At 40.8% G+C, this 1,153,433-nt stretch overlaps 5 protein-coding genes, 7 long non-coding RNA genes, 1 other non-coding gene and 8 pseudogenes across 39 annotated transcripts, besides 70 other annotated features; 9 read left to right on the top strand and 12 right to left on the bottom strand.

Annotated features, from left to right (window-relative positions):
* Window positions 5,787-5,856: an enhancer, noted in NCBI's record as "active region_24897". NCBI's record gives its function as "activates an Ori minimal core promoter by ATAC-STARR-seq in GM12878 lymphoblastoid cells {active_cell/tissue: GM12878}" and the evidence as "EXISTENCE:reporter gene assay evidence [ECO:0000049][PMID:35858748]".
* Window positions 35,663-37,683, bottom strand: LOC105377928 (uncharacterized). The gene is made up of 3 exons (XR_942842.3): window positions 37,641-37,683; window positions 36,410-36,964; window positions 35,663-35,741 (listed from the first exon to the last, which is right to left on the bottom strand). It is a non-coding gene; the product is annotated as an uncharacterized LOC105377928 (long non-coding RNA).
* An 828-nt stretch (window positions 37,684-38,511) lies between these two features.
* LOC124901552 (uncharacterized) lies at window positions 38,512-38,592 on the top strand (annotated as a pseudogene).
* Window positions 72,669-72,718: an enhancer, noted in NCBI's record as "active region_24896". NCBI's record gives its function as "activates an Ori minimal core promoter by ATAC-STARR-seq in GM12878 lymphoblastoid cells {active_cell/tissue: GM12878}" and the evidence as "EXISTENCE:reporter gene assay evidence [ECO:0000049][PMID:35858748]".
* Window positions 74,349-74,408: an enhancer, noted in NCBI's record as "active region_24895". NCBI's record gives its function as "activates an Ori minimal core promoter by ATAC-STARR-seq in GM12878 lymphoblastoid cells {active_cell/tissue: GM12878}" and the evidence as "EXISTENCE:reporter gene assay evidence [ECO:0000049][PMID:35858748]".
* Window positions 114,586-115,346: an enhancer, noted in NCBI's record as "OCT4-NANOG hESC enhancer chr6:107252150-107252910 (GRCh37/hg19 assembly coordinates)". NCBI's record gives its function as "activates a minimal SCP1, AML or CMV promoter by ChIP-STARR-seq in naive and primed H9 embryonic stem cells {active_cell/tissue: H9 hESC(naive and primed)}" and the evidence as "EXISTENCE:reporter gene assay evidence [ECO:0000049][PMID:30033119]".
* Window positions 120,293-120,587: an enhancer, noted in NCBI's record as "tiled region #10433; K562 Activating non-DNase unmatched - State 9:DNaseU". NCBI's record gives its function as "activates a minimal TATA promoter and a strong SV40 promoter by Sharpr-MPRA in K562 cells {active_cell/tissue: K562}" and the evidence as "EXISTENCE:reporter gene assay evidence [ECO:0000049][PMID:27701403]".
* On the top strand, window positions 132,080-202,169 carry LINC02532 (long intergenic non-protein coding RNA 2532). Of its 3 annotated transcripts, NR_033557.2 has the most exons (7): window positions 132,080-132,362; window positions 179,851-179,920; window positions 184,203-184,323; window positions 185,544-185,639; window positions 194,232-194,279; window positions 194,961-195,054; window positions 201,379-202,169. It is a non-coding gene; the product is annotated as a long intergenic non-protein coding RNA 2532 (long non-coding RNA). The 3 variants fall into 3 exon arrangements; NR_147986.1 differs by lacking the exons at window positions 179,851-179,920; window positions 184,203-184,323; window positions 185,544-185,639; ... (1 more) ...; window positions 194,961-195,054; window positions 201,379-202,169 and adding exons at window positions 163,360-163,516; window positions 169,833-169,987; window positions 172,333-173,275; NR_147987.1 differs by lacking the exons at window positions 179,851-179,920; window positions 184,203-184,323; window positions 185,544-185,639; ... (1 more) ...; window positions 194,961-195,054; window positions 201,379-202,169 and adding exons at window positions 169,833-169,987; window positions 172,333-173,275.
* MIR587 (microRNA 587) lies at window positions 135,401-135,496 on the bottom strand. The gene has a single exon (NR_030314.1). It is a non-coding gene; the product is annotated as a microRNA 587 (primary transcript).
* Window positions 144,921-145,421: an enhancer, noted in NCBI's record as "H3K4me1 hESC enhancer chr6:107222075-107222575 (GRCh37/hg19 assembly coordinates)". NCBI's record gives its function as "activates a minimal SCP1, AML or CMV promoter by ChIP-STARR-seq in primed H9 embryonic stem cells {active_cell/tissue: H9 hESC(primed)}" and the evidence as "EXISTENCE:reporter gene assay evidence [ECO:0000049][PMID:30033119]".
* Window positions 155,637-155,686: an enhancer, noted in NCBI's record as "active region_24894". NCBI's record gives its function as "activates an Ori minimal core promoter by ATAC-STARR-seq in GM12878 lymphoblastoid cells {active_cell/tissue: GM12878}" and the evidence as "EXISTENCE:reporter gene assay evidence [ECO:0000049][PMID:35858748]".
* Window positions 170,349-171,274: an enhancer, noted in NCBI's record as "OCT4-NANOG hESC enhancer chr6:107196222-107197147 (GRCh37/hg19 assembly coordinates)". NCBI's record gives its function as "activates a minimal SCP1, AML or CMV promoter by ChIP-STARR-seq in naive and primed H9 embryonic stem cells {active_cell/tissue: H9 hESC(naive and primed)}" and the evidence as "EXISTENCE:reporter gene assay evidence [ECO:0000049][PMID:30033119]".
* Window positions 180,567-180,673, top strand: RNU6-117P (RNA, U6 small nuclear 117, pseudogene; annotated as a pseudogene).
* A 939-nt stretch (window positions 202,170-203,108) lies between the features above and the next one.
* LOC105377927 (uncharacterized) lies at window positions 203,109-216,729 on the bottom strand. Its single transcript, XR_942841.3, has 4 exons — window positions 216,620-216,729; window positions 216,371-216,530; window positions 205,534-205,677; window positions 203,109-203,386 (listed from the first exon to the last, which is right to left on the bottom strand). It is a non-coding gene; the product is annotated as an uncharacterized LOC105377927 (long non-coding RNA).
* A 2,897-nt stretch (window positions 216,730-219,626) lies between these two features.
* LINC02526 (long intergenic non-protein coding RNA 2526) lies at window positions 219,627-224,136 on the bottom strand. Its single transcript, NR_149100.1, has 3 exons — window positions 223,947-224,136; window positions 223,221-223,346; window positions 219,627-219,779 (listed from the first exon to the last, which is right to left on the bottom strand). It is a non-coding gene; the product is annotated as a long intergenic non-protein coding RNA 2526 (long non-coding RNA).
* A 27,067-nt stretch (window positions 224,137-251,203) lies between these two features.
* Window positions 251,204-290,043, bottom strand: QRSL1 (glutaminyl-tRNA amidotransferase subunit QRSL1). 2 transcript variants are annotated; one of them, XM_011535924.3, is made up of 12 exons: window positions 289,916-290,043; window positions 279,415-279,520; window positions 279,113-279,272; window positions 278,700-278,798; window positions 276,531-276,627; window positions 270,420-270,596; window positions 267,237-267,412; window positions 267,039-267,154; window positions 264,699-264,891; window positions 263,889-264,006; window positions 256,436-256,641; window positions 251,204-253,839 (listed from the first exon to the last, which is right to left on the bottom strand). In XM_011535924.3, the coding sequence occupies exons 4-12, from the start codon at window positions 278,707-278,709 to the stop codon at window positions 253,619-253,621; spliced, it is 1,314 nt and encodes a 437-aa protein (XP_011534226.1). In that variant the 5' UTR covers window positions 278,710-278,798; window positions 279,113-279,272; window positions 279,415-279,520; window positions 289,916-290,043; the 3' UTR covers window positions 251,204-253,618. The 2 variants fall into 2 exon arrangements, with proteins under 2 accessions (XP_011534226.1, NP_060762.3); NM_018292.5 differs by lacking the exon at window positions 279,415-279,520.
* On the bottom strand, window positions 276,662-277,201 carry RPL21P65 (ribosomal protein L21 pseudogene 65; annotated as a pseudogene).
* On the top strand, window positions 289,130-348,850 carry RTN4IP1 (reticulon 4 interacting protein 1). Of its 4 annotated transcripts, XM_011536192.3 has the most exons (10): window positions 289,130-289,294; window positions 289,535-289,778; window positions 296,652-296,803; window positions 298,128-298,196; window positions 300,295-300,419; window positions 316,699-316,747; window positions 327,321-327,457; window positions 331,759-331,942; window positions 336,201-336,293; window positions 347,518-348,047. In XM_011536192.3, the coding sequence occupies exons 2-10, from the start codon at window positions 289,745-289,747 to the stop codon at window positions 347,623-347,625; spliced, it is 951 nt and encodes a 316-aa protein (XP_011534494.1). In that variant the 5' UTR covers window positions 289,130-289,294; window positions 289,535-289,744; the 3' UTR covers window positions 347,626-348,047. The 4 variants fall into 4 exon arrangements, with proteins under 4 accessions (XP_011534494.1, NP_001305675.1, NP_116119.2 ...); NM_001318746.1 differs by lacking the exon at window positions 289,535-289,778 and having other exon boundaries at window positions 347,518-348,850; NM_032730.5 differs by lacking the exons at window positions 289,130-289,294; window positions 289,535-289,778 and adding an exon at window positions 290,123-290,873 and having other exon boundaries at window positions 347,518-348,850.
* Window positions 289,812-289,871: an enhancer, noted in NCBI's record as "active region_24893". NCBI's record gives its function as "activates an Ori minimal core promoter by ATAC-STARR-seq in GM12878 lymphoblastoid cells {active_cell/tissue: GM12878}" and the evidence as "EXISTENCE:reporter gene assay evidence [ECO:0000049][PMID:35858748]".
* Window positions 289,902-290,041: an enhancer, noted in NCBI's record as "active region_24892". NCBI's record gives its function as "activates an Ori minimal core promoter by ATAC-STARR-seq in GM12878 lymphoblastoid cells {active_cell/tissue: GM12878}" and the evidence as "EXISTENCE:reporter gene assay evidence [ECO:0000049][PMID:35858748]".
* Window positions 304,681-305,187: an enhancer, noted in NCBI's record as "OCT4-NANOG hESC enhancer chr6:107062309-107062815 (GRCh37/hg19 assembly coordinates)". NCBI's record gives its function as "activates a minimal SCP1, AML or CMV promoter by ChIP-STARR-seq in naive H9 embryonic stem cells {active_cell/tissue: H9 hESC(naive)}" and the evidence as "EXISTENCE:reporter gene assay evidence [ECO:0000049][PMID:30033119]".
* Window positions 305,695-306,202: an enhancer, noted in NCBI's record as "OCT4-NANOG hESC enhancer chr6:107061294-107061801 (GRCh37/hg19 assembly coordinates)". NCBI's record gives its function as "activates a minimal SCP1, AML or CMV promoter by ChIP-STARR-seq in naive H9 embryonic stem cells {active_cell/tissue: H9 hESC(naive)}" and the evidence as "EXISTENCE:reporter gene assay evidence [ECO:0000049][PMID:30033119]".
* Window positions 305,733-306,027: a silencer, noted in NCBI's record as "tiled region #441; HepG2 Repressive non-DNase unmatched - State 16:ElonW, and K562 Repressive non-DNase unmatched - State 23:Low". NCBI's record gives its function as "represses a minimal TATA promoter and a strong SV40 promoter by Sharpr-MPRA in HepG2 and K562 cells {active_cell/tissue: HepG2 | K562}" and the evidence as "EXISTENCE:reporter gene assay evidence [ECO:0000049][PMID:27701403]".
* RNU6-527P (RNA, U6 small nuclear 527, pseudogene) lies at window positions 311,802-311,905 on the bottom strand (annotated as a pseudogene).
* Window positions 333,576-334,270: an enhancer, noted in NCBI's record as "NANOG hESC enhancer chr6:107033226-107033920 (GRCh37/hg19 assembly coordinates)". NCBI's record gives its function as "activates a minimal SCP1, AML or CMV promoter by ChIP-STARR-seq in naive and primed H9 embryonic stem cells {active_cell/tissue: H9 hESC(naive and primed)}" and the evidence as "EXISTENCE:reporter gene assay evidence [ECO:0000049][PMID:30033119]".
* Window positions 338,140-338,340: a silencer, noted in NCBI's record as "peak6003 fragment used in MPRA reporter construct". NCBI's record gives its function as "represses an SCP1 promoter by STARR-seq MPRAs in K562 erythroleukemia cells {active_cell/tissue: K562}" and the evidence as "EXISTENCE:reporter gene assay evidence [ECO:0000049][PMID:32103011]".
* Window positions 343,796-344,316: an enhancer, noted in NCBI's record as "H3K27ac-H3K4me1 hESC enhancer chr6:107023180-107023700 (GRCh37/hg19 assembly coordinates)". NCBI's record gives its function as "activates a minimal SCP1, AML or CMV promoter by ChIP-STARR-seq in primed H9 embryonic stem cells {active_cell/tissue: H9 hESC(primed)}" and the evidence as "EXISTENCE:reporter gene assay evidence [ECO:0000049][PMID:30033119]".
* CRYBG1 (crystallin beta-gamma domain containing 1) lies at window positions 347,604-558,904 on the bottom strand. Of its 3 annotated transcripts, XM_047418270.1 has the most exons (23): window positions 558,540-558,904; window positions 521,383-521,460; window positions 467,789-467,927; window positions 406,582-408,191; window positions 398,168-400,490; window positions 394,441-394,488; window positions 394,235-394,353; window positions 392,151-392,316; window positions 389,306-389,445; window positions 380,092-380,218; window positions 378,000-378,035; window positions 376,024-376,181; window positions 374,924-375,050; window positions 374,688-374,833; window positions 367,643-367,769; window positions 367,405-367,437; window positions 366,054-366,166; window positions 363,724-363,853; window positions 360,996-361,135; window positions 358,695-358,818; window positions 358,121-358,279; window positions 355,695-355,857; window positions 347,604-351,149 (listed from the first exon to the last, which is right to left on the bottom strand). In XM_047418270.1, the coding sequence occupies exons 1-23, from the start codon at window positions 558,710-558,712 to the stop codon at window positions 351,055-351,057; spliced, it is 6,474 nt and encodes a 2,157-aa protein (XP_047274226.1). In that variant the 5' UTR covers window positions 558,713-558,904; the 3' UTR covers window positions 347,604-351,054. The 3 variants fall into 3 exon arrangements, with proteins under 3 accessions (XP_047274226.1, NP_001358171.1, NP_001615.2); NM_001371242.2 differs by lacking the exon at window positions 521,383-521,460; NM_001624.4 differs by lacking the exons at window positions 467,789-467,927; window positions 521,383-521,460; window positions 558,540-558,904 and having other exon boundaries at window positions 406,582-407,766.
* Window positions 398,655-398,704: an enhancer, noted in NCBI's record as "active region_24891". NCBI's record gives its function as "activates an Ori minimal core promoter by ATAC-STARR-seq in GM12878 lymphoblastoid cells {active_cell/tissue: GM12878}" and the evidence as "EXISTENCE:reporter gene assay evidence [ECO:0000049][PMID:35858748]".
* Window positions 399,157-400,356: an enhancer, noted in NCBI's record as "CDK7 strongly-dependent group 2 enhancer chr6:106967140-106968339 (GRCh37/hg19 assembly coordinates)". NCBI's record gives its function as "activates an origin of replication core promoter dependent on BRD2, BRD4, P300/CBP, MED14 and CDK7 cofactors, with strong dependence on CDK7, by STARR-seq in HCT116 cells {active_cell/tissue: HCT116}" and the evidence as "EXISTENCE:reporter gene assay evidence [ECO:0000049][PMID:35650434]".
* Window positions 399,445-399,934: an enhancer, noted in NCBI's record as "active region_24890". NCBI's record gives its function as "activates an Ori minimal core promoter by ATAC-STARR-seq in GM12878 lymphoblastoid cells {active_cell/tissue: GM12878}" and the evidence as "EXISTENCE:reporter gene assay evidence [ECO:0000049][PMID:35858748]".
* Window positions 406,797-407,066: a silencer, noted in NCBI's record as "silent region_17433". NCBI's record gives its function as "represses an Ori minimal core promoter by ATAC-STARR-seq in GM12878 lymphoblastoid cells {active_cell/tissue: GM12878}" and the evidence as "EXISTENCE:reporter gene assay evidence [ECO:0000049][PMID:35858748]".
* Window positions 407,187-407,346: an enhancer, noted in NCBI's record as "active region_24889". NCBI's record gives its function as "activates an Ori minimal core promoter by ATAC-STARR-seq in GM12878 lymphoblastoid cells {active_cell/tissue: GM12878}" and the evidence as "EXISTENCE:reporter gene assay evidence [ECO:0000049][PMID:35858748]".
* Window positions 407,357-407,426: an enhancer, noted in NCBI's record as "active region_24888". NCBI's record gives its function as "activates an Ori minimal core promoter by ATAC-STARR-seq in GM12878 lymphoblastoid cells {active_cell/tissue: GM12878}" and the evidence as "EXISTENCE:reporter gene assay evidence [ECO:0000049][PMID:35858748]".
* Window positions 407,478-408,436: an enhancer, noted in NCBI's record as "H3K27ac-H3K4me1 hESC enhancer chr6:106959060-106960018 (GRCh37/hg19 assembly coordinates)". NCBI's record gives its function as "activates a minimal SCP1, AML or CMV promoter by ChIP-STARR-seq in naive H9 embryonic stem cells {active_cell/tissue: H9 hESC(naive)}" and the evidence as "EXISTENCE:reporter gene assay evidence [ECO:0000049][PMID:30033119]".
* Window positions 409,164-409,769: an enhancer, noted in NCBI's record as "H3K4me1 hESC enhancer chr6:106957727-106958332 (GRCh37/hg19 assembly coordinates)". NCBI's record gives its function as "activates a minimal SCP1, AML or CMV promoter by ChIP-STARR-seq in naive H9 embryonic stem cells {active_cell/tissue: H9 hESC(naive)}" and the evidence as "EXISTENCE:reporter gene assay evidence [ECO:0000049][PMID:30033119]".
* Window positions 409,164-409,775: a biological region, named in NCBI's record as "H3K4me1 hESC enhancer GRCh37_chr6:106957727-106958332".
* Window positions 409,359-409,418: an enhancer, noted in NCBI's record as "active region_24887". NCBI's record gives its function as "activates an Ori minimal core promoter by ATAC-STARR-seq in GM12878 lymphoblastoid cells {active_cell/tissue: GM12878}" and the evidence as "EXISTENCE:reporter gene assay evidence [ECO:0000049][PMID:35858748]".
* Window positions 409,696-409,775: an enhancer, noted in NCBI's record as "active region_24886". NCBI's record gives its function as "activates an Ori minimal core promoter by ATAC-STARR-seq in GM12878 lymphoblastoid cells {active_cell/tissue: GM12878}" and the evidence as "EXISTENCE:reporter gene assay evidence [ECO:0000049][PMID:35858748]".
* Window positions 417,400-428,376, top strand: LOC101927405 (uncharacterized). Its single transcript, XR_245566.4, has 3 exons — window positions 417,400-417,706; window positions 418,607-418,705; window positions 428,290-428,376. It is a non-coding gene; the product is annotated as an uncharacterized LOC101927405 (long non-coding RNA).
* Window positions 458,066-458,715: an enhancer, noted in NCBI's record as "OCT4-NANOG hESC enhancer chr6:106908781-106909430 (GRCh37/hg19 assembly coordinates)". NCBI's record gives its function as "activates a minimal SCP1, AML or CMV promoter by ChIP-STARR-seq in naive H9 embryonic stem cells {active_cell/tissue: H9 hESC(naive)}" and the evidence as "EXISTENCE:reporter gene assay evidence [ECO:0000049][PMID:30033119]".
* Window positions 462,373-468,125, top strand: LOC105377924 (uncharacterized). The gene is made up of 2 exons (NR_134603.1): window positions 462,373-462,467; window positions 467,806-468,125. It is a non-coding gene; the product is annotated as an uncharacterized LOC105377924 (long non-coding RNA).
* Window positions 470,124-470,240, bottom strand: RNA5SP211 (RNA, 5S ribosomal pseudogene 211; annotated as a pseudogene).
* Window positions 471,250-471,751: an enhancer, noted in NCBI's record as "H3K27ac hESC enhancer chr6:106895745-106896246 (GRCh37/hg19 assembly coordinates)". NCBI's record gives its function as "activates a minimal SCP1, AML or CMV promoter by ChIP-STARR-seq in naive H9 embryonic stem cells {active_cell/tissue: H9 hESC(naive)}" and the evidence as "EXISTENCE:reporter gene assay evidence [ECO:0000049][PMID:30033119]".
* Window positions 558,032-558,898: an enhancer, noted in NCBI's record as "H3K4me1 hESC enhancer chr6:106808598-106809464 (GRCh37/hg19 assembly coordinates)". NCBI's record gives its function as "activates a minimal SCP1, AML or CMV promoter by ChIP-STARR-seq in primed H9 embryonic stem cells {active_cell/tissue: H9 hESC(primed)}" and the evidence as "EXISTENCE:reporter gene assay evidence [ECO:0000049][PMID:30033119]".
* Window positions 558,794-558,873: a silencer, noted in NCBI's record as "silent region_17432". NCBI's record gives its function as "represses an Ori minimal core promoter by ATAC-STARR-seq in GM12878 lymphoblastoid cells {active_cell/tissue: GM12878}" and the evidence as "EXISTENCE:reporter gene assay evidence [ECO:0000049][PMID:35858748]".
* Window positions 558,894-559,103: a silencer, noted in NCBI's record as "silent region_17431". NCBI's record gives its function as "represses an Ori minimal core promoter by ATAC-STARR-seq in GM12878 lymphoblastoid cells {active_cell/tissue: GM12878}" and the evidence as "EXISTENCE:reporter gene assay evidence [ECO:0000049][PMID:35858748]".
* Window positions 593,662-593,981: an enhancer, noted in NCBI's record as "active region_24885". NCBI's record gives its function as "activates an Ori minimal core promoter by ATAC-STARR-seq in GM12878 lymphoblastoid cells {active_cell/tissue: GM12878}" and the evidence as "EXISTENCE:reporter gene assay evidence [ECO:0000049][PMID:35858748]".
* On the top strand, window positions 593,861-735,145 carry ATG5 (autophagy related 5). 10 transcript variants are annotated; one of them, NM_001286108.2, is made up of 8 exons: window positions 593,861-594,095; window positions 603,355-603,520; window positions 611,130-611,257; window positions 626,515-626,593; window positions 639,798-639,960; window positions 671,381-671,471; window positions 717,532-717,649; window positions 732,945-735,145. In NM_001286108.2, exons 2-7 carry the CDS (start codon window positions 603,413-603,415, stop codon window positions 717,602-717,604), a joined length of 642 nt encoding a protein of 213 aa, NP_001273037.1. In that variant the 5' UTR covers window positions 593,861-594,095; window positions 603,355-603,412; the 3' UTR covers window positions 717,605-717,649; window positions 732,945-735,145. The 10 variants fall into 10 exon arrangements, 8 of the variants coding, with proteins under 8 accessions (NP_001273037.1, NP_004840.1, NP_001273036.1 ...); NM_004849.4 differs by having other exon boundaries at window positions 671,377-671,471; NM_001286106.2 differs by lacking the exon at window positions 593,861-594,095 and adding an exon at window positions 594,184-594,345 and having other exon boundaries at window positions 671,377-671,471.
* Window positions 594,002-594,051: an enhancer, noted in NCBI's record as "active region_24884". NCBI's record gives its function as "activates an Ori minimal core promoter by ATAC-STARR-seq in GM12878 lymphoblastoid cells {active_cell/tissue: GM12878}" and the evidence as "EXISTENCE:reporter gene assay evidence [ECO:0000049][PMID:35858748]".
* Window positions 595,699-596,199: an enhancer, noted in NCBI's record as "H3K27ac hESC enhancer chr6:106771297-106771797 (GRCh37/hg19 assembly coordinates)". NCBI's record gives its function as "activates a minimal SCP1, AML or CMV promoter by ChIP-STARR-seq in naive H9 embryonic stem cells {active_cell/tissue: H9 hESC(naive)}" and the evidence as "EXISTENCE:reporter gene assay evidence [ECO:0000049][PMID:30033119]".
* Window positions 596,200-596,700: an enhancer, noted in NCBI's record as "H3K27ac hESC enhancer chr6:106770796-106771296 (GRCh37/hg19 assembly coordinates)". NCBI's record gives its function as "activates a minimal SCP1, AML or CMV promoter by ChIP-STARR-seq in naive and primed H9 embryonic stem cells {active_cell/tissue: H9 hESC(naive and primed)}" and the evidence as "EXISTENCE:reporter gene assay evidence [ECO:0000049][PMID:30033119]".
* On the bottom strand, window positions 615,335-615,445 carry RNU6-344P (RNA, U6 small nuclear 344, pseudogene; annotated as a pseudogene).
* Window positions 635,910-636,208, top strand: RN7SL47P (RNA, 7SL, cytoplasmic 47, pseudogene; annotated as a pseudogene).
* Window positions 689,350-689,550: a silencer, noted in NCBI's record as "peak6001 fragment used in MPRA reporter construct". NCBI's record gives its function as "represses an SCP1 promoter by STARR-seq MPRAs in K562 erythroleukemia cells {active_cell/tissue: K562}" and the evidence as "EXISTENCE:reporter gene assay evidence [ECO:0000049][PMID:32103011]".
* Window positions 736,987-737,036: a silencer, noted in NCBI's record as "silent region_17430". NCBI's record gives its function as "represses an Ori minimal core promoter by ATAC-STARR-seq in GM12878 lymphoblastoid cells {active_cell/tissue: GM12878}" and the evidence as "EXISTENCE:reporter gene assay evidence [ECO:0000049][PMID:35858748]".
* Window positions 751,743-751,862: an enhancer, noted in NCBI's record as "active region_24883". NCBI's record gives its function as "activates an Ori minimal core promoter by ATAC-STARR-seq in GM12878 lymphoblastoid cells {active_cell/tissue: GM12878}" and the evidence as "EXISTENCE:reporter gene assay evidence [ECO:0000049][PMID:35858748]".
* Window positions 752,100-752,835: an enhancer, noted in NCBI's record as "OCT4-NANOG hESC enhancer chr6:106614661-106615396 (GRCh37/hg19 assembly coordinates)". NCBI's record gives its function as "activates a minimal SCP1, AML or CMV promoter by ChIP-STARR-seq in naive H9 embryonic stem cells {active_cell/tissue: H9 hESC(naive)}" and the evidence as "EXISTENCE:reporter gene assay evidence [ECO:0000049][PMID:30033119]".
* Window positions 754,659-755,118: an enhancer, noted in NCBI's record as "active region_24882". NCBI's record gives its function as "activates an Ori minimal core promoter by ATAC-STARR-seq in GM12878 lymphoblastoid cells {active_cell/tissue: GM12878}" and the evidence as "EXISTENCE:reporter gene assay evidence [ECO:0000049][PMID:35858748]".
* Window positions 754,659-755,569: a biological region, named in NCBI's record as "H3K27ac-H3K4me1 hESC enhancer GRCh37_chr6:106611927-106612773".
* Window positions 754,723-755,569: an enhancer, noted in NCBI's record as "H3K27ac-H3K4me1 hESC enhancer chr6:106611927-106612773 (GRCh37/hg19 assembly coordinates)". NCBI's record gives its function as "activates a minimal SCP1, AML or CMV promoter by ChIP-STARR-seq in primed H9 embryonic stem cells {active_cell/tissue: H9 hESC(primed)}" and the evidence as "EXISTENCE:reporter gene assay evidence [ECO:0000049][PMID:30033119]".
* Window positions 755,129-755,178: an enhancer, noted in NCBI's record as "active region_24881". NCBI's record gives its function as "activates an Ori minimal core promoter by ATAC-STARR-seq in GM12878 lymphoblastoid cells {active_cell/tissue: GM12878}" and the evidence as "EXISTENCE:reporter gene assay evidence [ECO:0000049][PMID:35858748]".
* Window positions 755,199-755,298: an enhancer, noted in NCBI's record as "active region_24880". NCBI's record gives its function as "activates an Ori minimal core promoter by ATAC-STARR-seq in GM12878 lymphoblastoid cells {active_cell/tissue: GM12878}" and the evidence as "EXISTENCE:reporter gene assay evidence [ECO:0000049][PMID:35858748]".
* Window positions 755,570-756,416: an enhancer, noted in NCBI's record as "H3K27ac-H3K4me1 hESC enhancer chr6:106611080-106611926 (GRCh37/hg19 assembly coordinates)". NCBI's record gives its function as "activates a minimal SCP1, AML or CMV promoter by ChIP-STARR-seq in primed H9 embryonic stem cells {active_cell/tissue: H9 hESC(primed)}" and the evidence as "EXISTENCE:reporter gene assay evidence [ECO:0000049][PMID:30033119]".
* Window positions 756,029-756,108: an enhancer, noted in NCBI's record as "active region_24879". NCBI's record gives its function as "activates an Ori minimal core promoter by ATAC-STARR-seq in GM12878 lymphoblastoid cells {active_cell/tissue: GM12878}" and the evidence as "EXISTENCE:reporter gene assay evidence [ECO:0000049][PMID:35858748]".
* Window positions 775,753-776,047: a silencer, noted in NCBI's record as "tiled region #9287; HepG2 Repressive non-DNase unmatched - State 22:ReprW, and K562 Repressive non-DNase unmatched - State 7:EnhWF". NCBI's record gives its function as "represses a minimal TATA promoter and a strong SV40 promoter by Sharpr-MPRA in HepG2 and K562 cells {active_cell/tissue: HepG2 | K562}" and the evidence as "EXISTENCE:reporter gene assay evidence [ECO:0000049][PMID:27701403]".
* Window positions 777,793-777,842: an enhancer, noted in NCBI's record as "active region_24878". NCBI's record gives its function as "activates an Ori minimal core promoter by ATAC-STARR-seq in GM12878 lymphoblastoid cells {active_cell/tissue: GM12878}" and the evidence as "EXISTENCE:reporter gene assay evidence [ECO:0000049][PMID:35858748]".
* Window positions 783,760-784,959: an enhancer, noted in NCBI's record as "BRD4-independent group 4 enhancer chr6:106582537-106583736 (GRCh37/hg19 assembly coordinates)". NCBI's record gives its function as "activates an origin of replication core promoter dependent on BRD2, P300/CBP, MED14 and CDK7 cofactors, and independent of BRD4, by STARR-seq in HCT116 cells {active_cell/tissue: HCT116}" and the evidence as "EXISTENCE:reporter gene assay evidence [ECO:0000049][PMID:35650434]".
* Window positions 783,760-785,339: a biological region, named in NCBI's record as "BRD4-independent group 4 enhancer GRCh37_chr6:106582537-106583736".
* Window positions 784,338-784,837: an enhancer, noted in NCBI's record as "H3K4me1 hESC enhancer chr6:106582659-106583158 (GRCh37/hg19 assembly coordinates)". NCBI's record gives its function as "activates a minimal SCP1, AML or CMV promoter by ChIP-STARR-seq in primed H9 embryonic stem cells {active_cell/tissue: H9 hESC(primed)}" and the evidence as "EXISTENCE:reporter gene assay evidence [ECO:0000049][PMID:30033119]".
* Window positions 784,838-785,339: an enhancer, noted in NCBI's record as "H3K4me1 hESC enhancer chr6:106582157-106582658 (GRCh37/hg19 assembly coordinates)". NCBI's record gives its function as "activates a minimal SCP1, AML or CMV promoter by ChIP-STARR-seq in primed H9 embryonic stem cells {active_cell/tissue: H9 hESC(primed)}" and the evidence as "EXISTENCE:reporter gene assay evidence [ECO:0000049][PMID:30033119]".
* PRDM1 (PR/SET domain 1) lies at window positions 809,683-926,931 on the bottom strand. Of its 9 annotated transcripts, XM_047419246.1 has the most exons (8): window positions 926,771-926,931; window positions 925,982-926,111; window positions 831,172-831,420; window positions 823,887-824,006; window positions 820,069-820,321; window positions 813,688-814,796; window positions 813,122-813,250; window positions 809,683-812,710 (listed from the first exon to the last, which is right to left on the bottom strand). In XM_047419246.1, the coding sequence occupies exons 3-8, from the start codon at window positions 831,352-831,354 to the stop codon at window positions 812,135-812,137; spliced, it is 2,370 nt and encodes a 789-aa protein (XP_047275202.1). In that variant the 5' UTR covers window positions 831,355-831,420; window positions 925,982-926,111; window positions 926,771-926,931; the 3' UTR covers window positions 809,683-812,134. The 9 variants fall into 9 exon arrangements, with proteins under 9 accessions (XP_047275202.1, XP_016866676.1, NP_001189.2 ...); XM_017011187.2 differs by lacking the exons at window positions 925,982-926,111; window positions 926,771-926,931 and adding an exon at window positions 872,830-872,958; NM_001198.4 differs by lacking the exons at window positions 925,982-926,111; window positions 926,771-926,931 and adding an exon at window positions 833,026-833,285.
* Window positions 813,419-814,132: an enhancer, noted in NCBI's record as "H3K4me1 hESC enhancer chr6:106553364-106554077 (GRCh37/hg19 assembly coordinates)". NCBI's record gives its function as "activates a minimal SCP1, AML or CMV promoter by ChIP-STARR-seq in primed H9 embryonic stem cells {active_cell/tissue: H9 hESC(primed)}" and the evidence as "EXISTENCE:reporter gene assay evidence [ECO:0000049][PMID:30033119]".
* Window positions 814,133-814,847: an enhancer, noted in NCBI's record as "H3K4me1 hESC enhancer chr6:106552649-106553363 (GRCh37/hg19 assembly coordinates)". NCBI's record gives its function as "activates a minimal SCP1, AML or CMV promoter by ChIP-STARR-seq in primed H9 embryonic stem cells {active_cell/tissue: H9 hESC(primed)}" and the evidence as "EXISTENCE:reporter gene assay evidence [ECO:0000049][PMID:30033119]".
* Window positions 820,254-821,453: an enhancer, noted in NCBI's record as "MED14-independent group 3 enhancer chr6:106546043-106547242 (GRCh37/hg19 assembly coordinates)". NCBI's record gives its function as "activates an origin of replication core promoter dependent on BRD2, BRD4, P300/CBP and CDK7 cofactors, and independent of MED14, by STARR-seq in HCT116 cells {active_cell/tissue: HCT116}" and the evidence as "EXISTENCE:reporter gene assay evidence [ECO:0000049][PMID:35650434]".
* Window positions 832,938-833,657: an enhancer, noted in NCBI's record as "NANOG-H3K27ac hESC enhancer chr6:106533839-106534558 (GRCh37/hg19 assembly coordinates)". NCBI's record gives its function as "activates a minimal SCP1, AML or CMV promoter by ChIP-STARR-seq in primed H9 embryonic stem cells {active_cell/tissue: H9 hESC(primed)}" and the evidence as "EXISTENCE:reporter gene assay evidence [ECO:0000049][PMID:30033119]".
* Window positions 834,835-834,904: an enhancer, noted in NCBI's record as "active region_24877". NCBI's record gives its function as "activates an Ori minimal core promoter by ATAC-STARR-seq in GM12878 lymphoblastoid cells {active_cell/tissue: GM12878}" and the evidence as "EXISTENCE:reporter gene assay evidence [ECO:0000049][PMID:35858748]".
* Window positions 838,545-839,091: an enhancer, noted in NCBI's record as "NANOG hESC enhancer chr6:106528405-106528951 (GRCh37/hg19 assembly coordinates)". NCBI's record gives its function as "activates a minimal SCP1, AML or CMV promoter by ChIP-STARR-seq in primed H9 embryonic stem cells {active_cell/tissue: H9 hESC(primed)}" and the evidence as "EXISTENCE:reporter gene assay evidence [ECO:0000049][PMID:30033119]".
* Window positions 855,177-855,687: an enhancer, noted in NCBI's record as "NANOG hESC enhancer chr6:106511809-106512319 (GRCh37/hg19 assembly coordinates)". NCBI's record gives its function as "activates a minimal SCP1, AML or CMV promoter by ChIP-STARR-seq in primed H9 embryonic stem cells {active_cell/tissue: H9 hESC(primed)}" and the evidence as "EXISTENCE:reporter gene assay evidence [ECO:0000049][PMID:30033119]".
* Window positions 904,032-904,748: an enhancer, noted in NCBI's record as "NANOG hESC enhancer chr6:106462748-106463464 (GRCh37/hg19 assembly coordinates)". NCBI's record gives its function as "activates a minimal SCP1, AML or CMV promoter by ChIP-STARR-seq in primed H9 embryonic stem cells {active_cell/tissue: H9 hESC(primed)}" and the evidence as "EXISTENCE:reporter gene assay evidence [ECO:0000049][PMID:30033119]".
* Window positions 924,239-924,771: an enhancer, noted in NCBI's record as "H3K27ac hESC enhancer chr6:106442725-106443257 (GRCh37/hg19 assembly coordinates)". NCBI's record gives its function as "activates a minimal SCP1, AML or CMV promoter by ChIP-STARR-seq in naive H9 embryonic stem cells {active_cell/tissue: H9 hESC(naive)}" and the evidence as "EXISTENCE:reporter gene assay evidence [ECO:0000049][PMID:30033119]".
* Window positions 925,841-926,375: an enhancer, noted in NCBI's record as "NANOG-H3K27ac-H3K4me1 hESC enhancer chr6:106441121-106441655 (GRCh37/hg19 assembly coordinates)". NCBI's record gives its function as "activates a minimal SCP1, AML or CMV promoter by ChIP-STARR-seq in primed H9 embryonic stem cells {active_cell/tissue: H9 hESC(primed)}" and the evidence as "EXISTENCE:reporter gene assay evidence [ECO:0000049][PMID:30033119]".
* Window positions 926,906-927,115: a silencer, noted in NCBI's record as "silent region_17429". NCBI's record gives its function as "represses an Ori minimal core promoter by ATAC-STARR-seq in GM12878 lymphoblastoid cells {active_cell/tissue: GM12878}" and the evidence as "EXISTENCE:reporter gene assay evidence [ECO:0000049][PMID:35858748]".
* RN7SKP211 (RN7SK pseudogene 211) lies at window positions 1,015,001-1,015,248 on the bottom strand (annotated as a pseudogene).
* LOC105377923 (uncharacterized) lies at window positions 1,026,524-1,089,856 on the top strand. Of its 2 annotated transcripts, none has more exons than XR_001744275.2 (3): window positions 1,026,524-1,026,595; window positions 1,034,468-1,034,595; window positions 1,089,428-1,089,856. It is a non-coding gene; the product is annotated as an uncharacterized LOC105377923 (long non-coding RNA). The 2 variants fall into 2 exon arrangements; XR_001744274.2 differs by lacking the exon at window positions 1,026,524-1,026,595 and adding an exon at window positions 1,026,636-1,026,803.
* Window positions 1,033,788-1,034,987: an enhancer, noted in NCBI's record as "BRD4-independent group 4 enhancer chr6:106332509-106333708 (GRCh37/hg19 assembly coordinates)". NCBI's record gives its function as "activates an origin of replication core promoter dependent on BRD2, P300/CBP, MED14 and CDK7 cofactors, and independent of BRD4, by STARR-seq in HCT116 cells {active_cell/tissue: HCT116}" and the evidence as "EXISTENCE:reporter gene assay evidence [ECO:0000049][PMID:35650434]".
* Window positions 1,049,296-1,049,797: an enhancer, noted in NCBI's record as "NANOG hESC enhancer chr6:106317699-106318200 (GRCh37/hg19 assembly coordinates)". NCBI's record gives its function as "activates a minimal SCP1, AML or CMV promoter by ChIP-STARR-seq in primed H9 embryonic stem cells {active_cell/tissue: H9 hESC(primed)}" and the evidence as "EXISTENCE:reporter gene assay evidence [ECO:0000049][PMID:30033119]".
* Window positions 1,066,090-1,066,591: an enhancer, noted in NCBI's record as "NANOG hESC enhancer chr6:106300905-106301406 (GRCh37/hg19 assembly coordinates)". NCBI's record gives its function as "activates a minimal SCP1, AML or CMV promoter by ChIP-STARR-seq in naive H9 embryonic stem cells {active_cell/tissue: H9 hESC(naive)}" and the evidence as "EXISTENCE:reporter gene assay evidence [ECO:0000049][PMID:30033119]".
* Window positions 1,068,420-1,068,620: a silencer, noted in NCBI's record as "peak5998 fragment used in MPRA reporter construct". NCBI's record gives its function as "represses an SCP1 promoter by STARR-seq MPRAs in K562 erythroleukemia cells {active_cell/tissue: K562}" and the evidence as "EXISTENCE:reporter gene assay evidence [ECO:0000049][PMID:32103011]".
* Window positions 1,094,540-1,094,740: a silencer, noted in NCBI's record as "peak5997 fragment used in MPRA reporter construct". NCBI's record gives its function as "represses an SCP1 promoter by STARR-seq MPRAs in K562 erythroleukemia cells {active_cell/tissue: K562}" and the evidence as "EXISTENCE:reporter gene assay evidence [ECO:0000049][PMID:32103011]".
* Window positions 1,138,921-1,139,121: a silencer, noted in NCBI's record as "peak5996 fragment used in MPRA reporter construct". NCBI's record gives its function as "represses an SCP1 promoter by STARR-seq MPRAs in K562 erythroleukemia cells {active_cell/tissue: K562}" and the evidence as "EXISTENCE:reporter gene assay evidence [ECO:0000049][PMID:32103011]".

Raw genomic sequence — 1,153,433 nt, 5'->3', positions numbered from 1 at the left:
CTTTGCTCTTTAAGCCATTGTATTGTTAGTCTCCATATAGTAGCTCAGCCTTTGCCCTAACTAATACAGGGTGATGACAGCAGTTGTCTTACCTACCTCATAAGATTTTTAAAAAAATCCAGATCCTGCACAACTTCATGGGATTTTTGTGAAGATCAGATGAAAGAAAATGGTTAAGGCTGTGCACAAATGCTATGATGCCATCTTTACTTGATTATCCAACATTAAAACATTGTCTGGACCTCAGTAGCCCTCTGTAAAATGGAGACACTGGATTCCATGATGCCTAGGATTGCTGTGCTCTTTTTCTGACAGGAAAGAAACTGCCTTGAGATAAAGAATTACATAAAAAATACAAAATGGCTAACAGATTTTGCTAATTACCACCGACCATGTCTGGATCATATTTGGGAACTAGCAGCCAATATAAACAGTGGGAAATGAGTGGCTATTGAAAGCAACTATCACATTAAACTTAATTTTATAACCATTTCTCAAGCTGGTGGCAATCCCTAACGTGTCCATGTGAACTACAATATGTTAAATGTCATTAATTGTTTAGACTTTGCCAGAAAGCCAGTCTAGGGTGACAGGATTTATGGTAGAAAATCCTGTAGTGGCACAAAATCCACTAAACCACATTAGTCAGGTGAGAAACAAGTATTACTCTCAGCTGATTCTTATTTTACAAAAAGATCTTCCATTTCCAAAGTACAATGTATATCAAGTCCTTATATTAAAAAAGGAAGGCTTCATAATAGAACAAGTCCACAACTGAAGTAGATGTGAGCAGACATTAAGAAAAAATAAAGAGGAAAGGAAAGAAAATGATTGATTACATTACATAGCCACGCATAGCCTTGGAGTTTTTGTGTAATTTTTTGTGGGATGAGAAAATGGAATCTTTCCTCTTCCTTCATATGGACAGAGGCAGGTCAGATGTGCCAGATGCAGTGGCTTAGAGGCCTCTGAAAAGAAATATTTTCACATCCCATGGACACTGCTTTCATTTGGTTGTCAAAACGTAGTGCTGGAAAGGAAAGCGATTAGTGGTTCCCATTAGGAAAAGTGATCCATTAGGAAAAACCTCAGGAGGCACTTCCAGGTTGGAAGAACGATGCCATGGACTGGAGTCAGCTGTGATGGAGTCTGGAATGGTAGGAAAGGACATTCTGGGGAAAAACAAAAACAAAAACATAAAACATGTGAAAATGTACAACATGCAGCAGCCAAGTGTAATGCAATAGAGTTTCCTTGGAAACACACACACCGACTCCTCTGAGCAAGCATGTTCCCAAGGCCACCTGTTTCCTTTTGACACTGGCAGCTGCTTCTCTCCGCAATGGCTTAAACAGAAAACCAACAGGAATTATTTTGGCAGGAAAATGGGATTATCTTAGGTGCTTAATGAGAGAAAAGATCTGAGCTTATTTGTAATAAGAAATAAATATTAATGGGTTGGGGCACATTTGGGAATTTTCATCATAGTAATAAATGTCAAAGAGAAATGTTTTTCCTTTATCATTAGACCTCAGACTAATTTACCCAAATACAAAGTTGTCTTTGCCCAATGAGAAAGAGAAAAATAAAACTAAATGAAGTGAATAATTAAACAGGGAGAAGAAAAACAAAATGAGACTGTATTTTACATATGGCTCATGAGGTTCTCTTTGGGCTGAAGAGGATTAACTGTTATGAGGATTTTATGCTGTGGGGAGTTGATGGAATGGATTTATGACAGATGAGGGAGATGGGGATGAATGTGCAGCTCATTCAGACACCTCCAGTTTCTCGTTCAACATTTTGCTAAAGATTAGGGGTAAGAGATCAAAGCAGAACCAAGTCCCACAGCTCTGTATGGAGAATTACAAAGCCTGGAACAAAATATGCTTACACTTAGTCCTGTTTGGAGTTGATTTGATTTGTATACATTTGAGTCCTTGTATTAGAGTTTTCCAACTCTAGTTTTCCATATGTATATATAGAATATATGCATATATAGAATATATGGTATATTCTATATTCTGTCTATATAATGTATATTCATATATAATATATAATATATTCATATATCACATATAATATATTCATATATAACACATTATATGCATATATTATATAGTCATATATAATATATTATCTATTATATACATATATTATATATAATATACCTATAATATATATTCCATATATACATATCACATATTATATATATTCTATTTATACATATCATATATATGTATTGTATAAAAAGATATTTATTATAAAGAATTAAGGAACTGGCTCAGGTGATTATGGAGGCTAAGAAATCCCGAAGATCTGTGGTCACAAGGTGGAGGCCCAGCAGAAACAATGGTATAGTTCTAGCCTGGGTCCGAAGGCCTGAGAACTAAGAGAGCAGATGTTGTAAGTTCCAGTCTGAGTGCAAGTCTGAAGGCAAAAGAGGATCAATGTCCCAGCTTAAAGATCATCAGGTAGAGAGAATGAACTCTCCCTTACTGTGCCTTTTGTTCTATTTAGGCTTTCAACAGGTTGGATGAGGCCCACCCATGTTGATAAGGGCAATTCGTTTTATTCATTTTACTAATTCAAATGTGGATGCCATCCAGAAACACCCTCACAGACACCCAGAATAATGTTTAACCAAACATCTGGGAATCCAGTGGCCAGAAAGATGATATATAAAAGTAACCATCACAGTCATATTATGCAAATGTTGAATTTAGTATCATTTTAAGAACTTAGTACATGCCCTAATGATCACACAGGACCTTCATTTCCCACCCACACTCCCAAATACTCCTTTATGAAATTAGTATCAAAGAGTGAGGCAGGAGGAAAAGAACTGGACATTTACCTCCTGCCTCAGGACAATTGTTCTCCCTGCCCTTTTCTTTTGTGTTACCATTTGTTTTTCACTCCGAGAGAGAGTGTGGAAAAGGAAAGAGAAGGAGGCAAGTATGAGGAAGAACTGTCAGATTCTATTTTACAAGTAGAAGAAAAATGAAAGGGACTCAGAGAAGACTGAGTGTTCTCCCCACTGGCTCAGATAATGCCATCCGCTGAGTACACACTGAGTACTTTTGTGTCACCAAGAACACAAATTTTTTTTTTTTTGAGATGGAGTCTCACTCTGTCGCCCAGGCTGGAGTACAGTGGTGCAATCTTGGCTCACTGCAAGCTCCGCCTCCTGGGTTCACGCCATTCTCCTGCCTCAGCCTCCCAAGTAGCTGGGACTAAGGCGCCCGCCATCACGCTCAGTTAATTTTTTTTTTTTTTTTGTATTTTTAGTAGAGACAGGGTTTCACCGTGTTAGCCAGGATGGTCTCGATCTCCTGACCTCGTGATCCACCCGCCTCAGCCTCCCAAAGTGCTGAGATTATAGGCATGAGCCACCACGCCCAGCCAGAACACAGACTTTATCCTCTGTTTTCTTCCAGTTGTTTTATAGTTGTAGCTTTTACATTTTGGTCTATGATCTATTTTAGTTATTTTTTTTTATATGGTTTGAGGTGAAAGTCCAGGTTTCTTTTTTCCCAAAGAATCATCCAATTATTCTAATACCACTTATTGACAAGATTATTCTTTCTCCATTGAATTAAACTGGCATCTTTGTTGAAAGTCAGTTAACCACATGCATTATCTGTGGTTCTATTTCTTTCTCTTTATTTGAGACAGGGTCTCACTCTCTTGCCCAGGCTGGACTCAAACTCCTGAGCTCAAGTGATCTTCCTGCCTTGACCTTCCAAAATGCTGGGATTACAGGCATGAGCCACTGTTCCTGGCCTATAATAAATCTTGAAATCAGGTCGTGTATAAGTCCTCTGACTATTCTTTTTCAAAATTGTTTGCCTATTCTATGTCGTTTGTATTTCCATATAAGTTTTAAAATTAGCTTGTCAAGTTCTACAAAAAATTTTCTGGAATTTTATTTGGGATTATTTTGAATCTATAGATCCATTTGGGAGGAATTGATATCTTCACAATATTGAGTCTTCCAATCCATGAACAAGGAATGTCTCTCCATATGTTTAGATCATTCTTAATTTCTCAAGGAAATGTTTTGAAGTTTTCAGTTTATATGTCTTGCATATACATTTTGTTAAATGTATCCATAAGTATTTCACATTTTTGAGGTTATTTTACTCTATTGTTTCTTAACTCATTTTCAAATTGTTCATTACTGTTCTATAGAAATACAGTTAATTTTTATGAATTAACCTTTTGTCTTTCATATTTGTTTTATTTACTAATAGGCACAGATTTTAAAAAATCAATCTCAAGACGTTCTACATTGATAATCATGTTATCTGTGATAAAGGCAGTGTTATTTTTTTTCTTTTCAATCTGGGTGCCTTTTATTTCTTTTTTCTTGCCTTATTTCACAGGCTAGGAACTCTGGTACAATGTTGAATAGAAGTGGTTAGAACGGACATTCTTGCTGACCTTCAGGAGAAAACATTTAGTCTTTCACCATTAACTATGATATTAATATTAATGATAAGTTTTTCTCAGATGTTCTTTGTCAAGTTGAGGAAGTTTATTTCTAGTCCTAGTTTGCTGAGAGATTTCATCATGAATGGGTGTTGAATTTTGTAAATGCTTTTTCAGCATCTATTTTTTCTTTTTATATATATATATATATATATAAATACATAAATACATATATATATATATATAAATACATAAATACATATATATTTTAAGAGACAGGGTCTCTCTATGTTGCCAGGGTGGCCTTGGACTCCTGGGTTCAACGATCCTCCTGCCTTGGCCTCTGAGAGTGCTGGAATTACAGGCGTGAGCCACCGCACCTGGACGTCAGCATCTATTAAGATGACCAGATGGGCCAAGCACAGTGGCTCACACCTGTAATCCCAGCACTTTGGGAGGCCGAGGCAGTCAGACTACCTGAGGTCAGGAGTTTGAGACCAGCCATGGTCAACGTGGTGAAACCACATCCCTACTAAAAATACAAAAAATTAGCCCGATGTGGTGGCAGGTGCTTGTAATCCCAGCTACTCAGGAGGCTGAGGCAGGAGAATCGCTTGAGTCCGGGAGGTGGAGGTTGCAGTGAGCCAAGATCGCACCATTGCATTCCAGCCTGGGCAACAAGAGTGAAGCTCCGTCTCAACAAAATAAAATAAAATAAAAAAGGCCGGGCGCTGTGACTCATGACTGTAATCCTAGCACTTTGGGAGGCTGAGGTGGACGGATCACAAGATCAGGAGATCGAGACCATCCTGGCCAACATGGTGAAACCCCATCTCTACTAAAAATACAAAAAATTAGCTGGGTGTGGTGGCGCATGCCTGTAGTCCCAGCTACTCAGGAGGCTGAGGCAGGAGAATCGCTTGAACCCAGGAGGTGGAGGTTGCAGTGAGTTGAGATCGTGCTACTGCACTCCAGCCTGGTGACAGGGCGAGACTCAAAAAAAAAAAAAAGATGACCAGATGGTCCCTCCTGTCATGAGCTTTCATTCTGTTGGTAAAGACAGACATCAAACAAATGAGAACAAAGAATGTGATGTGTGAAAGATAGAGAAGGCCCAGGGTGCTGAGAACCTAACAGGGGCCTAGTCCAGCCCAGGGCCAGAGAGGTCTTTTTCAGGAAGTGAAGTTTAAATTGAGACTGCAAGAGAAGTAGGAAACAGCTAGGTGAAAGGAGGTACAAAGCAAACAGGAGCTGAGGTCACAGGACCTGTGTTCCAAATCTGGCTCTGCCGCTTTCTAGTTAGGTGAGGAGGGGAGAGTTCCCACAGAAACTCTGAGTTACATCTTGAGTCATCCTCTTAGCATGTAAGAGACAACTTTGTGAACTTTCCTCTTGATGATAATGTGGAGGTGTCACTTTTTTTTTTCAACCACTCTGTGAGGTCCTATAAGTATCTTTTACTTTACCTCAGCAATTGTTTGTTTGTCTTCTAGTGAACAATGAGATTCGGGTAACGTATCTGATTTCTGTTCTGTCTCAGGCGCCTGGAAGTTCAGAGACAAATCTGAGCCTCTGTTTAGTGACAGAGTACGGCCTTATGCAAACACGTGTTCTAATTTTCTCCTGGTCATAACCTTTTAAAACATTTTGCATTTTTTTGACTTTATATTTTATTGAATATATTTCTTATATCCTATAGACTACTTAAATATTTTATGGAATAAAGTAGATTATAAACAAAAAATAGGTTATATAGAAATATACAAAACTGTAGAAGGGCATAAAAATAAAAACTTCAGAGAAACCACTCCCTTATTACTAAGTTTCTGGGTCACCTAACAGGCCCAGCTGCTTCTCCTTCCTTCTATGACAACTATGTGTCCTGTCCAAAGCTTCCTGACTCACCCTGTTCCTCAGGTTTTCCTTCTTCTTTCAGGCTGCCCCAGCCCATGATTAACTGTTGTTCCCAAAGCAAACACACAGATCCTTTTTGCTTTAGGCATTTTGAAAAGGTTGTGTTACTGGAAAGTATACTAGGAAGATAATAGAAGAAGCAAACATGAGGAAATTAAAAAGATTCCAGAAAGTTCCCAAGGCCTTACTTGTTCCTGGTCCCTGACTTATGCTTTCTCACTTTCTTTCAATATGGCACTTAGACGAGCCTTTTGAATTTCTGTTCAGCCTTTTCCTCCCACAGTATAACACTTAAAACTCTCTTCCTCATGGTGTGCACTTAGCCCCTTTAAAGGTTCATCTTCCACTCCAGAGGCCCATGAGGACAATCAAGGCCAGACAGTGGCTGCCTCCCATCTTCATAGTAACTTGCTTTTATGAAGACCTCAGGACTTGAGCAGCCCAAGAGGATTAAACCCCAGTGGGCATTTCCTTGCATTCTGTATCTCTTAATGTAATCTCTGTGACTCCCCAAGGTCAAGGCTCTACATCTTAGGTGCAAAATGATTGTGGTTTTGTTGTGATGGCCGCTGGAAGCTCTGCAGTCATCAAGGCAGCAGTGCTAGAACCTGGTAAGAGTGCCGAGGTGAGAGAGCGGGTGGGCAGGGAGGGTGATGCTGGCATTGCTGGGGCAGGCGAGCTGGGGCCTTCGTGCATGTTAGTATGGAGGGCTTCTTCTACCAAGTTTTCAGAGCCATGGGTGGAATGGTGTAGTTCCTGGGCTTCTGCCCTCACCTCCTGGAACTTGCTGAACCCCTCTTCCCTGGCCTGGGTCTCCCTCCCCAAACCAAACAGTGCATGGATATGGCTTCTTCTACTCAAAATCATCTTCAAAATTGCCTTGTGACCAGTCACTCCAGCCAAAGAAAGCAGATGGAGTCTTTCACTAGCAATTCTTTATAGGATCTTATGTTTACTCCATCTTTGGAACACTCAGTCTTTCCTGCCAGGTGCTAAATCCTCTTTATGTTGTGCAACACCCTAAATAAACAGTATATATGCCAATGGGAGTGAATTTCCAGAGGAATTCTGATTTTGTTATTCTTTCTTCATGCCATGTTTTGTTTTTAAAAGACATCAAATTTCCTTTCTTTGCTGACAAATTCCTATCTCTTACCTTTCATTTAACAATGGAACCAAAATGGGAAGCTTTGCCTCAGAAAGCCCTATGGGTAAAATTCTCAATACTGAGAAAAATAAAACCTAAGCCCCACCCCCACCCCCCCCCAAGTAACTGAATGAATCCCATCTTGGCCAAGGGGACTGCAAAGAAACCTTGAAACCTGAGTTCCTGGCCATGATGGGATGGGAGGTCTGACAGGTCAGACATGCCTCATTATACCCCCTCCCTTGATAACTGCCATTAGTCTTTCTTCCCTAAAGATTAAACAGAAACCAACCCTTTTGAAAGACTCCACTGTGGATATCAAACAACTCCCTGACACTGCCCCTCCCTTTTTGTGGTTTTGACACACTGATAAGCCTGCCTTCCTGATAAGAGACCACTGCCTGTGGAGTGGTCCTGGCCAGTCTACAGATGATGTGCACTGAATACCTTCATGTCCTCTGCTTCGCCTTTTGACATTAGAAGGCCCAAAACTCCATCCTTGGATCCATGAAGAGCATAAAGTTCAATTACACAGGGTTGTGTTTCTCCTTTTGTAACTATTCATGACTCGTCTTAAAGTTTATTCAATATGTATATTCGGTCACGCTGCTCAGCATAAATTCCTGTTCCCTTTACTCCTCCCTTGAAGTGCTGTTTCTGGCTTCTGACCAGAAGCTACACTTCCCAGCCTGTTAGAACGGCTACCTTGCAAACTGCAACCCTTTATGAGAAATAAAGTTCTCCTTTCCAAATTTATCAACCTCATGATTCTTCAGTTGACAGTGTGTTAAAATACCTACCAAGCAGTGCTGCACCAAATAGCTGTTGAATATTGAATCACTAAGAAGCAGCACGGATACCTTGGGCAAGCAGCAGCATCTGGCCTTGTTTACTTCCCTGAGCTGCAACTAGAGGGACGGGGCCTCCTAGGGGAGTGCAGTTCCTGGAGAGGCTTCTGTGAGTGCCCCATGTCATATTTGTGTTCTGGAGAAATTTGGCTAGAGTCAACACTCAGGAGGAAGTTTTAAGAACAAAGGGAAATGTGACAAAAGATCCATGGGTAGGTTTTCTTAGGAATCCAAAGAGGCCATTAAATAAAAGGCTGCTTCCTTTATTTTAGGCTACTGGTATATTTTTACACATAGAAAATGACAAAACAGAGTTGCAAAATATTCATTTAACCATAAACTTTCATACTTACAAACACAGTGTTTTGTGTTTAATTTCCTTTGACAATAATGTTGTGTGTATAATTCCATTTGACAGTAGTATTAAAAGCAGAACTACACGGATGGTGGGGTCAGGTTAAATCTGTACCCCCACTTTCCCACTTCTCCTCTCTCCACCCCCACCTCCTGTGGCTATCATCACCACGATAGGCTCTGGAGGGAGGGAATGAGGTTCGGTGAGGTTTGGTTGCCAGGAAACCACACTACGTATATGATCAGTCTCTGAGTTCTCTCCGTCTTTCTCACCCTATCTATGAAATTCTTCACAGAAATTTAGTTTTTTGAATAAGTAACATATTCACATAGTTCAAACATCAAAAAGTACAAAAGGCCATAAAACAAAAAGATTCTCTGCCACCTATCCATCATCATTTAGTTCCTATCCCCAACAAGTAACTACTGTTCTTTCTTTTTTCTTTTTTGTTAACAACTATTTTAGATCCAGTTCTATATTCTTTCTTTCTTGTTTGTCCTTTTAGATTTTTTTATGAATAAGTAATTCATAAAGACATATTTAATTCTCCCTCACTTTTTCTACATATGTGGCTGTCTGCCTTACCCACGTGGATGTTATGTGTTTTGGTATTTGTATGCATGATTTCTTGTACTGATTCTTTAAGACTCTGTTTATTCTTTTATTGCAGCTAAAGATTCTTTCATTGTAAGTATTTACTACAGTTGATCAAATCAGTTCCCTTTTGATAGACATTTAAGGTTTTCCCAATCTGGCTATTCTGGACACTGTCTCATAAATAACCCTATGCAATGTGTTATTTCCCATGTGTGAGCATATCTAGAATACATATTCCTAGGATCAAAGGACATATATATTTGTACCTTGGATAGTGCTAAATTGCTCCTCACAGAAATTGAACCAATTTATACTCCCACCAACAATGTATGAGATTGAGTTTTTGCAGATAAGTGAAAAATGCTATTTCCTTGTAATTTTAATTTTCATTTTCTTATAATGGGCTTTTAAAAATTTTTAAAGAGCTAGTCATTGTTTCTCTTTAATAAACCCCTTTTTAAATGTCTGTACATTTTTCTATTGGGTTGTTAATATTTCTTATTGATTTGATTTTTGCCAATCTGTCATTTATCTTCTTACTTTGTTCATAATTTTTTGGGGGGGGAGAATGCATGTTTTAGAATTTTTAAATTTTTATTTTTATTTATTTATTTATTTTTTATTTTTGGAGACAGAGTCTCACTCTGTCGCCTAAGCTGGAGTGCAGTGGCGCTATCTTGGCTCACTGCAACCTCTGCCTCCCAGGTTCAAGCAATTCTCTTGCCTTAGCCTCCCGAGTAGCTGGGATTACAGGTGCACGCCGCCACGCCTGACTAATTTTTATATTTTTAGTAGAAAGGGGATTTCACCATGTTGGGCAGGCTGGTCTTGAATTCCTGACCTCAAGTGATCCGCCTGTCTTGGCCTCCCAAAGTGCTGGGATTACAGGCATGAGCCACTATGCCTGGCCTAGAATTTCTAATTTTTTTATATAGTTAAATTTGTTAATCTTTTCTTTTAAGATTTTAGGGTTTTGTGCTGTAGTTAGAAAGATTTTTGGATTTTGTAGTTAGAAAGACCTAATCTTTTTTTTTTTTTTGAGACAGGGTCTTGCCCTGTCACCTAGGCTGGAGTGCAGTGTTGTGATCATGGCTCACTGCAGCCTTGACCTCCTGAGTTCAAGTGGTCCTCCTGCCTAAGTCTCAAGAGTTCCTGGGACCGTAGGTGTTAATTAAAAATAATTTTTTTTTTGTAGAGATGGGGTCTCGCCATATTGCCCAGGCTGGTCTTGATCTCTTGGCTTCAAGTGATCCTCCTGCCTCGGCCTCCCAAAGGACTGGGATTACAGGCGTGAGCCATTGTGCCCATCCTATCCTAACATTTTAATATACTAATTTTTTAATAATGTTTTTATTTAGATGGTATTTATCCTGCGTAAATTTATCTTGTGTAAATTCCATCTAAATGAATGGAATGAAATGGAACAGATGCCTATCCAGTTGTCCTGGTAGCTGGTAGCTGGCTAGTCTCTTTTTTTTCTAAAGCATGACCTAGTGGAGGACACTCCCTTATTAATTGTGGCAGTCTCATTTCTGAGTAACATGGGGCCTGACAAGGGAAAGCCCCAAGGCACTCCTCCTATTTGCCTAATCACAGAGAAGAGCTCCTCCCATACATTCACACCTTCCTGCCTCAGAGAGTCTCCTGTCCAGGGATGCGCTCCAGTGTTGGCCACTCACCCCCACCACGCTCTGGCTCTGGCTCTACACAGGGAGTGCAGCAGCTCAGAACCACCACACTCAGGGGTGGAATTAGGCTTTGGGCTTGAATAAATAATTAGAAATTGGCTGCTGAGAGACGTCCCTGATGATTGCTTGCTCTGGAATTTTTCTGGGTGGCACACAGAGTTTTATTACCCAATTAAAATACAGCAGATTAAGTAGTGCAAAAGGAAGCTGGAGTGGGCAATAAATCTGCTGTGGAATGGGCTGTGGAAGGCCCACCCCTAAAGGCATGAATTTATGGTTCAGGGAGAATTGAGAAAAAGAGTAATCTGGTTTTGCCAAAAGGAATCACTCGTCAAGCATATTCTTCAAGGGAGACTTGGGGAGGAGGGATGGGGTAGGGGGTGGGGGATGTTGGAGGCATTGATAAGTTTTTCCAAGTTTTGAGTGAAAGTCCTGGTTGAAAGGGAAATGGAGGATGAGTGAAGGCAGCCATAGGTAATGCGAAGAAGCTCTCCTGGTGAATGACAGCCTTTTGTAACATGCTGAACACTGAAATCAGTATTTGGGGCTTTGGCAGTGCCCACCATGGCCCATTGCTACATAACCTGAAAGATCAGGTCAAAGTGAGTTTTGAAATAGCTATGAAGTAAGCTGAGGCGGGATTAGAGTATTAACTACACAGTGGAATGTACTTTTCTTGATCTATCAGTTTCCTAGGGCTGTCATAACAAAGTGCTGTGACTGGGTGGCTTCCATAACAGAAATGTGTTGTCTCAGTGTTCTGGAGGTAGAAGCCTGAGATCAAGGTGTTGGCAGGGCTTGTTCCTTCTGTGGGCTGTGAGGGAAGGATCTGTTCCAGGCCTCTGTCCTTAGTGTGTGCATGGCCACCTTCTCCCTGTGTCTCCTCACGTCATCTTTCCTCTATGTATGCCAGAGTCTAAATATCATCTTTTTATAAGGAAATTGGTCATATTGGATTTGGGCCTGCTCTGATGACCTTGTTTTAACTTCTTACCTTTGTAAGGATACCATCTCTAAATCAGGTCACATTCTGAGGAACACAGGGTTAGAAGTTCAACACATAAATGTTTTTGGTGTGTGGGGCGGGGGTGGCCATAATTCAATTCACAACATTTGATTATCTTGAAAAATAGCAATTTTCTTCTACAAATATATAATATATATGTATTATATATGCACACTCATACTTTTTTTTATGGAGACAGGGTCTTGCTCTGTCACCAAGGCTGGAGTGCAGTGGCACGATCACAGCCCACTGCAGCCTCTGCCTCCCGGGTTCAAGCAATCCTCCCACCTCAGCCTCCTGAGTAGCTGGGACCACAGGCGTGCACCACCATACCTGGCTAATTTTATTTATTTATTTATTGTAGAGATGGGGTCTCCTTATGTGTTGCTCAGGCTGGTCTCAAACTCCTGGGCTCAAGTGATCCTCCCACCTCAACCTCCCAAAGTGCTTGGATTACAGATGTGAGCCAACACACCTGGCTTATACTTTCATACATAAAACACACACACACACACACACACACACACACACACACACACACACAGCACACAAAACACAAGCAAGCAGAATTAACTGCGCTGTTTGTAGGGCCACTCAGTGAAATGTATCCTGTGTTCTATCGTCGTTCCCTTCAGGTATTTTAAGTTCAAAGCTGAGAAAAGCTCAATTTTCTTATGTGTGCAGCGCCCCCCTCACAGACCACCCAGCCACAGAGCTTATTGATCCCTCTTTCTCACAGTTCTCACCGTGCTCATTTTCAGGGCTGGGTTTCGGCTCCTGGTGAGGCCCTGTAACTGCAGCATTAGGTACATTTGTTCCTGATTCACGGTGAAAGGGGTAAACATTGCTTGTTCTTACCTTGAGAGTGCAGAGGTAAACATTTCTCCCCAGAAAAGATGAAGAGACCCCTGAGGTTCCCCCTGGCTTTCCTTTCCACCTTGCCTACTGCTGCCAGACACTGTGTTGGAGTCCAGTTGCTTCGGCACTCAGACCTCCTGAAAGGAATTTATAAAACGTGTCCACACTTGAGTTTATCCCATATATCCAAGATTTTTGTTGAAACCATCCACTGCCCTCATCTGGCTTGGAGCTTGGGGCCTGCTGCATTTCCAGCCATCGAACAAAGAGAAGCACCAATGCTGTAGGAGTTGTCGTTGAATTGTGTCAACTTTAATGTCCTTGCCTTTGTCCTGCTGCAAAGCAGATTAATAATGAAGATAAAAGTCTGTGTGTCTGGTGCCCCGGAGCTTGACTCGGAGCCCCAGCTGGCATCTGTCATGGGGTAAGTCTAGCTCCTCACAGCCCAGCTCACAATGGCTGCTCCTGGCACTGGTAGGTCCCCGAGCCTTGAAGCCATCCTTGATTGCTTATTGGTATAAACCAATTATATTTATTTACTTATTTATTCATTCATCAAATACTTACTGCGCTGTTACACTGTGTTAGACACTCTTCCAAGTGATAGGAATAGAGTAGGGATCAAAACAGAGGTCACTGCCCTCATGCACTCACGAAGCTTACACTCTGGTTGGGCTAAACAATCAGCACCATTGATAAGGTGGTAAGTACTAAAAATAATAGAGCAGGGTAAGGGGGATCAGGAATGGGGGTTTTACAGGAGAGTGGCAATTATTTATTTATTTATTTATTTATTTTTGAGATGGAGTCTTGCTCTGTCACCCAGGCTGGAGTGCTGTGGCACGATCTCGGCTAACCACAACCTCCTCTGTCTCCCAGGTTCAAGTGATTTCTCTTGCCTCAGCCTCCCGAGTAGCTGGGATTACAGGGGCCCGCCACCACGCCAGGCTCATTCTTGTATTTTTGGTAGAGAGGGGGTTTCACCATGTTGGCCAGGCTGGTCTCAAACTCCTGGCCTCAAGTGATCCGCCTACCTTGGCTTCTCAATGTGCTGGGATTACAGGTGTGAGCCATCATGCCTGGCCGAGACAGTGGCAAATTTTTAAAGCAGTACATCTCATTAGGAAGGTGACATTTGAGCAGACTTGAAAGCGTAGGAGCAAAGGGAAACCTTCCCCATCACCCTCTGAAGGCTCATTGAAAATCACTGACAAAAGGCAGATTAATTGGAAAAAAGGCATACAAATTTATTTGATCATAGTTTTATGTGACATGGGAGTCTTCAGAACGAAGACCCAAAGATATGGGGAAACTGTCTATGTTTATTTATAGGTTCAAACAAAGTGTGGACAACTATGTAGAAATATGATTGAACAAAAAAAGTATGACCTAATGGTAATAGACTGGGTCGGGAAACAGAGCAAGGCTTGTCTGTTCAGATTATTCTTGGCCTCTTTGTGTAGCATTCCTGACTTTTGGGTATGGGGCAGGGCCCTCTCTGGAATAGGGGTCTTATGACCTACAGTCTAACAAGGTAGGTGAGATCATTTCTTTATGGCCAGTTTTTAAACAGAAAGGTGGGGGAGGTGTTAGAATGATATTTTTAGGTTTTATGGCTGGCTTTGGGAAAAGGGGTTCAGTCTCTATGACCTGCCTTGGGAAAGAAGGATTCTAGTTTCTTTGGCTGGCCTTGGGGAGGATGAGGGACCAGGGACAGGAGGGCAGCAGAAGGTTAGAGAGACTCTTGTTTCTGAGGGCTTCATTTTGGGGTATGATTTTCTGAGGCCCTACAAAGGAGAGGAGGAAGTTAGCCTTGAGGCTATTAAGGCTATTGAGCCTTAAGGCTACTAAGTCCCTAAGCTGGAGCATACTCAGTGAGGGTGTGAAAGACTGAGGAGGCCATTGTGGCCAAAGGGTAGTCATCCCAAAGGAGAGTAGTGAATGAAGCAAGATGGGTGGGGAAAGACATATCCTGCTAGGCTGTTAAAAGGATGTTGGCTTTTATCTTAAGAGAAAGGAACACTATTGCAGTGTTTTGAGCTTACGAGGAAAATGTGCTAACTTACTATTAGAAAGATCATTCTGGCTGCTGTATTGAGAATAGTAGGAAGGCAAAGGTGGATGCAGGGGGGGCAGGTTGGGAGGCCTAATATTACTATTACCCAAGACCATGGAGGCTCACATGGGGAGGAGCCCTGGTGGTGGTGAGAAGTGGTCAGATTCTGGATATATTTGCAAGGTAGGGCCTACAGGATTTCCTGATGAATTTGATGTTGGAATGAAGGCAGATGTCATGGAGAATATCACGGGTTTTGGCTTAAGTGTCTGGAAGGTTGAAGTTGTCATCGTCTGAGGAGGGGTGGCTGTGGGTAGAGCAGATTGTGGAGGAAGATCAGAAGTTCATTTGTGGACACAGTGAGTGGGAGACACACATCTGTTCTCATGAGAACCAAGCAGAGGTGTCTAGGTATGCTGTGTGACTTCAGCATTCAGTCCCGGAAAAAAATGTCACGTTTAAATAAGTGTGGTCCCAAAAGGCAAAGAAGATAGATAGACAGATAGATACATATGTGCTTATTTTCTTCATTTAGTTCTCTTCAGGTTGATAAAGAAGACTGTCATACTCCCTAGCAGCCCTTCTCAGGTCCCCGTTTTTTTGTTCCACAAGCTGTGTCATAACCCACACTTCCAGCTTCTTTTTGGCCACCATATTACCTCAAACACTCTCTCTCCAGCCTGAGTGTATTCGCTCCTAGCTGTGGGATCTCTTCAAGATGTGGCTTGACTAAATCTCTTTAAACTTGGAGGGTAGCAGAATATGCCACCCCAAAATATGCCATGTTGGCATAAGGATTATTTTGAGTTAAAAGCGATAGAAAAGATCCAGATACAAGAAAAGCTCTACACTCCCCCTATTTTCATAAAAGCAGGACATACATTTGGAAAGGTGCCCCACCTCCCCTCTCTCCCAGGAAAGACAGAAGTTATATACCGAAGACAATTCTAGACCTTTCAGCCGAGAGAGAGCACAGGAGAAATCTACATAACAAGCCTTACTAATTAGTCTTTATCTTTCATTAGTTCCCCCAGATATCTGCCTGTCCATAATTTTCCACCTTTAGAAACTCAAAAGTTCTTTTCCTTTGTCTTGTCCCTTCTCTAAACATGTATGGTTCTTTTGTTAAGATGCTGTCTAAACCCAAGTTCCAACCACCCCTTTGAGTTACTCATCACTGAGTTCTCCCATGTGTGTGTCCGATGCATGCATTTACATAACTTCTGTTTGGCTACTGTTGTTAATCTGTCTTTTGTCAGTCTAATTTATAAGCCCCCAGCTGGAGAACCCAGGAGGGTAGAGGAAAAACGGTTTTTTTCTTCCCTACAAACTCTTCCTCCTCCTTTGACTTCCTTTTCATATAAACTTCAGGAGGAACTGCGCAGAGTGGCCTCTCCTCAGAGGCTGGGTGTCGCTGGAAGGAAGGGAAGTTGGACCAGAAATTTTGGGATCCTCTTTGGTGAATGAAAGGAGCAGACAAGTTGATGAATACACCAATGTTAATACATTTTGTTTTGCTATATGCATACATGTAGATGAGTGGCGGCCTTTGATCTGTTGAGGCTCTCACCATGCCTGGGCCATCCCAGGTCACCACTATGGCCACTATCTGGATAAGATCAGGAGAAGTGTTCACAGAGTACCTAAGTGTAAACTATTTTACATGTTTGCACTTAAGAATAATACCTTTAAGCTCCCCCACCCCCACTTTCTACCAGTAATGAATAATCATTCTCACTAATTTGTCATTATTTAGATTCACAGAGTGAATTTCACGTATCCTCATAGAAGGCAAGGATGTGCCATCTGTTACCCATCAGAAAACAATTCACCACTGTATTAGGCCATTCTTGCATTGCTATAAAGAAATATCAGAGGCTGGATAATTTATAGTGAAAGAGGGTTATTTGGCTCATGGTTCTGCAGGCTTTCAGAAAGCATGGTGCTGGCATCTGCTCAGCTTCTAGGGAGGCCTCAGGAAACTTACAGTCATGGTGGAAGGCAAAGGTGGAGCAGGCATGTTGCATGAGGAAAGCAGGAGCAAGCAAGTGAAAGTGAGGGGCAGGTGCCACACACTTTTAAATGATCAGATCTCATGAGAACTCACTATCACAAAAACAAAACCAAGCCATGGGGGATCTACCCCCATGATCCAAACACCTCCAACCAGGACCCACCTGTAGCATTGGGAATTACAATTCAATATGAAATTTGGGTGGGGCAAAATAGCCAAACTATATCATTCTGTCCCTGGCCCCTCTCAAATTGCATGTTTTTCTTACATTGTAAAATCCAATCATGCCTTCCCAATAATCCCTGAAAGTTGTAACTCATTCCAGCATTAACTTAAAAGTCCAAAGTTTCACCTGAGACAAGGCAAATCTCTTCTACTCATGAGCCTGTAAAATGAAAAAACAAGTTGGTTACTTCCAAGATACAATGGGAGTATAAGCATTGGGCAAACATTTCCATTTTAAAAGGGAAAAATTGGCTAAAAGAGAGGGGCTACATGCCCCAAACAAATTTAAAACCCAGCAGTGTAGTCATTAAATCTTAAAGCTCCAAAATAATCTCCTTTGTCCTACATCCAGGGCATACTGATAAGAAGGGTGGGCTCCCAAGGCCTTGGACAGCTCTACCACTGTGGCTTTTCAGGGTTTAGCCCCTAAAGCTGCTCTCAAAGGCTGGAGAGGAGTGCTCGTGGCTATTCCACGCACAGGGTGCAAGCTGTCAGTGACTCTACATTCTGAAGTCTAGAGGACGATGGCCCCCTTCTCATAGCTCCACTAGGAAGTGCACCAGTGGGAAATCTGTGTGGGGCCCCCAACCCCACATTTCCCCTCTGCACTGCTGTGGTAGAGGCTCTCTGTGAGAGCTCCACCTCTGCAGTGGGCTTCTGCCTGAACACCCAGGCATTTCTATACATCCTCTGAAATCTAGGCAGAGGCTGCCAAGAATCCACCACTTTGTATTATGTGTACCTGTAGGCTGAACACCACATGGAAGCCACCAAGGCCTATGGCTTGTGCCCTCCAAAGTAGCAGCCTGAGCTGTAACTTGGCCCCTTTGAGCCCTAGCTTGAGGGGTGTGACCTGGATATGGGGAGCAGTGTCCCAAGGCTGCACAGGGCAGTAGAACTCTGGGTCTGGCCCACACAACCATTCAGCCCTCTTAGACCCTAGGGCCTGTGATTGGAGGGGCTGTCATGAAGATTTCTGAAATGCCTTTGAGGCCTTTTCCCCATTGTCTTGGATATTAGCACTTGGATCCCTTTTAGTTATGCAAGTATCTCTAGCAAGTGGTTGTTCCACAGCCTGCTTGAATTCCCCTCATAAAAAAGCTTGTTTTTCTTTGCCACATGGCTATGCTGCAAATTTTCCAAACTTTCATGCTCTGCTGCCTGTTTAAATAGAAGTTCCAACTTTAAGTCATTGCTTGGCTCCTGCATCTGAAATTAGGTTGTTAGAAGCAGCCAGGCCGCATCTTGAACACTTTGTTGCTTTTCTTCTGCCAGATACCCTGGTTCATCACTCTTAGATTCAAACTTCCACAGATCCCTAGGGCACGAACAGAATGCAGCCAAGTCCTTCGCTAAGGTATGAAACATGTAACCTTTGCCCCAGTTCCCAATAATTTTATCATTTCCACCTGAGACCTCCTCAGCCTGGACTTCACTGTCCATTTCACTATCAGCATTTTGGTTATAACCATTTAATCAGTCTCTAAGGAGTTCCAAACTTTCCCTCATGTTCCTGTCTTCTTCTGAGCCCTCCACACTCTTCCAACCTCTACCTGTTACCCAGGTCCAAAGTTGCTTCCACATTTTCATGTATCTTTATAGTAATGCCCCATTCCTTGGTACCAATTTTCTGTGTTATGCTGTTCTTTCATTGTTATAAAGAAATACCTGAGACCTCCAGCACTGGGGATTACAATTCAACGTGAGATTTGGGTGAGGACAAATATCCAAACTATATCAACCACACATTTATTAAATATATTATTTGAGCCAGGCCCTGAAAGGACTAGATGAACTGGACACATGGTCTCAGCTCTCCAGGGGGAGGGAGCAGATAATTTCAGTATCCAATAGGAAGGCTATTGTAAGGGATCTGTTCCCCTAGCCAAACAGGGAACCAATGAGATTTACATGGAAATTTGCAACTAAAAAATATTACGAAAGGATAAGAAATTCTAAGTAAATTTATCAGGACATTGTCCAAAAAGGCTGTTCACTACTTCCAGCTGCCCCCTTTTCTGCTCTCAGGGTTCCATGTACCCACTAATTGTAATCATTTATAGTGGCTGTAGACTACATATGTGTCTTTGCTGCCCAAATTTAAATTTATATGTTAAAACCTAATCCCCACTGTGATGGTATTTGAAGGTGGGGCCTTAGGAAGAAGATTAGGTCATGTGGGCAGAGCACACATGAAAGGGATTAGTGTTCTTTTAAAAGAGACCCCCAGGCTGGGTGTGGTGGCTCATGCCTGTGATCCCAGCACTTTTGGAGGCTGAGGCAGGTAGATCACTTGAAGTCAGGAGTTCAAGACTAGCCTGGCCAATGTGGTGAAACTGTCTCTACTAAACCTACAGAAATTAGCTGGGCATGGTGGCGGATGCATTGCACTCCAACCTGGGTATCAGGATGAGACTCTGTCTCAATAAATAAGTAAATAAATAAATAAATTAAAGAGACCCCCGAGAGGTCCCTTGCCCCTTTGTCCATGTGAGAAACTAACAGTGAGAAGTCGGCCCTCCATCTATGAACTAGGAAGTGAGCCCTCACCAGACACTGAATCTGGTGCCTTGATCTTGGACTTCTCAGCCTCTAGAACTGTGAGCAATAACTTTCTGTTGTCCATTGGCTGCCTGCTCTATGGCAGTCTGTTACAGCAGCCTGGACGGACTGAGGCAGCGACCTGCTTGCTTCAGAGTGGAAAGATGGCCTGTCTTGTACACCAGGGCTTCTCCAGGACACCAGCAGATCAGGAATTGGGTGACCTGTTGATTGGATGGACAGGTGGGAGGATGAGACCTTTATTAACAGAAACTATGCTATCTGTTGAGTATATCTGTAAGTTTTAAAAGTACTGTAAGATCACTACTGAGAGTTTTCTTTCTTATTCAACTCTTTTAAAACTTAGTTTAGTGAGGGATTTTTTTTTTCCCAATGGGACCACATTATTTATTTTATAGTGAGAGTTGATAGGAAATAAGTTCTGTATCAGAGAAATATTCCTTATAGCTATTTTTTGGGAAAAAGTATTGTGTCAAACTAGGGCTACTCTATTTTCACATTGATCCAAAGACACGCATAACATTTTTAAAAGAGAAAGGTAATTTCTGTATTTTTATTTTAAACATTTTATTTAACAAGGTAATTGTATTTTTAATTTATGAATATTATATAACTCATGTAGGAATTAAAAAAGAAAACTATTTTGATGCATTTTCTTCCAATAATTTTTCTATGTCTAGATTTTGTTTTGCTTTTAACTATGCTCATTTTAAATACAATTCTTAAGTGTGAAGATTAAAACCCTGGAAACCAGCCTGATCACTCTCTAAAATGCCTTCTTAAGATTTTGAAAGATTTATCCAAAGAAAAAAGTTAGGCAATATAATTAAATGTGCATAGTAACTGGGTCGATTCATGGTGATAAAATCCTCCACACGGTGGGAATAAAGCCTAAAGTGATACTCAACAAATAGAACATAAACTTAGGGAGTTATGGCTGATACTAGGAGGTGAAGAAGAAACAAGAAGCCCCACTGGACCTCTTAAGTGTACCAAAAGTTAGAGCCACCCTCGTTAATCTGTGAGAATCGGCAAGATTCCCAGGTAGTTAAGGGAAGCATCCAGAGAAAAAGGTATGGTGGAAGAGTTAATGATGTCTTTGCATCAAATTAATATATAAAATGGAATTAAAATAAGTCTCCAAGACTGGCAGCCTTTATTTGAGTGTCAGCAAGAAGTCAGAGAGCCAAGAATCTAAATTATTCCCCAAATGAAGACACTCATCATGGAAAACAGACTGCTATACATTTGGTCGGGTCTGCACCTTCCTTTGTCAGCTGATGTTGAGAAAAATCCAGGTAGATGTATGATAGCAAATCTTCTGAAAAAGAAAGGAAAATTCCATTTTGGTGGCAATCATCTTTGGAGTCATCCCAAATGGACTTTATTAGGGACAGTTGATGATCCACACAAGACTGTTTCTTCAATTACAGCCTAACTATGGGCAACTCAGGTGGGTTCTAGAGTGGGTGCAGACGGTGATGTTAATGATTGGAGGTGGGGATACAAGGAAGTCACCTGAAAGTTCACCCTGGGCTCCTCTCCTAATTGGCTGTTATCACATGGGGGCTGCTTGCACTTGGTGTTCAGAGGTCTGAGCCTGCAGGAAATTTTCCTGGGTTCCACCAACTCTACCTCTGTTGACAGGTGTGGCCACTAGCCTTAATATTTGTGGCTATCTGTACTCATTCCTCCACTACCATAGAACTTGCTCATCTCCTTCTGCGAGGGAATGCAAACTTTATCCACCTCATAACTAAAAAAAAAAAAAAAAATTTCTATAGACTTCATGGCAAACATGTTCACAGAAAGCAGTTTTCTTCCTGATAAACAAAAACATTCTCCTAAATAACCATAACACAACCATCAACATCAGGAAATTAACACTGATAGGTTATGTTGGGAGAAAAATTTTTCCTCTAACGTCTTAGGTTTGGATCATGGGGGCCCCCACAAATTAACTAACAATAGACAGAAGAACCAGAGAAAAGTTTATTTACACATGTAGGAGTTTTCAGATGAAGCTAGAGAACAGCTAGAGAGAGGGGTGTGTATATCTACTTACTAGGAAGTAGTGTTTACAGCTTCAAAAGATGGAAGGTTTGGATGAGGCTTGTTTACACAATCCTCTGGAATGACCAGTGCTCAAGGTCAGTTCTCCTGGATTGTAGGTGCGGGAGGCGGAGGAGCTGTGGCATTTGACCTTCCTAAAGCTCTCATAAGGAAAGGCCAGATAAGATGTCTTTCTGCATTTGTTGTAGCTCAGATTTTTTTCACTTTGAAGAAATCTTCAGATCACTCAGGCGTGTTGTCGGTCCCCACAGTTACTGCCGTCTAATCCTGAGTCTCCGTTCAAGTTTTGCCAATTGCCTCAATAGCATCCTTTAGTGCAAAAGGATCCAATCTAGGATCGCTCATGGCAGTTAATTTCGGTTTTCTTCAATCGAGGAGTTCCTTTGTTTTGGACTTTCAGGATCTTGACACTTTTGAAGAGTACAGGCTTATTAAGGCAAAACTTAGTGTGTTTTCATTCATCTATTTGTTAATTCATTCATTCAGGATAGATATTAATTGATCATTTATTAATACTATATGCTGAGCCCGGTCAGGCATTGAGGTGTACAGTGTATGAGATGGAGGTGGGCTTTCCCTTAGGAGAGGCACCTAAAGCCTTTTTTTTTTTTTTTTTTTTTGAGATGAGGTCTCACTCTGTCACCCAAGCTGGAGTGCAGTGGTGCCATCTCGGCTCACTGCAGCCACTGTCTCCCTGGCTCAAGGTGTGGAGAACTCTTGCCTCAGCCTCCTGAGTAGCTGAGACTACAGATGCATGCCACCACACCCGGCTAATTTTTTTGCATTTTTAGTAGAGACGGTGTTTCACCATGTTGCCCAGGTTGGTCTTGGACTCCTGAGCTCAAGTGATCCACCACCCACCTCGGCCTCCCGAAGTGCTGGGCTTACAGGTGTGAGCCACTGCACCTAGCCCTCGAATCTTCTCTTTCTTTTCTTTTTTTTTTTTTTTTTTGAGACCAAGTCTTGCTCTGTCACCTAGGCTGTAGTGCAGTGGCATGATCTCAGCTCACTGCAACTTCCGCCTGCCGGGTTCAAGTGATTCTCCTGCCTCAACCTCCTGAGTAGCTGGGATTACAGGCACCCACCACCACACCTGGCTAATTTTTGTATTTTGAGTAGAGACGGGGTTGGTCTCAAACTCCTGACCTCAGGTGATCCACCCTTCTTGGCCTCCCAAAATGTTAGGATTATAGGCATGAGCCACCTCGCCCGGCCTCAAATCTTCTATAGTGTGTTCAGATATAGAATATCTAGGTTCAGTTTCCAGCTCTATTACCTACTTCATTAGGTCTTGGGCATGCTATTTAACCTTTCTATGCCTTACAAAAAGCGGGAAGGTGAATGAGAATACCCACCACACAAGATAGAGGTTTGTTTGGAATGAGTTAATACCAGCATCTCTTTTAAAATATCAGTACTCTATGTCTGAAAATTAGACATTTTGTGCTATTTGGCCTCTATTTCATGTTACTTTAAAAGAAAAAAATTATAATACATTACACATCAACCCCAAATCCCCAACCAAGTTTCTAAAGGACACTAAGACACCTGAAGGGAATCAGGATATGCCATCCCAAAGTATGCCATTTTCAGCATAAGAGTTATTTTGAGCTGAAGGAATTTCATTTCCTGAAATCTCTTCTCTGCCTAAAAGCAGAGCCTCCCAGAAGAACACAATTGTCATAAATCCCCTTTCCAGGAGCAACTCTAATCTTCCTTCTGTGGGCCAAGAAGTTGGTACCATACCTGGGCAGACATTGGTACAAACTATCATATCTCTCATCTATTCTAAGGGGCCACTTAGCTTTCAAAAAAGTCATTGTATTTCTATAAGTGCCCTTCTTTCTACCTCCCTCTTCTACAAACTCATTTGTTCTCCGAGGAGTATTCCCTGCTCCTCCCTATCCCCTATTAATATGTATATAAGCCCCAAATTCTAACTGCCTCTTTGAGTCATATTTTTCTGTGACCTCCCACATACTTACTTGAATAAAAATCGATCTCTTCTCTTGCTAATCTGTCTTTTGTGAGTTTAATTCGCAGGCCCCAATCAGTAAGCGTAAAAGGTTACAGAAGGCTGGGCAGGGTGGCTCATGCCTGTAATCCTAGCACTTCGGGAGGCCAAGAGGCAGATCACTTGAGCTCAGGAGTTTAAGACCAGCCTGGGCAACATAACGAAACCCTGTCTCTACAAAAAATATAAAAATTAGCCAGGTGCGGTGGCGTGTGCCTGTAGTCCCAGCTCCTCAGGAGGCTGAGGCAGGAGGACTGCTTGAGCCTGGGAGGTGGAGGCTGCCATGAGTTGAGATCATGCTACAGCACTCCAGCCTGGGTGACAGAGGGAGACCCTATCTTTAAAAAAAAAAAAGGCTATAGAAAGTGTTTTCCCCCACCCACACGCCTATGTATTAGAAACAATGATTACATTAGAATGTAAAATGTTTAAAACATTAAACATCAGAAAATTAAAACAGTTGCTTTATGTGTATTACCATATCTTCCATTGTAATCACTATTCTTATTTTTTTAATTCCTTATCCATAATTCTTTTCAAAGCTATCAACTTTTCTGGTACTCATTGTACAGCTCTAGGCAGAACAATGGCTCAAAATGGAAGGCACCAGGAAATGTTTTCAAGACAAGCACCTGTGCATAGCCTAGTATGACTCACGCTGAGCATGAGGCTCTGCAGTCACTCTTAGCAACAGCAGTATCTAAAGATTACAACATAACATGTGTGTTCCTCTGGTGACTTTTGGGATCATAGCTACTGTATAAACAAGTGAATTCTGTATCGAGAGATACATACATTCTATGAAGTTTGGGTATTAAAAGCAAAAGGTGTTTCTGGGAGATACTTGGCAGGCTATATTTGTGCTTAACACAGTATCTGGTGCAAAGAAAGTATTTGTTATTGCTGGGCATGGTGGCTTACACCTGTAATCCCAGCACTTTGGGAGGCCAAGGCAGGTGGATCACCTGAGGTCAGGAGTTCAAGATCAGCCTGGCCAACACAGTGAAACCCTGTCTCTACTAAAAATATAAAAAAATTAGCTAGGCGTGGTGGCTCGTGCCTGTAATCCCAGATACTTGGGAGGCTGAGGCAGGAGAATTGCTTGAGCCCGGGAGGTTGAGGTTGCAGTGAGCAGAGATCATACCATTGCACTTCAGCCTGGAGGACAGAGTGAGACTCTGTCACAAAAAACAAAGAAAGTATTCATTATTGTTATTTTACCTTTAGGAATATTACATTCCAGTGGGGAAGGTAAGCAAATAAACACAAGATGGATAAGATTATTGCAGATTAGTAAATTTTCATTTATTTATTTATTATTTTTTAAAATTTTACTTTAAGTTCTGGAATACATGTGCTGAACTTGCAGGTTTGTTACATAGATATACATGTGCCATTGTGGTCTGCTGCACCTATCAACCCGTCAACTAGATTTTAAGCCCTGCATGCATTAGGTATTTGTCCTAATTCTCTCCCTCCCCTTTCCTCCCACCCGCCGACAGGCCCCAGTGTGTGATGTTCCCCTCTCTGTGTCCATGCGTTCTCATTGTTCAATCCCACTTATGATGAGAACATGTGGTGTTTAGTTTTCTGTTCCTGTGTTGGTTTGCTGAGAATGATGGCTTCTAGCTTCATCCACGTCACTGCAAAGGACATGAACTCATTCTTTTTTATGGCTGCACAGACTGGTAAGTTTTCTGAAGAGATTGAATATCATGACAGAGAATAATGGGTAAGGGAACTTCTTCAGGTATGGTGGTCAGGATGACTGCCTTAGAGGGGTGACATCTAAATATAATCCTGAGGGATGAGAAGCTGGCCATGAGGGGAGACAGGACAAAGCATTTCAGACACAGGTAAGAATAAATACAGAGGCAAAGATGAGAGAAAGTTGCTGAGGGGACAGTGATTGGAAAGTGGGGAGCAGGGAAAACTCTGTGAGATGAGGCAAGAGAGATAGGCAGGGCCAGGTCATATGGAATATTGGAGACCACCATACAGAGTTTGGATTCCATTCTAGGTGCAATAAGAAACCATTTATAAATTTTATGTGGAAGCCTGATACGGTTTGGCTCTGTGTCCCCACCCAAACCTCATGTTGAATTGTAATCCTGTGTTGGGGGAGAGACTTGATGGGAGGTGATTGGATCAGGGAGGTGATTTCTAATGGTTTAGCATCATCTCCCTAGTATTGTCTCATGATTGAGCTCTCACGAGATCTGGTTGTTTAAAAGTGTATAGCACCCCACTCCACTTCACTCTGTCTTCCTCCTGCTCCGGCCATGTAGGACTTGCCAGCTTCCTCTTCACCTTCTGCCATGATTGTAAGTTTCCTGAGGCTTCCCTAGCCATGATTCCTGTACAGCCTGTGGAACTGTGAGCCAATCAAACCTCTTTCCTTATGAATTACCCAGTGTCAGGTAGTTCTTTATAGCAATGTGAGAACAGACAAAGCCTGAGCAACGTAGTGAGACCATGTCTCTATTTAAAAAAAAAAATAGCTGGTTTTGGTGGTATGCGCCAGTGGTCCCAGCTACTTGGGAGGCTGAGGTAGGAGGATTGTTTGAGCCCAGAAAGTTGGAGCTGCAGTGAGCTGTGATTTCTCCACTGCATTCTTGCCTGGGCAGCAGAGCAAGACCCTGTCTCAAAAACAAAACAAAACAAAACCAAACAACTAAAAATAATTTTAAGTGAAGAAATGACATGATCTGACTTATGTTTTTAGATCCCTTTTGTTGAGGAGATTGGACTAGCAGAGATTTCAAGTGAAAGCCAGGTGACCAGTTAATAGTATACTCCATTAACTCAGGAAAGAGATGAGGTGATATTGAAGATGGAGAGGAAAAGCCTGGAATGAAGATTATTTTGGAGGAAGAATTATTGGACCTGATATTGGGTGAAAGAAATGGATAAGTCAGGGACGATGCTCAGGTTTCTGGTTTTCATTACTGGGTAGATGATGGTGCCATCTATATAGAGAGGGAAGGATAGATATAAGGAAGTGTGCACAGGTATTTCTAAAGCCTGGACATGTACACACACACACGTAAATGGAGAATTATGTTTCTCATGTCTTTTGGGTGGTATCATTATTTATAGATGGGAGTGGGGCTGCAACATGTTGAGGTGGTTTTGAGGTTCTAACCCACATGGTACTAGAAAGGGCTGAATTCTGATTATTTGCTTCCACCCATTATAGTACATGATGAATTTTGCTCTGGTCTCTCTTTATAGTCCTTGTTGTGATACATGGCTTTTTGTTTATTTAGCCATCGTGGTTGGAAGCATGAGACTTGTGAGATATTCTGGCTCTATAAGCTGAATATCAGAGAGGTCTGATATTATTCCCCATTATGATATCTCCCATCATGACCTCATAGCTACAGTGTGTCTCTTATTGCATGTTTTAAAAAAATTATTTATTTATTTATTTATTTATTTATTTATTTATTTATTTATTTTTGAGATGGAGTATCGCACTGTTGCTGGGGCTGGAGTGCAGTGGTGTGATCTTGGCTCACTCCAACCTCCACCTACTGGGTCCAAGCAATTCTCCTGCCTCAGCCTCTCGGGTAGCTGGGAGGTGCCCGCCACCATGCCTGGCTAATTATTTGTATTTTTAGTAGAGACGGGGGTTTCACTATGTTGGTCAGGCTGGTCTCGAACTCCTGACCTTGTGATCTGCCCACCTTGGCCTCCCAAAGTGCTGGGATTACAGGTGTGAGTCACCTCACCCAGCCCTTATTGCATGTTAAACAGAGTAGTGGCAGATAAGAATAAATGACCTTTCCAAAGAGATTAAGTGTATGATACTTTGGGATGAATGGTCCACTGGGGGTTGTAGACCACTACTGAAGGGTAACAGAATATGACACCTTAGCCTAAGGATTATTTTTAGCTGAAGGCAATTAAGAGGAAACAAATATATGGAAAACTCTTTGCTCCCCCAGTTCACCTAAAAGCAGAACATAAATTCATAAAGATAGTCTCCCTTTCTTCTCTCCTAGGAAGGACAAAGGTTAATCACTAGAGGCAACTGTAGACCCTTATCAGCCCAGAGAAGTTGGTAAGGGATCAGAAGAAGCTATATAACTCAACTTACTAACTATCCCTTATCATCCATTAGTTTCCCCCACATATTAGTGTCCCACAATTTGTCATTCTAGAAGCTCAAAATCCCTTTCTTTGCCTTGCCAGTTCTGTACATACGTATTGTTTTTTTTTCTTTTCTTTTCTTTTTTTTTTTTTTTCTTGAGATGGAGTCTTGCTCTGTCGCCCAGGCTGGAGTGCAGTGGTGTGATCTTGGCTCACCGCAACCTCCACCTGCTGGGTTCAAGTGATTCTGCTGCCTCAGCCTCCCGAGTAGCTGGGATTACAGGTGTGCACCACCATGCCTGGCTAATTTTTGTTTGTATTTTTAGTAGAGACGGGGTTTTACCGTGTTAGCCAGGATGGCCTTGATCTCCTGACCTCGTGATCCACCCGCCTCAGCCTCCCAAAGTGCTGAGATTATAGGCGTGAGCCACCGCGCCCAGACCTGTTGTTTTGTTAAAATGCTGTATGTGTCCAAGTTCTAAACACTAAGTACTCATCTCTGAGTCCTCTCATGTATATATATGATGTGTTAATAAACTTTGTTTTTCTCTTGTTAGTCTGTCTTTTGTCAGTTTAATCTACAGGGTCCCAGCTGGAGAACTTAGGAGGGCTCTTTTTCCTCTTCTACACAGAAAGTTTACACAAAAGAGCACTAGCAACAGGGTAGTTATGATGTAGAGAGAACCGAGGAGTGGCTCACTTACTAGGTGTGCTAGCTTAGCCAGGTTAGTAGCTTCACTGACTGGCTTCTCCATCTGTGAAATATTTTTGGGGCGGCATGGAGGAGCAGAACAAGAATTAAATAAGAGTATAATAATAGAATATTCTAGGTTGTGTTACAGAGCTAAATAACTCTGAAATTCAGTGGCTTCAATGGCTTGGTACAACCAAAGTTGATTGATGCGTGGGCCAATGGGGATTCTCTTTCTGGAGACCCTGGGATCCAGGTTCCATCTTCTTGTGATGTAACCTCAATATGTGACCTCCAAGATTGTTGAGGAAAGCAAAGAGAGGATGAGGACTGCATGATATCTTTTTAATGTTCAGACCTGGGAGTGACTTATGTCATTTCCACCCATCCCCCACTAGCCAGTACTGAGTCACATGGCCTCAGTAAAACTGCAAGATGAGCTGGAAAATGTAGTTTCCCAAGTGCCCAGTAAGAGAAAAATAAAATGATTTTTGGTGAAATAATGATACTTCATCAAATGTATGTAAATGTATTTTATAAAATATTATCTCCAACTTTCTCTGATAATGATACTTCGAAATGACCAAAATGGGAAAAGAAGTTAGTAGGCAAAGAGTATAAATGAACCACAAGATGGATAGCCTCCCTCTGAACAATGGAAAAATAATTTTTCTTTCTAGAAGGCACAGAAAAGAGGCCTGTAGGGTGGAAGGTGGAGGATTGAGGGACTAAGAATTGGAATGAGATAAAATATTGTAGGGAAAGAAAAATGTTTCTTTTACCCTCTTGAGCCTGTGAATTAAAATGGCGAAAGACAGATTAACAGGAGACAAAGCATATAGATCTTATTTGATGTTAGTATTTTTACATGGCATGGGGGGCCTCATAGAAAAAAAGTGAAAACCCCCCAGAATTGGTTAGATTCAGGGGTTTATATACTATTTTAGCAAAGGGTGATACGTTTATATACTATTTTAGCAAAGGGTGATAAGTTGTGTGGAAGTCACTAGAAAAGAAAGAGGTTTGAGCTTCTGGGGCACTAAATTGTGGGAATGTGACTAGGAAATGTCTGGGGGAAACTAATGGAAGATAAGCTGTGTTTGTGCAGACTCACCTTGGCACCAACTTTTTATCTCTGGTGATAAGAATGTTCTCTTCCTAGTACTGGGAAGTTACTTTTCATGGGAAATGCATGTTCTGGTTTTAGGCAGAAAGAGGAAGGGCAAAGAGTACTTGTTTCTCAATTGCCTTCAGCTCAAAATAATCAAAAATAAAATAATAAAATAAAAATAAAATAAAATAAAAATAAAATTGTAATAAAAAATAAAATGCTAATAAAAAAAGACAAAGTGGTGTATTTTGGGATGGCACGTTCTGATCCCCTTCAATGTCTTAGTCGGTAAGGTTCACAATTGTGATGAAAGGCTGGAGAAGAAAGTTTTATGTCTGAACTAAAAGCAAATGCCATTTTTAAGAGCCAACAACTCTGTAGCCAACAGAAATGTAAAGTTTACAACATTCATCTGAAGGCAGGAAGTTCCAAACGAAGATCTTTTTTTTGCAAGTAAAAAGAAAGAACTATTGCTGGGAAGCATTTCCAAGTGAAATATTAAGGATGGAAAGTGGCAATAAATGGAGATTTGCAGGGTGACTTCTGCAAGTTAGAAAAATGAAGCAGTGTAAACAGTGTATTATCTTCTGTGATTTGAAGACATGGGTTTAAGCATTCTGGGCCCAGGGCTCTTCAGTAGGATGTGTCACCTTTCAAGATACAGCCATCTTGGCAATATGCCTTTAGGAAGGAGAAATCAGGGTCTATATATATAATATTATAATATATATAAATAAATGTTTATTTTAGCAAAATCAAAGTTTTACATGACACAGGAAACTTTAGAAATGAAAACCCAAAGCCCCAGGGAGAACTGTCTGTTTTTATGCTTAGGTTTCATGAAGAATAGACATCTTCATAGAAATGTGATTGGACAAAGGAGTGTGATCTAACTGTTATAAACTGAGGGCAGGGCAGCAAGGTCTGTCTGTTCAGGTTCTTCCTGACCTCTCTGTGTAGCTTTCCTTCCCCCTGGATATGGGGCAGGACCCCTCTGGAGTGAGGGCGTTAAGGGAGAAGGGAGAGAGTGACCTTTTCTAGGTTTTATGACTTGCTTTCGGGGAGAAAGGTTCTAGTTTCCATGACCCCTCCTTGGGGAAGAGAAATCATCTGGTTTCTATGACTTGCTTTGGGAGGATAAAGACAGGCAGAGGACAGGAGGACAGGAGAAGGTCAGAGAAACCTTGCTTCTGAGGCCTTCCAATCTTCTTTGGTTCCTAGTACTCAGCCCTCCAAAGCACCATACTTTTGTAACTGCCCAGTGGATTCACCTTGCCCACTGCCTAGACAGAACTGATTTATTAAGACACAGGAATTGCGATAGAGAGAGTAATTCACACAGAGCTGACTGTGCAGGAGACTGGAGTTTTGTTATTGTTCAAATCAGGCTCCCTGAGCATGCGGGGATCAGAGTTTTTAAGGATAATTTAGTGGGTGGGCGGCCAGTGAGTCAGGAGTGCTGATTGGTTGGGTCAGAGATGAGATCATAGGGAGTGGAAGCTGTCCTCTTGTGCTGAGTCAGTTCCTGGGTTGGGGCCACAAGACCAGATGAGCCAGTTTATCGATCTGGGTGGTGCCAGCTGATCCATCATGTGCAGGGCCTGCAAAATATTTCAAGCACTAATTTTTGGCTTTACGATAGTGATGTTATTCCCAGGAGCAATTTGGGGAGGGTCAGAATCTAGTAGCCTCCTGCTGCATGACTCCTAAACCATAATTTCTAATCTTTTGGCTAATTTGTTAGTTCTATCAAGGCAAGCCAGTCCCCAGGCAAAAAGGGGGTTTGTTTTGGGAAAGGGTTGTTATCATCTTTGTTTTAAAGTATAAACTAATCCCAGCATTTTGGGAGGCCAAGGCAGGGGCATCACTTGAGGTCAGGACATTGAGACCAGCCTGGCAAACATAGTGAAACCCCATCTCTACCAAAAATACAAAAGTTAGCCGGGCATGGTGGTGGGTGCCTGTAATCCCAGCTACTTGGGAGGCTGAGGCAGGAGAATTGCTTGAACCCTGGAGGCAGATGTTGCAGTGAGCCAAGATCGCACCACTGTACTCCAGCCTGGGTGACAGAGTGAGACTCTGTCTCAAAAAAAAAAAAAAAAAAAATTAAAAAAAAATATAAACTAATTTTCCCCAAAGTTAGTTTGGCCTATGGCCAGGAATGAATAAGGACGGTTTGGAGCACGCAAGATGGAGTTGGTTCGGTCAGATCTCTTTCACTGTCTCAGTTACAGTTTTGCAATGGCAGTTTTACTTTGGGGTATTGTTTTCTGAGCTCCAACAATGCAAGCATACTGTATAGTTTACTTTTTATAACGTTTACTGTTTGCCTTCTCCCGTTGGAATTCAAGCTCCATAAGGGCAGTGATTCTTTTGTTTTTTTTCCACTGATCTGTCCCAAGCTCTTAGTAGACTTACAAAGCATTCATTGAATGGAATCAAGCACACAAATTACTAACTAGCTCCTAATGGGTTAAGTGGCACAGAGGTTTGTTTTCCCCTAAAACAACTGCTGTGAACAGAGTTCTTGTGGAGCCAGGAAACCAAGATGAGGGGGAAATTAGTAGGAACATTTAACCGGTCTTTTTGCATTGCTGATTTTGTATTTCAAGTTATGATCAATGGTGTTAACATTAGTTAAACCATAATTTTTAGCTTCTAAAGTAATTTCTTTGAGGTGTTTTTCTTCCCTTTTAAAACAACTGAGCTCTGTAAAAAGCATAAGCTTCAGTTTCAACTTAACAGAAAAACCTTTAGGTAGAGATAAAATAGAAACCAGCACCTCCATTTGATCTTTCCCTGCCTGGTCTGTTTGAAGAGCGGCTGTGTTTGGACAATGGTGCGTAATGAGATCATTTCTGTTACTGCTTGTGAAGGACTTAGCTTTGCTGTGTTTTCCTTTGGGGTTTAAGAACCTGGACATTTTAGAATGCTTTTTAAAAATTAAATACAGAGTTTCAGTTGCTTTGATGGGGTTTAAAAGGGACAGCAAAAAAGGCCATTGAAGTAATTTTAGAGCTATACTTGAACAGCTACTGAATACTTGTGAAAACATAAATCCATATTAAAAGAGTCAACATTTTATACATAAACCATATTTTGACGGTTTTGTTGTGGTGGGGGTGGCGGTTGTTTTGAAACGTTACCTGTCCTCTAGAAGCACTAAACATTTTCTTTGAATGAATGCCCAAATGATCACCTTTGCCAGCTAGTCCAGGCATTTAGGGTGAAATGTGCATATGTTTAGCAACTCTTCACTTCCTCAGCATGAAAAAGAACACTTTTATCTTCTAAGTGTGGTTTACATTTTTGCATCCTTCAGGTGCATTCCAGAAGATTTGGGAGATATTGACTGAGAGATATGTGTTAGGCACAAGGGTCTAGTGCCTAAGGCTCTGAGTCCTTCTACCGCCCTGTTTTTCTGTTTTGGGCATAGCACACGGAGATGCAGCATTTAGACATTTAAGTGCCACTCTGTATTGGGCATTATATCAAAATTAATTGCATCACCAGGTCCTAGTCATCAATTTTAGTATATTCAAGCTCTGTGACTGTAGTGGGACATTTATTTATAATTTTGTTTCAAGTTGTAATTCTTTATCCAATAACACTGGTCGATTAGCCCCCTGCTGCTACTTGATTAGAATGTCAGCTGTAATAAATAGATCCTCCACTACGTAATTACTTTGCCCCAACAATCAGAATTTTAATGAGCAAATTGGTGAAAATGAGAATGAGATTTGTCATCGTAGGCTGAGCCTGATTATGTCGCCCACAGCTTTGGGTAGAATCACTCCCTTTTTCAACAATGTTAATGGGACTCTCATAAAAATATTCTATAACCTTGTGAACAGCAACCTTAAGGGGTTTTCCTTGAGGTGAGAGATCTGAAATTGGCCATTTGTGATGGTAGAAGTTACCTTGCATTCTAAATCTAATCAGATAAATTGTGCTGATTGCCTGAAACAGATGCCTTAGGCAGAAGTCTCAGAGCAGTACTTGAACCAACCTGCCTGTCATGCTAGAGGATTATTTCTGAAACGACTCTATCCCGTGTTTCTTTGAGTAACTCACTGCTGTGCAAATAGGAGCTGTGTTTTACGTTTGTGTTCTCAGCAATAAGAAAGAGCCCTACTTTGCTGGGTGGCTGACAGGCCTGGCGTGCTAGGTGGCTCATGACTCCCATGACAGAAAATTGTCAGTACATACTGGGAGAATTGTAAACAGGTTAACAGAAGGAAGGAGAAAACAAAGCAAAGTCAGATTAGCTTGAAAGGCAATTTAAAGGTTAAATTTTCACAGAAAAAAAAATTACAATCTTAAGCCCGGTAGAAAATTAGTATTTCCCGCCTGTAATCCCAGCACTTTGGGAGGCTGAGGCGGGCATATCACCTGAGGTCAGGAGTTCGAGACCAGCCGGACCAACATGGTGAAACTGTGTCTCTACTAAAAACACAAATTAGCCGGGCATGGTGGTGGGTGCCTGTAATCCCAGCTATTCAGTAGGCTGAGGCAGGAGAATCACTTGAACCTGGAAGGCAGCGGTTGCAGTGAGCTGAGATTGTGCCACTGTATTCTAGCCTGGGCGACAGAGTGAGACTCTGTTTCAAAAAAAAAAAAAAAAGAAAAAAGAAAATTAGTATTTTCCAATCCTGAAAGTTTCTAAAAATTTATCTTTCAGCAATTTCACATTTTATTGGTTAAATGGCAAAGAAGCCAGAACATGTGACAATTCAGTAGTATTTATTGTTCATAGAAACAAATGTTCTGTTTTAACAGATTTATCAGCTACCTGGAAGAAGTATCTAGTAACAGGGAAAGAAAACTCCGCAGGAGTTTCAGAAACCCTTCCTCCTTTAGCAACCATCATACTAAACATCATGCCACCAAAGTACATTTATTTAGCTTATGACAGAAATCGTGGGGGCAGATGATGAAAACAGTTAAGAATTGTTGACATCTGTCAATAAGGGGTCTTCTTCAGGACTCTATAATAACCTGACTGCACTGGGTCGTTCTACGGTTTTGGGTAATAATGGAATGGACCCCAGGATGTAGCTGGGACCTTCCATCTGGGATCCTTGAAGTCAGCTACAGGCCCATGTCGAGGTCGCCAGCAGCTGAGGCAGAGACAGAGAGAAAGAGAGAGAAAAAGAGACAGAGAGAAAGAGAGAGAGAGAAAGAGAGAGAGAAAGAGAAAGAGACAGAGAGAGAAAGAGAAAGAAGAGAGAGAAAGAGAAAAAAGGAGACAGAGAAAGAGAGAGAGATTTTGGAAGGGATATATTATTTTATATACAAATACAAAAGTGTTGATGTAGTCGTCGTAGGAAATATCAGATTTTTTGAACTCTTCTACATTTATTTATGGTTTTATTCTATTTTTATTTTGAATGACGTGGGTAGGGGATAGGAGGCAGCAATTTGCCCTCTAGATGAATCCTCATGGCTTTGCCCCACAAACTGATTATTGCTGATTTTATAGGGGCCACTCATTACAATGTAAGAGGGGCTATTTCCTTCTATTTTACTGTGCCTAATAGAGAGCGGTTCAAAAAGGCATGAGACTAAGCCAGCAACAAAATGCAATTCCTGAGACCTATATTTGGCAATAGTGAAAAGTCAACAAATGGGTAAAACCTACCCAATGGGTCTGTCCTGTTTCCACAGGGTAACCAGGGCAAACGTGAGACTGTACAGTTTACAACAAGATTGCAGGCTTCTCTTTTGGAATCACCACATCTTGGGTCTCCATTACCTTGAGTACTTTCTTGGTCTTTTTGAGCCTTCCCTGCTTATGTGCACACGTGATTGTTGTTAATGCTGCAACGCTGCCTCTTCTGGTAGTCTGGGATGTGTCAGATAACACCACCGATTTCTTTAATACAGTCCAGAGATGAGCCAATTTGGAAAATAATGAGCTAAATTGTAAGATGTAGTCATATCCCTTCTTAATTCTCTTAGATTTGATTTATTAATCCTTTTTGCATGCAGTATTTATGGGCTGATGAGGACCAGCTGGGCCAGCAGCTTCTCAGCCACAGGTTTCTCAGGCCCTGTGAATGAAGAAAATGGGCAACTGAGCAGTACTACACCCACCCTTGTGCTTGGAGCTCTCTCTGAGAGTTTAAAATCTGCTTACAGTTTCCATATTCTTACATGATGTTTGTTGGGACTCAGAAAATGATATCTTAAAGGCCTCAGAAGTAAAAGTTTTTCTCTGACCTTTTCCTGACCTCCTGTTTCTGGCTCCTCACTTTCCCCTAAGGCCAGCCATGGAAAGTAGAATTCCTCTTCCCCAAGGGGGGTCATAGAAACCAGAACTCCTTTTCCCCCAAAACCAGCCATAAGACCAAAAAATATTACTCTAATTCCGCCTCCCACCTTTTTGTATAAAAACTGGCCATAAAGAAATTATTTCGGCCAGATGCAGTGGCTCACGCCTATAATCCCAGCACTTCGGGAGGCCAAGGCGGGAGAATGGCTTGAAGTCAGGAGTTCAAGTCCAGCCTGGGTAACATAGTGACATTCTGTTCTTAAAAAAAACCAAATAAAAATTAGCAGGAGACTGAGGCAGGATGATTGTCTGAGCCCAGGCATTCGAGGTTGCCGTGAGCTACGTGCTTGTGCCATTGCACTCCAGCCTGGGCAACACAGCAAGATCCTGTCTCAAAAAAAAAAAAAAAAAAAAAAAAAAGAAAGAGAAAGAAATGATCTGACTTACCTTGTTTGACTGTAGGTTATAAAAACTCTATTCCAGAGAGGGTCCTGCCCATACCCAGAAGGCAGAAATCCTGGACAGAGGCCAAGAAGAACCTGAAAAGAGGTTTTGCTGGGTTTCCCCACTGAGTCTATTACCATTAGCTCATATCCTTTTTGCCCAATCATATTTCTACACATCTGTCCATGCTTTGTGGAACCTAAGCATAAAAGCAAACAGTTTCCCCTGTGTCTCTGGGTTTTCATTCTGAAGGCTCCCATGTCACATAAAACCATGATAAATAAATTCTATGCCTTTTCTCTGATTAATCTGATTTTTGTCAGTGATTTTCAGGGAAGTCTTCCCCTTTGCCCCTGTGTGTTTCATTCTAGGCTTTGCAGAGGTTGGAGCACTTCTATTTCCTGGGCCCAGTGCCATAGCTGTTAGTAATCGATTCTCTTTAGAACTGGAATTGTCAGGTTGTTTCAGGACTCTGGTTTGCTTGATTTCCTTCCTAGGACACTTGAGAGTTTTGATACAGAGGCTTCCTTTTCTCCAGTTTTCAGAAATAGAGAAGACCTTTCCAAGGAAACAGGGAGGAAAAAGGATAGAGAAGGCATTTAATTTAGAAGGATAAAATAGATCTTTCATCCATCAAAACACAAAATTACAACAAATGTAGTTTAATGATCTCAGTTGGCTTTATTGCTGTAAACCAAAAATAAAATTCTAAGCCCCCCAACCATTTGACTGGACCCCTCCTCTCAGCCAAAGTTAACCTGTAAAATTTATTCCAAAGTTAGCCTGTAAAACTTATTCCAAAATTAACCTGTAAAACTTATTCCAAAGTTAACCTGTAAAACTAGTTTAGGCCATGATGGGAAGGGGGAGTTGGATATGCCTCATTACCATTAACATCAACACAGACCTTGAGACTGATAGAACAGGCTCTTTAAGTCTGATAAAAAATATTTACAATCTATTCTTTCTGAAGCCTGCTACCTGGAAGCTTCAACTGCATAAAACCTTGGTTTCCACAACCCCTTATCATAACCCAGATATTCCTTTTTAAATAAAATTCCAGATTTTTTTTTTTTGAGACTGAGTTTCATTCTTGTCACCCGGCTGGAGTGCAATGATGTGAACTTGGCTCACTGCAACCTCCACCTCCTGGGTTCAAGAGATTCTCCTGCCTCAGACTCTGGAGTAGCTGGGATTACAGACACCCACCAACACACACGGTTAATTTTTGTACCTTCAGAAGAGATGGGGTTTCACCATGTTGGCTAGGCTGGTCTCGAACTCCTGACCTCAGGTGATCCGTCCACCTTGGCATCCCAAAGTGCTGGGATTACAGGTGTGAGCTACTGCACCCTGCTTAAATTCCAGATCTGTAAGTAGTAACTGAATGAACTGCCAATCAGAAAGTCTTTGAATCTGCGTATGACCTGGGACTCCCCACTTCCAGTTGTCACACCTTTCTGGACTGAACCAATGTACATCTTATGTGTATTGATTGATGTCTTATGTCTCCTTGCAAATGTATAAAATCAAGCTGCAGACTGACCACCGTAGCCACATGTCATCAGGACCTCGTGAGGTGTGTCATAGGCACGTCCTTAACCTTGGCAAAATAAACTACTAAATTAATTGAGACTTGTCTCAGATACTTTTTGATTTATGTCGTGATTCTAGAATCGAGGAATACTTCATCCTACAAAACAGAGTAAGTGTTCCAATGAGCTGAACAGTGGGGGTTGGCTTTATAGACAGAAAAGGCTGAAGAAAGCAGATTGGTCATTTCAAAGTTACTTTCCTTGTAAGGCAGAGACAAGAAAACAAAACAACAATAGAAGGATAACGGTTTAGTTAGCATCAGGTTACTTTTGTCTACCCTTTGTGTGTAAAGATTAAAGCAGAGGGAACTTATGATCATTATCATGCCAATTAAAGATTGAAACTGGCCTGTTTTGAAAAATGACTGTTATCCCTCTCTCCTGATTTCTTGAAGGTCAGATAACAACTTAGTTTAGCAACTTGGAAACACTGCATGAGTGACTCCATTTTGATTTTTACTCTGGTCTGTTGGGACCTAGCACAGGAGCTTAGCCCAAAACAGTAGCCTTCTCCTTTCGTAGTTCATAAGTGTGATGACTGGATGTTCGTGCTTGTGTGTGCGATGTGCCTCACTCTAAACCTTTCTGACAGGAAAAAGGAAAAAGAAAAGAAAAGAAAAAACTGATAAAGAAGAAAGGAAAATAAAACAATAGCCTCCTATAATTTTATTTAACAAATAGAAAGACAGGCCATGGAATGGGATAAAATATTTGCATAACACAGATCTGATAAAGGACTGGTATCCAAAATGGGCAAAAGACCTAAAAAGATGCCTCGCCAAGGAAAATATAGGCATACCTTATTTTATTGCACTTCACTTTATTGTGCTTCACAGATACTGCATTTTTTCTTTTTTTCCAAATTTAAGGTTTGTGGCAACCCTGCATTGAGCAAGTCTATTGGGCCTCGATTTTCCAACAGCATGTGCTCACTTCATGTCTTTGTGTCTCATTTTGATAGTCTTTGCAATATTTCAAACTTTATTATTATATCTATTATGGTGATCTGCAGTGAGTGATCCTTGATGTTACTATTGTCATTGTTTGGGGTCCACAAACCACACTCATGTAAGATTCTAAACTTAATTGATAAATGTTGTGTGTGTGCTGACTCCTCCACCAACTGGCCCTTTCCGTCTCTCTTCCTCTCCTCATGCCTCCCTCTTCCCTGAGACACAACAACATTGAAATCAGACCAGTTAATAACCCTACAATAGCCTCTAAGTATTCAAGTTAAAGGAAAAATCACACATCTCTGGCTTTAAATCAAAAGCTAGAAATGATTATGCTTAGTGAGAAAGGCATGTCAAAAGCTGAGATAGGCCGAAAGCTAGACTTCTTACACCAAATGGTTAGCTAAGTTGTTAATGCAAAGGAAAAGTTCTTGAAAGAAATGAAAAGCACTACTCCAGTAAACTCACAAATAATAAGAGAGCTAAATAGCCTTCTTGCTGATATGGAGAAAGTTTGGTGGTCTGGATAGAAGATAAAACCAGCCACAGCATTCCCTCAAGGCAAAGCCTAATCTAGAGAAAGGCCCTAACTCTTTTCAAGTCTACGAAGGCTGAGCGAGATGAAGAAGCTGCAGAAGAAAAGTGGGAAGCTAAGAGATTAAAGGAGAGAAGCCAACTTTAAAACCTAAAAGTGCAAGGTGAAGCAGCAAGTGCTGATGGAGAAGCTACACTAAGTTATACAGAAAACCTAGCTAAGATAATTGATGAAGGTGGCTACATTAAACAGATGTTCAATGTAGACGAACAGTCTTCTGTTAGAAGAGGATGCCATCTATGACTCTCATAGCTAGAGAGAAATCAATGCCTGGCTTCAAAGCTTTAAAGGACAGGCTGACTCTCTTATTAGGGGCTAATCACTTTAATGTGGCTGGTCACTCTAAGTTGAAGCCAATGCTCATTGACCATTCTGAAAACCCTAGGGCCCTTAAGCATTATGCTAAATCTTTAGCTGGGCATGGTGGCACATGCCTGTAGTCCCAGCTACATGGGAGACTGAGGCAGGAGGATCATTTGAGCCTGGGAGATCAAGGTTGCAGTGAGCTATGATCATGCCACTGCACTCCAGACAGGGAGACAGAGTGAGACCCTGTCTCAATTAAAAAATAAAATAAAATAAAAAGAATCTTGCAAAATCGACTCTGCTTATATTCTATATATGAAACAACAAAGCCTGGATGATCACGCATCTGTTGACAGCATGGTTTGCTGAATGTTTAGGCCCAGTACCAAGATCTACTACTCAGAAAAAAAAATTCTTTTAAAATATTTCTGCTCATTGACAATGTACCTAGTCACCCAAGACCTATACAAGGAGATTAATGTTGTTTTACGCCTGCTAACACAACATCCATTCCACAACCCATGGATCACTGAGTAATTTTGATTGTCAAGTTTATTTAAGAAATACATTTAGTAAGGCTATCACTGCTACAGACAGTGATTCCTCTGATGGATCTGGGCAAAGTAAACTGAAAACCTTCTGGAAAGGATTCTTCATTCTAGATGCCATTAAGAAAATTCATGATTCATGGGAGGAGGTAAAAATATCCACATTAATGGGAGTTTGGAAGAAGGTGATTCCAGTCCTAAAGGATGACTTTGTGGGGTTCAAGACATCAGTGGAGGAAGTCACTGCAGATGGTGGTGGAAATGGCAGAGAACTAGAATTAGAAGTAGAGACTGAAGATATGATTGAATTGCTGCAATCTCATGAACAAATTTGAAGGAATGAGGAATTGCTTCTTATGGATGAACAAAGAAAGTGTTTTTTTTTTTTGGATGGAATCTACTCCTGGTAAAGATGATGTGACCATTGTTGAAATGACAACAAAGAACTTAGAATATTACATGATCGTAGGTGATAAAGCAGTAGCACAGTTGGAGAGGATGAAAGAAGTTCTATTGTGGGTAAAATGCTAACAGACAGCATTGCATGCTACAGAGAAATCTTTTGTGAAAGGAAGTGTCAATTGATGCGGCAAACTTCAGTTTTCTCTCATTTTTTAAAATGTCAGAGCCATTCTACCTTCTAGCAACCACCACCCTGATCAGTCAGCAACTACCAACATCGAGGCAAAACCCTACACCAGCAACAAAATTATGACTCACTGAAGTCTCAGATGATTGTTACCATTTTTAGCAATGTTTTTAAATTAAGGTATGTACTTTAAAAAGATATGTAGTTCTATTGCACACTTAATAGACACTTATAGTGTAAACATAACTTTTATATGTGCTAGGAGACCAAAAAATTCATGTGACTTGCTTTATGGAGATATTCACTTTATTGTGGTGGTTGGTACTGAACCCACAATATCTCTGAGGTATGCCTGTATACCAATGGCAAATAAACAAATGAAAAGATGTTCCACATCATTTGTCATCAGGGAAATGCATATCCAAACAACAATGGGATACTGCTATACCCTACTAGAATGGGTAAAATACAAAACACTAACAATGCCAAATGCTGGCAAGAATGTGGAGCAACAGAAACTCTCATTCATTACTGGCAGGAATGCAGAATGGTACAACCACTTTCGAAGACAGTTTGGCAGTTTCTTAAAAAGTAAACATTCTCTTACCAAAGATCCAGCAATTGTACTCTTTGGTACTCCAAGATGAATTAAAAACATGTCCCCACCAAAACCAGCACATACTTTATTCACTATTGCCAAAACTTGGAAGCAATCAAAGTGTTTTCTAATAGGTTAATGGGTAAACAAACTGTGGTACATCCATACAACAGAATATTAGTACTAAAAGGCAATAAGCTACTAAACCATGAAAAGACATGGATGAACCTTAAATGCATATTGCTAGGTAAAAGAAGCCAATCTGAAAGGCTATATCTACATACTGTATCATTTTAATGATTAATATATAACATTGTGGAAAAGGCCAAATTATGGAGATAATAAAAAGAACAGTGGTTTCTAGGAGTTTGATGGAAGGGAAGAAGGGAAGGATGAATAGTTTGAACATGGGATTTTTAGGGCAGTGACATGATTTGGATCTGTGTCCCCACCCAAATCTCATGTTCAACTGTAATCCCCTATGCTAGAAGTGGGGCCTGCTTGGGGGTAATTAGATCATGGGGGCGGATTTCTCCCTCAGTGCTGCTCTCATCATAGTGAGTGCGTGCTCACGAGATCTGGTTGTTTAAAACCATCTGGTGTAGCACCTCCTGCCTCTCTCTGTATTGCTCCTTCTCTGGCCATGTGAAATGCTGCTCTCCCTTTACCTTCTACCATGATTGTAAGTTTCCTAAGTCCTCCTCAGAAGCAGAATCCACAATGCTTCCTGTACAGCCTGGAGAACTGCTAGCCAATTAAACTTCTTTCCTTTATAAATTACCAGTCTCAGGTATTTCTTTATAGCAATGTGAGAATGGACTAATACAGAAAATTGAAACCAAGGAGTGGAGCATTGCTGTAAAGATACCTGAAAATGTGGAAGTGACTTTGGAATTGGATAATGGATAGAGGTCAGAAGAGTGTGGAGGGCTCAGAAGAAGAGAGGAATATGAGGGAAAATTTGGAATTTCCTAGAGACTTGTTGAATAGTTGTGACCAAAGTGCCGATAGTGATATGGACAGTGAAGTCCAGACTGAGGAGGGCTCAGGTGGAAATGAGGAACTTATTGGGAACTGGAGCAAAGGTCACATGTGTTATATCTTAGCAAAGGACTTGGAGGCATTGTGCCCCTGTCCTAGGGATCTGTGGAACTTGGAACTTGAGAATGATGATTTAGGGTACCTGGTGGAAGAAATTTCTAAGCAGCAAAGTGTTCAAGAATCAGCCTGGCTGCTTCTTTTTTGTTTGTTTGTTTGTTTTGAGATGGAGTCTTGCTCTGTTGCCCAGGCTGGAGTGCAGTGGCGCAATCTCGGCTCACTGCAAGCTCTGCCTCCCGGATTCATGCCATTCTCCTGCCTCAGCCTCCTGAGTAGCTGGGACTACAGGCACCCGCTACCACGTCTGGCTAATTTTTTGTATATTTAGTAGAGATGGGGTTTCACCATGTTGGCCAGGATGGTCTCGATCTCTTGACCTTGTGATCCACCCACCTCAGCCTCCCAAAGTGCTGGGATTACAGGCATGAGCCACCATGCCCAGCCAGCCTGGCTGCTTCTAACAACCCATACTCACATGTATGAGCAAATAAATGACCTGAAGCTGAAACTTATATTTAAAAGGGAAGCAGAGTGTAAAAGTTTGGAAAATTTGCAGCCTGGCCATATGGTATAAAAGAAAAACCCACTTTCAGGGGAGGAATTCAAGCAGGCTACTTGAATTGTATCTTAGAAATAACTAGAATAAATAACTTAGAAATTTGCATAATTAAAAAAAGAAATTTGCATAACTAAAAAGAAGGCAAATGCTGATAGCCAAGACAATGAGGGAAATGCCTCAAAAGTATTTCAGAGATCTTTGCTGCAGCCTCTCCCGTCACAGGCCCAGAGGCCTAGGAGAAAAGAATGGTTTCATGGGCCAGCCAGGCCCAGGGCCCTGCTGCACCGTGCAGCCTCAGGAGATGCAGCCCTGCATCCTAACTGCTCTAGCTCCAGATGTGCCTCAAGGACATGAAGCCCTGCATCCCAACTGCTCTAGCTCCGGATGGGCTCTAGGCCCAGGTACAGCTTAGTCATATGGTGCAAGCCATAAGCCTTGATGACTTCCACCTGGTGTTAAGCCTGTGAGTGCACAGAATACAAGACTTGAGGTTTGGGAGCCTCTGCCTAGATTTCAGAGGATGTATGGAAAAGGCTGGATGTCCAGGCAGAAGCCTGCTACAGGGGCAGAGCCCTCAAAGAGAATCTGTACGAGGGCAGTGCAGAGGGGAAATGTGGGGTTGGAGCCCCTGCACAGAGTTCCCAGTGGGACACTGCCTAGTGGAGCTGTGAGAAAAGGGCCATCATTCTCCAGACCCCAGAATGGTAGATTGACCAGCAGTTTGCAGCCTGCACCTGGAAAAATCACAAACGCTCAACACCAGCTCATGAGAGCAGCTGTAGGGGCTGAACCCTGCAAAGACCCAGGGGTGGAGCTGCCCAAGGCCTTGGGAGCCCATCCCTTATACCAGTGTGCCTTAGATGTGAGACATGCGGTCAAAGGAGATTATTTTGGAGCTTTAAGATTTAATGACTGCCCTGCTGGATTTTGGACTTCCATGGGGCCTATAGCCCCTTTCTTTTGTCCGATTTCTCCCTTTTGGAACAGGAGTATTTACCCAATGCCTGTACCCACATTGTATCTTAGAAATAACTAATTTATTTTTGATTTTACAGGCTCATGGGCAGACAGGACTAACCTTGTCTCAGATGAGACTTTGGACAGTGGACTTTGGAGTTAATGCTGGAATGAGTTAAAACTTTGAGGGACTCTTAGAAAGGCATAATTGTATTTTGCAGTGTAAGAGGAAAAGGAGATTTGGGAGGGGTTGGGGTGGGATGATATGGTTTGGATCTCTGTCCCCACCCACATCTCATGCTCAATTGTAATCCCCAATATTGGAGGTGGGGCCTGGTGGGAGGTGATTGGATCATGGGGGCAGATTTCCTCCTTAGTGCTGCTCTCATCACAGCGAGTGAGTGCTCGCGAGATCTGGCTGTTTAAAAGTGTGTGGCACCCTCCACCCTGCCCTTACTTCTTCTCTGGCCATGTGAAGTGCTGCTCTCTGCTTACCTTCCACTGGGATTGTAAGTTTCCTGAGGACTCCCCAGAAGCAGAAACTGCTATGTTTCCTGTAAAGCCAGCAGAACTGTGGGCCAATTAAACCTCTTTCTTTTATAAATTACCCAATCTCAGGTATTTCTTTATAGCAGTGGGAGAACAGGCTAACACAGGTAGTGAAACTATTCTGTATGACACTTGGATTAGTCCATTCTTGCACTGCTATAAAGAAATACCTGAGACTGGGTAATTTACAAAGAGAAGTTTAATTGGCTCATAATTCCTGCTGTACAGGAAGCACAGCAACTTCTGGAGAGGCCTCAGATAACTTTCAATCTTGGCAGAAAGCAAAGGGGAAGCAGGCACATTGGCAGAACAGAAGGAAGAGAATGGGAGGAGGGCCTACACACTTTTAAACAACCAGATCTCATGATAACTCTATTATGAGAACAGCACTAGGGGGATGATGCTAAACCATTAGAAACGGCCCCTGTGATCCAATCATCTCCCACCAGGCTCCACCTCCAGCATTAGGGATTACAATTCAGCATGAGATTTGGGTGGGGACATAGATCCAAACCACATCAATACTGTAATGGTGAATATATGCCATTCACCATTGTATGTATGTGTAAATTCATACATGTATAACACTAAGAGTGAACCCTAATGTGACCTATGGACTTTAGTTAATAATAATGTTTCACTATTGCCTTATCAATGATTACAAATGTCCCACACTAATGCACTAAGATGTTAACAATAAGGGAACTGGAAGGGGTCATGGGAGGGTTGCATGGGAACCCATAATTTCCACTCAGTTTTTCTGAAAAACTTTAAACTGCTCAAAACGTAAGTCTATTAATTAAAAGAAAACAAAAAGATCTGAAAAGAGTGTGGGAAGAAGGATGCCATGAGGGGAGACAGGGAAAGTATGACCAACACAAACATGAATCTTTCTAAGTAACCACATGACATATTTCTTTTTTTTTTTTTTAGACGGAGTGTCGCTCTGTTGCCCAGGCTGGAGTGCAGTGGCGTGATCTCGGCTCACTGCAAGCTCTGACTCCCGGGTTCACGCCATTCTCCTGCTTCAGCCTCCCAAGTAGCTAGGACTACTGGTGCCCACGACCACGCCTGGCTAATTTTTTTGTGTTTTTAGTAGAGACGGGGTTTCACCGTGTTAGCCAGGATGTTCTCGGTCTCCTGACCTTGCAAGCCGCCCGCCTTGGTCTCCCAAAGTGCTGGGATTACAGGCGTGAGCCACCACGCCCGGCCCCACATGGCATATTTCTGATGTGGTGTTTCCTAGCACCCAGGAGTCCAGCAGTTTAGTTTATATCATTAAACTTAAATGGATTTAAGTTACTGGTCAATTGAACAGCATTCTGGTGTTCACCATTTTAGAACTACTAATGGTATCACAGACTGCCCTCTAAGGGGGGTAGGGGAAGAAGAAAAGAAGTTTTCAACTGAGTTTATAGGCAAGGAATAGAAAAGCCCAGAAGCCTTTGTAGTTCATAGCACTTGAACAGCTCTTCAAATAAACCTTCTGAAGTTCTGGAGTTGTAGTTAGAGCTGTCAGACTTGAGCAACCTTGAAATAGAATGATTATGAGATTTAAGGTGGTGGTCTGTGCTGCATTCGCGATATTTATCCCACTCGTCTGTGTGCACGTGTGTATGTGTGTGTGTGTGCGTGTGTATGAGAGAGAGAGAGATGGGAGAGAGAGTGCCTGCCTGAGATCCAGAGAGACCAAAAGGAAGGATAGGTTATGTTCATCTTCACTAATTCCTTGAAGTGGCAGAGTCTTAACCTGACCTGGCTTTTCTTTTATATTTATTTGATGGAACTACCCATATCTCTTAATCAATATGTCTTTGTACTCATATTTTTTAAGGCCATTTCCTGCTTCTTCCCCTTTTCACAGTGCCATTTTTTTTTTTTTTTAAAGAAAATGCTGTTAATACATTCAAAATCTTTCCTCTGCTGCCATGTTGCAGTTACATTGCTTACTAATTTATTCTCCTCCTTCTTAATGGTATAGCTATCCTCTTCTGGATAAATGGAGTCTAATAACATTTCATCCTCTGCCATCTGGCTTATCACTGGCTTGGAGACACAGCTCTGGGATTTTAGGTAGCCTCAGTTTGAGATGACCCAAATATTGCAAGGGCAGTCAAAACAATAGACAGATCAATTTTCACAACTTTGTACCGGATAAGTTTAGAAGGCAACTGCTACTTTTTGAAGAACAGAAAACATGTGAATGTTGTCTCTTATGGAGAGCCAGAAGGCTAAGAGAGGATGTAGTTCTTGTCCCAGACAAATGTGTGATCTTGAGAAAAATTACTTAACTTGCCCAAGACTCAAAGGCTTTATATGTAAATTAAAGACTTTTTCCTGCTGAAAGGCAGAGGACTGGACCTTTGTTTCAACCAGATTTAAGGTTCTGTCAGTACTAGAATGTAAGAAACACTACCCACCTACACTGATAGATTTTAAACTTCTCCAAGGCAGAGTTGGGTCATATTTCCCTTGAATACCCCTACAGCTCATGGCACACTATTAGTCATCTTAACAGCCACCCTTTGCTGAACAATTTATGAGCCACGTACCTGCCTGGGGACTCAAACTTGTTCAGCAGTGGTTATTAGGAGAAGAGAAGGAAGGGAGTGGGCCACAGTGTGGGGCCTACAGCCTACCCAAGGGCCTCCAGCTCCTGAGAGCAGGCAGCTCTCCGGTGTTGGCATGCACTTCCCAGGATCTAAAGGAGAGATCTTTATCTCTTCTCAGGCCATGCACCGGCATATACACAGCTTCAGGGCAGAGACAGCTGGAAAAGTGTGTCCAGGGCAGAGGCAGCTGGAAAAAAAGTAAGTATTCATACTCCTTTTTTTTTTTTTTTTTTTTTTTTGAGACAGAGTCTCCCTTAGTTGCCGAGGCTGGACTGCGGTGGCACAATGCCGGCTCCCTCCCTCTGCCTTCCGGGTTCAAGCGATTCTCCTGCCTCAGCCTCCTGAGTAGCTGGGATTACAGGCATGTGCCACCACGCTCGGCTAATTTTTGTATTTTTAGTAGAGACGGAGTTTCATGTTGGCCAGGCTGGTCTTGAACTCCTGGCCTCAAGAGATCTGCCCGCCTTGGCCTCCCAAAGTGCTGTGATTACAAGCTCTATCCACTGAGCCTGGCCCATAAGTTTCTTCTAATACACAAACAAAGCTCAGCTGTTGGGCTGCACTGGGCTGCTTGGGTTGTGGATGGAGAAAAACATCAGAAAATTATCCAAATTAGGATGAAAAAGTTCAGTAAGAAGTGAGAGCAGAGGTGGAGAAGGCAAGAGTATGGGAGAAGATGAGAGGGACTTAGGGAAGCAGCTGTCTTCATGACAGGCCTAGGGGAGAAGATTTTCCAGCTAGGATTTGAGAGTGTTTCTCTGTGTGTTATAGGAGTGTAATTCCTCTTTCTGGGCTACAGCCCCCTGCCCTGAGACTTCCAGGAAATGTAAAATGACTCTTTAAGATGTTTTACATTCAGATTTTCTTTTTTCTGCCACCTGGTGCTAAAATGGGCCTAGGGAAGGCCCAGGCTTAGGTTGAACTGGCAGGAAAAGCTTTTCTCAATAACCAGAATCAAGTGGCTCTGCTGACAGCCCTCGGTTTTCAAAGGATCTTGCCAATGGGAAGGATTATGCATAGTGATAGGCAGAGTTAATATGTAGCAAAGTCTTGCAGATGGTTGGAAATGCAGGCCCAACAGATTCTTCCCTCATAAAAAGTGCCAACAGTTTCTTCCCTCATCTCTAATGAATGAGTAATTACAAAGCACCTTCCCATCCATTGTTCCACCTTTGTACCCACGATAACCTATTGAACTAGGCATGGTAAACTAATACAACTCCTACTTAGTAGACAATGTTCAGTGACCTGCCCAATTCACAGAGCTAAGAAGGGCCAGACCTGGGCAAGAATCCAGATCTTCTGACTCAATTTATCTTCATTTGTCTAGGCTCCTTGCCATCTCAGTCTGTCTACCGACAGTAGCACCCCTTCATTCTACCTCCCTGCACTCCCCTCCACCCCCTTGATCATCCCAGGCTTGAATATGGAAGTTGAGGTTTTAGGTCCAAGTGCAACAGAAAACATAATGGCTAAAAAGCCCAAGAGCCTTTTTGCATGTTGCATATATCTTAATGGGAGATATAGAGCTTTTTGTTATTAGTGGGACCTGGGCTCAGTAAATTTGGGGTGATATAACTTACCTATAAATTATAAAATCCAGGAAATAAACCACAAGATAAATACCTCACCCTTCTCCATGTGCCATGCCTTACAATCAACCTGTTGTGGGAAATAACTGGAAGTGAGGGATTAGTCCCCTGAATACATAGAACATTATCTTCTGTATTTTTATTTTTTAGAGACAGAGTCTGGCTCTGTCACCCAGGCTAGAGTGCAGTGGTGTGATCATAGTTCATTGTAACCTCAAACTCCTGGGCTCAACCATTCTTCCACCTCAGCTTCCTGAGTAGTTGGGACTACAGGCATGTGCCACCATGCCCGGCTACATTGAACATTATCTTGACAATGCTCCCTAACCATATAAAACAAAATACTTCAAAACCATCAAGGCATATTTGGAATTCTCCAAGCATACTCAAGGTAAGTATCTGCCTCAGGCCTGTTTAGTATTTCTATCAGCAGCTTGAAAAGTAATGTGAAAGGAATGTTCATAGATTGTTCATAAGGCCAAAGCTGAGAGAGATGGCTCATTTACTGTGTGTAGTTATGGGGAGGCAAAGCTGTAATGCCAGGAGGCCACATATTGAGCAGCTTCTGTGTTCATCCAAACATTTTCAGCTCTCAGGCCCTAGACCTGCTCATTTCCAAGCAGTTTCAACTTCTTGGATATCATGGCCACATCCTGGACCTTGCTATTACTCAGGACTGCTTCAGCTCATGCACTTCCAGCATCATGCTCTCTAAGCACAGTCTTTCAGCTCTTGTTTCTGACTCTCTATTTCACCTATTCTGAACGCATCCACTTCTTGTTGCTACCAACTTCCTTTCTTTCTACATTAGTGAGTCCCACCACTTCCTACCTAGCTTCAAGTCAGAAACTTGGATATTCCCCTCCTATTCCCCTTACTACCCCAGACTTGAATATTGAAGGAGTTCTGAATATACTACCTCACCCTTATGCCAATTTGTCATAAGGAGTGTTTTGCGCTGGAGGCAACTAAGAAGCAGCCAACGTAGGAAGAGCTTTTTGCCTTCCCCCTCTCTGTCTAAAAGCAGGACATAAATTTCCCTATGTGAAGGTGTTCCCCCTCCCCTTTCCCGTATCAGAGAAGAACAACCCTATCACTGCAGACAGAAAAATTGGCACTAAGATGGGACCGCACAAACAAACCTTACTAAAATAAAGCCCCAGCTGTCATTAGTTTCCCTCATATATTTACCTTTCAGCAATTCATCACCTCTAGAAGCCCAAACCCCCTTTCCTTCGTCTTGTCACTTCTTCACAACTTTATCACACTTTGTTAAAGTGGTATATAAACCCCTGGTCTAACTGCCTCTTTTGATCTTTTCTTTTTCTCCATGAAGACCTTTGCGCACCTAATAAAATTACACTATTTACATCAAATACAATTTGTAGCTAGGTATGGTGGCACGTACCTATAATCTTAGCTACTGGGGAGGGTGAGGTGGGAGGACTGAGGAGTTTGAGACCAGCCTGGGCAACATAGTGAGACCCTGTCTCTTAAAAAAGAAACACACACACACACACACACACACACACACACACACACACACACACACGTAAGCCATTTTTCTTGTTAATTTGTCTTTTCTCAGTTTAATTTATAGGTCCCACTCATTTAATATAAGAGGGTAGAGGAAAGTCCTTTTCCTTCCCTACAATATGAAATTTGAATTTATCAGATTTTTTGCTCCCTATATCAACTGCTTACCAGATTCTGTAGATAAGTCTATCCCCTATCCCTTGTTTCTATTCCCATAACTGCCCCCATGCCAACCGTTCCAATGTAATTGATGCACCTGCCAGGTCTGCTTGAGGATCTCACTAAAAGCCACCAGGAACATCTACATACTACTTTCAGAATCCCCTTGAGCTCCTTCCTGCTTTTTTGATTCCTCTGATCATCAGCCTTAATTGAGGCACTATATCTTCCACCCAACTTCTTGGAGTGGCCTTGGTATTCCTGGAGGGAAGAACATTGAACCCTCACTGGGCCTATCTAAGAATAAGTCTTTATCACATCTTGCAAAACTATGGCAAGCATTCTCAGACCTTCCTACCTGCCTCTTTTATTTCCTTTCTTTTCACCCAGGCTGGAGTGCAGTGGCATGATCATAGCTCACTGCATCCTCAAACTCCTGGGCCTAAGTGATCCTCCTACCTCACCCTACTAAGTAGCTGGGACTGCAGGCACACACCACCATGCCTGGCTAATTAAAAAAATTTGTTTTGTACAGATAGGGTCTCACTATGTTGCCCAGGCTGGTCTCAAAATCCTGGGCTGAAGCAATCCTTCTGCCTTGGCCTCCCAAAATGTCGGAATTACAGGCATGCACCACCACACCCAGCCTCTGGTTTTGATTACTTCACTCTCCTGCCTGAAACACTAGGAGATACTGAAGGTAGAGAAGCCAACTAAGTTGGAGCACCAAGTTCCACGTGTTGGGAATAATCAGAATAAAAAAAAAATCACAGAACAGGAGTCTGGCAATGGAGAGAGGAGTTTGAGTTAAAAAAAACATGGGAATCAAAACATTGCTGGAGTCAAGCCTCACAGGTGGGTCCACCTGGCTTCAAGGGCAGAGATGGCCTGAACCACTTGGAAATAGTAAGAAATGTTTTATTTTCCAGTATTTCTTTTACTTTTGGGACCTGTTTTGGAGAGGAATTGAGTGAATAAACAATGTGGGTCTCAGATAAAGAGCCATCTTGCACCCTGCCCCTCTCTGGGCTCAGCCTTCTTTGGAGGACCTATGAGAGAAATGGTTTTGTGATGTGTTGAGCTCGACAAGGCCTCAGTTGGTCTCCTAGCATTTCCATCACCACTTAAAAGAGGCATAGAAGACAGACAGATGAGGGATGTTGGGACTCAGAAACCAATATCCCAAAATATGTTCTCAAACTGATATTTCAAAATAAGTATGTTTACTTTGACATACTGAACTGATGAAGAATCCTCAAAGTCTCTCTAAGCCACCCCCCTCAACCCTCACCGACTCCCTCAAAGCGAGGCTAAAGTTCCTTTATCAGTCTAAAGTCTGTACCCACCAAAAAAAGAAACAAAAAACGAAAAACAAATTGTGTTTTTCTCCTCCTTCCTGTAACACCAAGAAGGTAACCACACCTAAACAGACGCTTTTACAGGATAGTGTCTGTCCCTTAGGCTCCACTCGAATTCCAAAGAGAACTATTTACATGTTAACTTGTGCCCCTGATCCATTAATCCTTTACTGCCTCTCAACAGAATTCCTCTTCTCCCACCTCCCATAACCTGTTTTGTCAGGATCCAAGGCCCCATTCTTTCTGTAACTTCAAGATGGCTATAAGCTTCTGACCCTCATTGAGTGGTGGATAACCACTCTGTGGTTCTCCCCATGTGCACGTTAATAAATCTGTATGCCTGTTCTCCAATTAATCTGCCTTCTTCTTCTTTTTTTTTCTTTGAGACAGTGACACAGGATCCTTTCGGTGCCACTTTGCCAGCCAGAAATCTCTGCAGCTGGTGGTGCCTCTGCCCGGGCTTCACTAGGGCCTGCTGGGGTTGTTCCGCCCCCTCAGCCTGGAGGGCTGCGCTCAGCTAGCACTACCCGCCTGGATCCCGCACCTGCCACAGCTCTGCGCTCAGCCCACAACTGGTCCGGGCATGCCGTGACCAGCTTCTACCTTGGGCACTGGTGTCTGGATGAGGGGGACATGGTGGCACCCCAAAGCTCGGAAATGCCAGCAACCGTGGAGCCCCAAGTGGTGTTACAGCTTTTGCTCAGGGATTCCCAAGGTCTGAGCCCCTGGAAGTGTTACAGCTCTCATTTGGTCCCGCCACCTGCAGCTCAGTAAGTGGGGACATGTGGCACCCAGCAGCTTTTTCTTCACCATTGTTCGGCAAGTGGGAGGGAGGGTTACAGTGTTACATCTCTTTTTGCACCCACTATTTGGCAGGTTCCAGGTTCTTGTCCCATGATCAAGAGGAATGAGATTCATGGACACTGGAGAGTGAGAAAGGCAGAGAATGGTTTTACTGAATGACAGAAAAGCTCTTGACACAAGAGGGGACCCAAAGTGGGTAGCCCTCAGTGTGAGAGGGGGCCCCAAAGTGTGTAGCCATCAGTGAAGCTGAGTCCAGGGTTTTTATGGGGTCAGAACGGGGGTGTGAGTGCTGACTGGTCCATGGGCAGCCCCTGGAAAAAGCACCATTCCATTGGCTAAAAGGCATCAAGGAAGTTGTCACTCTGGTTGCGGACTCTACCCAGAACTGGCAACTTCGTTTTCAGCTTCAGGCTGTCTTTGGCTTGAAGATTAGGTTTCACCAGAGACCTGTCCCTGTCTGCTTAGGAATTTGTCTGCCTCCTGCCACTGTCAACAGGGTCTTGCTCCGTGACCCAGGCTAGAGTGCAGTGGCACAATCACAGCTCACTGCAGCCTTGACCTCCAGGCTCAAGCCATCCTCCCACCTCAGCCTCCTGCATAGCTGGGACTATGGGTGTGTGCAACCACACCTGGCTAATTTTTTGTAGAGATGGGGTTTCTCCCAGGCTGATCTCCAACTCCTGGGCTCAAGTTATCTGCCTGCCTCAGCCTCCCAAAGTGCTGGAATTACAGGTGTGAGCCACCCTGCCCGATCAAATCTACCTTTTGTAAGTTGATTTTTCAGCAAAATTTCAGAGGGCAAAGGGGAAGTTTTTCCCTTGTTCCCTACAGGAGAGGGGAAGAAGAAAGGATCCTAGATCTGAAAAGCCCTGTGGAAGCTGAGGAATAGAAGGATGGCTCAGCAGGTGCCAGAACCAGCCTATAAATGAGGACCAGGGCTGATGGCCCTCTCAGTAGAAGCAAGCATGCACAGATGACAGTGAGGTTCCGAGACCTCCTTCTCAATGCCTCTGGAAATACCCTGGAACCTAGACACAATCCCTCAGAAAGGGCAAGGGGAACCCAAAATGACTAAAATTAAGTTTCTGCCTCATCATAGGAATGGGGGCATCCCTACTAAAAATTAAATTAAGACCTCAAAAAACAAAGAACATTTTACTCTTTTGTTGTGGATAGAGCTTTATACTCACCCCAGTAACAATTAATTGACTGGCAATAAACTCCCACAGGGCAGCAACTGTGTATTACTTTCTTCATATGCCCAGCCCCCAGTGTAGTCCTGACTAGTGTCCTGACTTTTTCGCCATTTGAGAGAACTACCTTTCTTCCTATCTGTGTGTACTCTGGGCTGGTCTGACCACACCTGAGGTGCTGTATGTCCAGTTCTGAGCACCTTATTTTTAGAGGCTAAGAACATGGAGAGTGTTCAGAAAAGGGTAGTTAAGATATTGAGAGGTTATGAACATTTCCAACCCACACTTGTCCCTTGACCTCCAGAAACTGATATCCAACTGTCTTCTGGACAACTGATTTTGAATATCCTGCAGTTTCCTCCAACCTAAGATGTACAAAAATTAACTTATCACTTTCTCCCTAAGCCTGCTCCTCTCCTGAGTTCTTGTCTCGGTCAATGACTCTACCCTCCGCTTAGTAGCTCAGGCAGAACTCTGAGCATCATCCTGGATGCCTTGCTTTTGCATAGAGTTTACAATTGCACAGTAATAATAATTTAATCATCAAGGGTAATTTTCTGTGAGTCCTTATTATGTGCAGGTACCATTTTAAGAGCTTTATATGTATTAACCCATTTAATCCCTCAAGACCATTCTATGAGGTCATGTTATTATCCCCATTTGAAGGATGAAAAAAATCAAAGTCAAGAGAGATTAAATAATTCAAAGGCACACAGCTAGTGGGTGGTCGAGATGGGAATAGAATCTACACAGTACAACTCTATATCCCATGCTCTGTCTTCAGTCCTCATCGCCATTTTGTTGCACATGTACCAGAAAGGTTTTTCCTTATCTTTTCTCCTGTAATGTTGAAATTCACAGAGCTGAGATTTCCTTGTTTATTGTTATATCCCCAAGTGACTGGTCCAAAGTAGGTTCCTAATAAGTAGATGAATATATATATATGTATATTCCCCCCCACAAATTCAGTGATAGCCGCAGCAGCGGCCACTGCCAAGATGCTGGCTGCAGTGGGGAAGCAGGCTTAGGTCTCCCACTCGATGGAGCAAGCAGGAACCTCTCCCTCCCTGGGTGCCTCTGCAGCTGCCCTGCTGTGGCTCCAGACCCAGGCATCTCTGTGCTCTTTGGGGCCCAGGAAGGCCCCCCTGTCCCCTAAAGGCTTGGAGTGCCTGTTCCTGCTGCCTGGCTTCTCCCCACTGCTGGCGCTTGCTCTGATCTTGGAGGCATGGCCAGGGCTGCATGCTCCATGGAGCTGATGGGAGCTGGGGATAAGTGGGAGCCCTGCCACTTCCGAGTTGGTGGGGCAGGAGCTCCCCGCAGGTGCAGCCACACCTGCTCAAGCCCAGCTGTGGACTCAGGCATCTTCGTGCTCTGGGAGGCCCGGGAAGGCCTCCCTGCCCACCTCAGGCTCAGAAGTGCCTGCTCCTGCTGCCTGGCCTCTCCCTTCTCCTGACCCACTCTGATTGTGGAGCAAGGTTGGGCCAAACCTGGGTGCTGCCGCAACCCCACTGGGTGGGCACACACTTGGGGCAGCACTGACATGCCAGCCCTCTGTTTCCTCAACCCCCTCTGGTCTTTGGGTACTGACAAGCATGGGAGAGAAGTCGAGGTGGGGCTGAAGGCAGCTCAGCGCAGGCCTGCAGGCGCTTCTTGGCATAAACAGCCTGGGCACCATGAATGGTGGCAGGAGGCAGACAGGCTCCTGGGCAGGAGGAGTAGATCCCCAGTTGTATTAGTCTGTTTTCAGGCTGCTGATAAAGACACACCCAAGATTGGGCAATTTACAAAATAAAAGGTTTATTGGACTTACAGTTCCACATGGCTGGGGAGGCCTCACAATCATGGCGGAAGGTGAAAGGCACATCTCACATGGCGGCAGACAAGAGCAAAGAGCTTGTGTAGGGAAACTCCCGTTTTTAAAACCATCAGATCTCATGAAACTTATTCACTATCATGAGAACAGCATGGGAAAGACCTGCCCCCATGATTCAATTACCTCCCACCAGGTCCCTCTCATATCCAGGTCACACTGATGCAAGAGGTGGGCTCCCATGGCTTTGAGCAGCTCTGCCCCTGTGGCTTTGCAGGGTACCCCCTCCCTCTTGGCTGCTTTCATCAGCTAGTGTTGAGTGTCTGTGGCTTTTCCAGGCACATGGTGCAAGCTGTTGGTGGATCTGCCATCCTGGAGTCTGGAGGACAGTGGCTGTCTTCTCACAGTAGGGACTCTTGTGTGGGGGCTCCAACCCCATATTTCCCTTCTGCACTGCCCTAGAAGAGGTTCTCCATGAAAGCCCTGCCCCTGCAGCGAACTTTTGCCTGGGCATCCAGGCGTTTCCATACATCTTCTGAAATCTAGGCAGAGGGTCCCAAACCTCAATTCTTGACTTTTGTGCATCCACAGGCTCAACAGCATCTGGAAGCTGCCAAGGCTTGGGGCTTGAACCCTCTGAAGCCACAGCCCAAGCCCTATGTTGGCCCCTTTCAGCCTCACCTGGAGTGGCTGGGACACAGGGCACCAATTCCCTAGTCTTCACACAGCACAGGGACCCTGGGCCTGGCCCACGAAGCCACTTTTTCCTCCTAGGCCTCCAGGCCTGTGATGGGAGGGGCCGCTGTGAAGACCTCTGACATGCCTTGAAGACATTTTCCCCATTGCCTTGGGGATTAATGTTCGGCTCCTTGTTACTGCAAATTTCTGCAGCCGGCTTGAATTTCACCTGAGAAAATGGGATTTTCTTTTCTGTTGCATTGCCAGGCTGCAAAATTTCTGAACTTTTATGCTCTGTTTCCCTTTTAAAACTGAATGCCTTTAACAGCACCAAAGTCATCTCTCGAATGCTTTGCTTCTTAGAAATTTCTTCTGCCAGATACCCTAAATCATCTCTCTCAAGTTCAAATTTCCACATATCTCTAGGGCAAGGGCAAAATGCTGCCAGTCTCTTTGCTAAAACGTAACAAGGTCATCTTTGCTCCAGGTCCCAACAAGTTTCTAATCTCCATCTGAGACTACCTCAGCCTGGACCTTATTGTCCATATTGCTATTAGGATTTTTGTCAAAGCTATTCAACAAATCTCTAGGAAGTTCCAAACTTTCCCACATTTTCCTGTCTTCTTCTGAGCCCTCTAAACTGTTTCAACCTCTGCCTGTTACCCAGTTCCAAAGCTGCTTCCACATTTTTGGGTATCTTATCAGCAGCACCCCACTCTACTGGTACCAATTTACTGTATTAGTCTGTTTTTATGCTACTAATAAAGACATACCCAAGACTGGGCAATTTACAAAAGAAAGAGGCATATTGGATTTACAGTTCCACCTGGCTGGGGAGGCCTCACAATCATGGCGGAAGGTGAAAGGCACATCTCACATGGCAGCAGACAAGAGAAGAGAGCTTGTGCAGTGAAACTCCCTATTTATATATTTATTTATTTTTGTGATGGAGTTTCTCTCTTGTTGCCCAGGCTGGAGTGCAATGGTGCAATCTTGGCTCACCGCAACCTCTGCCTCCCGGGTTCAAGTAATTCTCCTACCTCAGCCTCCCAAGTAGCTGGGATTACAGGCATGCGCCACCACGCCTGGCTAATTTTGTATTTTTAGTAGAGATGGGGTTTCTCCATGTTGGTCAGGCTGGTCTTGAACTCCTGACCTCAGGTGATCTGCATGCCTTGGCCTCCCAAAGTGCTGGGATTACAGGCGTGACCCACTGCCCCTGACCTTGGAAACTCCCATTTTTAAAACTATCAGATCTCATGAGACTTATTCACAGTCATGAGAACAACACAGGAAAGACCTGCCCTCAAGATTCAATTACCTTCCACCAGGTCCCTCCCACAACATGTGGGAATTCAAGATGAGATCTGGAGGCCGGGCACAGTGGCTCACACCTGTAATACCAGCACTTTGGAAGACTGAGGTGGGCAGATCACCTGAGTTCAGGAGTTCTATACCAGTCTGACCAACATGGTGAAACCCCGTCTCTAATAAAAATACAAAAAATTATCTGGGTGAGGTGGCAGGTCCCTGTAATCCTAGCTACTCAGGAGGCTGAGGCAGGAGAATTGCTTGAACCCTGGAGGAAGAGGTTACAGTGAGCCAAGATTGTACCATTGCACTCCAGCCTGAGCGACAGAGCGAGATTCCATCTAAAAAAAAAACAAAAAAGATGAGATTTGGGTGGGGGCACAGCCAAACCATATCATCAGTGAAGCCCCACCTTCAGGCTTCAGTGAAGCCTGGAGGCCAGGCTGCCAGTCCTGGGGAATGGAGGGGGATCTCTTGGTGCTTTTTCTGGGGCCTGGCCATGGCTGCCCACGGGACCAATCAGCATGGTTTTGAAGACCATAAAAACCCTGGACTCAGCCAGAGCAGGCGAGACGTCAGGATGACTAGCTGCAGAGAGGAGCTATCCTCTTCAGGGCCTCCCCTCTGCTGAAAGCAGGAGATGTCAGGTTGACCAGCTGCAGAAAGGAGCTACCCTCTCCAGGGCCTCCTTTCTGCTGAGAGCTGTAGACAACAGGATAAGCAGCTGCAGAGAGGAGCTACCTTCTCTGCTGAGAGCTGAATACTCATCAGGTTGACCTGCTGCAGAGAAGACTACCCTACTGCAGGTTTCCCCTGAGCTGTTGTAATGCTCAATAAAGCTCCTCTTTGTCTTGTTCGCCCTCCACTTGTCTGCATACCTCATTCTTCCTGGACACGGGAAAAGAACTTTGGCAAAAGTGCCACTAGCACTTTTTTCCAGCCAGAGAAGCAACACCCCAAAGATCCCATAACATCAGGAACCTGATTAATAAATATACGATGATTGAATAAATGTTTGAAACAATGTCACAGGAAGACAATCAAGGAATCTCCTAGTATAATTGAATTGTATAGCAGGGCAGGAAGAGTTTTTCTAGTCCTGAGGATTTTGGCCTGGAGAAAAGAAGATTTAGGGAGGACAGAAAAAGTGTCTGCAAGCATTTGAAAAGCTGCCATGTAGAGGAAGGGAGGCATGTTTTCTGGTGCTCCTGAGCAATGAACCTCAACAACAGTTTGGGAAAGGTGGCAGGAGACAATGTGTGTAGTTGGAAAAAGTTGCAGAGCAACTTACAAAAAAGAAAATGCACAAATCTTTTTGTCTAGTGGGAGTTGGTGGGTGTCAGAGTGAAAATGGCACAGTTTGGTAAGGTGGGAAAAACTCTGAGTCATAGGAAGGCTAGTGTTGGTTGACAATAAGGAAGTATATTCCATCCTCCAGGGAAGAGGGTCACTCAACACAACAGAGACTGCATTTTTTTTTCCTGGTTTTGGACAGAGTCCCATGTAGGGTTGTGAGATTGGATCAAAGGTCTCTGAAACCCCTTTATGCTTTCAGAGCCAGATCTGTCTTCTCTGATCACTCTGTCTCTCCCTTACCTCCAGTTCTCTCTCCAGAGTCAGTCGATCTCTTGTTTCTGGGCCTCTGAAGTCCTTCCCCTGTTTAGATGACATGGCCACTGATCATGGGTGCTGGGTCATCTAAAAGCAAAACACGGCCTTGAAAAAAAGACTGCACTATTAAACATAAAAATCACCTTTTTGAAGAAAAGATAAAACAGATATAACTTGGATAAACTATCATAGTATCATATTTGACAAGTGTGTACTCACATTTTTATAGATATGTTGTACTTTAGAGTTTATAACATGGCCACTGATCATGGGTGCCACTCAGCTCTCCCTTCTGGCCATAGACGTTCACCTTTCCCCAGCTCCAGCTGCAGTGGTGTTGACTGTGGCCGAAGGCTCATGGCTGGGCTCACAGCTGAGTCCCTCTCCAGAATTTGCCTCTGTGGAAGGAAGCTGCCTCACTCAACCCAAACTTTCTCCCCTCCACCAAGGGCAGCTCTCATCCAATGACAGATCTATGCTGGAGGAAGAAAAGCCCCTTGCCTCCATTTGGGACATTTCCACAGGGTCTTCATATGGGTTCTGAACCCACTGTTGCCAACTGCATCACCATTCAACTTCTCCCTCTGCCTAGTTTGGCTTCTCTCCCTCCCTCCCCAATATGTGTAGTTCCTGGGAGCAAGACTCAACATTATTCCTTTCTAATGGTGCCTTAGCAAAGTACCACAAGCTGGGTGCCTTAAAACAACAGAAACATTATAGTACAGTTCTGGAGGTTAGAAGTCTCAAATCAAGTCACTGGCAGGGCCATGCTCTCTCTGAAGGCTCTGGGGGAGAATCTTCTCCATGCCTGTCTACCAGCTTCTCATGTTTCCAGCAAGCCTTGGTGTTCCTTGGCTTGTAGATTCATCACTCTAACCTCTGCCTGCATTGTCACATGATGTCCCCTATGTATATGTGTCTGTATCCACATTTCCTTCTTATAAGGATATCAGTCAGCCCACCCTAACCTGGTATGAATGCATCTTAAGTACATCTGCAAAGAGTTTGTTTCCAAATAAGGCCACAGTCACAGGGATGGGAGTTAGGACTTCAACCTCTTACCAGAAAGAAGGGAACTGTAGCCACCCAACAGGTTCACCTCGCCCACGGCCTAGACAAAACTGAATTGTCAAAACAAGGAAATTGCAATAGAGAAAGAGTAATTCATGCAGAGGTGACTGTGCAGGAGACTGGAGTTTTATTCTTTCTCAAATCAGTTTCCTGGAGCACTCAAGGATCAGAGCTTTTAAGGATAATTTGCTGGGTCGTGGGGCCAGTGAGTCGGGAGTGCTGATTGGTTGGGTCAGAGATGAAGTCATAGGGAGTGGAAGCTGTCTTCTTGTGCTGAGTCAGTTCCTGGGTGAGGGCCACAAGACCAGATGAGCTAGTTTATCAATGTGGGTGGTGCCAGATGATCCATCATGTTTAGAGTCTGCAAAATATCTCAAGCACTGACCTTAGGCTTTACAATAGTGATGTTATGCCAAGGAGCAATTTGAGGTGGGTCAGACTCCAGACTCTTGTAACCGCCAGCTGTATGACTCCTAAACCATAATTTCTCATCTTTTGGATAATTTGTTAGTCCTACCAAGGCAGTCTAGTCCCCAGGCAGGAAGGGGGTTTGTTTTGGGAAAAGGCTGTTATTGTCTTTGTTTTAAAGTTTAACTATAAACTAAGTTCCTCCCAAAGTTAGTTCAGCCTATGCCCAGGAGTGAACATGGACAGCTTGGAAGTTAGAAACAAGATGAAGTTGTTTAGGTTAGATCTCTTTCACTGTCTCAGTTATAATTTTGCAATGGCAGTTTCAGGATCCTTGGTTTTTAGTCTTACTTGGAAGAAAGAATTCTGCCAAGCAACTAATTTACTCAAAAAAAGAGAATTTACTGAAGGAAAATAGAGAGCAGAGAGTTTATTTAGAGAGCCAGGACACTCTGAAAGATAAGCCCGAGCAGGCTGCTGAAAGAGAGTGGGCCAGCAGCAGCCCGAGAACTCTGCGCTGGGTTTTTATGATGTTGATTTTTTTTTTCTTGGCGTTCCCACCTCTGTCTTAAGTCTCTGCCTTTTTTCTTTGTCTAATTTTCCTGCTTCTGCCTTAAGTCCCTACCTTTTTCATACCTAGTTCCCACCCCAGGCTTGTGGGACCCTCCCTTACTAATGGTGCACACGTGTGGGTTCCGTGTTGAATATGGATTCTACCTAATGGCTGCATTGCTCATTACTGCCACTCAAGGAATGTTGTACAGTGGTCAAATCTTATTGTGCCTGCATTTCTCTTCGGAATTTCTCCTTTGCCCTATTAGCATGTAGCTAGCGACAATGTGACAGGTGAACTGCAGAGTGAGCAATTACTGGGGTCTTAAGAGGCGTTCCTTTCTGCCAAGGTATTTTCCCTCCTCTCTGCTCACATCTCACATGCAGGTTTTGGGTGATCTCTGGGGTGTGAGATTTTCCAGGCCTCCCTTTTCTCAGGGGCTGCCCCACCTGCTCATGTCTAGCTATCTGCCTACTTTAACAAATCTATCTTTTGAGAGGGTACCATTCAACCCACAACACCAACAAATTATCTATTTGCAGATCTCCCTCTCAGAATCTGTTTTCCAGGAAATCTGATCTATGACACCACTCAAACCCTAGTTTTCTTGTGATTCTGGATTCTAGACCCACAGCCATGACTAACCTTTAGCCTGGAGGCTAAAGGAACTCCATCTTGGATGCTAATCTCCCATGTTGACTTTTTTTTTTTTTTTTTTTTGAGACACAGTCTCTCTCTGTTGCCCAGGCTGGAGTGCAGTGGCATGATATCTGCTCACTGCAACCTCTGCCTCCCAGGTTCAAGTGATTCTTCTGCCTCAGCCTCCCAAGTAGCTGGGACTATAGGCACGCGCCACCAGGCCCAGCTAATTTTTGTATTTTTAGTAGAGACGGGGTTTCACCATGTTGGCCAGGATGGTCTCGATCTCTTGACCTCATGATCTGCCTGCCTCAGCCTCCCAAAGTGCTGGGATTACAGGCGTGAACCACCGCACCTGGCCAGCTCATTTTTTTTTTTAAATCATAAAGGTAATTCATATTCATTAAAGGGAATTTAGAAAATAGAAAAGACCAGGTAGAAAAGAAGTCTTAATAATTTTGAGTATAGAATCCCTAGAAAATGGATATGCTGCAATTTATATAACCACTTATCTGTTGTTGGTCATTTAGGTTGTTTCTGTTTTTTCACTATTATGATGCTGCTGTGAATATCATTGTGCCGAAAAGGTTTTTTCTACATTTAGAATTTCGTTAAGATTGATGTCCACAAGTGTTAAAGGATATGAAGTTTGTCCCCCCAAAGTAACATTTTTTCTCATTATAAAATAGTACATGATTATTGCGCACACTGGGGGAAGGGGGGTGGACTTTCTTTTTATTTCCAGAAGCTGCCTTCAAGTTCTTTCGTGCCTCAGGGCCTTTGCACTAACATCTTTCAGACGTAGCTGCCACCTCCTCAGAGAGGTTTTCCTTGACCTGAAATTCAGAGGCACCAGTCAACTCTGTCTATCAAATTATTCTATTTAAAATTTCTTGGAATGATCAGCTTCTGAATTTTTTCTTGCTTATTTGGCTATTTTCTGTCTCTCCACGAGGCAACAAGAACCTATAGGGTCTGTCTTATGCAAAATCATAGCCTCAGCACCTGGCACTGTGCCTAGCATATAGTAGCTGCTTCATAAACGTTTGCAGAATGAATGACCTTTGGGTCACAGGTCCACCGGCGACTCACCAGGGGTTTGTGCCCCTTCCTTCTTTCCTTCTCAGTGGAGTTTGAAGCACTTACGGGTGTCAAGGAAGCAAGTCTTATCGCCCCTTTCCACCTTCTATGAGTTTTCTTTGGCCACTCAGAAGCTGACTCACTGTGGCTATAGGAGAAATAATACTGGATTTTCAGAATTTCACCCAGTGAAAAAGAAATGTAGAATATGAAGACTTGTTCAAGGTATTAGGTTGGTGCGAGTTTACTGACAAACTCAGTCAGTGTATGCTTTAAGATTGATTAAAAGTTTATTTGTAATTTTAATTAAAGGTTACCTAGTATTTTCCAGCAAGGTTTGGAGCTGGGGTCATTAATAAACAGGCTTTGTCTTTATTGATGCTTTGGTCAACACCTTTCCAGGTGTGCAGAATGATTTTTGGTCCAATTACACTAAAAATAAGAATTCTGAATTCAGCTATGACTATTTATGCTGTACTCAGTCTGTTCAAAGATAAATACTAAATGAGGTAAAGACTCAATTTTAACTGCTTAATAAATCTTTAAGTAGTATAATGGTATAATATTTACTAAAAGTGGCAAATATTGATGAGTGGTAAAGTAAATATTACTTAGATTAGCAGTATAGCTAGGCAGTCATGAGTTGAATAAAACAGACGGTGACTGCAGAAAGATTGAAGAGTACACAAGAAGACATTTAATAAACCTCCAACCTGAAAATTGACATCCATTGATTTTTTTATTAAAAATATATTTAGAGGGTTGGGTTTCATCCCTGGTTTTCTTTATCAGAAGGAGGACTTCAGGAAGGTTGTAGTGAAAATATCAATTTCCTTTCAAAATCCTCTAAGTGATAGTATCAGATAGGATAACTCTAATTTAGTACTTGTATAAAGTTTATAAAGTTATGTGACTCTCTTATACCCATATCTGGGGTCCCTTAATAGAAACCTTGTTTCCTTATTCAAAGTGTTCAGAGGAGTTTAGTACTAGGACTATTTTAAGAAATAACTCGGCTGAACATTGGAAAGTCAAATTGACTGCTGCTGTCATCAAAGATGAAGCTTGGCTGAAATCTCAGCATTTTGTTTGCCTTGAGATTTCATGAATTATGCCCACACTTGGCATAGTATCACAAACACACTAAGCATGCAAGAATACTTGTTGAATGAATAAAAGGTTTTATATCCACTCTGTATTGACGTCTGGCATATGGAATCATGCCATATTTTAAGGTTTTCATTTTGTAAACCGTTGCCATCCAGATTCTTCTCCGCCAGAGCCCTGTATTTGGTTGTGCTGGTCTACTTACTGCTTCTGAGGCATTATGCACACTCCCCCTCTGCTCCTTTGATCACACTGGACGCTCTTCCTATTTTCTTCTCTCTGTTTGCCTCAGTCTTATCCCCCTTCCAACATGGTAGGTCAAGCCTGAGATCTAATGAAACCCTCCTCAGCCCACAGTGATTTATACTCTTTATCCCTCCTTTGTTGCTTTTTCATTCCCTCACTGGCCTCCTTTTATGAATCAGAAGAATCACGTACCACCAATGTCAATCCAGCTTCTAATAATCCAGGAACACCTGCAAAGACTGGCTGTATTAATGTCCTAGGGAGGCTATAACAATGTACCACCACAAACCGGGCTTGTGGGATGGGAGCCCAGTTTGGGGTGGGAGGGGGCTTAACCAGAAGCAATTTATTGTCTCATAGCTCTGGAGACTGGAAGTCAGATCAAGGTGTTGGCAGGGTTGGTTCCTTCTGAGGGTTGTGAGGGGGAATCTGTTCTGTGTCTCACTCCTTACTTCTGGTGCTGGCCATCTCTGGCATTCCTTGGCTTGTGGAGAGATGGTCACCGCACTGGCTGTCTTCATCTTCACAGGGTGTTCTCCCTCCCTGTGTGCATGTTTGTCTCTGTGTCCAAATTTCCTCTTTTTAAACAGACACCAGTCATATTGGCCTAGGGCCCAATCTAATGACCTCATTTTCCAATTAGGTCTGTAAAGACTCTATTTTCCAATTAGGCCTGTAAAGACCCTAATTAGGTCGCATTTGAACTACTGGAGGTTAGGATTTCAGTATATCTTTTTTGGGAGTAGACAATTTGACCCATGACAGTGGCCCATGCAAGAAGGAGCTTCATTGCAAATTTATCCTGGTCCATCAAAGCCTTTGTTCTTGTGGTTTTTGGTTTGGGGCTCAAAGGTGAAACACTGTAGGTTTCTCTCTCTATGGCTCCTTCGTACCTATTGCCTGTGCTGCCCTGACAATGGTTTCATGTTTCAGCTGCTTTAGAGGATGAAAACCTACAGCATTAGGATGACCTTCCTGGGGCCCCAAAAGTGATTTTGCGTGCAAAATATTAATTTTATTTACAAAGATTACATTATTTATCATTAAAAATCTTTAATTGTAAAGATTTTAAGATGTTATAAGGTAACATCTTAGTTTTATTTATGAAGATTAACCACTATTAGTTGTTAGGCCATAGAATATAAATGCTAAGAGTGTGGGCTCTAGACAGCCCAGATTCAAATCCCTGCTCTGCCTCTTACTAGATGTGCAACCTCAGGCAAACTTCGTAAACTCCCTGTGCCTCAGTATCTCCATCTATGCAATGGAGATAATGCAAGCCCTAGCTTCATAAAACCGTTGTGCAGATTAAAAGATTGAGTACACATAAAGCTCATAGCACAATGTCTGGCACAGTGCTCAACAAACGGTAGCTACTGGCATACGCACCTTCTATATGTCCCTGCCTGTGCTCAGTGCTAGGTCTACAGAGGTGAAGACACAGTTTCTGTCCTTCCAGAGCTTGAATTATCAAGAATTTATAAATATATGGATTAAAAAACACTACAAAGTCCAGGCGCGGTGGCTCACGCCTACAATCCCAGCACTCAGAGAGGCCGAGGCAGTTGGATTGCTTGAGCTCTGGAGTTTGAGACCAGCCTGGTCAACATGGTGAAACCCTGTCGCTACAAAAAATATTTAAAAATTAGCTGGATATGGTGGTGCACACCTGTAGTCTCAGCTACTTGGGAGGCTGAGGCAGGAGGGTTGCTTGAGCCTGGGAAGCAGAGATTGCAGTGAGTTGAGATCGCACCACTGCACTCCAGCCTGGGTGACAGAGTGAGAGCCTGTCTCAGAAAACAGAACTAAACAACAACAACAACAACAACTACAAAAGCCAGAGCCATGTCAGGGAAGCACACAGAATGAAAACCTGCCTGTGTGGTCTACCAAGTGAGGTGGAGGCAAGGGTACATCACTCTTTCTAGAAACTTGGCAATGAAGAAAGAGAGATATGACTTCATTATTGGAAGAGGAAGAGTAGAGAAAGAATTCTTAAATCTATAATTTTCATTTAACATAGGGTCTGTATCTTTATATATTTATAGTCCCCCAAATATTAACAGGTTGAATTCAACATGGGTTAAATAGGTTGGGAATTGGGAATGCAATTTTTCACAAAACTGCCTTCCATAGCAAATGGAGAAACCCCACCAAAACCTACTTAACCTACATTGTATCTGTGGGGCAAGATAGTGCCAGTCTTACTGTAGAATCTCCCTCAGTGTGAAGCTCACTGGTATGTAGAATCTGTCACCAGAGAAGACCCATTACTTATTTCCATAAGGATCCTTAAGAGTATCATTATGGGGAATACCAAGCACAAACAGAACCCTTTACAGGTAGACTCATTCACTGTGCTGAACTCAATGTCATATAGAGTCTGCCAACATTTTCCTATAAGAAAATAACCTCTCAGCATTCCAACCAGCTGTTGACTGGAGCACATCTCCAACTCCTAGGTTCCAAGTGTTGCTTCCATGGACTTGTGTCCCTGGTGGGATTGTGCCTTCACAATGAGGAAGAGGAATGTAATTGCCCAACAGGTTCTTCTTGCCCATTGCACAGACAAAACCAATTCGCTGACACCATGGTAGTGCAGTAGAGAAAGAGTTTAATTAATGTGGAGCTAGCCAACTGGAAAGACTGGAGTTATTACTCAAATCAGTCTCTCTGAGAACTCAGAGGCTAGGGTTTTTATGGACAATTTGATGGGCAGGGGGCTAGAGAATGGGTGCTGCTGACTGGTTGGGGATGAAATCATACAGGTGTGGAAAATGGTCTTTATGCACTGAGTCTGCCTCTGGGTGAGGGCCACAGAACTTGTTGAGTCATGAATCACTGGTCCAAATGGGGTCAGCTGGTTGCCAGAATGCAAAAGTCTGAAAACCATCTCAAAGACCAACCTTAGGTCCTACAACAGTGATATTACCTATAGGAGCAACTGGGGAAGTCACAGATTTTGTGACCTCTGGCTGCAGGACTTCTGAGCAGTAAGGGATGATAGAAATCATGCCTACATTTTAGTAGAATTCAGACTCTTCCCACAGTTAGCTTTGCAAAGGTAGCTTCAGTCTCTGAACGAGGAGGGGATTAGTTTTTCTGTTTTTTTTTTCTTTTTTTGAGACGGAGTCTTACTCTGTCACCCAGGCTGGAGTGCAGTGGTGCAATCTCGGCTCACTGCAACCTCTGCCTCCCGGGTTCAAGCGATTCTCCTGCCTCAACCTCCTGAGTAGCTGGGATCACAGGCACCCGCCATTATGCTCCACTAATTTTTGTATTTTTTAGTAGAGACGGGGTTTCACCATAAAGGCCAGGCTGGTCTCAAACTCCTGACCTCAGGTGATCCACTTGCATCAGCCTCTCAAAGTGCTGGGATTACAAGCATGAGCCACCACACCTGGCCAAGGGAATTAGTTTTATGGAAGGACTATTAGCATCCTTGCTTCAAAGTTAAACTATAAACAAAATTCCTCCCATGGTTAGCCTGGCTTATGCCCAGGAATGAGCAAGGATAGCCAGCCTGTGAAGCAAGATGGAGTCAGCCATGCTAGATTCCTCTGACTGTCACAATCTTTGCAAAAGTAGTTTTAGGAATGAAAGTGCAACATGAGAAGACAAGAGGATGACGGAAGCAGGATTGATGTGTGTGTGTGTGTGTGTGTGTGTGTGTGTGTATATACATATATATATATATATATGTATATATATACACATACACATTTTATTTTAGACAGAGCCTTGCTTTTGTTGCCCAGGCTGCAGTGCAATGGCATGATCTTGGCTCACTGCAACTTCTCCTCCCTGGTTCAAGTGACTCTCCTGTCTCAGCCTCCCGAGTACCGAGTAGCTGGGATTACAGGCACGCGCCACGATGCCCGGCGAATTTTTTGTATTTTTTTTGAGATGGAGTCTCACTCTGTCACCCAGGTTGGAGTGCAGTGGTGCGATCTCGGCTCACTGCAAGCTCCACCTCCTGGGTTCAGGCCATTTTCCTGCCTCAGCCTCCCGAGTAGCTGGGACTACAGGCACCCACCACCACACCTGGCCAGTTTTTTTGTATTTTTAGTAGAGACGGGGTTTCACCACATTAGCCAGGATGGTCTCAATCTCCTGACCTTGTGATCCGCCCGCCTTGGCCTCCCAAAGTGCTGGGATTTCAGGCGTGAGCCACTGCGCCTGGCCCAAATTTTTTGTATTTTTAGTAGAGACGGAGTTTCACCATGTTGGCAGGCTGGTCTTGAACTCCTGATCTCAGGTGATCTACTGGCCTCGGCCTCCCAAAGTGCTGAGACTACAGACGTGAGTCACTGTGCCCAGCTTGATGTATATATTTTTAAATTATTATTATTGTTATTGTTTGAGACAGAATCTTACTATGTTGCCCAGGATGGTCTTGAACTCCTGACCACAAGTGATATTCCTGCCTCAGCCTCCCAAAGTACTAGGTCTCCCTCTCTTGCTCAGGCTGACATGCAGTGGCACGATCATAGCTCAGTGCAGCCTCACACTCTTGGGTTCTGGCAATCCTCCCACCTCAGCCTTCCAAATAGCTGAGACTACAGGCATGTGTCACCAGACTGGTTATTTTTAAAAATTTTTTGTAGAGACAGGGTCTTGCTATGTTGCTTAGGCTGGTCTTAAACTCCTGGGCTCAAGACATCTTCCCACCATGGCTTTCTCAAAGTGCTGGGATTACAGGCATGAGCCACTGCAACCAGTCAGGACTGACAAGGTTTGAAAATTTTATGTGCTTTGCACTTTGACTCTCATGATAATCTGGAGAAGTGGTTCTTATTTTACCATTTTTAACAACGAAGAAACTGAGGCATGGCTGCAAAATATTGGCCAATTGTAGATCCACTTACCAAAATAATAATACCTTATAATGAAAGCATTACAATTAGTGGTGTAAGGGAGCCAGCTCAATGCAGCTCACAAGACCTGACTGTGGTATCAGTTCCCAATCTGCATCTGGTGACATCATGTTGACAGCTTGAAATTGGCCACCATGAGAGCATTTACACCATGGAAATAGACACGTTACAAATGCTTTTTCTTCATAGAACCAATTGTTAAATGTCTGCTGGCACACTATTCGCTACCATCTAAATGCGGGGTGCAATGTTAATTAAATCTAATTGCTTATTGAAGAGATGGTGGCAACCCAGTTGGAGGCAGAGGGGCAGTGGGGATGGTGCAGAATTCCAATGGCCTGGGTTAGACAATGCTATCTAAGTCCGTCATTTGTAACTGCTAGGGGTGTAATTTCCTCTTTCATCTCCACTTCCTTCCCACTTTCCCCACATGCAGCTCAAGCTTATGGTGTGAGATGTGTGACTTCCTTAAGATAGGATCGAGAAAGTAGGCTGTTTGGGAAGCAGACTGGTGATCTGTTCTATGGAGAAGCTAAAGGGGTAGCCTGCTTAGAGACTGACAGCCATGGTCTCCATTAGAAAGGACTGAGTGGGACCTTTGTCCCAGGAAGAGACTAAACAAGGAATTAATATGTTCTCTCCATTTGGGGTCTAGACCTACAAAGGTTATTTATTTATTTATTATACCCAATTCTCTTACAAAAAGAGAAACTTCAGTCTCTCTTCTGCTGGATTCTGGATGCTGAAGAGTCTGTTGTTTTCTAGAAGGTGAGGAGGTGGATGATGATTTGTTAAGAGCCTTCTGTCCTCGCCAGCCCCGCTGCCTTGCTCTAGTCTAAACCTAGGAGTTCAGGTCAGACAGAAACAGCTTCAAGACTTATCTGTCCAGCAGCTCTGAGGGCAGAGAGCAGTCTGAATTGAGTTAGGAGGAAGCTGTGGGTTGCCATCACCAACAGTTTTCAGGTCTTTTGCAAAAGACTTAACTCTACCGTGCTTTCCAAAGACTTTAGTGTACTGTACATATTGTAACTTATGCAATAGCCTCTTCTTATGATCACTATTAACACAAGTGACTTCACTTATGGCCTTTTCTCTGGGCATGTGTGCTATTTATTGCTTTTTAATTGGGGAATTAGGATATGCTTTAAAATGCCAAGATTAAAAATTGGGGAAAGATATAGAGAAAATTGTCAGCAATGGACACTTATGGGATATTGGTCTAGAAATTCAATATGTTTTATATATTTGTACATTTCTAGATACTGTCAATATTATCTTTTCCCTTTCCTTTATTTCCTGGGTTAGTCATTTTAATACTGCAGCTAGTGTCTGGGAAGCCACCATTCAAAATAAAAGCTAAGATCTTTAAAATAATTTACATTTAACTACTTGGTTCCCTCACTCCTGCCTCATCCTCTGTCCACCCATGATCATCTTCCTCCTGAATTCCATGTTCCTCATACCCTTGCTTTCCTTTTTATAGAGTTTTATTGCACATATTCCTAAAAAGTGTATACTTTTATTGTAGTTATTCTAAATGTTGTGAAAAAGGTGTGGATAATATTGTATGTAATCTTTTGGCACTTTAGTTTTTAGTTACCATTTATTAAACTAATGAGATTTATCCAATTGTTTGGTTCATTCATTTTGCCTGCCATCTAAATGTTTTACCAAAAGTCTTTTGTACATTTTAATAACAAATAGTTTAGATTTTAAAAAGTAATGTAATTGTCGGAAGGAATATCACGTGTATTAGCAAATTTAAAAATAAGATTTGTATATTGCTTTGGTGGGAAGTAATATTGCCCCTCTCCTGTTAATGCCCAAATTTTCAAATCCTGAATTTTTGATGCCCAGTTGTATTAGTCTATTCTCATGCTGCTAGGAAGAAATATCCAAGACTGGGTAATTTATAAAGGAAAGAGGTTTAATTGACTCACAGTTCCACATGGCTGGGAAGGCCTCAGGAAATTTACAATCATGGCAGAAGGGGAAGCAAACATGTCCTTCTTCACATGGTTGCAAGAGAAAGAAATGCTGAGCGAAGTGGGGAAAAGCCCCTTATAAAACCATCAGATCTAATGAGAACTCACTCACTATCAGAAGAACAGCATGGGGGAACCGCTCCCATGATCTGATCCCTTCCCATGAGGTCCCTCCCACAACACGTGGGGATTACAATCTGGATTACAATTCAAGATGAGATTTGGGTAGGGAAACAGAGCCAGACCATATCACCTGTGTTAACACTTTAATGCGCTCCCTTTCCTCTTTGCTTTCTAATCAAGAAGTCAAGCTTAATGTAGGTATTTATGTAAAGTGTAACATACCAGAAATAACTTGAAGGGTAGTATAACAACATTCTGCATGATTTGTATAAAGTTTACATTTTAAAGCTACCAAGGAACCTTTCAACTTTCTATTTGATTATACTTTGCAAAACATTATACAGCTTAGAACAACTGAGCACCCAGTATTTTCTCTCACCTTAATCTACCATGGTCCTCCAACTCCCAACTAAAACTGTACTAATACATTAGGTCATTAAAATTTCTAAATCATCTTAACTCTTTTATTTGCCATTTTAAATATTTGTGTTTAGTAAGGTATACACATCTTCATTTGTAATTCAAAACGGCATTTTACAGAGTGCTTAAGCAAATCAGTGCTGAAAAAAATTTTCCTTATATCTATGGTAACCTGTGGAGAACTGTGTGAAAGGACTCTCTGGGGCCTCTAGGCTTTCCCAGAAACCCAGTTACTTTAGGTTGGCTGTCCTCGTCACCTCTGCCCAGGAAAGGCCCGAGGCCTGACTAGGCCCCCAAGGAGCCAGCCCCCTCCCGAGGCACCTCCCTCCCAAGGAGACACATCCACGTGGCATGGAAACTTTTCGGTAAACACTCAAAAGTGAGAGCTGGTTCCCTTACCTTGGAGGGGACATTCAGGGATGGTAAGAGATAAGACGTTTCTAGGAAGAAAAGAAAGGGGAAGTGAGAAGATAAAAGTCTTCACATAAGAGGCAAATGAGAAAAGCATTTTCTGCCAAATTGTGAAAAGTGAAAGAAATGAAAGCAAGCTTGCTTTGGAGACAGAAATAAACACTAGGCAAAAAGAAACAACTTTTCCATAAAGCGTTTTGTAACAGTTAGGAAAAACTCAAAGGTAATCCATGATATTGGTCCAGGGATGCCTAGAACAAGGTCTGCTTAGGTGACTGGAAAAGACACTTGCCCCTGTGAAGAAATTTCAGAGGTACCAGGAAAGTTCCCTGACCCCCAAATGCCTCAACTGTTTGGTTCATGACCCGCACAAAGGCCTGAGGCTGAGAGGCTTGTGGGATAGAGACCCAGCTTGCTCTCCACTAGTTAACCTGTGTCCTACGGCTGCTTTCAGCAGGAGGAGGGGGGACACCTGTGTCAAGTGCTGTGTGTGCCCAGATGAGGCCTCTTTCTAATCTCTGCAAAGCTCTCCAATTCCAGAAAGACAATTCATAAAGAATGGGTCATCCCACCCATTTATTCTGGGCAGAACCACGAGACCAGGTTGCTGAAGGGGATCTTGAATCTACTCTGCAATTTTGCCCAGGGTGGGCCTGGAGCAGAGAAATGAGGAGAGAAGTTAAGCAATGGAAGCAAGAGCAGCTGGGGCCTGCCAGGACTGAGCTGAGGATGTTCATGATTGGCTTCCATTTGGAACTCAGCAAATGACTGAGGCTGCCCATGGCTTACCATTGAGAGAAGGCCACACCAAGGCCTGGGAACAGCCAGCTATGGGCAGATCAGGCCAGCACCTCCTAAACCAGCCTGTACCTCCACTTCTCTGTGCTGATTTTCCTTCTACTCTCTCTAATGCTTATTAAAGTTTCCCCAAGACTCTACCAGTTCCACTTATCAGAGCAACAGTGGGTATTGGGTCATGGTGGAGGCAAGGGGACACAGGATGAATTGAGGCTTGTAGGTACTGCTGGCTTTCCCTACTTGCAGAAGTTCCTCTGGAAATCATCATTATCATTATTATTTTTGTTCTTTTTTTTTTTTTTTTTTTGGAGAAAGGGTTTTGCTCTGTAGCCCAGGCTGGAGTGCAGTGCTGCAAACATGGCTCACTGCAGGCTTGACCTTCTGGGCTCAAGGGATCCTCCTGCCTTAGCCTCCCAAGTAGCTGGGACCACAGTTGTCAGCCACTATACCTGGCTAATTTCTTTGATTTTTGTAGACGGGGTCTTGCCGTATTGCTCAGGCTGGCCTCCATCTCCTGGGCTCAGGCAATCCTCCTGAGGCCTTGTCCTCCCAAAGTGCTGGGATTACAGGCACTTTTTATTAAGGGAGAGGCTATTTCAGCTCTCTTTTCAGACTGGAGAATGCCTTTTTCAGGGCTTTTTGATGGTGCTGTGCCACTGAATACTTCCAACTTGGAATAATCGTTGAGTGATGACTTTCCTCAAAGGTTTAAGAAAAACTACATTAAAATAAATAAGCAGGCCATGTGCAGTGGCTCATGCCTATAAATCCCATCACTTTGGGAAGCCAAGGTGGGAGGATCGCTTGAGCCCAGGAGTTCAAGACCAGCCTGGGCAAAAAAGCAAGACTTTTTCTCCTCACAAAATTTAAAAATTAGCCAGATGTGGTGGCACTCACCTATAGTACTAGCTACCTGGGAGGCTGAGGCAGGAAGATGGCTTGAACCCAGGAGTTCAAGGCTGCAGTGAGCTGTGATCATGACACTGCACTGCAGCCTGGGCAACGGAGCAAGACCCCGCCTCAAACAAAACAAACAAAACAACAAAAAAAACAAAAACTGGTTGGGAATGCCTACAATATTAGAAATACAGGAGTTATTATTTCTAGGTTCCTGGGTTGTAAGGCTTTCAATTTTTTTTCTACATGCTTTTCTTCATTTTCTAAAATGTAAATTAAAGATGTTTCCAATTCACTTTTCTGTCAGATTAAAACCCCAAGTTTTGCCTTTAAGGTTTCATTTCTAGAAGTGGTTCAGAATATAATGCTGAAGTTAGCTCAGTTACAGTAACTGGGGATTTCCTCTAGTCTCTGGCTGTTCATGTGGAAGTTGTGTTGTCATTTCTTTCCTTTTCTTTTCTTTTCTTAAGCCATCACAGTGACACCTGGCTATCTTGGCAAAGAAGAATAACAGGACAACTATTGTCTATCAAGAATTTTAGCCAGGATTTCCCCAGTCTGCTCCTCATTTTTGTGATTTTGTTGGTTCCTTTGATGAGAACTTTTTCTTGAGGTTTTAGGCAGACTTAATTTAAAGCATTGATCTCATCACACTTTTTTAGCTTCTGGTTAAAAATAGAACATCTCACGTAATTTCCAAGGAAAATCAGTTCTGTCAAATCTCATTGCTAATTCATAAAGGGCATTTGACTGTTCAAATAGAAGAGTATGGGAATCCAATGGATATTTCCGAAGTTACCATTTTTTAAAGGAATTTAACACCCCATCTTGGTCAGCCATGTGGATCTGAATCAGTTAAATTTAATCCAATGGAGATAAATTTGATTTTGCATGAATTAGAGCAGCATTTGCAAAAAAGCTCTTGACAGAATGTTTTATTCATATTCAGTACCAGCATCTTTTGCTTTTCTTTTAAGGTTGGTAAGAAAAGGATTTCAATCACACATTGTAGGCAAATGTCTTATGTGCTTTAATGTGTAAGGAGCATAAGTTGTTATTATGATAATGTTAATAAGACTTTTCATGTAGTACATTTTGGTTGACATTTAATCCCAATTGAGAAAAACCTAAAATTAATTTTTGTAAGAAACAAGACCAGAGTGGCTCATCAGGCTTAGAAGTGGGACTAATGGTACTATAATCAGACTGATGAGCTGTTAAATATCTGATGTGAAAACCATATCATGAAATGATAGGAAAGAATCTGCACAAAAGTCCTTTTGAATTTGCTCCTTGTCCTTTATTTTGCAGTTTGTTCAAAAGGCTTATTACCTCGGCTTCAAAACACAGATCCAAGATACTTACCAGCTGGTAACTTTTATTTGTTAATCAACTCAGCTTTCCTCAGAAAGATCCAAAGGGAGGGGAAAAATCATTTTTTTTTTACCACCTATTCGTCCAGGGTAAGATATTGCTGGTTCTATTTGGGTAAATGGATGAGCCACAAGCCTGGTTGCCCAGGACAATGATGCTAAATTGGGGGGCTGAAGATCTCGCTGACTTGGATGATGTACAATTAATTTTCAAGTCTGTTTTTGGTTAAATTGTTGCTTATATGGGATGTGGCACAGAGACAGGGCAAAAATGGGATTGTGAATCTTGGCAGGGTAGGATAGGTTTGAGAATTAATTTTTCACTTAGGTTAAATTCCTCCCATCATCCCTGGGCCGGTAAAGCCTGTGCCTGTGTCCTTGTCAGCGCATTTAGTCCTCAGGATCTGTACGGGTTCCACGGAGATCATGCAGGACATAAAACGCTAATTCAATTTTTGCTTTTCTTGCTTAAGAGGCGGAAGTTAGAGCTAGGTATTTTATGGAAGGATTTCTTGAAATTCTATGAGAGACGATCTAAAAATCTCTAAGACTATCCAAACCCAGGAAAAGTTGGTCAATGTCATCAATTTGATGACACTGATGAGGTCCACAGCCATGTACTCACTGCTCCAGTCTTTGTTTAAGAACAAGGTATTGAAGTAAAGTGTTGTATCCTCAGATTTAAGTTGTAAAAGGATACTGAGGAAGAAAAAATCAAGAAACTCAACTTCATTAAAAAAAATTGTTTGCTCTGTGAAAGACACTGTCAAGAGAATAAAAAGATAAGCCATACACAGGGAGAAAATATTTGCAAAACACATATCTGTTAAAGGACTGTTATCCAAACTATACAAAGAACTCTTAAAACTCAACAAAAAGAAAACAAACAATTTGATTAAAAAATAGGTTCAGACCTAAACAGACACCTCATCAAAGAAGTATACAGATGACAAACATAGGAAAAGAAACTCCACATCATGTGTCATTAGGAAATTACAAACTAAAACGACTATGAGATATCAACACACACCTGTTAGAATGGCCAAAATCCAGAACACTGACAACACCAAACGATGGCAAGGATGTGGAGCAAAAGGAACTCTTGTACACTGCTGGTGGGAATGCAAAACGGTCTAGCCACTTTGTAAGACATTTTGGCAGCTTCTTACAAAAGTAAATCTTCTCTTACCGTACAACCCAGCAATCATGCTGTTTGGTATTTACCCAAAGAAATGAAAAACTTACGTCTCCATAAAAACTTGCAGATAAATATTTATAGCAATCTTATTCATAATTGCCAAAACTAGGAAACAACCAACATGTCCTTCAGCTGATAAATGAATAAATAAATTGTGGTACATGCAGACAATGACATGTTATTTAGTACCAAAAAGAACTGAGCTGTCAGGCCATAAAAAGACACGGAAGAAACTTAAATGCATATTACTAAGTAAAAGAAGCCAATATGAACAGACAACACACTGTACGATTAACTATATGACGTTCTGGAAAAGGCAAAACTATGTAGACAGTAAAAAGATCAGTGGTTGCCAGGGGTTAGGTAGGAAGAATGGAGGAATTAACTGGCAGAGAACAGAGCATTTTTAGGGCAGTGAAATGCCTCTGTATGATACTATGATGGTGAATACATGTCATTACGCATTTTCTCAAACCCGTAGAATGTACAACACCAGGAGTGAAACCTAATGTGAACTGTAGACTCTGGCCGGGCGCGGTGGCTCACGCCTGTAATCCCAGCACTTTGGGAGGCCGAGGCGGGTGGATCATGAGGTCAGGAGTTCGAGACCAGCCTGGCCAAGATGGTGAAACTCTGTCTCTACTAAAAATACAAAAATTAGCTGGGCGTGGGGGCACATGCCTGTAGTCCCAGCTACTTGGGAGGCTGAGGCAGAAGAATCGCTTGAACCCGGGAGGCAGAGGTTGCGGTGAGCCGAGATCATGACATTGCACTCCAGTCTGGGTGACAAGAGCAAAACTCCATCAAAAAACAAACAAAAACAAAAACAACAACAAAAAAAACCCTATAGACTTTGGTGATGATTTGATGATGATTTGTCAATGTAGATTCATCAGCTTTAATAAATGTACCATTCTGGTGGGGAAATGTTGATAAGGGGAGAGGCTCTGCAAGTGTGGGGAAGAGGGTATGTGGGAAATCTCTGTATGAAAAAAAAAAAAAGGATACTGAGGAGTAGGGTAACAAGGTACAAAGCTATCTAAACTATCCAGGCTCAATGTTTGGATGTGGAATTTGAGGCTGAAGATGGTGGAAGCAGTAGGTAGGGATCAGAGGTGGACTCAGACAAGAAGCAGGGTTGTCAAGGGAGTATAAACATAGGAAAGTCTAACTCAGAGGAGAATTTTTTGTATGTTTGTACATGCAAAATGTACATGCTGTAAACATCCAATGATGCTCGTGGCATGATAACTGATATTGCTCTTATTTGGGGAGTGGGAGAAAGGCATAGTTTAATTATATGTAATTAAACCAGGTAATTTCCATTCTCCTCTGCCCCCACCTTCCCAGCATAAAGGGCACAATTTAACCCAGAATTTTTATTTTATTTTATTCTATTCTATTAAATTAATTAATTAATTTTTTGAAACAGGGTCCTGCAGTGTTGCCAAGGCTGGAGTGCAGTGGTGCCTTCTCAGCTCACTACAACCTCCATCTCCTGGGCTCAAGCAATCCTCCTGCCTCAGCATTCTGAGTAGCTGGGACTACAAGCGTGCGTCACCATGCCCAGCTAGTTTTTTGTATGTTTTGTAGAGATGGGGTTTCACCATGTTGCCCAGGCTGGTCTTGAACTCCTGAGCTCAAGTGACCTGCCCACCTTGGCCTCCCAAAGTGCTGGGATTACAGTCGTGAGCCACCGTGCCCCATCTGAATGCAGAATTTTGAAAAGTGATTTAATGCACTGAAAATAATATCAACATCCATTGGCTGGACAGTGGGACCCCTGAGAATATTGCTCAGTCACCCACAGTCACTGGGGGCTAGAGTCGGAGATTTATCTCGTTCTCGTCACCTTGAACCTCTCTAAATGCTCCATGCTGGTGCATTTCTTAGCAAGAAACCTGCTGCATCCTAAGCTTCTCCAGCCTCCTGGAAGGGGAATCCCTCCCGTGAATACAGCCCAATTGCCCCCACTCCCCCCGCCCCCAGACCCACCTCCTCATCTGGGTTCTCACTTAGCCTGCTAGGTTGGTAAGCTCAAGAGGCTGCCTCATTCTACAAGGTGGAATTTTCACCTTGAAAGTCCTTCATTTTCTAGAGGCTCGTTCAAGACAGAGATGAAGAATCCCAGCAAAGATGCGGGTGTCTCTGGTTCTGACCTCACTGGCTGACCTTGAGTCTTTCACCACTCCCAGCTCCCTGCCAACCTACCAGGACAATCTTTCACACTGCCCTTCTGGCCCCCAACTCATACCACAACCTGAAGGGCAGGTCAGCAAAGGAACTTTACAATCATCCCTGCAAAAATAGGGGAGAGGAGCTGGTAGACAAGTCCACAGGGATGGCCTTCAGCAGAGACCGGAAGCTCTGGGTAGAGAATCTGAGACAATCTCGTCTGGTCAAACCCTCCTCCCCATGCATGGAGTATAATGACTCAATGTGGATTTTTAAAAATGTTTTAGGTTCCGGTGTGGTGGCTCATGCCTATAATCCCAGTACTTTGGGAGGCTGGGGCAGGAGGATTCTTTCAGCACAGGAGTTCGAGACCGTCTTTGGCAACATGGTGAGACCCTTTCTCTACAAAACGTTAAAATAAAATAAAGTAAAAATAAAAATGTTTTTGGCCAGGAGTTGTGGCTCACACCTGTAATCCAACAATTTGGGAGGCCAGAGCAGGGATCATTTGAGGCCAGGAGTTTGAGACCTCCTTGAGCAACATAGGGAGACTCTGTCTTTAGTTTAAAGAAATGTTTTAAAAACACTTAAAGAAAATAAGCCTAGGTGTGGTGGCTCATGCCTGTAGTCCCAGCACTCTGGGAGGCCAATGTGGGAGGATTGCTTGAGCCTAGGAGTTCTAGACCAGCCTGGGCAACATGGTGAGGCCCCTTCTCTACAAAAAATACAAAAATTTGGCTGGGCTCAGTAGCTCATGCCTGTAATCCCAGTACTTTGGGAGGCCGAGGTGGGCGGATCCTTTGAGCCCAGGAAGTCGAGACTGCAGTGAGCTATGATTGAGCCACTGCATTCTAGCCTGGGTGACAGAGTGAGACTCTTTCTCAAAAAAAAAAAAAAAAGGAAAAAAAAAAGAAAAAAGAAAAAGAAAATAAATATAGGCATACCTTGTTTCATTGCACCTAACTTTATTGCACTTTACAGAAACTGCATTTTTTACAGATTGAAGGTTTGTGGCAACCCTACATCAAGCAAGTCTATCAGAGTTAAAAAAAAAAAACTAACGCAATGTTAAACACATGTAAAATAATACATTTAGTCTGGGTGCAGTGGCTGATGCCTGGGATCTCAGCACTTTGGGAGGCTGAGGTGGGAGGATCGCTTGGGCAACATAGAAAGACCCCGTCACTATTTTTTTTTATTTTTAAATTAAAAAATACATTTATATACATATAACTCAAAGAAGATTAAACATTTTTTATTTGACAATGTCTCCTGTGTAATTTAACATACCAAATAAGACTAATATATCTCTCTTGGACTTCCAAGGGCCCGTCTGTTGAATGTCAAAAAACTAGTTTGAGGCTAAAAAAACACTTAATTTAGAATACGAAATTTGATCTTGGGAAGGCTGTTAAGTGTAACAAAAGTTTAAAACACTTGATTAAAATAGAATCACAGATCACTGTAAAATAAAAGTCATTCATTTAGCCAAGTGATTACTAGAAGACGTCAGAAAATAAAAACCATTACTCTTTGATAGAGGGAAGACTCAATTTTCCAAACAAAAGATCTAATAAAGACAGCAGGAAGCAAACTCTCTTCCTTTTTTTTTCTTTCAGTTTACTCAAAAGGTGAACCAAAGTCTTTTATTGTCTCTTGTTAATATTACATAAAAATCTTATTCAAAAAAGAAAACCAAATTCTACCTCTGTATCAGTTATATTATTAACACTAAACAATTTCATTAAAACCTTATAAACAAATCTATCATATCCATCTAATCACAATTAGCTTTACCACACAATGTAAGATTTCTATAAACATTCTATAACCACTTATAAAATATTTCCCCTCGCTTTCTTTCCCCTGACTTTCTGTATCCATTCAGTTTATCTAGCTCATTTTTCCATTCTTTTATTTCTTCTGAAACAACTTTCAAATAACTTGTAAACTACACAAAATCACTTTTTAAAATAAAAACATATTCTCATACTTCATAATTTCCTTGATAAAACATGTCGTACTTTCCTTATATACTCTGTATACAGAATTATTTCCATTTTTATCTCATTTTACTAGTCAGAATTTTAATTATTAGTAACCTTAATTCATAGTGAAAACCTAAGAAGTAAGCAAGTTTTAACTGTCAGTCACATAATAACAATTTATGAATACACATTTTATGATTTTTAGAAACATAGGCTTTCTAATGGAACAATTTTTAAATGTGGAACAGAACATATTTACTAACAGATTTAACTATCTTTTGTTTTTCCAAAATAAAAAGCCTGCTGGGGGCTGTGGCTCATGCCTATAATCCCAGCATTTTGGGAGACCAAGGCAGGCAGATGACTTGAGGTCAGGAGCTTGAGACCAGCCTGGCTAACACGGTGAAACCCCATCTCTACTAAAAATACAAAAATTAGCCGGGCATGGTGGCATGTGCCTGTATTCCCAGCTATTCGGGAGGCTGAGGCAGGAGAATTGCTTGAACACGGGAGGTGGAGGTTGCAGTGAGCTGAGATCATGCCACTGTACTCCAGCACTCCAGCCTGGGTGACAGAGCAAAACTCTGTCTCACACACACACACAAAAGCCAAAAATATGTAAGCTTAAACCCATATTTAGTAATTAATAGCTTAACATTAGATCTTATTGGAAATAACCTAGAAATGAATATCCATCATTTAATTTTGCTTGGCAAAATTCTAAGCATATAGCTACCAAAAAGATTTGAGAAACCTTTTTAAGCAAACATATTAGAAAACATGATTATTATTAAAAAGTTCATTTTAAAACTTTTATCTCATGTACATCTATTTTATTTTAACAATTTAAATTTTATTTAATTTTAACAATTATGTTTGGAAGATTTTATGAGACATTGGACAAATCTAGCCATTATCTCAAGTTAAATCCTCTATTAACCATTTTATATTACTGTATGTTAGGCAAGTATCACAAAAGCAGAAACTTTAAAGTTAAATACACATATATTTTGCTAATAGCACAGAAGACAGAGTTATTTTTATTAAAGCAAACATATGGCCGGGCCTGGTGTCTCACAACTGTAATGCCAGCACTTTGAGAGACCAAGATGGGAAGATTACTTGAGCCCAGGAGTTCAAGACCAGCCTGGGCAACATAGTGAGACCCTGTCTCCACACACACACACACACACACACAATAATAATTAAAAAAAAAAAAAGCCAGGTGGTGGTACATGCCTGCAGTCCCAGCTACTTGGGAGGCTGAGGTAGGAGGATCCCTTGAGCCTGGGAGGTCGAGGCTACAGTGAGCCATGATCGAGACACTGCACTCCAGCTTGGGTGACAGAGAAAGACTCTGTCTCAAAAAAATTAACAAACAAACCAATCCAACAATATTAAACTAGTCTTATAAATCAAAAGACTTATTCAAGTCTTATGAACTTGAAAAACATTTGGGCTTATTTATTTATTTAATGAATGAGTACTCATTTATCTTTAAGTTAATTGGAACCATGTAGACAATATACAAATATATATAGACATATATATACATGTAGACACATCATATAACATATATGTCTATATGTATGCATCTAAAGGCCAAAGAGATCAAGGAGTTGAATGCAAAAGAGAGTAAAGCTTTAGACTTGAGAGAAATCTGTACACTTAGAATTCTTGGGGATCCATCAGGAAAGACAGAGCTTCCTCTCAAAAAGAGGAGTCTGTGGCATGTTTGCTGTTTTTCTCAAGTGGTTCCAGGGCATCTTCTCTGACCACAATGGAATAAAACTAGAAATCAATAACAAGAGGAATTTTGGAAGCTGTACAAATACATGGAAATTAAACAATATGCTCCTGACTAACCGTGGGTCAATGAAGAAATTAAGAAGAAAATTGAAAAATGTTTTGAAACAAATGATAATGGAAACACAACTATCAAAACCTATGGGATACAGCAAAAGCATTACTAAGAGGGAATTTTAGAGCTATAAGTGCCTACAACAAAAAAGAAGAAAAACTTCAAATGAACAACCTAACAATGCATCTCAAAGAACTAGAAAAGCAAGAGAAACTAAACCCAAAATTAGTTGAAGAAAAGAAATAATAAAGATCAGAGCAGAAATAAATGAAATAGAAATGAAGAAAACAATATAAAAGATCAATGAAATGACAAGTTGGCTTTTTAAAAAGATAAACAAAATTGACATTTAGCCAGACTGAGCAAAAGAGAGGGAAGACCAAAATAAATAAAAGCAGAAATGAAAAAGGAGACACTAAAACTGATATTACAGAAATTCAAAGGATCATTAGTGGCTACTATGAGCAACTATATGCCAATAAATTGGAAAATCTAGAAGAAATGGGTAAATGCCTAGACACATACAACCTACCAAGACTGAACCATGAAGAAATTCAAAACCTGAACAGATCAAAAACAAGTAATGAGATTAAAATCATAACAAAAAGTCTTGCAGCAAAGCCTGTGACCTGATGGCCCCACTGCTGAATCCTACCAAACCTTTAAAGAATGAATACCAATCCTACCCAAACTCTTCTGAAAAATAGAGGAGGAGGAAATACTTCCAAACTCATTCTATGAGGCCAGTATTATCCTGATGCCAAAACCAGACAAAGACAAATCAAAAAAAGAAAACTACAGGCTGTTATCCCTGATGAATATTCATACAAAAATCTTCAACAAAACGCTAGCAAACCAAATTCAATAACATATTAAAAAGAACATTCATGATGACCAAGTGGGATTTATCCCTGGGAAGCAAGGATGGTTCAACATATGCAAATCAATCAATGTGGTACATCATATCAACAGAATGGAGGACAAAAACCACATGATCCTTTCAACTGATTCTGAAAAAGCGTTTGATAAAATTTAACATCTTCTTGATTAAAAAAAAACCCTAAAAAAATCTGAGTACAGAAAGAACATATCTCAATAGAAGCCATAAATGACAGACCCACAGCTAATTTCTTGCTGAATGGGGAAAAACTGAAAGCCTTTCCTTTAAGACCTGGAACACGACAAGGATGCCCACTGTCACCCACTGTTACTCAACATAGTACTGGAAGTCCTAGCTAGAGCAATCAGACAAAAGAAAGAAATAAAGGGCATCCAAATTGGAAAGGAAGAAGTCAAATTATCCTTGTTTGCAGATGATATAATCTTACATTTGGAAAAACCTAAGGACTCCACCAAAAAAACTATTAGAACTAATAAACAAATTCAGTAAAGTTGCAGGATACAAAATAAACATACAAAAATCCATAGCATTTCTCTATGCCAACAGTGAACAATCTGAAAAAAAATCAAGAAAAGAGTCTCATTTACAATACCTATAAATAAAATTAAATACCTAGGAATTAACTTAACCAAAGAAGTGAAAGACCTCTGCAATGAAAACAGTAAATCACTGATGAAAGAAATTGAAGAGGACACACAAAAAAGAAAAGATATTCCATGTTCATGGATTGGAAGAATCAATATTGTTAAAATGTCCATACCACCCAAAGCAATCTACAGATTGAATGCAATCCCTGTCAAAATACCAGTGACTTTCTTCACTGAAATAGAAAAAACAACCCTAAAATTTATTCTAAATTACAAACGCCCAGAAGAGCCAAAGCTATCCTGAGCAAAAAGAACAAAACTGGAGGAATCCCAGTACCTGACTTCAAATTATACCACAGAGCATAATAATCAAAACAAAATAGTCCTGGCATAAAAACAGAGACACAGGCCAATGGAACAGAATAGAGAACCCAAAAATAAATCCATACATCTACAGTGAACTGATTTTTGACAAAGTTTCCAAAAATATACATTGGGGGAAAGGACGGTCTCTTCAATAAATGACGTTGCAGCTGGGTGTGGTGGCTCATGCCTGTAATCTCAGCACTTTGGGAGGCTGAGGCGGGCAGATCACTTGAGGTCAGGAGTTCAAGACCAGACTGGCCAACATGGAAAAACCCCATCTGTACTGAAAATATAAAAATTAGCTAGGCAGGGGTGGTGCACGCCTGTAGTCCCAGCTACTTGGGAGGCTGAGGCAGGAGCATCATTTGAACCCGGGAGGCGGAGGTTGCAGACTCCATCTCAAAAAAAAAATGATGCTAGGAAAACTGGATATCTATATGCAGAAGAATGAAATTAGACCCCTGTCTCTCACTATATGCAAAAATTAAATCCAAATGGATTAAAGGCCTAGATCTAAGACCTCAAACCGTGAAACTATTAATACTAAAAGAAAACATTGGGGAAACCCTCTAGGATACTGGACTAGGCAAAGATTTATTGAGTAATTCCTCCAAAGCACAGATAACCAAACCAAAAATGAACAGATGGGATTACATCAAGTTAAAAAGCTTCTGCACAGCAAAGGAAACAATCAACAAAGTGAAGAGACAACCCACAGAATGAGAGAAAATATTTGCAAGTTCCTTGTCTGACAAGAGATTAATAACCAGAATATATAAGGAGCTCAAATAACTTAGAAAAAAATGTAATAATTTGATTAAAATGTACAAAAGATTTGAATAGATATTTCTCAAAAGAAGACATACAAATGGCAAGCAGGTATATGAAAAGGTGCTCAACATCATTGATTATCAGAGAAATGTAAATAAAAACTACAATTAAATATTATCTCACCCCAGTTAAAATTTACATTCCCACCAACGGTGTACAGTTTTTTTTCCCACATCCTCACCAACATTTGTTGGTGATACCCCATTCTCCATGATGTGATTATTGCGCCTTTCATGCCTGTATCAAAAAATCTCATGTACCCCATAAAGATATATATCTGCTGTGCACCCACAAAAACTAAAAATAAATAAAATAAAACACATAGAAATAAAGTAAAAAGTGAACGTTTCCATTCCCTTTCTTTTTCATTCACCCTTGTCTTATTCCCGGAGGGAAATACTGCTGGCAGTTGAAATGAGTCCTTTCAGGGTTTTTTCTACGTAATATGAATGAATAGCAATTAGGTCTTTTCATGCTAGATTGTTATAACCACAAAATGGAATCCAGAAGCTTCTTGGACAACCAGAATATGCCACTGAATTATTAATAGCAAAGCCTGTAGATGTTGAGGCTCCGTTCTTTTCATTTTTTTCTGTCACTTCTCTATTCTATCTGAAAATGTAAAGTGCTAACAAATATGTGTATAGCGAATCTTCACTTGCTCTGAAACTCACACGTATCAAAATTCATAGCATTTAATGATCTCCTTTCCTCCTCCACAATTCCATCTGTATCTGTGCAGCCCTCTGTTTAAATGAACTCTTAGCCAAGATCATCAATATAAAGCTCTGGGTTTCTAATTTCAGCCTGCTTTGTGTGTTAGATGTGTACTTCTGTACACTTAAAAAAAATCCTAATTATTGAAAACAAGCAAACAGGTAGTAATCGTTCCCATGCTCCAAATTCCCAAAACTTCTTGTGAAATAACTGCTTTGAGAACTTCCTGATTTTGTTGCTTCAGGGTAGAAACAGCCATAACCTGGATTTTTTGCATTCTATACCCATTCCTTGGTCATGCAGGCTGCATCCAAGGTCCTCAGAAGAAGCCTGTTCCCGTTATCAAGAGATAGACTCAGCATTTCCTTTTTTCCAAGGGTCAAATTCCCTGCAGAGACCACATGCTTGTGTCTCAGTGTCTAGCATCTTGGCTGAAATGGGAACCTTATTAAGATTGGGGTGGCCATCTTAATGTACTGTTTCTTTCAAAGGAAAGACACGGGAAGGTGGGAGATTGCTGGTTTCATGAGAAATTTTTGAAGCGGCTTTTGAAAATGATGACAACACAAACAAGAGGCTTCCTTCTGCAGTCCTGATCTGAGGCCGCCAGAACAAAGCAAAGTCAAGGAACCCTTGGGGCATGAGCTTCAACTGGGAGATCTCATCAAAGATTCCATCGGAATTGAGAAATAAACCTTGGAAAGAGGCTCCAAGCCTCTTCTAGAATCTCAGTTATTATTATTGCTGAAGAAACCTTAGAGATTTTCTAGTGTAACTCTGATATTCCATAGGTAAGAAAGGGAAGACCCCAAGATGGGAGAAGACTTGTCAAAAGTCATGTTAACTGGAGCAAGAGCCCACAGCTCTTGCTTTCTATCCTGGTTGATTGGCTGCCTGTCTATTTATGATGCTTTCAAGTTCCTTCTCCTTTGAGTTTTTGCTTCAAGATTGGTGAAGGAAGTTGTATACATTGCTTCTCTTACATTAGTAACCATGCTCATTTTTGAGGTGATGTTTTGATTAGGAGTTTTATTTGTGGCTGCCAAATAGTACCTGGAGCCCCGCTAGGTTGGTGGTGTGGAGTGCCGACTAGGAGGAACACATGGGCACCTGAGGTGACTGCGCATTCAGAGGGAGGAGACCTAACCAGGAACACAGACGTGAATGTTAACACGTTCCTCGGAAGAGGTCAGCTTCACATCTGGGGGCACACGGCTGTTGTAGTGTGTGCAGTGTCTCAGGTTATAGGGTCCAATGTTGATGCTGTCTTAGAGCTGTGGCAAAGCCTATCAGAACTTGCTTTAGGCTGGGTGCTGTGGTTCACGTATGTGATCCCAGAACTTTGGGAGGCCGAGGTGGGTGGATCACTTGAGGTCAGGAGCTCTAGACCAGCCTGGCCAACATGATGAAACCCCCATCTCTAGTAAACATACAAAAAATTAGCCGGGCATGGTGGCACGTGCCTGTAATCCCAGGTACTCAGGAGGCTGAGGCAGGAGAATCACCTGAACCAGGGAGGCAGAAGTTGCAGTGAGCCAAGATCATGCCACTGCACTTCAGCCTGGGCGACAGAGCGAGACTCCGTCTCAAAAAACAAACAAACAAACAAATGAACAAACAAACAACTTGCTTCAAATCAGTGGGGGATACATAATTCAATAAATGGTGTTGGTTTAAATGACTATTCCATTGAAAAAAGTGTATCACTGATTTTTTTCCACCAGGCATGGTGGCTCATGCCTGTAATCCCAGCACATTGGGAGGCAGACGCGGGCAGCTTGCTTGAGCCCGGGAGTTCGAGGCCAGCCTGGGTAATGTGGTGAAAGTCTGTCTCTACAAAAAATACAAAAATTAGCAGGGCATGGTGACACATGCCTGTGGTCCCAGCTACTCAGGAGGCTGTGATGAGAGGATTGCTTGAGCCCAGGTATTTGAGGCTGCAGAATGAGCCATGATCATGCCACTGTACTCCAGCCTGGGTGACAGAGTGAGACCCTGTCTCAAAAACAAACAAAGAAGTATCATTTTTTTGTTTCTTATATCAAAATAAATTCCAATTGGATCACAAACTTAAGTGTGTCAAAAAACAAAATTACAATGAACTTAAAGATCTCGGCTGACTTTATTGCAATTCTAAACTCAAGCAACTCTTCTTTCCATAAACTAGAAAAAGTGTTCCAATGAGCTGAATAGAGGAGGTTGATTTTACAGACAGAAAAGGGCTGAAAAAAGCAGAAGCAAAGAACAAAACATAGATTGGTCATTTCAAAATTACTTTTCTTGTGGGGCAGGAACAGAAAAACAGAACAATAGAGAAATAACCGATTGGTTAACATTAGATTACTTCAGGTTACCTTTTGTTTTTTGGTAAGGATTAAAGCAGAGGGAACTTCATTATCCTGATTTCTTAGAAGGTCAGAGAACAACTCAGTTTCGGTTTAGTGATGTGGAACCTGAGCACAAGTGGCACCATTTTGATTTTTAGTCTGATTGGTTGGGGCCTATTAGAGGAGCTTAGTCCAAAACAATGGTCTCTGTGAAAGTTGCAGCTACTAGGGTGAAATCACCTCTGTGAGACCCAGACAAAATAGGGTCAGGAAGGCCCAAAGGAGAGTAGGCTCATATCCTACATGTCTGAGATAAGAACTATTTCCAAGGCCTTTCTAACCTTTTCATATTCTTCATGCATCTCCTGCTTTGATAAGGACTGCATTAACTCAGATGTCCCCAAAAGAGCACTCTCCCAGTGACTGCAACAACTGTGGCTTTGAATCTTTGGAACCAATCAATTCTGTTTCTAATCAGCATATGTAAATCTCTTTTTGCTAATTAAAGCTCCCTTTACTCTTCCCTCATCAAATGCACTGGTGGCTTGCCATTTCATGTGTTATGGATTATAACCCTTATTTCTACTCCTGAGAAAACCCCACATATTTAAAGATAATTTTCTCTAGTGTCTTTTGTGAGGTTGATACCTCTTACGGTTTTTATTTAACAAGGGTAAGATAGTTAAATGATTTTTTAAAATACTAGAAATAAACATGAAATAATTCCATATAATTTGATTATCTCAGTGGATCCTGACTTTCTTAGTCCATCTATGACAAAATTAGAAGCAGCAAAAGAAAAGACCAATAAGTTTAACTACGTAAAATATTTAGATTTCTGCATAGCAAAGAATTACCACAGAGATATTCAAAATACAAATAATTTTTTTTTTTTGAGACAGAGTCTTACTCTGTTGCCCAGGCTGCAGTGCAGTGGCGTGATCTTGGCTCACTGTAACCTCCACCTCTCAGGTTCAAGCGATCCTCCTGCCTCAGCCTCCCTAGTAGCTGGGACTACAGGTGTGTGCCACCATGCTGGGCTAATTTTTGTATATTTAGTAGAGACAGGGTTTCACCATGTTGGCCAAGCTGGTCTCCATCTCCTGACCTCAGGTGAACCACCCACCTTGGCCTCCCACAATGCTGGGATTACAGGTGTGAGCCACCATGCCTGGCACAAAATACAAATAAAAATCTAAGGAATATATTTTATACACATTATCAACTAAAGAATGATAAGGTTCATAAATTTGGAAAGGAGAGCTTCATTTCTCCTAAAGGTTTGCAGCTTGCAGTGTGGCCATTCTGACAGGCTGGGAAGCGTAGCCTCCGGTCAGAAGCCAGTAACAGGCACTTCATGGGAGGGGTAACAGGAATAGGAATTTATGCTGAGTGAGGTGGCTGGATATACATAATTAATAAGCTATCAGAGGAGTCATAAATATTTATTAAAGGAGAAACATGCACATGTGCAACTGAGCTTCGTGCCTCCTCATGGATCTGAGGGTGGGGTTTCTGGCCCTCTGACTTCAACAGGTGAAGTAGAGGACATGAAGGCCCTTTGTGTGCAGCCCCTGTAGACTGGCCAGAATCACTCCTTGGTCAGTGGTATCTTATCAGGAGAGAATGCTGGTCAGTTGTGTTGAGACCGCAAAAAGGGAGAGGCAGCATCAGGCAGTTGATTGATATCAGTTGCGGAGCCAGTCTTTCAAAAGGGCTGGTTTCTGTTTAACACTTAGGGAAGAAGCCTAATGGTGGTTGGCGAGGGAGAGAGTAGAATGAGTTGTTCTGATCTCCCACCCCATCATGGCTGGGAACTCGGTTTTCAAGGTTTCTCTGGTGTCCCAATGGCCAAGAGGGATCCATTCAGTTGGTTGAGGGGCTTAGGATTTTATTTTTATTTCTCCACCCTCTCACATGTACACACACATAAACTCATATGTATAGGAGACAGAGCTAATTTACTGAATATATTTTTAAAAGTTTTGCAATTCAATAAGAAAAGGACCTACAACGCAACAGGAAAAAGAACAGGGCAAAGAACAACTAGAGACAGAGAGATGATTTATAAGCATAAGGAGAAAATGGCCAGTCACATGAATAATTAAATAAATGCTAATTAAAACTTACCAGCAGGATAATATTTTTCACGTATTAGATTGTCAAAGATCACAGTTTTTATAATAAGCACTTTAGGCAAGGCCGCAGGGGAAGAGGCACTCTTAAACACAGTTGGGAGAGGTATAAGTTAGTGCAAGCTCTTTGGAAGGAAAATCGGCAATATTGACAAAAATTTAAATTTCAAATACATGTTGACCTAACGCTTTCTTTTTATGGAATTATTCTAAGAGATTTATGTACAAGGATGTTCATGCAGCAATGTTTGTTTCATAGAAATTGGAAATCACCTAAATGATTTTCAATATTGAGTTGGCTAAATAAATTATGCACTCCTCCTCCCCTCATAAGGAAATACTGCAGGATGTAGACATATACTTTGTGACAGGACATCTGCACAGGGATAGTCATGGAAGCATGTTTGTAAGTAGCAAGAGATGGAGGGACAACCCCAGTGTCCTTCAATGGGGGTCTGGTTAATTGGACTGTGGAATGAATTCGCAGTAATGGGGAGCAGCTGCCAAGATATGGTGCTGGAGGCAGATGATGGCAGGTATACGATGCAATGCTATTTGTGTGGCAAACACGGAGACATGTATATGTCTGCATGTTCTTTGACCACTCTCTTGGTCCACTTGGGAGGCTATAACAAAATACCAGAAACTAAGTGGCTTATAAACAACAGAAATTTATTTCTCAGAATTCTGGAGGTCACGAAGTCCAAGATCAAGGGGCCAACAGATCTGATGTCGGGTGATGGCCTGTTTCCTGCTTCATAGATGCCACCTTGACACTGGGTCCTCATATGGTCGAAGTGGCTAGCTAGCACTTTTGGGTCCCTTTTATAAGGGCACTAATCTCAATCATGAGAGGTCCACCCTCATGACCTAATCATTTCTCAAAGGGCCCATTTCCCAACACTATCATTACTTAGGGCTTTGGTTAGAATTTCAACATATGAATTTTGGGGGCATACATGCATTCAGATGATAGCAACCACGTTGGAGGGAAATCACAGGAAGAGGGTGACTGTGCCTGTCTCAGGAGAGAGGGCTACAGAACAGGGTAGAAGATCTGCTTTTCATTGTGTACTTATTTGTTCCTTTTAAATTTAGTGACGTATAATATGCATTACCTATTCAAAATAATGTATTAATTAATTTGTTAAAAAAAAAAAAAAAAAGCAAGGTGGCCGGACACTGTGGCTCACACCTGTAATCCCAGCACTTTGGGAGGCCGAGGTAGATGGATCACCTGAGGTCAGGAGTTCAAGACCAGACTGGCCAACATGGCAAAACCCTGTCTCTACTAAAAATACAAAAATTAGCTGGGCATGGTGGCAGGTGCCTGTAATCCCAGCTACTCGGGAGACTGAGGCAGAGAGAATTGCTTAAAACCCAGGAGGCAGAGGTTGCAGTGAACTGAGATCGTGCCACTGTACTTCAGCCCTGGACCATAGAGCGAAACTCCATCTCAAAAAAAAAAAAAAAAAAAAAAAAAGCAAGGTGTGGAATGATGTTTATTATATGGTCTTAGTACAAATTAGATGAGATATATGAAGTATATGCATACATACATATAAAGATTTTTCTGGAAGATGATACAAAATAATTAATAATGGTTGTATCTTGGGCAGTGGACTGGGGAATTGGGTGAGAAAAATTTCTTTTTGTTGTACACTGTTTTGTCTTGTTTGAATTTTTTTTTTACTTTATGAGAAAACTAGTTGCCTTTACAAAGAGTAATAGTACACTCAGACACTACACTTATTGGACTAATAGTCCAAATATATAGTATTCAATGAAAAAAGGAGTTGTGAAAGCACACGTGTGGTTGCTGCCTCAGGACCTTTGCACTTGCTTCCATAGATTTCCATATCTGGCTACTTACTGTCATCTGGCTTTCAGCCTAAACGTTACCTCTTTAGACAGGTTCATCATCCTTTCCTTAGTAATCCCCAAGTCACTCCTCAACTCATTTCCTTATTTAACTTACAAAAAAAATTGAGACAAGGTCTCGCTCTGTCACCTACACTGGAGTGCAGTGGTGCAATCATAGTTTGCTGCAGTCTCAAACTCCTGGGCTCAAGCGATCCTCCCACCTCAGCCTATCTAATTTTTAAAAATTTTTTGTAGGAATGGGTCTGCTATGTTGCTCAGGCTGGTCTTGAACTCTTGAGCTGAAGTGATCCTCTCACGTTGGCCTCCCAAAGCACTGGCATGGGCACCACACCCAGCCTTACCTTTCTTTAAAGTGCTTATAACCCTACCTGCTGATTCTTTCTCCTTCCTTCTGTCCCTCCCTCCCTCCCTCCCTCCTTCCTTCCTTGCTTCCTCCCTCCCTTCCTGCCTGCCTCCCTCCCCCCTCCCTCCCTTCCTTCCTCTCTTTTCTTTCCTTCTTTCTTTCTCTTTCTTTTTTCTTTCTTTCTTCTCTCTCTTTCTTTCTCTCTCTTTTTGCCTTACTTGAATGTGAGCCTCAGTAGGCAAGACTTTATAGTCTGTTACTACTGTACATAATAGAGAGGTGCTTAAGTGATGGGAGGAATAAATAGAATTATCCCATTTTTATAAACATTATTTTCTAATAACAGTGAATATAAGTATATGTAGACAAAAGTGAGAAAATGTACACCACATTGTTGATAACAGTTGTTAGTTGCCTATGAGGGATGGGAGGACAGGATGTATTACATTCTATTCTTTATGTTTCTATAATGTTGGGATTCTGAATAGTGAACATGTGTTGCTTTCATACGTTTATTTTAGTTTCAAAGCACATCTACCTACAAAGAGTGAGCAGGGTTTAAAGAGATAACGGTCTAGATACGCACTGCATATATATTAGCTAGTAGCCACATGTAGCTATTGAGCACTTGAAATGTGACTACTACAACCAATAAACTAAATTTCAAATTTAATTAGATTAAATTTGATAATTGATATCTAAATGCTTCATTCAGTTATTGGAACACTTCTAAATATGCTTGGAACAACTTGGGTGTGTGAATCTACCTTTTCAGGTATAAATTTCATAACATCTGTAGTCAGATCACGTTTTTCTTTTTTCTTTTCTGGTTTTTTTTTGAGACGGAGTCTTGCTCTGTCGCCCAGGCTGGAGTGCAGTGGCGCCATCTCGGCTCACTGCAAACTCCGCCCCCCGGGTTCACGCCATTCTCCTGCCTCAGCCACCCGAGTATCTGGCACTACAGGCGCCTGCCAAACACGCCCGGCTAATTTTTTGTATTTTTAGTAGAGACGGGGTTTCACTGTGTTAGCCAGGATGGTCTCGATCTCCTGACCTCGCAGATCACGTTTTTCTAATGAAAATGTAATGTCTAAATTGAGATGTATGGAAAATCTAAAATACACACTGGATTTCAAAGATTTAATACAAAAACGAATGTAAAATATTTCACTATTAATTGACATGATAACACTTTGGATAGATGGAGTTAAATAAAGGATGTTATTAAAATTAATTTCACCCATTTCTTAAAAATGTGCCTGCTAGAAAACTTTAAATCTCATGAGTGGCTCCCATTCTCTTTCTACTGGATGTTGCTGGTCTGGATGGTGGAGGAAGCTGGCAGAGGGAGAGGTTAGAGAAATGGAGTGGGAAAGGAAGGCTGACTACAGGGCAACCCCAGGCCTGGGGCTTTGGAATGTGTTGGATTGAGGCTCATCCCAAGGCCCTGCCCTCCAAATTCACAACTGCCAGAGAACCAGGAGCTTGTGAGGAGCCTGGGATTGACTCACCATGTGGCTTATGTATAAATGGCAAGGCACCTCCTTACCCCTCCTCCTGCCTTCACGTGGTGTTTCACTTGGCTGCTGGTGGATGAGTTGACTAGGCCGCCATTCTCTCCCCCACTCAGAAAGCAGTTCCCTGAGTGTAACCCAGCCTCCCTTCTCCAGGCTTGTGCTTTCTTGGCATGGAGCATTCAGAAGGTGAAGGAAATGGAACACTGATTACAATAGGTGGCTTTTTGCAGGGAGCAGAGGAACCATGTGGCCTCTACTAGGTTCATTGCTCCTCCAGGAGGCTGGGGGCCAAGGGCTAAGGACCTCATCAGAGCAGCCTCTTGGTCCCAGGACCCATTTTGGCTATTAAAAATTATTGCTGACCCCAGAGAGCTTCAGTTTATGTAGGTTCTATTGGTTGAGTTTTACCATATTAGAAATTGAAGCTGAGAAAATTTGAAAACACAAACACATTCCATCATTTGTCAGAGCACCGATGACATCAGAGCAGCATGGAGCCTCTGGAAAACTCCACTGGATACTAGTGAGAGACTAAGAGTTAAAAGAACAGGCCAGGTGTGGTGGCTCATGCCTGTAATCCCAGCACTTTGGGAGGCTGAGGCGGGCGGATCCTGAGGTCAGGAGTTCGAGACCAGTTTGACCAACATGGTGAAACCCCATCTCTACTAAAAATACAAAAATTAGCCAGGCATGGTGGCACGCACCTGTAATCCCAGCTACTGAGGAGGCTGAGGCAGGAGAATCACTTGAACCTGGGAGGCGGAGGTTGCAGTGAGCCGAGATCGCACCACTGCACTCTAGCCTGGGCGACAGAGCAAGACTCTGTCTCAAAAAAAAAAAAAAAAAAATTACAAATGACATCGTAGTATTCTTATGAAAGTAGTTTTGACCTTGCAATCTTCCTCCAGGGGTCCTTGGACCACACTTTCCGAAACTTTTAGAAACCCTGTTACAGATAATGAAATAGACAGTTGGCCACACTTTCAGAAACTTTTAGAAACCCTGTTACAGATAATGAAATAGACAGTTGATAGATTGTGACAAAACCAAGCACACAGACCTGGGCTCTTGACACCAAACCTGGGCCCTTTCTTTTAAAGCAGTCTGTGTCCCAGTGAAATGCTATCGCCTGGTGTCTCCTCTCCCCCTCCAGCCCCACCCCTCACTTCGCCAGCCTACCTACCTGGGCTGCCGTGCTTGTGTTTGACTGTAAATAGCCATTCAATCTTGGAATGTGTTTCACCCAGGCGCCTCATTTCCTGGCTTTGGAGGCAGGTATGTGATCACCTGGCTGAGCAGCGCTGACGGGATTTGTGGGAGCTGGCTTTAGAGCAGAGGCCACTTGGAAACGGGACTTTGGGCCTGAGACTCTTGAGAGGTTCTGCTTGGCAGCCTGGACAAGAAGTAGAGTTTAAGAAAAGCATCCTGCAGGGTTCACAGAAGGGCTCGGCCCCTGCCTATCACAAAGGCATGTAGTGGGTAGGGGCAGCGGGAGCCCAGCTAGGCTCCCTCAGCCTCTTGCTCTTACCTACCTTCAGCATCGCAGTTTCCACTGCAAGTTGGCAGCATTATAACTGGGGGAGAGGAAGCATCTCTAAAGTTCTGGACTACTGCTGAACTGACCCCCAGAACTACTCTTCCCCTACATAATGAGGGGGAAGTGCGTGGTGGCTCACACTTGGAAACCTAGCACTTTGGGAGACCAGGTGGGCAGATCTTTTGAGCCCAGGAGTTCGGGACCAGCCTGGACAACAGAAGGAGGCTCCATCTCTACAAACAATTTTTAAAAATTAGCTGAGAGTGGCGATGCATGTCTGTGGTCCCAGCTACTCAGGAGGCTAAGACAGGAGGATCACCTGAGCCTGAGAGGTCAAGGCTGCAGTGAGCTGTGATGGTGCCACTGCACTCCAGCCTGGGCAACAGAGTGAGACCCAGTCTCAAAAAAAAAAAAAAAAGTCTGGACTAAACTAAGTTTGGAGAAATGAGGCCCTAGTGAGGTGGGCTAGAAAGAAGCCTACCTTTGAATTTTACTCTGGGTACTTTGCACACGTTGGCTGACTTAAACCTCACAACACTGTGAGGTGGCTACTATCTCCGTTTTACAGCTGGGGTAATCGGGGCTCAGAGAGGTTAGCTCATCTGCCCATGGTCACACAGCTGCTAAGTTATGGAGCCACACTGTACTCCATCCGACTCAATGCCCACGAGCCCTCACCTAGAAGGCTCCTCCTGACTTTTGACTCCTTACCCCAACCAGTTTTGGAAGGAATCCTCCAGAGTTACCTAATCTCTTTGGAGATCTGACAGGTTAAAAAAAAATGTGATGGGTCAGGAGATGGGATTCATGGCTTTCTTTGAATTCTTGGTGAAGTTTTATTTGTAGGTAATTTTATACAATTTTTTTTTTTTTGAGATGGCGTCTCACTCTGTCACCCAGGCTGGAGTGGAGTGGCGTGATCTCTGCTCACTGCAACCTCGGCCTCCCGGGTTCAAGCAATTCTCCTGCCTCAGTCTCCTGAGTAGCTGGAACTACAGGCGCATGCCGCCACGCCTGGCTAATTTTTTGTATTTTAGTAGAGATGAGGTTTCACCATGTTGCCCAGGCTGGTCACGAACTCCTGAGCTCAGGCAATCCGCTCACCTCAGCCTCCCAAACTGTTGGGATTATAGGCGTGAGCCACTGTGCCCAGGCAATTTTATACAAAATTAATCTGACCCAGACTCATCACTCCCACCAGCACCTCTGGAGAACTAAGGAATTTAGTTCCTTACTAGATGTGGATACATTCAGGTCAGGGGCATGACTAAAAATGTTAAATTGACTGATCCTCAGGGTCTCTGGGACCATGTCTTGGCTCCAACTTGCTGTGTGACCTCAGCAAATCACTGATTCTGTGAATTTCAGTCAGTTCATCTGTAAAAAGGTTTGGACTGAGTTTATCTTCTTTTTTTTTTCCTTTTTGTGGAGAACGGAGTCTCGCTATATTGCCCAGGCAGGTCTCAAACTCCTGGGCTCAAGCTACCCTCCTGCCTCTGCCTCCCTGAGAGCTGGGATTATAGGCATGAGCCACAACGCCAGGCAGACTGAGTTTATTTTCTGCTTAAACAACAACAACAAAACTCCTGAATTAATTTTTTTTTTTTTTTGAGATGGAGTCTTGTTCTATCACCCAGGCTGGAGTACAGTGGTGCAATGTTGGCTCACCACAACCTCCTCCTCCTGGGTTCAAGCCATTCTCCTGCCTCAGCCTCCTGAGTAGCTGGGATTATAGGCGCATGCTAGCACGCCCGGCTAATTTTTGTATTTTGAGTAGAGATGGGGTTTCACCATGTTGGCCAGGCTGGTCTTGAACTCCTGACCTTGTGATCCACCTGCCTCTGCCTCCCAAAGTGCTGGGATTATAGGTTTGAGCCACCGTGCCTGGCCTGAATTAATTTTAAATTCCATATGAAAGCAGAAGTGAAGATCTGCCTTGGGCGAATCTGCCCCCCAACCTCCCCTCCCCACTTTTGGCAGATGAGAGCCACCCCTTCTGGCCTGACTTGCCTCCCTCTGTTGGCTTTTCTGGGTCAGATCACAAAAGCCAGAGCTATGGGTGCAGCCAATGTGCTGCGCACTTCTCTCCAGGGCTAGAAACTCTCATGAGCTGGTTTCAGGCACCAACTGCCTGGCAGAAGATGCGGTTGGGCAGGAGCAGACACAGATTAGGTTCATTTGAAAGAGTGGAAAGGGATATTCTGGGGAGGCGGGGAGAAGGGGGCAGGCCAGGAGAGGCCTCATTCACTGGGGGGCCGAAGCAGGAGGGTCAGGCCCCTGAAAAGACCCTGAGAGTTGGAGCTGACCTGGAGAAGAGATTGACAGAGAGATGTAGGTGTCCCTGGGCATTAAGAGGTCTCCCAGAGCTGCTTGTGGGAATTCCTCTTCTTTTCCAAGTAGACGGGTAGGTAGCACTGTTGATGGGTTTCCTGATTCAGTCACTCCCTGCTTCATTCCAGAGACGGTTATCAGTCCGCTGGGAATCAGCTAACGGGGCCGCGCTTGACTGTGGGAGTCAAGTTGACCTGGGCAAAACACTGGGTCATGCACTCCCCATATGTGTCCTCTGGGCCTCAGTTTCTCCACCTATAAAATCAAGCCCAAATGACATAGCTGGTCATGGAGCTCTAAAAACAAATGAGACATGGGAGGCCCTCATTATGTGGGGAAAGAGTAGTTCTGGGGGTCAGCTACTCACATGTATCCTCTTAAAAGGCAGACAACATGTCTCAGGAAATAGCGAGGAAAGGTTCCATTGGGGCTTTGTCTTGGAAAATAAAACTTTAGTTTCATGTTGTGTTTGTGTTACCCACCATGTGTTCTTGGGCTCTCCAGTTAACAGAAATTGACATGAGGCTGAAAGAGATTCCCAGACAAAGCTTCACTGGAGCTTATGCCTGGGCATAAGGGAGGCAGCAAGACAGAGAGAAAGAGAGAGAGAGAGAGAAGATTCCTTGACTGACTCCCCAGAAAGAGCCAGTATGGCTTTTTAATTAGGCACTATGCAGGAATTGACATCAGGGGTAGGGTATGTGTGGGCTGAGCTGGGCAAAGCACATGAGGGGTGGAGTTTGCAGAGCAGCATTATCTGGTTGTGATGATTATCTTGAGTAATGGACCACCTGGTGGTCTGGCCAGTGGCAACAAAGCTGTAAATCAGTTGTTCAGCATTTCTTCCAGAGATGGGACACTTCACAACCATGGTTATCTTCTAAGGCCAGTTCCTGGAATTCTTTAAGTAAAAGGCATGGTTAAACATTATGGTGGCAGTGATGTAGTGGTGTGGGGTTTGTGGTCAGCAGGAATGCTCTGTGGGGGGTGAGCTGAAGCCAAGTTCTGCCTCTCCTCTGCCTCATGCCACACTGAGACATTTTATCCTCCTTCTTCTTAAGGAAAAAGGGCAGCAGTCTAGTCTTCTGGAGCTACTTTCTGCTGAACAGGGTTGTCGTCCTCGCCCAACCCTAGAGGCCACAAAAATCTTTTGATTTAATGTTTTATAGGGGCTTGGCTCTTGCTGGGATGGGAGGGTTTGGAATCCTTGCACAACTATCAGCTTGACATGGAATGTTGAAGCCTGGAAGACACAAACTTTTATAACTGTCTGCATCCCTGTTGAATATAAGAAATAATTATTTAAAAATCAAATCCTATCCAGTGATAATTAATAAAACGCTAAAGCCCAGTTTAATAATGCTTATAAGAAGAGATCAGATGCCATTTGGAATTTAAGTGAATAGACTGGAAAACCAGTCTCCTGTTGTTTGAAATATAAGGCAAACAGACTTTTAATAAGTATTTCTATGGTAACAGAAGAAAAACAAACATTAATGGTGAGCATAATCTATCCAGATGTTAGACTCAAAGCATCTTTAGCTACAGAGAAGGAAGGTAGTGGTACTTGCACACATTCTTCTCAGCTATACCAACAGAAATAAGCTTAAGCTCATTGGACCTCGGGAAAAAGATAGTAGCAATCATATTATGCTGAAGTCAGAAAAATAGAAGAAAAATTTGAAAACATTACCTTGGAGACTTGTAACCTGGAAAGAATTTAAGATTCAATCCAACTTGTAGAAAATAATATTTGAAAACCTTCGAAAACAACAGACAAGACTGGAATCAAAAAACATGAGTACTCTAGCTTCTTTCTGAAATATAATTTTTCTTTCCCCAGTCCTCATTTTTATTAAAGACAAATCATAGTAGGACACACTTATTTGCAAAATAAGACTTAGTCTTAATATACTTGGGCTGATTATTTGCATAAAGTACAGCAAGAATAATTATAATTGTAAAGCGTTGTAAAGTTATCTTTTTTCTTTTTGAGACAGGGTCTTGCTCTGTTGTCCAGGCTGAAGTGCACTGATCCAATCAAGGCTCACTGCAGCCTTGACCTCCTGGGCTCAAGTGATTCTCCAGCCTCAGCCTCTGAGTGGCTGAGACTACAGATGCGCACCACCACACCCAGCTAATTTTTAAGTTTTTTGTAGAGACGGGGTCTCCCTACCCAGGCTGGTCTCAAACTCCTGGACCCAAGTGATCCTCCAGCTTCGGCTTCCCAAAGTATTGAGATTACAGGTGTGAGCCATTGCACCCAGCCCTATAATTTTTTTTTTTTAATTAGAGAGCAGATTAATGCTCCACAAAAACACTGTTATTTAGACACAGGGGCCCAGATTCTGGCCCAGCATCAGTGTGCTTTTTGTCTTAATGTTCAGTCCACAGAAAAACTAAATAATCCCCTTCAAATTGGCCAATTTGTTCACACATAGAAATTTCCTTACAAGATTAATATTTTACAAATCTTTTACAACTTTTTAAACCTTCAGTTTTATTCTCTTTTAACCTAAAACAATCTTTAAACCCTCTAAATTAGACAAAATTACTTTCTCTTAAAAGCAACCATATATATTTCCATGCCTTTTTACCAAAAACACATGATTTTTATTTTTAGATAATTACAATTATCTAAATTACAATTACAATACATAATTGTAATTATGTATCAGGTGCAGAGTCTAGGACACAGGACAGAACCACAGATAATGTCTGACTCTTTCTAGCATAGCTAGGGGACATGTCTAACTCCACATGTCCCCAGGCCTTCCTTAGAATCAAATGGCTCTAAAGCAGGCAAGTTGAACAATTGTCGAAAGTCAGAGAAGCAGTTCATGACTTTAAAGCATCTAGTAAAGACAGTATCTGATCGCTCTAATTTAGACCAAATGCCTAGATTTTGGTTTTCTTTTCTTTCTTTCTTTTTTGTCTTTTCTACCCTAATAGAAGCAGACATTGCAGAACGAATACCTAGATTTTGAAGACATTTTTATTTTATTTTATATTTATTTATTTATTTTGAGATGGAATTTCACTCCTGTTGCCCAGGCTGGAGTGCAATGGTGCTATCTCGGCTCACTGCAACCTCTGGCTCCCGGGTTCAAGAGGTTCTCCTGCCTCAGCCTCCCGAGTAGCTGGGATTACAGGTGCCTGCCACCATGCCCGGCTAACTTTTTGTATTTTTAGTAGAGATAGGATTTCACCATGTTGGCCAGGCTGGTCTTGAACTCCTGACCTCAGGTGATCCACCCGACTTGGCCTCCCAAAGTGCTGGGATTACAGGAGTGAGCCATCGAGCCCAGCCTATTTTATCTTATTAATAATCGTTAAAACTGTCTTTACCAAAGATTACTAACATCAAGTGAACTAAAAGACATTAAAGTTTTTAATTTTTTTGGCAAAATATTTTATTTGAGTACTTATTTTGCTTTAAGCCAATTAATTAGAGCTTTTATGTAAACTTCACACGCACAACACATATAAATACACAGACAGACAGATCTTCTCCTTCTATCATTTGCCAGTTTTTAAGCTTCTCTTTTTCGTTTGAGATCACCAGTCTCTTGATTACCTGTTCCCTGCCCTAAACAGTTGTCAGCTTGGCAACTCTAAACTTGGATTTTTAAAGGGACAACTCTGAGGTGAAACAAGGTGGAGAATTCATATTTTCTCCAACCAAGGAAAAATGCTGTGAGTAAAAGTTTAGTTAAGATGGCCAGGAAAAGCAACTACACTTACATATGGAGAGTTCCTTCTGCAACCTCCACCTCCTGGGTTCAAGCAATTCTCCTGCCTCAGCCTCCCGAATAGCTGGGACTACAGGCATGCACCACCATGCCCAGCTAATTTTTGTATTTTTAGTATAGATGGGGTTTCACCATGTTGGCCAGGATGGTCTCGATCCCTTGACCTGGTGATCCGCCCACCTTGCCCTCCCAAAGTGCTGGGATTACAGGTGAGCCACCTCACCCAGCCCAAGATGAAAATTTTTTAATTGGATTATTGGCTTTAGGGTGGAGCCTTTTAAGGAAAAAGGGCAAGAAAGTCAATTTCTAGGGCCTAATAAGCAAGCACAGCTGGAAGGTAAAACAGATCCCCAGGGATTAAAAATCCCAGTTTTACCTCGAATCCTGGGTCCCTGAAAAGAGGGAAACACTGCAAGAGGGAGACAGTGCAGTGCTTCTGAGAGCTGACAGCATGCTGGCAGTCCTCAGAGTCCTCGCTTGCTCTCGGCACCTCCCCTGCCTGGGCTCCCACTTTGGTGGCATTTGAGGAACCCTTCAGCCCCCCCCCACTGCACTGCGGGAGCCCTTTTCTGGGCTGGCCAAGGCTGGAGCCCACTCCGTCAGCTTGCAGGGAGGTGTGGAGGGAGAGGCACGAGCGGGAACCGGGACTGCGTGCAGCGCTTGCGGGCCAGCTGGAGTTCCGGGTGGGCGTGGGCTTGGTGGGCCCCGCACTCGGAGCAGCCAGCCAGCCCTGCTGGCCCCGGGCAATGGGGGACTTAGCACCCGGGCCAGTGGCTGCGGAGGGTGTACTGAGTCCCCCAGCAGTGCTGGCCCACCGGCGCTGAGCTCGATTTCTCGCCGGGCCTTAGCTGCCTTCCCGCGGGGCAGGGCTGGGGACCTGCAGCCCGCCATGCCTGAGCCTCCCACCCACTCCATGGGCTCCTGTGCGGCCCGAGCCTCCCCGACGAGCACCACCCCCTGCTCCACGGCGCCCAGTCCCATCGACCACCCAAGGGCTGAGGAATGCGAGCGCACGGCGCAGGACTGGCAAGCAGCTCCACCTGCAGCCCTGGTGCGGGATCCACTAGGTGAAGCCAGCTGGGCTCCTGAGTCTGGTGGGGACGTGGAGAGTCTTTATATCTAGCTCAGGGATTGTAAATACACCAATCAGCACCCTGTGTTTAGCTCAAGGTTTGTGAGTGCACAAATTGACACTCTGTATCTAGCTGCTCTGGTGAGGACGTGGAGAGTCTTTATATCTAGCTCACGGATTGTAAATACACCAATCAGCACCCTGTGTTTAGCTCAAGGTTTGTGAGTGCACAAATTGACACTCTGTATCTAGTTGCTCTGGTGGGGACCTGGAGAGTCTTTATATCTAGCTCACGGATTGTAAATACACCAATCAGCACCCTGTGTTTAGCTCAAGGTTTGTGAGTGCACAAATCGACACTCTGTATCTAGCTGCTCTGGTGAGGACGTGGAGAGTCTTTATGTCTAGCTCAGGGATTGTAAATACACCAGTCGGCACTCTGTATCTAGCTCAAGGTTTGTAAATACACCAGTCAGCACCCTGTGTTTAGCTCAAGGTTTGTGAATGCACCAATTGACACTCTGTATCTAGCTGCTCTGGTGGGGCCCTGGAGAAACTGTGTGTGGAAACTCTGTATCCAACTAATCTGATGGGGAGGTGGAGAACCTTTGTATCTAGCTCAGGGATTGTAAATGCACCAATCAGCGCCCTGACAAAACAGGCCACTCAGCTCTACCAATCAGCAGGATGTGGGTGGGGCCAGATAAGAGAATAAAAGCAGGCTGTCCAAGCCAGCATTGGCAACCCGGGTCCCCTTCCACACTGTGGAAGCTTTGTTTTTTCGGTCTTTGCAATAAAAGTTGCTACTGCTCACTCTTTGGGCCCACGCTGCTTTTATGAGCTGTAACACTCACCGCGAAGATCTGCAGCTTCACTCCTGAGCCCAGCAAGACCACGAGCCCACCGGGATGGAACAAACAACTCCAGACGCGCCACCTTAAGAGCTGTAACACTCACCGCGAGGGTCCGCGGCTTCATTCTTGAAGTCAGTGAGACCAAGAACCCACCAATTCCGGACACACTTCCATGGTGTAGCTCATTGCAAGGACTTTTCTCCCAGGCTGGTGGGCAATCCAGTGCCAATCAGCCCACTCTGTAGTCAGCCCATTCCCCATACCATACCTTCTTGGTGTCCAAGAGCATGCTTTTCTTATCTAAATGTGCAAAGAAAGGAGTATCACCCTCTAGTAATAACCGTTCACTTTAAGCAATCGTCATTAGCCATCCCTGAAAGTGTATTTCCTACGTAGCTATTACACATCAAGGCAAAAGTTTTCTCACAATGCAAAGTAATTTTGATGCCTCCAAAAGTAAAAAAGGTCAGGTAATGCAATGCAAAACAGAGCTAAGTCTGAGATTTTAAGAGGGATCTGTCCATATATAATTCTTGGGGTTCCACAAGAAAAAGGGACCTTTCTCCCACAATGGGGTCTGTGGCACCTCCTGTTTCTCCCAAGGAGTCTTAGGCCATCAGAAATTGCCTGAGGTCCTCTCTTGTGGGCATCAAAGGTGGCAAGAAGTCAGAAAGAAGTAAATAGAGAAACAATTCAGTGAACTGAGAAGAAAAAATACTTTTTTTTCCACAAAATAAGATCCAAGAAGAGAAAAAAACCATAAAGTCCTTTCAGAATTACGCTGACTTATATACAGAGCTCTTTAAAAAAATCTTTTAAAATCTTTTATTACCAGACTTTAGCTGGACAGACACCATTGCCTTTTAAGCCTTCCCCCACACCCCCGAAGGTATTTTCCAAGTGAAAGCAATAAGCCTTAACTAAGGTTATGACTTAACCATGGTTATACAAGTTGTCTCCAAAGAGATGGCAAGTGTTGTTACAAGATTTAGAATTGCCCCTAAGGTAGCTCGGAGAAAAGAATATTCAAGACAGGGAATCAGAAGCTGTCCATGGAGGGAAAAAGAATTAATATATTCTTTAATTTTTTGTATATGGTATAAGGAAGGGGTCCAGTTTCATTCTTCTGCATTTGGCTAGCCAGTTATCCCAGCACCATTTATTGAATAGGGAGTCCTTTTTCCATTGCCTGTTTTTGTCAACTTTATTGAAGATCAGATAGTTGTAGGTGTGCGGCCTTATTTCTGGGCTCTCTATTCTGTTCCATTGGTTTATGCGTCTATGTTTCTACAAGAACCATGCTGTTTTGGTTACTGTAGACCTGTAGTATAGTTTGAAGTCTGGTAGCATGATGTCTCCAGCTTTGTTCTTTTTGCTTAGGATTGCCTTAGTTATTTGGGCTTTTTTTGTGGTTCCATATGAATTTTTATTTATTTATTTATTTTGAGACAGGGTCTCACTCTATTGCCCAGGCTGGAGTACAGTGGTGCAATCTTGGCTCACTGCAGCCTTGAGCACCTGGTCTCAAGTGAGCCTCCCACCTTAGCCTCCCCAGTAGCTGGGACTAGAGGCACATGCCACCATGCCTGGCTAATTTTTGTGTTTTTTTTTTTTGTAGAGACAGAGTTTCACCATGTTGCCCATGCTGGTCTCAAACTCCTGAGCTCAAGAGATCTGCCTACCTTGGTCTCCCAAATTGCTGGGATTACGGGTGAGAGCCACAGTGCCCAGCCCAGTTCCATATGAATTTTAAAATAGTTTTTTCTATTCTGTGAAGAATGTCATTGGTAGTTTGATAGGAATTCCATTGACTCTATAAATTGCTTTGGGCAGTGTGGCCATTTTACCCATATTGATTCTTCCTATCCATGAGCATGGAATGTTTTTCCATTTGTTTGTGTCATCTCTGATTTCTTTGAGCAGTGTTTTACAGTTCTTTTAGAGATCTTTCACCTCCCTGGTTAGCAACATTCCTAATTATTTTATTCTTTTTGTAAAAATTGTGAATGGAATTGTGTTCTTGATTTGACTCAGCTTGACTGTTGGTGGTGGTGTATTGGAATGCTAGTGATTTTTGTACATTGATTTTTGTATCCTGAGACTTTGCTGAAGTTGTTAATCAAAGGAGCTTTTTGGCCAACACTATGGGGTTTTCCAGATGTAGGATCATGTCGCCTACAAACAGGGATAGTTTGACTTCCTTTCTTCCTACTTGGATGCCCTTTACTTCTTTCTCTTGCCTGATTGCCCTGGCCAGAACTTCCAATACTATGATGAATAGGAGTGGTGAGAGAGGGCATCCTTGTCTTGAACCAGTTTTCAAGGGGAATGTTTGCAGCTTTTGCCCATTTAGTGTGATGCTGGCTGTAGGTTTGTCATAGATGGCTCTTATTATTTTGAGGTATGTTCCTTCAATACCTAGTTTATTGAGAGTTTTTAATATAAAGAGGTGTTGAATTTTATTGAAAGCCTTTTCTGCATCCATTGAGATAATCATGTGTTTTTTTGTCTTTATTTCTGTTTATGTGATGAATCACATTTATTGATTTGTGTATGTTGAACCAACCTTGCATCCCAGAGATAAAGCCTACTTGATTGTGGTGGATAAGCTTTTTGATGTGCTGCTGGATTTGATTTGCCAGTATTTTGTTGAGGATTTTTGCATCAATGTTTACCAAGGATATTGGCCTGATGTTTTCCTTTTTTGTTGTGTCTCTGCCAGGTTTTGGTTTCAGGATAATGCTGGTCTCATAGAATGAGTTAGGGAGGAGTCCTCCCTCTTCAATTTTTTGGAATAGTATCAATAGGAATGATACCAACTCTTCTTTGTACATCTGGTAGAATTCAGCTGTGAATCCATCTGCTCCTGGACTTTTTTTGGTTGGTAGGCTATTTATTACTGCCTCAATTTTGGAGCTCATTATTGGTCTGTTTAGGGATTCAGTTTCTTCCTGCCTCACTGTTGGGAGGGTGTATGAGCCTAAGAATTTATCTACTTCCTCTAGATTTTCTAGTTTATGTGCATAGAGGTGTTCGTAATATTCTCTGATGGTTATTTGCACTTCTGTGGGGTCAGTGGTAATATTCTCTTTGTCACTTCTAATTGTGTTTATTTGGATCTTCTCTATTTTCTTCTTTATTAGTCTAGCTAGTGGTCTATTTTATTAACTTTTTCAAAAAACCTGGATTTGTCAATCTTTCAAATGTTTTTTTGTGTGTGTGTCTCTGTCTCCTTCAGTTCAGCTCTGATTTTGATTATTTATTGTCTTCTGCTAGCTTTGGGATTTGTTTGTTCTTGGTTCTCTAGTTCTTCTAGTTGTGATGTTAGGTTGTTAAATTGAGATCTTTGTAACTTTTTGATGTGAACATTTAGTGCTATAAATTTCTCTCCTAACACTGTCTTAGCTGTGTCCCAGAGATTCTGGCATGTTGTGTGTTTGTTCTCATTAGTTTCAAGAAACTTCTTGATTTCTGCCTCAATTTCATTATTTACCCCCAAAGTCATTCAGGAACAAGTTATTCAATTTATATGTAATTGTATGGTTTTGAGTGAATTTCTTAGTCTTGATTTCTAATTTGATTGCTCTGTGGTCTGACAGAGTGGTTGTTATGATTTCAGTACTTTTGCCTTTGCTGAGGAGTGTTTTGTGTCCATTTATGTGATTTATTTTAGCATATGTGCCATGCAACGATGAGAAGAATTTATCTTCTGTTGCTTTTGGGTGGAGACTTCTGTAGATGTCTATCAGGTTCCTTTGATCCTGATATGGTTTGGCTGTTTTCCCACCCAAATCTCAACTTGAATTGTATCTCCCAGAATTCCCACGTGTTGTGGGAGGGACCCAGCGGGAGGTAATTGAATCATGGGGGCAGGTCTTTCCCATGCTATTCTTGTGATAGTAAATAAGTCTCATGAGATCTTATGGGTTTATCAGGGGTTTCCACTTTTGCTTCCTCCTCATTTTCTCTTGCTGCCACCATGTAAGAAGTACCTTTTGCCTCCCACCATGATTCTGAGGCCTCCCCAGCCATGTGGAACTCTAAGTCCAATTAAACCTCTTTTTCTTCCCAATCTCAGGTATGTCTTTATCAGCAGTGTGAAAACGGACTAATACAGATCCAGTGCTGAGCTCAGGTCCTGAATATCTTTGTTAATTTTCTGTCTCAATGATCTAATATTGTCCGTGGGGTATTAAATTATCTCACTATTATTGTGTGGAAGTCTAAGTCTTTTTGAAGGTCTTTAAGAACTTGCTTTATGAATCTGGTGCTCCTGTGTTGGATGCGTATGTATTTAGGACAGTTAGATTTCTTTGTTGAATTTAACCCTTTACCATTATTAATGCCCCTCTTTGTCTTTTTAATTTTTGCTGGTTTAGTCTGCTTTGTCTAAAATTAGGATTGCAACTCCTGCTTTTTTCTGTTTTCCATTTACTTGGTAGATTTTACTCCATTCCATTATTTTGAGCCTATGTGTATCATTGCATGTGAGATGGGTCTCTTGAAGACAGCATACCAATGGGTCTTGGTTCTTTATCCAGCTTGCCACTCTGCCTTTTAACTGGGGCATTGTACCTTTTAATTAGCCCGTTTATATCCAAGGTTAGTATTGATATGTGTGGATTTGAGACTGTCATCATGATGTTAGCTGGTTATTATGCAAACTTATTTGTGTGATAGCTTTATAGTGTCACTGGTCTGTGTACTCAAGTGTATTTTTGTAGTGGCTGATAAGTCTTTCATTTCCATATTTAGCTTCCTTCATGAACTCTTGTAAGGCAGGTCTGGTGGTAACAAATTCCCTCAGCATTTGCTTATCTGAAAAGGATCTTAATTCTCCTTTGCTTCTGAAGTTTAGTTTGGCTAGATATAAAATTTGGGGTTGGAATTTTTTTTTAAGAATGTTGCATATTGACCTCCAATCTCTTCTGGTTTCTGCTGAAAGGTTCACTGCTAGTCTGATGGGCTTTCCTTTGTAGGTGACCTAATCTTTCTCTCTAGCTGCCTTTAATATTTTTTCTTTCATTTTGACCTTGGAGAATCTGATGATTATGTGTCTTGGCAATGTTCTTCTTGTGAAATGTTTTACTGGGGTTCTTTGCATTTTCTGAATTTGAATGCTGGCCTCTCTAGCTAAATTGGGGAAGTTCTCATTGATGATATCCTGAAATATGTTTTCTAAGCTGCTTATACTCTCCCCATCTCTTTCAGGGACACCAGTGTGTTGTATATTTGGTCTCTTTACATAATTCTATATTTCTTAGAGGTTTTATTTGTTCCTTTTCATTTTTTCTTTTTTTTTTTCTATTCAGTCTGACTGTCTTATTTCAGAAGGCCTGCCTTCAAGCTCTGAGATTTTTACCACTGCTTGGTCTATTCTGCTATTAATACTTCTGATTGCATTATGAAATTCTTGTATGTTTTTCAGCTGTATCAGGTTGGTTACATTCTTTTCCATACCAGCTATTTTTTCTGTCAGCTCCTGTATCATTTTATTGTGATTCTTAGCTTCCTTGGATTGGGTTTCAAGGTACTATTTTATCTAAGTGATCTTCATTCCTTTCCAAATTCTGAATTCTATTTCTGTCATTTCAGCTATTTCAGCCCAGTTAGACCCTTGCTGGAAAGGTGGTGTAGTCATTTGGAGGAAAAAAGGCACTCTGGCTTTTTGAGTTGTCAGAGTCCTTGTGTTAGTTCTTTCTCATATTTGTGTGCTAATGTTTCTTCAGTCTTTGAAGTTCAAGATAATTTTTAAGGCTAACCATGGCATTAGTATGCCTCTTTTTAAAATTTAAACTTTTAAAAAAATTGTTGAGAATAAGATATCTCTAAAGTCCCATTTCTTTTAATGGTGTTCTTAGTTCCTATAATGACTCATTCCAAAATCTTTTAAAGCCCAATGATAATTTTTTAGGTTTTAAAAATCATATAAGCAAGAGGTATTTCTAGAGAGAGGATAGAGGAGGCATCTCCATGACCCCCAAGAATTCACTCTCAGAAATGGGCATAAGATGGAAGAAGATGAAAAAGCCCCTAAGGCAATACTCACCCTATGGCTTGACACATTTGGACCAACAGTGTGCTGATGAGTCTCAGAATCCTGATCTTTTATGACCAGCCACCTGACATGACCCCAGAAATTCTCACTCTCTGGATGGCAAAGACCAAGGATACCTCACATGGTCATATCATGTTCCCAAGGACATGAAACAAGACAAGTCGGAAACCTCATCCAGTTTTTGTTTCAGAGACCTGCAGTAAAGCTTATAACTGACCAGTCTGCTGGGCAGCCTCAAATAGTGGGTTTATAGAAGTCCTAGGCCTGTGTTCTATCCTGTAGTACCCCTCTCCATGACAGAATGACACAGACAAATCCTTTTTCCCATTAATCAAAACTTTACAGAGGAGACAAACAATAATTTTCCTCATTCATTTAACTGGTTTGTGCAGAGAGACAGGCCAGAAGCCTGGCTGGTAAGAAATTCTTTTGCCAGCATGCCAGGAGTTTGGGTTTCCTTTCACTGAGTCACTGTGGTGACCCTGTTCACTGTGACATAGCTGTGGGGGCCAAGCCATGTTACCAAAAAAAAAGGAAAAAAAACACACAAAAAATCTTTTCCATTATGGAAACATAGGCAAAATCCTCTCAAATTACTCTGCTTAACATTATAGTTGCAGATTAACCATTTGAGCTCTAAACTTTTCTTATTGTACAATAAGAAACCAATATTGATGGTCACATTCAGGTGTCCTTGGTGCCTTCCTGAAGGCCAGCTGGGCATCCTCAGCACCCTGTCTGAGACAGTCTCCCCAAACTGACAGGACTACACATTCAGACAGACAGACTCCCTAAAACATTACAGGCCTCCCTTCCCCACCAGAAGTGAAAAAGGGAAGTGAAGTAATGATGGGTTTGGAATAGAGAGGGCCAGGGTGCCAGAGAGAGGAGAGAGAGAGAGGAAAAGAGAGAGGGACATTTTTTTTTTATGGTACTCAAAACCAAACCAACTTAGGCCAGAAGAGGGGTGTGATCCATTCCAATGCCCATAGGATTGATCAGACCCAATAGTCAACCATTTTAATCCATCCTGCAAGGATGTTATTCAGGCAGCCAAAAGCAGTAAGGATTTGGAGAAGAGAGGCAAAGCAACTGGGTGACAGAAAAGATAGAAGGGGAAAGGAGAAAAAGAGAGAGCAGGGGGAAAAGGGAAGGGAGGAAAGCATTTCCTGATGGAAAGGTGAGGAAGTCCAGGAGGCCGGAGAAAGACTCATGGTGACACTGAGTCAGTAGTTCAGGCAGCTGCTTGTCAGCTGCGAAGGGATCTTGTCCAGCAGTTCTCTCAGCTCACAAGTCTTCCCCTTGGGATGAGAAAGGCTCCATACATCCTGTGATCCTGGATGAGCCCCCAAAGAATATGTTATCCATTATGGGTTCTTGGGCTCTTAATGCAATAGAAATTTATGCCTGAACATAAAGGAGGCAGTGAGAGAGAGAGAGAGAGAGAGAGATTCCCTGACTGACTCCCCTGAAAAGAGCCAATCGGGCTTTTTTATTAGGCAAAGTGCAGGAATTGACATCAGGGGTAGGGTACGTGCGCTGAGCTGGGCAAAGCACATGAGGGGTGGGGTATGCAGGGCAGCATTATCTGTTTGTGATGATTATCTTCAGTAGTGGGCCACCTGGTGGTTTGGCTGGTGGCAACAAGGCTGTAAATCAATTGTTCAGCATTCCTTCCCAAGATGGGACACTCCACAGCCTTGGTTATCTTCTAAGTCCAGTTTCTGGATATTTTTTTTTCTTTTTGAGACAGGGTCTTGCTCTGTCACCCAGGCTGGAGGGCAGTGGTGTGAACATAGCTCACTGGAGCTTCAACCTCCTGGGCTCAAGCAATCCTCCCTTCCCTCCTGAGTAGCTGGGACCTCAGGTGTGCACCACCATGACCAGCTAATGTTTCTATTTGTAGAGACAGAGTCTCACTCTATTACCTAGGCTGGTCTCGAACTCCTGGGTTCAAGCAATCCTCCTGCCTTGGACTCCCAAGGTGCTTGGATTACAGGTGTTAGCCACTGTGCTTGGACATGGAATTCTTTAAGTAAAAGGCATGGTTGAACATTATGGCATCAGAGAGGTAGTGGTGTGGGTTTTGTGATCAGTGGCAATCCTCTAGTGGGAGTGAGCTGAAGCTAAGCCCAATCTCTCCTCTGTCTCATTTGGAAATAACTTCTTTCCCCAACTATTAAACTAAAATATGTTACAGTCACAACTTGCTCTGATTCTTTAAATAAACCAAAAATGTTGACTATTGGAGTTTTGTTTCTCCTGTAATAATTATTTTTTGGCAAATTCGTATAGGGGTATGGTACATTCTTTAACTGTGTGTTTGATTTCCACAGTACATTCATAAAAAGGTCATTTCTTTGCAAAAATATTCCAGAGCTTTATTAGTTTTCCCAAGGATTCAGCTCAATCCTTTGATATTCAAATGATGTCTTTTGAAGCACATATCTTGTCATCACCCTGGAATTTTCTCATCTCCAGTTGTTAACCGGTATAACTTTCCCAGATTCTCATTTGTCAATGGCTTCCAGTGTCTGATTTGAGCAATTTGCCAATAACACTTTCACCTACTTTATAAAAAATTTGTATTTCCCAAGATTTGCCATTATTTGCATTTGTGCATGTATACTATGCAAAACAGCTGACAAAGAGCATAACTCATTATTACTGAAGGGGTAATGGCTACTGTTAAAAGGGAGGAAGGGGTGGCAGAGTAGAGATGAAATAGAAAAGTGGTCAACTCCTTTAGTGAATATTTTTACGTTACACTGACTTTTGCTTTCTCTGGGTAATGTTATAACTGAAACTTAGGTAGGAATGCTCATATTGTGTCCGGAATTGGTGGGTTCTTGGTCTCACTAACTTCAAGAATGAAGCTGTGGACCCTTGCGGTGAGCGTTACAGCTCTTAAGGTGGCGCGTCTGGAGTTTGTTCCTTCTGATATTCGGATGTGTTCAGAGTTTCTTCCTTGTGGTGGGTTCGTGGTCTCGCTGGCTCAGGAGTGAAGCTGCAGACCTTCGTGGTGAGCGTTACAGCTCTTAAGGCGGCATGTCTGGAGTTGTTCACTCCTCCCGGTGGGCTCGTTGTCTCGCTGGCTTCAGGAGTGAAGCTGCAGACCTTTGTGGTGAGTGTTACAGCTCATAAAAGCAGTGTGGACCCAAAGAGTGAGCAGTAGCAAGATTTATTGCAAAGAGCAAAAGAACAAAGCTTCCACAGCGTGGAAGGGGACCCCAGCGGGTTGCCACTGCTGGCTCAGGCAGCCTGCTTTTATTCTCTTATCTGGTCCCACCCACATCCTGCTGATTGGTAGAGCCGAGTGGTCTGTTTTGACAGGGTGCTGATTGGTGCGTTTACAAACCTTGAGCTAGACACAGAGTGCTGATTGGTGTATTTACAATCCTTGAGCTAGACATAAAGGTTCTCTAAGGCCCCACCAGAGCAGCTAGATACAGAGTGTCAACTGGTGCACTCACAAACCCTGAGCTAGACACAGGGTGCTGATTGGTGTGTTTACAATCCCTGAGCTAGACATAAAGACTCTCCACCTCCCCACCAGACTCAGGAGTCCAGCTGGCTTCACCCAGTGGGTCCCGCACCGGGGCTGCAGGTGGAGCTGCCTGCCAGTCCTGCGCCATGCACTCGCACTCCTCAGCCCGTGGGCAGTTGATGGGACTGGGTGCCATGGAGCAGGGGGCGTCATTCGTGGGGGAGGCTCGGGCTGCACAGGAACCCGCGGAGGTGGGGGGAAGGCTCAGGCATGGCGGGCTGCAGTCCCTACGCCTGCCCCGCGGGAAGGCAGCTAAGGCCCGGTGAGAAATCGAGCACAGCGCCGGTGGGCTGGCACTGCTGGGGGACCCAGTACACCCTCAGCAGCCGTTGGCCCGGGTGCTAAGCGCCTCACTGCCCGGTGCAGGCCGGCCGCTCCGAGTGCAGGGTCCACCAAGCCCATGCCCACCCAGAACTCCAGCTGGCCCGCAAGAACTGCGTGCTGCCCCAGTTCCCGCTGGCGCCTCTCCCTCCACACCTCCCTGCAAGCTGAGGGAGCCGGCTCTGGCCTTGGCCGGCCCAGAAAGGGGCTCCCACAGTGCAGCGGCGGGCCAAAGGGCTCCTCAAGTGCCGCCAAAGTGGGAACCCAGGGAGAGGAGGCGCTGAGAGCAAGCGAGGGCTCTGAGGACTGCCAGCACGCTGTCACCTCTCAATATCATAAGGGCCATGAGAAGGTATCCAGTCAATAATTTAGATAAGGAAGAGTAAATAGGTTTCACCTAGTGTACCAACTCTGATTGGTTGATAGTAGCTGACTAAAGTATTATGTTGAGAAGGATGCTGAGGCTCTTTCTGGCCTTAACTAGGGAAGAGCACTATGATTGATTACTGATGCCTGTTGGAATGTTGAAGAGGTAAGTGACAGTCTCTGTGCTACATAGCTGACATAGCTTATAATATATATTCAGCAAGTGCCAATTTTTCTCTCTTATAATGTGGCAGCATTGAGAGGGATATAAAAATGGAAAAATATGATCATTTCTCAGAAGGAGTTCACAGTCTGAGGAAAGAGAAAGAAGCCAGAGTTGGTTGAATCATCTGGTGGTGACTGCTTGGCCGTTGGGCCAGCCAGATGGTCAAAAAGAAGCCTAGTGGTTACTGGGGACATATATGACATTTTTGTTGTGATGATGTTTGCATCTCTCTGCTGCCCTGCAGTTATGGAACTGTAGATATAAAACAAGGAAGTAGGATAAGGCAGAAATGTTACCTCTTGTGATAGCTCTGGAGTCAGACAGATTTGGGTTTAATTCTAGCCCCAATATTTATTGTGTGTTATTGGAAAAGTTGCTAAGTCTCTGTAGACCATAGTTTCCTCATCCACAAAATGGGCATAATTACAGCAGCTGCTACATTAGATTGTTTTAAGGGCTGTGTGTGTGCAGCAATTTCCTCCTTCCTAAAATGGGTATGGCTATTTCTCTCCCGGAAAAGAAGTGTGCCGTATAGTTAAGGTAATGCATGCAAAGTGCTAGGAGCTTGCCTGTCACCTAACCGTGGGGTCACCATGGAGCCACAGAGGGAATTTACAAATGCAAAAGAAGCTGATTGGCCACTGGGGTTAATGCTCAGGATTCTCGGCTCTGTCCTTCCTGTTTCTCTCCAGGAATGCGGTAGTTGTTCAAGCAATAATACTCCCATCTCCATTAATTATCTTAAAAGCTAATCAGAAGATACCAGGAAATGCAGCATTCTCTGCGTGCCTAACCTTTGCTGAACTCTTAAATGCTTTTGTTTGAGAGAAAGTTGTATTAACTCAAATCTATTCAGTCTTCCAGTTTCTACCTTCTCTGTTTCACCAGAGAGTATAATTATTCTCCAGCCTGGGAGGGAGCACTTGAAAAAAGCTGGGAGAGGGGGATGGGGAATAGGGAGACTGAGGGAGAGGGTTAGTTATTTAATAGTCTGAAAGTCAATGGAATGTTTGTTTTACCATCTCATTTTGAGATTTTTCTTGTTGACATGAAGAGTTAGATTTTTTGAGGATGAAACAACAAAATTATTTAGAAGCAAAGGAGAGCAAAGACTGAGCAGGCCACGATTTAGAATATTAGCAATGACTTTTGAAGTCAGAAGGGTAGTAAGATAAATGAAGGTAGTAAGATGACTGCCTTTGTAAATCTGGCTCACTTGCAATTCTGTCTTAAACTGTGAGAACATCAGTTATGCAGCAGAGTTGAAGGCACTGGAAGGGAGTAAGGCCTTGGGCCCATGGAAGCAATGGTATCAGGTTTAACTGTCTTCTGGGCTCTTGAGGCCAATAGACCTGGCACCTACCAGTCTGGGCTCTGCCACTTTCTAGTTGTATGACATTGAGCTATATCTCTCAAAGCTTTAGTCTCCTTGACATAATAATGGTGCTATTAGTCAAGCCAGGCTAAGCCATGCTGCTATATTTCCACTCAATAATGAATAATTAATTGTAAATTCATTCAGCATTTTAGAGTTTACTATCTGAATTTCAGGAAATAATCCAAACCAGGATTCAAGCACAGGTTTGTCTACTCAAAATCCCTTTGTTGTTGTATTACATCTCACTGATCTTACAGAGGAAGTCATAGGTACCATAAACAGCTGCTGCTCAACCAGACTGAAGGCAAAGTAATTATCTTGGATAGTTCTGGTGCAGCCTTTTTGGAAAAATAAACAAAAGAAAATTTACTTATGTGACATATCCTACCAAGCACAATTTCTGGAAAGTGCTCATTACCCTTTGCTAATTGGAAAAAAAAAATCATTTTTTTTTTTTACATTGCTTAGACTTATTTTGCATAATCTAGACTCATATGGGCCTTGGGCTTGTAAAGATAAAGGCTGAGAATGTATAAGAGCACCTAAGTGGGAGGGGCACCTGGGTTCTTTCGGTCATGCAGCAGAAGCCTGGCCCTCTTCCTCTGCACCCTGCATTACTATCTAAACCCTCTCACTGTGGCCACAGGGGCCATTGCCTAGTGAGTAGAAGTGGGCACTGATCTGGCTATAGTATTGCTAAGCCAGATCTTAGCTACCCAACCCTTCTCAGCTCTTCTTTTTGCCTAACCTGCTCCAAGGCAGTGCTTTTTAGACTTTAATGTTTGTGCAGAGCTTCCAGGGATCTCGTTAAAGTGCAGATTCTGATTCAGCAGGTCTGGATTTGGGTCTGAGATTCTGAAATTGTATCAGGCTCCTGGGAGGTGCCAATGCAGCTGGTCCTCAGACCACATTTTGATTACAAAATAACATTTATCAGCTTTTCAATCCAGAGCAAATGGAGCATCTTGAAGTCTTACAGTTCTAAAAGAGACTTTAAAAAAATAATAATATAATGGCGCCAGGTGTGGTGGCTTATGTCTATAATCCCAGCACTTTGGGAGGCTAAGGTGGGTGGATCACTTGAGCCCAGGAGTTTGAGATGGGCTCGAGTGGGCAACATGATGAAACCCTGTCTCTACAAAAAATACCAAAAATTAGGAGGGTGTGGTGGTACACACTTGTCCCAGTTACTCGGGAGGCTGAGGTGAGAGGATTGCTTGAGCCTGGGAAGTCAAGGCTGCAGTGAGCCGTGATTGCACCACTGCACTCCAGCCTGGGCAATAGAGCAAGACCCTGTCTTAAAAAAAAAATAATAATACAATAATGAATTCTACCAGCCATGCACAAATAATTTACTTAAATAGTCTACTCTTTAAAGATACTCTTCTCCTCAGAGAGTGTCAGTGTACTGTGTCCTGTGCAGTCAGAGTCAGCTGCCATGCCAGGATTTTTTGCTGGACTCTTTTACCCTGTGTTTTATTTCCACATGTGCTTATATCAGTTTTTGCCTAGTGCTTCAAATGTAGGTCTCTTAGAGAGCAGTGCCTCTAATCTGATCTCCACGTTAACCCTCGGCTGCTGATGGATGGAAAATGAGCCTGGCGGAGCACTATGAGATGAAGGGCTGGTATTCTTCTGTCTGCCACTCACCGTGAGCTCTGGCCTTGGCAGCTGCCTGCAGTTGTAAAGTCTGGCTCATGAAACCATGGTTTCCTGACCAGGTCCCCTTTCCTTCACACTGGAAACAAGCTTCATCCAGCACCTGACGGGGCAGGATCTATTCACAGCTTCCTCTATCTGGTTGCTTCTGTGAGGCCATGGGCTTCAGCTGACAGCAGGCGCTCTGGAACTTTAGCCCCCCGGGTTTTCCATATTTTTGTTTCCTTCCCAGCAGAAGGCAGGAGGGCTGGATCAAGCAACCACTGTCCTACTCCTGTCAGTCAGACATTAACATCCCTTCACAGGCTAGTATGAGAAGTTCTTTTACCCACGTCCCCTTGTCCCCTCCACTTCCCCCCAGCTGTGAATAGCTGAAAGGCAGCCAGAAGTTAGAAGCCCCTCACAGAGAAATCTGCAAGATTGCTTTATGGACGTTACCCAGGTGTTACTTTCTTACTGAGTCTCAGAGCTGTAATCAAATGCCTTCTGATGATATTCATCGTGCAGATTCGGGAAGCTTTGTGGGTCTCACTGGTATCCCACAAAGGGATGGTAAAGGAAGGGTATGAAATGAATGTGCCATTTGGTCTTTATCCCCCTTGCTCGCATCTGGGTGCCATGGCAACCACCTCACTCTGGAGAGGGGTCTACCAGGGGCCTTCCTATACGTCAGCCACAGCCTTGAAGGGCTGCTTCAGGGACAAGACAATTTTAAAAGAGTTTCCCATCAATCACCAAGACCTGTCATTTTCTTCTTCAAAATGCTTTTTGCATGCAGCTCCTCCCCCGCTTTGCCCGCTTGCTGGCATCTCGATCCAGCCCTCTCACCCGCACCCCCTCTTCCTGTGCCTTGAGGCCTGCGCTCCTTCTGCACATGCTTGTAAGAAAGAGCTCCCTAAAGCATTGCTCTCCTTGGGCCGTTCCTCCACTTGGAAATCTAAAATAGCTTCACATTGCCTTGGAGATCCAGCAAGAATACTCCTGCTTGTTTCCAGGCGCTCTGCAATCTGGTGTTCCCATTGTCATTCACTTCCCATCTCTTCAGTGGTGGCTTGGGTCAGCCTGCCTTCCCTGCTCTCCTCTCCTTGAGGCGGGAATTCCAGGCCCAGGGGTGTTTCCTCACCCCGGTTTTGTTCTTCAGATACTCTCAAAGCACCTTTTCCTTGTCCTTCCTAGTGCCCTGCACAGCTGTCATGAATGTATGGGTTTCATAGGATTTTGTTTATTGTCTGGCCTCCTCAACACACTGGAGCCCTCGGAGGGCAAGGACGCTGTATGAATCTGCTTAAGGCCACCATGACAAATTCCACAGACCAGGGGGCTTTAACAGTAGAAATTAATTTTCTTGCAGTTCTGGAGGTGGGTAGTCTCAGATCAAAGGCTCAAGAAGCACGTTTGGCTTCTCCTGAGGTCTCTCTCTTTGGCTTGCAGGTGGCCTTTTCTCTGGTGTCTCTTTGTGTCTCCAAATCTCCTCTTATGATCACACCAGTTAGATTGGGTTAGGGCCGACACTAAAGGCCTCATTTTAATTTCACTGCCTCTTTAAAGGCCTTATCTCCAAATGCAGTCACATTCTGAGGTACTGGGTGATTTGGGCTTCAACATATGAATTTTGAGGAGACATAATTCGGCCCATAAGAGGCTCAATCCTCTCTGGCTCATGTACCTGCAGCACAGGTACATGTCTGGACATGGAAGGTAGGACTCAGCACAGGTTTGTGCCCGGAATGATGCCTGTCTCTGAGGTGTCCTGCTCCTCACCCGCCAGTCCTTCCAGGCTCAGGTCCAGCCCTGCCCCACATGAAAGCCCTTCTTAAGCCCTGGGCGACTTTCTTCTCAGAATTTCTCCAGTTTGCACATATGCAGTCTCATCTTGCTAACTCTTTCAGGAGTTTTAGCTTTGACCCCTTAACTAGCATAGACCACTGGGCTGTTCCTCCCACAGATCAGCCAACAAAGGGGCTGCTCTCAAACAAACTCCCCTCCCCCACGTGAATGATGCTTTTTCCCTTTGGAAGGATCTGGATCCATCATTGATTAAAATCTTCACGAGGAGGTCTTTGAGGGAGGACGGCCAGTTCCAGGGAGTGGCCCCTCTCAAAATCACCTGGCCTTCCGGAGTGAGCTGGAATCGAAGCTGAGAGTTTGGGTACTTGAATCCACAAACTATTAGGTTGGTGCAAAAGTAAATGTGGTTTTTGCATTAAGAGCAATGGCAAAGATGGCAATTACTTCTGTACCAACTTAATATGTTTCTTTTGTCCTAGAAATAATCACAGACCAAGATGAGAAACACAATCTGCTCATCAGCCTTTCCCAAATAATGGATTGAAACATTTTACTAGCTCAAAGCATTTCAAATCTGTATGGAGATTTTGTTTGGTTTCTAACCATTATTCTCTTGCCAGGCTGGGGAGCAAGTCTTCTGAGATTTAAAGAGTTAAGACTGGTTATGTCTACACATCCCCGGATAACTTAATTATTGACCCAGCTTGTAAATCATTCATAGCTTTCCAGAGATATCTATATACTTCTGCTGGCAGCAAATGAAATCCTGGGCTATTTGTGGAATGGTGGTTGGGGTCAGGGAGAGTGTGAAAAATTAAGAATAACAACACTTCCTTTCCTTCCTGAACTTTAATTGCCCCTTTAAATAAAGCCAAGGCTTTCTTCCTTTGCCACCTTCTCAGAGCACCTCAGTTAACTGCCAAGAAGGCTCTGGTTTCACTTGCCATTCTCCATGTCATGCCACTCAAGGATACTAGGTGACTTTGGTTTCATTTAGGAGTGAAGTCGCTGGGATCAGCCGTCTTGCCTGGAGTCCCCCTGGGTTACAGCCAGGGCTTTAGGAATGCAACATCTTACATTTTAGGTAACTCTTCTAATCCTGTCCCTAAGGGGCTGGATAAGAAATGATGGCTTTCAGCTGGCCTGCCAGTGAGGCATCTAGGCGGGTTTGTGGTTAACCAAGGCCACACACCCAGTGAGCAACAAGATGGGGTTTAATGGTAGCTGTGTCTGGTGGGGGCCACACCTCTGTGGTGTCTGGTGTCAGCCAGGCCTGCGTACTTTCAAATCAGAGGAGAGGTCCGGTCAGGGTTCCCAGGCTGCAGGGTCAGGTCCAACGCCTGTGAAAACAGACACCCAAATAATCAAAGACCTGCATTCCTGTGTCTAAATAGCAGCTAATCCTCACTCCTTTGAAGGAGCAGAAACCACAGGTGACAGTGAAGCCGTCAGTAGAATCAGCCACCTGGTTTGTTTGTCCCCAAGTCCTATAGTTCTCGGAGCCCAAAGGAACCTTAATAGCGTCTCAGTCCATTTTACAGACAAGAAAAATACAGGGTCAGAACACTTTTATTGCAAATTAATACAACCTGGAAAAAGGCTATTTTATTCAAACCAGAAAAGAAATTAATGTCAAGAGACTTTTTTTTTTTTTTTTTGGAGTTTCGCTCTTGTCAGCCAGGCTGGAGTGCAGCGGCGCAATCTCGGCTCACCGCAACCTCTGTCTCCCGGGTTTAAGTGATTCTCCTGTCTCAGCTTCCCAAATAGCTGGGATTACAGGCGCCCGCCACCACACCTGGCTAATTTTTGTATTTTTAGTAGAGATGGGGTTTCACTATGTTGGCTGGTCTCAAACTCCTGAACTCAGGTGATCCACTCACTTCGGGCTCCCAAAGTGCTGGGATTACGGGCATGAGCCACGGTGTCCGGCCGCAAGAGACTTTTTAAGGTAAACAGTTGAATATTTTAAATGCCAAAAGCTGATGTCGTAATTTATTAAAGCCAGAGGCAAATCTTTCTCAACTTGTTCAGTCAACACAGTCCAGTTTCTAGTCAGTTTCAGCTGAGTGTGTCTGGAAGCACATTTTCCCTCTGGGGAAAACTACTGGCCTAGCTGGGCCGCTCCTTAGGGCTTTAGAGTTGTCTCTTTGTTTTCCTTGAATGTGTAGTGGCTCATTGGTGTGGGGTGGGGAGGAATTCAGACGAGGAGATCTGCAGGGGAATTTTCAATAAGCTTTGAGTGTTTTATAGGCATCCTTGCAGACCACACTATAAGATGTGGCTTTGTGACCACCCATCCCCTTACAGAGGCTTCTAAGAGGCTGAGATTTCAAAATCAAACTTCACAGGCAGGCGGACTCAAAGCCTCGCATCAACCAGCCACACACCACCTTTCTCAACAACCTCATTTTGCACCTTTGGAGAACATCTGTTAGAATCAAGCAAACCCTTTTCCCAAATTCTACTCTTGCTTGTTACCATTTCTGGCCAGTTGTTTTTACATGTTATTTTATTTAATATTCATAAAAATCCTACAAGGTAGGTTTTATCATCTCCAATTTTCATATGAGGAAACTCAAGCTCTGCACAGGTGAGCAGCTTTCTCAAGCTGCATAATTAGTAGCATCACCAGTGTTGTCTTCATTCCATGATGCCATTTAGCAAAGCACAGTACCCTATAATTTTTAAAAAGACTCTCTTGACCCTAGTGTAGAACTCTGTTTGGATAAACAGATGACCAGAGAATGTGGCTTGTATCAGGAGACTTCACACTGCAATTTTAGAGTCCTGTACCTGTAACCTGTGTGTGCGTATGTGTATACACATTACTATTGCCATTTCTTCTTCTCATCAGTTTCCCACCAGGATGAAGTCTTTGTCTGGCTTGAGGATGAAGTCTCTATCTGAAGGCTGCAGAGCTTTGTCTGTTTGCTGGGGAGAGCTGTGGGCCTTTGAAGTATACCTCTGTGCTGAATTGTTTTGGGGCAGGGGTAGGCTTGTGGGGTAAGGGGAGAATCTTGTTTACTCACACTCACAGTCCCAGAGACTGTGCATCTTGCCCTGGCTCAACCAGTTCACAGAGGCCTGGATGAGCTTTATGCAAGAGAGGTCTTTATGGAAACACAGACGAAAAAAGCTGCCTGAACACATGCCAGAAATGCCACTTCAGGCTGTTAGGTTCTTGCTCTTCTCTCTCTGTGCGCCTTTTTGGCTTTGAGTAATTTGAAGGGGCTCCAAACCCCAGTTCCTTACCAGGCCTCTTTCCCCCACCAGTTTCAATGCTTCTGCCAAACTGAAAAGGTGAGCCCAGCAACCCTCTTTCCTCAAGCAGTCCTGCTCCATCCCAGCTACATTCTAGGTCAGGACACTAAAAACCCACCCCAGAGTGGATGTACAAGAACAATATTTTACTCAACATTTTGGCTTTTTAAAATTAAACTTAGATGAAAACTGGCTTTACAGATGTTGGAACACTGGTGTGGCCCTAAGAGCTGGCTTAGTTGGGGTTTATGAGGCTTATATGAGATGATGTTTTCCCATGCCTGAGTTAGGGTGTAGTCTTTACATGAGGGAAAAAATTCTTCTATCTGACCGTGCTGCAAATGATCTAACACTAAGTCTATTGTTCACACTGTCAAAATTAAGAAATATAATTGTATTCATGTTGGGATTTATAATTTATTATTTTATTGTTATTTTTGTTTGTCACATTTATTAATTCAAGTTTTATGTTGCCTCATCTTAACTTTAAAATGTGCTGTTGCTGGGCACAGTGGCTCACGCCTGTAATCCCAGCACTTTGGGAGGCCAATGCGGGTGGATCATCTGAGGTCAGGAGTTCGAGACTAGCCTGGTCAACATGGTGAAACCCCGTCTCTACTAAAAATACAAAAAAAATTAGTGCGCCATGGTGCTGGGCGCCTGTAATCCTAGCTACTCTGGAGGCTGAGGCAGGAGAATCGCTTGAACCCTCCGCCGGGAGGTGGAGGTTGCAGTGAGCCAAGATTGCGCCATTGCACTCCAGCCCGGGCAACAAGAGTGAAACTCTGTCCCAAAAAGACAAACTAACAAAAAATAACAAAAAATGTCCTGTTTAATAACTCATACTTACTCTCTTACGATAAGGAAATCATACGTCAACCAACAAAAGATGGTTGAAAGGTGAGTTGTTGTTTTTTTTATTTTTGTTTTTTTAGGAATGTGTGGCCGTATATTCATTTGAGCCTCTGAATTGGGCTCCCTATCCCTGGTTTTGGTGTAAATTAAGTTCCCTTATCACTGTCTGGCAGAGAGGGAGCTAAATGGAATAAAGATGGGAATGTCTGCTGGCTTCCTCCCTTTCCCAGATAACCAAAAACTCACGCTATAATGGTCTGCCAAATTTCCTCCCTTCTTTCCTCTCCCAAAGAGGACGTGTTTTTATTCCCTTTTTAATCACGGGGAGAGAGGCAATATCAACGACTATAGTCAAAGGATAGACATAAGAGAGGAAGTAAAGAGAGGAAAATGCAAGTGCGGAGCTCAGCCTAGAGAAAGCCTTCGGGAAATTGTGATGAGGGACACCTCAGAACAAATGCAGCACATATGAGTGAAATGGGTGCAGAAGAAAGGGAAATTCATAAGTGTTGCTGTATGCTCTATGTTTGCCTTCTCTTTGTGGTTTCCCAGAATCTCAAAATAAATAATTTGAGTCTTTGAAATTCCTTCTTGTGTCAGGCTGTATTCCTTGACTACCATCTTGAGACTGAACTATTTGGATCCTGCCTTTATACAGGTTATACCCCAGAAATATTCCTGTGTCCCCGCTTTTCTGAGGCTTTCTACTTCGCCCCATTCAGAGGTACAATATTATATTTCATGGCATCAGGATTTGGCTATCCTGCAGTAGATCACAGTAATTTGGATGGGTCTACAATAAGTCTAGACACAGTTCACCTCAGGGGTCACTTAATTAACCTGATGAATCCAAGAGGAACTGTTTTATTACCATGAATGAGAAATTTTCCAATTGGAGTTTGTTTAAATAATGAGGACATGTGGAATATATTCTAATTGTATTGGCTAGCTAATATCTATTAGATGAGCTTCAAAATATTTCAGGTTTGGGGGCTCGGCATGGTGGCTCATGCCTGCAATCCCAGCACTTTGGGAGGCTGAGGCAGGTGGATCACCTGAGGTCAGGAGTTTGAGACCAGCCTGGCCAACATGGCAAAACCCTGTCTCTACCAAAAATACAAAAATTAGCCAGGCATGGTGGCACATGCCTGTAATCCCAGCTACTTGGGAGGCTGAGGCAGGAGAGTCGCTTGAACCTGGGAGGCGGAGGTTACAGTGAGCGGAGATCGTGCCACTGCACTCCAGCCCGGGCGACAGAGCAAGACTCCATCTCAAAAACAAACAAACAACCCCAAATATTTCAGGTTTGTTCCATCCTCCTGTCCAGAGAATCCTAAGAAGCCTACGCTTGTCTTGTAGAAATGTAGTTAGAATTGTCTTTTAGAGGGAACAGTGATTTTGCTGGTGGCCTTTCAAATTGAATTTTTTATTAGAAGAATCTCCAATGCCATAAGCTGTCAAAAAGATGTGGCAGCATGTTTATCTATAACAGACATATCTTCAGTCATTTTTTCTCTGTGTGTTTAACTCGAGAAGTTGTATTATTTATGACTTTCAAAAATGTATTCTTGGGCAATGTTCACAGCTCAGTCGCCAAGAACATTCGTGGAGTCCCAGAGAGGTGTTCTGCTTCCCTGAGCTGCCAAAGCCTCAGAGTTGGGACTTCTCTCCCAGCCTTGTGGAAATGGTATGCTCTTAATTTCGGGGCAACTTACTAACATTTCATGATCATCCAGTTTTTCCTTTCATCCTCTCATTCACTGTTCAGATGTTTGTCACCCCAGCAAGCGGTTTGTGAATGACAAGTCTTAAGTCATGGATAAACTGGAGGCTTATTTGTGGTGGTTATAGTTTCCCTACTTCTTTTTGGACAGGAGATAGAAATTTATCTGTATTTCCTAATGTTTTCTCTGCACTCTTTTAACGATATAACTGAATTTTGTCTGTGCAAGGCCTCATGCTCCAATTCTTTGGCTTTCTCCATTATCCCTAGCATTTCCCCCTCCTACTTTCCCAACTCATCTCCTGGGGTTATATATAGCTGGGGTTATATATAGCTAGGGTTATGTTACATTTTTACCAGTCCCTCCAAAGGTCACCTAATCCAGGAAGACTCCCCTGATGACCTTAGTTTGGGTTAAAGGGATTATGCTTTTTTCCAGACTTCTTCGATGCTTATTTTGTATTCTGTGTATAACTCACTTCCCCCACCAGGTTGCAGGCTCTAGAGAGTGGTGTCTGGATGTCACCTATTCTCTTTCTCACTGGGAAGCACCATCCAGGTAGTCAAACGCAGGCGGTGACTTTGGTAGGAGCTGGGGCTGCAAGGTCCAGCCAAGATCAAGGGAGGTGACAGGGCCTGAAGGATCAAGTGAAGCCAGAGTCCACAAGGAGGACAAAGGATCAAATGCCAGGGTGTATATGGGTAGATGTGAAATCCAGGGGGCCCAAAGGCAGGGATTTGAGTCAGGTCTTCAGAACTTAGAGTCTGGAGTTTGGGAAATAAAATAAAAGTGAAAGGAGATTGGGATCAAGGCTCTGGAGGGAGGAAGGAAAATGCCTCAGCAATTTTCTTGAACCATCCTCAGTGTGTTGGAGTCCAGTTGTGGGGTAATGCATAGGACAGAGAGGTAAACAATGCATAGTTGGTTGAATAAATAAATGCTTAGACATTTACAAAGATGCTTCCTATTTGAAGAATAGGCAGGATATTTGAGTGTAAGAATTGAAGGTCAAAGTCACCTAGGATTTGTTTTCCAGGGCAGAGAATATATATTTCTGTGCACCCCCAAAGGGTATTTTAATTTCTTACTCATCATTCACCCCTTCAATCAATATGCAGTTAAAACTTGATCTTCTGTTCAATCAACAAATACAAAATTCAGTTGGTTATAGTGCCTCTGAGAAGTAATCACTACATAATTCTGTATCATTCAGGGTTTGATCAAAGATGCAGAACCAGTGTAAGTGATATAGAATAATGGATGGCAGAGTCCTAGTTTTGCCATGAGGGAGCTGGGGGGAGGCGATCTATGCCCATCATTGCCCCTGTGGTGTCTACTGTTGACCTGAAGTCCTATGGGTCAGATAGAGAGACAGTTGGAATGGGAGCTGGGTGTGGATAAGAAGAAGGACAAACACGACACCACAAAGACGAAATGGAACCCACGAAGATAATTAGAAACCACGAAGACAGACCAACTGGAACCAGGTATCCCTCTCCCATCCACTCCAGCCTCAATTCTGCATGACCTGCTGGAGAAGCTGGAGCCCTTCGCCATGGAGCTGCACTATCACCTGGCCCAGGACTCAGAGAAACAGATGGAGGAGATCTGGCAGGAGCTGGAGGAGCTGTGGGTCTGGGCACACACACCACATCAGTGACAACGTTTGCCAGCTGCCACAGCACCTGCTGCCCTGCTGCTACATTCAGGGCATAGGAAATATGGCCACTGCTCCATGCCCACCTTCCAAGTCTGATGGAAAATATGTCTTGTCGCCAACCATAACCTAGAACTACACAGGGAAGGGAATTCTTGAAAACACAGGTTTTGTTAAGCTCAGTTGTCATGGTACAAAGCCACCACAGTCTATTCCTTGTAAACTTGGCATTCACACGCACTTCTTTTAACCATGTTTAACTTCCCAATAAAGACAATAGCAACATTATGCTTTTGCCTAACATGATGCAACTCTCCTTGCACTGCCTAAAACATGATATTCTCTTCTGCAAAGAGGTTTTAAGTCTCTCTATCTATCTTTGGGTGATGTTAATCCTCCTGTAGCCAAGTCACATTTCCCCTTTGCTATTCTGTAACTTAAATACTGAGATACAGGTTAATTACCATGAACACATCTTATGTTAGATGGTAGGTGACTAAGAGAAGGTAATTACCTTCTTTAGACAATCAAATATTTTTGACCAAAGCTAGACTCAGTAAAACTTTTATTTTGAATTAAATTATGAACCTACAAACCTGAGGACTTCTTTCCTGAGAGCTTAGGTTGGCTATTTCATCTGTTTTTAATGCTGTCAAATTTATCCTGAGAGGAGTCAGGCACCTCAGCCAAGCCTAAACTGTGATCCTGCAATGTAGCTTGGTCTATCTGATGAGCTTATATGTGGTGAACCCCCTGTGCATCTGTTTATCCAGGAAAACCAAAATTGTGCTGAAGAAGCTTTGAACAAGATCGCACCACTGCACTCCAGCCTGGGTGACAGAGCAGGACTCCATCTCAAAAAAAAAAAAAAAAAAAAAAAGAAGCTTTGAACAGAGGCCCCAGGGGGACACAGGTTTAGAGATTAGGAGGAAAGACAATGTCTGCCCAGCCCAGTCCCAGGGTTTGGATCTGACCTTCGAAAACAAGGCAACTGCAGTCAGAACGGGTAGGGGATGTATGGTTTGGGCAGATGCAATCTGCTTTGGGTCTCATGTGGCCAAATGCAACATAGAGCTGGGGAATGGGCAGTCTCCCCATTTCTTACAGAACATCCTGTGTAATTGACACACACTGTAGCTCCATTTGGCATACCTGACGTGTCTCAGCTTCGCGGGAACGTGGAGGTAGTATCCTGGGCAGGAGGGCACAGGCCTTTAGGAGATTGATGACAAAGGGGCAGCCCCTGGCCTCCCTGGTGGCTTGCAGGAAGCAACAACGTCAAACAGGCTGGAGTGGGAAAACATGTCTGAGATTTCTCTGAGACACTTCGTGGGGACTAAAAATAACCGGGGGGCAAGGATAAAGGAGGGGCAAGAAGGGAGGTGAGGAAGCACAAGGACCTCGGTGCTGATGGAACCGTTCTGTATCGTGATTGTGGTGGTGGTCACACGCATCTACACAGGCGATAAAATGGTACAGGGACACACACACACAAACACACACACAAATGACAGCATGCAAAACTGATGAACTCTGTGGGTTGCACCAGTATCAATGTTCTGATTTTGTACTGGATGTTAGCATTGAGGGAAACTAAAAGTACACAGGACATTAAGTCAAGGAAAAACAATAATAGTAATTATTATTTTAATTAGTTAATAATTTAATTAATAACTAAAAATATTAATTCTATTAATATTTACTGAAAGCTAACAATACGTTAGGTCCTTCACTTTTTTTTCCTGTTTAATCCTTACGACACTCTTATGAAATAGATGTTGGTATTACCTATTTTTATAGACAAGGAAATTGAGTCCAAGTCATGTGAAGGTCACTCAACTAGGCTGTCTGAGTCAGAGCCCGGACTTCTAACATTGAAGTCCTCAAGGAAAAGGTTTAGATTGCAGTGACATGGGGGATAGGGTGGAATACAAAATTCAGCACGAAGGACTTCTGAGCAGTTCTGTGCGGGAGTGAGTGGAGCTTGCTGGCCGGGTGAAGTGCTCCACAGTGGGGCAGTTCTCAGAGCAGACTGGACAGACACGATCTGTCACGGCCCTGTCTTTTGGTTCCAGGCTACATCCACCTCTTAAATGACTTGGGCTTTCTCATCTGTACAAAGGGGAAAATAAGTTTTATCTCATGGGTTGTTGATAGAATTGCAAGAGGTATAACAAAGGGTTCCAAACCTTCAGCCTCCTGGAAGTCACACTTTCTTTAATATCCACATCGAATGGCTCAAGCCTCCATCCGAAATTACATGGGGAATCGCATTTCCCCTCAGCATTTTCAAAGATTCCCCAGGGCCTTCGCATTTGCAGAGCCTGCCTTTCCCTCCCATTCCTGCTCAGACCCAATTCTCGGTTGCCCAGTGTGGTCTTGGGCCCAGTGTTTGCCCATCAAAGCCACTGTCCTCTCTCCACACTGCTTCCTCCGTGCCGGACTTTGCTCCCTCCTTTTATTCTCCAAGCAACACCTACATCTGTTCACAAATGTTATGGTGGGTAGTGCTGGCACATTTGGCTGACTTTCACTGAAGATTTGGGGTAGCAGAAGAAAATTACAGTTCTACCTAATGCAGCACAAAAACATGCCAAGTCACACTAGACAAACTCTTACAAATTTCTAACAGGTTGTTTTAAGTACCAAAACCTCCTTCCTTTTTCTCTGGAAAGCCCCTTCTCTCTTCAATAACCATCCTCTTTCTTCAAGTGCTAGGGCCAATTTGGCAACCCTCCATCATTTTATTATGCTGAGTAGTCCAGCTCTTTTTAATTTTTTTTCTGTCTTCCAGACCAGGTCCTGGGGACCACCCTTCCTAAAGCAAAAGGGGAGGGATGCATCCGTCATTTTCCTCTGTGCTTTGGCCTGTGTGACCATGGGACAGTTATAGAGCCATGGTGAGCCTCCATTTACTTGTCTGCTATTTACTTGTCTACTTTGGAAGTGGAGAGTAACAGTACTTAAACCCCAGGATTATTGTAAAGATACAGTGAACATAAATCACTTAGACTGCACCAGAGCTTAGTGTCTGTTTATTCGTATGATTTCTCTGACTTTCACAACTTCTGGAGACATCCAACCTTGTTTCTCCTCTTGTTAGATAGTGAGAGTTTCTGCTGTTCCTGTCCTCCTGGACAGAGGGAGGTAAGTACTGTCCATCAGGGCACATTCTTGAAGTCTTTGCCTCTGCTGCGGGTGGTCCCTTTTTTTGATGTAGACGGCAGGAAAGAGTCTCAGTGTCCTGAAAGTGACCAGGCCTAGCCCTGCCCAGGACAAGAAGGTAGAAAGTGGAGGCCACAGTTGCTGTGGTCTGTTGATGAAGTGTTTGAATTGTATATTGACCCCACAGGAAATTAGATCATAGACAGTCACATGGCCCTGGAGACTTGGAGTAAGAACTGATGAGGGAGGCTCAAATGTTTGATGCATGGTTTCCTTTGAGAACAACTGGGAGGGAGTGGAAGGAATGGAATGGCATAGAAGCAAGGAAATGGATTTTAACAGTAGGATTTAAAGTGTCTATGACTATTGAAGTGTGTTGTGGATGAGATTTGGTGCATATGAATAAATACAAAGAGATGCTGTTCAGGGCCTTATGTAAGCAAGAATGGAACAGAGGGAGAGGGAGAGCTCAGCAGCCTTGCTGAGGCAATGGAGGCATGTGCACCAGAGCCAGGGCCAAGTGTGGCAAAATCTACTAAAGGTTCTTCAGAGGCTAGCCCACAATAGGATGGCCCCTGAAGTCCAGTAAATCTTGGTGTTCCACTCACCCCCTCCCCTGATGCGAGGTGCAGCTCCCTCTTTCCCCAGGGGCCCTTCCTCTTGACTGCCTCCCCCAGGATAGGGGGATGGCTATGCCCTGCTGGTTCCTGACCTTCTCCTGCTCCGTTGGAGACCATTATGCTTAAGCATTGATTATCTGTGTCCAGTCAGTGTTTTGCAGCATTCCTGGTGCAAATGGCCTGCCTGTGTGCTGAAGTGGAAGGAAAGGGCTCTTAGGGGCACATTCTGTGGTCCAGGAGGACACAGAGCTGACCTTATCTCTAGCTATTGGCCATCTGTGTTCCCTGGAGCAACAGAACACCAGGTGCAGAGCCCCAACATGGGGATGGAGCTTGGAAACCTGGCTGGAAACAGAAATGGAGCTACCCTGTTAGGTGGGGGACTTGGGCAGGAGAGTGAAAAGGCTCCTGTTTCTAGTGGGCGGAGAGTCTGGGGGTAGGGGTCTGGGTTCTCTCAGATGGCCTGTAGAAGAAGGGAAGATGCTGCAGAGAGGAAAAAGCCCCCATAAGGGACCAGATGCTGCACCCCCAGGTCCTATTTGATTTAGGGAATGAAGGAGGGAGGAGAAAAGAAAGAAGAAGAGGGGGAAGGAAGCTGCAGACTACTTGTTCTGGGCTAGACGCCATGCTGGGCTCCAAGAAGAGGTACAAAACACTGCATGGCACCCAGCACGTACAAGTCCCTTGGTCAGTACAGCTGTTATCATTACGAGTGACGTTACTGCTTAATTCTAACAACACCACCATAAGGCAGGTATTATTATACTATCTCTATTTTGTGGATGACAAAATTGAGGTTCAGAAAAGAGAAGCAATTGGTGTAGGGGGTTGAAAATTGAAACACAGCGTATCTGACTCCAACGCCTGTGTGTCCAAGCCCTGTGATAGGGAAAGATGTAGGTGTTCCACAGTACCTGGCAAGGCAACAACTGGCGATGGTAAAGGGCCAGTATGGAGTGGGGTTGGGTGAGGGTAGGGGAGTTAGGGAGGGAAAGAAGCCCTCTCCCTTGAAAAGTTCCCCAGGGCTGGGCTGCCGTGCAAAGCCACTCGCCAGGAAGTATGGGACCAACGGAGGCCAGAGGCAAGACTCTCCTGGCTGCCCCACAGGCTTAGAGCTGGGAGGCAGGTGCTGCGTGCCAGCAGGAAGAGCAGCCACTAGAAGAGAGAGAAGTAGCCCTGGCACCTGGGGGAGCCATACCTGGGATGGACAAAGGTAGGCATGGCTGCTGAGCCTGCACTGAGTAGATGGTCCTGGATGCTCCGGCAGGTGTGGTGCGGCTTGGTTTCCAGCAATCTTGCTGGTGGGTGTTCAGCCACTGACTGTATGTGTATATCTTTGTCATTGTTGTTATCAGTATTATGGTGATGACTTTCTCTGACTTTTATGCATTTAGGCTAAAGGAACCTGGAAAAACACATGAATCAAAATAAAAGTTGATTCACCTTTCCAGGGCAGAGTTACAAGCGTCAAAACTCTCAGGCGAGATCTGCCAGTGACGTTCTGACCGCATGCCTCTCTGCAAGGAAAGTGGTATGTGTTGTTTTTTCCAGCAGTGGAAATACAAATGATTAACTCTGGAAACCATGGCTGTTTCACTGATAACTAATTTGTTTGCTGATAAATGATTACCCAGGAGCCAGAATAGAGACCCAAAAGTCAAACTGCAAAAATTATTAAGTTCCCTCTGTATGCAGAATATTGTGCAACATGGTTATGGGTACTACAGTGGATGTGAGTGTGTAGACCTTGTACAATAGAGCTTATAGGCTAATGAGAAGACAGGAAGAAACAACAGGAACACATATAGCTGGAATGCAGATGGGATCTGTGCTACTTACGCTAGCCATGGGATGATTAGAACAAGATAAGAGACATGAGGAAGACTTCTTCAAGGAGGTGCTCAAGCCATGTTTTGGAAAAGAGAACTCAAGGTCTGGCAGGGAGAAAGGAGCAAGGTAACCAGGGGAAGTCTTGGAGGAGAGCAAGATGATGCTGAAACTGCCCTCACTGTTGGTTTTAATGTTGTTCTTGTCTTACTGGTCGATTCAGAGCATTCACGGTGCAAGAGAGATAGGGACATTTGATTTAAGAAATAGAGCAGAATCTCCTCAAATTAAATCAGAATTTTTGATGGAGTAGAGGTCAGAGCTATGTTTTGGAAGTGTTTGGGAAATTGTTAGTTTTGTTCCCAGGATCTGATGCTTTTGTGGTTGAATATTCCATGTGAATGTTTTCTCTGCCCATGCAAATAGTAGGTCTCCCAGACAAATATCTCAGTGGTGCCAGCACTTCATTTTCCAAATGTAGGAGGATCTTTCTAATACTTCCTTTGTGGGGAACATGAAACTGTTGGAGGCTTGTAATCATATCTATATTTTAAAGAAAGATTTTTTTTATCAACAGGCTATATGGAAATATATTCAAAACTGTTAGTATTATGGTTGGATATTAATTTTGAAGTATTATATAGTTTTTTTCCTCCTGTATTTCTTTCTTAACCCTCTCACCTACTTCTCTTCTTGTTTTTATTATTTATTTATTTATTTATTTTGAGGCAGAGTCTCACTCTGTTGCCCAGGCTGGAGTGCAGTGGCATGGTCTCCACTCACTGCAACCTCCATCTCCCAGGTTCAAGTGATTCTCTTGCCTCAGCCTCCCAAGTATTTGGGGTTACAGGCATGTGCCACCACACCCAGCTAATGTTTGTATTTTTAGTAGAGACAGGGTTTTGCCATGTTCTCCAGGCTGGTCTCGAATCCCTGACCTCAGGTGATCCCCCCGCCTCGGCCTCCCAAAGTACTTCTTGCTTTTTTGAGCAAGGTTACTCTGTCCTCATTGTCTTAGTGAAGGGATAGTCAACAGGGGACAGAGATATAGAAGCCCATTTTCCTGGCTTTTGAGTTTTTAAAGCCCTTGTGTGTAAAGGAAGGACTCTGACTTATACAAGAGATTTAGGAGAATATGTGGTGCTCCACTTGAAGCTCCCTGTCTCCAGTATCTGGGGACTTGGTGTGGGGGAGGTGGGTCACAGAGAAAGTAAGAACTGTATATTCATTAGGGAATTCTTGAATGTGGTATTGTGTGTCCTGGGTGAATGGGAATGGAACCCACTGATTAGCTTGTCGACATTTCTGTAGACTAAGATTTGTACCTGCAACTGTCTAGTGCTAAATGGTAAATATTTTTCTTCCAGTTGATTTGCCTGGGGTTCTCATTAACTTTCTAGAAGATTTTGGATAGAACTCTTGGATATTTAATGTCACAAATTTTAGTTTTGATCTTGCCTCTTGGGCTCAATGTTGCATTCCTGTAACTCTCCAAATTACCGAAAAACAATTATTGGAATAACCCAAGTTTACATGAAAAGTAAACACAGCAAAGAGCTGGAAAAACAGCATGTGATGGGTCATGGCCAGATTTGCCCATGGAAAGCCCCTAAGTGGATGTAAGTAGAAAATTCTTAGGTCCTGTAACATAAGTGCAGATAAAGGGAAGTTGCTTAATATGGAGCACCAGCACAGAAAAGAAGAATGATTTTACGTAAACATTGTGCAGTAAGTCTCTTAGAACCCCAAACCTGGGGCATAGGCCTAGGGGATGTGGTTTATTGGGTTAAAGAAGGATTGTCTGAAACGGTGATATACATCATCCTAGGGGCTGGCATGCCCTTTCTGGAGGGGAGAGGAGCCTTTGTTCTGGGCTTCTGGAGTCTTGTAGATTCCTCATCCTGAGAGCTGCTGCCCACAGCCACCACCCCACGTAGGTGTATCCAGTTTAGAAACAAAAGGGGGACTCTGGCAGGCTGGCTGCTATGCTGTATTTGTGGTCATTATTACTATTATTATTATTATTATTATTTTTTTTTTTTTGAGATGGAGTTTCGCTTTTGTTGGCCCAGGCTAGAGTGCAATGGTGCGATCTCAGTTCATCGCAACCGCTGCCTCCTGGGTTCAAGCAATTCATCTGCCTCAGCCTCCTGAGTACCTGGGATTACAGGCATGCGCCACCACGCCCCGCCAATTTTGTATTTTTAGTAGAGACGAGGTTTCTCCATGTTGGTCAGGCTGGTCTCGAACTCCCAATCTCAAGTGATCTGCCCACCTCAGCCTCCCAAAGTGCTGGGATTATAGGCATGAGCCACTGCACCCGGCCTTGTGGTCATTATTTTTAAATACTGTAGTATAAGTAATGGAATATGTGTGTAAACCAATTAATCCTAATCTGCTTTTACTCTTTAGGGTTGATTAATTAATGGATAACACAAAAAAGTGAACTCTAGTCTGTGTCAACAACTGAGTTTCCTTTATTTGCACACAAAAGTGTTAAAAGTAATTGTTGATTTGGCAAACCAGCAGATTTTTTTTTGTTTGGTTAGGAGTAATCTAATGGGACTAATTGTCTTGTGTGAATAAGGGATAAAAATGATCAAGCCCAATAATTATGCCATCTGTGTAGGGCTGGGAGTCTAGAGCCCACTGGTGTGACATCTCCAAGGATAAGACCACTCTCCCCTTGCCCCCCACCATCTAACCATAGGAAACCAGTCTTTGCGTTTGCTTCAAAAACTTGTCTCCAACATTTGCAGGCTGGGGCAAGAGTGCAAATGGAGACCCACATAGCATATGTTTAAACATCTAAAAGCTATAAATCCAGCTAAGAAACCATAATATAGAACATACTCTATCCTCTTGCCTTGAAAAATATATATTCAGAGGGACCTAGAATATCAAGTTTGGATATAGAATTCTTCAACTCAGAGTTCCATCTGCTTGTCCCAGTGTCTCCGTTCTCTGTCTGCTCCCAGCTCCATCCCTCATCCCATATTAAAGACACCCCAGTCTGCATAGCCCATTCTTTATAAATGGCTGCCTGGTGGCCTAGGGATGAGGACAGCCATGAGACAGATGATCCTCAGGACTCAGACCCCCTGAAGAGGCCTGAAGTGAGTTCAGGGCCCTTGGGATCCTGGGCACCAAAGAGTGGTTTAGGTGGGATATGGGATGGGCTTTCCACTGGTGATGAGTCACAGGTGCAGACACATTCCCTGAGCCCTGTGACTCATCACCTATGGAAAGAGGGTGCATAGGAGGGGCAGAAAGAGACCTTTTAAAGGACAGCAACTCTCTCTTGCCTGGGTATTTCTGCTGTTTTTTTTGGGGGGAGCCGGAGGTTGCAAGGAGAGAGATAGAGAGAGAGAGAGAGAGAGACCTCTCCTCTTAGCAAGGTTTTAAAAGATTAATATAATCTGGTATCTAACAAAGATCCCTGCATTTGATGAAATGTGGTCTGAGCTGAGACTTGCATTTATTGCAACAGCTCCACTTGGTAGCAAGCTAATCAGGGTGGGGACCTACAGTCTCTACTTGTGTCCAACCACAGGAGGTGACTGATATTTTTTATGGTGAGATCATGGCTTACTGATGCAGAATCAAGCATGCCCCAAGAGTTCTGTTTGCATCTGTTCACCTCCTCACTGGACCTGACACATGCTGAATGATTAGTTGGGTGTAGTAAGAGCGTCTGTTTCTCCTTGCACATTTGAAAATGAAGTTCTCAAGTAGGTAGTGTAAAGTCATGAATCTAATTCATAGTTCCTCTCTCTCAGTCTACCATGCACCCTTCAGCAAGCACTCTCTTCCCACTGGTCTTTGAGCCTCATTCAGCCCCAGCTGGTGAGTTGAGGAAATAAGCCTAGGTGAATGTGAGCTCTGATAATCCAAGGGCTTTCAGAAAACCACAACAAGCCAGGAAAACTACCAAGTTTTCCATGGAGGCAGCAGGGAAAGGGAGGAGGAGGGTCTGAGTGTCTGCCAGATTCTAGACTCAACTTTGCTGAGGATTTACCCGTGAATTTGTACAAATCTCTTCCGTCTTTCTTTCTCAGTTTCATCTGTCTAAAATGATGAGTGTGAATTAAATGGCCTAAAGTCCCTCCTAGTGCCAAAACTCTTGGGTTATTTGGCTCTCATTGGCTACAGTGCCTTCTAATGTAAGCAAATGTAAAATTCCCTCTTCCCTCTTCAGCGCAAATGGACTTCATTCTCAAGGCACAATGGGGAGCCTGTATCCTGGAGGGCCCTAAGAAAGGAGCCAAGTCCATTGGCTGTGAGTCGACAGGGACAGGAGTCCTTCTACCAATCTCTGTGTGGCTGGCCCAGACCGCCTGCTCAGCCAGGCAGTGCTCCTGTAAAAGCAGAATAATTTTCATTCCCCTCACATTAGTTTAAGCGAGGATTCACTTTTGTGTCTGCATGTCAGTTGATACTCAGCGGATCGCGTGGTTTATAGCTGGACTGATATCGTTTAAATCTGGAACTCTTTTCCTCTGGCCTCAATAACCCAAGCGACTTGTATGCTTTTCCTCAGCTCCCTCCCTTTTCAGGAAAAGTGATAAAGAGGTCAAAGAGAACACAGTGAGAGGGGGAAGTTGCTGGAGCAAGCTTTCCCCAGCTGTAATGTTCTCTCAGACGTCAAGGTTGTACCCTGTTCTTAGAGGTTGTTCCAGATCTTAGATAGTCACTATGCCCAGAGGTAAATACAGCTGGGGCAGCAGCCAGAGGGAATGATCCTCCAGCTGCCCGCTGCTGTCCTTAAGTGTGGCTGTCATGAGACGCACAAGTTTGCAGGGAAGACTGAGTGCCTAGATTGCGGGAAGAAAGATAAAATTCCTCAGCCTTGTTTACGTCCTAAATTGGTAGTCTGACTTGGTGAGCTATAGATTATAAGGAGGTTGCTTTGCAGACTGTGAGGAGTCACCGAGCAGCTATTCAATGGCAGAGGTGAGCCTGGCATCGTGGTGGCCCCTTCTCATCCAGGGGCTCGCCCACCTTCCTCTCTTCCTCATGTCCACTTTGGTTCTCCTGCCTGATGCTCTTTCCCTCCCTCGGCCGCCTAGGTCAGCTCAGGCCCCACAAGTGTTTCTCATCATGACACCTCTCTTCCCTGGAACCCACCCCTACGTTCCTGCTTCCTGCCTGTGAGTATGTTAGGGTGCTGTCAGCAGGACTGTGGGGTGGAGATGCCTGACGCCTCTCACCTGAAGATAAGAGGTGAGCAGGCAAAGTGCCTGAGTCTGTCTGTTCTGCTATAGCAAAATACCTGAGACTATATTGGGGTAAATTTTTTTTTTTTTTTTTTTACTTTTGGATAAAATGTTTGTGTAATATCAAGAAAAAATGGCCCTGCAGTGATTTGTCTTTGGGGGAGGAGGGGGAACTTGCAGGGGAGAAAGATTGTGGTTCAGAAGAAAATTATAGTGTTAGATTAACCTTGGATTCCTGGGTAGCCAGGTGTTCAGCCATGGTATGGAGCTGCCCACAATGCCCCTCCTCAGCATGAAGCAGCCAAAAAGATTGATGACCAGATTCCTCATGATGGAGAACTGAATTAATCTGTTTTCTCGCTGCTGATAAAGACATACCTGAGACTGAGAAATTTACAAAAGAAAGAGGTTTAAGAGACTTACAGTTCCACATGACTGGGAGGCTTCACAATCATGGCAGAAGGCAAGGAGGAGCAAGTCATGTCTTACATGGATGGCAGCAGGCAAAGAGAGAGTTTGTGCAAGGGAACTCCTCTTTATAAAACCATCATATCTCATGAGGCTTATTCACTATCATGAGAACAGCACGGGAAAGACTTGCCCCCATGATTCAGTTACCTTCCACTGGGTCCCTTCCACAACATGTGGGAATTCAAGATGAGATTTGGGTGGGTACACAGCCAAACCATATCATTCTGCACCTGGCCCCTCCCAAATCTCATGTCCTCACATTTCAAAACCAATCATGTCTTTCCAGCAGTCCCCCAGAGTCTTAACTCAGTTCAACATTAACTGAAAAGTCCACAGTCCAAAGTCTTATCCAAGACAAGGCAAGTCTCTTCCACTTATGAGCCTGTAAAATCAAAAGCAAGTTAGTTACTTCCTAGACACAATAGGGTAAAGGCATTGGGTAAATAAAGCCATTCCAAATGGGAGAAATTGGCCACAACAAAGGGGCTACAGGCCCCATACAAGTCTGAAATCCAGCGGGGCAGTTAAAGCTTAAAGTTTCAAAATGATCTCCTTTGACTCCACATCTCACATCCAGGGCATGCTGATGCAAGTGGTGGGTTCCCATGGTCTTGGGCAGCTCCACCCCTGGGGCTTTGCAGGGTACAGCCTCCCTCCTGGCTGCCTTCATGGCTGGCATTGGGTGTCTGCAGCTTTTCCAAGCACACGATGCAAACTGTCAGTGCAGCTACCATTCTGGGGTCTGGAGGATGGTGGCCCTCTTCTCACAGCTCCACTAGGCAGTGCCCCAGTAGGGACTCTGTGTGGGGACTCTGACCCCACATTTCCCTTCTATACTGCCCTAGCAGAGGTTCTCCATGAGGGCCCCACCTCTGCAGCAAACTACTGCCTGGGAACCCAGACATTTCCATACATTTCCTGAAATCTAGGCAGAAGTTCCCAAACCTCTGTTCTTGACTTCTGTGCACTTGCAGACTCAATACCACATGGAAGTTGCCAAGGCTTGGGGCTTGCACCCTCTGAAGCCATGGCCCGAGCTGTACATTGGCCCCTTTTAGTCATGGCTGGAGCAGCTGGGACACAGGCACCAAGTCCCTAGAATGCACACAGCAGAAGGACCCTGGGCCCAGACCATGAAACCATTTTTTCCTCATAAACCTCCAGGCCTGTGATGGGAGGGGCTGCTGCAAAGGTCTCTAACATGCCCTGGAGACATTTTTCCCATTGCCTTGGGGATTAACATTCGGCTCCTTGTTACTTATGCAAATTTCTGCAGCTGGCTTGAATTTCTTCTCACAAAATGGAATTATCTTTTCTATCGCATTGTTAGGCTGCAAATTTTCCAAACTTTTATGCTGTGCTTCCCTTATAAAACTAAATGCCTTTAATGCTACCCAAGTCACCTCTTGAAAGCTTTGCTGCTTAGAAATTTCTTCCACCAGGTGCCCTAAATCATCTCTCTCAAGTTTAAAGTTCCACAAATCTCTAGGGCAGGGGCAAGATGCCACCAGTCTCTTTGCTAAAACATAGCAAGAGTCACCTTTGCTCCAATTCCCAACAAGTTCCTTATCTCCATCTGAGACCACCTCAGCCTGGATTTCCTGTCCATATCATCAGCATTTTGGAAAAAGCCATTCAACAAGTCTCTAGGGAGTTTCAGACTTTCCTATATTTTCCTGTCTTCTTCTCCATACTGTGCCGACCTCTGTCAAAGTTGCTTCCATATTTTTCCAAAGTTGCTTCTATATTTTTGGGTATCTTTTCAACAGATCCCCACTCTATTGGTACCAATTTACTGTATTAGTCTGTTCTCACACTGCAGATAAAACATACCTGAGACTGAGCAATTTGCAAAAGAAAGAGGCTTAATGGACTTACAGTTCCACATGGCTGGGGAGGCCTCATGATCATGGCAGAAGGCAAGGAGGAGCAAGTCATGTCTTACATGGATGGCAGCAGGCAAAGAAAGAGAACTTATGCAGGGGAACTCCTCTTTATATACCCATCAGATCTTGTGAGGCTTATTCACTATCATGAGAACAGCATGGGAAAGACTTGCCCCCATGATTCAGTTATATCCCACTGGGTCCCTCCTGCAACATGTGGGAATTCAAGATGAGAGGTGGGGACACAGCCAAACCATATCAAGGACTGATAAGTAGAAAGAGGGGTGGAGGACTAAAACCAGCCCAATTGTCCCATAGAACTGATGTTTTTGGTTTCTTTGAATAAACATAGAAATTGATCCTCCCAGTCTTAAAACTTGAGAAAGTTACATTTGTCTTATATGAGTTTCTTTCTCAGGAAACCAACCATCAACCCTCCCAGATAGTGGCAAGGAACTAAAACTTACCAGATCATAGCATCTGGACAGTGAGACACCAGAGCCCCTCACCTATCATGACTGCCTAACTGGCCACCTGCTTCTTGTTGACCAACTCCTCTTCCTTACCCCTCTTGAGCTCCTATTTTCCCACACATGGCTTCATTTCTTCCCTGCTATATAAACTCTTCATTTTAGTCAGTCGGGGAAATGGATTTGAGACTGATCTCCCATCTCCTGGGCTGTAGCACCCAATTAAAGCCTTCTTCCCTGGCAATACTCTTTGTCTCAGCGATTGGCTTTTTGTGTGGCAAGCAGCAGGACCTAGACTGAACCTCTGGCATTTTGGTAACAGACATGGGTATATTATGTGATGCTGAGGTTTAGGGTATGATTGATTCCATCACCCAGGTAGTGAGCATATTACCCAATGGTTAGTTTTTCAACCCTTGTGGTCTCCCTTCCTTCTCCCACTAGTAGTCCTCGGTGTCTATTGTTGCCATCTTTGTGTCCATGAGAACCCAACGTTTAGCTCCCACTTACAAGTGAGGACATCAGTATTTGGTTTTCTATTCCTGCATTAATTTGCTTAGGATGATGGACTCCAGCTGTATCCATGTTGCTGTAAAGGACATAATTTCATTCTTTTTTATGGTTGTGCAAATATCACTTACAATTTGTAAATGAAGAAAATGGGCTGGGTGTGGTGGCTCACACCTGTAATCCCAACACTTTGGGAGCCCGAGGCAGGAGGATCGCTTCAGCCCAAAAGTTTGAGACCAGTCTGGGCAACATAGTGAGACCCCATCTCTAAAATAAATAAATAAACTAATAATGATTCCATACTCTGTCATGACAATTTAACTTAGCTAGGTCATCTTACACTAAATATGGACAATTTTAATGGTTATCTTGTATAACATTACTCACTAGCAGTTGATGCAGGTGGAGAATATTTAGCTGAAAGACTTAAAAATGCTTTATTCTTGGCTACTGAAAGTGTGGTTCATGTATCAACAGCATCAGCATCACCTGAGAGTTGTTAAAGTGCAGACTCTCAGATCCTACTCAGACCTGACAAATCAAAATCTGCATCCTAACCAGATTCCCCAGGTGATTTGTAGGCACATTGAAGTTTGAAAAGCAAATTGGCCACCTATCAGAATGACCTGATATACTTTAAAATCTAGTTACCTGGGCTCCATTCCCAAAGTTTGTTTCAACAAGTTTGAAGCAGAGCCCAGTGAACTATGTATTTTTAAAAAATATCCTCCAAAACAGACAAGTTTGGGAACCATCACTCTAGCCCTTCCTCTCTATTCTGCTGATGAAGAAAATGAGGCACAGTGTGGTGAAATGATCTCATCAAATAACAGCAGGTTAAAATCCAGGCTGGGCACAGTGGAGGATCACTTGAGCCTAGGAGTTCGAGGCCAGCCTGAGCAACATGGCAAGACCCCCATCTCTATTAAAAAAAAAAAAAAGCCAGGCATGGTGGTGCACACCTGTGGTCCCAGCTACTTGGGAGGCTGAGGTGGAAAGATTGCTTGAGCCCAGAACGTTGAGGCTGCACTGAGCCATGTTCATATCACTGTACTCCAGCCTGGGCAACAGAGCAAGACCATCTCAAAATAAAATAAAGTAAAATACTATAAAATACAGATCCCCTGACTATTAGACCAATTTAGCCTACACACACACACACACACACACACACACACACACACACAATCATCTTATTATATACAGTTGAAAAGACTGTGCTTATGGAATTTGTTCCAAGAAACAGAAGGGATTTTGCTTGACACAAACTGGAGCTTGGCAGCAATATGAAGAAATTTGAGGACTTGAGACTGGTTCTCAAGAAGCGTACATTCAATGGGGCAAAGAAGATACTGGGCAATCCAATAAATAAAAACAAATATAAGGAAAGGAACTCATGAATGCCTTTGCCACTCCACACTCATCTGTGTTGGAATTGTTTCCTTCTCTACAATCCCACAGAATTTTGTTTCTGTTTCCCCTGTGGACTACTTCCAGCCTCCATATCAAAATTCTTTATGTGTTGAGCTTTGTGCCTGGCCCATGAGTAACAAAGTACCAAACTCTTTCTTAAAGACCTTTGTCACCAGCCTATCAGTGCTTTGCACATAGTAGGACCTTATCAAGAGCATTTGGGGAGAGGATGGAGTGGTATTCACATAGTCATATGATCAATTACTTATTGTTCAATATGTATGCTATGGACTAAATGTTTGTGCCCTCCCCCAGAATTTATATGTTGAAGTCCTAATTCCCAATATGATAATATTTGCAGTTGGGGCCTTTGGGAGGCATTTAGGTTTAGATTAGGTCATGAGAGGTGGGGGCCGTATGATGGGATTCATGTCCTTATAAGAAGAAGAGACCAGAGCCCCCTCTCTCTGCCATGTAAGGGCCCTGCAAGAAGGCAGTTATCTGCACACCAGGAAGAGGGCCCTCACCAGACAATGAATCTACTGGCACCCCCTTAGGCTTCTCAGCTTCCAGAATGGTGAGAAATAAATGTTTGTTGTTTAAGCCGCTCAGTCAGTGGTATTTTGCTATGGCAGTCCAAACAGACTAAGATAATATGCATTACACTGAACTAAGTGGTGAGTAGAATACCAAGTTTATAAAACTCAGTCCCACCCTAAGGATACTTGTGTGTGTGTGTGTGTGTGTGTGTGTGTGTGTGTGTGTGTGTGTGTTAGAGGCAGGGTCTTGCTATGTTGCCCAGGCTTGTCTCAAATTCCTGGGCTCAAATGATCCACCCGCCTCAATCTCCCAAAGTGCTGAGATTACAGGCATGAGCCACTGCTCCCAGCCCCTAAGGATACTTATAATCTAGTAGGCAGATGATTCATGGTCTCTTAAAAATATATTCAAGATTACAAGACAATAAGTAACAAGAGCCATTTGAAGGATATACACACAAGCAACTTTCCCAACCTATAAAACCCTTTTTATTTTTATTATTATTATTTTTTGAGAGAGAGTCTCGCTCTGTCCCCCAGGCTGGAGTGCAATGGCATGATCTCAGCTCACTGCAACCTCTGCCTCCCAGGTTCAAGCAATTCTCCAGCCTCAGCCTCCTGAGTAGCTGGGATTACAGGTACCCACCACCACATCTGGCTAATTTTTGTATTTTTAATAGGGACGGGGTTTCACCATGTTGGTCAGGCTGGTCTCGAACTCCTGACTTCAGGTGATCCACCCACCTGAGCCTCCCAAAGTACTGGGATTACAGGTGTGAAACACTGCACCTGGCTCAAAACCCTTTTTATAACAAATAATTTCAAATGGTCTCTTAGTTTTTCTGAACTGGAATTCATGAATAATATAGTTAACTTACATATGAACGACATAACTCACTCAAAATCAGTGTAATAAATTCCTTAACTCTGATATAAAGAAGAAATAAAATAAAAGCAATTTATAACAAAAAAAGTCTGAGGTCGGGAGTTCGAGACCAGCCTGACCAACATGGAGAAACCCCATCTCTACTAAAAATACAAAATTAGCCAGGCATGGTGGCACATCCCTGTAATCCCAGCTACTCAGGAGGTTGAGGCAGGAGAATCGCTTGAACCCAGGAGGCAGAGGTTGCAGTGAGCCGAGATCGCACCGTTGCGTTCCAGTCTGGGCAACAAGAGCAAGACTCTGTCTCAAAAAAAAAAAAAAAAAGTGTTTCAACATATAAATGTTCAGGCACATTTACACCAAAAACCACAATGAAGTAGTCAGATACAAAACTGCTATGACTGGGATAGCTACAAATGCAAACTAATAGAGATATATTGTCCCGGAGATTGCACTGGGAGCAGCGTGACTGTGGATAATGTGTGTTTCCAAAGCAGTGACTAAAGGTAAGGTTCTGAACGAAGCAAAGAACGCTTTTCCCTGAATTTTCACAAAAGTTGAGTTCCTAGAAATCTGGTGTGTATTAAAACTGTGCAAACAATACTTTGGGTATAAAAAGGGGGCTGGGTGTGGTGGCTCATGCCTGTAATCCCAGCACTTTGGGAGGCCGAGATGGGTGGATCACTTAAGGTCAGGAGTTTAAGACCAGCCTGGTGACCAACATGGTGAAACTCCATCTCTACTAAAAATATAAAAATTAGCTGGGTATGGTGGCGGGTGCCTGTGATCCCAGCTACTAGGGAGGTTGAGGCAGGCAAATTGTTTGAACTGGGGAGGCGGAGGTTGCAGTGAGCCAAGATCATGCCACTGCACTCCAGCCTGGGTGACAGAGCAGACTCCGTCTCAAAAACAAACAAACAAACAAAAAACTCTGTGTGCAAACAGGAATTAGGTTCCAGGCTCAAATAATTAAAAATAGATTTTTTCACCCACCAGACTGCCTGGCAGCTCTTTAGAAAGTTGTGTGACGTATGAACCAGTTCTTCCCTATATGAGAGTGTACCGTACATCGCAGGCTGTCCAGCATCGACCCCACTGATGGATGCTAGTAGTCCTCCCCGCCAGCACTCAACATTGTGACAGTCAAAAACATCCTCTCTACATTTTCAATGCCCCTGTTGGGGTAGCAGGACTCCCACTGAGAGACCCCAGTAGAGATGGTAAGTGGAGGCAGAGCAGCACCTCTCACACTTCCATGTGCCCTTGAATGCCCCCACGGATCTTGCTAACATGCAGATTTAGGATGTCTGGGGTGGAGCCTGAGAATCTGCATTTCTACCAGCTGTTCTTGGACCCAGGCTGGCGAGATCAGAGGAAGAAGAAATGACCTTGGGTTTAGGTAGCAAAGACTTCACAGAAAAGAAGGGAACATAAACAAGGTTTTGAAGAATACATGGAGGTGGAGCTGATGACATCCCACGAGGTGCAGGCTGCTGGGAGGCAGGCACACTGGACCAGCGGAGAGGGATCCGTACGTAGCAAACTGTGCCCATAGTGAGCAAACAGCCTTGAGCCAACAGCAACAGCACTGCTGGGCACAGAGGGTAAAAATAACAACTCCCTACTGGGGTTGAGTCTGCCAGACCCTGGCAAAGTTCATTTCTTTCAATAAATCCAGCAGCGTCCCCTTTGATAAATACTGTCAAAGCTGGAACATGTGATGCTAACAAAATATGGTTTTAATTTGGGGCCCACTGCGCTCATGGTTAAATACTGCATGTGTGTATACACAAGCAGACTCACAGCGGGCCAAGTTAATATGCCTGGGCTGAGAATGGCTAAACCCATAAGGATTCAGTTATACAGATTTTGCTGCTCTGAAAAGCAACCTAATCACCACCATCAATTCTAATGCTCTAAGACTTGTTAGGAACATGGAAGCTTTTAAAGTTCAGCCATTTGTGCATTTGCATCCAGTGCAGACGCAGGGGCACATTTGTTTTCCTGATATTTTATGCCTACTTTATTGTCATATGTTGTCTGACATTCTGAAGATAACATGCTGTTTTAATCAACAGCTCAACACTGCATTAAAACTTGATGGTCCATAGCTTTGTAGCAAAGGGAGGTGGGGAGGAAATGAGAATCAGAGTTTAGCAACAGACCGAGGCTTGTTCTGGTGGGATTAATTCCTGGGAACACAGAAACTCTCAGAGTTTTTGTTAGTCTGTGTGTGTCAGTTTTGGAACAGCCCAGGGAAAGAAGGAAACTGGCTAAACAAGTTTCAGTCTGGCCTCTGCGGTGGATGCTGCTGGTAACTGGACCTCCAGGCCATCATGAATAATGAAGAAGTCTGCTTCTTCAAGAGTGCAGGTCACAGCAACTGCACCGAGGCAACTGCCCAGCAAACCAAAGATTACAGCACCTGTCCAGTAATCTTATGGGGGAAACAAACAAAGCTGGGGAATGCAGTGAGCAGCAGGTGTCCTCAGGGCGGTAGGAGGGCAGAGAAAGTGAAGAAGCCAGGTGGGTAGTGGGAGTGGGAACCTACCCGAAGTTCCCCAGTGCAGGACGCAGAACAGTTGGCCCTTCCAGAGACCAGCTCCTCAGGAAGGCGAAACTCAGGGAAGGGAGCTGGTTGTTTCATGAAACAAGCAAGGATCAGAATAATTTCCTGAAAGGACTAGAGGTTTATCACATGCGGAATACCAGTATGAAGGGAGCTGCAGGAATTCTTCATTCCAGGAGGCACCTGCCCTGTTGCATTTTGAAATTGGCTAAAAATGTATTTCTATTTTATTATTATTTATTCGTAGTGACAGAAAAAGCCTGAGATCCTGTGAGCAGCGACTTCCCAGTTAGTCACTGGTCAGCTAGAGACTAAGGTAGAAAAGCTTGATGGGAATACTTAAATTTTGCATACCCATGTTTATTTTTTGTGGCAAAAGTGAAGCCTGTTTACTGGAGAAAAATATAAGTCCCTAAACAGTGCAGACATTGTTTAAAAATCAGGGAGAGTCCTCCTAGTCATGAGGGGAAGTCCTTCTTTAGGCTACTCAAAACTTCAAAGTAGAAGGTGCTTAGGAGCAACCAATGAGGATTGAGTGAATTAGGGATTCCCAAGGTATTTTCCACTGGTCTCTAGGGTCCTCTATGTTTTCCCTGGTGTTCCGGAAGGAGAGAGAAAAGGCAATTCTCCCTACCCTAAAAGCTGTTAGTTGGTTTGTAGCCTTGGGGGATGCTGGTCAGATGCTGCCTAAGCCGAGTGAACATTCAGGGCATGGCTGCACTTGGCACTGGCTTCTTTTTTCCTTGGATTGCTTCCTCACTAATGGAAAGGATTGAGAGGAGGGCCTGGCAATTTTATCTGGAAAAATAATTCAGATTTCTAATGGTATAGAGATTATGTACCATTAGAAAGGGCAGGGGAAAGGAGGATTTGTTCCTGCGTATTCATTACGGTGTTGAAATGCTCTAGGGACAAGAGGTCAGTGGGCATTGAACCCAAACCAAATTTAGCAATGGAATAAGCCTCTAATTGGGGCCTGGATTCCACATTAAAAGCTATTCTCCACCTGATACCTTTTAAAGATACCGCTGCAGTGTGTAAATTTCATGGATTTCTCTCATTGCAGGTCCCCAAGCATGCTAACCATGAAGCAGTGATATCGCACAGCACCTGCTTCCAGCAGCCCGGAGCCAAGGGGCAAAATGGAAAGAGTCAGCATTTCTCTTTTAGGTTCTCTGCCTCTCTAGTGTGTAAGCTTTTAACCCCCACTACGCGTCTTCGTTCCATTCTCCTCCAGTACCCATTTTAGTGAGCTTCTGTTGTTTCTGCCCCAGGATATCTCTAACAAAGAACCAAGATATTTATCAGGAGAACTTCTCCCACTCTCCTCTCAGTCCTTGGGGATCTGATGAAATGACACTTCTTGGACTGTGGGGTGGAGCATGTGAGTCACACCTGGGCCAATCATTTTATCCTATTTCGTGACCACATGACCAATTCAGGGATGGGAACATGACCCAGGTGGAACCTATGAGAGGCAGTGAGATCTTTCCAGGTACTTCCAGGAAAGAGGGTCTCACTTTTCCCTCTATAATGTACACCAGAGAAGGTGTGTGGCTGAAGCTGCTACCATCCTCTTGTGGCTACAGGAAGCTGGGATTAATTGTAACAACGCAATTGGCAGATCTGAAAGCTGAGAACAAAAAAGCAAAAAACCTGTGTTCTAATAACACTATATATGAGCCCTAAATCCAGCTATGCCTGGAGCCAGTCTTACTGTGGAATTTTTAACCTAAGCTGGTTGATAAATTATCTTTTCATTTAAGACAAAGTCATGGCAGATTTTTTGCCACTTGTGAGAAGAAGACAGATACACCCAAGAAGCTCCTGTTCTTTCTCATTAACCCATATTAAAACCCACTTTCGGGAAAGGATTCTCCATTCTAAATTATTAATAACTGATAATGCTTCAAAGTCAAAGTATGACTCCTTCAAGAAAGTTTTCAGCTTTCAGGATTTGTTCAGCAAATACTGAGCCCCTTCTGATGCAAATAGACATGGCAGTGTATGCTAGGAGGAGAGTGTAGCCAAGTTTTCCCATCAAACTCGGTATTTCAGTGCCTAATTTTGGCCATTCAGATAAGTTTCAACTTCTAGTAATGGCCAAGTAAATTATATCTAACTAAACCTTCTGCCAAAGACAGTGGTAAATTCTGGACCCAAAACACAATGATAACAACAAAACCTGTTTGAAGGTTCTTGAAACTGGCCAACATGGTTTGGTTCTGCAGACAAAAACTGAAGACATGACCCTTGAAAAAAGGAAATCACATATGGTGAGATACACATTTATCAGGTTTTCCTTCAGCAGCGCTATCCATTTCCTGCAGTGGACGGAGGTAGAGCTCAGCAGAAAGTGGCTGTTCTACTGAGTTAAAAAGTTAGAGGTTAGAATTTGGGGCTTCCACAGTAGCAGGAGATTGGGAAGGAGGGAATCTCGCAAAGGAGGGAGTCTCAGATGGGGAGCTCCCAAATCTGTGTACAAACTTCTCTGATTCCTAAACTGTGCATCTGGGTGAGGTTCAAGGAGCTGAGGGAAAAATAACAGCTGGAAGGCTAAAAAGGTGTTGTCTTGTGTTGAGCAGATGGTGCTTAGGGTTTAGTTCTCACCAAGTTAGAGGACTCTGGAGAACACCTAAAGCTTTCTACTGAGACTACAGAAGGAGTAATGACTACTCCCCAGGACTAAAGCCTATGTCCTAGGAATAAAGGCAAAACCAAGATAGGCCCACCCTGACAAAGCCTAAAACCAACTCTTCATAGCCGCATTATGCAATATAGTAACTTCTAGGCACACATGGCATTTCAAATTTAATTAAAACTAAGTAAAATTTAACATGTAGTTCCTCAGACACACTAGCCACATTTCAAATGTTCACAGACACATGTAGTTAATGGCTATGATACTGGACTGCACAGACTACAGAATATTTCTATCATCATGGAAGTTCTATTGAATGGCATTGCTCTATAGGATCAAGACTATGCTAGTAATTTAACTGCTTGATAGAACAAATGTCAAATTTCTTCTAAGGAAGATAGTAGACTCCAAAGTCTTTTTAATATCATCCAAAATGCTCAGCATACAATTTTTAAAAATTACTAATTGTGCAAAGAATCAGGAAAATGTAACCTACAGTGAAGAGAAACAACAGGTGATAAACATAGACTCACAAGTGACCCAGATGTTAGAATTACAAAAGACTTAATAACTATAATAAGTTAAAGAGTCTATAGGAAAATATATCTGTAGTAGCTGAAGAGATGGAAAATTTTAAGAGAGCTATGGAAACTTTAAAAAAGAACCGAATGGAAATCCTGAAACTGAAAGATACAATATCTGACATTGAAAATGCATTAGTTTGGAATTAACAGCATAATGAACACAACATAAAAAATCAGTGAGGCTGGATGCGGTGGCTCACGCCTGTAATTCCAGCACTTTGGGAGGCCGAGGTGGGCAGGTCACTTGAGGTCAGGAGTTCAAGACCAGGCTGGCCAACATGGTGAAACCCCATCTCTACTAAAAATACAAAAATTGACCTGGCGTGGTGGTGGGCACCTGTAATCCCAGCTACTCAGGAGGCCGAGGCAGGAGAATTGCTGGAGCCAAGTAGGCAGAAGTTGCATGTGCTGAGATCACGCCACTGCACTCCAGCCTGGGTGACAGAGCAAGACTCTGCCTCAAAAAGAAACATTAAAAAAAAATTAATAAATAAATAAGAAATCATCAGTGAACTTGAAGACCAGTCAACGGATATTATTTAATCAGAAAGAAAAAAAGATTAGAATAAAAAGAAGAATAGGGCCTAAAAATCCTGTGGGATAATATCAAGCAGTCTAACATATGTATATTTAGAGCTCCAGAAAGAGAAGAGAAACAGAATGAAGTAGAAAAAGTATTTGAAGAAATATTGACTGGAAAGCCAGGCACAGTGGCTCACACCTATAATCTCAGCACTTTGGGAAGCCAAGATGGAAGGATTACTTGAGCCCAGGAGTTCGGGACCAGCCTGGGCAACATAGCAAGACCCAGTCTCTACAAAAAAATTAAAAAATTAGACAGGCATGGTGGTGTGTACTTGTAGTCCCACCTACTCAGGAGACTGAGGCAGGAGGATCACTTGAGCCCAGGGGGTCAAGGCTGTAGTGAGCCGTGATTGTACCACTGCCCTCCAGCCTGGGTGATGAGTGAGATGCTGTCTCAAAAAAAAAAAAAAAAAAAAAAAAAGAAAGAAAGAAAGAAAGAAAAGAAATATTGACAGGAAAATCTTCCGGTTTGATCAAAAACAGTAACCTCAGCAAACTCCCAGTAGAATTATTTCAGCCATTTAGATGTCTCTGACCCAAAACCCAGCCCCACCCAACTCACTGACAAGACACAAGGTAATATACAGACCAAGAATTTCTGCAAGGATAATAGGGCCTGAGATGAGGGTACAGATATTCAGAGGCAGTGCCGACACTGAAAAAATTCCACAGGTTTCTTCTCAGAATCTTGCTGACTCCAGAAAACAAGTCTAGAGTATACTTTTCCTACTGAAGGATCTGACAGTCCTCTTTCAGGCCACCCTGAGACGGGCTCCATAATATTTTGAAAGTATTAGGTTGATTTGACTTTAGCTTCAATTCTACTTAAAGGAAAGATATATTTAGATAGAGAATAGATTTCTGGGAGCTAGAGAAAATGAGGCAAAAAAGAGCTAGAGTAAAGCTAACCCAAAACATAGATAGCCCCTTATCAAGAATCGGGTTGAGTGGAATGAAGAAAAAGTTGGCAGGATTTACCCCCACAATGATGCACACATTCTTGGTGGGGGCCCTTAGTTACATGGGTCAGGAACTAATAAGTCCCTGTGGCACTTTTGATGCTTTCTGTGGCAAGTAACAACAACAACAATCATCACAATCATAACAACTTATCAAACTGACTTAAACATAAGGAAATTTGTTATTTCACAAAACTGAAATTTTAGGACTAAACTCAGGACTTTTAAGTTGCACCTTGAATAGCTAAACAGAGTGTTGAGTTGCACACTTGTCTGGCTGAACAAATCAGGAGCTGGTTGATTCAGAAGCCCAATGATGCCAACACAGACCCATGTCTTTCCTTCCCTCTTCTGCTCTTCTTGTCAAAGGTTTCACCTTAAGGTCAGTTCCCTTCAAGTGTCAAGTATACATGTGCATACCTGGTCATATCTAGCAGGAGAAAGAGAAAACAAGAAAACTCTTCCCTTGATCAAGGAGTGTAAGTCCTTCGCTTTAGCCTGATTTAACCAAATTAAGTTGTACCTATAAGGAAAAAGGTAATTTGTCTTAGGTAGTAGCAATGAGATTTTAGAACTGATACTGGTTGGGTACCTTCAAGTCTGTGTTTCTATACAATTTCTTAACATGGGCCTCTGATATTAGGGAGATTCTGGAGTTACATATCTTGATAATTTAGGAGTAAATTTCCCTTAGCAACAGTTAATTATGCCTTAATTTATTTTGTGTTGCTAAAGAGCAAATGATGAACCCATTGAGTTGCTGTTGAAGCTTTGATTTGAATTTAGTAATTCCTGATTGCCTGTATCATGGGACTTTCTCTAGTATTAGACAATCTTCCAGTTCCTCAAATGAGGCATGTTCTATTAGGCAGCAACTGGTGTGTTTGAGACCATTTGTAAGTATTTTAGGTGATAGACAATAATACACATAGTGCCAATGATAAAGTCAATCCAGTCACAGGACCACCCAGAAAATATTGGGGACTCTAACAAAAGGAGCAACAAAATCCAAAACAATCATAACAAAAAATGAAAGAGGGAACACTGAATTTGATGAATTAAAAATTATGAGAAGATTTTTGTTGGAAATATTCAGATGGCAGTAACTTCTAATGTGACTAAGCTATCCTGTTGCATAGTGAAACCAGTTTGCTAAGTACCTTTTGTTTTGTTTTGTTTTGTTTGAGGCAATGTCTTACTCTGTCACCCAGACTGGAGTGCAGTGGTGCTACTACAGTTCACTGCAGTCTCAATCTCTCAAGCTCAAGCGAGCCTCCTGCCTTAGCCTCCTGAGTAGCTGGGACCACAGGCACATGCCACCACAGGCACATGCCACCACACCCAGGTCATTTTTAAAAATTTTTGGTAGAGATGAAGCCTCACTGTATTGCCTAGGCTAATCTCGAACTCCTGTGCTCAAGCAATCCTCCCACCTTGGCCTCCCAAAGTGCTGGGATTACAGGTGTGAGCCACTGCACCAGGCCCAAAGTACATTTTTCACACCTGATTGGATTTTGTTCTAGTTGGCCTATCCACTATGTGGTATGAGTATACTTCCTGGGTAATGAGAATGGCAAACACTTGTGATTACCTAGTTGTCAAGATGATTACTAATTCTAACCTAGCATTCTAATCTAGAGTTCGTTTCTAGATTAGAATTAGTAATCAAGTCACAGTGAAAGAAAAAAAGAGTTTCTGGGAAGGCAGAAGGAAAAATTGGTAAATTCACTTTTACTGTTTACATATTGACTTGTTTTTCTTAATGTTAACTGCAGAATTTGTTTCGTCATCCAAGGTGCAAATAAAAGTCCTGAGAGTTTAGTTCTATGTCATCTCTTTTATAAATAACAGATGTCAGTTATACTGCCATGCACCTGTTAACCTCGGAGGCACCCTCACTGCCCACTAACCCCCTCCTTGCTCTAGAGGTGCCGAGAATGGGTGAAAGCAGAGGGGGGATACCCAAGCCAAAGTGAAGCAGAGGTAAAATGGCATGGAGAAAATCACTGCAGGACAATACAAAGTCAAGGTCAAATGATGGGATGAGACAGAGACATAGAGAAAACCATCCAGAGAACACTGGCCTAAAGCAATCCTTGGTGGTGGTGATGGGGGTGGGCGGGGGGTTCTTTTGAAACCATGGTGTTTGGTAAACTAGGAAATAAAGAGATGAAGGTAAATATCATGCCAGCCTCAGCAAACAGCAGCTGGAACGAAAGAAACTCAAGGACAGCCCTGAGCATGGAGAAAATAGTGCTGGGTAGGCATTGTTCTCCAGAGCCAGAGCACACACACAGAGGCCACCACTGAAAGTGAAGGACAACTGGAGTTGGGAGTACGTGTGCATCTTTGAAAAAGGCATAGCGCTTTCTGGAGACAGACACTGATTTTGAAATCATTTTAATGGCAATTCTTTTCACAAGCTGTGACCCAAACATACTCAAGTTGAAGTATCACCTCTTTTTCCCTGGTTACTTCTGCTGCCTTGGCTTATCTCAGGAGACCTTGGTATCTCAACCCTGATATTTTCTCCTCCATCTCCTTGCCTGAATTAAAACTCTTCTTTACCCAGAGAGCACTGCTTTTCTTGCAGCCCTCTGGAGTCCTTTTCCACACCCTAGATATCCTAGATTAGGATGTGGATGTGGCTGCCCCCTCATTCCCTAATGCAGCCCCCAAGCATTCCTGTAAAAATGGCTGCTCCTCTGAAGTTCAGGTAGTGTTGTTCTTGTCCACTGGTCTCCGGAAACTCCCTCTTGTTCCCCAAGGACTTTCCCTTCTTGCTTCTAGTATTCCCTCACACCTCAACCCTGTCATCCTCCGGAGAAGCGTTACTGTACCCATGGATGACCTAGTCAACACTCTGGCCTCTCAATGCCTTCATCTACTTCACTACCTCCAGCACCCACCTCTCAGTGGCACCTGGATCTTGTTACCTCTTCCATCTCCTTCTCTGATGACAGCTCCCTCATTCCAGTCCACTTGCACACCTGCTCTGCATCTCACCACACAAGGTCCTTAGACCCTGGCCACTCTACTTTTCCTTATCCATTAACCCACTCTGCCCTTGTTTCTCTTTGAAGCCACATTAAACTCCACAGTCCATTATCTTAGTCACTGTCTTGCCAATACCCTAAACTTACTGGCCTATTTTTTCCTTTCATCACGTCCACCTGGGCGGGGGGTATCCTAGAAGAACTCAACAGCATACTTTCTTATTTATGTCTCTCCCTAGGCAGCAAAGTATGACTAGAGAGAAATATCCCAGCCTACAGCCTGCACCCAGTCACCACCTTCCCTGATTCTCAAACCTCCCTCACCCCTAGGGAATCTCACCGTCCTCCTCTTGTCCCTCACCCTTCTGTCTCTGAAACGACCATTTTAAACTTTCTCCACTTCTCAAAGCTTTGAGCCCCCATCTCATCGCTCACTCCAGTAGATGTCTTTGTTCTTACTTCACAGAGGAAATAGATGCGCTCTGGTAGCAATTACCTCACTTCCTGCCACCGGCTCCTATAAACCAACCTGCACCTCTGCGCCCATCCTTTGCTCTTCCCATCTGGCAAAATGGAACTGATGTCTCTCCTCCTACAAAGGTCAAGTCTCTTCTTATGCCATGGATTCCAGCCTTCTTAGGAAAGGTACATTATAAATCCTCCCCTTTTTCTATCTTTGAATTGTTCCTCTCTAATGGGCCCTTTTCATCAGCATCTAAACATGTTCCAGTCACTCCCATTCTAAAAAATTCTATTCCTGGACTCCAAATTTCCTGTTCAGTTCTACTGTTTTTCTCCTCCCCTTCACTCCTAAACTGATTGGAAGAGTTGTGCACAATCATTGTTTGCCCTTATTCATTGCCTGTTTACTTATCAGCCTTCTCCAACTGGCTTCCTTCCCTATTCCTCTATTAGAACTTTTTTTTGCTGAAGGACCCAGTGACCTCCATGGCCCGAAATCCCATGGGTACTCCTTGGTCTTTGTATTATATGACCTCTCAGCCTACTTCAACAAAGTTGACCCTCCCTTCTTTTGGAAAAAGCTATTTTTCTTGGTATCCAAACTACCACACTCTCCTGGAAGACACCCAGCTGTGTCTCTCTCTGGCTCTCTTTCTCTGTCCCTTTGCCAGCTTTTCCTCTTCTACCTGACCTTTACACATTGGAACTCCTCAGGTTCAACCTTAGATCCTCTTCTCCCACCCTAGCTGCTTAAATCATCTCAACCACCCATATTGCCTTGCCTCTATGCTGAGAGCTTTCAGATTTATACGACAGCCCAGAATTTCCTCCAATCTCCTGAGCCATGTAAGTACCTGCTTTGCACAAGCACCTCATACTAAGGTTGTTTAGAACATCACTGCCTTTCCTAATGTGTTTGAGATTTTTGCATTTTCCCTTCCAGATCCACTCTCTACCCAGGAGGCTGACATAGTTGACTACATCCACTGGCTCCCTTGCCTCTAGCTTTGCCCTGGGTATGGCCACTGGGGATCCCTGGCAGGAGACTGGAAATTAGGGAAAGGGTGAAGTCAAGGTGATTTTTCCCTCAGCGCTGTTTCTGTGAGGTTGCCACAGGCTGTCTGAGTCTCTGGACTGAAGGTCACTGCCTCTCTTTTCTTTATGCTCCACTGCTAGCTCTTGGTTATCACCCTCTCTCTTGGGATTTCCCTGTGCCCCATCTACACCACTGTAAACACCTCCCTCTTTCAATCATCCTAGTTTGAATGTACCACCTGTTTCTTGCTGGCAATGAGACTGATACAGTAACTGATACTAGAATTTTCACTAGGAAATAGAGCCTCAAAATGGGATTTGGGATTGGGTTGATCATGTATGAGGAGCTGAAATATAACCTTGTGGGAAGTGGGGGGGTTTGAAGGATAAACATGAATGCTAGTAATCTGCCTGCAGTAGCATTATGCACATTATCAGTGGTCATAGCATGGATGGAGAGTAAAGGGAGGGCAAGTATTTCAGAAAACCATCAAGCTGGGTTTTTCCTCTGCTCTCTCACCACAACACAACAATCAGTACAGAAGAAGACTTCTGTGACCAAATGTGGGAGGGGATGGGTTCCTCACATATCAGTAGTAGACAGCAGCTGGGTGTCTTCCAGTTAAATCTGACACTACCTGGAAATAGTGTCAGATCCCACAGGTTGAGGGCTCAGTCCCCAAGACTGCAACTTCCCTCCCATCTCCCCACATACTGGCCACAAGTCCTGACCTCCAAAACTTCTGAATAACTGGCTTCAAGTTGAGATTCCCAAGAACCCCCCTTTGGTTTCCATTAATTTGCTGGAATGGCTCACAGAACTCAGGGAAACAACACACTTACCAGTTTATTACAAAGGATATTATAAAGGATGCAGATGAGGAGATGTGTAGGGCAAGGTATGAGGGAAGGGACATGGAGCTTCTACGCCCTCCCTGGGCACACTGCCTTCCAGGAACCTTAATGTGTTCAGCTATCTGGAAGCTCTCCAAACTCTGTCCTCTCGGGTTGTTATGGAGGCTTCATTACGTAGGCATGATTGACAACTGTGTAGAAATGTGATTGGACAAAAAGTGCATTATCTAAACCCCACAAAGCCCATCTGTTTAGACTTTACTTGGCCTCTCTGTGTACCATTCCTTCCTCTAGGGTATGGGGCAGGACTCTCTCTGGAATGAAGGTTTTTTGACCCACAATCAGATTACAGTCCTGCCTTGGGCAGGTGAAAGAAGGAGAGGAGAAGGTCAGAGAGAGAGATTCTGTTTCCTGAGGTCTAAAGTGCCCCAACATTATAAAAGGACTATGGGAGTTAGGAGCCAGGAACTATGGATGAAAACCAACATCTGTATCATAATATCATAACAAGACACTGGGAGATGAAGTGACTGTGGCTGTTTTTGTTCATCTTTTGCTATCGTAACAGAACACCACAGACTAGGTAATTTAAAAAGAATAGAAGTGGCCGGGCGCAGTGGCTCACGCCTGTAATCCCCGCACTTTGGGAGGCCGAGGTGGACGGATCACAAGGTCAGGAGATTGAGACCATCCTGGCTAACACCGTGAAACCCCGTCTCTACTAAAAAATACAAAAAATTAGTCGGGTGTGGTGGCGGGCGCCTGTAGTCCCAGCTACTTGGGAGGCTGAGGCAGGAGAATGGCATGAACTCGGGAGGCGGAGCTTGCAGTGAGATAAGATCACGCCACTGCACTCCAGCCTGGGCGACAGAACGAGACTCCATCTCAAAAAAAAAAAAAAAAAGAAGAATAGAAGTTTATCTGGCTCATGGTTCTGGAGGCTGGGAAGTCCAAGATTGAAAGGGCTGCATCTGATGAAGGCCTTCTTTCTGTGTCATAACAAATTGGAAGGCATTAGAGGGCACCCAAGAGAGGGCAGGAGAAGAAACCAAATTTTCAAGATAACTAACCCACTTCTGTGATAACTGCATTAATCCATTCATTAGGTTGGGGCCCTCATGATCTAATTACCTCTTAAAAGTCTCACCTCTTAATACTGTCACAATGGCAATTAAATTACAACATGAGTTTTGGAGGGGACATTCAAACCATAGCAGTGACACTTCATTGTTCTGTCAAAAGTAGTGATTTTAAAGATTATGGAGCCAGCTGGCTATGTCTTATAGTTATGGAGAGCATATATAGACAAAAAGATAAATTAAGAGCTATAGCTATATATTGAAGAATACTTGTGTGTAGAGTCAAGCCTCTGTGGAAACCTTGAGGGGATCGCAGCAATCTATTGGTGTTGCACTTCACAGTCAAGCCCTGGGCCTCATTGCAAGGTTTGCAGAATTTCTGCAGTAATTAAAGGTTCAACCTTGCCAGGTCTCTAGTGCTAATGAAACGCACTAGTGGGACATAGATGAGGGTGAGAACTTTGAAACCTAAATTTCCCGAAGACCTCTTTCTGGAAAAAAATACTTTTCAGTGACTACACCTGGAACCGTTGCCTCAGGAAGTGATGCCTAGTCTCAGACCCACTCCCTCTCTTCTTTTTGCCTCTGGTTCTATAACAAGAATTAGATTCCAACATAGCCCACAAAAAGAGATATATAAGACCTGCTCCAGAGTGATAGAGACTATCCACTGAAAGAGTTACAAGATCTTGACAAATGGGAGCCAGAGGAGTACATGTAATGGGGAGGTTTCTGGGGGTGTTAGAACAAGGGGGAAACTATGTAAGGCTCTGTCAGGCTAAGTTTATGGACATGGGACATCATCTAGGATTCACAAGTTGCTCAAGCACCAGGAAGTTGTGTTTTTAGTCTGCTAGATTGGCTCAAAGCCTGGAGTCAATGATGGCCTATGGTTATTTGTGTTGAAATTGTATAACTTCAGTGAAACCGCCCACGTAATTTCCTGCCATAGATTTTTTTTTTTTTTTTTTTTGAGACAGGGTCTTTCTGTGTCACTCAGGCTGAAGGGCATTGGTGTAATCATAGCTCACTGTAGCCTCAAACTCTGGGCTCAAGGGAGCCTCCCACCTCAGCCTCCCGAGTAGCTGAGACTACAGGTGTGCACCACCATGCCTGGCTAATTTTTTATTTTTTGTAGAAACAAGGTCTTACTATATTGCTCACACTGGTCTCGAACTCCTGGACTCAAGGGATCCTCCTGCCTTGGCCTCCTAAGTGCGGGGATTACAGATATGAACCACCACGCCTGGCCTCTGTCCTAGATTGTATAGTGTAAGGAGACATACTCAGTAACTGTCTGAACCCCCATGTTGGTTCCGTGAGGACTATTATGGTAGGAAGGACCAAAAGAAAGCCCCAGATACTAGCCACCACTTCTCTGCCTCCACTCCCAAAAGAAAATCGAAGCAATATTGTATTTTTGTCGCCATTAGATAGCCCAAAAAGCATACCTTTCCAGCTTCCCTCTTACCTTCAACCCTTGATATACCTTCCTCAAACTCTTCATAGGATACTTTCCTGAGAGCCCTGTTCTGCCGCAGATTCCACTCCCCTGTCTACAGCCTTCTGCTGTCTTTACAGAAACTTGCCTCTCCCTGATCCCAGCTCGCTTGAGACACTGCTCATTATCCCATAATCTAGAGAGATTTGTAATCAACCATTATTGGCATATTTCGTTTATCCTTAAAATGAAAACATTTTTAGAAATCATGATAGAAAGACATGTTGTTGTAAACCATTGCAACAATACAGAATAATATAGAGCAAAAACTAAGTTTCTTTTCCCTTTCTCTTCTCCAGAGATAACCACCATTTTCTATTTATTTGCTCACATACAATCTGATATAGGGCTTTGTTTATTACAAATATAATCACACTCTGCTCCTATTTTTTTGTGAGATGTTTTTCTCATGCAACAGTATATCATAGACCTCATAGTATGTTATATAGATCCACCTTATATATGTTTCTTAAACTTTTTACTTTGAGGCAATGGTAGGATCACATGCAGTTGTAAGAAACGATTAGCACTGTATGATGATGTGTACCTGTAGTCCTAATGATGTAGGACAATTGCTTGAGACCAAGAGTTTGAATCCAGCCTAGGCAATGTAGAGAGACCCTTATACGTATTTTTAAAAAATGTTGCACAGAGATCCCCTGTTCCCTTTACCAATTTTCTCCCATGGTAATATCTTGCAAAATTATGGTACAATACCAAAACTAGGATATTGACATTGATACAATCCATCAATCTTCTTCAAACTTTCCCAGTTTTCTCTGTACTTATTTGTGTGTTAGTTCTATCCAATTGTATCCTGAGTGTGGGTTCATGTATCGACCATCATAGTCAAGATACAGAGCAGTTCCATCACCAGGAGAATTTGTCCTGTTATCCTTTTATGGCCACACCCTCTTCCGTCTTGCCCCTTCCCCACATCTCTAACCCCTGACAACCACTCATCTGTTCTCCATTTGTGTACTTTGGTCATTTCAGAAATGTTATATAAATGGGGCCAGGCATGGTGGCTCATGCCCATAATCCCAACACTTTGGGAGGCTGAGGCGTGTGGATCACTTGAGGCCAGGAGTTTGAGACCAGCCTGGCCAACATGGTGAAACCCCATCTCTATTAAAACTACAAAAATTAGCCAGGCATGGTGGTGTGTACCTGTAATCCCAGATACTTGGGAGACTGAGGCACAATAATCGCTTGAACCTGGGAGGCAGAGGTTGCAGGGAGCCAAGATCATGCCACTGCACTCCCGCCTGGGCAACAGAGTGAGGATCTGTCTCAAAAAAAAAAAACAACTATATAAATGGAATCATTTAGTTTGATTTGGTTTGTAGCCTTTTGGGATTGCTCTTTTCAGTCAGCATAACTTCTTGGGGATTCATCCAAGTTGGTATGTGTATCACCTTTTTATTGCTAAGTAGTATTCCACGATTTGGATATACCACAGTTTGTTTAACCAGCATTCAAGAACATCTGGATTGTTTTCAATCTTTGGCCATTATAAATAAAGTTGCTATGAATATTTATGTATAGTTTTTATGTGAACATAAGTTGTTGTTTTTTTTTTCCCCTGGGATAATTGCCCAAGGGTACAATTACTGGGATGTATAGTAATTGCATGTTTAGGGGAAAATGGTCATACGCATATTCTGCAGATGTAACTATAATGTAGGGCAATATTTTAGGAAAGTAAATTGGCAGTATTAAGCCAGGCATGGTGGCTCACGTCTTTCGTTTAGGAGGCCAAGGCAAGAGGGTCGCTCAAGCCCAGAAGTTTGAGACCAGCCTGGGCAATGCATTGAGACATTGTCTCTATAAAAAAAATTTTTAGCCAGGCATGGTGGCACCCCCCTATAGTCCCAGCTACTCAGGCATGGCAGTGTGGAGGGTGGGGAGCAGTGGGAAGATTGCTTGAGCCCAGGAAGTCGAGGATGTTGTGAGCCGTGATGGTGCCACAGCACTTCAGCCTGGGTGACAAAGTGAGACCCTCTCTAAAAAATAAAACAACAACAACAAAAAAACCTGGCAGTTTGTATCAATTTTTAAATTGCATATAAAGTTTAATTCAATTTTGCTGTTAGAAACCTATTTTATAGAAATATTTATGTATTTGCTAAGAAATATATGTACGAGGATGTTCATTGCAGCATCATTTGCACTAAAAAATTTTTAAACAACCAAAAGATTCATATAAAACTACATGCTACTGCTCTTTTTATTTTTATATTTATTTATTTATTATTTTTTGCCACTCAGCTGAGTGAAAACTGTCATCTTGTTTTAATTTGAAACTCCTGGCCGGGTGTGGTGGCTCACGTCTGTAATCCCAGCACTTTGGGAGGCCAAGGTGGGCGGATCACATGAGATCAGGAGTTAAGAGACCAGCTTGACCAACACGGGGAAATCCCATCTCAACTAGCTGGGCGTAGTGGTGCACGCCTGTAGTCCCAGCTACTTGAGAGGTTGAGGCGGGAGAATCACTTGAAGCTGGGAGGCAGAGGCTTCAGTGAGCCGAGATCGCGCCACTGCACTCTATCCAGCCTGGACAACAGAGCGAGACTTGTAAAAGAAAGAGAGAGAGAGAGAGAGACCGAGAGAGAAAGAAAGAAAGAAAAGAAACTCCTTCCGTAGGAGCTAGAATTACACCTTTTTTTCTATAAGACTTTTCGCTATTTGTATTTCTTCTGGACCTAATCATCATGTTCTCCGCACAAAACATTTGAGTGGTTGGCCTTCTATGGCCAACCATAACCATTTTACAGGCAGTTTTACACAGTTGTGGGTATTACCCTTTATCTGTTGTTCTGCTGCTTGATCTTTGCAACACAGAACTGTTAGATTTCTGTGTAATCACATCTGTCACATTTTCCTTTAAGTCTTCCTGTCGTGTTTGGGAAGAGCTTTTCTACTTCCCATCCTGGTTTTATTCTTATTTTATTAGAATTGGGCTATACATATTAGTTTGTAAGTTGCTTCAAATTCTTTTTGAAAGAAGCAAGGGATACATAGATCCTATAAATAAATAAAAATGCTTGTGAGACATGAGAAATCATTTTTATTTATTCATAACCATCACATTTCTTGAAAAATATAATTCTTGCTGTGCTGTATATATTTTCAAGTGATGCTGGAAGGAGTATTACATTATAACCTTAAAGGATTATGAACACCAAAGGGAAAGGTGCTGTTTAAACACATTGCTAATAATATGTTTACACATTTTGAAACTGCTCAAATTACATTCACGTGGATCAGCAGCATGACTTGTATGACTTGTGTTGGCTTCCTCTGAGAAGGACGGAGAGTGAGAGGAGTTCAGATTATTATTGCCTGAGAAGTTGGTTAGGCAAGGAAGTCATTTACCTTGCTGTGGACAGAATAAAGAACTCACCATCCAGCAATTTATAGTTGATCACAGTTGTGTTGCCTAGTGGTGGGGTGCAAAAGGATGCAACGTATTTGGTTAAAAGACAAGCACAAATATCAGAGTATTTAGTAAGATCCAAAATTTAAGTTGATTTAGCATTCACAACAAAAATGAAGTCATTTGGAAAAAACAAAAATGAACAAAGAAATAAAAATGGAGATTTAGTCCACATGTCGTGGGTTGATGTTTCCTTGAAAAGAGTGGTCAGAATTTTTGAGCCTAAAGCAACCACGTATTAAAGTAATTTAACTAATGTAGACATGTTATCCGCTTACCACAAAGAAAATAAATTATAGCGGGCTCTAGACTGATGGCTAAAAAGCCAATTCTCCTAAAATGGAAGGATATTGATGGTGCTCACATTATGTAATCGGTACAGTATGTCAGTCCTAGTGGTCTGGCTAACCAAGGAAGGCTCTGGTTTCAAATGAAAGCACATTTAGTAAAATTCGGTATAATTTTTTCCTAGAACTACTTTGCTCAATTATGGCAAGATAGATTCTACTAATCACAGGCTGCAGAGACTTGGAGATTGAGCATGGTTTTTTGGATTGAAATACTTTTTATTTTGTGTTTGGTCTTCTGCAGTGCCTTAGGGGAGATGTGTCAGAGAGACTAACGTGGTTTCTTTCTTCTTTTATTTAAGAATTTAAGTGATCATGGAACTGGAACAAACTTCAGTGCCCATTTAGTCAATTGCCTTCATTTTATAGAAGAGGAAATTGAAGAATAAAGGTTGTGATTTTCCTAAGGTCATGTAATGAGTTCATGACAAAGCCTGGATTATACTTAGGTCTTCTGATAACCAGACCAGTTTTCTTTCCTTTGTAGAAAAATGCATGCTCCAGAAGTCCAGGCTGACCCAATACCGGGTAACTCAGACATTTTCATAATTTTTCTAGATATAAAGCTATGTTGAGTTATTTCCATTGAACAATGGAAATACTCTTCCGGGTAAATAATGGATCCAAAAACTAGATGTCTGAACCATGTGGTTAAGGTTTTTGCTATTTTTTTTCTTTTCTAGAGTAGACTTTGAGTCTTTGCTTCAGATGCAGATCAAGATGTGGCAACCTGTTGTGGAGAACTGGGTCCCTTGAGCCTGTGCTGTCTCTTTTTTTCTGGTGGCTTTGTCATTTGGAACAATGCATAATGGGCTGGAGGCTGAGAAACTCTGAGCTGAGGTAGGAGTGCCACCTAAGAGTGGGAAAGGTTGCCTAAATGCTGAATGGAGCACTTTAAAAGTTAGAATTTGCTATTTTCTTTTCTCTTATCTTTTTTTTTTTTTTTTTTTTGAGAGATGGAGTCTTGCTTTGTTGCCCAGGCTGCAGTGCAGTGGCACCATCATGGCTCACCGCAGCCTTGGCCTCGTGGGCTCAAGCTATTCTATTTCAGCCTCCCAAGTAGCTGGGAATACAGGTATGTGCCACCACCCTTGGCTATTTTTTTTTCTTTTTTTCGTTCTTGTTGCCCAGGCTGGAGTGCAATGGTGCGATCTCGGCTCACTGCAACCTCTGCCTCCCGGGTTCAAGTGATTCTCCTGCCTTAGCCTCCCAAGTAGCTGGGATTACAGACATGCGCCACCATGCCTGGCTAATTTTTTTTTTTTTTTTTTTTTTTTTTTTTTAGTAGAGACAGGGGTTTCTCCATGTTCGTCAGGCTGGTCTTGAACTCCTGACCTCAGGTGATCTGCCAGCCTCGGCCTCCCAAAGTGCTGGGATTACAGGTGTGAGCTACCGCGCCCAGCCTACCCTTGGCTATTTTTAAAGTTTTTTGTAGAGATGAGGTTTCACTATGTTGCCTGGGCTGGTCTTGAATTCCTGGCCCCAAGTGATCCTCCTGCCTCAGCCTCCCAAAGTGCTGAGATCATGGGTATTTTGATTTATGTATTTTGAAACCCATAATTTTTGTCCTCAAGTCTCAGACGTTTGCTTAGGCCTTTAGAAGCTCACACCTGAAAAAGAGTGCCATACCTGGGCTGTGATCTTCACCCCGTTCCACAGTCTCCACCTCCCACCACCTCCACCCAGGATCCCCTCACACAGGTTGTACCACACTGCAAGGGGATCCTAGAGTGATTCAGATATGCCAAAAATGACAAATTGAGAAATTTTGTGTGACCAGGTGTGGTGGCTCACACCTGTAATCCCAGCACTTTGAGAGGCCGAAGCAGGTGGGTCACAAGGTCAGGAGATTAAGACCATCCTGGCCAACATGGTGAAACCCCGTCTCTGCTAAAAAGATACAAAAATTAGCCGGGCGTGGTGGCACGTGCCTGTAGTCCCAGCTACTCGGGAGGCTGAGGCAAGAGAATCACTTGAACCCAGGAGGCAGAGAGGTTGCAGGGAGCCGAGATCGTGCCACTGCACTCCAGCCTGGGCGTGACAGAGTGAGACTCCATCTAAAAAAAATTTTAAAAAAAAGAAGAAATTTTGTGTCACGCAGTGTCATCTTATTCAAGTCCATTTGAGAAGCGGTGAGCAAATTGGCTAGGCCTTTATTGTTGATGTCAAATTCTCTTTCCTTGCTCACCCTATAGGTCCAGGCCAGTTTCCTTTCATCCTCCCAAAGCTATTAACACGATAGTGTGAATTTGATGCTGTTGAAGGCAGGCCTGTAGTGAACATGTGGCATTTCTTTGGCTACTCAACATCCATTCCTCCTTCCTGATGGCATCTCATTTCTTTTGGGGAATTACTTATTCCCATGGATGCAGCCTTAATGGGGTATAAATCCAGGCACCTGCTCCCCACCATGGAAGATTGTGAAGTGGCCAGATTCTGCTTCCTCCAGCCCTGAGGGTGGGCATGCGGCCTAAGCTCAACCAAATCTGATAAACACTTCTGGATCTTTGAACCTCGAACAGGTGACACAAGGATGACAGGAACAGTTATCAGGGAAGCACACTGATCGACTGAGCTGCCTGCTCCTGGCCTTCTGGATCCTCCTCAGTTCCTGCTTATCTCTAGGCCAGGCTCTCAACTCTGTCAATTCTGTGGGTACACAAATATCCTTTCATACGTTCCCACTTGATCATGCTATCAGGTTGGAGCAAAAGTAATTTCGAGTTTTGCCATTAGAAGGAATGGCATTACTTCTAATGGCAAAACCCACAATTACTTTTGCACCAACCTAATAGCTCAAGCTAGTCTCTATTACTGGCAACCAAGCATCCTGGTCTGAGCTCCCTTTCTGACTGGATCATCAGACATGGGCCTGCAGTATTGTCTTAACACCCTACTGGGAGTATTATCCTAGAATTAGCCTAAATTAGCCCTTTTCTCCACTGGTGACACCCTCCCACCACCCCCAGAATTGGCTTTCTTTTAGTTGGTACTGATACAAGATAAAACATATTTCTCTAGCTTTCTAGCCCCACAGTTTCTCGTTATTAAGATGAAACAAAACAAAAACTCATCAGAATTCTACTTCCACATCTGTCATGGATAGGAGGCCTCTATTCTCCTGCCGATGAGCCCCAGCTCAGGAATTTACCTCTCGTAGCAAAAGTACTGCAAAATTTTCTCTGCCAGAATAGCTAAAATTGAAAAGACTGACCCAATGTGGAGTGACTGCAACTGTCACGCATTTGCTGGTGGGAATGCAAAAGGATATAATCACTTTGAAAATCTATTTGGTGGTTTTTAAAAAAGTTATGTACATGTCTACTCTATGAAACAAGAATCCCACCGCTAGGTATAGTCCAAGAAAAATTAGTGCATATGTTCACAAAACCTTGTACAAGAATGTTCCAACAGATTTATTCAAAATAGGAAACAGCTTTTTGCAAAACTGGAAATAACTCAAGTGTTTATCAACAGAAAAATGGATTAAGACATTGTAGTAAATACATACCATGGAATACTAAGCAATAATAGAGAAGGACAGATGACTGATATGTGCAACAACATGCATGAATCTCAAAAATATTATATTGAGTCAAAAAGTCTGGGCTCCACATGGCTCCATTTACATGAAGCTCAAGAATAGGCAAAACTATTCTAGGGTAACAGAAGTCAGAAAAGTGGTTATTTTTGGAGTAATATTGACCAGAAAGAGATGCAGGGGCACTGGAAATATATTTAATCTAGGTGGTAGTTACATGAGTATATACATATGTAAAATGTATTAAGCTGTACATTTAAGATTTGTAGACTATTGTATGTATGTTTTAGTTAAATGAAGAAGATTAAAAAATGGAAAAATGACTATATGAACATCAGCAGTTCTATAATTTCAATGTATTTTGTTAATTCTCCACCCAGTCAAATTAGATTTATACTCCAACCCCATTGGGAAGGTTTGAAACCTTCGGCACTTTCCCCTCCATTCTTCGTTTGCATAGAGGCATTAGGAAGCAAATCTTTTCCCTTCTGGGAGTGCTTTTATGTTCAAAGGAAGACCATCAGGAAAAAGTAATGATTAACACAAAGGAATGACTAGGTTAATGGTAGGCTTTCAGGCACCAGTAGAGGAGGTATTTTGGGTCAAGGGAAGGGCAAGAGAATCTTCTGGAGTATGCCACACTAAATGGATAGAAATGAGTAGTAAGCTCTTAGTAGGCGCTGGATCCACTGGTACAACCAACAGCCTTTGCTGTTTCACTCCTGTGATGGAAAAATCAACCTACTTGTTTCCAACGGACAGGAGGAAGGGTTTGTCTTCTGGGACCAGTATTTCCCCTTAAAGCTGGCAGTGAGGATGAGAGAATTACCTGGGGCACAGCAAGCAGCTTTCCCCACCCCTCCCCACTACCCCCCCGCCACCCCGTGTTCAGTATCAGAGCAGAGAGTAGGAAAAGGAGAGGTGAGCTCAGGAAACACTGACGTAGGGTGCAAGTGGAAAAGTACAGGAGAAAAGGAATACAGGGAAGCACCCGAGGGGGAGCAGGCAGGAGACACAGCAGAGGGATGGAGAGTCCAGCGGAAAGCACCATGAAAACAGACAGAGGTTAGGGTTACCTAATAGAGATTTGAATGAATTACACCATCACCCTATGACTCTCATCAAGGACCCTGGTGCTGACAGAGAAAGTCTTCTCTTTTATTGTCCAAATCCTGGCCACCCTTCAAGACCCATTTCAAATACCACCTCAGGCTCAGGAATAAGGATTTCTGGTATTTTGGCGGCATCCCTGGTTTGTAGGGATGAGGAAGAATTTGGTACCAGAAGTTGACAGACCTTGGCCTGAGTGGGTGCGAGTGGTCCAAGGTCCAGTCTTCAGGGCCCACAGCAATCTGTCCCCCTGCTGGGGCATAGAGGCAGGCAGTTCCAGCAGCAAACAGTAGCTGAAACAGTATGAAAGCTTTTGTCAGGGTGGTTCTGGGCGACCACTCCTTTAGAGCAGGAACCTGCCTAGGGGTATGAAACTAGGTTCAGGTGCCTGAGGTAAGATGCAGACAAGAGAAAGGCAGGGTGTCAGGGCCCCAGCCTGGGTCAGGAATGTGAGTCAGATCCCAGTCACGCAGGCCAAGTCAATCCACCAGTCATGGCTGAGGGAAGGCAGGAATTCTGTGGGTCTCCAGGTGTTAGAGGCCCAGTGGATGATGCTGCATCCATGAACTATCAAAAAACGCTTGATTCAGCCTGACCAGCTGCTAGATTGGCAAGGCTAAAGTCATTCTGGCCAGAGCTCAAGAACTAGGTGTGGCTTAGCTTGAGGGCAAATGGTGCTGTGAGCTGCAGCTGCTCCTGGTTGGGGAGGCAGGGGCTGGACCTCCTCCTGCCCTCCCCATGATACGTGTTGGCACCTCTCCTCACTTAGTCTACATGCTTTTACTGTAAACCACCTCCGCAGCACGAAGCACAGGGCCAGGCACACGCAGGAAATGAGAATTCAGTTGGATGGATGCAATTGCATGTAGCTCCTTGGCAGTGCAGGCCTCGGTGTGCGCTAAGCTCTGTAACCCAGCCCTTTCCCATCGTACTGATAGCACTGATCAGGACCCCTTTTCCTCTGTGTGCAGTAGAAGGTAGAAACAGCCACTCTCCATTCTTGCTGGGAGGTAGCCTGGGACCAGTAAAGAAATGGAGGACAGTACTTTATAATCCACATGTACCTTCCCCTGCCATCTTAGCGTCTATTCCTTCTGTCTTTTTGCCCCCAACATCAGCGGAAAAACTTAATCTGGTTGCCATGGAGACCAGCCACCGACTCTAGAGTGCCTGTTTATTAAAGATGAAAGTAATATATGCCTGGTTAATCTGAGCAGCTGTCAGAGAGAGATTCGGCTATTAGTAAATGAAGGCACTAATTTTGAGGCATGATCACTCATTTAAGAGAGAGAGAGACAGGCTCTGCTCCATCTTCTGAGTGGAGCTGGGTAGTGGGGATAAGATCTGCCCTAGGCAAGCATTTCTTGTTCAGGTTTTTATGTTTATTTTATGATGATTATGGTAACTGTACTTCTTTTTCCCCTTATTTCCTACTGAAAATATATAGCCTTTCAGTAGTGTGATAGATTAATTAGGCTTTGTGGGCAGGCCCAGGAAACCCAAGCCCTCCTATGACGTCGTTTCCTTTGGAAAATGCATTCTGGATTCCAAGCCACCTACTTACAAATGAGGTTGTCTGTTTATTCATTCAACAGTCTCCACCAGGTGTGTGAGAGGAAAAGAGGTGGTGCTGAGCCACACGGAGGACTTGATGTGTTTTCTGTGTGCTTAGACAGGTGGGGGAGAAGCCGTCACCTTCCAAGGGAGTCCATCAGTTAGCTGGGAATGGTGATGACTTGTGTGATCTTTAAAAAATCAGTCCATTTGTTTTTACTTTTTGTTCTTTTCATTTGTTCAATAGTAAAATCTGAGAGAAAATGTGAATTCTGAGATTCATTATATTGATTCACCAAGTACTTTCTAAATTCAGCTAAGTAGCCTGCGTTAATCCCTGCTGGGTTATGAAGGAGAGCACACTCCTTCCCCGCACTGCAGTGCGTTGGGACGAGCAAACCACCTGGGAGTGGTGCAGGGAGGCTGCTGGCAGCTGGCCCTCAAGTGCAGAAACAAGGTTCCAGTCCCAGTGATCTCGTCATAGTCCAGCCAAGTCTCTCACCCTTTCTGACCTCAGTTTCCTCAACTGAAAATGAAGGAAAGAGCAAGCTAATCTTTTCCAATTCAAAATATTCTTTTGTTCTTGAAGGAGACTGTCAGTGCAGAAAGGGCTCCTAACCTGGAACAGCTGGGCAAGGGTTAACCCTGGTATAGGTTACCGTTAAGCAAGTACATCCTGTGCCTCTGGTCAAAGATGTCTCAGGCCAAAGCAGGTACTTGTCTCTAGTTAGTCTCTCTGCATCAGCACCAGGCCTTCACCCTAGTCCATGAGAAGGAAGACATATGCAGCTAAGGAATAGGAAGTGGATATTGTCAGTGCCTTCAAGACATGATGCATCCAGAACCCGGATCAGCCAGGAGCTGCAGAAAAGAAGCTTCAGGGCAGCAGGCCTCAGAACTGCTGCTAGCCAGTCCCCTGAAGCATTTGTTTCTCACCCTCTTCGTGCCTAGGGCAAGTAGAGCTGCAGCTGTCTGGCGCCACTGTAATGCTGTCTCCTCCTCTGAGTGAGTTCATCCTGGAAACATTTTCTCCCATAAGACATGCACAGGTCTTACGTTTACATGTTTCACTGAAAGAAATTTGATTCCACTGCTGGGATGACAAGGTAGGTCATAAATGAACACTTTTTAAGCACATCTTTAAAAAAATAATTTATTCCAATTGTACAAAACAATAGGGGAAAGGAAATAATATTGATTTGTTTATCCATTCATTGGTTTAACAATTACCTATTGTAGGCACTTACTATGAGCCAGGGATGGTTCTAAGTATAAACCTGCCCTGGAGGATCACATATTAATTTTTCTTACAACCAGCTTTATTGAGGTATACTTGCTATACAATAAAATTCACTCATTTTAAGTGTAAAGTTTGATGCATTTTGACAAATGCACGGGGTAGTATAACCACTACTAGGATCAAGATAGAGAATATTTACATCACCCTGAAAAGATTGCTTGCACTGCTTGTAGTCAATCTCCTACCCTCCCCCCAGCTACTGGCAACCACTGATCTGCTTTCTGTCACTATAGTTTTGCCTTTTCTAACATGTCATATAAGAAGCATATATTTTAGCAGTGAATACAACCAAATGAGTAAATAGACATTTGCATTCCCAAGTGAGGCAAGAGCTTTGAAATGGGACATACAGGCTGTGCTATGGAAGCATGTAAGCTAAGTTGGAAAGAGGCTTCTAAGCTGAGATCTGAAGGGGCAGTAGCAGTTTTCTAGGCGAAGAGTGAGAGTAAAGAGTGTTCCATGCTGTGAGGCTACTATATGCAAAGGCCAAGAGGAGACAGACCGCAAGGCAGATTCATCTGGGACCTACAAGTTTTCACAGCTCAAGGATGGAGTAGGAGAGGGTAGGAGTGGTTAGTCAAGACTTTGAAGAGATAAACCAGTTCAAACAAAGAAGTTCTTTCTAAGCATTGTTTGACCTTTATTCCCAGTAGGGAGCTATGGAAGGATCTTCAGCAGAAAACTGATGGGTTCAGATTTGCATTTTAGAAGGATCACTCTCTTGCATGTAGGGAACAGATGGAGGGCAAGGCAGGAGGTAGGGCCCCCCATTAAGAGGCTGGTGCAGTGATCCAGATGAGAGATGCTCAGAGCCGCCACCAGGGGAGGGCAGGCAGTGAAAATGAAGAGAAGTGGATAAATATTTGAGAAATGTAGGAAGCAGCAGTAACAGGAATTAGTAACTAACTGGATAGCGGAGAGGATGCGAGAGAAAGGCCTCACGGAGGATTCTTTGGTTTCTAGCTTGGACACCTGGGTGGAAGATGGTGGCATCAATAAGATAGCAACTTCAGTGGAGCAGGGTTGGAGGGGTAGGGAGAAGAGACAATAGGTTCTGTTTTAGACATGTTGAATTTGGGGGTGTCTAAGAAAATGATGTCCAGCAGACAGTTGGGTGTTCAGGTCTCAGGAAAGAGCTCTCCACGGAGCTTATTCTTTTCTAGTCTCTGTAAACAAGCTTCCAGGCTCTTTCATAAAATTTCCTTGCAAAAAAATCAAAGGATTTGTCCTGTCAAGTGGAATGTTTTTCATATGAAGGGGATTGGCTTCTTGTGTAGTTTAGTCTAGAGAGATTTGTTTCCATGCTACAAACCTTTGAAAAACCGGGAAAAAAGTAGTGATGTCCAACTTTAGTGACATCTCCTCTTCTTCCTCAATACAATCAATCCATTGACATAATAATGTTGAATATCTTGCAGATGAGGAAAGAAAAATGGAGTCAAATGAGCACACCGAGGCCAACCAGATCTGAGCTTTCTAATCTTAAATTGCCTGGGGGTGTGGATGTTATGTGTCTACTGACATGGACAGATTGTGTATGGTTGCCTTTATAAAATGAAGCCCATAGAAATGTTTCAGTAAATACAGTCCTCCAAGTGAACTAAATGTCAAAGGAAAATCTTTTCCTTGCCATCCTCCTTTTCTCTTTTAAACGGAAAGATCCTAAAGAAGCTGTATTAGTGCCCTCAAGAGAAACAGAAGCAATAGGATATATAGATCTATATATTGGATCCTATATCTAGGAATAGGATATATAGATGTATATATCCTATATATAGATCTGTCCTATTGATCTATAGATCTATATAGATATATATCTTATATCAATATATAGGATATATAGAGAGGTACACACATAGGCCTGATGTATATACATAGGTCTGATGTCTGAGGCCAGAAGATAGATGCCCCAGCTCAAGAAGGGAGCACATTCACCCTTACTCTGCCTTTTGACGCTACTTGGGTTCTCCATGGATTAGATGGTGCTCACCCACATTGGTGAGGGCAGGTGTTCTTTATGCAGCTACCCTCATGACACACCCAGAAATAATGTTTTACCAGCTGTCTGGGCAAGCCCTTGGCCCAGTCAAATTGACACATAAAGGTAGCCATCATAGAAACTCATTTCAATGTTGTTTTGTTTTATTACAGGAAGACTGAAGAAACCTAATCCTAGGTGCTGCCACTGGGACAAACAAGAAGCACCAGACACAGTGCTGTTTTAGGGTGGGGCAGAATTATGCTGAGGGAAAAGTTATTATCACTCTTTAAGGCCAAGGAAACCACAATTTTTAAAGAAGCTTCTAGAAATTCTACCCAGTAGAAAATAAAGATAAACTTCTGTAAGGAATTTCATTCTTTTCAGAATTCGCAATCTGAAATGTAGAAGCCCATTCCTTCATGGTTCTCATAGATATTTAGTGTGACTGAGGGGTCAGTGGACTCATAGCACTCAGGCCAGGCTTCTCCTGAGTCCCTTTCTTTGGCACAGAGGGAGTGATTCACAGATCCTCTACCCCCAAAGGCATTGTTTCCTCATCTCAACAAGAATCCAGCACCCGTCATTTTATCAGCACACGTCACTAGCTTCTCAAGTGAGACTACTCTGAAGTGATCTGTGTTTGAAGAATGCCTTTCCCTTTCCCTTACGTAACTAAGAGGATGAAAAAGGACACTCACTCCCTATATGAAAGCTGTGTATTGTAAGCAGTCATCTTGCCTGGCTGAGAACTCTAGGATCTTTTTCTCTGCTCTCCTTTAGGCTGACACTCATAGCCAGACCTTCTGTTTATTAGCCCCCTGAATCTATTTGAAAATATTTTTGCTTTCATTATAATATAAGTCACATTCTTCTTGCATCTGCCGCTGCATTTTCCAAAAGGGTTATGTCAAGGGAAATTCAACACTCACTTTTCTCATTATTTGCTTACCAGCTTGCTCACTCATCAAAATACCAGAGTTATTTGATACTTCAGAAGATTATTTCCCCCTTTAGATGATGTGTCAAGGGAAGGGGAGCTGGCCCCAGTATCAGGTGACAGAATTTTCTTCGCATTTCTACTGTTGACTCAATAAATGCCCTTGGGCAAGTCATGGAGCCTCTTCATACTTTGGTCTCTAGGGATAAAATCTGCCAACCGCAGCATGTGTATTTGAACCTCAGTGTCCTCTGGAATAAAAATAGGAGGGGACCAGGTGTCCATGTGACCCCAAGCTGATGGGAAGAGGATGACCATAGGACTTCAAAATGTCCTTGAGCTGTAAATTCTGTAATAGGGTCAGGCCCACCAGTGGCCTTCAGGCATTTGTCCAGTGGTGTATGGATAAGTTCTAGCACTTGAGTTTTTTCAGCACAAAGGAGGCACTATGTCAACCTCCCACCCATGGGTATTCTGTTTGCTCTGTGTCCCCGCTTCTCTGCATTTCCCTGCCATATTACTCACCACTGGTCGTAATTACTTGCTTGATCACTTGTCTCCTGGTCTGTAAGCTGTTTGAGGGAGGGGAGCACATCTGCCCTATGCAACACTGTACCCTCAGTGTGGTACACAGGAGCACATGCCTGACATATGGAAGTTATGTGAGAAACATTTGTGAAGTGGACAAATTAATAATGCTGCCTGGACTCTATAGAAATCCCTTTTCTGCATCATTAAGGTTCCCAAGCCTGGCCAAGAAGTAGTGGGATCTGATTAGCCTCATCTCCTCATAACCCTACTTCCTATAATATTATAATGAAAGCAGATCTCAGCCCAAATGCTGGCACACATACATATTTATCAGTAAGAAGATCCAAAATCGTTCATGCAGCTGGTTCTGTAAGCTTGGCAAATTTCCAGCCCTCTGAACTTTTCAGTGCTTTGTCCACACTCTACATGAAAGGGCCTCTTAAGAGTGACAGGGCAGTATTCTAAAGACCAGATTTTAATTGCACCAGGTAACTGAATTGTCTGAATTCACAGCTGAACACAGGACAAGGTCAGAATCATATTTCTTATGCCATTTAGAAAGGTGACAAGTGAAGGGCTGGCCAAAATCTTACACCCAGCTTACGTAAGAGTAGAGACTGTCCCTAATGCTTTCCCCAGTCCACTTGTCTCGAACACCATTAGGTTCAATAGTAAAAGCCCATTTCTCACTTGCTTCATGTTAATTGACTGATCACTAATTTTACCAATAAGAAGCCATTTTTATTATTTATCATTATGATTTTTATCATTTTGTTAATTAGCCAAGCTTCTGCTGTTGACTCCAGATAAAGAGAGTTAAAGCACTTGGGGTGACCACCTAAGTAGATTTTTTCATGGTGAACAAATGGAAGCAACAGAAACAGCTCAGACTTTTGAAAAGTGATGAAAAAGGCCCATGATGCCCTGCTCCTTGAAAATGAAGAAGAGGATGACTTAGCCCTGCAGGGCTCTTTTCTTTGCATGTTCTTACCAACCCTCAGGGGAGATTCAGTCTACTAGCTGGCTTCCCCACGTGGACCTCACTCTGTGGCAAGTAACTGGGAGTAATTTACCTTCTGGGTTCTCTTACAACCCCCTTAGCTATGTAGGTGATTTCAGGCCCAAGGGGGAAGATATCAGATAAGCCAGAACATTTTGATTCTACTGACCGAGTTTCCTCACCTCCCTCCCTTTGTTTCTGATAAATACATACGTTAAGGTCAGCTGAAGAGTTGTCTGTGATAATTGCCCTGAATCCTCACTCACTCCTCTGAATTTCTGTCTTCTGTAGCCTCTTAGCCATGTTGCAGGTGAAGGTCTCAAGTCATTTGCACCACTAGGAATCGTTTGTGTTATTGTGACTGATATATGTCCTCAGAGTTGTATCAGTGTTGTCCCCTACACACACATGCACATACATGCACCACACAATATGCACGTTCTATAAGACAGAGCCTCTATTTTTGGTGTCTGCTTAGCCCTCCAGTTTCCCATTGGGATTAGTTGTTTTCTCCAAGCTTCAGACAACTTGGAGATCCTGCCTAACTTTGGTTGCTCTTCCTTGTCAGACTGGAACTTACCCTCAGTATGGTACAACCAATCACTGGCTCTCAGGGAACTCATCACCCTGAACTATGCCTGACAGGACAGGAGCACCATCATCTCGGACAAACACTGCCACTTTAAGTTCCAGCTCCCTTTCTAGCCTCAGGCATTTCAAGAAAATCACTTGTCTTCTCATTACAAGCAGTCAGAAAGAGCAGACAGTAAAATACAGATAAGACGGGCACAGAGGGAAGTGGGAGGAAAGTCTCTTGGGTAACTGCCAAACTTCACCCTCATACAATGGGCCCCAGTAAAACAGTGGGCCTTAATAAGCACATTCCTTTCCTTTCAGGTGCACTAAGATAGGAAGGCTAAAGGCAGATTGGGGGGATATGCCTGCAGCTACAGAAAGATGTATGGGAACAGACACACAACTCTCCCTCCCAAATAAGCACAACAGAGAGACACAGAAGCAGTCCAAGCCTCTGATAAACTCTCCCACCCTGAATCTTTAAAAACTCTTAGTCTGCAAGAGAGTGTGGCTTCTGACCTAACTCGATCAGAAGTCCCTCCCAGGTTTAAAATAAACCTGTTAACTGTTGAGCCACCCTTCGTGTTTCTCTCCTCTTTCTTTAATTCTTACAATGCCTTCCTGATGGCTGACTGCCAGGAAACCCCTTGGATACAATAGCCTGAAGCTGCTTACTCCCCTGGGTGTTGCCCTCCTGGCTACCCATGGAAGAGCAAGCCCTGTTGACAAGAGCTTCCCCCAGCTCTAATCCTACCTGGTTATGGTTTATTTTCTTTCCCCACCATCTGGGCAGTTATGTTGGCCCAAGGAATTTGACTCAGTATTATCATAGCATAGAGCTAATTTTATATGTATTTATTTCCATGGTAAACAAGTTATTCCCATTGTCTGTCATTCCCACTAAGCCTGCTAGGGACAGCCCAAAGGAGCAGCTCTAAGTGAGGATACTTTGCCCTGTATGACCCCGTCCCTAGAGCAGATTGGTTCATGGTTGACACCTAACAAAAAGACAGCCAATCGATAGGTTGGTCAGCAACTTTTCTCATAACCTGACGCATACATAAAAGCTGGGTTAAACGCCATTTCTACCTTGGAAATTTAACCAAAGAAAGGTCAAGAAAAAGCGAAAAGACTTGGGAGGATGCTTTGAAATGAAAAGATAAGAATTGGAGCTACAGTAGGTTGTAAGAAGCCCCGGTTGCAAAATATTGAAACTATGAGCAAGCTGTAGTGATGGTGGAGAGAAGAGTTTCAGGCCAAGGGAAAGAAGCAGCTCAGAGGAGACTGAGCTAGGCCAGTGGACATGGCCCCCTAACTCCTGCCACAGAGCCCTGGAGTCTCCTGGAGCCAGAGTGGCTCCTCAGTCCCAGGGCAGTGAGGCCTATCCCTTCCAATGCCTCTTCCTTCCTTCTGTGGAAGACCAACTCCATTGATGTTCCATGTTTATCTCCCTCCTGAGCTAACCTAGCTGAGTCTGCTCCTTACAATCAAGAAAACCCACCCACTTTACTGGATTCTCTCTGTGTGCAGCGATGGTGGCATATATCTTTGTAGCTTTTTGCCTCTAATATAATGCATTATAAGGGTAAGTGATGAGTTCTCAGTAAATGAATGTTGAATAAACGAATTTTTGAAAGCGCAAAGGAACAGACAAGTTCATACACTTACTGTTATGTTGTAAAGTCTTCAGTTTGGCTTTCTCAAAGTTGAACAAAAGATGGCTACATTCCTAGCGTCCCCCCAAGCCTTTTCCTAGTCCATGAGTTTAGAGATGGACTGCAAATTTTAAACAATACAAATCTAGAATCAGATTCAAAATCTCCTTCAAGAGGACAAACACTCTACTCCTATTCTCAATCCAGTTTTTTGAACTGATCAGCCCACACACGCACGCACACACACACACACACTCAAAATTATTTTAATATATGGACAGTCCTCAGTGTTTTTGTTTGTTTGTTTGTTTGTTTTTTGAGATGGAGTCTCACTCTGTCGCCCAGGCTGGAGTGCAGTGGCGCAATCTCGGCTCACTGCGAGCTCTCCCTCCCGGGTTCACGCCACTCTCCTGCCTCAGCTGGGACTACAGGTGCCCGCCACCACGCCCAGCTAATTTTTTTGTATTTTTAGTACAGACGGGGTTTCACCGTGTCAGCCTGGATGGTTTGGGTCTCCTGACCTCGTGATCCGCCCACCTCAGCCTCCCAAAGTGCTGGGATTACAGGCGTGAGCCACCGCACCTGGCCATCTTCAGTGTTTTTAATACCTGAGTTTGTGGTTCTAATTGTCTGATTGAGCTAAAAATTAACAAGAACTGGTTTGAGAACATCTTCCTGCTTGGAAGTTATTTCACCAATTCATTCTTTTATAACACTGTAAAAAAGTAACTTATTACAAGGTAGTAGTAACCTTTTCTTCCAAAGAAATATAAAAAATCAATTTGGTTATGAAGAGAACTTTTGAACTTGGAGTTACTGAAAATTATTTACCATCAGAGGAATATGTACTGGTCCTAAGAACAATGATAAAAGCCACAGTCCCTACTCTGGCAGCTGCTGGGCTGGTGGCAGAAGTTGTCTCATCTGCTTTTCCCCACCATTCTGGGAGCACTAGTAGCTTTGACTATACACAGCTATCAGAAGAGGGAGAGTTCAGCCTAGACCAGGGGTTGGTCCACAAACCTTTATGGCAAAGGGCCGAACAGTAAATATTTTAGGTTTTGTGGGCCCCATAGTCTCCACTGCAAGTACTCCACTGTGCTATGGTCACACAAAAGCAGTCATAGACAATATGTGAAGGAATGAGTATGACTATGTTCCAATAAAAGTTTACAGGTGCAGAAATTTGAATTTTATATAATTTTCATGTGTCCCAAACTATTATTCTTCTTTTCAGCCATTTAAAAACATAAAAACCATCCTTGCATTGTGAGCTGTATCAAATCAGAGGATGAGAACATGGACGCAGGTTTGGGGTCCCTGCTTCCTACCCTAGCTGAGTGCTGGGGGAACAGGCTGTAGAATAGATGCCTCAGGTCAACATGGGGGGCTCCCAGGGTGGAAAGACTAGGGTCTCCCTTCCCAAGGTGAGTTCTGGAGTGACTGTGAGCCCTAGTGAAGCTTCATGTCCCCCATGGTACCAGAGCAGCAGAGCAACGGTGGCCAAGGGGCCTGGACAGAATACCCTGGAGCCAGCTTTGTGACAGGCCCCTACAAATGATAAGGACAAAGAGTCAAAGTTCCTGAGCCTCCATTTCAAAGGAGAGAAGAAGATGATGATGGCTGGCCAGCAAATTCAGAGAAGACTGGGTTGGAAGGCGAGATCTGCCTGGACTCTACAACCAGAGGCCATTACAAGATGGTGTCCCCTTGGCCAATACAGCAGGGGAAACAGCTGATGCCCAAAGACCGCATGGTTTGGAGGAGGCTCTCCTCAGAGAAGAAGTGGCCTGCCTCCACTCCTCTGGGTTCCCTAGAGCTGGTGAGGGGTAGGAGAGGGGGTCTCATTGTCTGTTTGTGCTAGAGGTACAGGGAGGGTTGTACACAGAAAACACTCCAAACTCCTCCAATGCCAGAACTAAAATGGAGTGCATCTTAGAAGCAGTATCTACCTTTCATTAGAGAACATTTTAGTCCATAAACAAGGGATATTTAAAAGCCACACAAGGCTGGGTGCTATGGCTCACGCCTGTAATCCCAATGCTTTGGGAGGTCCAGGAGTTTAAGACCAGCCTGGGCAACGTAGCAAGACCCCATCTCTTAAAATAAAAGCCACACCCATCTCTTCCCACTGGACCAGGGGTCTTCCCAGACCAGCTGCAGGATGCCTGACCTCCCGAGGGGCTGCACATTCTGTTTGAGTCAGGGCATCTCCAGGCAACAGCAGGAAACCCAGCCAGCCTCTGTGCTCTGGACACTTCTTGTGTGGCAATGACTTTACTCTGGAGAGAGGTGGCCACACTGAAGTGCTCCCCCTTCTGTAGGTCAGCTTCCACGAACTAGAAGAGCTCTGTGAGTAGGGCTGTGGTCTCAGGAGGATTATTCCAGAATCCCCTCAAAGTATTTGTTTAAGTTTAGAAACAGTGAGGCCTGGAAATGATAAAATTGTCCACATTTGTCTGCCATTAATTCACTTTTATGAGAAGCAAAGCCTTTGGTTTCTTTAAGCCTCAATTTCTTTCTTTCTTTTTTTTTTTAATTTATTTTTTTGAGACAGAGTCTCGCTCTGTCACCCAGGCTGGAGTGCAGTGGCACAATCTCAGCTCACTGCAATTTCCGCCTCCTGGGTTCAAGCCATTTTCTTGCCTCAGCCTCCCAAAGTTCTGGGATCACAAGTGTGAGCCACTGTGCCCGGCCTATGCCTCAATTTCTTCCTGCCTTACTATAGGTACATCATATTTATTTAATTCCCTAAGTCCCTCCTCAACAGATTTTATTCTACTACTGAAATCCAGTCTGCAGAAACTAAAAGTTGTATAGTGGATATGAAATTTATATAACCACCATAGTTCAGTATCTCAGGGGTAAAAATAAAATGTGACTATTTATTTCCACAAAACTGAACCTATCAATTCAAGATAACTTTTGCTTTAAAACTCACGACTCCTTGAATCAATAGTCAATTTCTGGATCTTTCTCCTCCTCCTAGGTCCTCTTCTCCCTGAAGGCTGTCACAGTTCCTGTGCAGAGAGAGAGGGCACTGCAGCACCCAGGCGCTGGTGAGAGGGAGTTTCTGGCTCACACTATTCTCTGCCTTCCATTGGCATTGACTCAGCTGAAACTTGGCACATCTTGTCCTCTTAGTCATGCGCTGGCATCTACCACTTGTGCCCAAATCCACCATGGCCTCACGTCACCAGGCCCACATATTACCAGGTTCCTTTGGCTCTGCAAGCCTGTGGTGCTTGGGCACGCTTGGCTGCTTTTTCTTCCCCCTGCTGGGTATTGGGGGGGCTTCTGAGACACTGACTTCCTTGGCCTCTCACTCAGTCCTTGCCAGATGGGGGCTTCTCCTATACGCTTGCAGAGCCCCTGGTTCACACCCAGGGAAGCGAAGCATAGTTCCCTCTGCACTCAGTTCTTCTTTGACTAAAATGGGTTTTTGTTGCCCAGCCCCCAAACTCAAGCAAGGCCAATGGTAAGGACAGGACTTGGGACCCTCTCCAAGACATTCGTTAATATCTATTTCAATCTCTTCTCACAATTCTCTCCCCTCAGACATGCCAGGTCTTAGATGACATGACTTAAATTATAAAGATGTCAAATATCCCCAAATTAACTTATAAATCTAGTGCAATCCCAGTTAAAATCCTAGTTGTAATTTTTTTATAGATACTTGATATGTTTGTTCTAAAATGTATAGGAGTTCTCACTGTGGTAGCACCTATACTAAAACTGGAATCATACGGAGAAGATTAGCATGGCCTCTGTGCAAAAATGGCATGCAAATTTGTGAAGCATTCCATATTTTAAAAATAAATAAATAAAATGTATAGGAAAAAATAAGTTCCACAAGGAGCTAAATCAAATGGTAGAATAAAGAGGGGAAATTGCCCACCAGATAGCAAGACACCCTACAAAGTTGTTTTGAATGTGGGAGTGGAGTGGAATAGACGGTTCACAGGTAGCTCTGCATTTACTTGTGAATTTCATACAATGCCGAGTTGGCTCCACAGTTTAATTAGGGGGTGGATGGAGTGTTTAGTATATGGTGATGGAAAAATAGGCAGAGAAAGAAAGGATAGAGAAAATTAAAGTAGGATCCATATCTAACCCCACATACAAAGGAGATCTCCAACAGACAAGAGACCTAAAGGTGAAAGATAAGATCATAAAGTTAACAGGAGAAAAGTATTGCAACCTGGAAGGGGTAAAGAAATCCTTAAACAAGACTTCGAAAGTGCAAGCCACAAGGCAAATTGGTAGATCGGATTACACCAAAATTAAGGATTTCTGTGAACAAGTGACATCGCAGTTGAACTGAAGAGATGATGACAGTTTGGGAAGAGATTATGAGGTCTAAAAGTGACAAAGGGGATGAATATCTAGAATATACAAAGAACTCTGGATAGTACCCCAAAAGAAAAATGGGTGTCATATTCAGACAATTTACAATAACTCAAGGCTGTATAAGGCTGTAAGGCTATTACACAGCTATTAGCCTAGAGAATTTAGAGAGCTTGAGAATGCCAATGCTGGCAGAGGTGTGGGAATAAGATTTTCCTGCTGCTCGTGGAAGCACAGGTTGGAGAATGATCTGGCATTAGCTAATCAAATTAAGTGTCTATTCGGGGCATAGGTCTCTTAGAAATTCTCACACAGGTCCATTAAAGGGATATGTAGAAGCAGGGGTCAATCCAGGATTTGTGGGGCTTGAAGTTTATATAATTTGGGGAACTCTGTTATGATATTATGGTATAATAAATAATACATATTTGGTCTCTGCTGCTGGTTCCTGACACCTGGCTCCTAAAACCTTTGGAATCTCTAAAGGGATAAGTGTCTTTTTGTAAGCAGATGAGATGACTGGTGGCTGGGAGCTCCTAGATAGCTTTGGGATGGAAGCTGGTCACCAAAAGACCAAGGCATGATTAGGGAATTGGGACTTTCAGCTCTAGCCCCCAATGTCTAGGTTGGGGAGAAGGACCGAAAGTTCAGGTGATCACCGATGGCCAATGATTTAATCAGTTATGTCCATATAATGACTCCTCCATGAAAAAAAACAAAAGGACAGGGCTTGGATGAGCTTTTGGATTACAAAACATGTGGAGGTACCTGGAGGGCATGCTCAGAAAGGGCATGGGAACTTTGTGCCCCTCCCCACATACCTTGCCCTGTGTGTCTCCTCCATCTGGCTGTTCATCTGTATCCTTCATGATATCCTTTATAATAAATGGATAAACATAAGTAAAGTGTTTCCCTGAATTCTGTTTGCCACTCTGGCAAATAAATCAAACCCAAGGAGGGAGTTGTGGGAACCCCAATTTATAGCTGGTGGTCAGAAGCACAGGTCACAATCTGGGGCTTGTCATGGGCATCTGAAGTTGGGGGTAGGGGTAAACTTGTGGGACTGAGCCCTTAACCAGTGGGATCTGATACTATCACCAGGTAGACAGTGTCAGAATTAAACTGAATTAGAGGACACCCAGCTGGTGTCTGCTGGAGAATTGCTTGGTATGTGGGGAAATATCTCATCAAAGAAACGTTCTATGTTGTGAGAGCATAGGAGGAGAAAACAGTTTGTCTCTTTTTCCCCTCAGACCTGTTTAAGAAAAAGAACACAAATTATGAATACACAATTAGGTATGGAGCTTTGGAAGAAGCTTGTACAAGTGAGGAGCCCCAACAATGAAGCTTTATCAGCCTGTCTGTGGATTAGCCTCCATTTATGGGGAGGTTCTCGGCAATGTTGTATGCAGAGTGAGGAGTTGAAAGTTTTTAAGCCTGTTTGGTTATCACACCTCTTGGGCTCATTGGGATAGATAATTGATGATACTATCTCAGCACTCTCTTTAATACTAAAACATATACCTAAACTTAAAAAATTGTCCTCAAATAATGGGCACCCAGATAGCCAAACTGGCTCAGGTAATCTCCCATCACTAAGACTAAGGGCTGCTGGGTGTAAACATGCCAGACCCGTGGAGATAAGGTTAGGAAGTCCTCACGCCTCTGGCAAGGCAAGATCATTCAGTTATACTTGTTGAGAGAAAATATTTTGCAATACTTTCAAGTTTGTTTATATATTTTTAGACATGCCTGTCTACTAAGGAGAGTGTTTGAAAAAAGAAGCTCCATGAAATCTTCTGGATGGGCTGGGGCTTGCTCCACTCTGTGAACTGTGCCCCCAGGGCATGTGCTGAGTTCACCTGCCCCAGCCAGTTTTTTGGGAGGGGATCTCCAACCTATTTCTAATGAGGGGCAGTGAAAGCTGGAAACACTGGGCTTCCCTATGAAGTAAGGGACTCAGAGAAGAGGAAGAAGCTAAAGGAGCATTAGTCTCTCCTGAGTGGAGCTAGCTCTAGAGATGGCTACTGTAGGGGATCAGAATATGCCACCCTAAAATTTGTACTTTGGCGTAAGGATTATTTGAAGCTGAAGACAATTGAAAACAGTGGACACCAAAAAAACACTCTCCTCTCCTTCCCCCACCATTTGCCTAGAAGTAGGTTCAGATGCTTAATCACCAGACTTTTTTTTTTTTTTTAGCTCAGTGACAGCATGAGGGGAATCTATACCACAAACCTTACTAAGACAATCCTGACTTTCTATTAGTTTCCCTCATATATTTATCTTCCCACAGTTTTCTGCCCTTGTGTCTTAGTCTGTTTCCTGCTGCTATAACAGAAGCCACAGATTGCATAATTTGTAAAGAAAAGAGATTTATTTGGCTCATAGTTCTGGAGGCTGGGAAGTCCAAGGGCATGGCACCTGCATCTGTCAAGGCTCATTCCATGGTTAAAGAGAGGAAGGTGGAAGTGAGTCCATGAAACAGAGACAGAGGAAATCTGGCCAAACCCTTCCTTTTTATCAGGAACCCACTCTCAATAACTAACCTACTCTGTGATAACAGCATTAATCCATTCATGAGGGCCAAACTTTCATGACTTAATCACTCCTTAAAAGCTCCACCTCCTGCAATAAATTATTTTTAGAGATGGGGTCTTACTATGTTGCCTAGGCTGGTCTTGAACTCCTGGGCTCAAGTGATCCTCCCACCTCAGCCTCTCAAAGTGCTGGGATTACAGGCATGAGCCACCATGCCTGGCCCTGCAATAAATTTCAACGTGAATCTTGGAAAGGGCATTGAAACCATAGCACCTTGGAAGGCTAAAATCCTTTCCTTTGTCTCATCACTTCTCTACAAATTTATTGTTCTTCGTTAAGGTGTTATATAAGCCCCAACCTCTAACCATCCCTTTGACTTGCTCATCACTGAGTTTTTCTGTGAGTATGTGCATTGCATATGTTAATAAACTCTGTTTTTCTCTTGCTTTTTAGACTGCCTTTTGTCAGTCTCATTTGCAGGCCCCCAGCTGGAGAACCCAGGAGGAAGAGGAAAAAAGTTTTTTCCTCCTCTACACTCCCCATGCATGACTAAAGAGTAGGAGGAGTCAGCAAGGTATGTGACCCCAACTGCAAGCAGAAACAGCAATGAAAGGACTGATGATCAAACAGGGACCAAGCTACATTTCTGCAGCTATGGTCAGTGTGTATCTGGCTTGTTTGATGCCCAGAATGAATTGATTTTTGTCGATCTTCATCTATACAACAAAATTATCTTCAGTAATAATCATAAAAATGGAATAGATAATAACAATGTCCAGGAAAAAAAGAGTCAGTAAATTTTAAAAATTGAACTTCATATATACTGTTATGCCAGAAAAAAAGAAAAAAGAAGTGAAATAAATATTATAGTAAAATAAAAAGAAATAGATTAAATATTTTATAACATTAATACGACTTTTGAAAACAGGGAAGACTTAAACCTACATGTTTGTTGTAGTATGAGATGATAAAATTACAGTTTATAACAAATAATAATAAAGAAAATTTCAAACTAAAAATATATTATGGCTGGGCATGGTGGCTCACACCTGTAATCCCAGCACTTTGGGAGTGTGAGGTGGGCAGATCACCTGAGGTCAGGAGTTCAAGACCAGCCTGGCCAACATGGTGAAACCCCGTCTCTACTAAAAATACAAAAAGATTAGCTGGGCGTAGTAATGGGCGCCTGTAATCCCAGTTACTCAGGAGGCTGAGGCACGAGAATCTCTGGAACCTGGGAGGCAGAGGTTGCAGTGAGCTGAGATGGCACCATTGCACTCCAGCCTGGGCAACAAGAAAGAAACACCGTCTCAAAAAAAAAAAAAAGAACAAAAATACATACATACATACATACATACATACATATATATATATATATGCATTTAAAAATTGGTAAAAAATTTCATGTGTGAACTAAAATTTGTACTTGCAACCAAAAATGGGGGTGAACAGGGAGTGACTGCATAATGGGCATGGAATCTTCTTTGGGAATGATGAAAAGTTTTGGAACTAGACAGAGGTGATGGTTGTACAACATTGTGAATTTACTAAATGCCACGGAATGTACACTTTAAAACTGTTATTTTTATGTTCTATAAATTTCACCTCCATTCTAAAAAAGTTTAAAAAATACCATACCTTGAAGTGCATGCTCTGTTTCACTACTACATTTTTTAAAATACAAATAAAAACTACAAGTGGCTACGTGGAATGGCAGTATTGAAGCAACTGAAGTTCTATTTCTTTATCTTTACAATCATTGTTTTCTCTTTGTTTCAAATGCATTATGTAAAGGCAGACATATATAGTACCCAGGAGGTGGACAAACAACTGCCTTGGTGGAAACTCTGTCCTTTCTGGACTTATCCTGGTGCCACTGAGACTGTGCAGGTGAGTCTGTGTGTATTAGGAGACAGTATGACTAACAGGGAGTTCCAAAATTCGCTTTCATGTAGAGAACAATGCATATCAACGGATAAGTAATACAATTTGCTAATTTGAAGCATACATGTATTTAGCTAAAACTCACAGAAATTGTTTAGAATTTAAACCCAAAAACTACTTTGCGAGGAAGGTGTTTTATCACAGCCATTATGTAGAATTGCCCATTTGTGGGCAATTGCCAGTTCATAGGCTTTTCATAAAAAGTGAATTACCTTTTATTTGGTTTTATTATTGCTTATAAACCTCTACTGTCTGCACCTATAGCAAGCCATGTATCTGGCTCCCCTCCCACCTTCTCACCTTGGAACACCACCAGCTGTAGGCATCTACATGCAGCAGGAAGCATCACTGAGTAAGTTCGACTACACATCAAGGGTAGACACCACACTGTCCATCCAGCCTGCTCTGAACTGGCCCTGGGAAGGCGTGTCTGGAGAAGCTGTGTTGGAAGGATTAGAATAATACACATCTCCACACTTACCCACTCTGCATGGGCTGCCTGAGAAAACTGTGTACCAGAATGTGTTAAGAGTTGGAGAGGACAGATGCAGGTTTTAAGAGCCTGTTTTTTGTGCCCTCTTCAGGAAGATTAAGTGGATCCTCCTATAGAAAGGTGTATTCATGAAGGCTGCCTGCAGTGGACTGAGTGGTCATTCCACTTGGGGTCAAGATGGGGTTCATGACAAAGCATGTAACAGAGCACCAAGGAGGTGCCCTGGCCATATTGGATGGAGTTCAGGACAGAATCCAGTCCTGAACAAGGAGGAATGGAGTACCTGGTCAGTGCTCAAGACAAGAGTCTCATCCTTTTCTTTTCTTTACTTTTCTTTTTCTTTTTTTTTTTTTGAGACAGTCTCACTCTGTCATCCAGGCTGGAGTGTAATGGCGCGATCTCGGCTTACTGCAACCTCTGCCTCCCGGGCTCAAGCGATTCTCCTTCCTCAGCCTCTGGAGTAGCTGGGATTACAGGCGCCCACCACCATGCCTGGCTAATTATTATTATTTTTTTTTTGGTATTTTTAGTAGAGACAGGGTTTCACCATGTTGGTCAGGCTAGTTTCAAACTCCTGACCTCAAGTGATCTGCCTGCCTCGGCCTGCCAAAGTGCTGGGGTTATAGGCGTGAGTCACCGCGCCCTGCCAGCCCATCCTTATAACGTGCCCATCATGCCAACATGATGGCATGTTGTAAGTCCATGTTATGCGTGTGCCTGGTGTGTGTGTGTGTGTGTGTGTGTGTGTGTGTATGATGTGTTGGGGGTGTGGCATTGCTGCTTCAGCTCCCTAGGTTCACCCCAGTCTCAGAGCACCAGGTTAAAAACAACTCAAAAAATTCTAGCCACCATCTGCTGGAGCAGCTGAGGCTTCTGGTCATGGGCTCAGTCTGCAACAAAGGAGCAGCTGAGCAGAACTGGACCAAGTTACCAGCCCCTACAGAAGCAATGAATTCTGGCTCAGGAGCTGAGAGCTATTTACTGGTAACATTTTACCTGGTCTTACAATTGAAGTTCGCCTATCAGGTATAGAAAAGGAGAAAACCTCATGAGCCAATGTGGAAAAGAGACATTTTGTGGCCCCTTTGGGGAACTCTTGACTGTGGCATGGATTTATGGCCTGAAACGGTAGAAGAAGAACATAAAGGAGAAATTTGGCATCAGGTTGGCAAGAGTCTTGAATGCTTGCCACAGAGTTGGGGCAATGGGGAACAATAGAAGGTTTGTAAGCAGAATAAAGGGGGAATGAAGTGTTTTAGAGATACAACTCTGGAGGCAGTGAAAAGGAAGAACTGGGAAGGGGAGATGTTGATTGGAAGCATCAAGACCTGTTATGAAGGTGCCTGCAGAAGTCCTGGAATAGATAACAAGGGCCTGGGTTGGGGGTACAAGGATGAAAGGCCCAGACAGATCTCCACTAAACCTAGTGTGAAGCTAAACAGATCAACGCACTCATCAGATACAGCCATGGCAGGGACTATGGCAAGGGATAGACAAGCACTTCAGCCAGAGCATGATGGTCAGGGATGTCATATAGAAATGCTCCCTGAACTGCATTCTGAAGGATGATCCAGTGAGCCAGGCAGGAAGGCACCAGGCAGAGGGAGCAGCACGTGCAAAGGCACGGAGGCCCAGGAGAGCATGGGGCCTTTGACTTGCAAGAGATTTCCTGTGTGTGATTGCTATATGGGGTAGGTATGGGTAGGGGAGTGTCAGCAGGAGGCTGATTCACAAGGGGCTTGGTTGGTTTACTGTTGGTTTGTTTACCCATGCTGATTAGTTTACTAAGGGCAAAAAGGAGCCATTGAAAGTGAAGGTTGAAATATGGTTCTGGAGCCTACAAGACAAGGTGGGGCAGTAGATACAGGATGGAAGGTCTTTATATGTGAATCTGGTTTGGAATAGCTGGAAGAACACGCCCAGATTTCTTCTCTTTGTGCTCTATTCTTTAAATTGTATTTTATGTGGCAATCGATTTACTGGTACTTTTCCCCCAGTCTAGATAATTATTAACTGTATGGATTTTGCCAGTAAGAAATTAATCTGCTCTGTGGAGCAAATTGTTTGGACAGAACAACCTTCAAACTTTGTTTCTGCCCTGGCAGCCAGAAGGTTGCAATGTGAGCTGAATTTGGCCCTAAACTAAGTCCTGGTGGCTAATGAGCCATGAGCCAAGGCTGAGAAGTGGGGTGGCTTGTGCCCTGCAGTCGTGAGAAAAGGCACAGGGCAGCTCTACGTGGACTTGGGCTTAGCATCTCTGGGTTGCTCAGAGGGCAAAGTGTCCTGAGGGAGGTAAATTGTGGTAAAACAGTTTAAAAAGTGAGAGGAATGGGAGAGGTGAAGCTTAATTCCTGCTGGTTCCACGGTGATGCTATAATGCTTAGGAGTTGAAAAACGATTTCTCTAGCCCATAGGAACTCAAACTCACTGAAAGAGAAAAAACTTGGCATTGCTTTAGCAAAATTCAAGTAGATGCTACATTCCACTGGAATAATCTAGAATGCATGTGCTAGTTTCTTCTATACTGCAGGTCGCATTCTCTGGCAGGCCTGCTTCACTTGGCAGCAACACTTTTAAAGAGAAACGGCTACATCTCCAGGTTCTGTGCCCCGGGCTTGCAGAGAAAAGGAATAAAATTAAAACAGTATTTGAACTTTTAAAAATATTTAAATTGCTGGCTCATTTCAGACTGGCGTTTCTTAAAATAATGGTCTCTACTCACCAAGCCACTGCCAAGGGACCCACGGTGGCTGTCCTGTATCCTTGGGTTCAATTAGAAGAACTCTCCTTGCTCATCAAGGCTTTTCATAGCTGTCTTTCCCATTTATCCTCCACACCTGTGAACTTCTGTCATAAGTTCTAGTCCAGCCCATCATCTCGCTGGTTCCACTGGACACCAGGCACTATACTTACCTTTTCTTTTCTTTTCTTTCCTTTTCTTTTCTTTCTTTATTTTCTTTCTTTCTTTCTCTCTCTTTTTCTTTCTCTCTCTCCCTTCCTTCCCTCCTTCTTTCCTTCTTTTTTTTTTTTTTTGAGATGGGCCCTCACTCTGTTGCACAGGCTGGTCTCAAACTTCTGGGCTCAAGTGATCCTTCTGCCTCAGTCTCTTATGTAGCTGGGACCACAGGTCCAAAGGCATATGCCATCACATCTGGCTAACTTTTTGCTTTTGTGTAGAGACGGACTCTCACTTTGTTGCCCAGGCTGGTCTCGAACTTTCAAGCCATCCTCCCACCTCGGCTTCCCAAAGTGCTGGGATTGTAGGCGTGAGCCACCATGCTCTACCTGTACTTGCTTCTATTTTTGCATTCTGTTAGATTGTGTCCTTCATGACGTAAAGAATGCACACCCAGTAGAATGCATTTCTATTCTTGCATGCTACTTTGCATTCTTGTTTACAAAGCTTCCCCTAACTTCCTCCCTCCTTCTCCACCTGCTCAAATATGTCAATATTCAGACTTGGACCCAGCCCTTCTGTTGCTGACTGTTCTGGTGGCAGGCCCTTCTCCCTGCCAAACAGGACCTCAGTGCTGTTTAGGGGTCCAGCTCTCTCCAGCTAAGGGGAAGGTGACCTGGCCACAGCTCAAGATAATTTCCAACTTCTAAGTCAATTATCATGGTCCCATCCCCTGACCATGACTAGCTGGGGTGGGCAGGCTGGTTGGTTTGTAGAACATCCTTCAATTTCCAACTTCCAATTCAATTTGCCTGGTTGTTTCCTCATTCCTCGTGATTAGATTCAGCTTAAACAATTTGAGGTCGGAATATGAATAATCTCTTGATTAACCGAGAGGGTAACTGGTATTTATAATTCCTGAATCCTTTAAAGTGTGAGGAGAGCCATAGAATCCATGTCCTTGGGGACATCTTGTTTATTTTTATTTTTACTTTTATTTTAGGTTGGAGGGTACACATGCAGGCTTGTTACATACGTAAACTCGTGTCACGAGGGTTTGCGCTACTGGTTGTTTCGTCACCCAAGTATGGAGCCTAGTACCCAATAGTTATCTTTTCTGATCCTTTCCCTCCTTCCATGTTCTACCCTCAAATAAGCCCCAGTGTGTGTTGTTCCCCTCTACGTGTGCATGTGTTTTCATCATTTAGCTCCCATTTATAAGTGAGAATATGTGGTATTTGGTTTTCTGTTCCTGCATTAGTTTGCTAAGGATAATGACCTCCAGCTCCATCCATGTTCCTTCAAAAGACCTGATCTCATTCTTTTTTTGTAGCTTCATAGTATTCCATGCCGTGTGTATATGCACCACATTTTCTTTATCCAATCTGTCACTGATGGACATTTAGGTTGATTCTATGTCTTAGCTATTATAAATAGTGCTGCAACAAACTTTTGAGTGAGTATGTCTTTATGGCAGAATGATTTATATTCCTTTCGGTATACACCCAGTAATGAATGGGACTGCTGGGTTGAATGGTAGTTCTGTTTTTAGCTCTTTGATGAATGACCACACTGCTTTCCACAATGGCTGAACCAATTTACACTCCCACCAACAATGTATAAGCATTTGCTTTTCTCTGCAACCTTGCCAGCATGTTATTCTTTGACTTTTTAATAAAAACCTAACATTCCAACAGGTGTGAGATAGTATCTCATTGTGGTTTTGATTTGCATTTCTCTAATGACAATGATGTTGAGCTTTTTTTCATATACTTGTTGGTAGCATGTATGTCTTCTTTGGTAAAATGTCTGTTCATGTCCTCTGGGGGCATCTTTTTTATAAGCGAGTTTCTCAAATATATACCAGACATGGGAATCCTGTGATTTTGTGTTTCTCGTCCAAACTAGTGAAGCCACTTGCATTAAGAGAGGCCCTTACCTCTCCAGGCCCTTGGCAGTCCTGCATTATCCACACATTGCCCAACCCGGGGCCCCACAGTTAGGCCTGTGCTGCTGCCAGGGATTGCTGTGGGTGGAGATGGCAAGGGCCTGACAGATGCCTACGTTATTGCCACCACCCCCAGGGCAAGTTTCTCCAGGGATTCAGCAGAGGCTCAGCTTGTAGCCTCAAGGGCTCTCTGGCTCTACCTCCTTTCTGCCTGGAGGATCGTAGCCCTGGCCCTCAAAAGGCTGAATGTGGAGGGGAATGGGGCCAGGCACTTTTATAGTACATCACATAGGCACAGGATAAATGTTTTGAGGGAATCAGGAGTAAGGAGGTAGAAAGAGCTTTAGTGATAATTGACTGTTTTTCAGATCAATGCCATGAAATAATACAAACAGCAAGAGGATATCTCATTGTTATTATTTTGCTTACCAATATTCTAGAGCTTTAGGCAAAATTGCAAAGGAGCTATTATTTTTCTTTGGTGTCTTCAAGCCTCCCCTTCTAGTCCCTCACTATTGTCCTTCCTTAGACTTCTAGAGCTCAAAATGGCTTCTATCAGGAATTAGCTTCGGTTTCTTTGTTCACACCAAAGTGTATATGGCTAATAACATTTTAAAGTGTTACTTCTATGGAGATGTTGGCATTTTGCCAGGTTCAACAGCCAATAGAAGAAATGCAGCTTAAAATTCCTTGCATCTGCCAGATGGGGAAAATATGTGACTCTGTATATGGATCTCCCCTAAAATTCATTTATTTGTTCAATAAATATTTATTGAGGCCTATTATAGCAAAACCTTAGGGAAATAAGGAATGCATATTAAAGTACACAGAAAAGAATTTACGCGAATGGGCAAAATGAGGCAGGCAGTGTTACATGTCTTGTCTGAGATTACCAAATTTACTTCTGACAATCAATCCATAAATCACTCAAGAAACAGAGGAAATACTGGAGAACTGTTACTCAGTCTGTGATCTGCATTTATAGTGTAGTTTGGGTAGCAAGAATAATATGCATGAAGCAATTAGCCAGTTGTTATGGATTGAATGTGTCCCCCCAGCAAATTCCCATGTTGAAGCCTTGACTCCCAGTTTGATAGCATTTGAAGATGGGGCCTTTGGGAGGTAATTAGGGCTAGATGGGGTCATGAGGGTGGGCCCTTGTAGGGCATTAGGGCCCTCGTAAGAAGAGAAATCAGGCCGAGTGCAGTGGCTCACGCCTGTAATCCCAGCACTTTGGAGGCTGAGGCGGGCGGATCACCTGAGGTCAGGAGTTTGAGACCAGCCTGGCCAACATGGTGAAACCCCGTCTCTACTAAAAATACAAAAAAATTAGCTGGACGTGGTGGCGGGCAGGCGCCTGTAATCCCAGCTGCTTGGGAGGCTGAGGCAGGAGAATCTCTTGAACCCGGAGGCTGAGGTTGCAGTGAGCCGAGATCATGCCATTGCACTCCAGCCTAGGCAACAAGAGAGAAACTCCATCTCAAAAACAAAACAACACAAAACAAAAAAAGAAGAGAAATCAAAGCTTGTTCCCTGTCTCTCTCTCTCCACATGTGAGCACACAAAGAGGTCACGTGAACACACAATGAGAAGGAGGCTGCCTGCAAGTTAAGAGAAGAGGCCTCAGCATGAAACCTGCCTTACTGGCACTTTGGTCTTGAACTTCCCAGCCTCTAAAACTGTGAGAAATAAGTTTCTGTTGTTCAAGCCACCCAGTCTATGGTATTCTGTATGGCAGCCAGAATTAAGACACCAGTGAAGCAAGATAATCAGTAACTGGATACTTAACTGTGTGGTATAAAACATAGGGGCTTTAGTAGAGAAGAAAATTGGACTTTGTTGGGGACATCCTTACTACTTCTGCTCATGTATCATGCTTTAGCTTGTTTCTGTCTTTGGAGGAGGCTGCATATTTTTAAAATACCCCCAAAAGTACAAAGACTAATGTTATAGCCCCTGTGTTCTCATTATCCAGGCTTAATAAATGTTGGCCATTTTCCACTTTTGTTTCATATATAAGTTTCTACAAAATGACAACACCTTAGATAAAGCTGAAGTTCATGTTTCATTCTGCATCCCTTCCCCCAAGGGCTTCTTTTGCTCAATATGGGACTCATGAGAGTCATCGGTGTTGTGTGAGGCAGCTGTTTGTTGATTTTCTGGACCAAATAATGTTCCACCGTGTGACTGGACATACCTTAGTCTATCCATTCTACCACTGATGAGCATGTAAGCTGTTACTATTTTTAACTATTACAAATTATCTTGCTAACACATTTTTGTGCATGTCTTTTGGTGACCAAATGGACTCATTTCTCTCAGGTATGTATCTCAGAGTGAAACTGTTTTATCACAGTGTATGCTTTATATTTAGTGCTTTCCAATTCCTGATTAAGAAATCTTTGCCTGCTCCTAAGGATGTAAAATTATTCTCTTATGGCCTGGCTCAGTGGCTCATGCCTGTAATCCCAGCATTTTGGGAGGCCAAGGTGGGAGGATTGCTTGAGGCCAGGAGTTCAAGACCAGCCTGGGCAACATACTGAGACCCTCATCTCTACAAAAAAAAAAATTTGTTTAATTAGCTGAGCTTGGTGGTATGCACCTATAGTCCTAGCTACTCAGGAGGCTGAGGCAGGAGGATCGCTTGAGCCCAGGAATTCAGAGATGCAGTAAGCTATGATCATGCCACTGTATTACAGCCTGGGTGATAGGGTGAGACCCTGTCTCTAAAAAGATACATCTATTAAAAATAATATTATTTTATTTTATTTTATTTTATTTTATTATTATACTTTAAGTTTTAGGGTACATGTGCACATTGTGCAGGTTAGTTACATATGTATACATGTGCCATGCTGGTGCACTGCACCCACTAACTCGTCATCTAGCATTAGGTATATCTCCCAGTGCTATCCCTCCCCCCTCCCCCGACCCCACAACAGTCCCCAGAGTGTGATGTTCCCCTTCCTGTGTCCATGTGATCTCATTGTTCAATTCCCACCTATGAGTGAGAATATGCGGTGTTTGGTTTTTTGTTCTTGCGATAGTTTACTGAGAATGATGATTTCCAATTTCATCCATGTCCCTACAAAGGACATGAACTCATCATTTTTTATGGCTGCATAGTAAAAATACATTTTAAAAAATAATAAATTATTCTCTTATGTTATTGTCTAGAATCTTCATTATTTTACCTTTCAGATTTAGATCTACAATCCACCTGGAATTGATTTTTGTATATGGAGTGAGGTAGAGGTCAAGTTTTGCTTTTTCCCGTTTGACTGTCTTATTAACTTAACATCATTGATGTAAATGACCACTCTTTTCCTACTATGCTTCAGTGCCACCTTTGTCATAATCAAGTGTTCCTTCAAGTATGCATCTGCTTCTGACTCTCTCCCTTCTGTTCCTTTGAGCTATTTGTCCTGGGCCTTTACTGCACATCTCAGATTTGTCCCAACAAGGATTGAAGAAGCTGGGTTATTCATCCACCAATTCCTATTACTCATTGGTGAAAAGTTGCTCCTGGGGACATGAACTCCCTTGCACTTCTGCCGTGCTCTGGGAACAAGCCAGAAATAGTCCTATGACCAGGGAAAGTCTCCAGGATCTACTTCTCCACTTACACAATTGTTGGCAGCATCCAGTTCCTTGTAGTTATGGGACTGAGAGCTTCAGATTTTTGTTGATTGTTGGCCAGAGACCACCCTCAGCTCGCAGAGGACACCCCCAGTTCTTTGCCATTTAGGACTGCCCAACATGGCTACTTGCTTCCGCGTAGTCAGCAAGAGAAAGACTAGCATGGTGGGCACTACACTCCTATGGAATGTAATCACGTAATCATGTATACATAATCACATGTATCTTACCCACATGTATCCACATGTACCCACATCTTATCACATGTATCTTATTCCATTTGTGTCACAGGTCCCACACTTACAGGGAAAGCATCACCCGAAAGTGAGAATGCCTAGAGGCAGGAATCATGGAGGCTTCCTTAACCGTCTGTCTGCAACAGCAGGTATGTAAGCAATCTGTCAAGCTGTCAAGGTAACTGCCAGGGTGTGCCACATAGAGACTGGCAAGACACCGTCAGGGCCTGCTGTATGTCTGTATTCCAAACCCCTCTTGAATTTCAGACTCATATATACAATGGGCTATGAAACATCTCTTAGACAGCTAATAAGCATCTTGTTTTTGGCATGTCCCGAGCTAAACTAATCCACTCTTCCCCACCTCAGTAACAGAAAAAATCCATCACTCTTCCAGTTGTAAAAACCATGGAGGTGTCTTTGACTCCCCTCTTTGTCTCATAACTCTGTTGGTTCTGTTTTCAAGATAGATCCAGAAACAGAAACTGACCACTTTTTACCCCCTCTACAAACTGCCAACCTGGTGTAAACCACCATCATCTCTGGCCTGTTTCTGTACTCTAATCTCCTCTATAGTCAGTAGCCAGAGAGAATCTGTTTCAATAAAAGTCAGAAAATGGCAGTTCTCAGGTCAAAAATCCTCCAGTGGTTTCCCAAGTTCCTCAGAGTTCAAGCCAAAGATCTTCCATGCCTGCAAGCCCTACACGTCCCCAGCCCCAAGCCCTCTAGCCCATCCCCACCCTTCTCCCCTCTTCACTCTACTCCAGCCACACTGGTTGCCTTGCTGTTCCTTGACCATGCGGAGCACATTCCCACCTCAGGGGCTCTGCACTTGCCATTCCCTCTGCTGGAATACCCCTCACCCAGTGAACACAGGGTTCACTCTTTCAGCTCTTCCTGGTCTCTGATTAAATGCCCCCTTGTTGGCGAGGTCTTCCCTTTCCATCCAACATAGCACCAGACCCTATTCCCCTTACTCCGCTTTATTTCCCTCCATAGCAGTTATCACATAATGTGATATATTATGTATTTATTTCCTTTTTCTTTCTCTTCTTTGTGGAGATGGGGTCTTGCTATTTTGCCCAGGCTGGTCTCAAACTTTGGCCTCTTGCCTTGGCCTCCTGAAATGCTAGGATTACAGGTATGAGTCACCATGCCTGGCCTATATTTATTTTCTTACTTATTGTTTTTCTTCCCCTCCTAGAATGTGGGTTCCCTGAGGTTAAGGACTTCATCTCCTTTATTCACTACTGCATTCTCCAGATACAGCCTAGAGCAATACTTCACATGCAGGAGATGCTCAATGAGTAACTGTTGAAGGAATGGATGCTGTGTCCCAGAAGAGACCTTAGAGGTCGGACCTGGTCTGGTCTCAATTCAGAGAAGGACCAGGCTGTCATCACACATTAAGTGAGTGGTGGAGCTGGGACAAGAATCTAGGTCTCCTTTTTCTTGTCCACTGCTCTTCCCACTCTTCTCCGTTCTGTGCATAGGTGAAAGCTCAACACCATCAATTGATAATTAAGTAAAATAATGGGGAATAGGATTGAATGTGTTCCTGAAGGTTTTGCTAAATAAAACGATACTGCTCTTTTAATCTATGAATTGATTATCCAAAGCAAATGTCAACGGTGAGTAGAAGGCAGCAAGGCATGAGTTATTGTAACTGATAAAGCAGGGGTGGCGCAGTGCGGGGTTGGTGGGGAGGTGGTTTAAAATTGGCTAAACACACTCTCTGGTGTAGATATTTATAAGAATATTTATAAAGCTTACATAACCACTTCTAGATCATGGTTTCCTAATTAGGTTCTTTCAAATGCTGTCCATGCTGCCTAGAGTGATATTAAACTACACAGAGGTATATCATAGTGGTTATGCAGAATTATTTTATTTTATTATTATTTTTTTTTTTGAGATGGAGTCTCACTCTGTTGCCCAGGCTGGAGGGCAGTGGTGAGATCTCGGCTCACTGCAACCACCACCTCCCGGTTCAAGTGATTCTCCTGCCTCCGCCTCCCGATTAGCTGGGATCACAGGTGCTCGCCACAATACCCGGCTAATTTTTTGTATTTTTAGTAGAGACAGGGTTTCACCATGTTGGCCAGGCTGGTCTCGAACTCCTGACCTCAGGTAATCCACCAGCCTCGGCCTCCCAAAATGCTGGGATTACAGGTGTGAGCCACTGTGCCGGCCCAGAATTATTTTAAATTAGAGATATAACTTTCTGACATATCCTGCCTATACATTTGACATCTTTGTACAACATGGTAACTATAGTTAATAACAATGTATTGTATTGTATTCTGAAAATCACTAAGAGTAGATTTTAAGTGTTCTCACCACAAAAAAAATAAGTATGTGAGGCAATGCATATGATAATTAGCTTAGTTTAGCCATTTTACAATGTATACATATTTCAAAACATTATGTTATATATGATAAATATATACAGTTTTGTCAATTAAATATTAATTTTTTAAAATTAACCTCTTAAACCCCTCTATCATTCCAATCTATCATATTGCTGGAGAAATTGTGGAAATATGCAAATAAAATAACACAATTTTTGTTTTAGTTTGCCTACCATCTCAATGTCCAGCCATTACAGAAAATATATTTGAATAGCGTACAGAGAAAGGAAAGCACATGAAAACAAGGTGGCAAAAGAAATGACCTGGGGCCGGGCGCAGTGGCTCACGCCTGTAATCCCAGCATTTGGAAGGCTGAAGTCACTTGAAGTCAGTAGTTCAAGATCAGCCTGGCCAATAAGGTGAAACCCCATCTCTACTAAAAATACAAAAATTAGCTGGGCATTGTGGCACATGCCTGTAGTCCCAGCTACTAGGGAGGCTGAGGCAGAAGAATTGCTTGAACCCAGGAGGCAGAGGTTGCAGTGAGCTGAGATTGCGCCACTGCACTCCAGCCTGAGTGACAGAGCAAGACTCCATCTCAAAAAAAGAAAGAAAGAAAGAAATGATCTGGGAACCTAGGGAGTTGTTTTAGCTTAATTAAATTATTTTAGCAGAGCAGAGTTTACTAAAAAGCATGGTGAGGGATGGAACAAGGAAAGGGATGGAAGAAGATGTGGGTGGAGAGCATTCTTCTCTACATGCATTCTCTCTGCAAAAGGAGCCTAAGCCCCTTCACAGAAGAGAGATTTACTTTCTGGGCTTTGTAGGTTAGACACTGGCTTTATTAAGAGTGGCTCTTGGAGCCACTGCTCAGGTAAAGAACACAATGAAAGGGGCCATTGAGCAGAGCTGCTAGGACCAACCCTCCCCTGTTAATCAAAGGAACAAACTGAGTTATTTACCAGAGTCATTTACCTTGCAGACAACTCAGACCATTGTTCCCTGGGGCAGGATGATGACTCACTTGATCAATCACCTCCCCACCAACCCCGCACTGCGCCACCCCTGCTTTATCAGTTACAATAACTCATGCCTTGCTGCCTTCTACTCACCGTTGACATTTGCTTTGGATAATCAATTCATAGATTAAAAGAGCAGTATCGTTTTATTTAGCAAAACCTTCAGGAACACATTCAATCCTATTCCCCATTATTTTACTTAATTATCAATTGATGGTGTTGAGCTTTCACCTATGCACAGAACGGAGAAGAGTGGGAAGAGCAGTGGACAAGAAAAAGGAGACCTAGATTCTTGTCCCAGCTCCACCACTCACTTAATGTGTGATGACAGCCTGGTCCTTCTCTGAATTGAGACCAGACCAGGTCCGACCTCTAAGGTCTCTTCTGGGACACAGCATCCATTCCTTCAACAGTTACTCATTGAGCATCTCCTGCATGTGAAGTATTGCTCTAGGCTGTATCTGGAGAATGCAGTAGTGAATAAAGGAGATGAAGTCCTTAACCTCAGGGAACCCACATTCTAGGAGGGGAAGAAAAACAATAAGTAAGAAAATAAATATAGGCCAGGCATGGTGACTCATACCTGTAATCCTAGCATTTCAGGAGGCCAAGGCGAGGCCAAAGTTTGAGACCAGCCTGGGCAAAATAGCAAGACCCCATCTCCACAATTGGGGGGACTTAGAACCAAGACTAGAAGAAGGGTTCCATGATGATTCGGGGGCCTGCTTGCTAATAAAGCTTTGTAAGTTTGTCAGAAACTGGCCTAAGACTAGCTTTCATCATAATGAACCACCTGGGAGCAAGGATATATATATATATATGTGTGTGTGTATATATATATGTGTGTATATATATATATACATATATACACACACGTATATATGTGTATATATACACATATGTGTGTATACACACATACATGCATATGTGTGTATACACACATACATGCATATGTGTGTATACACACATACATGCATGTGTGTGTATACACACATACATGCATGTGTGTGTATACACACATACATGCATGTGTGTGTATACACACATACATGTATATGTGTGTGTATACACACATACATGTATATGTGTGTGTATACACACATACATGTATATGTGTGTATACACACATACATGTATATGTGTGTGTATACACATACATGTATATGTGTGTGTATACACATATGTATATGTATGTATACACACACATATGTATATGTATATATACACACACATATGTATATATACACACATATATACGTATGTGTGTGTGTGTGTATATATATATATATATATATTTTTTTTTTTTTTGAGACAGACCCTCACTCTGTCACCCAGGCTGGATTGCAGGGGCGCAATTTGGCTCACTGCAACATCCACCTCCCAGGTTGGAGTGATAAATTGGCTCAGGTCAATTTGCAACCCATATATTCAGCCATATATATATATATATATATATATATATATATATATATATATATATATTTTTTTTTTTTTTTTTTTTTTTTTTTTTTTTTTTTTGAGACAGAGTCTTGCTCTGTCACCCAGGCTGGAGTGCAGCAACACGATCTCTGCTCACTGTAGCCTCTGCTTCCTGTGTTCAAGCGATTCTTGTGCCTCAGCCTCCCGAGTGGTTGGGACTACAGGTGCATACCACCATACCCGGCTAATTTTTGTATTTTTAGTAGAGACGGGGTTTCACCATGTTGGTCAGGCTGGTCTCGAACTCCTGGCCTCCAGTGATCCATCCACCTCGGCTTCCCAAAGTGCTGGGATTATAAGCATGAGCCACCGTGCCCAGCTGTATATTTTATTTTTATTGTTCTTGATGAAGAGTAAAAAACGAATAAGCCCTAGTTGTTAGTGGAGAGTGGCAAGAGGTAAGATTTTCCTTCAAATTTGTCTTTCGATCCACTTAAGGATTCTAACGTTCTGGAATTCTTGATGCCTGTTGCTTCCCTCATCTGGGAACATGACAGACCCAAATGGTGGAACTTGGGTTTTCTCAGGTAATATTTATTTAGGAGAATCATTTCAATGGTAGTTGAAAGTCAGGCCTGGAGAGAATCTAAGCCAAATAATCAAAATATAATTTTCACCTGTGATTTTGGCATAGAGACCATGGGTACCTGAGGCCAGGATGGGGTTACAGAAGAAAGAGAATGAGAAGAACATCATCACAAAAAATGTTTCTCCTGGGCAAGTTATCCCCTGAGTAGAGAGGCTGGGGCATCCTTCTGCTGGAAGGGTTTGGGCTGATGAAAGCTGATTCCCAGAAAATAAGTGATGACCAATCAGGAGGGGTCAGGTTTCTAAGGGCCAGATGCAGGAGGGCGTCCTCACTTATAAGACTGAGGAAGTGGTGTACGTGCAGACTGACTTAGAAAATTTTACTGAGCCAGTCAGCTCCAAAACACAAAGAGATACACTTTTGCCCTTATACTTTTAGGGTGGGTAGGCCTCCCGCAAAGCACACACTTGGAGACCATGCCTCCAGCCATTCTGTCTTTTGGCCTGGTGTGTATATGAAGGAAGAGGCAGCTACAGGCAGGCTTTGTTTTCCTTTTTTCAGTTTGGAACATTTAGAAGCAGATAAATTGGCATAAAGCAAACATAATTACATGTTAACTTCAAAGAGGGAAAATATCACGTACATTAAATTCCGTAACCTGCCATGAAGGAAATTATTCATGTTGACCTAATTTTATTTCTGATCTACCTACCATAGTTTAGAATAAAAATGTTGGTTGATTTTATAACTCAATGCTTTTATTGGAAAACAAGGTTTTTAAGTGGCAATATACTTCTGAATAGAATATGCATTGTCCCAACAGTGTATTTTACAAGTAACTGATAGCTATGGATAATGAGTGGCCACTTTGGAAGGGCATTTAACATCTTCTTAAAAAGTAAAACTATAGGCTCATTCATTTTTGTCTTTATTTAATTTTTTATATTTTATTGTTATTATTATTCATTTATTATTATTAATCATGGTTTCTTTACCTTCTTGTTTTCATGCATTTACTCAATCAAGTATCTCAGTTTCTGGTTAGAGCAATATTATTTTCACTCTTTCATTAATTTCTGGTTTATTTTATTTTAGGTGCTAGAGATGACACTGCAGAGTAGAGAACAAAGGAATCTTAGTAATTGTTCAATCCAATCTCCACACTTTAAAGATGAAGAAACTGGTATTGAGAAAAATACACAGCTTATCCAAGGTTGCACTGCTGGTTGGTAGCTGAGATGAATTTAGAACCCACATCTGATGACTACACCATATTGCTCCCAGTTTTCCTGTCTGTTCCACATGTAAAAGTCTGACTCTTCACTTCTCCTTTGAGTATATAGACTTTTAACATTTTTGTATGTCAAGATGGACTTTTCCTCATACCCAGCCCCTGCCTTTTCTCCTCCCTTCATACCTTGCAGGATCTTTAACAGAATTTAAAAGGAGTTTTTTGTTTTGTTTTGATGTATCTAATAAAAGTCAAGGGAGGGAGAGGGCCAGTATAAGCAAGAGTACAGTTTCCTAGTTTGTAGATGCGGTAGTCTGAGGAATCAGAAACACACAAAGGTTTGGAGAACTGGTACATGCTCCCAGGTGGGAAGCCAGGACTCTTGGTAGGATCTTGAGGACAAGGCAAAGGACAATAAGAGAGCGAGGGGATCCTAGAGGTGGAATCAAGGAAGAGAAACTAGAGAGAGAAAAAGGAACTGGCTATCCATCCATGATGGATCCTGTGTGGACTGATGGGTGGCTTGGCATCATCCTTTAGTAGACTTCATGTGGTTGAATAATTGGCCAATGGAAGGAATTTCTTTTTTGGTAACAGACTCTGTGTGTACAGTTATGGGTCTTAATTTATAATAAAAGGTTACATTGAAAATTGAGCATATTGGCAACTTTGGGCTTTAATATTACTACTGTGCTATTTAGGTCCCAACCATCCTAGCTAATCTGGGCATTCTTGAAACAGCTCTCATTATTGGTATGTCAAACCGTCTCATAGGGCATGTACTTAACAAAAGTGGAGTGAAGGGTTCAGGATGCATAAATGGGGTGAAGCTCGTGGTATTCCATTCCTTTTTACTGAAGCCACTCCTACCAGCTGCCTTCTAGATTGTTCACCTTATATGAGCATGGTGCAGTATAGAAGTTGTAGACTTTGGCCTCAGACAGATCTAAATTCTAATCTCAGATCACTACTTCCTGGTTGAGGACAAGATTTCTTTAACCACCCCAAGTCCCAATTTTCTCATGTCTAAAATGGCAGAAATAATGTGTACTTTGCAGGGTTGTTGTGAGAGTTAAGTAATATGGGTAATGCACTTGGGACAGTGCTTCACACAAAATTGTCAGTAAATGGTGATCTTTCTTTTCCTGGCACTACAAAGCTGAGGAGAGGAGGGAGGGAGGGAGATGAATGTCTGGAGGAAGAAAGGGCAGGAGTTTCTTCATCTTTGAGTGAAGGAGCATTGAGGGTTAGCAGGGATATAGGAATAGTGAGTTGGCTGGGAAGAAAAAAAGGATTAAAAGAGGAAAAGAATAGGAAAAAAGAAGGATACCATGGAGAAAATGGGCAACGGCCCCAGAAAGAAGAGCAAGAATGGCAGTGATGGTGAGCATTGCTGGAATGATGGAAGGTTCTCCGGCCCCGGTGATGCGTGGGCACCACCGGAGAGCTTGTTAGAAATGCAGAGTCTCTGTCCCTCCCCAGACCCTCTGAATCATAATTTGCAATTTAATGAGAGGTCCCCAGGTGATTCCCATATCCATTAATTCTGCAGAGTTGATGTTTTCATCTGCGGTGGCGGGGGGCGGGGGGGGGGGGTGCGGTGGGGGTGCGGCAGGTGTTCAGCAGATTCAAATCAAGAGGAAGTCCCCAAGGGCTTTAGGTTATCTCTAAATTTATCAGGAAGACTTCCCATCGAAGTGGGTTGAGATCCAGGATGTGTCACTTTCCTTTGTATTCTGATCTGGCTGGTCTGGACAGAGGTTCTGCAAACCAGAGTCATGCTGTGGACTCAGGGATTCTTGGAACTTCTCGTCTGAATCCAAAGTAGCAGGTGTGAAGGAACAAGGAAGTGGAGTGGTGAACATTATTTGTCTATAGAGGAAACAGGAAGAGAATGGGGATTCTTCTTTTAGACACATCTGGCAAGTGAGGCAGTCATCCTGCACCGCACCCTCCTCCCTGCGCCTTCAGCTCCCGGTGCCCTACCTTTTCTCTGAGCAACAGAAGCACTTTTGTCTGCATTTAGGTTGCTCATCACTGGTGCATTGGAAAGAACACTGGGCTAATGCCTTCGGGCAAGCCACTTCACCACCCTGGCTCCAGTCTCCTCATATGCAAGAAGGGCTTAAAATTGTGATGGTAGGTGCCCAGGGTTTCCCAGTGCAGTGGGGACTGGAACTGTGGTCTTCTGGTGACTGTTTCTACCTTATGGTACTCTCAAGTCAGCAGGTAGCCAGGTGATAAAAGGGAAAGAAGCTGCTGGGTGTAAAATTAAAAAGCGGCCCTCCCCTGGGGCCAGCGGGAGCGCAGAAACAGTTGCTGTTCAGTCTTGCCACTTGTCAGCATGAGGGAATTTGGGCCCAGGATAGCCAGACAATCTTTTTTTCCAAGAAAAACTAGAAGTCCAGACTTTTCTGTTAGATTTTCTTAGTTTTTTTTAGAGACTCTGAATTCATTAAACACACACACACACACACACACACACACACACACACACACACACAAAATGAGAAAACCTGCTGCTCATACAAAACAAATCTGAGGGCAGAGTTTTGAAGACTGGCAGTGAATTCATTGAAAAAAACAAAAACAAAAACACAATGAAAAAACCTGCTGCTCATACAAAACAAATCTGAGGGCTGCAGCAGCTCACAGGATGCCAGTGTGTGACGTCTTTCCTAAGTCTTTTAAAAGAGAATTGACATTTTCATTAGACTTGAAATAGGTAAACAGGACAAAGACTCTGGAGTAGCTGCTTACCCCAGTATGGCAGGCCCTGGCAATGCCTCCCCCAGGGATATAAAAACATGGATTTCGCTGGTTGTGGTGGCTCACCCCTGTAATCCCAACACTCTGGGAGGCCTAGTCGGGTGGATCATCTGAGGTCAGGAGTTTGAGACCAGCCTGGCCAACACGGTGAAATCCCGTCTCTACTAAAAATACAAAAAAATTAGCCAGGCATGGTGGTGCACGCCTATAATCCCAGCTACTCAGGAGGCTGAGGCAGGAGAATCGCTTGTATCTGGGAGGCGAAGGTTGCAGTGACCCAAGATCGCGCAATTGCACTCCAGCCTGGGCAAGAGGAGCGAAACTCTGTCTCAAAAAAAACAAAAACAAAAACAAAATCACACATACATACGGATTTGCCCTTCTTGATGGACACAGTTTGAATAAAATATAGTTGCCATACCCTTTCCATTGCAACTAAACATAAAAATACAAGAATATTCAATAAGTCATACACTATGGGATGAAAAGAGCATGTCATAATTAGCTGATTAACCACTGTCATCCTCTTGTCATATGCTGATACATGAGTAATGTATGTTTGGATTATTGATTGCATCCAAGCTAGGATTCCTTTGTGGCATCAGCAGAAGGACACGGTGACCACAGAGGTCCACCTCAAGTTACTACCTTTTGTGAAGTGATAATGGGGTGCACAGCCAGGTGTAATTCAAGCACATCTTCCTACAGGCAGTGGGTGGTTATGGCTGCACTGCTGTCGCTGTATTGCTTGCAGCCTTAATGGGAATCTTTATTGAAACGGAAATCTAATTCCATTTAGGTTAATAATATGCTCACTCAATCTTCCTTCCCAGAACTAGCCTGATCTTTACACCTTCTGAGGGGAAACTGGCAGTGATTCCTCACTGCAGGTGGATATCTCATCAGATAAAGCAGGGTTAGGAAAAATTTACATTTTTACTCCAAGCCATTTTGGTTGCTTTTTTTCATAATGAAAGTGCAGTAACTCTCTCTTATCTCTGCATGCAGTGGTGGTAAAAATGTGTAGGACCACAGTAGTTGGCATTTGTCTCCCAGATAGGCCAGCCTGAAACTTGGGAGTGGAATGAGCTTGTATTCAAGCTGTTGTTAACCAGGACTGTAGCTATTCATTCCAGCTCTACTCTTTTCATCCAGGCTATTGCATGATCAATGGCTATGGGAATAACTTACAGGGCCAAAAGAGGGTTCTGGGAATGTGATAATTTGGATGCAATTTCTATCTTTCCCACCTCCGACTCCAAAAGTTCTTCCTTCTGGACTCAAACAGCTGCTAACTCCTGTGGATGGCTGGGTGCCAGTGAGGCCTCAGGCTTTGGTGGGTTCCAAGCATACAGAATTGTAAGCTTCCTTCTTCCAGTGGGCTGGGCAGGTGCCTAGAGAATAATGTCAAAGGTGAACAAGGGAAGACAGTCAATCCTGAGTGGAGAGGGGCTGTCAGGGCTAATGTCAACACAAGCCTAGTGTGACTGTGCTGGGTTTTCCTAGCTGAAGGGGCCAAGGAGGAGCTGAATGGGAGACTGAGTCCTCTACCTGGAAGCTGGGGCAGTGTGAGAAGTTTGGGGAGTTTCCTACAGGTGATTAGCAGGGGGCTGGCGGCTTCTACAATTCAGTCTGTGGGGACCTTCTGCCACCCATGGGGCTCCCGCCACTTAGAACACACAAGCCACCAAACCCTGAGACCTATGAGCCCACAGAAAAAAATAACAACCCATTTTAAAAAGGGCCAGCAGCCAGAGAGAGAGGAGAATCAGTTAGAAAAGCAGAACACACTCCCAGCAAGCTAAAGCTTGGAGAGGAGTGTCTGAGTCGGGGAGGGGTGGGGATAGGAGCTTAAATGAGAAAATAGCAACTTTTGGTGGGTGGAAGGAGAGGGAGAAATAAGATTCTAAGGGGCTAATGAGGGGAGGAGAGAGAAAGTAAAATGATCCTAAAGCTCTCATCTTGTTAGAGTGAAGGGATCAGGAGGAAGCAGAAGCATCTCAGTGGGGTAAAAGATGAGTATTGGTGAGGATAATAGTGTCTTGTTTTCAAATGCTGGTAGAGGAGTATGTGTCAGAATGCAACCAGGAAAGAATAATTTGTTCAGGCAAGCTAATATAAAGGAAAGAGAGAAAAAAACACTAAAAATAAATTACAGAAAAAGTAAGCTGGGGTGGGCATGGTGGCTCACGCCTGTAATCTTAGCACTTTGGGAGGCCGAGGCGGGTGGATCACTTGAGGTCAGGAGTTCCAGACCAAACTGGCCAACATGGTGAAACCCTATCTCTACTAAAAATACAAAATTAGCCGGGCGTGGTGGTGCATGCCTATAATCCTAGCTACTCAGGAGGCCGAGGCAGGAGAATCGCTTGAACCCAGGAGGCAGAGGTTGCAGTGAGCCGAGATCATGCTACTGCACTCCAGCCTGGGCGGCAGAGTGAGACCTTGTCTCAATTAAAAAAAAAATTAAAAAAAAAGTAAGTTGTAAGAAATAAAATCAAGTACTATATCAGTCACACACAAAATGTGAAGACTAAATTCTTTCTTTAAAAGACAAACTATTCCACTGGATTAAAAAAGCAAAACCTATTTATATAAGAAACACAATTAAAATATAGTAATAAAAAAGGCTGAAAATCAAAGAGTAGGCAAATGCAAACAAAAAGAAAGAAGTAGAAATGTTAATGCCTAGTGGAATTTTAGAAGAAAAGCACTACAAGGGGTGACTATGTAATGATAATATAAGAAATACTATCATTAAGGAAAATATAACAGTGAAAAGCCTTTAGGTACCAAACAATATAGAAGCCAAACCTAAAGCAAAAACAATCAGAAATGCAACAACAACCCAACAAAACTGTACAATGAAGGTGAGGGACTTCAACATATTCTCTCATAAGTGAACAGGTCTAATAGATAAACAATAATTAAGGACAGAAAGGAATTGACTAATATGATCAATAATATTGACTTAATGGCTATATGTAGACATTATATCCCTCAAATAGAGAGTATCATATTTTGCTGTGTTTATGAAACACGAAAAAGAATAAAAAATTCTGTATTTGATCATAAAGAAAATACATTTTTAAAAAGTGAGATCTAGCAGATCACATGATCACAATTCAATGAATTGAGACACAAATAATGTAATTAAAAGATTCTCAATGACATGGAAATTGAGAAATGTGCTACTAGATAGCAGGTGGATCAAAGAGAAAATTTAAAGGAAAATTACAAACTATAAAGCAAGGAAAAGAATAACTTATACCAAACCTATGGGACACAGTGGAGGTTTACTCAGAGGAACGTTTATAGCTTTATATTTTTTTAAGGAAGAAGATGAGAAATAAAGAAACTAAATATTCATCTTAAGATATTAGAAAAAGAGCAATAACCAAAAGGAAAAGGAAATTAACAAAGATAAAATCTTCATAGAAAGCAAACCAAAAAATATATATAGAGAAAGTATAAATCAAAACATGGCTCTTCAAAAAGACTAATAAGATAGATAAATTCCTCAAAAGCCTGATAAGAAAAAGGAGTAAGAAGAAAAATATGAAAGAATTAGAATGAGAAAGGAGATATCATTCAAATAAAGACTAACAAAATCATCAGAGACTACTATAAGAAACTTGGGGCAACAAGTATAAAAACCTAATGAAAATGAATGATTTTCTAGCAAAATATGAATTAACAAAATGAATCCACGGAAATGTGGGAAACTTGAACAGATTAATTATCATAGAAGAGATTGGAAATGCAACTAAAAAATCTACCATTGCAAAAAGAAGGCCAGGTGCGGTGGCTCATGATCGTAATCTCAGTACTTTGGGAGGCCAAGGTGGGCAGATCACTTGAGCCCAGGAGTTTGAGACCAGCCTGGACAACATGGTGAAACCCCATCTGTACAAAAAATACAAAAATTAGCTGTGCATGGTGGCGTGTACCTATGGTCCCAGCTACTCAGGGGGCTAAGGCGGGAGGATCGCTGGAGCCCGGGAAGTCAAAGCTGAGTGAGCTGTGATTGTGCCACTGCACCCCAGCCCGGGCTATAGAGTGAGACCCAGTCTTGAAGGGAAGGAAAGGGAAAAGGAAAGGGGAAAGGAAAGGGGAAGGGGAATGGGATGGGAAAGAAGAAGGGGCAGGGGAAGGGGACTGGATGACTTCATAGCCATGTTTTATCTAATCTTTAACACAGATAATTCCATGTTATTTAAATTACTCCAGGCCATAGAAAAGGATGAAAAGGTAACTACTTTGTGGGCCAGCAAATCTGTAATACAAAAGCCTGATAAAAGATATTAAAAGAATAGAAGATTATAAAGTAATCTTACTTATGAATGGATGCAAGTTTCTAAATGAAATACCAGCCACCACCTCTGGTTAAGCTTCATGTAGTGAACAGAAGTATTTGCTACTGTTCTTTCCCAAAATTCTGATAAAATGACAGTAAAATGATTTGAGAGGCATAAACTTGAAGGACAAAAAGAATAGGAGAGGAGGCAATAGCAACAAAATTTTGCAAGTTTGGAAACACATGTACAAGTGGTAACTGACTTAGCAGATCACAGAAAGCTGAAACCCAAGCCAGAAGTAAGTTTGCCCCCAGAAATGTTCAGGAACTGGAAGAATCAAGTACCTCTGAAAATGGGGGATCTAAGAGGAGTGGAAAAAACAGGAAAATTAATTTAAAATCTACGTAAGGAATAGTCTCCCAGGTCACTTCCCTTGCCTTACACAGGATGAAGGGCCCTCTACTTCCTGTTGATGCAAGACTCTCTGAAGAGGTTGAGCCAGAGGGATTCTGAACTCAGGGACACCAGGCACACTGAGGCAGGGATCCCATGCTGAAAATGGGGATTAGGAGATTAGTTACAGAAAAGTGAGACCGCTTGGCCCTAGTCTTCCTCTAGACTTTACCTCCCAGAATGCTAACAGTCACGCTTCTCCCTTCCAGGAGGGAAATTAGAGGGTTTCTCTTTGGGAACCTGACCAGCTAAGGAGAGAAGACTTAAAGATATTGACAGAAGCCCCCAGTGAAACAGATAGTGGTACAGAGCCCAATCAATGAACAGGTTCCACCTACATCCCTGAACAACTCCCAAATAGCCATTTAGTGCATCACTCTTAAATATGAACAGAAGTATTTGCTACTGTTAAGAAAGGACCACCAGACATGTGAGGAAATCTAACATGAAAGGCAGAGACCAAAAAAAAAAAAAAAAAAAAAAAAAAAAAAAAGAGACAGAGCCAGAGAGAGAAAGTGGCAGCAGAAGGAAGCTTTTATTTATTTATTTTGCTATGTTGCTCAGGCTGATCCTGGAACTCCTGGGCTCAAGCTATTCACCTGCCTCAGTCTCCCAAGTACTGGTGTTATAGGCGTAAGCCACCACTCCCAGACAGAAGGAAGCTTCTTAAAAGCCCTCAATCTCTCTAGAGAGAAAAGAGAAGGTATCCTATTCAAGAAACAAAAGAGGCTATTATAATGAAACATTTAGAGAACAATTGAGAGATCTTGGAGATTAAAAAAGGGACCACATAAAGGAACAATTCAATAGTAAAGTTAGAAGTTTTGTCAAATTGGCCAGAGGACGGTGGCTCATGCCTGTAATCCAAGCACTTTGGGAGGCCAAGGTGGGTGGATCACTTGAAGTCAGGAATTTGAGACCAGCCTGGCCAGCATGGTGAAACCCTGTCTCTACCAAAAATACAAAAATTAGCCAGGCATGGTGGTGTGCACCTGTAATCCCAGCTACTAGGGAGGCTGAGGCAGGAGAATTGCTTGAACCCAGGAGGTGGAGGTTGCAGTGAGCTGAGATTGTGCCACTGCACTCCAGTCTGGATGATAGAGCGAGAATCCATCTCAAAAAAAAAAAAGTGTCAAATTTAGCAAAGAAAAGTTCAGGACTCTCCATTTAATTTGAATTTTATAAAAACAACAAATAAGGCCGGACGCGGTGGCTCACACCTGTAATCCCAGCACTTTGGGAGGCCGAGATGGGTGGATCACGAGGTCAGGGGATTGAGACCATCCTGGCTAACACGGTGAAACCCAGTCTCTACTAAAAATACAAAAAATTAGCCAGGTGTGGTGGTGGGTGCCTGTAGTCCCAGCTGCTCGGGAGGCTGAGGCAGGAGAACGGTGTGAACCCAGGAGGCGGAGCTTGCAGTGAGCCGAGATCATGCCACTGTACTCCAACCTGGGCAACAGAGTGAGACTCCATCTCAAAAAATAAATAAATAAATAAATAAATAAAATAAAAATAATAACTTTTTTGTATAAGTGTGTCCCATGTAAGATTTAGTTCGTCTGAAATTCAAATTTGCCTAGGTATCCTGTGTTTTATCGGGTAACCCTAGTTGGAAGATGAAGTCTCCAAGAAAGCAGAGAGAGAGAGAGAGAAAGAAAGAGAGAGAGAGAAATAAAGAGAGAAAAGATAAAATCCAAAAATCAAATCAGTTGAGGAAGTCCAATATTTGAATGACAAAGAGTTCCAGAAAGGGAAAACAGAGGAAATAAAATTATCAAGGAAATTTCCCAGAACAGAGTGAGTGTCTACCCAGAACCAAGCATCAAGGACAAAAAATACCCAACACCAAAGCACATCATTGTGATATTGTAGATCACTGATGACAAAACAGTGAAAGATCAAGCCAACACAGAGGATGAGGAATGAGAATGGTAACATTTCTCTGTATAAATAATCTATCTATGTATATCTATCTATCTATACACATACAGACACACACATCAGTGGCTCATGCCTGTAATCCCAACTACTCAGGAGGCTAAGGCAGGAGGATTGCTTGAGCCTAGGAGTTTGAGGCTGCAGTGAGCTATGATCACACCACTGCACTCCAGCCTGGGGACAGAGTGAGAACCTGTCTCTAAATAAATAAGCTAAATTTTAAGAAATGATCAAATTGATGCTGAAAATATTTTAAATAAATTTTAGCAGACCTTTCTAATAAAATTTCTAAGAAGAAACTATATGTATAAAATATATGTCAGGTTTGTCAAAGATCAGATGGTTGTAGATGTGTGGTGTTATTTCTGAGGCCTCTGTTCTGTTCCATTGGTCTGTATGTCTGTTTTGGTACCAGTACCATGGTGTTTTGGTTACTGTAGCCTTGTAGTAGAGTTTGAAGTCAGGTAGCATGATGCCTCCAGCTTTGTTTTTTGGCTTAGGATTGTCTTAGCTATATGGGCTCTTTTTTGGTTCCATATGAAATTTAAAGTAGTTTTCTTCTAATTCTGTGAAGAAAGTCAATGATAGTTTGATGGGAATAGCATCGAATCTATAAATTACTTTGGGCAGTATGGCCATTTTCATGATATTGATTCTTCCTATCCATAAGCACAAAATGTTTTTCCATTCGTTTGTGTCTTTTATTTCCTTGAGCAATGGTGTGTAGTTCTCCTTGAAGATGTCCTTCACGTCCCTTGTAAGCTGTATTCCTAGGTATTTTATTCTCTTTGTGGCAATTGTGAATGGGAGTTCATTCATGATTTGGCTCTCTGTTTGTCTATTGTTGGTGTATAGGAATGTTTGTGATTTTTGCACATTGATTTTGTATCCTCAGACTTTGCTTAAGTTGCTTATCAGCTTAAGGAGTTTTTGGGCTGAGACGATGGGGTTTTCTAAATATAGAATCATATCATTTGCAAACAGAGTGAATAGGCAACTTACAGAATGGGAGAAAATTTTTGCAATCTACTCATCTGACAAAGGTCTAATATCCAGAATCTACAAGGAACTTAAACAAATTTACAAGAAAAAAACCAACCCCATCAAAAAGTGGGCAAAGGATATGAGCAGGCACTTCTCAAAAGAAGACATTTATGTGGCCAACAAACATATGAAAAAAACTCATCATACTGATCATTAGAGAAATGCAAATCAAAACCACAATGAGATACCATCTCACGCCAGTCAGAATGGTGATTATTAAAAAGTCAGGAAACAACAGATGTTGGCAAGGATTTGGAGAAATAGGAACACTTTTACACTCTTGGTGGGAATGTAAATTAGTTCAACCATTGTGGAAGACAGTGTGGTGTTTCCTCAAGGATCTAGAACCAGAAATACCATTTGACCCAGCAATCCCATTACTGGGTATATACCCAAAGAAATATAATCATTCTACTATAAAGACACATGCACACGTATGTTTATTGCAGCACTATTTACAATAGCAAAGACATGGAACCAACCCAAATGCCCATCACTGATAGACTGGATAAAGAAAATGTGATACATATCCACCATGGAATACTATGCAGCCATAAAAAAGTATGAGATCATGTCCTTTGCAGGGACATGGATGAAGCTAGAAGCCATCATCCTCAGCAACCTAACAAAGGAACAGAAAACCAAATACTGCATGTTCTCACTCATAAGTGGGAGTTGAAAAAAGAGAACACATGGACACAGGAAGGGGAACAACACACACGGGGAGCCTGTTGGGGGGTGGGGGCAAGGTGAAGGAGAACATTAGGAAAAATACCTAATGCATGTGGGGCTTAAAACCTACATGACAGGTTGATAGGTGCAGCAAACCACCATGGCACATATATACCTATGTATAGGTATATACAAACCTGCATATATATATACAAACCTGCACATTCTGCACATGTATCCTAGAACTTAAAGTAAAATAAAATAAAATAAAATAAAATAAAATAAAATATGTAAAAGACTACCAAAAAAAAGAACAAATATTATTCTAAATGGCAAAAGGAGGCTGGTAAGAGATTGTTCTAGAGAAGTAGCAGCCCCTGCATCATGAAGAAACTTTTCCTGTGAAGTTAAGAAATTTAGGCCATATCCTTCCTATATTTCCAAAAATGTGAAGGACCACTTGCATTAGAAGCACTTGGAGTCCCCAAAATTGACATTTTAAACAGAACCCCAGGTAATTCCATTTTGGGGTAATTTTGAGAATGCCAACTTATACCAACAGTAATTACCAGAAGGGTTTGAACTAAGGAGCAATAAATCAGATTTCCAGAGACCCTTCCTTTCCATTCTGCCTCCAGCCCACCCTTCCCCGAGTCAGTCCAATGCAGGACCAGCAGGGTTGTTTCATAAGTCAACTGCACCATTTCCTATGGAAAAGTTAGGCCACTTGGCCTCTCAATGCTGGAAAGGTTACTGGAAGTGGCCCTGGTTCCTGGAGCATCATGCTCCATCTGATTCACAGAACATAGCAAGATAACATCATCCTGGGACAGGGAAAGGAATAAATTCTGGGTCTTGTCTGAAAACCTGAAGCTGGTTTTGAAAGTTTATTGTTTGTTGTTTTTGTTTAAATTCCATAATAACAACAATCAAAATAGTTCTCCAAGGTGATCAGGACCATTTTTGCAAATGCTGGAGGAAGTAACCAGGGTAGAGGAAATCCTCTGGGTGGGTCTCAGAGCCTACCTGGAGTTGTTTTCATTCAGAATTTGGTGACATCAATCTAGGGAGGGAGATGGGCTGTCTCTAGAGATCCTGGTGAGTAACAACCATACAGAGCCAGAGAGCATCTCAGGAAACTTAAAATAACAGCAATAAGAACAAAGTGTCCTTCTCATAACGTGGTTCTCAAATGGGCGCACTGGTTCCATAGAACTTATGTTTATGGTTTCTTTTGAATAAACACAGAAATTGATCCTCCCAATCTTAAAACTTGAGAAACTTACATTTGTCTAACCTGAGTTCTTTTTTCTCAGGACACCAGCCATCAGGCCTCCCAGATAGAGTCAAGGAATGGAAACTTACCCAGTCACCACATCTGGGAAACACCAGACCCCTTGCCCATCATGATTGCCTAACTGCTGCCTGTGGATCAGCTCTTCTTCCTTATCCCCTCCCTCATTCCTGTTTTCCCACACTTAGTTGCATTTCTTCCCTGCTATATAGACTCCGAATTTTAGTCAGCTGAGGAGACAAATTTGAAACTGATCTTCCATTCTCCATCGCTGCAGCACCTGAATAAAGCCTTCTTCCCTGGCAATACTCAGTGATTGGCTTTCTGTGCAGCGAGCAACAGGACCTAGACCAAATCCCTGGCGTTTCAGTAACTACTCCATAGAGGGCAAAGGAAATGACTGAGTGACATAATGAAGCTTCCCCCTGCCTTTGAGAACAGAGAAACTCTAGGCAGTCGTTCTTAAAGTTTAGCACACGTCAGAATCACCCAGTGTTTTAAACACTGATAGCCAAGCCCCATTCCAGAGTTTCTGATTCTGTAGATCTGGGTGCAGCTTGAGAATCTGCATTTCTAACAAGTTCCCAGGTGATGCTGATGCTGATGCTTAAGGGGCCACACTGTGAGAATGACTGCTCCGTGGTAGGTAAAGGAAATCCTCTCATCAACATATTTTTTGCGTGGGCAATGGCCTCATTACCTTTCTGATGGAGAAAAACTAGGAATGTTGATGGGATGGATGCTGGGATCACGCTGAACATTCTTCCTTTTTTGTTTGTTTGTTTGTTTGTTTGTTTTTTTAGACAGAGTCTCATTCTGTGGCCCAGGCTGGAGTGCAGTGGTGCGATCTCGGCTCACTGCAACCTCCGCCTCCTGGGTTCAAGCAATTCTCCTGCCCCAGCCTCCCAAGTAGCTGGGACTACAGGTGTGCGCCACCATGCATTGCTAATTTTTGTATTTTTAATAGAGATGGGATTTCACCATGTTGGCCACACATGGTGAACTCCTGACCTCAGGTGATCCACCCACCTTGGCTCCCAAAGTGCTGGGATTACAGGCATGAGCCACCACGCCCAGGCTTGAACACTCCTCTTGAAGCCAAGAAACAGACTTGGGCCTACTTAATCAGATAATTATGCACCTGTTTCTATGAATCAAACCATAAACAACTGATGAGTGACTCATAATTATAGCTACCACTTATTAAGTGCTATCTATATGCCAGGCACATCATGCACATTTAATCGTCACAGCAGCCTGCTACCCCCTCCACACTAATCTTCCCGGGCATATTCCCACCCCAGGACCTTGGCATAGGATGGCCCCTAGACCTATGTAGAGGAAAATAAATGTCTTTCCTTCCCATCTTAGGTTCACAGCTGAGGCCCCTATAATAGAAGACAGATTAATAAGAGAAAAGTATAAAAATGTATTTAGTATAAGTTTTACATGGCATGGGAGACTTCATAAGAAAATGAAGACCCAAAGAAACAGGTAAACCCGTGTGTTTTTTATGCTTAGTTTGATGGAGAAGTATGATTGGACAAAGGAAATATGACCTAATGCTAATAAACTGGGGGAAACTTAGCAAGGGTTCTTTGCTCAAATTTTTCCGTGTGTCCCTGGGTCTTCAGAGATAAGGATGTCCCTTTCCTCTGCGTATAGGAAGGGTACCTCTTGAATGAGGGTCTTATGACCTGCTTCAGGGGAAAGTCAGAAAAATCCTTCCTAGGTTTAATTTGACCTGCTTCAGGCGAGGTCTTCTGCTTCTGCTGTTTTCTTTAATTCCAAGGTTCATACTTTGGGAAAATATGTCCTGAAATCCATCACCTGGAACGTGCTTCCCCAACACATCTCTCTCCGGCTCTTCTTTAAGGGTCTTGCAGATACCATTTTGTCAGAGAGGACTTCCCCTTCCCTGGCCACCCCATCTAGAATCTCAGCCCCACCCCTGTCGCCAACCCACCATCACTGCTTTATTCTCTCTCCGGAGCATTTATCGCTAACATTCTATATGTTTTGCTTGTTTATTATCTGTCTTCCTTATTAGCAGATAAGCACAAGGGCAAGCATTGTGTCTGGTACATAGAGTCTAGAACTCTTTAGTACGTAGTTAGAGGCAATACTTATTGATAGAAAGAACAAACTAAACCTTTAGAGAGCCAAGCCTTACTTGGCAAGGATGTGCAGAATTTGGTAACATGATGATTAGAACCCATCAGTTGAAAAAGCAACACATCTGACATTATTTCCTTGGTGGGAGCTGTTTAAATATGTGGGAAGAAAATATTAATAAGTAGAAATTAAAACAGAGAGGATGAGAAGTAGGGGATGAGGAAGAAGCAGGATGGGCTAAGAGGAAGTCTGGGCCATGGCACTACTTACTTTGGTCCTGGGGGCACTTCTCCCTGAGTCTCCTGTCAAGGGTGGCTCTGGGCAGGTAGGTATGTCACCCTGGCTCTTACTGGGGACAGAAAACAGCTGCTGTAGTTAGCAAGCCTGGAGAACCCTGTCCAGCCCAAATGCTGGAAAGCAGGGTTCATTTCTGAAATGACAAAGAACGGTTCATTGAAGGAGTAGCTTTCAAATAGCCAAACCAGCTAACTCTGGAGGGAGCTAGAACTAGGTTTTCACCCAGAAGTAGCAGCGGTTTGGCAGAATGGCGGCATTGAAGATGCAGGGTCAGAGTGAGGGGATTGTGCAGAAGCTAGCTGCGAGCCAGCCACCAGACAGACTCTTGAGGCAAAAGGAAGACTCTGAACCTATGATTTAACTGCGAAAACAGACTCTGGTTGGAAACACTGTCTGACAGAGCCCATGCCACGTGGAAAATATTAAACATTTCCTCTCTTGGCACCTGTTTCTAACAGACTGGAGTGTTGACTATTTTGCAACGATACATAAATTCGGTTTGTTAGTGAACTCCATGGAGAGTCCACATGCCCTGGCCAACGTGGCTTATCTCTTATTTAAACATGAAAAGAAAAGAAAGTGACTGAAAGATTGAGTTCACGGTGCTGTGCACACACAGGCAGGTGCTCTGTCATGCTTCACAGCACAGCACACAGGAAGCAAGAGAAGAAGGAACATAAAATACTGTAAAAAGCAACCAACAGACTTCACCCACAGTGATCAGCTGACCACCACTGGATTCATCTTAATTCCATAAACAGCAGTTGTAGAAATCAATTTAGAATACAAACTTACTCTTTAAATAAAAGCTAAGAAGTGAGAGTGATGATTGGGCTTACAATGGTTAAAGTCCCCAAATTGTAGAGTAGGTAATATGGCAAACCTTACTTCGTACTCCATCAAGAAATTGGTGAGGACCTAGTATGGGCTGCTGAGTAAAGACCGTATGTTGTGTGACAGTAGTCACAAAGCTAAGAGGCAGGCAGCTGCAGTCAGCCCAAAAGGGAGTAGCTATCAGGCTAAGGGCTCAGGCTAGGGTAGTGGAATTGTTAAGAGAGGTTACTCCACAATCAAAAAAGTTTAGGACATAACGGGTTAAACAAAGTTAAATGGGTCTCTTCTTTTATAGGCTAGGAATCTATAAGAGAAGATAACAGTACGGAGGGTTTCTCAAATATTTGACTGTAGCAGGTTTTTATTACAGAGCCCACGTTAGAAAAAACTGCTCTAAACTTCTTTATTTCATCTGCACCTACGTTGGGGAAGAAGGCTGTGGTCTCAGTGTGATTGTTTATAAGCAAACTTGGTTAGATTGGTAGGAAAAAGTTTGGTCACAACTAGATTAGTGAGTTTCTGAAATGGAAATTAAATTTCCTCAAGCCCTAAAACTGACTGTGACAAATGGTGACCTAGAGAGGATGCCCCTCCAGATGGGACTCAGGGTTGACCTTTTCTGGATATGCCTCACGCTGCAGGGCTTTAGACAAGACAAGATCTACCATCAGATACTAGTGTGTTTGTTTGTTTATTTGTTTTGTTTTTAAAGTGCTGTTTGCAACCTACCAAATTGATTTTATTAACCTTTAAGGGATTGCAATCTGTCATTTGAAAAACACTAAACTGTATCTAAACCTAAGCATATTGACATTCTTATACCCAGCCAGGCATGGTGGCTCATGCCTGTAATCCTAGCACTTTGGGAGGCTGAAGTGGGAGGATCACTTGAGCCCAGGAGCTTGAAACCAGCCTGGGAAACATAGGGAGACTTTGTCTCTACAAAAAAATTTAAACATTGGCCAATCATGGTGGTGCATGCCTGCAGTCCCAGCTATTCAAGAGGCTGAGGTGGCAGGATTGCGTGAGCCCAGGAGTTTGAGGCTGCAGTGAGCTGAGATCACACCACTGCACTCCAATCTGGGCGATAGAGCAAGAACTTGTCCCTAAAAAAAAAATTCTTAAATGCTTTTCCTCAAATAATTTGATGCTCGCTATTTTATGAGGTAAGAGAAGAGCAAAGGTGGGTTGGAGGAGCTTTAGTACCATGTCTTTCTTTCAGGAAAGGTAGTACCTAGGACCTTCTTCAGGCAATACAAGATCTGGACCAGACCCCTGGTTTTGAAAAAGAAGGGAGAACTGTGGTTAGAGTCGTTGCTAACATGTTGCTTTTAAATTTTAAATGTGATTTCATATTCTAATCTTATTCTGGAAGCAACTCACATCTATCTATTTCCTATGTTAGTTCTAATCAAGATCACAGATGAACTCCCAGATAACAGGATTGCTGTGGGTTTGGTCTGCAACACATTAGGTGGCTCTTAGGAGCAGGAAAAAGGAATATTTTTCTTTTCCATCTTGGATTAATGGCTGAGGCATTTATAACAAAAGACAGATTAACAAGAGAAAAGCATTAACATTTTCTGTGGCACAGCAGCCTTCAGGAATGAAGACCCAAAGAAAGGACTAAACCTGTGTATATTTTTTGTGTAAGTCATTGAAGAAGTGAATGCTTGTGGAGAAGTATGAATGGAAAAAGGGCATGTCCAATAGGAATTAACTGGGGAAAACTTAGTAAGGCCTGTTTGTTCAGATTCCTCTTTGTGTCCCTGTGTCTTCAGAAATAAGGAGCCTTCTTTGGTCTGGGTATGGGGAGGGCATCTCTGGAATGATGGCTTTATGACCTGCTTCAAGGGAGGTCATAAATACAGCAGGTAATTTGGCAAACCTTATTTCATATCTTCATCAACATTCAAGGGAGAAGGGCGAGGGGAAGGTGAGAGAGACCTTCCTGCTTCTGCCATTTTCTCCCATGCCAAGGTGCCATATTTGGGGCCAGTGTGTCCTGAACCCCATCACAGGCAATCACAGGGCAGGTAGGCTTATCTAAAGATGTTCTCTCCTTTCCCTCACAATTAGTGTCTTGATGTCAGCTCCTTGATACTGAGCCTGGCTGAGCTTCGGAAGAAAAGCAGACCCCCAGACCCAGGACCCCCATGGTCTCCTGCTGCATTGAGAAAGATTAATGGTTAAAAAATAGATGAAAAGATTCTCTTCATACCTTCCTACCATATCAGAGAGGCCTGAGCCTAAAAACCCTGGCCCCAACCCTGGGGTATGGTTTACAAGACCAGCCAGAGACCTTACCAGACCTCCTCATCCTCTGCTGTCCCAATGGCACTTCCAATGAATTTTTTTTTTAGCTAGCAATTGAATGTGATATTTTGCAAAGCACTGTGGTTTTTCAAACTTTATTTCAAGGGGTCTAGAAAATATTTTTATTTTCAGTTTTCTTTTTCCACTGTCTTTCTTCTCCGCTTGATTCACTTGATTTCCTTCTTAGTATTTTGTCCGTGAAATTCGTCAGTATTGTTCCTTGGATTAATATCTGAAATACAAAATGCAATCTTGTTTGGAAAATTAAAAGAAAACTATAAGTGTAGGTAATGGGGCTTGAGGAGCAGCGGGAGAGAAGAGGGGTAGCTGCAGGGGCTGGAGGGCCATAGTCCAGTGAGAATGGCAAATGATTTGATATAATTTCAAGACTAAAAAAATATAGATTTTTACCATCCTAAATCCATTTAACTGCTCAAATGATTATTGCTCCCCTGGTGTTTATAAAAAACATTGCAATGAAAGGAGACAGACTTACACAGACTTAAAGAGTTTTTAGAAACCATTAAACCCACTAAGTCTGTTTTTTTTTTTTTTTTTTCCCGATTGTTATGAATCCTAACTTAACCATTTCACTGTCTGCAGAAAAGGGACAGTGGCATTCTGTGGTCAAAGGGGTGGCTCTGGACACCACCTCTACATTCCTAGCTGTGCCAACAACTCTGTAGGTGATCAAGGGCAAGTCACCTCACCTTGCCAAGCCCGTTTCCTCCTTTTAAAATGGGAGGTCGGCCAGGCACGGTGGCTCATGCTTGTATCCCAGCACTTTGGGAGGCCGACGCGTGTGGATCACCTGAGGTCAGGAGTTCGAGACCAGCCTGGCCAACATGGTGAAACCCTGTCTCTACTAAAAATACAAAAATTAGCCGGGCATGGTGGCACACACCTGTAATCCCAGCTACTTGGGAGGCTGAGGCAGGAGAATTGCTTGGACCCGGGAGGCAGAGGCTGCAGTGAGCTGAGATCATGCCATTGCACTCTAGCCTGGGCAACAGAGCGAGATTTTGTCTCAAAAATAAATAAATAGGCTGGGCGCAGTGGTTCACACCTGTAATCCCAGCACTTTTGGAGGCCGAGCCCAGTGAATCACCTGAGGTTGGGAGTTTGAGACCAGCCTAACCAACACAGTGAAACCCCGTCTCTACTAAAAATAGAAAAAATTAGCCAGGCGTGGTGGCGCATGCCTGTAATCCCAGCTACTCGGGAGGCTGAGGCAGGAAAATCACTTGAACCTGGGAGGTGGAGAGCCAAGATCGCGCCACTGCACTCCAGCCTGCACAACAAGAGTGAAACTCCATCTCAAAAAAAAATAATAATAATAATAAATAAATAAATAAAAATAAAAAGTAAAATGGGGGATCATTCACAATTGTTCTCAGGGTATTGTCAGGATTAAATGAAACAATGTGTGATAAGCCCTCACTAAAAAGTCTGTCATATGGTGAATGCTCAATACATTTTATTTTGGAATGCTACATGAATAGAATTACTGCAAGTAAACCAAGATTCAGTCATTGGCAGAGAGTTGCATGAAAGCCCTGCAAGAGATGGAGATTGTAGGGGGAAAGTTCCCTGTAGGCCTTTTGCTCCATGTATTGAACACAGCAGATGTCAACCTGGAGTGATTTGCTCCCCAGGGGACATTTTCACACTAGTGTGTGTGTTGGTGGGAGTGGGAAGTGCTACTGGCATCTACTGGGTAGGGCCAGAGATGCTGCTTAACATCCTACATTGCACAGGACAGTCCCTGCAACAGAGTTATCTGGCCTCAAACGCCAACCGTGCAGAGGTGAGGACTAGCACAAGAGAACTAGCACAGTCCCTTTAGCCTCTTAGCTCCAGGAGTAATGCTTTCCTTTATGGCTAAAAAAAAAGTTGTAAATGGAGTTGAAACCTCCCTTGCAAAGATAATGACAATGAGAGAAGTCTAGCATGCCACCTCCATCTTGCTTCTAGACTCACAGGCTGGCTATCCTTGCTTAGTTGTGGGCACAGGCCAGGCTAACCACGGGAAGAATTTAGTTTATAATTTAACTTTGAAGCAAGGATGATAACAGTTCCTTCCTTAAACTGATCCCCTCCTTGTTCCGGGGCTGAAACCATCTTTGGTAAGACTAATGAAAGACCACAAGATTAGGATTATGAAGTTGAAACATTTCAAAATGATACAAAAATTGAATAGCCTTCTTGGTTTGGGGAGGGGGCGATGGCAGTATACAGAATACACTGACCTTGCCACTTTATGAGCAAAAGGTAGTTGTGGCTTACAAAAAAATGTTTCATAATATCCACAGGAAGTGAATAAAGATTCCCCTGCTGTCCCATTTGAATGCTATGCCACAGTTAGGAAGGTCAAAAAGTTTGATTATATGGCCACCTTTGTGGTAAGAATAGAGGTTCCAGTAAACTTCATAAAGTTGGTAGAAGTGGGTTCCATAAAATGTTTCAAAGTTGGAATGCCCCTCAGAGCACTGAAAATTTTGGTCATAGAGGGGAAACATCTGCAAGCACATGACTTTATGATGAGCATTATATTTTTCATGATCAGCATTATATTTTGAAGAGCTCCCCAACTGACCATGATATAATAACGATGTCTATCTTCAAAACACTTAGCACTAGAGAGAGACTTTAATGGAACCTGAAGACCTGTACAGCCAGAAAGAAATCTCCTTGACATCCACATGAGTGAAAAAGACAGCATGGAATAATGCTCAGTGTTGGGGAGAGCACTGATCCAGGAACCTGAAGATCCGACCAGCTTCTGACCGACTACATATGTGATCTCGGGCAGTCATCAAGCCCTTTAGTTCAGTCCCGTCAGTAAAATGAGGATGGATGTTGGCATCTGCTCTGTGTACCCCAGTGGGCTGTGAACATTTGCGAAAGCTTCACGAATCACTGACTAAACAACCAGTGTCTTACTATTCTTGTCAAAAGGTAATGAGAGTTAGAATCAAATTGTATCCTATTAAGGAAATATGTTTATAACCAAATTATTTCCTAAGAACTTCATGTTTCCTGGCATAGTCTTTCATTTCTCTCCTAACATAAAATCTGTCAGGAAATCTATGTTTCACTGGGTAGAAAGCTGCATATCCAGTAAACATATTTTATAATGTCTTATTTTATGGCCATCTCCTCTGGTCATCTAGACAGGATCTTTTGGAGGCGACCCTAGCCAGAAATCTTTTCATGGCAATGGAGAGAAACCCATCCAAGTTAGTACAAATGAAAGCTTGTTACAAAAACTAAATAGAAAGCAGCAGGTCATCTCACATGCATCCCAATCAAAGTAGAACCACTCTTCATATAAATCTCATCCCAAACCCACAAATGACAAAATCATCCCAGTCAATTCCCCCAAGCCCATATGACCTTACTGCTCCAGTACTCATCACTGATGTACTACAATTTCTTTCTTTTTTCTTTTTCTTTTTTTGAGATGTAGTCTTGCTCTGTCGCCCAGGCTGGAGTGCAGTGGCGCGATCTCAGCTCACTGCAACCTCCACCTCCTGGGTTCAAGCGATTCTCCTACCTCAGCTGCCTGAGTAGCTGGGATTACAGGCAGGCGCCATCATGCCTGGCTAATTTTTGTATTTTTAGTAGAGACAGGGTTTCACCATGTTGGTCAGGCTGGTCTGGAACTTCTCACCTCGTGATCCGCCCGCATCGGCTTCCCAAAGGGCTGGGTTTACAGGCATGAGCCACCACACCTGGCTGATATACTATAATTTCTGCATCTCTTAGTTTAACCTCTGTCCTTCCTTTATCTTCTTGCCTGCAAAACAGATGCCATTCTGTTGTCTCCACATCAGCTTCCTTTTTAGCACTTCAAGTTCAAAGTGCATATCACCAAAGCAATAGAGGGACAAGGACATTGGGAAGGGTACTTATACAGAACCACCTTTGGATAGGGTGCTTAACCGCTCAGTGCCGCAGTTTCCTCATCTGTAAAATAGGAATAACATTATTCCCAGCCACAGTGCCTGATCCATGATGCTCAGCATTGGCCATTGTCATTATTAATTTTAGGGATAGGTAAATGTATGAAACTGACCAAAAGCAGGCATAGAACTGCATAATCCAAACTACCAAATTCTAAAATAAGATGAGCTGTATTGAGCTTGTCAGGTACGTTTCCAATGTAGGTGACTTGGCCTCCGTCTTGAAGGAAGTGATGGAAATGACTTGGTGGAGAGAGGTGTTTTGGTTTTCAATGGCTATGTAACAACTCATCCCAAAATATAGTGGCTTAAAACAATAGTAATTATTTATTTACTCACAATTCTGCAATTGGGCAGGGCTTGGCAGGAATGGCTCACCTCTGCTGTACATGGCATCTATGAGCTGGACCATCCAAGGTGGACTTTTTACTTACATGATGGCATATCAGGTAACAGCTGGCCAGGCATCTCTTTCTGTGTGATCTCTCCACCTGGCTAGCTTGGGTTTTCTGTCATCATGACAGTCTCAGCATAGTCCGACTTCTTACAATGTGGCCAGCTTCCCCTAAATACAAGAGGAGAAGCTTCCTGATCTTGGTGCCTGGACTCAGGAGTCCCAGAAATAATTTTCACCACATTGTATGCATTGCTCAAAACAGTCACAGGGCCAGCCCAGCTTCAAGAGGAGAAGACTGTACAAGCGCATGAGTCTCAGGAGGTGTGGCTTACTGGGCTGCCCATGAAAGAGACGATGACAGGAGGTTAACACAGAAGCTTAGCTGCAGGAGATGGTACATGTGAAAATCAAAGCAAAGAAAACACACCAGGATCAGCCAAGATGAGCATGAGAATTGTGAAAAAGACTGCCCTGGCTGTTGTTTTGAGGGGTAGAAATAGAATCTGAGGGTTTATTCGAATCTAAGAGAGTTCTATCGTATCCCCTGTACTATAAGATTTAAAGGTTCAAACTATGAAGTAACAGAAACCCCCACAAGTGTCCCTGGAAGCCATTGTCTTTTGGGAATTTGAATGTCTTCTTTCAACTCTAGGTCAAATTTATCTGTTGAACTCCTGTCAGTTTTTTAAACTGGGAGGCTCAGGAGCAGATACCAAGAGTCATAAAGGCCCTGGGTCAGGCCTCTAATAGGAAGTTCATTTCCATGGTCTCATTTTTTTCTTTTACTGTCTAGTACAGTACTTTTCCTATATAGTCTTTCCCTCTATTTCTCTGTCTCCTGAAGCAGTAAAACCCTTAGTTTTCTATGGGCTGATTATCTTCCATAGGTATAGATCTAGAACACTTCCCAAGGAAACAGCTCTGGGCTTGATTGATCCAGGGTGCTGTTTGGGGAGCTGCTCTCTGCCCCATGGTGTGGGTGTATGGCGTGGGTATAGGGGAAGATCTGAGGTAGGTGAAGGGGTAAGGGGAGTGGTATTCAGTGTGACTGCTGATCTGGGGCTTGCAATGTATGCACCAGTGCTTCTTTCTCCTGGCCGAGAAATAGCGAGCTTAGGCCTGCCTCCAAGAGTCACTTCTCTCCCCTAGAGGGCTGGCGGAGCCTGATACCAGCAAGGCGTGCCCGCCACAGAGAAGGCATCACAGCTACATGTTAATTAACCAAGAGGACATGGTCCAACCTCACATCTCATTGTCAGAAAACGTTTTTACCAGAGGAAGCCATGCCAGGAGCCCAGCATTTGTGCTGAGCTGCGACCTGCCCTGCAGTTACAGCTGAGAGAAGGTCAAGTCTTCCTCTTCCTTAGCCCCTGCCTCCTCTTGTCTCTGCCTTCTAAGGGAACTACTGCCTCACTCCACTCCTGCCTCTTAGCCCTCCAGAGAGTCCATCCCCTCTCCTCCTTTCCTCATTCTAATCACCAAACATCTCTATGGTGCCTTCAGAATGTGAGATTTTTTTTTTTTAATGCATGCAGTTTTGTTTTAAAGCAGCGTTAGTCTTAGGGTTCATTAATTAAAACATCACACTTAACTGGACCATTAACTCATTCATGGCTAACTTCTCATGGCTAGATCCCCTGCACCCACTCTTTCTGCCAGTTCCTAGGACTGTTGAAACAGGAATGAGCTGTAAACAGGTTTGAGAACGGTGCAGGGAGTTTCAAGATTAGCTTTCCTTTTTCTGTTCATCAGAAGGAAAAGAAATTAGATTTTGGAGTCATTTGACAAGGGTTAGGAGGGGGGCAAGGAAACTGTTACTTAATTATTAATAATCTTTTTAGAAGTCCCATAGGTTTATTACTGAGGAAAACCCATGGGAGGTCATATTACCGCCCTGGCACAGAGGAGGAGTTCCATCCACAGCTGTTGAATGATGTGTGAATATCGCCCTGCAAGGAATCACTCCCCTGCTTGGTATTTTATATTTTGTTCCCTAAGTTTGTCCCTTAGGATTCTTCTTCCATCACAGACTGTATCAATGGAAACAAGAGATGAGTTTCTTAGAAACAGCTTCTGTCAACAGTCCCTCCACCTCCCTCCACCTCCTCTGCCACAAGTGGTGAGGCTGTAAACAGCTTTTATCAGAACACTGGCACTTGGAAAAATATAAAACCAATTAGGGAGCTGTGAAATGACTCAAGAGAGCATGACTGGAGAGCTAGAAGGAAGAATACACACACACCAGACAAGAGCCTTTAAGATGTAACCTTTGGGAAGACAGCGTTGATTGTAAATAGTCAAGCTCTAAGTTTAATCATTTGGTAGTTACTGAACTTCTTTGGACACATTTGTGTGTGTGTGTGTGTGTGTGTGTGTGTGTGTGTGTGTGTGTGCTTTGTAAGGTTGCTGGACTGAGGAGATTCATCCAGGGGACAGTCTAGATAGTTCTTCAGGGAAACGTTTTAGGTGTCCTTTTGCCTTGTGTATTAATCTGCTCAGGCTGCCAGAACAAAGTACCAAAGACTGCATGGCTTAAACAACAGAAATGTATTTTCTTGCGGTCCTGGAGGGTGGACATCCAAGATCAAGGTGCCAGCAGAGTTGGATTCCCCTCAGGTCTCTTTCCTTGGCTTGCACATGGCTGCTCTCCTGCTGCCTCTTCACACAGTTATCCCTCTTCGGGTGTGGACCCCTGGTGCCTCTCCCTCTTCTTACAAGGAAATCAGTCAGATTACATTAGGGCCCCACCCAATGACCTCATTCAACCTAATTACCTCTTTTTAAAAAATTAAAAACAAATAGAGGTGGGGTTTCACTATGCTGTCCAAGTTAGTCTTGAATTCCTGGGCCCAAGTGATCCTCCCACCTCGGCCTCCCAAAGTGCTGGGATTACAGGTGTGAGCCACTGTGCCCGGCCACCTAATTACCTCTTTAAAGGCCCTTTGACATACAAATTTTGGAAGGACATAATTTCTTTCACAACATCTTGTTTGCTTGCACTGGGTGACAAGTAACACCCTTTCTTCCCTGCACCCTCTCTTTCTGCCAGTTCCTAGGATTGTTGAAATAAGAATGGGCTGTAAACAGGTGAGGGAATTGTACAGGGAGCTTTCGTAGCTTTCCTTTTTCTGTTTGTCAGAAGGAAAAGAAATTAGATTTCAGAGTCATTTGACAAGGGGTGGGAGGGGACAAGGAAATAATTAATTATTAGTAATCTTTTCAGAAGTTCTGTAAATTTATTATAGAGGAAAACCCGTGGGAGGTCACATTACAGTGTTTTCATTTGAATCTAGGACAAAGAATGGGCTTGGTAGCTATAGTTTCTCTCCAAGTCTAGGAATGCATAACATTTGTAGGTTTTAGTCTCCAAGGGTGTTTTGTGTAGCAGTAGAAGCCAAATTCATTACAAAGGAGAGGCTGGAGCAAGTTGTCATGTGATGCCGCCGACTTGGTGAGTCAGGACTTGCCACCGAAGCCCAACTGCCTGGCAGTCCCCTGCCAGGATAAACTCCAGCAAAAACCCTTTAATGACCTGCAGAAACCAGATGGCAGGCTTTGCTTTTCAAAGGAAAGAGATCATGTCAGGACCTCTGGAATTAAAAGTCCAGATTATTTTAAAAGGACTGGATATAATACTATTTGTGCAAAAGATTTTTTTTCTATATTATGTAAGTTTTTCAAGGTGCATACGATTATTCAGTAGTCTAGAAGAATATACACTATAGAAACAGATCAACCATGTTTCCTCTGGATGGTGGGATTACAGGCTCCTTCTTTTAATTTACTTGCATTTTCTAATTTTTTAATAAAGAGGTTGATATTCTTAATAATAAAAAAAGGTTTTTTTCAAAGATAGGAGCATTTTCAATTTGTTATTTTAGTCTTTCATTTACTCTACTAGCACTTGACAGCATAGAAATATCACCTTTGTTCAATGCCACAGATTAAAATGTGTTTAACTACCAATGTCTTAGATGAGAGTGACTGGAAGTGATGACTTTAGTGTGGCTCTGGGAGACATATCTTCTGTATGGCTATGGTTACTGGAACTCTATGTTTCACGTCCAGGAGAAACAGGTAGGTCTTCTAATCTCTCTGAAGGAAGAAATTTCCTGATAGCTTAAAACCTGATTTAACCTTAGCCAACCAAGATACTTTATTTGAAATGCAATTATGTTTACTTGCTTTCTTTATGAGAATGGGAAATGACATCAGAAAGAAATGATATCGTATGTTTTTGCCTTTACTTTTACGTCAAGGACTACTGAAATCATTTAGTTTCAGAAGCATTTTATCTATAATAAACACCATCATGAATGCAGGCTTACATTTCCTTTTTAGGCTGCCTAAATACTTTTCTCTTCAAATAATAGCAAATGGAACTATTTACACAATTGAAGCAATTCTTTAATATTGAATATGTAAATTTATCAAGTTTTCCTTATATAGGTATTTCTACTGTGTTTTTGAGAACCATAGAGGTTTTTCATGGAAAAGGACACATCCAGAGATACTGGGAGAGTATGTGTATGATTTTCAACCAAAGACTTAGCTTTTAACAAGGATAATTTTCTTAACTATATAAAAACCCTTATTGACCAAAAATAAGAAAAAGCTTGAGTTAAAATAAGAAAAAAAATCTTAGGGAATACACTTAAAAACTGCTCCTCGGAGCTGGGCCCGGTGTCTCACGCCTGTAATCCCAGCACTTTGGGAGGCCAAGGAGGGCGGATCACAAGGTCAGGAGATCGAGACCATCCTGGCTAACACAGTGAAACCCCCGTCTCTACTAAAAATACAAAAAATTAGCCGGGTATGGTGGAGGATACCTGTAGTCCCAGCTATTCGGGAGGCTGAGGCAGGAGAATGGTGTGAACTCGGGAGGTGGAGCTTGCAGTGAGCCGAGATGGTGCCACTGCACTCCAGCCAGGGCAACAGAGCAAGACTCCGTCTCAAAAAAAAAAACAAAAAGCTGCTCCTCAAAACTTTATTTTAACTTATATTTCATACATTTGATTTCACAAAAACTCACTGAGCTTATTTTGCAGAGGTATGCAAAAGTCATTCTTGTTAGCACAGTGATTGATTCTTTTACTTAATTTATTTTCCTTCATAGGGAATATATTAATTTCCCAAGTCCACTGGAAAACTAGCAATGATAAAACTACATCATTTAGCTGGGCGTGGTAGCTCACGCCTGTAATCCCACCACTTTGGGAGGCCGAGGCTGGCGGATCACCTGAGGTCAGGAGTTCAAGACCAGCTTGACCAATATGGAGAAACCCCGTGTACTAAAAATACAAAAAATCAGCCGGGCATGGTGGCGCATGCCTGTAATCCCAGCTACTTGGGAGGCTGAGTCAGGATAATAATTTGAACCCGGGAGGCAGAGTTGCAGTGAGCCGAGATCATGCCATTGCACTCCAGCTTGGGCAACAAGAGCGAAACTCTGTCTCAAATAAATAAATAAATAAAATACGAAAAATTAGCTGAACGTGGTGGCAGGCGCCTATAAATCCCAGCTACTCGGGAGGCTGAGGCAGGAGAATCTCTTGAACCCCGGCGGTGGAGGTTGCAGTTAGCCAAGATCGTGCCATTTGCACTCCAGCCTGGACAGCAAAAGCGAAATTCTGTCTCAAAAACAAAAACAACACAACAACAAAAAAGAACGACATCATTTTAAAGCTGTTTTCTAGTCCAGAGCAATTTCTAATTAGACTTTGTAAAAAGTTTTATTTTATTTAAATAAATAAGTGGGTTTATTAATTTGTCAAGGACCTCACGAAAGTGTTATACTTTTAAATGAGGTGCCAGAATAAAAGACCAAAACACTTAATATGCCCAATGCATGTTCACTGTTGGCACACGGAGCTTTCAGAGAATGACGAGTCCATGGTGTGGAGGGAATGGAGTCTCTGGGTACACACGAAAGAGTTCCCATTCTGTATTCTTACACTTAGTTACTTACAAACCTCTTTAGTGATGGCCTGCTGGGTTCCTGTCTTAAGATTCAGTGTAAATGCAGCAAGTCCTATGTTATCTAGTCTCAGCTTAAGCCAACACCACTGACCAGAGCAACCAATGGGAAATGCTAATGACTCTTAGGCACGCGTGGTAAGTTTAAACATAATGTATGGTTCGTGACTAGCCTGGGCAGCATGGTGAAACCCCATCTCTACAAAAAATACGAAAATTATCCAGGCGTGGTGGTATGTGCCTGTAGTCCCAGCTACTTGGGGTGGTGTGGGGCTGAGGTGGGAGGATTACTTGAGCCCTGGAGGTTGAGGCTGCTATGAGCTGAGATCACACCACTGCACTCCAGCCTGGGTGGCAGAGTGAGACCCTGTCTCAGACAAATTTAATTTAATTTAATTAACAAAAAAACCCCAGGCCGGGCGCGGTGACTCACGCCTGTAATCCCAGCACTTTGGGAGGCCGAGGTGGGAGATTCACAAGGTCAGGACATTGAGACTATCCTGGCTAACACGGTGAAACCCCGGCTCTACTAAAAATACAAAAAAATTAGCCAGGCGTGGTGGCGGGCGCCTGTAGTCCCAGCTACTCGGGAGGCTGAGGCAGGAGAATGGCGTGAATCCGGGAGGCGGAGCTTGTAGTGAGCCGAGATGGTGCCACTACACTCCAGCCTGGGAGACACAGTGAGACGCCATCTCAATTAAAAAAAAAACAAACAAAAAAAACCCCACAAACCCATAATGTATGTACGTGCAGGAGCCAAATGTCCTTCATAAAAATTCTGTTCAGCCCCTGTGAAAATAAAAAAGTATTTTTACATTTCGACTGCGAATGTACTGTTGTAGCCTGCAGCTTTTATTTCTGCATTTTTATTTTAAAAAATTAACGGCTTACCTTCAGAGCAATTGTATGTTACATAAGACACAAAGTCCCTTTCTAGCCGACTCCACATGCTTTCTGTTTCACTCCTGGGTTAACACATTCTTCCTAACACTGAACATTTGTCTATGCCGGTGTTTGAGACAGGAATTGAAACACTTTTGCAAATATGAATTCACATGCCACCACAGGAGTTCTGGTTAAATGTGCCAGTTAGACAATTATGTTTACTATCACTCCCTCTGGAAACAACTCCTAAATGACATTAAATAATTTTAAAAGGCAATGTGATTTTAAAAGTCAGAAAAACAGAGAACAAAAGAAAAAAATGAAGTAGCATAAAAAACTAGAAGCTGGAAGTGTTTGCACTAAATGATTTAGGGCAAGGTTTCTCAACCTTGGTATTATTGACATTTTGAGCCATAGAATGTTTCACTGTAGATGGCATCTGTAGCAGCATTCCTGGTCTCTACCCACTAGATGCCAGTAGCACCCCTCCCTAGTTGTGACAACCAAAAATGCCTCCAGTTATTGCCAAATGTTCCTGAGGGTAAAATTCCGCTGGCTGAGAACCACTGATTTGGGAAATAAGAAAAATCAAAATGTATCCCCAGGAAAAGTCTAGAACCAGGCTTACTCTGGCCAAAGGATGCCTCACTCACCTCACCCCCAACCTCCCAAAATAAAAAGCTCAGGAGCTAGAGGCACCAGGCAGAAAACAGCACTGGTTAAAAATCTGTAAAAGAGTTAGGTTGAATGCTCTGTATGTCCTCTGCTTTAAAGATTCATTCTTTAAAGAGGCTGAATCTTGGGGACTCCAGGGTTGACGACACCAGGCACAGCTGAGGGTGAAAGTTCCATACAGAATGTGGGCATTATATAGGAATCTACTAAACAGGTGTGGGATCCTAGCTCTTTGCTCAACTCAGCTCTACGAACACTGGCATCTAGGTACCTATTTTCTAGGGAGGAGACTGGAAGATTCTTCTGATAAAAACTGACCGAGCCATAAACAGAAAAAAAATCGATTGTCACTCAAATTTAATGAATTGGCCTGGCCAGATCACTCTAAAACCCTAAAGTAAAATCTACCAGTCAATGACCTCTCCCTCTCTTCTCCATACATATCTTCTAATCACAGGCTTTTCAATGCCTCACTCCCATGCAAATAGACAGCCAAGAATGGCCAAGCATTTAAAGAAAGCCTCCAGCATGGAAAAGAAAAAAAGAAACAAGAAGGAACTTAGAGAAAACAGAAATATTGGGGAGCAGATGCAAAGTTCAAAAATGTTTTAAGTGAAGCTTCCCTTCTCAGATCTTGGTTTCCAAATACCAAGGCGGGCCCCCACTGGACTGGGGGCACAGAAATATCCTCTTGTGTCAGAAAATGTAAAAATGTGCAAAGAATGATGAGGCGGTAAGACAGAACATAGAAGCTAGCTTGAAGCGGTATCCCCTGGCCAAAGGGAGGACAATTTGAGCATAAAAATAAATAAGAGTATAGAATTGTAAACCTTGATTACAATAGAAATCCATGAATCCATGATTATATAAACAAATAAGAGAAAGGGAAAACACTTCCTTTCAGTAGAATGCCAGCTAATAATTGTAGAAGGAATAATGGAAATAGATAATTACCATTTGGCAGCCCAATCTGTGGTAGCTGATAGAGACGAGGTCATCAATGGATGCTAAGGCTGGTAGGTAGAAGTTTGGTGAGGAACAGGTGTTGGCATAATCTCAGAATATTTCTGCACAAAATAACCAACCAAATGCAAAGGGAGGACTGGTGACTTTACAGTCGAGAAAACTGGCAGACTCCAAATACGAGTGATCAAGGGAAATGTCACCAGTGGTGGGACGGGTTGGCCTTGTATTCCTGATGCGATGGGCTAAGAAAGAGCACAGAATCACTGTTGCAGTATTCCTTCCAAGAATCTATGGCTCTAGTCTGGCCATGGGTAAACACTGGACACACCCAGGTGGATGATCATCCTACAAAATGAAAGGCCTATACTTTTAAACTGAAAGAGGGTGGACTGGGCACGGTGGCTCACGCCTGTAATCCCAGCACTTTGGGAGGCTGAGGCGGGCAGATCACCTGAGGTCGGGAGTTTGAGACCAGCCTGACCAACATGGAGAAATGCTGTCTCTACTAAAAATACAAAAAATTAGCCAGGCATGGTGGCACCTGCCTGTAATCTCAGCTACTCGGGAGGCTGAGGCAGGAGAATTGCTTAAACCCGGGAGGCGAAGGTTACAGTGAGCAAAGATCGTGCCATCATACTCCAGCCTGGGCAACAAGTGTTGCCGTCTCAAAAAAAAAAAAAAAAAAAAAAAAAGATATGAGAGAGGGTGAAACGCTGCAGAATTGTTCTGGACCGACACATAAGTGCAATGTATGTTTTCATATGGGATTCCTATACCTTAAAAGAAAAAGAGGCATTGTTTGGACAGTTGGTGAAATTTAAATGGGGTCTAGCAAAGATATCACATCTGGCCCAACAGCTGCAATCAGGGCTACTTCTTAGTCCACAGTTACCCTTCAAATTGTTTTTGTTTGTTTGTTTACAGGTGACAAAATGGTGAATTAAATGGAGACATGATGGGGTTCACCACCCCTGTATTCTTTATGTTTTTAAGGGTGGCACTCATTTCTGCCAGACCCTCTGTGATGCAATATTGTTTTTGCTTTACTATTTTGCGTGTGTGTGTGTGTGTGTGTGTGTAAGAGGGTACCAATTTCAGAGCTTTACGCTTGGCTGTATTCACCCTGATAGCTCTTACCCCACTGGCCAAAGAAGCAGTGTGGGGTTGTGTTAATTGCCAGGAATGTCTATTCCAAACATACATTCAGAGACTAGGAAATGACTATGGATGAGTGTGCAGACCCAATGAATTCACTGTAAGCCACACCTGAACCATAACTCCATTTATTACCAGGCCCCTCATATATTCCCCACCATGACCAACTGCATATATATTTTTTAAGGGGCCTAGCAGAAACTGAAAATACAGGACCCCTTGTTAAAAAAATTATTAAGAATTTCAAGCGGGTAACAGTAGAGCATTAAACCAATAATTAAACCACACATAGAACCTTCTAAATGCAAAGTCCTGTGTGGCTGCACACGTCGTACATCCACAAGGATGGCCCTGGCACCCGCTCTAACAGGGTCCCATGATGGTGGTTCAGGTCTCTGGGTATTACTGTCAACCTGGAGTCTGTGTCCAGCGGTCCTCAGAATGTTTGGATAGTCCCCTTTCTCCAGTGTGAAGTTACCAAATTAAATGGTTATTCACCTCTCTGAGGAAGAATCGGGAAATCAATACTGTGAATACTTGTGCCTTCCTGGGCACCCAGCCTCTCTTTCTGTCTTTTGTTTTTTGTTTGTCTGTTTGTTTGTTTTTGAGATGGAGTCTCGCTCTGTCACCCAGGCTGGAGTGCAGGTGTGATCTCGGCTCACTGCAACCTCTGCCTCTCAGGTTCAAGTGATTCTCCTGCCTCGGCCTCCCAAGTAGCTGGGACTATAGGTGTGCCACCACGCTTGGTTAAGTTTTTGTATTTTTAGTAGAGATGGGGTTTCACTATGTTGGCCAGGCTGGTCTCAAATTCCTGACCTCAGGTGATCAACCCACCTTGGCCTCCCAAAGTGTTGAGATTACAGGTGTGAGCCACTGCACCTGGCCCCAGAATCTCTTTCAATTCATGGGTTCTGGGACCCAAAACTGGCTCAGTTCTGAAAACTGGGCAAGACATCCTGACTTTTCATTGGAATGACTGTCCTGAACCTCCATCCTTGATTTGTTTGTACAGATTATGTAGTACTCTTTTTGTCTCCTCATGTGTTTTTCCCTAAGCACATTATATTCGTTAACCATCTCCATACCTCTCTGCAGGTCAGGCCTCTTGGCTGCCACTCCACCCTGCCAGTCATTACAATAATTGCATCCACCTGGCTACTGATGGTTAAGTACTCCCACTTGGCCTCTATGGAGGGTGTTTGTAGGGGGAAGTGGGAACTGTCCTATCATCCTCATTGCTACACAGTGAGCCCAGTCCTGTAAAGACAGACTGTTACCCTCTTGAAATTCTTAATAATTTTTTTTTTTTTTGAGATGGAGTCTTGCTCTGTCGCCCAGGCTGGAGTGCAGTGGCGCGATCTCGGCTCACTGCAAGCTCCGCCTCCCGGGTTCACGCCATTCTCCTGCCTCAGCCTCCAGAGTAGTTGGGACTACAGGCGCCCGCCACCATGCCTGGCTAATTTTTTGTATTTTTAGTGGAGAAGGGGTTTCACCGTGTTAGCCAGAATGGTCTTGATCTCCTGACCTTGTGATCCGCCCGCCTCAGCCTCCCAAAGTGCTGGGATTACAGGCGTGAGCCACCGCGCCCGGCCAAAATTCTTAGTAATTTTTTTTAACAAGGGATCCTGGCCTGCAGAGAGGAGCTACCACTGAATCCTTAGAGCTGTTGGTGCCCTCTCCCCAGCTGTTCCTTATTCCCTTGGCGAACTGTGTAGACTCTGGACTCTCCCGCGGAGCATAGTCATCCATGCCTTACATGGCACATCTATTCTGTTCTAGCATGTCCACTTCTGTGAGCCTTGTGATCCATCTGCCAAGGCAATTCTGGCATTTCAGTCACACTTAGCATGGACCATTGCTTTTCCCTGGCTTCCTAACAGCATGTTTGCACCATCTTCTGGGGCCTTGCCAGAGTGTTGAATCCTGTATGCCAGAGTGGTGCTCTCAATAAACACTTTCTTATTCAAAATAACATTTTGCCTGCCTTGATCCAGCACCCTCGGACATCCTGCCCCATGTCTTCTCCCCTGGCTCCTGCCTGTACTTGCTGACCGGGTCCTACAATTCCTTTTGTGTCTAGTCCCTTTCCTCCCCAGCTGAGTTATGTGGTGACTTAGACCTAGGGATTGGCCTAGTGGCCAGGATAGGAAGTTGGGACGGATCTAGGGGGCACATGTTGTTATGCAGGGGAGCAACGTCTGCATTGTCTTCAAGAAGAGGGGAATAGTAGCCCATAATGGGGGACGGATGGACCTCAGTTCTGTAGGTGCCTCAACCCAGATGCCCCCGTCCTACTGTCAGGCTCCTATTTTTTGTCAGTCAGAGCCCTGACCTTGGCAGAGCAAACCTGCCTAGGTTGAGAGATTAACCTTTAAAGCTACCTTCATGAGAAGTTCTGAGCTTGGTCCTCAGCTTTCTCTGCACCCCTATGGCAGGAGAAAAGAGATTCATCATATGCTACCAAGGAGGCCTTCTGGCTGCCACTCTTAGCTTTTGAAAGTTGATTAATCACTCTTAGTCTTTTGTTTTCTTTTTCCAAAGCACTGGTTGAGCATAGCGATAGCCACCTTTACTGTCCTTGTGGTGATTATTTCCTCTACACTGCTCAAATGCCTGGTACAATGCACCAGCCAGTACATTTGCCACCACAAATGAAAGTGGAGGTTTTTTTTTGTTTTGTTTTTTGAGATGGAGTCTCGCTCTGTTGCCCAGGCTGGAGTGCAGTGGGGTGATCTCAGCTCACTGCAACCTCCGCCTCCTGGGTTCAAGCAATTCTTCTGCCTCAGACTCCAGAGTAGCTGGGATTACAGGCATGTGCCATCATGCCCAGCTAATTTGCTATTTTTGTATTTTTAGTAGAGACAGGATTTCGCCATGTTGGCCAGGCTGGTCTTGAACTTCCGACCTCAGGTGATCCACACCCCCTTGGCCTCCCAAAGTGCTAGGATTACAGGCGTGAGCCACCGTGCCTGTAAAAGTTTTAACAATTGCACTGTTGCCTTGTGCTGTCTGTGCCTCTCCCACAACTGGCAATGGAGTTCTCAATGCCAACCAGATGGCATGTGATCCAGCTCCAAAATCCCATCTTAGCATTGCTTTCTCAGACCATTTCTGGTACGAAATTATCACAGATTGGGTTGCTCAGTATGCAGACTCAGAGACGGACTGGCAGGCAGAGGCTGACTAGGGAGGACTCTAGGGATCAATCCCTGTGGGAGGGAAGGAAAGGCAGGGAAGGGGATTGGGTATTTTGCACCTAGTTGTTACATTATCATTTTCCTGGACAGGAAATTAAACTACCAATTCAGTGCTCAACACTGCAACCCTAGTGTCAGTGAAGACAGATGAATTGGGCAATTTGGATGTATTTAGAAGGGACTAGTTGTCTCTTTTTAAATAAGTAATGATAATGGTCTATTTAAAATTGTAGGCCGGTCACGGTGGCTCATGCCTGCAATCCCAGCATTTTGGGAGGCTAAGCGGGGAAGATCGCATGAGCCCAGGAGTTTAGGACCAGCTTGGGCAACATAGCCAGACTCCATCTTTACAATTTTTTTTTATTAAATTAGCTGGGTGTGGTGGCACATGCCTGTAGTAGCCTCTAGTCCCAGCTACTCAGGAGGCTGAGGCAGGAGGATTGCTGGAACCCAGGAGGTTGAGAGGTTGAGGCTGCAGTGATCTGTGATTGTGCCACTGCACTCCAGCCTAGGTGACAGAGTGAGACCCTGTCTCAAAAAAAAAAAAAAAAAAAGATAAAATGGTTTGGCAACTTTCAAATTGCTTTCATGTCTTCAGTTCTCATGGTAATTCTCCACTGTCAATGGAGCAGATGTTATTACCCCTGTTAGATGGATGAGGAAACTGAGGCTCACAGGGGCTGGGTTTTACCATGAAATCTGTTGACAAATGCTGGACAATAAATTTAATTATCAATAGATTTCCTTTATGTTTCAGTTGGTTGTCTTTAATTTTAAAACAACTGCTGATAAAAAAGAAATTTGCCAAGCATGGTCCCAGCACTTTGGGAGGCCATGGCGGGTGGATCACAAGGTCAGGAGAGCCAGACCATCCTGGCCAATATGGTGAAACCCCGTGTCTACCAGAAATACAAAAATTAGTGGGGCGTGGTGGCATGTGCCTCTAGTCCCAGCTACTTGGGAGGCTGAGGCAGGAGAATTGCTTGAACCCAAGAGGCGGAGGTTGCAGTGAGCTGAGATCGCACCATTGCACTCCAGCCTAGCGACGGAGCGAGACTCTGTCTCAAAAAAAGAAAAAGAAAAAAAAGAAATTGCCTAAATATTAAATTGTGCTACATAGCAGATATTTTTTCTACCCAAGGGTTTTCTATGGTAGTCTTTCACAGACAATAAGCTTGTTCTAGAATAATTTCTTCAAGTTTCAAGAACATCATGTCAATGCCCAGTAAAACTTTCTGTACCTTGTAAAAGATTTAAATTGTCTGAGCTGTCAAACAGCTAATCTTGGAATTAGACAATTCCATTTCTATTGGCAAATGAGACATAAGTTATGCTTGGTGTAAGTTTAGAAAATGTAAAGCAAAATAGAAGTGTTTTGGGAGGTGGAGGAGACTCCCAAGGCTTAGCAGTCTCTTTTTAAAAAACTGATAAGTAATATTTTACATATTTATGGGATACATGTGATATTTTTTTACATGCATAGAATGTGTAATGATCAAGTCAGGGTATTTGAGGTATCATCATTTTGAGTATTTATCATTTCTATGTGTTGGGAACAATTCAAGTCCTCTCTTTTAAGTTACTTCGAAATATACAATATATTGTTACTTACTATTGTCACTCTACTCAGCTGTTGAACAACAGAGAGTTTATCTTTTATCTAACTGTATGTTTTTACCCATTAACCTTCTTCTTTTCATCCCCCCTCCCACCTGCACACCCTTCCTGGTCTCTAGCGTCTATTATTCTATTCTCTCTACCTTTGTAAAATCAACTTTTTTAGCTCTCACATATGAGTGAGAACATGTGATATTTGCCTTTCTGTGCCTGGCTTATTTCACTTAATATAATGACCTCCAGTTCCATCCATGTTGCTGTAAATGATATGATTTTATTCATTTTTCATGGCTGAATAATAGTCCATTGTGTAGATATACATTTCGTTTATCCATTCGTCCACTATTGGACACAGGTTGACTCCGTATCTTTGCTGTTGTGAACAGTGCTTAGCAGCATCTTAACGGTGGCAGTTGCATACAGTGCCACTTGGCTCCAGTCTATGAAGCACTCTTCTGATTAGAATTCTCTGAGCTCATTCAGCACCTCATCATTTAGTCCATTTATATGTTTACATCATGGAATGACTAGAGACCACTGGCCCTTCACTTTTGCTGTAAAACAAAGTACTTGTTTTTGTTTGCTGTTAAGTCTTCTTTAAATAATATAAAATTACATTTGAGCAAGTACTTACTGAGGGTATTAATATTACGTTCCCATTACTAGCTAAACACTTATTAAGTAAATTGTTAAATCTGAATCTTCTAGACAAGAGTTTACTGCACTGAAGCCTGAAATTGCTGCACATAGACTTTTTGAAGCTCTTATGTAAAGAACTGAAATAAATCTGGGGCAGGTGATACTAAAGTAAGGGAGATACAATATTTTTATAAATTTCAGGCCTTGGTTTTTATAATAAATTATGTTTATTTTAAAACATTAACTCATATATGTGTGTGTGTATATATATAGAGAGAGAGTACAAATTCAATGGTGCAAAAGAGTCATCAGTAAAAACCAAGTCTCCTTCCACCCATCCCAAAGCTACTTAGTTTTCCCCTCCAGAGGAAACGAATTTCCTGTATTCCCTACATGGACAAGCCTCTATATAGATTCTACACACACGGCAGCTTACTACATATACTCTTCTACAATAATAAAGCTACTAGGTTTCTTTCCCAGTGGCAAAATCATCTTAAATGTAATGGACATATCATACTGTATTTAACCATTAAAGGACATTTAGATTGCTTCCAATCTTTTGCTATATGAAGCAATGCTGTAATATAGTTTTATCTTATGTTTAAATCTTTGCTATGCTGAAATTTATTTTGGAATAAGAAGTAAAATAGGGATACAAATTTATTTTTTTCTAGATAGCCACCAAGTTATCCTAACATGATTTATGGAATCATTAATCTTTTACTACTATTTTGAAAGGCATTCTTTTTTTTTTTGAGATGGAGTCTCATTGTGTCACCCAGGCTGGAGTGCAGTAGCATGATCTCGGCTCACTGCAACCTCCGCCTACTGGTTCAAGGGATTCTCCTGCCTCAGCCTCCTGAGTAGCTGGGACTACAGGTGTGTACCACCATGCCTGGCTAATTTTTGTATTTTTAGTACAGATGGAGTTTCACCATGTTGGCCAGGCTGGTCTTGAACTCCGGACCTCAGGCGATCCATCTGCCTCAGCCTCCTAAAGTGCTGGGATTACAGGTGTGAACCACCTCCCTTTATAAGCAAAATTTATAAATGTATTAGAGTAAATTTTTATTGTTTTATTTCTATTTGTAAATGCAGACATTTTAGTTATTATTGCCTTAAAATGTGTTTTGAATATCTGATAGGGCTGTTTCTCATGATTATTGTTTTTCCAAAAGAATAATCTGGGCTTTCCAAAAGAATTTCTGGGCTTTTATTACTTATTTTTTTCAATGTGGTCTGTGGAAAGTAGTTCCAGAATTTCTATTTCTCCCCAAATTTCAAGTGACTATTGAGGATTTGATATGTGGCTAGTGTCATTAATGAACCAAATTTTAAGTTAATTTAAATTGCTACATGAGGCTATAGGCTACTGTGTTGCACAGTGCAGTTCCAACAGATCTGTTTTTATATAGAAAAGGCTATTGGTTTCTGAACACTAATTTTGTACCCACTCACCTTACTCAAGTCTTCTATTATTTGTGATATCTTTTTAGTTGATTCTCTTGGGTTTTCCAGGTATGCAATTGTATAATCAGAGGTGATCATTTTACCTCTCTCCTTCCAATTAATATAACTTCTATTTATTTTTGTCTTTTAGTTTTATGGAAACAGTGGTGCATTGACAACATAAGTGGTGTGTGTGTGTGTGATGAAAGGTGGAAGAGAAGATGTGGATTTCAGACAAAGAAGATAGCAAGTGATCTATATGTAAATATTTTAGTATTATTTTTCTTTTTGATTCATAATGTTTACTTTTTAGATATGGTATAGGCATTTGATCAAACATTTCTACAACATCATGATCTGATCAAGAATATTTTGAAACTACATTTGTCTTTGGCCACTGTGAGAGTTTTCATAAAAAATAGCACATGATAATAACAAAAACGATAGTTTCAACTAATGTTTAAGTCACCTGCCTATAATGGTTGCAGTGCAATTTAGCTTATAGACTGATTTCAAAGTCAATTTTATAGTAGCCTTAATTAATCATCTAGCCAAAACAAAATAAAAAAACAACCCAGTGTACATTGAAACTCTTTGATATGCGATGCTAATTATCTCTCTTTCTCTAATAACATCTGAGTCACGATTATTAAGCCTTAGTATTATAAAAGTTCTACGTCAAGACAGCAACTTGGCCAGGTGCGGTGGCTCACACCTGTAGTTCCAGCAATTCAGGAGGCTGAGGCAGGGAGATCACTCGAGTCCAGGAATTTGAGACCAGCCTAGGCAATAGGGCAAAAAAAAAAAGAAAGAAAGAAAGAAAGAAAACCCATCTCTACGAAAAATACAAAAAGAAAAAAAAAAAATTAGCCAGGCGCATTAGCATGTGCCTGTAGTCCCAGCTACTTGGGAGGCTGAGGTGAGAGGATCACTTGAGCCCAGGAGGCAGAGGTTGCTGTGGGCTGAGATTGTACCACTGCACTCTCTAGTCTGGGTGACAGAGTGGGACACTTTTTTTTTTTCAAAAGACAGTAATTTGTCAAATTTTATATACGCAATATTAATTTATTATAAAGTTTATACCAGTTTGCGGAGGCCTCAAAGTTCAGCGTACATGGGAAATGGACACAACGTGAATGTCAAGGGTTTTGTGAACGTCCATGAAATAGAAACATAAGAAGCCATGGAATGGATTGAAAATGATAAACAACTATCAAATTTGGTGACTTAATCTAATCTCACATTATTTTATAGTGATCTTTCTGGACTGTGTTGAAGGTTTTGCCCCATAACACAGACTGTCTTTTTCTCTGTAAATTGTTACCCATTCAATGTAACTAAGTCCATGTTTCTTTTACCTTTTAGGGAAATGTTAATTTCCCAGGCATTTCACTTTTTTGGGCACTCAGGCACTTCTGGAGCACACAACATCTATATATGGATGGTGGGCTTTCCCAAAATGTAGTTGAAGTTGTCATGCATATGAGAAGAGTGACTGAGGATGCAACTGTGAAATCATTTCCAGGCCAATTTCTTCATGTTCTACCTGAAACCCTTTACCTCTCATTCAAGAAAGCGTTACTGAAAAACCAGGGGTTTGGTCCTGCTGCTTGCCACACAGAAAGCCAATGACTGAGACAATGAGTACTGCCAATGAGGAAGTCTTTAATCGGGTGTGGCAGCCAAGGAAGTGGGAGCTGAGTCTAAAATCCATCTACCTGACCAGCTAAAACTAGAGGTTTATATAGCAGCGAAGAAATCTAACAGTGTGTAAGAAAACAGGAACTAGGGAGGGGCAAGGAAGCAATCACAATGAATGAGGGGTCCTGAGGGGTCTGGCATCTCATTGTCTGGATATGGTGATCTGGAGAGTTTCAGTTCTTTGAAACTTTTTTTTGAGAGGCCTGAAGGTGGTTACTGAGAAAGGGACTCAGATAAAACAAATATAAGTTTCAAGCTTTAAGGCCAGAAGGGTCAATTTCTATGTTCATTTAAAAAAACAAACAAAAAAACCCCCCAAAAAACCCAAAACTATCTATGGTACTATTGGGTTGGTTTGAAAAGCAGACCAGTGAATGAAAAGTCGGAAAGACAGTGACTGGTAGATGCTCAGGATGGGCCATGTTATGCTTCACTAACATTCCACCCCAAAATTCAGCAGCTTAAAACAACAAAAGTGGAAAAAGTTTTTTTTTTTTTTTTGAGACGGAGTCTCGCTCTGTCGCCCAGGTGGGACTGCGGACTGCAGTGGCGCAATCTCGGCTCACTGCAAGCTCTGCTTCCCGGGTTCACGCCATTCTCCTGCCTCAGCCTCCCGAGTAGCTGGGACTACAGGCGCCCGCCACCGCGCCCGGCTAATTTTTTTTGTATTTTTAGTAGAGACGGGGTTTCACCTTGTTAGCCAGGATGGTCTCGATCTCCTGACCTCATGATCCACCTGCCTCGGCCTCCCAAAGTGCTGGGATTACAGGCGTGAGCCACGGCGCCCGGCCGAAAAAGTTTTATTTTTTGCTTGTGCTACCCATCCATTAGGTTGACAGAGCTCTCTGACACTTAAGTCACTCAGGGACTTGGGCTGATAGAGCGGCCACCATTTTGAACATTGCTGGAGGGAGAAGAAAACCCTAGAGGATATCAACCTAGCAAACTCTGGCCCAGATACATGACACTTCCACTTACGATGCATTGGTTGGAACTAAACACAAGATCCCACCTAACCATAAGAGGGTCTGAAACTGGAGAGAACTGGAAATATTTGACTAACAAAACTAATGATTACCATGATTCTATTGAAAATGTGTTGAGGCCGGGCATGGTGGCTCACGCCTGTAATCCCAGCACTTTGGGAGGCTGAGGCGGGTGGATCACGAGGCCAGGAGTTCAAGACCAGCCTGGCTAAGTTGGTAAAACCCGGTCTCTACTAAAAATACAAAAAAAAAAAAAAAAAAAAAATTACCTGGGCACGGAGGCAGGCACCTGTAATCCCAGCTACTCAGGAGGCCGAGGCAGGAGAATTGCTTGAACCCGGACAGCAAAGGTTGCAGTGAGCCGAGATCGCACCACTGCACTCCAGCCTGAGCGACAGAGTGAGACTCTGTCTCAAAAAAAAAAAAAAAAAAAAAGTGTTGAAAGAGCAGTTTTGGCTCAGAACAGAGATGACCTCAACAGAAATGGAAACAGTGTGAACAAGGCTGGATCACAGTGTTGGCTACTCTATGATTATTCACATTTCTCCTCCCTAAAACTGATTTTCAATTTAATTTAATTTAACAGACATTGAATACATGCTTTAGACTGCAAGACACTTGTTTATACAAAGGTAGGGCAATAGCAAAACTGTAGGTATCACTGTTTCTTTTGAATGTTATAATCAGGCTACTTTGGGGTCACCTTAAGAAAAACCAACAAAGCTTCAACAATGGCCCTAAATCAGACCTGAGTGTATAGAAGCATTTAGACTAGAATAATAGTGTGGACAGGTGCTGGGTTACGTGGTATTTTTAATAAAGGTTAGGTCCCTTCCTCATATCATTTGCTAACAATTATTACAGATAGATTTGATATATGATATCAAAGGCAAAAGTCACAAAAGTAAAAACAGATAAATTGGACTTCATTAAACTGAAAAACTTTCCCCTGACAGTGTGTGGCAAAAAAATAATAATACAAAAAAGGAACACTTTCCTGCTCCTAAGAAAAGCATTAAGAAAGTGAAAAGGCAACTCATGGAATGCGAGAAAACAATTATAAATCAGATACCATCTGATAAGGGGCTTGTATCTAAAAGATGTGTTTCTTTAAAAACCTTTTAAACTCAACAATAAAAAGACGAATAACTCAATTTAAAATGAGCAAAGGATTTGAATAGAAGTTTCTCCTCCAAAGAATATATATAAATGATCAGTAAGCAGATGAAAATATACTCAATATTATTAGTCATTAGAAAAATGCAAATCAAAACCACAATGAAATACACTTCACATCTACTGAGATGGCAAAAATCAAAAAGAGAAAACAAAAATTGTTGGCAAGGATGTGAAGAAACTGAAACCCTCATGCATTGCTGGTGGGAATGTAAAATGGTGCAGCCACCTTGGAAAAGAGTTTGGCAGTTCCTCAAAAAGTTAAATAGTTACCTATGATTCAGTCTGTTTCTGTTACTATAACTGAATACCACACACTGGGTAATTTACAAAGAAAAGAAATTTATTTCTTATAATTCTGGAGGCTGGGAAGTCCAAGATTGAGGGATCACATCTGGTGAGGCTCTTTTAGACAGTGAGGACTCTCCATAGAGTGCTGAGGTGGGACAGGGCATCACATGGTGAGAGGGCCAAACAGGTTTTTATAACAGATCCACTCTCATGAAAACTAACCCATTAATCCACTAATCTATGAGTGGGTTAATCTATTCATGAGGGCAGAATTCTCATGACTTACTCACTTCCCCAAGGTCCCACATCTCAACACTGCTGTGTTGAGGACCAAGTTTCTAACATGAACTTTTGGGGGAATACATTCACACCACAGCACTGAGCAGTCCCAGACCTATGTATATATTCATGCAAAATGAAAATATGTTCACAGAAACACTTGTACATGAATGCTTATAGCAGCATTATTCATAATGGCAACAAAGTGGGAACAACCCAAATGTTCATCAATTAATGATGAATAAACAAAATGTAATGTATCTACCCATCGGAATATTAGTCATAAAAAGCAATGAAATATTGATAAATGCTCCAACATAGATAGACCTTGAAAACATTGTACTGAGTGAAAGAAGCCTGATGCAAAAGGTCACATACTGTATGATTCCATTTGTATGAAATGTCCAAAACAGGCAAATCCAGAGAGACAGAAAGTAAATTAGTGGTTGCCAGGAGCTGGGAGGAGTGGAATGGGGAGTGATTATTAATAAGTACAGTTTCTTTGTTGAAATAATGAGAAAGTTCTGGAATCAAGTGGTGATGCCTGCATAACTGTGTGAAGTATAACACCAATTTTGTTGTTGTTGTTGAGACGGAGTCTTGCTCTGTTGCCCAGGCTGGAGTGCAGTGGTGTGATCTTGGCTCACTGCAACCTCCGCCTCCCGGGTTCAAGTGATTCTCCTGCCTCAGCCTCCTGAGTAGTTGGGATTACAGGCACCCGCCACTGCGCCTGACTAATTTTTGTATTTTTAGTAGAGACGGGGTTTCACCATCTTGGCCAGGCTGGTCTCGAACTCCTGACCTTGTGATCCACCCGCCTTGGCCTTCCAAAGTGTTGGGATTACAGGCGTGAGCCACAGTGCCCAGCCACACCAATTTTATTAATAAAATACATATAATTACATAAGCATATACAAATTATTTAAGCAAAACAAGCAGGAAGCTATTTTCATGGGATTGCTTCTGTACCCAGAGCTCTTAAATAAGCACACAGGGACTTAACTTGCAAACATTTTTTGTAACTTATTTAATTTAAATAAATAATAAAAAAAGGCCACACGCGGTGGCTTACGCCTGTAATCCCAGCACTTTGAGAGGCCAAGGTGGGTGGATCATCTCAGGTCAGGAGTTCAAGACCAGCCTGGCCAACATGGTGAAACCCTATCTCTGCCAAAAATACAAAAATTAGCTGGGCGTGGTGGCAGGTGCCTGTAGTCCCAGCTACTCGGGAGGCTGAGGCAGGAGAATCTCTTGAACCCAGGAGGTAGAGGTTGTGGTGAGCCAAGATCGCGCCACTGCACTCCAGCCTGGGCGACAAGAGGCAAAACTCAGCCTCAAAAAAAAAAAAAAAAAAAAAAGCCTCAGCCAATCACAAACAGCCAACCAACCAACTGGTTATATGGTTAGGGACCTCTCACCAGACCATACCCAAATAAGGCAAATGGCTCATCATATGACGCCCCAATAAGGAAAACATCTAGCTGTAGCCAATCAGATGATTTCTCTACTTTGCTTCTGTATTCAGCCTATAAAAGCTCACTGCTCATGCTACTACTTAGAGTTCTCAGAACCTCTTCTGGCTCCAAATGCTCTTGATTCATGAATCATTTTTTGCTTAGATGAACTCCAACATATTTATTTTGTCTAAAGTTTTTAACAATATACATACTAGATGGTGAGTTGACAAGTGATTTTTTTTCTCTTATAGTGCTTTTCTTTTTCTTACAGAGAACATGCATTACCTTTGTAATTAGAAAAATAAAACCTGTTAAAATAGGTGGTGGGTATGTGGGTGTTCACTGCTGTATATATGCATGATAGGGGTATATACATCTAAATTATCCAAAACTGGTTTCAAGTCATTAACATACAAACTAAAAGGAAGTGAGGCTGGAATTAAGTTTGAAGACTTAGAATAATGAAGGATATTCTAATTCTAATACAGTACTCTATCAAAACAATTCTATAGACAAGCATGTAAGAAAAATCTATTTCTTCTAAAATTATGTGCAAATTATCTTCTTAGTGGTAACGCTTCATTTCTCCGTGGAAATGGCCACTAGGATACCAGGTAATTGGTGCAGAATAATAAAATAATAAAACATCAGAAAAAAAGGAAACAAATATAAAGACTTCATTATTTATGCTCTGACTCCCAAAACGCCATCTTACTTAATTGCCTCTTTTTCCCCTGCCTGTTAGGCCTCTCATTTGGCTGTAGAATTCTCCAGTCCCTACAAATTATTGTTGCTTTCCCTTTTTATTTAATGTGAATGGTAATACCATTCTTCCAGCTGCGAACATTTCATAGGATAAAAATAACTTTTCTTTCCCTCCATTCTCCCCTATCCTCTAATCCAATTAAGGTCTACATTCTTCTAATTTTCACTTTCTAGTGCTTCACTTCTTTTACCATTAGCACCACCTTAATTCTGCACCAATTACCTGGCATCCAAGTGGCCATTTCCACGGAGAAATGAAGTGCTATCGCTAAGAAGATAATTTGCACATAATTTGAAAAAAAATAGATTTTTTTCTTACATGCTTGTCTATAGAACTGTTCTGATAGAGCACCGTATTAGAATTAGAATATCCTTGGTTATTCTAAGTCTTCAAACTCTGAATTCCAGCCTCACTTCCTTTTAGTTGGTATGTTAATTACTTGAAAGCAGTTTTGGATAATTTAGATGTATATGCCCCCATCATAGATAACAGAAAGATAAGTATTCTAAACTATGACTGGCCTCTATAGACAATTGGCCCTGCTAAGTGAACTATGGTAAAATTGCCGATTATAATTTTGGCAGATATCTGCCACCAACTTTATCATATTATTCATTGACCTGCAGGCCCATTTTGCAACTAACTTATTATGGAAGATTCACCAAGGAGTGAAGTTGCTTACAATTAGATGACTCATGGGTCCTTCGTTAACTTATTTTCCCTGAGGAATGTACTAATTGGCTGCTGGTAACATTTACCTTAAAATTTTCCCATGTTAAAGGAATTGCACTGAAGATACAGTTATTTTGGAGCCTCGATTATGTCTATATGTTAGAATGGAACTGCTTTTTATGAGGAAGAATTTGGTTCTGTCAAAAACACTTTCCCCATAGGAATATGGGTTGACCATTTTGGGGGAACCTTCATTCTTTTTGTTTGTTTGTTTGTTTGTTTGTTTGTTTGAGATGGAGTCTCGCTCTGTCGCCCAGGCTGGAGTGCAGTGGCGCGATCCCGGCTCACTGCAAGCTCCGTCTCCCGGATTCATGCCATTCTCCTGCCTCAGGAGCCCGCCACCACGCCAGGCTAATTTTTTGTATTTTTAGTAGACACGGGGTTTCACCGTGTTAGACAGGATGGTCTCGATCTCCTGACCTCGTGATCCGCCCGCCTTGGCCTCCCAAAATGCTGGGAATACAGGCGTGAGCCACCGCGCCCGGCCCGGAACCTCCATTCTTTAAAACGCCTGTCAGCCCTGTTCTTCATTTGGTTCACACGTCACGAAGACTTTCAGGTTTTCTATCACTGGAATGGCCAATTCTTTATCAAAAACTCATGGAAATTGCTTATTTTAATTTTTTTGAGACAAGGTCTCACTTTTTTGCTCAGGCTGAGGTGCAGTGGTGCGATCACGGCTCATTGTAACCTCCACCTCCCAGGCTCAAGCGATCTTGATTACACACGTGCACCACCACGCCCAGCTCATTTTCTGTATTTTTAGTAGAGACGGGGTTTCACCATGTTGCCCAGGCTGGTCTCAAACTCCTGGACTCAAGTGATCCACCCACTTCGGCCTTCCAAAGTGCTGGGATTATGGGCATGAGCCACCTCGCCAAGCCTCTGGAAATTGCTGTTTAAATACGTAGTCTAGTGGCCGGGCGCCGGTGGCGCATGGCTGTAATCCCAGCACTTTAGGAGGCCGAGGCGGGCGGATCACGACGTCAGGAGATTGAGACCATCCTGGCCAACATGGTGAAACCCCGTCTCTACCAAATATACAAAAATTAGCTGGGCGTGGTGGCGCGTGCCTGTAGTCCCAGCTACTCGGAGGCCGAGGCAGGAGAACTGCTTGAACCCGGGAGGCGGAGGTTGCAGTTAGCCGAGATTGCCGCCACTGCACTCCAGCCTGGCAACAGAGTAAGACTCCATAAAAAAAAAAAAAATGTAGTCTATCAGTTCTTCCAGATATTTTAAACTTCATTCTCAGGGGAGGCCAGATCATCAGGGAAATATATAGCTGGTCTCTGGTATAAGCTTTCAGTAAATTATAATTTGGCCACATGCCAAATTGTGGCGTCTGTAAGAGTTTACTGTGAGGCCTCTATAAGAAAATGACTGAAATTCATGATTGCATGCATTTATTTATAGCTACAAAATATTGCGTGCTTATTCTGTCAGGTATCATGCTATGTGCTTTCAGTGTGTCACTTAAATTTAATCCCTCCGACTACCCCAAGGAGTGGATATTATCCCTATTTTACAGGTCAGGATACTGAAACTCAAGACAAGTTACGCGGCTCGGAAATGGCAGCAACAAGATTCAATTCAGGGTTGTCTGATTTTTAAATCTGGTGGCCTTACCCCACTAGGAAAGCTAATTTCCCACCATATCATATACTACCCAATATTAAGCATCTATATAGATACCCTGACAAGCATTTTTTGTTTTTAATCTATTTCTGGTTTTATTCTTCTTCCTCACTTTTATTATCACTTCATGGATTTCCTCAACTATTTACTTTTATACAATTGTAATAATATATTTTTAATAAACTGCCTAAAATATTTTTGGGTTTATATTCTATTGAGGTACAAAGAAAAATAAATAAAAAAGCTCCTCCGAAATCCTGTAGTAATTACTTTTACTTAATGTTGCCTTTGGTTTTTTTTTCGTGTTATTTGCCTTTATTAAATTTTCAGGTTTATGTTCTAGTGTACACATTGCTTAAGTTATTAAATAACTGAGGAAAGCCTTCTATTTTAAACTTCCTCTGGGTCCTTCTAAACACAACGGATATGTCTTTTCCTAGGCTTGTGCCTTGGTACAGATAACCAGATGTTTGAAGAAAGGGAGGGGGACTGGGCACGGTGGCTCACTCCTGTCATCCCAGCACTTCGAGAGGCCAAGGTGGGCAGATGGCTTGCGCCCAGGAGTTCAGGACCAGCCTGGGCAACATGGCAGGACCCTGACTCTACAAAAAATTAAAAAAATTAGCTGGGCCTGGTGGTGCCACACTTGGGAGACTGAGGTGGGAGGATTGCCTGGACCCAGGAGGTCAAGGCTGCAGTGAGCAGGACTGTGCCACTGTACTCCAGCCAGGGTGAGGGCAAGACCCTGTCTCAAAAAAAAAAAAAAAAAAAAATAATAATAATAAAAGGGAGGGGGATTAAAAGTAGTTAATGAATGAAAATTTATAATAAGAGATATTTTTAAAGTTCCATTATTTTACTCCCCTGCTTTTTATTTATTATTTATTTTTTAATTTTTTGAGATGGAGTCTCACTCTGTCGCCCAGGCTGGAGTGCAGTGGTGCACTCTCGGCTCACTGCAAGCTCTGCCTCCCAGGTTCATGCCATTATCCTGCCTCAACCTCCTGAGTAGCTGAGACTACAGGCGCCTGCCACCGCGCCTGGCTAATTTTTTGTATTTTTAGTAGAGATGGGGTTTCACCATGTTAGCCAGGATGGTCTCGATTTCCTGACCTCGTGATCCGCCCGCCTCGGCCTCCGTAAGTGCTGGGATTACAGGCGTGAGCCACCGCGCCTGGCCTACTCCCCTGCTTTGAATCAAATAAGGTATGGCACACGGCTTGCTGAATCCCGAGGTCTACTTATTAGTACCTGCTTATTTCTTTTCACTATCCTTCAGATTCTGTTTAAAATCCTAAAGTTACTTATTTACATTAGGAGGTGCAGCTATTTCCTAATAGGAATAAGCACTTTTTTTTGTCATTTTGCAAGCTCCTCTTCTATACCATGCCATCTTTAATTTTAAACAGCCCAGTCTGATGTCATCACAGAGGACCCGGTGTCAGCCACTCAAAGGGAACATTCTGCCTCCTGGGTTTCAGGTGCTTTTTTTGGTAACGCTAAGTGTGGGCCAGCGTGGAACAGTGGTTTTCCCGCTTGCTCCTTTGGCTCTCTGTGGTGGCAGAGCACCATGTTTTATGATCACATCATTTTTTCACTCTGACACGTGTTCAAACTTTTGCTTTGGTTTGGGTCTTTCAGGTGTTATCAAGGAACTCATCTTACACGTGTAGACATCTTCACCTTTCAAAAACACTCTGTTCTGGAAGTTCTGTTGCTAATAATTTTAGAGTTTAATTAGCTGAGACAAAGAAAGTATTTGCCACTTAAATTCCCAGACAGTGACTTGGCAAAATGAGACCTACTAGATTAAGAGTAAAAATGAAGAGAAAAGAAAAACAAATTAGGTATCATTTCATGGTAGTTGGGTATCAGTATATGAGAACGGTAAATGTTTCACTTTTTAATTTCCAGATTCAAATTATTAGTGCAGCTCATGTAGAGATACAGGAACAAGAGATTTAATATTATTTGAAATAATATTGAATACTGAATAATATCATTGAATATATAATATTGAATATTATTATTTCGGCCAGGTGTGGTGGCTCACGTCTTTAATCTCAGCACTTTGGGAGGCTGAGGGAGGCAGATCACTTGAGCCCAGGAGTTTGAGACTAGCCTGGGCAACACAGGGAGAGCCCATCTCTCTCTCTCTCTCTTTTTTTTTAAATTCATTACATAAAAACAGATTGGGGCAACGGTTTGTTTATTTACTTGCTTTTGACATCATATTTGCTCCTTCAACTAAAATGGTTTCCTCCATCTAGGATGTTGTGGTGTCTGAGCAATTAAAAAACTTAAAACGGTTTCCTCTTGCTATAAAGTAATGCAATTTTCTCTCATGGATTTCTTCCTCTTTCAGGGATTCAGAGTCAAAATCTATAGGAATATTACTAAGCCTGGCACATAAGACTTTTATGTGAAGTTAATCAGGTTGAGTATTTGGGAGCGGGAGGATCTCAGAGAGGACAGAAAACTGTTTATGAAAACTAACAGGTGACGATGAAACATTCCAGTGGTTCTGCAGATGATTCTGACTCATTATTTTCTCTTCATGAACGTCATATTTAGAAAACAATTTTTTTTTACTAAACAAAGTGAATTTATTAAGTAACAATTCAGCTTTCATTTATCAACAATATGTAAGTGCTAGATTAAAATACCTGATCAATATGAGATGACAATGGTGTTCTAGTGAAGACACAGAAATCCAGTGATGAAGCCTTATCATGAGTAAATGGATGGTTTCCATTAGATTTTGTCAAATATTGAATACAGATATCCATTAATATCTCTGGGCTCGAGGGTCCCAAATAAAAAACACTCGTAAAGACAGTCAAGAGGAAAAGGAAACCATGAGATATAGAGAATCTGGGGTAAGGCAAGTTCTTGCCATGCGCATCCCCTCTTCTGCTTCATCAGCAAATTATCTGCATGTTTTTCAGAGTGTATGTTACTTGTGTATTTTGAACCTTTTTCACTAATACCATGCTCTGCTATCTACCAAGTTTCCAATCTGTGATGGTCTGTTAGGTTACAATAAATGTTTCGATGACATTAATGAGCTCATTTGTGATCAGTAAATAGGAGCATGAACTCAGTGTAACATGGAGTTGTTCTGGCTTCTAGGCATGGGCTCCGGAATAGCAGAAGTAAAATTGTAACTCTAAGGAGGAAAGGAAAGTTCTCAGTCATTTCAGCTCTTTCTTAGGGAAATAAAAGGAGTCCCTGCAAGTGGAGCTCCTCCCCAGAGAGGCATACCCCTGAGATTTGCATGATTCTGGGCCCTGACTGGTTGCATTTCCTCCTGTGCTCAAAGTTCCTCTTCCACCTGCTCTGCTCAGCGCTCAGAAGCCAATAATCGCACTCAATTGTTTCTGTGCATTTTTAACAACCCCTGAGGCGGCCTTCACCACATGATAAGTTGCCTGCCTAGGCTATCCAAGTTACCTCTAGAAGGACTATTCATGTTTTTGTTAGTGCTTTAGTTACACAGATGTACAATTTTTGAGAAGTTTATCCCTAATCTTATTTTTACTGTAAACTCTTTAATGAACATTATGGCAGAATGCATTGTCTTTGAGGAACAGGTATCTTGTGTTATTGTAGAAGTATTGTACACTTAGTGGATGCTTACTAAATGCTGACACGTTATTTATTATTAATTGTCACAGGAATTTTAAAAAGTAATTCCATGGAATGACTGTATTAACAAGAACCTAATTACAAGAATTGAGCAAGACCATTTGACTCTCTAGAATATAGAATCTCTGTACGTCATTTTATTTTATTTTATTTATTTATTTTGAGACACAGTCTTGCTTTGTCACCCAGGCTGGAGTGCAGTGCAGTGGCATGATCTCGGCTCACTGCAACCTCCACCTCCAGGGTTCAAGTGATTCTCCTGCCTCAGCCTCCTGAGTAGCTGGGACTACAGATGCCCGCCACTAAGCCTGGCTAATTTTTGTATTTTTAGTAGAGACGGGGTTTCACCATGTTGACCAGGCTGTTCTAGATCTTCTGACCTCATGATCCGCTCGCCTTGGCCTCCCAAAGTGCTGGGATTACAGGTGTGAGCCACTGCACCCAGCCTAAAAGTCATTTTAATTTGTAAGATATGTTTACTGTTTTAGAGAGACAGAGGCTAACTTTTCATTTTCAAGGACTGCTGAACAATCATCCATGAGTTCTTGAAGTTGAATAACAGGAAACTGTACTTGTTTTTCAAACCATTTGGCTACTGTAAGAAGCTGCTGGTCACAAAACGCACGTCCAATAAACTGCAGTCCTATTGGCAACCCTTGGTTTGAGAGTGCAACAGGGATACTCACTGCTGGCAATCCTGGGAAAAGAAGGAAACCCAGTAGGTGATTAATTCTCCACCCTAATTAGCAGAGACCTCTTCCACTTTCCAGTGCTAATAAGTACAATACAGGATAAGGTTTAAAAAACAACCAAAAATATTATGCTATATAATGCTTTTGTACTATGTTTTGTTTACTTAACAATATATCTTGGAAATCATTCTGTATCAGTTCACAGAAACCTTCTTCATTCATTTCTTATTGCTGTATAGTACTCCATTACTTGGTTTTACCATAATTGAGTAAACCAGTCTTCTGTGGTTGGGTATTTAGATTGTTTTCAATATTTAGCTATTTTATACAATGCCCCAGAGAATTACTTTGTGTATGTATTTTTTTGGTATTCTTGAAATCTTCTTAGATGAGGAGGAGATTGCTTCATCAAACGACAAATGCATATGTAATTAGATATTGCAAAATTCCCCTGCAAAGAAGTTGTACCATTTTGAACTTCCACCTATAGCCTTGCAGACAGAGTGTGTTGTTCAGTTTTTGAATTTTTGGCAATCCATTAGATGAGAAATTAGCTCAGGGTAGTTTTAATTCCAGGTTTGGGCAGAGAAAGTACAAAATCCCAGACCATCTTGTTATACAATAAAACAAGTTTTCAAAAATTAAAATGGGGACAGTTTTAAAGGATACATATAACTTGAAGGGGCTCTTATTGGCCAAATTTAAGGCAATTTGACCATCAAAAACAATACTGACAGTAATTGCTTATAATACATTGAATTAAAGAAAAAAAGGAAGGCTCTTCTTTAGAGAATACTGCTAGCTAATAAATGTAGAAGGAATGACAGATTTAGTAAAGCCAGAATTTTGTAATTCTCTAGCTAATATTTCAAGGATGATCAATGAATGCTAAAACTGGGTTCAAGATAATTGGAAAATAGGATATTCACATGGTCTCAAAATATTACTCCAGAAATTGCTTAAAAAAATGATAAAAGGAAAAATGTACCTTTTTATAAGGAAACATCTAGCAGTTACTTCCTTAGCGAAGTGATCAACTTGGTTTCCAAAAGTGAGACAAACTGATATTAACTGTTTCCTGACATGAAGATTATGTAGTACTTCTACCAAAAATGTTTAACTCAACCCAATCATGAGGAAGCAATCTGACAAATCCTGATTATGGATGGGACATCTTACAGCACAAGTGGACTGGGCTCTTAACATTTTTTAAGTGCTAAAGATAAGAACTGTTGAACCAGAGTTCTACATCCAGCAAAAATAACCTTTAAAAATCAAAGGGAAATCAACACATTCTCAAAAGGAAAGCTATGATAATTTTTCATCAGCAGACCTACCCTAAAAGAAAGGCTAAAGAAATTTCTCTAAACAGAAGTGACAAAATAAAGAATCTTGGTACTTCAGGAAGGAAGAATGAACACAGTAAGCAAAAGTATAGGTAAATGTAATAGACTTTCCTTTTCCTCTTAAGTTTTCTACATTATGTTTGATGATTGAAACAAAAATTATAGCATAGCCTGATGTGGTTTTAAAGAAAAAAGAGAGGTGGGGTGATTGTTCTAGATTTTAAAAAGATACCATAAACCAATGTAATATATCAGGAGGAAAGACAACTTATAAAAGACACTTTTGGTAGAACTGAGAAAATTTGAATATAAACCATATTTAAATTATTCTTCAATCATGTTAGTTTTCTTAGGTATGACAATGGAATTGTGGTTCTGTAGGAAAATTTATCCTTATAAGATTTGTACAAAAGAATTTAGGGGTGAAGTGTCATGACATCTGAAACTTTCAAATGATTCAGGTAAAAACAAAGTTGTTTGTGTGGTGAGTGTGGGTGTGTAGAAAGAGGAAGAGAAGGGCAAAGCAAATATAATGTTAACAAGATTACATCCAGGTGAAGGGCATATCAGCATTCATTATACCACTTTTTCAGCTTTTCTGTGGGTTTAAAATTTTTCAAAATAAAAGTTAAAAAAAACTACTAAGTGTGTTGTGTTTGTGTGTGTGTGGTGAGAGTGCATGCAAGTGTACGGATATGGTTTGGATCTGTCTCCCCACACAAATCTCATGTTGAATTGTAATCCCCAATGTTGAAGGTGGGGCCTAGTGGAAGGCAACTGGATCATGGGGACGGTTTCTCATAAACGGTTTAACACCATTCCCCTTGGTGCTGTTCTCGTGATAGTGAGTGAGTTATCACAAGACCTGGTTGTTTTAAAAGTGTGTAGCACCTTCCCCCTTTCTCTCTTGCTTGGGCTGGGCCATGTAAGACATGGCTACTTCTCCTTCACCTTCCACTGTGAATTTAAGTTTCCTGAGGCATTCGCAGAAGTGGAAGCTGCTCAGCTTCCTGTACAGCCCGCAGAACTGTGAGCCAATTAAACCTCTTTTTTAAATTAAATTATCCAGTCTCAGGTATTTCTTTATAGCAGTGTGAGAACAGACTAATACATGTACACACACACTCACTCCTAAGCATTCCAAAAGGATAGACTTTTGCTTTTCGGAAACCATCTAGCTAGAATCTTAAGTTGAAGACCAGGGTACCTGCCTAAGAATTTGAAGAAAATCAGAATGTTCCTGAGGAATCCTCACCTGCCATATTTACAGCTTGTGTAAAAATATCATCCTGGGCACTTCGGGTTCTGTTGTCCTCTTTGATGAACTCCAAGTATGGTACTGCCTCACTCAAGGTGGTGGGAGTTAGCAAGACATCTACTCCAGAGTTAAAAGCATTTACAAAGTCATTAGCAATGAGGCGTCTCACTTTCTGTGCTTTGACAAAATAATTTTCATAGTTTCTGTGGGAAAAAAGTAGGTGATGTTTTTAAGGATTTTTTGTATTTTTCTTTTAATCAATTATCTTACATTAGGCTTGATAAAGAACCATTGGATTTCCATTTTCTGGCTGAATAAAAAGTTTGGCTTGCCTGTGTAATGCCCATTCCCTTCCCCCTGGCTCCCCAGTGGTGGGGCGTATATGAGAGAGGAGTGTTTTTCTATCATAGACGCCATAGGGGAAAGTTTGGGGATGAAGCAGAGCTTAAAGGCATTTCAATTAAGTTAGAAAACTGAAACAGACTGTTGAGAAATCTTTGCCACTTTTCCCACCCCAAAACAGCCTGGGGCCTGACATCTTCTGCCCTGGGCCCCTTTCTCTTGATGTGGAAAGTCTGAATGCAGTATTTATAGACTTCTAAGGTTTTAAAATCCTGCATCAGGAAGAAAACCAGAAATACTGGTTGGTTAAATAAAGAGTTTAGGCATTGTTTAGGGAAAAAAAAAAAAAAAGAACCACTGGATTCTTGGCTTTTATGAGGAGGCACCATTAAGATTCTTAACATAAAAATGAATTCTCTTCCACTGTGTTGCCACTCTAAAAGTTTGTATATATAAATTAATCAATCCGAATTCAGAATTCACTAGTAGATGCAATTCTACACTTATAATCTCAAAATATTAATAACTCCAGGGCCATCATTAAACCAGAATATTCATTGGTGAGGAAAGTAAAGTACACAGCAACAAATGGCTTTCTAAAGGTTACTAAGATAGACAGCGGTAGACTATGCAGTATTTGAATTTTGTATTTTACGGATAGGTATAGCCCAGGGGTAGAAATGTGAAATTCAAGAATGCTTATTTTACTAAAAAGACTAAAGAAAAAGCCAGACATAGGAGTAACCATAAATCAATGATACAAAGAAAAGGAAAAAAAATCCTTTAGATTCTTCTGAAGCTGTTAGGAGAGGCTAGCAAGAACTGTTCTAGGCCGGGCGCAGTGGCTCACGCCTGTAATCCCAGCACTTTGGGAGGCCGAGGTGGGTGGATCACCTGCGGCTGAGAGTTTAAGACCAGCCTGACCAACATGGAGAAACCCCATCTCTACTAAAAATACCAAATTAGCCGGGCGTGGTGGCTCATGCCTGTAATCCCAGCTACTCAGGAGGCTGAGGCAGGAGCATTGCTTGAACCTGGGAGGCGGAGGTTGTAGTGAGCTGGGATCGCTCCATTGCACTCCAGCGTGGAGAGCTGGAAACAAGAGCGGAACTCCGTCTCAAAAAAAAAAAAAAAAAAAAAAAAAAAAAAAAAAAGAACTAACCATTCTTTTCCACAACAGTTTCCACAACAGTAAAAATGGATATACCTGCTCCAGTTTTACTGAGGGCCAAATAAAATACGATAAAAACGTGAAATATGTTTTACTCTAAAAGAGTGGTACAGAAATATCATAGGTCCTTACTCTTATTTGACCACCAGGTCTACAGAGAGACCAATGCAGGCATCACATATAATTTACACACTGACAACACCTAAGTGGTTTAAACACCATATTCCAAAACCTGAATTTTATAAAGAACAAATACTGGCTGGGCCTGGTGGCTCATGTTGTAATCTCAGCACTTTGGGAGGCCGAGGCGTCGGATCACAAGGTCAGGAGTTCGAGACCAGCTTGACCAACATGGTGAAATCCTGACTCTACTAAAAATACAAAAAAATTTAGCCGGGCATGGTGGTGGGCGCCTGTAGTCCCAGCTACTGGGGAGGCTGAGGCAGGAGGAGAATCTCTTGAACCCAGGAGGTGGAGGATGCAGTGAGCCAAGATCGCGCCACTGCACTCCAGCCTGGCGACAGAGCAAGACTCCGTCTCAAAAAAAAACAAAACAAAACAAAACAAATACTTGTTTTCTATTAAATTTCTTCCTACTTTAAATATGGCTCAGAAGAAGAACTGCTTCCATCCAAGATAGAGTAATGGAGATGGGATTTACCCTGTGCTATGGTTTGAATGCTTGTCCCCTCCAAAACTCATGCTGAAATTTAACTGCCACTGAAACAGTATTAAGAGATGGGGCCTTTAAGAGGTGATTGGGCCATAACAACTCCACTCTTGAGTGGGATTGGTGCCATTCTAAGAGGGAAAGTTCAGCCCCCCATGTGCTTTCCCTTTCTCTCCCTCTTTTTCTCCCCACCCTTGCTTTCTGCCATGTGTGGACATAGCAAGAAGGCCCTCACCAGGTGCTGGCTTCTCAATGTTGGACCTCCCACCCAGCCTCCAGAACTGTGAGCCAGTAAATCTCCGTTCATTATAAATCACCCAGTCTCAGGCATTCTGTTATAGCAGCAAAAATGAACTAAGACTGCTTCTCAGAATAGGGGATTAAAAAAAAAAAAAGAACTAAGACACTCTGCCTTCTTAAACAACTAGAAAACTGGACAAAATATATGAAATGACCATTTTCAGGCATTAGGCAACAGACATTCAGGAGAAAAAGTTGTGAGAGAAGAGAAACAAATGAAGTAAGCCAGGCCAGGTGTGGTCCCTCATGCCTGTGGGGTGGCTGGGGGTAGGATTCCTTGAGCCCAGGAGCTTGAGACCAGCCTGGGCAACACAGGGAGATCCTGTCTCTACAAAAAAAACTACAGTAGTCCTAGCTTCACGGGGGGGGTGGGGAGTGTTGAGGGTTGCTGAGAAGAGCTTGAGCCTGGGAGGTCGAGGCTGCCAGTGAGCCATGGTCATGCCAATGCACTCCGGCTTGGGTGACCAAGTGAGGCCCTGTCTCCAAAAAAAGAAAAGAAAAGAAAATGAGATATGCCCTTTGATTTCCCCAGCTTAATGCCTAGGGGCAGTTTTCAGGCCTCATTCCAGAGAGGAAGCTAAACAGTATGTGGGGTGGGGGGTAAGTTAAAGGGACAGAGATCTGAAGTTCAAGGAGGCAAAGGCAGCTAGAATTTGCAAAGCAGGGTGCTGAATAGAAGGGAGTGGCACAAAGAGAGAGCTCAACAGATCTGCAGGGAGATTCCTTGAGTCTCTGGCTGAGTACTGATCTATGAGTGCATGAGAAGAAATTCCCAAGGCTGGGGAAACAATCCCCAAAGAGCAGTGGACTGAACAATTCCTAGAGCTCAAACAGGGACGGAAATAAGTTTGTGTTTCGAACAGCCAAAGCGAAAGACTCAAATATATGCAGCATCAAAGCATCACCTCAAAGTAAAGTAAAATTAGCCCTGGAATAAAGGCTGCTTTGGATTTATCTTAACAAAGCTTTAAAAGAAGCCTTGAAAAGAGCCAACAAATTCCAAGCACCTTTATTGCATCCTGGGAAAAAGCCCAACACTGTTTAAAGGAATATAACAAAAGTCTAGCAAATGACAATGTAAAATTCACAATATACAGACATGAAAAGCAGCAAAAAATATGACCCATAACCAGAGAGGGAAAAAGCATTAATACACACAGATGCAAAAATGATGGAATACTGAGTAGATAAGAACATTAAAACAGTTACTATAAATATGTTTTTTTTTTTTTTTGGAGACAGAGTCTCACTCCGTCACCCAGGCTGGGGTGCAGTGGCACAATCTTGGGTTACTGCAACCTCTGCCTCCCAGGTTCAAGTGATTCTTGTACCTTGGCCTCCCGAGTAGCTGGAATTACAGGCATACGCCTTCCCACCCAGCTAATTTTTGTATTTTTAGTAGAGACAGGGTCTTGTCATGTTGGCCAGGCTGGTCTCGAACTCCTGACCTCAAGTTATCCACCCGCCTTGGCCTCCCAAAGTGCTGGGATTACAGGTGTGAGCCACCGCACGCAGCCTAAATATGTTCTATATGTTCAAGAAGGTAGAAGAAAATATAAAATAATGAAGAAATTGAAGGGATAAGAAGACCTACATGGAACTTCTAGAGAAAAAAATATAATGTATAAAAAATGTACTGGAAAGAATCAACATAACAGAAAAAAAGATCAGTGATTCTGAAAACAGTAATGGAAACTAGCCAAAAGGAAGCAGAGAAGGAAAAAAGACTGGGGGAAAAAAAAAGAATGTAGTGTCTGTGAGCTGTGGGACAACATCAGGCAGATTAATATACATGTGAAGAGAGTCCCAGACAGATGGAGGACAGAAAAAATATTTGAGGAAATAATAGCCAAAATGTTCCAAATTTGATTAAAACTATAACCCAACAGATCAAAGCTGCTTAACAAACCCCTATGCAGAAGAAGAAATATGCAGAGAACCACACCAAGGCACATCACAGTCAAATTCCTGAAAACCAATGATAAAAAGAAAATCTTAAAATCAGAGGAAAAAAAGATACATCATATACAGAGGAATGACCATAAGAATGACAACAGACTTCTCAGAAACTATGTAAGCCAGAAGACAATGGACAAAACCTTTAAAGTACAGAAAGAAGAAGCAACCTATACTTTTTTTTTTTAAAGAGATGGGCTCTCGCTCTGTCGCTCAGGCTTAAGTGCAGCGGTGCGATTATAGCTCAGTGCAGGCTCTCACTCCTGGGCTCAAGCAATCCTCCCACCTCAGCCTCCTGAGTAGCTGTAACTACAGGAGTGTACCCTGTGCCCAGCTTAACCTACATTTTTAAACCCAGAGAAAATATCTTTCAAAATTAAAAGCAAAATAAAGAGTTCTACATATAAACCAAAGCTGAAAGAATTCACTGCCAACAGGACTACAAGAAATATTAAAGAAAGTTCTTCAAGTAAAAACAAAATTATACCAGATGGAAATTTATATCTCTAGAGCAGAGAGAAAAGCACCAGAAATACTAAATATGTAGGTAAATATAAATGACACTATTTTTCTCATTTTAGATCTTTTTAAGAGAAAAATTACTATTTAAAGAAAAAAAAGCAGAAGAAAAGGTTAAAAGAAAAAAGAACAGATGGGACAAACAGAAGATAAATAGCAAAAGGTAGATATAAATGTGTTACATAAGTAAATATTTATGTCAATTAAAAATAAACTCTTCCTGGCTGGGCATGGTGGCTCACGCCTGTAATCCCAGCACTTTGGGAGGCTGAGGTGGGCGGATCACGAGGTCAGGAGTTTGAGACCAGCCTGGCCAATATGGTGAAACCCCATCTCTACTAAAAATACAAAAATTAGCTGTGTGTGGTGGCGTGTGCCTGTAGTCCCAGCTACTCAGGATGCTGAGGCAGAAGAATTGCTTGAACCCAGGAGGCAGGGTTGCAGTGAGCTGAGATCGTGCCATTGCACTCCAGCCTGGGTGACAGAGTGAGACTCTGTCTCAAAAATAAATAAATAAACTCTTCCTGGCACATAAGTTGACTTTTTAAAATAAAAAAAGTATTCCGAATCCCATTTTTCCTATCACTTTTGTCTACCCAAGTTGACCCAACTTGGCACTGACTCAGGAGCTAGGGATACCAGCAGTAATTTTAACTTCCTTTTATCAGAACCCCCAAATGGTGATCATGAGGAATGCTTTCTGACTTCTCTCCTTCAATTTCTTTTTATGCTGTTACATTGACCTATATAATTCATCAACTTGTGCCCTGAGATAAACAATATGGTTCTAATCAGTAATATTTGGCAAAAGTAATATCTTTAGCTTAATAAATGTTTTCACTTAGAAAATTATTTCCTTTTGTTTTCCTACTCCAAAGTCATTACAAGCATCTGGTCAATATGGTAACAGTCTTTTAATCTGGAACATAACCAAATAGTATTCTTTTTTTTTTTTTGAGATGGAGTTTCACTCTGTTGCCCAGGCTAGAGTGCAGTGGCACGATCTTGGCTCACTGCAACCTCTGCCTCCCGGGTTCAAGTGATTCTCCTGCCTCAGTCTCTCGAGTTGCTGGGATTGCAGGTGCCCACCACCACGCCCAGCTAATTTTTGTATTTTTAGTAGAGACAGGCTTTCATCATGTTGGCCAGCTGGTCTCGAACTCCTAACCTCAGGTGATCTGCCCACCTCGGCCTTCCAAAGTGCTAGGATTACAGGCATGAGCCACTGGGCCCGGCCTCAAATAGTATTCTTAGAAAAAGTAATCCTGTGGCCTGGCATGGTGGCTCATGCCTGTAACACCTGCACTTTGGAGGTTGAGATGGGTGGATTGCTCGAACCCAGGAGTTGGAGATCAGCCTGGGCAACATGGCAGGATCCCGTCTCTACAGAAAATACAAAAATTAGCTGGGCATGGTGGTGCAAGCTTGTAGTTCCAGCTACTAGGGAGGCTGAGGTGGGAGGATCACTTAAGCTCAAGAGGTCAAGGCTGCGGTGAGCTGCGATCACTTCACTGCACTACAGCCTGGGTGACAGAGTGAGACCCTGTCTCAAAAATAAAAAGTAATTCTAACTATCGGCCCTGAGAGGATACGCAGATGAATAAAATGCCTTCTGCCCTTGAGGGCATGGAGAAAAACTCCAAGAAGCTCTTCATTACAATAACCAATCTTGCTTTTTCACACTTCTCATGTCCTCTTAGACACACTTGGTGGTATAGAAGATGAAGCCTGTTCACAAGATCGTGAATAAACTCATAATGAAGACAATTGAAGGAGGAGTCATAGTCATTCTGAATTCTTTTTTAGAGTAAAGACATACATAATACAAGGAAAAACTAAGTTGATTCAATACATTTTTCAAGAGACAATACAACTCTCTGCTTAAGGCTCTAACAGCAATAAACCAATGTGGTAATACCCAAAGGACATTTAATGAGATTAAAATCCTTAATGGCTTCCTACTTACATTCATTCCTTGGTGTCCGTTGGGGGTTTGGTACCAAGACCCCTGTGGATACCAAAATCTGAGGATATTCAAGTCTCATATAAAATGGTGTAGTATTTGCATAAAACCTATGCACACCTCCTGCACGTTTAAAATTATCCCTAGATTACTTGTAACATCTAATACAATGTAAATGCGAGGTAAATAGTTGTTACACTGTATTGCTTTTTAATTTGTATTACTTTTTATTGTTGGGTGTTATTTTTTATTTTTTGAATATTTTTGATTTGTGTTTGGTTGAATCCAAGGTTGCAAAACCCACAGATATGGAGGACTGCCTGTAATCTGTACCAATCATTTAGCTAAAGTACCAACATTTCTTTTGTTTTTGAATACCAGGACCCAAAAGTGCCATAAACAGGTCTTTTCTAATTCAAATCATAAAGATTTTGTTTCTTTACTAAATACCTTGACTTATAAGACCTGATAAGAGACATGTTACTTGAGGTTTCAAGAATGAAGAAAATTCCTAAATGAGTTGTCTTACTCTTTTAATAAGAAAAAGTTTCCTGAGAGAATTCTTCCTCTCACCACATCATTAAACCCTTCTCGTCTGGTTGCAGCATACATGGCTTCAGTGGACACATCAATGTCACATCTGTGACCTGAAAACAAGAAAAGGGTAAACATTACTTGAAAGGAAGTAAAGTCAGTAAAGTTTTGGCTAAAATCAGGCCTAGATTCACTTTTTTTTTTTTTTTTTTTGAGATGGAGTCTCACTCTGTCACCTAGGCTGGAGTGCAGTGGTGTAATCTCGGCTCACTGCAAGTTCTGCCTCCCTTGTCAAGTGATTCTCCTGCCTCGGCCTCCTGAGTAGCTTAGATTACAGGTATGCGCCACCATGCCTGGCTTATTTAGATTCACATTTTTGTCACCAATACTAAAGTTTAGGGAGTTGCCCTTAATGGTTTCTTTTCCCCATCTGCCTTTTGACTGATGGACTGGTCATGGAGAGAGAAGAAAAGAAAAGAACCAAGAAAGAAACTCCAATTGTTCACTCCCTCATTCATTCATTCAAACATTTATTGAGCTCTACATTAGCGGGACTGAGCATATGACAACAAGATACTATCCCTTCGAGTTATTCACAGTCCTGAGAAGCAAACCAAACATACACAAATATTTATGACAAATAGTGTAAGTACAAGTCTAAAATGACAAAGGTAAAATGATTCACTGATGAACTTTTCTGAATCACTAACATTATCTCAAGCATTAACTTTTTTGTCACTAATAAGTGAACTTTTCAAATGTTTGCGACAACTACCTTAAAAATAAAATAACCCAGCCATCTTACCATATTGTAGCCCATCAAATCTTGCCATATTCGATGCCACTTCTGATGTGCACAATACATGGTAGCAGACAATTGAATAACTGGTGTGAGGAAGGGATACTTCAATTACTTTGGCCCCCTCAGACTCAAAGAGGTCAGCAGCTTTGGACCAAAGAGACTGTACTTCACTTGATAATTCCGGTACAAGATATTCCTTATAGCAAAAAGTCAAGATACAAAATTGGAACTGTATAGATTATTTTATAAAAATTTGTACTTCATCTGTATAGATGATTTTATAAAAATCTGTACTTCAGGACCTTTGGTAATACATTAGAAAATAGGATAAAATTGCTGGTAGGTAGCTAGAAAGACTAAATCCATTTCAGAGTGTTTATGGTATGACAAAGCACAGTACTAGATATTATGATCTGGATATAACAACATTAAAGATTGGAGATCTGGTTGGGGAAAATATTTGTTAAATGCTCATTATGTATCAGGAACCTAACAGCATATCAGCATATATCAGCATATATGTTAAATGCTCATGTATCAGGTACCCTGTTAGATGATTTTCTTTTTTTTTTTTTTGAGACGGAGTCTCACTCTGTCGCCCAGGCTGGAGTGCAGTGGCGCAATCTCAGCTCACTGCAGGCTCCGCCTCCTGGGTTCACGCCATTCTCCTGCCTTAGCCTTCCGAGTAGCTGGGACTACAGGCACCCACAGCCACGCCCGGCTAATTTTTTGTATTTTTTTTAGTAGAGACGGGGTTTCACTGTGTTAGGATGGTCTCGATCTCCTGACCTCGTGATCTGCCCGCCTCGGCCTCCCAAAGTGCTGGGATTACAGGCGTGAGCCACCGTGCCCAGCCTGTTAGATGATTTTCAAAGATTCTCTCTCATCTCATGCTTTTAACAAGCCTGTGATGTAGGTATTATAATCCTTCATTTTGTTAATGAAAAATCTTGACATAAGAAGTTATTTTCCTAATGTTAAATAGCAGGTAAGTAGAGGGTCTAGGATTTCAAACTGGGTCTGTTTTAAAGCCTATGCTCTCTATAAATAAATGCTTAAAAAGAATGCACAGATATTGCCTTCTTTTTTTTTTTTTTTTTTTGAGATAGGGTCTTGCTCTGTCACCTAGGGTGGAGTGCAGTGGTGCAATCATGGCTCACGGCAGTCTCAACCTCCTGGACTCAAGCAATCCTCCCCCCTCAGCCTCCCAAACAGCTAGGACCACAGGTGCACACCACCACACCCCACAATTTTTTTAAAACTTTTTGTAGACATAGGGCTCTGTATGTTGCCCAGGCTGGTCTCAAACTCCTGATCTCAAGCGATCCTCCTGCCTTGGCTTCCCAAGGTGCTGGGATTACAGGTGTACGCACCTGGCCTTACATATATTACCTTAATGGAAGATTTTAAATAAGGTAGTATTTCTCTATAGCAGTGGTCTTACCTGGGGGTTACTTTTGTCTCCTTTTCCCTAACCAGGAGACACTTGACAATGTCTGCAGACATTTTTGGTTGTGGGATTGTGGTTTTGGTGGTGGGGTACTACTTGCATGTAGGGGTAGAGGCCAGGGATGCTACTAAACATCTTACAATGCACAGGACAGTCTCCCACAACAAACAATTACCAGCCCCAAACACCAACAGTGCTGAGGTTGTGAAACTTCATTATTCTGCAGGGTAACTTATCTTCCTAAAAGATTTAAAGTATTAATATATTGCAATGCTTAATATTTTTAAAAGGTTAGTAATTTAACATTATAACATTCATGTATTCATTACTCAATTGCTACTGTAATAGATGCAGTAGTAATAATAATAACAGTAAAGATGTTAACATTTTTTGAGGCATTACTATGCAAGTTGTGGCTTTGGGCTAAAGTCCTTTCTTTACATTAGGGATGGGCAAACTATGGCCCATAGGCCAGATGTGACAAGCCAGCTGGTTTTTGAAAATAAAGTTTTATTGGAACAGAGACACACTTTTTCATTTACATATTGTCTGTGGCTGCTTTCTCACTATAATGGCAGTTAAGCAGTTATGATAAAGACTGCATGGTCCACAAAATCTAAAATATTTGCTATCTTGCCCATTACAGAAACAATTTACAGACTTAACATGACTGTCTAATTGATCCTCACAAACCTCTCTGAAGTCAGTATTTTTATTATTCCTATTTTACAGATGGGGAAATTGAGCTAAAAGAGATTAAGTCACATACTCAACTCACATGATTAATAAAAGTGGCAGAGCAGAGATTCAAACCCACCCAATCCGCCTCCCAAGTCTGTGCTCTCTATTGGACTTGACAGTATTTCTGTAAAGTAATGAAAGGAAAAAGTTACCTTTGGAATTCCTATACATAGTTTGCTCACATCTGCCAAACTGGGAAGCATGAATGGTTTATTAATAGGTTCATGTACTGTGGTAGAGTCCCTGGGGTCAGGTCCGGCCAGTGCACCTGTAAGGAGCAATACTTATGAATGACAGATATATTGTTTTATAGAGAAGCTGTTGCAAATGATATAGAATTATATAAATACCCAACACAATTGCTGCATCATCCACACATCTGGTTAAGATTCCTGGCACATCCATCGAATTCACCAGGGGAATGAGACCATGACGGGAAACTAAGCCATAGCTTGGTTTGAAACCAACAAGCCCACAGTGGGCAGCAGGATTTCTGGTCGATCCTCCTGTATCTGATCCTAAAGCCCTGGAATTTAAATGGAATTATCTTTAGAAGAATGATATATCTCTAATTATATTTGGAATCTACCCTTTCAATTGTATATTTTTAAACTGTATTTTCCTCTGATTACACAAAAGTAACACATGTTCATCTCAGAGAATTCATAAAGTACAGAAAACTTTAGGTACTCAATATTCCAATACCCAGAGGAAAACACTGTTAACATTTTGGCATATTAAGTTCAAGTCTTTTTAAAAATGCATTTTTTTCACCGTTGAGATAATTCTGTAATCATGAGTTTCCATCCCTTTTTTAACATTAGCTTTTTACTATGTCATTAAAATTCCTGAAAATGTAAAGTATATGTAATATTCCATCATATAAATTCGTGATTCCTGGTATTTTAAAGTCCATTCTCCTTTCAATATACATATAAATCTTGCACTTTCTTCTGATGTTGATATTGAAAACAAATCAAATTAATGGCAATTTTGCAGTATGCTTTTACAGACTAAATACGCCCCTCCTAGAAATTCAGATACAGCCCTTTGCTACCCACCCCATTTAGAATCATGGATTGAGATGTTTAATAATTTAAACTCTTACGTTGTTTCTAACTAGAATAACTATTTAATAAATAACTTTGTTATGAAAATCTCTGAACATAAATTTTTGCTTATGTGTGAGTACTTTTTAGGCTAGCTTCCAAGAAGTAGACTTAGTGCACATAAGTTTCTGATATATGCTGTCAAATTACTTGTCAGAAAGATTATGCCAATTTATATCCCTAGTTGCAGTGAGTCAGATTGTGTTTTAAAGTTTCAGTACCGTCACTGAGTACTAGTAATTTTTAAAATTGTTAGTGTGATAACCAAAAAGTTTTTATTAATGTGCATTTTAAATAATTTTGCACACTTATTTATACATGCATTACTCAACTACAAAGTGACTGTTCATTTCTTTACCCAGTTACCTACAGAGTTTGTGTTGTTCTTATTTTAAAAAAACAAAAAACGGACCTGGAGGACATTATGCTAAATGAAATAAGCCAGTCACAGAAAGACAAATACTACATGACACCACGTACATGAGATAACTAGAGTAATCAAATTCATAAGACACAAAGTAGAAGGTGGTTACCAGGGCTGGGAGAGGGTTGAAGGGTACACAGTTTTAGCGTTGCAAGATGAAAAGTGTTCTGAAGACTGATTGCATGTTTTTAATACTTTTGAACTGTACTTTTAAAAATGGTTAGGCTGGTACATTTTATGTTATGTGCATTTTACCACAATTAAAAAACCATTTCAGGAAAACAGAAGTTGTGCTGTAGAACAGTACATATCTACTATAAAAATTAAAATATTATATAACTATATGATGTATAAAGTAAGATTACTCTTAGAATCACAGCCCCCACAATAACCGTTACCAGTTCTGACATGCATTCATCCAGACATGCAGTACTTCCATGCAATGACTGACATATATACCTATGCAATTGTTACTTTTAACAGAAATGGGTTCTGCAACTTATTTTTCACTTAACAATTTATCTTGGTTATTTTTCCATGTCATTGCATAGTGCTCTAACTTATTCTTTTTAGTGGCTGCACAGTACTCCAGGAATCTTCCTATTTTAAAAGCTATTGTAAAAGAAACAAATCAAAAAGGGGTAAACAAATCAAAAAGGGGTAAACAAATCAAAAATAAGGAAACAAAAGCAGAACACTTTACAGTTTGAGATACATTCAATCTGAAGTTATTTTTGGTCTGTACTTCTGTTGCTTATATTTAAAGTGAAGCTTTGGACTGAACAATGCTCCTAACAATAACATGGCACTTGTGCCCTACAGAAAATGCAAATTAGATTTCCTTTCTTACAGTGTCAAGTTAAGCTACAAAATCAGACTGTTGCTTTCACAATTTTAAAAGATACATTTTCTTATTAGCATTCACTGACGGCTATGTAAAAGTAAAACTTACATTTCCATAGGAATTATGTGTCAAAATGCCATCTACTAAAAAGCACATTCAGAAAGATGAACACTAAGTGGGATGATGAGGACAGAAAAAAAGCACCTAATCCTGCAGTCCTAACTTGTCAGAACTCACATTAATATTAATGCAATGCTATAAAATTTCACAGAGATAAAATGAAATGGTTTTACTTGTTAATAAGATTTTAGGAAAACTGAAAAAAAATCTGTAGAACTCACATCTCCATAGCTCTAAAAAAATATAAATGATTTATGGATTGCAATGTGTGTGAAAGAACTTAGTTTTAATGGATAATTAAGGGGAGATAAAATACAAAACTATTACTAAAGAAACACATTCATTTTGATTAAATTGAGACTGATAAACACAGCAACAGCCATATTTACTTTCTTTTCTTTGGGTAGTTAAGAAATGCTTTACAAATGGAACTGAAAATATGATCAATGGATTCTTACCAAATACAAAGTATGATAGATAAACAGAATCAGCACCTAACAAGCTTGAAAAAACTTTACTTACTGATGTACATTTTTAATTGCAGATTCCTGAAAACACTATTTAAAATATCTTATTAATACATATTAGCATTTTTTCTTTTTTTTCAAAAGATTGATCTTGCTGAAGGATAAACATTACCAACAGTTTAGTTCAGCAGCACTCAACTAAAGCCATTGTATGTTAGTCCCTAAATATTTGTATAATCAGTGAGCACACACTCAAATTATTTAAAAATGAAATGCAATGAAGTTCATTTATGTTCGATGCTTTATTCTGCAAGATCCACAAAATCATATTTTAAGAGAACCAGATACTATGGAGAAAAATTTGTTATTTTAAAGTTAAAAGTATTAAATATACATAGTGTACTGTACAGTTGAGTGCAACTCAAGATATAATTTTGATATACCTTTGAGCACATATAGCTCACTAGAAAGAAAAATACCAGGATATGAACTACTCTATTGCTGGATACAGTTTATGACTGTTTGTATTTGGGTGGGTTTTAAAATACAGATAGAGAAAAGCATCTTACGCGTAGCATGTGAACGCCGATACAGCAGCTGCACTCCCACCTGAGCTTCCTCCAGTTATCAGCCAGTCTGAATCTTCATTCTCGCTGTGGGGATTCTGCTTCCTCTTTTCTCTATATTGTTTTGAATAACTCCAGGGGTTTTTAACTGGTCCAAATACACCATCTGTGCTCCCAGATCTGATGACGAAGTGAAGCAAGATACCTTAGTAAAACTTTCATTTTATGTGAAAATTTCATCTTCTGAGTATATTATTTGCTTCTGACACTCATTGAGCATTTAAGAACCCACTGTAGCTTGAATTGAAAAAGGTGGGAAGCCTGTTCAGATGTAGCTTTCATTAATTGACAGTTGCGGAGGATGGGAAGGAAGAGCATTTGTGGTAGAAAATAGACAAAGCTAATCTGCTAAGAAAAGATTTTGCCTCTTTTGATCATCCAATTCAACTGAAGATGATTTCCCTTGTGAATCAAGGTCTTCCAGCTGAAAAGGGTTACATTCAAACAGTTAAGAACTTCTGAACCAGAAGTTCTATGAAAAACATTACAAGTGGAATGCTAATAACTTAAATTTTTGAAATGATTTTATTCTCAGATAAATTGCAAAAATAAAAATAACATATAAAGCACTTTATACCCTTTACCCAGACATACCTACGGTCAACATTTTATCCCTTTGCTTTACTACTTGTGTGCTCTGTGTACGTTTGTACATATGTACATATATACACAAAGTATGATAGAAACTTAAGGGTATCTTAAGGGTAACTTACATGTATATCATAGCCCTTTATCCCTAAATACTTTAGTGTGTATTTCCTAACAATAAGGATATCACATTATACAGTCACAGTATAGTTATCAATCTCAGTAACATTAATATCAATACAATAATTTTTTTTTTCTTTTTTGAGACGAGTCTCGCTCTACTGGCAGTCTGGAGTGCAGTGGCGCGATCTCGGCTCACTGCAACCTCCGCCTCCCAGATTCAAGCAATTCTCCTGCCTCAGCCTCCCGAGTAGCTGGGACTACAGGTGCGTGCCATCACGCCGGGCTAATTTTTGTATTTTCAGTAGAGACGGGGTTTCACCACGTTGGCCAGGATGGTCTCAATCTCTTGACCTCGTAATCCACCCGCCTTGGCCTCCCAAAGTGCTGGGATTACAGGGGTGAGCCACCACGCCCGGCCTACAATACTTTTATCGAATCTACTGTATGTAATTCAATTCTGTCAACTGATTCAATAATGTACTTTGGCTGGGTGCAGTGGCTCACGCCTGTAATCCCAGCACTTTGGGAGGCCGAGGAGGGCGGAACACGAGGTCAGGAGATCGAGACCATCCTGGATAACACGGTGAAACCCCATCTCTACTAAAAATACAAAAAATTAGCCGGGCGTGGTGGCGGGCGCCTGTAGTCCCAGCTACTCGGGAGGCTGAGGCAGAAGAATGGTGTGAACCCGGGAGGCGGAGCTTGCAGTGAGCCGAGATCGCGCCACTGCACTCTAGCCTGGGTGACAGAGCGAGACTCCATCTCAAAAAAAAAAAAAAAAAAAGTACTTTATGGCATTTTATCTCCTTCCTGGATCAAATCTAGAGTCAGGTCTTCCATTTAATTATCATTGTCTCTCTCTTTTTTTTTTTTTTTTGAGACAGTCTCGCTCTATTGCCCAGGCTGGAGTGCAGTGGCATGATCTTGGCTCACTGCAAGCTCCGCCTCCCGGTTTCAAGTGATCCAGGTTCAAGCGATTCTCATGCCTCTCGAGTAGCTGGGACTACAGGCATCCACTACCATGCCTTGGCCTCCCAAAGTGCTGAGATTACAGGTGTGGGCCACTGTGCCCAAGCTCACTGTGATTTTAATTTTGAATTCCACTAATGATCAACGATATTAAGCATTGTTTCATGTGTTTGTCAACTATGTTTTAATCTCTGATGAAACGTCTTCTTAAATCTTTTGTTCATTTTTTAAAAATAGGGTTGCTTGTTTTCTTATTGAGGTGTGAAATGTTCTATGTATTTTGGATATCGGTTCTTTCTGAGATACATGTTTTGCAAATATTTTTCTCTCAGTCTGTGGCTTGCGTTTTCACTTTTTTAGTAGCATATTTCAAAGTACAGAAGTTCTTAATTTTAATGAAGTCTATTAATTTTTTTTTTTTTTTTTTTTTTTTTTTTGAGAAGGAGTCTTGCTCTGTCACCCAGGCTGGAGTGCAGTGGCGTGATTTCGGCTCACTGCAACCTCTGCCTCCCGGGTTCATGCCATTCTCCTGCCTCAGCCTCCTGAGTAGCGGGGACTACAGGCGCTCGCCACCACGCCCGGCTAATTTTTTGTATTTTTAGTAGAGACAGGGTTTCACTGTGTTAGCCAGGATGGTCTCAATCTCCTGACCTTGTGATCCACCTGCCTCGGCCTCCCAAAGTGCTGGGATTACAGGTGTGAGCCACCGTGCCCGGCCAAGTCTATCAATTTTTTAAGTGGATTTGTGCTTCATGTGTCCTATCTAAAAGAACTCTGACTAATTCAAGGTCACTAATACTTTTCCCTGTTTTTTTTAATTTTTTTTTTCTGTAGAGACAGGGCCTCACTATGTTGCCCAGGCTGATCTAGGACTCCTGGGCTCAAGCAATCCTACTGCCTCAGTTTCCCACAGTGCTGAGATAACAGGCATGAGCCACCAGGCCCAGCATCCCCTACATTTTCTTGAGTTTTATGATGTTAGGTTTTACTTTCTTTATCTCTTATCCTGGAAGATTTTCACAGCCCTTTTTTTGTTTTCATATGATATTTTAATAGAATGGTTCTCATTTTGGATTTATCTTTTGTTTCCCCATTATTAGAGTCAGCTTACACATTCTCAGCTGGAATATTACATAGGTGATATTGTATCCTCAGACAATTACATCTGGAGGCACATAACGTCCACTTCACCCTCACTGGTGATGTTAATTTTGATCAGCTGATGAAGGCAATTTCCTGAAAGCCTTTGTTCAAATATACTCTCATGGATTAGTTCATTCAACATATATATAATGAATTCCAAGATATACCACTCTGAACTATACACGCAAGGACTCTTGTTTCTATGAAACAGAGAACAATGACCAAGCAAATATTACAAATGTGACAAGTGTCATAAAAGGGTAAGTATAAAGTACTTTTGGTGAAAGACTGCTGTTCCCTAAGATCAAGATCAAGGCAAGGAAATCTGCTCTCACCACTTCTATTCAACATTGCACCTAAGGCCCTCACTGGTGCAGTAAGGCAAGAAGAAGAAATAAGACTAACTCTATTTGTAGACTACACAATTTGCTACATAAAATATTCCACAGAATCCACAAAGATCAACTAGAACTAATAAGCAAGCTTTAACAAGGTCATGGGATAAAAGGTCAATATAGAAAAATCAATTATGTTTCAATGTACTAGCAATAAACAATTAGAAACTGAAAAAAATACAATTTTCTATAGCATTAAGAAACATGGCTGGGGGCGGTGGCTCACGCCTATAATCCCAACACTTTGGGAGGACGAGGCGGGCGGATCACAAGGTCAGGAGTTTGAGACCAGCCTGGCCAATATGGTGAAACACTGTCTCTACTAAAAATACAAAAATTAGCCGGGCGTGGTGGCATGTGCCTGTAGTCCCAGCTACTCAGGAGGCTGAGGCAGGAGAATCTCTTGAACCCAGGAGGCAGAGGTTGCAGTGAGCCGAGATTGCACCATTGCACTCCAGTCTGGGTGACAGAGTGAGATTCTGTCTCAAAAAAAAAAAGAAAAGAAACATAAAACACACGAATAAATCAAATTATATGTACAATTTATATGCAGGAAATCATAAAAACATTCCAGAGTAAAACAAAATGTATGAGAAGACATGTATTATGATGCCGATTCTTTCCAAGTTGATCTATAAATTCAACACAATCACAATCAAAATCCCATTAAACTTGTTTGTAGAAATTAGCAAGCTTATTCTAAAACATATCAGAATATAACAGATCTAGATTATGTAAAATGATTTTGAAAAAGAAGAACAAAGTTAGAAGACTCTTACTACATAATTTCAAGGCTTACTATAAAGCTATAATAATCAAGATGGTGTGACACTGGAATAAACAGAGATGCAACAGAGTCCAGAAACAGACCTACTGAATGTGCTTGATTCTTGACAAAAAAACCTAAGATCATTCAACAAGAAAAGGATAATCTTTTTTATTATTAGTGCTGGAGTTAATGGACATCCATATGTTGAATAAATGGACTTTATTCATACTATATACGAAAATCTAATTCGAAGTGAATAACAGATCTAAATGTAAGAGCTAAGACTATAAAACTTCTAGGAAAAAATTCTTTGTGACCTTTGTTAGGTAAAGATTTCTTGGCCAGGCACGATGGCTCACGTCTATGATCCCAGCACTTTGGGAGACCAGGCGGGCAGATCACCTGAGGTCAGGAGTTTGAGACCAGCCTGGCCAACGCGGTGAAACCCCATCTCTACTAAAAATACAAAATTAGCTGGGCCCGGTGGTGCGTGCCTGTAATCCCAACTACTCGGGAGGCTGAGGCAGGAGAATCGCTTGAACCTGGGAGGCGGAGGTTGTAGTGAGCCGAGATCGTGCCATTGCACTCCAAGCACTCCAGCCTGAGCAACAAGAGCACAACTGTGCTTCAAAAAACAAAAAACAAACAAACAAACAAAAAAGATTTCTTAGGACACATGAATCATAAAAGAAAAAAATTCAGCCAGGTGAGGTGATGTGTGCTTGCAGTCCCAGCTGCTCGGAAGGATGAGGTCAGAGGATCACTTGATGCCAGGAGTTCAAGACCAGCCTGGGTAACACAGATAAACCCCATCTTTAAAAAATAAAGGAAAAAATGGGCCTGGCACAGTTGCTTTTGCCTCCCAACACTTTGCTGGACCAAGCTGGGAGCACAGTTTGAGTCCAGGAGTTTGAGATCAGCCTGGGAAACCCAGTGAGACCCTGTCTATATGAAAGGAAGAAAACAAAAGGAAAGAAAGAAAAGAAGGCCGGGCGTGGTGGCACATGCCTGTAATCCCAGCACTTTGAGAGGCCAAGGCAGGTGGATCATCTGAGGTCAGGAGTTCAAGAGCACCCTGGCCAACATGGCGACACCCAATCTCTACTAAAAATACAAAACTTAGCTGGGAATGGTGGGGCATGCCTGTAGTCCCAGCTACTTGGGAGGCTGAGTCAGGAGAATCGCTTGAAGCTGGGAGGCGGAGGCTGCAGCGAGCCGAGATCGCACCATTGCATTCCAGCGTGGATGACAAGAGCAAAACTCTGTCTCAAAAAAAAAAAAGAATGAAAAGAAGAGAAAAAAGAAAAAAATTGATAAACTGGACTTTATCAAAATTAAGAACTTTTACTCTTTGAAAGGCATGTTCAGAGAATAAAAAGATAAACCAGAGACTTGAAGAAAATATTTGCAAATCAGCACCTATCTGATAATGGATTTGAATCCAAAATATATGAAAGAATTCTTTTTTTTTTTTTTTGAGACAGAGTTGCACTCTTGTAGCCCAGGCTGGAGTGCAATGGCGCGATCTCGGCTCACTGCAACCTCCGCCTCCCGGGTTCAAGCGATTCTCCCGCCTCAGCCTCCCAAGTAGCTGGGATTACAGGCATGCGCCACCACACCCAGGCAATTTTTGTGTTTTTAGTAGAGACGGGGTTTCTCCATGTTGGTCAGGTTGGCCTCGAACTCCCTACCTCAGTTGATCCACCTGCCTCGGACTCCCAAAGTGCTGCGATTACAGTCATGAGCCAGAAAGGATTCTTACAACTCAATAATAAGATGACCCAATTTCAAAAAATGGGCACAGAATTTGAAAAGCTACTTCACTGATGAAGACATAGGGATGGCAAAATAAACACATGAAAAGATGTTTAACATTATTAGTCATCAGGGAAATACAAGCCAAAAGCAAAATTAGAGATGACTATATATCTATTAAACAACATAACATAATCTCACAGAGGGACTAAGAAACTGGCATTAGATCCTCAATCCTTTTAGGTAACTACATTTAGTGAAAATAAAGGCACAGACAGAAGAAACTCAAGAGAAGATTTCAATTTTACTTACCCCATAGCAAACTCATCTAAATTTGTTTTTCCCATTAGTAGAGCTCCCTGATCCAACAACTTCTGAACTACTGTAGCATTATAAGGTGGTATATAACCTGAAAAAAATTTAGTTACTATTATTTTTTTTACAGTCCAGAAGTCTTTTATTTGTTTATACCTATTATGCCATGAATTCACAGGGAATAGGCTCCAACAGCTCAGGAGCCTTCCCATTGGTTCTCACACAGTGCGCTTCTCTGGGTGGAGCAGGCTGGCACGTCAGTTGAACCCAGGTACCTTTCTCTTTGGCTTCCTTCTTTTCCTCATCATTTTCCTCAATGCGTTTCAGGAAGCTATCTCGGCTCTTACAGTACTTACTGTGCTCAATATGCACATTCATTCTCTTGGCAAGAATCTTGCCCTTGTTTGTTTACAACAATGCCAACAGCATGCTGGGGAACACTGTGTACTCTCCAGTTTTGCCATGGTAACACTTGTGGGGCATTCCTTTTTGAACAATACCCATTCCCTTGATGTCCACATCACCTTTCTTATAGGTTCACATGTACATGGCAAACAACTCCCTGTTTTGTAAAAGGCCTAGAAAACACATATTGGGTGCCTCTCCTCTTTCCCTTTGTGTTCATCATTTTGGTGAATTACTGGATGATGGTGGTTCCCGCCAAAAGGCCAGTTACCTTTTTATAGGAAACAAAACAGCGAACATGTAAATCATATGTAAGAAACAAGAGTCGGCGGGGCGGGGTGGCTCACGCCTGTAATCCCAAAACTTTGGGAGGCCAAGACAGGCGGATCACCTGAGGTTAGGAGTTCGAGACCAGCCTGGCCAATGTGGAGAAACACTGTCTCTACTAAAAATATAAAATTTAGCTGGGTCTGGTGGTGCATGCCTGTAATTTCAGCTACTTAGGAGGTGAGACAGGAGAATCACTTGAACCCAGGAGGTGGAAGTTGCAGTGACCCGAGATCGCACCACTGCACTCCACTCTGGGTGACAGAGCAAGACTCCGTCTTAAACAAACAAACAAACAAACAAAAAACAAAAAATCAAGAGTCTAAACTGCAATTAAGCAATTCATAGTGATATGTATTAATTATTCCTAATTTAAATAATCAGTTGTACTTCCTTCCAGTAATTTTTTTCTACTGCTAATGTATGTTTTCCAAAGATAGTCTGTGCCTTCACTATTTTTATAATCTAAAAACACTGACTTTACCAGTTAGTTCTACAAAATATTGCATGATAGTCAGAGATGTACCCAGTATTTTTGAAATAGTAAATCTCTATTTTGCTCATTGTACTTGATTTTTTCTTCTCATGTTATACCACACAGTAATTTTTATGTATTTCCAGTAGAAATAGATCTTTATTTTCAACTAAAATTTTCTCTAGCTATTGAAAAGCTCTAGCGTATATTCCAAAATAATTAACAACAGTCTGCATATTAGAGGAAGGTGGGGCATATTCCTCATAGAATATTATTTTTAGCGTCTAGTACTCTGAATAACCTTTTTTCTATTTCTGTTTCTTCCTAGGATCCAAATATCTTGATAAACCTGCTTTCTTTTGACCAAACTCTAAAGAATAAATCTAAGCATTGCCATACTGTGCTACAAGAGATAGAGGAATCAGGAAATAAAAAATAACTGGTCAGTAGATGTTAATGAATCCTCACGTCATCCACAGAAGGGTATTGATGATAGCCAGTTCATACTTATTCCCATGTTATCAATGAGCTGAAGGTAGAGGTTATACAGTACGTTTATGGTAATCAGTTTTTTTATTTCGTTTTTTAGAGATGAGGTCTCACTATGTTGCCCAGGCTGGACTCAAACTCCTGAGCTCAAGTGATTCTCCCACCTCAGCCTCCCAAGTAGCTGGGACTACAGGTATGCACCCAGTTGGTAATTAGTTATTGAACTGAGTCTTCCTAAATATTAATAGAATTTTTGAAAACTTCTGAGATAGCATTCATTAAGCTGGCTGACCTCTAAAGAAAAATTCTGCATTCTAAAAGAGCAAATAGTAAAAAAACATGATATTATATTCTAAATATTTCCTTCAAAGATATAATTAGTCTGAGATTATCTTGGTACTTTATTATCCTTAAAGCGAAAAATACCTATTTTTATAAAATTATCAATGCTCTGATCAGTTAAACTTTACCTTTCAGCATATTTGATGCACATGTTGTCTCAATGCCAGAAGTGCTGAAATTGTCTTTTACTGCAATAGGAATTCCATCTAAATCCCCAAGTGACTGTCCTGCATTAAAAAGCCAAAAGAGTGATAAAGGAGATAGTTTAAAATATAAAGATACATGAATACATGTTATTACAGTAACTACTAGTTTTTGGCAAAGATACTTCTTCAGAAAACAAATTTATGGCAGAAATTAATACAGTTGGACATTATGAAGCATCACATAGCCATTACCCTCATTTTTATTATCCTCATGGCAAGTTCTTTAAATAAGGCTATGGTTTATGTTTAAAGCTTCACTTGCCAAATGGAGACTGCTACAAACAATTAAACTTCTCTGGAGATATAACAATTAAGTATAGTTAAAAGCAATTTACCATTCTTATATCTCTTTTCTGATTCTTCAGCTTGTTTTAAGGCCACCTCTTCTGACACAGTAATGTAGGCATTTAGAAACTTGGTCTTCTTGATAAGAGAGAGACATTTTTGACAGAGCTCTGTTGGTGTAATTTGGCCTTGTTTCAGTGCCGCAGAAACCTATAGTGTATACAATTCAAAAACCTTTTACTGAGTCTGCAGAAGTTTCAATTGTTATATTGGTGGGGGTGGGGGGAGATGGAGTGGCTAAGTATAACATTTTAAAGTGAGGCTTGGGTTCAAAATCAAGAGAACCTATTACCTCTACACTTAGTGTAGTGGATGAAGGGTGATGCACTGATCAGCTTGAGGACAGGTGGAGGACATGACATTCTTCTCCTTAGCCAACTTTTGGTTTCAAAGTCAGGCTGTACAAACAACGGCAGTAAGTTAGGTAAACCATCCTGTCCAGGGGGAGTTGAGGCCCAGCATGGGTGAAGGATGGCTGAGGGCAGATTCTGTACAGAGGGTAGCTTAGCTGCAACACAGGCAGTCCAGAGAGAAAAAAAGAGAAGTGAACTGGACGAGGCATTGCAGGATTTTTATGGCTCTCTAAATAAGATCTTTATACCTATTGTGGAGTTCGAGTAAGAGACACTATGAATTAAGAGAAATGCTTATAAAATACGGGTTCAAAGGCAAAGTAAAAACAAACTTTTCTGAAATTCTGTCTTTAGGGAAGACATTGGGAAGGCTGGTAAAGAAGGAGTTAAAAAAAAACTGCACCGAAAGTGACTGGGAAGTAGTGAATACCAGTGTATATTGACAGGAAGTAGGGCCTAAGATGGAGTGATGAGTGTCTAATATTTCCTGTAGGAAGTAATAATAACATGTACTTACTAATCAGATAAAAGGGATGAATAACAATAAGTAAAAGATGACACCAAAACTTTGGAGATTTTATGAAAAGATAATTGAATTAGATGGGAGCTGAGAGAAAAGGAGAATAGGGGAAGGAATAGTATTTACCGAGTATTTTCCAAGAGCCAGGCACTGTTGCTTTACATGCATTATTACTTCATTTAACCCTTAAAACAACCACACTGGCCGGGCGCAGTGGCTCATGCCTGTAATCCCAGCACTTTGGGAGGCCAAGGCGGGTAGATCACAAGGTCAGGAGATGGAGACCATCCTGGCCAACATGGTGAAACTCTGTCTCTACTAAAAATACAAAAATTAGCCAGGTGTGGTGGCACGTGCCTGTAGTCCCAGCTACTTGGGAGGCTGAGGCAGGAGAATCACTTGAACCTGGGAGGCGGAGGTTGCAGTGAGCCAAGATCGCGCCACTGCACTCCAGCCTGGTGACAGAGCCAGACTCTGTCAAAAAAAAAAAAAAAAAAAAAAAAAAACAACAAAACACACAAATAACCACACAAGTTAGGTACTGTTTATCTCATTTGACAGATAAAGAAACTGAAGCTCAGAAACCTTGAGTGATTTGCCCAAAGTCACACAAATAGTAAAGGACAAGGTGACCTCATAATATACAGTCTTCACCATTTCTATCTCTACTCTATTGGAAGCTTAGTTTGTCCTCCAAGTTGACAGTGTTTTCACGTGTTCCATAAAGCAACAGAAGTTTGCATTTGAGGGGAAAATCTCCAAATGATCTGCTCTTAGCTACTGAGTAAATCATCAACGCAATGGCATTCTTGGGGCTGAGGGTTTTAAATGCAACAAGCAGTGGGAAGAGGTCATCAAGAGGATCCCTAATGCTCACCGACAAGAGGAAAAGGACTTCCATGGGGAGGCTGCAGGACTGCTGCAGGGATAAGGAGGGCAGCAAGGTCCGATTTAAGGAAGTGACTTTTATAGTAACAAGAAGAGAGAGTTCGTCTAATGGTTTGTATGAAAGGTAAACCCTTGGCCAGGCACAGTGGTTCGCGCCTGTAATCCCAGCACTTTGGGAGGCCGAGATGGACAGACCACCTGAGGTTGGGAGTTCAAGACCAGCCTGACCAACATGGAGAAACCCTATCTCTACTAAAAATACGAAATTAGCCAGGCGTGGTGGTGCATGCCTGTAATCCCAGCTACTCGGGAGACCGAGGCAGAAGAATCGCTTGAACCCGGGAGGCAGAGGTTGCGGTGAGGTGAGATCGTGCCAATGCACTCCAACCCGGGCAACAAAAGCGAAACTCTGTCTCAAAAAAGAAAAAAAAAGAAATGTAAACCCTCTAGAAGAAAGAAGCTAGAAGGAATAAAAGAGAGCAGTGCGTTTTAACATCATGTATATGGAATGGGAAGAACAAAGATGGTAGTAGGCTGGGTGGAAGAGAGTTAGAACTAACAAAAACCCAGAGCTAGAGAGACAAATATACGTAGGCAGGCCCATCCCATGGCTAAGTTGTAACAATGAGGAAAACTGCATTTGCCACTTTCTCTCCTTCCTTGACTCCTCTCAAGTCCCCTAATGCCTACAATCCTCAAGCTGCTTCCAGACTGGTATAAGGATAAAAGCTAAGGTGTTACAATTGTGGTTGAACAGCAAGAAATAAGATTGTCTAGGATATTCACTTTAAATGGTGCCGATTTGCATTAAGACCATTTTTAGGAACTCTAGATTTGAGAAAAAAAATCAATAAGGGAAGTGGAGAAGAGAAGTGAAAACAAAGATGCTAATCAGCTAAATGGACTGAGCATAAGAAGCAGGAAACATAAATCACATATACAGTTCCCCAGGACAAAACTGCAGGTGTCAAATCTGAATATAAAACGAAGTTAACTTTTAAGTTTTCGTTAAAAGAAAAAAAATTCTCTCTCTGGCACATCTTTTCTCTAATGGAAACTAGGTCTTCCCTGGCAGCCGCTGCTTCTCCTGTTTAGTGCCTACCTACCACATACCACAGAGTCCAGAGTGGGAGAGGGGAAAGATGATCTCCTTGTTCCTCAATGCTTCTCTTCCCTCTTCTCTCAAACATTCCGCTCACCCAAAGCACATGCCTTGGGAGATGACACCACGCTCCCCAGTATGCTGACCTATAGCCTTCCTGGTACTACTTTTCATTCATTGACAATTTTGCTGGCTAGCACACTGTCATCTTTGTTACTATTGCTCCTATCCTCTCCCTTGTTCACATCATATTTCAAGTCCATGTACACCAACATCTGATTTTTCAGTTCTTTGATCTCACTTTGCACAAGCTTTTCCTTCACCTCACCCCAGTTGCCAACTCTCCTGGTCACTGTCTAGACTATATACATCATTACTAACATCCGTTTGATCTCCAAAATGTCAACTCCAGCCATCCCATGTCTCCAGCCCTTCAGCTCACTTACTTTACTATCCACACAGCCAGCAGAAAATCGGACCTTAGTTCCACAACCACAGGAAATGAATTCTGCCAGAAACCAACGAGGTCGAGAGGGCTGGAGCTCCAGATGGAACTCTAGCCCTAGCAACACCTTGCAGTGCAACTGCAGCACATGGATTTCAGCCTTGTGAGACCCTGAGTAGAGGACCCAGCTACTCCATGCCCTGACTTCTGACCCAGAAAACTGTGAGATCCTGAGATTATGTTATTTTAAGCCACAAAGTTTATAGTAATTTTTTATGCAGCCATAGACAACTAATATACCTCCTTAGAAAAATTTTAAAATCTTGCTCAGGAACCACTCTTCTTAGAAAGTAAAGGAAGGGAAAAATGCAAATACATATAATTTAGTAATTTTGTCCCTGTAACAAAATTAATGTTAATAATAGCTAGTACTTAGTTCTAGACATTGTCCTCAGTGCTTAATATATCATTTAATCTTTACATCCACACTGAGAAGCTATTATTATCTCCATTTACAGATAAAAAAACTGAAGTTCCTACCTGAGGTCACATAGCTAAAAAGCAGTAGAGCTGGCTGGGCGCGGTGGCTCATGCCTGTAATCCCAGCACTTTGGGAGGCCAAGGCGGGCAGATTACAAGGTCAAGAGATCAGGACCATCCTGGCCAACACGGTGAAACCCCGTCTCTACTAAAAATACAAAAATTAGCTGGGCGTGGTGGCGTGCATCTGTAGTTCCAGCTACTTGGGAGGCTAAGGCAGGAGAATCGCTTGAACCCGGGAGGCAGATGTTGCAGTGAGCCAAAATTGTGCCACTGTATTCCAGCCTGGAGACAGAGCGAGACTCCGTCTTAAAAAAAAAAAAAAAAAAAAAGTAGCAGAGCTGGGATTCAACCGAGGACTCATCTTGTTTCCAAAACTCATGCTCTGAACTACTTACTATACTACAGGGTGAGTATCCCTTATCCAAAATGCTTGGGACAAGAAGTGTTTAGATTTCGGATATTTTCAGACTTTGGAGTACTCTATGTGCACTATATACTTTCCAGTTGAGCATCCCTAACCCAAAAATCTCCAGTCTAAAATGCTCCAGTGAGCATCTCCTTTGAACACACCCTTTGAAAATCATGTTGGTGCTCAAAAAGTTTTGGATTTTGGAGCATTTCAGATTTTCAGATTAGGGATGTTCAACCTGTATAATTATTCTCTATGCAAGACATTTTGGCATTTATTTCTCTGTAATGAAGTGGAGACATTTTAATTAACTTAACAGACAGCATTAGAGGTACACTTAGGAAAAGAACTGTCTTTTTTTTTTTTTTGAAATGGAGTCTCGCTCTGTTGCCCAGGCTGGAGTGCAGTGGTGCGATCTCGGCTCACTGCAACCTTGGCCTCCCGGGTTCAAGCGATTCTCCTGCCTCAGCCTCCTGAGTAGCTGGGATTACAGGCGTGTGCCACCACCTGGATAATTTTTGTATTTTTAGTAGAGACGGGGTTTCACCATGTTGGTCAGGCTGGTCTTGAACTCCTGACCTCGTGATCTGCCCGCCTCAGCCTTCCAAAATGCTGGGATTATAGGCGAGAGCCACTGTGCCTAGCCAGAAAAGAATGGTCTTTAAAAAAAGTTTGCCTTGGTAAGTGCTGAAGGTACAGGAGAGCTCTTGAGGGCTGAGTGTTCCAGTGATGGGTACTCATCCTCTCTTTAACACAGTCCATTCATGCTTTTGCCTTCTTGCTTCTTGAAACTGCGTATCAAGATCACCAGCAAGCTCCACATAGCTAAACCCACTGGTCAGCACCAGCCCTCATTTTATAGTACTCCTTAGTAGCATTCAACACAAGTGACCACTCCCTCCTTGAAACACTTCTTCTCTGTGTTCAGGACACCATGCCATCCTGGTTTTCCTCCTGTCTCACTGGGCATTCTTTCAAGTCTCTTTTGCTGGCTTTACTTCCTATTGTTGACCTCCAAAATGTTGGAATTTTAGGTCTTCTTCTATTTTTACACTCAACTTCCCAGGTAATCTCATCTGGCCCTATAGCTTTAATTATCTTCTACACTCTGGCCAATGTATATCCTCTTACCTAGCCTCTTTTCTGAGCTCTGAACTCTTGTATCTAGTTGCTTAACTGATATCTTCACTTGGATATCTAGGAGGCATCTAAAAATTAACACATCCAGAACAAAACTCTTGATAACCTTCCCCTTCCAAACATGTTCCCTTTAAGGTTTTCCCATCTTGATGTCACATTTCCCCAACTGCCCTAGCCCAAAACCTAAGTATCCTCCTTGATTCTTCTCTTTTCCTCAAACCCCATATCCAAAACATCTGCAAACCCTGACTTAAAAAACAATATCCACTCCCATTATCTCGCCAATGCAACAGGCTTCTAATTGGTCTTCATGCTTTCTTGCTTTTTTTTTTTGAGACAGGGCCTTGCTCTGTTGCCAAACCTGGAGTGCACGGATGTGATCTCGCCTCACTGCAGCCTCAACCTCCGAGGCTCAAGTGATCCTCCCACCTCAGCCTCCTGAGCAGCTGGGACTAAAGGCATGCACCACCATGCCCAGCTAATTTTTGTATTTTTTGTAAAGACAGGGTTCGCCACATTGCCTAGGCTGGTCTTGAACTCCTGAGCTCAGACAATCAGCCTGCCTCAGCTTCCGAAAGTGTTGGGTTTAAAGGCGTGAGCCATTGCACCCGGTCAGTCTTTGTGCTTTATTACTTGCTTTTCTAAAGATCATGGTCCCTTAAGAGTCATCTGAAGGAGCTTTTAAAATTTTAACTCAGATCATGTCCACAGATTCAAAACTTTCCAGAAGATTCCCATTACACTTGGAATAAAATCCATACTCCCTACTGTGGCCTCAAAGGTTCTCCACAATTTGGCTCCTACCTGTCTCCCTAACCTCTTCTCTCATTGCTCTCCTCATTCACTTCTCTCCAGGCATATTGGCCCTTTTGCTATTCCTTGAACATGTTAAGCTTGCTCTTGTTTTAGGGTCTTTGTACTTACTGTTCCATCTGCCTGGAACACTATTCTCTCAGATCTGCCCAGTGTTCCCCCTTCATGCCCTTCTGGTCTCTATTAAGTATTATTCACTCAATCAGAGAAATCTTCCCTGACCACTCTAGCTAAAATGTCCAGCTCCCCCAACTAGTTCTCATACTATGATCTACTTAATTTTTCTCCATAGTACTCATACTACCTGAAATTATATCATTTACTTTTTTTTTTTTTTAAAGTGTTTAATGGCTGCGTTTCCACACAAAAAAGTTAGGTTTCAGGAAGCAGGAGCTTCTGTCCGTCTTTAATGCTACCCCCCAGTACTTGGAACACAGAGGTACTCACTAAATGTTAGTTGAATGAATAACAGTTGTTTAAAATTTAGAATCGATTTCCCTATAGAACAATGATTAGTTTTTCTAAAGTTGAAGCTCCAAGAAGCCAAATGAATATATCATTCTTTAAACTTTAGGATTAATAATATTAGCCTGGTGCCTCACTCCTAGAAACACTGGGATCATGCCACAAAAGACAAAGGTAAAAGTGAGATTTCCTCCCCCTTTCTGAATGTACTTGGGTAAAATTTACAAATGGGAATTTTACCTATTTGGCATTTTACCTCCTTTTTGTGCCTATTCCCAGGACTCCTGTTACCATAAGCTTCCACTCACATCCCCCAAATTGCTGCCATCATTTCCAGCCCTTCTCCCTAATTCCCCGCAAATTTCCCCCTCTTCAACTGATTATCTCAATTAAGGTATTATGAAGAAATTTGAACTGTTATAATTTACAACAATGGGTGGAAAAATTGTTCAACCTTCCCAGGCATCTGTACATATTTAAAAGAGAATTAAATTAAAAGATAATTTGTATGAATTAATTAATCTCTAATTGGTAGAATTTAGGGCAACAGTACAGTGATGTGGAAAAAATACAAAGTAGACAGAAGGTAGTTTTAGAGCTGGGGAAATAACCACCAAATATTTTGCATGCTAGGCATTAATCAGTATTTGTTAAAGGAGTGATAAAGTAAAAGCAATCATGCCAAGGCAACCTCTGGATTTTCCCCTGGGTCAGCTCTCCTAAATAGTTCTTTTCTCCCCCCATGCGGCAAAAGTTGTTTTTCACAATGGCTAACTCAATGACACCAGAGAGAAGTAGCACTAAAAAAGGTAGCACTTAAGGAGCTATGACAGTTGTCAAAATCAAAATAGAGTGACTTGTGTTAAAATCCTGACAAATGGAGCCAAGGAAGGTCAAGAAGAGAGGGTTCTCACGCATGAATGCCTGATAAGAAGAACTATCACACTCCAGCTGACAAGGGATTGATAACCGAAGTATATAAGGAGTTCAAACAACTCAACAGGAAAAAATCCAATAATCAAATTAAAAATGGGCAAAAGATTGGAATAGACATTTCTCAAAAGAAAGACATATAAATGGCAAACTGGTATATGAAAATGTGCTCAACATCACTGATCATCAGAGAATTGCAAATCAAAACTACAATGAGATATCATCTCACTCCAGTTAAAATAGCTTCTATCCAAAAGACAGGCAATAATGAATGCTGGTGAGGATGGAGAAAAGTTGGATGAAATGTAAATTACTACAGCCACTATGGAGAATAGTATGGAGGTGCCTTAAAAACCTAAAAATAGAACTACTGGTTGGGCACAGTGGCTCACACCTGTAATCCTAGCACTTTGGGAGGCTGAGGGAGGAGGATTGCTTGAAGCCAAGAATTCAAGACCAACCTGGCCAACATAGTGAGACCCCATCTCTAAAAAAAAAATAATTAAAAATAAATAAATAAAAATAGAACTACCATACGATCCAGCAATCCCACTGCTACGTATATATGCACCTAAAAGAAAGAAAATCAACATAGCAAAGACATATCTGCTCTCTCATGTTTATTGCAGCACTATTCACAATAGCCAAGATTTGAAAGCAAGCTAAGTATCTACCAACAGATGAATGGATAGAGAAAATGTCCTACATGTACACAATGGAGTACTATTCAGCCATAAAAAGAACGAGAGCTTGTCAATTGCAACAACATGGATGGAACTGGAGGGCATTATGTTAAGTGAAATAAGCCAGGCACAGAAAGACAAACTTCCCATGTTCTCACCTATTTGTGGGAGCTAAAAATGAAAACAATTGACCTCGTGGAGGTAGAGTAGAATGATGGTTACTAGAGGCCTGAAAGGGTAGTAGTAGGGGTGGGAAGTGGGGATGGGTAATGGGTACAAAATATAGTTAGACAGAATGAATAAGATACAGTATTTGATAGCACAGCAGGTGATTACAGTCAACAATAGTTTATTGTACGTTTAAAAATAACTAAAAGAGTATAACTGGAACGTTTGTAACACAAAGAAATGATAAATGCTTGAGGTGATGGATACACCATTTACTCTGATGTGATTATTATGCATTGTATGCCTGTATCAAAATATCTCATGTGCCCCATAAATACATACACCTACTATGTACCCATTAAAATTTTTTTTTAAAAACAATCATAAGACTGCAAAAAACACAACCTTGCACAAAGGCCATTGCAACCTTCCACACACACGAGTACTTCTGTAAGAATGTCTGTCCAGCAACTGGCCATCCAACCTTGGACTGATGCCACCTTTGTGACTGATCCTTGTGGCCAAGGATAACTGATTCAAAATAATTTAAGTAATCCTTCTCATTCTGTCTTTAAAAACATCCCTTGCCTCAACCTTCTTGAATAGGCACATAGTTTACAATATTACACATATTCCCATTGCATTGCTACTCCAAAATAAATATTTTCTTTAGAGTCTCTTTCTGTTACTTAGATTGACAGTGGAAAAGGCAGAAAAAGGAAATAACATATTTTTATAGGTTGTATTTAATTTTAAAACAAGTTTTGGGTGTTGTCTGTTTATTTATTTTTATTTTATTTATTTATTTTTTGAGACGGAGTCTTGCTCTGCCGCCCAGGCTGGAGTGCAGTGGCGTGATCTTGGCTCACTGCAAGCTCCGCCTCCCGGGTTCACGCCATTCTCCTGCCTCAGCCTCCCGAGTAGCTGGGACTACAGGCGCCCGCCACTACGCCCGGCTAATTTTTTGTATATTTAGTAGAAATGGGGTTTCACCGTGTTAGCCAGGATGGTCTCGATCTCCTGACCTCGTGATCCACCCGCCTCGGCCTCCCAAAGTGCTGGGATTACAGGCGTGAGCCACCGCGCCGGGCATATTTATTTTTTAAAGAACAAATTTGATTCGACGCAATTTAAAATGATAACATAATAATGTATTTTGGGGGAAGAACTATTATTTAAAGCCTGTGGATTTCAATTTCTCATTATATATTACAGCTATCTATAATTATAATTCCACGCTGCCAGCTGGGAAACAAACAAAACGACAACTTCTAGGGTGGAATAAAAAGGAAGATGGAAGGCAGTTTAGGTCATCAGCGCCTACTTCTTACCAGAAATCACCTGGAGCCTCCATTAAACCATACTCCCGAACTTACCACACAGCTCTAATTAAGTCTAGAGTGGGGCATAGTTTTAGTTTCAACAGGTGCTTTATGTGACTCTGATAGCAATGGGCCTGCAGACAGTTCTAAGGTTGAGTGACGTGAACCAGGAAGCAAAAAGACCCGAATTAAAGCTATAACAGCAGAAATAACGTAAGAGGGCAGATTCCAGCCATATCTGCAAGATAGAATGAAGAGGGCTTAGTGATTTATTGGATATGAAAGATGAGGAAGAATCTAAAGGCAAATGAGATAATAGTTGTGCCATTAAAAAGAGTCTATTAAGAATTCAGAAATACCAGAGCTTTTTTAAGACGGGGGTTGAGAGGTAAGTCCTGTTACAATGATTACTTCAACACCGATTAAAGTGAATTTGAGGGTGCTTATGTGACATTTAGAAGAACTGCCCAGAAAGCATTCACAAATACAGTCTAGAATTCAAACACGACGTCCAGGACATGGAGACACGGGTTAGGAAATCACTGGTATCTTAGTGGTAGGTAAATCCTAGAGAACGAATTCTTTGAAAAAAGCCAAAAATTACTCATTTGAATTTTGCAAACTACAGTTTCGCCGGGCTTCTTAGCGACAACTGCAGCTAAGTGTCGGGGACAGAAGAGAGACTGAAGTGGCCCCGCAAGCCCCCTTTGGCAAAGCCCACTCCGAGACCATCCGGATCCCGACCTACACCAGAGCAAATGTCTAATGGTGAGAAGCCGCTTCACCACCCTACAGATCCGCGGTGCAGAGATTTCCCTGCTAAGGTCCTAACTCCTGAATGGGTACGGCGAGTACACCCGAAGAATCGAAAGGTACTTATCCCCCACTCAGTTCTAGAGGAAGCAGCGAGGTGGGCCAAGATGCGTGGTAAGGCCCAGGGACTCTTTGTCAACGAAGTCCGTTAAACTTTCCGCCCTCCCGGGGGCCTCAGCGGGCCAATTCCACTCACTTCTCGGAGGCTCCGGCCCAGCATGGTCCTCGTGCCCAGCCTGCCACCACAGGAGCCAGGCAAGGGGGAAAAAGAGGTCACCGGTCGCTAGTGATGTTACATGGGCGCAGCCATCTTTAATTGTCACTGAGCCCTTCAACACCGAGTACTTGGATTGGTTGAATTGCAGCCCGAGGAAATGATCTTTGTAGGCGATTGGTTGGCGCCGCAAAGCCATCCCGGCGGCTAAGGAGAGCGGGCAGGCAAGGAGATTCCGGGCCAGGGTCGCGGCGGCAGTCGGCAAGCGTTCGATTCTCTGGCGTTGGATCGCGAGCGGTGTCTGCTTGTCCCGCCGAGGGCTCCCAGGACAGGGCAGGGATCTAGGGGGTTTGCGCACCTGCTTTTTAATGCCCCGCCCCCCCTTTTTTTTTTAAAGTGGAGGGGGTGAAAGTGAGGGAGGAGAATGGACAGAATACTGACTGGAACGTTAATTCGAGCATTTCATATGCGAAGAGCGGAATAACAGTTCCGTATTCTTCTTTCAGTTTCTCCATTAGATTAGCTTCATTTTCGAATGCTCCGTTTTGCATGCTTAATTTTGAAACTAGCCCGTGGTTTGGCAGAATTTGACTGAATTCAGGGGTGAGAGTTTGATCCAGTCCAAGTGTATTTGAATTTGAGCACGCAGTTCAACCAGTGTTTACAATGGAATTTCTGAAGACTTGTGTACTTAGAAGAAATGCATGCACTGCGGTTTGCTTCTGGAGAAGCAAAGTTGTCCAAAAGCCTTCAGTTAGAAGGATTAGTACTACCTCTCCTAGGAGCACTGTCATGCCTGCTTGGGTGATAGATAAATATGGGAAGAATGAAGTGCTTCGATTCACTCAGAACATGATGATGCCTATCATACACTATCCAAATGAAGTCATTGTCAAAGTTCACGCTGCCAGTGTAAATCCTATAGACGTTAATATGAGAAGTAAGTTTTCAAAAGACATTGTTACCTTTTTTAAAAAAATCACTTTCATAAGGTATGCCGTTTTAAAAAATTGACTACGCTTCTTTGGTTTACATAAATGAATCATTTAGGTTTTTAACAATACCTCTGCAAATATTTCCAAAATTTTTGAAATTGCAATGGCCAGGGAATCCTTCTGGCCATTTGTATTGACAAAATATAAGCTTGATTGTTTTCATGCGTCCTTAAATATGTAAGTTCAGACTTGAGAACTGTGTCTGTAGCTAACTTTTTTTTTTTTGAGACTGAGTCTCACTCTGTCACCCAGGCTAGAGTGCGGTGGCCTGATCTCAGCTCACTGCAACCTCCGCATCCTGGGTTCAAGCAATTTCTCCTGCCTCAGCCTCCCGAGTAGCTGGGATTACAGGCGCATGCCACCACACCGGGCTAATTTTTTGTATTTTTAGTAGAGATGGGGTTTCACTATGTTGGTCAGGCTGGTCTCGAACTCCTGACCTCAGGCGATCCTCTGCCTCCGCCCCCTAAGTGCTGGGATTACAGACGAGCCATTGCGCCCTGCCTATGTTTGTAGCTAAATTTCTGTCCAGGGAACTTTGTGGTATTCTGAGATCCGTCACAGGCTTCGGAAGTATAGTTGTTTCCTAGTCAGTTTAGAATTTATGGGGTTTTTTGTTTGTTTTTGAGACAGAGTCTCACTCTATCGGCAGGCTGGAGTGCAAGGGCGCTTTCCTGGCTCACTGCAACCTCCGCCTTCCGGGTTCAAGCGATTCTCCTGCTTCAGCCTCCCAAGTAGCTGGGACTACAGACATGCGCCGCCACACCCAGCTAATTTTTGTATTTTTATAGAAACGGGAGTTTCACTGTGTTGGTGGGAGGCTGAGGCAGGAGAATCGCTTGAATCCGGAAGGCGGAGGTTGCAGTGAGCCAAGAACGCGCCCTTGCACTCCAGCCTGCCGATAGAGTGAGACTCCATCTCAAAAAAAAAAAAAAAAAAAAAAAAAAAAGCATTGAAATGACTTTACTGTGATTGTCTCATGAAGTCTACGTTTGTATTCTTTGTTTTGAAGTAGTAATTGCTACTACCAGTTGGGCATGCCGTTTTCCTTTATTCTTTTTATATTAGGCTTGAAGAGAATTCAGTTTTTTATAAGATATGTCTTTTAGTGGTAAGTTTTACTCAATGATCAGCATGTTTTTTCATCTCCTTTGATTGTAAGTTCTTTCAAGATTGATCCCATGCTTTGTCAACCTGTTTCAGTGCTTCACATACGCAGTTGTCATTCAGTCACTATTTCTATGCCTTTTTATATTTTTGTTCTGACTTAAGATAACAAACTTAAATTAGCAGTATTTTATCTATGAGTAATTTTTACATTTTGTCTTCGTTTAGGTCTGTTAGCTTTTTATTTCTTTAAATGCACATGCGTAATTCATGCCGTGTACATTTTCATTTAAACAGAATGGCTGTATCTAGACTTTTCTTGGCTGCTGTTTAATAATATAACACTGTAAAACATTTTACTTTTATATAGTATTCTTGAAACATCTTAGTTTTTTATGACTTGAATGGGTAATATTATTCGCAAGTTATCCTCTTTTTTTTTTTCTCCTACCTTTTGAGGATATTTATTGTCATTGCAGAAGATATCTGAAACAGTAGCTTGGGGAAATAAAATAATGAGTAGAAGACTGTAAACTGTAGGAAGCAGTTATTTCCCTTGGCAAGAAAGCAAGAGACATGTCTATTTTATTTGAAAGATGAAGGCTGGCTGTTTTTCTGGAGACGGCCACTACTGTTGGACGTAAAATAATAAATCATAGAAATGGCTAAAGAAATGAAGAATTTTTACATGGGGAAAAAATGCAGCCAACAGCATCATACCAACAAAGTTTGGTGTCTTTAGATGGGATTAAAGTCTTTAAACTGATGACAGATTTAGGATTTTTCAAATTGGCCCAACTCTCTGAACAAGTCAAGGTGTCAACCCCTGTCAATAGGATGGAACACTTAAGGGCCCCATTCAGTCATCCGTGTCACCAAACAGGTTCTCAATTACTAACTGCCAGCTGACTACATTCTGGGTTCAGGGGCTTGTTAGATAGTAACAGTGAGCCAAGGCTACTCAGTTGATGTATTAGCATTATCAGGGGACCAAGAAAACTAAAAACAACCTTGGGCTGCAGGCTCTGTATCTCAAAGAGGACTGAAACCTTTCTGCAGCTCTTAAACAGCAGCTAAAGTTTGACACGACTAAATGTCCACTTCTGTTGTTCAAACCACATAGAAGTTTCAGTGAATAATTGTTTAATTATCTTTAGCAGTGGAAAAGGAATGTAAGGCAGGAAAAGTGAAGCACATGACTTTTGTGAATATTACAAGTGAAGTTGTTTTTTTTTTCCCTGACAGAGTATAATCCTGACTCCCCAGATGGCAAATGTTGTAATGTTGGTATAATGGCCATCAGCTTAGATTTTCTGGGACTTTCCCACCTTTCAAACACTTTATCCCATGTGTCTTGATTTTTTATTAGTAACACAACTCATGCAAGCTACCCACCTGTCAGCATCTCTCTCGGTATCTTCTACCTTCCCTCCTGCTGTATGGATTAGCTGTCACTGCTTTCACATAAGGCCAGCCCTCGGCTTGTGTTTCTGATCCCATCCCCCTCACCTACTCTGGGATATCATTCCGGCAGGTGTCTCCTGCATCATCAGTCTTTTCTTTTCTACTGGATCATCTCCATTAGTATACAGACTTGCTGTTATTTCTCCTTTCTTAAGAAGAAGGAAAAGGCTGGGCACAGTGGCTCACACCTGTAATTCCAGCACTTTGGGAGGCCGAGGCAGGTGGATCACCTGAGATCAGGAGTTCGAGACCATCCTGATCAACATGGAGAAACCCCGTCTCTACTAAAAATTAGCCAGGCGTGGTGGCGCATGCCTGTAATCCCAGCTACTCAGGAGGCTGAGACAGCAGAATCGCTTGAACCCGGGAGGCGGAAGTTGCAGTGAGCCGAGATCACGCCATTGCACTCCAGCCTGGGCAACAGAGCAAGACTCTGTCTCAAAAAAAAAAAAAAAAAAAAGAAAAAAAAGAAAAAAGCCACTCAAAAGTCCTCTGTCCATCCCAGTTCCCACTTCGAGCTACTGCTCCATTTCTCTGCTCCCTTTGCAACAAAACTGTTTTAAAGAGAGTTCAGTCTTCTCATGTCTCCAGTCCCTTATTTCCCATTCTCTCAAAAGTGCACTACACAGCAGTTGCTCCTGGCAGGGTTACCAAAGGTCTGTTAGATCCAGGCTTGTTTGTTTGTTTTAAAGCCTCTTAGCATCTTTGGACCTTATTTGAAAACCTGTCTCCCGTCAGCAGCATTGAATGTCTTTAAACTGCCGCCTTAGTCTCCTTTGCTGCTTTCTCCTCATCCCTAAGATCTAATGGATTGCCCACAGGAGTGGGTGCGGGGCAAGGGGAGACGTACAGAGTGGGTTAGTGACTGTGGAGCATGCGTTGTGGGGCAGGGAGTGAGTGGTACATGACACTGGAGAGGTAGGCAGGGTGCCTATCATGGAAAGCCTCACATGGCAGACAGGTTCTCAAAAAAAGGTCAAGCAGAAGAGAGAATAACAGATACTTTTGGGTCTGAGAAAAGTCACGTTGTATATGGAAGCCATGTAATAAATTACTCTGGATTATTATAGAGTAGCAAATTTACTTGAACCAAAAAATTAAAAGAATGTTTTCAGTTTTATTTAGCTGATATTTATATAAGTATTCTTTTTCTTTTTCTTTTTCTTTTTCTTTTTTTTTTTTTTTTGAGACAGAGCTTTGCTTTGTCACCTGGGCTGGAGTGCAGTGGTGTGATCATGGCTCACTGCAGTCTCAAACTCCTGGGCTCAAGCAATCCTCCTGCCTCAGCCTCCTGAGTAGCTGGGATTACAGGCATGTACCACTATGCCTGGCTAATTTTTAAAATTTTTAGTAGAGATGAGCTCTAGGCTGGTTTTGAACTCCTGAACTCAAGCAATCCTCCCACCTTGGTCTCCCAAAGTCCTGGGATTACAGATGTGAGCCACCACACCTGGCCTGTAAATAGTCTTAAAAATAAAAAGATATGGGCCAGGTGTGGTGGCTCACGCCTGTAATCCCAGCACTTTGGGAGGCAAGGTGGGTGGATCGCTTGAGCCTAGGAGTTTGAGACCAGCCTGGCCAACATGATGAATCCCTGTTTCTACAAAATTAGCCAGACGTGGCGCACACCTGTAATCCCAACTACTCCAGAGGTTGAGGCATGAGAATGGCTTGAACCCAGGAAGTGGAGGTTGTAGTGAGCCAAGATCACATCACTGCATTTGGGCAACAGAGTGAGGCTTCATCTCTTAAAAAAATAAATAAAATAGGCCGGGTGCAGTGGCTTACACCTGTAATCCCAGCACTTTGGGAGGCCGAGGCGGGCGGATCACGAGGTAGGGAGATTGAGACCATCTTGGCCAACATGGTGAAATCCCATCTCTACTAAAAATACAAAAATTAGGTGGCTGTGGTGGTGTGTGCCTGTAGTCCCAGCTACTCGGGAGGCTGAGGCAGGAGAATCACTTGAACCCTGGAGGCAGAGGTTGCAATGAGCCAAGATCATGCCACTGCACTCCAGCCTCATGACAGAGCGAGACCCTGTCTCAAAAAAATAAATAAAAAGATGTGAAATAAAACAACTTGATTTTACACATCAGAACAGATGCAGCCAAGAGGCTTTTTATCACTCAGGAATTTATTCCAATTTATTTCAAAGATGTTGTTCTAGAAACATGTTTAAGGATGTGGGGATCATTACTGGTAAACTGTTGTCAGCATCAAGTACTTTATATTCTTGCCTTATTTATATATTGACTTCAAACAGCTTAAACATTTGTCTTCACCAGACCTGGCACCAAATATTCTGTTGTTTAAAAAGTTTGTGAATGAGTACGTTAATAAAGACATGAATACGTTAATAAAGACATCATCTTCAAAGAACAAAGCAAAACTGTATAAAAGATAATACTAAAAGTTCTGAAGACAGTTTCAAAATTTGAATTTCAAAAATATTTTGAACAATGGTGGCTTTAGTTTAATAAGTGATTATCACTTTCCAAGTAAATTTTTTTTAAAGAAAATCTTTTTATGCTTTCCCATGTAATGGCAAAAAATTATAAGGTTGATTACTTTTTTAAAAAACTTTTAAGTTGAGAGGTACAAGTGCAGGTTTGTTACATAGGTGAGCTTGTGTCATGGGGGTTTGTTCTACAGAGTATTTCATCTCCCAAGTATTAAGTCTCATACCCACTAGTTATTTTTCTTGATCCTCTTCCTCTTCCCACCCTCCACCCTCTGAAAAACCCCAGTGTGTGTTGTTCCCCTCTATGTGTCCATGTGTTCTCATCATTTAGCTCCCACTTTAGTTTTCTGTTCCTGTGTTAATTTGCTAAGGATAATGGCCCCCAGTTCCATCCATATCCTTGGAAAGGACATGATCTCGTTCCTTTTTATGGCTGCATAGTATTCCATGGTGTGTATGTACCACAGTTTTTTTATCCAGTCTATCATTGATGGGTAGTTAGGTTGAGTCCATGTCTTTGCTGTTGTGAATAGTGTTGCAGTGAACATACACTTATGTGTCTTTGTAATGGAATGATTTATAATCTACATCTTGAAGACCTAAAATTGTACTGGACTATAACCCTGTAGTAGTTTTAAAAGCATTTCATACTTACATTTGGAGGAAACAGATAAATTGTATTTTACAGGTGGTTATGGAGCTACAGCTTTAAATATGAAGCGTGATCCTTTACACGTGAAAATCAAAGGAGAAGAATTTCCTCTGACTCTGGGTCGGGATGTCTCTGGCGTGGTGATGGAATGTGGGCTTGATGTGAAATACTTCAAGCCTGGAGATGAGGTGAGTTAGGGAATGCCACTATTCCTGCGGGGATCCAACCCACAGACCCTGATCCAGCGACGGATGAGAGACGCACACTGACACAGATACTTTGCCTGTCAGTGCAGCTAAGGGGCTTCTGCTCCCTGAATCTGCAGCATCTGCCCCCTAAACTGACAAAGTTTGCATTTATTTAGTACAGATTAAATGACGTAGGTCTCGAGTAAACACCACTAGAGGGTAATTAACATTGCCGACCGTGCCCTGCCTCTGCAGCAGTAGAGAGCAATCATGCATCCATGAAAGATCAAAGATTGGTCTTAGGACCACTTGAGTAAACAAACTATTTAGATAAACTCCCCCACATTCCCTAGTTATTTGCTCTATTGCTATCAACTCAAGGTAAAGAGAATTAGGCTGCTTTCAGCCAAATGTTTTACTAAAGCTGTGCAACACCCCCGGCCTTCCAAGTAGGTTTGTGTCTACTTCCTATAACTATCTTTATAATTTTTCCTCTTACAATTTTTCCCACCACCCTGACTGAACTCCCACATATTCCTTTACTAAATGTGCAAATTTCATTCTGTTTCAGAAGTATATTCTATGCTGTTGAACTTTTTTCTTCTTTTCAACAAATATACTGAGCTTTGACTAGAACCATCACTTTTTTGGTTCTGTTGTTACATTTTTTCACAAACAATTCCAAAATATCTTGACTGTACCTGAGTTTGTGTTTTCTAAGTTTAGTACTTAAGAAATGCAAGACTTTAAAATATATAGAATTAGGGTATTTTTTTTTTCCTTGAAAGGGCCTTTAAATGACAATTTCTGCCTTATGGATGAGATGGCTTTAAAATAGCTTAAGTTTGGTATAATCACCTGTCACTTGTCACTTTGAACTTTTGTACCAAGAAATGATAGTTCATAATCATAGCTAACACTGTTCTGGTTGCTTTTTATAAAATAAGTCATCTAATCCCTCTGAGGTAGATAAAGTTAGGCCCAGTTTACAGATGAGGAAGCCAAGCTATAAAGAGGTCTCATAGCTAATAAGTGGTGGAGCCAGGACTCAGACCCCAGAGATTGTGGTCTTATTGGGACTCGAAGTAGTCAGTAAATGCAGCAGGATATGCTGGCATCTGCTTCCAGCGTGGTTTGACTTGATAAATCTAGAATCATACTAAGTAATAAATTTATATCATGAAAATAACACTCCTGCTTGGTGTAGTGCTGACTTCTGTGTTTTTCACAGCACAGGGTATATATTAGGGAACACTTTCTTGCTTAGCTTCGGTCAAAAAATATCTGTGTTTCTAATGAAGCTGTCTGTCTGTGTGTGTTTCAGGTCTGGGCTGCAGTTCCTCCTTGGAAACAAGGCACTCTTTCAGAGTTTGTTGTAGTCAGTGGGAATGAGGTAACTTACCAACTCTGCTGAAATGCATTAGAAAGTTTAAACAAAGACTGGCAAATATCTGAAATAACTGGTGTTTTTCAGATCTAGTTTATGTTTGATGGGGCAGTTTATAAAAAGATAATATAGAATATAGGAATTTTTGAGAGATTAAAAAAGTATTTGATGCCATTCAGTAACACTGCCTGCTAACGTAGCTGTTTTTCTCTCATAGAGCAGGGATTTGGAATGAGACCTAGAACCCTGCTGTGTTGCTTGGTTTTACCCTAGATAAATAGTTGAAAACAGATATAGGCAGTAGAGAGGATGGATTAGTCATCAGTGGAGACATGGAAATATCCAGCGGTTTTGAATAACTTTAAAAACAGGAGTCTAATCAAATACAGTCAGGAGACCAACAAATTGAATAGAGAGAAAGGGGTTAACATTGAGGAAATTGGCTACAGAAGGGAGGGCAGGAAGGGGGAAAAGGTTATTACTGAGATTAGAGAAAACCTAGAAAGATTTCCTTTCCAGAAAATGAGAGTAAAGGAAACAGCTGATCTCAAAAACTAATTAGGACGTGTTTTTGAGAGTTCAAGGTTTATTTGGATTTACTTCACGACTAATGGGAATATTGATGTGGTCTTTTTATAAACAATGAAGTAGTTATATCTGATAATGTAGCCTACATAACATTACTGAACATCTGTGAGGCAGGTAGAGCTATTCTATACAATATTTATTAGGATAATCTTGGAGTAGGGTATGCATATTGCTTACCCTACTCCAAGATATGCAACAGATAGAGCTATGCAATATTTATTAAGGATAATCTTGGAGTAAGATATGCAACAAACATGAACTGGAATGATTTTATAGATTTATCTGTGAAAATACAGTTGACCCCTGAACAATGCAGGAGTTGGTGCACCTACCCCTGTGAGGTAGAAAATGCACCTACATCTTTTGACTCCCCTAAAACTTAACTGCTAATAGCCTACTGTTGCCCAGAAGCCTTACCGATAACATAAAAAGCCAACTAAGGCTGGGTGCAGTGGCTCACACCTGTAATCCCAGCATTTTGGGAGGCCGAGGTGCGTGGATCACAAGGTCAGGAGTTCGAGACCAGCCTGGCCAATATGGTAAAACCCTGTCTCTGCTAAAAATACAAAAATTAGCCGGGCATGGTGTTGGGCGCCTGTAGTCCCAGCTACTTGGGAGGCTGAGGCAGGAGAATCGCTTAAACCTGGGAGGCGGAGGTTGCAGTGAGCAGAGGTTGCAGTGAGCTGAGATTGCATCACTGCACTCCAGCCTGGGTGACAGAGCAAGACTCCATCTCAAAAAAGTCAACTAACACATATTTTATATGTTATGTATATTATATACTGTATTCTTAGAATAAAGGAAGCTAGAATATGTTATGTATATTATATACTGTATTCTTATAATAAGGGAAGCTAGAATATGTTATGTATATTATATACTGTATCCTTACAATAAAGGAAGCTAGAAAAAATGTTATTAAGAAAATCATAGGCCAGGCGCGGTGGCTTACGCCTGTAATCCCAGCACTTTGGGAGGCCGAGGCGGGCGGATCACGAGGTCAGGAGATCGAGACCATCTTGGCTAACACGGTGAAACCCTGTCTCTACTGAAAATACAAAAAATTAGCTGGGCGCAGTGGCGGGCGCCTGTAGTCCCAGCTACTCAGGAGGCTGAGGCAGGAGAATGGTGTGAACCCGGGAGGCGGAGCTTGCAGTGAGCCGAGATCACGCCACTGCAGTCCAGCCTGGGCGACAGAGCAAGTCTCCGTCTCAAAAAAAAAAAAAAAAAAAAAAATGAAGAAAAGTATACTTACTATTCATTAAGTGGATCATCATAAAGATTTTCATCCTTGTTGTGTTCAAGTTACTAGAAAGAGGAGGAGTAGGAAGAAGAAGGGTTGGTTTTGCTGGTCTCAGAGGTGGCAGAGGCAGGAAATCCACGTATAAGTGGACTTGCACAATTCAAACCCCTGTTGTTCAAGGGTCAGCTGGATTCCTGTGAAGGTAAATGTGCTTAATTGTGTTCATAGGTTTGCAAGTCATTGCTTATTTTTGACTGTTGTCTTCAAATGTAGGTCTCTCACAAACCCAAATCACTCACTCATACTCAAGCTGCCTCTTTGCCATATGTGGCTCTCACAGCCTGGTCTGCTATAAACAAAGTTGGTGGCCTGAATGACAAGAATTGCACAGGAAAACGGTAAGTGTATCAGTCAGTGGCAGCATCTAAACCTCTTTTCTTTCCTTCTGTGAGTTCCTTGCAGTAGATTTGTCAGAGCTTTGAAATTTAGTATCATTTACACGAACAGAGCTGTACTAACATTTGAAAACAATTTCCAAAGCATTCTATTTGTGTCAGTTTGCACTTTCTTAGCTTCATTCTGTGGATTCTCAGCCCAATCACTTGGGAATTTTTTAACTGAGATGTGTGGATGGAATGGACTTTAGGAGTCAGAACCTTCTAAAATAATGCAAAATATTATATGTGATTCTCTAGGAAGAAGATCCATATCTTTTTTTTAATGAAATTCCTAAAAAGGTTAAGAATCATCCCATACAGTTTCTAAAGAATGATGTCAAGGTTAAGATGTTTTTTCCCTACCTCTCCCAGGAGTTATTCTCACACTTGCATATTTCTATAAAGGGACTGCACAACTATTGAATATTCTTAAGTTCTCTCAGTCTCAATGCCTAATATCCATTAGGTCAATTCTGATTCCCCAATGCCTTGAGCGTGTACTCATTTGGGTTAGCAGCAACATGGTGACCAGAAATGTCTCAGATGTACTTGAGTTTATATGTAGATTCTGTTGCTTTCCAGTTGGGTGACCCACTCACTCACTTTTTAATGAGTTTTGTTTTGAAGGTTAAATGAGGTAATGCACATTAAACTGGTGACACAGTTTATGGCACGTGGGAGGCACTCAGTAAATGGTGGCTACTGTTGTTAGCAAGGAGGTTGTGGTGTTCCTTGTATTTTAGAAAGTTGCCATCATAGAGAAAACTGATGATTTTGTTTTTTGTTGAGAAAACTAGATACTAAGAACCGTTTAACAATTGTAAGGAAGGAAGGAGCTGTAGGTCAAACTATAATAAATTAAAATAACCTAGTTTTTTTTATTACTAAGGATTGTGTTGGTAACATAACTGAAGTCTGTGTGATTCTGTTCTATTGTTATGAAACATTGCACTTTACATTTAATGTGTTCGGTGATAGAGCATTAAATTTTATGAAAGTTTAATAGCTGTATTTTTGAAAACTTATGAAAGCTATACATCTAGTGAGGTACTACCCTTCCTTATCTTAGAATTCAAGGTAAATATTTATTCTAAAGGTCAACCCTGTTTACTTTTTAAGCTATTGTGGCTTATCTTTCTTGAAGTTGCCATTTTGGTCAACACTTTGTTTAAATTAAATTAGTTTTGACCACATAGATTTTTCTAATGGTTTCTCTTAGTTAATAACCTTGCAAAAACCTTATTGAAGATTTTTAGACCTGTATTGTAATTGTAGACTCTGCAACAGCATTGGTTTTATTGTTTTGTTTTTTCCTTTAAAAACATTATGTTTTCTATGCCTGCATGACTATATGTGCACTATTGTTAGAGAGCTCTCATTTCTTTTACTGGTTCAGGGCTCTGTGGACTTACTTTTAATATACTGTAAAAAACAATTTAGAAGATAAGAAAAAATTTAAAAATTTAGAGACAAAGATCTGTCTCTTCTTAGAGACATTGGTGTGAGTCCTCAGTTTGTTGTTGGCTTTGTGGGTAATTCTTTGGTACTCTGTTATCTTCTGTTTAAGCAACAATGGCCTGGAACTGGGAAGTTGGAGCCCTGGGTCCTGTTCTGCCATTAACTAACCAGGTGACCACATGCTATATATTTATGGTCTCTTTGTGGTTTCCTCTGAGTTTATGAGTATAGGACAGTGTAGGTTTTGAGGAGAGCTTTGAGAAATGGAAAGTTTTAGACCTTATTAGGTGATGATATCTTGTATTGAGTTGGGTCTGTTTATTGATTTAGCCAATGTTAACCAATCTAGAGTGAAACCCATTGCAAAGAGTCTCAACAATTCACATCATGGACTTCTGCTGCATTCACATGTTGTGATCTGTAGGACACATTTGTCCTGAGTGACTCAGTGAGCACAGTGAGACCTTGCTGTCTTAGTCTGTTCAGGCTATTATCACAAAATACCATAAACTGGTAGCTTAAAAACAAGAGAAATTTATTTCTCACAGTTGTGGAGGCTGGGAAGCCTGAGATCAAGGTGACATCAGGTTTTGTGTCTGGTGAGGACCAACTTTCTGGTTCTTTAACAGTGCTTTCTCGCTTGTCCTCATATTCTGGAAGGGGTGAGGATATCTCTGGGGTCTCTCTCTCTTATAAGAGCACAAATCCCATTCATGAGGGTTCCGCTTGCATGACCTAATCACCCCACCTCCTAATACCATCACCCTGGGGGTTAGGATTTCAACATACGAATTTTGGTGGGACACAAACATTACAAACATTCAGACCATAGCACTTGGTACTTGCTGCTCTCAGAAATTTCGGTTTACTGAAATTACCACACATGGGTTATAATAATGGCCTACCTCTTTTAACTGCTTATTTGTGAGAGTCACATGAGAGATGTGAGCACCTTAAAATACTGTAAAAATACTTTTAATGAAGAAATTCTATAATGAGATTTTATTGTACCTAAACTCAGAAGTTCCAGTGTCCAAAGTGGATTTTCCATTTGACTATTCATTGTGATTGATGGAGCATATTTTGGCTTCAATATGCTAAGCAATAACTGTTCTTTTTCTGTTAGCTATTAGCTATTGGCATTAAGGCATGCCTTAGTCTGCACAAAGCACATCAGTATTTGTTATCAAAGATGAATCATCTTTTTTTTCTAATCAGTTAATTAAAAAAAAACAAAATTAACAATGACAAAAACACCTATCAGCACCTTGGAAGATTTTATAGGATTTCTTTATAACAAACAGCTTATTTGAAATTAGGACAAATCTTTCTAAGGGTTCAATGATGTTTACCTTTTTCCCCCTTTGTTCTGTAGTTACTTTTCTGCAGCAGCTGAGTATCAGTGAACCAAGGAAATAGTTTATTCTTGATGTCATATAATACTGTCATTTTGTCCACACATTGATATCATTAGAAAATGTCAAGTGAGGCCAGGCGCGGCGGCTCATGCCTGTAATCCCAGCACTTTGGGAGGCCGAGGTGGGTGGATCAAGAGGTCAGGAGATCGAGACTATCCTGGCCAACATGGTGAAACCCCGTCGCTACTAAAAATACAAAAATTAGCTGGACGTGTTGGCACACACATGTAGTTCAAGCTACTCGGGAGCCTGAGGCAGGAGGATCATTTGAACCACAGAGTTGGAGGTTGTAGTGAGCTGAGATTGCGCAACGGTACTCCAGCCTGGTGACAGAGCAAGACTCCATCTCAAAACAAAAAAAAAGAAAAAGAAAATGTCAAGTGAAAATTATTTTCTTTTTATCAGCCCATCTATAGTTTCTTCATGATTTGTTCAGTAGGAACACATAGATAACTTAGGGCTCTCAAGATAAGTAGAAATTTTTTTAAAAAGTTGTTACAACCGGATATTTTTTGAATATGTTAAGATTTGATGGTTTTATTTATTGGTAGTGTCATTGGTGCACTTGAATATTTCATGCTCTGCCTGAAATTCATGTCTTGCCGGGAAAGTTGTACTTCATTCTGTTTGACAGAAGTATTAAAAGGTGTTAGGTGTAGTGTTGCGTGCCTGTAGTCCCAGCTACTCGGGAGGCTGAGGCAGGAGGATTGCTTGAACACGGGAGGCGGAGGTTACAGTGAGCTGAGATCATGCCACTGCACTCCATCCTGGGCAACAGAGTTAGGAATTGAACTATTCCTCCTCCACAAAATAAATTTCACTTTTAAATTGTGTATACTTGCAACTCAATGAAGTGAATTTAGGAATACTTTTTTTTTGATATTAGGTTTTATGGCAGTAAAATTTTGTCATGTAAGTGTAAATTAGGTGTCTGATTAATTCTGATATAGAATTATAGAATTAGGCCCAGAGTTAAAAACATTGGGTTTATTCCCTACCGATATGCTTATATTAAAATTAAAATGACAGCCTTCTTCTTTCAAATGCATTCTAAGGCCTTTTCTTCACCCCACCACCACCTGTTTCTTCCCACTCCCCAAGCCCATTACCCTTTTGGACTTTAAGTTTTCATTTGCACCTGACTGGGTTGTATTGTTAGGGGGGTAAGGGGAAGTAGAAAGAAACCCCAGCTGTTTTCTTGCATAAACAAAGTATGGGGTTGAGGAGGCAAGGAGAGTGAGAGTGGAGGCTCTGGCTTGGTCAGTGTGATGGAAATGAATCTTCCTTTGCTTCAGGTCTATTTTCCAGGGAGTCCTGGGTGGGGGGGTGGGGGCTGTGGGCACTTGAAAGAATAGCAGAAACCTCACTCCTGGAAATTTGTGTTTTATACAATAGCTTTCTAAGTGACTAGGTTAACTATCTCGTGAGGTTACAAGTCATTTACTCTTCAATGGACTGTAATCTAGCTTCTAGCCTTGCCTTTCAATTGCATCTGCCCTCACTGGGGTCGTAGCTAACTTAAGTGACTTAAGTTGCCAAGCCCAAAGACATTTTTCAGTTCTTATTTTAATTTGATCTCTCTGAAGTAGCTGGCATTGTTGAACACTTCCTAAATACTTACTTTTCGTATGGTTTCAGGGACATTAAGACTTTTAAGTTTTCTTTTTTTGTTGTTGACCATTTCTTGTCATTTTTAGAAGCCCCCACTTCTTCCTCCAGCCCTTTAAATGTGCTGTTTTCCCAGTATTCCACTCTATTCTTCCTTTTTGTTTCCCAGGGTTATCTCATCTACTCCCAGCTTCTACTTATAGTTTGGTAACTTACAGATCTGTATTTCTAACTCTGTCCTCTTACTGAGTTCCAGTCAGATGTTCTCTTTATATCTCAAACTCAACTTGAGCAAAACAACACTTACCAACTACCACCCCAACTCTTCCTCTGTAATCCTAATGTCAGTTAATTGTGGTTTACCCTAAGTCAAAACCTGACATTGTTCATAAACCCTGCTCTTTCACCTTCCTCAGCACTACTCATTATTGTTCGTGTCATGTAAAATATAAGATTGTTGCCAAATTTGGAACAATGTCTTCCAAGTTCCTTTTATATGCCAGCTATAAGATTTGTGAACCCAAAATATCTGAGACAGGTCTCAGTCAATTTAGAAAGTTTATTTTGGCAAGGTTAAGGACACGCCTGTGACACAGCCTCCGGATGACATGCACCCAAGGTGGTCAGGGTGCAACTTGCTTTTATATATTTTTGGAAGACAATACATCCATCAATACACATAAGATTTACATTGGTCTGATCTTGAAGGGTGAGACCTCTTGAAGAGGGGTGGGCTTCCAAGTGATAGGTAGATTTAAAAATTTTCCGATTGGCAGTTGGTTGAAAGATTTATTATAAGTGAAATGGAATGTCTGGGTTAAGATAAGGGGTTGTAGAGACCTAGGTTTTGTCATGCAGATGAAGCCTCCAAGTAGCCAGCTTTAGAGAGAATAGACTGTAAATGTTTCCTATCAGATTCAAGTTCTGTGTTGATGTTAATGCTGCAGGGGTATAATGAGGCCTGCAACCTCCTCTCTCATCATGAGCAGAACTAGATTTTCAGGGAACTCTGGAATGTCCTTGGCCAAGAAGAGGAGTCCATTCAGATGGCTGGGGCCTTAGAATTTTATTTTTGGTTTACAGATTTCAAGGCATTTCACGTTTTCTTGTGTAGTGAATAAGCCTAAAATACTGTTGTATTTTAATGAACAATCCTGATTAGTTTGTTGTTAACCTCTTCCATATAGTGTTGTCTTGTAAATTCTTACATTTTTTTAATTGGAGGAATTTTCCACAGACTAGCTTCTGGCTTTGTACATTTCAAACCTTGTTTAACTTTCTTTCTCCTTCACTACTCACATGACCCTGTGCTGGGTGCAGTGATACACAGCTTTAAGAAAATGTCATGTGGCTTAGGTGAGTTGACTTAATGAGAGGTAGGAAGAAATTCCTGGAAGGCATTTCTTAAACTAGGACAGCTAGGGATAACTTAACTTTACACAGAAGTGACTACGAACCACATCAGTATTTTCCACTAAACCCCAAACAAGTATATTTCCAATCAACTTCCCTTTAGCTAGATCTAGTATCACCTGAGAAAAAAGCAAGACTGATGAGTAAGAGTGAAAAAAGACCAATCTTAACTGATTGTGGTTAGCATATCTTTTACAAATTTTACAAAAACATGTCTGTTACATATAAAGTTTCGGCGCCACAAAAGAAATAGCACTTGAATATAAAATTTTCTTTTTAATTCTCAGCAAGGCCAGTTACTTCTATATAGAAGGGTGCGCCCTTACAGATGGAACAATGGCGAGCGCATGTTTGGACAAGGGAGGGGAAGGGGTTCTTATCCCTGATGCACGTGGCCCCTGCTACTCTGTCATTCCCCTATTGGCTAGGGTTAGCCCACACAGACTAAACTAATTCTGATTGGCTAATTTAAAGAGAATGATGGGGTGAGTGCTTTGGCGGGAGTCAGGGCAGAGCAGGTAGCAGGTAATCGGAATGAGTTATGGTGGAGCAGGTGATGGAATGAGTTAGGGTAGAGCAGGTGATTGGAATGAGTCAGGGTGGAGCAGGTAATTGTAAAAGGTTGCTTTATGAGGAAGTTTAAAAGTAGAAGGCAAAGAATTGAACATACTGACATATTAATTATTTGAAAAGAAATTTAGAACTCGTATCTAACATGTCTATGCAAAATATTGCTAGGGTTCCTCTCTGGGCCTTGTGTAAGTGAAGGGCTTCGGCTTCATTGGCTCCATGGTAAATCCTCTGACCTCACTACTTCTCTCTGTCTTATGCCCTATTGTCACCCATCACAAGCTTTTTTTTTTTTTTTTTTTTTTTTTTTTGACGGAGTCTTGCTCTGTCGCCCAGGTTGGTGTGCAGTGGTGTAATCTCGGTTCACTGCAACCTCCACCTCCCAGGTTCAAACGATTCTCCTGCATCAGCCTCCCGAGTAGCTGGGATTATAGGTGCCCGCCACCATGCCTGGCTAATTTTTATATTTTTAGTAGAGATGGGGTTTCACCATGTTGGCCAGGCTGGTCTCGAACACCTGACCTCAGGTGATCCACCTGCCTTGGCCTCCCAAAGTCCTGGGATTACAGGCGTGAGCCACCATGCCCTGCCCATCACAAGCATTTTTCCCTCTATCTGCTTCTGTATAAGATTGAAGGAACCAGTGATTTGGGATGGTTCCCACTGCCTATCCCATTTGGGGGGATACATTCCCAGTACCCCTGGTTGAAATTCTGAATACACTTCGGATAACAAAGCCATTGTTATCCTGTGTATAAAGTTCTTCGTCGATTATGGGTTAACTAAGTCTTCATAAATGGCTTACCCTGGCCACCTTACCAAGATATATAAATAGCTTTGTTTTCTTGGGAAAATGTGTTTAACTTTCTAAACATTTAATTCACACACAAACTCTTCTGTAAATTGGGGGATGTCAACATGCATTACAGAGGCTTAGAAGAAGAGGACACATAAATCTAGGCTATCTTGGTCTCCTTTGATTGATTTGTTTTGTAGCTATATTTTTCCACTTATTCAGATTAAGTTTCTCACTCACTTTAAGACAATAAACCTGGCGTATTATGCTAAGACACTTTGCTATCTTTTATCTGTTTTCCCCGTGATTTAAAAGTCATGTGTGTTTCAGAACCTCCACAAGGCTGAGAAAAAAAGTAGTTTGTGGAGGTGAAAGATGAGATACATTTTCAGCATAATCCTTATTTCTTAAAACCATTTGTTTCTACTGATGGTCGATTTCACCATATTTAAATCATCTTTGTTCATAAGTCATTAGGATTTAATAGATGACACTCTAATCTTATAATGTGGCTTTTTTCACTATAAATCTGGGGCAATTTTGAAGGCCATATATGTCTGTTTCAAAGGTGGAGAAACAAAATATAAGCTTAAATTAGATGGAAAGCACCTGTTCTTTTTCATTGACTCCCAGAGTACACTTCTGTCATCATCATTTTGTAGGTGACAGATCTGAGGGCCAGGGATTCCATTAGAGAGAGAGTTGAAACCTGAACCCGTGACTCTAGATACCCAGCCCTGGCATTCAGAGATTTTTGGGATCAAGTCAGAATATAGAAACTTGAAGATGATTTTCTACTTCTGGATGTCTTGCTGTTTTGTAGCATGTTTCGTGTTTTTGTTTTTTTTTTTGTAAGGCAGCTAAGGGGGTTGGCGCCCTACCTCATAAGATTACAATACTGAAAACTGTGATTGTAGAGGGCTTAGGTGCCCAAATGCCAAATAAAAAGTGACTCAGTCATGGAAAAGAAGCCAACATTGCTTCAGTGCCTTAATGTATGTTTAGGGAGAATTCAGAGATTAGGCAAAAAGGACAGAGCAAGTTAGATTTTAGGGTTTAAGAATGCCTAAGTAATGTAATACTGATTCATATTTTCTCCATATTTAAAAAATATCTGTCACTAGTACAATCCCTTCTGACTTCCAAAGAAGCTCTATATGTGTACTTAAGAAGTAATAGAGGCATGCAATTAAAAACCTTGGCGATTTTGAATAACAGTGCTTTTTTCAAGTAGAGTATTTCTGTACACACTTTATATAAACCAACAAATACAGCACACGTTTCTTCACTATCACAAATAGGCTTCTACTTCAGTGAGATTCGAATATATAGTGTGGCCATTACAGCAAGCTAGGTAAAAAGTATTCCCACTGTGTAGGACTTAAGTGAAGGGCCATTGGGAGGTCAGCAACAGCAGTTGCTTCCCTTTGCATTGAACGTGCTGTGAAGAATACAACAAGAATAATTAGTTGAGCCACAAGACTTCAGACTTTAGAAGACCGACCGGCTTATTGTTGGCTTGAAAATTTATTTTGCCGCCGGGTGCGGTGGCTCACACCTGTAATCCCAGCACTTTGGGAGGCTGAGGTGGGCGGATTGCCTGAGGTCAGGAGTTCGAGACCAGCCTGGCCAACATGGTGAAACCCCATCTCTACTAAATATACAAAAAAATTAGCCAGGTGTGGTGGTGGGCGCCTGTAGTCCCAGCTACTCAGGAGGCTGAGTCAGGAGAATCCCTTGAACACGGGAGGCGGAGGTTGCAGTGAGCTGAGATAGCACCATTGCACTCCAGCCTGGGCGACGGAGTGAGACTCCGTCTCAAAAAAAAAAAATTTATTTTGCCTACTCTCTTTTTGGGGACTTTGAAGAAAGATATGGTTGAAACCTGCACAAAATGTGGAGTTTACAGGACCAGAAAACGATGTGTCCTCAGGGCTCCTTTACAAGCTAACAGCGCTTCATTCATTGGACCTGCTCCTTGCTGCTTTTGCACTTGGGGTCGCCATCAGGTGGCAACACAAAGAATTGAAGCTGCTATTGCAGAACCACTCTTGCTAAGCCCTGCTGTGAAACACAGTTTTGCTTTTTTATTTGAGGGAATGAAGTTGCTTTGGATCAAGAGTTATAGGGAAGAGATGAACTGACAATAATGAGGTCGGAGATGTATTTGGCAGTTGGATCCTGAAGTAGCCATTATATTTAGTATCCAGCATTCACAGAGAGAGAATTAGAAATTATTTTCAAGCTTTTCTTTACTGGAAGAAACTTGAATGCAGTCTTTCAAGTAGCCAGGCGATCCCCTCACTTGAGGTAGTAGCAGTTGTTGCCTTGATTGTAGGACATAATGGTGATTGGATGATTTCTTTTTTTAGAGACAAGGTCTCACTCTGTCACCCAGGCTAGAGTACAGTGGCACAATCATTGCTCACTGCAGCCTCAAACTCCTGGGCTCAAGCCATCCTTCCACCTCAGCACCACCATACCTAGATAATTTATTTTTTATTTTTCGTAGAGATGTGATCTCATGATGTTGCCCAGGCTGATCTTCAACTCCTGGGCTCAAGCAATCCTCCCGCCTCAGCCTCCCAAAGTGCCGGATTACAGGCGTAAGCCACCATGTCTGGCCATGGATGATTTTGAAAGTCAAGAAACTTTGATCAGGCATCTGCTACATCCAGGGCACTGTGGCCAATGCAGGGCATAATATGAAGTCTCTGACCTTAAGAGCTTGCAGAATAAGTTGGGAAGTAGGATGTGTGGCATAGATAACAGGTTCCAGGCTATGTTAAGGGTATTGTAGAGGAAAACTGGGACTTGGTCCTTCAAGGGAAAGGAGACCTCAGCAGGTAATTATAGCATTCTAGAGCCTGGAGGAATGGACCAGTGTGTGTGCAATGTAGGGGGAAGAATTAGGGGAACAGAGTCTCAGAGGAAGAGTTCCATTCAGGAAATAGTGAGAGGAAAAGTTGGAGAGTGCAGGTAATATATTGTGAGGAACTTAAATGAGAATTTGACTAGCAACACTTCTATAAGAATGGACAAAAGTAAGAGGGTGAAATATTTCATGGGGGAATTAATTTTTGAATGTATTTTTGAAGCACTTTTCATACTTTTTTCCCTCATTTAGGAAGACTAAAGCTATGTTTGAATTGTCAGGGCAAAAGGTACTTTACCTCTGCCCTCTGAAGGTTCTATAACTGAGTCTGCTGAAATCAACTGATAATAGATTAATAGGAGAAAAGTTATACACATTATTTATTTCCTTTTAATGTTAGTTGATATGTAATGTACACATTTATGGGGCATAGTGTGATATTTCAATACATGGATACCATGTGTAATGATCAAATCAGAACAATCAGCATATCCTTCAAGTCAAACATTGATTATTTCTTTGTGTTGGGAACATTAAAAATCCTCTCTTTTAGTTTTTTGAAAGTATACAATAAATTATTATTAACTATATTCACCTTGTAGTGCTATAGAGTACTAGAACTTATTCTTCCTATCTAGCTGTAATTTTGTATTTGTTAACCAACCTCACCCTGTTCTTCCCTCCCTGCTACCCTTCCTGGCGACTGATAAACCACAGTTCTACTCACTGCTTCTGTGACTTCAACCTTGTCTAGCTCCCCCTTGAGTGAAAACGTGGTATTTATCTTCTTGTGCCTGACTTATTTCACTTAACATAATGTCCTCCAGGCTCATCCCTGTTGCCACAAATGACAGAATATCATTCTTTCTTTTTTATGGCTGAATAGTATTACCTTGTGTATACATACCACATTTTCTTTACCTGTTTATCTGTTAATGGACATTTAAGTTGATTCCATATCTTGGCTATTGCAAATAGTGTTGTATTAAACATGGGAGTGCAGATATCTCTTTGATATGACTGATTCTCCTTCCTCTGGATAAATACTCAGTAGTAGGATTGCTGGATCTTACGATAGTTTTACTTTTAGGGAAAACTTCATACCGTTTTCCATATTGGCTATACTAACTTATATTCCCACCAAAGGTGTATAAGAGTCCCCTTTTCTCTGCATCTTTTCCAATATTTATTTTTTTTTGTCTTTTTTCTATATGGAACACTTCACAAATTTGCATGTCATTCTTGCTCAGGGACCATGCTAATCTTTGTGTCATTCCAATTTTAGTATATGTGCTGCCTAAGTAAGCCCTGTTTTTTGTCTTTTTGGTAATAACCATTCTAACTAGGGTGAGAGATCTCATTGTGGTTTGAATTTGCATTTCCCTGATTATTAGTGATGTACAGCATATTTTGCCTATGCTTGATCATTTTTCTCTTTTTGAGAAATGTCTGTTCAGATCCTTTGCACGTTTTTAATTGGATTACTAGTTTTTTTGTTGTTGTTGAGTTTTTTGAGTTCCTTATATATTCTGGGTAGTAGTCCCTTGTTGGTTGTAGAGTTTGAATATACTTTCTCCCATTCTACAGGTTGTCTCTTCATTGGTTGTTTCATTTGCTGTACAGAGTTTTTTAGTTTGATATAGTCCTATTTATTAATGTTTTTGCTGCCTGTGCTTTTGAAGTCTTACCTATATCATTTTTGCCCGTATTCCCATATGCTTTCTTCTAATAGTTTTTTTTTGGGTCTTATGTTTAAGTCTTTAATTCATTTTGAGTTGGTTTTTATATATGGTGAGAGATGGGCATCTAGTTTCCATTTTTCTGCATATGGATATCCAATTTTCCCAGCACCATTTATTGAAGAAATTATCCTCTCACCAACATCAATTCTTGTTGCCTTTGTCATAAATCAGTTGGCTATAAATAGGTTGATTTATTTCTGGGTTCTTTATTCTGTTCCATTGGTCTATGTATCTGTTTTTATACCAGTACCATGTTGTTTTGGTTACTGTAGCTTTGTGGTATAGTTTGAAGTCAGGTAGGGTGATGCCTCCTGCTGTTTTATTTTTGTGCATATTGTTTTGGTTATTCAAGGTCTTTTGTGGTTCCATGCAAATTTTAGGATTTAAAAAATTTCTGTGAAGAATGTCATTGATATTTTGATAAGGCTTGAATTAAGTCTGTAGATTGCTTTGGGTGGTTTGTTCATTTTAACAACATTTATTTTTCCAATCCATGAGCATAGGATGTCCATTTTTTTGTGTTCTTTTCTATTTATTTATTTAATTTATATGTATGTTTTTGAGATAGGCTGGTCTTGAACTCCTGAGCTCAAGCGATCCTCCCCCACTTGGCATCCCAAAGTGCTGGGATTAGAGGTGTGAGCCACCGTGCCTAGCCCTCTTTGATTTCTTTTATCAGTGTTTCTAGTTTTCATTATATAAATCTTTCACCTCCTTGGTTAAATTTATTCCTAAGTGGTTTTTTTGTAGCTATTGTAAATGAAATTGATTTCTTTTTCAGCTAGTTCATTGTTGGTATATAGAAATGCCACTGATTTTTAAATTTTTATTTATATTTGTTTATTTAAAAAAATTTCTTTTTGGAGACAGAGTGTTGCTCTGTAACCCAGGCTGGAGGGCAGTGGCACGATCTTAGCTCACTGCAACCTCCGCCTTCCTGGGCTCAAGTGATCCTTCCACCTCAGCCTCCCAAATAGCTAGGACTACAAGCGTGTGCCACTGTGCCCAGCTAATTTTTGTATTTAGTAGAGATAGGTTTTGCTGTGTTGGCCAGGCTGGTCTTGAACTCCTGGACTCAAGCGATCTGCCTGCCTCAGCCTCCTGAAGTGTTGGGATTACAGGCGTGAGCCACTGCTCCTGGCTGCTACGGATTTTTGTATGTTGATTTTGTGCTACTTTAATGAGTTTGTTTATCAATTCTAAGAGGTTTTTGGTGGTCTTTTGTTTTTTCTATATGTAAGATCATGTCATCTGCAAAGAGGGACAATTTGACATCCTCTTTTCCAATTTGGATGCCTTTTATTTCTTTCTCTTGCTTAATTGCTCTGGCTAGTACTTCCAGTACTTTTTCCTGTAGATGTATCTATTGTGTTGTTTGAGTAGAGTGCTTTGGCTTTGTTCCTGGGTGAGCGCAGTAGTGTAGTCTCTGTATGATTTCTTTTTTTTTTTTTTTTTTTTTTTTTTTTGGGACAGAGTCTTGCTCTGTCGCCCAGGCTGGAGTGCAGTGGCGCGATCTCAGCTCACTGCAACCTCTGCCTCCCGGGTTCATGCTATTCTCCTGCCTCAGCCTCCCGAGTAGCTGGGACTACAGGCACCTGCCACCATGCCTGGCTAATTTTTTTGTATTTTTTTTAGTAGAGACAGGATTTCACCATGTTAGCCAGGATGGTCTCGATCTCCTGACCTCGTGATCTGCCCACCTCGGCCTCCCAAAGTGCTGGGATTACAGGCATGAGCCACTGCACCCAGCATCTTTGTATGATTTCTTTGGCTGTAATCACTATCAATCGTGTCAGTAATTCCTCAGTGGCTTACGCTGTAGTTTGTGGAGGCTGTTAGGCACTTTTTTTTTTTTTTTGAGACAGGGTCTCGCTCTGTTGCCAGGCTGGAGTGCAGTGGTGCCATCTCAGCTCACTGCAACCTCCACCTCTTGGGTTCAAACGATTCTCATGCCTCAGCCTCCTGGGACTACAGGAGTGTGCCACCGTGCCCAGCTAATTTTTGTATTTTTAATAGAGACGGGGTTTCACTATGTTGGCCAGGATGTTCTCGATCTCTTGCCCTCATGATCTGCCTGCCTCGGCTTCCCAATGTGCTGGGATTACAGGCATGAGCTACCGCGCTTGGCCTGTTGGGCACTTTTGTTGGACATAGGGGTGCCAGGCAGTCTGGTTCTCAGGTCACTAGGTGACACATACAGCTACATGGCATTCCTGCTGCTGGTGTGGATGGCAGGCTTTGGGTGGACTAGTCCTCAGCACTGTGGTCATTGTGCATGAGGGCCAGCAGTGGTAGTTGTGGGCCCCAGGTGAACTGGTCCTCTAGTCTCTGCACTGCATGCATGGCAGTGTGGCAGCTCTACTACTGGAGGGGTGGGGTCACTGTCAGTGTTGGTGGCAGCAGACCTGGGCAGGTAATAAGGTGCAGGTGCATGGAAGTCACACAAGGTACAAACCTCAAAGAAGGGCCAAATGGGTGATGCCTACATACCCTCTTCATAGGGTGGAGGGAAGGGGAGTATGTAGGCAATTTTAGAGGAAGAGCAAATTATTTTGAGGGGAGATGAATGGGCCCAAAGAACAGACAGTAGCCTAGGACAAAATTCATCTGGGCTGTGTGTGTGGCACCTACTCTAGTCTTCTTTCATGTGAGTTAATCTTCTGTGTTTGGTGAGATTATAGGGAGGGGGCCCAAGAAAATAGCATTCCTTCTGAGGGAACTTCAGAGAAATCGTCCCTTTGCACTTCAGGAGAGACAAAGGGAAGGGATGAGAGACCGTGGCCGGGATGGTGAGAGAAGGTCAGAGAGACCTTCGTTCTGAGGCTGCTTCTTTACTTCAAAGTACTCAGCATGTCAAAGTGACATACTCTGGGGTATTGTTTTCTGAACCCTAACAGGATCTTTAAAATTTCTTCTAGTCTTTATAATTTTGGAAATTATAAATCCTTCTAGAAGGAACACAATTTGGAAGGAGACTTGGCTTAATTACATTTAATGGTTTTAATTTCAAAGGGAACAACTGGCTCAAAAATTTTAGTAGTAACTGTTAAGCTATAAATAAGGGTGACAAACAGCCTTCTATGATTTGGGCAAGATAGAAAAAAATGAAATGAAACTAGGGTGAAGGTTATAGATAGAATGCGTGTTCCAAGATTTGGTGTACTTACTAGAGATAGGTGGCAAAATTCCCTGCACTTTCCAGCAGCCAAGGCAGTAGGGACCCACACTAGCAGTTACTCAATTTACGGTGATGTTAAATAGGACAGATACTGCCACCACTTAGTGTTCAGAAAAGTGTTTTTTTTGTAGGCCGTCATAAAGAGAATTCTCATGAATTCTGTCAACAATATCCCCTTAGCTAATACAGTATCAGATATCAAACAATCACTTTTTATAATGTCCCTCAGCCTCAATCAGTAGCATGACACCAAAGTACAGTACAAACAATTTTCTGGGACTTGAAACCATCCAGTCCAAGTAGGCAGTTCTCTGAAGCTCTACCTTAATTTAAGAATAAAATGTAAGAGCATGGAAAGCAGTTTTTTGACTGGTGATTCTCTTTTGGATTGCACACTTCTTTGGGAAATAGATGATAGGTCTAGATTCCTTTCCTTGTCAATAAGCATATGCATCATCGCACAAATTTTACATGTTATTTTAGGAAATTCACAATTTCAGAGAGTTCATAATCCCTTACCCTACCCCTCACCCCTTCACCCTTGTCCCGCCCCACCCTCCTGCCCTGACTGATCCAGGCTCAGCACCCTGGTCTTCAAGGCTATTGTGAGTTAACATGGTAAGAACATGCAGTATGAGGATGGTTGTGCTGGTTTGACAGATTCCTCTGCTTTAACAGGAAGCCACATCGAGGATGGGAATTGATTTTCATTTATGAAAGTTGATGAACTTGACATCTCTGAACAAAAGATGTTTATTTCGCTTTGGTGAGAATGTAGTCAGGAATGTGATTTTTCTTAGAGAACAGCTAAGCATAACAAATTAAAAAGGGCCCCAAATCTCCCTCTCATAGAGGAAGCTCTAACAATTTTAGCCTAGAAAAATTATAAGGCAGATATTACAAAGGACCATCTGAGCTATCTTAAACCAACAAATTATTGGTATTTTCGGTATTTGATATTCTTGGTACAGAGCTCATAGAATGTCTTTATTTTAAGCAACTGCAGTTTCTTGGTGAACCTAAAATAAAAATCCTTGTGTAATATATCTTGGGAAGCTGAATAACTTTATTTTCTTTTAGAATTATTTATCATCTTATCATCAACCAGTTATTTGTTGAAAACGTTTATCCAGTTATATCTGCTTTAGATTCTCGTTAATTGTGGTTTCCTTTGCATTTCAGTGTTCTAATCTTAGGCGCTTCAGGCGGAGTTGGTACTTTTGCTATACAGGTAAAACCATTTTTTAATCTTGTGAATAGGAGGATTTTGTTTGCATGAATTTATAAATTAAGATACATTATTTCTCCTTAAAAGCTGAGAGAAAGGTAGGTCTGGTAAATGTACTGTAATTTCAGCTTGTTCTGTAAGAGGAAAATATTCTTTTTTTATTAGAAAAAATTATTTTTTAGAGATGGAGTCTTGCTGTGTCACCCAGGCTGGAGTGCAGTGGCACAATCATAGCTCACTGTAAGGAAAATATTCTAATGTAGAAGGAAGCATTAAGCTTTCTAGTAGTTTAATATGAGTGGGTGTGTGGATGTCCTTGATAACAGACGTAGGAAAGCTTTTAAGAAGGAAGACCATGGGCAGTGCAGGTAGATGGAAGTTAGCAATTTAATAGGAAACAGCCAATGTCAAAAACCAATACTAGTTTCCAAGCAGAATTTTTGCAGGCTAAAAAGCCTGCAAAATGTAGAAATTGGTAAGCTGATTCTAAAATTTATATAGAAATACAGTAGCCAAAATACCGTTAAGATGGCAATACTCCCCTGAAGTGATTTATAGATTCAGTACAATCCCTATCAAAATGCAACTGCTTTTTTTTTGCTTTTCATAAATGGACAAGTTGACCCCAAAATGCATGTGGAATCACAGGGGACCCCAAATAGCCAAACAATCTTAAAAAAGAATAAAGTTGGAGGACTCACACTTGCTGATTTCAAACTTACTACAGAGCTACAGTAATCAAAACATAAGGGTGAACTTATAGATCAATGGAATAGAATTGAGCATCCAGAAATAAACCCATACCTCTGTGGTCAATTGATCCTGACAAGAATGGCAAGACCATTAAATGGAGAAAATAATAGTTCCTTCAACAAATACTGCTGGAACAACTAGATATCCACATGCAAAAGAATGAAGTTGAGCCCCTACCTCACATCATATTAAAAAAAGAAAAACAACCCTCAAGGTCAGGCATGGTGGTTCACACCTATTATCCCTACACTTTGGGAGGCAAAGGTGGGTGGATCACTTGAGGTCGGGAGTTCAAGAACAGCCTGGCCAACATGGTGAAACCCTGTCTCTACTAAAAATACAAAAATTAGTTGGACATGGTGGCATGTGTCTGTAATTCCAGTTACTCAGGAGGCTGAGGCAGGAGAATTGCTTGAACCTGGAAGGCGGAGGTTTCAGTAAGCCTAGATCACGCCACTGCACTCCAGCCTGGGTGATGAGTGCAACTCTGTCTCAAAAAACAAAAACAAAAACAAAAAACTCAAAATGGATCAAAGATCTAAACATAAGAGCTAAAACTGTAAAACTCTTAGAAGAGTAGGCAGGGAAAGGGAAAAAAAGAGTCTTGGAAGGAAACATAAGACAAAATCTTCATGATTGTAGATTTGGCAACAGATTTTTAGATATGACACCCAAAGCACAAGCAACCAAAGAAAAAAATTCATCAAAATTAAAAAAACTTTTGTATGTCAAAGGGCACTATCAAGAAAATGAAAAGACAACCCACAGAATGGAAGAAAATATTTCCATATCATTTTCTGGTAAGAGTCTAGTATCCAGAATATATAAAGAACTCTTATAACTCAACAACAAAAAGACAGCACAGTATTTAATTAGCAAAGAACTTGAATTGACATTTCTCCGAAGAATATATACAAGTGGCCAGTAAGTCCATGTAAGGATGGTCAATATCTTTATTTATTAGAGAAATGCAAATCCAAACCACAGTGAGATACTGTGTCTTACAATAAAAAGCAAACACAGAAAATAAAAAATGTTAGCAAAGATGTAAATAAATTAGAACACTCATACATTGCTGGTGGGAAGTTAAAATGGTGCAGACATTGTGGGAGAGTTTCTTGGGTCCTCAAAATGTTAAACATAGAATTACCATATGACCCAGCAATTCCATTCTTAGGTATATACCCAAGAGAAATGAAAACATATATTTAAGCCTAATCTTATTCATGAATATTCATAGCAGTATTATTCATAATAGTGAAAAAAAGTGGAAATAACTATCAGTTGATGAATGGATAAACAAAATGTGGTATAGACATATAATGGAATATTATATATCTATATTATATATCAGCCATAAAAAGGAATAAAATATTGATGATGATACAGCATGGATGAATCTTCAAAACATGCTAAGTGAGAAAAATCCAGAAACAAAAGGTCCTACATATTGTATGATTCCATTTATATCGTATGTTTAGAATAGGCAAATCCACAGAGACAGAAAGCAGATTAGTGGTTGTCAGGGGCTGGGGGTAGATGGAGAAGGGAGTGGGGAATGACTACGTAATGAGTGTGAGGCTTATTCTTGGGGCACTTAAAATATTCTGGAATTAGTGGTGATGGTTGCACAACATTGTGAGTGTACTAGAGACTACTGTATACTTTAAATACTTTAAAATTGTGAAAATGGTGATATATATGAATTTTACCTCAAATAAAACAAAACAAACCAAAAGTTCCCCAAGCCTCCAGAAACATGATGGGGCCCAGTGACTGCTCCTGTTGTGGTCAGATGTGTAACTGACTGGCTCCTAGAAGAGGGAGCTTGATTAAGACTCTCTCAGGATGAGGGGAGAGATTCTTTTCCCCAGTAGGGGCCAGCGAGTAGCCTCAGAGGCTCTGCCACATTACTTTCCAGGAGGGAGGTTTGGGTGTTATAGACCACCCCAGACCCAGCTTAGACTTTTTGAGAACCCAGATGGTGCTGGAGGCTTCCTGTCTGTCTGCTGACTGAACTAGGTGAAGGAGGCGAGGATTCCTGGGATGCACACTTTAACTTCTTTTAACTCATCATTTGATAATCAGAATCCAATCCAGAGGCTCAGTAAATATGAGTTGAATACATAAATAAATAGAAGAAAGGAAAAGAGGGAGAGAGGCAAAAAGAAAAGAGAAATATCATACACAGTTGGTTAGAGTATAAATTGATACAGCCACTTAAGAAAACCATTTGGCATCTACTAAATGTCAATATAAATTGTAAAATTTCTAAAAAAAAAAAAAAGGACAGCACAAGAATTCCTATTTTAGGATTATAACCTATAGATAGATATACAAGTATGTTTACCAAAAGATATGTACCAGAATTTCAGAGCAGGGCTATTCCTGTTAAAATTCCCCAACTAGAAAAACCCAAATGTCCATCAACAGTAAAATGAGTAAGTAAATTGTGGTATATTCTTACATTGGAATATTATGCAGTCATGAAAAAACTATAATTGCACACAGTGAAGTGGATGAATACCACAACCGAGTGTTGAGTAAAAGAAATCAGATGCAAAAGTACATCCTATATCGTTCCATTTAATGACATTCAAGAACAAGTGAAACTAAGCAGTGGTGTTTAAGGGTGGTGTCTACTTAGTAAAACTTCTTAAAAAAAAAAAAAAGCAAAAAGGGTTACACTAAAGGTCCAGTTAGTAGTTACTTTTTAAGGGAGTTGAGGAGGTTTTAATTGGGAGGCTTAGGGACACAGGTGGTATTCTAATTCTTAATTTTGAATAGTGGTTATAATAATATTTGCTTTGTAATAATTTGTTAAGCTGTATATTTATATTCTGTATGCTTTTATTTGTATTATATTTTACAACAAAAAATTTTAATAAAATTAAAAAGTAATAGAAAAGCATCAAGGTTAAATCCCATACAAAGCTATTATAAGGAAAGGGAAAATAAGGTATAGAATAACATGCCCTATAATAAAAGCACATCAGAATACATGCCTACAGAACAGCCTGAAATGTCACCTACTATTTCAAAGCAAGTTAAAAGACATTAAAAATATAATACAAGATGTGAAAAAAACAAAATAAATCAGAATAGGAAAAAATCAGGAAAAAAGTAAAACTAAATGAAAAAATCATTTAGTAATAGAAGACTAAACTAAGAGGAACTCAATAGCAAGTAAACACAACACATAATGCTCCTTAATAGAAACAAAATGCATGGATCCCTTCCTTACACCTTATACAAAAATCAATTCAAGATGGATTAAAGATTTAAACGTTAGACCTAAAACCATAAAAACCCTAGAAGAAAACCTAGGCATTACCATTCAGGACATAGGCATGGGCAAGGACTTCATGTCCAAAACACCAAAAGCAATGGCAACAAAAGACAAAATTGACAAATGGGATCTAATTAAACTAAAGAGCTTCTGCACAGCAAAAGAAACTACCATCAGAGTGAACAGGCAGCCTACAACGTGGGAGAAAATTTTCGCAACCTACTCATCTGACAAAGGGCTAATATCCAGAATCTACAATGAACTCAAACAAATTTACAAGGAAAAAACAAACAACCCCATCAAAAAGTGGGCGAAGGACATGAACAGACACTTCTCAAAAGAAGACATTTATGCAGCCAAAAAACACATGAAAAAATGCTCATCATCACTGGCCATCAGAGAAATGCAAATCAAAACCACTATGAGATATCATCTCACACCAGTTAGAATGGCAATCATTAAAAAGTCAGGAAACAACAGGTGCTGGAGAAGATGTGGAGAAATAGGAACACTTTTACACTGTTGGTGGGACTGTAAACTAGTTCAACCATCGTGGAAGTCAGTGTGGCGATTCCTCAGGGATCTAGAGCTAGAAATACCATTTGACCCAGCCATCCCATTACTGGGTATATACCCAAATGACTATAAATCATGCTACTATAAAGACACATGCACACGTATGTTTATTGCGGCATTATTCACAATAGCAAAGACTTGGAACCAACCCAAATGTCCAACAATGATAGACTGGATTAAGAAAATTTGGCACATATACACCATGGAATACTATGCAGCCATAAAAAATGATGAGTTCATGCCCTTTGTAGGGACATGGATGAAATTGGAAATCATCATTCTCAGTAAACTATCGCAAGAACAGAAAACCAAACACCGCATATTCTCACTCATAGGTGGGAATTGAACAATGAGATCACATGGACACAGGAAGGGGAATATCACACTCTGGGGACTGTGGTGGGGTGCGGGGAGCGGGGAGGGATAGCGTTGGGAGATATACCTAATGCTAGATGACGAGTTAGTGGGTGCAGCGCACCAGAATGGCACATGTATACATATGTAACTAACCTGCACAATGTGCACATGTACCCTAAAACTTAAAGTATAATTAAAAAAAAAAAAAAAGAAACAAAATGCAGAAAAAAATTCAAATTACAAAAGAAACAAAAAGATAGGCTGGGCACAGTGGCTCACCCTGTAATCCCAGCACTTTGCTAGGCTGAGGAGGGCAGATTGCTTGAGCTCAGCGATTCAGGACCAGCCTGGGCAACATGGCAAAACCTCGTCTCTACAAAAAATACAAAAATTAGCTGGGCATGGTGGCTCATACCTGTAATCCCAGCTATGGAGAGGCTGAGGTGTGAGGATCACTTGAGCCCAGGAGGTCGAGGCTGCAGTGAGCTGTGATCACACCACTGCACTTCAGCCTGGACAGAGTGAGACCTATCTCAAAAAAACAGAAAAAGATAAAAACAGAGTCAAGAGAAAGTATCAAATATTGATGACAGGCAAGGAAAATTGATATATGGATACTAGGAGTCCTCGAAGGGGAAAACCAAAGCAAGGGAATTGAACCCATATTAAAACAATAATTAAAGAAACTTTCCTACTGTCCTGAAATTAAATGATTTGAAATTACATATTGAATAGACACATCACTTTTCTAAGGACATGGACCCAGACTGAGCAACACTAAGGAAAATTACTAATAAAAATGTGGAGAAAAATTATAGTGAAATTACTGGCCTTTAAAGAAAAAAGAAATAAGATCCTTTGGAAATCTAGACAAAATAGCACATGTGCTACTTATGTGTCCATATAAGAAAAAAGATGACGTGACTTATAAGAGAAATAAAATTAGACTATCATGAGACTTTTTGGCAGTAACACTTTTGGCAGAAAAAAATGGAGTAACATATTTAAGATACTCAAGGAAGAGTGCGCCAAGAATCTTTTATACAACAAAACAGGCCTTCAGGTATCATGGACACATACAGACTGTTATCAACATGAAGAACGTGGGGAATATTGTTCTTCTGATCCTTTTCTGAGGAATCTACTAGATAATGAGCTTCTGACTAGGAATGACTATGAAGACATTTTAAGGACTAGTGGTAAATGTTCAACACAATTACCTGTAGAACAAAACTAAATGAGGGCTTAGAAGGAGAGAGTGTAGGAACAGCCATATGTTCTGATAAGGTAAATACAGTGCAATAGTTGTCATTATTTTTGAGACAGTGTGTTGCTCTGTCATCCAGGCTGAGATGCAGTGACATGATCACAGCTCACTGCAACCTCAACCTCCTGGGCTCAATGATCCTCTCACCCCAAACTCCTGAGTAGGTAGAACTACAGGCACATGCCACCATGCCCAGCTAATTTTTTCACGTTTTTGTAGCGATGGGGTCTTGCTGTGTTGCCTGGGCTGGTCTCAAATTCCTGGCCTCAAGCAACCTTCCTGCCTCAGCCTCCCAAAGTGCTGGGATTTTGTAGTCTCAAATTAGAATTGGAAGTATCAATATGAACTCAAGAGATATTTTGTGTATGTGTGTATGTAAAGCCATCACTTGAAATATCATTTCTCACTGAAACAAGGCAGGGCTTCTTAGAGAAGTAGCTGATTTCAGATCTAGAGCACAAATATAAAGAATTAACCTGGAGTATATTAAATAGCAAGGAAGATATCAAAGACTAGTCAGGTCATGTCAAAAGACTCAAGAGCTAACTTGAAGAAATGCCCAAAGATGTAACAGTTTGAGCTTCAGTAATAATAATGACCATTACAATGGGTTGAAACCTTTTAAATATATTTAAATCCATGAGTTCATGATACTTTTTTCAAAAGAGGTCACTTTTGGAATTTGATAGGGAACCAATTTATTATCTTATAAACTGATAAAGAAAAACAGTTAAGCATTTGTCTTGCCTTTCCTACATTAACTGTATAATTGAGCAGACAAAATAATATGTGAGGGGCAGTGATATGAGGGGCAGTGTTATTTTGTGAAAGTATTCAGGCTGGACGCGTTGGCTCATGCCTGTAATCTCAGCACTTTGGGATGCCAAGGCGGGCAGATCACCTCAGGTCAAGGGTTCCAGACCAGCCTGGCCAACATGGCGAAACCCCTTCTCTAATAAAAATACAAGAATTAGCCGGGCGTGGTGGTGGGCACCTGTAATCTCAGCTACTCGGGAGGCTGAGGCAGGAGAATTGCTTGAACCTAGGAGGCAGAGGTTGCAGTGGGCAGAGATCACGCCACTGCACTCTAGCCTGGGACAGAGCGAGACTGTCCCCCACAAAAAAAAAAAAAAAGAAAGAAAGTATTCCAACTACTTAAATAAAAGAAGTAGAATTAGAAGATCACTATTTCGCAACCACCAATAAGCAGATATGGGTATTAAGCATTGACAGCTGCTAAGATAATAAAGAGAGCCTCAAGCAGACATGATGTGCCTCCTCTAGTTTTGCCAGACACTGTCCATAGTTTTGCTAAAGGGATTGAAATGGAATCAGATCTAGTCTCCAGATCCATCTGCCGAGTTGCAGAAAATACAGAGGACAGAGCGACGTGTGGAACTGTCCCGTGGGTGTGCAGTTAGAAATTCCAGACTGTGGGAAACTCCACAGATCAAATGGCCTAGATTCTTCCATAGATAAATTATAGGAAAGCAAAGGGATAGAACAGGAGCCTATGATTTAAAAGAGACTTAAGGCCGGGCACAGTGGCTCACACCTGTAATCCCAGCATTTTGGGAGGCCAAGGCGGGTGGATCACGTGAGCTCAGGAGTTCAAGACCAGCCTGGCCAACCTGGTGAAATCCCATATCTACTAAAAATACAAAAATTAGCCAGGCGTGGTGTGACGTGCCTGTAGTGCCAGCTACTCGGGAGGCTGAGGGCAGGAGAATCACCTGAACCTGGGAGGTGGAGGTTGCAGTGAGCCGAGATCATGCCACTGCACTCTAGCCTGGGCAACAGAGTGAGACTGTCTCAAATAAAAAACCAAAACAACCCAAAAATAAATAATAAAAAAAGAGATTTAAAAGATACCACGTTTTAAGAATGCACAAGACTATAGTGTCTAGAGACTGCATTGTTGGGTGATAAACTTTTTGAAATGCAAGGAGGTGATTACTATAAAAATCAGAATAATTATTTTGGGAAAGGGTAGGAGGGGCTTCTGTGGTTTGGGGCACATGGGAGAATTTTTGGCATAGCTTCCAGTGTGCTGCTGCTTTATCTGGGTGGTGTTCACCCTATAGCTGTTTTCTTTCTTTCTTTCTTTTTTTGTTTTTTGTTTTTTGAGACAGAATCTCACTCTGTCACCCAGGCTGGAGTGCAGTGGTACGACCTTGGCTTACTGCAACCTCCACCCCCGCCGGCTCAAGCGATCCTCCCACTTCAGCCTCCTGAGTAGCTGGGACCACAGGCATGCATCACCAGGCCCAGCTACTTTTTTGTATTTTTAGTAGAGACGGGGTTTCACTACGTTGCCTAGGCAGGTCTCAGACTCCTGAGCTCAAGTGATCCATCCATTTCAGCCTCCCAAAGTGCTGCGATTACAGGTATGAGCCACCACACCCCGTCTATAGGTGTTTTCTATAGTTGTGTTTTATATTACATGAAAAATTTTTATTAAGTAAAACTGTTTTTAAAACATTTTCATAATGTTCAAAGATAATAAATAGCTCTAAATGGGAAAGGAAAAACTAGAAATTTGAGGGGAAAAACCAGAAATTTGAGGAAAAAAACCTGTTTCAACATGTGACAGATTCTTCCTGAGGATTTAATACTGTTTAAAGAAAAACATGTATTAAATGTGGGTGCTTAGAACATACTTTTCTTTTTCCTCAATAGTTTCTTTTTTAATATAGGTATAGAGAAAGGATGGTCACAATGAGCTATTCATCTTGGATTATATTCTTCACATATTTGAATTTGATTTGGGACTTGCTGTGAAAAGCAACGTATCATTACACTCAAGTGTCTCTGTTTGCAGCCCATAAACAATAAATTGTATATCATATCACTCCTAAATATTTCAATTCCCCACAGATTTTCAGGATATATAAGTCTTTGGTCAATGTTGCTTTTTAAAAGTGAGAAATTGGGTAAGATTATGAATAAGTTAAAAACCCTTTATTTACATTTTGTATTTAACAGAAATTTACTAAGCACCTTTGTGTGCCATGGAGTAGGGATTCAATAGTGAACCAGACAAACACAGATCCCTTGTATTCTAGTGAGCCTTTATATCTTATATTAAGGAAGTTCAGGAAATTGATACTTAGGACAAGATTGAGAAAACAAGTGATCTCTTATGATCTATAATTATCTGCACAAAAATTTCTTAGTAATCTTCAAGTGGCTATTCTCAAATTAGCTGAAAATAGCCCCCTTTTAAGTCTATGAAATTAACATTATAGAAAAGAATTTTAGCAATTTTGGAGCAGAATGCTTTCTGGATACTTAATTCTGAATAACATTAGAATTTAGCTCTCCTTTTAATTTAAATCTAGTTATTCTTTATTATTTTAAAATATAAGGCATCTGCATTTTAAAACCTGGGTAACATTTATTTAGGTTTTCTTACTCCAAGGGAGAGGACCTGATCCAAGTTTTTAAGAAAAAATGATTATAGTTTCTTCCCCTTCTTTTTAAGAGAACCTTTTCATATGTTACCTATTACTTAATAGCTCATTACTTTGACACGCTTTCTGATTCAATATTGTGTTAACACTTATTAGAGATGCAAATGAAGATATGTGGCATTTTAATGTTCTGTATACATTTTAAATAGTCATTTTTCTGAAGACATACTATTTTTGGGCCATTTAACTTTGCTATCCTTGAAAGTGCTAAATTTGAGGCTTTTTTTTTTTTGAGATGAAGTCTCACTCTTGTACCCCAGGCTGGAGTGCGATGGCACGATCTTGGCTCACTGCAACCTCTGCCTCCGGGGTTCAAGCGATTCTCCTGCCTTGGCCACCCAAGTAGCTGGGATTACAGGTGCCCGCCCGCTACCATGTCCAGCTAATTTTTTATATTTTTAGTAGAGACGGGGTTTCACCATGTTGGCCAGGCTGGTCTCGAACTCCTGACCTCAGGTGATCCACCTGTCTCGGCCTCCCAAAGTGCTGGGATTACAGGCGTGAGCCACCGCACTTGGCAAATTTGAGGCTTTCAACTCCTGTCTTTTCTGTTACTGTTGAGGCACTGAGTCCCTCTCTAAGTGGATTAGTTATAACTTCATGACAATAAGGTGGCTGGCTGTCTCATGTAGGGAAAATGAGATCTCTTTCTTGGGATTTTCTTACTGAACAAAAGTTTGACCATTTTTACTAGTCTCTGACAGATGGCTTCCTATAGTTCTGGTTAAGATGACGTACTTAAAGTTCTCTAGAGATTAGTCTGATATATGTATACATGGTGCCAATGATTTTTTTTTCAATGCAGTCAGTTTTTCTAATCTCTCCCTTTTTTATTCTTTTTTTCTTTTTGGTGGGGGGCAGGTAATGAAAGCATGGGATGCTCATGTGACAGCAGTTTGCTCCCAAGATGCCAGTGAACTTGTAAGGAAGCTTGGTGCAGACGATGTAATTGATTACAAATCTGGAAGTGTGGAAGAGCAGTTGAAATCCTTAAAACCGTATGTATTAGAACAATGTTCACACTGGGAGTGGGAACAAGGACAGTTGATTATGCAGGTCTGAGATGGCTTGGTGGCTTTACAATCATGTTGGAATCTTGAGAAGGATCTATGAAAACATTCCATGTCACTAGAAGTTACTTAGGTTGGCTTCTGTTTTAATTCCAGATGTTAATACAACACAGTAACAGCATGTGGATAGGCACTGAGGAAGTTATTTTGCTTACATGGTCTTTGCTAATTTTTAAGTTAGCATGCTGGTTTGTAAGAGGCCTGAAGACAAAATTGGAAATGTGTTCCCTTCTGTGGCATCTGTCACCACAGGAAGAATATAGAGTAGTTCATGAAATACATGATTAGCCCAAAACATACTTTCGTGTTTTGGCTTAAAAAAGGCTTAAGAGAAACAGTGTAAGTCTAAATCTTGGTAATGGGAGCACTGTGGATGTTCCCAGTGTGTCTGAATGCCAGGCTGTGGTTTGGCCTGAGGTACCAAGCAGGAATGCATTCAGGAATTCTCTTGGGTCATGTTGATTCTGACTGTGACTCCAGCTTATTCATCTGACCTTTATCCAGCCAAGACCAAGCTGAAGCTGAGAGCAGAAATGAGGAGTATTTGGAAAGCTATTTTACTGCTTCTGTTTAAAAGGTTTTCCCTTTTTTGATTAGTTTTCAGAAGTCAACTACTCTTGACCACATTGAGTAGAAGTATATTTTTAAAGAGAAAGAAAAAAGAAAAAAAAGGGAGTCCTTATCTGACACCGCCCAGCCTTTCTCAGCCAGTGCCACCAACTTCTAGCAGTAGTTTGGTGGTGCACCCAGCAGCAGCCAGCCAACTCATCATTCCTTCAACTGTTCAGGGAGCTTCTACTCTTGCCAGGCAGGGTTCCAAACACCAGCTACAGTGGTGAACCAGACAAATGCCCACTTTCATGGAGCTTACATTCTTGTTTGGGCGGTTTTAGTGGTAGGTGCTCTGAAAAAAAATGAAAGGGAATAGATAGGGAGGAGGCTGTTATAAATAGCAAGGTTAAAGAATGCCTCACTGAGGAAGCAACATTTGAGTGGAGGCTTTAGTGAGCAAGTCAAATGAATGGGATTTGTGTGTTTGTGTGTTGCTCCCTGCTGTATCCCTCCAGCTGGAAGAGTGTAGTAGCATGTAGTAGGTGCTTAATAATATTTATTTAATTATTGAGGGAATCTAGGAGAACAATTGTTCCAGCTGGAAAGAACAGCAACCTAAAGCTCCCATGTCCGGAACATGCCTGGCATGTTTAAGGACTAACATTGTCCCTTTCAGAGATTTTGTCAGCTACCGTCTTGTCTGTGTGTCAGGGCCTAAGCCTCTTTGGGCGCCTTGAGAGTGACGACATGACAGGTCTCTGAGATCTGGCTTCTAGAAAGCAGTAGTTTAGGTTGATCTTGTATCTTTTTTTTTTTTTTTTTTTTGAGATGGATTCTCACTCTGTCGCCCAGGCTGGAGTGCAGTGGCACGATCTTGGCTCACTGCAACCTCTGCCTTCCGGTTTCAAGTGATTTTCCTGCCTCAGCCCCCCAAGTAGCTGGGATTACAGGTGTGCGCCACCACGCCTGGCTAATTTTTGTATTTTTAGTAGAGATGGGGTTTCACCATGTTGGCCAGGCTGGTCTCGAACTCCTGACCCCGTGATCCACCTGTCTCGGCCTTGCAAAGTGCTGGGATTACAGGCGTGAACCACCGCGCCCAGCCCGATCTTGTATCTTCTGATGCTTCTAGGAATAGCAACATGATACTGGGGCCAAGTTCTACCCATTCCCCTCTATCTACCTTAAGGGGTTTTGTTTTGTTTTTTTGTATTTGTTTTTGTTTGAGATGAAGTCTCACTCTGTTGCCCAGGCTGGAGTGCAATGGCGTGATCTTGGCACAACCTCTGCCTCCTGGATTCAAGTGATTCTTGTGCCTCAGCCTCCTGAGTAGCTGGGATTACAGGCACCCACCATCACACCCGGCTAATTTTTCAATTTTTTTTTTGTGGAGATAGTTTCACCATGTTGGCCGGGCTGGTCTTGAACCCCTGGCCTCAGGTGATCCGCCTTCCTTGGTCTCCCAAAGTGCTGGGATTACAGGCATGAGCCACTGCACCTGGCCTACCTTAAGTTTTATACATGTCTGGAATTTGTCACCAGAGAGTAGGAGAACTTGACAGACGGAAGGCTAGAGGACACTCAGTCTAGGCTCCCAAAGCGGTGCTATGCTTCCCTCCTTGGCATCTCTTCCTGGCAAGTGGTCTTGCTCCTTTCGCTTGTACTTTTCTAGTAGGGGGAACTTCGTGACTTATAAATGCATGCCGTTACTACTTCTTTTCTTTGATAGCTTTAGTTAAAATTGATCTTTGTAATTTCTGCCTGGAGTTTGACCTCTCAGTCTACCTAGGATAAATATGTTCCTCCTTCCAAATAGCAGCTTTTTAGGTATTTGAATCTTAGAGTTTTATAGCAAGAAGGGGCTTTGAAATCCTTCAGTCCAACCCTATGATGCTGTAGTTGAGAAAGTGAAGGGCAGAGGAGTTATGAGTTTTTGCATACTTGAGGTCATGCCACCAGTCATTTGTTGGGAGAGCTGGATCCACAACCTGGTCTCCAGATTTCTTTCTCAGACAATGCCTGTTCTATAATACCAGGCTGCCCTTAAGTTTTCTTTAAGTTAAGTATCCTCAGATTTGTTCATTCAAAACTTGGAAATGAAGTAGACACTTTTTTAGTGAAAAGAATGGTCATCTATTAAGGTCATCATGCTCCTGCATTTCATATCCTTAGATTTTAATTGCCTTTTTTCTTCTTCTTCTTCCTCTTCCTCTTCTTCCTCTTCCTCCTCCTCCTCCTCTTCTTCTTCTCTTTCTTCTTCTCCTTCTTCTTCTCCTTCTCCTCCTCCTTCTCCTCCTCCTCCCTCCCTCCTCCTCCCTCCTCCTCCCTCCTCCCCCTCCCTCCTCCTCCTCCCTCCTCCTCCTCCTCCACCGCCTCCTCCTCCTTCCTCTTCCTCTTCCTCTTCTTCTTCTTCCTCTTCTTCCTCTTCTTCTTCTGAGTTTCGCTCTTGTTGCCCAGGCTGGAGTGCAATGGCATGACCTCGGCTCACCACAACCTCTGCCTCCCGGGTTCAAGCGATTCTCCTGCCTCAGCCTCTTGAGTAGTTGGGATTACAGGCATGTGCCACCACATCTGGCTAATTTTGCAGTTTTAATAGAGACAGGGTTTCTCCATGTTGGTCAGGCTGGTCTCGAACTCCTGACCTCAGGTGATCCACCCGACTCGGCCTCCCAAAGTCCTGGGATTACAGGCATGAGCCACTGCACCCGGCCTTGCCCTTCTTTATTTTAGTTCTATAAGATACTCAAGATCCACAAAGTTGGCCAAAGTGGTTTTAGGAACTTTAATGTTTGACATCATCCAGATGAATTTGGGAGAAAAGATTTACCAAAAAGGAATTCATCAACTGATTTGCTCAGTTTATTTGCATGTATTCTCTATATAGATCTTTGTTTTCAAAATTATTTCAAAGCTTATTTTTATCCCTTTTCAATAGAATATAGTGATTACAGAAGTTTTAGTTTAGATGTAAGAAGTTGAATATCTGTCAGTTTCTGTGGATTCCATTATGGCTGAATTTTTTTGGCATGTTAGAACAGGCTGTTCATTTCTCCTTTTGCATTGTCCTGATGCTGTACCTGAAACCAAATGATAGAAAATTTCAGAAGGTGAAGAGGATGCTTCCATGAGCATTTCTGACTGTAAAGAGAATAAAAGCAAATCATTCTTGTAGGTGAAAATCTCATATTTTACTTTCAAGTATCCATGTGCACTAAAGAATACTTTATAGAGAATGGAAAGCTTTGCAGTTTTTTACAAAGCTTAATTAAGTCAGACTTTCTCAACCTTGGCAACCTTAGTTTCTCAACTATCGACATTTTGGGCTGGAAAATTTTTTAGCTTGTGAGGGGCTATTCTGTGCATTGTAGTGAGCCAAAACCACTCTCTTTTCAGAACTACTTGCTGAAGCCATTCTAAAGTACTAGAAAATGAAATGATTTTATGACAAAAATTAGTCACATTAAACTTACCTTGGAGAAAAGTCATAGATCCAGTGAATGAGTATGTCCTTCCATCTCCATCAAAGCAGCCACCCCTCTGCAGGATGGCGAGGTGCAGCACAGTTTAAGATTTGTCACTGAAATAAACCCTAAGCCAACTGGTACTGGAAGGGAAGGAGGATCAGAGTCCAGTGTAAAGCCTGACAACCATGTTTTGATTTGGTTCTTCCTCTCCAGATTTGATTTTATCCTTGATAATGTTGGCGGATCCACTGAAACATGGGCTCCAGATTTTCTCAAGAAATGGTCAGGAGCCACCTATGTGACTTTGGTGACTCCTTTCCTCCTGAACATGGACCGATTGGGCATAGCAGATGGCATGTTGCAGACAGGAGTCACTGTAGGTTCAAAGGCATTAAAGGTAGGAAGAAGGGTCTTGGTTGGTGACTGCAGGCAGCCTCCTGCTGCTAGAAATTGGTTTCCCACCTAGCCAGTTTCTCTTCTCTTGGAGGCCGCATAGCACGGTGGTTGCAAGCATGGACTCTGCAGTCACAGTGACTGGCTTCAAAATCTGACCTCTACTTAGTAGCTGTGTAACCCTGTGCAAGTTACTGAATGTCTCTAAGCCCCAATGTCTTCCCCTGTAAAATGAGGCTGTTAATAGATCTACCTTACTGCATTGTTGTAAGGATCAAATGAAGTAGTCCATATGGAGACATGGCATAATGCCTAGTACATAAAAAGCCCTTATTAAATGTTGCCTTTATTATTACTTATTGCCTCTCTTGATTACATCTGATGTACTGTCTGTGCTTCCTTCTTGTCTCTACCTGATGACCCTCTCTCTGTTTCATGTCTTAACACTTAAAGTCTCTTGTATATAAAGATGAAAACTTACAGCTGCTGTTTTCATTGTATTGGGATAGACCAGTGATTCCCAGACTGGGGCTTTCAGACATTTAGAGGTCTATGAGTAAAACAAGTTGTACTTTTACTTGAGTAAGCCTCCACTCATGCCTCTGCTGGGATTGTATCAACTTGTTCTAACACTGTGTATTCCGTGTAAATTTGAAACTCCAGCTATTAATGGCATGATGGGAGTTTCTGGGACTTGGTTAGTCAGCCTGACTCAGAAACAGGGCCACTTTTACCAGGGCTGTATGGAGCTCAAAACTGAATACATCTCACCCAAATTGCACACATCGGTGAGTGGCGGGCCTTGGAGACTAGGGCAGATGAGCCTCAGTTACAAGACTAATAGCAGAGCTTGAGCGTCTGCTCTCTACTTTACCTCGTAGCCTGTTGTCATCACAGTGGGGAGAGAGGCTTTTATAATTTCATGGGATAAACTGGTGGTAATTATAGATCATTGGTTTAAAATATGAATTGATGTTAAAATGGAATACATGATAGAAAAAATAAAGATAGGCTGGGCACGGTGTCTTATGCCTGTAATCCCATCATTTTGGGAGGTGGAGATGGGAGGATTGCTTAAGTCTGAGAAGTTTAAAACCAGCCTGGGCAACATAGTGAGAGCTTATCTCTACAAAACAATAAAAAAATTTGCCAGGTATGTTGGTGTATACCTGTAGTTCAGCTGCTCAGGAGGCTGAGGCCAGAGGATGGTTTGAGTCTGGGAGACAGAGGGTGTGAGCCATGATCGTGCCACTGTACTGCAGCCTGGGCAACAGAGGAAGACGTTGTCTCAAAAAAAAAACAAATTCTATTTTTTTAAATTAAGCAAAATACTTGAGACTCTGGAACAAGGCAGTAGAAAGTTCCTCAGTGGTAAAAAGGCTGTGAGTCGCTGTGTCAGTCCGACCAACGCTGACCCACGTTTGTGAGATGACTGGCTTGATAATTATCTTTAGCATTTTATTTATTCCAGATATTAATTTGGGACCTTTTATGGGGATGAAACTTAGGACTTTGGTCTCTTGAATTCTGTGTACTAAGTACTTAGAGGTCGTAACAAAGAGCTATGATGGAGGAGACCACGACTCAATTCTTATGAAATATTATGGGTAATAGAAATGAACAAACCAAGCGCTGCACTGTGGTGTTCTTTATTTTCATTTGATTCAGACAGTAGCCAGAAACAGTGTCCACAGGGTACTTTGTGGAGAAAGGGCTCTTAGCTGTCCCTTGTCTCTTCTTTCTCTTTCACAAAACCCAGATTTTCCAGTGCTTTAAAATGTAAGTTTAAGTTTTCTGTAAGATTTCAGTTTGTACTCCAGTGAGACCTCTTACAAGTTAACCTTCAGAGTTGTCCTCGGAGAGTAAAACAGGCACAGCTCTCTTCATTCTCTTTTCCTCCTACTTGAAAGATGATAGTGGTAATCTCATGTGAAAACCTTTTAAGTAGTTTTCAATGTCTTTCTGATTGTGCACGTAGTTAAAGCCTCATTGTCATGCTTCTGACTCTCCTACCTGCTTTGGTTTACTTTCTCTCCTATAGTGGCCTGGGTAGGGGGGGAATAACACAGACCTCTTATAGCAGAATATTAAAATTCTGCTATTACAGACCAAAAGTTTCACTTTACAGAGCCACATGCTGTGAAGAGTTACAGATGTGGCAGTTGTGACCATTTCTGTTCCTTCTTTAATACCCTAAACAATTACCAGAATGTTTTAATTGCAGTCTATGAAGCCAGACCTTAGGGAAAAGTATTTGAACAGATCTTCTGTGATTGTCATTTACTGGATCCACAGTAAGCTTGGGACATTCTCAGTGCTTCTGGCATTTAGCCACATAATTCTTCAAACAGCTTTTTTCTTTTTCTTGTTTTGTAGAGACAGAGTCTTGCTGTGTTGCCTAAGCTACTCTTGAACTCCTAGCCTCAAGCAATCCTCCCACCTTGGTCTCCCAAAGTGTTGGGATTATAGGTGTGAGCCAGTGTGCCTGGCCTCTTCTTTTTAAGTTAGTTGCATAAACCAGTGCATCTCAACATCTTTCATGCCATGACAGACATAGAAAATGATAGTATTTGAACAGCATGTAGAGGCTGCCTTGGGTAATAGAGATGAACAAACCAAGCCCTACTCCTCTAAGACCAGCCTATCTGGAGACTTCTACCAGCCCTGGCTTTGCCTGGCTATGCTGAGGGCTAAGGGGAGTCAATATCTCATCACACCAATTCTAGAGTAAGCTTGACTCTCTTTATATCTGTAGTCCTAGGGTAATTATTAATGATGAATCCTTTAGCTCTCACAGGTTTTCTGGGTTAGACGATAATCTATAGGGTCACTCACCCAGTAAGCCATCCTGGCACACCCAGTGGGAAGCTTTGCCTAGGCAACTGCTTAGTTTTTTCTTTCTTTCCACATTCTTAAACTGAATTGGTATTGTCTCAGTCTTTCCTCAGTAAGTTTCACTTTTAGCACTGGACAAGTATTGATAGAATACTTCCTATGTGTGAGGCATTTTGTATTCATTCTCATTTAATCCTTCCAACAATCCTGCAAGCTAGGTGGTGGTACCACCATTCTACAGGAAATGGGCTGAAAGAGGTAGCCTGACAAAAATAACATAACTAAAAAAAACAACAAAACAAAAATAATGCAACTAGTAAGTGCTGTTGTAGGGGGTTTCCATTGCATTTTTCAGCCTCACGCCATGGTAGTAGCTTATATCATACTGAGTGTAAGCTCAATGGCAAAGAAGTCTGAGCTCACCTCGCAGTTGTGGGTAGTTGTGGAGAGGGCAGCACTGTGGTACTGGCTGACCCTCTGCTACCTCACATTGCTCCCATCTGATGAAGGTTTGGTTGGGCAGGTCATTGAGGTATCATGGAGAACCTCAGCTCGTTTGCTGTTTCCGTAATGGCCTACCCTACCTTTGACATAAAGAATAACAATTACAGCCAGGCACAGTGGCTCACGCCTGTAATCCTAGCACTTTGGGAGGCTGAGGTGAGAGGATTGCTTGAGACCAGGAGTTCAAAACCAACCTGGGCAACATAGCAAGACCCTTTCTCAATTAAATAAACAAAGAATAACATTTATAAGTGGCAGTAGAGTGGTCATGAACCCTCTTGGTGTAAGATTTGTACTCATCTTCATTTGGAGGGTATTGCCCTGTAATAGATGAGATGGCTTTGTATTTGCCATAACCATAGGGAAAGATTCAGCCGTGATGTATAAGGAACTTTGCACTTTGTTTTCCCTTTAAAGCCACTTTATTCCTGTCAGAGCCAGAAAAAAAAATTGTGATTGGGCTTCTTGTCTAAGATCATATTTTGGTGACTTATTGTCCCCAAAACATTTTTGAATTTGGTGAAAACCTCTTTTCTAGTGCCTCTGGGCTTTATTCAAACCTTAGTAGGGAAAGCCTAGAGGTCTCAGCCCGATTCCTCATGGGGAGGAAACCCACTGTGGAAAACCATTTAGATGATCATTTTAAGGAAAGCTTTCCTGTGCTTACTTGTTCTTCAGTTACAGTTTAGAGAAGGAGCCTGAGTGACATGGATATGTCTTTGTTCAGTTATTTATTTATTAAACATTTATGGAGCATCCATTCTCTGTCAGTCATTGTGCCAAGGTGCTGTGCACACATTTTGTCAGCATGAAATGAGAAATCAGTTTGTTGTAGTCATCCAGAAAATGCTTTTCCCTAAATCTGCATTTAGTCAGATTTTATGTTTTTCTGTATTTGACATGTTTTGTTTTCTTCTTTTTAGCATTTCTGGAAAGGAGTCCATTATCGCTGGGCATTTTTCATGGCCAGTGGCCCATGTTTAGATGACATTGCAGAACTGGTGGATGCGGGAAAGGTACGTGCACCTGGAAACCTGGATTGGAAGCCTTTGTATTTCTACAGCACCTCCTGTAGACCTGCCCACTGAGCCTCGTTAGTAGGGACTCTACAGAGGTAGCCTGCTCACCTGACCTTGTGCTGCCTTACATGGCCAAGTTTACATGCTATGTCTTTGGTTCTGTCTCCATGGGAGGCATAGACACAGACTGCTCCATCTGCACAAGAGCTTCTCTCATCTAGTCAAACCGCCTTGGTTTAGTAGATGAAGAGGCGGGCCCAGGGAGGTTATAGGATTCCCCCAAAGACACTTGGTTAGGTCATAGCACAGCTGTGATCTACATTGGGCTGCTAATATTTTATCAGGTCCCCAGGTCTCCTGATTTCTAGGTGGGTATAATAAAATCAAGGGCAAATAAATAGTCCATCTGAGACAGTCAGTGGCCAGGGCTAGGGTGAGTGAGGATTGATGGGGATTTGGGTGAAGACAACTGGCTGGTGTACTCTGCCTACTAGTGTCTGTCCTGCCGTGGACTCTGTGGGAAAGGGGCTGTTGCTTATCATCTGGTCATCGTTTTTTGGATGTCAAAAGGTCTTTCAGGGATTCTGGGGATTGAAAGCCTCCTCAGCTGCCACCTGCTTATTTGGGTTTTTACATGGTCTAAACCACCTTGACATCCCATCTCTAGAGGAATAACCCAGAAGGTGGTATTCTGGTGCTGATATTTTTTATGTTATTGAGAGATTATATGGACTTATAGGATGGAGAACTTTTAGAGGGTTGTGTGAGATCATAGATAGGGTGATTCTCATTTTACAGGTGAAAAAGCCAACTTGCCAAGAAAAAGGGGCATGCTCAAACTTGCAGAAATGGAACCAAAACTCTTGTGCTTTTCCCTCTCCACCTTTCAGCTGTATTCTTAGTGCTTGAAGCTGATTTGAGACTTCAGCATACATTGTCTTATCTTTGTCACTTTGCAGTGGGCAGGGACTGGAGTTAGAGCAGGCTAGCATTAGCATTGTGTGAACCACTCTGAGACACTTGGACAGAGCCCCTGGAGGTGGGCTTTCTTATTCTGGCCCCTGCTCCTTGCTGGCATATTTCATCTTTCCGTTTCGATTTTGGAAAGGAATATTTTTGGGAACTAATGGCTGCTTTTTATGTATTTAAGGTTTTTCTTCTTTCACAGCCAAGGAACTATATAAGAGGATGGCCTGTTATTATTTCCCAAATATTTGGGTTCCAGGCTTATGTGTCTTTTCATGGACTTCTAAGTTTTGGTGTGTTCTGATAGGGACAGGGGCTCAGTGTTATTGTGACTGTGTAACTCCTCCTTTGTGGGGTTCTCCCACATCCCACAGGAATGCTTATTTTATTTCTAGGAAGAAGAGAATGAAGTATCATCAAGTAAGTGCTTCATGTGGTTGGAACCCTATTATTAGAGAGGTCTTTGTCCTCTAGAAGTCCACGATTGTGCTTGTCCTGCTATCTGCTCCAGGCTGTCCACATGCTTACCACTGCTCTTTTGTATTCAAAATATTGTGACTCTCTCTCTGCCTGGAAATTACTGTTTACCCAACAGAGATGAGAGGTGACTTGTATATATCTACCTATTACATTTGGCAGATAACTGGTAATGGCTAAAATAGGACATGATAAACAACAACAAAAAAAGATGTCCTTGAAGTATTCTCCAAGGAGGTTGAGTGAGCAAATGTGCCTTGTGCTTTGATTCTCCTCTCCTGCACAAGCTGTTTGGGCTTGGGAGTCATTTCTGGCAATGAGGGGTTCTGGGACTGTGAAGTTGGTATGTGGCACTGGATGCCTTGATGAGGCCAGCTCTCTTGTCGTGTCCTTGCTTCTGTGTGGATGTGAGAGGTCATTGCCTTTTTATCCTGGGAAATTAGAAGGAATGACACAGCAGATCTTACTTATGTGTTGTGTGGTTGGTAGAGATTTGTTAAATTGGAGGAGGACATTTAAATTCTTCCAAGCTTTGGCTGAGCGCTTCATGATTCTCATTAGCAGGTAACTGTTAGAAAAGCTACAGTTGTTTTTTGATCGTGAAAAGCTGTGAAACAACAGAGCCAACTCTTTTAAAATACTTGAACTTTGAAAAAATACATTCATAAGGTTCAAAAACCCTAAAGATGGAAAAAGTTATTTCAAGAAGTCTTCTTTTGACTGCTATATCTCAGTCACTGAGATTCTGCTTGTCAGATGCAACCAATATTACTAGTTTCTTGGGTATTCCAAAGATACTCTATCAAAACAGGAAAAATAATTTTTTTCCTCTCTCTCTCTTCTTTCTCTCCTAACAAAATGGATAACATACTGTGCTGCAACCTGCTTTTTTTTTTTTTTTAACAGCATATGTTCAAATTTGTTTTATGTCAGGATATAAAAGCTTTCTCATTCCTTTTTTGTTAACAGCTACATAGTATTTGTATGGGTGTACCATAATTTGTTTAATTTCAGTCTTTTGCAAACAGTGCTTCAGTGGATAACCCAATATTTATGTTTAGTACCTAATTGTATATATAACCATTTCTGTTTATGGAAATGGAATTGCTGAGTCAAAAGAGATATGCATTTATAATTTTGATCGTTTTTTTTTTTTTTTCTTTGAGACAGAGTCTTGCTCTGTCGCCGAGGCTGGAGTGCAGTGGTGTGATCTCAGCTCACTGCAACCTCCACTTCCCGGGTACAAGCGATTCTCCTGCCTCAGCCTCCTGAGTAGCTGGGATTACAGGTGCCCACCACCACACCTGGCTAATTTTTGTATTTTTAGTAGAGATGGGGTTTCGCCCTGTTGGCTGTACTGGTCTTGAACTCCTGACCTCAGATGATCCACCTGCCTTGGCCTCCCAAAGTGCTGGGATTACAGACATGAGCCACTGCACTTAGCCTTTAATAGATATTAAAATAGACAGCTTTTGAAAATCTAGTATATATATTTAGTGTCTGGAATTTATCTTGTGGCCTACCTTCTAGGCCCCTTCTCTCTTTACTTACCCATTATCTTACCCTCTGAACCATTTTACTTCATTAGAGACTTGTTTTTAAGAATGTGAAGAAGGTCTGGTTACTGGTCACTTGTGATTTAAACTATCTTTTTTTTTTTTTTTTTTTGAGACAGAGTCTTGCTCTGTCGCCCAGGCTGGAGTGCAGTGGCGCGATCTCAGCTCACTGCAAGCTCCGCCTCCCGGGTTCACACCATTCTCCTGCCTCAGCCTTCCAAGTAGCTGGGACTACAGGCGCCCGCCACCATGCCCGGCTAATTTTTTGTATCTTTAGTAGAGATGGGGTTTCACCGTGTTAGCCAGGATGGTTTCGATTTCCTGACCTCATGATCCACCCACTTCAGCCTCCCAAAGTGTTGGGATTACAGGCGTGAGCCACTGCGCCCGGCCTAAACTATCTTAATATCTGAGCTGGGCGTGGTGGCTCATGCCTGTGATCCCAGCTACTTAAAAGTTTGAGGTGGGAGGATCGCTTGGGCCCAGGAGTTCAAGACCAGCCTGGGCAACATAGGGCAATCCCATCTCAAGGAAAAAAAAAAAAGAATCTGGATTAATGAGTATTACTGATAGAGTCTAAATTCTGCTTGTTAGCCCTGCATGCCCCAGTAAAAATGGAGAAGCCACCGAGTTAATATCCACAATAATGAGCACTCTCTGTCAATCTGTTAATAGCATTGTCCTTCTACCTTCTTTATGAACAACAACCCTACCTTTGCTTTCTCCCAGTGCAGCACTCAGTAAATGTTTTGGTTTCCTGCCTTTAATGTGCTCACTATTGTCAGGCTCAAAAGTGAAGAGGAGCTGAAATTTCCTAAATATGTGGTGACCTCACAGTCTGTTTTTCCTGGAGATCCAGTCTTAGGCATTGTTTTCACATGACTGTCATCACGAAGCCTTATTGCAAGTCGTAGGACTCCATATTCATCCTATCTGGGCACAATTTCAGTTTGAATTTTAAGTTACCTAGTATTTTCATTATGTCTTAGATAAAGTGGTTGGCAAACTACAGCCTGTGGGCCACATTCAGTCTGAGGCCTGTTTTTGCACATCCTCTGAGCCAAGAATGGTTTTTACTTTTTTTTTTTTTTGAGATGTAGTCTTGCTCTGTCACCATGCTGGAGTGCAGTGGCACGATCTCGGCTCACTGCAACCTCCATCTCCTGGGTTCAAGCGATTCTTCTGCCTCAGCCTCCTGAGTAGCTGGGACTACAGGCGCCTGCCACCACGCCCGGCTAATTTTTTGCATTTTTAGTAGAGACAGGGTTTCACCATGTTGGCCAGGCTGGTCTCAATCTCTTGACCTCGTGATCCACCCACCTTGGCCTCCCAATGTGCTGGGATTACAGGCGTGAGCCACCACGCCCAGCTGGTTTTTATATTTTTAAAGATTTGTTAAAAAAAAAAAAAAGAAGAAGAAGAAGAACTTAGACCATGTGAAGCCTGCAAAGCCTAAGACATTCACTATTTAGGCCTTTACAGAAAAAGTTTGCCGATCCTTATCTTAAACTAGAAGTTAAATGTTTTTTAACTGAAACCCAGTCAGGCCAAGCTCCAGTTTACAGAATAGGCAGAGGAGGAGCTGCTCTGCTGGTGAAATGGTGGCAGGGAGTGACCTCCCCGACAAATGTTCTTTCCCCGCAGCTGCTCCACACAGCCAAGGAGCCCTGGGCTCTTGGACACTAGTTTGCAAACTGCTGTTCTGGGCATTCTCAAAAAGAATGATTTATAATTATCCCCTTAAGCGTACTGGGTTGGTACTGACGTGCCTCATGCCTACAGTTTATTGGCATTTTCTCCTAAGCACAAAAAACAGTTCCTGTTTTCATACTATTTAACACACTTACTTTTTGGTGGGAGGAGATATAGCAAAAATTCTATTCAGGTCACGCATATGCCATTGAATAGCATACTCACAGACTGGAAAGAGGAAAGCTTTGCACTTGTCTAGTTTACTGTCTTCATCCCTTTATCCCTCATCCTGCTGTGATGTCACATTTGAAGGGACAGAGGCCCTAAGAAATTAAATGATGTGTTCAAGGTCACATAGGCAGGGCCCAGGTCTCTTGACCCTTACGACAGTTCCTTCTACAGTCTTCATTGTTTTCTGCTTAAATAATCATCCAGACATTGTTACCTAGAGTTTGAGTTCTTGGTATTTTACTCTGTCATCTTGTATTTCTCAGTATCTTGCAGGACTGAGAGGAGGTGGTGGTGAGGCAGTCTTCAGATGATACCTGCTGCTAAGAAGGACTGTGTAACTGTGTTTTGAAGGAAAATATTTATACATATTTGCTTATATATGCATGCATTAGTTTCCTATTGCAGTAACAAATTACTATGAATGTGGTGGCTTAAGACAGCACAAATTTATTATCTTATAATAATAAGATTTTGGTCAGAAGTCCAAATGTATGGGCAGGGCTGCATTCCTCCTGGAAGCAGGCTATACGGGAGGATCTGTTTCCTTGCCTTCTCCAGCTTCTAGAGGCTGTACCTCCCTTGACTTGTGGCTACATCACTCCAACCTCTGCTTCTGTTAATCTTTGACCTCTAACCCTCCTGCCTTCCCCTTATAAGGACCCTGAGATTACACTGGGCCCACTTGGATAATCCAGGATAATCTCTGCATCTCAGGATCCTTAACTTAATCACACCAGCAAAGTCCTTTTGCCATGTAAGGTGCCATATTCACACATTTTGGGAATCAGGATGTGAACATCTTTGGGGGCCATTATTCTGCCTACCACAATGCATAAAATACTTCAAAAAGGTTATGAGAGCAACTAGAAACCTTGGTTGCTCCTGAGGTGGGAAACCAGATGGCTAGAAATCAAGTATGGGAGGAAGATCTTTTTTTTTTTTTTTTTTTTTTTTTGAGACAGGGTCTCACTTTGTCACCCAGGCTGGAGTGTAGTGGTGTGATCTCACCTCGCTGCAGCCTTGACCTCCTGGGCTGAAGTGATCCTCCCACCTCAGCCCCCCATATAGCACTACCCAGCACTACCTCTTGGACAGGAATGCCCCTGACCAGCTAAATTTTTTGTATTTTTTGTAGAGACAAGGTTTTGCCATGTTGCCCAAGCTGGTCTTGAACTCCTGAGCTCAGGCAATCTGCCTGCCTGGGCTTCCCAAAGTGCTAAGATTATAGGTGTGAGCCACTGCACACGGCCAGGAAGATATTTTTGAATGTTTATTGATACATGTATATTCTTCATCTAATTAGTAAGCCTTCTGATGTTAGGAGCTTAATGTTCACAGGTATATTCAAAATCTTAGATGCCAGCCAAGCATCTTGGTTGAACAGTGATATAGATTTCTCAGTTGATTTATTTTAGCCAGCATCAGAATAGTTCTTATGCACCATATTTGAGTTCAATTCAGAACACTTACTGAAGGCCCACTATCACTTACTTGACCCAGTAGATGGTGGAGAAATGTGTTGGTCACACTCAGTTACCTTTTGAGCAGCCTGTCCTCTAGAACTTTGTGCAGTGATAGAGATGTTCTCTGTCTGCAGTATTCACTTGGTGGCCACTAAGCCACTGAGCACTTGAAATGTAGCAAGTGCAACTTGAGAGACTGACTTTTTCATTTTATTTACTTACTTTTGATTAACGTAAATAGTCACGTGTCTAGAGGCTACCATATTGGACACTGCAGCTTTCGAGAAAAATGTAATGAGTTCTGAGGTAGGTGATTTCCCAGGTCCGTCTTGAATAGCTGGGCCCTCGTTTAGCAACGAAGTACATTCTAAACCTTAAGTTCTTTATTGCCACTGGATTTTGCTCCATAGAAAGAATGTAGTGATTAGGGACTGAATCCCTAGGACCACTGGAAGAGGGCTGCCTTGCCTGATGTGGCAAGTATCTCATGGATCCCATGGCCTCAATGCTTCTGAGGTTTTTCTGATGCTACTGAAATTGTTTCTATGAGGAAATTTATATGGGGTTTCTCCTCTCACCTTCTGGCTGTTGGAAGTGCATTTTTTAGGGGTACCTAGGGACAAGTCCTTGATGCTTTCCCAAATGGCACACTTACTCCCTTGGAGAGTTCCCCCATCTGCCATCCCCCTCCTGTCTCACCCCATCTTCCAGTTTTGAGTTTGCCATCTGGGGCAGGAAGTTTCCGAGAAACAGCAACTGAGAGCAAAATTCACCTCTTCCTTTTGTCTTCTTTTTGTCTAAAGGTAGACTGAGTTTAAGTCCCCTTCTTCCCCTTTACCCCAACCCAGGAAATACTGAACCTTTCACAGAGGTCAGGGGCATACCTGTCCAGGAGGTAGTGCTGGAACTGCGGTCCTGGTGCCTGTCCACAGGTGTGTGGATTTGGACTCAGACCAGGAGCCCTTAGGTCTTCCTTGGTGTTTGTCACCTGTCAGTGTCCCCTCACACACCTCACCCTCTGAGATCTGCAGCCTCTGTGCCTGGTGGAAGAAGAGGCCAAGGGTCTAGGAAAAGAAGTGGAATAGACTGTGACTTCCCAGATTACATCCATTCCATGCAGTAATGACATTAGGAGTCCTGGGTCCTTGTTTTGGCTCTGCTATTGACAGCTCTGACCTTGCACTTACCACTCAATCATTTGCACTTCAGTTTCCTAATCTATCAAAAGAGGCCCACTCGGATATGTTAACTCTACTGTTTTGTGATTCTCACTGGGAAAACGGGAATTGAGGGAAAACCTCTGCCTGCTGCCATGGCTGCCTAGACAGTGTCCTTCTCCACCAGCAGCTTCATGCTCTTGCAGTAGTGAGAGGTTTTCTGTACCGTCTTCCGAAGCCTCAAGTGTTAGAGAGGGTTTTTGCCTCAGCAGGAAGGAGGACTTGCCTAGCGTCTTGTAAGCAGCAATATTCCAAGGCCACATCCAGAGAGGTTAAGGTTCCCGTCGTCCCTACGTTCTCACAGAAGTGATGTCAGGCAGCGGGTGCCAAATCTTGGGGCTTGGCTTGGTTCAGCCTTTGTATCAGGGATGCGAGGCACAATCAGCACCCCACACATGAATCCAAGACTGAATGAGGGCTGCTGCTGTGAGCGTCCCTGGCCGGCTGTGAGCCTCGTGTGTCTGCGCAGTGGGAAGCATGGTGTTGAGCCTGCCCGCTTTATAACAGGGCTCCCTGTGCCAGGTGGACTATAGCAGCGTCATCACATAAACATCCCTACTTCACTGTGAGTAACCTTTCTTTCCCCCCTCTGTATTTTAACTCTGATCCCTTTGTCCTTAACAAACAAGTATTCTAGGCCTGATGTGAGGCTGTACATAGACACTGTCTCATTATCCAGTTAATCTCTGTTTGCTGTCACAGATTCAGCCAGCAGTGGCATTTGCCTGCCTTCAATTTGAAACCTTTTTTTCCATTGTCACTTACGGGAATTGCTGAATGACTCATTGTGCCGTGGTCAGCCCTCTCGGGTTATTTGCCACAATAGGCCTGACCAGCCAGATTAAAGTGGGCAGTAACTGTAAGCTGCCTGTGTCATCAGTTCAGGATCTGTGTCCCCGGTCAGAGCTCTAAATTGAACATTCAGTTCAGCCGGTTTTGGTTTAGTGCCTTAGGAGGCAGGCACTTTGTCAGTCTGTGGAATGGATGGGTATGTGCATGGTACAAGTTAGGGATTCCAGGAATAAGGCAAAGGGCTGGGTGAGTCCCACTTTAGGGTGCATACAGATCACTGGGGAAGCATTTTTCTGCCCCACCCCCTACAGGTTCTGATGTAGTTGTTCTAACAGGAGGCCTTGGACTCTGCATTTTAGGCATGCATTCAGGTGATTCCTTTTCCAGGTAAACAGCATCCTGAAAACAGCATCCCAGGGGCTTTGGAGGAGTGATAGGTTCAGGTTTCATGTGGGACATACAGGAAACAACTGGTTTTTTTTTTTTTGGAGACAGAGTCTCGCTCTGTTGCCCAGGCTGGAGTGCAGTGGCGCGATCTCAGTTCACTGCAACCTCCACCTCCCGGGTTCAAGTAATTCTCATGCCTCAGCCTCCCGAGTAGCTGGGATTACAGACACACACCACCACACCCAGCTAATTTTTGTATTTTTAGTGGAGATAGGTTTCACCATGTTGGCCAGGCTGTCTCAAACTCCTGACCTCAGGTGATTCGCCTGCCTCGGCTTCCCAAAGTGCTGGGATTACAGATGTGAGCCACTGCACTGGGCCGAGAAACATCAATGCATTCCATTCTGCAACATTAATGCAGTCCACCCTAAAGTGGGACTCACCACAGCCCTCTGCCTTATTCTTGGAGAGAATAGAAGACAAATAGGCTTCGTCTCACAAGCCAGCTCAGAGCAGTTAATAGTGGCTGCAGTGGTGAAGATTCTGAGGTCATGCTCAGCTTGTGGGGGATCAGCAATAGTGATGTCCTCCATAGGCGTGGATGGCACCCGTGTAGCACACATCTGTCATCTTGGTGGCCTGGACACAGGGTCGAGAGACCAGGTCCTCAGCTGGCACAAGGAAGGCAGGCCAACATGCAGGCTGTGATAAATCCTTACAGTCCTTGGCTACCTTTCCCTTCCTTTAAGGTTTTAGGGGTAGGTGTAGACAGCAGCAGATGCTATAGGAAAGGCTCAGTGCATAATGGTGATAGCAGATGATGGCATCAGATTGAATCCTGACTTGCTATTTATCAGAAGTGTGACATAGGGCAACTTATTTAACTCTGTTCCTTGATTTATTCATCTGTAAAATGGGAATAACAGTATTTACCCCAGAAAATGGTTATGGGGATTAAATGAGATGAAATCTCTAGAGCCCCTAAAACAGTGCCTGGCACATAGTGAGGCCAGTATGTGCCAGCTGTTGCTTTTATTATGAGCTTATTGTGATTTGTGGGTACAAAAGTATTTTCAGCTCTTTGGAGAAGGGAACTTTTGGAGTCTAAGATGCTCTTCTGGTGGCTTGGCTGTGAAATTCATCCAAGAGGAAGTTTCATCAGATGCATCTGAATGTCACGAAAACACTTCTTCCTCTTGTAAAAGGAAAGCGTAAAATGTATGAGTTGGCTTATGCCTTCTGATAACTTATGCCTGCCAGTGGAGCTATGGGAGGCAGGCCACTGAGATACCTGGTGGATAACTATTGATTTTTGCTTAAAGTTTTGAAAAGGAAGAATTCAGTTGGATTTTTGCATGGAGAGGATGTTACCTGGGACCTAGTTTCAGAAGGAGGTTGCTGGCATTACTGATAGTACAGTGAAAAGACCCAGCAGCATTGAAACATTTATGAGCTGGCTGGAATGACTTTCTTGTAAATTGTAACCGGCTGCACCGTTGTTTAGCAAAGCCTGCCAGGGCAGCTCCAGCCTGGGCCAAGTATTCTCGAAGCCCAGAAAGCTCACATGAGGTGCGTTTTTCCCACTTACCTTATTAGCTTTCACCTAAGTGACATTGATGAAGCTCCTACTGTATGTCTAGCATTATGCCTGGTGTTGTGGGGGATGCAAACAAAATGGCTTAGTCCCCTATCCCACAAGTACTTTATGCTCTGGTTGGGTAGATATGCCAAACACTTAACAAATTAAAAACAAAGAAAAAACAAAAAAAAAACTATTTCCATGCACTCTCTGTAAGGAGCCAAATGGATACATACAGCAAGGACCTTGGGATGTTCTCTTTGGTATTTACCACACAGCACAGAGTGGCTGAGATGTGTACTCAGCTGTAACAAGTACAGTCTGTGAGGAAGGCCACATGGTTCCTGTGGGAGTTGAAAGGGACAACACGTTGCAAACTGGGGCATGAGGACACACAGTGTGAGACCTGGGCGGGAAGGGCAGTGGAATTTTCAGAGAAGGATTTCTGGGCTTACTGACTCGTACCAGCAGAGGCATAAACATACCACGTGGAGAAAATGGCAGGTAGAGCGTTTTTGCAAAGCATGGAATCTGGATGAGGGCTGAGCTCAGGATGCTATTGGTCTTCGAATGCCGGAGTGGGAGCTGTTGAACGGTTCTAAGTAGGAGAGTGAAAGACCAGCATGGAGGAGAAGTAAGACTGGGCAGTGGGGTGGGAGGGGCCATAAAGAGAGAAGCAGCAGTGAGGCAGGAGTGGAGGCAGCATCATGGCCCTTGTGAGAGCCTGACCTGGGTCCACTGGAGAGACACTTGAGAGAGACTGTGGCTTGAGGGACACCGTCAAGAAACTAATTAGCAATGTCATCTGCCTTGAAAGATGTAGGCTTTTTTATCCACCGGTCAACCTCTTATGTTTTACAGATCCGGCCAGTTATTGAACAAACCTTTCCTTTTTCTAAAGTTCCAGAAGCCTTCCTGAAGGTGGAAAGAGGACACGCACGAGGAAAGACTGTAATTAATGTTGTTTAAATAAAAATGCAGTTTAGTGATTGTTGACGTTCTTATTTGGTGAGTGCCTGTGAGCCCAAATTTTTTTCTAGCCATCCCTTTCAAACATTTTTCCAGATTAGATTATACATTCCATGATACAAGCTTTAAAAAATAAACACACCATTTTGGCCAGTAATTGATATAAAAATATCAGCACTTGGATTTGTCTGTAGTCAGTAGAAATTCGAAGTTTTTTCAAGCTGTTCCTTCACACTGGCTTTGCAGGTTGTTGTGGCACCTTCTGTTTTACTAGCTTAAACTACTTTATTGTCTTTTTTGTTTTAGAGACAGGGTCTCGCTGTGTCACCCAGGCTGGAGTGCAGTGGCACAATCACAGCTCACTGCAGCCTTGACCTTAAGCGATTCTCCTGCTTCAGCCTCTCAAGTAGGTAGGACTACAGGTATGCATCACCACACCCAGCTAGTTTTTTTGTATTTTTAGTAGAGACAGTTTTGCCATGTTGCCCAGGCTGGTCTCAAACTCCTGGGCTTAAGTGATCCACCATGTCAGTCTCCCAAAGTTCTGGGATTACAGGCGTGAACCACCCTGCTGGGCCTGATCGTCTTAATGTACAATACTAAAACTTTCAGTGTATAGATGGATGTTGGCATGAAGAGATAATTTAAAGCTGGTTCCTTCTTGAATTCATCACTGAGCAGCTTTCTAACTGCCAAGGTTTCCTTTTTTGTTCCTCCACCATAATGTGGTCACCACAGCTCTTAAAGTTCTAAATCTCTTAGTGTCATATATAAAAATCTGCCTGGTGATTCATTTGTTTATGCTCTTAATATTGAAAGGTGAGAGCAGAGTTTCTAACTTTTTAAAACCCTTACATCTTGCATAAGGATTAGGCCTGTTTCGGCAATTGAAACATGCTTCTCTGAGGGCTTTTCCATGGAAATTGCAGCCTTCCAATGGAGCCCAAAGCTTGCCACTTTGATGTCAAATGTTTACATTTAGATATCTCTCCAATCAACCCATTGCAGTGTGCACTTCGAATATTCATTTACGGTAAGTGTTTTTACTTCCTAATATACTCATCCTCAGTATTGCACCTGATATGCTTGCTTGTAACTTTTGATGTAGACCTGTTTTGAGATTTCTGCTTGGTTTATTCCTGTTAGACACTCGTTTGGTAGCATGTATGTTAGATGTAGGCTTTTCTCTAAAATTGTTGGTCTGGTCTTACTACCGAGTTATTGCAAAAGAAAAAAAAATCTGATTTTCCAGGTGTAAATACCAGCTGCTCTTGACTTCCATCTGGAGCAGCCTCAGCTCTTTTCCTGGAGGGCTCCCAGGTGGTAGTGGGAGTAAAATACTTGAGCCAGGACCTCACTCATCCTCGTTTCCACTCAGAAACTATGGAGTTTGGAAAGAGAGTGGTCAGCAAATCTTTCTTGCTATTATACCAGCACCCCTCAAACCTGCTTCATCCTAATCAGACATTTGTTTCTAATCTGCTAGCTGACTCTCTTTGAAGGGTGAGATGAGGGCTACTGAATGGACTCTCAGATTTCATCAACATAGTTAACCAGAAGCAAGTTTATTTAAGAGATCAGTTCAGCACAGGCTACTGTAGAATGTCTTACCCCACCATATTGTAATGGTATGCACAAAAGGCCTAAAATCAGAGCTATATATCTAGGAACAAGACAGATATGTTGGATGCTGTTGTACATGCACCAATAATATTTTAAAACAAGACAAACTATTCCAGTGACCATAATTGCCTACCATAGACTCCAGAGAAGATCAGCATTTTAGAATTAGAAACACACTTGAATAGATGGAAAAGAAACAAGCTGTTCTACCTGTGACAAGAGCACCAGTATTGAGTGATGAGGACAAAAAGAGGAAGAATATATTCAAGGAAATGTTTAGCACTTTTGTTCAAAGCTAGAACCCACTGTTGGAAGAGCAGCGTATGGGCTGGTGTCTTGTCAGTTGTTAAGCAGTTTGTTTGCATTTTGAAATGCTTACTGCAGTTGAGGATTCCAAGATTGCTTGAAGATTGATTTGACTCCGGTCAAATCAAGACTTGACCAGCAACATCCCTAAAGGTCTCTTTTCCTTCACTTTCTGGGGATAATTAATTGCTGGTCATCCTCTTGAGCCTTTCACACCTCGTTTAGTGGCTATAGTGCCCCCAAGACCTGAGGCTGTCCACCAACAGCTATACCCTGAAGCATGGCTGCAGAACACTGCAGGGAAGGCAGCCCCATGCAGGCCATGTGTGGATGCAGGTGGATAGGAGGACAAGAAATTAGGCTAAAAAATCTGAGTTTAGCAAAAAAGTATGTAACATTGCTTCAGCACTTGTAGATGAGTAAGGATGGCTCATAAATTAGGTCATAATAGTGTTCCAGTAGCAGCTATAAGAAAGGCATTAAACAACCCTCATTTGTGACATTCTAGGGCAGCCCATGGATGAGTTAAAATAATTCAAATCCTGGCTGGGCGCAGTGGCTCAGGCCTGTAATCCCAGCATTTTGGGAGGCCGAGGCGAGTGAATTGCTTGAGCCCAGAGGTTCGAGATCAGCCTGGGCAACGTGATGAAACCCCATCTCTACAAAAAAAAAACAAAATTTGGCTGGGCTTGGTGATGTGTGCCTATAGTCCCAGCTACTTGGGAGGCTGAGGTGGGAGGATCACCTGAGCCTGGGGAGGTAGAGGCTGCAGTGAGCCGTGATTGTGCCACTGCACTCCAGCCTGAGATCCTGTCTCAAAAAATAATAACTCAAATCCTACTAACAAATGTTACCAGACTTTGACATTAAATTTTTAAAATGTATTAATTTTTAATATGAACTAAAGGAAAATAGTATTTTGTTTAGAGTTCCTTAAATGTGTGAATACCTAAGGCTTTCCCATTGTGCTATGCAGCATATTTAAAGGTTCCAGAAAGTGTTTAAGGCCAAGAACCAAAATTACAGGCCTAATAAAGTATTTCTTCTCAGATGCTAAACAGTTCTCTACCTTTCAAACTTAAGCCTTTGTCTTACCCTTTAAAGTGTAAGGGCTTTGTAGGTCCACAAAGTTGGTAAATTTGTTCCAGTTCTCTCCTGTCACTATCTTTGGAAATAATTTAAAATGTACACAGTCTTGAAATCTTGATATAACATTTTACAAAATCACCCAAAAGCTGCTAATTAGGCAACCTGTTTAAGCAGCTACCAAAAATGAAAGGCAAGAAATGAAAGGAGGACAAATTATTGGTTTAAAGCTATGATAGTCTTTTGAAACGATGAGTAAGTTCTCTGAGTCATGGCAGCATGATTTAAGGTTGAATTTAGAATCAATGAAGGAGGAGTCGATCCACTTTCCAGTCTGGTCTTCCATCAGCATTGTCCTTTTTAAGAAATAAGGTGGCTGGAAGGACCTCCAGAAGATTCTTCTTCCTTCTTTGTTCAGGTATATAGGACCATGGCTTCCCACACTTGTGTAAACTTCTCTTTGCTGACAGTGTTGAGGATAATGTGATTTTGATCATACTGTGTGCCCCCTAAAAGAAAGGAAAATAATAAAAGATGAATGTACCCATGGTGAAGGGTCTATAGCAGACACAATTCCCCTAACACCAGTACAGCAAAAGTAAGCAAGTAAACAAGGTGTAGAACTGCATGCCTCAAGGAGGCAAGGCAGGGAGGGAAGCCTGGGCCCCTGTGGGATGAGAGGGTCAACCTGCCATGGGTGAATCTGTCCAGATCCCACCATTGGGGCACCAGCACCTTCACACAGGACATCCCACCTCACGGGCTCCTTTTTCTACCCAGTTCTTAAGAGCTAGTCCACAGTCACTCTTACAATGTCTGAAATTCAAGGGAACTGGGAAAACCCGAGAGAAGGGAAAAGGAGTAAAGAGACTAACATATATTTGGTGGTGAGATGGTAGATTCGAGACACCAGCGAGGAAAGAGCAGGTAGTCCTGGCAGTGGTGGAAAGGTGGGAGGAATGGTTATCGAGGAACAGCACTTGCATGAACAATGAAAACGGGCTGTATTAGGTCAAAGGGGAGGTTTGGATGACACCCGGAAGTACATAAGGGGACGCGGTAGCATTGTCACTACTGGGGACTCAGTTGGTGGATAAAATTTCATAGCATTTAGGATGCTGAGTACCACAGTATTGTAAAACTATTATCATGAACTCTCTCCCTGTTACCAGAATGTTTGTAAGATTTTCCAAAGGTGCTTACTGGATGTTTCAGATACTTTAGTGCTAAAAACAGCCTCATGGCTTCTTTCTTTGGAGAAGTATCATTAACAAAAGGGTTATCTGATTTTTTTTTTTCCAGTGTAGAATAAAGATCCCTTCAGATGGCTTATCCTTTTTTTAGCATAAACCTCAGCACCAAGGATGTATCAACAAAGACCCCATCAAAGTAAAAATCTGTGCATTTTGATGCAGGGAGTGACTGGTATTGAAAGCATGCTTCCTCCTTGGATCAAGAAGAAATAAACATTCTTTTCACCTTTGAAGCATTTACAAAATATGAAAAAGGTTTGGGAATTTACACAATAAATCTAGGTATTATAGTTGAGGAAGGAAATCGTCTCTTCTCTTGTGAGACACTGATTTATCATCATTGGTAATCTACAGCCTCTACACAGCTAGATGTATGGCTAGATGTACTATAGAATACAAGGGTAAGGTGTTTTGGGCCTTTATGTGTAAGTTTGTAGCAGTAGGGAAAAAACTACCAGCAAACCCTACACTCTGCCGAGACAGAGACACACAGCATACTCCACTGAAATTTCAGGAAGTATTAAAGTCACAATGTCTCTTTTCATTCTTCATTATAGTATGTTAAAATACTTTTTGTATTTTAAGAGTATCTTTTGTATTTTAAAAGTAAAGTATCTTAAAATACTTTCATATAAATTCAACTAGAATCATGAAAACTAGAAAGTTCTTGAGAAATAATTTGATTCATTCTCTTGCCTTTGGAGAGTGTTTAAATTGTGCAGACTTCATGTTTTTTAAAGTGAACATGAATCAGCTTCCACTGTTGTTACAAGGTATGTGGTCTGGAATAATACATGAATGTCTACCAAAAGAACTCATTTCCCAAACACAAGAAGATGAGCTAGAAGACAGATGCATGATCTAATAATTCTTAGGGCAATTTTAATAGATAACAAATGGTTCAGTAGTTGTAGCTAATGGAAATCATGGTCTGCTAGTAAGTGCACCAACGAGAAGAGACGTGTTTATATTTTCCTTTGCATGGGGTGTGGGACGTGCGGCGCTGCTCTCTCATGTCCACAAGATGGCACCATTCTCCCAGTCTGAGAAAATTAAATTCAGTTTAACAAGGAATTAAAACTGTTGTAGCTAGCCGGGCGTGGTGGCAGGCACCTGTAATCCCAGCTACTCAGGAGGCTAAGGCAGGAGAATTGCTTGAACCCAGGAGGCGGAGGTTGCAGTGAGCCGAGATCGTGTCATTGCACTCCAGCCTGGACGACAGAGTGAGACTCCGTCTCAAAAAAAAAAAAAAAAAAAAAAAAAGACTGTTGTTGCTACCGTGCTAGATACTGAGATTTCACAAATATACGGGACATTATGCTTACTCAGCAGGCACTTGAGTAATTTATATAGTGTCATTTAGGAAGGGGCTCTGGAGCTTTAAAAAGAAGTCTTAAGAAACCTAGAGTCCCACGGTTCATGTCAGAGCCAAGACAAGGAGTGAGGTGTCCTTCCTTCTGGTCCGCTGCTAATGTAACAAGTCAGGGACATCCTGTGTGCCTAGCGCATCTAGAACGTAAACTGTCTGAAGCCAAGGAGGAGGCTTTTTTTTTTTTTTTTCACGCTGGTGCCCTCCGTGTCTAGCACCGAGCCTGGCACATAGTGTGTACCCCGTGAATACATGTTGAAAGAATAAGAGAAGAAAGCTCTAGCTAAGGATCATAGTGTTGTCCACCCTGGACATAGGAAGCAGATCACATTTGTAAAAAACAGGAAGGTTTGGTCAGATTTCCTTTGAGAACTACATACCCTACTTTCTCTAACATTGTGTCAAAAACTCCATTTTTTCCAATTGAGTCACATTTCTTTGGTGTCTCTGGAGATTTTGAAACTCTTGTCAACACTGAAGCACTCTAGTGCAATAAAGTTTATCAAAATAAGAATAAACAAAGATCTGCATAATTCTTAACTAGTTTGAACCTCAGGTTGATCATCTATAAAATGAGTATTTCACCTGTCTACATATTGACAAATCTGTTGTACCAAATGTAAGGTGAGGGAGCTGTACTATATGTTACTGTTTGGTTTCTGAATATTGCATTTATTTTCTTATATCCAAGGGTACTACTTGCATTTTATATGATCTTTGTGGTCTCCATCCAGCCTGTAGTTGCAGTGCTTAGTTTGTGTTCCCTAAGTGCCCCCTTTAATGAAGGCAAAGGCATTGTTTGCTTCTGAGCATCTTTCCAACTTCTCAGATTCTGTCTGATCCTAAGTCCATTGTTTTAAGTGGGTTGGCCAAGCTACCTACCTGGAGATCATTCAGAAGTGACAGCCACTTTTGCTCCCCATACAGTTACCAAAGCCCCTGATGAAAATGTCCAGATTCGTTCTCCATTATCCAGAAAAGTTGTTTTTTAAAAATCAGATTACAGCACTTTCTTGTCCCTACAACTTTTTTTTTTTTGAGACGAAGTCTTGCCCTGTCGCCTAGGCTGGAGTGCAGTGGCACAATCTCGGCTCAGTGCAACGTCCGCCTCCCGGGTTGACGCGATTCTCCTGCCTCAGCCTCCCAAATAGCTGGGACTACAGGCGCCCACCACCACACCCAGCTAATTTTTTTGTATTTTTTAGTAGAGACGGGGTTTCACCATGTTAGCCAGGATGGTCTCGATCTCCTGACCTCGTGATCCACCCACCAGGGCCTCCCAAAGTGCTGGGATTACAGGCGTGAGCCACGGCACCTGGCTCTTTACCCCTACATCATAAACTTTAATGACAGCATTGGCCTAAATCCCTGATTAAAGTAAAATTGAGTCATTTTGTAGTGATGATTTAAAATAGAGTATGTAATATACTCATAAAAATTTAAAAAAATTAATGGAGTATGTAGTATGGTTACATTATCACCAGTTCGCTACAAAACACAATTGTGCTGACTTTCCTGATAGGGAATAAAAAAGTGCCCATTAATTTAAAGCAGAATTACCCCAGATGACATGAACACACCATCTGCACCTGTCAATAGCAACACACTAGTTCACTGAGTTCCCACACAGAGGTTAGGTCATTCTTATGTTATTTTTAAATGACTATCAGTGGTTCTCCGGGTGTGGGCCTCAGACCAGCAGCATTGGCAACACCTGGGAACTTGTTAGAAAAGGAATTATCAGGCCCCACCCCAGACCTACAGACTCAGTCTCTGAGGATGTGGCCCCACAGTCTATTTTAACCCGCCCTCCAGGTGATTCTGATGCAAATAAAGTTTGAGGACAACCACGCTAAATTTATTCTCCCCCAAGCACCATCAGTTCACTCCCTATTAGCTTCATTGAACACATGTTGCATTGAAATCCTGTAGGCTGTGTTAATTCCTTTGAGATCTTAGATCTTTTCAATGAAAGGTCACGTGTATACATGAGAATCATCAACTCTACCGAACTAAGTGCAATCACGGCCTTTCAGCTTGTGATTTTTAGCCTAACACTATTATAATAAAATAAATGTTTGAAGTCAGCCTATGGCCAGATTCTGGTTCAGCAGTTACAGCTGTGAGATTGTGGCCAAACTGGCCAACCCCTTTGAGCTTCCGGGGTTTTGTTGTTGTTGTTGTTGTTGTTTTGTCTGTAAAACTGGGGAGAAAAGAGGGAGAGGGGATAATGTAGGCCTCATAGGGCGGCTGTGAAGATGACGGGACATGGTGTACTGAAAGTGGCTAGCACAGCAGCTGGCACACAGTAGGGGCTCTCTTACTGTTACTACTAATAATACATTCATCATTTTCAAAAGTTATGAATAGATTTTTCCTTAACTAAAAGACATACACATTACAATAAAGAAAATAAAGGAAGTGACCCTTACCTTTAATGTCTAAAACTAAATTTGGCTTCAACTTGCTGTAAATCCTGCCATCGGACTTCAAGCTCCAGAACTGGCTGTCAGCATTCTGGTCCAGGGCCAGGCCTAGCTTGGAGCCAGATGTTACCAGGCTGCCCACAATCGTCAGGCAGCAGTCTTCTGCTATCTGCTCAGTGGAAAAGACCAGATATCTTAAATATGTATCCAGCTGTAAGTCTCATAGCAATTATTTCTCTGGTTACATTGGGCTTTAAAATTATCTTAGTTCCTAGCTTCATTTACCCCACATGAGGCAGTTCAGCTCTTAGCCAACTAGAATCGGACAATAAATATTTATGCCATTTATTTCAGATGACACGAATGATGGGAAAATCTCAATGTTTGTGCATCGTCAGAGACTTCTGCCCTTTGCAAGACTATCTTACTAGTAGGGAAAGCCTCATAACATTAGAACTGCCCATCATATTTTTCCCTGTCATAAGTGACCATGATCCCAGGCAGGTTCTGTAGCTATATCTCCCTCTGACATCTCCACCTCTGCTTGGCCTGACCTTCCAGTATATGACTGCACCTCTAATTTTGTAGCACTGGGTGGCTAAAGGGCATTTTATCATTTTAAAACTCGGAATTGCATTTATTAGCATTTGTCTTTCCTTCATGAGAATTAAAATTTTCTAAACAGGCATGCTTTCCAGCTATGAAAACAGAAAAATGCAGACTCACTAGAGGGTGTTTTAATGCAAAGATTTTATGAGCCCTTCCCTGAAGTGAATCTACCCTTAATATATAAATAATGTATGGCAGTCATGTTCACATGCCATTAACAAAAATTACTGGCCAGGTACAGTGGCTCACAACTGTAATCCCAACTCTTTGGGAGGCCAAGGTGAGAGGATCACTTGTGAGACCCTATCTCTACAGAAAAGTTTTAAAAATTAGCCAGGTATAGTGGCATGCACTTGTGGGCCCCAGCTACTCAGGAGGCTGAGGTGGGAGGATCCCTTGAGCCCAGGAGGTCGAAGCTACAGTGAGCTGTGATTGCACCACTACACTCCAGCCTGGGCAACAGAGCTAGACTCTGTCTCAAACACAAAAACAAAACAATGTTGCTATAAAAATGCCTGTTAAAAGTGTATTATTGTAGGCCAGGCGCAGTGGCTTATGCCTGTAATCCCAGCACTTTGGGAGGCCAAGGCAGGTGGATCACGAGGTCAGGAGATCAAGACCATCCTGGCCAACATGGTGAAACCCCGTCTCTACTAAAAATACAAAAAAGTTAGCTGGGCGTGGTGGCACACGCCTGTAGTCCCAGCTACTCGAGAGGCTGAGGCAGGAGAATCGCGTGAACCCGGGAGGTACAGGTTGAAGTGAGCCGAGATAGTGCCACTGCACTCCAGCCTGGTGACAGAGCAAGACCCCGTCTAAAAAAAATTAAAGTATATTATTCTATATTGAGATGAAAGCACTGTGATAATCTAGGAGACTTTTTCTCATTGACCTATTGAATTCAAAGTTGTTAAATAACATCACTGAAATGTCTGTTAGAAATAACTGCTGAAAGACACCATTTTCTTGGATTAAGACAATTCAAAGGCAGAAAGCTTCTTTTCATGATTCCATATTACAACTACTTCTGTTCCTCCTGCTAGTTCTTCTATGCATGTCCAAACAGTACTTCTGTTTACTGAAAGAATTCCCCCTCCAGCACAACAGACCCAATTAACGAGTTGTACTCCTTTTCGCAAGGCTGTGTTCCTTCTGCTGACTCACGGGGCACCAGGTTTTTTTTGGTTTTTTGTTTTGTTTTGTTTTGTTTTTTTAAAGAAAATCAGGAGCCAACGGTCAAGCTCACAAAATCAAGGAGTAAAAAAGTTTTATCTACCATAGAAGCATGAGCTTCTTTCATAAAAATCTTACTACAGTCAGCTTTTAAGTGTCTGTTAATAGTAGGAATGATGCAGGAGGGACATGGGCCATTTTCTAATTTACAACGTATGACACTTAGGAAATGGACTGTGCAGCACACAGAGGGATCTCTTTACCCTTCATCCCGTTCTGTGGATTTCCCCAAAACAAACCAAGAGTGATTTTTGTTGACAGGGCTGGAGCTTATAGTTTGTTTCTGTAACAGTTACATTAAGGAAAAAGGGAAGAATAACACACTTCCTTTTTCTACTACTATATAAAAATCAAGCATAGAAATAAATATTCTATCTTGGATCAGTGCTATATTTACCTTTCATTTTAAGTTCCTAGACTGGTTCTATCAGAGCTAGGATATACTGTCATGAAAAAAACAAATTCATTTCTGAAAGTACTCCAGGAATTGTGAAATTGCATCTACTTGAAGAAAAGATCAAAAGCATATGAAAGGATGAGTCACCTCCTAGCAAAGCCATCACAGGCCCCCGTGGAATCCTAAAGCTCACCCTGCATTTGATACATCCTTCTTGATAGATCCAAATCTGATCATCGGCCCCGACATCCTCCATGACCTGTATCCTCAGAAGCTTCAGATCCTCTAAGTTTCCATTGGTTGACATGAATAACCCTGTTGCTTTGTTTCGAAGTCTGAAATAAATTCGCTTCTAGAAGACAAAACCCCCAGCAGTTGTTATACCAGATGTGCTGCTGGAAGCACTGAACAAGCATGAATATCAGGAAGAATCCAAAGTGAGATATGGATTAAGGGTAATTACCATACTCAAGAGTCTCAGAGGTTTTAAATTTTCTCAATGAGAAGAGTTTGACAAAATGTCAAAGCGCCTGAGGCAGGGTGCCTGCCTGTGGATAACTGCGTTTGATGTTCAGTTTGATGGCCTTCTGAAGCAGCCACACCTCTTAGCACCAGAAACTGAGCCCAGATTATTGGGGCAGGGAAGGAGTTTATAGGGTGAGGCCAGTTATAAACTTTGAATAAAAAAATTGGATAAAAAGTTGGATTGCATTTACAAAAAAATTTCAGAGAAGAGTCTATGCAGAGCATGGAGAGGAAGAAAATACCTGAACAAAAGGTCGTAGAGAACCTATTTGGCGACAGCCACTGAATTCATACCAATTAGGTACTTCTGCAGGTGACAATAGGAACTGTCGCCCTCTGTAACTGCCATATTCATAAGTAACCCATCTGAAAACAAAAATAACCACAGTAAGTGGCAATTTTCATTTGACAGTGGACCCCAATTACATTTATTTTTAGAATGCTTTCCATTTCTAGACTGAACTATATACTTTTAACATACATTGGGGGAAAAATGATCTTTTCTAGAACACTTAAAAGAAGTAATTTCTTGACAAATAGCAAATTTTTGTTACATGAGTACTTATGCCAAAAAGTTCCATTCTTGAAGAGAAATAGGTAAGTTTTTTCCTCCGTAAAGCAGTGAAATATTGTCTTTTAGTGGATTCCTCAGTTCTTCCTGGGAACTATTCATAAAATAGCTTCAGTTGTAATAATGGGTCTTTAAGTTGTTAATATTTCCAAAGCTCTTAGTAGGTGCTAAATAGGGTTAAATAAAAAGTTTTGTCTGCAGTGAGAGTAATCTTTGTTAAATCTAAAAAACTGCTAAGATACTCAGTTCCCTTCCGCTCAGATGCTACTGCTGCACACCTGAGGAAGTATGGGTTTAAGCGCAGACTGGCGTGGAAGCAGCCCAGCGCCCTCCTCTCTTGCATATTACATCAGGGAAGAATGCACTCTACTTTTAATCCTGGAACTTAAATCCTGGATAAAATTTTATCATTTTAGTCATCTTATCATAAAAACAAAATATTAAAACCTACTGCAAAAAAATCACCCATAATTCTACCACCCTAATATTCTATAATTTTTTTTTCCAGGTAGGTCTCACTCTGTTGCCCAGGCTGAAGGGCAGTGGCACGATCACAGCTCACTGCAGCCTCAACCTCCCAGACTCAAGTGATCTCCCACCTCAGCCTCCTGAGTAGCTGGGACTACAGGCGTGCACCACCACACCCGACTAATTTTTGTGTTTTCAATAGAGACAGGGTTTCAACATGTTGCCCAGGCTTGTCTGGAACTGCTGGGTTCCAGTGATCTGCCCACTTTGACCTCCCAAAGTGCTAGGGTTACAGACGTGAGTCACTGCGCCCAGCTTCTGTGATTTTTTTTATTTTCTTTTTTAGATGGAGTTTCACTCTTGTCACCCAGGCTGGAGTGCACTGGTGTGATCTCAGCTCACTGCAACCTCCACCTCCTGGGTTCAAGTGATTCTCCTGCCTCAGCCTCCTGAGTAGCTGGGATTACAGGGGCCCCACCACCACACCTGGCTAATTTTTGTATTTTTTAGTAGAGACAGGGTTTCACCACGTTGGCCAGGCTGGTCCTGAACTCCTGACCTCAGGTGATCCACCCGCTTTGCCCTCCCAAAGTGCTGGGATTACAGGCAGGAGCCACTGCACCCAGCCCGGCCTGATTATTTTTTAAATAGATGTAGTCCACCCCAACATCTGTTGTACACAGGTAGACCATACCTATTGTTTTTGTGAATAAAAGAAAAATACTTTCTTAAAAACATGTATTACATTGATGGTACTCATTCATTTTTATATCTTATTCAAAAGTATTCGAAGTTGAGGGGAAAAAAATCTTTCCAAGTTGACCTTTAATCATTTGTATAACATCTGCCAGTCATTCCCAGCTAAAGGAAAATCCCAACCCTGAGCTCCAAAATCAGAGGACTTGCTCTTTTTTAAAGGGATAAGTAAAGTCAGCTCTTTCTTACTTGCTAGACTATGAGAGGTGTTAAAGACAAAATCCTTACCTTAAATAAACTAAAAATCTGGATAATGAAATAAAAGATGCTTTACATATGACTTTTCCCAGTGGAAAAGTGTTCTACAAAGGTGCATAATTATTAACCCTTACAAAAAGAGAGGGTATATGTCAATTAGTTTAAGATAATATAAGAGAGGGAGAAATCTGATCAATTTTTTTTTTTTAAATTAAGATAGGGTCTTGCTTTGTCACTCAGACTGGAGTACAGTGGCGTGAACACGGCTCACTGCAGCCTCAACCTACTGTGCTCAAGTGATCCTTCGGCCTCAGCCTCCTACGTAGCTGGGGCCACAGGCATGTGCCACGACACCTGGCTAATTTTTAAATTTTTGGTAGAGATGGGGTCTCACTTTGTTGCCCAGGCTTTTCTTGAATCCCTGGATTCAAATGATCCTTCTACCTCGGCCTCCTAAAGTGTTGGGAATACAGGCGTGAGCCACTGTGCCCAGCCCAAACTTGATTTTTAAAATGATCTATTTTATTGAGTCAACAAGTAGGTAACTCACATGCCACCAATAACCTGAACAGAGCGTATTTGTGTGTTGAATCCCAGGGATCGGAGATTGACAGTTTCTGCATTAAGTTCAATCTTTTTTCCTTTGAAGTCTTCTCTTTCAAAGAGAATAATTGTTGGTTCAGAAAATTCCTGTTGAGGAACAAAAACAATGTTCTGTTATTCATCTTTGTTAATAATTCAAACTTATGTGAAAATCATCTTGTTACAAGGACAAAGCACAAAAAATCTGCTAGATTTGGCCTTTCCATAAACTCCTTTTCCAAGGGAGCCTGGATGTTTGTGTACTCCAAGCTAGAGAGAAAGCACAGAGGGGCAGTTAGTTTCTCCATTGCATAGGAAGGCAGGTAAATATAAATAGTTTGTAAAACAGGGGGAAAAAAAAAAGAGAAATGGGTATACGCTGGGAATATCAACACTTCTGATGGCATTTATTTTTGACTTAGCCATTTTCACTGGGACAAGGAGGGGCTGGAAAGTCATGGACATAATTGCCAAGGGTCAGAGGGCTGTGGCATCTGATGTTTAGTCACTTAGTGTACAGTGGTATTGCCTAATCAGGGAACCTTCCTCTTGTATGTATTTTCAAATGTCTTTTTTTTTTCTGTTCATCACTAAGACAATGATTCTGTGTACTCATGCTCCCAAACTTTCCTGTAGGAATCATTGTCAAGAGGAGAGAAAAAAAACAACAGGATGGAAGCTCTATGTTCAAACTGTCAATCATTTTAAAGAGGACAACAGCACAAACGTTCACTGTTCAGGAAAATGAAAAGTTGGCAGCTTATGCCTGTTTTTTCAAATTATAGACACTTTTGATTCTACATTAATCTCTAATGATAGTACTGCTAAGATCATAAATGATGCATTAAAAAGCATGTGGGAGGCCGGGCATGGTGGCTTACGCCTGTCATCCCAGCACTTTGGGAGGCCGAGGTGGACGGATCACTTGAGGTCAGGAGTTTGAGATCAGCCTGGCCAACAGGGTGAAACCCCATCTCTATTAAAAATACAAAAACAAACAAACAAACACAAAAAAATTAGCCGGGCATGGTGGTGCATGCTTGTAATCCCAGCTACTTTGGAGGCTGAGTGGGAGACTAGAGAATCACTTGAACCTGGGAGGCGGAGGTTGCAGTGAGTCAAGATCATGCCACTGCACTCCAGCCTGGGCAACTGAGTGAGACTCCATTTCAAAAAAAAAAAAAATAAAAGCATGTGGGGATTACAATTTTTTCCCTATCCTGCTTAAAGTTTGTGGAAAGGGTGCGGTACCTTACTGCTTCATTTATGTGGATGTGTCCTGACTGGTAAAAAGATTTTGTCCATCAGTAAACAGAGCATGTTAGTGTGTAGAAGTAGTTTGTGTGGTCTAGGAATTAGTTTATATAAAACATACATGGAGGAAAGAAGACAAAAATTATAGTAGTATTACTACTTTGCACTTTTATTGCACTTTTGAGATGGCAAGCCCAAAAATGTTCTAAACACTTTAGTATTAAAAAGCAATTAAATAATTTTGAAGTATTAAGTCACAAAGATATGTAGTCTTCATATGGGTAAAACATTCATTTCCTCACAATTAAAACATAAAAAGATGTCATCTATAGCCTCAGAGTGTTGTGAGCATATATGCCAAGTTCTGGTTGAGGGAAGGCATTGAAATTTTCAAATATATACTTGTAGGTAGCTTTTAGAATTCTAGGCAGAATAACAATCAAAGTCTTATTCATTACTTGTAAGCTAATGAATCTTACTACCTCATTTCATGTTTCTTTGTTACTATTTTCATGTCTCAGTAGCATTTTTGCTATTTAAACAGGCAGGCAGGGATGAGATGAAAACCAACTCACATACGTTCTTCCTACATTTAAAACTAAAATGAGCAATTACGTGTGTTTAAAGCTTTTTATGAGAAAGCAGTTACCAAAAACTAATAAAAATGTCAGAAACGACAGATACTTCCAGACTTTAATATCTCAACATGATCTTGCAGTTTTGTTCTATTGAATATTACTTCCACTACATCAAACTGAAAGACTTCTGTCCAAAAGAGGGCACTATAATCTGGATTAGCACATAGTGGCAAACTGGGAGAAGTCATTTGATTGCAAATCTCTAAAACACAGAATAATAATAGACTAAAAACCTATAAGGAATTTCTTCAATAATAACAACCAAAGGTAGAGGAAGCCAAATTGCAAAGGATACAATACACAATTCCTTGAATAGAAAATGCAAATTATAAATAAGAGATACCAGCCTCACTAATAGTGAAATACAAATTAACCCAATGACGACATACTGCTTTCTGCTCATTCTATCAAGTTGACAAAAATTAGAATGAGAGAATATTCAGTAATGGCAACAATGTGTACTGCTGGTGGGAGTCTCAAGTGGTGGGATCTGGCAGTACTGAATGAAACTGCCTGTTCTTACATGTGAAATCCAGTAATTCTACTCCTAATATATAGTCCAAGAGACTCCCACTCAGGTCCATAGGGATATGCATATGAGGATTAAGTGAGTAAAACAGGGTGGTGGAAAACGTGTACCAGTTAGAATCAATAAACTAGATGTACACAGAGCCAAATGGACAGTTCCATCTCCAAGCCCTTAACTAACTTTAAGAGCAGGTTCTACCGGCTGGTTACCTCACTCTGACCATCAGCTATATGAGGCATACATTTCTGCAACACTATTCACAATGACATACTTACAACATCTATAAAACGAAGAGACTTGAAAGTTGCTCCAGGCGGGCATCCCATTGCAGACAGACAAGGATAATGGCCTTCTTCCAACACGTATTGATTACCAGTGAAATTTTCTCCATCATATACAACCCAGCTACAATGGGAAAAACCACACACATGCACAGAATATGCAACTTGAGCACTCCTATTCAAGAAGTCTGATTTTTAGAGGTGGCCTGCTATAAAATAAACACAATGCTTCTGGCAAACAGAGTTCTTTCTTCAAAAATATTTGGATATATTTATTGCATTTCTGCTTGTGGCAAAATAATATTCATAATAAGTCAGTTAACTTTGCATTTGGGAAACAAACTTCTTTCTCCACGTTCTTTCTGACTTCCCCAGCCTCCAGCCTTCCTTGCTCTTCTCATGGGTGCCACCGTTTGCCCAGCCAGTGGAGCTTCAAGCCCTCAAGTCCTTTTTGAATAATCCTTCTTCAAGCTTTGTGACTAGTTAATCACCAAGGCCTATTGATTTGGTCTATTGATTTCCTTCCAAAATTTCTCGCACACTCCTCTATCCTCATTTCTAATACCTCTGCACTGGGCCAGGAGTCAAAATACTATATTGACTTAGACAAGTCACTTAGCCTCTCTGGTATCAACATTATTCATAAAATGGTGATTTGCCATGCTCCCCTAGAAGTTTGTGGGCCTTTTTTTTTTTTTTCCTTTTTTTCTTTTCTTTTGGTGGCGGGGGGACAGAATCTCGCTCTGTCACACAGGCTGGAGTGCAGTGGCATGATCTCGGCTCACTGCAACCTCTGCCTCCTGGGTTCAAGCAATTCTTCTGCCTCATCCTCCTGAGTAGCTGGGACTACAGGTGCATGCCACCACACCTGGCTAATTTTTGTATTTTTAGTAGAGACGGGGTTTCACCATATTGGCCAGACTGGTCTCGAAATCCTGACCTGGTGATCTGCCCACCTCGGCCTCCCAAAGTGCTGGGATTACAGGTGTGAGTCACCGTGCCTGGCCCTGTTGTTGTTGTTTTTAACCCAACAAATGCCTTTTGAGGATTATGTGTCAGGTACTTTTCTATTGCTGGGGATACAGCAGAGAACCAAAGTCCCTGCTCTCCTGAAGTTAATACTCTAGTGAGCTGAGACAGGTAATTTTAAACATGCACAGGACTGGAGGTAATAAATGAAGCAGGCAGGGGATAACGAGGAGTGGGGATGTGGTAGCAGTATGTCCAACAAACTAGGAAGCTTTACTATCCAACTATGTATTTGCCTTTTTTGTTTTTTCCTGAGACAGTCTTGCTCTGTTGCCCAGGCTAGAGTGCAGTGCTATGATCTCAACTTACTGCAACCTCTGCCTCCTGGGTTCACGCAATTCTCCTGCCTCAGCCTCCCAAGTAGCTGGGATTACAGGTGTGTCACCATGCCCGGCTAATTTTTGTATTTTTAGTAAAGACAGGGTTTTGCCATGATGGCCAGGCTGGTCTCGATCTCCTGACCTCAAGTGATCTGCCTGCCTTGGCTTCCCTAAGTGTTGGGATTACAGGCAGGAGCCACTGCACCCGGCCTCCATCTGTGTATTTGAATGCAAAGTCAGTGCTTTTTTGCTGTGCAATACTAAAGGACAGGATAGCATTATTTCAACCATAAAGAACCACGTGATTAAAGGCACTATTACTACTATTATTAAGAGACTTAAATCCTCAACACCTCTTGCACAGATTGCTCCAAGGCTTTCCTGACCGAGTTTCCCTGACCTTGGGCTCTCCCCTCTCCATGAAGCTTTTGTACAAGGATTGTTTCAGCATGAAACAATTGAGCCCATTGCCTTTGCCCTGGGTCTTGTGTTTCCTGTGGAAGCCATCTAAACTCAGTGTGCTCAGCTTTGCTTCTCCTCCCAGTACAAAGCCCTCCCAGCAAGCCGGACTGGTATGCTCCCTGATTCGCGTGTCCACCAGCTCCACTCCAGCGTGTACTTTCTACCTTCCTGTTAATGCAGAGTGCCGATCCTGTCCTTTGAACAATCCACCTTGGGAGGTACCTTGGATTAACTAGAGCCCAACTCTCCCTTTCTAGATGATGGGAAGACATACAGAGTAAAGAACCTGCTCTGAATTCCATTACACAATGAGATGATCTTCAGCTTCTCCAACCAACCTGAAGCCCGTGTCCTCTGGCGTCTGGTACTCAGATATCACGAAGCACGCCATTGGACTAAGATGGTGGTTTCGCATAGTGCCAAGCACCTAACAGGCATCACTATATACTTGCTGATGTGTGAATTCTGTTTTACTCCAGTGATTCAGCTCTGCCAGGCCTTTGTTTCACTTACCTGCCTCCTGAAACTCTGCAAGACTTGGTAGAAAATGAATCATCAATTTGACTTGTTGTTTCTTCAAAACTTTGACTGTGACCTTGAAACTGTGGTTCTGAAAACAAGTGAATCTTTGAAAAAGTAAACAGAAACACATAAAATTATTTTCCTAAACACATTAACTAATTTAGCCTTTGAAATGATGACCTAAACATGACCTGCTGACTTTTGTTACAGTAAACTGGTACGAATTTTAGAAATCCTTTAATTTTCCATGTCTACATTCATGATCAATTAGAAACATGTTAGCTGCGCCATTCGTGACTATTTATTTAATTCAGAGACATCAAAGTAAAATGCAACAACAAAGGTAACTTTCTATAGAACACCCTGTTGTGAAGCTGTGAGGTATTTTAAAGCTTTATTGTGGTCAGAAATCATTGTTCATCAGTTCTGACATTAACGACAAACAGTATTTTGGAAAGACATAGTGTAGTTTCCTTCCTTCTCAATGGAAGACACTTGCTGACTTATCGGAATCCTGTGAATGCCAATAAAGGAGGCTATAGTGGTGTTTGTTCCTCTATAATTATGGCTCTGTGAACACTTCCATTAAAAGGCCGAAATAACAAATGTACACCCCAGTTGATGTTAAGAATCAGCATTCAGAAAGCTTGAGTGAGACCATAAAAAATGTCTAGTGTCGACACAGCAAATATGAAAATTCATTTTACCATCACAATAACTAGATGCTATTGTTTGAAATATTAATCTCAATGTATTAATATAAACTGAGTCAATGTAATGATATAAAATTCAGCTTTATACAATAAGCATTTTATAAGAATTATTTAGACATGGGTCAGTACTGTCAATTAACCATTAAAGTAAACTTAAATCTTATTTTTTAAATACAATTATGCTTTCAGGCATAAAAATGAGTAAAACTAACAAAATGTCCCAAATGTCTGATTTTTTTTTTTTTTTTTTTTTTTTTTTTTTTGAGACAGAGTCTCTGTCACTCAGGCTGGAGTGCAGTGGTGCGATCTCGGCTCACTCCAACATCTGCCTCTTGGGGTTCAAGCAATTCTCCTGCCTCAGCTTCCTGAGTAGCTGAGCTTATAGACACAAGCCACCACACCCAGCTAATTTTTGTCTTTTTAGTAAAGACGGGGTTTCCCCATGTTGGTCAGGCTGGTCTTGAACTCCTGAGCTCAAGTGATCCACCTGCCTTGACCTCCCAAAGTGCTGGGATTACAGGCGTGAGCCACCACACCCGGCCCCAAATGTCTGACATTTGAAACATAAGTTCAGCTTTTCAATGGAAGGCCCTTTATATATTAATATAAAAGAATATTTTTAAAGTTACCTGATTTCGTCTCCTTGGGCCAGTGAAAGAATCCTAAAAATTTTTAAAGGAAGGAGAAAAGGAAATGAATAGAACAAACACATTGAAAAAGTTTTTTTCTTCTAGATTATTAGCAATTACTGCTAAAAATAAACTCAGAATATTTTCCATAGCAATTACTATTACATGAACCAGGAACACACATTAAGGAAATCCAGAATTCAGTTAAATATTCTCATACAAAAATATAACTCCTTACCAAACATATAGGTTGAACAGAAGAGATCTTACAATTTTTGCCTCCCCAGTCCTCAAAACTGGTATAAAATCCTTTATCCAGTATATACTGTTCTCCTGTGAAGTCAGGATTTTCATAGGCTACCCATCTAAGAAACAAAAGCAATCACTTGTTGGAGTTCATATTTTACATATAAAACGATCACATATTTGGATATCTATGTATCATACAGAAACTTTCATTTGTTTTGCCAATTGAAATTTTAATTTTTCTGATTCTCCATTAACCTTTAGAAGCAGATGGGTTTGTCTATAGGACAAATCAGAATGGTAAGCCAGCAGAGAAGAGGGAACATTTATACACTGCTGGTGGGAATGTAAATTAGTTTAGCTGCTGTGGAAAGCAGTTTGAAGATTTCTCAAAGAACTAAAGATAGAACTAGTATTCAACCCAGCAATCCCATTACTGGGATATACCCAGGGGAAAACGAATTATTCTACCAAAAAGATACTTGCACGTGTCTTGTTTACTGCCACACTATTCACAATATCAAGATGTGGAATCAACCTAGGTGTTCATTGATCAATGGTGGATTGGATAGAGAAAATGTGGTACATATAAACCATGGAATACTATACAGCCATAAAAAAGAATGAAATCAAGTCCTTTGCAGCAACTTGGATGCAACTGGAGGTCACTATCCTAAGCGAATTAACACAAACAGAAAATCAAATACCAAATATTTATGAGCAAGAACATATACTTATGAGCATGTTCTTGCCCATAAGTGGGAGCTAAACATTGGTCATGCATGGACATAAAGAAGAAAAAAAAATAGGCCCTGGGGACTACAAAAGGGGCCAGGAGGGAGGGGGGTTTGAAAAACTACCTGTTGCATGCTATGCTCAGGTTGACGGGTTCAACCGTACCCCAAACTTCAGGAAATCATGCAATATACCCATGTAACAAACCTGCACATGTACCCCCTGAATCTAAAATAAGAGTTGAAAAAAAACTTAATGCAAAAGAAATGGTAAGCGTAAGGGTATCTTGACATGAACTTTTTGGCGTTCTCGCTTATCAAATACTATTTCTTGAGAAAGCTACAAAGGCAATACTTCTCTGTGCTTTTTTTTTTCTAATTGTATTCTAAGGAAACAAAACAAACAGGACTTTCAAGAAGAACCTAGTTCTTTTAATAAGCAATCAATAAGTCCTTTCATTCTCAACCTTAAAATATTTTTGCAGAAAGATCTTAGGAAGCTGTGTCTATTACACAACAAACCACACTGAAAAAGAAGTTAACAGAAGAAATGCTTTTAAAAATGCAGAACAGAACTAAAATATTGTTTCCAACAGTGTTTCCAACATCACATAAATATGTAAAAATTAAATAAACAAAATTGAGCAAACTCATAGAAATACTAAAAATAAATCTCTTTTGGAATGTTTTTTTCTCTTTTAAGTGATCTACACCCAGAGGAAAATCAACAAAACCAATTTAATGATGCTATTTCCTATGCAAAGATAAAGTCTTTGAAAGGAAAAGGTTTTTCAGTTCTGTTATATTAAAGAGATACTTAATACCATTATATTGAAGACATTAAGTATCTTTTCAATTAATTCATCATTCTCATGATCCTCTCAAAGCTTAAAGGAATAATATCTATGTATGTATTATGTAGGGTGATCAGAACTTTGCAAAATGTTTCCACATCTGTTATCACATTTAATCTCCTAGGGAGGTATTGGTGTTCCCATTTTACAGATGGGAAAAACCTAAGACACAGTAAGTTAATTCATTTACCAGGTGCCAGGAACTAGACTGGCACTAGATATACAAAGATGAAAAAGACAAAATCTCTGTCCTCCAAAGCCCACAGATGGGTAAGCAGCATCACATGGAAGTATTTGTTGGTATTTGTTTTGAATGGGAAATGACTTGTCCAGGGTGACACAATCGACTATTGGCCAGAACGTGACTGAACCTACCTGTCCTGAGGCCCACCAGGCTCTCCTTGCTTTGTGACCCAACCTGCCATGTGCCCTGGAAAGTTCCCTTTCATTTACTGTTCTAGTAAACCATGCCTAAAACAGTCCACACACTTTATAATTAGAGCAGATTATGATTTTACTATCCAAAGGGCTGATTTAAACAAAAACTCAAGTACAGTAATTACTAGAATATGAACAGCCATCAAGGAAAAAAAGAACACTGCCAAAATCTCCAGTGAGAAGTAGCTAATAACAGCCAACATCTGTGCACTCACTCCCAGCCATCCAAATGGAGAAGCTGCTATATGCACCACTCAGTCTTTCAGGAAATACAGCCCCCTACCACCCCCCATCCCCCGATTTCAGAACCTCACTAGCAATTTTTAAAACCTGTTCTTTTTTATTTTTATTTATTTTTTATTTTTTTTAGTAGAGTCAGGATTTTACCATGTTGGCCAGGCTGGTCTCAAACTCCTGACTTCAAGTGATCCACCCACCTCAGCCTCCTAAAGTGCTAGGATTACAGGCGTGAGCACTGTTCCCGGCCTAAAAACCTATCCTTTATCACTGAGAGGTGAGGAGATAGGAGACCTGGCTCCACCTGTGGCCATGACATTAACTTTCAGATAACTTTGAAGAACTCACTTAACCTTTGTGAAAGTTTGTATTTTCAAGTGTAAGTAGGAGAGTGGGCCAAGGTCCCCGGGCTGACCAGGTGATGCTGTACAGCACACGGGTACCCGCATGTGCTGCCTCTGCCCACAGGGCCTCAGGCTTTACCCCCAGCATGAAAGGAAGCAACAGTAAAGCCAGAGCAGGGAGCACTGCTATGTGGGAGGAGTGTCTGCACATCAAGAAAATCTACATGACTGGATTAAGAAAATGTGGCACATATACACCATGGAATACTATGCAGCCATAAAAAATGATGAGTTCATGTCCTTTGTAGGGACATGGATGAAACTGGAAACCATCATTCTCAGCAAACGATCGCAAGGACAAAAAACCAAACACCGCATGTTCTCACTCATAGGTGGGAATTGAACAATGAGAACACATGGACACAGGAAGGGGAACATCACACACCGGGGACTGTTGTGGGGTGGGGGGAGGGGGGAGGGATAGCATTAGGAGATATACCTAATGCTAGATGACGAGTTAATGGGTGCAGCACACCAACATGGCACATGTATACATATGTAACTAACCTGCACGTTGTGCACATGTACCCTAAAACTTAAAGTATAATAATAATAAAATTTAAAAAAAAAGAAAATCTACGTTACAAACACTAGGACTTTAAAAAAACAACGAACAATTAAAGAAGTAGAGCCACATCAAAAAAAGGGTTCTCACCAGGGCTCCGAGTCTGTAACAAGTAGAGAGATAAGAGGGTTAAAGGCCTTTCTGTTTGACTTCAAGGTTTGGAGGGAAAAAAGACAGTGAGGTGGGAGGCTGAATGCCAAGGAGAGAGGACAGCCCTGGAAGCAGCTTTAGCCAGTACTCTGTTCTTTTTACTAACAAGTATGGGTACTGTATTTTCCTATGAAACTAAACTACTTGTAAGTAAATACCCAACACCCAGCTAAGCCTATCTCTAATTCACTGAAGCTGAAGCTGGAAAACAATTTATTAAGATGTTACTTGAACTGACAGTAGTGTTGTTTTCCCTCCAAGATACCTGATGAATCACCCATGAATGGGGGGAGTGGGGGAGGGGAGAAGCCGCAAAACCCAGATCTGAGATTCTCTGCTCTATGATCCGAGAGTCTACTTACAACTTACACTTGGGGCTCTTAAGAAAATCCCTCCCTGTCCTTGTCCAGATGTATTCTGTACACATGAATCAACACTCCTCTGTTTAAAGACTGGTGGGGAGACGGGGGAAAGGCATGTACACAAGTACTAGCAGGTCCCAGCCTGGTGGAATAATTGCTCAGAAGATAAGGGCAGCAGGGTAAACCTGCCCTTCCGTGGAAGGCCAAAGGAAAAAGAATTTAAAACAACAACACTTTTCGTTTTCATCTGAATACCAGAAATATTTCATTTTGCTCCTAGTTTTAAAAAACTAGCCCAGTTTCCACTATTTGAGCAAGAATATAGCATAGAACTAGAAACTGATAAGCAGGGAGTTTCTTTCGACATTTCCAGTAAGAATCAAATGCAGTTCCTAAAAACCTCAGTTGCTGGTTTCATGGGCATCCTTCCTGAAGGCTGTTCTCTGTTTCAGGACTAATGATGAGTTTACTGCCCAGGGGATGTATTACCCATGTGATGGTGAGCCTCCTGGGAGATACTTTCATGGAACAAGAACTTCAGAAGAGTTTTTTTCTGACAATGCATGCCATAATAAGAAATAAAGAACCAAGCTAAAATACTTAATTGCCAATAAAAATAAAGCCATTAAAATACAATAATTTTCCTTTGAAACTATTTAAAGTGAATAGGTAGTCCTCCTCCATCATCTTGGCTCATCTCAGCCTTCCTATCCTATCCCACAGGCCTAACTCCAATGCCACCTCCTCCACAAAGTCTTCCTTCCCTGTGTCCAGACTGGAAATTAATCTCTCTCTGCTGTGGATTCCCAGAGCATTTAATCTGTACCTCTTTTGTAGCAATAATTATGTTTTACATAAATACCGTAACTTCTTTGAGGACATAATACAATGCTTTGCACATAACAGACCGCAATAAATACTTGTCAAATGACAAATCGAACAAAATATGAGGAAGCACCTGGCCCTGGTAAATACAAAAGCCCTTCCATATGCAAAGAATTTCAAAGGAAGTGGTGTGTGTGTGTGTGTGTGTGTGTGTCCACGTATGTGTACGTAGCTCCCTTCAACTTCCCCCTTCTACCAAAACTTAACTGCTACAGCCAGAAAAAAGAAGCTTAAGCCAGGAAATGCAATTAGAAATGACTAAAAATAGAAACATATAATAGCAGCACTTTATAAAGGGAACTGATTTCAAGTAAGCAAGGCCTGGGTTAAAAAGGAAAGGAGATTGGCTCAAGGCACAATAATTCTACCTGTGTTAATAGCATCATCTACAAAATACCTAAGGGAATTCATTCTACCCAGCATCCTTTTGCTTCCTCTGCCAGGGTGGATGACTAGGCTCTGACTAATAGAACCAACACAACTGGTGAGTATCAAAATGTACAACTGTTTCACCAGACTAAGTTGGTCACTATGTTTTCCTCCTAAATAATTAGCTTTAAAGACAATCTAAAATACTGCAGAGCCCCAGCAACATTTCAGATAACTTGTACCTTATATTTCAGATGACTTCTGGCTTTTGCAAACAGGCTACTGATTCTAAAATGTTAGGGCTCCAGAATAGGACCCAAGAGTAGGCATTTCCTGCTGAGAATGGAATACCCGGAAATCACTGATACTCTGCCAAAATGGCACCACATGCAACGGCCTAGACAAGAACTTGTTGAACAAGGTTTTTTTTACTCTATTTACTAAGAGTAAAAGTTAAGCATGTTCATCAACTTTTAGTACATTGTACACACTTTTCAAATATCCAGGGCTATTGTGGGAGGCCCCATGAGATACAATGGGGTTGAGGCTAGGATGATTCAAATAGTCTATGTCACTATGACAACAAAAACCTAACACCAAACACTTTCAGCATAACCAATGTCACATTATTTCATGTAACTATTTGAGAATACTCTCACTTATAACAAATTAGAATAGACATTAGCCTGGATTACAAGAATAATTATGTAACTCCCTATAACAGCCATCTGCTGTTTTTGCCCATCTGGCATCTATCTCCCCACTCTTTCTGATGTCCCTGGGGAACCACCAACCCCATTCATATCTAAGTGGCTCCTATGGGATAGACCCTACATCTCAGCTCTGGAGATGGACACGTAGCCCAGACATGGCCGTCTCTGTGGCTACAGTGATTGGTTCAGGCATGTGCACATGACCCAAGCCTAGGAAAGCAAAGTCAAACATGGAACTTGTGAGAAAGAGAAGCTCTTTCCACTGCAAGAAATGAGCTGGGGCCAGGCATGGTGGCTCATGCCTGTAATCCCAGCACTTTGGGAGGCCAAGGCGGGTGGATCACCTGAGCTCAGGAGTTTGAGACCAGCCTGGGCAACATGGCAAAAACCTGTCTCTAAAAAAAAATACAAAAATTAGCCAGGCCTGGTGGCACACATCTGTGGTCCCAACTACTTGGGAGGCTGAAGCAGGAGGATCGCTTAAGCCCAGGAGGCAGAGGTTGCAGTGAGCTGAGATTTTGCCACTGCACTCCAGCCTGGGTGGCAGAGTGAAACTCTGCCTCAAAAAAAAAGAGTTAGGAGAACAAAAGCTGAATGTGGCCACAGGCCACCAAATGCAAAAGGCCTACCTAAAGTCAAGTTAACACAGAAAAAAGCCCAGTCAAGACACAGAGACTAAGTTCTGATAGTGTTTGATCCGCTGCATCTAGGCATGCCTGAAGCAAAATCTTCTCCAGGACTTTTTAGTTACTTAAGCCAGTAAGTTCCATTTTAATCCCTTGAGCCAATTTAGCTTGGCTTGCAGTCACTTCATCCCAAAGAATCTTGACTAAACATCTTTCAATAAAAACTTGCTTCACCACTAATAAAACAGTCAACTGCTAACTCCACGTACATAGAACAATTATTTTTATGTCAAACTAATAGTGAAGAAATATACTGGAACAGGTGTAGGACCACAGGAAAATCTACTGGGACTTTGACCCAGCCTCAGGTTTATGTTAGATTACTATTATTATTATTTGATCTCCATCATTTAAAAAATTCACTATCTTTCTGTGCAGAATGACAAGGGAAACAGATCTGTAGATTTCTATCATGATACCCAAAGCCTACCCCAAACGTAAAAAGAAGAGATGGTATGAGAACGATTTTTAAAGAGAGTTAACGAAAATATCATGACAGCAACTATTAAATGACTGATTTAATGTTAAGCTGTTGAGATATTTGTGTATTGAATGCCTACTCTGTGATAGACTCTTACCAGTTTAAAACAAACCAAGGTAAAACGCATGTTTAAAATTCCAACTGGATTATTTCACTTACACTCCACTCAGTACATTAATAGACTGTGTCTTCACTCCATATCCAGTCTCCTTTAAATTAGCAACAATTCCCAATACATCAATACTGGAACCTTTGGATCCAAAGTTTTTTTCACTGTACATTATCATGTGAGCATTTGAAAAATCCTATTGAGAAAAAAAATTCAAAATTCAAAGGCTAGCCATTTATTATCCAAAGAAGACCAAGTATTAGCCATTAGCTTGTCCTTTACTTACACCTAATATAGGTCGTAAAGACTGAAGCTCTCCATTGTAACCTCCCCAGGCTTTCCAGTCCCTGTATTCTCCTTCTTCTAGCAAATACTGATGACCGGTAAATCCAGGTTTCTCATATGCAACCCAACTGCAACATAAAGAACACGAGGAGTAGTCATTTCCAGACATGTTAACATTTTTTCAAGGTACATATCAATTTCATTGAAAAATACAAATAGTTATAAAGCTAGACATGACCTTCTGCTTTATTATCATTGGAATTCTTTAAAATTTAGGAGAATAACAGAATGGCCCCAAGAAAATAACCTAAGAGACATATATCAGAGTTGTATAAAAAAGGGAAGGGGAGCGTGTGTGTGAGTGGTGTGTATGTGTGTGTGTTTAATCAGGGCTGACTCAAAAGAACCTCAGCAAGCAAAACTGGATAAACTCACTTCAGATAGTAACAAAAATATTATGAATAGTTAGCGATTTACAAGAGCAACTTTAGTGTGCACTTCTATGGGAAATGTGCAAGATCTATAAGATGCAAAAATATAAAAATCAGAAAGCGAACTATCAAACTGTTCAATAGCTTGGAGCATAATTCTAATAAGCAAGGTTGTAGATTTGATCAACTTGAACAGGCCAATGTATCAGCCTTCCTTGACAGAGTTTCGCTCTTGTTGCCCAGGCTGGAGTGCAATGGTGCGATCTTGGCTCACCGCAGCCTTTGCCTCCTGAGTTCAAGCGATTCTCCTGCCTCAGCCTCCCAAGTAGCTGGGATCACAGGCATGTGACACCACGCTCAGCTAATTTTGTATTTTTTAGTAGACATGGGGTTTCCCCATGTTGGTCAGGCTGGTCTTGAACTCCTGACCTCAGGTGATCCGCCCGCCTTGGCCTCCCAAAGTGTTGGGATTACAGGTGTGAGCCACCACACCCAGCCTCAAACTGCTTTCTTAAATCCAGTCACTATAGGCTGAGGAGAATGTGGATATAACTGTCAAAATTCACCATACTATAGAATCAGGAATGTTGTTTTTAGGGGGGAAAGGGCACATTTATTACTTAATATTTCGGAAAAAAAAGAAATCCTAACAAGTCACCCATGTACTTACATGCCTCTTAGAACTTTCATAGACCCCACTGACGTAAACGGCAAATGATCGTCTCCAGTCGCCTCTTCTGTTTCACCTCCCTCCATGACAAAACTACACATTCCTGTTTCTAGTTCCACACATTTTCCTTCAAAGAAAGGCTTTTCATAAACAACTACCTACAATAGAAATGAGATATACCAGTAATCTGTAAGAAGTATCCCAACAGCTTAACATTAAATCAGTCATTTAATATCACTAAGTCCTGACACACAAATTAAAATTTTCTGACTGGGCGCGGTGGCTCACGCCTGTTATCCCAGCACTTTGCGAGGCTGAGGTAGGTGGATCACTTGAGGTCAGGAGTTCGAGACCAGCCTGGCCAATATGGTGAAACCCCGTCTCTGCTAAAAATACAAAAATTAGCTGGGCATAGTGATGCACACCTGTAATCTCAGCTACACAGGAGGCTGAGGCAGAACCGCTTGAACTCAGGAGGCAGAGGGTTAAGTGAGCCGAGATCACGTCACTGCACTCCAGCCTGGGTGACAGAGTGAAACTCTTGTCTCAATAAAATAAATAAAATAAAATAAAATTAAATTTAATTAAAATAAATAAAATAAAATAAAATAAAATAAAATGTTCTAATCATATTTTAAAAAATTAACTAGGCCAGGCACAGTGGCTCACACCTGTAATTCCAGCACTTTGGGAGGCCAAGGCAGGAGGATCACTTGAGCTCAGGAGTTTGAGACCAACCTGGGCAATATGGTGAAACCCCATCTCTGCTAAAAATACAAAAATTAGCTGGGCATAGTGATGCACACCTGTAATCTCAGCTACGCAGGAGGCTGAGGCAGAACCGCTTGAACTCAGGAGGCAGAGGGTTAAGTGAGCTGAGATCACGTCACTGCACTCCAACCTGGGTGACAGAGTGAAACTCTTGTCTCAAAATAAAATAAAATAAAATAAAATAAAATAAAATAAAATAAAATAAAATAAAATAAAATGTTCTAATCATATTTTAAAAAATTAACTAGGCCAGGCACAGTGGCTCACACCTGTAATTCCAGCACTTTGGGAGGCCAAGGCAGGAGGATCACTTGAGCTCAGGAGTTTGAGACCAACCTGGGCAATATGGTGAAACCTCATCTCTGCTAAAAAGAAAAAAAGTTGGGTGTAGTGGTACATGCCTATAGTCCCAGCTATTCAGGAGGCTGAGGCAAGAGGATGGCTTGAGCTGGAGAAATCGAGGCTTCAGTGAGCCGTGATGGTGCCACTGTATACCAGCCTGGGTGACAGAGCAAGGCCTGGTCTCCACAAAAAAAAAAAAAACCCTAAATAATGGCATCTGATAAGATAGTAAAAAGAAAAAAAAAAATCTGGCTTTTTTTTTTCCCTAATGTGGTATAGCCCAAAGCCATGGTTCCAAACAGTTTTAAAATAATTTATATACATATATATATAAAATAAATATATACACACACACATATATATGTATATATAAAACTGATATTTAGAACCACATAGAAGGAACCAGAGGATTCTAAAGTAGTGTTAAAATTGAAAATTGAAAAGTTATAGTGTGTGGCATCGATGTGGGAATTGGGAATAGCAGAAAGGGTATTTTGGAGTAGGGAAAGTTTGTCTTAAAAAAGTTTTTTCCTGGCTAATTGGCAAGCAGCAAGAAGCCCTGCAATTAGTAAATACAACTGCAAATTGTTAACTCAATATAACAATGACCCTTCTGAGCCATGGCTAAATGTACTCTTAGTGATAACCAGTGCCATTAGCATCATCTTCCACCCTGAAGGATGGCAAGTGTAAGTTGGCAACTTCCTTTGGCTGCATTTATGTGTGACAGAGGTTTAATATGAGAAGTCACATAAGCAATATCTTCATAGAGATGGAGTGGGAATAACATTAAGTACATATATATGTGTATATGTTTAAATAATTACATATACATACATACAAAAATACATATATATTTTTACCTTTGGATCTGTAGGGAATTCAACTTTACGGCCACCCTGAAAAAAACAACATAGTAAGAAAAATAGTTTTTCACTGATACATTACCATTTTATATTAGCCATAGCAGTTTACAGTAAAACATTGAATTTCAGTGTGACTATGTTCTGGTTTGTTTTAACTTACGTGAGATAGTTCTAAAATTACCAACAATACAGATGAAGACACGAGGAAGGCAGGCTAGAACGGAGCCTCGCACAAGCAGTCTATAAGCTGATCTGCGTTGTAGGAGTGTTTTTTGACCTAGCAAGTTTTTTTAACTTGGAAAATTTATCATAAAAATCCATACTTCTCTTGAAAAAGCAGTTCCAAGAGCTGACATCTCTGGACCCAGATTCTCCCAGGCCACTGTCTTCGGCTTCTGCATTTAACGATCCTGCCCTCAGTTCATCCTTCAGCTGGGCACAGGCCCGGGGTTGCCGTCTCTACCATTCCCTTCGGTTTAACTCTCAGCCATTTGTATTTGCTGCCTGGCCCCTGAAGGTATTTGATTTTGCAACCAGGGCTTACGAAACTATTATGTGTTGAAGTTCACATAATAAGATCTGGGGGACTCATGGAATAATTAGATAAACTGTTAAATAAAATTTAAAACATCCCAAAGGATGAGTCTATGAGGGGTTGTTATAAAATAGAAAGCTTTTTAAAAACAAAAAAACTCACTAAAATCAGAGAAATGGTATTACATTAAAAAGATATTGCACAAAAATATTAAATAGTTCAAGAGTTTAAATCAGCAATGGGAAAGTTGGATTTTTTTAAAATTAATATATCTTTAATAGCTTTTTAAAAAAAAGTACCACCAAGGATGCTCAAAGGCACCAAATGAACTATAATTATAAAAGAATGTGTTGGTTTCCTTAACTTTTATGAAAAAACAAGCAAAAAAAAAAAGGAAAAAGGAATGTGGCTGATATTATCAGCAAACCAGAGATTATACAACTAAGCACATGACCTTTTCAAAAGTAATCCTGTTTGAACACCATAGACTTTGGAGACTTTTCATCATCATTACAAACTGCTCCTAAAACCTGGATGAATTCTTTCATACATTCACAAAACTAACAAAACTTTGTTCTTTGAAAGTGAGTTTAATTTTAGAAACAAAAGCCCAAATCATTTGCATTAAGACCAGCAAACATACAGATAATTAAACCAAATACTTTGGAAGGATGGGTAAAATTAACATTAAAAAAATTGTCTTCCTAACTTTCTAATTTGTCTCAAACTGTCTCAGAAGACAACTGCGAAGTGCAGCTTCAAAAACATGTTTGTAATGGGAGCCTCATCTCACTGTGGGTATTTAGGGAACAACTTCCATGCTGCAGCACACACTGCGCTCAACACTGGGGACAAGACAGATGCGGCCTGCTTCCTCCCAAAGCTGACAGTCTAGCGGAAGAAACAAAGAACAAAGCAAGACACTGGGACAAGGGAGAGGAAGCACAAAGCTTCCACAGCAGATACTCAGGAGGACAACACTCATCTGGTCCAGCCCCAGAGACCCCCAAGACACCACCCACTCGTGTCACGGCAGCCGAGCCGGTCCTCAGCGTGCCCTGCTCTCTCTCAGGCTGCACCCTAGCTCACACAGTGCATTCACCGACAGCTCCATTTAAAAAATCATCCTGCTAATTTTTTAAGACTGAATTTAATTTAGCATGAAGCTTTCCTAATTATCCCTTTTCTGTCACATCACCCACAACTTGGAATTGTATGTATCTTTGTCCTGTTTTTCCACCAATGTTTAATTCTTCACTTTCCTCACTTGTTAAACCTACACTGCGCTGAAGCTTTGCGCACCCATCTGCAGCTCTGCAGGGCTGAGAATGCCTTAAAGACAAAGGACATAGTCTTACCTGCCTTTTTTTTTTTTTTTTTAATCTATAGCATCTAGCAAGTTATTCTTTCCATGATTTCTATTGAGCAATAGGTCCAATCTACTACAAATTTGTTTCTTAAAAGTCAGCTTTATTGCTTCAAAGTCACACCCTGTGAATTACCACGTCAAGCTGACAAAGAATCACCACAAGGACATTTGGATTTCATTTTTACCATTTTCAGAGGCCGCATGGATCCAATGTACGCTTCTTCTGTATCCCAGAAGGACAAGTCAGGGTATTCACCAGGTTCCAGGATGAAAGGAACACCCTGAAATCCAGGTTCTTCATAAATCAGCCACCTAAATAGCCACCATGGAAGGAAAGAAAGGGAGCCGACTCATCATTTGTTTCAGTTTTTCCTTCTGTCTGGTACCCAGGATGAGAGGAAAAGAACAGGAGAGGATACGGACCTACATAATGAATGGTTGGACTCAGGTGTTAGAATCACACTAGACTCAAGGAAAAATAAAGCCATTATATGCCCCTATTCTTGATCTTTTACTTTTCTCCTTGGCTGGCTTTGTCCCCTTATTTTAATTTGTATTATTAATTGCTCCAAAGTTCCATCTAATCATTTGTCATGGTGCCAAACATTAGTAACAGCTAACATCTCCCTAGAGCTTACAAGGAATGCCACTGAGAACTTCATCTAATCCTCACAACCATGCTATGAGGAAGAGAAGCTATTGTCCCCATTTTATAGATAAAGTTAAGTAAGTTGCCCAAGGCCACACAGCTATAAGTATGAAAGGCTGGAATGATTCAAGCCGATTCCAGAACCAGGTTCCTAATCAATTTTTTTTTTTTTTGACGGAGTCTTGTTCTGTCACCCAGGCTGGAGTACAGTGGCTTGCTCTCAGCTCACTGCAACCTCTGCCTCCTGGTTCAAGTGATTCTACTGCCTCAGCCTTCCAAGTAGCTGGGAGTACAGGCACACACCACCACATCCGACTAAGTTTTGCATTTTTTTTTTAGTAGAGGGGGTCTCACCATATTGGCCAGGCTGGTCTCAAACTCCTGGCCTCAGGTGATCCGCCCGCCTTGGCCTCCCAAAGGTGCTGGGATTACAGGTGTGAGCCACCATGCCCAGCCCTAATCATTTTTGTGATGGCAATTTTTCTCATTGCAGGAAGTGCATTGAACACAGTTTACTCTTTTCACAGTTACTCAGGATCATCACTGTGAGCATTATTTAATGCACAGTGGTGTCCTCAGGGGCTCTGAAGTTCTGTGGGGCTGCTTGTTCCCAGGCCACAAAGCTTTTTGAGTTCTTGGTTCTGATTGTTATGGCTTTTCAATACCACACCCTTCTATCAGCTTGTCAGCTGTCACTTCTGCTTCAGTTGGGGAACCAGCAGCCCCACCCTCCTCTAATGTGCCAGAAATCAGGAAACCAGAAAACCATGCCTACTAGCCCTGTCTCTAAACTTTACAAGGTCTTCTTGTAAACATCTTCGTTCCTGGGAAGGGTTCTGAGAAGGTGAGGATGCTGAAGAAGTGACTTTTCTATAAGAGAGGGGTTAATGTACCTGCTTCATAAACAAACATAGACTTCTTAGTGATCACTTACACTCATCAATTCGGTTAGTTTTGCTAAAATGTTTTAGCCGTGGTACTCCACCATGTTGTGTTCCCCAGAACACCATGCCAAGAAGAGAGTGGCTGTAAATGAAATCTTTTACCAACAAAACGGGTCTGACCCCTCCCTCTTTGCTTTTTTCTTCTTCCCAATTTTGGCCCAAGGCACATTTTTGGCGGTGGTTTTTGTGAAGATTCCGCTGGATAAACTGGTAACTTCTCTAGACTCTCTAATTATACAGAGATTTACAACCAGGCTCCTACTGATGATTTGACAACACACACATGAAAGAATGTTGGGAGGCCAGGTGTGGGATATGGGTAGGAGGTCAGAACTACAGTGTTAGAAGTCAGGATGATGGTTCCTGGGGAAGAGGGCGTGAGGACGCATGAAAGAAACGGGTTTCTGCGATGCTGGGAATGTTCTTTTTCTTGATCTGAATGGTGACTGCGCTTGTGTATTCACTTTGTGAAAATTCACTCAGCTTATATATTTAGGGTTTATGTACCTTTTTGTACAAATGTTATGCTTCAAAAAAAGTTACCTTAAGGAAAAAAAGAGGCTTATCTTTTAAATACTACTGTAATGCTTCTAAACCACAAGAAAACAGACGCTAAGAATAGGGTACTTTACACTTCCTTATGTTTAAAGCATGACAGCCAAGGATACGTTACATGTATTTTGGAGCTCAAAGCTATCACAGGCACAGTACCCATGGATTTTGTTCTCTAACAAAATAATGGCAGTTCTGTAACACATTATGGTATTAGGCTAACCAAGCAGGTCCCAAGTCTGACTTCTTTACAAGTGAACAGGTTTAATTTTTCAAAAACTGAATGTACGGCTCACGAGCAAGCGATCTGAGATTTTGAAATGATTCTTACCGAAGTACCCTTTTCATTAAGTCTTTCCTTCTATAGCTTGAGTTCAGAGGGGATTTATTCATCTAATACTAAACATTTCACTTCTGTTGAAGCATGTGGTTTAGTTGCATAACATTCATGGAAGGAAAGTCATTCTGGGTAGAGGGGAATTTGTGAAAAAACCGAAAACATGAATGAATGCATTTGAAAAGACTGCTGTTCTGAAAGTTCTCCCTTAGTAAATGAGTGCTGAAGGCCTGCTGGGTAATTCAAACAGACATTTATTAATGCTGGGTGGACTTTGAATTTGAAAACTCATATGCAGAGTATGATTCACTTTTTCTAAATTCTGTTCCAATAAGATACATTATTTATGAGGCCATCAGGAGAGGGGGAAACTATCTCCAGGCAGGGTTATTTCAGTTTCTAAAGGTAATCTTTTATTTTCCCATGTACTTGGGTCATAAGCTTTCGCCAATATAGATTAAAAAGTACAACTTTATTGTCGTACTTAACAAACAGTATGATTATAAAGCCCAAGCTTATTTTTTAAACAAACAAATGTATACCTACAAATGAATATTGTTAAAGTAATAACAATGGCCATCTATATGTTTATTTAAAATATTTGTCCAATTACTCTTTTAGAAATACCCTTTGAGTCACACAAGAAAAATCAGTCTTATCTTGTTCACTTGCTCTTAAACAAAAACAGCACTTCCAGATGGATCTTAAGTTGTGTTCCCTAGACATGGCTGTACATGAATATTGGCCATTCACAGAAACCAACTGGATACTTGAAAAATTAAATATGAAGGTACTGACTTTGAGGTTATTCACAAGAGAGGGGGCTATGAATGTCAAAGGGGAAAATGAACCTTTACAATGGAAAGATGGAGGAGGCACCACTTTAACCAAGCAATCAAACTTGGTATTGCTAAAGGGCAAGCTAGTTAGCACATGCCACCTGCTGTGATACAACATAAATATATGGCACTATCTATATGAAGTATCCGTGCCAAAACTGTTTGGCCTGAACCTAACCATACCTTAAGACCTAAGCCCTAGTAGATAGGAAATTCGGGCAACAGAAGAACATGCTAAATAGTAGCATGAGGGAACACTCAGACAAATCTAGAATGTGGCACACTCTCTAAGACAGCTGGCCTAAATCTTTTTAAAAGTTAGTGGCTCACGCCTGTAATCCCAGCACTTTGGGAGGCCGAGGCGGGTGGATCATGAGGTCAGGAGATCGAGACCATCCTGGCTAACAAGGTGAAACCCCGTCTCTACTAAAAATACAAAAAATTAGCCGGGCGCGGTGGCGGGCGCCTGTAGTCCCAGCTACTCGGGAGGCTGAGGCAGGAGAATGGCGTGAACCCGGGAAGCGGAGCTTGCAGTGAGCCGAGATTGCGCCACTGCAGTCCGCAGTCCGGCCTGGGCGACAGAGCGAGACTCCGTCTCAAAAAAAAAAAAAAAAAAAAAAAAAAAAAAAAAAAAAAGTTAGTGGCTTGGGAAACAAAGATGGGGTATTTTAGAGATCTTTAAAAAGAGACTTAAAAGAGACAGAACAATCAAACGCATTTATGTGAACCTTGATTGGATCCTGATTTGAAAATGCAAATCTATAAGAGACATTCCTGAAGCAATTGGGAAAATTTGGTGATGGACTATTGAACAGATATTATCATGGACACTTTGTGAATTTTCTCAAGTGTAATAATGATACTTATGCAGGGGAATACCATTAGAAAGAGAGTCAGGCTGAATCCTATGTGGAATGAAGGGTCATGATATCTCCAATGTACATTGAAGTGCTCAGAAAAATAACACAAATATGGTAAAATGATAACAATTATTGGGTCAAAGTGAATGGTACATTGGTGTTCACTGAACTATTCTTCCTACTTTTCTGTATGTTTGAAAACTTTTATAATAAAAAATTGGGCTCTGATATGGTATATTCCACAATGAAATATACAGTGACTATTACACAGCAATGAAAAAAATACATAGAGATGTACCCATCAATATGAGTAATCTTAGGAGTGTGGTTACATGTGTAACCACGGTGGGCAGCAATGTTGGTAATGGTCTAGGTTGTAAGTTGGATGGTGGGTCCACGGGGGATTGTTTTATTATTGGGCTTCATAGTTCACATATATACATATATTATTCTGTATATGTCAAATATTACACAGTACAAATGATCAAATAATGTTTGTCAATTAAAAAAGAAGTCCCTTGACTTTAGAACACCTGCATTCTAGTACACATTCTGCTAACAGCTAACCCTAGTCTGGAGAAAGTGACCAAAGCTTGTCTTCCTCAGTCAAATGATGGTGTTGGGCCAGATCATCTTTATACTCCCTTTGAAGTTCTAAACTTCTTTGCTTTTGTTCGTCATAAATATACCACCCCCCACTTCCACCCCTACACACACCCCGCCCCCAAAAAACCCAATATGCTTTCACCTCTGGGAGGATGGGTGCCAGGATTAGCCAGCTGCTTAAAAGAAAGATTTAAAAACAAATTACTCTCAACAGAATCTGAAAGGCAAGTTTAGTTAGAAATCACTCATTTCCTCAAACAAGAATTTGACCAGACAAGTAACACCCTTATTTTGTGTATGAGTAGAAGAGCTTAATCTAGAGTGAATGGGCCCTGGAATAAATCACCTAATGGATTCTTAAGGAGTTCCCTCTACAGCAAAGACTTCTTATCCCAGTTCAGGGGAACCAGTGCATCAACAGAAGCAAAATGAGCTTCAGTACTTACTATCAGTGACATCTTCTCAACCCCTTGAGACTTTCCTTTGAGATCTATAAAAGCACTAATGACCTGGTGTCTAAGCTCACCAACCAAGTTCAACGAGCCCAAACTTTGAATTAACATCTGAGGCAGTGTTCAACAGAAATGAACAGCCAGAAAAGAAGATGCTCACCATGACACAAACCTGTCATAAATTGTAAGCTGTGACAGGCTGGTAACTACCACCCAGGAGGCAAAGCTAAACTTACTGCAAAGGTAAGAAATATCATTTAAGGTAGATTAATGTGCTTCAACATAGCCAAGCCTGAGTCATGGCACCTTCCAGACACTGAGATTAAAATATGATAACAGATGCCTTTTTCATTCTTTTCTAAGGAAAGTGGTGTTTCTCAACCTGACACCAATTCTTTAAAAAAAAGTGTATAGACTTCTTTCATGTAAAAAAATTAAAGGCAGCAAGAGATGAAGGCATTTTCTTTTGCTTAGATTCCCACTTTTCTTCCCAGTCTCTAAATACAAAAGTGCCTTCTCTTCCCTTAACTACACCCACTCCCCTTTGGGACTGTGTCCTGTGCCTGGTTTAAATACATTCTCTTTGCCAGTGACTCCTAAATTTATGCCTCCAGCCTCTCCCCTGAACTCCAGCCTCACATAGTCACCTTCTTGCCCACTTACTTGAATTTGCAGTTGGCATCTCAGCCTTAACCTGTCCAAAACTGAGCTCCTGAATCTCACTCTCTCTCCTATCCTGCTCCTCCAAGTCTTTTTCGTCTCAATAAATGTTGGGGTTCCAAACCCTGGGCATGTCTTGGCCCCTCATACCCCACACACAATCTGTCAGAAATGCTGTTAGTTCTACCTTCAAAATGCATCCAAGATCTGACCATTTCCCACCACCACCATCGCACGTCTAAGCCACCATCTCTTCTTGGCTGTATGATTGCAAGTGCATCCTACGTGGTTTCTTGGCTTCCACCTTTGCCTCTTTACAGACTATTTTCTATACGAACAGACAGGCTGATCCTTCTATTAATAACACAAGTTAGATAAAAATTCGCCAATGATTCTCCATGCCACGTAGAGTAAATCTAAATCCTCCTCCCCAAGGCGTGAAAGGCCAGATGTGACCTGAGCCCTGTCTTATCCCTATCCTCCTACTTCACTCAGCTTCAGCCGCCTTGGCCTCTTAGCTATTGCCCAAGCATGCCCAGAAGGGCTTTTGCAAATGGTGTGCTTCCTCTCTGGGACAGGCTCCCTGCCCCTCTTCCCTCAGCTAGCTCCAGGGCAGACTCCCTCACTTCCTGCCGGTCCCTCCTTAAAATGTCACCAGAGTCCTTTACTAGCTACCCTATCTAAAATAGCAACATGCCTGCCCCTCTGTAATTTATGTTTCTTGTAGCCTTTGCCATCTGACACATTATATATGTATTTGTGTTGTTTATTCCTGCTAGACTGACAGCTCCAGGAGAATGGGGACATCATTTTATGTCTTCACTGCTGTATTCCCAGTGACTAGAAAAGCACCTGGCACATGGTAGATGCTTGATTAACAGATTTACTGAATATATTTAATACATCTCATAGACACTCTTTTGGGTTTATATTTGTTAAAGTCCCAATTTCTTGTCATATTTAGACAGGGTATGCAGAGGAAATAAAAGCCTTTCCTAATTTCTACTTCTAAACTAACCACCTTTAAAAATTTCAGAGCCTTTCAAGGACTACGGGGTACCAAATGATATAACTCAAAATGTACACAAAAAACAGTACATTTATTTAAAGAAGATATACAAATGGCCAAGAGGTATATGAAAAAATGTTCAACATCACTCAAGATCAGGGAAATGCAAATCAAAACCACAATGAGATACCACCTCACTCCAGTTAGAAAGGCTATTATCAAAAAGACACAATATAACAAGTATTGGTGAGGATGTGGAGCAAAGGGAACTCTTCCACACTATTGGTGGGAATATAAATTAGCACAGCCATTATGGAAAACAGTATAGAGGCTCCTCAAAAAATTAAAAATAGAACTCCTGTGTGATCTTGCAATCTCACTACTGAGTATATATCCAAAGGAAATGAAATCAAGTATGTCAAAGGATACCCGCACTTGCATGTTTCTTGCAGTGCTATTTGTAATAGCCAAGATACAGAATCAGCCTGAGTGTCCATCAACAGATGAATGAATAAAGAAAATGTGGTAAAAATATATAATAGAATAAGTTCTGGTGTTCTATTCCACAGTAGGGTAACTATGATTAACAATAATATATTTTATATTTCAAAATAGCTAGAAGAGAGGATTCTGAATGATCTTACCACAAAGAAATAATACGTGTTTGAGGTGATGGATTTGCTAACTTCCCTGATTTGATCATTATGCAATGTATACAGGTATCAAAACCTCACATTGTACCCCATAAATATGTGCAATTATTATGTGTCAATTAAAAATAATTTAAAAAGCAGTAAAATGTATACTATCCTTGGAAAATAACTTTATACATCAAGAGGAGATATTTAAATTAATATTGTTCTCTACACCCCAAATTCTGCCCTAGTAACTACACCTTTGTATATTGACGAACCATCACTATAGTCCTCCCTTGTTATTTTCTCACTCTTCTGGGAGAGGAAGGTTGTTTTCTGAGACGGGCTGCCATAGGGAAAGAATACCATCGGGCTTCTGGGGTGCTGGTAATGTTCCAGTTCTTGGCTCAAGTGGTGTCTACTTGGGTGCTCACTTTATTTGTTTAAGTGTACATTTACCTTCTGTGAACTTTTTTCTAGGTGTCTTATATTTCAAAATGTTAAAAGTAAATAAATAAATGAACAAACTGTCGTAAAGGAGGTACCTAACTCATACTTTCCTTTCCCTACAAAGCTCTGGATAAATTCTTGTCCATCCTCTACCTGAGTACTCCCTGCGATGAGAAACTCTTTACCTAACAAGGCAGCCCACTTCCATTTTAACTGTATTAACCATCAGAAAGTTCTTCCCTGGGTCAAGTCAAAATCCATCTCTCTAATTTCTACTGGTTTTTCCTGGGACCTCCTATGGAATAACAGAGAGCAAGTCTAATATCTCTTCTATATGACCACCTTCCAACTATTCAAGGATAGCTGCTACCAATTCTCAATAGCCACACTTCCTGTTAAGTTGCCTAGAAGTTTTTAGTTTCTCATTTCTGAGGATCAAAAATCAGATTCTATGATCTGTAATTTATCCTATTCCTACCTTTTACACAAGCAAATTATTTTTCTAAGATATGAACAATGGCAAACCAAGGCTTTTAGTAATAAATAGAATGCAAAAAGCATGATTAAGGAGTGCCTTATTGTTCACTGCAGAGATACTCCATACCACTTTAGGGACAGGCTGTAAACTTTTTTGACTGTATAAACCATTAGTAAAAACATTTGAGCATTCTCTGAATATATGAATATTTATAAATTATATACATTACCACTGAACTAATACATTATGCATATTAGAAAACATATACAAAAATAAAATCTTAAGAGGTGGAGACTTTAATCAAATAGAAAGAAGCTTTAGTGTTTTTTCCTGCATCTCAGTGAATGTCTTTCACATGCCTTGGGGCTTTGTGCTTCACTTTGGAGACCACATTCTTCAGTATTGCAGTCTATACTTTCTATCCTCATTTCTCCCCTATCTGAGGTATTCCCATTTCCTTCAAAATATTCTTGCTGTTTCCTGTGATTTGTGAAACCAACCTCCTAGGGGCTTTGAACCAGCATTGTGTGAAAATATTCAAGGAAGTACCATGTGTGTTGGCTTCCATCCCCCCCCAGAAATATCAGGGGCATGTGCTTTGAATTACCTCCTCTGAATCACCATGAAAATATAATCTGCTACTCAGCTTTGAATAAATCAGATTTCTCTGTGACAAGGAAAGCCTTACATTAAAAAATTCAATCCCCCCCCATTTCCTATAATAAATCGATACTGTTTTTAAGACAGATGAATCATAACATAGGTGCAAAAGAATCAGAATTTTACGTGCCTTATAAAAATATACCTTACAGTTAATAATTACTTAACAGGATGACAAATTAGAGTCAGAGTATCTTAAGTCCTCTTTTTCCAGTACTACACTCACAAAAAAACTTCATTAAAATTTGTTTGAAAAAAAAATACTTACGTGCCCCAATGTACTTTCATGGAACAAGTCTTCTGCATTACACCAAATCCCTGCATTTCTTCAGTATCATCAAAGTAGGAACTTAGGATTCCTAACCCTTCTGGTTCAGTAAATAAGTCAATGTGACTAACTCTGTAATCCTGAAAAAATATAGATGCATAGATAGTAAGAATTGCACCATGTATTTCACTCTCTAGTAAGCTCATTCTTCTTCTTCTTACAACTAATCAAAATGAGCTTTAAATTTACAAACACATTTCACAGAGCACCTGCCATTTTAGCCCTTTCCTGTTTTCATCCATGAATTAATAATACACCTATTTCGGGGCAGACACACTTGCTTTAGTTATATAACTCAGTGTTGCATTCAAGCAAAGATCATCAGAAATGTATTTTATTTGAGTTTTGGAATATATTTCTTTTTCTCATCCTCACTTGGTCCTCTTTGGTCTGGGGTTTTGGTTCCTTTGCTCTGATATAATTATCCAAGCACAGAGACTCTAGTCTGTAGAATGGCTGCTCTTGGAGTCTTCCTCAGCCACTGTTTTGTGTCCATAAGCCCTCTGTTGCTTTGTGGTAACTCTCCTTGACTGAGTAAACCTCTATGATATTGGTTTGATCTAAGTCGTAAAAGCAAAAGCACACATTCATAGTGATTTACAAATCTCTGTACTTTGGTCATTGTTCCATGCCCCGCATATCTGTGGTCCAAACAGTCTTCAAAAGGCCTCTTCTGGTCCAGTGCCTAAGCGTTAATGGAATATTTATTGAAACTCATCTATGCAGCTGAGTTGGGTGAACTGAGTGACAGAAGAAATATTAACACTTGAATAAGCTCAGATGAGGCTTTTCAAATATTATCAAAAGGAACAACTCTAATGAGCTAAAAAGGTAACCTTGAAAATATACGCTGTGACTTATGTTTTATGTTTCAAGAAACCATGCACACGATCTGTGAAGAAAATATAATCCATGACACACTGGGAGCCATGACATATCATAGCCCTTTAACATGACACCATTCAGAAAAATGTACCCCAAGGAAACAAATTAGAAAATTATAAATTACTGGCCGGGCACAGTGGCTCATGCCTGTAATCTCAGCCCTTTGGGAGGCCTAGGCGGGCAGATCACCTGAGGTCAGGCGTTCGAGAGCAGCCTGGCCAATATGGCAAAACCCCGTCTCTACTAAAAACACAAAAATTAGCCAGGTGTTGTGGCATGTGCCTGTAATCCCAGCTACTCTGGAGGCTGAGGCAGGAGGATCACTTGAACCCCTGGGAGGCAGAAGTTGCAGTGAGCTGAGATTGCACCACTGCACTCCAGCCTGGGCGACAGAGCAAGACTGTCTCAAAAAAAAAAAAAAGAAAATTATAAATTATTAAATGCACAAAAACATTCTCGTGGCATTACTTATAATAGTAAAAAACTAGAAACAACCTTAAGATTCACTGAAAGAAGAAATAATAAATAAATAATGGTACCTCATTTATGTACTAAACAATAAATAATGTATCATTTCAATGGAATATGATATTCAGCTAAACCCTAAACCTGTGGTAACATGAAAAGCATTTGCTACAGTAAGTCTGCTATTATCAGACAAAACAAGAGATCTCGTTTCCCTTCCCCATCTTCCTGAATGCACCCAAATCCTCACCCCACCAGATTCTGATACCTTCCCCAGTTGCCAATCACAAAGATGTTACCAAGGGGAGTGTGATTTTCAGGAAAGTGGTATAAAGAGAAAAAAAGGATTGAGAACCACAGTGTTAGGTGAGAAGGGTGGAACAGCATTGTACCTGTATTATGATTATTACTGCAGAAAAAGCAGACTAGAATATGGCCAACAAAGGGTAGAAAATTCAAAAAATAAAAGGGGAGGGGACACTTCATGATGGTGGGAATCAGATGATCTTTTTAAACATTGCTTTATTTCCAATATTATTTGAGCAGTAAATAAAAACTCTAGGCAAAATATTCCACTAATGAGGACATTTTGAAATAGGGTTTCTCAAGTCTTACTTAGTCTTCTCGTATTATATACTTAAAACAAATAAAAGATAAATCATTTAGCATACCAATTACCACCTAAGTTACTCAGAAATGTTGACTCAGGAAGTAAGCGATGCTTTCCTCTGCCAAAACTGTTACTCATCCTTACTCATTCTCATGTAAGAATGTTCCTTTTCTCTGTATTGCATCTTGACACTCGTCTCCATTAAAACTTGGGATTTTAATTTTCTACTTAGAAGACATCATTAATTGCATTTTTAAGGTAAAGAATCATCAAATCCTAAGAGCCACAAAGAAAGACTCTGACAACACTTTCCTCATCAAATAACAAGAAACCAAGAAATTTTACCTCACCCATAAAGTGGCCTCAAATAGAGTAAATAATATTTTGTTAAACCCACATGAAATCCCAGAGTTAATCAACCAAATTATTTTTGGATTATTTATTTTTCCAAAATAGAATTCCTATAAACCACTCAAAGTAATCAGAACTCATACAGCAAACAAAAACACTAAATAAATGAAAAACCTGTTCATAGAGGCAGAACTCATTTAAACCAAGTTACCAGGTAAAATATATTTGGAAGATGGGAATAGAAGGACAGGCATAAAAGATCTACCTAAAGGGTTTATTGTGAAAAATTATCTAACCAATTATGTTTCTTTTTAAATTATTTAAAGTGTACAAATACTTAAAATACAGAAAATATATCCATAAGGCACCAAATATGTTTCCCAATCACATATTTCGTAAAATGATCATTTCCCTTAAAGTAAGAATCCATAAATATTAGCTGAATAAATAAAATCCATATTTACCACAACCTACCTGAACCACATGTCTGATGGAACCAATCACCACTGGCTTATCAGACTCTGCTTCTTCGTGCCTTTCCAAAATGTCTTCTATACCCCAGAGACCAGAGAGTTCCAATTCTCCTTCTTCTAAGGGGATGGAGTGCCCTTCAAAATTTGGTTGCTCATACAAAATCCAACTAACAATAAAACACAGCAAAACCATTAGTCAGTCTTCGTGAGAGAGGTTTTGATTACTCAAATAACCTGGCTAATTGCCATTTTATATATATATATAGAATATTAGCAGCCAATTATCTAGCAATTAAAATAGCTTAAACTCTCCCTAACACTAATATTTTACTGGGTATAATTAAGCCTCTGATAACTCATGAACTATATCAGGATCTTAGAGAACTTTGGAGTTACCTATATGAATGCTATAGAGCTACTAATGTTCTAAGTAATTGCCAAGTGGTAGAGACTTATGATAATATGTCAGATAAATGGATGTTTACTGTACTAGGTTTTTTTTTTTTTGTCTCTTTTTTTTTTTTTTTTTTGGATACAGAGTCTTGCTCTGTTGCCCAGGCTAGAGTGCAGTGGTGCGATCTCGGCTCACTGCAACCTCCGCCTCCCTGGTTCAAGCAATTCTCCTGCCTCAGCTGCCCTAGTAGCTGGGATTACAGGAATGTGCCACCAAGCCTGGCTGATTTTTGTATTTTTAGTAGAGACTGAGTTTCCCCATGTTGGCCTGCTGATCTCGAACTCCTGGCCTCAAGTGATCTGCCCACCTCGGCCTCCCAACGTGCTGGAATTACAGGCATGAGCCACCATGTCTGGCCTTTTGTCTCCTTATATGTGTAGAAAACATTTCTCTTAGAGAGACTTTAACTTACATATTACAGTCATATCAATGAATATGTTGGCACAAAAGACTATAGATATGGTAATGGAAAGCATTTTAATAATATTCTTCCCAACAACAGCCAAACACTAAAGAAAAACCTCATGTCAATATATGGCAGTGTAAATGCTTATGCTTTCAAGAAAAAGAAGCCGACAAAAGTTGCAAAAGAAAGGAAAAAGTACTGTTCCATAAAAACAAAATTTGTGTAAAAAATTGCCACTATTATATATTGTATATTAGTGGCCAATTCTCTAGCAATTAAAATAGCATTTGTCTTCAAATTTAAGAATAAAAGCAAATCTTGTTTTTCTCATGACTATGTTGGATATATAGGAAAAAATATTAAAACACCTAAAAATCTAATAGGAAAGCTGCTGCATATTTAATCAAATGGAGACCAAAAGAAAAGCTTATGAATTTGTAAATCCATAAACATTCAGAGGTCTACCCTCTTTACTTCAAACAAGTTTACAAGTAGGCACCAAAAGATAACTATTATGCCAGATCAGCGATTTCTTTTTTTAAGCTGCCTTTCTCTACCCAACTTCCTGTGTATCTCCAAGAGGCAATGAAGCTGATAAAATGATTTCAGAAACTGTCAAAATATTTATTTTTTTCACCAGTTTCTTTACTTAGCCAAAACAATCTTTTGTGGAAATATTGGAAAGTAAATTAAATTTTAAGTTAGTGCTGCATTGAACTGTCATTAAAAAGTTAGAAAAATGCCTTTCTTTATAGATTATTTTTGTTTTACCTTATAGATTTTTTTTCCTTATTGTTTCTTTACTTTGCCTTTTCCTACGTGTTCTCAAGTTTCCTTATAGGTTTTTGAAAAGTCGTATCTGGCCTATCAACATAACTAGTGCAATTCTTATCAACCTCATTTAAAGGTCATCAACCAAGAGTATGTTATGGGCCCTGATATATGACTAGTCCAAAACAATATTATGGGGAAGCATGGGAAAAAGAAGCTTGTTCTACTGTATTGTTCTGATTTTTCTCCCATAAACATATATCACTGCTATAATCAGAAACATGATTTAAAATGACATTGTTAAGATATGAATCCCTTATCTTACCACGAGTAGTATTTCCTGTGCTTTTCATTGCTAAAGCCATAATTTTAAACTAGTAGTGAGGACTAAAAAGTTAATTAAGTATGTAAAACTCAAACACTTGACATCAGGAACTTAAAGTGCCATTCTTACCATCCTCTAACAACTTTTATGAGTATCACTGGAGAGAGGCTCCAAGAACTGCAATCCTGAATGTCACTGAAAACTTCAATGCACTTCTCAGAGACGTCGGGTTCACTATATATCACTACCTGCAAGAAAACGAAAGTGGTAGCACACTTTGTTGTACTCTGTCAGACCAAAATAGAATCAAGACTAGAAACAGAAAATAATCTTACCTTTCCAGGTCGGGGATTGAGTTTATTTTGGACACTTCCTCTAAGTGTCTGCAATCAGATGAACAAAAACACAACAAATAATTACAACTTCACATAACGATCCTCTTTTTCCACCCACGATCCTGTAGGTAGATCACACTTTTCCCACATTGTATCGATTTTGAAACCTCCACTCTAATGGATGCTAAAGTTGTATTAAAACTCTTTGAGTTTATGCTTTTAAATTGAGGTTTTTTCACCTCTAACTGAATTTGCCATTTCAATTTCTCCTAATTTAAATGTCTAGGCTATTTCCACCAATGCTAGAAAATTCAGGGCACATATGTTTCATGTCAGTTCACAGAATAGGAACTCAGCTAAGAGATTCTAATTCAAATAATATCAGTATCATCTCAAATAAAGATAAATTAGAATATATTAATCACTTACCTAGAAAGAGCTGAATCAATTTTGTGTTCATATACATACCCTATCTGAATCCATATAAATATTGTTTTCTCATAGTAAATCTACAATCATATAACAACCACTAGTCTAAATAGAAGTGTTTATGGTATATATGGTATATTTCATAATGTACATTGCACATAGTATATTTAATCCCCCTTTTTTTTCTTTTGAGATGGAGTCTGGCTCTGTCACCAGGCTGGAGTGCAGTGGCATCATCTTGGCTCACTGCAACCTCCGCCTGGGTTCAAGTGATTCTCCTGCCTCAGCCTCCCGAGTAGCTGGGACTACAGGCATGTGCCACCAGGCCCAGCTAATTTTTGTATTTTTCTTTTAGTAGAGATGGGGTTTCACCATGTTGGCTAGGATGGTCTCGATCTCTTGACCTCGTGATCCGCCTGCCTCAGCCTCCCAAAGTGCTGGGATTACAGGTGAGAGCCACCGTGCCCGGCCTAATCCCGCTTTTTTGATAGACAAAATACATTTCAATATGGCTCCAAAACTAATCATTTTCAAGACCATCTGACAAGACCAGTAAAACCAGAAATGCATAAGATAATAAAATAGTAATTATACATGTAAAAATATTACAAAACGTGAACTACTTTCAGTGCTGACCAGGATGCCTATTTTAGGAACTGCCTTTGCTCTGACTGCTCTTGCATCACACCAGAGTGTGATATGCCCAGAAGACCACAAAAGGCTGGGGCGCAGTGCCTCACACCTGTAATCCCAGCACTTTGGGAGGCTGAGGTGGGCAGATCACCTGAGGTCAGGAGTTCGAGACCAGCCTGGCCAACATGGCAAAACCCCGTCTCTACTAAAAATACATAAATTAGCTGGGCGTGGTGGCACTCACTTATAATCCCAGCTACTTGGGAGGCTGAGACATGAAAATCGCTTGAACCTGGAAGGCAGAGAGGTTGCAGTGAGCTGAGATCATGCCACTGCACTCCAGCTTGGGTGACAGAGCGAGATTCTGACTCTAAAAAAAAAAAAAAAGGCCATAAGGGCCCCCCTAGAGCCTTATCAGAAGCCAGATGGTATATACCTATTTATGTATATATACACATTAGAAGTAGATAAACTGAAGAAAAAGCCTAAAATTTAAAACAAAATTCAGGTAAAACCTTCATGATTGAATATACAATCAATAAAAGCCCAGGACCTAAAGAAAGACCATATTTTTTAATCATAAAAAGGCCTAGAAAAAGTATAAAGATTTTATTTTTCCTTTTTATGTCATTTGACTTGATTTTCATAGGGAAACTGTATATTCTGTTATCAACTTTGTCAGACTGTAGTTAAATAAGGAAAGCGATCTAAGAACAATTAAAAAGAACAAAGTAGTAATGAATGGGAAGTGGACCAGTGGAAATTTTGTGCTTGAGAGAAATAGTTAATATTTCTATTATATAACTATTAATAGAAATAGTTAGAATTTTATGATTTCTGAGTACCATAGGCTGATTCAGTCTTATTTGTTTATAGCAGTGGTTCTCAAAATGTGGTTCAGAGGCCACTGCGGGGGTCTCCAAGATACTTTCAGGTAGTCCATGGGGTCAAAACTATTTTCATAATAAGAAGAGGTCACCTGCCTTTTTCATCTCTGTCTCAAATGTCCAGCGGAGTACAAGGCTCCATGATGTGTGATGACATCGTTGCTCTGAGCACTGGTGCAGTGTGCACTTCTACTTTCTGGTGTTTTACAATTTTCTCAGCAATTATTTATAATATAATAAATTCTGATAGGCAGAACCCATACAAACAAAAGCTCGTTGGGGTTCTCAATCATTTTTAAACATAAAGGGTCCTAACACCAAACATCTGAAACCCAAACTTTATGAAAGTTTATGAAATCACATGAAAAAGGGATCTGCACCTCTGCTGGAAACCCAACCATATATTTTGAAAGAGCTTGCAACATCACATTCTCTGACAGGATTGTAGTAAAAGCCAATACAATACATTGAACCATGCTGCAGTACCCTGTACAGACGAGGAAAGGTGCAAGGTATTTTCTGCCTAGATAAACTGTGTTGGATTGAGGTCCACACTTGCCAGACAGCCGGGTTCACAGGATGGACCACCAGAATACAAACCCTACTCAGGTTTCTAGCCTGGCAGAGCTGATCACTAAACATATATTCCACCTTCCTCTCTCATAGTCCTTTCTCACCTTAAATAAGCTTGGTAACAAAAAGGCGCAATTCACATCAAAAACCGAGTAAAGTAAACATCTTCTGAAGTGAGATAAAAGAAGATGCAGAAATCAAAATTATTCCCCAAAATCATGTTTTGCTGTCTTCTCTCTAATATTTAAGAAAAGATCCAATGAAAACCAAAATTCTTTATTCCCCACAGCTTTGCAGGGTAAAAAAAATATTTCCCTAATGAAAACTAATTCCCAATAAAGACAAAATACTGTCTCAATTGCATAGGATAAACACCTATTGCTACTTATGGGAACAAAGAGTGAATCTCACAGAGAGAAGGATTAAGAAAAAGTTTCCCTGGCTGGGGACTTCCCAAATAGAGGAAGCTCCTTCACAAATCTTCAAAATTCTAAGTATAGCACTGAGCATTTTTACATAGAATAGGTAAGAAAAAGCAACTCATCTGTCTCTGAACTCTAAAAGCTTACCTATACCTTTCATAATACAACATATAAATTCACATGTGCCTTAAAAGATTTATTGCCAGCCAGTCAGGATGGCTCACACCTGTAATCGCAACACTCTGGGAGGCCGAGGCAGATGGATCACGAGGTCAGGAGTTCGAGACCAGCCCAGCCAATATGGTAAAACCCCCGTATTTGTATTTTCAGTCTTTACTAAAAATACAAAAATTAGCCAGGCGTGGTGGCACGCGCCTGCATTCCCTGCTACTAGGGAAGCCGAGGCAGAAGAATCGCTTGAACCCAGGAGGTGGAGGTTGCAGTGAGCTGAGATTGCACCACTGCACTCCAGCCTGGGCGACAGAGCGAGACTCTGTCTCAAAAAAAAAAAAAAAAAAAAAAAAAGATCATGTGCCTTAGAGCATTTGTAGCTTTATCTCCCTGCAAGACTACAGATGCCTTCAGTGAAGACTCTTAGTACATTTTTTTCTTGCACTCTAACGGTCCCTTGTACATTGCAGGTTTTCAAATATGTGATGAATGAATAAAAACTATAGCACATAAGCTTAACCATTTCTAAAAGAATAACATGAGTTGCTCATCATCCTTCTCTTCCCTTGCTTTAAAAATACCCCAAATAAATAATAACACATTGCTACTTACCATTGTGTCTGATAATGACATTCCAGAAAAAGAAATGCTTGGGTCATACCGGCTTGATTTGAAAAGACCCATGAAGTCGGTGTCACTGTTTGCACAGTTTGGCAAGTTTGATTTAATAACACTTTCAATATGATTAGCCTTTTCCATATCATCATTCTTCAGTTTTGACAATTCAGAAAATTTAGTTTCTGGCAAGTGTAGGTTGCTTCGTGAATCCAGATCTTCTTTGGTTTTCTCTTTTTGCGGGTATTTTTCCATGTGGCTTGGACTTTTCAAACTGGAGTGTGATGTACTTGACGAGTTGAAATTGAAGACCTTTAAGGAGTTGTCGGGCAGAAGATTTGACTGTTCTTTGTTCAAACCACAGGGCGGGGCACCCTCAGTCGTGGGCTGTGACACTGAAGACTGAGATAGGGAACCGTTCTGAGAAGTACTGAAAGCCGTGGTCATAGTGTTGACTGATGTCACAGAAGGAGAAAAGATTTTGTCTTGTGGTAAAGAAGATAACAAGCTTGAGAAAAGTGCACTTTTTTCTAGTCTCGATCTCTTAATGCCACCATTTGTGACGTCCCTGTTCTCTTTGTCATTGATTTCCGGCATCACCAGAGGCTCACTGTTCCCATTAGTGTTGGTGTGCAGGGACTTGAAGAGGACGCTCTGTTCAGCAGATGCACGTTTGGGTCTCAGTTTGGATTTTGTGTCAAGGTTCTGCATCAAATGTAAAGCCGGTGACATTTCTGGCTGACTTTCCTTCTTCTTCCCCAAACCAAAGGTAAACACTTTGGGATCAAACACCTTTTCTAAATGGTCTTCGTGAATAGGAGGCATGGCAAAGTGAGGAGCAGGAGAGTTTGGCATCCTGGCCTTCTTTCTTTTCATGGGCATACAAACTGCGCTATCCATCTGTTTTATAATTTCAGTGAATTTTTCCATATCAGAAGAAGAATCAAATACACTATCATCACTACCAGCAGAAATGTTCAAAAGGCTGGCAGGGCTATCCTGGCCATTTGTAACAGTCTGATCTGGCCTTTGAGGAGTGGCTAAGTGATTTCCGCTGCTGGGAGAGTTGGTGGGACTGGATTCAGCCATCAGGGGTGTTCTGCTGCCCTGACTTTGAGCCTGAATAGGCAGAGTTTTCTCTGATGCTGGCGGTATGACTTGTGGGCCAGATTTTGCCGCGAGCTCTGCTGTGCAATGAGAGTGTTCATTGCCCAGTACTTCCTCTTGTGGGGGAGCACAACTTGCAACGGAAACCACTTCAGGTTCATTACTGTGACAAGTTGGCAACTGCACTTCTCTAACTTCAGAGCTCTCTGGGATGACCTGGGAGCTCACATCCTGGGTGCTCTCCACGGGGAGCACGAAGGACCTGACCTGGACGAGGACTCTGGATGGACACTCACTTCCCACAGCTTCTGGACTACGCTCTGTGGACAAAGGAGGGGTTGTTTCTCCTCCAAGTTCTAAAAGTGGCATTTTCTCATTGTTCTGACGAGACACAGGCAAAACACATCCTTTATGGTTTTCTGACACTTTTAGATCAGTGCATGGGAAACTGCTTATGGGTGATTGAACACATGTGTCTTTGGGAACATCCCCAGGAGCGGGTGCAGACAGTGAAAGAGAAGGCCCAGGAGATGACTCAGCAGGGGACTGTGAGTCAGAAAATGTATGCTGTGGCTTTGGCATGGCCGTTGGAGGTAAATCTTTGGTATCCACAGTGGTGGGGATGTCTTGTGCTGTATCGGTTACATTTTCAAGTACAAGGCTTTTGCTGTCTGCAGCCTCTGAGTCCTCCTTCTCTAAGAGCTTATGATCCTTGACAGGAATCAGAGCAGAAGCCACTGGTTCTGAAAGGCAGCCAGCATCTGTTTGTACATCTGCTTTATCATCTTGGTTAGGCTGAGGACCAAGAGCTTGATTCTCAGAAGAGTCTCCATTCATTCCTCTGGTTGCTGGCAGAATCTCTTCTTCCGAGACGGTAACTTTGGTTTCTATAGCAGTTTCCTTAACCAGCACACCATTCTGGGGACTGTTTGGCATTACTTTCTTTTCAGGTTGCTCCATTTCTTTGGCTTTTTTGGCTAAATTCAGCTTTGCCCTCCCAACAAACGTTTTACTAGAGGCAGGAGTATTCCTTTGGCCTCGAATGTCAGTGTGTCTTGGGCTACTGTTTGTCCGTTTGTTTTCAAATAAGGAGATTTTGGTGGCAGTGTTGCCTTTGTGAACTGGCTGGCTAAATGGATTGTGCTCATTTCCCAAACTGTCAAGATTCTTAGGGGTTTTAAGATTTAGTTCCACATGTTTGGGCTTGGCAGGGCTGTGAGGAAAAAGCAGGAAGATAAAGTTATTGACCTAGTTTTAAAAAGTGAACACACAAACCAATTAATTATAAAACTATGAAAAGCCAACATCTCCCTGATATATAACATTTGGAGTGTGGTGTGTGTGTGTGTGTATGTGTGTGTGTGTGTGCGCACACATGTGTTTTTAAGACAAGGTCTTGCTCTGTCGCCAAGACTGGAGTACAGCAGTGTGATCATAGATTGCTGCAGCCTCGAACTCCTGGGCTCAGGCAATCCTCCTGCTTCAGCCTCCCAGGTAGCTGGGACTACAGGCACATATCACACACCCAACTAATTTTTTTATTTTTATTTTTTTGTAGAATGGGGTCTATGTCACCCAGGCTGGTCTCAAACTCCTGGCTTCAAGCAATCCTCCCATCTTGGCCTCCCCAAGTGCTGGGATTACAGGCATGAGCCACCATTCTCTGCCACATTTGTTTTTTAATGAAACTATTTTTAAATAGTCCTAAGTACACTACCAACTATTTTTAATGGGTGTTTTGCTTGCATATGAGGGATCGGAAGATTATATAGCCAAGAAACTCTAGGGATGAGGGATGAACTAATTTATTGAGTACGTAGCATGTATGCACAGTGCTTGGCACTAGAGTTGGAAGACATCTTAAGGCCTGAACAACATTAGAAGAAATTTAAATATTTAATGCATTCTCATGCTCCAACATCAATTATGTATTTTTATTTTAGCATAACTTTTTAAATATTATCTCAAAAGGATAGATTTTAAAAATTCATCTACTATTGACCGCTTTGGATATTTTATTCATCTCATCCTTCCCCCATAAGATTTTCTCTGATTATAAGTGTGTTCACTATAGCAACTTTGGATAATATTTAAAAATCACTGATAATCCTACCAGTCAGACAATATCCCTGTTAACATTTTTATATGTTTCTAATCTTTTTATATGCATAATTAAATATTTTGAATAGAATTGAGATTATTCTGTTCATATAATTTGATATCTTGCTTTTTCAAGAAATAAAATGACTTAACCTTATAGTTAACATTTTTCAGATTACCAAAAAATTTGTTTGAAAAGTTGTCTTAATGCTGCATGGAAGTCCATCATATGGATGTACCGTCATTTACTTATCAATTATGCAACTGTTGGTTTTGTCACCACTTCTTGGGCAAGAGAGTCTCCCCTCTCTCCGTCACATTTCTTGGGTATAATTACCCCCAGTGGAAATAATAAGTCTTTGAATGTACACAGTGCTTTCTTTCAGAGAAACAAAATGTGCTCTGTTTGGCATTCTCTGGCTCTGGTCCTGGCTTTTATGCTAATTATCTGTGTGAACCTGGTCAAGTTACTTTACCTCTCTGGACTCTAACTTCTTCATCTTTAAAAAAAATGAGATGGTTTAGAACAGAGTTGTTTTTATTTCCCCCAACTTATGGTTGAAGGAATCCCTGGGGTTCTCTTCAAGGGCTGCAGTTGGGGAAAGTAGGGATGAGGATGGGGCTGTCCACTCTCCTTTCAAGCAGAATCACTCCTAGTATCTGTTTTATTTATTGCTCCTATTTAAACTTTCTTAGAAGAAAGGATTCCAAAGCTTATATATATGTGTGTGTGTATATATATATATGTGTGTGTGTGTGTATATATATATGTGTGTGTGTATATATATATGTGTGTATATATATGTGTGTGTGTATATATATGTGTATATATGTGTGTGTGTATATATATATATGTGTGTATATGTGTGTGTGTATATATGTGTATATATATATGTGTGTGTATATATATATGTGTATATATATATGTGTGTGTGTGTGTATATATATATGTATATATATATTCCAGTACTTTGGGAGGTCAAGGAGGGAGGATTGCTTGAGCCAAGGGGTTCAAGACCAGCCTGGGCAACATACTGAGACCCAGTCTCTACAAAACAAACAAAAAAATTAGCCAGGTGAAGTGGTGCGTGCCTGTAGTCCCAGCTATTCCAAAGGCAGAGGTGGGAGATCACTTGAGTCCAGAAGATCAAGGCTGCAGTGAGCTATGGTCATGCCACTGCACTCCAGCTTGGGTGACAAAGTGAGACTCTGTCTCAAAAAAAAAAAAAAAAAAAAAGTCTAAACCATTAGTCCAGTGGTTTATAAAACGGGAGAGATAAAGCATAACCACTAACAATCAGTGATTGTCAAGCCCTTGACAAATGCTTCATCGGGCTTACTTAATTAATATACGACTTTATACATTCTATTTTTGGCTGAGGAAGTTGAAGTGTTGAGAAGTAACTCCCTGAGGTTATGCAGCTGATAAGTGACAGGGCCACAGTTTGAAGTGAGGTGCTCTGGCTTCAGATGCCATGCTCCCAACCACTATACTATTCTGGTTCCCCAGATAGGCTTGGACTATACCCGCCTGAATGAGCTCCTCTGGTTCTTTCCATCTTTATCATTTAAAGTCAGTGAATTATCATGAGATCCATAACATAACATAGACTTTAGAGGCCACTTTGATAATGAGAACACACAAGTGGAGACACTGAAATCCCATACTGCCTCTCCTTCATGGACTTGGCCTTCATGAAGCTTGAGCCTGGCTGGGTGTGGTGGCTCATGCTTGTAATCCCTACACTTTGGGAGGCCAAAGCGGGTGGATCACTTCAGGTCAGGAGTTCCAGACCAGCCTGGCCAACATGGTGAAACCCTGTCTCTACTAAAAATACAAAAATTAGCCAGGTGTGGTGGCACAGGCCTATAATCCCAGCTACTTGGGAGGCTGAGGCAGGAGAATTGCTTAAACCTGGGAGGTGGAGGTTGCAGTGAGCCAAGATTGTGCCACTACACTCCAGCCTGGGCGACAGAGTGAGACTCTGTCTAAAAAAAAAAAAAGAAGCTTGGGCCTAAGGAGCTTCTAGAAGGGACAGGCAGTATGACTGCTGGTGAGTCAACTTATCCTTCTGGATAAAATATTCTCTCCAAAAGCAGCACTGAGAATTCAGATTTTAATTTTTACAAATTTTACTTGATACTAAATTTGAGGCTGGGATCAGTGGCTGATGCCTGTAATCCTAGCACTTTGGGAGGCCGAGGCAGGTGGATCACTTGAACCCAGGAGTTTGAGACCAGCCCGGGGAACATGGCAAAATCCTGTCTCTAAAAAAATACAAAAATTAGCCAGACATGGTGGTGCGCCTGTAGTCCCTGCTACTAGGGAGGCTGAGGTGGGAGGATCACCTGAGCCGGGGGAGGTCGAGACTGCAGTGAGCCATGATCATGCCACTGCACTCCAGCCTGGGTAACAGAGTGAGATCCTGTCTCAAAAATAAATAAATAAATAAATAAATAAATAAATAAATAAATAAATAAATAAATTTGATCTCTGCTCATAAATTTCTCCCAGGCATTGCTTTCCCCAATATCTCCATAAGATACTTAGGCTCCCTTATTGCAGGCCCATACCTTAAATTTAAAAGGAAAATTAATTTATAAGCATTTCCTCAAAGATCAAATTATGAAACTAGTGAGATGATTAGAAATAGAGAGCTTCAATTTGCTATCAGTTAATGAGGGATGGTCACATACCAGAGAATATACTTTTTAAAAATTCTCACTAATCATTTCAAGGAAGGGTACTCAATTCAAACATCGAAGTATATCTTATGATGTAAATAGAAAACACTACAGGTTAGCCAACAGGCTACCTTAAGGACAGGAAACACGTATCTGCACATTAAAGATTTACACGAAGATCAGAATAAATTTTACAACCAAACTTTCTGTGCTATTAAGTTGTGCTACCAAGAGTTACTACAATTAACCTACTTCAGACTGATTAAAAGGAAGGCTCCTATAATTCATGTTGTAATGCCTTCATTATGAGACAGGGGAAAATAATTTGGAGTCCAAAAAGCCATAGTTATATTATAAGAGGAAAATTCTCCTTATTCTACATATACCATTTTAAGAATTTCAACATTCAGCACTTGGTAGAGAACTTGAAGTAATAATTTTTCTAACAGCATAAAGGAACATGCTACTTCAGTGTCATTTTTCAGGAAATACGAAATAGTTTTTCTTACTCTTCAGTCTCAAATTGTTTTAAAGAATAATCTGATTAACATCTTGCGATACGGTCATAGGAAGAATTAAAGGGTCTGAAAAAACCATCAGTCACAAAGAAATGGGTCAAAGGACTAGAAATACTTATTAATTTTTAAGTCAATAATTTGCCAAATGACCATGTGCAAGGCACTGCGCAAAACAAATACATTGAATGTCTGGTAAAGAAAATTTTTAGGTATAAATTAATCAGAACTGGGAAAGACATATTTGGTTTAGTTCTATTACAGAGAACAGCAAACGAAGAATTTCATTATAAGATCATCTTTCCTGTTTGTTTAGCCTACTATTTCACAGTGTAACATTTCTGGTTTTTCTACTGGTGTCTTCTAATTGGAAGACAGGTGAACCATCCTTCATAAGGTACACAGCAATGTTTCTCTAAGGCTCACATTTAGGAGGCTTTAGCATTCAATCACACTGGTCTTCTATAAATAATAGGCATCATTCACCCAGCTCATTTCTCTGATGCTACCTACCATCACAGAATAAATCACTGACTATATCAAAGGTCTCCAGGTTGGCAGTTGGTGAGGTAGTCAAGTTATTCATTACGCATACTTCCCTCTCAGAGTTCTCAGAGTTCTCCCAATCAGAACTCTCCTCCTCTTAAGCTTACTTATCCAAGAAATCAAATAGAATGAAAGAAACCATTAGGTTCAAGAATTATAATGATAATGTTGTTAAAATACCCACTCCTTGAACAAATATGTGAATGGAGGAAAAACTTAAGCACTTAATCATTATTCACCTGTGCTAAGTGGGAGTGGTGAGGGAGCAGAAGTGTGAGAAGGGAGGGTCTTATCAGTTTCATAGAGTACCTTCCCTATCCTGTCCACCTATACAAATTGCATTTATCATCAAGGCACAAGGCCCAGCTCCCCCAAAGCACCAGCAGTGATTTCTTGCTCGCTAGCACTTCCCCAGGATTTACAGATGGTAACATTCGTTTGGCAGTTTCATCAGATATCATCTTGTATTGTTATTTGATTTGTGTGCTTTTTGTGTGCCAGATGGGGCTATAAAAATTTCAGGGCAATATCCTGAGTCACAGTTGTAGGGTTTTTTTCCCCCACAGTGACTAGCACAATATCTTGCACAGAAAGTATTAAATAAATTACTTGTGAAATGAATAAACTTAACAGCAAGTAGTCACAGTTGTTTTGTGCTTTCATGCAGCACAAGGAGGAAGAAGCAACCAAGATACATAAATTAGGGACTTTTTGAAAAAGGCTTAGGCCAATAATGCACTAAGTTCCATAAAATGTTTTGGAATTATCTTAAACTCACACCTGTCACAGCTGCTTTCATGTAGCAAATAATCTTCCAGTAAGAACACTGATCTTTATTTCAGTAACTGAAAACTACTTTTCAGCCTGGGTCCAAAAGTATCACCAGACTCCCTAACATTATAAAGGGGAAGAAGCAACCAAGATACTTGTATTAGGAACTTTTCTTGTGTGTTTTTAAGCTTTTTGCCAATAAATGCACTGAGTGCCATAAAAGGTTCTGCAAATTCTCTTAAAACTCACACATGTCAAAGCTACTGGATCGTATTTAACATGTTACTGTTTGCTCCATATTTTGAAATTCACAGCACATGCATTTTAAGAACATCCCACCTTGGAACACCCTTGTACATTTTGAATAAAGAATAGAATCAGCTCATGTCAGGCCATGAGGTCTTATCTCTCATCTACATAAACGTTGAGCTTCAACGGATATCCTATTTTTACATTCGTTAAACTTAAATCTTGTGTTAAAAAGGGAATTAACTGAGGAGGCTGCCACAGGTGTCATCTTAAATCTTGACTGTGTAAACTGGCCCTTCACTATCTTAAGTTCAGCATGGAGGGGAAAGTTCAGTGACCAGACGTTTCTTCCACAATGCAGATACCCCGAGCCTCTCAGAGCGGACCCCCAGCACGTGTGCGGACAGCAACTCGGCCGGGACTTGCGCGGCTACTTACAGGGTCACTTTAGTGGTCACTGTCGACCTGCCCACGCCGAAATGGTTCCTGGGCTTCAAGCCGTCGGCGTCAGAAGCTCCAGGCGCTCCGGCCGCTCTGCCCAGCTCTCTGCTTCGACCTCCCTCTGCCCGGCCGTTGAAGTGGTTGGGGAGCGGGCCCCTCTTGTGCTCGGGCTTGATCTCCGGCAGCAGCGAGCTGCTCTTGACCGGGAGCTCGCGGGGGATGGCCCGCGCCGCCTCCTCCCCGCTCTCGGCCGCAGTGCCCTTGGTGACTGGGCTGGGATCGGGCACCCTCTTGGGTGGGGACTCCTTGGCGGGAGCCCGGGGGCCGCTGGCGGGCGGGGCGGGCACGGCCTCGAGGGCACGGCTCCTGCCCTTCCTCTTCGTGGGGGACGAAGCCGGGGGTGGCTGTTTGCTCCGGTCCGACTCCCCTCGGAGCTGCCCTTTGGTACCGGGGCTGGGCTTGGACTCTGGGCTCGCAGCGGAGGCAACGCCCCCGTCGAGGGCTGCCCGCGGAGATTTCACTTTCTTTTCCGCCGAGGCGTTATCGCTGGCCGCGTTTGGCGCCACCTCGTCGTCGAACACCGCGTCGTCCCTGGCAGCGCTCTCAGGGAGCTCGGCGTCCGCGCCGGGGGAGTCGGTGGATTTCTGCGACCCCCTCCGCCTCCCCGACCTACGGCCGCTGGACCTCTTCTCCATGTCGTCCCAGTCACCGCAATCTTCCGCTCTGGGAGTAATCACGACCGGCTCGTCCACTTGTGCCCCCTCAGTCTTACTCAAGTAGATGTCCAAAGTTAGCACCTTAGCAGGGTGGGCGTGACCCTTGGGGCGGGCTGTGCAGTCTGCCTGCGCGGAGCTGGCCGTGTGCGCTGCGCCCTCGGCCGGAGGCTCACCTGGCAAATCAGACGCGCCCTTGGGGGGCTGGCTGCGGGCGTTGCGGGGCCCCAGGGAGCCTTCTTCGGCACACACACTGGGGGCTCCGTTAGGGGCCTCGCCTAGTCCTCCCGCGGGCCGCTCCTGGGTGGGCGACCCTGGCGCACCCCTCACACCCAGGAAAGCCTCCTGTTCGTGGCCAGCACCTGGTGAAGCGTCCTCCCCCGGACTGCGGGCGGGCGTCTCTGCGTTCTCTTGCCTGGAGGAATTTCCCGGCGAGGAATGCAGCTGCTTGGCAGTGGTGGTGGCATCTGGGAAAGGCTCTCCCTCTGCCTCCAGAGGTTCTAATTGGGGTGAATCATTTTCATGGCACTGCTGCACAGCCACAGCCGCTGCACTGCTGCTCCAGCGAGGTGACAGCTCGGCGTCAGGGGGGGCTGCGGGGCCACCGCTCTCGGGGAGCTCGCCCTCTGCCTCTCGGGGATTCTCCCGCGGGGAGCCCTCCTCGCTTGTGTCCGTTTGCTTCAGTTGGCTGCTCTGAGATCTGCTCCTCTCACTCTCTCTCTCTGGGAGCTTAGGAGAGGCTACCACATCTTTGGGAGAGAGTGGTTTGGCATTTGATCTGGTGGGACTCTCTAACCCGTTTCTACTGTTTCTTCTCCTTCCTGCAGTGAATAGAGTGCCAAGTTTCCCCAAAACTGGCTTCCTTCTGTTGTCTTCTGGAGGTTGTGCTCTGGACTGAAAAATAAAAGGGATGAGGAGGGAACATATGAGAATCTGGTGTTTTTCCCCTTAGACGTACATTACAGAACCACCAGCCAAAATGATAACAGACCAGAGTTTCTAATTGAAAATGATAAAGTTATGTTTATGTTACATTCATTCCAACAAAATAAACTCTGGTTTTACTTTTGAATTTTGCTTAAACACCTTAAGTTTCTGGCAGTAGTCAGAATAGCATTTTCTTTGAATTATAATTCTTGTTTTTTAAAGGAAAATTTGAACGGTCCAAATAATCACATATACAAAATAAATAGTTCCTTGCCCTCTCTAGGTTTTTTACCTTCTTCCTCAATAAAGATGCAATTTATAAACAGCCGTGCATGTGACCATGGGGCAGCAGTAAACACACTAAAGTATCCTAAGGCGGACTTTTTCCCGAAACACCGCCCATTCTTTTTGTAGGAGGGAAGGAGGACGAAGAAAAAAAACCAGTCCTAGCAGCCTTCTCCTCCAGAACAGTAAGAAGCCACCTGGGTTCAACATCTAGTACTTGCAACATGAAAACCTTAAGCAAGCTCGGAGGAAGCAAGCACCTGGGCCCCGCCTTAGCCGGAGCTCCAATGGGAGGAGCGCGCGAGCGTTCAAACACCCGAGTGATCCCGCGGCTGCAGAGCGCATCGGAAAGGCTTTTGCCTGTGGGAGTTCCTACCATGTGAACACGGAGGAGTGCGTGGGGGTAGCGGGCGAGGTTGCAGGGGTGACCGCCTTTGCTCACCGCCCCCTAGAGCCGAGGAGGTGTGGCTGAAGGATGCGCTTGGGACTCTGCCTACTCCGCCCCGGGACCCGTTCCTCGCCACACGTGTGGTTCCGGGGTCGCACGGCTGGAGCCCCAGGGGCCGGCCCACCTATGCGAGGGTGCCGGGCCGCCTGCGAATGATCCGCAGCGCTCCCAGGAAGGGGGAAAACCTGGGCTTCTTATATCTCCTGGAGCAAAACGGCTAGCATCCAGTGCCCGCGCCAGAAGGCGGGAGGGAGCGCAGAACAAACCAATAAAAGCAAACCCGCCAATGGGCGCGGTGGCGCTCCGGGGTTTGCCAGAGTGGGGACTGGGTAGGTGCGGGGCATAGAGGTGGGCAGGAAGAGGAGGAGGCGAGCCTGGGAAAGCGGGGGAGCAGGGGCGGCGAGCCCAGCCTGGCTCCTAGGAGAGGGAAGTGTATTTGCGTAAGGACTCCTCTGAAACCAGGCCAAACGTGCGGCTACTGTATTTCTTAAGAATCAACTTTTAAACATTCAAAACCTAGGTGCTAGCTTGAGTCCTGGCGACGCAGGAAAGAGCCCCACCTTTCCTGGAAAAGGAACATTCAGGACAGTACCGACTACGGGGAGGTTCCCCAATCACCCTTTGAAGCTCCATTGCGTTTGAGTTACATGCAGCAAATGGACTTTGGCGATGGGAAATAGGAAAGATAACGCATGAAATTAACAGGTCAACAAGCATTTGTTGAGACAGTCCTGGTACTGTAACATAGTGTCACCCCGCTACAGCCCAGTAAGGTCATGCTGTTACCACACAGATGAGGAAAGGAAGCTCAGCCAGCCTATAAAGAGACACAAAATTGGGGTGGGGGGGAGAGGCGGTCAGAGCAGTAAAGTCAGAATTCAAATCCAAGTCGCCTCCTGCCCACCCCATGCTCCTTCCATTCAGCCACAGGGGCCCCTTTCAGAGGCCGCGGAGGTTCTGCCGCCACCCGAGAACCACAGTCGGCCCAGAGGAACAGACTACGGGTCACCCACCCCCCAGAGTCAGCTCCCGGGGAAGTGCGCATGAATCAGATTTGCTCTCAAGGTTCTAAGACTCTCCTGGTCTTAGAAGCGCCTGGTGGGCGCTTTGGGACTAGACAGCTGCTGCTGCTGCGATGAACCAATGGTGCAGCCGCTCGGAGCTCTTGTACCCGACGTCATACGATTTTAAAATCTAACCAGATTTTGATTAATCCGATTCTTCAATGGTTATATAAATAATATAGGAAGAATTCGAAGTATGATTTAAGGGAAAAAATTAAAATATTGTAACTTCCTAAGGAAACATTTGGATTATTTTACAAGTCAAAGGTATGACATGATTTTTAAATCATAATACATGTTTACTGAGCTATCCTTATGGGTCAGGCCCTTGTGATTCACACACTTTCATTTTATCTTCCCAACAGCTAGGTAGGTAGTCTTTTTTTAGTGCCCGTTTGTCCAAGGTCCCACCACAGGTAAAGTCTGACTCTGACATAGAGCTCTGTGTCTCTGCTGTCTGGACAGGCCTTCAAACGTATCTTGAAGTAGTAGCCAGGGAAAATAGGTTTGAGTCTTGGCTTAATTCCATTCCCTGTCAAAATAAACCAACTAAGTATATGTATTACTCTGTCCTGCCAATGATGTTGCAATCTGCTTTTCCCATGCAGCAGACGCTTGATCAGCAAGCAGTCCTCTCTATGCTTAGTATAGGCATTAAAACAATTTTTTTTTTTTTTTTTTTGGCTATTAGATGCTTTTTACAAAACTGGTTGCTTGCTCTTCAACTTGGCTCAACTACTTGACTCCTCCCCCCCTCAGAGGGGCAGCCTGTTTATCACCAGCCAGACTGCTGAATTTCCTAAAAATACATGAATGTTCATAGTGGCTTCATTCATTCATAATAGCTAAAAACTGGAAACAGCTCAAAGTCACCGGACATGGCTTGTGAACAGATAAACAAATTGTGGTACATCTACACAGCAGAGTATTATTCAGCAATAAAAAAGGAACAGACTTCTGAAACATGTAAGGATATGGATGCTAAATGCTTTTGCAGACTCCAAATGTTACATACTGTATGGTTACATTTATATGACATTCTAGACAGTGCAAATCTAATCTATAATGATAGAAAGTAGGTCGGTGGTTGCCTGAGGGTGGGGTCAGTGGGTGGTAAGTGGTGGTGGTGCAACAGGGAAGAGGCACAAAGGAACGTTGAGGGTTAAAGTTCTATATCTTGATTGTGGTGATGGTTACACATGAGTACTTATCTTTCAAAACTCATCAAACTGTACATTTAAGATGGGTATATATAAATGAAGTTAAGATACAATCTCTTTAAAACAGAGTTTTCCCCCTGGGAAATAAAGAATAGAAATGCACTGTGTGGCACAATCCATCTGTCTTGGGTGCACATTTCACAGGGTCTCACTGTATTGACCAGCCTGGTGTGCAGTGGCACGATCACAGCTCACTGCAGCCTCAACCTCCTAGGCTCAAGTGATCCTTCCACCTCAGCTTCCCAAGTAGCTGAGACTATAGGCATGTGCCACCATGCCCAGCTAATTTTTAACTTTTTTGTAGAGAGTTTCACCATGTTGCCCAGGCTGGTATCAAAGTCTTGGGCTTAAGTGATCCTTCTGCCTCAGCCTTCCAAAGCGCTGGGATGATAGATGTGAGCCACCGTACCCAGCCACGTTATGCAGTTCTTAATGAGGGATCTCGTGTCATTTCAAATGATAGACTCGTTGACAGGGGAATGCAGTCTTCTCCCACGGGACCAGGTCCCTGTGGATATCCAAGATCATATCTCCAAACAGGATCATCTGAGCAGGGCTCAGAATGCCCCATACCTCCTGAGTAAAGTCCTCAGTCACATCTTTGAGGAACACCCCTTCCTAAATGCGATACGTATTTCTTTTCAACCAGGAATTGTTTCTTTCCATTGTTCAGGGGGAAACTAAGGCAAATGGAGACAAAAAACTAGCTGGCCTGGGAGTTGTCAGAGAGGGACCTTCTTAGGTTTGAGCCTTTGGGTCTGGGGTCTTAAACCTAGGATGGGAAGCCACAGACCCACCACCTTTCCAGGCTTGATGATAATTTGCTAGGAAGGGGAGTGTTTTGCAAAGAGGCCATGAGTGACCATCAAGTTTCTTCATGCTTCCTCAGATTCCTCTGCCCCTGACTTTCCCACAGGCCTGGGCAGGGTCCTGAGGGTTCCCAGGCTGGGTGTTCTCAGAGCACATGCAATCCTGGGTCCTCCTTTGTATTTACCTTTTTACTGTGTATTTTCTGCCCACCTTACTTAAGGCAGCCTGCACACCTTACAGTGCAGAACCTGCACTTGGCACCCTTCCATCATCCATGTCCAACTGGGACGGAGCAGTCCACAACAGGACTATTGTAGAGGTGGCACATGGGTTGTGTGCTACGACCTGCTTTAGAGTGTTCTTGTTGGCTAATATGAAATGTGGCTCATTAGGGGCACATGTAACCATCCACGAGATCATATTCCAGCAGCGTGTAGAGGCCCAGGCAGCACTAGCTGCAGTGCTGTTAGGTGATTCTCAACCTTCGTGGTGTGGCAGCGCCTACTATATATACTACTATATATTCCTACTATTACCACTTAGTAAATGTTACCTTGTAACATTTGCTACCCATTAGTTAAGGAGATAATGTAAATGGTAGAGTTTTTTTGAAACTGTTCTGGTTCTGAAGCTGGCCGAATCATGAATTTTTCTTTTTTTCCTTGCTTAAATAAATTCTGCTAAATTTGACTATCTAAGGGTTTTTCCTTTTTATAGTAACTATGGGAACAAAACTAAGTTTTTAAATTTTAATACAATTATGGGTCATTGACATTTGTTTTATGTTTATAATCTGTTTATATCTTTAAGAAATCTAGACTGGGTGCAGTGGCTCACACCTGTAATCCCAGCATTTTGGGAGGCCGAGGTGGGTGGATCACCTGAGGTCAGGAGTTCGAGACCAGCCTGGCCAATGTGGTGAAACCCCGTCTCTACTAAAAATACAAAAATTAGCTGGGCATGGTGGTGGTTGCTTGTAATCCCAGCTACTCAGGAGGCTGAAGCAGAAGAATTGCTTCAATCCAGGAGGCGGAGGTTGCAGTGAACTGAGATCACATCATTGTACTCCAGCCTGGCTGACGAGCGAAACTCCATCTCAAAAAAAAAAAAAAAAAAAAAAAAAGTGACAAGAAATCTAATAACATTTTGAGTAAAGTGATGTTTCTTATAAAAAATAAATAAATAAGTTTTCCTATGTTTCCCACCTTTTCATTCCCCAGTGAATGTAAGCTCCTTGAGAACAGGAAAAATGTTCTGTTGCCTTTCCAACAGCTAGCATGGGGGACTGACAGCTAGAGGTGGACATAAAGTATTTGCTGCTACTAAAGAATTAGTAACATCCCTCCTGCCTTTCAAAAAAGGAGTTGTCAATGCTCTTGGAGACAACTAGAAACATTGTTCTAAACAAATCAGAATGAAAATCTTATCTGCCTAAAACTTAGTGTGGTCAAGACTTGGCAGCTTTATTCTGCCAGAGTGAGGATTCCACGTGTTGATGGAGCTACCGGTGCACAGGTTTACTGCAGCCTCTCAGCCCAAATCTGACTCAGGAAAGTGGAACAAAATCTTGTTACATGTACTCACCTGTGCATCCTTCTAAAATGTGGTCATCAATGTACAAAAGTAACTTTTTTTTTTAAACACGTGTGATTCCCTAAGAGCTCTCACTTTGTTGATTTCTGAAAGATACCTTAGCTTTTCAATTCAGCCACATGGGAATGAGTCAACTGGATATTACTGTAAATGATAGGATTGGCCATGTTACTTGTTCACAACATATGCATATGTGTGTTTGTGCTAGTGAGCAACTTTTTTTCCTGAGCAGTTTTTTTGTAAAAAAAAAAAAATAGCATGAGTTGTGTGGCTTAAAAATATAGGAATTTGAGCTACTTTACACTTCAACTTTAAAAGTTAAAATAGGGGTTAGAAAATTCTGTTCAATAGAAGCAAGAAAGACTTTAGACTCGTGACAGCTAACTAAAGAACGAAGATGGGGAATGGGGAAGGGGGAGAAAAAGGAGAAACACACACAGAAAAACAAGGCCAGGCATGGTGGTTCACGCCTGTAATCCCAGCACTTTGGGGAGCTGAGGCCAGCGGATCACTTAAGGTCAGGAGTTCAAGACCAGACTGGCCAAGATGGTGAAACTTGTCCTACTAAGAAATACAAAAATTGGGCCGGGTGCGGTGGCTCATGCCTGTAATTCCAGCACTTTGGGAAGCCAAGGTGGGCAGATCCTGAGGTCAAGAGATCGAGACCATCCTGGCTAACATGATGAAACCCCGTCTCTACTAAAAATACAAAAAATTAGCCGGGTGTGGTGGCACGTGCCTGTAGTCCCAGCTACTTGGGAGGCTGAGGCAAGAGAATTGCTTGAACCCGGGAGGCGGAGGTTGCAGTAAGCTGAGATGGTGCCACTGCACTCCAGTCTGGCAGAGCAAGACTCTGTCTCAAAAAAAAAAAAAAAAGTTAGCCAGGTGAGGTGGGGCATGCCTGTTGTCCTGTGCCGGAGGATCACTTGAACCCAGGAGGTAGAGGTTGCAGTAGCCAAGATTGCACCACTGCACTCCAGTCCATCTTAAAGAAAGACTTTTATGAGACATGATTCTTTTTTTTTTTTAATAACTTCCAGGATATTCATTCTGAAGACTTTTAGAATTAAAGTTAAAATTGTATTTTCCCATGATAAGTGTATGGCAGAATATCATCTCAGTATCAGAAACACCAGGCAGATGAAGTTAAGTTTAAGGGAGGATCCACATACAGATCCCTGATACCACAGACATTGATTTGGAATAGGCATTAAAAATAAATTAACTATCCTCCCCACCTTTCCGTTTGTGTTTTCCTTTCTGATATTGATTGGGATAATATATGTGGCCTGTTCTATACACACACACACATATACACACACACAAACACACACACGCACAGCAAAAAGAATAAAGAAATGTTCACATAAATGAACTCTGATCTATTAAGCACAGAAGCTTTTCATTTTAACTTTTAAAATATTTTCTATTATATATGATTCAGTTACCTAAGAGTATACTAGATATAATTTAGCTACTTCTTTATGATTCTGGAGACAGAACTATGAACCTCTGTTACTACATTTGTGCTACAATAGTGATTTCTTCCAGGGCTGTTAGAAGGAGTGAAGACTACGGCTTACACTAAATGACCCACAGACTGTAACACTGTCTGGTAGTAAGCAGATCTCTTATGAAAAGGTATATGAAACTGTGACATTTGGCCATTTTTGATCTACAGTCCAATTTCATATGATATAACCAATAATCCTTGAGGTTAGGGCTTCAGAACCTTCTTCTCCGATGTCACTGCTCCCAGTCTCCCGGGGTGGAATGTCTGCTTGCCCCATGCTGCTTCTAATATTTGTCACCACTTCTAGTGCCCACCTCATCTCTGATGCTATTTTTCTTTTTTTAAAAAAATCTTTTTTCTGTCATTTCAACATAATGTAACACATACCTCTCTACTTACACCTCAATGGTTGTGGTTTTTTTTTTTTTTTTTTTCTAATGCTGTCACTTCAGGCCAAACAATAATATCATCCTGTTGGGTACAATCAAAGGTATACTATTGGGTGAAAGAATAGTGACAGACTTTTTAACTTCCAGATTAACCTGTGTCCTGAAAAAGAGGTGTCACTGAATACAAAAGCCATCAATTATAAAAGTTAATTTATAATTTATAATTATAATTTCATTCTCCCAAAAAGCTTCTTTTAAAAAGCAGACTCCCAGTTTCGGGTTGGTATTGTCTTTAAGTCATTTATACTTTGACAGAGACAAAGTGAAACCTAATTGTTTCAAGCCATCGACACATGATCAATCAGAAAGGAAGATAAAAGATAAGATCATGGAATGTCTGAATTGTAGGATCATTTACTCATTCATTCCACTGATAATTATTGAGTGTCTACGTTGTGCCAGAATTTTCTCCGCACCTTAAAGAGGCAACCTGTGGCCTGTAGAATCGAATTATTTTTTCTAAGACATAAGTCAGGCTTTCTAAAAGGTAGCTCAGTATTTTTTCTTGTTAGAAATTATAATGTATCATTAGAAAAATAAGACTTTACTAGAATGATTAATGTGTCACTTTTATGAAGGCATGGCTTACATGCTTTCTCCTAGGCCATGCAGTACAGCAATGGATGTGATAGCATAAACAGCCAATGAGCCCTCTCTTGTGATGGAGCTCTGTCTTTAGAATCCAGGTAATTGTAGATAGAGTGTGCTGGATCTTTCCGTAGGCTCACCCTCCCTCAGCCTTGTCTGCGCCCCAGGCTCCCAGTTATGATGGAAGGTAGAAACTGACTTTCTTGTCCTTAGGATTTGGTTAGGTTCAGCCAGTGGGAGGCCCTGATTTCCCCCCTAATCTCTCCATCTCTTAGTTGGGCTCTGGGTTGGGTGTGGCTGGGTGTGACCAGGGCTTCTGCCAGGCAGCCCACTTCCGCCGCTGTTCTCTCTCCCCATATTCCCGAGCCGCTTTCCCCTCTTGCTCCTTCAGGCCTAAGATGGGAAAGGACCTCACCAGGTGCCAGATGGGAAGGCTTCATTAGCTATTGCTTGAGGTAGAATGAAGTTTTGTGGGGCATGAGGCATATGTTATTTTGAGAGTTTTCTTTAAGACAAAGAACACAAAATTCTGGCTTATAGATTTTAAGGAGAGGGCCTTGGAAGAGGCCATGTGAAAGAAGAACCCTGAAGCCTAAGGTTTTTTTTAGCCCTTCTTGGCTTCCTTAAAACCTCGCCCACACTTTGTAAATAGTCCTTCACTACTTTCCTTAATTACACAACTTGAGTGTGCTATATGTTTCCTGTGCTGGGATCCTGACTAATTCTACTGTGTGCCTAATTATGACTAACAAGTACCCCAGAAGGTTTCTCTACCTGTACTTTGAATAGTCTCCCCAACATTCTCTTTTTCTCACAAAGCTATCCGGCTGAATTAATTTGCTTTACAGTTGAGATGTATTATCCTAATTCGGCGATTTTTTTTCTTATGCATAATGTGTAATTAAAAGGAGATAGAGTAGTTTGAAATTTATAGCAAAAGTATTTCTTATTCTACCTCCTGGATTATATGCATATCCTGATTAACATAATCAAATTACTGACAAGTTAGTTCCTAACTAAAATTTAGCCAAACTGGAAAATGGAAATGTGTTCCTTGTGAAGTCATCAAATCAGTTCCTTTTTATTAACTTGTAACCCAGAAAGTACATTCCTTATGCAATTTAAAAAGAATGACTTGTGCAATAATTCATGTCAAAGATCAAGAATGGTTACTTTAAAGCACTTAAAAGCCACTGGTGAGTCTCAGAATCTAAGTACTAAAGAACCAAGGACTAAACTTCAGTTGGGTCATCCATGTATAAATGATATGATGCAGGAGATGGTGATTAAGTTGGGGGAAAGAGGGTGAAGCGGCCCTTGGAGACAACTAACACAGCCTGCCTGCCCCGACCAGGCACAGCTACAGCCAAGTCAGAGGCCCTGGGGCTGACTGGGACCCAGAAGAGAAATGAGAGCTGGAGAAGAGGAACAGACAAGCCTCTCCAACACAGCACGGACTCTAGCTAGGCTGGCTCTGAGACTTCTAGTGACCTTGAGACCTCATAACTTCAGGTCAGTTTAGCCATGTTTGTAAGTGTGGATTTAATAGTGGATTTATTTCTAGAAAATGGAACAATCTTTATCTTTCCAATTAATATACACTGCCCAGAAATGTCTTAGTTTCCTGTAGTTTCTAGTGAGAATTGTTGACTTTCTACCAACACTTTGCAAATTAAGAAGTAGATTTCACACTTCTATGATCAGAACTCAGGAATACTACTAAATGGGATCAAATCACTTATTCTCTCAAAAGTTGCACATCTATCATACAGGGTACTGAGAAATTCATGTGAAATGATACATGTGAACATCTTTTGAAAAGCACAAAGTAGCCTATGACAGTGATGGCTGGCTTTATTAACAGTGCGATATTTTGCTGATGTTTTGCTCAAGTTAAAATTATAGAAACTAAGTAAGTAACACAATGAATTTATGGTTCTCAACTGGTGAGAAGGAGATGAAAATAACAGCTTTATCAGATGTAGTTTCTAACAGAGCTAATTTGTCTGCAGAACTTGGCATATCATTGCTCATGAGCACTCATCTTTAATGTGTCATGGCTAGAATAAAGAAAACAATATAAGCCTACTCTTTTTTTAATCTCTTTTTTGCAGCTCATAAGGTATGGAGGATATGCAAACTATGCAGGGTGAACACTTTTGAATCACCCTATGTAAAACAGCACCCTCACTTTCTATGATCTATTCTCCTTTATTTTTCTTCATAGCACTTAACATTACCTGAACCATATTGCATATATATTTGTATATTTCTTTATTGCTGTGTCTGCTTACAGAACATAAGCTTCGTGAGGAACAAGAACGTTATTTTGTTCACCTGTGTCCCTACCTCTTCATCAATGCTTGGTACCAATAGGCACTTAAATATTTACCAAATGTACATATTTTCCAGAAATCCTTTATCCTCCAGCCTATCAACAATCAAGAGTCAGACAACAGTGTATCATGGAATGGACAGTGGTTTGGGGCAATCACCTATCACCGAACCTGAGTAAGCAACTTTCAGATAGAAACAAAGGCCTGTCTCTAGCCTTATTCTCTTTCTCAAATGACTCCCCAAAATCTAGTTTCTAAAATATTCCTCCTCTGGATTATTTTAAGGATAAACTGAAATGTTTGTAAAATGCCCAATACAATCTCTGGGGAAGAGAAGGGAAATGGAAAAGAAAACCATGAAATAAATACATATTTGACCCAAAAGCACAGGCAATAAAAGCACAAAGTAGACAAATGGGATTGTATCAAACTAAAAAGCTTCTGCACAGGAAGGGAAACAAAAGAGTAAAGAGAAAATCTATAGATTGGGAGAAAATATGTGCAAATCATACATTGGATAAGGGATTAATATCCAAAATATACAAGGAATTCAGACATCTCAACAGCAAAAACAATCTGATTTAAAAAATGGAAAAAGGATCTGAACTGGCATTTCATAAAAGAAGACATGCAAATAGCCAAGAGGTTTTTTTTTTTGTTTTTTTTTTTAGTGCTCAACATCACTGTTCATCAGGGAAATGAAAATGAAAATTATAATGAACTATCACTTCACACCTGTTAGAATGGCTGTGATCAAAAAGGTGAAAGATAAGTGTTGATGAGGATGTGGAGAATGGGAATTCTTATACACTGTTGGTGGGAATATAAATTAGTATAGCCATTATGGAAAATAGTGTGGAGGTTCCTCAATAAAACAAAAATAGAACTGCCAGCAATCCTGCTTCTGGGTACATACCCAAAAGAAATGAAATCAGTATGTTGAAGAGATATCTGGCCCCCTGTGTTCATTGCAGCATTATTCACAATAGCCAAGATATGGAATCAACCTAAGTGTCCACCAGTGGATGAATGGATAAAGCAAATGGGGTATATATGCACAGTGGACTATAATTCAGCCTTAAAAAAGAAGGAAATTCTGTCATTGGGAACACTATAGATGAACCTGGAGGACACTGTGCTAAGTGAAATAAGCCAGGCACAGAAGGATAAATAACACATGATCTCACTTATATTTAGATTCTTAAAAAGTCAAACTTACAGAAGTAGAGAGTAGAATAGTGGTTACCAGAGGCTGTGAGTTGGGGGAAGTTTGGAGAGATGTTGGTCAAAGGATATATGGTTTCAATTAGGAGCAATAAGTTTTCAAGATCTATTGCACAGCATGGTGACCATAGTTAATACTAATGTATTACATATTTTAAAATTGCTAAAAGGATAGATTTTAAATGTTCTCATTACAAAAAATAAGTATCTGAGGTGATGGATATGTTAATTTTCTGGATACAATAATTTCAATGTATACATCCATGTATACAACACAATGTATACAATTACAACGTATACAACAATGTATACATCAAAACATCACATTATACCCCATATATAAAATTATTTGTCAATTAAACATTTAAATTTAAATTTAAAAATTTTTAAGTAAAAAAACACACACAGGCTGGGTGCGGTGGCTCACTCCTGTAATCCCAACACTTTGGGAGGCTGAGGCAGGTGGATCACCTGAGGTCAGGAGTTCGAGACCAGCCTGGCCAACATGGTGAAACCTCATCTCTACTAAAAAAAAAAAAAAAAAAAATTAGCCGGGTGTGGTGGCCGGCACCTGTAATCCCAGCTACTTGGGAGGCTGAGGCAGGAGAATTGCTTGAACCCGGGAGGCGGAAGTTGCGGTGAGCTGAGATCACGCCACTGCACTCCAGCCTGGGAGACAGAGAGAGACTCCGTCTCAAAAAAGCAAAAAACAAACAAACAAACAAACAAACAAAAAACAAAAAACACACAAACAAAAAAAAATGCAAAAAAAATTTACATTTGAAAGTCAGAATATATGAATAACTACAATGAAAAATATATAAATTATCCTTAATTTTTTCATCCCAAAATATCATTGTTACTATTTTTTTTCTTGGCTTATTTTTCCCCAGGGCATTACACAGTATCATTTTGTATATGTTGTTTGGTATATTGTCCTTTCACTGAGTTCGTGCCAATAAATATACCTCTATATTTATTTTTTTTCTTTTTGAGACGGGTCTCACTTTTTTTGCCCAGGCTGGAGTGCAGTGGCATGATCTTGGCTCACTGCAACCTCTGCCTCCTGAGTTCAAGCAATCCTCCTGCCTCAGCCTTCTGAGTAGCTGGGATTACAGGTGCTCACCATCACGCCTGGCTAATTTTGTATTTTTAGTAGAGATGGTCATTCACCATGTTGGCCAGGCTGGTCTCAAACTCTTAACCTCAAGTTATCTGCCCACCTCAGCCTCCCAAACTGCTAGGATTACAGGTGTGACCGATATTAATATTTCTGATGGTCACATTGAATTCCATTATGCTGATATACCACAATTGCTACAGTTGTTCATTTATATTATTTTTAACGTATCACAGGCTGCAGAAAATGTATTCCTGGCTTATCTCTACCCATATCATTAATTATTTCCATAAGATACATTCCTAATGGGATTGGATCACAACCCCATTCGGGATTATGGCGTTCCGGATTGTGTCTTTAGGGACTGTGATCAAAACCTGATCAGAGAGACCAACAGGAGGAGACTTAACGGGTGGCAGCAATATTCTATTTCTTGAATTATGTCTAGTAATACAGGTGTTTGCTTTATAATTAGTCATTATTTGTATGTTCATACACTTTTCTAGTGTAAGCTATATTTTGCAAAACTAGGTAGCTTGCATTTCTTTGGTTTCTAATGGCATTGACTATGTTTTATATACCTATTGGCCTTTCAGTTTTTCCTCTTTTGTGATTTATTTCAGCTGACTTTTTTTTTTTTTTTTTTAAGACGGAGTCTCGCTCTGTAGCCCAGGCTGGAGTGCAGTGGTGTGATCTTGGCTCAATGCAACCTCTGCCTCCTGGGTTCAAGCGATTCTCATGCCTCAGCCTCCTAAGCAGCTGGGACTACAGGCGTGCGCCACCACGCCCAGCTATTTTTAATTTTTTTTTGTATTTGTAGTAGAGACAGGGTTTCACCATGTTGCCCAGGCCACTCTAGAACTCCTGAGCTTAGGCAATCTGCCCACCTCGGCCTCCCAAAGTGCTGGGATTACAGGCATGAGCCACTGCGCCCAGCCTCAGCTGACAGTTCTTAAGAACCTGCATGTGCCAAGTACTTTATAACAGTCATGTGAGGTGATAATTGTTATCTTCATTTCACATTTGAAAAAACTGCAGGGTGAAAAGGGATTTGCCAACGGTCACACATAGCTGGTGGGACTAGAAGATGCCTAGTAATGTTTGTGCTCTTTCTCTTCTTCTATTGCTTGTTCTGTTCCTTTGGGCTGTATTTGACTATCACATACACGCACACATGTGTGCACACACACGTAAACATGAACAGGGATGAACAAGGCAGGTCCCCTCAGACACAGAAAGAGCTGGAAGCAGAGCCTGCTACTAAGGGGTGCAGGGGGAAGGCCGACAGGTGTAAAAGACAGGAAATAGACCATGGAGACCAAGGAGTATGAGCCATGAAGGACAGTTCCAGGAGAGCCCAAAAAGCCACATCGAACTGCTGAACTTGGAAGCAGTTCACACTTCCTCTCGTTGGGGTGAATATATTCTATAAAATTATCCTTGTAAGGGTTTTCATGCAACATCGAATGTCTTTTCCCACTCAGTTTCTTTCTACCTTCAGGAAGACCGGCCTGATTTCCCCTCGTATGGAATTTGGTTTTATTCTTCACCCATTCCATTAGATTCTGTCTTGGGCTGGTGTCATGGGGGGTGGGGAGGGTGGCAGAGGTTAGGACTATATGTGTCAGGAGTGGGCTGATGGTGAGAAATTTCCTGCTCTTTCGGTTTTGAAAAGTGAAATATTTCATCACCCTCTTACTACAGTGTTCCTGGCAGGCAGCGGGAGCCTCAGATGCCTTCTCTCTGCCTTGGCTTGTGCCTCTGGATTGCGTTTTGCAAACACTGCTCCTGTACAGGCTTGGGGTGGACAAGCCTGTGCGCCAGGCTCTCCTGCCCTGCTCTAGTCCTGATTACACCTGGAGGCACAGGCAGCAGGTTCCTGCCCATTTCAACACTTCGAATGAAAATTAAAATGTCGTCTCACTAGCCACTACGCTGTTAGTACCTGCAGCACTTGCCATGTATCTTTATCTTGTATCACAGAGAAACTCAAGAGACAAACAACCTTCAAAATGATCAGCCTGGCCAAAATACCTCCTCCTGCCATTCTCACCAACCTAAGTTTACCTATCAATGTACATAGGCTATAGTTAATCTGCTTAGTAGATTTTTAGATATTTATAATTAGTCTCTAATAAGATGGTTGACCAAAATATCAGAAATTTCAATTAAACTTAAAATTATTTTTGAAGGTTCATAGTCATGACGCTCTTAAACCTAGATTAAAAAAAAAAATTGGCAAATTGTTTCAAAAAAGGTTTTAAGTCACGAGGTATTAATTCTGTTACGATTTCTAGGGGAAGATGAAGAGCTTATACCTTAGTGTAAAGATGATTTGTCAGTGTAGTTATTAAGCCATTGTGTCTAAAATATCAAATGATAAGGAAAGTGTTAAGTATTAAACTATTAACAAAGAAAAGGAAGGCTAATAACGCCCAACATTTAATCGGGGCTTTATACTTATGCCTCTATGACCAAACTGGTGAAGCAAAGTTTAATAGGTCTTATGTAAACTTCTTTTTCTTAAAAGTTTACAGGATTGTTATTTCTTATAATTTATTTTAATCCCAACCACTTCTTAAATAGCAGGGTTGTAAGAAGCCCAGTGTCTCCAATAAATTTTTGTGTCCAAATAAAATCTTGTTTGGGGAAAGTATGTGCAATACATAATAACTTGTTATGGGGACAGGCTGATGAGGGCAGAAGGCCGTCAACACCCACTGGGAACACATTTGAAAGATAACCTACATTTTAAAAGAATGTGTAGTAGAGTTCTAACTTTGCCTACCATTAAGAAAAATAAAAATCAATCCTTACTCTCAAAGCAATATTTCCCTACTAGTCTTTTTCCAAGGAGTTGAATATCACTTTGCCTTTGAAATTTGAAAAGGGGGCAGGGGGGAAAGTTGTTTTTTTTTTTTTTTTTTACTCAAGGAAAAAAAGGATTAAATAAGTTATTTATAGTACACTCAACAATGGGTCTATAAAATAGATGCTGTAAGAATGACTGATGGAACTAACTCAAATATATTCAATGAGAGTAGCTTGTTAATGATTACCTGTAATATTTTAAAGAACCTAGAAAAGCACAGACAGCAGCAGATCCTATACTGGACATTTTTATTTCTGCTTCGAGCCAAAGTATCCAAGGGTACTCAGCCCCCCCACTATATTCCATATATTCACAAATGCTTCAGATTTTTGAGCCCCCCCAAAACTACCAGATCTAGACAATAAATACATTGTGAAGTTACTTGATGTTATTAATAATACTATATAAGTCCAAAACAAAGTCTTAGGCAATGAAAAGGAAAAACTTCAGTTAGTTTCTTACCATAGTGTTGCTTCTTTTTTGTTTTCTATAGATACACCAAGAGAATATGGGAAGTAAAATGTAGCCGTGTGTGCATTACCATATCAATCTTCTTACTTCTCAAATTACCCTTGTCTCATCCTCCTCCTTCCAGCATACCCTGGTGAGCTCTCATCAGCTCACCTTCGGCAGTGCTGCTCTCTCCCAGAGCCAGAGCCGGCTCTCTCCCAGAGCTGAATGACAGACACTGACTGTTGATGTGAAAAGCACATTTAATAAGGGTGTGTTTGATTCAAGAGTTGAAAGTGTTAAAGAGGTGTGCCCTTTTTTGGGTGTGACACTGAACCAAAATTGCTGAAAAGACAACAGAGGAAGTAGTAGGTAGTTTGTAGAAAGTTGCCCTGCATACATTAAATTGCATGAAAAACCTGATTATAGGATTATAGGTAGATAGGAAGTAGGTAGAGAAAGAAGGATATATGGTACCTTTGATTTTCCTTCTCTGGTGAACAAGGTCAATTTTATTTAATGTTGTGTGTTTTGTTTTGCTTTATTTTAATTCCAGCTTTTATTTACTTACACTTTTTTAAAAAACAAAAATATACATTATACACTACAAACTACATCCCATGTGCCATTACAAAAATGTGTCCAAGCATGCAACATAATAATTGAAAAGGCAAAAATTATGCTCACCTCATAATACTTAAATAATGGACACCTAAATTTATCAATATAATTAGATAATTATAAGTTATCATAACATTTAGTCTATAGTTTCTACTTGCTATATGTCTTATCAGAAGTTTTCAGTACTTGATAGCAAGTTACATTCTTCCACAAAATAATGACACTACTATCAGACCTCTTAATTACTTAAGTCTTTGATGTACATCAAGAAAAAATGTTCTCCTCTTTCTTTCATCATGACCACCAGTACTAGAAACATATATTAAGCATCTGCTGGCTCATGTCAGCGTATTGTTGATGGTGAATATGCATTTGAAATGCTATTCATTTTTTTAAATTTAACTGTGGTAGAAAGCACAAAACGTAAAATGTACCATCTTAACCATTTTTAAAGTGTAGTGTTCTATAGTGTTAACTATATGTACATTGCTGTAGAATAGATCTCCAGAACTTTTTCATCTTGAAAATCTGAAATCTATAATCATCCAGAAACTCCCATTCTCCTCTGCCCACCCCCTGCCACCCCCAGCCTCTGGCAACCACAATTTTACTTTCTGACTCTGAGTTTGACTACTTTAGGTATCTCGTCTAAATGGAATCATACATTTGTTTTTGGTGACTAGCTTCTTTCATATAGCATAATGTTTTCAAGGTTATCTATGTTGTATGCATATGTATGCAGACTGACACATGCATATTTATCAGTACTTCATTCTTTTTATGGCTGAATAATATACCATTGTATGCATATACCACATATTCTTTTTTTTCCCCTTTAACTTATATTTTAACTTCCAGGGTATATGTGCAGGATGTGCAGGTTTGTTACATGGGTAAACGTATGCCATGGTGGTTAGCTGCACAGATCAACCCATCACCTAGGTATTAAGCCCAGCATCCATTAGCTATTCTTCCTGATTCTCTCCCTTCCCCTCCCCTGCTGACAGGCCCCAGTGTGTGTTGTTCCCCCACCACGTGTCCATGTGTTCTCATCCCACTTATAAGTGAGAACATGCGGTGTTTGGTTTTCTGTTCCTGCATTAGTTTGCTGAGGATAATGGCTTCCAGCTCTATCCATGTCCCTGCAAAGGACATGATCTCGTTCCTTTTATTACAGCACATATTCTTTATCCATTTATCTGTTGATGGACATTTGGTTTCTTTCCTTCTCTTGACTATTGTGAATAATGCTGCAGAGAACATGGGTGTGTAAATATCTCTTTGAGATCCTGCTCTCAATGCTTTTGGATATATACACCCTGAGACTGGTAGATTATATGGTAAGTCTAGTTTTAACTTTTTGAGGAATTGCCATACTCTTTCCTATAGTAGCTGCACCATTTTATATTCCCAGTAACAGTGCATAAGAGTTCCAGTTTCCCAACATCTTCACCAACTTATTATTTTTTGATAGTGGCCATCCTCATGGATGTGAGGTGATATCTTATTGTGATTTTAATTTGCATTTCTCTAATGATTAATAATGTTGAGCATCTTTTCTTATGCATGTTAGCCATTTATTTATCTTTGGAGAAATGTCATTCAAGTCTTTTGCCCATTTTTTAAAGATTGTTTCTGTTTTTCAGAAGGGTTATACAAAAAAGATAGTGATATCTAATTTTACAAAAATATTACAAAATCCCCCAGGCTTGGCAAGAAATGATTCATTTTTTCCTGATCTAAACTCTTCTGTAATTTTCTCTGTAAGTCTATGTAAAAGGATAAAAATAGAATAGATTAACAGGCTCTCCTAAAAGTAAAAAAAAAAAAAATTAAAAATAGAAAAAGGTTAATTTGTGAAAAGACTCAATGGTCATTTGCCTACCATGACTATATTTACAGAATGTCACACTCATGGTTACATGAGTGCTCCCGTATTTCATTTATTCATTCAACAAGCATTTATTGGTTGCCAGCTTTGCAGATTCAGGGATTAAAGGACAAGTCTCTTACATTAAGAACTCAGTTTGAGGTAAAAGGGAAGGAAGAAGGATGGATATGTGAAGACAATACAAGGGGATATTGTTATAATATTTAGAGGTATGTATATGATAAGTGCCATATGATAATAACTACCATATATGGATGGCCTGCGTAGAAGAAGCAGTGCTTTGTTGAGAAGGTGGCGTTTGAATAAATACTTAAAATACAAGCACCCTAGCTCTGGGTCGGTCCTTCCTTCCTTCCTTCCTTTCCTTCCTTCTTCCCTTCCTTCTTTCCTTCCTCTCTTCCTCCCTCCCTCCCTCTCCCACTTCCTTCCTTTCTTCAGAAGTATTATGGCTAATAGCAGATAAAACCCTTATAATCTAATACTAATCTAATTCTCTAACAATCATTCATATTATAAACATTTGTTTGGTACTATTACTTTATAAGTACTTGAAAACATAATATGAAAATAGGAATTCTTCTATTAACCCAACCTGCACAGAAAAGATATGAAACAATTAGTATCTTCTATACAGCACCTACCATGTACTCAGTATGGAATGGATAGACAACATACGACTTATTTTGACATCTAGAAGCTTATAGGCTTGTCTATAAAACAACCACTAATGTGCAGACAGACATATAATTAGTTGCTAAAGTATGTAGTTGAGATATGCGTAATGCTTTAAGAGTTCAAAGAGAAAGAGATTAGTGAGGGTGTGCAGTCAGAAGACCACAGGAAGAACACAGTACTAGCCTTAAAGGATGGATTTAATAAGATGAGGGCCAAGAAAAGGCATTCTGGGTGAGGGGAACAGACTGAGGAAAGGCAACCAAATGACACCAGGCACAGGGGTCGAACTGGAGTTATAAGGCACGAAGAAGATTGGTGGAATGAATATATGGGAGGTTGAATAAGTATGATTGATCTCGTTTGGGGAAAGCCTTGAGAGGCAAGTCAAGAAGCTTAGGTGTGATGTCATGGGAAATATGAAAACTTTTAAGGTTTCTGAGCGGGGAGGCGACATGATCTGCAGCAGTGTTGGAGAAAGGAAAGCATTGCAGCCCCTGGTGGGTCCAAGTGGATGAGGACCTAGAGTCAGCAGTTCAGACGTAAGGTGTTAAGAGGCCTGAAGTGACCACCACATATGGAAATGGAGGGAGGAAAAGAAAGAACCAAAGGAAAGCAGACACTGAGAGAGAGAGATGAATCCAAAGGAACTCCATGACGCAGAGTCTCGAGGCCTGGAAGAGCACTGGAGAGCTCCGTCGGAGGGTAGGGAGTCCAGCTTGGGTCATGTTGAACTTAGGGGAAGTTAATATTTCTCAGTGGAAATGGCCACAAACCATGTAGGTTTCACTCTCAAAGTTATGCCTCTATGCTCTATCTCAGCCCTAAGTCAGTCTCATAGTAGATCACAATTTGGTAGGAAAAAATATAAGCTCCAGTTTGTAAATGGCATTATTAACTCTGTTATAGGGCAATGTTCCCTGTAAAAGACAAAAGACACATCTACCTGCCTTCAGCCTCCATCAGCATTTTCCAGTTTTTGATCAGGAGTCAGTCCTTTTGCATGCAGCCTCCACACAGGTGGCTCATGCTGAGGAGCCTTTGTACTGAGACCTTCATTAATAAGCATACGCAATAACTGCTCTGACACGACTTGTGAGTATTTCATCATTTTGTTTAAATAAAGTGTTTGAAAAAAGGGTAATGCTTTGTGGTTATCATAATGAATGAAATAAATATAGCAAGCCTGTAGTTTTGTTTTTAAACAAACCAATGAAATTCTCTTGCAAGAGGAGGCTTCGTTAAATTAATATCACACAGCAATTAGAGGAAGACCTGCCAGTTTTAGTTACTTTCCAGCCTTAATCAAGATATTATACTATATCATGAGGACACATTTTTTTGAAGTACAAGTTGAAAAATGATCAAGTGCTCATCAAGAGCAACAGGCCTTTTCACAGAGTGTGAGAAAGGGAATGGGAATTTGGCACACCTTCTACTTTCTGCTCCCTTAGCCAAATTTGCCAGGGGTCAATTCTAGCTTGAGGACTTTCCTCACATGCTCATTCTTTCTGTGAATCTGTATTCCTGCTCCTGACTCTATGACTGAGTTCTGCAATGCACAGAGGTGGGGCTAAATGCAAAGGAAAGCAAAATTGCCAGCACCTGATGTTCCTCCCACATTTGCTAGCCCTGCCCTTCCATATCATATTGGAAAAAAATTCATATAAACATATTTCAGCTACGAGTCACAGATGATGTACATGTGGATAAATGTAGAGAAAGTGTTCATAGGGCCCTACAAATCTTCTGAGTGTAAAAAATATGACATTTCTGAAAGATATAATCTTTAATTCACTATCCTTTATTTTAATCTCCTCAATCTATTTTATTAGGTTTCGATTAGTTCCTCTTTCATAGCCTACCTGGTGAACTGCTCCCCCCTAAACTAAGCTACAGAATTTTCTTTCTGTCCTTATTCCTTTAGCAAACCTCATGCCAGGCAAGCCTGGCTTAAAGATGGTTATGCCACAGTTGTTGCTTCCCCAAAGGGGAAATGCAGGGGAAACAGCCTGCATTCACACCAGGGTGAAGGAGGGATTCTCCTGGCTCTTTTAAGAAGCCAACAGCATTACATCACTCCAGCTTTGTAGATATATTTCACTAAACAGTAGGTAGACATTCTGAGAGGGAAATGACAACTGTAATGTGGACTAAGGACTCCCCTCTTTGGTTGGCTTTTCATGCCCTGCTGGAGTCATGAGTCTCTCCGTAGAAGACAAATTCTTCCTATAGTTCTTTATGTTTCTTCACCTATGCACATTTTAGACATTTTAGGCATTTAATCTCTGTTTCTCCAGATATTAATGAACAAACTCAATGCATCATTTACAGAGGATAATTTTGTGTTCTTATTTCTGGATAAAATAAAATGAACAGAAACTACAACCAAACTAAAATGATTCACAATTATCAATGTTTTCATTTTCTTTCTTTTTTTTTTTTTTTTTTTTGGACACAGAGTCTGTCACCCAGGCTGGAGTGCAGTGGCACAATCTTGTTTCACTGCATCAACATCCTGAGTAGCTGGGATTACAGGTGCATACTACCGCCCCCGGCTAATTTTTTTTTTTTTTGTATTTTTAGTAGAGACAGGGTTTCACCATGTTGGCCAGGCTGGTCTCAAACTCCTGACCTCAGGTGATCCACCCTCCTCGGCCTCCCAAAGTGCTGGGATTACATAGGTGAGCCACTGTGCCTGGCCAATGTTTTCTTTTTCAATCTACCAAAAAAATGACAAGGGAATTATATCTTTTCCTATATATTATATAAAGACTTTTACATTAAAAATAGTAATTGATTTTTTTCTATTTTGAAGCAATTTTTGGTCTTGTGACACAATCAAATCAACATTTTATCAAGACCTTGGCCCACTGAGAGTGACATCAGCAAGATGGCCAACTAGAGTTGCCTGGCTTTCATCCCCCTAACCCAAAGAAACCAAAACAATGAATAAACGGCTATATTCTGACTGGAGTGACTGAGGAAGTTGCTGGATAGCACCAGGAAAACCACAAAACCCCTGTGGATCACAGAAGCCTAGGACAGCTCACTCCATAGAAAGGGGAGTAAGGAATCCTGCCTCTGCCACACTGTCTCCTTGCTGGGATCAGGTCAGAGCTGGAGAGACCTTTCTTATGAGAAAAAGTAAGCTGCAGACCCTTGGCAGTCTCCACACTGCCACAGACTCTAGTAGTCATTGCTGCAGGAAGGCCCTAAGTCCAGTGTGAACAGTTGCTGGGAGTCTAAACAGCTGCGTTTGCATTTCCCAGAGCAAGAACTCCCTTGACACCTCCCATCCCCAGGATCTAAGCCACTACAGCACAACACCATCTTGAAACTGGACCCATATTTGGAGTGTACACTGCCTTCCACCAATCCATCCCTGACACCTTGCTTTCATTACACTAAATTCCCACAGGTGCCTACAATACCAGTACCCCAGCTACCCAGAACCTAGGCCCAAAGGAACAACTGGGACACCCACGCCAAAATTCATGAGGCACCTTATCACCCAGGGACACAAGCCAACTGTGCAGCAGTGGGAAGTCCATGAGCAGATATCAGGCCCACAGGCACCCACCCCCCTGCCTGACAGTTGGCCTAAAGTCAGCCCACCCCACCAGAGAGAGCTGCGTATAGCCTCTGGCCTGCAAGCACCTGCCCCAGGATTGACAACTGGTAAGGTGGCACCACCCCACCATAGAAGGTTACCAGCAGCAGCTACCCACATGTGCCTGCCCTTGGCCTTATAGCCAGCCCCACCTCACCAGAGAGAGTTGTGCACAACTGTTGGACATTTACCCAACCCTGGTTTGACAGCCAGCTTGGAGATGGCCCTGCACCACAGGAAGGGATCTTGTGCAGCAACCAGGCCATTTATGTCTTCCCTGGCCTGAGAGCAAGCCTGGAGGGGACCCTACACCACTGGAGAGAATGCCCACTCAGCTGCCTAACCTATACGCATCTGACCCAGACCTGACAGATAGCACAGTGGTGACCATGCCATTAAGGAGAGCCCACCACATAATCTGCTGGCCTGCCACATCTGCACATGTCCAGCAAACAACCAGCTTAGTGCCCCTGACCCCTGCAAAACCATACCACCACAGTCATAGACTGCAGTCTGGGACACTGAGCTAATCACAGGCATTGCAGGTAAGGATCACAGCTGAAGAATCTTTATGAAGACCACACTACTGAGTCTACTCACCCAGAACCAAAGTCAATGCACCATTCCCAACCAACACCCTAGACCCAGGTATAGGAAAAAGCCTCTTCCTATAGAAGCCACTCCATAAAATTGGAAAAAGCCACTGTATTACCAGATGGACAGATATCAATGTAGGGACACAAGAAGAAAAAAGCAAGAAAAGATGACACCTCCCCCAAAACACAATAAGTCTCCATTAACAGATCCTCCCAAAAATGATATTTATGAAATCCCTGAAAAAGAATTCAAAATGATGATCTTAAGGAAACTCAGTGAAATATAAGAATACAGACAATTCAATGAAAGCAGGAAATCAATTCATAATCTGTATGAGAAATTCAACAAAAAGATAGATATCATAAAAAAGAACCAAACAGAAATCTTGGAGCTGAAGAATTCAATGAACAAAATACAGTGAATAAAAAATACAGTAAACGTGGCTTCTGTTGAGGAATAAATAAACAAAAATAAAAAATACCATTGAGAGCTTCAACAACAGACTAGAAAGAGAAATAAAAGAACTTCTCAGACAAGCAAAAACTGAGAGAACTCATCACCAGTAGACCAGGCTTACAAAAATTGCTTAAAGGAATTTTACAATAGGAAAACAAATGGGTGATAATTAATATCATAAAAACACATGGAAGTACAAAACTCACCAATATAGGTAAATCCATAACCATGCTCAGAATACCCCAGTGCTGTAATGGTACCATGTAAATTCTTCAATTTAAAGTCAAAAAGGTAAAAAACATCAATAGTTAAGTGGCTAAAGAACACATAAAAGATAAAGATGTAAATTAAGCAACCAAAATGCAAAAAGGTTGGGGAGGAGCCTAGAGTATTTGTATGGAACCAAAGTTAAGTTGTTAACAGCTTAAAATAGTCTATTATAATTACAAGACTTGTTTTGTTAACCCCACGGTAATCACACACACACAAATTTCAATAGATACACAAACAACAAAGAGAAAGGAAACAAAGGTTGGTACTACAGAAAACCACCAAGTCACAGAGGTAAACAACAAAAAGAGAAAGAAAAGAATAAACAATCTACAAAAAAACCAGAAATCAATTAACAAAATGGCAGGAGTAAGTCCTTACCTATCAATAACAACCTTGAATGTAAATGGATTAAATTCTCCAGTTAAAAGATATAGAGTGACTGAATGGATAAAAAACAAGACCCAACTATAAGAGATGAACCTCACCATTAAAGGCAAACATATACTGAAAATAAAAGGATGGAAAAAGATTCCATGCAAATGGAAACCAAAAGTGAACAAGAGTAGCCATACTTATATCAGATAAATTACACTTTAAGTCAAAAACTGTGAAAGGAGGGAAAGATCATTATATAATGATAAAGGGACTGAGTCAACAAGAAGCTGTAACTATTGTAAATATATATATATCCAATACCAGAGCAAATATATAAAGCAAAGATTATTAGCTCTAAAGGAGAGATTGCAATACAGTAATCATAGTGGGCTTCAACACTACACTTTCAACAACGGACAGACCATCTAGACAGAAAAATCAACAAACTATGTCATAGACCAAATTGACCTAACAGACACTTACAGAACATTCCATCCAATAGCTGCAAAATACACATTCTTCTCAACCACACATAGAATATTCTTCAGGATAGATCTTCACATGTAAAGCCACAAAACAGGCCTTGAAAAATTTAAGAAGATAGAATATCTTTTCAGACCACAATGATATAAAACTAGAAATTAAGAAGAAAAACTTTGGAAACCTCAAAAATACATGAAAATTAAATAATATGTTCTTTGATAATCAATGGGTCAATGAAGAAATTAAGAAGGAAATTTAAAAGTTTCTTGAGACAAATGAGGATGGAAGCAGATCAAAGCAAAACCTGTGGGACACAACGAAAGCAGTTCTAAAAGGGAAGTTCATAGCAACAAACACCTACAACAAAAAAGAGGAAAGATTTCTAATAAATAACCTAACCATGTACCCCAGTGAACTAGAAGAACAGAACAAAATAAACCCAAAATTGGTAGAAGAAAGGAAATGAAGGCAGCATTACCCTGATTCAAAAACCAGACAAAAACACTGCAAAAAAAGTAAACTGCAGGTCAGTATCCCTGATGAATGCACATGCAAAAATTCTCAACAAGGTATTTGCAAACCAAATTCAACAGCAATTAAAAATATCATCCACTATGATCAAGTGGATTCATCCCAGGGATGCAAGGATAGTTCAACATACACAAATCAATAAATGCAACACACCACATTAACAAAAAGACAAAAACCATTTCAAGAGATTTAGAAAAAGCAGTTGATAAATTTAACATCCCTTCATGATACAAACTCTTAACAAATTAGATATAGAAGGTATGTACTGCAACACAATAAAGGCCATATATTACAAACCCACAGTTGACATCATACTGAATGTATGAAACAGTGATCACAAATAAGACAAGGGTGCCTACTTTCACCACTCTTACTGAACATAATACTGGAAGTCCTAGCTAGAGCAATTAGACAAGAGAAAGAAATACATCTAAATTGGAAAGGAGGAAGCTAAATTGTCTTTGTTTACAGATGATGTGATCTTATATTTAGAAAACCCTAATGAATCCACCAAAAAAACCTGTTAGAACTAATTATCTAATTCAGTAAAGTCATGGAACACAAAATCAACATAGAAAAATCAGTAGCATTTCTATTTAATATATGCCAACAGCAAGCTATCTGGAAAAGAAATCAAGAAAACAATTCTGTTTATAATAGCTACAAAAAATTAAGATATCTAGGAATAAATTTAACCAAGGAAGTAAAATCTCTCCACTGAAAACTATAAAACTTTGATTAAAGAAATTGAAGAAGAACACAAATGGAAATGGAAAGCTATCTTCTGTCCATGGATTGGAAGAAATAATATTGTTAAAATGGGCATACTACCCAAAGCAATCTACAGATTTAATGCAATCACTATTAAAATACCAATGACATTCACAGAAATAGAAAAAGAAATCCCCCCCACCTTTTTTTTTAAATAGGGTCTTGCTCTTTTGCCCAGGCTGGGGTACAGTAGCTCCATCATAGCTCACTGCAGGCTTGAACTGCTGGTCTCAAGCAATCCTCCTACCTCAGCCTCCTGAGTGGCCGGAACCAGAGGAACATACCACCACATCCAGCTAATATTTTTTTTTTCCATATTGTAGAGATGGGATGTCACTACATTGCCTAGGCTGGACTCAAACTCTAGGGCTCAAGTGATCCTCCCGTCTTGGCTTCCCAAAGTTCTAGGATTACAGTTATGAGCCACCACACCCAGCCAGAAAAAAAAAATTCTACAATTCATATGGAACCACAAAAGAACCTGAGTAGCCAAAGTAATCCTGAGCAAGGAGGACAAAGCTGGGCCAGGTGCTGTGGCTCACACCTGTAATCCCCAGACTTTGGGAGGCTAAGGCAGGAAGATCGCTCAAGGCCAGGAGTTTGAGACCAGCCTGGGCAACATGGCAAGACCCTGTCTCTACAAAAAAGAAAAAAATTAGCTGGGTGTGGGTGGGCACATGCCTATAGCTCCAGTTACTCGGGAGGCTGAGGTTGGAGGATTGCTTGAGGCTGAGGCTGGAGGATTGCTTGAGCCTGAGAGTTTGAGGCTACAGGGAGCTATGATCACGCTACTGCACTCTAGCCTGGGTGGCAAAGTGACACCTTGCCTCTAAACAAACAAACAAAGAACAAAGCTGGAGGCATCGCACTACCTGACTTCAAAATACAATACAAGGCTATGGTAGACAAAATAGCATGGTATTGGCATAAAAAATGACACATAAACCAATGGAACAAAATATAGTGCCCCCCCAAAATTTGTGCACTTATAGCCAACTGATTCTCAATAAAGGTGACAAGAACACACATTTGGAAAAAGTCTCTTCAATAAATGGTGCTGGAAAAATTGAACAGCCACATACAGAAAAATGAGACTAGATTCCTACCTCTCACAATATGCAAAAATCAACTCAAAATGGATTAGAGACTTAAATGTAAAACCCAAAACTATGAACCTACTAGAAGAAAATGTAGAGGAAATGCTTTACATCAGGCTGGGCAGAGATTTTTTTAAATAAGATTTGTAAAATACAAAACTTAACAACCAATAAACAAATCACCTGATTTTAAAATGGGCAAAAGACCTTAATAGGCATTTCTCAAAAGAAGACATACAAATGGCCAACAGGTTTATGAAAAAATGTTCAACATTGCTATTCATCAGAGAAATAGAAATCAAAACCACAATGAGTTATCACCTTATTCCAGTTGGAATGGCTATCATCAAAAAGATAAAAGAAAACAAGTGTTGTCAAGAATGTGGAGAAAAGGGAACACTTACACCCTGTTGATGGGATTATAAATTAGTACAGCCACTATGGAAAACAATATAGAGATTCCTCAAAAAGTTAAAAATAGAACTACCATATGATCCAGCAATCCCATTGCTGGGTATGTATTCCAAAGGAAATGAAATTGGTATCTGCACTCCCATGTTTATTGTAGCACTATTCACAACAGCCAAAATATGGAATCAATTCAATTGTCCAACAATAAATAAGTAGATAAAGAAAATGTTTTATATATATATCTATATATATATACACACACACACACACACACACAATGGAATACTATGCAGGCATAAAAAGAATGAAATCCTGTCATTTGAGGCAATATGGATGGACCCAGAAGATATCATATTAAGTGAAATAAGCCAAGTGCCAGGACAAATATCACATGACCTCACTTATATGGGAATCTAAAACAAACAAACAAAGAAGAGTAGATAACATAGAAGCAGAGAGTAGAACAGTGGCTGACAGAGATTGGAGGATTGGAGGTGAATGGGAAGAGGCTGGTCAACAGGTACAAAGTGACAATTAGATAGAAAGAGTAAGTTCTGATTTTCTATAACATCACAGTAAGGTGATGTTAACAGTAAGGTACTGTATATTACAAAATAGCTAGAAGAGAGGCTTTTGAATGTTCTCACCACAAAGAAATGATAAATGCATGAGGTGATGAATATGCTAAATACTCTGATTTGATTAGTATACAGCATACATTGAAACATCAAATTATACCCCATAAATATGTACAATTACAAGATGTCAATTAAAAAAATTTAAAGACTGTTGGCCCAAAAATATTTGTGGTAGGAAGAATTCTTTTTTTATTTTTACTTTTTTATGATTATTATTTTTTGAGATGGAGTCTCGCTCTGTCGCCCAGGCTGCAGTGCAGTGGCACGATTTCAGCTCACTGCAACCTCTGTCTCCCCGGTTCATGCCATTCTACTGCCTCAGCCTCCCAAGTAGCTGGGAATACAGGTGCCCGCCACCACGCCCAGCTAATTTTTTGTATTTTTAGTAGAGACGGGGTTTCACGGTGTTAGCCAGGATGGTCTCGATCTCCTGACCTTGTGATTCACCCCCCTCGGCCTCCCAAAGTGCTGGGATTATAGGCGTGAGCCACCATGCCTGGCCAGAAGAATTCTAAGATGACTCCCAGATTCCTGCTCTCTGGTGTACTTTCCCTGTGTAATTCCATCCCTTTACAGGACCTGTGAATAGGATGGATGACACTCCCATAATCAGATTACATTCCACTGCAAAGGTGTAGGGATTTTTGCAGATGAAATTATTCCCTAATGAGTTGACTTGGAGTACTCAAAAGGGAGATTATCCTGAGTAGGCCTGACCTAATTAGGTGAGCCCTTTGAAAGAGGTGAAGATTTGAAGCATCACAGGTTGTCTCTCTCAATGGCCTTCAAGAAGCAAGTTGCTATGAGTTCTACAACTTCAAGGAGATGAATTCTGCCAACAACTACGTGAGGTTGGAAGAGGACCCCAAGCCTCAGATGAAACTGCAGCCCCAGCTGACACCTTGACTGAAGCCTTGCAAGACCCTGTGCAGAGGACACAGCGAAAGTACACTAGACAGCAGGAACCTGGGAGTGTATCACGCACATAAATACCTGACTGGGAGAGAACGTGTATCAGTCAGGTCCTGTAAGTAAGAAAGTACAGAAATGGGTTGATCTGATGACAGTCTAATAAAGGGGCAAACGTGTGCACAAGACTTGGGGAACCCCCATGAGTAGTATCCTATCCCAGGACTAATGGCAGGCATGAAGGACAGGGAGAGAGCAGCTCCCAGGACAGGTACAGAGAGGGCTGTGCTGCAAGGACCCTGATGGGCCTGAGGGATAGGCCGGCCTTCAGTGGCCCCACAGGGAGGGAACCAGGAGTATGAATACCCCAGCCTCATTTCCCTCCCTTTTTCTTATCTCCTGCCAGGACTTCCCTTTGTTTGACCCCCAACAGGAAGCCTGCCGATCAATGAGAGAGAACTGGTTGATGCAGTCCATCTAGGACACAGTAGGATGCAGAAGGGTGGAGAGGGACGGAAGAACAAACAGAGGGTCTCCAGGAGAGAAGGTAAAGATATCGAGAGGGCTTCTCCCTCTCTTTCAGAGAGAGGAGATGCAGATGAGATTAGGGAAAGGAAGGGCTGAGACCTCAGTCACCATGAAGACCAGCATGGGGTGGCAAGTGTACCTTATCTACCTCTCATGATTTAATTCTATGGCTGGTAAGGTTTGGTAGTTGTTCTCTTTATAAATTTAGTTTGTCAGAATGACAGTAAGCTAAACTTTCACCTCCATTGGAGCAGCCAATTTTTTCTTTTCTTAAGACAGAGTCTCGGCCGGGCGCGGTGGCTCACGCCTGTAATCCCAGCACTTTGGGAGGCCGAGGCGGGCGGATCACGAGGTCAAGAGATCGAGACCATCCCGGCTAAAACGGTGAAACCCCGTCTCTACTAAAAATACAAAAAAATTAGCCGGGCGTGGTGGCGGGCGCCTGTAGTCCCAGCTACTTGGGAGGCTGAGGCAGGAGAATGGCGTGAACCCGGGAGGCGGAGCTTGCAGTGAGCCGAGATCCCGCCACTGCACTCCAGCCTGGGCGACAGAGCGAGACTCCGTCTAAAAAAAAAAAAAAAAAAAAAAAAGACAGAGTCTCACTCTGTCACCCAGGCTGGAGTGCAGTGGCATGATCTCAGCTCACTGCAACCTCCGCCTCCCAGGTTCAAGCGCTTCTCATGTCTCAGCCTTCCAAGCAGCTGGATTACAGGCATGCACCACCCTTCCTGGCTAAGTTTTGTGCTTTTAGTAGAGACAGGGCTTTGTCATGTTGGCCAGGCTGGTCTCAAACTACTGGCCTCAAGTGATCCACCCGCCTCAGCCTCCCAACATGCTGGGATTATAGGCGTGAGCTACCATGCAGAGGTGCCAAATTTTTTTTTTTCTTTTTGAGATGGAGTCTTGCTCTGTCACCCAGGCTGGAGTGCAGTGGTGCGATCTCAGCTCACTGCAACCTCCGCCTCCCGGGTTCAAGTGATTCTCCTGCCTCAGCCTGCTAAGTAGCTGGGACTACAGGTGCATGCCACCATGCCTGGCTAAATTTTTTTTTTTTTTTTTCAGTAGAGAAAAAAATACCGTGTTAGCCTGGATGGTCTCAATCTCCTGACGTCGTGATCTGCCTGCCTCGGCCTCCCAAAGTGCTGGGATTACAGGTGTGAGCCACCGCGCCCGGCCCACAATTTCTTTTAATATCCAAATCCTCTAAACTTCAGGCTACAGTGTGCAATCCTAACTTAGTCACAGGGCCAGCCAGCATCACTTTTCCCTATCATACTGCATCACTTTTATGGCCTGCATCACTTTTCCCTATCATACTGTGCCTAACCAGAACCACATAGCACTGGGCTTATGAACTTCATACTTAAGTCTTGACAATCAGTTCTGCAATTAATGTCTCCCCTGGCATCATGTCACTGAGAAACAGACTGTATTTCTAGCAAAAATGGTGGTGGCCCCTATCTCACCCCACATACAAAAAATAACTCAAAATGGATCAGAGACCTAAATGGAGGAGCTAAAACTATAAATAAAACAGAAGAAAACAGAGTTTTAATCTTTGTGACTTTGAATTTAACAATGGCTTCTTATGACACCTAAAGTACAACCAACCTGAAAAAAAAATAGATAAGTTAGATTTCATCTAAATTAAAAACTTTTGTGCTTCTAAGGACACTTTCAAGAAAATGCAAAGAGAATCCACAGAATGGAGGAAAATATTTGCAAATCATATATCTGATAGGGGTCTAGCATACAGAACTTTTACAGTTCAGCAATTAAAATACAAATAACCCTAATTAAAAATAAGCAAATAATTTCAATAGACATTTCTCCAAAGAAGATATACAAATAGCCAACAAGCATATAAAAAGATGCTCAATATCCCTAATCATTACAGAAATGCAAATCAAAACCACAATGAGATACTATTTCACACCCACTAGGATGGCTAAAATAAAAAAGACAACGAGTGTTGGTGAGGATGTAGGGAAAAAGGAACCCTTATACATTACTGGTGGGATTGTTAAATGATGCAGTCGCTTTGGAAAACAGTTTGGCCATTTCTCAAAATGTTAAATGTAGAATTGCCATACGATCCAGTTTTATGAGCTAATGTTTGTGTCACTCCAAAATTCTTATATTGAAGGCTTAACTCCCAGTGGGATGCTGTTTGGAGGTGGGGCCTTTGGGAGGTAATTAGGTTTGGAATAGGTCATGAGGGTTGTGCCCTTGTGATGGGACTGTAAGAAATAAATATCTGTTGTATAAGCCACTCAGCCTATGGTATTTTGCCATAGCAGCCCAAGCTAAGACACCCAGAAATTCCATTCTTAAATGTATACTCAAGAGAATTGAAAATATATGTCCATACAAAAACTTGTACATAAATGTTCGTAGCAGAATTATTCATAACAGTCAAAAATGGAAACAACCCGCATGTTCATCAACTAATGAATAAAAGGTGGCATTTTTTGGCAATAAAAAGGAATAAAGTACTGATACATGCTACAACATGGAAGAACCTTGAAAATGTTATACTAAGTGAAAGAAGCCAGACGCAAAAAGCTACACATTGTATAATTCCACTCAGAACCAGTGGAAGCCCTGAGTTTCTTTTCCTGCAACTAGACGGTCCCAGCTGGGGGTGATGGACAGTGGCAGATCATCAGACATTAGATTCTCTTAAGGAGCATGCAATCTAGATCCCTTGCACACACAGTTCACAACAGGGTTTGTGCTCCTATGAGAATCTAATGCCGCCACTGATCTGACAGGAGGTGGAGCTCCGGTGGTAATGCAAGTGATGGGGAATGGCTGTAAATACAGATGAAGCTTTGCTTGCATGCCCATCGCTCACCTCCTGCTGTGCAGCCCAGTTCCTAACAGGTCATGGACTGGTATTGGTCTATGGTCCAGGGGTCGGGGGCCCCTGATCTATGGCTCTGTGGTTGGTTTTCAAAGTAGAAGGTATGTGGCACTTACATGTGTTGTATAAAAATGGTATGTTGGGATACAAAATACCTTCGATGTGGACACACTTTCCATTGATTTGTGTGCTGCCAAATGTCACACTGTCTTTAGCAGGTGTGTAAGAGGAACAACCCAAACCTTCAGGCATTGTCCCACATGACAATTACTTTCAGCATAAGATTTTATAATTCAGTATATGCATCAGTTTCTAGATTGTAGCTGTCATCAGTCTGAGCCCAAACCAGAGCTTAACTCGCTTTGATTACAAACATAATTGGAATTAAGGTTTACAAGAAGAGATAAGATAGATCTAATCTTCAAACAAAAGGATAATACATACACACTCATTATTTTCTTTTTAATTTTTGTGCACCCTCATTATTGAACAGCTTTGATGTGGTGCGCGGATATAACCCAACAGGGTTGAAGGATACGAGGGATTATCCTGAAATCTTCCAAACCCAAAGGAGCAGTGGTGGAAACCAACATCCCTCCCCTAGCTGATCTCACCCACTCACATCCCAGCTTAGGGGCACAGTCTGGCACTTGTACTGACATTTGGCTCCTTGCCAGGGAGAACAACAGCCGTGCCCTCCTCCTTTGTACAGGGACAGGAACTTCTGCTGAGCTTTTCTCTGCCCTGTGGCAATGGAACTGGCGCCTTGGCACATGCCTCCAAAGCAGTCACAGCTCCGTGCTCCAGATCTTTCCATGGTGTGAGATCCTTTACACAGGAAGAAAACCTTCACACCCACTTCTGATGAACCCCACAAAAATGGTTCCTTCTCAGACTGAGAAACAGAGAGATAATTCAGGAAAACCTGGGTAGAAAGTCATTTGCCAACAGGGCAAGAGTCTGAAAGAAGAGTATGGGGCCACGAACGGAACCGTTGTCCATGGGTCTCCTTTTTTTTCTTCTTTGGCTATTTGGTCACAGCTCAGATCACCAGGGGTAACTCAGAGAGAGATGTTTTGCTAGGAGTTTTCTAAGGCTCAAATACATGAAGTTTAATTTGAAATAGTAATAGATAATTCATTAACTATGGGCTGAAGACCAACCTCAGTTTGTTAACTAAGATGAAGTAGACTGAATAAAACTATACTTAAAAACCCTGATGCATTGCTTCAGCTAAGCATGAAATTTTAGTCCCAGCAGAATTTTCCCCCACTAAACATCCTTTAAATGGATATTAACTATCTACTGAAAGCACAAAGCAAACGTAAGAACCACTTCCTTCATGTCTCTAAACTTCCTCTTCTGCCTCTAAACCTCCTCTTTCTGTACTTTTCTGTAGAACATTCCTCCTTAAAAGTATGTACCCCATACAGACTAAATATTTAATATATTTATCTTTAGTAAAATGCAAATAGGATGAAACAATGATTAAAACAACGTCATCTTTGTGGCTTTGGAATTACAATGGGACGAATACCAAAACACATCACCAAAACAGCTGAACTGATCTTGAAAAAGAAATGTTGGGTTCACATAATTATGCCTACAGCTCTGTATGCTAGGATGCCTTCCTAAATATTTTCTGGGGGTCCAATAATAATAACAATACCAAATACTTATGGTAGGTGGTATTTTAAGTACTTTACATGTAATAAACACATGTATCCTCACAATGACCTGATGAGGTAGATGAGTAAACTGAAGCACAGCAAGGTTTAGCAACTAGTCCAAGGTCACACAGCTATCAAGTGGCAGTGCTAGGATTTGAACCTGAGCAGATATGACTTTAAAATCTATGCTTTAAACCAATTTGCCATAGTCTTTCTTAGTCTTTTCCAAGGTGTGTGTGGTTCTACACTGGGAACTGGTCTTACTTCATGTCCCTCATGGGCAGTTCCTAAAAAGTTCACAAAAAGAATATGATCTATTGAATTATATCTATAAGCTAACCTATTTTTAATAGTGATTCATGGGGAGGAGGAATATAATTCACATACCAAATGACCGAATAACCTTGATACAAAATCAGCATTAAAAAAATCTCCACCTCAAGTTTCCCACAATTAATCATAGATAAGCCTATAGCTGTGTCATTCCTTAGTGTCATAGCTGCCAGGAAATTTAACCAAAGAGTATGAGTCAAAGTGTATTTAGAAATCTATTCCATTAAATGGTCTTTTGGTGTTAGATCTAACTTATATAATTATAGAATGTTAGAGCTGAAAAGGGCCTTGACGTTTATAGAATTTAATCTCCTTAAGTGAGGCTGTGAATGAGTTGCCCCAGATCCTAGAGCCAGTCAGAAGGATCATCCCGAGAACAAACTCACAGACTGTCCAGTGCCCAGTGCCTTTCTCCACCATGCTGCTCACCCCACCCGTGTGACATCTTCATATTAAAAATAACATGTTCTTGTTACCTGGGGCTAAAGACATGTCCCTGTGCTCTGTACGGACAAGGTTAAGATAATTATATTCCACAGGTTGAATTTTGGAAATATACTTTATCTACTTCCATATGAGTTAGGTGGGGCTTATCTTTCTTCATTTAGAGAAGTAACATCATCAAACACTAGGAGGACATGAAATATGAATGTGGTAAATGGTAAATGTGTATTACTTTTTATCCTACTTACACAGGTACTCATTTTCTATTCTATTCTGTCTCATCATCTATCATTTGTTCACAGTGGAAATTGTTGGTGATATCTCTGAAAACCACTAGACGGAGTTTTAAGTTCTGTGACAGAGGAAACGTGTATCTCTTTAAAATGTCAGATCCTTGGCCTCTTCTCTGGTCCATGAGCTCAGGAATCCCCTGGTCTGCCTGCCTCTTGTTTCCCTCTGCCAGTTCATCTAAACAAAGCCATTTGTTTGTTCTGTCCAAATCACAGATTTAATCCTACCATCTGTATCTCAGATACCTTCAGTGACTATCCACTTTCTTCAGGATAAAGCCCCGACTCTCAAAGCCTTAAACAGAGACAGCACTATATATCTTTCAAGTCATCCTGCTTTTATGTACCCGCACAGACCGTCCACTCTAACTAAATTAGTATGTTCACAGTTCCCCAAACACACGTAGTGCTTGCCTGTCTCTTTATCTTTGCCCACATGACTTTTCCTTCCCAAATATCACCTCATCTGCCTGTGACAATCCAACTCTGATTCACACAGCAAAGCCCAGCCCAGGAGCCCTCCCTGACTACCTAAGCTTACTGAAATCCTTCTCTTAAAGCATTTATCACTGGTAACACTGATTTCATATTTGCTGTTCTGTTTTAACTTTTTCGTGTACATTTGTCTTACCCTCCCATTCGGTTTATACATTCATTTAGAGCAAGGGACATTTCTTAGGCTAAAAATCTGCCCTCTGTGGCTCAAACACATAAATAAGTAAGTAAGTTTCAGTTAGCTGATTATTTAGTTATCCCTCTCCTCCCCCATATTCTCCTTGAAGATCTGGCATTTGAAACATTCGGGTGATTTTTATATATTTATTCTGAACACCTAAAAGTTTATGGAATATATCTTTAGGTAGAATCTTTCACCTATAATTCATGGTTAAATTCAAAGACAACGTTACAGAGTATTTATCAAAAGGTTAAAAGAATTAAGAAACTAGGAACATGTGAGTCCAATCTTTTTTGTTTTGTTTTTAAAAAATCTACCTGTTTTCCCCCAACATTGGTGGCAAAAGGGAAATAAGAACATAAGTGGAAGCTCACATACCATATGTTTAAATATTTTAAAATTTCAAATCAAGTTAACAAACTCAGTGTGTTCTAATTTCTCGCCTTTAAAAATTTACCTTCAGAATGAACTGAAACTCAGGTTTGCCTCCTTCTCTGCCCTCCCTTGTCTCCATTCCACACTACAAGTGACCTCCTACGCCTGCCCATGGACAACTCAGCTTGCACATCCAAGCTCTGGACACATTCCCTGCACACAGCCTCCCCTTGGTCACCTCTCTTGCCTAAGAGACACATCATCCTCTGCCCTCAGAGGGATAGACCGGAAGTACACATAGGCCTTTTAAAAGCGAAGACACTCTTGCGTGGATCTAAGGGAGATATTGAATCTACTCTTTTTCACTTCTTCATATAAATTACCATATTTAAAATACTAAATAAAAAGTAAAACCTTTATGACTTAAAAAATCAATTAAGCCTTTAAAAGAAGTTTCTTCTGAAAGCACATAAAAAGGAGAAACATAACTATACAAATATGCAGGTTATTATACACTATAACAATTCCCAACAAAATACTGATTATTATTATTATATTTTAGAGACCAGGTCTTTCTCTGTCATGCAAGCTGAGGTGTAAGCACATGATCATAGCTCACTGTAGCCTCGAACTCTTGGCTTCAAGCCATCCTCCCATCTCAGCCTCCTGAATAGCACACACCACCATGCCCAGCAAAATGCTGACATTTTAACAGCAAGATGGTTTATAGTAAAAACACACTGGCAAAAGTGTAACAGTCAGTGTTGACAATATCTGAACATACAGTTTTGTAAAAGGACTACAGATACATTGTGTAATCAACAAGATAGTTTCTTTTGTTTTTCCAATCCTACTCTAAGTTAGCTTCTGAGTCATAGTTTAGTTTGCCATAGTTTGGCAAATGTAGTCATATTCTCCAACCTAAGCAAGTAGTGTTCTTCTTATAAAGACATAATCATATGTAAACTCTATGCACTGGATTCCGGTGAGTAAGTAAATACATGTTTATCTCAGTTTATGTAGGACAAGTCTATTTCATGGTTAGCTCAGATGACAACAGACCAACATGTCTTGAAATTACATGTCCAGAAAATTATGTCATGTGCCACAGAAGTAAGAAAACAATTGAGAAAGAAGACTTACTCTTATCCTCATAGTTTAGAGTTGGCATTAAGAGTAGATCAGGAATATTACCGTATTTAAAATTCTTGCCATTCAAGAAAGGAATGGCAAAACAGATCATCTAGGTCAGTGGTTAACATCCCTGGGGCACAGAATATTGTTAGTGGCATTCTCTCTATAGTGTATAATGTCTTTTGCCCCCCTGTTGTCTCCTGTCTTTTTGATTCACTGTGTTGTGTCCATCGCCTGGTTCTCTCTTTAAGAGTATCACTGTTTCTAGGCCCTCTCAGCTGAGGGAGCAAGGAAATATATCTGTGTATACTAACCACTGTATAGACCAATATATCTCAATATTTCTATATGTAACTATCTGCATCTACATTAAATTAAACATGAGTTCATACCGATGCTAGAACTGGCTTTTAATCCAATTATGGAGTGATGTGGGATGAAAGAGTTGGGAAGGTAGAGAGGAAACAGGATTGCCCAGAAGTTGGTAGCTGTTGAAACTGGATGATGTGGAAAGTCAAGTGGAGTGGGGTGGTGGTTTATATTCTATTCTCTCTATTTTGTGTATGTTTTAAAGTTTCTATAATAATTAAGAAGAAAAAGAATAGTTAAAATTGGAGAGGGCATCTTGGCCTCACTCCAAGCCCATTTTATTCCTCCTTTATAGAACAATCTAATGAGCACTGTTAGCTAATTTCTAAACACAATACTAATCACAACCTCAAGATTTGAAAAGGTACGTGCTGACAAAAGTAAGAAATGACAGGTAACAAGAGAGAAACTTTAGAAAAAGCCTATTAAAAATAACACAGAAATGATAATTTACTGTAATAACAGAATATACTTTCTTTTTTTTTTTTTTTTAATTTTGAGACAGAGTCTTATTCTGTTGCCCAGCCTGGAGTGCAGTGGCACAATCTTGGCTCACTGTAGCCTCCACCTCCCAGGCTCAAGTGATTCTCTCACTTCAGCTTCCCGAGTAGCTGGGACTACAGGCACGTGCCACCACACCTGGCTAATTTTTTTTTTTTTTTAATATTTTGTGGAAATGAAGTTTCGCCTTGTTGGCCAGGCTGGTTTCAAACTCCTGGACTCAAGCAATCTGCCCGCCTTGGCCTTCCAAAGTGCTGGGATTACAGGCATGAGCCACTGTGCCTGGCCAGAATATACTTTTCAATAAGCTCTCAATAAACATTACTATAATTCCATAAAAAGCTTTTTCTATAATAATAATAATGATCATGAATCATCAAGAAAAAGCTAAAAAATGTTTAGTGTACTGTTTTTTAAAAAATAGAAAAATAAACAAACACATCTTTAGATAGTTTTTATTCAAAATGGTAAACATTTTAAAGTGTTTAACCTATCAAGATAAACACTATGTCATCTATAAAACTCAGTTGTTTTGAATAACTCATTTCCCAAGGTTCTAGACAGCCAAGTGTTATACTTTATCTATAGACATCCAATTCTCCAAAATATTTAATTTATATTTCCATGAAAAACATACACTTTGTGTTCATGAGAGTCTCAGATTTAACTTAGGAAAAAAATTCAACCAAATCAGTTCCTACTCTAATAGCTTTGTGAAGAAAAAATACTATATGAAATTTATTTTTCTAAATTCTACTTCTGATTAAAAACATAAAGCAGAAACAGTTTATATTTGCAAAAATTTTAATAGGATACTGTGATATTTTTCTCTCTGCAAAAGGGAAGCTAAAGCCATATTCATATGCATAACGCTCAGAGAGTAAGTATGTTTTGCTGAAAAATATATCTCAATCAGTGAAGTTTTTACTGGTCAGCTCAATCTGTTGAAAGAAATGTTTCCATAGTTACTATTAAACTTATCTCCCTAAATAAGACCAAAGATGAGAGATAGGGGGTAAAATATTCTATCTTTTCCTTTTTGTCTATAGTATGCCAATAAATAAGACTCTTAATTTTCTTCTTCTTTTTTTTTTTTTAACTGTCTGGCATAAAGAATGCTTAATAGAGCTAAAACACCCTTTGGAGTGGGGCTGGGGGGTAGGGGTGGGGAGGCCTGGAGAACTGACATAGCCCAGAGGCTGCCACGTCACTTCCAGGATGACCCACACTCCACCTGTCACCTTGTTGTTAGTGCTGCAGCCTGCTTGGGAGAGTAACTTGTACTTAAAAAATTGTACCAAGCACTGTCCTAAAAGTATTCTTCTTGGAGGGTAATGTTTCAGAAATTAATCCCCAGCCACTTCTTTACCCATCTGATACAGAAAGGCTTCTGGGCTCATTTGAATAATTTATAGAGGAGACTAAAATAGATATGATCCCGAATAGGAGAAACCAGACCAGCATTAGCTATCAGCAGACTAGGCAGCTGCCTCTGAAATGCTTGCAAAGAAGACCCACACATTGGTGTACATGTGCTCTATTTTCATAGATCTTCACATCCTTGTGCTGGAGTACTTCCTTTACAGATAAAACTTGTCTGCTCTTTTCTTCTGAGATTTACCAGGAGCATCCTGGAAGGGAAGGCCAAGTTGCATGGTCAGCCTGCAGACTAGAATCATTCTCAAGAAACCAAGCTTGGGTAGCCTTTCTAAAGACCAGAAATCATGCAATGAATTTCCCTTCCATTTCACCATGCCATCCTCCTCATTGAGCTCCACAGTCCATCTCCTCCAGCCCTCAAACATGCCAAACAGACAGCAGTCTCCTTTCATGTAGAAAATTACAAGGGTGGGGCTGAAATACTGCAAGAACAATGTGTATTTGGGTTATTTCCACTTGGTTGTCTTCAATGATGTATTGACTCCACAGTGCAAAAAACCCAAGTTCAGGCTAAGAGTCAGAAATTCCAGGATTCTTTATTGAGCCCAGCCACACACTGCTTAGAGTCTAGGCACCAACACCCTTGATTTTCCTTGTTTGCAAAGCAGGGATAATGATACCTAACTCAGGGGCTCATGTAATTAATGACTGTACAGTGCCAACTCTAAAGATGCTTCATGGTACAGGCAGGCAATGTGGCCCTTTAAGAGTGATACACATTAATTATACTGTGTTAGAGCACAGGGCATCTGTGTCAATTACTTTGAGAAAGGCGGTCTAAGTAGATCTGCCTTACTTCATTTTTATGATTATATACTTGCTTTTGTGTTCCTGCTCTAGACTCATCTTTTTATAGTGCAGAAGTATTTATATATATAATTTTTTTTTTGAGATGAAGCCTTGCTCTGTCACCCAGGCTGGAATGCAGTGGTGCAATATTGGCTCACTGCAATCTCCACCTCCTGTGTTCAAGCAATTCCCTGCCTCAGCCTCCCAAGTAGCTGGGATTACAGGCACCCGCCATCACGCCCGGCTAATTTTTAATTTATATTTCTTTTCCTCCTTAGGTATAGCCAATTTTTTGTCAGTCCAATGAAGGAATGGTAGGCTGAGGGTTGTTCGTTTTGTTTTGTTTTGAGACAAGGTCTCCCTTTGTTGCCCAGGCTGGAGTGCAGTGGCGTGAACACAGCTCATTGCACCCTTGACCTCCTGGGGTTCAAGGGATCTTCCCTCCTCAGCCTCCCAAAGTGTTGGGATTACAGGAGTGAGCTACCACACCTGGCTCTGAGAATTATTTTAAATTCTTCTGGGTGTGTCACAGAACCTTGTGTTTACCAGCTTATTGCTGGGCAGACTGGAGAGGAGTGACTGCACCTACACCTCGGGGACCAAAGGGAGGAGGGAAGCGCCCTGTCCCCGAGGAAAAGTCAGGACTTGGCCTGGCAGCCTGAATGCTCAGCAGAGACACTGCACTCCCCACCCTCTACTCTGTCGGCACAAGTGACAGCCCCATAGCATAAATGAGATCTCCTACTCCTCTGCCTATAACTCTTCCAGGCCTTCCCATCACACTGAGTCTTCATGGGCCTTGGGGCAGAGTTGTCAAAGCTGTTGGTTACAAAACTGCTTCCTAACAAAAATAATGACTTTCTGTTATGTAAGATAGCTACAAAGAAAGTTCTTTTTTTTTCTTTTAATGCCATTAAGTGGGGCAGTGGATGGGAAGATTGTGGCACAAGGGAACAAAACAGGTTTTGGACTTGACTGCCCAGGGATGGTTAATATCAACGATTACAAAACTGTAGAAAAGAGAAGCAATGTTCTCTATTTACTGTGTCAACTGAAATCAATAAATCAAACCAAATCAAAAAATTGAACAAACTCCTGAATACCTACTAAGTATTAAGTAGTCCTTGAGAAATAAAATCATTAAGGAAATTAAGTTGAAAATAAAAGGTACAGAGAAAACATTTCTTCATTCAAGAAATATTTACCAAGCACCTAATATGTGCCAGACATAGTAGTAGGAATGGGGATAAAGCAATGAACAAAAGAGACAAAAATCTCTGCTTTGTGGAATTTATATTGTAGAAGAGAAAGACAACAAGCAAGCAGGAAAACATCGTACAGTAATATGTACTCTGCAAATAACTCATGTAGGTTGAGGCAGTCATGTCTGAGTGGCTTTTCTACAGAGGTGACTTTAAGCTAAGCTGTGACCAATAAGAAGGAATCAGTTCTGTGAGGACAGGGGCAAGTGCATTCTAGGCAGAGCCAATAGGTAATACCACATTCCTAAGGCAAGAAAGGGTTCTGTGTGTTCAAGTAACTGCTCCCATGTGGCTGAGGCAGAGTGAGGGGTGAGTGGTGGGGAGAGGGCCAGTGAGTTGGGCAGGGGCAGGAGCCAGGCCACGCAGGGCCTGTAAAACCACAGAGAAATGGAACGCTCTCTTCCAAGTGTGTGAAAGCACTGGGAAAGTTACATGCAGAGGAGTAGTTGGATCTGATTCATCCTGTAAAAAGATAAAAAGATGGCTGATCTGTGTACAAAGAAGCATAGGGAGTAAGAATACAAAAGAAGGGGGCAAGAAGACCAATTAGGAGACCCTTACAATGTCGTGTTTTGTCTTTAGATGGTTCTGGAATCACTACTTGCATATTATTGGGAAAAATAATGACAAATGATTTTTTGTGTGCATTTCATGTATCACATCTACATGTTTTCTGGGAGAGTAAAAATATGCCACTTTTAAATTTTATTATGATTTTTTGAGACAAAGTCTCACTCTATCACCCAGGCTGGAGTGCAATGGCACTATCATGGCTCACTGCAGCCTCCATCTAGTGGGTTCAATTGGTCTTCCTACCTCAGCCTCCCCAGTAGCTGAGACTACAGGCACACGCCATCATGCCCGGCTAATTCACATTTTTGTGGATTAGGAAATTTTAGATTGTGTTAAATAAGAAGATAGTCACGGCCAAATAGTACTTTGCACACATCTGGATTTTAGATTTATAGTGTTTAATTCATCCTGGGCCTTTGGACAGCCATCAATTTCCTGATGACTTCCCGCCAGCTTCTAAAACTGCCTAGTTTGTCCCATCTTAGTATGCAGCCCTTCCCTTAACTGTGCTACCCCTTTGACAGCCGTTAACCTTTCCCTTCCCAGGGTTTACCCCTCTTTCAACCTGTACGTAAAGCTCAGGCTCCTGCTCCAGTTCCTATTGCTTATCTTCCTCGACTCCCGAAACTGTCAAGAGCTGGACAGATTCAACAATATCCTTCTTCTTGCCAAATCCAAAATCCTCTTCATTAGCTATTTCTTTAATTTCCTCTTTTACTTTTTACTTTCTACTGGTGTGAGTATCATATTTGTCTTTTTTCAGTTTAATCATGTATTCCACTCTCACCATTTATTCAACACTTACAGATGACCCCCAGTTATGTGTGATTCTGTAAGACTCCCTCATTTAAGACACCCTCCCTGCCACTCTTTCTCTAAACCTACTTCAGGACCATAATCCCTGGTGAAAAGCTCACTGAGGCCAGAAGTACTTAAAAAGTAGGAATATTCAGATTTTGGAAATGTACTATATGCAAATATCATAATATGTCAATATTCCTGCAGCAAAAATGTATAACTGTTTACTCTTAGTGGGACAATTAAAGGCAATAAATTACCTCATATCAGTTCAGGTCAGATTTTGCTGGCAAATAAATTTTGATGTTAATTTACAAAAAAAAAAGTAAGAGAAAAAGCTTAGAAATTCTTCTCTTTCTAATTTGTTCTTATGATATTCTAAATATATTTCTCTGTACTGCTCTGTTAGTCTTAAAACTTTCTACCTGGTTTTCAAGTTACTACTTCAAAGTCAACATTTTCTTAAAAGAATAAATGGATTTGTCCTTGCAAGCAGGTTCCCTTTATGAAGAATTTATTTTCTCTTTCTTTCTCTCTTTTTGTTTTCTTTTCTTTTTTCTTTTCTTTGAGACAGGGTCTTACTCTGTTGCCCAGGCTGGAGTGCAATGGCCTGATCAGGGCTCACTGCAGCCTCAACTTTCTGGGCTCAAGCAATCCTCCTGCCTCAGCCTCCTGTGTAGCTGGGAACATAGGTACATACCACTACATCAGGCTAATTTTTTTAGTTTTTGGAGAGACAAGATCTCTCCAAAATCAGCATGTTGCTCATGCTGGTCTCGAATTCCTGAGTTCAAGCAATTCTCCTGCCTCAGCCTCCCAAAGTGCTGGGATTATAGACATAAGCCACCGTGCTCAGCCAAGAATTTCATCTGTTACCAGGAACACCATTTTTCTAGCTTCCTAAACTACTAAAATCTTTTTGTTCTATCCACTTTTGCTTCTACATGTAATTTATCATGAAATCTCTTGACTTCATCCCACTCAACAGCCTCTATCTTAATACAAGCCCATACTGTTTTAGCGGCCTCTCAGTCGGTTTCTGAGATTTCAGTTCCCATCTGCTTTCAAAGCTTTTTATTTCTCTATACCCAACTCCTCCATCATGTCAGAAATACTAATGCCATCTCTGAAATATTTCATTTATCACAAATATGTCTTTGCTCAAAATCTTACAGCAATTTCTTTGTCTGAATTTAAAGATTGGGCTCTACCCTACACTTATTCCTAAAAAAATTCTACTTCCTAAGGTTCCTTTCTGTACCATTCTCTGTAGCCAAACACATTCTACTTAACTTGTTCTCTTATGTCTTCAACTGATACCTTGATTCTGATACCTTTCCTAATTGTAAGACAGAAAGAACAACACAGTATTAAATGCAACTAAATACACTATCTTTTCCTTTATTCATAAATAAAATTAGTTTATTTTTCATTTCTAAAGGCTTGGTTTAGATTAAGTTGTCGGTAATGTATGTAACAAAGTTAGTTAATGTACTTCCAACAATTCCCTTTTCATTCCCTTCCATTTTTGCTGAAAGAAGAAACTCCCAAGACACCTCATTAACAGGCACGAAGTGAATAAATAAATAGCACATGTACCAAACATAAGGAACAAAGGATAAGCCACTGGCAGAATGTTAGCATTAAAATTGCAGAAGCACTAGGGACTTTCAGTGAGCTTTGAATGAATGTTGAGCACATGGGTACTTGAATCCCTCTCCTTATTTATATACTTTGACCTTCTGGTGCTCCTTTCTGTTTCTCCTGTAATCCACCTACTAATTCCTTCATTACTATTTATGCTGTGAAAACATGGCAGGCTGCACTTAGTACTTTGGGTGATAGCCATTGAATATTTACTCGTAACCTTGAAAATATTTGCTATTTCAAATATCCTTTTTTAAAGAATATGAAGGTAGAGAAGACAACTCATTTGCAAGATCAGCTAGCAACATAGGAAGGTCAGAATACTAGCTTGTTCAAATATCTGTGCCCCCAGTAATTTCAACTTGAATATCATTCTATTCAGTGACTTTACAAATGACTGGAAGGAAGGGATGAATCTAGATATTTAAGGTTGCTAATGCACAGATAGATAAGAATAAAATTCAAAACAATTCATTAAATTTGAGTGATTCTACAAACTAAAGAAAATCCAATAGGGATGGGCAACTTGCTCAGGTTTAAAGAGTAATTACAAGATATAAAAGACAAGCTGGCTAAGTAAAAATAGAGCAAAAAAAGACCTGTATTTGAGAGGGCAGGGTATAAATAACAAGTTAATGATAACAATGTGATACAGTTTCTTTTAAAAAGCAACATAATAATGAGATGAATTAATAAAACGGTTACATAAAATCTTAGATACTAGAGGTGGAAAAACATTATACATAATCTAGTCCAGTTGTTTTTAAGATTTTTTTCCAGCAGTACAACATTTTACTCCAAAGAAATCTACACGGATTCAGCGATCTGTCAAAACAGATAGAGATGAGCTTCTCTGAGTGAAGACATGGTATGGAGCTTGCAAGCCTGAGTTCCTCTCCCCTCAGCTTCCTCCTTCCTCCTGTTGCAGCCCTGAGGTACCTCAAAGGAATGCCTAGGGCTCCACAGAGCACTATCTAATCCAATTCCCATTCCCTCTTTTATAGATACAAAAGCTGATGCCCAGAAAGGATGAATGACTTAACCTAAGACATCACAGGCCGTCTGGAGAAGAGCTGAAATCGCAACTCTGGTCTTTTGGCCATATTCAGTGCTTTATACTTCAGTTTTACAGTCTTCTATATGCCAGGCACTGTAATAGGTGTCAATAAGATGTTAGTTCCCCGCCCTGGAGAGGCAAAAGGTCACGTGGAGAAGAGATGTAATTTCCGAATAATAATATGGATAAATTATTTGAGATATTACAAAATTCCATGAGAACATGGGAGATGTCAGACAATGCCAGCTGGGAATTAGGGGAACTTCGCAAATAAGATAATATTTAATCAGAGTTTTAAAGATGAATAAATATTGATCAGGTATATTTTTTGCATTCACAGATACTTACTGGATTACTATTGCCAGTTTAGATAAGTGCCATTTTAAAATAAAATAGAAAAGCAAAGAAGATGTTTTAAGGGTATTTTTTATTTTTATGATGCATATTGTCATTTTGTAAAATATCTGAACAAATTCAATATTTTGAATTAACATATATATTTTGGTGAAATATCACTTAATTCTCTAAACTCTTTGAAGTTAATTCTCGGAAGAAGTATTTTGATATTCTTTTTAGTTATTTAAGGCAAAGGTTATGAGCGAAAGCTAAGGGCAAAATCCTCTGCACTGGTTTTAATGGTACTGTCATCACTAGGGAAATGCTTTAAATTAGAAGTTATAGCATCAATGCTCAGAACAGTCCCTAATTCTCTCATTTTCTAAGTTGGAAATCTTCATTTTAAGATTCTAATGAAACAAAATCAAATAGGAAAAAGTTTCTCATTATTTAGGGATCTTATTCCATGAATAGCATGTTGACTTTCAGATTTTTTTTTTTTTTTTGAGACAAAGTCTCACTCTGTCGCCCAGGCTGAAATGCAGTGGCACAATCTTGGCTCACTGCAACCTCTGCCTCCCGGGTTCAAGCAATTCTCCTGCCTCAGCCTCCCAAGTAGCTGGGATTACAGGCGCGCACCAACATGCCCGGCTAATTTTTTGTATTTTTAGTAGAGATGGGTTTCATCATGTTGGTCAGGCTGGTCTTGAACTCCTGACCTTGTGATCCGCCCGCCTTGGCCTCCCAAAGTGCTGGGATGACAGGTGTGAGCCACTGCGCCTGGCCAACTTTTAGATTTCTAAGATCTTTGTTTGAAGTCAAGAAGAGCGTTCGATTAGACAGGCCCAGTGTCTACGGAGAAGACCCAGGTTGCCTTGCAGCTGCTCTTGCTGGTTGTGTTTGTCACATTGAGAGCTGTCCCACAACCACAAGTTGTCACAAAGGCTCTAAGCATTTAAATTACAGTTGTCCATTTGTCCTCCACTCACACATTTTGGTTTTTCCCCATGTTTTTCTGGGGATTTTCTTTCATGTGACTGGTTGAAAATTATTTAAAATATCTACTGGTAACTGATAATTAACCAATAATTAGCCATGGACATGAATCTACACACAGTGACTTTTTGGCCTCTCTGTAGCTGGTATTTGACTAAAGCTTCTAAAAGAGTCATTAGGCACAATGGCAGAGTGACATCAAAGGTCCACTAACAGAAAATGAGAGTAAAATCAGTAGTCATGGGAATAAACAGAATAATTAAAATACTAAATCCCTTTCCTGCAGTCTTAAATGCAAGAAACAACTAAAGGCTTTATCTGACTGATATGCTCAACAAACTGCCAACATCAAATGTTTTATTCCATCTCCAACTGTCACTTCAGCATTCAGATGTTTTTCAAAAGTGTGCTTCATACACACACATATCTATACACATACAAACACATATATTTAAAATCAATTACCTATTTCATTAAATTATGGGTTATATGATAATCAGCACCCTGAGAGGGAAAATAAAGAATAGATCATAAGTTTAAAGGGCATGCTTTTTCCTAGAACACATTACAAAACTAGGGTGACAAACATTCTACACATTCCATCCAATAGCTTCAAAGGCATCATGTGCAAAACAAAGCAAATGTATACTATTACAAGTAGAGAAGAGAAGGAAAAACAAGCATCAAAGGTGAGTTCAGGCTGGTGGTGATGGCCACCTCCCACTTTACAAAGTAGGACAGAAGTTGTTGTTTTTTTTTTTTTCTTTCCTGCCTCAGGTTTATTTGTACGAATAGCACAGGACAGAAGATTTAATACTAAAACAGCACACTGGCTTGTTTTGTTTTTTAGAGACAGGGTCTTTCTCTATCACCCAGGCTGGAGTGTACTGGTGCCATCCTAGCTGACTGCAACCTTGAACTCTCTGGCTCAAGAGATCCTCCCACCTGAGCCTCCCAAATAGCTAGGACTACAGGCATGGGCCACCTTACCTAGCTAATTTTAAAATTTTTTTGTAGAGATAGGGTCTTGCTTATTGCCCAGGCTGGTTTCAAACTCCTGGCCTCAAGCAATCCTCCCGCTTTGGTTTCCCAAACTGCTGGGATTACAGGTGTGAGCCACTGAGCCTGTCCACATTAGCTTTTACAAACAGGAATTGGGGATAATGAGTAAAGTCTGGGTTAAGATCTTGATTCGCCACTCAATCTTAAGACAACATCACCTGTCAAGTCCAGTATACACAAAGCAATTATGAGCTGTTGATGCAGAATCTTAAACTAATTATTCCACTTCTCAAAGCATCTTTGTGATTTATTACCATATGATTCAAATAAGAACTTGGTATGCTGCAAATGAGCCCAGCCCAAAGGAAAGTGGCTTTTGAGAGAATATAAAGTAGCTTGTTTCTTTCTCTAGCATTAGAGGTTCTGAAAAACTTGGTGTAAGGGCTAAGTCTCAGAGAACGTAACCCAGCAGGAACTACTTTTACTTACTTTGCTAGTTAAACTCTAACCAGCTGCAAAAACACTGTTTAAAACTCAGAAAAGGCCGGGCGCGGTGGCTCACGCCTGTAATCCCAGCACTTTGGGAGGCTGAGGTGGGCGGATCACGAGGTCAGGAGATCGAGACCACGGCGTAAACCCTGTCTCTACTAAAAATACAAAAAATTAGCTGGGCATGGTGGCGGGCGCCTGTAGTCCCAGCTACTCGGGAGGCTGAGGCGGGAGAATGGCGTGAACCCGGGAGGCGGAGCTTGCAGTGAGCCGAGATAGCGCCACTGCACTCCAGCCTGGGCGACAGAGCGAGACTCCGTCTCAAAACAAAACAAAACAAAACAAAAAAACAAAAAACAAACAAACAAAAAACTTCAGAAAAAAAAGAATAGCTAAATGAGTATCTTAATAGACAGTTGCCAGGATATTTTCAAATATATGAGACTGAAATACTTAGTTAGCCTTGCATAATATTAATACATGCTGATTGACAATCATCAATACTCAAACATCACTAAAGAAATATTGGACAAATCAATGCCTCAGAAGGATTTCCTCATCAAGGACTTACCTCAAGATCCCGGTCATAGTACCTGTTTCTGGGATTTTCATGTCGATTCCAGGAGTCAGGACGCCTATGCCGAGAGTCAATGTTCCTGCTGCGATTATTAGCACACCCATTGCACCTGCCACAGCCACACCCACAGCAGGTTGAACCCCCCATGGAGGCTCTGGATCGGATCAGCCTTCCTATTTTTCCCGAGAGAGAACAGGAAGTTTTGTAGGAGAGCTGGAGTGTCCGGAGCTACATGTGCACCCCAATATGGTGCCAATAGTCCCAAGTGAGTCACTGCAGCCAGTGGCCTTTTTTCTTGGCAATAGAAGGGAGTTCCCCCAGTGAGGGATTTCTGACCAAAACAAATATTCTATCACGATTAGGAAAGACCCTATAACAACTCAAAAGAAGACAAACCCCCAAGTTTTCATCTCTCCAGTCAAAATGATGATAAGATCCTCTCTCAATGGCCTCAGAAACACAAGTGAGCATCTCTGGCCAGTGACTCCTCTTTATTATGAGGATGATGTCACCAGAGCTTTAATTTTCTCCTGTACTACATTTGCTGGAAGGAACTCAGCTTGAAATGTAAGGATGTCAGAGAACAATAACAGTAATTACCACTTATATAAAGCTTTGTATTTGCCCCATGGTTTAGAATCATTAGCAATTCCTTACATGGGCAGCTGGTCAGGGTGATTACCACTCAAGTATTCCTGGAGGAAAGTCACCTGTCTTGATTAGAGATGGAAATAGGATCCCAAAGGATTTAACTTAAATGCTTTCAGTTCCTGATGCTTTAAATCAGAGGCAATTGTAAATATTTTTTCATGTTAAGAGCAAGAAATTTACTTTAACCAAAGGGATCAAAGGTCGGGCACGGTGGCTCACCCCTGTAATCCCAGCACTTTGGGAGGCTGAGGCAGGCATATCATGAGGTCAGGAGTTCAGGACCAGCCTAGCCAACATGGTGAAACCCTGTCTCTACTGAAAATACAAAAATTAGCTGGGCATGGTGGCAGGTGCCTGTAATTCCAGCTAATCTGGAGGCTGAAGCAAGAGAATCACTTGAACCTGGCAGGCAGAGGTTACAGTGAGCCAAGACCTAGCCTCTGCAATCCAGCCTGGGCAACAGAGTGAGACTGTCTCAAGAAAACAAAACAAAACAAAACAACAAAACAAAGGGATTGAAAGTCGCAGGAGCAGAACTGGAGTGAGTGAGAGGGAGGAGCATTTCAGTTACTCTTCTGAGACCTTCATCTAGTTTCATTGCATATGAGTGACCACAAAACATGATTTCAAAAGCCCCACTCCTGCTCCCCATCTCTGGATATCCTCTCTAGAGTAAGGGCAGGGCAGCGTTCTGGGTTTCTCATTACAATTTTTCCCCCTCACAATTCCCCACCCCCATAAACACACAACAAATTTAAACCCTGACTGGATAACAGCACACTAAGATATTTTCCAAAAAACTTACAAAGAAGATAAAAATGTCCCATATAAAAATATAATTTTGATCAGCTCTGAATACCAATGATTATCACTTTAGCACAATATCTTCAGCAAGGTAAACAACGCAATACAAAAATGAGCAAAGAATATGAAAGGATAATTCAGTGAAGAAATAATACAAGTGGCCAATAAGTGTACAAAAGAGCTCAGACTGGCTGGGCGCGGTGGCTCACGCCTGTAATCCCAGCACTTTGGGAGGCAGAGGCGGGCGGATCACGAGGTCAGGAGATCAAGACCATCCTGGCTAACATAGTGAAACCCCGTCTCTACTAAAAATACAAAAAAAAAAATTAGCCGGGCGTGGTGGCGGGCGCCTGTAGTCCCAGCTACTCGGGAGGCTGAGGCAGGAGAATGGCATGACCCCGGGAGGCAGAGCTTCCAGCCTGGGCGACTCTGTCTCAAAAAAACAAACAAACAAACAAACAAAAACAAAAGAGCTCAGACTCATTCTTAGTTGAAGAACTGCAAATTTAAACAATGAGGTACCAACAGGTTGGCAAAATGAAAATATTAGTATATATAACATTCATAAAGTGGTGGGAAAACAGACTTATTTACTGTTGGAAGTGTAAGTTGATAAACCTTTTTCAACGGACAATTTGATAGTATCTATTACATTTTTAAATATGCAAGCTTTTGATTCAGCAATTCCACTTCTAGGGAATTTATCCCGCAAAAATAACTGACCAAAAAAAGCATAGAGATGGTGTTGTTTATAAAAGAAAAAAAATGTAGAAGCAACTCAAATGTTCACAAATAAAGAGTGGTAAACTATGTGATAGTACATCCATCATATTCTACATATGGAACACTACTCAGCAATTCTAAAGAGGCATTTTTATAGAGACTGACATGGGAAGATGATCACAAAGATTTCTTAGTAAAAAAAAAAAAAAAACCCACAAATGGACTAACTCTGTTTAGTCCATTTAGACTTTTTTCTCTCCTTACCCTGAGAGGCATACCAAAATAGTTACCTCTCAGGGTGAGGAAAGAATTTAAGTCTTTATTTTATGAGTTTAGTATTCTTGGAATTTTTTTTTGCAGCAAGCTAATATAATATTTAGAAGAGAAATAACAAATATATTACCATGCTCTTCTTAAAAAAACACCCTACAACAGATAAAGCCTTCTAATTTGAGTTAATACAGGAAATGGACTGGCTGCTGTATATTTATATGTTTATTTATACATATGTAAATAAAGAGCACCCATAGTCAGTGCCTCAAAGAAGACAACACATTACTTGTGGTGGAAAGCAAAACACATCACTCACTGAGCTTTCCTGTTACATCCTGGTGACCATAATACCTTCAAATGGAAACATCACAAATAAATATAGATAACCTGGATTTTTCCAAAGCTGGCTATACATAGGCAACCAATCTTTTTCATACAATATAAGATATCTAGCTTTTATGAGATATAGTGTGCCATGAGATATAGTGTCCCAGTCTTTAATGCCATACTTAGGATACCAAAGCAACGTCCTCCAGCCTGGAGAATGCCCAACTTGTGAACCTGTGTGTGTACGGAAAGGCAGCTCTTGCTTGCTGCACTCAGTAATATCAGGTTTTTCTGGGGACAGTGAACTGCTTCCTATGCCACTGTGCTCTGTGTTCACCTGCATCTTGGCACCTCCACGTCCCATGTGCGGGAGGAGAAGGGTGGTATCATGCTCTGGAAACTACCTTATTCTCTTTCTGCTGCACGCAGCAGGCTTATGTGTTTGTATTTGGTGAGATTTCCTGCTCTACCTTCAAAAGCCTAAACAAAAGTAAAGTTCATACTAGAACTGAAATACTGTGCATTTGTTACAGCAGTATTTTCTACTTTTTAAAAAACTGTGAATATATGCATTTCATTCATGAAAAAAAATTTATAAATAATGTTCCAGTCATACAAATGCAGTCTGATCCTTAGGGCTTCCTAGTCTGACAAGGAAGGAGACTTGTAAATCAGTACAATAAGTACTGAGTTCAAGGTACATTCAAGGTAAGTGGCAACACAGGGGAAAATAAACAACTTTCCTGGGGCAGAGATCACAAAAAAGGAGCTGTTTGAGCAGGATCTTAAAGGACGAGTAGAAGACTGCAGCTGCATAAAAAATGGAAAAACTTTGTAGGCATGGGAAAGAGTCTGTGCAAAAAGAGTAGAATGGCCCAGTAAGGTAACTTGGAAACAACAGTAGCCTTCTGACAATGCAATCAGGATTGTTTGCATAGTTTACAGCACATCAGAAAATCATTAACAATTAGACATGGATACCTAAACCATTTCAATTTAACTTTAGTCACAATACAACTTAAACCACTCCTCCGTCTTCAGAAAATTTCTGCATAGGCAATACTTTCACATAGCTCAAAAATAAAAGTATTAAAAAGTACACAGTAAAAGGCTTGTGTTTCCTACATTTATTTCCCCCACCCTTATCACCTTACCACATGTAATTATTATTAGTTTTTAATGTATATTTCCATAGTTTATTAATGCATCTACATATATATGTATACACACACTATTCCCCCGTTTTGCACAAAATATAACATGCTATATACATTGCTCTCTATTTTCCATTTTTTCCCCTAAGTGTATTTGACCTGTTGGATCAGCACTGATAGAGCACATAGGGACTCCTACAAAGCAGACACTATGGAAAGGCAGAGAGATTTAAGCTAGGTACTAGATCTACCCATGTGGATAGAACAGGTTCCAGAGTGGGGTGGTGTGAAATGATGGCAAGATCTGACTGCTGATGAAAGCAGAAATTTGGGACAAGGTAGGTCCAAGGGCTCAGCAATCTCTAATCACACCAGATGGCACAAGTCATTTAAAATGACATCCCAATAGAAGTGCTGGGGTGTCCAGATGGATGACACTAGTAAGTCCTTTAAGTAAGTCACTATGGAGAAGTTCTAACCTTAGGTAGTGCTATGGTTTAAATATTTGTCCCCTACAAAACTCATGTGGAAATTTAAACCCCAGTGTGGCAATATTGAGAGGTGGGGCCTTTAAGAGGTGATTGGGTCATGAGGACTCTGCCCTTATGAATGGACTAATTCATTGATGGATTAATGAACTAATGAGTTAATGGGTTAATAAATTATCATGGGAGGGGAACCGGTGGCATTAAAAGAAAAGGCAGATAGACCTGAGCTAGCACATTAGCATGTTCGGTCACCTCTCCAAGTAATACTTTATACTGCCCTGGGACTCTGTAGAGAGTCCCTACCAGCAAGAAGGCTCTCACCAGATGTGGCCCCTCGACCTTGGATGTAGCCTCCAGAATTGTAAGAAATGAATTCCTTTTTCTTATAAATTAACCCATTTTAGATATTATTTAATAAGCAACAGAAAATAGACTAAAACAGTTAGTAAACCTCCTAATGGCAGGGTTGTGGGTTGGACTTCAAGATCTGGGGAGGTCTTACTTCTTGTAGGATGATTTGAGAACTGTGCTTGGTGAGATTAGCAGCCTAGGTGACTTGAGACACAATGTGGGTGCCCAGTGATAATGTTGATGTATTGTGTCCTAGGCCAGCCCAACAGTGGAGGAGTCACAAGATATGGCCCAGGGGATGGAGCAGGTTTGGGGTGAGGTCAATGAGTCTGAGGCCCCTTAAATACTTTATATTTTAGTTTTGGTTTAGTCTAAGAAACGAGGTGAGATTGGGTATTGGGCACTGAGAGAAACACCAGTGGACCTTTGTGGAACAGGCATAAAGAGAAAGAAGAGGAAATAACAGGAGTTAGAAGAGAAATGAAACAGAGGGATAGATCACCTCTCAAAGTGACCACCTACCTGGGAAACATGGAAAACAAAAGGATTAGAAAATGTTTTTTCCTCTCTGCTACCTCAACCAATGTTTGTTGAACTGAATTGCTCTGCTTATTGACTAAATTAGAATAACCAGGCTAGAAACTGGCAAACATACTACCTCTATAATTATAAGATTAACTGGGCAATGAAAAATGCTGTTAAGGCCAGGTGTAGTGGCTCATGCCTGTAATCCCAGCACTTTGGGAGGCTGAGGCAGGCAGATTATTTGAGGTTAGGAGTTCAAGACCAGCCTGGCCAATATGGTGAAACTCCATCACTACTAAAAATACAAAAAAAAAAAAAATAGCTGGGCATGGTAGCACATGTCTGTTATCCTAGCTAGTAGGGAGGCTGAGGCAGCAGAATTGTTTGAACCTGGGAGGCAGAGGTTGCAATAAGCCAAGATCACACCACTTCACTCCAGCCTGGGCGACAGAGTGAGACTCCGTCTCAAAAAACAAAAACAAAAACAAGCTGTCAAAAACAATAGTGGTTAGAACCACTGAGATAGTTGAGAATAAAGCAGATACTTCTTTGTTTTGGATGATTTGGGAGCATCACAATCTCAAGAGTGAGATTAAAGATTCACAGATGTTTCCTGAATGATGGGGCAGACAAGCATCACCAAGAACTAAGATTCAGACAAGTGACTTATAAAGGAGCAGCAGTGATTTAGCAATAGTCTATAGATTAGAGTTACTTTTGTTTTGAGGGGGAAGGAGAGGCTTAATTTTCTTCCTAAAAAGTACACACACAAACTTCTACACATGCACACACATGCACTAGTAGAAAATGGGAAACAGCAGCTTTATTCAGGCCACCAAGAAGGAAAAGATCCAAACGGTTAAAGCAAAAAACCTTTTTTTGCTTGAATTAATAAAATAATTACTGTTTATTCCATTTTACTTGTTTGAATGTGAGGCGAGAATAATTGAAAATATGACAATTTAATTTATAATCACTATAGTCACATATAATTTCTAGATGAAAATAAGTGATTAGAATTCAAGGAGGATTAAAATATTTTTATACTAGAAATCATTGAAATTCTCATTAAGGCAAGTACTCTCTTTGAAGATATTATATTTTAATTAATAATACATTACTCAATATTCTTGTTCCTTTTTTTTTTTAAAGAAACACTTTAATTCATAAAGGGTATCTCTTCATGTCCTGGAAATACCTCCTCATAGTGGAATCAAGACATTTGCACTTCCAAAATGAGTTAAGCAATAAATATAACATAATAAATATAAGTAGATATATGAAAATAAATACAAAAAACACATAATAATCTACAATGTTAATTCACTCTTATATGCAAAGAGTTATCCAATTCGTGTTTGTCACATAATACATGATATGTTTTTATTTAATGATACCACTTTCTTATGCTTTTCTCTCGTGAAAAAAATGGTCTGTTAGAAATATAAATATTTTAAATAAACATACCTTCTACGCTAAAGCCAACTAAATATTTAATGCAATTGTTTAAAGGAAAACTTGTTTTGTATAAATAAATATACAATCCCTGATGATTTTTCTAACTTAAGATTTAAATTCTAGCAATATTCTAATTTGTAGTTACACTTTTTCCTGTAGTTGTTGTATATGTAAATTTGAGAGGCAATATTGTATTTGTAACTATAAATCCGTATTTGTTTATACAAGCAGGTATAGTAAATGTCTTTTTCTTAAGGCTAGTCAAGTGAAGCAGTGGGAGTGGAGAAGGAACAAAGAAATCTGTAACTGGTTGTGATCAATTAGTTACAAACACCACTGCACTCGGACCAGCATGTTTTCTAATTTAATTGAAAGATTCAATACAATATTGTCTACTTTAAGAAATGTTGTTACAACGTGTTAAAAATAGTATACAAATACAATAACATAGAACATATGGAACAGTTATAAAAATGGGTAAATTCTGGTTGTTTTGGAAAATGTAAATTGCCTAGCTATAATGCAAATTAAAAATGTGAGCATTAGTTTGAGTAAATAGATATAATTTATTCTGCCTGGGAAAGAAGGTCATTGGTGGTCCTTGATATAACTCCCTCCGCAAACCTGCTGAATCTTGCAGGAAATGCTCAGGCTCACTGGGGAGAGTGGATTCAGAGAAGGGTAATTTGGAATGTATGGGAGGTGCCCCTGGCACCCTAGAACTCACTGTGAATATAAACTACCCAGAATCTAAATGGAGTCAACATTTGTTTCCCAGTAATATTGGCCAGGGAGGTGGTAGTGGGGTGTGTGTGTGGGTGGGTAGGTGGGGTCTTGCACTTCTGAGCTAATGGTTCAGTAAATCTCTCAGCCATGATCTCAAGAGACAGAGTTGAAAACACATCAGTGGGGAAGAGAAAGGCTGTTGTACTGCCTCTTGCCTCCTCCCGGCCCTGGTATGATATGCAGAGTGAGAAAGATTAAGACAGCCAGGGCCTAAGAGAGCAAGGGTGAAAAGAGAGAGGGGAGAAGGGATGATGGAGATGGGGAGAGAGGGAGACAACAGGCAGATGGTAAGTGGCTCCCAGAGCCAGTTCTTCTGTTGTAGAGATTTTGAGCCTCTCTGAGGTGGAGGGTGTGTTACAGTGAGTAGAGAGTAGAGACAGCGCCTGGCTGACCCCATTCCAGTGACACTTAGAGACAGGGTCGCCTGAACCACACTCTGCCTCTCCTTGCTCTCTCAAGTTCCTGCCCTTCTTCTCCCTGCTCCGGCTCCATCCCTACACTGGGATCCCAGTTCATCTGCGGCTTCAAGCCTCCGCCTCTCCCAGGTATACCAACTGGCCTCCTTCCTTCCCTGACATTTTTGGCTTGGCCTTGGGGCTGCTCCTGTGGGCAGCCCAATGCCCAGAGCTTTTTGCAAGGGAGGCCACAACAGACCCTTCCTTGCCACCTACCTCAAGGAACTTGTTTTTTGCCTCAATTCTGAACACTGCCACGAATTTTTTCCTGGACTTCAGCAGACATTATAGGATATGTAATTGCATTATGCTCAAATAATTATTTTTGTTTTATGTTATAAAAGGCATACTTACTGAAGGAAAAATATAGGAAACAACTTGAAACTCTGGCTAGGGCCAATGACTGGGTTTATCAGGGTTTTTTTTCCCCTAGTTAAAAATTATTTCTTATAAAGAGAAAAGAATAAAATGTGAAACCAACTTGAAAGTAAGTATAAAGTACGGTAAGCCAGTTTACTTAATTTTTTAAATTTAAATTTGGTTTTAAAATTCAATATCTTATAAAATGTTTTATATTTCTGGTACCCTTATTGATATTATGCTATTTTGAGTTACCAAGCATTCTGTATTGAATTTCACTACCTACTTTTGTCATGTTCTAATGAAATATAAAATATAAGCTAATAATCTCTTCATGTCCTTTTTACTGCTTTTCATCACTAAGTAAGCTTTAACATTTTTTAATTGTGGTAAAATACACATAACAAAATCTACCATCTTAACCATTTTTAACTATACAGAACTATGCAGATCAATATATTAACTACACTAACGGTAGTTTAAGTACATTCATATTGTTGTGCAGCCAATCTCCAGAACTCTTTCTATCTCATGCTAAGTAATTTTTTAAACCGTTAATATATGGTATTACTAAAGCAAATGTCTTTTGGGATGGAGGAGAGCATTTCTTTCATGACAAATATATTTCACTATTAACCCTCATTGATCTTATAATAAGTTATAACAAGAAATGTATTATACAACCTTCAGGCCTGGCAGCTAAACTAGCTCTCACTCACCCTGTGACTAAAGATATCATTCTACTTTCCCATCCTGCAGACAAGTAAGTGCATGAGTAATGTCTTTCTACAAGTGAAGGAATGCAGTTAACATGAGTACATTTCTCTATCTCCCACCTTGGAGAAAACTTTTCTTTTAAGGCAATATAATTAAGTCAGAACTTTCTGTACAAGCATCTAGATATTAAGAAGTAACTATTGATAAAATAACTGAAAATGCCTTACAGTAGAAAAAAGCATAAGTGCTTTTTATAGGAAAGAACAATTAATTCCAAATATTGACATCATATTAATCTGTATGCCTTTGCATTAAAGCCCAGTTTGTATAAAAGAAAAAAGGGCGCGCAAAAGGCACCTACAAGGAGGAAGACACCTGAAGGCAGCAAAAAGCAAAGAGTCAAGTTCATTTATTAAGCTCATTCTTTTTTTTTTTTTTTTTGAGACAGTCTCACTCTGTCACTCAGGCTGGAGTGCAGTGGCATGATCTCAGCTCCACCACAACCTCCACCTCCTGGGTTTAAGCGATTCTCCTGCCTCAGCCTCCTGAATACATGGGATTACAGGTGCCCGTCACCACACCCAGCTAATTTTTTTGTTTTTTTTTTTTTTTTTTTTTAGTAGAGTCTGGGTTTCATCATGTTGGTCAGGCTGGTCTCAAACTCCTGACCTCAAGTGATCCGCCTGCCTCTGCCTCCAAAAATGCTGGGATTACAGGCGTGAGCCACCAGGCCCGGCCAAGCTCATTCTTTATTATCATGGTGCTTTGATATATAATGTTATATATGATATATATAATAATTATATAAAAATAGATTACATAATAAATTATTATATTGTTAAATATAATTATATAGAAAATTACAGAATACATATTATATAACATATATTACATATGATATATATAATTTATGATATACAATATATACCATTACTTTTAAGTATGTGTTTCTTAGACAGGCTATCTTACAGTGCTTTAGCTCTTTAAAGGGTTTATTCTTGGGAGTCAAACATTAGAAATGAAGCATTACCTTTTTAAATATTCCAGACTCTAGAAGTAAGGAACCAAGCGCCTCACTGGTGGTGTGGAAGAACTGGGATTCCCCACAGTGCAGTGGAAATTCCTGGGAGTCTCGAACCACATATTTTCCATCGACTACATCCAAAGCTCTGCAAAGAACGGAACCACAGTCATGTCAATACACTATGAACAATGCCAAAATCTCAAGAAACCCAAAGGCATATTTCTCCATGTATTAATATATTTCCAGTCAGCCCAAATAATGAATCATTCTTCAAAACCTACACGGCGTTGTAGATAATTTGGCGCTCTCATAGCACATTTATAAATAAACCTGGATGACTTCACCCTGTGCCTAACTGAATTCTTTTAAATCCTATGCAGAAAACAAATTAGAGATAGATAGAGGTAGACAGAAACTAGATGGAGAGACAGATTTTGGCATGAAAGTAATCCAATTTCATTTTCCAGTTTCCTGGTTGTTCTATGTCGTGGCTTTTAAGAAATAACAAAAAGAAATTTGTAAGTTTCCTGAACACTGGAAATAAAGTGGGAACTGAATCCCAGTTAGAGAAACAATCTAGACTATGCCAGGAAATGGGAACTGTTCCTAGGATTATAATATTTATCAGATTCAAAAGGAATGGAAACTAATAAAGGCAGAAAGAATGTTTTACAGACTCTGATGGTTGCCTACCCCAAAGCCATTCCCTTTATCCAACCCTTCACTGTTCTCCCACCTCCCCCATACACACTGCCTTTGCTAATAATCCTAAATTTGTTCAGCAATTCATCCTCCATATGCCTCAGAGAAAGCTGCTCCCAGCCCCAGTAGTCAGTCGGGATTGCTCTAACCCTGGTGTCCAGTTTCCCTCACCAGTAACTGATTTAGGCAAATGCCCATATGTAACTGTCTTGCTTATGTTACCACATTGATTGATGTCTCCCTGACCCTCTAAAATGTTCATACTTTGCCCTGCTTCTCTGGCCCAGTCCTGACCAATGGGATGTGAGAGGCGTCTGCTGAAGAAATGGGGGAAAAGGTCTTCTACAAGAAGAGAAAGTTTCCCTTTCCTGCAGGCCAGTGTCATGCCTGCATGTGATGAATATGATAGAACATCTTGGGACCATGTGCAGGATTAGCCTAAGGAGACTAGATTGAGGAAAAAGCAGAGAGGAAATACCTATCTCTTGATTTCTTGAAATGAGAAGCAGAATTACCTATCTCTGGAGTTCTTGTTGTGTTAGATAATAAACGTCCTATTCTTCAAGCCATTTTGACTTGGGTGTTCCTTGCTGTCTGCAGTTGAGCATCATACCTGATCCAAGGTTTGGTAGATTTTGTAAGCACAGGAATAAAGATGCCAGAGCAGAATGACAGCTTTGAATGAAGAATGCCAGTAAAGTAGAAAGAGAACTAAAAATGCAAGACCTCAGCATTTCGCAACAGAAACGGAAGCTTTTGTGGGATTTCTACAATGTTGCAAGGATATAAAGAGGAATAGAGCAAAGTGTTAACACTTTAGAAGGGCAGGAAGATCTAATCAATATGGTAATATCAGCAAGGGAGATATAGATGGGCATAATTTGTGGAACTCTATTGTGTACTTTTTTTTTTTTTTTTTTGAGACAGAGTCTCACTCTGTCACCAGGCTGGAGTGCAGTGGCATGATCTCAGCTCACTGCAACCTCCACCTCCCGGGTTCAAGTGATGCTCCTGCCTCAGCAGCTGGGATTACAGGCATGTGCCACCACACCCAGCTAATTTTTTTGTATTTTTATTGGAGACAGGGTTTCACCATGTTAGCCAGGCTAATCTCGAACTCCTGACCTTAAGTGAGCCACCTGCCTCAGCCTCCCAAAGTGCCGGGATTACAGGCGTGAGCCACTGTGCCTGGCCCCTGTACATACTTTTTTAAAAAGTCACTATTGTTTGCATTATATAAAATGTAAAGGTACATTAGCAGCAATATATTTCTTTTTGTTTTTCCTTTAGTTTCATACTATGAAAGTAATACTTGTGTACAGTAAAGACAATATATTATGCCATATATAAACACATATAAAAATACATTTCTACCTGTGAGGCTAATATCTTCTTAGGAATTTAAATACAGTATTTTTGAAGGGAAAGAGAAACACATATAGCTCAGGAGAATTTAAGTAACAACTGAAAAATACCTTAAAGTTGAAATGCTGTCATCGTCTTACCATGAATGTGTCTTACATCAAGACCTATTTTTATTAATTGTTCCAGTACCCTAAGTTAGTGTTCACCTTGTCCTTCTGCTCACAAATATGCCAAAGAAGTAGCAAACAAGAGAAGACTCCTAGGACTTGAAAGCTTATTCCAACTGCTGTGGACTTACACATTGTCAGCCATTCAAGTACTAACCAGGCCCGACCCTGCTTAGCTTCTGACATCAGACAAGATCAGGTGCATTTAGGGTGGTGTGGCCATAGATTAGACTTACACATTGTGAAAAGTCAACCACAAATGTTAGGCAGTCTGCTCCCCTTAATAGTTTTCCTTTTTGGAAAAACATATGTGCCCATTGACTGACTCCAAGTGACAAGAGAGATAAAAGCAATCTACCTGTGCTTCCTAAGCTTTGTATTGTCGGAGACGGGCACTCCAAAAAAGACCTATCTCTTCTTCCTAGATACTTACGTATTACATAATTAAAAGCTGGCAAGTGTAGCCTTTTCTATGTATTTTGCTTGTGATACAATCCCTGCTTAAAACATAGGATCCTTTTGCCTGGAAATAACAGTCCAACTCACAGAAGCCTGATAAAAAACAAAATATATTATCACATATAAAACAAAAGGGGTAGACTGAGTTGGTTTAACTAGTGTATTCCTTTGCTACTGAATTTAGTCACTGCTACATTTCTAGCTGTCACATAGAGGTATGATAATTCCTTCCTGTGTAACTTGCTTAGAAGTGGGGGAAATCTCCTCTAGAAGCCACCTAGCAGGCTTCTTTTCATACCTGCACTAAACCGATCACTGGACCCAACCCTTTGAGGCTGAGACCTGAAGGACACTACTGTGCAGAAATTAGACACCTGAAGAAGCTGAGGTTCAATTAGGAAAAAAGGAGAAGGGAGAGGGTAGAAATGGATGTCGATGTGCATTCTATCCTCTCCCTAGCTTTGTCTTGAAATATGTTCCCCACACTTGCTACACTTTGGGAGAGGTAGAGATGACACATATTTAAGATGGAATTTGAGCTACCAGAGTAGGAACTTTCATAATTTGGGCCTTGTAGCGTGTTGAACCCTGTGAACCTGCCTGCTCTCCTGATTTGGGGGATAAACTAAGTCGACACAGTGTGCTATCCAAGAGTCAGTTCTCTATACTTGGGGTCATGATCTCCCAGATGGGAGGGTACACATGGCCCTGGGGGAAGGCTTAGTTTTTCAGTGGCTAGAGGAGGTGAGGACTATCACAGACAGTTCCAGGGACGGCCCTTGCTTCACCATCATTCTAAAACAGGAACTGCTGAGTGTGTGTGGTATACCCAATAACCTCTGCTTCCCCTTGAGAGGAGGAGAATGATGGGGTGTTGGCTAAATTCCCTTTCCTCGTGACCCAGATCCAGACAGTGCTGCTGTGCACCTGGCCATGGACGCCATGATTTCACAGTTTGCTCCAGGACTTGGTTGGAGGTGAGGCAAGGTCACAGGATGTGTGGGCTGAGTGGGCTTCGCAAACAGAACTCTGCTTCAGGGCAGCTTCTTGCCCAGCCCCGGAAACTCAGGCCGTCCCAGGAGCATGTTCTACTTCCTCTCTAGAGTCAGTCACAGGCCTTCTACTCCTAGCAAGCTTACTGGACAAGTTTGTCTCCTGAAACACAACCTTCACAATGTATTACACAGAAATAATACACTTGAAATCGTGCCAAGAGGTCTCTAAGACCTAAAGCAACTTTGTAACACTATCTAGCATTCATTCTTTCAGCATTTTCTAGATCTTCCATGACATGTCATATATCAAAGCACACAAAGGTGAACAATTCCACTCCCTGCCCTCAAGGATATTAAGGTCTAGTAGACATAGGGGCTTATCGAATGGGCAGAAATATTTTCAATTCCGAATAATGGTTACCTCTGGAACTACACATAGATAAGTCTCCCTAGCCTAAAAGCCAACCTTAATAAATGTTTGCAACAGGAAAGACCAATTGGAAAGTTTGTTAACTTTTCTTTTCCAAAGGGTAATGTTTTCATTATTATTATTTTAATTTTTGTGGGTACATAGTAGATATATATATATATATATATATATATTTATGAGGTACATGAGGTACAAGCATTCAAAGTGTAATAATCACATCATCAAGAATGGGGCATCCATCCCCTCAAGCATTTATCTTTTGTGTTACAAACAATCCAATTATATTCTTTTAGTTATTTTTAAGTGTACAATTACATTATTATCACTATAGTCACCCTGTTGTGCCATCAAATACTGAGTCTTATTCATTCTTTCTATTATTTTTGTACCCAAAGGGTTAATTTTAGTTTTACTCCTGATGAGTAGGGTGTAGGTGGTCATAACAGAGGCTAAGCTTGGCTCCCTGATGAGAAATTTATGTGCCAATGGAAGCACAGTTTCCTTTGTGAATAGTCACAACTGGTCATTTATTAACGACAATAACCTCTTGGGTAAATAACATAAAACAACCGCCAAATGCTATCATATTGGTCTGCAGTCTTAGCAGAGGATAATTTATTAACTTGCTAATTATACTCCTTTGTACCTCCCTTTTCTTTTTAGCACAGATGTTATACTGCCAGAGTGAAAGTTTCAGTGTTAAGTATGGTACTTGATTTTACTCAGACTTAGAAGTAAGTGGAACATTTGCCAATTCATTCAATTATGTTTCCTTTTTATTTGGCTTACTTTAAAAAACCAGATTGCCCCTCTCCCTGGAGATTAAGTTGGTAGCAAAATTAATAACGGCAAGACTGTTTTCCCTTTCCCAAGTTAAAAGAGCCGCATGGCTATTCTCAGACAAATCCCAGAATTGTGAGACCTAAAGCTTATATAAGAAGGGGGCGGGCCTCTTTAATAAAAAGAAAAGAGAATCTCTTACTTTCTCAAGATTGACAGTGCTAGGGCCTCTCCAAAGCCCTTGAAAGTGGCCCTGATAAATCTAGTTCGAGTTTTCCTAATGTTGGTCTACACCACCAAGTTGTTCCTTAAGCATTTAAATATGTGTAGCCTAATATAAGGCAAGTTAAATAAGTTTTTTAATAATTCTTGTTTTATAGTAATGTACATCCAAAATAATAAAATGTAGCATAAAAGTTTAGGTTTAACTATAGTTTATAAGTTATAAATTGATGCTGTACTGCCATCTATTGTCTATCCAAAGAATTATTACTGTGTTCAACTGAGCCTCAGAGTTGTGATTTCAAAGTTACCAAAAAGTGCTTCCACCTGCATTGAATTGAATTATTTCCTCAAGGGAACCTAAGACACCAGATACTAGAACCACTCTTCTGAATTAAGGCATTGGTTGTAACATGCATAAGTTTTCTGGCCACAAAGGAAGGAGAAAACTTAATTCACTAACAAATGGCACTAATAGTGTGCATGGTGTTTCTTTACTGCAACTGCTAAATGGTAGAGAGCAACCATTTACTGAGCAACCTCTTTCCTGCTAACATTAGACCCTGTATTAGATTACGGACACATACCATCAGATAATGCTAGACCTGAAAAAGTCCCTGGTGATTACCTGGTTCAGTCACTTTATTGCAGATTTGAAGAGACATTGTTCCTCAGAAACCATGTGACTGACTGACAGTGTTGTGCCTGCTGGTTACCCATGTACATGGTACTGGAAGCCCAGGCTCACAAAGAGGCATCTAATGACAGTGTGAGGATAGAGCCATGTAAATCTCTCCCATCTCCAGAAATAAAACAAAACCCCACAATCTATTTCCCTTGGAAAACCTAGAATTTTGGATTTACAGAATGGGTTTTTCCTTCAGAAGCAGTGTTGTCTTCAAATTTGTATTTTTTCTCAGCTGAATAAAGGATCAAATATAGCAATGTATACACACAGATTTCAGAGTCATACCAGCCTGGCCATTAGCTATATGATCTTGAGCTAGTTACTTCTTTAAGCCTCAGTTTCTTCATCTGCAAAATGGGAGTGATAAATTGTTAAGAGAATTAAATTAGGTAAAACTTGTAAAATGCTTAGCCTAGTACTGCCATATAGTAGGTTCTCAATAAGTATCAGCTATTGTAATTATGCATATGAATGTCAGTTGACATGTCCTGAATAATAATTTATAAGGAATTATATAGATGGTACTTTGAGCTAGCATATTTATCAGGCTCAGATATGAAAGGAGAATGTCTGGGTTGGAAGATCCCTTAGAGATAATCTAGTGACCCAACCATACCATTTTTCAGATGAGTTCATTGAGGCCCAGAGATATTCATTGTTCAAAGTCACACGGCTAATGACAGAGTTAGGAGTAGAGAACCCACCCAACTCCTCACTCAGAGACTAATTTTAAATTCTCAGTAGATGAGTTTCACGATCACAAAATTCCAAGTTGGATGGGGAAATGAAAATAATTTGCTATGCTCATTCGAGTTTTTAAAATACAAAGCATCCTCAAAGTTACAGGTATGTAAAGGATGCTACACCACTAACCCAAGTATTTCTTGTTGCCAATGGTAATAGAATGCAGAAACTCTGCCATCTAGTGGTTGCACAAGAATATCACTCCTCTACTCATCCTTTTTTGTCCAGTCAGCCTCTACTTCCTGATTGCATTCACCTTCCTGGGCACTTTGATGGTTTTTGTTTGTCTGTTTGTTTGTTTGTTTTGTTGGTTTTTGTAAAGACGGGGTCTCACTATGTTGCCTAAGCTGGTTTTGAACTCCTGGTCTCAAATGATTGTCTTGCCTCAGCCTCCCAAAGTGCCAGGATTACAGGTGTGAGCCACCAAGTCTTTCAAAATGGCAGCCTGAAGGCTGGGAGCCATCTCCCAATATGCTGTGTGGTGCAGAAATGTTTAAGTTCCCCCTCACACCTGACCAGTGGAATGCAAATCATCTCTCCAACAAAGGCTGGAAATGTTTGCCTTAATACTTCTATCTTGTGAAATCGAGGCTTTGGGTGCTACCGAGTCTGTGAAAGTTAAGCAAAATATCTCAGGACCACTAGTATGTTGATTTTGATGATTTCGGATCACTCCACATGATTAACGAACCATGAAACTCGCCCAGAACCAGGCTAGGTTCCACAAGGTTTGGCTTTATTAGCATTGGTCCCAGAGGAAGAAATGATTTCATTCTGGGCACAAGCAAAGAGAAGCCAAGGCCGAGGACCAAACAACCAGGAGAATTGTGCAAATCCCCAGGAGAACTGAGGAACCGAGGTCTGTGCCTCAAGGAACGGCTCGGTTTTATCAAGAGTATTGTGTTTCACGCGTGATTGCACATGCTCTGATTTAGAGAAGCTGAAGGTCATGGCATTTTTTTCAGCTTCTCTTTATAAGAGTCAAGTTGGACAAGTTTTGTTTTCAGTTGTCGAAATACAAAAGAAGATTTTTTTGATTGCTGGAATTTTCCTTTTAAGGCAATTCAAATTCTTATCATCTAATGGCAGAGAAGAGAAAATGTAGCTTTTATTTTGACAGTGTCAATACTCCCCAAAGAAAGACTAATGATCTTACTAAGCTCATGAATAACAAATTAATAATGCAAAAGAGGGTATTTTCAATTGTTAGCCTTTGTAGCACCAAACAAAGCTTCTGGTGATATTACCATGGAGCAGGCAAGGAGGAAAAAGCCTGGCAGAATATGGTTATATTAATGGATACAAAAATACAGTTAGATAGAATGAATAAGATCTAGTATTTCATAGCACAACAGGGTGACTACAGTCAACACTACTTTATTGTACATTAAAAAATAACTAAAAGAAAATAATTGGATTGTTTGTAACACAAAGGAAGGATAAATGCTTGAGGTGAAAGATACCCCATTTACCCTGATGCAATTATTACACATTATATGCCTGTATCAAAATATCTCATGTATTCTATAAATATATACACTTACTATGTACCCACAAAAACTAAAAATGAAAAAAAAATTATGTGGTTATAGGCACAAGGGTAGAGAAATAGTCCTAAAGTACCAGGGGCAACTCTGAGGAGTCATCTTTGAGCCCTCCTGCTCCAATCAATCCACCTCTGATCACTCATCAAGGGGTCCTTTGTCATCGCATTTGAACTTGCTTTGAGGGACACTATAAGATGCAGCCACGTAGAACTCTTGGTTGGACCTATTGCAGGGATGCCAAGAAGGATGTTAGGTACCATCTTACTTAATATCCTTTATATGGAGACTGAAGGGAAAGATTTCTCTCATTCTGAAATGCCAAGAAAAGCTTTTCTCTTTTTCACTCCTTGTCTTTTAGACAATGAGGTCCATGTACTTGATCATGAATCAATTTTAACAATTATATAAAACATTATGAATGTGTGTTTCTGTAAAGTAATTGTTTCTCTTATCACACTATCATTCTTTTAGTGTTCTGATCTGTATTTATTTGCATTGTCAATTGGATGCAAACTACTGTAAATCTTTTAGAGGAAGAAGTGACAGGGAGGCAGTTATAAATACAAGAAAACTGTTTCTTCCACCTCACCAGTATGACATCCATCTACTCTTGTGCATTCCAACCACTACTATCCTACTTCTAAACTTCATTATGTCTTCAGTTTAGTAAGATTCCAGTTATTCTCTGCTACTGAGTGTCTCCTGCAGCCTTTAACCTATTCTAACTTTACAAATAGATTGATCTTCCTGATGTACTGTCTGGTTTGAAAACCAACAGATAGCTCAGCACTGTCTACAGAATAAAGCCCTAACTTCATTGTCTGGTATTCAAGTGCTTTCACCTTCTGGACCCAGTCTAACTTTTCAAATGTAGCTCCCCTACACACCCTATATTCCAGGCAATTTTGTTATATTTTAGCTTACTTATCACTGATGGCTCTTTCTCTCATCTCATCTCTTTAAGGGGCTCCTGGGTATGAGTCCCTTTGTTTCTGCCGTGGCATATAATAACATCTGTCACATCACAGATGCTCTGTAAGAGTTTGCTGGCTGAGTGAATACAAAGCGCTTTCTGCAAAGGTGGTTTGATTCATGAAGATAGCAGCTGCTTGCAGAGCCTGTTGCTGTTTATGACTGTTTCAAATAATGTCAATATAAAGCTTTGGTTCAAAAGCACCTCCTCCTAACCACGATAGTTACATGCAAAACTGGTCTGTTGGTTATTATTTTCCAGAAGTCTGTGGTGATGGCACACACTTTGAAGTTAACTTTATAGCATCTTTAATATGCATCATCTGCCTATTTTGTTTACCTTTGCCCCACCTTAGCTCTCTAGTCCAAAACTCATGCCAGCAACAATTAGTAAGAGTCTCTTAAACTCTGGGGTCCCTAAACAACCTGGCACGAAACTCGTCTGCCTTAGTTAATCCTTCCAGGCACTCAAATAATTATCTTCATCAATCCTGAGCTTTGATGGCACTTACACTGCCGCAATCATCATTACTTCATGGCATTTCCAGAAGCAATAAAGTTTCAAGAGAAATTGTGTAACTCTTCCTTGTATCAAACATTTTTTAGCATTTATTGTATTTTCTGAACTCACAAACACCTACTTTTCTTATAGATCATATACTCTCAACTTTCTCACAGCTATAATTCAGAGGTTTCAAGGCTCTATTCAATATATTCTTTTATATGGTGGTCTATAAATCTTTATAAGAATTGAGTCTTTAAAGGTTACTTGCAAGACCTCTAAAACATTCCTACACATAATATGGTGCTTATAGTAAATGCCTTTTGATAATAATATAAAACTAAAAAAATCATTTTCAATATGAGAGAGATTTCCTTATATTTTTTAGTTTTTCAAAATAATTCTTATGGAGGTTCATTTTTTACATTAATTTTTATAACTGTCAGTTTCATCGTGTTCCACTTACTCAATTTCCAAGCACCTGCTAGTTGTCTGGTGATTAATACAAAATGATCAGTAATTAGTACATAATTCATAATTGTCTGAATCATATCTTTGGCTTCTCTCACTCACCTGCACCAGGTAGGTAAACTCCACAAGGGACCAAAGCTGCTTTAAGGCTTCCTAGACATATCCTTATGTAGCGACTAGAATTGTCATCAAATACCTAATGAATTAGTTCAATTAACTGGTGTTAATGTTTCAAAAGAGAACTCTAATTTAAAATCATTTCTCATGAAAAATCTTTATGTATTAGCAACACGTCAGGGATACAGTTTTGCTGACTGAAGACAATAGAATGGCTGTGAAGCTGAATCTGAGATGGACTGATATTTATCACCTCAGCTCTCATGAATAGAAATTCTCTAAGGTGCAGAGGCAAGCAGAGGGAAAAAGAGATTATCACAGTATCCCTGCTCTCCATCTATCCAAATAAAGTTGTCCTTGCAAAGATGCTAGTCACAAGCTCCAAATGTCAGCTTCAAATTCCCACCCTAAGGGTGTTCCAATACCACTCTAACCTCCTTCTCCCCTCCCTCCACCTCAGACTTCCAGCTGTGGTCAGACAGATTTGTTTGCCCTTCCCATACATACAACTTGCTTCATTATTTATATGTCTTTGCTTGGGTTTTCTATTAATGCTTTTGCCTCTCCTCTTTGTAATCTTTGGCTATCAAATTCCATCAAGTCTAATTTCAAAATTCACTTCCTCCAAGATTTCCCTGATTGTAATAAATCCTGTTTCATAAGCCCCTAAAAGTCAATTTCATGTAGCTGAAATATTACACTACAGCAAAAAGAAAAGGACATCGTTATAAATCACAGAATTGTTTCAATACTAGTTTTTAAAAAGAAAAAGAAAGCAATAAAATGGTGTGAGAAATAGTGTCTATTTTTCTCAAGTGTAGATTATTCTCTTTTTAAGAATAGGGATTATTGAGAAACATCAGTTTCATCAGAAAGAGATGGTGGGTGGAGAATTTTTCACAGGCTGTAACATGACTTTACAGAGCTTTTGTTGTTACCACATGTTGATGATTATTATTTCTAATTTCACATCAAGATTCATGGTTTTTCCCTTTCCGTCACACAAATGCATCACTAGCTTTACTTTTAGGCTTTACAGCCATCAACTGAGTGATAGTGATTAATAATGGAATGAAAGGGGAAACAAAGAATGGAAAGAAAAAAAGAAAGGGGCCGGGTGCAGTGGCTCACACCTGTAATCCCAGCACTTTGGGAGGCTGAGGCAGGTGGATCGCTTGAGATCAGGGGTTCGAGACCAGCCTGGGCAACATAGTGAAACCCTGCCTCTACCAAAAAAATACAAAAATTAGCTGGGCATGGTGGTGTGCGCCTACAGTCCCAGCTACTTGGGAGGTTGAGGCAGAAGACTTGCTTGAACCCAGGAGGTGGAGGTTGCAGTGAGCCAAGATCATGCCACTGCACTCCAGCCTGGGTGACAGAGAGAGACTCTGTCTCAAAAGAAAAAAAAAGAGAGAGAGAGAGAGAGAGAGAGAGGAAGAAAGGAAAGTGCTTCAAATAAGGTGAGGATGTGCTTTAAAGGAAGGAAAATTCTATATGTGGAAATAATGTAGCTGAGGGAGAGTAGAGGGCAGAAGAAGAGAGGCAGCACAGCAGGTGCACAGCCCTGGAAGGGGAAAGCCACCAGCCCCACGTCTTCCCTGGGCTGGGTGCTGGGACTGCCAGGCTTAACACAGGCTTCTTGTACAGCTCTTGACACAGAGAACTGAAGGATGTGCATAATGCAGGGGAGAGAAAGTAAGTGGTTTTGAACTTCGAGGTTCAACATTATGAAATACCATTTTTGTAGGTCAAAACCAGTCAAATATGGCAATTTCATATAGTTGCACCTAGTACTATTTAGTAAGTGTTCATCTAGGTTTTCCGGGAACATATATCAGTTTCTCAATTTAATCATAGGCTTTTTAGGAGCTAAGAACCATATCACCTTCTGTCTCTATAACCTGTACTCAGTGGGTATAAAACAAATGCTTTTTTTTTTTCAGTCAGGGATGATACAAAACAAGTTTTTTTCTTGTGCCACTGGTTGAGGCTTCCAGTACAGAGAGAGTTGAGTCACTAAACCACAAAGCATTCTGTCCCAAGAAAATATTTATTTTGTTTAACAATATTTTAAATTAGGGAGTGTTATCTCATCAGGTAGAATGATGAGGACTCTTGAGTCAACAATCTCTGCTCACAGGAGATTTTTATTCCTGCAGTCAAGACGAAGGTAGAAACTTTCACTTTGTGAAAATTGGGCACAATCTAACACAAAGAACCACTGTATTCATATTCTTCAGTTAAAATATCTTCATATTGTCTTTGTACCAAATTTTAAAGAATATTAACAATAATTCAAAAAGGAAACAAACTTATTTTTTATAAACTGAATAATGGTAGGACATATAAAGATGCTTCTAAAAATGAGAAATTCATAAAATTAAAAAGGAGATAATTAAATTTTATTAAAATTTTCTATTTCACACATTGTTTAAAAGGGAAGAATAAAGGCTATTGGTATTTTTCCCAGCTTTGATAGTTGCTTTTTACTGAAAAGGATCAAAATATTTTATTAGCAAAATTAATTTCCCAATCTGTCATCCGTTTTTTTCTTTAAAAGAAGAAAATCTTAGGTTTTCCTCACTTGGGAACCACTCAAAATATTTTTCTCTTTTTTTTTTTTTTTTCATTTTTTAAGTAAATTGATACCAGGTCTCACTATGTTTCCCAGGCTGGTTTCAAACTCCTGGGGTCAGGTGATCCTCCCACCTCAGCCTCCCAAAATTTTGGGATTACGGGCATGAGCCACTGCACCTGACCATATTTTTCTCTTGTTACCAAATTTAACAGTTACAATTTATGCTACTAGACTTTAAATATGAGAAAATCACATAACTGCAATTACTATTAACTCATTTATTTTTGAAAACCGAAAATATTTGACATCAAACCATTACATGAATCATTCCAATGGATTATTCATTTTGTCCTCTCACTTTCCTATCAATAGTTTATCTGTTTTACTAGTAGAAAAAGGAAGATATTGATCAACCGAAGAAATACCATGCAAAAACTTTGATTCTCTGCTTAAAATGTAAGCATGTTATGGGAAAGCAAACACATATGGATTATGGATTTACTATTTGCTTATAGACAGAGCCACACGCCTGTGACAATGCAGGAGGAGACTGGAGTGACGCAGTGGGAAGCCAACGAGAACACCAAGGATTGCCAGCAGCCATGGGAAGCTAGGAAGAGCAAGGAGGGATCCTTCCCTAGAGCCTTCAGAAGGAGCACGGTCCTGCTGAAACTTTGATTTTGGACTTCTAGCCCCCAGACTGTGAGAGAGAAAAAACTGTTAAGTGACCATGTTTACGGCAACTTGTTATAGCTACCCCAGGAAACTAATATACCACGCTACCCCAACGTGAATGTGCATTCTAAAAGACAGCTTGAGGAGAGGGCAACGTTTAACACAGAGATGAAATAACAGGTATTTCTGGCATCAGTAATAACTCAGAGGAAGAGATCTTTTTAGGGACGCTGGCCTTCAGAGTAGTTTTTAAATGAGGCTTGGCATGTGCCAGTCTCTTCCAGGGAGGTGTAGAATGGGCTGTCTCTTAGTAAAGCACTCTACTAAGCCCTGTGGAAGGAAGAAAGATAAATAAAAAGATGTACATGCCCTTTAAAGTCATCCAGGCACTCCAAAGACACCAAAAGTCCCAACATAAAAAGGTGCTGTCTCAGGAACTAAGAAACCTTGAAATAAAATCAAGAAGTACTGAGAGAGAATCTCTGAGCTAAAGAGAACTGTGTATCTCTATATCGTCCATTCCTTTAAATCCCAGCCAAGTTATACCATATCAAAGATAATTCCTGGTGGCTAAAGAATTAAATGCAGAAACATCAAATCATAAAGATTAGGAGCGTATTATGGCATATTAGAAGGGAAGGAAAACAACTTCCTACGATTAAAAGCAATGAGAGAAATAAAAAAGAAAGGCTAGGTGCAGTAGCTCATGCCTGTAATCCTAGGACTTTGGGAGGCCAAGGCAGGAGGATCAATTGAGCCCAAGAGTTCAAAACCGGCCTGGGCAACATAGCAACACCCTGTTTCTACGAAACAAACAAAAATCAGCTGAGTGTGATGGAGCTTGCCAGTAGTCCTAGCTACTCAGGAGGCTGGGGCAGGAGGATTGCTTGACCCCAGGAATTTGAGGTTACAGTGAGCAAACATTGTACCTCTGTACTCCAGCAGCCTGGGTGACAGAGTGAGATGCTATCTCTTAAAAAAAGAAGAAGAAAAAGAAAAGAAGAAGAAAAATATTGGTAGTTTTACTATGCAAAAATAAAAATTTCCATACATTAAAAAATTAAAGGCAATAACAAGCCAAGAAAATACTTTCAGCAAATATACCTGATGATTAGTTAAGAGCCATGCTAAAGAAACCATATAAATATATAAGAAAAATATTAGCAAACCCAATGAGATGAACAAGGGAAATGAAAAAAATAAAGCATTTGAAGAAATAAAGGGTTAATGAAAATATTTTCCCAACTTCAACTTCCCTATATGCAAATTAAAGTAACAATAGGATACAATTTTATTTGTTTTGTTTTTAGAGAAGTGGGTCTCTCTGTTGCCTAGGCTGGAGTGCTGTGGCTATTCATAGGTGCAATTATAGTACACTGCAGTCTCAAACGAATCTTGTGCCTCAGCCTCCCAAGTAGTTGGGACTACAGGTGTGCACCACTACACCTGGCTTGGGATACAATTTTAAAATTGATAATGTCCAATGGTTTAACATACTACTCGGGGGTGGGGGGGGTTATATTAATTGCTACAGTCTTTTAGTAAGCAATTTATTCATACTTATCAAGAGACTTAAAATGCTACTATACCTATCCCCTATAACTCTACTTTTAGGAAATGATTTGAAGGAAATAATTTTCAAAGCATTCAAAGATCTATTTATAATATGCTTATGGTAATATTATTTATGATAACAAAATTTGCAAAAAACCCATTCAGGTAATGACTAAGTAAATTATTGCATGTCCATATTATGGAATGCCATTTATCCTTTAAGTCATGGGGGCAAAGCTTGTGATATAATGGTAAGTAGAAAAGTAGAATAAGATTGCGGCCGGGCGCGTTGGCTCACGCCTTAATCTCAGCACTTTGGGAGGCCAAGGTGGGTGGATCACGAGGTCAGGAGATCGAGACCATCCTGGCTAACACGGTGAAACCCCGTCTCTACTAAAATTACAAAACAGTAGGGCGAGGTGGCGGCGCCTGTAGTCCCAGCAACTCGGGAGGCTGAGGCAGGAGAATGGAGTGAACCCGGGAGGCGGAGCCTGCAGTGGGCCGAGATCGCGCCGCTGCACTCCAGCCTAGGCAACAGAGCGAGACTCCGTCTCAAAAAAAAAAAAAAAAAAAAAGAGATTGCATGTCAACGATGTTACATATCTAAGAGCATACTGAAAGGAAATACACTAAAATCTGAACAGGAATTCTCTGGCTAGTTGGATCAGGACTGATTTCTGTTCTTTCTGTATTTTCCGAAATTGACATTCATTCTCTTATAATAAGAAAAACATTTAATAAAAATGTTTTAAAACTCCTAATAGGTTCCTCAGGGAAGCTTAAATAAAGATTTTGAGTGGCAGTAATAGAAGGTAAAACTCCGATGATGGAACAGACCTTTTTACATAATTTAATAAAATATTAATGCATAGATTTTGCCTGCCAGTCTCAATTTCTTTTTCCCAGTTTCTTAGGTCAATAATTCCCAATCTAGATCTTGGAATACTTCACTAATTTTTTCTTGGATGGTTTCCAAGACACGATTTGTTTTTAAAATTTGCAAGGGCTGGGCACCGTGGTTCACACCTGTAATCCCAGCACTTTGGGAGGCCAAAGTGCTTAAGGTCAAGAATTAGAGACCAGCCTGACCAACATAGTGAAACCCCATTTCTACGAAAAATACAAAAATTAGCTGGGCATGGTGGCAGACTGAGGCGGGAGAATCACTCAGACTCCTGGAGGTGGAGGTTGCAGTGGGCTAAGATCACGCCACTGCACTCCAGCCTGAGTGACAGCATGAGACTCCATCTCAAAAATAAATAAATATAATTAATTAATTAATTAAATTTGCAAGGAAAACAATACTGCAGAGAAATTCACCCTGTATGATGCAGCCAACATCTGTTTTGACACTTGTCAGATAATTAAAAAGCAGTCATTACAAATGATTGTAATGTAATTTTGTAGGTTGGGGACAGTGACTCATGTGTGTAATTCTAGAACTTTGGGAGGCCAAGGCAGGAGCATCATATCAGCCCAGGAGTTCAAGACCAACCTGGGCAACATAGTGAGGCCCTATTGCTACAAAAATTTAAAACATTAGTCAGGTGTGGCGGCCCCTGTAGTCCTGGCTACTTGGGAGGCTGAGGTGGGAGGAGGATGGCTTGAGCTGAGGAGTTTGAGGCTGTAGTAAGCTATGATCACACCATCCTGGTTGACAGAGGGAGACCTTGTCTCTAAAATAATAATAATAATAATGACTTTGTAGTGCTGGCAGCTAGATTGAGGAGTGGGACAGGAGAACACAGAAATTAACAGGAGAAGGTCTTTGTTTTGTTTTGTTTCCTGTTGTGCATCATTTCAAAATCATTTATTCTACCTAAACAGGGGACAGGGAACAAATAATGAAGGGGCACGCTGATTCCATTCATTGTTTGGTTTTTCAGTGATCTGTAACTCTTCATTTACCCTACAGCCTCTTTTTGTTATCCATACACATTTTGCAGAACAACTCAACAAATCCATAAACTGAAACTGGTAGAGACTTACAAGTAAATCTTTTCCCTTGCAAACTGATCCAGGATAAAATCTTCTGATTTATTATTCTCTAGTTTTTCTTTTACATCAGGGCTTAGCACACTAAGGCCTGCAGGCCAACTCTGGCACACCACCTGTTTTTGTAAATAGAGTTTTATTGGAAGAGCCACACAGCAATTGTAATACAGCCATGTCCATGGCTGCTTTACTGCTACAATGGGAGAAAGTTGAGCAGTTGCAATAGAGACTGTGTGGCTGACAGTGCCTAAAATACTTACTACCTAGACCTTTAGAGAGAAAGTTTGCCAACCTCTGTTTTAGGAGTCTAGAGGCTTGCTTGGCACAGTTTCTTCTTTTTGCACTTTTATAACCTTCATTGAAGAGGAATAAGCACTCCTAAAACTCTAATCAGTATTATCAGATAATTATATTACAACTCAAGGTCAAGTTTATCCAATCCTGGATAAACTTAAAGACAGGAAAAAATTGCCCACAGTCTTAAATGCAGTTCAAAATCTGAATAATCCTTAAATTTACTTAATTTTTTTGACTACTGTTGTAGCTATCCTCCAAAACATCCCACATGATCCTCACCTTCTGGTATTTACGCCCGTGTCCTCTCTTATACAGAAGTGGTGATACCTCACTTCCAAGACTAGGTAATAACAGTGTGTCCCTCTTTCTCCTTTCTCTCTCTTTCTTTCTCTCTCTTTCTGTCTCAATCTCTCTCTCTCTCTCTCTTTCTCTCTGATATATCATTTGCTCTGGGCCTCCAGCCAATAGCCATTGAGGAACTGAGGCCTTCTGATAACAGCCTCATGTGTGAACTTGGAAATGGATCTTCCAGTCCCAGTCAAACCTTTAGATGACTAGAGTCCTGGTTGACAGCTTGACGGCAACCTAAGAGAGAACCTGAGCTGCAACCAATCAGCTAAGCTGCTCCTAAATTCCCGATCTGCCCAAACTGAGAGATAATAAATGTTTGTTGTTTCAAGACACTAAATTTTGGGGTAATTTGTTACATGGCAATAGAAAATTCGTGTCTTTACCTCTGCCACTACTACTGCATATATATATTTATGTATGTATATGTATGTGTGTGTATGTTTATATATATATACATATATATATATACACATATATATATACATATATATGTATATATATATATATATTTCCCAGTTTCTAGCAATTAAAAGCAAACAAAAACTGTCAGATGCAATCTTTTCCTTCAAATGGACTGTAAATTAGATCTAGCCCAGGTCTCAAGCCCAGAAATATCATGAACTTCAAACCAACTGGAGACTTTCCTCTATACTATAACAATTCCAGTATCAGCCATTAAAGCAGGTTTCAATGACTCCACTCTTTTGCTATAGCGACACTAGTCAAAGAATTAAATCCCAGATAATATGGAGGCACTGGAATCAATAGAACATTCACCCCAGGAGGACTGATAACCCACGAGTACATATTGACAACCCAGATCCCAAAGCATAGGGAAACCAGAGCTCAAACTTCTCAGACTTCCAAACAGCTTCTAGTCTCCTTTCTCCTCCAGTTTGACCAGAAGAGGTGCACAGTATGAAGATTGTCTTATATTTGTGTAGCACTTTATACCTTGAAAAGCAGTGCTTTCATGTATATTATCTCTTTATCCTCACAGCAACCCTGACTTGCTGGTTTAAAATAAGAGTTGTTTTATTTTTTGTAAAAACAGAGAGCGATAATATTAGTGTAAGAACAGAAAATAGCGGCTGGGCATGGTGGCTCCTGCCTGTAATCCCAGCACTTTGGGAGGCCGAGGAGGGTGGATCATGAGGTCAGGAGTTTGAGACCAGCCTGACTAACATCGTGAAACCCCTTCTCTACTAAAAATATGAACAATTAGCTGGGTGTGGTGGCGCCTGCCTATAGTTCCAGCTACTCAGGAGTCTAAGGCAGGAGAATCGCCTGAACCCAGGAGACAGAGGTTGCAGTGAGCCGAGATGGCGTCACTGCACTCCAGCCTGGGCAACAGAGTGAGACTCTGTCTCAAAAAAAAAAAAAAAAAGAAAGAAAAGAAAAAGAAAATAGTATCTGATTATTTTTGTGACATATTAGGATGTTTTACAAAGAATGTGTAAAGCCCAGGGGTTTAATGGAGGGGCCTCAAAGGCCAAATCAAGGGTTAAGGAGGACAGGCGGAGGTGCACGTGGTGGGCACATTGCCAAGAGTCTACCAGAGAACTCCATTTTTTTGCACCTGTTTAGCAGAGCCCAGGTACACTTACCAGCATAACTCCTATGTTTCGGTTAGAGATTTGCACCCTTAACTCTCAATTGTTCAAGCCTTGCAATAACCTACTGATTTCCCTTGGAACATACTTAACTCCCTGGGGGGTAGGTACTGGGTCATCTTTCATCTTTGTACCTACCACAGCTTGTAGGACAATGAATTCACATGGAAGGCCCTCAACAGATGTCTGAGAAGGGATAGAAGGGAGGAAATGAGAAAGGGAGTGAAGAGCAGGTTAGAAGTACAATATGGTTTTCTTCAAACTATATAATCTTATTGTATTGCAAACTGTTTCAAACAAAGTTGTATAATTTCTCTTGATGGACCTCCTTCCATTGAAAATTTCTGAAGTGAGCAAAGTCATGCAGAAAGCATTAATGAAAGTACAAAGAAGGGTGGAAAACTCCTCTTCGCATTGACAGTGATTCATCTCCCAAGGAATCTAGGTTATGAGGTACAATTAAGAGTCGTTATTTGAATATTTCACTCTCAAAGAGCTTCAACAGACAAGAGGCATTTTGAAGACAGCAATGATTTTTGCCACGCTAGAATTAATATTCTGGTCATTAAGAACATAATCAGTTTTTAGATCATTGTTTTCACTAAAACAGGGTCCTACCCACAAGCACTTATAATCTGATGCCTAAGTAAACAATGTAAAGAAACCCCTCCATGTCAACATAGCCTTGTGGGTGGCAAATTCATCATGTCATTTGCATCTGATGACGATATCTGGTTCTGTGAAGCTAGAGTGGGCCCATATGAGATGTTAGCCTTGATAGAATTCCCAGGGAGCCAGCTGGCCCTCTGTAGGGTGGGTGCTGTAGGGTACGGAAACATTCCAAAGGGCCCCTTTGTCACTTCTGCAGGCAAGTCCCATGACAAACTACTTAGGGTGTTCAATAACAAAAATATAGCACACTACAAAACAGTGTGGCCATTTCTGTGTGTATTTTTCTCCCCTCATAGTGTAGTCTGTCCACCTACGGGTAGAATAATTAAGTCAATAAAACAGAACACAGTGATTTTTTTTCAGATTGGTGTATTTGTTTAACTGGAACAAGCAAGTTATTTGCCCATCTAGGTTTATAATCTCATCTTATTTTTTTTTCAACTTTTATTTTAGAACTGGGGGGCTTGAGCAGGCTTGTCCCAAAGGTATATCGCGTGATGCTGAATTATCTCCTTATCTTACAGTGTAACTCAGACATCATTCTCAAGATGGCTTAGAATCTAAATGCTTTAGTTTAGAAAGACTGTGTGAGGAAAGAATCTGCACTAAATGAAAGATTAAAGTGTCCAGCTAAGAATGTACTTATATCATACCTAAGCAGGTTGCTGACTATTTTGAGAGAGGTTTATTCCAAAGTGGGGTTTAGGAGACTACATGGCAGAGGACTAAATGAATTCATTTTTAGGAGGCTGTGGTAACTTGCCTCCAAAGACAGTCCCTACGCCGGGTGTGGTGGCTCAAGTCTGTAATCCCAGCACTTTGGGAGGCTGAGGCGGGTGGATCACTTGAGGTCAGGAGTTTGAGACCAGCCTGGCTGACATGGTGAAACCCCATCTCTACTAAAAACACAAAAATTAGCCAGGCATGGTGGTACACACCTGTAGTCCCAGCCACTCGGGAGGCTGAGGCATGAGAATCACTTGAACCCGGGAGGTGGTGGTTGCAGTGAGCCGAGATCACGCCACTGCACTGCAGCCTGGGTGACAGAGCGAGACTCCATCTCTAAACAAAAACAAAAACAAAGACAGTTCCGACAATTGCCCCCTCTCTGTACTGCATGCTGCTCTTCATGTTGAAGCATAGTTATTTTCCTCTCCTGAGCTGCTTGTAAGAGGTGCAGCTACCCGGCTACAGACGCCCCATGGAGAGGGAAAGGCCACGAGATAATATGGGAAGAAACTTTGAACCCAACAGACAACAAGAACTGAGGCCCCATACATGTGACCCCAGTGGAGTGGCTCAGCCAGCTGCCACTATTCAAGCCACCCTAGCTGACGCATCAGGCATGTGACTGTAGGAGCCATGTTACACGTTCCCACCTCAGAAAGTCCCAGATGCATGGAATCATTACAAACAATAAAGAATCATTATTTTAGTTCGCCAAATGTGGGGGTAGATGTTATGCAGCAATAGATAACCGAAGCAGGCTGAAGTCACATAGCCTTGTGCTAAAATCCTTTTTCTTTCTTTTTTTTTCTGTTTGAGACAGGTTCTTGCTCTGTTGCCCAGTCTGGAGTGTAGTGGCACCATCATGGCTTACTGCAGCCTCAGCCTCCCAAGTAGCTGGGATCACAGGCGTGAGCCACTGCATCCAGCTAATTTTTAAATTTTTTTGTAGAGATGGGGGTTTCGCTACGTTGCCTAGGCTGGTTTCAAACTCCTGGACTCAAGTGATCCTTCTGCCTTGGCCTCCCAAAGTGCTGGGAGTTATAAGCCTGAGCCACCATGCCCAGTCTAAAATCAATTTTTAATAAAAATATTATACTGGGTCATTTCTTATGAAAATCATCCATAGAAAATCCAGTTGTTCTAAGCATTTATTAGGAGAAACCTGAAATCTAAATATATTTTAGAAATGATGGATATATTCAAAGAGGATTTTTAAAAATAATATGTAATATATTTCTGAATTGATCTCTTACTATTTTAAATGAACAGGGCAGTAGGAGAGGACAAATAAAGAATCAACTCAATAGTACTAAGCACCTTGACAATTTTAGTTTAATAGTAATAACTACATTTTATCCAGTGATTGCTACAGCCCCAGCACTGTGCTAAGTATGCATTTTACATCTGTTACCTCATTTAATACTCACAACAAACCTGTGAGATAGGTGTTATTACTTGCATTTTATGCAGAGGAGGAAACTGAGACTAAAAGAGGTTAAGTAATGGGCCTACAGTCCACAGGAAGTTGTGGAGCTGGGATCTGAACCTGTCCGGCGTGATCTGAAAGCTGTTTAACTATTTACTGTACTATAAGGCCTCCACCTTTAATAATAAAATGGTTTCATCATTTGGTTACTTTCATGCTCAGAAAGGAATATATCCCACAGCAATAGCTAAAAATAAAAGCCATATTTTGGCCTAGAGTAAGTGACTTAAAGTATTTTGTATGCAATTTGGCATCCTTTTGCATTTAAACTATGGTGTTTGGCCAGTCTCATCTCATGCCACATAGTTCCTCTAGAATTATATATATATATATGGATGTGGGAGAAATTCCCACATACAGCATGGACATTTTCCTTTTGTTAGTTTATTTTATAGTCCCTAAAAGAGTATTTGTTTTATAAAAGGAAGAACTGAGGCACAACCATCTCATTCCAATGATTTATCCAGATCAACTCTCCCCCTACTCAAGCACATGTCATCCTTTCATTATTCAGAGAGGGCATAGCCCTGATTAGCAAGGCTAATAGGTGATATATTCCACATAGAGACGGAAAATAGAAGGAAATGAAAGGAAAATAATTTTGCCAAAGGTTAAAATGTTCAGGTCATCAACTCTGCCAGCCTTACAGATTAGTTTTATCCATTTCAAGGAGTCTAAAACACTGTAAAAATCTCCATAAAGAGAAGTTGTTCTAATACCAAGTGAACAGCAGCTTGGGTTGTTTCTAGAACTTCAATGAGCAATTTGCATTCTCAAAAGATCAAGGGAAAGGATACTCTGGTTTATCTGATAAAAAGTTGGAGAAGATGCCTCAACTGAGAACACCTGATCTCTTACTGCCACAAAGCTCCTTCACAGCCTCTTAGCTTTGCCAAATTGGGCTAGAATTTGGGGTGATGCTTTGATGCACAGAAATGACAATGAACTGAAGGACTGAAACACCTGCCTTATGCCAAATATTTTCTTTGTGTTCCTAGAGTAAAATAAGAATCTGATGTGGTATCAGAAGACCTTACATAAATGCCAACTCTGCCGTGTCTAACTGTATCACCTTAGGCAAGATACTTTCTCTCTCTGACTTTAAGATTCTTCACCTGTAGAATAAGGATGACCATACAACACAACACAGGGTTGTTAGAGGAATTAAATGGGATAGTACATGTGATTGCACTTTGTCAACTGCAAACCTCGTTACAAATTTTAATTCTTATAAGTTTCCCAGAAACATTTTACTATATATCACATGAGTATACTGCCTTCAACGTTCCAAAGAAAATATAGCAGATCTGAAAGTCTAAAGAAGTCAATTAAAAAAAAAGAAAAGTAAAATATACCAGATATTATTATCCATCATATTGGTTGTTTACATAAGACATAAAAAAGTGAGAAGAGTGGAGATAGTTAATTTTTAATGTCTGACCAATTTCTAATATACTATGTCCAATTCAATGGAAATATTCACTAATTCTTTCAACAAAAACATATTTTTGTGTGACTTACCACAGTGAATAAAATACCATCAGGGAGCTTACTTCTGAATGAGAGAGACACAGAATAAACACAAAAGAAAGCTAATATTAATTATAATGTCAGGTATTGATAAGTTCTACAAAGAAAAATGAAGTGGCTTCAGGCGATAAAGTGATGGAAGGTACTGTCTTAAGAGCAGATGAACAGAGGTCTCTCAGGAGGAAAATGTTTGAACAGAGACTTAAATAATGTGAGGGAGATGAGCCAAGCACACATCTGGGGAAGAGCATTACCATACAGAGGGAACAGCAAGCACAAAGGCTTGAGCTCGATGCGGTCCAGAAAGTGAAAAAGGCCAAGCGTGCCTGGGAGAGCTGCAAGAGGCAGACAGAGGCAGGAGGTGATGCAGTTTTAGGGACTAGGACATGAGCCAGGTAGTTCTGGATTTTATTCTGAGTGTAATGAGGAAGCACTGAAGGGTTTTGAGCAGGGGGAAAACACCATCACATTTAGGTTTTTCAAGAATCCCTCTGAGGAAAAAAATGTTTTTTAATTAAAAAAATAAAAGAATCTCTCTAATACATAGAGAACTGACTTCGGTGGAGACAGTAGGGCAGCGGGAGACAAAACAGGAAGACCACAAAGGCTGCTCTTTGAATAATCCAAGCTAGACATCACAGAAGAATGGACTAAGATGATAGCAGCTGGGAATGAGCTAAGAAGTGTGGTCAGATTCTAGACATATTTTAATGATAGAATGATACTGACAGAATGAAGGTGGGGTGTAAGAGGACGAAAGGTTTCCAGGATGATTCCAAGATTTGGGGGCCTGAAATACTGAATTATTTAGATTTACTGAGATAGGGAACAATCAGGAAGGAGCAGGTCTTGGGAGAGAATTAATCAATAGTTGGGTTTTAGACCTGTTATTTAATATATTACAAAAGCATATTAGACATTCAAGTCGAGAGGCTGGGAAGGCTGTTTGACACATGTGTCTGGGATGCAGACAGAGATGGATATTGGGGATATAAACGTGGAGTCAGAATCATACAGATGATCTAAAGCTGTAAGTCCAGAAAGCTCACCTAGAAAGTAAATGCAGAGAGAAAGGAGCTCCAAGAACTGAGCCCTGAGGCCCTTCCACATTTCAAAGTTGGGAAGAGGAGGAATAACCAGCAAAAGAGGCAAAAAGAGAGTTCATGGAGACAGGAGGAAAGTGAGAAGGGCCTAGTGTCATAGGACACCAGAGAAAAAAAAGGAAACCTGGAGGCGTTGCGAGATGTTGCTGATAATTTGAGTAAAATGAGGTCTAAGAATTAATTACTGAATTTGGCAGCATGGAAGTAAATGACAGCCCCTTAACCTGATGTTTCCTTCCATGTTGAAGGAATTCATTTAGGCAACTCTTAGTCCCTCTTCTCTCTCTGCCTCTGTGGAGACAGTGACTTCTCTGGTTCATAAATTTGGGTAGAATTAACGAGCATGCCTGGTGCATTCTTCCTCCTCTTAGGAGCCAGCTGCGTGCAGGGAACAGGCATTCTCCTCTGCTTCTCCAGGGGCAGACTCTGCCCACTGGGGACACCTGAGCTCTCCTAATCTGTCTAGAACCCAGGCAAGAAATAGTATTATTCTGATGTTGGCTGTGGGTTTGAAAAAAAGAAAAGAGTGTCATTAATTAGGCATCCATTTGAGACCTCAAGACCCTCATAGACTGTTTCAGAGGAGCCCAATTGGAGTGGGTTCCAATCAGAAAGGGGAAGAAAGTGGGATAAGAGGAAACGAAAATAGCAAGTATAAACACTCTTCTGTGGGTTTTTTCTCTGTAAAGAGGATCAGATAAATGAGTGGCTGTGGGGTCTAGGAAAGTGTGTGTGTGTGTTTAAGATATATGATGTTACAGCACATCTGTATGTTGATAGGAATGCCCCAGTAGAGAAAGGAAGAATAATGACTTGGGAAGGAGGGAACTTTGAGTAGGTGAGAGGGCATGGGGTCAGGAGCACGAGTGAAAGGCTTGACTTAGACATGAAGATGGACATCCATAACAATAGGAGAAAAGTTGAGGACACGGGTACAAATTAAGACAAGTTGGTGGTGGGTGTGGGATTCTATATGATATATTTAGTTTTCTCAGAATAAAAAGCAAGGGCATCAGCTGAGATGGGGAGTGATGTTTACAGTTTTGAGGAGAGATGAAGAGATGGGAGAATAAAAGATGTAAGGAAATACAGTAGGATTGCAAGGTCAGCACTTAGGGCCCATGCAGCATATGTGGTCATGAATTTAAAGTGAAACTGGCTGGGAGCGGTGGCTCACACCTGTAATCCCAGCACTTTGGGAGGCTGAGGCAGGTGGATCACCTGAGGTCCGGAGTTCAAGACCGGCCTGGCCAACTGGTGAAACCCTGTCTCTACTGAAAATATAAAAATTAGCCAGTAGCCAGGTGTGGTGGCACACACCTGTAATCCCAGCTACTCAGGAGGCTGAGGCAGGAGAATTGCTTGAACCTGGGAGGCGGAGGTTGCAGTGAGCCGAGATCACGCCATTGCACTCCAGCCTGAATGACAAGAGCGAAACTCTGTCTCATAAATAAATAAACAGATAAAGTGAAACCAGTCAACATAGCTGTGAACTTTTCTCCAGTCACATTGCGTTAGAAAGTGTATTTAGTTAGTGAACTGCATATGTCAGTATTGGAATTTTCCCAGATGACTGTAATAAGATAGGGGGTGAGGGAGCTGAGGCTGTATGCAAAGGCATGATGATAATGGACCAAAAACCCTACACTGAAGGGAGTTAACTGCAAGTATAGAATGTCAAGGAGTAGGATAAATTGAGGTTTTGGAGGTCATAAAATTGCTGGTAATGACAAGATAACAGTGAGTGTGGCGGAGGTGGGACAGGCAGCGAAACTGAGAAGCAAAGGTGCAAGGATGGGTCCTCTACTTGGATACTGAAATCACTTCCAACAGAGCTGGAAGGAGAGAGGGTGGCTCAGGTGTTACTCCTCATTGAATGAGGGGCAGCACTCAGGAGGACTAGAATGTAGCAAAGATGGCATGTATTCCCAAGGGGCTGAGGAAGTAGGCAGAATAAGGGTCTGGAAAGAGCCAGGAGGAGCAAGAAAAATACCTCTTTCTCCACTGGGTGACAGGTAGAGCTGAGAAAGGAAAGATGGTCAATGCTGGTGCTGACGAGGGAGGCAAGAAAGGTAACATCCTCAGGGGAGGTACAGGTTTTGCTCAGAGAAAGGAGGCACCTCAGAGAGTCTGCGGGATTTTTCTGATGATGCACTCCAAGTTCCAGAGGACACAGTGGAAGGACTTGAGGGTGAGGCAGAGGTGAGGAGTCTCCAGAAAGTATAGGGTGAAGATGCCAATGACAAGGAGTGCAGAGAGGCTGGACTTCTGTGGTGACGGGCAGACAGGACTGGTGGTGTTAGTCCTGATGGTCTCTTAAGAGGAGGTGGGTAGGCCGGGAACATTGGCTCATGCCTGTAATCTCAGCACTTTGGGAGGCTGAGGCAGGCGGATCGCCTGAGGTCAGGAGTTTGAGAGCAGCCTGGCAAACATGGTGAAACCCCGTCTCTACTAATAATACAAAAATTAGCTGGGCAAGGTGGTGGGTGCCTGTAATCTCAGCTACTCGGGAGGCTGAGGCAGGATAATCAGTTGAACCTGGGAGGCGGAGGTTGCAGTGAGCTGAGATTGCACCATTTCACTCCAGCCTGGGTGACAAGAGTAAAAATCATCTTAAAAAAAAGAGGTGGTGGGTAATCAGTTCTCACAGTAGCCTCCTTCTGGGGTTGGTCCTCCAGGCCATATGCAGTGGGAAGGGAGGATGAGTAAAATGGTCATGTCATGTAAGTAAAATGGTCTTGTGTAATCATTAGGTTTTTATTGAAATATACATTGTTAATAATGTTTGTATTTTTGTTTGAAAGCTTAGGAAAAGCCAATTGACTGATTATCCTTCAAAGAGGGTGCCAAATAGGAGAAAAAAATACATTTTATTGTGTTTTGTACTATGAGTTCCTAGAAACGTAGTTTGGATATGAAATTTTATAAACCAATTATTATGTATAGCTTGCTAGTTAAAAGAAGTTAAATTACTTCAAAAAGTGGAGACACTTTGTAATGCAAACAATCCTTTGCTTTGTTTCTAATATTTTGCCTTTTGCATATTAGGTTATCTTAAATCATGAGAGAGAGAGAAGGAAAGGAGGGAGAGGCTGGGCGCAGTGGCTCACACCTGTAATCCCAGCATTTTGGGAGGCCGAGGTGCGCAGATTGCTTGAGCCCAGGAGTTCGAGACCAGCCTGGGCAATGTGGCAAAGCCCCGTCTCTACAAAAAATACAAAAATTAGCCAGGCATGGTGGTGTGGGCCTGTAGTTCCAGCCACTGAGGGGCTGAGGCAGGAGGATCACTTGAACCCCGGAGACTGAGGCTGCAGTGAGCCGTGATCACACCATTGCACTCTAGCTTTGGTGACAGTGTGAGACCTTGTCTCAAAAAAAAAAAAAAAAAAAAAAAAAAAAGGGGAGGGAGAACTGAGGACTGGAGGGCTGGAGGAGAAGAGGAGATTTAAAAAGTAAAAGTGAATTAAATCCTTTAGTATTTAAAAAATAGTACCTCCACAGTTCAACTGGAAAAGTTCACTAGAGCCAAACTTATATCATTCTAGTGCTTCAATGCAGCTCTTGAACTGACATAAATAGCATAAATGTTATGCTTATATCTATAACACAGGTAAAAATGTTTCTGCTGCAGTTTTACATGGAAATTGCTCTACAGATCAAACTTTTTAATTTACAGAATTTAAGAAAGATAAAGGAATTTTTTTTTTTAATTCTGTGACTCTAGCCAATGCAAAGGAAGATTTTAAAGTTGAATGATTGAACTGTGGCCAGGAGGTAACTTAGCAAAATGTATTGGTTATGAAAGGTTTTATTGATAGCGAAAAAAAAAAAAAAAAAAAAAAACCAGCCAACTCTAGCACTTACTTTGATGAGGCAAGTTTCTTTTAGTCTGCAGGTAATATTAATCCTGCTACTATTTCAACCCAACTGTGATTCTCTGAAGTCAATTCATTATTTTCTGTAGATCAAGGGATCATTCATTAAAAGGTAAATGGATTCTTTCCATAACACCAAGAAGTAACTACATCAAGATAGCAAATTACCAAATGGTGGTCTGATATCCTCCAAGGCTTTGTGGAACTTATCTACGGGAGCAATTCACTTCCAGAGTATTTTAATCACTATCCATCTCTGAAGGCCTTTAAAAAGTAGCCACTTTTAATCTACTTCACTTCTAAAATGAAGCTCCTAAAAAGGGTGATAATGTGATTCACACTAGTTTTGGGCACCTAATCATGCTCCCATGGTGCCTTGTTGATAGCATTATCACTTCCTTATCCAGCTGTTGACTCAGTCCCCATTACTTGAAAAGAACCCCTTAAGGGCAGGAACCATCTTTCAACATCCCCCAAATAAACATTATGGAATGAGTGAGTAAATGAAGGCATGCAACATGAATTGTCCCAAGTCACAGTAGCAGAAGATGATGAAATATGTGTTTTAAAATTCTTGAACAAATAGGTCAGATGGGGTGGCCCACACCTATAATCCCAGCACTTTGGGAGGCTGGGAGGGGGGTGGATTACTTGAGGCCAGAAGTTCAATATCAGCCTGGGCAATATGGTGAAACACGCTCTCTAAAAAACAATACAAAAATTAGCTGGGCATGGTGGCTCAGGCCTGTGGTCCCAGCTACTCAGAGGCTGAGGTGGCAGGATCACCTGAGCTTGGGGAGGTCAAGACTGCAGTGAGACATGATGGTGCCACTGCATTCCAGCCTAGGTGACCAAGTGAGACCATGTCTCAAAAATAAATAAATAAATAAATAAATAACAAAACCCTATTGGGATTTTGATTAGAAAGGTATTAAACCAAGATCCCTGCACTCAAGAATTTAACAACTACTTGGTCATGTGAAGACTAAGTTCTAATAGGATTGTGGCCATAAAGGAAATATGTGTGGATAGGCTGCAGGAATCCAAAAGGGAGTCACCAATTCTAATGAGAAGAGGTCAGAAAAAACCCACAGACTGACATCAAGGCCCAGAACACTGAAAGAAAGCTGAATCTGGAGTTTATATGGTTTGGCTCTGTGTCCCCACCCAAATTTCATCTTGTAGCTCCCATGTGTTGTGGGAGGGACCTGGTGGGAGATGACTGAATCATGGAGGTGGGTCTTTCCCATGCTGTTCTCATGATAGTGAATGGGTCTCAGGAAATCTGATGGTTTTAAAAATGGGAGTTTCCTTGCACAAGCTCTTTTTTTTTGCCTGCTACCATCCACATAAGATGTGACTTGCTCCTCCTTGCCTTCCACCATGACTGTGAGGCTTCCCCAGCCAAGTGGAACTGTGAGTTCTCCATTAAATCTCTTTCCTTTGTAAATTGCCCAGTCTCAGGTTATGTCTTTATCAGCAGCGCAAAAATGGACTAATACAGCTGTGGATGCCAAAAATGGACAATGTGAGAGCAGAAAGAAACCACAGGAATGTTGAGATCCTAGCCCATAGATTAACAGGACAAGACTGAGTCACATCTGAGACAGGGTCCAAATGACATTCATGCAAAGCCCTCCCCTTTGGAGGGCCTCATGAAGAGACCCTACTCTCTAGGCTCAGCTCTAGTGGTACTAAAAGCCCTCCGAACCCAAATTCCTAAAGAGAGTATCCAGATAGGGACCTCAACCATCTTGAACTGAACATATATAAAACACTATGGTTTCTGCCACCCCATCTTCCCCACTGCCAAAAATGATTTTACATGAAGTTCTGTCAAGGGCATGGCAAGGGTAATGCATCACCCAGACTTGAAACCTTGGAACTGCTTTCCACTCTTCTATTCCCATGCCATTCACATCCAGCCAACTGCTGCCTCATCATGGTTCTCCCTCCATTCTTATGCTCATATCTGACTCTTACTTTCCACTGCCTTTGTTGCCTCTTAAATCCAGGATCTTATACCCTGAGGCCTAAATAGTAACAATCATCTCATCTGTTCACCTTCCTTGGCCTCAAGTGCACTGCACTCCAGATCTCCTAAGTGTGTTGATTGCCTCAGATTCTCAAAGTGGGATGGCTTCCTGTCCCCATTCCAGCACAGACCCATACCCTCAGGAATCCTCCCCACAATCGCAGGAAGCTCAGAGGTCTCTCCCATTTGAACAGGTCCAGGGTTCTTACTTTCCTCGCTGCTCTGTTGGCACATTTCACTCTTACCCTGACTCCTCTGGTATTTGGCATTATCAGCAATTGAGGCTCTACCCATACATGGAAGTACTAGAAAATAGAGGCTTACCAAAAATGTAACTTTACCAAAAAACACAACCTTTTTTTTCTAATTATTTTTTTTTAAGGCAAGTCAAGTGAAGCAGTAGGAGTGGGGAAGGAACAATGAAATCTGTAACTGGTTGTGATCAATTAGTTGTAAACACCACTGCACTCAGACCAGCCAGACACAACCATTTTGACAGAAATTTTTGCCAAAGGGATTATGTGCTTCTTTGCCCTCAGAGTATGTTGAAGGTACTTCATCTTTTCCTTCTGTGAAGAAAAATAGAATCTCAGGACCCCAAACTCACTATGCCAAAGGGAAGTTAAGCTTGGGAACTGAGGCATGCAAAATGTGCTTTGTTTTTGTTCCCAAACAGACAGATGTCATTTCACAACCTTGTGTCATGGCTTCATTTACTCTACTCCCTCTTTTCACATGTTTATCTTATGTAAAATGCAGACTTACTGAGCACAAGACAATGTGTAATTACTTTTTCCTCCATTCCTCTTTTTACATGTAAAATGTAGATTTACTGAGACTGATCAGAGCCTGCAAGAACGTAGCCATCTGCCTTATGACCCTCTCTTTTTTTCCCTCCAGATTGCTCTTTCCTCTTTAAATACTGAAGTTCCCAAAGCCCCGTTTAGAAAAAGCACAGGTCACCAATGCTCCTGTATGCTTATATTTTTTCCTGGGTGTGTCTTCAACCTTGGCTAAATAAACTTGTATTTGTTTTGAGACCTGCCTCAGTCACTTTTCAGTTTATACTTCAATACTTGGAGTGATATCAAAATGTACAAAATTACTGCATTGCACAGTCAGAGCCAGCTGGGAGGACTTCTGTGGGACTCATGCCTTGTTGTAAGTTGATGTTAAAGGTTTCTCATCTGCTAGATTCAGGAAGACCCACAGAGTAAATCAGAGAGCCAAGCTGATTAGATCAGTGACTTTATAGATACACAATTTGAAATCAATATCATCTGGCCTAGAGACAACTTCAGCTTTCTGTATGGAAAGGAATAGAGACTTCAAAAGAGTTATATTTGTCTGCTCAGATGATTTTTTTCCTGCCTCAAGATTCTTGATTATAAGTCAGAGTGGAGCTTGCTGGAGGCTATCTTTTGAGTGAGTGGCATAATAGAACATTTCTGTATTTAACTTCTCTGGTATGACCCCCTAATCACTTAAAAACTTGTAAGGAGGCCAGGTGGGGTGGCTCACGCCTGTAATCCCAGCACTTTGGTAGGCCAAGTTGGGAGGATTGCTTGAGCCCAAGAGTTTGAGACCAGCCTAGGCAACATAGTGAGACCCCATCTCTACAAAAAATTTTAACAATTCACCTGGCACAGTTGTGTGTGCCTGTAGTCCCAGCTACTCAGGGAGCTGAGGTAGGAAGACTGCTTGAGCCCAGGAGGTTGAAGCTGCAGTGAGCCGTGATCACACCATTGCACTCCAGCCTGGGTGACAGAGTGAGACCCTGTCTCAAAAACCAACAAGCAAAACTTGGAAGAGTTAGGTTTTATTCTTATATTTCTTTGTCTTTCTCATGGTGACATAGGAGTTAAAAAGAAGTTAGGCAGTTAGTAAGGGTACGAAAGTCCTTGGTAAGGTTTCCCTTTTAATGAAAAGCAGCCTCCAAATCATTTCTTTTCTAACAAAGAGCAGCCTGTAAAATTGAGCTGCAGACATAGATAAGCAAGGTGGAAGCTTGTACAGGTGAATGCCAGCAGCTGTTTCAATAGGAAAAATGCTACCTGGGAGCTAGGCATGTTCAACATGGCGGCTCCATCTTCCCTTTTCTTTGTCAACCATGTGTACAGTAAGGGGCAGACAACATGGCACTGGCCAGGAAAAAACCGATTTGCATAATAAAAGATTAGGGTAGGGTGGCCAGCTTATTCATGTACTATGTGAACATCATGCCTGGTCCAGCCAATCTTTAGGCCCTATGTAAATCAGACACTGCCTCCTCAAGCCAGTCTATAAAACCCCGTGCACTTTACCATGGGACCAGAAGACCCACTCGGGTGCCCCTCTCTGCAGGAGACAGAACTATTCTCTTTTCTCTGTCTTTCACTTATTAAACCTCTGCTCTTAACCTCATTCCACATGTGTGTCCATGTCCTTGATTTCCTTGGCATGAGGCAACAAACCTCGGATATTACCCCAGACGAATAACATTGCTTCAATGGTACAATGCTTACTCTATACATATAACAAATATCTACTGAATCTACAATTATGAACCTAAGTCATTGCCAAGACACCTGTCATGACGGCAAGTTAACAGGTTGGAAAAATAGTTGTAAGTTGATGGTGAGGTTGTTCAGGCTAAAACAATAGTGGAGTTTGAAAAGGAATTTAGAATTAAATTTTAGAGTTGTTAACAGTAAAGAACTGATAATGATAGCAACAAGAGTCAGCCAAATGCCTAGGCAGATAGGGGTGGGTCCCCGGTAAAACCCCACCTTCAAGCCAAAAAAACAGCCTGAAGCCTGAAAGATCAGACTGCTGGTCCCAGATGAAACCTGTGACACAGGGTGAGAACTTCTGTTCCTGTTTGCCTGCCCTTTCCCATTTGATTCTTTCTGAATAATGCCTTTTAACCAATTGAATGTTGCCTTTTCCAATACTAGCTATGGCCTGCCCTTCCCCTATTCTAAGCTCATAAAAGCTCCAGACTCAGCCACATTGGGGGGACTTTCCTGTCTTCAAGTAGGGGGACCACCCCTGTGTCCCCTCTCCACAGAAAGCTGTTTTGTCACTAGATGAAACTTCTGCTTTGCTCACTGTTTTATTGTCAGCATATCCTCATTCTTCTTGGATGCTGGACAAGAGCTCAGGACCCACTGAGTGCAGGTACACAGAAAGGCTGTCACACTGACCTTTTGCCCTCACCGGCAGAGAGTAGCCACTCCATGTGACAGGGCCAGGGGCCGACTGAGCTGCCAACACACTGCCATCCATTGAGCTGTGGACGGGGGAACTAAAAGAGCTCATTAGCACACTAACATCCCTTCTGGGGCTTCAGAGTTGCAGGCACCCTTGCCTGGGCAACAGCATGTTCCCCTCAAGGTGACACTCCTGGTCTGGCTGCAGGCCCCACATGGAGCTTACTCCTGTGTTGGCACCTGGAGTGGCCAGCTGGCTCCTGCACTCGCTCTCTCACATTCTCCCTCCCACAAGGGACTGAGTGTGGCAGGCCAAGTAGACAGGATGCACCTGCTGCGAGTCCAGCAAAGGGGCTGAGAGAAAATTCCTGTGTCAATAAGATATTCCTTTTATCCCTAACCTATGAAAGAAGATAAAGCGGAGAGCAAGGGTAAGTGCCTTGGTTATCTTTACAGAAACTAGACTTTAAGGGACATCCAAACCTTTATATCTACGGTGGTAATCTGTGGGGACAGAGTACTACCTTCCACGTTTCGTTCTTTTTGGTTTCTTTTCAACAAGGCTGGGAATAGGGTTAGTCAAGAGAGGCATGTAGGGTGCAAATGTAATACAGCCTTCACCCTCAGGCCACTTGCCTCAGGTCATTTGCACAACCTTGAGCGTTACATCTTATGCCCTAGATGCCTCTCTTGTCTCTCCCAGCTCAGCTGCCACATTTTCTTCCTCCCTCTTCGATAGCTTATCTGCCAGTCTGTAGCCCTGCTTTTTAAATTTTTTTAAATATAGAAATTAAATTTTAGTCAGACCCTGTCTTTTAAAAAAAAATAACTGAGCATGGTGGTACATGTCTGTAGTCTCAGCTACTCAGGAGGCTGAGGCAGGAGGATTGAGCCTGGGAGGTCAAGAGTGCAGTGAGCTGTAATTGTGCCAGTGCACTCCAGCCTGGGCAGCAGAGCAAGACCATATCTCAAAAAAAAAAAAAAAAAAAAAAAAGTAAATCCCATCATTGCCTTTGTTCTCAATTAATGTAAAAAAAACTCAATGTAAAACAATTCAAGAAACACAGAAATCAGCTGGAAAATAAAATCCCCATAATGTCACACCTAGAGATAACATATTTTTCAGTGACCCTTCCCATATGTTTTTCAACCAAAATGAGATTAGACTATACACTGTTCTTTTTAAAAAGTATTAACAGCATATCACAAGTGTCTTTTATGTCAACAAACACACAATGTGTATAATGAATACTACAATTTGTTTAGCAAATTCTTGACTGAAGGACTTTTAGGATGGTTCTAGTTTTTCACTTTTATAAATCACTGTGAGATAAACATTCATTCATTTATTCAAATATTTACACCTTTCCTCCTCATCTCAAAATTTCAGCCAAAGCTCTACATTGGAGAACATTGGGCAATATATTCTGAAGTAAGATATCGGAAAAATCTGTGCCAGAGGTACTAACATACAGCAGAACCAGCCTAGCAACTGTCAGGCCCCATTTTTAACCTCAGGCTTATATAAAATGAAACTAGAAATCTGAAAGACTGAAGAGTACCATCGAAGTAAAGCTCATGCTTGGGTGTCTCCCGTCTCCGATAGGGGGAACAGTGAATGCTTCTCTCCCTGCTGCTGTAAACCAAGTGAGGGAAGCCCCAAGAAAACCAAATACAGAAATTAGGAATACCTGCAAGAAGGAAAGACAGAACTTCCTCCCCATGCATGTTCATCACGCTATGGACTCTGGGCCCTGGAACTCCGTGGGTCCACAGTGGGAGTGGTATTGAGAGAGTTTGGCCAGTATGTTCTGGAATCTGGGGACAGAGATAGACACAGAGGGTAGTGCTGGCTTCCTGCCAGGAGAACTTTGAAAGCTGTGGGGCCAAGAAAGGGGGCAGCAGAGGGAACAGTCTTGGGTGGGGGGAACAGAGCAGATAAACTCTGCAGGAGTTTTCCAGATGGGCACCGCAAAGCTGGCAGGCTTATGCTTTCTTGATTGGGCTCCCCTAAGAGGACTGCTTGCTCGAGCAAGGGGAACTGGGCACTAAAAAAGAGGAATGGGGGGGACTGCCAGGCAGAGCTCAAGGAAGGCATCCGAAGAGGAGAAGCACATCGTTGCCCACATGAGGAAATGTTATAGGAGAAAAGTGCCTGTACCTCATCCCAAGAGAGAGACAGCCAGCATTTGAATGCCTGTCATATGTTCAGGTCAAGAGAAGCCAGTCAAAGTGCACCAACTAAGCAGAAAAACTTTTTTTTTTTTTGAGACAGGGTCTCACTCTGTCACCCAGGCTGGAGTGCAGTGGTATGATCATGGCTCACTGCAACCTCCGCCTCCCAGATTCAAGCAATCCTCCCATCTCAGTATCCTGAGTAGCTGGGTCTACAGGTATATACCACCATGCCTGGCTAATTTTCATTTTTTTTTTGTAGAGACGGGATTTTTCCACGTTACCCAGGCTTGTCTGAACTCCTAGGCTCAAGCGATCTGCCTGCCTCGGCCTCTCAAATTGCCGGGATTACAGGCATGAGCCTACTAAGTAGACCACCATGCCTGGCATACTAAGCAGAAGGACTTTTGTTCCATTTCCTGCAATTCCTCTCCTCCCTGCCCAACCTTGAGGGCAGAGGTAGAGAAAGAGCGCTGGAGATTACTTTTATATAAACAGACTTATTAAAGGCACTTTTTACACAGAATTACATAATCCACTATTATTTCTATGCAAAAGCAAAATAATGGCCACTTCCTGAAAACAAATACATCTAAAATGTATAAACATGTATCTTCATGAGAAACATATTATTTTATTCGAGTAAGAAGCTGAAATCACAAGACAGTCTTTGACATTCTGCCAGTTTTGACTTTGCATATTAATGACAACCACAAGTGAAAGCCTGGACTCAAAGATTGTAGGAGCAGGTAAAATCAGAGCTCCCATCTCTCACTTTGTCAGATTAAAGACACATTTATGTGAAAAAAAAGAAGAGGATTTCTTCAAAATCCTGCTAGTTGAATGCATTTGTATTATTTCTTTTGTTCTGAAGTTAATGAGGTCATCTTTAGCAGGGTTTGTGTCCCTGATGTAGCTTCTATCAGAAAAAAAGGGATTATAAATCTACTTTTAATTTTGAAGTCACATGGGTTGAAAAGTACCCTTCAAAGGAGTTTCATAGTGTTTCCAGGTGACTTTTGCCTGCAGAGAAAGTGATAAAAAGCCTGCCTCAACACCTCCTCCACTTCTGCAAAGTGCATATAGTTGTACTCCTCCAATTTCTTCTTCCACTCTCACCATGTTCCTCTCTGGTCCAGTTGCAGCATACTTAACATTGCCTGCAGTGTTTTGAATACTAAAGTTTGCATCATTGGTAAAGCCAAAAATATACACCAAGTAAGCCAAGACAAAAAATGACCACTCCCAGTCTACTCACTGAGTGGGCTCTTCTTATCTCTCTCTCAAACAGAAGGTGGACATTTTGAAGAACTCAAACTTGTCTTCTAGCATCATTGACCTCCTTTGTAGTAGAGAAAAACTTGATAGTCTGCCTCCAATTCTTGGGAGAACTTCTCAAAAAGGAGGTAATTCTAGGCTGTGGCTCTGCAGGAGTAGACAGCAGTAGACAAGGCTTCCTCTGGCCAAGGCCAATCCATGCTGATGCAAAAGTCAAGGAGCCATCTTCCTTGTGCAGCTTCTTTCTCCCAAAGGAGCAAACCAGATATGTTGCTAAGCATCAGAGGAGTTCTCCAGGTGCACAGAAGGTCAAGATTCACTTCCACTTGAAGCGTTGTTTGGAATGGTAATTTTTCACTCTTTCAAAGACAGCAGGAATCTTTGAAGTATCCAAAAGGGGCTCGCACAACAGAAATTCTTGTCAGGTGGAACCAGTTGCACTGGATGAAGGAAAACCAGGAGCTTGCTGTGCTGAGAGATGTCAGTAATTTCACTGAGTCGGATGCTAAAGGAAATGAAATAATTGTCCATTTCCTTAAAATCTGCTTTTAAAACTAGAAGAAACATCAGCAACTCTGGAATTAATGTAATATGACAGAGAGTCTGGTACAATTTGTTCCTTTGCAAGAAAACCTAAAACAGCCTGTAAAGTTTAGATCACACAGCTTTACCATCATCTGTCCAATTGTATGTGGTTTCTTTTACCCAGCAGGGCAATAAAAACTTTCAGAATGTTTAAAAACGAGGCTTTTGTGATGGAGCAAATCCAAATTTTGGTAGTTAAATCCTTCAAACATTCACCCTCTTCTCATGACAAAGATCTGCTTTGCCTGCAGTGAACATGTGTCCACTTTTTTTTTTTTGAGACAAAATCTCACCGTTGTCACCCAGGCTAGAGTGCAATGGTGCAATCTAGGCTCACTGCAACCGCTGCTTCCGAGGTTCAAGTGATTCTCCTGCCTCAGCCTCCCAGGTAGCTGGGATTACAGGTGCACACCACCACTCCAGGCTAATTTTTGTATGTTTAGTAGAGACAGGGTTTCACCATCTTGGCCAGACTGGTCTCAAACTCCTGACCTCAGGCGATCCACCCACCTCAGCCTCTCAAAGTGCTGGGATTACAGGTGTGAGCCACCATGCCTGGCCAACATCTGTCACTTTTGTTGTCCCAGAATTTCATTTCATCCACTTTTCTTCCAGTTACAGCACAGTGATTTTTCTTTGGGGAACCACTCCTACCTGCTCTGACTGTGTGATTCTGCTGGGACCAAACCAGTGCCCAGTGCCAGGGGTTGGCATAATCACTGTGGCCAGGAAGATGAAATATACTGATTTCACAAGCACAGACATGTAACCCAAACCAGGAAGTTTTCTTTCTGCAGGAATTGCTGGCTATGGGGGTGATGGAAGACTACAGTTGAGGAGGCCACTTCATGACAGAGGTTGGGAGCAGGGTTACCTGAGAATGTTGTTCTCACAGGAAAACAAAGCAGAAGATGACAAAATGAACCTCTGGACCCAGTCTTTCTTACAGCCAGAACCACCTCGAAATTTTCAGATATGTAATCCAAAAGCTCTTTTTTTTTTTTTTTTTTTTAAAGAATTTGTCTTGGATTTCTGTACTGACAGATGCCTGGGTAACCATGTCCAATGTTCAATTTACTTTCTGCTGGACAGATAGAAGGCTCTCCTGCAGCCTTTTCATCTTCAGGTGTCCGCTGGTAAGAAATCCGCCACACAAGAAAGCACTGACATTTGGAGCCTCATCAGGTTCAGAGTTGAAAGTGAAATAAAGGATAATAATCTTTGTCTTATTTTCTTTGTTTTAATGTTTCCCAACTTACGTTAGGACAATGTCAACAAAGACAGATGTCCCTAATAGTAATTGCAGGACATGTGTTTTCTCATTCCTATCAGTGACAAAGTACTCTAGACATCATAACCTGGCAACAATGACAAGCACACCACCCTTCAGTAACAATCCATGCCACCTTACACATGTGTGGGGTAAAACAGTAATGTAATAACATATGTTTTTCCTTAACAAAGTCAGATTTTTAAAGAAATAGAAAGGACTTTGGTTGAGATGATAAAATGAAGTATTCAAGAAGTCTCTCTGCTCTCCAAATACATAGAAAATCTGGATAAATTATAATAAAATATTTAAAATACATAATTACACTCAAAAGCAAGAAAGAGAATTTTAAAGTGGCAAAAGAAGAGGAAACTCAAGCCATCAGCATAAGCAGTGTGAGGCTGCCTGATGTAGTATTGGGAACAAATACATTCAATCAAGCTGGGTCTTTAATGTCAGCACCAGGGTGGTGCCCCACAGTGAGGAAGGTGAAACTGGGCTTCCTACACAAATGCCAGTGCTGAAAAAGCTGTCCTATCTGTGAATAACGATGTGATGGTTAATACCAGGTGTCAACTTGACTGGATTGAGAGAGGCCTAGATGGCTGGTGAAGCACTGTTTCTGGGTGTGTCTGTGAGAGGAGACTGACATTTCAGTCAGCCAACAGGGAGAAAAAGACCCACGCTCAATGCGGGTGGACACCATCCAATTGGCTGCCAGTCCGGCTAGAACAAAGCAGGTGAAAGAAGAGGGAGAAGCAGCTTGCTGGGACCTCTTGCTCTCTCTCTTTCTTCTTGTGCCAGATGCCTGCTTCCTCTCCTCCTGCCCTTGGACATCTGACTCCAGGTTCTTCAGACTTTGTACTCTGGGACTTGAATCAGCGGCCTCCCAGGGGCTCTCAGGCCTTTGGCAACAGACTGAAGGCTGCACTCTTGGCTTCCCTTGTTTTGAGGGTTTCAGATTGGACGGAGCCACTACCAGCTTCTCTCTCCCCAGCTTGTAGACAGCCTATTGTGGGACTTCACTGTGTAATCCAGTGAGCCAGTTCTCCCTAATAAACTCACTTTTATATATACATATATCCTATTGGTTCTGTCCCTCTGGAAAATCCTGACTAATAAAAAGGACTAGAAGAATTTCACCTGCTAGCCTGGTGACAAAGTGTGAAGAGTGACAAAAACAATAATTTAAAACTCAAGACCCAAAGTCTATGTAGATACAAATATGTGACTCTGAGCTAAGAAACTAAACTAATCAAAATTGCCGAGTCCTGAAGAAAACAGCAGGCAGAAGCTAAGCTGCCTCTAGGTTAACCCCTACAGAACAGGGTGCACATAGGACTCCCATGTAAATCAACCCCTGCTAAAGATAAGCTCGAATCAGACAAGTTTTCCCAATCAAAAGTAGGTCAATATTAGTCTAACATTTTATTATGGCCCCGAAAGCCAATTTCCTCTAGAAACCCAGCAGCTTGTGGTAGAAAGCATGTTTCAAATGCATTTTATTACCTTACTTCAGCATACCAGGTGCTTTCTGATCATGTACAAACATTACTTATTAACCACACTTTATCATTTTTTTAACCCAGTTCTTAAGATTAAAATCAATCTCCCAGGGGTTTTCTACCTTTAGCATTTTTATGATGAATACATTTTAAACTCTTTTTTTAAATTATTATACTTTAGGTTCTGGGATACATGTGCAGAACGTGCAGGTTTGTTACATAGGCATTATACATGTGCCATGGTGGTTTGCTGCACCCATCAACCCGTCATCTACATTAGGTATTTCTCCTAATGCTATCCCTCCCCTAGCCTCCCCACCCCACAACAGTCCCCAGTGTGTGATGTTTCCCTCCAGGTCCATGTGTTCTCATTGTTCAACTCCCACTTACGAGTGAGAATATGCGTGTTTGGTTTTCTGTTCCTGTGTCAGTTTGCTGAGAATCATGGTTTCCAGCTTCATCCATGTCCCTGCAAAAAACATGAACCCATCCTGCTTAGTATTCATGGTGTATATGTGGCATGTTTTCTTTATCCAGTCTATCATTGATGGGCATTGGGTTGGTTCCAAGTCTTTGCTATTGTGAATAGTGCTGCAATAAACATATGTGTGCATGTGTCTTTATAGTAAAATGATTTATAATCCTTTTGGTATATACCCAGTAATGGGATTGCTGGGTCAAATGGTATTTCTGGTTCAAGATCCTTGAGGAATCACCATACTGTCTTCCACAATGGTTGAACTAATTTACACTCCCACCAACTGTGTAAAAGTGTTCCTATTTCTCCACATCCTCTCCAGCATCTGTTGTTTCCTGACTCTTTAATGATCACCATTCTAACTGGCGTGAGATGGTATCTCATTGTGGGTTTGATTTGCATTTCTCTAATGACCAGTGATAATGAGCTTTTTTTCTTTCACATGTTTGTTGGCCACATAAATCTCTTATTTTGAGAAGTGTCTGTTCATATCCTTCACCCACTTTTTGATGGGGTTGTTTTTTTCTTGTGAATTTGTTTAAGTTCCTTTTAGATTCTGGATATTAGCCCTTTGTCAGATGGATAGATGGCAAAAATTTTCTCCCATTCTGTAGGTTGCCTGTTCACTCTGATGGTAGTATCTTTTGCTGTGCAGCAGTTCTTCAGTTTAATTAGAACCCATTTGTCAATTTTGGCTTTTGTTGCTATTGCTTTTGGTGTTTTAGTCATGAAGTCTTTGCCCATGCCTATGTCCCGATGGTATTGCCTAGGTTTTCTTCTGGGGTATCTATGGTTTTAGGTCTTACATTTAAGTCTTTAACCCATCTTGAGTTAATTTTTGTGTAAGGTGTAAGGAAGGGGTACAGATTCAGTTTTCTGCATATGGCTAGCCAGTTTTCCCAGCACCATTTATTAAATAGGGAATCCTTTCCCCATTGCTTGTTTTTGTCAGGTTTGTCAAAGATCAGATGGTTATAGATGTGAGGTGTTATTTCTGAGGCTTCTGTTCTGTTCCATTGGTCTATATATCTGTTTTGGTACCAGTACCATGGTGTTTTGGTTACTGTAGTCTTGTAGTATAGTTTGAAGTCAGGTAGCATGAAGCCTCCAGCTTTGTTTGTTTTGCTTAGGATTGTCTTGGCTACACGGGCTCTTTTTTTGGTTTTGTATGAAATTTAAAGTAGTTTTTTCTAATTCTGTGAAGAAAGTCAATGGTAACTTGATGGGAATAGCATTCAATCTATAAATTACTTTGGGAAGTATGGCCATTTTCACAATATTGATTCTTCCTATCCATGAGCGTGGAATGTTTTTCCATTTGTTTGTGCCCTCTCTTATTTCCTTGAGCAGTGGTTTGTAGTTCTCCTTGAAGAGGTCTTTCACATCCCTTGTAAGTTGTATTCATAGGTATTTTATTCTCTTTGTAGCAATTGTGAATGTGAGTTCACTCATGATCTGGCTCTCTGTTTGTCTACTATTGGTGTATAGGAATGCTTGTGATTTTTGCATTGATTTTGTATCCTGAGACTTTGCTGAAGTTGTTTATCAGCTTAAAAAGATTTTTGGGCTGAGACAATGGGGTTTTCTAAATATACAATCATGTCATTTGCAAACAGAGACGATTTGACTTCCCCTCTTCCTATTTGAATACACTTTATTTCTTTCTCTTGCCTGATTACCCTGGCCAGAACTTCCAACACTATGTTGAATAGGAGTGGTGGCAGAGGGCATCCCTGTCTTGTGCCAGTTTTCAAAGGGAATGCTTCCAGCTTTTGTCCATTCAGTATGATACTGGCTGTGGGTTTGTCATAAATAGCTCTTACTATTTTGAGATATGTTCCATCAATACCTAGTTTATTGAGAGTTTTTAGCATGAAAGGGTGTTGAATTTTATCTAAGGCCTTTTCTGCATCTATTGAGATAATCATGTGGTTTTTGTCATTGGTTCTGTTTATGTGATGGATTATGTTTATTGGTTTGCATATGCTGAAGCAGCCTTGCATCATCCCAGGGATGAAGCCAACTTGATCGTGGTGGATAAGCTTTTTGATGTGCTGCTGGATTCAGTTTGCCAGTATTTTCTTGAGGATTTTCACATCAATGTTCATCAGGGATATTGGCCTGAAATTTTCTTTTTTTGTGTCTCTGCCAGCTTTTGGTATCAGGATGATGCTGACCTCATAAAATGAGTTAGGGAGGAGTCCCTCTTTTTCTATTGATTGGAATAGTTTCAGAAGGAATGGTACCAGCTCCTCTTTGTACCTCTGGTAGAATTCGGCTGTGAATCTGCCTAGTCCTAGGCTTTTTTGGTTGGTAGGCTATTAATTGCTGCCTCAATTTCAGAACTTGTTATTGGTCTATTCAGGGATTCGACTTCTTCCTGGTTTAGTCTTGGTAGTGTGTTTGTGTCCAGGAATTTATCCATTTCTTCTAGATTTTCTAGTTAATTTGCATAGCAGTGTTTCTAATATTCTCTGACAGTAGTTTGTATTTCTGTGGGATCAGTGATGATACCCCTTCATCATTTTTTATTGTGTCTATTTGATTCTTCTCTTTTATCTTCTTTATTAGTCTGGCTAGCAGTCTATCTATTTTGTTAATCTTTTCAAAAAACCAGCTCCTGGATTCATTGATTTTCTGAAGGGTTTTTCCTGTCTCTATCTCCTTCAGTTCTGTTCTGATCTTAGTTATTTCTTGTCTTCTGCTAGCTTTTGAGTTTATTTGCCCTTGCTTTTCTGGTTCTTTTAATTGTGATGTTAGGGTGTTGATTTTAGATCTTTCTTGCTTTCTCTTGTGGGCATTTAGTGCTATAAATTTCCCTCTTGACACTGCTTTAGCTGTGTCCCAGAGATTCTGGTACATAGTGTCTTTGTTTTCATTGGTTTCAGAGAACTTATTTATTTCTGCCTTAATTTCATTATTTACCCAGTAGTCATTCAGGAGCAGGTTGTTCAGGTTCCATGTAGTTGTGTTTTTTAGAGTGAGTTTCTTAATCCTGAGTTCTAACTTGCACTGTGGTCTGAGAGACTGTTTGTTATGATTTCCATTCTTTTGCATTTGCTGAGGAGTGTTTTACTTCCAATTATGTGGTTAGTTTTAGAATAAGTGTGATGTGGTGCTGAGAAGAATGTATATTCTGTTGATTTGGGGTGGAGAGTTCTGTAGATGTCTATTAGGTCCAGAGCTGAGTTCGAGTCCTGAATATCCTTGTTAATTTTCTGTCTCGTTGATCTGTGTAATATTGACAGTGGGGTTTTAAAGTCTCCCACTATTATTGTATGGGAGTCAAAGTCTCTTTGTAGGTGTCTAAGAACTTGCTTTATGAATCTGGGTGCTCCTGTATTGGGTGCATATATATTTAGGATAGTTAGATCCTCTTATTGCATTGATCTCTTTACCATTATGTAGTGCTCTTTTTTGTCTTTTTTGATCTTTGTTGGCTTAAAGTTTGTTTTATCAGAGACTAGGATTGCAACCCCTGCTTTTTTTTTGCTTTCCATATTCTTGGTAAATATTCCTCCATCCCTTTATTTTGAGGCTATGTGTGTCTTTGCATGTGAGATGGGTCTCCTGAATACAGCACACTGATGGGTCTTGATTCTTTATTCAATTTGCCAGTCTGTGTCTTTTAACTGGGGGCACTTAGGCCATTTACATTTAAGGTTAATATTGTTATATGTGAATTTGATCCTGTCATTACAATGCTAGCTGGTTATTTTGCTGTTAGTTGATGCAGTTTCTTCATAGTGCCAATAGTCTTTACAATTTGGTATGTTTTTGCAGTGTCTGGTACTGGTTGTTCTTTTCCATATTTAGTGCTTCCTTCAGCTCTTATAAGGCAGGCCTGGTGGTGATAAAATATCTCGGCATTTGCTTGTCTGCAAAGGATTTTATTTCTCATTCACTTATGAAGCTTAGTTTGGCTGGATATGAAATTCTGGGTTGAAAATTCTTTTCTTCAAGAATGTTGAATATTGGCCTCCACTGTCCTCTGGCTTATAGGGTTTCTGCAGAGAGATCCACTGTTAGTCTGATGGGCTTCCCTTTGTTGGTAACCCGACCTTTCTCTCTGGCTGCCCTTAACATTTTTTCCTTCATTTCAACCTTGGTGAATCTGATGATTATGTGTCTTGGGGTTGCTGTTCTTGAGGAGTATCTTTGTGGTGTTCTCTGTATTTCCTGAATTTGAATGTTGGCCTGCCTTGCTAGGTTGGGGAAGTTCTCCTGGATAATATCCTGAAGAGTGTTTTAGTGTTTTCCAACTTGGTTCCATTCTCCTCATCACTTTCAGGTATACCAATCAAATGTACGTATGGTCTTTTCACATAGGCCCATACTTCTTGTAGGCTTTGTTCATTTCTTTTCATTTTTTTTCCCTCTAATCTTGTCTTCACACTTTATTTCATTAAGTCGATCTTCAATCTCTGATATCCTTTCTTCCACTTGATCGATTCGGCTATTTATACTTGTGTATGCTTCACGAAGTTCTCGCGTGTGTTTTTCAGCTCCATCAGGTTATTTATGTTCTTCTCTTAACTGGTTATTCTAGTTAACAATTCCTCTAACCTTTTTTCAAGGTTCTTAGCTTCCTTGCATTGGGTTAGAACATGCTCCTTTAGCTCAGAGGAGTTTGTTATTACCTGCCTTCTGAAGCCTACTTCTGTCAATTCGTCAAACTCATTCTCCATCCAGTTTTGTTCCCTTGCTGGCGAAGAGTTGTGATCCTTTGGAGGAGAAGAGCTGTCCTGGTTTTTGGAATTTTCAGCCTTTTTGCACTGATTTTTCCTCATCTTTGTGGATTTACCTACCTTTGCTCTTTGATGTTGGTGACCTTTGGATGGGGTTTTTGTGTGGACATCCTTTTTGATGACATTGATGCTACTCCTTTCTGTTTGTTAAGTTTCCTTCTAACAGTCAGGGCCTACTGCTGCACGTTTGCTGGAGGTCCACTTCAGACCCTGTTTGCCTGGGTATCACCAGTGGAGGCTGCAGAACAGCAAAGATTGCTGCCTGTTCCTTCTTCTGGAAGATTTGTCCCAGAGGGGCACCCGCCAGATGCCAGCCAGAGCTCTCCTGTATGAGGTGTCTGCTGACCCCTGCGGGAAGGTGTCTCCCTGTCAGGAGGCACGGGGGTCAGGGACCCACTTGAGGAGACAGTCTGTCCCTTAGCAGAGCTTGAGCACTGTGATAGGAGATCTGCTGCTCTCTTCAGAGCCAGCAGGCAGGAACGTTTAAGTCTGCTGAAGCTGCGCCCACAGCCGCCCCTTCCCCCAAGTGCTCTGTCCCAGGGAGATGGGAGTTTTATCTATAAGCCCCTGACTGGGGCTGCTGCCTTTCTTTCAGAGATGCCCTGCCCAGAGAGGAGGAATCTAGAGAGACAGTCCAGCTACAGTGGCTCTGCTGAGCTGCGGTGGGCTCCGCCTAGTTTGAACTTCCCAGCAGCTTTGTTTACACTGTGAGGGGAAAACTGCCTACTCATGCCTCAGCAATGGTGGACGCCCCTACCCCCACCAAGCTTGAGCATCCCAGGTTGACTTCAGACTGCTGTGCTGGCAGCGAGAATTTCAAGCCAGTGGTTCTTAGCTTGCTGGGCTCCATGGGGGTGGAATCTGCTGAGCTAGACCACTTGGCTCCCTGGTTTCAGTCCCCTTTCCAGGGGAGTGAACAGTTCTGTCTTACTGGCGTTCCAGACACCACTGGGGTATGAAAAAAAAAAAACTGCGGCTAGCTTGGTGTCTGCCCAAACAGCTGCCCAGTTTTGTGCTTGAAACCCAAGGTCCTGGTGGTGTAGGCACACGAAGGAATCTCCTGGTCTGTGGGTTGCGAAGACTGTGGAAAAAGTGTAGTACCTGGGCCAGAGTGCACCGTTCCTCACAGCACAGTCCCTCACAGCTTCCCTTGGGTTGGGGAGGGCGTTCCCCAACCCCTTGCGCTTCCTGGGTGAGGTGATGCCCCACACTGCTTCTGCTCACCCTCGGTGGGCCGCACCCACTCTCTAATCAGTCCCAGTGAGATAAGCCAGGTACCTCAGTTGGAAATGCAGAAATCACCCACCTTCTGTGTTGATCTCACTGAGAGCTGCAGACCGGAGCTGTTCCTATTTGGGCATCTTGCCAGCCCCCCACATTTCTAATTCTTACTCTCCCACTCTTTCAGCCAAGATATCAGTGAAGATATTATGTGACTGAGATTTGGATGTTCAGATAGAATATTTCTTTTTATGAAACAAATGAAATATTATGTTACTAGATTCCTGAAGAAATTCATACACCTCAATTTTAATTTTAATACCAAATCAATTAAATGATATTAGCAGCAGAACTCTTAGAATTCCAGCACAGAAATGTTTACATGCTGAAATGCTGTGTTGTCATTTTATAATCCTAATTAATTTTTCATGCACATGTATGAAACAGTGTAGTACAATGGGAAGATTGCCAGACCAGTGATGAGGAAGCCTGGAAGCCAGTCCTGGTCTGTCCTCTTCCTAGGCATCTAACCTCGCAGCAAGTCACCTCCCAACTTCACTTTCCAGATTTATAAGATGGTCATAACACCACCAAGCCAGTGTGCTCCATAGCTTGCTGTGAAAAGCACCAACAGCAGAGGCTGAAAGGAACCTAGGAAAGATCACAGATGTGTGAGAAATCTGGGCAGAGCCCTCTTCTGATAGGACTCCCATGTCCTCTGAGCAAGTTTACTTAACTTTGATACTTTTCAGCTGAATTCTAGAATGCCTAACATCCTTTCTACACTTCACATTCTCTCATGAGTTCCCCTTCTCAAATTCCTAGCATCTCTCTAGATTTCTGTTTTGCACATTGTTTTTAAGCTACCATGTTTTGACCTTTCTTAGATCACCTCAAGTTGCTATTTTTAATTATTTTAGGCACATAACCTTCATCATTAGGGTATCCATTCCTCATAGGAGTGTTTTTCACACCATACTTATGACTCATGAGTCATACTGATTTTGACCACTACTTTTTACAAATATCAAATAGGACAGAAAATAATGGAGCACATCACGCTTAGTAAGGCTACCCATTGTTCATAAAAAAGTATTTCAAGTGCGTGTGTGTATATGTGTGTTTTACTAGGTTACACTATAAAATGTGTTTCTTACTGTTGGTTACAATTAAAAAGGTAGAAAGTGGTGCTCCGCACTGTAGAACAAATCCAATTGCCATTCCCTTGCTTAGAATCCTTTAATGGTGACCCAATGAGAGGACAAAGCTCACTACCTTTAATGTGAACTACAGGGTCTTGCACAACCCATGATCCCACAACGCGGAATCATGTTATTCCACGCAGCCCCTTGCTCTCTGTGTTCCAGTCACAAGTGAACCTTTTATTTGTTTATTTATTTTTACTGAGACTGGGTCTTGCTCTGTCAGCCAGACTGGAGTGCAGTGGAACCATCATAGCTCACTGTAGCCTTGGGCTCAAGTAATCCTCCCACCTCAGCCTCCTGAGTAGCTGGGACTACAGGCACATGCTGCTGTGCCCAGTTTGTTTGTTTGTTTGTTTTTAAGAGAAGGCGTCTGGCTTTGTTGCCCAGGCTAGTCTCAAACTTCTGGCCTCAAGCAATCCTCCCCCGTCTTAGCCTCCCAAGGCGTGATTACAGGTGTGAGCCACTGCACCCAGCCAAAACCTTTTAAATTCCTCCTCAACAAACATCTTTTCATTAAGAAGCTGCTGTGCGTTAATGTTCTAGATACATGAGACGGTCCTGAGAACAAAACAGACCAGTTTCCTGCCCTCACAGAGCTTACATTTCAGTCCTTAAATCCAGCATGTGCCATGCCATCGGAGGTTGTGCTCATCACATGGCTGCATTCTTCCCCCACCCTCCCCTCACTCATCCTGCACACTGTTGAGCTAATTATCATTCCTTCAGGCCATAGATCAAGGGCTCGGTGGTCATTTCCTCAGGGTCACCCTTCCTGACATGTCTCCACCATTCTCTGAATGATCCGGAGTGACTCTTAAAGAATCATTCATCTAGGGTTTTTATGGTTTTAGGTCTAACGTTTAAATCTTTAATCCATCTTGAATTGATTTTTGTATAAGGTGTAAGGAAGGGATCCAGTTTCAGCTTTCTACATATGGCTAGCCAGTTTTCCCAGCACCATTTATTAAATAGGGAATCCTTTCCCCATTGCTTGTTTTTCTCAGGTTTGTCAAAGATCAGATAGTTGTAGATATGTGGCATTATTTCTGAGGGCTCTGTTCTGTTCCATTGATCTATATCTCTGTTTTGGTACCAGTACCATGCTGTTTTGGTTACTGTAGCCTTGTAGTATAGTTTGAAGTCAGGTAGTGTGATGCCTCCAGCTTTGTTCTTTTGGCTTAGGATTGACTTGGTGATGCGGGCTCTTTTTTGGTTCCATATGAACTTTAAAGTAGTTTTTTCCAATTCTGTGAAGAAAGTCATTGGTAGCTTGATGGGGATGGCATTGAATCCGTAAATTACCTTGGGCAGTATGGCCATTTTCACGATATTGATTCTTCCTACCCATGAGCATGGAATGTTCTTCCATTTGTTTGTGTCCTCTTTTATTTCCTTGAGCAGTGGTTTGTAGTTCTCCTTGAAGAGGTCCTTCACATCCCTTGTAAGTTGGATTCCTAGGTATTTTATTCTCTTTGAAGCAATTGTGAATGGGAGTTCACTCATGATTTGGCTCTCTGTTTGTCTGTTGTTGGTGTATAAGAATGCTTGTGATTTTTGTACATTGATTTTGTATCCTGAGACTTTGCTGACCCAGCCATCCCATTACTGGGTATATACCCAAAGGACTATAAATCATGCTGTTATAAAGACACATGCACACGTATGTTTATTGCGGCACTATTCACAATAGCAAAGACTTGGAACCAACCCAAATGTCCAACAATGATAGACTGGATTAAGAAAATGTGGCACATATACACCATGGAATACTATGCAGCCATAAAAAATGATGAGTTCATGTCCTTTGTAGGGACATGGATGAAATTGGAAACCATCATTCTCAGTAAACTATCGCAAGAACAAAAAACCAAACACCGCATATTCTCACTCATAGGTGGGAATTGAACAATGAGATCACTTGGACACAGGAAGGGGAATATCACACTCTGGGGACTGTGGTGGGGTCGGGGGAGGGGGGAGGGATAGCATTGGGAGATATACCTAATGCTAGATGACACGTTAGTGGGTGCAGCGCACCAGCATGGCACATGTATACATATGTAACTAACCTGCACAATGTGCACATGTACCCTAAAACTTAGAGTATAATAAAAAAAGAAAATTAAAAAAAAAAAAAAGAATCATTCAGCAAACAAGAAAATAAAGATATCACTAATAATAGAAAATATGACGAGAAATTCTCAGAATCTGAATGAAGGTTATACCCTCTCTGTAGTAGATAATCCGTACAAAATATAAGTAAAGTCCAAAGCATTCACCAGTCCTTACTTAAGAGTCACTCATTAAAAAATGAATCCAACTCTATTATTTGCTCTGTAGGTTGAAAACGGGTAAGAGGATCTTCATAATTTTAGATTTAGTATCAAGAAGAATGACAATCTTCCTTTTGCACTTCCTTTTATGTGAAAATTCAATTATGACCCAAAAGCCATTGGATGATGTAGGAGCTTGCAGGAGGAAATATAGTGTCTGCTGGACACTGTCTCATCAGAGCATAGCACACTAGGCCACTGACAGTATCTCAACTAGCTGGCAAGAAAGACGGCTCCCCAAAGCCCGTGCACTTTCATTGCTCTGGTCACATTGCTTTCTTTGCTTGAAATGCTCTTCCTCTTACCCTTCTCTACGATCTTGCACCTACTTTGCGACTTAGTTCACATGTGTCTTTTGTGAAACCTCTGACTTTCCTTTAAAGAACTGATCACCCTCCTCTCTGTCCCCATTGACACTGTAGGTGCTGTAATTTTCTTCTGGCATTATAAATAGTGTCTGTCTATCTCACTATATTATGAGGTCCAAGTAGGCAGGAATTGTATCATATTCATTTTTTCTTACTTCTGGTATAGTGCCTGATACTTACTAGGGTTTATTCTGTATACTATGAAGATTTACTGAATATTTATAGAGTCTCCCTTTAAAAGGCTGTTAAGTCATTCAGTTTCCTCCAACACCAAGGCAAATCTTTCCATAACACTTACAAATTTTCTGCCTAGTCTCTGACCAGGCTTCTGTTGTTTGTTTCTATTCCTATCCTTCTGAAATATTTTCTTCATCCATTGCTAAGATCCAATAAAGTAAAAGAAAAGATGAAGAAAACATAAGCACAATTACACTAATATTAAAGATAAAGAAAAAAGGGCATTGTCTCAAGTAAGATTTGACAATGTCTATCATTATATGTGCAAGTGAACATATTTAATTAATATTGCATCTTAAAGGGCAGATCTGGGTGGGGCATGGTGGCTCATGCCTGTCTTCTCAATACTTTGGAAGGCCAAGGTGGGAGCATTACTCGAGCCCAGGAGTTTGAGACCAGCCTGAGCAACATGGGGAGACCTTTTCTCTCTCTCTTTTTTTTTTTTTTTTTTTTTGAGATGGAGTCTCACTCTTGTCACCCAGGCTGGAGTGCAGTGCCACGAACTCAGCTCACTGCAAACTCTGCCTCTTGGGTTCAAGCGATTCTCCCACCTCAGCCTCCCGAGTAGCTGGGCTTCAGGTATGTGCCACCACGCCTGGCTAATTTTTATATTTTTAGTATAGACGGGGTTTCACCATGTTGGTCAGGCTGGTCTCAAACTCCTGACCTCAGGTGATCTGCCTGCCTTGGCTTCCCAAAGTGCTGGGATTACAGGTGTGAGCCACCGCACCCGGCCGGAGATATTTTCTCTACAAAAGGTAAAAGAATTAGCTGGGCATGGCGGTGCATGCCTACGGTCCCATCTACTCGGGAGGCTGAGGTGGCAGGATGCCTTGAGCCCAGGAGTTTGAGGCTACAGTAAGCTGTGTTCACACCACTGCACTCCAGGCTAGGTAACAGAGTGAGACCCTGTCTCAAGAAAAAAAAAAAAAGAAAGAAAAACTAAAAAAAAGGACCGATCGGAAAACCCAGACTGAAGTTATCACACAGAAAAGTTCTTACTAAGCCATAAGAGAATACTGCAAGTTTCCTTCACTAGGTCCATATGGCCTTTAACGTTTTTAACATACCTATGTCACGCATCCAGAAAGTTGTTCAAATGGATATTCTTGGCAAGTTCAACACTAACAGAGATGTGAACTAAGTTATTGACATTTAATGATTGGGATATAACAAGGGCATCAAATAAGTTATAAAGTAGTGAGTTATCTTTTTGCTGTAGAAAGTTAGAAGGGCAAACTAAAGCATGAGATAAATGATAACTTATATGATTAAAGGGTGGAAAGTTGAAATTTATTTTATGCAATTTGAAAAAACTGACTATACTGTTGGATTTAGTGGCTTATGTCAGGATTTTCTGCATACAAAATTAACAAAGGGCTGACCAAAAGGTTTTTCTGAGGTGAAGCAGTTTTGACAGGAAGTGGGATTCATCAGGCTTCTTCAATGGCTGAAATTAAATTGGAATTTTCAAGTACTGGTATATATTTGTTACCTTCTACTATGCAAAATAAACTGGCTCTCTGGGCAAACTTCCTCACTGAGAAGGTTTAATGGAAAGGTAAACTGTAGTTCTTAATAGCATGTTGGTTAAAAAGCACTTAAGGCATATTTCACCAGAGGACTACTTCCCAGCCTTCATTTATTTACTCGACAAATCTTTATGGGAAACATACTATGTGTCACATGTCATGTGAGGCATCAGGGATAAAAGGATGGCACTTGTCTTTAAGGAACTTAGGCTTTGGTGGAGAGAAACAGGCCTATAAACAAACATGAAAGAAAGCATTGTGGGAGTTGTGACAGAGGGACTAAGAAGATATGAAAAAGAGAAGAAGGGGGTTGATTTTGATTGGAGCAAACGAAAAAGATTTCATAGAAAAGATCACATTGAAAAGATAACATTCCAGCACTGAGAAGCTGGAGAAGGAAATGAATGAATAAGAGTTCAAGACAGCGTAGAGGTCAGAAAAAAGGCCTCCTAACAGAAGTGTTTGAATACTTGGGGGACCTTCTAGTTCAAAAGAATGTACTTCCTGTATATTTTATAGAATAGATTTTTGCTACCAATTACTGAATTGGCTTCTGGTTCACCGGTTGTTGGTTTATTGGATTTTATTATTTATTTATTTATTTATTTATTTTTTGAGACAAGGTCTGGCTCTGTCATCCAGGCTGGAGTACAGTAGCACGATCTCAGCCCACTGCAACCTCTGCCTCCCAGGCTGAAGCGATCTTCCCATCTCAGCCTCCTTGCCATGTTGCCCAGGTTGATCTTGAACTCATGAGCTCAAGCCATCCTCCCACCTTGGACTCCTAATGTGCTGGGATTACAGGCGTGAGCCAACGTACCTGGCCGGTTTGCTGGATTTTGAAATTGTTATTTTGTTCTCTCCATTTAGTATGCCCATGTCTGGTAGATCTGAGAACCTTTAAAAGCAGAGAAGACGGGCAAGGATTCAATCTATATATTGCACTTCAAAACTTCCTGGAGAAAAAAATGAAAGCAATTGTGTGTAATAGCTCAGTGAGAGCGATTTAGGTACTTATTGTGTCATATTTTGGTACTTAATGTATTTTGGTACTTATTGATAAACTATAAGATGAGTACCTCCCTTGATGACACTGAGGGCTAAAGAAGGTGGGGCCATATAAATTTGATACAGAGATAGTCAATATCCATAGTTTCCATTGACACTGAGATACTGCAGCTCAAATTCCCACATTTATGCCAGCAAAAGGTAAAAATATAGGATTTCCTGGAAGCGTACAGGGAATAGGTGACCATTATAGTTTATCTCTAACTAACATATCTCTATGTTAATCCTTGTTAGAAACATTCCAAATGCAGAGATTGTCACTCAGTAGTCATGGAGTTAGTGGTGATATGCCCCGCTGGTTTCACAGAGGCAGTAGCCTTCCACTGACCCTAAACCATTTCAGTCTGGGAATAATGTGCTGACTACTGAACTCTGTGTTCCTTGGTCACACCCTGCCCTTTATCAGAGATGAGGAGCTAAAGCTGAGGATTATAGAAAGATTATGCTGAAGCACTGAACTGAACCAAGCTCCTTAAAAGTGCCCAACCCATAAAGCTCCTAACCTCTTACTTCATGTTTGTCTTATTTGATGCAATTTCTAAAACAATGATTCCAAGTTCTCTTTGAGTCTATAGTCACACACATATTAAAAATAAAATGGTTTCAGTTATGCAGGATGAATAAGTTCTAGAGATCTAATTCATTATAATAAGCATGGTGACTATAATTAACAATACTATACTGCATACTTGAAGTTTGCTAAGACAGATCTTAGATGTTCTTACCACACACCAAAAAAGATAACTATGTGAGGTGATAAATATGTTTGATTGCGGTAATCATTTCACAATATATACTTGTATCAAAACACCATGTTGTGTATCTTAAGCATATATGCTTTTTATTTGCCAATTACACGTTAGTAAAGCTTGAGGAAAGAAAAAAGAATTGGTAAAAGACACTTGGAAAAATATAGCTCTTAATATTATGACTTCATGTAATTGTCACAGCAACTTTAGTTTAGATGTCTCTACATACCATGACGTAATCAATCAAAAACATCCATGTATTGGCTGGGCATGGTGGCTCATGCCTGTAATCCCAGCAATTTGGGAGGCCAAGGCGGGTGGATCACAAGGTCAGGAGTTCGAGATCAGCTTGGCCAACATGGTGAAACCTCGGCTCTACTAAAAATACAAAAATTAGCTGGGTGTGATGGTATGCACCTATAACCTCAGATATTTGGGAGGCTGAGGCAGGAGAATTGCTTGAACCTGGGAGGCAGAGGTTGCAGTGAGCAGAGATCATGCCACTGCACCCCAGCCTGGGCAACAGTGCAAGACTCCAAATTTCTATGTTTCAATAGCAGGTGTTGCCCTGAGGTCTTGTTTTTCTGGTAGAACAGGTCCTCAGAAAGTCCACAGTCTGTACATGTGGTCAAGAAGCAAAACCATTAAACTTGACCTCTCCTCTTACTCCATGCTAAGAGTGGTATGCCAGAGATTTTACGTGCTGGTTTTTCTATCTCTGGTGCTAAGTTTGTCATAAAGAATAAATGAGTCCTTGAAATGCTGGAAATGAAATTACATATTCCAGCAAAAGTTGTAGAATTCTCCTTTGCTAGAGGTTGGTGAAGTCATACATATAGATGATAATACTGTAATTCATGATGTTTATGAAAGAATTTGCTTTCCACTGAATTTATAAGTTCATTCAGTGTTTACACTGAAACAGTAGTCAAAATTCTATTTGGAAAGGATGCTGGGAGACTAATCAGTGGTTGATACTGTTTCACTATAAACACAAGAAATGTGAAATAAAACATAATAAATTAAAATTCATAGCTGAGTTCAAAGGAAAAAAAATTACCCTGGCATAAGAAATAAAATACTCAAAGCTAAGCAATGAGTATACAAGCTGGCACTTAGGCATCCTAGTAAAATAGCAGATCCAGAAATAAGCTCTTATATCTAGGGACTAGGACTTCAATGCCTATGAAGGGATCAGAGACATAGCCCTGGGATCATGAAAGGCAGAGAGCTGGAAATAAGACCCTTTCATACGGTTGGATCCAGGGATGGGTTATCTCCTCCATGAAAATGGAAGCGGAAACATGACCAATGCCTCAGCTAAGTGTTATCATTTGCCTAGGGCTTGTCATTTGCCTAGAGCTCAGGGTAGAGAAGAAATTCTCCAACAAAAAATAAAATGCCAAAGAGTGATTTAGACCCCAAATCTATATATATATATGTATATGGGGTCTGAATATATAGTATCTTTGTAATGTAATAATCACAAACTGAGGATTAATATAAAAATTGATCTCAAATAGATGGGACTCCTTCAGGGATGGCAAAATCACCACTTAAGGAAGCAAACCAAAAAATCCTATACTTCTGAAAATCCATAATCTCACTTTTAAATTATTCATGGTCCAAGTAGAAATCATAATTAAATTTGTAAAACAGAATTAAACAAAAATAATAATACTATATAACAAAATTAAAGGTAAGCAGATAAAGCAATATCTAGAAGATATAGCATTAAAATATATACATACATATTTATTTGAAAAACGAATATATGTTAAAAAAGGAAAAACTGAAAATTAATGAGCTAAGCATTCACTCAAAAAGCTACAAAAATAATGGCATAAATTCAAACAAATGAGGAGGAAGCAAATATAAAGATAAGATCAGAAATTAATAAAATAAAAAAGAATGAGAGGAAAAGTAAATGAAAAATATTAAGAATAGAGAAACCTAAGTATAAAAACTGAAGCAGTTTTTTATTTTTTTTATATTTTTAAAATTGTTTTTATAGAGAAGGAGTTTTACCATGTTGCCCAGACTGATCTCAAACTCCTGAGCTCAAGCGATCAGCCCACCTCAGCCTCTCAAAGTGCTGGGATTACAGGCATGAGCCACTGTGCCCAGCCTAGAAGCAGTTTTTTAAATAATAAAAATATTACATTAATACATTTGAAAATTGAAAGACGGTAGAAATTTTATAAAATATATATATATACATTTCCAGGTGTGGTGGCTTATGCCTGTAATCCCAGCTACTTGGGAGGCTGAGACAGGAGAATCACTTGAACCCGGGAGGCAGAGGTTGTAGTGAGCTGAGATTATACCACTGTACTCCAGCCTGGGTGATAGAACAAGACTGTCTCAAAAAAAAAAAAAAAATTCTGCTGTGTGCATTTAACACACTATTGTTAAAACCTCTCTAAGGCACTGCACTACCTACTAAAGGATATTCTTCTTTTCTTCTTTGAAAGATTAAGCCTGTCAAGCTTTCCTCAATGTTTGTGTTCTAACTTAACATCCACAAGCAGAAATTACATGGTTCATTTAACTCCAATGCACTATTATGAAACAAACTTAACATACTTGTTTAAAAACTGTGTTACCTTCAAAAACAAGCTTATATTTCAGAAACAACTTTTAGAATCACTTTATTCCTTTCTTGCTTAACAATGCTGGGAATAAAAGTCAATGTGCCCTCATGTTCGGTTTACTTAGAATTCAGCCTCTAAAACAATCCCTTAGTAACAACTTTAAGATAATGTCACAAGAACATTAGAGAAGCTTGGAGATGTGCAAGAAAAAGCATTTTTACAATAAATTCTCAAGTATATGTGATAAACGGAAATGAACATGACGCAGAAAATACAGACATTAATTAGACATTGAATGGGTCACGGAGCACTCACGAGTGTAAGACACTGTTGTATATGTATCATAAGAAAGGTAGAAAAATGAAATATGTTCCTTCAGAACCCTTGGAAAACCTAAGAATATAAGGGTAAAGAGGACAAGGATAAACGATGTAGAGACATTTATTAATAAGCTACATTCAGAAACTCCAAAGAAATATGATGTCAGGGCACCTGAATCAAGTGTACCTAAAGCTTTGCAGCCTAGATAAACTTTAAGTGCATGGATTAGAAGTGACAGACTATTCTAGGCTGTACTGAAATCCAGTATTGGCCGTATACCCTTTCATTCAATTTCTGATAAAAGTGCTATTGCTCAGTAGTCTAAAGGTAGGACAAGACAAAAAAGGAAGAGGAGGCCAGGGGTGGTGGCTCACACCTGTAATCCCAGCACTTTGGGAAGCCAAGGTGGGCGGATCACCTGAGGTCAGGAGTTCGAGACCAGCCTGGCTAACATGGCAAAACCCCATCTGTACTAAAAATACATAAATTAGCCAAGCATGGTGGCACATGGCTGTAGTCCCAGCTTGGAAGGCTGAAGCAGGAGAATTCCTTGAACCTGGGAGGCAGAGGTTGCAGTGAGCCAAGATCGTGCCACTGCATTCCAACCTAGGCAACAGAGCAAGACTCCTAAAAAAAAAAAAAAAAAGGAAGAGGAAACGAAGAAACAGAGTAAGGAGCTATTACACAGCCTTATGAATCCACAAATGGAAGACGTCAACAAAGAATCATACATCTTTAAAACTGAGAGCAGTGGTAATAGTCAAAATATTTAACAGAGGTATGGACTGTGCACCATCCAATCCCTGCCCATGCAGGGCTCAGACACTGCCTGGAAGTGCCCCCTGCAGTGCAAGCCCAAGGAAGTTCAGAGGAGTCTGGGAAGCCGGCTGTAGGAGGAATGCCCCAGGGAACTTATTTGCTCACCACTATGTTAGCGTTACAACCCTTTAACGATGGTGAGGCTGCACGGGTGCATACTGGTCAGTGCTAGGTGCCCTAATTATATGGGCTATAGAGAGCACGACAGCCATACTCCCTGGACCCCCTGTGCATCATTGATTCATGTTACCGGGCCTTCTCTTTTTAGAGAAAGGTACCACAGCTCCTCCATGTTCCATCTCAGAACTCTGATGAGCTAGCCCAATGTTTACAATTTAGAAACCAACAGCATGTTCTAGGACTAAAACAAGACTTATGGATAAACAAAATTCTAGTACAGAGATTTTATTGTTTTGAAATCTAAAAATTGTATTACCAGGTGCAGTGGCTCATGCCTGTAATCCCAGCACTTTGAGAGGCCAAGGTGAGCGGATCACTTGAGGTCAGGAGTTCGAGACCTGCCTGGCCAACATGGTGAAATCCCATCCCTACATAAAATACAAAAATTAGCCAAGTGTGGTGGCACGCACCTATAACCCTAGCTACTCGGGAGGCTGAGACAGGAGAATCACTTGAACCCAGAAGGCGGAGGTTGCAGTGAGCTGAGATCGTGCCACTGCACTCCAGCCACTCCAGCCTGTGCAATACAGCAAAACTCTGTCTCAAAAAAAAAATTATTTCTCTTTTAAATAACCAAAAATTCGAACAGTTCTTAGCACGGCTGTCCTTTGCACAATGGTAAAATTTATTCGTGGAAGATCTCATTGTCATAATCCCTTTACTTCCTTCTTGCTATTTTATATTACAGAGAAAAATTTAATCTTAGATAAACACATTGTTTAATTTAATTTTCAAAATTTCAAGATGGTATCAGTCCTATCAGATCTCCCTCCACCATCTCTTTCCTGTGTCCCCCACTCCCCTCTTAGCACTGTCCTTTTCCCTTCCTGATTCTCTTTTGCCTTCACTGGGCCTCCCTAAGTCCTACCTCTAGTCTGCTGCCTCTTTACTCTGATTCTTTATTTGTCTTGTTATTTTTCTGTCCTGACATAAGAAAGAGGATGAGAAATCAGACACTGAAGAGATAATAGATGAGGAGAGCGGGAGATTCCCATTTTCATTCGGTTGCCTTTTTCAAGATGATGGGGTAGCTTTCCTCTCTCACTATTGTGTATGTGGCAGGGGAGAAGCAGGCTTGGGGAGCAAAGGGCAATTTATATATTGAACAAGCCAAAGAAAAGATTGGGGTAAAAAACCCAACTTATTCCCCAAGCTCTCCCATCCCCCATTGTAACTCCCACAGCCACACAGATTCGCGGGGACTAAACCTCATCGCACTGAGAGCCTTCTTTGCATTTTCTAAGGGGTGATAATCAGCTAATATGATGAACTTATCTGAATCCTCACAGCTGCTCACGTTTTCCTGAGGGACGATTAACTCTCTTGCTTTCTGCCCCTTTTCAGGAAACGCGCACGCACACACACACACACACACACACACACACACACACACACACACGTTTTAAACAACAGGCTTTTGGAAACGACTCCACTTTTGTGATCTAGCCAGTGGGAGCACCTCTAATGACAAGAATTTGGAGCGCAAGAACGAAGCAAGTGTGGTGTGCTGGCAGAGCTGAGGGGAGCTCTGCCCCTTGGCTTCAGTATAGTTTATATCAGGCACCAAAGTCATTGTGTATTTCTTTCCCCTAGGCCCAGGGCCAGCAAAGCTCCCTCACTCTCCGCTCACTTCATGTGGCCAAAAAGCATTAGACAAATAAGGCAGTCCTTTAAGAAGATCCTGACATGTAATTCAAAAATGGAATATTTGCATATATATATACAAAATGCCTATAAATCAATAATGTAAAAAAAAAAGACTGATGGTCTGGTTTCTAAAATGGGCAAAATATTTGAACAGGTACAACAAAAGGATATCAAATGGCCAATAGATTTGTGAAAAGTTGTCCAACATCATTAGTCATTAGGAAAATAGAAATTAAAACCACAATGAGATACATTATCAACTAGCACTGTACATCAAAATAGCTAAAATTAAAAGAACTGGATGGACACGGTGGCTCACGCCTGTAATCCCAGCACTTTGGGAGGCCTAGGTGGGCAGATCACCTGAGGTCAGGAGATCAAGACCATCCTGGCCAACATGGTGAAACCCCATCTCTACTAAAATACAAAAATTAGCTGGGTGTGGTGGTGCATGCCTGTAATCTCAGCTACTTGGGAGGCTGAGCCACAAGAATTGACTGAACCTGGGAGGCAGAGGCAGCTCACTGGCTTGAACCAGTGAGCCGAGATCACGCCAGTGCACTCCAGCCTGGGTGACTGAGCGAGACTCCATCTCAAAAAAAAGAAAGAACTGACAAGCAACTGGAACTCTTCACTAACTGTTGGTAGGAGTGTACACTGATACAATCACTTCGGAAAACAGTCTGAAAGTATGTACTAAATGAAGCATATGTTTGCCCCATGTCCCAGCAATTCAAATTCTGAGTATATACCCAACAGAAATGAGTACATACTTATGTTCACCAAAAGACACACATGAAAATGTTCATAGGACCTTTTCTCATAATGCTGTAGTAAAAAACTAGAAATAACCCAAATATCCAATGGTAATAGCATGTATAAAATAAACTGTAACACAGTCATAAAATAAAATATTACATAGCAATAACTATTGCTATTCAAAATATGAATGACTCTCATGGACATAATATTGAGTGAAAGATGCCAGACACATATCATATGATTCCAATGAGATGAAAAGAAAAAGAACAAAATTAATCTACGGTGAATGGAAGTCAGAATGGTAGTTATTTTCATGACGGGGCGTAGGGGGAGTGCACAAGAGAGCCTTCTGGAGTAACAGTAATGTTTCATATTTTTATCTGGATTGTGGTTACATGTATATACACAAATGTAAAAATTAATTGATCTTTACACTTAATATTTTTATATTTTGCTCTATGTAAGATATACCACAATTAGAAGGGAAAGAAGGGAGAAGAAAAGAAAGAAAAGGGAGAGAGAGGAGGGAAGGGGAGGGGAGAGGAGATCAGATTTATTATAACATGTCACTGCTTTAGACAATGTGATTTAGTAAGGAAGTGCCAAAGAACCAATGGTAACTTTTGTAATCCTATTTCCTGCTTTGGTACTAAGTCCCTAAAACCAAGTAGTATTTCCAAACAATACGATATTTGTTCTTTGGTATTTCTGATCAGAACATAGTTTTCTTTACAGCTCCATTTTATAAATGATTCATCTTAATGCTATTTGTCCCTGAACAATAACAGGCTTCATGGATAAAATTAATTAAACTGTAAGCCTGGAACCTGGAAAAATAATGTTCAAAAAAATTAATTAAACTGTTTACCTAGACCTAGGGATTATTTCCAATTAAAATCAGCATAGGCATACAAAAACAACAATTTTTCCAAAGGTTTACACAAAAAGTATCCTTTGCCAAAAGGGTGAACAACGAAATATTTTCATAGCTATTATGAAATAAAGTTAATATTTCATATTAAGGGCTTAAGTTGTAGCAGCTGAAAAAAGTTAAAACATCACAATACAACAGAAACCTGCCTCTCACTATAGGAGTCGACTGAACCAAAACATATGCAAAAATATATAAAGTGATAAAAATATGCTTTTATATTATATATAAGTATATCCATAAAAGCAACTACCGAAAAAGACTCAACTATCTCTCCCACAGACAAAAGTACCCAGCTAACATATATAAGTTACTTCATATTTCTGCTCAGGAAAGAAAGCTCACACTTCATCTGTGAGACAGAGGTAAAAAATTGCTATTTTTCTAAAATGTGACTTGCAAAGACAAACTAAACAAATGAGATCAACACCTTGCTTTTTAATGCAACTGATCTGTTTATTTCATAGTATATTTTTGAAAGAATACATCAATTTTGACAAATTTTGGAACACTACTATGGTTGATTAAAAATTTTTAATTGGACATGTAGAATTGAATTCTGTAAAAGAAAACTAGTTTCACTCATAATCTTAAGAAAAAGCATAATGTTGTCCAACTCGAGCCAAATCAAGGGTGCCCAATTTAATTTTACCACTGAGTTCTTACAAATCAATTAAGAAAACACAAACACACCAATATTAAAATGGGAAAAGAACATTCCACAAAAGAATAAATACAAGTAAGTGGCCAATAAATATATACGGCAATTTTCTAATTCCCTAGTAATCAAACAAACAGAAATCATATAACAAAAAGCAATTTTTAATCTAAAAAAAAGATTTACAAAATGATAAAAAGTCACAGAGGAAACTATAAAGGAAGATTTGGGAAAGAAAATTTAATCCCAAGTGTCACTTCAGTACTGAGCTGAGGATAACTAGGTGAAAATAAACATAAACTAGACTCTGGCAATTAAAAAACTGGTGAAAATGGTACTGACTTTATGCCAGTGTCAATTTCTCTGCTTAGGCACAGTCTCTTTAGGTTTAAAAGTACAAAATAGTCCTAGCTATCATGATAAAGAATTCTGTTTGTCTTTTAAAGTAAATAATATTGTAAAAAGCACTGATCTTTCTCTCAGCTAGTCATCCCTCTGATATAAACCTAGTGATTTTACAAGATGGCGATAACCAAAATATTGTTTCTTATATGGTGGCATCTTATTCTAATCATCAGCAAAGTACATAAAAAGAAACAACTTGAGAAATAAACTTGCCAACTGGAACCTATAAAGTAAAAAGCATAATTCATAAGGTCATATGTCAGATGATATTTTTCTCTGCACAATGAGGAGTGATGCCAGAAATTATAATTCTACTCTAGAACTGAAGTATGTTCCCCTTTTTAAGAGGCTCCTGCTTAAAATGAAACTTTTTAACACACATAAAATTACATATTCAAAATATTATTAAACCATAAGAGCCTTTGCTCTTAAGTTGCTAATAATAAAGTTAGAAGGGGCAATTCAACAAAACATTTGCCAAAAATTTATAAAGAAGACAGTTTCTGGGCTGGGGGTAGAGGGAGGGGCAGGTGGAAAAGGGGATCAACTCTCTCCTTCCTTCTTTCCTTAAATTTATGAAATAAGTGCATGGCCAAAACACTTGATGTTAGCCCCAGGATAGTTCAGGACCTAGAAAATTTGGGAGGTGCCAAGATGAACATGGCAAGCCTATCTACACAGTGATTTTCAGACTTCTGAGGAAGTTTTTCAACATACATAGAAAAGAAGTGCACGTGATTTACCCCTCTACTATTGTGGCAGCAGGAGCTTGAAAAGGATTCGTAGCACAAGCCAGGTTCATGGTGAGGTGGCATAACTAGACATCCAAACAAGGATCTGCTCAGAGTCAAAGGGAGTGCCAGTAATAACTGTGGAGGGAAAACAGGCATAAACCAGGACACATGGCCTTCCTACCAATGCCCTAACCTGGCACACTCATGGCTCAATAAATGTTTTAAAGAGTAGCAGACAGGACCTGAAATAATTGCTCCAATGGAAGAATAAAAGGTCACTGATAATCTTTAGAGCACCTGAGAATTCACGAGTGACGTTCATGGATGATAATACATAGGAAAAAGCTATTTTTGAGTTATTTTTATGGGTCTTCATAATTTTGAGTTATTTTTATGGGTCTTCATAATTTTGTTACCATGAGAATCTAAAAAGCTCCTTTCTTGCACTATACCAAGCATAGAGTGCTAGAGACACCCCTCCCCACAACAAAATTTCCTACCCTCACTCAACCCAATTGAGTTAACCCGTTGTTAAACCTATCCATCTGGGGTTGAGCAGAATTGTACACAGCAATAGAAAAAACTTTGCATGGATAGCAAATGTCCTGTCGAGTATCTAAAACCCTTACTAGGGTGGAGGTGTGACAAGAATAAAAGTAATTAGTACCTGTTGAGCAAAAAAGAGACAGGGAGGTGACAGCAGGAGGGAGGAGCAATGGTGCCTGTAGGAATCGGCTGTGAGTATAGAGGGACGTACAGTCCTTTCATGCTTAAGACCCCATGAGGGGAGCGGAGTCTCTTCCATCTCTCCTGGGTGTGAAAGCAGGTTACAAGATTACCTTCCTCAGCTTCCTTTTCCCTCCTCACTTCTCCCAGTATTTGTATCACAAATTTTTTTCCATTCAGAGTTCAAAGATTTTCTAATTCCAGTGACAGTCTTACTATGGAAATTCTGATAATTCAATATGTTCCATAAATCCTTACAACTTCATACTGATATTTTATTAATTTGCACATCAGATCCTAGATTATGACCAATTGGCTTAGCCTTATTCCTTATTAACTTGGGTTCCACCTCTGGATATTTTCTTCCTTGTTTTACTATACTTTTAAATTATGCTACTTTGTTATATTTTATGTTCCATGGTAAATCCCTTGAAATCCTTACTAAAGATACAGTTACAAGAATAAAAGAAAAGAGAGTAGATGAAATACGAGCTATTGTCTCAATTTTACTTTAAGCAATGTCAAAATCAACCCTGTTTCCAAATCAACCCTGTCTCAACTCTGTCTCCTCTAGAGCAGGGGTCCCAAATCCTGGGGCCATGGACGGATAGTGGTCCAGGGCCTATTAAGAACCAGGCCACATAGCAGGAAGTGAATGACAGGCAAGTGAGCGAAGCTTCATCTGTTATTTACAGCCGATCTCCATCACTTGCATTACCACCTGAGCTCTGCCTCTTGATGGTATGTCTAGCGGTGGCATTCGATTCTCATAGGAGTGTGACCCCTATTGTGAACTGTACATACAAGGGATCTAGGCTGCATGCTCCTTATGAGAATCTAATGCCTGATGATCTGAGGTGGAGCTGGGGCAGTGATGCACGCACTGGGGAGCAGGTGCAAATACAGATTAACATTAGCAGAGAGGTCTGCACAGAGACCATAATACATCAATTGCTTGCAGACTCATATCAAAACCCTAACAGTGAGTGGCAAGTGACAATTAAGCTGCAACTGGTGGCAGGCTTTAAGTCAGAATCTGACACTTATTTTAGTCCACACACAGCCTATCCATTATTTTATTTACCACTTCTGTCCACACCTCTTTCCTGCACTACGCACTTGTCTCAGTCACAGTTTTGGTAAGCTCACAAGCCAACCTTAGCCAAAATTAGTAAAAAACAAATGTCACTGGAGAGCTTCTTTGAAAAACGGGGAAAGACCCAGTGATTAGACAGCAGAAGACTATAAGACTGCCAACAAAAAGAAAGCTGCATTTAAAAGAAAATACTGAGTCCTACTGAAGTTACAGGTTCATTGCAACAGGTTATTCACATTCTGTAAGCCCACTTTGTATAATATGTTGTGACTGGCTATCCAATGAAGCCATGAAACCTTCAAAACTGCTTCGCCACGTGGAGACCAAGTACCCTGCATTAAAAGATGAGCCTTTGGAGGTTTTTTGTTGTTGTTGTTGTTTTGTTTTGTTTTAATGTGAACACCAAGAACAGAAGCAGTTATTGAAGGCCATCACATCATCAAATGGGCCTGCACTGAGAGCATCATTCTTAGTGGCTAACTGCATTGCTAAAGCCAAGAAGCTCTTTACTATTGGTGAACAGTTGATCCTGCCTGCTGCTAAGAACGTTTGTCATGAATTTTTAAGAGAGGCTGTGGTTCAAAAGGTGGCATGTGTTCCTCTTTGGGCTAGCACCATAACTAGATGAACTGATGAATAGGATATTGAAACATAATTGTTAGAGAGGATTAATGAGTCACCGTGGTATGCAATTCAGGTTGACGAGTCTACCGACGTTTACAATGAAACAACAATTCTTGTTTTTGTGCGATATAGTTTTCAGGAGGATGTGCATGAAGATGTTATGTGCACTGTTATTACCAACCAACATCACATCTGCAGAACTATTCAAGTCTTTGAATGATTATGTATCAGGAAAACTGAATTGGTCATTTTGTGTCAGTATATGCATGGACAGAGTAGCTGCCATGACTGGATGGCTTTCTGGCTTCACTGCTCAGGTCAAAGAGATTGTTTCTGAATGTGAGGCTATGCACTGTGTTATCCAGTAGAGAAATGCTGGCTAGCCAAAAACTGTCACCTGAACTTAACAATGTCTTGCAGGATGTGATTAATATTATCAACCACCATTAAAGTACATGCCCTTAACCCATGTCTGTTTGAGCAGCTCTGAGAGGAGATGGATGCAGAGCACACACGTTTCTCTTATACACAGAAGTGAGATGGTTTTCTAAAGGTAGATCACTGGCCAGAGTTTTTGTTATGAGAGCTGTTTCAGGGATTTCTTTTAGAAAAATAGTCACCACTGGCAGCACATTTCAGTGACACAGAATCAGTGGCAAAACTTGCTTACTTGTGTGACATATTCAACCTGCTCAATGAACTCAATCTGTCACTTCATGGGAGAATGACAACTATGTTCAAGTCGGCAGATAAAGTGGCTGCATTCAAAGCCAAACTGGAATTATGGGAGTGATGAGTGAACATTGGGATTTCTGACATGTTTCAAACATTAGCAGAGATTTTGAAAGAGACTGCACCCCAAACACAAAAGACACCTGAACTGGGAAGAATGTATCTGTGACCCATTTGTGAATAAGCCAGGTGAATTGATGTTGTCTGAGTTAGAAGAGGATCACCTGCTTGAGATCACAAATTAGGGTGGCCTTAAAAGTATGTTTTACTTTTAAAACATACTTAACATACTTAAAAGTATGAGAAAACTTCAAATCTCCATACATTCTGGATGGAATCAAGCCAGAATATTCTGAGATTGCCACAAAAGCACTGAGAAGCATGCTTCCATTTCCAACATCCTATCTTTGTGAAGCAGGGTTTTCTTCAGTGACTGCAAGCAAAATGAGATTACGGAGTAGACTGGACATAAACAACGCAATTCGAGTGTCACTCTCTCCCATCACCCCCAGATGAGACCATCTAGGTGCAAGAAAACATGCTTAGGGCTCCCACTGATTCTACATTATGGTGAGTTGTATAACTATTTCATTATATATTACAATGTAGTAATAAGAGAGACAAAGTGCACAATAAGTGTAATGCACTTAAATCATCCTGAAACCATCCCCGTCCCCGTCTTCCCCCGGTCTATGGAAAAATCATCTTCCATGAAACTGGTCCCTGGTGCCAAAAAGGTTGGGGACCACTGCTCTAAAGAACAGGGCCTCAGTTACCGATGGGAAGTCCCCAGAAAGCCAGTAGGTCAAAGAGGAGTCTCTGTAGCCTTGTTTTGGGTCACAGTTTAAACTCATGCTATTTTCCATCCTAAACAAAGGTGACACTGACCTCACACCATCAGCAGTAAGTGCTCTGCAAGCTGCTCCTCAATAGAGGTGATGTGCTGTGCTGAGTTCACACCTGCTGTCACCTGGTACCTGCATGGCCAACACTACACATCTGCAGGAAGACTTGCTTTGTTAGAAATGCAGTTTATGAACAAGGAAGCTTCTTTTTTTCTCTCTGTGCAAAGCTGACTGGCCACACACAGGGTTGAGAACCACAATTATAACTTCCCTAGCCCCATGTACTAATCTCAAAAACTCACCAGCCCAGATAGTCATCAACGATGTGGTTCTAAGTAGTGTATTCACATTGGAACACTTAGGAGATTGCATATGAAAAACTGCAGGAGGAAGTTATCTATTGCAAACTTGCCAAATATGAGCAATAGATGTGGAAATAAAGAACTGATCAGAGGAAAAACATGTGTGACATATCATATGATACATTCATATGGGAGCCTTGTTAGCGATCTGTTCATACCAGCACTTTTTGTCTGTTTTGTTTCACAGTCTTTCAGGAACTAAAGTCCAGCCTTTCAAAACTATAAACTATTCTATTATTCTAGTCTGTGTAAATTTCATTTACACATTTACATTTATGAAAGGATTGAGACTTAATACATCTGCTGTATTTGATTCTATAGTAAAAGATTACTTATCATCACTTAAGCAAAGGATAAGTTTGGGACATGCATTTATGAACATTAAACTAGAGAAAGCTTGGTTCTGGCCCCAGCTTTGCCACTGAATAGCCTGGTGCCCTTGGCAAGTCCCTTTTGGGATTTCAGTTTCCTAATCCCAACTGGGCTAGATCCTTGGTTCTCAAACTTTAACGACTACTTATGGAGGTTAAGATGCAGACCTCAGATCTGTCAAATTTGAATTTCTAGAGGAACAGAAATCTGCTTTTTACACCTGAGTGATTTTGATTTGGATATTTAACACATTTTGAGAAATACTAGATGAGGTAATATCTTCATATACTTTTAAAAAAATCTTTAAAATTCTGGTTCCATGACTAGTTCAAGTTGAACTCACTACCTCCATTCTGGAAAAAGCTACCTCAAGAGTCTTTCTGCCCACTTGATTACTTACTTGCCTTTTGTGGATATAGAGACACACACAAAAAATTGCAGGATTTCCCATTAGCCCTACTTAGATATCAATAATTTTGTAGTAAGCAGATTACTTAATAATAATAAAGTCATGATGTTCTAATTACAATTGTCTTTTGCAATGTGTCTAACTCAAGGACAATGATTCATCAGGTAATGTTATAGTTAATCACAATTTTTTATAATAATCACAAGTGTATGGATTATCATCCAAAGCTAGCTTTTGCATGCCAATAGCACAGAAACTATTTCCAAACACTTGGCTTTTGATTCTGGCATAAATATTAAAAATAAAATCAAAATTATTACAAAAATATGAAAGAAAATTATAATTCTAACAGAGATTACATTCTTTTCCATTGTATAAAGAGCAATTGGTAGAAAATTTGATTTTTATTATTTTTATTTTATTCTTGGCCTTCCAAAGTGCTGGTATTACAGGCATGAGCCACCATGCTTGGCCAAAAAATTCATTTTTAGAAGCCAACTTTACCTAGAAAGCAATAGGGAGTTTTCACAAAACTGGTGACACTGAAGGAACAAAAATTTCAAAGTCCAGATGTTTCAAAATCTTTCAGGAATGATGCTAATAACTGGTTTGATTTCCCATAAAACCTAATAAAAATTTCTGTATCTCCTAATATTCTTTTACAACATACCAGAGAATTTCTTTCTCTATCAAAAGAAGAATTTCCACAAAATAAATCAGATTCCCCGTGTAGTTTTGCCCTTTGCATCAACAAAGTCCTCATGGATACTACTCCCCTTAAAGTGCTATGTCCTAGATGTAGCCAGCAATTAGGCCCTGCAATTTTGACTACTGACCACACGTGTACTGTCAACATGTTTTTTGCAATGCCCATGGCTGGCCTCCCAAATCTAAGGCTATTAAGAGCTCAGAAGCCTGCCCCTCCCTGGCTGTTGCATGCCTTTGTTTAGAGGTAGACAGGAAACTGACACAGCTGAGGAGGACTGTTCATTGCTTCCTGGTGTACTGCTTCAGTGTCTCTTAGAGGTGTTTCCTTCTAGAAGTGAGTGCATATCTATCTTCCCTTGGTGCACCATAGTCTAGCAGTTTAGATGTACTCTGGCTGTACCCCTGTAACTAGATTATGTCAGACATTGTCCATGCCCTGTCCATATCTCCTCAAGATAATATAGCCTGGGACAACTGGACTTCCAACCACCTGGGGGCTTTCTGGCTAGCAGGAGCACACATTGCCCAAAGCAGAAAGTACCAGAGAAACAGTGCCTGCAGGATCGGCCCTTAACCAATGACTGGCAGAACTTGGTGTTTTAATACTCCAGCTCCTCTCCCCAAAGACGGCATAGTTCTGAGTTCTGCAATGGTATCCAGAATTTCCCAAGAGGATCAACCTCTATTTACCAACAGTGGAAACTGGCATTATAATTTCCCCTTTACTGGCTGGCTTCTTACTCACTTCCCACAGGTATTTCCTAAATTACATCTATACTTACATCCTTGTCATAGAGTTTGCTTCTAGCTGAACTCACCTAAGATGCCAATCTCCTAGGTAACCTTCTCTCAGTAAAACTGTCTTTCACTGGATATGGTTTTTAGCACTTAGAATTCATGGTTGAAAGAACTGAGCTCCAAAGAGGTAAAATGCTTTACCTAAGGTAACACACCCAGGAAATGGCTGAACCGTGAGCAGAATTTAGGAATTTTGGCCACAAGACACTATGATTCAAACCTGTAAAGAAAGCAATATGCTATTTTATTAAGTCAACAGACACATTATGACTACAAAGAAGCCAGACACAAATTTTGTAAACTTTTTTGTCCCCTGAATTTTTGTCATTAGTTAAATTCTTCTATGCTGTATATAGGAGTGTCTGGATATACCTCAGTTTCTATGTTATGATCCTATGCTGAATTTGTAAAGTGATCATCAAACATATAGACACAAATGTATGTACATCTTAAGAGATTTCTTGAAATAGCATTTATGTAATCCACTCTTTCATGTTATGTGTCTAAAATAAACACATAATTTTTGCAGTTTTCCTCTTTCCCATTTGCAATCATCCAAGATGTTTAAGATTTCTACTCAGAAGGAGTTTGAAACATCTTGATTTTGATGACTCTACGTTTCATCAAGGGCACCCCCACTGAAAAGGGTGGAAATAACTATCACTGGAATGAATTCAATTTCCTTACACATTACACATTGCTGCTTATTGTACTTACATGACAAACTTTCCTGTAAAAATTATAAACTAACCTATGTAATTCAGAGACTTTAAGACCAGAACAAACCCTATGATAAAAGACTGAATTCACCCTTCCTATTATAAATGAGGAATCTAAGCCTCAAGAAAGTCAAGTGACATCACTGAATAAACATAGCTAATATTAGCAAAGATCCAAGTCTTTGGATTTCTGGTTTAGTTCTTTATTGTTATGATTACTCATCTTCTTTCTGAATTCATCTAAATTATTAGAACACAGAAGAATTTCCAAAGGTTGTCACAGAAACGGGTAACATCACCTAATCACACTCTCCTCTCTGTGCCAACCCATTAGAGTCATTTAGGTGGCTAGTCCATCAGCCCTCTGACCCACCACCAAGCTGTGATGCCTCAGAGAAGCTGGATTTCAGTTACTCTGGGTTCCTGTCCCACATCCAAGCCCTGAATTTTGGGTTCCAGAATCTCTTGGGAATTCAAATAGTAACCTTTTCAAATCACAAGTTCCCAAAGGAAATTACTCTAGAGATATTTGAAATTGCTCAATATTTAAATTTCCTAAATACATTGTGTTCAATGCTACTGAATTTCCACTTAAGAAAAAAACTGAAGCTGCATGTTGGGACCTGAATATGAACAGCTCTGATCAGAAAGGTGTCTTGTGGGGTGACAACTTCTGGGGTTTTTCTTTTTTGAAATTGCACAAGTCAGGGCAGTGTCTTTGGTTATCAAACTCTAAACATGGAAATGCCCTAGAGACGGTGTATTTCAAAAGAGCACAAAGTAAGTGAGAGTCAAACTAAGGATTCAATGGCCAGCCATTTGTTACTAACAACAATCCATTATTTTCTACATATAGAATTTATTATATTAAAATTGTAATGTTCACCTTAGTGTGATCTGTAATTAGAATGTAAAAATCATGGCTGAGCATGGTAGGCATGCCTGTAATCCCAGCATGTTGGGAGGCCAAGGCAGGAGGATTTTTTGAGGCCAGGAGTTGGAGACTAGGCCTCAAGCAATCCTCAAGCTGGGCAACACAGTGAGACCCCCATCTTTACAAAAATTGTTTTAAAAGTAGCCAGGCATGGTGGTGCACACCTGTAGTCCCAGCTACTCAGGAGGCTAAGGCGGGAGGATTGCTTGAGCCCAGGAATTAGAGGCTTCAGTGAGCTGTGATCGTATACTGCACTTCAGCCGGGATGACAGAGCAAGACCTCATCTCTTAAAGAAAAGAAAAGAGGCCAGGCACGGTGGCTCACGCCTGTAATCCCAGCACTTTGGGAGGCCGAGGCGGGTGGATCACAAGGTCAGGAGATCGAGACCATCCTGGCTAACCCGGTGAAACCCCGTCTCTACTAAAAATACAAAAAATTAGCCAGGCATGGTGGCAGGTGCCTGTAGTCCCAGCTACTTGGGAGACTGAGGCAGGAGAATGGCATGAACCCGGGAGGCAGAGATTGCTGTGAGCCAAGATCATGCCACTGCACTCCAGCCTGGGCAACAGAGAGAGACTCTGTCTCGAAAAAAAAAAGAAAAGAAAAGAAAGGAAAACAAAGGTTATTATTTTACTTTACTAATCAAATAAGTGTTTTCATTTACTCTCTTACTTCAACATCATTTTGTTCTATTTGTACTTATTTATTTATTTTTGAGACCAGAGTCTGGCTCTATCGCCCAGGCTGAAATGCAGTGGCGCGATCTCAACTCACTGCAACCTCTGCCTCCCGGGGTCAAGCAATTTGCATGCCTCAGTCTCAGCAAAGTAGCTGGGACTACAGGCGCCTGCCACCAAGCCTGGCTATTTTTTGTATTTTTAGTAGAGACGGGGTTTCACCGTTTTTTGGCCAGGTTGGTTTCGATCACCTCAGGTGATCCACCCACCTTGGCCTCCCAAAGTGCTAGGATTATAGGCATGAGCCACCACACCTGGCCAGCATCATTTTATTCCATTAATTTTAAGTTTTAAAAAAAGGGAAGAAGAAGAACAACAGGAGGAGGAGGAAGAAAAGACATTGCAATAAACCAGTAAAACTACAAAACACATTTTTCTCTTTCTATCTACTGTAGTGAAATACTTGTGGAGCTACAGTGGAAGAGGCATTAGCTAAAATTCTGAAGATACAGTTACAACTCTCATTAAACAATTTCATGCCTCAATTGTTTAATCTGTGAAATGGAGACAACCAAACCTAACTACCTCTGGAAATTATGTGGGAAGCCCATATGTGCTTCCTCTGAAATACGTAGTGTCTGTAAGAGAGGGCAACCTGGTAGCAGCAGCTAAAGAAGAAATATGGGTATGTGTGTCTAGGCACAGCAATCCCCACAGGCACTTGGGTGGTGCAAAACCGAGGTGAGTGGGCAACAGTGCCGAGGACCGAGCCCTGAGCAGTGGCAGTGATGGGATCTACAGGCCCCACACTTCCACCTTGCCACTTTGCACAGGGAAATGAATGGGAATGCCCCGTACCAGCTTCAGAACAGAATTTTGGAGATGTTTCAGAAATAAGTTGAGAAGCTGGAGAGGAATAGCTAGAGAGAAGATTAGAATGGACACAAGGTAGGGGAAAGTGAATCCTGCCCTTTGTCTACTCACCTGTGGGAAGACCACAGGAAGAGGGAAAAGAATGCTCAAGGCTTCCAGAAAAGAAGTGGTGAGAGCTGTGTGAGGGATGACCGGGGGGTGACAGGGCTCCCCTAAGCCTTAGGCCTCCCACTCCTCACCATGCTCTCATACATGGCTTCAAGGGAGCCACTCAACAGGCTGGTTAGGGAGCAGGGAGATTGGGATTCTCCCCATTTTATGGAAAAATACCCTGAAGCACAAAGAATTTAGGTGATTTGCTTAAAAGTCACCTAATTTGTAACTGAGAAATCTAAAATTAAAACCCAAGTCCTCTCATTTCTATACCAATAAATTTTTGTTTTTGTCTTTTCTGCCATCAATGGTCATTGGTAAATGATGGAAATTTTGTATACTGAATTTTAAGTAAATTATACTTATTTATACCTGTGGTAGGATACACTAAGAGTAATTCACATTTCTAAGAGCATGAAATATAATGTGAATATCTGATCAGCAAAGACATATTTAAAAATAGGTTAAAAATAGACAAAATTTATTTAAATCTTTGACAGACTGCAAATGAAAATATATATATATATATATATATATATAAAACCTTAGGACTTATGAGTTACACAGTGAGCCACAGAATAAGCCTTAATATTCTCTCAGTCAGAGATTCTGTCAGTGATAACCTGGTAATCACAGAAAACACTGACATTCTTCCATTACATTTATTGGATTTAAAAGGCCTGTGAAGTATTAACAGCCCCTAGTAAGTCTGATGACCGCTTTGGCATTTGTTTTTAAAAGTCATGACTCAGATCTAGAGCTGAAGCAAAACGGAATGAAGTTAACTTTTTGCTACATGCTTTGTGTCTCCTTTAAGTAAGAAAAGGTTATTGTTCATATAAGGGAGCATGCCAAAAACGTGGTATCCATTCAGCTCACAAAACCCTGAGAGTGCTTTCTACAAGGGAGCAACACAAGAATGAAGAAGGACTATCCAAGTGGAGATAGAGGACTGTATGTATGGATAGGCAAACTGCCCAGAAACGAGGAGGAAAAGCAGAAGGGAAATAGTCACGAAAGCCCAGGTTGAAAAGGGAAATGAAACAATTGAACTAATACTATCCAAATAAGACAAGAGAACTGGAAACATTTGGCAGGGAAGGTATCCTGCTTGCCTTTTAAGCACAGGTGTTCAATACAATGTTTATAAGAATTGATTGCTCCTTTTTCTCTGTTCCAGAAACAATTTGCTTATATTTCTGTAAGTGTCATTTAATTTAGTCTATGCCATTTTTCAGTAACATCAGCTCAGACCTGAACTAATTTAACTCCCTTACCTAATCCTGAACTGTCTTTTATCCTTCTGCAGTACAAAGCCCTAAACCTAAAATATAAAGAGCGTACCACTTGGATTCAGATGTCAGCCAGGTTCTCAGCAGAGAACCGATGGTACACACAAAGAGATAATTGAGAAGTGTTTAAATAACTGACTAGTTACAAGATGTGGACAGGTAAGGGAAAACCACTAAGGAATGGTAAGCAGACCAGGGCTCCCAATGGCAGGAAGCCTCTACTACCCCCTAAGCATAAAGGCAAGGGGAGGGAGTGAGTACTGGAACTGCCAAGATCTGAGCTATAGAAGAGGTTGACCCATCAGAACCTGTGGCCTTCTGCGAAGTAACAAAACCATTACCTAACTCCAGCCTGACCTCCCACTCCTGCCCTCTCCTCCAAAGCTTCCCACTGGCAGAACCTAACTGTTATAGAAGCCAGAGGACAAAGAGCTAGGTTCATGTAGTCATTAAATACAGCCTCTGAGCACAGAGGAGGGTGGAGAGTGGGTCTGGAAAAACAAATAGAGAATATCCAGAGACTGAGGTTCAAGATGTGGATAAAGGTTTTACACAGAGGGAAATGAGTAAGGAAATTATTTTACATGTTTTAATGAAGTAGGGAGAGGCTTATGATAAAATGTGAAATGAAAAACAAAACGAGATACAAAAGCCATCTAAATTACTCCCTCTATAATTTCATCTTTACTGCTAAGCTATATGAAAATGTGTACCAAAAAGGAACACAATGTTAACAGTGTTATCCATAAATAGTGAGGTTGTGAATTATTATAACTATAGCAGTCCTCCCTTATGCATGGTTGCAGTCACTCAGTCAACCGTGGTCCAAAAATGTTACATGCAATAAGATATTTTGACAGAGAGAGAGAGAAATACCATATTCATGTAATTTTTATTATAGTATATTGTTATAATTGTTCTTATCATTTACTATTGTTAATCTCTTACTGTGCCTAATTCATAAATTTAGCTTTATCATAGGTACATGTATATAGGAAAAAACATAGTATATAGAGGGTTCAGTGCTATCAGCAGTTTCAGAAATTCACAGGGGATCTTGGTATGTACACCCACAGGGGTGAAGGGGAACTACTCAATATGGTGAAGCCTCCAAAACAGCTAAGCCAAGTGTATCAAAAAGTAAATGTATCAAAAAATAAAACTGGAGTCTCAAACCATAAAAGAACAGTTACTTGAGAAGTTCACCGATCTGACCGTTTCCACACAACTGGACAGGACATTTAACAAGTGATGCTAACCAACTGAGCCTCTTTAAGGAAGATAAAGTGGTACCTTTGGGCCTGGAATCCGACTCATGAGATGAACACAAGAATAAATGGGGCATATTTCTCTATTACCTTCCACAGTTCACATCATACTTTTTCTCCCACCTCCACCCTAACCCCTGCCAATGCTCTCTTTTATTTATTTATTTATTTATTTATTTACTTACTTACTTACTTACTTACTTACTTACTTACTTAAAGACAGGGCCTCACTCTGTCTCCCAGGCTGCAGGGCAGTGGCTTAATCACAGCTCACTGCAGCTTTGAACTCCTGGGCTCAAGCAATCCTCCTGTCTCAGCCTTTCGAGTAGTTGGGACTACAGGCACATGCCACCACGCCTGGCTAATTTCAAAAATTTTTTTTATGGAGACAGGGTCTCACTATGTTGTCCAGGCTGGTCTCAAATTTTGGCCTCAAGTGATCCTCCTGCCTCAGCTTCCCCAAGGTGTTGCGATTATAGGCATAAGCCACCACGCCTGGCCACAGTGCTCTTTAAACAAGGTATATACAGAGGTCTGCATCATTATCTTTAGAAACTTTAACCATCAAAAAGGTTATGCCCCCCCCACCTCAATATGTCATTCAAAATAAAAACAATTCTAAACCCTACAACAAAATTTAATATCTGAAAATAACACAGAACTTTCAGGCGTATTTTGGCTTTTCTCTCTCTCATTCCTGCTTTGCTGATGTCGTAAGTACATGTTTAATTTACTAAGTAGGTAATCTAGAACTGAGTATATATATCAGTAAAGAACTTAGTGCTAGAATGTATGTATGTGTATATATGTATGAATGTGTCTATCTATATATACAAACATATATATCAATATGCATATCTTTACATTATAGATATAAATAGAACCATCCATTTAGAGAATTTATATACACTAACATCATCAAGTGTTCTCTGGAATTCCTTTAGCAGTAACAATTACACTCAAGAATTATAAATTCTTCATCCTCTGTGAGGATTAAGTTCTTTTATCTCTCAGCCTCTGTCTTGAGCATATTTGTTTGTTTTCAGCGAGACGTCTTGCTCTGTTGCCCAGGCTGGAGTGCAGTGGCACAATCATAGCTCACTGCAGCCTTGAACTTTTGGCCTCAAGCAACCCTCCCATCTCAGCCTCCCAAGTAGCTGGGACTACAGGTGCATGCCACCCTGCCCAGTTATTTTTATTTTTTTTATTTTGTAGAGACATAGTCTTCCTATGTTGGTCAGACTGGTCTCCAACTCCTGGCTTCAAGCAATCCTCCCACCTTAGCCTCACATTGTGCTGGGATTACAGGCATGAGCCACCGTGCCAGGCTGTCTTATGCATATTTGAATATCTCTTTTTTATTATAGCGGTAAGTGTAGCAACTTTTTATCATTTTAATGGTGAATATTGCAGCTTCTCTAGAAGATAGGGGAGTGAGACTCAATTTGCCAACCACAGAACTTGAACTGGTTTGCCAGCCCACACTCCAGGGCCTCACATACAGCAGGTGTCTATAAATGTTTGTTTAATAAATGAATTATACTAGTGCAGTTTCACTATCACAGTTACTTACCTTTCTGAGTGTGACAAACACAGTCACTGAAAACCATACATCAAGACCACTTTGGAGAGAAGTAGTAACATCTGCTCAGTTACAGTCACACATAAAAGAAGTAAACCAACCTTCTGCTTCAATTACCATTATCACTGGGTAATTGTTTTTAAAATTAGAGAAAGTCTATAATAAAAGAGAGTGGTTTAAGACAAAGTAGCAAATTTCCAGTTGTACTTTGGAAAATGAACAGTATTAATGACTATAATGATTTAGGCTTTAAGCCAACAACATGTAATCTAAATACCAGAGCATATAAATTTCCAGTCTGGTAAAATGGAAACAGAAAGTTACTCTTTTCTGTGACCTACTGACATAGAAGTTAGCTCTGTGTATATAATAATATTCATAGAAACTAATGAACATTCTTAAACATAATTTTAAAACTCACATACATGAAAATCAAAATAAAACTCAGTTTTGAGAGAAATGGGTACTAAAGACAAAGATTATTTACAAGGTTTTCATAATCCTTTTGCATCAAACTCTGTAGATCTACATCTTTCACGCCAACTGTATCGCCTACAAATTTGAAGTTTGGGTCACCAGCATTTTCTTTCCTCTTTTGGGGCTGTGACCTTTATGCAGAGTGAAAAATCCTCAACATTTGTCACCTTAGATTCCTTTACATACTCAGTGAATCACCCCAGTAGCAGGTACTAAGACTTTGTGGCTAGATTGGAAATCAGGTGCAACAGGTTTAGTTAACACTTCAGGAACTGAGTCACAGATTCTTCTTAGAATCATTTCAAGTCAGGGGTTCCCAGGAAAACAAGAATGCCCCATTAACTTTATAAGGCATATGAATTCTTTGTTCCTGGATACCCTTCTGTACAATGGGACCAAGTAGGGTGCATGTAATCAAAAGGAGGAAATGCTTCCCTGCTCAGGGAGACAGCTCTGAGAGTAAATGGGTACCTACATTTCTACGGGAAGCTTTATTCATTAGCTAGTTACCTCCCCTGTACACACACACACAGCCTCTACCAACTACTCGTTCAATGAGCTTTAGTTTTTTCATGCTGTGGTGAAAATATTTTGAGGTTTAGAGCCAGAAAGAAGTATTTCAAATACTGCTCTGTCATTTATTAGCTAAAATACTTCTTTCAGGTTCTGTCTTCTCAGTTATAAATATGAAGGTAGAAATACCTATTTGGCACAGCTACTATGAAGACTGAATGAGATACACTGATATGAAAGCAACTGTCACATAATAAGGAATTGTTCATGTCCCTTGTCTTATACACAATTGACAAAATGTCCTTATGTTTATTTAGTTTATAGGAGAGATTGAGAATTATCTGGCCAAAAAGAATCCTTTCCCTTCATTCCCGCATGCCACACCCATCTTTCTCAGTGAACGTGCTCAAACCCAACTGTTTTTATTAGGTTGGTGCAAAAGTAATTGCAGTTTTTGCCATTAAAAGTAATGACAAAAGGCCAGGCACGGTGGCTCACGCCTGTAATCCCAGCATTTTGGGAGGCCAAGGTGGGCAGATCACCTGAGGTCAGGAGTTTGAGAGCAGCCTGGCCAACATGGCCAAATCTGGTCTCTACTGAAAATACAAAAATTAGCTGGGTGTGATGGCACGTACCTGTAGTCCCAGCTACTCAGGAGGCTGAGGTGGGAGGATCACCTGAGCCCAGGGAGTCAAGGCTACAGTGAGTTGAGATTGTGCCACTGCACTCCAGCCTGAGCAACTGGAGACCCTATCTAAAAAAAAAAAGTAATGACAAAAACAAAGTAATGACAAAAACCTCAATTACTTTTGCACCAACTTATACGTTTGTTCTTTGTTGATCAGTTATGGAGTGGCATTAAGATATAAAATGGTGCTCCTCTTTGTTTAACTTCTGCTGGCTTTGTAAGTTAGTGGAATTGTAGCCAATGTATGCTTATACACAGAAAGGCAACCAGAAATCCTGCAGTGAGAAAGCAGATGCATAAATTCCTGAGGAGCGTCTCTGTAGGAAGAAACTACATGATGATGGAGACATCGCCTCTCTACATTGTCAACAGTTATCAGCTATTGTGACTGGTTGTTTCCTCATGGGCATACAAAAAAGCTTTTAATAAAAGTGGAACAACAGGAAAGGATACAATTAAGTGCCAGCAATGCACCTAGCTACTAAGACTTCTAGGCCAAAGTACTTGAAACCTTTTACAGGGTAACATTACGACAATCACAAAATGCAAATTAGTAAAGGTCAAAACTTTTGAGCAAATGCAGACATTCAGTCCTACTTTGCTTTTATCTTGAAAGAAATCCAAAATCTAGTTTTAGACAAGCTTGTTTAAACATGTATACTGATACACAGGAATACAAGTGCTCTTGTTTCAAACCCTACGTATGTTCCAATGAAGGACTCCTGATTGATAATTGAGTCCACTCCAGACAAAATTGTTTTGGATAGCCAATACAAAAGAGAATAGTTCGGTAATCCCACCCTTGCAGTAACTACATTTTCTTGTTTTGCTGATAATAACAACCACTTAGTTCATGGGAGCTAAATGGTGGGGAAGGAAGCCAACAGTGGGGAAAGAAGCAAGGCAGTAGAGCCAAGAGTGGCTGGCAAGGCCTGGGTGAGCCTCCTCTGCCCAGGCTTGAAAAGGGCCAGTTCTTAGGTTTGTAATGACATGCATGATAAAGGAGACATTGAATTTCAGTGTGAATGTCAACAGTTGCTTCAACTATCATACCTTTTACTAATAGCAGATGCAAAAACTCAAGCTGTGCTTTCATGAGATATTTATGAATCCATCAGTATTATGAAAACATTTAAGTGACAAATTATGAATACACTATATTACGTGTCACAGCACCAGCATTACTTCAAGCCTTGTAAAGGGAGTTCTTGCATAGGTACAATATCATACTGATAGGCTCTATCACTTTAAGTGACATTTTGTTGTTATAAAATATGGCTTGTGCAAGCTTTTTAAAAAATCATGAATTGAGTTATTTTTATTTTTGTTGGCTTTTTTTAGGTAGTAGGTGAGGTACTAATTATAGTAGAAACCCAGAAATTATCCAGTATGTCAATAACCAGACTATAGGTGCTGGCTGAATAACTAGTCACTCAATCTAGGGATCAGACAGTCTCATCGTTGTTAGTTTATGAAACTAAGGGAAGATTTCCAGGGGAATAGTCATCAGGAAGTCAGATGAGTCAGTTGGGCTCCTGTCAAAGGTGGGTACAGGCCAGGAGTGAAGGTATAGTACACAATGCAAGAGAACCCAAAAGAACAGCTAAGAAAAAATCAGAAAATCTGAGTTTTAGTCCTGCTTCCTCCACCTGCATTACCTTCCATGAACTTCAGTTTCCTTATCCTCAGAATGAGGGTATGGGCTTATTTCACAGAACCCTTATAAGCCTCAAGTGGGATAAAGTATCAGCAATGGTTTACAATCCTTGAAGTGTAAGGTCAATGTAAGGTGGAACCTGTATTCATTGCCAGGGAATCCTCAAGAATAAGTCAGGAGGTAAAACCAATGGATTCAAGCAGCAGGGCTTCTAGAGGCCTAAAGTTAGAGCAGCCAGGAGCAGCTTTCTGCAGCAACTGGTAAAGCAACTACTTGAGAAATTCTGCCATGCCTCTTTAGCATGGGCAGCAACTAGAGGGCCCCCCATCTACCACTTATCTCTGACCTTGCATTCTCCTGCCTGTGTCAGGGCAGAAGAAGGGGTACGAAGTAGGTCCACCTCTTGGTAATGCTTTTTTCTGACACAGCTTGGGCAGAAGCCCCAAACTCAGAATCTACACATGATACTTTCATTTATAATATATACTTTTGAATTTCTGTTTTAAAATCTTTTTTCATCTAAGATTTTAATGAACTTATATTTCTATTAATTAACATATTTCTTTCCACTATTTAACGTAGAAATTGTCTAGTACCAAAACTTAATTTATCATATGTATTTTAATTTCTACTTGTGAGATCTAGAGGCTAAATGAACTCATATAAGAATATAAAGAAAGCACCATTAACCACAGTGATTAACTTGCAGGGATTTACCTGCAGTGATTAACCACAAGGACTCAAGATCACCGGCTGGGGAATCCCAGCCTCACTCTTAATGAGCTCTGTGACTTTGACCAAATAATCATACCCCTCTGTGCCTGATTTTTCCTCAATATGGGACTAATAATAGTGCCTACCTCTGAGGAAAGTTATAAATTAACTGTAGTGGGTTAATATTTGTAAAGCACTTAGAACAGTGTCTGATACATAGTGCATATTGAATAAACTGCATCTCTCAATCAAATATTGATGGGAAACAATGTTTTCACAGACATGGTCTGAAGTTATTATAAAGCACATGCTTCCTCTATTTTCTTATCTTATATGCAGCATATATTATTTTGACCCTTGATCCTAATCATAAGATTAAAAAACGAATCCAAAGACTATCATGAGCTTATGCTACTACTTATAAACAAATTTGAAAAAAATTAAGAGGTGTACTCTGCATGGTGACTTTATGTAACTGTTGGCCAAATCTCATATTTGAGCTGTCGATATTACCTTTGGAATAAACCTAAATTCTAATGACTGAGACTCAGTTAGGGTTGCTAGCTTGAAATGGCACAAACAATAAACACAACCAGCAGCCAACTTTCTTCCCCACAGTATCTTTTGCCAAGCTTAACACCAACCTACTTTTACTCATTTAATTGCCATTTATGAGAAGGTAACAAACAAAAGGTACTTGTTAATTGTGTTTCTTTTTGTGTGTGTTAGCTATGGGTGCAACCTTTACTTGTCTATAACATGCCAGTGAGAGAGGTCGGGGACACTGCAAATGGATTCTGATTCTCTGCCCCATTTGTATGTCCTTGGGCCTCCTGGTACTTTGTCAAAATGTATGCTTTCATGAGATATTTATGAATCCATCAGTATTCTGAACACATTTAAATGACAAATCATGAATAAAATATATTATGTGTCACATTACTAGCATTACTTCAAGCTCTGTAAAGGGAGTTCTTGCATAGGTAACAATATATTGATAGGCTCCATCATTTTAAGTGACATTTTGTTGTTACAAATATGGTTCCTTCAAGCTTTAAATTTTTTTTGAAAACATGAATTAAGTTATGGTTGTTTATTTTTTTTTAAGTAGTAGGTGAGGTACTAATTATGGCAGAAACTCTTAAACTATTCAGTATCTCAGTAACCACACTATAGTATATACTGTATACTGGCTGAATAATTAGCAACTCAATCTAGGTCTCTGTTATGAGGGGTCATTGCTTCTCTTCCACTGAACGGAACAATCCAGAAGATGCACAGTGCTGTAAAGGCAGCACTAAGCAAGGGCTCACTCTCTAGAGGGAAGACTTCTCATATATTTGAATCTGTACAGGTATGTTGATGAGGCATTTGGGTTAGCCCAATGCAGCTATGTTTTAAGGCAACTGTAAATGAGCTAATGAGACTCATAAGCAATTCGCTGGTCATTCTTGCTAAGCTCCTCACAAGCATTAGACAGTCATACATCCTGTATCTTGAAAACTCACTTTGGGACAAGTTTTTCAAGGTAGACAGAAGAACACACCATTCAAGCTTCAAACGATCTTCTCATGTTGACCAGACACAGATTTTCAATACATAAATCACTTTTCTTCTGCATGGACATTCCTGAAACATAACTGACCCCTTAGCTGAACTCAAACTTTAAGACAGATGTGTGTGTGTGTGTGTGTATGTGTGTGTATGTATCTTTTTTAAGAGATGGGATCTCGCTATGTTGACCAGGTTGCTCTCAAACTCCTGGCCTCAAGTAAGTGATCCACCTGCCTCCACCTCCCAAAGTGCTGGGATTATAGGTGTGAGCCACCATGCCTGGCTCAGATATGTATTTTTAATGTTCATAGTAAGATATGTATTTTGAATGACTATTAGGAATTAGAAACTATTTCAATATCTAATATGTTTACTACATTGTTTTAATTGTGGACAAATACTACAGCAGCAACTCACTATCTCAGCTTACAAAAAAGATGTACTCATTTATTATTACGATTATTTTAGAGACAAGGTCTCACTCTGTCACCCAGGCTAGAGTGCAGTAGCATGATCATAACTCCTGGGCTCAAATGATCCTCCCACTTCAGCCTCCCCAGTAGCTGAGACCACAGGTGTGTGCCACCACACCTGGCTAATTTTTTTTTTTTTTTTTTGGATAAGCAGGGTCTGAGTTTGTTGCCTAGGCTGTCTTGAACTCCTAGGCTCAAGCAATCCTCCTGTCTCAGCATCCCAAAGTGCTGGGATTACAGGCATGAGCCACCATGCTGACCTAAAAATAAGATTTATAATCAAAAGCCATACATTCTGGCAAAACTATTAATGAAAAAGGGAGTATATATGTATTTGATTTTTTTTTTTTTTTTTTTTTAGACAGAGTCTGGCTCTGTTGCCAGGCTGGAGTACGGTGGCACAATCTTGGCTCACTGCAACCTCTGACTCCCTGGTTCAAGTGATTCTCCTGCCTCAACCTCCCAAGTAGACGGGATTACAGGCGTATGCCACCACGCCCAGCTAATCTTTGTATTTTTAGTAGAGACGGGGTTTCACCATGTTGACCAGGATGGTCTGGATCTCCTGACCTTGTGATCCGCCCACTTTGGCCTCCCAAAGTGCTGGGATTACAGGTGTGAGCCACCACACCTGGCCCAATATTTTTTTAAAAAAGAGCTAAAGAAGAAAAAAGAAGTGAACTCAAGTTTCGAAGGTCTTACTAAAGGTCCCCAAAAGGGTTTATGTCACTGCCACTTGATTATGGAGAGTAGATTGTGATGGAAAGTGTGGAAATAGAGGGGGGATAAAGTAATTCAATGACAGAGATAAGTGGCAAATGATTATCGTATGCTAAACTCAGACTCCAAAATCCCTTTGGGAAAAACTCCTGTAATGTCAAGTAGAAAGTTTAGCCTTGGCTTCCTCAGTGAGATATATTAAGACTTTTAAGGCACTGAGAGCGCATGAAGGGTCTCCCTTTTAGAGACCAACATGAACATCCAAATACTCAAAGGTACTTCAAAGCTTAACAGACCTGGTTACGACTTCTGGGCCTCTGAAGTTTTTACTCCACTCACAAAGTAACAATGTATGTATTAATACTACTACCATTACTATAAAGACAACAATAATTACAACTATCACTGCCAGTATTGCCCCTGCTACTGACCACCACCTTTCCTCTATCCAGCACTTGCTTTGAGCCAAGCCCTGTGCTGGGTGCTTTACATAGATAACATCCAATCCTCCTACAGCTCCATAAGAGAAGTGTAATTGCCTCCATTTTACAGGTGAAGAAACTGAGACTTAAAGAGGTTAAAAATCTATCCCAATGGCAGAGGCAGATTTGAAACTAAGTCTGCCCAACACCAAAGTCTACTATCCTTTGACTGTGGCATGCTTTCAGAGGTACTATTTACTGAGTTTCTGTTATCTGCCAGGTACTAGGCTAGTCATTTTTAAAAAATATATATTTATAACTCTCAAAAACAATGTTAAGAGATAGGTCACAGATCATACAACAGAAGTTATCGGGGTAAACTAACTTCCCAAGAAGCTCACAGCTAGTGGCAGACTTACTTTTAAATTACTGGTTTATCACTGGTGAAATAAAATAAACCTAAAAATTAAAACTCTTTCCTTTAGTATAAGGAAAATAAGAGGGAAAACTCAGTACTAACCAGTTTAAATCTAACATTACATAAAACAAAAATAGACTTACCTGGCTATGTTCTTTATGCTAGAAAATAATTAAACCTGTTTAGAGTTCTAAGCACCAAACCAGCCACAAAAGACTGGAAACTAGAATCAATTTTAAGTTACGAAGACTAACACTCTACAGTTCCAGAATGCTTTCAAATAACATTTTAAATGATTGTTCTTTTTCTGAAGAAAAAAGAAAAACGCTCCAGATAACAATAGTTTATCCTTACAACATTCTAGTGATATAAACAGGGAGTTAGTTGTTTTCTCTTTATAGAAGGGAAAGGTCCACTGAGTACAGAAAAACTAAGGGATTGTCTATAGTTCTGAAACTTGAGCCTGCTGGCCTTCACTCAGAGGTAGATCTCTGCCTGCCCAATGAGGATGCTCTGCCCTTGACACTGGCTACACTTTTCCTCCAACTGAAACAAGGCGAGCTGATTTTCACAGGATTATGAGACCCATCTACTGCTTGAATTTGGCTCTCCTGCAGGGAGCATTAATGCTTGTTTCTAGATGTGGAGTTCAATTCAGTTCAATGGTGATAATTTTTAATTCACTGCTTTTTTTAAAAAAAAATACAGGTTCTTAAACAAAGAACTCAATGGAAATAATTCACTGCTTTTGACCTTTAGCTAAGGACCCACTTCTAATCAAAATAACAAAAAGTATGGCCACATGTGGTGGCTCACACCCGTAATCCTAGCACTTGGGAGGCCAAGGCGGGAGGACTGCTTGAGCCTAGGAGTTTGAGACCAGCCTGGGCAACATAGTGAGACCCTGTCTCTATTTATGTTTTTTTTTTTTTGGTTTTGTTTCGTTTTGCTTTTTTTGAGACAGAGTCTCACTCTGTCACCCAGTCTGGGGTGCAATGGCACGATCTCAGATCACTGCAACCTCCACCTCCCAGGTTCAAGTGATTTTCCTGCATCAGCCTCCCAAGTAGCTATGATTACAGGCGTCCGCCACCACCCCTGGCTAATTTTTTGTATTTTTACATACATGGTTTCACCATGTTGGCCAGGCTGGTCTTGAACTCCTGACCTCAGGTGATCCACCCGCCTCCACCTCCTAAAGTGCTGGGATTACAGGTGTGGGCCACCACATGCAGCCTTTTTATGTTTTAATATTTTTACTATTTTTAATATTTAAAAAAACCAAAATAACACAAAGTGGCTTGAATAGATAAAAAGAAAGTACCACTTTCATTATATAGCAGAAAAACACACAAAATTCCTACTCCAAAGGAGGCATAAGCAAGAAACTAGTAAGAAAAAGAGAAACAACTCCCATTGGTTGAGCACATACTATGTGCCAACCACTGTTCTGAGCACTTGAAATGCATTAACTCGTTTATTTTTATAACAACTCTTATGATTCCCATTTTGTGAATGAGAAAATTGTGGCACAAAAATGTTAATAACTTTCCTAGGATGATAGGATTCAGTGTCATGGTAAGTATTAACAGAAGAACAAGAATTTAAATCCAAGTAGAGAATCCACATTCTGAGCACATTATTCACAAGACAGAGTATAATTTAAAATGTGGTAAATGACAGTGCCACTAGTGGCTGCTAAGTGGCCTGGCCACAGCTCGCCATGCTCATTCCACCACACCACTAGACCCTCTAATGGCAAGAGAATTATGGACTAGACAGGGGATGGGGCTGACTCAGGAGGGCAGCAACTCTATCTTTGTGAAAAATAACATCATATGACCATGTTTACCAAAACCAAGCTGAAAAAAAACTTTAAGAGTAAATTTTGGAAAGAGAAGTAGCCAAGTTCAAATTATTTCATATAAAGAAATAATTGATTAGAATGTCTATACCAAAAGCCACAAATATTTGCAGAATACGAAAATCTGACTTTAATAAACTTTAAATCATCTTTGGACTGGCAAGCTTTTCTTTCTTTTTTTTTTTATTTTTTGAGATGGAGTTTCACTCTTGTTGCCCAGGCTAGAGTGCGATGGCATGATCTTGGCTCACCACAACCTTCATCTCCTGGGTTCAAGGGATTCTCCTGTCTCAGCCTCCTGAGTAGCTGGGATTACAGGTGTGAGCCACCATGCCCAGCTAATTTTTTTGTACTTTTAGTAAAGATGAGGTTTCACTATGTTGGCCAAGCTGGTCTCAAACTCCTGACCTCAGGTGATCCACCTGCTTTGGCCTCCCAAAGTACTGGGATTAGAGGCGTGAGTGACCGCACCCGGCTGGACTGGTAAACTTTTCTAGGAAAAGATCTTCCTAGAGTTGGTTTTCCCCTATCCAAACCTATCTTTTCCATTTCTTCCATTAGACCTTTGCTTTGATGATGATGATGATGATGATGATGACCAGGATGCTTTTGCATTTACTGAGTTTCTACTTTGTGCTCAGAAGTGTGTTAAGGTTTTTGCACTTAATAACATAAACTTTCATTTAATATTCATGACAACCCTACAGAGTCAGCATCCTATTGTCTCCATATTACAGATGAGGAAATTGAGATTTTAAGAGGTGAAATAACTTGCCCAAGGTCACAAAGCTAGTAGATAAATTCATTTTTTTCTGACCTAAACACCCATAATATTAATCAAATAAGCAAATATGGGTGGCTACCTGACTGTCCCCTCCTTATTTAGAGACAAAAACCACAGTGAGTGCTGCACATTCCAGCCAAATTCCATCACTTCCAAGTCCTGGACAGAAATGAAGGGATATGGTCAGGAGGCTTAAGAGAGCCACACTGGGCAAACTGGCTTGAAATCTAAGGGTGCTTTTGCCACTCTCTTTAAACCAGAAAGAAGTACACTCTCTTAGAAGTAAATGAAATATTTATAAAGATGATCTAACTAGAAAAACATCCCAAAGACAGACTAGTACGTTTAGTTTTTCAGAACATTTATTAATACGAAGTTCATCACGGTTCTGAAGGAAAAAATGAAGTGTTTCAAGACTGCACTAAAATATAAAAAAACTCAAGGAGAGAAGCAAATCTCCTATTTTAATTTTTTTTTTTTTTTTTTTTTTTTGAGACGGAGTTTCGCTCTGTCGCCCAGGCTGGAGTGCAGTGGCGCGATCTCGACTCACTGCAAGCTCCGCCTCCCGGGTTCACGCCATTCTCCTGCCTCAGCCTCCCGTGTAGCTGGGACTACAGGCGCGCGCCACCATGCCCGGCTAATTTTTGTATTTTTAGTAGAGACGGGGTTTCACCGTGTTAGCCAGGATGGTCTCGATCTCCTGACCTCGTGATCCGCCCGTCTCGGCCTCCCAAAGTGCTGGGATTACAGGCGTGAGCCACCGCGCCCGGCCTCCTATTTTAAATTTTATACTAAAATGTATTTACATTTGAATAAATTACCTATAGCTGTGTATTATTATGTTTTGATAGACAGTAAATGATAAGACTAGATCTTAAAAGGAAAACCACGATGGAAATGTTTAAAATATTTACTGAGGTAATAGAAAAGAACTTCAATGTTGGGTACATTAAATACTGTATTTTGTTAGAAAGTATAATCTATAATTAGGCACAGTAAACGTTTGAATAGGTAATATATTTCTACTACAACTGATTACCAATGTGGATGATAAAATATGAGAGAAAAATAAAATGACTTCTTTCTTAGGTTTCCTACCCTTACCCACTCACACCTAGACCTCCCCGCTGCAACCACTTGCGCTTCTCAGGAAGTGCCACGCTCTTCTAAGTGCTGGTGATGTGCACAGTGCAGCCCCTGCCTGGAACTCGCTGCTCCTCCCTGTTTCTGCCTAAGCCACTTCACCTATCCTCCTCCAGGAAGCCTCCCTGATCCCCTCCTGTGTGCTGGCATCTATCATTGCATTTTTTGGTATCCACAAGAGACTAACAATTCTTTGATGACACAATTATTCCTGTCTCTCATTGTTTTTTATATCGCAGTACATGGCACTTAGCTAAGGTACTCAATACAATAAGTGAATGAAAATAGATCGTAAAATTGACTTTTTTTACAAATAAAAGGAGAGGCCGGGCGCGGTGGCTCATGCCTGTAATCCCAGCACTTTGGGAGGCCGAGGCGGGCGGATCATGAGGTCAGGAGATCGAGACCATCCTGTCTAACACGGTGAAACCCCGTTTCTACTAAAAATACAAAAAATTAGCCGGGCGTGGTGGCGGGCGCCTGTGGTCCCAGCTACTCGGGGGCTGAGGCAGGAGAATGGCGTGAACCCGGGAGGTGGAGCTTGCAGTGAGCCGGGATTGGGCCAGTGCACTCCAGCCTGGGTGACAGAGCAAGACTCCGTCTCAGAAAAAAAAAAAAAAAAAGAAAGAAAGAAATAAAAGGAAAACCATGTCTAAAATGCAAATTTTGCACAATTTTATTCTGGCCCTCATAGGGTGTATTTTAAAAACACATTTGGAAGGATTTACTGGACATTGTCAATTGTCCATCACTATAAATATTTCACACCTCTGAGCCATGTAAATACGCTGTTACTTCAAATTGATTATTATTCAACGAATGCATAAACTCTGATGCTATAGTTGAATAATTATACATATAGAATAAAACCACTTCAAAACCATGATAAAAATCAAAAAGCACAATGGTAACTACAGTTTTGATAACTAGGTGCTCTCTAGCTCTGCCACTGGCTCCAATGGGGAGAAGCCATTTATCCTTTGGTCTCAGTTCCTCCACCCATGAAATGGGGGTAACCATTCCTGCCACTTCCTCCTCCCTTCGTATGTTGCGAGGAGAATGGGGGTATAACATCTGTAAGAGCACAGATCTTACAGATATTCACAATAAAGAGCTTTACAATAAAGACACTAGCTCAAAAGCAGTGCCTAACCCCAAAGCAGAGTTCCCGCCATCATTTAGGACGGTAACAACCCTCACTCCCCGCCGCTCTGGTTAGCAGGCTGATGCGGGAGGCTCCTGCATGAAAACTTTGCAGTCATACTAAAGGCCACATGCGTGGGCACAAGTTCCTCTCGCCGGTGCTTGGTCTGAACCAAAAGCCGCGAGGAACCTCGTCAACCCCAGCGGCTACGATCGCTCCCCTCCGGACCCGGGTACCCTCCTGCGGACTGAAACAGACCCCGGGGCTTTCCCCTCCTCCAAGTGGGGTCAGGAGTCCAAGGGCTAGCGCAGCAGGAGAAGGAGGAGGAGGAGGAGGTGGGACTGGAGGGCTCGGGCGAGGAGCTCACCTGGCCTCTCCGGCAGGCGCCGGGAGCGGGTGCGGAACGAACACCCCACAGTCAGGCGGCGCCGGCTGCTGCTTCTTTTTGGAGCGCCAGAGGTGGAAGGTGGTGTGCTTCTTAGGGGGCCTGCACGGGCTGGGCTCCCCGGGGTCGCCCTGGGCTGGCGGGGACAGCGGCATCGTCTTGTCCTCCTCCCGCTCCGACTGCCGGGACGCGGTCCTCTCTGCCGCCCGGGCCCTATGGAAGAACACACCTGAGCGCCAGCTCGCCCGCCTTTCTCAGCGCGCCGTGGGACCCCGCCCCCTCGTCGCGGATGCGGGGGGACGGCCGCGGGTTGCAGAACCAGCACCCAGCGCAGCGCGAGCAGCACTGCAGCCCGAGCTGTTGGGGCGGAGGCGGGGACCCAGCCGCGGAAGAGCGCCCCCGCGCGGCGCGGGCGGCAAGGGGCGCTAGCCCAGGTGAGGCGCTCGCGCCGGGAGCCCCAGGTGAGGCAGACACGCCCCGGCTCCCCACCCCGGGGGCGCGCGGCGGCCGTGGGACAGCGACACCTACTGGATGCTCTGGGCACCGCGACTCCCGACACTGCATCCCAGGCTCTAAGATGGGACCCAGAGCCGGGTCGGGCTTCCACAGCGCCTGGGGTGCAGCGGCCATTGTCGCCTGCGGAGTTGTTGGCCGCTCTTGGCCTGTGACAGGCTGGCAGGGTGAGTCGCTGCTTAGCCACGAGCCCCGCCTGGAGAAGGATGGGAGAGGCACATCCCGGGGCTGGGCCGCCCAGCAATTAGGACTCTTCCACTCTGATCTCTGGGTGGCTTGGGCAATGTCATGTGCTGGTGGCTTCTGTTCCTGTTCGTGAACACGGGTGGCAACTCCGCCAACTCGTCTCCTCTCTCAAGAGTCTGAATAATTAATTTGTACTCACATCTCATAAAACACAAAAGGATTAAAAAAATTAAAAACGCCAGAAGGGAATTAGGCATATTCCCCAATTCCCCAAGAGCTTAATAGATCCCTCGCAGTAAATTAAATGCCAGTCCCACAAGGTATTTACATCATCTGCATTACTGTTGATGACTTTCTTGTCTTAACTTCACAGTCGTGGCTAAATAGCAAAGGAAATTAATACTTAAGCAAAGTAAGTAAACGAACAATTATTTTGGGCATCATTAGAGCAAAGAAAGTGCAAGAACTAAGCACTACTTAAAAATTCAATGCAGTACAAGATCCTCTTTCACGGTAATGTCTTTATTTTCCTCTTTGAAAACACAACTCATTCATTCGTTTATTCACTCATTCAAGGAACATTCATTTTTATTTGTTTTTATTTACATTTTTATCAAGATGTAATTTATAGACAGTAAAATGCACAAATCATAAGGGTAAAACTCAAATTTTTACATATTTATGTGGTTGGGGTGTGAAAAGTTTTTTAATGGAGAGTTGACATTGTCCTAGAAAATTCTTCCGTATGTGGCTTTTAAATGTATGATTATAGGCCAGGAGCGGTGGCTCACGCCTGTAATCCCAGCACTTTGGGAAGCCGAGGCAGGCAGATCACTTGAAGTCAGGAGTTTGAGACCAGCCTGGCCAACATGGTGAAACCCCTTCTCTACTAAAAATACAAAAAAAAAATTAGCTGGGCGTGGTGGTGGAGGTGCGCCTGTAATCCCAGGTACTCGGGAGGCCGAGACATGAGAATCGCTTGAACCCAGGAGGCAGAGGTTGCAGTGAGCCGAGATGGCGCCACTGCACTCCAGCCTGAGCAACAGGATGAGACTATGTCTCAAATAATAATAATAGGTAAATATATATGATTATAAAAATATAGAATACTTTCAAAACTTTAAAAATCTCCCTACTGTCCTCTTCCAGTACATTACCCCTCCCACCTGTAAAAGTTAACCATTATTTCATCCTCTTTTGCTGGAGATTAATTTGACCTTTTCTGGAATTTCATTTTAGTGGAAAATCACAATATGTACTCTGTTTCTGGTTTGCTTTGCTCAATATTAGTCGGTGAAAATCATCTATATTGTTGCTTATATTGTAGCAGTTTTTTGTCTTGTTTTGTTTGAGACAGGGTCTCACTCTGTCACTCAGGTAGGAGTACACTGTTACCATCACCTCTCACTGCACTCACTGCAGCCTTGACCACCTGAGCACAAGTGATCGTCCCACCTCAGCCTCCTGAGCAGCCAGGACTACAGGCACACACCACAGGACCGGGCTTTTTTTTTTTTTTTGGAGGGGGTACATTTGTAGAGACTGGGTTTTTCCATGTTGCCTAGGCTGGTCTCGAACTCCTGAGCTCAAGTGACTTGTCCGCCTCAGCCTCCCACCAAAGTGTTGAGATTACAGGGGTGAGCCCCTGCACCTGACCCATAGCAGTTTTTCATTTAAAAAAATTATTGTATACTGTTCCATGATATGAATATGCCACAATTCATTTATCCATTATTGTGGATGGACATTAGGTTGTTTCCAGTTTGGGGCTATTATGAATAAAATTGATATGAACCTTCTGAGATGTACACATTCATTTCTGTTGGATACTTATACCCGGAAGTTCAATCGTTGGGTAATACAATATGCATATGTTCAGCTTTAGTGAATTCTGCCAAAAAAGTTTCCCATTTATATTCTTTCTAGCATGTTTGAAATTTCCAGTTTTTCAATATCTTCATCAACACTTGATATTAACAATCCTTTTCATTGTGGCCATTCTGATGGGGATGTGGTGGTATCACATTGCAGTTTTAATTTATATTTCCTCAAGAAACAGTTATTGAACTTATTGAGTACTGTACTAATTATGTGCCAGGCCCTGACTTGGGGGAGGAGGCAATGACAGATGCATAGATTATATCATATATATATATATATATATATATATATATATATATATATATATATAAAATCATCTGATATATATATCATGTGATATACATATATATGTACACAAACACACATCAAAGGCTAAAAGAATCAGTGGTGGTATGTACAAGGTATTAGGGGAGTTTAGAAAAGTTACTAACTTAGCGTGGTAGTTTGGAAGGGAGGAAGGGGAGTGGTCAGTAAAGATTTACTATGAAGATGGCCCTTGGATTGAACCTTAAAGGGCAAAGGGAACAGTAAGAAAAGGCAAAGAAAAGGGAAAGGGAAGAAGGGAAAAGAGAAGAAAAGGGGGAAAAGGGACAAGAAGAAATCTTTATGCACACTCAAAAATATTTCTACGTTCAGTAACTTAGTCTTTCATTCCTGGCTTTTCCAAGCAGAATTTTTCACTCCACCCCTCCTTTGTGCCACCAGTGAATCAGAAACATATTTTTGTTATCACACCTTTCAGGTTGCATCAAACTGGTTTACATTTCTATATCTCCTATTAGCCTCAGAGAAACTTAAGAACATTTCTCATTTATTCTTATATTTTCCAGACGCAAATGTCCAGTAAGTAAAGTAAGTAATCAAATGAATTGGTGTACTCACTCAGTTGGACACCTAGGATGTTTCAGACAGGTCTTTTTTTCTCTTTTTTTTTTTAAGAGATGGGGTCTCTCTATGTTGCCCAGGCTGATCTTGAACTCCTGAGCTCAAGTGATCCTCCTGCCTCAGCCTCCCAAAGTGCTGGGATTACAGGCATGAGCCACCATGCCTGGTCTCAGACAGATTTTTTAAATTGTACACTTCATAAGAAAAAATCTTACAAGTCTCTTTTTCTCAATTATGTCCTCAATGACTAGCACAGCGTATGGCGCAGTGTAGGCACTCAACATGTATTTGTTATAAGAGTTAAGAAAGTAGAACTCTGCATAGAAGGATAAGACACAGTACCTGAGAGTAATGTAGTGGGAGAGACAGATACTTAAGAAAACATGAATAGTGAAACTTGGTAAGTGTCCTAACCAATGTGGGTCAGTTGTTGTTTTTCAGTCACTGCAAGAACGAATCCACTCAGACTTATTTAGGCAGTAAATTAACCTACCACGGGATTTTAGGTGGCCCATAGAATATTCGACAGAGCCAAACAGCAAGACTGAAGCCCAAGCATCCTCAACCACTCCAGGTAGCTGTTTTGACAAACACCACTCTTACCATCTCTCAGCACTATGGGCTACATGACAGCCACTCTGCCACTGGCCACCCCAAGGATCAAAGGCCTCTTCACACCCATCTTACCAGAAGATTAATTTCCTGCCTCACACCCATTACCAGCGCATGTATTGCTCACTTCAAGCAAAAAAGTTCCCTGCAGGTACATCTGATTAGAAGAGCCTAAGTTATTTAACTGTTTCCTAGCTACAAGGGAAATTTGGGATCTGGGGCTTCTACCTCAGAGAAATGGAATTCATGTGGCTAAAATTTGCCAAACATAATGGAGGTATTCAAAATAGGCAAGGCAGCCAAAAGTGTGAACAGTGGTGACTGCTGGAGGAATGGGCAAAGGGCTACGGGAACACAGAAGAAATGACTAACTCTTCTGATTGGCTCAAGGAAGTCATCAGCAGGGAGGTGACAGGTTTATGAGCTTAACTAATGCATAAGAATTTGCTAGATGAAGAAGAGAGGGTGGACAGTCCAGGAAGAGTAAACAACATGGGCTGAGGCCCAGGCTTGTGAAAGGACATGCATTGCTGGTGAGGAATAATCAGAAGCTCAGTGATGCTGGAGAAGAGAGGGATGGGGTGGGGCAAAGTGGCAGGAAGTGATTCTGGTAAAATCAGGTATAAATCATGCATAGATGATATATATCAAAGACTAAAAGAATCAGTGGAGATATGTACAAGGCTTTATGGGGGTTTAGAAAAATTACTAACTTAGTCTGTAGTTTGGAAACGAGGAAGGGGAGTGGTCAGTAAAGATTTACTGGATTGCTAAGCACTTGGTAAGTCATGCTTTTAAGGAGTTTGGACTCAGTTTTGTAGGCACCAGGGACCCAGCTTACATTATTAAGTAGAGGAGTGACACGAACAAACTTGGGTTTTATAAAAAGTACCCTGGATGGAGTGAACTAGGAAGAAACTAGGAGAGTGAAACTATTTGAGGGAGACCAGCTAAGAGGTTGGTGCAAGAGGTCAGGTAAGAGGTGATGGGATCCCCTACCAAGGCAGTGGGATAGGAATGGAGAGGAGGGGATGGACACAAGACACATGTAGAAGATGGAATCACCAGGACTTGTAGTGAGTGAAGAAGAAGCCATCAAAGATGACTATGAGGTTAGGTTTCCAGCTTAGCTAAATGGATGGAAGAAAAGCCATTAACTAAAAAACAGAAATATAGGAGAAAGAAAGATCAGGTTCTCTGGGCATGAAAATAAATTAAGTTTTAAACACATTGAGATATGGCGTCTATATAGGCAGAGAGGTCTAAGAACTCATTGAAAAATATGGTTCTAGAGATCATAGTTCAGGACTACATATGTAGATTTGGACATCATCACTGGATAGGTGGGAGTTGATGCCATGAAATTGGATGAAATCCCCCAGGGCAAATGTGCAGAATAAGAATAAAAAAGGAACAAAGATAAAATCCTGGGCAACAGGAACATTTAGGTGTCTTGCAAGTAAGGGAGAGCCTACATACAACAGAGGCTAGGTACAGCAGCTGGAGACGTAGAAGGGTATCTGGGCAGAGTATTAGCCCTTTGGCCAAGGTCATGTGATTTCTATGTTCAAGCTTTGTGCTCTGGCCGAGACCTCTATCTTATAATGCTTTTTTTTTTTTTTTTTTTTTTTTTTGAGACAGAGTCTCACTCTGTCTCCCAGGCTGGAGTGCAGTGGCGCGATCTCGGCTCACTGCAAGCTCCACCTCCCGGGTTCAAGTCATTCTCCTGCCTCAACCTCCAGAGTAGCTGGGACTATAGGCGCCCGCTACCACGCTTGGCTAATTTTTTGTATTTTTAGTAGAGACAGGGTTTCACCATGTTAGCCAGGATGGTCTCGATCTCCTTTTACTCCTCTCCCTCTATCTAGCAATCCGAGATCCATTTCAAAATTTCCCTTGCTTTTCCAAGAGGCCAACTTTCTCCAACCTGCACAGATTTTTTTTTCTTTCTCTAACCTTCTATTATAGTTTCTATCTGAATTTAAGTTGACATTGTGGTAGATTATTAAAATGTCCACAATATTTTTCCCATAAAGAAGCAAAGTTTATTTTTTCACTCGTTAATTCAGGGCTGGCCATGAGACTTACTCTGGCAAGTGAAGCATTAGCAAATGTAATGCAAACAGAACTTGAGAAATGCTTGTACCCCAGGCCTTACCTCTTTGCTTCCCTTGCAATCTTGCTGCCATGTGAATGTGCCTAGAGTAGGCAGCTGAATGAGGAGATCTGTGTGGCCAAGTCACCCCCCATCATCCTCAGCCAACAGAGCCAACAATCAGAAATAAGGGTGAGGCTAGCTGAGACCAGCCAGCCGCCAATGAAGCCACAAACTGGTTGCAGACACGTGAAAGAGCCCATTAGAGATCAGCTGAGACTGTCCCAGATGAGGACTTCCCAGCAGAATCATAAGCTATAGCAGTAGTGTTGTTTTAAGGCACCAGGATTTTGTTTTTGTCTAAAAATATTTGTTACCCACGGGAACATCACACTCTGGGGACTGTTGTGTGGTGGGGGGGAAGGGGGAGGGATAGCATTAGGAGATATACCTAATGCTAAATGACGAGTTAATGGGTGCAGCACACCAGCATGGCACATGTATACATATGTAACAAACCTGCACATTGTGCACATGTACCCTAAAACTTAAAGTATAATAATAATAAAAAAAAGAGACTAAAAAAAAATTGTTACCCACGAAACCAGGATAAAAATAATTAAAAAATAAATAAAATAAAAATTTAAATATTTGTTGAAAAAAAAATAATGACCTAGCATGAAGTCAACAAACAACCAAACCAATTCTGAGCACTTTTTGTATCTTAACCTCAGAGATATACAATGAATGGAAGCAATGAAAAATCTGAACTACTACATAAAGATTCAATTATGTTCAAGCTACTTAATAAGAAAATGCATCTTAGCCCAAATTAGCTGTAACATCTCTAATGAGATTATAGAAAAAAAAAAACACAAAAATCACTTCTAAGATGAAGTAGAAAAAAAAGGTGCAAAGTGTTTACCTGCATTAGGTGAATTAAAAATCTATTTAAAAATTATTAAATCATTTTGATAGATAGAACAGGGAATTCTTGAACTGGTCTTCACGTCAAAAACATTTCATAGTACTCTTATTATACTTTATTGGAAAGATACTATTCAATTAAGCCACTAAATTTTGAGGTGATTTGTTATATAACAATAGAAAACTGATACAGATACTAGAGGATTATTCTCTTTTACTATATTATTAAAGCAAAGTCATATTTTTGAAGTCTCCAAATTACAAATTAGCCATATTTTAAAGTCAATTGTTTGAAATGTAAAATACATTGTCTCATAGAAACAGATATATGTAGTGACTCTCTTCATTGACTAGTCCATAGAGTCATTTTAACATATAGTGAGTCCAAATTCCTTATTTGCTATACAGAGAAAAATATCAAGAAATATGCATAGACGTTGCCTTGCATCTGCTCCAGAATACCAACTTGTGTCTGTGTAAGGTAAAACTCCACAAGGGAGGGCAAAAAGCAAATAGCAGCCAGTTGGCTGAGTAATTCCCAGAGCTCACACAAGACTGGAAGATGGGCCGGGTGCGGTGGCTCACGCCTGTAATCCCAGCACTTTGGGAGGCCAAGGCGGGCGGATCACAAGGTCAGGAGATTGAGACCATCCTGGCTAACACAGTGAAACCCCGTCTCTACTAAAAATACCAAAAAATTAGCCAGGTGTGGTGACGGGCGACTGTAGTCCCAGCTACTCCGGAGGCTGAGACAGAAGAATGGCATGAACCCGGGAGGTGGAGCTTGCAGTGAGCTGAGATCGTGCCACTGCACTCCAGCCTGGGCAACAGAGCAAGACTCCGTCTCAAAAAAAAAAAAAAAGACTGGAAGATGTTCTGGGAGACTCTGACCAACAGGAGTAATGAGTCCACACTGAACACTGGGGAATTCAACAGAGACCACAGAGGGGTTACACAGTAGAGCGGCTAAACTAACCCAGAGCAAAGGGTTTGCTCTAAAAAAAAAGAAGTTTAAAAACAAGCCCCCAAAGCATCACATTGATCCATAAGTAGTTTAACAAAACAAACTTCAACATTCTACATGAAGATTGTTTAAAAGTAATTTAACTGCATCTCAGAAAAACAATCTAAAACTCTTTAAAGGAAGACAACAAAATCCAGCCCTCAACAAAATACAATGTACAATGTTCAGCATCCAATCAAAAATTACCCAACATATAAAAAGGGAGGAAAATGTGTCCCATAAGCAAAAGAAAAATCAGTCAATAGAAACTCACCCGGAAATGACAGATAATGGAACTAGCAGACAAGAACTTAAAACAATTATAAATATATTCAAGGACTTAAAGGAAAGCATGAACATAATGAGCAGAGAAAGTAAAGACATAAGTATAATTCAAGTAAAAACTTTAAAGGTGAAAAATATAATATTGGTAATAAAAAAATCACTATTGGATTAACAATAGATTATTCACTGCAGAAGAAATAATCAGCGAATCTGAAGAAATAGCAATAGAAACTCTACAGATAGTTTCTGGGTAAAAGAAAATATTTTTGAAAAGAAAGAAAAAGAGAGAGAATGAGAGAGAGGGTGTTGGGGGAGAAAGGAGGGAGGTGAGCAAGAGAGATTGAAAAAATCTGAAGAAACAATGGCAAAATTTTTACAAATTTAATACACAGCATAAATCCACAGATGCAGGAAGCACAGTGAATCACAAATAGAATAAACACAAAGAAAACCACCTCAGAATAATTTTTTGAAAACCAGTGATGAAAAGAAAAATTTTAAAGAAGGCAGAAAATAAAGATATTGTATGTGTAGGATAAAAGATAAGAATAAATACATTTTTTTTTTGCCAGAAACTAGGCAAGCTAGAAAATAATAGAACAACTTTAAAGTGCTTAAAGGAAAAAAAAAAAAAAGACAACCTATACCCAGTGAAAATATTCTGTGAAAATGAAGACAAAAATAAGGATGTATTTAATCAAACACAATCTAACAGAATGCATCACCAGTATCTCTCCCTGCACTACAAGATACCCAGCACTTTTTTTTTTTTTTTGAGACAGAGTCTTGCTCTGTTGCCCAGGCTGGAGTGCAGTGGCGTGATCTTGGCTCACTGCAACCTCTGCCTCCTGGGTTCAAGCAATTCTCTACCATGTCCAGCTAATTTTTGTATTTTTAGTAGAGACAGGGTTTCACCATGTTGGCTAGGCTGGTCTTGAACTCCTGACCTCGTGATCCACCTGCCTCAGCCTCTCAAAATGCTGGGATTACAGGTGTGAGCCACCGCGCCAGCCTACCTGGCACTTTATTAAAGGAAGTGCTTCTGGCAAAGGAAAGTGATGTCAAAAACTTGGGCCTACATGAAAAAATGAAAAGTGCCGCAAACGGCAAAAGCAGATGGTCCCTGATTTATGATGATTCAATTTACTGTTTTTAGCTTTACAATGGTGCAAAAGTGATAGGCATTCAGCAGAAACCACACTTCAAGAACCCATAAAACCATTCTGTTTTTCACTTTCAGTATAGTTTTCAATAAATTACATGAGATATTCAACATTTTATTATAAAATAGGCTTTTTGTTAGATGATTTTTGCCCAACTGTAGGCTAATGTAAGTGTTCTGAGCACTTTTAAGGTAGGCTAAACTAAGCTATGATGTTCAGTAGATAATGTGCCTTAAATGCTTTTTTGACTTACGATGGGTTTGTCAGGACATTACTCCATGATAAGTTGAGGAGCAGATGTATATGGGTGGCTACAAAGGACTTTTTTCTAATTTGCAAATTTTTTAAAAAGATAATTGACTGTTTAGCACATTGAGAGAATTATGTATAAAAGTAAAATAAGTAACAACACTAGCAAAGGAAGGGAAGTGGGAAATGGAAGGATACAAAACGAGAGAAAGAGAATTACTACAATGATCACCCAGATATGTGTCACTCCAACTCATCAGTTGTTAAAATCTTGCCACTTTAATGTTAAATCCTCTCTCTCTCCAACTCAGCATTAGTTTTGCTGAATTACCTGAAAGTAATATGCTGACATCAGGACACTTCACTCATAAATATCTCAATATGGGTCCACTCAAGTACAAGAATAATCTCCTATGCAAACATAAAACAATTACCACACTCAGAAAACTCAGTGTTGATACAGTGCCATCATCTAACATAAAGCCCATATTCAAATATTCCCAATTGCCCATAGATCACATGCTTTGAACTCAAAATTGAAAATCTCTCCCAGAAGGAAGCTCCCTATCTTTAAGATTACAGTTGTCCTTTGGTATTTGTGGGGATACCCCTTCAGATGCCGAAATCCACAGATGCTCAAGCCTCTGTTATAAAATGGTGTAGTGTTTGCATATAACCTATGCACATCCTCCTGTATACTTTAAATTATCTCTAGATTATTTATATTACCTAATACAATGTAAAAGTTATGTAAATAGTTGTTATGCTGCATCATTTAGGAACTAATGGCAATAAAAAGTTTGTACATGTTCAGTACAAGTGCATTCATTTTTTTTTTCAAATACTTTTTTATCTGTGGCTGGTTGAATCCACAGATGTGGCACCCATGGATATGGAGGGCCAGCTCTATATTTTTTACCTTCTTATCTGCACAACAAAAGGAAAATGCTTGGCTTACTCTCATCTCTCTGGAATTTCAGGTCAGCCATTCTTTTGTGTGAATGTTTCCAAGTCAGGAATCTATCTGTACTTATTTTTTGTTACTTTTAATATTTATTTATGTAATTCTTGGATTAAAACTCATCTTCATAAGTTTGGGGAGCTAAATGTTAAGAACTTATGAACACAAAGAAGAAAACAGGCCAGGCGGGGTGACTCACACCTGTAATCCCAGCACTTTGGGAGTCTGAGGTGGGCGGATCACTTGAGGTCAGGAGTTCAAGACCAGCTTGGCCAATATGGTGAAACCCCATCTCTACTAAAAATACAAAAATTAGCCAGGCATGGTGGCACACGCCTGTAATCCCAGCTATATGGAAGGCTGAGGCAGGAGAATCACTTGAACCAGGTGGCAGAATTTGCAGTAGCCGAGATCGCACCACTGTGCTACAGCCTGGGTGACAGAGTGAGACTCCGTCTCAAGAAAACCAAAGGAAACGACAGACACTGGGGTCTACTTAAGTGGGAGGGTGGGAGAAGGAGGAGGAGCAGAAAAGACAACTATTGTGTACTGGGCTTAATACCTGAGTGATGAAATAGTATGTACAACAAACCCCCGTGACATGTGTTTACCTATGTAACAAACCTTCATATGCATCCCCAAACCTAAAATAAAAGTTAAAGTAAATAAATATATAAATAGAAGCAAATGCCTCAGAACTCGTTTTTGTTTTGTTTTGTTTTGTTTTTAAAAAAAGAGCAGAGATTGTTTTTCCCTAACCCCAAATGTATTCTCAGAACCTAACAAGTGCTTGGCACATAATAGGTGTCTAATAAATGTTCGTGGAGTTAATGAATGGATAAAGTGTTTAAGTTGGGGAAATGCCTGTATCTACTTTATATATCTCTGCATCTCATAGAATTGGGCCTTCAATGGGAGTAAAATAGATCCTTATTAAGTAAAGGAATATTTCACACCATAGCTAGAACTACGCTTTGACTGTTCCTTTTGCACTTTTCTTCTACATTTTAGAAACAGAAGAGTAATATAGGGAATACTGGATTTGATCTTCAATTCACTGCATCGAACTGTAGAAATTTAGTAACTATAGGGGGAACTATTACTGTGACAATAGAGAAATTAGTTTTTCATAATATTAATACAGCCACATATCACTATCATATTATTCATTATGCACTTAGTGTCAAACCTGTACTAAGTACTTTACATGCATTTTTAAATTTTATTTTTTAAAGTCAGATTTATTGAGGTACATGTGACTTTCAGTGAAACTCATACTTTTTAGTATGTAGTTCTGTGCAGTTTAATAAGTACACGTAACTACCGTCACAATATAAAACATTTCCATTACCCCTCCCTGCAAATTCTCTTATGCTCTTTTTTTTTTTTTTTTGAGATAGAGTCTTGCTCTGTCACCAGGCTGGAGTGCAGTCGTGCGATCTCTGCTCACTGTAACCTCTGACTCCCTGGTTCAAGCCATTCTCCTGCCTTAGCCTCCTGAGTAGCTGGGATTACAGGCAGGTGTCATCACGCACAGCTAATTTTTTTTGTATTATTTGTAGAGACGGGGTTTCACCACGTTGGCCAGGATAGTCTCAATCTTCTGACCTCGTGATCCACCCACCTTGGTCTCCCAAAGTGCTGGGATTACAGGTGTGAGCCACTGCATCCAGCCTATACTCCTTTATATACACTATTTAGTCCTCCTAATTACCTTAGTAGACATTACTATTTATTATTTCCATGTTTTGGAGAGGAAAAACTGAGGCTAAGAGCAGTTCAGGGATCTATTGAGGGTTGTTGCATAGTAAATGGCAGAGCTTGGACTCCAAATCCTATGATCTAAGTACTTCACCATGCCAATAGTATTTTGTAGTACTGTATTTCATATGTTCAGAATTGCATTTCCCATTTTGTTACACATTGAGATGGTTAGGGAGTTGTGACAACAGGAGAAAATTAAAATGAATTTTTCAAAAATAGAATAAGGTAAATGAATTACAAGATAGATTATATGTCATATTAGAAGTGTACCCTCTCTATGTTACACAACATTAAAGCCAAGTAAAATTTTAGTTGATTGATATGGTAGTGAATATTTCAAAAGCTCGAGAATTTTAACTTTACTTCACAACCAAGAAACCCATTAGTCGCTTGACTGTAGAAATGTCCAAGGATAAGATGTGGGAATTAGCAGCTGCCTGACATGTCAGACCTAGGTGGTCACCATCCTCAAGTAGCTTACCATTGAGTTTCACAGATAAAACAAAGTCTTTTGTAGTTACTGTTTTGTTTAGAGTTCTGCCATGATGGTAGCCTTAGTTGGCCCCTGGTTCTGATTTGGTCTTCCCGATTTCCAGAAACCTCTCTACCGACTGTTGCTGAAAAAGCAGCAGAAGCCAGACAGGCAGCCTTACAGAGGTCATGTTATCTTTGCACAAAGTGAGCTTCTCTGCTGGTTCAAGCTGTAGGAAACAACGAATTATTCTAGTTAATTTCAAAAACCTAGTCTGTTTTAGAAATCTATGTTAACAACCCTAAAAACATGTATTTTATCAAAGAAGTTTTTAACACTGAGTGGAAAGACATTTCCATTGCACAATCTAAAGCCAAATAGATTGCTTTGAGCTAATCATGTGTGTTCAATACGCATCGTTTTACCTAGATGTTTGCTTATAGCTACATAATTTAGTTATTCTCCTATCTACATTCGGTTAAACCTCTATGGCCCCTGGTGATGATATTTTTACAAACATCATTGCCATTAGCCAATTCTGAGTCCCAGGAGACACATGCTAAAATTTTTCTTCTTATCATTCTTATCATTTCTTTGTGTTATTAATATTAATGCTTTAGCAAACAAGACTGCCTAGAGAGAGTGATTTATGAGCTAATTATAGACAGTCCTCACTATGTAAATAAGGCCTGTGTACATAGTTTAGGATTTCTCAAGATGGAGCCAATGTATTAGAAAAATCCTATATCATATTTATTTTAGTTTATTTAATAGTTGGAAATTTTTCCTTCAGTAGCAATTTTTTTTTTTTTAGCAAAGCAAGAGTGATCTAAAGACAAATACAGTAAATAAAGTAGATGATCCACCATACATATTTTTTTTCTGTGGGGGGAATAATTAGCTGAATTTATAAAGTAATGTGAATAGTTTCATTTGTGTATTTCTTTAACTGGCTTTAAAAGCAATTGCAAAAAGTTTTGTCGATGCCTTGAGTAATTACATTATTGTTCAACAAGCATGTGATCTCCTGGAGCTTCAACTTTGAAGGACAACATATTTTATGTTTAATTATGCTTGCTTAAAAATAAGTCACCTATCCTCAAAAAACTAAAAATAAAGCTACCATAGGATACAGCGGTCCCACTCCTAGGTATATATCCAAAAGAAAGGAAATCAGTATATCAAAGACATATCTGCACTCCCATGTTTATTGCAGTACTATTCACAATAACCAAGATTTAGAAGCAACCTAAGTATCCATCAACAGATGAGTGGATAAAGAAAATGTGGTACATGTACATAATGGAGTACTATTCAGTCATAAAACAGAATGAGATCATGTCAATTGCAACATGGATGGAAACAGAGGTCACTATGTTGAGTGAAATAAACCAGCCACAGTAAGACAAACATCACGTGTTCTCACCGATTTGTGGGAGCTAAAAAGACAACTGGACCCATGGAGATAGAGAGTAGAAGGATGGTTACCAAAGGCTGGGATAGGTAGTGGGGTTGCGGTGAGGCGGAAGTGGGAATGGTTAATGGGTACAAAAGTAGTTAGAAAGAATGAATAAGACCTAGTATTTGCTAGCACAGCAGGGTGACTATAGTAAATAATAATTTAATTGTACCTTTTAAAATAACTAAAAGTATAATTGGATTGTTCATAACACAAAGGATAAATGCTTGAAGGGATAGATACCACATTTACCTTGAGGTGATTATTATGCATTGCATGCCTTTATCAAAATATCTCATATAACTCATGAATATATACACCTACCGTGTACTCGCAAAAAATTAAAAAGTCATCTAACTTTAAAGGATATCATCCTAACTTTATATCCTAAAGTTCATTCAAGGCCTTAATTCAGGGATTCGCATGAGCTATAGAGAATTTACAGCCGGGCTCGGTGTGTAATCCCGGCACTTTGGGAGGCTGAGGCGGGTGGATCCCTTGAGGTTAGGAGTTCAAGACCAGCCTGGGCAACATGGTGAAACCCTATCTCTACAAAAACTACAAAAATTAGCCAGGCATGGTTGTGTGTGCCTGTAGTCACAGCTACCCGGGAGGCTGAGGTGGGAGCATCGCCCGAGCCCAGGAGGTTGAGGCTGCAGTGAGCCGTGAGTGTGCCAGTGTACTCCATCCTAGGTAACAGAGCAAGACACAGTCTCAAAGGAAAAAAAAAAAGAACTTGGCTGATTACTACTTTTTCAAGAGAAAAAGGAAAGAGAATTTACTGGCAATTAGGAGTTAACACTGAAAATTTTAATAAATACATCTTTCAGTTAATCAATAAGCATTGCCCAAGGTAGTGTTAAGTGCTTTATGTGGGACCAGAAACATTCTTCAGGAGGTTAAAATCTAGTTCGACACCTAAGACTAAGAAACATCAAATAATTAAGGGATAAAGTAAAGAAGTTGCTGCTGTAAATTTTTATCATTAGTTATTAGTTTACTAATCTAATACATAAAAACTAACAGTAAATTTTATTTTTGTCTTATGTCTTGGCCATACCTTAGTCCACTATTACTCCGCCTTCTTCCTAGCTTGGCCTAAATAACTATAGGACGACACTCATACCTGACACATTCAAATTGCTTGGATGCAGTCCTGTCCTGAAACTAAGATATACATCTACATACCACACAGGCTAAGCATTGACTACCTATGGTAAATTGAGAACATTATATAATTCTTCCAGATGAGTGAGGGCTTTGCAAGAGAGGATGTAATTATTATATGAAGAAATGAAAATAACACTCTCCTTTCTCATTTGCAATGCTTATTAAATTGTATGAATTACATGTTACCAGATTGTTTATTCATATTTGCTTTGTTCTGAAAAAGGATTTGAGACTGTTGAATGAAAATAGGTAACACATAAGCAACGAGCTGTGTGGGTTCTTTTCCCTACTCAGAAACATAGAATATAATTTCATATACTGTAGTAATGGCATAATAAAGTGGCTTAATAAGCAGCCAGTTTCAAACACTGCTTAACTGGCTAGTTATGGGTAATTTATGCATGGGATAATGCAGCCCATCAGTTGCTACATTTATTTAGCATCCAGAGGTTTTGCGTAAATGAATCAATCAATTCAATTTAAAAACTAGTATAATTTATTTCCTCCTACTTAATTGACATTGGCTCTGATGTACCCATTACCTCAATTATGGAATTCTAGATTCAAGTCCATAGTACTGGATCTTGGACAGACTGTCATTTTAAAATAGAATTAAATGAGCTCATGTACCAGACATGGCTAGTTGCCAATACTCATTCTCCCTTCTTCAAAACATTACCCTGATTCTGTTTGAGGTGAGAACACTCTCTAACTAAAAGTACTTGATTTCCCAGCTTGTTTTCCAGATAGAGGTAGTCATTTGGCACAATCACGACCAGTTAGATGTGGGTGAACATCTGTGGCGAGGATTTGCTTCCTTGAATGGAATGGTAAACCTTTGAGAGGAGGAAGTCCTTGGCCTCCATCCTTTCTGTCTTCTTTTCGTCTTCCTTCCTGAGACATGAATGTTATGCCAAAGAAGCCAAACCCATCTTATGGCCCAGAGGATTGCAGGGCAGGAAGAAAGAAGCATTTGGAACAATGACGCTACCATGGGGCCACTACCCAAGCCCTAGACTTCTTGTAATGTGAACAACAACTAAAAATCTAATTTTGGTTGAGTTTTCTGCCACCTGCTGTCAAATTTCAAATACTATAAAGGTGCCCAAAGTGGGTGCCAAAAAAATGTTAGCAATTATGTGAGAGATTCCTAAAGATCAGGAAATACTTTAGGAAAGCTTTAATTAATTAATTAATTAACATGAAAAAGGGGAGTAAGTCTAATAGCAGGGAGGTAAAAACAATGATGTTATTAATATTTATTATTATTTTTTTTTAATAGAGACATAGTCTTCCTGTGCTGCCCAGGCTGGTCTTGAAGTCCTGGGCTCAAGCAATCCTCCATGCTTGGCCTCCCAAACTGTTGGGATTACAGGCATGAGCCACCACACCCAGCCAATAGTTATTATTATGGTTAATTTTTTGAGTGCTTACCATACACCAGGCACTGTGTAATATTGTATATATATATAAATATAAATATGCATATAACATACAGCACATATATAAACAGATGTTTATTTGTTATGTATATATAACATATGTATAATTTATTACTATAACAATACTATAGGGTTGCAACTATTGTTACCCCATTTCATAGGTGAGAAGAATAAAGCTTAGGAAGGTTAAATAAATGTGGCTACAGGCGCATGCCACCACACCTGGCTAAATTTTTGTATTTTTAGTGGGGACAGGGTTTTGCCATGTTGGTCAGAGTGGTCTTGAACTCCTGACCTCAGGTGTTCCACCTCCCTTGGCCTCCCAAAGTACTGGGATTACAGGCATGAGCTGCCACGCCTGGTCAAAACATCCTGCTTTTTAAATGAAGTATCAGATTAAGACATGTAGGCAAAAAAGCAATGTAGCAGCAATGCATGAAGAATAGGTTTATCTGTTAATCCCTAAATAGCTGGTATTTGAGTATCAGGAACTACAGAGACATCTAGAGGGGAAGAGGAAAGGTCTGAAACCGTGGCCAAGAGACGCAAAGCTATGCACTGCCCCTCAGAACTTCATGATGGCAAAGAACAGTTTATTGTGTTGAACTTTTGTTTACACTGATGTGTATATATTAAAATAAGACGTATTTGTTAAAGTGTGGTGGTGGTCAGGAGAATACACTTCACAGATCTTTACTGAGTGAGAGTGATTGATTGAGGGCCCAGGGACTGAGCATGCTGGAGATTAGAGGGCAGTCCTATTCCATGGGACTCCTCTGACTGATGACTTTGGCTTGAGACATCTAAAAATTTCTTGTTGCACCTACCTTAGGCTAAACTGGCTTCTATCCACCTGCTCCTTTGCTCCACTGACAGCTGGCTTTCCCAGCCCCTCCTCTCTCCCTACATTTTCCTTTTCTTTTTCTTTTTCTTTTTTTTTTTTGAGACCAAGTCTTGCTCTGTTGCCCAAGCTGGAGTGCAATGGTGTGATCTTGGGTCATTGCAACCTCAGCCCCCCGGAGTTCAAGTGATTCTCCTGCCTCAGCCTCCTGAGTAGCTGGGATTACAGCATGTGCCGCCATGCCCGGCTAATTTTTGTATTTTTAGTAGAGGCAGGTTTTCACCATACTGGTCAGGCTGGTCTTGAACTCCTGACGTCAGTTGATCCGCCCGCCTCCACCTCCCAAAGTGCTGGGATTACAGGCTTGAGCCACAGAGCCTGGCCTTCTTTTTTTTTTTTTTTTTTCAGGGATGTCCCCATGTTCCCTGGGCCAGTCTCAAACTCCTGGGCTCAAGCGATCCTTCTGCCTCAGCCTCTCAAAGTGCTAGGATTACAGGCGTGAGCCACCATGCCTGACCCCCCTACATTTTCTATCACAGAGACTTCTCCTAGAGAAATATTTGTAAATTTAATCCTGTCCTGGAGTCTGCTTCTGGGAGGACCCAGACTAACATGAGTGATAAATGTCTTCTTAAGAAAATGCCTCCAGTCTAGACTGCTCCCTCAAACTCTAGATCTCTTTAGATGTTACCATAAAATTCCATAAGGATACTTTGCAGGTAATCCCCCACCTTTTTAATAGACTTAGTTTTTCTTTTTTCTTTTTTTTTTTTTTTTAGACTTAGTTTTTCTAGAGCATTCTTAGGGTCATAAGAAATTTGAATAGAAGGTACAGAGACTTCCCATATATCCTCTGCCCCCACACAGGTATAGCCCCCCACTAACAACATTGCCCACCAGAGTGACATTAACCAACTTTGAGCTCTAGGGAACACATGCTAAAAATTTTCTTCTTATCAGTTTTATAATTTCTTTGTATCATTAATATTAATACTTCAGCAAACAACAATGCTTAGAGACAGTGATTCATGGGCTAATTTTAGACAGTCCTCACTACATAAATAAGGCCTGTAGTTTACAACTGATGAACCTACATTTACACATCATTATCACACAGTGCCCATAGCTTACCATAGGGTTCACTCTTGATGTTGTACAGTCTAGGGGTTTGGATAACTTATAATGACATATATCCACCATTCTAGTGTCATGCAGAGTAGTTTCACTGCCCTAAGAGTCACTGGTGCTTTGCCTGTTCATCCCTCCCTCCCTTCAACCCCTGATTTTTTTTTTTTTTTGAGATGGAGTCTCACTGTGTTGCCCAGGCTGGAGTGCAGCCATGTGATCTCAGCTTACTGCAACCTCTGCCACCCAGATTCAAGTGATTCTCTGGCCTCAGCCTCCTATGTAGCTGGGATTACAGGTGCCCACCACCACACCCAGATAATTTTAGTATTTTTAGTAGAGACAGAGTTTTGCCACATTGGCCAGCCTGGTCTTGAACTCCCAACCTCAGGAGATCCAACAGCTTCAGCCTCCCAAAGTACTGGGATTACAGGCGTGAGCCACCACACAGGGCAATCACTTGTCTTTTAAGTGTCTTTATAGTTTTACCATTTCCAGAATGTTGTGTAGTTGGGACCATACAGTATGTAGCCTTTTTGGGCTGGCTTTTTTCACTTAGCAACATACATTTAAGTTTCATTAAATGTCTTTTCATGACTTGATGGCACATTTCTTTTTAGTGATGAATAATATTCTATTTGTCTGTATGTACCATAGTTTATCCGTTCACCCACTGAAGGATATCTTGGTTGCCTCCAAGTTTTGGTATTTGTGAATAAAGCTTCTACAAACATCCATATGGATAGAAGTTTTTGTATGAACACAAGTTTTCAACTCCTTTGTGTAAATACCAAGGAGCCCAATTGCAGGATCAGATGGGAAGATTGTGTTTAGTTTTGTAAGAAGCCACCAAATTGTGTTCCAAAGTGGCTGTACCATTTTGCATTCCCACCAGCAATGAATGAGACTTCCTGTTGCTCACATCCTTGCAGGCGTTTGGTGTTGCTAGTGGGTAATCTCGTTTTGGCATTGGTCTTGGTTAACAGCCTGAACACTAACACCTCAGCCGCCCTCACAAACTCACCCAATCAGTCACTAAAGTCCTTGATTATTCCTCTTGAACATTTCTTCTTTCCACCCTCTTCTTCATCCCACTGCCTTGCCTTTGTCATCATTTCCCAGTTGACTGTGGTAGTTTTTCAATTGCTCCCATTGCCTCCAGAGACATCGCCAGTCAAAACACACTTTATGTTAGCTGGGTGTGCTGGTTTGGGCCTGTAGTCACAGCTATCTGGGACAGTCCTAACTACATAAATAAGGCCTGTAGGTTACAATCGATGAACCTGCATTTACACATCTATCATGCAGTGTCCATAGCTTACTACAGGGTTCATTCTTGGTGTCGTACAGTCTAGGGGTTTGGATAAATTTCTAATGACATGTATCTACCATTCTAGTATCATGCATAGTCATTTTATGCCCTAAAAATCCTTGGTGCTTTCAGGGAGGCTTGCTGCCTCAGGAGCCTGAGGCAGGAGGATCATTTGAGTCCAAGGCTACAGTGAGCTATGATCGCACCACTGCACTCCAGCCTGGGTGACAGAACAAGACCCTGTCTATTAAACAAACAAACACTCACTACGGTCTGAGAAAACTTCCAAAACCACACATCTGGTCATATCATGCCTTTGATTGAGACTTTCCGTGGATCCCCTCTGGTTACAGTGTCTTTAGAACCTTTTTAACATGACCCACTGGAATAAAAACATTCCACATCAGGACTCAATAAACACATTCTTATTCAAGATATGCACGTGTATGCATAATATATATAACTAAAGTAAAAGTTTTATGAAACAAACTTACTCCTGCTACTTGTGATGCACTTTGATATTTTCTATGTTATTCTATTCTGTTCTGTTCTACAAAATTTTATTTAACACAAGAAATTATTGCAAACCACTAAATTAATCTTACAATCTAGTAACAGATTATAACTAATAGTTTGAAAAACCTAGAGGTCTGGAAGATGAAGTCCAAATTCCTTTCCTTGGCTTCTGATCCTTCTCTTGATGTAAGGTTGGACAATAATTCCAGCTTCATTCATCTCACCGGTAAAACCACTGAATGCCTGCTATATGTCAGTTACAATGTGGGGAATTAAACAGTGAGTAATGAATGGCTCAGTGCCAACCAGAAAAGACAGTGCAGCATTCTGTGGGACACAGACCAGCAAAAGTCTATTACTATTCAATGATAAAATGAAGGTAAATACTGTTAAGACAGCACATAATAAGGCGATATTCTTGGGGGAAGTAGAGAGAGCTTCCCGGAAGAAACCTCTAAAGTGACATCTAACAGCTAAGTAGGAATTAATCAGGAAAAAGGGGTGGTGAGAGGTATTGTCCCAGGCAGAAGAAGTAGCCTGTTTATTGGAGGCAAAAGAGGGCATAAGGTTGTACCAGAAGGGTGAGCTTTTTGAAGACTAAAAAGTGATTCATTGTGGCGAGAGACTCAGAGCTCCGGGAGGCATAGGGTAGGAGATGCAGATGGAGAGGTAAAGAACGCCCCCTGGAGGATATTGAAGGCCACACTTCTCTTCCAGGCTTTCAGATTGCATCCCAGGGAGTCCAAGACTCCACAGAGGGGCCTCGGGGACAGAGGGAGAGTATCAGATGAAGGCCAAGCAGGCCAGACTTTCCTTACCACCTTCAACCTAAGTAGCAGCGGCACAAGCATCGTGGCATTTTACATGGACCCGTTTTGAAGACAGTGAAGAAAATAGAGTGGAAGAAGGCAAGACTGACAGCTGTGCCAAACTGGAAGAGTGGCAGCAAGAGGGTAAGAGGACAGGAGCGGGCAGAACTTAAAGTCAGGATAAAGAAAAGACAGCACTGGGGATTTAATTTTGAACAAATCCTCATATTTTACACCTTCCGTGTCTTTGTGTATTTTGTTCCCTCTGCCTAGAGCAGGATTCTTGACCTTATTTAATTATTCATTTTTTTCTTTTGCAATGCATATCTTAGACTGTCTGGGAAATCTAAGAATAATGTATTTAAAGGCATCAACATACACATTGCTACAAAGAAACCCCAATATGTTAATATATAGTTATCAAAATATTAGGAACACAAAGTTGTGTTATATTGTTTCCTTGTTAATGCAATAAATAATAAGGTCTTACAGTGAGCCTTGTAACTACTGTAATTTCAAAGTAGTGAATAGTAAATATTTCAAGGATCTGAATCAACTGCAATGTGAGTTGAATATATCTGTGATTCTATTGGTGACAAGTTACAAATATTGCCAATACTACTCCAGTTTGTGGCCTGAATTTATAATGGAAGGAAATGCTAAATTTCGAACTGGAGGTTACTGAAAATAAAGATGAAACTATTTTCCCAACCAAATCTTCAAATCCTTGAATTGGAACCATGAACCCCTTGGTTACAGCCCTGGCTTAAAAGCCCTTTCCTTCCTTGTCTACCTGTTATATTCATTTAACTTCTAAGGTTTATCTTACATGTTGCTGCTAGTTATTCTTGAAGCTAGATTCTGATGGCAGTTGTATGTAGTTTAATTACAGCCTGTGAGGGACTGCTGCGGTCCTTTGTTTGCTTGTCAGTTCTCTCCCACACTGGAATGTGAGTTCCCTGAAGGCAGAAATTATTTCTGATGTACCTTAGTATCCTGAGTATTTTGCACAGCCTTGCATCAAAAAGCCAATTGAATTAATGGACACACTGTTCCATGAGAACACTAATCACTTTAAATTGCTGGGTAGGGGTTGGAGTGTGGAGAAAATGATACTTTACTTGTATCTCTCTTTCAGTAATACAGAAACTTCATGTTATAGTCAGTGGATGAAAAGAATGTAAGAAAACTGCCTAGAATAAGGCAGTAAACAAAATAAGGGTGCATAAATGGTGGATAGAAGTGTGTGACAAGTAGAGCATGAAAGAATCCCATTGAAAAAAGAGTAGATTTGGCTGGGTGTGGTGGCTCACACCTGTAATCTCAGCACTTTGGGAGGCTGAGACAGGAGGATGGCTTGAGTCCAGGAGGTTGAAGCTGCAGTAAGCCATAATTACGCCACTGCACTGCAGCCTGGGTGACAGAGTGATACCCTGTCTCAAGAAAAAAAAATAAACATAAAAAAAATGCTGCTCGTCCTTAACATTCAAAGACAGCCTTTAGAAACTTATCTCTGCCAATTCTAACAATTAATATATGTAGGCAAATTATCCCACAGAAAGATCCTCAGCGTAACAGTTGTTGATAAAAGTGTCTATTAAATTTTAATTAGTACGTTTTAAAGTAAAAAGAGAAATCATCTAAATGTCCCACTCTATAATTAAATGTGAATTAGATTTTAGAATATTTTATTTAAAAAACACATTGCACCCTGAAAAGACACGAGGAAACTTAAATGCATAGTACTATGTAAAAGAAACCAATCTGAAAAGGTTATATAATGCCTAATTCCAACTGTATGACATTCTGGAAAAGACAAAACTGTGGAGACAGTAAAATGATAACTGATTGCCAGGAGTTAGGAAAGAGAGAGGTATAAATAGGCAGAGCACAGAAGATTCTTAAGCAATGAAACTCCTCCATATGATACTACAATTGTGGATACATGTCATACATTTGTGAGAACCTATGCAACATACAACACCAAGTGTGAACCATAATGTAAGCTGTGGACTTCAGGTGATAATTTTGTGTAAACGCAGTTTCATTGATTGTAGTAAATGTACCATTCTGGTGCAGAATGTCAATTGTGGGGGTGGTTGTGTGCGTGTGGGTGGGGGGATATAGAGGATATATGGGAACTCTCTCTACTTTTTGTTCTATTTTGCTGTGGACCTAAAACTGCCTTAAAAAAATGAAGTTTATTAATAAAAAAAAAAACATGTTGCCCCCTCTTTCAAGTTTATTGTGTAAAAACTTAAAAGTGTGAATCATATTTTTGTAAAGAATCTATGGAGCGATGGGTTTTGATACATACAACATATAGCCTATATATAATATAGTAACCATTTAAAAACTATGAAAAGAAATGCTTTTTTAAAAGTGCCATTTTAGTCAAGACTTTTGCTCCTTCTGAGCTTTTATGACACTTTTTCCCTTGACCACTCCTGCCTTGTGCTTTGCTACATCTCTTGTATAATGCTCTGTTTCCCAGTTTAGGTTGTAAGCAATTCCAAGGCAGATCTGTGACTTAGATCCCTGTATATTTCCCCCCAGCCCTGGGGAAAGGACATTTCTAGCAGAATGAACATGGTAAGCAAAGGCACAGGGATGTGAGGACCGAGCTCAGAGAGAGACCAGGGAGCCAGACAGCTGACGAGAGAGGAGCTGGAAAAGTGGATTCGGGTTAGATTTGGATTTTGTTCTGTAGGCAGTGAAGATTTAGTTTTTATAAAAATAGGGCAGGGGCATAATCAGAACTGTGCTAAAGAAGATTACTCTGGCAGCAGGTTGTAAAATGGATTGGCACAGGGGAGGAGAGGCATACAGTCTAGTGAAGGACATAAAAACAGCAGCTCCTATTTATTGAGAGCTTACTATGTGCCAAGCACTGCGATAAACGTTTTATGTGCATCATTTCACTTAATCCTCACAAGTCCACGAGGCAGGTGCTATCATTTTCCTTATTTTAGCTTGAGGAAAATGGAAAAGTGGAGGCTTGGAAAAGTTACATAAGAGCTAAGTTCTTGTGCATGCGACCTGTTCAGTTGCACAAGGCCTGGCACCGGCTTTCATGCTCTGCTGTCTCCATCTTGAGATTCTTAATTTTTAAACAAAGGGCCCTCGTTTTCATTTTGCCCTGGGCATCAGAAATTATGTAGCCAGTCCTGGTTAACTCATTTGTCTGTGGCCATATAGGTAATAGATGTCAGAGCAAGAATTTAAGAGTTCATATCTCAACCACTCTGCTCTGCTGCACAAGCCGATGATCCAAATCAAACCAATGAGAGAATGTGAGGGAAAGGGGATGGATTTGAAAGAGAATATGAGGCTGGGCGCGATGGCTCACGCCTGTAATCCCAGCACTTTGGGAGGCCGAGGAGGGCGGATCACGAGGTCAGGAGTTTGAGACCATCCTGGCTAACACAGTGAAACCCCGTCTCTACTAAAAATACAAAAAAAAATTAGCCGGGCGTGGTGATGGGCGCCTGTAGTCCCAGCTACTTGGGAGGCTGAGGCAGGAGAATGGCATGAACCTGGGAGGTGGAGCTTGCAGTGAGCCAAGATCGCGCCACTGCACTCCAGCCTGGGCAACAGAGTGAGACTCTGTCTCAAAAAAAAAAAAAAAAAAAAAAAGAGAATGTGAGTTAATATTCACAAGGTTTAGAAGCCTTTTTTTTTTGGAAATTAAAATAATTTTGTTGTGAGAACGTTTTTAGGATTTCACAAGATCTTTTACAATAACCAGATGTTTCCTACTGGGAAACACTATCTTTACATCTTTTTTTTTTTTTTTTTTTTTTTTTTTTTTTTTTTTTTTTTTTTTTTTTTTTTAGCAGAGTCTAGCTCTGTTGCCCAGGCTGGAGTCCAGTGATGCGATCTCAGCTTACTGCAACCTCTGCCTCCAGGGTTCAAGCAATTCTCCTACCTCAGCCTCCTGAGTAGCTGGGATTACAGGCACACACCACAATGCCCAGCTAATTTGTTTATTTGTAGAGACAGGGTTTTGCCATGTTGGCCAGGCTGCTCTCAAACTCCTGACCTCATGTGATCCACCTGCCTGGGCCTCCCAAAGTGCTGGAATTACATGCGTGAGCCACCGCACCTGGCCTATCTTTACCTCATTGAGGGTGCTGTTGGCTGGCCTTGCTGGCTGGGGAGCTCTGAGCTTTACCTCTGGTAGACAGTGACACCTGTTGACAACAACGCATTATTGCAAGAATCTATTTTACTATTTTAGAAATCAGGCTATTTTTATTTTTACTTTTTTTTTTTAAAGACTTGTCCTTCAGTTTTACACTTCCCAGATTATTTTTCTTTCTGATGTTCATTGAAAAAAACAGACTGAAAAACTGCCTGGCTGATTCATCCTAGACTTTATTAAGAGTTTTTTTTGTTTTTTTTTTTAAGAGACAGTGTCCCACTCTGTTGCCCAGGGTGGAGTGCAGTGGTGCAATCATAGCTCACTGTAGCCACAGACTCCTGGGCTCAAGGAATCTTCCCACTTCGGCCTCCTGAGTATCTAGGATTACAGGCAGGCACCATCATGCCCAGCTAATTTTAAAAATGTTTTGTAGTGATGGGATCTCATTGTGTTGACAAGGCTGGTATCAAACTCCTGATCTCAAGCAATTCTTCTGCCTTGGCCTTTCAAAGTACTGGGACTACAAGCGTGAGCCACCATACTGAGCCTGGAGCTTTTTACAGAAAAAAATTCATATGGAAACAGTAAAAAAATCTGATACAAAGATTTTTTTAAGACAATATTAATTTATAGGATGAAAAATTAGAACACAAATCCATAATAGTTATGAGTGTAGGCCAGGCACGGTGGCTCACGCCTGTAATCGTAGTCCTTTGGGAGGCCAAGGCGGGCGGATCACCAGGTCAGGAGATCGAGACCATCCTGGCTAGCATGGTGAAACCCCGTCTCTACTAAAAATACAAAAAATTAGCTGGGTATGGTGGCGGGCGCATGTAGTCCCAGCTACTCCGGAGGCTGAGGCAGAAGAATGGCATGAACCCGGAAGGCGGAGCTTGCAGTGAGCCGAGATCGCGCCACTGCACTCCAGCCTGGGCGACAGAGCGAGACTCCGTCTCAAAAAAAAAAAAAAAAAATAGTTTTGAGTGTATACGTATCTCTAAATAATATTTGGCATATTTCTTTAATTTAACCCTGTGGAATCCATCTGTGTAGACAGGTAGAGAAGATTCAGTAACTGGAGTTATACATATAGTGTCTTATAACACGCTATTTTTCAATGGAACCCTACATTTTATCTGTAACGGTGATAGAATTGCATACGGTGTTGTAGAGTTCACACGGTAGTCACAGAAAAGCTGCTCCAAATTGTGATTTTTAAAATATATACCGGCGTACCTTCAAGATATTGAGGGTTTGGTTTCAGACCATTGCAATAAAATAAAGAGTGCTAAAAAGTAACACAATTCTTTTGGTTTTCCAATGCGTATAAAAATTAATGTTTATATTATAGGTACTATAAGGTAGTCTATTTAGAGTGCAATAGTATTGTCTAAAAAACAAATGTATATACCTTAATTTAAAAATGGTTTAGCCAGGGATGGTGGCTCACACCTGTAATCCCAACACTTTGGGAGTCTGAGGTGGGAGGATTGCTTGAATCCAGGAGTTCAAGACCAGCCTGAGCCACATAGCAAGACCCCATATCTACAAAAAAATTAAAAGTTAGCCAAGCATAGTGGCATGTCCTTGTGGTCCCAGCTACTTGGAAGGCTAAGGCAGGAGGATCGCTTGAGCCTGGGAGATCAAGGCTACAGTGAGCCATGATTATGCCACTGCACTCCAGCCTAGGCGACAGAGTGAGACCCTGTCTCAAAAAATATATATACTTTATTGCTAAAAATTGCTAACCATCATCTGAGCCTTCAGTAAGTGGTAATCTTTTTGCTGTTAGAGGGTCTTGCCTCAATGCTGATGGTTGCTGACTGATCTGGGTGGTGATTGCTGAAAGTTGGGGTGGCTGCAACAATTTCTTAAAATAAGACAATGAAGATTACCACAGTAATTGGCTCTTCATAAAAGATTTCTCTGTAGCATGTGATGCTGTTTGATAGCATTTTACTCACACTAGAACTTCTTTCAAAATTAGGGTCAATCCTTTCAAACTCTGTTGCTGCTTTATCAGCTAAGTTTATGGAATATTCTACATCCTTGGTTGTCATTTCAACGGTGTTCACAGTATCTTCACCAGGAGTAGATTCTATCTCAAGAAACCATTTTCTTTGTTCACCCATAAGATGTAGCTCCTCATCTGTTAAAATTTTACAATGAGATTGCAGTAATTCAGTCACATCTTCAGGCTCACTTCTAGTTACAGTTATTGCTATTTCTACCACATCTGCAGTGACTTCCTCCACTGAAGTCTTGAACCTCTCAAAGTCATACTTGATTATTGGAATCAATTTCTGCCAAACTCCTGTTAAGGTTGGCAACATTTTGACTTCCTCCTATGAATCACAAATGTTCATTTTTTTTTTTTTTTTGAGACAGGGTCTCACTCTGTCACCCAGGCTGCTGGAGTGCAGAGCACAGCTCACTACAGCCTCAACCACCCAGGCGTAAGTGATCCTCCCATCTTAGCCTCCCAAGTAGCTGGGACTACAGGCGCATGCCACCACACCTGGCTAACTTTTTTATTACTTATGGAGATAGTGTCTCATCATGTTGCCCAGGCTGGTCTCGAACTCCTGGGCTCAAGTGATACTCCTGCCTCAGCCTCCCAAATGCTGGGATTACAGGAGTGAGCCACTGCACCTGGCCCACAAATGTTCTTAATGGAATCTAGAATAACGAATCCTTTCCGGAATATTTTCAATTTATTTTGCCAGATCCATCAGAGGAATCACTATCTATGGCAGCTAATGCCTTAGAAAATGTATTTCTTAAACAATAAGACTTGAAAGTCAAAATTACTCCTTGATCCATAGGCTGAAGAATGAATGTTTTATTAGCAGGCATGAAAACAACATTAATCTCCTTGTACATTTCCATCAGAGCTCTTGGGTGACCAAGTACACTATCAATGAGCAATAATATTTTGAAGGACTCTTTTTTCCTGAGCAGTAGGTCTCAATAGTGGGGTTAAAATATTCAGTAAACCGTGCTATAAACAGGTGTGCTGTCATCCAGGATTTGTGTTCCATTTCTAGAGCATAAGCAGAATAGATTTAGCATAATTTGTAAGGGCCCTAGGATTTTCAGAATGGCAAATAAACATTGGCTTCAACTTAAAGTCACCAGCAGCATTAGCCTCTAACAAGAGCATCAGCCTGTTCTTTGAAGCCAGGCATTGACTTCTCCTCTCTAGCTATGGACATCCTAGATGGCATCCTCTTCTAATAGACGGCTGTTTTGTCTATATTGAAAATCTGTTGTTTAGTGTAGCCACCTTCATCAATGATTTTAGCTAGGTCTCCTGGGTAACTTGCTGCAGCTTCTACATTAGCACTTGCTGCATTACCTTGCACTTTCATGTTATGGAGATGGCTTCTTTCCTTAAACCTCATGAACCAACCTTTGCTAGCTTCCAGTGTTTCTTCTGCAGCTTCCACACCTCTCTCAGCTTTCACAGAATTGAAGAGAGTTAGGGCCTTGCTCTGGGTTAGGCTTTGGCTTAAGGGGATATCATGGCTGGCTCAATCTTCTATCCAGACCATTCAAACTTTCTCCATATTAGCAATAAGGCTGTTTTGCTTTCTTATCATTTGTGAGTTCACTGAGGTAGCACTTTTAATTTCCATCAAGAGCTTTTCTTTCACATTCATAACTTGGCTGTTTAGTCCAAGAGACCTGCTTTCGGCCTGTCCTGGCTTTTGATTTGCTTTCCTCACTAAGTTTAGTCATTACTAGCTTTTGACTTAAAGTGAGAGACGTGCATTTTTTTCTTTTTACCTGAACACTTAGAGGCCATTATAGGGTTATTAATTGGCCTAATTTCAATATTGTAGTGTCTCAGGGAATAGGGAGGCTAGAGGAGAGGGAAAGAGACGGGGAAGGGCCAGTGGGCTGAGCAGTCAGAACACACGTGTTTATCAGTTAAGTTCACCATCTTATATGGATGTGGTTCATACTGCCCCAAAACAATTACTGTAGTAACATCAAAGACCACTGATCACAGATCACCATAACAGATATAATAATAATGAAAATGTTTGAAATATTGGGAGAATTGCCAAAATGTGACAGAGACATGAAGTAAGCACATGCTGTTGGAAAAATGGCGCCAAAAGACTTGCCTGATGCAGGGTTGCCATAAACCTTCAATTTGTAAAAAACAGACTCTGCGAAGAGCAATAAGGTGAAGCACTATATAACGAGCTATGCCTCTGTTATGCTTCAGTGGTGGTCAGGCAGCAACACATTAGAAAGACCACACTTCGGAAGCAGCTGAAGTGTATTTAAATTTATTTATTTATTTATTTTTGAGACGGAGTCTCACTCTGTTGCCCAGGTTGGAGTGCAGTGGCACGATCTCGGCTCACTGCAACCTCCACCTCCCAGGTTCAAGTGATTCTCGTGCTTCAGTCTCCCAAGTAGCTGGGACTATAGGCGTGTACCACCACACCCCGCTAATTTTTTTGTATTTTTAGTACAGACGGGGTTTCACCATGCTGACCAGGCTGGTCTGAAACTCCTAACCTCAAGTGATCTGCCCACCTTGGCTTCCCAAGATGCTGGGATTACAGACATGAACCACCGTGCCCAGCCCAAATCCCATATATTTTAGATTTTGCTAATTGCATACATGAGATCCCATTTTTAACATTTATCATACTTTTGGGGAAGCCAAAAATAAAAACCCATCTCTGGTGTTCACTATGCTAATTAGCAAACCAAGCGATGTGGATCAAGATGGTGATACTAGGCGTCCTTGTGATATGTGCTCCTGAAGTGTGGTCTTTTTAATGTGTTGCTGCCTGACCATCATGGAAGCCTAGAATTCTCAGTTTGTGTGAGTAGAATCGAAGCTTATGTACTACTACCACATTCATAATATTACATTTTGTATGCTGAAGTAGGTTAATGTATGTTACAGCAATCATACAGGTTCTCCAGTTCCAGCAGGTGGAACTCCAGTTTGTAGCCTTTTTGTATAGGAATTCATGCCAGCTTTGTAGGAGTCTCCATTCTAGCAGGGGAGAGGTATCATTTGAGTAAGGATAAACGGATAGAGGAACAGAAGTGTGGTTGTGTTCTGGGAATGCACTGCAGAGTGTGCAGCCAAATGGAAGAAGTGATGCCTTTCCCCGTACAGATCCTAAAACTGACACTGAGACAGGATACGGTGATGGCGGAAAACTTTAACTGCTAGTGACTGCTGGAGACCCACTCTGCTAATGGCAGTGCATCTCAATTACTTTCAACGTGACTTGCTGATTTTCTCCCTCAGACATCGATGAAGTAACAAAGAAAACGACCACTTTCTACCTAAACTCTAAGCTATATGGAACAATTTAGATTATGAGGTGAAACTGATGGGAATCCTAGAAGAGAGCGCATGTTCAGCTTAGGTTACTTTGACAAACATTTAATAAATGCCAGGCATTATGCTGGGCATTGGTGATCAAAAAATTACCGAGGAAAGTATGAGGACCAACAAATCCAAATTGGGTGGGTCAGGAAATACTTTCCAAAACATGAATTGAGTCTTAAAAATGAGTGATGTGTGCCAAGTGAAGAAGAAAGAATGTGGTGATGGTGCTGGTGGGGGTAGTGTTCCGGGCAGCAGGGACAACAGCAACAAAGTCATAGAAGCATGGCATAGCCTTAGGGCTCAGAAGTCTTACAAAATATTGGATACTGTTGGATTTTTTGAAGCGCAAGGCAGGGAGAGCAGGGGAAGGAAGCTAGAAGGAAAGAAGAAATTAGCCATAAAAGACCTTGTTTACCATGCTAAGAAATTTGGAATTTGCCTAGAAGGAATCAATAAAAGGTGTTAAACAGAAGAGTGACATTGTTAGAATGCATTTTAGATAACATACACTGGTTGGATGCTGGGACAGGTAGAGCAGGACTGGAGGCAGGGAGATGGGGGGAAGCTATCCTAATAGTTCAGAAGTGATGAAGGTTAAAGGAAGCATTTTAATAGGATGGGAGAACATTTGAGCATATGTATAGGATGAAGGAAGAAACTAGTAGTAAGGGAAATCTGGGAGATGGGATAATTAGTTGGAGCAGTCAGAAGTGTTAGAGCTGAAGTATTAATAGAAGAATTAAATTAGGCTTAAATCATTCCTCTGAAACCAACAGGACAGAGATAAAAGAGAGCAGAATGGGACCTTGGGTCAGGAAGTAATAGCATGATAACAAGTGATGGTTAGGGTTCATGGAGGCAGTCAAGATAACTTACATTTTAGGAAAGTAGATTTAAATAAGTTTAGAATAAAGTTACGATCCCACAGTTTTGAGTCTTGCACTTTGTGAGGTGTGCAAAAATAAAAGCCAGACTTTACAACTACAAACTATTATAGTGAAAAGAAAAGAGAGCAATTTATTAACAAAGACTTCTTTGGAGTCTCTCCTTAGAAACCAGAATTTGGGAGGAGTTGTGTACTTGACTTTTGTTGAAAAGAGGACTTTATAAACAAGTTCGCACGAGTCAAAGGCTGCCTGAGAGTGCCGAGACCAGCTCGGTCGGGCAGACCCTAACCCAGCGGCGCTAGAGGAATTAAAGACACACACACAGAAATGAGCTGAGAGCCCCGAACAGAGATTTACCCACGTATTTATTAACAGCAAGCCAGTCATTAGCATTGTTTCTATAGCTATTAAATTAACTAAAAGTATCCCTTACGGGAAATGAAGGGATGGGCCGAATTAAAGGAATAGGTTGGGCTAGTTAACTGCATCAGGAGCATGTCCTTAAGGCACAAATCTCTCATGCTATTGTTTGTGGCTTAAGAATGCCTTTAAGCAGTTTTCCGCCCTGGGCGGGCCAGGTGTTCCTTGCCCTCATTCCGGTAAGCCCACAACCTTCCAGCGTGGGCTTTATGGCCATCGTGAACACGTCACAGTGCTGCAGAGATTTAGTTGATGGCCAGTTTTGGGGCCAGTTTATGGCCAGATTTTGGGGGTCTTGTTCCCAACAGAGAGTCACCCCCAATAAGCTAAAACTTGGAGGAAATGGTAAGGCCAACAAAAAGAGCTCTTTAAAAGTTATCTTCATAGAAAAAAAATTAAAAATTTGCAGTGCCACTGATTTGGAGAAAAGGCATAATGTTCACAAATGGAAATGACAGAGACGAAACATACAATTCCCTTTATTTCCAAATTTTTGCTCAAGGAGCATGATCATCATATAGAAACAAGTGTAACAACTATTTAATAGGAATGCTGATAACTGGACCATATCCAGAGGAGAGATATGGCATGTGAAGAATGGCTGAAAGAAATGACAATGTTTATCCCTGAGTGCATTACGGGGCACAAGAGCTACCTTTTCATATTGAAATGCTGTCTTTTAGAAGAAGAGTTAGTTATTTCTGTTGTATGTTGTAGATGGGTGAGGAAGAGAGAAGGACAAGGGGAGAAAGAAAGAAAATGGTCAATTTATAAAAATTACAGGAAGTTGAATTTTAAGTCAAATCAAGTAATCACCTTTCACCTATTGGGTTTCTTCATACATAGTTTCCCCCAAAACAATTTTTTTTTTTTTTTGAGACAGGGTCTCTCTCTGTTACCTAGACTGCAGTGATACAATCATAGCTCACTGCAACCTTGACCTCCTGGGCTCATGTAATCCTCCTTCCTCAACCACTGGAGTAGCTGGGACTGTAGGCGCATGCCACCATGCCCTCCTAATTTTTGTGTTTTTTGTAGAGATGTGGTCTTGCCATGTTGTGCAGGCTGGTCTTGAACTCCTGGGCTCAAGCTATCCTCTTACCTGGGCCTCCCAAAGTGCTGGGATTACAGGCATGAGCCACTGTGCCTGGTCCCAACATTTTGTTAGGAAATAATTTTGAACACACAGCAAAGCTGAACAAATTTTACAGTGAATACCCATTTACAATGAACCTAGATTCTACCATCTAGATTCTACCATTATATTTTACCATTATATTCTACCATTATATTTTACTATATTTGGTTAATCACATATTTATCCATCTATGCGCCCCTAAATCCATCTTATTTTTTAGATACATTTTAAAGGAAATTTTATATACTTTTGTCTGACACTGGGAAGGCAATGCACCTTAATCCCACAAGCTTTCTTACAGAGGCTAATAGCTGTTTACTGGGGACACTGTAGTGAGGATTTCTGCATTGAGTAGGTGAAGAGGACCATAACTGTGGCTTTCAAACTTTTCTGACTGCTACCCTTACTAAGAAATGTATTTCACATTCCTATCCAGTGTACACCACATACATACTGAAGTAAAAATTTTGGGACACAATATTTACCCTTTACATGTGTGAAGCATGCTGATATTTTCTATTTTATTTCATTTAAAAAGATGCTGGGCATGCTTCCCTAACTTGATTTAGATACCCACTAATGTACTGTAATTTACCATTTGAAAATCATTGTACTTAGTCCAACTCCAAGAAGATTTTTCTTTTTAAAAGAATCCTGTGGCTACTACTAGAATTTTCCTTATGTTCCCAATTATCAAGAACCTGTTTTGAGTCTCAGCACAGTACTTACTTAACATGCATGGCGTTAAGGCACGTGTAATTAAGAGAAAAACCTTAAATGCCTGCTAAGACTTCTGGATAGAGCCAATTCAAAGATTCTTTATTAGTAAGTTTACCAATTATTACTATTTTTTTTTTGAGACGGAGTCTCGCTCTTTCGCCCAGGCGGGACTGCGGTGGCCCTATCTTGGCTCACTGCAAGCTCCACCTCCCGGGTTCACGCCATTCTCCTGCCTCAGACTCTCCAGTAGCTGGGACTACAGAAGCCCGCCACCGCGCCCGGCTAATTTTTTTTGTATTTTTAGTAGAGACGGGGTTTCACCGTGTTAGCCATGATGGTCTCGATCTCCTGACCTCGTGATCCGCCCGCCTCGGCCTCCCAAGGTGCTGGGATTACAGGCGTGAGCCACCGCGCCCGGCCCCAATTATTTTTACAAAGAGTAAGATAAAGATATGTACTCTTGGATGGGTGGGAGGGTTCAGTGCTCATATAGTCTTCTGTTAAATTAGGTTATTAATGCCTGCGGTGGTTCCAACAAAGTAGAGAAGAAGATCAAATAAGAAAATGGATGGGAAAGTACTTTGAAAACTAATGTTTTATTAATACTGTTGTGTGATGCCAGGAAGAAAGGGATGTTGCGATCAAGCTCTAGGGAGGCAGTGTTTCAGTATTTTAAAAACTGTTTTTGTGGAACTGTTAAGTTAACCTCCCCAAGCCCCAATAACTACGCTTTGACGCAAGATTCTCAGAAGAGGGTAGAAGCTATGAACTTGGAGAGGTTTGGTCGCGAGTTCAAGCGTACTGCCCCGTTGGCGCATGCTCAAGAGCGACTCGGGCCTCCTTGCTGGGTTAGGCAGAACACGGAGGGCGGAGTTCGGACCACGTGGGGTCTCGTGACGTCATCTCCGGGCGCCGAGGGTGACTGGACTTGTGGTGCGCTGCCAGGGCTCCGCAGCGTTGCCGGTTGTATTCGCTGGATACCAGAGGGCGGAAGTGCAGCAGGGTTCAGCTCCGACCTCCGCGCCGGTGCTTTTTGCGGCTGCGCGGGCTTCCTGGAGTCCTGCTACCGCGTCCCCGCAGGACAGTGTGTCAGGCGGGCAGCTTGCCCCGCCGCCCCACCGGAGCGCGGAATCTGGGCGTCCCCACCAGTGCGGGGAGCCGGAAGGAGGAGCCATAGCTTGGAGTAGGGTACGTGTGTGTGTCCACCTTGTGTGAGGAAATTCCTAGAGGAGGAGGGCTGGGGAGGGGCCAGGTAGGTGTGGTAGGAAGGAGGGGTGAGTAGTTGCCTGGAGGAGCGCCCGCCCGGCCGCGATGGCGGGTGAAGGTGGTTCCTCCGGGCAAGGTGGAGTTGGCGAGACGCCGGCCCGGAGCCCTGGGGCCGGTTGGCGGGTGTGGCCTGCGGGGTCCCTCTTGGGGTACATGTCTGTTGCTTACTAAGGTAGGAAAGCGAGAGTCTAGTCGCAGGCTCTAGAGTTCAGTTCAGGACCTGAATTGTTTGTGGAACACAGTTATTTAAACCTTTATTGCACAGTGCAGTGTGAGTCTGTCCAAACTCGGTGGGTATGTCCTCCAAGCAATTTATCTATTTACGATATTCCCTGTCTCAATAACAATATTTAGTGCTACCAAAGACATTTTCTGTTGGCAAGACACTTTTACATACTTCATTTGTACTTTGGATTATTTTAAAATTATCCTGAACTTGAGGAACCTAGGAAACTATTGGTTCTAGATTTTTCTGAGGGGTGAGGAGGTACAGCCTGTCTTGAGCAATCAGAACCCGGAGACTTACCAGACAGTAGCTGAACTTCCAAAGCCTTCCAGAATTGGCTTGTTAAATTTCTGAGACCTTGAAACTGGATACTTGGCTCTGAACTGAACTATTTGTGATTTCCATAGAGGGAGTTTCTGGTTGAATTTTGAATTTGAAAATAACGATGTTGTGCTCAGGGTAGTAATTGAGAGGTATTTTACACCAGATTTAAGCCTGTGCTTTTATCTTCAAAGATATGCTACTTAAAATTGGGGGAAAGTGTACAGAATGGAACTGTATGGATATGGATTTTTAGAATAGTGCACACACCTCAAGTGTGTATTTATTTCATTAATTTCCCCCAAACTGAGTACCTCCTATGTGTTAGGCACTGGACAAAACAGTAAACAAAATAGTAAACAAAAGAATAAAAATCCCTGCCATCATGAAGTTCCACTTTGGGGATGGGGTGAGAAGACATTGATACAAAAATTAAGGTACAGTCTTTCCTGTCCCTCGGCATCTGTGGGAGATTGGTTCCAGGACCTCCCTTGGATACCAAAGTCCTCAAATGCTCAAGTCCCTGATATAAAATGGTGTAGTGTTTGCAGATAACCTATGCACATCCTCCTATCTTTAGTTCAACTCTGCATTATTTATAATGCGCAATACAACTTAAATGCTGTATAAATAGTTGTTATGGTGTATTGTTTAGGGAATAATGACAAAAAAGAGTCTATACATGTTCAGTACTGACTTTTTTTTCCTTCCCCGAATATTTTTTCATCCATGATTGGTTGAATACAAGGACGAAGAACCCATGGGTAGGAAGGGCCAACTGTGTACGTCAAGTGGCGGAAAGTGCTAGAGAAAAAAACCAAAGCAGTGCAGGGGTATAGGGAATGCCAAGAGATGGGAGTGGTGGCCATAGAAAAGATGATATTAACTTGGAGGCCTACGGGTGATAAAGAAGGGTGCCACTTGGAAGGAGCTGCCACTGAAGCCCTGAAGCAGGCGCATACTAGCTAGTTTGACTGGAAAATAATGAACAAGAGGGAAAGAAGTAGTGGATACTTAGGTGGAAATGGGGCCAAGTCATTTAGGAGCATGTGGGAATTTATAAGAACCTTAATTTGTACTTTGAATGAGTTGGGTTTTGAGTAAGCAGTGAGTTGATCTAACTTGTGTTTTAAAAGATCTGATTGCTATGTTGACTGTATGCAGCAGGTGCAGAAATAAGAGTTGTTAGTAGGCCATTGACTGCATTTATCCAGGTTAAAGGTCGAGGTGACTTGAATCAGGGTAGTAATAGTGGCGGTAGTGCGAAATGACCAGATTCTAGACTTTTGAGAGCAGTCAGGTAGAAGAAGGGTCAAGGACGACTCCAAGGGTTACGGACTGAGCAACTAAAGAATATAACTTGGCCGGGCGTGATGGCTCATGCTTGTAATACCATCTTTGAGAGAATCCCCAGCCTGGGCGACATAACGAGACCCTGTCTCTACAAAAAAATAAAAAATTAGCTGGGCATAGTGGCATGAGCCTGTAGTCCTGGCTACTTGGGAAGCTGAGATGGGAGGGGAGGATCACTTGACCCCCTTGAGCTCAAGGTTACAGTGACCCATGATCCTTCACTGTAGTCCATCCTGGGTGACAGCAAGACCCTGTCTCTTTAAAAAAAAAAAAAAAAAAAAAAAAAAGGACTTTTCCACTTAGCGAAACGGAAAAGACCACAGAGTGATAATGATAGGAGAACTTTTTGTTGGGAGGCCAAGGCGGGCGGATCACGAGGTCAGGAGACCGAGACCATCCTGGCTAACACGGTGAAACCCCGTCTCTACTAAAAATACAAAAAAACAAACAAACAAAAAAAACAAACCCGAGCCTGGTGGCAAGCGCTTGTAGTCCCAGCCACTGGGAGGCTGAAGCAGGAGAATGGCATGAACCCGGGAGGCAGAGCTTGCAGAGAGCCGAGATTGCGCCACTGCACTCCAGCCTGGGCGACAGAGCGAGACCCCGTCTCAAAATAAAATAAAATAAATGATAGGAGAGAGGAGGAAGGAAGATCTGAAATGGTTTTCCGTTTTGCATATGTTAAATTTCTAAATGGAAATGTCATATGTGGTGGTATATGTGAAGCCAGCCAGTTCAAAAGAGAAGTCTGGACAGAAGATAAAACTGTGGGAGTGTAAATGTATAAGTGTTATTTAAAACCATGTGAGAGATCTTCAAGGGAGTGGTTCAAGGACTGAGTCCTGGGGCATTTCAACATTTACAGTTTGGAGAGATTTACAAAATTTCCTCCCTCCCAGGGTGGGACTGTTGAGTAAAATTCCTCTTGAGAATCACTGATTCACAGTACCTGGATAGAAGGAAATAGAAAGCAAGGTCATTAGCTGAGAGAGAGGAGGAGGAGGAGGAAGAAGTGAACATTTGAGGGAGGAGAAGGTATAGAATAGTGATGTAGGAAAGTGGGAGAATAAATGGACTAGGGAAGAGTAGGAAACTAGTGTTTATGAATTTAAAGGAAGACCAGCCAGCATAGATTATAATTTTTTTTCTGTTTACACGCTTAGTTTAGTAAGTATTTGATATTTCTAGGTAGTTGGGGGTTTTGTCAGTGAAAATTACTTCAGGTAGTAGGTTAGTTTTTCTTGGTATGTAGTGTGAAAGAAACTATTATGCATTATATTGTTGTCACACCGTGCCATTTTCTGAATGACTGATTGGTTAACAGATGTTGTTGGTGGGCACCTACTCTGTCCCAGGCTCTGAACTAGATGCAGAAAATAGAAGTCAATAATAGCCCCTGCCCTCAAGAAACTTACTTCTAGTAGATTGCGTCACAGGTTGGAGTTTCTTTATTTCCAAGACAGTTCCTTGAAATTGGATGGTGATTGGATGGTGTAGTGTATGTAGGAGAGGGAAAATCTTTCTAAAATAACAAAATATGCCGAATTTAAAGTGCGACTATACTGATTTGGAGAGGAGTTTAGGGAGAAAATTTCTTAAGTAGCTAGATTCATATATTTATATATTTTTCCCCATTATTTAACAAAAATTTCAAAGCCTACTATGTGCTAACTGTACTAATATTGGTGATAAGAAGGTACTTATGACTAAATTTTGCTGTCAAAGAACTCCCAGTTCAATGTGGGGAGGGGCAGGAGACAGATAAGATAAACAGATAACTACATTGCATGATAGTGCATGCTATTAAAGAAGTAATTAGACTAGAGGCTGCATAGGGGAAAACTTCCCAAGGAGCTGATATTAAGCCGACACTTAAGAGGATTAAGAGTTGGCCAGGCGCGGTGGCTCACGCCTGTAATCCCAGCACTTTGGGAGGCCGAGGCAGGCGGATCATGAGGTCAGGAGATCGAGACCATCCTGGCTAACACGGTGAAATCCCGTCTCTACTAAAAATACAAAAAATTAGCTTGGCGCGGTGGCGGGCGCCTGTAGTCCCAGCTACTCGGGAGGCTGAGGCAGGAGAATGGCGTGAACCCGGGAGACGGAGCTTGCAGTGAGCCGAGATGGCGCCACTGCACTCCATCCTGAGCGACAGAGCGAGACTCCGTCTCAAAAAAAAAAAAAAGAGTTGACCCAGAGAGGATAAAAGAGTTGGCCAAAAGAGGAGGGAAAAAGTGTTCAAGCAGAGGGGCCATGGAAATATGAGGAAACTGTGTACTAAAAACATACATTGTTTATTGAGTGGTTACCAAATGTACTAAACACCTAACAGCCCTGTGAAAATTATAATTATCTTCATTTTACAAATATGAGAGTCAAAGAGGATGGGTTTGTTGTTCAAGACACGTAACTAATAGGTGGAAATCAGGGTTTAAACCCATGTCAGTCTGATTTCAAAGCCCCTTAACTATTTTATTGTATTTTGCATGCTGTCAGCATCTAAATCTTCCCTGCCCTTGTTCTTTATCCCTCATTTTTCATCAACTTCTCTTTCTTCCTTGGAAAGACTCATCTGTTTCTCACCAGTCCATGACTACCTCTCTAGGTCAGGCACTCATTACTTTTTGCCTTAGTTGCTGAAATTACTACCTGGCTAGCCTCTCTGACTCAAGGCTCTCCCTTCTGTGCACTGCTACCAGATAATTGTTTTTATTTTACCATTCTAAAACCGGTAGGCACTATAGGACTGGTGGATGAGATTGAGATTCCCCCTCAGTCTTCTGTTTGGTATGTTTCATGGTCTAGTCTCATTTTATTTACATTTATAGATTTGACATTAGAGGGATAATAATTGCTTGCATTTCCTAGCACTTACCATGTGTCCATTATTGTATCAAACACTTTATGGATTTTTTTTTTTTTCAGAACAGCCTTTTGACTTGGGTAATATTAATTCCACTTCACAAGTAAGGAAATTGAAGCTTAGTGAAGTAAAGTGACTTGCCTAAAGGTCACGTGTGATGTTAAGACAGGTTATGGTATCAGCTCTTTCATTATCTATTAATACTACTCTCAACCCAAAATTTCCTTAAAAGTTGGCATATATATTGCACCTGCCCACTTAATACCTTTATTGATGCTATTTTGGCCTGTTAGAATATTTGTCATCTTTTTGCCTGTCCATATTCTACCCATTCTTCAAGTTCCACATCTTTTAAAATTATTTGAACACTATAGGATGTATTAATATCTCCAACCCCTCCTCTTTCCCCTGCCCCATGAAAACTCTCACAGAGTAACATTTAATTATACCATGGACATAATGGATGTTTTGGAGTTGGGAGGGATGATGGCAATCAATATAGTATGATGGAAAGAATGTGAGATTAGAAACCTGAGTTAGGATGTGGCTTCTAATTTTGGCTCCGCCATTTATTAGCTACAAGATTTTAGAAAAATCATCTGACATCCTCATCTCAAATTTATCATTTGTAAAATGGGAACATATAGGCTTGTGTGTATCACATGTGAGGTAATGTAAAATGTATAGTGTTTCTGGAGTTACTTGATATTTAAAGTAGTATATAATCTACTGTTAACTAATTTTTATTATCTAATCTCACCTGCTTACCTCATTTTTTGGGATTCTGTTTGGTTCTGTAGTTTTATATTCATACACTGTCTTTCCAACAAATTCAAATTCAGTAAGCATTTTTTGAGCACCTACTGAATTCCAGATACCATTCCAAGTATCAGAGGTGAAAAGATGAATGAGATATGATCCTTCTCCCTAACGGAATCTATTACAGTCTGCTGGAGGAGACGTACAAATAAATACTATTGATAAAAACTTACAAGGGTAGAGGAAAAGTAGAGGTGCCAAGAGAAAACAAGGCGAGTTCTGCCTGAATCATGTGTAGAAGAAAGGTTATTTTGAGCTGGGTCCTAAAGCATGTTTAAGTTGAAAGATAAGGTAAAGAAGGCTGCTTTAGGGTAAGGGTACCACCAGCATGGGCAAAGGCACAGAAAGGACAGAAAGTGCATAGTATGTTTAGTAGATTTGGAGATTATACTTTGTTAATGATTGAGGTTTTTAAAAGTCCATTATTCTTCTTCTAGCACCTGCCACACAGCTAGGCATATCAAACGATTAAATATTTGACTCTAAATTGCATATTATTAGCAGTGTTTACTGCAAAATTTTTAGCTTTTTTATACCTATAATTACTACTTATGTTATATAATGCTTTTGATTATTATTAGTTTTTGAAGTCTTTAAATGTTGACTTTTAAACATTTTTGAGACATGTTCTTGTTCTGTAAATTATAATAGTAGATAACCTTTATAGTACATATTATATGATAGACATTGTTCAAGTGCTTTACATGTATTCATTTAATTCTTGTATCTAATGTGGTAAGTGCTGTTTTCCCATGTTACAGATGAGAAAACAGAAATAGAGAAGTTAAATGACTTACTTGAGGTTACACTGTAAGTGGTGGAGCTGGTTTTGGCTCCAGACAGTCTGGCTCCACATTTTACATTTCTAACTTCTACTGTATAGTGCTTCTCAAGAGTTAAATTTTGTTTTATTGCCTCTTTAAAAAAGTATTATTGAAAACTTAACATCCTTTAGTTTTATTCATGTATCCCCAATTTTTCTTACATATTTTTAAAGTTAAGTGTATTCACTGGAGACATGCTTTCTTATATAATTTATTATAGGTAAGCATTAATATTGAAAGATTAACATTTTAAGATCCTATAAATTTGGGTCTGTGTATTTTGAGGCAGTAAGCAGCCTTGTTTGCAGTTTTCATAAATCTGTTTTGCAGAGTTTGTTTGTTTTGCAACATTTGTATCAGCTCTACTACATTATACCTTTAGCTGCCTTGGCTGAGTTAGTTCTTCCCTTGAGGTCTTGCAAAAAATATACATGTAAGCAACAATGGTATATGGGAAATAAAGTACCAATTTATCTTTCACTAGTTTTTGTACTTAAAATCCTACTGTAGAACTTTGGTAAACTTTGCTGGAACGTAAGACTTTAAAACTCAAGCCTGTAGTTGGAGTCTTGAGGTGTTCTGCCTTCTAAGTCTATATTTGTATCTCTTTTGGGAAGGGACTCAGAAGCAGCATTGGTCATTCATTTTACTGTTCGTGACATGTGGAAGGGAGAAACAGAAGAGAATGTTATGGAAAGAAAGAGCAGGATGGTCAGGGTTCTCGTCTGGCAGCCTAGAGGGGAGAGAAGGGAGCCACACTCACATGCATGATGTTTTGGTTTATGATCATCCCTGCCTATTAATAAACATGTCAAGTGGTGTCCTGGAATCTGACCAATCAGATTACTATTCCTCCTTGAGAGGACAGTGCTTGAAGAGGAGGGAAGAGCAATTGTCTTGGATTATATTTTCTATCTGCTTCTTCTGAGAAGAAAAATAATATCAATAGTGACAATATAGTGACTTCAACTTTAAGCTTGTAATTAACTTTTATTAAATATTTTTAGTAGAGGAACTCTTCGTCTCAAATTATTTTTCTCTTCATCATCAAAAGGTGAATCTCAGTTGCAGCTGTTGACTAACTGGATGTATCATGGCTGCAGAAACAACTGCATACCACCTTTATATCAGATTCAATTTTAGATTTACTTATTTGTCATAACCTAGATTTCATTATTTTTTGCCACTAGTGAATTCACTTTAAAAAGAGCAAGCTATTAATGTAATCAGGACGTAGTGAGGTCTTTCCTATTTTCAGTGAGTTAATTTTGTGTCATTTGTAAACTTGGAAATTTTTTGCCAAATGCAGAAACTCAATAGTTTGAATTTGTAGCCTATCAGTGTGGAATGATATGAAGTTTACATGCATGTATATCATTCGCTTAAAGTAGTTGTTTTTATGGATATATTTTAATAAAAGTTAAAACACTAGTAGTATGCTGGAAAGAGCACTGGACTCAGTTTAATAACCAGAATTCTTGTTGCCTAGTACTTTTATGTTGGACATATTTTTTCCACCTCTTGCAGTTTACGTACCTGTAGATGACATTGCATCCAGTTGACCTCCAACTTTTTCTTTCTTTAACTAATTAATTTATACCATCTTAATGTCATTGGTCAGTGGAAGAGGAAAAAAAAGGGAAATAAGCTCCTTGAATAATTCAGTGTTAATAATTTATATTTGGCTAAACTCGTAAGATTATTTAGAGTGTTTTCATAGGCTACATTGTGATAGATTATGAATTAGCTGCCTATCAAAGATGAGAAATATTATTTGGATAAGTATATTGAATCTTAGTATCCAGGTGCCACATGTTGAGTTACTCTAAGTGTATATTATCAACAATATTTATTTCAGCATTTACTCATATCGTGTATTGTGATGTGTTATTCAGTTGCAGAATATTAGCATTGGAAGGCACTTGGATATTACAGAGGTCAAAAGCCATGTCCTTATGCCATACCTAGAATATTGTTTTGCAGATCTAGTGCTATATTTGTGGTATAGAGAATATTCTGAGAGATCCAAGTGGAAGCATTTACTGTTTCACTGGGGCCAGAGGGCTGTGAGCATGGTTTGCAGAGTAGGGATTTGAATAAGTGAGAGAGGAGCATACTAGGTAGGGGAATAGTAGGATACAGAGAAAGGTGTTCAGGGGGCCACTTTTGGTAGAGGGTTTACAAAAGGAAGTACAGTAATTAAAATGGAAGTATTGGTGGGATTAAATTGTAGAGAGGATGAAATTTAGAATGGGGAATGGGTTTATAGAAAGATTTTTTCCCCAATGTGAAAGAGATATTTTCTAAGATGGGAGAGTAGTTTTGCAGGAAGAGAGGAGAAACTATCTGGAGTAGGAAAAGGTGAATATATTGGACGGGGCAGGGGTAAATGCGAGAATGATCCTTTGGAGTTGGACTGTCAGGATTCACAGGGTATAGGTGAAGCTCCTCTTTAGGTAAGCAGTAGACTCTTCTGGGCTTGAAAGACTGATGCAGATACAGTTTCATTTTGACTGTGGTTCAGTACTTAAATATGCAATGAATATTACTGGCATATGTAATTTTGATCTGATTCCTTTACATAAGTAATAATTTTACATTTAGAATTTGTTGTACTCTTTTCTTTGAATTTATACTAAAGATTGGTGATCATCGTTTTTTTTTTTTGAAGTGGATAATCTTTATGGCATGGATTTTTTAAAATAATCTTTTGTTTTCTAGCAGGTTCATTCATCGTTGCAAGGATCTGACTAATGCTCTTCATTTTATTTTCAGTTTGGCTTTGGTTGAAATAAGAATTTAGCCTGTATGTACTGCTTTAACTCCTGGAAGAATGACAGATGACAAAGATGTGCTTCGAGATGTGTGGTTTGGACGAATTCCAACTTGTTTCACGCTATATCAGGATGAGATAACTGAAAGGGAAGCAGAACCATACTATGTAAGTACATTGATTGTGGCAAATGGGATATTTAACCTTGTCCATTTTTGTAAGAAAAAGCTGTAAGAACTTGGAGGCCATTATGTAACGTTTTAGATACAGCTAATTCATGCTTATTTTGGAAAAAAAATTAACACAGATAAGCATAAAGAAGGAAATAATCACCTCTAATGCTACCACTCAGAGGACAAAACCACTGTCAGCATGTTGTCATGATGCGTTCTGGACTTTGTTTTCCTTACATGTATGTGGGTATGTTAATGGAATCATCAGCTATGGTGCCTTCTTGACTTTCTTTTTCTTATGCATATATTCATATATAATAAATGTATGATAATGGAATAATAAGATGTGCTTTTTTAATAGGAAGAGATATTGAAAATAATAGGTTCAGATTGTATTCTTTTGTAGTTAGGAGATTCTAAGCAACTGTTTGTTAAAAGTGTTTTTATAGCTTAAAGAACATATAAACATGCACACATACACACACACGATACGTTCACTGAGCTATTGTATGTTATATGTGAGCTAATATGTAATATATATTTAATATATATTATAAATTGCACATAGACTTGCAGGTGTGAGTTAATGGATTATGTATTTTACAAACACTTTTCAAATGTCTTCTGATTTTGGTGTGCTTTGTTTCCCTTTTCTAAGTGCATGTATAATCCCAGTTTATGCCTCTGTCAGAGATGACATCCTGCCTGTTCACTGAATAGCCCATAATAGGCAAAGATATTCTCAATTGTCGTTACTGTTTTTTCTTTTTGTGTCTCAGGTATGCATTCTAGTGTTTACCTGGAGATGATGTGGAAAAGTAGAAGTGTATTTGTGATGAGGAAATGCTTCTTCTGTTTCACTTTAATGAAGTCTGCCCTTTGCTTTCCCCCTCATCTCTCTGAGAGGCAGTGCTGCTCCTCAGCCTGCTCCAGCTACGGAAAGTCAGATTACTGGAGGAAGCTACTTATTAAGGAGCCCATTCGCTCACTTTTTGGGTATAGGACTGTTTTTTTGTTTTTGTTTTCCTCTGTGCATCCTCAGCATCTGGCACAGGCTCCTCAAGTGGTACTACTCGGTGCATGAATGTTTCCCCAGGCTCATGTTGGGATTTTGTTTGAAATCATCTTTATGGGTTTTCTTACTAGAAATGATAGTTTTAGAGAAGTTCGGCAATCTTGTTACTGGTACTCAAGCTTATATACACGTGAGTAATCTTAACTTTGGAAATATCAACCGTTTTCTGTCTAGAAAAACATCCACAGTTAAAAACCAAGTATGGTCATAGTTTTATTTTTAGAAGAATTTCATTTGTTAGAGGTATTTTTTCTGTTCTTGTTCTGTAATATAGGTTAGGATACCATTTTTTTTTTCCAAACAAGTTTTTGCTGTTTTAATTACAACTTTTAACCTTCATTGGCTTTGTAATAGTATATAAGAGTATGTGAGAGTATAAGAGTATATTTGGCCAAATTGACAACAACTGAAAAATAATTTAAGTCTGTTTACTTTTATTTATTTATTTATTTATTATTTATTTTGAGACAGTCTCACCCTGTTGCCCAGGCTGGAGGGGGCAGTAGTGCCATCTCGGCTCACTGCAACCTCCCTCTCCTGGGTTCAAATGATTCTCATGCCTCAGCTTCCCAAGTAACTAGGATTATAGGCATGTGCCATCATGCTCGGTTAATTTTTAGATTTTTAGTAGAGACAGGGTTTCGCTATGTTGGCCAGGCTGGTCTCAAACTCCTGACCTTAAGTGATCTGCCCGCCTCGGCCTTCCAAAATGCCCGGATTACAGGCATGAGCTACTCCACCCAGCCTGTTTACTTTTAAATCAAACTCTAATGTTTGACATACTTCCTAAAGTTAGAGAAATTTCATGTAAAGAATACAGTATTTTTTCTTTATAGACCTGTTTAAATTGGAAAAGACTTGTGAGCACTAGAGCGTAAGTTGTTTTCTAGTGTTTCTAATCAAATTGAAAATGGCAAGAGTGTTTACAGTAACTGTAGGAGAAAGAGGATTGTCTTGTCTTATAGGTAATTGGTTTTTTCTTGAATTCTTCCTAATTCTTCACCCAGAGAAACCTCTTATACAGTCATGATTTGTGTTTTTGAAGACTGTTGGGTGACTGGCATATAATAAACATAAAACAAAAAACTGGAATTTAAAACCATATGGCACAATCCAAATTTTGCTATTTAAATATGTACATGCTTAAGTGTAAGTTAATACGTACAAGGAAGAAAATATATAAAACATCAGTGATGGCTAGTCTTAGAATTACAGATGAGGATTTTAGTGCCAATATAGCTGTAGTTCAGATAATATGTCCCTTGCTGTCAATTAAGCTTGAACATATTTTTAATATTAATAGTACATATATTCCTCTTTTCTGCATTTTGATTTGTTGCCTCTGTGCATAATCTTTCCGCCTATATCCTATATGTTTATCACTGAGCATTATGTTTTATTTTTCAGAGAATATTGGTAAGGAAATTTGTAGAAACTAGATAACTTTTCAATTTGTATTTTTTCGTTTATGTTCATTTAAACTGTTGCTTTTCATTTAGATTATCCAGTATAAAAACACATATACTCATTTGGATTGCTATTTTGTGACTTGTTTCTAGAGGAAATCATGATTGGACCCATGGTCATCAATGTCATGGACCCTTAACATTAGGCAGCGATCCGTTTATGTATCCTTAGTCAGGTGTCTGCCCTATTCCACTATGACTATGTCTCTGAGCCCTGACCTCTTCCTTCACTCTGAACAGGTGACCTCACTTCCTCTTTCATGAAGAAAAGAGAAATGATATGATAGGTGTGATAGGACCTCCCTTAACTTTCTGTCACCAAATCTGCAAAACCTATCTGCATCCCACACATTTACTTCTCTTTCCCTCCTGTTATAATGGAAGAAGTATTCTTCCTTCTAGGCAAGGCCCAGCCCTCTATCTTCTGCCTTCTCAGGAAGCTGGTGGTATCTGATCTTCTCCCACCTCCACCTCTGCCTTCTCTGTTTATTTTACTTTCAACTTCTTATCTGCTGGCTCCTTCACAGTTTTTAGTGTTGTCATAAATCCTTCCTATCCTGAAACAACAACCTTCTGTTGACCCCATCTCTCAACTTTGGCTTTTCCTCCATGGCTAGACTTCTTAAAAAGGTTGCTTATAGTCATTCTCTGCCTTCCACCTCCTACCAGTTAGTTTTCTGTAATCACATTTTCATACTATTCCAAGAAAACTGTTCTTGCCAAAGTCACTAATGGTATTTTTTTAGCCAAGCTCAGAGTCTGTTTGTTAATTTTCATTTGCTTTATCTCAGCAGTGTTTGATGTTGTTGGTTGCTTCTCCCATCTTGTGGCATTGTCCTGTTAGCCCTGCAGTGCTCAGTATCCTTGGTTTTGCTTTTGCCTGTCTGGTTTTTATGTGTGTGTGTGTGTGTGTGTGTGTGTGTGTGTGTGTAGTCTTTTTTGCCAGATCTTTCTCCTTTGTTTATTCCTTAATATTGGTATTTCTTAGGGCTCTGCTTTCTTTTTTTTCACTTCACTTTTTACCCCCTGGAGTTCTTGTCCATTTTTATGTCTTTGTCAAGCATTTATATCTTGACAATTCCCAATATTTTTCTCCAGAGCTCCAAACCTATATATTTGTCTGCTGGAGATCCTCACTTAGATGTCTTATAGGAGCTCAAACTATGTATGTTAGAAACTGGACTCATCAGCTTTCCCCCCAAAAAAATCTGGTCCTCTGCATTATTTTATTCCCTTCCTGTTTTGGCAAGAAGAACTACTCTTACTTGAAACCTGGGACTCATCGTTTGGTGCTTCCTTCCTTCTCTCTTATCCCAGATAGTCGGTAACTTACTCCAGAGACCTCAGTGTCTCTCAGACTTATCTGATCCCTTTCATCCCCCACTGCTACAGCCTAGACCAGACTACTGCTTAAAAACTGATCAGGCCAGGCACAGTGGCTCACGCCTGTAATCCCAGCACTTTGGGAGGCCAAGGTGGGTGGATCACCTGAGGTCAGGAGTTTGAGACCAGCCTGGCCAACATGGTGAAACCCATCTCTACTAAAAATACAAAAAATTAGCCCGGTGTGGTGGTGGACACCTGTAATCCCAGCTACCTGGGAGACTGAGGCAGGAGAATCACTTGAACCTGGGAGGTAGACGTTGCAGTGAGCCGAGATCTTGCCTTTGTACTCCAGCCTGGGTGAGAAGAGTGAAACTCCATCTCAAAAAAAAAAAAAAAGAAGGAGATCAAATTGCACAGTAGTAACCAGTTTCCTGCTTTTAGTTTTCCCTTCTTTCCATTTTCTAGTCTGCAGTTGGAGTGATCTTTTCAAATCACATGTCTGATCTTGTCACTTGCTTGCTTAAAACCTTTGTGGCTTTTCATCATTTTTAGGATCTTTCATTTAGTTTACAAGGTTCTCGATAATCTGGCTCCTGGCTTCCTCAGCACTATTCTGTCTTAACTCTGTACCTTCCTATCATATTCAGCATCTTAGACTTCACTCAAATGTGCCCATCTTTGTTTCTTTGTATTCATTCCATGCCTTTTGTCTTGCAGTGTCCCCTGTTTGGAAAAGGCAGAGGTATCTCCCATACCTACACACACCCAGACTTCCACACTCACCCATGTTCATTTCACTCCTATTTGTCTTTTGACTCTTTGCCTTAAGATACACTTCGTGTCAAGGCCTCCCGTGAAACTCAAGATCAGGTTAAATTCCTTTGCTACTTGCTCTTATAACATTCTTTACTTCCTCCCTGCATTAATCACATTTGTAATTTTGTTTTTTTGTATCTTTTTTGCTGTCTAACCTGTATGCTGTATAAGGGGAAGGACTCTTCTGTCTCTTTCAATGTTGTATCCTCATTGCCTAGTATGATGCTTTACACATTGGAGTGGAACAGAATTCTAGTATGTTTTACTTCTATTTTTGTCCTAGAAAGGTCTCTAATTTTAAAATTGAAAATTGTTGGACAGAATTGGACTTGGCATAAAGAATTAAAATTATGGGCAACTTTTTTGGAAACATAAGTATTCCATATAATTGCATAAAATATGTATTCTTTTAAGCTGTATAGATAAAAATGAATCACTTGTATCAGAGTCATGGAATACTTTATACTAGGGCTAAATGAGGAATAAGAGAATGATAGTTTCCATTGTAGCTGACAGTATTTCCAAATGTGGTTAATCTTATTCAAAGTAAAAGAACTAAAAGAACATTGAAGACATATGTTAAGTGAAATAAACCAGGCACTAAAGGACAAATATTATATGGTTCCACTTAAATAAGGTACCTAGAGTAGTCAAATTCATAGAGATAGAAAGTAAAATGGTGGTTACTGGGAGCTGGGGAAGCAGGGAATGGGGAGCTACTGTTTAATACGTACAGTTTCCATTTAGCATGATGAAAAAGTTCTGGAGATGGATAGTGAATGTATTTAGTATTACTAAACTGTACACTTAAAAATGGTTTAAATGGTAAATTTTATACTAGGTATATTTTACCACATTGAAAAAAAAAGAACTTAAACCAATGAAATACACCTAAGAAAAACAATGAGTAGTATATATAGTCTGCAGGTAAAAGACAAGAAGATGATGTCTTTTCATTGTTGTTTTCATTTTTATTTGTTTAAATATTTCCTAGGTAAATTGTATCTATATGTACTATAGAATAGTCATTCTTAAATCTTAGAGTGATTTCTTAGTGTTTCTATGGATATATTAGTTAAAGATTACTCCCACAGGCCAAACGGAACAGAAAATTGCAGCTACATTTCAGTGTGGATTCTGCCTTAAAAATGAGTATTCTTTTAAAATTACAGTTGTTGGCTCTGCCTCACTTAACCATTGGCATCTCTGACTCATTCAGCAAATATTTATTGTGTGCCTCCTTTAAAGCAGGCACTATTTTGGGCAGTGGAAATGTAGCATTGAACAAAACAGACAAAAATTCCTGTCTTAATTGAGGTTATAGTCTAATGTTCTTTTTTCCTTATTGTAAAAAATATTTTATTTCATAAAAATCATTTGTGAGTTCTTTAGCAATTTTGAGTGAAGCCAAGGCATGTAATACAACACTCTCCAAAATCAGGAGCTGATATATCCATACCCATTAGCTGTGGTGTTTCTTCCCTCCTACTGTCTCCATAAGTTAATATTGTTTTCTACAGAATAGATTACTATGTAATGCCCATTAATCATTTTTAAATTAAAGTTCAAGGTTTGCTAAAAGAGACCTTATTAGACTAATAGATTATACTTACATATTTTTGAAAACAGCTAGTTTGCGACGCTGTTTTGCTTTTTTAAAGAGACTTTAATGTCACATCTGTATTTGTCATTTCTGAAAGACTACACTGAATCTTTTCTCTGCCATTTATTTAAGAATAGCATGATATTGGCAAGTTATTTAAAACAGGGGCGATAATACTTCCTGTGGGGGAAAAACTGCTTTTTCTTATATTAAATAGTAAGAATTCCTTTTTCTTTCTTCACTAATCACAGTTATTTCTTTATAAAAGAATAACTTATATTCTGTTGAATGCATAATACTATTCAGCAGCTTGTTCATAGTATTTAGTTCCTTGTATTCCATACTGGAGCATGCCAACTATCTCCCTCCCATACCCCTGTATTCTGTAGCCCCTAGGATCAATGTCACGTTCTCCTACCTAGTTGGTTGGTACCTATTATCTTGGACTCCCATGATTAAATATAAATTCCTTCAACCAGAATATCTCTTTCTGTATATATTTGTCAGCTTAGTAGTTCTACTTGATTTATTAGTCAAAAGATATCACCTTGAATAAAAAGCATGAAAGATGATGCGGTTATAAAAGCAGCCAAAAGAATAACAAAGCAGTTTTATCAGCAAAAGAAATCAGACACTTAGGAAAGCAAGAAATGGCTAGAGTGTCTACTGCAAAGGAGGAAAACCATAAATTTTTGCCAAGCTCCTTCTTTTATCTACTTGTCGGTTCTTTATATAAATCATAATTGATTTTCCAAAACACTCCTGTTTTATTTTTGGGTACCTTTTCTGGGGAAAAAACACTGACCAGGTTCTTCATACTGTTTTTTTTTGAGGCTTTACCTAGCTCAGCATTCTCTCTCAGCCTTCAAAACATGATGGACTGGTTGAGAAGATTTGATTGATAAGTCAAAGTATACTTTAGAACTTGAGTTGATTATCTTCTTAGAACAGTTTAATTGACTCAGATGAATCATTTTAATTTTTAAGTTAAATTTTATAGAACCAATAAGTATCCTAAATAGTATGACATCTAATTACATTTTTATTTAGTGTTATAGGAAGATTGTAGATAGATTTGTGTTGATCATTCTGGGCATTTATGTGGTAAGCTGTGCTTAAAGTAATGGCCCCATAAGAAATATTAAAACATCTTAACCTTTAACCTTTGATCTTCTATAAAAAGCAGTAGACTTTGTGTGGGATATTCAAAATAATGCAAAGAACACGGCTGTTTTTCCTTAAAATTCAAAAACCTACTTAGTATTTTTTAAAAATAATAACTAGTAAATAAATACGGTTTTACAAATTTTCATTTCAGTTGCTTTTGCCAAGAGTAAGTTATTTGACGTTGGTAACTGACAAAGTGAAAAAGCACTTTCAGAAGGTTATGAGACAAGAAGACATTAGTGAGATATGGTTTGAATATGAAGGCACACCACTGAAATGGTGAGTGAATTTTTCTGCATTATTAAGCATTAAGTATATACTAGCTTTAAAAAGGTATAGTGCCCTGAAACAATTGTAAAAAAAGTCCTGCGAGGATAGAAGTCATTAGTCTAGCTCATACAATATGTGAAGTTTAGACTATTACTAGAATACGTTATTGAAAATATTTCTGCCTTCTGTTTGGATGCATGGATGACTGGACAGATTCATATATTTTTAGCAATAGATTTTTATATGGTACAATAAGAATATATTTGGTTATGGGCTATTTTCAGATATATTTAAAACTCCCTTATGAAAAGTCATCTCTTGACATTATTCAATTTTATTTCTGACACCAAAATATTTATAACATCTTTATATACATGATTACCTTAAGTGGCATTGTTCAAACTGATTGCCATATTTAGTTGACCACTGTGCCAGAAACACATCTTAACTAGGCTTGGTTTAGAGTATTTAAAATATATTGATTTCCTTTTTACGTGAAAAATAAATTTGATGTTTTGCATTTTTAAGAAGGGTATTGAACTGATAAGAACAGATACTACACGAATCCCAGCACTTTGGGAGGCCGAGGCTGGCGGATCACCTGGGGCCAGGAGTTCGAGACCAGCCTGACCAACATGGAGAAACCCCATCTCTACTAAAAATACAAAATTAGTTGGGCGTGGTGGCACATGCCTGTAATCCGGGCTATTTGGGAGGCTGAGGCAGGAGAAATGCTTGAACCTGGGAGGTGGAGGTTGCGGTGAGCTATCACAACATTCCACTCCAGCCTGGGCAATAAGAGTGAAACTCTGTCTCAAAAAAAAAAAAAAAAAAAAAGGGTATTGAAATCAAATCCTAAACCTGTGCTTATCCATGTACTAATGATGTTTTTTGGTGCTTCCTCTGTTATTGGGAGTTTTGTTCATTGTGCTTCCAAAAATATTTAATGAAACTGGAAATTACAGAGAGAAGAATGTAAAAAAAAAATAGTTGAAGGTATGCTGGATGTTAATGTTGAAATGCTATCATTTGGATACAGTTGAATGAAAAAAATACAGGCTAAGACAGATTTAAATGAAACATGAAAAATACAAATTGGTTAAAAATGGACTTGCTCTCTGAATCGGGGAATATTAAAATGAAGAGTTTTTGAAAGAGCTTTAGGACAGATGAAAGGAAGCTACTTAGGTGTTTAATAAATGCAGCTGATGTGAATCAAAGGACTATTTATTAGCAAGGAGAGAAATTTTGGAACTCACCTTGTGCTGATGAGATCCCAAGAATGAGTAGATTTTTCATAATGGATTACAAACATAACAAGGTTGTATTTTGGGTCCCGTCTCTAATCCTTTGAGATGGTTCTGGGAATTTATGACACAGTTGTCTTGTTATAGCATTCTTTCTTTAAATCAAAACAATACTGAGCTTCATGATCATGTATCAGACTCCTCTGATTCTTCTTGTGTAGTTCTAGACCTCACGCAGCATAGATAAGGCAATGCTTCCCATTTCTTTTTATTTCTCAGGAGAATTGGAGATTTTGGAATGGGAAGGCGACTTAAAGGAAGTGTAAACAGAGCAACAATTATTAAATAGAAGAGTAGAATGACAGGATGGACGGGGAAACAGTGTGGGAGAGTAGCAATGGGATGTATGTATGCACTTGACATTTCTAGCTATAGTTATTTACATTGTATTGCATTATATGTATTACAGATTATCTCAGAATTTTGTGTGACTAGCGGGGCTTTTCAGTTTTATTGTAAAGCAGGATTTCTCAATAGGGTCACTACTGACATTTTGAATTTGATAATTCTTTGTTGTGGTGGGCTACCCTGTACATTATAGGATGTTTAACAGCAGCTCTGGCCTCTTCCTACAAGTGCCAGTAGCACTTCCTCCAGTCTTGATTATCAAAAATGTTGCCAGATGTCCCTGAATGGAGGCAGAACCGCCCCCAGTTGAGGAACTCTGGAAAATTTGGGAAACCTCAATTTAGCTTGTAAAGTAAGTGATTGCTAAGTCATCATCTTTCAGCTGCTGTTTTATGCTGTCCCTCATGGTGGTTATTCTTGTATTCAATATGGCTTATATTTTATAGGTTTATGGGTAAATAGTGTTTGGACCCATTTCTCCTTGTCACTGCAAAACAATGATTTTGGCTTAAATATTATTATACCATGTTCTTACTTTGTCAGTATTTATCCCTTTGGAAAGTCTTTTATTAAAGAGTGGAGTTCTTTTCCCTTTTAGAGAGCTTATGTGAAAGTAATTATATTCAAGTATCTTTATGGTAGTTTTGGGGGTGTTAACTTTTTATGTGTTATATCACTTCCACAGTTATGTCATGCTGTAAGCTCATTGTAGCTATATGACTTTTGATGCATCTTTTCCTTTAGTGTTTTTAAGTACTCCATATATATGAGGCGTGAATAACTTCCAGAGCCATAAATGTAATCCAGGGCCTCTGGGCTTAGTCTTGATCTTTTCTCTCTTTGCTTCCAGTAATAGCAGTTTTCTCTCATGTTAAAAAATGTATCTTCCTGGAAATAGGCTATCAATATAAGAATATCTGGCATTTAAGTAGTGGGCTTCGCAAAATAGGATAGTTCTGTGAATTTCCATCAGTGGAGGAAAGCAGCTACCACTGAAGTGTTGGAAGACTTGGACTTTTGAGACCATACAAGTGTCTTAAGGATAGAGAAGCATTTATTTGAGTTGAATAATAACGTCCTTCCTATATTTATTCTTCGGAGTTTTAAATAAGTTCAGGTAGGAAAGGAAATTAGTCGCCAGTTGAGACAACTCATAAGTGAGGGAAGAAAGAACAGAAATTGATGTTTCTTCTCTCTTTATAACCTTGTCACTGATTCTGTCCCTGAATTCAATTAAGTTTGTCTTTTCATAAGGTGACAGTTCTCAATGACAAGAAAAAAAAACTAAAGTCCTTGACAAATCATGACTTTCATCATACTCAGTTGGGAAAAATATGACTTTATTTTCCTGTTGGTAGGACATAGATGAAGAGTACCGGGGGCTTTGTTTTTTAAACAAATGCTTGGTTTTAAAGATTTTTTAAAGAAATAGTACATATAGTAAAGTTAGTTATAGATAATAGCAGAATGGAGTATTCTTAAAACAAATTATTTTTCCTTTACTGTTAATTCTTTCTTACTATTCTTTGTTCATCTACTTGGCTAGCAGACTCTGTGTGAGAAGGGAAAAATAATCCCAAGCATATAATTAATGTGGAATAAAATTCATCTTTTTTTTTTTTTTTTGAGACGGAGTTTTGCTCTTGTCGCCCAGGCTGGAGTGCAATGGCATGATTTCGGCTCACTGCAACCTCCACCTCCCGGGTTCAAGTGATTCTCCTGCCTCAGCCTCCTGAGTAGCTGGAATTGCAGGCTTCCGCCACCACGCCAGCTAATTTTTGTATTTGTAGTAGAGACAGGGTTTCACCATATTGGCCAGGCTGGTCTTGAACTCCTGAGCTTAGGTGCTCCACCTGCCTGGGCCTCCCAAAGTGCTGGGATTACAGGTGTGAGCCACCGTGCCTGGCCAATTCATCTTTTTTGGAGTATGGTTTGAAGAGTTTTCAAACAATTGTGTACAGTTGTGTAGCTACTTACAAAATCAAGATAATAAGATATTTAATTTCACAAAATTCCCTGGTACTCCTTTACAGTTACCTCTTCCTTCCCCCAACTCACAGTAATTACTGATCTGATTTCCATCTCAGTTGTTTTACCTTTTTCAGAATGCCATATAAATGGGCTCATGTAGTATGTAGCCTTTCGTGTCTGAATTTTACCTCGAGTAATGTTTTTGAGACTCATCCTTTTTGCGTGTATCAGTGGTTTTTTCCTTTTTGTTGCTGAGTTGCTGAGTATCCCACTGTATGGTTATACCACAAATTGTTTATTCATTAACTGATGGACATTGGATTGTTTCCATTCTGGGACTATATTGAGAAAAGCTGCTGAAAACACCTAGAGGTCTTTCTGTGTCAAGCCACATATATTGTAAAAGATAAAAATTAATTTTGTTTTCTGAATGTTCCTTTATTTTTTATTTTTATAATTTAAAAAAATTTTACTGTGGAGCGCTTCACAAATTTGGGTGTCATCGTTGTGCAGGGCCATGCTAATCTCTGTATCGTTCTAATTTTAGTACATGTGCTGCCAAAACGAGCGTGAATGTTCATTTTTAGTATATGGAAAATGTTATTGATTTTTGTGTTCTGCAACCTTGCTGAACTCACACACTAGTTCTAGGTGTTTTTTTGGTAGATCCTTTGGGGTTTTCTATGTAAACAGTCTTGACATCTGCAAATAGAAATTATATAATTTTTCCAATCTGTAGGCCTTTTATTTCTTTTCTTCTTTTTTTTTTTTTCCTTATTGGAGTAGCTAGAACTTCTAGTACTGTGTTGGATAAGAGTGGTGAGAGTGGACATCTTCTGGTGTTCTTAATTTTATGGGGAATGTATTAGTCTTTCACAATTGTCATGAATAGATGTTGGATTTTGTCAGATGCCTTTTCTGTGCTAATTATATGATTGTATCACTTTTCTTCCTTAGCTGGTTGCTATAATAGATGACATTTATGGATTTTTGATGTTGGACCAACCTTGTATACATTTAATAAATCTTATTTGGTCACGGAATGTAATAAGTTTTATACATTGTTGGATTCAGTTTGCCAAATAATATTTCGTTGAGGATTTTTGTGTCTTATGTTCATAAGAGGGATTGTAGTTTTCTGTTTTTTCTATTGTCTGATTTAGCATTAGGGTTATACGGGCTTTATAAACTGAGTTCGAAAGTGTTCTGTTCTGATGTATTTTCTGGAAAAGGTCGTGTAAAAATGCTGTCAATTCTTTAAGTGTTTGATAGATATCTTTAGTGAAACCACTTGGGTCTGGAGATTTCTTTTTGGGGAGCATGTTAATTACCAATTCAATTTCTTTGATATATATAGATCTACTCAGCTTGCCTATTTCCTCTTCATTGAGTGTTGGTAGTTTATGGGTTTTGGGGAGTTGGTTTGTTTTTTCTAAGTTGTTAATTTATGAACATAGAGTTGTTTATAGTATTTCCTTGTCTGTGAATGACTTTAGGATCTGTAGTGTTGTCTTCATTTTTGTCAGCTTTGTTAGAGGTTTACCAATTTTACTTATTTTTTTGAAGAGCCAGTGTTGTGGTTCATGGATTTTTCTCTCCTTTTTAAAATTTCCAATTTTGTTGGTTTCTGTTTTTTGTTTTTAATAATCTTATTCCTTCTGCTCCTTTGGTTTTATTATTTTTTTCTAGTTTCTTGAAAAGGGACTTAGGTTATTTTTTTGAGCTCTTACCTTAATTTCTTTTTTAAATTGTAGTAAAATGCATGTAACAAAATTTACCATCTTAACCATGGTAGTGTTAATTACATTCACAATGTTGTACAAGCATTTAGTGTTACAAATATCTATTTCAGCCAGGCTTTAGTATAGACCATAAATTTTGATATGTTCTGTTTTTGTTTTCATTCGGGTCTGTGTATTTTTAAAATTTTCTTTTGAGGCTTTCTTTTGGAATCTTAGTTTTTTTTAGAAATGTGTTTAATTTCCACATTTAGTGGTTTTTCTGTTATCTTTTCATTATTGATTTCTAGTTTGATTCTATTGTAGTAAAAAAAGAGCTCACTGTAATTTTGGATCTTTTAAATTTGTTGATGTTCGTCTCCACTCTTGATTCCCTCATCATCTAGCCTCTAGATTGTGATTCTGGCTTCTAAGTATGCCTTAAACTCCCTGCTTTGTTTTTCGGGATTCAGGCCCATCTGATTTCTCACATGGATTGTTTTAGTGGCCTCTTAATTTGTCTTCCTGCTTTTAATACTATTACTTTTAGTTTATCTTCCCCAGTGCCATAATTTTTCTTTCTGAAATGCAGATCTAACATTGTTATTGTCCTCAAGAACCCTATTCTGACTTACCATCATCTACAGTATAAAGCCAAACACTAAAGCATGATGTGTGTGTAAAGGTTGTCCATGATCCCACTTCTTTCCAGGTCTTTCCAGGTGTACTAAGCTACTTGTTTTAATGAATGTGGGATAATGTTTTGGGCTTCCGTTTCTTTGCTCATCTAATTTGATAAATCTTTTTTGCTCTTTCCAGCATCCTTTGTTTTGGTTGTAATTAATTATTCATTCATATATTCCCTCCTGTAGCTCATACTTCTAACATCTAGCTTAACTATGACCTTTTTTGTGGTTCTTTTTAGCCCAAAGTGATCATTTCTACGTTTGTGCCATCTCTACACTACGTGTGTACTTCCTATATTCTTGTCATGTTATAACTGTGTATTGTAACATAATGGTTATTAAGGATGCTGACTCTGGAGTCAGAAACCAGATTTCAAATCCCAGCTTCATCACTTACTAGCGGTATAACCTTGGGCAAGTTATTTGACCTTTTTGTATCTCAGTTTTCTTGTCTGTAAAACAGCAATGATAATGGTACCTTGTACTTCGTAACTTTGTTTCAAGAATTAAGTGAGTTAATATGGGTTAAGTATCCTTTATCCAAAATGGTTGGGACCAGAGTCTTTCAGATTTCAGATTTTTTCAGATTTTGGAATGTTTGTATTATATACTTACAGTATTCCAAATCTGAAAATCTGAAATGCGAAATGCTTCAATAAGCAGCAGTTCCTTTGAGCATCATGTCAGTGTTAAAAAAGGTTCAGATTTTGGATCATTTTTCTTTGTACTTAAACCAGCAGCATATAGGAGGGGATAAGTAAATGTTTGTTCAGTGAATGAATGAATGAATGAATCTAAATTTGCCCCTTGCTTTTATTTGGAAAACCGAGACTCAAATAAGTAAGGTAACTTGTTCAAATAAGTTAGGACCCAGATTTTGAGAGTATCAGTTCAGGGCTCTTTTTACCACACCTGCTAACATTTTGTTTAAAAATTTTTCTCCCATCTTATCTGTTCTCTCTAATTGCTTATATCAATTTGTCCAAATTAGAATTAAAAAAATTTAAGAACAGTGGTATACTTATAATGAATACTCAATACATTTGTTGTTGTCGATTTGTAGAGAGCTTACAAGGAGGTTATGTCTGATTAGAGCTTTATCTTTGCATCTTTAGCTTTTAAAAATTACATGGGAAATGGAAAGTGCTGGCCTAACTCAAAATAGAGTCTCTTTCTTCAGACTGAGATGTTAGTCAGCAGAGGGTGCTCTAACATTGTATTTTAAGGGGTGAAGTTTCTTATTACCACAACTGGTGTTCACATTTTATATTTGTTAGTTTTATATTAGAATTATGTTAAGAGACCAGTTCTTGGTCCTTCCGAAGAATACTTTGTAAGTAAACCCTAATTTTGGTTTAGATCTTAGACCTTCAAGCACGAAATTTAGAACAAGCTTCTCATTTTGTCAACTGTAAAATAAATAACTTTAATGGGAAATTTTTCTCTGCAAATTGACTTTCAGGACAGGTGGTAAAAGGAAGAAGTTGAAATTACTTTTTGAATTGTAAAAAAAAATACATACTCTTGGGCTACATGATTTTGGTCAATGATGGACCGCATTTAGGATGGTGGTCCCAGAAGATGATAATCTGTATTTTTATAGTATCCTTTCTGTGTTTAGATGCATACATACTTATCATTGTGTTACAGTTGTCTAGAGTATTCAGTGTAGTAACATGATGTACAGGATTATAGCCTAGGAACATTAGGCTACACCATGTAGCCTAGGTACGTAGTAGGCTATGGCATCTAGGTTTGTGTAAGTACACTGTGATGTTTGAACAGCGAATGAAATTGCTTAACAATGCATTTCTCGGAACATATCCATGTTGTTAAATGTCCCATGGCTGTATTGATGTTGATCTTAAACATAGACATGATAGAATGACTCAGAATTTAATACTCTTTGTGATTTCAAAAGTAGATTTTAGCAAAATGCTTTAGTGAAAACCTGTGTATAATTTTTTAAAAAACATTTAACATTTTAATCATAAATGCTAACAGATTCTTCTGTCTTATTTCCAGTCTTTTTAAGGTTGTGAATTTCTGGAACTTAACCCATTTATGCAGGAGATTAAAATTTTTTGTGTGTGAAAAATCAGACCTTGTCAGTGACCTTGAACAGTTTACATAACTCCCACAAGCTTAGCGTTCCAATAATGGAAAACTAGGCATAAAGGAGTTAACAATGTATTCTGTAAACTAGATTTTTGAAATGTGACTTACATAGATTTTATATATGTGGTATCCCTTCATTATTTTTGAACTTTTTCATATATAAGAATGGGCTTAGAAAGCTGTGAAACACATTGCTACTCTATAGTTGTTTGTGTTTGTCCTACATATAGAGTAAGTCAGTATTCACAGCAATCATCAAATTACTTTGGTTTGCATTTGTAGTTACATGCTTGCAGTTACAATGAAATGTAATCCCGTTTCCAGTGAATCAGAATGCAGCAACTTTCCGAATAGGAGGCATTTATTTTAGTGACATGAACTTGGGCAGTAGTTCTCCAGTATGGGGAAAATTCTTTCAGTGCTGATTTTAGAATACTTGTATTAGTTTGCTATCTGAGTACAGATATTTATACTAGAATCATGTCCCTTCTGAGAATATCCATTATTGCTACACCATGTGCCAATGTGCACACATGCACAAACATACACACACACATAAATGGAGTAATGAATAAAAAACAAAAAGCAAAGAAATATTAAAATATATTCATTTCGAGAATTGAATATGGAAGACTAGAGCAATGTAAAGAAGAAAAAGAACAAAGTGTAAAAATAGACCTAATACTGTTCTTATGCAGTCATTTTCTATAGGGCAATACACTGAGTCTTTAGCTAGTTGGGTCCTCTTATTTACACAGAAAATACAGTTCTGGATAAGAGTTGGTGTTCTGTATCCATGGGTTCTGCATCCATGGATTCAACCAACCATGGATTGAAAATATTTGGGGGAAAAAAGCAATAACTAATAATAATACAACAATAAAAATGAAATCACAAAAAGTCCAATATGGTATAACAACTATTTACGTAGCACTTACATTGTAATAGGTATTATAAGTAATCTAGCAATAATTTAAAGTATACGGGAGAATGTGTGTAGGTTATATGCAAATACTATGCCATTTAATATAAGGGTTTAAGCATCTGCGAATTTTGGTATCCAGCTAGGTCCAGGAACCAATCCCCACACGTACCAAGGGTGGACCGTATTCCAGGTTCAAATCCTTACTACTTGCTTTTCTATTAAATTTAAGTTAGATGGTAGAAGTAGCAACATAATAGCCAATGGTTACGTTATGATTTACTTAGGGTATATGTGGTTTCTGTGTTGTGGGTTAGAAGGCTTCTCACAAAACTGTATATAATATCTGTTTAGAAGACTTGTACAAATTAGTACTTTTGAAATCCTTGATGTAAATCAGATTAAAGTGTAAGAGAAACTCAGTACCTTTAATTTTTGCCAGTTCTGTTTTCTTTTATAGATTGTGTTGAATATCAGTAGATTCATTAGAAATAAGCAATCTGGGAACCAGTGAATTCAGATAGCATATTTGTTTGGAATTAATATCTTTGCATGAAAATAATTCTAACATAAAAATTTGTATTGAACCGCATGTTAATTATGGAATTTGACAATAGAAATAAGTAAATGGTTATCTTACTCCTTCGTTTTTCTGGTTCATTTTTATTTTTAAAAAATCATAACAGGATGATTATTCATTTTTATAATATTTAGAATGTTTTTATGTTAATACTTTATTTATTTTTTTTATGGAGATGGAGTCTCCCTCTGTCGCCCAGGCTGGAGTGCAGTCGCACTATCTTGGCTCACTGCAACCTCCGCCTCCCGGGTTCAAGCAATTCTCCCACTTCAGCCTCCCAAGTAGCTGGGACTACAGGTGCATGCCACCACGCCCAGCTAATTTAAATTTAAATATAATTTTAAGGAAGCATATGTTTAAATTTATCTCCTAATTCTTAATATGCCAAGACAAAGGAGTTGTCGTCATTTACCATCTGGGACCAATGAAATTTAAAAAAAAATTTTAAGATTTTGACAGGCTAGCGCTGGGTGCAGTGGCCCATGACTGTAATCCCAGCACTTTGGGAGGCCGAGGCGGACAGATCATGAGGTCAGAAGTTCAAGACTAGCCTGGCCAACAGAAACCCCATCTCTACTAAAAATACAAACATTAGCCAGGTGTGGTGGTACGCGCCTGTAATCCCAGCTACTCGGGAGGCTGAGGCAGGAGAATCGCTTGAACCTGGGAGGCAGAGGTTGTAGTGAGCCAAGATCGCACAACTGCATTCCATCCTGGGCGACAGAACGAGACTCTGTCTCAAAAAAAAAAAAAAAAATAGATTTTGACAGGGTCTCCCTCTGTTGAGTACAGATCATGCCTGGCTAATTTTTTTTGTAGAGACAGGGTTTTGCCATGTTGCTCAGGCTAGTGTCGAACTCCTGGGCTCAAGCAATCCACCTGCCTCAGCCTTCCATAGTGCTAGGATTACAGGCATAAGCCACCATGCCCAGCCCCAATGAACTTTAAAATATATATGTGTGTGTGTGTGTGTGTGTGTGTGTGTGTGTGTGTGTGTGTGTGTGTTTAAGTCATTTTGCAAATAATTTAGAGAATTTAGAATAAAGGAATAGTGTATAACAACTTTATTAGAAATTTTAATACAGGTTTAAGTACAGCAAATTTACATTTTCATTTCATATTTTTCTAGTTTTAAAGGTATCTAAAATGGTCAACATCCCCTGAATGCAACTAATTGCTCATTAATTTTTATACATTCAAATATACCTCTGAGAGGTTCTAGTTTATTACTTCTGGCCCTTCTTGCATCTAATAGTGTTAATAATACTTGAAGAAATCTATAAACCCTTTGCCAGCTCATGATTTCATTATGAAATATTTTCTTTTTTATGTGAATCAACACCAATTAGACTGAGCAGCCCAGTACTTTTTTTCATTTCTATGTGATCTAATTCCTTCAGTCTTCTTTTTATATAAATAGAACTTTTGCATTTGCCTACTATCAAATAAATTTGTGTAAATAGCATAAAAGATGAAATAATATTGTCACATGTTCTTTTAGTAAAAAGAAATGGTCCAGGTTTTTGTCATAAAATATCATGTAATGAAGTTTTTTCTGTTGATGACTAAGCTGTTAAGATTACCATGTGTTCCTTTTTGTCTTTAGAAATATATTGTTCTTCTATTAGTTCTTGAGCTATGGAAAATTTAAGATATCATCTAAAGACTCAGAGTTTGAGATTTCACTTAAATGATCAATTTCACTATTGTCATTAAAGTCTAGAGTACTGCTGTCTCTCTTTGTATTTTGTCCTGATTTGTCTAATAATTGTGAAACATCTTCCTCTGTCAGTTTTTTTCTCTGCCATTGTTGGTAGAAAATGAGAAACTTGGAATTTTCAACTGTGTTAATGATAGCTAAAAACTGATTCCAGAATGGAGTCTGCTTGCTTTTTTCTTTTTTCTGAGACCAAGTCTCCCTCTGTTGCCTAGGCTGGAGTGCAGTGTTGCAGTCTTGGCTCACTGCAACCTCCACCTCCCAGGTTCAAGTAATTCACCTGTCTCAGCCTCCCGAGTAGCTAGGACTACAGACACATGCGACCACGCCCAGCTAATTTTTGTATTGTTAGTAGAGATGGGGTTTCACCTTATTGGTCAGCCTGGTCTTGAATTCCTAACCTCAGGTGAACCACCCGCCTCAGCCTCCCAAAGTGCTGGGATTACAGGCGTGAGCCACCACGCCCAGCCTGCATGCTTATTTTACACTTTATTGAAAGATGTTTCAATACTTTAGGCAACACATAAGAAAATGAAAGAAGGGTACATTCTTCTATCATCCTTCTAGGCATCATGTTATTTTTTCAAATTCTTACTGTTTTAGTGTCTTATTGGGAATAATTGACAAATAATGATGAAATAAGTTCTAGAGTGATGAAATAGTAAAATGTTTTGATACATAGGAAACAATAAGATCATTAAGACCCTAAAATATATCTTAGATTTATAAAAGTGTCCAGTAGCTCCATGTGGTAATTACTACATGGAGTAAGTTTTATCTTTTTTTTTTTAAAGTGAGTTTTTTCTGTTCTTTGGAATACCTTTAAGAATGAATAAAAGTCATGAAGTGTCAATCATTAAAATAGTTGGAACTGCTCAAAAAAGAAACTCAGAACCTAAAATTGGCTCCATTAGATCTTTATGTTGTACCTAGGGTTAGTCTGTGGACTTCTTCGATTTATGCATTCAGCAGTTGTTTATTATGTACTTTGTTCAAGCTTCTGTGTATTTATAATTTTCTCATTTTTAAAATATTTATAGTTTTCTCGTTTTTTAAATATTGAGGGTTAAAAAAATAATTTATGATTGAGTCTTATGTTTAACTTGTATTCTGATCCAGATATTTCCTTAAAGAGTTATTTGGGCTGGACATAGTGGCTCATGCCTATAATCTCATTACTTTGGGTGGCCAAGGTGGGAGTATTGCTTGAGTCCAGAAGTTTGAGACCAGCCTGGGCAACATAGTTGGACACTATCTCTATAAAAAATAAAATAATTAGCTGGGCATAGTGGCACATGTCTGTAGTCCCAGCCACTCAGGAGGCTGAGGTGGGAGGATCGCTTGAGCCCAGGAGGTCAAGATTGTAGTGAGCTCTGACTGCACCACTGCACTCCAGCCTAGGTTACAGAGTAAGACCCTGTCTCAAAAAAAAAAAAAAAAATTACTTGATTTTATATTATAGATTGCTTTAAGATATATTTGTTTTAGAATTTGCTTACAAATTCACAAAAGTGTTTCACACATTTGTTAATGGCAGGGAATATGTAAAACACTGGATTGCTAGTAATTTTATGTGATCTCGAGTGAATCTTATCTAATAGATTAGACTATTTTGCCTAGCGGAGTTCTTTGTGTTTTCAGTGCTGTTTAGAATTTGGAAAGCAATATGGTGTCACTTTTGAAATGTTAAGTCTTTTTAATGAAATCCAAGTGAATAAAACTTTAATTAAGTGCCTACATTCATCTTTAACCCTGTTGCAGATACCTAAGAGAGATATTCTAAAAAATAAATTGAAGACGTTAAAAGGTCTGTTTTGTAAAAGTATAAGGTATTATTTAGAGCTTGTTCAATTTTAATACTTTAGAGAGAAGGATCAGAATTGGATTAAATCTATAACTTGTCTATAGTACTATATATGTGTGTATATGTGTGTGTGTGTGTATGTATATTTTTTTTTAATTTTAGGTTTTGACTGAGGCGAGAGTTTTTCCTGGTTCCAGAATTTTCTTCAGTATTAGTTTCTGGATATGAAAGGATTGATTAGAGAGAAATTTAAGGGATATTATTAAGAGATATAATGCATATAAGACTAAAAGTACCCCCACTGCTTTATTTTTACCGACCGGGCGTTCATCCTAAATTCTTTTTTTTTTTTTTTTCTTGAGAAAAGGTCTCACTCTGTCGTCCAGGCTGGAGTGCAGTGGCACAGTCTTGGCTCACTGCAGCCTCTGCCTCTCGGGCTCAAGAGAGTCTCCCGCCTCAGCCTCCTGAGTAGCTAGGGCTGCAGGTGTGTGCCATCATGCCCAGCTAATTTTTTTTTTTTTTGTATTTTTGGGTAGAGACAGAGTTTCACCATGTCAGTCTCAGGTACTGGAACTGGTCTCGAACTCCTGACTTCAAGTCAAGTGATCCACCCACCTTGGCCCCCCAAAGTGTTGGGATTACAGGCTTGAGTTACAGTACCCAGCCCATCCTAAATTCCTACCAAATAAATACATGATCTCTAGAAACTGATGACTTTTCCATAATTCTATACAAGTAAGCAAGCATAAATTATATATACAATTATATATATAAACATATATCTATGTTTATATATATAAGCAAATGTGTACTGCTCCTTGCAGTGCAGGGCTATCCCATAAGCATCGTGCCCAGAGTAGCACAAGCATAAATAATATTAACTGATATTTGAATCTTGGTCAGAGTTACTCATTTTGAGATAAATTTGATGTGTTTTCAAATTTTGCAGCTCTTAAATCTAGGAGTAACTCATTAATAGATTATACAGATAAAGACAGGACTGTGTATAACACCAAGTAGTCTTCTTTTTGCCCTTGTTGTGAGTACAGGGTGAGCATCCCAAATCCCACAATTTGAAATCCAGAATCTAAGACTACAAAATCCAAAACATTTTGAGCACTGACGTGACACTCAAAGGAAGTGCTCATTCCAGCATTTCAGATTTTCAGATTTGTGATGCTCAAATGGTAAGAATATGATGCAAATATTCCAAAATTTGAAGAAAAAAAAAAAAGCTGAAATCTGAAACACTTCTCTAATCCCAAGCATTTTGGAAATGGGATACTCAACCTGTATTATTTAATTCTGATTAACCAAGTAAGCTAATTTACTTTAGATTTTTTAAAAGGATGACTTAAGGTTTGTCCATTGAAATCTACAACATTTGTATTAGTCATGTTTATTTATTGCTAAGTTATTTACTTCACTGTGGGTAATGGTTATATTAGGAAATGTTCTCTTATTTTGGAACTTATTTTTTTAAATTTAGAATTAGGTTTCAGAAGAATATTCAGTGGCTTGGGAAAATGTTGACATTATATTATGTGAAAAAAGTTATAGTACAGTTTGTAAAGGATAGTCCTAATCTGTATTTAGATATGTATGTGTAGGTAGAAGACTGGAAATGTATATGCTATAATGTTAATGGTAATAACCACAGAATAGGTGATTTGCATGCGTTTTAGTTGCTCATCTTGGTTCTTACAGTTTTTTAAAATTTTAAGTTCTAAAAGTAAAAAACATATTTAAATAAATTTACAAAAATCAACTGTCCTTTATGAATACAGGGATGACAATTAGATGCAACAGTACTGTGACATAACAGTTCACATGGCTGATAAAGAATGCCTTTGCCCACAATCCTATTGTGCATATTGAGGTTTCTATGGGAATGGAGTGGTTAGAAGGAAACCACCTGATGCCTGGAAAGTAGATCATACTAGCCTAGGCACGTAACTGTAGAATGTAGTCTTCCTGTGATTTGTGATTAAAGCCCCTGACATTTGGTGTTAAAATATGTGTTGGAAATTTATTTTGGCCTTGTAGTTATAACTTTAAATATTTATTTTCTCAAAATATACTGTTTCATTTTTAGGCATTATCCAATTGGTTTGCTATTTGATCTTCTTGCATCAAGTTCAGCTCTTCCTTGGAACATCACAGTACATTTTAAGGTATAGTAAATTGCATTTCTCCTTCGTCCCATTTGTGATACATAATAAATAGACTTCGAGTAGAATTTTCTTTTTAAGTGAAGTTATTTATTGCTTTTCCCCTGACACTGTTTTAGTTGCTAAGCTTCGATTAGTATTTGTCTATAAGATACTTTTCAATTTTTTCCTAACTCTTGGCAGAAACACTTAAACTTTTAATATATGAACTGCTTTTCTTTATTAGTGCTGAATACACTTTTTAAAATTTACGAGTTTTTGGGCCAGCCTTGGTGGCTCACGCCTGTAATCCCAGCACTTTGGGAGGCCGAGGTGAGCCCAGGATTTCAAGACCAGCCTGGGCAATGTAGTGAGACCCTGCCTCTATAAAAAATAAAATTTAAAGTTTTGAAAGTTGGTGTTAATTTTTAAAAGTCGGCTAGAAAAAACAAAAATCTTGCATGTAGATGTGGATATGGAAGTACAGAGGGGACAACCTAATACTGTTGAGTAATTCTAAGGCTATTTTGAATGAATTAAGAGAAGGGTTAGGAGATAGAATTCCAAAGATTTGATCTACCTCTGTTTTGAAAAATGTTCATTCCTGTAGTTTTTAAGACCAGACTGAATTTAGTGTGACCTAATTTTGTCTCATTATTTTATGAAGTGCTGGTCCCTCATTCCCTTAGCCACCTTGCTTCTGCTCTGTTCCCCTCCCCCAATTCACAAACACCATTTGGTTTTTGTGATTGGAAACACTTATATTAATTGATTACGAACAGTAATTCATTCTCAAATAGCAATGATTCCACCATGTCGGTCTCTTATATTAGTTGATCACGAACAGTGATTCATTCTCAAATAGCAATGATTTCACCATGTTGGTCTCAGGTGCTTGAACTGGTCTTGAACTCCTGACCTCAAGTCAAGTGATCCACCTGCCTTGGCCTCTCTCCAATACATTATTGGAGAGAGGCATGTAGAGTTTGAAAAAGTCATTTAGGTGTCTGAGTTTCTTTCCCATCGGGGTGTCCATTCATAGTTACTGCCCAAAGGTTGCTCATTCATTCTTCATGTGATGCTTTTCCTTCCTGTTTTACTGAATTTGAGTTTGTGGGTCATTAGAGCTTATTTCCGTGTACATTTATTATAATGTGCTTTGCACAATACCATGTTATTAAACACGTTAGTTACCAAAGAACAGTACAGATAGAGCACATAGTGTTGGTATGCATGAATTTCATTTACCATGTTACATGCAAAGCAAGGAATGCTTGCATATACAACAATTTAAGTTTAGAGAGGTGTGGAGATAAAACTACTTCAAACATATTAAGGGTAGGGGTGCTATATTGCCTAACGAGTCTTTTCTGTTAATGTTGGAAGGTAATTCCAATAATTAGATTTTTTTGTGTGTGAAAAATAAGCTCTAAAATACTTTGAAATCTAGATTAAAATATAGCTGTCTCCTTGTTTATTTATTCACTCATTCATTCATTCAACAAATATGGAGATCCTTCTGTGTGTCGGGTTCCTGAAACCCTTTCAATGGATTCATCAGGTCAAATCTGTTTCCATGATATAATAATATCAGGATGTTATTGGCCCTTCCCGTTGTGTTAACATTTACACTGATAATGCAACAACAATGGTGGTTAAAACTGTGGGTGCCTTAGCACAAAGCAGGGCATTGTACCTCACTGTACTAGTTGTCATTGTTTTCTTTATAACCACACACTTAGAGTAAAAAGAACACCAGTTTAAGACTTTTCTGGATGTAGTAGTACAAAGTATTAATTATTATTAATTTTGACTCTTAAGTACATGTCTTTTTAGTATCCTGTATGATGGAATGGGAAGTACACATAAAGCTCCTCTGTTGCATGCCAAATATGGTTGTCTTGAGGAAAAGCACTTGCGTAATTTTTTGGTTGCCAGCTGAACTGGCCACTTATTTTTATGAAACACCATTATTTTACTTGAAAGAATGATTGACAGACAAACTGTGGTTGTTGAGACTTTGTTATTTGTTAGACATTTTCTTGAAAAAGAATAAAGTGAACCTCTCACTGCAGGGAAAACAAGTGATAGTATTTGTTGTCAGTGGTAAAATTTCAACTTTTTAGTGAAAATTTGAATTTTGGAAAACATGATGCCACTGTAAACTTGAAAGCTTTATTCTTAAATAATTTTCTGATGAGATCGGTGGTTATTTTAACATCTGATGTTTTAAAAGTTTCATAGTGAAAGGGTCAACATTTGGAATGCGTAAATCAGTGAACATTTCCAGATGACCAGTGCTTGATGTTACAAGATCATGCATGTGTAAAAAGATCCATTCAAAGTGCAACATTAGAATAAGAAATCTTAATGTAACAGAGTAGAAAATGTTCACTGGTAATGTTTCAGATTCCACATTATTATTACAATAAACTGGATGGGCATGATACCTCACACCTGCAGTCCTGGCACATTGGGAGGCTGAGGCAGGAGGATTGCTTGAGCCCAGAAGTTTGAGACCAGCCTGGGCAACGTAGACCCCATCTCTACAAAAAGTTTAAAAATTAGCTGGGCGCAGTGGTGTGCACCTGTAGTCCTAGCTACTTGGGAGGCTGAGGCAGGAGGATCGCTTTAGCCCAGGAATTCGAGGCTGGAGTGAGCCATGATCAGACAACCGCACTTCATCCTGGGTGACAGGGCAAAACTCTCTCTAAAAATAAATGAACGAATGAAAGAATGAATGACAGGGCAGACTCTGTATCTAAAAATAAAATAAAATAAAATAAAATAAATAAAATAAAATAAAATAGATAAATAAAATAAAATATATAAAATAAATAAAATAAAATAAAATAAAATAAGCCAAGTATGGTGGCATGCACCTCTAGTCCCAGCTACTTGGGAAGCTGAAGTGGAAGGATCACTTGAGCCCAGGAGTTTGAGGTTACATTGAGCTGTACCACTCACAGTGATTGCACTCTATCCTGGGTGACAGAGTGAAACTCTGTCTCAAAATAATAATAATATAATAAACTGAACTTGTTAAATTTGGTGTAGTATTGAAGAATATCCACAAAGCCAAAAAGGCTATTAAAATACTTCTTTTAAACTACATATCTTTGTGAGCCTGAATTTTCTTTATATACTTCAACCAAAACAACATATTGTAGAATATTGAACATAGAAGCAAGTTTAAGGTAATCCATTGGTTGTCTATTAAGGCATTAAAGTTATTTGCAAAAATACAAATTAGTGCCAGTGTTCCTGTTTTTTTTGTTGTTGTTGTTCTGGGAAACATAGTTGATTTTTGTGGAAATACAATTTTAGTGTTAATGTATAGTGGTTTTATTCTTGGTATTTTTAAGTGAATTAATGTTTTTTTTAAATGTTTCAGCTCTAATTTCTAGTGTAAATATCAGTAATATAATCCACATAAATATAAACTCTTTGGGATCCTTAGTAGGTCATACATTTTCTTCCCAGTAGAAAAGTTTATTAGCAAATAGAAAAAAGAATCTTACAGTTAATAAGGAAATTACAGAGAACATTTAGAGTTTGTTCAAGCTATCAGTGTGTTTCTTTCAGCTGTTCTTACTTATTCTTATCCTGGCCTGTTAGAGGAAAGTTATTGCCCAGATTTTTTTTTTTTCTGTATATACTAAGTTCCATTCATTTAGGGGAGCATCAGGACCTAGGTTACTTCAAAGGTTGTCTTCACATGTTTAATTGATAGCTTGTACTGATTGATGTAGGCCTGCCTCTATTGTACTGCCTTATAGATTTTTGATTGATTATAATGAAACTGGGTAAGTGTTAATTTTCAGGCAGAAAATCAATGCTTTTAGTGAGGAAGTGGTTTTTAAAGTTTGTAGAAAATAGTTTATACATTCAACAGATTGGATGTATTGAGTAACAATTTTGTGTCACTTGGTGTCTCTGCATTTATCTTCTGTGGTGTTGTATTGAGTATGCCAGATAATGTTGATGTTTTAACCAGACTTCTTAGAATTTCTTTTACAATTGTTTTCAAAGGTTGTAATAGATTTTGATTAGATTTTTTTGTGCAATATCAAAGCTTCTAAGAGATCCTGTTGCCTCTGCCACACACACACACACATTTGGATCAGTAGTTCAGACTAAACTCTTCAAAAAAACACTGTTAAACAGTTTTCAAACAGACATATTTCCTCTAATTTTTAACTGACTTTGATGTTTGTGATTTGTATAGGTTTATAATGTTTATAATAAATGCATTTTAATGTCTACAATAGTGATTTTCAAACTTTAATGTGCTTTCAAGTTACCTGTGTCTCTTACTAAAGTGCAGTTTCTGATTCTGCAGCATTGGGTTGGATTCAGAGAGATTCTGCATTTCTTACAAGTGCATAGGTAATGCTATGATATTGTTCCACCAGACCACATGTTGATTAACAAGAGTTAGAGAACAATGAAGATCTAAAAGTTAATGGTAATTGTCTGTAGAACCAAAAGCTTTTAAGGGTGAATCAGAAAATTAATATTTTTATAGGCATTTTTGTATTTTCTATTTTCTGGGAGATAAATATAATTGTAGAGTGTTAATTGCTTTATAACATATAGATTTGGATGTATGTTTTGTTTACCAAAACAATGAAAATGGTACCTTCTTCAAGCTTTTCTCATTGGTTTTTAAGGACATTTTGATTCCTAAACTTGGTGAGACTACCAAGAAAATTATCTCATTTCTGTGTCCCCAGTTTTTTATATTAAAAAATTTAAACATATATTAGAAAAATTAATTGTGCGGCAGGGCAGTGACTCATGCCTGTAATCCCAGCACCTTGGGAGGTGAGGCAGGTGGATCTCTTGAGGTCAGGAGTTTGAGGCCTGCCTGGCCAACATGGTGAAACCCTGTCTCTACTAAAAATACAAAAATTAGCTGGGCATGGTGGTAGGTGCCTGTAATCTCAGCTTCTCGGGAGGCTGAGGCAGGAGAATCGCTTGAACCTGGGGGGCGGAGGTTGCAGTGAGCCGAGACCATGCCACTGCACTCCAGCCTGGGCAACAGAGTAGACTCCATCTAAAAAAAAAAAAAAAAGTTAATTGTGGTCCAGTGAATACTCATAATACCTTTCACTTGGATTTGCTGCTTTTTAACATTTTGCCACCTTTGCGTTTTCTCTCTGTATTTTTTTTCATTAATTCTATAGGCATGCTGCTTGCAAAGCGACATTACAGTTAAAAGATTACTTACAGTATGTAGATTTTTTAAAATTAAAAAAATTTTTTCTCTCTTTGTCCATGTTGAGAACAGTGCATGGAATTTTTAAAAAAGGAGTTAATGTGATTCAAAAGTTTAATGACATCAGGTGAAAATAGTGGGGTCTTTAAAATGCCCAGTTCTGTTGCAAATCCTAAATAAAGTTTAATAGAGTAAACAAATCCTATAAAACCTTGGTGTTTTTCTTTCTTCCTCTTGGTAACATGGTGCTGATTTGGTGCGTTTTGGTTTTGAGGAGAGGAGACATTTTAATTTTGAATGTTGACAGCAATGATTAAGGGTAAGAGCTCACATTTGTTAAGTAAAATAAGATCAACATTCAGATAAGTGCTTATGTGCTGAACTCTGCTGAATGCCAGAGATAACACAAGTTAGGTTTTTGAACCAACTGTCTTTCAAGCACAGCAGGCAAATCCTGTTTTGCTTACCATGCTTGAAAAAGCCCTGCATTGGTCCTGACTGTTCCTTGAGTATTTTTGTGTGACTGAGCAAGCTTCTTTTCTGATGGACAAGTTTTTTCTTGCTAGGCCAAGAGCCACTGTGTTTCTTTGAAGGAATTTATCATGTCCCTCCTCCTGTTATGTGTTGTTGACATAGGTCTGTGGTAGCTTTTCTTTCCTGAAGTTCTTGAGTGTATTTCATGGTCTCTCCTTTGCTTCTATCACTGCCTGCACTTCCCAGCTATAAATGTTGGTAGCTGTTTTATAGTATCTATCAATAGTATGTTGTATTAGTTATCTACTATTGTCTGACAAATTACCACCAGCTTAAAACAACATTTGTTCTCTGACAGTTTCTGTGGGTCAGGATTCTGGGCATAGCTTATACCTGGATCTTCTGCCTAGGTTATGAGGGTGCCATCAGGGTGTTGGCTGGGCTGCGTTCTTAACTGGAAGTTCAACTGAGGGAGAATCCACTTGTAGACTTAGTTTGCTGGCAGAATTCATATCCTATGGTTGTAGGATTGAGGGGCCTATCTTCTTGTTGGCTGTCAGTAATAAGCTGCATTGACCACCTAAAGACCATGTGAAGTTCTTGTCATGTGGACTTTCCCAACATGCCTACTTGCTTCAGGGCAACAAAGAAAGTCTAGAGGTAGTCTGGTAGTAAGACAGAATCTTACTGTATAACATGACTTAATCACTGGGGTAACATCCCATCACCTTTGCCGCATTCTTTGAGTTAGAAGCAAGTCACAGGTTCTGCCCACATGCAAGGGGGAAGGGATTATAGAAAGATAGGAATACCAGGTGGTGGAAATCATGGAGGGTCATGCAAACTTAGAACTTTATGAAGTAAGGCTTGTTTAGTCATTTATTCATCAGATATTTATTGATGTTAACATATACTTTTAGCCGTGACAGAGTAACTGGTATTTGAGTTTTCCTCTAGTCATCAACAATTAGAAAACAGGACCAAAAATATGAAATAGAGCTGTTTTTAGCACTGAACCTTAGAAAGGGAACAAACAAGGTGAGCCCCATGTGCTTTGGAACGGTTGCCTGACGGTGGTACGGAGAGTGGAGCTCAAGCAGAGCAAAGAAGTTCAGTTGAGCTGAGGATGCACAAATTGGAGTTCTGGGCTGCTGAAGTGGTTGGAACTTGCTAGGCAGGGTATCAGAGAAGGAGGAGCCAAAGTGTACGTGTATGTTCTCCCTGGGTGCTTGGCTGAGGCCTGGGTTGCACATGCATAGCTGATACTCTGCAAGGTCTAGTAGATAGTGGATGTTGTAGGGTTAAGAGTGGACAAAAGATACTGAACGTCTTATGATGCTGGGAAATGTTGGATTCCAGCTCATTCAAAGTGGAGAGACATCTGGCTACATACTAGGCAGTTACTTGAGATGCCAGAAAGGCCATGATTTTGGAGTAAGGATCATACATCAGAGCAGGAGTTGGCAAATGTGGTCCACTGACTGTTTTTGCATGGCCTGTGATATAAGAGTAGTTTTTACATTTTTAAGTGGTTAGAAAAAAATTTAAAAAAATATTTTGTGACGTGAAAATTGCATGAAATACAGATTTAGTGATGACCATAAATAAAGTTGCATTGAAATGCATCCACTCATGGAAATTCATATACATATTGTCTATGACTGCTTTGCGGCTACAACAGCCTAGTTGAGTATTTGGGATAGAGACTGTATGACCTGCACAGTGTTAAATATTTACTGTCTAATCCTTTACAGAAAGTTTGCCAATCTCTATTGCCAGTCTTTAACCCTAGAGTAAGAGTTGCTCTGGACCTGCCTTTTTAGGATTAAGGAGAGCTGCCAGTAAGTTAACTGCCAGCCAGAACAAAACTTAGCATCTTAAAGGAAGACAGTATAATCTAGAATCCTTACAACATATTCACAGTGTCCACCATACAATCAACAACTACTTGACTTGCAAATAAGCAAGAAAATATGGTCCATATCAAATAAAAAAAAATTTTACTCTCAATAGAAACTGACCTAAGAGAATCCACATCTTGGTACTACCGGAAAAATGAATTAAAGCAACTATTATAAATTCAGTAACTTAAAAAAACCACAAAATTGTAGAACTGCTTAGAAAAATATCTGAAATGAGGAATTTACTACATGGGCTTAACAGCAAATTAAAGATGGCAGAAGTAAGGTTCTTTGAACTCAAAGACAGATCGATAGAAGTTACCCAGTTTGGAGAATAGAGAGATGGAAATTGGTATAGAGGAAAAACAGAGCCTCTGGGATAATATCAGGCAGTCTGCATGTAATTGGATTCAAGGAGAGGAGAGAGAATGGGTCAGAAGAAATATTTTTAAGAAATAATGGTTACACTCCTCAGTGTCAAAGCTATAATAATCAAGACTGTGTGTGGGTTGCCTACAGAAAGGGAGAAAATATTTGCAAATCATATACTATCTAATAACAGTTTAATATACGGAATATGGAAATAACTTGATAATAAAAAGAAACCCAATTAAAAATTAGTCAAAGGATTCGAATAGACATTTCTGTAAAGTTCTATAAATGGCCAGTAAACACATGAAAAGATGTTCAGCATAACTGGTTTTTAGGGAAAAGCAAAAAAAAAAAACAAAAAAAACCCCACACAACGAGTTACCCCTTCACGCCCTCTAGATTGGTTATCATCAAAAAGATGATGTACAAGGCTGGGTGTGGTGGCTCATGCCTATAATCCCAGCACTTTGTGGGGATGAGGCAGTTGTATCACTTGAGCTCAGGATTTTGAGACCAGTGTGGTCAACATAACGAGAACTCATCTCTACTAAAATAATATTTTAAAAAATAGCCTGGTGTGGTGGCATGTGCCTATAGTCCCAGCTATTTGGAAGGCTGAGGTGTGAGGATCTCTTGAGCCTGGGAGGAGCAGTGATTCCTGATGGCATGTCTGCAACCCAGCCTGGGTGACAAGAGTGCAACCCTGTCTCCAAAAAAAAACAACAAAATACAGAAAACAGTAACACATGATGGAGAGGGTATAGGTTAATTAGACCCTTCACACGTTGCTGATGAGAATGTAAAATGGTGTAGCCTTTTTGGAAAGCAGTTTGGTATGTCATCAAATGATATACTTACCACATTACACAGCAGTTCTATTCCTAGTAATATTCCCAAGAGAACTGAATATGTAATTCTGATATGCAAAATAGGGAAATAACTTGCGTCCACACAAAAGCTTATACATGAATGTTCATAATAGGCAAAGTGGAAATAACCCAATGTCCATCAGCTGATGAATAAACAAAATACTGTATGTATCCTTACAATGGAGTATAATTTGGTCATGAAAAGGAGTGAATTACTGATAATATGCTACAACCTTGAAAATACCATGTTAAGTGAAAGAAGACACAAAAGACTGCACATTATATAATGCATTTATATTAATTGAATAAATAACTTTGTGCCAATAAATTTGACAGATGGACAAATTCAATGAAAACACAAGTCACCAAAACCGACATAAGAAATAACAGAAATGAATAGCTGTTGATAAGTAACTTTGATTTGTAATTTTAAAAGCCTCAGAGAGTAAAACACCCTGCACAGATCGTTTCATTGGTGAAGTCTATAAAATACCTAAGAACTAGTCGGGCGCGGTGGCACATGCCTGTTGTCCCAGCTACTCAGAAGACTGAGGTGGGAGGAACGCTTGAGCCCAGGAGTTCTGGGCCGTAGTGTGCTATGCCGATTGAATTTCCACACTAAGTTCAGCATCAATACGGTGACCTCCTGGGAGCAAGAGACCACCAGGTTACCTAAGGAAAGGTGAAACAGCCCAGGTCAGAAATGGAGCAGGTCAAAACTCCCGTGCTGATTAGTACTGGGAGTGCACCTGTGAGTAGCCACTGCACTCCAGCCTGGGCAGCATAATGAGACCCTGTCTCTAAAAATAAAAATAAAATAAAATATTTAAGAAATAATATTACAAACTTTACAAGCTTTGTTACTCTGTACAAACTTTTTCCAGAAATGAGACACTTGCCAACTTGTGTTAGAGGCCAGAATAACCCTGATACTGAAACCTGATAAAGACATTAAAAGAAAATTATAAGCCAGTATATTTCATGATCATGGATGCAAGAGCCTTCAACAGAGTACTAGCAAATTGAATCTCGTAATAATTAAAAAGGATGGTACACACCATGACTGAGTTGAGTTTATCCTAGGAGTACAAAATTGATTCAACATTCAAATCTCAATCCGTGTAGGCCAGGTGCAGTGGCTCATGCCCGTAATCCCAGTACTTTGGGAGGCTGAACCAGGAGGATTACTTGAACCCAGAAGTTCAAGACCAGCCTGGGCGACATAGGGAGACCTCATCTCTACAAAAAAAAATTAAAAAAATTAGCTGAGTGTGGTGGTGTACACCTGTGGTTCCAGCTACTCAGGAGGCTGAATTGGGAGGATCGCTTGGGCCCCAGAGGTTGAGGCTGCAATAAGGTGTGATTGTGCCACTGTGCTCCAGCCTGGGTGGCACAGTGAGACCCTCTCAAAATAAAAAAATCTCAATCCATGTAAATCACAGAATAAAATAGAAAAATCAATAGATACAGAAAAAGTCATTCATGGACAGAATTTAATACGTGTTTGTCATCAAAACTTATAGCAAGCTTAGGAATAGAAGGGAATTTACTTAATTTGACAAAGGATAGATATGAAAAGCCTACAGTTAAAGTCATGCTACATGATGGTTTATCGAATGTTTTACCAAACTAAGATCAGGAAAAAGGCAAGAATGTCTGCTCAGTGTAAGCACTTCCATAATGCATCGTATGTGTTCTTAACTTTGCTATTAAAAATTGTACAGTAAAAACCACAGGACTTTTGGAGGAAAGGGTTACTTCTGGGGCAAAGGGTTAGGGGCACAACATCCACAAACTTACACTGATAAAAAAACAGGAACCTAGTAAAAACCATACCACAGTTTTACACAGGTAAAATGTATGAGAAATGCATAAATACTACAATAAATATGGCATTTCATGTTGCAAAGACTGGAACTTTGCTTGCAGAAATGGACATAGAAGACTTGCGCCGTGACAGGTGAAGTGAAAGGAGGATTTTCTGGAATCGGACAAGAAATTGTAGCACCTGATGTAGATGAGTACAGCTCATAACATGAATTGAAGTAGCTGGTCCATTTTGGAGGTGTGCACATGTGTGCATTGTATGTTTTCCTAGCTGATTGGTTTAGCTAGGTGAAATTTTCTGTTCACCTAGCAATTCTTGTGAACAGTATTTACATATGCAACCATAAAATTCACATTATACTCAACTTGTTCTCTATTAGTTGCTTTTAAACAAATGCAAAAAAACTTAGTTCACAGAACATATATGAATTTACCAACAAACATGAAAAGGCACTCAACATCTTTAGTCATCATGGAAATGTAAATTAAAACCACAAAGAGACATTACATTACACTCACTAGAATGACTAAAATGAAAAAGATTGACAGTAGCAAGTTTGAGGACACGGAGTAACCAGAACTCTTATACATTGCTAGTGGGAGTGTAAAATTGTACATCATGTTGAAAAATAGTTTGGCAGTTTTTAAGTAAAGTTAGAACATACACTTACTCTATGACCCAGCATTTCTTTTTCCAGCTGTATACCCAAGAAAGATGAAGACGTGTCTATAAAAGACTTGTGTATTAATGTTCATAGCAGCTTTTTAAATAATAGCCAGTATCTAGAAACAATCCCAGTGTCTATTAACAAGTTTTTAGATAAACAGATTGTGGTGTATTCATTAAATGGCCTGCTACTCAGCAACAAAAAGGAATTAATTACTGATATGTGTAGTAACAGGAATGAATCTCAAAAATATGCTAAGTGAAAGATACTAAGTTACATAATACTGCAATTCTGTTTATATGAGATTTTATTACAGGCAAAACTAATCTGGTGTTATGTCATTATCAGTAATTCCTTGGGAAGGGAATGAGGGAACTGACTGCAAAGGGCACAGAGGAACTTTTGTGGGTGATGGTAATGCTGTATACTTGGGCTGACAGTTACTCATTGTCAAAACTCATTTAATTGTACTCTTGATTTCTGCATTTCACTGTATGTGAATCATAAGTTTGACTTTTAAAAAAGTTTATTGAGAGAGATGAGGAATGGTATCTTTAATCACTTTCAATTAATTCCTGCTTTCCATCAGTGTTTCATAGTCACTCAGGAGCTTCTTTCTTTATCTTTTCATTTCATTCTTTTTATGAAGGCTCCATGACAGGGTTAATTGAATGTTGTTTGTGAATACAGTAACCGGAGTAGGCTATAACTAAATGCTGTTTTTTTGCCATTTTTAGCTCCTTTTAAATTTATTAAAGGACATATAGGATAATAACTTTGTAAAATAATGTTTGAATATAATGATTATCTTAAATATTTAAGTCTTTGGAGGAAGTGATATTGTACAGTGGTTAAAATGTAGGACTTGAGTCAAATTAGCCTTAAATCCTAGCCCCATGACTATCAAGCTGAATGACACTTGCGACTTGAGACATTCCCTAAGCTTTAATTTTTTTATCTGTAAAATAGCAATAATAATAATGTTTACCTCAAGTGTTGTTAGGATTAAATAAGATAATCCATATAAAAAGTTTTAATACGGTGTCACAGTAAGTGTTCAGTAACTGTTAGCTGTTATTATCTTTTTTTCAGTGAAAAGTGCATCAGTCGTCTCATTTACCTAACTCCCTATATGTCCAATGATCATTGCTTTAGCTGCCTAAAAGAATCAGTGAAGTTATAGAATGTAAATTTAGCTATTTGACTTTAAAATCTACTTTTTTAACAGCTTTATTGAGGTCTAATTGACTTATAGTAAGCTTAACCTAGTCAAAGTGAATAAGTTTATGCCACAATTTATATGTTCATTTACCTGTTGATATTTAGATTTGTTTTCTGTTTGGGGCTGTTACAAATAAAACTATTGTGAACATTCATGTAGCAAGTCCTTAAATGGACATATGGACATAATACTTTTTTCTTTTCTTTCTTTTTTTTTTTTTTTTGACATAATACTTTCATTTCTCTTAGGTAAATGCCTAGTTGTGGAATGGCTGGGTCAGATGGTAGGTGTCTGTTTACTCTTCTTAAGAAACTACCAGACTTTTCCAAAGTGGTTATACTATTTTACATTTCTGTTAGTAGTGTGTGAGGGCTCCATTCCACATCTTTGCCAATATTGGTATGGTCAGTTGAAAAGCTATTTTTCAGATTATTACCCTTTGATGCCTTTTTTTCATGTTGTTATAAAACACATAAGAATTATTTGGGAAAAGTACAAAATGGGCCAAATAGCTAAAGATTTTTAAGTTAAATTTTAAAGTATTTTGGGTTATTTCAGTGCTAAGAGATAGTTTACTAGAAATATTGAAAAACTGGGGGATATAGTTCTCTTTTAAGAGGTTAATTTTGTAATGTGTGTATCCTGTTTTATATGTATATTTTTTCCTTTGATAGAGTTTTCCAGAAAAAGACCTTCTGCACTGTCCATCTAAGGATGCAATTGAAGCTCATTTTATGTCATGTATGAAAGAAGCTGATGCTTTAAAACATAAAAGTCAAGTAATCAATGAAATGCAGAAAAAAGATCACAAGCAACTCTGGATGGGATTGCAAAATGGTAAGTATAATAGTGTTTAATTTTAGAATACCACTTTATAAAATATGATACAGCCATAACCCTGTGAGTAGTTGATACATTTTAGAATTGGTGGTACAAGTTTAAATTGTAGCCTCTGTGCCCAGATTTGCACAGAAGCTACTTTTAGTCATCCCTTACATTCTGCTCTTTTGGTGTCCTCTGTTCATGGATTCTCTAGCATTAGACTGATTGCTCAGCCCCTAACATATGGCATATGTCATATAAACTTGGGTATAGCTTCTGAAGGAAATGCCATTACTCTAAGGATGTGGTCTTTATTCCTTAGTCATGACCCTTCTGTGGTCACAGTGGAAAATTCTGGGTATGTACAAAGATACCTCCACGTGTGGGGATTGAACTCCAACCTCTGCTTTCTCAGGACAGTAGACTTGCTTTGTGCTTCAATTCCCTTTCTCCTTGCTGTGGTTTAGAAAATACTCCCAAGGAAAAAGCTAAGTGGAATGTGGTGCTCATCTCTGTATCCCTCATATTTTGGAGAATGTAAATAACTCTGTGATCTTGCCTGCATTGATCACCCTCTAGTGCCTTCAAACAGTTATTTTATGTACAGATAGTCCTCCCTTTCCATGGTTCCAGTATGCATGAATTTCAGTTATCATGGTTTAGTTAAGTAACACCAGGTCCCCAACTGTATGGTTCAAATTTCAATTACTGTGGTATATTAACCGCAGATAATTACATAAAATGCAAACTTTATTGCTAGTTTAGTCCAGGAATCATTACATAACAACAGATGAGCTTATGATCGGTGATAAATTATGTCACTTCTTTCCATGTCTGTCAGTGATTGGCCTCTCTATGTCTGTTATTCATTTTACCCACAGATAGCAAAGCACATAGTCGTGTTGCCTCCTTGTCTCCAGCAATAAGCCCATGTAACATTTTATAAAAATGGATAATTGAAAAAAGGGAATTGGCCAAGAGAGATGTAAATCCAACAAAGAAACAAACTGATAATGTTGGGAATGAAATTTGAATAGAAAGAAATGGAGTTATGGAAGCAATAGCTGACTTTGGAAATGTTGACATGGCTGCCCTTCAAGAGACTAGATTATGCAGCCAGGGGAACTTACTGAGGAACTTATATGCAGTAAAGGTGAACTTATTGACATAAATAAGGAAAGTAGTTGTGACAAAAGGATGAAGATGTCCCAAAGGAAGTGATGCTATAAAAAATTTCATATTAAAGGAACTCTCAGATATTTTATGACATTGAAATACAAATAATAAAATATTAGAAGTTGATTAAAATGTAGAAAAATGACTTCAGTTCACCAAGGCATGGGAAAGATGCTTGCCCATAAGTTATATGTTGAGAAAGCAAGCACTCTTCAAACTATAGTTCTTAAGTTTTTACAAAGAAATAAAACATTTTTGGCTGGGTGTGGTGGCTCATTCCTGTAATCCCAGCATTCTTTAGGAGGCCCAACTGGGAGGATCACTTGAGGCTAGGAGTTGGAGACCAGCCTGGGCAACATAGCAAGACCTCATCACTGCAAAAAAATCTAAACATTAGCCAGGGCATGGTCGCATGTGCCGACAGTCCTAGGCAGGCTGAGGCAGGAGGATTGCTTGAGCCCAAGGAGTTCAAGGTTACAGTGAGCCATGATTGTGCCACCACACTCCACTCTGAGTGACAGAGTGAGACCCTGTCTCTAAAAAAAAATAATTAATAAAATTTAAAAATAAAACAGTTCTCAGTGTTTCTAATGTGTTAAATTATAAGTACTAAATAAATATTAGGATTTCTTTTAACTTGTTATTGTTCAGTATACATTTATTGTGGTGTTTTGTTTTGTTTTGTTGAGACGAAGTTTCACTCTGTCACCCAGGCTGGAATGCAGTGGCACAATCTCAGCTCACTGCATCCTTTGCCTTCCAGGTTCAAGCGATTATCATGTCTCAGCCTTCTGAGTAGCTGGGATTACAAGCATGTGCCAACATGCACAGCTAATTTTGTGTTTTTAGTAGAAACAGGGTTTTGCCATGTTGGCCAGGCTGGTCTCGAATTCCTGGCCTCAAGTGATCTGCCCGCCTTGGCCTCCCAAAGTGCTGGGATTATAGGCATGAGCTACCATGCTCAGCCTCTAGTGTATATTTATAACCAACGGTAAGAGTTTTTAATGTTTTGACAAAATTTTTTAAAGATTGTGGAACAATCGTAATTGTCCCCATTAGTTATTAAGATCACTTTGCTTAGTTTTAACTTGCATGATTACTTCTGCAGTCCCATCCTATGATGCAAAGTGAGGGCATGTCCTGTAATTCCTGTGTCTTCAACAGTGTTTTTGGCCAGGGAGTTAGTCCAGTAGATGTTCTTTCATGGCAATGACTAGAATAAAACAGAAGAAAACCTTCACCTGCCATAATTTTTAAAAACTGTGATCTAGTTTTAACTTTTGGACTATGCTATTACCACATCAAATGGGTGTTTGTAGGTATTTAGTATTTGTTAAACTTTCCTTTTACAAAATTAGGGCATTTCTGTGGTATCAAGAGCAAGTAAGGCATGCATTTTATGACAGTGTATACTGTAAATTACATTTTTTCATTTCTCATTTCTTTGTTTTAAAATTTTTAGATTTTACCTAGGTTACATGGAGTCACTCCTTAGTTTCATATTTATACATCTGGCATTTCTCAACTAGGTTATAAGCTTTGCAAAGTTAAGCACTAGGCCCCGTACCACATTTTTATTACTGAGTTCACAAATTCTTATTAAATGATTACAATAATTTACACCTCCTTAAGAAGGTGTAGTGCCTTGTTTCTTGCTGGTGATTTGAAGATTAAATGATATTTTAGGAGACTTGTAAATAAGAAGATAGCCTAAATAGAAAAAGATGAGGATCGTGTAAAGAGAGAAGGATTTGAGTTAACTTCACAATTGAAGTTAATAATTTAATTAGACAGTTAAGTAGGTGTTCTTAGAGTCTATTGTGAATGGCTGAGTCTGTTAAAAAGAACTCAGGGGTTCAGCAGAGGATTCTAAAACTGATTTAAATGTTTTATTTGGGGCATTGGAAGATTGGGTATGGAGGATAATGATTAAGTGTTAGAAGAACAACAAAGGCCTGGTTTTTAGTTTCAGGTCTTAGTAGTCCTTAGGTCAAGTCAACTGCTTTGAGCTTCAGTTTCTTTTTTTTTTTTTTTTGGAGACAGAGTCTCGCTCTGTCGCCCAGGCTGGAGTGCAGTGGCATGATCTCGGCTCACTGCAAGCTCCGCTTCCCGGGTTCACGCCATTCTCCTGCCTCAGCCTCCCGAATAGCTGGGACTACAGGTGGCTGCCACCGTGCCTGGCTAATTTTTTGTATTTTTAGTAGAGACGGGGTTTCACCATGTTAGCCAGGATGGTCTCGATCTCCTGACCTCGTGATCCACCCGCCTCGGCCTCCCAAAGTGCTGGGATTACAGGCGTGAGCCACCGCGCCCGGCCCAGTTTCTTAATCTATAAAACAAGAGAATATCTGTTAGGTTTGCTTCATTGATATCTGTAGAGGCCTTATGAAACACTAATACAGTTTGTGTGAAAGTATTTGAAAGGGAGTAAAGCGGTCTTGATGAAAAGAGTTAGTGAGAAGTCACTTTTAGATTCCAGGAGAGGGCTGGCAAATACGATCATGGGCCAGCCATCTGCTTTTGTAAATAAAGATTTACTGGAACCCGGCCACACTCATTCACTTATGTATTGTCGTTGGCTACTTTCGGTAGCAGAGTTAAATCATTATGAGGAGACTATGTGGCCCACAAGCCTAACATATTTATTGTCTGGCCTTTTAAGAAAATGCTTGTCAGCCCATAAAAGGTTGGTTAACCAAGCTACAGCTCATGTTTATCTTTGACCTGAAGTCTGACTCAAAATGTTACACATTCAGAACTGGGTATAACATAATGTAGCTGACTTAGTCTAATAACTGCATTTATTACAATTTTTTGGGGCATAAAATTACTTTTTTTCTATTTCTGCCTTGGCTCATATTGTTTCTTATGTGACTGTTGTAAAGTTTTCTTTATTAAATTTTATTAAATTAATTTTAAAGTGACGTTTGATTAAATCCAACTTAATAATGTTTGGTTAAAATATACTTTATTCCATTTTGTTTTTGGTTATAAATTATTTTTGTAGCTATTATGTTTGGTTTTATTTGTGATGATTATGAATAAGCTTACACTACTGTAATTGAGCTAACATACTTCTAAGACTGAGTAGTCTTGTGAGAGATCTCCACAGCAAAGTCTAATGAGAGGTATGCTGTGGATACTGGAGTCCTTGGTACTTTATTTTCTGTTTATTCAGAATGAGAATATTCATTTCGGAAATCTTTAGCTTGGTAAATGTTGCTTGTAGAAAATATATTTTGGAGTAAAATGCTGAATGTTAATTAATGTAAATGGGTAAAAGGTGGATGTTTTCTATTCTGTTTCTTTTATCAGGAATACTTTTTTCCCTTTAACTCCTACTGATGCTTTAATGCTCATCTCAGTTGTCACTTTCTATAAGAAGCTTTCCTTCTTTTATTGTTTTAGTCAACAGATATTTATTGAGCACCTTGTGTATATCTGACATTATGCTAGGGGCTAGTGATCATCCAGCACTGATGGGACAAACATGGCTCCTGTCTTCACAGAGCTTTATAGAAAAGTGGAGGCAGAACTGTTAATGCTTTCAACTTTCATGACCTTTTGTCCATTTAGGCATTTTTTTCTCTTGTATTTTATCACACTCTGGTATAGTTATATGGTTTATGTATTTTGCTGGCCTATCAGTTAGCCTGGTTGGGGTACATCTTACATTTTTGTATCCCCAGCACCTAGTGTGGTCTTTGGCAGAGAGTAGAGAAACTAAATATTAACTGCATGACTTCTTTATTTTATTCCTTTCTAATACTAACAGGAAATAATATTAACAATTTTTCATAAGTAGTTTCCTATTAAACTAAAGGAAGTGTCTTGTTTGAATTTATTTATGGAATTGGATTTTATGTAGAGTTTTTTCTTCCAAAAGAAGTTTTTATTAATTTGTGAAGTCAGAGATATTAAACCTTTCTGTTAGTGCAATTGTAAATTTCTCAATATTGTGACATAATAGATGGCACATTTATTTCATTTAGAACTGCACTTGTAGATTATAACAGCTAAACAACAGTTTAAACAATTTTTGAATACTTTCAAATGCTAATTTTAATTTCTCAGAACTCTGTGAAAGAGAAATAAGAAAAGCTTATGAAACCAAGAAAACTCATTTAGGACATACTGTGCCTTTCAGTGTTTTTTTTATGAGTTTTCATTTTATATATAAAAATATTTAACCTCTCTGTGAAATAAAGTTAATGGCCACAAGAAATAAAAGAAAGTAGCATTTTTATTTATGAGCAGTTGTTACTGCAAGTGCAGGCTATTACCTATTTAATATCAAGTTGTTTTTCTTATAAGCTAGTGATTTGAGGAAATCTATAAAAAATGTTTTTACCATGACTTAGTTTCTTGCTTTTCGGAGTATACAATCCCAAAAAGGCGGGGAGGGTTGGCATTAGATACGTTCTGTAGACCTGCAAATAAACGCAAGGTTTAACTGCTAATATGTTAAAAGTGTACAGTGTTTCTAAAATGTGGTTAGGCTTTTTCAACTAATTAATATTTTAGAGACAATAATTATTTGATAGTGTGCCATTTTAACTTAAAACTGGTTTTTAAGAGGAGATGGTGATTAGCTAATGGTAATTTTATAACAAGTCACGACATTTGGAAAATACTTTTGTTTGGTAGGTAACATAAAAGTTAAATGCAGCCGTTCCAGCTCTTTGGAGGTTTGTGTGATATAGACTGGTGGGTTGTCATTGCATTGCCTTGTTTTTACTACTTCTGCTTATAGTAGAATAAGTAGACTGAGAAATTATTGTTTTGAGATGGAGCACCAGACCTGATCTATTTATTTATTGCTGTGTCTCTTATCAGTTGTATGATCATGGCAGGTCACTTTTCTCTCTAAGCTGGACTTTTCTTTCTTTTCTTTTCTACCCCTTCCCCAATTCCCTTCCCTTCCCCTAGGTGATGTCTGTAAAGCTGGAGTTTTATTACAAATACGAAGGTGGTAATGCCTCATAAGACTCAAATTCAAGGATTGTAAAGCAATAATCACATACACCTTAATTCTGATGATAGATGTTTTCAGTTCATTTCAAAAGGACTTCCTGGGTGAATAATATTTATTGTTCTCCCATCCCCCTCCTTCTCGGTCTTTTTAAGCAGGACTTACTAGGTAGAAGGAAATAGATAACTTTCCAGAAATAACTGTGGTAACATAGAAAAACTACTAAAACAGAAACAAGAGTTTTTAGACTTGATGCAGCTACTACCTGTGTATCTATTTTGAGTCTTTAATTTCTGTGTTTTTTGTTACAGTGTCAGGTTCTGTTGTAGTTGCAGGTGGTGTAAAAGTAGATTCCTAAGTAGAACTGTAGGAGGCATAACTACTCTTCTTGAACCTTTTTTCTCATTGAAAGACTGATATTGGATAAGCTTCCTTTTTTACAGTCTTTAGCAAAATTCAGATTTTTATCAGTCTTTGGAACACTGAGATTACATTGTATAAATAAGAGCAAAGAAAATAGTAGAATGAATCTATATCGGTCACTCAGTCTCATCTGTTACCAGTATATGGCCAGCCTTGTTTCATCTATTATTTTTCATTCCTTGTCTGTGTGAGTTTTTGGAAATTTTTCTTTCTTCCATTGCCACAAATATTTCTCACAGATTTTATACTCTCATGTTTAATCAAGTCTTGGAAACAACATTCATTGTCTTTGATCTTCATGGCTGCAAATTCAGTCTTCATTATAGGAGAATCATGCCCGGACCGTAGTAGTGTGGATTAGCTAGCCAGTATAAGAACCTACTATGTGCCAGCCTCTGTGCTAAGCACAGGGGACGCTGGGGTAAATATGACAGGCACGATCCCTTCCCTCTGAATGTGTAGGGTAGCAGAGGAGCCAGGCATTAAACAGATCACTTTTACGTAATTGTTACATTTATAACTGGAGTTGTAGAGGAAGGAGGAAGGGCTAGAGAGAGTGGTGTGGTTGTGATGAAAGTTGTTTCAGGCTGAGGGAATGATCTGGGCTAGGTTCAGAAGCAAAGAGCCTACTAAGTTCTGAGAACTGACTAGAATGTGGTGATCAAGATCGAGAGTGGTAAGGAGGTCAAACTGGAAGTCAGGCAGAGACGCTGCCTGTTCAGGGCTTTGTAGGCCATTTTAACAATATTGAACTTAATCCCTGGCAGGAGGAACAGAGAGTGGGATGGTAGGAGACCAGTGAAACATTTTAAGCAGACCTATAACAGAATCAGATTTCCCTTTTTAAGACATCCCTTTGGCTGCAGTATGGTTAATGAATTAGAAAGAAGCAAATGGGAATTGAAAAGGACCAAGTGGGAGTCTATACCAGTGGTCATATCAGACCAGTGGTCTATACCAGTGGTGATATGTATTATGTGTCCTATGATGATGAGTGCCATGAGAGAAAAAGCAAAGGAAGATGAGAAAGGACTTTGTTGGGAAAGGGCGTTGTTATTTTAAATAGGATGGTCAGGGAAGTCCTCACTGATTGGATGACATTAAATGAAGACCTGAAGCAGTTTAGGAGATCATGCATATTTATCTGGGATTAAAAACTTCCTAGGCAGAGGGAACAGCAAGAGCAAAGGCACTAAAGTGGGAATATTCTAGGCACTTCCAGAGAACTAATCCTATGCATAGCTTTTAAAAGTGTAGATAAACACAGGTTTTTCTTCAAGGATACCCTTCTCTATTTCCCACCATTTTTTTTTTTAAAGCATTCTGTGTAGCAAAAATGGCACTTGTCTATATCTAGTTCTTGTGGGATGCAAAGCATTTTTTTGGCAGTTGGTTTTATGCTGTTTGCCATTAGCAATTATCATGTCTTGGATGAACCTCATTGGTTATGATATTGCCAGTACACAAAGCTTCGTTTATACTATTTTGAAAGCAATAAAGTGCTGAGAATATTGACCAATTAGAATTGGACCTGTTTACATTAAGGTGATTAGGGAAGACGTCTGATTATTTTCACAATCTAGCGGCTAGAGAGTCCAAGAGGAAGGTGCCTGCAATTCAGTGTCTGATGAGGGCCCTCTTCCTGATTCATAGCTATCTTCTCTTTGTGTCCTCACAGACTAAAACAGAGCTTTCTCTGGGGTCTGTTTTCTAAGGACAGTAATTCCATTTATGAGGACTCCGCCCTTATGACCTAATCAGCTCCCAAATGCCCCACCACTTTATCTATCATGTTGGAGGTTAGGATTTCAACATGAATTATAGGGGGATGTAAACATTCAGTCCACAATAGGTATGTTTTGAGAAGTCAAAAGAAGATAAGCATGTCTTAGGTGTAGTGACTGAGGAGGAAGTGTGGCCCGAGATGAGTTTGGAGAGATGAGAAAGAACCAAATTATCTAAGGCCTTGTAGGCCAAGGAAAACAATTTGGATTTTAAGCTATTGGAGGACTTTTAAGCAGGGGAGTGATGAGATGTAGAATATGATATAAGAGCTGTTCAATGTAGAATGGAATAGGAGTCCAGAATGAAAGTGGCTCTAGTAATAGTCTTAGGTATAAGAATATGGTGATATTTAGGGTGATGTTGGGAGAGATGGAGAAAAGTCAGTAAATTTGGGGCTTATTTTAGAGGTAGATTGGCAGAGCCTGTTGTTAGGCTGGATGTAGAGGATGGGTTAAAAACAAGGAAGGAATTATTCCTGGGTTATGATTTGGGCAGCTGCATGGAGAGTGGTGCTTTATACTGAGATATGAAATATTAGATAATGAGATGGGAAGTAAAGCCTATTTGAGAGGCCATCTTGGAGGCTAAAAGTTTGAGATGTCTAATGAGGCATTCATGTAGAGATACACTGAATTAGATTTTGCTAAAATTAAATATTGTGAGTGTGGGACAGCAGATGGAGAATGCATAATAGACTAGAATCTAATGCTGCAGCTTCTAGTTTCGTACTGTGTTTACTTTGCAAATTAGTATAGGAATTTTAGCTTCAGGAATATGGCAGTGAATGTGTCACAGTCATACAAAGCAATGAAATATGGAGCCACCTCATTTATGTTTGCTTTTTTTGTACATATAGCTGAGCTAATTAGGTCATTTTTGTTATTATTATTATTTGCCTGTAGTACGTTTTGCAGGAAGGTGAATAATTCCAACCTGAAACTCTGTGTGTGGCATTTAAGAATCTACAACTTCGTGAGAAAGTTGCTTAAAGCAAATTTGTAACCTGCTTGAGCATTCAATTAAGTTTTACTATGGAACAAACAAGCATTTTACTATATATATTATATATTTTAAATCAGTCTCTTGGTGTTCTTTCTGTAATTAAAAATAATGGTGAGATTTTTAGAGTTCATGCATTTGCATTTTAATATAAAGCAGTAAAAAATTTGCTAAGCTTCTGGAGAAGGATTGCTCCTGAAATTACTTGATTTAAGTGAATAAATTAACTTTGTAATAATTTGGACTATAGCCTTCTACAGTGTTTTGGGTAGACTTGGCAGTGAGTATCATGGATAATAAAACTTGGTGAAACATTTAGGCAGTTATTTCGCAGTGCAATACAGATTATACTAATGAGAGGTGACAGCGTGCTGGCAGTCCTCACAGCCCTTGCTCGCTCTCGGCGTCTCCTCTGCCTGGGCTCCTACTTTGGGGGCACTTGAGCCCTTCAGCCCACCGCTGCACTGTGGGAGCCCCTTTCTGGGCTGGCCAAGGCTGGAGCCGGCTCCCTCAGCATGCAGGGAGGTGTGGAGGGAGAGGCGCGAGCGGGAACCGGGGATGTGCGCGGCGCTTGCGGGCCAGCTGGAGTTCCGGGTGGGTGTGGGCTTGGCGGACCCCGCACTCGGAGCAGCCGGCCGGCCCTGCCGGCCCCGGGCAATGAGGGGCTTAGCACCCGGGCCAGCGGCTGCGGAGGGTGTACTGGGTCCCCCAGCAGTGACGGCCCACCGGCGCTGCACTCGATTTCTCACCTGGCCTTAGCTGCCTTCCCGCGGGGCAGGGCTCGGGACCTGCAGCCCGCCATGCCTGAGCCTCCCACCCCTTCCATGGGCTCCTGTGCGGCCAAGCCTCCCTGACGAGTGCCGCCCTCTGCTCCACGGCGCCCAGTCCCATCGACCACCCAAGGGCTGAGGAGTGCGGGGCACGGCGCGGGACTGGCAGGCAGCTCCACCAGCAGCCCCGGTGAAGCCAGCTGGGCTCCTGAGTCTGGTGGGGACGTGGAGAACCTTTATGTCTAGCTCAGGGGTTGTAAATACACCAATCAGCACTCTGTATCTAGCTCAAGGTTTGTAAACACACCAATCAGCACCCTGTGTCTAGCTCAGGGTTTGTGAATGCACCAATCGACACTCTGTAACTAGCTACTCTGGTGGGGACTTGGAGAACCTTTGTGTCGACACTTTGTATCTAGCTAATCTAGTGGGGATGTGGAGAACCTTTGTGTCTAGCTCAGGGATTGTAAACGCACCAATCAGAGAATGGAAAACTTTTATTTTATTTTACTTTAAGTTCTAGGATACATGTGCAGAAGGTGCAGGTTTGTTACATAGGTATGCATGTGCCATGGTGGTTTGCTGCACCTATCAACCCGTCATCTATGTTTTAAGCCTTGCATACATTAGGTATTTGTCCTAATGTTCCCCCTCTGCTTGCCCCCAACCCACCGACAGGCCCCCGTGTGTGTGATGTTCCTCTCCCTGTGTCCCATGTGTTCTTGTTGTTCAGCTCCCACTAATGAGTGAGAACATGTGGTGTTTGGTTTTCTGTTCCTGTGTTAGTTTGCCGAGGATAATGGCTTCTAGCTTCATTCATGTCTCTGCAGAGGATACAAAATCATTCTTTTTTATGGCTGCGTAGTATTCCATGGTATATATGTGACACATTTTCTCTATCCAGTCTAACATTGATGGGCATTTGGGTTGGTTCCAAGTCTTTGCTATTGTAAATAGTGCTGCAGTAAACATACATTTGCATGTGTCTTTATAGTAGAATGATTTATAATCCTTTGGGAATATACTCAGTAATGGGATTGCTGGGTCAAATGGTATTTCTGGCTGTAGATCCTTGAGGAATTGCCACACTGTTCCACAATGGTTGAACTAATTTACACTCGCACCAACAGTGTAAAAGTGTTCCTATTTCTCCACAACCTTGCCAGCATCTGTTGTTTCCTGACTTTTTAATAATCCCCATTCTAACTGGTGTAAGATAGTATCTCATTGTGGTTTTGATTTGCATTTCTCTAATGATCAGTGAAGATGAGCTTTTTTTCATGTTTGTTTGCCACATAAATGTCTTCTTTTGAGAAGTGCCTGCTCATATCCTTCGCCCACTTTTTGATGGGTTTCTTTTTTTCTTGTAAATTTGTTTAAGTTCCTTGTAGATTCTAGATATTAGACCTTTGTCTGATAGGTAGATTGCAGAAATTTTCTCCCATTCTGTAGGTTGCCTCTTCACTCTGATGATAGTTTCTTTTGCTGTGCAGAAGCTGTTTAGTCACTCTGATGATAGTTTCTTTTGCTGTGCAGAAGCTGTTTAGTTTGATTACATCCCATTTGTCAATTTTGGTTTTTGTTCCCATTGCTTTTGGTGTTTTAGTCATGAAGTCTTTTCCCATGCCTATGTCCTGAATGGTATTACCTATGTTTTCTTGTAGGGTTTTTATGGTTTTGGGCTTGACATTTAAGTCTTTTTATCCACCTTGAGTTCATTTTTGTATAAGGTGTAAGGAATAGGTCCAATTCCTGTTTTCTGCATATGGCTAGCCAGTTTTCCCAGAACCATTTATTAAATAGGAATCCTTTCCCCATTGCTTGTTTTTGTCTGGTTTGTCGAAGATCAGATGGTTGTAGATTTGTGGTGGTATTTCTGAGGTCTCTGTTCTGTTCCATTGGTCTATATATCTGTTTTGGTACCAGTACCATGCTGTTTTGGTTACTGTGGCCTTGTAATATAGTTTGAAGTCAGGTAGCATGATGCCTCCAGCTTCGTTCTTTTTGCTTAGGATTGTCTTGGCTATACAGGCTCTTTTTTGGTTCCATATGAAATTTAAAGTAGTTTTTTTGTAATTCTGCAAAGAAAGTCAATGGTAGCTTGATGGGAATAGCGTTGAATCTGTAAATTACTTTGGGCAGTATGGCCATTTTCATGATACTGATTCTTCCTATCCATGAGCATGGAATGTTTTTCCATTTGTTTGTGTCCTCTCATTTCCTTGAGCAGTGGTTTGTAGTTCTTGAAGAGGTCCTTCATGTCACTTGTAAGTTGGATTCCTAGGTATTTCATTGTCTTTGTAGCAATTGTGAATGGGAGTTCACTCATGATTTGACTCTCTGCTTCTTTGCTGTTGGTGTATAGGAATGCTTGTGATTTTTGCAAATAGATTTTGTATGCTGAGACTTTGCTGAAGTTTATTAACAGCTTAAGGAGTTTTTGGGCTGAGACGATGGGGTTTTCTAAGTATACAATCATGTCATCTGCAAACAGAGACAATTAGACTTCCTATTTGAATACCCTTTATTTTTTCTCTTGCCTGATTGCCCTGGCCAGAACTTCCAGTACTATGTTGAATAGGAGTGGTGAGAGAGGGCATCCTTGTCTTGTGGCCGTTTTCAAAGGGAATGCTTCCAGCTTTTGCCCATTCCGTATGATATTGACTATGGGTTTGTCATAAATAGCTCTTACTATTTTGAGATATGTTCCATCAATACCTAGCTTATTGAGAGTTTTTAGCATGAAGGGATGTTGAATTTTACCTAAGGCCTTTTCTGCATCTATTGAGAGAATCATGTGGTTTTTGTCATTGGTTCTGTTTATGTGATGGATTACATTTATTGATTTGTGTGTGTTGAATCAGCCTTGCATCCCAGGGATGAAGCCAACATGATCGTGGTGGATAAGCTTTTTGATGTGCTGCTGGATTCGGTTTGCCAGAATTTTCTTGAGGATTTTCACATTGATGTTCATCAGGGATATTGGCCTGAAATTTTCTTTTTTTGTTGTGTCTCTGCCAGGTTTTGGTATCATAAAATGAGTTAGGGCCTCATAAAATGAGTTAGGGAGGAGTCCCTCTTTTTCTATTGTTTGGAATAGTTTCAGAAGGAATGGTGGTACCAGTTCCTCTTTGTACCTGTGGTAGAATTCAGCTGTGAATCCGTCTGGTCCTGGACTTTTTTGGTTGGTAGGCTATTAATTACTGCCTCAATTTCAGAACTTGTTATTGTTCTAGTCAGGGATTCAACTTCTTCTGGTTTAGTCTTGGCAGTGTGTATGTGTCCAATAATTTATCCATTTCTTCTAGAATGTCTAGTTTATTTACATAGAGGTGTTTATAATATTCTCTGATGGTGGTTTGTATTTTTGTGAGATCAGTGATGATATCCCCTTTATCATTTTTTATTGTGTCTATTTGATTCTTCTCTCTTTTCTTCTTTATTAGTCTAGCTAGTGGTCTATTTTGTTAATCTTTTCAAAAAACCAGCTGCTGGATTCATTGATTTTTTTTTTTTGAGGGTTTTTCATGTCTCCATCTCCTTCAATTCTGCTCTGATCTTAATTATTCTTGTCTTGTGCTAGCTTTTGAATTTGTTTGCTCTTGCTTCTCTAATTCTTTTGATTGTGATGTTAGGGTGTCGATTTTAGATCTTTCGAGCTTTCTGATGTGGGCATTTAGTGCTATAAATTTCCCTCTTAGCACTGCTTTAGCTGTGTCTCAGAGATTCTGGTACGTTGTCTCTTTTTTCTCATTGATTTCAAAGCACTTCTTTATTTCTGCCTTAATTTCGTTATTTACCAAGTAGTTATTTAGGAGCGGTTTTCATGTAGTTGTACAGTTTTGAGTTAGTTTCTTCATCTTGAGTTCTAATTTGATTGCACTGTGGTCTGTGAGAGTGTTTATTATGATTTCCATTATTTTGCACTTGCAGAGGAGTGTTTTACTTTCAATTATGTGGTCGATTTTAGAATACACATGCTATGTGGTGCTGAGAAGAATGTGTATTCTGTTGATTTGGGATGGAGAGTTCTGTTGATGTCTATTAGGTCCACTTGGTCCAGAGCTGAGTTCAAGTCCTGAATATCCTTGTTAATTTTATGTCTCGTTGATCTGTGTAATATTGACAGTGGGGGGTTAAAATCCCCCACTATTATTGTGTGGGAGTTCAAGTCTCTTCGTAGATCTTGAAGAACTTGTTTTATGAATCTGGATGCTCCTGTATTGGGTGCACATATATTTAGGATAGTTAGCTCTTGTTGTTGCATTGATCCCTTTACCATTATGTCATGCCCTTCTTTGTCTTTTTTGATCTTTGTTGGTTTAAAGTCTGTTTTATCAGGGACTAGGATTGCAACCCCTGCTTTTTTTTTTTTTTTTTTTGCTTTCCATTTGCTTGGTAAATATTCCTCAATCTCTTTATTTTGAACCTATGTGTGTCTTTGCATGTGAGATGGGTCTCCTGAATACAGCACACTGATGGGTCTTGACGCTTTATCCAGTTTGCCAGTCTGTGTCTTTTAATTGGAGCATTTATCCCATTTACATTTAAGGTTAATATTGTTATGTGTGAATTTGATCCTGCCATCATGATACTAGCTGGTTTTTTTGCCCATTAGTTGATGCAGTTTTTTCATAGTGTTGGTCTTTATATTTTGGTGTGTTTTTTGCAGTGGCTGGTACTGGTTTTTCCTTTCTATATGTAGTGCTTCCTTCAGGAGCTCTTGTAGGGCAGGCCTGGTGATGACAAAATCCCTTAGCATTTGCTTGTCTCTAAAGGATTCTATTTCTCCTTCGCTTATGAAGCTTAGTTTGGCTGGATATGAAATTCTGGGTTGAAAATTCTTTTCTTTAAGAATGTTGAATATATTGGCTCCCACTGTCTTCTGGCTTGTAGGGTTTCTGCAGAGAGATCCGCTGTTAGTCTGATGGGCTTCCCCTTGTAGGAAACCTAACCTTTCTCTCTGGCTGCCCTTAACATTTTTTCCTTCATTTCAACCTTAGAGAATCTGATGATTATGTGTCTTGGGGTTGCTCTTCTTTAGGAGTATCTTAGTGGTGTTCTCTGTATTTCCTGAATTTGAATGTTGGCCTGTCTTGCTTGGTGGGGGAAGTTCTCCTGGATAATACCCCGAAGTGTGTTTTCCAACTTGGTTCCATTTTCCCCATCATTTTCAGGTACACCGATTGTAAGTTTGGTCTTTTCACATAGTCCCATATTTCTTGGAGGCTTCATTCGTTCCTTTTTATTCTTTTTTCTCTAATCTTGTGTTCATACTTTTTTTCAGTAAGTTGATCTTCAATCTCTGATATCCTTTCTTCCACTTGATCAGTTTGGCTATTGATACTTGTATATGCTTCACAAAGTTCTTGTGCTGTGTTTTTCAGCTCCATCAGGTCATTTGTGTTCCTCTCAAAACGGGTTATTCTAGTTAGCATTTCCTATAACCTTTTATCAAGATTCTTAGCTTCCTTGCATTGGGTTAGAACATGCTCCTTTAGCTCAGAAGAGTTTGTTATTACCCACCTTCTGAAGCCTTCTTCTGTCAATTCATCAACTTCATTCTTCATCCAGTTTTGTGCCCTTGCTGGAGAGGAATTGAGATCATTTGGAGAAGAGGCATTCTGGTTTTTTGAATCTTCAGCATTTTTGTGCTGTTTTTTTTTTTTTTTCCATCTTTGTGGATTTATCTACCTTTGATCTTGGAGGCTAATGACCTTTGGATGGAGTTTTTTTGTGGGGGTCCTTTATGTTGATGTTGATGTTGTATTTTCTTTTTGTTAGGGCCCCTCTTCTGCAGGTCTGCTGCAGTTTGCTGGAAGTCCACTCTAGACCCTGTTCGCCTGGGTATCACCAGTGGAGGCTGTAGAACAGCAAAGATTGCTGCCTGCTACTTCCTCTGGAAGCTTCGTCCCAGAGGGGCACCGGCCTGATGCCAGCCAGAGCTCTCTTGTTTGAGGTGTCTGCTGACCCCTGTTGGGAGGTCTCTCCCAGTCAGGAGGCATGGGGATCAGAGACCCACTTGAGGCAGTCGGTCCCTTAGCAGAGCTGGTGTTCTGTGCTGGGAGAATCCGTCTTGTCAGGATCAGCTCCTCTCTTCAGAGTCAGCAGGCAGGAATGATTAAATCCGCTGGAGCTGCACCCACAGCCGCCCCTTCCCCCAGGTGCTGTGTCCCAGGGAGATGGGGGTTTTGTCTGTTAGCCCATGAGTGGGGCCATTACCTTTCCTTCAGAGATGCCCTGCCCAATGAGGAGGAATCTAGAGAAGGACTCTGGCCACAGCCACTTTGTTGGACTGTGGTGAATTCCGCTCAGTCCAGACCTCCCAGACTCCTTAGCACTGTCAGAGGAAAACTGCCTAGTAAAGCCTCAGTAATGTCAGATGCCCCTCCCCGCACCAAGCTTGATCATTCCAGGTCGACTTTAGACTGCTGTGCTGGCAGTGAGAGTTTCAAGCCAGTGGTTCTTAGCTTGCTGGGCTCCGTAGGAGTGGGACCCACTGAGCGAGACCACTTGACTCTGTGGCTTCAGCACCCTTTCCAGGGGAATGAATGGTTCTGTCTCTCTGGGGTTCCAGGCGCCACTGAAGTACGAAAAAGACTCCTGCAGCTAGCTCGGTGTCTGCCCAAATGGCTGCCCAGTTTTGTGCTTGAAACCCAGGGCCCTGGTGGTGTAGGCTACATGAGGGAATCTCCTGATCTGCAGATTGCAGAAACCATGGGAAAAGTGTAGTAACCCAGCCGGGTAGCACAGTACCTCATGGCTTCCCTTGGCTGGGGGAGGGAGGCTCCCTGGCTTCTTGCACATCCTGGGTGAAGGAATGCCCCACCCTGCTTCTGGTCACCCTCCATGGGTTGGATCCACTGCCTAACCGGTCCCAACAAGATGACCTGGGTACCTCAGTTGGAAATGCAGAAATCACCTGCCGCCTTCTGTGTTTGTCTCGCTGGGAGCTGCAGACCGGAACTTTTCCTATTCAGCCATCTTATCAACTCGAGAATGGAAAACTTTTTAAGAACTTTATGATTTTCTTTAAGAGAATGGAAAACTTTAGATGTACTTACTTTTCTAATCCTTTTTTGTTTTGTCTGTTAGCTTCTTACCACCTTTCTGTAGATCAGTGTTTCCCAAAGTGTGCCAAAAGCATTAGTGTTACTTGGGAACTGATTAGAAATATACCCTAGACCGGCCGGGTGCAGTGGCTCATGCCTGTAATCCCAGCACTTTGGGAGGCCGAGGTGAGTGGATCACAAGGTCAGGAGTTCAAGACCAGCCTGACCAACGTGGTGAAACCCCATCTCTACTAAAAATATAAAAATTAGGCATGGCACACGCCTCTAATCCGAGCTACTCAGGAGGCTGAGGCAGGAGAATCACTTGAACCTGGGAGGCGGAGGTTGAAGTGAGTCGAGATGGTGCCACTGCACTCCAGCCTGGGTGACAGAGCGAGACTCTGCCCTAGATCAGCTGAATCAGAAACTCTGGGTAAGTCCCAGCAGCCTGTTTCAGCAAGTCTTCCAGAAGGTTTTGACTCACTAAAGTTTGGGAACCACTCCTGTGGAGCAGGGTTTCCCAACCTCTGCACTGTTGACTTTTTTGGACTGGATAATTCTTTGATGTGGCTGTGAGGGTTGGGGCTGTCCTGTGCATTGTGTAATCTTTAGCAGCACTTCTGGCCTCTACAGACTAGATGCCAGTAGCACACTGCCCGCTCCCCCGGTAATAATTGTTTCATTTTTTTCAACCCAACTTCTACATCCAGCCTAACAATAGGCTCTGTCAATACTACCTCCAAAATAAACCCCTATTTATTGACTTTTCATCTCTACCATTATCACCCTAATTACCACCATACTCTTAGGAGAACCACTACTCTAGAGGGAAATGATGTGGAGTTAATAGGTAAAACTGCTTCTCATTTAAAGTAGCAGTGACCACTTGTTGAGTGCATTTTAACTCATTCCAAGTTCTGTTCTGGGTACTTCACGTGAATTATCACTGCCATCACAACAGCTGTGCCAGATATGTTTCAAAGTTCACAGTGTGGGCTAACCCATTTATGAAGTTTCTCATCTATTCCAGCAATTCTTCCCTTGAGAACTAGTATGTCCTGTTGTCATAATGACTTATTTGGCTGCATGTGTAACTATATTCTTTTTTAAACAAAGGGATTTAGCTGGGATTGTAGGTGTGAACTGTTTTGCCTGGTGAACTATGTAAACTTCTCATTGCAAACTTAACCATAACTGTTTCTGGATGATGGTGATTATTTACTTTTTCTGAGGTGACTACTAAATGACAAATGAATCAATAGTATGCTGTCGTTGCAGTAAGACATTCTGCTTACATTTTTTGAAATAATGTGTGTTCTGTGTATTTTCCTTTCAGCTCTAGCTCACTTGATCTATCTCTGCATATTTTAACAACTCTTCTTTCCCACTCTTTAACTCTAATTTAAACTTGCCTAGTCTCTGTTCCATTCCTTTATTACCTTTCTAGGGTATGGATGGCTAGATACACATTTTAACTCAACAATCAGTAGTTAATGCTGGTTCATGTATTACGCATTTCCAGGTGTCACATGCTTTTAAACAAAAGCCTAGAAATCATTTGTATTGAGAATGTCAAGCCCCCACACCTGACCCCTGTGACATTTTATGTTCTTGAACTTGGCCTGTATAGACCAGTTCTGATTAGTGGCTATAGTGATGAATTCTGGCTGTTAAAATTCTGTATATTAATAATGTCATCTCCTGAATCAAGAAAGTCAGTGCAGTTCTGTTGCAGTGCTAGTTTCTTGTTACTCATTGGATACTGTTTCTCTTTTACTACTTTAGAAGCTATGTAACGTTCAGAATCCTTTTATGTGAAAATCACATTTAAGACTAAAACTATCTGTGCCACTGGTATTTTAATTAGCATTCAGAGAATTGCAAGGTTTTTACCCAAACACTGGAAAAAATAAGCAACTTATGAAAAAGAGGGGTAAAATGAACACGTTTGTTCATCTAAAATAAAGCATGTTTAGTCCTGATTATCGTCTTCAAAGTGCTTTTCTACTTAAGAAGCATTTCTTCGCACAGTATCCCTTTAGTATCCAGACTATGCTTAAGTTCCTGGAGCTCTTTTACATTTAGTGTATTTCTCTCTTTCCCGTTAGAAGGATATAAAAGTATCCCAAACAGCATTTCAAATTGGAGTTAATTTTCATAATTCTAATTGTAGTTAAATTTCAAATTCCAAGCCACACTCAGAATGTCAAGATTTTGTGGCTATTTTTTCTTTTTTAAAAAATTATACTTTAAGTTCTAGGGTACATGTGCACAACGTGCAGGTTTGTTACATAAGTATACATGTGCCATGTTGGTTTGCTGCACCCATAAACTTGTCATTTACATTGGATATTTCTCCTAATGCTATCCCTTCCCCCAGGCCCCCACCCACCGACAGGCCTCAGTGTGTGATGTTCCCTGCCCTGTGTCCAAGTGTCTGATTTTTCAGTTCCCCCCTATGAGTGAGAACATGCAGTGTCTGGTTTTCTGTGCTTGTGATAGTTTGCTGAGAATGATGGTTTCCAGCTTCATCCATGTCCCTGCAAAGGACATGAACACATCCTTTTTATGGCTGCATAGTATTCCATGGTTTATATGTGCCACATTGTCTTAATCCAGTCTATCATTGATAGACATTTGGGTTCCAACTCTTTGCTACCGTGAATAGTGCTTTTGCAACTATTTTTTCTTAAACTATCTTCTTGTTTTTGTTAATGCTTAGATTTTGTCCCACAGGTATTTTAACCTGCATGTACTTTTCATGTATTTAAAAGTCATTATTTTTATGTAAGATTTAAAAAACTCTATAACTCTTTTACATATTTTTTGAAAGATGAAAAAGGATTAATATTTGTCTACCTAGAATGTAAGAAAGGAGCAGAAGAGACAAGGTGATGAAGGGAAATATAGGAAGTGAGAAGAGAAGGAAAACAACTTCATGGACTTGTTGAAAGGGGAAATGCTTTACAATTATAATACAGCTCATTCTCACCAGTATTTTTAGCATTATTTATTTTCAGGTGTTAGTACTCAGTAGAGTAATGCAATTCAGATATCTGAGCTGTAAATGAAAAAATTTGAGAAACACTGGGAGGATAATTTCAAATTTTAATAACTTTATTCTTATTTTTACTGTTAGGATTCCTGGAAATCCTGATTGAAGTTTTGGACCTAACAGGATACACTATGTATATCACGTATCCCTAAAAGTTATGGGATACATTTAAAACAATAATATTTAGTCCACAATAAGCCAATTATAGGTAATAAAGTATAATTTGTAAAATTCTGGGTGGGCCATATGTTTTGAGAAATATATATAATTTTCAGCCAACTTGTTTTGCAGTGAATTAGTTGTTATATAACAGTTTTGAGGAAAATACTTCTTGAACAGTCCAGTAGCTAAAAGTTGAACTAAGATGAGATTTTTCAGTTTCACTCATTATTGTCCTTGTCTTCTTTTAAAGAATAGTTACTGAGTAATATTTTCAATTGATTATCACAATGCCTTTCTTCATGTACTCATTGAAGAATTATGGCTTAATGAACATGTTGAAACAAGTAATATTTATTTCTGTAGTAGCAGCTACTGCTAGCTGTGCTGTTCTGTCATCTCTAAATACTACAGGAGATGAGATTTGTTGAATTACTATACCAGATGTTACCATAATTTTTGAAGCATAGAACCCTGGAATTTTTGATAATATGAACATGCCATTCATTAATAGTTTCCCAGATCTCAGTCATAAGTTATCCTGAATTGGCTGAACATTGAATGTTAGCAAACAAGCTGTTTTATTTATAGAAATGTAACTAAAAATCTTCTGTGTCATGGTATCACCCACTAGCAGCTACTAGCCTGATGACCCTGGGCATGTCATGTAGCTGCTTTGAGCTGCAATTTTCTCCTCTCTACAATGAGGAGAGCTATATCAGTAAGTTGTGTGAAAATTAAACAATATAAAATCCTAGGGTTTTTTAAATTGCTAAATTCTTTACAAGTGTATAAGTTATTGATAAAAGTCATCACTGGTCCCACTGTAATGAGAACCAACAGCTTTTCCCTATTTCTCACTCTAGTATTGTTTGTTTTTAATAGCACTTTTGACTAGCCTTTTTTTTTTATTCAGGGCCTCCTTGCTCTGTCACCCAGGCTAAGATGCAGTGGTAAGGTCATGGCTCACTGCAGCCTTGACCTCCTGGGTTCAGGCAATCAGTCTTCCCATATCAGTCTCCCAAGTAGCTGGTACTACTGGCATACACCACCAATGCTTGGCTAATTTTTTTTTTTTGTTAGAGACGGGATCTACCTATGTTGTATTACTTGGTCATCTCTGCCGTTTGAGGAGATGGGGAGTGGGGGTGGGTGGGAAGGACTTGAGCCATCAAGCATTACAAGTGCAAAATAAAGGATTCATCAGACTTATTAGAAATTGTGATAACTTGTGTCAATTTGGCTTCCCCAACTACATGTTAAGTGAAAGGAACAATCTCTTGTGTACTTGTTTTATTTTGGTTTTTGCTTTTTAATTCTCTACAGCTCCTGTTACTCAATTAAGTGCATAATGGGAGCAAGGGGTTTGATAGATTTCACTCTACACAGGTCCTACAAAATAAAAACTTGTTTGAGCATGCTGTTTTTTCTATCTCCTGTTTTAATTAAACTCCAGATTCACAATATGAACTGTTTGCAAATTGGGAACTTCTTTATAGAGGTATTTTCCATGTAGCTACCATGTACAGATTAGGTAGATTTGAAATAGAATGGAGGAGCTTATTAGGCTTACTAAATTCCTGTGATATCCCAGGCCTAGAGTGATTCCTCACAAGAATTAGATAAATATTACCATCTTTGCAAATGAGGAAATGAGTTCACAGAACTACCAAGAGGTGGAACCAGAATTTGAACCTAGATCCCTGATTCTGAAGTGAATGTACAATCATGCTCTGCATTATGATGTTTCAGTCAACAGTGGACTGCATGTATGATAGTGGTCCCTTAAGATTATAATGGAACTGAAAAATTCTTATGGCCTAGTAACCTGATAGCCCTTGTACCATCATAGCACAATGCATTACTCATAGATTTGTGGTGATACTGTCATAAACAAATGTGCTGCCAGTTGGATAAATGTCTAGCACATATAATTATGTACAGTAATTGATAATGATAAACGACTATGTTACTATTTACTTTTTTCATTATTTTAGAGTGTTCACCTTCTACTTATTAGAAAAAGTTAGCTGTAAAATAGGAAGGTCCTTCAAGAGGTATTCTGGAAGGCATCGTTTTCATTGGAGATGACAGCTTCACTCATGTTATTGCCCCTAAAGACTTTGCAGTGGGACAAGATGTGGAGGTGGAAGACAGTGATATTGATGATCCTCCCACTTTGTAGGCCTAGGCTAATGTGTGTATTTGTGTCTTAGTTTTTAACAAAAAGTCTTAAGTTAAAAAAATAAATTTTTAAATAAGTTTCATAGAATAAGGATATAAAAAATGTTTTTATGCGGCTGTACGTGTTTGTTTTAAGCTAAGTGTTATTACAAAAGACTCAAAAGTTGAAAATGTTTATAAAGTGAAAAAGCTATAGTAAGCTTAAGTTAATTTTTAAATAAATTCAATGTAACTTAAATGTACAGTGTTTACAAAGTCTACAGTAGAGTATAGTAATGTCCTAGGCCTTCACATTCACTCATCACTCACTTGTTGACTCACCCAGAGTCAGCCCTGCAAGCTCCATTGATGGTACGTGCACTATACAGGGGTGCCTTTTAAAAATATTTTATATGGTATTTTTACTGTACCTTTTCCTGGTTTGCACATACCATATAGGTTTATAGCCTAGGAGCAATAGGTTATACCATATAGCCTAGTTGTGTAGTAATCTGTACTCTCTAGGTTTTCTAAGTACATTCTATGATGTTCGCATGATGAAATTGCCTGATGCATTTCTCAGAATCTATCCTCATCGTTAAATGAAGCATGACTATGTTTTTTGTTACATCTGGAGGTTGTTAACGCTGGCTATATATTAGAATCATCTGGGGAGCTTTCAAAAGTACAGATGCCAGGGAAATCAGGTAATTGGTCTGGAGTGGGTCCTGCACATTAGTATTTTTTAAAAGCTCTTCAGATGATCCTATCCTGGTGAGAAGCAAAAGTTAAGAAATGTTGCATTGCATACTGCATCTCCAGTGACCATTGGTGGCCCCTTTGTTTTGAAAGCTTGTGTTATTTGTCAGTGGATAATCATTAACAGATTAATAGTGTTTTCTACTTTACACTTTCTCTCCAGAAGCATAAAGGATTTGTATTAAAGAGAGAATTACCTACATAATAAATGTTGGAAAGATTACAGTGAACATAATGGGGGTATCTTTTTGTCAGTCTTTCAAAAATTAAAATATTTTTGTTTTTACCTTATGACTTTGGCTTGCTTTCTGAGTGAAGTAAAAATGAACTCAATTGCATATTAAATTTGTTTCTGGCCCTCTGCATCTAGGAAAGTAATAAACTAATTTCGGCCAAGAGAAATAACATTTTCTTAATATACAGTAGTTTTAAAAAGTAATAGAACAGGAGGTTATTGGTTATAAATCTATAGATGATTGTAACAGGAATACATTTAGATAATTAGTCCTGGCCTACCACTGTGCTGTAGCTCTGTAAATCTCTTTTTGACAAGCTGCTTTAAAGATTGTCATGGATGAAGGGAAAATGGGAGTATAGTTGAAGATCATTATTATTAGAAATTTTAATATAAGCACATAGAACAACAGAATAATTTGTTTTTTACATTATGAAATTTTTGAGTTTTGAATCTTTTTTATTACCTGGCTTAAAAATACATTTGAAATAAATTATTCTTAATTGGTTAGAATACGATAATTGAATCCTGTCTACTTAAAAATGAAGGCAGTTACTGGGATTGACTCTTGGAATACGTTTAAAGATGTTGTAACTTACAGTCATGGTTTATTGGCTGGTGATGTTGAAATTGGAATTTACAGTCTGCTTTTCTCAATACTTAATAAGATTAATTTTCTTTAAATTTCCAAGCAGTAGTTTTTAACGATTTACAGAGTTTTCATGAGGTAGCTAGTTTTTACTGACTCCATTTATAAAGCTATGCTGTAATAAGGTGTAGCAATTGTGAACCTCTCATCTTTTCAGATTAACAAGAACCCCTTCCCCCATCATGCTTATGTCCTCTCCCCTACTATATTAAGACATGTTAGAAGAAGAAGGGGTTGGAAAGGAATGGTTATCTAGGTCTTAAGCGATAGAGTTGGAACTCAGACTTGCTTGTCAAGACTGGAGGACTCCTCAGATGTTGGCCCAGATGTTCTTGGACCACCATTCTTATTCCCACCGTTACATGATATGGCTGGAGATGAATGCAGTGAAATTGATGGGAGGTAAATGGCAACTAAATTGTGCCCACAGGGTGAGAAGATAGAACCTTATATGGTGGTTGAAAAAGTTGGAGGAAGCAAAAGGGACATAGAGGGTATTTGGTTGTAAATATTGCAGCTATACTGTGTTAGGGCTTTTATTCTCCCAATTATGGCTAGCAAAGGCTGCTCAATTGCATAACTCCAACAGGCAACATTCACATAGAATTTGATGTGAGTGATGCAGACTCCCTGGCTCTGAGCCAGACTGAACAGTCCAGCAGTTCTGTAATGATGGGGTTTTGGCAGGGCCACTTTTCCATACTGGTCCTGACACTTCTTACCTGGTAGAATCTAGAAGCTCAGTGCCTTCTCTTGTTGAATCTGAGGCAGCCTAAAAGATAATGATAATAGGAAACACTTATGTAGCACTTAATTTGTGTCAGGCACAGTAAGTGTCTTGCTAAAACTCACACAACTATTAAATAAATGACAAAGCTGGGAAACAAACCCAGGCAGTGTGGCTCCAGACTGTCTACTTTTTCCACTATGCCACACTTTGTTTGCTATTCCCTTGTTTTTATTGTCTCCATTGCCTAGTCATTCATTTAGCTATTAGTGATTAACAAACATTCGTTGAGTATGTACTATGTGCATACTCATAGTACATTAACTTTCTAGGGCTGAAGTACGTAGAACTTTCTAGGGCTGAAGATAAAGTCTTTGCCCTCATGGGACTTACATTTTGGTTGAGGGAGAGCGACAGTACATACTTAAACATGTAAATTGCATAATTTGAAGTAACGATAAGTATTTAGAATAAAATAGAGTGATGGTATAGGGAATGATTGGAAAGTGGGACTGTCTTACCTAGGATTATGAAAGAAATCTTTCTGAGGGGGTAACACTATTGAGACTTGAATGATGAGAAGCAGTTATGTAAAGATTAGGAAAGTGGGGATTCTAGGCTGCTAAAACTGAAATGGGAGCAAGTTTGGTATTTACTAGGGACCGAAAAGAAAAATAGCATGACTTAGAGCTTAGTAAGTAAGGTAGGTAGTAACTTAGTAAGTTAGTAAGGTAGACAGTGAGATCTCAGAGAAATGCAGCAATAACTTTCCAAGGGGGTGGAATGGGCCTGGTAGGAATCTGCTTCTAGGGGAAGAGGTATTTTGTTACTCACATTATTTATGGTTGCCTGCATGTAGAGTTTGGTCAGGGAGCAGTCTGCCCCAGATGCAGGCAGTAAGGAGATGCAGTGGGTTGCATATTTTTAAAAATGATTTTAGTATATAACTTAAAATAACCATATCATTAATGTGCATCATAAAGCATTATGTTTTATGGCCCATTAGAAAATATTTGAAAATTTACTCGTTGATGATTTATACTTTAAAAGAGCTTTCTGGATGCTGTGCACAGGGGATAAACATAGGACAGTGACCAAGTAGGAGGCTATTGTGTTGGCTCAGAGAGGTGAAAGTGGTAGTGGTGAACACGGAGAGAAGTAATTGCAGTCTAAATATATATTGATTACTGTTCTTGATGCCAATTTTCTAAGACTGTGGCACTTACTTTGTAGGGTAAAGGAGTAAATGTCTTCTCTCAGTTAATTTTCAGACAGTTACTGTCCAGGTCACAATTGTCCAGGAATTTGGATTTTATTGCTTTTGTGATTCACTGAAACCACAGATTTCCCTGGGTAGAAACCTTCTGCCAAGATGTGTGTTTATGGACAGGATGAAGGATGAACTTCCTCCAGGACTGGCACTGCTCAGCCCTGACGCAGAGGCTAGCCCACTGGGCCCACCTACTTCTGTGTTCATGATGAATTTTCAAGGGCTGATTCTCTTAATTTGACCTGGCTCATAAGGCAGATGAGTTTGAAGATACAGGTCACTTACTGAAAACCTGCTTTTGGCAGCCTACCAGTAATTACTACTTGTTCATTTTTATTTTTCTCCTGTTTTGTCTTACAGAGATGTTTAACATATTACGTATGAAGAAATTAATTCATATGGGTCTATATTTGAATGTGTTTTCTGTTACATACCTTGAAAGCCTCTGATTAAAACAATACAATTATTACATGATCACTTGTAGTACTGATTTGAATAATACTGTTGACAGATGGAAAATTTTGTGAAGAGTGGGTTCCCTTCTGTAGTGATTTTCAGCCATTTGCTTTTCCTTCCAAAGACAAGCTTACAGTCTGTCTTCTATGTGCTGTCACAATCCGACATTTATTTGAAATGCTGTAACTCTGCTCTCCCTTGGCTTCTTAGATGTTAAAGACCAGGAGGTGAATAGTGTATGCATGTGGAGACCATTTCATCGGTTTCCTGCATGAGGGTCCTAGCCAGCTGAATTGAGCCTGAGTAGCAATCCCTACACTCTCCTTATATGTCCTCCATGTCTCCCGTGGGGGATTTTAGACATGTTATTTGTGGCATAAGAATTATTTTGCCTTGAGTTTTTACCTCTCGTAAAGCTTAAGTGGAAGAATAGGTAAATCCTTTAAAGTTATCACTTTTTCCTGCAGTTTGTCCATGTGAGTAACAAAGAATACAAATTAACTTGGTATCTTATGCATTTTAGAGAGCTCTGAAATTAAAAAAAAAATAACATTTTTTCCAGGTGTTTTAAAATTTGCAAGACCAATATAAAAGCTTAATTCAGCAGAGAGAGAGAGGAAAAATGGATGACCATCAGGATTTTTGAGGAATGGTATTTTTCATCTTTTTTTTTTTTAATTGATTGAATATTTCTGTAGAACAGTCCTTCAGTTTTATGCTTTTGATTTGATAGCCTTCTTAAATGTTAAGTTTTATAAAAAGAAACTAACATCAGTAATATTGCTTGTAGCTCTGGCGAGAAGTATATATATTATCTTCCTCCCAATGTGAATAAGCTAAGTGACTGCTAGTTTTAATTTTCTCCTACTTAGTCTTTGTTTTGTTTGGCTCTGCACGGTGGCTCATGCCTGTAATCCAGCACTTTGGGAGGCCAAGGCAGATGGATCACTTGAGGTCAGAAGTCCAAGACCAGCCTGGCCAACATGGTGAAATCCCGTCTCTACTAAAAATACAAAAATTAGCCGGGCGTGATGATGCATGCCTATAACCCCAGCTACTTGGGAGGCTGAGGTGGGAGAACCTCTTGAACCTGGGAGGTGGAGGTTGCAGTGAGCAGAGATCTCGCCACTGCACTCCAGCTGGGGTGACAGAGCGAGACTCTGTCTCTTTTTAAAAGGAACAAAAAAATCCATTGTGAAAGACACTTGGTTATTCCTTCAATCTCAACACTGATTTTCTCTCCTCCTTTTCTTTTCTTCTTTTCTTTTTCTTTCTTTCTTTTCTTTCTTTCTTTCTCTTTCTCTTTCTTTCTTTCTTTTTCTCTTTCTTTTTCTGTCTTTCTTTCTCTCCCCCTCCCCCTCCCTTCCTCCCTCCCTCCCTCTCTCTCTCTCTGATTAGGGTGTTTTTAGCTATTGCTGGGAAAATACCTTTTTAATATAAGAATATAGCGTTTCTATAAGAAGATTAAAGTTAATATCAATTAATACAGATTTTTTTTTTATCGTGTCTTCCTTTTAAACATAGTTGTATTTGGGCCTAATCAGTGGGTTAAGCAGGCTAAGTTTTATGTGAAGAATTAATAAACTCTGATAAAAGAGTGTCTATAAAATATAAGAAAACTATATATTTTACCTTAGGGCTGAGAGAGGAAGACCAAACTTGTAAGGGGTCCCACCTGCAAAGGCTAGGGCTCAGACTTCACTGGAGGAGGTATATTCAGCTCATTGAATTAGTAGAAAAGTTCCCTCTTCCCGCCAGGCCAGAGTTGGTATGTAGTACATTGGCAGTCAGGGCAACCTGGAATGCAGGTGATCAACAACATGTGGCATGGTTGTGCAGAGGGAGTGGCAGCTGGGTGGGAAACCACAGATGGGCAGCCCATGCAGGCCTCCAGAGCAAGCAAATTGAGATGTTGATAAGGGCAAGCGCCCATTAGTGTGCCTATGCAAGCAGGAAGCCTTTGGAGTGCTAGATTCTGTCTTGAGGGCTGGTTAACCCTGGGCCAGGCTCCTGCTGCCACCTTGCTGAGAGACTTGCGTATCTGGACATTGGGCAGAACCGTTTCTCCTACAACTTCTTTTAGCATTTTCTGCTGAGAAATCTTAAGATAGTTGTTGCAGTAGAGATGCTTAAAGGATTTGTGACCATATAGCGATGCATATATTGAAGGGTGAATTTGGAGAAGAGAGTCATACAATTGATAACTGGCACAATCATGTTTCTTTTTCCAGTTTACTTTTATGAGAAATTATGTTCATAGTGTTCTATCCATTCTTTGATTCAAGAGCACATACTATGCATGCACCATGCTAGGTGCTTGAGATTTCATGACAAGGCAGCAAAGTAAAATTTTAAGTATGCATGAAGAATCATTATATTTAGCTGTCACATTCTTGCTTGATACTTGATGGTAGAAAGACACTTTTTTAAGCATTGACAGAATAATTGCTTCATATGTGAGAGGACTATGTCAAAGTAGTATTCTTCACATTAAGATAAAGTTTCGTGGCAGCAACTGTTGAAGCAATTGGGGACTTTGAATCGGAAGACCAAGATTCTGGTCTTGGTTATTAATTAAACATATAATAATCTGGGCCTTAGTTATCATCTGTGAAATTGTGCTGGACTTACTGGATTCAGAATTTTCTCTCACACCATTTCTAATATACTGCGAGTCTTCCTTCACATTGGAGTTGAAGATTAGAGTAAGGAAGGCCTAAAGCCTGTCACAGTCTTTTAGGACAGGGGTGTAAGAAGAAATTTTTTAAAAATATACAGTTAGGATGGTTTAAGCAGAATCAATAGATTGCCAGTAGATTGGATTCAAACAGGTCTAGTAATAGAAAAATACCAAGCTGAACTGTAATTCTGGATGTATTTCCTTGCTTTATAGAGATAAGATTTTGATACAAATTTCTGAATATAAAATATTTTATTATAAGGTGGGATTCTGGGTGAGTTAAAAAAAAAGGAGTTGCTTAAAAAACAATGTACAGAACGGGAGAAAATATGTGAGTCATAGATAAGGGGTTTGTATTCAGAATTTATAAAGAACTCTTATAACTCAACAATAAAAAGACAACTGGTTTAAAAGGGAAAGTGATTTGATAGGCATTTCTGCAAAGATGCACAAATGGCCATTGAGCACATGAGAAGATGCTCAGCATAGTCATTAAGGAAATGCAAATCAAAACCACAATGAGATACTTCTTGATGCCTGCCAGAATGATTATAATTAAAAAGACCAGTAGTAGCAAGCATTGGCAAGGATGTGGACTAATTGGAATCCAAATACATTGCTGGTGGAAATGTAAGGTAGTACACTCACTTTGGAAAACAGTATGGCAGTTCCTCAAAACACAGTTACCATGTATCAGTTAAATAGAGTTACCTAATGACCCAGTAGTTCTACTCCTAGGTACATACCCAAGAGAACTGAAAACATATGTCCACACGAAAATGTGTTTACAAATGTTCATAGTAGCATTATTTATAATAGATAAAAAGCGGAAACTACTTAAATGTCAGTCAACTGAGAGAACAAAAATCTGGTAACTCCACATAATGGAATATTATTCAGCCGTAAAAGCAAATGAAGTTCTGATACATACTACAACATGAATGGACACCAAAAATATTATGCCAAGCGAAAAACCCAGATGCAAAAGAACCACATATTATATTACTTCATTTATATGAAATGTCTGGAATAGGCAAACTATAGAGATAGAAAGTAGTGATTTTTCAGGGGCTGGGGCAAGGGGGAGTGGGAAGTGACTATTAATAGTTACAGGTTTCTTTTTGGGATGCTGAAAATGTTCTGAACTCTGAATATACTGAAAACCACTAAGTTGTATACTTTAAAAGGGGTGAATTTTATGGTATGCAAATTATATCTCAAGTTGTTTATTTAAAAAATTTGAAATTGAAAAGTTTTTAAAAAGAGCTTAATTGGTCTGAGATTAAGCTGCAGTTGGCACTTCATAAGTGCCAGTTCCATGTTTCTTTCAAAGCTTTTTTAAAAAAATCTTTGGTATTTAATGTTTACTGTGTTCAGTATTTTGACTTTATTTTTATTTTTATTTTTGAGACGGAGTTTCGCTCTTGTTGCCCAGGCTGGAGTGCAATGGCGTGATCTCGGCTCACCACAACCTCTGTCTCCCAGGTTCAAGCAATTCTCCTGCCTCAGCCTCCCAAGTAGCTGGGAATACAGGCATGCACCACCACGCCTGGCTAATTTTGTATTTTTAATAGAGACGGGGTTTCTCCATGTTGGTCAGGCTGGTCAGGAACGCCTGACCTCAGGTGATCTGCCCGCCTCAGCCTCCTCCTAAAGTGCTGTGATTACAGGCGTGGGCCACTGCACCCTGCGACTTTATTTCTTTACACAACTTCTAGTTAACATTTAGGCTACTTGAAGCTGTACCTTTGTAGCTCAGCAATTAGAAGTAGTACCAGGAGAGTCAAGACATCTATCCTCTACCTGGTGTGTTTTTTGCCTTGATAACACAAGTAGTCGTATGTTTATATGTTTACAGTTTTTCTTATGAGAAAAAAATGGCTGTGCGAATATCTAGGGAGAGGATGCAATAATGTAGAAAAAAATTAATTTTATATTTGCTTTATGTTTATGGAAAGATAAGTTTAATAAAAATAAGAAAATATATGTGATGTCCTTTCAGAAACTTCTAGAGGGATATTTAAAACTTTCATCTCTTCATGTGAGGTATTCCATTATAATGTTGTTCATTTTTAATAACAAATAATTTATATCATTACAGACAGATTTGACCAGTTTTGGGCCATCAATCGGAAACTCATGGAATATCCTGCAGAAGAAAATGGATTTCGTTATATCCCCTTTAGAATATATCAGGTAGGAAATAACATTTTAAAAAACATCCATTTATGAAAGCCTCAGACATCTTAATTGAAGCACTCTAGTGTAGAACTCTTTGTCTGCATAGTAACTAAACGGTATTTATTAGGGGTTTTCCAAACTGTGTCTTTCAGTGGCAATCAAGTCAGATACCGCACTGAAATATTTGACTCATATGCATTTGGTACTCATTATTTGTAGATTTCATATTGGCAGATTCACATGCTTACTAAAATTTATGTGTAACCCCAAAGTCAGTACTTGGAGCACTTTTACGGTCATTCAGAGTGGTGAAAAATTGATTCACCTGATGCTCATTTCCCAGCAGAGGTTGATCAAAGCGAGGCTCTACCTTCTTGTCTCAGCTGTCATACTATAAACAAGCCTTCTTGTCACAGTGTATGTAGTGCCATGCTTTTACATTTTTGTGCTTTTTATTAGTGATTTTGCTGTTTAAAACAGACTCCAAATGTAGCACTGAAGTGCTCTTTTTAAACAGAAACACACATAGAACAAGGTTATGTATTGATCAGTTAATGAACATGTTGTGACCGAGGGCTCACGGAAACATAACCTTGTATTCCCCCAGGAGCGATGATTTCAGTGTTTGTGGTAACCTTATAGAACAGAACTACTGCAAATCACAAGAATTTACTAAGTCTGTTTGTTTTGGATGGTGAGTCTTCAGTGTTGTACCACAAAGTAGGCAATAGGCTCTTAAGTCTTTCTCACAGCATATTTGCATGAGGTAAAGAAACTCCATGTTTCTGTACTTTAAAAGTGCTGGCATAAATATTGACATTTAGCAAATATTAAATATTTTTTTAATGAATGGCATTCCAGGAAGTAAGTTACATACTATTAATGAGAAAAGCATTTAAGAACAAGAACCAGAAGCATAATGTCACAGGCTTAGACTCTAATCTAGTAGGACTTCCATTCAAACTCAGAGGTTTTGTCATAACTTTCTTTGTAGCCATTTTTAGTATCCCACAGTCTTTACCAATAGTTCCTTCTATAGTTATTTTAAAATCTTTTATAGAGCCATCACATAACTATGTGTTCAGAGAGGAAAGCAAATTGTCTAATTGAAAGTAAACATCTCAATATACTGGAAGAATGAAGAATATTTATTTAGTGTTGCAGGTATAATTTTCAAATAGTCCATATTTTTCATGAAGGCGGGGTTATTGTTAGGTTCATGCTTTGTGTCCAGGTTCTAGAAAAGTGCCCGGCATTTGAATTTCTAATTTATTAAATCATTTATCATTTGTCAATTTTATTTTAATTATTTATATTCTTTCTATTTTACCATGAGCTCCACAGTAACATGCCGTAAGGCATTCCCACAGCCCAGCAAAATATCTTACTTGTATAATTTAGTTGAAGAAAATATATCGCAGACTCTGAAGACATTTCACAAAGAGTCCGGAAACTGTTTTGAGATTTATACCTCTCAGCACTTATTTGGGTCAAGTTCTGGCATATATATTTATACAAGAGATTCTTTACTGTAACTTCTTTAAACTCCTGTAGGGAAAATGTATTATACTTAATTTAGGAATTATTATTGTCAGAATATAGTGCATGTGTACAGAGGAAAGGTTTTCCTTTTTGAATTTATTCTGTTTTAGGGGAAAATTGTCAGATTAATCCATACCTAGTGTTGTGTTATTATAATACAGATAAGTTTCAGAGAGAGAGAGAGAGAAAGGGTGTGTGTGTGTGTGTGTGTGTGTGTGTGTGTGTGTGTGAGAGAGAGAGAGAGAGAGAGACAGAGACAGAGAGAGAATGGTTTTTATAAAGTGCTATAATTAGATAGAAAGTGGGAGGGTAGAGAATTCTCAAAATTTGCTTGACAAAACCTGGCTGCCAGATGGGGACTCTCGGCAGAACCTCCTGCTTGATCTTTAATGTGTCAAGGCACTTGGGCAGTTTTTCCTTAAACAGAAAGCAACAAAGAGCCTAAGGACAATATAGGTTCTCATTTGACCTACATAACTTTCCTTTTGGCTTTATCTCAGTTCCATTTTGGTTTTTATTTGAATTTAATTAAAGTTTTAGAAGTGAGATATGAAAATGAATATAAAAATTAAGGAGTCCAGTTTTTGCTAATTTGCCATTTCCTGGCTTTTCCTATTTCCCTATTTGGTATTCAGTCTTCAACCATGGCCTTGACCAAAGGAGGATGGAACTCTATTTTTGTTTGCCTAATTGTGTGATCTAAAGGCAACATCAGATTTCTGTTGCTGACTTCTTTATATCTGATTAGTTTGTATGGTTGTGATATTCTGTTTGTTAAATGTAGCATTTATTTGTGCAGCATTTTGATTAACACCTTTCATTTCTTTAAAATACTAGATACAAATCTCTATAATATTTGAGCCCTTAAGTTACTAAGTAAATTTAAGGAAAATCTGAAAATCTAGATTCATTAATAAAGGGCATAATTTTTACTGAAATATTTATTTTACTTTGCAGAATCCTAATAGAATTTCTGCATAACCGGAGAGAGAGAGACAGAGTACTGAGCATGCTTGAGTGAGGCCCATCTTATCTTGTTGAAGCCTCAAAACCATCTTAGGAATAGGAATCATTATCTGATTTTACATGTGAGGAAACTGAGGCTAGGGAATTTTAAGTCACTTGCCTCAGTGAACAAATGAAAAATGGAAGAACTAGAATCCAGACCTAGGCCTGATTTATGAGCAAACTATGACTTTTGTTTGTAATCATTAAGTTTGTAGAATTTTCAGAACATAATTATCATGAAAAGTGAAGTCTGCCCTGACCAAATAAGTTGATAGGAGCCTAGAATACCTGTGACTGGTGGTATTCTTTGAAGATAAACTTTTGTAAAGATTGTCATCAAACTATTTATTTTTCATCTGTAATTCATTTATCATGAGCTCAAAATGACTATAGTCAGGTGACCGATTTTTAGTGGTAAAAGTTGAATTGGTCCAAAAGCCATCTAGAGATGTTGCAGACCAAAATGTGTCATTTCTGTCATTTACATAACAGTTTAGTTTGGTGTGTTAGTTTCAGGTTTGTGTTCCTGAAGTCCAGGTGCTTCATATTAGCCAGTATTCTAGAGATGACATTAAGTGCAGGAAATGTTACAGAATGTAACCAAAATGTTATTTAGCACTTGTAAACAGGTGGTGATTAATGAAGGCATTTGTCAAAAAGATTTGTAAAATGACTGTGAATTCCTTAGGCATTGGTATTTGAGATGTAAAATGAAAATTAAGCACATCATATCTGTTTTTCAAGAAGCAATAGATTGATAAATGTTATCCTGCCATTATACTTTGGGTAAGAAAAGTGTGTCTCATTGATTCATTCAACAAGTTTATTTACACACATATTTGCCTGCCATGCCCTGTGCTATGCACAAGGGATACAACTGATGATCGATATTATGTGTGACCCCTTAGAAGGTTATAGTCTAAAGGTGGAAAGAAACAAATCAACTAAGAATACAAATATAACATTGGAACTGTGATTGCTGTGAAGAAGAGACATACAGTGCAATAAAAACCTAATGCCCCAGGAAGAATTTGTTCTAGTTTGGGAGGAGAGAAGGCTACCTTGAGGAAATGTTGCATTCCCAGAGATTTGACAGATAGGTGAACTTAAGATAGGCAAAGAGTCATGAGAAGAGCTTTGTAGGCAAAGGGGGACGTTGTAAGTATAAGGACAACCTGTTTGTCTTGACCACAGAGTTTGGATAAGGCTGCAAAGGTAAAAGTCAGGCCATATTAACGAGTTTTCTCTGTATCCTGTAAAGAATGGGAGATCTTAAGAGATTTTTAATTATTTGAATATCCATTCATATTTATTCAACAAAGATCATTCAGTCATCTACTTTGTTCTACATGTTATTCTTAAGGTTATAAATAAATTTAGAGAATCTTCATAGAAACAACCTAGCAGTGTTATTTTTAGTTTTAAAAAAACAAGAAGCTGATAAAACAATGCTTGTTTTCTAATAAAGTTAAAATGAGACCAGCCTGGATACAACATAGTGAGACCCCACCTCTACAAAAAAATTTTTTTAAATGAGCCGGATGGGGTGGTAAGCACCTGTAGTCCCAGCTACTTGGGAGGCTGAGGTAGGAGAGTCACTTGTATTTGAGAGGTCAAGGTTGCAGTGAGCCATGATCATGCCACTACACTCAAGCCTGGGCATCAGAAACAGACCCTATCTTTAAAAAAAAAAAAAAAAAAAAAAAAAAAGGATGGTTCCTACTTATCTTTGTTTTATTTTTATATATTTTTTAATTTTATTTACTTACTTATTTATTTATTTTGAGATGAAGTCTTGCTCTGTCGCCCAGGCTGGAGTGCACTAGTGCAATCTCGGCTCACTGAAACCTCCGCCTCTTGGGTTCAGGCGATTTTCCTGCCTCAGCCTCCCGAGTAGCTAGGATTACAATTGCCCACCACCATGCCTGGCTAATTTTTGTATTTTTAGTAGAGACAGGGTTTCACCATATTGGTCAGGCTGGTCTAGAACTCCTGACCTCAGGTGAACCACCTGCCTCAGCCTCCCAAAGTGCTGGAATTACAAGTGTGAGCCACTGCGCCCAGCCTATTTTTTTTTTTTTTTTCCCCAGAGAGGGTCTTGCTCTGTCACCCAGGCTTGAGTGCAGTGATGTGATCTCAGCTCACTACAGCCTCTGCCTTCCCGGCTCAAGCGATCCACCCACTTCAGCCTTCCAAGTAACCAGGACTACAGGCATGTGCCATGCCTGGCTAATTTTTGTATTTCCTACTTGTCTTTGGAAGAAGTTGTTCATTAGTTACAAAAAAGTAAAATAAAGTAGAATTTGAACTTCGTTTTGTTTACTTTCATAATCCTCAGAATTCTGCTTCCTTTCCCATTGACGATTGAATGTAAAGTTGTTCATTTGTATCATTAAAGCGCCATTAATATTTTAATTCTTTTGGGAGGTTTACTGGCTATTTTGGTTAAGCAAATCTATTTAACTTCTATGTGCTAAAAATATTTAAGAATCTAGATACCGGTTTGGGGAGAGAAAAAGTACATTTTTGAAAATGGAAACTAGGATGTCAGGGATTAACTTGGCACCTTCTAAACTGAAGAAGGAGCCAAATTTTAGACTCTGTTTTGTTTCCAGAAATGTTGATTTCTGGATTTTGAAAAGTGAGGACAGTAGAAATATGTGGCAAATTATGGCCATGTTTGTTAGGATTCTTCCCCTCCAGGGTTTTAGCGATGTTGATAAGAAATTATAATTTTGCCTTTTCAGTTGTTTTCCATTTTAGTAGATATCTTGCAATAACATCTTACAGAAAAGTCAGGAACCATGAAAGAAGGACTTACTGGTTAGTAAACTGAATATTATTGCTTTTAATTTAGTTTTTCAGTCATTTCAAAAAGATACACAACATCATTTGTAATAAATTTTGAACTGCAGATATATCTCTAGCAGAATAGGATGTATTCTGTTTCCCAGGTGAATGTAAGTTGCTTGAGGTGTTTTTTTTGTTGTTGTTATTTATAGTATTTTTCCTTAATATTATTTTGTTTTAATTTTTAATCATGGTAAAATAAATGTAACATAAAATTTATAATCTTAACCATTTTCAGTAGTGTTAATTATGTTCACACTGTTGTACATTCATTCTCCAAAACTCTTTTCTTCTTGCAAAACAAACTCTATACCCATTAAACAACTCTCTGTTTCCCCATTCTACTTTATGGATTTGACATCCATAGGTACCTCATACAAGAGGAATCATACACTAATTGCCTTTTTGTGACAGGCTTATTTCGCATATCATGATGTCCTCATTGTTTATCTATATTGTATTATGTGTCAGAATGTCCTTTTTTTGGCTGGGTGTGGTGGCTCACACATGTAATCTCAGCACTTTGGGAAGCTGAGGCAGGCGGTTTGCTTGAGCCCAGGAGTTCGAGACCAGCCTTGACAACATGGTGAAACCCTGTCTTCTATAAATGTGTGTGTGTGTGTGTGAGTATGTGTGTATAGATATAGATAGATATAATTTCCACTTTTTAAAGGCTTAATAATATTCCATTGTATATACATACCACATTTTGCTTCTCCATTCATCTGCTGGAGTTGCTTCCACCTTTTGGCTATTGTGAATAATGCTGCCATGAACAGGGGTGTATTAGCATTCTCCAGAGAAACAGAACCATCATGGTGGTGGTGGTAGTGTGTGTGTGTGTTTGTGTAGAGAGAGATTTATTTTAATGAATTGGCTTTCCTGGTTTTGGCAGCTCTTCCTTGAGTCTGCAGCCTACCTCATCAGACCCTGGACTCACCAAGCCAGGGTGATGGGATGGGCTGTTGACTCAAGGAAGAGTTGCAGTTGAGTCCAAAGGCAGTCTGTTGCCTGAATTCTTTCTTGCTCAAGGGAGGTCAGTCTTTTTCTGTAAGACCTTCAACTGAGTAGATGAGGCCCACCTACATTGTGGATGGTAATCTGCTGTACTCAGAATCCACCAATTTAAATGTTAACCTCAGCCAAAAAACATATATATAGAAGCATCCAGAAGAATATTTGAACAAATATCTGGGTATTCTGGCCCAGTTGAATTGACATGTAAATGTTGAAATGGGTGTACACCCTGTTTTCAGTTATTTGGGGTATTTACCCAGAAATGCATATTCCTATCATAAGATAATTTTATTTTTATTTTCTTGAGGAATGGCCATACTGTTTTCCGTAGTAGCTGTACCACTTTACATTCCCACCAACAGTGCACAAAGGTTTCTGTTTTTCAGATCTTCACCAATATTTATTATTTTCTGTTCTTCATACTAGCCATCCTAATGCATGTGGGATGTAATCACTAATGAATAGTGCTCTGCATCTTTTCATGTGCTTGTTTATCATCCTTGAAGAAATGTCTATTCAAGTCCTTTGCCCATTTTTGAATTGGGTTTGGGTATTTTTGTTGATGAGTTGTAGGGTTTAATTTGTTCTTTTTGTTGAGACAGAGTCTCGTTCTGTCACCTGGACTGGAATGCTGTGGCATGATCTTGGCTCACTGCAATCTCTGTCTCCCAGGCTCAAGTGATTCTCCTGCCTCAGCCTCCTGAGTAGCTGGGACTACAGGTGCCCACCACCATGCCCGACTAATTTTTGTATTTTTTGTAGAGCCAGGGTTTTGCCATGTTGGCCAGGCTGGTCTCGAACTCCTGGCCTCAAGTGATCCGCCTGCTTTGGCCTCCCAAAGTGCTGGGATTACGGGCATGAGCCACCGCACCCAGCCTAATTTATTCTTTTTTAATGGCTGCATTATGTTTAATCTGTAGATGCACTGTAATTTGTTCAGTATTCACTATCAAGTTTTCTTTTTTTCTAGTTTTTACCATTATAAACAGTACTACAGTAAGCATATGTATTTTTTTTAAGGTATGGAATAGGTACCCAAAAATGAGTTTTTGCATCAAAAGGTAGAGATTAAAAAAAAAATTGCCAGCTTACTTTTCAAAAATGTATTAGTTTAAATTTTCACTAACAGTATATGAGAGCATGCTTCTCCCCTTACATCTCCACCAGCAATAGGGCATTATAACTCTGATTTTTAGTAGTATTGTGGGTATAGAGAGATATTTTTACTTTAACTAATAATTCTCTCACACTTAGTGAGTTTATAAATCTGTTTTATCTTTGTTGACCATTTGGACTTGGTTTTCTGTAAATTGCACTGTATTTTGTTTTGCCTATCTTTTCTTCTTAACTTTTTATTTTATAAAATAATTTTATAGATATTTTATATTATAATATCTATAAATATATTAAAGATATTTTATAAAATAATTTTTATAGATATTAAACTTTTACCGTCAAACACATTGCAAAATATAACTGTATAATTCATCTTGATTTTTATGATATCTATATAAAAAATATAAATATATATCAAATATGCCCTTCTTTTTCTTAGTAGTATGTGGATTTCTTTCTCTGTTAAAAAGGCCCCTTAGCCAGGCGTAGTGGCACACATCTCTCCCAGCTGTTTGGGATTCTGTGGTGGGAGCATTACTTGAACCTGGGAGGTTGAGGCTGCAGTGAGCCATGATCATGCCACTACAGTCCAGCCTGGTCAACAGAGCAAGACCCCGTCTCAAAAAAAAAAGAAGGTCCTTTCCCACAATGTGTTGTGTGAGATAGGTGTCTATGAGATAGCTGATCTTTTATTATATAAACTAAGGTTTGGCAAACTTTCTTCAAGGGCCAGATAGTAGATATTTTCAGCTTTGTAGACAAGATGGTCTCTGTTGAAACTGTGTGATTCTGTAACATGAAAATATTTATAGACAATTTGCAAATGATAGGCTTGGCTTTGTCCCAGTAAAACTTTATTTGCAAAAATAGGCAGAGGCCACAATTTGGCCAGTGGGCCATAGTTTACTCACTTCTTACTGTCCTTTTCCCACTGGATGAATATGCCACCCCTGGTTTATAGTAAAGTAGTTTGACTTACTGGAATCTAATTCTGGATTCTTTATTCATTACATCAGTATATGTATTTTCTTATCCTAGTAGTATTTTTATTTAATTTTAGCGTTCTGATATCTGTTGGAGCAATTCATTTGTCTCCTTTTTTCATACTTTTCATGGTTATTCTCAGTTATTAATTTTCCATGACTTTTAAAATCACTTATTCAGTTCCCCATAGTGTCCTGTCTGATTAGAGATGGAAATACATTAAATTTCGATTTAAATTTTGATATAATTCACTTTCTTATGATATTAAGTCTTCCCAGACAAGAACATGATATTTCTTTTTATTCAGATTTTGTTTTATGTTCTGCATAGATTTTAAGGTTTTCTTCAAATAGACCATTTTTCTTTTTATTTCCAGGTGTTTTGTAGATTTTGTTTTTCTTTATTTTGTTTCCATTTCTAGTTATTTATGGCATTGGAAAAACAAAAATCTCATCCTATTGTGTTTTTACAAACTTTTTTTTTTCTTGCTTTATTGCATTGCTATTATAGTATTGCATTACCAAGACTGTGCTGAATAATGATGGTTCTAGTAGACTTTTCTGTGTTTGTTTTCTGGTATTAATTGATACAGTTTAAGTGTTTCATCAGTTAGAATTATAGCCTAGTCTTTATCAGATCTAAGTGATTTCCTTCTAGCGTTTCTAATTAGAAATGATACTAAGTTATTTGCTAGTTTGATGAAGTTATTGGGTTCCCCCCCTCCACTTTTTTTTATGCTTTTAAATTTGGTACCTCTGTGTTTTCATTCCATAACGTTGACCTTCCCTTTTCCTAAAGCTCATTATCAGGTTATTAAAAAATACTACCCATTTTACTCATCAAGACCCTTTATTCTTTTACCCCTATTTCAAAGATACTTATTTAGCATTTGTATTTCATATCCCAGATATTTTCTCAGTATCAAAGGTATCAATACCTGGCAGGGCTCTTGGTCGAAGTCTCTTTGTTCCCTGGTCTTCTCTCTGTCTGCCTCAGGAATAGAAAGGATTCAGCCTTTTATTCAGCTTTTTCTGTTCGTATGCCTGCTAGTTCCTCCCAGAGAGGAAAACACTGTAGAGGTTCTAGCTTTCTCCATGTACACCCTTCCCCAACCCCAGGAGCTGCTTAGCTCAGGAGAGCTGGTGTGTTAATAGGAGATGGAATTTGGAGGAAAGGGGAGAGAGGGATGGGTTAGCTCCCAGAATCCCATCCAAGTATAGTTGTTAATATGTTCTTTTTCATTTAGAGATATATGTTACAGTAATATTTGGGGTAAGCTGTCTTTAATACTTAATTCACACCCTAGTTATGGCAGTAGCATGCTAGGATACATGTTGAGAATCTGTGCTTAAAAGTATGATTTGTTCACTTGAACCCTGGGAAGTGGAGGTGGAGATTGTGGTGAGCCAAGATCATGCCACTGTACTCCAGCCTGGGCTACAGAGCAAGACTCCGTCTCTAAAAAATAAAAGTAAATAAAAGTTTTAAAAATATGATTTGTATCTCATATGTAAAGACAAGAAAGTATAGAATGGATGCTTAGTGCTTAAAAGGACTTCACTTCTGATTCAAGTAAATATAACAGTTATAAGATAAATACTGGTATGTTAAAGACAGATCACTCAGGCATCTTTTTGTAATGATAGTAATCTAAGGTCAGTCTATGAAGTTAATTTCATTTCTTCCCAGAATACTTTAAATATTGATTAAATACCCAAGAAGAAGTCTTCTTTAGTAAATGTAGAGAAGCTAAGGCTCTGTACTGTGCTTATGTCTTTATGCTCCTCACAATGCCTCTCACAAAATAGGGACTGCATAAATATATAAACTATATGAACAAACTAAGGAAATCCTAACCAACTATATAAGCAGTGATTATTTGGGGCTCGTAATATGATGTACTATAATGTTCATATCATACATTTTATGGAATTCGGGACTGGATTTTCAATTAGGCAATAATTGTTATTTTCTACTATTGCTCTAAAATTGTACAACAAAGTATTATGGGATGTAGAGTGATTTTTAAAATCTGTATTATAGCACTTTATATCTTGTAAAATACCTTTATGCTACCTTGTTTGACTTTCATAACACTTCTGTGGGGTAGACAAGGCAAGTATTATTTTTTAAGTTGGAGGTCAATGACCAGACAAAGGACAGCCAGCCGGTAAGCAATGGAACAAGGACTAAAGTACAAATCTGCCTCAAAATAGTATATACTGCATGTGCATATTATAAAGAAATATCTTTTTTGCAAGAAGATGAATATGTTTATTGAGGTTTTAGCAGTTGCATATGAGATCTTTCATGGGCATAGTTTGGTTCAGTTAATGAAGATTTCATTGGAGCATTGTGTGATTTGAATTTTAAAGGATTAAAGAAATACAGCCCAACTTTCTTTCCTCTTATTGGGTTTAGTTTTGCTTTTATTTAAAATTTTCTTTTTATGTAATGTATTTCATTGTTAACTTTCAAATTATATTTTAAAATTAGTTGGAATCTTAATTATTTAAAAAATTAAATTTGCCTGATTTACCAAAGTAGAACAGTAGGGCTATTTCAGGTACAGTGGATGTGGAGTGGAACATAAAGATATGTTAATAATTTGAGAATTCTTCAAACCAGAGGCTCAAGAATTAGTTTTCTTAGATTTGTGGGTCTAAAAATTAATATATGTTTATATGTGTGTATAGATGTACATGCATGTAGATGTATGTGCATGCATACACATTAACATATTTATTGAGTTCATGCTTTGGGCAAGCACAGTTCTATGTGCTAGTGATACTCATTAGTGAAATAAGCACTGTGTTTGCTTTCATGGGGCATATAATAATAGACTAAGCAAACCAGACATACACAGAGTAAAACAACTTATACAAAAAATGTCTCCACTGTGTTTAATTTTTCATTCCAAGACTGTAGTTTATTCACTTGAGGGAAATAGGCTTACTACCTGAAACTCAGGAAAGCACCTTTAGTTACAAATTTAAGTTAACTATTTCACAAAAGATATAGGAATGGCTAATAAGCACATGAAAAGATACACGATATTGTTACTCATCAGGAAAATGAAAATAACAGTGAGATACTACTTCACGTTCCCTAGATTGGATAAATTAAAAAGGTTGACAGTACTAAAAAGATTAACAAAGTAGTAAAAAGGCTGTGGAGCAAATATAACTCTCATACATTATTAGTAGGAGTGTAAAATGGTACAAATCACTTTAGACAAGAGTTTACCAGTTTCTTTCAAAATTCAACATATGCTTACTTTCTGATCCAACAGTTCTAACAGCTCCACTCAAGAAAAATGAAAATATATGTCCGAGAAAACATTGTACAGAAGTGTTCATAGCAGAATTATTCATAATATCCATCATAATAGCTCAGATATCTGTCAACAGGTAAATGAATAAACAATTGCATTATATTCCTAAAACAGCATACTATTCAGGATTAAAAGGAATAATACATGCAATAATATGGATAAATGTCACAGAACATTACATTGAGTAAAAAGAACCAATACAAAGAGAACATACTCTATGATTCTGTTTTTAAGAAGTTCTAGAACAGACAAAACTAATATGTAGTGACAAAAAAATGATTCTTCTGAGGCCAAGGTCTGGGCCAGGTCAGGAGGGTGTAGTAGAGATGGACCCAACCAGTAAGGGACAAGAAGGAACTTTTAGGGCATGATGGAAATGCCCAATATCTTGTTGAAGGGGTCCTCTTGAAACTGTAACACTGTTACAGTTTGAACTGTATACTTAAAATGTATTCCTTTTATTGTATTAATTTATTCTTCAATTAAGCTATTTTTTTTTTGCAGTTGCAATATTTAATAGAGTGAAGACAGAGAGAGCTCCCATACAAAGGGAGGGGACCCAAAGAAGGTAGCCGTTGCCGGCTTGAATGCCTGGGTTTATATCCCGATCATTGTCCTTCCCGCTGTGCTCTCAGGCGATAGATGATTGGCTATTTTTTTACCTCCTGTTTTTGTCTAATTAGCATTTTAGTGAGCTCTCTTTACTACCTGATTGGTCGGGTGTGAGCTAAGTTGCAAGCCCAGTGTTTAAAGGTGGATGTGGTCACCTTCCCAGCTAGGCTTTGGGATTCTTAGTCGGCCTAGGAAATCCAGCTAATCCTGTCTCTCAGTCCCCCCACTCAACAGGAAAACCCAAGTGCTGTTGGGGAGGTTGGCTGACGACCAGTCTAACTGCTTCCTGCGGAATTGGGGCATAGTAGGGGTTGTGCAGTTGAGATTTCCTCGGGAGGGGTGCGTTCGATATCATTACAATTGGAGCATGGGCTAGTAGGCCGGTCCAGGGGTCCACGGTAGATCTTAGTCATGGACTTCATCTGGGGTTCCATTTGAAGAACGATTTGTAGCTTTACAACTTTGATTCTGGAAGAGACAAACTTAACAAGGAGGTTAAAGATACAGGGTCCAAAGAGGAGTATCAATATTAGAGCTGCTAGAGATCCTAAGAAGGGGAGAATCCAGGGCATCCATTGGCTGAGGAGGCCCCAGGGTCTGGTGTTTTTGAAGCTCCTCTGTTCTACGTTGTATTCAATCTCGAATTTCTTCAACTTTCTCTGTGACAATTCAGGATTGATTAACATAATAACAACATTCTTCCGCTAAAATAACATAATAACAACATTCTTCCCCTAAAAATAAACAGCTTCCCCCTCTTTCAGAGGTTAGCAAGTCTAAAGCTCTTCAATTTTGAAGGACTACTGATGCTAGGAAGTTAAGTTGATCTTGCAAGGTGACCAGGGAGTCGGCAACCCATTCCATGTCACCATTGAGTTCTTGAGATAGTTTGTAGTAGAACTGAGTAGAGGTTGTGGTACCGCCAATGCCAGAACCTAGTCCACCTAGCACTCCTGCTCCGATAACAAAAGGAAGAATGAGTACTCTTTTGTTGTGGGGCTTAGGTACAACATAATTGTATAAATCTTGTTCAGTGTAAATGGTCATGGGGGCACTAAGAATGAGAGGAAGCACATAGATTCTGAAGAGCCATTCAAACAACGATAGGCTAAGGTACCACAGACAAAAAATATTCCTGAGGGTAGGCAGACTATTCGTGTGGGAGGAGTTACCCACCTGATGCATTGGGAGTTGGTTGTGTCTACAGTATTGCTAAATTTTACACAGGTGAGGTTTGAGGTATGGGTTATTTCCAGATTGGAAACAAGAGGTCCTACTAAAACGGAAGTGGTGTTTATTTCTGTGCTGTAGTTGTTCCATTGTTCAGGTACAGGGATTGAAATGCATGGCCTGAAATACAGGGGGAGGCACATCCAACAGTTAGTAGGGTTTTGGGCCGAGACCTCATGGAGCCCAGTGAGGGTGGTATTAAATAGGCTTACCAGGCAAGTATGGGTATGGAGGGTTTCATGTAGTTTTAAGAGATCTAGTCCTTTGTAGGGGCTAGGGGTGCTATGTACCCGGGTCAGTTGGGAGGTTACTTCCTTTACATGTTTTTCTCTTGCCTGATCTTGAACTCCACCCCCCTCAGACATACCAGTATGGGTGAAGTAAGTCCGACAGACAGTGGCTCCAAGTCTTCCAGGACAACTAGGATTAATCATTTTCCCTGTCCAATAATGAGTATTTGCATGCATGCAAAGAGTGGCAGAGTTATAGCAGTTGTGGGGCATATGGGTGTGGGCAGTGAAGGTGGAGTTTCCTTTAGGTAAACTCCTATTTGATGGGGCATCAATATTTCTGGGAAGCCGCATTCTTCATAGAAACTCTTGGTAAGGGGAGCTGCTGGTTGTACAGCAGCATGGAGGGGGTGCAGTGAGAGTGAAAGGGGGTAAGAGAACAGTAAAGAGAAAAATATGATAAGGGAGGGCCATGGGGATTTACGATTTTAGTTACTTTCCTCACGGTTGTCTGACAGCCACAAGTCTCCTTTAGCAGTGAGTATGCCGTTCACGTTATGAGATGTCTACACAGATCTCTTCCTTGTATTATTTTAACTGCTTCAGATACTAAGACTGCTACTGCCGCCACTACCCATAAACAATGAGGCCAACCCTTTGCCACTACATCAATTTCCTTACTCAGGTATGCCATGGGTTGCAAGCTCATCGACCTGTGTAAGGACTCCTAGAGCTATTTCTGTTTTTTTCTGTGACATGTAAAGAAAAGTCTTGCCCCGTTGGCAAGCTAAACACTGGGGCTTGGGTTAGGGCCTTCTTTAGGGCCTGGAAAGCCGCTTCTGCTTCAGGTGTCCATCTTACTAAATGGGTATTGGCTTTCTGAGTTTCCTTAATTAGTGTATATAATGGTCTGGCTATTTCGCCGTACCTGGGAATCCATATTTGGCAGAAACCTGTTATGTCAAGGAATCCTCTTAGTTGCTTTAGGGTTTTGGGATGAGGATAAGCCAGAATAGGCACTGAGGGCCCTGGTGCCTTTGGATAATTTTAGCCCTAAGTATTTAACCTGCTGTGAGCAGAGCTGAGCCTTTGGTTTGGAAACCTTGTAGCCACAGGTAGCGAGAAAATTTAAGAGCACTTGGGTGACTTGATGGCACAAGGTTTCTGAACTGGCGGCTAAAAGTAAAAATCATCCACATACCAAAGGACAAGAGTGCCCAGGTATGAGAACCGGCTCAAGTCTTGGGCTAATGCCTGGCCAAATAGATGGGGGCTATCCCTGAACCCTTGGGGTGAAACAGTCCAGGTGAGTTGAGACATTGGGTTTGAAGGATCTTCAAAGGCAAATAAGAATTGAGAGTCAGGATGTACAGGGATGCAGAAAAAGGCATCCTTAAGGTCCAGGTCTGTAAACCACTCTGCTTCCTCTGGTATTTGGGAAAGCAGAATATAAGGGTTAGGTACAGCTAGGTATAGAGGGACAGTGACCTCATTGATAATCCTGAGATCTTGCACTAACCTCCACTGTCCACTGGGTTTCTGTACTCCTAAAGTTGGATTATTGTAGGGGCTATTGCATGCTTTTACTAGGCCTTGGGCTTTTAGGTCCTTAATCTTTTGGAGTCCTTGTTGAGCCTCGGGTCTAAGGGGGTACTGCCTTTGGTGGGGAAAGGAGGCAGAATCCTTTAGTTTAACTTGAACAGGACGGGCATTCTTTGCTCGTCCATATTGTCCTTCTGTTGCCCAGTCTTCAAGATTAATTCCTTCCTCAAGCAGGGGACAACAAACGGGTGTTCTCCTATGTTCAGGTGTATAATGGCCCCTGCTTTTGCTAGAATGTCTCTCCCTAACAAGGGAGTTGGGCTTTCAGGCATAATTAGAAAAGCATGTGAAAAGAGTGAAGTTCCCCAGTCACAACTTAGTGGCTGGGAGAAGTATCTAGTGACTGGCTGTCCTAGGACCCCTTGGATAGTGACAGCTCTGGAGGACCGTTGTCTGGGACAGGAAAATAAGACTGAGAAGGCCACACCAGTGTCCAGGAGACAGTTAGCCTCCTGGCCGTCAATGGTCAAGCATACCCAGGGCTCTGTGAGGGTGATGGCATGGGCTGGTGCTTGCCCCGGGCACTCTCAGTCCTGCTGCTGGATCATCTGGTTAGTGGCTTCTGACTCAGAGGACCTACGTCCCCTGGGGCAGTGGGCCTTACAGTGATTCCCTTGACACGAGGTGCATGGACGAGGGGGCGGCTTATTTCTATTTGGACAATCTTTTTTAAAGTGTCCTTGTAGACCGCACTGGAAGCAAACCCTATTAGGCATTTGATTTGCCTAGCTTTTCCCTTTTCCAGTGCCTCCAAAGTCCGCTTGCCTGAGGGCCATGACTAAAGCGGTGGCCTTTTTTTTATCCCATTTGTCCCATTCTGCCTGCTCATCCTGATCTCTATTATAAAAAACTGAGGTTGCCAAGTTCAATAGGGTTTCTAAGTTTTGTTCCGGGCCTAAGGCAGACTTTTGAAGTTTTTTCCTAATGTCTGTAGCTGACTGAGTGATAAACTTATCCTTTAAGATTAGTTGGCCTTCAGTAGAGTCAGTTGACAGAGAGAGGTATGCTTCCTCAATGCCTCCGTTAGTCACTCCAGAAAGGCGGTAGGATTTTCTTCCTTTCCCTGTGTTATAGTGGACATCATTGAATAACTCACAGGCTTCTTTCTAGTTTTCCTTAGTCCTTCTAGCACGCAAGTTAGCAAATGTCTGCGGCACCAATCTCCATGTTCTGATTCTGTGTCCCAGTGAGGGTCTACACTGGGAACTGCCTGCTGGCCTGTGGGGAATCGTTCTCTTTCCTCTGTTGTCGACCTATCATTGACCTGACTGAGATACCAGAGATCGCCAAACTCTCAGGCTGCAGTTACGGCGACACTTCTGTCATTTGGGGTTAGTGTCTGATTTAGCAGTAACATTATATCTCTCCATATCAGATCAAAGGATTGTCCTAAACCTTGTAAAACATCAATATAGCCATTAGGGTTATCTGAGAATTTACCTAGGTCTATTTTAATTTAAAGTCTGAGAGAGAAAAAGGTACGTGCACTCTGGCTGGGCCGAATTCTCCTCCCACCGCTTGGAGGGGGCATAATCGGGGAATATTGGCATTCTTTGGTTAGTTGTTTACCCCTTTGTCTATCTCCTTTTGGACCGTTTGGGTTGAAGGGGGGTCCTTATTATTTGGGGAAGGAGTCTGGGGGATGCTGGGGTAGGGAGGTAGACTCTGAGGGCTTCCTGTAGGGCATAAATCACACTTTTTACATAATTGCGAGTTGTCTCTTAATGAAAAGAAAGTTTGTACGTATGACACTTCACACCATTTGCCTTCTTTTCTACAAAAGAGGTCTAGCTGTAAGATGGTGTTATAATTTATGCTTCCCTCAGGATGCCAGGTTTCTCCCCCTTAAAGAGTATATCGTTGCCAGGCGGTACTGCAGAAGAATATGTCTTTTTTTTCTTAGCATCTGAGAGTCAAATTGGTCCCAATTCTCCAGAATACATCTTAGGGGTGTTTTTGCCTTGAGGGGAACGTTTCCTATCTGAAAAAAGAACATAGGGATGCCAGCACCACTAGTCATTTTCCGATGAGCATTAGTCCTAGAGCGTCCTCTATGGTCCTAATGCTTATTCCTTTCCGGGGTGTGTAACCACCCATGGACCTCTGCTTATCGGATTAGTTATGCTCACTGATGTAGCAGCCCTCACCCCTTTTCCCGCCTTTCTTGATCACAAAGAAAGGGGTCCGGGCTGCTGGATTCTAGTGGTCCTTTACCAGCGTGCCCAACATTGCCTTTGTGCTCAGGGGTGAGTCCTAGAGCTAGGCTGAGTTCCTGAGTATTTCATAACAACCCAGCTGCTCCATCAAGATGCATTCCCATAAACAACAGTTCTTAGGCAAATTCGTTTCAGAGAGGGTATAAGTAAGCTTTTGAGTCAGGATTGAGATAGTCTTTTTGATTCGGTAAGTACGTTAAGGCTTGGCTGAGTGCAAACAGCTCTGACATTTGAGGAGACCAATTATTAGGCAATTTTTCTAACTCTGCTTCCACAAGAGTCTCCCTATCAATTACTGAATACCCATTGTGGTTTTTTCCTCAGTCATTTGGGAGGAACCATCTATCATCCTGTCCTGAAGGGAGTTCCTCCTAGGTCTGGTCGGACCTTTGTATGGTAATTAAGATTTAAATCCCCTGTAAGGAAATCTGCAGGGTTAAGGGAATTATCAGTGGTTAGTGTTAAATTACCTTTTTCTGACAGAATAGCCCCATACTTTAATATTTTTGAGTTAATAAGCTACCTTTTTGCTTTTTTGACTTAGAATAATTCTGAACCGGTGAGGTGTGCTCACAATGAGGTTTCCTCTAAAAGTTACTTTTCTACTTTTTTCTGTTAGCAAAGCAGTTGCCGCTACAGATTGAATGCATTTGGGCCATCCGCAGGTCACTGGATGTTAAGGATTTTTGATAGGAAGGCTATGGGTTGTCAGTGGTCTTAGTGTTTTCAGGCTACGCCCTTGTTTACGCTGACAACAAGGTAGTATTGGAGTGTTATAGGGTCGCGGAGAAGACCTTCAATTATCAATTATAGGTTTTACATTTACCCTGGCTTTTAAAGGAATAGGGCACACTGTTTTTTTTTACTATTTCTATCTTTGTCTTTCTTTCTCTGACTCCCTGTTTGTCTCTCTGCCTCTTTCTCCTCTTTGTCTCTCTCCCTCTCCTCTCTGTCTCTCTCCCTGTCCTCCCTGTCTCTCTCTCTCTCCTCTCTGTCTCTCTCTCTCTCTGTCTCTGTCTGTCTCTCACTGTCTCTTTCTCTCTGTCTCTCTCTGTTTCCTCTCTTAGCCATTTACAAACTTGGGGCCCTGGCAAGGGTGGTGGGGAACAGGTCCCACATAACTGCCCATGTCTAGAGCTGTATACCTAAATCAGGAGGGACACCAGGGACAAGACTCCCTGGGTTTATAGCCTAGATGCCTAAGGGCGCAGCATAGAGCTTCCTTAGATCCCTTTGGAGATACAACTTGCTAGAGGAAATGAAAGTCTCAACCATTAGTACCTAGGAGGCAGGGATCAGAGGAAGTAGATTCAGAGGTAAGGAGAATTTTGGGGCTACACTTTCAAGAAAGTCGTGGTTGGGACCCAGGAGGTGTGGGACAGAAGGGAAGGTAGGAGCGCACGCATGGGCGACTGTTGAGTAGAGACTTCTGGCTGCGACATGATCTCAACCGGCTAATGCCGGGAGTTCGGGACGACAGCTTTCTGCCTCTAGTCAGCCCTTGGCTTCCCCAGGAAAATTGAAAGTGGAAGCTGGCTCCAGGCAGACCAAGGTTCCCAACCCAGAAGGGTTGAGGGTTGTTAGAAAGCCCTTCCCCAGATAGCCTCATACCTGAGTCTAAAGTCTGGCGGCCATGCTAATCGTTTTTAACCGGCCGACAGGTGCCCAGTATTTTCCTCCAATTCTAAGGGATAGGCCAGAGTAGCAAGCAAAAGTGGTCCAATATTACCGCTTTGGAGATCCCTTCATGGTTGCGGGTTCAGGTCCCTTTGTGGTCGCCAAATTGTTACCAGGGGGTCCTTGCTCCCAGAACTCCGAAGATGGTGGCGGGCTGCTTCTAAGATGATGGCAAGCCTCGTGTTCTCTGACCTGGGGTTCTTGGCCTCATGGATTCCAATAAATGGAATCTTGGGCCACGCGGTGAGTGTTATAGCTCTATTAGAAGCCACGGGTCACAGAAGAGAACCGTGGAACCCAGTGACTAGTGTTCAGCTCAATTAGGATGAACCCGGGCACTTAGCCGCGTAGGAACAATGGCAAGTCTTTAGCCCAGTCGGGATCGGCAATGGGCGTCTCACTGGATCAGGAGCACAACGGACACCCTGCTAGATCCAGAGGGATGGAAGTCAGTGGCAGGCCTGCGATGGCGGCAAACAGCAGTGGTGGATGGAGAGTGAAAGCTCAGCTCGAGCCGTAACAAACACGGACCAGAAGAGTGCAGTTGCAAGATTTAATAGAGTGAAAACAGAGCTCCCATACAAAGGGAGGGGACCCAAAGAGGGTAGCCCAATAAAGCTATTTTCTAATAACCAAATAGTTTATGGACTGGTGAAACTCCTGAAAGTTTTTTGTGGGATAATTGCACCCAAGCTGTAAAATAATCAGTTTAAGCCCCTCCTTGTTAGATTAGGTTCTTACGATATGCTTAGGTTCTGAGTTGTTTTATTTCCCTGTTTGTTTTACCTTAAGCTTTTTTACAATTCATTGCTGCCTGGTTTGAGTTGGTTCCTTATTCCTTCTCCTTCAAGTTGAATTACAACTAGTAATTGCTTGCCTAACTTTACCTGATAAGATTTTATATCCTGTTCTGTATTCTGTATTTCAGTCATCAGTTTGTGCTCATAGCTTGACAATAACCAGAACAGTGCAAGAACAGTTACAGTATTATGTGTAGTTATCAAACAAGGCTGTCTTAATTTTCTTACATTCCTAAATACTAAATTATTTTCTATGGTATTGATCTACAGTCTTAAGCACCTTCAGAGCTTCAAGGTACTGATCATTTCTTGAAGTGCAGTTTTTCTGCATGTAGTTTTTGGTTGACATTTTTTCTTTATAGAGACAGGGTCTCCACTGCAAGAGTGCAGTGGCACAGTCATAGCTCACTGCAGCCTCCAACTCCTGGGCTCAAGCGATCTTTCCACCTTAGCCGCCTGAGTAGCTGGGACTACAGGTCCACACCACCACATTCAGCCAATCTTTTTATTCTTTGTAGAGACAGAGCCTCTTTCTGCTGCCCAGGCTGGTCTTCAACTCCTTGCCTCAAGTGATCCTCCCACCTTGGCCACCCAAAATACTGAGATTACAGGTGTCCACCAGCATTCCAGGTCCCAGACATTCTACTTCTTTCAGTGCTTTGATTATGTCATCTGATTGCCTATTGACAACATCATTTCTGATGAGAAATTTGTTATTAATCTGAAGATGTTTTGTACATAAGTCCCTTGCCTGTTTTGAGAGTCTCTCTTTATATTTCAGTCATTTGATTATGATGTACCTAGGTGTGGATCGCTTTGATTTTATTCTTTTTAGTTTGTTTATCTTCTTGGATGTGTAGATTAATTTTTGGGGTCAAGTTCGGGAAGTTTAGGGCCATTATTTTTTCAGATACTCTGACCCTTTTTCTGCATCTTCTTCTGGGCCTCTCATTATATGTATATTGGTATGCCTGATGGTGTCTCTTGGGTCTCTGAGCCTCCTTTCCTTCCTTCCTTCCTTCTTCCCTCTCTTTCTCGCAATTGACCTATCTTTAGATTTGCTGATTCATTCTTCTGGCTGCCCAAATCAGCTGTTGAGCCCCTCAAGTTAATTCAGTTTTTGTGCTTTTCAACTCCAGAATTTTTGTTTGGTACTTTTTTGTAACTCCTATTTATCTCTATAATTTCTATTTCTGTTTGGGAATGATACATGCAACAACATGGATAAATCTCACACAACATTGTGTTGAGTAAAAAGAGCTGATATAAAGAGAATATACTCTATGATTCTGTTTTTAAGAAGTTCTAGACCAGACAGAACTAATCTGTAGTGACAAAAAGTGGTTCTTCTGAAGGATCAGAAATATTGTTCTGATACTTTCCTGTAGTTCTTTAGATAAACTTTTTTTTAGTTCTTTGCGCATATTTAAAATAACTCTCTTAAAGTCTTTGTCCAGTAAGTCCAGCATCTGGTCTTTTTCAGGGCCAGTTTCTGCTGCTTTTTCCCCCCAGTTTGTGGCTTATACTTGTTTCTTTGCATGTCTTTGTAATTTTGTTGTTGTTGAGACCTGAATATTTTATATAGTATAACAGAATAACTCTGGAAACCAGATGCTTCCCCCCTTTCCCAAGGTCTGTTTTTGTTGTTGCTGTTGCTTGTTTAGTTTCTTTCCTGAACTAATTCTTTCAGGTTTTTATTTTTTATCACACAGGCCCCTAAAGTTACTGCTTGGTGAGTTTAGTGATCATCTGATGATTAGAAGAGATTTTCTTGAATGCCTAGAACTAGAGTATCTTCCAATCTTTGCCAGGGGCCTATGTGTGAATGTTGGGGCATTGCCTTCAATGATACGGCAAGCAATTTATAACTGGATTTTACTTTCTTCTTGTACAGAGCCTCAGGGTTTCCCATAGGTGAGAGTTTAGGGCCTTCGTAGATGTTTTTTGAGCGTGTACACAGCTCTATACATGTGTATGGCTTTCTGGATTATCAGAAATATGTTAGAACTTTTCAGACCCCCTTTGGATTTCTTATTTCCCAGGTTTTTCTTTTAATTTTTTGGTTAGCTTGTTTGTCCCATCTGTTATTGCTATCTCATGGCAGATGTGATGTTTAACAATTGCCACTGATTTTCCACAAACTCTCCTGGTGATAAAATTGTTTGCACTGAGTGAGCTCTGAGTCAAGTCAAATAATGTCCTATGAGGGAGGTTTTTCTAGGGAACTGGCAGATCAAATAATGACAGTTTTCTGAGAGTGGGGCTTTTGAAAGATTTCAGAAAAAGTTCATTTTGAGAATTTTTGTGTTCTTGTTGCTTTTATGGAGGAGAGTATATTCAGGGTCCTCACTCTGCTATTACTGATGATATCACCACTTTAATGATTCAACCTCAAGTTTGGATAAATGGATTTTGTTGAAATTTGGGGAAGAGAATAAAAACTGAGGTGTTTTTTAAAGTTTTAAAAAATGTATTCTTTCTAATTATTTATAAAATATAAAAATTTCAACTCAGTATATTGCTTAAGAACATGAGTATTGCAATAGATGATCAGTGATTGCTTTCTGTAAAAGTTACATATCCTTGATTATTTTGGAAATTTTTATCTACATAGGTTTTCCGATAACCTTGAAAAATCTGAATGAATTGAATCTTTGACATGCATCAGTATAGCATGTGGTTAAGATTGAGAGCTTTTGATTTAGGCAGTTCTGAGTTTATATTCCAGGTAACTAGGTGATTTGGCTCGTTCACCTTACATCTCTGGGCCTCCATTTTATAATCTGTAAAATAGGGTTATTGTGAAAATTAGAGGTAATACCTTTAATAAACTATTGTGCCTGGCACATAATAAATTAAATTGCACACTATAGCTGGAATTATTAGATGTTATTGACTTAAATCATTATAATTTTGCTGTGAGTTATTTTAACAGCAATGATGATGGCTTGTCATGCCTCCTGTATTCTTTTGTTTTATGACCAGTGGAACATATCTGGTGAATAGCTCACTTTTTTAATTGATGTATTTCTGTGTTTTGTTTTGTTTTGTTTGTTTGTTTTTTGAGACAAGAGTTTCGCTCTTTTTGCCCAGCCTGGAGTGCAATGGTGCGATCTCAGCTCACTGCAACCTCCGCCTCCCGGGTTCAAGCGATTCTCCTACCTCAGCCTCCTGAGTAGCTGGGATTACAGGCATGCACCACCACACCTGGCTAATTTTGTATTAGTACAGACAGGGGAGACAGGGTTTCTCCATCTTTGTCAGGCTGGTCTTGAACTCCTGACCTCAGGTGATCCGCCCACCCAGGCCTCCCAAAGTGCTGGGATTACAGGCATGAGCCACCGCACCTGGCCGTATTTCTGGTCTTAACATAGTTCTTCTCTGTGAGGTTCTAACTGGTCCCACCAATCTACTTCCATTCACTACCAAATACATAATCTACTTCTTCTGTTTCAGTGTCCAGTTTCCTCTTTCTTTACTTTTCTTCAAGTTACCAGGTCAATACTTTGGAATAACTCTTTTGATCACTTTTGTTGAGTTGCAGTTCTAATGGACCAGAACTGTCTTCATTTATTCCCTTCTTGCCATTTGCACTGATTTAGCTCATGGGTCCTTTATCTTCTAGATGAACTATTTTAGTGGTTCTTAGATTTTTCTACCTGCTTTTTCTCCCTCCATTCTGTTGAGTTTTATACTGATATTAATTTGATGTTTCCTAAAATATAGCTAGACTGCAACCAAATAACACTGCATGCTATTCCCCTAAACATCTTTGATCTTTTATTATCTGACTCTGTTAACTCCTGGGAATAGCCTTGGCTCCCAGAGTGCTTCTAAAGTTACTTCAGATGTCACCTTCCTCAAGAAGTCTTCCTTGATTTCTTCACATATGCCCCAGCCCTTCATATCATATAGATGTTCTTTCTGCGAAGTCTGTTTTTGAAACATTTCCTTCTACCTTTTGTTTTGACAAATGTAACTGTGGAATATTAGAGCCATAGAGGCTGGAAGAATTAACTAATTTAACCTCCTCATTTTGGGAATAAGACAGCTTCCCCAAAACTGACTTGTACATTGTTTAGCTTATTGTTTGATGGCAGAGCCAACAGTAGAACTTGGATCTTAGATCTTCAGCCTTGTTCTTTTTCTATAGCAAACATAATATCATAGAGGATATCATGAGCTATTTTTAAATATTTCACCATGTATGTAGTTTCTCTGTAAGCAGTAAACTATTAATTCCTCAAGGACAAGGATTGTTTCATTTCTCTCTGTATCTCTATAGATGGTTCTCAGAGACTGTTTCCTCCTATAGTGAATGCGTGAATGATAATCATCTGCTTTAGCATTAATATTGTTAATGTAAAACTTGAATCATATTTCCTACTTACACACCTTTTAAAAGAAATAGGTAAATTGAGTCCTGTAGGGGGCAGCCCAACACAGCAAGTTTTGATTGCCCTAAGCTATCTACTACGCTGAGATTGAGACTTAGGCAATTTAGGCTTAAATTGCTTCCTATGTGGATTTTTGAAAACTGAAAACAACTATTAATTATAAGCTTATTTGGCAGATATGTTTTTCCCCTTCCTCCTCCAGCTTTATTGGAATAGTTTAAAATTACATTTCTATTTTCTAGGACTTCAGTTGCTTTTTCCAGCAGATATATTTTAAAACAATTGTCATGTTATAAGAGTAGGAACTATTTGATGCAGATGATTTGCCATTTTGTTTTTAAAACATAAGATGAGAGCAAAAGTTATGTATTAGAACTTTTTTAGGAAATGCTTTATTTGTTAACTTCAAAATAACAGATCATCTGATGGCAAATTATTTGAGTTATTTATAGCTGGGGAAATTAAAATATGCAAAGTGTTATCCCAAACTACTAAAGTTATTATTAAATGAAATCAACATTTTCTCATTATGAATTTATTTACTAAGCTAGGTCATTGTTTTATTCAATATTTTTAAGATTAAAAAATATTGCTGGTAATGAAAGTAAAGTTTAGATGAATAATAATAGCAGCTAACATTTATTGCGCTTTATTGAATACCAGGTACTGTTTTAAATTATTTTACATGTATTTATTTAATCCTTATTGTCCTCTGGGTTAAATGCTGTTACTGTCCCCTTTATATACCTGAGGTAATTGAGAAAAAGATTGGTCATTGAAACTTGCTCAGGGTTACCTACCTAGTAATTAGAAGAGCCAGGATTTGAATCCAGGGAGTCCAGTCTGGCTTTATAGCCTATGCTCTTAATCATTATTACCTTTCATATATTAAGTTCATTACTTTTATTTTTTATGCCTCTTCTGTCATAACTTTTTATGATTTGAGACTGTTCTCCAGTTTTCACACACATCAGGCTTCTTATTACTCTTCCTTTTCGGTTGCTTACTGCCCTCAGTCCATTTTCTTCTAATAAAGAAAGTGCATGCACAGAAAGTAAAAACATAATGTTCTCCCCTTAATATGAAGAGATTGAAACAGCTAAAATTCTGGAATTTTACAGAAAGTTATTTTCCTAATCATCAATTAGGAAATTTTTAGTGATCACATTAAAACATGAAGTCTCAAACTTAGGAATAAAATAACTTCAATTCCCATGCTCATGCATGTAGTATATGGGGTAATTTTAGAAGCCAAAATAGTTAATACCTCATTTTGAAAGATAGATTGTGAATGATGCAGTTTTAATTATTTCACTAAAAATGAGTTTTCTTTACCTCTCTCCACAAATAAATTCTTGGTTATAATAAGACACTTTAGGCCAGACGCAGTGGCTCACGCATGTAATCCTAGCACTTTGGGAGTTTGAGACCATCCTGGCCAAACTCATGGTTTAACGTGGTGAAACCCTGTCTCTACTGAAAATACAAAAATTAGCTGGGCAGGGTGACGCACACCTGTAATCCCAGCTACTCAGGAGGCTGAGGCACAAGGATTGCTTGAACCTGGAAGGCAGACATTGCAGTAAGCCATGATTGCACCACTGCACTCCAGCCTGGGCAACAGAGCAAGACTCTGTCTCAAAAAAAAATAATAATAAGACACTCATATTTTTATTATGCTAGCCTAATATATGTAAAAATTGACCTTACTGACTTACTATTTTCTTTCTCATCCTCACCTTTTTATGATTTCATCTCTCCTTAAGATGTCTTTGGGAATATAAGTAGATATAGTAAACATAAGTTGGACCTCAAGTGATCAGTTTTGATTTTTTTTTCTTTCTTTCTTTTTTTTTTTTTTTTTGAGACAGGGTCTCACTCTGTCACCCAGGGTGGAGTGCAGTGGCACGATCTCAGCTCACTGCAGCTTTGATCTCCCAGGCCCTGGTGATTCTCCTCCCTCAGCCTCTCTAGTAGCTGGGACTACAGGCGCACACCACCAGGCGCAGCTAATTTTTGTATTTTTTATAGAGATGGGGTTTCACCATGTTGCCCAGGTTGGTCTCGAATTCCTGGGCTCAAGTGATCCGCCCATCTTGGCCTCCCAAAGTGCTGGGACTACAGGTGTTAGCCACCGTACCCGGCCTCAGTTTTGACATTTGATAAAAGTTTAGGTTAAATGTGAGATGGCTTAAAATGTTATAACTGTTGAAAATAGAGCTGTTCTATAGCTAATTATTTGATAGTATTTATATCACAAATAAAATCTTAATGTACAGCTCTTAGAAGAAAATATTACAAAATGTAAGTCTACTGCCTGGTTTATATTATTTTTTAAAGGACCTCAGATTACAGTTGATGTTAGAATTTCTTGGAAGAATTGTCAACTCTGATAATATACGCCAGAGGTAGCCTATACCTTAGAATAGTTAGAACCTTGCTGCTGCTTTAATGATTGATTTCAGTCCTCCCATTTTTCATTGGTTGACATGGGCTTTAGTTTCCTAATTTACTGCTGGCATAATACATTCTTGGTAGTTGCAAACTTCAGCTTAGTTCCTGTCCAAAGAATGTTTATTTCTTCAACTTTACTATTGGATATTGGTTTCTTTATGTCATTAGTGCATTTTACTTTCAGTCCCTTTCCATCATAGAGAATGTCGGCATCCAGAATGATGCCCCTTAGGGTGATTATTGAGTCTGCTGACAATTTCATGGTGTAAGAAAATCTGCTTAATCACTTACCTATTTCCATAGTGAAAACTACCTTCTAATTTTTTTTTCTGTTCTTCTCATAAGTGATTTTCATGTAACATGCCAGAATACACAACACCTGTCTGTTAAGAACAGAATTACTAGGCTTTGATTCTTGGTAGTGGTTCCTTCTTTTGGGTAAATATGAGAGTTGCTTTTGGTCTAATTACTCATACTTTTAAAATAACTATTTGCTAATAATTTTAAGTAGGTAATATATAGGGTTATCATTAAGGAATATTAGAAGAAAAAATCAATTTAAAAATACAAAGACTAATGTCCTATCTTTATTTCTAACCTGAGCCTGGGTAATTTTGTTTGACATTTCATATCAGGATATCATACTCATTAATGAAGTATACGCCTCAGTTCTTGTGTGTGATGCCTGTTTTTTGGTTTTATTAAATTTTCAAGGTTTTTTGGGATTTTATATTATACTTTTGCTTTGCAGTGCATGCAGATTGTTTGTAATAATTAGTGCTAAGGAGATGATATAAGTACAGTTACGTATTGTTGTGTGCATTGATTATATTGATATTACATATTGATACAGATATTGACATATGCATACTTGAAACTCCTGAAATCTTTAGGCAAGTTGCTTCTTTTGCAGATTGCTTATGGTATATTAAAATGTAATTCTCAGCTTAGAAATATAATCTAGCATAAACATTCAGTTGTATCATCTGACTTTGATATCTTGGGAGCATTTTACAGAATATGTTCTGTCTTCAACAGTATGTACTTCTCAATGGTTAGCTTTTTAAAAAAAGGCTATCAATTTAAAGGAGGGTCAATATTGGTTCAGAGAACCACTGTTATATTGCTTGGAGGGGATAAGCAGGTTGGTAGAGGTCGCTTATCAATGGAATGGTGAGTTTGATTATAATTAAACAAGATTGGATACACATTTGGAAACCGTATTTGAGTAGACCATATGTCTATCTTGGGTGTAATCTTTTCATGAAAGTCACCTGTCTGCATGTATATGTTGTGACACAATTATGTGAACAACATAAAATTATACTAGTTGTGAAATAATGTGAATCCTGAATTCACTGAGTGATTTATATATAGCCATCTGTCGATACCTCTGGGTGATTAGTTCCAGGACCTCCCTGGGTTACCAAATTCTACTGATGTTTGAGAGTCTGATATAAAATGGTGTAGTATTTGCATATAACCTATGCATACCCTCTTGTATACTTTAAATTATCTGTAGATTACTTATAATATTTCATACACATGTACACACTGTGAAAATAGTTGTTATACTGTAGTTAGGGAATGATAACAAGAAAAAAAGCCTGTACATGTTTGGTACAAAAACATTTTCGACCCATGGTTAGTTGAATCTGCAGATGCAGAACCCCTGGATAGGGAGGGCTGACTGTGTTAGATGTGTGGCTGAGTTAATGTGCATGAAATTTGGAATAGCCAAACTAATGTATGTTATACTTATTTTTGAACTTCATTTAACCATGTTTTACATCATATTGAACTTTATAACATTTGCAAATAGAAATGACATGAAATATAGAAAATTGACGTATGTTAAGAAACAGCTTGTTTTCAGAGCTGAAGACCCGGAAATCCAATGTAGTACTTACTCTTAACATTTTGTCTAAATTTTCCAAGCATAGATAAGAGGAACATAGATTATTTCATAGTTATAAAACAAAAGAATTTATTCTGCTCGTTTAAAATTTGAAAGAAATAATATATTTCAATAGGCCTTTCTGTCCTTGTGTTCTTTCCTCCTTTTCTCTTTTCTTTCCTTCTTCCTTTTTTTCTTTACATTTTTCTCCCACTTTTCCTCCCTCATAGAATCCTTCCTTTTCTTTGCTTCAGTAATCTAAAAAGTATTTTTACTACATAGTAGAGCATTTCCTATTTTAATTTAAGTTTTGAAGTTTTCTTTTAAAAGCAAAGCTTTGCTAAAGGGAAAATACCTGTATTAACTTACATTTAAAGTTTTTTTCATTATGCCAAAGGTAATTATCTGTTACTTCTAAGAAGTAAGTCATATTCTGACTCTGCATACATGTTTAAAGTAACTTAGAATCAGCTTGGGACAATTCTGACGTCTGCTTATGTATTGCAGCATTCATACTCTTCACTAGGTGTTCATTTTAGCTGCGGATGCTTCATATAAAACAGGGTAGAGTGGCTTTCAAAGGATCTACACATCAAAGTGTAACTTGAACTCTGATTTTTACACTGCTTGAGGAATGCTTAATGGAGTAGAACTAACAAATTTACTTTTGGCCCAACCATTATTAGAGTTTTTAGTCCTTTTTACCTACATGCCTTTCTAAGCCATATCACATACAATTGAATAGTTTTGTTGCTTTAGAGTGTTTTTAAAATGTTCACGTTAAATATTGTGATTCATTTTTCCTTTAGTAAGGAAGATTTCATTTAACTATGATTTCTGGGGAATGAGGCTGCTGCTTTTGGAGCCTTAAATAAAATTATTTGAATAAAACACCATATTTTAAGTTAGAACACCACACTCTTGCACTCTTTTCTATAGTTTGGTTGATAGTTATTCATGAGGCCATGTTTATCATCTTTTAAGACCTGGTTCTGAAGAGGGATTTAAAATAAGTACAGTGATTATAGCTTGTAACTACAGTATACCCTCTTTTGCTAGTGAATTCTTTGACACAGAATGCTCCTTACTCAACCCCTTACCAAAGTCTCTTTTGCATTTCTCAGATGGATAAATTGTCACCTAAATTATACAAGAAGCACATTAATATTTGATGTATACTATTTTCTTAGAACCCTGTTTAATAATCATAAGTTAAGCCTGCTATATATTAAAATGTTTATACTATTTTAAAACTTCCATTGTGGAAAATAAGCATATAATTTGACTTGATGAATTGGTGGTATTATTATTATCTCAATCTGAAATACTGTTGGGATGTATCAGCCTACTTTGGATTCAATAGACCATTCTCTCTTCAGATATTGTATTCCAAAATTTTGAATTTTTTTGTGGAAATAGGTACTTACATTGTAAATAATAGTTAAGTTCCTAGGACAAGCCATATAAGTAATAGTGAAATAGAACTATAAACTCTGACCTGGATTTATAACATTGTTCTTTTGTAATGCCAGATTCTAATTCAGAAATCTATAAAAGGAAGAGTTCCCTTACTATGGCGTTTCTCTTCCCCATTCAGGTCACAGCAGTGTGGGTGGGAATCCAGAGGTTCCAAGCTAGTGAGGAAGAAAGTGAAGATGAGGAGTTCTTGGCTACCCTAACTGGTGGCGAGCGTTCTGGAAAAGCTCGCAAACAGTGGACGCAGTGAGTCCACAATGTGGGTAGCAATTTGTTAGTAAGGACATTTTTAATGGTCCCATATTTGATACTTTTATTTCATATTACTCCTTATAATGAAATTATGTATTTTAGTAAACCTTTTTAAACTAGCATATTGTAATTTCAAAACTTTTCAGCTTCATTTTCAGTATCAGAACATGAATATTAAATGAGTTTTGGTGAACAGTTAAGACAAAGTTATTTAAATTCCTACAGGTAACTTAAAATCACCATGATGCTATACAATTTTTAAGAAAAAAACTTGTAATTTTTCTGAATTGATAAGGTAGAAATGTATCTCTGATCTTTGTTGTTTTGGGGTTCTTGACTTTAATTTTTTTAAAATTTGTTTTTATGAAATATAATTTTTTTAAAAAACCCACAAAATGCATAAAACAAACATAAGGTATGATGCATAGGTATAAATCAAATACTGATGAAGTTAGCCATCATCCCAGAATGATTTCCCCTGCCACCCATATGATAACTTTTTTTTTTTTAATAACAGCTTACTTGAAGTATAATCTCAATACTACAGAGGTCACCCTTTTATTTATTTATTTGTTTATTTATTTAGAGACATGGTCTGTGTTGCCCAGGCTGGTGTGTATGGTGGCTATTTACAGGTATGATCATAGTGCAGTACAGCCTGGAACTCCTGGCTCAAGTGATCCTCTTGCCTCAGCTTCCCAAGTAGCTAGGACTATAGCCACTATGCTCAGCAAAGGTCACCTTTTAAAGCATGCTATTCATTGGTTTTAGGAGTCACTGAATTCTAAGTTACACAGAGTTGTGCAACCATTCCCGTGATAAAATTTCAGAACATTTTCATCACCCTAAAAAGAAACCCCATGCCCATTGGCAGTCACTTATATCATTCCCCCTCCCTCCAGCCCTTGGCAACTACTAATTTATTTCTCCCTTCTGGACATTTTATGTAATTAGCATCATGTAATATATGGCCTTTTGTGTCTGGTTTCTTTTGCTTGCATATTGTTTTTAAGGTTCATTCATTTTGTAGCATGTATCAATACATCATTCTTTTTATGGCCCAGTAATAGTTGTATGAAGATACCACATTTTGTTTATCAATTCACCAATTGATAGACATGTGGATTGTCTCCACTTTTTGGCTATTATGAATAAAAGCTGCAGTTAATATTTATGTACAAATGTTTTGGTGAACATATATTTTCATTTCTCTTGGGTAGATACTTAGGAGTAGAATTGCTGGGTTGCATGGTAATTCCACGTTTAAACCTTTGGGGTATTGTCAGACTGTTTTCCAAAGCATCTGCACCATTTTACATTTCTACCATCAGTGTATGAGGAGGGTTCCAATTTGTCCACATCCTTGCCAACGCTTATTTTCTATAGTTTTAATTACAGCAGTCTTAGTGGGTATGAAGGAGTATATCATTTTGGTTTTTGCTCTTTCCTAATGACCAGTGATGCTAAACATCTTTTCATGCATTTAACTAGCCATTCGTATTTCTTAGGAGAATTGTCTTCAGATCCTTTGCTCATTTTAAAATTGACTTCTTTAACTTTTTATTTATAAGTTTTACAAATTCTTTACATATTCTGAATAGTGGTCTCTTATCAGATATGGTTTGCAAATATTTTGTCCCATTCTGTGGGATTTATTTTCTTGATGATGTCATTTGAAGAACAAAAGTTTTTAACTTTGATGAAGTCCAGTTTGTCTGTTTTTTTCTTTGGTTGCTTGTATTTTTAGGTTGCCGTATGTAAGAAACCATTTCCTAATCCAAGGTCACGAAGGTTTCCTCTTATATTTTTTTTAAAGAATTTTATAGTTTTACTATGTTACCTTTTTAATATATTTTTAATAGTATTCAAGTGCTATGTTTTTAAAATTTGTTGATCAGATTACGTAAGTGGTGAAATCTGTAAAATATTTATCACTTGCCTTTATTTGCTACTTCTAAAAATTTCAAAAGAATTTTTATGAAATTTCCCTTTGATGTTACTTTAGTAGAATAAATTTTTAAAAATTATTTGTGTTAGAAACAAAATAATAAATATTCCCATGTTATAAACTTTAGCGTTCACCACAGAACCCATAGACCATTCCTTGAGGGGTGAGGGTAGGTGAGACTGTTTGAAGAGCTCCACTAGCTCCTAGCCCAGGTTTAGAATCACTTTTCCCTGGGTTAGACACTTAACTGGGCATCAAGAGAACAGAATTTCACTTTTGAGGTCAGCACAGCTGCTTTTACTCAGACATTTCTTCTTGCTATTTTGATTTCTTTGTTTATACTAATTAAAAGTGTTTCTTAATTATTTTATGTAAGTACACCAAAAGGATAAAACATGTTCATATGCAGAAGTGCCCTTTGATTCTTCAGAGGAAAATAGTTTATTAATTACATTCTTTTTGTATTAGTCTTTTTAGTGTGGCTTTGGGTAGAATTAGCAAAGATATTTTAAAGCTATTATATATAATGAAATTTAAACTATACTTCCCTTGGTATGATTTTTCAGATCTTTTGGGAGAAAATTTTAGAGAATTTACCTAATTATTACTAAGAATATCAATCCTAGCACTTTTATATGAAGCTTCTTTTTTGGCTAGTCTACTGATAAGTTCATATAAAAATTTAAAAGCAATACCATTTGTTCTGTAAATGGGCTTATAACAAGCATCAAATTGATCTCGATCCCAAGAAAGGGAAGTATTACTTCTCTGTACCACACGTTATTCAGTCAAAGGATACGAAGAGGAAACAAAGTGTTGCGCTTATTTGAAGAAAATTTGCCTCAAGTGTTTGTATGACAAAGTACATTTGGCACTGTCTAGACAGAATTATAATAAGTATAACAATTTAAATAAGACAAAACATAAACTCCAAACCAGATTGTGGATATAATTCTGATGGATGCTTTTATTTAATCATAGTATCAATTAAGAAACTTCTCCTTTGGAGATTAAGTGTCCCTGACTATAATAATGACAGCTTTTCAAATGTTAATTATTATTTTTTAGTGTTGTCAAGACTATTAAAAGTGGGCTTCAGACTCTCAACATAAGTACAGAAAGTGCTTATTTTCAACTCTCCTATTTCTCTACATAAAGGATAAAAGTAGTCTGATAAGTGCTACAGACTCCCACCCACTCCCCTCTCTGTTCCCCCTCTTTCTACCACCAAAAGACTGTTTACTGTAAAGCTCTAAAAGCATTCATTTGGAAATGGTCTGTTCTTTTTATTTAATGAGGTATTGTATATTGTGTACATTCTTAAGCTAATTTTAATGAATCTTCTTTTGAAAACCATGTGATGTAAAATTTGATATGCATGAATATATCTTAAGCCAAATATGCATGGGACAGTTGAAGCAGATATCATGTGTCATTGTTGGTAAAGTCTGGCAGCATATCCTGTGTAAACCCCTGTTTTCTTTTTCTTTGTGCCACATAATATTTATTCTCATTAACAAGACTTCAAAGGAAACTGAAGTTAGAATACCAGTTATTTTTTATTCTCTCTTAATGGGTTCTGTAACAACTAAATACTGTTACCTTTCTTGGTTCTACGTTTCACAATGGTTCAAGAGAGGAATGAAAAGAACTAGTCATTGTTAAGCACTTGTTACATTAGATATTTCATATATCTCATTTAATTATCACATCAATTGTTCAAAGATAAGTTTTCCTCATTTTTCAGATTCAGAAACAGTACTCCCAAAGGTTGATGTAATTTGCTCTAGATACACAGTACGTTGTTGGGAGTTGGGATTCCAACCAAACCTTTGTTATTTCCACTACATTTGACATTCCAAGCTCTATATGCTATGGCCTTTAGTCCACTTTTCTCTCCTTATCCACTGATTTCTCAGAAGTACCATTATATTCAGTCTGCCCTCTGAATACTCAAATGACTTTATCTCTTTCTCTATTTAAAAAAAAATATGTATTTCAAGCTGGAAGCTTGAAGACCTTCTATATTCCCTCCATTATTTTTATCTTCTTTTGAAATTCTCTACTGTTGTAATATTTTACTTTCTACCACAATTAGCATATTTTACTTTGTACCTACTGATATAGCTTCCAACTCTTAGAAAATGAAATTAACCAGTTAGGATTGTTTTGGTTTTGCTCTAAATGCCAGTAAGTCCAGAGTTAAAATTTGTGCTCAAGCTTTGTAATTTTTTTCATAGTGCTTTGTACATATTTCTGTTATCACATAACACTGTATTACAGTTGTTTGCATGTTATTTATCTTTGTATCCATTAGCATAGTGATACCCTGGTAAATGCATAGTAAATATGTAATGAATGAAGATTTCTGATAAAATTTATTCCTGCCTTCTGATCATTACTTAGAGATCCTGCACTTGGGTACTACTATTAAGATAATTCTATCCAGGCTACTTATATGTTAGTAGTAGTAGTCGTTGTTGTACCTATGCTTTTGTTAAACATAGGTAAAACCAAAGCTTTTTTAAAACATGGACAGGAAATAAAAACAATATTCTTTGTTGTAATTTGTTTATATCATTGTAGTGCCTATTACCACTATTACTCAACTAGCAGCTACTTGATTCTCTAAAGTAATGTACCATAGTATGCTTGGGGTTTTTTTGTTTTTGCTAAAGATCTATAAGAAAAGTTTTATTGCTATTCATCTTTGTCACCATTTCAGCAATGAAGCTTCACTAATATTTATTATGTAATATTTTCAAAAATAGTAAGTTCGGTTCATTATCTCAAAATTGTGTGTCAAGTGAAAATATACTGATTTGATGGCCCTAGTAATTGCCAATAGGGTTTTTTGAGTTTTGTTTTGTTTTGTTTAATATACGGAGTCTCGCTCTGGGCTCTCGCCCAGGCTGGAGTGCAGTGGGACGGTGTCAGCTCACTGCAACCTCCGCCTCACAGGATCAAGTGATTCTCCTGCCTCAGCCTCCCGAGTAGCTGGGATTACAAGCACCCGCCACAGCGCCCGGCTAATTTTTGTATTTTTGTTAGAGACGGGTTCACCATATTGGCCAGGCTGATCTCGAACTCCTGACCTCAGGTGATCCGCCCGCCTTGGCCTCCCAAAGTGCTGGAATTACAGGCATGAGCCTCTGCACCCAGCCATCCAATAGGGTTTTTAATTTTGGAAGGTAGCTTTTGGGCATGAACAAGCACACTCATAGTTAGTTGTGTTTTATTAGAGTTATAAATTGTAAAATCTAGTTTTTCTAAAATGCCTTTTCAGTTCAATTAATGCTACTTAGAAATTTAGTAATTGTTGTACAAAAATGAGAGCAGTCTTTTTCACTTCTTGATATTTCCAGAGTCCATCCCTTTTCTAGATTTAATTCTTAAATAACACATAGTACTACTTATATAGTTAGGCAAATCTAATTATATTCTTGATTAATCAATAAATGAACTTTGCTAATTCCAGTTATAGTTTAGTATAGCTGATTTTTTAAGCACCTGCAAATATAACAAGTGAAATCCTGTGATACACTTAAGCAACCCTTGTAAATCAAATAAATTTTACTTATAAATGTAGTAAATCACCATCCTGTTTCAAAAGACTTAAAAACAAAGCACACACACAAAGTAGCTGATGAATAAAAACTTGTTGCTATACCTTGAAAAATACAACATACATAAATTATCAATATAATATTTGTTTCTTCAGCTCAACCAAGAAGACTAGAATGTCCATCTAAGCCTCACTGGAGCAAATGATATTATGCATTCAGTTTACAGGGATTTGGGTCTTTGGGAGATCCTGAGCAGTCTCACTCTGTTGCCCAGGCTGGAGTGCAGTGACATGATCTCAGCTCACTGCAACCTTTGCCTCCCAGGTTCAAGTGATTCTCCTGCCTCAGCCTCCTGAGTAGCTGGGACTACAGATGCACGCCACCACTCCCGGCTAATTTTTTTTATTTTTAGTAGAGATGAGGTTTCGCCATGTTGGCCAGGCTGGCCTCGAACTCCCGACCTCATGATCCACCCGCCTCAGCCTCCCAAAGTGCTGGGATTACAGGCGTGAGCCACCACGCCCGGCCTGTCCAATCTCTTTTTAAATAAACTTGAGCCCCTTGTCATTGTTACATTCTGCCTGCTGTGTCCGTAGGAGACTCCCCCAGCACCTCCATCCGTGCTTGGCTTTTAATTAAGGCCATTTTAAGTTTTACAACCCAGTGCATTGTGCATCTACTGGGCATCTGTTAAGTTTCACCCCTTTGGTTATTTTATGTTTTTCTCTTTCATAGCTTTTTATCACTTTGTTTCAGTGAATAGAATCTCCTTTTACTCTGATGGCATTCTTCCTCCTCTTTATGGACATTGACTCCACAGTCAGTGAGCCAGATATATACCCTTCTAGCCATAAATGGTCATTTTTAATAAACCAACATTTCTAATAATTCTTAATGTATGTAAAACAATATGTATGACCAAAACAACAAAACTGACACTAGTAATAACATAGTAACAGGGTTGACTACAAGAATAGTATATGTTATTATAATCCTTATTTTTTTTGACAGCTCAATACAGAATACATATTAGAATTCAGTAGAGTTCTGTTGAGAGTCAAGTCACATTTAAAAAGAACAATTATAACACTCATTGAGAATTCACTGTGCTAGACATTGTTCTAAATACTTTATATGAATTAATTGTATAACCTTCACAAAAAAATCTATGAGGTATATACTGTTAATATCCTCATTTTATAGATGATACAATTGACACACAAGTAACACAAGAAGGTTTAAGTATTTGACTAGGGTCATATAGGTACTAATTGACAGAGCTGGGATTGGAACCATAAGCTGAATCCATCGTCATCAAGTGCCATCCAGAGCTAGAATATGTGTCTTCTGACTGGCTTTAAATATCATGCTCTTATTACTGTACCAGGCCATAAATTATTTGAAATACGAAGGGTCAGTTTTGGAAATAGATGTTTGTGACTAGGAAGTATGAAGAGTAAAAGACTCTAGAGCTTTTCTCACTATAACTGCCATTATTAGTATTTACTTAGACTACATTCATTTTTATACTTTTTAAAGGATTTTCATTATGTGCTTAGTGATTTTAATTCTGATTTTGGTTCTTATAAGATTTATACATTGTAATAATTACCTTTGCTCTGTTATAGTATATATTATCTGCCTTTTAAAGATCTCCAGTATTATAAACATTACTTTTGTTTTGAGCCTTAATTGACTGTTCTGGGTTTTTCAGCCAGGATGGAGAAAACATTTCATCAGGATCACCTAAGGGGCTTTTCCTGCTACCTGAGTCTTGAGTCCCCACCTTTCCTCACTCATTTGTGTTGAGAGTCACTGTCCAACCGAGCAACTGTTATTGATGTGAATTTTGTTATGGCCTTCAAGTGTGTTAGAGTAGGTTGAAAGGTTAAAAGTCATTGTTGTAGACTAGTGCTTCTCAAACTTTAAACATGAATCACTTGGAAATCTTGTTAAAATGCGGATTCCAATTCAGGAATTCCAATATGCAGCCTGAGAATCTACATTTTAATAAGATCCAGGTGATAACCAAAATGCTACAGGTCCTCAGAGAAAACTTTGATTAACAAAGCTCTAGACTAGTTGTTTTGAAATTTTGAAAAAAATTTTTATTTTGAGATAATTACAGATTCACATGCAATTGTAAGAAATAATACAGAAAGATCTACATACCCTTCATCTAGTTTCCCCCAATTCTAACATCTTGCATAATTACAGTACAGTATCACAACCAGGAAATTGTATTAATATAATCCACAAACCTTACTCAGATTTCCTTAGTTTTACATATACTGTGTGTGTGTATTTAGTTCTATGCAATCTTTATCACATATGTAAATTCACCCTATATTCAAAATATACCCGTTTCAACAGAAGGATCTCTTAGGCTACCCTTTTATAGCCACAGCCACCTACCTTACTGCATTTCTTCCCTAACCTCTGACAACTACTAATTTGTTTTCCATTTCTAAAATTTTTGTCATTTCACTAATGTTATATCAGTGGAGTCATGCAGTGTGTAACCTTTTGAGATTGACTTTTTTCACATAACATAACTCCCTTGAGATCTATCCAAGTTGTTGCATATACCAGTAGTTTGTTCCTTTTTATTGCTGAGTAGTATTCCGTGGGACAGACCTATTACAGTCAGTTTATAAGCATTCACCTGTTTTAATGGGTAGCCCTGGGATTGCTTTCTGTTTTTGACTCTCACGAATAAAACAGCTATGAACGTTCATGTATAAGTTTTTTGGAGAAGACATTTTTACTTCTGGGAATATTCAAGAGTATAATTACTTGGTCATATGGTAAGTGCATGTTTAGTTTTGTAAGAAACTGCCATACTCCTTTCCTGAGGGACTGTACTGTTTTGCATTTGTACCATCAGTGTGTGAAGGACTATTTTTCCACATGCGCACCAGCATTTGGTGTTACCACTAATTTTTATTTTGGATATTTTGGTAGGTGTGTAATGATATCACATTGTGGTTTTAATTTGCATTTCTTTAATGGCTAATGATGTGTGAGATATGTTTTCATATGCTTATTTGCCACCTATATATTCTCTTTGGTAAAATGTCTGTTCATGTCTTTTGCCCATTTTCTAATTGGATTATTTGCTTTTTTTAAAAACTGTTGAATTTTGGGAGTTCTTATATATTATAGACACAAGACCTTTCTCGGAAATATGGTTTGCAAATATTTTCTCCCAGCCTGCGGCTTATGTTTTCATTCTCTTCACAGGATCTTTTGCAGAACAAAAGCTTAGCTGTTGTTGTTGTTGTTTAATTTTAATTAAGTCTATTTATTAGTATTCCCTTTTATGGGTCATGCCTTTAGTGTTAAGTTCTAGGCTGATTTTGAAAGTAGTGTTAAAATGACTTTGCCCTTTTTTTTTTCCTTGCCATATAGAAAAACATTAAAACGTAAACTTCTGAATTTCATGATTCTGGACTTTTTAGCTTACAAACAACTGAAGAGTAAATGAATGAAATTAAAAGGAAATAAAACCTTGAGTGAACACAGTTTGCATAGTATTAAATTAGACTATGCATTACAGTGTTCTAAAACTAGTGGCCCTGGTGATGGTATGTTTTAAGTTACAAATTGTTATGTGTCAGAATTGTGTTGTGCATTTTATTATCTCAGAAACTATAATGTAGGTATTATCTCCATTTATACATATACATATGTGTTTACACAGATGTATATATACACATATGTGTTTACACAGATGTATATATACACATATGTATATATTCCTGTTTTGCAGTTGAAAAAACTGAGGTTCAGGAAAGATAGGTAGTTGTGTCCATGGTTCCATAATAAATGACAGAAACAGGACTTGAATCTAATACTCTTTTTTGAGACAGAGTCTTGCTCTGTTGCCCAGGCTAGAGTGCAGTGGCGCGATTTCGGCTCACTGCAACCTCCGCCCCCTGGGTTCAAGCAATTCTCCTGCCTCAGCCTCCCGAGTAGCTGGGATTACAGGCACGTGCCACCATGCCTGACTAGTTTTTGTATTTTTAGTAGAGATCAGGTTTCACTATATTGGCCAGGCTGGTCTCGGACTCCCGACCTCGTGATCCTCCCTCCTCGGCCTCCCAAAGTGCTGGAATTACAGGCATGAGCCACCACCCCCAGCCGAATCTAATACTCTTTAACAACTGGCTGGCATCTTTTGTTGCATCATGTAACTGTATATAACTCATAGGACTCAAACCTGATTTAAGTTTGTGATGATCGTGCCTGTTACTCTTAAAGTCCATACATTGTCTGATTTTCAGCTTATAGTAAATCATCATTTCTTGTTTTATCAACGTTAATGTTAATATTGGTTAACCTATTGGCTCTACTGGCTACATTTGAAATAGAGACTTTTTCTTTGCATTTCATTTCTTTCTTTCTTTCTTTTTTTTTTAAGAGATGAGGTCTCTCTGTGTTGCCCGGGTGAGTCTCAAACTCATGGGCTCAAGCTCTCCTCCCACCTCGGTCTCCTGAAGTGCTGGGATTACAGGCATGAGCCACCATTTACAATATAGCTGTAACACACATTATTTATAAGAATTCTAAGTTTTACACTTGAACTATTTAAGAAAATACATAAGGTTTCCTAAAATGTTTATAAGTTTCGTTTTTCTGCTTTTCTTCAATATATCTCTGAGCTATATCAACACTGTAAATTTCCCATATAAGAAAAAATGATTGCTGTATTGGTGAAGGCACATGAGTAGAGGAGAGATGGGAGCAGCCAGCCATTACCACCTCAGTTTTTCATTTCATTTGGTGTTAAGAAATGACTAACATACATTTGAAAAAGTAACAAGGACAGTTTCAAAGGTGACTTACATCATGTTATTTCTCATGAGAGTAATACTGTTTCTTGGAAGTTATTGAAATACTTTGCATATTTACAAATATGTGGCAAGATCAGGTATTGTGGTATATTCCTGTTTGCAGTGGCTTTCTTGTCTGTCAACCTAAGATTTAGATTGCATTGGATATTGTTAGTCTTGTCTAATTTTATATATACTAAATCAACGTTTACAGCATTCCTATTTGTGGAGATTTAAAAATATTTCTCAGTATAATTTAGTCTTCTTTGCAGAGCTCTAACATCGGGCTAATGAGAGCTGTTGAAAAGTTTGCAGGAATATGTCCTCCATTCCCATTGCCCTTAAGAACCTCTGTACTTGAATGCATGATCTCTCTATGGGAGCTTTTATTTTAAGGGTAATTGTCTTAGTCCATTCCATTTGGGCTGCTATACCAAAATATGTTAGAGTGTGTACTTTTTTTTTTTTTTTTTGAGACAGTTTCCCTCTTGTTGCCCAGGCTGGAGTTCAATGGCATGATCTTGATTCACTGCAACCTCTGCCTTCTGGGTTCAAGTGATTCTCCTGCCTCAGCCTCCTGAGTAGCTGGGATTACAGGCGCCCACAACTATGCCCAGCTAATTTTCTGTATTTTTAGTAGAGATGGGGTTTCACCATATTGGCCAGGCTGGTCTTGAACTCCTGACCTCAGGTGATCCACCACGCCCAGCCTAGACTGGGTAATTTATAAACAACAGAAAATTATTTCTCACAGTTCTGGAGGCTGGGAAGTCAGAGATCAAGGCTTCAACAGATTCGGTTTCTGGTGAGGGCTGCTCTCTGCTTCAGAGTTAGCACTGGTTGCTGCGCCCCCACCCCCACCCCCCCAACATGGCAGAAGGGGCAAAAGCCTTACAAGCTCCCTGGGGCCTCTTTTATAAGAGCATTGATCCCATTCTTGAGGACTCTGCCCTCATGACCTAATTACCTCTCAAAGGCTTCACCTCTTAATACTGCCATGATGAGGAATAGGTTTCAGCATGAATTTTGGAGGGACGCATTCAGATGATAGAAGTAACTAACTCCCCAAATTGAGTATTTTTTTGTCGTCCTGATTGACTTAGGTACTTAATTGCTATTTGCTAGCACACTAAATTTTTAAGAATAAGAATATTACGTTTTTAAAGGTACTGTATAATAAATATTAAACAGAAAATGTTCATCAGATTTTTGGTTGGGGTATATTGAGTTTTTGTGTTTTAAAATAAGATTTTCATTAAATGAGAAACAACACTTTGCTGAGCATTTTCTTGTTTTTACCATTCTACAGCGTTTAGCTACACTATGTAATAGCACTGGGGCTTTGTCCCCAGTAAGCAAATACCTCATCATAAAAGATTGTTGAAGGTTATACCTTTATAATACTTGCTCAGATTTGGGAAAGGGTGAAAAAAAAGATATATAAAAATAACAGGATATTTCTCCAATAGTGAGGTTAGAGAAGAATTTCTGTTTTTTAATATGTAACCAAGACTAGTTGGCCTTTCCTGTTTAGCATTTTTTTTCAGGTAATTTTTAATCTTTTAGTTTTAATTATTATGGATACATAATAGTTGCAATTATTTATGGGGTACATGTAATCTTTTGCTATAAGCATGCAATGTGTAATGATCAAATGAGGATATTCACCACCTCAAGCATTTATTATTTCTTTGTGTTAGAAATATTCCAGGTAATTTCATTATAGCAAAGCCACCTCACATTTCATACACTAATTAGGATATGAATGAGAGCTCCAAATTCTTGAAAAGATTCCTTTGACTTTGTTGTTTTCAGGTTGGACTGCGGGAGGTACCTTCTGACTTTTTTCTTTGAGTTGTGGGTACAGTCCTGCTGTCTTCCTTTTCCACTGCACCAGCTCCAGTTGTCTTCACATAAGCTTGCTGTATTCAGTCAGCCTCTCACCAGTCATTCTGGTTTTGGTTCATAACCAAGTCACCATACATAGCACTGCTTTCCATTAGTCGTCAGAAAAAGCCTTTCACCAACATTACTTCCTTTGCTAAAAAGCATTAAAAGCTTCTTCATGGCCTGAAGATCAAAAACCCTGAGTGAGGGATGGCTATTTTAAATTATCACTACAGTTCCCTATTCATTTCTTTTCTTCTCTGAACTCCTCAACCTTATTATCTTTACACAGTTAATCACTTGATTATGCATGATATTGTTCTTGGTTTCAACTTGTATGAGAAAGTATGGCTTTTTAAATTGAAGAATGTATTAGTCTGTTTTCACTCTGCTTTAAAGAAATATCTGAGACTGGATAATTTATAAAGGCAAAAGGTTTAATTGACTCACAGTTCCGTATGGCTTGTGGGGGCCTCAGGAAACTTAAAATCATGGCAGAAAGGGAAGCAGGCACCTTCACAAGCCAGCAGGAAAGAGAGATGAGAGTGCAGGAAAAACTGCCACTTTTAAAACCATCAGATCTCATGAGAATTCACTCAGTATCACGAGAACAACATGAGGAAAACCACCCCTATGACCCAATCACCTCCCTCCCTCGACACATGGGGATTACAGTCCCTCCCTAGACGGGTGGGGATTACAATTTGAGATGAGATTTGGATGGAAACACAGAGCCAAAACATATCAAAGGATATCAATCATATTTTTAAAAATAATCCCTAAAGAGTTCAAATAGTGAAGTGAATTAAATCATATTCAATGCATATTATCAAGATTTTTTAAAAATTACAATTTTCATACTTGTCACAAACACTCAAATATATTATTGGATTACTATTTTAAAATACTATGTATTCAGTGAATACATAAACATAGAATTAGGAAAGGCAGCTCACATGCTTACATGTTTATTTTTTCTACTTATTTTTATTTATTTTTTCATTTTGTATTATACTTTAAGTTCTGGAATACATGTGCAGAATGTGCAGGTTTGTTACATAGATATGCATGTGCCATGGTGGTTTGCTGCACCCATCAGCCCCTCATCTACGTTAGGTATTTCTCCTAATGCTATCCCTCCCCTAGCCCCCTACTCCCCGACAGGCCTTGGTGTGTGATGTTCCCCTGCCTGTGTCCATGTGTTCTCGTTGTTCAGCTCCCAGTTGTGAGTGAGAACATGAGGTGTTTGGTTTTCTGTTCCTGTGTTAGTTTGCTGAGAATGATAGTTTCCAGCTTCATCCATGTCTATTTCTTTTTAAACCAAATCTCTAACAGTTGTGTCAAATATGTTGAGGTATACCTCTGTCATTAAAAGACAAAAACAAAACCTTGTCGCTAATGCCTAAGTGTTTGAAGTCATATTCTTATAAAATATGAGGCAGCCTGGGCAACATAGTGAGACCCCCTTCTACAAAAAAGTAAAAAAATTAGCTGAGCATGGTGGCTCACACCTGTAGTCCCAGCTACTCTGGAGGCTTAGGTGGAGGATTGCAACTTGGGGGTTGCACCACTGCAATTCAACCTGGGTGACAGAGTGAAACCTTGTCTCAGGAAACAAGCAAACAAAAAATATGTATGTATGGCATTTCTCTGTTCTTGTTAAGTTTTAATGATTTTTCATCTCAGAAAGCTTAAAATTTACCATCTTAAAGTGAAATAACCGTTAAGAGGGAGAGAGGAGGTAAAAATGCTTTTATTCTCTTTAACATTTATTTATTTACTCTGTGGTTGGCAAAGTTGCTCATTTATTTCCACAACAAACTCAAGAGATATGGAATGTCCCAAATTAACAGATAAAGGAAACTGGGTACAAGATCATAGATCTTGCAAACAGTGGTGCTCTTCATAGACACTGGCTCATTTCAGAGCCTCTGTACTCTGTCATGATAAAGCCTCCATCATCACTAAGGAAATTTAGTAAATGAAACAATTTTAAGAGTAAAACAATGAGATTATTAGCAATAAATTACGATGTAGTGCTGCTAACAGTTTTTGTCAGATGAAATGGCTGGATCTGCTGTTTTGGAAATTGTGAAACCTATCGAAAAGTTGAAATAATGAAACTACTAAAATCATACACCCTCTACCTAGAATCACCATTAGTTAATATTTTTTTATTTTTGCTTTGTCTTCACACACACACACATTCTCTGTCTCTCTCTTTCTCTCTCTCTCTGTCTCTCTCTCAACCATTAGATGGTTAAGTTTTGGGGCCAGGAGCGGTTGGCTCACGCCTGTAACCCTAACACTCTGGGAGGCCGAAGCCGGCAGATTGCCTGAGCTCAGGAGTTTGAGACCAGCCTGGGCAACATGGTGAAACCCCATCTCTAGTAAAAATACAAAAAGTTAGCTGGACATGGTGGCGCACTCCTGTAGTCCCAGCTACTTGGGAGGCTGAGCCATGAGAATCACTTGAACCTGGAAAGTAGAGGTTGCAGTGAGCTGAGATCGCGCCACTGCACTCCAGCCGGGGTGGCAGAGCGAGACTCTGTCTCCAAAAAAAGAGAAAGAAGATTAAGTTTTGGATATCATGGCACTTCTTTCCTAAACACTTGAACAATGAATTTCTTAAAAATAAGGATTGTCCTTATTGTACCTAAGAAATTTGACATTAACTCAATAATATTATCAGTTGTCCATTCTGTATTTCCCCATTTATCCCAAAACTGTGTTTCATAGTTGGATTTCTAAAAAATGTCCTTCTTCAATTTAGTATTCAGCCATGGTTTATGTTTTGTATTTGCTTTGTTAGTCTCTTTAAGAGATACTGAGAAAAAATGCTTTTGTTGATATCTTTTTGTGTTGTTTGCTTTTTAATGTCTTTAAGTTTTTGAAGGGTCCCAGCCAATTATCTTTAGAATGTCCCACCCAACTTTGGATTTGTCTGTTTCCTCAGAATTAGATTTACCTGAATTTATCATGTTAAACATTTTTCACAGTGATACCACATCTGTGATGTTGTGTAATTATGCTAACACCGTATCAAAAGGCACCTAATGCCAACATAAAGTTTATGATATATAAATTTGTAATTGGCAGCAACAAAGACTTAATTGCTTGAATCATTTTTTCCTTTTTCAAATAGACAACGACTGAAAGACCTTTCATTCAGAAGCTGTTTCGTCCTGTGGCTGCAGATGGACAGTTGCACACACTAGGAGATCTCCTCAAAGAAGTTTGTCCTTCTGCTATTGATCCTGAAGGTAATACAATCAGCAACATTAAAACATTTCTTTCATTTTCTGTTACTGAAGTAAAATAAGCATTCCACATTTATAAACAACAGGTTATTTCAGGAAGATATTTTCATATCTTACAGCGAAAAGTCTTTTCAAACAGAAGCACCTAATATTTAATATATTATTTTGTAAATTATTGACTAACAAAATGATGACTCGACTGGCGAAATAAAATACAGTTTTTAAATCATCCTCTTAGTATATCTCTGGTACTCTGGTTTTTAATTTATGGATTCAGTTCTGATAAATACTACTTTTAATCTTGCATTTTGTTTATTAACTTTAAAGAAGTCAGAAATGGTAAAAATAATTTTCTCATTTTTGATATTTGAAAGTTGATAATACTGAAAAATGGATGAGTATTTTATTTGAATTTTCTACTACTTTCTACTTTTTCAGTTAACCTTTTTCTTTTAGGCTTTGACAATCTACAAGTTCGTTCAAAAACTTGACCTGTTTCATGGCGCTAATTTTGTAACTTAGGTTAAGGCTGTTTTCCTGCAAGCAAGGGACAAATTTTAAAATTTCTGAATTCTGTTTTTCTTTATTACAACATAAAGAACACCAAGAAAATGCAGAAAACAATAAAACTGCCCATAATCCATTAACTGATAGAGACCACTGTTGAGACACACACACACACACACACACACACACACATATACACTTGAATACTTGAGATATACATATGTGTATAATACATACACATTGGCCCTTCATATCCATGGGCTCCCCATCATGCCCACAGCAGATAAAAAACATTTGGGAAAGAAAATGGATGATTGTGTCTGTACTGAAGATAAACAGACTTTTTTTTCTTGTTATTATTCCCTAAGAATACAGTATAAGTATTTATATAGATTTACATTGCATTAAATATTACAAGTAATCTAGAGATGAATGATTTAAAGCACACATGTGCATAGGTTATATGCAAATATTATGCCATTCTATATAAGCGACTTGAGCCTGGGTGGATTTTGGTATCCTCAGGGATCCTTGAACCAATCCTTCATGAATACCAAGTGACCACATTGTGTGTGTGTGTGTGTAAAATGTCCTGCTGCTCTTGAATCCCAGCCCTATTAATGCTTACTAAACTATAGGGGAAATTTTCAGTGGCATATTACTGTATTGACATAAAAATTGCATAGAGTTGGTCGGGTGTGGTGGCTCACGCGTAATCCTAGCACTTTGGGAGGCCAAGGCGGGTGGATCACGAGGTCAGGAGATCGAGACCATCCTGGCTAACATGGTGAAACCCTGTCTCTACTAAAAAACACACAAAAAAAATCAGCTGGGCGTGGTGGCGGGGCGCCTGTAGTTCCAGCTACTTGGGAGGCTGAGGTAGGAGAATGACGTGAACCCACAAGGCGGAGCTTGCAGTGAGCCAAGATCATGCCACTGCACTCCAGCCTTGGTGACAGAGTGAGACTCCGTCTCAAAAAAAAAAAAAAATTGCAGAGTTGTATTTATTATATAATAGAAATTTTTTTTAAAAAACTTTAAATCCATGAAGGAAACAGGTAATGCATTAGTATATATGAAGGTAATACTTTAACAGATAATGCTTGTTTCTTACGAATGTATTCTGAATTGGAGGAATGCAGGATTACTTGCATGACATATACCACACAGTTCATGAAGCATTTTGCATCTAAGGAAATAGTTTGCCTAAGTAGTAGAATTAGGAACAGTGGGTTTGGTGGTAATGTTGTGGTATTCCAGCCTAAATGACTAAGCAAAGAATATGGAGCCCAAAATATGTGTCATTCAGCCTGAGAATATTGCAATTTTCCTTAGTCAAGTATGCTTGCTTATACTAGCATTCCTACATGTATGTAATGCTTTAAAAATGAACAGAGGTTCATTAGGAAGGGGAAGGGCACCTACAATAATACTGTCAGAACCAATGCCAGAAAGGATTGAAGGAAGAGACCACTGACTACCCAAATTATTAAAACTGAACAGGATTTAAGAGGTTATAAATACATTTTATAAAGTCTTCCTTGAACTTTACTAGCCTTTATAGTAAGGTTTCTGATGATGTCTTACACACATCCATGTATCTCTAGTGCTAGGGTAAATGTTTGCCAAACAATCCAGTTACTGAATTCTTTCTATCATTACCATGAAACATATTATTTACGATCATTAAATCTTGGAGCAATTAACATTAAGTTGATTATAATACTATCTTAGACTCCTAATCCATCTTTACTACTGTGTAATTTTAGCTTTCAATAAGAGTTTTAGTTAAATAATTTTTTTATAATTTAATGATTTTTTAGTAAATTTATAGAGTTGTGCAACCATCACCACAATTTGGTTTTTAGAACATTTCCATCTCCTTGTACTTACTTGTAGCTAATCTCTGCTCCACTGCCAGCTATAAACAACCACTGGTCTGTTTTCTGTCTCTATAATTTGCCTATTATATTTCACATAAATTGAACCATACAGCATATAGTCTTGTGCAACTGTTTTTTTCCACTTAACATTATGTATTTGAGTTGCATCCGTATTGAAGCAAGTGTCCATAGTTTGATTGGTGAATAATACTCCATTGGGTAGATACATCACATTTTGGTTCTCCCTGTACCAGCTGATGGGTGTTTGGACTGTTTCCAGCCTTTCACCTTTATAAACAGAGCTGCTAGGAACATTCAAATATGGGTCTTTCTGTGGACATTTGTTTTCATTTTTCTTGGGTAGCTTCCTAGGGGTGGAATGACAAGGTCATATAGTAAGTTTATTTTTTATTTTAAAAGAAACTACTGAGCTTTCCCAAAGTGGCTGTACCATTTTACAGTCTCACCAGCGGTGTATAAGGATTCCAGTTTCTCCACATCCTCAGTCACATGTATTGCCATCCTAGTGGTATCTCATGATGATTTTAATTCTCATTTTTCTAATGGCTAATGGTATTGAACATGTTTTCATGTGCTTATTATAATTTGTAGATCTCTTTGATGAAGTGTCTATTCAAATCCTTGTTTTTTTTCATGGATTGTTTCCTTATTACTCAGTTTTTAGCATTATTTATATATTCTGGATACAAGTTCTTTATCAGATACACAATTTGCAGATATTTTCTCCTAGTCTGTGACTTGCCTTCATTTTCTTTCTCTCTTTCTCACTCTCTCTCTTTTTTTTTTCCCAGACAGGGTCTCGCTCTGTCACCCAGGTTGGAGCGCAGTGGTGCAATCTTGGCTAACTGCAACCTCCACCTCCGGGTTCAAGTGATTCTCGTGACTCAGCCTCCCTAGTAGCTGGGATTACAGGTGCCTGCCACCATGCCTGGCTAATATTTGTGTTTTTAGTAGAGACAGGGTTTCACTGTGTTGGCCAGACTGGTCTCAAACTCCTGACCACAGGGGATTCATCCGCCTCAGCCTCCCAAAGTGCTGGCATTACAAGTGTGAGCTACCATGCCCAGCCTTGTCTTCATTTTCTTTTGAAGGATAAAAGCATTTAATTTTGGTGAATTCCTGTCTATCAAGTTTTTTTTAATGGATTGTGTTCAGTTAAATAACTAAAACTTTTTTTCTTATAGGCAATACATTTACATATTTTAAAAATCAAAGCATATATAAAGGAATTTAGTAAAAAGTCTCTTTCCTAACTACCTGTTCACCAAACTCTAACCTGGTTCCCCTTTCTAGAGACAACCAGTGTTGCCATTTTCCTGTATATCTTTAGAGATAGTTAAGTAAACTTTTTATTTTTGAACTCAGGCTACAGAAATTTTGCCTTAGTAACTCATAACTTCTGAGAAATTCCCAGAAATTCAAGAATAAGCTTACTTTTTTAGTTCATTTTCTCTGTTATAAGGGTGTTTGTTTTTGATCTATTTAATATCTATTTTTGTTTTTGAGGATTTTGGAATATAGATGAGTTATTTTCATTTGAAGTGTAATGAAGAGGTTAATCGTTTTTATTGCTGATAGAGATAAACCCCATAAACCTCTTACCTGTCCGTGGCAGCACTGGCTTTCAGTTACTCATTTCTCTGTATTGTGTTTTTTTCCCTTTTTGAGTACTTTGTAGTAGTACTTTAAAGAACATTAAAAACTAGATGCTGTGTTAGTCTGTTTGTGTTGCTATAAAGAAACACCTGAGGTTGGGTAATTTATAAAGAAAAAAGGTTTATTTAACTCACAGCTCTACTGCCTGGAGATTGGGCATCTCATGAGACCCTCAGGCTGCTTCTGCTCATGGTGGAAGCTGAAGGGAAGTTGGTGTGTGCGGTGGTCACATGGTGAGAGAGGAAGCCAGAGAGAGCAGGGTGGTGCCAGGCTTTTTATAATAACCAGCTCTTGTGGGAACTAAAACAGTGAGAACTCACTCCTCCACACCCAGGGAGGGCATGAATCTATTCATGAGGGATCCACCCCCGCCCCCCCCACCCCAACCCAAATACCTCCCATTAGGCCCCATTTCCAACTTTGGTGATAAAATTTCAACACGAGGTTTGGCGGGGACAAGCAACCACACTATAACAAATGATTTTATCAATTAGGAGTAAATGAAATTTAAGCCAGAGTTTAATATTTGAATAACTACCTTTTTTGAAAACAAAAGGCAGGGTCTCACTGTGTTGCCCAGGCTGGTCTTACATTTCTCACTCAAGTGATACTCCCACTTTAGCTTCACAAAGTACTGAGATTATAGGCATGAGCTACTGCACCCAGCCTCAAATGACTACCTTATTGCACTTTTCCTAGATTTTTTTCGACAATCTACTTTTTAAAATATGTTGTTTTAAACTTCCTTTTTTATAACATCCTTGACTATAGAATGAGAACACTGCAATGAAACCCAAAACTTTGGAAGTAATGTGTTCTGTAATGATCTGTCCCCTAACAGCAGCACAATTGTCACAGACACAAAATGATCCATATTTGCTAGTCCCAAGTTTATATAAGTGGGGGGTCTCCCTTGATACATTTGTGTTTTATCTGTAAAAACTAAAGTTAACAGTTGCTTTTTAATCCAGGAAAGAGGGCTTACTTGAAATTTTATATTGTTTATTTTGTTAATGGATTCATTTGTTCAATTCATTTTTATTTCATGGTTGCCAATTTCTAGTTTGTGGGTGTGGTTAAGGAGTGCCTAGAGTGGGAAGAAATTAGTTGGGTGTTAATACTGTATTTTACTTCTTTAAAGAATTGTATAACTGTAGAACTTTCAATCTACTTTTTTTTTTTTTTGAGACTGATTCTCACTCTGTTGCTCAGGCTGGAGTGCAGTGATGCCATCTCAGCTCACTGCAACCCCTGCCTCCCAGGTTCAAGCAATCTTGTGCTTCGGTCACGCAAGTAGCTGGGATTACAGGCATGTGCCACCATGCCTGGCTAATTTTTGTATATTTGGTAGAGACGGGGTTTCACCATGTTGGCCAGGCTGGTCTTGAACTCCTGGCCTCAAGTGATTCACCCACCTTGGCCTCCCAAAGTTCACTCTCTTAATTTTTGCATGATTGTGCCAAACGTCTCTTAACCACTTAATTGCAGAAATAGGTTTAGAACACAGGTCTCCATCTCCTGGTGGTCTTTTGGTTTTTCCACTTTACTATGCTGCCATTTGTTTTTGTTTTCTTTCTTTTTAACTTTTTGGTTTAGTTTAAAATAACATTCTGAAATACTTGCTTTTTCCTTACTCTTTATTTTACTTTCACAAATCTTAGTCTTCAATTTGTGTTTAGTATCTAATCTGCCTACATGCTCTTCTCTCTTAATAATATTTCTGATATGATCTTAGGAACCTGAGTGTCTACTGTTTTTATTTTGTTTGTTTTGTTATTTTAGTGTTCCTATATATAATCCTGACCACTCTTGTTGAATTTTTTAAATGGTGATTATGAACATCAGACACGTAAATGAAAAGCATTCAAGTGCTTTGAACTGACACTCTCAGAATACACCTTTATTCTGCTCTTATACCCAGGTTACAAGACAAGATTAACGTGACCCTACACAAGAAAGGCACACAAATTTGTGAAGCTGTTCTTTTAAAAGAGATTCTTTGTTCTGTTAAATTTCTAGGCTGCTCTACGTGTACATCCTTTTCTAGGGGATACACAGTGTGACTTCCCTTGTGGTTTTTTTTTTTTTTTTTTTTTTTTAGAGGGGAGCAGTGAGGCAGCGCAGCCACACAACCTAATCCACAAACCTTCCTTTTAGGTGATTTCAGGTGCTGTAGGTGAGTACATCTGTGTGACAGACTTCTCCCCATGCAAACTGTCAAATGCTTCTCTTGACTGCAGAACACACACTTCATTGAAATGACATAGATAATGCCTATTCTTTTCAGGTATTTTTGATGGTATCTTTCATACCAGGAGGAAGCCACATCTCTAACACATCTCAGTATCTTTTCTTTAGAAAAAAACTTTTATCTTTGCTTCTTCTTTTTATTACGTATTAAAAAAAATTGTCATTTAAAAATCTATGTAGAGTATCCAAAACATCGAGTCACTGTTTCAGTAAAAAACTGTTTACTGCCTGGTTCAGTTCACCTGTAGTATTGTCAGATGTGTCAAACATGAAGCATTTTGACACACCTGCATTCAACTTAAGTTGAAAGCGAAAGACTTTAAGATTGGGTGTGTATGGATAAGAACTTGCTGTCATCACATGATGAAAAGAGAAAGTACTTCATAAAAGTTATGTGGCACCATTGTCTTCTACTCCCTACAAGTGATTCAGTGATGAAAGAATTTTGTCTGATTTCATCATATGAAAGTCAAATGTACTAGTATTTATGAATACGTGCTTTAGGTCATTGTTCTTGTGGAGTAACTAATGATGAGCTGCTGCTTGTGGAGTAACTAATGATGAGCTCTTTTGTGTGTTCCTTTCTTTTTTTGTAAATGGCTAAGGGAATTAGTCAAGTTGGAGGTAACAGGAAATGACCAAAGGTGAGCTCAGGTAAATTGTTTTTGTCGTTTCAGCTGTAGTTAAAATGACTCAGAGATCTAAGCTTCTGTGCCAGACCTGAGTGAAATATTTTTTTCTTTGTACATTAAAAATAACACATCAAGAACATTTATTTTTACCTTGGAGAATACAAAACACCTATAAGCTTTACCCAATTATACTTCATTTCCCAGTCTTCTAATGTAATGTATAACAACGTGGTAAGCTAGGCGGGTGGATCACCTGAGGTCAGGAGTTAGAGACCAGCCTGACCAACATGGTGAAACCCCGTCTCTACTAAAAGTACAAAATTAGCTAGGCGTGGTGGTGCATGCCTGTAATCCCAGCTACTTGGGAGGCTGAGGCAGGAGAATTGGTTGAACCCAGGAGCCAGAGGTTGCAGTGACCTGGAATGCGCCATTGCAGTCTAGCCTGGGCACCAAGAGTGAAACTCCATCTCAAAAAAAAAAGAAAAAGAAAAAGAAAAGAAAAAATGGTATATTCACATTTTTTTCTCCTTTGCTGTATATGATTAGATTATGTTAATAAAGTGAATTAGTTGACAAGATAAATTTTTTTCAGACATGAAGCAGTTAGAAAAAGAAACATATAAATCTCATGCTGACCGTATAAAGCAGATACTTTTAAGTATTTGGACAAAATTGAAGCTTGTTAGTATCTCGTGATTTGAGATAATATTTGAGCAATAATCACATTTGTCAGTGTGATGGCACTGCCCCCGGAAGAATAGGCACTCAGTTTGCAAACTCATGCCACAGGAATAAAAAAAACTCCAATTCCCAAACCTCATCAGATTGCGGGTTTTACAATTTCAGTAATTCTTTAGATATTCATTTAGAATTTGAATTAGAAGGAACTAGTATCTCTGTACCTTCACGCTATTTGATTTGGGCAATAATAATGCTGATTATTTTCATTCTCCACTACTGGAAATGATGACATTACTGGACTGACAGAAGATGCTTCTGGTTTCTCCTTCTGAATTATTGTTATCTTAATCTCAAGAAGTTAAATGAATTAACCTGACTGTTCCCAAAATGAGAAACACACACTTGCACAACTATTTCATCTTTAGCACTAGAAAACAAAATTCTCTTACCAAAATAATAGTATATGCAGACAGTTAAAAACAAGTTATCTTTTCATTGAAACAGGTACTATGGGGCTTCATTCTGACCATATGTAAACAGTACAATTATTGTCTATATTTTAAATAAAGCAAGTAAGTTGAGCTATTCTGTAGTTCATACTTGACAAATATTAATGGACCCTATTACACCCAACTAGAATTACTGGGTCATTTTATGAAAGCAGATAAAATAATATTGTTTTCAAAGTTTATTTATGTATTTATTAATGAACAAGGTTTAATTTTTAACTTTTACCACATTTTTATCTTATTGTCAGGAAGCTTTTAATCAGTTTTAAAATGGCCTTACAATCACTTAATTTAATACACTTTGCTTTTTATAATTACAACTGATCATATGGGATTTTTTATATTATTTAAATTTTAGTTTATGTCCTCCTTACTAAGAAATACAGAGATTATAAGCAAAAGTCAATGAAAGAATTAATATGGACATGTTTTTAAATTGTTTAAAATGTTAAGAGTCAAAGCTCTGAAAATATAATAAAGATATAAAATGTATACATGGAAAGAGATATGTGGTATATCTGGTATTTGGTATATACTATGATATTGCATGTTCATTAAGACCTGTACTGCTAAGTGAGTATGCATCCGGAAGAAGTTAATGTAAGTATTTTTAAATGGGTTTGTATTTTTCTGATAAACAGCACTCTCCTTCTGTTTGTGATCATAGGATAAAAGCCCTGTAAGCTTGTATATGTTCATTTTTACTGCTACATCATGTAGTGTGCTCTTAAGATTGAGATCTCATTCCCCAGGAAGCATTTCTGTCCAAGATTAATTGCCCTTTTAAAATCAGCGTTTGATGTATTTCTTTGGCTATATCCTGGCTTGGTTTAACCCTCTTTGACCTGACCTCGCTGACTATTACCTCCGTGGCTGAGACAAAATCCTTCAGCATGATGTATGCACTTCACATTTCAGCCTGTGGTTTTTCATGTCGATGGATTCAATTAGTTGGTGTTTTACTAATGAACATATCAGAGGTTAAAGAATTTGTCAGACAGAACAAAATTGTTCAGGCTAGTGGTAATCAGAAAGCTCGTCGCTCTATTTTTTAAAACTTCTAGGCAGTATTAAGTATTTTTCAGAAATTTTACCTTCAGTATTACACATTCCAAGATAGCAAATCAAGTCATTTTCTGCTGAATTATAAAATATAAATATGAAGCTACAAAGCTGAACACAATGGTTATATCATTTGATCTTAGACTTCTACTCCATATTTAAAGTATGAGCTTTTAAAAAATTAATTAAACTGAAATTTTCTTGTTAAAAACATGTATGAATTTCCCTTAAAGATACATCATCCATTTCTTTAAGCCTCCTTTAAATATTAATAGTAAGAAGGAAACTCAAGCATCTCACTAGAATCTCAAGTCACCTGTTTTTAAAGACATTTATAGATCATATTCCTTGTTGAAATTGGCTTAGTTGAATAAGACCTAAAACCCAGATTGGGATGAGAAAGGTAATTAGTAGCCATTAGTAATAGAAATCTTTAGAACTCAAATTTATCACACAGTGCAAGTTCTCAAATGATATACTTAAAATGTATAACATAAAGATTTTGAAAGGTTTTTTTTTTTTACCTGAATGTTTTCATCTTTTTTAAAAAAAATAACCTTACCTAAAGTCTATTAAATGATATATCTGTAGTACACTAGGGCTCATTTGACTTATAGGTGATGTGCTCCACTTGAATATATGTGTTGAGAGCACTATTAAATAAACGTGAAGGTTTCTAATACTTAAGAATTTTTCTTAATGTCATTTAATTTGCATAATCATCGAGTCTGGGTTTTTGTTGTCTTTTAAAAAATACATTTATTAAAATTATATGCCATACTGCATAAAAATGGAACTGAATAATTCAGGAGGTATTACCATGAGGCCAAATTCTTACAGCCCTTTGTATGCCAATCACATAATTGAATCCATGGTTTTTATATATCTTTTGATATATCTAGTACTAAAAAAATGAACTTATTCTTATAACGTGTGTAGGAAGAGAATTACAATCGCTCTTTACTTTTTGTTACTAAATCATGACCTTTTTAAAATGATCTTCTGTCCTCACATACTTTATCAGTTACATTTTTGACACCATTATTTTTTATTAGAGAGTGAGCAGGAGAGAGGGGTGGAGAAGAGTCACTCGTGTTATTGAGTACCCTGTGTCCAAGTCCTGTGCTAGGGTCGCTGCTGAGTACTTTGCTTGGATATCCCATTTAATCCTTCATGTAACTGGAGATTAGAATTCTTTGTTCACACTGTAAGATGAGGAAACAGAAGTTTGAGTGAATTGCTTGAGAATTCAAAACTAATAAATTATGATGGTTTACACTCTGAAAGAAATATTTTGCTGTTTAGACGTAAAAGACCCAGATACTGGAACTGGGAGACGTGTTAGTGATCCTCTACTCTGGACCAGTTTGCAAACTGACCCACAGAGTTAAATGAGAAGCTATCATGGGTTATAAATCAGCAAGCAGAACTTAGGAGATGGTCTCAATCCCACATTAGCAAAAGCTGCCATATCTTTACCTGTGTTGTATATTGGGTTTCTACATAAAATTTTGTTTGTAGAAAAATTCTACACTGGTATGATCATAAGATTCATTCTAGGGAACATTTTTAAAAAAAGACTTTACCCCAGAAATTGATTCAGAAAGTCTGGAGAGGAGCTCAGCTCATATATATGTATATATTCTTTTAATTTCCCACATGATTCTAATGGTCAGCTAGATTTTCAAACCATACATCTATATAGGCATCTTCATTTTATATATAAAGAAACAGCTTCAAAGTGACGTGAGACCTGCTCAGAGCCCTTTGTTGCCAGAACTGGAATTCAAGTTGCCTAACCCCCAATTTGTCTTTCATTAGTACCTTGCTAACTAGTGGTGCATAATTGGCCCTCTCTCCTTTATGTCTCATTTATATTATTGTATATTGATAACAGTCATTGTATCTATGTCTATATGTAAGCATCATTTTTTAATATATACATAAGAAGTTACCATTATTTTAACTTTGTGATTTCCATTAATGACTTGTGTGGTTAATGTGATTTTTATTTTTTCTTCTTATTTTTTTTCTATATGTAATTCTTACCATTCTAATCATATAACCAAAATCTACTTGAATATGTTTTTCTTAAAACGTAACTTTTTTTTTATGTTCACTTTTAAGTAGATGCTGGTTTCTAAAAGTGCTTTGTGGACATTATACAAAATAATGAGATGTACTCTTCAAAATTGTAAAGGTTAAGAAATGTAGAAAAGGCTAAAAAACGGTTGCAGATTAAAAGAGAGTAGAGAGACATAAAAATTAAATGCAATATGTGCATCCTTGACATGACCTGAATGTATCCCCCAGAATTCACATGTTAGAAGCTTAATCCCCAATGCAGCAGTGTTGGGAGGTGAGGCTTTTTGGGGGGTGTTTAAGTCATGAGGGCTCTGCCCTCATGAATGGGTTAATGCTGGTATGAAAAGGATTTGCAAGAGTGGGTTCACTGTCTCTCACACTTCCACGTTCTTCCATATGAGAACACAGCAAGAAGCTCATACCAGGTGCCAGCACTTTGATCTTGGATTTTCCAGCCTCCAGAACTGTGAGAAATAAATGTTTGTCCTTTATAAATTATCCAATTATAGCATCACAGACAGACTAAGACAGTCCTGGACTGAATCCTAGATTGAAGAAAAATACATTATTGGGATAGTTGATAAATTTGAATATGGACTACAATGAATATTTTATTATTTTATATATCATGGTATATCAGTATTTTTTATTGTGATAACTATACTGTAGTTATGTAAAAGAATATCTTATATTAGAAATGGTACACTGTAAGTTTGAAATCATAACAAAAATTACTCTCTAAAAAGTGCCCTATATAAAGAAGTTCATATAGAACTAGTTCACTTGATTTTTCTCATATGTTTGCCTAACTTAAAGCTTCAAGCTAGCTTTTTTTAAAAACCTGAGTGGGAGAGGCATACAGTAACATTTTTCTCCTGAGTCATTTTCTTTGTAGTGACATTTCTCATTCTAAGTATTAAGGTCTAGATTCCCATTTTGAAACAAAAAGACATGTTTACCAAAAATATTGTTTACTTTAACAGTATCAGGTGTTTCCTTTGTACTGTAAGAAAAAGACATCTACTGATTTTTTTTTTTTTTTACTGTTTTATTATTAATTTTTTGTTTTTACACAGGGTCTCACTTGTTACCCATGCTGTAGTGCAGTGGTGCCATCACGGCTCACTGTAGCCTTGACCTCCTGGGCTCAGGCAATCCTCCCACCTCAGCCTCCCAAGTAGCTGGAACTACAGGCATGCACCACCACGCCCAGCTAAAGCTAATCTTTGTTTGGTTGAGTTTTTTTATTTTTTGTAGAGATGGGGTCTGTTGCCCAGGCTGGTCTCAAATTCCTGGGCTCAAGCGATCCTCCCACCTTGACCTCCCAAAGTGCTGGGATTACAGACATGAGCCACCACACCTGGCCTGTTTTCTTTTATTGGTTTTGATATTGCTAAAATGTCCTTCATACTTTGTTGTTATTTATGGTACCATGAATTAAGGATAGCATATACATTTGGCTTATCTGGAAACATTTTTTACTTTGTTGTTTTAATAACCAAAACAGTCTTTACGGGTAGAGTTATTCTCCATGGTAGGGCTAGCTATCAGAAAGCATTCCAAAAACATTAATTTTGACAGTATAATTCTACCAGCAACAATATTATGCCAGCTATGAGAATATTTATTATCTAATTACTGTATATGTCAGGTACCATGCTAGGCACTGGGGACAGAGTAACAAATAAGAGAGAAACTTCGGTTTGAAGTTTCTGCTGCCCTATTCTAAGAATCCCTCTGTTTAAAATTGTGTTATTGAGGCAAGTCAGAAAATAAACAAAATACATAAATGCCGGTGAGATATTTGGACATATGTAGGCAGTGACAAAATAATATATTTAAAACCTTAAACTGTTCTGTTGAGGGATATGACAGTCTTAGATTCTTTCCTTAGTTACTTAAATTTAGTTAGTGATGCTTTTATGTTAAAAATTAAAAGTGGCCCCAGCTTCTAAACCAGAGAATCAGTGCTACTTATTCAGGGTTTGGGTAAGGGGATTTATTAGGCTTGTTACACAGTGTTTGAATAGTGCTTTTGTCCTCCAGCTTCTGTTGTACAACTCATAAACTCCAGCAATCCTTTTGTAACATGGTTGGTCTTTTGCCTTTCAGATACACTGTGCATCATCAGTGGATTGTTTACCATATTGTATTTGCTCCCATGTTTAAATATTGCTTTAGATACAGTACTTTGGATATTGAGTTGTGACTTGTTTCTTCTGCTGTTTCATAGTATACAAAGGTGACTGGCTTAAGGAAAAACTTTAGAGATAAGGAACTTTTACTCTTACACCACTATTCTTTCATTTTTTGACTCAGTGCTAAGTAGGAGGAAGATTCTGAGAATATTAAAATATTTCAAAGAAATATAAGAATATGAAGAGAATTATACCGGAAATGTTTTCAAATATTCTAAGAAAGATTTAATACAGTAAAGCTTTAGCAAACTGGAACTTATAAGCAATGAATCATTCCAGATAGCTGAGGGTTTCTCCATTTCAATACCAATGTTTAAAAAATCTTCCCAAAGTACTGGTACTATGCTTTCTATAGTATTCTGTATATAGCTTAATATTTCATTATGAAAACAAATCATTATATTAACACTATGGTCACAACTGTGTCAAATTATGTATAGGTGCAACAAAGAAAAAATAAAGCATTTTTTTAGGTTAGTAGTATTATAAAGTGATACCTTTTTTCAAAATTGTTTTAAGCTATGGCACAGTGATTTGGGAGTTTGGAATGTTTTATTTGGTTATCTTTGGAATTGTTAGTATGTTAAAGTTTTTATTTTTCACATTCTTTTATCAACTGTAGTATTTTGTGTCCTCTGTTGACTGTCACCTGGGACTGTGCTGCCTCTAACAGGAAGTCTAAATATTTCTTTAAAAGGGTCTCTTGTTTCAGGTGCCAGCCAAGTCATTATCACCATACATCATCAGCTCATTTTGCCCAGACCTTAGAGCACTTACAGATTCAAAAGTCATTTTGAACAGAGCAGAAAGGAAAACGTAGGGTATTTCTCCTTTATAGAGTTGCTTGATTCCCTGTTTCCTTGTTGTCTTCTGTCACCAGGAAGCTGAGAGGTTTAGACATTGTATTTTGAAGAGAAGGTAAAGGAGACAAACCCAGAATTGTGCTAAAGGAATAACACAAAGTTTCTTGATGGTTCTATTTTTTTTTTCTTTTTCATTAGAGGAGTTTGGCTTTGCTTTCTTTGTTTTTCTATGACAAAAATCTTTATATTTACTTTAAAAGTTGTCAGTACAACACACCAAAATCATGAAAAACACAAAATCTTAAGTTTAATTTGGAATACAATTGAATTTAAAAGAAAGGTGTAAATTTCAGCCCCCTTTTAATTAGCAAGTGGATGTTAACAAAAATCAGTCAGGCTTTATGACTCTAAAACAGGAATCCCTGAGTCAGATTTGTAATCCCTTCTCATTAAAATTTTAACTGTTATTCAAATAGTATCTCTAAGACATTTTGATACATACTTGAATGCTTTACTGAAAACAACTAAAGCTCACCTGTGTCTTACTAAACATCTCAAATACTGATCTGATTCTTGATTTCTAGTCACATTTCTATTTTACATTTTCAAAATATGTATGGACCGACTTCATGTACTTGTCATTTTTAATAACCATATATTACAGTTTTTAATGTATAACTAAAATAAATTTTGGTCATTGGTACAATGGGCTGTTTTTGCCACTACAGTTTCATTAACGTCAATCTTAAGTAAGCACAGTAATTAAGAAAGAAGTAATACTTTCACATACAGCAACAGAATTTTTATCAGAATATATTGTAACCCTCAGGTTTCTGTTTTGGGTGATACATACTGCAACATTTGAACTTTCTCCATGTCCACATTTCCTGTTCAGGGGACAAAACATGTTTAAAATCCATTTAATGCACTAAGGATTCTCAAAAGGCACCAGATTATTTTTTCTTCAACTGTTTTGACTTTTATTGTTGTTGGGTTTCTTTCTTGGAATAGATGGGGAAAAAAAGAATCAAGTGATGATTCATGGAATTGAGCCAATGTTGGAAACACCTCTGCAGTGGCTGAGTGAACATCTGAGCTACCCGGATAATTTTCTTCATATTAGTATCATCCCACAGCCAACAGATTGAAGGATCAACTATTTGCCTGAACAGAATCATCCTTAAATGGGATTTATCAGAGCATGTCACCCTTTTGCTTCAATCAGGTTTGGTGGAGGCAACCTGACCAGAAACACTTCGCTGCTGCAAGCCAGACAGGAAAAAGATTCCATGTCAGATAAGGCAACTGGGCTGGTCTTACTTTGCATCACCTCTGCTTTCCTCCACTGCCATCATTAAACCTCAGCTGTGACATGAAAGACTTACCGGACCACTGAAGGTCTTCTGTAAAATATAATGAAGCTGAAACCTTTGGCCTAAGAAGAAAATGGAAGTATGTGCCACTCGATTTGTATTTCTGATTAACAAATAAACAGGGGTATTTCCTAAGGTGACCATGGTTGAACTTTAGCTCATGAAAGTGGAAACATTGGTTTAATTTTCAAGAGAATTAAGAAAGTAAAAGAGAAATTCTGTTATCAATAACTTGCAAGTAATTTTTTGTAAAAGATTGAATTACAGTAAACCCATCTTTCCTTAACGAAAATTTCCTATGTTTACAGTCTGTCTATTGGTATGCAATCTTGTAACTTTGATAATGAACAGTGAGAGATTTTTAAATAAAGCCTCTAAATATGTTTTGTCATTTAATAACATACAGTTTTGTCACTTTTCAAGTACTTTCTGACTCACATACAGTAGATCACTTTTTACTCTGTGTTACCATTTTGACTGGTCGTCATTGGCATGGGGTGGATATAGGGCATAGGATTACTTGTCTCAGAAGCTGTCATAGAATTTCTTGCTGCCAATTAAAAAACCTGTGTTCTTTACACACTACACGTATAAATATTGTAACTGTTCATCTTTGTTGTTTTATCACTGTAAGCCTGTCAAATCATAGTATCCTAAGCATCTGTAAATGCTAATTTTGCATTTTTGGAAAAACCCATTCCTTCCAAGCTAGTGTTTTTCATTGGCTCCAGGTCTAATTTTTCACTGTGGTCCCTGGCAGCCAGTCTTTTGAAGTTTAAAGATTACCTGTCTCTTGACTGCAGTACCTTTTCTTTAATTTTTACCAAAAATATCCAGAGGTTACTGGAGTTCTTATTCAATATAAGGAAAGTTTGCTGCACTTTATTACCAAGCCTCTGGGATTTTACCAGTCAAACATATTTGTGCATTACATTTCATTTCTTGTGAGCTAGCTGGCTGTCCATATTGAATGTTGACCCATTTGAGTACGCTAAAAGGCTTACAGTATCAGACACGATCATGGTTTTAGATCCCATAATAAAAATGAATGTTTTTCTTATAAAAAATTATACAAATGCTGAAGTGAGATTCTACTATTGTTCATTGCTTCCTTTTCTTTTTCCTTTTGCGATTTTCACTGATTAATAGCACATTTCTTCACAAAATTAGATAAAGTTGGTCAAAGACCAGATATTCTGGAATGGAAATTGTAAAGCTTAATCAAAAAGAATAGCCAGTACAGCATACAATCTCAGAAACTTAGAAGCAAGTAGAAAATAATTGGTTGATGTAAACGAAAGTGCCATTTTAGTAAAGGCAGGAAAAAAATAGCAATATTTGAGTTATGTAAGGATAAAAAATCCACTGACTTGTATTTTTGCACAAGAGGCTGGTCTGAATATGATTGTTCACATTAAGAGTGTTTATTCGTCGGTTCATTTTGGGGATTTTCCCCCTTGATGTTTTGACAGATTGAAGTGAGCTTTAGTGAGCAAAAGGATCAGAATGCAGGGAACACTAAGCTGTGATGAAGAAAGTGTGGTAAAAAGCCAGAGTAGTTTTATACAGACAAAACCAGTGTCAGGCCTTTGCAGTAGGCTTGAGTGAACTTCTGATCTAGATTTGAAAGTAAATTTTATGAAGACATTGCCCATTTTTACTTCCTCATTCATTATTGTACCAGCATCATAGCTTTATTACTCTAATCCCAGGTAAGTCAAGCCTACAATGCCCTAGAGGAAGAGTAAAACCAGAAATTCATGCTGGCTTAAATAATCTATTTTTGTTTCTTTTCATTTGAATATTTAAATTTTATGGTTTATTAAAAAATTAAATAAATGTTGTGTCCGTCTTTATTTAAAACAAGTTACCTGTTGATAAAATCATTAAAATTTCCTTAGTCACAAACTGTCATAAAAGTTTCTTGGAGAAATAGGATGGAGGGATATAGAAGAGAATATAAAAGAAAATTGGAGAAGACCCCCAATATGCCTATTTGACTAATAGTAAATAGTGACCTCCTAGGAAAATACAAATACATTTTTAAATATTGGCATTGTTAACTAGGAACGAGTAAATTCAGATTAAAGTAAGTCATTGTCCTTTATAATGTTGATTTTCATTCGGATGACCTAAATTATGACCATGGAATTCAACTCTAATTGCCATTTTAATAAAGGCAGAAAAAAATAGCAATATTTGAGTTATGTAAGGATAAAAAAATCCACTGACTTATATTTTTGCACAAGAGGCTGGTCTGAATATGATTGTTCACATTAAGAGTGTTTATTCTTCGTTTCAGTTTGGGGAGTTGAACTGATAAGCACCAGGATTTTCTTACAGATTTAGGGACCCGAAGTAACTTGTTTATAGTTTAAGTTGACTTATCAGTCTTTATAGGATGATGAGGTATAAACCGTATTCCAATCTGAGTGTGAGGTGAATTCGTTTAGTGTACTAGTCTTGTTACATTTAACACTGGAAACAAGCTAGGAGTTGATCATTATCTGAGAAAACAATATATAAGCTTTGACATTGTGTGACAGTAGTTTTTAATGGTTATCTTTCTACAGTATTTTTTAATAGGCTATTTGAGGTAACCTTTTCTTCAGTTTTTAGAAATTTGGTTTATGTGGGTCATGCCAGAGAATGACAGTCTCACTTTTATTTATCATACTATTGATATTTAGGTCTGAGGTAAGTTGGGTTTCCTGTTACATGTGCCAGCATGGTTGAAATACAAATGTAAAACCTTGGGGTATGATAGGAAAATCAAGTGTGACCATATTTAGGAATATTTGAACCTATTCATTGTCGATCAATGGATGGAGTCCATCAAAATACCTACTTGCCTGAGTTCTGTCATCCTCTTGTTTCCTAAATATATTTATCTCCTGGTCTGAAAATATTAAAAATTACAGTGATGGTAGAGAGGAAAGAAGAGAGGCATGCCTCTTTTCAGATCATTTGAGATTAAGCGAAAACTTGGACATTATAAAAATTTATTTACTATGTAGCTTTATTTGACAAAAGCATCTTTCACATTATCAATCATGAATTATAAATTTGATTCTTCATGCTTACGAGCAGATATAGTACTACTGTAAAATCTAGTAGGAACAATATAGTAACCATGGAGTGAAAGACTCAATTTTTAGGTCCTTTAGGTAGCTCTTTAAGTACTTAGGTTTTTAAGTGCAAAATCATTTTTATTAACTATGTTACTGTATTAGAATGATATATAGTGAGATAAAGACAAATTTGAAGATTGAGGGATGTCAGTACGCTTTGACGTATAAGTTGACTCCTATGAAAGTGATTAGTTTGGCTTTCCCTCTGTAGCTTTCTCACCTCCACATCTCAAGGATAAATAAAGTACAACCAGGCGTTTTCCATTTTTTCCCCCAGTTCTCAGTGGAGTATATAGCACACAGTTGGTGTTTAGCAAGTGTGGAAAAAAGGATTACTTAATAACTTTATAATGAGTGTTATATTTTTCTGGTAAGAATACCAGCTATAAAAATAGAACCTTGTCATTTAGAAATCAGTATACAAAGTGCACTTGGTTCGGCCTGGCATTAGTGATGAAGACTTGCTTACTCAAATCGACTACTTTCGGTAGGAACCACTGTGGACCAGATCCTTGCGTCAGTCCACATTCATTTTAGTTGCAGTGTAGACCGCAGCACATATCTTGTGTTTCAACATCACTCTAATTTAAGCAGCCCCTAAAGCTGGAGCTATTCTCACCAAGCATCTGGAGGTATTTGTTAATTCTGACCTTTTCATAAATGAGTGATTTGTGTCTTGCTTTTGCTTAGAACTTTACTTCTGAAAATAAGAGCTATTTAATTCAACATTTCCCAAACTTCCTTGACCATAGAATTTTTTTTTCTTTCCTAGTATCACAGCTTCCTATTGAACTCTAGCATGGGAAATACTACATTAAATCATTAGCTCATAATGACCTAGAGTTTATAGCATAAATCTTACTTTTCCCTTTCTGACAACTCTTTAGCTATTTGAAAGAAGCTCTCAAGCGTCTGACTCATCTCCAAACAAAATAGCTCTAGTCTGTTCATTCCTTCCTCCAAATATCTCCCATTTTGTCAGTGTCATTCTTGAAATTCATCTGCCAAGTATATACTGTGTACTGAGTAATACATGCCAAGTCATGTGCTGTCCTCAGGGGATGGAGTAGTTTAGGTTTTCATAATGCCAATATTGGATGCATAGTCTGGCTGCTCCGTAGTGCCATAATCTGACAGATCACATCCAGGGTGAGATTTAGTGAAAGGGCTGGGAATTAACCATAAGTTCTGTTTATGAAACATCCATCCAAATATAAAAACTCAGGCAAATTGTCAATGGATTGGAGAAAACCTCAATTCATAGGTATGAGTAAGTAGGAATTCAAGGGGAATATTTGCTCTCAGGGAGTTGCCATAAAACTAGCCAAGAGAGCCATGGAGCTGAAATATGGTATTCTGTTATCAGTCACCAAGATCCCCAGATAGAATGCGGCTGAGGTCAAGCAGAGAGGGACTGGCCTCACAAATGGGTGGTTTTCTGTGGTACTGGCACATACAGCAGGTATTTCTGATCTCTAGCTGTACTTGTTTGGGACTTGATGACTTTGTCTTTTTGTGTTGCCTAGTGCATATTTTCCAAGTAAGGTACGCTGTAGAAAGCTCACATCTGTAAGGTGGGTTTTGATACTCTTGTTACTCAAAACTGTTAGTTTTTAGCTTTCTTTTACAAAGACAGTCACTCATTGACCTAGAAACTGTCTGACCCCAACGATTTTGTAAAAGCCAAGAGAAATTTGTTATCTCCTGACTACCAGTCTTTTTTCTGCATATGCCATCTCAACCATGTCTTCCTGAAGAGTTTGGTCATGCTCACTACCTGTATTTCCATGGCTCCTTTTGTCATTGTTTTGAAATTCATTATAATGTAATATGAAATGTCAACTTACCCTGATGTTTCTTGTACTGTATCGATGCTGATATTCAGTGAAGTATGACAGAGCAAGTTATTGATGACATCTGAAGGTATCACCAGGTCTTGGAGCCAACTTTAAAAAGTGAGGGAGCAATTAAGTAAAAACTAAGTAATTTTTGTTTCTTATTTATTTTTTTTTTGAGACTGAGTGTCACACTGTCGCCCAGGCTGGAGTGCAGTTGCGCAATCTTGACTCACTGCAATCTCTACCTCCCTGGTTCAAGCGATTCTCCTGCCTCAGCCTCCCTAGTAGCTGGGATTACAGGCACCCCCTACATCCAGCTAATTATTTTATTTTATTTTTAGTAGAGGCAAGTTTTCACCATGTTGGCCAGGCTGGTCTCGAACTCCTGACCTTGTAATCTGCCTGCCTCAGCCTCCCAAAGTGCTGGGATTACAGGCATGAGCCACGGCACCCGGCCAAAACTAAGTAATTTGTGGACTGGATAGTGCATGCGATATTGGAGCAAAAAAATAGAAATGCCTGATGGGTTGCGATTGTCAGTAATCCAACTCAGATATACGGTGGACATCTTTAATTCTGGGCAGAACATTTAGAACATCTCAATAAAACCAGCTCTAACTGCTAATTCTATGATAGGCATATTGTCCTAGATTTTATAGAATTCCACGATTCATCTGTTTATTCAAACATTTGTTGAGCAAATAGAGTAGTGGAAGTTCTAGGAAGAACAAGACATGGTCTGTTGATCTTAAGGGACCTTCTCTTCTTACTAGAGAAGACAAAAATAACTGTACAACATAATACTTGGAAATTGCAATGAGAAAGGCGCAAATAAAGCACTATGAGGAAATAGAGCCGAGAGACCTGTTTACTTTGAGTTACCTTTGATACCTTGCTTGGCCTCTCAGCAGCATTTGACATTTGATCACACCTTGTTTCACTCTTGAAACACTTTCTTCACTGGGCACCACACCCTTCTGGTTTTCCTCCTAACTCAGCACCTTTCTCAGTTTCCTTCGATTCTTCTCTACTTTGACTCCTAATGTTGAAATATCTCAGGGCTCAGCCTTTGGTTCCGTTTCTGCAGCTACACTCAGTATATGAGCACATCCCATGGCTTTTAACACCATCCCTGTGTTAACTCCAGTATTTACCTCTCTCCTGAGCTCCAAACTTAATACCCAACCACCTACTTGTCATCCATCTCAGATAGTAATAGTTCACCTTTTTTGAGTGGGGGTAGGGGGTCAAAGTAGAACTCTTGCTTCTCCCCCAAACCTATACCTCTCCCTTTCTATTCCATCTGAATAGATGCGACCTAGTCATTCGGTCCCAAAATGTAGGAGTCCTAATTTAATTTCCCTTCTTTTCTCACCTATACCATAGCCATCAGTGAGTCCTGATGAACCTGCCTTAAAATATACTCTGAACCTATCTACTGACCACCTTCACTGCTACCATGTAAGTCTAAGCAACCAACCATCATCTCTCACCTGGACTACTACAGTAGCCTCTTATCTGGCCTCCCTGCTTCTTTTCTGCTCCCCTTCAGTCTTCTAAGTATAATGTGTTTCTTCAAACAAATGACATCGTGGCTGTTCCTTGATCAAAACATTTCAGCATCTTTCCATTCCACCCAAAATGTATCTAAGCTCCTTACCAAGTTCTGCTTCATCCGGTCTCTGCATCTGACATCTGTCACGCTGCCTTGGCTACTTCAGTGTATCTACACTTGCCCATCTTATGCCTTGAATATGTCAAGAACATTCTCCCTCCAGGGACTCTGCACCTGATGTCATCTCTACCTGGAATTTTGTTTGCCTGACTTGCCTCCTCCATCTGTGTATCTGCTTATATGTCACCCTTTCTTATAGGCCTTTCCTGACCACCTGATCTAAAATTATACCCCAAGCCCACTTCCAGACCCACCTCACTCTTATCACTTTATATTTCTTCATCACATTATATCTCCTCTTCATAGTATATCTCACTCTGAAATTATGTATTTGTTTGTGGCTTTATAGTTAACAGTTATGGAATGTTTACAGTGTCCCACACACTGTTCTAGGTGCTTTTCGAATATTAACTCATTTAATTGCAGAGCTATATGAGATCATCACTAGTATTGTCCCCACAGGGAAACTGAGATACAGGACAAGGAACTTTCTCAGCATCATGATAGAGTTGGATTGAAGCCCAGCAGAATGGGTCCAGAGACCACACTCTTACCCACTTCCTGAATTGCCTTGCCTTATTTTTGATCTCACAACAGACAATAAGTTTGAGGGCAAGGACAACTTCTCTTTATCCCCACACTTCTGGCATATCACAGGGGGTTATTAAGTATTTATTGAATGAATACGTTTTGATAACATTCGAGTAGGTTAGGAAAAGCTTCATTGAAGAAGTGGCTTTTGAGTTAGAACTTGAGGAAAGGGTAAAATTGGAGAAAGCGGGAAGAAAAGTGTGTGATGACAAGCTAGGTGGAACCACAGGAACAAAAACTCAGAGGGATGGTTGTACAATTGGGCTGCACCTAAGTCACTTGTAGGAGACAGGGCAAGATAAAACAGGAAAGGTATATTCTGACAAGATTATGAAAAGCCTTGAGTATCAGGCCAGGGAGATGAGATTTTATTTGAGGTGCAATAAGAGCCACTGAATATTTTTAGTAGTTAGATCATGTGCTCACAGCTACCTTTTAAGATGCTGACTCTGGTGGCAGTGTGCAGGGAGGTTTAGAGTTAAGTCTGTTCTAAACCTGGGAGAACAATGACAAAGCTACTGTTACTTGCTGAGCCAGTGGTTTTCCAGCCTTTTTTCAGCAGGAAAGTGTTCTTCAGTAAAACCTTGCTCAAATATCCAGTAGGTCAAAGAGGAGCTTCTCTGGTTGAAGCGGGGTGGCTGGCCCAGAAGCTGACCTGCCAGCACCCTCTTGCCTGTTATGCCAGCCTTTTGGGAACCTGTTCAGGATCTCTGTGCCCCTCAGACAACAGATTGAACAGCTCTTGCCTGGCCCTGTTGATTATAATAAAGTCTGATGACCAAAAGCAATAATGTCAAGAGTGGAAAGGGACATGGAAGAGAAAATAGAGGAAGAATCAACTGAACAATATGGGAGACCTGGAAGGAAGAAGTCAGTGGTGATAAAAAATCTTATGAAATGGGAGATTAGTTACCCACAAAAGAATTTAGTTGGGAAAAACAGATGATGTGTTTAGTTTTGAACCAGGATTAAGTACTCAGACTTGAGGTGTTAAGACAGACAGGGGTTCTCAGTGTTGCCTGCCCTTCCCGATTACTTGTGGAGCTGTTATCAAAACTACACATTCTGTACTCCACCCCCTCTCTTGCAGCTGGTTGAATCAGTTTGGGCAGGCACTAGGTCTCAAGATTTGTGTAACACTTCACTAGTGATTCTTATATGCACTACTAAAATGTTGTTGGCATAGAATCATCAGTGAGCATTGTAAATGTGCAGCTGCGGCTCCTGAGATCAGGGCTGGAAATCATCACCCACCTGGAAGGGAGGGTTGGAGCCAAGAGTTTGGCATGGAATTGAATCAGTCACACTTGCCAATGGCTTTCACATCTTTCCCCCTCTCCCCATCCTCGCTGCAGATTCATTCAAGCCACTAACATCTCTTCCCTGTTACAGTGGCCTCAGAACTACAGTCCCTATGCCCCTTTAATTCCTTTCTCCTTCTGGCAGCCAGAAAGAGCATTTACAAATTCAACTTAGGTCCACTTTTTCTTTCTTTTTTTTTTTTTTAGATGGAGTCTCGCTCTTGCCAGGCTGGCGTGCAGTTGCACGATCTTGGCTCACTGCAAGCTCCGCCTCCCAGGTTCAAGCGATTCTCCTGCCTCAGCTTCACGAGTAGCTGGGACTGTAGGCAAGCACCACCACGCCCAGCTAATTTTTGTATTTTTAGTAGAAATGGGATTTCACCATGTTGATCAGGATGGTCACGATCTCTTGACCTTGTGATCCGCCCGCCTCAGCCTTCCAAAGTGCTGGGATTACAGGCGTGAGCCACCGCACCCGGCCAAGGTCCACTTTTTCTCTGCTGTTTGAAATCTTTAGATGGATTCCTTTTGCCATTAGTATGAAATCCAAAATCCTTACCATGATAAAAAGCTTTGCAAGCTCTGGATCCTCCCCACTAGATGTTTTTTTCTCCAATTCTCTTCCTCTTCTTCATGATCCAGCACACCACGCCTCTTTCAGAGTGTCAAACACAATACTGTCCCTCGTTCCAAACTCTTGCCTCTACTGTTTCCTCCCTTGAATGTCTCTCCACTTCCTTTTGCTTACTAATTTCTAATCATTTTTTCCCTCAATTCCCCTGGACTTTCCAACTGGCCAACTCCTTCCTGGTAGGGTTGCCACAACATAGCAGATAAAAATACAAGACACCCAGGTGAAGTTGAATTTCAGATAAACTAGAAGTAACTTTAGTGTAAGTATATCCTGTGCAATATTTGGTACATATTCGTACTAAAAAGAATTTGTTGTTTTTCTGAAATTCAGCTTCAACTGAGTATTCTGTATTTTCTCTGGAAACCCTACTTCCTGAACTAGATTTGGTTAGAACTAGATTTGAGCTAGATTTGAGCTAGAATGACCTAGCTCCCCTAGCTCATTCCCATTTGTATTAATTGCCCCATATCTGTGTTTTGTGGTATGCTGTAAGTTCTGTGAGGACAGGGACTTGGTCTGCTGTGTTTTCACCAATGCTTAACACAGTGCAATGGCATGTCACAAGCCTTTATTAAATGAATGAACACAATGAGAGGCTTGGAGTTCCAGTGAAAAGGACAGGGCTGAAGATTCTGTCTGGGAAGTTTTCTGCCTGGAGGTGACCTTTGAAGTGGGAGGGGTGGCACATAATAAAAGTATAGAGTAGAAAGAGAAGAGGAGCCCTTGGACTGACCTGAGGGGACTACCTATGCTTGGGGGACAGAAAGAGGAAGAAGGGCAGATCTTTGAGACAATCATGCTAAAGAAAGAATTCACAAACTACAAGAGGATCCAGGGAAATAGTAGACCAGGTCTTTGGATTTGGCAGTTTGGGACCTTCGAGAGAACTGTTCTGAGTCTGATAGCTGTCAGGTTGCTGATGACTCTTAAGAAATTTAGTAATGGGACAAAAAAAAGATAAGACTGTAGCCCAGCTGTTAACATGGTGGAGAGAAGGGAGACCTGCCTCATTGTATTGGTGAAAGGGAAGGGATCAGTGGACAGAGAGGGTGATTGTCCTGGGGAAAGGGTCATGGACAGTCTGGGAAGAAGTAGAGAAGATAGATTAAGAAAAGAGGCCGAGGCAGGTGGATCACTTGAGGTCAAGAGTTCGAGACCAGCCTGGCCAACATGGCAAAACCCTGTCTCTACTAAAAATACAAAAGTTAGCTGGGTGTGGTGGCAGGCGCCTGTAATCCTAGCAACTTGGGAGGCTGAGGCAGGAGAATCACTTGAACCTGGGAGACAGAGGTTGTAGTAAGCCAAGATCACGCCACTCCACTCCAGCCTGGGCGATAAGAGTGAAACTCCATCTCAAAAAACAAAAAGAAAGAAAAAAAAGAGGAAGAATGTTTCACAAGTAAGAAGGAGGATGTAAACGATTATTACAGTCATTCTTGATAAGTTGGTGTCCAAAAAATCACACCGTTCTTATTACTAAAGATTATATACAAGGTTCACTAAGAATATAACCTGAATTTGAACATAGTAAAGGTTTCTTAGCCCGGAGATTCTCGAACTTTTTTTTGAGAGAGAGTCTTGCTCTGTCGCCAGGCTGGAGTGCAGTGGCGTGATCTCAGCTCACTGCAGTCATCCATGATCTCAGCTCTCAGCTCACTGCAATCTCCGCCTCCCAGGTTCAAGCAATTCTCCTGCCTCAGCCTCCTGAGTAGCTGGGATTAACAGGCATGTGTCACCACACCCAGCTAATTTTTTTTGTATTTTTAGTAGAGACAGGGCTTCACCATGTTGGCCAGGCTGGTCTCGATCTCCTGACCTCGTGATCCACCCGCCTCCGCCTCCGAAAGTGCTGGGATTACAGGTGTGAGCCACCGCGCCCAGCCTGAGATTCTCAAGCCTTAACAGACATTGGAATTAGCACTTGCAAGATTTTGATTAATTAGGTGGGTCAGGGCCTAAAATCATTTCCTACAAACACCCAAGCTGCGGGTCTTAGATTTTTTTCATTCTTACATCCATTAAACTTTTTTTTTCCCCTCCTTTTTAAATTGGCAACTGAATATAAATGTTTTACATTTGGCTTAACCTTGTAGTGAAATCCGTAAGAAAAATTGAACATCTTTTCTCCTGAAGTTAGATGAAATGTGATCAAAATACATCTCACAAATGCATTCTAGTTTTAAATAACAAAACACTTATGTGAGCCAGGTGCAGTGGTGCATGCCAGCAGTCCCAGATACTCTGGGGGCCGAGGTGGGAGGATCCCTTAAGCCCAGGAGTTCGAGGTGAGCCTGGGCAACATAGCAAGACCCTGTCTCTAAAAAGTTAAAATTAAAAATGCTTAATGTTTATCTCAAGCATTCATTCCCTCAATACTAAGCAAGAAGGAGTTTTCTTTGGCATTTGAAACTGTATTGTTTTTGGAATGTGAGAAAATAGAAAATTGCTTAAATGCATAATATGATATTGATGAAATACTTATCTGTAGTTAATTACTAATCATTTATTTGAGAGATCTATTTTTGTTGATAATTACTTATTTGAGAGATCTATGTTGATTCAAAAGGAATTTTAAAAAGAAATATTTTCTTAAAATATTTTGTGGGTGTTAGTATGATTCATTACTAATGGTTTAGAGATGATTTTAAAATATTTACATTAAACAAAGTAATGCTTAACAGAAAAGCACCATATAGTCACGTGTCAGTTAATGAGGATACGTTCTGAGAAATGCATCATGAGGCGATTTCGTCGTGTGAGCATCATAGAATGAACATACACAAACATAGATGGTATAGCCTACTACACACCTGAGATACCTGGTCTAGCCCATGGCTCCTAGGCTACAAACCTGTGCAGCATGTTACTGTACTGAATATTGTAGGCAATGGTAACACAGTGGTAAGTATTTTTGTATCTAAACATAGAAAGGTACAGTAAAAATATAGTAGTATAATCTTATGGGATCACTGTCATGCATGCAGTTTGTCATTGACCCAAGTGTTATTATGTAGCCCATGACTGTGTTATGCAAGTGTGCTATTTACAGCGTAACTGTAGGATTTATCTCTTTAATGAATTCCTAGTTTAGAATTTATTAATCATGATTTCAGTCGTAGTGCATTTCTGGCACTTCATCTAAAACCTCATTCGAAGACGATATTAAAATGAGCTCTTCACAGGCTCATTGGCCTACCTATCAAACCATGTGCTAGATCTCACAGAAAGCAAAAGGCTCAAAGAGAATTCAAGCATAAATCAAAAGAAAGAGTTTCCTGTAACCTGTAGCCAAAATTCAAAGTTTTCTTCCTTTGGAATCATTCTTTTTAATTTATGTTTTAGTTTCAAATAGGTAGTACATGTGCAAAATTCAAAAGTGAAAGTCTCTCTCTCTCTCTCTCTCTCCCTCCCTCCATCCTGTCCCTTCTTCTCAGAACTCCCTTGTGTTAACCAGTTTCTTGTATATTTTTCAGAGAGCTGCTAGGCATTGTGACATGTGTTTATGCATGTGCGCATGTGCACAGACAGGATAGTTACATACTATACTCACTGTTCTAGAAATTCTTTTTTTCACTTTGTATATTTTAGATATTATTTCATATTGGTGCACATAATTTACCCTGTTATTGTTGATAGCTGCATAACTGGGCATGGTTCTTCAAAATTTTTCCAACATTTGAATATTTTTTATAAAGTTATATGTAAGTGAATATGTTTAGCATTTAGGACCATTAAGGAGGAATGTCTGGATGCCTGCAGGGCAATTCAGCGTCCCTCTAAACTGTCTCCTTACATTTCCAGAGACCATCTGGAAAGCTTTGAAGCCTCTGCTAACTCCATCCCATGGTGCTGAGTCCCTGCTGGTTTTCACAGAACACTAGAACACAGCTGGGAGAAGATGCCAGTCACTTCTGCTTGTCAGCAGACCTACCCATTAACACCATCAAGAAGTGCTTCAGGGAACTAAGTTTATGTCCTAGGACTTTCATACCTGTGGTTGAACATTAGGGCCATTCAAAAGCAGTGCTAACATTTGCATGCTTTCTAATGATGCAAACATAATTACTGTGTACAAAAATGCAAATCCAGCAGGCATCTGAGAGACCTAACATAAAAAAATTGGCTCTGAGGTTCAAGTGGGGCTTCCAGTAGGCACTCCTTATCCATTTCTCCAGTCACTCATCTAGTCAACACATATTTTTAAACATTTACTATGTTCCAGGTACAGTTCTAGGTACTAGTGATATGATGATTAAAGATAGACAAGGTTCCTGCCTTCGTGGAGCTTACATTCAGTGGGGAATATCAGACTCCACCTTACAAAACCAACTAGTCTGTCTCTTTCTCATTCTTGTCATCACTTTCTCTCATACTCCTTTCTCTCTCTCTCTCTGTCTCTCTGCTCGCCCTCTGCCCCCGCAACCTGTAAAGCCCTGTGCTTTGCTCATGATTTTCACCACCCAAGATGTCTTTCCTTGTCTAAATTCATCTATGCATCTTCCAAGTGTTTTTAAGTATCTTTGTGCCCAGCAGGATTTGTAGTGCTTTGTGGGTGCTCCATAAAACCAACTGAATGAAGGTCCTGCTCTTGTTAATAAGGCTCAACTTTTTTTAAGTGAACTTTTTTTTTTTTTTTTGAGACAGGGTCTCACTTTGTCACCCAGGCTGGAGTGCAGTGGCGCAAACACAGCTCATTGCAGCCTCAACCTCCTGGGCTCAGGCGAACCTCGCACCTCAGCCTCCTGAATAGCTGAGACTGCAGGTGTGCACCAACATGCCTGGCTAATTGTTTTCCATTTTTCGTAGAGATGGGGTCTTGCCATGTTGCTCAGGCTGGTCTCAAACTCCTGGGCTAAAGCGATCCTCCCACTTCGTTCACCTGTAGTGCTGGGATTACAGGCACGAGACATTGCACCTCATCAAACTTTTAATTTTAGAACAGTTTTATATTTACAGAAAAGTTTCAAAGATAGTAAGAGAGTTCACACATACCTCTTACCCAGCTCTCCCTTTTGCTAGGATCTAACGTTAGTACATTTGTCACAGTTAATGCACTAGTACTGATACATTATTAATAACTAAAGTCCATATTTTATTCTGATTTCCTTAGTTTCTTCACTAATTTCCTTTTTCTGTCCAGAGTTCCATCTAGGACACCACATTGTGTGTAGTTGTCATGTCTTCTTAATCTCTGTCTTCTTTGACGGGTTCTAGTTATTTTTAATGAAGCTTTGACAGATGTGAGGAGTACTCGTCAGGTATTTTGTAGAATGTCCCTCTATTTGAGTTTGATGCTTGTTTCATGTCACACTGGGTTTATGGGTTATTGAGAGGAAGACCACAGAGGTGAAATGCCCTGCTCATCACATCACATTGTCAGGACATGGTATCACATGAACATCACTAGGGAAGTCCACCTTGAACGCCTGGCCAAGGTACTGTTTGCCAGGTTCCCCCACTGTTTCCCTACTCCATTGTTCAGAAGGAAATCGCTAAGTGCAGTACTTCCTCCCCTCAAGAGGGTAGGGTGGGATGGGGAGAATAAGCTATATCTCCTTGAGGGTAGTAAAGGTTGTGTATCCCTTATCCAAAATGCTTAGGACTAGAAGTGCTTCAGATTTCAGATTTGTTTGGATTTTGGAATATTTGCACATACATGATGAGATATATTGGGGCTGGGACCCAAGTCTAAACCCAAAATTCATTTGTGTTTTGTGTACATCTTATACACATTCCCTGACAGTAATTTTATACAGTATTTTACATAATTTTGTGAATGAAACAAAGTTTCGAGTGCATTTGACTGCGACTTGTCACATGAGGTCAGGTGTGGAATTTTCCATTTGTGATATCACTCAAAAAGTTTCAGATTTGGCAGCATTTTGGATTTTGGGTTTTCAGATTAGGGATGCACAACCTGTATCTGCATTAATTATTTGAAATTCTTCTGTAAAGAAGATTTATCTCTTCCATTATTTAGCAAACCATTTGTTTCTATCAATATGAACTTTCATGAATAATGTTTGGGGTTATAATCTGATTGTAGGTTGGTTATTTGTTGCTCAGATTGTTCTGGCTTTGGCCATTGGGAGCTTTCAGCTTGGCTCCTGTGCCTTTCACATGCCCCCTTCCTTTTGTTTTCTGAGCACTTCCTTACTTTCTAGCACTACTTGTATATTTCTTGCTCCAGCCTTAGAATTGGCCATTTCTCCAAGAGACTGATTCTTTTTACTGGGGAGTCTTATTTTTAAATCCAGGCCTCAGCATCACATACCCACTCACTAACTCAGTCAGTCAATGAATATTTGTATCCTACTCTGATGCTAATTATTGAACCCATGCTGGATATACAATGGGGAACAAAGCAGATAAAGTCCCTGCCTTCAAAAGCCAACCATGTAAGGTAGACAAAGAGCAAATCTCAACAATGAAATATTTCATTACAACTCTAATACATTCCCTAAAGAGAAGGGACAAGGGGCTGAGAATAAAAATAACCCCAGTCAGGCGCCTGGTTTAGATCAGGTGGTTGGAGAAAGCCCCTGTAAGTGGCTGACATTTAGGTAGAAAGCTGAAAGATGAGAAAGAACCAGCCTTTTAAAGAACAGAGGAAGGAGTGTTTCCAAATTGCAGTCAGTGGGTCATGACTACCTTTTCTAAAAAAAAGGAATAGAAAATATCAGAAGTATTATAAAACACTTTTTCCTTTTATGTATAGGTATGTGTTGATGTATTTACTGGTTCATTATATAAAATATATTTCTTAATGGGAATTATGGCCCCCAAAAGTTTGAAATCTACTGTTTTAGGCAGAAATAAAAGCAGATTGAAAGCTCTGAAAAGAAAATAACCTTGCACATGCTTAAGGATCTGAAAGGAGGCGCTTGTGAGGTATGAACATGGGATGTGAAAAGAGGCCAAAGACGCAGGAGGCACGCAGCTGCCCAGCAGGGCTAGGAGGATGCAGAGTATTTCGCTTAAGGAGTGATGGGAAGCCATTTAACAAGGAAGTGGTGATGGTTTGAAAAGACCCTTTAGGCTACAAAGTGGAGAATAGGGGGAGACAGGAAAAGAGGAAGCAGGGGGCATTCAGTAGGAAGGCACTTATGTTGGTCCAAGCAAGAAGAGTCCCTAGAATGTGCAGCTCACATCCCATTGTCAATCTGGTTCTCCCAGCCACTGGAACAATGTGGGGAACACTGTAGACCTTCAACATACACATTGATGGAGTGAATAAGTTACACGATTCTAGTAAACATATAGATAGATGAGTTAAGACACATTTGGAAAATGGCCTCGCTGATAGATTGAATATGGGGGAAATGGAGAGGGAAACAGGGACCCCCTTTACACATCTAGCCCCACCATATTTATTTATGTTTTCTTTCTCACATCAGACTACAGAGGGTAGTAACAGGGCTCTTTCAACTCTTTAGGCTGTGTTTCCACCTCGGTGCTTAGTCATATTGGCCAGAAGTGGAAATAACAGAATTTTCCTAGAGAAACTGAGATTGAGTAGAATCGCAAAAACCAGTTTTTATTACAGATTCTCAATTCTATATGACTTTATAATCTTTGATGCCAAATCTCTGAACCTTTGGGAGAATCGGCCAACAGCAAATAGAGATCTTCAGAATGGTCCCAACACTTTTGGGATTCAGCATTCTGATAGAGAGCTGGTGAGGTAATCGTGTATGTAGCTAATGTGTTCCAAAGAACTTTCTCCCACCTGGTTTTACATTCTATTAAATATATATTGTGTGAGGCTGGGCACAGTGGCGCACACCTGTAATCTCAACACTTTGGGAGGCCAAGGCAGACATTGCTTGCCTGGAGTTTGAGACCAGCCTGGGCAACATGGTGAGACCCTGTCTCTGCTACAAAATACAAAAATTAGCTGGGCATAGTGGTGCAGGCCTGTAGTCCTAGCTACTTGGGAAGCTGAGGGGGAAGGATCACTGGAGCCCGGGAGGTCGAGGCTGTAGTGAGCTGTGATTGTGCCATTGCACTCTAGCCTGGGTGGCAGAGGGAGACCCTGTCTCAAAAACAAACAAAAATATATTGTGGCCAAACCCTTTCTTGGCACTGCTTTTCTCGTCAGGCTGATGCTGGCATCTGTAGCTGGCTGCCCGTGCTCCTGCTTGTTTCCTCAGCAGAGTGCAGCTGTCACTTGTCACTGGTGGAACCCGGAGGAGAAATGACCTAGACTGAGCTATACCAGAGCAGAAAACCGAAGAAGCCAGACCTCAGGAATAGAAAAACGAGGGTCCTGTCTGGAAAGTCAGGTGGGCATCAGAGATGGCTGTGCTCCAGAAATGCTGATGAATTTTGGAGGATTAGTCATTTTTGTCAAATGGGTTTTATGCTATTGATTGAGAAACCAAAGCAACAATCAGATGTTACTGGGAGCGGCACCAACAGTGTTCATACTGGTTAAGGATTTCCACGCGACAGAAAATCAAACGCAAGCCAGCTTAAGCCAACCAAGGGATTGCATTGGCTCACAGCCTGAAAACTCCACAGCTTGATCTGGAATTTACACCCTCTTCATGATCCCAGCGCCAGGTCTGTTTTGTTCATAAGGGCTGCCTCTTCTGTGTGCTGGCTTCTTGCTCAGGCTGGCACTTCTCTTGGTGGGACAAATGGCTGAGGGATTTTGGGCTTTCTGTGTTCTCCAATACATCAGCCAGGAAAAGAGGGATTGTCTCCCCTGTGTTACAACAGAGGACTGAGGAAGCTTTTTCCCAGAAGCGCAAGTGAACGTTTCCTCAAACCTCATTGGCCTGAATCAGCCCATATGCCCACCCCTGAGCCAATCACCCGGCCAGATGATGGGTGCTCTGATTGACCGAAGCGCAGGAGGACCCACCCCTAGGAGCTGGCTGTATCCACCTGCCAGAGAAGGGGGAGGCAGTGCGGAGGAGAGGGTTGCCTCCAGGTAATATCTGGGTGCTGTGGCAGGAGAAGGGGCAGTGGATGTGGCGGGAGGCAACTTACGAATGTTTGCTACCTCAACATCATTATTATTGTGATGCAGGCCAAATTCGAGGTGGTGCAGATACAGATAAGAACACTTTTGTTCAGAAGCCCAGCTCTGCCTGCTTCTAGCTAAGTTACTTAGTTAGGTCTTTAAGTCTCAGTTTCTTCATCTGAAAAAACGTGGATGATAATACCTCAGGGAAGGCCAAATTCATATATTAGAGGATACGTCATATGTATCAAAATATATAAGGTTACGTATTTGAAAAAAATAATAATTGAATATGAGGTACTTTTCTTAAAGTGCCAAATACAGTCAGCATTGTCGAAGCCAAGATTGAGCCCCCGTTTCCACTTTAGCAGGGCAGCAGATGGAAAGAAGATGTCCCCAGCCACCATGAGTGTTGGGCAAGTCAGGGCCCATCCCATGTCTTCATGACAAGATAGTTTCACTGGTTCAGAACCAACTTAAGCAGCAGGTGTTCAGGGCTAGGGTGTTGAAGTTTCAGCTTTGATTTTTCTATGAAATTGTTCGGGTTATTAAAATATTGGCCCTATTCTCTCGCTTAAGAACTGGTTTCATTTCTAATGACACAGCACCATCATGCCATTCCTTGATTTAGTCACGAGAACCAAAACTAATGTGTGGCTAGTTTCATGTCGTTTTTATAGCAGTTAGTACAGAGAACAACAGGCTCTTGTGAAAACAGATGTATTCGCTATCTATTTCTCTATCTGCTGCCTCCCAGATTCAAAACCCCATTTCTGAGGTGGCTTGGTCCTCCGGTTTGGCCCTTGTGGAAGAGGCTCTTGTAAGGACAAGAGCCTAGCTATTATTCTCAGTGGGGAACCATTTTATAAGAAAGAAGTGTGCCATCCCCCAAACCTTGAAAGAATTGCAAGAGGGTGTCAGAAAGAGACCTTTCTTCTTTTGAGAGAGGATTCCTTTGGCATTATTGTCTATTGTGAGCACACAGGAGGGTTCTTTAGTTGATGAGCCTCTGTAAACTTCTTAAAGGCCTTGTGGTATTGCATGAGAATGTGAGCATCTATTTAGTATTTCTGGAAAAAGCATTGCCTTATAATAATGCTAACACTCTCATAATGACAACACAGTCAGTCTCTTCACAAAGGTTTAATCATCAGCAATGTCTCTTATATAGGCAGGTTAGAGGACAGATGTTTACAGCTAAAGAAAGAGACATTAAATTTTTCATGACTTCAGAGAGAGTTGTAGAGTTTAATGTTAGAGTCCTGGGCTAATTTCTGGGTAATTGTTTGATCTCTCTCTGCTTGGATTTCTTTCTGTATAAAAGGCAAATAATAATGAGAATAATAATAATAATAATAGACCAGCCATGGCGGCTTACAACTGTAATCCCAGCACTTTGGGAGGCCAAGGCAGGAGGATCGCTTGAGTCCAGGAGTTCAAGACCAGCCTGGATAACATAGTGAGACCACCATCTCTACAAAAAATTAAAAAATCAGCTGGGCATGGTGGCATGCAACTTTATTTGGGAGGCTGAGGTAGGAGGTTTGCTTAAGTCAGGGAGGTTGAGGTTGCAATGAGCTATGCTTGCTCCACTATACTCCAGTCTGGGCAGCAGAGTGAGACTGTGTCTCGAAATAATAATAATAATACTTCAGGGAGTGGTAGTGAAGATTATATAAACTAATATATGTAAAGTGCTTAGAACATCACCTGGCACACAGTTTGCACTCAAATGTTAGTTGTTGTAATCATCATCTTCACTATCAATTTTTCCTCTTTATTTTCTTTTTAGAGATAGTGGATAGTGGGAATAGGTGGGAACGAGCAATCCTCCCACCTCAGCCTCCAGAATAGCTAGGACTACAGGCACATGCCGCCATGCCTGGCTGATTTTTTACTTTTATTTTTAGAGATGGAGTCTCACCATGTTAACCAGGCTAGTCTTGAACTTCTGACCTCAAGAGATTGTCCCACCTCAGCCTCCCAAAGTGCTGGGGTTACAGGCGTGAGCCACAATGCCCAGCCCCCCTATTCATTTTTCTCAATTGAAAGTTGAATGCCCTTGCCTCTTTGACACACACATATACAACCACTCTCCTCTTGCATCTGGCCTCCTGCCAATCTAGGTTACTCACCTGATCTTTGCTCTTCAGTGGTCTTCCAACATCTGTCTCTGTCCAAACCAGCAGCCTCAGGAAAGCCTTGCTTCCATGCTAGCAAACTGGCCTCCTCTAGGGCCATCTAACCAGTCTTTCCTTGTTGCCTTTTATATACTAAATATGATTCCTAGGGGGTAAATTTTTTTTAAGGTGTTAAATACCATGTCTAGGCAGATTCAGCTCACCCAGAAGACTAGAATTGGCAGCTATGCCTCCTGCTCTCTGCTTTGATTCAGAACCTGTGCTATGCTATTGTCAAGCCTGGGTATTGTACCTTCTTGGTCCATTTTTGAATTTTTCATCCATTTTGACCAACACTGTTTAATTCCTGCTTTTTTTTTTTTTTTTTTTTTTGAGACGGAGTTTCATGCTTGTGGCCCAAGGTGGAGTGCAATGGTACGATCTCAACTCACTGCAACCTCCACCTCCCAGGTTCAAGCGATTCTCCCGCTTCAGCCTCCCAAGTAGCTGGGATTACAGATGGCCACCACCATGCCTGGCTAATTTTTGTATTTTTTTGTAGGGACTGGGTTTCACCATGTTGGCCAGGCTGGTCTGGAACTCCTGACCTCAGGTGATACACCTGCCTTGGCCTCCCAAAGTGCTGGGATTATAGGTGTCAGCCACCGCGTCTGACCAATTCCTGCATTTTTTAAAATGACAAATGACATGGTCAAGAAAGCCTTTCTGCATTTCCTTTCTTTGGTCTTCATTTATTCATTCAACCAGTATTCTGTTACTGTGTCCTCTGAACAGTCTCAATAAAATTGTTGCTGCTTGGTGCTTTGTGTATGTGCACCTGTTCCCTCTCCTAGGTTATGAGAACAAAAGCCAAAGATCCTATTTTAAAATTTTTATTTATTTTCTTAATTTTTTGCATCACCCACAAGACCACAGGCAAAGCCTGCTTGGGAATGAACTCGTGAAGAGCTGTGAAGCACAGATGGGTCTCTCTGGTCTTTTCCCTCTACTTCCATCCCCCTTTCTATTCTTCTAAGAGTCTCACAGACCCTTTCCATCTGAATTTAGTTAGGCCTCCAGCAAGCAGAGACACAGATTTCACAGTCAGGTGCTGCTCCATGCTGTACTGGGGTGATGCCCCAAAGGTGTTCTTGGCCCCGGCCTTCAACACCCTGTGTTGATGTACTTGGTGGCAGATTCCCTGCCATCTCCCCAAATGATCGTGTCTTCTCTTCACATCTCATTATGTTTTCCTTGGCCTGATTCCTTTCCTCCTACCCAGTCTGATTCGTCTGCCTTTTCCTGACTCCCTTCCAGGCCACCCCTTCCCCTGGCCTCTCTTCGTACCTTGGCCGTTAGTCTTGCTTGATGCCTCTGTATGCCTCACTTTGGTTTCTGTTCCCCCTTATTCTTTTTCTTTCACTTTCCCCCACCCACCCGTCGTTTTTAACAGTGTCATCATGACTTACAGTGTGGGAACATGATGCTTGCTGTCTCCCACATTACATAGCCGCCCCTGGATTTCATGTGACCAACATTCCTTCCCCTAACCCCTTGGGCAGGATAGAAACTCCCCCACTGCCAGAAGCCGGGGCCTAGCCCTCATCGCGAGTCCCGCTTCCTGCCCACCTCAGGAAGCAAGGGCAGGGCAGAAGATGGAGGCCAGGGCCACAGAGTTCACCCCAGACCTCGTGTCAGATTCTGTGGGGCAGTGTGAGCTGGGTGTGACTCAAGGCACCACTCACAGCAGCTTTACTCTGTGAAAGCACGAAACAGGGAGGGTCCTCATAAAGGAATGGCAGGGGCTGTGGGGAAGAGGTGGGGTAGCACATATGACTGAGGCCAGGGAGGTTTCTAGTGCTGACATGACTTGGCCTCCTCATCCACAAAACTCACTTGAAACACCAGAGCTTGATGAATAACAGCGTCCCAGTCATAAGCAGAAAGAGCTCTTCCCTTTTTCTTCCGTCAGCCCTCACACATACCGCTTGTGCAATCTGTTCTTATGTGAAGGTTTGCAAAATCGTCCAAGTGGAGGATGGGTCTGGGATTTCTTGGACACATATCCATCCTGGAGGGCCAGACATCAGCCAGGGCAGCTGGAACAACCTGGACTGTCACAGTAGGAGGGGACGGGGGGTGTCAAGGCTGCTGGGAATGGGGCCTTCTAGCACTCGGTTTCAGAGAGCAATAAATGGAGTTCTTATTTCAAACGTGCAAACCGGATTTGGTCAAATACTCTCCCTGTGAGGCAGCTGCCCTTTGAGGCTGTGGACCAGAGTGGAAATAAAGCTCCTGTCTGACAAAGGATAGGTTTCCTTGACCCTTTCTGCTGACTATTCCACTTCCTGCTGGTTTGCTGCGTTGATCCTTGGGCAGCAGCCCCAGGGGTGCTTGCTGCAGCAGAGTGAAAGTGATTGCCAGCCTGAGCTCTACAGGCTGACTTTGGGCTCTGCAGGCACGTTCTTCCCCTTGCTTATTTTCCACTGCTGTTTGTGAGTCAAGCTCAAGGGCCACGCTGAACAGGCTGCTGGAGGAAAGGAGTGAGCCAGGTCTCTTGATATCTTCTAAAGTCTCAGAAAGGAAGTACAGACCTAATTCAGTGCCCTCTCCTTTTCTCTTCAAGTGCAGGTGGTTAAAGTCCCCCTGATATGGTTTGACTATGTCCCCTAAAAAGCATGTATTGGAAAATTAATCCCCATTGTAACAGAGTTCGGGGGTGGGGCCTGATGAGAGATGATCAGGCCATGAGGGCAGAGTGAATGAATTAATGCCGTTACTGCAGGAGTAGGTTGGTTATAAAAAGGGAGTTTGGCCCTCTTTTACACACACGCACTCTCTCTCTCTCCCTCTCTCGCTGTCTCGCTCTCTCACTCTCTTGCTCTCTCACTCTCTTGCTCTCTTGCCATGGGATGATGTAGCCACCAGGTGCCAGCTCCTCAGTCTTGGGCTTCCCAGCCTCCAGAACTGTGAGCCAAGACATTTCTATTAATTGTAAATCACTCAGTCTGTGGTATTCTGTTATTACAGCACAAAATGGACTAAGACATCACCCCTGGGTGCATCCCACTCATGACACAGGCAGGAAAGCAAAGATAGCTAAACTCAGGATAGGCATTTGTATTCAGAGGGTTTTTTTGTTTTTTTGGGTTTTTTTTGCATTTTTCCACATTGCCTAGTATATAGCACTGAGAATGCGTTTTAAGATTTATGGACAGTTTTGACATTTAAATAAGGTATGACCAAGGTAAAGGGAGAAAATTGTGGGAATTTTGTCAAATAGGACCAAGGAATGCAATTTTTTTTCAAACACTATTTTTAAAGGACTCTTTTTGTAGAACCTTAGCTTTATTTGGTATCAGCCAAGTGTACCAATCTCCTGTTTCTGATTTGAGAACAAAATGTGTACTGTTACCCGTACCAAGTATCTCAGATACCTTTTCCAACCAATTTTGAAAGTTCACAGAACTGGTCTTCCTGAGTCCTTTGGCCTTAGATGTGTAGATACACAGATGATCCATTGGTGTGCAAGAAGAAAATATCTTAACTTCTATTTCTATCTGTGTTTCAATCTAAACAACAAATAAATTAAGCTTTACTGTTACTAATAAATATGATTAATGCTACATGTATTCACAAGTGTACACATATAAAATTTATAGATAAATATAAATATGATGGGGATGCAGGCCCAATTTTAAAAATTAGATTGTATGATCAAAAATTGGTGGAGGCCAGACATGGTGGCTCATGCCTGTAATCCCAGCACTTTCAGAGGCTGAGGCAGGAGGATCACTTGAGCCCAGGAGTTTGAGACCAGGCTGAGCAACAGAGCAAGACCCCATCTCTACAAAATAAAAAATTAACTGAGCATGGTGGCACATGCCTGTAGTCCCAGCTATATAGGAGGCTGAGGTGGGAGGATCTCTTGAGCCCAGGAAATTGAGGCTGCAGTGAGCCGGGCTCGTGCCATTGTGCTCCAGCCTGGGCAATGGAGCAAGACCCTGTCTCAAAAAAAAAAAAAAGTTTGCTAGGACTTCTGCTGCTGGCCAATATGGAGTCATGGAGACCAAATTTACCTTCCTGCCTGAAACAACCCCTACACACACACACACACACACACACACAAAACAGACAAAATATATGAAACAACAGTTTCCAAGACACTGGACATCAGGCAATGAAGAGAAGTGATCCCTAGAATCAGGAAACAATGAGGTGGCCCTTCAACTGTCACAGCTTACTCCACTGAGTTCACACTGTTTAGTAAAGTTATATATGTCTTTTTTTCTTAATTTGAATTTTTACTTTCCTCCTCCTTGAGGACAGTAGCCACATCTCGTTCACGGTGTATCCTCAGGACTTAGCACAGGAGTTGCTGAATAAGCATTTGTTGAATGAATAACTGAAGCTCTACAGGGAAGCCTCAGAATGGTAGGATCATAGATGAACGGATGTTGGAGCCCAAAAGCACCTTAGAGATCATCTAGCCCAGTTTCCTCATTATACTGATGAGGAAATTGAGGTCCCAAGCAGTGCTATGACTGCCCCAAAGTCTCATGGCCCCTTAGTGGTGGAGTTTGTGGGAGTATTCCTCCCTAAAAAGCAACCCTGGAATTAAGCAAGTTGGTAAATTGCTGCAGCTCACAAAGCAGGGGCATCATAGAATTCTAGAGGCTAAGATGGTGTGTTTAGGGACAAAAATATAGGAACCAAGAATTACTGTGGGCAAAGCCATCCAGGGTTGAAGATACAGCCAGACTCTGCTCAATTCTAGAAAGATGCTGAAAGAGCCTTCCAGGTTGAGCAGAGAGACCACAGGAAGAGCATTTTGAACGTGTGCCCTGGTGGACCCAGAGACTTCTGCAGAATGCAGGAGTCCTGGGGCTCTGGATGAAGACAAGCCTGTCCACCTGGAAACCCAGAAGACTCTCAGCCTGTTCCAGGCCACCCTGAGAGTGATCACAGGGCTCCAAGGCCCATCCTCAGCCCATCACCATGCCCCAGAATAGCTCCGCAGGCCCTATCTCTGTCCTGGCAGTGGGGGCAAGGTGGACCCACTAAGAGCAGCCCCGCATTGCACTTTACCCTGCTGCCCAACTGCGTGGCCTGACTGTGTTCCAGGACCCCACATGGAGAAGATCCAGTCCCTAGACGATGCTTGTCCATTAGTGGAGCACCTTCAGGCCACAAGACATGTCCTGGCACAGAAGGACCTTCCTGCTCAGGATGCAAGGAGCTCCTGATACTGTGTCCTCATGAGGTTGGAACAAAAGCCTAAGGGTTGGTTTTGACTCCTCTCTGAGGTTTGGTACATCGTAAGGCAGCCCCAGCTACATCAATTCTCTGCCAGGGTTTGTCCTGGCTTCTGCTGGGACCTAGAAGCTGGCATCAAACCCCTTTCCTTTGAGCTTCTTCTCAGTTCAAATCACTGCTCACTTCTTAAAGTCCTTGATAAAGCAGCCCACCTCTTTCTAAGCACCTTGTTGGGATCTGGAAAGTTCTAGGATATGTCAACAACGGCCCAATATTGTCTTGAGAGTTTTTAGACTTGATCTAGGCCCAGAGAGGAAATGGACTTACACCTGCCTACAGATTCCTACAACCATCACCCAAAGTACATCTGTGGGATCTACGGAATGTGAGCGAATGCTTGGCTCTTGTTTCAAAGCTTTATAGTAGGCTCACCATTTGGTAAGTTTTCAACAGTGACACCTGGGCTTTGCCTAACAAAATGAATGATGGAGTGAAAGTGAAGGGTGAGTTACATGTGACTTGGGGAAACTTCTTCACTTGGAATCCCCAAGAAAATTCCTTCAAGGAAGGAATCTAGCAGGAGGTTATGTATCACAAAGTGGTCTCCTAAACAAGAATTGCTGTTTGACTTACACACAGTTTGGATGTGACTCTCCTGAGGCCCAGGGTCCAGCTAGGGAAGGGGTCTCCGAACCAGCCTGACCCAGGGCTGGGCCGCAACAGGCTACACTGCACCTGTGTTGTGTTCTTCCCCAGCAGCGAATGGTTAGTTCAGGTTACAGGTGGAGCCACAGTGCAGAGCCCACGAAAAGGCAGAGGCATATTCCTGGCAGCTAGTGACTGCAAAGTGTTCTCTATGTGCTATTTAGACTGAGCAGTGGCAGAATTATTGTTAGTCTCCATTTTATAGATGAGGAAACAAAGGCAGTGAGAGGCCAAGTAAGGTGCCTGTAGTCACAGGGTGAGTCAGCAGCTAACTTTGTGGCCCATGGGCCAGCACTTGGCACTGCCTTGGGCTCTGTGGTCTCTTGGAAAATGTTTCCTCCTTTATTCATAGCCAAGAGTTCTTTGCTAGACATTCTTCTGGGAAATCTCACCCTCATGGTAGCCCAGCAGCCAAAGCCCCTGCCTTCCTTAGTCTCCCTCCACGACAGCTGGCAGACTTCCTGCAGGCCACGCAGCTCTCCTCGGCCTCCCATAGACTTGTCTCAGCAGGACCCTCCACTCGCTCCAGCACATCCACTGAGGTGATCCCCTCTGCCGTGGGCCTCGGCCATACCAGCACCTTCCCCACACTGCAGATCAGAATCACAGCCCTGACTCGGGGCTCCCAGATGAGTTTCCTTCCCTGCTGCTTTGCTACCCATGCCAGTCTCTGGTTCCTTCAGCGTCAGCACTCCCACCCACTCCCTGCACATCTCATCCACTCCCTGAGCCCCCTTCCTCATCTCCATTTTTTAACCGGGAAAACCCACCCCTCCACACCATCAAGTTACTTTCAGAAATTCCAGGACCCTCCCAACTTTCCAAGAACTCCTAAGCTTTCCCTTCTCTTGGACATCTTTCTAGACTCATTAAAGAAACACAGTGGCCTCCCCAGCTACCATTGTCCAAAAGTGGATTTGTCCTCAGCTCACCAGTGCCTCACATTTATATTTAAGGTGATGTGGTGGGCAGGATTCTAAGATGCACCCAGGATTTCCTGCATCCTCCTTTGTGTATACACCCTGAGAATACCATGGATTTTATTCCCATGATTAGCTGCTATTTTATGACATAGGTGACCTTAAGAAAGAAAAAATGATCCCAGTGGGCCTGATTCCATGATACGGAGGACTTCAGTCTTATGACCACAGAGAGCAGAATTCTATCAACAGGAAAAAGCTACAAGTGGATTATTTCCTCATCACCTCCAGAGAAAAACTCAGGCCAACACCTAGATTTCAACCTTGTGATGCCCTAAGCAGAGGACCCAGCCACACCGTTCCAGACTTCTGACTTAGAGAACTGTGTACTAATAAGTGGGTATTGTATGAAGCCACTAAATTGCTGGTAATTTGCAATATAGCAGAAAATAAACATAGGTGAGTATTTAATGTGTTGAAGTTTTGGGTTTTTCCATGTCGATTCTGGTACCAGGTCTCAGATAAGGGGCTGCAGCTATGCCAGTGTGGACTGCTAAACTGCAGACTCCTAGCAGGAGGAGCACTGGTTGCCTGGTTCACCCTGAATATAATTTAGCAGCAAGCAAAGATGAATGTGACCTTCCTGACCTCAGGGGCTTCTAATCAGGTAGTTAGACCAGCACGTAAAGAGTCTAATACAAAAGGCAGAGCAGAACGCTGAGTAAAAATCAAAAGAAGGTGGCTTGGCATGGTGGCTTACGCCTGTAATCCTAGCACTTTATGAGGCCAAGGCAGGCAGATTGCTTGAGCCCAGGAGTTTGAGACCAGCCTGGGCAACATAGCAAGACTCCTTCTCTACAAAAATTAAAACTTACCTCGGCATGGTGGCACACACCTGTAGTCCCAGCTACTTGGGAGCCTGAGGTGGGAGGATCACTTGAGCCTGGAAGCCAAGGCTGCAGTGAGCCGTGATAGTACCACTGCACTCCAGCCTGGTGACAAAGTGAGAACTTGTCTCGAAAAAAAAAAAAAAATCAGAAGAAAGGAAATCATATCCAACTGGTGAAATAAAAAACTTCACGGAAGAATTGGTATTTGACATATAAAGTCTGAGTAGGGTTTTACTGAGGGATGAAAGTAGGAAAATAAGAGCAAGTTAGGCAGTGTGCTGCTCGATTGCACAGGCTGTGAGACAATCGATACATAAGGGATAGTATGAGTTAGGGTGAAAACATCTTCTGGGTCCACAGTGTGAAGGCTCTTAAATCATAGTGTTATTTGGCAAGGAATGAGGGGTCCCAGAGAGTTTGGAGGCTGGGGCAGGATAGAATCAGGGTGAACTGAATGTGTAGGATGGATTAAAGGCAGGTAGAAGAAGAGGATTATTCACAGACCCTGAGAGTAGAATAGGCAAAAATTAATCAGCACCTGCACCATGGCTCTGGCAGTGGGGAGAAGAAAAGGAGGCAAATGTTGCAGTCACTGGGGAATATAGAATTTTGAGCAACAGGATAAACACAGCATCTGGCACAGGCCCATTCATTGGTCCAGCCTCCCCCCAGGCATCCCATTATTGAAGATGTGTATTGTGTCTGCTATCTCCAATAATCTGTGCCAGGTACTGTCAAAAAGGCAAAAGTCACTGCATTGGCAGAGGTGGAATGACTGTGATACATGGCTAAAAACTACAGGATCTGGAGGGAGAGACATGGCACTGAACGGCAGCTGCAGGGTCTTCAGGAAAGAATGATACTGACATTGTTTAGCTTACAGGTGGCAAATTTTAAAAAGAAAAGAGCTCTCATTTCTCCTCTAAACCACCAGTAAAACTTCACCTTATCCCAGTACACACACACACACACAGACTCTTTCTCACACACACACACTCACACTCACTCACACTCAGCTACAGCCTGCTGACTCCAGCTCAAATGACTTTCACAATGACAGAGAGAAACAGTTATTCCTGTGAATGCTTCATTGAGTTGTTCTTGAAGACAACTTGGTAGCCATAAAATAGTCCTTTGGGCTATTCCTTAGACACTGGCTTCCTTTGCCTCCCTCCCTGACTGACTGCCCAAGCTATGGCTGTTCCTTCCTAATCAGGATTTTATAGGGCAAGAGGCATACAACGTCGTCTTTGTTCAACCACCACCAGACTAGTCAAGGGCAGACTAGGCCAACAGGGCTGTTCCTCCTTCCCCTTCGGTTCTGGGTAAGCACACATCTTCCACCCTTACTTTAAAGGCAGACAATTTGTTTTTAATCATTTGCCAACACAGCTGAGGATGATTATTAATTAATCAAAAACACTGACTTTTAACTTCCCACGCTCTCTCCAGAGATGCTCCAGTGACAGCTTGCATCTGGACTTCAGAGCGGTTTAGACAGAAGTGGGCACCATGCAGCAAAGACTTGTTTTTTTCTCGTTTATTGTTTTTCGAACACAACTCTAGCTTAATCCCATTTAGTCAGTAAACTTGATTTTAAGGTGGTCTCATTTTGTGGGGTTTCTGTTGGTCTTTTTATACAGCTTCCTTTGAAATCAGAAATGCTGTGTCAGGATTTCACAAAAAGGAAAATAAGTTCAGAGCACATTTTCTGTTCATCAAAACTTGAACCAAAGCACAGCAACAGTATGTTTCCATGAATAATGAGACACCATTGTCTTCCTCTGCTGGCAAGCTTATGTTCTGGTATTACCCTCCAAATTCAAGGTCTCAGCAGTGCATACCTAACAGTTTCTGAGAGCAAGTTTGAAATGTTACATTTGAAAGAGCTCAACAAAAGATTATCTGATTCAGTTGGCTGCAGTTTAGCAACTGAATGTTCAACCCTTTCCAAAGATGGCACGGCTGGACAAGCATCCTCACCTCTGCACTCATTTTTGTGGCCATACAGTAGTTCCCAACGCAAAAAGGGGAGGCAGAAGACAGCTCACCACAAGTTACACTTCAAAGCTGAATGGCTACTCTCTAAAGTGAGAGGAGGGCCAGGTGTGGTGGCTCACACCTGTAATTCTAACACTTTGGGAGGCCAAGGTGAGTGGTTCAACTGAGGTCAGGAGTTTGAGACCAGCCTGCCAGCATGGTGAAACCCGGTCTCTACTAGAAATACAAAAAAAAGTAGCCAGGCATGGTGGCCCACACCTGTAGTCCCAGCTGCTCGAGGCTGAGGCAGGAGAATCGCTTGAACCTGGGAGGCGGAGGTTGCGGTGAGCCAAGATCACGCCAAGCACTCCAGCCTGGGTGACAGAGTGAGACTCTGTCTCAAAAAAAAAAAAAAAAAAAAAAAAAGTGTGATGGGGCATTTGGGGCTGGCTCCACCACTTAGCAGAGGCTAGAATAAAAAATCCACTGCCTTGAGGGGCTGCGTGTGCTGATAAAAGAGAGCAAAACCAATCTTAGGAGGAAAGTGCACTTGCATTTAACGAGGGCCGCATCTTCAGAACCGAAAGTACTTGGAAGGAATATGTTGTCTCCTAAATGCAGCCATCTGAACTTTGGAAAAGCATGTTGTGAAATGTGGAGCAAGACCACAAGGCATTGTCACGCTTGGGTGTCCCGTTTCTCTTCCCCATCTTTCGGTGATATATGTTCTCAGAGCCCTCCAACTTCTTCCAACTCCTGGAGCTGTTTCGCTAATGCTCAAAGCATCCAGGCTTCTGTCTCTTCTCTTTGCCCTCCTGCCACCTGTCTTTTCTTCCTTGTCATTGCTCATTAGCCTTCTCCACTGGAGGTGTGGAAGGGAAGTAAAAGGAGATAAAAACTCCGCTTGTCACAGTCCATTTGCCTCTTGTCAACGGCTCTGGTAAAAGGCCGAAGAGGAAGCTATTGGCGAAGATAAGAGTTTAGATAAGGTTTGGGGATTATCTGTAAAATTCATTTATTCATGGTTACCCTCCCAGTCACCTGAGGATAATGGGGAGTTATCTTTATCTTGCATTTTTGTAGGAAGTTAAGAGCAAAATACAGCCATTTCTAAGAGCTGGTCAAAATAACTCCATGAGATAAAACAAGTATAGTTGCCTTATACCCAGGTGACATAAAACTGGCATTAGCAGCTCAAAACAGTTAAGTATTCACTCCATTGTTTAACTCTCTGAAGCCAACTGCCTCTGGAAATGGAGAATTTCCTCTCTCTAGTGAGGTAGGGAAAGAATTTAACTCATTCTTGGGTTTATAGGTGTCCCTGGACAGCTCTGCATTTCTTCTGAATGAGTGGGAGGAAGAAAATTGGACAGATAAGAGTCTTTGATTACAAGTAATAGAAAACAACTGAAATTAATTGAAGCCAGAAAGTTCAATTATGAGAGACCCAGCAGGTGGGTCTCCTGGGACCAAGGGTGGACGGAGGCCTGGAAGGCTTTTAGGGCTCTTTCCCCACACCTGCTCTTAAAAAAAAAATTCTATCCATCCTATTCAGTCCCCTCATTCACATACCAGCAACCCCCTCAACCCCATCCTCCCTTTCCCCTCCATGCACAGCATAAGGGAGACACAGCAGAACCAGAGCCCCAAATATCTGCTTTTACAGGGCCAAGCACAAAGAAACAGAGCTGTATCTCTTTAGAGTTTAAAATCCTCAAGAGAGTGCGTCTGATTGGCCCACCTTGAGTCAAGTATCTGCCTCTGGTCCAATCAGCTCTGACGGGAGGGTCGGACAGGGGCGGAGACACGGCAGCCGGGTCCACTAGGCGGTGCTTAGAACAAGCGGCCCAGGATGTGGTAGGATCACTCCAGGCTTGTTAAGCCAACAAAAGAAGAGATACTTGGTACCTGTTCCCCTCTTGTTCACAATCTGGAGACAAAACCTACACATGTAGGGAGACAGGCAATTAAAACTATTTAGCATCAATTACTGTGAGAGAAAAACCCTGGTTAGAATGAACTCTTACGGGAACACATTCTACTTTGTGGAATGAAGTGTTGCCAGATTCTAGAATCACAAATAAAGCCAATGAAGATCCTTTAAAAAAAAAAAAAAAAAGAACTCTTAGGAAATACTGAAATGGCCCATCTTTAGTAGAATAGGTCAATACATTTAGAATATGCATAAAATGGAACCCACAGCACAGCAGTGAACATGAAGGAATTACAGCTACACAGTTCAGTATGGATAAATCTCCAAAGTATAATGACGCATGAAAAAGCAGGTCACAGAAAAACACATATCAGATGATTTTACTAAAACATGCAAAATTAGACAATATACTACTTAGGCATACATATATATGATATAGCTATAAAGAAAAACAAGAGTGGCTAGGCGTGGTGGCCCACGCCTGTAATCCCAGCACTTTGGAATGCCGAGGTGGGCAGATTACCTGAGGTCAGGAGGTCATCAAGATCAGCCTGGCCAACAAGGTGAAAACCCATCTCTACTAAAGATACCAAAATTAGCCCGGCATGCTGGCATGTGCCTGTAATCCCAGCTACTTGGGAGGCTGAGGCAGGAGAATCGCTTGAACCCAGGAGACGGAGGTTGAAGTGAGCTGAGATCGTACCACTGCACTCCAGCCTGGGCGACAGAGTGAGACTCCGTCTCAAAAAAAAAAGAAGAAGAAAAGAAAAACAAGAGTATAATAGACTACATTCTGGATAGTGGTTACATGTGAGGTAGGGAAGGAGAAGGTGATCAGAAAGGGGTAAATGCCTTCAAACATGTTGTAAAGGTCTATTTCTTAAGCTGATTGGTAGATTTGGCAGCATTAATTTTTTGTTATTAAATCTATACTTATGTATTCTTTTTGTTTATATGATATATTCTGTAAATTAAAAAAATAAGTGAACGGTTTTAAGCAAGAATTCAGTCTAATGAAACTATTCCCCTGTCCTGGGTGATGGCTGTGTTATGCTGTCTTGGTCAGGGGATAATAGTGAATAATTCTGTTTGTCAAATGATTTTCTGGTTTTCGTCCACCTAACAATCATTGTGACAAAGAAAGTGTCCAGGGTGGCCTGTCAGCACCGTGGGCAGAAGAATGCCTGAGGTCTAACCATGCTTTTTCTCTGGTTCTTTGGCCTGATTCAAGCTGCAGCGTTATTCATCTCTACTCCCAGCTCAAACATCCCAACCATCTCCACCCAAGAAAGTTGACTAACAGCTCAGCATGTTCCTCAAAACATGATTACAAACTGTTTGGCGCTTTCCTAAAAGGTTAAACAGAGAACTACCATGTGACCCAGCAATTCTGCTCCCATATGTATATCCAAGAAAATTGGAAGTGGAGACTCGAACAGATTCTCGTATACCATTGTTCATAGCAGCATTATTCAAAACAGCCAAAAGATGGAAGCAACCTGTATTTTCATGCTGCTGATAAAGACATACCTGAGACTGGATAATTTATAAAGAAAAAGAGGCTTAATGGACTCACAGTTCCACGTGGCTGGGGAGGCCTCACAGTCATGGTGGAAGGTGAAAACCATGTCTTACATGGCGGCAGGTAAGACAGAATGACAGCCAAGTGAAAGGGGAAGCCCCTTATCAAACCATCAGCTCTCATGAGACTTATTCACTACCATGAGAACAGTATGGGGGAAACCACCTCCATGATTCAATTATCTCCCACCAGATCCCTCCCACAACACATGGAAATTATAGAAAATACAATTCAATTCAAGATGAGATTTAGGTGGTGACACAGCCAAACCATATCATTCTGCCCCTCGCCCTTCCCAAATCTCATGTCCTCACATTTCAAAACCAGTCGTGCCTTCCCAACAGTCCCCCAAAGTCTTAACTCATTTCAACATTAATTCAAAAGTCCACAGTCCAAAGTTCATCTGAGACAAGGCAAGTCCCTTCTGTCTATGAGCCTGTAAAATCAAAAGCAAGATAGTTAACTTCCTAGGTACAATGGGAGTACAGGCATTCGGCAAATACACCCATTCCAAATGGGAGAAGTTGGCCAAACATAGGGGCTAAAGGCCCCATGCAAGTCAGAAATCCAGCAGGGCAGTCAAATCTTAAAGCTCCAAAATGATCACCTTTGACTCCGTGTCTCACATCCAGGTCACACTGATGCCACCGCCTGTTACCCAGTTCCAAATTTGCTTCCACGTTTTTGGGTATCTTTACAGCAGTGCTGCACTCTACCAGTATCAATTTACTGTATTAGTCTGTTTTTACGCTGCTGATAAAGACATACCTGAGACTGGGTAATTTATGAAGAAAAAGAAGCTTAATGGATTCACAGTTCCACGTGGCTGGGGAGGCCTCACAATCATGGCAGAAGGCGAAAGGCACACCTAGCATGGTGGGCAGATAAGAGAGAACAAGAGTCAAGCGAGAGGGTTTCCCCTTATAAAACCCATCAGATCTCCTGATACTTATTGACTACCAAGAGAACAGTATAGGGGAAACCACTCCCATGATTCAACTATCTCCCACTGGGTCCCTCCCACAACACATGAGAATTATGGGAGCTACAATTCAAGATGAGATTTGGGTGAGGACACAGCCAAACCATATCATAACCCAAGTGACCATTAGCAGATGAATGGAGACCAAAATATGGTATATTCATACAGTGCAATATTATCCACCTATATAAAAGAGTCGAATTCTGATATGTGCTACAACATGGATACATTTTGGAAGCGTTATGCTTAGTGAAGTAAGCCAGACACAAAAAGACAGATATTGTATGATTTCACTTATACAAGGTACATGGAATAGGCAAATTCATACAGACAGAAAGTATAACAGAGACAGAAAGTAGAATGGGTTACCAAGGGATGGTGGAATGGGGAAGGGAGAGTTATTGTTGTTGAATATGTGCAGAGTTTTTGTTGGAGATGATGAAAATGTTTTGGGTATAATGTAATAATTGTATAGCATTGTGATATATATGATGGAGTCTCCCCCTGTTGCCCGGGCTGGAGTACAGTGGCATGATCTCAGCCCACTGCAGCCTCTGCCTACCAGGTTCAAGCACTTCTCCCACCTCAGCCTCCAAAGTAGCTGGGATTGCTAGCGTGGGCCACCATATCCAGCTAATTTTTATATTTTTAGTAGAGAAGGGATTTTGCCATGTTGGCCAGGCTGATCCCCAACTTGTGACCTCAAGTGATCCCCTCACCTCAGCCTCCCAAAGTGCTGGGATTACATTCCTGAGCCACCACGCCCGGACTGTTTTCTTTAGTTTGCTTAGACCAGTGGGTTGCTTCTGGCATGGAGAATGTCCTGTCTTTGTTTAAATGGGAAAAGAACATCCCCAGATCCACAGAACCGATGGGAGGAAAGTATCATGACTGGGTAGTTTAGGAGTTTGGGTTGTTCCAGTGCACAGCTGGAGCTGGCTGAGGCCAGAAAGAGATCCCTTGCGGCTGGGAGCGATGGCTCACGCCTGTAATCCCAGCACTTTGGGAGGCCAAGGCAGGAGAATCACAAGGCCAGGAGTTTGACACCAGCCTGGCCAACATGGTGAAACCCTATCTCTACTAAATATACAAAAAAATTAGCTGGGCGTAGTAGCAGGTGCCTCTAATCCCAGCTACTTGGGAGGCTGAGGCAGGAGAATCGCTTGAACCTGGGACGTGGAGGTTGCAGTGAGCCGAGATTGCTCCATGTACTCCAACCCTGGCAACAGAGTGAGACTCTGTTTAAAAAAAAAAAAAAAGAAAGAAAGAGATCCCTTGCAGGAGCTGAGGCATGCATGTAGCCGGGCCTTACGCGGGGCCAGAGCCACCTTATGACCTTCAATGGCACTCATGACTATTGCCTCCGTAGGTTCCTCCCACCACCATAATCTCACTATAAAAATTATTTTTATATAACTTTAAATACTTCAACTTTTTTTTTTCTTAGCCAAAATGTAATTTATTTTTGTAGGCCCTAAACATTTTCTTTCTTTTTTTTAGAGATGGGATCTCATTATGTTGCCCAAGGAGGTTTCAAACTCCTGGCCTCAGGCAATCCTCCTGCCTTAGCCTCCCAAAGTTCTGGGATTACAGGCATGAGCCACCACTCCCTGCCCTTTTTCTGATGTGAGACAAAAATTAAAACAGTGTGTAGGCCCCTATAAGTATCATGGGCTCTAGGCACTGTGCCAACATATATAATGGGTATGTTGGCTCTGGGAGGAACTGGACACACTGTCTTATATTCTACCTCTACAGCTCATTCTCCTGGGGCAGTAAGGGAGTTTGAAATCATCTTGTGCTACCTCTCATGTGAGCAGGAATCCCACCAAGGCCTCTTTGACATGGAGTCATATCATCTCTGCCCCCAGGGGTGGGATCTGAGCAAGTTCTTAGTAGCAAGCTATTGGCCTAAAGTCTGCATCCCCCTAACTTTCACCAACTGCTACAAATCCTGCCCAACATGGAAAAACACAGTGCAAGTTTTAAGTCTTTGAACTATCTGAGGAACTATTATGTGTCATCACCACCACCACCTCAACACAAGTTCTCTGCTCCAGATTAAGCACCCAAGGCCTTGTGATGGGGGATTTGTACACCCCTCATCTTGCCAAATGCCCGCCTCTGGACAAGAGCAAATGAACCCCTGGATGTGGTCTGATGTGACCACAACTGTTACCTCTGCTGTGACATCATCATCCTTCTACTGCTTTCATTTATCAGTAGATAGATCACATGCTCAGCATACACTAGCTCTGTGATCAGTTAAACCCCATAGTTCTTTTTTCCCCCCAAACTAAAGTGAAGCCAGCCTCTCTCAATCTCTACCCACCATTGGTTTTGTTCAGCATGGAGACTCTTCACTTCCCTCCTCACAATCATGTCAAGGTCCTTGTTCATTCAGGATAAAGGTTGTCCTTTCTGTGCTTGGCCATCTACAGACTTGACAAGCATGCATTCTTTGCCTTCATTCTGCAGTGTCAGAAACCGTACATCCATTTTCAAAGTTGCCTGTCATTTTATTTTGTTGTTGTTTTCCTGTTACTGAAAGTTGAGTCCGTGCCCTGATATGGTTGAAATTGAGAAACTTCCATTTTTGACTTGTGATTGATTTTGGCATTCTAGGGAAGAAGGAAATTAACGATTGGAGTTTATTTGTCCTTTTATTCTGGAAAGAACTCCTTTGATGAGAGGTTTCTTTTCTTTTATTTTCTAAGTCACCAGGTGTAAGGCTAGATGGGATGAGACAACCTTCCAGGAGAGAAGACCTATCCTAGCCACACAGCAGTAGACCAGTGCTTCCGTGAGGGGTAGCTAGGAAAAGGTAGTGGTGATGAGGAGGACCAGCAGTAGCTTGTAGGGAATCTGATATCTACTTCAACTTTCTTTTTCTGTTCTACGATTCTCACATGTTCTGTTGGAACTGAGTTAGTTTACATTCTTAAAAGTGGTATTGTCACTCTTCAATAGTATTGAGGGCCAAACCAAAGTTTTACGAGTAGGAATGAAGACAGCATTTAGAAGAATATTCTGTTAATGCATATGGTAAAATGTTGACTTTTAAATTCCTGCACTTGCAGTAGTAGATATCTGCTGCTTTTACTTGCCTTTAATCCTTTCCTGTCTTTTGCAAACATACTCCAGTTTTCTTTTGGGGAACCATTTCTCCAGCATACTTGATTCCAGTGGTTGGGGGGGCACCCCCATACCCTGCCTTTACTGGCCAGTATGCATCCTAAACCTAGAAAACAAGAGGGATACATCCTCCTTTCACAGTGACCTCAGAGAGGGGCATGAGGTCCCTTGGGACAGCCCATCACTTCCAGGACTTCTTGCTTGTGCTATCAGTAAAGAAGGGCTCTATACCTGCTGGGTGTTGCTCTGCTGGAGGAAGTCAGCCTGAACTTAAGTATCCACCTTCACCCCAACACAGGAGCCCTGACTGAGGCCAATGCCAGATCAAGATGGAGAGACTCGGGTGCAAATGACATCGTTTGCTCACAGCTATACTGAAGCTACTTTGGAATTCGCCATCTAATTCAGTTTGAATGGAGTTTCTGTCACTGACAACAAAAAGAGGCTAGAATAAGGTTATCCTTTTTAAGAACTGCACTAAAAATTGTCTTCCTGGAAAAAATAATTGACTTGGCAATTGTATTTTATTTTACGCTGGAATTTATGAATTATTAGATATATTAGAATATGAGTGTGATAGTTCAAGTGAAGCTGTTTTAAATGAGTGTACAAGCAATATTTGGAGATTTAAGTTAATGCAAGTGTCTTAATACTCAAACAACAATTGGACAAGGTAAACACAGGCAAGCTGATTGCTATGTAGTATTTGAGACGTGGGGAAAACATCTTCAGTTCTTAGTGTGTAAATAGTTTGGACAGTAAACTAGTCCTACCAGCTCCTTAGATCAAACCACAAAAATGAAAGAGGCAAAGAAATGAAGGAAGCAGGCTGATTACATTTACATTTAAATTGCAGTTATTAGGAATATTTTATTTGCCACATAGATAAGACACAGCACTGCCAATTCGTGTCTGGTTTAGAGTTTGCCCACTAGCAGTGGGTGATTGGCTTGGTCTGGACTGGGAGGCCAATGCCACACCTCACCTATCACTTTTTCCTGAACTCCTGCAGAAATGTCTTTTGTGGTGAGTGTGCATAACTTTGTTGTTGTTCTTAAGTCGTTGTTGTTCTTAAGTCTTTGTTGACAGACAGATGTGATCCAAGTCTCAGATCAGAAGGCAGGGAAGCCCAGATTTTAATTTCAGGTATAATACTGAGTCCCTGTGTGGCCTTTACAAGTCAGTTAACCTCCTGGCCTCAGTTTCCCTGTCTGCAAAACAAGACTCATAATCCAAACTTAGATGTCTCAGTGGGCCACTGTGTACATTAATTATTGTTTATAGCGCAAGTGGAAGTTGAGCTGTGTTAATTATTATTATCATTCCTGGGTCTTCCAGCCAAGTTTAAACCAAGCCCTCCTCTTGCTTTTAGTTCCTGAGATCTGACAGATACAGCCATGAGGAGGGCCATACATCAAGGTGACTCAGCAGAGGGTGCATGCCTCACCCGGAGAAGGCAACTGGCTCCAAAGCCTTGGCTCTGGGGATGTGGGGCAGCCCAGGTACCTATGGCTTTGTTAGAACCTCATGCTAACAGAGCAAGAGTTCTGAAGCTGCTGCCACACTCCTGTCCCTCACCTCTTTGTGTACCTGCCATTTAATTTACCCAAGAAGCCTGGAGATCAATAAGAGGAACTCACCCTGTCATTAGACAGGGCCCTAAATTGCAAGTTGCAGCTGGAGAAGCTTCAGAGGCATTGTGATCACTCATGAAGAAAGATGACTAATCGCTTTCTTCTGGTCACTTATTTGGCTTATGACTTTGGTTTCTCTACTCTCTAAGTACAATAGCTATCAGATTTCCATGTAACTAGGTAGTGACAATCAGTATGTCCAGTTTCATTTAATACACTTGTTTGTGGGCTCTGCTACCTCACCTAGGCCAAATTGCTTAGTTGTATTGTATCCTGCCATTTTAAAGCTTGGGAGACAGGCGAAGGAGGGAAAGCTCACCTCAGTTGACCAATCGCCATCTCCATCAGCATCAGCATCAGCATCAACATCACTAGTGAGTGTCCAGGAGACATCGTGTGTTTAACCCTTTGCAGTGAATTTAATCTCTATGTATCCAGTGCAAGTTAGACAAACAGTTCCAACAGGTTTGGATCTCAGCCGTGTGCAGAACCCTATAGTTTAGAAAAACAGCACCAAAAATACACCAGCATTCCAAAGAGCAGGGGAATTTATCTTCTACCATGGTTTGAAGCCAGCTGTTCAGGGCACAGTTGCAACCAATGTCCTATATTACTTTTCTAGGCAGGGACCAGAGCAGTCAGTTTTTACGGGAATGCTAAGCCCCCTGTAAGGCAGCATCCTTACCCACTCAGAATGGAAGCCAGCTCTCCAAAGGTTGACCAGGTCCCTGCCTGTGTGCCTGACATCCTTTCTCAAGGAACATGCACACCCATGTCTATTGGCACGGACTTGTAACTATCTCCTTCCGAATTTGGTCCTTGATGTTAATACTGACTCCCCTCCCCACACACCCCAGCCTTCACTTTCCCCCAGCTCTGCAATCCCCGGGCAGACAGGCAGGTCCCACCGGGCTCTTTTGTCTGCTCAGCACAGCAGGCAGACGTCGGGGTGGTGGTGCATGCTAGTTAACTAATTAATGATTGTAAAGCACTTTGAAAACATAAAGAACCAGATAAATGCCAAGTATTATTGTTATTAATGATGAGGAGGCTGTTTAGTCATCCTCAGCCCTGAACTCGGCTCACTGCTCCCACTGTGGCTGCAGGCTGATTTGAGAACCAGGATGAGAACTCCCCTCCTCCCTGCAGGCGCTGTTTCACACTGAGTCAGTGACCAAGGTGAAGGGCCAGGAAACCTTCTCTCCTCATCTCCCACCTGCTGTCAAAGCACTGCCTACTTTGTGGCTGTAAGGCTAACATTTACCGAAAGCCAGGGTTTGAAACTGCCTCTCTATTTCCCATTCACCTGTTTAGTAAGTTCACTGATGTTTACTTGAGTGCTCGCTGATGGTGATAAGACTGCCATCTCTGTCTGAGGACAGCATGCAACCTGAAATGAAGCCCCACTTTTCATTTAGTAAAATTCCATGAGGATGGATTCACTTCTGCAAGGATCTCTTTTACATGTTTTGGGGGCTTGATATTTTCTTATAGATGCCTCTATGTATATTTGTTCCTTTGATATAGCAACTCTGTCAGCTGGGGAAGGCAGATGTTATTTTCCCCATTTTGCAGATGGGAAACCTGAGGGTCAGGGACATGATGAGCCTTGTATAAGGCCCCAGGGGCTCTAGAATCTAGTGGCAAGGCCAGAGTTCACTCCAGCTCGCCCGAGCCCCGGGCTGAACAGTGCCCTCTGACATATGAGGTGACTGCAACAGACTCCAGACACCTGGCAGGATGTGCAAAGATACGTTAAACAGCTTCTTAATATGTTCTAGCAAAGCAGACACTTTCAGAAACCCCATGGTCTCTGCATGGACATCTGACCTGAAGCTCCTTTAGCCACTGGCTAGCATTGAGGAGTTCTCCATGTCTTGTTTCAGGCTTGTTATCCTGGAATCTGACACTCTCTCAAATGCTTGGGCCGATAAGACCCTAGAATCCGTCTGTGTAATATCCCCCCTCCACAGATGATGAAACTGTGGGCCAGAAAAGTCCAATTACTGGTCATTGATGCCAGAGCCAGTAAAGGGGTGAGGCTTGCTGCATGCTTCTCCCACCCTCCTGCAGGGCTTCTGGCTCAACAGCCAGCCACCATTCAGCCTCTGGATCTCTACTGCTAGATGGGAAGGTTCCAGGGGGTTTCACGTCTTTTGTGCTTTTCTGTATTTTCCAAATTTTCTTCATTGAATGTTTTCCAAATTTTCTTCTGAAATAAATTATAGAAGGAATCAGAAAACGGGTCCGGGTGCAGTGGCTCACGCCTGTAATCCTAGCACTTTGGGAGGCCGAGGCAGGGAGATCACCTGAGGTCAGGAGCTTGAGACCAGCCTGGCCACCATGGCAAAACCTCATCTCTACTAAAAATACGAAAATTTTCTGGGCGTGGTGGCAAACACCTGTAATCTCAGCTACTCGGGAGGCTGAGGCAGGAGAATCACTTGAACCCAGGAGGCAGAGGTTGCAGTGAGCTGAGATCACGCCACTGCACTCCAGCCTGGGCAACAGACCCTGTCTCAAAAAAAAAAAGAAGTAATCAGAAAATAAATCATTATTATATATATATATATATATATATATACACACACACACACACACAGAGAGCTATCTACCAATCTGCCTATCTGAGGCTCACATGTACATATAACATGTGAGCATTTATATAAGTATGGGGCACTGCATTTCTCTTCCCAAAACTCTCTCTTGGATCGATAGTCTTTCACTGGGGACTCACTTGAAGGTTTAGACATTGCTGGTTGTCTTCTCCCATTTTAGTCCCCAAAAAGGAATATTTCAACAGATCTACAATTTTGTTCTAGGTCTAAACCCCTAAGAGTGAAGCTGTGGGGCCTGGGGGTGGGAGGGATGGTTGGCCTGAGCCTACAGCCAGGGGGATGGGAGGGTGGGGGAACAGCCTCTCTTGGTGGGGGACCACTGCTGCTGTGAGGACAACCTTCATTGCCTCAGAACCCATTTCAAGGGCTTCTCAGTGACCATGAAATCTTGCCGTGTCCCTGCTAACACCACACACTGTGCATTCTTTTGACTAAGATCTGCGGCCTAGTGCTGTGGCCTAGGTGCTGTGAGATTTCTTTTTTTAAGTAGTAAGTTTATGGTGTGGTTACATTTGAAAATTGCAGCTTCAAAATACATCAAAGTTCAAACGCGCATCCACAATGCTACCGTGGCCTGGAGTGGAACCCTGCAGCAGAGCAGCCCCAGGCACGGCCCCGCGTTCCGCCCTCTCTTACCCCTCCCAGGCAGTTCAGAGCAGCCCCTGGGGCTCCCACTGCTGCGCTGGCACAGTGGGGCCACCGCCCGGCTCACAGGGGCAAGGTGAGGTAGCAGAGCCAGGAAATTTGATTCTTTTCACTTTCTTGTGAGGAGATACTTTATTCCTGAAGAATTCTAGGGTGTAGAGAAAGCAGAGGAAAGACAGCATCCGGGGTGAAATACCACCAGCCAGGCGGACCCAGCCAGATGTGCCAGACCCACTGGTCGAGGGGAAAGTGAACCGGGTGTGCTCCAGCACAGCCAAAACCCTCTTTGGGGTTTTCTGGCATGGGGATAGCATAATTCACATGGCGCAGCGATTTAAAAAAGAAAAGAAAATTAGCCTCCCCAGACTAGAATCCTCACCTGTCACCTACCTCCCACTCTGCCTTTCTCAGCATAGCTAATGTGAATTGTGTGCTTTCTGTGCCAGGCCCTATTACATACAGTCTCTCATTTCACTCTTATATCCACATAGGAGCTCAATTTTACAGAAGAGGAAACTAAGGCACAGAGAGGTTAAGTGGCTTGTCCAAGGACACACAGCTAGAGCACGATAGGCCTGGGATTTGAATGGTCTTCCTGGCTCCAAAGCTCATGCTTCCCACCTCTGGTATTTAGGGACCATAATCCCATTGGAATCTCTCTAATGGCATCAACCCTCTCAGTCAGTCAGAGGGCCAAATGGAAACAGAAAATATTTCAGGATCTCTTGTAAGCCTGAAAGAATTGCTTAAGAGATGTTAGGAAGGCAGGAGTGCTGGTGCTGCTTTTCTGCATTTTGAGTTCTGGTTGGGCATTTGTTGCCAGGGACAGTCCCCTTGGTGCAAGAAAGGAAGCACCCAGAGGAGATTTGCTGCTGGAAGGGCAGGATGTATGTGCGTGTCTGTGTGTGACCCTGCCACCCCCAGCTCAGGATGGAGAAAGCCAGGGATTCTTAGCAGGCAGAGAGACTGGTTTAGTTGCTTTAGCTGCCCGTAATTTGAACTCCTCAACACCATTTCCACTTCCATCCAAATCCACTTACACATGCTGCTTGAGTCCTTCTAACTTTATAAGCATAAAGGCATAGATGCTGGAACAAAAGGCTTTCTGCAACCCTTCCCACCCACAGGAAAGGTCTGGTGTGGGCAATTGTGCCTTTGTTTGGCTTCACCTTGCTGTGCCTCCAAGGACCCCACCAACTACGCATTGAACTTGCACTTCCTATTCACAGAGAGTGCAGCTCTCAGTAATCCACATTAAGGCTTTTGGACTCAGTTCTGCATATTGTTCCTATTTTACATCCTACCTCATCAACGTGAGGCCATTCCTCTCCCCTGAGGAGTGACTTTGGAAGAGTGTGACTGGCAGGGAAGCTGAGAGCTGAAGAGTCATGCCCAGGATGGAACTTAGCTATAGAAAGCCTTTCATCTGGCCGTCTCTCAAAGCCCTGAGGGCTATAATTAATCCTCACAACACCTCTGCCTGGTAGGTAAGTGTGATCGCCTCATTTTTATAGATTGGACAGGGAGGCATGGTACTATTAAGTGACTTTCTTCAAGGCAGCACCTCCCTCAAAGAGCTGGGACTTGATCATGGGGTGATTCTACTTCTGAAGTGGGGGGAAGAGCAGACAGTGATACCAGGCTGAGTGAGCAGGTCAGGCCCTTGTCACCTGACCACCCTTCCCTCCTCAGTACACCAGCACACCCTAAATGTGGCTACTAGTAGGGGGTTTCAAAAGCGTCTCAAAGACTTAAGAAGTCAAAGGGAGGGTGAGGAGTAGAAGAGAAAGAGAATGAAAAGCAATAAATAGCCCAGGCAGAGGTTAGAGGTTCTCTCTGACTTCCTGTAAAGTATAATCCGACCAGCCACATGTGAGAGAAACCAAATGTCATGCAAAGCAGTGAAATTGTCACCCTCAGGATGCGGGGCGGGGGGCCCCTGAGACGAAAGGTCAGAATAATCCCTTCTCTAGCAAAGCTGAAGTCCCAGCACTATTTTTAGAAGCTCCTAGAATTTGCAACCTATTTTTAGGAACTCCTAGAATTTGCCACCTGCTAAGATATAAGAAGAGCCAAAGAATTAGAGTTCATCACCCTGGAGTGTACAGTCAGCTCTCTCCACCTTAGCCGATGGGCTTCTGAGAAGGGTACGTAGAACAGATGTTAGTTAAGTGAATCACCTTGAACACACTCCCAATGGTTAAAGGACTTGGGTGGAGAGCCAAGGTGAAGAGCCAGTCATCGCCCTGCCTGTGCAGCTTAAGTTTAGTCTAGTGGTTAGGAGTAGAGCCTTTGAAGTCATGCAGACCCGAGCTCTGACCTCAGCCCCACCTCCCACCGTAGCCATGTTGCCTGGAAAAGTGGCTTGACCTCTTTGAGCCTTAGTTTCTTCATCCATTAATTAGGGCTTGCCATGCCCTCCCTCTCAGGGTGATTGTAAGAGTTCCTTATGATCATACTAGTTCCTGGTAAGCATTCAATGAACAGCAGCTATTATTACACTCTTAAGTTTTATGTGTTGTTTTTTTTTCTTTATTAAAAGGATATCTTTTTTATTTATTTATTTTTTTGAGACAGAGTCTCGCTCTGTTGCCCAGGCTGGAGTGTGGCACAATCTCGGCTCACTGCAACTCCGCCTCCCTGGTTCCAGCGACTCTCCTGCCTCAGCCTCCCAAGTAGCTGGGACTACAAGCACATGCCACTACACCTGGCTAATTTTTGTATTTTTTAGTAGAGACAGGGTTTCACCATATTGGCCAGGCTGGTCTTGAACTCCGGACCTTGTGATCGACCTCCCAAAGTGCTGGGATTACAGGCGTGAGCCACCGCACCCTGCCAAAAGTGTATCTTTCCTAGCTGACTGAAGTGATGATTGGAGAACTCAATTTCCCTAGGATTCTAAAACATACCATTCCTCTGAGCTGGTTTAGAGCGCCCTCTAAATCCAAATCTATGAAACACGATTGATTTTGCTTGGCCTAGAAGTGCCCTTGCTCATGTCCCTGGGGAAAAGCACAGATCAAGATGGCAGCCTACATTGTTTCTGGGCTGATCCAGACAGTCACTGAGCTGAGCCCACTCCCTTGGTTTCTCAAGAGGACCAGCACTATTTGTCTCATAATAGAAGTTCTGAAGTAATGGTTGAACATTTTTCAGTTACCCCCTTGAGAATTTGATAAATATTATAGCTCTCTCTCTCTCTCAAAAAATGCCTGTGTACACAAAGTTTGTGCCGTTGCTTCTCATTATTCGTGGTGGTTATTCTATAAACTCACTTGGGACACTGAATTAACAAATTCTGAACCATCACTCCAGGGAAACATATGGTTAAGTTCCTGAGAGCCCTGGTCACAACATTTTCATCAACTGATCAATATATAACCTTGTGCCATGTGTGTTTCTGTTTAAAGATCCCTAATTTTATACATATTGTTGATTTTGTTAACATAGAACTCACAGCCAACAGCACCATTCATGCCCGAAGGAAGCTTATCTAGCCCATGGATTTTCTCCACAAGGTATATCACAGCCTTCTTGCACTTAGGAACATGAGATGCACCTCCGCACTACACTCGGAGGTCATTGTAAATGGTGAAATCACTAACAAAATACATAAAGAGGAAAAAAACATGGCTTTGAATAGACTGCGGAAAGTCACTTGTTTACAGCATGAGTGCTGCGACAAGAAGGCAAAGTGTCACCTTGTTCAACCTCAGCTGGGAATGTGCATATTAGGTGACTCGAATGTGCTGCTCTGCATCTGTGCATGTCTGCAGATGACTGCAAATGCTTCATGAGTGTTGATTTGGGGGTTATAAAGTTTAGTGAGTAGATAAATTTGCAAATACAAAATCTGCAAATAATGAGAGTTGACTGTATATAGTTTGGGTATTCGAAGCCCATGAAAGCCAATTCTATGGGAGTTGGGACAAAGGGAAGCATTTTATTTTTTGCAACCCATGGGAACCTATTTAAAGTAGGAACGAGTAGATGTCTTTCTGTAAAGGTATAGGCATCCTTTACCAGGCATTTCTATTCTTTTTTTTTCCCCTGATATTTTATACCTCTGAATTTTTCTCAAGACCTGGTAATTAAAATCAGGCATCTGAAAAAAGAAACATATTATTATAAAAACTAAGAATATTTGGTGCTTTCTTACATTTATTATTATTGGACTTAGCAGTAAAAATGTTTTTCTTAAGCAAGCCTGATTATCACTCGTGAAAAATATGCATATATAGGCTGGGCACGGTGGCTCACACCTGTAATCCCAGCACTTAGGGAGGCCGAGGGGGGGGCGGATCAAGAGGTCAGGAGTTCAAGACCAGCCTGGCTAACATGGTGAAACCCTGTCTGTACTAAAATTACAAAAATTAGCTGAACATGGTGGCATGCACCTGTAATCCCAGCTACTCGGGAGGCTGAAGCAGGAGAATTGCTTGAACCTGGGAGGTGGAGGTTGCAGTGAGCCGAGATCATGCCACTGCACTCCAGCCTGGGCGACAGAGTGACACTCTGTCTCGGAAAAAGAAAAAAAAAAATGTGTGTGTGTGTGTATATATATATATTTTTAAATATATATTTCTATATATAAATATATTTATAAATATATAAAATATGTATACAAATGTATACATATATGTATGTATATATACACACATATATACACACAGATACAGAAAGATGGGAAAGAAACAGGAAAAAAATGAATAGTGTTAGGGTGGTAGAATATGAAATCTTTTTTTCTTTCATAATGTGCTCCTCAGTGTTTATGTTATGTGATCTCAGACATAAATTAACAACAAAAAACTTCAATGAAAACAATATGTCTGGAAGTAGAAAAAGACTAATGAAAATATATTCAAACACAGGAAAATTAATAATCTTTAATCATTTATTCCTTGGAAATCCATCCACATTGGCAAAAAAAAAGATTGAGCTCCGTCTCACCGATTGCTTCTGTTTTGCATGATTCTCTGAGGGCCATGTTATTCATTTCCAGAGTGGACTTCAACATTCTAAGCCCTTTAGGGGCTTTCATTCTGGCAGACACATGATGCTAAGACAGAAAATAGACAACCATAATACTGCAGTCAAGAAGCAAACGGCCCAGATAACTAGTACATCACCAGGGTGGCTTTGGGAACATGTGATTTTAGGAAAATTACCAAGGAGAAGGTCCAGAGAGAAATCGCCAGCAAGAGTGCATGTAAAGTAGTCTATAATGAGACAGGTTGGACACAGGCGTGGCCTATAGCCTTTGAGCACCTGTTGTGCAATTCACATGCCCAAGTGCTTTTGTAAAATTCCCGCTGAAGGCCTCAGCAATCAGCCAGTCCAGGTTTTAGTGAGCACATTCTATATGCCAGTCTGGACTACATGTGGCCGATACCTAGACTGGCTTCAAGTCACTCTCTGCTTGGGAAGTCCCGATTCAGTCATCAGAGAAGCACCCACTATGCAAGAGAACTGTAAGAAGCAAGACCCTGAGCTCCTACTGGTGCCAGCCCATGGTCTAGGCTCTAGGGACAGGCTGCTGAACAAGAGGAAGTTCCTATCTTCGGGGGCTCAGACATTGTCTGTGGCAGAGAAGGACGATGAACATGAAACTGAGTAAATAAACAGGATCCCTTCAGACAGAGATGAAGTGCTGTGAAGGAAATAAACAGCAACATGATGGAGAATGCTTGGCCTCTGCAGGGGTAGCATTTGAGCGCTGGATGCTGGAAAGTGAGCCAGCTGTGGCAATATCTGGAGGGAGAGTTCCACTGGCAGAGGGTCTGTGGTGTATGTGGCAGATCAGGAGGAAAGCAGTCCACAGGGAGAGAAAGACACCAATAAGAAAGGCATCCTCTAGGGAGGTAGAGGAGGTGAAGTAATGCTGGACTTTGTGCTATAGGCTGCAGTTGCTGCTACTTTACCTGTGCTCCTGTAAAGACATTGCTAATCTAACCTTGCCTTCTCTGCCACCAGGCCCAGTGGCACCTCTCAGGCAGGCACTACCAATCAACTGGAGTTGATGAGTGAGGTAAAGACTGTTTCTCATTGTACTATAAACGTTAGGAAGCCTTTCAGGATTTTGAGCAAGGGACTGTCACAATAAAGGCAGTGTTTTAAGAAAGATTAATCTGACCATGGTATGCAATATAACTCGGAGGGAACTGAAGTGGATGTTCCTGAGGCCACTTAAAAGAAAATAGTAATTGCAGACATTATTTAAGCACCTACTACATGCTGATCCTTTATTTATTTTCATCAACCTCAAACGGTAGATATTGTTATCCCTTTTGAGCAGATAAAGAAACTGAGGCACAAAGAAGGTGTCATTTGCCTAAGTGGAGAAACCAAGAGTTAAACCTGAGTCATCGGTTCCAAACCCGCTTGCTATTTCTCTATGCAGAGCTGATATTCTAAGTTTAAGGTGATAAGAATTTGGGGTGGGGTCTAAAAAGATTGGACAGACATGAAAAACATAAAGGAAAAATTAGTGGGAGTTGATGACTGGATATTAGAAGGAAGGCAAGAGTAAGGCCAAAGATAATAACAAGAAAATATGTCTTGGTTAGTGCGTAGAAAAAAGTCTTTAATCGTACACATCAAACTGTTAACAGTGATTGCTCCTGAGGAGTGAGATGGAGAGTTGCAGCGGGGAGGGGAAGACATTTTTACTTGTTACTCTATAAGCTTCTGCCTTTTTTCAATAATTATTTTTAAATAATTTAATAAATAATTTTTAAATTAAATTTATTTAAAAATAATTCGGAGGGTTTTTTTCCTCCTGAGTGACTGAGAGATGCCACTGATGGAATTGAACAGATACCAAGCTTTGGCTTGGGGGTAAAGACAATGCATTTGGTCTCAGACACTGAGTTGAATGAGGTGATGGTGGGAGAGCTGCGGGGCCATGACCCACAGGGTTTTCTTTTTTTTTTTTTTTTTGAGACAGAGTCTCACTCTGTCACCCAGGCTGGAGTGCAGTGGCACGATCTCGGCTCACTGCAACCTCCACCTCCTGGGTTCACGCCATTCTCCTGCCTCAGCCTCCCGAGTAGCTGGGACTACAGGTGCCCGCCACCACGCCTGGCTAATTTTTTTTTTTTTTTTGTATTTTTAGTAGAGATGGGGGTTTCACTGTGTTAGTCAGGATGGTCTCGATCTCCTGACCTCGTGATCCACCCACCTCAGCCTCCCAAAGTGCTGGGATTACAGGCGTGAGCCACCGCACCCGGCCTGACCCACAGGGTTTTCATTGCAAGTTAAGATTCAGGCACATTCGTGGTTCCCAGTGCTGACTCTTCATTTCGGGATGCAGCTAACCCAAGCCATCGTGCCTGTCACTAGAATCCCCACTCGGCAGACCCCTAAAGTTAAGAGCACCAAGGACCCATGGCAGAACTTCAGCACCAGCTCGGCCTGGTGCATGGGAGCAGGGCTGGCCTCGCTCTGGGCGTGTCGTTCCTGTGTGTTTGCTCACTCACTGTGCCCCATACTGGTCCTGGTAAGATGGCTGGGGAGGGGGAGGAGAGGAACACCTCTGACATCCCTGGCCCTTGGAGGGACCTTATGGGAGTGCTTGACCTCTCTGTGCCCTATATGGGTATCTACCTCATATCTCTTTATCTCAAAGCAATGGGATTGTGAGCAATGACAAATAAAAAGAGCTATTTAACAACTAGCAGTTTACGTAATCACAATCATAGCAAAAACAACGATAGTAATAATATGTCCAGGAAAAACAACAGTTCTCTGAAAATTTCAGAGTAGATTCCTGAGGCGGGAATAAGATGCCCCCGTAATCATCTTACTCAAGATGCTTTTTAATAGAAGGTAATAACCAGAAATGAAACCATCAACATAACGTATGCCAGGTCATAAAAAATAATTGTCGGGTCAACCAGGTTTCCCGAAGTAAGGCTTCCCAAGCCTGCTCTTTCCTTGCCAGCTTCAGACTTCATTTTTCACCCCCTGGAAGGGGCGACCTGTTTTCCGGGTTTGGGCTTTTGGAATCAGAGCAGAGAGAGCCCACTAAGCCCCTACATATTGTCTCAACTTCCGGGACTTTGGGAAGCTTTGAACTCCAGGAGTGGGCTGTTTCCTCTGTGGGAGGGAAATGAGTGGGGCAGACCCAGGAGGAACACATTTCTCTCCTGTTTGTTTACCATATGTGTGGCTTCCAAGCAATCTGGTCTGGGCAGGGTAAGTCACTAACATGTCCCTGGTGAGCCCTTGTACGAGACCCCCAGCCCTGCATGACTCGAGGGACTCCATCAGGTCCTGAAGAAGTCGGTCGCGTGGTCACTTTCCAGCCCCACTATCTAGAACTTTCTTTAGAAATTGGCCTGAAAACAAACGTCCCAGCTGTCCGAGCGTGCTACTTGTCCCACTGGCACTGGGAGAACCTGATGAGTCATGCCCTGCCAGGCCCGCACCGTGTGTCATCTTGACAGTTTATGGCCTCACATTTGACCCGCAGTCTCTCTGTCCCCCGGTCAACGCCTCCTGACCCTGGAACTCTACTTTCATTTTAAAAGGCATAATTCTAAAGCATCCTTCCACACTTATCACCTCTGACAGGGAGATTACCCCCAAGCAGCAGAAGGCAAATCTTGTGGTTGCTGGGTGTGATTCGACACTTTACCTGTGTCAGGATCCCTGGCTGAACCGGTGACATTTGGGAAAGATCCCAGGTCTCTGTAAGAAACAGCAGCCTGAGTGTGGTGGCCGTGCCCGGCATTACTCAGAGTCTCTCCGTTGATTCATTTCAGTGATACTGAGAATTGGGGAATCAGGCAGCCACCCTGGTGACATACCTCTTTGTCACATTTAATCACTTAGAATCATCTGACATAATTTAGACTGTTTTACATTGTGTTATTTCAAAGTTTATGAAAGCTGGAGGGTGGACTGGGCCCTCCACGGGGGCCTGGTCACTGGAGAGAGGGCGCTGGGACTCTGACGGCGAGTGGGCTTGTTCATGTCGCATCCTCGTGCCTCCGAAGCCCCTAGTGTCGTGCACTCCTCCCCTAGGGTTGTCCTGTGGCATTCCGTTCCTTTCATCTCTCAGATGAATCTCCCAGTGCGGGTGGCGGCTCCTTCCTTCCTTGGCAAGCCTGTTGAGCCGAAGGGATCGTCTCTGAGGAAGCCCTGCAGTCGTCAGTCCCTCCCCGCCAGGCCAGACCGGGTGGAGCAAATCCCCTCACCTGCCTCATTTCCTCTTCCTCTCCTGGTTCTGCCTGGGCTTGTTGCTTCTCTTCCTTGACTGCCCGGAGTCCTAAGAGCATGACTTAGATGAGTGACATCTTACAGGATCTATGACTCTCAGAACCCTTACAGGACTTTCAATGCTTTCCTTTCCTCTCTCCATCCCAACACTTCCATGGCTGCTGTGGCGCTCGTCTACAAGAAGGGCATTTACCCCACTTAGCAGGCACCAGGAGTGGTGGGGACTGGCCTTTCTCCCTTGTTTTGCTTCCCAGTACTCCAGTCCTGTGGTCACTGCCTCCTTGGGTAGCTGGTCCGTGAGTGTGCCCGGTGAGTGACACACCAGCACCTTCCCAGAGCAGCTCACCCTGTGCTGTCAGCTGTGGCAGCCGAGAGCCCCGTGTGCAGTTCTGCAGCTACTTGCTGAGATGGAAGATACACGCCAGATTTCTAAAACCTGAAACAGTGACAACAAAGAGAATCTCAAATATCCCATAAACAATTTTATTTTAAAAAAAATTGTTTTTTGAGACAGAGTTTCACTCTTGTTGCCCAGGCTGGCGTGCAGTGGTGCGATCTCAGCTCACCAGGTTCAAGCGATTCTCCTGCCCCAGCCTCCCGAGTAGCTGGGATTACAGGTGTGTGCCACCACACCTGGCTAATTTTTGTATTTTTAGCAGAGATGGGGTTTCACCATGTTGGCCAGGCTGGTATCGAACTGCTGACCTCAGGTGATCCACCTGCCTCGGCCCCACAAAGTGCTGGGATTACAGGCATGAGCCACCTCGCCCAGCCCCATTAACAATTTTTATGTGAATTATATGTCAAAATAATAATATTTGGAATACATAGGGTTAACTAAAATATATTTAAAAGACTACTTCACCTGTTTCTTTTTAGTTTTTTGGTTTTTTCTTTTTTTCTTTTTTTTGAGATGGAGTCTTGCTCTGTCGCCCAGGCCGGAGTGCAATGGCCCAGTCTCCGCTCACTGCAACCTCTGCCTCCCGGGTTCAAGCCATTCTCCCTGCCTCAGCCTCCTGAGTAGCTGGGATTACAGGCATGGGACACCACACCCAGCTAATTTTTGTATTTTTAGTAGAGATGGGGTCTCATCATGTTGGCCAGGCTGGTCTTGAACTCCCGACCTCAGGTGATCCACCCGTCTCGGCCTCCCCAAGTGCTGGGATTACAGGCGTGAGCCACCGGCCTCTTTTTAGTTTTTTTAATGTGGCTACCAGAAAATTTGAAGTTACATCTGTGGTTCTCATTATTTCTATTGGAAGGGCTGGTCTAGGGTGAAATGCCAGCCATTACTTGGCAGGGCTCCAGGGACTACAATGCCACCCCTTAGCCTGTTTGAAATCGCTCCAGATCATGGCCTTGAGGCTCATCTCTCAAGTGGTGATTTCCACCCACACAATAAAGATGGGATTAAGGGGGGAAAGTTTTAAAAAATTCCTTTCTAACTGCTTGATTAGCTTGTATTACAGATCCCTGGGGACTATGTTCTTTTAGGCTTCAATTGCTATCAATGTGGTGGCCCCCAAGAAACATGTTTATGACTACTGCTATTATTAGAACCAACATTAATAATAACTGTAATAATCATCTGTTGAGCCAGAGCAACTAAATTATTCCAGGAGACTAAGATGCGCGCCCATGAACTTAGGGCGCTGCTGGAGTGTGTGTCTGGAAAATAAGCTCTTCCAGGAGCTAAATGATGCCTTGAAGTCCTGAAAGAGTTACCAGGAAGGAATATATGGCCAGACAATGTTTTCCTTAACTCCAGGTGGACGTGCATAGACACTCATGGATGTACATAAACATTGCTCAAATCTGTCTGTGCGACCCTATTTCTTTGACTATATTATAAACAGCTCCAGTATGTTATGCTTTCAAATGCTGAATGGCCAAACCCCCACCTGTATGGCTCACAGCTCCATGACAGTTCCTTGGGAGGGTCGGGCAGGAGCTCCAGGTCTCGACCTTTGCTACTGGAGTAGCTTCCCACGGGCCACCTTGTGTCAGATTTCCCTGTTTCCCATCCCTCAGCCTCACTGCACATTCCTCTTCCAGAAACGTGGAAGGCTCCATGTGACTGCCCTGGTTAGAAACTTTCAATGAGCCTTTGTGGTCTGAAGGATAGATCCCAAACTCCTGGGACTCGGCCCTCGTCAGGCTGGCCCGGTTCCTTCTCTTTCTTTTATCTCATCATTCCATACGTTGTTCAAGCCAGCCGATGGGCCATCGTTCATTCCACAGACATGGAATGAAGGCTGAGGTGTCCTGCACTTTCCTAGGCCTTGGGGCTACAAGCAGACACCTTTCCTACCCTCAGGAGTCTACTGTCTGGTGAGAAAATAATTAAACAATCACTGTTTCCATGGTAACTAGGATGAAGGCTTACAGGGGCTGGAGAAGTCCTGTCCTTAGGTCTCCACGAACCCTTGTTCTCCACCTCGAGTGATGCTCCTTGATGACAGAGTTGTCACCTCCCTGGAGGACCCACCACACGGCTCAGCACAGCGAACATGCCCAGGGAATTCTTGGCAGAGATGATTGGTGACAAAATATCAGAAGTGGATGGGCTCTTCCAAGCTGTGTGATCAGTGGTTCTTCAACTTCGTGCCCAGCAGTTCAGGGCTCAGAAGCACCTGGTGAGGAAGGGCTGGAGGACAGTGCCTGGGTGTGGGGCCTGAGGCCATCCCTGAAGGCTTCACGAGAGGCCTTCACTGCAGGACCCTGCCTATGAATTTTACCTGATACCATAGACCATGCACCAACCTGCTGGGTCAGGTGCATTTTCACAAAATGCTTTTTTATTTTACTTATTGATTGATTGAGACAGGGTCTTGCTCTGTTGCTCAGGCTGGAGCACAGTGGGTGCAATCACAGCTCACTGCAGCCTTGAGCTTCCACGCTCAAGTGATCCTCCCACCTCAGTCTTCCAAGTAGCTGGGACTATAGTTGTGCACCACCAGCCTTGGCTAATTTTTCAGTTTTTTGTACAGATGGGTGTCTCACTGTGTTGCCCAGGCTGGTTGCAAACTCCTGGGTTCAAGCAATCCTCCCAACTTGGCCTCCCAAAGTGCTGGGATTATAGGCGCAAGCCACCGCGCCCAGCCAAATTCTGAAATGCTTTCTATCAGCTGACCTTAGTCGGGTCCACATTGGTCCATCAAGGATGCTCTTATAATATTGGACCTCAAGAATAGCAAACAACAGCTCCATCTCCTTCCTCGGGCAGTTCTGCGCCTGTGCCCACTCCCTGCTGCAGGGACTTCCCAACATATGGAGAAGAACCACATGTGTTAAGCCAAAAAAAAAAAAAAAAAAAAAAAGTCCTGGTATACTCTTCTCTTCTTACAGAATGTAAGTGAGAAGTGCCACTCAAATTATTCTTTCTAAGCTGAGGGACCAGTGTCACAGCTGCTAAAAGAATGTTGGCTGGCAACTGTTGAATGACATCTTATCAACAGAAAAGTAAAAACTAGGTTGGGCACGGTGGCTCACGCCTGTAATCCCAGCACTTTGGGAGGCCGAGGCGGGCAGATCACCTGAGGTCAGGAGTTCGACACCAGCCTGGCCAAGATGGTGAAACCCCGTGTCTGCTAAAAATACAAAAATTAGCCAGGTGTGGTGGCCTGCACCTGTAATGCCAACTACATGGGAGGCTGAGACAGGAGAATCGCTTGAACCTGGGAGACCGAGATTGCAGTGAGCCGATTCCAGCCTGGGTGATAAGAGTGAGACTCCGTCTCAAAAAAAAAAAAAAAAAAAAAAAGAAAGAAAGAAAGAAAAAAAGAAAAGTAAAAAATAAAGTAAAACTCTTTCTAACCAGCCATCCTACTTCCTGTTGTTACATAATTGAATTCCAAAATATATTCTCACTGCTGAAACATAATGTGGACTTAAGCTATTTTAAAAAATATGGTAAAGGGGCTTTCTACCTCATCCTTTCTAAGACTCCCAAATCCTGATTACTGAAATAAAAATGTTCCAAATGTAATTTTTTTCTCAGACAGTCTCTTACAGGAATTACTACCAGGGCTAAGCCAAAACAACACTGTGTATTTGGCTTTCCTATCTCACATCACACTGTTCCCTTTCTCCCTCCAGGGCCCTGTTCATCCCCAGGATACAAGGATGCTAGGCTGTCCCTCCAAAGTCTCCTGTTCTAGAACAAAATCATTTGATAAAAACCAACTCTTAACAAGGTTTTAGGAATTTCAGTAATGCCCCCTCAGCAGGAGCATTTGTGTTTTCAGAGAGAGTATGAGAAACAGAGAGAGAGAACCAAGAATATATCACTCCTCGTGGCACGCATCATCTGTGGGGTGAAGAGCCTTTGAAATCTTTCTAATCATACCTCATGGTTGGAGGCCTGGCTGCCCAAATATTTCCAGCCTTCTGGATAATTAAAATACAGGGAATTTCATTTAGGCACACTAAGGCATACTGTTTAAGACTGACAAAATATTGATAACAGCTGAAGCTGAAGGTTGGGTACCTGGAAGTTCATTATGCTATTGTCTACTTTTGTGGATGCTTAGAAATGTCCACCATAGGAAGTTAAAAAGTGCTCTTTAACCAACACCTGGGGTGGTAATTATGTTGGAATTTGGGATGTACGTAGATTGGTAGAGTGAATAAAAAGATTCTGTTGAGTTTGAAATATATTGCTTCATTTGGTCAGCTTATAACTGACAGTTTCATTTTGAACATGAGGAATTAACTTAAATCATTGGACAAATATGCGCCACAAATCCAGTTCCTTTCTCTCTAGTAAAATAATATCTTTATAATCCAGGAAGTAAAGTACCATTATGCAAAAAGGGAGGGATCTTTGTACACAGTCCAGGCCCTTCAAAGAGATTACCAAGCTTTTCGTGTATGCAAAATAACCACAGTCCCAGGCTGACTCCAGCTCTTGCCAGAATTGGTGGTGAAACCTGCACTAGCAGACATGCAGGGTCCGCTGAGATAGTCATACATGCTTTACAGACTCATGAAGCTAAGGCTAATTATTGTTTCATAATCTAAGAAACCTGTCACTTGATGATCTAAAATTATGGTCATTGGAGACTAGTTTAATAGATGACAGTGTGCCTTATCTCTAGGATAACTTGCATGCAAATACACAAAGCAAAACTAGGCTATCCTGAAATCTTAGGGAATGAGTCACTTTTTGCTCTTGATGTTACTGATATCCTTCAGGAAATAAAACTTGAACCATTACATATAGAGATTCCTTAAAAAAGTTATGAACCTCTTCATCATGCTGCAGTTGATCGTGGTCTGTCCCTGTCTTGGTGGCTTCAGGACGTGCTGATGAGCACGGCTACTGTCTTTCTCGATGTCAGGGAGCTGTGGATGGGGCTGTCATCTCTGACATGAATCGGTCTGACATTTGGGCGTCTGCAAAGCTCCTCTTCCAGCTGCTTGGATATCAGTTCCCTCCACTACCCTCTCTCAGGGTGCTGGTTTCCAGCACTGTCCCCCTGGCTCTGCCTTTTCATTTGTCTTTCTAGTCTTCTGTGGACTGGAAAGCAGATCCCCTACCCTTTTAGATTTGTGCATGAAGTCGGAGTAAATAGAGTCTAAAAGAGTCTGAATGAGGGGCTCACCTAAAAAGCCACGAGCTGAGCTTTATCACTGAATCTTATGAAATTCTTTCTGGTGGATCAGAGGCCAGTGTTCTTTTTTTAATTAATTAATTAATTTATTTTTGAGATGGAGTCTCGCTTTGTTGTCCAGGCTGCAGTGTAGTGGCACAATCTTTGCTCACTGTAACCTCTGCCTCTCAGGTTCAAGCGATTCTCCTGCCTCAGCCTCCCGAGTAGTTGGGATTACATGTGTGTGCCACCACGCCCAGCTAATTTTAGTATTTTTAGTAGAGATGGGGTTTCACCATGTTAGCCAGGCTGGTCATGAACTCCTGACCTCAGGTGATCCGCCTGCCTCGGCCTCCCAAAGTGCTGGGATTACAGGCATGAGCCACCGTGCCCAGCCGTGCAGAGGCCAGTGTTCTAAAAGGACAAGGTCTTATCATCAAAATAACTTATATGATCCTCATAAGCATGACATTTCTGTGTTATATTTTGAACTCCATGTTGCTTTTCTTATTTGTCAACATTATAGTGTTTTCCATGCCAGACTTCACCACAGCAAACAATAAATAGCCAGACTCAAAGACATCAAATTATTATTTTTATTTTACTTTTTTATTTTTTTTATTTTTTGAGATGGAGTTTCTCTGTTGTCACTCAGGCTGGAGTACAATGGCGCAATCTCAGCTCACTGCAACCTCCGCTTCCTGGGTTCAAGCAATTATCCTGCCTCAGCCTCCCAAGTAGCTGGGACTACAGGCACGCACCACCACACCTGGCTAATTTTTGTATTTTTAGTAGAGACGGGGTTTCACCATGTTGGCCAGGCTTGTCTCTAACTCCTGACCTCAGGTGATCCACCCGCTTCAGCCTCCCAAAGTGCTGGAATTACAGGCGTGAGCCACGGCATACGGCCAGCGTCACATTATTGAGGAAGTTAATGTCCACGGATCCAAATTATATAGATGAATTATTTTTAAATATTTCAAATATGTTTAAGGTTGTGCACCTGTGTTTTAATTGCTCAAGAGGTGATTAGATGGCGTAGAGGTGGTGAGAGACAGGACAGCATAGTACTAAGAGCCAGACCATCTCCTTGTTGAAAGGAGGACAAGATATGTTTGCTGGGTGTTATATGAGTGTGTTTGTAAAGCATTTGGGAAGCATTAACTCTTATTTTTAGGCAGGGAGAAGAATGAACTGGAACTAAAGATTGGTTCCGGATCAGAACAAGAGTAAATCTCCCCCTACCCTTTCTCTCTGCCTCAGGAAAAGGAGAAAAAAAGAAATAGTATAGTAAATATGGACAATTTTACTATATAATAATTTCTTTCTTATTAAACACCTAAAAATATTTTTATTATGTTAAAATGCTTTCTTTTTTTCTTTTGAGACAGAGTCTCTCTCTGTCCCCCAGGCTAGAATGCAGTGGCGTGATCTCAGCTCACTGCAACCTCTGCTTCCCAGGTTCAAGCGATTCTCCTGCCTCAGCCTCCCGAGTAGCTGAGATTACAGGCATGTGCCACCACACCCGGCTAATTTTTGTATTTCTAGTAGAGACAGGGTTTCACCATGTTGCCCAGGCTGGTCTCAAACTCCTGACCTCAAGTGATCTGCCAGCCTCGGCCTCTCCAAATGCTGAGATTACACGTGTGAGCCACCGTGCCTGGCCAAATGCTTTTTTGTTTTTAACTAAATAATGATAATTTATGACTAACAATTTTACTAAATAATAGTATAGTAAACATGGAGAAGGAGGAAAGAAGCCGTGGGGATACTTTGAAGCTACTTGTGTCTATTTGTAAAATAACCATTGCCTAAAACAGAACTCTGACTTAAATACTGATGGCAACTCAATAATCTGCCAACATCTGACAAGAAAAATGCAGAAAAAAGAAAGAAAGAGGGAAAGGGTAGTGAAAATAGTCAAGATAATAGAAACAAGAAAGCACTTCAAAGGTGCCTTAAGCAGCAGTGAGACCCCACTGCCCCTTCTGGGATATGTCATGAATGTACATAGAGAATTCCTACCGAGGAATAAGAAGTGAAATAATTGGGTTCAGAAATGAGGACTTCTTGAGGGAGCAGTGAGGTTGGCTGACTTTTTCTTTAGTTTCATCGTCTCATGAAATGCAAACTCACTGCAAGGAAGTACAATCTTATGTTGTTCATTAAATACCGACTTGGTAAATGAAAGGACAAAGCCTAAAGATGTGGCATCATTAATTTTTTTCACTCCCAACTGTTGGTTGAGTCATTTCCAAAGACAGACTGCAAACCCCTTGAGCTGTGGCTGGAAATGAGGAATGAAGATCAGCTTAGGTGCTGAGAATTTTTATCCATCAAGACCTGGGGTGCTGGACACAGGGTAGAACTTTTGAAGCATTCACTGAAAGCCAAACAGTAGTCAAGAAAAGTTAAGACATAAGAAGACCCCTGTCTTCTACGCAGGAATGGGGAGGTCCTCTCCCTGCAGCTCAGCTTCTGGGCCATCAAAACATGAAGAAACAAGATGGTTGGTGGTTTTGTGTTGTAAACATTCAGCTCCAACACACACCTCAGTTCGTTAAGCGGTGAGGCGGGGAGGATGATCCATTTTGACTCATGCTGCCGAGGTGGCGGAAATCCTCCTGAAGACAGCAGGAGGGATGCAGTGAGACCAAATTACCCACGCATCTGTGGAAATGGGTGGGGAGAGAAAGTGATTCATGTCAGGACTAAGATAGCCTGATTCGTGTCTTTATGAACTCCAAGTGGTCCAGAGTCCATTTTCCAAAGTCATCATGAAAGAGGAAGTTTATTTTAGTAAATAGAAAGTAAAACATGTTGGAGCTGCACACACAGATGAGACTCAGGTGAGGAAGGTGCTGGGACTCCATGCCCAGGAGAAGTGAGGGGGCTGCCAGCGCAGCCAGTGGGCTCGGTGCCCAGAGACCTACTTGATCACACACCTCAGAGGGCTCACTTGATCACACACCTCAGCGGGACTCATGTGCATAGCAAAAAGAGAAAGGGGGTGACAAAATTCGGGGGACTTTGGCCTTTGGCCTTTGTTACATTTCTTTTTTTTTTTTTAGACAGACTCTCACTCTGTTGCCCAAGGGAGTGCAGTAGCACAACCTCACCTCACTGCAACCTCCATCTCCCCAGTTCAAGCCTCAACCTCCCGAGTAGCTGGGACTACGGGCGCACACCACCATGCCCGGCTAATTTCTGGATTTTTAGTAGAGATGGGGTTTCGCCATGTTGGTCAGGCTGGCGTTGAACTCCTGATCTCAGGTGATTCGCCTGCCTCACCCTCCCAAAGTGCTGGGATTATAAGCATGAGGCACTGTGCCCAGCCCTTTGTTATATTTTTAAAAATTAATTCAATTACTGAGGTGTTTTTTTTCCCACATAAAAAAGGGCAAAAGTTATCCATTTTTCTGACTGCTTTACTCCTATTATATGGTTTCCAGATCTGAGATTGTAGGAGGTTTTATACAACCCCTCACAGATAAAAATTGATATGAGATCCATTTTGGTGTGGAGTGTCAATGCTGAAGCATCTAGCTTGGACTGGACCCATGGTGGGGAGGTTTGGGTGCCCCGAAGGCTGCCTGCCCTGGCTGTTTGCTGGAAAGTCTGTATGATCACCCACCTTCTCTTGAGCAATAGAGAGAACCTCCTAGTTCTCCACCCCCACCCCAAAACTGTCTCAGCAGCCTGGTCTCAGGAAAGCCCCAAGCCTGAGTTGTTGAACTTGCTCTCACAGTGTTCGATCGGTTTGAGGAAAATAACTGTCATGTCCTTAGCATTGCCTCTGCTGAAAACCCAAGGGGACTGTGACCATGTGGCAGTGATATAGAAAGAGCACTGCATGTAGAGTTAAAAGACCGAGGGTGTAGTCCCAGCTTTGCAGCTGATGCTTGATGTGTCCATGGGCAGGTCGCTTGTCCCCAGTCTCCTGCTTGTAAGATGAGGAAGTTGAGCAAAATCTCCAGGGTCCCTCCTCCCTATGAGATTCTTCGAGTCTATGAAGTCCAGACTCTCTGGTAATGTGCCAGGAAGAACTTAGAACCTTTCTTATGACAGGAGCCAGGGCTGCTCAGTCCCCTCCTTGGCCACATGTGTCCAGGTGACAGAGAACACCCATGAGTGTGACAACACAGGTTCTCAGGGAAGGAGGAATCTTCCGGCTTTCTCTCCTGCGTTTCCCAAATCCTCTCCCTTTTGAATAAACATGTTGAGATGGTGACCTAAAACCCCATGTCATGTAGTATTAGGTTATTGAAACCCCTCCTTGTGTCTCGCTCTCCATGTCAGAAGCATTGGATTGGAACTGACTTGAAGGAGACAGAGCAGTAACTCCCACGCCTTCCTCCAACAGAACTATTTTAAAACCTTTTGCAGAGAATCCACTCCATGGTTCAGACCTCTGTGAAAAAGTTCTCTACTTGTCCCTCATTTAATGTTTGCCAGCCCTCAATGTTGAGCTGGCCAGAGGATTAGGACACATTTTAAATATTATTTAATAATTGGATAATATATGTACCTGGTACAAAATTCAAAAGATACAAAAGAATATTCAAGGTAAAGCAAATCTCTCTCCCAGCCCATACTCCAGCCATCTCTTCCCTAGAGGCATCCACGTTCTGCAGGTTGTTATGTAGCTGTTCAAGATATTCCATGCATATGTAAGACTTTGTGTCTATATTCCTATTTTTTTCTTTTCACTAATGGCAGCACAGTACTCACGGCTACACACTTCCTTTTTTCTTTTAAAGCTGTATTTGAGAGCTCTTCCATTTTAGTACATGTAGATCTGCCTCATTCTCCTTTAATGTCTGGGTAGTATTCAATTATATAGACGATCATAATTTGTTTAACCCTTCTTCTGTTAATGGACCTTTAGATGTTTTCCAAAATGTTGTTAAACAAACGATGCTGCAATGAATATCCTTGTACACGCAACATTGTCTTACCATGTGCTACCTGACAGTGTGAGTTTTATTTTCCTGTGTAAATGTTTATCTTCTCAGTTAGTTTGTAACTGCTTACAGAACAGGCACAGACATTCAAAAACAAAACACAGTATTATGCACATAGTATGGCTTTCATAAAATATTGGGTGAATGAATTAAAGCTCCTCAATCATGCCAGTGGTATGGAGAAGCAAATGGTATTTCAAAGGTTAAATGAATTGCCTAAATCAGAGAACCAGACAATCAAAGGAAACACCAATAAAATAAAATAAAACTGATAAAAATAAAAGCAGATATTTAGAATATACTTCCCAAAAGTTGAATATTTTTCCGACATTTACATTCACACTTAGAAGAGATAACTCCATTGGCTAGCCCAGCAAGGAGAGTAAACAGTCCTCTGGAAAAATCGGTCACTTTGGGGGGCAGGCAGATGGCTCCAGCTATTGGAATGCCATTTATTAAGTGTTGACTTCAGTTCACAAAACAGTGGCCCAGTGACCTGGAAAAGTTAAGCATCACCAAGAGGGCCTCCACTGGTCGGGAGGGTGACAGTTCCTCCCATGAGGGGATCTAGTGCAGTTCAAAGGAAGATGAAAATGGAAAAGGAAGAGAAGAAGGGAAAAAAACACTCTGACCACACAACAGCTCTGGAATCAATCAGGAAAAAGGGAGAATGAGTAGATGACTTTAATTGTCCTGCATCAGCTGTCACCAATGATACAGGAAGAGAATGCCCTTTGTTAAAAAACAAGGAGGGTGTTGTTATCATGATGTTTAATGAACACTCATTATAACCTGGTACTACAAAATGTGTGGTCTGATTGGTTGATCTCAAAACAATTATGTCGACATCTCATAACTTAAAGATCATACAGCTTTGTAATTTCGCAACGCATTACTTCTTAAAAACAAGAATAGTTTTTTTCCCATATGCATACGTGTTCTATTAATCTTTATAACCTTTCCAAGATTTCTAAGACCCTTACTTAGAGTGACTCTAGGGTGACACCAGTGTATTCACAGGTGGTATATTTCCTTTGCCCTCAAGGGGAAGGGGAGGGGAAGAGCGTTGGATTGCTTGTTTTCTTTCTCTCTTTCTCTCTTTACTCTTTAGTGACCTGCAGGAGCAGACCCATTTAGTCTAGAGAGAATATCCCAGTTCACCCTTCTACCCACTCCTTAACCAGTAAAAGCCTTGTCATCAGGTTTATGGGCTGGAAAACAACAAGCCAACTCCACAGCAGCAGGGAATGGGAAGTGTGGATGCCACACGGCACTGAAATAAGAGAGTAATTTGAGGAGCATAATTATCCAAGGTGGCAGTTTGATGAGGGGATGGAGGTTGACACTCCTAAGCTTGAGTCAAGTGCCCTGGAATCTGAGTGGCTGTTGAAATGGTCCACATTTCAAGTTCCTGCCTCACGCCAAAGTGCTGGCAGTTCCCTCATAACAAGGCCCACCTGAGCACCTGCAGGCCTGACCCACAGGGCAGAGGGCCTCGTGCTGAGTCACTGAAACCTCCCAAAGTTCTGAGCCAAGAGCTACAAGGCAACACTCCCGTTTCCCTTCGCCACCACGACCAAAACACCATGCTGGGCAGAGGTTAGAAGAGAGAGCCACCACCAAATGTTTCAACAATATTTTTAATGTTCATACAGCTTTATTAAAATGAGCAATAAGCTTTACATTCCTTGGTTTGTAGAAATGGACTCAAGAGGTCATTTGGGTTAACTGCTACATTTAACAGATGTGGAAACACGCAGGGAGGTTACATGTCTTGCTAAAGTCACCCAGGCAGCCAAACCAGGATTAAACTCAGGTCTCTTGATCACCTGTCCCACCAGTATCCCCCAGAGTATCTTGCTTGTTCCATTTCATGACACTGATGCTCCCCTTACCCGCCTCCCCAGTATTGCTATGGTTCTGGGAATGCACTCTTTTGATATAAAATAATGGCTAGCCTGAAATGGTTTTGTGCATCCTCATGAGATGCTAGGATGGTTGAATGCAAAGCCTAAGACATCTCAGCAGAGAGTGTTTTATACAATGTTAAAAAAAAAAAAAACTTAGAGTTTTTTTGGTTTGTGATCTCATCCAGAAACTCATGTTTCTGAAGATGTACCTGAAAATGATACTGTAGTTCTATTGCAAGGAACAGACAATCTACTCCTAAACTCTCATTGATTGGTTGAATGATATTTTTTTGAGACAGAGTCATGCTCTGTTACCCAGGCTGGAGTGCAGTGGTGTGATCTCAGCTCATTGCAACCTCTGTCTCTGGGGTTCAGGTGATTCTCCTGCCTCCGTCTCTTGAGTAGCTGGGACTACGGGTGTGCACCACCATGCCCAGCTAATTTTTGTATTTTTAGTAGAGACGGGGTTTTGTCATGTTGGCCAGGCAGGTCTCGAACTCCTGACCTCAAGTGATCTGCCCACCTCAGCCTCCCAAAGTGTTGGGATTATAGGCGTGAGCCACTGTGCCCAGCCCTCACTGATTTATAATAACTCGTATTTTCATTGTGGGGCATAGTCATGTTCAACAATGATTTTTGTTGTTGAAACTCCGTTCTGGCAATGCTCTTGGGGGCTAGTACAAATATAATAAGTAGAATGTGAGTTTTCTATTAGATATCGGAACTCAAATATTGTCAGTATACACTGCTGTTACTTAAATAACCTTATTAAACCAAAGGTGAATATATGTGAAGGATCCCCAAACACTCATCAAATTAAATGCTACAAAATAAAGGCTGGGTATTAGTATTTCTAATTCAGTGATCCATCTTAGCAGATATTAATAGAACCAATTTATTTAAAAGAGACCAATAACATTAATCAGATTGTACATTGCTCTCTCCTTCATGAAGCAAGTATTTCTTTGAGGTCAAGGTCCTGGTCATATTTGGACCTGGCCTTCAGGCCCAGCTTGGCCCATGTTTGAAGTATAATAGGCAGGTAATAAATGTTCATAGAATGAATGAATGAATCAGTAAAAATGCAGGACTTACCTTTCATGAATACAATGGAAAACCTACAACTTGAGAACAAAAAATGTTAAAAATCTCAGGATTCATGTATTGACTCAACCTATTTGATGAAAGGGATTTAAAAGTAAGAGGGACAGTAGGAAGGATTTTGTAAGCACTTTTTTCTTGTAAGGAATGGGTCAAAAGAACACAAGACTATGGGAATTACGTTTCGTGAATCCTCCACAAACCTACCTTCATAGCTAGTACATAATAAGCTGTAGGTTGCAGAATAGGTTTAAAACCATATTTCTCTTTAAATATCTGTGTATTTTATGGCCTAAGGCTGCTCTGCTGAGGTGGAGTGAGTATTGACCACAGCATATGAAGGTCACAGTCCTCATCACAGTTCCTACGTGTGTGATGTCAAGCAAGTTCCTTAAAGATGTTAACTGTGGATTATTTTGTATGAGCACTGGGTTAAGGTTTTTTCCTGCATTATCTAATTTATTTGACCTCGCAGGGCCTCAGTTTTCTTGTATACGAAATGGAAATAATAAAGTTATCTCGGAGGGTATTTGTGAGGATAAAATGAGACAGTGACCAACAGACCATAGTAACTTATACAGCATAAATCAAATGAGAAGCATTATTTTCATAATTATTGCTGTATTACAGAAATAGCAAAAGCAGTATTTAATGTTCATTTTAACTTTCTGTTTCTTCTACTGGAACAATGAATTTTCAATGAACACTATAGAGAAAAAATAGACATGACTCACGAATCACATGTTCTTTGGAACCTCAATCTCTTGCGCTCTTCATTTATCTCATGAAGGAAATGAACCAAAGAAGGAAAAGTCAAGACAAGGGTGAGAGAAGACAAAAATTGCTTTAAGAAGAGCCCAGCTAATTTCCAGAAAGCTGCTTATTTGCAAATAGTATGGTCAAATTGTTCTATGTGTTTTAAAGGGCCTGTAAGATGACTGGAGTGTGATTTGTAGTCTATTCCTGTATTTTATCTCCCTAGCATTTCTATTCTCTTAGGAGTTTCAGAGTAAGAAGTACATTGTAAAAGCCTGGAAGCTTTGTTTTGGGCGGGACTATGATCTATTGAAAAGCAAACCAACTTCATTCTAGGCCTTGAAGCTTGACAGTGTCATTTACAGAGTGACACAGTCACGCTATAAATGACCAGAGACATTCCAGAGTTCATGACTGTTGTTTAACAACAACACTTCAAGGGTGGCTGCAGGCACGAGGCACAACACGCCCGCCCTAGTGCGGTGAATGTGGGGGAACCACTCCCCACTGGAATGTGGCATTGCTCAAAGGCAGCTGGGCCTTCCTCTCTATCCCCACCGACCTGGACAGACTGGAGGGACGACTCTATTTTCAGGGAATGACAAATTGATTGTGCTGATTGGGTGAGAGTACTTACCTGCCTCCTGCTCTGCTTCCAAGGACAACCTGCGGGGAAGGTTTGTTTTCAAGTGACTTGTATAAGGAAGCATTGCAGAGCAATGAGAACCCAAACACCTTGCTACCAAAGAGGACTTCAGCCAAGCCTTGACTAGACAATTCAGGTTGAGGAGCCTTCTATTCCCCATGTTCCTAAAGCCAACAAGTTACTGGAGGGGACATTCCATTCCACTGACAGAAAGAAGGAGACAAGATGGCAGCTCTAAATTACATGTGCAATAGCCCAGGAGGCTTGTAAACATTTAAGGAGTTGATTGTTATTTTCATTCCTGACTGGTTTGGTGGTGCAAATAACAACTCCATAAATTGCTGAAGCCCAGCCAGAGTGCTGAGGACATGCATTTGTGATCATGACCCATAGTGAGTGATGAATATTCATGGCAGAGTGAATCTGAACTGCTCCTGAAGCAGGTCAGCTGGTGTGTGAACTCAAAACAGGTCTTGGTATGGAAATCAAGTTTGTAGACTTAACCGAAGAAAAGTACTCATGGTTAACAGCACGATCAAGAAATGTCACTACCCAGGAGCTGAGGGGGAGGGGAGCAGGGAGCTGTTGTTCCATGGGTATACAGTTTCAGTTTTGCAAGATGAAAAAGCTCTAGAGATCTGTTGCACAATGTGCCTATAGCTAATACTACCATACACTATCTGCACAGTGATTCCGATGGTAAATGTAGGTTCTATCTTTTATCACAATAAAAAAGAGAATAGAATGTCTCTATAGCATCTACTCTAAAAGAGCTCAAACCGAATATATAGCTGTGTTCCTATTCCCTACTTCTGCTTCCAATCCACCTCCAGGTAATTTCTGTGCCAGGAAGGCAGGTAAAAGCTATTCTCAGGCCACACAGAGGTCACTGTGGCCACTCTTTGGGCTTTCCAGAAACTCGGAGCTCTTGAAGTAAATTGTTTTCTTTTGTTTAATGATCTGTTCCAAGCTTGTCCAACTTGTGACCCGCAGGCCACATGCAGCCCAGGATGGCTTTGAAGGTGCCCAACACAAATTCGTAAACTTTCTTAAAACATTATGATTTTTTTTTTTTGAGACAGAGTCTTGCTCTGTTGCCCAGGCTAGTGTGCAGTGGTGTGATCTCGGCTCACTGCAGACTCTGCCACCCGGGTTCAAGCGATTGTTCTGCCTCAGCCTCCCAAGTAGCTGCGATTACAGGCGCCTGCCACTGCGCCCGGCTAATTTTTGTATTTTTTAGTAGAGATGGGGTTTCACCATCTTGGCCAGGCTGGTCTTGAACTCCTGACATCATGATCCACCCACCTTGGCCCCCCAAAGTGCTGGGATTATAGGCATGAGCCACCACGCCCAGCCAACTTTATGAGATTTTTTTGCGACTATTTTTTAAGCGCGTCAGCTGTCGTTAGTGTTGGTGTATTTTATGTGTGGCCCAGGACAATTCTCCTCCTTCCCTTGTGGCCCAGGGTAGCCAAAAGATTGGAGACCCCTAGCTATTCCCTCAGCAACCCAACATAACCAGGGACATAGTGAATAACCAAAAAGATATACTTTGCCACTCTGAGGATTGGAAAGTCTAGCCGGGGTGGGTATATTGCCTGGGCCAGAAAGGCAAGCTTGATGACCTCTCCTCTCTTCTTCCCTCTCCACCCGGACCCCCTGCTGGCTCCCAACACCTTCTACCCCCATAGGCACCATCCAAAGGGACTTTCCCTCTCTAACCACCAGGGTCTCCAGTGGTGAGCAAAGATGATGACAAAAGACATGATGTGGTTTCTGCTAAGTTAGAAGCACAAGAAGAACTTTCAAACGGCCCTTAGAAGGGAGAAAAACCCAAGTGCGGAAGGAAGTCTGTCAACCTTCAGCTACAGACTTTACCCTGCCTTTTTTTTTTTTTAATCTTGCAGACGTACATGACTCTCTTTAGGAGAAGCCCGCCACGTGCCCAGTGGCCCTCAGCAGAACTCACAGAGAGAAGGGGTTGAAAGTCCCTACTAGCAAAGTTCATTTCCAGCCCATCACCTTGAAATGCTCACGTCTCCGATGTGAACAAGATTCAGATCTGAATTTAAGGGACGCTTCTCTCATTTCTAAGTTATATAGTTAGTTTTAGAAGATTCCTGTCTTCCTTCCTTTTCTTTCTTTTCAGCCAATCCTTTTAAGAGCACATAATTCTTCAGGCTATAGATGAGCTATAATATATTATGTTATTACCCTCCATTTGGAGGAAGGGTTGAAACAGCTGTAATCTATCTAAGATGGGCTGAATGGTTTGCTTTGGATAATGTAATTTTCAGTCTGGAATCCACGTGTAGGTCAAAACTAGAGGAGACAAAAATGACCAATTTGAAGCAATCAGACTATAAATCTTCCAGAGTTTCTGTTGGTTGCAAAAGCTGTTTAACAGGTGGGCATATTGAAAATTTTCAGATAATTCTTAGAGGAATTGTGCCTTGTGGGATTACATTGCCTTGGAACACAAAGGTAGACCTGACTGTTCTTTTTCAGCTTTCATCTCTGCCTCCAGGTACATTGGTTAACTATGCATGGGCAATATTTAAAACAAAGAACATACCTCCTTAAGCTCAGAAGCAACACAGGTTTTTTTGTGTGCACTTGAAGTAGAAAATATGTCCATTTATACATTTCCTTTCCTTTGCAGAAAACACAACCCTCCATGTCTTTAAAGTGGAATGAACTTTAAAGCCGGTTTATCCAAAATAGCATGTGAATTTTTGCAACTGCTCAATGCCCCCCTACCTGAGGATCACGGTGCTCTCTAGGTGCAGTTACCAGGACTCTGAGGCACACTCTGATGGGATAGGGTTAGTTCTGTGCCTCAGTTTCCTCTTTGGAACACTGTTGGCCTGAGGCTGCTGGAGAACTGCTGACGCCTGACACCCACCTTTCTGCTAAAGCACCGGAAATGTCACCTTACTCTGGCACTTCACAGGGGAACTGGCCACCCCCAGAGAGATGGAAACCTTTTAGTAAAGTGGGTATCTGGAATGAGCTCAGCTTTAGAGACAGGAACGGTTCTGTGGAGTTAGAAGTGAGATGGATTCAGAGTAATGGTAGGCCATAGTAAGCCATGATTCTCCAAGACTCCTTATCGCCTCCTTCCTTACTGAAATGTCTGCAGAACTAGTTAAGAGTCAAGCTCCTGACAAGGCAGAAGACAGTCATTTAATGCTGTAAGACTCTGCTGCTTTGGCAAGCTTGCCCTACACACAAACAATGCCAGTGGCTCACTTGGCCCCTGCCCAGCTCAGCAATAGGAGCATTGTCTAATCTGCCAGAGTCAGGAAGCCGGGATGTAGTTTCCAGTTCCAGCATGAACTTGTTAGGTGGCTTGGGCATATTCCTTGACTTTCCATACCTGAATTTTCTTATTTCTGGGATGGAGATACTCAAAGACCAATCTTTTCTACCTCTTTTATGAACAAACTCAAGGAGGAAAGCACGTTGCCTTAAACCTTCCCATCAGCACAAGGCCAGGGACCTCTTGTAGCAACAGCAAGAAAAGATACCAAGATCCGGCCGGGCACAGTGGCTCAGGCCTGTAATCCCAGCACTTTGGGAGGCCGAGGTAGGCGGATCACTAGATCAAGAGGTCGAGACCATCCTGGCCAACATGGTGAAACCCCGTCTCTACTAAAAATACAAAAATTAGCTGGAGGTGGTAGTGGGCGCCTGTAGTCCCAGCCACTCGAGAGGCTGAGGCAGGAGAATTGCTTGAACCCAGGAGGCGGGGTTTGCAGTGAGCCGATATCGTGCCACTGCATTCCAGCCTGGTGACAGAGTGAGATTCCATCTCAAAAAAAAAAAAAAAAAAGATACCAAGATCTGCATGGCCCTTTGAGGAAAACCTCAGCCGCCTTGGCCAGATGTACAGAACTATAGTCTTACCCTGGTTATTAAAAATGAAACAGATTTATCAAAATTGGACCTCGTTCTTTGATTATGCATCCAGCTGTGTGCATGAGTTAACTGCTTTCTGGGTCATCGGGGTCAAATGTTCCCTTGGCCTGGCTTCCCCAACCTTAGAACCCTGGAGGACCACCTGCCTGCCTGCATCTGTCACCGAGAAGAGGGTGTGCTCAGGGAGGGTGAATGCTTACCAATAAAGTGCCCAGGAAGCACTCCCACACAAATTACTGGGAATCTGTGGCCACCCATTTCCCGCCTCTTTTCCGTTGAAGCATATAACCAAAAGCTAGCTGCTTGGGGGCAGTTCTAATATAAAAGTGGGTTTTGCACTTGCAATGAGAAGGACAGCAAGCCTGCAGCTTTGGAAACAGCGTGTGCCATTTGGTACCAGCCATTCTTCATGAGGATTGACTTCTCTTACGGCAGGTGTCCGGCACTTCCACTATTCAGCCTCTTCCTGAAGGAGGAGGAAGTCGGTCACACTGGTGGAACTGGTCCACTTCCTAGGGCTCCCCGTGCTTCCCCAAGTATGCCAAGGGGTGGAGGGAAGCTTGCTATGGTTGGCGTCTCATTTGCTAAGCCTGAGCCCGGATGTGTTCCTAAGAAGGGCAATCTGTTGGCTCTCAGCACGGAAGAGACTTGTCCAACGGGCCATACCATGTCCCTGTGGGAACGCACCTCCAGGAATGACCAGGGGCACTGAGTGTGAAATCACACTGTCATTTTCAGGAAAAAGCAGGGGCAGGCAGAGGCTTCTCCTTCTCTCAGGTTTGCTTGCCTTCCCCTCGCCCTTACCCCTTGGTCTCTGTGTGTCCTCTGGAGGATATCACCTGCTTTGGAGTGTCAGCAGGCTAGAGAGATGACCAAGTCAGGTTTTTTGTGTTCAAGGCGGTAAAATGGCCCACATGCGACGGTGATGGAGGGTAATCACAATGAAACTGAACACTCAAGTAGAAAACGGTGTCCGCCCACAGGAACTGCAGTGTACCAACTGCTGCGATGTAGGTTAGTGTGGAGTTGCTGCTGGGGTCAGCCTCTGTCTTCCACGAGCTTGTGATTCAGTAATAACTGGAAGCACAATTGCTTTTTCACTCACTATTTTTCAACGGTTTATTCATAAAGCAATTTTTCACTTTTCACTTACTTTCAGCCCCTTTCACATCTATCTGCTCACAGTTTCTGTCTTGGCTTAACCTTTCCCTCTCTCCTCCCTCTCTCAGTTTAATTTTTCTTTATTCCCTTTTTTAAACTTTGAGCCGTTAAAACAGTATCAGGGCCTTGATTACTTTCTAACTGAAACGTTTCCTTTCAACGTCTTCTTAGGGTCTCTTGACTGGGTTCTCATTCTTTTCTTTAGCTGCCCATATTTTTGTCCCCCTTTCCTTTTTGTGGCAAGGGGCTTAAATCTTTCTCAGTCATCTTACATGTAGGCCTTTGCTTTAAAAAAAAAAAAAAAAGAAAAGAGAAAGAAGACGAAGAAAAAAAACAAAAACCCACTAAACATCCTAGAATTCATGGTACTTAAGCAGAAGTTTGATTTAAGCATAAGCCATTATGTCCATTAAAAGAATCTTGATTCCTTTCAGATGAGCATATTAATTCCTGGGGAAAGTTCATGGTTCTTACAAATTAGCAGGACCTTTGCAAGCCCACTCACTTTTGCCAAAAGAAGCCACAATAGTTGTTTCCATACAGACTTGCCCCTCATTTTCATTTTCTCCGACATCTGCTCTCTAAATTACAAATATCTGCCTATAGCAACAACCGGAGTTCCAAGGAAAACAAATCAAAAGGAAATAAGAGAAAACAGTGGAATCTGAGCATGTTAGGAGATGTAAGAACATCTTCCAAAGAACAGGAAGACAACCCAGGAAATGACTCCTTCCTTTTAAGGACCAGGAAACTGTGGCCCAGCGAGGTTCCCGGACTTTCTTGGGAGCACACGCTTAACCAGGGGCTGAATCAGGACTAGAACCAAGCTCCCTAAACTCCTGATATGCCGCTTTTTCCGTGATGGTAGGAGCTCATCAACTCAGTTCCCATCTTGGGTGTATTTTTAAACTCTGGCCCTGAGAGCCATGGAAGAAAGAGTAAGTGACCCCATTAATGATCCACAGTTGGTTGATCTCACAGCAAATCACTGTCAGGTCGCTTGTACTAAAAACTGGAGAGGCAAGATAGGGTTATGTGGAAGGGGACTGCGGTGTGTCTCATTTCCTTTGCCTGTGGATAGGAAACAGTACTCAAGGGAAATAGTGCTGATGAGTGGAGAGAACACAGAGATGGTCCCTTCTCTTCTTAAGTGATAACTGCGCTGAAAGGCTGCTAGCCTGGAGGTTGCTTTACAGAGTGCCACATGTAATGCAGGTGACAGTGGCACCATGCCTCATTTTCAATTTCAGACCCTTCCAGAAGCCCTGGGAATTCAAACATTGAATATCTCTTAAAATATTTTACAGAATATACAGCAAAATTAATTTCATGATATCATAGACTCTTCCTCAGAATCAGACGGGCTCTCCAGATCTGCCTAAATACACAGCATTTCCAAGGAAGCCTCAGGAACATTAAAGAACATGAAACACTAAAGACCTAGGAAAAGCTCACCAGAGCATCTTGTTCATCCTGTGCTTTCAAACACACGGATTCCTCTCTAAGCCCTGCAAGGATGGGGACTGCTCCCTCCCATGGGAAGGAATCCATTGTGTTACAAACCCTAAATGTAGGTGTTCGTCTTGGTGACTTAAACCAAAGTCCCCTCTGCAACGCTTTAATTTCATTTCCTTTGTTCTGCTCCTTACCCACAATGGGGAAGAGCTGGTTGCCATCATCCACAGGTGAATCCTTAAGACACCTGAAGTTGGGGAACTTTGCCACAATTCCATGAGAACCCCCTTTGTTAACATATTGAAGAATTTCTTACCAAGATTAGCCATTGCTATTTATCTGTCATTTCTCCTTTCTTTTATGACGGGGGTAGGGGAAAACCACAAGATGACTACATTCATGTTTATGCTGAATAAAACCTATCGAAAATTCAGAGAGAAGGAAAAGTGCACACAGCCAACCCTGGTTCATTACTTGTCAAACCTGGAAGGAAGAGCAAACTAGGAGAGGGTTTGTTAGTTTATAGTATGCTGTAAAACTGGGAAAGGGAGAGTGACTATTTGCATAAATTCAGTTAAAAATAACTTTTTGGAATCTTGCTGCATTTTTGCCTGAATTACACGATTAAGACTGTATTGAGATTAAAATCACTTTTCACTTATTTAAGGAGCAGCTGTCAGCAGCACTTTGAGCAAATGAACTTGGGTTCTGAGGACTTGAAGCTTGAAAAATGATGTTAGGGAAGCTTATCCACCAATCCTAAAACATTTCTTGTAGCCACTTCATACCCAGAAGTAGATTTGATGGCCACTGTTCATAATGATCTGATTTCTTCTGGCCAGAAGCTGAGAATGAAATGACATGTTATGGACAAAGAACTCCATGATCTCTGAAAGGAAACAGAAGTGCCTTCTGGACTGGTTCAATGATCACATTCTATCTAACTCTTCTGTTCATCAATTCTTTCAGCTGCTGCCTTCTGTGGTACAGCCTTCCTTTCTAGACCAGATTATCCTGGAGGCCTGGTTTTGCATTAGAAATTATCTGCCATGTGCCTCTAATTACTTTCATTCCTCTGTTCTGGCCTTTTCTCATTATCTCCTTTTAGAGAAGGCATCTCTCTCTCTCTCTCTCTCTCTCTCTCTCTCTCTCTCTCTCTCTCACACACACACACACACACACACACACACAGAGGAAGGAATGAGCTCATTTATACCAACTTACGGATCCTAAATTGATTTCATTTCCCCCAAGGAAAAAATATCTAGAAATGTGCCTATAGACTCCCACGGTGCTGTATATTCTATATATTGCCTCATGGTAGGGAATTAAATGCATCATTTCTGCACAGAGTTTTTATTTTGTTGAAGGTAAACTCAGAAAAAGGTGGCTTCTTCAGTCTTACTTTGTCCTACAAACAGCTGGATGAAGTCTTGATCCAACAGTATGGACTTTGGCTGGGTGGACTTGGGCTCATTAGTGAATATTATCTTTTTATGTAATGTTTCATTAAACAGCTAAGTCCATAAGTGTTCCCAAGATATATAACTCTCAAGAAAAAAAAAGAAAGAAATGATTTGCCAAGTAAAGAACTATGATTTATGGTAGTTAGCTGTTACTCTCAGGATCCTATTGGGCTTTGTTTTGAAAAATTATTACCACAATGGTTCTGTAGAATTTAGGAATATAACCAGCGCCGTTTGGCACGTTTATGACAATAGGGTTCTGGTTTTCTTAACTCCACAGTTACATGTTGGCAGAATTTCAAATTCTGGGCACAGATGTTTAAGTGAATTTAAAGAAGAAACATTAAAAACAAAGCATCAGGCAGTTTTGAGTGTCCAAATGTAAGCAGGAGCATTATTTTCTTAACATGCAGTCAGCATGCGCATAAAACCATAAATTTGCTAATAGATGAAATGGGAAGCATGAAAACCACTTGCAAAGGGCTTTTAGATTTTCTTTTCACTGAATGAACTATCACTTTTCTAGAAGCATCTCCTACTTACATCTATCAAATGAGACTCGAATTTATGTGAGCCTTTTCTCTGGACACAGGTTAGTTTCTGGAGCGTGAATGGCTAAGCACATAGACTTGTTCCCATCACATAGGGCCACATGGCCATACCACCAAGATACCTGGCTCTCACACTAACAACGCTCAGATTCTGGGAAAGCAGCTTTCTGGAAACTTTTTAAATGCACAAGTAGGCTAGGTGCGGTGGCTCATGCATGTAATACCAGCACTTCGGGAGGCCAAAGCAGGAGGATTGCTTGAGTCTAGGAGTTGGAGACCAGTCTGGGCAACATAGTGAGACTGTCTCTACCAAAAACAAACAAAATTAGCTGGGCCTGGGGGCACGCATCTGTAGTCCCAGCTACTCGGGAGGATGAGGTGGGAGGATGGCTTGAGCCTGGGAGATAAAGGCTGCAGTAAGACATCATCGTTCCACTGCATTCCAGCCTGGGTGGCAGAGCAAAAACTGGTCTCAAAAAAAAAAAAAAGAAAAAAAAAAAAAAGGACAAGTAGCAAATAGCAAACGTGCTTACATGTGAAGGAGTAAACATGGGTTGTAGGGCACTCCCCATGGCCTGCCCAGAGGAAGCTACTGAAGCCGCTGTCACCAATGGGCAAAGTGTTCCCTGACCCAGCTTCCCAGGGCCCCACACCCATAAGTGTGCTGAGTCTCCACACACGCACACAGACTGGCACAAGCTAGCAGGGCATTTCTGGAAGTGATCCAAGTCCTCCTTATCTGCTCACCACCCCATGTCCATTGACGAAATAAAATGTAAAAGTTCACAAAGCAAACAAATCGTCTCCCACTTACTGGCTGATGCTTGAAATGCTTCCTTTAGAGAACATTTTTATAGTTCATAAAGAAAAATCTTAGTTATGAGAGACAAATCAATGCTGTCAGATCACGCACAAATATACTCCTGGAAGGAGCCGGGGGAGATCAGGGCACCCCAGAGGGTGCTGCAGAAGAACAGGGGTGGGGGCAGGGGAGAGACAAATTGCATTGTGTTCAAAATTTGTTCTGGTGCCATCTGTACAGTATGGAGATGTCGCTCACTGACCCTTCACTCAAGACACTAGACAAATTTTGGTAAAGCATGAACATTTATATTTAATTTACATTTTGACAATTTGCACATAAATAACATTGTAAACCAGTATGTAAACATAAGATAGTTTGTTGTTCTAGCAAAGTAAAAAGCCAGTAACTTTGGTCAGTTTTAACTTTGAGTAGAGGAAAAAATAAAACCACTGTTGATTGTGGGCTCAACATTCACATGTAAGAGGCAGAAAAGAGAAGGATGGATGGTGAGAGAAGCAAGAAGTCTTTATAAAAATTCTCACTATGGGAAAGCACAAAAGGAGAAAAAGAACAAACGAGTAGTTGGGAATCAAAAGTATTTGGTCTAATGTCAACGTGATGCTTTGGTTTACCTTCAGTTAAGGACTGTGTTTATCAAACACTGATACATAAAAAGCTGTCAGTCTTGGAAGTTACAGAAGACCAGTAAGGCTCTTGGGTTTCCCTGGATTATTCGAAATTTGTTCTCTTCTACAGGTGAACATTAGTTGATGTGAACAAAATGTCAAATATAATTATAAAATAGATTGGAGTAATGTATCAGTATTTAGTAAGGAGGAAAACAGAAAAATTGCAGCGGTAAAGTCAGTTTTTTATTTCTGTGACTTGGGTGTGACCACATAATCATAAAGTGGCAAAAAAAAAATAGAGCTGTCTTAGATGGTCCTTAATACTAAAAAATGATGTATCTCTTCCTCCCTGGTTGTTTTGTGGTCCCCACCACTGCACCAAGGTTTTAGGGTCTCTTACAGTAGGCAAGGGTGCCCAATCATACCGACGTGATTGTGAGGTCACCAAGTATTAAGCAAAGTCTCAGAAAGGAGTGTTCTTTTTTTTTTTTTTTTTTTTTTGCCCTTAGAAAAAGTAGATCTTTTACATGGCTTGGCTCACAATTTAAGTGGTTATAAATATATATACATATGATATAGTGGTATAAATAGATTTATAAATATACATCATTTTTTGCTACACTTTGAACACCAACATGTAATCTTTGGGCTTAGCAGAATAAAAGATAGAATAACACAAAGTCTATCTTGCTGGAGCACATTTACTCGGTTTCTCCTCTAGAGAAGCAAATCATTAGATAAGACATCATTTCCTGCACTACTGGACACACTCAATGAGGTAACTGTTGTTGAACAACTTTGCAATGCCCTTTCATCTTCCATTAAATTAACCATAAAATGTAAAAACACAAATACTGAGGAAAATCTGAGTTTTACAGAAAAAATACAATTGATGTGTTGGGGATAGGAATGTTCATTACCCGCTTTTACCCCAAGATGACTAGAATACCCGTTTTTTGTTGTTTGTGTGTTTGTTTTTAAAGTGTGGCCTGAGCCTATCTACCTCGAATCCTTCCTGGTAGAGCACCATGTTTGTGCAATTTTGACATTAAAAAAAAAAAAAAAAAAAAAGCAACAAAAACCAACAACAAAACACCACCCAGACTCAAGCCCCCAAATCGCACACACACAAAGCCACCTATGCTTTGGGGAAATTTTCGCAGTGGTTTTAAAACATGGCATTTTTTTCTTCTTCACATTTTCTGATAATACAATGGATGCAAAAGTCATGTGGCCGCTCTGAATGGCCACAGGACTCGGTGGGGAGGGCAGGGCGGTGGGAGGATTCTGCTCTTTTGGAGGGAGAGACAGGTTGGTAAAGCCTTCCTGTCACCCTTCCGGTAAAATTGTGGCTGGGGGAAAAACATGAACTATCAACAAAAATATACAAGATTCCCTTTCTTGTTTCTTCTACTTAAGTTATTCTTGGGTAATCCTGCACACATACCCCCAAGTTATGTACAATGCTGTTCAAATGATAGGATCCCAGGAATGAACACATCAACTGTCCAACATTGGCAATTACCCAAACCTCATTTTCAAACCATTATTAGAGAGAGAGGTTGACTGAAGTCATATATTTGTTTAACTAAATCTTAGGTACTTATACAGATGTGCAGAAATTATCTACAAAGAATGGCCACAAGACAAAAATACATTTATACTCAAATTACAAGGAATCTTTCCAGTCATTGTAAACTTTTTTAATTATTGCTTTCTGAATGATAAATTGTATAATAAATTATGAAGGATTATCATTGAAAAAATAATTATGACTAGGTAATAGTCTTAGTAATGGGAAGGCTATGCAAACATGTCCACACAAATATTCAAAATACACAGGGGCAAATATATAGACACAGGTGTAAATAAGTATATATAATATGTATACAGATATATATATATATATATATATGGCCTTTGCCTTGTTCATGCCCTGAGATTTCAGTAACTTTGGAGTTCCTTCTTTAATTCCAGAGGTGAGGGGAAACCATTTGCTGTCGAGAGAGCTTTGCAGAGCTGGGATTATGTACAAGCCACTTCCTACAGGCACCCTGACTCACCAAGTCATAACTTAAGAAACAAAATAAGTGTTTTCTGAAAATCTTAAGGATCCATTGGTTCAACTGTTTCTTGTTTGACCTTTACAGGTACCAGAGGTAGTGGGTTGCTGGGAGGCAACTTCATGAGGGGTAGATCTGATGACTCATAAAGGCTGCACCCTGAGGAGAGGAGTCCATTCCCCATGTTTCTTTGCAAAGACACTTTCAGGCCAGTTTCTTCTTTCTCTTTTCTGACCACGGCCAGAATTTCCTTCTCCACTACAGAGATCACACTGATGTCATCCTCCACGTCCTCGAGCCGGTCAGCATTGTCACTGATGTCAAACTTCTCGATTTCTTCATTGATTCGGGTCAGATCTTCCAAGGGCAGCCCAGGCGCCGGGGCCGCAGCGCAGTTCCCTTTCAGGTGAACCTTGAGGCTACAGAGATGGATGTAGTTCTTGTGGCACTGGGAGCACTTGTGGGGCCGCTCCCGGGTGTGCAGACGCTTGTGCAGTTTCAGGTGCACAAACTGGGTGAACTTGGCAGGGCACACCTTGCATTGGTATGGTTTCTCTCCAGAATGGAGTCGCAGGTGGGTCTTGAGATTGCTGGTGCTGCTAAATCTCTTGTGGCAGACCTACAGTGTAGGGGAGAGAGACAGCAGGGAAGGGAGACAGGAAGGCCAGAAGATTAAGAGTTGCCAACGGGAGGGGCAGGCTTACCGGCCAACGCCCAGCAACCTAGGAGGTGAGAAGCCTCCTTGTGGCACCTCCAGTGTGGTATTAAGCAAACGGGGGGATGTGGGCACACAGCACACGAGGGGCTGTTTATTTCCCCTACCATTTTCCCACCCACTGGAAGCTGGCTGTGCCATCTCAAGTCATCAGCAGATACAAAGTACTGGGAAGGACCATAGTGCCATCAGTCCAGGATGGGACAACGCAGAATCTGGTGTTGGCTTTAACTACGGGCTATATAGGACATGGGAGGGTGACTCACAGACATTTTCTACAAAGGTCAGAAGGTCTACCCAGAAAATACTGCGCACCTGGCATTCATGTGGCTTTTCTCCCGTGTGTACCAGGTAGTGTTTCTGCAGGTGGGCGAGCTGAGTAAAGCCCTTGTTGCAAGTCTGACATTTGAAAGGCCGTTCTCCACTGTGCACTCTCAGGTGGACCTGGGAAGAAGCCACATGTGTTAGCTCTGCTCTCAAGCTGGCTCTGAGACCTAACATTTCTGCTCCAAGACTCAAGTGTTGATGCAAATATCTTAAGAAAAGCATCAAGACAGTCTTAAAAAGAAGAAATCTTCATGTTTTCAGAATGGTGTTTTTCTTAAAAGCACAAAAATCACAGGCTAGCAGGGAGTTTCACCTAATCTTCTAGTCCAAACCCCTAATTTTTTTATTATTCAGAAGAAAATCAGGAGAAGGGAAGTCACTTGTCCAAAGTCAAAGAGCTAGAAGTGGCAAAAGCCAGGCGGAATCCATACCCACTATCCCCAACCGGGGGCTCATACTACTGCAAATGCAATCGATACCCCATGGAAAGCAAGCTAAATACAAACACAAGCATGCACTCACAGCCCCTTGGACTGCTCTCTCTCAAGGCCTACCTTCAGATTGGAGAGCTGGCCGAAAGTCTTGGCGCAAACGTTGCATTCGTACTTGATCTTGCCGTTCTGCTTCTTCAGCGGGTAGGGAAGGGTCTTGTAGCCGGTCATGTTTCTTTTGTTTTTAATGAGATTCATGGCTTCGTCGCTGCTGGGGGCTGCCATCGCTGCTGAGGTAGCTTTGGGCTGCACCACATGTTCTGCCGTGGCGGCTGTTCCCGCCGTGGGAGACCCGCTTGTGGGGCTACAGGCCTTGTCCTTCATGCTGGCGGCGGCCCCGGTAAAGGAGAAGGCACTGTGGGGCGCCGGGACAAGCACCTCCCTGGGATGCTCCGGCTGGAGCAACCTCCGGGCTCCATCTGAGGGCAGCGAGCTCGGGAGAGAAGTGGGGTTGAGCATGGGGTGGGGCAGGCTGCCCCCACCGAGGAGATTGCTGTAGACAGGGCACAGCCTCGGGAAGAGGCCAAAGTTGTTGATGCCATTCATGCTGCTCACAGCGCTCAGGCCATTACAATTCATGCCGTAGGGGGGCAAGAGGAACTTGGGGTAGTGAGCGTTGTACGAGGGGATGAAAGCTGGCGGGAGGTGGGGCAGGGGTGCGTAGCCAGGGTAGGAGCCCAAACCTTCCGTGCCGTAGGACGCGTTCAAGTAAGCGTAGGAGTCCCGGTGCTCTTGAGAGCCGGGGCCCACAGGGGACACCGTATTCCCAGGGCTGCTGTGAGGGCTGGAGCTCTTGAGGCTTTGGTCGGGGCTGCTTCTTGCAGAGGGGCTTGGAGTGGTGGAGGATGGAATGGGGGAGCGAGTGATGTACGTGGGTCTCTCGATCCCGTAGGCCAGGGAAGCTTTCAAAAAGTCTTCTGGCAGAGGGGCCCGGATGGGGTAAACGACCCGAGGGTAGAAGGGCATTTCGGGGCTCCCACGTCTTCTAAAGTCATCGAGGTCCTTTTCTGATGTGAGGGGTGAAATGTTAGAACGGTAGAGGTCCTTTCCTTTGGAGGGGTTGGAGTCCAATTTTAGGATTTCTTTCACGCTGTACTCTCTCTTTGGGACATTCTTTGGGCAGAGTTCATTTTTCTCAGTGCTCGGTTGCTTTAGACTGCTCTGTGTTTGTGCTGAAATAAAGAAAAAGGGGCGATTACACAGAGGGCTAGAGAGAACTGAAGCAAAACTGCCAAAGTTGCTCCTCCTTCTTGAGAAAACCTGAGTAACAGCTGGCGACACAATCGCCACATATCTGGCTTCCAACGCACTCTCATTCTAGAAGGCTCTGGGCCACTCACTCAAAAGTGCAGTTCCGTTTCCTCCTCAGCAAAATGCGGACAATGGCAGCACAGACAGAACAAACAGCAGCCTTGGGTGATTCTGTTTTCATTAGTACAGACCTTATGATAGAAAATTGCTGTTTAGGCTGGAGTAAGATAGCCTAAGCTGGATGCAGTGGCTCTTGCCTGTAATCCCAGCACTTTGGGAGGCCGAGGTGGGCGGATCACCTGAGGTCGGAAGTTCGAGACCAGCCTGACCAACATGGAGAAACCCCATCTCTACTAAAAATACAAAATTAGCTGGGCGTGGTGGCGCACACCTGTAATCCCAGCTACTTGGGAGGCTGAGGCAGAAGAATCGCTTGAATCTGGGAGGTGGAGGTTGTGGTGAGCCGAGATTGTGCCATTGCACTCCAGACTGGGCAACAAGAGCAAAACTCTGTCTCAAAAAAGAAAAAAAAAAAAAAAACTTCCATTTTAATGGAGTGGAAAAATACTGGGGTGGGGACCCTGTCATAGGTTAATAAAAGTCTTTCTGATGTTCATGGTTTACCTAAAGGAAATCAGCATACCCTGAGAACTAAATGTGAAAGATTAAGACTCATTTCAAGTAATACACAGTCATCAATTTTCGCTTCTACTCTTGTTGAATACGAATTTGATAAAGCCCTGTTCAAACTGCCTATGCCAAGGAGCTTAGCGAAGTGAATACCACCTTCCTCGCGATGTGCAGACAGCCTAAGCACTTCACCAAGGCTCTGTCTGGTCTAGCCAGGATCCCAGCAGTGCTGGCCCCTGGAGTCACAAGGCGTGACAGTCACCTCTGCCAAACCACAATAGGTACTTCCTGAGCCAGTTCAATTACTTAGCGCACCCAAGAAAACAGAACAGGCTAAGAGGAAAGCACTTATTCCCAAAGACGGCACGTTATTACTTGGTAAAGATACTATTTAGGAACAGCAGCAATGAGGACAGTTCTAGACTATCCCTGCCACAGCCAGCCCTGTCTCCTCGCTACACAATAAATGATGCCTTCAGGAAAAAACACCCATCTGGGCAGGGAAAACTGAAAATTCCCTGCTCAGCCTTGCCTGGAAACCAAAAGTAAAACATACGATGTTTAGTTTGAGCTCTGATTATTGGAGGACAGTCACTCAAGCCAGGACACCTGCCCTAGGAACGCACTGAAGGCATTGGCTGTCAATGTGTGGAGATGCCTTCAGAGGCAGCAGGTTTGGGGGATCATGCTGAAGCCTTTGTGCAAATATCCTTCATCGTCTAAAAAATGTCTCTGCTTGAATTTAGTTGAGAAAGAACTCCACACTTGCTATCTGATAGGTCTAGAAATGAACTCTGTGAAACTCCAGAACTGAACCCTTTAAATGTATTCTCTAGGCTGACTGGCTTGAGGGATTCGATTCCAATTTGAGAGCCCCTTAGAGAATGTTATCTCCTGCCAGCGGTTATCAGTTCCTCCTGGGCGAGCCTGAAGCCCCAGAATAAACACAGAGAAGAACGCTATCAGGGAAGATGCTGACGGGGGGGCCGTGATGGAAAGCTTGCTGAGGGAGAGGGATTTCTGAAGCCACTAAAACAAAATAAATATCTCCTTATCAGGCCAATATCGGTCTTTCAGTGAGGCCCAGCAGGCAGGAAGTTCTAATTGTCACTTTTGTTTTTTAAAGCTAAAATGGTAAAGGATGAGAAAGACAACTAAGCTTGAAAACTGATAGGCAAGGCATCTCACAGCCACAGGAAGGAATTTTATGAAGGTGAAAAAGAATTATTTGGAAACATCTATATAGGGTCAAATTCATAATGATTTTTAAAAACGATGCCGCTCGAATAAAATGGAAATACAAAAAACTTTACCCTCATGACTTTGAGCCATTTTTACTCAAATTATGTATCTAAGTCTCATATTTTTTCCAGTGGCTTCCACACTCCCTTGGTTCTATAATTCAACAAATAATAATAGCATAAATGTGCAATAAGCATAAAGTTTCAGTCCATCTGTGGCACTGCCCCTCACATTTAGCCAGGGATTCTTCTTAAGTACCTTAATATAATTTGAATGTTGAACTGATATGAAACTTATGATTGGGCCAACAAAAAAGCCAGAATTTTAAACTTTCTATGCAAAACACTTAGCACAGTGCCTAGTATATAGTAAACTCACAATAAATGTTTGCTATCTCTAATGCCTTCAGAAAAATAGATTTGCATCTTATTCTAAAAGAACATCCAGAGTGACATGTTAGCCTCCCTAAGATGCTCTACAGGTGGAAATTAGGAAGTCCATATACAGTAAAGGTGCATTTTAAAAAATCATCCTTCAGCAGCTGAGTAATCAGTGGAGCTGGTGTCATTTCTGACTCTCCCACTCAGCAACAGCTTGAGTTAACATGAAAAAGAAAATCAAGATCTGTTTTTGTTCTGAAATCTTAAATGGCTGTAGGCGGACGGAGTCATTTCAAGAGTGAACTGCTTCTGAAGACTCCGAATGGCTTAATTATGCCGACTCACATTTTCGATCTATAATAAGAACCCCAAGACTATAAGAAAGAACCTAGAAGTTCTGCAGTAGGCAAAACAAAGTCTCTTTTCAACTGAAACTGAGAAAGCAGATTAACATTTAGAAGTCTATAATTTGGTCAACTGTTTTCTAGATGGGTTAGTTAGATAGATAGAAAAAAAATACCTCCCCCCCTGCCAAATTTGGGAGGGGTAGGGGTTTCAAACTTATTAGTTCTTTTATTCCTTTTCCTTTGTTTTTAGAAAAATGCCATTTTGTGATTTCTGGCTACTTACTTTTCTTTCCTTTGGTTTGTTTCAAATCCCTTCTTCTCCAAACTCTACCGCCTGAACCATCACTGCCATTTAAGCCCTCATGGAGATTCTTGCACCACCTCTATTGTGCTTTAAGCATGGAAACCCAACACAGTTCATTTGGAGACACAATCTACCTATTAGGCCTGATGAAATAGTGGAAATTTTCCTGATCACAGTCTCAATCATCAGCTGCCACGCCTAAGACAACCGGTTTCACAACTGGCAGCAGGAATCTTGTTTTAATGTGACTGGTTATTGTTAACTCTCATTCTTTACTATGAATATTGGACAATGAAATGTGCTTGAAAATGTTAAACCACCATTTAGAAAAAATTCTGCCAAAATAAAAGGGGACATACTGCATAAATAAAAAGGGATAAATAAAAGGTGTCATTTCACAGTATATATGACAGTTGCTTCTGAACACAAAGTAGAAGCACTTGAACCTTAAAATACTGTGCAAAACCTTTCTTTGAGGAATAAAAACGCCAGGCCTTTAAACCCTTCCCTTGATTGGCACAGGGTGCGGGAAGCATGCAAAAAAGTTTCTTGGTGGTTGGTGCAAAGTCACTGGGGTAGGTCACCTCAAATGAACTGTTTAAAGAAAAGCAAAAATCAAAAGACTTTCCTCTGAATCCATGAATGATTAAACTCAAGGAATGTAAGGAGACCCTTAAGTGGAAGTGGCTCACTATGTTAAGAAAGCCAGGAGGGAGCTGTGCGCTTCTTCTGAGACGCACAGCTGGAATACGAGTTCCACAAAAATGCCACTGTGCCTGTGCATTTGTCGTTTGTTACTAGGTCCTCAGCACTGGGCATGGCATACACAGATGCCACAACAGCCGAATGGTTCCTGGGAGGCTCAGCCCTAGGGATATGACAGAGTCTCCAGAGTCTCGGGGAGCGCTGAAGAGACATGAGGGAAAAGAACTGCCACCTTTTTGGTCAGGACCTAATTAGACCCATTAAGCTGGAACTGGGGAACTGAGAGCCAGTTCTTTTCCTGAAGCTCAAGGGTAACCTGTTGTGTAAGGACCCCAAACACACGACCTCCCCTACGGGGGAGGTCCTGATGCTTTTATAGCCCCAGATTTTCAGAAAAACTGCAAACACAATCTTGCAATCTTAAGGGAGATCAAGTAAAATGAAGTGTGGAATGAATACCAAATAACCATACAGTTGGATTATATATGACTAGGGTAAGTACTTGGCTTGTTCATTGGTCCTAAAATCAAAGTCAAAATTCCAATTTATGTTAACATTGATATTTATTCCAAATGTCTCAAAGGTGAAAATGAGAACTAAAACAAGTTAGCCTTCTGGTAAAGCAAATGGATATACTTATCAATAACTGGTAAACCTGGGTAAAGGGTAAGTGGAAATTCTTTGTCCTTTTCTTCAAATGTTTTCTTAAGTTTGAAATGATATCAAAACCAAAAGTTACAAAAACTTCAGCATTTAGTCTTAACTTCTAAACCAAAAGGAATAATTTTTAAAACTGCTAATAAGATTTAGTGGTCTAACCAAGAACACACAACCATAGTTACAGCAGAGGTTAGAATCTTATGGCAATTCTTAAATTGCTCAAAGAGATCACTTGAGAATGACCAAAATGATGCAGCCCTCTGCAGAGAGAGGTCATGACAGCAATTTTAATCAAATAAAAGAAGTAAAAGCACATAAACCTAAGGAATTGAGAATTTGTTAAGATAAAGTGATAGGTGGCTACTATAATACTGATCAAGAGATCAGATAGTTTTTTTACTGTAAGGAAGGAAGCTAAGATGTAAAATCTTTACGGTTATTCACTTAGAATAATATTGAAAAATTATGACAAAGTTTTTCTAGCAATGATCTTACAATGTTCCACATCAGATCCTAACTGTACACTCAAATGTACATCTATAAATATTTTGATGCAGTCTAAGCCCTGCCAAAGTACCACAGATGAGGGCTATACCTTGCATACGCAGCATGTCTGGACCAATCCCTGTAATTCTCCCAACTGCTTTTGGATAAATTAGAATTGGACATATATTTCTTCCTGTAACATCCTGAATTCAAAACTCAAGGTAGCTCCTCATATATATATATACTTTTAAATGATCAAGTTTCCTAATAGTTAATAGGGACTCAAAAAATGTTTTTCCTCTTCCTAGTCCCTAGCTTAAGCCACCTACTTCATCCAACACATGACAAAGCCGTATAATTAAACAACATGTTATTAGTTCAAAGGGGCAGAACCGACATTACTGGCATTTTTTATTTTTTTGTTCTGTAATCCACTTACTGAGATTCATCATTGTCAGCTCTCCGGGATAAGGGTAGTGAAGCCTTTCTGCAAAGTCCCGACAATACCACACAAGAAGTTCCTGGTTGGCAGGGATGGGCTTAATGGTGTAGAAGTAGATGTTCATCCCGTTCTGACACGCAGCCAGGTTTTGCTCCCGGGGAGAGTGTGCTGGATTCACATAGCGCATCCAGTTGCTTTTCTCTTCATTAAAGCCGTCAATGAAGTGGTGAAGCTCCCCTCTGGAATAGATCTGTCCAAAAGAGAAGACAGGCATGTAAAAGGAAGTCAGACCCAAAGCTCCCCAGCACCTCTCAGAATAAACACAGCCGGTACCGTGTGTGATTTCTGATCCCCTACTGCCTAGTTAGAAAAAGAATCCAATCAGTTTAGCCAGAATAGTCTTGAATCAGCAGAAATCAGGGCGGAAACAGGTAAGGCACACTTTTGTCAGTTACCTTTTCCATTTCAGTTTTATCGTCTTTTCATGTTCGGGAAAATAACAGAAAAATGAAACACAAATGTTCATTTAAGGAGCTGCCTCAAACCGATTAACCCACCACAGAGTACTACTTTTGCTACTGCAGTGAATGGCAAATGGGCGATGCTACTGACTTCAGTTCCGATTATGCTGACTTTTAGTGCTTTGAGTCACTGGGTAGAAGACCAAGCCGGCTGACGACGTCAAACTGAGTCTTAGCTTTTTCTATGGCCTCTGTACTCGCCGTTTCCTACACCCCCGCCCAAGGCTTCAACTATGCAAACATCCTCCACCCCCAACCCTCCAAGTCCTAAAGTAACACTTGTTCATATGAATACTTGGAACCTTGCCTTTTTGTGGAAACACTGGGTGGGGCAAAGGTGAACTTCACCTGCCATAACAAAGCGAACACTCGGGCAGCAGCCCGAATTTGACAGTCTATTACTGAGAAGTCACTTTTCCTCTTGATAAACATGTCCAGACTTGCACTTTCCTTTCAATGCAAAGGAGGGAAGGGAACCCCTTATCTGGGAGGAGGCTGGCTAAAACACCACACACAGAGCCATAGGCGTGTGTTTTTGGAAAAAGAACAGGAAGAAAGTATGTTGTTCCTTAAAGGCAACGCAGAATGAAGAATTTGAAGTTTGTCCTAGAGTAATACTACTTCTGGATAACAGATGCACTCAGGCTACTTGGCAAAGAGGCAGAGGAAGAAGAAAAATTAAAACGTACACTCTTACTGAAACTATAAACACACTCCTTATCCTTCCACACAAAGTTTTCTCTCTTCCCCTCTTTTTAGGAGGTACCACCTTTACTTTAGACTTTAAGAAATTTCCTTATACAATCAGTCAATACCTAGTGTGATCTGCGACTTGCAGTCTCCAAGCAGCAGTAAGGCACTGTTCGTAGCAGGAATTTTGTGCTCACCGGACAGCAGGTTATTGCTTTTCCTTACTCACGTACCGACTATGCTAGTCTACAGATAGTTTCTGTATTTCGCTCAAACGTTATCAGAAATAAAAAGGAACTCTGTCCCTTTAACACAGGCGGTAAACACCAGAATCACTTTCTTTTAAGAGTAACTTCCTGTAAATTGTGAAGGGGGAAATACATGTGGCTTCATCAAAGCAGCTTGTGAGAGCTTTTGCGGTGTGTTTTGTTAAGAGAAAATGGAACAAGGCTGGGTGAATTCTGCTATCAAGAGGGGTTTTCAAGTTTGTTTACTCTGATGTGCAAACTTCCAGGAACATGGGGTTCCATCGCTCTTGTACTCTTCGCTGGTGCGGAAACTGCTTTCTAAAGCTACGGGTATGTTGATTCCAGTTAGCCTTCCTCGGACTGCAATTTACTGTATCCTCATTTAAAAACAGCAATGTCGGTGCCATGAAGTCACTCACACAGAATAAAATAACGCATATGTAAAATGAACACCGTTTCCTACCACCTTCCTGCACTTCCATATATTATCTAGAAGATTAAAATGCGCTGATTCATAGTACAGTTACAAGAAATGTCACTGGTTTCTCAACTTGAACATCCCTTCTTTGGCAGTGTAATTTGCATGAAACTTTTTCTTTCCTCACAACAGATGTTCATATTCCTGCCAGCAAAAACGAGATGTTCTACAATATCCTTTGCATGTGAAAGACTGATTCAAATAAATCCTCCCAAGGAAAGCCTTTCAGTTACTTACAGTGAATCTTTAAATGAAACAGGGAACTGGACAGTGAGGGGGAGATTCTTAGGTACTTCTTGCCTTTTCTCAAAATAATCACACATTAATGAGACTTATGCTGGATTGTCTTAATTCAGACCTTTAACTCCAAGAACTATGCACCTTTGTGGCTCACTTCTGAGAAGACGTTATTGACAATAAAGGCAAAAATGCACTCATGGTTCCACCATTGTAAGTCAGGTGATTAATATATTTTAAGGAGGAATAATTATTAAATAAAAATTGTGAGCACATGATTCTTAGTGAATCTGTAACTACCCTCTTTTGCTTGGGAAATAGTAAGATAAATTTCTAAAAATGAAAAACTTCCTGGATTAAAAATATTGTTTCTTAGGAATAGCTTCTTGTCCGAACGATATAATCGTTCTAGGCAAAAATACCAGCTAAAGCAAGCATAACACAATTTTTGTTATCATGCAGCTGTTTCTTTTTAAAGAATTCAAATAATGTACATTTCATGTAAGTATGCACAAAAAAACGCTTACTAAATTCTTTATCTTCTGAGGAAACTAAATATCCCTGAGACATCTATGGGAAGAAGGAAAGCAATCTGACTTTTTTCTGTTCACTGCTAATCCAGTGTTTTATTCAAGGATTCCATCTAATTGGTTCACCTCTGGGGGCCTTTCTAACCCTAATATAGCAAAGGAAATTGTACTGGCTAGATCTTTTGGTTGGATGCTATAGGAAAGCTTATCATCTTGCATATGACTGTTAAGCATTTTCCTTATGCTATGAGATAATTAACCTATTGTCAAATGGAATCATTTTACCATGCACATGTATTTAAATAGGACTAGTTCTGTGGTCCTCCATTCCCCTCAACCCATCTTCCAGCTATCCTTCCTTAATGGCATTTACTTATAAGGTAATTCATTTGTCATTCCTGGCTGGGCGCGGTGGCTCTTGCCTGTAATTCCAGCACTTTGGGAGGCCAAGGTGGGCGGATCACGAGGTCCAGAGATCGAGACCATCATGGCCAACATAGTGGAACCCCGTCTCTACTAAAAATACAAAAATTAACTGGGCATGGTGGCGCGCACCTTAGTCCCAGCTACTCGGGAGGCTGAGGCAGGACAATTGCTTGAACCTGGGAGGCGGAGGTTGCAGTGAGCCGAGATCATGCCATTGCACTCCAGCCTGGTGACAGAGTGAGACTCCATCTCAAAAAAAAAAAAACCAAAAAGATAATTCATTTGTGATAACTCTTCCATTCAATTAAAGTTAAGTCAGCAAGAAATCAAAAAGGGGTGAAATCTAAGGCTTGGTAACTCATTACTACTTCCTTGCGGAGAAATGCAAATGAACCTATCCTTAAAGCAAGCAACAAACTGTTTCCTTTCATTACAAAGCTCTAATGAATTGCAAAAATCAAGATTCACATATAGCCCGTATCTCCATCACTAACCACCTACAGGCCAGACATTTCATCGGTTTCATCACATTTGTTCAGAATTCCCTGTGTCCATGGGGATGCTGGATACTTATGGGTGAGCCCCAGCATTTCTCAGCACAGGATGAGAAAGGTGAGCCACCCAGCTCTTTTAGCTCCATTTTTTCCTAACATTTAATGGGTCTGAAGAAATTTCCCTTACTTACCCTCCAAAAATATTTCCTGTTGGCGTTCTTAGGAACTGTGTCATTGGTGTAGATTTCACCTATTAGGGGTCCAAAACGTGTGCCCTTTGGTATGTATTCTTTACTCATCACTCCAATAACCTAAACAGGAAAAAACACAGGAAACAATTACTTTGACTATAAAATGTTAACCAATCTTTTCAATTAAATAAATTGGACTGTCAAGTAGTAATACAACTAACAATGATAAAATTTTGATAAGTAAACAGACATTAATGATGCCTACATAATTAACAAGCTTCACCATAGGGGGAGACCATCTTTTAAAGTCTGAGATCATAAGCAAATACTCAACCAAGCATTAAAACAGTCTAGGGGATTATTGTCTGGTAATACGGGATCTTTTATTTTTATCATTACTTTTTATGCTAGAACAGCGAATATAACCATTCTCTTTTAGAATGAGAATAAGACACTGCAGAATTAGATGGTCAAGATTAGACCATTTCAGCCTGTTCCTAGTTTCCTATTTCTCATTCTCCCTCAAACCATAAGCATAGTGTGCTTGAGGGGAATAAAATAGTTCTGACCTCAGAAACCAAAATAATGTTCTTTGGTTGTTCCATAACAGCCTAAGGAACCAGAAACCAAATGCATTATGTTTTTTTCATTCCAGATGAGGTTTGTGTGTGTGTGTGTGTTTTTTTTTTTTCATAGCTTGTACATTCTCTTTAATAAGAGATCTTTCAAGTAACTTTGTTCTTCTCTGGCCTTCTACTTTGTTCTTCTCGAGTCTTCTACTCAAGAGTGGTCAAAGGCCCTCGTGTGTGTGTGTGTGTGTGTGTGTGTTTTAAAGACAAGGTCTCCCACTATCACTCAGGCTGGAATGCAGTGGCTTGATCTTAGCTCATTGCAGCCTTGACCTCCTGGGATCAAGAGATCCTCCCACCTCAGCCTCCTGAGTAGCTGGGACTACAGGCATGCACCATCACGCCCAGCTAATTTTTGTTGTTATTGTTGAGAAGGGGTCTCACCATGTTGCCCAGCCTTGTCTCAAACTCCTGGACTCAAGCGATCCTCCCACCTCGGCCTCCCAAAGTGCTGAGATTACAGGCTGAGCCACCATGCCTGGCCAAAAGCCCTCCTTTGAAATTAAGTTTATACGGAGGAAAGCTGTAGGTTCTAAGATCTGAGGAAATGACCTCAGACTGGATGCATCACACATTTTAACTTTGTGGGGCCTTGCTAAAGAAACATGTTAACTATACCAGTTCCTCCTTAATAATAAATTTCTCTTTGAAGGGGTAAAAAAATCACCAACCGTGAATCAGGAAGCAATTCGTCACTATTCAATAGAACTCCTCTGTGAGTAGTCCTTTACAACAGTTTGCAGTTACAGTTTTGTTTTGGTTTTTATTCTCTCACTTTCCTAGTTTTATTTTCTTCTCATTCAAGATAGCCTACCTATCACTTTACTGAATTCTTTACTAAAATGGACCAAGGAGGAGGGAGTGGTAATAGATGATAATGTTTATTTTCCAGTTTTTATATTCCCAGTAGCTCCTGTACATTCATGTACCTGAAATGGTAGACTCAAATATGTGAATCGATCCATGCACAGATTGTTCACAGTGGAATCTACAATTTTGGTTACAATATACACCAGTTCCTCATTAAGTCTCATCAATAATTTAAACCTCTATTTAAATAGATATGGCACACCTACATGCCTGTGACAGACTAGCTTTTCTCATTTAAGTGTCTTATCAGCCAATGATTTTTTTTTCTAAAACAATTTAGTATTCAATATACAAATCAATGAAGCATACTCAGACTGGAAAGAGAAAAAAAGAAAATTTTCCTACACCTAACATAAGTTGAAACAAGAGTGTTATTTTTGGTCCTTTAAGAATTTCTGTCAGAGAGCTGAAAAAAGCAGATGTTCATTTCATCCTCCTCCTCTGCCTTCATTTACATCTATCTGCCCTTTTAATCACCGTTTGTCATTATTGGTATTTGTTGGCAGTAAAACTACTGGGGACAAGAGTATCTCAGAGCAGTCTTGAGATATAAATATATATATTTAAAGCTTTAGTAGACTTATTCAGAGGCTCATTGTTTTGGACATATTATTATTGAATCTAATTAATTTGGAAAATTAATGGAATTGAATTCTATGACATGCAAATCATTTAACATTCATATTTCAGTGATTATTCCATAATATTAGAATGACAAACAGGAAAAACAAATCATGCCATTTGTTGGTGAGCCAATAATTAGCAGTTGATATTTTCAACATATCTACTTTACAACAGTAATTTTAAGAAAGGCACTCAACTGGTTCATCAACTTTGTTTTAAATTATAGTCTCTTACAGATGGTGTCTTGGGAGTCAGAGCTTGATTACCAAAACGGAGCACTGCACTGAGGTCGTGGTTCTTCTTCCAAATTGCCATTCTTTTACAGAATGGGCCTCTAGGTTTTCAGTTATCCATCTTACACACATTTTCTTGTGCCCAAAAAGAAGTCAACTAGAAAGCATAAGCTACCCAATACCTATTTGAGCACAACTATAGACTCATCACTAGTAAGCTATAAAGCAGCACCGGAAGTAGCTCTTGCCATCTCTAACCTTACAAATTCAATTCAACAGGCAAGACAGGAGAACAATTAAAAAGAGAAGGCTCTGTGGTAGAAGAGAGGTCTATGATAATCCTCAAACCCCAGACAAATTAAAGAGCTTCAATATTAGCTTATCATTAGGAAAGGGACAGAGCGCCCTAATATTTTAAATTTCAATTACATACAGTGCTATAGGGCACATATAAACTCACACCTATAGATAAAGATACAAAATCATAAAATTTCAAAACTGGAAGGCACTTACAAACCACCTATATCCATTCTAAGTCTAGCGTTCTAATATACAGTAAACATCTTCATCTCAAATGCACGTCTGAGACACAGACGCCATAAAAGCTGAAACTCTAAGACTATGGTGCTTGTCCAGGTAACTTTGGAGGGGGAACAGGAACCAGGATTGTTTTTAAAGGGAAGTGAAAAAACCAAGTACTAAGTCTCCCTCTGGTCCTAGAAAGATCCAGAATGTGCATCTTAGACTACCCATCTCCCTGACCCATAGTTTGTAACAGTTTATCTTTGAACCAAGCAAATACTAAGGAGGAACTTGGTGTGTAGCTTAAACTTCACAGTGCTAAAAAGACAAAGAATGTGTTCACCTAACTCAAGAAGGAAACTTCACTGGAACTGACCAGGGTCCTAAAGAATTACTGCTGGGGACAGGCCGCTCTGTGCCTTCTATAAACTCAACAGCAAGAGGACACCCGGCTTCAATACCTCCTTGCTTCACCTGCTCCCACAGAAGCTCTTTATGTGCGGTGCAGACCCCTCCACCACTTGAGCAGATTTGTTTCTGTCTGTGGCCTCAGTTACAGAACACACCCCGCCGTCCACAGTTTCCACAGCTTCCGGACAAAACACAGGGCTTCTTTTCAATTTTACACAATGAAGGAGATTTGACAGCTTAGGATGGGTTGAGTTGGAGCGCTTAATGGAAGGCTGATAACAAGGACAATATAGGTTTGTTTTTTTTTTTTTTTTTCAAATTCCTTCTTTAGAGAGTATGCAAACAGACACACACAGCGTGGGTTTGAAGCAGAAACTATATCCAAGTCTAAATGTCATCTGATCATCCTCTCCCCAAATTACATTAAGATCATTTAAATTACTAGCTATCTGTTTTCCCTCCCCGAATCCCACTCTATAAGAATGACTCGTTAGATTATAATTCTGTTTTGACCATATGAATATTTGTCTTGAGAGAACTAGAACTCAGTAGTGACCAAGACCTTCAGCCTGCAATCACCTCATTTTTATTTTATTTTATTTATTTAGAAACAGGGTTTTGCTCTTGTTGCCTGGGCTGGAGTGCAATGGCATTTATTTACTTATTTATTTTGAAACAGAGTTTCACTCTCGTTGCCTGGGCTGGAGTGCAATGGCACGATCTCGGCTCACTCCACCTCCCAGGTTCAAGCGATTCTCCTACCTCAGCCTCTCAGGTAGCTGGGATTACAGGCGCCCACCACCACGCCCGGCTAATTTTTGTATTTTTAGTAGAGATGGGGTTTCACCATGTTGGCTAGGCTGGTCTTGAACTCCTGACCTCAGGTGATCTGCTGTCCTCAGCCTCCCAAAGTGCTGGGATTACAGGCGTGAGCCACCGCGCCCGGCAATCACCCCATTTTTAAAAGGAGTGAAGTGAACAAAGTTGTTTGGAGAAGGTTTCCTTCTTCATTATCTTTCTATTAAAGGAGACATGGTGATGCCTTGGTACATCATTTCTCAAATAAAAGGCAACATGAAGAGAGAATTGCATGTTATGGTGAGATACTTTTTACAGATGGCTTGAGTTAATAATGGATTTCGATCAGAATGGACACCAAAGGAGTCCTCACAATCTGTCTGATGTTTATCAGCCACGATACAGGGAGGTGAGACTCACAGAGCCACAGTGCCTCTTGAGTGCAAGCAGTCTCAACCGACGGCAGAAACTCTACAGGGTAACGCTTCTAAAATATAAATGCTTGAACTGATTTTTCTGTAGTCAAGTAGTCATAAGAGATTATTTCAGGAGGACAAGGGGAAAACCCCCATAAAAGAATAACCCATCAGTTTAAAACATTTTCAAAGTTTTGAATAGTAGGTCTATATTTGATTTCAGTTCTGGAAATAGGAAGTAAGAACAGTTTTTCATTAAAGGTGCAGAATGATTCTAAACCCAATCTAAAAATGAGGGTCAAGATCAGAAATATGATTTGTATGTTTTGTTTTAACCAAAAAAAAAAAAAAGGTGCTGACACATGGTACAAATTCATAATGAAAAATGGTCTTGTAAAAAAAAAATTCCCCGGTATGTCAGCACAATAGTACATATTGTAACATCTTTTGCTATTTAAACGAAAACATTTAAAGAAGGGCAAGATTAATAAGTCAGATAAAAAGTACATGTAGAAAGACTCTTCCTATTTCAATGGCTCATGGAACTTAAAGAACTAACTGAATAAAGATAATGTAAACATTTCATCAATCCTTAATGTTGCTGTCCCGGAACTAGTTTGCAGCTATCCTACCCTTAATGGCTCAACTCCACCATCCTCTTTCACCTTCTAAAGGAAGCTGTCCTTTCCCAAAGTTCAAAAACAAAGGAGAGAAACAGAAAAACAGGTACAAATTCCAGAGTAAGCTTAAGACAGTATTACATTCAAGTTTACTCCTTGCTTGACTTTATGATTAGGGTTTAAAGACATACTATCCTCTATTCAAGCGCTTCAGTTAAATGCAAGATAGGGAAATAGGATAAGAGAACCCTCACCTCTTAGGTTAGTTTCGAAGGACCTTCTTCAGGAACACAGGCATTGTCTGTTTTTTGGTTGCTTAATATATTGAAATAGGAAGTTATACATTCAGAGGGAAAAAAACACAAAATAGCTTAAGGATTGGTCTGAAATATATTAAGATGATAACTAAAACCACAGTGACACCAAGAGGGGCCAGTGTAGCATAATCGAGAAGCACTCATTGGAGAAGTCAGAAAAGCTTTGCTTCAAGTCCCCGGTCTGGCTTTACCTATATGCCTTTGGGTAAGTGACTGTCTTTCTGAACCTTGAACTAAATGATCTAAGAGCATTACTTGACTTAGCTATGATTTTAAAGGAGAATGACGGAAATTGAAAAACTTAAGCTAAGAGCTGAACTGACGATAAGAACATTATAGAATTAAAAGGCAAAGATGACCCACAGAATGGAGATTTTTACTTCAGTCCCAAAGGACTGGACAGGGCAACACAGCACAAACGAAGCTTGGGAACAGACGAATATTTGGTCAAACTTGATATGGGGAAAAAACACACTACACTTTTTAAAGCCATAGTCAAACCTCATATACCCAAACAAATCCTACATTCATTCCAAGGGCCACATATTGAGAGACTTTCTATAAGAAGAGCATTACTTTCAGGAAGAGGTATAATTAAGGCTGACCTCTGGGGTTAAATTTTTTGGTAACATTCAACTACAACTAGAATTTAAATTTTATTTTTTATAAAATCTGCCTCCATTCACGCAGCAGTGGGGGAAAAAAGAAAGACTGAGCATCGTTGTTCTATTTAATTTTAGACAGCTGTGTCTCCCCCTCACCAAAAACACTGGACTCAGACACACAAACAGGAAAGAGACAAAGCATTTCCTAGTCTCCCGGATTCCTTCAAATACTGTTCCTTAGGGAAGGGGGAAAGTGATTTGACACGGCTGTAAGGAATAGTCCCAGTAGCAAATTCTGGATTTCTACGGCCAACCATCCCCTTTCCCTACTTTCTGAAGGAAGTAATAGAATTGACAGTGCTCTGTGCTAATGGTGGTATGGGAAGTCTGCTGAGGGGTCCTTTCATTCAACTCAACCCAGTAGTAGACTAGTAAGTGCAACTACAGTAAGCCAAATTCTGAAAACAAGAGGTGGTTCTGCAAGTTATTTCACAGCTAAACATCACGCCTAGCTATAATCTTTATATTAAAGGTAAACACAAATCAGTTGCTCATTCCAAGTTTGGGTTTTCATCCCCTTTGAAACAACAAAGAGTGTACCCACTTCAGAGGCCAGTAAGGAATTGGCCTGCCAGCCCAGCCCCAGCAAAGGAGCTGCTGCAGATAAACAGTGGTTAGCTCTGAAGTCATCCAGACAGAGGACACTTTTACATGACCCCCTTTCTCGGCTTATACCATCACTTCACTTCATAAACACGTCAAAGTTTTGAGGATAGTTTTAGAAACCCAGCTAATAAAGCTGGCTTGTTAAAAAGAGTAAAGCCAACTAATTACCAAAGACAGACAAAAGAAATATTAAAACTTTTTTTTCCAAGAAAAAGTTTTCTCCCTTAAGAGATATTGTACAACAGGGACACTAGGGCCAGTGGGCCCAGAGCTTTCTTGAAGTTCACTGACAATTTCACCCACCCTATGCTGCAAGTTGCTTTTCTAAGACATGCCAATTTGCCAAAATATTTAACTGTTTACTAATTAGTGAGGAACAGTTGAAGGCTGGAAGAAATGAGAAGGAAATGGTTTAGGGAAAGAGAAAGCAATGCAAGAATTGAATAGAGCAATCAATTATTTACTGATACTTACAGATTCTCAGAGGTTTTCAGAGATATACAAGGCCTCAAGGGCAAGTAGGGAGATTTGGCACCAGGTCCCCAATCTTCTTGTCAATAAACCAGAGGCTTACCTCTTCACTGTTGGTGGCATACTTGAAAAGCAGATTCCTTGGTAAGGATGCCTCCGCCTGAACCGAAGTACCGCCATCAGCACCAGAATCCCAGGGGTGGTCGTTCACAATGTATGTACACTTCTCTTCAAACTCAGCCTCTGTCCACAGAGTCATATCCGCATCCTCCATGTCCATTTTCATGGTCCCCTTGGTCCCCTCTGCCAATCCCTGAAACCTCACAGTGCTGGAGTTACACTTGGGGGCAGCCTGGAAGAGAAAGGAAAGGCCTTTAATCCCCATTGTCCCGCCGTTCCTGTGGCTCCTTCTGAGAGGCTATGACTAATACAGTAGTCTGAAGACTTTAAAAGCAGATGCAGAGTGCTTGGTACAGTTGAGAAAGAGCCAAGAAGCCGTATAAAGTAAACTGCCTTGAAAAGAAGCAAGGTTTTTAAATGCTACTCTTAGTTAAAAAAAAAAAAAAAAAAAAGAATGTGGCAACCTCACTGTGGGGAAAAGGAAAAAAAAAAAAAGAATCACCTCTGAACAATCCCTGGCTTTACCTCTCATGGCAGAAAAATGTTCTGGGCACACAGTCCAGTGTCCCAGAATGCCTGGGGTCATGGCCGCCAGACCCTCGGCACTGTGGAAAAGCTGCCTCAGAAAAGTGTCACAAACAAGGAGAGGAAGAGGAAGGAGCTCTGTCTGCCTCTGAATGAAGCTAAAAATGGAAAGCGCGTGTGGTGCAGGAGCGGAACCCAGCCTGCCTTTTCCAAATGGGGAAGACCGAACTTTCCCACCAGCTCCCAACGCAAAACAACTTTCAAAACAACTGCCTCCTCCCTCTGCTGCGAGCTCTCTTTCATCCTCTCACATGGAAGACTGAAAAGGGTTGCATCCTGCCAGCATCACTGAGCTACGGCCTCTTAGAAATCACTTGGACCACAGGAAAAGAGGAGGAAAAATGGGTGAAGGGGAAAACAGCCTGCAGTGTCTTCTGACTTGCAAGCATCTCATACCAAATTGAAAAGGCAAAAACAAAACATAAAACCGTTTAATAAAATTCCCTGGAGAGAATTCCTTTAGGAGTCCTCAGCTACAAATAGCACTTTCCATTTAAATCTGAAAGTGTATGAATTCCCAGAAGTCACTGATGTACTACAGTTTACTGTAACTAAAGTTATAACAAATTTAGAAGACTTGGAGGACAAGCTCTGCTTCCACTTGTACATTGATGAGGATATTCCCCCAAAATCCTCCCTCACACTCAGAAAAAAACTGTTTTCCAAAGGCAAAAAAAGGTAAACAACTTCTGTAAGGGTTTTCTCATATAGACATGTTTGATAAAAATGAGGAATATGGGTATCATTTCCATGTAAGAATGTGTGTTTGTTCAAATGTAAACATAACATTCTGTGGAAGTCCTTCAAGGAGGTTTTTACATTCTTCCACTTCTCTAAATAGGATGCTCTTAAAAAAAAAAAAGTTGGATGCAAAGTTGTTTTTCCCTCAGTTATGATTTAAGCAAACCTGCTTATTTTTATTTAGTTCCAACATGTAGAGTCATGACGCCAAACACATGTTAAAAATAAAATAAAATAGAAAACTTCAGCCAACCCGGAATAGTTTGACGAGTGTGAGCTGGAACCACTACTGAAATTTCAATGAATTGGCAATTATGTCTAGAACTGAAAGGGTTAATGATTCATAAGGAAAGTCTCACAAATGTTTGACAGCACTAAGTGCACTAAAGCAGAAGCATGTTTCTACTGCGACATTAGCCAAAAAAAATTAATAATAATAACAATAAAGGAAAAGAAAATAAAGTTTTCAGATCAATTTCAGAATTAAAAAAAAAAAATTCAAGTTCCTTACCAAGGTCGTACCCACACGTTTTTCCAAGCAAATATCCAACATCTGAGAAAAGTCTCGTTCATCTCTACCCAGTCCACATTCTCCCCGCGTCCCCCGCCAGGCTGAGCCGCACAGACGCGCACCTCGGCGGTCCCTCCTCGCTTCGTCCGGCCGCCCGGGCGCCCGCGTCCCAGCTCCGGGCGGACAGGTGCCGCGGTCGCTGCTCTTGCCTCTCCGCAACACTGGAGGGCCGAGTGTCACGGCAGCACTTTGTCTGTGTTAACCGTCTGGCTTCCCCTCCCTGCTTAAGATTTCCTTAGCCACTCGGCTGCGCGAAGTGGGGGCGTGGCCAACGTGGCCAACACCACCTGGCCGAGCCCAGGGCTTTCCCCCAGATTGCTAGCACAGCCGCCGAGAGCTTCCTCTCTTCGCATGTGTATTTCAACATTGACTTGGAATCTTCTTACTTCCCTTTGAAGGCACTTAACCTCAACGCTTACTTGGGCTCTATTGTATTCTAAACACTCCAGATCGCCCTCCTTCCTGGCGCGGCAGAATTAGGGGGCGCACGTTCCTTAAATTAAGGAAACTTAAAATTTACCTACACAGTTTCTGATTTCTCAGCTCAAATCCCCAGGTACAAAAGACACAAATCTTACTTCAAAAGAGCAAGTTAAATTGTTTTTGCAGCTAGTGTAATACAGTGGAGCTGTCTGGTCCTCAAGCTGTTGTGTATGTAACGCACGTTTCCCCGCCCCCCGCCCCAAAAGTTGTAACATTCCGTTTCTCCTGCTAACGTTCAAACTTGGCAGAACTAACTTTCCTCTTTTAACTATTTAGTAAATAGGGAAATAGGCAAAAGTTATAATTCTACAGATTGTTTGTTTTCCTTTCCTCTCCTCCCAGAACCCACAGGCTGACTTCCCAGGAGTGTAAGTAAAATGTAGAGCATTAGTCGTTTCACAGTTCAGAGGAATATTGAACTGATCACTGCAAGTGGAAAGCGGTCGGAGGCAGTAATTAGTGGGGCTTATTCTGAGCCCCGGCCAGCTTTTCCTCCAGCCCAGTCAGTCCTCTGTTGAAGGAAGGACATCCTGTGATGATGGCATACAATGTCCTGTTTGTTTATTATTAAGAGCGTGGACCTTGCATTCCTGCTTCTCATTACAAAACAAACCAGATGCTTTACTTCCTTCAATGGTCTTGTGCCTTCAGCAAGGAATCCTTTAATTCAGAGAAACAATGTTTATAGCAAACACCCCATTTCAATTATTATTTAGATCATTGAAATCCAGGTCTTCCATTTTTCCTGCTTGCCTTACCATAGGTAGGTTTTTTTAAAATCATTTCTCCTTCGACCTGCAATGTCTTTTCTAACATTTTAAATACACGTGTGCACACACATCCACCCACACACACACCCACATACACACACCCAGTTCCAACCTAATGATACCAACTTAGTCATACAATGAAATGGACATCTGAGTATTTGTTTACAGGAAGAAATGAAACAAAGCAAAACAAAAGCCCAACTCAATCCTAAAAAATATGTCTGTTTATCTTTAAAATTTCTTTTCTCACTTTTAGAAAACTTTTCTAGAATTTTTTTTAGGGGAGAGGGGGAGAGGCAAAAGATTATTTGCCAGGAAATGGTGTCTAAAGTCTTGCTGCAATCTCTCTCTCAGTACAGAACAATTAAATTCCCACTAGGGGACATGATTAGCACACACTCGCTGCTTGCTGCGTGGCCCACCTGTGATTGCATGTTATGCCAGAGGGGACGCTAGCACCAAGAGGAAGCAGGACTTTTAGAAGGCAGATCTGCTGGGGGTGGAAAACTGAATGAACAATTCCTAAGAGTCCTCAGAAAGCTCCAAGCTGATAATTAAACAAGAGAAATCCAGCCTGCTCAAGAGGGTTTATTAACTGATGCTGAGTCAGCACCACAATGGACAGAAAAACAATGTAGTCATACTGAAGGCTGGCCTGCTGTTCAAACAGTCTCACTTGCAGATGTTAAAGAGTATTTCACTTCCCTTTTAGAATCAAACTCTGTTCTTAGGCCACATACACCATCATGCAACTGCTGGTGAGTCAACCATGATAGAGTAAGGGAATAGGCAAAAAGTTTGATATTTGAGGTGGGAAGAAGGCTATTTTAAGCCAAATATTTGCTTTAATGACTGGAAGATGCCAGTGAATCAACTCACTGTTAATTAATATCAGCCTGCACTCACCTTCAGAGGTGGTGAAATGGGCTTGAGTCTAGGGAGGACGCAAACTTCAAATACCAGTGTGGGGCTTAGCCAGGCAACCCTAAAATTAGTTCCAGGTGTCCCAGCTGAGCTGGACAAGGCCACGGGTAGAACTTTAAGGAAAGTAAATTTTCAGACACAGAGTGTTGGAATGTAAAGTCCTTCACATGTTTGCTTCTTGTCTCAAAGTGATTGGGAAAAAAAAAACCTCCAAACCAACTTTTGACTATGATTATAGTAGTCAATGATGGATATCATCATTTAAAATGAAAGCTACCAAAAAGGAAGAAGAAATAAAAGAAAGGAAGCTTGCTCCATAATAGGAAAAAACATGTCCATATTGTAATATTTAGGTATTGTCCAGCACAAAACCATTAAGGGGGAATAAAAGGGACTGACCTCTGAACTTCACTCGGTCCTCCCAGAGGGCCTGAGCAGTGCACCTTTTTACTGCTGACTAAAGCTGGGAGACCCTGGCAGCAGTACAGCTGTGCAGAGAGAGCTATCAGAGGCTGCCACTGTCTGGAATCTTATGTCTCAAAGGGTTTGTTTCTAAGTAATAACTTGGTGCATTTTTAGTCACTATATTATTTCCCCCCAAGTTAGAACACCGAAAAGAACCTCAGTTATCTTTATTAATCAGCATTTCTCAGGCAGAGCTCTCACATTAAAAGTGTTCACAATGGCAGCAAATCATGAATGAGCCAAATAGTTCTGTTCTCAGAAATTCTCATCTATTCCCGTGGATGGCATCATCACAACAGTTCCATCAGCCAATTTTAATTCGGTTTCAGCTACTGGGCCAGTTTTTTTCCTCTCCCAGTTCCTGGGTGGATTGGGAATTGCAATGTTGGTGGCCAGATGACTCTATAGGGAAAGGACTATTGTAGAATGAAGGGAAATTGAGCACCAAATCTGGAGACCTGAACTCCACTTGGGGAAAAAAAATTTTTTTTTTCGAAAGGAACTTTTTTTTCCTAAGGTAAAAAAAAGGGATGAAATGTACCCAAGATGAAACATGTTTTCATTTTCTCATTCAACTCCTGCCATACCCAAACAAGGTCAATGACAGGCTAACCACATCAAGAGAATAACCCCCCCACCCTCTTCTTCCTACTCCCTACCACCCACCCACCCTCACCCCCCACACCCATTTCCCGCTTCCTGTAAGTTAGGCATCTTCATGCTGGTAAACATTTGGGGACCAACTGTAAGCCTGAGCCTGAGAGAGGGGCACTGAGGCTTTGAAGCCCTCCCACATGTCTCAAAGCCAGGCTGAGAACTAGAGGGACACTTGGTTTTTAAACTTTAACAGCCTTTTCAACTCAAATCACTGGGCTTGGCCTTCTGGCTGCCTTCCTTTTTAAAAGCCGGACAAGAAGAGCGAGTATGTGTGTATGAGTGAGAGAGAATATATGTATGACACATGCTATGTTACAATGCAGCCTGTGTGTGTCATTGGTGTGATATGTGTACGATATGTTTCGATGATGAGTTGAATCAATTTAAAAATAGCACAAGCTTCCTTCTCATGACACAGCTCACCTCCCAAAAACTTTTGACAAACATATTCAGGGCCTAAACATTGGGACGGTGACCTTCAGGGGCTGTTGGATGTTTTGGAATGAGGTCAGTGTTTTGACTTCCTACATAAGGGAAACAAAAATTAAGTAAATTCAAGAACACAAGTAGAGCTCCCTTCCCACCCTAGGAATGAAGATGTAAGTGTTCTCCAGAGGACTTTATAAAACCCACAGGATGTCCAAGGTCTCAGAGTATTTATAGAACCACCTGTATCATTACATCTAAGTATTAATATCTTTTTTAGCCCTCCCTTCAGAAAGACAGTTGTATTCTCATCTAATCATTTATATATGATTTTAAAATTATTTTTTAAACTATTCCTTTAGTTCAGCATCTACCAACTTAATAAATGATAATAGCAATACTAATCATTTCCAGATGACTTGTGGGGAAACCAAGGTTTGGGGTTTCCAAAATTTGCTTTCCCTTCTAATTATATTTTTATCATAGTGAATATTCAGACAGAAGAATTTTAATTTCTGAGAAGTCTGTGGGAAAGAACAGGAGAAGGAAGATTATTTCAGAACTCAGAAGACACTTCCTAACCTTACAGCTGGTGGGAAAAAAGGAATAATCCTAAAATTAAACTAACAGAAGGCAAAACCTGAACTGTTAACAAGGGAGAAAAAGAGCAATAGGAAAGGTGTCCACTCTGAAACTCATCTCTTGTCTTTATTTGGAGAACCGGAAGAGTAGCTTCCACACAAATGAGAGAGCAAGACTGTGGGTCAAATGTTTGCTTCTCTCACCTTTCAGTGGGAGGAGAAGCCATTCTGGAAGAGGGGAGGACTCAAGGTGGAAATAAAGGGAAGGTCGCCAAGAATAAGATTAGGGAGGACCAGTTGGCTTAAAAATGAAGGTGAAAGGCTTCTATGGAGGATGAGCAGGAACAGCAGCAGAAGACCCAGTGCAGGGAGGAGCAGTCCCCTTGGAAGAGGAAAAGGGACCCTACAGTTGTACCTGCCACCGTGTGCTTCCCTGAAATCACAGAATATTAACCAAAGGACACAGGTGATTTTATTTAAAATGGGACTGACGATTTCTTCTCATCCTTTCTAAGGGAAGAACAAGACTGTAGAGGCTTGACTTTCTTCACGCCAAGGTAAGTTAGGATAGAAGAGACAGAATCATAAAGGTTAATAGTGAAATCATTTGACCACCCCCAGCCCCCAACTCCCATTCTGCTCCAAAGGGGATTTAGTATCCAATCTAAGTCGAAGACCATATATCCCCTTCTACACTTCATTTTCCTGCTGAGGAAACTGAGGACCAGAGGTCAGGAAGCAGAAAGGGCATCTCTCCCAGACTCTTTTTTGGTAACTGGATCTTAACATAGAACTGTGAACCTGGGAAATGCCAGCCCACAGGCAGGGCTGCAGCTCAGGGAGCAAAATCAGAACTTGGTTCTCAGATTTCCAGCCAAGCTCAGGGTTCTGTAATGGATCCTAAGCACTTACTGGACCTAAGGTACACATGGACTTAAAAATGAGGAGGAGGGGGCTGCGCTTATTGGAGAACCTTTTAAATGTTAAACCGGTGGTGACACCAGAAGAAGTTCAACCCGCCTAAACCAAATTCGTGTCTGAGTTTGGAAGAAGGCATGACTGTCCTTCACCTCCACCCACCTGAGAGGTGGAGAGGGGAGGGAGGAAAGAGAAGGCAAAGGCAAGACAATAACAAACCTCATTTAATAGACACCTTATCTTTTGAACAACTCTCTAATGTTGACTAAGGAAAAGCTGGGAAACCTTTTAACCTGAAGATAGCCTGGAGATCCAGAAGCCATCAGCCCTGGCTTATCTGTTCTCCATCTACAGCCCATTGTTTCCTTCAAGCAGGCACCCCGGGGAAGCAGGGCAAAGGAGTTATTGTTCAGTAGGCATCCGCCCCCTTAAGGTGCACCTCTGGAGGACTGAAGGGCAACCCTGCTTTACCCTAGAATGGGACCAAACACAGGGAAGGAGCGGTTTGGTGCTTTTCAGGCAGGATCCCCACAACTCCTTTGAAGAGAACAGGCACTGCCTTTAGGAGAGATAATCCCACAATGGATGTCCATTAAAAGTATTAGGATGTGTACTGCCACCATGATCCCTGGGAGGAGAGCTCTGTCCTGACAATAGACAATTAAAGCTGATAAATCCAAGCTACTTGTTGCTGTTCTAATTCCTTCTAATTGTATGCTACTTGTGCCTGGCTCTCGCATTCAGGGATGAAGCAAGCTAATCTCCAAAGTACCTGACCTACTTCCTACAGGATCTTTTCAGCATTCTTTTCTTCCCATCTGGACCTTTTCTCCTCTTCTCCTTCTCCTTTCTTCCTCATAGATTGAGGGGAGGAGAAGGAAGGATGCTGGGGGCTGCGGTGGGGGGCGTGGAACAGAAGGCTGAGTCCAAATCAATGACTCTGGGGCCTCAGACAGTTCACTAATCGGTTAACAGCTAATCATGCTCACGGGCACATCAGTGATTAAACTGCACTTTGCATTAGGCTCAACAAGTGGCACGAGGCACACTTAGGATCCAACTGCTAGATCACTGCTAGCTGCCAAATCTGCATGTGCTTATGTGTGGGGAGTGCATGCCTCACTGATTCATTTGTAGCTGACATCTCACTAATTACGCTGCCACCACCAGCTAGGCAGAGTAAAGCCTTCATTCTCACCCAACACCCCAAAGGATGTAATTCTATCTAAACAACAGAGCTTTAAATGCCAATTTGGCGCCTACCTGCATGTGCTCTCCTTCCAGAATCTCCTAGAATCCAAGAAAGGAGCAAAATCATCTTTGCAATTCAATCTTGGCCCCTGGGTGTGTTTTTAATGCTGAAAAATCTTTATAGAGCTATCTCTTCCCACTCTTCCCTGCTCAATAGCCTAAAGAGTGGTTAATAACCTGTCCTTTTAAAATACAATACTGGAATTAACAATTCCAACCATCATGAATCACGTGTTGGGTTTTTTTTGTTGTTTGTTTGTTTTGAGAAAGAGTTTTGCTCTGTCACCCAGGCTAGAGTGCAATGGCATGATCTTGGCTGGCTGCAACCTTCACCTCCTGGCTTCAAGCAATTCTTGTGCCTCAGCCTCCAGAGTAGCTGGGATTAAAGGCACGTGCCACCACACTTGGCTAATTTTTGTATTTTTAGTAGAGACAGGGTTTTACCATGTTGGCCACGCTGGTCTTGAACCCCTGGCCTCAAGTGATCTGCCTGCCTCAGCTTCCCAAAGTGCTGGGATTACAGGTGTGAGCCACTGCACCCTGCTGTGTTGATTTTCTTTTAAAATAAATCTTTGTGTTACAGAAATACAAGATACAATATTCATCAATGAAATTATATGCTTTTTGGCCTTTGCCTCAAAATCATTGGGTGGGGTTGGGATAGATGAAACAACCCAGGTCTTAAGTTGGTAATTGTTGAACTGGGTACTGGGTGCATTATACCATTCTCTTCAGTTATTTTTTTTTCCCTCACTGATCCTTGTTTTAACAGTTTTTTTAAATGTTAAAAATAATAGACCAGGCGCGGTGGCTCACCCCTGTAATCCCAGCACTTTGGGAGGCCAAGGTGGGTGGATCACCTGAAGTCAGGAGTTTGAGACCAGCCTGGCCAACATGGTGAAACCCCGTCTCTACTAAAAATACAAAAATTAGCCAGGCCCACGTGGTGGCGGGCACCTGTAGTCCCAGCTACTCGGGAGGCTGAGACACGAGAATCGCTTGAACCCGAGAGGCAGAGGTTGCAGTAAGCTGAGATCGCGCCACTGCACTCCAGCCTGGGCGACAGAGTAAGACTCTGTCTGAAAATAATAATAATAATAATGATAATAATAATAATTTTTTTAAAATAAAACTTTAAATTCCAGAGACCCCAAATGATCTACTCAAGGCCCTCACGCTGTTTTATTTTTTATTTTATTTCTTTTCTGAGACAGGGCCTCCCTCTGTCACACAAGCTGGAGTGCAGTGGCACAATCATGGCTCACCGTAGCCTCCCAGGTTCAGATGATCCTCCTGAGTAGCTAGGACTAGAGGCACCCACTACCACACCCAGCTAATTTTTGTATTTTTTGATAGAGACAGGGTTTCGCCATGTTGCCCAGGCTGGTCTTAAATTCTTGGGCTCAAGCGATCTGCCTGCCTCGGCCTGCCACAGTGTTGGGATTACAGGCGTGAGCCACTGCGCCCAGCCATGCTGTTTAACTTAAGTTTATTCCCTTTGCATGAATATAAATGAATGTTAAATTCAAAAGCACTGATATAACACAAAGAAGGCATCTGGCTGCTATCCTGCTCCATCAAAAGCAGCAGTCTCTGCGATTGCAGTCATTTTGGGGGACATGTTTTTTCAGTGTTCCCCAAATGTAAGGCACTTTCAGGGTGTCAAAGATATGACAGCAGTCACCCTTTAATTTTGCCCTTCTGAGGAAATTCTAAACTGGGTCTCATTTTATTCCATTTTACAGAGATCCCACCAGGAGAAGATTAAGAGCTTATTTTGGACTGAAAATTTATGTCTTCCAGGAGGTAAAACTTGCAGCCATCTGAATCTGTTCCTGCGCGATGCACCCTCCTCTAGACAGAGGGACTAGAAATACAAATTTACCGTACTCACTTTTTCTCTACAGTAGTCTGAGCAAGCCTCTGGCAGCACCCAGCAGGGACTCAGCTGATAAATGGTGTCAAACACAAACCATTTGTCAACTCCCAAGAGAGGAGAACAAGCTGAAAGATGGACGCAGGAAGTAGATTTATCTGGAGCAACACATTAACTAGTATAAATACCAGTGAAAAAAGTAAACACATTTACCGAGCAAGAAAGATCTCATCACAGTTACCTCACTGCTTAACTCAATGTTCTCCCAAAGCCTTCTCCTCCTCAGACAAGGGACACCCATTTGTCTTGATGTTCTGTGCAGAAGATATTTAAACAAATCAAAGATTTATTTCCTTATTGACCTCTGTTTCATTAACAACTAGTTTACATTAATAGAAGAAGGTTCTGCCAGACAAAGAAAAGGTTTCTCCAGTGATGATATTCCCCCATTCTTTAGAAGACAGAAGGTTTTCCAAAATGCCATTAGGAATGAAAACACAGCATGTGAAATTATCCTTCAAACTGTTATGTATATTAAACATTCATTCATATGACTTCAGACATTCGTGGAAACATTTTTAATTTCAGAAGTCCCAAAAAGCAAAGATACAGCCAAGAAGTCCACATGCAGTCCTGGTTTATTGAAGTACATGTATTGCTACAGAGTTGCTGGGTGATGGTGACAGTGCTAGGCATGGCCCCAGACACCTGGCTTCCAGTTCAGGCAGTGTCTATGGAAAACAGGGAGCCTTGGGCTCCATTTCCTCATGTATACCACTTTTTTGCTCATGCTCTAACTGTGATTCATCCTCCTGGACAATGATCTGTCTCTGTGGTCTTCTACCTACCAGGCTATACATAATCATCGGTATCTGAAAACCCAGCCCTTAGCACAGTGCCTGGTGGTGTGATCGATGGTTGATTAATGTGTGCCGAATGAATCAATTAAAATGGTTCTCAGCTCCCATCTGTGAAGGGAGCACTGTAGTGGGCTCTGAATGTACTTTCTGTTTTTCTAGAGAAAATAAGACTGCTGCTCAGCCTTTGTTTATGGGACTTCAAAAAACATGTTCCAGGGCAGGAGCCACAGACATTAAGATGTTCATGTTTATGGGAATGGGAAGAACTTACCTCTGACAACAGCATTTGAAAATAAGTTCATCCACTAAAAACAAATGTAATAGATTTTCCAAGTGAAAGTGACTTACACAGTTCTTGTGGGGTCTGCTTTTGTCCACTCAGCCATCTGCACTCCTGGCACTGGACTTCTTCCTAAAATTTTCTCCTGCCAGTCTTAGGGCCTTCCTCCCTTTCACGGAAAGCCACTCCACCCACAGTAATTAGGTTTAACTAGAGCAATTAACAAAACAAACTCCTTGTTGCTTAGTGGGCTGATACAATTCTGATTGCAAAATTGTTTTAGGATGTGCAGAGTAGTTTAAAACAAAGATAAATAAGTTATGCAACCATTTTGCATATAATCCATTTGTTTGTGTGTAGGAAACAGTTGTACATCTTAAGTAATATAGTCTAAAATTGCATTTTACTAAGCAGTATGCCTTCCTCATATAATATTAATTCAGATCTAATAAATTTAAACTGGGATTATTTTTTCTAGTGCTACATAGTTTTAAATTATTCAGAGAAAAATGCTTCATTTTTTTCTACTAATAAAGTAACAGCTTACATGTTTTTTAAAAGACTGATGTAACATAATCAACACCATCCAATTCCCCAAAAGCCTTCTCCACAAAATACTACGATTTCAAATCTAGTTTTTACAGGCACTATCACTCTAAATTCTTTCTGTATACAAAATTTAGTACAATTCCATTATTTTGCTGATTCTTCAATATTAGTGCCACCTAAGACTTCAATCATGTATTTAGAGTTTTACATACTTTAATTTGATTTTACCAGGCTGGGTGCAGTGGTTCACGCCTGTAATGCCAGCACTTTGGGATGTCGCACTTTGGGAGGCAAAGGTGGGAGGATCCCTTGAGTCCAGGAGTTTGAGACCAGCCTGGGCAACATGGCAAAACCCCATCTCTACAAAAATATAAAAATTAGCCAAGTGTAGTGGCGCATACCTGTAGTCCCAGCTACTCGGGAGGCTGAGGTTGGAGGATGGCTTGAGCATGGGAAGTGGAGGTTACAGTGAGCAGAGATCGTGCCACTGCACTCCAGGCTGGGCAACAGAGCCAGACTCTGTCTCAAAAAAAAAAAAAATTTTTTTTTTTAATTTTCCCTGTAGTGATTTTTATTATGGTCTTATACCAACTTCCTTGATTTTGGAATAAGAGTATGGTGATGAAAAATAATCTTACTAGCTGTGCGCAGTGTCGCATGCCTGTAGTACCAGCTACTCTGGAGACTGAGGCAGGAGGATCACTTGAGCCCAGGAATTCAAGACCAGCCTGAGGAACATAGCAAGACCCCAGCTCTTAAAAAAGAAGAGAAAGAAAAAGAAGCTTGCTGCAACTTTACCTGAAAAGGGAAAGTCTACACTCTATTAAAAGTATAGTTTTCTTTCAACTAGAAATCCTAATAAGCATCTGATGGTGATAGATTCTCACTATGTGAAAAAATGAGGGTGATCCTACAGGAAAACAAACACAATAGCCCCTGAGGGCCAGGGAAGAGATGATCAGAACCAAGGACATTTTATGGTTAATACAAGGCTATGTAAAGCTTTTTGAAAATGTCTTGCATTTCTCAAGAAGCTACTGTTGCTGCATATTAATGTTCTTATTCTGAATGCCATAGATCACCAGAATAAAAATACAATTGTCTCAAAATATATAGAATTAGTTAAGAATCAGAACTAAAACCATGGCTAAAATATTACTTCAGCTCCCAGAAATCTAATTTAATATAGGAAAATGAGGATTTTTGAAAATTGTTTGTTTTGGAAATGAAGCCACTGAAAATAATAGACTGTCCTTACTTTAAATACGGCTCAATTCATAAAAACACAGTCTTAGAGAAAATTTCAAAATATAAGGTATGCTGATATATTAAGAAATATTGATAACACAAATCAAGTTGTGTTATGATAATAAAAAAAAATTCCCCCCTAATTTGGTCAATAATCAACATGGTTGATGCTTTCTTATCCAATGCAATTGGGACCAATAGTTTTTAAACTATACAAACAGTTAAGTTAGAGCTTCTTTAAAATGATGACTATTAACCTTAAACATTATACAGTATTGGAAACAATATGTCAACTCTCCCATCTTTGATGCAGGACCAAGGCCTCGGATCACTGCAATCTCTGCCTCCCAGGTTCAAGCGATTCTCATGCCTCAGCCTCTTGAGTAGCTGGGAACACAGGCGCGTGCCACTATGCCTGGCTAATTTTGTATTTTTAGTAGAGATGGGGTTTCGCCACGTTGACCAGGCTGGTCTTGAACTCCTGGCCTCAAGCGATCCGCCCGCCTTGGCCTCCCAAAGTGCTGGGATCACAGATGTGAGCCAAGGCACCAGGCCTCTCCGATATTTATATCCCCCCTCGTCCCCCAACCCAATATTCTATAGTTGTTTCATCTATTTCAATTACAGGATTTTTCAGCCAGTATTTACCAAGCCTCTCCAAAGAGTTCTACTTGGTTTTAATGGAAACAACTCTTAATACTTATATGTCATTGATTTATATAATATTTAATTAAGTTACGTAATTATAACTAGCATTATCTAGTTTGGGAACAAATACAAACAACCCTTGGGGAGCATGCAAATCAGAAAATGCAATGATCAAACATACATGAGTAATGTATTTTAAAATTATTATACAACATGCTGTGAGGAACTGGCAACTTGAGTGGGAAGTCCACAAGTGTTTGGTACGTGGGAAATTACAATCCCTAGAGACTGGATTTCTTAATTTCATAAAGGAAGAAATTGACTCTCAGGGAAAGTAATTTTCTTTTGGTCACTCAGTTATGCGTATAGGCCTACAACATTTCATCTGCAATAACAAAATCCAAAAAGCTCTGGAAATGGAATGTTGTTTCACTTTTTATTCTCACTACCATAGATCAATTTTAACCACTAAGATGCTATAGTGGCCTTGTAATTACCTTCTCCATTTTCAGTTTTACTCCTTTGCAATTTTCATCAGCACCACTGCCACCAGAATTATCACTCTGAATTACAGCCTTCCCATGGTCCTTCCCTCCCCCCAAATTTTGCATGGCTCCCACGGATGCTGACCAGAGGCTGTCTGTAGTCTTTGTCTCCACTCATGTGGATCATGTTTTCTACTGCAGAAACCCTAACATTTGAATAAGAACACCTCACTGAGGGTATATGCTTCAATATCACCTCTCTAACATTTGAAAAATTCTGAATCCAAAGTCACATCTGGCCTCTAAGGAATGCAGATGAGGATGTGGGACCTGCATTTGTGTCAATACTATAGCCAGGCCTCCCTCCTCATGGGTCACTGGGCCTGGGATTCCATGTACAGTGACTGATCATGATTCCAACAAATATACTTCTTGAAATCACTTACTAAGTTGTGATCTTTTCTCTTTTCACATAAATTTTAAAAATCACAAATAACATTTAAATAATAAAATACTTAGCCACACATTACCTAGGCAAAGCAATAAATAAAAATAAGAGTTCCTTAACGCTGTCCAGCTGACCAGAGAACATAGACAGTAAATGGCTTAATCATTATTCAGAACATTTTTTAAATTGAAGAAATAATATGATATATGATGATACAGTATTGCCCTTAATACCTAATCAAAAGGAAATTGAGGCCGGGTGCTGTGGCTCATGTCTGTAATCCCAGCACTTTGGGAGGCCAAGGTGAGTGGATCACCTGAGGTCAGGAGTTGGAAATCAGCCTAGCCAACATAGTGAAACCTTGTCTCTACCAGAAATACAAAAATTAGCTGGGCATGAGAGTGGGCGCCTGTAATCCCAGCTACTCGGGAGGCCGAGGCAGAAGAATCGCTTGAACCCAGGAGGTGGAGGTTGCAGTGGGCCGAGATTGCGCCATTGCACTCCAGCCTGGGCGACAGAGTGAGACTCTGTCTCAAAAACAAACAAAAAAAAAAAAAAAAAGAAAAGAGGAAATTGAGAGATACTCTGGGTTTAGAGTGATATATATGCACACAGGCAAACAAATTTATTTGTCACCAGGATTTGGACATTTGTCTCCTGTTAATTGCCACATGGTGAAGAGCAGAGCCGGCAGCCACTTCTCATCCCTTCTACTACTCCCTTGTAACATCATTACTTCCCCTTCCTCAGCCCACCAGAGTCAAATCTGTACACAACATAGGCTACGTCTTCCAGGGAAGCTCAAAGGCCTACTGGCGTAAGGTTCCCTTCAAAGCACCCCTGGAAGCTGTGTGGGATGAGGAGTATTGAAACCATCCTCTTTCCAGAGAACAGCTCAATCCACCACGTCATGTTTCTGTTCTCATTTACCCGGGGCTCATGATGTAGATGGTTAGAAGGTTGCCCTGCAGCTCCCCAACACAAGGGGCACCGCAGACAGCAGGAGAAGCCACACACACATCCGGGCAGAGCCCCCCAAAGTGATGCTGAAATCCAGCTATCCGGGTCTTGAGTTTTATTAGGACTGGGTTATAGAGAAAAGACTGTGGGACTAACTGTGGGAAGGAAGAGGGAATTGTTCTCTCTATATATATTCTTCCCTTCTTCTATTCCTCCCCCTTCTATAACAGAAAATAGAAGAGTTGTGCTTGGGGAATATGAGATACTTTAGTCTCAGGTGAGGCACACCCAATTGCATGCTGCACTTCAGTGGAGAGAGGACAGGGAAGGTCACGATTCCCAGAGCTACCTCATTTGCGATCTGGAATTCTGCTTAAGACCTACATATTACACCCCAAAATAGCCCTAAAAAACAATGTCCAGATTCAATTAGTTGTTGCTGTCTTTTAGAATGTGAATTTTTTCCTTACTTCTCTTCTCTTTTCCTGCCCCCAGTGAAACAGCTAAGAAGTATGAAGGACATCTTTTCCTCACCATAGGCGAAGAAGATAAATGTCTATGAGTTGGTGTAAACACAACTGCAAAAGCCCAGCCAAGGGCATCAGAAAATGGAACACATTGATAGTAGGTCATTAAAATATGCCCCATAAAATCTTTCAGTAGTCCCCAAACTTTGCTGCACAGTAGAATACCCTGGGAAACTTTAAAATATCCTGATGTCCAAGTTGCATCTCAAATCAATTAATGAACCTTGAGAATGCTGGGGTGGGAGCCAGGCACCAGTATTTTTCAAAGTTCCTCAAGTGGTTCCAATGTGCTGTCAAGTTTGGGAACCACTGCCTTACTTAATCAGATGCCAACCTTTTAGATGATATCTACACTTAAAACACTTCCTTAACTCTCACCCACCCTCCCTTCCAAGCAAAGAAAATATACTGTGGTTGTGGAACATTCCCAGGAATGGCATCTGAATATATGGCTTGGACTGATACCACATAACAGACAATCCACCTCTGAGATTAACAAAGAACTGGGATAATGAGGCCAAGGACCTGAGTTCTGTACTCAGAGGGGTCACTTAGGCTGGCTTGGGTCTGTGGCCACACAAATTGTGCCCCTAATTCCAGTTATGAGTGAATACTGTGGCTTGGAAAGGAGACCACCAGCAAGTGTATGGATGGGTACAGCAATGCAATATCCAGTACCAGAAAATCAATGCAAAATCGATGGGAAGTGGATCAGCATTGTTATCTTCCTGTATTAATTTTTATTGGAGATACCTGTATGTATGTATGTATGTGTGTGTGTGTGTATATATATATATACACACGTGACTTACATATACATACATACATATATAACATATACATATAATTCTCCTCATTCTCTGAATTAGAACATGAATGGGTGGCATAATAAGATGCATTCTTTTTTTTGAGCCAGTCTCACTCTGTCCCCCTGGCTGGAGTACAGTGGTGTGATCTTGGCTCACTGCAACCTCCCCTTCTCAGGTTCAAGCAATTCTCCTGCCTCAGCCCCCACAAGTAGCTGGGATTACAGGTGCCCACCACCACGCCTGGCTAATTTTTTGTATTTTTAGTAGAGACAGGGTTTCACCATGTTGGCCAGGCTGGTCTTGAACTCCTGACCTCAAATGATCCATCTGCCTTGGCCTCCGAAAGTGCTGCTATTACAGGCATGAGCTACTGCATCAGGCCAATAAGATGCATTCTTAATGTAGATGGTTCAAACATGTCATTACAAATCATGGTTGTTCAAAGAAACATGGTTGTTCAAATCTGGAAGATTGCCTTCAGAATAAATATTTGAAAGTAGCAAAGCCAATCTTTGGGGTATGGCATGATGCCTAGCACACAGTCAGAGCCCAATATGTTTGTCAAATGCACAAAAGATAGAAGCACTATGCCATAGGGTTACTATTCAAATATTAACAATATTACCAATATTTACACAGAGGAAAATATAAAGAGATGGAAAGTCTTGAAATTTTAGGTTAAATTTAAATGTCTAAATATTTACAAACTATACTTTGTTGGTATAACTTTTCTGAAAAGAAATTTACCTATATATACCAAGAGCCTTAGAGATTTATAACCTTTGACCAAATGATTATACTTATAGAAATATATCCACAGGGAAATAATTTGAGCAAAGTTATATAAGCATATTAGTTACAATGTTATGTACAATTATGACACACTAGAAACAACCTGAATATTCAAATTTACAGAAATTATTAAATAGATTGTGGTAAGGCAAATATAATATAAGTATTATTCAGGCATTTAAAAAGTTTAAAATGTGATATGAAAGAATGCTTGAGGTAAGTCCCTGGATTAAAAAAGCAGATACAAAAGTGTACCATAATTTCATTTGTATTCTTGCAATGACTAAAAATGTGCTACCATTTATGGAAAAGAAAAACATCTAAAACAATTAGAAGGGGGTATCTGAAATGTTGATTCCAAATTCTATTCCTCTAATTAGTCTTAATGAAGTCAGCAGTTTTGTCATAAATTTCAATTAACTATAATCCCCATCTGACACAAACCCACTAGTCCATATGTTAGGTCTCTCATTTGACCAAATGTAACAGCCTTTGAAGATTGATTTAGCTAAAAAACATGCAACAGACACAAATGACAGCCACTGAGGAAATCTGAAAAGATAACCACCAAAAAAAAATTGAGGGAGAAGTGGTGGATGCGGAGAGGGAAGAATTGCATTAAATCTATTTCCCAATTTTCTCCTTCCTTCTAGCATCAGTTAACACAGTCACAGGCCACAAATAATGTAGAGACCTTTTTTTAAGGTGAAAAATGCACACACAGGGTGTTGGAGACCAACTCCTCATTTCCCATTCTCCTCACCGAAGCAACCTCTTCCACTAAAGTCAGGCAACCAGTTTACAGTGGAGCACACGAGAGTGCATTTTTTATCCAGCAGAAATATTTAGCTTGGCTGACTGCCAGGGAATGCTGGAAGAACAGACTGTATTAGGGGATTTACCTTCCACGTGTTTGGCACGTGTCATTTGGAGTATCTGAGAAGCTCGTCCCTCTTTCTCCACGGTATCTGAGCAGTGGAGAGGGCTGCCAAACCATAGAAGAGTGAGGCGATGCCGTCATCTAAATCTTCAAATCCAGCACCTTTCTCAGATTCCAGTTTGCTTTCTCTCCATGATTGTTACAACTATAAAAGGACATTCCAGGTATCTATTGCTGTTGAAAGGAAAAAGCCCATATATCTTCCCTAAGTGCTAAAGATGCTTTCATTTATTAACACTTAACGCCACTTTGGAGTTGCATGAGTCTACAAACAATTTTGATAACTTTGATTTTTTTTTTTAAAGCTCTGTGTCATCAGGCAGTTTTAGCATCTTCGTTTATGGCTTTATCAAGAACTGCTATTTTATTTATTTTAAACCTAGACATTATTGGGAGTCATATATAATCAAGTTACAAAATTTGTTCTCAACTGTATGTGTTTTAAGTTTTTGTAATTGATTGGACCCTGTGCTAAGCTACTAAACACTTTGTAAACTCTAGATGCCAGAAGGGTCCCTATAGAAGCCCTTTATTTTACAGGAGAGGCAAAGTGACCATCCAAAGGCAATGGCTAGTGGTAGTCAAGCTGATGGCCAATCCGAAGTCTATCCCCACAACCTGGTGTGCTTTCTGCAACCCCACACCACTAGATAGACCATCAGGCACAAAGATGGGTGAATGATAGGAAGTCACCTGCAGCTGAAGAAGGCTCTGCCCCTTGCTGACCTAACAGTGGCCACAGATGGGGGATGTACCATAGCCTCCAAACAGAGAATGTTCACAGCCCAAATTCCTAAAAAAGTTGCCTCTCTTCAACAAATTAGGGAGGGTAACATAATTTCCTTATGTGGGGAAAGAAAAATGCCTGTATGTCCTCTTTTCTTTGCAGATGACATGATGCTGTCACTGTTTGTAGAGTTGAAAATGTCCCTTCTGAAGAGTGCACTGTGTGTTCAGGCAAGGATGCCCATCTCTTGACCCAGAACCCCAGCTCAGTACAGCTTGTGGTAACAACGTTCCCATGTATGACTGTGGATGGTAGAAGGAGAATTTAACCATGCTTTTGGAAAGTGCAGGAGTTACAGTGGGAGAGGTTTCTATAAATACAAATTTAAATGAATGGTTTACAAGATACTATAACTTATGTGAAAAGGAAGGAAGGAGAATATACATATTGCACACAGACAAACATATGTAAGGCTACACAAGAAGCTGAGAACAGTTGCTACTCTGAGGAGAACAGGGTGGGCCAGGCACGGTGGCTTATACCTGTAATCCCAGCACTTTGGGAGGCCAAGGCAGGTGGATCACCTGAGGTCAGGAGTTCGAAACCAGCCTGACCAACATGGTGAAACCCTGTCTCTACTAAAAATACAAAAATTGGCTGGGCGTCGTGGCATCCGCCTGTAATCCCAGCTACCAGGGAGACTGAGGCAGGAGAATCGCTTGAACTCAGGAGGCAGAGGTTGCAGTGAGCCGAGATCACACCATTGCACTTCAGCCTGGGCAACAAGAGCAAAACTCCATCTCAAAAAAAAAAAAGAACAGGGTGGCTGGAGTGTGTGTAGACTTTTCACTGTATACTGTATACCTGTTGGTACCTTTACAATTCTGAACAATGTGAGTATATTTACCTATGCAAAATAAATATAGATAAGTTATATATAAATTGCTTTGAATTTTTTAAAATAATAAGTTGTTGCTGAAGATATTCTAAATTTTTACCAAATGTACATTTTTTTATTGTGGTTTAAAATATATAAAACAGAAATTTACCATTTTAATCATTTTAGAGCATACGACTCAGTAGTATTAATTACATTTACACTGTTATGCAACCATCACCACTATTCCCAAAACTTTTTCATCACTCAAAACAGAAACTCTGATCCTATTAAGCAATAACTCCCCATTCCTCCCTTTCCCCGGCCCCTGGTAACCTCTATTTTACCTTGTGTCTCTGATTCTGCCCTTTCTAGGTACCTCATAGAAGTGGAATCATACAGTATTTGAACTTTCGTGTCTGGCTTATTTTACTTAGCACAATGTCTTCAGGGTTCATCCACATGTAGCATATATCAGCACTTCAGTCCTTTTTATGTCTTATATTGCATCTTGATTCTCCATTCTTCTGTTGAGGGACACATGGGTTGCTTCCACTATTGTGAATAATGCTGCTATGAACACTGGCATATAAGTATCTGAGTCCTTGTCAATTCTTTTGGGTGTATATCTAGTAGTAGAATTGCTGGGTAATATGGTAATTCTATATTTAGCTTTTTGAGGAAACCCAACATCATACATTTAAACATAGATATTACATTTACAGGAATTTATTCTAGGGAAGTAATGGAATGCAACCAGAGAATTATCCACTAAGTTTTTGACCATAAGCACTGTTTATAATATTGAAAAACTGGAAACAAGCCAAATGATTAACAATGTGGAATCGGTTAAATGTCTTATTTATGCAAGCAAATTCTATGAGGCTGTTTGTAATGGTGGTGAAGAGAATTGGCTCTGAGGTCATCCTGCCTGGGTTAAGATCTTGGCTCTACTATTTACATGCTGTCTGACTTTAGCCAAGTTAATTACCTTCCCTACATCTCTCATTCTTCATCAGCAAAATGGAGATAATAATAGCACTAAGTTCACTGGGAGATTGTGAAGACTAAATCACTTAATACACATGAAGCATCCGGAAAAGGGCCTGGCACACTATGTCCACAGGTATGGTTCAAATACTTTACCATAAGCAATATCATAATTTTATAATAAAGAACAGTGTTGCAGTAGATATGTAATGATGAAGAAAATACTCGGATCCATAACTGACATTACTTACTGTAAAGCATTTTTGGTGGAAAATGTGTATATATGTATACCCACAGGAAAAAAAGACTAGAAACACATACACAAAATATTAATCAATTAGAACCAGGTGGTAGAAATGCTATTGATTTCTTTTCTGTATTTTTTCAAATCTTTAAGAATGAATATTACTTTTATAATTAGGAAAAAAGTTAGACAGGAAAGGAACAGAAGAATGCCCTTTCTGAATGTCTATTGTATTTTAAATTTGGATGCAAGAATCTTAAACATATTTTGTTGTACTATCTTTTGAAATGCTGGATTCTAAAATCCAACCTGCTCTGTGGGAGAATCATGAAGCAGAAAATTCTCCTTCACAAAACTGCCTACTTGATTAAAATCTTATTTTAAAAATCTTTATTAAAATCTGATAATCGTCTTTGAGGGTAAAGTTCTAAGACTGACGTGACCGAGCCCTCCTCACAGCTCACCCCGCTTCCATTTAAACATGATCAGCTAGCTCCTGTCCACCAGCATGATGAATTAAATGTATGACAGTTATGACAGGTGAGGAGTACATGGAGGGGCTTAACCAGCAGGGATAAGATAAAGCCCCCATTTAAGAACAAAGCCCCCACCAAAGCTTGCCTATTAATGACCACGCACAGAATCTCTTTATTTGTCCCATTTGGAAGGAGCAAGCGGAAACCATAGACAATGGGTGGTTAGGCAGGGCGGCTGTTTCTCCAAGGGCCTCCCAACCAACTAATTGAAAATCCTTGATTTTCTGCTAAACACATCTGAAAGACAGGCTCAGCTTCCATGGGCAAGGGCAAGGCTGCCTTTCAATGTTGTATTAATACAATAGACTTAAATTTACAGCTGGACTAAGTGGAATTACTGTATGTAAACCATAATATCTATCTGCAGGGATCCAGCTAAGCCCTAGAGAGACAAGTACAGCAGGACAAATCCAAGGAATTTTGGAAGTCAATCCATTAGGATTATGGGGCAGACCCCTGATTTTGGAAGTCATGGGTTCAATCCATGGAAGCAGGGAAGTCTCAATCTTCTTTTATCCTAACCTCTTATCTGAAGGCCTGCTGACCCAGTTTTTATTTAAAATAAACTGAGAAACTACAAATAACATAATCATTTTCTATATTTATATATTATTGGGCAGCCAGCCTAGTCCTGTATTACCTTTTGTGCAGTAATTAAAAACATACTAGTGTGCCAAAAGTGTAGCCCTTTTAATATATAATTACGATAACCTGAACATTACTGATACATGATAATGATACACATAAGAAAAAGTGAACTGTTGATTACACTTTCCTCCTTCCAGACTTTTAACCAGTGTACATTTCAGCTTATTAACAACACGAGACGCTATAAAAGAGCTAAATTATAGGATGCTCTCTGAAAATATACTGTCACCTAGGGCCTGGCTCTTATGGATTGGTTTGTGTAGGGGCAGGTCTAATCATAGTAGGTACTCAAGAAGTATTTGTTGAATAAATAATATATAAGATTGTGTGGTGGCACATGTCTGTAGTCCCAGCTACTTGGGAGGCTGAGGCAGGAGGATTGCTTGAGCCCAGGGGTTTGAGTCCAGCACCCGGGCAACATAGCAAGACCTGGTCTGTTTAAAAAAACAAAAAACTTGACAAAAAGAAACACTTGTTCAATAAATACATAAGATCAACAAAAAGACTAAAGCCACAGACCTCCTCTAGCCATCAAAACAGCCTCCAACTACCCCAGAGATCAGAATAAACCCATCCATGGCAGACCTCAGCCATTCCAGCAGTCTGTGCACAGTTAGTCACATGGACAACCAGTGTGGCTGGCAGAGGTCCTACTGAAGACCAGATAGACTAACAGCAGAGAGCATCATCTCTCTTCTACAGAAGAGGAAACGGTGATTCAGTTAAGCAACTGCCCCAAATTCAAAAAGCAATTCAGTGGCTGGGCTGAAAACCCCTCCAGAATCTGCAAGCCTCTCAAGGCTCTTTCCAAGGCTCTGTGCTGTTCTCTGCTCCCACCCTATCCCCAGAAAGTCTCCTGATCAATGCTAGCTTTAATTCAGCATCTGTAAGGACTTTGGCCAAGCATACATTCTTTCCTTCTCACCAAGGAGAACCAGCTCTGGAAACATCTGAAACATAAGGACCCAACTTATGCCTATACAGCCAGGAAAATCAGAGAGAAGATTTTCCTGCTATTAGAGGTCAAGATAAATTGAGGCTGGGCCGCACGCCCTCAGACGACAAGTACTCATTCTTGCACTGCTTCCCATCTCCCCTTTCACATAGGAGTAGAATTATTCTGGTGGTCCTCAAAACATCAGGTTTGAGTCATTTGGCAAATCCTCTTCAAGGCTCTTTTACTCATTGCAAAAACATCCACCTGTGTTTTAAACTGCCCAACAGTTTCCCCGCTGGCTAAGCATCTCACTGATCCTGAGTGATCACTGTGACTGCCCTGTGAACAGGCCTGGATTTCGTCTGTCCACAGCTCAACACCCAGAGAGGATATTTTACAGAAAAGCCAAATAGACATCGAGGCTAACTGCTTTTGGGCCTTATCTGAATGACAGTACTTAACTTTCACCACCTGGGCCAGGCCTTTGCAGAGGAAACAGTCACACTCAATTACTGTCTCTTTCTTCTAGACAACTACTGTTTAATCCTACCTCCAGCTGATATAAACTGGTGGAAAATACAATGCTATTTTTAGATGGGACAGTGATTTCTCCCTTTCATCTATGAAAAATGTACTTCCTCTTGCAATCGGGTCCATCCCAGATGCCGGATTTGGGGTAAAAATTTAATACTAGGGCATTATTACCCTTTGCAGAATGAGTGAGCTTTGAACTCTCTAAGCTAGTTTTAAATTCAAAGCTATTCTCTATTCTGCACTCTGTTAAAACATGTAAGTAAACAGAATATAGGCTAAATCCCTACAAGCCACACTGACACAATGAAGATGAATAATTTGCTTTAAATAAGACTCGCATACAAGGGGAAATTAACCAAAATAACATTGCAAAAGCTTCTTGACACATTTCTGCCTTCTACCCTCCATGTCAGCTGTTCTCCTTGCCCCATCTTTTTAATCTCAAGCTAACAAATGATTTGGTCAAGAACTTGATTCAGCATGTCGTAAACTTAACATGGAATTTCCAGAATTGACTAATAAATATTTTGGGGATTGATCATAATGTATTTCTTTCCTATTTTTTTTAGAAATTATTTTTAAAGGAACTAGGAATTACTAAATTGACTCACTCTCTTTATATATGAAGAGATGCCCCAGAGAAAATATGTATCACACAGGGCAGGGAGTCACACCTAATTCCTGAATACCTGAAAATGAGGAGAAAACTTAGCCTGACATGTCAGCAATTCACGTTTTTGCTTTAAAATGTGACTTTTCATTATTTGGTAGGAGGAGGGGTGTGAGACATTTATAGGCAGGATACAATTAAGACCAAGAAAACTCTACTTGTGAAACCAGCATTAGACCATACTAGTTGGTGCTGAGATTATCTGCTCTACAGCCAAAATACAAAAGACTCCCAGTGCACATACTTGGTGTAGAAAGCAGCCTTTGAAAATCCAAGCTCATTATTTCCCCTGGTCTTTCTTGCCATTTGAAGAAGGATCTGGAAAGGAGGTGTTGAGTTAGTTTACATTGACCTTCGCGTGACCTGAAGGTAGAAGTTTTAAGAGCTGAGCAGTGGTCACAGTCAGGAAGCCCCAGGAAAACAACACAACGAAAGGACTAAATCTGCGGGGACCCACGAATCACCCCGCCATTCCTATTGCAGATAGAGGGCATCCCCTTCGCCCTTTGCTGGTAAGGGAATCCATCTATCTTCATTTAGGCGTTTTTGGGGGGTGGGAGGTGAAATGAGAGGGGACTGCCATTTCCTTTGACTCTTAAAAACAGAAACCAGCACTGATTATTCATTTACACTCCCATTCCTTCCCAACAAACCCTCCTATCAGCAACCAGAAGAGAACCACTATTCTCTGAACACATTAGTAGTCCTCCCGTTTAGTAACCAACTGTTGCAGGCTGAGCAGCAGCAAGCCAAAACTTAGTCAAAACCTATGATTCAAAATGGTGTGTGTGTTGGAGGAGGGGTAGGGAGTTATGTTGGAAAACGCTTTGAAAGCTATTCAAAACCTTTTCTATACAGGAATAACTCTTGTTAGAGCAATTTGCTATAAAGGACATTTCACTCTTAGAAAGGGCCAGGTGCAGCCAATATTTTTTGTATACATCCCACTAAAATTACTTTAGTAAGAGCCAGCTTCCTCCACATTCCCATCAACAACTGTGCAGAGGCATCTGGAGCACTGGAAATACATCTCAAATTATTCTGTATAAATCAGTGGAAAATCACTTTCAAGATATGAATTTTCATGTTATGGATTAGCCTCATGAAGGGATTACACATTTTCTTTCCCTATGAGAAGAAAAATTAAAATTTCACTTTTCCAAAGGACAAATAGAAAATTACCCTTAATACTTAGATCTTGAAGAATAAAAAGAAATACTGCACATGACAAAGATCTGTTCCCGTATAGTAAAAATGTATTTTTAAGATTCTATAGGCAGTTCCAAATTTGAAATGATCAAGAACCTCTATAAATATCCTAAAAGAATTATCAAAACAAGCCATGTAGACAGTGGGGTCTAAAAGATTTTTTTACAATTTTAAATAGATACATCCCACTTGCTCTGCAACACTGATGAATGTATTCACAACCTCACTGACAGCTGTTTTTCCCCCACCCTTGCCTATACTGGCATTTTTCAGCTATTTTCATCTTTGCCAATCTGATAATCAAAATGGATCAACAGAATTAACTTTAGGATAGATCCTCTCCTGAATATATCTTGTAATGGTGCTTTAAAGTCTGTCACTTCACTTCTAGGCCTCCTGGATAGGTCTAAATTCTAACTCCATTAACTAAAGTAGAAATGATCATGGATGGGCCAGAGCTGAATTTGCCAGTTGGATATCATCAAAATCTCCCAATGCCTTGAAAATGCATGAAGACCTCTGCCCCTAATTAGCTGAAAGCCTTAAGCCCATCACTCAATGTCTCTAAGCTTCAATTTCCGTATTAAGACATTCAACTCAAATAAGAAATCACATGTCCTTACACTACAGTACTTGTTGCTGGGGTATAAGAGCCAAATTTGTTGAGGGTGGCCAAAATGAAGTAGAGGAACTCAGAATCTAATCACATACTGGAAAATATGTTTGAGATAACAATGAGCTATGGGACGTGATTATCATGCCCACTGCAGATGAATTCAGCCAGAAGGAAAACCAGGGACATCCTGGCAGGCATGTAACTCTTTAGCCAGGTGTTTAAGGACAAGGCAGAGCTGAACTGCTGGAAGGCACTCAGTCCGGATCAGTGGAACCATCTAACTGCTGAACTGCTGGAAGGCACTCAGTCCGGATCAGTGGAACCATCTAACTGCTGAACTGCTGGAAGGCACTCAGTCCGGATCAGTGGAACCATCTAACTGCTGAACTGCTGGAAGGCACTCAGTCCGGATCAGTGGAACCATCTAACTGCTGAACTGCTGGAAGGCACTCAGTCCGGATCAGTGGAACCATCTAACTGCTGAACTGCTGGAAGGCACTCAGTCCGGATCAGTGGAACCATCTAACTGCCATGGCTAAATCCAGGGACACCGGCTAAAAACCGGAAAGAGAAGCAGGGGACTTGGCATTGAGGTTGGGGTTCTCCTTGCTTCTCTGACTGCTTCCAGATCATTTCCCCCAATCCCAATCCCAGTTCTTTTGAAGCACATGACATCAGGTGTCTGCTACACCTCTGCTTGTTGCCATCATCCCCAGATCTCCTGGTCTATCCCCCTTGATGACGGAAGACTTTCACATCTGGCTCACTGTCATCCTCCCTACCATTAGTTCTTGTTACCTCTGTCATCATCTGATTGTTTTCTCCCCCTTTATCCCCATCCCAGCCACCCACTCCCAGTTCACTTAATGGCCATCATGCCATGAAGCACATGTCCTCCAAAGCCTCTGTCTCTAACCTCCTCCTATTTAGTCTTCCCAGCACGTTTTTACTGCTTTGACTCCAGAAATTCCTCAAATTACATCAGCTCTTCCAATCCAATGAACAACTGCCCTACTTTTTCATTCTCCAGTATTTACCACTTGTTCTCACTTCCCTTATCACCCAGCTTCAAGTCTATGATCCATCCTTCCTTGTATATAATTTTCTATTATATAGTTCCTCCTCTTTCATTACTTATGCCAATCCCTAGTACTCGAGTGAGTTATCTATGTCTACAGCCTCCACTTCCTCTCATCTCAGTCTCTCCCCAATGCTCTGCAATCAAGCTTTCTCACCCATGATTGCACTAAAATCACCTTTCACACTGCTCACCAGTGACTTCCAAGTTACCAAATGAATGGGCAATTTTCTGTTTTCGGCTTGTTTATCTCTGAGCAGCACTTGACACAATCGTGCTCTCCTTCTTGAGAAAATTCTTCACATGACTTTGGACTATTCCACTCTCCTGTTTTCCTCCTTCCTCACTGGCCACTACATCTAGTGTCCTTTGCTGGATCCTCATTTTCCTTTTTGAAAAGATAGCATGACTTGGAGTTCAACTACTTCATCTAATATTTGAATTTAAATAACTGTCTGGATTGAATACATTAACTACATGCTGACAACTCCTGATTTTCATCTCCAGCCTGGAACACTCCCCTGAGCATCAGATTCCTATAAACAGCTTCCTACTTGCCAACTTTATTTGGACATTTTATGGACATATCAATCTTAATCCAAAACAGAACTGATTCTCTCTTTCCAAAGCTACTCTTCTCCATATCTTCCAATCTCAGTGATTGGCACCTCCATCCACCAAAATCGAACTTAGGAATCATCAGTTATTTATGATTCTCCCTATCTCCGTCCCCACCACCTATATCCAATCCATCAGCAAGTCTTACTTGCTTTATCTTCCAAATATTTGCCAAATCCTCCAAACATATCTCACCATCTCTACCACTCCTATCTTAGCCAAGGCTCTGTCATCATTTGCCTAGACTGTTGAATGAATGAGTCTACTAAGTGATCTTCCTCTTCCCTTCTTGTCCTCTACCATGTATTCTTCATCTACATTCAGAAATCTGTGAAAGCATAAATCACATCATGTCACTCCAATGGTAAAACTTGCCAAGGGCTTTCCATCATCCTCAGAATGAAATTAAAGCTCCTTACTTGCCAAGGTATGCAAACCAGGCCCTTCCATGTTCTACCTATCTCTTGGGTCTCATCTCCTTTCATTCTCCCACTTGTTCTCTAGGCTCCAGACACGGTTTTTGTTTTGTTTGTTTCCTTTTCTATTTCTTTGACAAACAAGCACATTCCCACCTTTGAATTTCTACCACACGTGACACAGATCACTCATTCATTTCATTAGTCTCTACTCAAATGCCACCTCCTCAGAGAGTCTTTTTTGGTCTACAGAGCTCTATCTAAAATAGTGTCCTAGCCTGTTTCTCTATTCCCTTACACTGTTTTATTTCTACTATCATAATCACTCTTTTTTATCTTACCTGAAATTGAATTAATTAATGTGCTTGTTTATTGATTTATCTGTCTCTCCCTCTAGAATGTAACCCCTATTGGGGTTACAGAATAACAGGGGTCTTGTGGTGTTTTGTCTGTGTTGTTTTTACTGCTGTATCTTCAGCACTTAGGACAATGCTTGATACATGTAGGTACTCAAGAAATATTTGTAGGATGAAAAGAATTACTGACTAGATGGATGGCAACTCTGAATGCTATAAATTTAAATTTGGTTCATCGAGTGATCTTTAAGAACCATGAGTTCTTGAACAGGACACTGACATTATGAAGATGAAGTTAAAGAAATATGCTGGTGGCCAGGCGCAGTGGCTCAAGCTTATAATCCCAGCATTTTGAAAAGCTGAGGCAGGCGGATCACCTGAGGTCGGGAGTTCAAGACCAGCCTGACCAACATGGAGAAACCGCCTCTACTAAAAATACAAAATTAGCCTGGCATGGTGGCGCATGCCTGTAATCCCAGATACTCAGGAGGCTGAGGTAGGAGAATCACTTGAACCCAGGAGGCAGAGGTTGCGGTGAGCCGAGATTGCGCCACTGCACTCCATCCTGGGCAACAACAGTGACACTCTATCTTTAAAAAAGAAAGAAAGAAAGAAATATGCTGGCTAGTGGGAATGCCAAAGTGGAAGCACATGGAGGCCAGAATCAATTGTCTTGAGGCTGCAATGGACTGAATGTTTGTGTCCCCCCAAAATTCACATGCTGAACTCCTAAGCCCTCAATATGATATATTAGGAGGCAGGATCTTTGGGAGGTAATGTGGCAATGAGGGTGGAGCTCTTGTGTATGGGATTAGTGCCTTATAAAAGAAATCTCAGAGAGTTCTCTCACTCTGATTGTATCCACATGAGGATACAACAAGTGAGAAGTTGTCTGCAACTTGGAAGAGGGCCTTCACCAGAACCCAACTTGGCTGGACCCTGATCTTGGACTTCTCAGCCTCCAGAACTCTGAGAAATAAACTTCTTTTGTTTACAAGCTGCCCACTCTGTGGTACTTTGTATAGCAGCTCAAACTGACTTAGAGGCTGTCCCAAGAGTCATTTGAGAGTTGAAAATAACTTTTGCCAAATATTGGTGCAGGGTGGTATGTAATGTAAGAATAGGCCAAGGAGGTGAAGAGTTACAAAGCATTTCAAAATTGTAAACCTATACAATCAAGTGGTGCCCCTGCCCAAATGGGAAAGTTAGGAGAAACCGGCACAAATTCACTTGCATCAAGTTCTATCTACTTTTTACAGCAAAAGTTGAATTATGATTTTCAGAATATACCTCTCATTTTCTGTCTTACCTATACTTGTATAATTAAAAAGGAAAATGAATTATCTAAGGTTTAAGGCACATTTTCTGGGAGTAAGAGAGGTATAGGAATAAAAACTGAGTTTCATATAGAGCAAAGACTAAGTGATGATTACATCCAATATCATTTTAAAAGATGATTTATGGTTCTGTTAGGAATCCTCTGTCACTCCAAATGATTTAAAAATGGCTCTTTGACATGCTTTCCTTTGAAACAGTGAATTTAGCATTCTCTGCATAGACATATGTAAGGTTGATTTACTGAGAAGAAAAAAATCAATATTGTGCAGTAAACCAGTAGATTATCCTACAAATTCAGAAGGAAAAAAAATACCCCAACAAATATATTCCTATCTACTTATACTCCATTCAGTATGCATTCCAAACCAAAAATTATAGTGAAAAAGTAAGGACCACTGCCTCTTCTCAGGGTCCATAAAAGAAGGCTACAGATATGTGAATATATCTGGCAGGTGGATGAAGCAAAAGGCTTCTTTTCACATTTCTATATAAATACAACTTTAACACCAGTTCTTGAATATGCTTTTCTCTAAACCACTCATAAAAATTCTTGAGGTTCTTAACCTTACTGGAAAAGAAAACCTCAGATGACTATAAAGTAAATACACAGCATATTCTCAATATCATGGCCATCTTCAAGCAATTTCTCACACTTATAATGCATTTATTTTATATAAAGCAGATGCATGTCTTTGGGGCAAACCATGCCTTTTATTCTTATGTTGTGAAAGTCCCTTCTAATTAAAACAGGAAATACAAATTTCCTTGTCTAGTTCTAAGGATAAATCCTACGTAGTACAAGCAGCTGTCTGCAATTTCTGATGAACCCTTTCTGGCTATTCAAAATGTATAGTGCTGAAGTCATATTCCTTGAGCACTTGTGAATCCACATTCTGAAAACAAAAGCCACACCCATTGTCCCTGCATTCTCACCTGCCAGGGCCTTGTACAACTTGGGCACCTTCCCAAGCCAAATAACAAACACAAGCAGTGCTAGAGCTTCAAAACCTTATTCAGAACTGAGGAGGCTGAATATGTTCTGAAGGAAGGGTTAAGGAAAAAGTGGAAAATGAGAAGTCATTCAAAGAAAAGGTTAGGGGTTGAATGCAGGAGAGAATGTAAATGAATTTATTTTAAAAAGTCATTCTTTAAATGCTTTGTGTTATAGCTCAAACTGCAATTAAGAAAAATCTGGTCCCACCCTTCTAATTAAAAAGCACAAGTAGTTCCTTTACTGACCACAACAAAGGGCAAATAGACTCAAACCTACTTCCTTCGCAGGAGCTTCTCTTGCTGTTTCTGAGTCGGTTGTGTGTGGCTGATAAACAGGCTTTTGGGTCTGAAGGCATTAAAGTCCAAGCAAGTTGATACATACTGGAGCAGATCAGATATGCTGTCTGAAGAGTGGGGCAGTTTTTCCACCTTTATAAAGGCTAGATTAATATTCCTACTAATTACATTCTAGGAATGGCCAATTCATTCAATTCAAATCACTTGCAAAGGCGGTGAGGGATGAGAAGGCCAGAAACTGTCCTTATCCTCTTAGGGATCTGTGGGTGAGTGCAGACTCTCCGTGCTTCTCCCATTTCGCTGCTGAGGGCTCACTTGCAGGACAACAGAGTGGGAAGGCCAGTAGCCCAAGTCCTGCTGGGCTATACCACAAAGACTGGGTAAGGGAAGTTTGTGCTTACATTATGACAGAAAACTGCTTTGTAGCTTCATCTGTAAGGAATTATGAGATGGAAATTCTTAACCTGAAAGGATTTACTTTTAATTTTAAATATCTCAGTTCCTACCTTTATATCTGAAACAATGTGTTTTTCCTTGAGTTAAAAAAAATTGTTCTTAAGAATGAGCCTTTCTCCCAATCCCCTCCCACACACAGCTTTAATTTGATTTGGACTCTCAGTCAAAAGCATCTTGTTACTTAATTCATATTTGCAAGTTCAGTAAAGTGATGGTTGTGCCTTGAAGTAACAACAGGCACGTTTGCAAGCAAAGTGTCAATAGTGACTCTGAGCTCTAAAAATCTAGAGTCGGGGACCAGAGCTGTACCCATGACTCTCCAGAACCATGGCAAGAAAGTTAGTTAATAAACACCAACTAGCTTTTTTCAACGGCAGCAATAAAATGTTCAATTGGTGAAATGTCCACAAGTTCTGCTCAAAGCATCTTGTGAACTGTTTAATTAGCAAACTCTTGCAACACTCAACAAATAGATATTGGCAAGTTAGGGAGACACAAGGTCCCTTACGTATTAACTGTGCTGATAATCTAATCTGCAGGCTTTTCAAGGGGACACATACTCCATTCTTTTTTCCTCTAAGGATTCAGATACTCAAATGACAAGCATTTTCCATTTAAAGTGTTCTAACAAGTAAATAAACCATAAGAGATGTAAAGACAACTAGTTATAATAGTGAACCAGGCTACTAATCACATGCTAGGCCCTGATCCGATTAATAATATCTCTCATGTATATAATAATGCAAGACATGTATGTATCTTCCCAAAGTAATGATCAGATTTTGTTCACATAAATATAACTAAATCCAAGAAAAAAATTCCCGTAAAAGCCAACTCTACTTTTTGCTTCATCAAACTGCAAAGTATTATCAGATACACATTTAAGGACCCTGCCCAGTATCCTAACAGCCAAAATGCTAGGAAGGTTCAATTAGCAGTGATTTTTAACTAGTCATGCTTCGTGAGAATTATTTCCTTCCTTGGCTCAGATAATCCAGGACAGGCCACACTGAGAAGTCCTAGTTAGCTGATGAAACCCAGATCACAGGTCCAATAGCAGTATGGGTCATTTCAATATATTTTGTTCCAAATTATAAACAAATTGCCAGTATTCATGCTAGAGATGTCTTCAGTAAAATGATGTGTATGAAATGTCAAAATCCTATTCTCGCTATGAATTCAGAATATGTATCCACTCTGTCAAAGGATCAGTAGTATGTTTTTGCTTATGAAAGAACACATATACACTATTCTCATAAAGATCAAAGAAATATATACCTTTTATGGCATAGAAAAATTTGAAAAGCATTACATTAAGCATCTTCTTTCTCCTTAAAAAGTATAGCTATTGTTCATTCCAATCACCATTAAATAATTGATTAAACTGCCTGTAGCTATTCTTAGTTCTACCTGAAGAAGTAAAATGCACATGGTCCTTATCTTCTTAAAGCTTATACATTAATCTGACACTGATCTTCTTAGGCTGAAATATCCAAGTCTTTCATAAATTCATTTGTAAAGCACAAAAGAAAACACATGGAAGTTATTGTTTTAGCAGAAGAGCCATGCTTTTTAATTCATCTAATGGTCTTTAGAATACTTGACATATTCTTAAAAGAAAATCTTGAAAAAAAGCCAAATACTGAAGACACCATCTGCCCCTGCCCAATTCAGAATTAGTTTTAAGTGAGAGAGAGATAGACAGAAAGGAACAAGTAGCAATCTGATTTTCAGTTTTATACAAATACACCAGGTATACACACAAAAGATTTTTAAATGCTTTAAAGAAGGATTAAGAGGCAAATCATTTACTTCAGAGTCAAAAAGCATTTAAAATTCATTTTGTAAAATACCTGAGTTTGTATCTTCCTTCAGTTTTCTTTATACATACGTGTTTCTGTAAAAATGTTGAGATGATCTTGTTTTCTATTTCCCTGCTGCAATGAAATAATGACAGCTACCTCATGACACCATCAGTCTTTGGTCAACCCCTTAACCAAGCAATAGGCAGACTGATCCTTTACACAGATGACCTATGATCTACGAATCTAGTCTCCATGAAAAAAAAAAGAGACCAACACAATGATCCTGCTCTGCAAGGAAACCCCAGAGGGGCTTTTATTCTGTGACTTTTTACAAGTGGTTCATAACCTTTGTACTCTAGACACTCATTCAAAAGATCTCACCACTCTGTAAACTAGGGGATAAGGATGCTCTAAGGCATGAACTTTCTACCCAGAGTATTGTATACATTGTGGGGGGTGGAGGGCTGGGGGGTGGTGGGCACACTGTGCTACTGGTAAAATAAACCACGAAAAAGGACATTAGCCAAGACACTTGTATTCAGGGAGCCTCGCCAACCAGGGAACTCAGTTTTGGCTTCAACCCTGTTACTCAATAACTAGGTCCCAAGGAGAGCAAGTGAGCCTCCTTAGAGTGTTGGCATTTTAAAGTTTCCTAAGAGTCCTTGGGTGCCAATAAGTGTATTTCAAGAATTAAAACAAACAGGATACAATACAATACTTATGTATTCTATTAGAATACATAATGGATACAATAGAATACTTATGTATTCTATTAGAATACATAATAGATACAATAGAATACTTATGTATTTCTAAATTGGGGTCTCAACTGTGTTTTTTCTTTTTAAAACTATAAATACAACAGGAAAAAAACATATAAAGGGGAGAAGGCTACTTACAAAAGATTACTTATGACAACATTTCTGGTTGCTTTAATTTTAATTTCCAACTGGGTTACAATTTTCACTAAGAGGTCTTCTGTCTGATTCAAAAACGACTTGATTAGAAATTCAAATTAAATTATTTGCAACAAGGCTTTTTCTTCTTTGGGGACAGGGAGATAGTAGAGAAGAAGAGGGTCACCATAGGCAAAGCTCCTAAACCAGTGTAAATAAAAATTATCGGATGAAGGCAGAAATGAAATTGAGTCCAGTTTCCCTAAACTGAATAAAATCTAAAAATCAATTCATTCTAAAATAAAAATGCAATTAAAATAAAATTCTACTCCAAAAATTAGGAAGTAAATTTGTGAAAAATAATATTTAATATTTGAGGGTTTTTTTAGGTTTTAATTTCCTCTAAATAGTGACCATAACTTTTTTTTTTTGAGATAGAGTCTCACTCTGTTGTACAGGCTGGAGTGCAGTGGCGTGATCTCAGCTCACTGCAACCTCAGTCTTCCCAGTTCAATGATTCTCCTGCCTCAGCCTCCTGAGTAATTAGGACTACAGGTGTGCACCATGCCTGGCTAATTTTTGTATTTTTAGTAGAGATGGGGTTTTACCATGTTGGCCAGGATGGTCTCGATCTCCTGACTTCGTGATCCATCTACCTTGGCCTCCCAAAGTGCTGGGATTACAGGTGTGAGCCACCCCACGCCCGGCATGACCATGAATTTTTAAAGTGATGTATTTTTACTCATCTAGTTGAGACGTATTCGGGTGTAAATCTGCCATCCTACCCAATGCATCATCAAGGAGACAGTCTGTCTTCCAACAGAGGATCCAAAACAATTGTTAATTTAATACGCTAGATATTTTCCTATGCCACAATCGGATAAGGTAAGATATACATTATTAACAGCAAGTTGATAGTTATTTTTTACATTGTTAGTTAAATGTAAACATGAAGCGTAAAAAAACATTAAAGGCATCAATAACCAGAAATTCAAGACGACCATACCTTTAAAACAAAGAATGTGAAAATCTTCCATAGAGTAAAAAAAATCTTGCCAAAATATTCAGTCTACTTAAGAAAAAACAAACAAAAAATCTTGCTATGTCTTAATCATGTTAGCCTTCTAGGCCCTGGACCAAGTTGTTACAGGTTTCCTTTGGTATATCTTATGACAAATATGTCTTTGAATATTTCTTTATTGTGGTAAAATATACATGGCATAAAACTTACCATTTTAACCACTTTTAAGTGTACAGCTCAGTGGCATTAAGTAGATTCACACTGTGGGGCAACCATCATCAGTATCCATCTCCAGAACTTTCATCCTCCCCAAACCTATTAAACAATAACTCCCTATTCATTCCTCCCTACCCCTAGTCCCTGGTAACCTCTATTCTACTTTCTGTGTCTATGAACTTGACACAGATACCACAAATAAGTGGACTTATATAATATTTGTCTTTTTAAATGTGGTTTATTTCAATTAGCATAACATTAATTTTTTCGTGTAAATTCTGATTCTCCAATTTACACATGGAAAAATTAAGAAAACAAACTGGTTACCTGGAAAATATACAGGCAACACCATTCCCCAAATACTTCATAGGCCATCCACTCACCTTTTCAAAAATAATTTTGCCTTCTATAAAGAAAATTCAGACTTCGGCATCATTTCCCCCTTCAAGGGCTCAGACTCCAGAATCTTCCTAACCAAGCCTTGTTGTGGCCTACTCTTTGCCCCTCTTTTTTCCAGACGGAAAGGAAAGTTATGCCAGCTATCCTAAGCAATCCTTTGCGGCACCACACACCTGCTCAGACAACGGGTCAGTTAAACAAGCAAAATAACAGCTGAGAAAGTCAGGTCAGCTACCCTGTGATCTTAAAGACATTTACAGAACCAGTCCCCCTTCTCTGCCTTCTTTATGTGAAAATAGCAGTTTAAGTAACATGATTCCTTCCCTTCCTGTTTGAAGAGACAGTGAAAGCCCTCCTGCTGTGAGTCCACTCTCCTAGTTTGGGGAAGAGGCCTCCTTGGTCTACAAGCTTAGTCCCTAAGACTGGGTCTGCGGGGGCAGAAGACCTAGCCCACTGAGGTTATGTTTGCTTAAGGAGCCAGGTCCAACTCAAAGAGTTAACAATTAACAAGGAACCTTATTACATGTCAGATATTCTTGTTACCATGATTTTCATTCCTAGGTACAATTAAGGAAACTGGCTTTGTGATCCTTCTTAAGTTTCTCTTCAGTCGGGCTCAATGCTCTGAATGAAAAAAATACACAAACTGGATGGATAACATTGTGGATATATTATAACAGGTGAAACCTGACTTTTCTAGTAATTTTTTTTATTTTAATGGATACAACACTACAGGTATAGTGACAAAACCAACCCATCAGGCATAAAGATTTTCTGGATGTACCTTTTCCAAATATATTTTTATATATTTCTTTCTAAGCACAATTTATCACTAAATTTTAAATACAAAAAGTAAACACTTTTTTTCATTAAGGATATGCCTTTTTAAGAAGTTTTGCTTTACTTGTAACTTTTGAATAGTGTTTCTCTGAATTCCTTAGATGTGGGTATATTGGTTTGCTTTATTTTAACTCAGAGAAGAAAAGAGAAAGAATATGAATGGCCAAAATCCACCTAAGTACTGACTGTTACAAAATACGTGTTTGAAGGTGTAACTGTGTAAGACATCTAGCATACAAAACTACCCAGTCCCCAAACAGCCTTCTGTGGTGAGGGAAGTTTTCTCTTGGCAGGTAAGATGGATGAAGGGAGAGAACCTAGCACGCGCAGAAAGCTGACAGCTTAGGAATATACATTCTTCAGAAACGAGCTCATCTGTTTTTGTGAAAGAATAAAAAGTAAATGTTAAAAAAATCTCAATACTTTATATCCAAAAGTACCATAAGCAACTGCAAAACTAAACAAAAAAAACAATTCCTAAGTGTAATAATTCTTGTAGGTTTTCATTTTAATTTTAGTAAAGCTCTTCTCATGATGTCTTCAAATCACACTAGTTTAGAATTCCATGAAGAACCTTAGAGATAATATAGTAGAGTATAACTTATCCAAGATTTTATCTTAGTAATGGAACCACTACTGTTTATCTTTTTTACTTCTATTAAGCCTACTGAAATCTTAGAGTAACACTAACAAACAGAGTAGATAAAACCAGAAATCTGGTTGTGGAAGCAGCCTATGGATCCAAGGCACATATCTGAGAAGGACTGTCAGTCCAACCCTCTCATTTTATGGAAATAGAAGCAGAGGCCCAGTAAGATGAGGTGACTTTTCCAAGTTCACATCACACCAGCATTGGAGTTCAGACTAGCATTCAAGCTCCTTACTCAGTGTCATCTCCTATGCTACTCTGCACCAAATATGAATATTTTGCATTTGTAGGAGAACTAAAAAAGTGGTCAGCAGGTTAGAATGAGGGTGAAAGTGTGGGTATGAAATTCTCAATGGCCTAAATTCAGGTTCTCAAGGCCAAAAAGACAAGAAATAAAGAGAAACGGACAATCGAGAGAACAAGGAACCAATCTAATTTAAAGGTAAAGGCAGCCATTTATCATTCTTTCCTATATTCATTTGCTCAGTGGGTAGTTAATTACAGACATGGTGCCAGGCACGGAGAAGGCACAAGTTTCCAGTCTGGCATAGTACAATGCACCTGTGTGTTTGTGTGTGTGTGTGTGTGGCCATGTGCATGTGCACGCAATTCAGGGAAGGAAATGATAGATGCCACAGAAGCAGCCCAGGAGAGGAAGACAGGGAGGGAGGACAGGGGAACCAGGGCAGGTGGTGGAGAAGGTGTCATCGGAGCTGAGCCTTGGATGGCATCCCAGCAGCCACAGCTGGACAAGCAAAGCTGTGAGGGGAGGCAAGAGCTCAGGCCATCCTCCCATCCACACTGGCCAAAATGAAGGACTCACAGAACTGTGGGAAGTATGGCTGGAGAAGTGACTTTGGAAGTGTCTGTTTACTAAAGGGATGCATGGAAAGCACATTCATATAGACATAAAATGTACACGACTTGGTCAGTCACCTGAGGCTTGTTGGTGAAAGGAAGTTACAGATTTCAACATTTGCTGTCAAGCTCCTCTATTATAGAAATAGGAGAGGTAACATAATTGGCTTTGGGAGCTGCAAGTAGTTTGCTTTCCAGTAACAGCATCTGTTCTCTCTGTTCTCTCTCTCATACTCACCATACTATCGTGCCCACATTCTCTGCTGCCTCCAAAAGTGCTAATATAAAATTGGAAATGGGGCCAGGCGCAGTGGTCCATGCCTGTAATCCCAGCACTTGGGGAGGCCGAGGTGGATGGATCACTTGAGGCCAGGAGTTCGAGACCAGCCTGAACAACATGACAAAACCCCATCTCTACTAAAGATACAAAAATTAGCTGAGTGTGGTGGCACATGCCTGTAATCCCAGCTACTCAGGAGAATTGCTGGAACCCAGGAGGCAGAGATTGCAGTGAGCCGAGATCACGCCACTGTACGCCAGCCTGGGGGACAGAGCAAGACTCTGTCTCAGAAAGAAAAAAAAAAATGGAAGGCATTTACTTCACATTTAGAGAAAAGAGCTCTAAAATACTAAGAAGTGGAAAAGGTTAAATCTGAAGCAGGACAAAATAACAAGGAAAAAGAGAAAAGCCTTCCCCTACCTTTCTGGCCTTCAGTATTCCATAAAACACATTTCTCTCCTGATAAGACCCTGTGCTGACCAGGCAACCCCACTTTACTGCAGGTTCACTAACTGAACTCAGCTGTCTTTTTCAAGGATATCAGTGCAACCAGGAGAGTCATAAAATTGTGAAATTGTAGGAAAGGGGGGCTAAGTCAAACATAGGCTCAGCGGTCTGATCAGAACAGGTATGGACAGAACTAAGCTGTTGACATCACAATAATGCAGCGTGGTCAGTTCTGAGTGCCTGAGTCCTGCCCATAACTACACACTCATATTGCTTTTTCTAGAGATGTTTCCTATTTTTTTTTTGAGACACTGTCTCTGTTGCCCAGGCTGGAGTGCAGTAGCATGATCACAGCTTACTGCAGCCTCAGACTCCTGGGCTCCAGCAATCCTCTCACCTCAGCCACCTGAGTAGCTAGGACTATGAGTATGCACCACCATGTCTGGCTAATTTTTTTTTTTTTTTTTTTTTGGTAGAGATGGGGTCTCCCTACGTTGTCCGGGCTAGTCTTGAGCTCCTAGCTTCAAGCAATCCTCCTGCCTTGGCCTCCCAAAGTGCAAGATATTGTTTTTGACAGACACAGGGCCCATGCTATTAGAGGTCTAGAAAAGGAAAAGGAACTTTTCCCATTTCTAGTCATTCATACCAAATAAAGCAGAAACAAAGGCATACACTCATTTACTTATTACCACTACATTTTAGAATCTGGCACAAGCCGTTTAAGAACTGCCAAATATGCAGTTTCACAGCTAGAAAATGGAGTATGCTTCTACTTTGAATTTATTCATTTAAATGTCCCAGGTGTTTAGATCTGTGCACTTTTCCAGCCCAGCCCCTGCATTAGCTTTGAAGAGACTGAGGGTAGGAGTATAGGATTTGCTCTCACTTGGCTAACCATAGTAAAAACTGACAACTATCAAAGGTTCTCAACTCCTAGTTCCTACTCTCTTTGTCACCAGAAATGGTTTTCTTACTTTCTTACTAAAGTTTTAGTGAAAGCCCTTGTAATTCTTATTCCTTTGGTGCAACCACTATAAGAAATGGTAGCAAAATGTGATAAGGAAGATAAGGATGACAGAAGAGGGCATTGCAGTGGTGATCCTAATACACATTTTCCCCTGGTTAGGTCCTACTAACTTCCTACAACAAAGATTTAGCTTTTTACATCCTATTCTTGTGTTATTAGCTAAACCATACACAATGAAAAGAAGCTATGCAATTCTCAACTTACAGTTTGGCCCACAATTCATGTGTCTGTCCATCTTTCTACAGGCATTTCCATCAAAGACCTACCCCACTGTTAAAGACAATTTTTAAGGTGTACTATGCTAGCAAAACCCAAATTAATTACTTCTCTGACTGTTTTCAAAAACTCAAGAAATTGTATAAACTTAATTGCTAGGCTGTGACTAAAAATGCTGTGTACAACTACATGTAGCACTTACAACTGAGGAAAAAAGCTGAAACTCCAAATTCTTTCAATATCTCCATTCTTCCTTTTTCTTTCCTAGTTATTTCTGATATTGGTGTTAGCAGAAAAATCAAAATGGGTACAATATGACTACAGTATCATGAAGACCCAGGATACTTAGTCCTGTTTGTTAAGAAGCAAGGAAAGATCATATAAAATCACTTCAGGTGGTTAGCACCAATCTCTTAAGTGAGTCTTGCTTTTTAAACTTCTATATCAGTAAAGAAGTGATAAAGACCTGCAATGACCTTCTCTGAACTTCAGAATAACTGTTATTAAGAGAAATGTCATTTTACCCCTCCAGGAAAGAATATATCTCAGGACATGATTAGAAGCTCAGAGAATTTCTTAACCCCGAATTTACTTGTCCTTTCTTCTTCCATTTGGCTAGACTAAGACTCTCGCACTGGTGATGAAATACTCACTTTTCCACTCAAGCCGCCTGGAAACTTCCTCGGGACCTCTGAAAGGGCTGCCCCTGAGCAGAACTCTCCCTCTCCCCAGCGCAGAGCCCTGCCGGGCAGAGGCCACTGGCTGCTCTCCCACCCCAGAATGTGGATCTTCACAAGAGGCCTGTGTCAACAGCCCTATCAGGAAGATCACATGACACAGCCTTTGTCTCCTTCCTGCCGGTGTGTCGGTGGTCATGACCAATGACTGCAACAGGGGACTGCCAGGGGAGGAAAAATGCTTCATCTATATTCTAGCTGTCAAAGAGGAAGACAAGACACCTCCCCAGCTGCCTTCCACCACAGCCCAGAAAGGCCCTGCTTCTCCTACCTGAATGGTTCGGTGCGGGAGAACAACTAGAGACACAGGAAACTAGGTCTCCAGCCAGGAGCCCACTGTCCTCCCTCCATGGAAATGAAAGACAAGTTGCTTTGATCACCTTGGAGACCAACCACCTCCTTCTTCTGAAAGCTAACCCCACCTTAGCAGCAGCTGCCTCCCCTCCCCCCAGGAGCCCCACTCCCTCCACTCGGCTTGAGTATCAGGCTAATCAGTTTGATCTGACAGATTTTAATTACATTAATTAGGGCTTTTCTGAATAGGCCTGATTAGCATCCTACCAAGGGTTCTTTGGTGGTGGTTTTTTTTGTTTGTTTTGGTTTTGTTTTTTTTTCCCTTCTTCTCTAAAGCAGCTCTGCTAGCATCAGGACTAATACTTTCATTTCTTCAAACAATGGTGACATTTTTGTCTTGCTCAAGGTAAATAATCAGATATTTGGAGGCGCCAAGTGTGACAGTGTATTTTATAATAATATCACCCATGAGGATACGGAGTAGGCTCTGCATCTATCTCATGAACCTTGGTGGGGAAGAAGAGATTGTTTAGGACATTTCTCTAGAACATAGGCATTGGTTTTGTTTAGCTTTTGCCTAAGGAAAACTCTACATTGAGTTTTAAAGATCCAACCTCTTCCAGATCTTCCCCCGCACCCCCAATCAGACTGAAGCACAAAGATATTCTTACCTCTCTGTATCATTTTGTTGACCCCGTTTTAGAGAGAATCAGTGATAGTCACAGAAAAGCAAACAGAGATTTAGCCTTTGTCTCTCCATTGTTTCTTAAAATAAAAATACCTTGAGTGTCAACAAGGTTTTTACTGAAAATATTTAACTACTTTCAGCCACTAATAAAAGAGAACAACGTTGATTTCTCAAAATACTGTACAAAGATTAGCATGGCACATATATTTGCCTTTGTTGATCATCTGTGCTATAATTACTGCTTTAAAATATGCTGTTTTGAATAAGCCACAATAAATGAGGGCGTAGTTCCAGACACCAGGAAGAAAATCTACCAAACTAAATAAAGTCTGTTTGCTTTTTTAAACAGTCTAATATGAAACTATTTTTTTTTTTTACCACATATCTCAAGGAAAGCAGTAAAAGTGTGGACTTGCAACCCTTAATTCAAGTTTTGCATTCTACAGACACCCAATCTGCCCTCTGCGACTTGTGCAATAGCCACTTCTCTGGGGATTAACACTGTTATTCCCACTCACCTGAACAATGTCATAACAATGATGGTGTTTTATTGGGATAGTTCCTGAATTAGCTAGAACCTTGGAAAGATGGATGAGAAATTGCATTTTCTAGCCACAGTAGCTTACCAGAAAGATAAAAGTTGAAAAAATCACTTAAACATGTATTCTAATACCATATGCATCTCCCTTTTTCTTAAGAGACTGGGTCTCGTTCTGTCACCCAGGCTGCCTTGAACTCCTGGGCTCAAGTGGCAGTCATCTTATCTTTAAGGGTTATCTTACATTTAATATTTCTAGCCCTTTGTTTTCTCTAGTCACTTTAAAGGGAAAGTGAACTTTCCAAAAGTGTCTACGTATTAACTCAATGAAAATGACGTTCACTGCCTTTTTCTTATCACCTAAGTCTCACTGGAAATCAGAGTGAAACTTTCTTGCTTTCCCTTGTCTTATCTAGGTGGATAGGATGTCTTTAGAAGGAACCTGACTTAATTCTGTCTTTGATAACTACCATGCTTACATCTGAGCTTAACAATCACAAGGATAGTGATGATCCATTCACCTGCATGGGAAGTAATGAAAGCCTAAACTTGTAGTGCTAGGTCTTTGATCCACTTTGGATCAGAAAATAAAGAATTTCCAGGAAGCACTGGTAAAAGACTGGAGAAACTGAAGGGCGGAAAGAGGTGATACGATTTGAGGCCAGATACTGAACAGTACTGCTGCTCCTCTCATACCCAAATGTTTGCCCTGGGTTCAATACTATCTATTTTACACTCTGCAATGATGATTTACTTCTGGCTTCCCTTGGCAAAAAGTACTAAGTGATTTATTAACAACAAAATAAACCAACTGACTCACAATACCTAGTGCCAAAATTTACCTAGTATTCCATTTAGTTACTTAATTATAACTTTAAATTCTTCTAAACAGTTCAAGAAAGAGAAATGGAATTAAGAGTCTTGTCAGCCAGACTCATAGAATGTTAGCAACAGAATTTAGTCATGAGCAGGAACAGAAAAAAAAAAAAAAAAGAAAGAAAAAAAGGAAAGAACAAAAAGTGATTAGTGGCAGAAAAAAAGAGTGTAAAGCTTTTGCTTTCCAAAGAAATTGAGAATTGTAAAGCCAGTAGTAACTTTAACAATATAGATTGAGATATACAAGTACATATTCACACATATAGTGGGGTTAAGGAGGTAGGGCATAAAACTAAAACAGAAAAAAAATTAAAGTAAGAAAAAACTAAATGGAAAAAGATTCCCTAGCTTTTAAAATATTCACTCCTGTGTAGAATAAGAGGATCACAACCCATTTCATAAGATTAAGATACAATGATGGTCACTGAGCAATCTTGATACCACTGACAGTTAATTCGATTAAAAATATTAAAATCTGGGCCAGATGTGGTGGCTCATGCCTGTAATCCCAGTACTTTGGGAGTCTGAGGCGGGCGGATCACTGGAGGTCAGGAGTTCGAGACCAGCTTGACCAACAGGGAGAAACGCCGTCTCTACTAAAAATACAAAATTAGCTGGGTGTGGTGGTGCATGCTGTAATCCCAGCTACTCGGGAGGCTGAGGCAGGAGAATCGCTTGAACCCGGGAGAGGCGGAGGTTGCGGGGAGCCAAGATCGTGCCATTGCACTCCAGCCTGGGCAACAAGAGTGAAACTCCATCTCAAAAAAATAATAATAATAAATAAAATAAAATATGAATATAAGCTCTCCAAACATATTTTTGTAATAATTAGATCTATGTCTTATGAGAACATGATAGCTCTTATTCATTCATTCATTCAGTTAGCCAACGATTATTTACTGAGCTCCCTCTACATGCCAGGCACTGTGCTAAGCAGTGGGTATATGATATTCAGCAAAACTGACATAGTCTTTGCCCTCCATGGAGCTTATAATTAAGCGAGAGAAAACAACAATAAACAAGTTAATGTAAAAATAAATACCAATTATGGCAATTGTTTGTGTTGTGTGAGAGAAAATAACAGTGAAGGGAAACTGGGTGTTCAGAGAAGACCACTCTGTGAGGTGACTTTTAAGCTAAGGCTTAAAAGTGTCAGCCTTGGGCCAGTTGTGGTGGCTCATGCCTGTAATCCCAGCACTTTGGGAGGCCAAGGTGAGCAGATCAGCTAAGGTCAGGAGTTCAAGACCAGCCTGGCCAACATGGTGAAACCCTGTCTCTACTAAAAATACAAAAATTAGCCGGGCGTGGTGGCACATGCCTATAATCCCAGCTACTCGGGAGGCTGAGGCAGGAGAATCTCTTGAATACGGGAGGTGGAGATTGCGGTGAGCCGAGAATGCGCCATTGCATTCCAGCCTAGGTGACAAGAGTGAAACTCCATCCTCCCCCCAAAATGTGTTAGCCTTGTAGAATGGGGAGAGAGGGGCAGTATGATAGTGAAGTAACGTTGGATGAAGAGAAGCTTTCTAGCACTCCAAAATCGGGAAGAACTCCGTGAGTTCTAGGATCTACAGGGACATAGCTGCAGCAGGGTGAGTGCATAAGTTGAGGTACAAAACTTCATAGCCCATGATAAGAGAAGAATTTGTCTCCAGAAGACCAGGTTTTATTCTGAGGACAACTCTAGAAAAACCAGAAGTTAAACGTTCATTCTTACATTAACAATTTTTGTTCACACTTGGTTTTGTTTTGTTGTTGTTGTTGTTTGTTTGTTTTTTTTTTTTGAGACAGAGTTTCACTCCTGTTGCCCAGGCTGGAGTGCAATGGCATGATCTCAGCTCACTGCAACCTCCACCTCCCAGGTTCAAGCGATTCTCCTGCCTCAGCCTCCCGAGTAGCTGGGATTACAGGCATGCACCACCACGCCCGGCTAATTTTTTCTTTTGTATTTTTGGTAGAGACGGGGTTTCTCCATGTTGGTCAGGCTGGTCTCAAACTCCCGATCTCAGGTGATCTGCCCGCCTCGACCTCCCAAAGTGCTGGGATTACAGGCATGAGCCACCATGCCCGGCCCCACACTTAGTTTTTAAGGTAACACTGAAGAAAGGTACTCTAATAAGAGAACAGTTATGTGAATTAGAAATATCTGGTGATTAAATATTATCAAAACATTTAAAAATGTTTTACAAAATATATAATGAAGGGGCTGGGCATGGTGGCTCATGCCTGTAATCCCAGCACTTTGGGCAGCTGAGGTGGGCAGATCACTTGAGTTCTGGAGTTTGTGATCAGCCTGGGAAATATAGTGAAACCCCATCTCTACAAAAATATCAAAAATTAGCCACACACGGTGGCATGCACCTGTGGTCTGAGCTACCTGGGAGGCTGAGGTGGGAGGATTGCTTGAGCCCAGGAGGTGGAGGATGCAGTCAGCCAATATAGTGCCATTATACTCCAGCCTGAGTGACAGTGAGACTCGGTCTCAAAAAAAAAAAAAAAAAAGAAAGAAATACTAGGAAGAACGATGCCACCATGTTACCAGGTTGATAATGATTGATGCTAAGTGGAGGAATTATGGATGGTTCTATTTTTTACGTAACTTTTAAAAAATTATTATACGGTCAAACTTTTCTGGGGGGATGTTCAGTTCTCTGAATTTTAACACATGTAGATTCATATAACCACCACCACTATCAGGATACACAATGGTTCCATCATGCCAAGAAACTATCTCATGCTATTTCTTCATAGTCATGCCTGATGGTTTTATTTAATTTTTAGCCTTTTCTGTAGCTTCCAAACTCTCTATAATTAGTAGGTATTACTTGAATTTTCAGGAAAAACAAAAAACGTATTTTAAGGTAATGAAAGTAAAAGAACATAACAGCAATAACCTAAAGCAATGGCTTTTTTCTTAATCATTATTTGAGACAGATGTCCCAGATATTTTTCAATTTAGAATCTTCCTTAAGTGACTCATTCTGCTCCTGAACAAAAATACTAACCTTTGAACAATGTGAAAAATACAATGTTTGCAGGTAGGGCCTGGGAGATATTTTATGTTATCAAGAAGATTCTCTCAAAGAACAATGACAATGAAAAGTAACAGAGAGACATACAGTAATATTAATAGTAATGCCAGCTCAAAAGACCTAGGAGAGAGAACAAACAGAATTGAACACAAGAAACATTCCTGCTGGAGCTCCAAGCATTGCTATGTGGTGCCATAGGATTCCAATCCAAGCGGTCCACCTTCAGAAACTGTGTTACTATTACCTCTCCTAGAATGTCATGTTGTTTATAGTGGGGAAAAAATAGGAAAGTAAACTAAGGCCCATTAGCAGGAATGGTTGAATATACTATAGTCAAACATAGCATTGAATGCCAGGCCAAATTAAGACCTGTAACAGTGACTGTAGAAGGATTTTCATCATCCTTTTATTGACAAATGCAAGATAGTAATATGATCTGTTTTTCCAAAACAATGACAGAAAACACTATATATTTCTATCTTAATTGTTCCTCTATAATTATATGCACATTTAGGAAGGTAATAAAGGATACACATCATGTTGTTAACATTGAAAAGGGAGCTTTTACTCTTAATTCATAACTGCAAATTAATAATAATTCTTGTAATTTTAACAAACAAGAAATAGACAACCTTCTGATCAATTTAGTCAAGTAGGTATGTATCTGGACAACACCTGAGCCCACAGGATACAGGTTTGAACTGTGAAGTCTGCTTTACAGAGAAAAGCTGCAGACGGCTGCTGCTGCCAGGATTCTTAATCACTGAGAAAGTAGAACAGAAACTAGGAGGACAGTATATCTCTTAAGCAGACTATCTGAGAGCCTCTTCAATCCTTTTACTAGAAGGTAAATACACCCTGGCCTGCAGATAGACGGAGGTGGTGTGCTCGTATTCATGTGTGCTAATATGTGCACATGTGTTTATTCCAGCAACCCCACACCCTCCATTGCTCTAGTCTAGCTAGAATGGTCCTGGAGAGAAGAGGACAAATCAATCAATTCAGCATGTCACTCTCAGCCATCTTAGGAAATCAGCTGCATGCTCTGATTTCTTCATTAATGTCAAGAGAAGAACAATGGGTCCCAGCCATTAAGCTCCTCGCAGTTCAAGATAAGAAAGAGTTAAGCAGATAATAACCAGTGCATGTAGCTGGGTTTCAAACATTTGGCTGCTTAATCATTTCTTCCTCGCTGGGCAGTGCCCAAACACACAGGAAATATTTTGAATGCCTTGGTCTTAGTGATCAGGGAAAGTAAGAGGGTTTCAAGAGAGGTGTGGGTATTGTAAAGGGAGGGATGGAGACGGAGAATTTATAGAGGTGGACAGGCCAGAAAAATATCACTGGCAAACCTTTACTAGGAAATAAAACCATTTCTTAATTGCCATTCGGGAAATAGGCTAAACACAATCTCGCTAAGCCGCTATGGACTAGCTAACTGATTAAGGCAGGGATGTCAGCAAGAAATACTTATTTCTAATATTATATGACAATAGATTTGTGACTAACCCATTTAGTACTACTGTTTCACAAACTAGCTTATTTTAACTTTTAAAGTAACATTTTGATCATGCTTCACTGAACACATCAGGGGTAAAATTATACACTTGAATTTAATAATAAGGGAGACAGAAGGAAGCTAATTCCAGGTGGCCTATATTTCAATCAGTACAAAATAAAAACAATAAAAAAATAGCTGTGGTTGTTTCCTGAAATGAGTGGGTTTAGGAATATAGACTTTTTTGATAAATTGGCACAATGTTTCAAAAACATTTATGAGTAACCAAAATAGTAGCTATAGAGGATAATCCATCTTTCTATCATCAATGTGTTGAATTATACAGAAACTTAGACAAACATAACAGGGATTGAGTCACTTTTCTCTTAGATGAAAATAAACTTAAGGCAGCCTTTTATGAATACAGGGACCAAATATAGTTTTATACTCTTGGATTTAATAAAATCCATATACACAAAAAGGCTCTCTGTCTATTTTTAAAGGCATGTCCTTATCCTTTGAGGAAAGCTCTGAGCCTCTCCCCACTCCTCCAATGCAGCCTGAGATAGTGAAGATGACCATAAGCAATCAAAGGGACTTCTTATAACATAGCTGTTTCTGAACTTTCTAAGTTTATGGTCTAATTATAAAGAGTGTGAACAAGAAAGAAGATTACTTACTTATTTAAAAAATGTTTTAAAAATACATACTCATATATTGTCTCATTTGATATTCTCTAGCAATGGGACATTTGAATTTACAAGTTCTATTCAAATCAAAATAAGATTCCTAAAAATATACCTAGAAGAATAAAAATGTGTGTGAAATGGCAGTTGGGAGAGAGGATTCTGGAAAGAAGGAGTAGGGACCTGTCTTCTCAGCTAGACAACAAACACACTGGCAAAATTTGTCTCATGTAACTATTTTGGAACTCATGCAACCTCTAGGGGAAGGCTTGGATGTCAAATTATGGTTAATTTTGGTCAATTTCAGCTCTTAACTCAGCAGCAGCTACCCATTCCCCACCTCTCAGCCCCATGGCAGGCAGCTGTGTATGTACTCCTGGAGCAGCTTGCCAGGGTGTGCAAAAGGGACTCTATCCTCCAACGATTAGGATCTATGTCTTGATCACTGATTGCTGCTTTGGATCATGGAGTGTAGACATAGAGGCAGGCTGTCTTTGTTGCACATACCATCCCTTTATTACAAGGTCCTCCTCCTCCAGCTAAAGCAATTGCCAGAGGTTTTAAAGGACCAGCATCCCTTTTCTTCTTCATTTTTCTCCTTTTCCCCTTTTGGGAGCCAGACATTAAAAAATAGAATATGCAAAAGCAATGCATAGAAGGAGTAAATTTACAAGTCACCACACATGCCCAGTGAAATGTACAGGCTCAGAAAAGACCTGAGAACACCTTAAGTTTATACCTCAGGCTGATCCTTGGCACAGAGACAGCCTACAAGAATAAAAAACAAAATAGGATGAAGACAAAAATAGCAGGCTGGGTATGGTGGCTCACGCCTATAATCCCAGCACTTTGGGAGGCCCAGGCAGGCAGATCACCTGAGGTCAGTAGTTCGAAACCAGCCTGGCCAACATTGTGAAATCCTGTGTCTACTAAAAATAGAAAAATTACCTGGGCATGGTGGTGCATGCCTGTAATCCCAGCTACCCGGGAGGCAGAGGTTGTAGTGAGCCAAGATCATGTCACTGCACTCTAGCCTGGGTGACAGAGTGAGACTCTGTCTCAAAAAAAAAAAAAAAAAAAAGACAAAAATAGCAAACCATAGGAAAGGGAGAGAGTCTGATTTCCAGTTATCACATTATTTGTTTCGAATGTCCAACTTCCAGCAACAATCACAAGACACATAAAGAAACAGGAAACTGTGGCCTATTCAAAAGAAAGAAATAAACCAACAAAAATTGTCCTTAAGAAAGATGAGATAGCAGACCTACTAGACAAAGACTATAAAAAACAGTCTTAAATATGCTCAAAGAGCTAAAGGAAGATGTGGGGAAAGTCAAGAAAACAATGTATGAACAGAATGGAAACAGCAATAAAAAGATAGAAAACCTAAAAAGAAACCAAGAAACTCTACAGCTGAAAAGTACAAGGACAAAAATGAAAAATTCACTAGAGGTATTTGGCCAGATTTGTGCAGGCAGAAGAAAAAAATCAGCAAACTTGAAAATAGGACAAAGACAATGATTGAGTCTGAGAAACAGAAAGAAAAAAGATGGAAGGAAAGTGAGAAGAGCCTAAGGGACCTGTGGGATGCCATCGGTAAACCAACATACTCATCATCATGGGAATCTTATAAGGAGAAGAGGGAAAAGGGGTAGAAAGATTATCTGAGGAAACAGTGGCTGAAAACTGACCAAATTTGATGAGAGATATGAATATAAACATCTAAGAAATTCAGTGAACTTCAAGTATAATGAATTCAGAAATCCACACCAAGACAAATGATCAAGAAAAGTGAATCATCATTTACAAGAAATCCTCAATGAGATCATCAACTGATTTCTCATCAGGAATTTTAGGGGCAAGAAGGCAGTGAGCTAGTATATTCAATGTACTAGGAGCAAAGAAAGCAAACAAACAAAAACCCTCAGCCAAGAATCCTATATCCAAGCAAAACTATCCTTCAAAAGTGAGGGGAAATTAAGACATTCCCAGATGAACAAAAGTTGAGGAAATTGGTTACTACTAGAACTGTCCTGCAAGAAATGCCAAAAGAGGTCTTGCAGGTTGAAATAAAAGAACACTAGACAGTAACCTGAAGCCATGTGAAGAAATAAAGAGCCAGGAATGGTGGTACATACCTATAGTCCCAGCTACTTGGGAGTGCTGAGGCAGGAAAATCACTTGAGTCCAGGAGTTTGAGGCTGCAGTGAGCTATGATTGTGCTACTGCATTCCAGCCTTGGCAACTGGGCAAGACCCCATCTCTAAATTTTTGTATTTGGCTAATTTTTGTATTTTTAGTAGAGAAGGGGTTTCACCAGGTTGGCCAGGCTGGTCTCAAACTCCTGACCTCAAGTGATCTGCCCGCCTCAGCCTCCCAAAGTGCTGGGATTACAGACATGAGCCACCACGCCCGGCTGTAAAGTTGTTTTTAACTCTACTTTTTTGTTTTCTACATGATTTAAGAGACTGTTACACTAAGAAACACAATTATTAGTGTGTTTCTGAGCATACAATGTACAAAGATGTAGTTTTGTGGCATCAATAACACAGAGGTGAGGATGGAGCTATAAATGAACAGAAGTTAGCATGTTATTGAACTAATTTAGTGTAAATTCAAAATAGAGTGTTGTAATGTGATCTCATGGCAAATACAAAGAAATTAAATAGTTACGGAATATACAAATAAATGCAAATTAAAATGTTTCACTACAAAAAATCAACTAATCTAGCCTGGGCAACATGATGAAACCCTGTCTCTACTTAAGTTAGAGTGCATGGTTAGCCGTGCATGGTGGTGCACATCTGTAATCCCAGCTACTTGGGAGGCTGAGGCATGAGAATCACTTGAACTTAGGACGGAGAGGTTCCAGTAAGCTGAGATTGCACCACTGCACCCCAGCCTGGGTAACAGACTTAGGCTCTGTCTCACAAAAAACAAAAAACAACTAAATTCTAAAGAGACAGTAATGCAGGAAATGAGGGTCAAAAAATTGCTTCTCCATAAGGAATATAGAAAACAAATAGCTGGCCAGGCACAGTGACTCACGCCTGTAATCACAGCACTTTGGGAGGCCGAGGCAGGTGGGTCACTTGAACTCAGGAGTTCAAGACCAGCCTGAGAAACATGGTGAAACCCTGTCTCTATTTAAAAAAATTTTATTTAAAAAACATAAAAAAGAAAACAAAAAGCAAAATGACAGAAGTCTCACTTCATCAGTAATTACTTTAAATGTAAATGGATTAAACTCTCCAATCAAAAGACAAAGATTGGCAGACTGAATTAGAAAACATGACCCATGACCCAATTTTATGTTATCTATAAGAGATTCACTTTAGATCCAAAGACAAATAAGTTGAAAGTGAAAGGATAGAAATATATATCCCATATAAATAGTAATTAAAAGAAAGCAGGGTAGGTATACTAATTTTAGACAAAATAGTCTTTTTTTTTAAATTTTTTTGAGACAGGGTCTCTCTCTCTCTGTCACCCAGGCTGGAGTAATGTGGCATTATCATAGCTCACTGCAGCCTCGACGTCCCAGGCTCAAGCTATCCTCCCACCTCAGCCTCTTGAGTAGCTGTGGCTACAGGCATGTGCCACCACACCCAGTTAATTTTTTAAGTTTCTATAGAGACGGGGAGGGGGGTCTCACTATGTTGTCCAGATTGGTCTTGAACTCCTGGCCTCAAGCGATTCTCCTGCCTCAGTCTTCCAAAGTGCTGAGATTACAGGCATGAGTCACCACACCTGGCCAAAATAGATTAAATCCCAAGAGTTTAGAAGAGACGAAGAAGGATGTATTTTATTAATAAAAGGCTCAATACAGCAATAAGATGTAACAATTACAAACATTTAAACACCTAGTAACAGACCATCATAATATTGAAAGCAAAAATTGATAGAACTTAGACTGAAGGGAGAAGTAGTCAGTTCTACAATAATAGTTGGAGATTGCAATACTTCACTCTCAATAAAGAATAGAACAAACAGAGAGAAATAAGGAAATAGAGCACCTGAACAACATAACGAACTAATTATATTTAACAGATATATACAGGACATTCTATGCAATAACAATAGAATATATTCTTCTCAAGTGTGCACAGCACATTCTCCAGAATAGACCTATGAAACAGACTTAAAAAGACTTTAGTGTCATGCCCAGTGTGGTGGCTCACACCTGTAATCCTCCCAGCACTTTGGGAGGCTAAGGCAGGTAGATCACCTGAGGTCAGGAGTTCAAGACCAGCCTGGGCAACATAGTGAAACCCCGTCTCTACTAAAAATACAAAAACTAGCCATGCGTGGTGGTGCACACCTGTAATCTCAGCTACTTGGGAGGCTGAGACAGGAGAATCACTTGAACCCGGGAGGTGGAGGTTGCAGTGAGCTAAGATCACTGCACTCCAGCCTGGGTGATAGAGGGAGACTCCATCTCAAAAAAAAAAAAAAAAAAAGAGAGAGAACATGAAAGACTGTAAGACTGTAGTGTTATCTCTGAGTACAATGGAATGAAGTTAGACATCAATAACAGAAGGGAAACCAGAAAATGAACAAATTTGTAGAAATTTAAAACACTATTAAATAATAAAAGAAGAAATCAAAAGGGAAATTAGAAAAATAATTAGAGATGCATGAAAATAAAATACGACATGCAAAAACTTATGGGATGCAGCAAAAGCATTGCTAAGGGGGAAAATTTTTAGCTATAAACACAAACAAAAATAAGAAAGATCTTAAATCAACAACCTAACTATATAACTTAAGTAACTAGGAAAAGAACAAACTAAACCCAAAGCCAGAAGATGAAGGAAATAATAACGATTAGAGCAAAGATAAACAAAATAGAGAATAGAAAACAATAAAGGAAATAAATGAGACCAAAAACACTAGTTCTTAAAAGATAACCAAAAAAGGGGCAAATCTTTAGCTAGATGAACTAAGAAAAAAAGAGAGAAAACTCAAATTACCAAAATCAGAAATGAAAGTGGGAACATTACTACTGATTCTACAGAAACAAAAATGATTCAAAGAGAGTACCATGAATATTTGTATGCTAACAGATTGGATAAACTAGATAAGATAGACAAATTCCTAGAAACGCAAAACCTACCAAGACTGAATCACGAAGAAATAGAAAATTTGAAGAGACCTATAACTAGTATGGAGAATGAATGAGTAATAAAAATAATAATAAAAAATCTCTTGACAAAGAAAAGCCCTGAACCTGATGGCTTCACTGGTGAATTCTACCAAATATTTAAAGAACTAACACCAATTCTTCTCAAGCTTTAAAAAAAAAAATAAAGAGAAAAGAACATTTCTTTACTCATTGTATGAGGCCAGCATTATCCTGATACCAAAGCTAGTCAAAGACACTACAAGAAAACTGCAGACCAATATCCCTTATAAATATTGACACAAAAAACCTCATCTATATACTAGCAAATGAATTCAACAGCATATTACAAAGATTAGGCCAGGCACAGTGGTTCATGCTTGTAATCTCAGCACTTTGGGAGGCCTAGGTGGGAGGATTGCTTGAGGCCAGGAGTTCAAGACCAGCCTGGTCAACAGACCAAGATCTCATCTCTTAAAGAAAAAAACATACTAAAAATTAAAGAAATATTATACATAATCTCCAGGCGTAGTGGCTCATGCCTATAATCCCAACGCATTTGGGATGTCAAGGCAGGAGGATCGCTTGAAGTCAGGAGTTCGAGACAAGCCTGGGCAATATAGAGAGATTCTGTCTCTACAAAAAAAAAAAAAAAACTAATATTAGCTGGGCATAATGGTGCACACCTGTAGTCCTAGCTACTTGGGAAGCTGAGGTGGTGGTGGGGTATCACTTGGGCCCAGGAGTTACAGATTACAGTGAGCTATGATTGTGCCACTGCACTTCAGCCTTGATGACAGAGCAAAACTCAGTCTCTTAAAAAACAGATTTTAAAAAAAGGTTAGATGGTAAATTTTATGTTATGTATATTTTATCACAATTTAAAAATTGAAAAAAAAAAACTACCCATGTTTTGTTATCTCTAAGCCCATTATTTCTATGTCTCTAAAATGGAAATGATAATACAACCCACCTCATAGGGCTTTTGTGAGGATTAAATGAGAAAATATTTGTTAAGTCCTTTAGTGCAGTGCCAGACACAACAGTAAACTTTCAATAATGTTAGCTATTATTCTTACTTAAAAGTAACTTAATGAGTGGAAGGGAACTAGAATTAAAATAATCAAGAATTGATAACTATTAGCAAATAGTAAGAAAGGTGCCAAATTGTATGAGGGTGATTATTTCTTCAAATTTTATTTTAATTCAGGGTTGTCATGAAAATATGGTATTGGCTGGGTGTGGTGGCTCACACCTGTAATCCCAGCACTTTGGGAAGCTGAGGCAGGTGGATCACAAGGTCAAGAGATCAAGATCATCCTGGCCATGGCCAACATGGTGAACCCCATCTCTACTAAAAATACAAAAATTAGCTGGGTGTGGTGGCACAAGCCTGTAGTCCTAGCTACTCAGGAGGCTGAGGCAGGAGAATTGCTTGAACCCAGGAGGCGGAGGTTGCAGTGAGCAGAGACTGCGCCACTGCACTCTAGCCTGGTGAAAGAGAAGACTCTTGTCTCCAACAAAAAAAGAAAATACGGTATTGTACTTTGGGAGACTGAGAAGGGTGGATCACTTGAGCCCAGAGTTCTAGACCAACCTGGGCAACGTGATGAAACCCTGTCTCTACCAAAAAGAAAAAAAAAAAAAATTAGCTGGGTGTGGTGGTGCACACCTCTAGTCCCAACTACTGGGGAGGCTTAGGCAGGAGGATTGCTTAAGCCCAGAGAGGCTGCAGTGAACTGTGATTGTACCACTGCACTCCAGCCTGGGTGACAGAGCAAGGCCCTGTCTCTAAATAAATAAAGTATTCTTTAATATGCCTAGCTATTTTATTACTTTACTTTCTTGATAATTTCATGTGAAAATGTTCATTTCTTCTCTTTTTAACAAAGTCGATTTGTCTGGTTTTGTGAGACTCTACCTGTGGGTAAGGCATCATCTTCAACTGAGTCACAACATATACTAATTGCAGAGAAAATGCCTCAGGAAAAATAAATAAGTTTCCTGCATCTGATGGACTCAAGCCTATTAAAGGAGACAGCTATGGTCTGGGCACAAAAAAAGTTAAAAAAACAAAACTGGGATGGGAATCAGAAGATCAGACTCTCACTCCAACTCGGGCTTTTTGTTTCTTGTCTTTAAAATTAGATAGCTGATCTACTTCTCTTTAAGGCCCCTTTCAGGTCTTAATTTCAAAGTTGTGTAGTGTGGTTGTTGCCCTGGCACCTCTTCCCACACACTGCAGAAAACCAAGCTTGGAGATAGCCCAAGCCTCAGATAAAATCATGGTTTCCCCGTCAACTGGACTGTCCCCATTGCCTGGCATTCATTCCATGTTTCCCACCTTGGTGGTCTCACTGGTTTCCACAACCTCAATTTCAAACTTTCATCCTCAATCTTCTGCCCTCCAATCTCAGGAAACTGAAGATCACTCTGTTTCACAGAGAAAATATAAACCACTAAATTACCCTCAACTTTCTACCACCCAAAGTTAAATTCCCCAACATCCTCATTTTTTTCTTTAGCTTCAGTGAAAGGAGTATTAAAAGGAGGCCGTGGACTGGAGAGCACTTCTCCAGGAAGCATTCTTTTGCCCCCTAAGCCTGGGCAGATCCCTCTGCTGGGTCATCCCTGAAGATCCTGGGACTTCTACCTTCATTGCACTTATCATGGAACCACATATTTAAAAGGTGTCCATTTACTTTTCTGTACATCTCAAGCTGCTGTAAGTTCCATGTGGGCAAAAGTTATTTCTGGCTTATGTATATTTGTTTCCTCTATATAACACAGAAGTTGTTCAATATATATTCTAAAAATTGAAGAATAAGTAAGTTTCCCAATAAACTTACCAGAATGCCAAACTCTTGGCACCACTTGGGCTGTGCCTGCAGGTTCTTTCCAAAACAAACTTTTTTATTACTATAAAAGCAATGCATATTCACTATGAAGAAAAAAAAATCAGAAAAAAAAAAAAAAAGAGAGAATACAAATGACAGGAGACTCCAACCTACCAACTATTGTTAACTTCTTTAGGCATATTCTTCCAGAAGCTTTTAATCATATGCTGATATTAAAATAGGATCACTTCAGATATACAGATCAATATAACAATACAGAAATAGACCCGCACATATTTGATCTACTGATTTTATATGAAGATGCTTGAGCAATTCAATGGGGGAATGGAAAGTCTTTTTAGCATACGGTGCTGGACCAACTGGATATTCACATGGCAAAAAAAATAAAAATTGACCCTTATCACCATACATATAGATTATCTCTAAACGAATCTTAGACCTAAATGTGAAACCCAAAACTATGAAACTGCCATAAGAAAATGTAAGAAAATATATTTACAACCTTGGACTCAGCCAGTTTTTTAGATAAGTTACCTGCCCCCCACCCCCGTCAAAAAAGGCATAAACCATTAAAGAATAATACATTAGACTCCCTCAAAATCTAAAACTTTTGGTTTTGAAAAGACATTAAGAAAGCAAAATGGGCTGGGTATGGTGGCTCACTGCTATAATCCCAGTGCTTTGGGAGGCCATGGTGGGAGGATTGCTTGAGGCCAGGAGTTTGAGACCAGCCTGGGCAATATAATGAGTGTGAGACCCCATCACTACAAAAGAAAATCTTTCGTAATTAGCTGGGCTGTGCACTTGTAGTCATAACTACTCTGGAGGTCAAGGTGGGAAGACTGCTTGAGCTCTGGAGTTTGAAGTTATAGTGAGCTATGATAGTGCTACTGTACTCCAGACTGGGTGACAAAACAAGACTGTGTCTCAAAAACAAACAAAACAAAACAAAATGGCAAGCCACAGACTAGGAGAAAATATTCACAAAAGATATATCAAACATAGGACTTATGCCCAAAATATATAAAATACATAAAGAACTCTCAAAACTTAATAAGAAAACATAAACCAATTTTCTAAATGTGCAAAATAGTAGAATAGAAACTTCATCAAAGAAGATATACAATGGCCAATAAGCCCATGAAATGATGTTCAACATCATTAGTCATGAGGGAAACGCAAATTCAAATACAATGAGGCCGGATGCAGTGGCTCATGCCTGTAATCCTAACGCTTTGGGAGGCCAAGACGGACAAATTGCTTGAGCCCAGGGGTTCGAGACCAGCCTGGGCAACATGACAAAATCCCAGCTCTACAAAAGATACAAACAAAAAAAAACCAATTAGCCAGGCATGGTGGTGCACGCTTGTAGTGTCAGCTACTAGGGAGGCTGAGGTAGGAGGATCACCTGAGCCTGGAGAGGTTGAGGCTGCAGTGAGCCATGATGGTGCCTCTGCACTCAGCCTGGGTGACAGAGTGAGGCCCTGTCACAAAAAAAAATAAAAGAAAAAAACCAAAAAGTTGAAGAGACTGTTATATCCATACAATGGACTACTCAACAACATAAAGGAATGAACTCTTGATCCACGCAACAACATGGATGAATCTCAAAATCATTATACTGAGTGAAAGAAAACAAAACAAACAAGTGCATACTGCTTATTCCAGACAATGCATATTTGATCTACTGACTTAAGATGCTCAGGCAATTCAGTGGGGGAATATACAAAGTCTTTTTAACATATGGTGCTGGACCAACTGGATATTCACATGGCAAAATAATTAAAATTGACCTTATGTACCATACATCACCATACATATAAATTAACTCTTAATGAATCTTAGACCTAAATGTAAAACCCAAAACTATGAAACTGCTATAAGAAAACATAGGGAAGGCCGGGTGCAGTGGCTCATGCCTGTAATCCCAGCACTTTGGGAGGCCAAGGCAGGCGGATCACAAGGTCAAGAGATTGAGACCATCCTGGTCAACATGATGAAACCCCGTCTCTACTAAATATACAAAAATTAGCTGGGCATGGTGGCGTGCGCCTGTAGTCCCAGCTACTCGGGAGGCTGAGGCAGGAGAATCGCTTGAACCCAGGAGGTGGAGGTTGCAATGAGCCGAGATAGTGCCACTGCACTCCAGCCTGGCAGCAGAGCAAGACTCGGTCTCAAAAAAAAAAAAAAAAAAAAAGAAGGAAAGAAAGAAAACATAGGGAAATATATTTACAACCTAGAAAAATTCTAGAAAATACAGTCTAATTTCTAGTGACAGGAGACAGATCAGTGTTGGCCTGGAGATGAGGATGGAAGGAAAGATGGATTAATGGATTACAAAGAGACACAGGAAAACTTCGGGGGTGGGGGTTGCTAATGGAATGTTCATCATCTCAACTGTGATGACATCACATGTGTCTGTGGATGTCAAAATGTATCAAACTATACACTTTAAATATGTGCAGTTCATTGTACTTCAATTATACCTTAATAAGGTAGAAAAATAAAGCCAAAAATGGAATCATACATACCTATTACTTTTTAACTTGATAATATGGTGTGAACACATTTTCATATTAATGCCTATATTTCTATACCATGTTTTAGTATTCCATTACATGAATATACTCTGATTTATTTAACCAAACTCTTGTTATTGGATATTCAAGTTGCTTTCAACTGTTCACTATTACAAACCACAGATAAGAGTATTTTTTCAGAGAGGCCATGTATAATTCTTAGTTGCATTACCTCAGTTAGTTAAAATACTACACTTATGAAGCAAAGGTCCAACATTAAAATTCTGTTTCATAGCCATGAACTTGGACATAACCTTAGTCTTGGATTGCTGTGCTGAAAATACATGCGATTGGACCGAAAGACACTGGACCACCTCAGTGTGAGGAAAAATCACCAGAAATCCAGCCCCGCTGGAGGAAAAAGAAACATATGCTGAAATGGCAGATCAGCCACATTATCTCCAAAAGCAAAGAATATGCTTAATCAGCCTTAAGAGAATCATGAAAGAAAAAAATATTTATTGAAGGTATTCAATGTGTTTTTTAGGGTAGAAGAGGAATGCAGAAGAGCTCTCCAAGGCACATAACACAGTCTCAACTCTATTGGTGCTGAAAGCTGATCTTGCACTGAGGAAAGTGACTTAAGTAGGTAAATTCACTATTTGCAAACCCACTCCAGGGGATCATGTGTAATGAGCTAAGTGCCAGCTGTAGGAATAGCCTGAGACCCAGCATTAGGAGCTGGTGAACAGTCAGCAAAGCAGCCAAAGAACATTTCACATGGGTTTAAAAACAATTTTTTTCTCTCCTGCCAAACAGAGGGTTTTTGCCCCTCATTTGTAGGACACTCTCAAGTGATGAAATCAAAACTGCTTAGAATAGAAGAATATACATTATTCAATACTTATCTGGTACTTTTAAGATAAAACCCTACATTGATCCACTCTCATTCTCTCCCCCGTTCCTCCTGGTCCCCCACCACCTATTTTTCCATGCAGTCTGTACTTTACAACTCTTTCTCTCCCTGCTAGAGCAGACCTCTCCCTCATGCCAAAACTCCCCTTTGAAGTCCGCCCTCCCATTAGGGCTTTGGTGTAGGTATTCAGACTGATCACACAAGCCCAGCAGAAGTCCCGGACCATCCGCATTCTGTCGTATACAGTTGTTTCATGTGGCCTGTGATTTACAGTCTTAATTAATGCTCAAAAGAAGAAGAGCACATCTTTGGTGAAGTTTTTCCCCCCTTCTTTCTACAAAACAGGACTCTTGGGGTTTCTGTGGACATTGTGCAGGATGGCTTTGCCAAATGGAATGAAGCACACTTAATACTTTTCCTTTATAACCTTTGCCATAAATCAGCTGGCACTCCGTTTGCACAAGTGCAGCGATTAATGTCTTGCCCCTCCCCCGGCACTTCCCGAATTTTAAACAAAGTAGGAATAAACTGAGGGAGAGCAGAGCCAGCGGGCCCAGTAAATCAGTTTAATGAGATTCGAATAGATCACATAGGACATATTGTGGAAGAATAAGGTGGGTGGTGGGGATCCGAATTTCAACAACGTGGGAGTACTGGGGGCTGAGAGAGGGAACTGATGCAAGTTGCGGTAGGCAATGCTCAAACTCTGACACGTCTTTGGTAAAAACAGCACATCTTACATTCTCTTTCCCATTTGCTGAAACTTACTGCTGTGACTCGTTTAGATTTAGCGCTGCTTCCTGTCTGTGGTTTTCCTGGTCCATGTTCTCCCACAGCTGGAGAGATTTTTGCTTGCTTCTTCTCATCCATGACCATGTTGATCTGCATTCATTCTTATTCTATGGTCTCCTTTCTACAAACACACATCTTTGTATGCACAAGTAACTTTCTATATAAGACAGGAAAAATAAAGACCTGCATATCTAAGGGCTGAACTAAGTTAAGAAGTAAGAAGCTAATTATTGGGTGTCATCCATCCACACTGGACAGCCAGAGGCTGCTTAGTTCACCCTTCACCCACTGTCACTTACAGGTAGGAAATTTACAGTCCTCCCTCCCTCCCACTACACCAGACGAAAACATTGTTCAGTTTTCGGCTCTTTATTTTATTTTATTATTATTATTATTTATTATTATTTTTGAGATGGAGTTTCACTCTTGTTGCTTAGGCTGGAGTGCAATGGCACGATCTTGGCTCGCTGCAACCTCTGCCTCCCGGGTTCAAGCGATTCTCCTGCCTCAGCCTCCCAAGTAGCTGGGATTACAGGCACGCGCCACCATACCAGGCTAATTTTGTATTTTTTAGTAGAGACGGGGTTTCTCCATGTTGATCAGGCTGGTCTCGAACTCCCGACCTCAGGTGATCCTCCTGCCTTGGCCTCTCAAAGTGCTAGGATTACAGGTGTGAGTCACTGCACCCGGCCATTTTCTGCTCTTTAAATCAAATATACAAATAGGATTCTTCTTGCATCGAAGACTATATTACAATGAAAAAGAAAACCTTAAACCTTTTCTCAAAAGAGTTGTCTGATTACATATTTCCTTAATATCACTCACAGAGAAAAAGTAAACCATCCTAAGTACCTCTGTTAATACAGTTCTTATGTGTTAGAGAATATGAGGGAAGATGATTCAAAGAAAGGAAAAGAGAAATGAAATAAACTGCCTTCATAATGTTTCATTTAATTTCAGAAATGCATGAGGTCTGTTTCAAAACTTATGAGTCCCCTGTATATGAGATTGCCAACTTTTAGTCATGTTTATTATTCTTATTACTCTCCATGACTAAACACCAGAAAGACATTAGTTTAGTATGTTATGAGGTCAACCAATTTTATCAGGAAATGCTGCATAAACAACTTATTAACTCCCCAAAGAGTATCAATTTGATAATATGATGCATAATAATGCTATGTTATTATACCTTTGAGATTTTATTCTTTTTTCTTTCCTCAGGTGAGAAATGAAAATTACTCTTGCATATATCCCTCCTCTCACTTAATCCTGAACATGCTAGGCAACCTCTTACTCTCATACTGAAATATTTATTCTAAAAAGCAGATTCAAGATTTGACTATTCCAAATCTGGGTTTCAACTAGAAAACAATTCAGAAAAATAAACACAATCCTAAACTTGCTTTACTATGGATAATAAATACTAATTAAATATTTTTTAAAATATTGCCAGATATTCAACCTGAGGAAAATCAGTGGGCTGAAAGTTATGGATCTTTTATGACAAATTAGACCTCTTGTGCTTCTGGATTATTTTGTACTATGGATTATGTCAAGCATATGGCATAAACGTTAACTAATCCAACAACACAAAGGAATACAGCTGTGGGAGAACCTAAATTACACAAGAACAATTTTGCATTTTAACATGTAGGCCTTTAGTGCTTTTTCAAACTTGACATAAGGTCTCCATCTCCACTGCTCCTCCTCTAAAATAAATGGGAAAGAAGTTGATTGATAACATACTTTAACTTTAGATTGCTCAGACATGGTGTGCTTGCTTAAAAAGCCTCACCTCTATACAGCACTATTTATTTTTAAACCATTAATTTTACATTTTTTTTTCTTAACGAGATCAAAGAAGTTCTACCTTGCCAAGGGAAGGAAGAAAATATTCAGCAGACACACGACTTGTGAATATTTGGCATTCACAAGTGCCAAATGCCCAACACCCACCCTCCTCTACATACAACTGTTTCCATTTCCATTTTGTTGTTGTTGGTTATGAGCATGGACATGTTACCTGACACATATTTTAATTTCAAATCTGATGGCTAAGGAAAAAGAGGGATTTCAGTATCTCTCCTTCTAGAACACGGCAAATAACCTCCTGAAAAGATGAGCTAAACACAGTGTCTCAGTGGTGTATAAAATCAGTGTTAAAAGCCACCAGAAAAACCAGTGCCTTTGTTTGTCCTCTCCTGGCCTGAAAAAGATTCAGATTTGGTGAGATTTAAAAAGCTCCACACTGTCTTATGTGACTTCTTCCACTGTACAGATGATTAAGAATGAAGAAAATAATCATTTGAATTTATAGTATAATGACCATTGCAAACATCACATGTCTGTCTTATAAGAAAGTCATTTCCTTTCATAGAAGAGATGTCTGAGACAAGTTTAAAATTTCAACTGCAATCTGTCATCGTTACCACACCATGCAAATAAAATAAGGTGTCGAGAGTATTTTTAATCCTCTGAATGAGACATAGTACTAATTAGATGTGGAGAGGAAATGTAGTGAAGAAACAATAATATATTAACGTATGACAATTGTTTAAAGGCCATTTCTCGAAATGTTGAAGAAAACTGTAGGCACACAAATGCTTGCATTTAATTTTGGGGGTTCATGGCCATGTGCAGACAGCCGTAGGACCATGCTCCATAGCCTGCCAGGCACAAAAGGAATCAAACCAGCTTCAGGAACACTTAAATTAACACGTAGGCACTGATTCAATTTTTTTTTTGAGACACGGTCTTGCTTTGTCACCCAGGCTGGAGTGCACTGGCAAAAGTAGGGCTCATTGCAGCCTCAACCTCCTGGGCTCAAGCAATCCTCCTACCTCAGCCTCCCAAGGACCTAGGACTACAGGCGCGTGCTACCATGCCTGGCTAATTTGTAAATTTTTTGTAGAGATGTGGTCTCACTATGTTGCCTAGGCTGGTCTCAAACTCCTGTTCTCAAGTAATCCTCCCATCTTGGCCTCCCAAAGTGCTGAGATTATAGGCATGAGCCACCGTGCTAGGCCAATCTAATTTTTCTGAATCTTTTATCAGAGAAAAAGTAAAGATTCTGGTCACTTTTGAAATGGAGGTAGAAAAACAACTTCAAGTCAAATATCAGCTAGCAGATTCCAGCAGCACAAGCAGTGTGGCCTGTCCAGCTCTGGGACAATTGCATGCGAACAGTATCCAGCCCCGTTCCAAAGGACAGGATTTTCTAGGAAAGTTGTGTGGTTCCTACCCTAAGGAAGAACTAAGAGTCTACACAACAGAAATGATAAGAACTCAGCAAAATTCCTGTTAGATGAAGAAAATGTAATGACCTCCATTGCCTAATTTAGTAAAGCTTCCTAGAGGAGGGGAGGGCTGGTCAGAACTTACTTCAAATCATTATTTATTTTTTTTTTTTTTTGAGACAGAGTCTCGCTCTGTCGCCCAGGCTGGAGTGCAGTGGCGAGATCTCAGCTCACTGCAACCTCTGCCTTCTGGGTTCACGCCATTCTCCTGCCTCTGGGACTACAGGCAAATCATTAAAATTTAAACCACTGTTAAACACTACAGGGAGTCTTATTAAAGTGCCAGAATCTTACAAACACTAAAGAAAATACCCCATAGTAGAGGAAAAATAGAAAGAAAATAAAAATAATGTCCATAGTATATGATAGATTAAATAACCATTGAGAGGCTACAAAGATCATGTCCTCAAATCATGACAATTCCCCACTACTGACCAAATTTACTTTTACATCAAGACAGTGCTAATGAATTACCAGATTTCAAAGCACCAGAGCAGAACACTGGAAAAGATGAAGGAAATCGCTTTAACAGCACACGAGGGGGAAGCTGACAGTCTGTAAGTAAGAAAGGAATGGGAGCTCAGAACACAGGAGGAAGAACACAAAAGAATCGCAGCAGCCTGAAGCCATTTAGACTGAAGGGCAAAGACCCTGAACAGCTCCTTAATTAGTATTCATGGTGACGACATTGAATCTATAAGAAATAGTGAAATGATGTTCAATATTTCATTTATGGCCGGGCACAGGGGCTCATGCCAGTAATCCCAACAATTTGGGAGGCTGGGGTGGGAGGATTACTTGGGGCCAGGAGTTTGAGACCAGCCTAGACAACATAGTGAGACCTGGTCTCTTTAAAAAATTAAAAAGGCTGGGCGGGTGGCTCACGCCTGTAATCCCAGCACTTTGGGAGGCCGAGGTGGGCAGATCACTTGAACTCAGGAGGTCCAGACCAGCCTGGCCAACATGGTGAAACCCCCTCTCTACTAAAAATACAAAAATTAGCCAGGCTTGGTGGCATGTGCCTGTAACCCCAGCTACTTGAGAGGCTGAGGCAGGAGAATTGAACCCAAGAGGCGGAGGTTGCAGTGAGCCGAGATCAAGCCATTGCACTACAGCCTGGGCAAAAAGAGTGAAACTCCACCTCAAAAAAAAAAAAAAAAAAATTAGCTGGGCGTGGTGGTGGTGCATGCCTGTTGTCCTAGCTACTCAAGAGGCTAAGGCAGGGGAATCACCTAAGCCCAGGAATTGGAGGCTGTAGTGAGCTATGATCACTTTTGCCACCATACTCCAGCCTAGGTGGCAAAGCAAGACCCTGTCTCTAACCTAAATCAATGAACTAAATAAATAACTTTTTAAGTATTCCACTTAGTGCTTAAGGGTAAATGCCCAATTATCTAGAAGATTTGCATGGAATCTCACATTTCGAATTCTGCTAGAACAGCTTGCTCTTTCAATGGAAGTACCATTATGTTGGTGTAACACCTGTACCTCTTAAGCTCTTTCTTGCTTTATTTTATCCTTATACTAGTCTTTTGGGTAGGAGGATAGATACTGTAACTCTCATTTCAGAGATTAGAAAACATGAAGCATAAAATGACTTTCTCTGTCATCAGTCTACTTTGTGACAATCTCCTGATAGTTGATACACACTTGAAGAAATAAACATTTCACGCTGGGCACGGTGGCTCACGCCTGTAATCCCAGCACTTTGGGAGGCCGAGGTGGGTGGATCACCTGAGGCTGGGAGTTTGAGACCAGTCTGACCAACATGGAGAAACCCTGTTTCTACTAAAAATACAAAATTAGCCGGGCGTGGTGGCGCGTGCCTGTAATCCCAGCTACTTGGGAGGCTGAGGCAGAAGAATCGATTGAACCCGGGAGGCAGAGGTTGCGGTGAGCTAAGATTGCACCATTGCATGCCAGCCTGGGCAACAAGAGTGAAACTCTGTCTCAATAAATAAATAAATAAATAAACATTTCACTTTGAGAAGAGGAGGTGAATGTTCCATTTTGCTTCTCAATTAACTGCATTGCCATCATTATGTTTTCCTGCAACAGTACTCAAGAAAGCTTCTTCTTTGCCCTAAGTAAAGGAGAGGAGCCTCTCAGGTTAATTCAGAGAAAACCAACCCTGTCTGGGCTTACTCTACTCAAGACTTGGCTACTTGGGCAAATTTCAATGAAAGGGAGACTGCTGATTTCTGCACTGCCACTCACTTCACTGTGTGCAAGAGCACACAGCCTTTCTTGGCTTTTCCTCCATTTTCTGCATTTTTTACTGAAATTGGAATAAGAGTAGGGAAGGAGCTTGGGAAGGGAAACCACCCAAACATAGGAAACTAGAAGTACTTTTTAAAAAGTAAAAAGAAAGCATAACCGAAGAATCTGATGTCAGTAAGCCTGAAGTCTGCTCAGTTTATACTTGGCATCAGATTACACAGTCTTGCCAACTTGATTTAGTGCACACACTTGTGTTTTTCTTAAGATTATCAAAAATCAAATAAAACTATCTTTAATAAGTTATTGTTATGAATGGCCTACTTTTTACTGTACTTATTAATGCTAGTCTTTTATAATAAGAGCCCAAATCCATACCAAGAAAATGAAAGTCCTCAGAGGATGTGCAGGTAGACAAGAGGGGGAAAGGACTGGCATGGAGCCGGGTGCAGGTTTGACTGCTGGGAGGCACTCTAGGCTGGCCTGCTCAAAGTTCTCTTTTTATCCATTTCGAAATTGAGATTTAGGTGTGAAGGGACTTGCCCAAGTACTTAATAGCCAACAATCAATTTATAAATTACATAAGTCATAGAAAAGTAGTTTCATGTGGAATGCCAAACACGTTACTTTAGAATGTTCTATGAATTAGGACAAACTATTCCTTCCTCCTCCCCTTTATCAAATTCACCATGAAGTATAGGGGAAAAAAATGGTGGGGGGTGCATAATAGAATACAAAGAACACTTAGAGGTTTTGTAGACGTGGACTGGATCCAGGTTGGTCTATATAAACTTTGGGCAAACTGCTTAATCTCTCCAAATCTCAGCTTCTTCATCTGTAAAATGGGGACAGTATACTCCACTGCTCCCCATCAGTTCTCTGAGTGTTTGTCAGATAACATAAATGTAGGCCAGGCATGGTGGCTCATCCGTGTAATTCCAGCACTTTGGGAGGCCGAGGCGGGAGGATCACTTGAGGCCAGGAGTTTGAGGTTGCAGTGAGCTGTCACTGTGCCACTGCCCTCTAGCCTGGGTGAGGGAACTGGACCCTGTCTCAAAAAAAATAAAAAAAGGTAAAAATACACATATAAATGTAAACCGCCTGGCATACAAGAGGTTCTAAGTAAATATTGGTTCCCTCTCTTTTTAACTTTCATGTTTTTGTTTGTTTGTGGGTTTTTTTTTTTTTTTGAGACAGAGTCTCGTTCTATTTCCCCTCCTGGGTTCAAGTGATTCTTCTGCCTCAGCCTCCCAAGTAGCTTGGATTACAGGTGCACGCCACCCACACCCAGCTAATTTTTGTATTTTTGGTGGAGATGGGGTTTCACCATGTTGGCCAGGCTTGTCTCTTCCTGACCTCAAGTGATCCACCCACCTTGGCCTCCCAAAGTGCTGGGATTATAGGCGTGAGCCACCACACCCGGCTCTTCCTTTTTTTGAAAGAGGCAGCTCACGCCTGTAATCCCAGCACTTTGGGAGGCCATGACAGACAGATCACCTGAGGTCAGGAGTTTGAGACCAGCTTGACCAACATGGTGAAACCCCGTCTCTACTAAAAATACAAATATTAGCTGCTCATGGTGGCGGGCGCCTGTATTCCAGCTACTTGGGAGGCTGAGACAGGAGAATTGCTTGAAGCCAGGAGGCAGAGGTTGCAGTGAGCTGAGATCATGCCACTGCACTCCTGCCTGGGTGACAGATCGAGGAAGACTCCATCTCAAAAAAAAAAAAAAAAAGAAAAGAAAAAAATTAAGCAAGTCAATAAGAAACATAGTGTGCATCACTTATTAATTAGGGGTTGATATCCAATATAGAAAATATTCACATCTACTTCTCCAGCTACCCCGTTTCATTTTTAGCTAGCTTCTTTTTGGCATAGATAAGTGAAAACGCAAATTAATCAAATTTTCAGTTCTATTTTTTTTTTAATTATAGGGAGAAGAAAAAAGCTATAAACTCAGTATGAGCGATCTATATTTCAATCATTCATGTTATTTTCAGATGCTACTTGGGTAAATTTATATGAGTAAATAACATATACAACATATTAAAATAACATATAAAATCATATAGAAGGTTCTAAGCTTTCCTTTTTTTTTTTTTTTTTTTTTTTTTTTTTTGAGATGGAGTCTCACTCTGTCCAGCATGATCTTGGCTCACTGCAACCTCCACCTCCACCTCCCAGGTTGAAGCGATTCTTGTGCCTCAGCTTCCTGAGTAGCTGGGACTATAGGTGTGTGCCACCATCCCCAGCTAATTTTTGTATTTTTAGTAGAGACGGGGTTTCACCATGTTTGCAAGGCTGGTCTCAAACTCCTGACCTCAAGTGATCCACCCGCCTCGGTCTAAGTGCTGGGATTACAGGTGTGAGCCACTGTGCCCTGCACTCTTCTTAGAATATAAAACCCCACTATATCAAATAATGTATGTAGATACTCTGTCCCCAAGGAGGTGGAACATAATTCCCTCCTCCTTGTGTGTGAGGTGGATATAGTAACTTCCTTCCAAAGAATACCATATGAAAAGGTGGAAAAAATGGGTCATTTTTTTCTCTGGAGAAACCTGAAAACACCACCTCAGCTAGGTGATCCAGGTTAACGTCGACAGTGATAAGTCATGTTGATATATACTTTTGATATGATGTGATGAAATAGCACTTTACCTGTCTGGTCTTCCTCCAAAAAGCCCATAACCCCAGACTAATCATATTTAAAAAAAAAGACATATTTCAATTGAAGGACATTCTAAAATAGAGCTGCCCACTGCTCCTCAAAACTGTTAAGGTCATGAAAAACCAGAAAATTCAGAGAAACTGTCAAGACCAGAAGAGTCTGAAGAAAACATGACCATTAAACATAATGTGATCTCCTCAATGTAATCCTGGAATAGAAAAAGGACACTAGGTAAAAGCTAAGGAAATCTGAATGAAGTATGGATTTCAGTTAATGAGAACACATCAACATTGGTTCATTAATTGACTAATGTAAGATGTGAATAACATGGGAAATTGAGTGTGGGGAATATGAAAACTATACTAGCTTCTCAATTTTTCTGTAAATCTAAGCTGTTCTAAAAAATTATGGTCTACTTAACACACTATAAATTATTATATTAACAAAACTACTTTAATAACTATACGTTCCATTACTAGCAAATTTACTTTTTCATATCAAATATCTTTGATTCTAGCTTTATTTTTTTTTTAAAGTATTCTGTTGAGGAAATAGCCCTCAAAAAATCAAGATGTTTCATAAAGGCTGAGCGGTTCAGATGAAAATGTCTTGGTATCTGCCCAGTTCTGCCTCCTAGTTACATGGTCACATATAAAGCTCCTGAGCAATCTCATCTGTTAATTTCCTCAGCAATAAATCCAAGACGCTGGACTAGATTATCAGTATGGTTCTTTACAGCCCTACAGGTACACCATGTTCAATATCATTTCTCCAAAAGCCAGAGGCACACGTTTGAAATAAGAAAGAACTTTCCCACCCACACTCCCCCTGACCCTCAGCCCACCCCAGGCTTTATTTCTCATTCAAAAAGTGGGCCTGGCCTTTAATCTGCCCCTGCTTCCACAGTATCCTGATGACTGACAGAGTCAACCGTGAGGAGATGCCACTAAATCAACATCCTTCAGGGTCCCTTTCCGAAAAAGAAAAAAACTGGGCAGCTGGTCTTGAAATGGGGATTGTTCAGTTTGGTCAAAGCTGCTGCATCATCCATCATTGAGAGATAAGGGGACATTTGCCCAGGGTCAGACTGGCCAAGCAACTGTGTGAACTTACCCAAAACCCCACCTCTGCTTCCCTTTGCCTGTTTCTAAACTTAGTTGCTTTATTCATAACACGGTGCCCTCCGGCAAGGGTAGGGTGGAGGTGCGCAGGTCACCCTCTAAGGCCAGTTCACAATGGAGTCACACACCCAGACTCAGACACACACAGAGCAAGAGTGTTTTCTATTAGCCTGTGTTCATTAATATTGCCTTCTGACTGCCATGTTGTGTTTAGAAAATGGATACATTTCTACAGCAACTTCCTATCATCTAAATATGTTTTAACTTAAAACTAATTCCAAATAAACAAGATCACTTCTTCAAAGCTGACAGAGCTGAACAAATACAAGTTGTCCATTGAGCAATGAGGGGGTTGGGGCACCAATTCTCCTGTGCAGTCAAAAATCTGCATATAACTTTTGACTCCCCAATACTTAACTAATAGTCTCCTGTTGACCAGAACCAATAACATAAGCAGTCAATTAACAAACACAAAAATGGACAAGTATCTACATATATTTTATGCATTCATAATGCATTTTTCTTAATTTTTTCAACATTTCTAGGCTGCATGGTTCATCTAGGAGTTTCTTCAAATTATTGCAAATCTCCAAAAAATTTCCAACGTATTTCTTGAAAAACATCTGTGCGGCCAGGCACGGTGGCTCATGCCTGTAATCCCGGCACTTTGGGAGGCCAAGGCGGGCAGATCACAAAGTCAAGAGTTCGAGACCATCGTGGCCAGCGTGTTGAAACCCCGTCTCTACTAAAAATACAAAAATTAGCTGGGCATGGGCATGGTGGCGCACACCTGTTATCACAGACACTCGGGGGCTGAGGCAGGAGAATCGCTTGAACCCAGGAGCTGGAGGTTGCAATGAGCCGATATTGCGCCACTGCACTCCAGCCTGGGTGACAGAGCGAGACTTTGTCTCAAAAAAAAAAAAAAAAAGAGAGAAAAGAAAAAATCTGTGCATAAATGGACCCTCAAAGTTCAAACCCTTGTTCAAGAATAAACTTTTCAAATCTTCTTTTGTCCTTTATGAAATAAACTCAAAACTAATTTTCCATCTACCATTTAGTCATTTGACAGACATTTATTAAATGCCAACTGAACACCTGCTTGTTAATCTGCGGGTACCCAGGGTGCGAGAAAGAATAAGACATACTACATGTCCCTTACTCTCAAGTCAAGTTCCCAGGCTAGAAGGAAAGATAAATGTAAATAATATAAATTTTTAAAAAGTAAATAAAAAGATAAATGTAAATAATTATACATCATAAGTATAAAACAATATGAAGAAAGCACTAGAAGATTCATAGCAGCATTTTTCTCAATAGCTAAAAGGTGGCAACAGCCCAATGTCTATCAACAAATGAATGAATAGACAAAATGTGGCAATCCATACACACAATGGGATATTATTCAACCACATAAAGGAATGAAATTCTGATACATGCTACAATATGCATGTTCCTTGAAAACATTATGCTATGCTAAGTGAAATAAGCCACATACAAAAGGCCAAATATTGTATGATTTTACATATATATATGAGCCAAATTCATATAAACAAAGTATAATAGAAGTTGCCAGGGGCTGAGGAAGGGGAAAAGTTATTGTTGAATCAGTAGAGCTTTTATTTGGAATGAAGAAAAAATTCTAGAAACAGATAATGTTGACAGTGTGTACAATGTTGGGAATAAACTTAATGCTACTGAATAGCATACTTGAAGATGGTTAAAATGGTAACTTTTGTCATGTATATTTTACTACAATTTTTTAAAAATCACACCCTACTCCCTGCAAAAAAAAAAGAAAGAAAAGGAAAAAACAAATCAGACAAGTATCAAAGATCAAAATAAGATGGGATTTAAGAATGTTTGTTTTACATTTTTGGATAGGTAATACACTACATGATTCAAAAATCAGAATGATATAAACAGATAAATAGGGAGAAGTCCCACCCTCGGTCCTGTCTCCACCCATGCCCTTCCCACCCACCCCTTACATCCACACCTGTCCACCAGAGACCATTGTTACTGCTTTCTTCTTTATTCTTCTAGTGTTTCTTTAGCAAACAGCAGCAAATCTCTTTTTCTCTTTCTCATACAAAAGGTGGCATATTCATTGTTTAGCACCTTGCCTTTCATTTAAGTCTTGAGGAGTCTGAAATCTTCAAATGCCAAGCTCAAACGGGATAATTTTACACATTTGTAGAAGGGACAGACATTTTCTTTGCCCAAGTAGCACTTTTTAACAAGTGCAGAGAAGCTCATTTTCTACTTCATTAACAAAAAAGTTTTTAAAGGAAAGAAAAGAGGAGGAAGAGAGAAAAGAAATTTTAACTTCAAGAAGCATTAAGGATGGCTGACTTGCCCTGGGGGAAAAGTTTACAATGTGTAAAGCTCCTCTTTCAAAGCAGCCTTATTTCCATAGGCAGCTAAGAGATTACCACCTTGTAAAAGAAAGGAAGAAACGCAACCTCCCCACCTTTGAGTTATCCATCCCAGCAAAGGGAACCCTTGGTTGGGGGTGGCCTCCAGATGACCACTGCTCAGACTACAAGGGCAAGGCTGTGTTCTTTTAAATTTAAGGAAATTCACCGGGCATCCCAGGGGGCTGTATCTTGAACTCTATGAACTTATTATGTCCCTGTGTCTTGTTCTCTCTCCTCACCCCCATCTCACAGAAAGACAAGCAAGACAAAGCAAAACCCCTGCTCACCATCTTCCCAAACTATTTTTGATCACAATAATTTACAGCTTTGGTTATTTTAAAAAAGAAAGAAAGACACCTGTCACCAGAAGGCCAACAGCTGCCTTTTAAGGTTCTATAAAAAAAAATGTGTTCTATCTCTCAGGATAAATCCAAAATTTAGAAATGTGATGATTATAGATTAACTGTATTATAATATTAAATAAATTTATAGTATATTTAATTTAATATTATAGATTAAATCTATTATCTATCATCGTTTTATTGATGTACAATAAATACATTTGTTACAGATTAAATTTAGACTTACATTATAGATTAAACGTAGATCATATATATTAAAATAATCTGGTTTCAATTTTTTAAAAAATCCTGAGCATTTCAGCATTTGCATTCATCCAAGTCCTTTGTTCAATACTTTTTATTCAAGTTTTTTTTTTTGAACATTTCTTATGTGCTAGAAACTGTTTCAGACACTGGAGACAACAGTGAACAAGGCAAACACATGAATTCCTTGTCCTGAGGCAGGCAGCAGTGGCTCATACCTGTAATCCCAGCGCTTTGGGAGGCAGAGGCGGGCGGATTACTTGAGCCCAGAAGTTTGAGACCAGCCTGGGCAACACAGGGAGACCCTGTCTCTACAAAGAAATAACAAATTAGCAAGGCATGGTGGTGCATGCCTGTGGTCCCAGCTATTCAGGAGGCTGAGGCAGGAGAATGGCTTGAGCCTGGGAAGCAGAGGCTGCAGTGAGCCATGATCGCACCACTGCACTCCAGCCTGGATGACAGAGACCCCGTCTCAAAAAAAAAAAAAAAAAAAAAAATTCCTTGTCCTCATAGAGTTAGCATTCTGGTTGGAGAGACAGACAGTAAAGAAGTAAACAAATAAATACATTTAGACAGTGACAAGAGCTATGGAGGAATAAAATAAAGCAGGATAAAGGAATTGGGAAGGAGGAAGCTCCTTTTGTTAGGAGCAGCAGGAAAAGCCTCTGTGAAGAGGTGACCAAACCCATAAAGGGAGGGGAACAAGATTAGGGGGAAAAGAATTCTATGCAGAAGAACCAGCAAGTGAACAGAGGCTGGGAGGAAAGGGCAGAGGACAGTGTGGCTAGCCAAGCGGACAAGCAGCCACTTCAGCAGCGGAATCTCTACTGGTACTTATGGGACCTCAGGAACTCTTGGCAGCACTATACAATATTGGCTCTTGGTGAAAATGACTCTCAAAAGAAGAAAGGAACTTTAAGAAAAGGTCGGCTGGGCATGGTGGCTCGCACCTGTAATCCCAGCACTTTGGGAGGCCAAGGTGGGTGGATTACCTGAGGTCAGGAGTTTGAGACAAGCCTGGCCAACATGGTGAAATCCTGTCTCTACTAAGAATACAAAAATTAGCCGAGTGTTGTGGCACACACCTGTAATCCGAGCTACTCGGGAGGCTGAGGCATGAGAATCGCTTGAACCCGGGAGGTGGAGGTTGCAGTGAGCTGAGATCACGCAGTTGCACTCCAGCCCGAGCAACAAAGAGAGACTCTGTCTCAAAAAAAAAAAAAAAGAAAAGTTCAAAAAGCAGTTTACAGGCAGGGGTGAATGAGGATAAGCTCAGTTTAGGCAGATGCCTGTACAAAATTTCTGTTTTAGAGGGATTGGGAAGGTTGATGATAAGCACTGCAATTATTGATGATCTGTTGTTGAAGAGTATGGCCAGGCATGATGGCTCACACCTGTAATCTCAGCACTTTGGGAGGCTGAGGAGGTTGGCTTGATTGAGGACAGTTCGAGACCAGCCTGGCCAACATGGTGAAACCCCGTCTCTATTGAAAATACAAAAATTAGCCAGGTGTGATTGCGCGCGCTTGTAATCCTAGCTACTGGAGAGACTGAGGCACGAGAATTGCTTCAGCTGAGAGGGTGCCACTGCACTCCAGCCTGGGCGACAGAATGAGACCGTCTCACACACACACAAAAGGATATGCCAAATCTTATACATCTAATGGCATATCTGTTCAGCCATCTGACAAATTAAAAACTGAAAAAGCAGAAAACAAATTTCAAACCTTTTTCTGCATTTTCAGACAGAGAAACAAGTAATCTTTTCCCTAGAGTGTATCACTCAGGTTCCGCTCTTCAGAGTTCCCGAGTTTTCTGAAGTTGTTCTAGAAAACCATTTACCTGAACACATCTGGGGCAGGTGCTGGGAGAGGGGGAGTTGCCAGCTGCAAAGCAAGTATAATAGTGGGCTGAGTGTGTAGGGGGGTAATGTATGGTGTATGTTTGCAACACATGCAATATGTGTGGTGTGTGTGATGTGGGATGTGTGTGGGGAGTGTTGGGTGTGTGGGGCTGGTATGCCAGTGTGTGCATGTGTGTAGTATGGTATGTGTGTAAATGTGGAGGGGTGTGTGTGTGTGTGAATGTGGAGGGGTGTGATATGCATGTGATATGTTTGTGTGTATGTAGTATGTTTTTTGTGTATGTGTGTATGTGGTATGTTTTGTGTGTGGTATGTGTAATGTAGAGGGTTGTGGTGTGTGTGGTATGTTTGTGTGTGTGTGGTGTGTGAATGTGGAGGGATGTGGTGTGTGTGGTATGTTTGTGTGAGTGGTGTGTGTGAATGTGGAGGGTTGTGGTGTGTGTGGTATGTTTGTGTGAATGGTGTGTGTGAATGTGGAGGAGTGTGGTGTGTGTGGTATGTTTGTGTGTGTGTGTAGTGTGGTGTGTGTGAATGTGGAGGGGTGTGGTGTGTGTGTTATGTTTGTGTGTGTGTGTATGAATGTGGAGGGGTGTGGTGTGTGTGGTATGTTTGTGTGTGTGTGTAGTGTGGTGTGTGAATGTGGAGGGGTGTGGTGTGTGTGGTATGTTTGTATGAGTGGTGTGTGTGAATGTGGAGGAGTGTGGTGTGTGTGGTATGTTTGTGTGTGTGTGTAGTGTGGTGTGTGAGAATGTGGAGAGGTGTGGTGTGTGTGGTATGTGTGTATAGTGTGTGAATGTGAAGGGGTGTGGTGTGTGTCTGCTGTGGTACTTGTGTACTGTGTTTGCGTGTGGCATGTGTGTGAATGTGTGGGGGTGTGTATGTGAGTGACTGAGGCAGGAGGCTGACTGAGAGTAAGAACTTGGCCACCAGCACAGTCTTCATTTAAATTGAATGTTGAGGTGAGCTTGAACCACTCCCAAGCCACCCGCTTTGGCAATACCACTAACCTGGGACTTCGGACTCCAACTCCTTTTCCTTGCACCACAGTAAGCAGCTTTGCAGGGGGCGGGGGGTGAGAAGGCAGGAGGGAATGAAGGGTTCTCACCCACTTGTCTGGGCACTGCCCTCAGGGAGGAGGGTATAGTGTACTCCGCTCCTCACACTCCCAAGGCTTGCTCCCCTCGCACATACTCTTCCTGCTTCCACCCCAGGAAGGCAGGCTGCCTCCAGCAACCTGGACAGACCCAGGCAAGTCCTGGTATTCTCCCAGGCTGGAGACAGACTGAAGAGTTCAAGTCTTACTAAACAAAAGGACCTAAGTGCCTTTTTATAATAAGTTTACAATAGCTGCAGTCAACATCAAGAAATCCCAGTATAGGGTCAACTGCCCTTTCCACAGACTAGGCCCAAATCAGCAACAGAGGTTCCTCAGAGAGTCTTCTTAGCTCTGGGATTGTTATAAAGGTGATAAATTTAAGTCTTCGGTACATCTTCGGTAATATCTATAGCAATGTAATTTAATTCTTTAAAATAGAAAAGCTAAACAAAACAAACAAATAGAAGAAAACTACCCCAAGATAAAAAGATACAATCAGAGAAGACAATGAAGATGAAAAGGTACACCCTATGGGGATTAACGGTGCAGGGCCTACCACAGCAAGAGCTTTCAAATGGGACTCTGCAGGCTGGTCCTGCTGCTACTCAGTGGCTGCAGCTGAAATCCCCAGATGTGCATTACTGAGAGGACACTTGCTTTGCCCTGGTCTTTTAAACCTGTAGTCCTGAGCAAGTCCACACACTTCAAGCTATCTAAGTGGATCTCCAGTACCCACAGGTTGAGCTCAGTGACATCCTGGGAAAGGCTCGAGGTCATCGCCCCATGCAGGTTCTTGGCCAAAAGTGAGTTGTGCAGTTAACAAATGCACCCCTGACACGACAGGGCACGTGGTGATAATACGGCTCCACGGTGTCATGCTTCAGAGAATTCTAGTTTTAGTACTTCATAGTTTTGGGTGCTTCTGTGACCTTAAAACTAGAACTTTTTAAAAAAGTAAGTTTAAAAAGAAAACTTGCTGATAGAGGTGATAAGGTCAATTAGCTTTAAGTTGAATTGAATCAAACTGGCCAATATGTTCATGAAATGGATTGATTTGATAAGGTGCATGGTGTATATGCTTAATTAAATTCTAAAGATGTAGAATTTAATTAGATGCACGGGCTGATACAAGGCTATAACTGTCATCCATAACCATAGATTTCTTGTTTGGGAGTCAAAAAAGTTGAGCTGATTCACCTCCTAATAAATAAATGCTTTAAACATAAATATATAAAATATGTATGATTATGCATTTGTAGTATTAAACTATCATTTATTCATATTCTATTTATTAAGATTCATTGTAAGCTTTTCTTTGAAAAAGGGGTTCTGCAAGGATAAACAAGTAAGTAAAGGATTAGAAACGCCTGTCGAAGAGTGCCTGTCAGACTCTTGGGTATCTCAAGCTGTGAGAATTAATTACACAAGCTAAATTAGTTTGTAGAGGCCCTACGCCAAGCTTACCATACTCTGCAGAGAGGGGAACTGGGCACATCTTGGGACCCCATAGCTCTCAGAGTGCCTGCTGGACTTCAGTGACTTTGACCTGCCATAGGGGTAACTCAAATATTCAGGAAGGGCCAGGCATGGTGGCTCACGTCTGTAATCCCAGCACTTTGGGAGGCCCAGGCAGGTGGATCACTTGAGGTTAAGAGTTCGAGACCAGCCTGGCCAACATGGTGAAACCCTGTCTCTACTAAAAACACAAAAACTAGCCGGGCGTGGTGGCGCATGCCTATAATCCCAGCTACTCAAGAGGCTGAGGCAGGAGAATTGCTTGAACTCAGGAAGCAGAGGTTGCAGTGAGCTGAGATCATGCCACTGCACTCCAGCCTGGGCAATGGAGCAAGACTCCATCTCAAAAAAAAAATTCAGGAGGGAGAAGATAATCACATCACACTCAGGTTGGATGCTCAAAACTTTCGTCCTGAGTTAGCTCCTTCTTTGGTTTCAGGGCTCTCTCTCATACATGCACCCCTAATTTGTTCATTTATGGTTTCCACCTTGATACAGTTTTCCCCCCATGTGTATATATGTAGGTAGATTTCTTGCACACCCTTTCCCCCCTTTACTATAGCTTTGAATATGTGCAACTTTTTGAAATGAGCAGAGTTGTGAGAAAATGAAAATATAATCCTGGGGGGAATTGTTTGCCTAAGGAATGCTAACTACTAACCCAAGTAAATTTAAAACCTTTCTACATTTTTTCCTTCAGCCTAGGGTGATCCAGCTTTCCGGACCAAAAGGAAGCGAAAGTCATCCTAAAAAATCCACGTAAATATTTGCCACACTATAAATTGGAACTGGAATGAATCCACTTTGAAGCACACGAGTAACATTAACCTGATTGTCACATACATACTTCAAATATATTTCATTCATTTGGAATTTGTCCAATTTCCTTGCTTCAAACATCTTTTGTCAAAGTAAATTTATGCTGAGAACCAATACCAAGAGCCTGACAACCCCCTACGCAAGTGTTCTAGGGAGGCAAGAGCGCTAAGACAGAAGGGGGCGTGAGCGAAAGGGTAGACATAGAACGTGGCAGAATATAACCACTGCCGTGAGGGGCCTGTGTTCAGTTGCTGGGGTCTTAGGAGTCAGAGACAATGCCTGGCCATGGACCTGGCCACCGCTGCGGGAAGACTATAGTCTGTGATTTGAACCTTGTGGAAAGGGGAGTATTCCTAGAGGTAGAGTCGAAGGAGTAGACATTCCAGGTGGGAGTTACTGGAGACAGGAGAATACAAAGCCAACAAGAGAAGAAAGGCAAAGGCAGTACAGGCAATGGCCAGTAACCAAGCATCTATTTTAGACAAAGCATCAGGGGAAAGCCCTGGAGAAACGGGGATAAAGAGCCAGTGTCTAGTCTCTGCCTTTACTTCCAGTAAGGGGCACCATCAGAGCCCCACCCTCCCTCTCACACTCAGAAGGGGTCTGACTGGGCCCTCCTTTCCTGCCTGCCTGTCCTGGGAGAGAAGGAGAATCCTAGAGAGCCGCTTGACTTATCTTGTCTATATCCTCTGTACCAGGCACTTAGTAAATATTCAGTGTGTTCGCAAATGTTATAAAGGAGACACTTGTGGCAAAAGAGTGTGAAAGGGTGGGGATCTGGTGCCCAGGTACTGAAAGGCTTTAAGGAGGGGCACCCCAGCTCGGCACATGGAGAAGATTTCCACAAGTGTGAGTCATGTGAGAAACACTGGAACCATTTCTTTTTTTTTGAGACGGAGCCTCACTCTGTCGCCAGGCTGGAGTACAGTGGCACGATCTTGGCTCACTGCAACCTCTGCCTCCTGAGTTCAAGTGATTCTACTGCCTCAGCCTCCAGAGTAGCTGGGACTACAGGCGCGCGCCACCACGCCCAGCTAATATTTTTGTATTTTTAGTAGAGATGGAGTTTCACCACATTGGCCAGGATGGTCTCGATCTCTTGACCTCGTGATCCACCCACCTCAGCCTCCCAAAGTGTTGGGATTACAGGCGTGAGCCACCGCGCCCAGCCCCACTGGGACCATTTCTTAAAATGCTTTGAAAAAATGTGGGATTAAGATGCCTGAAATTTAGTCTGCACATGATGTAAAGCCATTAGAGGTTCTGGAGATAAAAAGAGATTTCATCAAAACGGTACATTTTTCGTGGAACAAACATTGAGCGAATGCACAGGGTGCAGTGGGGAAGAGGAGAGGCCTGGCTCATGTCCTCATAGGGCGTACCAACTACTGGTTAAGAAGTTTAGGAGGAAAGACTGGAGATGGAAGAGCTTGGAGCTGGAGAAAGTCGTTAGGAGATGCATTTAGGAAAACAGAAAGAAGGCTACCAGTGCAATGCAAAAAGAATAGGTAGGCAGGCAGGTGACCTTGTTAGCTAACCTCAAGGGACGAATGACAGCAGGAGAACTCTTAGGTAAAGGAGAGCAAAGTCCAAATAATGTGGGAAGTTTATATATCACCTGCTTTGTTTAAAAGTCTTAAGAAATTAAAAAAATTAAAAGTACCAAGAATATTAGTTATGAATGTAACTTTCGAGTTGTCAATACCCCCATCTTTAGTTGCATGTAATTTGGAAGATGCAGTAGTAGATAATTTCACATGAATGGTCTGCTCAAATAGTATTGTAACAAAAATGACAGTTGCCTTTGTCTCAAATAATGTTTTTTTTCTTTTTGAGATGGATCTCGCTCTGTCACCCAGGCTGGAGTGCAGTGGCGCCATCTCGGCTCACTGCAACCTCCACCTCCCAGGTTCAAGCAATTCTCCTGCCTCAGCCTCCTGAGTAGCTGGGATTACAGGCACCCACCATCATACCCGGCTAATTTTTGTATTTTTAGTAGAGATGGAGTTTCACCGTGTTGGCCAGGCAAGTCTCGAACTCCTGACCTCGTGATCCGCCCTCCTCGGCCTCCCAAAGTGCTGGGATTACAGGTGTGAGCCACTGTGCCTGGCCTGTCTCAAATAATTTTGGGTTCACCAACTCCTAAAGAACATGTAGAATGGTAAGGAAGCAAACTAAGAAAAATGAGAGAGAAATCACTCAGAAGGAAGAGAAATCAAGTCAGATGTGATAGTGACCAAGCCCCAATGAAATACAATGGGGATGCTGCAGATAATAAGCATGACTTTGAGTGCAGTGTGTTGCCATGTCTTAGTACACCTTCCAAATTACACACAAGTGCCATAAACGATCACTGAGCAGAGAGTTTGAAGAGACCTTAGACATTTTTAAGCTTACTGTGATACCCCCAGCCCCAGGGTGATGAGATAACTTTGCTCTGTTGTCAAAGTAGAGAAGCCATGAGGAACATGGCTGCCTTCCAGTTCAATATTCTTTTCCCACTACAGCACCATGCCTGAGTGGAGCATGGACCAGCCAGGACACTGCCTTCACCTCAAAAAACTGGAAAGAAGGAAGTAATTTCTTCGTTATGTGTACCACCCAAACCCTGAGGATACTTTGATGGTATCTGGCAAAGGTCTTATTTTCTTCCCTCTTTTTATTTTTATCTATTTTTGGTGAGGAGATGAGGTGGAGATAACTCCTGGGAGGGTAGAGGAAAAGAGAAAGTATCTTCTACATACAAAGGGAGACGATAAAATGCTATCTGATGTTAAATGATGTTGAGAATCTCAAGCTTCAATGTAGAGTTTAGGTTCACCCCACGAGACTAATGTATTAAATTCTCATAATTGCAAGCTCATTAGATAGGGGTCTGTGGAGGAAACAGAGCTGCTTCTTTCCTTGACATATTTTCCTCCTTACTACGAAAGTAAAGTTTATACCAAAAGTCACTAATCAACAACTCAGTTGTTATCTGGAGAAGTCAGTCCTACCATCCATATAAGGGAGGAAAAAGAAAAAAGAAGTCATCCATCAGTCTTGGCTGAGTCTGCTAGAACACACGCATTAAGTGTTTACACGCAGCATGTTTGCCTCAATCTAAACAAGTTCCTGCTGTCCCCAGAATACAGCACTTTCCATGCTCAGAGGAATCGGACACCTTCGTGAGAAGGAAGTGGAGGCTGTGAGAAAGTAAGGAGCAGTTTGGATGAGGACTATCGTTGTTTTGAACTGAAAAGGCTAGAAGTGCCTCATCTAGAGTCACAAAACCAGTCTGTGACTTTACTGCAAGCCTCAGATGTCTTCTGATGCTGGAGAAATAACCTTTCTGGATCCACAGGATTATAAACTGAAAGGGATCACAAGGCTGAAGGATATCTAACCGTAAAGTTTTCTCATTTCTAACACTAAAATTATGCAAGAACATGAAGCAGAATCATCAAAATTTAAACCCATGAACTGCATGTATTTTAGTGGGGAGAGTCTTATGTATTTTCCTACAGTATAATTTTTCTTCTTCCTCATTCAGCCATCCCTTGTCAAAAAACAGGGCAGGAAATTCTTCAATTTGATACGTATATTTCCAGCCAAGCTTAGGTTAAGTGTTTTAATGATAATTCTAGCGCAATGTGTGAAAAATTGAAACTCATAGTCAAGCTTTATAAACCCAAAGTTTCGAATTGAAAGTTGCATTTTTTCCTAGTTTAAAAGGTTTTCCATATTCATTTTACTCAAAATTCAAGGAGTGCTCGTGAACAAACAGAAAATCTAAACCTGATTGATTTGGCAAGTTATTGGAAGATTTGAACAAAATAAGTTCTCTTGAAATTAAACACCTGGTTGACAGCTTCACTAATTACAGTCCACTCTACAGAGGAAGGCCAAGGCCTGTGGCCAAGCAGACAGATTAGCTACAGTTACTCAATAAGACAACTATTTAGTAGAGACAAACCCTGGGAGAGAAACCTAAGAAGTCATGTGCATATCCAAACAGGCTGCCACAGTGTAAAGAAATCCTCTTAAGTCACTTTCGGCTTCATTAGCACATGAAAATGGGGTAATTGAACATTCTTCAGCCTTCCATCAAGTGCCAAAATCAATCATTCATGGAAATTAAGTTTTGATAAGAGGTGTTTAAACACTGTCAAAGACTTCTTGAATGTGTCATTCTTTCAGCCTTAAGAAGATTGCAGCAAGCACTTAACTGTGTGAAAGAACTGGAGAATTAAAGGTATCAGACCTGTTGTAAATGTATTACATTATTAGAAGAATCATGTACTAGAAGAGGAAATCTAGCAAAGAGTTCATTGTTTCCATAAAAATATTTATTTTGGAAAGTTTTTCCCCTTTCCACAAATATATCATTTTTAACAATTGTTTTTGATAAACTGATAAGGATACATTTTTAACAAGCATCTATTCCAAGAAATGGTAGTTTTATGTTGACAATATATTTTTAATCAAGAAATGCCAAAATGTATAAAATGGAAGTGGGCATAACTTTTGATGACTCTAACATGTTAAAATGCTTTTTAATATATTCATAACAGCATGTGTCATACATACCGTTATCACCATTACTATCCCGCCTCAAAAAAAATTAATCCATATTTTGTGTTTCAAAATCCATTACACCTCCACAAGCAAAACTTACCATTTTTATCAGATAAATTATCTTCTGAACTGTAGGAAAACCAGAAAATAAGCCACTCCAAAATCACTTGGCTCTTTTGTCAAACTATATTATTTCAGCCTGTAAATATTTGCAAAGGGTCAAGAAGTCACTCAGGTTATGCTTATCTTTGGTGCCACAAATAGCAGTCTCTTAAACAATATTAGTCAATAGTTACATTCATTATTGCCAAATAAAAGGTTTCTAAACCAAGAAGCTCTGATGAAAGATTAACAATCTGTTTCAATATTCATGTTAGCATATATGTTACTGTTTTTTTTCTACCCTCAATAGCTCACATTTATCGTATCCATGGATAGATGCACACATTCCATCTCAGAAGCACCTGGGAAGTTCCCCCCAGCAGCTTTCTATCTAGATGCCTATCAAAAACTTTGTTACAATAAGAGAGTGGAGAGGTCAGGCTGCAGAGAGCCACAATAGCCCCTTTCCCTTTTCAGGTAGGTTAGCCCCCTGGGAACCTTTGATCTGATTATCAGCAAACACACACTCCCATATTTTGTACTCTCAGATATAGATTTCAGAAAAGTGGGGGAGAGCATTACCCACAAAAACAAAATGACTCTTTGCCAAACAGTCCATATACCTACACAAGGAAAGGTGACCCCTTCCTCCATCTGTCACTCCTCCACTGATTCACCACTCACTCTCCCTTTGGAGAAGGAAGCAAACTGCAATTAAAGCAACAATACTGGAATACAGGCACACAAAGCTGTTCTGCCTTGAGAACCGAGTACACTCATGTCCAAAAATAAGTAAGATCTGGACCTGGGGTGAAAGTCTGTGCTCCTTTCAGATTCTTTATATTCCAGATAAACCACCTACAAAACGTTTGATTGGAGCAATCAGACAGGAATAAAAAGCACATGCATTACTAGGAGGCCTTCTTCCTAAGTGGTCAAAAGAAACAGCTAACCAATTTTGCCTAGAGAATGGTCTGAAAATCCAACTAATCCAACTATAAAGTAAGAAAAATAGTAACAAAGACAAGGGCCAGAAGTATGTTACCAGCCCCAAATAAAAGTAATGCAGAAGCTAAAGATAATTTTTTAAAATGTCTAAGGATAGATAGTAAGGAAGCAAGGTACAGTATGCCAATGAAATGAAACTAACAGACTACAGCAGGGCACACTTAGCACCCAATAAACCTGCAGTCTGTGAGTGAAGCCTCTCCTTTCTAATCAACTCTTTCCCTTCCTTTCCCACCCTGAGGGTTAACTAAATTATTTAAAATGTCCTGAATGTATGAAGCATGACACACAGTAGTCAGTATCTGATGACCTGCCAGGGAAGATCCTGATTTGTGTTTATAGTCCTGGTATAATTGTCCCTAATGCCCCCTTTCAGTCTCAAAAGTGTCCTGCTTTGGACAATACATTATACTGACACTTTATTCATAATATGCATGCTTATGTATGATGAGTGAATGAATCAATGAGCAATTATCTTAAATTCCAAATCTCTGTTCCTATGTATGTCTGTAAAGGTATTCTCTGACTAGGTATATCTTGGTCTTTCTTAACTTGGAATAAATCAACTTACAAAAAAGAAAAAGAACAAAAATAATCACAAACTAATAACATTGCATTATAATAAAGTAAAAATTCCTAAATTCCATAACATGTAATCCTGCTGAATGCTCCAAAAGAGAATGGCCAACTCTATTCCTCCTCTCTTGGCCACACACAGTTGAGGAAGCTGGTCAAGTGAAGCTCAGAACAGAAAAGGATGAAAAATTGAGAAAAATCAGGACCTTGAACGAGCAACCACACTCTCTATAGGTAAACACAGAGTATCTAGGGCCAATCCTTGATAAGTTATAACACGGAATGAATAGAATGCCTCAAATATCATTTTTTCTTCTAGTGGGCAAAGACAATAAGTAAGAAAATAAATCTCAAAATATTTATAAAACAACTATGATGTCAAGTCACATTTGATGAGGATAATAAAAAATATTTTCTAAGTTTGTATAAAGCAGAATACATTTTAAAAACCTTAAGAGTTAGATATCTTTGTACATTTTAACATTAAAATTCATTTCTAATATTAGATGCCTTAAGGACGAAAGAATCCAAAATAAATTTCCAATTAAATAAAACTATGACAATCCTTTTAATCGCTCCCCAAAATAAACATACTATGAAATCCCTTATCATCACCCATAGCCACCATTATCTAACCATGTCCCAGCAACATCAACAAAGTAAATGTTTATAAGCAATTCTCTCAGAAGTTAAACATTAAATTAAAAAATTAAAACACCACTAAGAACCTTGTGATGACCTGAAGGCATTTTAAGAGCAGCAAGGGTTAGAAGGGCAGCTCTCAAGTAACACCCATTGTTCTACCTCTGCTTAATGACAAAAGGAGAAAAGAAAGCGATTACCTGGCCTTACCTCTACATCTCAATTCAAATGCTACTTAAGAAAACAAAAAATCTCATTTTTTTTTTGCAACCCAACACTTCAGCTTAGTCAAGCTCCAATTTTTTTTTTTAATCTAAACTTCTCCAACTTTGTTCATGCACTGAAATTCAGGACAGCCAAATTCAACAGCAGGTTTCAAATTAGTTTGGTATCAACCACATACTGCATTTCAGTGAAGATCCAACAATTAAATAGAGAAACCATTAAATATTTCCAGTTTCAGATCTACAAAAAGTTATTGTGGATATTAGCTCAAAAATACTTTTTATAATGTTTTCCCACTTTTTAAAAAGTATATCTACTGACCCTACAATCCATACAGGAGAGCAAAACACCAAGAATAACCAAGACAATTTTGAAAAACACAATTGGGAACTCACTCTATCAGATATCAAGACATACAGCAATGTTCTCCAGTGTAATGGAACAGGGATAGTGGAACAAATACAAATAGACCAATGACAAGAAAAGAGACATACACAAGTATACATAAAACTGATACATGATAGAGATGGCATTTTAAAAGTGCAAGGAAAGGATGGGCTACTTAACAAAAGGTGCCTGGATACTTAGTTATCCACTTGGTAGAGTAAAACAGCTTTCTATCTCATAACAACAACAATACATTTTAGGTAAGTTAAAGACTCAACAAAATTTTATGAAGCTTTTAGAAGAATATATGGGTAACTATATCTATAACTTTTAGATGAGAATTTCTTAAAAGACAAAACGATAAACTCTACAAGATGAATACATTTCATTGTATTAAAAACATTCTGCATTTTTAAGACACCATAAACAACGCAAGGCTAAACCAAAGATTTAGGAAAATATTTTTACAGCAAACATACCAGTAAGGAATTAGAATCCACACTAGACACAGAATAATAAATTATTAATGAAAACAAATCTCCCCAAATAAAAAATGAGCAAAGGATAAGAACAAGCAATTCACAGCAGAGGAAAACCAGGTGTCCAACAGTGAAAAGATGCTCAATTTCACTAGGTCAGGAAAACATAATTTAAAAATGAGTCACCATCTTAGATCCAGCTGAAGTGGAAAAGTATTTGAATGTCAGACCTTATCAAAGTGTTGGTGACAATATACTTGCAAAAGGAACACTCACATGAAGCTATAATAGTATCGGTGTAAATTAATGCAACCACTCTGAAAATCAATTTAGTGATATTTATCAAAGTTGATAATATTCATATCCTGTGACCCCACAATTCCATTTCTATGTGGTATCCTAGAAAGACAATTATACCTGTGTACAGGGAGATATGTATGAGAAGTTCACAACAGCCTCATTTGAAATAGTGAACATTATAAAATAGATAAATTAATAATGGCATGTCCATTAACTTCTACAGTACTGATAATGGAATGAAACAAAGCAACATATATCAGTATGAATATATCTCAGAAAAACATAATGCTTAGTTAAAAAGAACACGTGTATGATGATACTATTTATGTCAGCTTTCTTTAATAAGACAAACATTACTATACATACAAATATAAAAGTCTGTACATACATGGAAATTACATACATGGAAAACATACATGGAAATAACCTTGGTGAGGGAGGGAGGGAGGGAAAAGAGATGGAAAGAGTATATAGGAGGCTTTAACATTTAAAAATGTACGTATTTTAATTTTTTATTTTATTTTTTAAAGATGGAGTCTCACTGTGTTGCCCAGGCTGGAGTGAAGTGGCTATCCAAAGGCACTATCATAGCTCACAGCAGCCTTGAACCTCTGGCTTCAAGCGATCCTCCTACCTCAGCCTCTGCCTCAGCCTTGAGAGTAGCTGGGACTACAGGTGTGCACCACTGCCCCTGGCTTGTATATATTTTTTAAAGATGAGTTAAAGATAGCTTTGAAATGTCTTGGAGATAGGTACACAGAAATAAGTATATTGGAGATAGGTGTTGGTTTATAATATTCTCTATAGTTTTTTGGTATAGTTGAAATACATAGATAATGCCAGGCGCGGTGGCTCACGCCTGTAATCCCAGCACTTTGGGAGGCCAAGGCGGGCAGATCACGAGCTCAGGAGATCGAGACCATCCTGGCTAACACGGTGAAACCTCATCTCTATTAAAAATATAAAAAATTAGCCAGGCGTGGTGGCAGGCGCCTGTAGTCCCAGCTACTTGGGAGGCTGAGGAGAATGGCGTGAACCCAGGAGGCGGAGCTTGCAGTGAGCCGAGATGGCGCCACTGCACTCCAGCCTGGGCGACAGAGCAAGACTCCGTCTCAAAAAAAAAGAAACACATAGATAAAGGAAGGTCACATACTTTGCCCTTTAAAAATAACTTAAAATACTCTGAAATTCTTGGATTTAAGTTGGATATTTTTGCAAATATCATTTAATCTCAATAACTTATATTTAACCCATAAAGAAATTGAGGCCCTGCACGCCAAAGGTTACATGAGCTTGTTGGTAAACACTAGGTCTAAGTTTATTTCTACTGCAGTCATGGTCCTGAGCCAGTGCAAGGAGGGCATGGAATTGGAAGGTAGCTTAGGTACACCTGAGCCCATCACGATGACACTTGAGTCTGAGAGGACTTAGTGTAAGGCAAGTAACACAGCAGTGGCAACACACATAATCAAAGTCCACAGGAGGAGTGCCCCTGGCTGAACAACAACAACAAAAAAAGCAAAAAACATGTCACTTTTGTATACAAATTTTGTTCTAATTGGTCACAATGTGTTTTCTAATTTTTTTTTTTTGTAGACATGGGGGTCTTGCTATATTGCCCAGGCTGGTCTCAAACTCCTGGCCTCAAGTGATCCTCCCACCTTGCCTCCCAAAGTGCTGGAATTACAAGTGTGAGCCACTGCTGCCCAACCCCCTGTTTTCTAAATTTTATGAAAAAACATATTTGGGCTGGGCGTGGTGGCTCATGCCTGTATTACCAGCACTTTGGGAAGCCAAGACAAAAGGATCACTTGAGCCCAGGAGTTTGAGACCAACCTGGGCAACATAGTGAGCTCCCATCTCTATAAAAATTAAACAAAATTAGCTGGGTATGGTGGCACATGCCTGTGGTCCCAGCTACTTGGGAGGCTGAGGTGGGAGGATTGCTTGAGCCTAGGAGGTTGAGGCTGCAATAAACCGAGATTATGCCATTGAACTCCAACCTGAGTGACAGAGTGAGATCTTGTCTCAAAAGAAAAAAAAAAAAAAAAATATATATATATATATATATATATATATATATATATATATATATGTATTAACTTTTAAAAATCCCAATGCAAAACAATAGCCAGGTTGATTATAGTAACCCAGTAAGGGAAGATGGATATTACCAGCCTGGCAGAGGCAGAACTATAAATGGTAAAAATAGTTTTCTTTTGATGAAAGTTGACTAACAGTCCTTGGGCAGACAAAGAAAAGATGTGAAATGAACAAATGAAATACTGGGAATTCATGTCATTTTATTTTAAATTAGGTGGACTAGCTTCCCGAAGTCTGACTGAAGAAAAAACTTTTTGAAACTGGTAATCCTAGGAGAAGCAAAAATCTAAATAAAGTAAAATTAACTGTCATGTGTATAGAAAGAAACCAAGTATATTCATTTGACTTATGGGTTTATTTACAGTATAAACTTCCTATCAAGCAAAACGTTGCACCTTATATATTAATTTATGTTAGAGACAGAAATGTCAAATGTAAAATGTTCTAAAAAGTTTTTTCAAGTATGTCTTATATTTAAAGTATTCCCTTTTTTTTAGGAGATGGGGTCTCGCTATGTTGTCCAGGCTGGCTTTGAACTCCTAGGCTCAAACAATCCTCCTGCTTCAGCCTCCCAAGTAGCTGGGACTACAGACACGTGCCACTTCTCACAGCTTAAAGTATCCTTTCAATTAAGAAATTGAAAAAACGTTAATATTTTGCCACAAGCTTTCAGCTCGATGGACCCAGAACACAATATACAGATATTTCAAATGTGAAATGCTGTGAAAGGCAGCAATGTTTATCTATAAGAGCAAACTTAAAAAAACCACAACCAGAAGTAAATTAAATTTGTAATAAAAATACTTAAAATTCATTTATTCAAACTCCCTGCACTTTGTTTAACATAAAATAGAAACCAACTAAACATACACAGTTTTCTAATAGAATATTTCTAAACTCAACCAGTTTACTTTTTAATTCTGCTTGAGCATACAGTATTAAGGTACATTTTTGAAGGGCAAGAAACCATCATATTTAAAACTTCACTATTGAACAATAAAATACTACTGAAATAGAAAGTATAGTTCCTTTTTTCAGACCATAATCTAGAAGCTCTCATCCAAATGCCCATTACAAAGTCCATAGATCTCTTCTTTTGTTTTCCAGCATTTTCTGCTACTTTGTAATGCCTCCGATGATTTTATAATTTCCAATGGGTAAAGAAATGTTTCAAAATCCCTTTTACAAATATGGAGAATACGAGCTTTATGAGGGTAACCCCTCCAACCTACTTCCCTTAAAAAAGGCATATAAGTGAGTTGACAGCAAAACTCAGGGAACCTCTGGTACTAAGGTGTCATCACCGCTAACCCGTTAAGGAGACAAGACTAGGCAGATTCCCAAATGAGACTGAAGCAAATGCAGTTGAGAAATGTCATTAATGTTAATGAAGAACAAACAAACAATTTTTTTAAAGAAAGGACTAAAATTCTACTATTAACGAAGCAAATATCCTAGTATTTAAAAAGAGAGAACGAACTGAGAAAAATGATTTTTTTAACAATTATAATCCTGGCCCAGACTTTCAGGCCTTCCATGACACACGAAGAAGCTCTAGAACAATTGAGACAGCTAGGAAAAACTACTTAGCACAATATAAAAAAAAATCATTCAACAGAGATTCTATTAAAAGGTAGAAAAGAAAAGAAAGCCTTATGAAACTGCTATGAAAAGAAGTTGCAGCCCCATCCCAGTGTCTTAGGCTTATTGGTAAGGCCCATTCATTTGGACGGCTGAGTTACTGGTCTTCCACTTTTTACCCCTGTCCTTACAGTATGTGCTCAATACACATTTGTCATTTAAATTATATTGGCCATCTAGAATTTTTTTACTGCTCAGAATTCCAGCAGCCTGTCAGTGTGTAGTCCAGGGCAGATAAGTGAAAGAATCCTAGTCATTAAAGAAGCTGAAAAATAAGTAGTAGCTTTTGCAAGTCCAGCCTTTGTTTTCTTATTTATTTCAATGTGGCAAACCAAAATCGTGGTGATGTGCCTCCACGCCAGGAGACAGTCAATTTGGCGGAAATCACATTTAATTTGTGTCAGAAACATAGGATTCTACTAGCCCTCTGTCAAAAGATGTAACATCAGCCCTATCTACCCTTCACCCTCAAATAGATATAGAATCCCAAGAAGACAGACCTCACTTTGTAATGTTCTCTCTTGGCACTTTAAAAAAACTTTTATTTAAAATAGCCATAAAGATCCACTAAAGGATGACAGGTTATTTGCACAGAGGCTGCAGCTTGTTCAAAACCAAATAGATTTCAAAATATGGCATATATTAAAATGCAGTCCAAACTATAAGATGTTTTGGCAGCAGAGGAGTTGAATGCTATAGAAAACGTATTAACTTCCCCCTCTTTCCAATGTGTAGGAAACAGGTAACTTACAATGACAAATCTTCAAATCTTCAACACACCATATAGAGTTTAGAAGTCATGATGCCATGCCAAGAATTAAGAACTGGATATATTAGAGCATCCCACTCAATATTTTGTCTTAACATTGTATATTCAATTTAAAAATGATTAATTGTTAATTAATTTTTACTACACCAAGCAGAACCAGTGGCTACCACATTTATCTGACAATTATAGATAATTTGATCTTTGTGCTTATATTTCAGGGTACTGGAAGTTTGACAACACCGATTCAGATTAAATTATACATATTTGAAAGCTATATTTAGATGAAGAGTTGCTTAAGCATATTCTTTATAAGACTTAGTTTATGAGAAAAGTTATGTGATCTGATCAGGAATATGTTATATTTTAAGGATTTCACCTCATCTGGCTGACTTTTAAAAATCAGGAAATATTTTTAAAGTAGAATTTCTAAGATCAGAAAGAAATCAAGTTTGAAAAAAGAGGTTTTGGAGTGAGAGAGAAGGGTCATATCCTACTTAAGGCTTTTCCAACACAGAGCAAGGAAATGGTGCCACTATAAGATCTGGAACAAATGTTTTCCTACATTTTTGAACCACAGTGTTTAAAAGCATCGTATTTTAATTTCAGGCCTTACAAACTAAAGATTGTCCCCGAAAATTAGTTACACTTATTATTTTGGATCAGAGTTTGTGGCTGACAACATCTGTTAGAAACTTCATTGTGCCTCCTAATTAAAGAACCAAGTCTAGCTGACTGATTAAAAAAAAAAAACTTTCATTCAAAGGACAATGTAATACTGTGAAAATAACTAAATAATTTTCCTCCATAAATATTCTCCCTGGGAGAAAGAGGCTTTCAGTGGGAGCATAAGTTCTCAATCGTCTGTGTAATGTATCTAGTGTACATTTTATTATTTTTCCCATTTACTGTGTCTTTTCTATTACGTTACAGCTGAAGGTTTTACTTAACCAATTCTCTTCTGAAACGCTCTTCCTCTATCCTACACTATGGTAGCTTCAGCAATGACTGCCAAGTAAAACACCTTTTCCTTTTGTTTCCTCCCTTCCGCTTTGAAATTTTGTTATCCGTTTCTGTAGACATCAGTATATTTAAAACTTTAAAAAACACTTTTCCTAGAAGGTTCTGTTAAAAGGTAGAAAAGAAAAGAAAAAAAGCCTTATGAGAACGTCCCCCAGAGTGCCCAGAGGGCTGCACGAACATGCCCAGCCTAGTTATGAAAGATCATTGATCCCAAAGGGAACGTGACAACGCCGGGTAGGTGCCCTGAGCTGGCACCTGCCCCGACCCTCTTCCGTGCAAGCCTAACCTATGCACTTGTCACGAACCGAAGACCTAAAAGAAGGCAAGGGAATGGGGAGGAGGATGAGGCTGGCCAAAAGCTCGCATTGTCACTCCGGAGCTTTTGCGCTTGACTCATCTCTCTGGCTTTCAAAACCGGGAAGTGCGCGGCTGCGACGGCGTCGGGCAGCGTGCTCGGCGGAGAAAACGCGCGCTCTAATCCTCTCGACCAGAGGCTTTCCTCTGTCTCCGCCAAAAAACTCAAGCCCTCCGCAAGCCGGGAGGCTCCCGCGACAAGCGCGCCGTCCCCGGACCCGGTCGGACCGCGTGGCCGGGCTCGCATTCCCGACGCGGCGGGACTGGAGGGCTGACAAACTGTTTTCGGTTTGCACACCCAGCCATCCCCGCCGCGGAATCTGCTCCAAGAAGATGTCGTTAGGAAGTTACGGGCAGGACTGATGCTTTGACCGCAGGAGGATCCGGGCAAAGATTTATCTGGAAGTTTGTCTTGCACAACCCACTTCTGGAGTCCCGCGACACTCCAGACAAAAGGACGGGCTCTAAACCTATCTCGAGAGTCCTCTGGACCTGCTGTTAGGACCCTAGTTCTCCTCACCTCGTCCAAATGAACTCAGCATTCGGAAACTTCTCGTCCCCACCTCCATCCCCCACCCCGTTTTTGGTGAGCGACTTTTTAAAAGGGGGCTCGAGCTCGGAGAACAAGAAACGTAATAGAAAAGCTATCCCCGCGCTGTCACGCGTCCCCGCTCGTCTTCCAGCGGAAGCGTCGCTGTAGGGTGGCAGTGGTGTATTTTTTTTTTTTAATTACGCAATTTAGGCGAATGCAGTCCAATCCAGAGCCGCTAGCTGTGTACGCGCTGAGCTTGGTAGAGTTCACCGTGGAATTTGCTTTTCCAACAACGACCCCGGGGGAGAGCCCGGGCCTCTTTAGGCGGCGTCTTACCTCGCCCCTCGCCTCCCGGCGTCTTCGGCGACCGCTCAGTAGATGCGGCGTCCCCAGCGCGGCACCCGAGCCCAGCCCAGCAGCGCGGGCTCTTCGCCTCCCTCTCCACCGTCCCCGCGCTTTTTAAAACTTTGGGCGCAGCTTTTGAGTGACTGTCCAGGAATCAGTGCTCCTGCCCCACTTCAACTAGCGTACAAATAAATACCTTACCCCCGTTCACGTTTCATAAATTAGGAAAAGACATCCAGCTTACATTCCCCCAAATTAGCTGTATCCGACTCTGCAATTCATTTACCCTTCCAAGTTGGTGACACGAAATTCTATTCTCCAAACAAACCGTAATGATCAATCCAACGTCCCTTTCTACTCCGTTTTAAAAGACTGAAGAATTAATGCCAGAGGAGAGCTATCAACACTGCCGGAGATTACAGATTAAGCGATATCAGAGCCCCATACCACCACTCTTTTACTATCCCTCATTCTGGGCGTGATCCCTCTTCACTAAAATCCTAGCCCAAATGTATTTTGTCCCCTACCCTTGATTCTTTGAAAATCTGTTTCCTAAAATAGTAAACGTAACGTTTTAAAGACCTTCTAACGTCACCCTCCTCATTGCAGTCCTAAGCGGCACACCAGCGCAGCTCAGCCCGCTCCTGAAGACTTCGAAGCAGGAAACCCAGCAATCTTCCAAGTGGCACCTTCCCTGCTGGCCTAGATGAACCTAGAAAGCAAGCAACTTCAATGAATGCAAACTAAGCTTTCCCGAGGAGAAACGTCAAAGCAGCTACAATCAGTCTCTGATTACACAAACATACCTAGGGGCAGGTTGGAGTAAGGAGGGCTTTAGGGGTGGGGGTTGCCTACCCAGAGGTGGCTTAAACCAGTTCTCCTATTGTTACTGAGTTTAGGAAAGCTAGCTTTTGTTTCGTGGTGGATTTTGGGGATCAAACCCGAGATGCCAGCTAAACATCCCTGAAGTCTTTGTAAGAGAACCTAACCCAAAGTTAGGACTTCAGTTCCTTTAAATTAAGATACTGAGTTATGCATAATTAACGATTCCAGTAGAGAAACAATGCAGAATTATTTTGAAATATTGTAAAAGGAGGGTCGACATGTGCGTCTATCTGCCCAGTTTTGCGAGAGCTAAATGCCACTCACGGGCCCCCTCTACCAAACCGGGAAGAGTGGCGACAGCGGGACTCCTTAGGTCATGTCTTGGGACCCAAAGGTTTCGGACTCCCTCCAACCATCCTTTTGGAGGAAGGAGGCTTACAGCTCTAACTCCCTCCCCAGCAAACAAACCAGAGAGAACTGAGGCCCTATCTTTCCTGGGCCCATCTGGAGACACACGCCTAGAAAGCAAAGCTCTTTCCCGCCTACCTAGTAGGTAGCGGTTGACGAGTGATTGTGCACAGTGTCCAGGAACTCCCAGGCTAAGGGACGTCCAGCTCTCGAGGTTTACAGGCAAGGGGGACCTGAAGTGGAGGGAGGTGCATTGTTTCCACATGGCGTTTAGGTGGTAACAGCCCAAAATATAGCTTTCATTGAGAGAGAAGAGCTACCCAGGCCCAGCTCTGCGCGCGGCGAGGGCCCGCTGGGATTGGGCGGACGCGCGTCACGTGACCGGGCGCCGTGCCCTGGAGCCCCGCCCCTCCCTGGCGCTCACTCGGCGGTGCTGCAGCAGCCGGGATTAGTCCCACTTTCACTTTCTGCACTGGGGCTTCACACCTGAGTGATATTGTTTTGTTTTCTTTTGTTTTTTGTTTTGTTTGATTTTGAGATGGCCAGTACAAAAAAGAGGCAGTCCAAAGAAAAAGAGCTCCATGCGTTTCTGGAAGGGGGTGATGAGCCGGGGAGGTCGGACGGGGGCTGTTCAGGGTCCGCGCTCCCGGGAGGACGAGGACCCGGAAAGCAGGTGTTTTCCCCATTGCAAGGGCAACACTGAGCTCGCGCGTCCACAAAACGTTCTGCGAAATTGTAAGGGCCTCCAGCATCACAACCAAAAGTAGAAAGTAGTAGGGGCTTCACCCTCCGAGCGCTGACGTGGTGATTTGTTTCTGAAGAAGGACTTGCTCCAGGTAGTTTATTAGGGTAGCGAGAGCGAAGGGCCACCAAAGCTGGCTTGTCATCCAACCTAGGAAACGGCACTCGCTGAAAAAACAAACTCACGATGGCTTCCGTCTCACCTCTAACCTGTGGGGGACTGGACTGGACTCAGTTCAGTACGAGTGCAGGGAGAGGGCTGCGCGCCAGCTCTGGATGAGCCCAGCCAGCGGTCCTATGTCTGTACCTGTCCTTATCGCTTATCACTAACCGCCCTTATCAGTCATTATCGCGGCTGGTCACTGACTAAAACATTCTTCCATAGTCCTAAATAAGTTCACCTATAGAAAGAAACCATTCCAGATCACTAACATGAGCTTGGCCCATTCATTTGTTCTTACATTTATATAACAGTGTTATTTTACATGTTGCACATTTTCCAGTGCCTGACTTACTAGGTTCTGAAGCACAGCAGCAACCTGTGAACCAGTCAGGCTCTTTTGCCTACGGTGACCTTCAAGTGTCCATCTGTAACAAGTCAGGGCAAGTTGCAATAAATAATTGGATCTTTGAAAGGAAAAAAAATGGTTTGTTTTCTCCTCTCTAAAAAGATTTCTCCAACACCTGAAAACTTTTAGCAAGTTGCTCAAACTTTAAGACTTCTGGGATTTTTTGTTTTTTTTTTTTGTTGTTGTTGTTTATTTGTTATTTGTACACTTCAGAGGGTAAGAAGAAACCAGGTAAAGTGTTGACAGTTGCCTAGCACAATGACTGGTACAAAGTAAATGCTCGATAAATTATTATTGTTAAAGTTAAACAAGTTATGCTTCCTCCTGTGTGTAGTTTTAAGTGACAATATAGTATTGTCCATTCTTCCATGCTTTATTTTTATATACAGGTTTGATTAGGGAGAAGGGAAAGCTTATAAAGCAATTTGCTTCAATCTTTGGTCGTGATAGTAACTTCCACTAACTAATTACACATCATTTTGAAAGTATTTCCTCAAATTTGTTTTGAATATATAATATGGCCTTTGAATTTCCTTAACTTCTCCCTTATACTTTTACAAAATGAAAGGGTATGGTCTTATCCCACTAGCTATTTCACAAGCAAACATGGTAACTCTTTTGGGGGAAGAGATTATTATTTTCTCTGGGAAGTTAGCTGAAAATCTACCAAAAAGTGCAGTCCAGAATAAGAATTAATTAAATAACCAAAAAGATCATTTTTGTTTTGCTATCTGGAAAAAAATGACATAGAATAGATATGTAAAATGTTAATTTTAAAATATAGCTGTTTTTTAATTCCTGCTTTTGGAAGCCAATTTGGATGGTTGAAATGAAAGTTGTTTTCCCTTTAAAATTAATATAATTATCACTAGGTCACCTAGAAAGAATATCTCTGGTCTAAACTTCTCTTCTGTGCTCCAAATTCCCTCTTTCACAAATGACAAAGAAACCGCTTGGATATATATGGAGCTAAACTCATCACCTCTCCTACCATTCTCCCTTTGGACATTCTAGATCTTACTTAGTTCAACCTCCCAGTCATCCATACTACAAACCTGGAAGCCATGCTCGAATCTTCTCTTTTTCTGCCCTCCACTTTAAGTCAGTTATCAAGTCCTGCCTGATTTAAACTCCTAATTGTGCCTCAGATATGCCCCTTCCCTTCCTTTCTAATTCCTGCTGCTCCAGTCTAGGCCTTCCTTGTCTTGCTCCCTGGCTCCCTTGCTGCAGCAGCCTCTTCACTGTAAGCCTCTGCCATTATCATTTCCTTCCAGTCCTTTGTTGAGTGACTTATCTGAAAAGCAGATCTGGACATGCCACTCACCTTTATAGGCTTCCTATTACTTACCAGATAAAAATCTAAGCTCTTTACCACCATTCTAAGGCTCTGTACCTCTCTCTGGCTTTGCCTTTCTCTCCTTCCTGCCCTGACTTCACATTCTAGCCACACTTCATTCATTCATTCTACACCACTGTGTGCTAGCTACTGTCCTAGCCACTTGGGATGTCTCAGGGAAAAAAAAGCTAAGATCTTTGCCCTTGTGGAGCTTATGTTATGGGAAGGATCACATCAGTAAACAATAAACATAAGTAAGCACAATTGATAGGACGAGGGAGGGTAATTCTAGATAGGTTGGTCAGGGTTGGCTTTATTGAAAAGGTGACTTTTGAGCAAAGATGCAAAAGATGAGGCAGTGAGCTATGTGAAGAAACAGAGGAAAAATATCTACACCGAGGGGACAGCCCGTGCATATCCCTGAGGTAGGAGCGTGCTTAGCATACCCAGGAGAGGCAAAAAGAGAGCAGGGAGAATGACAAGAGATGAGGGCAGAGAGACAACAGGGGAGTGTGCCTTTGGACAGGCCCTCATTAGCCATTGTATTAAGTTGGAGACTTTGTATTTAATGGGAAGCCAACTGCTTGTGGTGGTCACACTCTCCCCTACAAGTTGTGTTGTTCAGCCCTATGGTCTTTAAAGACGTGCTGCTTTTCTTTGTATTGCATCCCTCTCTGCAGCTGAGTTTCTGCTCCCATAGCTCCTTGTGATTATCTCTGTTATTGTAGTTGCCATATTACTTAAGAATCTTACATCTTGAGGGAGGATTTTGGTTTATTTTTGTATCCCCAGTGCCTATAGCAAGCCCTCAAAAGCTTAGTGAATGAATGGTAATGTTTGTTTGTAGAGTACCTCCAAATATCAGGCGTATATGTTTATTAATTCTTAAAACAACCCTACAAGGGAGCTCTGTTGTACCTATTTTACAGAAGAGGAAATGAAGTTCAGAGAGGTTAAGTAACTTATCCCAAGTCACACAGCTGGTAAATAACGGAGCTGGGTTTCAAACTCAGCTGTCTGGCCAGTTGCTACCCTGCACTATTCACTAATGAGACTTCCTCACTAGATTGAATAAACGAGATGGAAGGAATTTATCTCTGGTTGTTTCTTGCCCTTGGCTTCTTTGTGCTTAAAAAAAACCCCACTTATCATTTCTCCTAGGTCTATTCATTAATTCATGAAACATTTAATAAATACCTACTGTATGCCATGTACATCGAATACATTGCTGAGCAAAACAGATCTATTCCCTTCCCTAGTGGAATTTATACCATAACAGGGAAGATCCAGAACTGTATAAGCAAGGGCAGTAAAGTGCAGTCATTGCTCTGATGGGGGAAGTACAAAGGGCTGCTGAGCTGTATACCATTATAACAGTAGCGCCAAATTCAGCCTGAGAAGGCCATATGGTTGACAGCATCTGTCCTGGAGGAAGATAATTCCAAGTGGAATGTGCCATTGGTCCTAGAATACTGAAATTCAGAAAGTGAAGTTATAGTTGTGAATGAAAGAATCCCCTATGAACTTGTATAAGGTAGTAGGTATTATATAAACTTGTAAAGAATCTTGTTCTATCTTTGCTCTATTCATTTTTTTCAAATTTGGCTAATGTTAGTGCCATTTTTCCAAATCTGATTACAATCTTTATGTGTTTATAAAGCATAAACTTTTTAACCACTGTTTTTAAATTTTTATTTGATAAGTTATTTGTCCTATTTATTTGCAAAGAGAGAATGCAATGCATCTGTTTTAGTAGGTAAGACATTCCAAAACTATGAAATCTGAGGGCTTATTCAAATTATTTTGTTCCACTGGAATTTGGTGGTATATTGCATCATTGGCTGGAGTTTGGTAACTTGTTACAGAATGTATTTTTTTTATTATGCTGATGGGAATGAAATTTAATGTTTGCTCACTTTTAATTAGTGCTCAATGGAAGAAATAGCCCAGGAAACCATGAAAGGTGGTGTGACTGAGACAGGAAGAAGCCAGGCTGGAAAACCAGAGACCCATATTCAGAAAGTAGCATTTTAGTGCTTTCTAGCTGGTGGAAAATTAATAGGTTGTTCTCTACAGATTTCCCCTGTTTTTCAAGTGGGAATATTGTATTTGCTACCATAATAACTCTAATATATGACCTGATTTTCAAAATTAAAAATTTAAGCATGAAAATAGTTACTCAGACTTGAAACTGGTGGTGGCAACAGAGCAGTTGTTTTTAATAAGAAAATGATGGCGAAGATCAAAGAAGAGCAGGATCAGGATGTGGGAGTGAGTCTCTTTATTGTAAACTGCTTTGGAGGGAGGTGAGAGATGGAGATTAGAGATGATGAAGACCTTTCCTTTTGGTTTCTCTGATCTAGCCATGGATGATGAGAGTCCCTCTGGATGAGCGTCAAAGAAAAGACATGGTTAAATGGGTAATAAAAAAAAAATCAATGGCCCATAAATGCTAAGTGTTTTAAGTTTAAAATTTTCCCTCAAAAAAAAAAAAAAGTTTAGCTATTCAGTTATTGTCTACAGCTTGTAAAACACAAGTTTCCCTAATGGAGCAAGTCCAGCAAGTCTTGGTTGTAGAAAGAGATAGGACTATCATGAGAATTCAAAGACTCCTGGCAAATATATGTTTTAAGGTTTTAAGAAGTTCCCCAGAGGAGAAAATATGCTGAAAAAAAAAATAGTCATAAAGTGCTTTTTTATGTTAAGAACAAAAAGACAGGAAATGTTTTTTCCCCAAATATTGTTGCATTTTCTCCATCTGGTGAAATAAAATAAGACAGATATGTTATTCTCCACTGTTACACAAAAACACCAGCAGCAGGCCGGTTAGATAGTGGATAGCTGCTGTCCCTGGTGCACTAGGTATATCATTACTGTCCCCCCACCCCACATAAACAAAACAAAAGAAAACAAAACATCCAGAGTATGTACTGCTTCTCTGAGGCCATCAAAAGTTCTTGGCATATAACATAGAAATTTCTTGGTTAATAGAATAACAAAATACAAAACTGTCATCATTACGTCTAAGGAAACCTTCCCTGTTTGCTAACTTCCTTCCAAAACATTTTTGCCCTAATTACATTTTTGTTGGTGGTTTGGAGAGGCCAGGACAACCCAAGGGGATGATTTCATTCTAATTGCATCTTTCCTTTCCCAGGAGGTCTGTGTCCTTTCATATCCACCAAACTCACTTGATCCCTTGATTAACTGTTGTCCACTTGTTACTGAGAAGAAACAACAATCCAAACAAGCTCTGTGAGATTGACTTGATTTTTTTTCCCTGCTGAGATCACAAAACTTGTATGCCAGTTCTTATCCAGGGCTCCAGGTGTGATAGGGGAAGGGTGTGTGTGTGTGTGTGTGTGTGTGTGTGTGTGTGTCTGTGTGTGTGTGTGTATGACTGTGTGTGGTGTGTGTGTGTGTGTGTGTGTGTAGTGGAAGGTATTACTAGAACGCAGAACATGTATCCCAAAGTGTGCTTTCGGGGGGCTACTTTCCATAGTTTGTACCCAATTTTAAAGAGATTAATGACCCTCAAATTGTTAAGATCCACTCCCCATAACATCCAGGTTAATTCCTCCATTGTTGCCAGACGTGGGTTCTTGCTAGGCCAGGGTTGCTGGAATGCATTGAAAAGTCGTTTTAATGAATTTCTGCAATAATCTATGATCTCCCCAGCAACTGCCCTCGGGATGTCATCCGCAGGCTCTGGCAACAGTGTCCAAATGCAACGTCCTTCTGAGCTGACCCCATGTAGCCGCGTCCGGGGCGAGCAAAAGCAGGACCTCGGTCCGCAGAATGCACTCTCCAGATCACACAGCGCCCGACGCGGTCTTCCTGGGGTGGCCTGTGTACTGGAAAACGGGGCCCCATTTTCCCCCAGAAATCTGAGGGATTGCTGTAGAGGGAAAAAGGGAATTCGTCTCTTAAAAAACATCATAAAAGAAAGGGCGCCTTTCCCCAGGGCATTTACGCGGGTGGGCAGAAGCCGCGCGTGTGCCCGAGACTTGCAGACTAGAGTCAGGCAGGCAGGTCCTTCCGTGCCTCCGGACTAGAGACCCCGCGTCCAGGCAGCAGCATAGTCACGCAACGCATCTTCGGCCTCAGAGCTCGTCCAGGAAGGACTGCGGCCCAGAGGACTCAGCTCCGGCGGGAGAGGAAGCGCTCTGGTCGCTCCTCCTCGCTTCGCTTGCGGTTAGGAGAAGGTGCTTGCCTGAGTCCGGAGACCCGGCGCCCTGCCCAGGCCCCAGGACAGACCCACCATTGAGGCTCGCACTATATTCGGTAGGAGGGTTTCCCTCCCTTAAGGGCAAGATGAATTGACAGCGTTCACTCCTGGCCGGCGATGCCACTACCATCTTTGGATCCATTAATTCTTTCTCTGAGCCCCCGTTTTGTACCGGCATGGCACTGGAGATGTGAAGCGTCTATGTAGATAGGACAGTGTGTGGACCTAGGTGAAGTGCTGGGGAAAGTCCTGAGTAGGAGGAACCAGCAAAAGAGCGAGTTTTATGGGCTCTTTTCTCTCACTGATCCAAGATTACTACTCCCTAAGGGAGTGTTAGCATCCCCTTTGACAGAGGGGAATATGGACACCCAGAGAGATCAAGTGCCTTGGACCATGGGGCTGGAGCCTGTGGCTGTCCACTGCCAAACTTAGCTTCCTCCCAGCTGCCTCCAGTGAAAAGGCTTAACTCTGTCCAGGAGAGTGGGCAGAGATCCAACAGAGGAAGCAACCGTGAACCTGGGTGTGTCTGGGTGCGCTTCTCTTTCGCTCTTCAGTCTTTGTAAAGTGGGAAAAGTAGGAGCATACCTGGGCAGGCTCTCAGACCTCTTTTTTTTTTCTTTTTTTAAGTATCTACCCTCACCGCTTATGTTTTCTCTTGCAGTCACCAGCTCCTACAGCCTGACCATCCCCGAATTAAAAAAAAAAAAATTCAGCCTGTACTTCTTCCCTAAACTCCAACCTTGTTTCATTTATTCAACTGCCTACTTGATATTTATCTCCACTTAAATGTCTAAAAGAACCTCAAATTTATTTATTTATTTATTTATTTATTTATTTATTTATTTATTTGAGATGGAGTCTCACTCTGCCACCTGGCTTGAGTGCAGTGGCACAATCTAGGCTCACTGCAACCTCCACTTCACAGGTTCAAGCAATTCTCCTGCCTCAGCCTCCTGAGTAGCTGGGATTACAGGCACCCACCACCACACCTGGCTACTTTTTTGTATTTTTTAGTAGAGATGGGGTTTCTCCATGTTGGCCAGGCTAGTCTCAAACTCCTGACCTCAAGTGATCTGCCCGTCTCAGCCTCCCAAAGTGTTGGGATTACAGGCGTGAGCCACCAAACCCAGCCTCAAATTTAATTTGTTAGACGCTTAGCCCCTATATCTGCCCCATCTTCAGTGTTCCCCCTTTAGATTAAGAGCAACACCATTTTTTTCAGGAGGTGCTCAAGCCAAAAACCTTGGAGCAGCCCTTGGCTCCTTGATCATACTCCAAATGGAGCCTGTTGGTGAATGCTGTGCCTCTACCTTCTGTGTATATCCAGAATCTGACCATTGCTTACGACTTCTTCTCCTACTGCGTGGGCCCACACCATCATCCTCCCTCACCTAGGTTGCCAGGACAGCTTCTTGACTGGTATCCATGCTTCTGTCTTGTCCCCCTTTACAGTGCATTCATTCTTAGCACAGCGGCCAGAGTGATTGTGATACATAAAGGAGCTCAGAATCCCTCAGCGATTCCCCACTTCACTCAGAGAGTAAAAGCCTAACTCTTCTACCTCCTGAGTGACTACTGCATGTCTGACCTTTTCTGCTTTCTCCTTGCCCATGCCCACTCCTGTCTGGCTACACTGACCCTCCTGTTTTTCCTGCCTTAGGGCCTTTGCACTTGCTGTCCCCCCTCTGCCTGGAGCACTGTTACCCAGATAGGCATAGTTTGTTTCAACTTTTTGCTCCAATGTCACCTCCTGAGTGCAGCTTTCCCTGACCGCCTATTTAACATTGCCACCTGATCCCCTCCTTTTCCCCTTTCCCTGCTTTGTTTTTCTCCATGGTATTTAACTTCCCATATACTACATTTACATTATCCCCCTCTTACTGCTTCTGTCTCTCCACAAGAATGTAAGTAATATATATGAGGGCAGGGATTTTCTTTTAAGTAGCTGTATCTCCAATGTCTCAAACAGTGCCTGGCACATGGAAAGCACTCAATAAATATTTATTTTAATAAAATGGGGAAAGGGAGTGGCTCCAGTATTTACTAGCTCTATGACCTTGGACAAGTGATTTAACTGCTCTAAAGCTCAATTCTCTCATCTGTAAAATGATGATAGATTCTACCTTATAGGGTTATCAATAAGTAAATACACATAAAACACTAAGTACATAACACAATAAGTGGCAGTTGTTTTTACTGGTATGTGATATTGATAGTATATGCAGGCCAGACTTCTGTGTATATATGGTTTGTACTTTACCTTCCTATCTTTTAGAAGCCATTTCTCCTGTCTACTTGTAGCTGCACAATGTAATTAGAAACATAGCAGGCCAGGTGCTGGGGCTCACATCTGTAATCCCAGCATTTTGGGAGGCTGAGGTGGGCAGATCACTTGAGGTCTGGAGTTTGAGACCAGCCTGGCCAACACGGTGAAACCCCATCTCTACTAAAAATACAAAAAATTTGCCAGGCATGGTAAAAAAAAAAAAAACACCTGTAATCCCAGCTACTTGAGAGGATGAGGCAGGAGAATTGCTGGAACCCTGGAGGCAGAGGTTGCAGTGAGCCAAGATCACACCACTGCACTCCAGCCTGGGCAACAGAGTGAGACTCTGTCTCAAAAAAAAAAAAATGTAGCATCCAGCTCAAAATGTCTCTTTGTTACTGATATTATTTGTATGGTGTCTCAGAATTGTGTGGTCACTGTTACTCTCAAAAGCTTAAAAAAAGTTGGTTCTCTGAAAAACCACTTTTTGCTTAGTTTGTGTCAGCAGCATGACCTACATTTCTCATCATCTTCCATGGAAAGGGGGAAGTGGAAGTTAGATTCCTTGAGAGAATGTGAATTATCCCCCTTTATGACTCTATTGGAAATTTTTTTTTCTTTTTGGCTGAAACAACAGAAAATTATTTTCTCAGGGTTCTGGAGGCTGGAAGTCCAAGATCAAGCTGTCAGCAGGTTTGGTTTCTTCTGAGGCCCCTCTCCTTGCCTTGCAGATTAGCCACTGTCTTGCTGTGTCTTCACATGGCTTTTTCTTCTCCACACCCCTTTCCCCCACCCCCACACATATTCCTCATGTCTTTTTCCAGGGAAATTCTTCTGAAGATGTACAAGGATGGGGCTGCAGGGTCCTGGGGGTTGGAGAAAGCAGCACTTGGCTTAAACCAATACAGGCTGGCGGTGGTGCTAGAACTGGGCTTCCTTCCAGCTACCCTGCCTGTCTCCTTAGGTATATCTCCCTAGGGAGGACTCACTTGATAACATGTTTGTGTGTGACAGGATTTAGTGAGGGAAACTGGAGCTCCCTCGTGCTCTTCCCTCTGGCTAGACAGACCACCTTCTCCCCTGGCTCCCTGTCACCTGGCTTTGCTCACTGTCCACCTTGTTTAAAATCGCAACTGCCCCACACTGCGCATTCTCACTCCCGCCCACCGAGTCCACACCCATGCAAGCTCCATGAGGATGGCAGTTTCTCTCTGTTATGCCTCTGCTTTCTTTTTTTTGAGATGGAGTTTCTTGTTGCCCAGGCTGGAGTGCCATGGTGCCATCTCGGCTCACCACAACCTCTGCCTCCTGGGTTCAAGCTATTCTCCTGCCTCAGCCTCCCTAGTAGCTGGGATTACAGGCATGCACACCACGCCAGGCTACTTTAGTATTTTTAGTAGAGACAGGGTTTCTCCATGTTGGTCAGGCTTGTCTTGAACTCCGGACCTCAGGTGATCCTCCCACCTCGGCCTCCCAAAGTGCTGGGATTACAGGCGTGAGCCACCTCACCAGGCCATGCCTCTGCTTTCTCCATAGTTCGAAGGGCAGGGCCTGGCAAAACATCACTGTGAAATTCTTGTTAGTTGCACGACTCCTCTCACCGAGCTTATTGAATTCTACCAAGCAGCCCCTGACATTCATTGAGCAACCCCCGTGCCAGAACACTTTAAATGCATCATCTCATATTCTCACAACAGCCCTCTGAGGTAGACGTTATGATGATCCCCACTTTGCAAATGAAGTGAAGACCAGTGAGGTTAAGTAACTCGCTCAGGGTCGCGCGGCAGCTGACAAATGGTTGAGCTAAGGACAGAATCCAGACAGCCTGGGTCCAGGGCCTGAGTTTCAGTCTTCCTTGGGAAGGTGGGTCTCAGGCAGCATCGGGCGCAGCAGGCCTGGATCCTGCAAAGTCCGAAAAGGCTGGTGTCCTTCCAAATCCTTTCATCCCTTCCGCGGCCACCCGTGTGGCCCTCGCCGTAGTGGAGCTGTCCCGAAGCCAGCGCTGGCCTAGCGTGAGACCCTCAGTCAGCCCAAGAGGACAAGCAGAGACGCGCCTTCTCCGACGCCCTCTGTCTCAGAGTCCCTCCTGGTGCCCAAACAGCTTGAATTTTCCGGATAGGAATGGCAGAGCCCGTGGCGTAGGTGCGCCCCCAAAGGCCCCGCAGGCCGCACCCCTGCGGATTTCCCCAGCGGGACTTGGCCACCATTCGGATCCCCTTGGAAGACCCCGACGGAACAATCGCGTCGATAAGGAAACTGGAAACCGGGAACTGGGACTCCGGGAACCGAGAACCCGATTGCCCCTGGCCGCAGGCGTGCCGTGTGAGCTCCTGCGCACGGTTCCCGGAAAGGCGAGGAGGAGCGAGCGCGCCGGGCCGGCCCCCAGAGGGTACTCTCGGGTACCTGCGCTCCCACCGCTACGCGGGGCCGCCTGGCTCCTGGTTCTCATCGTTCTTATGCTTAAAGTGGAAAATAAAAACAACTTGGAGATGGAATAGTTCAGTCGGTGAGTCCGTTTTTCTCAATCCTTGCGGAGATGGAATCCAATCTTCCGGCTCTACCACCCTGCGACCCCGGATTCGGGGTCCCTGCCCGGGGACCGCCCGCATCCGTCTGGGAATACATCCACTCACCACAACTTCTTGAAACTCTTTCAACGCAGGAAGGCAGAGAGGATAATTGACAATTTCATTGCACAGTCACCGAATTCATAGCAGTTTTTGGTCATTTTGTTGTGATGGGTTTTATTTTCAGTCACGGGATACCGAAAGCATAACAACTCATTCTGTGGGTTTCTGGTAAAATCTGGAGGTTAAAATACCTGAAAATTCTGGTAATCTCTATTCTGATGAGTCAATTAAAAAGAGTTCGTTTACCCATCACAGCCAGGTAGAATCATGAAAAAAAAAAAGAAAGAAGGAAAGAAGGAGAGAGAGAGAGAAAGAAAGCAAAAAAGAAAAAGACAGAGAGAAAAAGAAACTCAACTTCTGCAGTTACGTTTGGAAACTCAAAACTCAGCTCCTATGTTTTCAGTTGCAAATTAGAGTTCATATTACTTGCCTACATTTGCCTTACGGAGAAGTTTGTTTCTGAACCAATATTTGCTCAGGTTTTCTTCCCCAGACATAAATGGCATCATGGAGTCATTAAAATAAAACTAACAAACATAAGACCCAACTGATTTATGTTTTTTTAAATGTTAGTTATTGAATCTTGTACTCTGAGTTGATGTTTTTTAAGAAGGTTTACTTTAAAATGAATTTTAGGCCGGGCGCGGTGACTCACGCCTGTAATCCCAGCACTTTGGGAGGCCGAGGTGGGCGGATCACGAGGTCAGGAGATCAAGACTATCCTGGCTAATACGGTGAAACCCCGTCTCTACTAAAAATACAAAAAATTAGCTGGGCGTGGCGGTGGGCGCCTTTGGTCCCAGCTAATCGGGAGGCTGAGGCAGGAGAATGGCGTGAACCCGAGAGATGGAGCTTGCAGTGAGCCGAGATCGCGCCACTGCACTCCAGCCTGGGTGACAGAGTGAGATTCCGTCTCAAAAAAAAAAAAAAAAAAAAAAGAAAGAAAAGAAAAGAAAGAAAAAAAAAGAAGAAAAAATGAATTTTGGAATAAAAAGTAATTGAGATTGGGAGGCCGAGGGGGGTGGATCACGAGGTCAGGAGATAGAGACCATCCTGGAAAACATGGTGAAACCCCGTCTCTACTAAAAATACAAAAATTAGTCAGGGGTGGTGGCAGGTGCCTGTAATCCCAGCTACTTGGGAGGCTAAGGCAGGAGAATCACTTGAACCCAGGAAGTGGAAGTTGCAGTGAGCTGAGATCACACCACTGCACTCCAGCCTGGTGACAGCGCAAGACTCCTGGAAAAAAAAAAAAAAGTAATTGAGATGTTTGGCAACCTCATGGTAAAATATAACAGTACACCAAGGATGAATTTAGCTCTGTTTCTTGCTCCATTACTCACTCACTTGACGTGGCCTCTGACAAGTCCCTTCACTGTCCTGGGCCTCAGGCTTTCCAAGAGGATCATCTTTACCATCTACCTGCCCCTGGGGGTGTCGTAAGGGTTAATGAGATATATGGTGAGTGCTTTGATTCTAGGGTGAATGACCCTGTACAAATAAAATATGATTACATCTGAGATCCATCTTTGATTCATCTGAATAAATGGGCCTTCCCTTTATGAAATCTTCCTGTTAAATTTTCAACATTGGGTTGTTTGGTTTTAAAACTCTATGCGTGGGCATTCTATCGCTTAACACACCATGTAAATGTCCTCAAAAAGTTATACTAGCATGTTAAGGGAGAACTTCTATTTGTTCATAGATATCAAAGAATTAATTTTTCTCCTTAAATCATTCAATGTATTTATTCAACAAATGTTTACTGAAAATACACTTTTTCTGAGGACTTCAAGAGGTTCAGGGAATGCTTACAAGGAACAATCTTGTGTGTCTCCAGCTCCCAGGCATTGTGTTATGTGCTTTATGTGTATTAGTTCATTTACTTCTTATAACAACTCACTGAGATGCAGGTACTGTACCGTGATTACCTGGTGTATCGAGTGCAGGCTGAAGAGTTTCTGTGTAATTCAGTAAGCAAAATATTGAAGACTTTTGAATCAGGGAAGTGACATCAGCAGAGTAGCATAGTTTTGTGAGGTCACTTGCAGCAACAAGGAGGTACTTTTTTAAAACCTCTGATGGAAATTTATGGTCACTTCTTTTTTCTTTTTAAGAAGAAAAAAGATTTGGCCAACACTGCCTCAGCAAGTATGAAATTCAGCTATCTTGCAGTGTTTAACATCCTTAGACCAGGTCATCCCAGAGTTGAGAGGATGGATTAGACAAAAGGTAAATATAAGCAAAATATGAGCACTTAGTTGGAATTAGCCAAACATCCAAAAGTATAACTACCCCTCACCTCTGCACTCCCCACAAAAAGAAACAGAAGAAATGCACATAAGCTTTCATGTGGTCACTTCCTGGTTTTTAGAAGTTATCTAAAAGGCAAAATTTTAAGAAGCATATCAGCGGCATTGATTTGAATTTGTCTCAAGTGTTAAAGTGATATCTAATCACTTCCAGGTGTCATTGCCATACTAAGGCTCTTTTTTAAATGGTGTATTTGAATTATGAACTTGCAGATTTTAGACAGGAAGAAAAGGCAATACAATAGAGTCTATAGCTATATAGTTCATAGGCAAAATTTGAAAATTGGAGAAGTTTATATTCTTCACATAAGAAAGAGGTTCATATCCCCTTATTTAATGGGGAAAGAAAAAAAACCTTGTGGATTAGGCCTATTTTGCATGAAACACAAAGATGTTTTATCCATCCTGGAAATATAGTCTACCAAATGATGACTTGTGATGTTGGACAGAGAAGAAGAAACAAATTGAACCACAAATACAGTGTGGATAGTTAGGCCAGCTGCAACAGATTGCTGAAAAAGTTCACTATTTATACTATAGTATTATGGTGTTATACATTTGCTACATGTTGACAATGTGCTAAGTCATCAGTATGATTAAAGCGAACACCCATATGCTTGGTTGACAGTGTCCTAGTTTATAGTCTTAGATATACAACACTGACACATACACACATATTACAGAAGCAGATGTATATATGGAGTACAGCAAGTGTTGAATGATTTAGATATACAGGAATTAGTTCCGGTGCTTTTCATGCGCAAGAGAATAGAAAGTAAGATATGCAAGTCACATATTCAGAGAAAGCATTCTTAGGAGAGTTAGAGGAAACTCCTGTCTTGCTTACAGTTACTTAGTTGGGAAAGGATTCTTGAGAAGGAGCCAGAGATGGGGATTTCAGAGTAACAAAATCACAGTATGTTAGAATTGGAAGAGTCTTCAGAAGTCAAAATCTAGCCGGGCATGGTGGTTCACACCTGTATTCCCAGCACTTTGGGAGGCCAAGGCAGGTGGATCACCTGATGTCAAGAGTTCAAGATCAGCCTGCCAACATGGCGAAACCCCGTATCTACTAAAAAAACAAACAAATAAAAAATTTAGTTAGGTGCGGTGATGCACACCTTTAATCCCAGCTACTTGGGAGGCTGAGGCAGGAAAATTGCTTGAACCCAGGAGGCAGAGGTTGCAGCGAGCTGAGATCACGCCACTGCACTCCAGCTTGGGTGACAGAGTGAGACTCAAAATAAAAAGTGAAAATCTAATTCATTTTATGAATAAAGAAGCTGAGGGCCAAAGCCCTTGAATGGTGAATTAGTAGCAGATCTGGACTACAATGTAGATGATCACCCTCTGATGCTCCGGTGTTCTTCCATGTCAAAGTTTTTTTGTTTGGTTATTTGTTTGTTTATTTGTTTTTCTGTTTTTTGTTTGTTTTGGTTTTACTTCTTATAAAAAATCTTAAATGCATACAAAAATAGAATAGTACAATGAACCTTCATATATATTGCCTAGCTTTATGCCACTCTGATTTCATCTATTCTCTCATTTTCATTTTATTTTTTTCTGGAGTATTTTAAAGCAATTCCCAGCATCCATATTGTTTCTCCCGTAATTACTCCAGGATGGCACTCTAAGTGATAAAGACCTTGCAAAAACATAACAACCATGCTATCAGCACACTTAACAAAATTTACAATAAACCTTAATGTCATCTAATACCCACTTTTTATTCACATTTTCTCTAACAATCTGAAATATACATTTTTACTGTTGATTTGTTTGAATTGGCATCCAAATATGGTCCACATTTTGCATTTGGTTATTATGGTTCATAAGCCTCTGTTATTCTGTGACAGCTCATTCTCCTCTGTTTTGTTTGTTTGTTTTTGAGACCGTCTCCTCGCTCTGTCGCCCAGGCTGGACTGCCTGCAACCTCTGCCTCTGGGGTTCAAGCAATTCTCCTGCCTCAGCCTCCCAAGTAGCTGGGATTACAGGCACGTGACACCATGGCCAGCTAATTTTTTTGCGTGTTTTTAATAGAGACAGGGTTTTGCCATGTTGGCCAGGCTGGTCTCGAATTCTGGTGCTCAAGCAATCCTCCCACCTTGGCCTCCCAAAGTGCTTGGATTACAGCATGACCCACTGCACCACGCCTCATCTGCACTTATTAAGTGGAATAATTCTTTAAAGAACTTTCTCTTATCTACTTTTTGTCTCCTTGAAGTACCATGGTATAGGGAAAGCAGGAAAAATGCTTGATGTTTTCCCTTTATTGTTACATTTTCAAAGTAATAAGTTGATGAACAATGCCCAAAGAACCTCCAGTGATGACCAATTGATTTGCATCTATTTTATGTGTTTTAATCCATCACAGTTATTTTCCTGTTTGATATTCAGATTGTCACATCTTAGGCTAGTCCCTTGAAGTTGCCTCCTGTGTCCTTTTATATAACCAAATTACTCTTTGATATTTTCCTTCATTTCTGGTACAACAAAATGTCTTAAGCTCATCTGATACATTTCCTGCCACAAATCTGGAACAGTCATTTCTTCAAAGTCCTGGTTCCTTTTGGTGGTAAATTATATTTATAGAGCATAACCTGGGCATTGTGGGTGCTTCTTGCTGCTGAATTTATTATCCCTTATAAGCCTTTTTGTGGTGAAAGCTAGGAAATTTTTTTTTAAAGAAAAATCTGTCATTTACACTAAGATTTTTCAATTCAAATTTAAAATATAGCACTTTCCCTTAACTTCTCTGATTTTATATCTATTTTCCCTTATGCTGAAATCTTGGGTCCCAAGGAAATTAACACAAGTAATTATTTGCTTTATCCTGTAATATACCTATAATAATTTCTAAACTATTGCAGAAGTAGGGTAATTAATTCTGGACAAGGTGATCAGAAAAGATTTCTCAGTGTAAGTGGAATTTTAGCTAGGACTGGAAAAAGATCTATGAGGTTTTTTTGTTTTTTGTTTTTGAGACAGGGTCTCACTGTGTCACTCAGGCCGAAGTGCATTTGCACAATCACAGCTCACTGCAGCCTCAATCTTCCAGGCTCAGGTGATCCTCCCACCTCACCTGGGACCCACTTCAGCTAGGACTACAGGTATGCATCACCATGCCCAGCTAATTTTTTAAATTTTTTTGTAGAGACAAGGTTTCACCACATTGCCCAGGCACATCTCGAACTTCTGGGCTCAAGATATCTGCCCACCTCAGCCTCCCAAAGTGCTGGGAATTATAGGTGTGAGCCACCACACCCGACAGATCAATGATTTTGACAACCAAAAATGGGAGGAGGGTCAGAGCATTATGATCTAAGGGAACTCCATGAGCAAAGAAGAGGATGCAGTTGATAAACTGTTGTGTCTGGGGCACAGACTACCTGAGCTGCTTGCGGAGGGCCTGCCTCCCTCTCAGCCCATTGTGACACTCTTGAAGAAAGGATTTTCTTCACCTTTGGAACTTCAGTGCCAAGGGAGCCACTTGCCACAAACTGAACATTTTCTTAATAAGTGTTTTTTGACTAAATGAACAGATTAACCTGAACTTTCTTCAAGAGTAGTATATATTTTTGTTGTAACTTGGTTTACTTTCCTAATGAAAGGGCAGAACAGGCTATGTCTCATTTAACTTAATAGGCAAATTTCTGAATGAAAAAACATTCTTCTGCCGCATGGTTTTGGTTTACATAGTTGGTATTCATCTCTGAGAATGAAATACGTTAGGAGTTTTCCAACAGCAAACTATGTGTAAAATTCCATAATTAGAAAAAAATTTCTTCCTTGTCAGGAGGAAGGAATTTCTGAAAGACACTAAAGTAGACTTGAACAAATGGAAAGATATCCTTGATCTTGTGTAGGACAACTGAACCTCATGTGAATATCAGTTCTCCCTAAATTAATTTATAAATTTTACTTACCCTGATAAAAATATCCACAAACTTTTAATGGAGTTATACAAGTGGATACTAAAATTTTTATAGAAAAGTAAAGATGCAAGAATAGCTAGGAAAATACTGGAGAAAAAAGCAACAAGGGGGAACTAGCCATTTAAGATATTAAAGCATGCTGTAAAACCACTATAATTGAAGTTGTGTGGTGGTAGTGCATGAGTAGACAAACAGATGAATGAAAAGTCTAGAAATCAACCCAAATACACATGAAAAGGATAAAGGTAGCATCTTAAATCACTGGAGCAAGGATAGACATTTTTAAAAAATGATTGGGATAACTGGTAACTACTCAGAAAAAGAAAAAATTAGATCCATATCTCACACTATATAGAAGAATAAAATCCAAATGAATCACAAATCAAAATATAAAAAACAAAACCTTACAAATACTTGAAGAAAAAAAAGAAGAATGAATTTCTCTGTACCTTGGGTGTAAGGAAAGACTCCATACCTCAAAATCCTGAAGCAGTTAAAAAATGTTTTAAATTTGACTTTTTTTTAGCATGGCAGAAAATATCATAAGCAAAGTCAAAAGGCAAATGAAAAATTGGAAGAAAATATTTGTAACATACGATGATAAAAAGTTAATATTGTTATTATATAAAGGACACCTAAAAATTGAGGAAACAGACAGACAAAAGAAGGAATATGGAAATGAAGAACTCGATCAATGCTATAGACCAATTGAACCTAACAGACATATATAGAACACTTCACCCAACAATGAGAGTACACATTTTTCTGGAGTATACATATAATATTCTCCAGAATATACCATACATTAGGCCACAAAACAAGTCTTACTAAATTAAAAAAGATTAAAATCATACAAAATATCTTTTATATCACAAGGGAATAAAACTAGAAATCAGTAATAGAAGGAAAATAGAAAATCCTCAGATATGTGGGAATTAAATATACTTTGACATAATCAATGGGTCAAAGAACAAATCACAACATAATTTAAAAAATATCTTGAAACAAATGAAAATGAAAACACAGAATACCCAAACTTGTGGGGTGTGGTGAAAGCAGTGCTAAGAGGTAAATTTGTAACTGTAAATGCTTAATTAAGAAAGAAGAAAGATCTCAACACATTCTGGCCACACATTAAGGAATTAGAAAAAGAAAAACAAAGTACACCTAAAGCTAGCCAAAGGAAGGAAATAATAAAGATTAAAGAAAAGATAAACAAAATGGAAAATAAAAAACAATAGAGAAGATCCACAAAGCTAGAAGTTGGTTTTTTTGAAAAGATCAATAAAATTGACAAACCTGTTAGACTAAGAGAAAAAGAACATTCAAACAACTAAAATCAGAAATGACAGCAGGGACCTTACAACTGACATCACAGAAATAAAAGGGATTAAAAGATAATACTATGAACAGTTGTACTCCAATAAATTAGGTAACCTAGATGAATTAGATAAATTTCTAGAAACACACAACCTACCACTACTTCAGCTTTTATGAAGAAATAGAAAATCCAAACTGATCTTTATCTAGTAAGGAGTTTGAATCAGTAATCAAAAATCTCCCAACAAAGGAAAGCCCAGAACCAAATGACTTCTGCATTTAGTCAGAGTTCTCCAGATAAACAGAACCAATAGGATATATGTAAAGAGAGAGAAATTAAATATGAGGAATGAGTTCACGTGATTATGGAGTGAGAGAAGTTCCATGGTGTGCTGCTTGCAAGCTGGAGACCCAGGAAACCCCGTGTTATAGTTCAATCTGAGTCCAAAGACCTGGGGGCAGGAGAAGACAGATGTCCCAACCCACACAGTGAGGCAGAAGGAGTGAATTCTCCTTTCCTCTGCCTTTTTAAAAATTCAGTCCGGCACTGGATAGGATAGCACCCACTCACACTGAGGAGGGTAGTATTTAACTGAGCCCACCAATTCAAATGCTAATCTCATCCAGAAACATCCTTATGGTCACACCCAGAAATAATGTTTAGCCAAATATCTGAACACTCTGTGACCTAGTCAAATTGATACTTAACATTTACCACTACAGCTTCCCTGGTGATTTCTATCCAACATTTAAAGAATTAACACCAATCCTTCTCAAAGTATTCCAAAAAACCTGAAGGGGAGAGAGCACTTCCAAGCTCATTCTATGAGACCAGCGTTATCCTGATTCCAAAGCCAGAAACACTACAAGAAAAGAAAACTAAAAACCAATATTCATGAGGATTATTGATACAAGAATTGCCAATAAAATAGTGGCAAATAGAATTAAACAGTATATTGAAAGGATTATATACTATAACCAAGTGGTACTTATTCCTGAAATGCAAGGATGGTTCAATATATGAAAAGCAATCAATGTAAAATATCATACTAAGAGAATGAAGTAAAGAAAAACACATAATCATCTTAATTGATGCAAAAAAGAGCACCAACACTCTTCCATGAAAAAATTCAACACTCTTTAATGATAAAAACACTCAACAAACTAGAAGTAGAAGGAAACTACTCAAACATCTGTGAAAAAGCCCACAGCTAACATCATACTCAAGGGGAAAACTGAAAGCTTTTCCTCTAATATCTGGAACAAGACAAGAATGCCCATTTTCACCTCTCTTATTCAACATAGTACTAGAAGTCCTTGCCAGAGCCCTTTAAAAAAATAAAAGAAGCAAAAGCATCCAAATTGAAAAGGAAGAAGTGAAATTATCTCTGTTCACAGATGACATGATCTTATATGTAGAAAACCTTAAATATTCCAAAGAAAATGTTAGAACTAATTAATAAATTCAGCAAATTTGCAAGATACAAAATCAACACATGAAAATTAGTTGTGTTTCTATACACTAATAATGAACAATCTGAAAGAAAATTAAGAAAATTATTGCATCTACAACAGCACCAAAAAGAGTAGAATACTTAGGAATAAACTAAGGAGGCAAAAATCTTCTGCACTGAAAACTATAAAATGTGACTGAAAGAAAGAATACACAAATAAATAGAAAGACATTGCATGTTAATGAGTTGGAAGATTTAGTATTGTAAAGATGTCAAAACTATCAAAACAGTATACAAGATTCAATGCAATCTGTCAAATTGCAATGATTTTTTTTTCAAAAATAGAAAAATCCATTATAAAATTAACATGGAATCTCAAGGGACACTGAATAGCCAAAACAATCTGATAAAGAAGAACAAAGATGGAGAGGGATCTCACATTTTTCTGATTTGAAACCATTTTAAAGCTATAGTGATCAAAGCAATGTGGTACTGCCATAAAGACAGATATATAGACCAGTGGAATAGAACTGAGAACCTAGAAATAAACACTTGAATCATATAGTCAGATGATTTTCAACAAGAGTGCCAAGACCATTTAATTCAAAAAAGAAAGTCTTCAACAAACTGTGTTGGAAAAACTGGATTTTTGTATGTAAAATAATGAATTTGGGCCCTTACCTTACACTTTGTACAAAAATAAACTCAGGCTGGGCATGGTGGCTCACACCTGTAGTCCCAGAACTTTGGGAGGCCAAGGAGGGGGAATCACAAGATCAGGAGTTTGAGACCAGCCTGACCAACATGGTGAAACCCCATCTCTACTAAAGATACAAAAAAATTAGCTGGGTGTGGTGGCATACTCCTGTAATCCCAGCTACTCGGGAGGCTGAGGCAGGAGAATTGCTTGAACCTGGGAGGCAGAGGTTGGAGTGAGCTGAGATTGCGCCACTGCACTCCAGCCTGGGTGACAGAGCAAGACTCCATCTCGGAAAAAAAAAAAAAAAAAAACAACTCCAAATGGATCAAAGACCTAAAAAAAAGAGCTAAAACTGTATAACTCTTAGAAGAAAACAAGGAAAAAACTTCATGATGTCGGATTTGGATGATTTCTTGGACACGACACCAAAAGCTTGGGCAACAAAGGGAAAAAAAAACAGATAAATTAGACTACATCAAAATTAAAAATTGCTGTGTGTCAAAGGACACAATCAACAGGAGAAAAAGACAGCCCACAGAATGGGAGAAAACATTTGCAAGTCATATGTCTGATGAGGTGTTAATATCAAAAATATATAGAGAACTCTACACTCAACAACAACCAAAAAACCCAATTAAAAAATAGGCAAAGGACTTAGACATTTCTCCAAAGGAGATATACAAATAGTCAACAAGCACATGAAAATATGTTTAATATCAGTAATCATTAGGGAAATGCAAGTCAAAACCACTACTGCTTTACATCCCTTAGGATGGATACTATAAAAAAATCCAAACCAAACCAAACCAAACCAAACAAAACAAAACAAGTGTCGGTGAGGACATGAAGATCCTGTGCACTGCTGATGGGAATGTAAAATGGTATATAGCTACTGTGGAAAACGATATGGTGGTTCACTTAAGACACTAAAAATGGAATTACCATGTGATCTGGCAATTCCACTTCTGAGTGCGTACTTAAAATAATTGAAGGTCTGGCGCGGTGACTCACGCCTGTAATCCCAGCACTTTGGGAGGCCAAGGCAGGTGATCATGAGGTCAGGAGTTTGAGACCAGTCTGGTCAACATAGTGAAACCCCGTCTCTACTAAAAATACAAAAAATTAGCCAGGTGTGGTGGTGTATGCCTGTAATCCCAGCCACTCGGGAGGCTGAGGCAGGAGAATCGCGTGAACCCGGGAGGCAGAGATTGCAGTGAGCTGAGATTGTGCCACTGCTCTCCAGCCTGGGCAACAGAACGAAACTATGTCAAAAAAAAAAAAAAAAAAAAAAAAGAATTGAAAGTAGGGTCTCCAAGATATATTGGCACATCCATGTTTATAACAGCATTTTTCATAATAGTCAAGAGGTGGAAGCAACCCAAGTCCTCACAGATGAATGGATACATAAAATGTAGTATAGACATATAATGGAGTATTATTAAGCTTTAAAAAGGAAGGAAATTCAGACATACGCTACAACATAGATGAACATTGACATATTATGCTAAGCGAAATAAGCTATTTTCCAAAAACCAAATACTGTATGATTTCACTTATATGAAGTGCCTAGAAAACTTCAATTCAAGTAGAATGGTGGTTGCTTGAGGCTGGGAGAAGGGAGGAAGGGAGAGTTATTGTTTAATAGGTGCAGAGTTTCAGCTTTGTAAGATGAAAAGATCTCTGAAATGGGATGATAATGATGGCTATACAACTACTCAACCTTACACTTAAAAAGGGTAACAATGGTAAATTTCATATTATGTGTATTTTACCATAAAAATGTCTTAGGATAAATAAAATTCCTTGCAACTATATAGTCAATCATATAACAGGAGATGATGGGGAGAGAGAGAGAGAGAAAGTGAGCATAAATGTTTCTCTCTTACGTTCTGTTAAATAAATGTAGGTTCAATTACAAATTTTAAAGTATACTTAAATCCTGAAAAGAATGGAAGGTTGAAGAAATGTTCCAGGTTAGAGGAGACTAAAAAGATACGACAATTAATTATAGTATGTAATCCGGATTGAACCCAAGATCACGGGGGAGAAAAGTTATAAAGAACATTACTGGGACGAATGACAAAATTTGAATATGAAGAGTGGGTTGGATATCAGTATTAAAAGTTATATTTGTTGACTTTGATAAATGTGCTGTGGTATGTCAAGGAAAATTCTTCTTCCCAGGACATATACACTGAAGTATTTATTGATAAAGGGGCATTATGCCTGCAATTATGCTCAAATGACTAAGAGTAAAAATATATAGAGTGAGCAGATGATAAAACAAAAAGAACAAAATATTAACAATTGGTGAATCTGAATAAAAGGTGTATAGTAATTCTTCACACTATTCTTGCAATTTTTCTCTAAGTGTGAAATAAAAATTAAAAAACAAATAGAAGCCATATGATACAAAGCCACCCTGATCTAGTTTATCAGCAGAAGTGGTGCAATTAACAAAAGGGTAACAACAAACCAGTCGCAAAAGTGTGTCCTTGGCTGGGTGAGTTTAGGGCTTTATGACTTGCATTTTCTCTGCTAAGAAATAATTGAGGATTGACTTCATTAAGTACAATCTGTACTTTTGTGTTGCTCTTTGATACATTAATAATTTGTTAACACTAAAAATCCTCCAAACATGGGAGAAAACCACTAGGATAAATTCTATTGATGTTATGTTTGTGATGGAAGTCAGATCAAGGGAAAGCAAATATTTGATTTGTGGCTTGTATGAATCAGAGCTCTTGTTTGAAGTGACAGATACTCAACTCAAACTTGTTTTATTCATCAAATATTGAGTGCCTACGATGTCCCAGCTAATTTTACTGACTTTGGGGATATAATAGAAACCAGACAGGCAAGAAGTCCCTTGTGTTTGAAGCCTCCATTTTGGTATTTAAAAACAAACAAACGAACAAAAATATTAAGAAAAGGGATGTGCATGTAATCTATTGGCTCCATAACCTGTGTATAGGCCAGCCATTTCTGCATAATAAACAAGCACGCATATCCCAGTGACTTGTGATAGCAAGCATTTATTTAGCTCACACATCCGTGGGTGGCTAGACCAACTCTGCTGATCTCAGCTGAGCTTGCTAATAATGCATCAGCAGATTTAGGCTTGGAAGGCTGTGGTACAGAGCTGTGGGTCTGCTTCAAGTGTCTCATCTTTGGACCAGTAGTTGAGCTGAGGCATGTTCTCCTGGTCATGACGAAGGCATATTAAAGTCCTTGTTTGTATCATTTTTGTTAACTTCCAACTTGCCAGTCTGTTACCTAGTCAAGCTCCAAGTTAGGGAGTGGGGAAATATACTTTCTCCATGGAAATAGGGGAAATGCAAAATTTTAGATGCAGGGAGGGTTGAAATTTGGGGCCAATTATGCAATCTGTCACCACTGGGAAGTTCACAGCTTTAGGCCAGCTAAGCCTACCTCTTTATTTTCTCTCTCTCTCTCTCGCGCGCGCTCTCTCTCTTTCTCTGTCATTAGTCGCTGATTTTGTGTGTGTGTCATTGCATTGACTACATTTTCTCCTGTGGCCCCCCAGGATCCAAACATAGCAAGATCTAATAAAAGAAGGGTGACATTTATTCTCTTGAGTTTCATCTAGTAAATCTCAGGGGAGGACTTTTTTCGTCCCTACCTGGGTCAAGCTTAAGTGTCTGATTGTTGGTGTAATATTGTGGTCAGGGGACTTGCGTGTCCTAATTCCCAACCCCTGTGCCTCATGTCCACCTCTGCAGTGCACACTGTGGTTGGCAGGTCTACTAGAACCACAGAGGAATACTGGGTGGTGAAGGTTTATGTTTTCCCACAGAAAGAGACTGCTGGGTAGACAAAACAAGATGCCTGTCTATAAAAACCCAGTATTTTGGAACTCATTCATATAAAACAGAGTATTTTCTCAACAAGTCTTTCTCAAGACTGCAAGAAGATGGGTAGTCTTTGACTATTTGCTGATATTTTGGGGGAATGTTTTTTCTGTTTTATTTTCTTTGAGACAGAGTCTCGCTCTGTCGCCCAGGCTGGAGTGCAGTGGCGTGATCTCGGCTCACTGCAACCTCAGTCTCCTGGGTTCAAGCGATTCTCCTGCCTCAGCCTCCTGAGTAGCTGGGCTTACAGGCGCCCCCCATCACTCCCTGCTATTTTTTGTATTTGTAGTAGAGACGGGGTTTCACCATCTTGGTCAGGCTGGTCTTGAACTCCTGACCTCGTGATCCACCTCGGCCTCCCAAAGTGCTGGGATTATAGGCGTAAGCCACCATGCCTGGCCCCGTGGAATGTTATCTAAAAAAAAAAAAAAAAAAAAAAAAAAAACAACACTGTTGCTAATGTAGAACAAGCTCTAATTACCAGTATAAATCTATTTCATTTAGGGTTAGCGCCTGCTCACATTTTATTCATGGGGTTTTCCAAGGGACAAAGTATTAAACTAGAAAAAAATTATGGAAATAGCCCATTTTGGATCTCATAGCAAGTATTTTATTCTTAGGCTGAATCACACATTGGCTTAACAGCAGCCTAACACGCACAGTCAGTTGCTTACCCAGAATTTTGACTTTGCCCCTGTGCCCTACCATGGGACTTAGTTAAACCTTGCCTGGTCTAAGCAGCTCATGAAGGTCTCATTCTTCTTACATGTGAATGGCTTCAGGATGGGTCACAATCAAGTTCTCGACAAGGAGATGAGAAGGAGCATCTTAGTTTTTAAAAAGACACATAAACCCCTGGACATTGGGTTTGAGGATGTGATGCTGTCACTGTCTTGTGATTATGATCTAGCTGACACCCTGATGATGAAGTGGGAAGATGGAAAGACCCTGGGTCCTTAACCATGTTGCTGAGCCACTGAATTAATCAGCTCTGGAACTGATCTTCCCCTGGACTTTTGTTATGTAAGAAACTAAATTCCCTTAGAGCATAAACCATCTTCAGTTGGGTCTTCAGTTGCTTACTTCCAAAGACATTCTAATGAAAACAAAGGCTTCCTTGTAGCTGTCTGGAGCTTCTTTCTTACTTGTATTTTAACAGGAAATACAGGAATATTTAACAGGAAATGGATTTAGAAACTACCATACTTAACTTACCCCTCACTCTACAAGTAGATTTCTATAGATACATAAATATATATTCTTTACTATGACACGTGCAGAAACATGTGGAGGATTATGTACAATAATCACTCTCACTACCTCCATTCTACTACTTAGTTTGCCAAAAACATCTTTTCCTACCTAATACTTTTTTTTTCTATTTTTTAATTATGGGTACACAGTAGGTATACATATTATTTATGGGGTATGAGATACTTTGATACAGCCATAAAATAATAACACATCAGGGAAAATGGGGTGTCCATCACTTCAAGCATTTATCATTTCTTTGTGTTATGAACATTCCAATTATGCTCTTTAAGTTATTTTAAAACATACAATAAAGTATTGTTGACTTATACTTTAAAAAATGATTTCACAAGTATGTTTCATAACCCTAATTTGATAAAAGTTGCATGGGAGAAAAGTACTCAATTTATTCAGACATTTTCTGTCTCTCTTTCTCTTTTCAGATAGAGTCTCTCTCTGTTACCCAGACTGGAGTGAAGTGGTGTGATCTTGGCTCCCTGCAACCTCGACCCAGGCTCAAGGGACCCTCTTGCCTCAACCCTCACCGAATAGCTGGGATTACAGGCACACACCACCACACCCGGCTGATTTATTTTATTTTTTGTAGAGATGGGGTTTTGTCATGTTGCCCAGGCTGGTCTTGTCTTGAACTCCTGGGCTCAAGTGATCCTCCTGCCTCAGCCTCCCAAAGTGCTGGGATTACAGGGATGAGGCACTGCACCCAGCCTTCTCTCTTTTAAGAGGAAGAGCAATGAAGGATGAATTGTTTCTCCTCATCAGTCCTAAAGTTGAGGGAAGAGTGTTCGTTTTCACAGGATGATGTAATCTTACTGAAAAAGATGATAGAGTTGGTGTCATTCAGCCTATCTTGTTGTGCTTTGGTTTTCTTCAAGTACCAAGCTTTCAGCATCTTGCAACATTGAAGAAGTAGCATTTTCTTATATATGAGGCTGAGTTACCAAATCTTTACTGCTGTCTTTATTGATGTTGATGGCCCTGGTTGTTGGCACCCTCTTGACAGGGGTGTTCAATTTAGCCTTGCCATATGAAAGCCTGTTAGACTGTTACAGAGTCAGCTATGTCCATTTCTCCTTGGGACAAGCAAATGAGTTGGATTTTTATTCATGGCTTATTGCCTATGTCAGCTACTTTTCAATTTTAAAAGCTAAAAGAACTTTCTTTTTCTCAAGCCTTGTCTGTTCCAATGTTGATGAAATCCTAATAAAGGGGAATCCCCTGGTGGAGTACTAGATTGACTTATTGTTTTCAAATGATAATGTTTTATATTTGACGTCAAGAAGGTGAATTTCCTTTATTTCAAAAATAAGGCAGTTACCGTCTTTTTGGGTCCTTGGCAAGGAGGGATTTTACGGTCCCCTAATCAGTTAATTTCTGAGCATGGAGGAGACAGTGTCCTTAAAAGGGAAGAAGGAAGGTCAGCAGAGGAGGTGGGAGGCAATCTTATTCTGGCACGGATAACTTTTCTTTCCTTGGCATAAGGCAGTTACTGTCCATCCAAACCTCCAAAGGAAGCAGGAGGGAGTGAGGTGGTTGGAGTAGGGAGCAGTTTAGGGCCAATTTCTCTGACTCTTAAGACACTTCCTGGTATAACAGGTCAGGGTTGGATCAACAGAAGCTGAACCACGAGATACAGTATAGAATAAGGGCTTGATTATAGGGATTTGGTTTAAACACTTCACATAAGGCCTGTTGGCTTCTGTGGCTGGTGCTGGAGCTTAAAGTCAGAAGGTCAAGTGGTCAAATGGTCAGGAAAGAATGATGGATGTGAAGTGGGGAAGAGTAGGGACAAGCTAGAACCCACAAGGATGGCCTGGAGCCTGCATGGTTCTCTCACTACCTCCAAGCTTTTGGTTTTGATGATGGGAGTAACCTGCAGAAACAGCTGACGCCCTTTGTTAGGGAGCTGCATTTGCACCTGGCCCAGGAGGCAGAGTGGCTGAAGGAGATCTGCAGGGGCTGACGGAGCTGCAGGCCTGGCTGCTGATTCAAGCTCCCTCCCAAACCTTGGGCAAAATAACTCTTGAGGCACATGCTAATTCAGATAAACACCAGGAGGGAATTCTGAGAAACATAGTTCCAGTTTAGCTAAGTTAACATGGTACAAATGCACCACACTGTTGCACAGGTGCACAAAAAGGCAGAGGAGGATGATCTTTGCAGCACTGTAATTGTGAACAATAGGAAACATCCTGGCCAGGTGAGGTGGCTCACACCTGTAATCCCAGCACTTTGGGAGGTCAAGGTGGGAGGATTGCTTGAGCCCAGGAGTTCAAGGCCAGCCTGGGCAACATAGTAAACCGCCCCCCATCTCTAGGAAAATATAAAATAAAAGTTAGCCAGAGGTGTGGTGGCATATGCCTGTAGTCCCAGGTACTCAGGAAGCTGAGGTGGGCGGATTGCTTGATCCTGGGAGGTGGAGGCTACAGTAAGCCATGATCCCATGATCGCACTGCTGCCCTCCAGCCTGGGCAACAGAGATCCTGTCTCAAATAAAAGCTCCTCATGTTATTCCCTTGCATAACACCCTCATTATGAGAACACTGTTATACCCTACTCTTTTCAGAAGGGTAAAGAATTTTGGAAGGGCACATACGCAGGCAAGATTTTGGAGGCAGGGGTTAGAGATGGAATATTCTGTACCCCCAACCCACCAGAAGGGCTCCTGACATATACGGAAGTGCCAGGAGCGAAAGCTAAACATTATGTCATCATCACTAATATTAAGACTTTACGTATTACAGCCAATAGTGTTGAGGATTTTATTTGTTATATTATTTTTTTTTGGGTGTGAAGCTACGTAGAATGAAAACAGTTCCTTTGTATAAATGAGGTGAAGCATAAGGAATGAGAGGGTGAATTGTCCCACAATACACTGCTGTATCAACCACCTGCTTTGCTTCTGTTGCTTGTTCCTGATTTGAAAACTTGTCTAGAAATCCTATTGGTGGGTATTTTTTGTGTGCTATTATATTTATCTTAGGGACATCCTGATAGATCAGGATTTCTTTCCTCAGCCAACGAGCAATCACACAGCAGAAAGCAAAGATACTGTCATCAGGTAAAATCTCTTTCTGAAAGCCAAGTGAGCCAAGTATGATGGTTCATGCCTGTAGTCCCAACACTTTGGGAGGCTGAGGTGGGAGGATTGCTTAAGCCCAGGAGTTTGAGACCAGCCTGGACAACATAGGGAGACCCCAACTCTACAAAATTTTTTTTGTTGTTGTTTTTTGTTTTAAATTAACAGCGTGTGGTTGCCCGCATTTGTGGTCCCAGCTACTCGGGAGGTTGAGGTGGGAGGATCACTTGAGCCCAGGAGCTCAAGGCTGCAGTGAGCCATCAGGGGGCATTTTGAGGTTCAAGAAATCTGCTCATTTTCTTCCACATGGAACTTGTTCAGATCACCTCCTTTTTCTGAACTCTTTGTGGCATGTTCCTATCTCTCTTGTGACACTTATTACTTGAATTATAGTTCTTTGCATTCATACCTCTCCCTGTCACAAGTTTAAAACTCCCTGCCTTCTGCAATGTGTCTTTTATCATCACTTTACCCATTGCACAGCTGTGTTGTGAACTCTTCACATGGCAAATTCATGCCTTCATGTTTAACACATGCTTAGTAAAAATATTTGTACAGTACAAAGAATGAAAGAATCGGGAGATTGATTCTGATCTTTAAAAGGAATGTTTCAGAGACTTTTGTTGACCTTATTTGAGCTAGTGAGGGAAGCAACTAAAAGGCAACAAACTGAGAATGACGAGCATTTGAAATGAGCGTGTGCATGAAGATGCTGTGTTGTGTCAGACTTTCATCAACATTAAAACTAAAATCAATTCATACCTTTTTAGAAGTGAGGGTATGTTCACACGGTTTTCTTTGTAATAATGATACTGCTTTGCAAAACTGCATCATGGTCTCCTCATCTCTATATCTGTTTCTTCTAATTTAACTTCTATTTGCTCACTTCCTAAACTGTTACAATAAAGATAATCACGATTTTTATTGCCTCTACAGGCATGTTTTCTTCCAAAAAGGATGTAGGCATTCTTCTCTCTTTGGCATTTCATTACTGCATACCTTCATTCCAGGCAACAAGGATCTTCACATTTTTCACATTTTTCCTCCATACTTTTTTTTTTTTTTCTGAGATGGAGTTTTGCTCTTGTTGCTCAAGCTGCAGTGCAATGGTGAGATCTCAGCTCACTGCAACCTCTGCCTCCTGGGTTCAAGCGATTCTCCTGCCTCAGCCTCCCAAGTAGCCACCACCCCTGGCTAAGTTTTTGTATTTTTAGTAGAAATGGGATTTCACCATGTTAGCTAGGCTGGTCTCGAACTCGTGACCTCAGGTGATCCGCCTGCCTCGGCCTCCCAAAGTGCTGGGATTACAGGCGTGAGCCACTGCGCTTGGCCCTATTGTTGATTTTTGACCAGGGCAATAAACCTTAACTTGTGCTTAGTTAGGATTTTGCCTCCTGACAGCAACCTGCTTTAAGAGGCTGTCTCTTGACAAATATTTATATTCCACAAAGTGAGGTTTGTGGTCTTTCCTTCCTTCCCTCCCTCCCTTCCTTCCTTCCTTCCTTCTCCCTCTTTCTCTCTCTTCTTCTCTCCCTCCTTCCCTCCCTTCTTCTCTCCCTCCTTCCCTCCCTTCTACCCTCTTTTTCTTTCCCTGCTTAAAAAAAATTCTGTCATTATAAATATTTCTAAAAGCCATGACTCAAGACAATATTAGGGTATCACTCAGTGTCTTCATCTGGTCAGACTTTCCTTCTTTATTTCTTGAGACGGAGTCTTGTTCTGTCGCCCAGGCTGGAGTGCAGTGTAATCTCGGCTGACTGCAACCTCTGCCTCCCAGGGTCAAGCAATTCTCCTGCCTCAGCCTCCCGAGTAGCTGGTATTACAGGCATGCACCACCACACCCAGCTAATTTTTTTTGTATTTTTATTAGAGATGGGGTTTCACTATATTGGCCAGGCTGGTCTCAAACTCCCGACCTTGTGATCTGCCTGCCTCGGCCTCTCAGAGTACTAGGATTACAGGCATGAGCCACTGCACCCGGCCCAGATTTACCTTCTATCATTCCCAAACTGATTAAGTCTAGATTGGTTTAAAATATGTTATGAAGCTCAAATATGTGTGAAGTGGTCTGTTATGTCAAATATAAAGACAAATAAGAGCAAATCCATGCCTCCAAGAAGAAAATAATTATCCCTCTAAATATACCTTACATGGTTATCTAAGACTGGAAAATTTTCTGTAGAAATTTAAGCAGAGCAAAAGTTGCCAAATAATTCTGCACTTGTACCAACTAAAAAGAATAAAACAAAATAAAAACTATGCACCTCTGCACGTTTTAAAGTTGGCATCTAATTTTTTTTTTTTTTTTTTTTTGAGACTGAGTCTTGCTCTGTCACCCAGGCTGGAGTGCAGTGGGGTGATCTCAGCTCACTGCAACTGCCACCTCCCGGGTTCAAGCAATTCCCCTGCCTCAGCCTCCTGAGTAGCTGGGATTACAGGCACCCGCCACCATATCCAGCTAATTTTTTTTTTTTTTTTTTGAGACGGAGTGTCGCTCTGTCGCCCAGGCTGGAGTGCGGTGGTGCGATCGCAGCTCACTGCAAGCTCCGCCTCCCAGGTTCACGCCATTCTCCTGCCTCAGCCTCCCGAGTAGCTGGGACTACAGGCGCCCGCCACCATGCCCAGCTAATTTTTTGTATTTTTAGTAGAGAGGGAGTTTCACCATGTTGGCCAGGCTGGTCTTGAACTCCTTACCTCATGATCCACCCGCCTTGGCCTCCCAAAGTGCTGGGATTATAGACTTGAGCCACCATGCCCGGCGGCATCTAATTTTTTTTTTTTTTTTTATCATAAGGTTAAGTCATTGCAAAGAAATAATTTTAGATATGTGCCAGTGGACACCAGCTGTGGCTTCCCTTGAGAGGTTCTACCCTGGGCAGAATAGTCCCCAGTCCGGAGAAGGAGTGTGCTTCTTTTTGGTCAGTGTTGGAATTTTCTTCCATCTAGGTTCTGCATACATGTTTGCTCAGAAGAATTCTTTGTTGTCAGGGTCAGATGGGAAGGAAACTTAGACTTAAGGATCTACAGGTGTCCACATTTATAGGGGCCCTCAGTTTCAACATCTTTAGGATGGGAATAAAAGTACCTAATTTAAAGAATTGTGAAGATTTAATAAAATAGTGTGTACAGGCCGGGCGCGGTGGCTCACGCCTGTAATCCCAGCACTTCGGGAGGCTAAGGCGGGCAGATCACGAGGTCAGGAAATCGAGACCATCCTGGCTAACATGGTGAAACCCCGTCTCTACTAAAAAATATATATATATATATATAATTAGCTGGGCTTGGGGGCGGGCGCCTGCAGTCCCAGTTATTCAGGAGGCTGAGGCAGGAGAATGGTGTGAACCCGGGAGGCGGAGCTTGCAGTGAGCCAAGATCGCGCCACTGCACTCCAGCCTGGGTGACAGAGTCAGACTCTGTCTCAAAAAAAAAAATAGGGTGTATAAAGTGTTCAGCATGATGCCTGGCACCTGGTAAGCACTAAATTATAAGCAGTGGCCAAGTCCTCTGTAACTCACGCGGTATATCACGTGGTCTCTCATATCCTCTTATCTTCATGGCCTCTTGCCCATCATAATAGATTCTTTTCTGGTTATCCACCATGAATCTTTCATGATGAAAATGGCTCATTCTGTATAAAATCTAAACTCCTGAAGGTTTGAGTTTTTCATGATCTGGCTCCAAGCTCCATTGCTTATTTCATTTTCCATCTCATCACTCCTACTCACCCTGGTTCCAGCTAACTGGGATCATGTTCATTGATGCACACGGGCAGACCCCCTTCACTCAGCAAGATGTTGTCAAATACCAATTACATATCTGATGTGGTTTTATGTGCTACGAATGCAAAGATGAAAACAATGACAGTCCCAGATCTTTAGGAGTTAGCATTTTAGTTGGGAAGAGACATCTTAAAGAAATAACCATAATACATATGGCAGGTGCTATGGGGACCCCGGGGTGGTGTCAGAGGCCTGAGGGAGGTCATCAAAGAGGAGATAATTTGCATTACGCCATGCGTTTACCGTATTCTTTCTAGACTCCATTTCTTGCTCACGCTATTTCTTCACTTGGAGTACTCTTTCTCCTTCATGTTTCTGCCTGTTACTCAGTTATAAGAGCTAGCTCAAAAACCCATTCAACTGTGAACATGCCCTGAAGCTTCTGGTGCTGCTATAGTTCTGCTACATAGGCTTTTCACCTATAGTGTGCTAATAATACTTGTTTTAATCTTCTTGCAAGCAGAAAATGCATCTTAGTGGGAACTTTGCCCATAAGTTCTCCATGCATTTTTTTCCCATCAGTAGTAGGCATCCTTTACCACCTAACTCCTACACGTCCAATACAACTTTTCTCCGAGAGGCAGTGAGAGAAAAATTAACCTCAGTTACTGTTATATAAACCAGATATATTGGAGAGAGATACTGGTGCAGCCACTGCTGACTCTCAGCCAACGATAAGGGAGACTAGGGGAAAATAAGCGGGCTCAGGCACCTGCCATAGGCCAAAACATCTGCCTCTTAAGGGTTTAGTTTCTTGTTTGTTTATAGAAGGCCATTTCTCTTTCATATAAAATCTCAATGAGAGCCTCAAGTAAATTTTTTTATAGGTAATATCTGTGTCTTTGAGGATGCAATCAGAAGGCACCTAAAAATACATATGTATTTATATATTTCCTATATCCTATACAACATGCACAAACAAATACAAATAAAGTAAATTAATTGTTGGATTTACATAGTGTGATATAGACCAGCTAGCCACACTAAAAAAGGAAAACCATTTCCAATTATTTCTCTTTAATTTTGGACTCATTTATGCATCTAAATGTAAAAAGACGTTCAACTTATTCTTCCATTTCCCTTGTATTACATTATGTTTTATCTATGTGTAAAATAAATCAATATATGTATATCCACCTGAAGTTTTCTGTTACTTTGAGGATTGGGAGGGGCTAGGAATAGCAATCCATTGACAGTTTGTTCACAGCTACAGATAACATATTTTCTGAGATCATCAGTTCAGATGGGTTATGATTGTCATGGTGACAATGGGCTAGACTACTTGGGGTCAGGACATGTGGTGCTTTCCTTGTGGCTGCTGGCCTGGGCATTGTCTCCTGTTCCTGTGCCACATGTCTCCTCTCCAGGAGTGCCCTGTCCCCCTTGGTTGAACGGTCACCTCCCCTATTGTCCAGTCCAGTCCTAGGGATTCAGTTTAGGTTACCTCGTGCCCTCCCTCCATGCACTTTCTGCCACAAACAATAATTTCTTTTTTTTTTTTTTGAAACAGACTCTTGCTCTTTCGCCCAGGCTGAAGTGCAGTGGCACGATCTTGGCTCACTGCAACTTCCACCTCCTGGGTTCAAGTGATTCTCCTGCCTCAGCCTCCCGAGTAGCTGGGATTACAGGCGCCCACCAACTGCCCTGCTAATTTTTTTTATTTTTTATTTTTAGTAGAGATGGGGTTTCACCATGTTGGCCAGGCTGGTCTCGAACTCCTGACCTCAGGTGATCTGCCTGCCTTGGCCTCCCAAAGTGCTGGGATTACAGGTGTGAGCCACTGTGCTCGACCCAAACAATAATTTCTTTTAGGCCGGGTGTGGTGGCTCACGCCTGTAATCCCAGCACTTTGGGAGGCTGAGGCAGGCAGATCATGAGGTCAGGAGATTGAGACCATCCTGGCTAACATGGTGAAACCCTGTCTCTACTAAAAATACAAAAAATTAGCCGGGCATGGTGGCATGTGCCTGTAATCCCAGCTACTTGGGAGGCTGAGGCAGGAGAATTGTTTGAACCTGGGAGGTGGAGGTCGCAGTGAGCCAAGATCGTGCCACTACACTCTAGCCTAGGCGACAGAGCAAGATTCCGTCTCAAAAAAAAGAAAATTATTTTAATCATCCTCGTAGTCCCTGTTTTTGTTCTGTCTTTGTTCAGGTCCTTACCATTTGTTGGATTGGATTTCTGCAATAGCTTCAAAGTCTTGTCCATTTCTTTCTTAACTCTTCCTCTTCCAAATGTATCATTTCTTCTACTGCCAGAATGGTTTTCCTGAGAAGCATATCTGATAATGTCCCTCTGTCACCTGTGATCCTACAGTAGCGCTTGGCCTGGCTTTCACTAGGATAAAGACCTTCATTGTCTGGCCCATGTATGCTCCTCTAAGGTCATTGCCCAGCACTCCCTCACCTGCAGCTTTGCCCTGCCATTCAGGGTTAACTTGAGTTCCCCTGGGGCGCTCTCTCATCCTCTGTGCCCTTGTGCACCCTGTTCCCTTCTTGGATGGTCCCTTCTCTGCTGTATCTGTCTAAAGCTCTTTCTTCAAGATCAACTCCAAGAGTCGCTTAGATTCTCCCTGAAAAAAATGGTTTCATGAATGTGAAATATTTGAATAAATTAAAGGAAAATATCTTCATAACTTGAAAAAACATTCCTTTTAGAATCCTCACTGAACAGTCCATTTCCTTTAATCCAGCCGAACGACTAGCCTCTCACTCCCAGGTTTAATTAGATATTGCTTAGGGCTTCCGTGGCAGATGGTGTATGGGCACAGTGAGGTAAAAATTTTGGTAGACGCATCTGTCTCATCCATTGGCCTATGAGTTCTTTAAGGGTAAGGGTTTGTATTTTGTTAACCTCTGCATCCTAACTACTCAGTAAAATGAGAGGGAATTTCGTGTTCTTTAACAGACTATGGAATGAGTGAGTGAGCACTGAGGTTAAATGAAACAGTTAATACATGAATGGAGTATTCATGATTAGGCCCTGTGTTCATCTTTCTCCCTTCCTCCTACTACTTGCAGAGTGAGGTATGAAAAAGTTTTCTTTATATTTTGAATTTTGCCCTCCCTCATCACAGCACAAGATAGAGGGGACTCTATTCATTTTCAGTTGCAGATAACCAAAACCTCTACTACTGGCTTTAAAGATTAGTAATTTTTGGCCAGGCGCAGTGGCTCACGCCTGTAATCCCAGCACTTTGGGAGGCTGAGGCAGGCGAATCACGAGGTCAGGAGATCGAGAACATCCTGGCTAACACGGTGAAACTACGTCTCTACTAAAAATGCAAAAAATTAGCCGGGCGTGGTGGCGGGCGCCTGCAGTCCCAGCTACTCGGGAGTCTGAGGCAGGAGAATGGCGTGAACCCTGGAGGCGGAGCTTGCAGTGAGCAGAGATCGGGCCGCTGCACTCCAGCCTGGACACAGCGAGACTCCATCTCAAAAAAAGATGAGTAATTTTTGATTTTATGTTACAGAAAGTTCAGAAATAGGGCAGTTTCGAGGTTGGTTAATTTGGTGGCTCAATAGTGTCACTAGAGATCCAGGTTCCATGTCTCTGTTGTGCCGTCTTCATCCAGGTGGCCCACCCTCTCTCTAGTAGTGGCAAAATGACTGCCTCAGTTTCACAAACCCTTTGAAGGACAATAAGAAGTAGGGGCAGAAAATTAGATCTCATTGACCAGACCTGGGTCACGTGCCCCTTCCTAATGTCCTCATTCATTGCTATGAGTGCCATACACTAACCAAATTCACATCTTGGATCTGGACCCAGCCTTTCTCAAGTTTTTGAAAGGAGTGTGGACACCTGAAGAGAATCATGGTTCATCTGTGATTCTGGATCACAGGAAGAAAGAGCAACAGTCAGTGGGGAGGGCGTTCCAAATTGTTTTATTGTTTCCACTATATAACAAAAAAAAATTGCTTTCAATTGAGAGGCTAGGTGAAAAACTGCCTTAATTAAGTATATAGTTTTCAGCTTGTACCTCTTAGCAGTGAAAAAATAGCAAGAGGAAACTGAAACCAATGGTGAATGTGGAGGAAAAAAAACAAATGTTACTCCCTGGAAGGAAAGTTTTTGATCTTACAAACTAGTGGCTTTTATTCTTTAGCTTCCAAAGTCCATAAAAATGCTTCTAAGCAAAATTAACTTCCAAGTCTATAAAAATGTGATTTATCATTTGCAACATGACATTTATAGTATCCTTTTTGGGTCCTGGCAAGGGAAACTGAGAGAAAGGTGTGAAGACCTCCTAGTCTTTGAAGATGACTAACGATGCAGTATATTGTTACTTATATATCTGAAATCAAAGTATGCCATTGTATTCATCCAAATCTAACTAGCAAAGGAATTTATACACACTTTTAAAATATAATTTATATAATAAAAATATTGAAATATGCTGCCTTCTGTAATTAAGTGGAACACATTATCAAACAGGAACTAAAACTTGAATTTTGTTCTACAATTGATTCTCAATTGTGTCTAGCATAGCAGGAGTCATCAAATGTGTTTGTATATGCTTATAAGAGCATGGATGTGTGTTTTGCATTCTGTATACCATCTTAGATACTTTTTTCCAATAAGGTGATTATAAATAAGTATAATGATAAATATGGTTCTATTTCCAAATCATGTGCACACACACGTCCAAGTATTGTTAAATTTTTTTTTTTGTTAAAAACGAATACAGCTACAGACTCTATGTATACAGTGGAAATAATTTTAATTAAAAACAAAGCAAATGTTAATGTTTATTAGAAAGCCTAATTTGTCTCCAATCCATAAAAATTTACATGTTTTCATCTTTGCTTGTATCCTGCAAAAAAGAAAGATCAGATTTTAAAAGAAAACAATAAGTAACCTATAGTATGGTTGACATGTTATGGGACAATATAATACATACAATAAATTGAAAGTCCATGCTTATATGGAGAAATATTGCTTATACTGGTTCTGTGTTTCATTAAACTCTGTGCTAACTTTGACTACTTCTAAACAAAATACTTTATACAGAGGACTAAACTACTAACTAGCAACTACATGTGGATTCATGTTGGGAGTATCCAGACTGCTGATTTTGCAAGTTTTATTATGGGAGGAAAATGAAAGCTGGCGAGAGCGCTGGACTTTTTGCTTTAACTTCCTAGATAATTACCTCAACTCTCAAGTACACATTGCCTATGTTGATACAGGCTTTATCTACTGGTGAAAGAATAAAAGCCAATCAATGGATGTTGATCCAACAAAAAGTCTAAGTGTTCAAGGTTGTATCAGGTGCTCAGGGTGGTGGTAGGTGCGAGGTATTTTGCTGATTTTTATAATTCCCATCAAGTAGTTTACATGCGGTAGATAAGCATGTTTCCCATAGAATAATTAGGGCGCAATGTAAAACAATGCAAAATTTCATGTAGAAGTGCATGTAAGTCTCATGGGCCAGAGCTAGGGTTGTAGTAGTAAGTAGTAAGAATAGGGAAGAGTAGCTGGGATCGAAAGTTTATATTTTATATGTATATATGCATGTATATATGCATATATATGTAAGTTTATATAATAGAAATTTTAATGTTTCTAGTATAACTATATTATGTTAATATTAATACAAATATGTTACTAATATAACTATTAATAATAGTTACAATATTATGCTAGGAACATAAAAATACAAAAAAAAGAGAGAAAAATAAATCTATGTACTTAAAGTATTGAATAAGTTTTTTACAAAACGATTGGCCAGAGAAAGTAGGTAGTTCGGTAGATTATCAAGAAAATCAAGTAAGTGTTGAAGGCTTGTAGGAATGAGGTCCAGAAAGCTCTTTGAAAAGGCCGTATATTACCACCATGCACAGCAATCAGAGAAGGTAATGGAAAATGTTGATCCCTTTTTTTTTTTCAAGATAGAAAGCTGCTAAGGAACGACATGAAAAAGGCAATGTCATGGCATGTAGATATATTCTTTAGAAAAGAATTCTTCCACTCCTAACAGGAAATTCAGTAGAAAGAGGAACCAAAATGAAGATGGTCACTGCCTTTTAAATGATTACATAAACTGATCTTGGCTACTTTGTATAAAACACCACCACTCTGTAGTGCACTGACTGAGATAGCAATATCACTGATTATCCTTAAGAACGTGCATATAATAGAAAAGGTCTCTAAAATTTAGAAAATGAATGACTCTTAAAAGGGCGCCACTAGGGAACAAAGTAGCCATAGATTTAATCTGCTAACAGTTTGAAGAAGTCCTGGGTAGTGACAGCCTGGTCTTAAATTCGGTCAGACTATCTTATCTCTTATTGTGATAGGGTAAAGGGATTGGTAGGAAAAAGGAAATGACAGATTTTATCTACATTGATTTTAGCAAGAATTTTGGCATTGTCTTTCCATAATGAAATTGAGAAGCACAGTTTGACTCTAGCTTTTTGCATCTGTGGGTTAATTGTTCAGGGCAAACGACACAATGGACCACCTTCTTTTTGCAATCATTAACAACTGCTTATAAAAATCTGAATATACGCAGTTAGAGCTGCAAAGTGAGATAAAACACAGTGCTTGCCCTCTGGGGCACTATGGAGACAGACATAAACAAGTAACAATACACATAACAGATAGTGAGCTTCATTTGTGTGATAAATAGTAAATGGCACCTCAAAGAAAAGACTTTTTTAAAAGACTGAAATAAATACTATCATCCTTTAACTCTAAAAATGATGTATTTTTACTATTTTTTAGTGATAAATTACTAATTTATGCCAGAAATGTGGTTGTAAGAAAAAAAAAAATCAACAGTAAAAGAGATCAAAACACCAGGACCTCGGAGTATATTGGGAATGAGGGTAGCACTCTTGTTTTCCGCTTCTCTGAAACAGTGCTTCTCAGACTTTAATATGCAAGCAGTCACTTAGGATCTTGTTAAAACACAAATTCCGATTCAGTAGTTGAGTGGGCCTGAGAATCTGCATTTCTGACAAGCTCTCAGATGATGCTGGTGCTGCTGGTGCTAACCCACACTTTGAATAGTGGCAAGGGGCTAGACCATACTGGATTGAGAAACACAGGACACAGAAATCATCAGGCTAACCTGCTGTGGAAATCCATGTTGGTTAGACTCTTGAATCCTTGGACCAAAGGATCTAGGAAGCTTTGAGCCAGAGATACAGTTAAGAGAAAATTAAATTTGCCAGAAAGGATGAAAAAAGTTACTACCTTGCAGCATTTTATTTTATTTATTTTTGTGACGGAGTCTCGCTTTGTTGCCCAGCCTGGAGTGCAGTGGCACAATCTCGGCTCACTGCAACCTCTGTCTCCCGGGTTCAAATGATTCTCCCACCTCAGCCTCCCAAGTAGCTAGGATTACAGGCAAGTGCCACCATGCCCTGCTAATTTTTTGGTATTTTTAGTAGAGATGGGGTTTCACCATGTTGACCAGGCTGGTTTCGAACTCCTGACCTCAAGTGATCCGTCCACCTGAGCCTCCCAAAGTGCTAGGATTACAGACGTGAGCCACTGTGTCCAGCCTCATGTAGCCTTTTAAAAAAGGAACTACAGGGTGCTATAATAATGTGTATCAAAAATATAGACTGTTACACAGAGAGTTTGATGGCTTTATTAAGTCTGCATTTGACGGTGTCAAAGGAAAAGAAAAGGTCTTGGGCCCCTTCAAGCTGGGAACTGGTTAGGGCAAATCTGCCTCCCATTCTGTTCAAAGTCATTTCTCTGCTTTGCCAGGACTGAGTGAGTTAGCTGCAGAATAAAATTATGTCTCAGTGAAGACACAGACCCCTAAAAGAGGCATTTGGATTTCCTTTTTTCTCCATGGGACTTTAAAATAAGATGGTCACTCAGCAGGGTTGGCTTAAATGAGAACTGTAAATGTAGAGAGATGTTCTCAGCATTCCTTGTAAGCCTCTAAAGGTAACATTGAACGAGAGTGCCACTTACGGCTTCGGAAGAGAGACAGTTCACAGCCACAGCAGTAGGCATGATTACACAGGTTGTGTTCATTGTAAATCAGTACATTAAATTGTCATGCCATTTATCTTGTTCCTGAATCCATCACATCTTACCTGTCTGTAGACTACTAATTATGTAAGTCCTTGTTTTTTTATTTTTGTAGAGACAGGGTCTCGCTATGTTGACCAGTCTTGTCTCCTGGGCCCAAGCTATCCTCCCACCTCAGCCTCCATTAGTGTTGGGATTACAGGCATAAACCACCACACCTGGCCTTATTCCTTATTTCTTAAAGAGAAATGATTTGAATGTCAGTTAAATGCACTGTCCCAGTGGTTTCATATAGCTCTGAAACTACAAGCGACCTAGGTGGTTCAGGGAAAGAGATTTTTTTTCTTTTTTCTTTTTTTTTTTTTTCTGTTTGTCCTACTGATAGTATTCTTGACTCTGTTTGGGAAATATGAATAATGAAAGTTTTATTTTCCTGCTGTCTGACTAATATTAAGCTTTATAGAGTTAAAGCTGATATTAAATAAGATTCAATGAAGTTTTATCAGTTGGCCATAGGCTCATGTTTTTTGTTTACTTTTTCCACAAACTTCAAAATAGTTCACAATCTTTTAGGAATTTTTAATTTTTGTATGTTTCCTTCTATAGGAAAATATCCAGTAAACCTATATAGGATTCATAATTTTAGCTTTAAATATGAAAGATCTCGATATATCTCTCTCTGTGTATACCTTGTCCTAGGCATTGAGGATATAGCAGTAAACAAAACAAAGTGCCTGTCCTCATGGAATTTACATTCTAGCTGCAGAGATACAGATTATAAACAAATAAACAATTAAATCTATAAATATTTCAGATGCTGCAAAGCACAGCAAATGTACAGCAGAAAAACAGGCATGGGGAAATGGAGCTCTGTGGTAGGAGATGGGGGGTTGCTATCTTAAATCAGACGCTTGAGGAAGGCCTCTCTAAGATGACATCTGAGCCATGAAAAAGTGCCCTTTGGATTTCTGGAAGAAAAATGTTCTAGGCAGAGGGAAGATCAAGTTTGTATTGGACACCTATTGGGCACCTCTCTTCAAATCCTCTCTTTCTATTACTCCAGCCATTTCTACGGGGATCAGTCCCATAGGCTTCACCCAGCTTCACAGAAGTGTAATCTGATAGCAGCTCCATTGCAGCCTGTGTTACCTACATTCACATGCTTTTGATTCCTGACCTGGGACTTCTACTTCTTCTTCTTTCTTTCTTTCTTTTTTTTTTTTTTAAAGAGACAGGGTCTTGCTATGTTGCCTAGGCTGGTCTCGAACTCCTGGAGTCAAGTGAATATCTGACCTAGGACTTTTTTGTTGCTACACCATGGGGGTCCCAGCAGAAACCCATTTACCACTCATGCTTGCACAACCCAGAAATGCCAGGGAGTTCTTGCTGATGGGGCCAACTCTTGACCAATAGGAAACTGGAGCCTATAGATAAATTCCACCCCCTTTGAAATAAGACACTGCAGAATTTGCAAAGGAGATCCTGAGAAAAAGAAGTTTCCCCCACTTCCCTTTTAGGGATGATTTATTTTCTTAAAATAACTTTTATTTTCTTAAAAGTGCAGTAACTTCGTAAGAACTGCAGATTTTGTACTAATAATAGTAAAAGCATCAGCAAACTTGAAAAAGAGGAATAAGTATTGGTAGCAACAACTCTATTGCCAATACCTTTGTTTTTAACCAGTGATTCTAGGGTACAAAGAGTAATTCAAACAACACTACCAGGTTCTTATAATCTCAAAGCTAATGGCAAGCCTTTGATTTTCCAAAGTTGTTTCCTTTTAAAAAGTTTGTATTCTTGGCCATGCATGGTGGGTCACGGCTGTAATCCCAGCACTTTGGGAGGCTGAAGCAGTAGGATTGCTTGAGCTGAATTCAAGATCAGCCTGGACAACATAGTTAGACTTCGATTCTACTAAAAATTAAAAAAAAAAATTAGCCAGACATGGTGTCATGTGTCTGTAGTCCTAGCTACTTAGGAGGCTGAAGTGGGAGGATCACTTGAGCTGGAGGATCCCACTTGAGTGGGAGGATCACAGGAGATTGAGACTGCAGTGAGCTTTTTTTTTTTTTTTTTAAAGGAGTCTCGCTCTGTCTCCCATGCTGGAGTGCAGTGGTTCGATCTTGGCTCACTGCAAGCTCCACCTCCTGGGTTCACGCCATTCTCCTGCCTCAGCCTCCCAAGTAGCTGGGACTACAGGTGCCCACCACCACGCCTGGCTAATTTTTTGTATTTTTTTTAGTAGAGACGGGGTTTCATCCTGTTAGCCAGGATGATCTCGATCTCCTGACCTCGTGATCTGTCCGCCTTGGCCTCCCAAAGTGCTGGGATTACAGGTGTAAGCCACTGCGCCCGGCCCTGCAGTGAGCTTTATTGTGCCACTGCACTCCAGCCTGGGTGACAGAGTGAAACTTTGTTTAAAAAAAAGTTTCTATTTTCACTGACTTTATAAACTGAGATAAGGACAGATCCACAGTTTCGCTAATTTTACTGACTAGACAGGAAGACTTGAATAGAGGGTGAGGATGGGTAATCTATCATTCTTATTTGTAGGTTCAGATATTGAATTCCTTGTTTAGAATTACCTACTCCACAAAAGGAATAAACTGAACCCAGTCTTAACAGATATCCTTTGCAGTTCCACTGTAGTCTGAGGATTTTTCTACCAATCCATAGGTTGATTTTTGAAAGATATGAATTCCTAACGACTTGCTAACAATGAGGCCCCACACTGTCATTATCTGAATCTTATTTTGTTTGAGACAGGTCATTGAAAGAGAAATGCATCGAACCATATCATCTTAGAATAGAAAGAGATTTTAAAAACATTTAAGGGCCGGGCGCAGTGGCTCACACCTGTAACCCCAGCACTTTGGGAGGCCGAGGTGGGCCGATCACAAGGTCGGGAGATGGAGACCATCCTGGCTAACACGGTGAAACCCTGTCTCTACTAAAAATATAAAAAATTAGCCAGGCATGGTGGTGGGCGCCTGTAGTCCCAGCTACTTGGGAGGCTGAGGCAGGAGAATGGCGTGAACCCGGGAGGCGGAGCTTGCTGTGAGCCGAGATTGCGCCACTGCACTCCAGCCTGGGCGACAGGTGAGACTGCATCTCAAAAAATAAATAAATAAATAAATAAATAAAAATAAAATAAAATAAAAACATTTAAGGCCAACTTTCCAAACAAAGTAATCATGTACCATCACATTTTCTGATCTTGGTGATGTATCTTTTTTAGTGGGTTTTTAACATTTCATTATCTTTGGGGTCAACTAAACATCCATATCTTTTTTTTTTATTATTATACTTTAAGTTTTACGGTACATGTGTACAATGTGCAGGTTAGTTACATATGTATACATGTGACATGCTGGTGCACTGCACCCACTAACTCGTCATCTAGCATTAGGTATATCTCCCAGTGCTATCCCTCCCCCCTCCCCCCACCCCACAACAGTCCCCAGAGTGTGATGTTCCCCTTCCTGTGTCCATGTGATCTCATTGTTCAATTCCCACCTATGAGTGAGAATATGCGGTGTTTGGTTTTTTGTTCTTGTGATAGTTTACTGAGAATGATGATTTCCAATTTCATCCATGTCCCTACAAAGGACATGGACTCATCATTTATTATGGCTGCATAGTATTCCATGGTGTATATGTGCCACATTTTCTTAATCCAGTCTATCATTGTTGGACATTTGAGTTGGTTCCAAGTCTTTGCTATTGTGAATAGTGCCGCAATAAACATACATGTGCATGTGTCTTTATAGCAGCATGATTTATAGTCCTTTGGGTATATACCCAGTAATGGGATGGCTGGGTCAAATGGTATTTCTAGTTCTAGATCCCTGAGCACCCATATCTTTTTCCAGATTCAGTTGTCATTAACATTAGGTAGGGCCGGGCGCGGTGGCTCACGCCTGTAATCCCAGCACTTTGGGAGGCCGAGGCGGGCGGATCACGAGGTCAGGAGATCGAGACCATCCTGGCTAACACGGTGAAACCCCGTCTCTACTAAAAATACAAAAAATTAGCCGGGCGTGGTAGCGGGCGCCTGTAGTCCCAGCTACTCGGGAGGCTGAGGCAGGAGAATGGCGTGAACCCGGGAGGCGGAGCTTGCAGTGAGCCGAGATCGCGCCACTGCACTCCAGCCTGGGCGACAGAGTGAGACTCCGTCTCAAAAAAAAAAAAAAAAAAAAAAAAAAAAAAAAAAAAAAATTAGGTAGGTTCTCCTCAATCTAAAATCCTTTAACAGATTTTTCAACTATTTGCCTCAGTTTAATTAATTAACACATTTAATCAGAATTATTTTATTTATTTATTTTTATTTTTTGGGGGGATGGAGTTTCTCTCTTGTTGCCCAAACTGGAATGCAATGGCATGATCTAGGCCCACTGTAAACTCCACCTCCTGGGTTCAAGTGATTCTCTTATCTCAGCCTCCTGAGTAACTGGGATTACAGGCACCCGCCACCACGCCCAGCAAATTTTTGTATTTTTAGTAGAGATGGGGTTTCACCATGTTGGCCAGGCTGGTCTCGAACTCCTGACCTCAGGTGATCCACCCGCCTCAACCTCCCAAAGTGCTGGGATTACAGATGTGAGCCACCGCACCTGGCCTTAATCAGAATTATCTATTGAGTGTTTATGATGTGGCAGGCACTGTGCTATACTTATGGATACAAGTCTGACAGGGCATGTAGTATGTACCCTCACGGAGCTAACAGCATTGCAGGAGCTATGGGATACATCAACACACAATTACAAGCCAGTAGAACACAGCATTCGATGGGAATGCTCAACAGACCCAACTAACCCACCTCAGAGGATGCATTGGGAAAGGTGTCCCAAAGAAACTGGTGTCTGACATGAGACTATGCCCTCTTATGCTTCAGAGGCAGGATGGAACAGTTATATGTGAGGATTTAGAGGGTGCAAAGACTCAGACACTGAAGGACAGAGTATGCAGATCCCAGGACCCGGAACTGATTTAGTATGTTGGTGTGTGTTATCAAGTGTGTGGCAGAGAGAGGAGAGATAGGGTGGGGTGGTTGAAAGACAAACTGGGCCTAGATCTTGAAGGGTCTAGAAAATTGTACTGAAGAGTTTGGGTTTTACCCTCAAAGCTGTAGTACATCATTAAAGTGTTTTGAGAATGACAGTCCTGATCAGATTGACCTTTAGAAAGGTAACTGTGGGTGGTTATCTTTCTATCTATTCAGGTGGTACTGAATGTTTTCCTCCATCTGTAGTCAAAGAACCAACCACTCCAGCCCCCATCCCTGTTGCTCTTAATTCCTATCTACAGCATGAACATACTTTGAACTCTAATTCCTCAAACTCAGTCCAGTGCCTGCTGTCGTCCACCCTGCAAGTCCCCCTCCAAGTTTGCAATCTCGTCTGGACACATGTCCGCCCTTCTCCTGTGTCTGGCCATTACCCGGATGCTTTCATTTTCTCACATGCTCATCCATCAGAGTTTGGAGGTGGAGGGCAGGGATCTCCTTTGCTTTATATTGCTGCTTCCAGATCACTCTGTGTCATCCTCATCTTCAAGCTCTTGCTCCACAGGGGTACAGAGTGCTCCAGTGGCACATGTCATTGCTTCTCCTCTCTGCTGTCATTCATGACCCCTCAGCTCCGCCTCCTTCATCAGGGATGTGGATAGCAGGCTCATAGTCTTTCCCCACACTCTGTCTTCTACTTTCAGTCTCCAGAGTTCTTGTGGATGATACATCTCATACCCTGGCTTGGAGTGTGCCCTCCTCACCTCCAGGGGTCCCTTATATCTCCCACTGCAACAGCCCATTGCCACATGCCCTGGACACTGTCTTCCCCCCACACTGATGTTATTCCAAAATTACTAATTTGAAATTGCTAATTAAACTGCTCCAAAATTGCTCATTAACATTACTAATTCAGAATGCTCACTTTCTGGTCATGATTCCCATCTTTCCAGTTTGCTTATGAAACTACTTCCATGCCTATAAAACTCAAGGTCTGAAGGAACAGTGAATTTAAGATTGCTACAGTCTGCCTGGCTCCCAAAGAGAGGAGATGGGCATGAGAAGAGTATGCTCATTTCCTCCCCTCAAACTCACTAGTCCTGGGGAGAAAGCCCAAGAGTGTCACTCTCTAGAGTTTCTTTCCCATGAAAATATGTCGCATCCTCACCCATCTGCCCAATTTCCTGGCTTAGCCATTTTGGCTTTATTATTAAGCCTTCAAACATCCAGGGACTGAACTCGAAGCAGGGCGGCTCCCCTAAACCTACCAGGGACTGCTGGTATGCAATATAAAATTTTCCCCTAGGCATCTTTTAAGTGGGTTAAAATGGACAATGATCAAAATAACCTAAGGTTGAACATTCACTTTATAGTATATTTCCCATCCCAAATTATGTCCATGTACATCTATGCAATTTAGAGACTCTACAATAAGATTAAATATCCACATAAGAATACTGCAGTAATAAAGTATAACCAACATAAATATGCCACGATTTGAATAAAAATCCCCTTTATTATCAATCTTTTAGGAAGAAATCCAAGACCAAAGATGAAATTCCCTAATAAGTTAGAGTTGAAAGGAGTAAAGTGCAAAAGAATTGAATCCAAAATTCATCCTCTCCAATTTCTTACTGTGCTCAGTTTTAACCCAAGGGTTTCTTTCCTTCAGAAGCCAAAGTCTTCATAGTCTCAGAGGTTGTATTAATTCACCACCAAGGCTCTCATGTGTCATCTTTTTAAAAATAAAAAATCCAAAGAATTAACAGGATATACAAGATTGTCACAGCAGTAGCCAATGCCCACAAAATTTAGAAAACAAGGAAATCCTCAGCCCTAGGGCAGCTATTTCAAGCAAAATGATGTTCCCAGAATTCAGGACCCAGACTTACCAAAAGCCATGGGAGAAGCTTAGTGGAAAATTCTTCTTGTCTTCAGTCTTGCCAAGATCCCTGTTCTTTGATGCCAGCTATTATGTTATGACCCATGAAATAAACTTGATTGAGAGAATACTTCTGTCAAGAGGTAAATTGATTGATTTTCATATGTTGAACCAACTTCGCATTCCTTGTGTAAATCCTATTCAGTCATGGGCCATAATCATTTTTATTTGTTGCTGGACTTGGTTACTAGTATTTTGTGGAGGATTTTCCCAGCTATGATCATAAGGCATTTGGTCTGCAGTTTCCTTTCCTTGTGATGTCTTTTTCTAGTTTTGGTATCAAGTAATACTAGTCTCATAGAATGATTTGTGAAGTGGTCTCTCCTCTTCTATTTTTGGGAAGAGTTTGTGACACAGTGGTGCTAATTCTTTTTAAAACATTTGATAGAATTCACCGCTGATGACATATGGTACTGGGCTTTTCTTTGTGGAAAGTTTTTTGGTTACTAGTTCAATCAAAATAATAAACCATATTAATGGAGTAAAAGACAAAAACATCATGATCATCTCAATGGATACAGAAAAAACATTTGATAAAATCCAACACCCTTTATGATGAAAACACTTGATAAACTACGGTAGAAGGGAAGGGGAAGGGAACTTTCTCAGTCTTCAAAAAACCCACAGCTAACATCAGATATAATAGTGACAGACCAAAATCTTTCCTCCTAAGATCAAAAACAAAAATCAAGATCAGAAACAAGAAAAGAATGTCTTCTTTTGCCACTGCGATGCAACATTGTACTGGAGGTTGTATTCAGGGTAATTAGACAAGAAAAATAAATAAAAGAAATTCAGGTTTAAAAGAGAGAAGTAAAAACAATCTCTACTTGTAGATGACATCATCCTAAGGATGCGGAGAAAGCCACCAGAAAATGTCTTAAATATTAGAGCTACTAAATGAGTTCAACAAGGTTGTAGGATACAAGTCCAACATAAAAAAAACTAATTCTATTTCTGTGCACTAGCTGTGAACAATCAAAAAATGAAATTAAAAAACAAACCCATTTATAATAGCATTAATAAAACTTGAAAATAAATTTAACCACAAAAGTGATAATGACAATTTAGAATTTTCTTATTGCTTTTGTGGAGGAGAGAATTTTTGGAAACCCTTATTCCACTATTTTCTTTCTTTAATTTTTTTTTTGCCATGGGACAGGGTCTTGCTCTGTTGCCCAGGCTGGAGTGCAGTGGCGTGATCATGGCTAACTGCAGCCTCAACCTCCTGGGCTCAAGCCTCTCCCACATCAGCCTCCCAAGTAGCTGGGACTACAGGCATGCACGACCACATCCAGCTAGATTTTTTATTTTTTGTTTTTGTAGAGATGAGGTCTCACTATGTTGCCCATACTGGTCTTTAACCTCTGGACTCAAGAAAAGCCTCCTACCTCGTCCTTCCAAAATGCTGGAATTATAGGCATGAGCCACTGCATCTGGCCCACCATTTTTATTAAGATCTTCTTGAATCTGCTTTTTAATTTGGCTGCTTTTCTTCTCTAACACTGATGGGGCTTGCTCTGGGTACTGGAATTATGTACCTTCTTTCCTTTTACTTTTTCAATGCTTTAGGGATCAGATTATTATTTTTTTGTTTTGTTTTTTATGTATTCCTTTATAATGTAGGTTATTTCTTGTGGTCTTTTCCATAGTAAGAGATATAAAATCAGTCAGTTTTAAGTCTGTCAAAAGCATTCTTGTTCAAACACATTTTGTCTACTTTTCCTTTTCGGGATTGGATGATTCCACCCATCACTAACATTTAATTTAGGCCTGGATGCAACCTATTACTCTTCTTCTTGGGTTTCATTAATATGTCCCAAATTTGCTGTGCCTGCCCTTAGCATCCTAGTCCTACAAATTTCTTGGGTATATTTTCTTAGGACTTAGACAATATCTATAATATGTACCCATCTGTAATAATTGTATTATCCTGAAAGTTACTCAATTATCTTTAGAATATTTTTATTTATTTGCTAGCAGTAAATGTGAAGATAGATCTGGATAGTCTTACAGAAGTGATAATCTTCAGACGAAATGTGGTAGAGTTTTTTAAATAGAAAACAGTATTTGAGGATTTCTTTGAACATCAAAATCTAGCTTAAATTCCATTTTATAAATATAAATGTCTTCTTGGCCCCCTTTATAATTATACAATAAAGAGAAATGTAAAAGATCTTGGCTCAATTGTGCCTCCACTTAGCCATGTGATCTTGGGAAAAATCAGCTCATCATTTTGGTGCTTAGCTTCCTTATAGAGAGAGGAGGTATCTGGCTGGACTGTAATGTCTCTAAGGTTTCAGAAGGCTCATCTTATCTTAGTAAATCAAAAGACTCTGAAGCAGGTATTTTACCACATGGTTGGTACAGTTTTCTGAGATATCTCTTTGGACCCAATCCCTGTTACAAATGCGGTTTAGGAGGTGGAACTTTTATTTCAGTACTCAGATGACTCTTGTTCAGTACCCATCTAGAAAACTAGCTGGCAGCTTGAAAATGAGGGGAAATGAGACAAAGAGAAAAGTCCCAAATATTCCCTTAATCCTTTAAGCAAGAAAACACTGGAAGGGAGAAATGTGGGAATATATACGGTTCTGAACAAGCAATAACAGTAATGTGGCTTTCACCCTCCCTCTCCTTTTTCTCACTAGCCCTACACATAATTTAGTCATCTATGTTGGAAATGAGAACTATGTCTCTTGATAGAACTTATAGTACCAGTTCCCATGGTATAAGAATGACATCATTCATTTTTTTGCAGTTCAGTGAAAAACAAATGAAATTTCTCACCTCAAATTTCAGAAAGCAAAAGGAATTGTTCCCAAGAAGAACTTGTCATTTCCTTGGAGTGATTATGAAACCTGTCTGTGGTTATGGAGAATTTTCCTTCTCTGAATTTATGTAAACTCAAAATTTTCCAGGCTTTAGAAATAATCGTAGATAAATAAAAATATTGAGCCTCTTAGTTTTATTGGTTCAGGTTTGGATGTGATTCAAATTTTGTACATGTGCCAGTGGTTGGGGTGGATGGATGAAGGAAAGAGAAAACGAACTGAGGGAGACATTTGGAGTACAAGATGGATGGTGCCAATGCACTGCACATGGCTGTTTTTTGTTTTTTGTGCAGGTGGAGCCGTGGATGGGAGGATTAAACACCCCATTCATCTGAGGTGTGCATATGTCAGCACCTTTCAGGTACTTAGAAATGGAGTGCTTTATTTTAGTGATTAGTGTGTGAATGAAAAACCTGAAGAAAATGTACTAGAAAGAAGCCTATGTTGAATGCCTGGGGAGGGTAGTGAAATTCTTTCAGCCAGCTCCAGGTTAAAGAAGCCTCACATTTCAGCTCTAGGGCAGCTTGGAGCACTGGGAGAAGGACCTGTTGAAGGACCTCATTAGCGTGAATGATGGCTTCCTTTTACACATTAGTCAATTTTCAGGCAAGGCTTTTCACACTGTAAAGAGATAAAACAAAACAAAACAAAAAAACCCCCCAAACTCTTTTTGAAAATGTCCTGAAGGCGACTTTATGGCAGCAGCAGATCCCAGATTAGTCAAAGAAGCTGTTTGTTTACATTGTTCAGTTATTTTGAAAACTGTTAAACTATTGTTTCCAAGATGACAAATAAGTGGATCCTAGGGTCACTTAGAATCACATGTTAATCTTCTTAATGTCAACACTAGGACAATTTGGGAAAGAAAAGGGATCTCACCCTTCCCTCACATCCATATTTTGTTACTCTATAAATTGTATTTCAAAAAGAGGCATGGTTTTCTTTCTTGATACCTGGTTCAGATCGGCCAGGAGAAATCCTTCATGTTCTGTCTTCCTGCCTTGCATAGTTGCTTATTTTAGGAATAAATATAATAACTTTATTAACAGCACATTGGCAAATTAGTCTTAAAAATGGTTTGGACTAATTTTAATCTTTTGAAAACTAATTTTTTCATTTAGGTTAAAATGTTTCATTGTTGGTACAATTTATTTTGCCTTCCTTCAACTTCAATCAGCTGTCTATGCATGTGTCTGTCTGTGAGTAGAACTAGGAAGGAGTCCGTGTGGGAAAGATTAAAATACTTTTTTTTTTTAATTTTAAACTCAGTTATTTAGTGTTTATACAGTTTATCGAGTCAGAGCCTTGGAAATTAAAATTTGGAGGATCAGGACGAGCTTCCAAAAGCAGTTTTAAAACCATCTTCTCCTCAAATACCCATAGATCCAGTGGTGAGCCTGGGGTTATCAGTCTAGGTACCTCCTCCCTTATGGTGAGCTCCCCTTTGGGGCCAGTTGAGACGGTAACAGGCCATCAAAGGAGTACTCATGATTTTGAACCTCAAAGGGAAGAGATTGGGGCCTGGATTATTTTTCCGCAAGAGATTTCTCAGTATTTATTTATTTATTTATTTATTTATTTATTTATTTATTTGGGATGGAATCTCGCTCTGTCGCCCAGGCTGGAGTGCAGTGGCATGATCTCGGCTCACTGCAAGCTCTGCCTCCTGGGTTCACGCCGTTCTCCTGCCTCAGCCTCCCAAGTAGCTGGGACTACAGGCACCCGCCACCATGCCCGGCTAATTTTTTGTATTTTTTAGTAGAGACAGGGTTTCACCGTGTTAGCCAGGATGGTCTCGATCTCCTGACCTCGTGATCCGCCTGTCTCGGCCTCCCAAAGTGCTGGGATTACAGGCATGAACCACCACGCCTGGCCTGTCAGTTTTTATGCATATCTAAGTTCCCCTTGTCATCAAGTTATGACAAGATTATACTTTTTTTTTCTTTTTTTTTTTCTGAGACAGGGTCTTACTCTGTCACCCAGGCTGGAATGCAGTAAGTGGTGCCATCATAGCTCACTGCAGCCTTGAACTCTTGGGCTCAAAAGATCCTCTCACCTTAGCCTCCAGAGTAGCTGGGACTACAGGTGTGCACCACACGGCTGGTTAATTTTTCTATTCTTCTGTAGAGACGGCTCTGCTTCTCTTTCCTTTCATTTCTCAGAGGTGTTGCCCCCAAGTAAACCACTTGTGTTGCTTACACTGTTTCAGCATCTGCTTCCTGGGAGACCTAAATGACACACATACTTGTTAATTTACTAGTTCATTTTAACCTCTCAATAATCTTTGGGTGCTGACTGAATAGGAATTACCTCTCTTTGAAGTCTCAAAAAGCTGAGGCACAAAGCAGTCAGTTATTTGGATTGCCTGCATCTAGAAACAGTCTAATGCTCCAGTTGTGCGCAGCTCCCACTACATGCCTCAGGGGGCTTCATAGAAATGCCTCTGGTTTCCTTAAACAGAGAGGTCAACAGGAAGTTCACCACATTGAGGAACGTTGGAGAATCATGCTCTGAAAAGAAGGGTACTAGGGCATTCCTGGGGTTCTTGGAAGTAGGAATGAACCCATCGTTTTGTGAGTGAATGTATGAGTACTTCATGCTCTGCACCCCCCAACCCCTTTGTATCACTCTGCTAAAATTCAAGCCTCTAGAGAAGGTCTGATTGGCTTGGGTCACATGACCAGCCACCCCTTCTTTCAGGGAAGAAGGCTGAGGACCTTTAATAAGAATCCTGTAAATAATGGGGGAGGAATAATTCCTCATAAGAAAATGAAAATGGATGTGCTATTACCAAAAAGAAGGAATGGATGCTGAGAAAAAGCAAACATTTCTCACAGTCCCTAAAGCCACTGTCTCCGAGTCTCTCAATAATGTCCTATATCCTTCCTGAAGACAGGAGGTGAAGTATATGTCTTTTCAAGGTGCTTTTCAAATTCCACTTTCCATGTGGTTGCCTTTTCATTGTATCCTTTGAGAGTGGAAACTAGTCCTCTTCTTCTGAGATGGTGGCTAACACAAGCAGGCATTTAGTAGATACTGAATGAACTTTTTAAAAGGAACCCAGAGGGGCAAGTTATGAGCATTTTCTGTGCTCTCATTTGAGTCTGGTCTGGTTGTATGTGCAAAAGTGCTCTCCTCCCTCCCTTCCCTACAGCTCTGGACGCTAACTCCCCAAGGATGCTTGTCCTGGTCTGGTGGAGACCTGCTATTGATAAAGAATAAATGAACAAAGAATAAAGAGCAAAATGGCAGGCACTATTTTGTTCCCACATTCTTCAAATGAGCTGAGAAAGCTTTGCAGCCTATCTACTCATTCATTTATTCCATAAATGTTTATTAAGAACCTACCATGGACCAAGCACTGGGGATGTGACAGTGAACAAGGCAGACCAAGTCCCTGCCCTCATATACCTCACAGCCCTTATAACATCTTGGAATGACAGGCCAACAATAGACAAAGAAATGAGACCTTTTCAGATTGTTGTAAGCGCCACTAAGAAACTACAACAGGATAATGGCATGGAAGGTGGCTGGGATTGTCAGGGTTGTCAGGGAAGGCCTCTCTGGAGAGGTGACACTTGTGGAGGCCAGAGTGACTTGCAAAGATCTGAGGAAAAGCATCCCAGGTCAAGAGAACTCTAGGGCTCAGGCTCTGGGATAGGAATATGCTGGATATCATAGAGGGCATGAAGCGGGGTTGGGCGGGCTGGAATGGAGTGAAGGAGGGCAGGCTGGTGGGAGATGTGGCTGGAGAGGTAGTGGCGGTCAGATGATGGATGTCTGCTCCAATGAGCAGGACTGACTTGTCTGCTAGGCACAGCATGAGCAAAGGCTAGAGTCCACATTACTTTTAGGGCCCATGAAAATGTTTTAATTTCTTTAAACATCACAAGGAAAAAGATAGTATAGTAATAACAGTAAATATATACAAGTTGAATTCCTAATCCAAAAATTCAAAGTACGAAATGTTCCAAAATCTAAAACTTTTTGAGTGCCAACATGATGCTCAAAGGGATGCTGAACTGGTAAGTGTATAGTGCGAATATTCAAAAATCCAAAAATATCTGAAATCTGAAACCTTTCTGGTCCAAGCATTTTGAATAAGGGATACTCAACTTGTAATAATGAATCCTGCATGGATTATATTCATTTTTATACCAATGTAATCATAAAATAGGATTTCAATTTTTTCTTTAATGGAGGAAGTACCCATAAAGGCAAAAGAGCCTAGGGTTCACAAAAATCACAAAGCGGCCCCAGTGGTGATGATGTGCTTTCTAAGGCAACCAAGCCTGGTCTGAACTATGCACATTTTCATCCAAGTTATAGAGTTCTCAAGATGTTCAGCCACTAAGATTTTCGACTGCTAAGTTTCTTTAGCAGTTGAATATCTCGAAGCACATCTTCTGATAATACAACAGTGGCAGCCATCACAGCATCTATGTTTCATTCTAATAAAGACTTTTTAGGGACCAGGATGTTGTAGAGAAGTAGAGCAGCATGTAGCAACAAGTCCTATAAGCCTCTGCTCCTGATAAGCCCTTACTTGCTTTGATGTTGAGAAGGAACCTGGAATGCTGCCTGTGATAAGTCTGGTATGTTTGTTTTTGTTTTTAAAAGATACTGTTAGCAATGTTATCTTCAAATATAAATAGTTTATTTTGAAAACAATCCTTATTTACTCACCTGAGATGAGGTAGGCAGGGTAGGTATTATTATGATATGCATCCTACAAATGAAGAAACTGAAGTGAAAACTCACAGAGCTACCAACTGGTGGAACTGGGACCATGTCCAGATTCCCTGCCTCCAAAATGCATGCCCTTGACCTTATTGGAATTATTATTAATGGAGCTAAATGTAGTATCTGGCTTCTAGTAGATGACCAGTAAAGCTACACATAAAACTAATAGAATATGCTATTTAATTGTATCTGAGAAAATAAGTTTCAGGTTTGTGTCATTCAACAGAAATAGGAAGGAAAATGTAGTGAGATGAAAAGCATTCACTAACACTTATTGAATTGCTTTCACTGATCTGAAATTAACAAAACTTGTCAAGTCAAAAAGAATTTATGGATTAAATACTACTGTATTCCTGGCCATGTTGAGGAAAGAAACAAACTTTCTATGGAATGTGAGTTTCTTGAGGTTTGTAGAATGTGAGATTTTAGGTTTAATGTGTCTTTATATCCATAGAAACTATCATGGGGTTTGGGACATGTAGGTATGCTCCATGCATATTTGTTGAATCTATCTTCAATTAAAAACAAGCCCTTGGAACCTGGTGATAAATCTAAGTTCTAAACACTCAAAATAAAAGTTTGCAGAATACTCCCCCCATTCATTGCTTAAGTTTCTATCACCTCCCTTATGTGCTTAAGCACCTAAGTCATGAACCCAGCCCTCTGTGATTTTTCTCTTATCCAGGGAATTCCTTCATGCATCTGTGAAGAAATAGCTGTTAACGTCTAGAGAAGGGGCAGGTTTGGAGTGGACCACGACTGTGTGTAAAGGAAGAATAGAGCTGACCTCTCTACCGAATTTGGCAAATTAATCTTAATGTTTTCCTACTGTAGGTGGCCCAGCTATAAGGACATCCTAAACAAGGCCCTCTGTGATGAGGCCACCTTGGCCCAGTGATCACATTCATAAGGCAGTTTCTCAGTTTGTAAGTTAAGAAGTAATTTCGGCCGGGCATGGTGGCTCACGCCTGTAATCCCAGCACCTTGGGAGGCCGAGGTGGGCAGATCACTTAAGCTCAGGAGTTCAAGACCAGCCTCGCCAACATGGCAAAACCACGTCTCTACCAAAAATGCAAAAAATTAGTCAGGCATTGTGGGTCATGCCTGTAGTCCCAGCTACTCACCAGGCTGAGGCAGGAGAATCACTTGAACCCGGGAGGCAGAGGTTGCAGTGAGCTGAGGTCGTGCCACTGCACTTCAGCCTGGGTGACAGAGCAAGACTCCATCTCAAAAAATAAACAAACAAAAACCCCCAAAAACAAAAATAAGCAAACAAGAAAAAAGAAGTAATTTTCTCTCTGAAGATGTTCTGGGGCTTCCTGGATCGTATAGTATTGACAAATACTGAATTTGATGTTGTGTCATGGAATTTCCTGTTTTAGAAACAGAGTCTGTTTATTATTTCACTTCCGAAGATAGCACTGTTATTAGTTAATTTAGAATGTGTGTGTGGCAAAAGCCTCTCTGTTATTTTCTTAAGTTGGAAGTGATAAAAAATACTTAATTATTTATTGACAGGCATAATTTGATAATAAACTCATGCCGTGAAATCAGACTAACAAGCAGATTTTGTAGGTTCTGTTGGACTGATGTATGCAATTTATTTACCATTCCTGATGGGGCTTTTTCCACCTCCTCCTGCCCAGGAGCACTGCTGCCCCCCAGATCTGCATCCCAGGTGCCCTTGGCAGGGCTCCTGCCATCTGGGCCTCCCCAGTCCCTTTTTCTTTACACCCTACTCATCTCACACCCACCCACCTTGCCTACCCCTGCCTCTGGCTTGTCATCTCCTCTCAGGTGGTACCTGAACGTGGGTAGTGTGTATTGTACGCAGGTCCTCTTTTCAGAGCAAATTTATATGAATTTGTGTAAATAAAAAACTTTCTCCTCTCAGTGGACTCTTTGGTGGCATGAACTAGGAAGAGGAAAGAGGGAAAACGATCTCGGAAGGGTGAGTGAAGCATTTGGGTTGATAAGCATACTGACACTTTCGTTTTGTGGTGTTCTCCAAATTTCACTGTATGGATGTAGCAATGATCCACAACTAGGCAGGGGAAAGAACCCCAACCAGGATGATTGATAAATTGCATACATCACTGGTACACAGACGAACACTCAGTCTCATACTGTGTCATGGAACGTCCTGTTTCAGAAACAGCAAATGATTATTATTTCACTTCCAAAGATAGCACTGTTATTAATATGGCCTTTTGTATGGAAAAAATTTCTGTTATTTTCTTTCATTATAAAAGCCATTCTTTCTGGCTATTATTATTATTTTCCTTTTTTACGAGATGGAGTCTCATCTGTCACCCAGGCTGGAGTGCAGTGGTGCAATCTTGGTTCACTGCAACTTCCACCTCCCGAGTTCAAGCGATTCTCCTACCTCAGCCTCCTGAGTAGCTAGGATTACAGGTGTGTGCCAACATGCCAGACTAATTTTTTGGTATTTTTTAGTAGAGACAGGGTTTCACCACGTTGGCCAGGCTGGTTTCAAATTCCTGAGCTGAAGTGATCTGCCCGCCTCGGCCTCCCAAGGTTCTGGGATTACAGGTATGCGCCACCGTGCCGGGCCTCATGGCTATTATTAAAAAGTCAAAAAAATAACAAATGCTGGTAATGTTGTGGAGAGAAAGGAATGCTTACATGTTGCTGATGGGAATAGTGAATTAGTTTTCCATTGTGGAAAGCAGTTTGGCGATTTCTCAAAGAACTTAGCACTGCCATTTAACCCCATGGTTAAATGGCTATTTAACCTCAATCATCTCATTATTGGGTATATACTCAAAGGAATATAAATCAGTTTGCCATAAAGACACATGCACATGTATGTCCATTGCAGCACTCTTCACCATAGCAAAGACATGGAGTCAACCTAAGTGCCCATCAATGGTAGACTGGAGAAAGAAAATGTGATACATATACACATGGAATGTGTGATCATGGAATACTATGCAGCCATAAAAAATAATGAGATCATATCCTTTGCAGCAACATGGATAGAGATGGAGATCATTATCCCAAGTGAACTAATGCAGAAACAGAAAACCAAATACCACATGTTCTCATGTGTAAGTGGAGCTAAACATTGAGTACACATGGATACAAAGAAGGGAACAACAGTTTTCAGGGCCTACTTGAGGGTGGAGGGTTGGAGGAGGGTGGGGATTGTAAAACTGCCTATCAGGTACCATGCTTATTACCTGGGTGACAAAATAATCTGTACAGCAAACCTCTGTGATACATAATTTACCTATATAACAAACCTGCATTTGTACCCCAAAACTAAAAGATTTTTTAAAAAGCCATTCTTTGGCTGGGCACAGTGGCTCACGCCTGTAATTCCAGCACTTTGGGAGGCCGAGGCGGGTGGATCACGAGGTCAGGAGATCAAGACCATCCTGGCTAACACGGTGAAACCCCATCCCTACTAAAAAATACAAAAAATTAGCCGGGCGTGGTGGCGGGCGCCTGTAGTCACAGCTACTTGGGAGGCTGAGGCAGGAGAATGGCGTAAACCTGGGAGGCGGAGCTTGCAGTGAGCCGAGATTGCACCACTGCACTCCAGCCTGGGCCACAGAGCGAGACTCTGTCTAAAAAAAAGAGCCATTCTTCTTGGGAGAGGGAAGAATGGGTAGTTGTTGTTTAATGGGCATGGGGTTTCAGTTTGGGAAGACAAAAAAAGTTCTGAAGATAGATGGTAGTGATTGTTGCATAACATTGGTAATCTACTTAATGCCATGGTTAAGTGTACACTTCAGTGGCATTAAGTACAGTCACGCTGTTGGACGTACAATGGTAAGTTTTATGTTAGGTATATTTTGACACAGTAAAAATGAAAAAAATCATTCTTGCTTGTGGTAAAAATTTAAACGGCATAGAAGAACAAAATAGTAAAGTTTGTCTTTCTTTTACCATCAATTCACATTCCTGTAACAGAGACTTCCTAATCACTCCCCACTGGCACACGAATGCGCTTTCCCACCATCATCATCCGTACACTGATTGTCATCTAGGACACCATGAGCTCTGCGGTTCACCTGCAGATGGACCTCTGCAGGTGCCTGCAAACCTAACCACCCTTTGTCATATTTTTTATCTGGGAAAATATGCTCCAGGTTCCTAGCAATGAACTTTTGGAATAGAGCTCATTTATAAGTTGAAAACAGCTTGCTCTTTTTTTTTCTAAAACATATATTATTTTTCTATTTTTTTCTCACAAAAGTCTATGAAATAAGTATTTTGGGTGATACAACTCATCTTTTATTGATAGGGAATCTGAGGCAGAGACATGAAACAACTTTAAGGTTACATAAGCTAGTTAGTACTTGAATCACTAAATTCTGCTATTGAATGACTAACAAACTAGCTATGCACAGTAAAATACATAAAGACACTTATTTCATGGACATGGGCTGAGCTTCATTTCGGCCAACTTGTGAATGTGTATTTTGCAGTGGTTGGAAGTGAAGTGGTGATAACATATATACGCTGCTACTAAATGACTTCTTGCATTAAAAAAAATCCTCTCTCTCTCTTTCTATCCCTCAGTAAGAAATTGTACTGAAGGAAAAATGTTATGAAAGACAGCTCGCTTGCTTTTGCTGGTGTATAGTGGATATATTGCCTTTATCTTGTTCTTTCCAGCTAAACCTGCCAACATGGACTTGATCCAAAGCCAGGGGAAAGCTGGGAAGGAAAACCCAATTGGGAAAATTCACCCCGGGGAATATATAAAAAGGAAACCACAACAATAAATGTTCTAATGAGTGAAAAACAGCAATTAAAAAAAAAAGAGCAGAGATAGGCAGGTAGGTGCCCAGGGAGAATCGTAAGTGGTAGAATAAAGACATCTAGAAGGGAGTTTCTAAGGATTAGGACCTAAGGCTCTGTTAGGTGGATGGAGTAGGTGTAATAATGTACCTAGAACCTGAAAAGGCTAGGGTTGTTAGTTCCAATGAATTTATAACCTTAAACCCAAACTGGCCTCCAAAGGAAGCAGCTGACAGTCATTATTGGAAGTTCTAATTTGATATACCAGTGCTCCAAGGGCAAGGACAGGCCTAAGTGCAATAATTGAACTCATTTTCAGCTCAATTTGAGATTTGAGTTTTACGAAATATCCTTCTGTGAAATAGACCATTTCCCCTCATATGTGAGGGAAGATTATAATTAGAACATCCTGGGGAACTTCTTCTATTAATTGTTGCATACCTGAAATATCACAAAGGAGAGTGAAGCTGTAGGTAAAACATTCATTGGAATGACTGTTCTTGCCTTTGTTAGTTATAAGGAACTACAGAAATAAATACTTAATGTCCTTGAGCACTACAAAGCCTTTATCGAATCAAGACAATAGGGGCTTCTGGAAGTATGTGAACTTGAGAACCCTGTAGGGTGTGGGGAGAACCGAATTTGAGGCCAAGAAGATGTTCTGTCCAGAGCACAAATGTAATATACAGAACAACACACCCACCAGCTCCCAACTCCAGGTGGGTAACCTTGAAGATTTAAAGGGGAAAAAGGAATACTTTACAGGAAAATGAAAAGGTTTCTTCTTCTTCCTCTTTAAAACTGTCCTTGAAACATCAGGTTTTCCAGTCGCTAGAAGTGATGCAAACCTGATTTCTGGTGCAGTGGTTCAGAGCCTGGATTCTAGAAACAGGCTGCCTGCATTTGAATCCCAAGTTGTTAGCAGCTGTGTGAATTTGGACCAAGAATATAACCTGTGGGCCTTAGTTTTGTCATCTATAAAATGAGAATACTAATATAGTGTGCTTATATTGTAGAGTTGTTTAAAGTCTTGAATGAGATATTATAGGCGAAACACAGCACAGGATATGTCCTACAGTTAAATACTCGAAACTATTAGCTGTTATTATTCAGGCTTTAAGGATGGCTCTGTATGAAACTAGTGAGGTGGACATGGTGGTCCCTTTAAATTTAGGTTTCTGTGTTTGACATTTTGGAGACTGATGTGCTCTCTGTGACCCGTTCTGTGCTAGCCTTACCCTGATGCTATACAGGAGGTGAAGTCGGGGCTTTGTTTATTTTCTTTTTGGTAACCTGGACTTTAAATATAGGGGTTTAGGCCAGGCGTGGTGGCTCACGCCTGTAATCCCAGCACTTTGGGAGGCTGAGGCAGGCAGATCATGAGGTCAGGAGATCGAGACCATCCTGGCTAACACGGTGAAACCCCGTCTCTACTAAAAATACAAAAAATAATTAGCCGGGTGTGGTGGCAGTTGCCTGTAGTCCCAGCTACTCGGAAGGCTGAGGCAGGAGAATGGTGTGAACCCGGGAGGCGGAGCCTGCAGTGAGCTGAGATGGCGCCACTGCACTCTAGCCTGGGTGACAGAGCGAGACTCCGTCTCAAAATAAATAAATAAATAAATAAATAAAATTAAAAAAAAATTAATAAATATAGGGATTTGACACGGAATAAAATAATATCAAAATTAATGTGGTCATGTAAATTTGTACAGCTCTGTAAGAGAAATTAGATCAGGCCCCCAAAAGAAGTTAAACTTGGAAAAATAAAAAGTTGACCACTTTGGTCCCCTTGTAGGTAGCATAAGACACAATACCAAGGATGGTGCTGGGTGCAGGACAGGGGCTTAGCGAGTTCTTGCAGATTGTTTGGTTGATTCTTTAGATGGGTCTGAAGGCATGGAAGTTTTGCGCAGCACAGAATCATATGGATGGTATCAGAGGCAACAGGGGAGAACACAATTTGGTAGTGTTTCGTGGTTTTTCTGGATTTTTCAATACTGTTGCATCTGTCAAGGTCCCAGCAGAAGATAGATGGCATGCTCAAATTGAATAATAGGAAGAGAATGTAATAACGGGACCGTTAAAAAGGTCTTGGCAAGGTGTAGGGCAACCTATAAGAAATAACACAGTGTGCTGGAGCTGTCACAGCCAGACACTGCTACGGCCCAAGACTTGAGGGCAATAGGGGGATGGGTTATTGGAACTGGAAAAGAGAAAGGTGCTTGGAGTTGCTGCCTGACAGAGTTGTGATCTTTGGTGGAGGGGTGCAGCCAGCCCACTGCAACCCTGCAGGGAGGAAAAGATCTGGGGAAAAGGCCTTGATCTCTCTCCTCCCTCCCTTCCTTCGCAGGAGCAGATGACAAGGGAACATTATCATCTGTTCCTGGGGCACAGAGAAGGGTGGAGAGAGGTAGGAAGCAGATTTGGAGAAGGAAATGGAAGACACCCAGCAAAATCATCTTTACTGTTAATGCCAGCTTAGGGGGAAAAACAGAAAAGAGCCAGACCATCTGTTTCATTCTATTATCTGGGATGGTTTTAGGGAATTCACCTGCCAACTGATGCAACCTGTGTCCCTGGATTATTAGCATCTCTTCCTCTTTTTCCATCCTACTTTGCTTAATTCTCTTTCACATTTGATTATTATTTACAGGAGCAAGTCATTTCAACAAACATCAATGTAATGTAAAGTAAGTCTAGAGCTGTGTAGTACAGATAATATTGGGAATGACACCTTCTACTTTTCTGTGTCTCTGCTGCTAAGAGCCCGGGAAATTTGAATTAAGTGAAATTTTACTGGCTTTGACAATGGGGTCAGCATAATCAATAACTTGGGCATTTAAATAATCAAGTAATTAGTAATTATAGACTAATCTATTTCCAAAAGGAAATTGATTTCACCTAGAAAGTTGGGGCTAGAAGAAGGTGATCTCCCTAGGATCAGTATGTCGGGGAAAATGTAGTGTGAACACTGCTCACTAGTGTTTTTGTAGGGATATGTTGAGATGTAGTTAATCAAAGGTATGTCCATAAATGTTCAAAAACTAGCTGTCTGGAGAAAAAGCGCGATTTGTAGTATTTGCTAGTTGCTGTGGTGTAAATACTTCCACCATAGCCCATTTCCAGCTGCCAGTGCAACACCACTGAATGTGGAGTTGGGAAGAGATTTGAGCAATTGACTCTTGAGAGCTTGTAGGTGCTGACTCAACACACATCACTGCATGTAATCCCGACTTCCCCAACAGATATCCACAAAGACAAACACTGTGGGCATGTGAAATTTCTCCTCAGCTGCCCTAGGGTCTCTAATCAGTCCATGACTCCATTGAAATCTCTGGATTACTTCTAACATTGTAGGCTTTGGGAATGGATTTATTTATTTATTTATTTATTTGAGACGGAGTCTCGCTCTGTCGCCCAGGCTGGAGTGCAGTGGCGCAATCTCGGCTCACTGCAAGCTCTGCCTCCCGGGTTCACGCCGTTCTCCTGCCTCAGCCTCCCAAGTAGCTGGGACTACAGGCGCCCGCCACCACGCCTGGCTAATTTTTTGTATTTTTAGTAGAGACGGCGTTTCACCATGTTAGCCAGGATGGTCTCGATCTCCTGACCTCGTGATCTGCCCACCTCAGCCTCCCAAAGTGCTGGGATTACAGGCATGAGCCACCGCGCCCGGCGGGAATGGATTTAGACTCATTTATTCTGCAATTGGGCTAGGGCACATTGGTATTTTTGTTAGGATCTCTGATGCTTACTGGAGAAGTCCAGTTAAGTCATTACCTGCTTAGGAAAAGTCACAGAGGTCAGCCCATTCTTCTTTGTGGATAAGCACATATTATTCTTTCCTTCTTCCCATTTTACCATTTGTTACTTTGAAGAATTACCTAGAAGCATCAAGGAGGTGAATTTTTATTTAAGTTTCTTGAAACTTTAGCACATTTCTCCTTCCATTTTATTCTCCAGTGTTTAAAAATGATTGAAATTGATTTGGATAAATGTAGAAAATCATTTAATCTTTTTTCTATAAAAACCCAGAGTAGAATATGCATTTCTTTCTTAAGAGCATTTAACATGTTGATGTTTATACCATCCTATATGGTTTCCACTTTATATACACTTCATATTTCATTATGTGATACAACATACATTACCATGTGTATAATAGTTACCAAACATGAGTATAATATTAAATTAGAATAATGTTACAATAAAGTTAATACTAAAATAAACAACAAACATCCCATTTACTTTTAATCTTATTTAACTTATTTAGCTTAAGGTTGTTTTGCATTATTCACTGAAGTGTGCAGAGAAGTTATAGCCATGCTGAAAATGGATCTGGACAACTTTCTGCAAATGTAGCTGTTCACCAGCTATTTTATTATCTTTATTCAATAAATAGATTCATGAGCTGTTTATTTCTAGTGCAATATCCAATTTATGTATTACAGATACTCAACGAAATTAAGCATATGCTTTTGATTATATAGTTTTATTACGTTTGTTAGGAGGCAGGATAAGTAATATCTCTTACATGTTAAAATGCACACCTGGGCTATCTGTAACTGGGAAGAATTTAACTTATTTTTTAAGCCGACTTGCTTGTTTTTCTTTTATTTTTGACAAGCATGGGTTTTATTTTATTTTATTTTATTTTTTTTGAGATGGAGTTTCACTCTTGTTGCACAGGCTGGAGTGCAATGGCGCGATCTCGGCTCATTGCACGTCTCCTGGGTTCAAGCGATTCTCCTGCCTCAGCCTCCTGAGTAGCTGGGATTACAGGTGTGCGTCAAAACAGCTTGCTAATTTTTTTGCATTTTTTAGTAGAAATGGGTTTCACCATGTTGGCCAGGCTGGTCTTGAACTCCTGAGCTCAAGTGATCTGCCTGCCTTGGCCTCCCAAAGTGCTGGGATTACAGGCGTGAGCCACCATGCCTGGCCAAGCATGAGTTTTAAAACATAGGTTTCAGCTACAGTGAAGCCTTGATTATGACTAATTAGATTAAGAAAGTATATTAATTGATTCTGGATCACTCTTTTTTAAAAAATGTGTTAGGTTCAAGTGTATCTATTAAACCCATTATTAAATAGTAGTGACAGGCAGAAGAACATAAAGATGAACACATAATTTGATTTTAAAATGTACCTTAAAAATCTAACAAATTATTTTGTTAATTATTCAGCATAATAGCACTCTTATTAATAAATTTGCTAATGGTCGCCTCTTTTGAAATGCATATTTGGCTACTACATTTTATGCTATATGATCCTTTGCAAACTACCAGTATTTCCAAGGTTAAGAAGAAGTGAGTTCAAAACCTTCTGTCCTATTAAAATCTAAGCATTCAAAGTGCATAAAGGGGAATAACATATGCTAGGCTAGTTTTTTTGTATCCATTTATCCACGCATCCATCTTTCCATCAGATAGATATTTCTGTAATCTCTATGCATTTTCCCCCTCAGGCATTGTGCTACCACTGGAGTACTAAAATGAAAACTACCACCACCAACAATATGATTCTTGCTTTAAATTGCTTTCAGGGAATCATTAATTCAGTGTTGCTGAAAGCACTCAGGTTAATAGCACAGCAACTTTCCTACCCAGTTGCATGGAGATTCAAGTTAGAGTTCAGTGACAGCCACAGTGAGCACAGCCATCTGCCAGATGTCATGAATGCATCAGCGTTTCCATGCTGCCTTCAAAGAGGTCAGATATGTCTGCTGGGTCTGTGGTGGTATTAATCTTCTCTCTTTTACTATCTTTAACAGGTTCTTTTTAAGCTTTAACTGTGTCTGACAAAATTAGTTTTCTCCCCTTTGTAAACTTCTGGGCTGACTGGTATAAATCTATATCATCATTTTTGCTCTTTGAGAAAGGTCACTAGTTGTTGGTGCTGTTATGGCAATAGATAACCTTTCCTGGGAACCTTTTCATCTTGTCTCAATGACCCCCAGGATATCCCCAAAATGGATATTCCACACCTACTGCCAATCCTCCTAATTCATACTGTCTTTGAAGATTGGAGTGGCTTTATAATATATTCACAAATTATGTTATGCTTCTCCCTGCAAGAGGTGGAGTCTAGTTCCCTTTCCCTTGAGAATGAGCTGGACTCAGTGTGTCCTTTCTAATGAATAGACTGTGGCAGAAGTGACAGTGTGTCATTTGGTGAGTCCTTTCTAATGAATAGACTGTGGTGGAAGTGATAGTGTGTCACTTCGGAGACTGCGTCATGGAAGATGTTGCAGCTTCCATTTTGGTTACTATCTTGGCTTACTTGCTCTGTGGGAAGCCAGCTGCCATGGCATGAGAAAATATACATGTAAGAAGGAACTGAGGCCACCAGCCAATAGCCATGTGAGGCAGCCACCTTGGAAGTGAACTTTCCAGCCACAGTCAAACCTTCAGGAGATTTCAGCCCAGGCTGGCACTATGACTCAATCTCATGAGAGATCTTGAGCCAGAACTAGCGAGCTAAGCTGCCTCATAGCAATTGTGTGAAATAGTAAACATTTGTTGTTTCAAATAATTAAGTTTTGGATAATTTGTAATGCTGCAATAGATAACTAATAGAAAATCTTGCTTCTTCTTCAGACTAAACATAGTCTGTAAAGAGACTCCTTTCTAGGTGAATAGTCTCTATTCTTTCATTTTTCCTTCATAGTACTTTATATAGTATAGTTCTTTTGACTTTTCTGATAATCCTCTTGTTAGCACCTCAGATAAAAAGATGTTCTTTCATTTTCATCTACTGATACTTTGAACCCCATTCTTACTCCTCTAAATTGTCTCTAATTTTCACCTTTCTTTTTTTTTTCATTTTTTTTTTCTTTTGAGACAGGGTCTCACTCTGTAGCCCAGGCTGGAGTGAAGTGGTGTAATCACAGCTCACTGAATCCTTGACTTCCCAGGCCCAGGTGATTCTCCCACCTCAGCCTCCTAATAGTTGGGACTATAGGCTTGTGCTGCTACTCCCAGGTAATTAAAAAATATATACTTTTAGTAGAGATGGGGTTTCACCATGTTGCCAAGGCTAGTCTTGAACTCCTGGACTCAAGTGATCCTCTTGTCTCAGCCTCCCAAAATGTTGGGATTACAGGCATGATCCACAGTGCCTAGCCTCTAATTTTAATCTTTAATTTCTTCCTCTCCTTAGCCTCAACAAGCTCGAGTCTCTCCCTTCACCAAAACAAAACCTCCTCACCCAAGCTAAAATGGTTTTTATAAAAAGGACAAAAAAAGAAGGCCAGGCGCAGTGGCTCACGCCTGTAATCCTAGCACTTTGGGAGGCCGAGGCAGGCGGATCATGAGGTCAGGAGATGGAGACCATCCTGGCTAACATGGTGAAAACCCGTCTCTACTAAAAATACAAAAAAAAAAAAAAAAAAATTTGCCGGGCGTGGTGGCGGTTGCCTGCAGTCCCAGCTACTCGGGAGACTGAGGCAGGAGAATGGCATGAACCTGGGAAGTGGAGCTTGCAGTGAGCTGAGATGCAAGCCACTGCACTCCAGCCTGGGCGACAGAGCAAGACTCTGTCTCAAAAAAAAAAAAGGACAAAAAAAGAAAAAAAACAAAACAAAAAACAAAAAAACAATGGCAACAAATGGATGCTGGCAAGGACGCAGAGAAAGGGCAACATTTGCACACTGTTGGTGGGGATATAAATTAGCACAGCCACTATGGAAAACAGGATGTGAGTTCTTCAAAAAATTAAAAGTAGAACTACCATATGATCCAGCAATCTCACTGCTGGGTATATATCCAAACAAAAGGAAGTCGATATATCAAAGAGAGATCTGCACTCCTATGTTTATTGCAGCACTATTCATAATAGCCAAGATATGGAAGCAACCTAAGTGTCCATCAATAGATGAATGATTAAAGAAAATGTAGTACATTTACACAATGGCATATTATTCAGTCATAAAAAGAATGAAATACTGTCATTTGTAACAACATGGATGGAACTGGAGGACATTATGTTAAGTGAAATAAGCCAGGCGGAGAAAGACAAATGTATGTTCTCACTCATATGTGGGAGTTAAAAAAATTGATCTCATGGAAGTAGAGAGTAGAGTGATAGTTACCAGAGGCTGGAAAGTGTACTGGGGATGGGAGAATAAAGGGATTAGCTCATGGATACAAAAATACAGTTAAATAGTAGGAATAATATCCAGTGTTCAGCAGCACAATAGGACAACTATAGTTAACAATAACTTATTGTATATTTCAAAAGAGCTAGGAGAGAAAATTTGGAATGATACACCAAGAACTGATAAATGTTTGAGGTGATGGGTTTGATCATTAAACTAGATTTGATCATTAAACTAGATTTGATCATTAAACATTGTACACTTTGGCTGGGCTCAGTGGCTTACGCCTGTAATCCCAGCACTTTGGGAGGCCGAGGCGGGCGGATCACGAGGTCAGGAGATCGAGACCATCCTGGCTAACATGGTGAAATCCCGTCTCTACTAAAAATACAAAAAAAAATTAGCCAGGCGTGGTGGCGGGCGCCTGTAGTCCCAGCTAATAGGGAGGCTGAGGCAGGAGAATGGCATGAACCTGGGAGGCGGAGCTTGCAGTGAGCCAAGATTAGGCCACTGCACTCCAGCCTGGGCGACAGAGCGAGACTCTGTCTCAAAAAAAAAAAATTGTACACTTGTATAAAAATATCACATGTACCCCATAAATATGTACAACTATATATACACCCATAAAAATAAAAAAAGTAAAGTTAAAGATTAAAAAGATCACCTCCTTTTGATCTTGCTGCTTTTTTGGGCACTTGTGTTTATTTGTAAAGTATTGAAGACCTATCTACCCTTTTCTTCTCAATCCTTGCCTGCTAGTTTCTGCTCTTGATGGTGGCATTTTCTCTTTGAGATTACTGTAGTTATCACACTCTTTTCCCTCTCCTGTCTTTCTTGATCTCCAAAATCTTTAGCCCTTAGAATCTCAAGGATTCTGAGAGCTAGAGATAGACTTCGGAGGTCACTTTCAGATTATGACATGGTGGCCAAAGACGTTCAGACACTTGCTCCAGCTCACAAGCCTAGCTTGTGGCAGAACCCATGGTCAGGTCTGGCTTCCCTGAATCTCAGGCCTGAGTCCTTCTCATACCAATCATTTCCTTGAAACTTTCTCCACCAAAGTCATGAAACTGCATTTTCTTGGTTGGTCTTCTCTCTCCCTTTTCTTTTACTTTTTCTTCTCAGTCCCCTTTACTAGTTGCCTTTCCTACTGCACCTCAGGCTTTGCTCCCTGTCCTCAGCTTTTCTCTTCTGCTAATTGCATTTACATGCCTGCCATTAGCTTCCACCTCCACATTCCACCTCCAGTCCTGGTTTGGTCTGGGGCTGTGCCTCCATACTGATGACTTCCTACAAGGCAGTTCCACTTGGAGTTCCCACATCACTCCAATCCCATGGCCAGATGCTGTTTCTCCAGTTTGCCACGGACGCTCCTCCTTTTTTCTTCCTTTGGGGTAAATACTCAGATCCATCCTCTCAGCTACCTAACTTCCTCCTGTTCTTCTTGTTCTTGTTCTTCTTGTTCTTCCTACTTCTCCGTTCCTCTCTCTCCCCCTTCTTCCTTTGCCTTCCTCCTCTTCCTCCTTCTTCCTCTTCTTCTTATTCTTTTCATCGTTTTTATTCCATTTTTCTTTTTCTTTTTTTTGAGACAGAGTCTCAGTCTGTCACCCAGGCTGGAGTGCAACGGCACAATCTCGGCTCACTGCAACCTCCATCTCCCAGATTCAAGCCATTCTCATGCCTCAGTCTCCCAAGTAGCTAGGATTATAGACACCTGCCACCACGTCTGGCTAATTTTTGTATTTTTTAGTAGAGACGGGGTTTCATTTTGGCCAGGCTAGTCTCGAACTCCTGACCTCAGGTTATCCGCCCGCCTCAGCTTCCCAGTGTGCTGGTATTACAGGCGTGAGCCACCATGCTCGGCCTTATTCCATTTTCAACAGAAATGTGTTGTGAATTGTGGTTCCAGGAGCATGTGAGGCTCTGAGGACACAGTCTAGTAAGTCTTCTATCTGGCCCTTCCTTGACTTTTCTGTGGCTACAGCTCTAGCTAAGGCCCTGGTCAGCTAAGTTTGGATTCCCTGACGGTTTATTTAGTTTGACTCTTTGCTCCCTCTCTCTCTCCTATTCATCTACAGTAGTCCCCTCTTATTGGTGGTTTCATTTTCCATGGTTTCGGTTACTGGCAGTCCACCACAGTCTGAACATATTAAATGGACAATTCTGGAAATAAACAATTCCTAAATTTTACAATGTGTGCTGTTCTGAGGAATGTGATGAAATTTCTTGTCAACCTTCCCCATCCCACTTGGGATGTGCACCCCCTTTTCCAGTGTATCCACGCTATATACACTTCCTGCCCATTAGTCACTGGCATCATCTGCTCCTGACATCCAACCATTAACATCATCATGGCTTGATGCTCCAGGATCACCCGAAGCAGATGAGCCTCCCTTTGATGTACTGTGTGAAGGTCAGTCGTTGCCTAATGCTATGCCACTGTGCCTCCTTCATTCACCTCACTTCATCTCATCATGTAGGCATTTTATCATCTCACGTCATCATAAAAAGAAGGCAGGTAAGTACAGTACAATAAGATGCTTTGAGAGAGAGTAAGAGAGAGAGAGAAAGAGAGACCACACTCATCTAACTTCTATTACAGTATATTATTAAACTTGTTCTATTTCATGATTAACTATTGTTGTTAACCTCTTAGTGTGCCTAATTTTTAAATTAAATTTTATTATAGATATGTATGTATGTATAGGAAAAAAATATATAAAATACACAGGGTTTGGTACTATCTGAGGTTTCAGGCATCCACTGGTGATCTTGGAATATATCCCCCATGGTTAAGAGGGGACTACCATATACTGGTTTCTTCATATTATTATTTGCTGCTATTATATTCTATTGTCACCACATCAAGACCCAAATTCTTTATACAGTTGATCCTCCATATCCGTGGGCTTTGCATCAACAGGTTTAACCAACAGTGGGTAGAACATATTTGGAAAAATCATAAAAAATAAAAATACAACAATAAAAATCATACAAATAAAAACAATACAATAGAACAACTATTTACATAGCATTTACACAGTATTAGGCTTAACACATAATCTAGAGATGATTTAAAGCATACAGCAGCAGTGTGTAGGTTACAGGCAAACACTGAACCATTTTCTCTCAGGGACTTGGTATCCAAGGAGGTTCTGAATTTTGGTATCCAAGGAGGTTCTGGAAGCAGTCCCCCTGTGATACTGAGGGGCGATGGTAACCCACGTTAGCTCTGCCTGTGCAGTTGCTTTTCTCAGAGCCCCCAAATTCCACGCCAGGTGCCTCTACTCTGTGGCTTCCAGATGCTCTCCCTGGCTCACAGTGGGCTTTGCACCCCTGTGGACCATGTCTTGGCTTCTCTCCACTTGTGGACAGAAAGGCACCAGGGCAGTTGCTCTCAATGCCTTCTGAGGGTTGTTGTTAGGACAGGGAGCAAATAAATGTTGGGGAATGCAAAAGGCTTGAATGAAAATGATGCCCAAGATATATTGTCATTTTGACATGTTCTATTTATTTTTTATACTGAACTACCATAACTCTATTACACAAAACTCTCTTGAGGTGAAGTGGAAAGAGAAACAGGTGACTCAATGAGGAGAATTGACCTGAATATTTGCCTTTTCCATTATAGTTGAGAAGAAATATCAGTGACTGTTGGTTAGGGTTTTGGGGTCTTATGACTTGAACTAAACAAGATTTCCCCACATTTCACCATCATTTCATGATTCAGGATGCTTGGAAGGCAAGTGGTCTGTGGGTCATTGGACTGAAACCAACAAGGTGTTCTTTCTAAGAGGAAGATTTCACTATGGGTGTGACAAATCTTGAGGGTGACTGCATTTCCATGAAACCAAACAGGTTTAAGAGTAAGGAAGTGAGTAATTCCCTATGCTGCCTGTCTAGGTCTCTTTTCTATGATTGCGTCTTCTATTAGATTGATAGAGCACTGTGGTTTCTGTTGAGGTTACTATGAGATGGAGATTCATACTAGAACCGTGAGGATGTCAGAGATTTCTGAATGCACAAAATTTGGATATAGATGCTTAAACATTTTCTGGGTAAATGGCTATTCCTTTTGCATCATGTAGCAGAGACAATATATGGTCACTGCCTCTTTGTCATTTTCTGGCTTAGTCATTAATTCATTTATCTATTCAACCAAATTTTTATTAAGTAGCTACTACAGTGCAGGTAGAATGCCAAATGCTATGGATACTGTGGTGACCACGATAGAGTTTTGGCTCTTCTGATAACTCACTGAGCCAGCACGCCATAAACAAAGTGAAAATGGGGTATTCTCCATTTTCCTGATTGACCTTCACTGGGATGGTAGTTGCTGCCCACATTCTTTTCTGCTCTCTTCCCTATAAAAAGCCCTTCTCAAGTGGCATCAACTTCCATCAACTTCTTTGGTAGTGGTAGTGGTGGTGGTGCTGGTTGCACACCTCTCATGGTGAAGATCTGGGAAAGTGGAGTTGTCACTCAAGCTGGATGTCTAGTCTATTTCATTAACATGAGGCTTCATCTGATGCCTTAAGGTTAGCATTCTTTTTATTATTTTATGTATGTACTTATTTATTTACTGAGATGGAGTCTCGCTCTGTTGCCCAGGCTGGAGTGCAGTGGCACGATCTTGGCTCACTGCAATGTCCAATGTCTACTGCCCAAGTTCAAGTGATTCTCTTGCTTCAGCCTCCTGAGTAGCTGGGACTACAGGCATGTGCCACTATACCCAGCTAATTTTTGTATGTTTAGTAGAGATGGGGTTTCACCATGTTGGCCAAGCTGGTCTTGAATGCCTGACCTCAAGTGATCCGCCCACCTCAGCCTCCCAAAGTGCTGGGATTACAGGCATGAGCCACTGCGCCCGGCCAGCATTCTTAATATTCAGACAGCTCATTTGTTGCCTTTTTCCTTAGTGCCTCATTGTCTTATTCTATGTCAATAAGTTAAAATATTTTTCCTCTTAATTGTTAAAAGTGAATTGAGTGGACTTATTCTACGGTAGAGGAAGAATATAAATGACAGGGTCTGGCACACAGCAGGTGTTCAATAATTATTTGGGAAAAAGAGATGCAGAAAGCATGGGGGGAAGAAGAGTGCTTACAATGAATCAATTTTACAATTGATTAAGATATAAGTACTGTCCCTCTTTTTTAATTTACTGGAAGAAATAAAACACTGAAGAAATGAAGGATGAAAAAAGTAAGACACAGATAAATCATCCAGATTTGATGTTAAGTACTTTATATCTATAACCTCGAAATACTTCTAAAATATCCCCAACTTGTATATTAGACCAATCTTTCTCTCCTCCCTTCCTTCCTTTTATTCTTCCTCTTTCTCTCTTTCTCTGGCTGTCTCATTGCTGAGTGTTCTGTGTGGTACTTGGCTTTCAAAGATCATAGCAGTATCAGTGGTGTTTAAAAGATCAGGATCTTCAGCTACTCAGAAGGCAGAGGTGGGAGGATCACTTGAGCCCAGGAGTTGGAGAACAGCCTGGGCAAAGTAGTAATACCTCGTTTTTACAAAAAAAAAAACAAAATTAGCCAGGCATGGTGGCATGTACCTATAGTCCCAGTTACTCAGGAGGCTGAGGCGGGAGAATCAATTGAGCCCAGGAGTTCAAGGCTTCAGTCAGCTATGATTGCACCACTGCACTCCAGCCTTGGTGACCTAGTGAGACCGTGTCTTGAAAAAAAAAAAAGATCTGCCATCAGACAGACTTTGGGTCCTAATGTTGGCCCCACCATTTACTAGCAGGGTGACCCCTTGGGCAAACATTGCTAAGTCTTTGTTTCTTCATCTATAAAATGGTGATAATAACAATTTCTGTCTTGTAGAGTTTAGTGAGGGTGATGATACAAGCAAAGTGTTTGACATTTTGCCTTATACCAATAATATATATAATGTCTGGTCTTCATTCCTTATTTCTCTCCCAGAAGGCTATGTTATAGAACTCTATATACAGTGGGTGATATTCCACCAAATTAAATACATATGTTAATTGTATTTTTTCATTCTTTTAAAACATATTTAAATAATTTAAATGCAGCTGAGGATGTTTCCTTTAGCTTTGTAAGAGCATTCTTTCTGAGATGAGATTAAATTTGGAAAATGTTGATCCAGAAGAAGAACCTCTCAGCAGGTTATAAGCAAGTGATGCCACAGGGTGATAATGTGAATCTATGTTCTCATTTAGCTTACTGTGTGCTCCTGCAGCCCTTCATTAAACATAATAAATGAACACTATTGGATGACATCAGAGTTGAATTCTCAAGAATTAAATTTGCACCATTTTCTGAAGGCATTTTAGTACCAACTGATAGGTTCTTTTGGTAAATACGATAGTCCAAATCAGTTTTGGCATTGTTTTAGGGAGCCCTAATTCACATTCTTACTGCATCTCTAAGAATAGGAAAATACTTTTTCTTCTATATTGGCAGTTTGCAGCCAAGGCTTCTGCAACTTTAGCATTCTTGCCAGTAATTATTCATTGGTCCTTTCCAATTTTTTTTTTTGTTTTTTTTTTTTTGCTTAGAATACAAACCTATGGGAAAAGATCCAACACCACAGTTGTTACTTTCTCAGTAGAAATGCTTCAAGTGGATCATGAGACCAAACTGAAAGGATATCTCCTTAGAAGTGTCCTTGTATTGACAAAAAGTGAGAAGCGAATCTCAAAAGAGAAAGAAAATGATATTCTTAGTGCTGAGCTCAGTTTAGTTGAGGTTTGAATATTCCTAGCCTCATTTTCTGGTGAAAGTTACTTTTAAATTAAAGAGTAAGATGCCTCTCTCATACCCAGTGGGATTTGCAGAGTCAATCGGTACATCTATATCAGGAAATTCTATTCTAGCTTTTACTGTGCTGATGAAGAAAACATCTTTCCAGATGGATTTCTGTTTATACAGCCTTTAACATTTTTACTTGCACCCAGTTTGTCCCATTGGCAGTACTTCCAGTTCTAATTTTCAAGACTTGAAGCTCACAATAGTGTTTATAGAACAGGAAGAGAAATGGCTCTTTTTTTGTGAGAGAAAAGAAGCTTCAAAATTCCTTATTACTAGGGATATTTTTAGAAAACTTAATAAATAGTACCGATGGCTTGTCAATGGGATTTTCAGCCTTTTATTATGAAAAGTTGAAGAAATTATGTAGTCAATACCCATGCACCTACCGTCTATATCCTACGATTAGTGTTTTGCTATATTTACTTTATAACATATCTATTTACCTCTATCCATTTATCAATCTATATCTATTATATTATTATTATTGATTGGGCCCCTCCCTTCTCTTCCCTTCCCTTTTCTTTTTTGAGTCAGTCTCACTGTGCCACCCAGGTTGGAGTGCAGTGGCGCAATCACGGCTCACTGAAGCCTCAACATCTTGGGTTCAAGCAATCCTTCCACCTCAGCTTCCTGAGTAGCTGGGACCACAGGTGCATGTCACCAATGCCCAGCTAATTTTTACATTTAGTTTTGAAGATATGGGTTCTCACTATGATGTCAAGGCTTGTCTTGAACTCCTGGGCTCAAGCAGTTCTCCTCCCTTGGCCTTCCAAAGTGCTGGGATTACAGGCTTGAGCCACCATGCCCAGCCTATTATTGTTTGGATGCATTTCGAAGTTATTTACAGACATTAGAAATGATGCTCTCATTTTTGAATCATAGATGATACCATCTGGTTATTTGACCAATAGTATATGCTGTATCACATAGGACTAGGTTCAGCCTCAGTTAATAAAAAAAGAGTAGCTTGATGTGTTTTTAAAGAGTCTTTTTCACCCCCTCTGGTAAAAGAAGGCTGAAGGTAGGCATTCAAGGCTGGTACAGTGGTTCTGACATCATCAGTGGCTTAAGCTCTTTCTATCTTTCTGGTCCACTATCCTAGCATGTGGCATTCATCCGCAAGGCCTCTCATGACCCAAGATGGCTGCTGGAGTGCCAGACATCTCATTTTCTAACAGCAGGAAGGAGGAAGGGGATAAAGGCTTCTTTAATGACCTATTCTAGAAGAACAAGCAATTTTATAATCAACTTGTCTAGCTCCAGGAAAAAAACCAAATGGATAGAATTTTATGGGAATCATATTTATAAATGAACTTAGGAAAAATTGACATGTTGATAATGCTTGTATTTTATTAGCCAGAATATAGTCGCACTTGAAGGCTGAGAAATATATTATTGCATATTCCTTTGATGACAATGATGATGATGATTATTATTATTGAGACAGGGTCTCACTCTGTCAACCAGGCTGGAGTGCAGTGGTGCAATCATGGCTCACTGCAGCCTCAACCTCCCAGGCTCAGGTGATCCTCCCACCTCAGCCTCCCGAGTAGCTGAGACCACAGGCACATGCCCCCATGCCCTCTTAATTTTTGTATTTTTTGTAGAGACAGGGTTTCACCATGTTGCCCAGGCTGGTCTTGAACTCCTGGGCTCAAGCGATCCACCTGCCTCAACTTGCCAAAGTATTACAGGTGCAAACCACTATATCTGTCTGTCCTTTGATTATTTGAGTAGCATATTTATTTCAGCCATTTCCCTTTGTTGGGAAAAATCAAATGAGTTGAGGTTTCCTACCCTAGCACAACTGTATGGGTCTTGGGTTACTATTAGAGACAATTGTGGAGGCATACAAGGTGACTTCAAATGTTTTCATGTGGCCAGGTGTGGTGGCTCATGCCTGTAACCTCAGCACTTTGGGAGGCCAAGGTGGGTGGATCACTTGAGGTCACAAGTTCGAGACCAGCCTAGGCAACATGGTGAAACCTGTCTCTACTGAAAAAACAAAACTAAACAAAAAATTAGCTGGGCATGGTGGTATGCGCCTGTAATCCCAGCTACTCAGGAGGCCGAGGCAGGAGAATTGCTTGAACCCAGAGGCACAGGTTGCAACGAGCCAAGATTGGGCCACTGCACTCCAGTCTGGGTGACGGGATGAGACTCTGTCTCACACATACACACACACACACACACACACACACACACACACACACACACACACACACAGTTTTCATGTAACTTGGATTAAACAAAATCATTTGCTCAGTAAATTTGTTGATTATTATGTTGAAATAATATCAAAGTGGTACTTGTATAATAGGATGATCATAGTGAAGTCATCAAAACACAGTGGTTCAAGGCCAAAGGACTAGATGGTCAGCCTCCACTATCCTCAGGGAAACGATCCCCAGAGCTACAAAGGTTAAGAGTCTGCTCTCATGATGTCAAAAATCCTGAGAATTATTCTTAATAGCTTTTAAAGGCCTTGTCTTTGAAGAAGAAGCTTCATTTCCTGGAATTTAAAATGATTCATACCTGGAGAGGTCTTGGGCTGGCAGAGAAGGGTAAAGCTTGATGATATAAGATGCCCACTGTCATTAGGGTATGTTTGAGGCATTCATGTGAATGCATTTATTGTGAAATGCTCCATGCACAATAAAGAGGGAAGGCAATTTTACTTTTACGTTCAATAAATTAAAATAGCTACCATAGGTAGAAAAGTTAAACCATGCTGACATGTTTTTGACAGAAGAGTAAAAGTGTCCAAAATAGGGATTTCTTCTTATCCTCAACCCTTCATTCTCCAATAATTTGTGTTTTGAAATTAAGAATTAGTGTTTTACATACTGCTCAAAGCAATCTACAGATTCAATGGAATTCCTATCAAATTGCTGATGTCTTTTTCCAAAGAGTTAGAGAAAACAATTCTAAAATTCATATAGAACCAAAAAAAGAGCCCAAATAGCTAAAGCAATCCTAAGCCAAAAGAACAAGGCTGGAGGCATCACATCACTTGACTTCAAATTATACTACAAGGCTATAGTAACCAAAACAACATGGTACGTACAAAAATAGACATATAGATCAATAGAACAGAATAAAGAACCGAGAAATAAAGCTACATACTTAAAACTAACTGAACTTCAACAAAGTCAGCAAAAATATATAATGGGGAAAGGACTCCCTATTCAATAATGGTGCTGGGAGAATTGGATAGCCATATGCAGAAGAATGAAACTGGACCCCTGTCTCTTAACATACGCAAAAATTAACTCAAGATGGATTAAAGGCTTAAATATAAGACCTGAAACTATAAAAATTCTAGAAGAAAACCTAGGCACAACTTTTCTTGACATGGGTCTAGGCAAAGAATTTATGATTAAGACCTCAAAAGCAAATACAACAAAAACAAAAATGACAAATAGGGCTTAATTAAACCAAAAAGCTTCTACACAGCAAAAGAAACAACCAACAGAGTAAACAGACAACCTACAGAATGGGAGAAGATGTTTGCAAACTCTATGTCCAACAAAGGACTGATATTCATAATCTATAAGTAATGCAAGCAGTTCAACAAGAAAAAAATAACTTCATTAAAAAGTGGATAAAGGATGTGAATAGACATTTCTCAAAAGATGTACAAGCAGCTAACAAACATGAAAAAATGCTCAACATCACTAATCAGAGAAATACAAATTAAAACCACAATGAGATAGCATCTCATACCAGTCAGATGGCTATCATTAAAAAGTCAAAAAACAACAGATGTTGGCGAGGATGCAGTGAAAAGGGAATGCTTATCTACTGTTGATGGAAGTAAATTAATACAACCTTTATGGAAAACAGCATGGAGATTTCTCAAATAATTAAAAATAGAACTGCCATTTGACCTAGCAATCCTAGTACTAGGTATCTATCCAATGGAAAAGAAATTGGATATCAAAAAGACACTTTCACTCGTATATTTATCACAGCATTATTCACAATAGCAAAGTCATGGAATCAACCCAAATGTCCATCAATGGATGATTGAATAAAGAAAATGTGAGATATATATATATATATATATATATATATATATGAATACTATGCAGCCATAAGAATGAAATCATGTCTTTTGCAGCAACATGGATGGAGCTGGAGGCCATTATCCTAAGTGAAATAACTCAGAAACAGGAAATCAAATACTGTATCTTCTCACTTATAAGAGGGGGATAAGCAATGGGTGCACATGGACATGCAAAGGGAAATAACAGACACTAGAGACTCCAAGAAGGAGGAGTTTGGGAGGCAGATGAGGGCTGAAAAATTACCTATTGGGTACAGCATTCACTATGTGGGAGATGGGCACACTAGAAGCCCAAACCTCACCATTATTCAATCTATCCATGTAACAAACCTGCACATGTACACCCTGAATCTATAAAAATAAAAAAAATTTAAATAATTAGGGTTTGGGCATATAGATTGTTTTGAAAATATTAGCTGTGTTTATTTCCTTCCCCTTAATAAAATATTCTCCCTGAGTTCTGCCTGCAAACTGTGTCAGAATGATCTTTAGAGTTTGGTATTTAAACCTGAAACAGAAAACAGAATAAAGAATTAACTATCGGCCGGGTGCAGTGGGTCACACCTGTAATTTCAGCACTTTGGGAGGCCAAGGCAGGCAGATCACAAGGTCAGGAGTTCAAGACCAGCCTGGCCAATATGGTGAAAACCCATCTCTACTAAAAAAATACAAAAATCAGCCGGGTGTGGTGATGTGCGCCTGTAGTCACAGCAACTCGAGAGGCTGAGGAAGGAGAATCGCTTGAACCCGGGAAACGGAGGTTGCAGTGAGCCAAGATCACGCCACTGCACTCCAGCCTAGGCGACAGAGGGGGACTTCATCTCAAAAAAAAAAAAAAAAAAAAAAAGGAAAAAAAAATGCAAGATTAGGAATCTAGGGAAATGATGAGGATTATTATATCTTTGCTAGAGGCATATAATGAAATTATTATACTATATAGTAAATCACATAAAATAGGAAATAATACCATTTATTTGCCTTGAAAGATATACAAGTCCTATATTGACAGCAAATGTATTATTGCTTCTAAGTCACATGAGACCTAAATATTCCTGCCTCAGCCTGGGTTCCTAAAAAAGCAGAGTCTGAACCAAACTTATAAGTGCAATTATTCCAGGAGGCACTAGAGAAGGAGGGAGACACAAAGCAGATGTGTAATATAGAGTCAATCACCCTGTGGGCCACTGGTACTTGATCACCCTGGGTCTGCTTGAGAAACTGATTGAAATGGTTTTCCATTTCATTTGGAGGTTGCAGGGGGGAGAAGATGGAAACATTTATTAATCAGTTCCTAACCCCATTGGTCAAAATTCCACCCCAAGTGTGTTAAAAACCCCTCTCCCCAGACTCAACAGGGAAGCCCTGGAGTGGGAGGCAAGAGGCTTGTTTAAGGAATGGTTCTTTGGGTTACACTTATGTGAGGTTGATTGGAGTCTGTGCAAAACCAGTCGCTACAGTGGTTTTTGGAATAAGTGAAAGGTGGGGCAAAGAGAATCTGATACAGGGCACAAAAGGTATCACACACATCCTTCAACCTTACCATCTTATGGGGACAATAAATTTACATTAACATAATTACCAGAATCTTGCTGCCTCCAAGCTCCAGCTAGCTCACTTGGGAACTCCAGGACTTTGCACAGACTTCCTTCCCCAAGTGTTGAATAAGTCCACAGAGGGTGCCTAATAAAAGCTCTGATGGTGCCCCTGACTACAAAATTCCTGGCTTCTGCTGTACTGCCAGTTCCTTATCTGACTCCAGAGCTGGCAGTCCTCCTGCTTCTCCTCAGGAGTTTGGCATTCTCTTGCAAAGTGGGAAGAATGTTGTGCCTCCGGAGAATTGCTTGGACCTATGGAACATTATAGAACTTAATGAGCCTGCACTTTCCATGCATAAGGCCAGTGAACCCAGCCACCGTGCATCCCTGGGGTGCTTGTGTGCCTCTAGGAGAGCTGGGGAAAATGATTGATGTGCCAGCTGCCATGCCATAGTCAGGACTCACCTCTGCTCAGGAGCTCAGGGTCTGAAGGGCATTGTGGCTGGCATGGCTGGTTTTTCACATTACTTTCCTTTATAGTTAACTTCATTTTCGGGTGTGTGTGTTTGCACGTGCACTGGTTTCTCTTCCTCTCTTTATTCTTCTTTATTTTCATTCCTTCCCTGCCTCCACCAAGTCTCCCAGATATGTCTCAAATATCTAATTCTCAGCCAGGGGCATGGCTTGAGATTTTCTCCAGGATTCTCCTTGGTCCTTATGTAAATTATGAGGGCAAATAGATACTTGGATGGGATTTGGATATCGCCAAATTCCACACGCCAGAGACACATGTATCTTGGCTCTGGCCCAGGTGGGATCTAATCTGTATCACAAGTTATATATCTTATCTCTACTATCCTAAGGACTCTATGGATCATTCCATAGATGAAGCTGAATAAAATCCTTATGAATATGTATAGTTGACCTTTGAACAACATGGGGGTTGGGGCTCTGACCTCCCAAGCAGTAGGAATCTACATATAACTTTAGACTCCCCAAACACATAACTACCAATAGCCTATTGTTGATTGGAAGACTTATTGATAACATAAACAGTTAACACATATTTTATATGCTATATGTATTATATGCTGTAGTCTTATAATAAGATAAGCTAAAGAAAAGAATGTTATTAAGAAAATCACAAGGAAGAGAAAATATGTTTACTATTCAGTAAGTGAAGTGGATCACCATAAAGGTCTTCATCCTCATCACCTTCATGTTCAGTAGGCTGAGGAGGAGAAGGAAAAAGAGGGGTTGGTCTTGCTGTCTCAGGGGTGGCAGAGGCTGAAGAAAATCCAATATAAATGGACCCATGCAATTCAAACCTGTATTGCTCAAGGGTCAACTGCATTTAATTTAGAACAGAACAAATCTTTTCTTCTAAATGCAGATGATCCAAATTCAAAGAAAAAAAGAACATGTATTTTACCTTAAACACTAGTAGACTTAAGTTAGGTGAACCACCTTAAGTGTGTATCAGCCAGCCTAGGCTATGTCTTTGTGACCTGAGGGATAGAGGAAAATAACAAGACTTTAACATTCCTACTTTGCTGCTGGAGAATTTGAGGCACGAGAAGCTTCAGACATAGCCTAGCACAGTGGTTCTCAAACTAAATCTTGCATCAGAATCACTTGGAGCGCTTGTTAAAACAGATTGCTGGGCCCCACTCCCACATACTCTGATTCTGTAGGCCTGGGGCTGGGCCCGAAAATTTTCATTTCAAATAAGTTCCCTGGTAATAATGACACTGCTGGTCCAAATACCATACTTTGAGAACCGCTGGTCTAGTAGCTTCAGCTTGAGATCAGATGACTATTTTGGTTTCTTTCTTCCAGGCTAGATCTTGTTTCATGGCACTTTCTCTAGTAAAGTTGGCGCTTAATAAAGCTGATCATTTTCAAATAGATTTTAATTGTGTACTTTTGGCATTAATAGATAAAAGACCAGAAAGCAGGTAGTACATCCAAATCCAAACTAGAGGAAAGTATTTTTTGAAAGAACTCTTAGTGCTATATATCAGGATTTGGCAAATTACGGTCCGTGGGCCAGATCTGGCCTACCATTTTTGCAAATAAAGTTTTATTGAAACACAGCCATGCACATTCATTCATATAATGGATGGTAGGTTTTGTGCTACAACATCAGAGTTAAGTAGTTGCAACCAACAGAGGCTGTATTTACTAAAATATAAAGTATTTACTTTACAAAAAACGTTTGCCAACCCCTGGTCTATATGTCTTTCTGAGCAACTCTTGGCTGATTTAGGGAAGTTTTCTCTTGAAACCCAGCAGTAAGCAACATCAGTTTACATTAGCAGATATGAAACTCAGATCCTAACACTTTCTTCCGCCCTCCTTCGATCCTTCTCCCTCAACATGGAAAGTGGCCCAATAAGTGAAATGAAACTTGGCCTGATCAGCGATATTAAGAAAGTGGAAGGTGAAAGTGTTGACATCTGCTTGTATTTTGTAGCCCCAGCTTCTCTGGCAGCATGTGACATGGTGAGAGTGCTCTGGTCAGCTAGCCGTCTCACGTTTTGTGGAAGATTGTCTGGTGTTATCTGACCTTGGTTGGATTTATGTCTATGAAGATGTGTGGTTTGACAAAAGATCTACATCCCTTTCTACATAGTGGCTTGCTAGGTGAACTCTTCCTTCTTTGACTTTTGACAATTTCAGTAAATTTGAGTGTCTGTTGTATATTCGGTATCTGTATGTACACATTGATAAACACATCTGCATATTTTGGGGCATATGTTTAAATCATGGTAAAACACACATAACCTAGAAATTACTGTCTTAACCATTTTTAAATGTACAGTTCAGTAGTGTGGTATTTTCACGTTGTTGTGCAACAGATTTCCAGAACTTTTTCATCTTGCAAAACTGAAAATCCATCCCCATTGAACAACTAACACTCCATTCCCTCTTTCCCGTAGCGCCTGCCAGTCACCATTCTATTTTCTGTCTCTACGAATTTGATTACTCTAGTTACCTACATAAGGGGAGTCGTACAGTATGTATCTTTTTGTGAGTGGCTTATTTCACTTATATAATGTTCTCAAGGTTCATCCATGATCTAGCATGTCAGGATTTCCTTCCTTTTAAAGGCAGAATGATACTCTATAGTATCATATGTATACATCACATTTTTTTTATCCATTCACCTGCTGACAGCCCCTTGGGTTGTTTCCGCCTTTTGGCTATTGTGAACCGTGCTACTATGAGCATGGGTGGGCAAGTATCTGTTTGAGTCCCTGCTTTCAATTGTTTTGGGTACATACCCACAAGTGGAATTGCTGGATCGTATGACAATTCCAGTTTTAATTATTTGAGGAAGGGCATATATGTGTTTTAATCGGGTATGCCCATCCTAAACTTTTCGCCTCTTACCTCCTTCCTGATTTTATCTGCCCCTCTGTAGTTGGTTCAGGTCCCCAGAGAAGCTGGCGCCAAGGCAAGATTAAAAGTGCAAGACAGGATTAAAAGTATTTAGTGGGGGAAATGCTGGTGGAGAATAAAATGAGGAAGCAGGAATAGGCGGGAAAGCCTTCACACTGCAAAGCGGATCTCACTGGAGGAAAGAAAGAGGATTGTGTAGAAAGTCTCAGACTTCAGGGCAATTCTAATAAAGCTGCAGGTAGGTAGATGGGGGGTGCTTGAGCTCAAAGTTGGAGGAGTTCCATGTTTCTCAGGAATGGGTCAGTGCTAATATTGCCATCATTGGTGGGGCAGCTGGGGAAACGTACCCTCTGAAGAGATCTGAGTGGCCACTTTCATAGTCACCATGCCCTTATGTCTCCACATATTGCCACTGAAGATGTAATTTTTTTTTTAAAACAGAAAAAGTGCAGGGCATATTCTGGCAATGTTATATGCGTGGTGGAGAAAAGACTAGGAAGTCAAATGGGATTGGGTGGCAGGGCACCTTAAATGACTTTATTCTGCAATGAAAGGTAAGCCATGAGAGGTCTGTAAGGAGAATAATATGGTTGCTTTTCTGTTTTAAAATGCACTGCTCAGATCTGTGCAGAGGACATGTTTTCCTGGCTGCCCCACCAATGATGGCAATACTAGCACTGATCCATTCCTGAAAAACATAGAACTCCTCCAACTTCTAGCTCAAACACCTACCTGCAACTTTATTAGAATTGCACTGAAGCCTAGGACTTCCTACACAAATGTGGCACTTATCACAATTTGCCCATATGGTTCCCTTTTACTTACATGCGCTTCCTCTCTTAGCCACCCGTTGAAATACTACTTTCTTTTAAACTATTTCTTCACACAACCATAAATGAAATTAGCAGCTCCCTCCTTGAAAGTCTAATTTATTTAGGAAACATTATTTGAAATTATTCACTGTATATACTATGAAAAATACAAAGATGAATCAGATTTGAATTCTGTTCTGAAGGATTGACTTTAATAGGAAAAGTGATATCCCATGAACACTATATTAAAAGGAGAAAGTAAGAAAAGCCTTAAAGCTGGGTACAGAGAAAGTGCAGTGGGAATTCAGAAGAGGGAAAGATGATCTTATCAGAGAAATCCACTATAAGAGGTAGGCCTTCAAGAATCAGTAGGATTTGGGCATGAGGAAATGAGGAGAGGAGGGAATGCCAGATTAAAAACATAACAGGGGCACAGGTATGAATTTTAAAAGAACAGCATTGGCCAGGCACGGTGGCTCATGCCTGTTATCCTAGCACTTTGGGAGGCTGAAGAGGGCAGATAGCTTGAGCCCAGGAGTTTAAGACCAGCCTGGGCAACATAGTAAATCCCTGCCTCTACTAAAAATTAGCTAGGTGTGGTGTCATGTGCTTGTAGTCCCAGCTACTTGGGAGGCTGAGGTGGGATCATCACTTGAACACGGGAGGTCGAGGCTGCAGTGAGCCAAGATGGCACCACTACAGTCCAGCCTGGGCGACAGAGTGAGACCCTGTCTCAAAAGAAAAATAAAAAAGAAAAATAAAAAAGTCCTGACTGATTAAGGTTTTTCAAATTGTGCATAGACCCATTTGTAAAGTGTGAAATAAATTAATAAATTTAGTTTTCCTCTTATCAAAAAAAGAAATAGAATAGGATGGAGAATGTTTGAAGTGTATGGTATGCAGTAAGGGTATTATTTTGTAAAACTTGTTATGTATATATATATATATTTCTACATATATAATGGGTCACTATGTAAATGTACTTCTTCCTGTGGGGCAAGCTTCTTTCTTACATGAGTTTATTCAACAGGATGTCATCATGGAGCATATCTCACATGCTGACCATTAAGCAAAGTCCTGTGTGTGTGTGTGTGTGTGTGTGTGTGTGTGTGTGTGTGCGTGCACATGTGTGTGTGTTTAGTGATGGAAAAAAGCTGACATAGTCTCCATCCTCATAGAGAATATGATTCCGTATAGTGATTCTCAAATTTTCGTGGTATTAGAAACACCTGGAACACTTAATAAAACAAAACACAGATTTTCGGATCCTGCCTTTAGAGTTTCTCATTCAAGGTCTAAAGTGGGGCCTGGGAATTTGCGTTTCCAACAAGTTCCCAAGTAATGCTAAAGACAGTGGGCAGGTGGGTGACTTAAATCAATACAAATTAATACATGATGGCAAACTGTGATAAGTAGTATGAAGGAGATGAACAGGGAATTAAGAGAGAGAATAACTGGGAAACTGGGAAACCTATTTTATGCTGGATGGTCAGGAAAAGGTGTCTCTGGATGGTCAGCAAATGTGTCTCTGAGGTCAGGAAAGGTGACCTCAGAGAAAAGGTGTCTCTAGGAAAAGGTGTCTCTGAGGAAGTGATGTGTAGGCAGTGGGAACAACATGCTCAATGATTCAGAGGAGCTCAGGGAAAACAAAGGTTAAGTGAGATTGGAAAGCAGGCAGGGACTGGACCATGCAGTCCAGCAGTTTTCAAAGGGGAAATACGTGCATTCCTGGAGCAATGAAGACTTCCTACGAGGTAGGCAGGCACACGTGGTTTTCAGAGAAATGCCTTCCTTATGTGCTCTCCTAAAATGGATCTGCTCAATAGCCAGCACTTTGGTACTGATCATTTACCTTTCGTGTCTTTTTGCGAAAGAGAGGCATACGTACTACCTAGCAAATCTTACTAGGGTATTTTGTCCTAGGATGTAAAATTACTTGAGGGATGAAATGAGGAATAACTCAAAATCTTGACTTTGCTGTTGAAAAAATGAATGACTTTAATCATGGAGTAAAAAAAAGTTTTTACTTGTTTTTACTGGTTTTCAAGTCAATTGGTTTCTAATTCTTGGCTTTCTACAAAATCGTAGAACTTTTAGTGTTATTGCTATAACAAAATGTCTTTCATTTCCTCTATTTAGGTGACTAAAACAACTACTTTCTCAGTGCTTACCTCCATAAAAATGAAAAATTGGGAAAAGAATTGATTCTGAAGATGGCTACAGTTTAGCATTAAGGAATATCGAATTATAAATACAGTAACTCACTTAATATCATCAATAAGTTCTTGGAAACTGCTATGTTAGTGAGATGATGTATAAGGAAACCAATTTTACCACAGGCTAATTGATATGAACAAGAATTAAGTTCCTATGGCATATTTCTGGTCACATAAATGTCACCAAACTTCTAAATAAAGAAAAAAAACTTACTAAACTTTAAAATAAGTGTGAGCTATACATACATTTTAAAAAGATGACTAAAACCAAGTAAGATAATTATTTATCAGTCTATTCCAGTTCAGGGCCACGGGTGGCTGGAGCCTGTCTGGGCAGCTCAGGGTGCCAGTGGGAATTCACCTTGGACAGGACACCATTTCATTGCAGGACGCATTCACACCCACACCCACACTCACACGGGGACCGTGTAGACATGCCACTTCACCCAACGTGCACATCTTTGGAATGTGGGAGAAAACTCACGAAGGCCTGGGGAGAGCGTGCAAATCCACGCAGATGGCAGCCCAGCCTGGGAACTATTTTTTTTTCCCAATAACATTATAACAAAACAACGTTGAAGGAAACAAGTTTATTCAAAGACCTGCTATACATGAATTAATCGGATGAAAAACATGCCACTGAATTTGTTAAGAGATTCATTTCTCGAGAGCTTGTTTGGAGGTTCTAGCAGGGGAACGCAGTTACTCTTGTTACTCCTATACCCTTGACCGAAGACCCATCCTCCTCCATCAGGGATGGTTGTCCTCTTTGACCCAGCATGCAGCTTTGGGAGGGACGCACATGGAGCAGTGAGGGAGGAAGGGGACACCACCTAGCCAGCCAGATCAGCTGAATCAACCCTGGCGATCAATGGGGTGACAGATATTGCAGCCAGATCACCCTCACATCCAAGAGATTCATTTCTGATACAACATACTTTATATGTTTAATAATTATCTATATGATTTTAAATATGTTTATGTGATGTTGATTAACTGTACATTTGAAATAAATGTAATAATAACTCCAAGAAGAATACTTTTTAACACTTGTTATGGCCACATGAAAATTTTTAAAATTCCTCTCTTCCTCTCCCTCATTTTTATATATACAGTGTATATGAAAATAAATGTAGTACAGACATATTATATATACATATACAAATATATAGCAGGAACAGATATATAAATATAAACACATAAATATAAGTATAAGCATATATATAGAGTTGCGGAAAAGCATAATAAGATGATCAAAATACTCTGAAGCCAAACAATATATAAGAATAACATTCTCTACATGGTAAGTATAATGGAAATATGAGTTTAAGGAGAAAATGAAATAATGTACTCAGGTACCCTCAGATAAAGAAGGAAGACCCCATGATTTTCAAAGACTGGACTAGAGGCTTGAGGTTGTGGGGAGGAGGTTTCTAGAGAAGGTTAGCCTCGGGAAGAATGGTGGGTTTGGGAAGAGACAGGCTATGAGCATGACATGCAGGCTGTGGGGGCTGCCATTCCTGTCTCAGCTCTCAGCTCCTTCTTGAGTTTTGAGCAGGCAAAATTGCCTCTGTCTAATAACACCCCCCACTACTTTTCTCTTTCTTTCTTTCATTCTCCTCCTGCCCCCTGTATGACAAAATAGGCAAAATGAGTACATCAGAGGGTGAGATGGAGAAAAAGAACTATAGTTGGAGATTTTGGACGGTCTCTTTTAGGTGGGAAGGGGAAGGTAGGATAGTGAGAAACATGATTGCAAAGAAGAAGCCATATAATTTTTTCCCTTTGACTTTAAGTCCTAAGATGGGCAGGCTGGAGGCCTGGGTGATGGAGCAGGCTGGGAGGACTGCAGTTCTAACCCTTGGACAACGCAAGTGGTAGAGCTGTTGAGCTGGAGAGGTTTTCTTTGTGAAAAAGGCAGCTGAAGTCATCGAAAGTGATCTGGACTGAGAATCGGGAGAAGTGGATTCAGTTCATACTCAGCCACTTTTTATGTGACCTTGGGAAGAGCAACTAGACTATTGATGCCCAGTTTCTTTATTTGTAAAGAAAACAATTGAATAAAGTGATCTGTACTTTTTCTCTCTGCTTTAAAATGACTAGTTAGAAGTTATGAAAATTGAAAACAGTTCACAAAAGCCCAGTAACTTGCTTTCTTCATCATTCTAAGAGAGAAAAGTTAAAGCGAACTCTCCAGTTCATTGTTAAAAAACAAAAGAAAAGAAAAGAAAAAGGCATCTTTTCTCTTTGAGAAACACCAAAATTACTCTGCCCCCTAATAGTCGCCTGGGCAGAATTTTCCATCTTAGCACAAAGCAGCTCGGCTCGACCTTGTTTCAACTAATCCCTTCTCTGTATTTAACAAGAGGAACTGGAAGAGTCAGACAGTGTGTGGGAAGACTGAAGAAAATAAGGAAGGTATAGAAACTACTAGAGATGGAGATAAGTTAAACATTCTGGCAAATTGTCATGGTGTATTGCTCATGCTGAATGGTTAGGCAGTTGGGAAGGTAGTTAAGAGAATGGCTTTAAATGCTTCATCTAATTGCAAGCAGCTGTTGATTAGTGGAGCTTGACCAACTGTTTTTAATTCCACTCAGTGGTGATGAAGAGAATGAGACTTTTAAGGGAAACTGGCACGGTCTGTGTATACGCATGGAGTTGCTTACACTTTTTCTGGAGGTCATAGAGTGCAGTAACTACTAAGAGATGTTCTCTGAAACCATTGCAGGCTTTCATGATAATGACTTTCCTAAATTTTACCAGCATTTGTTGGGCTTTTGGCAGGAGGCAAACTTCTCCGTTATCCAAATTCTGGAATGATTTTAGGGACTGATTCATTCCCAATCGCGAGTGACTGGATGTCTTGTGCCAATTCAGAAGCAACTGTTCAGTGGAAGCAGTAAATCTAGAATGAGAGCTGATAATGCCATTTTAGAGTCTTCTTCTTAGGAACATTTAATCTCATTTTTTTGAATTGGAAAATATAAGAAAGTAGAAACAGTTTAACTAGTTTCTGTAATTGAAAAGCCTGCTACAGATTATCTAAAGTTGAGAGTTTTCTGGAAGATAAAGTTTCAGGCTAGTTTAATCAAGTCTGAAACCTTACTTGATGGAATTACTCTACTTCTATGTTATATTTTCTTATTCCTAACAAGATTAGTAATCTTTCCTAATATTTATTTTATTTGCTTTCATTTCTCCTCATAGATTCTAAAAGTTATTTTAATGTTTCTGCATTGCAAACTGAAGAAACCATTCATTTGACTGAAAGCAAGGCTTCTATGAAACCAGGAAGGCCTTGTAGTTCTAACAGTAGCTGCCTAACTAGAAATATGTCAGCAATTCTTAGGGAGAAGGGTGCTAGATTTCTTCAATGCCAGTTATCCATTTTATATCCTGAATTTCAGTGTACTGTAACACAAAGTAAATTTCCTATGTACACATGTAAGATTTATCAACAAGGATCTTTTTCACAGCACTGTTGATAATGGCACAAAATCAGAAATATCCTAGGCCGTGCATTTGCCTGTAGTCCGAGCACTTTGTGAGGCTGAGGCTGAAGGATCACTTGAAATTCCTACTTTGAAACTTGAAGTTTCAAGTGAACCAGCCTGGGCAACATAGCAAGAACCCATCTCTTCAAAAACAAAAAAAATTAGCCAGGTGTGATGGCACATACCTGTAGTCCCAGCTACTCGGGAGGCTGAGACAGGAGGATTGCTTGAACCCAGGAGTTCAGGAGTTCAAGGCAACAGTGAAGCATGATGGCACCACTGCAGTCCAACCTAGGCGACAGAGTGAGACCCTGTCTCAAAAAAAAAAAAAAAAATAGAAAAAAAGAAAAAGAAATATCCTAAATGTTCATAATTGGCATTAGCTAAAAAGTTTGTGGTGTTTGTATGGTCTGATATTTTGCAGATATAGAAAATGTGGAAGAATATATAAATGACATAGGAAAATGGTCATGATGTACTGGATGAAAAAATCAGGATCAAAATTAATCATTTAAATAGATATCTCTATCTATCTACCTATCTGTCTAGATATAGATCCAGATATAATTTAAATCGTGTGTGTATATGAAAAACTAAAGTTAAAAAAATAAAATAGAAACAGTGGTGGGATTACAGGTGACTTTTATTTTAGTTTTTGTGTTTTTTCTGCATTTTCCTCCAAAGAACATATATTACTTTTACAACTAGGAAAAGGACCCTTATTTTACACTTAATTTCCCAATATATCAATTTTTATATCATAAAAGATTTTATTCCTTGCCAGGATGAAGCTAAGGGGGAGATTCATGCCTAAGCAAAGGAGAAAAAAAAAATCAAGAGGACAGCACTCAATAAACACCTAATTTTGTTTCTGATCTTGTGCCTGTTTGAAGCGCTCACACTTGTTTTGACTCAGCTAGATAAGTCAGCTCCTCTAAAACAGTCACAATTTCCACCAGCTGTTTTGGATGTTTGAGGTTATGTTTTTGTTTTAGTGAACTTCACTGCCTATCCCTTGAGCTAGCTTAGGAACAATTGCAAAGGAAGTCTTTGAGGCCGACTCAGAGGAAAGCTGCTAATCTTATGACATCCACAAGGATTTGAACAGGCAGCTCCATCTGTGTTGTTTCTGTTTTTCTTCTAGGGCAGGTCTCGATGGCAGAAAGATGGACACTTCTCAGGTCTAGTTGTTGCATGGTGTGTTCCTGACCACAGCTGTACCCAAGGAGTCTCACAGATTCCTCAGGAGGCAACAGGACGTTTATCAACGAAGATGTGAGAAACCCATGCCGGGTACCGTTTACGAACCCTGCCTGGGTTCTGTTTTCCGTGTAGTAATTCTTTTCCACGAGTTCAGGTTTATGAGTGCTCAGGCAGGAAGCTGTTTATCACTGAAAGCCACCAAAGGAGAGGTGTTATCGTCTTTACCCAAGACCTCTGAGACTTTCCTTTGAATTAGGAGCTGGGGGTTCTCGTTGCATGATATGGCAGAGTTTCTGGAAACTGATTTGGGGAAGAGGAAGCTGACTTATATGGGAGTCACCCTCTCATTTGTCGTTCTCCAGCACCCCCTCCCCCATCATGCTTTTTCAAAGAAAAGAAAAATGGTGACACTTCTAGTGAGAGGTGGGATTTAGTTAGAAATGTTCTAGGGCTGAGTGAAGGTTGATCTGACTTTTGAAGCTCACCTTTGAGGGTTGCTGCCTGTTTTCATTTAGCATTACTTAACAATGTGCTTTGCTCCCCTTGCTGCCATTTAAAAAATTCCATTCTATCTGGATGCAGACTAACCAGGCTCAATTTTGTTATTCTTATCTTATTTGGAAGGTTGTTTGCAAACAGTCACTCCATAGAGCATCTACTATAAGTCAGCCACTGTGCATGGCCACCAACAAAACTGTTATAAAGAGTGTAGTTCTTACATGCAGAGAGCTCACAGAGGAGGGAAAGGAGGTAAGTAAACAGTGGTGAGGCTAGGCGCTAAGTGCTACACTAAACAAGTGATCTGTTAGGGAAAATTTTATTCACTGGAATTCCAGAGGGGCTGGCAAAGGTATCAACCTGGCAGGTCTGTCCATCTGGAGAGAAACCATTAGAGCAGTTGGTTACTTAGGTACCCTGGAGCAGAGCAATGCATGAGTTGGCTAGTAGAACTCCCTCTTATTTTAGGCTGGACGCAGTGCCTCATGCCTATAATCCCAGCAGTTTGGGAGGCCGAGGTGAGTGGATCACTTGAGGTCAGGAGTTCGAGACCAGCCTGGCCAACATGGTGAAACCCCATCTCTGCTAAAAATACAAAACTTAGCCAGGTGTGGTGACAGGCACCTGTAATTCCAGCTACTCGGGAGGCTGAGGGAGGAGACTCGCTGGAACCTGGGAGGTGGAGTTTGCAGTGAGCCGAGACTGCACCACTGCACTCTAGCCTAGGTGACAGAGTGAGACTGTCTCCAAAAAAAAAAAAAAAAAAAGGTAAAAGAAAGAACTCTCTCTTATTTCAGTCTATACTTTCAGTTGCGAGTAATAAATGCTCAGCTCAGATTCTGGGGTATTCTAACTTCAAGATCTGCTGGATCCAGATAATATTGTCAGGAATATGTCTCTTCATCTCTTGGCTGGGTTTTCTTCAGTGTTCGTGTCATTCTCTGGTACATTTTTCCCACTAGTGGCAATGGCCATCGGAAGCCCCAGACTTACATCTTATTGGTTTGGCAAGCTCAGAGGAAAGGGATGGTTCCCGTCCCAACAGTTTGAACAGTCTTCTAGGGCTTACTTTCATTAGATCAACCTGGATCACACACCAGCTCTGAAGCAATCATTATGGGCTGGGTGTGACACACACTTATTGCACAGATCTAAGTTTTGGGTCCTCTCCTGTGCCCAAGGTGTGAAGTTGGCCTTACTTGAATCACAAGGACTAAGAGCTGGAGAATAGCAGTTCATCAAGGGAAAAGGAGGAGCTATTTTCAGAAGAAGAGTGGATGCTCAGTGGTCACATCCATCACAATGCCCATGATGTCCTTTTCTTGCAGAGATATTTTAATTTGGACTGTCCTAAGCTATCAGAGTGTTCTAGTCATCTTCACCCTCAATACAGAAGGGGTTGGATTTCCGGGTTTCTGATTTCTTGTTTCCCAGAGTTCCTTTAATTCCAAGTTTTCCCACATCCTGCTTAGCAGTCGGCCAGGGTTCAGGAAGAGGCGTCCATCCTCCCTCAGTACATTGGGAGCCTGCTTCTCTTATGTTTGTATGACTAAGAGGGGTGACTCAAATGTTTAGTGCGGTGGTTCTCAAGGTTGTGGTCCCCAGATCAGCAGCATCAGCATCACCTGGAGACTTATTAGAAATGCAAATTCTATGGCCTCATCCCAGACCTACTGATTCAGAAACTCTGGGGGTCAGGTTCAGACATCTGTGCTTTCACAAGGTCTCCAGATGACTCTGATAACATACGTGAGATTTGAAACCACTGATTTAGGGAATAGTCCAAGACAATCTACTCTAGGAAGACTGAGACCACCTCAACTTTTCTGTTTTATAGTCTGCCTTCCTAAGCTCCTGACACCAAGGGAAAGATTCATTAATTGTTGAATGTTGCTTGCTGGAAGCAAAGAGATTACTTTGTGCTTGGTGTAAGAGACTCTCAGTGAGCTGCAGTTGAGAATCTCTCAGAAAATTCTTTTTGGCCACACCTCAGGAAATGAATGTTCCTGGAGATGCTGCAGCTGCCAGGCTCATCCTAGATGAAGGAATTTTGGAATCTTTCTAATTCTCTGAGGTGATGTTGTTTGACATAGACCTGGTGAAGTTCTGCTGTCAATTAGTGTGCCTGCAATTCATGTATTCATGTATTCATTCTACATATATCAAGCCCAATACTGGGCTGGGTACTGGAGATACAATTGCCCACAAAACAGACATGCTTTCTGCCCTCATGGAGCTCAAGGTCTAGTGGAAGATAAAGCTGTGTAAACAGGCATTAACAGTAGAGTGTGATTTGATGGGGAGAAATACAGGGTCGTTGGGGAGATCATGGTGGAAAGGAGGGGGGCCCTAATCTACACTGGAAAGTTATGTCTATACTGGGACCTAAAGGATAAATAGTCATTGTTTGGCAAATAAAAGGAGAAGAGGCTGTCAGGCAGCATTTGCAAAATGCTGTAATTGTGGGAGAACTTGGTGTGTTCAAGGAAATAAAAAACAAAATAAAAACAAACAAAAAAACCAACTCAGTGTAACTGGACTGTAGAGTTTAAAGGAAGGTAGAGGTGAGGGATAAAAAGGTAGATGCAGCAAACTATGCAAATCTTATTAATAAATCTGGACCTTATACTAAGAGCAATAGAATCCATTAAAGAGATTTAGATAGAAGTGAGATGATTGAATTAATTTTAGAATGAGAGCTTGAGAATGAATTGGGGATGAAGTAGGGCTGAGTCAAGACCACAGACAGGCAGACCAGTTGGAGGCTGTTGTGATAATAAGAGGAAGACAAATCAGAAGTTTATTGTGGTCATGAAAAATAGTGGCTCCTTGGCCTAGGATAATGGAAGTGGGGTTGGAAAGCAGTGGATGGATTTTGGACGCTGATGTGTGGTTGAAGGATGGGCCAAGGGAAGGAGAGGACTCCTAGGTGGCCAACTTGGGTAACTTGTGAATGGAGGTGCCATTCACTGATAGCAAACACTAGAAGAGGCAAGAGTCTCTGGAAGAAAGTCATGAGTTCGACTTTAGACAAGTTGAGACTGTAAAATGCCCAAGAGGAGGTACCAAGGATGTAGTTACAATCCAGGCCCGAGCCTAGACAAGAGATCTGAGTAAGAGTAAATATTTGACAGTCATCAATACACAAATGACAGTGAAACCGAGGGAGTGCATGAGATCACTTAGGGAGAGTGTTTGAATAGGAAGAGGGGAGGGCTTGGAGCCCAGGGGAGCCCCAGTATTAAGAAACAGGCAGAGGAAGATAAACCTGTGAAAGCAACTGAAGGATGGCCAAGAGAGATAGGAGAAAATCAGAGCGTGGAAGGTGCTGGGTGTTGTGGAGGTCAAGGAAAGCAAGTTTCAAAGTTTTCTGTGCTAATAATCTCAATTCTGCACCTGACAGATCAGGCCAGACCATCTCCGGGGAAGCCATGCGGTTGCTACCCTTCATCTGCCAGCACCCTCTCACTATTCCAAACGGGCTCATCCTTAAAGACACTTTTCAGGAAACACTGCTTTCCTGTAATTACTTTCTTAGGCAGATAAAACGGCACTTGCTGAATCATAATTTACTTAAGGAGATCCCATCCCACACTTTCTTTCAACTTGCTGTGTCTTTTTAAGCGAAACCAATGGGATTCCTTGCATACTTCCCTCTTCTTTTTATCTTATCTCATTCCACTTGCAGGTTGCTGTATTCACCGAGCCTCTGACCTCCAGCATACTTTCAGACAGATGGTCACAGACAGATGTGTACTTTGCAATTGCAGGTTATCCAAATATTGTGGTGGCAGCAGCACCTCTTTTTGTACCCAACAGTATCAGTGCTCTGCAACCAGCTCGCGTCTTCAGCCGCTGTTGACGTCCCTGACTGAATTACTGTCTTTCTTCTTTTTTTCTTCCCCTCTCTCCAGCTGGACACTCTGGGGAGGTGTTTTGGCCAGAATTAGATATGCACAGCTGATACCTCCAGCTGCACGTTCTTTGGTTCTTTCTGGCTCTGCAAAAGCTCTTGGTGTTCTGACAATTCATTCAAGTGGAGAGCAGTATGAATGGTGGCCCACCCAGATAGTCTTTAAAAGCATTCAAAATGGTTCTATGATTTCTGTGGCCAATCCTGTCAGTTGAAGGTAGGAGTAGGAGAAATAGTTCAAAATAGACTGAGAGCCAAAATGAATATAGGTAATCTTGGCAATTCATATTTTGTTTCTTAATTATAAAATTATCAATAAAATTGCTATTGCATGGTAGACCTAATTATGCAGCTCCCTACAAGAAAAAGATGCGGTAGGCCAGACTTGGTGGCTCACACCTGTAATCCCAACACTGTGGGAGGCCAAGGTGGGTGGATCACTTGAGGTCAGGAGTTTGAGACCAGCCTGACCAACATGGTGAAACCCCATCTCTACCAAAAATACAAAAATTAGCCAGGCATGATAATGCACACCTGTAATCCCAGCTACTCAGGAGGCAGAGGCAGGAGAATCACTTGAACCCGGGAGGCGGAGGTTGTAGTGAGCCAAGATAGCACCACTGCACTCCAGTCTGGGCAACGGAGTAAGACTCTGTCTCAAAAAAAAAAAAAAAAAAAAAAAGAAAAGAAAGAAAGAAAACAATGCCATATATTTTCAAAAATTTTCATCCTGAATATAATATGCCATGAAGGCTAAAGATCTAGCAAAGAGTCTAAGATGGCAAAAATATGGGAATTTATTCATGGCTTTAGGTATCAACTCTAGGCTGATGTGTTTCCCAAATCCATTTCTCTAGGCCTATCTTCCCTTGTAAACCTTAATCCAATGTCTCCAATTATCCATCAACTTTTTTTATAAGCTAAAAATCTTGATAACATTATCTCAAAGTCCATAGATTTCTCCTGAGCTTGTTTTCCTTGTCTCCAAACATACTTCCTCCCCCATCTTTTTCTGTTTCCATGAACTTGCTGACCTCTCACTCAGGCTTCTGAGTCTTCTTTGACTTTTTCTTTACTCTTGATACCCAGCCTGCTGCCCGAGTCTTCATGGTCACACCACCAATCATCTTTGCTTCTTTTTCACTCCCATTCTGGTCAGACCAGCCCCGATCCATGTACTTTCATTGTGGTGGGATTGCAAACATTTCCTAAGTGCTAAGTGTCATTTATTCCTTCTATTTGTTCTCCCTTGAATCCATTACACAAAGAGATGTCAAGTTAATCTTCTAAAACACTGATTTTATCATCATGCTTCTCTATTTTAAAATATTCCATAGCTGCTTCTTATCTTCAAGATGAGTCTAATACCTCTCCCAAAAGACATTGATGTCCTTGTGCAATCATTTCAGCTGCTCTCTGGTCTGAGGTCACTCTTCTGGGATAAGATTACTCACTTTTATTCTTCCACCCTGTTCCAGCTTGTCGAAATAATTTTGAGTCTTTCTGCCATTGAATATGTTTGTTATCCAGCTCAGTTTTGTGTCAGTTACATATATATGTTCTTTGTGTGTGTTTGGTTGTTAAGTTGCATAAAATATGACAGAATAAGAACATAAGGATATGCTATTGTGATTTCTGCAGGACTGAATTTTTTTGAACTGGGGGCTGAAGTTGCTATTGGTCTCAGAAAATGATCCTTTGCCTCCTGCTATATCCTTACCTAAACATTTCATAGCTCCTTGAGTCATTCCTTTATTCATTCAAGTACCAATTGAGCTCTCTCTTCTCCAGACGCAATTCCTTTTTCTCTCTCAGTAGGTGTAGCTGCTTGGAACTCACTCTTCTCATAAAGTATTGAGGCTGGCTTTTATTTGTTTATATTTGAGAGATTTGCTGTAGGTAGAAGCTGTTAATGGAGAAAAGTTGGACATTTGCTTTGACATCTACAAAATAACTCCCATTTTTCTATATTGTTCTGGTTATTACTGCTACCTAACAAAAACCACTCTAAACACAGTTATGTAGAGCAATAACTATGTTAGTATCCGTTTGGGTTAAGAATTCCGAAAGGGCACAGTGGGAATGACTTGTTTGAGCCTCCCCTCCATCACAGCTGAGGCCTCAGCTGAGAAGACTCAAGGCTGAGGTTGACTCAACAGCTGGGTCTAGAATCATCTGAGACCTTGTTCACGTACATACGGCACCTGGGCAAGAAGGACTTGAAGAGGAGGACTGCCACCTGGAACATTTTCACGTGGTCTCTCCACGTGGCTTGGCTCCCTCCCAGCAAGGCAACCTCAGGAGAGTAAGACCTATCTGCCAGGGCTCAGGGCTCCTACCACGACTATTCCTGGGAAGAAGACAGAACTTCACTGTCATTCATGAGCAAGCCATGGAAGTCACATACAGCTCTTCCAATGCATTTCATGAGATGCATGGGAGACACAAGCTGCCTGGATTTAAAAAGGAGGGCTGTAGACCTCACTTCTCACTAGGAAGAATGCTGAAGAATTGGAAGATGTGTCTTCAAATCACCACATAAAAGAATTGAGAAGTTGGCTGTAGCTACTACTTCTAGAAACTTGACCTAGTGGCCTGGCGTTTTGGGAACTTTGCTAGCTTATTCAGCACAGGTAACTCAGGGTAAAAATAACCTGAAGAAGAAATGTAATAATCACTCACTTATCTTCACCCCAATTCAGCCAGGGCTAGATAATTTTTAGTTTTGAGCCTTTTTTAAAAAAAAAAATAAAAAGAAACCTGGTAATAACACATCTTTGTCTTTTTCTCTTCTTTAATAGGCTAGAGTTGATATTTAAGACTTTAGAAAGGTGCTTCTGGGAATTTCAACATTTGGCAGCTGGTAATAAGTAGGAAATGTCATTACATAAACGCCAGTTTGAGTTTAGAGGCAGGTGGTATTTTGGAGAAGTCAGTATCAATGTGAGGCTGTAGCCACACTGACCGCCTCCAGCCCATCTGCAGAGACATTTCTGTCTCTGGCAAGTAAAGCCCCCTCCCTCTGTCTGCTTTGACTGCCTCTCTGAGTTCCCCTTTTTTCTGACCTTGAGTTTCAACTTGATGAGTCATCAAAAGGACTGGGCCACTGGATTCTACCTGGCAAGAACTTCAGTGGCTGTGCCTGTGGTGAGGGACTGTTTTCTGCTCTTATCACATCTGTGTTGACATTCGTGGAACAAATACTCATTGAGAGCCTTTTATGTCCCAAGCACTGTGCTGGGGAATGCAGTTAGAAAATAATGAGTCCAACCAGACCTGGTTCCTGCCTTCATGGAACTTACATGTAGGAAAGACGGAAGCTGCAACTTATCCAGCTCTGCAGGAGTGGTGTGAGGTGCTTTGAAATCTTGTGCTAAGTGGGGTTGACACTGGGAGGCTGGGGGAGGATCCCTGAAGAAGCAATTGTTGAGCTGAGGCATGAGTAGGTGTTAATCAGGAAAGGAGGGAGAGTGATCCAGGCAGAGAGAACAGCTTGTGAAAGGAGAGGACAGGATGGGTTGAAAGGACTTAGAATGAGAAAAAGCTGGTGTGAGTGGAAGAGACAAAGCAAGGAGGACTGGGGTAGATGGTGTGGCTGGTGGGAAGGGTGAGAACTGGACTGCACCAAGCCTGGAGACCATGATGTGTCAGTCAGAGCTCTCCAGGGAAATGGAACCAGTAGGATATATATGTGTATGTGTGTGTAATATTATTAATAATACTTAATACAAATATATATAGTATATAAACAATTTATATATAAATACAGAACCAATAAGCTCTATAATATGTATTATATATCATATAAATATGTAATTAAGAGAACTGGCAAGTGTGAAGTCTGTAGGACAGGCTGGCAGGCAAGCAGGCTAGAAACTCGGGCAGGAGCTGGTGCTGCAATCTTGACGTGTAATTTCTTCTTTTTTGATGAAGAATTTCTTCTTCTCTGGGAATCTTAGTTGTTGCTCTTAAGGCCTTTCATTGATTGGATGAAGCCCACCACATTATCAAGGTGGATAACTTATTACTTGAAGTTACTCTAGTTATTTAAAGTCAACTGACTGCAGATGTTAAGCACATCTGTAAAACACCTTCACAGCCACACGTAGGTTAGTGTTCAATTACATAACTGGGTGCTGTAGCCTAGCCAAGTTGACACATGAATGAACCATAACATAGAGTAAGGAGTTTTGTCTTGATTCTAGAAGTCATGGAAAGCTCTTGGGTTTTATAAAGAGGTGACATGATTAGATTTGTATTTTCCAAATGCACTTAATGCTGTCAGAAGAAGGTTGGTGTCTATAACCATCACCATGGGCCCTTGTGATGGTCATAAGGCACATTAGAACACTCATGAATTTTTCCAAGAGGACTGCTCTGTCCTACATGGTGCCCTGACACTGGATTGGTCAGACGTACCTCCTGGGTATGCATCTACTGTCTTGAAATTACCTCCTGGGCAGCATTTATGCTGTGTTTTATTTTGTGTTGATCTCTCTCTCTCTCTCTCTCTCTCTCTCTCTCTCTCTCTCTCTCCTCTCTCTCTTTCTCTCTCCCTCCCTCTCCAAGCAGACTGAAAGTTCTTTGGAGGCAGGAGCCACGTCTTGTTCTCCAGTGCATCCCTAGTGTCTAGGTCACTGCCTTACACATGGTATGTACCCAATAAGCATTTGTGGATGTGGGCTTAACGTTCCACCCAAAGTGCCTTGTGAAGAATTAAGAAACATCAGTCTTATCAGTAGTTCTGGGCAGCAGACAACTAAAAATTGCTGTGCTTTTATTTCTAGTTTCCTTTCATTGGCATTCTATATAGTTACCCTTTTATTTTGCATGGATGGCCTATTTTAGAGTATAGTCATTTCTTAAACTTTTTAGGTTGGAATAATTTTGGATTTACAAAAAAGTTGCAGAGATAGCACAAGAGAGTTTCCATCACCCAGTTCTTCTAATGTTAAAATCCTATATGGCTGCAGTAAATTTGTCAAAACAAAGAAATTTATATAGGTACATTACTATTAACCAAACTCCGGGTTGTATTTGGCTTTCACCAGCTTTTTTTCACTGATGTCCTCTTTCTGCTCCAGGATCTGATCCTGGATGCCATGTCGTGCTTAGTCATCATATCTTCCAGTCTCCTCTGGTCTGCGACAGTTTCTCAGTCTTTCCTTGTTTTTTTGTGACCTTGACAGTCTTGAAGAGTACTGGCTAGATATCCTATAAAATGTCCCCAATCTGTCTTTGTCTGTTTTCTCATGATTAGACTGGGGTTATGGGTTTTGGCAAAGAAAATCATACAGGTGGAGTGTCTTTGTCAGATCATGTGACAGGGTACATGATATCCACATGTTATCCCTGAGGATGTTAACCATCATAATTTGCTTAAGGTAGCATTTGCCAGGCAGGTTTCTCCACTGTAAGGTCATTATCTTTCCACTTCTCCACTGTATTCTTTGGAAGTGAGTCACTAAACTTAGCCCATCCCCAAGCAGGGAGGAGGAAAGGGGTAAGTTTCACCTCCTGGGGTGGAGTGTCTACACACATTATTTAGAGCTCTTCCACAAGGAAAATTTGTCTCTTCTCCCACATTTATTGATTTATTCAATTATTTACTTATATCAGTATAAACGTACATAGGTTTATTTTATACTTTGAGTAATAATTCATTATTATTTTGTTGCTTAAGTTGTTCTAGCTTTGGTCATTGGGAGCTCTTTTTCTGTCTCAGAAACTCATTCTTTTCATGAAATATGGAGGCTAGCTTTTATTTATTCATTTGTTTGTTTACATTTGAGATTTTAAATTTTTGAAGTGCTCTAGAGACTCATCTTGATCCTAGGAGTAATGGAAAGCTCTTGATGGGTTTTTATAAAGAGTCTGGTTCCTGCGTCCATTTGACAAGCCCCTGTCCTTTTGTTTTTTAAGCACTTCCTTATTTTCTGGTACTATAAGATGCTCCAGGTACATCTTATATTTTCCTTACCCCAGTCTTACAATTAGCAATTTCTCCAAGGAACTCTGGTTCCCTTTATTGTAAAATGGTATTTAGAAGCCACTATCTAGGTGGTAGGTGTGCTCATTGCTCCTGGGATCTCATTGCTTCCAGACCCTGTCAGCAAACGGAGCTAGGAAATCTGTGAGCACATAGCCATAGATACCTATATCTGTAATTACTTCTGACTCTATCCATCTGTGTGTCTCTATCCATCCATATAGGAATACACACACATGCACACACACATATATATTAAACTAAATTTGAGTTTATTCTGATATCTCTGACTATAATTCAGTTCCACCAGGTTTATACTAGCCATCATTTCTTGTTTATCTGTTACTCCCTCTCCAACACTGACCATCATCCATTTTATTATTTGTTCAACATTTGTAAAGCAATTTCAAAATTGTTAACCTGTATCCCCATGAGCAAGAAATTTAGCAACTAGAGTACAGTGTTTATGTATTTTTTTAAGTATAATTATTTTTATAAGAAAGTGGAATAACATAGTGGTTGAAAACACATTTTCTAAAGCCAGATTGCCTGGGTTCAAATCCTGACTCCAACACTTACTAGCTGAATAATATTGGATGAATTACTATCTTCTCATTCCTTCATCTGTAAAGTAGGGATAATAATGACATTTACTCTGTGGGGTTATTTGAGGATTAAATGAATTAACATATGTAAAGTATACAGAATATTGTGTAACATTCAATTAGCATATTTATGTGCTAACTATTACTGTTAGGGCAGACATAACATCATTTTAATTGCTACTACTAAAATAATGCTAGGTATAGTGGGGCACCATATATTGTTGAATGGTAGCATCATCTCCGTTAACTTAACTAGTTCTAGCACTTCAGCAAAGGGATTTATGTACAACTTCCTCTCCCCATTTCCTTCTGTTCATCCACTCATGTTGTCTTTTTGTCTGGAGTTCATTTATCATTTATTTCTCCATCAGCTTTTTGTGATTCTGAAACCCAAGTTGAGACTTAAGTCCGAGATTTTTATCACTTTAACCCCTTTGAGGAGACTGTGGCCTCCTTGAGGTCATGGCTCATAACCATATCTAGCTTTGTGCCCCTGGCTTCTATGATTGAGGAGTCCAGCAGTCTGAGCCATGTTTTCACTTGCTGATTTCTTTTTTCTTCTGTAATTAAGCCTGGCTTCTCTGTGGTTAACACTGCCTGGAAAATTATAGGTTTTTGTAAACCTTGAAATAGAGGTTGGGGGGCTTCACTCAAAACATTTGTGATAATGATCTGCCTATTGTTGTTATGAATATTGTACAGCAAACTGGCCATGATTTCTGCTCAGTGGGGCAGGATTGTGTATTACTGGCATTTTAATTAGGCTTCAATGAAACCAGCTGCAACCACGTCAGTGGAGTCTCAGAATATTTCTCATAATCGCAGTTTAATAAGATATAATACATATTTCCCCAACTATTTTTCCTTTATACTAACAACAACAACAATCACCACCAAAAAACAAAACCAAAAATACTCACATAAGCCAAAACCATATATACACAAAGCCTAGGTGCTTTTGAAGGTAAACTAACTTGACATACGGCTACTAATTTTTGAATCATTAAAATATAAAAACCGAACAAACCTAAGCATTTTGCTGAGGTTTCACTCCTTGCCTGGCATCTGAGAATCAGGCCCTTTACAGTTTGTAGTGTCTTTAGCAATAACTATTTTTAGGAATTAACTTCTATCCCACTCAGGCCTGCTTTACCCTTGCTTAGCAAAGGTAGATGATTTGGTTTTGTGAGATGCACAGCCTGTTGGGTGTCACTTTTTTTGTTCTTTTGGAGATGGAGTTTCATTCTTGTTGCCCAGGCTGGAGTGCAGTGGCATGATCTTGGCTCACTGCAACCTCCATCTCCCAGGTTCAAGCAAGCGATTCTCATGCTTCAGTCTGCCAAGTAGCTAGGATTACAGGGGCCTGCCACCACACTCAGCTAATTTTTGTATTTTTTAGTAGAGACGGGGTTTCACCATGTTGGCCAGGCTGGTCTTGAACTCCTGACCTCAGGTGATCCACCCACCTCGGCATCCCAAAGCGCTGGGATTACAGGCGTGAGCCACTGTGCCCGGCCCAGCCTAGGAAGACAGTGATCCCAAACACTCTCCTGGGCTTTTCCCTCCCAAGTCCAATCCCTACCTATTCTTATTATAACTGAGGAGGGCAGAAGTTCTTTAGGTTGTTGTAATTTCAGTAAACAAAGAAGAGACCAAGAATAGGTAGCATTCATTAAAGTCCCCGACTGCCTGGAAAACAAATCAAGCAGAGAACCCTGCTGTGGGACGTTTAGGTGTGAGAGCTGCACACAGCTGTGCTGCCACAGTGGTTAACCCACCGCAGGGGAATTGGTGTGTGGTGGGCAGCGTTAGTCACCAGGGGAAATGATTAGGCCATTTCTGGGGGAATTTGTTGTAAAATAGGGCTATGTATATAATCCCATTTATTGAGTTGCTCACCATACTTCATAGAACAAGAAACCTTCCTGCCAAGGAGCAGGTGTCTCCACGTTTCAGCAGCAGGAAAATAAATTAGGTTTGCCTTAGGCCTCACAATCATTCGCGACCACTCAGAGGCTGTAACTTCCAGGCCTGGCTTGCTGATGGGGTCATGCTCTTTGTGACTGGTAATGAGCTGGACAACCTGCCCACTTAACTCAAGAGGCCACCAGCACCAGTAGCCCATCTAGGCAGTTGTCTGGAACCTCTACGTAGCATCTGGCCCAGGTTTCCAACTTTTTCCTGGTTTTGATGTCTGCCTCTGGGCTCTCTAGAGGCCCTAACCCACACCCTGCACTCGTCCTCCCTCACAGTTCCCAGGCTGACCACAGTGGCTTCTGCTGTCAGAGGGAGGGAAAGGTGATCTGGGCCTATTTCCCCTAAAGGAAAGAGCGTTTTATGGGAAGGCTTCTCCCTTCTAAGGCCCATAACTAAATCATAGGCAAATAGTTGTATGAATGTTATTTTGAGAGAATAGCCACATTACAGTATAAATCAGAAGTGACCAATTCATGTGTAAATCAGGGTACCAGGATTCAGTTTCTCAGCTTAGCATGGAAGAACAGCCTAGCCTGTCTTCTTGTCCAGATGGTGATTAATCAGCTCCATTCTGGCCAGATCAGGACAACTGGGCAATATGAATCAGGAAAGGGCAGAGGAAACCCAAGCCGCAGTCAGAAACATAAACCTCTAGTCATTCTCTTCTAGGGTTGGCTTCTAGCGCCCTTTCTCCACTCCAGAATGTAAATGCTTAAGAGGGGATTGCAAGGGGCGGTGGATCCCGACAGGCTTTGGAGTCAGCAAACATGAGTTCAAAATCATTGTGTACCCTGGTCAAGTTTTTTTTAAGTCCTTTGAGTCTTTTTTTTTTTTTTTTTAATGAACAAAATGGGAATTAAAAACATCTGATTTTCAGAATTGTTGTAAAGGCTAGAAATAAGTTATGCATTGCCTGGCACGTGATCATTATTCTATTATTAGTAACTGTCATTAATAATTGAGAAAGCACTGCCAGACCAATGACGACAGACCAATGACAGAGTGTTATAGACCAAAGTTATTGATTAATCCACTTCTGTGTCCCTGAAGTCCATAAACAAACTTCTTTTAAGATATTTTTCTTCTCTTAAAACGAATACATGTTCAACGCCAAGTTTGTGAAATCAGCGAATTGATTCCACAGTTATTACTTTTTGCATTTCTTTTTGTATGTATGTATTTAAATAAAATTCATTTTATGATTCAAATGTGGTTTTACATCCTGCTTTTTTCACTTAACATTAAAATGAGGAAAGGCTTTATCTCACATCTCTTACTTCATATAACAAGAAGTTCCTGAAAACGTTCTCTTTGATGGAACTGTGCCTAATGTGTGTGCTTACCCAATACAGAAGCAAATTCCTAGAACAGTGTGAAGATTCTTTGTTAAACGAAATGCTCAGTTTTATAAGCAAAAGTAAGCACAAAACCCAAGAGCATCTGTTTAGTGGCTAGAAAGACCAGGGAAATGGTGTGTTCTGACTGTTAACATGGCACATTTAAAATCAATTATTTTGTATTATGGAAAATTCCAAAAATGTACACAAATAGGATCATACTCTGAATGCTGGGATCAGCTCTCTTTCACCTCAATCATTATGAACACATGGCCAATCTTGTTTTACCTTCCTTCATTCATTTCGCCACCCATCCCCTTCCCAGTTTACCTTCCCAGGTTACCTTCCCAGGTCCCAGATACCCTTTGGTTTCACACACAACAGACTTGTAGGGCTGATTCTGCATTGTTCTGTGGTGTCTGTTTCATGCTCACCGGTGCTGTGTGTGGGAACAAGCCCAGGATTTAGTCTCAGACATGTAGGTGTTTAAATCCAGGCCCCACCACAAATCAGCTGCAACCTAGGAGAAACCAAGTCTCAGTTATCTTAGCTTGAAAAATAGAAAGAAGCTTCCTAGGGTTATTGTAGAAATCACGCCAGATGACATATACAGAGCATCTACCAGCCTGCCTCAGTTGGCAGGTGCTCAACACACATTTCATCCCTCCCCTCACTTCCAACCGGGTTTCCCACTGCTGAGAGATCCTCGCTGTGACCGACCTATCAACCTCTGCCCGTTGGAGTTCCTGGTGCTCAGATCCTGCCATCCATTGTCACTCACAGCCATTTCCCTGACTCTAACTCACTTTACAGAGGATCTAAACCGCTCTGTTCATGAGCCAAGCTTGATGGGGCAGGAAATTCCCAGCACCTCCGTCACTCAGTGAGTGAGGCCTAGAGTGATTCTTATTACCCCAAATCTGTTGTGTGGGGTTCTTTTGAGAATCCTGAACCCTGTGTAGCCCATACCCTCTCCCTCCCCTCCCTCACCAGAATAAACCAGTGAAGGCTTCTGGAACAGTTTACCTCCCTTTCCTGCATTAATTTATCTCCATTTTTCTGGAATTAGGTCTGCAGTTTGGGTCTGGAATCAAGTCTCCTATTGTTGCAGGCCTTTGACGCTCATCCTGACTCCTGACTGATGAATTATTTGGTCGACTGAGGCAGAATCACCTTTACTGGAGCATAATCTGTTGGAGGCAGCATCTCCTGAAGTCTCCATGAGTTGCTGGAATGAAGGTATGAACAAAATGGTGGGTGAAGAAGCCAAGACTAGGGGTGCTGATGGCAGGATGGAGTGGCTCAGGGCTGGGCAGGCTCAGGTTGAAGTCAGCAGCACTAATACCTCCTAGAGGGGTTTAATACTCTGAGGAGGGGCAGGCACTCAGAGGGCCCGAGGGCATGAAAACACCTGGTATCCCATGGGGAGGAGCAAGGAGCTGTGCAATGGGACTGGATGTGGCAGGCACTTTGAGGAGGGCTGAGGTTGGGCAGGTTAGGCCTTGACAGCCTAGGAGCCTTGTGCGGGGGTGCCTAGCTCTTTTTGTACTCCTTCTCCACCAGTCTGGCTCTCGCTGTCTAGATGTAATAACGAGGGAGGTCTTGCATGGCTACACTGTGTACCCGGCATTGCACTTCCCACTAACTGCAGCTGTTAGGCAGCTGGGCCCTGCGTGGGCCAGTCTCAAAGAGCTGCATTTAAAGAAGCATAGCACAAGCAGGAATTCTCATCTTTCTTTGAGACTCTTGCTAACATTTGAGAGTTTTCCGCTACATGATTCACATCACTTCTTTGGCATTCTCTGCCCGCTTTTCTAGTGCTACCACATTTTGGGGAGCCTCTCACTCTCCTGTCTCTTCCCCAGACTCTCTATTGCATTCACTTAACACCGGGTGTCTTGTTCTTCCATCCCCTCTCCCCTCTGCCTTGGACCTACCGATTTGTCACATGGCCCTGGCCAGCCTCCGGCCAGTGCAGTGTAGCTTCTCTGACAATTTTTCCCTAGAGAACTTGTTGCTGTGGTTTTGGTCTTTCTCTCTTCAGATAACGGGGAAGGAGGAAGAAGCTAAGCAAGAAATGCTTGAAGGCTCTATCAACAGGGGAAGGAGAAGGCCTTTCTTTTCTCACATGACACAGCTCTGCCACCTGTCTGGCCTCCTCACCCCCAGCCTCCTCACTTGACTTGTCCAACTCAGGTGCTTGGCTGTGCCAGCTGCTCCCTGATAGTCATGACTCCAGTGACCTTCTCCTGGGTCCATCCAGCCCCTCTGTTGCTGTGGTCCTAGTGTGGCTTTTTGCCTGAGTCAAACCAATTTATGACAAGAACTTAGACTGAAGCCCTCTGGAGGAGTTTGAGTAGCTTTAGGTCTGTCTTCTTGAGTACTGATATCTGAGTGTCCACCTTCTTCTGTGTACCTGAGTCCCTGTCTTTGGAACCAGCCTGCATCATATGACCCCTTGTTCTGACTGTGAAGGACTGGAAGCCTGCTGTGGAATTCCAGTGGGGTAACCAGGGCTTGGTCACCTGCTTCCTTGAGGCTGCATGTGGGTCTGGATTTCTGAGGCTCTTGAATCCCCTGTGCTAAAATCCTCCCTCCAGCTGGGACAGCACTACTATTTCCTGTCATGCTTCGTATGCTGGCAGCTTGGCTACACTTGGATGCCACATTCTGCCTACTGGGAGAATGGAGCCCCGGCACCTTCAGCTGCATCTGCCCCTCCGTGTGTTGCCCACTCTTGTGCTCAGTCCCTCTTGGCTTGGCTCTTTCTGCTCCAGACACAGGGTCTTTCTCATTTGCATTGCTGTTTTATTATAATTTTACTGATAGCTACCATATCTAAAGTAGCTACTTCGTTCTGGGCAGTTCCCTCATACTATCTCATTTATATCTCACAGAAATTCTAAGGGGTAGCTATTATAAACATTCTACAGAAAATGAAACCAAGGCGCAGAGAGGTTTAGTAACTTTCCCAGTGCATGTTCCAGGTTGTAGCAGAGCTCCGATTCTAGCCAGAAAAATATAAGAAATGCCCAGGAAAGTAAAAAATGTAGATTCTTGGGTCTTACCAAAAGAAATTCTAATTTGTAGATTTGATGTGGAGATCAAGGAATGTATATACGTATACACACACACAATTGTATTGATCTGAATCAACTGGTTCATGGACTGTGTCATTTGGGAACTATGCAATATACCATTCTTTCCTGAGATAAAGCTAATTATGGCCTTTGTGGGTTTGATTTCTCTTATGATACGGTGTAAATCATTTACAAATGACCAGTTGTGTGTAATGCATATGAAATGCATTTTGACTCTGTCCTCAGAGGCACCCCTGGGGTATGTGTGTGTAGTCAGTCCCTTGTGGAAGTTGCAGGCTTAGAAGGCATGCCCTCAAAATTTGGGGACCAGGTGAGGAAACTTCTCCTGTGAAAGGGAAACTGAAAAGGATCAACAGAAAATGGAGATTACCTTAAGAGATGGTTTGTGATCACCTTAAGAGATGGTTTGTGATTACCTTAAGAGATGGTTTGTTAAGACCCTGCTAACAGCCCCAGGATCTTGTAAGCAAAAGCCTGGAATGTACCATGTTAAGAAAGCTATGAACGACCTGGCTGCATTTCAACTGGAGTAAATGTTGAGTTGTGGTAATAGGAAGGTATGTTGTGTACAGGGACTAGGAGGAGGCAAGCCAGGGAATAAGAAGTGTTGCCAGCTGTATTTAGACAAGAGTGTGTTCTATTTCAGGGCAGTCAGCCTCAGTTCTTGGTATAGAAATTTCCCTTGGAAGAGAAGAGCACTCTCCAAGAGTGTTTCCAGCAGGAGCTTCCCTTAAAAACAACTAGCTTCCTCTGATCTGAAGTTGAGCTCACTAAGGAATTGATCCAAGATGGGTCAACTGGATGGGAAAGAGAAACCTCCATGGATGAGTAGTCTCTGTTCCCAAACCAGGCCAGCTCATTTGCTCCTTTGTGTTCTGCTTGATCAATTGTTCTCAGATGGATTTGGATAGCATGAGCTCATTGTCTACAGCATGATTCCCATTGGCTCAACTGACTGAAGTTGAGTTTCAGCAACTGAACTCTAAACCCACGGTCACATCATCAAGTACTGATGCCTATGAGATTTAATCTGTAACTACAAGCCAGACTTTCTTAGCTGCAAAAAATAAAAAAATTATTTGTCCAGGCTTAAGGGTCCCAGGGGTGGGCAAAGGACCACTACTGACCCTGTAATTGCGAGGTGACCCTATTCCTTAGACACTAAGAAGATTGGAGACTTAATTTCTTCCTAAGGAATACATATTTGAAAAATACTGCTTTTCACACTAACCAAATATAAAATTCAGTACGAATATGTATTTGAATAAACAAAACAGGTAACTTTGCGTATCTCAGATAGGTGGGTGGATAATTCAAATTATACAATGGAGAGACTCGAGCAAAGGGGAAGTGAACTGCCCAGTGAGTTAGTGGCAAAAGCAGGGTTAGGATGGGCTTCTAACTTCTCATTCTGTGCTCATTTCAATTAAATCTCAATTCTTCCAATAAATGTCACCACTCTGTCAATATTTTGCCTCCATTTTGTTCCTCAAGACAGTATCTTTTTACTCTCTTGGTTTTGGTTGGCCCTTGAATTCTTTTGCATTAGTGATCTTGAGATTTTACTTTGCATACGACAAGGAAGAGTGTGCATGATGTGCTTGTTGTGATTATAGACAGAGAGCTAGAGATCTCACCCAGGGCAGCAGTCAGTGATGGACAAGTGAACAATTCTCCCTATCGAAAAGATGTTGTTCAAGGGCTTTGCTTGAGATTGATCTCTATAGAATGGAAGGTAACTTGTGCCAGCAGAAAACCAGTAATAGTCCACCTGAGCTGCTGCTGAAGCTTAGGAGGGAAAATTGTGGCAAGTCTGTGAAAGATGGTGAAATTGGAGCCCAGGCTGGACACAGAAAGGACATCTGATGAGTGAGGGTTGGCAGGGGGGACAAATTACCAAAAACACCCCCGCAAAATGAAAACCCTCCGGTTTCTTAATATAAGTCCTCTAACAAATACATATAAATGACTCATAATTAATACGGCAAATACTTCACAGTATTTCTTGCATCCTTAAAAGTTGTGAGTCAAATACTTTAAACCTTCCTTTCCACAAGGTTGCCCACCAGTGAATTTGCAATGAACCCTCCTTTTGAGCACAGACTCCTCTCCTACCCCTGCCGCCTTGTGTTCACCTCCATCACACCTGCCTCAGGAGCCTGCCTATGTCCTTGCTGGATTTGGCTCTTCAAGGAAAGGCTCAGCAAAGCCAAAGTGAACGTTTGCCCCTCTGACTCTGAGTGATCAGCTTGTGATGTTATATACATGCAGTTGATGAGGTTTTCTGGTGCAGAACACAAATAGAAATGCTGCGCCAAATACAGGCTCTTCATCTTTGAATTTATCCAAAAGCTTGAAATTCTCTGGCCCAAACAGATATTTACTGGAAAAGCAGCGAATTCTGGGATGTCAGGGATTGCTTTGAAGTTTCTCCTTCTAAGAGAAGAACAACCTTTTTTATATCACCATGGCCTCTACTGGGTACTTGCAGCTTTTGAAAAGAAGCCTTCAAAAGGCTTTTTGCTAATAAGCCATGAAGTTGAAAGGTTGCTTGTTTGTCCTGAAGACATTTTATCTGTGTGAACTACTTGGGGGAGGCAGAGGGAGAGGTGGTCAGAGAGGAATCAACACAGCTGGTTTCAATATTAAAGGCAAAGATGGGCATTTTGCTCTTTCTCGTGATACCTGCTTCAGGAGTCAGATCCGACACGTGAAGAGTGTCAGTAAGTGCGGGGGCGCGTGTGCTCCGGCACAGGCTGGGAAGGTGGCTGAGGGCTGTCTTCCCTTCATCACGCGCTGTGGTTATAGCATCTTCCCCAGTCCCTCGTGTCAGCACTCTTGGTTTTCACTAATTGTGAAAGTTCCTCTTTTTGCAGAAGGATCTACGTCTTCCTTGCCTCATAAAAATCATCCTGAATTTAAGCTGCAACTATAAAAAACCCCCGGCCAACAAGAAGCAGCCTTCCTGATCTAAGTTATGGGAAAGTGGACTTTTATTTTCTATTTAAAGAAATAGGAGTCTTCGTAATGCATTAGTAATTCTAGCCAAAAAGTGTTTGATATGAACTTGATTTCACAAAAGAAGGCAGTCTTCAACATACTCACCCATTTCTGCTCAGAAGCATCATCACTTTCAGTTTTTACAAAAAGTAAAAACTATTTTGGAATTGGAAATGAAGTCACTTTTAATGCAACAATCCCCACACAAAGTTTAAGAAAAAGGAACAAATAATTTTTTTTTAACTAGAAAAGGTTTATTGAACTTAGTGAGAATTTGGTATTTATAATCAAATACAGTAAATTTTAGCAGAAATGTACCATGCTTATTACAGGGCAATCTCTCCATCTTTAGTATTCCTTTATTATTTTCACTCATCTTCTGCTTTTCCACTAGACTCTTAAAAAAACACTTTAAGCTTCTTTCATTGATATATAATAGTTGTACATATTTATGGGGTACATGTGATATTTTGATAAAAGCATCCAATGTGTAATGACCAAGTTGGGGTAACTGGAACAGCCATCACCTCAAAATTGATCATCTCTTTGTGTTGGGAACATTCCAAATCTTCAAGCTATTTTGAAATATACAATAGATTATTGTTAACTATAGTTTTCCTCTTGTGCTACTGAACACTAGACCTTATTTCTTCTATCCAATTGTACTTTTGTACCTGTTGCCAACCCCTCTTCATCCCACTACCCTTCCCAGCTTCTAGTAACCACTACTGTATTCACCACGCCCATAAAATCAAATCTTTTAAGCCCCACATACGAGTGAGAACATGCAATATTTGTCTTTCTGTGACTGGCTTATACATCATGTCCTCCTGATTCCATCCATATTGCTACACATGACAGGATTTTCTTACTTTTTTGGAAGAATAATATTCCACTGTGTGTGTGTGTGTGTGTGTGTGTGTGTGTGTATCATATTTTCTTTACCAGTCATCCTTTGATGGACACTTAGGTTGATTTCATATCCTGGCTATTGTGAATAGTGCTGAAATAAACATGGAAGTGCAGTATCTCTTTGATATAGTGATTTACTTTCTTCTGGATCTCTGTGAAGCAGTCAGATTGCTGGATCATGTGGTAGTTCTGTTTTAGAGTTTTGAAGACCCTCCATACCGTTTTCCACAGTGGCTGTACTCATTTACCTTCCCATCAACAGTGTATGCGCATTCCCCTTTCTCCGAATCCTCTCCAGCATTTGCTATTTTCTGACTTTTTGATAATAGCCATCTTAACTGGGGTGAGATGATATCTCATTGTGGTTTTTCCACCAGACTCTTTTCTAATTGAAAAACATGTCTAGTGTGCCTCTGTGCTGTGATGGTGCCGCCCGTCACCACCCCTTGCTCAGAGCCTCTTTGCCTTCCTTTCCATTCCCTGTGTTCTCCCTGGGAGATCTCATTTGTTCTCTTTATTTTAGTAACCTGACGACTCCTAGATATATTTATTCAGCATTGACTTCTCTTCTGCACTTTAACTTAAGCGTACAACAGGAAGCTTGAACTCAAAACATTCCAATCTCAAATCATCCGGCATACCTTTCCCCAAAACTGCTCCCTACCGCCCCCCTTCCCACTGTCCTGTATTCCTTTTCCAGCACCCAATAGCCTAGGTGTCATTCTAGATGTGGTTCTTCCTCTTTCCTTAAATCCTGTCACAATTTAGCCTCATAAACTTGGCCCCTAGACTTGGATCCAGCTTCTCTTTTCTTCTCCGTTCCCATGGTCACTGCCATAGTACAAGCCCCGGTTGCCTTAATCCTGAACTTGGGCGATAATGTTCTACCTGGTCTCCCTGCTTTCAGTCTGATCTTCCTCAAATATGTTCTTTCCTCCTGAACCATAGTGATATTCCTAAGACACATTTCAGATGGGCTCTATTGCCCCCAGTGTTTCCTTCTCTGTCTGTTATACCAGACTATAAACACCCTGAAGTCATGGGCTTTGTCCAACCTGTGTTTCTATCCTAAGCCCTCATCACAGAACCTGTTAAACAGTAGCTAAGTAGTCAGGGTATTTATTGAGTGGATAAACCAATGAATGCTGTGGCTTCCAAAGTGTCAACAATGAGCTTAATGATCTCCCTAACCCAAATGTGTTAAGTATAGGGAAGCCCCTTCTTTGTATCTCACACTTACCTTGTATCTTACTACCCTTTAATCACTGTGCCTTGCCCTTGGGCCTTCCCTTGGTGTTCACCTTAATCTATATAAAGCCTAAGCTGGGATGGACTGTCATGGGTGGGCATGAGGAACTAAATGGGTTTGCCTTTTCTCAGGACCACCTTGCCCACCTCTTGTCTTTTGAGCCATTCGAGTATCCCCAAGTATCTTGGAGCTTTTCCATAAAGGGCCACTAAAGCAGGAGAGTCACTGAATCTGGATTCCTAGATCACCTCCCTGTGCCAGAGAGACTGTGTTTTGCAGAGGAACTCATAAAGCATAATTTCCTCCAATTTGTAGCATTGGCACCCACTTTGAAGAAATGACATATAAAAATTCAAATTAATGTGATATAGAAATTAGAGTTGATGGTTCATGTCACAATAGGATAGTTTTCAAGGATTCATTGTCTGCTTTTTTTTATGTATTAAACTTGCCTAGGTATTGACACTGCAATGCCTGTGTAAAGACTCGGTTGCCTGTAACTATTTAGCAGACCATCCACAAAGAGCTACCGTTGTAACGTGGAGTTGTTTGCACTAAGATGGTGCTATAGTCTGAATATGTGTGTCTCCCCATAAATTCTTATGTTGAACTCTTAATCCCAAGGTGATGGTATTAGGAGTTAGGGCCTTTGGGAGGTGATTAGGACATAGGAGTGCAGGCCTCATGAATGGGATTAGTGCCCTTATGAAAGAAACCCAAGAGAGAGACTCACCCCTTCTACCACGTGAGGATACAATGAAAAGGCAACATCTATGAGGCAGAAAGTGGGCTCTCACCAGACACTGAATCTGCTGGCGTCTTGATCTTTTACCCCCCAGTCTCCAGAACTGTAAGAAATACATTTCTATGGTTTCTAAGCCACCCAGTCTATGGTATTTTGTTACAGCAGCCTGAATGGAGTAGACCAGAAGTTTTCATCTTATACAAGTTGTTTTATTGGTTCAAATAGAGAACCTATTTCTTTGGGAGTTTATTTATTAGTTCTAACATTTATTTGTGATATAGGATCAGGAGCTTCAAAGACTTTTTTGCCTATGATGATGACTCACATGAAAAGGCTCACTATCAGAAAGGCATATGAATGGTTTTGCTGAATTTCATCACTTTTTCTCTACAGATTAGCTTACAACCAGTGGCGAGGTACCCAGACAACTCACCTTGCACGTTCAGGTCACTGGTTCCCCGCTGGCCTGGATAAAAGAATTTGGCTGGGTTAGTAACATCTCGGTCTGTGACTCAGGAAGAGCTGACACCAAGTGAAGGCAGGTGACCCACACAACAACCAGATTTAAGCCTCAAGGCCCACTGCCACCAAGCGTTAACCAAGGGAACCAATTGACTGCCGACTCTGGATAGGTAGGGTAAAAACTGGAAGAAAACGAGGCTAGGTTAATCAGTTTCCTCTGAGAACATGAACCCTGTCCTTTCTGAAAGATTTTTAAGAACTACAATTGAGATTGTGGACAGTCTGCAGTGGAAGTTACATTTGACCACCTCTAGACTTGAGGCTGTTATTTATATGAAAGTCTATTTTAATCAAAGGAAATCCTGTTTCACCAGCAGCACTGGCAGCCCTGAGACGCACGGTCTCAGGAGTGTTGTGAGGATACAGGCTGTCTTTAATCTCAGAATAAAAATATTTGATGTTTACAAGGTGTATTAGTGTAATTGGAATGTGTCTGCCTGTCTGCCGGCCTTCCTTCCATGGTGGGACCACGTAATTAAAGAGCATTGCGTTCATGTGGCTGCCTGTTTATCCTTTCATAGCCTCTCGGTAAGTAGTCACGGTCAAGACCGTTACCCTGGGCTCTTAGAGAGCTCATCCAGGCAGAGACAGCTGCAGCCAGAACAAAGGGGAGGCTGCACTCTGCTTGCAATCCTTCTGAGGGCTCTAGGGCAAAGTGGGATGAGACAAGTTTAACTTGGTGGATAAGAGACGCCTGGTATCCCAAGAAACTCTCAGTGCATGCATGGGATTATGCCTTGAAAAATGTGTGTAGGTGTATATATTAGGTTGGTGCAAAAGTAATTGCACAGCCTTTGCCATTACTTTGAATGGCAAAACTGCAATTAATTTTGCACCAACCATATATACACACACACACACATATGTGTATATACACCTACACACATTAAGGTCTATCTATCTTTTTTGTTTGTATCTATCTCTATCTATATGTATATCTTTCTCTGTCTTCAAAAAGTGATTTTTTTTTCTTCAAGTAAAAGTCAGAAAAGGAGATACTCACCCTTATCTCTTCGTGTATACCTAATTCCACGTTATGTATTCAAGTTCTATTCCTAATGCCTCAGGACTTTGCTAGTTGGAGCCTTGTGGGTCACATGAGCACTAAGAACTCAGGTTTCCTAAGTGAGATTCTACATTTATTCCTATCTCCTGTAATCTTGGAACTTCTAAGAGAGCCTGGCTGAGAGTAGGTGCTCAATAAGTATGTATTAAATGAATGAATGAATCTCCCTGTAGTGTTCTAATGAGTGAATGAATCTCCCTGTAGAGTCCTCCTCTTGAATTAGTCTGGAAGTCCCCAGGCAGGGTGTCTGCCATGTGCTCAAGTCGGTCTATTAACCACAGCCACCTTGTGACCTCTGGCCCGTTCTGATTCTCCCACCCTGGCTCTTCTTGTTGCTTGAGGGTGTCTGGTGGCTGTGGCTGTTGTTGCCCTCCCTGAGAACCTGACCATCTGGGCTGCATCACCATGCTTGCTGTCCTTCTAGCCCTGGAGCTGTATGGCCTACAGATTCATGGGCCCTCTCAACTCTCACTGATTGCTTCCCTCGTAGAAGCCCAAAAAGTCTGTGGAGCTGGACAAGGAAATGTCTCCACATCTTTCTTCCCCTCCATGCCCTTGATTCTCTCACTCAAGACTGAAGGATTCCTGGCACAAAAATGTCTCTCTTTCTTGAGCTTTAAAGCAAAAATGTCCTTATCTCAGCATTTTTCAACCCTAGTTAGATAAATTATATACCCAGACCTCACCCCTAGATACTTTGATGCAGTGAGTCAGAAGCAGAGTCTGGCATTCGTATTTTTACAAGGCTCGTAGGTGATTCTGGGGTACCGACAATTGAAATTTTGGACAGTCTGCGGTGGAAGTCAAATCTGTGTTGTGAAGCGCACTGTCACAGGTGATCAACTCTTACAAACAGACACCTGGGGACATTGAGTTGGGCTCAGCAATGATACTCTGCTAGAAAATGCAATCTTTAGAAAGGCAAGGATAGGCTAGGCACAGTGGCTCACACCTGTAATCCCAGCACTTTGGGAGGCCAAGGCGGGCAAATCACTTGAGGTTAGAAGTTCAAGACCAGCCTGGCCAACATGGTGAAACCCTGTCTCTACTAAAAATACAAGAAATTAGCCGGGTATGCTGGCACGCACCTGTAATCCCAGCTACTTGGGAGGCTGAGGCAGGAAAATCACTTGAACCCAGGAGGCAGAGGTTGTAATGAGCTGAGATTGCACTACTGCACTCCAGCCTGGGCAACAGAGCAAGACCCTATCTCAAAAAAAAAAAAAAAAAGGAAGGCAAGAATAATTAATATATTTTAATTTGCTTGAACAGCACTATATCTAGATGAAGATATGATTAATTCTTTTTTGTTTGTCATGTTAACCTAAGGGTTGAAATTGCAGCAGAAGTACTGAGCACTGTCACTGGAAGCATTCCAAGAGATGTTGAGTGGTCACCCATAATAGATGCTGCAGAAGGGATATCTGCATATGGCTGCACTGACTCTAAGATATGGTGATTCAGTTCAGTGATATAACACCTATTTACTGAAACCCTGTTGTGTATTTTGGGGCATACAATGAATAATTAGATATGCACTCTGCCCCCAGAGAGCATAGAATCTATTCTCCATTGATTCATTCATTCACTGTGCCAGGCAGTGAGTGGTTAACTCTTTACTGAGTTACTTCCTCAGCGGGAGGCATCTGAACAAGCAAACATACCACTTACCTGAAACAACTGTCAGGTTGGGTAGAGAACGTAAGTGTCTTATGAGAGTTCTAGGTAGAGTGCTCTGGGACTTCAAAGAAAAAAAGTCATGCCTATGTAGTTGGGTTTGCCCTTTAAGACAAAAGTAGTAAAATTCAAATGCTAAATAAAATGCTCAGCTCCACTAATGGAATTTTTGCGCATGAAAAAAAGCAAGCTATAAAGGTTAAGATAACCAGACTGGCTGTATTTCTGTCCCTGCTGCTGTGGGGTTATTAACATCATTCTGTGCGAGTGAGTCCACCGGAGAGATGGGGTAGCAACTCTTTGTTCTTCCTTTTTTGTATCATTTCAGCCCTGAGAACAGCTCTTTACAGATGGTTTATAGAACTGAAATGAATTGAAATAACTTGTCAGCTGGTCTGTACCAACCCTAATAAAAGACTCAGAGGAACAAGCTACTGACAATTAGACAGTGTTTTCTATTTGAGAGTTGTTTCTAACAACCACAAATCTGAAGTGTGTCAAAGGAACAATTTTGTGATTCATTTGGGTAATGCTATCTTTCCTGGAATGAAAGGATTTCTTTTCATATAGAAATTGAAAAAGAAGTATGCCCTTATTTTGAACTTATAGTTGACACAGCTTTGTAAACAAGAACAGTTCCAAGTCGTGGAGATATTTTTCCAGTCTGCCGTCTTGTGATGAAGTATAGTGCAGGAAATAAACAGTCTTAAGAATTGGCCAAAAAAATGTTTCCTTGGGGGCAAATCACCCTTGCCCCAGATACCTACTTATCTCTGCTCACACTTCTTAGGATGCACTTGGATTGGCCACACCCATCCAGTACACATGGAACTTCATTGCTTTTATTGATTGATTGCTGTTTAAAGCTTTATTCCATTATTTCATATATGTATCAGACATGTAGCAAATGTATGTGAAAACAAGGCAGAATATGTTATACCTGTTATTCTAACTCGATTGTAAATGTTTGAGAGCAAGAACATTTCTCTTCAAATTTAGTTGTTTTTTTTTTTTAGGTACTCTTTGTTCCCCACTGTGTAGCACGAAGTCCAGCATCTCACGTTTATTATTTTGGAATAAATATTAATTATTATCTTGAGCAAATGGCTCTTTACAGTATCTGAATGTTCAGTACCATAGTCAGAAAACTCTGAGAACTTACATTTGCAGATGGTATTTGACATAACTGAAAATGTTTAAGAAACAAAAAACAAAAAGCCTCAAATATAAGCAATTGTGGATACTTATGATTCTCTTCTTAGTTATGCTTTTTTCCTTTGCATTTTTTTCCCTAAGGATGTATGATCACCGTTTGTTATTACTATGAGGTTTAGGGCATTATCCATTATTAATTCTTTTGAGATTTACTTGCTGCTTTTTCCTTGAAAGAGAGTTCTGGATTTTTGATACTTCCCTTTAGAAGTGAGGTTTCTTTGAATAATTGGGGCCTTAAGAAAAGTTACAACACACTGTCTTCAATCCATCCACCAGACTTTGCACGCAAACACCCTATTGACGTCAGCAGAACTTGGGTGAAGTTCTTTTTTTTTTTCTTTTTTTTTTTTTGCCTATCACTGGGAACTGGGGAGTGAGGGTGGTAGGGTGACGTGCATGGGACTGGGTCTGGGTGCTAAGAATGAGTTGACTATGATGAAATTTGGAATGCTACAGTTTTCTAATAAAATTGAGTCTTGTGCTGTTTTCCCATTGGATAAGAAAAAAATATAGTCGGAGTGACATTTATTCCAGGAACTTTAAAAAATTTTCCATTATGTTTGATAGACTGTTTTATGAGGACTGGCCAGTGTTAAAAGATTTGGCATTTGATTTTGGAAAAGAATAACTCCGAATTGAATTTATTAGACTCTCTGAGTCTAGTCTATAAGTAGAGACCATGTGCCTTCTTATGAGCTGATGCTTCAACCCAGAAGATGTCACGTTCATAAGCATATGCATTTAAAATTGATGTCCCATGAGTTTCAGAAAAATCTATGGACCCAAACATTTTTGAGATACAAAACAATTCATTATTTGCATTCAGCATTTCCTAATCTTCTACCTTTCTTATTTAGGACTTTAATTCAGTGCTAAAACTTCCTATCCGACTACACTTGAGCAAATATCATCTTTCTTGAACTGTAACTAAAATTGTTCGGCTTGATTAGCAAATTTCTCTGTGTGTCTGTGTACCTAGGCTTGTATAGATATATCAAAGGTTTTAAATCTAGCTGGAGAGATAAGATAAGAACACAAAGCATTTATGAGAACGAATACCCTTTGAGGTGGTTTGAAATCTCAGTTTAATTGCAGTTTACAGACGAGAGGAGTGGTGATTTTCCGTAGAGGAAAGATTCATGGAAGAGATGGGACTTTTAGTGGATTTTAAAGATTTAGCATCATATTTATAAAATATCAAAAAGGAAAGAGGATGGGAAATTTTTAAATTAATTTTGGGCTTTTTGGGGTCAGCCATGGAGTCATGTGTAGACAGGGTTTCAAGTTGAGCTATGTCTTCTTAGATGATAGACACGTGCCTGTGAATTCTTATTAGACTGTTCCTTTTATTTATAGCTCCCATCTGATTGTGCTCATCGGGTTGTTACTAATACTGATAAAATTTGTGGGTACAGAAACATTCTGAAAAGAACCTTTTATAATTTTTTTTTGTTTGTTTTTTAGCGAACTGGAAGGGGAAACTGAACAAAAAAAGAGTAACCAAATACTGTGAAACCCCCAGATCTCTTGATCTTAGGCCAGGTGTCTATTGCCAATCTGATTAATTCTAATTATATTCAGCTTCATTTAAATTAAGTAACATGAAGGCTTTCTTACCCTTGTTCATTCAATTCAAGTATAGTTTTATATAGTTGACTAATCAACTGATGATTATTTATTGAGTAGCTATTATGTGCTTGGAATTTTCTTATATATCTATAGTTTAAGTTCTGCCTCACAGAGCTTAAAATCTTAGCAGTAAAAAATATAAAGCATATTGAAGTGTCAGTTAATAGTGTGATGCCGTAGGGGAGTGTCAGTAGTAGAAGTCCAGGAAAGAAAGACGTAAAAGACACCCAGGATAATTGGCGATGAAGAAAGTTTGTAAGGAGAAGAAAAAGCACTGTAGGCGATTAAAACTGTAGAGGAAAAGCTCTGAGGCAGGAGAGTGGAATAGAGAATGTGAAGGGATTAGAACTGATAAAGTGTTTTCCAAACAATTCTGACTTTCCTTGTTGTTTGAGTGTTCAACAAGGAGGTCTTGAAATAGTTTTATTTAACATTGTTTTGCAAAGTTTCCCTCTCTCTCTCTCTCCTTTCACCCACACACCCAGACATGCAGATGTACATATATAAATATAAAACATTAATTCTCTAGGTTATCTTTGTAGTTGACAATAGAGAATACATATCCTTACTGTAATTGGCAGAAAACATCTGTGATAGTTAACATTCTTAATTTTTAAAGATTTCAACTGTGAGGCTCTATTGGTACATAATCAAATTTTTTATTATTTTTAGAAATCTTAATAAATATTCTAAATCAGTGAGTTCCAAGGTTAAAAGTTTCATAATTTTTTTGAGAAAAGTCGAAGCAATCAAGACTTTTCTTTTCCTTCAGTAGACCATTTGGAAGTAAAAGTTAAAAACTAAGTATGAGAAATGCAGAAGTTCTAAAGGGAACTTGAAAATTTATTTTTAGACTATTAAACAGACACACTTTTCTTGGCTGGCCCAAGATCCATTGAGATAGTGCACATCCAGAGAAACTATAACCAGATCTAAATGATAGTTTCCAAATAACCATATAAAATATTTGCAGATTTATCCTCTTGGGTGAAAAGGCAGCCATTTCTCTTAAAACATGTTAAGAGAAAAGGGCTTTTCAAATGTTGATGTGCATAAGGGTCAGTTGGGTAACAATGCAGGTTCTGACTCAGCAGGTCTGAGGCGGGACCTGGACTCTGCATTTCTGAGAAGCTGCCGGTGATGCTGCAGGTGCTGGAATGTGAGCTACTCTTTGAATACGAAGGTCCCAGAGAACATCAAAATAACCTCTGGTGCTATCGATTTATGAGTACATTGACATTTATTTTATTATTTTTATTGGAAAAATAAGTGCAGTGTCAGAGTGGAGAGGAACTTTTACACCTTTAGCATGGCCTGGCAATGTTGGCTATTCCCTAGATTACTACTCTGTAGAAAGCTGCACGTGGGCAGGGACTGAGCTACTTCTGTTCTTTACTGTATCCTAATGGCTACCACAGAATCAGTACTCAGTCAATGTACTGAGTCGAGTAAATGAATGAATTTAGTGTTGGCCCGCAAATGCCATTTAGCTGTATGCTTGTCCTTGTTACATAAGCAGAAGAATGTGAAAAAGTGCAACAGTGTTCTAGTCTAAAAAAAGGTCACTCTGGCCTTAAGAATTTATACTAACAAATTACAACTCAAACCTTGGTATTCTTGAATGCACAGCACAACAAAACCACTAACACGGAAGAGGCTGAGGAGAAGAAAAGAATCAGGGGTAAACACTACCTTTGTGAAGGACTCTTTTTAAGACAAAGTTCTTCCCACATACTTAAGGTCTCCCAAGCACTTTCCTTTCTGGTCCTTCTGTCCCATCCTGACCTAGAGCTTCCTCCACCCCTTTTTACTCTAATCTCTGATGCTCTCAGGTAGCCACTTGGCTGTGTTCACAGCCCTTTCTCCTGCTTGCCTTGCCTGTGTGTCCCCTGAGTTCTCCCCTGGGGCATTTCTGACTAAGATGACATGCCTTGTCATTTATTAAAGCAGGATGTAGCTCTTTCTTCCTGACTGCCATCTTATTACCTTAAAATTATCTTAGCATTGTAAGTATTACCTACTTAGCTACTTATATACCCTAACATTACCTTAGTACACTAGCATTACTGGAGTACTTAGTAGTACTTCACTTGGAAAATCACTTCTATTGCGTAAGTTTTCTGTCTCCCCACCTCCTCCAACACCCATTAGTCCATGACAACAAAGTACTACTTGCCACCAATGTGACTGTACGCTAGAAACAAAGATAGCACTGGCATTAAAGGGCAGGCCTGGATTTGAAGGAATCATAAAGACACTCCCAAATATGATTATATTAATTTTCACAATTATTGAAGTGGAAACACAAAATTGAAAAATTGTAGAGACCCCCTTGACCCCCAAGAATACTTTGGATCTGTGGGGATTTTTAAAGCCCAACTGGAGAACTTCTCGAGATCTCAGGGCACCGCTTCTAGACAAAAAGGGGCCTTGTGGCTTCTCTTGGTCTATCTCATTTCCCCAGGAGAAAACATTAGGCTTTAAGACAGAAGGCTTGTCAACAGTGGTGTTTGTCTGTTTCTTGGTGAGTTTCCTTAGCATGCTGCCCCTATAAACCTCTTGTGGTGGTTGACTGCTTCGGAATTAGTTCAGCATTTCTGGTCTTAGTTATATCTCAGTCTGTAAAACAACCACGTACACAAAGGCTGCAGCCTTCCACAGAGGACTTGGGTGAGTTCTGTAAGTTGGTTAAAGAGGATCTCCAATCCTCTCCAACGTTGTCTCTCCCAACCCCCATCCCAATTCCCTTACAACAAACAAGAAGCAGTTCTGAAGACAACTGAGACATTTCTGAGCCAGCTTATTAAGTTCTAATGCTGCCCTCTTCACACCTTTGCATAACAACCTTCTCAGCAAATCAGCACATTCTATCAAATGGGATGCGATCCAGTTCTGCCGTGAACTTATCCCCCCTTGGAAATTGCTTGCTCAGTGATGTCCCATTAACACGAATCATTCCATTCTTCTACTTGATTTTCCCTTTGCTTGCTTGCCAGGAAGGTCTATTCTTTAGATTGACCAACATCTAATTTTCCTCTCCCTAGTTCTCTGCCTAGACTATAATCAGTTGGTGCCTCTGGTTAACTTCCTTTCAAGTCCTCTTCCTCCTCAGATGAAATGGATTCCCTCAGTGCATGAAACTGGAGTTTAGAGCTTCCTCTTAACTATGGTTGAGTCCCTGATGGTATTAGTGGCACTGTAATCGTGGATCTGTGGAATTCAGAGTCTTGAAAGACAAATGAACACATCTTTCCTGATCTGGAAACATCCTTGATCATATATTGCAAAGTGTAATCTTTTCTTCCAGAATAGTCATCTGAAAACCTGGAAGTCATTCTTACTTTCTGCTTACTTCCCTCTCCTCCTATTTTCTTGTACTACTTCCTTCATTCCTATTGCTTCTAATTTGGCCAATGATACCAACACCATGATCTTCTTGCAACCACTACCCACTCCTGGCTCCAGTCCCACCCCTTGAAAGTGATTTTTCTAAACACAAATCTGATCAATCACTCCCTGGCTTTAAATTCTTCAGAGAATCACTATGGCTCATGTGATAATTTCCAAACTGCTTAGCATGGCTTACAAAGTTTTCATGGCCTAGATTCCGTTTACTTCTCAGCATCACGTCTTACCATGTCCGCACACACTCTGCTCCCTGGCCAATACTGAATTGCTTTCACTTCCCCTAATGAATGGTGCCCTTTCTCACACTAGTCCTTGCCATGTGCTGGCCCCTCTGCCGGGGAGGAGTACTCCTTCCAGACTCCTATTCCTCCTTCAGGAACTCAGGTTAGACATCACTTCCTCGGAGAACCCCATGCTTCCTCCTTTGTTCTTATTCCTTTTTATAGTCCTTGGCATTCTGGATTGGATTTACCTATTTGTCTTTCCCACTCAGGATGGTGAACAACTTGAAGGCAGGCATTGTATCTTACATTCAACTTTGTATCTCCTGGGGTTCCTTGGAATTTCAGGACTTTCCAACAGTCAATTTCTGGCATTGTAATTTTAGCAGGGACAAGGAGAAACTAGTCATTCTGATTTTAGTTCATACAAGGGCACCAACCTTTGAATTATCTATCCCATATAATAAGAACTCAATTCTTCCAGGCTTGATCTAGTACCCTGATAAGATCAATTTATTCTACCTTTAACTAGGTAAGAATTAACCCACTGCATGGCACATAATACATTTTTGATACATGGCAGCTGCTAAATATTGTTAGAACTATATCTATGGGTGAATTACACAAATACTTTTAACCAAGAGGCCAGCAAGCTGTGTTATTTATTTAATAATTAGCTTGTCTTTATTGAAGCCTACTCTGCAATTAGATTTCTTGTCTATTTCTTTCTTGGGACTTATTCTAATTCTCAATATGTCTAATGTTTAGTCTCCCTTACACAAAAGCAAAGGATAAAATTTAGGAGCTAAGAAAGTCCTGTGGGAGTAAGGATTTCTTCAAATCCTTGGTGAAACTGCCTGAATTCAAGGAGCTGAGAGTGCTCTCCTAAATGGAATTGTGGGGAGTTTCTATCTGTAACTGCAAACCAGGAGAAGCCAAGTTTGATTCCATCCTTGCCTAGGAAAAGCAAGGTACTCACCCTACATCCAAATTTGAAAAGATAGCTAAGAATTTTTTTAAAAGCTTCTTTTGGGGGCAAAATTAGCAAAGCAACATGATAATTGCTAATTTTAATTTATAATACCTGAAAGACTACTAAATCCAACCCCTCATATAGACAATGTGTTTCTTCAAGTGCTTAGAGTTCAATGGATCCCAAATGGGGTCTCACAGGGACAGCAACGATTGAATGTTCACTCTTCCATTCAACAGATATTTATTGAGCTCCTTCTCTACATAGGCATTGTGCTAGGTGCTGGGTACAAGATGAGAAGGAGACACATGTTGTCCTGCCCGCACAGAGGTACTTGAGTGTGTGGAGACACTCAACAATGAGCAAGCAAATAAACAACAGCAACATGACAAAACCAGTAGGTAACACAAAAGTAGGGTTTTGTGATAGAGAGGGACCAGGTAGCTCCTTCAGTCTGAATGATCAGGAAAGCCTCTCTAAGAAAGGGACAAAAAGGAGTCAATAACATGGGGGAGAAGCAATGAGTGGGCAGAGGTTCCGAGTTAGGACCAAGCTTTTCATATCCAAGGACAGAAAGAGGGCCAGGGAGGTGAGGGCTGATGGACGAGGTGAGAAGATATAGGGAGATGAGGTAGAGAAATAGGAACCAGATCAAGGAGGGGTTTGAAGAATAGGCTAGATCTTATTCTGAGAACGGTGGAAGCCACTGGAATAGGAAACTGACAAGTTGATTTCCATTTTAAAATGGCCACTTGGCTGTTATGTGGAGAAGGGATTGTAGAGGGGCGAGAGTGGAAGGAAGTGGATGGGGCTGTGTAGGACTCCAGGCCGGTGATGTGGTGGCTTGATTAAAGTGGCTGCGCTGGAAGAGGAGAAGGGGACATGTTAGTAGCATGTTTTGGAAGGAGGGTCCATGGGGTTTGTTCACGGATTAAATGTGGAGAGTGAGGGCAAGAGAATAATTGAGGATAATGCTTCCAACTGAGGACCCTGTCGTTCTACTCTGCATTCCATAAGCGTGTGATAACCCAAGCCTGAGTCTCCAGTGAGGACATGCAGCAGCTTTCACCCACCTCTCATGCTGAGGGGATGCCAGGAGGACCCTGTCTGCCAAGATTGGGGCTTATTCTATGGGAAACTTATTCTGATGGCCCAACATGATTCAGTGCTTTAAAGGAAGCTCTCCTCAGGTGGCCACAAAATTCTCTTAAGGCACAAAGACGGTCAAACCTTTTCTGAGAGTTGTTTCATTCATGAGAGGCATAGAACTTTGTGTATCAAATATCTCCCAGCTTCTTGCTCTTTCTATTGTCTGATATTTATTCTATTTTTCTATATAGTGGGAAAAAATATTTGCAATATGTATAATTAATGAAGAGCTCCTATCTAGAACATATAAAAGCTTCTTTCTACACACACACACACACACACACACACACACACCCCTCATTAATAAAAAGTCAACACAATAAAAATGGGCAAGACAAAAAAATAGCCATTGCATAAGACATCCAGTAAGTATATCTAATATCTAAACATCCAATACATATATAAAATGTGCTTGACCTCATTAGTAATCAGGGAATACAATAAAGCTTCAATCATACAACCACAAAAAAACAAGAACAACTGATTTTACCAAGGATTGAGAAGGGCATAAGATCAACCAGTACTCTCATATGTTGCTAGTGGGTGTGTAAATCGGTACAACCATTTTGGAATACTGTTTGCTATTATCTATTACAGTTGAATTTAGCATACCCTGTGACCTAACAATTCCACTTCTATTTCTATATCCAACAGAAATGTGTCATATGTGAACCAAAACACATGTAAAAATTGTTGACAATAGCACCATTTGTAAAAGACTAAAACTGGAAACCACCAAATGATCAGCAACAGAGAATAAAAAATTATGGCTTATTTCTACAATGGATTGCTATGCTGCAGTAAGAATGAATGAACAGCAGCTACACACAACCGGTATGGATGAATCTCATGAACACAATGTGAAGGGAAAGAAGGCAGAAACATACTTATCACACCCTCCATTTATATAAAACTCAGAGACAAAACAAATTTATGGTGTTAGGAGTCAGGTTCCTTTGGGGAAGAGAGAGGGAGTAGTACCTGAATGGAGGGGGCATGGAGGGGGCTTCGGGCATGCTGGTAAGATTTTTGTTTTGTTTTTAATCTGAGTGATATAGGTGGTAGTTACTTTTTGATGTTACATCGAGCTGTACACTTATGATCTGTTCATGTTTCTGTATGTATTTTATACTTCAATAAAACATTAGTGATTTGTGAATACTCAAGATTCTTTTTAAGTCATCATTGATTGTTTGGATCTTCTGTTTCCCTGAGATCAGTTTTTCAAGAGCTTGTTTTGATCTCTTTATTTTATTTTGCTATTGCATTTCACTTGTCCATCAATTCCATCCATTTCCACTTAAGTTTGAGGGCATGAGGGGCTGTGTAGAAAAGACGTCTGGCAGTTCCATGAATTGAGAGGTTTGTTCACTTTAGATAGAAAGGGTGTGGACCCTGGATGTCCCCCAAATACCAGAAAGAGGGGGACTTCACATTGGCTTCCCTAGTTCTCCTCAGAGAGTTTAATTCCTTTAGTGAAGAACCCTATATTTTGGAGGAGAGGACCTAGAGATAATGTGTGGCTCTCTGTCTGTCTGGGGACAAGGGTAGGGACTGGGATATATGGTGAAGTGGCTAACTCTTCCAGATTAAAACTTTTGAGCTATTTTCCTCATTCCCGCCCTCTGACGTGTTTTCGCACCTGGGACACCCTAACTCCTTTTCCACTACAACTTCCTCCCCATGAATTCTATCTAGTTTGAGGTTCCTCTCACTCTGTTTTAATTATCAGAACTTCTTCCTCCCTATTTCAGAAACTTTTTGAAATCTCTTGTGTTCTGATAGTTCCCCTCCTGTTAGTTCTCTGTGATAGTACGGGTTTATACGTTTTCATTTTGCTTTATGTTTTATTGCATTGGGGAGGAAAGAGAGGCATGTTCTCATTTGGTCTTTTTGATCAAGGAAATTCATTATTTTGTTACTCAATATATTCACACTTAAACATTCTTTCCTGCCTTGTGTGCTAGTGTATGCTACATCCCCCATGAGGAATCAAGAGCATTTTACTACCTCTCACTTCCCTTTCCTGCTTCAACTTCTGATTTCTATCATTTCTGAATTGTTAAGGTTTATGTCATTTACATTTTTTCCTTTAATAAAATTAAGCTCTTTTGTTATTGCTCTAAAGACACTTTTTAAAAATTAAGACCCTCAAAACAGAAAGAACTAAGTCATTTGATTGGGCCCATTTTGAAGGAAAAGCAACCCTGTGTTAAAAATCTTTTTGCAGAGAATAGATAGTTTCAAAGGTCAAGGTCCGGTGGATCCTCATTTAGTTATTTTCAGCTTCTTTTACTTCTTCTGGGTCGTAATCAGACGCCACTGCTTTTTGATTCTCATCACATTCTCTTTAAAACTCTTTTTTGGGATTTCTCTTTTACTTCCATGAATAATATATTCTTATTGAATTCTTGGATGATAATATTTCTGAGTTCTTGCATGTTTAAAAATGCCTTTTGTTGACCCTTGATTGGTAATTTGGCAGAGCAGAGACATTTTGATTCAAATAATTTTCTCTTAAGAAATAGATGGCTTGTTTCTTCTTCTTCTAGCATTTATTGTGGTGATGAGAAGTCTGGTGTCAGTTAGATTCTTATTCTTTGTAGGTAATACGTTTAGTTTCTTTGGAAACCACTAGAATTTTGAAACTTTCCAGTATGTGTCTAGATGTGGATCTTTTTTTTTTTTTTCATTAATTTCTTCCCATACTTGGAGGGCCCTTTCATTCTTAGGACTTGTGATTTTTTTCTTAGCCTGGTGAAAGTATATTTTACTATTTCTTTTGATTATTTATTACTTATAGAATCTCTCTTACACTGGAAAGGAACAATCTGGATCTATCTTCCCATCTTTTTGCTCATATTTACATCTCTGCATTTTTACTCTATATCCTGGGATAGTATCTGAACTTAAATATCTAGATCACCAACTTGGTCTTTTGCTCCATTTAATTTACTATTTAGTCTGTACATATTTTATGTTGTCAATCATGTTTTTTCTTTTGTATGACTTTGTCATGGTCTCTGCTCCTTTTATAGTAGCCTGTTCTTCTTCCTTGCAGTGGAGATGGCATCATTAAATGTCTTCGAGACTATCAAATCACCATTTTGACCTTTCCTTGAGCTGTCTCTGTTTCTTCTAAAGTCAGTTTTTCTGTTTATTTATCCTAGTCCTTCTGTTTCTGTTACTCATTTTTTACAAATATTTGGTAATTTATGTTTGCCAATTCATATTCATGAATGAATTTATCATTGATTTGCATAGCTATGTAGTTGGTTAGGGTTTTTTTCTGTATTTATCATTTATTGCAATTTTGAATGGAAAAAGCTTTCCTGTTACACTTTCTTAATGGTAATTGCTTAAAGTATAGAATCTTGGCAATTTTTTGATAGTTCTCTTATATCCAGATAATTTTCTCAACTATGTTATTACATCTACTACTTTTCCCATTGATTTTCTTAATAAATTATCATTCTTCAATTCATAACTTTTTTCTTTCTGGCTATTTTACCTTTTATTCCTGTTTCACATCTCATTGTTTTGATATTTAAGTGCCTGTGTCCAAGATTCTGCATTATATGTGATAGACTTAAGCAATAATATGGAATAATAAATTATAACAATAATTTTATATATAGGTCACTGTAATGTTAGTCTTGTTATAAAATATCTGACAACAACAAAATGTGTCAATTGTTTTTCAGGCAGAGTAAATATTAAAGATTCAGATTTATTAACTCTCCATTGAATTTTGGTTTTCTGAATAGGGTTGATGTAGAAATGCGGTCACAAAAGTGTTTTGTTTGTTTTTTAAATGGCTACCTCCAGGAAACTTCCTCTTGAAATTTAGGAATATTCCAAGATGGGAATCTGGAAAGAACCCTTTTGTGTGTGTGTGTGTGTGTGTGTGTGTGTGTGTGTGTGTGTGTGTGTGAATTTTTTTTTCTTCTTTTTTTTAAAATTATACTTTAAGTTCTGGGATACATGTGCGGAACGTGCAGGTTTGTTACATAGGTATACACGTGCCATGGTGGTTTGCTGTGCCCATCAACCCATAATCTACATTGGGCATTTCTCCTAATGCTATCCCTCCCCAATCCCCCACCCCCCAACAAGCCACAGTGTGTGATGTTCCCTTCCCTGTGTCCATGTGTTCTCATTGTTGAACTCCCACTTATGAATGAGAATATGCAGTGTTTGATTTTCTGTTCTTGTGTTAGTTTGCTGAGAATGATGGTTTCTAGCTTCATCCATGTCCCTGCAATGGACATAAACTCATCCTTTTTTATGGCTGCATAGTATTCCATGGTATATATGTGCCACATTTTCTTTATCCAGTCTATCATTGATGGGCATCTGGTTTGGTTCCAAGTCTTTGCTATTGTGAATAGTGCTGCACTAAACACATGTGTTCATGTGTCTTTATAGTAGAATGATTTATAATCCTTTGGGTATATACCCAGTAATGGGATTGCTGGATCAAATCATATTTCTGGTTCTAGATCCTGGAAAGGACCTTTTCTACCTTTTGAAGTTAGTCAGTCATTTTCTCTTGTAGCTACTCATCATCTTCTCAAAATGCAGAATAGGTACACGTGCTCCGTAATCACTGTAGAGTAATTTGACTGTATTAAGTCTTCACCAAAGTTTTTGGATGGAGTTGCAATCCTGCTCTACCAAATAATTATAGCAAAACAAAAACAAACAAATAATAAATCCCAGAAACAATCAGACAGGCCCAGATTTTATGAGGCAGAATCTGATATTTTACTTTATGAATAGGTAACCTGTTTAATTATGCATACTTAAGATCTAGGCCATGCTTTTTTTGGTTCCAAACCACTGTGAAAAATATCTACTGCTTTTTTTATAAGATGACTTCTTTGTATAAATTGTCTTACTACTTCTCACTACATATATTACTATGAAATATGGAACAGATATACTTCTTATTTGGCAGATGTAAAACCACAAAAAAATAGTCAGTCACAGTTCAAGGATTAGAATTGGTTTCTCATTTTTCCTAGTCCTGACATGAACAATAAAAAACATATAATTGGATTTTCTTTTTCACTTTGGCTACCAAAGATTTTATGGAGAAATGTGGAGTTCAATTTGCATATTTGTGAGGTCCTTAGCCTGCATATATGCATTCTAACTTTCCCGAGGCCTCAACTTTCTATCGTAATGTACAGCATATTACATGTGCCTCTGAATTTCTAACGTCATTTATATTTTTACATTTTGTTTTTTAATTGCTTTCAAGCCACTTTAAGTCCTTTTGGTGTTACCAAAGGAAAGAGGTAAGAGAAAAGGTAGGAAGGGGAAAAAAAAGAAAGAGAAGGGAAAGGAATGGAAAAGAGTTGGGGAAACAGTTCATATGAAGATTTTACTTTAAAGGAGGCTTTTCCATTTTCTGGAAAAGACTTGGCTGTAGCCTAATGCTGACTTAGAGCAGTCTTTCTTCTTCTCCTCGTTCTCTCTCTTCTCTTCCCTCCTCTTTCTTTTCCTCTTCCAACCATATCCTGATACTTGCCCCCAGAGAGAGGTAGGCAGTCCCAATTAGTTCATAGTAAGTTATTTCAGTAAGTGCCACTGACAGTTATTGCCATTATCTTATCAGCTCCATTTTCTTTGATAGGAGAGGAATCACTCATAGGCCCAAAGGCCAGCATATTGTTCACACAACTGTCTGTACAATTTGAATGATTAAGAGAGCCCTTGGGTGGAGGATAGGAGGAAGGAAACTTGCTGTGTCAGGCATTCTCAGTTCTACTATTGATGGGAAAGTTTCTCTACTTTTCTTTTTTTCTTTTTTTTTTTGGTCTGGGTCTGTAATTTCTCATCTGTCCGCATACCCCAGCTCAGGTCCACACACATCTGTGTCACCTAGTTTAGTCTGCCCTGTGTCTATCCCACAGATACTAGCCTAAGTTAGTGTCCTTGTTACTCCTACATTTGTTACTCTGCAGGCAAACAGGATTTTCAAACTTGCCCATGAAACATATCACTTTCTTGCTTGTGTATTAACCCAGCTCTTTTTTTTTTATTACTAAAAGAATTGCCTACAAAGTGATCCACTTACTCAATAGCTCAGCAAGTGAAAGATAAATGGCTTTAAAATGTGATGTTCACTGGCCATCAGAGAAATGCAAATGAAAACCACAATGAGATACCATCTCATGCCAGTTAGAATGGTGATCATTAAAAAGTCAGGAAACAACAGGTGCTGGAGAGGATGTGGAGAAATAGGAACACTTTTACACTGTTGGTGGGACTGTAAACTAGTTCAACCATTGTGGAAGACAGTGTGGTGATTCCTCAAGGATCTAGAACGAGAAATACCATTTAACCCAGCCATCCCATTACTGGGTATATACCCAAAGGATTATAAATCATGCTGCTATAAAGACACATGCACACATATGTTTATTGCGGCTTTATTCACAATAGCGAAGACTTGGAACCAACCCAAATGTCCATCAATGATAGACTGGATTAAGAAAATGTGGCACATATACACCATGGAATACTATGCAGCCATAAAAAAGGATGAGTTTATGTCCTTTGTAGGGACATGGATGAAGATGGAACCCATCATTCTCAGCAAACTATCACAAGGACAGAAAACCAAACACCGTATGTTCTCACTCATAGGTGGGAATTGAACAATGAGAACACTTGGACACAGGAAGGGGAACATCACACACCAGGGCCTGTCATGGGGTAGGGGGAGTGGGGAGGGATAGCATTAGGAGATATACTAAATGTAAATGACTAGTTAATGGGTGCAGCACACCAGCATGGCACATGTATACATATGTAACGAACCTGCATGTTGTGCACATGTACCCTAGAACTTAAAGTATATGAAAAAAAAGATTTAAAGAAATGTGATGTTAACGAAGGGTCCAGTCATATTATAATTTGCCTGTTATATATATAACCAATTCTTTGTTTTTTTTGGCTGAAGTTTTCAACGACACTAAATTTATCTGTAATAAATCTGTTTCTATAATTGCCTTTGAATATTTTATTCAAAGAGAAAAGTAGCACCTTTTGCCATTGCATTTGTGTGAGCCACAGCTTATTGTTTGCAGGGGAGGCTTAAAGGCAGGGTGGCCCATGAGGAATGGGAGACAACCTTTCCTCTCCAGCCCTTGCCCTGCCTAATTGATCGTAGCTGCAATATTTGATCCAAGGAAACTCCTCCTCCCTGCATAACTATCAGAAGAGATTAACATTGTTATCTTAAGTCCAAGGGCAGATAGGACTGGAGTTGCTGTGAACTCCTGGTCTCTATACTCTTGAATGGGACATCACCCTGCAGATTTTCTACCCTGTCTTGCTGACCTTGGTACATGGACACTAGCAGTGACATCTGGAACACCAAGCCAGGTTTCTGGAAACATCTCAGCTAAAGCCTGCAGATGTGCAGGACTATGTGCTGTGTGCAGTGGCTGGAGTGACTGATGGTGCCAGAACCTGCAAAGAGGTTGGTCCTGTGAGGATGTCACCCAGTGCAGCTGGCCAACCTGGAAAGGAAAACAGATGGAAATAGGCTCTCATACCACTGTCTTTCTTTGATTTTGTGCTTGTTGTTGTTGAGAGGGGCAGACCTCCTGCCAGTCAAGTCACAGAGGTCCGAGGGTGTTTCTGAGGGAGTGCCCAGTGTGCCTCTGGTACCTTGATTCAGCACAATGGCTGTTTCTGATTTCTGGATGCGGCTCTTCACCGTCTGTTTCAGGCTGCAGCTGTGGCTGGTTTATTTTGTGATAGGAGTTATTACTATTGTTGGTTTTTCATTACATAATCCTTTACTTATATTCACAAAAACTTAATACCACGATGTTGTGCTTTTGAATAGGATGCAGATTTTGGGTTGAGGGTGTTCAAGAGATGCATGGAAACCTCTGGGTTCCCTGGAGAGGGAAGTTCAGAGTTGGGAGAAGAGACCAGCAATAATTCTGTTTTACCTTCAAGGAGGGGCATATCCGTGTGCATGGATGGAGTCAAGCTTCACCATAATCCTCTTTAAAGATAAGTGATGTTGAGAACTTGAAGAAATCTGGAAAATATAAGCTAGTGAAATTCAGAATGTATTTGATAGTACTCATACACACAGAGGGAGCTGTACTGTATGAAGAATAATCTGCAATCTGCTTTTATACTTTCTTTTTTTTTTTCTTGAGATGGAATCTCACTCTGTTGCCCAGGCTGGAGTGCAGTGGCATGATCTCGGCTTACTGCAACCTCCGCCTCCCGTGTTCAAGTGATTCCCTTGCCTCAGCCTTCCAAGTAGCTGGGATTACAGGCACCTGCCACCACACTCAGCTAATTTTTGTATTTTAAGTAGATATGGGATTTCACTGTGTTGGCTAGGCTGGTCTCAAACTCTTGACCTCGTGATCTGCCCGCCTCAGCCTCTCAAAGTGCTGGGATTACAAGCATGAGCCACCATGCCCGGCCTTACACTTTCTTTGCCTCTGCCTTTCCTTGGGCCTGCGAGCACTCTGGAAATGATTGTTCAGCAAACTTTCTAGTAGTAAACTAATGTTTCTTTAGGAAATGCTGCTAACATGGTATAACATATTTCATCAGTATATCATTGATTTGGAGGAGGCTCAAAGAGCTTTTCTTGCATCCCTGGGACAATGTAAGAAAGTCAAGCTTCCTGCTTCCACTTTGCTCTCACTTTTGTCAAATGTCTTGCTATACTCTGTGATTATTGAAGGCCCTGGAAGGCAGTTGGGTCCTGCTTCTAATTGCTAACTCTCTAAGACACGTGTGGAAGTCTGACAGGATAAGGGCATTACACCCACATGAGAGAAGACAGTCAAATATTTACATCATTTGCAGTGAGTTTCTGTTAGGAGCAGGGAGCAAGAGTCAATACAAAATTTGAGCTCTCTATTGGGAAGCCTCATTTTAGGATTTCTTTTTCTGGGTGAGATGATATTTGTATGCTGCACCTGTAGTCAGGTATGCTCTAGGCACAGAGTGTATAAGGACGAGGTCAAATTTGGGGTCAAGTTTGGAAGGTCTTGCCAACCTGGTTGATTGTTTAAATGGTAAGCAGACGTAGGTTGCGGGTGAGGTTGCAGGTGAGGTCTGGTGGACGGTCCTAATGCATAAAAAACTTGAAGGTGGTCGGAGGGACTATGGGAGCTTTCCTTCCCCAGGGCCGCTGTGTGTGAGCCGACCCTGGTCACCAGCCACTTTGCATCTACTGCTAGTTTGCTTTTTAACTGAATCATCCATTCTTTTCCACATCATCTCCTTATAGACAAAATGTCCACATGTTGGGAAGAAACTGGCTCACATTTCAACTAAATAAAAAGACCTTTTGACATTGGCCAGGCATGGTGGCTCACGCCTGTAATCCCAGCACTTTGGGAGGCCGAGGCGGGTGGATCATGAGGTCAAGAGATGGAGACCATCCTGGTTAACATGGTGAAACCCTGTCTCTACTAAAAATACAAAAAATTAGCCAGGCATGGTGGCCAGCACCTGTAGTCCCAGATACTCGGGAGGCTGAGGCAGGAGAATGGCGTGAACCTGGGAGGCGGAGGTTGCAGTGAGCCAAGATCGCGCCATTGCACTCCAACCTGGTGACAGAGAGAGACTCCGTTTCAAAAAAAAAAAGAAAAAACAAACAAATGAAAAAAAACAACTTTTGACATCTAATAATAGTTCCCATAGTACCAACTGCATCCAAGGCACTGGGCTAGGAACTTTGCATATATTATCTCTGCAATGCCAGAACATGTTTCACGAATGATAAGGCAAAGGCTCAGATATGTCATAAAATGTGGCCACTGTCACAAGCTAAGGAATCCAAGTGACAGACTCGCAATCCAGGTCTGAATGCAAAGCCTGCCACCCTCCAGCTCCTACACCATTCTGTGCCCCCTGCAGCCTCATGCCATGGGTATACCAGCTGAACTAGTGAGCTCACGCTTCTTTTCCAATATTTTGTATGAAAACGAGAAGACTCAGTAATATCCTAATGTGGGCTAAAAGAAAAAAAGGAGTGGCTGGGCACGGTGGCTCACGCCTGTAATTCCAGCACTTTGGGAGGCCAAGGCTGGTGGATCACGAGCTCAGGAGATCGAGACCATCCATCCCGGCTAACACGGTGAAACCCTGTCTCTACTAAAAATACAAAAAGTTAGCCGGGTGTGGCAGTGTGCGCCTGTAGTCCCAGCTGCTGGGGAGGCTGAGGCAGAAGAATGGTGTGAACCTGGGAGGCGGAGCTTGCAGTGAGCTGAGATCGTGCCACTGCACTCCAGCCTGGGTGACAGAGCGAGACTCCGTTTCAAAAAAAAAAAAAAAAAAAAAAAAGGAAAAGAAACAAAGGAGCAAATAAAAAACCTTGCTAAGTCAGCCAACTGTTTGGATTTTAGGCTAAAGATAATAGGTTTGCTTCCCTCAAGAAATAGGGTTTGGCTCTCCCTCTCCCTCTCCCCCTCCCCCTCCCCCTCTCCCCACGGCCCACGGTCTCCCTCTCCCTCTCTTTCCATGGTCTCCCTCTGATGCCGAGCCGAAGCTGGACTGTACTGCTGCCATCTCGGCTCACTGCAACCTCCCTGCCTGATTCTCCTGCCTCAGCCTGCCGAGTGCCTGTAGCGCGCCACCACGCCTGACTGGTTTTCTTACTTTTTTGGTGGAGACGGGGTTTCGCTGTGTTGGCCGGGCTGGTCTCCAGCTCCTAACCGCGAGTGATCCGCCAGCCTCGGCCTCCCGAGGTGCCGGGATTGCAGACGGAGTCTGGTTCACTCAGTGCTCAATGGTGCCCAGGCTGGAGTGCAGTGGCGTGATCTCGGCTCGCTACAACCTCCACCTCCCAGCCGCCTGCCTTGGCCTCCCAAAGTGCCGAGATTGCAGCCTCTGCCCGGCCGCCACCCCGTCTGGGAAGTGAGGAGCGTCTCTGCCTGGCCGCCCATCGTCTGGGACGTGAGGAGCCCCTCTGCCTGGCTGCCCAGTCTGGAAAGTGAGGAGCGCCTCTTCCCGGCCGCCATCCCGTCTAGGAAGTGAGGAGCGCCTCTTCCCGGCCGCCATCCCATCTAGGAAGTGAGGAGCGCCTCTTCCCGGCCACCTTCCCATCTAGGAAGTGAGGAGCGTCTCTGCCCCGCCGCCCATCGCCTGAGATGTGGGGAGCGCCTCTGCCCCGCCGCCCCGTCTGGGATGTGAGAGCGCCCGGCCGGGACCCCGTCTGGGAGGTGAGGAGCATCTCTGCCCGGCCGCCCCATCTGAGAAGTGAGGAGCCTCTACGCCCTGCAGCCACCCCGTCTGGGAAGTGAGGAGCATCTCCGCCCGGCAGCCACCCCGTCTGGGAGGGAGGTGGGGGGGTCAGCCCCCCGCCCGGCCAGCCGCCCCGTCCGGGAGGTGAGGGGCGCCTCTGCCCGGCCGCCCCTACTGGGAAGTGAGGAGCCCCTCTGCCCAGCCAGCCGCCCCGTCGGGGAGGGAGGTGGGGGTGTCAGCCCCCCGCCCGGCCAGCCGCCCCGTCCGGGAGGGAGGTGGGGGGGGGTCAGCCCCCCGCCCGGCCAGCCGCCCCATCCGGGAGGTGAGGGGCGCCTCTGCCCGGCCGTCCCTACTGGGAAGTGAGGAGCCCCTCTGCCCGGCCAGCCGCCCCGTCGGGGAGGGAGATGGGGGGGGGGTTAGCCCCCCGCCCGGCCAGCCGCCCCGTCCGGGAGGTGAGGGGCGCCTCTGCCCAGCCGCCCCTACTGGGAAGTGAGGAGCCCCTCTGCCCGGCCACCACCCCGTCTGGGAGGTGTACCCAACAGCTCATTGAGAACGGGCAGGGATGACAATGGCGGTTTTGTGGAATAGAAAGGGGGGAAAGGTGGGGAAAAGATTGGGAAATCGGATGGTTGCCGCGTCTGTGTAGAAAGAAGTAGACATGGGAGACTTTTCATTCTGTTCTGTACCAAGAAAAATTCTTCTGCCTTGGGATCCTGTTGATCGGTGACCTTACCCCCAACCCTGTGCTCTCTGAAACATGTGCTGTGTCCACTCAGGGTAAATGGATTAAGGGCGGTGCAAGATGTGCTTTGTTAAACAGATGCTTGAAGGCAGCATGCTCGTTAAGAATCATCACCACTCCCTAATCTCAAGTACCCAGGGACACAAACCCTGCGGAAGGCCGCAGGGTCCTCTGCCTAGGAAAACCAGAGACCTTTGTTCACTTGTTTATCTGCTGACCTTCCCTCCACTATTGTCCTATGACCCTGCCAACTCCCCCTCTGCGAGAAACACCCAAGAATGATCAATTAAAAATAAATAAATAAATAAAATAAAATAAAATAAAATAAAAAATAAATAAATATTTAAAAGGTCAAAAAAAAAAAAAAAAAAAACCTCAATCCATGCCCAGACTTCCTGCCTGGGCCTAACAAAGAAGCCTTCTCCTGCAGACCCCAGGACAGCTAAGCCACTGAGCTGGTTCTTAGCACCAATCTTCTAGATCAGTTCAACTCAAATTCCTTGCCAGGCTTGTAAGATAAATAAGGAAGCAACTGAGTGGGGACCATGGGGACCTGTCTTAAGGGGCAGCAGCTACTGCTACTGAACCCCAACCACCACGACTATGTGGGAATATGACCCAGTGTGGCCAAATTTTCCAGTTTTTGTAAGGGAATCCCAAAATCCAGACTTTTATTTTCTAAATATTGACTCAAATTTGTAAAAAGCTCTATGTAGCCCCAACTAAACATGTCTGTGGGCTAGATTAGCCCTTTGGCCAGCTGGCCACCAGTTGACCATTTCTGTAGACAAGAGTCTCAGAAAGGCAACCACAGCCTCAACTGTTACAGGATTATTTTCTACCTAAAGAGGCATGTGCATAAATGGCAGGATGCCCAGCACACCTCATTTTACTGTGTTTCACTTTATTGTACTTCGCAAATATTGCATTTTTTAACAAATGGAAGGTTTCTGGCAACCCTGTGTCAAGCAAATCTATCAGTGCCATTTGTCCAACAGCATGCGCTCACTTCCTGTCTCTGGGTCACATTTTGGTAATTTTTGCGACATTTCAGTTTCTCATTATTATTATATCTGTTATGGTGATCTGTGATCAGTGATCTTTGATATTACTATTCTAATTGTTTTGGGGAGCCACAAACTGTGCCCATATAAGATGGAAAACTTCCAATAAATGCTGTGTGTGTTCTGACTGCTCATCAAAAAAAAAAAAAAAAAAAAAAAAAAAAAGAAATAGGGTTTGGGGAAGAAGGGGTACAGAGCATAGAGAGGGTACTTAGATTACTATTGATGATGTGGATTTATCTATTAGACTGTAGTGCACCCTATGGGGTGATAGTAACAAGGTGCACTTTTTAATGTCTGAATTGAATGGACATCCGGGCAGGCAGGGATATTCAGACCCACTGGCTGACATAGCTAGACACTCGTAGGACACACAGAAAACAAAGGGGAAGCATTAAATTAATACAGGATGCAGACGTGACCCACTTGTATCTGGTACAGATCAAAAGTCAGTATGTCTGCTGGGTGATGGGCTGGAATAAAGGGGGCAGCTGGGGAAGGCCGTGGAGAAAGTGGACACATGTTGCTGGAACACAGTGGGAATTCTTATGGCCACCACCCCATTCCGGGCTGCTGCCCAGTAAATATGTAGACTAGTCAATAGGGAAAGTGACCTGCCAAGTATCATGGCCAGACTCCTGGATTCTTAGTGGATTTGCCTTGGTTAGTGGCATTTCCCATCATCAGGTTTATTTCCTTGATATGAAATATGACATTCACATTTTTTCCTGAAGTTTATTGTGGAGAATTAATTTCTAATCAAGTTCCTGGTGCACAGTCCCACGACTCGGGACCCCATCTGCGTTGCTTTGGGGGCAGCCTCCAAAGCATCTCTTGGATGCCTCTTTTGTCAGCATCTCCTCTTCCCCTCTCAGAGTTGCAGGCAGATGTGGCCGGCAGAGAGAGGTTAAGGAGCCAGCAACGAAAGACAGCTGGGGATCGTTAGCAACAATCAAGGCGCGGCATTAAGAGGCAGCAGGGGTGAGTGTCTGGGTTCTTACATTGGCCTGCCTGAGGAAGCCATCTGGACGGAGGAGATTCGCCTTAAACCTTGGCAAGAGAACTTTGTTCTGTTTGAACTTTCTTTAAAGCCCCAGAGTGGGTGAGCATTTTGTTTAAACTTTCTTTAAAACAAAGAATAGGAGATCCCCTGCAATTAACAACAGGAACCTTCTTCCCCTTTTAACAGATTTGATAGGAAAAACCACAAGGACTGTTCTGATATCCATTAGCACGGTTCAGTTAGCAGGCTGAAAAGAAAGATACAAAGGAGTGGAAGTTTGCAGTCTTGGGAGCACCTAGGTCATATAAGAAAGGTCTCATCGCAGTGCGCTCCATCCTTAGTCGGACCTTCTCTCGTGTGGGGCCTATCCCCATTGATTGCTGAGGGCGATTAATTTTCAGCACAATTTCCTGTGTTCACTATTCGTCTTGGCATATGTATTCACACAGCACTCACAGATAATGGGATTTGCAACTCTGTCTTAAAGTGATTCAGTAGGGAAGTGCATCCTCTCAGCTGTGAATGCTCAGTGTTATGAATGCAGTGTTATGAATGTCTCAGTGTTATGAATGCAGCTACTTCTTCTAGCCCTATTTAATGCAGTTCTTCAAATATCAGACTTCAACTTAGTTCATAAAGGGATTTTATGAAGTCCAGCATTTTCTCTTTGAACCCAAAGGCTACCATTACTATTATCCAGAACACACATATTTATACACAGGAATGCGTCCACATGGAGTCCCCATAGGAAAGTTACCGGAGAAAAACCCCAATATCTGGCTGATGTGCCTGTGGCAGAAGCCTGTGCATCCATCTTGCACAAAATCAACTTCCTTTGGCACTTGGGCAAGCTCTTTCACATTATGGGCCCTACTTTCTGTCCTTGTCAGATGTCCAAGTTGGCAGCTTCCTGCTCTAATGCACTGTTGTTTTCCAGTTGTGAGTAGGATCTGATGCTAACCCTTGGGCCGTCATCCTGCAAGCAGTGCCCATTGCTACTCTCCCAGCTCATGCCCCCTCCCTGCCTAGAGCATTTTCTCCTTGCCTCTCCGGCCCCCTGCGGCCCTGCCCTTCCTCCTGGGCCACTTCTGCTCTGGGACAGCCATCAGGCCTCTGCCTAGCATCCCTCTGCCACAGTCCTGCATTTCCTCTGTGTTGCCATTGCTTGTTTCATTCCTTGCCTCTTTTATTAGCCACAAGTCTTACGGGGGCAGCGCCTTTGTCATGTCTCCTGTTGAGTCCTCCGTTGCCTAGTACAGGAGCTGCTGCACAGTGGTAGATAAGATTCAGTGACTCTTTTTTGAATGAAAGGACAAACTGAGAAATGAATGGATGAATAAAAAGAGTGAATGAATGTTCCCTCACTCATACACATTCCTAAGAGGCGAGTGCAGGGAATCCCAGAGGAGGGGATTACTGCCTCGCTGCAGGCCTGATGTATCTGCTAACCTTACACAGAACTTGAACGAACATTGAAAAATAGCCACCTGATCACTTCCTCACATGTTGAATGCAAAAGGGTGGGGGCTGTGTGGACAGAGGTGGAAGCTCTTTGGGTGTTCCTCAGCCAGTGTTGTGGGGATTGTAAACCAGAAGTGCCTTCTCTCCTCTAGCAGAAGAGGAGCTGTGAATGGGAGGGGTTTTCTGGAGGCCATGGAGGCCCACAGGTCGAAGACCCATATATTCCTGGCTGTGCTTTCCGGCCTAATGCACCTTCTCTATCTGTAGAGAAGAAGTTTGCGTTTTCCCTCGTGCCCTGTAAACACCTCCTACACATCAGGAGCTAGGTGAGTGCATACTGTTTCACCCGGTGGCACAGATGCCAAAATGTTTCATAAGGCTACATAGAGTTTGGGGCTCCTTGTTGCTTTTTCACTGGTCCCTAGTCCTGTCGCTAAACCTGATCTGCTTGATCCTTTAATCCCACCTCGATGCCCAGATTTATGATTAAGTAGACCCTAGTTATAAATCAAATCAGTTAAATATATAATTAGTCTCATCAGTCACTGAAGAAATATCTAAAACATGCATTGATCATTTCGTTTCATATGGGACTAAAACTTAATTTCAAATGTATGATTTTTTTAGTTAAGAACAACCAACCATAATTTGTCAACTAAAAAATAAGACAAGTATGAGCCTGTGTGTATGCTACATATTATAAACAAACATTTGTGAAAGATTCATATGCTCTGCTCAATAATTGGCATCAAGAAGTCTGTCCTAAGGAAATAGTCGAAAACACCAACAGAAACGTATGCATAAAGATGTCCAATACAGCATTGCTTATAAGAGCAGAAAACCTGAATACAGCCTAAACGTCCTACTTTAAAAGAATGGATAAGTAAATGATAGCACAACCGTCTGAAAAGGAATAAAGTTATTAAAAAGATCTTTAATGTTTTTAGCGATCATTAGTGCTGATAGTAGAAAATTAAGTGTAAAGAGCAGTATACAAAGGTATGTACATAGGAAGGTTTTAACCATTCCAGTCACATGCCTCAGTGAAGGAAAACATACCAAAATGTTAACAGTGATTGTCTGGGTGGTGGGATTATGGATGCGTAGTCGCCTTGTCACATTCTCCGAAATTTCTGCAATGGACCAGCATTATCTTAAAGCGACCACATTTATCATAGGGAAAAAATGATTATAAAACATCCTAAAAGATGTTGTGCCATCGAGCCAAATACAAGATCATCTCATTACTCTTTGTTAAGAGGAACAAATCATGACTCTTTTTCAAAGCTGCCAAAACCTTATTTGCCAAAAATTACAAATAAGGCTTTGTAAACATATAAAATAAAAAATCTGCTTTCCGAAGTAAAGGCAGTATTATCATACAGTTCTTGCAGGCAATTTCTGAGTGAACTGTGTTCTCTAAGCAAGCTTTTCTTTGGGATCAATAGTCAATACATTTCATCAGAGTGGAAGTAAGCAGGGTGGATGGCTAGTTAACAGGGTGTCTTGAAGAGAGGCTGCAGTCTTCATCAATGCAAGTTTACTTTGTAGTTTATATCACAGTCCCACAGGATGGGAATAAGGTGATTTGTGTCTAGATTTAGCTATTTGGGGGCATCAAGTGGTGCAGACTTTGGTCATTATGGCCCAATTTGGGATTGCTTTGTTCTCTTGCAAACATTACTTGTGTAGGCAATAGACAATTTTAAATGAGTGGTGGCCTCCTTGAGGATGGTGAAGCTGTATAATTAAAGGTCTAGGTCCAGGCACATTTAATTTGATGCAATATTCTTTTTTCCTCTGATGAGGCTAGGTCAAATGGAGGCTTCAGGTCGTGTATAGACATGACTGGTCTCTGCATCCCATTTCACTGGCATTTCAAAAGACCTGCCACAATAGGCATCTCTTTATACAGGGCAGAAGATTGCAGTATAGAAGAAAAAAGAGCTCCATTAGGGTTGGATCATGAAATCCCTGACTCTTCCTGTCTAGGTTGAATCCAGTTATATTTGCTCCTTTTAAAATTTCCTTCTTTGAATTTTGAAGCGGTACAGTTCTCTCACTAATCTCAATGGAAAGACCACATTTTAAGAGCAGTGAGTGTGGGATGAGAAGTCTGAGTTAAGAAAGAGAGATAGGAATAGAGGGAATAAAGGAAGGAAAAAAACCCCTTTTCTTTCTCTCTTTCTCTCTTTCTTTCCCTTTTTCTTCCTTTCTCTCTTTCTCCCTTTCTCTCTTCCTTCCTTCCTTCCTTTCTTTCTTCTCTTCTCTTCTCTTCTTTCTCTCTCTCTCTCTCTCTCTCTCTCTCCTCTCTCTCTCTCTCTCTCTCTCCTTTCTTTTCCTTGCTGTGGCACCCAGGCTGGAGTGCAGTGGCACAATCTCAGCTCACTACAACCTCCACCTCCCAGGTCCAGGTGATTCTTGTGCCTCAGCCTCCTGAGTAGCTGGGACTACTAGCACATGCCACGACACCCAGCTAATTTTTGTATTTTTAGTAGAGATGGGGTTTCACCATGGTGGCCAGGCTGGTCTCGAACTCCCGGCCTCAAGTGATCTGCCCGCCTTGGCCTCGCAAAGTGTTGGGATTACAGGTGTGAGCCACCGTGCCCAGCCAAAACCCTTGTTTTCTGCATAACCCTGAACTATACCCAGCAGCTCAGGAACATTCTGTATATCAACTAATACTAAGAGGAGATTATATTTACCAAGCCCTGTACTAGTGGTTTATGGCATTTACTCCATTGAATTCTTGCAGCCACCATTTGAACTATGTTTATTGTTTTAATCCCTTATTTATAGATGAGGAAAAAGAAGTGCAGAGTGGCTAAGATGGAGGTTGATTTCCCCCCAGGCCAGGATATCAAATTATGGACCATACACAAAGAATTAGGCATTTCTAGGAATCACTTGAGGACCAGCATATTGTACATTTAATCATAAGCACTGCAAATCCCAAACTGCCTCTTCATTTCCCTGTGTACAAATGGGATTAGAGCCTGCCCTGCTCCTCAAGGTGGCCAGGCCTTGGAGACTCCAATAGTTTAGACCGTCCTGATGAAATTAGGACCTGGAGCACTTCACCATCTTCACTTCATAATTGCTTAAGCCAGCCAGGCATGGCGGCTGACATCTGTAATCCACCACTTTGGGAGGCAGAGGCAGGTGGATTGCTTGAGCCCAGGAGTTCGAGACCAGCCTGAACAACACGGAGAAACTCCATCTCTACAAAACATTAAAAAATTAGCCAGGCGTGGTGGTGGATGCCTGTCATCCCAGCTGCTTGGGAGGCTGAGACAGGAGGATTGCTAGATTCCAGGTGGTCGAGGCTGCATGAGTCAAGACTGTGCCACTGCACTCCATTCTGGGCGACAGAGTGAAACCAGATCTCAAAAAAAAAAAAAAAAAAATTGCTTAAGCCAAGCTAAGGAATAAACAAGAAAGAATGGCTGCAGTTTTGCTGGGGTAGGGTAATTGCCTCCGGCATGTGTCTTTCCTCCATGTTCCTAAGACACAGTGGGAAAATCCAGATGGAAACTTCAATTATCACCAGCTGTTTCAGCACTGCCCCTGTTCTCTTGTCGTGGGCCACCCCTGAGACAGCAAGACCAACCCTTCCTCTTCCTCCTCCTCCTCAGCCTCCTCAAAGTGAAGATGAGGAGGATGAAGACGTTTATGATTATCTACTTCCACTTAATGAATAGTAAATATATTTTCTCATGATTTTCTATATAACATTTTATTTTTCTCTAGTTTACTTTATTGTAAGAACAGAGTGTATAATACATTTAACATATGAAGTATGTGGTAATTGATTGTTTATCTGTAAGGTTTCCAATCTGCAGTAGGCTATTAGTAGTTAAGTTTTGGAGAGTCAAAAACTATACAAGAATTTTCAACTGTGCAGGTGGGATGGAGTGGGGGGTTGGCATCTGTAACCTCTGCATTGTTCAAGGGTCAACTGTATGATAAAAAAAAAAAAAAGGACGTTTATCAAATTGAAGCTAGTAAATGTTGCCTGTAAAATGTCCTGAGAGTTACCCTTTCTTTGAAACTAAGAGGTGAGGAAAGCAATTGTTAGCTGTTAAGACCGCAGTAGCTCAAGCTGAGACTTTCTAGTTGGTACAATCAGAAGCACTGAGAGAGAATCGAATGGGGCATAACTTTCCGGCATTAAAGTCAGACACCAGCCCCAGCGGTACCTTTCTCACACTGGGGTATGTGTGACTGAGCAAAGGAGAGAGTCAGGGCTGTGTATCCCAGAGCCTCACCTGCCACATGAGCAAGCGGAAACTTCTCCCTGTGCATTGTGTGTTTTTCACGGGTTTTTTTTGAGACAGAATCTCACTCTCTCACCCAGGCTGGAGTGCAGTGGCGCGATCTCGGCTCACTGCAACCTCCACCTCCTGGGTTCAAGCGATTCTCCTGCCTCAGCCTCCCCAGTAGCTGGGATTACAGGTGTGCACCACCACACCTGGCTAATTTTTGTATTTTTTAGTAGAGATAGGGTTTCATCAGGTTGGCAAGGCTGGTCTTAAACTCCTGACTTCACGTGATCCACCCGCCTCAGCCTCCCAAAATGCTGGGATTACAGGTGTGAGCCATTGCGCCCAGCCTCCTCACAGTTTTTTCTTTCACTTTAGACTAAATTAGCCTTTGTGGAATATTCTGATATAAAACTTAGGAAAAACATCAAACTATATTTCACAAAAGATCGAAACTGTTTTTCCATGTCAGGCACATTTGGTTTGACTGATCCTAGTAAAAAAAAACAAAAAAAACATGAACAGCTTTAGTCATTGAAGAAAAGTTTAGATACAAAAAACAGTCTTTAAGTCAATATATTTAACTGAGTTCTTAATACAAGTTTAACATAAACTAATTAGAAAATGAAGCTCTGTGGTCTATTATTTTAAGAGACGGTAGTTCTAAGTTCTTGCCTACGTGTTTTCAATTCCTTTGGGAATTGAAAAATCAAGTTCATTTTTCAGCCATAGTGATGATAAGGCTATCATTACTCCCTAAGTAAAAACTTACACAAATATATATGAGCTTCATTCCAAACCGAACTTGCCCATTTTTTCCAGATTTAAAGTAGGATGCTGTGTTTGTTCCAAGAATTGCAGTTCATGACAAAAGAACAGCTTCTCTTCTCCAAAGTAGGAGAATTAACCAGTGCGCCTGCTCCCAACAAGATGCGGGAGGACGCAGCTGGGCCTGAATCCAACTTCACTTGCTGCCACTTTTAGTCTGTGAGGAAGTGTTATTTGAAGGATGATTGCTCATGTTGAGTTTCTCCTGCTGCTGGCTTTGAATGTTCCCAATCATTTCATTTCTTTTATCGATTCTTTTTTCTTCACGTTCATGCTGACTGTCCCATAGATTGTGAAATCAACAATCTGGCAGCCTCAGGGACCCTGTGGTGAGCTGAAGGCCTGCGCCCTGGGAAACATGGCTGGGTGTTTGGATAACAATGGAGAAAGGAGAGGGTCTTGGCCTAGATGCCAGGGGTTTGGCTGCTCCTCCTTGCTCCTAGGAAAGCTGATTACCTTCTTGGGGGTGGGCAGGGGCTCAGTTTTATCATCCCCAAAATGAGGGTTTGGGCCCCATGTAGATTTCTTTCTTCTATAGAGTCATATGAGTAAAATGTACTTTACCACACACTAAAATTCTGGCTGGTTTATTCCTATCTTTTGTGATGGAACTCTACTCCTCAGCCCCAATATTTTTATCATCCTTCACTAATTTTTAAATCTTATTGATATTTTTATTGTGCTTTTGTAGTTTTTTTTTTTCCTCTGGTCAATGACTCCCCTTCCACCTCTTTTCTCTTTTGCCACTTCTTTTTCCTGCTCTCTTTTCTTGTCCTCTTGGTGTCATTTCCTTTTTTATCTCCTCAGTAGAAATGTCCACCTCCCTTCTCGTCGTCTCCTACACTGCCCCCCACCACCAGACTACCATTAAGAATGCCCTAGTACGGCCGGGCACGGTGGCTCATGCCTATAATCCCAGCACTTTGGGAGGCCAAGGCAGGTGGATCACCTGAAGTCAGGAGTTCGAGACCAGCTTGGGCAACATGGTGAAACCCTGTCTCTACTAAAAATACAAAAATTAGCTGGGTGTGGCGGCACGTGCCTGTAATCCCAGCTGCTCGGGAGGCTGAGGCAGGAGAATGGCTTGAACCTGGGAGGCGGAGGTTGCAGTGAGCTGAGATTGCGCCACTGCACTCCAGCCTGGGTGACAGAGCAAGACTCCGTCAAGAAAAGAAAAAAAAAGTGCCCTGCTAAATTGAGGAGTGGGGAAGGATGGGGAGGTTGAGGAAGCTAAAACATCAACCACCTTGCACTTTGCTTGCCTGCATACTGGGTTCCCTGACAGCACTCGCTACGGAGGTAGCACCCTCCTCAATGGGATCTGCCCACATCCGCGTGTATGCCTGTTTTGAATTCCCTAGTTCCGGCTAAATCATGAGCACTCCCCCTCCTCTTTCCTGCACTCTTTTCTGCTACTGGGAAGCATGTCACTATTAATTATTATGTCTCAAGCAGAGAATCCTTGCATCTAGAGTGCTTCCTTCCCTACTTCTGCTTGCTAGAATGGTAGCTTGGTTCATCTTTCATCTCTGCCCCTGACCAAGTCATTCTTTTGCACTGCCCCTTGTATTCTTCTCTTCAAATTCTATCTCACTATGTTCCTCCAGACTGATTGCTACAATGGAAAGTTTCCCCCTTCCTATCCAAAAAGCCACATTCCATTTATCTTTCTACTTCCTCCTTACAATCTTCTGTAGTCTTGAACTGACCTTCTCAAGGAGTAAGGGTTGTAAACAGGACCATAAGTGTTCACCAGTGTTATTGGGTCTTCGGGTGGGCTAATCTTCCTTCCTGGGAAGGAAGCGGCTCCTGGCCGCTGACCGTGCAGTTGTTTCTCCGGGATGTAAACCTAACAGCTCTGGGGCGCCTGCCATCATGGATTCTGTTCCATGGGCTGACTGTTGGTGGTCTCCAGGAACCCAGACAGGACTTGGCTCACACCCATTCTTAGTCGCAGTGCTCTACTCATTGCAATCAGGTGATCTCTTGCAGAATGTGCATATACAAACTGCTGTATAGAGCAGGGTCTCCCATCTCATCGGGGGAAACCCTTGTCAGTCAAAACTTAAAAACATGTGCCTCCAGTGTATCTCTATTTATTTATGGATGAAATAGATGCATGTTCTACTGCATGGAAATATGAAACATTTTATAAATCATACATAACATATAATTTTTAGTGGTAGCATGAGCTAAGGCTGCCATAAAAATGTTTTAAGCATTTTTTTATTATTCAAATTATGATTCTTTTTTTATTATTATACTTTAAGTTTGAGGGTACATGTGCACAACGTGCAGGTTTGTTACATATGTATACATGTGCCATGTTGGTGTGCTGCACCCATTAACTCGTCATTTAGCATTAGGTATATCTCCTAATGCTATCCCTCCCCCCTCCCGCCACCCCACAACAGTCCCCGGTGTGTGATGTTCCCCTTCCTGTGTCCATGTGTTCTCATTGTTCAATTCCCACCTATGAGTGAGAACATGCGGTGTTTGGTTTTTTGTCCTTGCGATAGTTTGCTGAGAATGATGGTTTCCAGCTTCATCCATGTCCCTACAAAGGACATGAACTCATCATTTTTTATGGCTGCATAGTATTCCATGGTGTGTATGTGCCACATTTTCTTAATCCAGTCTATCATTGTTGAACATTTGGGTTGGTTCCAAGTCTTTCCTATTGTGAATAGTGCCGCAATAAACATACGTGTGCATGTGTCTTTATAGTAGCATGAGATAATTTTTAATTTATGTAGTTCAATAGTACAAAAGACCTTTTTGCTCTTGCTGAGATAAATACTGTGAATAATATTTATAATGAGAGCAGTGTGGTTTAATATGTCAGTTCTGATGAGGTCACCATGGTTTTTATCTCATAATGTGGATGAGGAGGAGAGTAGAAGTGTTGGCTTTGCCAGTTTCTTGTTGTTTGTTTATCCTTATAGTATTACTCTTCTTTTCAATCCAAAAATTTCTTCAAAGGAAATTTTTGGGCCATCTGATTGTTTTGAGAAGGCTAGTTTAGTTCAGACTAGATTGTATGAGCCGAAAGCCTACTTAACCAGGCACATGTGAGCTGCAATGCATTACAAGCCCCTAGTGCCACTGTCTACCAAGGGAACCCTACCACTGGGGACCCTTTGAGCCATCATTGAGGGCAGTACTCTCCTGACACATAGATAGGATGAAGAAACCAGTGTCTCTGAGGAGGCCAGTGTTAATTATATAGTAAATACTGGGAAAGCTTAACTTAGAAAAGTATTTTTTTTTAGACTAAAAAACTATAAATAGAGGTTTTATTGCTTTCTTTCCACACCCCAGTGGGTTATGTCGTGCACTTTGGAGACCACTGATCTTGTCACCGCTTCCTGACAAATTCTGAATCTAACACATTCTAGGACAACTTACTCCTTTTTCGCCACCCTTTCCATGGTGTCCCTGGTTACAGTTCTTAGGCATAGCTGTTCTCAAGAAAATATCAACAAGTTTTCTCAAGACTTCCCAAACTCTTCAGCCCTTCCCAACCCTCTTCCTCAGGAGCTCTCAAATCAAATGTAATTGCATGTGGTTAAATATTTTTTTCTCAGCTTAATTGACTTGACTTTAGAAGACGGATGGGTGGAGAGGAAGTGTTTAGCATGTGCCTGGTGCTTTATGGAGCCCATCTCATTCCATCCTCAACAGCCTGAATGAGGCAGATGTTGCATGAGGCCCTGAGGCTCAGAGATGTTCAGTAATTGGCCAAAGTCTTGGTCTCTTTGACAGCAAAATCTACTCATGTTGACTTCTACCAGGGATTTAGTGATGGGGAGAATCTGGCTGCGGCATCTCGCCAGTGGCTGACATGGAAGCATTAGTTTCTGACAAACCTCAGGTCAAGATTTTTTTTCCAGGGAAGCTTATCCATCCATCCATCCATCCAACCATCCGTCCATCCATCCATCCATCCATCCATCCAACAAAAATGTTTTACTGACCATGACCCAGGAATGGGGGTAGGCACTGGGGATGTAACCTTCAGGGAAACACCTAGGAAGTTAAGATGAAGAATGCTGGGGTGAGAGAGTGGGGGTACCTGTCTGGGTAGGGGGTTTTGAAGCCACAGGAAGAGCTGTAGAAGGAGGGAGATGAGGGTCAGGGAGTCAGAGCTTGAAACAGCAGGTTGTTGGGTCGTGGTGTGTGATTTAAGATGAAAGCTGTGGGTGATTTTGGGAAGTTGGAGATCCACCTGAACGTCCTGCTGGTTCCATGATACATGCATAGGTCAGGGCATCTAAGTTCTGGGCAACATCTGAAGCTGCTCTTTAGGCCCTATGAGTTTCCGCAGTTCCTCATAGCACCTCTCTTGAGCTGCAAATACAGAAAATGCTACTTCTGCGCTTGCCCTGTTGAATTGATTTATATTTGGTTAAAGGTTTTTGCCTTGTAAGGTACAGTTGCATCACTTATAGCTGATTAAGATGACACCCTTGAAAAGAAACATCACTTTATTTTATGATATCGGCTGCTTTCTGAAAAGCAGATCAATTTACACAGTATCTTTGCTAGAAAGCTAACCCAAGTAAATTTGAGGCCTGCCTGTCATAACATCTTCTTGGAGGCTCTCTGGGTCCTTTTATTCTTCCCTCTTCCTCAGATGTTCAGGAGGTTCACAAAGTTAGTCATCCAGATGTCTAAATCCAAGTTTTTGACAATAACTTGGAATTGTCTACAAGAATTGCTTTATAACATTGACATGGCAGAGAAGGGTTTCTGTCATGACAAACTCCATAAATACAGAGCCTCATCTGTCATATTTACCATTAGAACCCCTTGAGCCCAGAAGAGTGCCTGGTACATAGCAGGTGTCCAATAAATATTTGTTGAAAGAATTAATAAATGAGTTTTTAAAGATAGAGAATAATGAGTTATGTTTTATTTTGTCCACTGTGGATGGTGTCCATCAGTTTTTTTTCTTTAAAGAAAATGTTAAGCAGTTAAGGAACTGTTTTACCATTTTAAGTTGAAAAACTGTGTGTGTGTGATTTTGTGCTTAACTTGGTCTTGGTCACAGAAGATGAATCCTTGAAGGTGGATCTACAGCGCTGGCCACAGCTAAGATGCATTCCCATACTCTCAGACCAGATTTGGGCAAATCTCTTTTTTGTCTACTGCAAGTGTTGAATTATCTTCTTTGAAGTGTTAATGGGCAATATGCCAAATGTATTGTATGGGGGACATCTTTTTTATTCATTTATTTTAAAAATCTCTGTGTTTTTTAGGGAAATGCAAACCATAAGTTTCTGATTCATTTACACATAACTCATCAAAATGTGGTTTTGTGAGCACTCTTTGGTATGAAAGAAGCCTCATGATTCTTTTCACTACACTGTTCCAACCTTCTTCCTTCCTAGAAACAGGGAGTTATATTTGGCCAAAAATAGATGCATAAATAATTATGCAGCAAAATACTTAACCTGGATCCAAACTCCAACATTTGAGGAGGCTTTAAACTTGAAAAAATGTTGCCACAGCTCATTACCTTTTCTCTCATCAACTGTTGTTATAAAACCCCAAAGAGGACAAGGGAACAATGTGCTGGCTATGGCTTGGGAAGCTTTCTGGTTCTTTTGAGAGAGTTCTTGGAAAATCTTTTTAAATGAAGTGAATATATGTGGCTTCCAATGGATGGTTTTTAGCTACAGATAGGACAATCAAATATTAGTTTTTCCTCTTTGTACTTGAATATTACAATATTTTTCAAGTGGAGGTGGATAGTAATATGACATATATGTGCCGACTGCTTGCAAAGTTTTGGTATCTGAGGAAATGGACACAATATATATGTTCTTCTGGTTTTTTTCCCCCCCCCATTATTTGGGCAGAAGTTTTCAGTCCTCAAAATAAGTATGCAAGATTGCTAAGGCTATATATAAATCCCATGGCTACTATATATATGGAAGAAAATATTTTAAAATAATACTTATTTGCAGTTAATATACAAATTATATTTCTTCTCAGAGAATTTTTTAAAACTGTCTTTAAAAACAATTTATCTTTTTAAAAAAGATAATCACTATCAGAATATTTTGTCATCCCATTTTCTAAAACCAAAACAAAATAAACCAAAACAACTAATGTGAGAAACTGAGACACATCTAGAAATGAAATGTTCTGAGTTCCAAAGTTCTAATTTTACAATACACATGCTGATAAAAGTATCATATACCTTGTTAGGTTGCATATAAATATGTTTAGACCTCATATTAATTTTTGGACCTTGGTGAACACACATTTACCCCATTTTCTGTAACAAATTAGTCTAAATGCTGAGCTGGCAAGCAGCTGCCATGAGTTGCATGAGAAACATAACTCCAGAAATGAAAAAATGTTATTGGTTCCCTAAATACTGGAGGTCAGGACTTTGAGAAGACAGGAAACAAAGTCTTTGGCTTTGGGGTCTTGCCAGGAGGCCTCATCAGTTTCAGCTGTGGATAAAGGCCTCGTCTAACCCCAGGGTTTTTTTTCTGCCTCTATTTAAGTGATCATGGACAGATTTCTTCTAAGCAAATCACTGGAAAGGCATCAGAAGATGACATCAACTCTCTTCAAATGTCCCACCTCATGTCATTCAGAAGGCATTTTCTTCTTGATTACCTGTAGTTAACTGGTTTTCCCCAGCCTATCATCCATAGGATGGGTTTTCCCCACCCTATGATCCCCACCCTATAATCCAATAAGTGTCAGCTTTTCAGATTCGAGAAAAGACCCACGGGAAGATAAAAGAAGGCTACGTTTCCAAATCCACCACTGACTTCCATGACAGAAAGTGCATCCACTTTGTTCAAGAACTTTTCTTGAAAGGACAGTAAGATACGGACTGGCTGTACTCCACTCAAAGGGACAGACATAACAGATTCAAAGTATTCAGAACCTCAGTGTCTTTCTTAAAGAATGCCAATACTTGAAGCCGACTAGTGTTTTATGACTGATTCAGGCAGTTTTGAATATTGTCACATTTTACTCTAGTTCAGTGCTTCAAATGAGATTCATATTCTGCTTTTGTAGCAAAAGACAGGTCAAGCATCTCAATCAAGCATTATTGTATAGACTTTGCCAAGAATGGACATCTCCACCTGCATTCAGGAAAGAGCTTTTTCTGGCTACTTTTTCTACCATTTCCAGATGACAACAAAATATCCTTAATGCTGTGACATATTTACTACAACTCAACCATCCAGTCAAATTCATTGGTGGATAATTCCTAGAAAACTGAGGAAGTCATCAATTTTTATTTACCTTCCCTTGACTGGTAGCATTCCCGTCTTGGGTTCTTGATGCAGAGAAAGCTTGGATCAAAGTGAAATAAACATCTTCCTACAGATAGGACCATTTCAGAAATGCAGTGCCAGGCATTTGAAGATTTCAATAATTTTAAAAGATAATGAGTCTGTGGAAAATGGAAAATTATTAGCTGTTAGGTATAAATTAAGAAATTATAATGTCACAAAAGATGAGTTTTCAGAAGTGGAATTTCCTAAAATCATGAAATTTATTCCTCATCAGTCCTCTCTCTTTTTCCTACCCTGTCCTATAGCACCAAGTCACCAGAACTTAGAATGTGGAAAAAGAAGACTGTCTTTGGGGCAGAGTCGGTCTTGTTCACCTTTCTCCTATATGGAACAGTGGTGATTCATGCCTTCCTCTGCTGTCACACTGTCAGCATCCACTAATCATAGCCCCATGATCACAGGACTTGTGCACATAAACAGTTTCCAGGAGGTACAGAACAGCCCAGGGACCTCTCAGGCGTAAACACTAGTTATTCTGTAATTCATTCTACTCCCTTCTCTATCCTTTTGTCATGTGCTTGAAATAATAGCTTTCCTTAAAACGTTTGAACATGTCAGCGGACGTAGGCCCTTTTGCTGTCTTTGGTACATACATGTTTGTTTCACTATATCCCCTTTCTTCAAAATGATAATCTTTGGCTGTTCTGGTGAAGCTCTGTGGATTTGCGTCTTAAAGAATATCAAGAGGATTCAGTGATGGCGTTTCAGACACATGCTAGATCCTCTTGTCCTTCGCATTTATGTTTCGGAGGAACCGGGGCACTACAGTGAGGCCCTTTACTGCTATCGTTAAGCAGACTACATATATTTATGTCCTTTTTTTTTTTTTTTTTTTTTTACACTAGTAAGTTAGGTCATTTAACTCCCACTTCCTCTCAAACAGGTGTCTTCAGCAAACTAAGTTCCTCCAGTCAGCCTGCTTACTTGAGGCAGGAGTCAATAACTTCTAGTTACTCTGATATTAGTTTCTTTACTCAGCCAATATGTATTTATTGCATGTTTACTGTGCCACACATTGCAACAGGCATTGGAGATTCAACAGTGGATGCAACAGTAACTTGAATCTAGACTTCCATAGGAGTCTAGAATCAAGAGGAAACATTTATGATTTGAAACCACAGTCATCCAGTGTCTGTAGCTTCTCTTGTGTTGTTACAATAAGGACTGTAGATTTTATAGTCTTTTAATAATATTGAACTTGAAATATAGAAGAAAAATTATCTATACTCATATGTCTGAGCTATGTGTCCTCAGCGATTAGAAAATCGGAAGTTTGCCTGTCATCCGGGCACTTTGGGAGGCCAACGCGGGCAGATCACTTGAGGTCAGGAGTTTGAGATCAGCCTGGCCAACATGGTGAAACTCTGTCTCTACTAAAAATACAAAAATTAGCCAGGCGTGGTGGTGCATGCCTGTGATCTCTGGGAGGCTGAGGCAGTAAAATCACTTGAACCCGGGATGCGGAGGTTGCAGTGAGTGAAGATCACGCCACTGCACTCCAGCCTGGTAGACAGAGAGAGACTCTGTCTCAAAAAAAAAAAAAAAGAATACTCTGTCAAGTGGAAATGATGCAGATTTAAAATGTATACAAATCGATCTTATGATTACAAATAGAAGAAAAGCAGATGCATGGGGGAAAGAAAGCTAGAGGAAACTTGGCCTAATACAGAGATTGAGGTCATGGGACTTCTTGTTGGTTTTTTTCTTCTTTGTCTATTTTCCAAAATTTAAGTCATGTTATTTATGTTACCTTTATTCAAATTATCAATAAAAATATATCGAATTGAGTTGTTCTCCACAGCTGCGTTGAGGCTGACGGTGGGTTTGGGAGTGAGTGGGAGGAAGGGTGGGGTCAGAACTAGCAAGCAGAACGTGTTGCAGCAAGCACTCCCTGAAGCTGCCCACCAGGAGGGGCAGTTTCTGAGAGGGTGTGTTCTGCAAAGAGCTTTGTAGAAACATTTGTGAGCAGAAATCCTAACAAGGAATCCCTTTATTCATCTGCTTCTTAAGCTGAAACAGTGGGATAATTTGTCTGACTTCCTTGCAGTGTTGCTGTCAGTACGATTGAGTTCATGCATAGGAAAGCGCTTTGTGCCCCAAACACCCTATATGGTGTCGGTTACTATCATTTTATGAATAATAACAATTTATTTGAATTTGGTTTCCTTATCTGAAAAATAGCAATAAGTTTCTGTCCTGCTTACCTCACAGGATTATTGTTAGAATCAATGAAATAATGTATGTAAATGAGTTTTGTTCACTCTAAGTGAACAGAAATAAGAGCTACAGAAATAAAAGTTACAGAAATAAAAGCTGTTATTTTTGACTGCACACCTGGTTCCCAAGATATCATGAATTTCGGAGTAATGCTGAGGCCTAGCTTTACAAAATGGTGCCCATTTCAAGCTTCTGGGGTCACACTTTCTCTGTGGCAGAGAAAGACAAATCCTAAAAAGGTTTTTCTTCCAGTTAGTGTTGGGCCAGGATAAGAAGATCCTGTTTATGTCAATGAAATAACTTGTTTAAGCAGAAGATTTCAGAGCCAAGAGAAGAACTTGCAGTCAAGACAATCTGCCACAGTGTGAACGATCCATCTGAGGACAATTGGGCTGATTGTGCAAGCTGATGAAGGAACATGGTACCACTGTCCTCATCCTCTGGAAACAGGGAACAGTCACTGTCAATGTGCTTGAAAATGTGTGGAACATAAGGAAACTACCAGCATGCCAACTTTTGGAATTTCAAGATATTGCTCAATCAGAAATCCGGAATATTCAACAGGAAAAAACAATCAGTTCAAAGTAATTAGTAACCATCTAATATATAGGTCTAAAATAGAAGGCTCTCAGAAGTTCCTGTGACTCTATGAGTAGTAGGTTAGAAAGAAAACATGAGAATGAAAAAAAAAGTGACCTTCCTAAGGCTTTGGCACTGCATACCATTTGTTCTCAAGACACAGCGTTAGTGCAGGAGTTATGCATGCAGGAAAAATATGCATTTTTGAGACTGATATTTGGCAGGTCTCAATTTGCTTATAGACATAACTGGGAAGACAACAATTTGGAAGTCACCATTTTGATTAATTGCTTTTGTAGAATTACAAGAGATCTGGTGATTGCTCGCATTTAGTAAGTGAGATAGAATGCAGGTGAAACTCTTCCTTTAGAAAAGAAAACAATAGTCATAACATTTTACATCAACTAAAGAGAGTAAAGTATGCAGATACATAAAAACTTGCACATGTACATAAGAAAATCCGTTCTCAGGACTTCCTGAAGTGAGCCACTTCCCCTCGTCAAGAGCTCCCCACCCTCAAATGAGACCTGCTTATTCCAGTGAGGAAGCCCTTGGACTCTTCAGTTTTACACGAACACAATTTTCCTAAGAAGTCTGTGTAGAATCAAACCCAGCCACAAAAGGGAAAAGAACATTAAAATTGAAAGGAGTTGGGAGAGGGAATGGAGGAAGAAGGAACTTAAAACAAAAATCTATTTTAAAAGAATGAATAAACTTGATCAGATCTCCTTTTGTGACAAAATAAGGACTCACAGGAACCAAACTGTATAAAGCACGAAGAGTTAGTAGTGAATAGTTATGTCAGCCTCAGGTGGGATTCAAACCTTGGCACCAGCTCACTCCCTGTGTGACCTTAAACAGCAGTCATCCAGTCGACCCCCAGTTTATCTGTAAATTCTAGGTTAGTGATGATTAAATTAGATGTCTAGAAAATGCTCAGGACATCAATGTATCCAATAGATTTTAAAGTATTGATCGACGTGTACATTAAAGGCATCATATTCAAGCACTTTGAGGGCTCCAGTGGTTACATTTGTAAGTTTTTGTGAATTGGATCAATTTTGTGAATTAGATCACATTTTGAGAGATTCCTGCATCAACTGGCTATGAAAAGGATTCTTCCTATATAAATTGACATATAACATTTGTATTTACCTCCTATTATGTAGGTTTGTAAATCAGGATTTTAAAAATCTTACTAGAATACATATTTAATTGTAGTATTAAAAACATTTTTCGGCCAGGCACAGTGGCTCACGCCTGTAATCCCAATACTTTGGGAGGCTGAGTTGGGTGGATCACCTGAGGTCAGGAGTTCAAGACCAGCCTGGCCAATATGGTAAAACCCCATCTCTACTAAAAATACAAAAATTAGCTGGCTGTGGTGGTGCATGCCTGTCATCCCAGCTACTTGGGAGGCTGAGGCAGGAGAATCACTTGAACCTGGGAGGTGGAGGTTGCAGTGAGCCGAGATTGCATCATCACACTCCAGCCCAGGCAACAGAGCGAGACTCTGTCTCGGGAAACAAACAAACAAACAAACAAACAAACAAACATTTTTCATTTTATATTTATTCTCAGCACGATAAAATACAATTATGTTATCCAACTAATTTGTTTTATAATTGTTGGCTAGTAAGGCCCAGAGAGGTTAAATGGCTAGGACTAGGTAGTGGTAGACCCCCAAATCAACTTTATTAAGGGTTAATTTTTTTCTATTAAAATATCTTAAAAACAATCTCCACTATGTAAGATTTTCTGTAGGCTCTTTGTAAATGTTTACAGCATATATCTAAGAGCAGACTTTTTGCTCTATGAGAACTTCACCATTGGATTTATATAATTTTCCAAGAAAACTCCCTTTCAAAAATGTTCTACAGCAAGTAATCTAAAAGTGATTTTTTTCTTCTTCAAAGAAAATTCCCTTTAGAAAAGAAGGAAGTGCACCAGGACAAAGGCGGCCAACTGAGATCAGTGACTCAATCTGTTCCATAAATTATAGCTCTGAAGTCAGTTTGAGTGAGTGCTCACATTTCCAAAAACATAGACTGTCGTGGCACCTAAGGGTGTAGAAATTGCTACAGAGGCAATTAGCTTTATAAAACAGAAAGAATCACTAAGTGCATGAACCCTAAGGTACATGCAGGCCCAGAAATACATATTTCAACAGGGAATTGCCAAAGGGCAATGGTGCATTGAGAAATCCTCCCCTACTCAGCGGTGAAAGTTAAGTCTGTGGTATGTACAGATGAGGGAAGCTTGTCTGTGTGTGACCTAGGTTGAAGGGAGAAGGTAGAGACTGCGTGGAATGGCCAGCGTGCCATGTTCTCCTGAGCCAGAAGAGCCTAATGGGCCCAAATTGTCTGTTTCTATCGGGGGTGTTCCTTGGGCCTTTTTTCAAGACCACAGACCATAATTCCTGGGAAACTCTCACTTAAGTGGGTGCTCTTGACAATGAGGAAAACTAGGTGAGAGGCCGAGAGCTCATCTGGACAAGTCTGTGGTTGGTACATAGAGAGCATAGTTACACTGGGAAGAGGTGTTCCCTTGAGACATCTAGTCACACATTTTAAAAAAATCACTCTCTTCCTTAAACTTTCCTTTTGGAAACTTGGCCACAACAAAATGTGGATGTTAAAACCCTCTATGAGAAGTCCTTGGCCAGTTCTGTGGATGTATTTTCACAGAAGGTTTGTCAGTCTCACTCTCTCTCCCACTGTGCTGTTTCTTGTGTCTCCCAGCTCATCTCGTCCTCCATCCACACCATGGCTGTCTGATTCTTCCCTACTGATGCAATTTTCCTGGTGCTCGGAGTCTGTAGGCTCAGTCACTGCCTTAGGTGCAGAACTTGTCTAGTTCAGTTACCTTTTCTGCAGCTGAGAAAAAACACAGTAATTTCTGCTTCATTCTCCAATCCACAGAAGCTAAAATCTATGGAGCAGAGCTGTTTGCCTCATTAGCAAAAGCAACTGAGAACCCCCTAGGAAAAGTACGTTTGAGTCTCCTCCTACTCATAATATGGTTTCAGGGTATGATTTCTTTTTCTGTTATGTTTTCCATAGTAGTTTCATTTAGAAATGCCTATTAGAGTGAAGTTCTGCCATGTCTCACTAACAAGCATGCAGGCCCCTTGGGAGTTGAAGCCCGCCTTTTACTCGTCATGTATCACATGGATCCTGCATAATGAATGGAGCCTCCTCAGATATACTTTGTGGCTGATGAGTTAGAGAATTCTGAGACTGTAATAAATTATTCCCTCTTGAGTCTAATGTCCTTCCCTATTTCACCATTTCCTATGGTAGTTCTTTTAAATATCTGAGAAAAGGTAGTGGATTTATTACCTTTAAAACATAATCTAATAATGAACTCCTCCAGTTGGTTGGCCCTTCCCCTCCTCCAGCTGCCCCTTCCCCTCCTCCAGCTGTCCCTTCTCCTCCTCCAGCTGCCCCCTTCCCCTCCTCCAGCTGCCCCTTCCCCTCCTCCAGCTGCCCCCTCCCCTCCTCCAGCTGCCCCCCTTCCCCTCCTTCCACTGTCCCCCTTCTCCTCCTCCAGCTGCCCCCCTTCCCCTCCTCCAGCCTCCCCTTCCCCTCCTCCAGCTTCCCCCTTCCCCTCATCCACCTGCCCCTTCTCCTCCTCCGGCTGCCCCTTCCCCTCCTCCAGCTGCCCCTTCTCCTCCTCCCGCTGCCCCTTCCCCTCCTCCAGCTGCCCTTCCCCTCCTCCAGCTGCCCCTTCCCCTCCTCCAGCTGCCCCTTCCCCTCCTCCAGCTGCCCCTTCCCCTCCTCCAGCTGCCTCCCTTTCCCCTCCTCCTGCGGCCCCTTCCCCTCCTCCAGCTGCCCTTCCCTCCTCCAGCTGCCCCTTCTGAGAAACTCGCTGGGGATGATTCGAGTGGTTTCTATCATAAACATTTAAACATTTCAGGATGCTACTTTGGAAATGACAGTCTTGTTTTGCAAGGCACTTAAGTCTCTATTGAGATCCATTGAAACTTGTCATTGTGACTGCCATTTTACATTCTAGACTAACTAGAAGGCTAGGTTAGACTCACCTCTTTAGCTAGAATGCAGCTTTTCTACATTCTAGACTAACTTCCCTACCCCCCACCTCTAATAAATCTGAAAAGATTTAAAAACAGTTTACAATCAGTTATGTTATTAACAGTAGATGTGGTAACTCTTTGAGAAGGAAATTTAGTTTAAAAACATTTGCAGTTAGGTGGAGTAGATTTCTTTCCCATGGCAAAAGAAATTGTTACTGGAGCAGCTGAATCATTTCTAATAATCTAAAAGAAACATGTAATGGGCTGAGTTTTTCTGAGAGTGCTTCAATGTTTGTGCTTTTCTGGTTACTTATTTCTATCAGACTTTTACCTTCAGGTTAAATCTAAGTGTAAGGAGCACCAAGGCTCAGTCAGCATGTTTCTTAGCCCCAAATCAAGGCATGTGTTCTCTGAACAAGAATTTTTGTCTCTTCTAGATGCAAGAGGAAATTTGGAGATGTTGCTTGAAAGTTTAAAGTATTGGTGTTACCGAACCATTAGAATATTACATATGGACAACGCCCATCCATTAGAATATTACGTATGGACAACATGGTGGAACATTTCGAATAAGGTTTGTCCCACAAAATCCAATATAAATGTTTGCTTTTGTCCTTTTTAATGATATTGCATTTGAATTATACTGAGTACATTATGACATATGAAGCTCTCAGACTGTAGGATGGGAACAGCCAGACTTTATGCAGTGCAGGTGCTGGCAAACTTTTTCTGTAAAGCATCAGAGAGAACTATTCTGGTTTTGCAGGTCATGTGGTTTATGTCAGAACACTTGACCGTTGTAGCACAAAAACAGCTATAGACAAGAAGTAAATGAATAAGTGTGGCTCTCTTCCAAGAAAACTATTTAAGGCCAATGATTTGAATTTTAAATAATTTATATATTATTTTATATAACATAATTTTATTTAATTTATATATTATGAAAATCTTTATCTGATTTTTTTCAATTACTTAAAAATGGGAAGCCGTTCTTTAGCTTGTAGGCTCTATGAAAGCAGACTGTGTGCGGTGGCTCATGCCTGTAATCCCAGCACTTTGGGAGACCGAGGCGGGCGGATAACAAGGTCAGGAGATCGAAACCATCCTGGCTAACACGGTGAAACCCCGTCTCTACTAAAAATACAAAAAATTAGCCGGGCGTGGTGGCGGGCGCCTGTAGTCCCAGCTACTCGGGAGGGTGAGGCAGCAGCATGGCGTGAACCCGGGAGGCGGAGCTTGCAGTGAGCTGAGATCACGCCACTGCTCTCCAGCCTGGGCGACAGAGCGAGACTCCGTCTCAAAAAAAAAAAAAAAAAAAAAAAAAGAAAGCAGACTGTGGTCTGGATTTGTCCTGAGGGCCAAGCTTTGCTAACTCCCATTATAGTGAATTAGCAAGTTAAGGATCTGAACCCAGGAGAAGACAGAAGTAAGATGTCATACACATTTCTTGGACTGATTGACTTTCTTCAGCTAGTAAAACTTCTGAATATCATACTTGGTTGTGGTTTGAGTGCTTGTTCCTGGTGGGAGTAAATGAGTGTTTTGGGGAACAAAGGTAAGGGGATTTATAAACAAAAATTTATTCCTAATGATAGCACCTCACATTCGTGAAGAGCTAAGCTCCACTGGCCATAATATGCACGTTTAAGAGTCTCATAAAAATTTGGCCTGCTGTGAAAATGCTTAAAATCTACTCAGCAACTTTCAAGTATATATTTTTATTAACTATAGTCACCATATTATACAATGGATCTCTTGAACTTATTCCTCCTAACTGAAATTTTGTATCTTTTCACTGACATCTCCCCAATCCCCTCCCCTTTCTGCTAGCTCCTACTAATCACCATTCTCCTCTTTGTGTCTGAATCCAACATTTTTAGATTCCACACGTAAGTGAGATGCTGTGGTATTTGTCTTCCTGTGCCTGGCTTATTTCACTTGAACTAATATCCTCCAAGTTCATACGTGTTTTTGCAAATGACAAAATTTCCTTCTCTTTTGAGGCTGAATAGTATTCCATTTTGTAAATATACCATATTTTCATTATCCATTCATCTATTGATGGACTCATTGGTTGATTCCATACATAGTGCTACAGTGAACATGGGAGTGCAGCTATCTCTTTGACTTACAGATTTCATTTCCTTTGGGTATATATCCAGTAATAAAATTGCTGAATCATATAAGTAGTTCTATTTTTTTCTTTTTTATTATACTTTAAATTCTGGGATACGTGTGCAAAACGTGCAGGTTTGTTACATAGGTATACACATGACCTGGTGGTTTGCTGCACCCATCAACCCATCATCTACATTAGGTATTTCTCCTAATGCTATCCCTCCCCTAGCCTCCCCACCCCACAACAGGCCCTAGTGTGTGATGTTCCCTTCCCGGTGTCCAAGTCTTCTTATTGTTCGACTCCCACTTATAAGTGAGAATATGCGGTGTTTGGTTTTCTGTTCCTGTGTTAATTTGCTGAGAATGATGGTTTCCAGCTTCATCCATGTCCCTGCAAAGGACATGAACTCATCCTTTTTTATGGCTGCTTAGTATTCCACGGTATATATGTGCCACATTTTCTTTATCCAGTCTATCATTGATGGGCAGTTGGGTTGGTTCCAAGTCTTTGCTATTGTGAATAGTGCTGCAATAAACATACGTGTGCATGTTGTCTTTATAGTAGAATGATTTATAATCCTTTGGGTATATAACCAGTAATGGGATTGCTGGGTCAAATGGTATTTCTGGTTCTAGATCCTTGAGGAATTGCCACACTGTCTTCCACAATGGTTGAACTCATTTACACTTGCACCAACAGTGTAAAAGCGTTCTTATTTCTCCACATTCTCTCCATCATCTGTTGTTTCCTGACTTTTTAATGTTCACCATTCTAACTGGCATGAGATGGTATCTTATTGTGGTTTTGATTTGCATTTCTCTAATGACCAGCGATGATGAGATTTTTTCATGTGTTTTTTGGCTGCATAAATGTCATCTTTTGAGAAGTGTCTGTTCATATCCTTTGCCCACTTTTTGATGGGGTTGTTTTTTTCTTGTAAATTTGCTTATGTTCCTCATAGATTCTGGATATTAGCCCTTTGCAATTAGAAAATTGCAACAATTTTTGCCCATTCTTTAGGTTGCCTGTTCACTCTGATGATAGTTTGTTTTGCTGTGCAGAAGCTCTTTAGTTTAATTAGATCCCATTTGTCAATTTTGGCTTCTGTTGCCATTGCTTTTGGTGTTTTAGTCATGAAGTCTTTGCCCATGCCTGTGTCCTGAATGGTATTGCCTAGGTTTTCTTCTAGGGTTTTTACGGTTTTAGGTCTTACATTTAATTAAGTCTTTAATCCATCTTGAGTTAATTTTTGTATAAGGTGTAAGGAAGGGGTCTAGTTTCAGTTTTCTGCATATGGCTAGCCAGTTTTCCCAGCACCATTTATTAAATGTGGAATCCTTTCCCCATTGCTTGTTTTTGTCAGGTTTGTCAAAGATCAGATGGTTGTAGATGTGTGGTGTTATTTCTGAGGCCTCTGTTCTGTTCCATTGGTCTATATATCTGTTTTGGTGCCAGTACCATGCTGTTTTGGTTACTGTAGCCTTGTAATATAGTTTGAAGTCAGGTAGCATGATGCCTCCAGTTTTGTTCTTTTTGCTTAAGATTGTCTTAGCTATATGGGCTCTTTTTTGGTTTCATATGAAATTTAAAGTAGTTTTTCCTAAGTCTGTGAAGAAAGTCAATGGTAGCTTGATGGGGATAGCATTGAATCTATAAATTACTTTGGGCCGTATGGCCATTTTCTCGATATTGATTCTTCCTATCCATGAGCATGGAATGTTTTCCCATTTGTTTGTGTCCTCTCTTATTTCCTTGAGCAGTGGTTTGTAGTTCTCCTTGAAGAGGTCCTTCACATCCCTTGTAAGTTGTATACCTAGGTATTTTACTCTCTTTGTAGCAATTGTGAATGGAAGTTCACTCATGATTTGGTTTTCTGTTTGTCTATTATTGGTGTACAGGAATGCTTTTGATTTTTGCACATTGATTTTGTATCCTGAGACTTTGCTGAAGTTGCTTATCAGCTTAAGGAGATTTTGGGCTGAGACAATTGGGTTTTCTAAATATACAATCATGTTACCTGCAAAGAGAGACAATTTGACTTCCTCTCTTCCTGTTTGAATACCCTTTATTTCTTTCTCTTGCCTGATTGCCATGGCCAGAACTTCCAATACTATGTTGAATAGGAATGGTGAGAGAGGGCATCCTCTTCTTGTGGCAGTTTTCAAAGGGAATGCTTCCAGCTTTTGCCCATTCAGTATGGTATTGGCTGTGGGTTTGGTAGTTCTATTTCTTAATGGAAATAAATAAGTATGTGAAGTTAAAAAGGAAAAAGACCTGTGCTATTAGCTTCTTTGTATTACTTTGGCACATGCACTTGTTATTTTATTTTTATTTTTTAAAGAAAAAGTATTTTATTCATTTAAAAAATTATTTTTAATTGTTCTGGGTAGTTCTATTTCTTAATGGAAATAAATAAGTATGTGAAGTTAAAAAAAGAAAAAGACCTGTACTGTTAGCTTCTTTGTATTACTTTGGCACATGCACTTGTCATTTTGATTTTATTTTTAAAGAAAAAGTATTTTACTTAAAAAATTTTTATTTTTAATTGTTCTGGATACATAGTAGGTATATATATTTATGGGGTATATGAGATATTTTGAAACAGGCATGTTATGCGTAATAATCCCATCATGGAGAATGAGGTATCCATCACCTCAAACATTTATCCTTTTGTACTTGCTGTTTTAAAAGTAGATGTTAACTTTTCCTTTTCAGTAGGATTCTTATTTTATCATTATATTATTATAGTTTTTAGAGTTTAATTTCAGAAACATATTTTCATAATGATATTCAAACATGCAATCATAAGGCTGCGATTTTAAGTATCCATCATTTAAGTATCCATCAATTCTAATACAATATTTTTCTCCTTTTCACCAATGGTATGCTCCTTAATTTTAAAGGCTGGAATAAAATGGACCCTGAATGACATGTGCTAGAGTGTTTACAGCAGCACTATTTGTAAGAGCCAAAACTAGAAATGACACAAATGCCCACAAACAATAAATTTGAGCAATTAAAATGTGATATATGCATATATTAGAATGCAACATAGCAATAAAGATGAATGACCTATAACCACACATGAAAATGTGAGTGCATCAGACAAGTCAGATAAAACAGTACACACAGTATAATCCAATTGTTTTTGAAGGACAAAATCAGATAATGCTGGTAGAGGTCAAAATAATGGGTGCCTTTGAATTATTTACTGGAAAGGGGCAAGAGGGATGCTGGTGACATTGTTTCTTAAACTGGGTGCTAGTTACCAGAGGGTGTTAATTTTCAACAATTTTTCCCGTTGTACATTATGAAATGTGTACTTTTCTCTGTGTATATTTTAGCTCAATTAAAAAAAAAGGGAGAAAAAAGTCCAACTTGCTGAAGCTTTAACTTTTAGAAGTTCCCTAAGATGAGAAGATAGAGTGGATAAAGGGAAGTTTTTGTTCTTCTTCAAATGGTTATCTTTTAAAATATTTTGTCTGTGACTATTTCTATAAAAGCAAAGTCATGACTCAAAAAGAAAATACTGCTAGTAAGAAGCCATCAGGGGCCAAGTCTTGTCTTAGAGAATGACTCTTCAGGAATCCCCACTATGTTTGTATCTTCACTTCACCACTTGCTTAGGGGACAACCACCTCTCACTCTCCACTCAGTAATTTAAAGAAGCTGATAGCATTGGTCTCCATAGATGATTTTTTTTCTTTCTGTATCAAATGCTTTATTTGTTCTTTTTATTATTCTTGTGTTCTTAGTCTCGGAGGCATAGCTTGATTTCTCTTCCCCTTTTCTTCCTTTCTCAATCTAAGATGTCAAACACTAAAGTACCCACCTCTGATTTCCTTCTCTAAATCTGGCTACCTTTTCTGGTCTAGATGTTGAGGAAGGAAAAAGGTAGGCAGATCTCCCTAGAACTGGAAGAGCTGGAGTGTGGATTAGGAGAACTGTCTTCTGATGTATATTGTCCCTCAATGGGATCATCACAGCCATCCCATGCAATAGTGATTTTCAGACAAGGAACCTCTTTGATTTTTAAAAAAGATATTGGTATATATATACATATTGGTATATGTATATCTGTGATGTCTGATTCATCAGTGGCACAACTTTCTCAGGAGAACCTGGGGTAGCTGGCAATCAGATTCTGCTTGGGGTTACTTAAATCTATAACTTCTTAGATGTTATAGTTGCTCTGCATGTGCCAAGGATCTCAGCCAAATCAAGAAAACCATTATATATATATATATATATATATATATATGGCATATATACACACACACATATATGTATATACATATATACACACACATATATGTATATACATATATACACACACATATATGTATATACATATATACACACACATATATGTATATACATATATACACACACATATATGTATATACATATATACACACACATATATGTATATACATATATACACACACATATATGTATATACATATATACACACACATATATGTATATACATATATACACACACATATATGTATATACATATATACACACACATATATGTATATACATATATACACACACATATATGTATATACATATATACACACACATATATGTATATACATATATACACACACATATATGTATATACATATATATACACACATATATGTATATACATATATATACACACATATATGTATATACATATATATACACACATATATGTATATACATATATATACACACATATATGTATATATATATTTAAATTACATCATACTTATGCCCAATTTCCTCATTTACACATATTTTGAATATTTTAAATATATTACTAAGTAGCAACTGATAAAAGTTGTAAAAGAATTTTTTTTCATGTTCTGTAGTTTTTCAATGTGTCAGGAGACTGTGATTCTTATGTAGTCTGAAGCATTTCTGTTGGTCTCCATATTCTGCCAAAGGAGAGATGTTAATGGATGGGAGGTCAGAATTCAGAGGTGATTGAAGACTTCCTGCCTCAGTGAGGGAGATGCTTCTGATTTTTCAAATCCTTAGGGTAGTGATGTTGATGCTGTGGGGCAAAAATGTTATTTAGTATTAATAACCAACCTTAGGCTGGGCTCGGTGGCTCACACCTGTAATCCCAGCACTTTGGGAGGCCGAGACAGGTGGATCACCTGAGGTCAGGAGTTCTAGGCCAGCCTGGTCAACATGGTGAAACCCCGTCTCTACTAAAAATATAAAAATTAGCTGGGCGTGGGGGCGGGCATCTGTAGTCCCAGCTACTCAGGAGGCTGAGGCAGGAGAATCGCTTGAACCTGGGCGGCAGTGATTGCAGTGAGCCGAGATGGTGCCACTGCACTCCAGCCTGGGTGACAGAGCAAGACTCCAACTCAAAAAAAAAAAAAAAAAAGAAAAAAGAAAAAAGAATAAACAATTCCTCTTAATTCTTAATGGCATGTTTCATAAGGCAGGAAACATCTCTTTAGAATCAGGTCTCTGTTAGTCCACGAATCCAAATAGATGACAAACTCTAGTTCACATGAAAATGCCCAGTGACCTCTGCACATGGTAATGAACAGACAAATCAGTGCCCATATCCTGTATCTGAAACCAGAGACTGGTGCTGGCCCCTTGATACATGGACCATGTGGCACACAGGCTCTCCTAGACTCCCACCCTGGCTTCTCCACTCTTTACAAGGTGAGCGTTTGCGTCTTCTACATGGGTGGTGATGGGTACATGCTTATGTTCACCTTCTCCCTCCCCTGGGCTCTGGGGATTCCCTGGATTCAGGTGCTTCAAGACCCCAGCTGGGAGGCTGGAAGCCTTCATTTCCCATGTCTAAAGGAGAAGGACCAGAAACTTAGTTCACCATTTTTTCAATATTTTTTCTGCAAGAGAGATGTAAGCACAGTAAAAGCAAAGAAAGGTAGAACATAAGAGAGACTTTGAAATATAGGAAAGGAGAATACAAATGTAAAGTTAGAAACATTTCCATTAGAGAAAAGAGTATCTCTTATTACTGTTACTAGTCAATACTGAACTAGAAAGTCCAGCCAATGCAATAAGCCAAGAAATATAAATAAGAGGCATACAAATTGAAAAGAAAGAGTGGAATTATCCTTTTTTGTGGATTATATGATGGTATGCCTAAAAATTGAAAGATAATCATTTATCACAACTAATGAGAGTTCAGCAAGTGACCAGACCCAAGGAAAACATTTAGAAAAGGTGACCAAAAAGCCAAATTAATGATGTGACAGTCTCATTTGAAAATAATTGTGTAATAATTTGTTAAAACAGTTGGAGAAAATTTGTTAAAACAGCTGGAGAAAATTTTTCTAGAAATAAAATATGTTTCCATTTTGACTGTCCTCTTTAGGTTCAAAAGTGGCTAAATGTTAGACTGATGTAATCTTCTTTAAACAGTTAAAATTATCTATTTGTGTCTTCTTTCTACATGTTTTACTTTTTCAAAATATCCTCTGCATAACAGCTTTTGCCAAGCTTCCCACACATACGCAGGCTTTGTTCCCACAGTCTGGGTCCTTTCCCTTTTTCTGCCTTCCTCCTTGGTTAGTCTTTCATGTGTCCTCACTTTGTCTACTGATGGAACTTGCCACTTGGTCATATTTCTTCCTGGGCAATGTTTCTTTATTTCATATTGGATTTATTGAAAAGATCACTGGCTTTGGACTCAGATACATATAGTAAGTTATTTAGCCTCTTGGTATCTCAATTTCCTTATCTGTGAAATCAGAACAATAAAAACTACCTCATTGGATTTAAGTGATGACTAAATATGATAGATGTGTCTTAAGTGCCTAGTAGCCTAATGCAGAAGATATGTTACAGGTTCAGGCCTTTAGGGACAATCACACCCACTACCCACTATTCTGGCCAAAATAATCATGCAAAATTAAGTGAAAATGAAGCTAATGGTTTGGTACAACTGGTGACAGCCTCAAGTCAGGGAAACCCAGGTAAACATTTTGAAATCAAATAGTATTTATGTTCATGTTTATTTTATTTTTGGTGAAGTATAGCACATATACAGTGACGTATACAAATTCTAAGTGTACTGCTCAATTACTCTTTCTGTGTATGTACCACTCCCTCATATCACTTCTCAGGCAATAACTACCCCTGAATGCTCATATTTTAACTTTTATTTGCATTGATGGGAAGAATAACATATAAGCCTTGCCCTGGCAGATTGCCTTTGCCCTCAAGACCTCCCTGACTTGTGTTGTCTTGGCCAAGTCATTACACTTGTCTGTGTTAATCCCTTGGGTATAGAGTAGGTTTGACATGACGTAATGTTCAACAGACCAGGTGGGAAGTTTTAGAAGCTGTTATTAAAAGGAACTCTGTGAATCTAAAGCAGTAACTCAGCTATTGTGCCAATTCCTACTTTCACTGAGTCGTATTTGACATTGCTTGATGCTATTCTCCTATGGCATGGTTTCAGAGTCAAGACATTTGTATTTGTTGTCTTAGCCAGCACCAAGAAAGGAGCTTTCCATTATACTGTCCAAAAATCTGAGTCCCTAATGCGGCCTTTGGGAAGAAAACTTGGGTGATAGAGCCTTTTGCATGTCACTTACTATACAGAAACAAGTTTAGTCAAATATTTCTTTTTGTTTGATTGAACTTTAATGACTGCTTTAATCCTTAGAAAAGATTGGAATCTCCAAAATTGAGTGATAAGGTTTAACAGGGCAGAATCTTTTTTTTCCCCTGAAGAAATGCTGACAATTTTTCTAGTTTCAGCATATTCCTTGCCAAGGTTCCTGTTTACTGCCACATCTGAGACAAAATGGCAACACTTCCTGAAGTTCCATACTGGGAGTAGAGATCTTGAACATGTTTTCCTTCTGGCAACATTTTCTTCAATTGCTTTTTGTAACGCCTGCTCTTTTGATTTCTCTCAACCTCTCTAGTCTTTCTCTTCATTCTTCTTTGAGAGGACAATCTCCGTCATATATCTGACGATGTGTATTTCCCACAGAGTTTGTCTCAGACACTCTTCTCACTCTATACATTCTCCATGGGTAATTTTATCTGAACCTATAGCTTCAATTATTATCTATATGCCTATGATTATCAATTTTGTATGTCCAGCGCAGATCTCTCTCTACACTCCTGAACAACTCTGCTATTGCTTACCGAAAGTTTCCAGTTGTAAATATGAAATGAACCCCAAACATGCCCATTCAAAACAGGCCTCACAGATTTCCCACACCTACCTTAACCTCACCCTACCTGCTCCTCTGCTTTCTATATCTGTGAGCAGTTATCGAGTTTCCCACACCAAACACTAAGCAATCATCCTTGACCTTCTCATACTCCATGTCACCAAACCTTCTATGTTGCTATTGCTTAAGTATCTTCCAAAACCTATTTACTTCTCTCCACCTTCCCCTAACCTAACCTACCTTCATGTCTGGCCTGGAAAACTACAATGGTCACTTCATTTTAGCTTCCTTCCAGTTTCCCACACAGCAGCCAGAGTGATCTCACTGTTGGAACAATAAACAAAATCTTTCATGTGGGTGCATCTTACTTCCCCTACCACCTCTTATGCCATTCCATCCTCATTCTGAGCTTCAGCTCCACGGGTCTGCTTTCAGTTCTTTAAAATATTATTATCCTTCTGCTACAGGGCTTTTGCACATGCTTATTTCTCTAAGTGGACAATGCTTTCTCCTTTTTAAAAATCTTGTCTGCAGACAGATCGGCTGAAATATCAGTTCCCTAGGGGAGCATCCCCAGCTCTCCCATTTGGTCAAGTTTTTTTCATGACACATCCGTGTAGCAACTTGTTTCTTTCCTTCAAAGCTCTCGATTTGGATTTTCATAGTATTTGTCTGCATGTGATTTTTTTAAAGCTGAAAATGTATCTCCTTCATTTGATTGTATACTCCGTAGTACTGGTTCAGTATTCGCTGAGATAGATGTACAGGATTCATGTATACACAGAGTTTTGTACCTAGTAGGTCCTTGATAAACGTTTAGAAATACAATTAGTTTGCGGTGAGTTTTGCAGTGTAAAATGATCATAATTGAGGGAAGGAACAATGGTCACTGAGCAAGCTGGGATTTCTTTTTCCATTCAGTGCCCAAAGGTCACTCTTATATTTACTGCTCCATGGAAGGCAAGGAAGTGGTATCTCTTCCTGGAGCTCCAGCAAATAGAAACATGCCATGAATGTTGGCAGGAATGGAGACTTTAGGGAAGAGGGATTGTGGTAGAAAATGTCCTATCCTTCTAGCACCTGGTCCTTAGTAGTGATGCTCAATCCCTCCCATCAATACTTTCTAAGCTTTAGCAAGCCTAAGAATCAACGGGAGGACTTGTTAAAACTCAGATACCTGTGGCCCACCCCCAGAGTTTCTGATTCAGTAGTTTGGGGGTAGGGCCTGAGACTCTGCATTTCTAACAAGTTCCCAGGGGATGCTTCTGCTGCTGCTGCTATGGGACAACACTTGGGAAACTGCTACCCTGACTAATTCTAACATGAAACTCAGTCCCAAATTAGTTCCCCATGATGGAAGACCTCCTGTGCCAGCAACTGCTTATTGACTCTAATATAAAGTTTATATGGTCAAAGAGGTAGTCATTGACTGATTTTCATTATGTTACCAGTACTAATACCTCTGTGGGATATTCCAAATAAGTTAACATGTTATTGGTCGCTGAGTTTCTAAGTGTTTTGAGAAATACAGCATAGTAATTATAGTGTGTGAAAAAAAGGAAGAAACCCAGGTGATCTTCTGTTTGGTACAAACAGCAGATGAGTAATATGTACAGCACTTTTTGGCAGGGGCAGGCTACCCACTATGGAAGCTGCAGCAACCCAGCTGGGAGAATGAGGGATGGGGGAAGGCCTAGAGGTGAGCTCAGGTAAAAGCAGCCATTTGTGGGTGAAATAAAATTTAGTCTAGTAGTATCTTAGTTTGGAAGTCAAAAGATCTGAAAGAACATGAGGTACGAGGATGACAGTGTGATTGTGTGTACAAAGCATTGGCTAAAGAATGCTTTGAAGAAGAGCCCTGGCTCCAGTCTGCTTTGGTAATGTACTCAACAACTCTGGGCTTCAATTCCTTCAACCCATCAAAATGGGGTTAGTCTAGATCAAGGGTCAGTGAATTTTTTCTATACATGGCCAGACAGAAAATATTTTAGGATTTGTGGGCCATACCCTCTCTGATGCAGCAACTGAACTCTGCCATTGTAGTATCAAAATAGCCAAAGATACTATGTAAATGAATGGGCTTAGCTATGTCCCAATAAAACTTCATTTACAGAAACAGGTGGTGGACAGAACTTGGCCCAGCATCTTAAATCAGCAGTCCCCAACCTTTTTGGCACCAGGGACGGGTTTCCTGGAAGAAGAGTTTTTCCACAGGGGAGGTTGAGGGGGGTGATTTAGGGAATGAAACCGTTCCACCTCAGATCATCAGGCGTTAGTTAGATTCTCATAAGGAGTGTGCAATGTGGATCCCTCATATGCGTAGTTCACAATAGGGTTTGCGCTCCTATGAGAATCTAATGCCGCTGCTGATCTGATAGGAGGCAGAGCCCAGGCAGTACTGCTTCCTCACCCGCCGCCCACCCGTGTGGCCCAGTTTCTAAGAGGCCATGGACCAGTACTCCTATAAGTAACAACAACAACAAAATTTAGCATGTATGCTTAATGGATGTATACTAATTTATAAATATGCATCTGTAAAGATCTAATATATTATGTACAGTACAAAACACACCCCTGAAACAGAAGTTTAAAAGAAATATGTTAAAATAAAGAAACAAGTGATCCAATATTTTCCCTAAATTCTACTGGATCTTCTTATGTGGAGGCCACTCATCTTGATAGTTTCAAGGGCTGTTTGACGTTTTAATGTCCTATTGTTATATGTGTGGCAAACCACCCACACTGTACATCTGCCAGGTGATTTTTGGCTGAATCAACTAGAGCGTTAACTCCGGGTAATCTGTACTAACAGGGGGAAGAAGAGAGGCAGGCAACTAAAAATACAAGAGCCAGCTTAATGTGATTTTGGAGCAAGTCCCAGTGCTCAGCGGCTGGGAGCCCCTCTGGGCGTGGGTACTCGCCACGGCCGTGGCTGCAGTGGGCTGGGAAATAGAGAGGGTAGTTTGAGTGGCTGTGGATACGTGAGTATTTACATGAAGAAAATTGGTCATGAACTTTTAGTTGTGAAAGGAGCCTTCAAAATCTGTTAGTTCACCCGCTTCGTGTTTCAGATGAAATCTTTGTATCTAGAAAAACTTCTGTGATAGCTAGTGAGAGGCAAAGCTGGTCTCACAACTCAGGACTTGAAACATTCTCACCTAAGTCCTCAACAGGAAAAAATATTTTTCTTTGTATTTCTTTAGTGCTTTTCATTTTAGAACAAATCTGTTTTCAAAGCATTGTGAAATTTTGCTACAATAGCAAAAATTGTTCATCTCCATGTGTAAGTGAACATTTAAATGACTGTACAGTCCCATGCACATGAGCGTTCCTGGAAATGGGGAAGGAGTACATGTTTTGGGGCTTCTTTTCTGGTCTCTCACGTTACTTTAAACTTGGAGCATGTGGGCACCTGGGGCCTGAAGAAGATACATCACTATACTGGCAGAATGCTCTAAGAGTACGAACAGTCGTCAGCCTACTGTGAATGTAGTAGTGTTTGCAATGGAAAAGGAATGGATCCTGAATTCAATATTTTCCATATAATTTTATGCAAATGCTTTTATGAATTCCCCTCTTTGAAGGAAGAAGGAAGAGGGAGATACTGCCAGTGGGGAAAGTTTATTAGCAGTCTTCCAAAGCTACCCACCCAATTGGCGCTGGTTCATGATACATTAGAAAGAGGAATTTGGAGATTTATTCTATGGTGAAGGGATTTGAACTCAGAATAATCTGGGTCCCCAAGTGGATCTAGTGCCTGGTTCCTGTCCTCAGGGGATTCGAAGAGGATTTTGAGTATGGTCACTAAGGTGGACGCTGAAGGATGCTGCAGGGAGTTTGTGTGTTTTGAGTAGGAATAGACACAGTGCTGTGGTGTTTCAGTAGATCGTGGGCTCTGCCAAGGACTGCACAAGTGGGTCCTGGACTGGGAGAGGCCAGGATGGCTGTGTTGCACAAGGCGAGAGAGTGAGCAGTCTGACTCCCTGGTGAGTTACGTGCAGCTTGTGCAGGAAAATCTGGTGTCCTGATTCTGCTGGTGTTTCTGCACAAATTCATTTGCCAGTCTCTTCCTTTTTGGATATGCTTCTGGGCATTACCCTTTCAGAAAGGTTTTAGGATGGAAGTCCCCAAGGGTCTGTTCCCTTCCTCTAAGTTAATATTTCCATGGTAAGAAGTACAAAAATTTTCTGTGTAGGTGGATACCAGAAGGGTTTGTCTTTTTTCTCTCTGCCCTCCCCTCACTCCCTGAAAATGATGACAAACATGCTCTCTCTGCAAGATTTTCTGGCACCAAAACACTTGCCCATGCCATCTGATCCTGCTGTCTTGTTGGTTCTGTGTTTGCAAATCTAGCAAGCTAAACCCACTGAATTGCTGATCTAGAGAAGTTTTTAAAGTGCCCATCTTTCATTCCCTTTCTGTTACTTCTTATAGAGATTTATTTCACTCATTATTCTTTCCTGTACCTTGGTGGCTAGTTTTGCTTTGAGTGCAAATTAGAGAGTATTTTCCCCCTCTGGCTTCCATTTTTAATCACTCAATGAGAGCATATGTCAGAAATATTCCGTTTTTAAACTTCACCAAAGAAGCAGTGATTTTGGATGCATGTAAAAGAGGAGAAAAAAGTAAGAATAATCAGAAGATTCTTTACAATGTGAGAATTTGATTAGATATAGTTTTGTCCTCACTTTCCCTTTGAAAGGCTAAAACTTTGCTGCAATTTTAAGATTATTTACCCCTTTTCATTTTTTTTCTTTAATGTCTAGGCTAAAATTTCCTCTTGCTCTCATATTTGAATATGGATTCCTACTTTAGGAAAATCACAGCTGACAAAATTGTCTCAAATGGCATGATAATCTGGTTCTCTGCAATTTTCCAAATGCAAAAGTTAGCAGGTGGAAATCATTGAAATGCACCCAGGAGAGCCCACTGCCCCTCTTGGAAGACTGTGGCTTTATGTGTTCAAGGCTGGTAAAAGGTTGGCCAGATTTGAACCTCAATGGTAAGTGTGAGAGGTAAACATCCTCCTGAAGCCAAACTGAAGAGTCATGCTAGGGAGGTGGGGAGGGGAGGGTTTTCTAGGAAGTGCTCCACACAGAGCTGATAGCATTTTCCAGGACAGAAAGTAAACAGGGGTTTTGTGTTGGTCTTTGAATACAGAACTGGTAAAAGCCACAAACAGAAAAACAAAAACTCTCCCAGATGAAGGTTCTAGTAAAAGACTTGTTATCTACCTCCATGCAAAAAAGAAAAAAACCCAAAAAACCCAATGAGAGTAAATAGCACCTTCAATGACTCTTCAAACGCTTCATTGCACACCTGAGTTGGTTGATTGAGTTTCCTTAGCAGGTCTGAGGGACATTGTTCCCATTCTCAGGGGATGACCTAAGACCCTCAAGGTAATTGAGCGAATTGTCTGCTCCTGAATGGAAGCCTTCCTGTCCATGAAAGTTGCCCAAAAGCTAATCACAGGTGATGTATGGGGACCGCATTCCTTCTAAATGCACCTTTCTTTTTAAGAGGGTGTTTGTACCTTTGGCTGGAAAAGAATGCTACCTCCTACCCCTACTTCCAGACTATTCTGTACAGCTCAAAGAAACTTCATCTCTTCAAGTCCTCACCACGCTGAAGGGGACTTGGCAGCTTTCTGTGCACAAGTGAATTTTTGTCATATTTATCCAAGTATGTCAGGTGTAACTTGTCATCTTCCAAAACAGAGATGTAACTTGGACATTTAATTCTTACATTTAACGTTGTGGAGGATTGAAGATATGGTTAAATGACCAGGGTCCTCATTCATCGTTTCTGTCTCAGGATGATCACTGGTCTAATGGGATTCCTTTCTTTTTGGAAGGGATCCACTTCTATTGTGACTCCCTGAGCAAGAGATGCATCATGTATCTTGTGTTTTTTCCAACGTCCTCACTGTTTCTGTCAGGAGAAGTCTCACACATCTTTCTAGGTCCGTTTAAATACTCCCTCCTCTACAGTAGGTTTGGAAGAACACTATCATCATATTTTTCTTAAGCGTCTTGTATCTCCTCTATTAGATGTCAGGAACCTGGAATGCCAGGACCAAGGCTTTTTATCGTTTTTGCACTTATCTCTCCTACCTACACCCCAGATAAGATATGATAATTAGTGCTTAGTTAAAGCTAATATTTGTAAAACACTTCACCTGTTACAAAGTGCTTTCACAGAGATTCTCCTACCTAGTAATATGAGTTGAATTGAAATTAACTGAAGTAACTGAATCACTCAATCCCATTAGGGAGTGGAGGCCTAGGCAGAGGAGGAGAAAAAGAAATGGGACTAGGGAAGGCAAGATAAATGCGATGAAAACACATACAATAGGGAGGGGCAGAGTGCCACCAACAGCTATTTCCAGGTTATACTGGCCCCACTAGATGGCTCGTTCCTGCTACTCCAGGTGGACTCGTTCTCAGCTTCATACCAAGAACTCCAGCCTTAAAGGCAGAGTTGGCTTCTGCAAAACTGGAGAGATGGACTGCAGAAAAAGAGAAGTTTTTTTTTTTTCCCTGATAAGAAGGATGCCACCAGGAAGAATGCACATCATGGCTACAATCTTGTGGTTTGTTGTGGTTGTTGTTTTTCTCCTTCTGCTGAGGGAGTAAGCAGGAATGGGGTTCAGCTAAGCCCCATGAAAGGCAAGAGATTTTCCTTTCTGCCAGGGAGGCCCAGGAGAGGCAGCAGAGCCGGGGAGGACTGGCAGGTCCAAGGTGTTCTTGAGGTCCAAAGGAATTGTGACGCTCTGGATGAGAGCGGAAGGAAATAGCAGTGACTGGAAAGAACTTTCTTAAATCAAAAAAAGAAAAACCAGACTTCAGTTCAGTAGTGGTTGGTCAGAGAGAGCAAGATGGTTTACTTGTGATTTTTTATAGATCTCCAAAAATTTACTCTGAATTATATCTCAAGCCCCTAAACTTTAGGAAGTATTTTTCTATTACTTTAATAGCCATGTTTTTAATATTAAACATGGACACATGTGTTTTATGTTTCTATAGGAAAAGGATAATTTAATAGGTCTTTTTCTATTCCTGCTTCTCCCTGTACCTACAGTTGAAGAGTTTGACTGTATGGTTGACTTATCACAAGCAGATACCAGGATGCCAAGTAGGGTTCTGAGGAAGAACCCATTAACTTTGATCTGACTGTCCTTGCCCAAAATAAGCTTGCTAACATAATACAAATGTCTTGGCTCCTCATACCCAACGCCACTTTTCGCACATGGGCTATGTTATTCATTTTAGTTCTGTAACATTTTTTAAAAATTTTTATTTATATTTTTATTTTGGGGGTCCATGTGCAGGATGTGCAGGTTTGTTACATAGGTCAATGTGCGCCATGGTGGTTTGCTGCACCCATCAACCCATCGCCTAGGTATTAAGCCCAACATGCATTAGCTATTTTTCCTGAAGCTCACCCTCCCTCAACCCCACACCCCATGTGTGTTGTTCCTCTCCCTGTGTCCATGTGTTCTCATTGTTCAGCTCCCACCTATAAGTGAGAACATGTGGTATTTGGTTTTCTGTTCCTGCATTAATTTACTAATGATAATGGCTTCCAGCTCCATCCGTGTCCCTACAAAGGACATGATCTAATTCCTTTTTATGGCTACATAGTATTCCAGGGTGTATATGTTAATATTAAAGGGCATACACGATGTCTGTTTAATTTCTCTACCATTCTGTTCCAGAACTTGGCAGGAGGAGGTATTACAGAGACTATTTGATGGTGGTCATGGAACTGTAAAGGGGACAGTACTGTCAAAATCCTAGCAATTTCTCTAAGGCAGCAGGCTGTTTCTAAGCCAGCTGGGCATGTACGTTCTCTCTCTCTCCCTCTTGAACATGCACGCATGCACGCACAACCCTCTCCCAACTCTAAGAATGGATATCATTCCTGAAATATTTAATAGGCAGGACAGGACAGCTCCAGACCTGCTGGAGACCACTTTCCCCTTTAGTTGCTAAGTTGTAGGGTAGGTCTTGGGGATGGAGTGAGAGGAGGTCTTGGGAGTGGGTGAGGTGGGGTATTTCAGAGTCACCAAGCAGTAGTAGCTGAACAACTGGGACAGCCAGTGCCCTCTGACCAAATGTCAACCCTGAGAGCATCTGTAGTGATGGGGGTGAAGCTTAGGGCCCCACAATTAATGTCCACTGCGTGCCCACTGGGCTGGGCACAGGGTGTGTAAAGATGAGAGACCCCATCTCAGCACTTTAGTCAATGGAGTTGATCATTTTTTTCTTTACATAGCAGACTCTACCTCATCCTTCAGTTCTGTCACTGCAGCCTGTTCATCTCCTGCACAACACCCACCGTAATGTGTGATTTAAGTGTATGCATTTGTGTGTGGATGCATGTGAACGTCGGCGCTTATTTTCAGACTCCCCAGTAGAAAAGAGCTTCATATATCCTCAGCTCCTATCAAGGGGCCTGACACTTGGTAGGCATGGAATTTTTATTGAACACATGAATCAGTGGTCACAAAGTGATTATCTGATTCAAGAAAACCACTAAAAGATTGTTAGCCAGCAATTCTGTGGAAGACATATCTGTGTATACCAGAAGTGTAACATAAAATGCTGGATTTTGGCCAGGCACGGTGGCTCACGCCTGTAATCCCAACACTTTGGGAGGCCAAGACAGGCGGATTGCTTGAGGCCAGGAGTTTGAGACCAGTCTGGCCAAATGGCAAAACCCCATCTTTACTAAAAATACAAAATTAGCCAGTCATGTTGGCACATGCTTGTAATCCTAGCTACTTTGGGGGCTGAAACATGAGAATCACTTGAACCTGGAGGGCGGAGGTTGCAGTGAGCTGAGATCACGCCGCTGCACTCCAGCCTGGGTGACAGAGTTATACCCCATCTCAAAAACAAACAAACAAACAAACAAAAAATAAAAAAAAATTAAAAAAAAGCTGGGTTTAAACCTGTCCTGGGTCACTGGAGGTATATTGGTTTCTGGTCCCATCACAGGTGACTTTTCTGATAGAGGAACTTGGACAGCGCTTGAGACTAGACAGAGTGTGTGAGCTCCTGTCAATGGCCAGATAAATGACACTATCAAACTGCTGACTAGCTAAAAGATTAAGCTACTCAAAGCCCCTGTGAATGGCCAGCTGAGTGAATGACCCAAACTTTTGTGAACCCATCAAAGTCACTAGAGGAAATGGCACCTTTAAGGCTCAGCAAAGATTCCCTTCTAAATCACCCTAAGTTATAGGGGGATTTTTTGTTATTGTTTTCCTCCATTTATTTGACTCATTTCACTTGACATTCCCCCTCCTCTTTACTAACTATGTAGGTCCTGAAGGTCTCAAAGGAAAACAAAGAAAGGAGAAGGCTAAAAAGACCAAAAAAAAAAAAAAAATGTGCCATCTGGGCAGTTGCATAGGCTCCACTGTCAGGTTTCTTGACTCTTGAAGAAAGTTGGAAGGATTTTGTTCAGCAGAGACTTGCAAGTGTCCTCACTCCCTCTTTCTGCTCCCCACCACCCCCCTGCCTGCTCCTACCCTACAGCCCCAGATCCTCCAACTCCACCCTTCCTTTCCGTTGCCCTGAAGGGGAGGACATGAGTCAGCATTCAGACTTGAAAGTGTGAGCTGCCTCTGAGTCCTCAGAATGTAATCATTTCAGAAAATCTAGGACACAGAACTACAGAGAAAGTCACCCTCCCCACCTCCTTCTGCTCTGTGGCCAGACATTGACTCCCACTCTCTGAATGCAGCTTTAGCTAGGGCTGAACTTTAACCTTAAAAAAAAAAACCACATGGTATTGGGGTGGGAGCAGGAGAGCAGCAGCGACAACCACCACCCAAGTGCAATTAGATGAACAGATTTTGCAGAGAACTCCAACGGTTTACCACTCTGAACATCTGGTGTTTGGCAGTGTTCAGACTGGAATTAGAGAGCACTCACAAAAAGTCATGTTCTGATAAGAGTCTCAGTCCTGATCTTAGGAGCCAGAATTAATTCTCTCCTTTACTCTTCCAAAAGAGGAAGTGCATTGGAATTCCCACCAGGTATCTTGTTACAACTTCCAAGCACACCTGTAAACTTATGCTTTCGGGAAGGAAACCAATTCCACTGATTTTTTATTTGGTCCACACTCCATCAGCCTCCACATCCTGGTTTTTACTTTGCAATAGAAAAAATAAACTTTAGTAAATGTGTCTTGCCTGCCCACAGTGACATCTTTGGTCTTGGCTTTTGGAGGAAAGGCAAATAGTCTCACATACAGGGGATAGCTACAACCCCATGGTGGATCAGACATTTTCAAGGTGAAAATCTCCTTAGACTTGTGAAGATGTAACCTGTTTGGGGTTAAGAGAAAGCCAAGACCTCAACTGCTCTCATGTACGGCAATGTGAAAGAAAGTAATTTGGGAAATTATGGTATTTCAGCTATACAAAGAACTGCTGAATTAGTTATACAACTCTTTACCTGCTGGGTTTCTATTGTGCAATCTCTTGCCCTTGTTTGAGGGGTCTCCTTTCTCTCACAAATTATCAAAGTAGTCTCAATTTGGAAAGGGAGAGTGAGTATTGAGTGCTGAAACTCCATTTATTGTGTTCTTATTTCCAAGTGTCTTGTTGCCAAAACAGACAGGAAGCAGTCCCACCACACTTTTATTTAATAAACCAACTTGCACTCTAAGCAAACAGAAAATCAGATCTTGCTCTGGCTTTGACAGTGTCCTGGTACAAACTGGGAGACAAGCAATGGAAGCTCCTCCTTCTGAGGAATTATGGAGACATGCACCTTTGTGCAATATCATTGAAGGAAACTCAGAGTCCATCTACAGCAGGAGAAAAGTGAGGGCCAAAAGGCAAGGGTCACACAGCCGGCTAGTGGCCCAATAGAAGTAGAATTATCTGCTCCTTCTGCTGGTCTTAGCCTTTCCACCACACCATTTCCAGCTGTACTTTCATTCTTAATGGTGTGAAGTTAGCTAGGCTGTGATTAATCAGTGAAAGCAGAGTGATTTTGCAGTGCTTATGCACATTTTGTAAGACAGGGAGAGTGTGGGAGAGGAAGGAAAGGGTGTGTGTGTGTGTGTGTGTGTGTGTGTGTGTGTGTGCGTATGCATGTGTGGGTGCATGCACAAGTTAGAAGGGTGAAAGTATCCAAAATGATAGGAACATGATCTAAATGGTTCTACATTGTAGAAACAACACCTACGTGCTTTAACTTATACACAACCCACCTTTCTCAAAGTAAACAGAGTTGGCCTGGGGGTCAGTGCAATTTAGTACCTTTTCTTGGTCGTTGCTCTGGGCCTGCAAAGCATTTGTGACTCTGGCTGACTCCAAAGATAAGTAAGACCTGGGCTCTCTCCTTCTGAATTCCACAACCTTTTAAGGGAAACATATAGGCACACCAAGGCTCTGACACTAGATGGACTATAAGGTTGTGATAGGGTGAAAGCAGCATGGCCTGGGAGGATGGAGGAGGAGCCCATTTGTTCAATCGTCCTGCACTTTGGAGCTCCAGGAGACACAGCAACAGTGACTTGACAGTCTTCTTAGAGGCTTGCCTTTGGAACTGGCTTCTACAAAGTGTCTACACTGGGTGTGAAACCATGTGGAGGACTAGGTAACAGGTGGCTCGTTCCCTTTCCCTTTGTCTTTGCTCTTCAGTTTTTGGGGGTTCTTTTTGAGGAGTTGTGCATGGTTAATTCAAGAGATGACTGTGAAGATGACAAACACTTCAGGGGCATTCCCACCAACCATCCTCCAAACCAAGCAACATTCAACATGTTGGAAAGACGTTCAGTCTTTCCAATAACCTCTTGTAGATGTCAATGTTTTACTTCATTTACATCTATACCTTATTTTCCATGTATATAGAGATGTATGTGTGTGTGTGTGTGTTGTTTATTTATTTAGTTTTTTACATGATCATCCCCAAAGAATATATACTTGTGGGGGAATTAAAGTCAATCAAATGTTTTCCTATAGAATCTGTCCCTTTTTTTGTTGTTGAAAACAGTCACGTTCATGAGATCACTTTGGCTAGCGAGAATCAATCATGCCTTCCTTCCTTCCCTCACTATTTCCTTTCTTTTTTCTTTCTTCCCTGCCTTTCTTCCTTCCTTCCTCTCCTCCCTTCCTCCCTCCTATCTTTTGTTTATTTTTTAAGACATCTGAAAGTAAGGCGGAGGGACTCTAGCAGTCTGATCTTTACGAAGTGTATGACTTTTAAACTAAAGACTCAGCAAAATTCCCACTCAATGGAAGTGCAAAATAAGTTTTAGATATTACAAAAGATAATTTTCATAATTATAAATTCTTAAAATGGGGAGCTCTCAATATTGGTAATATTCATTTAGACTAATTTAGACTAGGAATGATTGTGCTGTTCCCTGTACCGTAGTCTCTGCAGAAACTTTTAAAAAATGCCAATCCCATCAGATGGGCAAACACAAAACAAACAAAAACCCTAAAACACCTAACAATACCAAGGACCAGAGATGATACGGAGCAATTATAACTCAAATACATTCTGGCGGGAGGCTAAATATGTACAACACCTTGGAACTGTTTGGCACCATCTCCCCAAGATGAGTCTGTGGCCCAGCAATTCCACTCCTACATTTATACCCAAGAGAAACAAATGCATATGTGCATCAAAGACATACAAAAATGTTCCCAGCAGTACTATTCACACTAGCCCCAAACTGGAAACAACTCAAATGGCCATCAACAGAGGAATGAATAAATAAAATTGCAGTGTATTTATACAGTGAACAAACTATGACAAACTACAACAACATGGATGAATCTGAATCCCACAAACAGAATGTTGAGTGAAATAAGCCAGACACCGAATAATACATAGATTAATGTGCCATTTCTATAAAACTTAAAAACAGGCAAAACTAATACATGATTTTAGAAGCTGGGGTAATGATTTCCTTTGCAGCGAGGTAGTGAGTGGGAAGGGCCATGAGAGGTGGTTCTCAAAGGGCTGGTTGTATTTCCTGAGCTGGGTACCGGCTACATGGGGGTGTTCCTTTTGTGAAAACTCATTAAGTTCTAAACTTACAATTTGTATACTTTTCTGTGTATATGTTATGATTTAGTAAATAGTTTTTATTTAACTACTGAAATAAAAATTATGGATACATTCTGTGTTCTTATCTAAGGACATCTGTTTTTACTATTCTCACGTTTTGGGAAAATTGTTTTTATTTTCCAAGCTAAACTTATGGAAGTTTATATTCTATATTCAAATCTAAATTTGGCTTAGTGTCAAGCAACATTATGGGTGCCAGATTTGAAATAATATTACATACTTACACGGTACATATATATTCCAGATTCACATGTCACATTTTCCTTAACTTTGGAGAGGCGTAGGGTACTTATGTTTTTGGACAAAGTAAGGCAGGGTGACAGGAGGCAGTTTGGTCTTTAGACAAATGACAGTCGTGTGAACCATGAGGAATTTCATCAGAGCACTCTTGCTGTTTTTGGCACAGGCTTAGCCGTTTCTTCTTTAGGTTTCTCAGTCGTCTCTAGGACTCTGTTGAAACCATGGTAGGATTGACCACTCAAGAATGATGGAATTAGCCATTTTTCAAAAAGCTCCTAATATGGCTAGGCTAAAGAATAAACATTAACACTGAACATGAAGTTCAATGTTTTACACAAAACAAACACTTTTGGATTGCACAAAAGGTGGATTGCAAACACTACAGCAAAAGGCCAAGATGAAATGCCTAAATAAGAGCATTCTTGTGAAGGGCATGCAACCCTGGGCAGTTGGTTCTACCCAGCCTTGATGTCATTAGAGGTCAACATTGCCCATTTGAGGCAAGTTCCAGTCTGATTTTATCTTGGAGCCAGAATACTGGGAAGTTCACTCCTTGTGACATGGGAAGGGGTCTGTGAACTTTTATAATGTATACATGTTTGATGTGTGTGTGTGTGCACATGTGCATGTGTGTATGTGTGTGTGTTTGTATGTGTGTAAGGAGGAAGGAGTATTATGTTCCACTTCAAGGATCATAAACGTCCATGTGAACATCTACTTGCCATGTCAGATAAGACGTAAGAATTAAATATCACTTTTAACAAATAAAATATGATAAAATATTTTCTAAAAAATTCCCCAGATATTAAGTATACACTTTTGTCCTCTCTAGCCATGATTCTATTTCTAATTCACTAATAAATATTTTTGAATACATGGTTCATATTCTCTGTCACTGTTTCCTCTCTTCCTCATCCCTCTTTAACTCCTTGAAATCTAATTTTCACCCCCAACTGTTTACCCAAATTGACCCCTAGAAGTCACCAGTTGCCACTGTAACTCCCAAGGTCATTCTGACTTCTGCAGCTGTCACTGTATTTTCCACCCCCTTCTTCTTGGAAATTATTAATCCTTTCATGTTTCTGCCCTTACACTATTCTTGGTTTCCTGCTAATCTTCCAAGTCTTCTGAAGCTTTCCCCATGTCTCTTGATCCCTTCCTCATGCCCCGTCTTACCCAAGGTTCAGTCCTTGGTCCTCCATGCTTCTTGCTGGACACCACCATGTTTAGAGGTCAACTCTGTTCTCATGGCTGCAAACACGAGGGCTGATGACTCACAGATTTATGGCTCATGTCCTGTCTTTTGCTCAAGGTTTATTCCCATATCTCTGACTGCCCACTGGTCATTTTCACTTGAAAGTCTTCCCATCACCTCAGACTCAACCAACAGTCTCTAATTGAGCTCATCATCTCCCCTACAAAACCAGTTCCTTTTCTTATTTCCTTGTTTTTTCCATGGTGCCCATGTCTCATGGTCATTCCCACTCAAAGCTTTGAAGTCATCTCTAATGTTTCTTTTGCGTTTATACTTGGTTGCCGCATAGCCTTTTTCATTGTGCCTGATAATCATCAAGTTCTACTGATTTTTTTCCCCAAGCCTCTCTTACTTCCTTGAGTTTCTTCCCACTTTCTAATTTGGGTTCTCATCATCTCAGGCACAGGTCGTTTTCAGCCCCTTCCTGGCTAAACTGCCTGACTCCAGCCTCCCGCCCTCCAATCTGATCTCATACTCTCAATTGGTGCGTTTTTCTTAAACACTGCATTTCCCTGTCATTCCTCTGCATCCAGGTTTTGAGACCTCCATACTGTTCATTGCTTTTTCTTAGTTTCAGATTTGAAGACAAACAGTTGCTCTTTGAGTGCCAATATGTGTCAGGTGCCATGTTGAAGTCTAGTTGGTGATGGCTAGAGTCATCCCGGCAATCAAAGGGAATCTTCGCACTCCCACCTCCCACCATCCCCCAAGTTGGGAAGAGAGACCAACATTCAAATAATAGAACGCATAAGGGAATAGAGAGACATTGGAAAATTATAAGTGCTGCCTGTGTGCTGGGAATTGAAAAGCAGGCCCTAGGAAACCAGATTCTTACATTTATATAGGGATGTGTGCTGATTTTAAAGCTCTGCCTATCTTAAGGCTCAATAGTGGTAAATTCTCCTAAGAACACGTAACTAATAACTGGCCTGGTGAAGAAGACAAAGAAAATTTGCCATTGATCATGTTTCCCCTCCTGGGTCACAAGCTTTCTGAAGAAGGGGCCAGCTGTTATTCTTCCATAAATCTTATAGTGCTGAAAAGATTGCTGAACTCCTAGGAGTTTTTAGCAAATTCCTACTGATTCATGTTTTGACTGACTATAGTGAATGCTGCTGAATCTCTTTCTGATCTCTGACTCACCCAATTACTAAAGCTAAAGCTCAAGTTACTTGAAGGTAAATTGTTATAACGTAACAATGCCAATGATCTAGCAGGCTCTGTGCCTGTTTCGGACTGTCCTAGGCCAGTCACATCTACATGCATCTTCTTTGGAGAAAGGAACCAGGAAAGAATCTTTCAATTCAGTTATACCCAGATGTTGGGGAAGAAGATGTTGGAAGAAGATAAAATAACAAAGCAAATTAACTCAAGAGGAAAAAGAGAGGCTGAAAAAAATGTCATTTAGTTTTTCAAAGTCTATTTTTATTTAAAAAGGGAGTTATTGTGTGACTTTGTACTTTGTTCTTGAAATCACTTTTATTTTCCTAACCACATCAAGTTGATAAAATCCAGATGAATATTTGGCTGGGTTAACTTTGGGATGCCTGTCCAGAAAAAGGTCATCCATCTTGGTCCCCAACACAGATCATTGCAAACAGGAGGCAAAAACAGGAGATTAGAAAGCTAGAGATTTTAATTCTGTTGCTGTTTGAAAACCACGACCCTTGGTCCACCTACTTACCTCATAGAAAGCCACTCTTTTCTTCTTTTTTTTTCAGCTCCATGTCATAAAGAAAGCCACTCTTTTCTTGATCTAATGAGTTTGCAATTTTGCTTACAAACTTTTCAAAAGGACATAGTGTGTGCTGTCCATGAAAACAATACAAGCTGAGGTGGTGGGGTAGTTCCTGTATGAATCTCATCATGGATGTTGATTTATCCCTGGGAGTAATGTTATAAGGCAAAAATGTGAAATAAACCAGAAGTATATACTTTCAGGATTGCAGTCATATCTCAAAAACTCATGGCATGGGGAAAAAGGGAAAGACAAGTCTGGCATTAATGCTAACTGTTGTTTTTAGTTCCAGTCAATTACTTCATCACATTTCTAAGGCAGCTGACAAGCTCACCCACTGGCTTAAACTTCATCTTAATTTACATGGATAAAACATTAGACTCTATGAGATGTCGTCTACCCAATATATTACAAGTCAGGACAGGCTTTCTGTGTTATCTTTGGTTGTGGTGACTGTGGATAGTGAGACAATACCAAAAAAAGCACTGAGTAATAAGAAGGTAGTTATGGTTTTGTTTGCTTGAAAGACCAGCAAACTCCCGGGATGGGAATGGACCTACACTGTCCCAAATCTCTTTGGTAGTGATAGACAGTTCTGAATAAATATTTGTTTGATTCAATTGCTGATAAAATTTCTGTCCCTTGCTTTCTATTTTAAGTACTACAATGGCTTTATATAGCTCAAAAAAAGAAAAGAAAAGAAAAGAAAAATCCCAGAAGAAAACAACTCTTAAGCACCTCTTCCTGTTTTAAAACGAATATGTGAGATGTTGGTTAAGTCAAGAGAATACTTTTGACGTTGGGGGTGTTGGTAGGGCCAGTTTCCTTGGGGTTTTCCTTGAGGGCATTTTAAAGGATATGGATTTTACTCCAAATAGTGGGATGTCAATGAAAGATTTTACTTAGGGAGGTGCAACGATCTGAAATATTCAACAAGACCACACATTCTGCTCTCTAAGAACGGGATGAGGTTCTATCCTCCCTCCATTGAGTCTCTTGGCTCCCCAGCTCTCACAGCTCCCATGGCTGCTGTTCTCAGCAAGATCAGCCTGCTCATGAGTCAAGGAGAGCCCTCAAGATGGAGTGGGTGGCCAACTAGGTCAGTACCACCAGAAAGCCTCATAAGACAAGAACAGGAAAATATCCAAAGGACTTGGCAGTGTGGAGGCCACTAGTAAACTCATGAGAGTGGTTTCAGTGTCAGTGGCATGTTATAGGTAAAAACCAGACAAGAGTGGGTTGAAGAGAGACTTGGGAAGTGAGGAAGTGGAAGCAGCACGTCTAGACATCTCTCTACAGAAGAGTGGCTATTAAGCGAAGTAGAGAGAAGAAGTGGTGATTATGGAGAATGTAGGAGCAAGGGGTGGGGGTGATCTAGGAGGCAGTGAGAGACTGATGATGCAGAAAAGAGAAGGTAACCCAAGGAATGGGGTTCCTGAAAGTGTGGAAGTAGGTAGGGGCTAGAGTCCACCAAGGAATTGAGAGAGGATGTTCCTTTCACTGTAACAAGAAGGCAAGAAGAATGTAGATGCTGATCTAGGTGAGTTTAGAAGTGTAATGTTGGAAAAGTTAGGGAGAGACTAGCTAGAATCCTTTGGTTGCAAGCAACAGAAGGTAACTATGATTAATTTAAGCATAAAATAAATGCCTTAAATGAATCCTGGGTAGCTTAAAAATAAACCAAAGACTAATAGCCAATGATGATACTCCTGATATTCCATAGGGAAAATTGACTCCTTTTTTACACCTCTGAACAGAGAAACAGGTAAGCACAGTTCTTTACTCAAAGATCTAGTACACCTAGCAGAGCAGGGCAGCAGAACAGGATCAGAAACATCCTGATCCCTCTACTGCACAAGGGTAAGACGCTTTCCAAAAGTGGTTGTCACACATCTCCTCCTCTCTTCCACTCCCTCTCCTCAGTCTTCTTTCTCCTCCCACTGTTCCCCTTTTCAAGCCTTCCAGGATCTAGGTTCTAGCTTCCTCCCCTGTAGGAAGTACAGCACCTGTCTTCAGGTACCTTGCCACTCCATTGTCTTCAGCATATGCCAGACACTAATGGAGGCTTCATCTGGGTTTCACAGCCGGGAGGGGTCAGGGTGGGCTCTGAGTCGGTGGGACGCCCCATTTCCTGTTTGGCCTTTCAAGCAGGGAACAGAACAGCATGGCTGAGTTTTCACAGGGACAATATTCCTACATAAGGAAAGCATTGGTTGTCTGCAGAAGCAGCACAATCTAATCCCATACGAGGGGAATGCATTTTGACCCTCCTCCTGGCACAGCAGTTATCCTGATATTCCTGTGTTAAGGAGCATTTAACTTGCCCCAGAGCTCTTTTCTTGCCAGAGTTGCTGCCACTGGCTGTGAGCAGAACTTTCTCAGCCATCCAGGATGGCCAATGCCAACTCTCATTGAATTCTTCCTAATCCTCCAGAAGAAATGGCAGCAACCTCAGTTTGTCCTGCTTCCCTCTGTGAAGTTTCAAAGCTAAATAGATGTCCAAAGTGAGATGAGGTGACTATTTTATGTAGAATTTCACAGATGATCATGATGGTCCAAAGTCCGCTTTTTAGCTTTATAGGTAAAAACACTTCACTTTTTCAGTTCTCTGGAAGTCTTTAGGTTCTTGAGGACTCATGCACAGTTGCCAAATTTCAAGGAATTTTTTTTCACTGTTGTTAAAATACTGTTTTAACTTATTAATTTAGGAGGTAATTCTTAGAAGTCAGATTATGTGTGTCGGTGGGACTGCACACTTTCTCTACTGTAGAAAAGTCTGCATGGAAAACTGTATATTTGCTTCCTGTTTTTTGGCCTGAGAGTAGTTGGGATGAGCTGTAAAGATAGCAGCTCCCAAACATAATGCCAGAGTTCAGTCTGGATCCTTTAGGTTCCGACCTCCACACAATACTTTCTCTTTCCCTTTCCACCAAATCATTAACTTCTTGAATTAGTTGTTCACAGCCAGTGACTTTTCTCACCTACACTTAACTCCCATGAGTAGGGACAATATTGCATTCATCTTTGTATTGTGACATCTTCTTCCCAGAGGTCAGGACAGGTTTTGCATATGGTAGGTGTTCAAGACTTGTTTGTTGCTGTTACTGCCAGAATATTTCTTGGAAAAATACTTCTCACCTTGACCCTGAAGAGGCTGGATGATGCACGCAGCAAGCAGTGGATTTATAGTTATAAATTTCAAGTATCATTCCCGATCTTAGCACTTACTAGCTATGTGACTTGGGGTTAAATCACTCACTACCTCTTAAGCTTCAGTTTCTTCATCTACCAATGAACAATCCTTTTCCGACAAGATTGTCATGAAGATCAAGTGAGATCAGGCTGTCTAAGTGTTTTAAAGCCCATATAAAACTAAGAGTTTAGTAATGATCAGAGTCAGAACAAAGGAACTGGCATGACCTTAGTGACTATTGTTAACACCCACCACCTTGATCTACTTGTCTTTTCATTTCTGTATCCTTAGCACCTAGCACAGTGCTTTTCAGAGTAGGTTCTCAATAGATTTTTTTTTTAAATGAATGCCCATGTTATTAAAGTCAATTTTCATCTTGCTTAGGTGCTGGCTGGGGGAGTAGAAGTTAAATGGTTCCAAAACATTTCATGTGAATGTGAATGAAGGTGGTGGGTACAGAGATGAAAAGTGTTCCCCTCTTGGGGGGGCCTCAGGAAGCGAGAGTGGTTCTAGAAGCCCCTGAAGCTCCAGGCCTCTATATGGTGTGTCTGCCAAGCTCAGCCTGGCCTATCCCCTGGAGCAGATAGTCCTGATGAGATCTCTTGGTTGTGACTCTGTTACTGGGACACTGATGAGAGGATCAGGAGTGATACTTGGAATGATGCTCTGGGAGGCACACTGAGAAGAGTCGGTTGCTTTTGGAAAGGAGACAAAGAAAGTCAACTAGGCCAGTATTGGCCATAGCCCAGAGTCAGGAGAGTGGAGTTGGGTAGGGAGGAGATGATGATTGGAACACACTGTGGTCATCCTGGGCCATTGCAGCGACCATTGATGTGGGTGTACAGAATCTTCTGGTGTGCTCTTTCAGTTGTATTAACCAAGTAACAAAACACCAACCTCATTATGTGTTCATAAAGAAATCTTTTCACTGAAAGCATTCTTTTGAAAATTAGAACAGTAATTTAACCAACTTGTTTTTGTTTTGACCACCTCATTAAGGAATTATCTAATGTCAAATGGATTTGTAACCTTTGCAGAATAAATAAGGTTTTGATTTTATTACAATACTGTTTCCTACTCTTCCACATCCCTCTGAAAGAAATGGTTAATCAGCAGGAGCATATACTTTTCCTTTGTTCTACTGCAATTTATAGAAAGACTTATAAGGTGGTTTTTCCATGGAGATAGGTTTTTTCTTCCCTTCCTCCACCTACTGCAGAAAGTCATTGCAGGGAAACCTAAGGCTTATGACTTTCTTTGCTTGTAGGCTTTGTGCAGACCTGTTCACAGTCTCTTCAGCCTTAGGACTGTTGGGAGCCTAGAGAGACTGCTGGTGTCCGCTATACTTTGGTGGGATTGTCCTCCCTCAGCCAGCCTCATCTTCAGCTGTCACCTCAGCTGTCACCCACCATGAGGCCTTAGTCTTCCTAGGGTGGCATTTCAGTTGCACCGTGGATATGCTGGACTTCCTCCTTCTGTTGAGCATTTCTCAAAACAAAGCAAGACCTCTGTGGGAGGATGTGGGACAGCCTGAGCCTGGGTTGACAGTAGAACCTGGAACACTGGGAGAGAACACAAACAAGGACATTGCAGCGTGGAGAAAAAACTTGGCAGAAACAATGCAGATCCAATGCCTTGGCTTGGAAGAGGAACAAGGAATCCAATTATAGTACACTCTGTATAGAGAGTTTAAAAAAAGTGCTTTTGTTTTGCTTTAATCCCATAGAAGTAAATGACAGAATATGAACCAGATTGAGAGTGAGTCTTTTGTTCAAGATTTTCCTTTAGATGGTGTCAAGATGGAAAACATCTTTTTGAGCTTGAAGAATGCTCTAATTTGTAGAACAGCTAATTAAAGCTTCTTACAACCTGATTGACCTGTTGTGGTATTGTAAGAGCTAAGGAAAGAATTTACTCCCTACAGGACTGAAGCATCCTTATCCTATATATACTATGTGTCCTGTGTGCTATCCACCCTGGGGGGTGGGCACAATGTTCTAATGACCCTCAAATCCCTAGTTGTAGTTCCTTTCCTATAAGGGATGAGAGTGCAAAGGTACGCAACAGAGTAACAGACAAAAAGCCTGTCACCCACAGCTTGAGAATTGTATTTTGTCCATTTAGACCTATATAATCTATGCATAAGCGGATATATCGATATCACATGTAAATATATATTTATGTGCAAATACATAAGCATCATATATAACATGCAAGTTTTCATTCTGTAATGAGAACAAGTATCAAAGGAGCCCAATTCTTTCAAATATAAGGGGTTTAAATCAGAACACTTAAAACGTTTGATATTACATTCAGATTTTACATCAGTCGTGAAGAATCTGCTTTTCTCTCAAATTGTAATGACTGACTAGCATAACCCCTACCCTATGATCTTTCCTTGGGGCTTAACAATTAAGTGAGTAATGATCTTGGAAGGTTAAGCAGATAATATGATTGTGAAAACCTATTAAATCCAATTATTTTTTTTTCCGTGACCATGAAACACAATCTCTAAAAGCTGAGGTTGTGCAACTCCCTGGAAGGCTCAAGGCTCAGCTCAGTGTTGCATCTAATGAAAACAAAACCAAAAATAAAACACAAGTGATCCATGAGGCTGGCTCTTTGAGCCTCATTGCCTGTAATTGTAAACATCTGAACATCGGGATTTTCAGGAAAAGTTCTGCCCTGCAAGACATGCAGAAAGTCAAGAGAAACCCAGCCCAACCCTTGTTTTTAACCGATGACTCTTCTGGCTACTTGTCATGAGTATTCCAATTCAGATGAGAGAGGTATTCGTTTCTGTGTGGAAAAGCTGTCTGGCCTGGGATAGCAGATAGCTGTTGAATTCAGCTCTTCTGTAGATCTCCTTGGGCGACTAAGACCCCTCAGGTAGAGATTTCACCCTGGCATTCCAGGTCTCTGTCCTGGGCTCACTCTTGATGAGGAGGTGAGATGCTGACCCATATTGGCGCAGTTGTCACCTGGGCATGGGTGTTGTTCTTGGTGCCAGTTGCACCCGATACTAAGGAAAGGGTGAGTTATGCCATCATCACCAGTGTTGCTTCAAAGTAGGAGGTGCTCTAGTTGTCTGGTTACCTGTGTTGTCACAAGTTTAATAATCCTTTCAGGGTGGAGCTCCCACTGGTGAGTTTCCTTCAGATTAACACTGAATTCTCTTTGTCCTCTCCATAATGGTAATAATAAAAATAATGTTTCCTTTGCTAAAGGCATTAACTTTCAGGCTTAAGTTTATAACACATGTTTAAGCGATTACTGTGCTTATATATCCAGCTTCCTCCAGTCACAAGAACAATGGTTTGCAATAAAAAATATGATCCCTTTCATTTGTAGAACACATTAAGTTTTATGAAGCACTTTTACACCAACTATCTCCTGTGTCCCTCAGGCAAACCTGTGAGCTAGACATGGAAGGCATTCTTCTTGCCTCCTTCCCCCTTTTAAGAGAGGAAGGCTTTTGAGGTCCTGAAGATTGAGAATCAAAGGTCATCTGAGTAATAAGTGGACTTAAAATCTGTCTTCCAGTTTAAGGACTGGGTCTCTCTCTCTGTCTCTCTCTATCTCTTTCTTTGCCAATACTTTGAATGTTTGGTTGCAGAATTATTTGGCGATTTTTTTTTTAGGGCAAAAATGACTTGATAATACTTCAAGAAAACAAACACTACTAAAATAACCCTCCCGTAGTATTGCCAGATCTCCAGGTCTTTTGATTGATCTCAGTTATAAGGAAAGAGATTATGGTCTACCATTTGAGAGTTCTGAGAAGCAGGCTGATGTTGCTTTACTGGTCATTCCAAATATTCAGGGACCTGAATGCTCTTTATGAGTAGATTACAGGCCTTTTAGTGTTGTTTTCTACTTCAGGGATATACAGAGATTAGATTCACTGAATCTCAAAGCTGTAAGGGAAGTGTAGAGATTATTCCTACCCCCCGCTTAAGCATTACACTCATGAGAAAATTGAGGCCAAAAATACTAAGTCATTTACTCAAGGTCACAAGTTTGTCCAACAGGAGGTAAACATTATCTGTTAAAACTGTTTCTGTCTAAATCATGAAAGCTACCTTTCCTCCAATGCAGAATGTCATTTTTAATTTCAAGTTATGTCTGTCATATTCTGCCTAATGGGAATTACGCAGTGTGTCGTGGATGGAGCTTTTTGTATATTTTACCTGGAAGTGACAAATCCACTCCGCAAGTTACTATTATTATTTGAACATATCTTAGTGTGTGCATTGTGCTTTGGATCAGTGTCAGTCAATTCCCCTTGAGTGAAATGCTGGGCAAAGAGCAGAGTCGTAGGTCCAGGAGTCTCAGGCTTCACTGCACTGGTGAGAGGCTGGGTGTGGCCAAGGGCATTTACAGTAAGTGGGGCATGGCCTGGTCCGAGGGGCCGGGGTTCTGTGCTGGCCTGTTTGCTCTTTAGACTTCTGTTTGTCTAAGTTGTTGATCAACACCAAGGCAGAGACTGTTTCCTGACTAAGAAATCCCTTTGACATTCTGGCAATGACTCACGGAGTCACTTCATGCCTACAGAGTAGCCAGTGTCACCTTCTGGGGTTCTCAGCCTTTCTCACGTAGAGCACGTAAAACACAAGGAATCAAGTTGATCCTGTGTCAGCCTGCACTCCTGCGCTTTCTTCGGTGCCCTAGGCAGGACCTCAGGCAGCCTCATGCTGCCCCAGAGCCCCTCCCCTGCAGAGCCTTCCCCTGGCTCCCTGCTCTCCTCTCTCCAGCTCTCATCTCCCCATTGAATGGTCTGTCTCACATTGTTTTCTTCTCTACTTGATCCATTTTTTGTTATCTTTTTGCTGTATTATAATTTTCCTTAGGGTGGGATCCCTGACTGACACCTCTCTTATATCCTAGCGGAATACAGAGCACCTATTAAGTGCTTCAAAACACTTAGGGTTGGTTAGTTGCTGGGGTAATGAGAAAAGATGAATTTTCTGAGTCTTCCCTTCCTGCCTGACCCTCTTTTTGCTTTCCTCTCTCCTATCCTTCCTTTCACAAATGTCCATTGCAATAGGAGACAGGCACTGTACTTGGTTGGGGAGAGAGTAGTGAAGGAAGAAGATGTATCATTATGGAATTATTATTTCACCAAAAATTCAGAGCAGGGGAAGATCTTGTTTGGGAAAGGGGGATGAAGGCATTTTGTCTCATAATTAGAGATGAGTACTAGTTGGAAAAAGCCTGACTCCCTCTTTAATTGGGGAAGTGGAGGTGAGGAGGAAGGAGCACTGGAGTTGAGGACTGTTCAGGCTCTGACATGAGCATGTGAGAAGCTATGGGCAAGTTACTTTACACCCCAGAGCCTAGGGTGCTTCATCTATAAAACAAGGATGGTTGTGAGGATTACATTAGCTATATATAAAAATGCTTTTTTAGATTAAGCAAATATTTTACTTTAGTTGATGTTAAGTAAATGCTTTTTTTAAAAAAATTATGCTTGGTATTATGTTTGTGCTATGTGAAAATGCTTTTTAAATGTCTATTATACAAATGTGAATAGTTTTATTCTACAGGGCAAGTCACATTTTATTTTTCCTCACTGCAAAACTTGACTTGAATAGTTGCTACCTTCCTTTTAAGCATGTGATAATAGGTAATAGGCCGGTTCCTTGTGGGCAGAATTAAGAACTCCTCTGCGTGTCAGACGCAGTGCACCCCTGAAAGTACATTTATTTCCTTCACTGAAGCAGCAGTTTGCTAAGTGACACGAGTCATGCCTGAATGAGCTAATAAAGTTTCCAGTTGAAGTCACACTTGGAAATTGTTCATAATGCAGAATATAGTCCCATGATAATTTTTAAAAATGCAAAAATATTCTGGGTTGACACAATTTAAGGTAAAAAAAAATCTACATTTCGGAAACAGTAGAGACCACCCCAGTTCCCTTCCCTTTTCCCAGCACCAAAAAAAAAAAAAAAAAAAATCCCTGAAACCAGAAGAAGAATTCCTTCCAGATCTAGAGTGTCTCCCTCACTTCTTACATTTGACCATTCGCCACAATTTAGGGGACCCTGGCTGGGCCCAGGGGGCTGGGCCGCAGCATCCCAGGCAGGATGCTTCAAAGTCACTCACCTTAGAATGCAGCTAGAACTGGCAAATGCTCACCCCAGTTTCTCCACTGATTAAATGGGAGGACTGGTGCTGACCTGATTAATAATCTTTCTTTCTGGAATAATAATGAAAGATCTCTAAAGCCCTCCTCGTGAAACGTGATGCCAACACAGCAGGACCTGACTGTGAAACCAGTTCCCATGGCAGACAGCCACTGTAGAGCACAGGTCGCTTTCACTGGGAGCCACTCCTGGTGGCCTGTGTTGTAAGCCTCCTTCCCATTACATAAGAAGAGTGGCTCCTTCCCCAGCCGCAGCAGCACTGCCAGGCAGATCTCATGAACTGGTCCCTGAACTTTAGACCTTGCTTTCTCCGTGGTCACAGACAGACTGGCTCTCTTTAGAGAAAGCCTGTTCCTGCCTCCTTCCAAACTGCTGGAGTTCCCCTTTGCCATTCACAGGCTCACTGGTTTCAAAGGTGGTTTCTTTCTTTCTTTCTTTCTTTTTTTTTTTTTTTTGAGATGGAGTTTTGCTCTTGTTGTGCAGGCTGGAGTGCAATGGTGCTATTTCAGCTCACTGGAACCTCCACCTCCTGGGTTCAAGCAATTCTCCTACCTCAGCCTCATGAGTAGCTGGGATTACAGGCATGTGCCACCACACCCAGCTAATTTTTGTAATTTTTGTATTTTCTCCATGTTGGTCAGGCTGGTCTCGAACTCCTGACCTCAGGTGATCTGCCCACCTCGGCCTCCCAAAGTGCTGGGATTACAGGTGTGAGCCACCGTGTCTGGCCCTCAAAGGTGGTTTCTGTAAGGTAATTAAATCAAATCCAACTGAGTCATTTTCTGGTTTTCAAAAGCCATGAATGGCAGAGCAAAGCTTTTCAGAGACCTCTGGAGTAACAAGGGCACATTTGTCACACCCAACCAGTTTCCTGGTTGAAATGGAGACAATTATTGGGTGTTCATATTATAGTCAGCAATAGAGTGATATATTGACCACTGATAATATCACTTGACCTTCCCATTTCTGAGAAGTGCCTGGTCTGCCGTGTATAGCAAACTGCACTTACATAGAGGAGGCTAGGTGGTAGGAAAACATTTTCCCGATGCATTGGTCCTGAACAGTAAGCAATGCAGGTGATATTGATATTGCTGAGTTTAGAAGACTCTGTAGGCATTGATCTTCCCATCTGAAAAATGGGGAGGCAAGGGAAGATGATCTCCAAGTCCCTCCTAGGGTAAACAGGATTCTCTGAATTAGTGACAATCTTTTGGATTAAGTGGAAATGAACTCTGTGTCGATCTTTTGTTAGCAACTTGCCAAATGACCTATCTGGGCAAATGACTTCCTCATCTGGGCATTGGGCTTGTGTGTCGACTTCCTGCCCTCTGGTGTACATTCTTCTCCCTTCACTGGAGACTCTAGACTGTCAGAATGCCTGGGGGAGGGACTGGAAGCATCCGTGGGGCACCAATAGGTGTCTGCTGTTGCTACAGTGCAAAAGAACATTTCAGGGCAGGGTTAGCTGGATTTGTCCGTATTGCAGATGAGAGGGAGTTTTTAGGACCCAGTTCCAGCAATTTTTCCTCCTCTGCACAGGTGCCATGCATCACCTTTTCCTCCAATCTAGTCTGAACTAGATTCAAACTTCCCTTCACTCTCAAAGGGTTTCTCATGTCAGTGAAATTGCTGCTTCTGGGTGCAAGTTTCCTGTGCCTCCTACAGGTAACAGTCGACTGATGGTTTGAATCCAAGGGTCTCCCACTGACATGACTGCAGGGGTCAGGCAGTGTGTAGTCATTTCAGCGTGAGACTCTTGGATCCTTGGATCCTTTTGATTTACAACAAAGAAAAATGGGGCACCAACAGGCTGTTCCTATAAGGCATATGTGTTAACTGGTGGGGCAAGGAGGACTCTGTCCTCCTTTAGCATTTCTCCCTTTTGCACCCATTAAATAAGAGGAGAAAATGTGGCTGCCTGTTGGCTGAATATGACCTGTTGATATGTTTTATTTTGTCTACTTCCAGTTTAAAACAAACTCATATTTAAAAACTAAGAACATAACTTTGATTTAGTTGGCAACACATGTAAAGTCAAGATCTTAAATAAAAATTTAGATTTCCAGTTTTTCATGAAAATTTCTAGCCACACTGGGATCTCTATTTCTATAAGGTCACACCTAGCTGAAGCTCAGAGGTCGTTGTTCCCATGCAATGGTTCAGGCACTCTCCATGGTGACAGAACCCACCTGGCCCATTTTACTGTTTACTTTTTCTGCCTGGCCCTGGTGGTCATTTCAGTGTGAGACCCTTGGATTCAATTGATCAATTGACTGTCACCTACAGGAAGCACAGGAAGCCTGCCTCCAGAAGTAGCAATTTCACAGACATGAGAAACCCTTTGAGAGTGAAGGTAAGTCTGAAAGCATCGAGAGGGGCAAGGTTCTAGAGGGAGGTTCCATCTCAGGCCTTGGGCATCACACAGGTATTGGGCCAGGGCAGTGGGGCAGGCAGGCACCTGAAATTGAGCCCAACAGCACAAACGGGTGGTGCCCCAGGGAGGAGAACCTGCTTTCCTTCTCTCATGCCTTGGGTCAGCCCTGCGATTGCATCAAAGTCCAGGCCTCAGCATGACCTCCTAATATCAGCAGGGAAGTCTAGTTGGTACGTTCATCAATAAGGTAATATTTAACCTCCTATTTTTAGCTCTATTCATTTTTTTTTAAATTACCCTCAGCCTTCTTAACTATTAGAACCCATGAGTGAAGGATCATGCCCATGACTTCTTAGATTTTCATGCTCCTTATCTTTCACAACAGGGACCTTGGCTTAGCCAATATTTTCATGCCCTAATAACTGTAATCAAAGCTTGGCTTGGTCATATGGTAATAAATAGTTGCCCATCTGGGACAAGGCCCTGTAAAACACAGAACAGGAAATCCCACATCATTTGGAAAGTTGTACTTTTAGTTTCATAACTCAACTTTTGCTTAACAAAGATAGCTGTTATTGAAACTGAGCCTTTACAGCATAAGAAATGTACTTAAATATTTGTGAAAATCATGTCTTCATACAAAGTATTTTCCTATATGTCATCTTTTTAGAGTATCGCCCTGATCTGCTGAGGCAGGCAGAGATGTTATTATTATAAACAATTTATGAAAAAGAAAATTGGGGTTCAGGAAAATTTAAGTGACTTTGCTCATGTCTCACAATTAGGTAAACAGAATCATAACAGGTTCCTGAGGTTTCTGATTCTCCTTCCACAGATCTTTCCAGCCTCCCTCTGCTGCCTGTGTGTCATGGTGTGTGTGTGTGTGTGTGTGTGTGTGCACGTGTGTGTACAACACATACCAACACAGATGGATGCCAGTGCAGAGAGGCAGAGTTGTTGTTTTAATCTAGGAAAAACTTGCAAAGTCTTTTGATTTGGAAAAATAGCATATGTTTGCTTATAAAATATGTATGGTTACTTAAAATTAAAAAGAAGCACTCCATGAAAACTTAGAGAAAAGATTCCATTACATTGAGGGGATTATAGGACAAAAGACTTTATAAGCTTATTTTTCTTTATGGATTCAGGGCCTCTAACAAAATAGTGTTTTGATTAGTTGTTTATAAGAAAATGTCTATAACGTATGATGCTATGCAGGAAATGTTTTCCTTAATTGTTAAATATGTAATGACTATTTTCTATGTATAAAATATGCTAAAGAAAATTCACAAGTTCACAATTCTATTATTCAGCTACTGGTAGCAAATCTGCATCTATTTCCATAAGGCTTCATATTTCACCTAAACAACTCCATCCTCATTTCTTGTTGTTGTTACTTTATCAAAACAAACACAAAACAAATAGAACATACTAGACAGATTAGCAAGATTAGTTGCTTGGATAATGGCTGCCACTAGGAGTGGTATGTTCATCCTACCTCCTCCTTTCTCAAATTGAGATCATGGCTCTGCCTCTTTAACTTTCAAATCTACTCCACGGAGTTTGTTAGCCTTTTCTGCTTTCTGTTTTTTGCTTTGTTTTTGGCCAACTAGCAATGTATTAGAAACATGCTGAAAGCAAACTTGACTGTTCTATAGAATTATTTATACAGTTTTAAATATTTGACCAGTTTAAAATATTTTGAATCTTCAAAATGAAGACTTCTGTAAAACTTTGTGTGGAGATGGAAACTGTAGTGTATGTCTTAGGAAAATATTATTCTCATATAATTCTTATATAAATAATTCATACAAAATAGTATTCTTTATATAACTTATAAAGTAGAGGTGCTCGCTTAGTAGAAAAAATTACTTTGAAATGCCTAACACGTTTGTTTCAAATAATTATTTTGTGAGATTTAAAAAAAATCTAGATGTCATTTTTATGACATCTAGTGACCTTGTTTTAATCAAGTTTTTACAAAATCAAAATGCAATTTTAGAAAAACTGTAAACATCTCAACACTAAACTTGTTATTTTCAGGAAAGTGTGCTCTGTATTTGCTAGCTAAACATTTAGCCTTTTAACACAAAACTGGGGTTGGCTTGATCTGTGTAGGAAGTGACCTTCATTTACTACCCCTCCCTACTGAATTCTAGCTTAGTTTTCAGCTTCAGTGCCAAGTGTTCACAGTGTGAAGTCAGCTACAGAGTGTTAATAGTTCTTTCCTCATCATCAGGAACCAACAGGCTTTATATGATCATTTCTTCAAATTAAGTCTACAAAGAAAACGTTACCAAAATGTCCAGATTTCTTTATCTGCTCGTTTGCACCTCCTCATAGGAATCTTACTAATGCCAGCTTTAGCATTAATCTTTCTATGAGTTTTTTTTAAGTACACTTTAAAAATTCCTGATTCTGTGCATTTGATCATGTTATTTCCCCACTGGAAGGGTCCATTCTAGTTTTATTTTCCTGGTGGAAGCCTTCCCCTGTCTTCAAGCACCACCTCAAATCTCACTTTCTTCATCAAATTTCCCCAGGATAGGTGTTTCCTCTGGACTCCTATACAGTTTATGTCTAAATCATTATTTTGGCATTCAGCATTCATTCATTCATTTATCAGTTTTTAGGACACAAAGGTAAAGTAGGCAAAGATCTTTCAAGAACTTGTAATTTAATAGGGTGATGGCCTATACTTTTATTAATTCATTAAAAAATAAGCTCATTGCATATTAACATTGTTAGCATATTTGAAATGAAAAAATATTTCAGAACCAAAATATGAGTGAGAAGAGTGGCATTCTTTTTTCACTTTTAGTAAATGAAAATAGCCTAATAATTATGGCTTCATAAGAGAAAGCTGGACTCCTGGTCTGCTTCTGCATTCAATGCAATATCACAGATCATGTCACCTCTAGAAAAGTCCACTGTACACTCACGAGAAATGCAAATTAAAAGCAAATAACATAATTATATATCATTAGGTATTATTATAAAAATATTTTTTCCTTACTGGACTCCCTGGGAGTCTCAGTGTCCCCCAGAGGTCTCTGAACCACACTTTAAGAACTGCCAGTTTATGCTATACAGGGCTATTCACCTCTTTTGATGGATATTCTGTATTTGCTCTCTCATTAAATTGCTACCTCCACAAGCACAGGGATTGTGACAGGTGCTCAACAAAATGAATAGCTGCTGCTGCTGCTGATGATGGTGTTTGTGTGTTCACATTTAAAACCATATATATCCACACGTATATACATACCTGTGTATATCTATCTATCCATCTATCAGTTTATCAATCACGAGTGTTTTAGGGAGGTAAAGTTCACGTACTCGTAATACTGTTAAGTATTACTGTTAAGCTGTAGCTGGCTGTTAATAATTTGCGTAAAGGTAGTAACAGAGGTAATGTTAGTAATAAAGCTAATTACTCTTTCTACGAAGAAATTAGTCAGAAAGGAAATTCATGTCCATAGACAGGAAGGAAAACTAACAGTTGCACTTTGGCAAATTTTAAATTCCTAGGGCTTTTGGTACCACTTCATCATGTTCCTTTCCTGCTTGGTGACCGATGGCAGGTATGGTCAGATTTGCACGTGAATAAAACATACCTGGAAACCCCAGCCTTGAAATCTGCCATAGGAAGTTCATATTCTTTAGCAATTTCTCAGGTGAATTACATCAGGAAGCGCTTAACAGGTTCTTTCAGGAATCAGTATTAATATACCTTCCTTAAGGCTCAAAAAGAGAAACAAAATGTGCCCTGGCCACATATCCCTTCCTCAGAACATGCCATTCTTAGGCATGTCAAAGCAGGGCTGAGTCTCACATTATCTTTCTCCAATGTAAGCCTTGACCAGACTTGATTTGCTTCAACTTATACATTCAAGATGAAATGTAGCCACAAAGAGAACTTTAAAATCTTTTGGCACTTACAACTAAGTATTTATACATCAGTCTTTCTGGAGCTGATGTATTTCATTTCTATTTTGTAGGTGGAAAGAACAGGTTAGTACAGATTGAAATGATCAGACGCATGGGATGAAAAACCATAAACTTACACATTGTTAAAGCTCGAAGGAGTTTGGAGATTGTCTTGTGTGTCCAACACTCTATTTTACAGTAAGGATGATGAGACCAGAGATGTTAAGCAACTTGCCTGGGGACTGTGAGCTTTCTCTCTGAGTCTCTGAGCTGAAGGTCTTTTGTGTCCCGTTCTGTGCACCAGCCCAGTGAGTGGCTGTGTTGAGCCTTTCTCACAATCCAGGCTTCATCTCCCTTAAAGGCTGCACTGTACCGAGAGCACATGTTTAACATGAGGCATTGGGGACATGGTCTCTGCCGCCAAATGAGTGACAAGAGGTGCTTTTGCGTTGCTCTTAACAGGGCCACCATGCTTCTGAGTGAGGCTTTGAGCAATGTGTCCAAGAGATCAGGACACCGGGCAAGTGGTTCTCAGTGCTGGCTGCCCATTCCAACCTGCTGGGTTTGGTTTGCAAAATTCCAAGACTTTGGCCCCTATCAATGAAGTGAGAACTGGGGAAGGGGATATTGTGAGCATCACACTAGGTAGTTCTCGTGCACACAAGAGCATGATCTGGCCATGCTCTTTTCTCAGACCCTTGGTCTCTTCTTCCTCCAGCCAAATTAAGCTGCTCTCTTAGCCCTACAGGAGAGGCAGCACCCATCACAGGCCTTGCTTCAGAGTTTCAGGAAGATCTTGCTGAGTTAGTTGGGCAGAGAGTGCACTGCCCCTCAAGGCAAGTGACCACGCACCTCCGGCTTCGTGAAGGACAAGTAATTTTATGACACATGGCTTCCTGCTTGTCTGCATGCTGCCCACCACACCACACGCCTGGCCTTCCGTGAGCAGAAGTTTCACTACTGAAATCAGTGGGTGACCTTTCTCATTTTTCATACCGCCGGAAGAAGAGACAATTTGCTATCAAGTAGGTTTGCAAACAAGTTGGGTATTTCTGCAAGACAGGGAGAACCTAGTAATGGAGGCCTAAATGGGAAGCATTCCTGGGTACCACTTCATCATGTTCCTTTCCTGCCTGGTGACAGATGGCAGGTGTGGTCAGATTTGCACATGAATAAAACATACCTGGAAACCTCAGCCTTGAAATCTGCCAGAGGCCTTTGCCTTTTCACTGTTGGCTGCAAGAAAAGGTGGTTATTTTGTGAACATTTTCAATATCATTGTAACTCACTAAAGAAGTCTACCCACAAAACATCAAAACACTCTGTGTTCCCAGGCAACTGTTATTTGCTCTCTCCACTTTTATGCCAGAGGTGTTGGCGTCATGGAACGTGAGTAGGAGATTTCAACCTGTAGGGCCCAGAGTGCTGGCCCATCACAGCGACATGCCACCTCTTCCTCTTTCGAGAACAGCCCAGCATTTCAATGAGCGGGAGCTGAATGAAATCCTCATCTGGGGAAACCTCATGGGATAAAATGTAGGGAAGGCATCAAGCACAAGGTAAATCCAAACTTGGAGCAGAAGGGGTAACAGTGCAGGAGGAGTGGCACAGTCTCCAGGGAGCCAGCTCTGGGTTCCTTTTCCTACATCGGCTCCTCCAGGGTGTCTCCTCCCACCCTGGGTAGATACTCCCCTTGCAACACAGAGGAAGCTTCATACCCTTGGCAGCCAGGGAAGGTGCTCTGCTCCAAACTGCCCAAGGCTGATCTTGCATTTGAATGATCTAATGAGGAAGCAGAAGGCTTAGGTGCCTCTCCCCCAGCCACCATTCCCTTTAGGAAATGTAGTCTCATGGTTCTGATGGGAAAATCATGAAATTAAATATTGATATAATGAATTCCATTGCAGGAAGTAGTAATTTTACCAGTAGAAACTGTCATTTAATTATATATGCATACATGCAAAATAGTCAAAAAAGTAAGAGTCCATCAAATATTTAAAGATGTAAATTCTGATATTTTGATGTAAGTTATTAATTTTTTTCAGATAAACAGTAGAAGATACCATAAAAGTTTAGAAAATTTAGTGAAACAAATAAAAGTGATAAAAGTCTACTTATTTTCTTTCCCCCCTCTGTAAATTAGAAGATCACTATTATCTTATTTTAGTAAAACTCCGTCTCAGTTCCACTTTTGAAGAGAAGTTTGGGAACTTCTGATGTAATGGATAAACTACTAGACCCTAAGCAAAACCGTACTCTGTCTCACACTGAGATTCTGGTCAGTGTTCTGTTCTTAACAAGCCTGGTTGCTTTTGACAAAGTCTCAGCCCTGCTCCTGCCTGAAAAACGTTGCCCACACTCCTGGTCCCACGAACTACTAGCAGTGAGATTCAAGCTAAGTTGTCAGTTGCCTGGGAGGGACAGGAGAGATTTAATTGGAAGGAGAATTGTCCGGCAAATATTGTTTAATGATGGCAGAATAGAAACCAGTAGGCAAAAAGGCAAACTGTGGTGCTGATCATGAGCCAGAGCAACAGCTTTCAGGAGCTGATTTTGCACTGAAGTACCTGAGAAGAGAGCCTGAATTTCAAGCTCGAAGAGGAAGAAAAAGGCTTGAGACAACCCCATCAGTGCAGAAAACAAAACTCAGTGGGGAGAGAGGGGAGAGCAAGAGCAGAGAAGGAAGTTCCTAGTCTTGGGTCAGTTTTAATGACTTCCTCTAGACAAACTGAAGGACAAAAGAAGGAAGGCCCAAGCTAGCAGCGGAAAGAAGAACCTTGCTGGGTGTGAAGGGTGGCAGGGCACGGCAGAGTACCACTCAGGGCAAGACATGTGAGCAGATGCCACTGAGAGGTAGAGGAAACAGAACCCCATACCGAAATAGCATGGCACATTCATTCACTAGAAGGCTGTCCCAGGATAATGCCTGAAATTAGAACAAAATATAACATCAGGCCAAAGACATGGATGCTGTGGTGGAAAGAGGTTGGGCAGTGTTGTCCACAACAGACCTGGGTTGCAGCCCCAACTTCAGCATTTTATATCTGAGAGAGGACAAATTGCTTAAAACCACTCAGCTTCCTCATCTGCAAAATGCTGATGATAATCACCTCTCGAAGGTTTCTTATGAAGTTTGAGATCACATATACAAAGAACCTATGAAGATTCCTGTCACATAGTGAATATTGAATAAAGGGTAGTTATTAGCATCTTGTTTTGAATGAAATGGTGGCTGTGTGGAGGCTCCTTTTATGTCTGAACATCTCCGTAGGGAAGGAAACAGGAGAGTTGAAGGTAGATCTACCTGGGCCTATGAGGGAGGAGTCTGGGGAGAACATCAAGATAAACTGCTTAGTTATTCCATGTGGATACTGAGGGGCTGGCTGGCTAGATGCAGAATGCAGCCAGCTTGGACTTCATGGGCCACCAGCAGGGACACTGCGTTAGCACACAACCCGCCCATTAACCTCTTGGACAATGGAAAGTAGGGTGTGGGATCAGACCTCCAAAGGCAGGCTGTGAAAAGCCAGCAGTGAAGAAGCAGGTGCGGTGAACATAGTTCCGGCCTACATCCCCATGGGCAGCCTGAGAGCTCACAAGAGCTAGATGCAAAACATCCAATGCAGAGAGAAATGGAGAGGACAATGAAAGGAAGACTACAGGAGGAAGATTTGTAGCCAGGTCGGGGGTGGAACAGAAAAGCAAGCTAGAAATAAGCATCTGGCACAGGGTGAGATCAGCAACTTTTGATCTTTTACCTGTTAAAAGGTGATTTATGGTCTAAGAGAGTGAAGGTTGAAGGCAGAATTCGCCAGAAACACTCCCTGATGACTGTCTCCATGCAGGTCCAGGAGGAAAAAGAGCCCATGGAGGATGAGGGCACTGCCCTTGGGTGAGTGGTGGGCACAGATGCAGTGAGCCCCAGGGCAGCCGATCTGTGTCTGAGTTTACCATCTGCCTCTTACTAGCTGTATGACCCATTCTTAAGTCATTTCCCTGCTCCAGGTTGCAGCCTCCTGGCTACCCAATGAAAGAATGGAGCCAGAATATCATCTCTAAACATTAAAAAAAGACACCCCTTTTGGAGCAATACCAGAATCTCCTGTGCTCTCCCCTCCCCAGTTGGGCACATGGTCCTTTTCAATAACCCCCACCCCTAGCTGGATCATCACCCTGGCCCTTTCCAAAGCTGACGGTTGGTTGTTCCATGAAGTGAGAGGGACATGTATTCCCAGGAGAGCAAAAATAAGAAAGGTGGAAAGAGAAGCAGAGGGGCTCAGTGCAGATTCTGATGTGGGTGCTGCTCTGGAAGAAATGGTCCAATAGCAAAAGCTGAAGGCAGGGTGGGAACAGGCAAGCTCTGGGATCGTCCAGCTCCTGAGCTTGAAGGAGTGTGACTTAGGGAGCCTGGAGCAGGACAGGCCACCCTATGCGGATGGCTGATTTCCCAAAGGAGACTCCCTGGGGACACACCATGTTGCTTTCCAGCTCGGAGGAAATAAGATCTTAGAAGCTGTGCCTCGAGGTTGTTTCCTGACTATCTGAACGGGCAGCCCTGGACAATCTGTGACCAGCCCCTGAGTCCTTAAATTGGTGGTGCTTCTTGCCTCAGCCACTTCCTATTTTAACTTCCTTGAATCTCCCTGCTAATTTCCCTCTTCGTGCTACTATGCATATGCAACTTGATAATTTCTTGTGAAGTAGGTACTAAAATATAAAGAGGCAATGCTGGCTAGTGTTTAAGAAACAAAACCAAAAGCAGATTCTGGAGCCACACTGCCAAATACACACGCTGGAGCCAGATAAGCTTGCTAGCTGTGTGTCTTTTGTAGGTTACTTGACCTCTCTGTGCTTCATTTCCTCATGTGAAGCGTGGTTAATAATCCTCCCAGTCTCACAGGATTGTAAGAAGTAAATGAGTTAATAAGTATGGAGTGCTAGAAGAGTGCTGGTATGAAGCAAGCACTTCGTACTGCATTAGTTCTTATTATTTTCCAATTTGTCACATTTCCCCCAACTGTCCTTTCTCATTATTCTTGAGCGCACACAATAAAGCGACTGTAGAGTCAGCAGTAACAAACCTGAGGTGTTCCCACCTCCTTCTTTCTTCTACTTCTGCCCCAATTTGAAAAGGACTGTTGGTCATTATGTCTTAATCAGTTCTGTAATTTCATCACCTGTTTCTAACTGATTTATTTTTTCAGAAAAAGGAGTGCCAAGGGTACAAAAAAAATTAGTTAGAAACAATGAATAAGACCTACAATTTAGTAGCACAAGAAGGTGATGATAGTCAATAATAATTTAATTGTACGTTTCAAAATAACTAAAAGAGTATAATTGGATTATTTGTAACACAAAGGATAAATGCTTGAGGGGATGGATATCCCATTCTCCATGATTGGATTATTACACATTGCATGCCTGTATCAAAACATCTCATATACCCCATAAATATAGGCATCTACTATGTACCCACAAAAATTAAAAATTAAAATTGAATAAAAAGAAAAAGGAATGCCAGTGAACTGAACTTGGGAGAATACTGGGAATGGGAAGGTCTCTCCTCCTCTCCCAGGTCTGTCTTCCTCTGGCTCTACCTTTTCTCTACTGGAGAGGTTCAGGTTTAAATTTCAAAGCTCGTTTTCAGATTGAGTTTTTGAATTAATCTATCAAAATCTGAGAGAGAAGGAAAGTGGTGAGTTTTTCATCCTTCTAAGCAGATGAAAACATAGCAAAGAAATCACAGCAAAGAAAACCATTTTGCAGAGTTCAATATCTCGATCTATAAGTAGTTGGAAGGTCTCAATGGCTGGCGCTTAAAAGGAGAATGAAATGAACATTTCTGTATTCCTATGGCTTTGTTTCACAAAATGCATCCAGTATTCTGGATTGGAAATGAGGTGGCAAGTAAAGCAGCACGTACTATCTTCTATTGTAATTGAATTTTATACCATATCTGCGGATGAGAAAGTATTGGAAAGGAGGAGATCATCATAAGATTTAAAATTCAAGCTCATGAGCTAAAAATGTTTTCACCCAGGTTTTGATTTGTTTTGTTTTGTTTTAATTTTGTAACATCAAGGGATTTTCTTTTTACCTATCAAATAGCAAATACTTCCTGTCTGGGTCCTTTCAACTTTGCAACTGCACTTAACCTTTTGTAGTCAGACTCAAAAGTCCCTTAACCAAGGGAAAGTCAACCTAACCACACCCCAGAACAGGAAAAATAAAAGACATATTATTGTGTGAGACACTTTCTTTGAGGCAACGTGTCTGTTGCGATCAATTATTTCATTTATTCATCATGAGCTGGAGACAGTCATGGACCTTGTTTACAGGAAGTTCTTTAGAAATGAGCTTTCCTAGCTTAACTGAACTTACAGCAAATCGTGTCACTCAGAACTCCACCTGTATTATTTTCTTTCATTTTTACCTGACCAGGTAAAGGGGGATAGGGTGGGGACCCTCTGAAAACCACATGCTTTTCTCAAGAATTTCTGCCGGTCCAAAAACAGATGGCAGAAATGGCATAAACATGCCTTTGGATTGTAGGCAATGTCTTGTGTCTTCTGCACACTCTGTGGCTACTTCTAGTGTAGTGTTGACCCTGTGTGATCTGTTCACCTGTCAGGCTTCTCACTAGATCTTGAGCCCCTTGAAACCTGGGTCCAGGTCTTATTCACCTTTTATACCCTCGGTGTCTAGCATGTTGTTAGAGCTTACTAAATTATAATAGTATTACTTTTTTATGCCCCATCCCATTCTGCCAGAGAACTTAAGAGATTCATACACATCCTTGTTGAATTAACAAATGTTCTTGAATCACATGTACTTTGATACCGAGAAGGCAAAAATCAGTCTAGGCACACCTTGATGAAACGGCAGAGATGACTCACCTCCCAACTGGGGGCGGGAGTGGGTGGGGAGAGAGCATTTGTGGAGTCATAGGATGATGGAGGCCTCTCCGGCAGGAGGCTTTACCGAGATTCCCTGTTATCCCTGTTTGTGTAATTCCCCCTCTGACTTTACATGAACCCAGACAGTTGTCTGGCATCGTCCGTGTCTGTTACACAACCAAAATGTGTTTTCTTGTAAGCTTTTCATTTCCCTTAGCAAACAGGTTTTGGCTTCCATACCTTAAAAAATAAAAATTAGGAGAAGCCTTATGGAAGAGCTATATGCATATATATAGTAAAAATATCGTTACTAAGGACCGGCATGGGGAGCCCCACCATGAAGATGAGGAAATGGGAGCCCAGAGGTAGTCGTCCTGGCTTAGGTCAGCCAGGGTCCCAGCCCCTGAGAGAGAATTGGATGTACCACGTCTGCTTGATCGGCTTGGCCCACTATACCTCATTGTTCTTTGGAGAACTCTTTCCTATTGAACTGAAGATGTGGGATCCCTAGCCAGAAGGAACAGTTCGCTGTGAATCAATTTATCCCATCACTTCGGCCCACAGGGAGAATGCTGGGTGGGATGCCACAGTTCCATGATGGAGCCTCAGCGTCTTCTGCAACAAAGGATGAATTTCAGAGTGACCACAGGAAAACAATACTGCTTTTGTTGTGGAAAATGTCCTCTAATTTTCCTCCTGGTTGTGGTTGCTGCAAAGGCTGTTTGTTCATGCAAGTGTTTATAGCATGCCTTTGCACTTTGTCAGGGGAAACTGGCCTTCCATCCTGCCATCTTGCAACACGACTTCTGAGTGTATTTCACTGATCCTAATAATAGACACTGTGGCAACCACCTGTACTTAAGGTCATTGTCTCATGGGTTTCACTCTAATGCTCTACTTCCTGGTGTCATAGTCAAGCTCTGAATGGGCACACCCCTTCCCAACTACATGAAAATATGTCATTAAGAAAACAAACAAAACAACTGGCTTCTCCATGAAAACCTCATGACTGACACTCCGTGAAGTATAGTGTTGATAAACCTGTTGTTCGTCCTCCCTAAGCGTGAGCTTGGTAGATGTCCACTACCTTAATCACCAGGCAATCTGAAGGAAAGTATTTTCTGTTATCGTTAAGCTTATTCATGAAACGTGGAGTGCGTTTATGCTTACATCACGCCAACTGGATTCAGTCGCAAGGACTGTAATTCAGACAATCCAGTCCTACAGGTCATCGGGACATATTTCTTTCAGGCACGATACCTATTTACACATTTGATACCTGACTTGTAACACACACTATATTCTTGAATAATAGAAACAAAGATGAGGAAAGCCCCAAGCGATACAGCACCGAGAACACTCTGGGCTTCTTGGGTTTGGTCACTATATTCCTTTCCCTTTTATTAGCTTCACCGTCCAAGTTGCTTAATCTCTTTTGGTTTGGTTGGTTCATCTATAGACTGGGGGTTGATAGTAGCATATTACCTACAGCCCACTTGACTGATGATATTTTATCACTGATGATATTTTAAGACTCCTTAAGGTCTCGTTCTTCCCTGCAGGTTTTTTTTAATTGATTCAAATGAAGGGCCCTTTCACTGCCACTGAGATTAAGTACAGTTGAATATAATCGGCCTCCACCTTTATTACCCCCACCTCCCTGCCAGTCCTGCTCCTGTTCAGGAATAAGTCAGGTGGCATTGGATGGTAATATATCATCAATTAAGCATCATCAGGTGAGCTCTCATGTCAAGATTCTTGGGTTCGAAATTTTATCCAATGATCTAAGTTAGATGGGCATAACCAATTCAGAGTGATCTTATCATGATCCAAATTATTTGTGCAGGTTCTTGGAAGTAGCAAGCATCCCTCTTTGTGCTGGGTTCCAACATATAGGAGCAGAAACCTTCAAACCATATTGTCCTTCCTCCTTATGCCTGCTTAGGGTTAAATAATTGTCTGATTGTAAGTTGTTTTCAGCACAGCTGGGCAAGTGGTTTTAAGAGATTTTAGAGATGAAACTTTGAAAACAATAACAACCAAAAGAAATGACTGTCGGGGATATATTTTATGATCATCTGCAAATAGTTACCACATAGAACGTGTCGTTAATAAACTGAATTACCCAACAGTCTTCCTTGCTGGATGTGCTCTGTTTCCTGCATGTGCGTCTGTTTTTATCACAGCTTGGCATCATTTTTAAAACATCTGGGCCCTGACAAAGGGGATTTGAGTACAAAAGAATTCTACGTAAAGTAAAACAACAACTTTCTCTCCTCTTTAATGTTCCCCTCCCCCATCTTGTTAGCTCCCCAAACTGTGGAAGGAGAGGCTTAAATCCAGACCCCCACATTCTGTGATTCCTACCCTAGAAAGTGCCCCCACCCCCCACACACACCTCTTTGGCTTAGCTGTGTTCTTTCTGTCTACTGAAGTTAGGTTTGGGTCTCACTTCCTTTACCTTTGAGTTTTTCCAAACTTTGATCACAACCCAGTCCACACAAACACACACACATTCACACAGTGTAATGTATTTAACAAATACTTACAGTATGTTCCGGGCACTGTTTTAAGCCCCTTAAAAATATTAACCCACTAAACCCTCATAACCCTACGTGGGAGAACCTATTATCCCCACTTCATAGATGAAGACACTGAGTAGCAAAGGTTTAAGTACATTCCCCAAGGTCAGTGCTAGTAAAAGTAGCATCATTTTGAACCCAGATATGGATTGTACTCTGGTCTGGTCTATTCTAGTCTAGTCTAGTCTAGTCTAGTCTATGACTCTGTTCTATTTTTTTTGAGACGGAGTCTTGCTCTGTCGCCCAGGCTGGAGTGCAGTGGCGTGATCTCGGCTCACTGCAAGCTCCGCCTCCCGGGTTCACGCCATTCTCCTGCCTCAGCCTCCTGAGTAGCTGGGACTACAGGCTCCCGCCACCACGCCCGGCTAAGTTTTTGTATTTTTAGTAGAGACAGGGTCTCACCGTGTGAGCCAGGATGGTCTCGATCTCCTGACCTCGTGATCCGCCTGCCTCGGCCTCCCAAAATGCTGGGATTACAGGCGTGAGCCACCGCACCCGGCCGAGTCTGTTCTATTTCTTTACATAAATGTTGATCTGGGTACACTAAGTTCCTTCAGTGTCATGAAAAACAGAAACGTATCACTTTATCTTTGCCATCATTGCAGTCTGATAGCACAGAATAAGTTGTATCACTAATTTGGCCTTTGTCAATGCTGTGATTATTTATCTTTGTGGATATTTAACACAGTGACTCTGGTAAAGACTGTATGGCTTGAACGTTGGTTAATATATTGGTGTCAATTGTTAAATGACTGTCTTTTGCGGGCTTCAGGGTCAGATCACACCCTTGTGGATGAGGGTAATGGTTATCATGAGTAGTGGGGGAGACCAGACCTTAATATTGGGGCAGAGGATAAAGCCTCGGAGAAAAAGGTCCTTATTTGGGACAGAGCTGTGATTTCTTCCTTTTTTGAGCTGGAGATGTGTTTGATCTGGACTTCACAGCTTAAAGAAGCCAGGGGTGGGTTCTGTGGTGGAAGGAGCTTTCTCTGGCTTACGTGATGGTCATTTGGGAGTGAAACAAGAAATCAGACAGTGAGAGACCAGGGGATGGATCTGGGTTTTGAATCAGCTAAATAGGCCTGGGCCTCCATGCCTGGGAAGTCCTCTCTCTCAAGACCCTAGTAGGGATACATTCTTGCAATAGAGACCCCAGGATATTCTTTAACGTAGTCCTTAATGAGTGTCCTAGGTTGGCACAGGGCTGTGCCCTACCCTGAAGGAAACTATTCTGGCACCTGGGTTCCTTCCTGGAGTTTATTCCATTGCCATGGATCTCAAAACGTGTGGTTCCTCAGAGCCAAAGCTATTTTGTAACAAGACTAAGACATTATTTGCGTTTTTTTCACTTCCTTTGTCCCATGAGTGTAGAGTTTTCTGGAGCCTAAGTTTTAGGTAATATTGCAACAGACTGAATGCATTAAGTGGATTATGAGAATCTTGCTATTTTCTTTTTTTTTTTTTTTTTTTTGAGTCTCACTCTGTCACCCAGGCTGGAGTGCAGTGGCGTGATCTTGGCTCACTGCAAGCTCCGCCTTCTGGGTTCACGCCATTCTCCTGCCTCAGCCTCCTGAGTAGCTGGGACTACAGGCGCCCGCCACCACGCCCAGCTAATTTTTTATATTTTTAGTAGAGACAGGGTTTCACCGTGTTAACCAGGATGGTCTCGATCTCCTGACCTCGTGATCCGCCCGCCTCAGCCTCCCGAGGTGCTGGGATTACAGGCGTGAGCCACCACGCCCGGCTGAGAATCTTGCTATTTTCTATTAAGCCAGACTTTAAAGACATTTGCAAAAACCGTGAACCAATGCCCCTGTCCTCACTAAGTTTATTTGCTAGAAACATAGTTGTTATTAATATTAACATATAAAATATTAAAATATTAATTAAAATGGTACTGATATTAACATGTAGTGGCTTTAAAATTATTTTAGTGAATTAATAAATATATATTATTAAATTCTCAGTTTTAATTTCTAATATAGTAAGTTTTACTAGAAATGACTTATATAAACAAAAATGTTGAAATCATTAATAGTTTTTAAGAGGGGAGAGAAGTCTTGAGACCAAGAAGTTTTAAAACAGCTGTGTTAGGGCACTGTTGTCTGAATGGTCCAATCTGGTTCACTACCATGACTGGATGAAGATAGCAGGAAGAAAGAAGAGAAGGGTTCTTTTCTATTTGTGCCTTTCTATATGGCTTCTTGAGCTTTGTGACATCATGGTGGCTAGGTAGCAAAAAAAAAAAAAAAAAAAAAAGAATTCCCACAGTGAACAATTCCAAGTGGATAAGGCCCAGTATGCGAGCACTTACCAAGCCTCTGCTACTCACATGACCATTTCCAGAGTCAACGTGGGAGGGAAATACACAAAGGCATGCATCCCAGGAGGAGTGATTCATTGGGTGCCACCAAAATAATAATCTACCTCAAGTGGATTTAGATAGAAAATTATACTTTTATTTTTGTAAAAAGAGGCTATTCTGAGCTATATGGATCATAAATCATATGTAATACCACATAGTCCATCTTTTACTTATGAGAAGTTGGGCACATATTGAATAATTTTTACCTGGAATACCAATTTTATTATAAAACAGTATTAAAATAATAGCAATTAAATTATTTAATCAATCAACTTTATTGCAAAGAATAAAATGACCTGAAATTGATTTCTTCTGAGATAAGTTATGAATTCTGTCCCCCTGATTAGACAGTGGCAGGGACTCCATCTCATACTTTTTTCCAACATTTAGGGTTACAGTAAGATGACATTTGAATTTGAAGATACATCTAAGATAAGTTCACGTTCTGAAATAAAAACTTGCAAAAATCAATACCTAAACGATGCCATCAGGCTGGTGGGTTGGAATTTGTGAATGTGTTGCTGATGATTAGGGTGCATCGTCTGAATCCTGTCCTGGAGACCAGAATATTTATGCAATACAATTCAGGCAACTAGCCTATTTGTTCTGGAAAATATAAGTGATTATAAAGATGCAGGTTGCAATCTACTTAATAGTATGATGACAAATATAATGGCAGCAAGGATGCTTTGAAGAACTGACTGTAAGGGAAATGAAGGTTAAAAAACTGTTACTGTAGTGACACACTGTTTATATCAGTTATTTCTTCCTTTTTATTGCTGAATAGTATTCTACTGTGTGGATGAAATATGATTTGTTTATCCACTTACAAGTTGAATGACCTTGTGTTGTTTCCAACTTTTTGGTGACTATGAATCAAGCTTCTGTGAACATTTGCCTTTGTATAGACGTATTTTCGTTTTGCTGGGGGTAAATGCATATGAGTGGGGCTCCGGGGTCACATGGTGAGTATATATTTAACTTTACAAGAAGCTGGCAAACTGTTTTCCAAAGTGGTTGCACTGTTTTGCATTCCCACCAGCAATGTGTGGGAGTTCCAGTTGCTCTACATCTTTACCAGTACTCAATTTTGTCCATTTAAATTTTTTTTAGCCATTCTAATAATGTGAGTTATTGTGGTTTTAACTGGCATTTCCCTAATAACAAATGATTTTGAGCGTTTTTGTGTATGCTGAGTTCCTATCTCTGTATTTTCTTTAGTGAATTGTCTGTTCAAATGTTTTGCCCATTTTTGATGTTGGGATTTTTGTTTTTCTATTGTTGAGTTTAGAGAATTCTTGATAAATTCTGGATGCATGTTCTTTATCAGGTATGTGTTGCAAGTATTTTCTTCTAGTCTGTGGCTTTTCTTTACATTTTTTTCAACTGTGTTTCATTTTTGATAGAATCTAATTTATAATTTTTCTTTTATGAAGCTTGCTTTTTGTGTTCTAAGAAATTTTATCTGCCAAGGTCAGAAAGATTTTCCATTTTTTTCTAGAGGTTTTATAGTTTTAGATGCCAGGTGTGGGTTGGGTTTTTTGCTTTGTTTTGCATATGGATGTTTCATCACTATTTGTTGAAAAGATTAAGCTTTATCTATTCAATTGCCTTGGCACCTTTGTTGAAATTGGGACTTTTGTAGATTTATTTATGGACTCTCTCCTGTTCCATTAATCTACATGTCTGGCTTCTTGCCAGTATCACACTATCTTGATTACAGTATAGTAAAGATTTATAGTAAATCTTGAAATCAGGTTTTATGAGTCCTCCAACGTTTTTTTTTTCAAGATTGTTTTGACTATTCTAGGTTTTTTTCTTTCAGTTGAATATTGGTTAAGTTATTCCCTCTAAACCTCAAGTTTCTCAGCTTTAACAAGTGGATAATAATAGTACCTACACCATAGAATTATTGGAAAAGCTTAAATTTTGTAATCCATTTAGTAACGTACCTGTCATGAGTTAATATTTCAAGAACTGTTAGCTATTATTTATCATTCTGTAGTTTGCATGACAGCTTTTCTACTATCTGAAACCTTGCACAGTAATATCCCCTTATCTGAGCTTTCACTTTGCATGCTTTCAGTTACCCAAGGTAGACTACAGTGAGAACTTGAGAGACAGAGAGAGAGAAAGAAGAAGAGACAGTACATCCATATAACTTTTATTGTAGTGCATTGTTATAATTGCTCTGTTTTATTATTCATCATTATTGTTCATCTTTTATTGTGCCTAATTTATAAATTAAACTTTATCATATGTATGTATACATGGGAAAGAACATAGTACATTATATATGGGAATCAAGTACTATCCTCAGTTTCAGGCAACCACTGGAGTTACTAGAACATATCCCTCACAGATAATGGGGGACTACTGCACCTTGCTTTATTCTACAACATGCACACACCTGCTGGAATAGTTTTTTTTGTGTGCGTGTGTGTGTGTGTGTATGTATGTGTGTAGGTTCAGCTACTGTAAAAAGTATTTTGGAATAACTGTTTGTTTAGTCAAGGAATTGAAATATAAATTTGAAAGGAGCATCCCAACATGGAAATATTTCTTGCATATCTCACTTTAGTAAGGGAATAATACTGTAAAACAATGAAGATTAATAAAAGATGCTATTGACTTTCTGAGTAGAGGAAGAAACAGCATACAGAACAGGAGGAAGATTGTTTAGAGTCAGATCCCAATAAATTTGTGTCTTGATTTGCAGCTTCTTAGCTATAAAACCTTAAATGCACTCTGTTGTAGTCACTTTTTTTTCTGAGGTGGGGTCTCACTGTGTTGCCCGGGCTGGAGTGCAATGGCACAATCATAGCTCACTGCAGCCTCGAACTTCTGGGCTCAAGCCATCCTTCTGTCACAGCCTCCCAAGTAGCTAGGACTATAGATGCATACCACCATGCCTTTCTACTTTTTTAAACTTTTATTTTCTTATTTTTAAATTTTTGTAGAGATGGGATCGTGCTTCGTTGGCCAGGCTGTGCAATTTTCTCATCTACATAGTGTCTCACAGTAGTTACAGTGAAGATAAGCAAGGTAGTAGCTGTGAAAGTGCTTTGTAAAGTATAACATGCTAAACCTATGGCTCCCAAATGTGTGCTGGGGTGTGCTAGAGTGCTACAGTGAAGTCACAGGGAGGTAGTGGGATATTTTAAATTTTCTTGGGAAGCACAATAATATCTGTTGGACCTTGCATGATATTTGGCCATAACTACTTAATAAATGAAAATGTTAGCCTATATTTTGGTTTAGGGTCCTGTAAAAAAAAATTACTGAGTTGTTAAGCATAAATGAATGAGAAAGCTTGGGAAGCTCCATGATAAACACCTGTTTCATAAAAGCCATAGAGTGTCAGTGTCTGGCATATATGTGAGTTATTTTTTTGTGGTTTTGTTACTTCATAATCTTTGATGTGCTTTTTTTTTTATATAAAGGGTCTTAGAACCCATCTCAGGAAATTTCATTTCCAGAAGAAGTATTGGGACAAGTTTGTAGCACCATCAAACATATACATGGCTTGATGGATGGCCGCCCCCATCCTCACTACTCTCCTCCACAAACACACAGAGAGATCCTATAGGCTAAGTGCTCTCCATGTATTAGCTCACTTAGTATCTGCCACATCTCTAGAGAGGACATTTCAACACTGTTATAGATGAAGAAACAGCTTGAAAAGGTTTTGGGACCCCAGTCCCTTGTATACCCACATACCCACCATGTGGTCTGCTAAGGAAGTCAAGAACTGCAGCATAGAGAATCCTAAAGTATTGATGTAATCCTGTGTAATTTACCAATATATTTTTAAAGCCTCATTGTGATCCTTTTTTTAATTATTTGAGGAAAAGTTGTTGGTGAGGTTGAATGGAGCTTGCCTGTAATCATTCTTGAATTCGTAATAGCATGATCCTGTTTTCCTACATCCAATACTTGACTCTACCAAAATCTGTGTGCTGAAGAACCAAAAGCATTTATATAAAGAAAACCCCAGTTTTTGTAAGTGCAAAATGGTACATGGATTTTTTTTTAATATATAAAAAATAAAAAGAGGGATAAGATGCCCATATAAAACTTTCGATCTCCTTTTTTCAAAGGAAAGTAATGAATTCATGATGTGGTAAGTTGCCTTCATTTCCATAAGACATATGGTTTCATAAACACAATTGGTGAAGCAAAGATGCTTGTTCAAAGGTTTCAGCCATGCAGCTTTTCAATGCCATAATGACTGGTTGATAATGAGAGACAGAATTTGCCAGGACTCGAATCCTCCTGAGTTTTGTGATATCAGCAAAGGAAGTCAATGGGGGTATGGCCTGGGATGGCCCCTGCTGTGCCTAAGTGCCTGTCATTCTCCCTCTCTAGGTACTCTGTTCTCCAGCTGGACTTAACCACCTGCAGTTATTCATACCAACATTCGCTCTTAGGTCTCTCTGCTTTTGTTGTTCTTTGTGTCCAGAGTCAGTGCTGTCCAAGAGAACTTTCTATGATGATAGAAATGTTCTAAATTTACATGGTCCAATACAATAAACACTAGCCACATGTGGTTATTGAGCACTTGGAATGTGGCTAGTGCAAATGAGAAACTAAAATTTGTATTTTATTTGATTTTAATTAATTTAAATATGCACAGTGGCTAGTAGCTATGGTACTGGACAGCATAGCTCAGATGTTTTTCATTTCCTTGCCTTTCTCCCCAACCTCTAGATCCTTACTGCCAGCTCACCTCCTACTCATTCTTCAAGACTTAAGAGTCAGTCTTTTGGGAAGCTTTCCCTAACCTTACTGCACCTTCTCCCTGTAAAGCCACATGCAGCATTCTATGGCCCCATCTTTGCAATCATAATAATATTTTTCATTGATTCCAGCAGCACTGTGATAAAGGTTTTATCCACCAGACTGAAAGTTCCATGAAGTTTTTGGACTGTATCTTTGAATCCCCAAGTATCCAATGCACTATACTGTAGCTGATCAGTACCTCCTTGTGGAATGAATATGGTTGGAGTTGTTGAGCCTTGCAGTTGTAAGATTCTATGACTAAGTAGGAGGGAGATTGTGGAATGTTGCACTGATACCATCAATGAATAAAAAAAGTTAATTGACTACCTGAAGGGGAATTGCTGACCCACCCAGAGAGTTGAGTATCGTTGGATGGCACCCTTTAAAGTGGTCATAATGGAGGCTACAATTTTTCTTAATATTGTTGAGGAGCTTAACATAGCTCTCTGCATTACTATGTCCAGTTATTTGCTCATTGTTGTCAATTGTGATCTAATTTTTTAATAAGTTTTATAAGTTTTACATATGAAAGCAGATGTCCTAGGAAGTGGCAAACCAATATTTCAGATTGGGAAAAATTGAAGAAACTACTTGAAGTTACTGCCTTCAGAAGTTTCCTTGGGTATCCGAAGCTCCTTACTACCTTTCCTTCTCTCTGGAAGTGAGAATTGAACAGGCTGGTCATTTTTCTCAGGCAAGGCTAAAAACATACAAAAGAGTAGTTTGCATGCAGTTTTACACCATCTCCCAAGGCCATCCAGGCTCGGTTTTTTTCTACTTGATCGTGACAATGTAAGCCATTTTCTTTATTTGTTTTCTTTTGTTTGTTTCCCTTAGAATATTTAGAGATACTAAGTCTTTGATCCTCTTATCCTAAAGACTTACGTCTAGTCCTTCAGTACCAATATGGATTTCTAAATCCAGTGTGAAGAAGTGACAAAGCCCATTTTAAGTAGTAAAACAAAAATATTTTTCTGAAACAAAATAATGATAGCCAATAATAATAAAACTCGTACCTTCTTTATCAGGTTGTGCACCTCACTCATTTTGCTTCACGTAGGGGAGCAGGGGAGAGGAAATTTCCATGCCTTAGAAGTTTAATATGTGGTTCATTGGTATGTGAGGCACAAATTCAGACAGCATGCCACAATACTTAGCATTTGGTAAGATGTTCTTAGGCTAGACTAATAGGTTTGGACTCCTGACACTCAATTAAAATCATGTATATTTAGTTTATAATTAGCAAGTTTTAAGTTGCCTTTATTTCCTAAAAAATATTATATCCAGACATTGTGAAAGTCTTTCAAATGGTTTTACTTAGTAACAAAGAGTTTTTAGTTAAAAATATTAACATTCAAATTAGTCACACAGCAAGTGGATGACAAAAGATAAAACAGCAATCTTGTTCAAGGAACAGTTTCAAGTTAACCAGGCTGAGCAAGACACACTTGAATGGAGTTGACAATTGATTCCAAACTTCCAAGTGGAGTTCCAGGGACATAAAACCGGCACTGTCATTGGCACTCTGAGTCATTCGGGCACACAGGAGAAAAACTGGCTCAGCAGCATGTCCCATGTGACTCAGCCTGGTGGTAGGATTTAGTCAATGAGGAGGTGATTCTTCAATTGGAAATGTCAGCAATGGAAAAGTCTGCTTCTAGTGATATCAATTAAGCAATAAACTAATTTCACTGATTTTTCACTATATATGTTTCTAAGTCACACAAATCTGATCTACTCCTTTAACTTTTAAAACGTTTTAGTGGCCTATCACCAACTATGTATTGAGTAGACCAATTCATTAGTTCATTTATTCATTCAGCAAATAAAAACTGATCATTTGCTGTCAGCCTGGCACTGTTTCAGGTACTGGACTAAACCAATAATTAAAATTAAGTCCCTGCTTTCATGGAGCTTACATTTCAGTGGGGCAGATGACAATAAACAAATAAACAACAAACACTTATAGCTTGTCTAGTGTTGATATCTGCTAAGAAGAAAAATAAAGTGAGTTAAAAGGATAGAAAGAAATTGGGGGTGATGTCTTAGTCCATTTAGTGTTGCTATAAGGGAATAGCCAAGGTTGGGTAAAATAAAAAGAAAAAAGATTTATTTGGCTCATGTTTCTTCAGGCTGTATGAGAAGCACGGCACCAGCATCTTTTTCTGGTGAGGACTTCAGGCTGCTTCCACTCATGGTTGAAGATGAAGGAGAGCCAGCATGTGTGGAGATCACATGGTGAGAGTGGAAGCAAGAGAGAGGGGAGGGAGGTGCCAGGTTATTCTTAATATCAGTTCTCAAGGGAACTTATAGAGTGAGAACTCACTGACTACAGTGAGGATGGCACCAAGCCATTCATGAGGGAACCAATCTCATGACTCAAATGCCTCACTATAGGACCAACATTGGGGATAAAATTTTATGAGGCTTGGGGTACAAACATAGAAAGTGTAGCAGCTGGTTTTTTTATTTAGGATGGTCAGGGAAAGTCTTTCTGATTAGGTGAAGTTTGGGCAGAGGCCCAAGGAAGAAAGGGCACAAGTCAAATGGGATTATCTAAGGGAAGATTTTTCTAGGCAGAGGGAACAGCAAATGCAAAAAGCCTGTAATGAAGGAAAGACTTAGAGTATTTGAGAAACAGAAAGGAAATCAGGGAGATCAGAGGCAGATGTGGGGCTAGGGAAGTAGACTGGAAGCAGAGAAATGGGAGGCCGTTACAGTGGCCCAGTGGAGACAACAAAGTGGGCAAGGAGGGGACAACTGTGAGAAATTGATTTTGCAGAGGAGGCCAGAGCCAGATCATTTGCTCTGAGTGAAAAGGAAAGGCCACTGAAAGTTTCTGAACAGAGGATTGATCTAACTTGCTTTAACACTTCTCTCTGGCTGCCGCAAGAGAAGAAGTTGTTGGTGCAAAGATACATAGGAGCAGAGAGTACAGTTGGGAAGCTAAAGTAAGGCCTAGAGACTTCGATGGCCTGGATGAGGGTGATAGAGGTAAGAGATGAGTAGTGACTGGATTCTGGGTTTAGCTTGAAGGTGAGACCTTCAGGATTTGCTGAAGGATTTGATATAAGATGTACTATACATGGTAAAGTCAAGGACCATTTGAAGACTTTGGCCTGAGCAACTGGAAAGATAGTGGTAGAACTGCCGTTTGCTGAGATGAATGAGACTGAAGGAAGTGAAAGCTTTCCCTTATTTTGGGTAAGAGTAGAGAATCAAATGTGCAGTTGTGAACATTTTAAGTCTGGAGCTTCTATTAGATGACTAGATGAAGATATCCAGTTGGAAGACAGACACATGAATCTGGATGGTAGCAGTGTGGCCAATGTTGGAGATATAAATTGGAAGCCGTAAGTTATAGACAGGTATATAAAGCCATGGGACTAGAAGATGTCCCTGAGCGGGTGAATATAGATGGAAGAGAAGGGGTCTGAGGACTGAATTCTAGGAAGAATGACAAAGTGGTCTGAGAAGGACTGGCCAGGGAGGTGGGAGGAGACCAAAAGAGAAGGTGCCCTAACAAAGTGAAGAAGGCCAAGAAAGAAGGGATGGGGCATGTCCAGTGCTGCTGAGAGATAAGTCAGAACAAGGCAGAAGAGTGAACATTAGCTTTGGCATATGGGTGGCCACTGCTGACTGTGATGAGAGGTTTTTAATGAATGGTGCTGATGAGAGCCTGGTGAAAATGGGCTGAAGAATGTGGGAGGGGAGTAAATGGAGTCACTGTACATAGAAGATTGTTTTAAGAAATTTTCCTGTGAAGGGGAGCAAAGGAATATGGCAATGGGCTGCAGAGGTACGTGGCAGTCAAGGAAAGTTGTCATACTGGCACAATTCAATGCTTATGGCAAATGAACACTGATCTTTTAGAGAAAGATGACATTTGCAGTTGAGAACAATGTTAATAGTGCTCTGTGAAAGAGGAAGGTGGTTGGAGAAAAGTATCTTCATGAATGACATAGTCACTACGTTTTCTTTGTTCATACTGTTTTTGTTTGAACAATTGAACCATTGTTTCACTTTGCCTTTTGTAACACAACAGCAGCATACATTGAAAAATGCTTACTGTGCACAGGAAATGTGCTAGTTTATTTTACTTGATTTATATGATAATGTTATGGAGTACCGATTTTTGCTTTCCTACTTCACTGAGGCCAGAAGAGGTTATTTGTTGTATCCAAGATCCCACAACTGAGATTTGAACTCAGATGATTTTGACCATAGGATTTGAACTCTTGACAACTACATGTTTATTTCCACCTCTCCTTGTACCTGGATTAAGATGAAACTTGAACCTTTTGTGTATTACTTACACATTATTTGTCCATATTGTTATGTACCTTTAGTAGTTCCTGTTCCTAAGGCCACCTCTTCTTGGTGGCTTGCTCATGTGGTAGATCATGTGTTCCCTGGCTTATCTCAAGGGAAAGGTACAACAAGCTGAGGAATGTGACAGATGCTTTCAAAGCTCCTGGTAATCCCCAACAAACCTGGATTATTCAAAAGCTTCATTACAGAAATAAAAGAATATAGTGGGTAGGGAGGGGAAGTACATTGTGTTTTCCAGAAGAAAATCCAAGAGACAAAATATACTAACTGGTCTTCTCTATGCACCAATGAAATAAGAGATTGAAAAAACATATAAGCCGGGTGCAGTGGCTCACGCCTGTAATCTCAGCACTTTGGGAGGCTGAGGTGGGCAGATCACCTGAGGTCAGGAATTCAAAACCAGCGTGACCAACATGGCGAAACCCCATCTCTACTATAAATACAAAAATTAGCTGGGCATGCTGGCATTTGCCTGTAATCCCACATACTCAGGAGCCTGAGGCATGAGAATCGCTTGAACCCGGGAGGCAGAGGTTGCAGTGAGCCGAGATCGCACCATTGCACTCCAGCCTGGGAATTAGAGCAAGACTCCGTCTAAAAAATATATATAGATAGATGATAGATAGATAGATAGATAGATAGATAGATAGATAGATAGATAGATAGATAGAGAGAGAACAAGAGAATATAAGGAAATTAGGAATAATACATCAAAACATGATATAATCCAGTGTTAAAAATGTCCTGCTTATAGGAAAAAGAAGTATTCTTCATTCGATTTAGTCGGTAAAATTTTTCCATCTTTAGAAGGAAATTAGACACAATAAAGTAAAGAAATTGGTTCAGTTAAATTCAGGTGTTCTTTTGGGTTGACCAAATACAGAAAAGAGGTAGAAACAGGGCTAACCCCACTTCACTTCAACCAAGACTGCATGTCTTGCAAAATAGCTGATCCTTAGAACTTTACCTTTGCTGTTAGTTAACTGGATGCCTCTTAAAGATGTGATTAATACTAAAGACTTGTCTGTGTACATTTCATTTATAAGGGAGGAAGGAATAAAAGAGTTGCAAATAGAAGATATCGGACTTGCCTTGATTTCTTTTTCACTCTTGCTTATGAGATTATTTAAGTCTAAGTTAAAGTTTTAGTCTAAAGGGACCTCCAAATTATAGATGATAAACAATTTGAGTCTCTTGATTGAAAAGTA

Source organism: Homo sapiens, chromosome 6 (assembly GCF_000001405.40).
Source record: "Homo sapiens chromosome 6, GRCh38.p14 Primary Assembly".
Lineage (NCBI taxonomy): Eukaryota > Metazoa > Chordata > Mammalia > Primates > Hominidae > Homo > Homo sapiens.
This window is presented reverse-complemented; position numbering and strand designations above follow the sequence as displayed.

What these genes read in the sequence shown, in the direction of transcription:
- CRYBG1 (XM_047418270.1), bottom strand. Translation starts at nt 558,712, where the DNA reads ATGCCGCTGTCCCCGCCAGCCCAGGGCGACCCCGGGGAGCCCAGCCCG. An exon ending in CTGTTCAACCTATATGTTTG is followed by an intron (nt 367,438 to 367,642) that starts GTAAGGAGTTAT and finishes AAAAATTTTTAG; the next exon opens with GATTCTTTCACTGGCCCAAG. An exon ending in GCCCAAGGAGACGAAATCAG is followed by an intron (nt 366,167 to 367,404) that starts GTAACTTTAAAA and finishes ACTTTTTCAAAG; the next exon opens with ATTCACTTGTTTTCAGAACC.
- PRDM1 (XM_011536062.4), bottom strand. Translation starts at nt 831,774, where the DNA reads ATGACCCCAGGCATTCTGGGACACTGGACTGTGTGCCCAGAACATTTT. An exon ending in GCTGACAATGATGAATCTCA is followed by an intron (nt 814,797 to 820,068) that starts GTAAGTGGATTA and finishes TCTTTATTTCAG; the next exon opens with CACAAACACAGAGCAGTCTA. An exon ending in AAAAGCCACATGAATGCCAG is followed by an intron (nt 812,711 to 813,121) that starts GTGCGCAGTATT and finishes CCTACACTGTAG; the next exon opens with GTCTGCCACAAGAGATTTAG.
- RTN4IP1 (NM_032730.5), top strand. Translation starts at nt 290,600, where the DNA reads ATGGAATTTCTGAAGACTTGTGTACTTAGAAGAAATGCATGCACTGCG. An exon ending in TATAGACGTTAATATGAGAA is followed by an intron (nt 290,874 to 296,651) that starts GTAAGTTTTCAA and finishes TGTATTTTACAG; the next exon opens with GTGGTTATGGAGCTACAGCT. An exon ending in TAGGTTCAAAGGCATTAAAG is followed by an intron (nt 331,943 to 336,200) that starts GTAGGAAGAAGG and finishes TCTTCTTTTTAG; the next exon opens with CATTTCTGGAAAGGAGTCCA.
- QRSL1 (NM_018292.5), bottom strand. Translation starts at nt 289,939, where the DNA reads ATGCTGGGCCGGAGCCTCCGAGAA. An exon ending in TGGGCCGGAGCCTCCGAGAA is followed by an intron (nt 279,273 to 289,915) that starts GTGAGTGGAATT and finishes TATACACTATAG; the next exon opens with GTTTCTGCGGCACTGAAACA. An exon ending in TATGTATAGGAATTCCAAAG is followed by an intron (nt 264,892 to 267,038) that starts GTAACTTTTTCC and finishes TTTTGCTATAAG; the next exon opens with GAATATCTTGTACCGGAATT.
- ATG5 (NM_004849.4), top strand. Translation starts at nt 603,413, where the DNA reads ATGACAGATGACAAAGATGTGCTTCGAGATGTGTGGTTTGGACGAATT. An exon ending in GAAGGCACACCACTGAAATG is followed by an intron (nt 611,258 to 626,514) that starts GTGAGTGAATTT and finishes TTTCATTTTTAG; the next exon opens with GCATTATCCAATTGGTTTGC. An exon ending in ACATCACAGTACATTTTAAG is followed by an intron (nt 626,594 to 639,797) that starts GTATAGTAAATT and finishes TTCCTTTGATAG; the next exon opens with AGTTTTCCAGAAAAAGACCT.